This window comes from Zootoca vivipara, chromosome 9, assembly GCF_965207765.1.
Source record: "Zootoca vivipara chromosome 9, rZooViv2.hap1.1, whole genome shotgun sequence".
NCBI classification, from domain to species: domain Eukaryota; kingdom Metazoa; phylum Chordata; class Lepidosauria; order Squamata; family Lacertidae; genus Zootoca; species Zootoca vivipara.
The window spans coordinates 37,728,753-38,853,309 of record NC_142592.1 but is presented as its reverse complement, the minus strand read 5'-3'; the positions used below and the strand labels follow the sequence as shown (position 1 = coordinate 38,853,309).

The window sequence follows — 1,124,557 nt, the reverse complement described above, 5'->3', positions numbered from 1 at the left end:
GAGTTGTAGTCCCAAAACATCTGGAGGGCTGAGTTTGCCTATGCCTGACTTAGATTTTCAGAGGAAACCCTATTGGTGGCACCATATCTTACAAATTCCTATAGGGTCATGCGATCTGCAAGGTTGCATTTTACATGGTTGCCCCTGTAGTCTGGAACACTCCCCTCTGCAAGAGAAACCAGGAAGAATTTGACTGGGAGAGTATTCCAGAACCACGGCAGCACTTCAATGCTCCTGTAACTTGTGCTCACTCACCAAATATCTTGAAATTGCACCAAGAGGAAGGTCTTCAACGATCTTAATTCTCAAGCAGGCCTATATGGGAGCAAACAGTCTCAAAGGTGACCTGATCCATCACATGATCAAATTTAAATAGACATATATCATATTAAATATCCAATAACTTAGATTTTTAAAATAATTTTTGAAGACACAAAAAGCAAGAATTTTATCCATAATTTATTTTTAAAGCTTATCACATTATTGAAGCATTAAACATGGCTTTATGTTGATGGTATATTTTAAGTGTGAAAATTTGACATTCTTAACCATAGGGCTTTTTTGTTTTTTGTTTTGCTATATACAATAAACAATCTCTATATACTTTATATATATTATACATATGTATGATATATAATATCTTCCCTCAAAAAAATGAAAACAAAGAGCTACCAAATATGTAATCAGTGTATCTGATATACATGGTACTTTAATAGGAGATGTTATAATACCCATTGCTAAAGTACCCAGATTTTTTATGTCTCTTTACTATTGGAAGTGTTGAAAAAGTGACAAGGAACATAATGCAAAAGAGTAGCAAACAGGCTGAAAAATAGTCCACGGTATATAAGTTTCTTGATTTTAAAAATGAGTTGCATGCTTGTTTAGAATGGCATATGAATAGCAATCATATGCAGACTGCAAGATGATTTCACAGTAAAACTCCTTGACATGTTCTGTCCTGTTTGCTATGTCAGATTGTGGCATGCATTGAGGTTGCATCTTTTGTTCATTCTCTTGAAGGTAGTGTTCTCGTGGAACTGTAGTAAGCAAATGGAATATAGGTATCCTACCTGCAAATGTCAGCAGCAGCAGCAGCGACAACAAAAAATAGTATCCAGTCAGGAAAAGAGGAGACACAATTCATGTATTCAACCAATTAGCAAGGATATTGCATTATGTACACACAAGTTGTGAAATTAAGCAAATGTGAATCTCTTAACTGGATTCAAGGCCACAATTTTTGTCTTTGGAGGACTGTAATTGGATTGCATATATTTTAATCTTATAAAGGACAAAAGGGGAAACTTGTTGCTTAGAAAGAGGACCCATTATCAAACAATATGCCTCACTGTGAATAATGGCAGCAACACATTATGCTGATCCTTCAGACTGAGATTTATGATGTAAGCTCAAAAACACACAATAATAAAAGGTAACTTATGTCGGGCCAATAGAACAAATTATTTTATTCAATTTATATACCACCCTTCTTCATCTGTAGATCACAGGGTGGTTCAGAACACAAAAGTACATATTAAAAATAAGAACAAACCAAAATAAATTACATTTTATTAAGCCAATGCAAAGCTGTTTTCAGAAAACCTACCTTACAATCTATTCCTGTGTTTTATTGAACAAAACCTACATACCACTCAGAGTTTTTAATCACCAGGAAACAAAAGGAGTAAACTGATGCTAGAAGTACTACAGGATGGAGCTTGCATGTGGGCAGGACGGTCCCTCCCCTTGCCTGGCCAATCCCATGGCAATGCCTCCCCAGGCAGGATTGGACGATTGGCTGAGGTAGATGGAGACCTCCAGGTATCCAGCCTGGGGAGGATGAGGCCAGCCCGAACTACCAGGAGTCGCATTGGGATCCGGGGGGGCTGCACGCGACCGCGCAAACTTATCTGGGCAATTTGTTTCACACTGCAAGAACTGATGTATCATTTAGAAATGCTCACCCAGCTTAGTTACGGCCACTCGTTGTGATAAGATTTCCCATTTTTCTTCCTTTCCTTCCGCTCCTTCTGTAGACGCTCCAGTTCTGCTTCATACATCATTTCCTGGATCAGATACTTTTCCCTTCTCATACGATCCCTCAGATCTTTAGGAAGATCTGGGATTAAATAGGAAATCAAGTGTTTTATACAAAACACCAGGTGCTGTAGAAAACAAACAAACAGGTTTTTAACATTTGTAAATTAAGCATAAAAGTTCAACAAGATGTGGAATACTTCTAAATAAATACACCCAGCTAAGAAAAATCTGTACGAATGCAGTCTTTGCAATTGCCTCTCTATTTACATATTCACATTTTGTTCCATCTCTTAGGAACACAGGAAACTGCCAAGTGCGACCACCAGTCCATCTGAGCTCAGTATTGTCAACATTACCTGGAAACAATTGGGACTGGCCCATTTGCTAGGAAAGCACAGGCTTTTTCACTGAGCTATAACACATCTCCATACTTTTTTTCATTTTTTCATTTTCACTTCCAACAATTCTGTTGAGCATAAGAATGGTTAATACTGATAAAAAACACAACCTGTACTGTTTCATACAGTACAGTAAGCCTGCAACTTGTGATTGAAACCTTACATGGTCTGGGGGAAATAAATAAATGGGGAGCCACAGTTCTTTGCTCTCAGTTTATTTATATTTCGCCCCATCAGTGCACCCAGCAGGTATTCCTCACTTACCAGGCTTCGGTAAGGGAGTGAGAGGGCTCTGACAATGTCCCACAGCCCTCATGCCACCTTCCCAAAGGTGGGCTTTGTGAAGAAGGCATGAGGGCTCTGGGACGCTGCCAGAGCCCTCTCACTGCCTTCCCAAAACTGAGTAACGGAGGCACCTGACTTTAGGAAGCGGGTGGAAAAGCTCTGCCAAAGGACACTGCCAAAGGAATCTTTGGCTCCCAAACTAGGGGCTCTTCATTGGGACCACTCCACAAGGACTGAGCAGAAAGTTTAACCATGAGCTCAGGTTCAGATGTTGTGGTAGGCCAGACCTTTGGCAACGGAGGGAAAAAAGGCTGGGGGTGAGCAAACAGGCTATAAGGACCCTGGTTGCCTCTTGGGCCACGGTGACAGAGCTGCTGACCCTATTCAAATCCAGGGCTACACCCTGGTGACCAACCAGGGCTTTTTTCAGCAAGAATCTCTTCCGGCACCTCTCAGGTGGGCGCCATTGCCATTACAGTATAAGAGAACAAGGGAGGCGTTCATGGTGAGTTCCAGCACCTCTTTTTCTAGAAAAATAAACCTGGCGACCACTGTGCCTGAGGCATAGCAGAACTGCCTCTTAATGGAGGCAAGCTGGAAGATTTCAGTAAACTGCCTAAATAATTTAATTAAGAAAAACTCTGGGGCTAATAGTGCCTCATATCCACTTTGAGGTTTTCCTCCTACAATCAAGCAGTATAATTTTAAGAAATAAAAATAAAATATCCCCCAATTTTTACTATTTAAGGTTGTTTTTATAGTATCTCTTCAAAATAACATTCTCACCAAATGCAACAGTAATTCCCAATCCCCCCACCAGCATTTCAAGCATCTATTTGGATAATCATTGCTGTTACATACCATCTGTTTCATAGCAGTTTTCCTCTTATATTTATGTTCAAAGCAAACTTGTGTGTCTCCCCACAGATAGTCTTATGTCTCGCCCCCACTTAATCATGAATTCTTTTACTTGTTCTGATTAAGTATCATATTTAAGAAGCAATTTCCAAATCTTTGACAGTTAATGGTTCTTAGGGTTTATCAGTAGTTTTTCAAATTATGTTAATTCTCTTAAACTAGGATTGCCTCTTAATATTTATTTATAACCGAATTTATCTGAAAATACTCACACCACGGTGGACTTCGCTGGTTTAAATAGTCTTTAATTTTTAATTATTTTTAATTATTCAGTCATGCTCCCACATTTTGGATTGCTGGAGTTTTCATTTCATTCACAATAAAAACAATTATGTTGCAACAGCTTATTTGACAAAACTAGTCAGAAACAGCATACTAACAATATGGGAAAATGGAAGTACAATTAAATGCAAAATGACAGTAATTACAAATGATTCTTTTACCGAGAATCATACAATACACTGACTACAAACATTTGAACAAGTTTCTGCCTTAGCACATAATACTAATACTAAATTGAATATCCAGAATGCTAAGAAAAAGAGGATAATAACTATAATGCTTTTCCTTCCCTTTTCTCTGATAGTAAGAAAAGGATGTTTTTTAAAAATACAACATTTAGGTTACCTCACAAATTCAAAAATTGGGATTTAACCCTGAAACTGACCAGCATGCTATGTACAATAAATCCTATGCTGTGCTGAGATCTGTTGCACATAATAATAATAATAATAATAATAATAATAATAATAATATATTATTATTATTTATACCCTGCCAGGTTCCCCCAGCCACTCTGGGCAGCTTCCAACAAAATACTAAAATACAGAAATCCATTAAAAGCTCCCCTAAACAGGATATCATTCTTTTCCCCTCATCTATAGAATGAAAATTGATTTCAAAACCCAACATAAAGTTTGGATGTCTGCAAAATTTGTTTTAGTCCTAAAACTTACCTCAAATACAATAATAAAAGCCAACCGTGCAGCTAAGACATGCCAAAACTGTAGCGTATAGCCGTAGGGCACTGGAGCATGAGGGGGGTCACGATAGTCTCTGTACCTAAGAACAAAACAAAACAGGAAGTTAGCCTTGTCCATCTCAGTGCAAAGAATGCCAGGCCATAAATGCAAGAGCATTCTCCCCTAGGTCTGTTGGCATCGGCATCTGAGCAGGCAACGTGGAAACAAAATGTTGGACTAGGTGGCCTTTGGCAGGCAAAGAATTGCCAACCCTGCACATCTGAAGGAGTTCAACCTATGCATGAGGCTCCTCTAGGGCTACAACTGTCTTTTTCACTCCACTTCTGCCTTGCTGAGCACGCAGTGCTCTGGTTCTATACCACCAATTGAGGGAGAGAAAAGAAGCAGATAGACAATGGGGATCTGGAAGCAGAACTGCTTCTGGGCCCAGGATCCTGTTCTGAGTACTGCTGTCGATCACCATAGATTTGTCAGGTTGCAGTGTCTGTTGAAACCATGTCCTCCTCCTACACACCCGAGTAAGGAAGCTTAGCAGCAGTGCAAAATAAACTATGTTTAATCTACATGAACACAAACAACCCCGTTTTCCAATATCTTTGTCTAGACAACTATTGAAGTGCAAAAAAAGCAGCAACAAATAGTGATATGATAAAAAATCTTATAGAATCTTTCAACTTTGCATATAAAAACTGAGCAGGGTAAATGGCCACTTTCTGCTCTTTCAGTTCTTTCTTTTCTCCCCCCACCACCCAGATTCTGCTTACTCACCTCCTCCATTGTTTTCTGGGTTTAATGTTAGTACTGTGATGTATTTTCACAGGCTGAGAAATTATAGGGGTTACAATTATCTTCCCTGCCTTCAAAATTTAAAGCCAGAATATGGAAAATACAGTGGGGGGACAGGTCTATGGCCAACTCGGGAATTCATGGAAGAAGAATTTAACTGCAGTTTCCTGATTCATAGCTCAAGCTCCTGGGCAGCTGTAAATGGTGCAATGGGATGGTAGCACTTGCCTGACGCCCCTGGTCAGTGGGCTCCTGCTGCTTACCTGGAGGGAAAGTGGAGTGGAGAGCAGGAGCTCCTATGATTCACTAGTACGATTCACAGCTATACTGATACTAATAATACCAAAATACCAATAGAACAGAGATTATTCACATGGCAGTGAAGGTAAAGGGACCCCTGACCAGCTTCCAGGTCATGTGGCCAGCATGACAAAGCCGCTTCTAGCAAACCAGAGCAGAGCACGGAAACACCGTTTACCTTCCCGCTGTAGCGGTACCTATTTATCTACTTGCACTTTGACGTGCTTTCGAACTGCTAGGTTGGCAGGAGCTGGGACTGAGCAACGGGAACTCACCCCGTCGCAGGGATTCAAACCGCCAACCTTCTGATCGGCAAACCCTAGGCTCTGGTTTAACCCAGTAGTTTCGTATATATTTCTTTACCTGCAATATTTTAACGGCGTGCCGGAGAACTCACTTCCATTTGATGATGGTTCTGAACGATGTTCAAAATCGTACACTAGAAAAACTGATAAACTTGCATTAACGTAGCCAACCATACACCTGGGAAACAAGAATTTTTTCCATTTAGTACATTCGGTCTTTTAACTTTAGGCTTGTTTCAAAACCCATGATACAAAACTCATGATAATCCATGTCCATGGGAAGACCTGTCTCTCATAATCTTCTATCGGTGGTAGCTAAGCCTCCAGTTGATAAATAGCTTTCCACAATCAATGTTCAGGTTATCCAAATATCTGTTGCTGAGATTTATGGTATTTTACTGCAGAACCACAGGAGGAAAAAAGCAGATCTCAACTTTGAAGACTTATTTTCCGAACAATAGTTTATATAATTTTTTAAGAAGCAAATCCCACAATCTATGGAAAACTATACATTGGAAGAGATACCCAGGTGTGCAGGGATCATAGCTGGAGTGACTACACAATCTTTTCAGACCTAAATGAATTAATGGGCTGAGAGAAATTATATTGCTTTTCACACGTTTTTTGGGGAGAAACAATGTTCATATTAAATCATTTCCCTAGAAGATCAATTTTATTTTACAGTTATTTATAACCAGCAAGGCTGTGCTGAATGCTTGATTATGAACATGGGCTACTCGGGGTGGGGGTGGGGAATTATCCCCACACCTACCGTGCTTAAATCTTTTGCACTGAGATTTGGAGCTTAAGTGGCTATTACACTGATACCGTTTTGCACTCCTCCAACCCAACTCACTCAGTGTTTTCTAGTACAGTGGTACCTCGAGTTACAAACCCTTCAGGTTACAAACTCTGCTAACCCGGAAGTAGTACCTCGGGTTAAGAACTTTGCCCCAGGATGAGAACAGAAATCGCACAGCGGTAGGAGGAGGCCCCATTAGCTAAAGTGGTACCTCAGGTTAAGAACTGTTTCAGGTTAAAAACGGACCTCCGGAACGAATTAAGTTTGTAATCCAAGGTACCACTGTAATATGAGCAAGGGTGTTTTTCTCCCTTCTCCCATAGTATTTGAACCTGGGGCTATACAATGAAGCTCCGGGCAGACAGAAGGAATGGCTTCTTTACACAGCACATAGTTAAAATTCATTCACCACAAGATGTAGTGATGGTCACCAACTTGGATGGCTTTTAAAAAAGGATTAGACATATCCATAGGATAAGCGTATCAGTGGTTAGCTACCAGTATGCCTCTGATGGAAATGACAGGAAGAGTGCTTCTGTCTTCCTTGCAGACTTCCCACAGTCATCCGGTTGGCCACTGTGAGACTAGATGGGCCTGTGGGGGCCCTCTAGAGCTGCTAGGAGGCCCTTTATGGCAGTGCCCCCAACCAAGGAGATGTGACTTCCACCATTGCTTTCCAAATGGTACTGCAGAGACACACTTTTCTTTGTGTGTGTGTGTTGGGGGGGGCAGTACAGGGCGGTCTGTGCAGAGCTTGTACTCAGCTGCCCCCATCCCAACCCCCCACTGCACAGGCCTGGATACAGGAAAGGTCAGTATGTTGAGGGTGCATAAGAACGATTTTGCCCCCTTTTGAGCTCTCCTAGTTCGGCTAGGGCTTAAGAACAACCTTTTGTTTCAACTCCCTTCAAGCCAGTATAGTCGTACCTTGGTTCTTAAACAGAATGCATTCCGGGAGTCCGTTCAACTCCCCAAACCGTTTGAAAACCAAGGCCAGAACATTCACTTCCGGGTTTTGATCATTCGGGAGCCGATTTGTTCGGGAGCCAAGGCGTTTGAGATCCAAGGTACAACTGTATTCATAAAGACTTGAAAAATCTCAAGCTGGAAAAATAAAATGATTACCTGCCTCCAGCTCATTTCGATTTTCTACTTTTTAATCAGAAATGGATAGCATTTAGCCAATACCCTGTACCCACTGCAAACTTTTTCCCACTCCCCTGTGAAAAGCGTGACTTGTTCAGATAGATCTGCAAGCATGGCATGTTGATGGGGGCGGGGGCGGGGAACACTTCCGTCTGTGAGCCAAACATCTCAGAAACAAGAGTTAATAAAATCAACATTCTAGCCAAGTGTGACTGATGATCACTTATGGATCAGTATTACTAACACAATAGTTTTGCAAGCAAAGCGCAACCACCGACTTTGGGGAATGAAAACTACTGAATTACTGAAATATTTATATTTTACATTTCTTTCAGCAAAATAATGCCACAGTAAATTATACTTTGTCCTATCTTGTTCCTGAGTCAGCTCCGAGAAGACCTGCATATTCCCACTATAAAGGCAAGCTGGCAGGAACAGAACAGGCTGAAAACCCTTACACAGTACAATTCTAAATTCCTCTCTCTCCATTTCGTCGTGCTGGCAAAAGAGACAGGAAAAAGCAAACCTTCAAATGCCCTGCAGTGATACACAACTTTAGGAAGCCTGACAACTCAGAAATCAGACCCAACTCATTATGTAAACAGAACATTTGTTTCCTCTCCAACATGTACCGAAGTGCCAAATCCTTGACAGGCTAATGAGTTAGTAGTGCTGTCAATCACAAGTTGTAACTTTAACTGTTCATTTTCTGCCACTATGACAAAACTACAATGGCACCCAAAATATAACATCAATGAATTCATTCCTGTGCATGAAAAAAATGAAAATTTTATACATCTGAATGCTTAATGGGAGTTACCCTTTGTGAAACATGGCTTAGCTTCCTAGGTTACGGTGTTAAGGCATCCAGAAGGAACAGTTCCCAACACATAATGCCAATGAAATGAAGGGTAAACTTTTGAAACAGAAAACTAGCAACAGCATCAGTTCTATGTATTTTTGTCTTATTATACACCACACTATGGAAGCTTCAGTCACCTCAGTCTTCATTAAAATTATGGGATGGCTAAAAACTGCAGTAGTAGACCCTAAACATATGTTCTGGAAAAACATCAGGAAATGGCAGGAGTCTCTCTTTCCATTCCTCAAAGAGAGCTTCTGGGAGTAATACCTTTTTGTTATATTTATTGTTTCCCACAAAATATCAAACAACAAATCCTTTGGTAATTGGCTGATTTTGTCTCCTATTACTCTTTGGCTTGCTTCTGGTATTGTCTTCCAAAATTGATGGATAATTTAGCAGTACCACCAGTTATGTAGAAAATCTGCATTGGGAGCATTACACACTACCAAGATTTTTGTACTTTGCAGAACTTATAATAGCATTGTTCTAGTTACAGGTAGGTAGCTGTATTGGTCTGACATAGTCGAAAAAAAATAAAAAAAAAATCTTCCCAGTAGCACCTTAGAGACCAACTAAGTTTGTCATTGGTGTGAGCTTTCGTGTGCTTACCAATGACAAACTTAGTTGGTCTCTAAGGTGCTACTGGGAAGAATTTTTTAATTTTGTTATAATAACATTGGTAGAAAACTTTGCATTGCTGTAGTTTTCCCTATTTATTGCCGCATTAGGCAAAAAGACTTTTTTTTTTTATCTCGTTCCTTATGTTCTTTGAAGCAAAACAGGAGTACAAAAAGCTGGATGAACTTTCAAGAGATGCTCGTGGAAGGCACTAAGTTATGGAGATCTGGGCGCAATCCACACTGAAATCCCTTTTGTTTTTGAGGCATCGTGGTACTGACATTTTTCACCAATGCAATTACCACTCAAGAGGCACACTATATGGAGCACACTGCTGAATCTCATTTGCTTATAATGCATTCTGTGCTGCATGCCACTGCAAAGGGCAATAAATACCTGGGAGGGTCTTTATCACAAAACTCTATGGCAACCACCACTGCAGTTAGTTGTAACTGTGCAGTGCTTGAAAGCTAACTCAGACAAAGTCAGAAAAGCTAAAGCACAGAATGAACTCAGGCTCGCCAGAGAGGTTAAAAGCAACAAAAAGGGCTTTTATGGGTATGTCCGTAGCAAAAGGAAAAACAAGGAAACAGTGGGGTCACTCAGAGGAGAAGATGGTGAAATGCAAACAGGGGACAGAGAAAGGGCAGAACTCCTCAATGCCTTCTTTGCCTCAGTCTTCTCCAAGAAAGAAAAAAACGCCCGACCTGAAGAATATGGAGCAGATGATTCAGCAGGGGAAACACAGCCCAGAATAAGTAAGGAGGTAGTACAAGAATACTTGGCTAGTTTAGATGTATTCAAGTCTCCAGGGCCAGATGAACTACATCCAAGAGTATTAAAAGAACTGGCAGAGGTGATTTCAGAACCACTGGCAATAATATTTGAAAATTCCTGGAGAACAGGCGAAGTTCCAGCAGACTGGAGGAGGGCAAATGTCCCTATTTTCAAAAAGGGGAAAAGAGAGGACCCAAACAATTACCGCCCAGTCAGCCTGACATCAATACCAGGAAAGATTCTAGAGCAGATCATTAAGCAAACAGTCTGTGAGCACCTAGAAAGAAACTCTGTGATCACTAAAAGTCAGCATGGGTTCCTGAAAAATAAGTCATGTCAGACCAATCTGATCTCATTTTTTGACAGAATTACAAGCCTGGTAGATGAAGGGAACGCTGTGGATGTAGCCTATCTTGATTTCAGCAAGGCCTTTGACAAAGTGCCCCATGGTATTCTTGTAAAGAAGCTGGTAAAATGTGGGCTAGACAATGCTACCATTCAGTGGATTTGTAGCTGGCTTACTGACCGAACCCAAAGGGTGCTCATCAATGGCTCCTCCTCATCCTGGAGAGTAGTGACTAGTGGGGTGCCACAGGGTTCTGTCTTGGGCCCAGTCTTGTTCAACATCTTTATCAATGACTTGGATGATGGGCTTGAGGGAATCCTGAGCATGTTTGCAGATGACACCAAATTAGGAGGGGTGGCTAACACCCCAGAGGACAGGATCACACTTCAGAATGACCTTAACAGATTAGACAACTGGGCCAAAGCAAACAAGATGAATTTTAACAAGGAGAAATGTAAAGTACTACACTTGGGCAAAAAAAATGAAAGGCACAAATACAGGATGGGAGACACCTGGCTTGAGAGCAGTACATGTGAAAAGGATCTAGGAGTTTTGGTTGACCACAAACTTGACATGAGTCAGCAGTGTGATGCAGCAGCTAAAAAAGCCAATGCAATTCTGGGCTGCATCAATAGGAGTATAGCATCTAGATCAAGGGAAGTAATAGTACCACTGTATTCTGCTCTGGTCAGACCTCACCTGGAGTATTGTGTCCAGTTCTGGGCACCACAGTTCAAGAAGGATACTGATAAGCTGGAACGTGTCCAGAAGAGGGCAACCAAAATGGTCAAAGGCCTGGAAACGATGCCTTATGAGGAACGGCTAAGGGAGCTGGGTATGTTTAGCCTGGAGAAGAGAAGGTTAAGGGGTGATATGATAACCATGTTCAAATATATAAAAGGATGTCATATAGAGGAGGGAGAACGGTTGTTTTCTGCTGCTCCAGAGAAGCGGACACGGAGCAACGGATTCAAACTACAAGAAAGAAAATTCCACCTAAACATTACGAAGAACTTCCTGACAGTAAGGGCTGTTCGGCAGTGGAATTTGCTGCCAAAGAGTGTGGTGGAGTCTCCTTCTTTGGAGGTCTTTAAGCAGAGGCTTGACAGCCATCTGTCAGGAATGCTTTGATGGTGTTTCCTGCTTGGCAGGGGGTTGGACTGGATGGCCCTTGTGGTCTCTTCCAACTCTATGATTCTATGATTCTAACTCTTAAAAACACATGGATGTGTTAATCCAAGTTAATAGAGAGATCACCCTCTGAATTACTTTGCACAAGGGTGAATAAGAAACTGTACACAAACACACCTCAGATAAGGATGTGTATGTGGGTACACCACAACTGCATTTCCCCTCCCCGTGAATAGTAAAAGTTGCATGGAAAGGCCATTTAAGTTAAGCACAGGTGCCTACTGAAAAGCAGCATTAAAAAAAAGCCATCCAGTTGTTGGAGGATAAAACTTCCTTTCCACAGGTCCACTCTCACCCAGCTGATGCAATAGAGAGAGAAGATGATGAAGAAGGACGCCAAGCCAGTTCTGTAGGCTCAAAGTCTCTCCCACTTATAATAACAAAAGCAGCACACAGTGGGTTTGACTGGAAATCCACAGCTAAAGAGTAATGCAATAAGTAGAAAGGTGGTTACAAAAATTGCTTTTAAAAAAATAGCCTGAGAAGTCATGGAATCAAGAAGTTGAAGTGGTGCTATTATTACAGGTTGGGGGGAATGTACTGTGTACCTCCTGAGCAAGCAAGAAGCAAAATGTTCATGTAGACTGGGCCTGGGATGACCTTACTTCATGTTTCTATAATTAAAACTTACTTTTGCCCAGCCTCCCCTTGACCTGCACATGGTCCATATTTGTAAGCGTAGACAAGCCGAGGGATAAAATCCGAAGTTACAGCAATAACAAATGCATTTGTGATAACTGAAAGAATTCCTATGCCTTCCAGAATTCCATACCAGATTCCTGTGTAATAAATAAAATGCTGTGTTAGTTCCAGGAACAGCAGAAGAAGTAGCATTTCAAATGCAAATACAGCTGCAACTTATTAGTACAAGTGCCATATAATGTTGGTTCTACATTTGCAAGGCATCTGTCTTTTAGTGCGGCAGCAGCTATGCTTTGAAACTCTCTGCCTATTGACATTAAGCTGGCGATCTTGCTATATTGTTTTAAATACCCACTGAAAGCTCTTTTTAAAAAATTCTTTTAAAAGGTTTATAGGTCACTTAATCATAAAACAAAGAAATAAAACAAATATAAATATTTACTGCTTAATAGGCAGATAGGAAGCTGATTTACACCAAATCAGATCACTGATGCATCTAACTCAATATTATCAACACCAGAGGTCGACAGCCTTTTTGGACTAGAGGGAACATTTTGAATTTTGAGAGTGTGTACTGGGCAGCCCATAGCAAAATGGTGTGTGGCAAAACACAAAATGGCCATTCTGTATAGGGCTTTGTAACACCAGCATCATGAACTTAGCATGGTAGCTACTGCATTTTTCCGTGTATAAGATGAGGTTCTTTTATTTAAAAATTATGCTTAAAATTGGCAGGCATCTTATACATGGATAGTGGAGAGGTGGGACGGGCGATTGGCGGCTGCCGTGAGCAGGAGATGTGTCAGTGGCGTTTTTGTTGGTGATTGGTGGGTTCGGCAAGGTCAGCTGGCTATTTGCTGCTGTAGTTTTAGGGTGGGCGATTGCCGCTTGCTAACGATTGGTTGGTTCATCACTGTGCATGTGATTGGCTGTTTTGGTCCTGCGGGTGAGCTATTTTCGGCAACTCCCCCCCCAAAAGTTAAACAAGTCTGGGCAACCCCCCCCCGAAATAAAGCTCAGCAACTGTGGGCAATCTCCCCCCAAAAGCTCTTTCAGCAGTGGTGTAACATGATGGTGACAGTCTACCCTAAAGAGCAGTCAAGTCTCAGCATTTTGCACTAGATGCAGATTCTGGGGCAACCTTAGGGGCAGCCCCACACAGGGAGCATTACAGCAGTCCAACCTAGAGAACAACTGAATGGGCTTCCGGGTTCAGCGCCAGCGCCGATCGGCGGGGTATCGTCTCGTCTCCGAGACGGCCCGTCTCTGCTAGGAGTGGGGAGGGCAGCGAGAGCGACGCTGCGCCCCTTAGAACCTCGGGAAGGGCGTCCCGGGGGCAATTTGCTCGGCACAGACCCAATCCGGACTCCCCAACTCTTCGGTTAGCTCTAATAAGAGCTCCGGAGTGAGGAGGGTAGAAGTCGCGGGGGCCATTTTGAGCGGCAACGTTATTCTAGCAGGGAGAAGCTTCAAGCCGAAGGCGGAGAGCGCTGGATTCTTCCGAAAATAAAACGATTGGAAAAGACTGTAAGTAACCTCACGATTTGGATTATAAAACAATTTGGATCTGGGAGAGATGGGAGAAAAGAGGAAGCCACCCCCCTCCCACGGCAACAAAGAGACAGTAAATAGAAACCCGAAGCCATAAACAGAAGATTTGTAATTCAAAAGGATCCCTCAAAGGCATCAAAGAGAATCTCCCCTTTGATGCAGGGTGAAAAGGGGAGAGAGACTGTGGTTTATGACTGCCCTGCAGCAAGAGGTAAAGGCTAAGAAAAACCTTTCTTTCCCTCGGGAGCCGGCAGCCCAGACAACCCAGTGAGTTGATCAGGATTTATAAGTCAATTTTTATTTCACTTTGTATTTCTGGACTTTGTGGAATTTCTTTTTTGGTTTAAGTGCTTGTGAAATGTGAGTTCGAACTTTATTGTTAACAAGACTTGAAGAATGCAGCCAGCTTGTTAAAATGGAGTCGAGAAAATAAACTGTGATCATATTCCACCCCACGTGACAAGTTTTGACCTTGGCAGGATTGAATTATGTCAACAAAAAAGTGTTCCCCTGAGTTCCAGCGGTCTGTTTTGACCTTAATGTGGGAAACAAGAATAGAGCTATGTCAAGAGGAGACACGACGGCAAGAGTTACAGCAAAAATTTCAGATGGTGATGGCGGAATATGATTTTTTAGGAGATGAAGCTTTTGACACTGAAAAAGATGAATGTGAGAATGACAATGATGGTGACTGTGATTTGGAAGGAAAAGATGAAGATGAGGACTGTGATGATTCAACACAAAATGAAGCACACCACGAAAAAAATGATGACTCTACTCTACAAAAAGTTGGATGGAGTGCCCTGCTTTTGAGGGGGGCACGATTGGTATTATTGGAACTCCAGAACGCCCACAGGGAAGAAGGAAAAAATATGCAGAGAAGAGAAGAAATCCAGGGGTCCTGTATGGTGGCCTGGATGGCAAAAGACTGTAAACAGGGGGTGGGGTGAAGGGAAAGTGATGTTGTGATTATAAGGATGGATTAACAGGTTTATAACTGGTCTGCTGATTTTGGAATTTGCTGGATTGGGGGGGTGGAGCCGGTAATCGGGGATGTAAGGTTAAATTGAGAATAGTTAGTTTTAAAAGTGAATGGATTTTGGAAAATGTTAAAATATGGAGGCTTATAGAGGGAGAAAAAATTAGGCACGGGAAGAGAAAATGGGAGTTTGATTTTTCAGTGATTTGAATATTAGATGAAAATGTTAACAATTGATTTATAAGTTGTACAAGATACAAAGGTGTATTTTTATAAAGTAAGAAACTGTTGCAGATGATAAAAAAGGGATGAAAACCGGGGAAGGGGGGGGGAGGGGAAGCCCACAAAATATGGTTTTACAACTATGAATGTAAGAAAAATTTTTTTGTTTTGTATTGTTTTTTTCTTTTTCTTTTTTTTGCCCTTTCTTTTTTCCCTTTTTCCCTATTTCTATTTTTCTCTTTTTTTGGTATGACAATAGATGGTTGGATGGATGTCCTCCTACGTACTGCCCTGGTTTGCTGGAGCTCCCTGGTGGCAGGGGGGGGCTTTGGGGTCAGGGGAGGGGGAGGAGGACAGAAATCCAAGCATAAAATGGACCATCTCTGACTGTTCACATACATGGGATGCTTCTGTGGCAGGGGAGGACCCATGTGGGTGGGTAGGAAGGAGGTGGAAAAGGGGTTTAAGTATGTACCGTTTTTTTGTTTTTTTGTATTTTGTAAAATTAATAAAAAGTATGTTCAAAAAAAAAAAGAGAACTGAATGTGTGAGCAGATTGTGGCATTGAGCAGACGCTTTAAATTCATAATGGTAAACAGCTTACCTATATCTTTGGCTCTTGAAGCTAATGGCCGCCTCCACTGTGTAACAAATTTGTATGCATCAAGCCGGATTTCAATAATATTGTTAAGTAAGGCCAGAAGTGGAGCAAGTGGGAAAGCTGCCACAAAGATGGTTGTGAATCCAAACTGAAGAACTGCGAAAGGGTGAGAATGAGGGACACACTCAGCCATACACTGGAAAACAATCCAAAATTAGAGTGCTGACTTTGGGTATATCTGCACCATTGATCCATCTTAACTTGTCCCATGTTGTCAAAAATTTCTTGTTCTTGAGCTTTAATGAACATGAGAGACAAATGGAAGACCTGGGTTCCCACTATGCTTTACTGTCTGGTAAATTTCCTTGTTTTTTAACCCATGACTTCATTGAGTAAGGTGAAGCACAGGGGATGGCTGACCAGAAGCCCTCCAAACGTTGTTAGATTCTAACTCCCAACAGCCTCAGCCAGCATGACCAATGGTCAGTGACAATGGGACTTTGCTTCCAACGAAGTCAGGAAGGCCACAGATTAGTGACTATGGTGTCATGCCTACTGTTTCAAGTAGTTGATTTAAGTGTTTAAATACCCCTGCCAGCTTGCATTCCAACTTACGACTCAACATTTCAAGCTAGATCAAAAACACATTGCAAGGCCTTGAGTGTGGGGGATAATTAAAACAAGAATGGTTTTACTCCACTGCAGCACCTTGTGCCATATTGTTGACTCCATATAGAAGTGAATAAATCACCATTCCCGGAATTGGACAATTGTCCTAAAGTAATCTACTGCAATTCAATGCTCTCCATATATTTTGGACTAGAACTTCCACCAGTCCCAGCCAGCATGGGTGATGGTCAGTTATGACGGGAGCTGTAGTCCACAACATATAGAGGGCACCTGGTTAGGGAAGGCTGTCCTAAGCTATATTTGTCCTAGTCTAAGGCAATAATAATTTATAGACTAAATGCAGTAATGCTCTGAATTGTTATACTAAAATAATACATTCTTGTTGTTTGGGAGCAGTGGAATGAAGCATGATATACAGTGGTACCTCGGATTAAGAAAAACTATTCAGTATGAGAACTCTGCAAAACCGGAAGTAGTGTCCCAGTTTGCGAACTTTACCGAATCTTTACGGAATCCGAATGATGGAAGGGCACCGGCGGCGGGAGGCATCATTAGGGAAAGGGTGCCTCGGTTTGAGAACGGTTTTGGATTAAGAACGGACTTCCAGAACAGATTAAGTTCATAAACCAAGGTACCACTGTATAAATGACCGTGATGAAGCAATTTACACATAGAGTTTTTCATACTCATTTCTAGATATTCCTCAAAGAGTCCATAGGCATTCATGGGCTGAAGGTTGTAGTCTTTCTCCCACTGTGGGAAGTTTGCTTTTCGCAGTGAACCGTGCTCCTGTCGCAATCTTCTTCTGGTCCACCAGTTCTGAATTAACCTGCATATGTGGGGGGAAATGCCATTTTTTCTAACCAACTGATTTCAACATTGTCAAATGCCTCTCCTCTACCACACCACACTTGTGTTTGCAAAACAGGACAGTTAGTGGGTCCACTCTACTCCTGTTAGTCCATATATCAGACATCCTGCTGTTTGGGGTATCTGCACACTACTTGGATCAATAAGGTTATATAAGGAGAGGATGAAAAATGCTGGAAGGTCTGCAGGCATTCAGGTGCCATGAGTAACCCATAAATATTAGGCACAAAGTCTGTTATGTGACTAACTCCAGGTTCCACAATATCCATTGAAAAAAATAAGTGGTGTTGGAGTCAGACCAGTCCAAATGCAATTTTGTCCTTTGTCTCTGTTTATTGTATTAAAAGAGATTGAACAGCAAAGTTAGTTAGAACACATATTCATGTAGGAAATGTTACAAATTAACACACCAAGCAATTCATGACATAGACATGTTTTTGTAATGCACAGCTGATTGTGTAGATTAATAGCCATGGTTGACCACAAACCAATGTTGTTACCTCCAGATAATATAAAAGGAAAAAAAGAGAATACATACACGTTTTGGTCTGATTGATTGGTTTGTCAGAAGAGGAAGCATGTTCAGATGTGTGGAGTTCCTTTAAAAAGGGTGTATTTGTAAGGACTGAATGTTCAGTATGCTAAGAGGCAGAGATAAGTGGGGAAGCTAATAACTGCAGTACATGCTGTTTGCTAACAAGTGAACCAAGTGCTGATGCAATAGGTACAACTCAGGACATTATACAGGAAGCCATAAAAGATTTATAAGTTACTCTGTGCAACATACACAGCTGCCCTTACTTGGAAATAAATCCCACTGAAATTAGTGAGACATCCTTCTTAAGTATACAGGGCTAAGACTGGGCTGTCAGACTCCAAGCCAAAAGCATGGTTTCTAAAACATTGATGTATAAATCAGCTTACCTATTTCAACAGGATTTTAACTGAAGCACTACTAGGTCCTATACACTACTTCTAAAATCAGCAGTATTGATTTAGTGATGTAAAATATTTCAATCCATGTATCAAACTAGTATATATTTTATTGAATGACATTGTATACATTGCAGCAGCCTTTGGCTATAAGCAATAAACTTGACTGACAATCCATTTTCTATATATAAGGAGTTCTGAGCTATTTAATTATTTGTCATTTTGTAGTTGGGTATTATTTATACCATTATGTTTCAACATGTGTATGTTTTAATCAATTAATTACAATGTATTTTATTTTATTGTATAAAACACAGGTGAATGGGTTCTATCTTCTCTTCTCAGAGCACTTTCCCTCCTATCTCTGTTTTTTGGGTGTGTGTGTGTATGGAATGAATTTTATAGTACTATATAAATAATCTGCTTGGAAAACCATAGATAACAGGGCAAACCAATGCACGGGCGGGCAAGCTTCTCTTTCAGATACTCCTTTTGTAAGGTCAAATCTTTCACAGAATAGTCCTGCTACACTGACACTATCCTAAGTAGAATGGCTGTCAGACAAATACACGAATGAATAAAAGACACACCAATCATGGTTTAGCACCCCATCTTAGCTGCCAAGTATCCCATTTTTCGCAGGAAACCCCTGGATTTTAATCCATTTCCTGCTGTTCTCCTGAATGGCGAAAAATCCCGGAAATCCCCCAGATTTCCTACCTGCCAGGGAGCCTCCATTTTGGGTGCCACTCTGCCCATGTATGGGCACCGGAAATTGGGCAGACCAGCACCGGAAGTTGCTTCTACGCATGTCCAGTGGCCATCTTGGTGGTGGCCGCATGGTGGTGGCCGTCACCAAGATGGCTGCCGCCATGCGGCCACCACCAAGATGGCCACCGGGCATGTGTAGAAGCAACTTCCGGTGCTGCTCTGCCTGATTTCCGGTGCCTACACATGGGCAGAGCGGCCCTGGAAGTTGCTTCTACGCAACTTCTGGTGCCGCACCGCTGCTGATCCCACATTTTTCAGCCGGAGACTTGGCAGGTATACACCCCATACAATCTGCAAGCAAGCAACAGTTGAAAACAAGGATTTTTAAAAATAAAATAAAATCCCACAGTTACTTACGGGTAGCCTAGTTCCATGAAGTTGTTCCAGGTCTGCTTTAGCACCATTATAATACCCATTTGCATACAGAGATCTATAAGGCATCCACTAGGGTGGCACTGTAAGGGGAGGAGGGAGGGGGCAAGGAGCAAATAATGGGCCATCAAAGAGTAAAAATAGTTTGCATATTAAATTTATATTACAATTCATGTTGCAAGTTCAAGGTTCAGTGACAATGTAATCCTATACATATTTAGGCTACTCAGAAGTAATTCCTATAACAGCCGCAGGGAATCCCCAGTCCGCAGCCTCATTAGGTGCAGCAGGTCTTGGTCATTTGGCCCATGAGGCCAATTTGGTCAAGCCACGTCCATCCGACCGACACCAAATGTCACATATGGAAGGTTGGGCTGAAAGGGATTTCACATGTGTATGGACATATCACATCCACACCATATATTTAAAGTGTGTTGCTTCTCCCAAAGAACCCCCCGTGTCCATCAAGGGCCCTGGAAATTGTGGCTCTGTGAGGAGCAAACTACTGTCCTCAGGATTCTTTGGAGGAAGCCATATGCTTTATATTGTCTGGTGTGGATGTGACCATATCTGTGCTGTATCTAATGGCTGGTTCAAATGTTCAGTTGCTGAACAGTTACAGTTCTTCCACACAACCATTCATAGAAGCCAACTCCTACGGGCCATGGGGGGCAATAAAATAATTGAGGGGGCTGAGCTGCCCTTGCAGTTGATGCACATTCCCATTCAAATGGTGTGTGTGCACTGCATCATGTGATCGATTGTGCAGGGTGGGGCTTACCTGTGCCCCCACAGTGTTTTATTCAAGTTGGCACCCCTGTCATCATTATCACCTTACTTCTCATGAGAACATTCCAATCACCCCCAATTTTACAGCAAAGCACCTCAGATAAATGGTGACCTCTTCTACAGTTCCACCTGGAAGCCCCCAAGGGCAGACTGTTGCTGATCCCACTCCCCTAAGCCCCCTCTTCTGCTGCTCTGATAAGCCAGTGTCCTCCTGCTTCCGCAGCATGTTATCCACGGCCCCCATGAAATAAACATGGGGGTGCGCTACACAAGAGGCCCACTACCAAGGGCCCCCACAACCTGGAGCCCTGAATCTCTATGTGAGGTTCATAACATGCAGGTTGGGTGCTTTCAGATAGGTATTTCTTTGGTGGGATTAGTGCACGCATGTTTCCCAGTGCCCACGCAACATCATCAGAATAAAAACACCCACCAGGACTGAATCCAGATTAACCCTTTCCTTGGAAAAGTGGATAACTTGTTGTTGTTTAGTCGTTTAGTCGTGTCCGACTCTTCGTGACCCCATGGACCAAGCAAAAAATAAAATAAATAAAAAACCAAACAAACAAAAAACCTGTTTATGGCACCTCAACAATCTAAGCACTCGCTGCCACTTCTTTTTGAGGTGTTAAGTTTTTATGAGGGACATGACTTTTTAAAAGTGTTGGCACTTTTCAAAGGAGTGTCTCCCCTTGTGACAAGTGATATGGTAGTGTCATGTGAGAGGACAGGGGCACCCCAGCAACTGAACATCTTAACTGGTTCTAGAAAGGAAGGAAAACAAAATGTAGTAGGGTCCCACTTCTAGCAAAAGCCATGATGTCATCCTTTAGATTGCTGTTGTTGTTCAGAGAGGGATTTTTAAAACCCTCAAAATATTCATGAGGTTCAGTTGAAAAGAAGCAACAAGTGATTTGTCTATTAGCTCTTAAATTCCTCGCTCAACGATACACTAGTTTTTATCTATTTTTATTTTATTTAACATTTCATTGCCATTTTTAATTATAAAACTATGTAATATATTATATTCAATCACATATATTTTAGACATTCCTATTTTCCAGAGTGAATCATTTAGCTTCCATAGGACAGTATTTGACCCTAGTTTGTACCAGTTGCAGCACTGTAAATTTTCCTCAATATGCCACTTACCTCTTCTAGTCTCCATCTGTTTATCAGCCTCAAGTAGGCACCAGGGTGACCTGTAAATCTTCAACATAAGAGAAACCATCATCCCTTTTGTGTTAGATTTCTGATCACAACAGGAAAAGACCAAACACAATCATTCCAGCTATATTCTTCTAAGGGAAATGACATTAAATATGCATTTAAATTGCATTTCTAAATATGCATTTAAATTAAATTATGTCTGAATATATGATAAAGTCATTATTGATAGTCGGCATAGAGAGGTTATTACTCTGAGCAAATGTTTACCCACAGTTCCTTTCTGGAACTTCAGTGTTAAAATGCTTTGTACCTAGCTGGAAAACCAGGATGTGCAGTTCATCATGAACAACTCCTGTACAAGTGGTAAGTGTGGATATGAGCTATTCTACAAAGATCAAATTAGGTTGCCTAGAAAACTTTCCTGATAGATTGTAGTTGTACTGGAATGCTGATATTCTTGCTTGCCCTGAGCTTTTATATAATAATAAGTTTCACATCTTGAATGAAAAATAAATTTAAAATGCAACTTCTACCCTGCTCTATTAAAAACAAATGCTTTGCAACAGGTGCCAATTTTCTATCCAACTTCTCTTAAGTAAATCTTAGTTTTCAGGTGTTTGTAGACATACCCAACATTTCACATTAACATTCATTATCAGGTTCCATTAACAGGTACCACGGATGTAATAGACAGTAAAGAGTAAAAATGGAAAGTCTAAAGGCAAAATCCTGCACTTAACATCTTGTACCCAACAGCACAGGGGATACAGAAAAGTACGTTAGGCAATCTGTATGTAAACTACGAGAATACTCTTTCTTATCCTCTCCCCCTCCACTTCTTAACTCAATCATGCCAGTCTGCAACTCATTTTGTGCTTTACTGATTGGGGCAAGGGGTTGTTTCTATTTTGTTATATTTTATTGATTGTGGTGTTTTCGTTGTTATGTTTTATTTTGTAATCCATCCTGTGATCATAAATTGGTATGATAGGCAGCATAAAATTAGGTTCAATTTGTTTACTCTGAGTATGAAGATAACCCTTTAAATGTTAACCACTTTTAAAAAATAATCTAGACAGCAGCAGAATTTGAAAGGATTTCTGTAAAATATTATACTCCAGCATAGATATTATTTATGGTATATTTAACACAGGAGTCACCAATGTGGTGCCCTGCAGATGTTGTGGGACCCTCATTGCCAATAGTCCCAGCCAACTTAGCTAATGGTATGAAATTATGTGAGCTTTACGTCCAACAATATCTGGAATGTACCATGTTGATGACCTCTGCTTTAGCACTTAAAATTAACAGCAATTCCATCTTTCCACTCCACCTCCCTTGATAGTTTTCTACAGCTTCCCAGGCAGGCACAATGCACATTTTTAACCTTACCTTCCAAGAAAGAATGCTATATAAAAAGTAGAGCTGTTCAGATTGACAAACTGAAAAAGGAACATTTTCAAAGTGAAGCTGTTCTCCCACTCAGATTCAGTCCGAGGTTGCTCTGTAAAAAAGGGAGAGCAGATTTTTAAGACATGTAGTCAGATTTAATTGTCTGATAAGTTTTATTAAAAACTCTCCAGAGCTTGCGCTGTATTTGCAAACATGACTGCTGATCTTGCAGCCCAATCCTCGTTCAGATGCAGAATGTCTGGCTCCAGTTGCCTGAGAGCAGTAGCAAGAGAGGGCTATTGTCCTGCTTGCGGGGTTCTTAAAGATGCTACTGGTTGACTACTTGAGAAACAGAATAGAACTGCACAAAACGGGCCTTTGGTCTTTCTGATTCAGCAGAACTCGTCTTTCGCTCTGATAAATGGTTACTCAGACATAAGCCCCACTGACTTTAATGGGTTTCAAAGAGTGAGGCACTGGATTCCACATTTAAGAACCAGACAACGCAAATTTTATCAGTATGCAAGCAAAAGCAAGGGATGCTTAAAAATTCTACTCTGGGATCCTCTACCTGGTTTTGTGAATCGTAAATTTGCCAGAGGATACACATTTTGTTCTGTTTCAAATTGCCAAACAGAAAGACTACCTGGCATTTCCATGTTTATAGAAGTCTTGTACACTGGGTTCACTTCTGCCGTATACTGTAATTAAATTGACAGAATGTGCTCTAAGACACTGGATTATAAATTTCAAACCGGCAGTCGGTTTGGAGAGGACTTTGCTTCTTAATTAATATTCGTTAGTGTGACTTGGAGACCAGCAATTCAAACACCCACTCAGGCATAGAATATGCATGCCACAGAGACCCTGGGGTGAAAGGGGGGGGAATCAAGCTTGAGAAATAATGAAACATCATATTTGCCTTAGAGAATACTGGTGTGTGTGTGTGGGGGAAATATTCCAATCCACAGTGGAGTCATTTTGCTACAGCAAAAGACTTGAGTGCCTTTCTGTCCCAGGATCGTGGCTCTTAAACTCTTTGTATCTGTTCTGGGATCTATTCTGACAGTCAACTCTGCATAAGTAGGTGAAGGAGTGTGCTGTGCAATATTGTTTTCCCCTTCCACTCCCCTGGTATTCAGTATACATACTGGCTCTATGAACAGGATTAGTGTGTGAAATACAAAATAAATTCATGAGATCCTAAGAGATATGCCAGGAACTGAATCTGGAACCGAGGGCTGGTTCGAGACTTTTGGCTTCCCAGGAGCTAACTATAAGGTAAAAGCCAACATCTCATCCCTACCATGAGCAGAGGTCTACTGGACTGGCACATCTCTATACTCCAACAACTCAACATCTGTCAACTGGGGCAGTTGCCTAAATGTGTCTAATGGTAGGGCTAACAAGGCTGGAACCTTCTACATGCAAAGCACGTGCTCTAACATTAAACTACGATCCCTCCTCTTAAACAGCACTTATTTAAGGAGATGCTATCTTTCATACAAAAAAAGGGCAATGAAGAGCTAATTAGTACAGGCCAAGGGATGCATTTGTGTACTAACTGCACACACAAAAGCTGGTACATACCCTTTTGAGGCACAGAGTTGTAACCTGGGCTTAAATTTTTAGTTGCGTAATTGAAAAAATATAAAATGAATATTACGGGAAAATATGCATAGTATCTATTGGAGGTAGAGAGTGCACACTGAGGTGAACTTGCACAGTCCGATATAAACCTTCATTCGTGAAGAATGGATTTAAATGTTATCCAATATGTTGCTTCATTTTTATTATTACTTACCTAAATTTGTAAGAAAAAGAGCAACCTTTTCATACAACTGCAACAAAACAAGAAACAACATCTAAATATATTGTAATGTAATAACATAAATTGCATTTTTGAAAAGAACATCGTATCATTTGCCCTACAACCCTCCCTCCTCAATCCTTCCTCATTGGTACAATGACTATTATGTGAGAAGTACTTTTTTATTTAAAAATGAACTTGGGTTCAGGCTAGAACTATTTCAAAAATCCTGCCGGACAAATGTCTCTTGGCACTTACACTGTGTCTATGTCTCTGAACCAGGAGAACACACACAGAGCTGCCTTGGAAGAGCGTTTTGCCTTAGAAAGCAGGGGATAAATTAATTAAATAATAAACAAATAATTTCAAAGCTAAAACTGTATCAACCAGTTGTTGGGTGGGAAAGAATTATTTGCTGAGGATGTCAGCTTTTGATAAGGTTTCAGGTTTTCAAAAGAGTTCCTTGCGCCATGGGCCATTTAGCCTTGGAAAGGTTCATGAAAGCAGACTTCCTTCCATACCACTAAGGTCCCTGGCTAGATTGAGGCTTATGTTCTGTATTGGGTATTCCTCCTAGATCTTTCAAATGCTAGTTGAGCTTTTAAAATCCCTGAACCTCTTTCTCCACCACTGAATTTTGTCATGCCACCACCACAATATTTGGGGTTCTCTTACCGTATTTTCAAATGTATGGAAAGCAATACTGATACAGTATGTGCACCACAATTCAATGCTGTGTCCAATTGGGCTTACTCTCCAGGAAGCGTGTGGAGGGCTGCGGCCTAATAAGCAATTGTTTCTCTGAGATAAAGGCAGTGACAATTTCAATGGAAGCTCTGCAGTTGTCTTAGGAGATATTTGCTTGAATGTCCTTTAATCAAGACATCTAATCTTGTCAAGACAAATGCATATAAGAATAAATTAATGCGAACTGTATTCTCTAGCACAGGGTCTCCAAACTAAGGCCCGGGGGCCGAATGCGGCCCAATCGCCTTCTCAATCCGGCCCGCGGACGGTCCGGAAATCAGTGTGTTTTTACATAAGTAGAATGTGTCCTTTTATTTAAAATGAATCTCTGGGTTATTTCTGGGACCTGCCTGGTGTTTTTACATGAGTAGAATTTGTCGTTTTATTTAAAATGCATCTCTGGGTTATTTGTGGGGCATAGGAATGCGTTCATATTTTTTTCCAAAATATAGTCCTGCCCCCCACAAAGTCTGAGGGCCCCCTGCGGAAAAAGTTTGCTGACCCCTAATCTCTTCATTGCTCCTAAACTCGTAGTTGCTACATTATTTATTTAGAATTTTACTGAAAGTCCTTTCAACTAACATGTTTTCTGTGTAGGCTAGAGCTGAATTTAAAAAAGTTGAAATGCATTCTTATTCTTTTTTTAAAAAAATGTACAAAACTGTTTGAAATGTCCTCAAATATTATTCTCTCTACTTACAACATTCAGTAGCATGATGATGCAGAAGTTGATGCATACAGCAGTCCCGGTAGTTGCAACCTGAGAGTTATTCCTGATTAAAGCCCATTTAAAGGCAGCAAAAGTGCTGACAGTCACGACACGGTAAATAACAATGCCAAAAACAGCAGCTATCACCACACAGATCTAAAGGGGCAAGGGAAGAACAGATAGAACAGACTGAAAATCAATCCACTAATAATAATTTTTATCCCGCAATTGTCAAGAAGTGAAGACTAAATCCAAACATCCCAGTGATGTATTCTGATTTTCTCAAGAAGATTAAGACAATGGTGGTGTATGATGTGTGTGGGCTATGGGACAATTCTGCAAGCTACTTGTTCTTCTTGTATGTTGGATTGCTTCCACATCTTAACACAGGCACCCCCAAACTTCGGCCCTCCAGATGTTTTGGACTACAATTCCCATCATCCTTGACCACTGGTCCTGTTACCTAGGGATCATGGGAGTTGTAGGCCTAAACATCTGGAGGGCCGCAGTTTGGGGATGCCTGTCTTAACAGAATACCATCTTCTTGTCCTGTGTCCAAAATACCAAGTCTGCAAAAAGCCAATTAAATCTAGCCATATAATTTCTTCTTCGTACAACACCCCCAAATTATTACAATTAACCATCAGCACCGCCATTATCTTAATCACACTTAGAGGGCTTTCTAGACTGTGGTGTCCTTGACATGGAAGACCCTCCCCAAGGAGGTTTAGCTGCTATCTTCTTCAATATGTCAAGGATAAACTTTCCAATTTGCCCAGCATTTTTTTAAAGCTTTGCTGACTGCTCAGTTAGCCATTGTTTCAAATGTATTACAGCTGGCTGTCCCCCCCCCCCTTTAATGAACTATATGTTTGTTTGCTGTTGTTTTTAAAAAGAAGTGTCTGTAAGGCACTTCTTATTTATTTTATAATGAAAAAGTGCATATATTTTTTGAACTAAATAAATAACATGTGTCCACTTTTCCACTCCGTTTTCAAAATACAGGGTAAAGCCTATGCCTTGGAAGGAACTTGAAACAATGCAAAATTTGCCATAACCAGAATTGCAACATTCAAGCTGCAATCCTATACAAACTTACCTGGAAGAAAGCCCCCACTGAACTCAATGGGGCTGTTTTCTGAGTACACATCTATAAAGGATTGCAGCAACATATTGCATTTATCTAGATGGGAACTTCATTTTTCTCCTCCTCTCACCAGCAAAGTTACTAAAGCTTTGCGAAGTCCTTTCAGAATGTTGACAGTTTCACACTTTTTATCTGAAGGGTTCAACTAGGCTTTGTTTCAGCAAAGCAATTAAACTAACAGTTGCTTAATTGCTTTTCTGATTAAGGCCAATTCAGACACATGCTTAGCTGTTCTGCTGAAGCGAGGCCTTATGCTGAGCACACCCAAACCTCTTATGATGACACCAATTATGTCCGCTTCTTCTCAGAGGAGTCAATTAACACTAATGCTCAACGATACAAAAAGAACTCAGGTCTCAAATGAGATCTTCGAAGAACTAAGTGAATACCACTGATATAGAAATGGTCTCTAGTCCATTGAGTAGGCTCAAGTGTATAATGTTTGCAAAGTGCTTTGGGACTTTCAGATGATGAAGTACTTACTTAAATGGAAAGCATTATTACTGTCAATATGGGAGATGAAGCAACAAAAGCAAGGACAGAGTTGTTTGCTGAGCTTCATTTCCTACCGGTAGTAGACAGAACAAAGCAAGCAAGCCCTCTGGCCTTTACCCCTTAGAGAAGCACTTCAGCTTGTAAACTTTAGAAAACCCATTAATGACTGTGGTTACAATTGCTATTACATGGCAGCTTAAAACATCCATCTACGTCCTTGCAAGAAAACACTGTTTTGTGCTCTTTTAATGCTGAAATGCCTTTGCAAAATGTAGTCTAGCTATTTAAGAATAAGTAAAAAACACACACACTTCAGAAAATTGTGATCAAGTATTAAAATTGAAATAGTGAATTGTTTATCAATAATCCTCAAGCCAATCCTCTTCAGTAACACAACTAAAACTAAGGTTGGCTTACTCACAGTCCTGAAAAAAGAAAAATTAAATTTATGTTACACACAAATCCTTAATACAGCCCCTCCAGACATGATGGTTTTCCTATGCATGAATATATTCAAGGGCAGGGATGGAAATGTGCTTGTCTGCATCATGAGAATTGCCCAGGCGACTATCTTAAAATCTGGGAATGCAAGTGGGCTGCCTCTTCAATAAATTAGGCACATTTTCTTTCAAGATCAAATCAATATTATTTTGATCTGTTGTTGCGGGGCCCCTAAAAGGCACGGGGTCCATAGGCCAGTGCCTCTTCTGCCTATTTGGTACCGGTAATCCAGCACATAATGTGTCCTGCACGTAAGGTAGGCAGGAATATGTGGTGGAGTAATTTGAATGTGAAATCTCCTGTCTTTATACTAAAGTGGCAAAGCCTCATGAGTACAGTACCAGTTGCGTTTTCTGAATATGTTAGTAAAACCTAAGTTTTCCAGCCAGCTGAACCTTCTGGCAGGTAAAAGTTTCAGGAAATGCTAAAATACCTTTATACAACGGGTGCTTATAAGTGTCAGATCATGACACAAACCATTTTAAACAGAAGGAACAGCTTAATAATATTATGAAACTAATCTATGAACTCCCCCCCCCCATTTTGCTAACAGAGATGAGAAAGTCTAGTTTTCAGACAATTCAAAAGGAATTATAGTTTTCAAACCATAAAAAATATTCCAGATGCAGAAACAATAATTCTGCTGCATTTATCTGCAAATGCTTGATAAGGCTCCGGTTTTCCAGATATGGGATTCATTCGTTCTTTCTTGGAGTACTTGGCTTCAAACTGGGGCCGTATTTCTTCCTAAAGAACATATGAAAAATTTTTAAAAATAGAATTAGATAAAGTCCTGTACAGGAAGCCTCAGGTTATCAGAATTTTGTCAGTATTATATGATTTATTTTAACATGAAAAGCAGTTGAGATATATCTGCTGAGAAAATGCTTTCTGCTGCTGCCAGAAACTAAGGGTTTTCTATAGCACTGGAATTCCTGAGGATAAAAAAATATTACTTAGCAAGGGAGTCAGAACTGTAGGATCACTTTTGTTTCTGTCTCTTCCCATGTTCTGCCTCCAGGTGGAATTACACAAGCTAGAACTCAATATGCCAGCAAGTTTGGAAAACTCAGCAGTGGCCAGAAGATTGGAGATCAGTCTACATCCCAATCCCAAAGAAGGGCAGTGCCAAAGAATTCTCCAACTATTGCACAATTGTGGTCATTTCACACACTAGCAAGGTTATGCTTAAAATTCTACAAGGCAGGCTTAAGCAGTATGTGGACCGAGAACTCCCAGAAGTGCAAGCTGGATTTCGAAGGGGCAGAGGAACCAGAGACCAAATTGCAAACATGCGCTGGATTATGGAGAAAGCTAGAGACTTCCAGAAAAACATCTACTTCTGCTTCATTGACAATGCAAAAGCATTTGACTGTGTTGACCACAGTAAACTATGGCAAGTTCCTAAAGAAACAGGAATGCCTGATCACCTCATCTGTCTCCTGAGAAATCTCTATGTGGGACAAGAAGCTATAGTTAGAACTGGACTACAGTTAGAACTGGACATGGAATAACTGATTGGTTCAAAATTGGGAAAGGAGTACGAAAAGGCTGTATACTGTCTCCCTGCTTATTTAACTTATATGCAGAATTCATCATGTGAAAGGCTGGACTGGATGAATCCCAAGCCAGAATTAAGATTGCCGGAAGAAATATCAACAACCTCAGATATACTGATGACACAACTTTGATGGCAGAAAGTGAGGAGGAATTAAAGAACCTTTTAATGAGGGTGAAAGAGGAGAGCGCAAAATATGGTCTGAAGCTCAACATAAAAAAAACTAAGATCATGGCCACTGGTCCCATCACCTCTTGGCAAATAGAAGGGGTAGAAATGGAGGCAGTGAGAGATTTTACTTTCTTGGGTTCCATGATCACTGCAGATGGTGACAGCAGTCACGAGATTAAAAGACGCCTGCTTCTTGGCAGAAAAGCAATGACAAACCTAGACACATCTTAAAAAGCAGAGACATCACCTTGCCGACAAAGGTCCGTATAGTTAAAGCTATGATTTTCCCAGTAGTGATGTATGGAAGTGAGAGCTGGGCCACGAAGAAGGCTGATTGCCGAAGAATTGATGCTTTTGAATTATGGTGCTGGAGGAGACTTTTGAGAGTCCCGTGGACTGCAAGAAGATCAAACCTATCCATTCTGAAGGAAATCAGCCCTGAGTGCTCACTGGAAGGACAGATCCTGAAGCTGAGGCTCCAATACTTTGGCCACCTCATGAGAAGAGAAGACTTCCTGGAAAAGACCCTGATGTTGGGAAAGATTGAGGGCACAAGGAGAAGGGGACGGCAGAGGACGAGATGGTTGGACAGTGTTCTCGAAGCTACAAATGTGAAACTGACCAAACTGTGGGAGACAGTGCAAGACAGGAGTGCCTGGCGTGCTCTGGTCCATGGGGTCACAAAGAGTCGGACACAACTAAACAACTAAACAACAACAGAAAGATACAAGCAATATACTGAACAGACTAATTTTGGTCTATGTGATCCTGAATAAATTCTGGATTAGGATGCTGCCAATGAGGAAAACAGGAATGTCACAATTCACAGCTCAAAATTAAGCTCTGTGGTAAATTAACTTATTTATTCCTATGAACAAAGCTATTAAAAGATGTGTGAAGAAGAAGATTCACAAGATCACACCAGCAAATTATGTAATATGTTCTGCCGAGTAAGATGAGAGGATTGATAGCAGATGCTAGCAATTAACAGAAGCTTCAATAAACTTAATTCCATTATAAACCTCAGCAGAAAATGAAACAGCTGTTCTGTTTCTGGCAAGGAGTGTTGTATTTACTGAGTAAAGTATCCCTGACCCAGATTAGGTCTTTGTGTCCTCCACAAATCAGCCTACTGACATATTGTAGGCTCACAACAAGTTTCCTGTAAGCTACCATTTCATAGGTGGCAAGAAAATAGCCCCTATCTCATGGGCGTACCCACCGCGGGGCAGGGGGGCAGCTGCCCCCCAGAAGCCGGAGGCGAGGGGAGCGGAGCCTGGTAGCTCGCGGAGCTCACGAACGGCGCACGCCCCTTGGCCAGAAAAGCACTGCCGTCGCCGCTCCCTTCCCGTCAAGTCGTTTCCTGGGTGCACTCCTTCGCTTTGCTTTTCAGTTTCTGTCGGCGCTGCTGCTGCTGCTGTTTTCCTCGTTGTCCAGAGTTCAAGGTGTGTGTGGGGGTTCTGTAGCCCCGCCCACGTTCCCACTTCGTGGCCCCTCCCCTCCCGTGCCTTGGCCCCGCCCCTGAACGACCATGGCTTCCCCCCCCCCAGATTTGATCCTGGGTACGCCCCTGCCCTATCTACTAGACATGCCAGTTTTTCATGTAAAAATTCTCTGCATGGAGAAGCACTCTGCCATGCAACGCCCCCACTGTTATTTCAATACAGTGGTGCCTCACTTAACGAATGCCCTGCTTAACGAAATTTCCGCTTAACGAAAGGATTTTTCAAACGGAGGTTGCCTCGCTAGATGAATGCGTTTTCATCTAGCGAATCGCGGTTTCCCATAGGAATGCATTGAAATTCAATTAATGCGTTCCTATGGGCAAAAAACAATTCGAAAAAAATTCAATGCATTCCTATGGGACTCGCTAGACTAGTTTTTTCGTTATAAGAAAAGACCCGTGGAACAAATTAAATTCGTCTAGCGAGGCACCACTGTACTGGAACAGCCTTAGAGTGATATAGCAAGCTGCAAATGAGTACCAGGCTCACATTTCTCCCTCTCCCCTTTGCATATAAACTGCTTCAGTCCTGGTCTGTTTAAACTACTGTAGACAGGTTACACCTGAAGCAGGGAACTCTGGTTTAATGCAAGTTTACTAACCAGTATTGATTGGTAAACTGGTACTGAAGCAGAGTTCACAATTTTGGATATTACAGGGAATTCTGGTTTAAATACAACAGGGTGGAAGGGCCAAAGGCAGTATGCAAATGAGGTGAGGGAAGGACAACTGCAGAATCCTGATGTCCTCTCCTGGCTTGCTAAACCATGGTTTGGCAAGCTGATATCCTTATATCCAGCATACAGGCTTGCCACCTCTGGGAGAAATAGGTCTAAGACTTCACAAAGTTGCCTTGCTTTGCCTGTACAGCTGCCAATCAATTTTATTTTAAGAATTGTTGCTTGGCTGATTTCATCCACCTGCTGTGTCAGTGACTCAGCTAATGTAAAATGCCATGGCCTAGAAAGGCTCCGGAAAGGAAGGAAGGGAATCAAACTCCATGCTGGGATAACTCTCATTTTTCTCTGAAGCTGAATCTGAATTTTGAAGCCAACCTAACTATTCTTCCTACTCTCGCTGGTAAAGTAGTAGCAGCAGCAGCAGCAGCAAAGACATACAAACCTCCTCTTCTTCCCAGTCTATCAAGTCCCAGTCGTAGGCAATTACCGCTCGTCTTCTTTTCCAAAACTCCAGGAAAACGGTTGCTATAGTAGAGAAAAGGAAAGAAATATTAATAAAATACCACATTAATTTATTTATCTTCTCATGCAAACAGACACATTTTCTTTTCAGGAGCTAAATGTACTACTTTTGTAAAACCACTTGCCTTATGTGAATAATGCTTAAGCAGTCAATTTATTTCTCAGTGTTAAAAATAAGTAAAAATACGCAATTTTTTAACTGCAACAGGCGACCAAATGAGAAATTCTGTGATGGCTGCGTACTACCCCTTTCCAGTTTGTACACTAATTACACTAGTACATTAAGATATTTTCAATCAAACATATTAAAAATCTATTACCTGAATTCTGTATCTGGAATATCAGGATTCCAGCTGAGCCAGAGATGTTTTGGGGCCCCCACACACAGCAACCCACTCACACTGAAGACATGGAGAAACCCACACCAGTACAAAAACAGCCCAAAGAGATGCCTTGCCCATCCTGATCCCTGCCTTGACCCCCAATTCTCTCCCACAACTCCCAATCCTCAGGAACAGATGAGAAGCCCAAACTTGCTAGAGGAGTGCTCATTTGGCAGTCAGGGAACTATTTGGGGGGAGGAGAGTCTAATCTACCCAGGATGGGGGAGAAAACACAGATGCAAGCCATCACCCAGCTTCCGACAACGATCTTGCAGAGAACCAGATGGAGCAGGGCTAGGTAACATGCGGTTATCTAGGCATTACTGAACTGCAACTCCCACAAACTCTGACCATCACTTATGCTGATTGGGGCCAATGGGGGTTGTAGTCCCGGAAAGGCCACAGGCTCCCTAGTCCTGCAGTTGAGGAAGTGACTAATTATTAAAGTCCCTCAGCCTTCTCTAAACTTTAGCTCAATCAAGAGTTCTCTTCAGAGCTCACTAAAGTTCCAGCTCTAATTCTTTTTGGGAGTTATTCACGAATGTCATTGGAACATAGAGAGCTGTCTTATACTGAGTCAGACTCTACATCTGTCTAGCTCAGGGTTGTCTCTGCTGACTGGCCATGGCTCTTGAGGGTTTCAGACAAGTCTGCTTTTCAGTCATAGCTGGAGATATCAGGAAGTGAACTTGGGACCTTTCCCATGCAAAGCATGTGTTCCACCATTGAGCTTTGGCCCCCTCCCCTGCAAAGCACACTGTCTAAATTCTGCAGATCTAATATTGTTCCTGAAATAAATGTTGCGCCTGGATGTTATCACTTGAGCAAGGATTTGACTGTGTTTGGCCACAAAGGCCTTAAATTCTGAAGAGCCTTTCATCTCAGCAGGGTATCAGACAGAAAGAGCTTTATTCTTTCGGAAAACATGAACTTTTTTAAAAACTTTTCTAGAACATGTTGTTGTTAATTTAATTTAATATTGAGTTCAAGATATCAGTAGTCTCACCTATTGCATGAACATGATGAACAAATGTGCTGTCTGGAAACTTTCTAAATTAAAAAGAGTGACCTACAAATGTGTGTGGGGTGGGGTAGGGAAATGAGCCCAGAGCACCATTAAAATCATCGAATATTTAGAATAGAATAAGATTTTAAAAAACAAAAAAGTACTGACATAACCTACCTTTAGAGCAGAACTTACCCCACACTGCCATGAAAACAGCAAAAAACACAGTAGCCCCATTGTCAAAAAGATGTGTTACCTGTGAAAAGACAAATCAGGTTCAGCCATTCATTTTGAATATTCTACTCAAAACTATCGTTTTCTATTGTGTAAAAAATAAGGGATATATCTTACTCAGGAAATTTGCTTAAACTGCAAAGGGTTAGGCATAATATTAGGATGACGAACATTTATTTAGGAGAAGTTTCCAATATGCTTATGATTTGGCTATCAGTAGCAAGCCAACCCTTGGGTATGCTTTGCAACCGGACCACTATTTCTGCAGGTCGGCCTGTTGGTAGCCTACAGTAATATATTCCTCTTTGTCCGAGCCTTTCTGAAATCATGCAGTCATTAAGCTATCAAAGGGAAGTCTGCTTGAACTGTTCTCCTGAGGGGGAAAACATAAGATCCTGACACACAGGCAAGCAATTAATTACACTGAGAAGATACCGGTATATGTGAATTAAAAGCTCAAGACACAAGTGTCAGCTGCACAAAAAAAGACCTCATTAGACCCTCATGCAGGTTGGCTACATTTCCAGCTATCGTACGAAGAGTTGCATGACTGCAGAGAAGAGGCATGCTTCCGTGATTTATTTTAGAACGTATAAAGCTCACAGAGGTAAAGTACAGAATTGCAGAATTGAACGTAAAGGGTAAGTCTGTGCACCAGATCCAAGCCAAATTCAAGCCATCTGGATGGATTGGGGCCTATCCCAGTTGAGCTGAGACAGTCACAGACCGCTGAAGGTGGCGTTGGATGACCCAGAGGAAACTGGGGCTGTCACGGGGTGGGACATCAGGCAGGAAGGAGAAACATAATTCTGAAGGAGAGTGCCATGGGGGATTTTGAGCTTACCTCCCCCCCACCCTCTCCTGGCTGGGGGTGAGTGTGAAAGAATAATAGCCAGTCTAACCTTGTAGCAAGATCTGGGAGCACAGAGAGGCTTTATTCTGCTCTATGTGTTATCCAGTGTTATTGGCACTGGGAAACTTCCTTGAAAACCTAAGGAGAACCACTATCTATTGGAGGGTTAATGTTGTGAGCCCTTCCTTCTTATGCCCACACTGTATATATGTGTAGATAAAACCATATAAAGACAGAGTTTGTAGTGACCTTCATTCCAAAGCAGGGTTTTTTAACCTGTGGCTCACAGACCCCTTAGGGGGTCTATGGATGAGCTTCAAGGGGTCCATGAACAGAAAAACACAGGGGGAAAAATAACTTCAAGGGGTCCATAGCTTTCATCAGATTTTCAAAGGGGTCTGTGACCCAAAAAAGGTTAAGGACCCTGTTTCTAAACTAGGAAACCAGACCTGAGGTATGGACTGTCACTTCAAAGTTCCTCAGTGTCAGAGGATGAGGTGCACAACAGCCAGTATGTTGTAGTGATTAGAGTGTTGGACTAGCAGCTGCGAGATCAGAGTTCAAATCCCCACTCAGTCCGGAAGCTCACTGACCTTGGGCCACCTACTGCCTCTAAGCCTAACCTACTTCACAGGGTTGTCGTGGGGAATAAATGAGGGAGGGGAGATGCATGTGTGCCACCTTGAGATCTTTGGAGAAAAGGTGGAATGTAAATTAAATAATATTTTTAATGTAACAATAGTAATACTTTAATTCCCTAAGAAGAGGCATCACCCTTGAAAGAGTTGCACTCATTTGCACCAAAGTTAAATTTAAAGTTTTAAAAAGACAAAGAATGTTTTTCATGGTACTAAATAAAACACTGTTGCTGGAACAAAAGTCAAAAGCATTTTTAATTAATTTTTTAAAAATCTTTTTACCTTGGCATAAACACAGCTGTCGGACAACCTCATGAAGGGGCAGTATTTATCACATATAGGGCACATAATAATCTCTGTAGCTTGGCAGACTTCTTTACTGGAAAAGAGAAGAGATCATGATTAATAGCTCAGTTTATAACTAACATGCTTCAGAGTGCTTTCATAATTTGGGCAGTGGAGTAGTGAGCAGGAGAAAAACAGAACAAACCTAAAGTAAGCCATTTTTTACTTCAGAAAAAGCTAGTAGTAGTTGTTGTTTAAGAGCTTTTTAAGAGCAGTTTATTTATTGAGTACATTTATTTCAGCTATATGTATAATATTTAATCACTAAAGACCTCCATGCAATGCTTGCTTATATCAAATACATTAGTAGCCATGTTTTGTTTTCACTTCACCTGACTTGGCAGTGGTTCAATGTGGCTACTCCATACAAAAAGACAAAGAGTCCAATGAAGGCAGCTGGGAAGAGCATTCCTGTATACCAGCCTAACCAGGCAAAGTACAAGCCAATTTTCTCACCAAAGTACCGTCTGTCAAAAACACAAGGCAACAAAGTTATGAAGACATCTTTAATAGGATTGAACACTGGTTCTTAACATAAAAGTACTTATTATTCAGAGACTCAGAAGAATGACATTTAATTATATTAAAAACAAGGGGCAATTGTTGGGCTTTGAATGGATGGATCATCAGCTCTCTAAGTTACAGCCCAACCAACCTATCTACTTGCATTAATTCCACACCTTGTATTTTGCACTGTGCAATGTCTTTTTGTGGGGCAGGTTGGCCTGTTCCAATGATATTCCTTGGCTTTACTTTCCAAATGCAGTCAATTTGTTTTTTTATTCCTCTGTCAATCAGAAGGTCCCTTGGGTCTTCCGACTGAACTGATAAACTTGTAACGGTAATGTGGTCTTTTGTGACAAGGACAGCAGGTTGGCAGTGTAAAAACAACACTGGCAACAGCTGCAGATCTATCTTTGCTGCATGAGAGAAACTTCTGGCCTAATTGTTTGGCTGACATACTGAATAGCAATCTGGGTTTGCTCCAGTGCAAAGGAAAACTTAAATTCTATGGGATTTTTCATGGCCTACTTGAATCCAAGTCTATAATTTAAAACTATAAAGCAAAGTAGAAGCAGAACACTCAACTAAGATTTCTTTATACTGCTGTTCTCCACTCCTTAGGATAGGTGCTTTTTATTTTTTTCGCTTTCTTGTTGACTAAAAAACTATGTCAGAGAAAGCTACCGTTTCCTTCAGTTCTTGAAATCCCTGCCCAGTCCTGCAGCTGCAAGAAGCAGTGCACACATTGTGGCTTCCAAGACCCCAAATGATGCCAGCGTTAATTTACGCATTACAAAAGGACGAGGAGCGGGTGTACCAAATTGCTCTCCGTGTATGAATGGGATCCACAGGGCATCACCTGTAGTTTTAAAAGAGCACAGCCAGCAATGGTTTCATTGGCCTACTGTATGTGAACACTGACACAGCTAAACAGTATCATTCACATCATGCTACCATTTAAAAAACTGACACCACCACTGGCAGAACAGTAATTCAGACGAGAGCTTGGACTGTACTGAGGATGATCAGATCAATAGTTCCATCTCTTTACTCTCCCAGCCCTGTCAGATATGACTGTTGGGTATTATTACTGAGAGATACTGAAATGCACTTTAGCCATCCAAAGCCAGAAGAACAATCAATAGAGAATGAGTGAACTTCATGGGATCATTTTCACTTCCCATGAGACCTGCTTTGGCTACTCTGCGTCATTCCTACCCGTTCCATCAGATTGATGCCTAACACACAAAACACTAAGGGGTTGCATGACTATGTTGCCCACATAAGCCTATTCAGGATGTACTGTATGCTTGAAGAGGCTCTGGCGAAAAGTGCTGTCTGGTGTGTGTCCTGCATCAGCAGTTACCTGGCAGCAGACAATGCCAGTTCTCTGACCAGCCCAGGTGGCTGGATCGACCTGCCATTTATATTTCCCACAATGCCCTGACATAGTGACACTCAGTCTAAAGCTCTCTGATATTTGGAGTGCTGGGCTGGAGTTATCTATTTATTTAATGGTGGTCCTGGGTATTTGTCAACAGTGGGCCCTGACAGTGGGTTCTCATGTTGCCCGAGAATCCCAGAAACTGATACTAGCCCTGAGCGTAGGCATCAATTCACACTGTGATGAACAGGGGCGGGGGACCTTTCCCCCCCAGGGCTGCATTCTGTAATAGGTAACCTTCGGTGTGTGTGTGTGTCACATGCCAGTGGTGTGCTAGCCAGAGGCAAAAGCAAGCAGAGAAACAAATGCGATTCTCATATTTGTACAATAGGCTACATTCCAGGCATGCAGAAGCCAGAGGTTTCCAACTCCCTCAACACCACCCTCAGCATTTCTCCATCCTCTAATCAAGCAAGCAAGAGACATCATCACAGTTCAAAGATACATTCTTTCCAGGCTAAAGCATCTGAGGAAGATGAGCAAGGAGTAAAGGGGTCCAGTCTGGGGAGCTGGAGTGTGGCCCGAGAGAGTCCCACGGGCAGGACAGAGGCTTGGAGGGTCCCTGAAGTTCCCCACCCCTGGTGCAAAGTATGTATAAACTAGGGATGGGGAGAACCACAGCAGCAGACCCCACTCCCAACCTATGTGCATTTAACTTAATGCCTGCATAGAGTCAACACATATCTGCCAAGACTTTTTGCAGTTGTTTGGTTAAGCTGTTCAGGCTCCCCACTACACCCCACTAACTGCACACAGTTTGCATGTCTTCACATAGTAATCTGTCACTTCCTATTCTGTGTGTGCCAAAGGGCTTTCAAAGATCAAGCACCATGGACAGAGCTCAGTTATCATGATGCAGTAATCTGTCAAGAAAATGAGCTCAGAAACTGAGAACATTTAACACTTCATAACTACTACCTTGGCTAATCAGTAGACTTCTTACAAACCCGACACATCATCTCTGGTCTGACATCAATATGCGCAAAATTACCCAGACATCAACAGATGTCTCTGCTCTGGAAATGTCTTAATTGCCAAGTTGATAGTGCTGCCAGCAGGCAGGCAACTCATTCATGAGGCTATAGGTGAGCTACTGATAGGCTCTAACATTTAGGAATGGCTGCTCTGCTGCAGACAATAGCATGTGCAGTTTCAAGTGAGGAAATGCAGCCAATTGAAAGAGCTACTGTATTAGTTTTTTATACTCTTTGGGTATTTTTCTGTTTTGGAGCTCTTCCTGCAGTAACCTGTTAATCAAATTCAGGTGGAGATCATAAAGAGATCATCCAGAACCTTTAACAAAAGTTTTTGATACATAGAGAAACTACACATCACAGCATCCCATGGGGACATCGATTGAGAACTGTGCAGATCATTCACACACATTGCTTCCTTGGTTCTTTCTGGCAACTTTAGTGGCCAGCTGGTGTAATTAAACCAAAATTAATGACTGTTGAATGTGCCAGATTAATGGCACTGCAGAATTAAGACTTCAAATTTATTGCTAGAGAAAGCAGCAGTTGGACAAGCTTTCCCAGCAACTATGGAACTTGAATATGATCTGGTAGCGTTCACCAGTGAAGAGAATACGGGGCGGTTTATTAGCTGCTTTAATTCCTTAGTATCTCTGAATAGTGCCTGTGAGATCATGGACTGGGTAATGGGTATCATACAACAACTCCCACAAGAAGCCACAGGAACTCTGCAAACATACATCCGATTCACAATAGGTGGTTTGTGTACATAATGCATTCAAACTTTTATTGGGGCAGCAGGGAATCTTGAATCTTGGTATTTCATGAAAATCTCAGCTTCTTCTTTCCACATAAAAAACTTAAAGCCTGCTACTCCATGGGCAAACTTGCATTGAAACTAAAGCAAATGAAAGGGAGGATTTCAAGTGTGCAGTGTTGAGTGATCTTGAGTATGTGCCATTGTCACATGTCCCTTGAACTCTGGATACCAGGAGATATGAAGATTTAACCATGCTGCTCAAGTCTGATGGATATTTACCTTGGGTAGTGGCACAGATGACCAGAAACAAATGCCACTACTAGAGCAATTTGCTTGCTTCTGAAGCAACTTAGTCACTATAAGCACTTATCTCTGTTTTTCTAGACTAATGGAGAAAAAGAATCAACATTGTGACATGAAGAAAGCTAAATAAACAGAAAACAAAAAGATGCAGCAGCTCAGAGACTAATTAGTGTCACAGAACAATGTATATTTGCAGCTACAAATGATTTTCAAAAATTATTCCCAAGCAACCCAGAATCTTAGTCATCTACTAAGGCAGAACTCTGAAGTTAACTCTTAGCTTTGACGATAATAGAGTGATGCATTTGGAAAATGGTCAGTGTGCCCACCGTTATTAGGCTGCCAAATTTTGTATGCCCCAAGAAGACCCTTGTGAGAATTCTAGGCTAGGTACTAAAAAAAGCACACTTGGAATAATGTGAAAGATTTCAAAAGGAAGAGAATTTCATCAGTGATTTGGGAATCAAATCATGTTGTGCATTGTTGTATTTTCCAGACAGGACAAGCACCAGGTTTGAAAGGAGCCCCTCTATTAGTATGCCCTGGCAGGGGGCAGTAGTGCGTGGACCATGTTCTGAACATCTTGGGTGGGTGGGTTTAGCTGCCACTTAATTTTTCCACAATGATATATTGCTGCTCTGTGACCTTATGGGAAACTAATATGTTTTTTGGGGAGGGTGTCCCGGCACATGTAAGCAGAGGGCCCTGATGGGGCACTATGATCCTGGCAAATGCCCCAATATGCCTGGTACTGACACCAGATCTGTTTGCAGAAAAAAACGCAGTTCAAAAGCAATCTCCTATTGTTGTTGTTATTCTTCCATTTAAAATTATTCTCTAAAATAACGTCATATAGTTACAAATATACTTTTTATCAACCCAGCATTTCCTGCAAAATATTTACTTTTTTCTATTAGGAAATCAGTTTTAAAAACAAACACAGAGAAAGCAAATATAGCAAAGTTGCTATATTTTAGAAAACGTGTTATTGCTGTACTATATCATTTGCAGAGTTTCAAACACCATTCTCAGTTACGGTATCTTCAGCCACACTTTACTCTTACACATTGGTGGTGGTCTATTTGTCTGCAATGCGGATGCAACATCGGTGATGAAGGGCTGGAAGGGAGGTTGGCATAGTTTATCTTCAGCACTTATATGCTGGCATACTAAGTCTCTTTTAGTTGGAACGTAAGCCACAACTTTTAACTAAGGATATTGGGTGGACACTTTGTGACTTCATACTGCAGTCCTTAAGCGGGCAAGATGCCATCTGGGGTGCCAATGAGGGTTTTAAAAGTGCCAGAAATCTAGTTGTTGTGACTATAGTAAAAGTGTAATACTTAGCACAAGTCTATGATTCAACACATACTATAATAGTTACTCAGGGTTTCAGAAAGTGGTCCCTCTCAGCCCTATCTGGAAGTGTCAGCGATTGAACCTGGGAGCTTTTACACACAATTTATGTGCTCTGCCAATGAATATCAACCCTTTTCTGCCACTTAACAAGCTGATTTAATTCATCCAAACACACCAAAATATTTTTTTTAAAATGAAGAACTGGTTTTTAAAAGGTTTTACCGTACAAGATCCAAAGGCTGATATTTATACCAAGCTCCCCACGATGCCCAGCACTCATAAAGTAGATGCCTGTGGTTTTCTGCCCCATGAGTTCTTATGGATTTTTTACTTCTGTAACCACCCTAAAATAAAGGTAGTAAAGGAGAAATTAGTGAAGAAGTATTCATTACCATAAACATACTATCCATGTAAGCAAGCAAGCAAGCAAGCAAACAAACAAACAAACAAACAAACACTTTTCATTTAGTATTATTTCCCCACAAATAAACATCATGTTGCTATTCTTCAGATTCCAATTCCTAATCTGGGGTCTACAAACTCCCAGAAAATTTTGAAGGAAGATAAGAGCACTCAAAGGAAGCAAACCTAATGTTTGCAGTTACTTTTCTAATGAAAGTTTTTATTTTTCTGGGCTTCCAGATAAGATCTTAGCATTAAGGTTGGTTGCATTATATATGTCTTAGCAAAGGCACACAAAAATTAGCCAAAATGAACAAACAACTTGGTGTTAGATATGTTTGTAACCTTTTCTTACACGATTGTGCAAATTCGAAGACATGTACTTTGATCTATCAGTTACACAGGATCAGTGACCACAGAACAGCTGTTTTATACATGTTAACATTCACATGACCCTAACAACAAAGTATGGCAGGGTGTGGAAAAATACGCAGGTAACCTCACAGATTGATTACTACTGGACCAACTCTCAAAAACTTTGTAACACTTCAGCTAATACTGAATGCTGTTGCTTACTTTCTTATGGGAACAGACAGGAAGGAACACATAATAATACCAGTGCTCCTAAATTTGCATTGTTATAGTGTCACCCAGGCATGATCACTTTGGGTACTGTTGTCCTGCTCTAGGACTAAGGATACCACAAGTTGGAGTCCACTTTGAGGAAGGTCCAGAGAGCGATGCCAGGTCAAGTTTGGTGAGGGAGGCAGTTAATGAAATAACCATAGTCCAGTCACAGGCCAAGGTCACACACACAGGAGAAGCCAGGTTAACAGCAAGACAACACAGCTGGCCAGAAGCTGTTCCAGAAACTTTCCTAAGGCATTTATTTATGAGCCTGCTAAGCCCCACTCTAGGCACACCTGGTGGTCATCACAGCCGTCTGAGGAGTTTGATCTACTAATGAAGAAGCAGCTCCTCATGAGTAGCATGTTACTCTCAAGGAAGTCTTGGCTTTCAGATGAGCACTCCATTGGTTCTGCCCTTTGCTGAGTTGGTGCTCTCTTGGGCTTGGACGTGGCTCAGCTTCTAACTCTGACTTTCTATCAGGTGGGAAGCCATAAGGCCTGGTGGCTCTAATTTGGCCAACTTCTTGTTCTCTATGGTCCCCTTCAGGGTGTACCAGGCCCTCCTCTGAGGAGGATTCCTCTAGAACAGGCATCCCCAAACTGCGGCCCTCCAGATGTTTTGGCCTACAACTCCCATGATCCCTAGCTAACAGGACCAGTGGTCAGGGAAGATGGGAATTGTAGTCCAAAACATCTGGAGGGCCGAAGTTTGGGGATGCCTGCTCTAGAAGGAATATGACATCTGTTTTGACCTCTTAAGTCACACATGGCCTCTCCTGAATCTATCCATTTCACAAAATGTGGTGCTCTCCAGATGTGACTGGCCAATGGTCAGGGTTGATGGGAGCTGGATTCCAACACCATCTTGGGAGAACAACTTTGCCTATCCCTGATACAAACTGTTCTCTGATTGTACAATAGAACGATGGTGTGGAAATGCCTTGAGTCTCAAAGGCAAGTATTTCTACAAAATACTTTTACCCAATCCAGCAAAAAACAGGATTAATATTACTGATGATAATTATAGTAAAAGTCATCTAGAGACTATATTGGGTTTGCTAAGAAAAATAATAGGGGAAAAAATACCTCATGAAGAGGAAATGCAGCTTCATAGGAGCCATTAGTAAGCAATCGATTCAGACCTAAAAAACAAAAATATTCAATATATATAGCATGCAGGATTGGAATGACAATAATGCAACAGAAATAATACAGTAACAGCTGAATGTTGGATAAGGAACAGCAAATTCTTTACAACAGTTTATAAAGGTGTGGTAACTGTTGCAGAGTGGTACAAGCACTTTTGAACACCCACATTTCTCAGAGCTCCTGGCGAATTGCTCTTAATTTTGCCAGGATAGTTTTGATATTCTATCATATATATCCTATCCTATTCAAGTGCCCGGGAATTTCTGGCATCTGTCTATTAATCTTATCAAGGAATAATATGGGTGCCAGCTATGGCATCTCTTAAGATAAGGGTAGGGAACTGCATGCACACAGCCTGAATCTGGCCCCTGAAGTTTTTTCAAAAGTGGACTGCCAGCCACCTCCCACATTCTGCAGCAGTATGGGTTGCATTGAACAAAACAAACAGCAACTGCCACTGTCTATCTCCAGATAACCCTGGCATTGTTTGGGATTTTGCAGAGTACTGCAAGGAGACGAATTGGAAAGTGAGGCAGCAGCAAGATGGGGGGGGGGGAACACACACACACACACAAAATGGAATAATCCATTGTTTTGTTTTAGAATCATAGAATGGACCCTGAGGATCATCTAATCCAACCCCCTGCAATGCAGGAATATGCGATTGTCCCACACGGGGACTGATCCTGCAATCCTGGCATTATCAGCACCACACTCTAAGCAGCTGAACTATCCAAGTGCTGTTGTGGTGCCCTGCCAGTCATGCCTTTGCCTCTTTGCCTCTGAGGAGTGGAGAGGGAGTCCTTCACCTCCTCCTTGTGACATATCCCAATGCTGCAGTGGGAATTGAATTAGCATTTAGGAGTACAGTGGTACCTCGCAAAACGAATGCCTTGCAAGATGAATTTTTCACAAGACGAATGCGTCTTGCAATCTGATGGTGACTCGCAAGACGAATTCGTTTTGCGAAAAATTGGTCTTGCGAATCACGGTTTCCCATAGGAATGCATTGAAATTTAATTAATCCGTTCCTATGGGCAATTTTTCTCTCGATGCATTCCTATGAGAAACCGCGATTCGCAAGACCAATTTTTCGCAAAATGAATTAAATTCGTCCTGCGAGGCGCCACTGTAAAAAGGTTCTGTGAATTTAATTTCTTTCACTTTCCAAACTTAAATTCAGTTCACGTTTCTGCAGCTGATTGTGGATTTATTTTATTTTTTAAATCCTCATGAAAATCCGCATTTTAGTTCAAATTTCTCTTAATAAACACTTTTTTGTATGAAGTGTTGACTAATGCACACATTTTAGTGCGCAATTTCTCCTAAAATAACGCATTTTTGCTTGTTATTTTTGTGAACTGTATATGCATACACTCTACCCAATATATGCAATATTGTAAACCCAGTTTGGAAAACTGCATTGCAAAATTTGGGTAAGTGTGAATTTCAGAGGATGGCTGTGTTATGGTTCTCATATTGCTTCACAAACCACAAATTTAATAGATTCATTTTCAAATGTAATTAAATCTCTTCCCCATCCTGAGCACTCTCCTCACTTTTCAGAGTGATTGACCAAAGAGGTGAGGTTGTGATTTCCCTCCCCATTAAAGCATTGGGGTGCATATGGGTGTTTAAAGCTACCATCCTACTTACTTGGCGAGGCTAATAAGCAGTAAAATCTGTTGCTGTCCCATACTTACCAATTTTATTTTTTCCTTCTTCGTATTTCACTCTCTGTAAAATATGATGAACAATTCTACTTCTTGTAGCGTTGTTGAAGAACGTGTCTTTGTTGTGGATGATGAAGCTATTTTTTGAAAACAAGCACAAGCAAGGGAGTTATTGCTCATGACAACACCAGGAGGTGTCACTGACATCTCTGAGAAATCAGCAGTAGAACGTAAGAAAAGAATTAATTGAACCACAATATGAAATTTCTGCTAAGTTGGGTTATTTGAAGGACACTGTATAAGAAAGATTTTTTAAAAAATAATAATAACATGAGCTTATGGTAACAGGGCCAGCCCAATACATTTTGGAAACTGAGACAAACCACAAAATGCCACACCAGGTGTCAGGGGTTCTTGTGACTACTCGAGAGTAACGACGCTCCGCATGCTTGTCTTTAAACAGTTTTTATTAGTGCAGTCTATTTACTGTTCAAGAAAATTGGAGATATGAAAGGAACATTTCGTACAAAGATTACCATAATCAAGGACAAAAGTGGTAAGGACCTAACAGAAGCAGAAGACATCAAGAAGAGGTGGCAGGAATACACAGAGGAATTATACCAGAAAGATATGGAGGTCTCGTACACCCCAGGTAGTGTGGTTGCTGACCTTGAGCCAGACATCTTGGAGAGTGAAGTCAAATGGGCCTTAGAAAGCACTGCTAATAACAAGGCCAGTGGAAGTGATGATATTCCAGCTGAACTATTTAAAATTTTAAAAGATGATGCTGTTAAGGTGCTACACCCAATATGCCAGCAAGTTTGGAAAACTCAGCAATGGCCAGAGGATTGGAGAAGATCAGTCTACATCCCAATTCCAAAGAAGGGCAGTGCCAAAGAATGCTCCAACTACCGCACAATTGCGCTCATTTCACACGCTAGCAAGGTTATGCTTAAAATTCTACAAGGCAGGCTTAGGCAGTATGTGGACCGAGAACTCCCAGAAGTGCAAGCTGGATTTCGAAAGGGCAGAGGAACCAGAGACCAAATAGCAAACATGCGCTGGATTATGGAGAAAGCTAGAGAGTTCCAGAAAAACGTCTACTTCTGCTTCATTGACTATGCAAAAGCGTTTGACTGTGTCGACCACAGCAAACTATGGCAAGTTCTTAAAGAAATGGGAGTGCCTGATCACCTCATCTGTCTCCTGAGAAATCTCTATGTGGGACAAGAAGCTACAGTTAGAACTGGATATGGAACAACTGATTGGTTCAAAATTGGGAAAGGAGTACGACAAGGTTCTATATTGTCTCCCTGCTTATTTAACTTATATGCAGAATTCATCATGCGAAAGGCTGGACTAGATGAATCCCAAGCCGGAATTAAGATTGCCGGAAGAAATATCAACAACCTCAGATATGCAGATGACACAACCTTGATGGCAGAAAGCGAGGAGGAATTAAAGAACCTTTTAATGAGGGTGAAAGAGGAGAGCGCAAAATATGGTCTGAAGCTCAACATCAAAAAAACCAAGATCATGGCCACTGGTTCCATCACCTCCTGGCAAATAGAAGGGGAAGAAATGGAGGCAGTGAGAGATTTTACTTTCTTGGGCTCCTTGATCACTGCAGATGGTGACAGCAGTCACGAAATTAAAAGACGCCTGCTTCTTGGGAGAAAAGCAATGACAAACCTAGACAGCATCTTAAAAAGCAGAGACATCACTTTGCCGACAAAGGTCCGTATAGTTAAAGCTATGGTTTTCCCAGTAGTGATGTATGGAAGTGAGAGCTGGACCATAAAGAAGGCTGATCGTCGAAGAATTGATGCTTTTGAATTATGGTGCTGGAGGAGACTCTTGAGAGTCCCATGGACTGCTAGAAGGTCAAACCTATCCATTCTTAAAGAAATCAGCCCTGAGTGCTCCCTGGAAGGACAGATCGTGAAGCTGAGGCTCCAATACTTTGGCCACCTCATGAGAAGAGAAGAATCCTTGGAAAAGACCCTGATGTTGGGAAAGATGGAGGGCACTAGGAGAAGGGGACGACAGAGGACGAGATGGTTGGACAGTGTTCTCGAAGCTACGAACATGAGTTTGACCAAACTGCGGGAGGCAGTGCAAGACAGGAGTGCCTGGCGTGCTATGGTCCATGGGGTCACGAAGAGTCGGACACGACTAAACGACTAAACAACAACAACATTTACAGTGAGACAGGTGTGTAAAAACATGTCTGCTCATTCTGATGCAGAATCCGGCACTGCCCCCCCCCCCACGTGATCTTCTCCAACATAGGAGTCTCGGGACAGTGAATCTCCTCCCTTTCTTTCTCCTGCGTAATTCCGGAACCGGAGGAAAGGGTCTATGCTCCATGCTTTCCTTTTCCCCATTCTCTCCCTCTCTTTCCTCCATCCTGTGTAGCCGGGGCTCTCCCATGCTGCTGGAGCCCTGGCTCTCTCTCTCCACTTCCTGACTGGCCTCCTCAGAGCCCTCGCTTCCATCACTGCTTGGGGAGGAGCTACTTCTGATGCAAGGGGGAGGTTCTCTGTACTTTCTTCCCCTTACATCCGGGAAAAAGGAGTGAGAGCTAGATAAGGAACAATGGCTGGGGGATAAATGTATACACAGCTTTCTGTTGCCACTATGAATCCTGCTGCCTGAGGCAGCTGCCTCACGTTGCCTCATGGGTGGGCCGGTCCTGTGGAGTTCAATCTCAATAGAAGTAAATAAGCTTCAGTAAAGCAGACTTCACAAGTTGGTAGACTGAACTGGACCTCTGCCTGTCCAACAATTATGGAATTTAATGAGATGCATTATACCAGATCCAGCTACCTTTCCATTTTGCCCAGTATTGCCTATTCAAACTGGCATCAACTCTGGCAGAGAGATCTGCCCCATCATCTGTTGCTACCTGTGGGGATGTTAGGGACTGAACCTGGGACCTTTTGCATACAAACTATGTGATCTGTCACTGAATGATGGTCCCTCCCCTACATACGTTCCAGGTACACTTATTTAGGAGTAAACATCATTGAATGCAGCAGGATTATTTTTTTAGTAAACATGCCTGGAATAGGTTTTCACACTTGTGATCACCGACTCAGACATGACAGTAGCCAACATGAAAATTATGAATCCTACCAAAAATCTTGGGGTTAGGGTACAACCTCACTTCCTGGGTGTCAAATGCCTGGTGCAACATAAACAATGTTTATGCAAGGGATACAGTGAAACATCCAATAGTCAGATAATGTATTTTGAATGACAGGGGATTTATTTTAATTGCGCCCAATTTTAAAAATGAACCAGTAACATTGCACCTTTCCTTGTTACTATGCACTTCCTAAGAGATGTGTAAAACTGGTAACTTGGAAGTTTAAAAACGTTGTTGCAATGGCTTAACAAGGCAGAATAAAGGCAATGCACCAAACTGTCATCTAAAGAATAGCCTTGAACTAATAGGACTGCAGCTGAAAGCCAGTTAGCCAATTAATTTCTTTTGATACATTCTCTGTTGTAAACTTTCCAGGTTGCAAACTTTAGCTTGAGGACAAATGTAATGTTACCCTTTCATAAAAGTCCCCACAACAACTCTTTGATTTACAGGAAGGTCTCCAGATGGACAAGAGTAGATTTTGGCCTTTATTGCAAGGGCATTAAGGGTCATGATGACAGGCCATTCACACAACTAACAATTGCATAAGTGGTTTTTAAAAGGTAAATCTGGAGCTCCCCCACTCCTGCAATACAAATAGCAGGCACATGAGACCCAATCTGAATCAAAGCAAAGGTGCCTGCAACTTACTTTTAAAAATCACTCACACTGTTGTGCGGGAGGCATTATGTCTTGTTTTGCCTGAAGAGGTGAGCCTTGAGACAAGCAATTTAAAAATACACAGATCCCAGTCTTATGCCACTGACCACCTATTTGTAAGGAAATATTGTCCCTTATAATTCCCATTGAAGGATCTAATGTCATATGCAATAAATGTACCACAAATTCTACTAGGAAACAAAACATACCACCTTTTTTGTCTGTTATTAATTATTAGCATTCTGAAAGTCACATGCACTCCTAAAACCTCCAGGGATAAAGTAATTTAAAACTCAGTCTAGTGTTAGAGTTGTTTTTTGTCCCTTCATGACTATATATAGACTCATAGAATTGTAGAGTTGGAAGGGACCCCAAGGGTCATCTACTCCAACTCCTTGGGATGCAGGAATCTCAATTAAATCATGCATGATAGGTGGCCATCTAACCTCTGCTTAAAATCCTCCAAGGAAGGAGAGTCCATCAGCTCCCAAGGGAGTCCATTCTACTGTCAAACAGCTCTTACAGTCAGAAAGTTCTTCCTAATATTTTCAGCTGTATTATTATTATTATTATTATTATTATTATTTTATTATTAACATAATATGGAAGGATTGTATTGGGGAAAATTCTCAATCAGATTAAGCAATGAGATGGGAATTTAGGGGGGGGGGAATCCATGCAGAAAAGCTCAACATCAAGATTTTTAGAAAATTCCATCCATATCAAAAGAATTTCATATAAGCATTATCTGTTCATGTAAGCAGACTTTGTGCATATACAACATGAAGATAGATTGATTTTTAAATACTTTTTGGGCAAGGCTAAGAGTTACATTAAGTTTGTGTCTTAAATAGTTGGTTTAGGAATGCAGTACAAAATACAGATTTTAACTGTGATGCAAACCCAGATGGGTGGGGTGTAAATAATAAAATTATTCTTATCCGAACTTTAAAAGCATCCTCAAGTCTGCTGCTGTTTTAATTATTTTTATGCCATTTTTTTTTTATAATTGAATTGGAATTGTTGTTCTGTTTCTACAAAGTTATGAGCACATTTCATGCAGAAAAGCAAGACAAAATGAAATGAATTAAACAAAAATAATAAACTATTTCAAGCAGAAACAATATAGCTATGGTGCATTCACATACCCTTTTTAATTTGTCAACTAGTAGATGAAGTCTTCAGGAAATGATGAAACGGCTGCAATGGCCACTTACCCCATTCTGGGGGTGGGCAGTGGTTGTGGCCCCTCATGTTCGGCCGTTCTACCTGGCAGCAGAGCACACATGCAGCCAGCCGAATTCCCACGGCTGGGCCGAGTGGTGAACTGCCTGCCTCAACCCAAGTTCAAATGGGTCCATCAGAGGCCCCTACCACAGGGCTGTGCCTCACCCAGTCAACTAGAGGAAATGATGCAAAGGGCCGCAACTGCAGCATTTGAGCAAAATTTCAAGCAGTTCAGTAGGGGTCCATCCTTACTAATATGCTGCTATCCCCAAGATAAACTGTATACAGTATTAGTTCATCTCAAAATTTGTCTTCCTTACAACACTCACTGATGGATCCTTTGCTGACTGAATGGGGCAGTGTAGCAGTCATTCTCCTCCAGGTCTGGCAGCCTTTCCTTGTCCAACCTCATTGGCTTTCTAGGTAACCATCCTCGAAACCTGCTTAATTGTTTCTCGATTCTGTAGCATGTGAAAGGCAAGACAAAAGGAAACATAAAGCTAAACGTTAAAACCGAGGTGGGTATTTTCTTTATACATACAATCATACTCGTATGGACAACACAAATTTATGGGGAAGCTACATACAAGGATTTTTCAGAAAGTACTTGTATAAAGTGCTTGTTGTGTCATGTTTTTTAATTGATCTGTATGGTGTTCTGGGAATACTTTTGTTTGAAAAGAAAAGTGAAAATGCTTTAAAACAGTTTCTAGAACAGAATTGTACAAAGTACAGTAGAACCAATTAGTTTTAATTGTGTGTGATCTACAAAATCAGAGTGCTCACTATCAGACTAGCTTAGTCCTGTTTGATTCACTACAGACAGCAAAAGAGGATTCCGTGGACCCACCTCTCAGGGCCGTAAAGCGCTTATTTGCATCTCTTTACCACCCTAGAATTCGAATCAGAGAGAGATTGGAGATTGTGGCAAGGAAGTGGTAACTGACTCCTGGGAATTGAAATAGAGAACTTGGACCATGAGAATTGTTTTCTCCAAGGAACACAACTTTCTCAAAAGCCGAAACCTTTATTAGCCCAGGAAGGAAGGTCTGCTTTCACGCAAAATACTACTCAGGGGACATATTATGAACAAGCAGGATGCCAACAGAACAGTATTTGCTGCTGCTCCTGTCTCTAATGTCCTTCCTGACAGAAGCACTTGCTACAATGCTGCAAGTATCAATGAAGGCCAAATAGGCTCTTGCCAATTTCATTTTTAGCTGGTTTAATCTAAATTTACACCTTAATTGCAAAAACTATACTAAGGATGCTTAAGCATGAGGATTTCAGAAACTACAGTAGAAAGCTCTGGCAGCAGAACTTTAGAGAAATTAATCGTTTTGCTTCCATTTGCCACCCACTCATGTCTCACAGAGGGTGCTCCTTTAAAAAGCTGCTCTGTCAATTTGTTTCAGCAACACTGTCCTGATATACGCTGCAGAATTTATGGACTCTCTGAAGACAAATCACACACCACAAGAGCTGGAAGCACTGCCGGTTCTTAGATTTAATAATCTCCTTTCCAACAGGTGGAAACAAACAGAAGTCAAAGACTGACAACATAATGGCAAAAGAAACAAACAGGCATTGTATCCACATGGAGATTTCTTTAAGGATTGCGAATCTGGCACAAGGCCACCTGTGTCTGCAGCTTGTGTTTAAGGCAATATGCAAATAGCAAGTATGCAAATAGTTTCCTGATGTATCTATTTTAAATGACAAGCAGCCATAGGTGTTTTCTAGTTTGATATTTTGTTTGCATCAAGGTAATGGCTTCCCCCTCCTTTTATAGGGCAATAGATATGGGGCACGGGAAAAAGAGGAAGGTACGTCATGCATCTCCCATCCCAACCACCACTAATCTCCTGAGCAATGTCTAGTTTGGCCAGAACTGAGACTGCACAAACTCATTGAGCCATATAGTCAACATAACCCAGTATGCCCTGTTGATATTGGTTCTTTTGTGGGACACTGTTCCTAGTGTCAATAAGACCTCTACAGGAAATGGTGTTGCTGCCAGGAAGGATAGCTGTGATATAATAGGGCAAAAAGCACCACTGCTCCCATATAATTCATAGAACACCAATTCACTGGTAAGTTCTTTGCTATATGCATCTCCTACCGGTATTGTTCTGGGAAGAAGATGCTAAAAATGCCATCTAAACTTCCTGGTAAAATTGCTCTAATAAGGGCATGGTCTGAAACCACATAAGGCACCCCCTCTTGTTGAAGGTGAATCTGGTAAGAAACTGAACACATAAGTAAGAAAATGAATATTCACTACATGATATGGAGGTGTCGCTGAAAAAGGCATCCTTGTGTAGAATCCCCACCCCCACCTCAGTACCTCAGCTCTGTAATGACAATTCCTTGCTGATGTCACTTTTCATGTAGAGTAGGAGTGGGAAAACATTCAGCTTGGTAATGTCACCCTGGACTGAGAGCTCCTACACCAGGCATAGGCACACTCGGTCCTCCAGATGTTTTGGGACTACAACTCCCATCATCCCTAGCTAACAGGAGCAATGGTCAGGGATGATGGGAGTTGTAGTCCCAAAACATCTGGAGGGCTGAGTTTGCCTATGCCTGTCCTACACCTTATGACAGGCCTAGTCAACGTGGCCTGCAACTTCCATCAACCCCAGCAGACATGGCCAGTGAACAGGGATTGCAGGCGTTGTAGCCTATCATGTGCTGAAGCATATTCAGCTAAAACATTCACTGAATACTTTAAGGAGAAGTAGGTACAAAGGGAGAATTGTGCACTCCCACATGTACATACAAACCAATTTGCCTACATGAGCCAAAACCCCTCTAACTCAGATCCTGGGCAGCTAATGCCCATCAGAGTAAGCAGTGCTAGGCAAGGAGTCTGACCTGAGGTTATTATATATTTCATTCAAACACTATAGGTGCCTTCATTTAGCATGGGGCTGGCTGAAGCAAGTTCTGCTGCATGACAAAGTTAGCACTAGGCATACTACAAAAGACAACCCATGTTGGCAGTGTTGATTTTGGCAAATTTCCTATATATATATATTATATAATTTTCACTTTTTGAAAATGGCAACCCTACTTTACCTGGAGCAAATAAACGAAATATAGTTTTGCTTTATGATATCCGTGTAATCAAAGGGTGAATAATGTAGTAGGATGAATGAGGCTCCAAAGAAGCTTACACATGCATGATCTAAACTAGGTCAGGAACTATGATCAAACTGTGAGCCGTTTATAGGCTTCAAGTAATGTGACAACCAAGCCCAACTAGCTATTTCCATTATTAATTGTAGAACAGGAATGCAATGGCTGGGATTCAAAGAACTAGGGGCATCCATAGCTTTTGGCATGCCCAGTGGATTTCTTATTTAGTTTGGGCATTGTGTTGTTATATTGCAAGCTAGCCCCTGCGTTAGTAACTGTTCAAGCTTTAGTATCTATTACCTTGCCTTGATTGGTTGTTCCTATGTAGCATATCTAATCCTGCTTAAACTAGTTATCAGAAATAGAGAGGTCTATGTCTGGCCTTGTTCACTGCCGCTCTGAGTTGCTGCCTTGAAGGCCTGACCACCTATTGCCTTTTCACTTCATCAATAGTCATCTTTTTTCCCCTCAGACTGTTGCTATTTTGGGGTGGAATTCAATCACATACTGGCCAATTCAGCTTGCACAATTGTACTTGATTTGAAGGTCTTGTGCAAACCTGCTTACTCAAAAGATTGGGTTTTTTGCAGTAAGGAAAATAACAGGAAACTGCACTAGGAAATGTGAGATAACACTTCCTTTGAGGCAATGTTATCTAACTTCCCTGCAAACAAATAAAAACGGGTACTGATTAAAACAGCCAATTTTGCCTAACCTCCCTACAAACAAATCAGAATGAATACTATATAAACAGGTCAAAGTCTTTTATTTTCAGGTTAGAACAGTACGTAAGGCAGCCACAGGTTGCAAGGATCTATGGTTACATGAGAAGTTACATTAGCTAAGCACAAGCTAAAACACTGAACTAAAAAGTGATATGCCCCCTGCACATTCCTTTTAAAGAATGGGGTAGGCACAGCACTTAGCATGGCAAGCAAATGGGCAATCCTTGTGGGCTAAATAGGTGAGGTTGGAGACAGAGGTGGGGTGAATACCAGTTCAACATCAGGTTTACTCCCAGGTGTAACAGGGGAAGGCAGCTGTGGGGGACGTGTCTGGAAAAGAGGTAATGGGAGGCACTTCTGAAAGTTTGCCTAAGCCTCTATTGGGGGCAGATCTCCACACCCTCACCCAGGTGTAGGCAACCTAAGGCCCGGGGGCCAGATGCAGCCCAATCGCCTTCTCAGACAGTCCAAGAATCAGCGTGTTTTTATATGAGTAGAATGTGTGCTTTTATTTAAAATGAATCTTTGGGTTCAGGGGTGTACCCAGGATCAAAACTAGGGGGGGGGGAGGCAAGCCATGGTCGTTCAGGTTGTGACATTTCAGAACAGAAAAGGAGAATGAAACCAAAATGTTATTATATACAAGGAAAAACGGGAGGGGAAACAAAAATTAAAACACAACCACCAACACAGCAGAAAAGCAAGATAGGAAGAAGGGGGGTGGGGATGTAGATCTTTGCTTAGATGTCAAAATTAAATTAAAATGAAGCACCAGGGGGAATATAATATAGATCAGTGATGGGCAACCTTTTGAGCTTGGTGTGTCAAAATTCGCCAAAAAACTGAGCATAACTCGGGTGGTGTGTCACTTCGAGAAAAACACCATAATTTCACGATATTTATAGTTTCAATAACAAAAATGTATAATTGTAATATATAACTGTATTTAATAAACCAAAAACTAATTATTTAACTTATTATTTTTTAAAAAATATTTAAAAAGGGAAAAAATAAGGCAAAACCAGAGGTCTTTCCCAGTGGGACTCTGGGCTCAGGCCTTCCTCCAACGGGTTGGGCCTGTGCCTCCTCGTGGCCCTCTTCAGCCCACCTCTCCCCTCACTCCCACTCTTTGAGAGGAGGTTTAAAATGCATTGGGGTTGACCCCCTCTTCCCCTTGCATTGTTTTTTTGCGCCCACCACGGTCTCCTGCTTCAGTCTCCCAGATTTTTAACAGCTTCCCGGCTTTGTTCCACCCAGCCTTCTACCACAGTATTTTAATTATTATTATTATTTTAAGAAAGGGGGGAGGGAGGAAAGGCTCCCCTCTCAAAAACAGTGAGACAAGCAGGTTTCAATTTAAGGCAGGCCAACCAGCAGTCAAACAACAGTGACAAAAGTGGGAGTGGGGGGGGTGAGAAGTGGGGTAGGTGAGGATCATAAGGAGGAGATGAGTAAAGGGGGGATTTGATGTATAAAATGAAGGGGGGAGTATGTATTAAAGGTGGGAGATGGGGTGATAATAGTGATGTAGAAGTGTTAATATTGGGGAGAGGGGGAAAGGGTTTTTTTCTTTTAATGAAGTTAAAAAGTAAAAGTAATAATAATACTGCAATGGTAACAAAAAGTGTGGGAAGAAATTTTTTAAATGGTAAAAAGTATAGTTAAAGGTGAGATAAAAAGATGTTTCATGGTTAGGAAAAAACCAAAATCAACTTAAATTCCAATAGCAACTTTAAAATTAACAATGTGGGGAGACCTTCTCCCAATGAATTGCCAGTTCTGAATATGTGCACAGTTGCTTAAAAGTTGTAGGAATCAAAAAATAAAGGAGGCTGAAATACTAGCGTTCCCCTTAATAGCTCCAATACTCCCCCCCCCAGCAATGACCCAGAGGACAGGGCAACTGCTGGCAAGGAATTCCCGCAGGCAGGGAATCCCCCAGACTCAAGTAAACAAAAGAGGCAGTGGAGGAGACAGCGACCGGCCATGTGCTCCGTTCTCCAATGAAAGCAAGCAGCCAGCACACAATACTCTGTGGAGATAGGGCAAAGACTGCAGAGCGATAATAAAAATTAACATCCACACACCCACATACACTGAGCTACTCTCACAACAGCTACCAAGCCAATACTTAGCTATGAGAGGAGGAAGGTAATATCCAGGATCAAAACTGGGGGGGAGGGGAAGAGAGAGGGAAGGAAGGATGGAGGGAGGGAGGGAGGGAAGAGAAAGAAGGAAGGAAGGAAGGAAGAAGGAAGGAAAGAAAGAAGGGGTGTGAGAGAGAGAGAGAAGGGAGGGAGGAAGGGAGAGAGAAAAAGGAAGAAAGAAAGAGGGGGGAAGGAAGAATGGAAGGAAGGATGGAGCTCCCGTCCGCCCCCACCCCAGCTGAGGCTGCTTCTTCCCCCCCCCCCCCACGTTCCTGTCGCTGGCTGCAGCCGTGGAGAGGGCGGAAACAGCCCAATTTCCATAATCCGCAGCGACTTTCCCCCTTCAATTTTTGGAGGGGAAAAGTGTGGTTATGGTCTGTAAAATACAGTATTTATTTTTATTTTTTGCTTCTGGGGGGGCAGCTGCCCTCCCTGCCCCTCGCTGGGTACGCCCATGTCTGGGTTATTTGTGGGGCCTGTCTGGTGTTTTTACATGAGTAGAATGTGTGCTTTTATTTAAAATGCATCTCTGGGTTATTTGTGGGACATAGGAATTTGTTCACCCCCCCAAAAAAAAATAGTCCGGCCCACCACATGGTCTGAGGGATGGTGGACCGGCCCATTGCTGAAAAAGGTTGCTGACCCCTGCCCTAACCTGTTAGGACCCTCCCAGGGAAGGGACATCTTTTGGGATTTGGAATCTATTACCCCCACTCCACTGGGACACTCCCGGTTCCTCCCACTCTTCCTCCAGGTCTGACTCCCCCCCTCGAAGACACTTCCAGGTGACTCATGACACTTTTATTATGTTAAAACACACAGTGTTAAAAGCCCATGTTACTTCACACAGTGTTAAAAGCCCTTTGAATTGTTCTATAAGCTAACTATTTCTCAAACTTCCCCCTGGAATGTTAGTTCGAAATCTGGAACCCAATACATACAAGATTAATAAATATATTTATAAAATAGACCCATTAAGTTCAAGCTATGATACATATAAGAAGTAAGTTCTGATGATTACCGATTCATTAATATGGAGAACAAAACTATAATTATTTACTTCCCTAATGCATACCGTATCACTGTGGAAGATTTGTGTGCTTATGGTTAACAGACTGCTCACGAAGCCTTCATTGTGAGCTTTATCTTGCACTTACTTACATTTTCTATATTTATTCTGCCTGCTTTTGTTTGGTTTCAATGATTCACCCTGCTTTTATCTGCTAGTCCTTTCATCCTCTAACTGTGGTGGGAACTGCCAGATGCAAGATCCATTTGCAGAGGTAACAAGGGGATCTTTTCTCACAAGGCAAAAAGCTGTGGGGCCTCCAACCACATTGGGGCTTAAAGTGCCCTACACTCTTAAGTTCTGGGCTGTCTACACACCGTACATTTAAAGCACATTATTTTCCCCAAAGAATCCTGAGAGCTATAGTTTGTTAAGGGTGCTCAGAATTATAACTATATGAGGGGTAAACTCTTTGAGGGGGGGGGATGTGATTTAAATGTATATTGTGTATGACTGGATTGGATCCCCATGCTTTTTACTCTAACAAAACATCTGTTCAATTCAATTTTCCAATTGCACAAATGGTGTCTTTGGTCCTAAGAGCCTTTTCAAGTGGAACATACATGTTAGAACAAACCACGAGATGACAGTAATGCCTTGAAGCCAACAACAATTCAACTATCCACAAAAAAATGGAGAAAATGCAGAAACAACAGTGGATAATTTTGATTCCCCCTCCCCTCCTGTGGTTGAAGTTTTACATCAACCATGGCCATCTTCTGATGAAGGAAAAACATCACTAACCTGTTCAGGAACTTGTACCGGCGATGCAGGTAATAGATTTTTCTCCTGGAAGAACAGCAAAAATGAAGCCAGTCGAGAAGAAAACCCATCGTCAGTTACAGTATGAACTAGCAAGGAAGGAAAGGAGATTGAAGATAGAAGCCTGTAAGAGGTGGAGGAAGAAACTAAAGAGAGAGATTAACAGACAGAACCATCACAGAAACCCACAAAAGTGTCAGGTATGATGGAACTTGAGGAAACATGTTTTTGTTCCCCTTACTCTTCTTTCTTCCGTTTATGTTCATGCATGAAGAAAGGGGCCTTTTTTCCCTCTCAAAAGGATCCTGGAAACTGATGGCAGCTTTTTGGGAGGCAAATGCAAATATAAATAAATTTAACACAGTGATTTCAACATCAATAACTGAATGGTTAAAGACAGCATTTGATAAACCGCATGTGCTTCAAACTGGGGAACATACAGAACTTAATACTCAGGCTAGGCAAAACCTGGCACTGGGAAATTGCCATAACTTTACATGCAGCACATCTCTAGGTCTTGCTAGTGTTAGTGACAGTGATGCAGTTTTCCTCTAAGAGGTGACATGCATGTGGTACAGAAGCATTAGTTGTGTGTTTAGTAAGTGCTTTCCCCTTAGATAAAAGAGTGGGCAGACTTCAGGCTTGTGGGATCTACTTCAATTTTTACCAGAACCTCCAAGATACACCAAGTGGAGCATGGTTTAAAGGGCATATACTTAGATTTGATAAATATGAACCCAGGAATTAGTCTTCAGTACCAGAAGTAAACAGAGCTCATGGTCCTTCTACACAAAAAATCAATTCCTGGTTACTCTGAACTATCTTCATTTCAGCAGTTATAATTTAGAGCTGTATTTTTTTTTTGCTGCTCTTGGGAGTCAGAAATTCTTGCTGGTGATCTACCCTGGCCATACCAGTAGATCCAGTTCTACTGTCTGCCCACCCTGGGATTAGTCAAATGAAATATAAGTTAGTTTTTGCATTTCTTTTATCTTGTGTGAATGTGAAGCTATGTTGGCTAGAATGCACATTTGATCTGAAAATGGCTCTTTCCTGATACCCATCCTGCTTTAACAATATTGCACAGATAGTACACGAAGCAAAGATGTTGGGAGTTGCAATCCAACAGCATTGGGGGGGGGGGAGGCACAGGTTTCCCCTCACTGGTGTAGGGAGTGAAGTGCTTTTGCTTTTTGATAGTTCTGGTCTTTTGTCAATGAAAGGAAGCACTTACTCATAAAATATGTAATTCCCTACCATAATATGCATGGTATCCAAATGCAGAGATAATCAATTCTGGGGGTGAGAGCTGGGATCATAACCATTGGTCCTGCCGAAACTCCATATGACCACCAGCCCTTCCACATGGAATGTAGTTTCATAGGCTCTATGCAGAAGAGCCTAGCAATGTGCAGAAGCTGGGAGGAAGATAAATGAGAACACTCCCATATATCCACTCCATGCAATTGTTAACCCCACATTTGGTCATCTATACAAGGTGACTTTTATCTTTTTAAGAAGATTGGGCAAACTCATTACCCCATGGTAACTAATCAGAACCTCCATGTTCAGAACTGGTATACTTTCAAGTAGCAGAGTTGGTGGGGTGAGGGAGCAGTAGGGTATAGCCATTACTTTTGTATCCTTTTGATATCTCGCCCAGAATTATCTGGCTGGTCATTGTTGGAAACAGAATGCTGGATCCGATAGACTTTGGTTAAATCCAGCAAGGTGATTCTTATTTGCTTAATATGCATTAATGTATTTAATTTACAAAATGCAGCAGCACCAGTAATAAAGAAAATATATTGGCAGAGAAAGTTGATAATGGCTGCTTAAAGAGCCCTGGCTATGGGTGCCATGAGATGTTACCCAAAATTGAGTGCACACCACGCTTTCAATAATGAAACCCGTGACCAGAATAAGACCCTCAAAGCAAACAGAAAGCACCTGGGCATTTTTGTTTGGCGAACCCCTTGCAAGAGAAAAGATGCAGTGTGGCAGGACAGAGCTCATGGCCACAACTCATCCATATGAGGAGCCTTTGTGATGTCACAGGAGGGGCTCAAAATTTTCAATTTTCTTTGCACAGCCTGGAAAGTGGCAAACTGCACTCACCTGGACAAGCCGCATTGTGTTTACAGTATAATCATAGTACAGTTTGAGAAATTTTAGTTTTCATTTTGAGATTTAAAATATGGATTAAGAAGACTTCAGAAGAGTGTGCCTTATCTTGAAAAGTGAATCCACACTGAAATAGCTTTGATCTCTCCAACTTGTTAAGCTCTGGCGAGGAAGTTAATAGCTAAAAGAGCAGACTTTCATAACAGCTCTTGAAGGAGACATCAAGAGTTGCCTAGAATCTGAGAAAGCTGGTCACAGATTGTGATTGCTCAGCAAATTCTGAACTCGCATTTTTCTTTCAGTGTATACACTCTGCAAATTAAGGACACCAACATTTCATTCTACAGACTTACACTAATGTAAATCTATATAGGTTAAAGAAGAAAATAAAAAAATTCCTTCAGTAGCACCTTAAAGACCAACTAAGTCTTAGTTGGTCTTTAAGGTGCTACTGAAGGAATTTTTTTATTTTACTTCGGTTAAAGAAGAGTTAGGCTGTTTGAATATGTTAATTAGTATACGCCAAACAAACATTATTTTAAGTTTTTTTCTCTAAGCAATCTAATATAAAGCAGGTGTAAGATTTAAAAATACATTAAAATGCATGTTTATATATATTTAAAGTTCATATATAGCCAAATGTACCAAAATTTTCTTAAATGACATTTTGAAGTTAATTTGGCCATTAGTATTATACAATATTTTAGCTCTGTGGTTGTTGGTTTTTTTTTTGTAAAAGTCATGAAATGTATTTATCTTCTTCATTTTAAAACTTTTTCTTTGTAGTAGATGCTTAAGTATTAAAGTGATTTCCCCCCCTCTAGCAAGGCAGCATACATACTGGCAGGCTACTGGTGTTGGATATGCCAGATACGTTCAACAGGCATGCACTTTTCTGTGCTGCCGTACGTACCTGGATCGTCTCGACTTTCCATTGTTTTCAAAGATTGTTTTTCCATTTAAAAAACAGCAGGGCACGAGTAGGCAGGGGGCTCCAGCATTGAAGGGGTTAAAGGGCCTAAGGACAGAACACCCCCATGAAAATAGTGGCACTGCTATATACCACCTAAATTTAAAATTGAAACTGAATCAAAATTGTAGCCCATTAAGAAGAAAATAACAATCATATGCATTTCACTTTCACTGTTTACATTAGCTTTAAAAAACGGAATGGCAAGCCCAAAGATATAACTAGACCTACCTGAAAGGCATTCTTACATTCATAAGTTCTGCATATTTTCCCAGTACTTCCCAAGGGGCATGGAGCTTCACAAAGATGATATCACTGTTTGATAAAGATGACTGCAACAGAAAATGGGTTAAATGAAGACTTGGTCACAGAAATAATAAAGATCACTCACGCACGCAGAGGGGCACGCACGCACACACGCACACGCACACACACACACACTTCGAGTGTTCCTAAATTAAAATACATTCAGGTAGAGATAAGGACATAGGCTGCAATCACCTCACTTACCTGATCATAAGCCCCACCCCACTAAATTCAAGAGGACTTACTGCTGATTAGACATGACAGGAATGTATGATGTTATTCATACAAGAAAGTACACCACACAATATTTCAGGACATCACTCACAATAAGGCCAACAAATGAGGACTGCTTGACATGAATTGGGAGTATGGAAAAAGCCTGATAAAAGAGTAAAACAAAAATGTCGTGGAAAAAATGCATTTCTTGCAATTACTGTGCATAATACTTGAAAGTGGCACAGTGGCAATATGTGTTCATATGAGGGCTGTAATAAAATGGGTGGGACAGGGAAGCTGTGCTCAATGAAATGTTCTCACGATTCTTAGCCATGCTATTTGCTATTGCCGAGAGAATTGGTAGTGGACGCTGTGCACTGGAAGAGCACACAAAATCTGTACGTAAGACCTGAGGTTCAGTTCCTGGCAAGGATCTCAGATGCTGCCACCAGTCAGAGAAAATACCACAGATTTATGTGTTCTGCAGTCTCATATATTCAGTTGCTGTTGAAGTTGTTTGAATGTTTATAATGACAGGTACTTTGAAAATGGGGGGGGGGGCTATTGCTCCCTTTGCTAATAGGGAAATCACCTTTTTATTTTCCTGCGCATCTAAATGGAAGCCTTTCTTAATATGAGAAATTCTATGTCTGCATGACACTGAACGAGTTTATAAAAGTGACTGTATCACAGAAGACAATAAACAACAAGAGCTGCTCAATCTTCTGTTATCTATGCTTTGGTAAACTCTAAGTTAGATGACTGCAATGTGTTATACATAGGGCTGGCTCTGAAGATGGTTTGGAAACTTCAGCTGGTGCAGAATTCGAAGCATATTATGACGATCTGGGTCTGATTGCACTGGCTGCAAATTCTGGGCCTAATTGAAAGTGCTAGTTTTAACCTACAAAGCCTTAAACAGCTCAGGACCACAATATCTCAAAAGCCGCCTCTTTCTATATGAACCGACTCAGACTCTGTAATCATCATCTGAGGCCCTTCCTTGTGTGCCTCCTCTATGAGTAGTCTGGGGGGTGGGGTGGCAACATGAGAACGGGCGTTTTCTGTGGTGGTACCCTGTTTGTGGAATGCTCTCCCCAGAGAAGTTCGTCTGGCACCTTCATTACACATCTTTGGGTGTCAAGTAAATCGGGTCCTCCCTGCAAGAGAGGGCGTGTGTTGCGGTGGGTCCCAGCAGACCAGGTCTAGGGGTTGGGGCGGGGCAATTGGAGCAGCCACAACACCCTATCTGATGGGGTGCAATTGGGCTGAGGGCATGTCAATCAAAGGAGACAGATGGACCAGTATTTAAGCGCTGCACTCAACCAAAGAGACCCTCCTTCTCCGGTTGAATTGCATCGGAACACCCGCCCACCGCTCCCTAATTTAGGGCTTTCACTTGACCTTGCTATGCCATCATGTGTCGTCTGCCATTGGTGCAGGGGCATGGCAGGAATTTTCCCATCTTGGCTGATTGGCTGTTGCCATTTGGGTTTCGCCTGCCGCTTAGCAATTCGTCACAACTTGTAAGGTTGGCGGATAGGCTCTGGTTCATGCTGATAGGGTGGGATGATCCCTTACCACTCTCTATATATCCAGGCATTCCTCTTAAAGGAATCAATTGGACCGATGGTTGGTATTCCCTCAAGCGGGGTTGCCCTAATCCAGTGTTCTGGGCACATGTGGGGGAATCAGGGCCCGGCTGGCCCACGCCAGTCGGGTAACCCCGTACCAGGTGTGTACCTGGCTGCTGACTCCAGGTGCGCACTGAGTGAGTGCTACCCTAGGTAGCTAGTCGAACCAGAGCCTATGAAACCACTCACTTGATTTGTAATCAATAAAGTTGTGGCCTAAATTCTTCCAAAAACCAAACCAAAAATATGAGTCATGTCTGAATTTATTTCTAGGCCTGGGATAGAGGGTCTCCACACGCAAAAACGTTCCTCTTCAACCAGGCCTTTGGTTGATTAATATTCTACAGCCTTTTAAATGTGTTTGTGTTTGGTGTGTGTGTGTGTGTGTGTGTGTGTGTGTGTGTGTGTGTGTGATTGTTTTAACTATTTATTTTGTGTTGTTATCCTGTATTTTTATCATGTGAACTGCCTTGAGATCTTCTGATGAAGGGTGGTATATAAATCAAACAAACAATCAAACAAACATAGTATAGATTTGATGCAACTGTTTTCCTTATATGAATATGAAGACAAGTAAATGCAGTGCCCTCACAATGCAGGGGAGAAACAGCATTATTTCTTCAAGATGTGTAGAATAAGATCATCTCATTGTAACACTATGTTCTTGTTCACCACATACACTACGAAGGATCAAAGGATTCTAAAATCCAGCCAGCAACAATATCTTCAGCAGAAAGGAATCCAGATAAATATATTTTACAAGCTTGCTCAAGTTCCTTGCTGTCTTTAACATTTTAAAGGTCAAGCAGCTTAGAGGGAATAAAGAAAGTTACGAAGAACCTTTGTAACTTTCTTAAGAACTAACTATATATTTCTTCCTAAATGAATGTCTAATTCAAATGAAAGAAAATTGGGTGAAGTAACTAATGAGGTAAACAGCAGAAGGTGGGGAGGACCTTCCCAAACCTCCAGAACCCTTCCTCACCCCATAACACCAAATTTCAGAGTCTTTTCTCTGGATACCATCAGCAGGGGGAGCACAGGCAGTAGCTGATGTTGGCTTGCGTGGAACTACTCTCTCCATCCACTGACAGAGGCAAGGAAAGAGGACATCAGAAGCCATCCTTGCCTCCCCTGACACCAACACCAGACGTGTAGGAATGTAGCAGTAGGTACTATCTCTGGTTAACTCTTGCAAGAACACAGTTGTACTTTCTTTCAGATGCTGCATACACCTCAAGGTTCAATGTAATTGTTATTGCTGCCCGTCCCGCCCCAAAATACGCCCCCCGCCCCCGAACATGCGCCACGTCACTGGGGGCAGTGCGCTGGCTCTCCGCCCCCAGTGGTGGAGCATGAGGCTCTGCCGCTAAGCGTGACCTGCAACAAAATGCTGTAGTGTGGAGTGCACCTGTTCAGGCAGGCAGCCATGCCTTTCTCCATGGCACTCCCATCTGTAGAATTAATTCTAGACTTTAAAAAAAGTAAACTGTAGCTGCCAAGAAGAATTGCTGGCCCAAAACATTTCCCAGGAAATATGTTGACCAATTTGTATCTTGAAAGACCTATGGCACCCCTTTCGTCACAAACTGGATAAACACCTCACTGAATAAAACCACCATTACAGTATTTTATTATTATAACAGTTGCAGAGATGTAGGATGCTGATGGGACTGAAATGATGCTCATGTATTAGTTTCTGGAGTCTTCAGGAGATGCACATTGGTGAAATTAATTATCCACTTCACCTGCGATATTTCTGCAGTCTATGCAAGGCACACAGAAGAGAAACTATAATAAAGTCATTCTGCAACTACAATAAAGTCTAAGCAAATTTATATTGAAACTGAGATATTGCGTTGGGGTTTTTTTGTACCTGTAAGTTCTAGCTATTATTTACAGGTACAGGTGTTCTTTTTGTGTTTTCTTCTTCTTATTCTGTTAAACTAAAACCATGTATTTGTTTCCTCTAGTATTTTAGGCATTAGCTCTGCCAAAAGCAGAGTATTCCATAGGTAGAAATAGGTCACTGAGCACACTCCTTCATTCACGTTTGATTTATCGAGGCTACAAATAGGCAAGTGCTCTCAGCATATTCTGGGGATCATGATGGAGCACAGGTGAAAAGTAGGTAGCAGCCAAGTCACTTCAGTCTGGGTCGAGAGACAGGGTCCCGCACTCTGCATATAAGCTTACAAACGATCTTCAAAGATGAGAGTCTATTACTTATAACCAGAAGTGTACCTAGGCTCATTTGCACCCTTGGCAAGGAGCAGTATAGGCGTGGAGAGGCCCGATTTTTGCACCCCCCTGGGCTTGCGCCCGTGGAAGAAGCCAACCTCGCTAATCCCTATGTGCTTAAACAACTCCCCACATCACACAAGAAAGAACCACATTCTTCTCACCACTGCAACAATTAGATTATTGCACTCTTCAAAAGTCTGCTTTTCAGATTAAAAAAATAAAAATCAAACCACATAAAATTTCAACTCTGCGCCAGTTACAACTGCAGTGCTCACAATAGATTTATGAACTTCAGATAGGAATTCCCCCGCTGTTCCTTATAAGACTAAAACAAATTGTACCGAGGGAAGGTTTTTTTAATCAAAAGTATATTTCATCATACTTTCCCTTAGCATAACAAAAATAAAAAGTTTTGTCACACTCAAATGACACTCCCACTTAATCAGCAGTTAAATTATGCAGTCAAGAAGAGGAAAATAGTCTTGGCTTGCTTCTAAGACTTGAAAATATTCAGGCTTAGAAAACAACTTGTCAGGGGATTGTTGCGGCTACTCTCGAGTAAAGACGCTGCAGTCCGCTGTGTCTTTAAGAGCTTTATTGTACATAGTATTTACAGTGCAGAGATATCAGAAAACATGACTGCCTAGTCCGATTCAGAATCCGGCAATGGCTTCCACTGCGTCTTGGACCAGCATAAAAGCCTGGGCACCCCAAAGTGCCCCCCCCAGCCCTGTGTGTGGGCGTGTGCCTCAATTTGGGCACCAGAAGGGGCTGCGTTCCTTCTCCTGTCCTTTGGCTGGAGCGTTGCAGAGGCTCCGGCACCTCGCTGCACTGTCCTTCCTCCTCTGACCAGCTGGGCCGGTGCCTTGGCTCTGACACTTCTGAGAGCCCCCTCTCCACTCCTCTCCATTCCTCATTCCCTCCTCCTGACCCGCTGCTAGCGCTGTCACTTGGCGAAGTGCTGGTCAAGATGACTGGGGGAGGGTCCCTGTACGGAATCCCCCTGACACAACTGTTGGGGTGTGGGGTGATCACTTGCTAATAAGAATGACGCAGTTTCCAAATATATTTTCCAAATTGATTTTACAAGTTATCCTACCAATATGTGGCATTTTCTTATTGGTAAAGTATTATTTTGAAGTTTGAAGCTGAGATACTTTAAGTTATTAGCCTGTAATCTGTATAAATGGTTTGCAATCCACAGGAGTAAGTACCACGGAATACAGTGAAGCTTCTGAGAAAGGATGCATAGGATCTAACTGTTAAGCAAGCTGAGAAATCTAATAGCTGAAATAAAAAATTCAGCTTTAAGTACAACTTTAAAAAAAAACCCCACAAACCAACAAATTCTTAGTATACAAAATTGTGGAGGAAAAAACTGAGAACATATTTGCAACATCTGCTAATGTATCAAGGAAAGTCTGTGCGAGGTTCAGATACTAACTGAGTGAATATTTCCCTTTGGTATGCTACCCTAATTTCTGTCTGCCTCCACACCTATGTTACCTCATCATCCTTTCAGCCTATTTTTCCACTTTTGAAAAAAGCTAAGACTCCTGAAATCCCTGTGGAGATTCCCCATGTCCTTGCATCCCACTCCTGAGAGAGAAAAAGTGTTTCCATTTTCCCACCTTATCCCAGTCTTCCTTTTAGAAACTACAGACTGCAGCCATAGAGGGAAAAGAGCTTAAGAGTCACTGGTTCCATCCAGTTAAGTGTAATGGAACTTCTTAATCATAGTGGTCACATGATCCAGAACCCCAGAAGCATCCCATTCAATTTCGTGTTGTCTCTATAAAGCTACAACCATCAACCTCACTGCTGCTATGTGGCTTTTCACTAGTGTGGGCAGGTAAAAAAGAGGAGAGGGCTTCTGTGCTTGCTGTGATAGGAGAGGGAATTTCAGCAACAAGTGAAATTCCAATGCACCTGCTGCACTTTCCACTTCCTGTTTTGCATCTAGCCACCCTGGTTCACCCCCTATCAGTCCTTTATAAAAACTGAATCTCCTCCCCCACTAAATTCTGTAAGAAAACCCTAAATAAATTGGACTGACAAAGGTTGCAAATTGTGTAAATGTATGCAATGCCTTCTGCAGTATACAGTACTGGGATAATTTGGATTCTCTAGTTGTATAATGTGAGGTTTTAAATTCAGAGCCTGGGTTGCCAGAATATCATTATGTATCCAAGTAAAAAACAAAATACTTTTGCTTCATGAAATTAACATCTGTGGGGCTTTGAGCACTGCCATAACAGTGACTTGCTGTAACAAAGCATCTTTAAAGAGACGAGGATCAAAACAGACAACATTTAGTCAGTTCTTCAAAGAATGTTCATTTCAGAAACCATGACATTCATCTTTTAGAACATGGGAAGGGCATAAAACATCAAAGCAAAACAAATTAAGATATATTTGCTATGGCTCCTGAGAACAAAAAGAAATAAATCACGACTTGTTTTAGTATAGTACAATTGCAAGCAAACTGTCAAGTGTCTGTTCTTGTGTGTCTGTTCTTGCCTCACCCACCCATGTACACATATTTGGTCTCTTCCTATGCAAAGATACAACAGTCATATTTATTTGGCTTTAAAAACTTCTACCTTTGGAAAAAGTCACAAATCTGCAAGCAGATTTGATTATTGCAATAGAAAAGTTAAACAAAGCAAGATTCTGATGGGCACACCTTTATGGGCACACCTTTATTTCTTCTCTAGAGGCTCAGTCCCTCTAACAATTTGCAGGTTCGCCACATACATGGAAGTGCGCAAGTCCTTGCTTGCTTGTAGGTACATTATGTAGCTTGCAGGACCATGGCTTCAGAAGGAACTACATTATAGGATTCTTTATATTTAGCTTTCTCAGTTTAGTTTTTCCATGTGCCCCACCCCCAGAATTTAACTAATGGACCATGCAATGCAATGCTTAGAAAATCCCTATGGTTTAGAAACATGTTGTTGTAGAACTACAGATGTCGCAACTGTAAAATATTTGGTGCCGTTCACCTTCTGATAAGTCCACATATGAGACTTCTACAAATAAGTTGATATATGGCACTGTAAATACCACACATGGTATGTCTCCTTCTGGCAACTCCTGCAAGCCCAGCTGGTGCAAAATGTATTGCTCTGCTTTCCTTTGGACCACATTAGAGAGGCCAAGAGTGGAGTCTTGTTATCTGGGCAGCCCAGGACCTCCATAGACGCTGCCCAGGCCAGGCCTGCACCACAGGGAGGTCACTTCAGTGCTGCAAACTGCACATGCATTTCTATGATGTTCTCTGTTTGCTATCCTTGCAATAGTTTTCAAGCCTGAGTTCTTTAAAATCTCAGATGACAAATTTGAGTGTATCTACACATACTTATCAGACAGATCATAAACAAAAAGTTTGATAACTGACTGCCACCCCAACATAAAAACCCAAACACTATCTAGTGGGCTAGCAAGCTAATTTTAGGTCCTTCAAAAATGTAGTAATAATTAAGGATCCCATTATTCCACAAAAGCCTGAATATAGCATGTAAAAGAATGGGCATGCTCTTATCTGCAAGAGAGATGGAGGACACAACCAGTTTTAACAGCACCAGAAACTGGTTGCAAGTCCACAGGTTGCAAGAAGATTCAGTTGCCCAACATGCCTAATGGATAAGCAACATCAGAGAAGATTGACAAGTGCACACACATCTCTTTGGCAGGTACACATACATGAAACATCACATATGCATCTTGGTGGTAGATACAGAGTATTTTTTAAAAAATTATATGCCTCAACCCTTTTACTGCTTCTCCTCACAGTGAGGCATCTTGGCACTGTAGCACAGAATTTACCTAAAGCAGAAATTTTAAATTTATAGGACAAAGTAGGCAACCACTTTAGGGCATTTTATGGTTGCTTCTATCTTTGTTTTCAAAGACATCTTAATTCATGGAGGGAAAATAGCATTTAGAAGGGTTTGAAGTATACAGGAATATAATTAGTGTAATAGAGTCATGCCTCTGGAAATGGATGTTAAAATAGTTCATCGTGCTGCAGGGAGCTGTAGATGCTGATGTAATTAGGTAAAGCATGCTCCCAGCAGGGACATGTTGAACTACAAAAGCTATAGTTGGCATTGGGATGGCTTCCACTTTCCAGAGATAGAGGGGCTTTTAGTCTCACATCCTCAAGGGAGGCACACTTCTGGCTCCCCTCCCTCCAACCATAGCAACTCCATACATGATCATTTCAAAAGCAGTTTATCAAACTGGGCAGGTGTCTGCTGCTATGATAAAAAAAATATTCAGAAGACCCATTGGTCTCTCAGTTGCTTTCGGTACCATCAACCATGGTATTCTTCTGGAACAGCTTTCCGAGTTGCAAGTATGTGGCACTGCTTTGTGGTGGTCATTTTGAGAGGGTGGTACTTAGTACTGCTCAGCCCATGAGACTCTATGTGAGGTTCCACAGGGTTTGATTTTGTCAGTAGTGGCACCCCACTTGTGGGATGTTCTGCCCAGGGAGCCATGCCTGGTGTCATCTTTATTTTTAAGCACCAAGCAAGGACTTTTCTTTTGGGGGCCCTTCATTTGAAGGGTGGCATTATGGCCTCTTTTGGTTGGGTGGGAAGAAATGGCATTCCTCAGAAGATTCAAGGAAGAGTGAGGTAAACTTATGAAAGATCACAGACAACTGCATTCTAATGCCTCATTTTTGGCCCACAAGTCATTGTGAAGTGGTACAGTCTATGAAAAGGATAGCTGGCAGTGAACTCTCACCTGCTCAATAGGTATTCATTAGTTTGTATATCGTTATTGAAACAAGGACTTTGATAAATCCCATAAGGGACCACTTACATTTACTCTGTTAATTGATTTGCATTTCAAACTAGAAGAAACCTTTGCCTAGGGTGAGTGATCTTTGGATGTCTTCTAAAAGTTAAGCCCTCATGGATTACCTGCCGCTTCACAAAATGAAAATCTCAAAGGTATTTAAAGAACAAATGTCTGGGAAGACTTCAGCTCATCCTGGAAATATCTGCTTCTCAAGCCCATTGCAAAAGACAATTCCCCCCCCCTGTTGCTTACATCAGGCCAACAGTAGCCCAACCTTAGTAACCCTACCTCAAAAGTCTGATGTTTTGCTGATGGTTTACCATTTCACACACACACACCCCCAAGCAAACCGTTGCCAGGTTGGCCTCATGAGGAAGTTGGCTGGTATTATTTCCACCCTTGCTGAATTAATGAATTAATGAGTTCGCACAAATTATAACCCTTCACTGAATATAGAGGTTATGGGGTGATATGTCCCCCATAACTCATAACAGTATGATTGTTGTGTATATTTATAATATTTCGTTGTTGTATTTGTTAACAATTGCATTTCTGATCGTTAACCACCCCAGTTTAATACAAACTAGAACAGCTATGTGAAATAACATGGAATGTGCCTTATTGTGTATAATAACAATTCATTCTTCTTTTCTTCTCCTACAGTGTTAGAATCGTAAGAAGATAAAAGCCCTGCTGGATCAGACACCCAAGTTTCCCAAGGACCATTTGGTGAGAGACTTAGTCAAAATCTTTTTCGAAGTCCAAATATATAAAGTCTACTGGATAATTCCCATCCAGATGCTTGTTCCCACTCTGAAATAACACTAAAAGGTCAGTGAGACAGGACGTACCATTGCAGAAACCATGCTTATTATTTTTCTATATATTTTATGTATAGGCTTTTCCTATGTGCTGAAACATGCTTTCCACCAATTTACTACCGGTAGCCTCTAATTCCCAGGATCCCATTTTAGAGAAAGGAATTGCATTGGCTGATTCCCAGCTCTTTAGTATGGAGACCATATTGTTGGACAATCAGCAATTTCACATTTGAGCTTTTAATAATTCTTGGGTGACTTATTTCTTTTTACCACTGTTTACCTAAGTTACTCAGAATCCCTTTCTAAAAAGCCAATTTAGTCATGCATGGCTACATCTTCCACAGCAAAATGAGACATAGCATTAGTCATTCATTTCGCTTTTGTATCATCTCTTTTTCCTGATTTGAAACACCTTTAACATTCTTGCTATCCCAACAGCCCAATCACCTCCATAGCTGGTTTCCTGCTTCTGATGTATTTAAAGATTTTTCAAATTGTTGCTTTTAAATGTTTTTTAGCAATATACTATTTTAGTTCATACCCTCTGGTTGCATTGCTTTCCTCAAAGTTTGTGTTCCTTTTCATCATCCTCATTTGGTCAACACTTCCACTTTCTGAAAGAAGCCTTGTTGCCTCTAACAACTTTTCTGAATCTGCTTCTTAACCAAGCTCGCATAACCTTGGACTTGATGATACGTTTCTTGACCTACGGTATATATTCTAGTTAAGCTTTTATGATTTTGGTTTTGAATAACCAAGTATTCTAGAGATATTTGACCCACTTGACTTTCCTTTTCATATCATTTTTACCATCTCTTTCATTTCTGACAAGTTTCTTCATTTGAATAAGCTGTTGCTCACTCACACCAGATATAGCCTTTTACGTATGCCTATTAAAGTCAAGGGAGAATCAGTGTCACAGTGGTGTGTGCAAAACTGATTGGCAGGGCTCTGAGGAGTAGGAGGAAGAGGTTGCGGGGCCAGAGGATGACCCAGGGGAAGGGGTTGGCGATTTATGGGGTTTTGTGCCTCCTACAAGGCAGGGGGCAGAGCTGGAGGTTAGGGAGAAATCTGAGCAATTGGAGAAGGGGGAAGAGGTGCAGGAGGCAGGGCAAGGGCTAGAAGGAGGATGCTCCAGGAGCTAATGCAGAGACACTCTATTGTCCTCCAGGACCAGGAAGGACTTGATGAGTCAGGCACTGCAACAACTTCAGTGAAGGAGAAGTCACAGGTTACTTGCGTTTGCATCCTCAGATTAGGGTACTGAATTTTGGGTGTAGGTGTGGCCACCCATTGCTCCAACAGTCCAGCTTGAAGCACAAGCCTGGGGAGGGGTATCAGCTACCTAGCCACCAGAAGTGTGTGTGTGTGTGCGTGTGCATGTTTAGTGCACCTCTGAAGCTACTGTAAGCTGGTGCTTTGTCAATAAAGAATTAACCTGCCAGATGTTTATGTGCTCAGGATAATGATGGAGGATTTGCCTGCAACTTCTACTTTCTTTCTTTTTTTGGAGCACTTGCAAAGTCCTTTGAAGTCTCTGAATTGTGCACAAGGAATGCTCATAATCCCCAATGGCAAGCAGAGGGGTGTTCATCCATCCCTTGGGAACAAGCTTTCTGCCTTCTCTATCACCAAAACTCCAAAATAGAACGCGGAGGGATATGCCTTTCAAATTTGGATGAATATCTAATAGTTTAAAATATCTAAACATGCAGGGTGAAATCACACTGCCCCTTTGAAGTCCATGCCAGAGACACCATTATCTGAACAGAAGGAATTTTGTAGAGGAGTTCAACAAGCTGCATGTTATTAAACAAATGTGAAGAAGTATGTAAAACATAAATAGGATGATTCAGCCAGTTTCTTAGTGGCTGCCTCCTTTCTCTAAAATGTTTTTTAATTGTGTCCAATGTGAGCAAAAAAAGATGCTAACTAGAAGTCAGTGATATGAGAATTATGTAAGAAAAGCAACACAAGAAATGCTAAGAGTGGCATCAGTCACTCAGTGTTTATTCCTTCCCTGTGACCCATTTCACATTTGCTGAGTTTACAATATATATTTTTTCTAACAGGCAGCTTTGCAAACGAAACTTAGATTCAGAAAATCAACTCACTCTGTCCAACATTAAGTATGCTATGGCTAAAACATTAACAATAATTCTGCCATCTGGTGTGTGAAGTGCAATGAAATGGGACACATCCACCCCCAGCGTTCTGCTCGGACACTGAGGTCCAGTGCCAAGGGCCTTTTGACGGTTCCCTCACTGCGAGAAGTGAGGTTACAGGGAACCAGGCAGAGGGCCTTCTAGGTGGTGGCGCCCACCTGTTGAATGCCCTCCCACCAGATCATAGCTGTCAACTTTCGGATTTGAAAATAAGGGATCAGCAGCAGCCTCACCTGTCCTGGGGACAGTCTACGGTATATCTAACAATCCAGGATAGCAGCAGGAAACGGCACTGGAATAAGGGAATTTCCAGCAAAAAAAGGGAAGGCTGACAGCTGTGGCTTGGAATAAGGGAGTTTCCTGCAAAAAAAGGGAGGGTTGACAGCTATGCACCAGATGTCAAGGAAATAAACAACTACCTGACTTTTAGAAGAAGTTTTTAATGTTTGAAGTTTTGTTCTGTTTAATATTCTGTTGGGAGCCACCCAGAGTGGCTGGGGAAACCCAGCCAGATGGGAGGGCTATTATCATCATCATCACCACCACCATCATCATAACTGCCTTGGCTTCTGTAGGGTTAACAAGAGGATTAAGTAGCTTGTTACAAAAGCAAGTAAATGGGTTTAATGTACCAAAATAAAGTGAGCAAACCTTTTCACAAAATCATTTTCTTCAGTGTAATAGTATGTAAAGGTATATTATTATTATTATTATCCTTAGCTATTATTTATAGCTTCTCTCTTCCCTTTGGTGGACTGTTCTCAGGAATCACTCATGGATGCGCACTTGTTACATCTGCAACTTCTCCTTCCATTCATCACATTAACATGAGATAAAGCTAAGATATTACTGAAACTATGAGAAATGGCTCAATACAAAGAATGAGAGGAGAAATTGTGCTCCTCGGTAACCCAGACCCTTGAAAAACATTATCCTACTTCAAGATGAACTCCAATGAATCTCAGGATAGTAAAATATCCCAAAACAAAGCCATGTGTGTTGTGTCATAAGAAATACACTCAGGTCTGCTTCCCTGAATTTTGTTTTTTGTTTTTATAGCCAATGCATTTGATCCCAATACATTAGTACTGGCTGGGACAAAAAAACATTCTTGTGTCAAAATTAATTATGTTTCTTCGGATGTTTCCTGTCTCAGGCTCTGTTTTAAAAATCCAATTCTGTCCCCACTTACACATACGGTGGAATTGCATCTTGCACTGGGGTTATGTTGTGGGAATGGCATGTATATGGAAAAACGTGTGTATACTCAAACCACCCTCTTGGAACTACCCTTGCTTGAGCAATCTTACCTTTCAGGGCCAGCATACCAAATAGGTCTTCCCACGTAAGCTTATAAGCTCTCTGCATTGCTTACCGGGCTCTGGGAGACTCTCATGAGACCTCACAGGGCCACCTGAGTTATCACGAGAGCCTCCCAGAGCCTCCCAGAGCCCATGTGAGAGCTTCCTGGAGTCCAGTAAGCAAGTCTGAGAGCTTAAAAGCTCACTCCACACCAGGAAAACCCTGCCCCAAAAGAGATTTCAAGCTCCTTGTCTTCTGTGCATTAAATTTGTGTGATTTCAACCAACCATGCAAAATTGAAATCACACATGTTAAATGCATGTAAGCTGCAGTCATAACTGTACATCACTTGATCAGTTTTTGAAAGCCTAAAGCTCAAGTGGAAAAGAATGGATTTTCAAAAGACTTCGGAAAGAATGGCTGGAACATATAAGCACAAAATATGCAACATATCCCAGATCTTACATTTATTTAAAAATCATGCACTGTTCAAATCCTTCCAGGCATATCGATTTTTCAGCTGAAATAAATTTCCATTTGAAACTACCGTGTTTCTCACAAAATAAGACATGCCTATAAAATAAGCCATGGCACGATTTTCTCGAGGCAATAAAATATAAGACATGCCCCCAAAATAAGCCATACTGGGGTACCGGTACCCGGTAGTGGTGGGAGCAGGTCTGGATGGCGCTTCCGCACCGTGCCGAGCCCTAACCCAGCGGGACCCAGCAAGAGCAGCAGCGCGCGCCAAGCCGAGCCCTGACTGAGCGGGAGCCGGCAAGGTCAGCAGTGCAAAACTCTCTGTACCATACTTAATAAAAAAAAATAAGACATCCCCTGAAAATAAGCCATGGTGTGTTTTTTGGAGGAAAAATAAATATAAGACGGTGTCTTATTTTAGGAGAAACACGGGGTATTTGCTGTCTGCTATTCATGCTAAGGTGAAATTCTCTTTTATGTTTCTAGCTTTTAAATACATTCTGAGAATTTGTCCTGGCAATGTAAAATTTCTCTCTGAGCAATTCATCTGCACGATCTGAGTTCTACAAATAGCGAATTTATTCTTTGAGTGCCTAATCCCTATCTAGCCAAAAGAATGCCATCCGCACACAAGACTTGGGCAGAATGTCAAGGTTAGCAGAAGTACAATGTTTAGAAAGAAAATGCCAAGTGGGCTAAAAACTCTGCTGAACAGGCCACAGGCATGCATCTGTAATACGCCCTATAGGCTCTATTCTATCCCTGGCATCTTCGAGCAAAACTAGAATAGGCTTCTACCCGAAACCATTGGAAATCTACTGCCAGTCAAGACAGATGGTCCTGACCTAGGTGGACCAATTATCTGTCTTGGTATAAGGTAGCTCCCCATGTTAGAAGCATGAACAATATTTATAGCAAGTAATCTAATTCATCCTGCTCAACAAACAACGGATGCAATCTACAAATCATTTAAGTGTGTTTTAATCTCACTGCCATAGTGCCTTCAAAGTGTTCAAAGTACTTCACTTTTTCTTTTTTCTTTTGGTTAAACATTATTATAGTTTTCAGCATAACATGGGAAGAAAAAATCAAAATACAAATCAAAAGTACATTAAAAATTCTGTTGAGCCATTGGGTCTTATTAGGGAAATCAAGTATATACTGGGATAAAATGTCCTTTAACCAACTTGCAGTTTATATAACAAACAGCACTTTAACAACTCAAGAGAGCAAAAAGCCATAACACATTTTAGAAACATATTCTCTACATCTACCACACTGAATCGAATCTATCCAATTACCGGTATTCATAAATAAATCTGGTCTTTGACCTTGCTTAAATCAGTCATTTTTGCCATAGTAGCCTATTTCAATGGTTTTTCATACCAGTTTTTCATATGAGTTACAGACAGTATGCATGGCTGCCTCCTCTTCTTAGCACATGCAATCCTAGCAGCTGTTATCATATATTAATTAATTCTTTATGTTGTGGTCTTACTAATTCCTTTCCATAGTTCAACAAGAACTATGTGTGTGACAAGGAATTTCATACCCTAATATTTTAATTATAATATTCTTCCTTTCTTTTTCTTTTGCCATATTTCATTCCCACCACGTGTGTTATAAATCCTCTAATTCTTTCTGCATTTCCAGCATCTTGATGAGTAGTCCTTATTAATTTCCCTGTATTCTAACAGGTGTCATATACCACCTACTCACCAATTTACAGCAATCTTCTTTTATTGTCATGTGTAGTACTTCACATGTCTTAACTAGCTATAGTATGAACAATCCTAAAAGGCAAGTCGGTATTATTATCTCCATTGCGGAAATACAGGTGAAACTCGGAAAATTAGAATATTGTCGAAAAGTGCATTTATTTCAGTAACACAACTTAAAAGGTGAAACCAATCTATGAGATAGATGCATGACATGCAAAGCAAGATATTTCAAGCCTTTATTTGTTGTAATTGTAATTATTTGTTGTTAGGTGGGTCAATTATAAATGGAATGTAATTAATGAAATGTAATAGTGATGTTTATTTTTGTATTATTGTAACTATTTGTTTTATTACTGTGGAATTTCCAAAAGAAAGCATTTGTAAAAATTAAAAGAAAAATAAATAATAATAAGTTGCATTACTGAAATAAATGCACTTTTTGACTATATTCTAATTTTCCGAGTTTCACCTGTACCTGTACTTATGTTAGGCGAGAGTGACTTTTCTAGTGAGTTTGTGGCACAGGTGAGATTTGAAACAGAGATTCCCTGAGTCATAGTTTCCTTAGCCACTTCACTGCACCTGTTCCATGGAAAAGGATCAATTTCAATAGACTTCAATGGAAATGTATGCCGGAATGTTACTTAGGGTTAATAAGATGCTTCCACATGGAACCATGAATGAGATTCTACATTATTTTGTGGCCCATTTATCTGGAAAGGTTTAAACAAATGACCACTCTATATGTAGGTTCTCATAGGATCACCTTTTAAAAGCCGATCAGTAAGTGCCTATCTGAAGAAAGGCTTTTATATGCACTTAATTCTCTGGACTGTTCCCAGTTTGTCTAAGTCATATTTCATATTGATCTTTTCTCCCAGGCTACATTTTGCAAATCATCTTTTTATTTGTAAGCCAAAACATTATGAAAAAAGGATATGGCTAAAAACACTTCCTTTCCCAATAATTCACTCCAGCTATAATCAAAGCAGCTACCCCGGGAAATAGTGGCACGGCTATGGCAGAACCAGCACTGTCCTGAAGCATTCTCAGTAGCGTAGTAGTAAAGTATAAGAGTGCGGCTTGAGGACTTTTTTTTTTCCAGAGCAGGAGTCATGCCATCATCTCCCAAAGTGCCAGGATAGACCTTGCAAGTGAACAAGGCAATAACAAAACTTCTAAGTTTACTATGTTTGCAGCATAGAGCATCTGCCCTCCAGATGTTGCGGAACAACTCCCATCAGCTCCAGAAAGCATGGTCAAGGGCCAGGGATGGTGCAAGTTGTAGTTCAGAAGCATCTAAAGTGCTAAAGGTTTCCCACACCTAGTAGAGAATGAGACCAAACACTATACTATGGTAAGGTAAAAGGGAAAAGGACCCGGGGATAATTAAGTCCAGTCAAAGGCGACTATGTAGTGTGGCGCTCATCTCACTTTTTAGGCCAAGGGAGCCAGCAGACAGCTTTCCAGGTCACAACTAAACCGCTTCTGGCGCAACCGAGGACCGTGATGAGTGCCAGAGAGCACAGAAACACTGTTTACTTTCCCGCAACAGCAGTACCTATTTATTTACTATGCACTATTCTATGACTGCCGACTCATCCTAATGCAGAGGTTGTTTTGCTATGTACTCTGTGTGTGTATCTGCATGTGTGCAAAATGGATTGGTACAGCTGGTTAACTTTTTGGACTCTTGCTTGGGAGTGTGAGTTTTGGGACTCCTGTGTTCAGTTCCTGCACTTCAATAGTGCCTCTACATCGCTGAGTTTTCTCAAAACATTCTAGCAGTGCTGAGTAAGGAGGAAACTAGTGCTGGTACAGAACATGGCGGCCTGAGAAATTCTCCACTAGACTCTTTTCTCAGCACAGTTCAAACAGCTGGTTTTGGCTTTTGAAACAGCATGATCTAAGGTGGAGTGTAACAACAGTATTACCAACATATAAATATATGGTTTTTTAAAAAGTGAGTAAGAAATGTGTACCCAAACACATGTCTGGGTTAAAGGTGAGTCTCAGATTGCAAACGTTTGAAGACTGTACTATGCTAAACGGTTTGGATACTGGTCATTTGGACAAGTATACCTATCTGAACCTGGGCATCTTTTAACATTAGCTCTGAAGGCATTATCATGTGCCTGTCTTTAATATGATTTGATGCTTATAACTGTTGCTCTTAGCAAAGTTACTGTAATTCTGTATATTGAATGCTGCCTTGCTGTATTTTAATGAAAGGTTCAGTCTACAAATTTCTAATTTAATGAATAATAAATAAAATAAAATCAGATCTATTAATGCATTAGAGAAAGAGGACCTGACACCCTAAAAGAGCTCAAATGTTCTTATCCAGTGGATATCCCCCTTTTCTTCTTCTTCTAGCCAACAGACTTACTTACACACAAATAAGAGCATTATGCTGAGATCCACACCCGTGCTTAAAATCCACATTAAAACAACAAAACCTCATTTTGATCATCCTGAAGTTTAGAAACGTTGAGCGATGCCGAACTACAAAATAAGTCACACACCAAATCAAATGGAATGAATGAGAAATAAAGCTGGATATCAGTGAGACAATAAAATGAAAAGAAGTGAATAATGAAATGTCAGGAGTTTTGTTTGAGATGTAAATGTTGCACAGTAGAAGAACATTAGCTTGAGAAAGGACTATTGCAAGAAAAAATGCACCCTAGCTTCAGAAACAGTAATGCTTTAAACCTTCTTCTATCATTGCAGTCAATACTGCATAGCAGTGTATTATTTCATTATAACTTAAACACACAAAAGCCAGTTCCAATAGTCTTCAAATGGAATTGTTTAACAATGCGTATTTCAGTAGTGAAGACTCTGGGTTGTAAAAACTGAGAAACAATATTGTAGAACTTTCCCTTTGATTCTATGCAATAAATGTATATTAGAATTATGGGCTACGTAGCTTTGGCAGCAAGCAGTAGAATTCATGAGCGTTCACAGTATGAAACAATGGAGTAATTTTTACATGCCGAGTTTGTCATATATACTTTAAGAAAGAAAGTATATAGCTAAGCAAATAGAGAGAGAAATGTATTGTGGCAGGTTCATGAAGAATGACCTGTGCAAAGTGCTTAAGGCTTTGCAAGTTTCTTACAACTCCACTGTGTCCTACTAAGTCACCCACCCCCAACCTGATTTCTTCCACATGTTTTGGATCACAAGTCCCATCAGACCCAGCAAGCCTGGCCAGTAGTGAGGAATAGTGGCAACAGGTCTGGCAACTGAAATGTTTAGAGCTGACATGCCAAGCTGGTTAGTATAACTACAAAAAATGAAAAGGGGTAATGGATCAAATGTGTTAAATCGTTAATTGCATGGGAATATCCTTGTTTGCGAGGGACCCAGGTGGCGCTGTGGGTTAAACCACTGAGCCTAGGGCTTGCTGATCAGAAGGTCGGCGGTTCGAATCCCTGCGACAGGGTGAGCTCCTGTTGCTTGGTCCCAGCTCCTGCCAACCTAGCAGTTCGAAAGCACGTCAGAATGCAAGTAGATAAATAGGAACCGCTACAGCGGGAAGGTAAACGGCGTTTCCATGTGCTGCTCTGGTTTGCCAGAAGCGGCTTTGTCATGCTGGCCACATGACCTGGAAGCTGTATGCCGGCTCCCTCGGCCAATAATGTGAGATGAGCACGCAACCCCAGAGTCGGTCACGACTGGACCTAATGGTCAGGGGTCCCTTTACCTTTACCTTATCCTTGTTTGCATAGAGTTTACAAGCAGATTTGAATTCTGAAAATGTTCCTTAGGGAATCCTTCTTACCTCTTTCTCCATTTGAATTCCTTCTGCTCTGATATTTCTTTCAAAAACTTCTCTTTTCTCATTCTGTGGGTTGGATTTTCTGTACACCAAGAGGTAGTCAATCCGACATTTTCCATCCCTAAAATACAGTCCACTGGTTTTATTTTTTTCTGGTATTCCCTGCGAAGAAAAATCAGATCATTGGTTCCATTCTTTATATTAGTATTTGATTTAACACTATTCACACAAACAAAAGGATTTCAATATAAAGGTCTGATATATAAAACTATTACACATGTGCATGATAATCACTAAACTTACCAGATTAACCTTGCATCATACAGCAAGATGAATCACGGCTCATCAGAATCTCCCATATGAACCAGTCTGCCAGATCTCATCACTGGAAGAAGCTCAGCAGGTAGGTATGCAGGACAGGGTCCCATCAGTTGCAAAACTCAACTGTGGAACTCCCTGCCTCAGGAGACTCATGTGACCCATTGACATTCAGATACCCAAGGTTTTGGAATAAATATCAACTTAAATTTATTTTTTATGTTACCTGAATGTTATTACTTTTTAATTATTAGTATTGTTATGTTTTTAATTTTGTTTGCTAGCCACCTACTGTGCAGGACAGAAAGGTAGGATAGAATAAATATAATATTCATAATATGCCTTCCACAAGAATGGCATGCATAGTTCTTTCCTCTACAACAATCTTATGAGGTAGGCTGAGAGAGTAATTGGCCTCTGATTGCATAGTGAGCTTCATGGCTAAGTATACCCAGACTATGTCCAATTTTCTAAGGGCATTATACCGCACGAGTTCTCAAACCAACAAGCTAACTAACACCTGATAAGAAAAGGAGAAAAGGGAAGCAGTGTCATATCTCAAATGCTGACAAATCTATATGCCAAATGAGCATAATTTACTTATAATTATTTTCCACAAGTCCATTTGAATAAAATTGATGTTTGCACCTTCATGCACAATGTATGTTAGATGTAAGAGATAGATAAATCTGCTTGCTTTATTTCAAATAGTCAAGAATTAGGTGTGCCAAATGTCTGGAACCTCCCTTCCATTGTCTGCAGATTAATGAAATCATGGTTAACTTTGATTTTAGCGTTAACTTTATGACTGGCTGGGTCTGCGAAGTCATTTTAAAATATATGCCCAGCAAACCTTTGTAAAATCAGAGGCGACCTGAATTTCAGCAACGGAAACCCAAAAAATAAATTAGACATATAAAGCTTCTTACCTCTCCCACTGCCTCCAATCTGCTAGTATCCTCTGAAGTACTGGTCAAATTACCATGGTGAAGCAAAGATTCATCGTCCTTGGAAGGGCTGGCTATGCCTTCTAATTCATCAAAGAAAATATTGACATCCTTGGCTACTAAAAAGCAATAATACAAAATAATACATTAACATTGAAAGTAATATTGGCTTTGCCCACAAATATAAAATAAGATCTCAACTTTGTGTATGTTTCAGACATCAAAGTCAACATAAATCATTTGAATGTTGCAAATTATCTGTTTCATAGTGCTAATAAGTAAATCTACAACAGTGATATTATGTATCCAACAGGTCAAAGGTGGCGCTGAATGACCATAGCAGCTTCAAGGCAGTGGCGACAGGTGTGCATGTCTCCCTCACTTAATCCACAAAGTGTTTCCAGCCCTCAGTTGAATCTTGTTGATTTGTAACCTCTGGATGGAATTCAACCCAAATTTATTCATCAAAGTTTTCTGAGACATAGCCCTGCTTTAAGAATGCCAAAACATGACTCCAAATAGCATCTAGCACTTGTGCCTTGCTAAATATATCATACAATTAAAAAAATATATATCCCTGTTTGCTCTGTATAAAAAGTCAAATCTCAGTATGTTTATATTTTTCCTTTAAAAACAAAAGAAAAAAGCCTGGGGGAAACAAATCCAGAGCAAAGTCATACGTAGTACAGTACAGTACTTGGAAGATTTATAGGTTTCCCATTATATATTCAATACAATATACAAAGTGTCACTCCAGGTCTTTGCGGGGAAATAAAAATGGCAGCCAGCAGCAGGAAAAGCGTTGAACTTACTCTTCCCTTATTGTTTTTTCCCCTCAGCGTGGAAAGTCCAGAAAAAAGACTCCGCCCCTTCATAGCAGCACAGCCAATCAGGTTCAGAATTTCACTGCCACAAGCACTGTACATCTCCAGCCATGGGGCAAGTGCAACCATACAGCCCACAACTAACTGGGAGCTTGCTTTCTACTTATTGCATCTGCTGAGATCCCCACCCCCACCCCGCTCCCTGTTAATGTGTTTTTTTAAAACAACAACCACACATAGCTGTCAAGTTCTCCCTTTTTTTTAAAAGGGAAATTCCCTTATGCTGAATAGGCTTCCTCGTGAGAAAAGGGAAAACTTGACAGCTATGCAACGACCTGATTTTCCTACAATTTCCAAATATGCCATTGTATTTCAGTTTACATGGAGACCAACAAACGTCACACATACAATTAGAAAACTGCATGCAGTCAAAAGCAGTGCAATTACCACACACATTTTGAATAAGCAAATAGGCTGTGTTCCAGCTTGTTGCAGCAAAAGCTTCTCATCGCTGTTTTATAATCTCATAAATCCAACTTTTACATATGTGCATTTGGACGCACTGCACAGAAGCACAAAACTGATGTGAAGCACACAACATCCCTTTCCCTCCCTACAGACCTTTAGGAAGAATTCCATTACCAAATCTGTTCCCTTTTATTCAAGTAAAGGTAAAGGGGACCCCTGACCATTAGGTCCAGTCGTGACCGACTCTGGGGTTGCGGCGCTCATCTCGCATTATTGGCCAGCATACAGCTTCCAGGTCATGCGGCCAGCATGTCAAAGCCACTTCTGGCGGACCAGAGCAGCACATGGAAACGCTGTTTACATTCCCGCTGTAGCAGTACCTATTTATCTACTTGCACTTTGACGTGCTTTCGAACTGCTAGGTTGGCAGGAGTTGGGACCGAGCAATGGGAGCTCACCCCGTCGCGGGGATTCGAACCGCCGACCTTCTGATCGGCAAGCCCTAGGCTCTGTGGATTAACTCACAGCGGCTGCTGAAAATACATCCACCAATGTCAGGTAAGCATTCATCAGACTGCCAATGACTATCCTCACAGTGTGACATCTTACACACAGTGAGTGAGTCGGCAACACATCTCTTCTCCTCCTCGCTCCACCTTATCTTCTGAGAATGTCCAGGAACATTAAAAAGGTTGCAGCACAGAATCCATATCCGTTTGCAACCTGATGCGGTAATTTCAACAGAAAGCAAAGCTAACCTTTCAACTGGACGGACTCTAATACACTAGCAGTGAATAACTAGAACATTCTTTTAAAAAAATTGATTATATATTTTTTTTCCAGAAAAAATAACTTTAAAAGGATATGGCATACTTTTCCTTTCTTCTACTTGGATTATTTTAATGTTGTGGTCTTCTTTTGGAAATTCACCTGTGACATTAGCTGTAATTAAGCCACCTATTCTACAGCACTGATTCTATGCACCAGAATGCTAAATTCTGTTTTGATACTAATAATATCTGAGTAAGGCACTGGGAAGATCAAGAGAGAATGTTTAATTAGGAATGAACTGCTATAAGTAATTCAGCAGGTAGGAGTGGGAAAATGGGGAAACACCCATTCCACTCAGTTTGGAGAGGTCCTTTTCAAGCTCTTCACAGTCTCAGGGGGCTGGACTAGATGATCCTCAGGGTCCCTTCCAACTTTACAATTCTATTATTCTTTTTGCTTTAACGGCTTTGAGCAATTTAGTATCATCAGCAAACTTGGCTACCTCACTGCTCACTCTAGATCAGAAATCCCCAAACTGCGGCCCTCCAGATGTTTTGGCCTACAACACCCATGATCCCTAGCTAACAGGACCAGTGGTCGGGGATGATGGGAATTGTAGTCCAAAACATCTGGAGGGCCAAAGTTTGGGGATGCCTGCTCTAGATCATTTATGAACAAGTTACAAAGCACAGGACCCAATCCCATTTAAGTCCAGAGCTGCCACCACTCTGGTTGGTTCCCACACCAAATGTTCTGTGTGTGGATACATCACTCACTGCATCCACAGACAAAACTCTGGCCTATGGTTTTTATGACTTGGCATGGTTTTTGGTGGCCACATTCTGTAAGACTGCATTTTAAACAGGTTCGTGCAAATGATGCTTACTGGGAAAATGTAATGTTCAAGTTGAATGCAGAATATTGCTAAACCCTTTTCATTACAATAGACAGACACAGTATTACATGAGCTAGAGTTCACAAGGACACAAGTACTAATGGAAAATGTTTGAAATGTCTTCTGGTATCATTCGTGTGATCTTTCGTTGCTTAGTTTTCATTCTAGAGAGGATGGCAGCCAAAAGTTCAACAGAATAACATGTTAGAAAGAAATCTGTTTTCCCACCAAGATTAAGGGGTGAAATGCAACGGCTGCTGGCTTGCCAGGATTTTTATTGTTCAGCATCTAAAAATGCTAGAGTTAATATTGTGAGATAATACAAGAATAGGGAAACAAATACATGTAAAAAAAAAAGCATAGCATGAAAAAATGTCGTTTCCAAGTAACAAGCAGGGACCCCAAATGTAAGCATTTTGTGCCTACCTTTTTTTTTAGGGGTATGCACTTGCTATGCCACTTTTATTTTCAACACATAAAGGCTACAATCCTATGCAGGAGAGCACATATGAATTTGCTGCTCAGTACTATGCATACTTATCTGGAAGTAGTGCACATAAAACGAAAATCTGTTTTTGCAGTTTGGAGCAGCTGCAAATAAATAAACTCCTCTTGTTCCTTGGAATTCCTAAACTAATAAATAGGTAAAGGTAAAGGGACCCCTGACCATTAGGTCCAGTCGTGACCGACTCTGGGGTTGCACATTATTGGCCGAGGGAGCCAGCGTATAGCTTCCAGGTCATGTGGCCAGCATGACAAAGCCACTTCTGGCGAACCAGAGCAGCCCACGGAAATGCCGTTTACCTTCCCGCTGTAGCGGTTCCTATTTATCTACTTGCATTTTGACGTGCTTTCGAACTGCTAGGTTGGCAGGAGCTGGGACCGAGCAACGGGAGCTCACCCGTCACAGGGATTCGAACCGCTGACCTTCTGATCAGCAAGCCCTAGGCTCAGTGGTTTAAACCAACAGCACCACCTGGGTCCCTAAACTAATAAATACTCCATTCCAAAAGTGTGAATACTGACTAGTTCTCAGCAGCCTTGGTGAACTTATTACCATGTGTGCCATCACACTACAAAGCCTGGAAAGCCAAGGACGAAAATGGAGAATTTTTGTTCAAAGGAGTGAAATGCTTCATTGCATCTTCTTTATGTGACTTTTCATTTGTAAACAAAGTGTTATTTTAAGCACTTCCCTTTTAATTAATGTGAGCTGCTTTGGTAAATAATCTATTTTGGCTCTTTCCAGACAAAATGTATTAAAAATGTTTCCATGCCACCTTTTAGGGCCTTCCAAGGCAGCTCATGTACAAAGCAAAACAAAAACACGTGATTACAGTAAACTAGCTATCTATAAACATTATACAGTAAAAGGACAATGCCTCTTACAAAACTAAGGTAAACAATTTAAAAACGAGCAATCTAAACCATCAAAAAAATTCTAAATATCTATCAAAATGAACAATATCAAAATGAAATGTGTATAGAATAGGAACATATCACATCTAATAAGAAATATTCTGAGACTTTTAGGAACTACATCTGTAAAGTTAAAACTAAACACACACAAAAACTTTGAATTGTGAAACAGTGGCAAACTATATTAACACCAGGAATACCTATGCCTGTCACATACCAACACACCTTTAAACCTGTCCTGAGAACTGGAGTGAAATAATTATGGCTTTCTGAACTAATATTTTGGTTTCAAAATTCTAACTAGTCTGAACAGCAATGCCAGGCTTTCTAAATGTCTAGTAGTACGTAATAGAAAAATGCAACATGTTTCAACAACCAATAGACCAGCTCACTTTTTGCTCTTTTCTTATAAATATTCCCTATTTGTTGCTCTTGTTTGGTTAAATATCTAATTGGGTCACTTGGGGGGGAAAAGAGAGAGTAAGACGCAGTTGAGAACTCTTTGCAATTGAGAAAAAAGTAGGCAAGATAATGTTTTATTTTTAGTGCTACTTAAAGTGCACAACACTATGCAATAGCAGGGCTGGGAAACCATTTTTCTGCATGTGCATTCTCTTTCAAGACACACTGTGGGGGGCATAGTACCCCCATTGTCTCTCTCTTTCTGCCACCCCTTCCTTGGCACACTCATGAAATTAGGCTAATGGCCACATTCAGCCAAGATGCCACAGGTTGCCCACCGTGGTATAGTTAGGTAAGTAAGCATGGTGGCCTTCTCATAAAAATATATGAGCATCAGTGCATATGGAACAGTGCATGCACCCCAACATAAAAAACCCCTCCCTCTATGTGCACAGTTTTCCTGGGGAAATCAAAAAAATGTAAAAGTTTTTGCACAAATGGTCTGGTCAGAAATCCTGAGAAGCACTTCTTTTTATTTGTTTTCAGAGCCTTTTTTCATCATAAATGTGTGTAATTTCACCTCTGCAATTCATCACAGAAGACAACTTGTTAACAACCATTCCTTCTACCTTCTTCAAGGCTCAGGTGCACCCAGATTGGTGTTTATTGAGATTGGTTGCTCATCATGCATGCAAGCTCTTCTCAGCATAAACACGACATTGCCCATCCATATCCCCCCCATTTATTTAGGATTTACTTTCCATGGAAAATATCTTGTTGTCAATGCCCCATTTGTGATACCTGAATGATTCATTTGCAATATTAAGCCCCTGGCTGTAAGAGCTGATCAACAGTGGAGCAGCCCTCTCCTCCTGGCACGAGATATTATCAAATCTGTTCTCATATGTGGTTGGCGGGGGTGGGGGGGGAAGAGGCAGGTGCTTCCAGGCATGTTATTGCTCACCAAGTGAGATCCTCTGTAGGCAATCAGACACATTGTGAAACTCTGTACCTTTGCTGAAGGGTGGAAATTCTACATGTGAAAGCCCAACACATGTTTGGAAGAAACCCTTTTCTACGTGAGAGCTTTGAGAACCGTTTTCTTTTGTTGAAAAGCAGTGCATAAATATTCCAAAGAATGTTTCTACCTGATCTCCATGCAGATCCCGCTAAGAAATAAATAAAAGCTAATAAAGATTTACTGACAATTTCTTCGTAAGTCCTTTTACACTGAAATCTGTAGAGCTGAATACTTGATCCACTGCTTAATACAATGATATTCATTAAGGCACCTTTTCTGAATCACACTTGTATGCACTGTTGTTCCTTTCCCACCTCCCCCTTTCAACTAATCAAGTATATATTTGTTTCCATTAACATTTCTACAATGTTAAGAATCTGAGCCCCACAGAGTAACTTACTTTCTTGTATTGCATTAAGTATTTCTGAAAAGTCCACATCTCTCTTCTGAGCGTCAAGTCTTATTGATATTTGTGTTTCCAGGTGACGACCTTGACAATGCTCTCTTCCTTCTAAAGAAATTGAAGAGATTGGCGGAGTTTGCAATAGTACCTACACTCATCCCCACAAATAACAGCCTCAGAGGGGAGATTTTTGGCCGGGAGTGAAAGAGTTAAATTTCTCTTCCCCATAGTTACTGTTGACATAACAAAACCATCCATTGCATTTATGGCTGCAATTTACACAAGAGAAAACATGCACATTAATTGCATTAGTACAATAATATCATGGCTAGTTTGACCCCTTAATAGCAACACAACCCTAAAATGAAAAGCCAGAGGAGTTGGGTGTAAGCCAGTTTTTTTTTCTGGGTAGATTCAACTAAACTAACACAGATGTAAATTTATCTGCTTTTAATGTTATAAATCTATTAACGATTCTATACTAAATTATCTCTGGGAATCCAAGGCATTTTATGATCTTTGTAACATTAAATCTGTTTTTTTCCGTTTGCTCAAATATTCTGTATGTTGCTTCCAAAACACAAGGAAGAAGTAACTCCTGTTTAATGCAAACCTCTGTCAGGGGTTCTTTAGCTACGATTTCTACATTGCAGTGAGTTGGACTGGATTATCCGTTGGGTCTCTTCCAACTCTACAACAGTGGTGGACTTGGGACTCTCAAATTTCAGCAGTACCTTGTGCAACACTAAAATTTGACACTCACCACCTCTCATGCTCCATCCTACAGCATTGTTGTGGTGCCCAGGGCAGCTGAACCACCACCCTAAAACCACCTCTGTTTACAGTTCTATGATTCTATGAATTGAATTTTCCATTTGGAAATATTGAACTTTACATTATTTGATCAGACATTCCATTTTATTAAATTTGTGTATTAATAAAATATATTGCTGTTAGTTTGGGGGATTCATTTGTTGAAGTAGCCAAGCCAGAATCTTGGGTCTAAGTATGGTCCTTAGTCTGGCAAAGGATGTTGCTCTATGCCTGAAGGCAAATAGGTGGGCCCTCTCCCTCACTGGCTGGCAGCAAGGACAATAGGTAGAGTGGTAGAAAGCAGAGAATGAGAGCCATGCTTGATTTCTGTTTAAGTCCAAGGCTGGGAGAAGAAAGGCCTTTTGGAGTGTTAATGCTGTGAGCCATTCCATCGTAGGCTCACAGTGTAAATAAACTATGTATCTCAAAGAAACTGCAGTCTCCACTGTCCATCATTCCAAGGAAACCAAACCCTGTGTAATTCTGCAATTTCAGACTTACTGCAAATTCTCTAACACAGACTTTCCTAATCTGGTACCCTCCAGATGTTGCTCTCCATGCTGGCATAGGTTGGTGGAAATTGTGGTTCAAAGCATCTGGAGAGTACAGGATATTCAAATGAATCAATATTCCAATGCATGCTCACTCCGAAGTAAGCCTCAATGTGCTCACTGAGATTCCTCCCTAATATGCATGTTTAGGGCTGCCACATAACTGAGTAGGGTAATGAATTTATTTTCCAATCCAAAACTAACTGTTCCTCTAAGGACATACTGTGTCAAAAACATAGCTATCATCAGTACTGACTCTTCTCTGGTTCACTCCTCACCATGGGTAGGCAACCTCAGGCCCGTGGGCCAGATGCGGCCCAATCGCCTTCTCAATCCGGCCCACGGACGGTCCGGGGATCAGCGTGTTTTTACATGAGTAGAATGTGTCCTTTTCTTTAAAATGCATCTCTGGGTTATTTGTATGACCTGCCTGGTGTTTTTACATGAGTAGAATGTGTGCATTTCTTTAAAATGCATCTCTGGGTTATTTGTGGGGTATAGGAATTTGTTAATTCCCCCCCCCCCAAAAAAAATAGTCCAGCCCGCCACATGGTCTGAGGGACCAGCTGAAAAAGGTTGCTGACCCCTGCTCCTCACTATACCTCTCAGTCCCAAAGATCCATCACTGAAGCAACTCACACCCCAGGGTTTGACGCTGGTGCTGAAGTAACCTCATAAGGATGTGAATAGCTTCTGGGTATGGATGTCTCATTGGTTAAAATGTTTACGATCCTGACTCTGTTTTGAATTCTTTTTGTACTCTGATGGGTACAGCCGTACCTTGGTTCGCGAATGCCGTGCGAGTTGAACACTTTGGCTCCCGAATGCCGCAAACCCAGAAGTGAGTGTTCTGGTTTGCGAACGTTCTTTGGAACCTGAACATCTGACGCAGCTTCCGATTGGCTGCAGGAGCTTCTTGTAGCCAACCAGAAGCCGTGCATTGGTTTCAGAATGTTTTGGAAGTCGAACGGACTTCCGGAATGGATTCCATTCAACTTCTGAGGTACCACTGTATTGTGTTTTGAGTTTCCGGGGGGGGGGGGGGTTTACAAAAAGGAAGTGAATAGCTGGCAGTAGAATCCAGTCAGCCTCATCATTGGAGCTTTACCTGCTGAATTTGTTGTTTGTAGAAAGTTGTAATGAAATATGGCTTAATCCCAATCAAATTGGCTTTACTGGATTGCTCTTGGAACACCTGACTACATCACACATTTTCTTTCACCATGGCAACATCGAGCTCATTCCAGTATGTATGGATATGGGAAGCATAACAGTGAAATAGCAATTTCAGCTATAACAAGTTCCGACTCTAAAACAGAACAAGCAGATAAGCAGAGAAAATGTCGAAATCCAAAACAGCCTGTGACAAATATGAAGATGAAAGCAGCAGGAAGCCAAAGCACGTCACTTCACCCAGCTAGTATTGTAAAAGGCAAGCTTCAGCATGCCAGCTGAAAGCATCTATAAAATGCTGCAACACTATAGGATGCACTAAAAAGGATGGATACTTTGATGCAAAGATTTATTGTGTGTGAACTGTAAAGTGCATTTAGAAAAAAAACTGACAGAAGCAAAAGAACCAATATTCAAAATCTAATCGTGATGCACAACACAATATTCCTAAATTGCCTTTCTGCACAGTGCAAATAAATAATAATAATTTTTTGTCATATACTATATGGGCAGGAAGAGGGTAAACATAATTGGACGGTTTGCTGTTAATTCCAAATAAAGGCATTCAATCTTTAAAATGAGCCTAAATAGTCTAGCAACTCTAGCCAGCAAAATTACAGGCTGGTGGCTGCGGAAAACACTACATGTATCAGGTAGGATGATGGAGAACAACTCCTTGCCATAACATGTGAAATGACTTCAACACAGCAGTAGTTAACATGGTGCCCTTCAGATATTGTTTGACTGCAACTGTGATTACCAACACTTTTGAGCCCACTGGGACATTTTGAAGCTTAATCTGTAGTGGGTGCTAAATAACCACCCTGCAACCACAAGTACTCACACAATACACAACTACGCCGATCAACTGCAACCACACAACTACACCCCCACACCTATGCTATGACACACACACCTCTGCACAACGCAGAGAACTTTCAACCAAACAGCAACATCCTCTCTATGCAAGCACAGAACTACACACCAAGATAATTAATGACTGGTTTGTGCTTTGCTTTTCTCAGAACCACCCAATAAACTATAATGCTATACTGAAAAACTATTGTATATACTATGCCAGAGCTAGTTCTTGTAAGAATCCTAAACACCAACCAGTCACATGGGAGACTATATAGAATTAAGGATTCCTTTAGCAATACTGTCAGGCTCAGATGCTTCATAAGGCAATATAGGACCAGGACAATGCAGGTCATTTTTGCTAAGCCTGGATACTCTAGACATCCCATGTGAGTTTAGGCCTCAAGAAGTGCAGCTACATGGATGTTAAGCAGCAAGCAAGAAATAACTTCCCTAATCATATTAAAGAATTCCAAAACATGTTTTTTCCTGAGAGTCTCACATACCATATGAATATCTGCCTGCTGAACTGGTCATGGGGGTGGGATTAGTGCAGTTTTATATAGTTACCCTATCTCTAAAGGAGCATTTTAGCACTGGGAAAAGTACTGAAAAGGCAACAAAACCATCAAGAGGTGGATCACCTACCTAATGAGGTGAGGCCAAAGCTTGGCGCCCTCCCTGTGGAATGCCCTCCCTTCAGATGTCAAGGAAGTAAACAACTTTTAGAAGACATCTGAAGGCAGCCATGTTTAGGGAAGTTTTTAAGGACTGATGTTTTTATTATGTTGTAAGATATCTTGTAAGCCGCCCCAGAGTGGCTGGGCTGGGGAATCCCAGCCAAATGAGCAGGGTCTAAATAATAAAATTATCAATATTATTATTGAAGTTTAGGGATGATGATTAAAGAGGACTTGATTTAAGTTTTTATAAAATTATGAATGGTAGGCCAAGAGTGGATTGAGAATTTTTCTCTCCCTCTCTCATAATACTTGAACTCAGATTACGCAATGAAATTGATTGGCAGCAGGTTCAGAATGGACAAAGGAAATGCTATTTCCCGTAATACATAATTAATTTATGAAATTCACTACCACAGGATGTAGCAATGACCACTAGCTTAGATGGCTTTAAATTCATGAAGGGTACTTCTGTCAATAGCCAGCATGCGTGACGGATAAAGGAAAGCTATACCTAAAGCCAAGGACAAACAATGCAAGAGAACTGTTGCTTTTTTGCCCTGCTTCTAAGCTTCCAGAGACATTTAGCTAGACACTTGTTAAGAAGACACTGCTAGACTGCATGGACCCTAGGCCATCCCAGCAGCATTAATCTTATGTTCAAAGAAGAGCACTCTCAGAAAACAGGCAGAAATACTATGACGCCTTCCCTCTACATCTCCAAAAGATCTCATAAGATAGAAAGCCATGGAAATCTTACTGCAATTCTCCAAAGTAATGTGTAAACCAGGCGTGGCTAGACTTCAGTTTTGTAGGATCTACCTTCTGAAGCACCCTGTGATCAATAGATCAAGGGTGGTATACAAATTTAGTAAATATTCTTTATTTTATCTTAGGTAAAGGGTAAAGGGGCCCCTGACCACCAGGTCCAGTCGTGTCCGACTCTGGGGTTGTGGCGCTCATCTCGCTTTATAGGCCGAGGGAGCCGGCGTTTGTCCGCAGACAGCTTCCGGGTCATGTGGCCAGCATGACAAAGCTGCTTCTGGCGAACCAGAGCAGCACACGGAAACGCCGTTTACCTTCCCGCCAGAGCGGTCCCTATTTATCTACTTGCACTTTTGATGTGCTTTCGAACTGCTAGGTGGGCATTAGAAACAAAGTGCATCTTTGTTTTTTGCTCTCAATCTGTGCCTCCTAAATGGCATGAAGTAGGCGAACCCACAGTAGGCCAAAATTTACAAAAAAAAAAGCAAACTGGATGGATGGATGGATGGACAGACAGACTAACAACAATGGTAGCAACAACAATAACAATATACTCACAAGCAACTTCCAGTGAAAAGAACAGTTGTTGTTTATGATGATTTCTTTGTATTGTATAATTCAGTGCCATTTACAGAACATGCACTGGAACCTTTTGACTCAAATCAGTTACGAGAAGCTGTGATGATAACACCTCTTACATTTTGTAAGTTAATAGGTAGCATTTATATTCTTTTTTGAGTGCTCAGAACATTCAGCGTACCTTGCCTCTCAGTAATCCTTAAAACAACCCTATATACACATTGCATGATCTCAGTATTATCACCACCTTACAGCAGGTGGAGTAGATTGAGTTTGAGAGACAGTGGATCGGTTAAGGTCCTCTACATTCATGCACACCATAGTAGAATGTGGACCAGGTACTTGTCTGTTCACACAGCTTATTCTGAACTCCACTGCCTCTTTAGATACTAAATATCAATCCTAATTTGTAATGGAATGGGCAGCTTTAAAAAAAACCAAGTCCTTTTTTGCATTGCTGCATTATATGCAATGTAAGTAATGATAAAGGGTGCTTGCAGATTTGTTATTTTGCAACTGGGATTCAATGGCACAATGGCAAATTCATGCTGTGCAGTTACAGTGCATTCGCAGCTCTTGTGCAACAAATGCACTTCCCAAAAAAATAAACAATAAAAATCATGACTTTTTTCAGTAAGGGAAGTGGCAGGAAAATGTACTAGAAAATGTGGCATAGCAAGTGCTTGATAAGACATCATACAATTTCCCTGCAAATGAAGCATAATTAATGTTCAATAGACAGGCAATCTGGAAGTGACCAGATAAATATAGAAGTCTGCATCCTGCAGTGACTGTTTCAGCTTTCCAGTTTTTACTTCAATTTCACTGTGGAATAGAGTGTTAATAGAGTTTCGAAAAAGATATTGTCATATTCATCATGCTCTAGATATCAACATCAAATTCAGAGAAAGAGATCTGCATGTGGAAGCAGCCTTCCACTTGAGTACTGTATCAGGAACTACAACTTGAATGTGCATCCAAAAGCAGAAATCGAATCAGCTACACATTGCATGATTTTTAATGGCATATACTCATTCCAGTGAGTGCTTGAATAGGTATCCCTTCCACATCCAAATGCATTTAAAGTAATTGTAATATTTTTGTAACCCACCTGAGCACCACTTGGTCAAGAATGCCTATAAGTATAAACAATCAATAAATAATGCAGAGAGGGCAGGTGTTTTCCACATTCAGACCGACATCTGATTTATGCTCTCAGTTCCTAATCTCTCTCTCTCTCTCTCTCTCCACACACACACCCAATGTGAGTGTAAATGTGTGATCTATGTTCCTTAGACTTTAATAGGCAATTATACATGCAGGTTTCTTTCACCCTCAAAAAAATTTGAGTCACAAAAAAGGTTACAGCCAAATACAAATAAGAAATCTCATGATTTCCTTTAAATGGTGCAAATCTGATATGTAAATAAGTAGCAGCAAGTGGGCAGAGATGTACTGCTGCCAATATACTTTCCTGCGACAATGGATCAAAATAATATTGATTTGATCTTGAAATAATATTGATTTGATCTTGAAAGAAAATTACAATCAAGCTTTCTTATTTCAATGTTATCCCACTAGTGCAAACAAGGTTTTGACTGCCATGGGGCCTCCACAGGGTTTAATCCAGCACCAGGGGCTTTGTGCTCATGTGTGAGAAGGTTTAATTTGGTCTCCCAGCCTCGAGTTCCAACCTTAAGTTTGCTTTCCTTCAGGCTTGCAGCTTTGTTTAAATGGAAACTCCCTCTGTCCTATAAATGAGAGCTCTCTGTCTTTCCTGTTGGTGAATTGCACTTAACTTTAATGGAGCATGATCTTTGCAGAAATTGAGGCCAACCAGCCTAGAGTTTTTCTTCAGTTTGCCAGGAGCAGCTCAGAGCAATAGCACTGTCCCTATCCATAAACCATCTGCTGCCTCCCTGAACCTTTGATGGGAAATGAGGAACAACTGACATTTCAGAATACTGTATGCGACAGACAGACAAACGCATGTGCAACACCATAACTCAAAAAGATCTGTTTTATTTTTATTTATTTATTCATTCATGTATTTAACAATGAAGGGGGGAAGTGAACCAGTACTGTTGGTAATTTTGAACTGTGTGTCTTTGTGTGTTTGTGTCAGAGGAAGATATTTTATTTTTATTGAGGGAAAAGAGAGAAAAACTACAGTAATTTACTGAAAAAGGAATCCTAAATGGAAGGGGGGGGGGGAGAGTGTGGAGTGAATAGATGGACAATCTGCCACATCCAAAACGCTGCCAGCTTCTGCCAGCTAGAATGTCGATACAATGAGCCTCCCTTTCCCCCATCTTTCTTTTTTCTTTTCTTTTCATTTTTCAAAAACTCTGCCCTGAAACTAAATGTCAGGAAATTACCTACATTTTAATGTTTTTTATCTCACCTTTCCTCCCAGTAGCTCAAAGTGTTGCAAATGCTTCTTCCCCTCTGCATTTTATTTTCTCAGCAACCCTGTGAGGTAAGTTGGACTGAGAGTTGGTGACTGGCCCAGTGAGCTTCAAGGGAGAGCGGGGATTGGAACCCTGGTCTCCAAGGTCCTAGTCCAACACTGTAACCACTATGCCACCCTGGCCTGCATGCGTGGTGGTGGGTAATGAGAACTGAGGAAGTGACAAAGGGACAGAAGTGCAGGAGTTCCTGTGCATAACTTACACTGGCCAGCTGAATGAAAACAGCTTGTTACACATTGGGTCATGAAGAAAAACACACATGAAAGAGTCACCCTTGGTGCCCAGTAGCTTATAAAATGGACTGGTATGCTAAATGACAATTAAAAACAAAAACTGGATGCCAGCATCTCAGGAAGTTGCTGCTTGCTGCCCTATATTGTGAAAGTGTATCAACAGGCCCTTTTGAAACACCTACACTGCCAAGCTGACACTGGCTTATGCAAGAACACACAAAGAGAGCTGATTCTATTAGAACTTTTGATAAACGCAGGCTTTTCCCGGTATGCAGGAAATAAAGTATTTTGTTTGTACCAAAAAGAGAGGATGGAGAAAGTAACATTACAGCGGTAGCTCTGATATGAATAGCAAGCATCAGACTGGGTAAGTATGCTTGATGGTGATTTTATGAGCAGAAATCTTAAAAGCTGTGAAATACCTCCTTTCTAAAACTCCCAAACTCGCTCTACACTATTGATAACCACTGCAGTTATGAACAAGCACACGGAGAAAGGCCGAAGTGAATATCAATCTATGGACATTGGCTTATAGATTGATTTCCATGCAAGCTTGGCCAGATGCTATGAATTCATTTCATAGCATGTATCATTTGTGTAAAGCAATCAGGACAACATTGTTACCTGGCTGATGAGTCACTGGCTTCCCAACAGATCCAGAAGATGAGGCCTCCATTTTTATTGACCTTCTGACTTGCGGGACTGAAGAATGCCTAACCACAGACGGGCGCTGTGATAAGCGATGGCTTGCTGTGCTTCTTCTCTGGTAGATCTGCACACGCTTTTCAGCCCCATGAATAGATAAGCTTCTACCTAACAGAAAGATAAAAAAACAAGTTGGATATAGGAGGCAAATTTTGCTTATGCATATTACAAACGTACATTGCCATTTAAAGGTAACTGAAATGAATCATTTGAAAGAATTCAACAAGTATGTAAACTGGATTGATGACTTAAGTCTGCAAATTTCCCATTCTTAAAAATGACTCAAGCCGCAGTGTACCGGTACTAAGTAGTGGCAGCTTATAGTAAGTACTGACAGTTAAGTACAATCCCTTACTGAAGGCTCCAGGGTGAATTCTAAGGAATGCAGTAAGAGTCAATTTGAAGGCAGTGTCTAGGGCAGGCTTCCTCAACCTCTGCCCTCCAGATGATTTGAGACTACAGTTCCCATCATCCCTGACCACTGGTCCTGCTAGCTAGGGATCATGTGAGTTGTAGGCCAAAAACATCTGGAGGGCCAAGGTTGAGGAAGCCTGGTCTAGGGGGCCATGAAGGAAAGAATATAGCCACTTAAACTCTAAGCTCTGCTCTCAGGCCCAGAAAAATAACTCCCAGTCCTTCTCTCCCACTTCCACGTTCCATCCAGCTGTTGCCTCCTTTTCCTACTATCCTCCCCAGCGACCCCTCTTGCAAAGAAGGAATTCTGTTTTTCTATCCTTCAAGCCATACTATTCTATACTGCACTATAGCGCACTAGATTAAATCATACCCGTCCCCTTAATTCTGAAACAAGGACATATCCCACAGCAGCAATGTGCTTTTTCCAGCTGGAACCAAAGTGTAACATAAAGTGGGCGACAGCAGAGCCCAGGTATCTTCAAATCTTCCATTAAGTTTCATACTTAATGCAATTTACTTCAAATTTATTTTTGTGGTATATAAATGACATGAAAAGACTTGGTCTATTTATTTGTATCATTTATCATTCCTATGATCCTTGTTATGGTTCCTGAAATCAAGCAGTAGGTTTTTTCCCCTTTTCTTTGCCTGTTTGACTGGATGCCATTTTGAATCACAGTGCCAAACTAAACTTTTCAAAACCACACCAGTTTTAAATCTGCAATGGTTTTTGGGTTTCTTAGAGTTCTCAAAGGCCAGCCTACAAATATAAAGAAAGATAAAGAATGCAGCACAACATTTCATTACCTGTACCTCCAATAGTTGTGTGGAAGTGAGAATTTCAGCAGCTGCAGGTTTTCTAACCCCTTCAGTGCAATCTTCACCAGCTGCTGCAGAGATTCCTGCTTCCACAACCTTATTAAAGGCACAGGAGCCCTGTCTTCATTTACAGTACTTAAATTACATAAGTTGTTCATTCCTCTTATCTTTTGTCACAGGCCCCCAGTTTTAGAAGGTACAGAGAGGGATCACAATTTGGCTAAAAACTAAGGAGAGACCTGGAGCCCTACATGTGGAATTTATTAATGGCCCCCTCTTTAATTCAACCACTGCTCCATTGGATCCTTTCCCAGTTCCCCTAACTTGTATGACTGGAGAGCATAATGCATAGATTCATTTTACACCTTGGGCCACAGTACTATGATTTTTGAAGATCATGCTTGAATAAAACTAATACATTGCTGCTCCTTATTCATGTTGCCTGTTGGCGATGCTGTACAGTAATTCAAAACCCGGCCTCCTTTAGTGTCAGAGGATGTTAAGAGGCAGCACTAGGAGTAGTTGCAGAGATCTTAGCTTTGCTTCCTGTTTATTCTATATTTTAATATTATTTAGCAGTGTTTCTCAAACTTGGGTCCCCAGCTGTTGGACAACAGCTCCCATCATCACTGACCACTGCTCCTGCTAGCTAGGGATGCATAGCTGCCAAGTTATCCCTTTTTTACAGGGATTTTCCCTTATGCTGAATAGGCTTCCTCACGAGAAAAGGGAAAACTTGGCAGCTATGGGGATGATGAGAGTTGTAGTATAAATGACAGCTGGGGACCCAAGTTTGGAAACACAGATTTAGAGTACAGTATAAAGCTTTCTCAGCTTATGAAGGAGTAATGTGGTTAAAAACCAAAAGAGGAATGTCCAAATATGTTTTCAAAAGAAATTATCAATGCAAATATGTGAATGAAACAACAGAACTTAAACTTTTCAACACTCTGCAGTGTTTCTGGAATATAAAGTATGCAAGCAAACTAGCCCTTTAAATATCTGAAGCTGGCTGAACTAGAGCTGAAAAATTCACAGGCAAATTTCTTAAGCAATTCCCTCCTATTTACAAGAATTGCACGTCACATTTTTTTGTCCTCCTAATCTGCATTTTTCAACCTTCCTGATTCTTGAATGTGGAACCTGATTGCACAGGAAAGGGATGAAAGAGGGCAGGGTATGCAAGATGTCCCCAGACCTTCCATTAAATGGCTTGCCCTAGTTGCCATCTGCATCTGTGTGCATGGACTGAGGAGAAAAACAGGGCTCTGTTGAATCTTATGCAGATCTCTTAATGTGCAGGCACTGTGCCCTTGTGGGAACAATCCTCCCCACATTTGAATTGGGATATTAATTTCCCCTCTAAAGCTATAGCCTTCTGGAAAAACTTCAAAATTCTGGCAGGTATACCATCAGAGAGCTCACAGAACTACAGTTCCCATCACCTACAGTTCTCAGGATTCTTAGAGGAGGGAGAGTTATGCAGTTTAAATGTACCTTAAATGTATGGCATTGGTGTGGGGTTGAACATTTTTTAAAGCTTCCATTGCCTGTCACCCTTGTCTCTGTCATGTTCTTGTTTTATTGGGTGTTACAGGTATAAAAGCACCAGGATATATGGTTAGAAAGTAAAGATGCTATTTCCCCTGGAAGATACTCAAGTTGTTCTTTCCCCTTTACGTTGACAGTGAAAAATCCATCTTCATTTGGCAGCTAATTTTGATGGAAACAATCCAAAAAAGAAGTGGCAGTGAAGATTAAGAAGTACTTTCTGTAAATCTAGGCAAACATATAACACAAGGTGCTCCTAGACTTCAGTTTATGCAATGATCAACAAGTGACTTGCTTGGCACGGGTATTATCTGTTTCTCCCAGAAAATTAATGGGGTAATGTGGAGTTGCTTATTTTAACGGAGTAATAAAAAGCCAAACCAAAAAACTGAAAGTGTTGCATTTCCTACTGCAGCTTTCTCAGCAACTCAAGGAAATGTTCAGAAAAATATCACAGAACTTACTCATGCTATTAGAGTGTGCCAGATTAAAAATGGAAGGGTACGCAATACAGGAAGGTACTTTCACTTACAAATACATTTTTGATTTTATGACTTCCATTTTTAATTGACCCATCATTTTACTTCTCTGGAAATCAAAGTTGTGGCCATTTTACTTTTTTGCCACCCAAAATGCCCCCATTCTAATGCTACATGCCTACAGCAGCTAGGACTACACATAACGAGCCCTAGTTCGATACCTGCAATAACGTTGCTAATTTGGTCAATTTTTTTTGTAAACCGCTTAGTTTTATTTACAGTTAAACAGCATACAAGTATTGTTAAACAAATCATTTGCTCACCAGAAAGCTAGATTTAATGCAGCCCCTGTTCGATGTCAGTGCTATTGTGGGTGTCTCACTGGAAGACAAGGCTATCATTGGCAAGTAGCCACAATTACTAAGTTCTACCTCCAGAGGCATAATGCCTCTGAATTCCAGCTTCTGGGAATCACAGGTCACAGTGCTTGCAGGCTCCCCATAGGCATCTGGTTGGCCACTGTCTAGCACCCATTAAGATGAATGAGTCCTCATCCAGATAGGGATGTTTCTATAGAAATGGCTCAGGGCCACAATACCTCTTCCCATATGAACCAATCCGGACCTTGATATCATCTTTTGAGGCCTTATTCGTGTGCCTCCTCCGTGAGAGGTCAGGAGGGTGGCAACACAAGAATGGGCCTTCTCTGCAGTGGCTCCCTGTCTGTGGAATGCTCTCCCCAGGGAAGTTCGCCTGGCGCCTTCACTATACACCTTTAGGTGCCAGGCAAAAACATTCCTTTTCAACCAGGCCTGACTTGATCTACATCCTATACCCTTTATTTAAATTCTGACTCTTTTTTTGGGAGGGGGGTATTGGATTGTTGGTTTTGTTTTGAGTTTATGTGAACCGCCTTGAGACCTTCGTGTATAGGGCGCTATAGAAAATATAAAAATAAATAAAGTCAGTCAGTCAGTCCCTGGATCAAAGTGTCTGTCATATTAGGCAGCACTGCAATTGTAGTCTGGATTTTAAAGCCAACCTCTTCATATTGGGTGGAGGCAGCACATATAATTTCAGAGTATTATCTGAACATTCAAAGCTTTCAGCTCAGCTATAAATTTCACTGTGTCAATTGACAGGGAAGCAATATTTAATTGCAAATCATTCTGGGCAAAGGTGAGGTGCAGTGTTGGGTGGCTAAGACTCCCACCCACCCACCCCACACACTTCTGCCCTGTATTTGAGTTTGGGGCCTTGGGAAATTTGTCTCCATTTTAGTCAAGCACTGAATAGGAAACTGTCAAGCAGAACATAACAATAGCCTCCTGCAATTTGTCTCTAGCATTTGAAGGAAAGAAAGAAGATGAGCTACATCTGTGCACATGAGTGGACAAACAGAGGAGATAAATATTTTGGCTCTTTCTGAACTTTACCTTACAGGTGGAAGTTGGATACATGTGGAAATTTGCCCTTTTACATAGCCCAGATGGGGGACTTCCCAAAACTGCATGTAGGCCCCCAGGAAGACTTAGAACAGTCCCAGGACTCTTAACAGGCCCATATAAGTTTTTCTTCTTCAAATTCTGCTTACCCCATACTATTCTTGGTGCCCGATTGGGTGTGACATTTCAATCCCTTCTCAACTCAGTACTCCTGACAGAAACACCGGTTACATAGGCTCCTCTAAATAGAAGAAATGTTTTGCCCTGTAAAATGTTAATTTAACAGTATGTTCGAAAATGCATCAGAAGGATGCAGTGCAGTAAGTGCTGCCAGGGAAATATTCTGTATCTCTTAATAAGAGAAATATGAGGCTTAAATAACAAAGGCAAGTTGCAATGGATAAGCAGAGAAGCATGAAGGTAATCATCAGAAAGCTCAACACTAATTCAGGATTTGACCTAAATTTCTCCAGTCACCGTTGGATTGATTCATATACTTCAAGTTAATCTTTTTTTTATTGAGCATTTTAAATGCTGTGGCCAGGAGGTTTCTGGGTTTACATAGTGAGCTTCAAAAATGCATTGGTGTGAAGACTATGTTGAAAGAAATTATAACAGAAGAACAAAAAAAGCAACAGGCCTTCGGTGTGCAGCTATACTTTTGCATAGTGAATATACTGAACTAACGATTTGCTTGATTTTTTTGTTACATTAAAGGGATGTTCATACTTGAGGAGTGGAGTCCAACCTTACTGCTAACAGTTACAAGTCAAGCCCATGATAATCCCACTTTAGTGTAAACCCAGGGTGTAGTATGTAGTATGTATAATATAATATAATATAATATAATATAATATAATATAATATAATATAATATAATAATATAATAATATGGTGCTTGGTATGTTGCATATGTGTAAAAAACAAAACAAAACAAAAGCATACAACCAAATTCAGAACTGCAGCAAACTAGATATTGGGATTGTTTCAGAACACTGGTCCACCAAGCCCATTACTGTCAAACATACGAGACAGAGTCCTTTCCAAACTCTGCTAGCTGAGATCCTTAGCAGGAGATGCTAGAGATTGAATATAGGGCCTTCAGTAAAGCACACAACTGTGTGATGGCTCCTCCCTATATATTGGGAGATTCATTCCATGTGTCTGCTGTCACGGGATTGTTGTCTATCACATGATGGTATATGTTTTCATTCCACAGAGTGGGAAATGAAAAAGACAGGATGTTTGTGTTACTGTGTTCCGTGAAGTGGGACTATTGTCCTTTGTTCTCTCTTTTTGCTGTCCGATGCTAGAGAGAGAGGGAGTTATGTTGCAGTGCTCCGTGTGTGTTTATATGTAAATAAAATAGATTAGCCAAAAGCTGAGTTGCTGAGGTCTGTTACACAACTGCGAAGACTCTGCGGATCCCTGAGTGTGCTGATGTTTCTTGGCATCAGTTGCTGTGGTGTTCGGGCAGAAGAATGCTTTCGAAGCTCCCAAACGATCAACCAGGAGGGAGAGAACATGCCAGTCGGGCATGTGTCTCTGCCAGAGTCCTACTCGTGAGTAGGAGATCCTAACATTTATGACATCACATCTGAATTAGACAAAAGGTTTTTTCTGGTGGTGATAATCAAGCCAAGACCACACAACTCCTGCACCCATTCAATGTAACACCAAATTGCTAATAAATTGGGCTTTCTTCTGCAGATGGTCGTATGGAAGTAGAATGACTATTTGTAGCCATTTGATGTGGCTGTCCAGTATTTATTAAAGAAGGAAGTGCTCGTCCAAGCATTTGTACATTTAAGTAAGTAACCAAGTAAGTTGCAGTATTTTGGGGATTCCTGAAAGTGATAATAAAACAGCTCTTTGCTCAAATAAAGCCAGAAGCTTGGAGCTGTTGCTGAAGTCAGTGATATTTTTTCAACTTTTCAAAACATAAAGCACCAACCTTAATTCTTAAGACGGCAAACTATACTGCTGATTAAGAACTTGAACCATTGCTAGGGTTTCCAGCAGCTGCCAGGAGTTTAATCTTCTCAATCTATAGCTTGAAATACCTGAACAGTATCTAAACTATGACAGCACAAACGAAAAGAGCTTCAAAAATTATTTCACACAAAGAGTTATTGCCAGCTTGGTTCTTTGATCAGGATACATAAGCAGCAGTGGAAATATTAGGTCAATCAATGCAGAATAAGTTATTAGTGTAAATTGACAAGCAATTTACAGATGCAAAACTGGAAAGATTTTTAAAAGAGATGTTGCATCATTTAATTCACAGATATAACACACTGAAATATCTGCAAAAGTTGTACCAAAACACACACACACACACACACACACACACAGTGCATTTATAATAAATCCAAACAAGGCCTATATACTATCTCTTTTATGTGTCATTTATTGATAACCAAATTAACCCTCCCAAGCCTTCCCCACCAAGTGGTCCATTGGATTACCTTCCATTCATTTTTCCACTATGTTTTTTATCTAGCTACAACCCCATCTCTGAACCAGCCAGGAAAAGGGCTCCGAAGGGACACATGCAGGGCTTGGATCATGAGAGCCTTAAAGGAGGGAGAGGAGCAATCACAGAAAACCAGGAAAACAAAATGTAATACTGTAGTAGCTACCTACTCAGCATCTCTGCCTGACTGCAGTTCAGATCTTCTTCTTGCAATGCCAAGCTGTATCCATTCTTGTATGTAAAAATCTCCACTGCTTAACAGATGGTTGGCAGACAGCCTTGAGAGTATGGCTCACCAGCTGGAGAGAGAAGGGATGCCTGCTATCACACCCTACCAGCTGAGTAGTGTTGTAAAGACCGGCAACAATGCCCATTTGGTTGTGTATATGTGGTAAAGTGTGTAGGTGGATTTTCCCCATGCAAGTACCCTTTAATGTATCTACGACTGTGTTATGTATTGGAATTCTCACCCTGGCCACCAGGGGTATTGTGTATACAGTATAGTTTTCACTCAGGTCCATTTCAGTTAATTTAGGCGGGAAACCCTGGGCTGTTGTTGTTACAATGTTGACAGCCAGTTGCCTATAAAAGCAGGCCAGCTGAGCTGTTCAGTTCAGTTCCAGCTTACTTATAAAGAACTACAGTGGTGCCTCGCAATACGAAAGTAATTCGTTCCGCGAGTCGCTTCGTCTTGCGATAATTTCGTCTTGCGAAGCACAGCCATAGAAAACTTCATCTTGCAAAACACAGAAAACATTGCAAAATGCTTTCATCTTGTGAGTTTTTCGTTGTGCGAGGCATTCATCTTGCGAGGTACTTGGAGAAATCTCTGTGTCACCTGATATGTCCACCCACTACTTAATAGACTGTATATAAAAGAGCATATTTGCTGGCATGGAGTGCATGAGATAAATATACTAAATACTATAGATCACAGAGATTCCTGCAATCTGCAGATTTTAGGTTTACAATGACAGAAGCAATCTTTATGTGCTGCACTATAGCTCACCCGGGCTCAGCTGCAGTACAGTGCGCACTCACTTTTCAGTGCAATTGCACACTGAAGCAAAAGCTAGGCCCCCACTGCCTCACTAAACGTAATGGAGTGAAAATATCTTAAAGTGCAACCATATCCTATAACGCAGGTATCTTCAACCTTTTCAAACCCAGAACCTACTTTGAACCCAAATATACATTTGGGGACCCTTTTCTTAAACTTTTACCATATGTTTCTTTCACCATATATTTATTTTACCATATGGTCGCAGTGTTCCTGTTGCAACCCACCTTGGATCAGGTCCTGCCGCACGGCGCCACCCTGGCAGCCCGGCGCCCTGCGCCATCCAGCCTTCCCCTAGAGCTGGCCCTGTCTGAGATGCTCAAAAACCAAGGTTCCACTGTATATGTCAGAAGCTGCTAGGGCTAAAATGGGGACCCTCTGGCTCTTTGCAAAGCTGCCTCATGTGCTGATCATCTATTGGCTATTGGCTAGTTCTTCTAGGCAGCAAATGGCTCCCAGGTACTGGAGTCACTCTGCCCAGAGAAATTCCCCTTTCTCTGCAGTCATTGTGAAATGGGGAAGCAGACAACATGAGGATGGTGGTTTCACCTACAGCTCTCCATAATCCTAACAGTATATACCTATGCAAGTCTACCAGGAAATAATAGCCACAGAATTCAGTGGGTCTTACTCCTGGTTAGGCACTTAAGGGTGTAACTTAATATTATTGGGTGATGCTTATGATCCAAGCAAGTCAAAGTAAGTACTTAAATCTTTGCACAGCGAGCAACAAACTCCTAAGTGGCAAAATACTGATGAAGATTCTCAAATAATGCTTCACATTAACAGTACAGTACACTGAAGGCTATCCAATTAGATTTATAACCTCACAAAGCAATGCCCTAGTAAAAATGTACAGAATTTCAGCTTAAGTATCCTCCAAAGTAAGCAGATTTTGGCACAAGTCTAGTCAATTAAGTAAAAGAACCCGGATTCTATAAAAATCAGAAAGGCATGCAAAAACAGAAGCTGCTTGCAGAATTGTTGTCCTGCAATGGGCAAAGGAACAATACCAGAGTCCTTAGGCTTCAGTCCTAATACTTACTCAGGAGTCAATGTTATTGATTTCAATTATGTTGCAATATAAAGCTTCCAAATATTGATTTCAATTAGACCAAATTTAAGACAAAATTATCCCTAAGAAAACTTTGGTCTGATAATGCTACACAGTGGATGTGTACAAGCAGCTAGTTTCTGTGATCAATGCTATAATCCCATGCAATGATACCTGGGAGTTAGACCCACTGAATAAAAGTGGGGCACCAATGAAGACTTTCATGGATGCTGGGTTAGAAACCCCCTGCCCTAATAGACCAGTCTCCACTTACTTAAACTGGAGAATAGGAGAACTGAAGAGTGGAAACAGTGCAACGAACTAAAATACTAGAATACAAAAATGGCAATTCATTATTTATGGTCACATTTCAAAGATATCTCACTGAACTCAATGGGCCTTACTTCTCAGTAAACATGTACTAAGTAGGCCTTTTTCACATGCACATTTTTTTAGAATATTAATTGTAGTTCCTCATTTAAAGAAAAGTACACACATCTATTAGGATTGTGCTTCTGCCAGAGAAGACATTTCCCCAATATTTACACATTAATAGGTGCAACTGACAAACAAACAACAGCTTTGTGAACTCTGGAAAAGAAGTTAAAGTCTATCAGAATACTTACCAATTTATAAATCTTTAAAACATTGTTTTATTCTTCTAACTTGTCTTAAAGATACTGATATAAAAATAAGCTAATAGATCTTACACCCAGAGCCTACATGCTCTTTCTAATGCTTCAATTTCAGGGAATATATATATTTACAGTATATCTGTATTTTGTGAAAAGAGGTGAGTGCTTAAAAAGATGTAAGAAGTCAATCGCCACTTTAATACTTCACCTGCAGTGCCGAAAGCCCTACAGCTGGCCTTGTGGGCTGGTTCTCAAATGTGCATTGATGTGTCAGTGATTAAGGTGCTTCTGATGCAGAGCACATGGTCAATTTAGTGGACTGCAGTGAATTACCAATAAACCTGCTGATCTGTAGAAATGACCTTCACTCTTCTAAGCCTGAGCACAGTTATCTTTCAAGTACCATTGGCGATGGAGAGGTAACATCCCATCTTAAACTAAAAAAGACGTCACTTTGGAAAGTTCGCTCTCACCCTACCTGCCTCAGGCAGTTTGTTCGCATAAGGAAATTTAAATGTAGACAGCTGAGCATGTAGATAGATTATTAAATAGCACCAATGAAATTCACAAATAACAGGCAGTGAAAGCACATGCATTTTCTGCCAGCAGTACTTATTGCAAGGCAGAGACCCTTATCTTGACATTCTTATTCTGTTTGTCATTAACAATGAGACTTGCTTCAAGTTGATGTCCTGATTTTACTGCTAGCACATGCTCAGAATCTGATAACTTTTACTGAGATTCAAGAACACTTGCACATCCATGTGATATGTAAGCGGGGCTGCACTGTCTGGACACACCACCAACACCTATGGGCTGGGCGCATTTTCATGTATTCAGCAGGTTGTACAGCCAAAGGGACACAGATCAATGTCAGGGGAGTTATGAGCTGTCGCAGCCCTGCTCCCTCCTCATACCTTCCATGAATGCACGAGCACTTGTGTCTGAACAGGGCTTCAGACTCAATGCTAGGGGTGGGCTGGCTCTCCAATCTAAATTCTTCCACAGGAAGAGAAGTGGCTGTGGGGAGCGGAGGATGTGCACTGCAGAGCAAGCACCATCTCTACGTTGACAGACACCTGCTGGGACAAGTCATCTGCTTCCACATGAGCTGCTGATACCTCCTCCTTCTCTCACACATTCCAGAAGCCCTTTTTTAAAAAAACAAAACCAAAAAACCAAAGGTGTCATGGCACACAATAGAGAGGAGCTTTGCACAGTTGCTTAGGCAACATGCTGCCTGCCTGCCTGCCTGCTTGCCCCCATGCTGCAATTCCCTAGTGGCATTGCAAGAACTCACATGCACTGAAACATTATGTGCCAAATTAGAGTCTTTTTAAAAAGCTATGTATTTTTTTCCCCAATATCTCTCAGAGGAAGCTCATAATTAGTGGCCCAGATATGATTTGAGTAGAGGGGGACAATAGAACAGCAGTGCTTCCACCCATAATCTCAAAATGATAGCCAATGCTCTATCTAAAGCTCTATAATAATAGCCTTTGTCTCCAAAGCTCTTCCATATCCTCACATGAGACAATCTCAATGTATCCTCAAAAGGAATATTAACATCATTTTACCAGTTTCCAGACAAGGTTTTGCTGTGTCCCTAGGCTTCAGTAGCAGCTTGGTCCCTGACCCAGAAAAATAAAACTTACATGAAGGGAAATAGATGATAGCTCCATCTAAACAGGAGCACACTATGGATCTTATTGTGGAAGAAGATCTACTACTGAGACAAGCCTACGAACTTCTTAATATATGCTACCTGAGAACCTTAAGTCATCCAGAAAACACTGCTCTCCTATAAATCTTTGCCTAAGGTTTTCCACGGACATGCCACAAGAAGCTCAAGAGCACCCAGGGAGCGAATGGACTGAACCAAAGTGTATTCCCTTTAAGCCCTTGTTTGTGTTCCACTGATAGATGGAGAGAGGGAATCACTGTCACCAAGATACAAAGATTTCGTTGAATTCTGGTAACTCTCTGGGAGAAGCTGCCCATGGCCTCACAGAGGGGTAAGGAACCCTCAGGCCCAAATGCAGTCCTCCAAATGTCTCTAGAGAGGCAGGTCACACCAACTCTCCTCCATGCCCTCTCAAGGGCTTTTGCTTGGGCTGAAAAAAGTTATCTGCCCCTGTGTCTGGCTCAACCTAGATTCTGCATCAAACTGGACTTTATAGACCTTCTTCCAACTTTTTTTTTTAAAGCAAAGCAGCCTCCATATGGCTGCAATCTTAAGCAAACAGGAGCAGGGGAAAAGGGAAGGGTGCTTAGCCTTTTCTACACCAACGGTTTTTCCATTCAGAAAACAATTGCTTTGCATTGTATGAGAAACACTGGACACATTAACATTCCCTTACATGCCAAGGTTTCTCAATTTAAACATCAATGTTATATTGTCCAGTGCCCAACATCTTCGGAGTATCATGGCCACAAAACCCATCTCAAGTCTATTATATGCAGATGGTGCAGTTCTTCTATCCCAAACAAAAGTAGGCCTAAAAAAAATATGATCAGAGCATTTTCAGGATATTGCCAGAGAGAACAGCTGGCTGTGAATTACAAGAAAACCAAAGTCATTGTTTTCTCAAGAAACTATAGGGCCCATAGATGGTACATGGACAACCAGCTAATTGAACAGGTCAAAGTTTTCAAATATCTTGGCCTTATTTTCCAGTCTACAGGGTCATGGGGAGCACACCAGAAATGTGCAAAAGAAAAAGCGTCCCAAAGCACCAAAATTCTGATGCCCTTTTCCACACAAAAGGTGGTAAACATATACCATCAGTCCTGGAAGTGTTCCAAGCTAAACCCCTAGCACAGTTATTATATGGGGCTCAGATTTGCACAGGCACTCACTTTGGATCTACGGAAGGTGTCCAATCAAAGTTCTTAAGGCAAATTTTCTCTGTACCACCTTGTGTCCCAAATGCATCATTGCGCCTAGAGGCTAATCTTCCCTTGGTAGAATTACGGATCTGGCGTAAGACACTTAACTTTTGGTTTCGCTTAAACTCAAATCCCCCAGGTCTAATATCCCTAGTGCTGCAAGATTGTCAGAAGAGCACCTGGACTAAAATTGTCTATCAAAAACTTCACTCTTGTGGTTTATCACCACAACAGCTACTCACTTTGGGTTTTAGTAAAGCAAACAGTCTAATTTGTCAGCACCTAAATGATATCGAGCATCAGAACAACTTGGACACAATAAGGAAATTTTGCCCATGGTATGACTATTTTCCACCTTCCCATTTTGACTCTCTGGCACCCTATCTGCATAACCTAGCAATTCTAAAATATAGACGTGCTTTTACTCTCACAAGATTGAAAGTATTGCCCTCGGCTATAATTGAGGGACAATTCCAACAGGTTCCACACAAAAAATGCATATGTCCCTGTGGAGATGGCAGTACCGAATCGGTGGTGCAAACCAGAAGGGCTTGCAGGAATGAGATTATCACCCTTCTTTTATTATCCATTTTGGGTCGCCCAACCACTGCCACAGTGTCCTTTCTCTTGGCAGATCAAGATGAGCAGGTGATAGCAAAGGTTGCAAGGTTTTTAGCTGGGGCAGTCAGAATATGATCCACTACGTATTTGACTATTGATTCAAAACCCTAAAATGTATTTTATATAATTGACTTTTTATTTTTATTCTTTGTATATCATATTGTTGTTTTATTGCTATGGCCGATGGCTGATGCAAATAAAGATTCATTCATTCATCAAGGTTATAGGCCTTCGTTCCAGGAAGCAATGAAAATGAACAGCTTTGTCATTTTACTATTAAATGAACAAAGAAAATGTACAAGACTCCGTTGGGAGTTGGAGGCATTGACTCCAGCACTGCAGAATGAGAGAGTAAAGCTAATCAAAGCACATTGAGACAGCCTTGCCCCAGACAACAGTATTTCTGGGGACATGTCAATTCCTTTGGCAGAGGCAGAGAACCTATTCGCATGACATTGGAACTCTTAATAGCAGTCTTTGTGCTGGTTCCCAACATTGGGCAAGATGTGCCAATACCTGTATGATTCAGGTGTTGCCATGTTACCACCAACACTCAAAAAGTGATACAGAAAAAAAAAATCCAGCATGAGAGCATTTGTACACAACTGGATTCTCGTAGCCAGCACATACAGGCTCATATCTGGCATACAAACAGGTCTAAAATTAGCTTAGGGCTTGACAACCTGATAATATGGGCTAGCTAATTAGAGATTCCTCGTGAATCACTGCAGGATGGAATAGAGACAGATGACACACCATTAGGTCCTCCAGATGGGCAAAGGTTGCATGCAACTTGGACAAGTTACTGGTTTGAGAATGTGGCCTCTGTTATGCTCCTTTCCATTCCCCTTAGCTTTCTCCTCTCAAACCCTGGCAGCAGCACTAATATTTTGCGTCAGCACCGGGAGTGGGAATCCCAATCTGCTCAGTGCTTACACGCAACAGCGGCACAGATTGAGGATGCTCCCTTCCTGATGATCAGGCTTGGAGAGATGGATTCTAATGCATTTTGCAGGTACTATACCCATATTAAAATACTATAGCAGAAAGAAAAGGAGCAAGGTCACCATTCAAACATTCTTCTAAAAGAAGGTCAGGGGTATGTGCCTGGATTGTTGCCCTGACTCCTTCCCATTTTCTTTTAAATACATTTTAAAAATATATTATTTAAAATAGCTTTAGGCTGCATTTCTGGGGGGGGGGGGAAGCCCATTTTTAAAACAAAAGATTAAAAGAGTATACCATTTAACACTTTTTTTATTTAAAAAAATACCATTTCAAGTCAGCAACACGACATACCGTATTTTTCCGTGTATAAGACTAGGTTTCCCCCCCTAAAAAATAATGTCCAAAATTTGGGGGTGTCTTATACATGGGGGCCATATCCCCCCATTTTCTTAAAACAGAGTCCCTCAAAATAGGGGGCTTCTTATACATGGGGGCGTCTTATAGATGGAAAAATGTGGTAATTTCTTTTTTGCTTTCAGTACTAGAGGTAAGATAAATGAGTCAGGTCTGCACCAAGCTAATGAAATAATGATAACCTCTGTTCAGGCTTTACCCTTTAGTTGATTTCCTGGCACAATGTGGTTCTAGTGCAACCCTATTGAAACCCACTTAGGTAATTTTTAGACCCTGGACTTAATAGTCTTACATGTGTGTGAGAGAGTAAGAAACCCCCCCTGTCATTCAGCCCTTCGATTAACAGAAAAAACTCATTCTAAACACTTTCATCTCAGTTGTCAGCACATATTCTGCAAAAACATAAAAGTATCAAAACTAGAATTAACGCTGGACAATTGTGGATAGATAGATGTACATATAGATACACACCTATACTTATTGAGACTGAATTTTTAGATAATGTGACAATATTCCTATTAGCTAACAGCCTTTTTACTAAAGGTTTTCTCTGACTACAATACAGTACAGAATCTAACCACTTCTACTTTGTTAAATGATAACAACATTAGGATTTCAATTTGTTGTATATTTATATAACAAACTGAAATCCTAATGTTGTTGCAGTTGAATGAAATACCATTATGGTGAAATGCAGCAGTGGTTTATCTTGGAAAGAAAGAAGGCAATACATCAATGCCATGTGTCTGTTCCAAAAGAAACCACAGCAAAATTATTTTTGAATCCAGTGTCACAGGAGTGCCGGTCCTGAAGATAATACTCCATTATATACCCATAAGCACTGGTGTCTCTCAAGCTTGCTGCTTCAGCCTTAAAATATTTTCCATGCAATCCTATGCATGTTTACTTTGAAAGAAGTCCTACTGAGCTGAAGGGTTTTCCCCTCCCACTTAAAGCACTCAAACAAAAATACATGAAAATATATAGCCCACCCCAGCTAATATTCTGCTCTCACTTGGTATTCTTATTGATTTTTTTATCATCCATCTTTCCAATATGCTCAAAGATACTTGCAAGATACAGTATACAGAAACATAAATTTATGGCTGAAACCGCCAGTGGCACAAGGAATACCAAGAATAAAAGGCTCTATATTACATTAAGAAAATTTTTCAACCAGTTTGGTGTCACTTATCCCAAATTTCTTGAGATGTGAAAGAGACAAATGTAAATGTTCTCTTTTTTTCATGTGTTCAATAAAATCCCACCAAACTGAGACAACCTACTCAGAAGCATGCCTACTTAAGAAAGCCTCCTTAAGTAAAGATACAAAGCTAGCTAGCGAACAAGGTCTAAAGCAGAACAAAATAGAATTGCATCCTTACTTTTCCTCTTAGGGGCTGACATAATGCTCCTTTCCTGTTGACATCCATCATCTCAGACCTGCACACAGAGCCATTTCTACTCCTGGTTTGAGGGGAAGAATATCAAAGGAGCAGCAAGGATGAGAGAGTAGAAAGGAGATAGTCCATGTGTGCCTGTCCTTTTTCTCTCCCTTTCCCTCCAAGTAAGTGTGCACAGAATTGCAGCCTTATATTATGGAAAGGATAGGGAACCTGTGGTTCTCCAGATATTGCTGGACTCTGACTTCCATTGGCCCCAGCAAGTGTGGCCGTTGGTCAAGGAGCCACGTGTTCCCCATTCCCTTCTCAATGAAGCACCCATTCAAACACAACATCATTTCATAATTATCTGTTCAGCATTGAATAATGCAAGGCAACAATAATGATGGATGGGCAACGTCTCCCTGATGAAGACCATATTCTAGCATTGTGCTGTACTGCTGGGGGAGGCAGCAATGTCATAGAATCATAGAGTTGGAAGAGACCACAAGGGCCGTCCAGTCCAACCCTCTGCCAAGCAGTCAGCTTGCACTTTTACTGTAACTTCATATGCTTTGAGCACCGAACTCTTCTTGACTGATGAGGCCACTTGCCAAAAGGAAGAAGGAAGGGCCAGATCACCTTGACCAGGTCAGTGACCAAGGCTGCAATCGTGGTGCCAACTACCACATGTGAATTACCCTCAAAAGAAACAAGGGAACTCCCGACTCTCCTGACATATTTGGAGGGGTGTGATGGTCCTGATGCTGCAAAAACCATCCACTATGTCTCATTTATTTGAAATAGGTATACGAGATCAGAAATTGCCAGCAAATATCCTGCCTTAGGACAGGATGTGAGCGGTGGCTTAGGATTCAGTCCAATCAAATCAGCTTCCAGTTCTCCATGCTTCAGAGGACACAGACAAAAGGGATGGCAATGTATTTTCTGAAACTCTCAAGTTTCTCAATAAGAAGCAAATGATGTTCAGTACCAAAGTTCTGATACCCTGAAATGTATCCTCATTTTCAGAATGGTTAACTAATCACTTTTGAAACTAAGGCTGCAATCCTAAAATGAAACCCACTTTGAGTAAATACCATTAAACTGATTGGGTTTACTTCTAAGTAAACACGGCTGCAAAACTGACAGATACTCATTCTGCTAGGTACTTTTATTTACAGCACACATATACATGTACAATATTTAGCCAGATAATTCTCCAATGCCTAAGCAGATCTCCGAGTAATTTGCAGATATGTAGATGCTAATAATAAGCCAGGGTAAGTTTTGAAATGCTCAATGTTCTGACCCAAAATGTGTTTTTCCACTGAAGTAGATGATTCAATGCAATTCTTCTACTTTGACAAACAGAGGTATTATCTGAGATGGAGTTAGTAGTGCATGATATCAGTTTGGAAATATGGCCTTTAATACAGACATTTGTATTGTTTTGTGGAAATAAAGGCAAAGAAAAGTTCCTTTTCTGATTGTCAACGAAGTGTAAACTTTAAAATTAACTCCTGACATTTCCACATGAGCCATTGCACCAAATGTCATTACCAGCAAATGCCGCAAGTACTGTGCCAGTACAACAAGAGTGAGCAATCTGCTGCCCTTGGTAGAGTGGCCAGATGCCAAGGCAGGACAGGACTTCTGTACCTTTAATAGTTGAGCAGGTACCACTTGTCACACACAGGCTACACTCAATGAAGTTTCATCTGCCACGCAACTATTAAAGGTTCAGGATCGCTGTCTCTTTTTGCATCTGGTTACCCAAGTCCCGCTCTAACTTCAGGAACCCTTTACAAGCGATCAGGTCGCACCTCTAGCAAGAGCAAGCTGTCCCTCCCCAGAGAGAAGTGATTGTCAGAAATGGAGAAAAGAATAATAGTATCCATTGTTTTACACGAGACTAGAATCTTGAGCTGACCAAGGGTGTACAGTCATACCTCGGTTTAAGTACGCTTCGGTTTGAGTACTTTCAGTTTAAGTACTCCACGGACCCATCTGGAACGGATTAATCCACTTTCCATTACTTTCAATGGGGAAGTTCGCTTCAGGTTAAGTATGGACTTCCAGAACCAATTGCACTCATACTTCGGGTTAAGTATGCTTCAGGTTGAGTACTCCGTGGACCCGCCTGGAACGGATTAATCCACTTTCCATTACTTTCAATGGGAAAGTTCAGTTCAGGTTAAGTACGCTTCAGGTTAAGTACAGACTTCCGGAACCAATTGTGTATACCGAGGTACCACTGTATTCACATTATGCCTTAGAGTGCAGCAGGGCCGTCTTAAGCACCTTTGGCGCCCTGGCGCCGTGGTGCGACGGATCCCTCCGCCGCCCCCCGCTGCCCCGTTTTACAGCACGACGGGTGGGTGGGCTCAGCGCACAGCCCTGGAGTGCAGGAAAGTTGTTTTCCCTCCCTGTTATGCAATGATTTCACAGCTATTTCCCCCCTGGCTGATCATATCAACTCAGGTGGAATCTACACACGTTAAAAACATTATGAACATGTTGTGGTTTTTTTTAAAAAAAAAAAACTGTGCTACAGCTCACAGTTGTCATCTAGTGTGGCAATTGTATATTGCACTTTACAACACACTCAAACATTTTATTTGCTGCTGTATAGCTGAGTCCACAGCTGCTTCTTTCTGTTAATACACCAGGTGGGGATGTCTTTACCCAGTACAACAAATTAGGAATAGCTTAAGGACCTCAATAGGTTTGAAGCTGGTTTGAGAAACAATGCATCAAACTGTAGTATCTTAAACAAAGTACTGGGTACTACATATGCATCTTAAATAATGTTGTGTGAATAAGGATTGAAAACCCAGCACTGGAAATGCAGTGAGTGCACAAACACATTCAAGGGAATGTGAACACAGTCAAGGTCTGAGATTCTGAACTCTGCTTATCTTTGGTGCCATCTCTATCCAAAAGACAGCTTAGTTTGGAAAAGCATCCAGAATGCTGTCATGTTTAAAGTACAAAAATGATTGTGTATGAAAGGTGATTTCCCTGCTTGGAATGATCCAAAAGAGGGTCATGTCCTCTGGGAATTGCAAGTAAGCAAGTTCTAGATAATCAGCCAGCCAACTTCTCCAAAGCCAGCTTACTCAGTTGATTTTACTTTGTAAATGTTGGGCTTGGTTCATAGAATACATTTCAATGGGTGAAGAAGCCATGCTACCAGATGAAGCAATTAATTAATTAGGGTGGTGGTAAAGTAGATGGTGGGGGGGGGAGGAGAGAAGCATATTATAAAAGAGGGGAAATGGTTTAAAATTACTGGGAAAATATAGTTGGAGGAATTGTTATACTAAGAAATAGTCTCCTATTTCACCCATGTGTACATTAAAAAAAAGAAAACTAAAACTATGAACCCCTCATGTTGCTATTAAGCCATTAATAATTTCAAGATGGAACTTATGAGTATCTGATTTTAGGTAATAGTTTTAGGCACTTTGGGACCAGCACTAGTACAAATGAACAACCAATATCACTGAGAAAACTTTGGCTGTGTAATGCCCCTGTTTATTCTGCAATATGTTCCCATCACTGGTTTAAATTTTTAGAAATGTCATAGGAAGACACCCACCCACCCTTCGCACTCAGAGGTGCAAACAGACAGCACACAACTTGGAAACACATCAAACCACAAATGTGATTTGAAAACAGCAGGGGGTATGTGCAACTTTGCTGGGTTTTAACCATTAATGTGTATACAGCCTTTGAGTCAATCCTAACTCTAGTTCTAATGAAGCCTTTCCCTGCTAGGGGTGTATTTGATAGGTGTACAACAGGGTGAGAAAGAATGTGGAGCAGAGGGGGTAGCCTGCTGTGCTTGCAACTGATTCAGAGGGCTTTTTTTACAAATGGTTTTGGGATTCTTGATGCGAGGCGGAAAAGAGATTAATGTCTCTGCCACTGGCAAACAAACCAGGCCACTATCTGCCTTTGAACTGCAGCAACGTTAAAGCAAGTCCTTTGGAGTGGGCCCTTGGCCACAGGTACAAAAGTTAAGAAGCAGCCAAATTTAATTCTGCCTCTTTGTTCTATTAGTAAATGTATTGAGCCAAGTAAGAATACTGTAAATATCTGCCTTCGCAATGACTCTATTGTTGTGTGAAGACCATATTCCTGGCAAAACTTTCTGAGAATGTGAAAATGCAAAAATGAAGCTTCTTTGTCTGCACAAAACGGTCCATTTGTTTTAGATATTCATCATATAACTATGGCTGACTTCTGTGATGTCAGAAGTCTTATGGGAGTCGAAGGAGCTGAGGATTAGAGAGCTGGGTGGGAAAGGCCAAAGCGTGTGCGAAATCCTGCATTTCCTGGGTATAGAGACAAAGGGGGAAGGCAAGTGACCATTGCTGGAGAAGGCAAAGGACTCAAGGTAGCAGCTGACAAAATAGGGGCGGGCGGGTGCAATGCATAAATGGAAACTGGTAATGAAGTGTAGACTGGGGCAGCCACCAGTCCCTGTGAGAATGAGTGTATTTGTTGTATGTGCATAGGTAAACAGAAAATCCCAATAAACTGGTAAGTGATTAAGAACTGCAGTCTAAAATCATTCTCCCCCCCCCCCATTCTTTGCCTGATGACACACAAGTGTGATGACAAACCAAGTGGCATTTAATAGGCCTGATCAGAGCTGGCCCTCATACATTACATAGATTAAAGGTGTGAGATAGAAGATCAGACACATCACAAAACTGAGAACACAGCTGTTAAACAGTCAGAGTATTCGGTTGGGAACCAGTCAGAGTATCCTGCTAGGAACCTAAAAATCCTATGTTCACCCCCTATTACAGAACTTACTACAGAAGCATTTTTTTAGTATGTTTGGTATGGCCATGTCATGGAACACATAGTACGGCAAGTCAGTTCATAGGCATCATTTTAATGGTAAAGGTAAAGGGACCGCTGACCGTTAGGTCCAGTCACATACGACTCTGGGGTTGCGGCGCTCATCTCGCTTTACTGGTCGAGGGAGCCGATGTACATCTTCCGGGTCATGTGGCCAGCATGACTAAGCCGCTTCTGGAGAACCAGAGCAGCGCACGGAAACGCCGTTTACCTTCCCACCAGAGCGGTAACTATTTATCTACTTGCACTTTGACATGCTATCGAACTGCTAGGTTGGCAGGAATTTTAAGGGTACATCTATATAATTCCTACCTAGGCAACAGTTTGTGCTCACATCACTTTAAATCCACCTATCTGATGAGAATAAAAATGCACAATTAAGTTGTCAGTATTTGTCTATTGGGACGCGGGTGGCGCTGTGGGTTAAACCACAGAGCCTAGGGGTTGCCGATCAGAAGGTTGGTGGTTCAAATCCCCGCAACGGGGTGAGCTCCCATTGCTCAGTCCCAGCTCCTGCCAACCTAGCAGTTCGAAAGCACATCAAAGTTCAAGTAGATATTTATTTATTTTTCTGTATTAGTTTTATTCTTGAAGATTGAACATTTGTAATATATTTATTGCACTTATATCTCATCTTTTTCTCCAAGGAGCTCGAGAAGAAGTACATGGTCCCCCCCCCAGTTTAATCTCTATGACAACCTTGTGAAGTAGGTAGGCTGAGAGGAAGTACTAGCTAGCCCTGTGAGGTTCATGGTTGAGTGGAGATTTGAATCCTAGTCTTCCAGGTCCTAGTCCAACACTCTAACCACAACACCACACACTTAGAAAGCCTGTGCATGTCTACTCAGAAGCAAAGCCCACTGAGTTCAATGGGATTTACTTACATATACGTGTTTATGGATAGGAGTGTAGTGTTAACAATGACATTTATATAATATTTACTCAAAACTAAGTTCTACCATGATCAATTGGGCTTAATCCATTGTAAATGCATCTACAATTGGAGCCTTCGTCTAGAACACTTTATTACTTCTTCCATTACATCTGCAGGTTGAAGAAAAGTGAGAAATGTTTTAGTTACATCTTCTTTGAAGCACTAAGTGAACTATAAAAAAGTGCCAAGATTATAGAAAACATGAACCACTTATATTTAAATTAAAATATATTATTATTATTAATTATTATTATTATTATTATTATTATTATTAATAATAAGAATTTATTAATCTCCTAATCCACTGTCTCATGGCAATTTACACATAAATAAAAAGTTAAAAAGACAAAACTTTGACAATTGTACCCAAAACATATTTTCCTCCATTTATGTAAAACAGACAAATTCCATAGTAGTAGCCATGCCTGTTGCAACAAAAACAAATAGCATTTTGCAGTACCCTAAAGACTAACTCTTTTATTGTGGTATACACTTTATGGACCAGAGTACTTGTCAAATGGAATTCACCCCATGAAAGGATATGACCTGGTAAATTTGTTACAAGACCATTTGTGCTTTAAATGTGGAAATGGTCCATTCACACCCACACCCACAAAGCTTTTTCAGTTTATTCATTCGAACCATACTACTTACAGATTTAAGATGTTGCTGAATGATAATTATGACTAATCAGTCTTATTTTGAGGATGTATTCTTTAATATTTAATAAGTTTAACAAGTGAAATTGCACCTAGTTCTTTCTCTGAAGGTTACGCTAGCAGAACCCAGAGAGGCTCACTTCCGAGTAAACCTGCATCTAATTGCATTGCACATCTCTAAACGTCAATACAGTTCAAAATCTCAAAACTAGTCACCCTTTCTATGAATTTGATTTGACTTATTTCCAGACATAAGTGTTTCAGATCCAGATATAATTAATTTGAGGGCTGAATTGCCAACCTAGGTAACAATGTCAAAAGGTTAGTCATGTACACAGGAAATGGATACAGGTAAAAATCTGAGCCAAAATAAAGTGGAAGCAGAACATGAATACTGGATGTACTATGTGCAACTTGCAGTGATAGGACAAAAATATGGCAAGCTATTTAAAACTCTTTTAAATGAAACAGTCCTGTGGTCATTCAGCCACACTGAGTGTGTATGTACATTGCCATGACCTAATCAGTCCATTTAGTGTTGTTGGCTCACCGAATGAAGAACAGAATGGAATTTTTTTTTAATGTTCTTTCTGCAGTTGTTTTCTATGCAGGCTTCAGACACCCTGCAAATAAATTAACATGACACCATGCTGCGAGAAAAAGAAATACTCTACATGCAGCCAGAGCCAAAACCTACAGTGGTCCTTCTGTCAATTAAAAGCACTGATACTCATGAATAGTTAAACGATGCTGTTAAAATAACACTCACCACTTTTTTGCTCTGGCTTTTAGATTTAATGCACACTGATCTTTCTGTGAGAACTGCTGCAGGGCTGGTGTCAGTAGTCGGTTGGCATGGCTGGGCCCCCGAACTGGCAGAGTGCATTTACTGCTATTGCCTAGTAGATAAGAGAACCTGCAACACTGTGACTGAATGCTGACCTTTTGTTTAAACTTGTGTGCATACTTGGGCATGTAACAGAAGGCTATGAAACTACAGCAAGGCTGATTTTATTAGGTGGCTGCTGTCCTCTTGTGCCTCATTCACCTACCCTCTGAGTGCTGAAAGAAGCCAGAGCCCTATTCCTGTTTGCATTGGGCTCAGTAGCTCCTAGTGGTGCAAAGGGACAGCAGCATAAGTATTGTTGATATCAGTTAAATTGGTTGTGTATACAGAGGTCCGTGGTACCACCCCCCCCTGTGAATCTAGGTTCTAATAGAAATACTATATGTAATCCATACAGTATTCTGTTACAGGATGCTACTGCCAGGAGAAAACTGGGGGGGGGGCTCTTGCTGACACCTCTTTCCTCCTGCAGCCCCTTGTGCCTAATTAGGGAGCCTCTGGAACATCACATACCCATCAACAGTCCCAATTTGACAGGGACATACCGGACGGGGAAGAGGAGAAGGAGCTGTAGGTGCTGGTGTGGAGCTCACGGAGGGAACTGCTGCCAGTAATGGAGACAGGGGCTGGGAAACCCGATCTGGCTCGCACAGGAGCACAGCACTTAAAGATACGCATCTCAATTTTAATTGGTGGAATGCTGAAGGGTGTGACATCATGAAAGGCCACACAAAGGACTAGAGCAGGGAAATCTGTGATACTAGTCTACCAGTGTGATCCTCTACTGCAGTGGTGTCCAAACTTTTTTCAAAGAGGGCCAGATTTGATGAAGTGAAGGGCCGTGAGGGCCGACCAAAGGGCCAACCATAGTTGATGACCTTTTTTTAAAGATTGAAGTTGTTGAGTTTTTTTTTAGGGTTGAAGTTGTTGAGCTTTGAGCTTTTTTAGGATTGAGGTTGTGGAGGTTTTGGGGGGGATTTTGCCCCAGGAAGTAAACTGCCACAGGGGCCGGATTAAACCGACCAGCGGTCCGGATTAGACCCCCAAAACGGACTTTGGACATGCCTGCTCTACTGGATCTCAGCCCTATCCATGAACAGGTTGAGCTCTTTTGCTCATGGAATCATAGCTAGAATCCAAGCCACTTATTTTATGTCATCTGCTCTAGGAAACAACTAAGACAACCAAAGAGGCTCGTGGCACCTTGAGAACTGGCTTTTGTGGATTCAAACCCTCTTCCTCGGAAGGCATTTTGTATATATACGGTGGGACATAAATGCATGAAATAAAACAAACAAAGGGGAAAGTTGTAAGGTGGGAGTTGTGTGGCAATGAGATGCAAAAATTACAGACAGCGATAATTAGAGCTGGAAAATATCTTCAGAAGGCACACCTTTAACCTTTCCAAGTTAGAGATAATTATGAAGTTTATTGTATTAACACCTGTCATGAGGGCAGGTGATAGAAACCACAGAGAACTAAAGGGAAGTTAAGTGGAATTTCCAACTAGGGGCAATAGGCAGCACTTGCCTCCTAAACTGTGTGCCAGAAAGCAACTTATTTACTTTATTCCCTAGAAGCTCAATGGGAACCAGCAATAACCACACTTGCTCATAACTGCATTGCCTTGATGCTTCATCTGACTTACCTGTCCTGGGTTGCCTTTCTTGGTAATGCTAGAATGTGACAGAGGGACCCCAGGAACTGGCTGTTATAATGCAAGCAAGCTATTCCTTGTTAATGCATGTATTGATCCTAGTCAATGTATGTAATTGAACCCTAGTCAATTGTAGCCTGGTCGTAAAGATAGAACTTGTCAAATAAACTATTGTTCATCAACCAATGATTAAATTAAGACACAACTTTTGTCCTATGTATCTAGCATGGAATAGCCTTTAGAACATCCCATGCTCAAAATAACTTTCTAAGAAAGGTTCTAGGGGGAAACAGCCTGCACAAATGTAATTTCCATATATTCAGAGCTGCTAGCTAATTTCATGCAGCATGTGCTACATATGAACAGTGGTGTGAACTGGGTATGAAAAAGTATCCTAGTTAACTGCTATAATTTTGAGGTGTCATTTTGATGGAATGCATTGAGATTCCTCTAGGCTTCAGTAACCCAATGTAAAGTTTAGTGATACAATGCAATTGCATCAATGCTATATTATTAGTTCAGTGAGCCTGAAACAAATCTTGAGCGTTTTAGAAGCATCACATATTTACGTCGCTGTGCAGCATCCAAACACTTCAGCAGTGGTGACTAAAGAGGGTTTTTTGCAACACACAACATGTTTACAGTGCAAAAAAGAATTATCCATTGTGCAAGTACTTTAATAAAGAAATACGTCATAAATTGCAAACCTATGCTATAACCAGAAAACACTGAGCTGAAGAGTCAAGGAACTTACTAGTTAAGTCTTAGCAACCCTGTGCAGCAAACTTCAAAGGTTCTCAGATCTGCAGTGTAGGGAGAAAACTTAGATGCCTAAAGTTTAGACCAGCTTTTCCCAACTTGGTGCCCTCCTGACGTTTTGAACTGCAACTCACATCAGCTCCGGCCAGCATGTTTGTGCTGGCTGGAGCTGCAGTCCTAAAACATTTGGAGGACACCAGACTGGGGGAAGCTGGTTTGGGCTTAAACCCCAACAGTTCCTCCTGCATTGTTTGAACCAGCTCACTCGCTCAGTCATTTGGAACAATTTGCTCTGCAGTAATCTTTCTGCAGTGCATCTGCTCCCTTTGTATTTAGGCGTGTGTGCGCTGTCATGTAGGAAGGATGGAATTGAATGGCTTTTTGTCCCTTCTTGCTCTCTGTTGCTGTTAACACAGGGCAGCCTCATGCTATTCTGCTGGGAACACAAAGTAAGCCATGCCTTAACTACCCAGTAGTGTGTCCTGAGTTATAAGAAACCTGGCTTGTACTGGTTTGAGGAAGATCCCATCTTTGTTTTGAAGAAGCATCTCTCCTCACCGCACTTTTTTCCTACTCAGATGTTGACATCACCACTGTAGCTTAGATCCCCCAGCACCATTCCAACAGAACACTATTTCCACTATGCCAAAGTTATAGTTGGTCACAAGTGCCCATATCTGTGCACCAGATTTGCTGTCACACTGAATGTGAAGAACTTCCTACATTACGTAAAACTTTGCAGTGCTACTGCTTCTTTTTTCTTAAAAACAAACAAACCCAAAACCCATTAATGGTAATCTTGGTGTTTTTTCACTATTGCAGGCATACCCATAATTATCAGAAAAATAATACAGCTCTATAAACTGTACTACTCACATCACAGGTCAAATCATTAATTGAGATTTTCTTATTAGCAGTCCAATCTGCACTCTAGTTAAGCCAGAAAGTCCAGTTTGCCCCATCAGTTTCCAAGGGATTAAATTGCTTGAATCAATATGTGTTATAAAAATCACATATTTGTTAAAAATATGTAGCTTAAAATGACACTCCATCTCTGTTCTCATCTCAGGGAGGAAACAAAGGACACCAGCAGCACACTCCCATGCATGTCTACTCATACGTAAGCACAATTTAATTCAATGGGCTTACTCAAAGGAAAATGTTTATAGGATTGCAGCCTGGGGCATGTAAAAGAAGTGTTCTGGCTCTTATCCAAGGTGAAGTCAGGGAGCATTAAGAAAGGACAGAAGGTTATACACCAACTAATTTGTTTATGGACACTTGCTCTTCACAAGACGTGACTAGTGCTGTCAAAGCTGGTCACCCTGATCGGTCCTAGGCAATGTATTGCACAACATGACCCTGAGCTGCCCCCCAGCAGCCATTTATGCTGGTGGTAAACCTGATCTATGCTAAGAAATCTGTCTCTTCTTGTATTAAACCACATGGGTTCCTCTCCATGTACAGGTCACCTCATGTGTCTGTTAATTTCAAATTTTTATGCAGGTTTGGGGCTTTAGGTTATTATTACAGTGAAATAATGATCCAAGAGAATTACTTAATCTGGGCATCTTAATGTATTCATAAAATTCATACTGAAAAACATATTGTGCAGGATGAGCTCATAGTAACTAATCTGCAGTACAAGCATTCTTCCCTTTAGAAAGGTAAGTTGGAAAGACTTACTAAGGGGACTTGCTATATTCCATTATATACTATATATGTGCTATGTTATCAACTGACAGCAGGCATATTCAAATCAAATTTTTGTTAACACAGGACAAAGTATGGCCCAAACAATTATAATTTCTGTTTGGAAATATGTGCACTTTTCCTTCTCCTTGAAGCGTTGTAAAACTCTTAAGTTTTGACTCGCTTTTCAGGACAGAGAGTAAGAGGTGTCTAAGTCCTGCTCACTAAAGTTATCTCTTTCCCCCCCACCTCCCTCCTCTAGAAGCAGTGCAGGTTGGCTTTCCTCAGCACAAAGGAGAGCTCATTTTAATGCCCAATTAATCTTCTCAGATATTTACCCTTAAGAAGCTGGTGCCTCAAGAGGCCCTCCTGAACAGAGATGATAAAATGCTGGTCGAAAAGACATGAGCTCCCCCACCCCTTCTTAGAGCCCAGGGATGGCTTTTCCTCCCTCCCTCTCCTGTAAAGCATGAAGCTTATTTTTGTGGTGCGGCAGACCTACGTCTTCCCCAAGTCCCCCTCTTCCACTTCTTCAGGATTCCTTCACACTGCTGTAAGCTGGCAGCCAGCAGCATGCTCCCTCTTTCAAGGACAAAAGGGGATTTCAAGCGAGGGGCGTTGAGTCGGAGGAGCCCGGCCAAAGAGCAACTTGCATTTACTTCATAAAACACATGCCAGTGCATGAGGAGGGTAGAGAAAATGAGACAGTAAATGAAGGTCAAGAGGCTTAGCTGTGATCCACGGGGGGTGGGGGGGTGGGGGGAGAGGGAGCGGGGATGGAAGAGAGCTAGCGAGCACTGCAGCAAACATAGTCTGTGCAAACGCCGGTACTCACCATAAAAACAGAAAGAACTGAAGAGAACCACTTTAGGGGGCCCTTCCGAAACACCTTTCTCAAGAGCAAGAGATCCGCTGAAGAGCAGCCGGTCCAGCGAAAGGCAAGGCGGAGGATGCTCAATTTACACAAAACAGCAGCAGCAGCAGGAGCAACAACAACAACAGGCAAGTCTTTTTCACAGCCTGTCAAACCTGTAAGCAGTTTGCGTGCTGGCACAAAAACCTGGGGCAGGGAAGAAGTCAGACTCTGCTGTAGCACTGCAGCTAAAACAGACCGTTGTTTTCCCCTCCGTGTCTCCCTCCCTCACACACACAGAGAGAGACTCAAGCTACGCGATGTGGATTCCCCCCCCACCCCCTTGCTGTCTTCATATGCTCACAATTACTTGCTATTTGGAGATATGATGTGGAGGGGGGGTGGGGGAGGAGTTGAGGAGTGGTGGAGAGGACGGAGCCAGAGAGCAGCTGAGCCAGCATCAGTATTCTTAATCAGCCCTTGCCAGCAGCCAATCAGGTGGCACTTGAGCGGTGCCAGCATGACAGTTCGCCAGAGCCCTGACAGCACAAGACTGAGGCAAGCAACACATTTCCACCACCGCCCGGCCGGCCAAGAACACTCCTAGGGCAATCTGTGTCTTTTGATCCTGGATCCTGCAAACAAATGAGCTGTCCACGGGAACTGTGGTTGTTGGGCAAGGAGCAGAGAGCTTTAAAAACCAGTGCCCCAAAGGAGTTCCAGATGTTTCGCCATTCACTGCCACTATGTACTTCACCACCTCCACAGTCGCACCAAAGCATGATGCTCACGCATGCCAAAGAGTCGGGGTGCAATCCTGTGCAACAAGGTGCAAGCCTGCTGAACTCAACCCTTTCTTGGTTCTGAGCAGGAATGCAAAGGATTGCACCGCTTCCCGCCATCAGCTGAAAGTTAATTTTATTCCATGGTGTACACACAGGCCCCCATCTATTATTCATCATTTAAAGCATTAGTGTCTTTATGCCACAGAGAGGGATGAAAAGTTCGGGGGAACTGCCCTTGTTAATTAGCCACAAGGAAAATAAATACAGTTCTCACGCTATGAAGGAGTCTAGATTTCTGCAATGGAAATACAAAGTTCTGCCGTCAACCACACCCAAATCTGGCCTCAGAATAAACTGTGTCCCTCAACATTAACACAAATAAATGTATTTACGCATTCTCTTGTTTTAATCCACTTAGAAAAAATTGTGCTGTCCTTTCATGGCATGCAAAACCAGCTGCCTGAAACAGCTATCCCACTCTGCTAATAGTAGGGCTGGCCCGCCAAGAAAAACACAAAGATTCTCTTTCCAGACCATGGGTGGGATGGGACACTACAAAGGGAGGTGTTTGTTTTCATCCCATGGCATTTCTCGCCTTATATTTTGAATCTGCTACTGTGATTAGAATCTTGCTTCTCTCGATGGTAGTCTCAAACTCCACAACGTCTTTTACAGTATTTTACAACATCTTCACATCGTTGTCATAGCTGCTATGTTATATACATATCTAAATCAAAGCCTTTAAAACAAATGCCGGCATAAATAGCCAAGGCTAAAACTAAAATAGATTCCATTTGTCACATGAAGCTTATTGCTGCAGGTGCAATTCCTAAAATGGTGGTTCATCAACCTCAAAGACTTATATGATGAATACATGAATTTGCAATCAGTGCTCCACAATTTACCAAATATATGTTTCAGTAAGAAAACCCAAAATCATTGTCAGATGATCAGAATTTATATTGACACTCTTTATGAACAAATGCGAGGACGGCGGGGGAGGGGTGTGAGAAAAGGTTTATGTGAATCACACACAGAAAAAGCTAATTCGGTTTGCATTCCATAAAGAATTTTAACTATTGTTTTAATACAATGGTGGCATTTGTGTGATTTCTGGGGGCACCTTGAGTTTCTGTTGGAAGAAAGGCAGGATAGAAAAACAATCATTATTTTAATCATCTCCTCTTAAGACATCGATTAAACATTATTCCTGACACATCAAAGCCCCTGTAGATGCAGTTTTCTCTGTAATTCACTACAACATTTAAAACCACTATGTATACACACAGAGTTTGCATATAGCATGCCACCCATCCAGGCCATAGATTGCTGGCATGTATAAAGGTTAGGAAGACCATACAGATTGCAAAGACTTTAAACATGGTGCTAAGCCATGTGAAAGCTTCACACCCAACATCTTATTGATAGCCGCTGTCCGTGTCAGCTAAATAGACAGAATATTAGGGTACCTTGTGCCCTCTCACAAACTTAAATTGGCTGTTTCTTTTATTGGTATTCTTTGCTACTAGAATTCGTTCCCAGATTTGTCATGAATGTGCATCTATTCCCAAAGAATGCACGTCTGATTGGATCAGATTAGTTATGCTTAGAGTTAATTCACTGGACTCAGTGAGATATAAATTCAGACTTAAATTCCATTGATTTCAGTGAGTCTATTGTAAGCATGACATCCAGACTTCCTTTGGTGCCATGTTTCTAGGGACAGGTCTGCACCATAGCTGCCAAGTTTTCCCTTTTCTCGCGAGGAAGCCTATTCAGCATAAGGGAAAATCCCTTAAAAAAAGGGATAACCTGGCAGCTATGGTCTGCACTTTAGAGCTCTATGTAAATTTGATATACACAGTACAGTGCCACAGTACTGTTAAGTTGTATGCACAACACCACAATATAATACATTGTCAATATTTTTGTTGTTTGGAGGGAAACAGTGTCACATATCTATATTTAGCAAAGTCAGAAAATTACTCGGTGGGCAGATTACAAAAGACATGCAGCTTGTTTGTAGAGCCAATTAAGCCAGCTGGCCTTGAGAGTTCAGCTTCTTATCTTGCAATTCTTCTGTTCTCCAACTTCTCCAGCTATTGCAAGTCAATTCCTACTATCAAAGGCAAAAAAACAAAACCCAAAGCAATGAAAGCAAAACCAACCCAGCCTGGAACATATAACATAACAACAATGTGATGAAGAAGGTCCATAGGATTATTGAAATATATTGCTGATATCTAAATAAACACTGACAGATAAAATTTATCAGAAGAAGAAGAAGAAGAAGAAGAAGAAGAAGAAGAAGAAGAAGAAGAAGAAGAAGAAGAAGAAGAAGAAGAAGAAAGAGGAGGAGGAGGAGGAGGAGGAGGAGGAGGAGGAGGAGGAGGAGGAGGAGGAGGAGGAGGAGGAGGAGGAAGAGAATATGGTTTTTAGTTTATTGGATGATAGGACTGCTGCAGACATAATTTAGCTATATTTCATCTGTTCATTATTCTGGTAAAATAGTGTAACTCATGTCAATGAAACAAGTAATCAGAAACACCACCATCCCATCATTTTCAGGGGAGAAAGGTCTAGTTACATATACAGTTGACTATCTGCTTCAGATACAAGATTATTCAATTACCAGGGATTGAGGACACAGCATGGCGACCGGGTGGCGATCTTAATAATCCAACCTGGGTTTTCCTTTCCAAAAATGGCATGTGAATCCCAGGGTAAATCAGTGAGAAGTCAACATGAATTAAGGTAATTAATAATAATAATAATAATAATAGCAGCTTTTTCAGAAAAAAGACCACAAATCTTCTTACAAACAACCTGATCAGAAATTCAGATACAGAACAGACTCACATATTACAAATGAGTCTATCTGTTGTTCCTAGATGGAGTCAGGTTTCTAAATTTCTGGATTAAAGTTGTTTTATAATTTCATAGATGTTCTGACTGTTAATTGCTTCAGGATGTTTCATGGGAAATAGTTCATAAATGAAATAAATAAATAAGCCACCACTACAGTTTTAGGCACCTTGAGGCATCTGATCTTTGCCAATACACTATGAAGCAACCAACCTGATCTTCCCCTCCCAGACTGATGTGTGATTCAGAGCATAATTCGTAGCATGTCTTTTTAAAGGAAATCCCTACAGGATTGCACAATTGCACAGAAAAATTCCATGCCAGATCCCAGAAGCATTGCAGCTGGCATGGAATCCATGTAGCATACTATACTAGACTTCTCAACAAAGCGTAGAAAACAGCCCTCCATCTCAGATCTCAGAATCATGGAACTAACGGGACCACAAGGGTCCTTTAGTCCAGCCCCCTACAATGCAGGAATCTTTTGCCCAATGTGGGGCTCGAACCCATAACCCTGAGATAATGTGTCTCATAAAGTCCTGTGTGCAGACCAGCTTTGTATGCACCTAATTTTGTATAGGATTCTATTCATTCTTCGAAATTGTTTATTGATCTATTACTCTTGACAGCACCTTCTAATCCACAGGCCATTTAAGGCTCTTTGGTTCACTCTGCTTGAAAGCTTGCCTGTAGCAAGCTGCTTGGAATGAAGCTGATCACCCCAGTATTTTTTTCGCTGAAAGAGATGCTGGCATGCAGCTTTTTAGTAGTCTAATAGTGTTACTAGTCATAACCATTGTAGGCCTGCCATACCAGAAAAGAAAAGGTATGTGTCATACACTTGCTCAGTGATATTACTGTTGCTGCAGTAACTAATGCTATAACACTAGCCATAAAGATGGCTGCCGGCCGCTTACTGCATAATACTTGTCACAAAATGCCATAAACAACCTTTGTGAAACAGTTTGAAAAATTCAAATGGTAGGCTGTATGTGTACAAATATGTTTGTATTTTTCTCGTCCTATGGATCGGCCCTGATCATGGAACTGAGGTCTGAATGAGACCTGAAAGCCACAAACCAACCAGACATATTAGTTGGCCCAGAGTATTCTGACCACTTTGGTGAATCTACAGCATTCAGAAAAAACTGGGTTCATAGTGAGTTCAGCCTTATGAAGTACCCATTTTAACTAACAATGGTTAGCGGTCAGAGGTGGTGGACATTGTAGTTCAGCGACATTTCAGCCACAGTTTCCCTATCCTTGCTTTAGTGTCAAACTACATGACTGATACCTGATGTGTTTTTGTAAAGCTTTAAGATATGAGAGAGAGAGAGAGAGAGAGAGAGAGAGAGAGAGAGAGAGAGAGAGAGAGAGAACTTGCTCAGGGAAGCAGTATAGCTGGAGAAGATATTTAACCATTTCCTGTGTTGTTTTCAGAATCAAAAGTGTACCCTCCTACTAAAACTGCTAGTAGCATTTCCAGAGTGAAGCTAATAGTGGCTTTGGGGACAGGGCTTCAGTTTGGGACCCTCATTAAGCACCCACCTTCCATGCCCTGCTGCCCCACCCCATTGCTCTGTTGGATCTTTTAAAACTCTTTTTATTATTTTTTAAAGCATACATCAGGAGATGCGAATAATAATAATAATAATAATAATAATAATAATAATAATAATAATAATAATAAATTTCCCCAGCCACTCTGGGAAGCTTCCAACAAAAAATATCACACATTAAAAACTTCCCTGAACAGGGCTGCCATGCCGCATGTAGGTTTATCTCTTAATTAACAGTCATTAATTATGTCTACTTTCACCAAGAAGCACTTCCATGTTACAAGAAGTACTGAAGAATACACTGCTGAGCAACACATCCACTTTTACCACTTTGAACTGGGAGAACACCGATTTAGATTTTGACAAGAAAACTGCATTTGCTTGAAAATGATTGTCGGTGATACAAACTGAAATACGGTACAGACTGCACCAGTTTTATGTGTTCCGTTTAATAACCATTTGCATAAAAACAAACAGGTGCAGGCAGGCATAACCCAGTGAAAGGGAGTACAAAATAGTTAAGAGCAGAAATAAGTATCTAAGACATAATCCTGTTACATGTCTCTCCAATCTCCAAGCAGTGAGAGATTCCAGGGGTCCCAAGCACTTTTGCAGGATTTGGTTTCCTTGGAATGAAGGTCAGTGGGGACTGTGGTGTCTTTACGATATACTGTATGTTTGTATTTACACATATTTACAACCTGAGCATAGGATGGAGGGGCTTCCAGCATTAACGTCCCCCTCTCTCAAAAAAAATAGCTTGCTTCTCACAGCTTTGGATCCAGCACACAGCAAGACATGTTTCTGCCCCTGCTTCCAGCCTGCCTCTTCCAGCTCTCTCACACAAACACCTCTCTAACCTAGCCACACTTTGGCCTGTTGTTTTCCATCACTTAGCAGTTGCAACCTAGTTGAGGAGGGCACCTAGGTGGCCACCCACGGTCATTGTCTTACAAAGATTGGTTCAGCAACCTCTCCTGCTAGACTCTAACCCTCCCTGGATATAGAATACTAGAAGGGACTTGGGGCATCATCCAAACTGACATAAAAATGCAATCTTTTTGATCCTAAGAAGGGTCCATGGAAGGGGGCTGGTTGAAGGGGACTTTCCCAACCCATCTTATTCTGCAGCACCCCAAATACTCTCATGAGTGTCAGGAAACCCTCCTAAACAGGATGGGCTGTGGTATAGGAGGTTGACTGGGGAGAGGTAACTGCCCAAAATCGGGCACTATTAATGAACCTCTTAGGATCTGTTGTTGTTTAGTCGTGTCCGACTCTTCATGACCCCATGGACCAGAGCACGCCAGGCACTCCTGTCTTCCACTGCCCCCCGCAGTTTGGTCAGACTGATGTTGGTGGTTTCGAGAACACTGTCCAACCATCTCGTCCTCTGTCGTCCCCTTCTCCTTGTGCCCTCAATCTTTCCCAACATCAGGGTCTTTTCCAGGGAGTCTTCTCTTCTCATGAGGTGGCCAAAGTATTGGAGCCTAAGCTTTAGGATCTGTCCTTCCAGGGAGCACTCAGGGCTGATTTCCTTCAGAATGGATAGGTTTGATCTTCTTGCAGTCCATGGGACTCTCAAGAGTCTCCTCCAGCACCATAATTCCAAAGCATCAATTCCTCGGCGATCAGCCTTCTTTATGGTCCAACTCTGACTTCCATACATCACTACTGGGAAAACCATAGCTTTGACTATACAGACCTTTGTCAGCGAGGTGATGTCTCTGCTTTTTAAGATGCTGTCTAGATTTGTCATCGCTTTTCTCCCAAGAAGCAGGCGTGGGTTTTTTTAATTTTGTGACTGCTGTCACCATCTGCATTGATCATGGACCCCAAGAAAGTAAAACCTCTCACTGACTAGATCTTAGGATATAGACCCTACTATTAAACAGAGAATTCACTGGAGGGCGGGGAATCAAACAACCCATTAATCTTTCCTCTTCCCTTTTTCTGATTCACATTATTGAATCTTAGAATCAAGTGAAAGCAGAATGTTTTATAAGTAGAGGGAACATATGCCAAAATACTCACTGAGCCAAGGCTGAACAACTGCAAATGAAAGCTGTTTCTGTTTCAACACAACAACTAATGCAAATATAAAAGTCCTGACAGAGCTTGGAGCGTCAGCGTTTCCAGTAAAATGTTTCATAAAATAGATCCTGTTTCCTTTGAAAACATTATGGGCTGCATAAAATATTAATTAAAAGGGAATGTCAGCCTTTTCACTATGCAGACAATTCTGTCAGCTCCAGAGTGACAAATGAGAGCCTTTACAATGGAGATGCTCTGTAAGGCGATACAGTTTTCTGCATCAACAATAAGTGACTCCTTATAGGGTTCCAGAGCATGCTCTGAGGAGACATGTGCAGCCATCTTGCTGGTGGCAGAGTCTGAGTTTGATCAATGCCAAGATGGCAGACTGTCTTATAACTCCATGTATGCCACCTTACCAGATAGAAGAAAAGCAAGATATGAATGAAGCAACTAAGAGCATAAGAACCTATCACCAGCCTGCTGAATCAGGCTAATGGTCCATCCTGTTCTCACCATGGTCAAGCAGATGCCTGTGGGAAGCCTGCAAACTGGACATGAGCACAGCAGAGCCCACAAACCATATAGAGCACATCTTTTCCTCTCTCATGTAAGTAAAATCAAATGGCATCCGGAGGGGGGGGGGAGAGGGACACTGTTTCACACATTCTAATTGTGCCCATTAGATTGCTTCCAGATAACCTGTTTATTGCTCAGTTATTCTGATTTGTTTTCAGGGATGTTAGATGAATTGAGCATTCATTCTGATTTATTTCTGGCTCCATCTGCACTATACACTTAAAGCTGTATCATACCACTTCAAACAGCCATGGCTTCCCCAAAGAATTATGGGAAGTGTAGTTTGTTAAACACCCAAAATACTGGATTGGTTGAGAGTTGTTTGGAGACTCCTGTTCCTCTCACAGAGCTACAGTGGTTTAACCGTCAGTCCCTATTCCCAAGGAACTCTGGAAATTATAGCTCTGTGAGGGAAAAGGGTCTTCAAACAACTCTCAACCAATCCAGTCTTTTGGGGAAGCAGGTTGATCAACCTGAACTTGTCAGTATGCGATTGAATCCCACCCTGAAATAGTAATAGTTTGGAAGTGCCCATGGCCTGAATATCTGAGCATAGACTTGGGCACCATCCATATTTTGTCTTTTATTTGGGATCTCCTGGATGCCACCCCTCAGGTGTAATATTCAGCACAAATAATCTTAGTATCTTAGAATATATATCAATTTATTCTTCAAGTCAACATACATTGATTAAGGCAGGTTTCTGCTAGCTACAGCAGGCAAGGTTATCTGAGTCTAGATACAAATCTGTAGAGTTCTATTTAACAACAACAACAACAACAATGCACTGTCTGCATTTCCTGTCTAGCAAAAGGACTTATTGTCACTGTACTATTTATAGATGTTACTAAGAGATCCACATACAGCATTATTACCTTAATCCCAAGGTGGGAGAAAGAATTAAAGGACTATCCTCTACAACATACATGAATATAAAATACTGCAATCAGTAATTTCCAGTCATATACATCACCAGTAACAAATGCTATGCTGGATCAAACTTAACTTGACCTATTGATTTCAAGGATCCTACTCTAAGTGTGGATCCAACCAACCGTCATGGAAGCATCTAAACAAATACTGTATACAACTTACAGATTTGTTCATATGTGCCTTATGTTCTGAACTATCCTCTGCTACATCCCATTTATATTCAACATATAATACACCTGCTAAGAAGAATCTATTGGCTTCAGTAATAATTATTCATTAGGGCACTGGTGAAACTGATTTAGAGTGTTACGAAAACAAGATTTTCAGAGTTTAAACATGTTACGGGGGGGCGGGGGGGAATGGATACATAGTTTTCTTGAATGGCAAAAATATTTTTAAAGCAGGATAAAATGACTAAAATAAATACTCCCCCCCCCAAAAAAAATACCCTTGGAACCTAGTACATAGGTAGTCCAAAAATACCCCAATGAATAAAACAATCTGAAAATGGGATTACTCAAAATGAATGACTCAGAGTACAGTACACTGTAACATAGCTAAGGTGCTTTCAGACCAGAATGACCGCTCCACACATCAATGGGGGGCGCTTTTTGCGTGGACGCGCGCAGCCTGATCCCAGAGGGTGGCTCCCTGGAAGTTCAGGACTGGCACCGCCTTCCCAGGTAGGATGCCAGGGGTCTCTGCCTACCCAAGCCTGGCATCCAATCCTGCCTGGGGAGGTGTTGCCAGGGGATGGCCAGGTAAGGGGAGGGACAAACCGGCTCGGAATGACTCAGAGTACACTGTAACATAGCTAAGGTGCTTTCAGACCAGAAACCTGAAAGATGGCACACGTATAGCTCAAGACATGGTGATTACTAGAAAACTCTGAAAATGGAACATTTTTACACCTGGGGCAAGTTGACCTCATAACAGAGTCACTGTACCAAGACAGAACATGTCAAGGTGAACATTAGGTGTTTCGTTTGCATTTTCAAACTCTATCTTGGCAGAGTTGAAGCAAGGAACTTCTATCCATGCTTGCACAACACAAGGTGCATTTACTAGTATGTATAGTAAGACAAATGAACTTGTACTATAATTAATATTTCCTCCAGCATTCAAAACCTTTTTTTCTAGACTACTGATCCAACCTAGGGAACTTGAATGTACAAATTCTCTAAACAAGAGTTCCTGTATTCTGTTCAACACCCCACACACTGTAGCATCTGAAAAGGTTTGATTACTGTACATAGTCTGTGTGGGGCTGCCCCTGAAACATGTTCAGAAGCATTGAACTGGTATGGAATGTCATGGCGAGAGTTCTAACTGAACCCACTGGATGGAGCAAATGCTATTTGCTTCCACCTCCAGTTCCAAGTGCTGTTATTCTTTTTAAAGTTCAAAGCAATATTTGGACCAGGATATATTCAAGATTCAAGCTTACCTGCACCTTTGATCCACATCACCTCATCTTTGAAGGTTAACTGGGTAGATACTCAGAACTAGGTCTTTATTGCCATTGCACCCAGGCTCTGAAACTAAAATTGTTCCCCTAGGCCCCTCACTTCGGGCCTCCTATCCCTCCCTGTGTAAAAACGTTTCTTTTGTCCTGGGGGGCTTTGAGGGGTGGGCTATAGTTTGCTTGATGTGTTTGCTTTGCAGCTTTCATTCTTATTATTTTATGCTGTCTCACTTTGCAGTTTATTGTTTTATGCCAGTTCTATATTTTTTGTTGGCCACTTTGGACGTTCACCTCAAACAGCAAAGGATTCCATAAGTGCTCTAAAAATAAATAAATCACTGTCATCTGAAACATTTGGCCATCACCACCATCTTCTCCCTGTCCCAGTCCACTTAAGAAAAAGCTTCTTTCATTCACTTCCTTGCCTGCACATATGAAATTTTAAGTTAAACTAGATTCATTCACCTAGCTTGGACCTTCAAGGGTGCAACTCCACCGAAGCTGAGTGCCTTCTTAAACATGACGTGTTGAATCTGTGTTCCCCCTCCCCAGGCATCCTCATAACCCAGCAAAACCACTGCTGTAATTGATAGGAGAGGGAGTTTTCTAATCTTGCAGTCCCTTTTCATGAGCAGATACATGAGAGTGGGAGGAATTATGCAATACATCACTGCGTTTTTTACCTGACCATCAGTAACAGTCTGTGCACAGGTTTTGTCCCTTGCACTGGAAGGCAGCAGCAGATTGGCTTCCTATTGAGCTCATTTTTGTTTATCTCCATTAAGGATAAAAGTGAAAACTGAAAATAGTAGCTTTCTAGATACCTGCTTTGCAAAAGAAGTGTACGCTGTTCATTAATTCCACACCAGATTGTTGGATTGGTACACTTTTTTCCCCAGAGAGAACATAGCCATTTACTAACAATCTAGTCTCTATCACTATTATGTTCATGGTATTACATTATTTTTAATTTTGAAAGAATAGTTGTTTTACTCGTTATTATCTAATTGGAGAAAGCCCTCGTGTTGGGCTCATTTCATGATGCGCGAGCTGCTGTTTCTTTTTGCTTAAAAAGCTGGAGGGAGGGAGGGGCAGAGCCATGTTGTCCTTTCAAAATAAGCTCTCCACTGGCTTCTAATAGGCTTTGACTTGCCTGAACAGAGAAGGAATTAAGTGCCTCCTGTGAAAAAGGCTTCCCCTTACAGAAGACCAATTAAATGGGATCTAAATTCTAAAATTAGATGAAAACATTTTAGACAAAAATGCTAGCATGCAGTCATCTAGGTAACTGATGTGTGATTTCATTGCTAGGACCTCCCATTATATCATGTTTCGCTGCAGTTTCTTGTGTTGAAAGCTCATTTATAGCTTGCCTTCGTATCCGATTACATCTCTCACTGAAATCTAAACACTTTCTGGCATCCTCCACCTTGAATCCTGAAAGCACTTGGTCATTATTTAGTTCAGAAGAATAAGCAAAAGCGTAATGGTAATGATGATGATGCTTGACTGAAGCTGGTTTGAAGGGGTCCTAAATTTGACCCCTGACATTTAGGGGAGACCCCTCCCTGGAGCACAGTTGCCAGTCTTCCCCGACCACTGGTCCTGTTAGCTAGGGATCATGGGATTTGTAGGCCAAAACATCTGGAGGGCTGCAGTTTGGGGATGCCTGGACTATGCTATGCCATGACTCAGTATAGTTTCCTTTGTCCCTCGCTTTCCAAAGCACGTTACATATAATATAGAAACACTATTTGCAAAATCCAGCTTTCTTCTGGAGTGCCAAACCACACCATAATGAAGCTGGAACGTCCAAACCGCTAGGGCTATAACAAGTTCCCAGGATCTGAAAAGATGGATCTAAGCAAAAAAAACATGCGACTGTCAGTGAAACCCTGGGGATAGAACATTTCTAACAGTCTATGTGTTAAGACAGCCGCCTTCCTATGCCCAATGGAGCAAAAACACAAGTAATAATTTGTGATTAAACTGGTCAAGGGCACAACTTTCATTGTCTTTAGTATCTTCCGCTGGAAATACATTGGCAAGCAGGAAACTCCCCTGACCTGAATGATGTAGCTTACTTATTTATTTTATTGTTACATTTAGACAACAGATTAGACAACTGGGCCAAAGCAGATGAATTTTAACAAGGAGAAATGTAAAGTACTACACTTGGGCAAAAAAAATGAAAGGCACAAATACAGGATGGGAGACACCTGGCTTGAGAGCAGTACATGTGAAAAGGATCTAGGAGTCTTAGTAGACCACAAACTTGACATGAGTCAATAGTGTGATGCAGCAGCTAAAAAAGCCAATGCATTTCTGGGCTGCATCAATAGGAGTATAGCATCTAGATCAAGGGAAGTAATAGTACCACTGTATTCTGCTCTGGTCAGACCTCACCTGGAGTACTGTGTCCAGTTCTGGGCACCACAGTTCAAGAAGGATACTGACAAGCTGGAATGTGTCCAGAAGAGGGCAACCAAAATGGACAAAGGCCTGGAAACGATGCCTTATGAGGAACGGCTTAGGGAGCCGGGTATGTTTAGCCTGGAGAAGAGAAGGTTAAGGGGGTGATATGATAGTCATGTTCAAATATATAAAAGGATGTCATATAGAGGAGGGAGAAAGGTTGTTTTCTGCTGCTCCAAAGAAGCGGACACGGAGCAATGGATTCAAACTACAAGAAAGAAGATTCCGCCTAAACATTAGGAAGAACTTCCTGACAGTAAGAGCTGTTCGGCAGTGGAATTTGCTACCAAGGAGTGTGGTGGAGTCTTCTTCTTTGGAGGTCTTTAAGCAGAGGCTTGACGGGTATAGAATCATAGAGTTGGAAGAGACCACAAGGGCCATCCAGTAAACCCCCTGCCAAGCAGGAAACACCATCAAAGCATTCTAGCCCACCTTTTCTGCAAGGAAGTCAAGGATCTCCCCCTCCCCATTTTATGCTCACAACAGCCCTGCAAGGAAGATTAGGCTAAGAGATAGTGACTGGCCCAAGGTCACCCAGTGAGTTTTGCGGCTGAGTGAGGATTTGAACCTTGGTCTCCCAGGTCCTGGTCCTAATGCACAGATGCATGAAAATGCAAATTAATGTGCAAAAGATTAGGGGAGTGGTAAGCAGGACAGCTAAATCTACATTGCTCAGAGATACTTGTGAAAGGTGTTGCCGGAGGAAATTGCAGCTAACCTTTGTGCACACAGACATTCGACCATATGGATTCCCCCCCCCCCCTCCGCTATAAGAACCAGCCTGCACAGGGGCCAGGCCAGAGAGCCAGGGAGGCAGACAAGCACAGAGAGAAGCCATCATAAGGAAGGAAAAGAAAAACCTCAAGTACAACTGTGGGTTCTTGTGATCTGTTCTGCCCAGTGCTGCAAAACTGAAGAGCAGGCACAGCCTGGCCCATCTTGATTCGCTGCTACTGAAGTGAAAGGACTGCCCACCTGCCATAGGGACATAGGAACAGTGGCAGACCTTGGTGTCTAAAATTTCAGTGGCACACTCTGCGACACCAAAATCCACCACCTTACCCTGCCTCTCGCCTTCGATTGGACTTCATAGTTGTGGCACCTGCTGTGGCATTCAAGAAGTTCTGCACCTGGTGCAACCGAACCAATCACGGTCCCCTAGATCTGCCTTTGATAGGAAGTGGCCTAATACTAAAACGGACCATGGATTCAATTGCCACTATTCATGATAGCCATGTTCTGCTTCCACTGCTTGGTGGCAGTAGGTCTCCAAATACCAGTGGGCTAGGAATAAGACACGAGGAAGGTGCTGTTGCACTGAGGTCATTCTGCTGGATTTCCCATAGGCATCTGCTTGGCCAGAAAGGGGAACAGAACGTTGGACTAGATGTTCAGCCAGATCCAGCAGGTCTCTTTTCATTTTCTTACACTGACTGGCAGCAGCCCTTCATGGTTTCAGGCAGGAGACCCTTTCCCAGCCCTTCCTGGAGACACCAGGGGTTTCATCCAGAACCTTCTGCAATATGCAAGGCATCTGCTCTGCCACCGAGCTACAGCCCTTCCACAGTGGTGCTGCGGGGCTTGACAACATGCATTCCAGGATCCCACCACCAGTACCACACTCATCCCTGCCCCCCATTGTCCAAGTGACTTTGGGCCCCATGTGAGACCCACAGGCGCTCTGCCGAATTAAAGACGTATGGTGGTATGGGTTGTCAAGAACTTCATTCTGGCAGCATTACACCTACTGTGAATAGTTTAACATCAACGCTATACAAGACAGACGACATGGGGACTATAGTGGTACCTCTGGTTACGAACTTAATTTGTTCCGGAGGTCCGTTCTTACCCTGAAACCGTTCTTAACCTGAGGTACCACTTTAGCTAATGGGGCCCCCCACTGCCACCGCCGTGTTATTTCTGTTCTCATCCTGAGGTAAAGTTCTTAACCCGAGGTACTACTTCTGGGTTAGTGGAGTCTATAACCTGAAGTGTTTGTAACCTGAGGTGTTTGTAACCCGAGGTACCACTATACCACTGTGGCAGCTTCGTTTGGGGGGCCCTCTAGGGATTGTGGGGCAAACAGACTAAATCTAGCAGTGGTTTGGCTTCTATGTGGTTTGGCTGCTTACTGCTAAATGTGTAATGCTAATGTGCTGAAACAAACTGATTAATGAATGAACTTTTGGCCAAGCCTTGTGTGGTTTTGCATTTGTTCAATTGGAATTTAAATGGACCTGTGGCTACTGTAACTGGGCTGAGGAGAGCAATGCAGTGTTAAAATATCCATACCGAAAGAGTTCTCCATGGGCTTTTCTCTGAACTATCCTAGTGCCAACTTTGGAAGGTGATCCATTACAGTAAACAGGACATGGATCCACCAACTTCAGGCTGTGCTCAGCCAGCCCCCACCTGCCTATTTTTCTTTCTTACAACCAGCCCAGGCGATGGCACTAAGCTTCTTCCTTAGTCTCAGTGTTCCCCATTGCACTACTTGGAAGGAGAAGGATGGGAACAAAACTAGAATTAGTTATCCACACCTTTCATTGACTCTGGCGCCACCTACTGTTGCGCTCCCAAGGGGAACTAGCCATCATTGACTGCTGCCTTTGAACAGCAGGAAGGTGTTTGAATTGGGGTGCGGGGTGGCTGACCCAGAGGGGTCAGCAAGTACCCAAGTGCCAAAACCGAGAGCAGTTTGAGAAGCTGCTTAACATAAAACCAGGTGTTGAAAAGAGCTCGTTCACTGAGAAGTTTGGTTGTGCTGTGATGCCTTTTTCTGTTTTTGATGGCTACGCATCAACATGAAATATTTGTTGTACAGTATTTGAAAAACTGCTACCTGGTAATACTCTCCATCCTTGTTGTTTATTAATTGCCAGTAAATACAACAGCAGCCTGCAGTTTGGTAGCCTATGCCTGTCTGACCGCTAATGGGAATCCTAGCCTCAAACAGTGTAACTTTCATGCAAGTACTTCATTCCTTATACTGTACACACCGATTTTTGCAATCTCATATATATATATATAATGCCACTGACAATAAAGACATAATTGCAGCACAAGACCTTGCTGCATCTTTCCTCTATCTTCCATTGTGTCCATATGAGTGACTGCATAGCTGCCAAGTACCCCGTTTTTCGCGGGAAACTCCCGTTTTAAAATCCATTTCCTGACTACACGTTAACACTGCAAAACTTACAAAATTCAAGAGTATCTGCCTGAGAACTTTTATGAATGAGAATCTACCACTACACATTCAGAAACGACAAACCTATATTTACACATATAAGTTGTAAGGTAGGAAAGCTGCTCTCCCCACCTCCACATTTCAAAGCATAATCTCAAATGCCTTGGAGGGGGGGACAACCAAGTACCCCCTTAAAGGCAGCCCTGTATCAGGAGGTTTTCAATGCTTGATGTTTTTATTATGTTTTTTAGATATGCTGTAAGCCTCCCAGAGTGAATGGGGGAAATTATTATTGAATCATTTACCTGTGTGGTCTTGGCTAAGGGTATCTTGGCTGCTGCTGCTGCTGCTGCTGCTGCTGCTGCTGCTGCTGCTGCTGCTGCTGCTGCTGCTGCTGCTGCTGTAAGAAGGCACTGGGGTGATAGACAGTGAAGCTGGGCAGGACAAAGGAGCAGATAAATCAATTTGTGGCTCAAAATGTTGGCATGAGCCAGCATCTTCATGAAACCAGAGAGGGAGATGGTGACCAACTCGAGAGGAGGGATTCTTCCAGTGAGAAAATCCAACTGCAAATTGACCAGTAGCATCATATCCTGAAAGTAAACAATGAATACATTTCTAATAAACATAAGGATATAGGAAGAGCCTTACAGGATCAGACCAAAGCTTTCTCTTCCCAACAGTAGCTAGCCAAGTGCTCTGGGGTAGCCCATGAGCAGGGAATGGAAGCAACAGGCATCTCCTATTGTCTTTCTGCGCTAGCAACACTTATTCAGAAGGACTGTGTTCCCAGACATGGAAGTCCCATATACTTTACCATGATTATGTGACACAAACAACCAGCGACTTGATTTGAGCAGAAAGTCACACCAGTGGAAGGTTTCTCTTTCACATACCTGTTAAGCACTTTTCATTTAAGGCCTGTCGTTCAGGCTCGTAGACTTTATTCAGGTTTCCATCTATTCAGCTGCGTTCAAATATATGCAAAGCTGGAATTGCTACAATGAATTGAACTAAACAAATCCTCTCCGGATGGTGAAACAGTAGAATAGACCATGCCTGGCCAGTTTTAAGATTATGATAAATGTGCTATTAAAATTACATGTGTTCCAACTACTAGAAACCAGTCTTCCAACATCAAGCACTGAAACAGTATCCAACAAAGGAGATCTAACTTTCCGATGCTGAGGGGTAGGTAATAAATGAATCTATTATTTTCATGTCTTTTAGCTTGCAAAACGTAGCTCATAATTTCATTGCTAACAAAGTATTAAGAACACAGATAAGGTGTTTAGAGCAGTTTTACATATATGCCTAGACACCATGCAGATTCATGGGAGGGAGGCAGACAGCCCATTCACAATAATTTATTTGATGTTTATACGAAGTTTATATAAACTTAGTGTTTATATAACATTATATATAATGTTAGATAACAGATGTTTTTATAAGCATGTATATTTCTACTTAAAAATTCTTTAGGATATTAACAAAATGTTTCTAGCAAGCACTAAGCACTTTCCTCTTTTTTTCAGAGCGCTGGTAAGTCCACAGCCTGGAAGTCTTAGTTGTCACACAGGATAACCAAGGCACTTAAATTAAAACAAAATGTTCGTCTTTTCAGCTGAAGTAAAGAGAACTTTCATGAAGGGGCAAAAAATACTCTTGCATTCTGCAAATAAACAAACTAAGCGTGTGTGTGTATGACTGTTGGTGTGAAATCTCATGCAATTTCCTACCCATTGTAATTTGGCTGATGCAACTTTGGTAGCTGGTTCCAGTAGAAAGACTACTGCTGTCATGGGAAGTTTCATTTTCTAAAAAAGAAAAAGAAAATTTAAAGTTAGAAATGTCAGACAGAAACCCCTTAAGGGAGCCTTTGGCAACTGTGTTGCCTGGAGCTGATGGGAGTTCCGAATCCCAAACATGCAGAGGAAACCAGGTTGCCAAAGGCAGACTTCAGGTGTCAAAAATGGTTATAAACCACAGATTGCCTCTGTCACCCACTACAATTTTAAGAGGCTACCAATGAAAGCTTCTCTTCTGGAGCTAATCAAAAGCTTCAGTGGTCAGTTTTGGGGGAACCACAGCATGTAGGGGAAGGGTTAAGCCCTTCTCTCTATGAACCCAATCCTGCTTTCTCCATCACCTTAACAAACCTCCTTTGCAAAGGCCCATTGCGATTCCTCACATACCGTATATTCCGAATACATGCAACTCCCTAATGATGGAACCATGTTCGATTTCCCATCCTCCAGGTCACAGGACTAAAGCCATCATTTTGGAAAACAGTGGCTTGTCTCCCCCTCACCCATGCAAGGCTTGCCACTTTAAATGTGGTGAAAGAGCAAAAACTACGTGACACCATTTACATAATTGCAGGAATTTTTTTTTATAAAGAAAATGATGAGGGGGCTGACATGGATTGGGCTCTCCCACCCTTTCTGCAGTTTCTGCCCCCAAACTGCTAACCAGCAAAGCAAAAAAAAATTAAGGAAATAAGGAAGGCAGCTATTCAGATAAGCAAACCTCCAGAGTATATAGTGAGGTTTGGACAGAATACTTTAAGTGCGAATAAGTGAATTTTCAGATAGCGAGTGTGCGGATAGCAGCACCTGTGTGTATTTGTATTTGTAATGGTCAGCAGTTATAATGGGTATATTCCCCTATGCCTTGTGGGACAACTTCAGGAGAACAAAAGGCTAAAGAGTAAACCCTATACAAATTCGGACAGTTGGATAGTGTCTTGTACGCCTCCTTCCAGCAATTCCTACAACCAAGCTGTTGCCAAATGTATTGCTCTGCTTTCCCACATCAGCAAGGCTGAGAGGGGGATCTTGTTGTCCTGGCAGCCCAGGACCTCCATACGCACAGCTTCACAGGCTTGCACCTTGGAGAGGTTATCTCGATGCCACTAACACAGCATAAACAATGCGGAAGGCATAAATTACAATTTTATTTAAGAGCTGTAACTATGTGGCCCCTGCTGCAGTTCCAATTCAGATTTTGTGGTGGGGGGCACATCACCTGCTATCTATATAGATAGGAAAGCTCCCATTCATACCAATGGATGGGCTGCAGCGGTTTCTGCAACAATTCCAACTGCTGAAGAATGTTTTTTTAAGAAACCCCTTATATAAAAGTTAATATTTTAAATTGTAAATGAAAAAATCAAAGGCATCACTGTAATTAATAGCCATTATACCTATGTGCTATTATCTCATGCTTAAGAAATATATCAATATACGTTACTCTTAATCCATCAAACTGTGCCCATGTTTGTGTGTCAGTGCGATGGGCAATAAATAATCTAAATTTGTTAACCAAACAATGCTGCCTGTCCCAAGTTGATTTATGCACGCACACCTTCTGTATGTTCAGGTTGTTGACCAGAAGTATATCTAGCATGGCTGATTATAAGTGCTTGCCAGAAATAAATGCTGTTGCTTCTTCTTCTTTTTAAATAACAAAATATTCTTGTTTTTACAAAATTGACTAGCTTCTTAAAAACAAAACAAAACCGTGCTTTATGCAGTCTCCATCTCCTAATTTGCTGCAGAGTGATTTAAAGTTCTCTTTCCAACACACAATCAGCACCCCAGCAGATCTCCTTGCAGTTAAGAATGTTCCTCGGACTATATTCACTAATAAATTATTAACAATCAGAAATGCAAAATAATAGGGCAAGTAACCTTATCCTAAACCATAGACAGCAAAGCAAAATACAATGACAAAAGTGAGTGCACGTTTAAAAATTAACTTTTAACTATGCTGCCAGAGATGTAAAGAAAATAAGGAGTCCCCAGACATGTATGTCCAGAGCAATTCTACACTTATTTACTCGGAAGCACTACTGTATTCAATGGGGCTTACTCCTAGGTAAGTGCACAGAATGCTGCTCATTGTCCCTATGAACTTCCCATGATTCTAGCATTTCACTGTATCCCTCTGAAACCCCCACATGTGGATGCAAAACTACAATTAATTCTTCCCACCTCAGTTAACAGGAAGCGAGTCATCTGTCATATCCATTCAGAGAGACCCTCACGCTGAGGGGGTTTCAGAAAGGTACTCAATCAAGATGACTGCCTACAAGTGGAGAGAGGTGGGGATCTTTCTTCCCACTGAAGCATGAAATACAACCTATCTAGCACAAAATTCCCCTATGAAATATGTCCACAACAACCACACATCCACACAGGACTCATTTTCAGCAGCAAAACAAGGTAAGAGCTCCATTTGATTCTCCCAGTCGCAACTAGTAAAGTGAGCGGAGCACATTTCAAACGCAGTAAGCTTGTTTCTGTTTGTTTGTTTGTTTACCATATTCAGCTAGCGAAGCCATTCTGCTGACTTTCTTGGCGGGGCTGTTGCCAAGGCTACAGAACATCGCCAGGTCTCTCTGAGATGTCTGCAGGTCATCCCCCTTTGCTGCCTTCTGGATAGGTCCCATTTTGCAGCACCCCTGGTCCCCTGGACATCTACCTGGTTGGAGCTTCCTTGGTAGGTTCCAGTCTCTTTCTCCAAGTGGCAAAGTACACAGGGGCCACATATTAAACAAAGAGCCTCTCCATTGAAAGTTCTCTCTCTCTCTCTCTCTTTCGCTCAGAACTGCTTGGAACAACTGGAGGTATTTTCCTCCTTCAGCAAGCAAGGTAACATGTGCCCTGCTTTCCTTTCACGTGATGCACCTGAGTGCTGCTGCTTCTGCTGTTTCTCTGAGTAAGATCTTTTACAGCTCTCGGTAAGGTGCTCTGTTCTGGATTGGAGGGGATAGGAAAGCAAACGGCTTAAATTGACAGGTAGATAAATAGATATATATCTTAAGGGAACAAGAATCCTCAAGCAAGATCCTCACTGCAAAATATCTTCCCGAGAACAAGGTACTTTAAGCAAACATGATCATACTGACATGGGGTTCCTCCAGATGTCATGTTTACTGACCATTCATCCTGATTTGCTTGTGCAAATCTTACATGGATGTATTCATTCTGATTTGCTTCTCCGGAGATTGTAAAACAATCGGCGTTCAATTCTGATTATGTCCTTCTGATTTGTGGGGGAAGTTATACATTTTACTGTCAACTGATTGCCACCCACACTTTCTATTACATTTCCCCCATAACTTTCCTAATTGCTAAAAGTGGAATTGTTGCACCAGAATGCTTTAATCTACTTCAATTGCACAAACCTAAATTCCCAGTATGTGATTGAATCCTTCCTGGAAAATGGTGACAATGTAGAAGTGACCCCCACCCCACCCCACCCCACCCCACCCCTATACCTAAACAACAATCCAGAACACTAGCTTAGCAATAAGCCATACAAACTGAACTACACACTGCTGTTTAGTTTGCATCTGATCCACTCTTACCAGGGCCATCTTAAGCATATCTGGCGCGAAGATCCCTTCGACGCCCCCTCCCCCCATTTCCCAGCGCGGCTGTCTGGCGGGGGCAGTAGCGCGGCACCCCCCTGGCGCATTGCGCCACCCAGCCTTGCCTTAGGGCCGGCCCTGACTCTTACCACTGTTTGGGGAAGTGGTATACACACAACATCAGCTACAATCCATATCTGCCCTGTCTTTATCCTGTCATTTCTTAGGAAACATTGCCTTTTGATGCTCTTCCCCCCCCCCAAACAATCATTTGCAGATGTGAAATAGCTTTCACAACATCCATGCTTTCATATCAGACATTATCCCAAACAAAATGGTTTTCAACTGAAGAGCTTTGTGTAGCCAAGTTAAGAGATATGGTAAGAAGAGAAAAGGAGACTGCCAATAGTCTTACAGTGGCCAATGTTCTTACAGTGGCCAACCAGAAACTTGCAAGCAGGACTTGAGCACAAAAACACTCTCAACTCCTGCAGTTTCCAGTAACTGGTGTATTCATAAGCATACTGCCTATGACTGTAGAGGCAAACCATAGCTTCTGTCATGGCTAATAGTCATTGACAGACATTATCCTCCATGAAGTTGTCTATTCATGTTTTAAAGCCATCCAAGTAGAATCACAGAGTTGAACCAGAGGCTTGTAGTCCAACCCTCTCTGCTCAGTACAAGGAATCCAGAGCTAGCACATCCCCAACTGAAATTACCCTCTAGGGACTTGGTCCCAATTTTGAGTAATGCCAAGGAATGTAGATATATCTGTGATGTGATGTAATGTAATGGAAATGTGAAAAGTGCATTTTCTTCGTCATACACCAAGCAAATTAAAAATGATCTTATATGGTTCTCATTTAAACTTTCCTTTCATTGCACATATAAACACTCGTCACCAAGTACATAAATTTCCAAAGCAGTAAAGATGTTATTCTATTGCAGTTAGCAAAACACTGCATTCTCCATTTATATTGTTTGCTTCCATTTTTTAAAAAATCTATTTTTGCAAAACATCTATTTGAAAGCTTCTATTCTTTTATTGGCCAGGAAGCAGCTGCTAAGTGACCTGAATAAAGAAAACAATTGGGTTTTATGAGAATTTTTTCAAGCAAGTCAGTAAGATTAATTCTGTTTCTTCCCCATATGACATTCCAACTGACTTTTTCTTACTGATTTTAATGAAGAAACACATTGCATTCTATTATGAACATGGGGAGGTCTAGAAAATATCTCAAGCCCCTATGGATAGGAAGACATACATTCAACAAAATAAGGTAACTTACGGTATATTTTCAGATCATTCCCCTACAAAATATAACACAGTTCTACACATCCAGAATGCAGTTTCATTTCAACCAGGAATGTGGAACCTGCGGCTTTTTAGATGTTATTAGATTACAACTCTCCTCATCCCCAATCATTCACTGTGCTGCCTGGGGCTGATGCGAGTTACAAGCCAACTATGAAGGGAAGTAGGTCTGTTGCGAAGAGACTATTGGAAGACAGAGAGAGCAAATAGAAAGCAATAAAAGAAATCTGGCCCCCAACTCCAGAGAAGAGTCAGTAAGAGGGAAAAGAAGAAAGGACAGGTAGAAGCAGTTGCTCAGGTGGTATAAAAAAAGAGTGAGAAACTGAACTGCCCAGAGATGCTAAGTAAAAACAAACAAGAAGTACAAGCCTCCCCACCAGCTGAGAGCCAGTGTGGTGTGGTGGTTAAGAGCAGTAGACTCGTAATCTGGGGAACCGGGTTTGCGTCTCCGCTCCTCCACATGCAGCTGCTGAGTGACCTTGAGCTAGTCACACTTCTCTGAAGTCTCTCAGCCTCACTCACCTCACAGAGTGTTTGTTGTAGGGGAGGAAGGGAAAGGAGAATGTTAGCCGCTTTGAGACTCCTTAAAGGTAAAGGGACCCCTGACCATTAGGTCCCGTTGTGACCAACTCTGGGGTTGTGATGCTCATCTCACGTTATTGGCTGAGGGAGCCGGTGTACAGCTTCCAGGTCATGTGGCCAGCATGACAAAGCCGCTTCTGGCGAACCAGAGCAGCACATGGAAACACTGTTTACCTTCCCGCTTTAGCGGTACCTATTTATCTACTTGCACTTTGACATGCTTTCGAACTGCTAGGTTGGCAGGAGCTAGATCTGAGCAACGGGAGCTCACCGTCACGGGGATTCGAACCACCGACCTTCTGATCAGCAAACCCTAGGCTCTGTGGTTTAACCCACAGCACCACCCACACCACTAAGGGAGCTGCTTATATTCAGGTATTGTCTTTTTTTTCCCCTTGAATTTTAAAGGTGCGGCTTATATTTGGGTGCGGCTTATATTCAGGCCAATACGGTAGGTAAAAGGTAAAGGACCCCTGGACAGTTAAGTCTAGTCAAAGGTGACTTGGAGTTGCAGTGCTCATTTTGTTTCAGGTTGAGGGAGCCGGCGTTTGTCCACAGACAGCTTTTCGGGTCTTGTGGCCAGCATGACTAAACTGCTTCTGGTGCAACAGGACACAGTGACGGAAGCCAGAGCACATGGAAACACTGTTTACCTTCCCGCCGCAGCAGTACCTATTTATCTAATTGCGTTTTTTTAACCGCTAGGTTGGCAAGAGCTGGGGCAGAGCAACAGGAGCAAACTCCACCACGGGGATTCAAACCGCCAACCTTGTGATCGGCAAGCCCAAGAGGCTCAGTGGTTTAGACCACAACACCATCTGTGTCCCATGGTGCACCTTGCTAACACACCAGAGAGGAGGCAATGATGTCTTCTTCCAATATCTATTATCTGCTTGGTTTCCCTGTACCTGCCCCACCCTGCCCAAAAAAACCCTCCTATTCATGAAGCTGTCATCTGCACATGCACAAGGCTGTCTCAAATGTACACACCTCCGTTTAAGTGCAAAGTGAATGTGGATTATGTTTTCAAATAAGAGGAAACTGGTTTAAGGGGAAACACATCAGACAGCAGAAACTACAGGATAGATATGGATTGTGATAGATACCGGTATCATCAGGTGAACATGGTTTCCAAACACCAGCCAAAAGGGCAGGGGAGCCAGAGTAAATGGTAATATGTATGCAGCCAAACTTCCCAAGACGATTTGACAGCAGAAAGAGCTGCTGTTTGCTATGCTGCAGCGACACCATTGCAAAGAGCCAGAAGGTGGTATTGCAACTGTTAGCTTATCAGAGGACAAGAAGAGACAGATATAGTTCACTTTGACCTACAATGCTGCTGCCAGATCTAGAATGGCCCCGCAGCTAAGCAACTATTATCAAGACGGTTTATTATTATTTACTGTATTTACTGGCCCCTTCATGGATCAATGCCTTGTCGTGGCGAAGGGGCTTGAATAACTCAGAGAAGCTATGAGCTATGCCAGGCATCCCCAAACTTCGGCCCTCCAGATGTTTTGGACTACAATTCCCATCTTCCCTGACCACTGGTCCTCTTAGCTATGGATCATGGGAGTTGTAGGCAAAAACATCTGGAGGGCCACAGTTTGGGGATGCCTGAGCTATGCCATGCAGGGTCACCCAAGATGGACAGGTCATAGTGGAGAGTTTTGACTGTATTTATTTAGGCAACTCAATTAACATAGGCTCTCTTGGCTGAAAGAAATATAAGAAGCTAATATTAATGCAAGTCCCCAAAAATAAAGGGCGACATGAAAACTGCTATTGTTATGCCACAGAAAGGAAGAGGCAAAACCAGTTAAGAGCCTATTTTTGAAGGTCACAATTTTCCCCCAAAAGCCTAAATGAATAAAAAGGTGTTCATTCTCCTGGCACAAAAAGGCAGGGTGACTTTTCTGCAGTTAGGGTGCCACCACTGAGAATGGGGTGCTCACCTGACAGGCCCCAAAAAACAAGCTCTTAGTATCATTGGCTGCTCATGTAGAATACTCTGCCAATACAGATTCAACAGGTGCCTTCTGTTTCAACTTTTAAATGCCTGCTGAAAACTATCCTATTCCCTCAGGCTTATGAAGTCAAATAAAAAGACACCTTTCAATAATTTTTAACCGAATTCAGATTTTAACCTTTAAATATGGATTTTATTGGATGGATGTAATTTGCTTTGATATTTTTTAATGAATAAATATGAATAATAAATAAAGAACCTCTCTTTTGTCCCCTCTTCACCTCTTGTTGCTCAGGCAGAAGCTGAGCTGCACAATCTCCCCAGTTTGACCACTTGTCTTTCTCCAGATCATAATTCCTGTCAGCAAAATCACACCAGTCTCTACCAAACTCACATCATGCTCTTGCACATTTTTAAAGCAGTGGCTCTATTGTTAGCAGTGGACAATTCGAGAAGAATCAAAAGGCTGGCCCTACATGCCTGATATCAGATGCACTTAAAGCACAAAGCCTATGGTCTACATCCTACCCAAATCAATGCAAAATCCCCACTTTCTTTAAAATTGCACCCAGGTCTAATATCAGGAGACAATGAGGTAGCCAAAACTGCTTAGCATGCTTTCTAAAAAAAACTTGCTTGGCTCGATGCTCAGTTTTGACAGCAGCAATAAATACTTTCAAGGTACTTCAAAGGCTCAATTTCATAGCGCGTACACAAATACACATAATTTATTATGGTCCTGTTTCACGGGTTCTTGTAGAATGCTGGACTCAGCAGAACTGAGCTGCTATTAGACATACTATTCATCAGAATGACACTTCACGGTAATTAGGTTTTTCCAGCTGCAATCACGTTGGCCCATACAATGGACTTCACGGCATCTGTATTTTTGCAGGGTAAACAACAACGGCCACTGTTCTTGCAACCTACGACCCATAAATAATTATTTAAAACCAAACACTTTATGCACAATGTAATAATGAATCAATGCATTTCTAAACCACTTTTAAAACAATGAAATCGTAGAAGGGTCATCTAGTCCCAACCCCTGCAGTGCAGGAATCTCGGCACATAGTCACCCATCCAATTTGAAACAATACTGGACTTGGCTTTGTAAATTATGTGCTAGCCGTTTTGTTGCAAATAACACAAAATGAATGCCTTGTACTGTACAAAAAAGCCAAATTAATAAAAGGACCACAGCCCAAACAACAGCAATGATTTGCAATTATTGGAGCAGCTCCAAAAATGCAGCACCTTCAACTGGGGTCAGGAACTAATGATCTGCATGGAGCTGCCCTCTCATTTGAGCTACAGATGGTGGCCTTCAGGTCCTGGACTGACTCCCGTACTTCTTAAGGTGGGGGAACAAACAAAACTAGGATTTCAAAGAGGGTGTTAAAATACACATTGTGGTTGTCAAGAGTGGATGTAATTAAAGTAAAAAAGAAAATGCAATTCTGGGCTGCATCAATAGGAGTATAGCATCTAGATCCAGGGAAGTAATAGTACCACTGTATTCTGCTCTGGTCAGACCTCGCCTGGAGTACTGTGTCCAGTTCTGGGCACCACAGATCAAGAAGGATATTGACAAGCTGGAAAGTGTCCAGAAGAGGGCAACCAAAATGGTCAAAGGCCTGGAAACTATGCCTTATGAGGAACGGCTTAGGGAGCTGGGTATGTTTAACCCGGAGAAGAGAAGGTTAAGGGGTGTTATGATAGCCATGTTCAAATATATAAAAGGATGTCATATAGAGGAGGGAGAAAGATTGTTTTCTGCTGCTGCAGAGAAGCGGACATGGAGCAATGGATTCAAACTACAAGAAAGAAGATTCCACCTAAACATTATGAATAACTTACTGACAGTAAGAGCTGTTTGGCAGTGGAATTTGCTGCCAAGGAGTGTGGTGGAGTCTCCTTCTTTGGAGGTCTTTAAGCAGAGGCTTGACAGGCATATGTCAGGAATGCTTTGATGGTGTTTCCTGCTTGGCAGGGGGTTGGACTGGATGGCCCTTGTGGTCTCTTCCAACTCTATGATTCTATGATTCTAAAGTATGAACTGATATGCTAAGATTGCTAGCCCCTTTCTCTTGAATAGCCATCCTTTGTTCATATATACAGTACAGTACATCCAGATGATGCCATTGTCAAGTTGTTGCAGACTAATCTGCAACAATTGAACTGTTTAGCTGTCCCTTGTTTTTTTCGGCCTTCGCATGGCGGGGCGGGCGGACTAGGGATTAGTTTTGCAAAATACCTGTATTGCAGCATCAGCTTGCAAGGACCCTGTTACTTTAATTAAAGCACTTCCTGACTGCAGATTCAACTCATTTTATTGTTTCCAGTTGCTCTGCTATTTGCCCTTTTTGCCTGGCCTCTCTGAATTGCCCCAAAATTAGTTTCTGAGTGACTAGAGGGGGAGGAGCTTTAACTACCAACTATTACGCCTCCTACAAGCAAAACAGCTATTTGTATTTATAATAGTCAAGTTAAATAGGAAGTGTTTAATTACTAAGCCAGGATGAATTTTAACTTCCTATATTGTGAAAGATACGTGCCACTTAATTTATCACTCTTACAATCGCAAATCTGTATTTCTCCATCTCCATACTTTGTGGTCTATACTTCAGATGAATAAAAGGATATAAAGCATATAGGAAAGAGGAAAGTAGTTTTCATGTTGCAAAGGACTTAACATTGAAGCCAGTTATTTATTTATTTTCTCTACCAAACAAATTTCCTAAAATAGGAATATGACAATAATAGTTTAGCATAAAGGATATATTTAACCTGCAATCCGCTCACTTGGGCATAAGTACCATTGAAATCCAAAGGATTTCCTGCCAAGTAGACATGTATAGGATTGCAGTGTCCACACACTGATTTCTGAAGACAATAAAGATGTAGGGAAATCATTTTTCTTCAGTGATGTATTTCTAAATTCTCCACTAGAGGTCCCCAAAGTACTGATCAACTTTCAAAAGGGAGAAGTACTGTAAAAGCATAAGCTCATTGCACATACCAGTTCCTTACTTTACCTCATGCAAAAATCCACAGGCAGGGAGGCCTAAGTGCTGAAAAGCTTATGGTCCAAAGCAGGGCTGGGGAGAGGGGAGCATGACAGGGCAATAAGAGGACCAGATAGAGGCCTAGGTGGCCACATTTAGCCCTAATGCTCCCCACACATTCTCCCAGACTCCGCCCCTTCCTTAAGGAATGGAAGACCTTAAAGTGGCAGTAGTTTTACCTGGGCCTAGCATTCCACCTCTTCTCAGATACAGTGGTACCTTGGTTCTCGAACTTAATCCATTCCGGGAGTCCGTTCAACTCCCAAAACCGTTCGAAAACCAGGTCGTGGCTTCCGATTGGCTGCAGGAGCTTCCTGTACTCAATTGGAAGCCGCGTCGGACGTTCGGCTTCCAAAAAACGTTTGCAAACCAGAACACTTACTTCCGGGTTTGCTGCGTTTGGGAGCCGATTTGTTTGGCAACTAAACCATTCGAGAACGAAGGTACCACTGTAAAATAGAAAATAATAATAATCCAAATTAGGCTAAGGTTATAGACTAACTGCCCAACACTGAACACAATATATGAATAGCTGATTTCCATGTACATCAGGGTATTTAAGGTGGGAATGCAAGGCTACTTCCAGATCAACTGTCTTGTGTATTTCAGAATCTCTTGGCAGATTGTGATCTAATTCTGAAGGGTTTGTTTGGGTGGGTCTGGGGGAAAAATCAGGAGCAAAATTCCTGGGTTTTTTTGGGGGGGGGGGTCTGGTGGCAGGGTATACATGTTTAGCCCATTTCAGTGGCTGGCATGGCTAAATATTAGCATCCATTCTCTCCCCGCCCACCGGCCTTTCTTTTCCACCATGAAAAACATGATTTCTTGCATTGTTTCTTGCATACTTTCATCATATTATACAAGTATACAGTACAATTCAGTTCCTTGAGGGCGGGCGAGTACAGCAAGAACATAGGAAGCTTTTTAGTGTGTCCATGACCATATATTTAATTGGAAGCTGCCTTAAATGTAGGTCTTCCATAGTTTGGTGACTGAATGACAAGAGACTTGTCAGGATTTCGAACACTGCTCTCTCCCAGCCTTATCTGGAGATGTCAGGATTTGAATCAGGGACCTTCTTCAGAGAAAGCTGATGCTCTGCTGAGCTAAAGCCCTTCCCCTTAGCTATACAAGGGGATGTTCCCATTGTCTTTGGTAGTGGCAAATATATCTACATAAACAAAGGGGTGAAGGTGACCCAGCCAAACTGTACTAGGCAGCCAGTATGACATAGTGGCATGTGTTAAAACAGGGAGATCCAGGTTCAAATCCACACTCAGCCATGATGATGGAACCGTCACCTCCTTTCAGCTTTATCTATCTTACAGGGCTGGGGTGGGGGACTTTGTAGCCAATGCGAATTCCTCAGGCGAAGGGAAGAATAAAAATGTAGAAAGGCATTTGTTAAAGGCCATTTCTGGACGAGCCCACACACACACACACACACACACACACTAGAACTCGCATGGATCGTGGAATTGTAGAGTTGGAAGGGACCACAAGGGTCATCTAGTTCAAACCCCCCCCCCTGAAATGCAGGAATCGTTTGCCCATGGGGCTTGAATCTATGACTCTGAGATGAAGAGTCTCATGTTCTGCCAGCTGAGCTGTCACATGAGCTTTCCATCTTTCCCAGACTTTCAGAGACAGCTCCATGGAGGATACACAAGCCTCAGCTCAGACTTAGTAGCCCCCAGTTGCCTACAGAGAGATGTTTCATGGACATACCATTTAAATACTAGTTGGGTAACTACAACAATCTTCAAATTTCATATAATCCCATTCCATGCTACTTGACACATACACATCAATATAGCAATGAACAGGGGAGGGTTCACTTTATTTTTTAAGGCTGATGTGCATACTATTCAGTAACAGACTTTTTCCTCCTTTTTTGGCGACTAAATAGCTGTAAAGACTTCCAAGCTTGAGCCTTAATTAAGCACCCAAAAGCAAAAACACTCGACAGCATTGCTACATTTCTCATAGATTTCAGCAGTTTATTGACTTACAAAAATCCATAAATAATAGAAACTGGTAGTGCAGAAATGAATATTCATGTTATGGCCAGTAAAGATCGGACACTGACTTGTGTGAATACCTCTTCACTGCTGTTTTCCAATAAATAAAAAGTAGTTTTCAGGCACAAGTTACTTTGTCTCCCAACCACTGCCGTATATGTAAGAGCTATATAGGTGCCATATATAACTAGTCACTCCAAAGCAGCTAAGGGGAAGGGTGCGTATAGACACGGTCCTGTGGAATTATCATGTACAGAATCAATGAGTGTAAACTGGCAGCGCACTGTTAAAACGTAAAGCTAGCTGTGGATATATTTTGTCCACACAGCATTGTTTTCCATGGGACACGCATTCTGCCTCATCTAGTCAGGCGTAAGTTTCTTTTCTAAGTGCAGCTAGAGCAGATGTGAAGAGCGGGGTGTTTGTGTGCGTGCGGCTGCTTATTTCTACTTCAGTCAATAATGGTTTACTAATTTGTGATTTTGGGCAGATTCCATTATCTCAAGATCGATTTCACCTGGGTTCGCAATGTACATTGCAATTAAAAACATGATTTGATATTCAGTAGTGCAACATGCAGACAGTTTTGTGAGAAAGTGCTTTTTCTGACTCCTACATTTGAAAAAAAAAGTCTATGGAGAAGGAACTGCACAGTTGTTGTTTTTTGAAAAAAGGTAAATGTCTAAAAAATACTGCTTTAGGAAGTACAGGTGTATACAAGCTGGTATACACACATGCAGTTAATCAACACCATCGTGCTTGAGAATGTACAGCTTTGTACTGAAGACACTTAGATCGAGCTACTTCTGCTCCAAAGTTTGCTGCATATGGCAGGTTATGCTGTATTAAATGCAACAAGGAATGAATTATGTAGCTAGCATGAAGTAATGTGCAATATAAATATTAAAAAACCCACGTAGGCAGCTTATTTGAAAGGCATTTGAATTGTGCTTACAGATGTAAATCATATTATCTGAAGGTTGCTCACCCACTTCTGCAGACACAAGCATATTTCCTAGAATTCTACGGGGTGTTCTCCCTCCCATAGGGAGGTCTGGCTAATGCATTTTAAGCATGCAATCCATTAAGCACTGTGGCTGCACAAGCTCCACTCACCTCAGAAAGACTGACACGCCAAAGAGTTACAAAGCACCAGTGTTCATTAAATTGTTCCTGTGCAATCAGACCCAGAGTTTCATTTGCTTAAGCCCTGCTGAGATCAGCACAGGCTTGAACTGCACATGAATAAACTAGGGCACACGCCTGAACCAAGATATTTAAAATATCTTGTGATACAACAGAGCACATCATGTGCTAAGGCACTGAAGTTATGTTTTAAGACAGAAATTTTTAGTGTTCTTAGGGATGTAGTTTTATTGAACACTTAAATGGGACTTGCATAAGAGCTTTTAAATTAGAATAAATACCCCTTAAAAATGAAGGGTTGTATCCAGTGCTTTGCATGTGTAGTTCCACTGCCCCAGCAGAACTTGTTTCTTCTGTTCCTGCCACCCACCCACCCCAAAAAAACCCTATACTCTGGACACTCTCCCAACCCGCCAGAGTAGATTTTGAGAGGGGAGCTGGAGGGGACAGAAGAGGAGGAAGGTCTGTTGTGCGTATGGAAATCCATCACAGAACAGAGCTGTAGCACGGGATATGCCCTAAGGCTAACTAAACATTTCTGTTCAGCATTCAAGATCAGCCAAACTACTACTAATAATAACTCTGATCTCTCCTCAATATAAAGCTACTCGCATGTTGGCTACTTCTACCTAATTGGTTTTTTTAAAAAAATCTTACTCACATCTTATTCTTGCTGAAATTTGTGTTTAGATACAACACGGCTCAATTTCCCAATTCCACTTTTGACAAAAAGCATCTTCAGACCAAGTTCTGAATCAATGCACAAGAACTTCTCCTAAAAGGGCTAATGTCATCAGGAGATTGTACACATTCCTGATAAATGTACCTTCCAGTGCACACTAATAAGGCTCCTATAAAGGATCCTGCTCCTTACTGTTTTTCCCTGGTAAGAAAAATACTAGGTGGCACATGGGATCAATTCAGAAATATCTGTCATGAGAAACGAACACTTTGTCACATCAAACACGAATGCCAGAATTGTACTAAAGATGCATAGAATACAGACTAAAGTAAGATGCCCTATAGAGATCAATGTACTACTGTATTAGAGAAGACTGGTATAAGTTCTGGTGAACACTCTTGGCCGAACAGCAGCTTATCAAACATCATCATTTATAGACAAGGGAGTTAATATCTTGATTACCATATTGTTATTTAAACATTTTACACTTGAATGAAGTAGCTACCGGAAGAGCAGGCAACATCAACAGTTAATATCCTTAGTTATTTTAACTTTTTGAGTTTCTTATTTCCACTCATAACAAAATAATTATCATCCTGCTTAGTCTTCAGTGTTGGGTCCTTTAAGCTTCCAGGTGTCCCCTTAGTAGTTACAGCAGTAGTCTTAACTTTTGAAAGAGGATTCTTAGTGGCTGGATGAAGGTTTTTCTCATTCTGAGAGGGTTTAACTGCTGATTGATCTCTGTTAGCACTTTGCATAGCCTTTTTTCTGGTTTCAACTTTGGTTGATTTTTGGGGAAGGCGCACCACGGACAGTGGGGTACGCTCGGGATGTTTTGACATTACCGGAGTTCTCGTCATGCTATTTTGGACCTTAACATTTTTGACAGATGTCTGGTTGTTAACAGATGAGGCTGCATTTTTACCCCTCGATCCCAATGAAGACATCAGCTGTGTTGATTTACCATCTGTAACCAAAGCAGGGCTAACAGCAGGTTTGATGTTTTTGGCCTGGCTAATTTCTGGCATGCCTCTGGGTGAGTGGGATTGTGCGGGTAATGTTTGGATGGTGATTTTGGGAACTGGTTTTGCAGAAGGCTGTTGAGACAAAGTTGGCTTCAGGACATGCAGATTTCTGTCAGCTGGCCTTGTAGGTCTTGCTAAGGTTTTTGAAAGAGGCTTAGCTTTGGCTGCAGCATCAAGCCGAGCTCTGCTATTAGGAGAATCAAAATCTTGTTCCACAGCCACTCTTTTAGCTTTTGTTCCAGGTAGCTCAGAAAGCTTACTTGCTGAACAAAAAAGGGCAGGATCCGAAACAGCTGGAGAATTCTGGGAATGTGCAAGTTTGGCTGGCGACAAGACACGTTTCTTAAGCGAATTTGAAGTCACAGCAGTTCTCAACAAGGAAGAGGAGGCGGAACCTTTATTTACAGGTTGCCTAACTTTTGAAACCGAAGTTGATTTATGGGAAGGAGATGCTGGTTTTTTTGATGCAGCTGCTGAAGATTTGGAAGATGGCATATTGTTATTCACTACTAAGCCTTTTGACTTGGTGTGCCCTGGTCCAAGCTGGCTTGTAGGAGATGTACATGTTGTTACTTTGGGAGAAGAAAGACCACCTGATTGTGGAAACTTGGCTACTGCCTGTTTTCTGTTAGTTACATGTGGAGTTTTTGGATCTGAAACAGGAGTACAGGGCTTTGAATTCTGTTTCTGATACGTATCCACTGCAGATATGGGATTCATGAGTGGAGGCTGGGGCACTCTAGCAGATGAATCGGGAACAGTCTCATTGGAAGCACCTTTTTGAAACGCCAAGATTTTCTGTTCTAACGTTGCAAACTGCAGCACTCGGCAAGGGTCGTACTTGAGTAGAAAACCTTGAAGAGTATCCCAACCTCCACCAACACGTACCATCACATGCTTGCCGTGTAACATCTAGCAGAAGAAGGAAGAAAGAGTAGAGAATAGGATATTTGCTTTTTTTTGTACTGCAGTATAGAAAGTATTCGGCTTAGAAGGATCTCTGAGGGGCCTTAATCCCCCCTCTGGGACTCTATCATAGTTTCCCATTTACCAGCTTTCCTCATATATTACAGAAAGATCTCCAGCTGTCCCTGAAGACCACTCTACAAATCCTAAAAACATTAAACAAGTGCAGACAGAGGAATGCAAGCTGCCATCAACCACAGCAGAAAGCAGAGGGACTTATTGATCAAGCATTCCCTAGCTTCACTGAGCCAGGCATTCAGGCTGAATATGAAAAATACTGCATGGAAGATGGAGCAAGCTTGTTTTCTGCTGCTCCAGAGTGTAGAACCCAAACCAATGGATTCAATTTACTAGAAAAGAGATTCCAACAAAGTCTGTGGAATAACTTTTCAATGGCAAAAGATGCTTGGCGGTGAAATGGACTACCTTGGAAGGTAAGTGGACTCTGCTTCATTAGAAGGTTTTAAACTGAGATTGAATGGCCATCTCCCAGAGATTATTTAGCTATGGTTCCTGCATTGCAGGGGGCTTGACTAGATGACCCTTGGAGTGCCAAATCTATGATTCTAGGAAAGGTGCTAAGGGGGCCAGGAGTGCATGCACCAGCCTCTGCCCCCAAGATCCTTGAGCATGCTAGACCTTTCCCCTCTGCTACCAACCTTCATATGCTTGGTATGAATGTCTGAAGGGGACGGAACGGGCTTACAAGATTCCTCACAACCAGGAGTCCTGCATTACCAGTCAAATACACTTAGACCTTCCTCACATGGATACACTGGGCACTGGAGGTAGAGCTGATGCACGAGTCTCTGGCTCCTACAAAAAAAAATCTGCTCTTGTGTGTTCAGGCTGAATGCTTGCAGAGTGCTAGGGACAGTCTTCCAAACAGGCAGGGAAACTGCGAAAGTAACTTCACCAGGATGATGTCTCCATTCATGAGACTGAAATACTATCTGTGGGGATGTGGGCTATGCCCGGCCCAGATGAGACAGCCTATTCCAAAGCAAGAGATCGGAAACCATTTTGAGAAATTGAACTTACACGTATGAAGAGTATTTTGTCTCCCAACCTGTAGCGTCCTTCAGACAGGTACTCAATTGAAAACCTGTGGGAGCAGCTGCAAGGAGGATCTTCAGCAATGTGCTTAACCTATTTTGTACAAATATTTCCTGTTAATTTCTTCCTGTTATCTCCAAAAAATAATAATGAATGTGAACTTCCTGTTTTGCTACAAGAATGACATCACTGAAACCTAATGTGAAGATCTCATCCTTCTTCCTCAAAACTCCCAAGCTGATAACAAGCTCACACAATTTCAGAGGAAATGAAGAGCACTTTTAGTTGTTGCAGCAGATGCATTTTCTTCTTCCTGCATTGTGATCAAATTTCCTTTCCTACTTAGTTGGGTGTTTACGAGGATTGCAGCCAGACTTACCTGGAAAAGAGCTCCATTGAAGCTATGTGGGACTTACTTCTCAGTAAAGAACCACAGGATTACACCGATCAGATGGCAATCCTGTGAACAAGTTAGGCTGCTTAAATCCTACTGGGTGGAGGACATCAAGTTGATTTCCATGGCTCTACTCTGAGTATGACTCAAATTGGATACAACCCGATGGGATTACACAGATGAAGCTCATTTTCAAGTGGAGCTCCTTTTAAATGCACATTCAGAGGAGCACACAATACAAGGTAATTCACCGAAGCAAGCTAAAACCTCATTGGACCAAATGCAAGCGATACTTACTGCTTCGTGTAATTCTCCATGTTGACAACACGACTTGGGAGTGACAGCAGGAGCAACAGGATCAGAGGACATTAATAAGGTCTCTTCCAATTCAATTTCCTTTTCCAGTTTTACTAATACAGGCGGTTCAACTCCATATCTAGAAAAAGGAAATGACGGGTGAGAGGAAAAGGTACTGCATTTAGGTTAAATAAAATTCTGAAACAAGGAAATAGCTATTACATGTCTCTGGCATGTCTAAGGGCATATACAAGCAGGCTGTGAAGTATCTAAAACAGGCATCCCCAAACTTCGGTCCTCCAGATGTCTTGGACTACAATTCCCATCTTCCCCGACCATGGAAAGGGATCATGGGAGTTGTAAGCCAAAATATCTGGAGGGCCGCAGTTTGGGGATGCCTGATCTAAAACATAGGTTTAACTTCCTAAGAAATGCATAGCTGCCAAGTTATCCCTTTTTTAAAGGGATTTTCCCTTATGCTGAATAGGCTTCCTCGCGAGAAAAGGGAAAACTTGGCAGCTATGAGAAATGTAGGAAGTGCTCTCCAAAGGTTCAATCATATAAGCTGCAGAGCCAGATTCTCAGAACAAGTATTTGCCTGGGGGGGGGGGATTCTACATCAGGCATATGCAAACTCGGGCCTCCAGATGTTTTGGGACTACAACTCCCATCATCCCTAGCTAACAGGACCAGTGGTCAGGGATGATAGGAATTGTAGTCTCAAAACATCTGGAGGGCCGAGTTTGCCTATGCCGGTTCCACACGAACACACCAGAGCTTGGAAGCTGGGAGAGTGGGACTGAAGAATCAAACTGGAATGTCAGTGTTATCCCTGATGGTGTGCCCCCTTTGCTGGGACTTTTTTTTTTTTTTAATTTTAAAAGACCTTTATTTACTTATAAAAATTACAGAAAAACAAATACATAAAAATAATACACACGAACACATATTATTCAATTACAAAAACACAACAATATATATATATAGCAAATAAACAATATTTCCAAATTGTACCATTATAAGATCAGCCTCAAAGTCTCGGTAATTTAAAGTTTGATCTTTACAATTTTTATGATCTTGAACCGAGGAACTCAAAATATAAAAGTCAGATAAAGAGAAAGCCGGAGCGAAAAGAAGAAAAACAGGAGCGGAAAGAGAACAAATAGGAGGAGAGATCCCAGGTAAGTCAGTAAAAAAGAAAAAAGGGGAGAGGGTAAGACAAGGGAGGGGATGGGATAAAATAGGGAGGAAGGGGAGAAAAAAAAAAAAGGGGGGGGGAGGAAAGGAAAGGTGAGAAAAGTAAAAGCAAGAAAGTAAAAGTAAGTATGATGTAAAGTAGAATAGCGGTGTGACTTCCAAACACTTATCATCGGTTCCCTCTCATAATAAAGTTCTATTAAGCTTCTCCTTTTCTTTTTATTAAATATCTTTCTCTACTCCCATCACCTTATTTCCTAATCTCTTATGTCTCTTAGTCTAAACATATCACTAATTTTGTGCTTATTTTTTGTTTGCAAAAATACTCATCCACATATTTCCATTCCTCTTTGACTTTTTGTTTAGGTATCCTTCTAATCGTTGCGGTTAACTTTGCTAGTGTCATGTATTCTGTCAGTTTTAAGTACCAGTCATGAATTGTTGGGATCTTATCTCCTCTCCAATTTTGGGCAATCAGCATTCTGGCTGCCGCACATGCATAGAGTAGTATATTCTTCCTATCCGTCGGTATATTCTCCGGGATCATGCTTAACAGCAGGATCTCGGGTTTTTTCTCGAATGTAAATCTCAACATTTTTTTCAGTTCTTCATATATATTTGACCAATATGAGCTAATCTTACTACAGCTCCACCAGCAGTGGAAGAAGTCTCCCAACTTCTCCTTACATTTCCAGCATTTATCTTGGTTGTTTCTATAAATTTTAGCTAATTTGGCTGGTGTGAGATGATACCTGTAAACCATCTTCCATATGTTTTCCCTTATTGTCATACATGCTGTAAAATTTATATCCTCGATCCATAATTTCTCCCACTGCTTAATATAAATTACCCTCCCTATATCTTTAGCCCACTTTATCATTACATCTTTTACTATCTCATCTTTCATATCCCATTCTAGTAAGAATTTGTAAATTCTAGCCAATGGTTTTTCCTGGTTTTCCAATAATAATTCTTGCAATTTTGATCTTTTATCCTCAAATCCAATTACTTTATGTCCTTTGAAAATCGATTGTAATTGAAGGTAATGTAACCAGCTTTGACAATATTGCTCGATTTGATTATATGGTTTTAGCTCATATTGGTCATTTACTTTTCTAAGCAGTTCTTTATATGTCGGCCAATTACTCCCTTTGGGTTCCTTACCTGTCGCTGACATTTCTACAGGTGAGGCCCACCATGGAGTTTTGGGCTCTAATAAACATCTAAATTCCTCCCATATATCTAATAGGGGTTTTTTAAATACATGGTTTGTAAATGATGTGTATTCACCTCTTTTTTCTTTTAATAGGTGTGCATGCCAACCTCCGATATTCTTAAAACCCTCCAATTTAAGTAACTCCAAGTCATCCAACATGAACCATTCCCGCATCCAACACAGGCAAGATGCAGCATAATACAATTTGAGATTCGGAACTCCCAAGCCGCCTCTTTCTTTTGCATCCGTTAGTAACCTGTATTGTGTTCTCGCCTTCTTTCCTTGCCAAATAAAGTTATTTAAATCTTTCTTCCAAGTGTCAAATGTTTCTTTTTTTAGTTTTATTGGCAGCATTTGAAATAAAAATATCAATTTTGGTAAAACCATCATTTTAATTGCGGCAATCCTGCCTGAAAAAGTTAAATTCAATCCCTTCCAATTATCCATGTCTTCTTTTACTTTCCTCCAAATTTTAACATAATTGTTATCAAATAATTCCATTTTATTGTTAGAAATATTGATTCCCAGATATTTAATTTTCCTCACTATCTCCCACCCACTATTCATTTGTATTTCTTCTCCCTCTGCATTTCTTATATTCTTAAGCATCAATTTAGTTTTTTGATTATTAACTTTTAATCCAGCTACCTTCCCATAATCCAATAACTTTCTTTTCAATTTGGGTAGGGTCTCCATTGGGTCTTCCAGCATTATTATCAGGTCATCGGCGAAGGCTCGTATTTTAAACTCACTCCTCCCGACAGATATACCCTTGAGGTCTTTGTCCATTTGAATATCTTTTATTAGGAATTCCAAGGCCCATATAAATAATAGCGGGGACAATGGGCATCCCTGCCGCGTTCCTTTGGTTATTTCAAATTCTTTTGTTATGTCCCCGTTAATGATCAACCTCGCCATTTGTTTATTGTATATGGCCTTTATTCCTTCCATAAATCTTCCTTTGATTCCTAATTTCTTTAACGCCCCTTTCATAAATTCCCATGCCAAATTGTCAAATGCCTTTTCGGCGTCTAAGAATATAAAGGCAGCCTTCTTACTAGGATTCCATTCCACATATTCAAACATGTCCAACAGAATCCTAATATTAGTTGACATCTTTCTCTGGGGTAAAAATCCTTGTTGTTCCCTCCCTATTACTCTGTTTAAAACACACTTAATCCTATTGGCTAGAATTCCGGCAAATACTTTATAATCAATATTTAACAATGAAATTGGCCTGTAATTCCCTATTTCCTCTTTTCTCTCTATATCTTTGGGTATTAGGGTAATATATGTGTCTTGCCACGTTCTTGGAAACTCTCCTCCCTCCAAAATCCCATCTACCATTATCTTATACACTTCTTTTAATTCCTCCTGCAACACTTTATAATGTTTTCCTGAAAGGCCATCCGTGCCTGGTGATTTACCCAATTTAAGTTTATTTATCTCTTCTTCTATTTCTTGGTATGATATTGGCTTATTTAGATTCTCCAATTCTTCTGACCTAATACTAATTCCATTAAATTTATCTAAATATTCTTCTAATTTCTCTTTATTAATATTTTCACCTTTATACAATTTGCTATAAAACTTCACAAAACAATCTTGTATTTCATCCGGATTGGTCTTAATTTTACCCCCATCCTTTATAGCTATAATTTGTTGTTGGCTTCTTCTTTTCCTTAACTGCCAGGCAAGTAATTTGCCAGATCTATTTCCAAATTCAAAAGTTCTTTGTTTTGCCCACATAATTCTATTCTCTATTTCCTCGTCCATTAGTTGTTTTAAATTATTCTGTAATATTTTCACTTGTGTCTTTATATTAACATTTTTCGGATTTTTCCCCAGCTCCCTTTCTTTTAATTCTATCTCTGATTTTAATTTCTCTAATTTTGCCTGTTTATCCCTCTTATATCTACTTTTTTGCTGTATATACAATCCTCGAATAAAGGCCTTACTAGCATCCCATGCAGATGTTATATTTACCTCTGGCGATATGTTGAGTTGGAAAAATTCCTTAACCGCTTCTTTCAATTTTCTGACAAAGACCTCATCTTCTAACATCCTATCGTCCATTCTCCACCTTTTAATGTTTTTCCTCCCTTCTTTAATCTGTACCATCACTGGGTTATGGTCCGTTATCGATTTGGCCATAATCTCACATCTTTTAACCAATGTTGTTAGACCTGTGGAGACCCAAATTACATCTATCCTTGAGGCTGATTTTTTAGCTTCGGAGAAAAACGTATATTTCCTTTCCGTTGGTTGCTTGAGTCTCCACATATCCTTTAACTCATAATTCTCAGTTATTTGGAAGAATGTTTTTGGCAGCTTACCTCCCTTTTTAGTATCACTTGATCTGTCTAAACTTGGTGATACAACACCATTAAAATCCCCCACAAGTATTATCTCCTCCCCATCAATAACCTCGTTTAATTTTTGTTCAATTCTTTGAAAAAAGTTAGATTTACATCCGTTGGGTGCATATATGTTTATCACTATTACTTTCCCTCTCGGAGTGTAAACTCTCACCCCTACCACCCTCCCTTCTTCATCCTGAAATACCTTTTCTGATTTTAAATTTCCTTTTACATATATTACTACTCCTCTCTTTTTCTTCCTCTTGTCAGCCGATACATACTCTATCCCCAATCGTTCATTCCTTAAGACTCTTTCATGTTTCTTTACCACATGGGTTTCCTGTAAACAAATCACATTCCAATTTCCTTTTTTCAGCACATGTTCCACCCTATTTCTCTTCCTCTTGCAATTCAACCCATTTATGTTCCATGACACAATATTTAATTCCATAATTATTTTAATACTATCAGAGTTGCTGTTGTTCTGTATATCTATATGTATACCTATTTACGTACACGTATAGATATTCCTCTTAATAACTTACTCCTTTTCCTTAAGATTGTCAACTTTTATTATTTCGATGAGAAGGATAAAGAAAACTTATTACATAAACTTCTAGCATTCAATGTTATAATCACCTCACCCCGTCCCTCAATACAGATTACTTTCAATTACAAACCCTTTCTTATCAATTTACTTCAGTCTCACTTCTCTTCCTCCTCTCCCCCTCCCAACAATTCTTTCCCTGATCTCTCCAAAAAGGCTTCTGCGTCCTCTACACTCTTTATGGTTTTCCTTCTGTCTTTAAATGTGAAGGTGAGACCCTCAGGAAATTCCCACACATACCAAATCCCCTTCGCTGTTAGGGCGTCCGTCAGATTTTTATATTTTTGTCTCTTAAGTCTAAACCGTTTCGGAATCTCCTTAAAAACGGCAATCGATTTGCCCTCAATCACCAAGGGTCCCTGTTTTTTTCTTTGAAGAATTTTATCCTTTAGCAGACCAGAGTTTAAAAATATGAGGCAGTCCCCGGGTCCTTTAAATCTTTTGGATTTATCCCCTTTAACTCGGTATATCTTGTCCACGTCTAATATCAGGTCTTCTTCTTTAACACCAAGCCATTCCGCCAATTCTTTACATAACTTCTCGTCGATCCTTTCACCTTGCCTTTCAGGAACGCCTCTCAAGCGGAGAATTAACTCTTTCTGTCTCATCTCTACGAGGGCTAGTTGGTCTGCCAGCTCCTCTTGCATCTTTAATAGTTCTCTCCTCTCTTTATCATTTCTTTCTTGGGTTCTCCTCAAATCTCTGCTCTCTGTTGTTAATTTACTAATATTGTCCTCGTGGTTGTTAACCTTGGTATTCAGTTCTTTCACCGCCTTTTCCATTTCTTTACTCTTGCCAAAAAGTTCTTTAATTTGGCCGGTCAGTTCTGAGATCACTTTAGAATTATTCTCTAATTTAGCCTCAACAGAGTCCAATTTATCGTTTAACGTTTTATTCATCTCCGTAATTGGCGTTTTATTCATTTCAGTGATCAAATCTTTGACATCACCTAACGGATCGTTGTCTCCCGTAAGAGATTGGCGTTTTGTGGTCGCCGTTGCCGTTGCTGCTCTAGTTTTGGATCCCATATTCTTCCGTTTCTTTCCAAATTTTATTTTTCCCGAAACAGGTGTCCACTGATTCTCCAGATTCACCTTAGTCACTTCCTTTAAGCCCCAGTCCTTTCTTTGTGGGAATCTCCTTGCATGGGCTCTAATGAGTCATTACTCCCAAATTAGAATTAAAAACACAAGGTTGATGAATATAGGAAGTTTCATCTAATTTGGGTCTTAGTTGGGGACTTCTAAATACAGCTGTCTTCGCAGGAGAGAGTTTGGAAGTCAAAAAATCACAAACTCAGGAAGGGGGTGAAATACATAGATGTCGTTGAGGCGTTCAGCCACTAGATGTCGCTCCAATCGAACCCTCCAAGTTCGCCCACTTCCTCAAGAAGTGTTTGTCTGAGTGGTTTAGCAAGAGCGGACGATCGCCATTTTCTTTCAATATATCCCAATCCGCCCCTTCTCTCTTCCCCTCCTCTCTCTCTCCTCCTGCCACGTCTCCCTTTCTTCTCAAATGTTATTTAATCCTCCCTTCTTCACTCCTCTCCTCCCTTCCTCTAAAGCACAGTTCCACACCGCAAATCACAGTCAGACCCGATCGTATAACAGTCAAAAAGTCTCCCGGTGTTAATGCTCTCTTTAGCGCTCAGCACTCAAACTTTTTATAGCTCAGATTGTGATATTTTCTTGCAGGTTACACTTAAACACAAGCAGATATTGTAGCTATTCTCCCAGCCAGTGATACTGTGTTTCTCCGACTTTGTCCTCCCCCCCCCCCGACGCTTCTCCAATCTTCCTCTTAAGCAGCACTCTTCTACGCTGCAAGATTTTCGCTCTTTAGTATTTAGTTTATACTTTGCTCTAATCCTCCGTCTTTCACGGGGGGGGACCCTCTTGATAATCTCTAAGTCGGTGAGCTTCAGGCGCTTACCGGGCAAGTCTTCCGCGTCGCGATAATGGCGTCTGTAGTTAAAAGCTGGACTCCTCTCCGCTGCCTCCACCAAAGGTGCCGGTTGCGGAGTTCTGTCCCTCTTGCCGCTTTTTTTTTTCTCTCCGACGAAACCCCCGTACTTTCGTCGTTTGGAGGGGGCTTTGACGCTAAGCACCCCCCCGTTGAACGCCACTATCCTTTAGCTGGGCTCAGCAAAACGCGGAGCTCCAAGTTTTCGTGACTCGCTCTCAGGGCGCCTTCACCGGAAGTCCTCCCCTTTGCTGGGACTTGACAACAATGCCATCTTTGATTTCAAAACCAAAAAAACCTTCCACCGCCTGCAGAATCTAATTCTGCCATTTTGACTTATGCTGCCCAATCCAATGAGAGAACACTGCCCCTTCTAGCCATGACTTGCTGAACTACTTATACTGAATTAAAATTTGGTAGGCTTTCTTTCCCTGAGTGACAAGGAGGCATAAAGAGGCTGGATCTCTGAAGAAAACCTTGAGAAACCATTTAAATGAAGATTAACCAACACAGTTGTAGCTGGACTACAATTCCTATCATCCATAACAAGTGGCCACACTGGCTGGGGCTTATGGGAGTTGTAGTTCAACAACATCTGGAGAGCAAGCACCACATTGGCTACCCTTCATTTAAGGTTTCTGAAGGTTTGCTCTACGTTACATACTTTATCTAGAAAACTGCAATGAATACACACCTTGATACAATGCGTCCGATTTCCAGTAGACAAAGGTACACTTGTCTGGGATCCTTATGCAGAACTGTGAAAAGAATTTTGAAAACTTAATGTTTTGCCTTATTTCATGGTAAGTTAGTTTTTATTTAAGGGTAAAAAAATCAACTGCAGACTAGAAATAACTTGCATGCAAGACAAAAGAAGGAGAAGTAACTCAGAGCACGGCTTTTAGTGCGGCTGCCCCTGTTTTGTGCAACAGAAGAAAAGTTATAATATGAAAGGCACCCACCATTTGCACTTTCCAGAAACAATTGAATATATTTTTGTTTCAATGGACTTTCTCACCTGGATGAATGGGTCTCTGCCGTGGGCATCTATTTGGTATTGTTTTAAAACTTATCTTCTGTGTTTTTAGCTATTCCTATTGTATTATGTACATCACCTTGAGACATGGATGTGGGAGGAGATGATGCTGATGATCAATCTAATATCCAAATTCTGAATTATTACTCCTATAGTTTTGTTCTCCAGGGCATCAACAACAGCTGTGCCAATAAAACACTTGGCTTAGCAATCACATTTCTGGACTTACTTCTCAATGAAAATCCTCCCCCTACCACGCAAAAAAGAAAATCGAACTGTAGGAACTTGTCAAAAGATTTGGAAAGATGTCAGATACTGATGCGTGTGAAGAAAAAAAAACAGTCATCAACAAAAAAAAGAAGTCTCCTTCTTCTGAAGGAGATCTGAAGAAGTGTGCATGCACACGAAAGCTCATACCAAAATAAAAACTTAGTTGGTCTTTAAGGTGCTACTGAAGGAATTTTTTTATTTTACAACAAAAAAAAGACACCACAATTCCAAGTTTCCTAGGATTCTATATCAGATACAGACTCTCTTCTCATTTTGTATTTTCCTGTTGTAAACCGTCCTGGGATCTTCAGATAAAGGGCAGTATACAAATTTAATATCATTATCATCACGTTGTGATCCTTGGATGGAGTGGCAGTATAAAAATTATTAAGGTTCCTGCATTGTTCAAATGCAAAGGAAATTGGGTGGCAAGGCAGAGCTATATGCTTGCGCAAGGGAATCCAGTGTCCAAACAAAACAGCCACTCCTTATTTCCAAATATGCTTGAATCCAAAAGGGCACAGCAGGCTAAGAGGAATTTCGCCCCTCCAAGGAGGCTCTTTGCCAAGAGCATACAAAGCACGCATTTATGCTGCGAAGCCAGCTACTGTGTTAACTAGTCAGCAGCCTTCCAAATACTCTGAGCTATATACACGATGCAATATGGTCTGACTGGTTCCAATTATAAATGTTGCCAACTCCATTATACCTAGATGAAAATGAAATTATTCTCTATTAGACATCTTATTTCATTATTTATGAAGTCATCTTACCCAATATGATCTCTGATTTTGCCACTGAGAGATGCTTGATGGAAGGGGGAATTAAATGGTGACTCTGAAAGTAGGGGTAACCACTGAGGTGCCCCAAACTTCTATCACGCCCAGATCAATGGTCAGGGATGATGGGCACTTAGTCTAATAGTATCTGGCGGGCTCCACTTTGGCCACACCTGGAACAAAGATATACAGTTTCCTAGAAGTATGCTTCACCTAAAGTTGGTGGGATTCAAAAAACAGAACACTTGCCGTTGTCAGTTAAGTTGTCTGAAATGCAAAATCAGCATTTATAAACTAAAATTACTAAGCATATCGCAACCAGTCAGTCCTAGGTGGTGGTGATGTTTGGTTTCTAAATGTATGCAGCAAACATATTCAAAGGTTGTGTTTCAACAAGCACAAGCAATTTCACAACAACTTAAGTAGCACTTCTTCTGCAGGGCTGGGACTTAGGCGGGTGTGCATCTCTTTTAAAAGAACAATACCAAAACCTTAATTAACCAATTCTGTTTTGAGCTTCTCTTCTTTATGAGCAGTCAGAGATTTTGCTCCATCAGGTAAAACCTGGTCTGGCAGCTGCTGGTTACAAAGTCCAGTCTGAAACTAGAGGCAGATAGTGTAATCCTCCAGGTACGAAACCAGCGCAAGATCTGATTTTAAGTTGGAAGTGTTTTGAAGCTGGCAATCCTGAACTTGCCTGAAATTTTACATTTTCATATCCATCTAGTTAGAATGAGGAGTGTAGGGCGGTAAAATCCAAAGCTCTTGCTTCTGATGCAAAATGTCAATTACTGTACGCACAAACTGTTGACGCTGCAGAGTCCTTAAACTGGAAACTGGCTGACTAATTTTAGCAGTCGTGTACTCGAAGCACTTTATAAAGAAAACTGAAACAGAGACAGGCTCCTAGCTGGCATTTAGGGCATATCTGCCTTTAAGAGAGGAACTTAATTGCACCCAGTTATTTGCATCCAATTCCTGAAAAATCACATCTGCCCCATTCACAGATCCATCAGTAAAATAGGTACAGTATGCATGGAAAGAGAATAAGTAAAAAATTCTGGCATGGCTACCTCCCCCCCCCCCCCAGATGTTAGAATCAGGAACCTAGAAACATGAAATTATATCACCCTGTACTACCTGCAGCACCCCCCCTTAACTACCAATCTCCATTACCAAGAATAACATTTGTTACCAGAAGGGAAAGCATAGATTCGGGGTGAGGAACCTATGGCTCTCCATCTGTTCTTGAACTACAACTCCCTGGCCATGCTTGGACTAATGGGCGTTGAAGTCCAACAACAGCAGTATGACCACAGGTTCCTAAATCCTGGGTGAAGATGATGATGATGATTATTATTATTTATTTATACCCCGCCCATCTGGCTGGGTTTCCCCAGCCACTCTGGGCGGCTTCCAACAGAAAAATGGAGCAGCAGAAAACAACCTTTCTCCCTCCTCTATATGACATCCTTTTATATATTTGAACATGGCTATCATATCGCCCCTTAACCTTCTCTTCTCCAGGCTAAACATACCCAGCTCCCTAAGCCGTTCCTCATAAGGCACCGTTTCCAGGCCTTTGACCATTTGGGTTGCCCTCTTCTGGACACGTTCGAGCTTGTCAGTATCCTTCTTGAACTGTGGTGCCCAGAACTGGACACAGTACTCCAGGTGAGGTCTGACCAGAGCAGAATACAGTGGTACTATTATTTCCCTTGATCTAGAAATCCCAACATCTTGAGCAAATGAGTCCTGGTTCCATAGAAGAGCATGATACAACACCCTCAGTAAATCTGTACAGCTTAGTTTTAAAACTATTAATATGTTTTTATTCTGTAGCTGGCTTGAAAGCTATTCTAGGATCCCCTCTGTTATCCCCAAAAGCAACAAGCAAGAAAGTCCTCCTCTTTCTCTCCATGATATATTTGGTACCCTGGCCCTCTTTCCATCAGGTTATTTTGCTCTGTATTGAAGCATGCATTGATTATACCTTAACTCTGTCTTTTACAGAGCATGTGCACCACTTGTTTCATAATCATGGAACTCTGGAACACACTCAAAGGAACCAGTTCTTATGAACAGTTCTACCCCTTTTAACTAGAAGCCACAGACAGCAATAACCTGCCTGAGAAATTAATGGTTGTGTCATTTCACGGGACTGTGCTAAAATAAGTCTATGACCTCATTAGGTGATATTTACCTAAGCCTTCAGATTCGAAGAGGTAAGTCTCATCCACGCCAATGCAGCGACACCATTTGAGAAAGTTGGCAGTGTTGTCTCTAGCAAAAAAGGATCCCGAAGGCGCATCTTTCTTACAGGGGACTTTTCTCAAAGGGAAATCCTGGAAAGAGGAAAATGGTTGTGTAGAACAGTTGTACACATATTTATCTGTAACCATCGGAAGGCTTGGGAAAAAACTCATTTTTATACCACCGCAAAGTCCTTACATCTACATACACAGCAGGTTAGATCCAGATTAATTTTGGCAGCAAGGCTACAGGTAGATTCACAGAGATGAGCAGGGTTAGGATCCAGCAGATCTCTGGCTTGGCTGAGAGGTTCCTGACACAGCCAGCTAAACCGGCTTAAACCCCTCATCCTCTGCTCAGCTGCAGATACACCAGCTTATCCCTCAGCTAGCTGAACCAAGTCTGGTGGTTCTTAAGCTGCTATAAACCCCCCAAAAGAGGATATTCTGGGGGAAGGACAAAATCTTGCACTACACCAGCTTCTGGTGTATAGGATTGCTCTCTTAGTCGCTTTTAGTCTAATTGAAATCAGTGCTATTGGATAGAAGTCCTGTTGATTTCAATGAAATGAAAGCACAACTAAAGTAACCTGGATCGAATACAATGTATTACATCTGGGTGGTGGTCACAGGGAGAGAGGTTTTGTGAGCACATGGAAAGCACTTTTAGATTGCTTCCCAAGGAAGAGAACTGCAATGGAAACTAATCTTGTTGGGTACGTATTATCAGTGAGGGAAATGGTTTTGACTGGCCCACTGTTGAGGACTTGGCTGAAAGAGGATTAAATAGACCATGTATCAAGGCTTGTGGAGGTTAGCCTTTAGTTGTCAGAAACACTTTCCTCAAAAAAGGGGAGCCCACCCATACCTAACTGACTTGCTACTTGCTCTGCTGAAAATAGGATTTGAAAGATGGTTTAAAAATATCTTATCAGCAAAATACAGAAGAATGGAGTATCACATGAAAAGAAATCAGGACAAAGCCCCAAGGGTATACAAAATAATGCTCCAGTAATCTAAATGTAGAAGAAGGTTGTCAGACGACTTAACATATGATTCACTAATATTTCTAATGAATTCCAATGCATAAACTATTTCAGAGCACTATGATCAGCAAGGCTGTGGTTTTTAAAATATTCCAAATCATCTTTTCTAAAATCGAACAAAGTCTCACCCTTTATCTGTTACGAAGCATCATAAATAATCAAACAGATAACAAGTGGGGGCTTGTCATTTCCACCCCCTTTAATCTAGCCCCACTGGTGTGGCCACCTTCCTGCACAGCCCTGGGCTGCGCAGTACTGCCCTCATCTCACACCCATCCCTTCTCCTCCCACATACTTATGAGGAATTGCCTGCCGTTACAGAAGGCTTACATGCATTTTGGGATGTATCACCTGTAGCACTTTTGTTTCCAGAGCTTCTTGCCACTATACTTCACCCTACAGCTTTTATGGCACACATCCCATAACTAAACCGCCACCTGTCTTCCTACGCTCCTGCATTTGCACCTTTCAACAGCCCTTTGCACCTGTACTGCTCAAGAATAAAGGAGGTGCACCTGGAGTGTGTAAATATTTGTTTACTTATTTGTTAAATTTATATACCACCCTTCCCCCTGAAAGTCACCCAAGGTGGGAAGTGATTCCAACTGACTCTACTTATATTCCTTACCCCTACGGTTGTGGTTTGTGGGTTCCCACCTAATTTTATTTTAATTTAAAATGTGATTTCGAACTGTATTTTAATCAATCGTTTGATTTTGTGTTTTTTATGTATTATATATTTGGTGTTAGCCACTCTGAGCCCGGTCTTGTCTGGGGAGGGTGGGGTATAAATAAAATTTATTTATTTATTTATTTATTTATTTATTATTACCTGTGCTTCATAAACAACCTCCTCCCTGCCCCCCCCTTGTTTCCAGTGTCATTATACGTAAGGAGCTATGACATACATGCTTCCCATGACATGTTGCCAAGGCAACAACATGACGCTGATTCTCCTGGGTGGAACATAAAAGATGGACTCCAGGGGCCAATGTCCCGAATGCATTATCTGAAAATGAGATCTCATCAGAAGTAGAATAGTCTTAAGCTTTGGATTCGAAGATGCAACAATGCTACCAAAGTTCCATACATGAGAAGACTCTTGGGCTTGCACTTGCCCGCATTTATGTGGAAAAAGCGGCATCTGAACCAGGAGCACAAGCACATCTGACTACATGCTATCACTGCTGATGCAAAAGCACCTTCTGGTGCTACCACAGGTGCATCTTAACAAGGTAAACGTATACTTTCAGTTTGCATGCTACATCCTTCATGTGAACCTGAGCAGACATAATCCCAGCGAAATTAAGTTGTAGAAAATCTCACTTCTACATTTTTATAAGCTGCGATGAATGCTGTACTTACCCTTAAATTATTTGGGTCACAAATTTCCTTTACTGTGCTTTGAATGACTCCAACCAACAAGCACAGCAACACACCATTATCAAGATCTTCCAACAATTGGTCGGCTGTAAGTTCTACCCCTGTAAAAGAGCCACTTTTTCATTAGAGTAGTGAATAATAAACTTGAACGGACAACTCAGACATGCATAGGCATAAACGCAGCCCATTTTCACAGGAGAATAACCTCCACAATGCTCCTTTTGGTGTGTGTATTTCATCAGCTTTTGACCAATTCCAGCTGAACCTTCAAACCCACTTCAAACATTTCATGTCAGCCTTGCCCAGCAGCTGGGGATGATGGGAGTTGTAGTCCAAAATATATGGAAGACACCAAGTTGAGGAAGTCAGATGCACACAGCTAGCCAGGAAGGTGTTATATGTGGCAGAGCCAGCACAACAGAAGGAGCTGTGGAAGGTTGTAGAAGAACCATGTGGCATCCTAAACTGAGCAATAAATTACCTCATACTCAACACATTAGAAATCACAGCATCGTAGACTTCATTCATATCCTTCATTTTATTGCATATGATTGTGTTCCTGCATTTTAAGAAATCATTTGAATTGCAGCCTATATTATGGGCTACAGGTTGCATAATGGTAATTCACCGACTGGTTCGACTAGTCAGTGCTTTTTGAAACATGCAAACATTTAAAAAGGTTGTGGCAAGGCATTATTATATGCTCTTAGCAAATGAAAGGGGAAAAGAGACCGGGGGGGGGGGGAGTACCTTGAACAGGAAGAGGTGCCTGCAATTCCTTGGGTATGGTAATGGTTCTGACTTTTTTGGTGCTAAACTTTAGCCCAACGCAAACATTCTTCTCCTCACACAATTCAAATCGCATGAGAAGAGAGCAAGAATGTGCTTACTAAGATTGCTGCCTTCACTTCCGGTTTTTGACCGCGGATCGCGATCAGGCTAAAAACGGGAGCTCTGTAGCCCCCGAACTTAAAGCTGGCAAAAGCGGGGGGTTTGCAAGGCTAGCGACCCCCCACGAAGGGACAAGAAGGTGATTCTTGCCTGAGGAGTCGGCGGTGCCCCAAAGGTTCTCCCGGAGACCTTCAGAAACATCGGAAGGAGGGGGAGAAACCGGGCACTGCGACGGGATAGAGCACGGAGACCAGCAAAGCCGAAACCCGACGCGATCGTGCACGGTAAAAATTCCTTTTTAGAAACCCTTCTAAATAACCCCCCCGGGCGAGAGAGAACTGCAGACAACACTGAGAACATTTAATGTTTAAATACCCACCCACCCTCCCCCACTGAGACGGAAGGGAAAATCGGAAGAATTAACAACATAAAGCGGGGTGTGAGAGAGAGCGGGAGAGAAGCAAGAAGCGCTGTCAGGGGGAGACCAAAAAGAGCGTAAAGCTGGGGACTTTTTTTTAACGCAAGAAGTAAAACGGAGCTGATCCGAGCTTTGAAGAATAAAGCTGCATTCATCTAGATCTGAACCAAAAAGTATTTGTATGTTTTTAAACAGTCCTGTGTGGAGGAGGGGAACGACGGACTTAAACTGATCCCTCTTCTCAGTACTTATCACCCCCGCGATTCTTTTTATATACGTGGGGAGGTTTCTTAAAGACTTATTCAAGCCTATTCATCTTTTTTCTTATGAATAAAATCTTAAATAAAATGGCGACGGCTTTTTAAACTGAAACATGACTAAGCAGACAAGGCTACAAAGAAACCAGAAGTGACGTGGATTACAACATCAGGACATCTAGAGGAGGAAAGCTTGCTGCAATCTGTAACAAAGTGACTTTCAGCGACTACAGATTGACCTTAACAGTCATAATAACGCTCCTGAGGTGTATAAGACAGAGAGCGACATCGTGTGGTCAAACAAGGTTTGGCAGGACAATATATATAAAATGAATAAGCAAAAGAACCTGGCGACAGGAGCCTCCAACCAGAGAAGAACCTCATCAGCAGAGCATGAATTGGACCTCAAGGAGCTGATTTTAAGTCTCAAAAACGACATAGGAGAGATCAAGCAAGATTTCAAAAATGATATAGGGAAAATTAAGCAAGACCTCTCAGAAATTAAACAGGAGATGAACGAAAGGATAAAAAAATTGGAAGATAAAGTAGAAAATATGGAAGGGAAAATGGACTCTAGTGAAAAAGAAAAACAGGAAATAAAAGAACAAATAAACAACATAGAAGAAAAGTCCAATAAGACAATGGAATTGACCCAAGAGATAATAGATAAACACCAATCACTGGAGACAACGTTGAAAAACATGGCAAAAGAGAAAAGAGAGGGGAAGAAGGAATTAGAGAAGATAAAGAAGGACATGGAAGAACAAAACGCCGCCCTAGAAGCATCGCAAGATGCTCTTGCGATGATGCAAATGAAATTAAAGGAGAAATCCCTGAGATTCAGGAACATTCCAGAACTACCCAACGAAAATATAGAAAAACGTCTAGTAAGCGCCCTGGCAAAATGGCTAGACCTAGAAGAGCTTGATGTCGAAACTAGAATAGAGGAGGTCTACAGAGTTAACTCTAAAAAAGCGAAAGCAAATAACTGGCCGGGAGATTGCCTTGTATCTTTTACGAACATGTGGCTAAGAAATAAAATTTTAAAAACCAAAGCACAAAAAAAGCTGATCATGGAAGAAACGGAAATATACATTATGAAAGAAATACCACCTAGACTGGTTCACAAAAGAAAAAAATATTTATTTCTGGCTAAACCATTAAAAGCAAAAAATATCTCTTTTAAATGGGAATACCCCCAGGGAATAGCATTCTCCTTCAAGGGCAGATGGAGAAGATTCGACACGCCAGAGGCAGCGGACAGATTTTATAGAACTTATGCACAAGAACTGGGGGGAGATAAATCAAAGACAGTCAAAGATCAAACCCGGAGAAAGGGAGATGATATAGAGGATCTCAGCGGGGAAGAGTTGGAGGCGGCTGGAGAAGTAGAAGGCGAGGAAGAAGACGAGGAAAAAGAAGATGGACAACTATTAGAATGACTGATAATACCAACAAACACAAGCTTAATCATGATTATTTTTATTTTTGATGTTGTATGTAATAATTAAGAGGCAAATATAGAAAGTATAGTAACCCACTTCATCAGATTTATAGTTAATGTATACCCTTGTTTCTGCTTAGTCTAGAGATATAGAAAAATAATAAGAATAAAAATAATTGTAAAAATAATTTTTTTATTTTTTATTTCTAACATATATATTTAAATTGATATTTAATAAATATGAATATGCGAATAATTTCTTGGAACGTGAACGGCCTAAACAATAAAAAAAAAAGAAATAGGGTGGGACATATATTAAAAAGACAAAACTTGGATGTGATCTGTCTCCAGGAGACGCATATAAACAGAAAACATGTTAGAGTGTTAAAAAATGATAAATTGGGAGCGGAATTTGTTGCAGCTGATGCAAAAAAGAAAAGAGGGATTGTGATCTACATAAAAAGTAAATGGAACCCGGAATTAATTTGGACAGATAAAGAGGGAAGAATTATTATAGTAAAAACAGTAATTGAAGGGGAACAATGGTTTTGGGTGGGAATTTATGCACCCAATGGGAGCAAGAAAGAATTTATAAAAAGATTGGGAGACCAGATAATGAACTATGCAGGGAAAAAATTGATATTAATGGGAGATGTGAACGGTATTGTAGACCCAGAGTTAGATAAAAATGGACGGAACAAAGGAAAAGGAAAATTAAATGGAAAATTACCCCAAAAATTTATGGATATTATAAGTAATTCAAATTTACTGGATGCATGGAGGTTTAAGAACCCTATAAAAAGAGAATACACACACATCTCAGCACGGCACCAGACGGCGAGCCGAATAGATATTATCTGGATCACAAAAGAATTATCATTAAGAATTCATAAAATAGAGATAGGACCACAGACTATTTCGGACCACAATCCAGTAATTCTCTCATTAAAAAAAGAAAACACCCCCAAAACCTGGAGGATGGATGTCTTTATGCTAAATAATACCAACACCATGCAGGAAGCAAAAAAAGCATTAAAAGAATATTTTGAATTGAACTATAACGGTGAGGTTGACCCCTTAGTGGCTTGGGACGCGGGCAAAGCCGTGATGCGTGGCTTTTTCATATCACAAAACGTTAAAATAAGGAAAGACAGGGAACAAAAGAAAGAAAAAATCCTTCAAGAAATAAAGAAAAAGGAGAAAATACTATATAAAAACTACAATAAAGCAGTTGAGCAAGAAGTTAAATTATTGAAATCAGAATATGAAAAATTAATAGATTATGAGATTGATAGACAAATACAATATTGGAAGTATAAAAATTTTGAATGGGCCAATAAGCCCAGTAAATTGATAATGTGGCAAATAAAAAAAAGGATAAATGAAAAAATATTAAATAGAATAGAATCGGAGGGAATATATTATTATAAAACAGAAGAGATTACAAAAATCTTTCAAAAATTCTATGAAAATTTGTATCAAAGGGAAGAAACACCACCCCAACAAATTGATGATTTTTTAACAAAATATCATCTACCAAAAATACCAATAGAAAAAATAAATTTGTTAAATAAAGAAATAACAACTCCAGAAATTGTAGATGCAATCAAGAATATGAAAAGAGGAAAAGCCCCTGGTCCAGATGGGCTCCCAATAGAATTTTATAAAGTACTACAAGAGGAGGTATTAGAACCCTTTAGGGAACTAATGAATTTAATTCTGAAAAAAGGAAACACCCCTCAATCATGGACGGAAGCCCAAATAATACTAATACCCAAGCCCCAAGCCAATTTAGATAAACCAGATAATTATAGACCGATTTCACTGTTGAATAGCGATTACAAGATCTTCGCAAAAATTATGGCCAAGAGATTGAGTATAATTTTGGAAGATATAATTCACAAAGACCAGGCTGGTTTCATAAAAGGGAGATATGCAAAAGATAACATAAGGAATATAGTAAATATATTGGAATGCTTAGAGAGTCGTAGAGACAAGGGAGCAGCATTGCTCGCCATTGACGCGGAGAAGGCCTTCGATAGGGTCTCGTGGTCGTTCATGTTGAAAGTATTAGAAAAGTTAAAATTAGGAGGAATGATGGAAAATGCAATCAAATCAATATATAAAGTTCAAGGAGCAAAAATTTTAATAAATGGCAAATTATCAAATAAAATAAATATAACAAGAGGCACAAGACAAGGGTGCCCCCTCTCGCCATCTCTGTTTATAATTACATTGGAAATTCTTTTAAAAAATATTAGAGAAGAAGAAAAGATAAAAGGAATAATTATTGGCAAGAAAAGATTTAAAACAAAGGCTTTTGCAGATGATATTATTATCACCACGGAGGACCCTATCGAAGGCATCCCCAAAGCTTTGGAAAAAATAAGAGAATATGGAAACCTAGCCGGTCTAAAAATCAATTATAATAAAACGCACATGTTGGTAAAAAATTTGGAGGAAACCGAAAAAATAACATTACAGGAAAAAACAGGATTGAAAATAGTGAAAAGAATAAAGTATCTGGGTATTCAAACAACCGTCAAGGGAATAGATTTAATCCAAGAGAATTATAAGGCAATTTGGAAAAAAATTAAGACAAAATTTGTAACCTGGGACAAATTGAAATTATCCCTTTTGGGTAGAATCTCATTAGTGAAATTGTGTGTAATCCCCAGGATGATTCATTTGTTTCAAAACTTGCCAATACTAGGTAAAGGAGATATATTTAAAGATTGGAAAAGAGATCTAACCAAGTTTATTTGGAACGGAAAGAGACCAAGAATCAGATATAAAATTATGATAGACAGCACTCACAGGGGAGGATACGGAATGCCCGATCTGGAAGCATACCATGATGCAGCGGCACTATGGTGGCTGAAAGATTGGATTACATTGGAAGACACCGACCTACTGGATTTAGAGGGGTTGGGAATAGCCTCTGGGTGGCATCACTACTTGATGAGGGAGAAAATTGAAAAAAGGAGTAGTTTTCGGCTCAATGTTATCAGGAAATCGCTATATCATGTATGGCAAAAATATAAGAGATACTTTGAGCCGAAGACGCCCTGGTGGATCTCCCCCCTCGAGGTAGTGGCAGTAAGAAGAAAAAATATGGAAACAAAATGGCCTACATATAGACAGTTAATAGAAAATAAAGAAGGAACTTGGCACCTAAAGGAATATGCGGAAGTAAAAGGATACTTCACCTCCTGGTTACAGTATTTTCAAGTGAATCAAAGGTTACAAATTGATAAACAAATTGGCTTTGAGAATGGAATATCTAAATTAGAAGAGATTTTATTGAATAAGAAGGATAAATTTATAAAAAATTTATACCAAATTATATTGAAGTGGAAAACGGAGGAGGAATTAACAAAAGATTACATGATAAAATGGTCCCAAGACCTAGGGAAACCCATAACAATGAGTGAATGGGAAAAATTGTGGACGAAAGGCCTTGAATTTACACCATGTTATGATATAAAGGAGAATATTATGAAGATGCAGAACAGGTGGTATTTAACACCAGTGAAACTGGCAAAAATCTACCCAGGAACAACTAACATCTGCTGGAGATGTAATGAGGCAGTAGGCACCCACATACATATGTGGTGGCACTGTAATCCTATAAAGAGGTTTTGGGAGTTAATATATAATGAACTAAAGAAAATATTGAGATACCCGATCAAGAAGTGCCCCAAATTGTTCTTATTAGGAATGGTGCCGAAAGAGGTTAACCCTAGAGATGGCTGTTGCCTAAGATACGCAGTTACAGCAGCGAGACTTCTAATAGCAAAAAATTGGAAGGATGTTCACGTTCCGACAAAAGAAGAATGGCAAGAAAAATTATTTAATTTTTATAATTTGGCAAAAAAATATGAGGAAATTAAAGGTACAAAGAAGGAGGAAATTGAAAATAGTTGGAAAAAATTTATAGAGTATATTAAAACAAGGGTAGTAAACTCCAATTATATCTCCACTATATAAGGTTCAGTTTAATGTATTAGGTATGGAATGGGAAGATGAAAAGTAATAGATGATAGAAAATATGATGTATATATATAATAATAATAAAAAAGAAATAAGGTTGATGTTAGAATAAGGTATGCAGGAAATGGTTAAACTGGTAGAGTAAAGGATAAGTTCGGATCAGGCTGAGAAGTCAAAGGGCAAGGGGAAAGGGTGAGGGAGGGGGGAAAGGGGGGAAGGTATTTCTATTTCTATTTCTGAGAAATGAAATTAGTCAAATGTAATATTTGTTATAATCATTTTTTATTGTGAAGTTTTTTTTTATTCTGTGATAAATGTTGTATATTGTAATAAAGTTTAATTTTAAATAAATTTAAAAAAAAAAAAAAAAAAAAGATTGCTGCCTTCATTGCGTCCCCACTGCCTGCCAGGCATTGGAAGGCAAAAATCCGCAGCAGAGGTTTTGCAGAGAGACTCCAAGCATGCAGCAGGATCTGCACCTCAGATGCTTGCCTTCCAGCATGTGCAAACTGGGATGGGACTCGGGAGAGGGGGCCAGCACATCCGCACTCTCTTCTTCAACCCTCATTTACTCAGCGTCCATCTTTTACTGTGGCAGCAGCTGTGCTCTGAAACTCCTGCCTATTGACATTAGGTAGGCACCCTCAATATACAGTGGTACCTCAGAAGTCAAACGGAATCCGTTCTGGAAGTCCGTTCGACTTCCTAAATGTTCGTAAACCAAGATGTGGCTTCCTGCAGCCGATCGGAAGCTGCGTCAGACGTTCGGGTCCCAAAGAATGTTCGCAAACCGGAACACTCACTTTGGCATTCAGGAGCCAAAACGTTTGACTTGCAAGGAGTTTGGGATCCAAGGCGTGACTGTATTTAGTTTTAGACTTCTGTTAAAAACGTATTTTATTTCAACAAGACAACCCAGGCATTTAGTTACCTCTATTAGTTTTTAAATTGAGTTACCTTTACTGTATTAGTTTTATTTTAACTGTGTCTTAATGCTGATTATTTTACATATTTTTATACACACAGAGAGAGAGTTTTGAGCATTTTAGCTGTGTTTTTATCTGCAATTTTATTACATACAGCTCTTATAATTCTTAGGCAGAATAGGGAACACTTTGATTAAACAGTTTATACATATTCCTGAATAAATAAATAAATGTAGGAGACAGATCTCTGAATGGGGCAATAACAATAATTAGGGCAATGCCTCTTCCAAACAGACAAATATTCCTAGTACTGTACCCAACAAGCCAGAGAGCCAGATGGACAGGTCCTCCTGCATAGGAACCAGAGTTGCCTCATGTCGGACAGAGATCCACTGGTCGTAGAGCAAAACATCTGCCAAGCCTGGGCCATGCCTTGGAGTCAGCGGACTTCGTGGACTTAGAGGGGGATCCTCTCCAAACCAAATCTAATGGGAGACACCAACAGCTAAACAATACAACTGGGCTACACTTTGAAATATATGGTAAGCTGCAACCTGCAATACAGAAAGTGAGTTGTAACGGCTGAACATTATTGCTAAACATTATTAAGCCCTTTCCAAAAAAAAGGTACAAAAGTAGTATTAAGTCAGTATTGACATTATCTAATCTATTACCCAAACGCTTCACGTCTGTTTTAGAATAGCCTTATTGAACATCAGAGATGCTGCTTTTATGTATGGTCCACGACAGGCATGCAGCCTGGATTCCAAACTTTGATTTTTCATTTTAAAAGAACAGCGAGTAAAATAAACAGCAAGTTATTACAATACATAAATTTGGCACATTTGGGTGGCAATTCTATTCCCCATTTCCAGGAGCACTGAGCTCAATAGGATCTACTTCTGAGTAGGCATGAACAGGATTCTGCTGTAAATCGTCACAGGTCTTTCTTCAGAAGCATATTTTTTGACTTTGTAAAGGTAGGAAAACGATAATAAAGACATCAGTAATTCACTGTGCCTACCTGAACTGCCTGCTGCATGGCGATTGCACTTTCCTAGGAATGGAAAGGGGAGACACGTTAAATTAAAACTCACGGGCTATTTTATATTGGAGTCACACCTAGCACCTACAAATTTAGTGTTATGAACTGCTATGAGAAAAGATGTTATGAGTCTCATAGATACATACATAGATCCTACGGTAAGTTAACTTGAAAATCCTTCATGGACAGAAAGTTTATCATCCATTCTCTCCCTGCAGCCAATTGCAATCCCTCACAGCCTCTCTGGGAAGTCAGGGACCGTGAGACAGAGTGCAAAAGAGGGGATAGGAAACTGGTTTGGAGCAATTCTCTCCTCCCACATGACTGCAAAAGTTTCAAAAGCCGATTGCAAAAATGGCAACAACTACAAACAAGGAAAACTAATAAAAAGACTCAGAAACATTAATTATATTTATATAAGCCATCCAATGACATGCAATCGCTAGGCAGAAATAAATGAATAAGAAATGATATTAAAGTGCACAATCATAAAAAACAAATTACAGTAATACAAAATTGCAACAAAGGAAAAAATAAAATCAGTTTAGCAGCAAGAGTGTACATCAGCTTTGCTGAACCTGGCACTCTCCAGGCATTTTGGATTCAAACTCCCATCAGCCCCAACAAGCATTGCTAATGGTCAGAGATGAAGGGAATTATAAACCAAGAACACCTGAAGGCTACCAGATTGGGGAAGGCTCGAGCACACATTTAAGGAATGCAGAAATGTTTTAAATGGCCTGGTTTGGATGATCTTTCTAAATCATGGCTCAGGAACCCAGGAAAGATTGTCCAAACCAGGCCAGTAAGTCTCTTGCAGGAAGTTGACAGAACTTTGATTTTGAAACAGAGTTTAAGGCAACACAATTGAAATAACATCATTATTCAGCTTGCATAAAACTCTTGCACTGGGGGAAAACCATAGTTCTTAGGATTGCCAATTGGATTATAATGTTTAGAACACAAAGATGTTTCTATTCTAAATTTTCCTTCACAGAATCACCATGTCACTTTATTTATTTCTCCTTCCTCAGAAGAGCCCAGGGGGGTGTACATTAAGCATAAGGAAAGAAAAAGATACGGTAAAATACAGGCTAAAAACACATATACACTAAAAACCCTCGCTAAAAACACATATACACTAAAAACCCTTGCTAGCAAATTAATTAAAACAAAAATCTATATACTATTGATGAGGTGAATCACATCTCATTTTAATTCTTTGCAATACCAACCTTGCTTATACTCCAGATTTAGGACTAAGTCAGAGGTTGATTTGGGTTTTGAGCCATAGTCAGTTTGAGAGCACAGCTATGCTGTATCCTGAACTAATCATATCTGTCAGTGCAGAAGTCCCACAACTTCTCTCTTGGATGTTAATAGCACATGCCCCTTTCCTGTTGATAGTTCTCTTCTCTGCACCATACGAAAGAGGGCAGAATATAAAAAAGCAGAGCATTACTAATGAATGTATTATGCTTCCCACAAGCTGGTCACAGGGAATAAATTTCATTGAGCATAAAAAGCCCTTTGTCCTAACTACAAGCCTGAGAGAGTTCATTGACTTTCTAGAAATGGGAAAATATGGCAGGAGCAGCAAGCAAAGAGGCTTGCCCTCATTAAAATAAGGAGCCCCATACAATCAGACAAGGGCCTTAACATGCCAATCGCCAGAGTAAGAACAAAAGGCAGCCTAATTTGGAGGGCATGCTCGGCGCCTGAATAAAATGAAATATTCACAAATGAACATTGGAAGAATGTCCAGAATCTTCATTTTTCAGGAATGCCTCACAAAACTAATCTTTGGAGTGGGGGCATGGGCATTTCAAAGAAAATGTCGAGTTCTTTCACAACAACTCACTGGGTAACACCCTGTCTGTCATAGAAGTCTATTAAAATGTCATCACTGAATTGGCCATATGGTGTCAACTAGAAGCGGGATTCCTGCTGCTCAGGCACTCTAGAGATATAATCAGAGCTTCTATTCAGACATCATACTCCTGATCCTCCAAACCATGGTTTAGGGGATTGGGAGCAAGCAATGAGCTTGCAGGCTACCTTCTGCCCTTCTGTCCTCCTCCCTTCTTTATATATATATATATCCTTGTTGCCTCAAATCAGTTTGAATATGAATATGAATTGTGGCTTAAGGAAATGAGGAAACATTATAATAAGGAATGAGAAAGAAAACACTGCCAGACGGAACCATCATCCTTCTCCATTCCCTGCGTGCTGTTGTGGGTTTTCTTTTGACACATACACACCAGCCATGAATGGGGATCTTCACACCATAAATGGGACTGCAGATCTGAAAGGAAGCACATTCTGGCATCTCCCGCCAGCAAGGGGACCAAGAGTCACTGGGAGGCCGTACTGCCTTCCACCCAGGAAGAATATCATGGCAAAGGGAAGTGCATGGCCAAAGAAAGGCACTTGCTCTCCCCTTTTTATTAGAAAGAACACACTCAACTCAAACTGCAGCTTGTCCGAGGACCAAAAAGAGAAAGAAAATTGCACAATGCCCTGGTCCACACTGTTAATGCCGGTTTGTAATTCATCCCTTTCTTCTGGCATTGTGAAGCTGATATTACTTCTCTATCTTTGTTGAGTATCTATATACTCAACTTCTTTTTTTAAAAAAGTGTGTAAACTTAAGGACAAGCTCGGCCTCTTATTTTTGTTTAAAATTAATGTGAGCCCATTTGGAAGACAATCTTAAAAAGTGGAATAAGGAGGTAAACAAGAAGAAAACAAAATTAACTAACTAAAGTAGTGATCACTCACAGGCCAGCTAAGTGCAGTACGCCAGCCACAACTGCAGAATCATAGCATGAACCACGATGCAATTGCATCAAGCCTTTTGGATTATTTTTTTTAAAAAAGGGGGCAGGCTATGCTGAGACATCTCCTCCTTCCTGTGGAAGAGAAGAAAAAAAATCAAACAGTTATACTCTTCCTCAAAAGTTACCACAATTCAAGAAACTGGAGATTAAGCTGATTTGGGGCTGAGGGAAGGAAGTATGTGGCCTGAGTCACTCACAGAGGCCCATCTGACTCACATACATACTGCCACTACTACTTCAAATTCCTGCCTCAAGAAGTTATATGTGCAACTCAGAAGCTTGCTTCTCACCCACACATCTGGCCCGATGACAGGTATCAGCTGACCCACTTTGGATTATGTATGTCTTTCAAATGCTGACTCACCAAAAGCATTCAATATCCATGTCCCTCATCCATAAGTTATTAGCAGTTAAAGCCACCATTCGCTGCAGCTTATCATTCCAACACCACTTCTGAATTAGCAAATAGCTCATAGTGAGTTCAGGCACTGGACGTTAATTCAGTGGCTATTACTTGGGCATTTTACCTCTGTTCTTAAGAGTGTTATGAAAGTTTCCAGAGAATACATAATCAAACAAATAAAATATTGTAAGCATTTTAATACCACCCCAAAATTATATAGCAGAGCAGTTTAAAAATGTAAAGGTAAAGGATTCCTAACAGTTAAGTCTAGTCGTGAACGACTCTGGGGTTGCTGTGCTCATCTCGCTTGTCAGGCTGAGGGAGCCGGCATTTGTCCGCTTCTGCAGACAGTTTTTCCAGGTCATGTGGCCAGCATGACTAAGCCGCTTCTGGCACAACAGAACACCGAAAAAAGAGCAGGGCACAGAAACGCTGTTCACCTTCCCGCCGGAGCGGTACCTATTCATCTACTTGCACTAGCGTGCTTTCAAACTGCTAGGTTGGCAGGAAGCAGGGCAGTTTACCAAACGAATAAAACAATTAAACACACACACACAAGCGCAAAAAGTCAAAAGCATGACGCTGTTAGTAGGATTGAAACTGCATCCAAAAGACTCAGGAGAGGACAGGAAGGTAAGCACCAGGCAAACCGTTTTTGGAACATACCCCAACTGGAGCACCATCACTGAAAGAGTCTCTTCAGTGGTAGGCACTTATCTTGCTTCTGCTGGCAAGGGCATGCACAGGGGCCTCAAATACCCACCAGGGGCTTTAAAGAACACCAGCACTTCTTAATGTGCCCCAAAATGGACTAGGGTCAGTGCAGCTGGCATCATACAGGGAAACTATGAGCTTCACATCTATTCCCAGTTAGCAATTCAACTGCCATTTTCTGTATTAACTATAGTTTCCAAAGGCAGCCCCACAGACAACACATTTCCAGAGCAGAAGGTCAGAATCCAGATACTCACTCGTTTCCTAATGCTAATAAATGCTGAGCTTTGAAAAAAATCTGGAAAGACATGCTCAGTTCTACTTAGCACATACCGGTAAATGAAATATAACACAAAGCCCTCTCTTCTCAAATAACTGCAAAGGCCACAATAGGAGATGGTACAAAAGCTTGTCTCTAACACTGCAATCCTATGCATGTTTACTCAGAAGTAAATTCCACTGTATCTAGGAATAAGGAAAGATTGCAGCTTTAGATACTTCGAGCTAAGATACTTCTGTTACTGAGCACAACTTGGGAGTCTTGTGTTACAAGCTATGTAAGTAAACAATGCTTTGGACAAATCTGCAGTAGCAGCTTATTATGTTGCAATGATTTCTCTTGTACAGTTTTACACAATACTTCAGATTCAAATGTGGAAACCACCCATGCCTAAAGGTTAAAGAGATATTTAGGGTATTTCATCACAGACAAAGCTAGCAAAGTGTTTTTCCCTTCTTGTATACACCTAACCAGGGGACCCAGGTGGTGCTGTGGGTTAAACCACAGAGCCTAGGGCTTGCTGATCAGGTCGGCGGTTCGAATCCCTGCGACAGGGTGAGCTCCCATTGCTCGGTCCTAGCTCCTGCCAACCTAGCAGTTCTAAAGCACATCCTCCTTATCATTTGCTGGTGTGAAAGTTTTCAGAAGTGCCAACCACACTTAAAACACACACTGTAGCCAGATATGCTGTAGCAAACCCCAGACCACATCAGATATTGCAACATCAGATTGTCCATGGACAAGCCATGGAATATTAATTTTCCACAGCTTTTATGGAACGTCTCTGGAACCCAGATAAGGACGCAAAATGTGTTTCCATTGGTTCCACTGGAATCTTACTTGGAAGAAGGCATGCTTATAGTTGCAAGAACAAGGTACGCTGGAGGAAGGAGAAGAGGACATAGGGTGAAGATAGAGCTGTGAGTTGAAGGGGGTCCTTTTCCTATCCTCTGAACCCCCTGGGAAACTCAACAAACCAGCTGTTTGAGGATAGGAATGGTACTTCCACAGGCTGCCCACAAATGGGTGTAGAGAATGCAGCTAAATGGGACACAGTTGTGGGCAGCCTTGAGGAAGTACCATCCACCTTGGGTCTGTCCATGAAAAGCAAGTCTAGAGTGAGAGACTAGGGTGATGTCTGCTATATCCAGGAACACTTCTCATTGTGAGACTTTTGTGGGTGAGCTGAGAGTTTGTTTTGACCTGATTCTGGGTGAGAATCCGGAGGCTGAGAGGGAGGGTGCGTCAGAAGAAAAATAGATGGATATTGATTGATATATACTGGTATTAGTAACTTTGTATGAATGTAACATTTTTGAAATACAGTATTTTGTTCAAGTTGTGTATTATTGATTCCATTTTCTGTACACTGCTTAGAGATATTTTTTAATATATATTAATATATATATTAATATATTAAGTGGTATGAAAATTAATCAAATCAAAACTACCGTACACAGAATAACATGCTGTTTGGAAGGTAATACTCTGGAAATCCAACCTAATTCTACTGAACTCAAAACTGCTGATCAAGACTATTAAGGTCTGTTTTTCATGCTGGAAGACAAATATTATGTTTGCAGCCATGCAGCTGAAGAGCCTACTTTCAAAGATCCCTAAAGCTTCATCGGAAGGCTCATTATTCAAATATTAGTATGCCTAGGAACTGTTCCATGTTGTGCAGATAGTTTGGTTTAAGACGGCCAAAGATATAGCCTTGTTTTGAAAGACACCATCAGGTTTTGTGATCCTAAAAATCAGATTCATATTTTGGGTATTCCATGCGCTGCATACAATCACACATACAAAGCTACGTATCAGCTACATAGCTTGCAACTGTATGAACTTACTTAGTCACAGTACTGCTACTTGAAGAAAAAAATGACGCTTGGTCAAAAATCTTTAGTAAACTAACCTGCCACAAGGCCTGGCATTCTCCACTTAAAAACCTGCATACTCCCAGGCCTGTTAGGACAGGAGACAGGACAAAGGACAGACTGCCACAAACATTACTGAATTAAGAGGGCCTGACCCACTCTTATGCATGCCAGTATTGTCTTCCAGCTCAGAGTTGGCCCTAAAACCTTTGGACTGCTCTGCATTACTTTCCCCCTCTCTCATAATAACTATATTTCACGTTCTCCGTTCTACATTCTTGAAGACAAACTGCATCTGTACCACTGTAACGCCCATCCAAAGCGCTGGCGTTCTGTTTCCCTAATGCAATGTAAACAACCCAGCAGCCTTAGGTAGCCAGAGAAAGCAATCTTTTTAAAAACCCTCGCTGTCTGAGGTGGAAAGGGGAAAGGGAAAGCCGCTCTCCTCAAGCTCATCCCTCAAAGGCAATGCCTGCGTGAAGCAGAGCAACCTAGTGACACAGCCTTGCCCGCAGCATGTGATCATTGCAACTGTCCACCGGGGCAAAGGCTGAGCTTGCAGCCAGGAAGATAGCACGAAATCCCTCGAAGGACAGGACACGGGGAAGGTTACTCACTCACACGGCAACAGCCCCCCGCGTCGGGCTCCCCCTACATCGTCTGCCAGGCACGCTGTGATTGCGATTGCGGCGACCCCTTCGCAGCTGCGGCGCGCGCTGATTCACTAGCCTCCGTCCGCCCGCACAGTTCGAAAGGCCCAATCAGGCGACGCGAGGAGGAGCCGGGGGCCGCGAGGAGGAAGAGCCGACGCCAGCCGGGCAGTTCCAGTCTGCGGCCTCCCGGGGGCGCCGGGGCGCTCTCTCCAGTCCAGCTCCGCAGCCGCCTCCTCGGGCGCTGGTCGCTCTCCAGTCCAGCCCCGCAGCCGCTCCTCCTCGGGCGCTGGGCGCTGCTGCCGCAGCCGCTGTAAAGCTTCCGCCGGGCCCAGCTGGGAGAGGATAGTGGGGCGAGGAAAGACGCTTCGTCGCGAAGGTTTTCGCCTGCGAATACGGGCCGCTCTGGACTTTGGAACCAGAGAGGAGCTACCTGGTGATGCCTTCTCTCCTAGGCTCCAGGCGGAACCAGGCAGGAGAAGCGCATTGCAAGGAAGCGTGTGCGCAGGCTTCTGCGGTGGAACTCTCTACCCTTGTAGGAAACAAGCACCCGGCCTGCCTACGCGTGTAAGCATTCTCCGCATGGTTCAATGTATGCTTTAGATTGCCAGTTGCATACGGTACCATCCAGGTCCACGCCAACCACTGGGGTGGCAAGAACGCTAAATGATGATGGTGGTGATATTAATTTATATCCCACCTCGAGGCTGCTGACAGATAGAATAGAAAATGCTAAAAACATAGAAAAGGTATCAATAGAAAGGAAACACTAATAGAATTAAAACAGTATATATCGAAAATCTATTAAAAATACAGATAACAACAACATACTGTAGATTACCTGTATGGGCCAATATAAACGTGTCATGCAAGGAAATATGTTGCCCCCTTCACCCCGTTTACCTACAAGTAAGCCCCTCTGAATTTAATAGAAGTTACTTCTGAGTACACATGGTTAGGATGTTTGTAGGCTTTTAACACCTATGCGACTTCTTACATGCCATGTGATAAATGTACATAGGGAGGTGCCACAGCTTCCCGATCCCTGATCTGGGAGGATGTGATCTGCCTCCATGTGTATTATCCAGGGAACAGGAGGTTTACTTGGTAGCTGTGCCACATTAACCATACTTTGTGGTAAGGACTTGTTAAAGATAGAAAGTGTCTGTAACACTTCCCAGCCCTGCTCAGGATCAGGACTTGAGTTGACAATTATGGGAATTGGCTATTGGCACTCTCTGGCGTTTTGGGAATACAATGCTTGCTTTCTGCTCAGACAAACATGGGTGTTTGGGATATGTTCCAAACTACAAGCTGGTTATATCTAGTGTTAGGAGGGCTAAGATCTAGCCCAGCCAAATGATTCCTCATCTGCTTTGTAGGGTGTATTTCACCCTGAGCCAATGTCACAGATGTCCTGGCTGGCCATTGTGCTAGAATAGACTTTCTTTGATGGGCAGCTGGATTAGGACTCCACATGTTGCACAAACATCAACAGGAGTCTTGGCCACCCGTTTTTCAGTCTTGCGAAGATCTGCCTCCCCAGTGTGTTCCCTGTGGGTAACATGCTGGCAAAGCAGAGCCCTGCACCCAGCCAGATTGCACCATCCAGTCACCAGCTGGAAATAGCCCCTCACTGCTCTTTGCAGAGGTGCCATGCCTCTCTTCCCACCTACTGCCCTGACCCGTAACAACTCCAGACTGCTGCAGGCAGCCCAAACCAGGCTGACTCAGGACTGACTCCACCTCAATCAAAGCCCAGATCTTGAATTGGCCCAAATCAGATATCGGGTGCAAAGACATGTATTAGTTTCCTGTCACATTTGGTTAATATCATCAGTGCAGTTTTGAATGATTCAATCTACCTTCTTGATTCAAAAACCACATCCAAAGTTATCCAAATATAGATCAGAACCTCTCCCTACATCTTAGCAACCAACACACCATATTGTGCAGTGCTATCTTCATACATGTCCAAATCAGCAAAATTTGGAATGGTTTGGTCAGCTATCTTGATTCAACATGGCACCTGACAGTTTCCAAATGTAGAGCAAAACGCACTTTCAAAATCCTCTATCTCAGGATGTGTCATGCCAAATTGAGTGACAAAGAGGGGTCCAAATGCATAGAGAATGGACAGACAGACCAACAAACCACTTTCCAAAATATATAATAGATCACCACTTCTGTTAGAGTCATCCTCTGGAAAGGAGAAAAAAATAGCACTTAAAACCGCAACTTAGTATTTTGACATTTAAAGCAAGACATGTTTGGGCAGAGTCATTTTTCCTGAATTCTTACAACAGCTACAACATTGTATATTAATGAAACATTTAGAATAAGTAGAGTATGATGAACAAGCTTGATAATCTTCTCAGGCATTTGAAATGAAGAAAGTGAGATACAATCAGTTTAATTTCGAAAGGTATAACAGGATGCCTGCTTTGGGCAGGAAGGAGTTCAGTTTTGTTCCAAGAGGCTTAGAGGCCACGGCACTTAATCCAGCTTCCCATGTGAAAGTCTTTTACATACGGTAATGCTTGGTAAATAACATCCAATGTAAACTCCCGTAAGAAATACTTATTACAGGTGCTTTTTGGGTGCTTTAAAAAATGCAAAACAAGGAACCCAGTCCTGAATACATGTTTATGAAGTTCCATTGGTTCCAAGTTCCAAATTACATCCAAACCCATTTTTTTTATCACTGTACATCCCATATTTCACAAAGAAGAGGTGTAAACTTGTGATCATTCACTCGCCAAGACATCAGCATATCTGCATGGTGGTGATTAAAAGTCCGCAGTTCTGTAAGACGACCCAGGAGACATGCAAAGTGCTGAGGACTATCCGTGTGATAAAGCTTGCAGAATTTTTGCAGAACTTCCAACAGTGGCTCTTGAAGCTTTTCCACAGACTCTCTGTCCTGTATGTATTGCCGGTCTGGTTTCAAATTTACCGGGGGGGGGGGGGATATATGTGGAAAAGGAGGGGGAAAACAATTATGAGGGTTAGTTCACATTTGCCAATTCTTAAGATTACAGTGTTCATAACTGCAAGTGAAATGCATGGGTTTTCTCTTTACAGGCTACGTTGTTCGCATATACACAATTCTACCAGGTTGTGCACTAGTAAAAGCTTGTCACAAGTTTCATTGACAATAATTCTGATTATGTATTTGCAGGACCACTGATCTACAGCCCCCAGTGACTGTTGTTTAAAAACAAATAAGGTTGTTGTAGTCAGTTAAGCTTCTGAAACATGAGGGACAACGTACAGCACTTCTCCAGACGAACTCAGTGATCAAGCTGGACTAAAAGGGCTCAGGCAGTCCTTTGTATAATTCTAGAACTGGCATTATGAACCCATCTAAACTTGTAGGTTATAAAAATAAAAACTAAAGTGAAATCCTTGTACCTCAATATTTTTACTCCTGCTCATGAGTAGCAAAGTTCCCATTCATTGTAATTATACCTTTTTATTATTAAACTGCATTAGCAAAATGGTTTTTCAGTTACTTTTTAATATGAGACATCAAAAAAAGTCCTTCTGTCATTCACCTGACTTTTTATTCTTCTCACGTTGATCTAATAACAGAGAAACTGAAATTACCTGGAGATAAGATAACTATTGCTGTGAGTAGAGCATATTCTTCTTGTCTCATCTTCAGTTCCCCAACACTTTTATAGAAATTGAACATTGGTATTATATATTCATCTGAGATGCCTATAATACAAAATATTGAGAAGTACTTAAACATAAATAAAAAATATAGTTCTATCACTGTGTAGTTGAGTAGCATGAAACTAGACAGATTATCATGTATCATTTATTATGATATATTTAGCCCTTTGGGTATTTGAGGTGCTTCATTTCATCTTTCACACAGTTATTCACATCTGGCTGATCAAGAAATGCAGCTAAGGCACATTGAAGCAGGGATGAGCTCCTAAATCTCACCAGTGGGGCACATCATTATCTCCCTGACCCTCAAAGGTCTGGTGTGATAGATGGGCAGGGTTGCCAACCTGTCAGTCACCTATCACAATGATGTCAAGCAACCCATTTTCATTTGCCTACAATGGCAAATGTGTCGATGATCTTCTGATCAGTGAATGCTTGAAACTGTACAGGCAAACCTGCTTTCCATATCTGTCCACATGTCTATGATATCAGGTGTAGGGAAGCAGGGTGTGGCTTTGCCAAAGTAGCCTTGTGGGCCAAGGTAGAGAGACCTGGGGAGCCCATGAGCTGGAATTAGGCCCATGAGCTGGAAATTTGCCACCGCAAAGAAGTCTCCCAAGGCTATCTTTGATTCCTTAGCTGAGAAATTTGCATTCACAATGGCATAGCCAATGGTCAGAGACAATGTAAACTCTACCCCAACAACACCTGGAGAGCCATAAGTCCCTCACTCTGTTCTGATTTACTGGTGCTGGAGTTAGGCCTTCTGGCAAGGGTATCAGTTGTGAGCTGATTCTTTCGCCTGCAGAGTTAAGCATCTTAGGGCCTCTGGCTGCAAAACATCAGATCATGAGTTCAGGCTCCAACACTTATATGCAGCTCCCCAGTGATATATTTGGTACATTTTAAGAATGGAAAGAATCAGGCAGGAACATACAGATGCAATGAGCATATATTTAAGAGCTCGGGAAAGGAATACCCTGTTTCTCATATTTTAAGACATACCCATAAAATAAGCCATAGCAGGATTTTTAAGCATTCAAGGAATATAAGCCATACCCCGAAAATAAGACATAGTGATAGGCACAGCAGCAATGCCGGCCGCGGCATGAGGAGGAAAAAAATAAGACATCCCTTGAAAATAAGCCATAGTGTGTTTTTTTGAGGAAAAAATAAATATAAGACATGTCTTATAATATGAGAAACACGGTACTTTAAAGTAGGGAGAAATTTGGTTTGGTTTGCAAAATGCAGCATTATTTTGAAGTTCACACTTCTTCAATTTTTGCAGCTCTGCTCCATGTTGCATCAAAATCAACTGACTTATGTTCATGGTAGCTGCTATGGATTTCAATGTGACTGAAACTGACTTTATCTGTATTGGGGCCAAGATGGGGAGAATTTTGTTTCCGAAGCACATCAAGTTTCAAGTATGTGGTGATTTTCCCATTCATTTCAAGTCCAAAATAGATGCATTTTCTAATCATGAGTAATGTGCAGATATAGTCCTGAAACTGAAAGGCTTATTAAGGAAGAGATCATATTTCATTTTAAGCTTCAACGAGGCCCATGACAATAAGGTGCCTCATCAGGGGCGTACCCAGCATCAAAACTGGGGGGGGGCAAGAGAGGGGAAGAGAGAGGGAAGGAGGGAGGGAGGGAGGGAAGAGAGAGAAGGAAGGAAGGAAGGAAGGAAGGAAGGAAGGAAGGAAGGGGTGAGAGAGAGAGAGAAGGGAGGGAGGGAGAGGAAAAAAGGAAGAAAGAGGGGGGAAGGATGGATGGAGCTCCCGTCCGTCCCCCCCAGCTCAGGCTGCTCCTCCCCCCCTCCCACGTTCCTGTCGAAAACAGCCCAATTTCGGGCTGCTCCTCTCTCCCCCACCGCTGGGAACCATGGCTCTGGCGGCAGAGGCATCCCATTGGTCAAGGGATCCCATTGCCATCCGTGCCTTTGCTCGAGGGATCCTCTGCCGTGCCTTCGCTCCATAACCCGCAGCGACTTTTCCCCTTCAGTTTTTGGAGGGGAAAAGTGCAGGATATGGTCCGTAAAATATGGCAAGAAATTTTTTTGCTTCTGGGGGGGCAGCTGCCCCCCCTGCCCCTTGCTGGGTACGCCCATGTGCCTCATAGGGCCTGTGTATGCCTTGGCAGTAACTATTAATCATTATCCTTATCAAGTGGAAAGGAGAATAAAGAGAGAAACAGAATAAAGCACAAACACAACATTAGAATTATGTTGCAATCCAACGTATGTAATAGAAACTCAGCATGATTCAACACCCAAATTAAGCAACAGCCTGAAACCTAAGGAAGAACAGACAGTGGGAAAACTCGTATGTATCAGGTGTGTACACACACAGAGAGAGGGAGGGAGGGAGGGAGGGAGGGAGGGAGTTCTATTCATCCTTATTCACAGACCTGTTCTGCTTTCATTGTACAGTACTTGTCTGCATACACTTTTTAAGCCACAAGAGGGGGCTATTTTCCTTTGCAACCAGTTACTGTACTCCACTGCCTGTTCTGTGAGTCCCATAAATAGAGGGGAAATACGTTCAGATAATTTGGTTGTTTGAGAGTTCATTTTCCTCATCTCAGTGGACTCAGGTTGCAAAACTGAAAGCTCAAGCCTGTATCTGTTAATATGTTTCTCCTGTTCCTGTCATTATAATATCCTGCCCAGAAAACGTCAGTTTATTATTGTAACAAGTTTATTTGAGTGTCTGATGATCGAAAGAGGGACTTTATTAGGGCCTCGTAAAAGGTCTGGGGACACCTGATGGCGCAGCAGTTTTAAAGATAAGTGAGTGTGGATCACTTCCCTGACTGAGAGAACACTGGAGGTCTCATGTACAAGCAGAGTATAAGTACAGTAGGGCCACAATTTAATGCAGGGGTTACTGTGCAAAGGCATAATCACACAAAGTCAGGAAGACACACACACACACACACACACACACACACACACACACACACACAGAACCATCCCCTGGTGTGATGATTTTGCCTTTGCACACCAGCTCCTACATTTGCAGAGCTTGGTAAGCGTGGTGGAGGGCTTAAAAACTCCCATCCACAGCAGGAAAACCCAGCACAGAAAGAACTTTTTAAGCCTTCCATCTTGCTTATTGGCCTCTGGGAAGGTCATTTGAGATCTTGTAGGGCCTTCATGAGATCTTGGATAACACTTTCTGACTTATACCCTGACCCTGCCGGCTCTCCATTTATCTATTATTTCCGCGCCACCCGTACAAACCTGCCATTGCGTAAGTAAAATCAGAGGCAAGCTGTGGGTCTACTGTATAGAAAACAGGTATTATTATTACTATTATTATTATTATTATTATTATTATTATTATTATTATTATTAAAAGGATGACTTTTTCTTCTTTATTGTAGCAGAGAAAGATACCATGTAAACACAATTTTTTCTGCTTCAGTTTGTTTCCAAAAGCATCACACACAAACCACTTAAAACAATATACTAGGATTTAAGACCCGGCAGGACTTTCTCCCACTTTGTGAATGAATTATATAGAATCTAAATGGTAGAGTTGGAAGGGAGCGTGAGGGTCATCTAATTCAATCCCCCGCAATGCAGGAATCTTTTGCCCAACGTGGGGCTCAAACCCACACCCCTGAGGTTAATTAGGCATATGGATCTGTTCAAATCACTAGTCTGCACCATGAGCTTTGTGAATTTTCTCGCTTAGCTCATGCAGCACAAGATGGCAGTTTGCCCTCCTGGTGGCCAATTCACATGATGGCTGTGTTATGTGCACACCTCCTGTCCATGAAGGGGGGGAAGAGAAGAGTGGAAGGGTTGAAAACCTTGACCAAGGTGGGACTATAAGCTGAGTCTGAGTACTAGTCCACATGGCACCTGCCTTTCGATACCTGTCTCTTCTATGCCTCGCCAACATGCAGCACCACTATCCACATGGCTTGGATACATTCCTTGGAAAATTCCTGCACCAGAGCTTGAGCTGGTGAGGAAACTGTATCTCCCCATGACAGGACTCTTGTGATGCTATGAGGTGGGAAGGTGGAACACTATACCGAGGCTGTTGCAGGTGATGTGCACACCCTCTAAAAAACCTGCTTCAACAGAAACAAGTGGCTGGAGTGGGGGGTACTGCCCGTTGTGCTACAGCAGCTTAAAAAACAGCCGCCACCAGGTATGTTATTGTGCGATTGTAAGCACTGGCAGAAATATTTTTAGTCTGGGCTGGCAGTATGCTGCCACTGTAAAATCAGTGCCTGCTTGTTCTGTTCCACAACTCATTCATTCTGATTATGAAGGACCATGTCCTGTTCTCTGCTCATTATTTCGTTTGGTTGCCTTTAGATGCATATTATCTAAAGAGACAGCATTCTTTCTCACAGATCCGTTCAATAATCGGATAAATAAGCAAATAAATGTATCGCTAAATGTATATAATTTTATTTCCTCTCCCAGACATTGTGAAGAGCCTAGGCCCTTCCTACTCATTTTGTATCTTTTGCTATATTTTGAATGGACTTGGTCTTATGCTCCTTAGCCAAACAAGCCCTCGTCCTGTGGGATCTCTTCCCTTCCTATACAGCAGGGGTAGTAGACAGTCTGTGCCCTAGGGCCACCTACAACCCTCAGCCTGCTTTCACTTGGATGGGGAAACCTGGAAGGGAAAGAGAAAACAGGAGGCAGAAGCCAGATGGAAGGAGAAGCAGGGGAAAGCCCTCTAAAACGGGCTAGTTCAGGTCTCTGGCAAGAGCAATATGTTGTTCCCCCAGTGACTCACTGGGCAGGCAGGGAGGGAAAGAAAAGGGTAGCAGAGAGAGGGTGTATCTCTACACACTTTGCTTTGGCCACTGCAAGCCCATTGCCAGCTCTGGACCTGTCCATTTCATTCCGCAGCCCTCAAAAGAAAAGAAAAAATGGTGCCTCCTCTTGCGTAAAATAGTGCATGCAACGTAGTCAGGGAAATCTGAACTACTCCAAGTAATATATATGATTCCCATGATTATGCCCAATGAAAATACTGTTTCAGTGTTACTATAGCGTCAGGTCTTAAATTAATGGTAGATTAAATTTTTATTTCTTCTATGGTACAAGTCAAATTTTATCTCCGCTTTCAGGCTTATGCTCTTTATTATACATGCTATTTTAATTTCCCTTCTTGGAGTAATAAGTTTTAGATTTATGTACTTGAAGACGGGGTGCTTATTACAGCTGGATGTTTAAATTAAAAGAAAAGAAGAAAAACAGCTGTGAGGAAGAATGTTTCGCGCTAATTAATTATGACTAAGACTATTGTTAATATGGATGAAGAGATCTTTCATCTGGATAGGTTTGAAGCTGCCGGTGGATATTAAATCAAAGAATAAATGAGCTCTTGTTTTACTGGGAAATAAACATGTTAATTACTCATTATATTATAGTTTATTTCACAGTATTCATCTAACCAAAGTCGTTTCCCAATTCAAAGCCCTTCATTAGAGAATTTACTTCAGTTTTATTTAAATGTTATCATGAGAAATATGTTTTTTAAAATCCTTATAAATCTTGCACAAAGCTCTGCCAAGCTTTCACTGACTGCTCAGGCAATGAGCCAAACTTTCCCCTTGGTCCTGATCAGCCCAGCAGCACATGTTTGACCCAGAGTCACATTCAGCATAAAACAGTTCAAACAAAATGATTCCTAAGCGACAGGTTGCAACACTTCTCAAGGCGACAGCTCTTCATCAGGGAACATTTGTTTTGAAATTTCTTTACAATCTACGAAGAGTAGCCTTATACAGTGGAACCTTGGTTTTCAAATGTAATCTGTTCCGGAAGACCATTCAGCTTTCGAAACCGAAAACTGAAATCTTTAGCCTCAATACAATAGGGAAACTCAAAACAGAAGCTGCGTTTAAAAACCGGAGCAGTTACTTCAAGGTTTTTGGGAGCCGAAACATACCACAACGACGGAGGCATTTGACGACCGAGGTTCCACTGTATTTGCTTCCAGGCCAATTCAAGATGCCAGTGCCTGCTTTGAAGACCGTGCCTCCAATAATAATAATAATAATAATAATAATAATAATAATAATAATAATAATAGTATATTTGTACCTAGCTGGGTTTCCCCAGCCACTCTGGGTGGCTTCCAACAAAGATTAAAATACATTAAATGTCACACATTAAAAACTTCCCTAAACAGGGCTGCCTTCAGATGTTTTTAGCCTGCCAATGCATGAAACGCTTCTCCAGCTGAGACAATTGATGACATGCATTCTGTTTGTACAAAAGAGAAGGCCTTTTTGTGTGGCAGTGCCTCAACTTCTTGCAGATCGTTTCAAGAGCGGCTCAACTAAGGCTGACATAATAATATTTTTGGTGCTAGGTCTTGAATGTTAAAGCCCACACTGCTTGGGACACGGGTATTTAACTGGCTGTTTGTTCCCATACAAAACTGTGGCTGGTTTGCCAGCTTCATCTGCTTTACTCTGAGTACGCACCCCCACCCCACCCCCGGCACCAGAGTTTCAGTGGGTGGTGATAAGAGAGGTCTTTTGTGTAAGAGAACCCCCCCCCCAAAAAAAACCCCTCCATCAGGGCTGTCTACACAGGTGCCCCGTTTGATTAGTTTTAGGTGCCAAACTAAGATTTTCATATTTACCCAGGCTTTTTGCAATCAAGACATCTTGGGTTGGATCCAGACCTAGTCATCCTTACTGGACCCACTCAAATCCACGGGTTTACTTTTAAGTATGCCCCAGTCTGGATCCAATCCTATATACTGCCTCATCTGGAATGGGTTTTTAAATTGCTATTTCTGGGTTTTTATGACTCTTGCTGCTATTTTGGGATGCATTTTACTATCGTTTTTCTTTACTGAACTCTTGCAATTTGTAATGGTAAGGCACAATGAAATATGTCATATTTAAAAAAAATACAATTCCCTGCATGCGTGTTAGATTGTTTCCAGAATATTTGCTTTGAAAAAGCTTTTTTTTAAAAAAAAAGCTTTGCTTTTTTTGCTCCTATTAAAAAATTAAAATTGGAATTAAATCACTGATATATTAAATATCTCCCTCTCTCACACTCAAAAAGATGATCTAGTCTGTTTTTTCAAATTCTAGTTAAAATAGATACAAGCTTTTATTGGTGAAAATAAACACATGCTATAATTAGGTAACAAGAGTTGCTAGCGTAGGTGAGTCTTGATGTTAGATAGAAACATATTTTTCTAACCGTGCATTAATAATAACACAAACAGAAGCAGCGTAGGGCATAAATGTGCAGAAAGGTTATCAATCATTACTCTGCAACCATTCCAGTTTATCCATCACACACAAAATTGTCATGCAAAACAGTCATGGCGGGCGGGAGAAGAGTGCAGATGTTGAGAAATGGCAGAAGCTTCAGAGTCAGCATTGTGGCAGGTGACAAAACAGCAAACAGCTCTGTGATTCTGAAGCATTTTTTATATTTTCCGCTTTTGTAGTTGCATTTCTCAAAGCCTGACAGTAAGACCGAGCCGACAATGTGGCACTCAAATTGACATAAAAACCATCTTTATGCAAACCAGTGGGGTATCCCTGTACATTTGGAAACGATTTGTTTAAATTGAAAGTATATTCTAGTGATAGTATTTATGATTAGCATTAGCTCTTGCTAATAGGTGGGGAACAGTCTGTTAAAGGTAAGGCATATTGAACCTCTAGTCATTCTTGGATATATATCTGTCATGGATTGCAACTGTTTTGTTTTGTTTGGGTATGTTCAATCCTAGAGACCAAGTTTCCCAGGTAGACAGTGTCTGCCACCTGTTGAACATCTATTATCACAAAAAGACACATCATAAAAGGAATAGGTAGGGGGAGGGAAGAGGAAAACAGGCAAAATTAGGCCCCAATTGCTTATTTTTTAAAATATAAAAACCAGCTTGGGGTGGGGGTGGAACAGGTTGCTCACTGTTTTAAAACAGGCCACCAAATGAGAGCTGGTTCAAACATAAGATGCCTACATAATCACAGGATTTGGAAATGTAGGCTGCTGCATACAGATTGAACTCACTGTATGTAGCTTGTACACTGTTACTTTTTACCTGCAAGCATCTCCCACTCCTCAAGAAGCATGATCCAATCAGTTATACCCCTGATCCAGTTAGAGGATTTAGGAGACATCTCCAGAAGCAAGAGATAGATTATCAGATGTCCTTAAAGCTGTGCTTAGAAACATTTTGGAGAGAACTATCTCTATTTCTACAGATAAGCTATATAGGTCAGCACAATGACAGGCAGCATGTCAATTCAGGATGAGAAAATGCAGCAGTCAAAATACATCAAAATAATTCTTTTTCAGTGTATTGACTGTAACATGTTAGAAAGGGTATCAGCTGAAAAACCCTCTAGAGACATAACAAAGTATACAGTGCAATTCTCTGCATATTTACTGAGAAGTAGACCTCATTGTGTCCATGGGGACTGACTTCTAGGTGGGTGTGCATAGGATTGCAGCATTAGAAGACATAATTATGCCTGGTCCTAGTGGGGTTTGGTGGGATGGGAGACAGCAGCCAAGGAAGAGCAATTTTATCTTTGAAATCATGGCAGCAAAACAGGCAGCATATATGGCAGTGTAACTATCTGACCAACACACCTCAACACCTCATTACCCTCTCATTTATATATTAAAACAGGGTTCCCCAAACTAAGGCCTGGGGGCCGGATGCGGCCCGTGAGGCTCATTTATGCAGCCCCCGGCAACCCCCGCCGCCCGCTCTTACCGGCGCGGCTGCCCACTTCCAGGTCGCCGGGAGTGTCGGAAATAGCTTGTGCGCATGCGCAAGCATCAGTTCCGATGCACTTCCGGGCCGGAGGAGGCCCATGCGCAAACAATTTTCAGTGTTCTGGCAACCCGGAAGTGCGCTGGAAATCGCATGTGCGCATGCGTATGGGTGCGCACTTCCACACGCTCTGGCCCGCAGCATGATCAGCGCTGGCAGCATCGGCCCTCGGCGAGGTAAGTTTGGGGACCCCTGTATTAAAAGATGAAGCCCTTTGCATGTGTGTACCTAGTAATGATACCATTACAGTGCAAGGGTTGGTGTGTTGAGGTTGGGCATGAGTTCAAATCCCAACCCTGCCATGAAGTTTACTGGGTGGCCTTGAGAAAGTCAGTAACTCTGTGAGTTGAGTTGCTGCAGTTGTTAGAATTATTTTGGGTAGAGAAGCACACTGTAAAACAATAATAATCCGCACATAGCATTAAACTCAAATCTAACCATTCTTTTGGAGCCAAATATATAATGAATTTATTTACACATCCACTGTAACTCAGTGCAATTTATTCCAAATGAACCTTTTTATCTTACTAATCTAGGCTTCCCCTCCCAAAGGTACACATTAGCAATGGTAGACCTTGTACTATCTTTTTACATAGTAATAACTGAAATGGGTGAGATGGTTTTATTGGAATGAATGTGCAAGAAGTACATTTCATTGCCCTAATTTGTTTATGCATATCCTTGAACAAATATAGTTGGTTACAAAGAAACGGTTTTATTCTTGGGGCTTATATTTTTAGGATTAAACATTTACTTGATAACCTTCGGACTCAAAGCTGACTAAGTAAGTTTGCTACTCAACACAGAGATGTGTATCATTCGCAAAATGGATGCTCTTTTTTTTTTTGGCCTGGCATTTCAAGGACTGGTGTAGTCCTTTTGCTATCCATCAGAGGCACCTACCGCTGTTACGAATTCTTTCTTCCAGGAGGTCAGCGTGTCCTACAGGAAGTTTCCTGTTGAAGATCTCAGCTGACCGAAGGAACATGGCTTCTACAGCTGAACCCTTCAGCAAAGCGATCTGATCCTCATGGTCCAGGGTTTGAAAACCTGGAATTAAAGTGTGAGAATATCAAGCCAGTAGCCACCATCTTTCTGCCAGCAAAGAATATTGTGCAGGGTGGCGGCACCTAAAGATGGTTGGCACATCTGCAGATTTGGCACAAGACCAGCTGACTATCTAATTACAGGCAGTTGTGTTTGAAGAGTGTATTCTGTTTTCTTTCTCAAGCCACCAGGCAAGAATCCATCCAAGTTTCTCACACGTGCACATGCTTGTAATCTTATTTCAGATTGCAAGGGTGATTACTTTCAACTTGATTAGCATATTATAAATTAAATTCTTGCTTCAGCTAAAGGAGAGCTGGTTGCATTATCCTCGTTCAGGACTCAATTGAGTAGTTCTGAGCGCTTTCATTTGCCCACTGGCCTCGTTTCCCTCACTACCACCCTCACCCCCAGTTTTGTTTACATTACAAAAAGGAACTGGGGCTACAAAAGGGGATTTTAATATAACAATGAAAATATAAAGCAGCATGTAGATGAGAGAACAAACATGCTCATTACGATCAGTATATTTCTTTACTAATTATTTTGAAAAGAAGCATGATTGCCTTCAGCCAGCTGACATGGATCCCCAAAAGATATAGAGGTCTGGTGAATGTGTCCTAGCTTATCTACATTTCCCCCCCAAGCCAGGCAGAGGTATCAAAATAAAACAGAAACATGTCAGCAGCAGGCATTGAGCTGGGCTACCTAAAGCCAACTCATGTAAACATGGGTGGTCATCAGTGTTCTTCAACCTTGGTCTTAGGTATCCAGATGTTGTTGGACTACCACTCCTATCATTCCCAGCCAACTTATCCAAAGGTCAGTGATGATGGAAGTTGTAGTCCAACAACTTCTGGGGACCCAAGCCTGAACTGTGGCAAATGAAAGAGTACCAATACCTATCCAGTCCACTTGTACTGAGAGATTCATATGGAACCAAGTTGTGGCAAATGGTGGCTTAACAATAGGAATCTAGCAAAGCTGGCTTTTGAGGTTTATGGGCACAAACAAGTAGAAGGATATCACAAAACTATTTGTCAACAAAGGAGAAACAAAAAAGAGACTGTACATGGCTGGGGCAAATACCTGTGCTCATGTACATTGCAAAGGGGTAGTGCAATGAATGTTGATGGTGAATTAATGGTAAAATGGAATTAATGTTGATTGAGCATTTGATCTTAAGTAAAAGTGAATTAATGGTGATAGAACATTTGATCATAAACTGCTCAAGTTTATAAATTTTGAGGATAGTTTCCAGTTTTTGATTAAGTTTGGAGGTGGTTCCCCCCCCTTTTGTGTGTGTGTGAATAAAACAAGTACACCAACATAGACATACAGCAGTGAAGCTGTCTAACCAAAACACAGAGAGGAAGTGTTAGGACAAATGTACTTAACATATTATACCTGGCAATCTTTTGGTGAATTCCACAAGGACCTGTACATGACTGGTGGCCATTTCCGTTAAGATAAGAAAATTTTCTTCAGCGCTGAATTCCTCTTGCAACTGAGCATTAAAATGGAATTGTGTTGTTATTAATAATAGTATTAGTAATTGTATGAATAGTAATAGTCAGCTTTATTTGTCATGTGGTGCGTAAAAAGACTTTAGAATTGGGTGGCTCCTTTCAACAATGACTCAGGATAATATAGGTTATGAAAGGTTGAGAAAACTGATTATGCTAGACTGACAGCATTTAACAAGTTTTTTTTTTTAAAGTTATTTTTAAAGTAGCTGGAGGTCAAGTGTTGCTGCGCAAGGTGAAGAAGAAATGAAGAATATCAGTCTTGCTTTCTGTGGGTGGAGTGTGGCGGCTCTTTCCACATCATACTACATCAGGGGTCCCCAGACTTACCGCGCAGTGGGCCGGTGCCCGCCGCGCCGACCGCGCGGCGGGCCAGAGGGCAGGGGAGTGCGCGCGCGGCAGGCCGGAGGGCGGGGGAGTGCGCGCCCGTGCGGGGAAAAAACCGCCGAAAATCGCTTGTGCGCATGCGTATGGGCCTCCCCCGACCCGGAAGTGCATCGGAAATGACCTCTTCTGGGTCGGGAGAGGTCCATACGCATGCGCACAAAGGATTTTCGGCGATTTTTTGCCGATTTTTTAGATCGTCGCCGCGCCGCGCGCCGTAAGAGCGGGCGGCGGCAGCGGGCGGCGCGGGTCGTCGCGGGCCGGATTGGGAGGCCGATTGGGCCGCATCCGGCCCGGGGGCCGTAGTTTGGGGACCCCTGTACTACATAGAGCAAATTCACATACCAACTCAAGGCCACGTAGGGAAAGAAGCAAAAGAGGTTCAATGTGGTGGAGCCCAAAACACCCTTGAATCCAGAGAAGTGAAAACCATGAAGGGGGAGCTAGGGAAAAGATCAGATTAGGTTGACCCATTCCTTTCTCCTCCCTACTTGTCCTGTATTTGCTGTTCAATGGCAGTGGCCTCTGCATGCTGCCGTCACCATTAGGCTGCATTTGCTGAATGAGACGGTGAAAGGAAGTGGGGAAGTGAGAGATGAAGTGGCCCACCTTTTCTTCTCCTACCTGCATGCATTTGTTTACCTGCATATAGAACTTCCACACTCGGCACTCTGTATTTGGAGAGTAGGTTGTGCCCAATATCTATTAATCCTTACTATTTTACACGGGGAGACGATTTCTAGAATTGCTAGAATTTAAACTGGAAATGCTTCAAGCAATTATTGGATTCTGAAATGCTTACGTATCTATTGTATTAAATGGGATACTTACAAGCTTTTTAGACACTTCGGGAGGGATTCGCTGTTTATTATATGAATCCATGATATAGTGAAGAAGCTTCTGCTGTTCTGGGGTTAGTTCTACTTTCTCCTATACTGGCAATAAGAAACCATAAGCATCAGTAGCTGGATAAGATTCCCTGCCTCATATTTTAACTGCACTGTACAGATTTGAGCTGCTTGGTGCCAAGAACAGAAGCAGCTATTCCTAAATTATATATGCATGCAATTGCATTCTTAAATTATATATGCATGTAAACCTGAATATGATACAGATGCATTTTTCAGGGGATTCTGATACACTTGAGATGACAATTGTTTTTCCAAAGCCAGCACTAGATATTCTATTCAATGCATAGGGGACGGGGATCCCATTATAGCCATAGTAAGACACCTTCCACCAATAAATGAATACTGTACTTCAGATGGAACACAACTACTGCTACATCACTGACATGGCCCTCAACTGAGAACTATTAGAGACCAGTGTCTCCAGCAGCAGAAGCTCAGAGAAGGCGTCAGACCCACTTCCCATCCTTCTAAAGCAGGACCCTCTACCTTGGACCCTGAATCCCTTGCACTAAAACTTCGAGAAGTACCACTGCCCACAAACTCTGAGAAGTTAAGCAGAAAGGCCCTGGAAAATGTTCCCCAATCAGGTAGGTCACTGAATAAGCCAGTGACTGAAAAACTATATACGTTTCCTAAAGATACAGCACTAGAGCTTGCAGAAATATTCTCTTGGCCAGGCTATAAAACCCTGGCAGTTGCTGAGGTAACTGGCCTCTGACCAAAAGATTTATGAGCCAATACTTGTAGAACTGTAGACTGAAACTTCCCTGATCCAGCTAACCAGCTGACTCTCTGTCCTCTTGCCTGAGCTTTAACCTCTCTGGGATGGCAATGGTTTAGGACAATCACAAACCACAACATCAAACTGATGGAATATACTTAAAGAACATCTGACCCTTAACAAGGCTTTTGGGGCACAAAAGCGCAAATTAAATGCAAGTAATGCACTTTACAAAGTATGGAAATAAGCCACAGCGGTACATCTTGCAATGCTTCTCCAGTGAGATCTTTAAGGCTGAACACAGAGACCACACATATTTAACGTCAAATAGCATATTTAATTATCTGCATGAATAATTAAGAAACTCAGTGACTGATCTATAAAAAAACCAGGAAGTTATTAATACTCATGCAATCTTCTATGCTTATTAGTTGTAGCCAACTACACAGCAATATGTAACAATAATTTTATTACCTTGTAGAGTTTGGTTGTAGATGGCATTTGCTTCAAGTCAGGTCCCTCGGTATCTTCACCAGTTGTCTGATCTACAGGCTGTGATATATTTTTCCTAAGCCGTTTTGACTTGCACTGTATTTCTGTTAACAAACCTGAAACATTGTGCATAAAGAATATGTACATCAGACATTTCAGCATGTATACAAGCCACATTAAACATAAACATCAGTCCACATGTGTTTCAATATATTCTTGGAGCATTCATTCATTTTACTAGCTCAGGCTTGCATTACAACTACACACAACCTCTCCTAGATAGTGATGGTCTAAGCTACAGTATCTATGTTCTGGTCACCTCTTAGACTACTGAGATGTGTTGTTCATGGGACTGCCCTTCAAGACAGTTAAGACATCGCAGCTAGTACAAAAGACATATGCAAGGCTTTTAAATGAAACAGCTTGCTGGGAACATACCTTGGTGGTATTAAAATAACTTCATTTGCTGTCAGTTTAATTCTGAGGCCAATTCAAGCTGCAAATGCTGACCTTTTAAAGCCCTAAACAGCTTAGATTCCAAGTACTGAAAGGAATGCCTATCAATCTGCCTGGAAGCTACATGCGTTTATTCCCTGCTATTAGAAGTGAGGCGGGAGATGATCAGGCAAATGGTAGTTTTGATTGTTCTAGCTCATGGGTGTCAAACACAAGGCCCGGGGGCCTAATCCGGCCCGCCAGACCTCGCCATGTGGCCCGCGTAGCCGCCGCCGACAAAAGCTGCTGACAGTAGTTCTGGAGCCTGCGATTGGCCAAGGGTCAAAACCAGGGGCGGGGCTGCAGGCGGAGGCCAGGGCGCTGGAGCCGCGCTGACAGCCTTGGCCAGGGAATTTCAATTTCGAATGAGGCTGAGGGAGGCGGTGGCACAGCGGCCAGATGGGGAAGTGAGATGCAGGAGGAGGAAGCCCGCCGAGGAGGTATGAAAGCCCTACAGGCACCACCGGCAAAGTTGGTGCCGGGACGGAGCAGCGCTGGATTTTTTTTGGCGGGCTTTGCTGTTGTCTCCGAGAGCGAGTGAGGCGGCACTGGGGAGCTGCCGCCCGCCGCTTCCCTTCCTCTCCTCGGCTGCATCCGGGAGGTGGGCGAGCGAGCGGGCGTAAGGGGCGTGAAGTGAGTCTGAGGGCGAAGTAGGCGAAGCGCAACAGCCGCTCTCTTGATGGAGCCGGGTTTCTCTTCCCTCTTTCCCCGTTTTCTCCTCATAGACACTCGGGAGGGTGCCTGGCTTTTGCTCTGCCCCCCATCCCCGAGCCGCCCTTTGGCTTCTCAGTTCCGGCGGAGCTGCTCCCCAGGGGGCGGCCGGGAGGGAGGCGGCGACGACAGCACGGGCTCCTGCTCTTCCCGCTCTGCCGCCGCCTCCTCTCAGCCCCTCGTGATGTAGGGCTCCAGATGGAGTCGCCTCGCGGTTTGAGTAGGTGGGAGGGGAATTTTTTTTGGGGGGGGGAGGTTTTCAAGCCTCCTCTGCCTGCAGTCCCGGTAGGGAGAGGCGGCGGCGAAGACGACAACAGCGCAGGTGGGGGGAAGAGCAGCTCTGAGGCGAAGATGCACATCCGCTGGGGCTGCCGCCGCCTTCCTCCTCGGGAAATCCGCTGCCCTCCCTCAGTGCGAGGGGAAGGGACTCTGGCGCTGAGGAGGGAGGATGCAAAAGCAAAGCAGGGAGTTGGCGCTGCACCGCATGTTCCTGCCCCTCTCCAAAGCATGGGGTGGGTTGCAGCGTGTGGCATCCTGCCTAGCGGGGTTTGGGTGTACGCAGGGCGGGAGAGGGAAGCCCTCTTTCCATCTGCAGGTTTTTAATCCCAGCAGTGGCTTTCTCCTTCCTGCCGAAGGTTTAGTTGAGCCCCCCCCCCGAAGCCGTCGATCCCCACCTTTTGTTCAAATTTCCCTCGTTTACACACGCGCCACGACGCAGGAATGTGATCCGCGTGAGGGCGGGATTGAGCTTACATTATTACAAAAAACCGCAATAATTGAATGCAGTGACAATAATTTATGATAATAAAGAGTGGACACATAGTCCTACAGACACAACCGGCCCTTTGAGGGTGACCAAACTGGTGGTGCGGCCCCCGATGAATTTGAGTTTGACACCCCTGTTCTAGCTTGTGGGATGCCTTTCCAGAGAGGCCTATCTGGTGACACCTGTAACTAGCCTTTTGATGACATGCAAACCCATTTTTATTCTCCCTGCCCTTTGTATCTCAGTCTACTGTTTCAATCAGTGTTTTGTTCTTTTGTTCTTAGGTTAATTGTATTTTAGGTTTTTATTTTATGAGATTTTTTTAAAGGGTAGTATATAAAATTGCCTAAATAAATTAAAGCATTAAACTGTGTATGTATAGTGAACTGTCTTTCAACACTCCTAGGTACAGGTGAAGAGCAATATCTGTAGGGAACCATTTTTGATTGGATTAAAAAAAGGGGACTATGGTTTGAGTCCTACATTTGCGAAGGTACCTCAGAGACTGCCTGTACTCTTAGATTCCAGCTCAATCACTGAGATCATATGCAGAAGTGTTCTTAGCTGTTCCCCAAGTTGGCGAGGCTCATTTGAAAACAACATGAAACCAAGCCTTTAGTGTAATTGGCCCATGTTTATGCAATACTCTACCAATTAGCAGGCGTCTTCTGCTTCAACTTTTAAAAGCCTTCTGAAAACTTTCCCATTCCATCTGGCTTTACAGGAAATTAAGAATACATACTTTCATAATAGTTAGCTGATTTCCAATTTTGACTTTTTAATACGGTTTTTATTGTATTGTTTTTATGAACCATTGTTGTAAACTACTCTTATTGTTTATGAATAGCAGTGTGTGTGTGTGTGTGTGTGTGTGTGTGTGTGTGTGTAAGTGGTGTTTAATTCTCTCTCTCTTTTGTATTAATAGAACACAAAAACTTGGTAGAAGTAGAAAGAGATAATCTGTATTTCACGTACGGAACTAACACTGTTTACCAACCTTTCTTCTGGTTGGTAATCGTTTCAGCTGAAATAATCACTCCGTATCTGCTCTACTTACTTAAAAATATTGGAATTCAGATTCAAAGAATAAAACACACAGCCTCTCAAATTGCCGCAGAGGGTCCCCACAGTCTTTTGATCGGCTAAGGAGGTTGCAGAGCAAGTGAGGATGCCCAGAAACTCTCCCTCTCCCACCCCACCCCCTTTCCATTCATGGAAGATTCTGCTGGATGAAAGAGCCTTCCATGAAAAAACATTGGACACAACTCACTATTGTAGTGAAGCTGCATGAAAAGTATATTTTTACTAGCACAACAGTAAGTCATCCATCCAGATGATCATGTCAAGGTTGGCTATCTCCACAGACTGGACAAGGGAACATCCACAGACACAGTTAATATATGGCAATATGTTTTTTACTGTTCAGAAATAATAAATGGTATGAAAGGCTATGATTTCCTTAATATGGAATATTGCATCTTTTGCTACATTGTGTTAATAAGATCTACCTTAACTTCAGATGACACCCTACCACTACATAGAAGCAGGCAAATATTAATTCCAAAGGCAGAATCATCGTAACAATTTAAATTAAAGTAGTTTTTTTAAAAAACAGGGTCATCTTAGTTCCCTACTTTTGAGCCTAGAGAACAGGAAAATAGCCTCTTTCAGTGACTAGATATTGTTAAGGAAGATATCAATGAAAATACCTAATTCAGTGGTGAATGCTTTTAATATCCTGTATATTATAAAGTTATGCACCATAGAAAGCAAGCTTCCTCTATCACTGAAAGAAGAGGAAATTTAAAGGATTAAAATATCTTGAAGGAGCAAAATAGTATTTATGATAATGACGCAGGAGCTAGATTTGGCATTGACTTTCATCATTTCACTACTGGTTGTATGATGTGTGGAGTTTTCCACCATCTTTAACTGGTCCAAGATGTTCCTATATGATCTATCATATGCCTCTGGAATGGTTTAGATAAAACATTAGAATGTTTTAGAAGCAAGTTATATCTCAAAACACATGCCAAACGCAAACAATGGAACCTCTGCAAATTGTGTTTGTGCGTGTTTGTTTGTTTGATGTGCATCTTCCTCCTTCCATATACTATAGTGACACGCATGGTGAACAAACTCTTATTTGTTATATTAAAATGTGTATGCTAGCATATAGGTGCCATTTATGGCTGTTTAATAAAGTATAAAACAGGAGTATAATAAAATATATAAAACACTGGACAAAAATCACAGCAGACCATTATATGTATAATAATAATAATAATAATAATAATAATAATAATAATAATAGCAGTTAAGAAAACACCTAAGACAAAAGTAAACCCATTTTACCCACCAAAAGCCCAACAGATTTTGTGTAGTGCCTAAAGGATAGCAATAAATTTGTCAGGAGGATCTCACTTCAAAACCAGAGCCATAATTGGACTAAAGGAGCAAGGGGAGTCTCTCCCAGAGCCACCTTCCTAGCCTCCACAGGTGAGGTTACTAAGAGACGGCCTTCTAAGACAATCTTGTATTTTCTGTAATGCAAGGATGGAGAAACTGCAGCCCTCCAGATGGGAGTTGGGGTCCAACAATATATGGAGAGGTGTAGGTTCCCCATTCCTTCTGTAGTGTGCGAAGTGGATTTGAGAGAAGATCGTTTTCAAATTCTGCTTCTTTGAATTAGGTATACAGCTTTGGATGAAAAACTGTATTTTATACATTATTCTACATTGAGTTGTCTTTGATACATGACTAATCAGGAGCACACAAGTAAAACCATAAACATTGCTAAGATTACTTCATCTCTCTCACTTTTTGCAATATAGCAAAATTGCACAGGGATAACTGCAGCACTGTAGTCAATGAGTCAATGAAGCAAAGTCCAAGGTGATGTTAATTTCAAATAAAACATTTCACTTGAAGTCAATTGACAAATAGGAATTTAAAGTTTAAACACTCTGGCAGACCTTGAATTAAATATATATCTACTACCACTCCTTATTTCAGGGTTGTTAGGCAAGCAGTTTGCAAAATGTCCTCATTGCTGGCTGCACTTCACAAGAAGATGCTTATGTTTAAGTTATGAGTTATATGAGCCTCATCGTAACGAAGTACAGGTTTCCATTGCAGAGGATGATTCAGGTGGCAGCACCTATTGTTGGTCTTTGTTTCACACAAGACAATCTGAGAAAACGATCAGCTGCTTTAAAAGTTTCCATTTCCAGTATCCTTGGTCAGTATTGTTTACAATGGCCCATTTCCCCCAGTTTATTCTATTATTAGTCACCAGGACAATATGGTAGTCCTCCCTCCCAGCTCCATCTCTCTAAAACAGATAAAGCTGGTTCTGGATTCAGCATTGTGGGGGTTTTTTTTATGCTACACCTACAGATTCACTAAGTGTTCCTATCACATTGGCAGCACTTTTGTTTGTGTGTTTTATGCACTGGGTGGAAATAGGGCATCTCTCAAGATCTCTGTGGTTTGTTAAATTTGCAGAAGGGAAGATTAATTATATTATAATTCTTGCATGAATTCCAAACACTGACAGAGGCTGTTGTTTTCCACAAAGCCTAACAGTTAATATAGCATCTCATGATCAGATTGGAGGATAGAAGTATATTAAAAACTCAGAGTAGATTAATTTCCTGTACGAACCTAAATTGGTTTGGCACTACAGTTGTGCCAAGATGATTGGAGCTATCAATAGGGAACACAAAATGCAGCCTTAATCCCATCCTTGCATTTTTACAAAAGGCAACATTGTGAAGTATAGCTATAGCTCTCATGCCACAGTTAAAGTAATATGGAGGGTCTAAAGGACCAAACTACATATTAAGTGGGAGATCTGCAACTGCACATCCAACTTCTTTCTCCTTTTCTGAGTTACATTTAGAGGACTACTTGTCTCCTTATTCCTCCTCTTCATCCCATCTATTCCACCAAGGAGCAAACAACACTTGGGGGGTGGCACCTATTTAGATCATGAAAATGCTTAAATGTCAGCATTTCTATATTGCAGAAACTTAACAAAGCCCAAATCATTTATTAGAGCAGAGGCTGCCAACATTTTTGGACCAATGGCACATTCAGAATTTTCAGAAAGTGCAATGGGCAGCCATCACAGAATGGCTACTGTAGGAATGTGGCAGAACACAAATGGACTGCCACATCTAGAAGAAAAGAAAAAGAGCCAGGAGCGCAAAATGGTGCAGCCATGCCCCACCCAATCAGGAAAAAAATCCACCTACATCAGCCACCACCATGCTCACTCACAAAGAGACTCTTTGAACGCCACTTCTGTTGAGAACAGATGGGAGGGTAGGAAGAGAAAACAGTCTCTTGTGCATTGTTAAGTTTTGAAGAGATATTTACTGAGACCTGAGGATCCCTTTACTAGAGGCTGCCAGTGAGATTAGAGATTATCAAATTAGCCAGTCCTTAACAAACACTGAGGTCCAGCGTCGAGAGCCTTACGGCGGTTCCCTCACTGCGAGAAGCAAAGTTACAGGGGACCAGGCAGAGGGCCTTCTCAGTAGTGGCTCCCGCCCTGTGGAATGCCCTCCCATCAGAGGTCAAAAGAATAAACAACTATCTGATGTTTAGAAGACATATGAAGGCAGCCCTGTTTAGGGAAGTTTTTAAATGACTGATGTTTTAATATATTTTTAATCTCCTGTTGGAAGCCGCCCAGAGTGGCTGGGGAAACGCAGCCAGATGGACGGGGTATAAGTAATATATGATGATGATGATGCAGATGTAAGTCCCAAAAACAGTCCTTAGGAAAATAAAGTCTGGGGTGCCCCTTTTTCTCAAAAGGCAGTTGACTGCAACAAAACATGTCTCTCTCGTATCAGTCTCTACAGCCACAGCAGGAGCTGCAACCTTCCAACAGTTTGACTTCACCCCTGAAGGCACAATCCTCCATTGTCTCCTGAGACAGACGCCAAGAAGTTGACTACAGTTCAAAGTATTTCAGCCAATCCTTCTATTTCCCATTATATCATCCATTTTCCTTAAGTGCAGCTTTAATCAAGACTTCTGTCAGTAGTTATGTCCCTTTTCAGGCCTCATGCGGTGCTATGCTCACTTAAGGAAGCTTCTGTGAGATGCTCCTCAATAAATGCTGGCTTCTGTCACTGCCAATCTGTTTTCTATATTATTTAGATATTGCTACCATCTTACTCAGTTTTACTTCTCATATATGCAGTCCCCTTTGAAGGGAGACTGTAGCTCAGTGGTAGAATACATGACAAAAGATCCCGGGTTCAATCCCTGGCGTCTGCAGGTGGTGTTGTTGTTGTTTAGTCGTTTAGTCGTGTCCGACTCTTCGTGACCCCATGGACCAGAGCACGCCAGTCACTCCTGTCTTCCACTGCTTCCCACAGATTGGTCAGACTCATGTCTGTGGCTTTGAGAACACTGTCTAACCATCTCGTCCTCTGTCGTCCCCTTCTCCTAGTGCCCTCAATCTTTCTGAAATCCTGGAGAACTGCTGTCATCCAGGGTCAGCAGTGCTGAGTTAAATGGGCCAGTTACTTGGGCTTATGTTCCACTGCCCCTTTTTTACAAGAGACTGAATGGAATTGTTCACTAAATAAATCACATAGATTTTGCTTTCCCTGTTTGCCAAATTGTTTTTATTGCACTCTTTGAGGTCCCTGAGAGAGCACCTTCAGCTCTATGCAACCCTCACCTGAAGACTATCTGAGGTTTTGCTACCCTTTCCACAGCTCCTACAAAATGTGGATGCAAACTACACAGGGTGAGGGCCAAGCTCACCCAGAGGAGACTCAATCGAATCAATGGACACTGGTTATACGATGCAAAGATATTTATACATACACTCTGCCAGCATTCCTACTTCCTTGCACTTCTGAAGACGGCACTTCTGACACTTTCTCCTCATATACATGTCCATCTCACAGTTCCCTCCATTTTTGCACTTGTATACAGCATTTTTGGTGATACTTCTTCTGAAGAAGCCTAGGTAAAGAACGATACATGCAAAATAAGATCTCAATATTAAACTAGTTTCTGTTTTAAAAGAATGAATTTATTAGTATCAACTCTTCAGTAACGCAAATACCTTTTAACCCAGTAGAACATATGTTCTGCTTTAATGGATATTTATTTGTATCCCTTATGATAAAGAGATGTAGCTGATCTTATATTCCCATTATCAAAGTACCTGGAGGCCTGGATCATGATGTGTGTGCAACAGAAATATGCGTAAAAGCCTAGAAATCTGGAATGTGTTCATAAAAGGGATCAGTAAGTTCAGTGCTCTTTCTCCCAAGTAGGCAATTTGGTGCTTCCTAAGGTAAACGGCGTTTCCGTGTGCTGCTCTGGTTTGCCAGAAGTGGCTTTGTCATGCTGGCCACATGACCTGGAAGCTGTACACCGGTTCCCTTGGCCAATAATGTGAGATGAGCGCCGCAACCCCAGAGTCGGTCACGACTGGACCTAATGGTCAGGGGTCCCTCAGGGGTCTCCCAAGTAGGCAATTTGGTGCTTCCTAAGGTAAACGGCGTTTCTGTGTGCTACTCTGGTTTGCCAGAAGCGGCTTTGTCATGCTGGCCACATGACCTGGAAGCTGTATGCCGGCTCCCTCGGCCAATAATGCGAGATGAGCGCCGCAACCCCAGAGTCGGTCACGACTGGACCTAATGGTCAGGGGTCCCTTTACCTTTACCTTTAAAAGCAGGGCAGGATGAAGTCACTTGGCCCCAGCATCCTATTATCAGAAGTGCATTGTCTTCCGTGTGCAGAAAAGGATTTCAACTTCCTCTCCATCCTTTTCACACACACACCATGTGTCCCCAATGGTTGGGGGACTTTCCAGAGCAGATGGGTGGGGGGGGGGACAAGGGGAAGTCCTGTTGCATGAGAACACTCATACAACACTGGATATCACTCCTTTGTAAAACAGAAATATACCACCTCTAAAGTGTATCTAGTTTATAATTCCCGGTTTAGGCATGCCTCTCAGTAACCAGCCACCATTTTTATTGCAGAATAATAAAATTGCTTCTTTTATTTGAAAAGAAACAAAACAAAAACCTTGCACTTTGCTGTCCATTTGACGTTGCATCTAAAATGTCTTGTGTACAGTCTCCATTGAAATATATTTGACTGACACTGACCACTTTTGAAATGCAAATTATGTGGTGCTTTCACTCAGAGCCACATAGTTGCTGTTTCATAATTCCCTAGAGTTTAGTGCATTTCTATACGGAGATTAAGGAAGGGAAAGGTTAGATTTAAAGCTGAGTTCTTCGGGGCATGTTGAAAACATTTTCCTACTCTTAAAATAAATCATAAACTGCTTTTTGTGTTAAAAACAGATTTTTAAAATCCATGTTTTATCAAAAAATTCATCATCACCGCAAAAATGGTAACTGAAAACATTATTATTAGCATCAAACAGCTTGATTGTATAAAAAGTTGATTGGATAAAGAGGTATCTTATATTCTATTGAGGTGAAAAATAAAATACAAAGCTCATAGAATATTTGTCTTACTAAAAACATTTGCTGATGCAAGTGCAATTAGCATTTATACACCAATTTATTTCAGATATGTAATGGTACCCCACTAGAAGTTTATAAGATATCCCACTGAAAAAGCCCTGCTAACCACTATACTTTATCATCTGGTTTATTAAGCAAGGCTCCCCCAAATCTCCTAGGAACCATGTGCATATTTGTCTCTCAATTACGAATACTGTGTCACATGCAATTCCATTCTGTGCACACATAGATCTCTGTGAACAAAGGAATGGGCAGGCCAGTCCACTCACTTCTCTAGCATTATTGGGGTGGCCATTCCAAGCAAGGAACTCTACCAACATTGGCAAGGAATGCATTAGAAATCCAAGTGATTAAGGGAAGCTTTTGGCCAGACTAACTTGCCATAGGGTACATTCACTTCAATGTGCAGTAAGTCCTTGCCTCGCTTGTTAATCCTTTGCTAAATAACAAACGGCTCCACCACATAGTCCCTGCCTTCATTCACAAACTCTTCTTCTGATCAATAAAAGCAAAGAGAAGTTCCTATTTAGACCAATTAAACTACTTCTGGCCAATTACATGGTCACACAAAAAGAAGCTATATTGTTCTACTTGCAATAATTTTGTTCATCCCACCTTTGCATCCTTCACAAGTCAGGGCATTATAATGGTACCCAGAGGCCTTGTCACCACAGACCACGCACAACTCCTCTCCTTTCGTTCGTCCCCCCGAAGGACCCATTCGAGTCTTCTTGGCTACAGGCATTCCCTCGAGGTCTGGCTCCTTTAGGGGAAAGTTATCAGAGGGTAGTTTTCTGAACTCATACATTATAGGTGAATACCATTCTTCAGGCTGTTGGGGATAGAAGCCAAGGCTGGAGTAATAAGGTGGTGAAGAAATGGGAGGCTGCACTGGAGAAAAGTGCACAGCGCTGTACTGTGAATAGGGTGACACATCGGAATCTTGCACTGGGGAAGTCATTGCCTCGGGAAGTAAACCTAGAAAACAACACAAAAAAACCCTTTTCTTTTATAAGGAACTTACTTCAACAGCTCTATTCCCTAAAAGAAACCCATAAATCACATTATGTTCATTATAATTTATTTCTGTTCTTTTGCTTCTTCTTCCTCAACCTGTATTTATGTTCAGTCAATGTGAATGAGACAAACAGCTTCCATGAATGGGTCCATGGCTGTGTACACACCACACATTTAAAACGCATCCCACCCCCCAAAGGAATCCTGGGAACTGTAGCCTGTTAAGGGTGTAGTTATGTAGGAGGAAACAACAATTATTATTCTTTGGGGAGGAATGTGCTTTAAACGTATGGTGTCTGAGTGTATCTTTAAGCAATCAATATCCTGTACTTCCCGGATGTCCCTCTAAATTAGCCAAATTCTAAGCTATAATAAAGATTTCTGTTCTGTCCCACCTGATTCTTAAGATAGGCGGGATCTACACTGATCTGTAAAAACACTATTAGAGCCTATTAAAAACATTAGATAGTTCTCAGTGCAATTTTCTATTGCCGACAGATCGCTGCTCTGCAGCCGTCTCTGGTGTCACATTTTTATAATGCATTTTTAATGTTATAACTGACCAGTGTAGACTTGCCAGGAGCCAAAGCTACAGCATTCTGACATATAAACAAAAATATTATACTTTCAATACTTTCACATAAACTAACCTTTATGAAATCTGTTGATCAAATGTAGGTTGATCAAATGTAGGTTGACAAGCAAATAATTTTTTGAACCATTTATTCACAAGCAATTCAATATACATTTTTTCAGAAGGATTATCATGTGTCTTGGTCCTAAGACTCAAAACCTAAAAGGCAGTTAAAATAAAATTCTATGGTTGCTTAGTCTGCAGTTAATACATGAACAGATATGGAATCACCCAAGAAATAAGAGATCAGAAGATTATAGTTAATTACCTTTAGAAGTGTAATGTTACATTTCAGTCTGAAACATTTGTGACACTATATTTGTCTGAAATTCTGGAATGATATTGGCATTTTAATCTGTTCTGTTAATAGATATTTTAGCACCCATGCATATCAAATATCACTATTGGTATTCAGGCAACCCTTTTGGTTTAATCATCACTTTATTCTTCTAAGCAATTCTGTGTTCATACCCAATAACCAGAATGTGGGTTATATTGCATCAGTTTTCCTCATTATAATGCAAGTGCTTCCACCTTGTTTTCTGATATTCCTTTCACAATGCAGTACTGGTTGTGTTATGGAACCGTGGCTTTCTGACTGATATACTGGCATGTTGCATTAAATTTCATTCACAACAGCAGGCGTGCTGTGACACAACAACTAAGATCATTGGGTAATGTTGTATCTTCCCCACCCCTTCCGCTCATGCATGCTTCTGTTCCTCTATGATTCTCCCATGAAAATGGCAGGAAAGATCTGTAGGCCACTAAATACCATTCCAAATTTTGTCATTTTACTCTCATGATTTTCTGGGTTAATGGGGCTGTAAACAGATTTTTTTTCCCCGCAAGCAATTGACAAGGAAACAAACACTTCCACTAAATTTCCAGTAGTGGCTTGTACAGTGGTACCTCTGGTTAAGAACTCAATTCATTCCGGAGGTCCATTCTTAACCTGAAACTGTTCTTAACCTGAAGCACCACTTTAGTTAATGTGGCCTCCTGCTGCCGCTGTGCCGCCGGAGCACGTTTTTTGGTCTCATCCTGAAGCAAAGTTCTTAACCTGAGGTACTATTTCTGGGTTAGCGGAGTTTGTAACCTGAAGCGTTTGTAACCTGAAGCATACATCATGTGAAAGCTCAAATATAATGCAGAAATCAACAGAATAAAATGCAATGTGAATGCAGCCAGAATTGGAAGGTACCTCAGATCACTTAGACCAACCTATGCTTACAGAAGTGCATACACACATAGATACAATTCTTTATAAAACACCCAGTAACAGTATCCTCGGAGCAATTTACAAATGTGTAAAAACAAAGTAAAAATGCATACAGTTTAATCTGATTTTATTGTTCTGAAAGCCACCTTGGGGAGTCCTTCTAGAGAACAAGGTGGGATATAAATATTTCAAAATAAATACAAATTTTGGAGCGGAAAATTGTCAGGAAATAAATACATTCTACTTACACGTCCTCTGTACACACAAACAAAAAAAAGGTTCTGTGGTGGGGCAGGCAAAGGCAGAGTATGCTTTACAAATGATCCACAGGCCAAAATCTAGCTAGCAAATACTGCTAGTTCCTGGTATTAATTAAAGTAATGCTGAACTAATCCTACAACAGACTTATTGCATTCTTAAGCAAGGGTGCATATTCATAATATTTTAACACAGATTAGTTTCACCTAGTTACAGGAGAGCTCTAGTATGTACTTTTGCTTTATATGTTTACTACACAGAGAACTGCTAGCATATATAAACTCATTCATGGTAGCCTATCGAAAGAACAGAGCAAAAGAAACCAAAATACAATAACCCTATTAGGAAATAACATGCAGGGCAAGGAAAATGCATAACAAATTAAAGCAAAATGGGCTGTGCAAGTGGGTTAGTTTTGTTACATGACATAAAGATATCAGCTTCCTGAAAGCAACAGCGCAGGGAAACTTAGTTATACAGACTGACTCTTGGTCTACCACCTCAGTCTCATCTAAAATGACTGACAGCTGCTTTCTAGGAAATATGACAAGTGTCCGTCCCCCCCATTGCTACGGTACCTGGAGATGGCAGGGTTTGAACCTGGTATATTTCTAAGCAAAGCAGATGCTGTAGAACTTCTAAAATGTTGGGGGCTTCAGATAACAAAGGTCAGTTTCTAGATACTGATTTATGTATAGCAAAAATGATGTTATCTAGTACAGTACCGTATTTAGAACAAGTCAGCTGGAAGAGCATCCTACCTTGAGGGGCTGTTAATCTGACCATTTAAAAGACAAATCTAGTTCCTTCATCCAGTATGGCTCTCTCCTGCTTCCTTAACTTCCCAAGTCTTTACTCACAAGTGAAAATCAAAACTTCCTCTAAGACCAGCCAAGGAAACACTAGGCCAGAGGTTATAAAGTTTACTGATTAACTTTATTGAGGAGCCAGTTTGAAAAAAGTCTGAGAAAATTGCTATATAACATTTCCAGCATAATTTGTTAAAATCTGGAAAAGTTGATCTCAGAACATCAAAAAGAGTATGGATAATCCCATTAATTTGTACAACCATTCAGATTCACTTATTGGATTTTTTAAAAATTTATGATCCAATATATGTTGCATGACTTTATGCAACACCTGTCTTACTGAAACAGCAGTCAGGTATTGTATAATTCACAATGGAAAGCCTATGTCAGCTCTTTATCCCCACGTCACTGAGGCCAGGGCAGCTGAAACTGCCACTGACAGCAGGGAGGAAGGAGGGCAAAGCCATCAGCTCCCCTCCCTTCCCCTACACACACACACACACACACACACACACACATTCTGACCACTATCTAACCAGTTGCAAAAAAAAAGGACATATAAGGAATGTTCTGCTCCTGAGGGAATGTAGGGGAATTGCTTCCAGATAGGGATTGCTCTTTATCTCATCGTCAGAACCAAAACACCCAGAATCAAAGAAGAAATCAGGTACTGTATGTGATGAGGAATTTGCCCCTTTTATTCTAGGGTGGAAGATCTACAGCTGGCAGCACATCCCTGTGGAAACTGGAAATAATGTTTCATTCAAACATGTCTGTAAACCGCATTGAAGACTAAAAAATGGTGGGAAAGGAAGGAAATACTGTACATATCTCAAACAGATAATGTTTTAAGCACATTTCTAATTGCAAGTCAGATAATATGGAATGGTACTATTCTCCCCAGCAGAAAGATTGTTGAGCCAGAGTGTGAGCACTGGCATGTTAGGAGATCACGTCTAGGTCACCTGCTGGTCCTGGCTACTTTGGAATTGGTGAAAATTCACCCCTTTTCTCCTGTGTCATTTTATTTTCAACATTTAACTGTAATTTAATTGTTGATTTTTTCCCCCGCCTTTGATCTTGCTGTCACTTTTGAGCCTGTGTATTATCTGTGCTATATAAAAAAGCAAAAGCCAGATGTTGAATTTTCTGCCAGAAGCAGCTTGATAACAAGCAGTTAGCTAACCCTCCTTATGATCTTCTTCTTGCTTAATCATTTTTGACCTTTGAGAAATTGCATTTCTTTCTCTCTCAACACAACAAACAAAAGGATTCAATCTTTCTCACCCCTCTCTGTAGCACCAAGAATATTGTAGATTTTCAGGGGCTCTCCAAGTGCCAATGCACTGTTCACACTAGTGGGAAGTAATATTACTTGCTAAATAGAAAACTTGCTAAACCTACACTTCTGCTTCATTTCAGAGAAGACAGACAAGCACTGGCCTCGGTTTGTATCACATGTAAAGCCAGTCATTCATAGAATGTGACTATGTTGAGGCAAGGCTTATCATGTCCTTGCTCAGGCCAGCCCAATATGTATGGCAGGCACCCCCAAACTCGGCCTTCCAGCTGCTTTGGGACTACAACTCCCATCATCATCAACAGGACCAGTGGTCAGGGATGATGGAAGTTGTAGTCCCAAAACAGCTGGAGGGCCGAGTTTGGGGAAGCCTGATGTATGGAGCATAAAAATCTAATTGCCAACCCCCCCCCCATTACAAATATAGTAATAAAATTACAGAGCTTTCAATTTCCTGCCCTTTAATGGCACCCAAGCTTTGTTACTTGAAGCAGGTGGCTTACTCTACTCTATCTGAGGCAGCTGCCTTACACTATCATCATCAACAACAACAACAACATCATCATCATCATCATCATCATTAAAGTGCTTTACTCATAGAAATGATTCAAAGCAACTTTCACACACAATAGAAGTACAAAGGGACCTGCAGGAAAAGGTGATGGTGAAGGAGACATTAAGTGTCTTAGGAGGCAGTGGGAGAAGAGCCTAAAATAATTTTACATTATAAAGTTAGTAGTACTGTTACATTTTGTTGCTCCTTTAAAAATTAAAAAGCCTTCTGTAATATTTGTGCCAGGGAGCAACAACGCTTCTGAAAGTAAAAACAAAACAGCAAAAGAATGCACAAATTTAGCAATATGTATTCTGATAAAATCCAGCAGCTGCTCATTAAAATCCCAGGTTTGCCACAGGGTTTGTAGGGGAACACACTCAAATTGCATATGGCTCTTAAATATAATGATGGGGAGGGAGGCACTGCAAGACCTTCACATGAACACAAAAATACAACAACAAGTTACAATCAAGTTGGTGGAAAAAATCCAAGGCATTTCATGAAAACGTATTTGATCATTGTCTTTCTCCTATAGTAATGCAATGGAAATCTTGTAGCACCTTAATGACTAACACATTTAGTGTGGCACAAGTGTTTGTCACCTACAGCCCACTTGTCAAATGCATCCTGCTATAAGACATAATCATGGTTGCTGCAACAAATTAAACAGCTGCCCCTCTGGAAGTCTTATACTTATGAGTATAGAACTCTCTCTTTTGCTTTCAATTGTTAGATTTGCTTTATTAGCAACAACAGCAACAGATCTATCATAGCTGACCTTTCAGTTCAGAATGGTGTATACTCTTTGGTGTTTGACAGGAGTGTTTCCTAGCCCTACCTTGAGATGCTGGGGAACGAACCTAGGAGCTTTTGCATGCAGATTATGCACTCTGTGGCTGATCTACAGTCCTTTCTTTGCCATTATATTCTGATTTCATTATGCCATTTATAATTTTTCAGTGTATTGTAAGAAATTAGCAAAGCAGAGTACTTTCAACAACAAAAATCACATGTAGCTCAAAGGAGTTTATCAGAAATTGGCAGCATTACTCCATTCTATGGACTGAATTAGCATTTTGCTTGTAATATATATTTTTATTTACCAAATAAATGAGGAGCTTCGGAAAGAGAAAATCCATCTGCTGAAGGTAGGTGGGGATGCCCAATTAGGTTCATCTCTGATGCCATAGACTTTAATAGGCTGAGTTGCAGCAAATTAAACTGAGTATTGAAGGAAACCTGAAAAACATAAAGAAAAACAAAATGCTACATCTGTGTGCAACAGTGGTCATTCTAAAGGGCCTGTCCAAATTTTCGGAAACATTCCAGGTGGAACATCTCCACAGATGCAGTTGTCTGGAGGGAGTAATGTGTGATTATTTCCATGTGGAGAGGCCTGTTTCTTAATTGTTATTCATGTGAGCAGAGCAGCCTTTTTTTTGAGCTGGCACACCAAGAAAGGCCACTATCAACTTGAAATGGTCACACATTCCCATGATGCACCTGAACTATTTTTATATATGTAAATCCATGGGTGGGAGGGAGGGAGAGAGAGAGAGAAAATACTATGGGGCAGTATTCTAATCTAATAGTTGCTGTAGTGCATGAACCAGACCAGGATTGTATATTTTCCCTTGCTCTGTTGTACGTTTCACAATATAATTATCGTGATAATTGTCAACATGTTGGGATTTCCAGCTGTTAATCGTAATCAGTGAGTTGTTTATGCTAGATAGGAGAAAAAGTAGAATGAGTCACTTGCTAGAATTAGGGGGGAGGTGTTCTAAATGAAACACCAGGCTCCCTAATTAAAATACAGTTGAGGTTATCCATGCATGGATAAAATAAACAATTTATTTTAAAACATCAAATGTGTTTGCTGAATGTCACATGTACTACATACCAATGGGACCTCTTATGGCTGGAAAATAAACTGTCAGATTAAATTTATGAGAAGCACCATCACACAATTCCCTTAGATGTCCTAGCACAACATACTAGCTTCCTGTCCAACACCTATGAAAATACTCTAGGATTCTACCCTGTGGAGTTATGTACTGGAATATGAGAGAAATCTTCTGCTTTCCTACAGAAGGAGTAAGTCCTTCATGGCATGACACCTAACAGAAGAGAACAGGAACAACCATTTTATGATGAGGACTCTGCCTCTGGCAGCTAATTTTGAGCATCATTTAAATAAGGGCCACAAATTGTTATTTAATTGTATTTTTACTGCCTAGCACCGGGGGGGGGGGCTTTTGAGATGTTTGCCAGGCCTTGGGTACTATGTACTACAATAATATATTGGTCCAAGCCCTGAGGAGAGGATAAGTTCTCAGTATGTCTCAATAATGTTAACTAGAGCAGCGTTTCTCAACCGCTGTTCCGCGGCACACGAGACGCTGGCTGGTGTGCCGCGACGTGCGGCGACAAGAAGGGCGATTTGCATTGTCACGTGCCTGGCGGCCGCCAAACTTAAAGACAAACTTAAAGAAGCTGGCTGGATGAGCTCAACCTGAAACTTGCTGAGCAAAGGATTGTGCTGGCAGAGAAATCAGCGGCTTGTGAAGCCTTATTACAGGAGATTGCAACCAACACAGCAATTGGCAAGTGTTTCTTACAGTCATGATTATATAGTCAATATAGGGCGGCACAGAGTTAAATTTTTTAAATTTTTTAATGGTGGTGTGCCTCGTGATTTTTTTCATGGAACAAGTGTGCCTTGGCCCAAAAAAGGTTGAGAAACACTGAACTAGAGGATAAAGCTGTAAAGAGATTGGGTCTCTCAAACTATTTCTACACCCAATTACACCTCTTCTTTTGCTGAATGTCAACTACTGTATATGTCAAGGTGCAAGTGGACTGGAGATCCAGCTAGCAGACCAGTGTGATTGCTGCTGGGATCAGCGATGGCCTAGAGATTTCTGCATCTGAAATATTATGAATATTCAGAGGAAGTAAAAGGGTGCAATTAATTTAAACCTAAACTTAAAGCTTCTTATTAAAAAAAAACAAAAGACAAAGTGATTAGAATTCAATCAAGTCATTCAGTCCCCAGTTCTATTAAAGTATAATTTTCATTGGTCACTGATGTTTAGTGATTCATATTTTATTGAAGGATTATAGCAATGAGAACTCAATCCAGCTTTGCCAGTAACTGTAATGCTTGCTGAAATTCTTAATTAGCCAGTTACTTTAATGCTTATTTTGTATTGTTTTAAAGGTGTTTTATGTTTTATCATTGTACACTGCCCTGATGTTTTATGATATGACAGAATATAAATACTTTTATAAATAATAAATAAATAGAAACAGAATTTAATCGAGTGTGCATAGTGTATAGTACATGTCAGTAGCATCAGATTCTTGGCTGGGAAATTTAGATGCCACAGTAATACTAACAATACATTATTTTCCTCCATAGTTTTTAGGAAAAAAATAGTACTTTGGTAGATCAGTACATTTTACTGACTGTTATAAAAGAGATAGGAAACATGGACCTACGTGCTTGTTATCTTTAACTGTAATTGAAAAAGTAATTATGATAAGCCAGTCAGAAAGTTTGGTATTTGTAAACTTTCGATTTCCATTATAATACTTTATTTAATCAATATTTCTCCATGCTTTATTCTGACAATAGGGAAATAACAGTTGATCGCTACGGCTGACATGGGCTGAAATGATAAAAGTGAGGTTCCAGTAAATGCTATGCTCACTCACCTTGCTACATTCATTCCCACCAAAGTACTAACTTCTGAAGAGAGTGCTTATTATGAGACACCATATTATAGAAACTAACAGCAAATCCTAACAATGTTTAGTCAAAAGCGCTATTTAATTCAATGGCGCTTACTCCCTGGTAGGTGGGTTTAGGACTGCAGCCTAAGCTTCTTGGTTATTTGTTTTTTTTGAGATCTTCATTAAATGAAGCACACAAATTCCTGCACTTGTTTTAAAAAAATGACATGATGAATTTATTTAATTATAAATTCTCATGTTCAGTTTTAAATAGAAAATAATCCCCAAACTGGGTACAATACCAATAAAACACAACAAAATTTACACACCTTTATAACAGTGTTTTCAAATGTTCCAAGCCAACTTGAATCCAACTTGGGAGAAAGGCAAGATATAAATAAAATAATAAATACCGGTAATAGTATCAAAAACAAACTATCGATGAAAATCAATAAAGCAACAGAGAAGAAATAAATAAGTAAAAAAAACAGAGAAGAGTCACAAACAGTTGTATGTAACATATCAGAGAAATGATGCACTTATGATAGTATTATCCCCAAAACATTATCCACTAAAATTAACAACTAAAAGTAGTAACTTACACTTGGTGTCTTCCTGAAGTCAACCAAGTAGAGGCACACTGTGCACTCAGTCGTTCTGCATTCAGCTCAGAATCCTAATGATTTTCAAAGCTAGAACATTTTTGTGTTGCTTTTCTCACTTTTGCAGAAGGCTTCAGTGATAACAGGCTGACTTTAGAGTCCTCTTTTCATTGGCTCAGTGCTGTCTTGGACAAAGATTACTCATTAACAGTTCTTTCTTTGCTGAACTATCTAAACAGACTTGAAGTATTGGAACTTTATAAAAACTAGAGGGAGCAAATCCTGGGTGGGAGATATGTCTCTTGGGATAGCAATTAAAAACCCTATTGCTAAGTATCAACTTGCATGAGACCATTATTGTATGGACCCAAGACAAAGTGAAGTTGCAGGTACTGAAAGAAAGCAGAGACCTTTCAGATTTCACAGCTTCAGTCAAGTGTACCAGCTTGGCCCAACAACCGTGGGTGCCTGGGCAGCATGCATGGCACTGGCAGGGAAATTTGTGGGTGCCCGGCCCCTTCATGGGGAATTTTGTAGGTGCTCAGGCACCAGGACCCCAGGGAGTTGGCATCTATGACTTCAGTTATGGACTTTTAACACTAGTCTTAACCTTCTGAAAACATAAATCACAATATTGCTGAAAACAGAGACTGAACAGAGGTCAGATTACAACTAAATATGATAATTACAACTAAATATGATAATTGTCACTTCATATTTATATTTGTCTAACCAAATATTCCCCCCTCCCCGGTGACAAATTGTGACTCTTGTCTTGGAAATCTCGCTTTCAAGTCTCACGTCAGAGAGAAGATAGGTAATAAAAGACAACAGAATGAGGTTGCAATGCTAACCCCACTTCCTTGGGAGTAAGCCCCACGGAATCCAGTGGGAATTACTTCTGAGTAAACTTGCCTAGCGGTGTGCAGCTTTGTAACCGCCCTGTAGGCCTGAGGCCTCCTGGCCTACCTGAATGCTTAAGCCTAGCAGCCAGGATTGGACCTCTTCCTCCACCCAAGTGTTTCATAGGTGGGAATTTCCACTTCTATGCCATGTCCTGCCCAATCCCTGTGGTGTATAATCTTGATTCTTCAGCAGGTCAGCGGAATGGGTTGTGTGAGACTTCCATGGGTCACTTTTTGGGTCACAGGACAGTCCTGTAGAAACAGCTTTCCGAATGACAGACAAAATGTCTTAAAATGCCCATAGGAAATTAGACTTTCTCCAGTTCAAGCCTGTTTACACACGGGGGATTTACTGAGGAGGAGCCTGGCTTTGCTTATCACTTGTTTACAGGCAGCTGCACAATATAATACACAAGATATTCTCCTCTGGTTCCCCCCCTGTTCAGCTTCTGCTGTCTTGTTTTGTTAATACCTCAGAAATTCAACTTTTTAATTTAAGGGAACAAATGTTCACTTTCCCCAGGTGTAGGCAATCCATTTCCTGGCTAATCTGGTCAGATTATGGCCTGTCTAGGGCCATTTCTCTAGACTGTGTCGAAACATTTCCTTCTCTATGGTTTGTCTGTCCTTTCTAGGAACTAATTGTATAACTTTAACCCTTCCTTTGCCCAAAGGCCCTGCCTTTATATCTGTTTTGCTTTTCTCTCCCTAAAACGGAGCAGGGAGGGACTATTTAACCCTTTCCCCTCACAATAGCCCCAGTGTAAATACGGTAAGTAATTCTGATAAAGGGGTTACTTTGCTGTTTACCTATGATCACATTACATGGTGGCCATGCAGTTAAATTTTCTTTTAAAAGGACCTTTTGGACATTCATCATGAAGCACTGTGCTATGCCTAGAGACATTGTGTATACTGCATGTACAAATACTAGTGTAATGCCAAGATAGCAATGCTCATAAAGGGTACGCTGAGGATCATCTAGGCCAACCCCCTGCAATGCAGGAATATGCAGCTAGGGGGATTGAACCTGCAACCTTTGCATTATCAGCACCACACTCTAGCCAACTGAGCTGTCCAGCACATTAAATGTATAGTCATAGTCCAGTGAAATGAAGGAGGTCATACTAGGCATGGGTAAAAATCAATATGGGGGTGAGGAGATAACAGGTAGTTTAACCCTTCCAGCCTGCTGTGGCTGCAAGAGAAATCCCCTTTCCCAAATCCGGTATTTGTATTGAGAGGGAAGCACCCTTTGCATCAAAAGCCGAAACAAATATGCACACAAATGTGCAATACGTTTTTTTCTTGGTCCTGCTTCTTCTCATTTCTAAGATACCCTGTGGGTCTTTTAACACTGTACATAACAGTTCCTATTATGCTCTGTCCTTCCCTTTCTCATAATATTGTTTTGGGGTCTATATTTAGTTTCTTCATTGCTATGGATCCCATTATACTTTTCCTTTATTCATATTTTTACTTTGCCTGTTATATCTGCAACTGTTCGAGGTCTCTAGATAGTATTCAATGCTAGTCCTATTAAGAATAGATCCACTGAAGTTAATAAGTGCGACTAACTTAGGTTCATTTATTTCAGTGAGTCTACTCAGAGTAAAGGTAAAGGTACCCCTGACCGTTAGGTCCAGTCGCGGACGACTCTGGGGTTGCGCGCTCATCTCGCTCTATAGGCCGAGGGAGCCGGCATTTGTCCGCAGACAGCTTCCAGGTCATGTGGCCAGTATGACTAAGCCACTTCTGGTGAACCAGAGCAGCGCACAGAAACACCGTTTACCTTCCCGCCCGAGTGGTACCTATTTATCTGCTTGCACTTTGACGTGCTTTCGAACTGCTAGGTGGGCAGGAGCTGGGACCGAACAACGGGAGCTCACCCCTTTGCTGGGATTCAAACCGCCGACCTTCCGATCGGCAAGCCCTAGGCTCTGTGGTTTAGACCACAGTACCACCCACATCCCCTACTCAGAGTAGACTCACTGAATTTCCCAATGCTATAAACATGACCAAATTGGAACCAAAAATTTATACAAATAATCGTTAATTAAATATGACAGTGGTAGCATGGAAATATGCACTGAAATGGGTGTGCAGGGATAATTATGTTAAGTGGTAATTAGTGACTAGGCTATTGTGGGCAGAACATTTTGTGTTTTTGAAAAAGGGATGCAACAAAAATCTCTTAAAGACTGTACTGTATATATGCTTATTTTATCAGTTTAATCATTGACTACATGTTGCTTCATCTGTCCGGTACTTAGGCTTTTAAAGTCAACAGATAATAATGTGAAATAAATAAAACCTTTGTCACCCACTGCTACATAAGATGTTACGTAACTATCCTAAAAATGAGAAACCTTTGGACAGACTGCCAGTAATGCACACTGTATTAGAAAGAATTGAGTCAACTCTGATCTGAAAAGGTATTGCTAATTCCAGGAATTAATCACATATTTAAACCTCTTCTACAAAGGACATGTTTCATGCCATGTCATGTCATGTCATTCTTCTCTGTTCTACCCAGGACCTTCCATGACTTCTTTCAATTTTCAAGGATAATGCTGCTTTCTTTGTTTCTTCCTGTGTTGTTCTAATTAATTTCAGTTTTATGCCTGCTGTATATTGCCTTGCTATCTCTGCTTGGATTTTACTTGGGGTACTTCAGTGCACTGCCTTGGTTGTATGCAATCCTTTCCTTCATGTGTTGCTTCACAATGCACTTCTGCACATAACTGCTAATTAACTCATGGAATTCCCTGCTGGAAGATGTAGTGATGACGACTAGGTTGGATAGCTTTTCAAAATGGTTGCATTTCAGTGTGCTGTAGCCAGTATGGCAGAGCTTTCCAAACGGTGTGCCGCGACACATTAGTGTGTCGGTTGCAATATGAAGGTGTGTTGTGCAAATGCTCCCAGCGCTCCTCCCAGAGCTGGAAAGGGGTTAGTTTAACCTACGGTTTGCTAGTAAAACTGAAATATTGTGTTGCACGAAAAAATGCATGTCTAAAAAGTGTGTCACCAACTTGAAAAGTTTGGAAAGCTCTGCTGTATGGTGTATTGTTATTATTATTTACAGTGGTACCTCGGGTTAAGAACTTAATTCGTTCTCAAGGTCTGTTCTTAACCTGAAATTGTTCTTAACCTGAGGTACCACTTTAGCTAATGGGGCCTCCCGCTGCCGCTGTGCCACCGCCGCACGATTTCTGTTCTCATCCTGAAGCAAAGTTCTTAACCCGAGGTACTATTTCTGGGTTAGCGGAGTCTGTAACCTGAAGCGTCTGTAACCCGAGGTAGCACTGTACAGTATTAAAATTCTATACCGCCCTTCATCCGTAAATCACAGGTTGGTTTACAATATAAAAACACAAAAATACACACTATAATAACAGACAAAAACAATGCTCCCCCCTCCCCAATTAAAAGGACCTAGATTGTTTAATTCGCCAGAGGCCTAGGAGAAGAGGAATGTTTTTGCCTGGCACCTCAAGATATTAACAAAGGCAACAGGCAAGCTTCTTGAGCAGATCATTCCACAATTGGGGAGCCACCACAGAAATGGCCCACTGTCATGTTGCCATCCTCCAGACTTCTCTTGGAAGGGGCTTACGAAACAGGGCATCAGCTGATGGTTGCAGGTGTAGTGGTTAGAAAGTCAGACTCGGGTTCAAATTCCCACTCAGTCATGAAGCTCACTAGGGTCACCTTGAAACAGGTAACTACGTACCTCTCCTTCTACCCTCCCTCACAGGGTTGTTGTTAGGAGAAAATGTGGAATATAAATGTAAGTATAAATTTTAAAAATCCTTCTTAAAAAGACAGTATCCCTGTTACTTAGGAGCAAAGAACAGGACAGAATGCTTGCTTCCCAACTAGTGTGTCAGTTCCCAAAGGCTTCTGGGTGGCAATACTGTAACTGGAAACTGCATGCTTAACTACGATGCCTAACTGTTCTGAGGTTTTTTTTGTTTCTGTTTTTTTACAGTCAAGCTGTATATAAATTTTATGAAAGAAATGAAATAACTAACTAACTAGATGGGCTTTGCTTTGATCCTGCTGGGTCATTTTTGTGTTGTTTCATTTATAATTTTTATTGCCACCCAGAGAGGCTGGGGCAACCCAATCAGATGGGTGGGTTACATTTATTTATTTATTTATTTATTATTTCCATCTTTCGTCCTCATACATTGATTTCATTCATCCAAGCTGTACAAATTTTCATATGATTTAAAATGATAGCATTGCAGAAAAAGGCCACCTTTCTTTCATCTCTAGATTCTGCAAATCTATATATATATAAATGTAAAAAGGGCATGTGGGTTTGTGTCCACTTTTCACCGAAACCGCTTGACCGATTGCGTTCAAATTTTGACACGATGTCCCAAGCGAATGTCCGAAGGTTCTTATAAAGTTTGCTAAGACAGATGTCACACCTGTAGCAGGTAAAATACCAAAAACCCCATGTTTCAAAACACACCACTCAGATGAAAGTGCATGCTGGGAAAAGAACTAGGTTGCAAACCAGGGCCCTCTAGCGGCAGCTACACTGGTACTACACCTATAAAACCTTCCCTCTCAACAGCACCTCGGCTCCCGTTTACATACTAGGCCGAAACCTTTACAGACTAGGCCGAATGTAGATACTGATTCACCTGGGTGGGGGTTTGGGGAGGAGGCTCAGGACACGGTGGGACCACTCACAGGGATGAACTGGGGGTGGGGGAAGAAGGGGGTGTGATACGTCATGGGTCAGGACTGGGAGGGGAGAATCACAGGGATAAGCCGAGGGGAGAGGGGCCGGGTAGGGGGAATCACAGGGCTACGCCTGTCTAAACAGAACACGTGTAAAACAGGGGGACTCTGAAAGTAAGGGGAGTCTGAAGGGGGACTCTTAGCCTCCATTTAACAGACTGAGCCACAGCAACGCATGGCAAGGATAACTAGTACTGTATATATTTCTATCCCAGCTGATTATTATAAGAATTTTGAAATGTTAGGGATTTGCTCACTGAGTTTGATTGTTTCCCTTTTTTCCCCTTTCCCTTTTTCCTTTCCTTTGGTTTCTATTTGGACTGTAAGTCTGAGGTCAGGGATTGTGCAGCGGCATTGCTAGCCTTCTGGCTGCCCAGGGCGGCAAACCCGAAGGCACCCCACCAGGGGGCGGGGGGCCCGTCGCGCACATGCTTCACGTGTCACGATGCATGCATCATGACGCACAACGCATGCACACACAGGACGCCTACGACACGCAACGCGGCAAACCCCGCGAGCAAGCCGCAGAGTGAGGCAGTCTCGCTCGCAACGGGGCTTAAGTCCTCGATGGCAGCGGCTTTGTCGCACAGCGACAGCCGCCGGAGGTGGTCAGCCCCGTCCAGCCCCATCCAGCCTGCTGCCCGGGGCAGCACACCCCCACCACCCCCATCTTAATACGCCACTGGGATTGTGTTATTTTTATTTATATGTAAACTGCTCTGGGAGCCTTTTCAGGTGAAAAGCATCTCACTCCTTGCTCCTCCGCAGAAGACTTTCCCTCTGCTGCTCTGTTTTCTGCCTTACCACAAGAGATGAGGTAGAAACACATTCAGGAGGAAGTTGGAGGCCATCAGCAATCGTGGTTCAGGTGCCTTTCATAATATTCTGACTTTTCACTTACTGACTGATCACCAAGGCCAGACACTTCAGGCAGCAGATTCTGCGTGTCATAAAAGGTCAGCAAAGTGTTAGTTACTCAATTGATTATTGCTGTGTGTTTTTTACTAACAGAGAGGAAGAGAAGTGCTTGTGGGATTTACTACCTCAAATAGCAAAATAACTTGGCTGGCCTTGCATACTACATAATATAACTTGGAGAAGAGGGTTGCCATTTATGGTTCTGATTCAGGCAGCAAAAAGTCTTGGGCCAAGCCTGTTGATAAACCCTGATAAAATTTCCTAATCAAAGCATGTCTCACATTCACAGTGCAGCTTTATTAAGGCACATATAACAATAAACCTAATATTGCTATCAGTCATTGTGCAGTGATAAGTGTCAGTACTTTAGATTGCCCAACTGATAAAAAGCATTCCTGTTAGCATTTACTACGAGACTTGTCATTAAGCAATCAACCTTTTAAGATCAAATACATTTTGCACTCCTCACTCACTCTAGACATTTTAGTGGGATGATCAAATTTATTGCTCACATTTAAGGAGATCTGAGGGGCAATAACAGCCTAGCCTACCTCACAGTGCTGTTGTGAAGGGGAATTTAGATTAACCTAGATTAATTAATTAATTTAGATTAGCCTAGGTATGCCACTTTGGGCTCATTTGAGGGAGGGTGTAATATAATTACAAAATAAAAGTAATGGGGACCCCACAAAAATCATAGTGGGGTGTGAATTCAGAGGGGATAGGAGAGTCTAGCTTCCCTTTCCTCAGAAACACCTGTTGGGGAGAAAGATTGCAGCTCCTTGTGTTGGTGGCACCTACTTTTCTCAGCCAACACAACTCCTCATCCCTCCTCCTTTGTGCTGCCCTTCGCCCCCAGTGATGTTTCATGAGGGGAAGGGGAAGTTATTCATGGCCAGAGTTAGTTTGAGAAGGAGAAGAGGTCATTTTGACTCCCAAATATGTCACCTGCTATTTACCTCCTCTGCTTCCATGTCCCTGTTTTTGGTTCCTAGTACATCTGCATGGACATGACTTGGATAGAAATAGATAACCATGCCACTTTTGGATTGGTGCACATCATCAGCCCAGTTCCATAGCTCTTGGCACTCCACTACCAGAACAATGGCGGCAGCCTAGTGAAGCGGCTCATACGGTTGGGTCATAAATCTACCATCAGCACCTGAAACTAACAATCCATGTGACCTTGACTTTTTCCCAGTAAAGAAACAAACACTTACTGTATGTGATCCATAAATGAAAGACAGAGCAAGTTTCAGAGTCTACTACTCATAAAATAACAGGTAGAGTGTGTCTGATGCTGGATGCCTCTACCATTGTTGCAAATACCTGCCTTCTCTCTCTCTCAACCTCATTCCCATTTGCTGTTTCTCCCCTACCATGATTGCCGTTTCTGTTTCCTCTAAAGGTAAAGGGACCCTTGACCATTAGGTCCAGTCATGACCGACTCTGGGGTTGCGGCACTCATTATTGGCCGAGGGAGCCGGCATACAGCTTCCAGGTCATGTGGCCAGCATGACAAAGCCACTTTTGGCGAACCAGAGCAATGCACGGAAACGCCGTTTACCTTCCCTCTGTAACGGTACCTATTTATCTACTTGCACTTTGACGTGCTTTCGAACTGCTTGGCTGGCAGGAGCTGAGACCGAGCAATGGGAGCTTACCCTGTCACGGTGATTCGAACCGCTGACCTTCTGATCAGCAAACCCTAGGCTCTGTGATTTAACCCACAGCGCCACCTGTGTCCCTCTGTTTCCTCTAGAACCTAGAAAAACCACCCATGCCACACGATCTTTTCCTCTCTTAACCCAATCAGCTACTGGCCCCCACTGAATTGGCCACTTACCTTTTCCCTTCACCAACACTTCCAACATTGGTGTTATTCCTTCTGGAAGTCTTACCTTCTTCTACACACCTTCTCATGCAGGTGTTGTTGACCTTCTATTTTCCAAATTCTGCATTTGATCCATGCCCCATGGGTTTCTGGGTATCAGTTTGATGTATCAGTTACTCAGTTGGGGGCAGTGCTGCAAAACACAGGGGCTAACACTGCAAATCACTGCAAAACAACTACAAAACTCTGGCACAGGTTTGGAGGGGATCCCAATTTGGGGGTTTGTAGTTAATAACTGGAATTTAGAATGAGGAATCTGTGGAGAACAAAAAAGTTAATTCCCCCTCCTCCAGCACTGATATAATTACCCACCCACCCTCACTGCACACGCACACACAGCTGCTTTAAAAATAAATTATAATAGAAAGCTAGAAATTTCTAACATCCTGGTTAGTTTGGTTCTTGAAGCAGCCAATCCCAGTCCAACAGGAAAATGGGTGGCATGGAAGTATTTTCATATAAAAAAATGATTAATAAATCTGCATTACATTATCATTGGTGAAAACAAAGTATGTAGTTTCAAAAGCATGTATGAATTCAAAAACTAGTCAAAAAGTTATATTTATGTTTCTAATTATGCTGTTCCAATATTTTCTTGTGTTATCGGGAAGATAAGGAAAATTTCAGAACACCATATGCTGAATAATATAAACACTTCAAGGAAGAGGATGCAAAAATGTTGTAAGTAATGAAGACCAGAACATATTTCCTTGCCAGGATTCTTATCAAAATATAAAACATGGAAAATATTTAGTTTTATGATATTATTCTAGTCTTTGTAAGAAAAGAGAACCATAATTTGAAACAAGTATTTATAAGACTCGCTGCACAGTAATTTTAAATATCGGAGGTGCACTCTGATCTCTAGGCTAACTGCTATGCCATCTTTGTCTTGTTTAGCTTTGCAAAACAGGGCAGAGCTTACTCCAATTCTTATTTTACAGAAGACAAATTGAGGGTGAGCAATAGATACTTGCCAAAGAGCACTCAAGATCAAGGCTAAAAGGATAGATAACCTAAGCTCAAAAGCCAAGAGCCTGCTCCCCTCAGGTGTGTTGTGTCATACCAGTGTTGAAGACCATTCAGTCCATTCCGCTTCTGTACATGGAATAGGAATAGGAATAGGAAGCTCCATCTTGTTTCATTTTTGGCCTCAGGCAAAAGAATGCTTCTGGATTGGCCCTAAATCTATCCAATATCAGCTAGTAACTTAATCATGGGTGGAAAATCCAGTTCAGTAATGGCTGTAATATCAGACATATATACTTTTACAAAGGTTGTGTGCTACCCCCAATCTCTGCCAAGCAGGTAGCAAAGATTCCAGGGTGTTCCAGGTAGGAATCAAGACGCGGTAGGGACTCCCGTGTCTTTAAGAAATATGGTTTATTCTACACATGTTTACGCCAGAAGCTTTCAATGGAGAGAGATTTCACAGCATTCACATCTCAGGAGAAGCCCTTTCACAGCAGCCCAGCATTGGATTCCCAGACACCACGGTGCCTCTCTCCCTGCCTTCAACCAGCCAGCTGAGATTTTTCTGTCCTGCCCAGAGTTCTGCCACCTCCTTTCTCCTCCCCAAGAATCTTTGCTGTGTGGCATCATGCCCTCCCCTAACCTTGGCACATGATTTCTGTCTGCACAGACCCAAGGATTTCTCTCTGATGGACCATCAACACCTTTTGTCATGTTAACAACCTCTATTCCAGGTGGAGGCCCTGACCAGGAAAGGAAGCCTGCATTTTTACATTGCCTTTGAATCTTCACTACAATACTCCAAATGTTATCTAAATTCTACCATTTTTACTAATTTCTAACTACTCTATATGTGTAACAACATTTAAAGTTATAGGCAGATTTAATCACACTCAATTTGACCATTTTATGTCTCCCACTAAGAACCTTGAAGGAATTGTAGCAGCATTTCAATGGGATGGAAAGATCCCATGATCAGTATACAGTGGTATATCCATTCCGGAAGTCCGTTCTTAAACCAAAGCGTTCTTAAACCAAGGCATGCTTTCCCATAGCAGCAGGGGACTCAATTTACAAATGGAACACATTCAACAGGAAGTGAAACAAGTTCTGCTTCCGAGGCAAAGTTCACAAACCAAAAAGTTGTCCAGTAGCACCTTAGAGACCAACTAAGTTTGTTCTTGGTATGAGCTTTCTGAAGAAGTGTGCATGGACACGAAAGCCCATAAACCCTACTTCCGGGTTTGCAGCGTTCTTAATCCAAGTTGTTCATAAACTAAGCTGTTCTTAAACCGAGGTACCACTGTACAGTACAGTACTAGATTCCTCTTGCTTTCTGCTGTTACAAGTTTCTTGAAGATTTACTATTTCTGTTACAATATCACAGATGCACAACATGACAGTCAATAAGAATCACAATGTGACAAAATGGTTTCACTTGAATTTTACTGAGAGAATGATAACATGAAAACAAATGAATCCGTCATTTACTGAAATTCTTCAATCAGAAAACACTGCGAGCCTTGGAAAAGCCAGTAGCAATTTGAAAGTGATACAGCATGCTTTCCATCTGGTTGTCAGAGTTGGTGGGGAAAGATTTAGGCCTTTCAGTAATATCAAACATACTATTTGGTGTAAAAATATTATTGTAAGCACTTTAATAACCAGCAGATACCCTTTTAAATAATACATGTTTGCTTCCTCAAAAGACATTGCATAACATACATAGGACCCAGCCTAAAGCAAACATTATCTATGCAAACTACACTGAAATAAATAAGAGTTAAAGAGGACAACTGTTCTCTTGCACAAAAGGATTGCACAAAAGGATTTCAGTGGGTTCCTGGCCCCCACTCCAAGTTTCCATTAGCCTGGGCCTTTACAAGCAAGTATATAACAGCAGATTTCAGAAGCAAAGAACAGCATTCAGCTCCCAAATTGCCTATTTCCCTTCCACCTTGTCGAGCCAATTGCTGGCCCTTCTGAACCTAAATATAACCTGGTCCCAGACTGTTAAGGGCCACTTCTGCCGATATGAAGAATTGATATATTCACCATCTGAAGTGGGGGGGGGGGGGAGGTTTACACAGCAGGACCTTTTCAGTCATGACACCTGCCTGGCCCATCATTGCTCTCCCCTGAATTGCACTATGTACTAAAACCCTTACTTATTCCAGAGGGCTTTTGAATTGAACAGGGTTTCAGTATTGCTTGGAATGACTGTTATTGAAAAGATTGTTCTTGCTGTTGTATTGTTTCCTGTTTATTTTTTAGTTGCGTTTTAAACATTGTTTTATCTGATTTCATATTTCCAGCTCTCTTTGGGGACATTTTTGATAGAAAAATGGGGTATGGCCATGTGAGGGACAAGGGATACAGGGAAGTCCCTCCCATCTTAAGTTCCAGCCCATCACCAAGCGCTGGAGAGAGTAAGGAGAGCTCTGCCTCCAGCGGAGAGTCAGGAAGTGGTGTCCGAGGCTCAGGCAGGGTTGTGGAGCCCATGCCTCAGGTGGGACAGGAAGTTGGACGCACGGGGGGGAGGCCAATCCCCCCAACTCCCGAATTGCGACGCAAACGTAGGGGGAAGAGGTTGGGTCTGCCAAAGTTGTGGTGCTGGAAGAAAACGCGCCAATCGCCATTTGGAGGTTCTGACACCTCACCTTAAGGATGCATTTTTATTGCTCTGAACACTGTAAATAGTCAGCACTTAATAAAAGCCTTAAAAGACCATGCTGGAGTCGTTACTCTAGAGTAGCCATACCAGGCCCTCTGACAGCAACTCCCGAATCTTTTTTGGCTACTTTGGAGTGCAGCGATGAGCGCTCAAGAGGCTGAGCATTGGAGGCTGGAGGCTGAAGCAGCGAAGCAGGAGCTACAGACCCTCACAGCGCACGCACAGCAGCAATTGCATGCCGCTCAGGAGGAAGCGCGAGGGGCGCAGGAGGAGCTGAACAAGCTGGTGGACCAGGTGAGGACAAAAGAGGAGACTGAGAAACAGCTAAGGGTGATGGTATTAGACCTGCAGAAAAAGTTGGAAGAGGAGAAAGCCGCTAGAGGTGGGGGGGCACCCCAGCCGCAGCTAGTCCAAGTGAGAAGGGGACAGAGCCTAGTCACCAAGTTCAGCGGAGACCCGAGGGAGTACCTCGGATTCGAGACAGAAATAAATTATGCGCTGGAATTGCATGCAGCAGAATTCCCAGATGACGCGCACAGAGTCTACTTTATCATAGAGCATTTGACGGGGGCTGCCCGGGAATGGGTAAGACCGCTCATCGCGCAAAAAAATCCTTGCATGAAGAACGCAACTTTATTTCTAGAAGCTTTAAAATTAATGTACGCTAGCGACAGTGAAATGGAGGCCACTAAACAGGAGCTTCATGACCTAACACAAGGAAAATCGACAGTTAGAGACTACTGGGCGAAATTCACCATGCTGGTGCACAAACTGGGGTGGGATCTGAACAGTGAGCCAGTGAAATCAGCCTTCTACCTAGGTTTGCATGCAGACGTTAAGGATGAGCTGGCAAGAGGTCCTAGACCGCAGACTATGGATCAGCTCAGCAAAGCGGGGCTAGCGGTGGGGGTGAGGCAGGAATCCAGATGGTATGACAAACAAGCGACGCGCGCAGCAAAACCTTGGTTCCCACGCTCTCAGGACAGACCACATCACCAAAACCCACCCCAGGGACCGCCCCCAGACCCGCCCAGACCAAGCCCAGAGCCGGAACCGATGGAGATCGGGGGAGCGCGCGCGCGGGCTTTTCAAACCCCGGCGGCGCCAAAACGCAAGGAGGGAAGAGGAGGGAATTGCTTTCTCTGCAACTCCCCCCGGCATCGCGTCAGAGACTGCCCTCATCGCAGGGAGTGGCAAGGAAAGGCGGGAACGGTTGTACCTTCCCCCACTGACGTAGCACCACAGCAGGGAAACGAGACAGCCTGGCTGCAGGAGACAAGGGGCAGCAGCCAGGCACAGTCAGCAGTGAACAGCCCCAGCCCGCCCACCCGCACAGAGAGGAGCAGAGCCAGCCCACCCCTCCCAGAGCAGGAGTGGTTCTAGAAGTCACGCTGACGCTCCCAAATGGCTACCCCCTGTCAGTCCTCGCCTTAATTGACAGTGGGGCATCTGCCAACTTCTTCTCGAGAAACTTTGCAGAAGAGCACCAAATCCAACTTCTGCAGCTGGATTTTCCCCTGCATGTGGCCACCATTGATGGCAGAGAGTTGCTGGGAGGGGCCATCACTCATCAAACCCCCCCCATGAGAATGACGGTGGGAAGGCACTCAGAGACACTGGCTTTCAACGTCACGACCATCTCAGACCCCCCCATCGTTTTGGGAATGAGCTGGCTGGCGCGCCACGACCCTTCCATAAGTTGGCACCAGAGATGCATCACGTTTGGGTCGGACTTTTGTCTGGAACATTGCATGCAGCACCAACCAGGGGAGGGGCCTCCGATAGCCACGGTGGCCACCATGCACGTCAAAGGGGGTGAGGCGATACCCAAGCCGTACTGGGACCTGCAGGAGGTCTTCAGCGAAGCGGATTCCGACCACCTACCCCCACACAGGCCTTTTGACTGCCAGATCAACCTGGTGCCAGGGGCAACTATACCCCCAGCCAAGCTGTACGCCATGTCAGACCAGGAACTGGAGGATCTGCGCGCTTTCATCGACAAGAACCTCAAGCGGGGGTTCATCAGAGAAAGCAAGGCAGCAGGGGGCAGCCCGGTCTTCTGGGTGGACAAGAAAGACACGCAACAGCGCCGCCTGGTGGTGGATTTTAGACGGCTGAATTCGGTGACAGAGCCAGTGGCTTTCCCCATGCCCAGAGTGGATGATCTCCTGACAGCGGCACGCAGGGGCAAGATTTTCACCAAGCTAGACCTGAGGGGGGCGTACAACTTGATCAGGATCCGGGAAGGCGATGAATGGAAGACCACGATGTTCACGCCTCTGGGCTCTTTTGAATATCTGGTGATGCCCTTCGGGTTGCAAGGGGGCTCAGCCTGCTTCCAGGCCTTCATGCACCACGTCCTGGGGTCCCTCCTCTTCAAGAACTGCCTGGTCTTTCTGGATGACATCCTTATCTATTCCAATGACCCAGTGCAGCATGTGAAGGATGTCAGGGAGGTGTTGCAGCGCCTGAAGGACAACCACCTGTATGTGAAGCTGGAGAAGTGCAAGTTTCACACCAAGGAGGTGGACTTCTTGGGCTACAAGCTGTCAGACAAGGGACTGGCAATGGACAAGGACAAGGTGCAGACCATCCTGGACTGGCACAGCCCCAGGACGCGCAAAGATGCCCAACGACTACTAGGCTTCGCTAACTTCTACAGGAAGTTCATCCAGAACTTCTCTCGGGTCACGGCTCCCATCACCGACTGCCTGAGAGGCAAGCAGAAGTTCAGGTGGACACCAGAGGCACAAGCAGCGTTCGAAAGCCTCAAGAGGGTGTTCGCGTCAGACCAGCACCTGTTCCACGTGGTGCAGGATGCGCCCCTACGCCTGGAGACAGATGCTTCTGATAAAGCTGTGGGAGCGATTCTGTTGCAACTGGACGCCAACAGAGAGTGGAGACCCTGTGCCTTCTTCTCCAGGAAGCTGACCCAGCCTGAACGCAACTACACAGTGTTTGATAGGGAACTTCTCGCGATCCACGCGGCGTTCCAGCACTGGCGACACTTCCTGGTGGGCGCCAAGCACCCCATCCAGGTGTGCACAGACCACAAGAACCTGGAGTTCTGGAGAACGGCCAGGGTGCTCAACCAGCGGCAGATACGGTGGGCAGAGTTCTTCTCGAACTTCAACTTCTCCATCCACTACATCCCGGGGGAGCAGAACGTCAGGGCGGATGCCCTCTCCCGCAAGCCAGAGTACATGGAGGAGGAGTTGCCACCAGCACCCAGGCACGTTTTCCCCCCATCTGCATGGTCATGCGGTGCAGCAGTGGTGAGCGAGGCAGAACTCACAGCACTGACGGCAGCGGATGAATTTGCCACCCGCATCTTCAGAGACCTGAGAGGGGGGAGGGAGCAGGCCAAAGACTTTGAGGAGAAGAGGGGTTTGCTTTTTTACAGGGGAGCCCTGTACCTCCCGACCAAACAGCTGAGAGGTAAGGTTCTCAAGCAGATGCACGACAACCCAACGGCGGGTCATTTCGGAAGGGACAAAACCACTCACCTAGTCATGAGACACTTCTGGTGGCCAGGGGTGCGGGAGGATGTTCGGGATTATGTCAGGGGATGTGACACCTGCCAGCGAGCAAAGGTGGTCAGAGCGCCACCAGCAGGTTTGCTGGAGCCATTAGCCACACCGCACAGGCCGTGGGAAGTAGTGTCCATGGACTTCATCACAGACCTGCCGTCGTCCAGGGGCAAGACCGCAGTGTTGGTGGTGGTGGACCTCATGTCCAAAATGTGCCACTTTATACCGTGTGCCAGGGCGGTCTCGGCAGAAGAGACGGCCAAACTGTTTGTGGACCACGTATTCCGACTGCATGGATTGCCTTTAAGAGTTATTTCGGATCGTGGCCGCTAATTTGTTTCCAGGTTCTGGCGACGGCTCATGAACCTCCTGCAGGTGGAGGTCAGCTTGTCGACGGCTCGGCACCCGCAGACCAATGGACAGGCGGAGCGGGTCAACGCCATTCTGCAGCAGTACCTGAGATGTTACGTCAGCCAGAGGCAAACGGACTGGGTGGATCGCCTGCCACTGGCAGAATTTGCCTACAACAATGCGGTGCACGTCTCCACAGGGGTGTCGCCCTTTAAGGCCAACTATGGGCGCGACCTCAGATCTTTCCCGGAGAGGGAGGGGGAGGAGGAGGAAGAGGGCCCACAGGCCGAGGAGTGGGCAGAGGACCTGGAGACGGTGCACCAACAGCTCAGAGAACACTTGGAGAGGGCCAAGGAAGCGTATAAGAAGGGGGCAGATCGCCACAGGCGGCCGGGAGAGGTCATCAGGGTGGGGGACAAGGTTTGGTTATCCTCGGAAGGTCTTCCCACCAGGGGGCGATGCAGAAAGTTAGCACACAGGAGGCTGGGCCCCTTCACGGTCACGCAACAGGTCAACCCGGTAGCCTTCAGGCTAGCACTGCCGGAGGACATGAGAGTGCACCCAGTGTTTCATAGATCACTGCTGTCGCCGTACAGGGAAAGTACCAGGTTCAGGGACAGCGATCAGCCTCCAGAGGGAGGGGGGGAGACGGGAAACGCCCGACAGCTCAATGAGGCAACTGAGATTTTAGACTCAAGGAGAGGGGTGAGAGGACTGGAGTACCTGATAGCATGGGAGGACACTCCGCCATCCCACAATGAGTGGATACCGGCCACAGAAGTACCTGAGGAATTTTTAGTGGAAGAATTCCACGCCCTGTTCCCCCACAGGCCCAAGCCCTGGCACATGGAAAGGGAGGGAGAGGGGGAGGAGCAGGAGGAAGGGATAGCAGGCAGCAGCTCCCCATGGAGATGGGAAGCGGAATTTGAGGACACGGAAGAAGAGGTGTGGGTTTCACCGAGGTCAACGACGTCAGAGGCAGGAGAGGACTGGCAGAACATTTTTACTCCCACCAGCTCTGATGCCACTGACTTCTTGGGATTTCCGTCTTCTCAGGGGGAAGGAGAGAGATCGCAGGATTGGGGGAAAATTTTCACACCCACAGGCTCGGATGCCACAGACTTCTTGGGATTTCACTCGTCCCCAGCAAGCAGAGAGCCACTGGGGAGGAGGAGAGAGGAGCCTGGGAGGGGGGTGGATGTGAGGGACAAGGGATACAGGGAAGTCCCTCCCATCTTAAGTTCCAGCCCATCACCAAGCGCTGGAGAGAGTAAGGAGAGCTCTGCCTCCAGCGGAGAGTCAGGAAGTGGTGTCCGAGGCTCAGGCAGGGTTGTGGAGCCCATGCCTCAGGTGGGACAGGAAGTTGGACGCACGGGGGGGGGGAGGCCAATCCCCCCAACTCCCGAATTGCGACGCAAACGTAGGGGGAAGAGGTTGGGTCTGCCAAAGTTGTGGTGCTGGAAGAAAACGCGCCAATCGCCATTCGGGAGTTCAGACACCTCACCTTAAGGATGCATTTTTACTGCTCTGAACACTGTAAATAGTCAGCACTTAATAAAAGCCTTAAAAGACCATGCTGGAGTCGTTACTCTAGAGTAGCCATACCAGGCCCTCTGACAGGCCATTTTAATAAACAAGCAAACCTGTACATCATTTGCTGTGGATCAATGACATAATACACACCAACGTTTATAACACACATATACAATTTAGAGAGGCTAAAAAAAAAATCCCAGTCTTGGGGATCCATATGTTATCTCTGCCAGCAATTAAAAATTGAGAAGTAAAATAAGCTCTCCAGTGGGTTTTCCAAAATGGTCTCTAACAAATTGCCTTCATTGTCAATGATTTAGTCTTTGGTTAAACATTTCATTTTCTCCTCTGCCATAATACATTCTCTGTTGCATACTGAAAGGGATGAACAGACAGGGGGGAAATCTGCTAAAGGACTGGGTTGTCATGGTGTTAAGAGCCAATAACATAATTATATTGCTAAAGGGTGACATGGTACATCCAGAACTTCATTGCCTTATGGTAAATGAAAATTCATGTGATGTAAAGGACTGCGCCCTTTACACAGAGATCTGAATCCCTAAGTTTACCACAGGGACTCCTAGGAACTCAGTTTTGCTGTACTACAAGTTGAAAACGACAATATCTTACAGCTAGCCATTTGGCATGATTATCTACAAAAAGAACCCAACCAAATAAATATAGATACTGCTTTGTTTCATACAGTGATTGTAACGATCACACAAATCATACACAGTTTATGATGAATCTTGATAAGTCCCTTTTTCATACTGAGACAAAGTCTCTTCTTCTGCATCTTGCACCACTCCCTTTTGCTTTTGCAATGCTTTCCTTCGCCATTCGTCGTCTTGAACAGTAGCACCGTATGTTTTCTTCGGGCTAACGAAGGTTTCATTGCTCAGTTCAGTCTCTTCAGCCAGTTCATCTTGGTCAATTATTCCACATTTCTCTTCATTCAAGCTTTCCGGGTCAGCCCATTCCTGCTTCTCACCAGAAGCAAAGATGCCATAAAATATCACTCCACTATAGTGAACCAGGGCAGCTATTAGGAAGACATTTTGCCATTCTTCGCGGGTCTGGAGGAATGATATAGGAAAAGTTACTCGCAACAGGTAGTAAGAATCCAAAATAAAGTCAGAAGTTAGAGAAATGAAGTGACTGTTATCCATTCTATTTTCTAACCTGAATTTTGAAAGAATGTCTCCCCCCCCCCTGATACTATGGATTACCAAAATACACAGCAGAACTTGCTCTATTTCACAGAAATATGGATTGCTATAATGTCAGAGAAGCATTTGGTGCAGGTCCAGCATTAGGGCTTTCAGCACAGGACTCGTGAGAAGTCCCCAGAGTGCTGGTATAGGCCTTCTTAGCATTGTGGCAGTTCTGTAGCCATGAGTGCAGGGCCGGCTCTTCGTAGACCCCCGGTGGCGCAGGGCACCATGGCGCCGGCCCGCCAGGAGGGCGCCGCGAGCTGCGCCCGCCCGCCTGCTGGCCGGCCAGTCCGCCAGTCCGCTGCGCGCGGCGCCCACCTGCCCACCGCGCTGGGAAACTGGGCGGGAGGGCGCCGGAGAGATCGCGCTGTGCCCGCCCGCCACGCAGCAGCGCCGCGCCCACCCGCCCACCACGCTCCTTCCCTGAACCAGAATACCTGGTGTCCCCGGGACTGTTGGAATGTGAGCTGAGTGGTTGCTTGGGCAGTTATCATGTGATATGCTCCAAAATTCAACGCCTGATGTCCTTATTGGGAAATACAGTGGTACCTCTGGTTAAGAACTTAATTCATTCTGGAGGTCCGTTCTTAACCTGAAACTGTTCTTAACCTGATGGTGCCTCCTGCTGCTGCTGTGCCACCGCCGTGCGATTTCTGTTCTCATCCTGTGATAAAGTTCTTAGCCCAAGGTACTACTTCTGGGTTAGCAGAGTCTGTAACCCGAAGTGTTTGTAACCCGAGGTACCACTATATAACATGGCAACCACTTGGCCCTGCTCCTAGCGGTACCAGGCCCATGCAGGGTGAGTAATAGGAGGCTTTGGCATGACCAGGGACAGGCTTTGTGTTGGCAGGAAAACCTAGTTGGGGCAAGGGGCAACAGCAATGCTGGCACAGGTTCCCAGAGCGTAGATGTCAGTTCTTTGCTGGGGTGTGTGGACCTCAGCAGCTGGACCCGATCCCATGGAAGTCAAGTATTTCTTGACATCTCCTGTTGTAACCTTTTATCACAGAGGTCTAACACAGGAAAGTTCATAGAATTTTCCATATTACTCTTGGACTATTTTAACAGAACACATGAGTAAAAATCAGAGAAAAGCATATTTCCTTTATTCAGCCTTTTTCATCAACCAGCACGTCAAGTATTCACTAATGCTAAATTACACCTACTGAAATGAAGGCTCAGCCCTTAAACAGGTCAATAACAATTTTCAAAATGACTGGGGATGGTTTGGAGTAGGCAAGGGTATCGATCCTTTATAGTGATAATTGACTGCAATGCATTTGAACATATTTCCAGGGAAAACAATCTAAACTACTTACCTTGTGTTTAGTCATTGCACCAACGATGAGGGGGCACACCATTCCTGACAGTGTCCCCACTCCATTTGAGATGCCCATGAGGATGCTGGCATATCGGGGCGCAATATCTAAGTGGTTGACATTAAATCCTGTAACATGAAAAAATAGTCAACAATGCAGGGCTACTCTCTTCAGTCATACAGAAAATGCCTCAAGCAGACAAAAATATTTTTCATTTTACCTGAAATAGCAAATCCACTGAAGCCTACTGCTAAAACCAAGAAAGAGATTGCAACACCTCTTGTGTGAGAGAAGCCAACTACCAAAAGTAAAGTAGCTTCCATTCCAAAACCTGCAGAAAATAACACAGAGGGGAGAAACAATTCACTGATAAATGCAGTATACTGTATTGCATTCTGTTCCCATACCCCTACTGAAGAAGTGTTATTTGTTCACTGTGACCCCTCTTCTCTTTTGCTAAACTCACAGTATACTATGTAACTCTCTGAAAAATCACACCTTTTATTTGTACCATTCACGCTTATCTATGTATCTATCAGCTCTTTCACCCTCTTCACAAAACTTTTCTCCCATTTTGGTTTTGTTTTGATGCAATATATCCTTCAGCCAAGCCTTCCCTCCCCACATTCCATACTCTTTAAAAGAGCATCTTAAGAAAGCTTTTATCTGAGTTTTCTCATTGATGTTTTCCATAAAAATGCCCCATATGTCTTTGCAAAGATGGTCCTGAAAGAGAGTACTGTAATATGCTGGGCAAGTACAGTACAGGTAATGATTTTGAATTTCACCCCAATAACATATCTTGACTGACACTGGCCAGTTTGCATGCAGCTCAAATGTTCCTCCAGCGCTCCTCCACTGCTCCTGTTGCCAATGCATGGCAGAGTCTGATTTGCTGTGTCATCTGAACGAGGGCTTGTAGTTTGTTTCCTCATAATAAACCATCAATGGTAATTACAGATCGTTCAAACCATTCGCAGTTAGCAAGCCTGGACTCAGATGACTCTGACTTGTTGCATCTGTGGCATGGCAGGAATGAACGAGGTACACGTTTGTGTGGCGTGCACCAACACCCTGATCGCTCATGTTAAACGACAATGCGTTTTAAACTTTTACTTATTGTGATGTATGAAGCAAGCCTCTGGAAGAGTGATGTGATCCTATTTCACTATTGCAACAGTCCAATTAATTACTAAAAGGTGTAGGTAGCAAGACTGACATCTCACATATTCTGGGACTCTGCATCAGGTATATAAATCAAAGACAATAATGGTGTTGTCCTGGCTTTACACAACCCGGTTATGCAGAAGGAAAGTTAACAGTGGTGAATTTGTTGGGCAAATGAGTCCCATTCTCCAATCCTCTATCAGTAACCAGAAAGCAGCTGGAAGGCTAGAGTTCTTTAACAGGAAATGCCCATCCATGTGGCTCATGCAGTAACACCCAATTTCATCTGTTCCAAGACACTGGCACTGGCAAGTGCCAGAGCTGATCTCCGATTACAATAAGCTGCCCACCATTCATTTCTCCATTAGGTAATTCAAACATATAATTCAAACATTCTATCTATAAAATGTAACCATACCTCCACAGTTCATTATTTTTCTTACTGCAGTTGTGCTTAAAATTCTTCTGCTGCGTAAAAGGTCCGCCAGCTGCCCTCCAATGGGCACAATAATGGTCATGACCATATGTGGAACAGCAGACAAAAGGCCAACCTGAAAGTAAATACACACAATTCTGTGGAAGCGTATACTGTATGTATATGAATGCGCTGGTGCCCATATTTTCCCTGCTTCATCCAATCAAACCAGTGCAGTGAATGATCTGGGAGCACTTTATGCTAAAGCTGAGTTTGAATGGATGGATATAATCAGTACCTGGCTGGGACTCTACTGAGATACCCATATAAGTTACCAGATTATGAAACAATGATAGAAATGGAGAAATACAACATGGCTACTTCTGAGGATCCTCAATCTTACTGATTTTTTTCTGGGAAATTGCAGTCAAAGAAGCATGCATGAAGCGGTCAACCTAGCCCCATCTTCTCTGATGAGGGATGAAGTGAAGCCTTCTCTTCCTGATCTTTCTCTCTCTGCACCATGTAACTGAGCACATGCTTGAAGCTATCTTTCTGTTTATTCTACTCAAGAGTATTCTGCCTGTGTTCTTCTTGCTGCTGCTTGGATAAATCCATAAATCTGACCTTTGAATCTGTAAGTAAAACATTTTTAACTTGCTTAGCAGTGTGTGGCCTTAGCAGTTCATTGCAAGAAGGGTAGAAAGAGGCAACCACTGTATGCAACTAAATGGGATAAAAGGGTCTAACTACCTATATTCCTCACACTACACTGCTGCTTGACTTTCGTGTGTTTAAACTCTGCTATTGGGGGCTCTCTCCTGTTGGAGAGTGTGTTGTGCCCCATGTTTTGAATCCAGACACCCAGCAGATTCTTTTGTTATTTACCCCACACATGTGGGTCACAGGGATTCATATTTTCCTCTCTCACATTTTTATCATCAGAGTCCTAAAAAAACACCAGACCTTGGATTCATTCACATACCTTACTTATTGCAAATCCAAAGACCTCTTCAAAGTAAGCAGGCTGACTTATCAGCAGTAAGTAGAAAGTCCAGCTTCTGCAAAAGTTTGCCACAATGATTGCATAAACCGGCATTGAAGTGAAAAACTGTTTCCATGGCGTACTAAATCTCTAGAAGAGAGAATGTCCAATTTGAAGAATCATCTGCAGTGTGGCAGCAGTTACAACTGTTAAATAACCATATTGATAAGAATGTCCCCTCTAATATCAGTTGTACCACACAATCCTAATGTGTGTTTACTCAGTAAGAAAGTTCCACTGTGCATTGTGGCTCAGTAGTAATTCACCTTGTGCAGCACAGCCACAACAATAATCTACCATTAGCAGCATCACCACCACTTACTGGGGGGATGGGCAAGGTGGGAGCTACACCAATGAACTGGCAGGAATGCAGTATTGGTTCCACTGGTGCATCCAGGCAACACAACCTTGCTGCCACTACGGGGAGATGACTGCTGTGGTTCTGCCCTACTGGGTGAGCCAATTCTGGTGGGGCTTATTTACTAGTATTTAGGACTGCATCTTTAACCTTATTGAAAAACCTTATTGAAAAACACCTGAATTCAGCAATAGAATGCAAACATTAAGCAGTGGTTTTCATAAGTAATGTAAGACTTACAAACTCATGTAATACTTAATACTGAGATATTCAATTTTAAAAAAAGTTTTCAGACCTTAATATTCTGAGAAAAGTGAGGAATAGTCAGCCACTGTATGCTAAAAGCTTTGAAACTAAAATAGGGGGAAAGTATCCCAGTCTATTACATTTACAGAACTTGTGTTATCCAAGCCCATTTTTGATGTGTTTGCATTGCCGGAGCCCAGAAACTGGAATGCTGACAATAAGTGATGCCGCACTTCTGAGCATTCTCAGAGTCCCTATGTGCACACACCAGAAAACAGTCCTTAGTTTGGGGACCCCTGTTCTAGTTGTTGGGGGACGACAACTAGAACAGGGGTCCCCAAACTAAGGCCTGGGGGCCGGATGCAGCCCTTCTAAATCCGGCCCGCAGATGTTCCGGGAATCAGCATGTTTTTACATGAGTAGAATGTGTCCTTTTATTTAAAATGCATCTCTGGGTTATTTGTGGGGCATGGAAATTTGTTCATATCTTTTTCCAAAATATAGTCCGGCCCTCCCACAAGGTCTGAGGGACAGTGGACCGGCTCCCTGCTGAAAAAGTTTGCTGACCCCTGCACTAGAAGCTTCAAGCTGGGCATATTATCAGCTATATCAGCATAAAATATGACACCACATTAGTGATATAGGGACATTACAATGACACCAGTGAAGACACATGACCATAAAAATTAAGGAGTGGGGTGTTAATCTGACATTAGAACTTGCAACAATGACCAGGGAAATTGTATACAAAATTATGAGGTAGGGTTTTAAAATGTTTGTACAGTAATTCTGAAGAATGAATCACCTGCCAAGAGTAAGCAGCTAAGAAATGACAAGGTGCACTACAGGCAGCATGGCATAGTGGTCAGAGTGCTGGACTAGAATCCGGGTTCAGATGATCCGCAACTCAGCCATGAAACTCATTGAGTGACCTTGGGCCAGTCACAGTCTCTCAACCTAACCTGCCTTACAGGATTGTTGAGAGGATAAAAACGGAGAGGAGGAGAACCAGGTATGCAATCTTGAGCTCCTTGGAGGAAAGGTGGGATGCAAATGCAACAAAAAATAAAATGAATACTACAGTACTGGCTATTTTAACTTACACTGGCACTGACAAGATTGGCTCCTCCTATACTTGTTTCTATGTAAGTTCTTTCCTCGGTGGTTATCGTTGGGTGAACAGCTGGACTCTCATAGGCATGCAACAGCCAGAACATGTACCAGATAATCCCAAACATTCCTGCAGAGGGATTCAAGGAAACATGAAACGGTCAACGCTACTTCATGTTCAGCACAATATGTAAGAGTCAAGGCATCTAGCAATATTAGAATCATAGAATCATAGAGTTGGAAGAGATCACAAGGGCCATCCAGTCCAACCCCCTGCCAAGCAGGAAACACCATCAAAGACAGATGGCTGTCAAGCCTCTGCTTAAAGACCTCCAAAGAAGGAGACTCCACCACACTCCTTGGCAGCAAATTCCACTGCCGAACAGCTCTTACTGTCAGGAAGTTCTTCCTAATGTTTAGGTGGAATCTTCTTTCTTGTTGTTTGAATCCATTGCTCCGTGTCTGCTTCTCTGGAGCAGCAGAAAACAACCTTTCTCCCTCCTCTTTATGGCATCCTTTAATATATTTGAACATGGCTATCATATCACCCCTTAACCTTCTCTTCTCCAGGCTAAACATGCCCAGCTCCCTAAGCCGTTCCTCATAAGGCATCGTTTCCAGGCCTTTGACCATTTTGGTTGCCCTCCTCTTTAATATTTTAAAGCTGACCATATAGGAATATTAGTACATGCAGCATAAAGCTAAACTAATAACCCCACCCCTTTAAAAAAAGAAAAATGAAGCAAAAAAAGAGAGTCTGGAGCACTGCTATATTTAAAATAGTTTAGAACTTTATTGTACAGTTTTAATTGCATTCGTTTTTGCCACTAGACAACTTACCATATATATAAAAGACTGATGACCATCCTATGTACTGCACCAATACGCCAGCTAGTGGCATAGCAACCACAGCCCCCGCATAGGAGCCTGCAGATAAAAGGCATGTGTCTATAGGTCAATAATTGTGTTCCAGCACATCCAACTAATTATCATTTATTAATTCAGGTAGCTCACAGCACCAGGGTCTTCTGCTGAAAAACTGTACCATAGCCAGTTGATAAAAGGAGAGACTTAGAATCGTCCTAAACAGTGCATGCCAGTGCATGCAATCACAGTGATGGCCAAACCTGCCCCCCCCCAAGCTGTTTTGGGACTACAACTCCCATCATCCCTAGCTAACAGGACCAGTGGTCAGGGATGATGGGAATTGTAGTCCCAAAACAGCTGGAGGGCCAAGTTTGGCCACCACTAACATAACAGAAACAAAAGATTCTGTCCGTTTAAGTAGGTTAGCAGCATTCAGCAGGTACAGCGCATTGCTGTAGCTCAGTTCAGTTCAATTTTATTACAGCAAAAGCCAGCAATACAAAGTACCATAATTCCAAACAAAAAATCAGCGATAACATCACCAGAAGCAGAACAGTTACACAAAAGGAATTTGCAATGTATTATTGCAACAGAAGAGCTTTACGTTTCTTAATAGCTAAAGTGCAGAATTTGGCCACATCATATGATACTGGACTTGAGGAATCTTCCAGAAGGAATTTTCGTAAGATTTCAGAGAATTCCAAATAATATTGTAAAGGTATAAATTTTGATAAAAGGGGTAAAATAAGTCAAGCTTGTTCTTCGCTGTGAGTGACAGATTCTACCTTATTGGACATGCAAGGGCAAAGGCGCTCATGAATTGGTACCCGCATAAATTTGCCATACACATTGCTGTAGCACTATGAGAGGAGAACTTACACTTGTGGAATGTCATCCTAAGGAGTATGATTTAATAGACTTTGTGATTGTAAGATGCCAGTGATGAATGGTTAAAAAAAATACATGTTATTTCGATCATATTGAGAACTCATATAGACAAGCCATGAAATTCTAGTTTGGCCTTTACTAGTGTTGCTAATGAATTATTCCAAGGGATGAACAGACTCAGGTGTTCCTTCTTTTCCTCAATTGACACTGCTTCATTCTTTGTTAATGAAGAGTTAACCTACATATGAACCACTGTTGGGCATGTTGAGAACACCTCACTAGGAGCTGCCCTTGGAATAATTCATTACCGAACTCGTTTAACTTGTGATTATTCATGCTTGGTGTGTGTAGTATAACCTAAAAGGTATTTTCCAACCACTTTTTTTGAGGCATTCACTAAATCAAACACAGCAAGTTGCCTAATGAAAAAAATAGATTTTAGCTTACTATATCTGCACACTCAGTCAAATATTCACACTGTATGCAAACAAACTGGAACTTAAAAGAGGAAAGCAGTAAAGACACTGAGGGAGAATGAATTATTCCAGCAGGATAATGCCAAAAGAGACAGAGAGAGGTATAGCTGAGAAGACCATACCTGAGAGACAGATTATTATCTATTAAATTTCTATACCACCCTTCATCCGAGGATCACAGGGTGATTTACAGTGTAAGAGCGCAAAAACACATAACAAAATAAATGCACAGCAACAAACAAAATAATAATGCCACCCCCACTGTTTAAAAGGCCATAAACTGTTTAATTAGCCGGAGGTCTGGAAGAAAAGGATTATTTATTTATTTATTTATTTATTTATTTTGCCTAGCAGTTAAAGCTATGTAATGAAGTTGCCAGGTGACCCTCTTTGGGGAGAGCATTCCACAAATGGGGAGCCGCTAGAAAAAGACAGGGCAGAAAAATAATGTCTGAAAATTAAGTATGTCGGTGAGCTGTAAACAGGCCAGCAAAAATCTGAATTAGCAAAGAAATGTGGAAAGGTAAAAAAAAATTTGGAGGAATTTAAATGGAGAAAGAAGAACTAAGATATACTTCTAATTTTTTTTCCACAATTGAAAGGAGGAATGGGAACAATTTCCCGTGAATGAGATATGGCAGATAAAACTTTTACCCTTGACTCCATTTTGAAAGAAACTGATGAGAGGTTATGCATTCTTGGGATATTAAGAGATCTCCTCCAGGGAACTAGATTATGCCTGAAATGGAAACAGTCAGAAGCCCTCAAATGAGGAGTTACCTGAGATCCTATTATTTATAATGAAAGTTATGTTTTCTTTAAAGTCACAGTGCACACAAACTTTTTCTCAAAAATATATATGAAAACTTACCACAGAAAGATGTGGTTGCTAGCCTACTTCTTTCAAGTGGAGGTGCCCATTTACTCCACATTCCATGACACGCTGGGTAGGTCACCCCCTGGCAAACGTATCAGATAAAAAGCATTCAATTTCTATTTAATTCCATCACTTGTATACACAGTGTTTATTCTCTTCAACTAACTATTTGCTTATTTCTTCTTTTATGGCAGTACAGTCGTACCTTGGAAGTCGAACGGAACCCGTTCCGGAAGTCCGTTCGACTTCTAAAACGTTCGAAAACCAAATTGCGGCTTCTGATTAGCTGCAAGAAGCTCCTGCCAGCCAATTGGAAGCCGCGGAAGCCTCATCGGACGTTCGACTTCCAAAAGAATGTTCGCAAACCGGAACAATCACGTCTGGGTTTGGGGTGTTCGGGAGCCAAGGTACAACAGTAATTCTATGCATACACAAGAAAATAAGCGTGACTTCACACAAAAGGACTTGCATCTTAGTAAGCAGGGGACTCCACACTACAATGAAGCAGAATTAAGAGGTTTGGCCAGGGCTGGATTAACCATTAAGCAAAATAAGCACATGCTTAGGGCATCAAGGGAAGGAGGACACCACATAAATTTTCCATTGCCAGATTTTTAACATTAACTATAACAAATAGTGATACTGTAGTTCTCAGCTCAGCTGAGCATTCATTTTCTCATTTGAAGTATGTTAATAATCCTAACAGGAGAACTATGCAACAAGGCAGGCTGGACACCTTATCTCAACGAAGTATAGAAGCAAATGTGTTACATAACATTAGTTTTGAAGATCTGATCCGATAATTTTTTTCAGATATAAAGTGTTGTTGTTTAGTCGTGTCCGACTCTTCGTGACCCCATGGACCATAGCACACCAGATATAAAGTAGAAGTATACAAAAATAAACACTTTCCATTTGACTGTAGGTTTTGTTTCATTTTGAAAAATAAAATGTTATTTTATGGTTTATTGTTGTTTATATTTTGAATTAGATATATTGGGGGGGGGGCAATCCTTTAAGTGTTTAAAACCTCTAAAGGTCTTAATCCAGCCCTGGGTTTGGTGGAGTGGGGAACATTGTCAGCTTAACCACCTAAAATTTGAAGAAGTGCACGTTTCACTGGATAGCTATGTTTGAGTACTGCTAAAATTTTGAGCATAGTGTGGCACTGAACATCAAATGTAGTTCGGCTCTCATATAACCATTTTCGCAAGGCAGGTGCCACCACAAAATCAATCTTCCCTCAGTATTCCGGAAGCTAACAGGACTTTGAAATAGTGCCCACTTTTGGTACTGCTGAACATCTGCTATATAACGATTACACCACATTGGTGTCAAGTACTAATGCAACCCAAAACACCCTTTGTAAGGAACAAGCTGCTTATAAGTAAACGTGTAGAGGATTGCACAGTACAACCCACCATACAGAAACTTTAAAAACCATTGTGAACCATTCTAAAATAGTCAACTTTCAGTGTGACCTCAAATCTCTGATGTGACTGCATTTGGAACGCTGCATCCAGTTCTGTTTGCTATACCTGAAAAGGGTAACCAAAATAATGCAGAGGCTGGGGCAACTCGCCTGTGAGAAAAGGTCACAAGATTGGGGGCTTTTTAATGGGGGGAGTGAGCAGGGCATGATAAAGGTGTAGAAAATGGTGCATGACATGTAAGAGTGTTTAGAGAAAGGTTTTTCTCCCTCCCTTATACTAGAAGTTGGGGACATCTAATGAAGTTGAGTATTGGAAGATTCAGGAAAGACAAAAGAAAGTACTTTTGTCATATGCTTCACACAGAGCATGGTTACACTATGAAATTTGCTGCCATAGGATAGCGATGGCCACTGATCTTAAAAGGGCTTCAAAGTGAGGGCTGGATAAATTCATTGATAAGCCTATCAATGGCTACTAGTCATTATGGCTGTGCACCATCTTCAGTATTGCAGACACTATGCCTCTGAGTACCAGGTTGGGAAACATGTGGGGCAAGGCTTGTTGCCCTCATGCCCTGGTTGTAGGCTTCTCCTAGGCATTTGGTTGGCCACTCTGAGATTAAGATACGGAACTAGATGGGCCTTTGACCTGATCTATCATGGCTCTTCACATGTTCTTAAGAAATATCTTAGACAAATATATTGGATACCTACCTCCACAAGACCTTGCAAAATTCTTACAAACAAAACACAACCATAATGTACTCTGGCAGCTGCAGGAATGAACATATTTAGCATGGAAGTTAGGAAAATAGCTGCTCCAAATACCCTGTAAAGAAAGAAGAATATTTCCCCCCTATTATCTTATAGAGAGATAATACTTCACATTGAGCATGTAGAACAATCTAAACAGCTGTTCATGATATAAAGTCTTAAGAGGTGCATTGCTAGCCCATGTCATCCATCAGAAACTAAAAGAAAGGGGGTTACAGCCAGCCTTTTTGTGATTTCTCTGTGTCTGGGTGCGGACCCTGACCATAAATTATCGTTTGATTTATAGCAACACAATTATATAATATTTGAATTATGTTCATAAGTTTGCTGGGAAAATTCTCTTTTAGACCTGATGTTCAGAAACAGTGACCCTGGCTGACTTTGTCAATTTTTGACCCAGACACATGTGAGTTACTTGACTTGCATTTGAATAAGACTCATCTTGCATTGATTCACATTCTTATGGTGGATAAAATTTTGTGATTTGTTCAACACATATATCTGGCAAACTTCAGAATTAAGTAATCTTGTTCTAATTCCTGAACATGTCAAGCTCTTCAGATGGCTCTTCACTGTGTCTCAGCAATAAAGTACATGGGGGCTGGTTTGCATGCTGACAATTCAAGTTTAAATCCCAGGAAATATCAAGGATGGGTTAGCAGGTGACAGGAAATGCCTATGTCTAAAGTACCAGAGACCCCACTGTCAGCCAGTCAGTAGAAGATGCTGGGATAAATGGACAAAGAGCATGACCTAAGATGGCAGCTTCCTGTTTTCTTAAAATGAGTGCAAAAAACATAATCTCACAAAAAATAAACTATCCATAGGAAACTGGGCATGTGCTTTAGTGATATGTGAGGTGTCAGCAAGCCACACCGATGTCCTTTTCAAAAGCAATAGTGCATAAAATGCAGTTAGAATTCTTAAGGAATAAGATTATAACAACTCATCGACAAAAGATGTTTCAACATCTATGATCCTTTTGACTATTACTCACTGAATATGGAGCTTTCAGCATGATTAAATTAATTTATTTCGTTATAGCTTGTGAACAGGTGTAAAGGTAAAGGGACCCCTGACCATTAGGTCGAGTCGTGACCGACTCTGGAGTTGCAGCGCTCATCTCGCGTTATTGGCCGAGGGAGCTGGCGTACAGTTTCCAAGTCATGTGGCCAGCATGACAAAGCCGCTTCTGGCGAACCAGAGCAGCGCACAGAAATGCCATTTACCTTCCCACTTGGAGCGGTACCTATTTATCTACTTGCACTTTGACATGCTTTTGAACTGCTAGGTTGGCAGGAGCTGGGACCGAGCAACGGGAGCTCACCTGTCGCAGGGATTCAAACTGCCGACCTTCTGATCAGCAAGCCCAAGGCTCTGTGGTTTAACCCACAGCACCACCTGCGTCCCATGAACAGGTGTAGAAGGCAGATGATTATCTGTACAAAATTATTACTGTTAAGTTTTGGAATATTAAATGCAAAAAAGCATTTAAGCATTAAGATTTTATTTGGCCATAGCTTCTTTGTACATGTAGTAGAAAACACACTGAGTGGCATTCAAGTTTTATTCAGAGTAGACCTACTGAAATTAATGGACCTAACTTAGTCATGATTATTAATTTCAGTTGGCTCTACACTGAGCAAAACGTAGTTGAATGGCACCCTTTGCACTTATCTTCACACGGTTTACATATTAATTCCTACATCAAAATGCCTTCCATGTAGGAATCAAATAGTGTATGGAATCACCCTAAAAAGCAGCTTTTAATTTGTTCATGAGGTGGCTTTCGACCATCCAGAAATGATGAGAAGTTGCCAGCATGAAATCTGTTCTTAAATTATGTATGATGTTGATCAACAAGACTCTGTTCTTGAAAGACAATATTCACGTGTGTCACATTCCTCGTCCTTTTATTACCAAATACCAGACAATTAAATGCCTTGTAGAATGTAGACTAAACTATGATTTGAAATAGATTCTTAACCTTTTGCAATTGTCATAAGACAAAATAAGGTTTTTAACATGAAGCCAAGTTGTTCTCAGAATGTTATTTTTGAGTTGCAATACTTGGTGGCCAGCAGCGCTTGCCTGATCTCCTGTTGCTGAGGCTTACCAGGGGTACGGCTGGAGGATAGGGTCAGCGCAGTGCATAGGCTCTGCTGGTGTGTTTGAACCATGACAACCTCACTGCTACCTCACCCTCCAAATAAGCTGCAAAGACGCTGGCTATGACAGACATTGACACCCTTGCCAACTGCTATTGTACTGTTAAGCTGTGCTTTGTTCAATGAGTACATAGGATAGATTAGCTTTTGGCAACCAACTGCCTTCCTAGGGTTTTGGACTACAACTCCCATTATCACCAGCCAGTGAACTGTAGTCCAAAACATCTGGAAGATAGCAGGTTGGCAAAGTGGCATAGGTGATTCAATGCCAACTAGATATCTTGGTCACAAGATATTCCAACAGCCGTATCTAGCCTTACTGGGTTCAGGATTCATCCTGAGCAATGGCCAAAATTGAGTGCTGGACAGTGGGAATCTGATTAGATATATACAGTACAACTCAGCTCCACAAATGGCCATACATAAATACAGGCCCCAAGTCATTCTACCCCTCTGTGGATGAATTTGTATCTTCTTATTTTGATAAGATTAACGGTAGGAAAATGTACACTGTTTTATTTGTACAGATCACTGTGTATCTAGAATTATGTTCTCTAGTGAGATGAGCAACTGAAATGGCTTTCCTTTTATTAAGTTGACATCCAGGGCTTATTACACAAGGAGCAGAATACCTTCATCTTAGACACAATCATTAAAATGAAATAGTAACTAGTATACTTTTGCCTTTTAATGTCACAGATAGTATTATCATCACATTCATTGTGTAAGTTCACAAAGTAGTTCCCAGTTGCTCAAACTACTGTGGCGTTCATGAAATATAACTTGGTTTAAAAAAATATAGCATTAGATAACATATAAAATTGTAGTAATTACTTTATTACATCATATTATCTTATCATACCTGTTAGCTGCTAGTTTATTTGCAATGAAGCCTCCTGGAATTTGTGTTACAATGTAACCCCAGAAAAATGAGCCATGAATAAGTCCTACTGTTTCTGGATCCCAGTTGAATTGTGCTTTCTACAAATAAGACATATACATATGAAATTTGCACACCAATGTTTAGAAGATACATTTTGTCACATGATTGCCTGCACTCACTTTGGAGTTGCAATATCCTGCAGAGCGCTGAACCAAAATTTGTGGAATTTTGTCTTGCCAAAAGCTATGAAAATTACCTTGTTTGGTGAGACTGTGACACTTTGCAACTGCCTTTTCATCAGTTAGTGGAGGTGCAGTTAAATTATCAAATATTATAAGGGCCACTATATAATTTCCCTTCTAAAGTTTTTTTCATTTAGAAAGATATCATTAAATGCACAATACAAGTCCCATTTAACAAGATTTGCTTTTGTTTATTTGAGGCATACCCTGTGAAATATTTTACTGACCATAACCATAGATTGGAGACAGCAAAATCTTAACTATTTAAAAAGTTTTAACAAGGGTGGATCATCTACCTGAATAGGCAAGCTGGTTTAAAGTGGGTTGCTTGTTCCACAACTCTGGCAAAGCACACACATCTCCGCCACCTAGAATTGTGGGCCCTATAATTATCATATTTACATTACAATCATATAGTTCTTTACTTGGAGGTAGGTCCCACTGTGTTCTGTGGCACTTACATCTAGGTAAGTGTGCCTAGGATAGCAGCCTCACCTATTATTCAGCTTTTGGTGCTGAATTACAACAATTGGCAATTGGGTATTTCCGCATATTGCACATTTGTTCCTATTTAGGACTAAAGTGTGGGTTTTCCAGGGGAAAGCCATGGGGCAAAGGCAAAACCGCTCCAACCCATGCTTTCTAGGTAGAAGACAAGCAGAAGCACGGACAAGCCCTTATACTACCTGAGTACCCATACAAAAATGAAAGCACTTAGCTATCATCTTTAAAACATCTGATCTGGCATACGGACTTCTTACATAGTCTTCCCAGCTAAATGGGGATGCCATTTCTCTGTATCAAATAACATATGTCCCTACTCACCTCAATCTCTGGCTTTCCATTCACATAGATTGTGCTGTTGTTAACCATTTCCACTATGGCAACCCCAAGATTGCATCGAATTCCAAAGGAAATGCAAAACCCCAAGCCACTCATGATGGCAATGATGTAACGTTTGGGAAGTCCACAGCAATAGCAGTCAAATAAAGGTTTTCTCACGGCCTGCACAGGCCTTCCTTCTTCGTTCAGTTCAATGTTTTCTTCTTCTTGGTTGGTTCCATCAATTTTTCTGAAGATGTTAGGAAAAGTAAAAGTAAAAAGATGCTCTTAGGACAAGCTGTTGATGTGTAGTTGAAGTAATACACTGATTAGCTGCTACAGTTACATTCCCATGTTAGCTGTTCCCAATTAATTGTAACCGGAACATGTGAAAGAAAGCAGCTGGGGTTTTCTGCATAAGGCCTTGAAGATTTCAGAGAAATACTGGGGCAGCTGTCAGGTTCGTCTTAGGCCCATTCACACATCATGGTACCTATGGGTGGAAAACATCCAGCCCATAGGCCTAATTAGGCTTCCCCATTTTGCCTGTCTGTGCAGCTGTTTTGGCCAAGCCATGCCCACTTGCCCTACACCATCATTTTTGACATCACATGAGAGACAGGTAAAGGCAGGGCTTGGACCAAAGGCTGTGCTGATTCCCAGCATTTCTCAAGTGGTTGGCAATCAGCTGATGGTTGGGAACTTGGGAAGTGTGTGTAAGAGACTTTGCAAACCTACTTTGAAAATAAAAAATGCTCTGCTTTTTAAAAGAACGTTCCCCCCCCTGCTCCCAAAGGAGATTTTATGCCTTAGAAAAACCTAAGTCCGTATTAATTTACTTGAAACATTTCTTTCAAATAAAGAAACATGCATTCTTTCCTGCATTTCATTTAATAAATGCAAGACAGCTAACAGCAATGATTGATATAACTATGTGTGTGTATATATGTGTGTGTGTGTGTGTGTGTGTGTGTGTGTGTGTGTATGACACAATCCAGCAAGTTCTGTGTGTTTAGTTGTTTCTGTTATGAGGGCCTGCAATCTAACCTTCAAACATGCTAGTTTTGGATTTCACTACAGCCACTACCTTTTGGCCTGCTTTATTTCCAAAGGGATTTGGTGACAGATAGACTTCAATTTGTGCAGTAGTTCCTCTTTCCCTTCTTCCCCTTGCAGTTCCTCCTCTCCCTTCCTCACTGACAAACCTGCTCCAGAAGTGTCCTCTAACCCTCCAAAGCAGCTTACAAGTTGCACCAGAAGCCCAGTTGCACGAGCAGAAGTCCATTTTGTTTGTGCACCAAGCCAACTGAATATTACCCATGGTTTCAAGAGAATGTTGGGGCCACCATTCTGACAGTATTATGCTGGTTCATAGACTTCTATTGCAAATGCACCTGGCATCAGAAATCAGATGGAGAAGTTTGCCTGGCATGGCAATAGCTGAACATCTGTCACAAACCACAGTGCTCTTGGCCATAGAGGGTTTCTCCTAATTAGGTTCAAATCAGTTTATCTGTTCAGATACATTCTTCTTCACCTTGACTTGAGTAATTGCCTCCTCATAATTAATTCTGTAAGCAATAGTAGTTAGGTCAGGTGAGGAGAAGAACTGACAGGGATATTTAGATTGCCATCTGGGCTACCCTTAAGCTTTCTAGAACTCTCAAGCGATGTTTACCACCTCCTGTTTGCTCCTTTCCTGCAGTAATTCAGAACTTTTCTTATCTTGCTGCACTGGTCTTGCATTTATTGAGCTAGACATGCCTTTGCCACCACAGCTGCAATTGGGAGGCATGTTTGGTGTGAGATGTCTCCAGGAAAAACAACTGTGGACTTGCAGGGACAATACCTTGTTGCCAAAGTGGTTTAACAATTCATGGAGACCTTCTTCAAATAACCACTTACTCCTTTTCATGACCTCTTCCAGGAACAAGGTCACCAGTAGAAAATACTTTGCTCACATGCTTTCAGTCTTACAGGGGCGTAGGAAGATAGGGGTGGTGGGGACGGGGCACCCCGGGCGGCGCGATCCCAGGGGCGCCATCGCAGCTGCCCGCCCCGCCCCCAAAATGCACGTCCCACCCCTGCGCACGGTGCACACCACCCCCAAAACACGCGCCACGTCCCTGGGGGCAGCGCGCCTGCTCTCCGCCCCCGGTGACGGAGCATGAAGCTCCGCCGCTGCACTCTTATACCCGTAATATGACATAATATAAATATGGCACAATGCAAAAGGTAAAAGGGATGTGAAGAGAAGCAACATAACCTTCAAAGACAAGGCCAAATATAATGGCACACCTAGATGGCAAACCTGAACATTTAGAACAGGCATAGGCAAACTCCTGCCCTCCAGATGTTTTGAGTCTACAATTCCCATCATCCTTGACCACTGGGCCTGTTAGCTAGGGATGATGGGAATCATAGTTCCAAAACAGGGCCGGAATTTGCCTATGCCTGATTTAGAAGGAGTTTAGTCCAGAAGGGGCTGAAGATGGCTTCGTTGACTTTGGAGGCCCTAATAGCTTCTGAGGGGGCTGAACACGCCCTCCCAGATCAAATGAGCCACCCACCTACAATTTCCACAGCAGCAAGTTGTGTTCTTTTTGAATGGCCACTGTAAATAACATTAACAGGACATATTTGTGCATACTTTCTGCATTACATTTCCCTCTTATCCCACTGTTTATAAACCCACCATGACCACATACTTTCTCAGGGTTGGCCCAAGATATTTTGTTCCTGGGGCAAAGGACAAGATGGTATCTAATCCATGTAAAATACCAACATTGTTTTGTTTCTAGGCATAGCAGTTTGGGAAGCTCTATACAGAAGTAACCCGTGTTTTTTAATGCCATTAAATGAGACATTTCAGGAGGTAACCTGAATGTGGTTTTCAGATTCAGGGACCAGTACTCAATCTAGCTGAAAATATGGTGATTTCTTGTCCATCAATTAGAAATGTGCAAAACATGTATCCATCTGACTTAACTCACGAATCCAAATTGTGGTGCTAATGTTGTCTTGCTCTAGGAAAGGGATAAGACATCTTAATCACTTTCCAATACACAACATAATGCTTCTCTCTTGTCTACCAGGGGCTCATAAGGAGGGTCCTTTTTAATTTATGCCTCCCCCCCATGCATGATACTCAAATCGCAAGCGCTAAGCACCTATCTTCTCCAAAGGTGCACTTTTTTCTCACTTTTTTACTGTCTTCTGATGGGTTTTCTCCACCATGGATGGGATTGAGTATACTTTGCCTTCACTCTTGGTTGCCTGTGGAGACTCTGTTTGATTCCTCCCCGGTTAGCCACCATGCTGCCTTCCAGATGTTGCTGGATGCTCATCAGTACTAACGAGCATTGCTAATGATCAGATATAATGGAAAGTGCAGTCAAAAACATCTGGAGGGCACCATGTTGGCTAATTCTGATTAGAGCTATAAGGATTTTAAAGCAGTCATAAAATACAATATTTCTTTAAATAATTTCAAACTATTAAATGCACAATTGTCAACCGAAACAATCTGCCTCATTATTATTGAATTCAAACTAAACATTTTATGCAGGGCCAGTCTTGGCCCCTGTTGATCCTAGGTGACTATCTAGAGCAGCACTTTATGGGACCAGTTTTTTGCAGCATACGGGAGTGACTTTTCCTTTCTAGGTTGCTCTGTTTTGCTATGCAGAAATTAGAGCATTGAGGAAAAGATATGGGTTTGATGCAATGTAGGGAGCAGTGCTTGAGAAAGAGACAATGAGAGGGCCTAAGCAGCAGGAATCTACTGGGACTTAAAAGTACATGGAACAGATGGGTTTATTGGTGCAAGGGTTATAGAAGAGAGACCCAACAACAGGTTTTCAGGCTGACTGGAAATGGAGCAGAAGTTTTAAAACCATACAATGACTGACTTTATACCTTCAAAGCAATGTATGAACCAATGCAGAGCTGAGTACCATTTAAATATTTTGCAAGTGTACCAAAATAGTCAGAGTACGACCTATTCATCCTATCTACTGGAGATATCTTTGTCAATCATTCATAGATACAGTATATATTAATTTATGTAACACAGTAACTGTCAAATTCAGCTCACTGTTGACGTCAACGTGTAATATGTAAAGCATATTTACATGTAGGTGTATGAAGGTATATTGATCAAATTTCCTTAGCTAATGAAAAAATGTCTTCCTAATAACATATCTTCCTAACAATATTTATGAAGAAAAACTGAGAAAGCTTCAAAATAATCCTAGAAACTCTAGCAGTTTTTACATTTAATAGCATATACTGTATTAATATCTTTAACTGGTTATGATATCTTTATAGTTTAACAAGTCTTGTTTTAAAAGACAAACACCTTAACCAGATCAAAGCATGATTTTGAGTGATGAATGCCCCTTATTTCATCTTTCATTTTATTTCTGAAATTTTCACCTACCTGTCACAGAAATATATTATCTGAGAAGAGGCATCTCTTAAAGGTTTATTTGTTTAAAGCTTTGCATGTAATAAAATTCAAAAATGTTATTGCAGTTCTATTATATATCTACAGATGGTGGGTTGTTTGGCTCTTTTAAAATAGTTTACAAGAAAGTAAGATATGCAACAAGTTGACTACCCAGGACGAAACAGAAAACTGCAAACCCTATTTCTGCACATTCAGAAAGTATGAATAAGTCATTATATATGAGCAGCATGAACCAATGCATGTTTCCTCAGGAGGAGATCTGTTGTCTTTAGTGATGCTTCATCTCAGGTTTGCAACCTACACAGCACTGCAAGGTACATAAATTATAATATAGTAGTATATTATTATATATATACTAAATGTGGTTTTGTAAAATGTTGGAAGCTGCCTAGAGACTTTATTGTTTGGGAGTGGCACAGAAATGATATGAATAAATACATAAAGAGAATCTTTATTATTAACATATAATTGCGCTGTTTTGCAAAAATGAGATGCTCCCCATGACAATACATCCATTGATTATTTGGCTGGTAAAAGAAAAGTTTAACTGTATGAATCTTTAATTTTTTTGGAAGATTAATAATAAACTTGTTAGTCTTTAAAGTGGCACAACACTCTGTTGCTGTTTCGTGTATTTGAAACAATGTGAATATTATGAATTTCTGCACTTTCACCCCTATGGTTTTTCTCTTATAAACTTTTAAATGGCTGCCAATTTTTAACATATTCAAGCATATTGTAGACCAACAGACATAATCCAGTTAAACTAAAAAGCTTGCATTTCAATCGATGCTGATTGTGATCCTAAATACACCTGTACTGACAAAAGCAAGTAAAGTTGGACTATCTAGCTACATGCATCCGAGGATCAAAGAGTTTAATCAAATTCATGGTCACTTTTGCAATTTCAGTTTTACACAAGCTACAATTTTTGAATTGTGCTCTATATGTTCACTTCTATGTTTCTAAAACATGACATGGATATAAATTTTAGATACATGGTATAGATATAAAATCACATGAAATTTTCACATTTATTTTCACTATGTGTTTCTTTTCTATCAGTTCTTTTTATTGATATTTTATTTTCCTTTGGTTCTCTTTCTGGTTATTATTTAGCATTAAATCAGCTTTGTCTAAGTTTTATCAACAATATTTAAAATGCTTAACACTTGGCCCATTTTGCAAATTTTCATATTTTCAGCTCATATTTTATAGTGGGGTTGTGTGTTTTTTTTAAAAAATTCAATTACTTTGTTACTAAGATACAGTTCCTTGCATATGCTGCTTATTAAATTATCCTTACAAATTTCCTTTCCAGATTAAAACCTAAACTTCATTTGCTTACAAACTTTACATTAAGCTTTTACCTTTGGAAGTGTCCCAGTGAATCACTCACAGTATTCTTCACCTCTTCCTTCCCAGGCTTTAAAAACCTCTCCCTTAATGAGTTAAACACTTCAAAAGGCATCTTGTCTTCCTTAAATAAATCCTTTAATGTAACATTTTGTTTGCTGTCATCACCAGTTTTCCCCAGACTTTAGTAGCCTGCCTCAGTGCTTTCCTCTATATATTTTTTCCTGTTATCCCTGGTACGACGACCGGATGATCCACACAATGTTAATACTCCAAAATATCCGTCAGAGTGAAAATTTCAGCAGTCTCCTCAGAACTGCCAATAGCTCAAGCAGAATTGTAGTGGCTCTGTTTTTCATCTATTGTTGTTCCGTGGCTGATCATCATTAAAGAACAAAGGGCTACACCTGGAGGTTAGAAACGTTGGACCTGGTGCTTCAGCCGGTGCACCCGACTGAAACACACTATAACTTGCTCATCCTCTCTCTCCCAGCTTTCTTTCGCCGTCTCTCTCACACAGATCCTGTGCGAGGTGATGCTATAGTAACGAACACAATACCTGTCCCTCTGGCCACTCAAGCTTATTAATAGATCTCACCCACAGCAAACTTTATTAAACATTTATACATTCTCCCTGTCACAGGACATGGGCTTGTAGCTCCATTTTACTCTCAACCTTCCTCTGCACCCCAACCCCCCAACAAACAGCTTTTGTTGGTCTCTTGGAAATGTAGTCACCCTAGGCATGTCATTTATGATTGACATCATTAGGAGCTGTCTAAAAACACAGAAACAGAATTGCTTTAAAACACTGTGTGAGTAGTCAATGGCATTAATCCAAACAAGAACACATGGGTCATTTATTTACTTATTTATCTGTTTATTATAATCATAAAAAAGGATCAGAAAGCGGGTTATAAAAACAGAGATTTGCTTCTTTTTCTGAACTGGCCACATTGTGTGTTTACCTCTAATCTTATGATACTTATTATTGGAATTACTAGTCTTAACAAAAGTGTACCTTCTGTAGAAAATACAGGGGTGGGTCAAAAGTTGAAGCACTAGCTCAACCAACTGTGCTCTCTTAAGGTCAAATAAGGACCCATAGCTCAATTAATTCAAGTTCTTAATAGGCTATGCCAAGCTCAACACTGGATTTAGGGCAGTGCTCCACTGCACAGAGTGCTGAGCCAAGGGGACGGATAATAATAATGATAATAATAATAATAATAATAATAATAATAATAATAATAATAAGCCTATATTTATATGAGTACCTACTCAAAGTCTGGAGGGGCACCAAATTTTGTCTTTACTCATGGTGCCATATTACCAAAGTCCACCCCTAGGCCAAACTATTGCATTTTCTACAGCATATCATTTATATAGCACACAACATATACTGTATTATAAAGCATATACAAGTAATTGAGGGTGGGAAACAAGAAATGGGGTCATAAGCAGGATAAACAAACTGACTGACAAGCTGAAGCTAAGAACAGCAGCTGCTGCTACATTGCTGGCTGAGGGCAAGGAGGATTGAAGAGGTTCTTGCACTCTTACCTTATCATTATCATGGTGAGTCATGGCCCCTTCAAAAGCACTTCTGGCCTACCTATATTCACTAGGGCTAGGCAATTTTCTTAACCAAGAGAAATAATTTTTAAGAGGAGTTGTAATATTGGTAATATGACATTACAATCTCTAAAATTAATTTGGGATTTGCTTCCACAAGATATGGTGATGGACATAAATTGAGAGTGATTTAAAAGGGAAATTGGCAAATTCACGGGGGGGGGGATAAGACATAGATTCAAAGAACTGTAGAGTTGGAAGGTACACAAAGGCTCATCTAGTCCAATCCCCTGCAATGCATGAATCTCAGCTAAAGTATCCATGGCATGCTGGCCATACTGCCACCAGGATCAGAAGCAGCAAGTCACTGAATACTGGCTTCTGGGAAACAGTGGCAGAAGAGGGCTACTGTCCTCACTTCCTAGTTGTGGGCTTCAGTATGGCCAGTTTGGATCTTATCCTTACTGACAATGTGCTGACAGGGCACCAGGTGTTCACAGAGAGGCCTTATAGGTGGCGTCTTCTGATCTGCTTTATTGGAGGAGATATTATTGGTGAATAAAGATAAATATATAAAAAAATTATACCAAATAATATTGAAATGGAAGACGGAAGAAGAGATGACAAAAGATTTGGGAAAATCAATTTCGGTACAAAAATGGGAAAATCTATGAAACCGGGATTCAAATTTTACACCGAATTATGATTTGAAAGAGAATATTTTAAAGATGCAAAATAGATGGCATCTGACACCATTAAAATTGTCCAAAATATACCCAGGGGTCAGTAATTTATGTTGGAGATGCAAAAAAGAAATTGGATCATTTATTCACATGTGGTGGAACTGTAGTATAATCAGGGGTTTTTGGGAGATGTTATATAAGGGACCCAGGTGGCGCTGTGGGCTAAACCACTGAGCCTAGGGCTTGCTGATCAGAAGGTCGGCGGTTCGAATCCCTGTGACGGGGTGAGCTCCTGTTGCTCGGTCCCAGCTCCTGCCAACCTAGCAGTTCGAAAGCACATTAAAATGCAAGTAGATAAATAGGAACCGCTACAGCGGGAAGGTAAATGGCGTTTCCGTGTGCTGCTCTGGTTCGCCAGAAGCGGCTTTGTCATGCTGGCCACATGACCTGGAAGCTATACGCCGGCTCCTTCGGCCAATAATGCGAGATGAGCGCGCAACCCCAGAGTCGGTCACGACTGGACCTAATGGTCAGGGGTCCCTTTACCTTTACCTATATAAGGAGTTAAAGAAAATACTGAAATATTCCTTTAAGAAAAACCCTGAAATGTTTCTTCCGGGAATGATACCGGAAGATATTAACCAAATGATAGATGTATAATTAGCTATGCCGTGGCAGCCGCTAGATTGTTAGTTGCAAAAAACTGGAAAGCCCCAGAAATCCCCACTAAAGAGGAGTGGCAAACAAAGTTATTCTATTATTATAATTTAGCGATGAAATATGAAGAAATTAAAGGAACAAGTTTAGAAGAAGTCGTCAAAATGTGGAAACCATTTATTAATTATATTAAAGATAAAATAGAAAAACCGAATCTTATCTCAGATATCTAAGGATTCTATCGTGAAAACGGTTGTAGATGAATTATATAAATAATCTATTATAGTATGTGTAGTAATGAATTACAGTATGTAATCTATACTTGGACAACAGGGATAAGCTCAGAACAGGGTGAGAAGTAAGCGGGGGGGGGGGGGAGGGAGGGAATTGAGGGAGGGAATGGGAGGGGAAAATAAGACAATGTAACACCTGTGTCACAGCTGTATATTTTGTTTGTAAATATTTTTTCTCTTTTGAAACCAATAAAGATTTTTTCAAAAGAAAAAAAAACTCCAGTCACGAACGACTCTGGGGTTGCGGTGCTCATCTCGCTTTATTCCCCGAGGGAGCCGGCATACAGCTTTTGGGTAATGTGGCCAGCATGACTAAGCCGCTTCTGGCAAACCAAAGCAGCACACGGAAGCGCTGTTTTTACCTTCCTGCCGGAGCGGTACCTATTTATCTACTTCCACTTTGATGTGTTTTCGAACTGCTAGGTTGGCAGGAGCTGGGACCGAACAACGGGAGCTCACCCCATCGTGGGGATTCGAACCGCCAACCTTCTGATCGGCAAGCCCTAGGCTCAGTGGTTTCGACCACAGTGCCACCCGTGTCCCCTGCTGTTTCTTGTACATATATAATAAAGACTGTAAATATCAAGCTGACTGTGCCAGGGTTTAATGCGAAGGAGAGATACCACCTTTACAATGAGGCTCAAAAGTCACTGAAAACTTTCAAGTTGCTTTTGTCCAGCTCACATATATTTACTTCGAAGCAAGTTTTAAATACTGTAATACGAAACTGAACATATATACCAAGCCCCGATGAAAGTGAGTATGATGTTGTGACCCTAAGTATGCTTACTCATCCATTTAACTTGAGATTCATTTTAATGGGGGGGGGGTCAAAAGTTCTTCAGTGGACTATGCTACACATAAATGAAGTTTGGCTGTTAATGTGACATGAAACTACATTTCACTGAAGAACTTTTGGTATTATTATGTTCCACACACTTGTTATGCTATGGTGACATCTTATGGTCATTTTATTCCATTTAGTTTCCATGTATATTGGATGTGTGTTTTTTGATTCGTTTTCTAAATTCATTGGACCTATGAAGTACTTGTTTCTTTGCTGTAATTTCAGGTTAATACAAATATTACTGTATCATTTCAAGAGTGTTGAAATTTATGGTACTCAGAAATACTGCAGTAACAATGAATATTCAGCGAAAACACCACCACAATGATGAATTATTAGGTACAATTTTTAGTCCTTTAGATTGCTGTGGGAAACATTGAATTTTAACCATTTGGAATACATTACACCCTCACCTTAAAAGGTGAAAATATGAAAAGTTTATTATTTCAATAAAGCAACATCATTCAAGATTTGAAAACTACACAGTTATTCATTCACAGTACAAAGTTGTAGGAATTTCTTGTAACCATCACTGTACATTTTACATATTTTAAGTATTACCAGTTTTAAAAGTTGATATAAAGAATAGATTTGTTTCGAAAAGCAGCAAAGTCCAATAAAACCAAAATAGAGTATCATGCTCCAACCATTCCGCAGATCACAAACCACAGCAACACTAGAATAATATCATTACTTTACACACACAAAATTGAATGCCTTACAGTCTAAACATAAAAATTGCCACAACTAAGGAAGGACTGTACAATTAGACTGACATTAAATATTCTGAATCAGGCCTGAGTTCAATACATATAAAGCCATTTGGATATACAACTTCCAACTTGAGAGATATATACAACACTTAAAATTGCCTGGAATTTTAGTATTTCAAAGAGAACCTCTTTTTACAAATTTCTGTACAAAGAGAGTCATTGAAGATGTAAACTGGAAGCCAAAATTTGAAATCAGAACCTGCTTGGAGTAATCCTAGCTTTCCCGTCAATTTCTATTTGAATGCAGATTGTCACAACAAATCTGGTGCATCCAAGTTCAGGTTAATTAAAATTGCAATCATATATTGTAACAGTCAGTATCTATTATAATGCCAAAAAGGCAGACCCAGGTAAAGTGTTATTTTAAAAAATATTTCTAGAACTGCACAAACCCGGCAAAATTCAGAAGATATCCACAAGTCAATTTTGAAACATCATGTAACCAGGAGCGAGAGAGCAGTTGTTTATTTAGAGTGAAATATCCATCTCATACCAACTAGGCTAGATTGATGAAACTATAGTATACAAAGATAGAAAAGTATTATTTGTATGCAAAACATATATGTGGAAAACTGCAAATCAATTGTCACGAGTTTACACTGAAATAATCCTCAACGTTCTCTAATGTACAAACAACAATATTGCTTACTTGTTTTGTTTTACTGTTATGAGCGCCAGAGATATAGTTGAGGGGAAAGCAAGGCTACTGAAATATTAGCCTGCCTGTGAATTTCAGCGATTCGTGTTTTCCAAGAATTAAGACTTCTACCATAATATTGCTTTACAGACCCAGCTAAACTGATGTCAAGCTATAACTTTCATTCCTTCTGTTTATATGGGTGTATATTGGGTTATATCCAATTGGGGATCTGCTGACACAATGATACACACACACACACACACCTCTGCTCTGGAGTGTCCCCAACTCTCTGCGTCCAATTTTAAGACTGTGCAGGGAGCTGGAGAAGACAAGAGAGGAAGTTCCATTGTGCACATGGAAGTCTCTTGTGCAGATGAAACCCCAGTGTTAGTAATTTTAATAAGGGAATATCATGAAAGTAACTGAATATAAGTAGTGTTTTTTTCATTAAATGAACTCCTAACTTCCTTTTATTAGGAACCACTCCCATTTGAAATAGGGAGGTTACTTCTAGGTACATCCCTTCCTTTCTATTTGTATAAATAACACTATAGCAAAGACTTTCCTCTTAACTGCCCAACTTGATGGCCCATTCAAACAAATTACATTTCAGCTCATGTTGAGTAAATAGGACTTGATCCCTATTAAATACAAACGGGGCATAAATAAGCAGGTTTATTATCTGCTGCATCTGTTTTCCAAATTACATAATAATTTCTGTATTTCAAGGAATCTGAGAAGCTGAAACTAGCTTGCTTTACTAATTAAAATCATACTTCAAGGTATTACAATTCATGAGTACAATAAATAAGAATAGCATTTGTCATCATTTACAATCATTGTGTCTTTCATACTCCTTCACCCTAAATGTTTTTTCAACCATCACACTTGCTAGTGACACCTGTCAAGTGTCCTGAAGGTGTTGACATATCATGTGTAGATTTCCCGTCATTATGAAAAGGTGAGAGTGTGCTGGTGTCACTAACATTATCCAAACATCCTATTGAGCCCATAGCAGCTCCTTTGTTTAGCTCACGGTAAAGGAAAAAGTCACCAGCTATAAAAGCAGCAGTATGCACTGACAGGTCAGGGAGATTTCCATAAATAAACTCTACAATGAATAGTCTATCTCCAAATTCACAACATCTTCCTGCGGAAATGGCAACTTCGTGGAAGTTGGAGAGGTTGAACAAACATCGCTGCCAGAAAATCAGTGAAAAAATCCCTTCCTGACTCCAAGAATACATAAATTATCTTGAAAAGGAACTTTACTAGAGATTTATTTGATAATCACAGAAAGAACTATTCACATGTTATATTTAACAAGTGTCTTTCTCCTCTGTTGTCTTCTATAAGGAAAACCATAACATGTTGATTTTGTAAGAGACTTTAGTCATGTACCAAGGTGCTTCCTCATTACATGTTTTTTTCTGCTTGCAGCCTTAGCTCAAATATAATTGTCACTATTAAAAAAAAGTGGCCAACAAAATTGTCATTGATCCTTAGGCTCAAAGGTTTGTAAGGTAGTCTGCACAGTATTAGTACAAAATGATTTCCCTCCCCATGCCCTCTCTCAAACAGTCTCAATGGAATAATGAAATCTGAAAGGCTGAAAAATAAAAAGGTTAACAAGCAAGGCCAATCCCAAATGTGGGCATACATTATTTTTTTTACAACAAACTGGGGCAGGGAGCTGTGGCTGGAATACAAAACTTATGTTTCATCATGGGTCAAAATGGGGAGTTGGAGTCCAGTAACATCAAGAGCCCAAATTTAGCCACCCCTGAAAGAAACTATCCCCAGTCTTGTGTTGTTAAAGAAACATTTTTTCCACATATTATAGGGAAGCTTCATATTCCGTACTTCATTTTGTTCTGCCTTTTTAAAGAAAAGCTTTTTAAAGAAAAGCTTACACAAAAATGTAAAGTTTGAGTCTTAAGAAACCTGGAGACCATACAAGGAACCTAACACATTTAATATTCATAAATTTACACACAGTTATGTAGCTAATTGAGCATATTCAGTGAGAGTATTAACATAACATAAATAACACAAGTGTTGTGTGTGTTTTTCTTTTTTAAAAACAACAACACAATTTTATCACTGGTCCCAGAGATACAAAACAAAAGTACTAAGGCAGCAGCTATAATACAAAGTTCTTAAGATACATTTAACAGTATTACAGCTTAAAATTGGAAATATAATTTAACAAAATACAGCTCACATTTACAGCATAAGGCCCTTTGGTTTCTTAAGCAGCAAATGAAAATGATTCAATCAGTGAAAGGCTTTGAAAAATAAAGTATGTAGGCTTTCTATAAAAACGGTAACTAATTCTTTCCTTTTCAAAATAGCCAGCTATAGTCCAAAGTATTATGTAAGAAAGATCTCAAAATTCCCAGGAAAGAAAGAGTTAAATGTACAGTAGAAATAGCAGACAGGGTAGAGACTGGTAAAGTTCATCCCCCAGCTAATTAACCACATAAACTGTTGCTTCCACTTTGGGGAAAACTTATATTTGAAAGAATCCTGAAAGAGAGATGCAAAATGGTTGTTCACTCCAAATCTGACAGCAGAAAATTTTATATTAGCCTTTCAAAAGAGACTAAACACTATGTATACAATGATTTGGCATACATTAAACAACCTGTCTTAGTCAACTGCTGCATCATCCAACTTTGTAATTTATTCATCTGAACTAAAACATTTCACTGAGGTCTCTTGAATGCGATCAAATTTAAATTCAAAAGAAGTATGTATTGGAGCGATGGCAACCTCTTACTTGCGTCTTAGAAGTAGCCAGAAACTTGGAGTACGAATTGAAGGTCTTTTCCTACTAGCAAGCCAAATTTCAATGTGATCAAACTAAATTCTAAGGTCATCACATTTGCTTCTAGGATGATCCAAAACAGATTAATTTGGACTTGTATTCCTTTAGTGCCTAGATTTTCAGTGTAGACATAAGCATGATTATGTACTTACTTTTTTAAAGACCTGACTTTAATATCACCATGCCAGCATAGCGGCTTCTATGGTAGGGACTGAAATTTTGGCATAATCAACTGGAGGCAGGTTATGTAGCATGGTTACCTAAGCAGCATTTTTCAGTGATAAGGAGCACATCTCAACTGGGAAAATATCACTCCTACATACCTTATTTTTTGTTGGGAAGATTGTAAGTAGCAATCTAGTGCCTTCATGTTCAATCTTGTATGTTTATAGCAAGTTCCAGACTAATGTATGCACCCTACTATAAGGTATTATATTATACCAAGATGTATTTAGAACTCAGTATCATATCAAATTCAGACCATACAGGATCAACAAGAGTCCAGGGTTTGAAGTCTTCCAACAGCTTATCAGCAATTACAACCTACTGCTAATTTTTATTGGTTAAGATGTTTATTTGTAAAATTACATGGTGGTCATAAGACACATTTCTGAAGTTGTGAGGTATGCGGTTTTAATTTTTTTTCTAACTCTGGGCACCTGGATTGACACACCCTGACCTCAAAACATTGAAATTAGGGGCAAGAGAGATCACTTTGTGCCTAAGAAAATTAAATGCACAGGCAAATGAAAGTGTATTACTAAGTCACATCCTGGAAATAGCTTTTCTCTTGTCCATTTTGCTAGATGATGTTTCTTCAAATCAGGTATTTAGGATACATTAACTCGTTCACAATCAGAGCTATTACCCAAAGAGGTCTTTTAAGTCATTACTAGCTGAGCTGCTGCTTGTCATGCTGTTTGTTGGTTGTGTGAAGTTTTGAGGACTAAAGAAAGGATTTCCCTGCAAGCCAAAGCCAGATTGTCCCATCGCATTCACCTGCGTTCCTAAAGCAGTACTGTTGGTACCCTGAGGAGGTGCAAACTGATTAAGCCATGGGTTTGTTTTTTGTTGCGACAACTGATTCATACTAACTTTAGGTTTTTGAGCCTTAAATAGGCTATCTAAAGCTGACATATCTGGTGGTCTGCTTTGTTGTGCTGGTTGTGAAACTGCAGCTGTAGTGTTCATAGGACTATAAGGTGCCATGTTTGCTGCTGGCATCATATTCATGTTGGCAATTCCTGTGACACCAGCAGTACTGAAGTAATTCTGGCTTGTAGTACCAATTCCCATCCCAAATCCAGATGGCTGAAATCCCATATTAGCATTTAGTCCATTTCTCTTAGCGCTCTCAACAGGGGATGGAAACCCCATTCCAATACCAACTGAAGAAAAGCTATTTGAGGAGGGAACTTTAGGTTTGTTGATGGACTGGCTGGTCAATGATGCCATGCTTTCTCTCAAAGTGTCAGTCAAGTCCTTGGTCTGAAAAAAAACCCATCTGTGGTTAAAATACTTTGCAATAGCACTCAACATAAGCAGCAGCTCTAAGGATGAAAAATAGATGGCAATGCAGTAAGATCATTTTAGGAGGCAGGAATGCCATATTGTACGTACAACTCAAAGATGAGTTTACAACAGAGGATGCTAACCTATGACCCACCAATAACCTTTTCAGCGCTTTCCAAAATTTATCTCTCTTTCTTTTTTTTAATTAGCCATTCGGTTTGCTGCTGTGATGCTCAGTTGTTCTGTGGGCTTGGGGGGGGAATCCCAAAATGTCCTAACACCTGCCCTCAATCAGTGCAGGTGTTAGCAGCACTGTATCCAGTAAGTTGTCTTCTTTAATTCACGGGTGCTTCTGCTTTACATAATTCCCTAGAGACTGTATCTCTTTGCTCAGCATCATGGCGGCCAGTGTGGTCAGTGCCAGCTGACAGTGAGTGAGTGACTCCAGCAGTTAGCAGTAAAAGGAAGACTGAGTACATACTGCTCCCTCCTTCCACTTACCAGATTATTCATTTGGAGAGAGTAAGCTGCAATCCATGCGCATGTTCCCTAGCATGTTTGTGAGAGATACGTGCACACTCTGTTGTGTATGGGATGTGTGTGCATGTGCATGATTATTGTGGGGTGGATAAGTCCCTTTTTTGCTATGCCCACCATTGGCATGTGCAGGTTGGAAGGTGCCAGTGTAGCCCTCAAGTTGGAAAAGATTAACAACTCCTGGTTTACAAGTAAATGTATGTGGTTACGTTTTTGCCATTCACTCATTTGCAGCCCAACCACTTTATTAAAACGATGACTTCGGATGCTTATATGGAATTGCAAATTGAGATTTGCAACTACTGCAAATTTTACAGGATAAAACTTATTTTTATTAGTTAGCTGCAATAGGACCAAAGATTACAATGAAGACTGAATCCATACCTGTTTGACTGGGGCAGTAACTGTGTGAGGCTGAGGTTTAAGGGGCTGTTGGTTTTTCAATTTTTGTGCTTGTTCTTGCTCTTTTGCTAACTTTTGCTTCTCTTCAAGTGTAAGCGATCCCTTCAAAAGAATACATTGTTAGTGAATGGCATCAACTTCAGAGACATATATTCAGTATTAAAAATGATTCAAAAAGAGAAGAGCCTTGCTTATTTATGTTTGCAAAAGCATTTCTCAAGAACAAGAAAATAAATTCCTCAGTAGACACACATTATATTTCCTCCTAACAGATGAGTTTAGTATGTTTTAATAATAATAGTAATAATAAACTGACTTAAGTGGAATCTATACACATATAAAAACCGTTCTCAAAATGCTTATTTAAAATGATTTTTTTTTTAAAAAATACTGATTCTGCCATAAGGCTCACCATCACCATCTAGTGTCACATTGTATATTGCACTTAAAACACACATAAAACATTTTATTTGCAGTTGAATAGCAGAGTCCTTAGTTGCATCCAGATATAGTCCCCTCCAACTGCACTGTTTTTCCTTTCTTTTTCCTCGCACCTTCCTCTAGTCTGGCTTGTGCTGGAGAAGAACATATCTCTGGCTTCTCCCTTCCCAATGCACATCTTCTCAGTCCAGGCCTTTTCATTTTCCTACTGCAGATTTACAGAGCGATTAAAGTACTGTTTCATTCAGCTTGCAAGTGAGGATGGTGTTTGATCAAGATGAACAAGGAAACTGTCCATTTTAGCCCAGTACTGCCCACACACTGACTAACAGCAGCTCTCCTGGGTCTCAGTCTGAGATTCCTTCCATCACCATAGTTTAACCAATACTTTTAGCTGAACGTATCAGGGATTGAATCTGAGATGTGCAAAACATGTTAACTACTCATTGGGTCATCTTTCTAAGGTGCAAGCTCTGATATTAGAGGTGGCTGAGAAACTAGCTTATGGCTGAGTGTCATAAATATATAAAGAATGAAAATGAAACCTTCTGGTAACTTGCTTGGCCAGTATTTTCTTAACCCTTTTGTACAAAGTTCTCTTTTGGTTCCAATAACGCCTACCCACAGGCACAATGAAAATCTGTTTGTACAATGGGACTTCTGGTTTCTCTTCTCCCCACTGCTTCCCCCATCCAACCTTCCAGAGCTGATTTTAAGAATATAAGAAGAATCTGCTCGATCAGGCCAATGGCCTATCTAGTCCAGCATCCTGTTCTCACAGCAGCCAACCAGATGCCCGTGGGAAACCAGCAAGCAGAACATGAGCACAAGAGCACTCCCCTCCTGTGGTTTCCAGCAACTGGGATTCAGGATTGCTGCCTCCAACTGTGGAAGCAGAACACAATAATCATTGCTAGCAGCCATTAATAGCCCTCTCCTCCTTGTATTTCTCTAATCCTCTTTCAAAGCCATCCAAGTTGGTGGCCATCACTGCATCCTGAGGGAGGGAGTTCCATAGTTTAACTGTGCTGGGTGAAGAAGTACTTTATCTGATCATCTTCACTGGATGTCCATGGCTTCCATTTAACCCATTCTAGAGTAAAAGTAATTCTAGCCAATATTCCAATCTGATTTAAAGATGCAAGAAATTCAACAAATAATTTGATCAGTCATTCTGTTAAGTGCTTCTCTTGCTGTAAAAAGCACGTTTGGCAACAATCAGGATCACTATTTCATACAAGGCTCAGCATCATCTCATGAAGAAATGCTGATTACTTCTATCAGAAAAACACAGGGGACACCATCTCCCTCTACATAAAGTTGAACAATTGGGTACTTCCTATTCCTGACCTCTCAAATCTAGATTCTGAACTCATGAAACCCTTAACTAGCAACACCAAGAAGGAAGGAGTGCACATGGGTCAACCAGGATCCATTTAAATTGGGCTTATCGGGGAGCCTTGGTAGACCAAGATACATAGCTCAGGATATAGAACCCCTGATAAGCATACTGATGAAAAATTCCTTCTTATTTATACCTCGCACAATAATTTATAAAAGCTTACCTTTCTCTTATTTGTCAACATTCCATTCTCTTTACAATCAGGTCCACTAGCTAAGATATCTGTTCCTAGGCTGCTAAACACCTTGTCAATCTGTTCAAATTAAAAAAGATGGATGAAGAAGCATTTATCTTTAAAAAGAATTTGATTAAGCAAATACTGGAATGATCCAATAAAGACAGCTTCTTGCCTGATTGCCTGTATTACTGGCTTTTGTTTCTTCAGGTGGGCTCATTGGATTAGTTATATCGAAAGATCTACAATGCAAAAGTACAATTGTAACAAGGTGCTAGCAAATAGTTTCAGCATAAAACCAACCCATAAAAATGCAAATTATATGTTCCATCTTTAACAAGACAAATGGTAGACAATTTGCTGTAATGAACAGCAAATTCAGTGTAAGAGAATATGTGCTTTGATTCACCTATGGGTAAAGAATTTGCAAGCTACTTTACTTTGTATAAATCCAAAATGATTTCCAATATTAATTTGTATATGTACTTCATGAAGTAAAGCATATCAGATAATTAAAATATAAGCAAAATTAGCTACTATATGAAAGTTTTTAAAAAAAATCTCCTTAAAAAAGAAGATCTTCACCTCTTAGGCTTCACCTGTTAAATAGACAGCACCTCGATCAAGAATATGTATTTTACTTGATAATACCCAAAATGTCATTGCATACTTCTGAAAAATATATTTAGTTGTATCCAAAAGTGTCATTCATTCTATGAATGGGACAGAAAGCAGTTCTCATCGCAGCCTTCCATGCTCCTCCTAAATCTGCTGCAGAGTGTTTCCCATTCCTCTGGAACAGACTTGGGGAGTTGCAGGGGAAAGAGGAGAGTTAAATATTGCTGCCTTCTCCGTTTCACTCATGGAAGTCTTATGGTTTCATGTCATCCTTAGTAAGAAAATCTGTGTTGTAGGTGGGGAGTGTTTTTCAGCCTGAAAGCTGTATTCCCTTTTCGACAATGTTCCAATGTGGAGTGGTCTGGGAGCTGCATTTAGCCTGAGGGTTTTCTATCCCTGCTGAAGAGCAATAACTCGTCTCCCAATTTTGTTTCCCTTTAATAATAGTTTATATAACAAAACCAATAAAAGATTATATATAATATAGGCAGAGCTAGGACTGAAACAATTGTGCTAAGGAAAAGACTGCTATCTGGTCTTAGATTCTGCAATTTCATTTCAAAACAACATAGAAGGGTCATTTGGTTAGCATGGTTTGATCTGCGACATAAAAATTAATATTTAAATTAGTAGGAGACATGGTGGATTGATCCCTTGAACATGAAAAACTGGTGTTCCAAGCTGGTGTTGAAGATCACTGGTGGCTAAGCTACCTGATAAGAGTTGTTATGAAGCTAAAACCGTGCTCTGAACTTCTTGAATACAAATAGCCAACCAACCAAAGAAGGGTTCTTCAGAAATAGCATTTAAGGAAAGGTTGGTAGGATTTGTTAATTCCCAGTCTTTGCCAATACTGGGAACTGGATGGATATGCAAGAAATGCAGACACCAAGTTAAAAACCCATTTATTATAAGGAAAACCAAACTATGCAGATTTCAACTAAAAATATAAAAAGGAAGCTTGAGTGGTATAACAAAGACACTTGAATCTTGAAGGAACAGTGAAAATTTTCCCAATTAGTTTGGAAACTATAAAAGAAGGCTGTAAACTAGCCTCTAATTCACTGTACAAACAAACAATATGCACACTTACTTTTGCTGTTCTTGCATAACATGGATCTGTTCAAGTTTGGTCTTATGCTCAGCTTCCAATTTACATAACATCTCTTTTATGACTGAAATAAAGGAATTAAACTAGAAAAGAAATATATGTATTTTTAATTATTATTTTAAAGGCTGTGCCACCATGAGCAGAATATGCTTTATGAAAACAGGAAATATTCAAAATATGGTAGTTGCTAATCTGTTTTCATTTATTAAATTCTTAAAAGCTAAATGTTGCACAGCATCAATTGTGTCCCTCAGATTTAAGTTGAGGTAAAAAGACAAAGAATTTAAAATATTTTAAAAGGCATATGCTTTTATTCTTCTGAGAAAATAGATCAAAGTAGCTAACAATGGAATACAAACCCCAGTAAAAAACATGGAACAAACAAGGTAGGGAAGTCAAATATGTTATAAAAAGCAGCCTATAAAATGAACAGTTATAAATATTTGTCCTCGTCCTTGCATTTTATCCATATATCTTATTAGTTGACTGTAAGACAGAATATAAGACAGGAAACTAAATATGGATCCCTTGAACATTAGAACTCCCACTAGCTAGAGAGGGGAGAAGTTCTAAGTACTGGGATCAGAGAGAGAAATACATTTCTATCAGCAAAAGAAGATAAGAGTTGTTGAAAGAGAAGGAAGAAACTGGGCAGTAGAATTAGCATCCAAGTACACGTGAGAAGAAACGGTTCACCATATTTATGTAACTGCAATGGATAGCAGCAGGATGTTTTCTGCTTTATAGTGGCGTACAAAATGAATAGCATTTTACAAAAGTGTTGCAATCTTATCTATAGCTGCAGTTTTCGGTAAAACATGAGACTCTCAGGATGGTGGGTTCAAGCCCCACATTGGGCAAAAGACACCTGCATTGCAGGGGGTTGGACTAGATGACCCTCAGGGTGCCTTCCAACTCTTCAGTTCTATGATTCTAAGTCCCAATGAAATGAAGGATATTTACAAACAAACATAGGAAAAACATTATCCTACCTGATTTAGATTAAGATTGTTCTCAATGCTGAGAGGAATCAGATGGGGCAGAACCTTTCCTGCAAGTTGCTCTTTTGTAATTCCCAGTTTCTTATGACTAAACGTACATTTGTAGATACCTTTTATGAAACATTAAACACAATGAATTATCTAATAATCGTGCCTTCACAAAGTAACATCATTATATATTCCTTTGAACCAAAGACTAGGTTAAATGTATTTTTTTTATTTTAAAAAAATCACAAACTACAATTTATACCTTTCTTAAAAGGTGTTCTGCATTTTTCCGAGGGCAAGGGAATGGAGAAACGAAAAGATGCTATATTAATTATTTCTATAACTGTGGGCATTAGTGTGAACTTTAGAAGTTAAACCAAGTCTTTACAGTGTTTGACCAAATTAAAAGAAAACAAAAAATATGGGATATTATTTTAAAAAGTTATAGAATTGTAATGCCTTGTGGAATTGTACATTTAACAGTACCACAAATATTAATACCACAGAGAGACTACTACAGAGAGCACAAGAAACAAAATATCATGTTACCTAGAATTCCCATAAGGACTGCGGGTTCCTTGGAAGGAATTTGTTGCAAAAAAGGCAGAATATCATCAAGAACGAACCACTTATCCAAGTATTCCAAAATCTTTCCCAAACAGACTAAGGAATTTACACGTACCTAATGAATATAAAAACAAACCCTCTAAACTAAACTTTTATAAAAATAGAGAAAACTCTTGAAAATATTAATACAGGAGTTTAAAGATTTTTCAATAGCCATGTTTTCATAGGATTTGAATTTTGAGTTAATTTCATATAAACAATTAATGCTTCAATCCTATACTTACTTGCCTGAGGGTAAGCCCCATTGTACTCAATGTGACTCAATGTGAATAGAACTAATTTCCCAAGGTAAAGCATTTAGGAAGCAATGTGATTTATTTATTTTTACACACACAGGAGCATGCTGGTTGGGAACTACATGTTACAGTAAACATACACTGCTGCCAGTAACAGTATCTATGTGCCAAGCTCTCCCACTCAATTGTGTACTATTACTTAACCAGTGGTATAAGTCACAACACATTTTATTTAATATATCACACCTTTCAACCCAATTTTGGTTGCCAACATATAAAACACTATCCAACACACAATATATAAGAGAAAAAGCACAACCCAATGGTCTTACTTGTTTGAATATTCTAAAACAACCAAACTATGGGTGACATCCAACAGTAGTCATACACAGAGTAGACCAAATGAACTTAATTATTTCACTGGGCCTACTCCAAGTAAGATTAACAATGGTAATTAATAAAATCTTAACTATGACTGTGAACAACAAAAACAGAGAACGTATATAAATCTGGAAAGTACAATCCCTGACCATTGGGCAATGCTGCCCATGAGTGATGGAAGTTGGAATTCAAGAACATCTGAAGGGCACCAAGTTGGGCAAAGGCTGGTGTATGAATGGGGATGGGATGGGATGGAATGGAATGCTGGATTCCTCTAGGAAATAAAGCCTTCTCTCCAGTCCCCACCTCATTTCTGAAGATGGGGCATCTGGAATAAGGCTTCAATTGATTATTACATAATGTAAAGTACTAGTCATATGGAACTGTATCTCACTAGATATCTGTTTCAATTATTTGTTTGTTTGTTTGTTTTCAAACAAAATTCAATAATATTATCCAACTAAAGGCAGGCCATACAAAACCTAAACATGTTAATAGATCATTACTACCACCATAGTAGTGGTGTTTGATAAAAAAAATATCTCTTCATGGAAGGCTCCCAGACTCCAAGTGGATCTAAACATAACTCTGCATTCCACACCCTACTAAATTCTCTGCTACGTTATTTTACTTTGGCACTGGCCTGTATAGTTCTCATTTTGCACGACTAGGGAAAACCAGATACATTCTAATAACCAGTGATTTCAGCAGAGAAAAGTCTTTGGGTAAAGTAAGAACTCTTTTAATCACTGGAATGGTGCTGTTAATAATTCCCACAAATCTAGTTGTTAGAGTCTGAGATGTAAAAATTGAGAGCAGCTTTTTTTTTTTAAGACACATTTTGAGGGTCTTGAGCAGGCACCCCCAAACTTCAGCCCTCCAGATGTTTTGGACTACAATTCCCATCTTCCCCAACCACTAGTCCTGTTAGCTAGGGATCATGGGAGTTGTAGGCCAAAACATCTGGAGGGCCACAGTTTGGGAATGCCTGGTCTTGAGAGTACCAAAAACATATTTTGGCATCAGAGCAGGGAACCTGCAGGAGTAATCAGGTTTTTTTAAAAAAGTTCTTTTTAAAATAAACATGTTTTCATGGGCTTGGGAGAGTTACAAAAAGTTTGGGCATTCATGGTATCACAGCAGGGACCCTCCCAGGAGAAGTAGCAAATTAGGGGGGGGCTCTGACAGACCCCCCCATAACACTGTTGGGCACAATCTGTGGTCTACAGGTTAGTCTCCCCTACCTTAATCCAAAGCATGAAAATGCTCTATTATATAATTCTTGATTTGATGAATCCACCGCATTCAGTACTGCTTAGGAAAGGCAGGTCTATGGTCACACAATAGTATAAGTCCAGTTTTTCACTATATAGATAAATCCTTCAAAACTGGGGTTCTCAATGGAATATACAGTCTATGTGCATAGAGCTGTGTGCAAATAGGCCCCCACATCTGAAGTTGAATGCAGAGATGTTGGGAACTTCTCTCTCCATTTGTTCATGTGGGATGGAGGATTCATTTGAATCCCCTTATAATGAAGCATAACTTGCAATTGATCAGGATATATTTTTGTTTTTAAGAAAGAGAGAAAATTAACAGCAAAAGCAGAAAGACAAACAATTTCAATATGGTTTTAAAGACTTCTGAATCTTCAACTTACAGCAAGAGATGATGTTTGTAAACAGGCATTTTTAATTCTTGGTATCAGTGAATTTTTCATTGATGGATAGTCTATAAGGTTGGCAAACGTAGGAATTATGTTTAAGCAGAGTTCCTGCAAATAAAAGTATCACAATTAGTATATATGAACAATATGCAATTTAAAAAAAAATTAAGTCCACAGTTCTGTCTTTCTCTCTGTCTCTGCTAACACTAAATAAATCATAACATTTTATTTATTTGAAACAAAATTTAGAATTCCACTTCCTTAAGAGTTCAGAGCCACTAATAATAATGAACAATAATGTTTGGCCCTCTTGCCACAGCAAGCACAGCCAATAGTTGGGGGTAAAGGGAGTTGTAGTCCTACAACATCTGGAGGGCCACAACTTCCCTGTTACTGGTGTAGGAAATCCTCCCTTATCAATGTTATTAAAATATTATTGTAGTAACAAAATGTCCAAAATAAGATGATTAAGCTTGAATGCTGCCTGCAAATGTTTTAGGAACTTTATACAATCACAAAGATAATGTAAACTTTCACATGAATCATGACCAGAATGTTTACTAGAGAGAATCCTTTTATCCCTTCTAACTTTCCTAACTTTTCTTTCAGAAAGGGCTTCTGATTTAGTGTTGGCACCACTGATGAAAGAGAAGTGATTTTTTGCCTATACTCCCTTCCCCCTGCTGTTCCCCCGCACCTATCTCCCAGAGCTTCTCTCAACTCCCTGGAATCATTTTCAGGGGGTACTGCAAGTGGGGTAAACAATAGAAAAACAAATAAAAATGTGAGAAGAGGGAGTTCCTTTCAGTAAGCAAATCTCCAGATAGATTTTCCAGCTAGAATGAAGCTGAACAAAAACTGAAATTACCAGACCTGAATCTGAATTGAAGGTGCTTCTAATGCTCGATAAACCATTGGTAGAACACTGTTCTTTATTTCTTCGGGAGGTGTTTTGGTTAGCAGCAAGTCCATTTTTTGAAGAAATATCAACAGAATCTGTTTTTAATAAATGCAATATTGACAAGTGTCAAAGCTTTAATTTTTGTTAATCACTTCCATATATATTACCTTATATAATCAAATATTCATGTAAACATAGCAAATGCACACACTCACCATGTTGCTAGCCTGGAAGCATGGAAAATAAGAACATTCTGACATTATTCTCTATTTTTAAGATAGTAATCCAATAGCATAAATTTGAACTTTCCAAGAGAATGAAGTACATATACAAAGTGCAATGTTCTAGATTGAAAGACAATATATACCCGTTCACTAAAAGCCCAACTAGTACCTAACCAATACACATACTGAAATATGTGGCTGCTTGGAAATATTTCTGTCTGTTAAGCTTAACATCAACATCATCATCATCATCATTCCCTGCCTTTCCCCCTGACAGAAATTCAAGGTGACTTACAGATAAAATAAGAACAACTAAAAACATGTAAATAATAATGATTAAAAATCAATTAAACATAAAAAGAATTGATATTAAAAACATACAAATAATTACAACAAAAACAGTATGACACAAGCTTTTCTCTTAAAACAGTCAATCCCCAGAAGCCTGTTGGAAAAAGAAGTTATTCACTTGCCGATAGAAGGACAACAAGGAGGGAGCCAGTCGGGAGGGAGTTAGTCTGGGAGTAGCCACTGAGAAGGCCCTCTCCCACATACCTACCAAGTGTGTCTGTGAGGGTGGTGGGACCGAGAGAAGGGCCTCCCCCCCAAGATTTAATATCCTGGTGTTCAAAAGATAGCCCTAAACAATATAGCCCTAAACAACTAGGTAGATGGTTCATATGGGACCAGAATTATGTTTAAGACAGAAAAGTACCTGAATTGGTTCCTGCTGTTTAAAGACAGGGTTGAGATCAGGTAGAATTAACTTTATATACTCTTCTTTGGAACATTCCTCTGCAATGAGCAGAACATTAGGCAGAACAAAAGGGACCATGTCTGGGTTCACAAATTCAGATGTCAAGGCAGGCAAAATCCTCTGCACTATAACACGCTGAAAGAAAACAGACATTATTTTGTAAGGAAATAAAATTTCTTCAAAAACCTGCATAAAGCATGCTAGTATTGCAAGTAAAACAGAAGTATTGCAAACTTTTAACAATATTGTTATACAGTGGTACCTCGGTTTGCGACCACAATCCGTTCCGCGGAGCCGGTCGCTTCTGCATATGCGTGTGCTGCGCAGATCGCTTCTGCGCATCTGGGCGCCGTGGAACCCGGATGTAAACACTTCTGGGTCCGTGATGGTCAGAAACAGAAGCGGTCGCAAACGGAGGCGGTCGCAAACCGAGGTTTGACTGTATATCAGTTTGCCTTATAGCACACTTTATAAAATGCCAATTTAAATGAGGAAGTGTTAAGGCCTTTGCCTTCTTACTCCAAGAACACTATCAGAGAGCAGCAATGCATGCTTCAGCTACAAAAGACACAGAGTTCTGTGACAGTACAGGTCTAGTAAAATAATCTGAGATTGCTGACCTTAGGCAATTTTGGTAGAACTTTTGGCAGCCCTTTAAAAAACTGTGACTTTTGAAGATTATCCCTTTGGAATAATGAATCGAAGTACTGTAGTGTCATCGCCCCAACATCATCAAAGAATGGTATCTAAAAATACAGATATTTTTATAAAAAGAAAGTGATATTTGAGGTCATAAGCATGGTATATATTAAACTTTTTCAAAAGCACCATAACATTTGTAGCACAATCTTTTATATGTCTACTTGGAAAAAAGCCCCATTAAATTCACTGGGGTTTACTCCCCAGTAAGTAGATATAATAATAATAATAATAATAATAATAATAATAATAATAATAATTTATTATTTATACCCCGCCCATCTGGCTGGGTTTCCCCAGCCACTCTGGGCAGCTTCCAACAGAAAATAAAACACAGTATTCTATTAAACATTAAAAGCCTCCCTGAACAGGGCTGCCTTCAGATGTCTTCTATGATTGCATATATGATTGCAGATTGCAGATTTAATACAATTCAGTTAAACCCGAAAAAGTATATAACACTAAATTGAATTTCTTTCCTTTTTCATATATATAGAAAACACATATTTTCTAGTTTTGGCAAAACATCCTCCTCTAAAAAAAGAGAACATTTTGCAAAATTACAGTTCCAGTTAATCACTGACTGCTTGTTATCTGGCAATAAAGTAGAAAGTTTAATCTCCTATTGAAAATTTTGATCCAGAATGTTGTTTTTAAAAAAACCCTTCAAAATTTAGCAGTTAAATGCTGCTTATTAAAGCACTTTTAAAAAGGTTTTTCTTATATTCTACAGTTATTTTAAGTAGTCTTTTTACCTTAGTCATTTGGTCTGCATCTGGTCTGACTGCAGGAGCTACGTTTAACAGTAGTTTTACATGCTCACGGACTTCTTCTGGAATGTCTTGAAGGTTATTGGCGCCCAAACGACTAAGCTGCATAAATAAAGCACATGCATTAGCATTAAAACAAACCCCTGCATACAGTATGACTGAAATAGCGCTTGGAATGATCTAGTTCAGGCATGTCCAACAGGTAGATCGTGATCTACTGGCAGATCACTGGACGTCTGTGGTAGATCACTGGCTCCCCCAAAGAAGCTCAACAACTTTGGCTCTTCTAAAAAAAAGCTCAATTTTTTTGCCCTGCACCCCCCCCCAAAACAGGGCTTTCCTCCTCCCCCCAAAAAGCTCAACAACTTTGACCTGAACCCCCCAAAAGGGGGTAGATCACTGCCAGTTTTTAACTCTGTAAGTAGATCACAGTCTCTTGGGAGTTGGCCACCCCTGATCTAGTTGAATGAATTCAATTATCTACTTCAAAAACAAAAACAAAAAAAAAATCCCTGAACTACATGGAAGGTAGTTCACTTAATTGCCAGATAAACAAAATATGTGTTAAGTTCATTTTTTAACCCTGCTCAATTCATGAAAGACAAACCTAGAGCTTCCCTAATGTGGCAACTATTCCCACTTCTGCACCCATTCTACATCAATTTTAGCTGGTTTCAGAGACACTAGAACAGGCCCTGTGGCTGATTTTCCTTATCCCAATGCAACACAATCAAACTTATGAAAATGTGAGTAAAACACATATTTCTACTTTGGTGATGTTCCTTAACAGCAAGGATGAAAGAAACTTTAATGGGGTCTTCTCACACACAGGTGAACCCAGTACCCTCAAACTTGGTGATAACAGGCTCTAAAGCATGAGGCAAGAGTTTTATTTACCCCACATTATTGCTTTCCATGACAGACAAGCCACCTCCTTCAGTACAAGTTAAATGTTTTTTTCATTAACATAGAACCAAAATACAACTTGTAGACATTTTAATACTTTTTTCATAATACTTATGTATTCAAATGTGAATTTAACAAACAGACCCATAAAATACCTGATCCAGCTGTCTGCTGAAACTTTTATAAATATCCTGTTTGTTGACCTCAAAAATAGGTTTTCCATTATTAAACACAGCGTACATAATTGCTCCTAGGGAATACATGTCACTGGCTGTCTCGCAGCTCACTGAGAGGATGTATTCAGGGGCCAAATACTCAGGATTTGGAAGACACAAAGATGGTAAATTTGGGTCCCATTCTTTACAAGAGAACTTTGGCTGGGGAAAAAGCAGCAAAAAGGTTACAGAAACATAATTTAAAGTGTAAGTTTAAAGAAACGTAGCTGGAGTGATTTTCTTTTACATTAATAATGACCTAAAGAGATCTAAATCACTCATGATACCTGAGAGACATTATCCATTATATAAGGTAAGTAAATCCTATGTTTACTCTGAGTGCATCTATTTTTAAAGTTAAGTAGAGTATATGAGGTCTTTACCATAACACATTAAGAATATATAAACAGAACATACTTGTCTATTTCACATTAGCTCTTGGCTAGGTAGCAAGATTATCTCCATTAGCAGTTAGGTAGCCTACCTTCAACATAAATTAAAAGCACTTAACTGGTATTGAATCAATTGTGTGTGGTTTTTTTTTTTGCGTGAGGTAATTAGTATACTATAACAACTCATGACTTCACATATATTAATGGGCAATATGCTACTTCAAGAAAACCTGTATACTTTAGGAAGAGTAAACTGTTTAATTCTTGACTGTGGTCGTATCCCTAAAGTTTAATCTGAACTCAGCAGGCAAATGGGTTACATTATGAAGTTTGTGTATTGTTATGTAGCTAAACAGTAAGAGTTTAATTAAGAGTCCCAATGTTTCCAGGTTGTCCTTTACTGACAATGAAAAACAAATTAAAACCTTGTTACCTCTTGCTCAGATGGATTTATAGATGAGATGCTGAAGTCAAATCCAGTAATTTTCCATGCTCCACTTTTATTCAAAATTATATTTTCAGGAGTAAGGTTGCCATGGACCATTTTCACACTGCTATGTAGAAATGACAAGCCTTCAGAAACCTGTTAGGAGGAAGATATTATTGTCAGGGTGTTTGTTTTAGAGCATTTGGAATAAGTTTAGTTATGATGGTATATGTTGTTTTCCTCCTTGAGAAACAAATAATCCACAAAAGTGAACTGGTCCTAGAAGTGCTGTGGCTGGGGTAAAAAAGGAAAGGGGTAACAAAGTAGGGAGATTCAAGTCCAGATCAATGACCAACACACTTTTACCTTCAATCCTTTGCCAGAACAACAGCCATTAGGCACAGCTGTGTCCACGGCAGCAGTGGTTTTGCAGCAGACCTGGATAACTTGCATAGCTGCTATCTAAATATTCTCACCTTTGTCTTGATAACACCACAGTGTACACCAGAATTTGACAGACCATCATTTGGCATTTAATTTTTCCTCACTTGTGCTTAAGAAAGGGATCAGCCATTTGTTTTTATAGAATGGGGTGGAGAACCTTTTTGCATCCTAAGGGTCAGAGGGCCTCAGTGGAAAAACTGTTGATGACAGTATGCCAGTGTTTGGTCAGGGTCTTTTTAACCAGCCCCCACTACCCACCCCATATCCAACTTGCCCATACAAAAATCACTGTCCCTACAGAACACACACACCCTTTACCTTCTGCCCAACCCCTCTTGCCAGCTAATCTTGGCAGATCAGCCTAGATTAGGGTTACTGGGAGGGTTATTTGAATCCTCATTGCAATGATGGGATGGGGATGAAAATCACATTCTCCATGTACATACCTTCTTCCTAATCTTCCCATCCTACACACCTGATCTCTTACTTTAAATATGACAGAGGTCTTTCCTATCAGTGTCAACAATGTTTTCAGTGCTTTACCTGAAACCACATTTCTGGGATCTTTGAATTTCTTGGGGAAGCTGCTGAGAGCTGTTGAGGACTTTTGAATGTTTCCATAACTATGTGCACAGGTTCAAGCACTGCAGAGGATCCAAAAAATATGCAAGAGACAGTGACCACTAGAAAAAGGCTAAAACTGCTGGTAGAAAGGTCCTGCTCAGTCATATCTAAATAAATAACTGAAACAGGATGGTACTGTGGGAAAGTGGGCATGATATGGGGAGTGTAGGAGAGGTGAATCCAGCAGCCTAGGTTCCCCGTTCCTATCCCAGAGCATATAAACTGTGAGGAATAAAATATAAAGGTTTTCTGCTACAGATAATTAGTTGCCGTGACTTCTTAACACTGCCTTCTAAACAGACAAGGGAAGAAAAAATGTTTCTGCGTTTTGTGAGAAAAGGCAGGTGGCTACAGTGTAAATTTATTGCCTGGTTTATATAGGTTGATGGATAGATATTGAGTGCATAATACCCACCCATGTGTAAGACTACCAACACTACAGACAGGTTACCAATGTGCATACCTGAAGCAAGCCATATTTCATTTCTACATCAAAAAGTTTGTATTCTTTGATGTCAGATGGTAAAGGTGAGGGAAGATTGTCCCAGCTGCCAAGTATGTTAGCCAAACTTGCGCAAACTGGTTCCGTACAAAATGCCAAACAATCCCTAGAAGGAAACAAATATCCTTAGTAAACACCACAAATATACTTCAGAACAAGAGATAAGTAGGTATATACCATAGGTAGACTTTGACTTTGTGACACAGCAACATTTAGGAAATAGACATTATGATGGTGCAGAATATTCAAGAAAAAGCACGAGGTGTTGGGCTTCTTAACAGCCTGAAGAACGAAACTCCATGACAGTGAAATCAGCATTCAACATAATATAAATTTCTACTGCACCAGAGCAGTGGAAGGTTCACAAGGCCTTCAGGGGATCACTATGAGAGAGTGAAGAACAGGTCTTCACTCAAATAAGGACTACATGAACTTGGTAAGTTTTGCTCTGCCAAACAGCAGAAAGGAAAGCAGCATAAACCACATCAGTTGTATCTCTTAATCACTAAAATAATAATGAGAATGTGAATACTTGGCATGTATTCAGAATATGGATACACATTGGACAATTACATGATTTTTTTTGAGAAGTGGATACAGTTTCCAGAAATTACATTGTGTAGATTATTTAATTTTCGAAAAGTTTTGAGCATGTATGAAAACTCAAACCTATACATTGTTTTAGTAATAAACTTACCTAGATTCTTCCAATGGATGTTGCACAGTCAGCAGCCGAGGATGTCGCAGCCTTGTTAGCTGCTGAACTCCTCGTTTTAAGGAATCAATGATTTGATCCTTCTCAAATTTCTGATATTTGTCTATCAGCTTTTTATCAAAAACAAAAACCGCCACTTCCTAAAAATTAATCAAAAAACATTATTAGTGAACTATATGAGAAACTAAAATGCTACAAAATAATAAAATACTTTTCAATAATAAATTGCTTTTGTTGTCTTTGAATTTTAAAATAAATTAGCCACTGCTATAATAGTGTTTTCATCCTGTCTTTACATTATTACAGTGGGCTACTTCAGAAGTTAGGTGTGTTTGTGTGTGTGTAAATACAGGGGGAACTCACAGAAACTCAATTCTGGCACTTCTCAGGTGGGTGCTATTGCCATTCTAAGAGAACTAGGGAAGTGTTAATGCTGAGTTCCAGCACCTCTTTTTCTAGAGAAATAGCATTGTATAGTGTGTGTGCACCCAAGGAAATTTTGAAGGGTTAGAGATTTAGCAGAGGGAAAATGGCAGGAAAAAACACCCTTCCTTTGCAGCCCATCAATGCCAAATTCTGCCCCACCCCACACAGCAACTATATTAACATGGGAAGTTTGCTCCTTAATGTTAACTTGTACTAACAAACTCAACTTGGGTCACATCTAAGAAAAAGAAAAAAAACTCAACAACTGTAACGTTTTCCTAAAAAATAATAATATGGCAACCCTATATTAGAACACCACAAGACTTCTAAAATTATCCAGGAGGTATTGCTCAAAGTGCCATCAGGATGTTACACATGGTAAAACTACAGCAGATAGAAGGGACTTACTGTATTCACATTGAGCATTTCTCATGGAAGAAACCTGTCTGAGCCAACTCTGTACTCTAAAATATTTTTCTTTCGACCAAAATTGCATAGCTACCAGTGTTTTGTTTTGTTTTATAAAAAAATAACTTGAAGGTTTGCTTCTCCTCATCACTGGTAGGCAGGGCAATTCGCTACTGCCAGTTTAATGTGCTCATGATCCTATGTTCAACCAGCAGTTAAGCTAACTCAAGAAGAGTTGTAGAAACGAAAATGAATGTAGGGGCACTGGACAGACACTCCCACAGCAAGTCTGGAAGCTCTGTCAACAGCCACCAGTCAGAATGTAACTCACTGAAACCACACCCAGTTTACCAAAGGACGAAATGTTGCAATTCTAAAACACACTTCCCTGGGAATAAGTCCTATTGAACACAATGGGACTTTAAACTGCACATGGAACTGCACTGCTAAATAAAAACAGGTTGCTAATGTTGTTTATACTATTTTTTCTTCGCACAGTCCACATTTATGGCACAGTTCTTTACCAAACAAGTGCATTCAGCATGCTGCAACCCTTTTACCAAGCTGCTATGTTTTTATTCCAACAGTTTTTCACCTTAGTAAGTTTCTTATTGACATTTACCACTACAACTGACATTATATTAGTAACTAAGTGGCCTGGCCACACATTGCTGTGGGTCATCCCTGTGATTCCCCCCACCCTGTCCTGATCCATGACATATCCTGCCCCTCCTCCCTCCACCCCCTCGGCTCATCCCTGTGTTTCGGTAGGATACCCTTCCCTCTGTCCTCTCCCCTGTATCTCCATACCTTGGCCCCCACCATTGGAAAAGGAACTGTCAGCTTCTTCCCAGCATGCACTTTTGTCTAAGCCCTCTGTCGTCCCCGTGAATTGTTGCTCCCTCCCCCTGTATCTCCATACATTGGCCCCTGCGCACGCATCGTGAACATTTTTATATATGTGGATTAATTTTTTTGAAATAAGAACATGAGAAGCAGAAGTTATTATTGTTTAATTTTATTTTTGTGGTTGTCATTTATTTTGGTGGTTATTGTATGATTTGGGTGTTGTGTGTTTTGTGGTGGGTTTTTTTTTGTTATTTGGATTTTCTAATTTTGGAATAGGTGTTTTGAATGTAGGATGTGGTGTTGGTTTCTTTATTGTTCTGTTTGCGATGTTTTATTTCTCTAGTTGGGGTTGTCATTTAAATTGGGGGGGTTGGCCACTGCAAATATCCGAGGACTTAAACTGGGGAGAGAAAGTGCATGGTTGTTGTTTTCTTTTAAGACGCAGAGGCTTGCAATCAGTCATAGTATAAAGCCTAGGTTAAAAGGGGCACGACTGCCCTTACTTAAAATGGCCGCCGGAGCCTCGCATGTGACACAACGCCCACTAATTTAAAAAGCAAAAACCCCTCGTTGTGCCCCCAAGTGTGTGTTAGTGGAAATGATGAACGACTGCCTAATGCTGCCAGGCGTTTATTAATGCAGCCGCCGGGAGGCGAGGCCTAGTCTGTCGGCCTTGGCTCGGGCTTGTATCTAAATGCGAGCAGAGGCCTCTGCCCTGTATCTCCATTCCTTGGCCGCAGCCTGACTCTGTGGGTTGTCCGGTAATGGCCGCCTTGGTGTATTTAAATGCGAGCTGAGGTCTCCGCCCTGTATCTCCATTCCTTGGCCCCAGCCTGATACTGTGGGTTGTCTGGTAATGGCCGCCTTGGTGGTTTCAGTTGCTCGGTTGATGATGTCATCATTTGGCGCCGCCCTTCAGAGACTCTGCTGGTGACAGCACGCGATCTGCCTTTCTATTGGATGCTGCTGGAGTCTTCAGGCCTTCTGCTGGTGATGTCTAATTTGGGCGCCACTTTTTGTGTTTAATCATTATTTTAGGTGTGAAAGGTGTGGTTTTTTGAAGTAATTTTTACGCCAGATCCTGGTGGGCAAGGTACGCTTTGCCCTAATTTGATGCAATTCGGTTCAGCGGTTACGGTGAAAGGCTGTTATATCTGCGTGCGCAATGCCTACATATCTATATCTATATCTATATATATTGCTCTTTGTTGAAAAGATGCGCAATATTAGTTATTTATCTACTTTAACACTTGTTATACCAGAGTGCAGATACATATATCGGTATAAGTGCCTAGAACTGGAAACTAAGTTTCAAAGGTATGTTGCTGAAATACATTGGAGTAAATCTAGAACTTGCAGTCCCTTAAAACATTTAGGCTACTTTGTTCTGAAGCTAAATAGATACCGTATTTTTCGCTCCATAAGACGCACCTGACCAAAAGATGCACCTAATTGTTAGAGGAGGAAAGGGGGAAAGCTCTGGTTTTTTTTGGGATCAGCTCAAAGTTGTGCAGCTTCTTGCAACTTTTTTTGCAAATGGGAAAAGCCCCATTTTTGAGCATCAGCTCAAAGTTGTGCAGCTTCTTTTGTAAATGGGAAAAGCCCCGTTTTGGGGGGGATCAGCTCACAGTTCTGCAGCTTTTTTACAAAGGGGGAAAGCTCCAATTTTGAGGATCAGCTCAAAGTTGCTGAGCTTACCTTGCAAAGGGAAAAAATCCTGTTTTTATGGGGTTCAACTCACAGTTCTGTATTTTCTTTAGGAAAGGAAAGAGAGCCATTTCTACAGTTTCCAGACAGATAATCTAATCAGCCAGTCACATGTCGCTGCAGCCTCCCTCTGCAGAACATTAAACAGTGGAGGCCTGGGCAAGGGGACAGGGCCTGGAAGGGAGCTAGCGTCCCTTATCTCCCTCCCCGATCTCTTGCAATCAGCTGCTGAGTGGGTTCCTTTCACCTCCCTCTTTCCCTCTTGTTAGCCTTTAGCTCTTCCTTTTTTTATATATAAAAAAAGCACAATCTGCTTTTCGCCCCTGGGCAATCCGGCTCCAGGGACCATGCATTTGCTCCATAAGACGCACAGACATTTCTTCTTACTTTTTAGGAGGAAAAAGGTGCATCTTATGGAGCGAGAAATACGGTAACTGCTAAATCAAGCGGAGCAATTTGTTTGAAACAAATCAAAGGTACACACAAAACCCAATATGAATTACAAAGGACCTGATGTATCTATTTGCAAACAGCCAGAGCTACTTGGAGGTGGCCAGTCTAAGAAACTGTTATTGATTCATTTAATTCTTTGCTATTCTTTCAAGATCTGTTTAACCTCAAGGACATTTTACAAACCATATGAGTGCATATGGTGCACTGTTGGCACCTGTCTGTCTTGAAATTGCGCCTCTGGGGTGGTCAAGAAGCCACTGTGTTAGCAGTACTGAAGTGACCTCCCCAGGGTGGAAGCCTGGGCATTGTGTCTGGAGGTCCTGGGTTGCCAAGGTGACAGAACCCCCCTCTTGGCCTCACTGATGTGGTCCAAAGGAAAGCAGAGCAATATGTTTGGCACCAGCTTGGTTGCAAGAGTTGCTGGAATGAGGCATACAAGGTGACATCCAACTGGGACTCCACTCCAGATTTGTGCAGGGTTTACTCTTTAGCCCTTTCTTCTCCCAAGAATGTCCCGCAAGGCAGCTGAAGCCTGTCTTTGCATGCAGGGGAAGTCCCTAACTCACCGAGGGTTTGAAACCCATCGGCTACCCTCACTTGGTTTAACTGGCCAGTCAAAGCCATTTCTGGGGTGTGGCATGCTGACAGCTTCTAGGAGTCATGGGCGAGAGCTGAGTGCTGAGTGGTAAGCAAAGGTGGACAAATTACCTCAGGAGGAGCATAATGCATCCCCAGCAGAGGTACTCCTCCTGCTTTAAGACCTCGTACAACTTATAGAATAGATACATAAAAATGATAAGTTGCACATACTGTGATATCTTTTTCTAGAACTGTTAAACCATGTATTCTTAGGCAATTGTTCCTTAAAACATCATTGTAATGACATTAGAAGCAATACGTATTTCCCTCCTAAAACCTCACCTGTTTTGTTGATTTTTTAGTGCCATTAAAAATCTTCCAAGCAAGCCCATTGCCACCGCTAGCAATATGCCGTCCAACATCAAATTCCCTGGTAACTGGATTTCCCATGACTGCACTAGTGACATCTGCAGTCACTTTCGTAACCGTGCTCTTCAATTTGTTTAGCATGGACTCCATTGTTATGAATGTATGCTAGTACATTTACCTACAAAGAAAAGAAATCTCAGAATCCATCTTGGAAATTTTACTAAGCAGAACATAGACTCAAAATGTTATTAAGCTGGCATTCAATCTCAGTACTTATATAAACTGAAATATGCTGTCTCAAATAAGAGCAAAAAGCAGCAGTTTAAAATCAGTTTCTATTCCTGTTTGAAGCTGTCAGTATGAGAGATGAAAACCAAGTTGCTACATTTAACAAATTTTAACACAGTTAGCACTTTCTGTTACAGTGGTACCTCGGTTTATGAACACAATTGGTTCCAGAAGTCTGTTCATAAACTGAAGCGTTCATAAACTGAAGCGAACTTTCCCATTGAAAGTAATGGAAAGTGAATTAATCCGTTCCAGGCGGTCCGCGGAGTAAGCGTTCATAAACTGAAGCGAACTTTCCCATTGAAAGTAATGGAAAGTGGATTAATCCATTCCAGACGGGTCCGTGGAGTACTCAACCTGAAGCGTACTTAACCCGAAGCATGGGTGTAATTGGTTCCGGAAGTCTGTTCATAAACTGAAGCGTTCATAAACTGAAGCGAACTTTCCCATTGAAAGTAATGGAAAGTGAATTAATCCGTTCCAGATGGTTCCGCGGAGTTTGTAAACCGAAAATTCATAAACCGAGGTGTTCATAAACCGAGGTTCCACTGTATAATGTAGGTGTTAAAGATATCAGCTGTTTGGACAAGTGAAATAAAAACTGTATCCAAAAAAGGATAAATCCAACAGATCATGCACATGAATAGGCAGAAAAAGTTAATATGCCAGTTAGGTCCACCACAGAATTTATGAAAAAATCAACCACTAGAATTAACATCGCCTTGACTGCAAGACAAGTGAAGAGAGTTCAGGGTGTGCATTAGTTATCATATTTCACAAATACCTGGATGTTTAGAATGAGTTCATTTAAAAGATTAATTGCTGCAGTTGGGTAGGCCGGCAAATACAACTTTTTAAGTTGAGCATTAAATGACCGCTTAACAAATTTAGAAGTATGCCCAAGTGCCCTGAGACTACTTAAATAGCTACTATCCATTACTCAACACAAACAAATCACTGGATCCAATACTCTTATCTTATCACCTATTGTACCTGTGTAGCAGAGTATACTTGTACAGATTTTGTGCATGAACAGGGGAACTGCAGGGGGGACATGAGAAATGCAAAGCCCCACTACACAAGTGAATTTCTGTCACACCCAATTGTGGGCTGACCCCACAATTGAATCTTACTCACATAAAACTGTTGGATGTCAGCTTTGCAATAAGCAACAGATAAAATGGTATCAATATATCATTTAAATTGTAAAACATTCTTCCAATTGATTTCCTTATAAAAACCATGCATTATTTGCATAAGAAATTCAGAGCTTATAAGGAATGGATAATGTACTGCATTTTTTGTTGTCTTGTTTTCTCTTAAAATGTTGAGGATTTATAGTGAAATATCCCAGTATACATGTGCACGCTTTGTCTTTCTCTCTCACATACAATATTATACTTTACAAAATGTTAATTATTGCTACTTATCTATTAATATATATAGATCATCAATAAGACTGTAATACAATCCTACTTTTAGCAGAAGGATAATTTTTAGTTTTCAAAGTTATTTATGATTTTGCCACAGAATGGGATCTACATTTTAAACTAATAAGTCATTCAAGAAAACATAGTCTGATGATATTGCTGCATTATTATAAGCACCACAGCACTGAATTTAGTGGTTCCTATGGGAATTCTTAGTAAAGAATTCAGACTACTGCCACTAGCAACTTTCCCCAGGTGGTGTTTTCAAAGGCTAAGATTTCCATTTAACTGCTTACTGCTGCCAACATGCCTCTGAGGCTTGCTGCCTATATTTAAACTGAATTGTAAGAAGAAAGTTTCAGAAGGAACATTGAACACTCAGTGTATGAGGCACCAGAAAACAATTATGTATTTCCTTTACAGCAGTAGCCTAATGAAGGCTGTTCCCTTAAAATAAGAGGTGTGGCTTAGAAGAGACACCTGACAATCCTCACAAGGGCTTTGCCACATATTGTAATAAGCAAGGGAAGTACACCTAATATGTGCATAGAAGCTCTCACGCCCCTTTTGAATCACAAAAGCTGCAGTTAATGTTCTACATAAGTCACTCGTGTGTGCTTCTGTCAATACAAGCCTTCAAATATATTTTCACAGTAAAATCTACCGTTACTGGACACTTCAGCATTTTTTGTGCGGGATACTTTGCATTTATCATAGCAAGCCTGGTTTTATCTTTTAATGAAGAACCTTTGCTGCTGAAATCCGAGCGACAGTGGAGTAAGAGCAGAAACCTTAAAGAGCAACTGGGGAATTTCAATACCTCGACCAGCCACCTCTCAGCACGGCAGAGCAGCCCTCCCACTTACCTGAGAAAGGGTTTAAGAGCTCCTGCCACACCGCAGGCCTTCCCTCTCCCCAAGTCGGCTGACAGCCACTCAGCAACTGCCTGTTCGTGGGCGGCGGCACAGAAGGGAAGCTCCCCACCCCCAAGCCCTCCTGCCCCACTTTGTGAGCAGCCCAGGCCCAGCCCTACGGTTCTGAGGAAGCGAGCAAGCCCTTCCCTTCTCCGCGGTCTCAAGGCCACGCTCGGCCACCCGTCGCAGCAACAGCCCCGCGGGCTTCTCACCTCAACCTGAAGGGGGAAAGCGCTGCCCCACCACGGGGCGTGGTTGACCGTGCCGCGACCCCCGGCTCTGCTACGCCATGACGGACACCTCAGCACAACCTAACCTGACCGGTTCGAATACAGCGTATATATATATATATATTTATTTATTCCTCTCTCTCTCTCTCTCTCGCTTCCGCCTCCGCTGCTGTCACTGGGAGAGAAAACAGGGCACCGGAGCTGAGGCCGGAAGTCGAGCCCTAGGAAGCCCCGCCCCCTCCGCCTCGCGCCGCCAACGGTGGTTTCCGCGAGGGCGGCAAGTTTGATTGTCAGGGTGATGAAGCGCCGGCCTGGCCCTCCGTGGAAGAAGCGAGGCGGCGGGTGTGTTTCTTTTGCCCCCCTCACCGGGATACTTTCGAGCCTCCGCGGTTGTCTTTCCGTTCTCTCACAGCGAAATAAAGCGGTGAAGTTGTGGGAGAAGAGGAAAAGGCGTAACAGGAGGAGGAATATACTGTATACCAGGCATCCCCAAACTGTGGCCCTCCAGATGTTTTGGCCTACAACTCCCATGATCCCTAGCTAACAGGACCAGTGGACAGGGATGATGGGAATTGTAGTCGAAAAATCTGGAGGGCCGAAGTTTGGGGATGCCTGCTGTATACGGACTTGGTTCTCTCAGTGGAGTGGTCCATGCAAGTGGGGCAGGATAACAGACCCATTATTATTAAAATACTACACACCGAGTGAATGTACCACAAAAAACGGCAAAATGAATTCTGTGTAAGTATGTATGTGGACAGTGGTCAAACTTCACTAGGTTTGTTTGCTTTTTCTATGAGAGTATGTTGAGATATATTTTACTTCTAAGGCAAACATTCTCATAAGGAGCTCCAAGGCATAATGTTGGCCCTCAGGCAGTGTGTGGTTTCCTATGGAAATGTTAAGGCCTATAAACATGAAGGTTCTGTGGTAGGTGACCATAAGGAGAAATGACTACCCCAGAGACACCTTAGGGTTGTTTCATCCCGTTTGTCAAGGTGTAGCTTTTTAGGAAGATGAATAAGATGGATTCATCCACTGGGGTGGGATTCTTCCAATTTCCCCCGTTATTCTTGAATGCTGCAGCTAGAGCTTGAATGAATCTTCATTTGCGTCAGCCATCGGCCATAGCAATAAAACAACAATACGCTATACAAAGAATAGAAATAAAGTCAATTATATAAAATACATTTTAGGGTTTTGAATCAAGTCATATATCTTCAAGGGCTCTGGGCTCTCTTCCAGCTTTAAGATTTAAAGTCTTTCAAGTCTTCTAACGAGCTGATGTTTCAAATAAAGGTCTTCCGTAGAAAGCAATATCATAGGGTATATTTCACGATTAGTAACCTTTCCCATATCTTCTAATCCACTAGCATACGTCTTGAACAAGTTGGTGTTGTGGACAGAAGTTACTTCCAAACTACTGTTTTGTGAGGTATAACTGTTTATGCACACACACACAAATTGCATGCCTCTTCGTAAGTGTAGAACAGCTCAAGTAAACATAGCAATGGTGTCTGGATGCTCTTCTCTGTCCAGATTGCACCACACCTATGAGCAATGGGTTGTCATTCTGGAATGGGGAAAATAAATTAATCCTCAAACAAAATCTGAGGTGGGTTGAAGAGTTGCAGTTTTTTATTTTAAAAAAGCAACACATGACCTGTAGCTGATTTGAGCTGTTTCTCTAATAAAATACTTAATACTTTTTATTATAAAAATGTTTTAAATTGGTGACTCTTTTTGTTTGACTTGAGCATCCATTGTTGTCCTCTTTTTATTCCCTTTCAAAAGCATTCCTGCTTAAATTCCTCTTTAATATAACAGTAGATAGGAATTGGTTAAGCAGCGTTTGAAGAAATCTGGAACTAGCCTTCTAGATTTATGATTTAGTGTTCTTGTGTTCAGTTACAATACAACCACTATTTTCCAAATAAACTTTGGATACAAATGTTTTATTTCATTTTCCTACTAAATATTCTAGCATATTGTTAATTTAAGAAATATACTTTTATGGATATATTTTCAGTTCAGCCATTTCCATCCAGATTTCAGTTTCTACCAGCATTTGAGTGGCAAAGAATATGAAGGAAAGAACCAAATAAGCTACATGTATATAAAAATGAACAAAACCTTACATATATATTAACTGACAGTACAGTTTCATTCTAAAAAAAACTACAGTAGAGTTCCAATCTAAGAAAACTCCCCAGGTCTTTAACATATACAATATAATGTCCATATCTTTTGAACCATTTAAATATCAAATTTCTCTTCACATATACTATGTCCATTTTCTTCATAGTCTTCTCTGGTTACCACCATATCTTCAAAATCGTCATTTTCAGAAATCAGCTTTCCACCTTCCCAGGAATAAGTAATAGGGCTGGAAAGTAAATAAAATAATTGTGTAAATCATAAAATACAGTTAGTTTATAAAGTTTAATATTGATTTTCAGTATCAGCTAGTACTACATCATATGACATTAGAATATGGAATATAAAAATAGAGTGGGTAACCGTCAGTTGAGAATCCACGTCTGTAACTGAAAGGTTACTTACTTCTCTGGCAGAACAACAGAAACATCGTAGTCAGTGGGAGTGAGGCATCGGACCTCAGAGTAAACACGATCCCTGAAGCCGGGGAGATGTGTGTTTCCACCAGTTAAAACAATATTCTTAAAGAAATGTGGCTGCATTTCTATGAAGACCAGAAAGAAACTAGTTATAATTCTACAATAACTTGCTTGATTTTATATACTTATATTAAGTCTGTAATGAAAAGCACTTGCATTGGAGGCAGTACCTCAGTCACATGTTTAAATATTCTTCTAATGCAAATTGCTTACTTCCAAGTTTATGAAGAGGGTTCTAAGTGTTCTGGCTCCCAATCAACTTTGGATGCATTAAACTACCTTAATTCAGAAGTCTGGATATTGCATAGGTAACTTCAGCAATTTTACAATAGTAACTTGTCAAGAATTAGTGTTTGAATGTGGGAGTCATTCAATTTTAACTAATTTGATTCAGGTTTTGTTAAAGCTTTTATTACAATTTGATACTGGAGAATTTCTAGAACAGAGGTTTTCAGCCTTTTTGAGTCCGCGGCTCCCTTGACCAACTACATTCTTTCTGCAGCACCCCTGTGGAGCTTAGGAGCCCAGTTTTGTCACCCCTTGCCTGCAGAGCTGGCAGCCTCTCACCCTTTTTCAAACACTCCCTTGAGTGTTCCCTCAGCCTTCTCTCCTCTCCTCAGGGCAGCCACTGCTGTCATCCCTGGTCTCTGAGCTGTCCCCCCCACCCCCAAGAGATGTGTCTCCTCATACTGCCCCACAGGGGCCTGGAACTTGTCTGTCCATTCCAACAGCAAGGGCTGGTGGACTGGCTGGCAGGGATCCCTCACCCGTTTGCTTGCTTACTCCAAGGTTGTCTCAATTCCTGGCAACCAGCACCCCCTGAAAAGCCCCAGAGGCACCATTCACCTGCAGAGCTTGTAGCCAGGACTGCTGTAACAAACAGCTGTACAAGCCTTTGGGAGGCAGAGATGCAAGAGGGCATCAGAGGAAGGAGGGGGGAAAAGACGGACAGAAGTCAGTGTTGCCCATAATATCCCTGACCATTCTTCAAGGGTGCCATGGTACACAGGTTGAAAACCACTGTTCTAGACAATTGAGTTTTTGTCCTTGATATGGGAACTTTAGAAGCAAACCAAAAGTCTAACTATGCAACATGTTCTACAGTTAATTTTGGTAGTTACATTGTTTAAATAAGAATACCTTCCGGCAAGTTCTGAATTGAATAAACAATGGCTTCAGGAATTCCCATTTCTTGAATGCCAATATCTGAAGGATGGAAGAGTATCTCTGGAACAGCAAATCGCTCATTTGTAAGACGAAGTATTTGTTCACCAGTTTTGTATTTTCCACTTAACACCATTTCTTCCCTTGGCTAAATCAAACAGATGTGAATTAACACACATGTAATAATGACACCAGCTTTTAATATCAACATTAATCATTCCCCTTATTTGCATGATTTTTCCCATGTAGTAGCTGGGATCCAAAACCTGTATGGGAATCTGAAACTTGTATATTTCTTCCATACAATTATACCTAGCTATGTCAGCACATAATAACATAGGAATTGCAGCTAACATACGACTGAACAGTAAGAGGATGAATCAAAAAACGAAAAATTGCAATTCATTTCACACACACCCCTCTCTCAATAGAGACCTTATTTTTTTCTAACTAGGTAGCATAAGTGTTGGAGAACCTTTCATCCTCCAGATGTTGCTAGACTCCAATTCCCATCAGCCCCAGCCAACTTGGCAAATGGTCAAGGATTACAGGAGTTGTAGTGGGGTTTTATGCATATCATTTAGCATACAAAATATATAACCTACTGGCAAGTAATTCTTGTTTTGCATTTGAGAAATGCAAAAAGGAGGAGTAAAGACAGTAAACACTAAGATATTCAATTCTTTTCATAGTACCTTTTGAAATAATAAAAGACTTTTAGACTTGGCAGACCAGCTCCCTTCCTTGCAGGCCTTTTCCACCTGTCATGGAATGACAGAGCCTTGACTGACTCCAGCTACAAAAGCTGAGGCTGCTGAAGAGGCCAAAGACCAGCTTTCCTGTCTCTTAGTGTAGATTCAGGTCATCAAGCCTAAGCTTCCACAGCCGCAGTCCGCCAAGAACCACCACTGGTAGGACTGGCAGCAACAGCAGCAGATATGTGTTACCGTAATTACCTTGTTTTAAATTTGCATTTTACATCTGATTTCCTCTAATAATGTTTCCCTTTGAAACGTTTAATATATATTTTTTATTATCTTTGCTGCATTAAATGTGCATTCTGTAGTTGACCTCCTTTGTAATGTTTTATTTTCAAAATCTTAAGGCAATATTTTAATTTCCTGTTAATTATGCTCCTTTGAACGTATACTTTATGCAGTATTTGACTTTCTTCTGTAATATCTACTTCTGGATTGTTTCATTTGATGTAGGTTGTAAATGCTTTGAGATCTTTTTCTTAAAAATATATAAAAGTATTAAAATGAAATGAAATGAAATGAAGAAGACGACTGATTTTATGCAATTACCTTACAAAACCCTTTTTTAATTGTGCTGAAGTCTGGTAAAACATAGTCCAACATTACTGTATTTTCTTCCCCCTTCAATCTGAAACAGGTTGGAATTCAGAATACATCCTAAGTTAATGATTCTTCAGAGCCACACAAAAAAAAAAACCAACCACACAAACGTATTTCATTGTAAATAAATAACCTCCTTTTGACTTTTAATCAGTAAGACAGCGCACCACCACCACCACGTAAAACTATTTGGGGTATTCAGTGCATATAGATGTTGAACTTAATAGCAGGACAATCACACCTTGCATGGGGTTTATGTTCTGGGGATGGCAGGAATAGGGAAAACTCTGTATACTCAAACCACCCCCTGCATAAGTATCCTTGCCAAGCGAGCCTTACCATCATCCCCCACACCCTGCAAAGACAGCTTTTAAGCTCTGCCATGCTTACCGGGCAAGTCCTGCACACTGCACAGGCTTTGGGATGCTCTTGCAAGTTCTTGTGGGACTGTCTGAGTTCCTGTGAGATCTTGCAACAACATGCCAGAACCTGCGTGCTCTCTGCCTTGCATGCAACTTCAACCACTTAAGTTAATTGCATATGTAGAGCTTGAAGATGATTTGGAACATTGCAGATGCTTCAGTAACGGAATCAGACTATAAACCCAAGTCTGGCTGAAATGGGACCTTAAATATAATTATCCCTGTTTCCAGATATGGGGACTTGGGTCAGAACAGTACTCCATACATGCTCAAAGGCAGTCTTCATAACAACATGTTTCAGAGCTAACCCTTAATGAACCCAAGCTTTTTATTTTATTTTATTGATACACCAAAAAAGAAAAAGAAAACAAGACAAGAAATACAAACCAAATCATAATATGGAAATTATTAATTACAAATCAATAAAACCAAAAGTGGTCCTTGCACTATAGACCGGACCTCCCATCCATTCTTTTTTCAATTATCTATTATTTGTTGCCAATACACATTTTTGTCTTAAATTAACTATTGATTTATCTAAGGTTTTAGATCTTTCTTAAATCTACTACTAAAGTTATTCAAACGCTGCGACAGTTTAAACTACTGTAATTGTTTTTCAAACTTTAAAGTTGCCTGTAAGTTTTAGCTCCCAGCGTAATGCCTTTGACTGTTTGTCACTCCTTATTTGGTTATTTAAAACTTCCATTGCCAGAATAAATGTCAGTGGAGATAGTGGGCAGCCTTGTCTGGTTCCCTTATTTATTTTGCAATCTTCAGTGATTCTGCCGTTGATAATTAATTTTGCATATTGTTCTGAATATATGGCATTTATTCCTTTACAAAAAAATTTCCCAAGTCCAATTTCTTCCATTAGTTTTTTCATAAACTTCCAGGATACACTGTCAAAAGCCTTTTCGGCATCCACCAACATAATAGGAGCTGATTTATCAATTTTCAAGTCCAGATATTCTAAGACATTGATCAGACATCTAGTGTTGGATTGCATATATCACCCAGGAAGAAACCCAGTTTGGTCTTTGTGGATTATCTCATTTAACACTGTTTCTAATCTGTTCGCTAAAATGTTCGTGAAAATCTTATAATCATTGTTTAACAGTGGAATTGGTCTATAATTGGCCATGTTTGAAGCATCTGTTCCCGGTTTGTGGATAAGGGTAATTAAACTTTCTTTCCATGATTTTGGCAACTTTCCATTTATGAGGATGCTGTTCATTAAGTCCTTCATAGGTAAAAATAGTGATTGTTCTAGTTTTTTTTTATAATAAATAGCCGAGAGACCATCAGGGCCTGGTGTCTTTCCTAGCTTTGATCTGTATATAGCTTGTTGTACCTTCATGGGTGAATTCAAGATAGAAACTTTTTATTTAGGGATTATGGGTAGCATATTTTTGCCCAAATATTCAATTTCCCCCCTAATTTCTCTGGACCTTCTTTATATAAATTTCCATAATTTTTTTTAAAAAAAATTCCATTAATTTCTTTCTGATATTGGATCCATCTATCCCAAGGTTAAATTTAAGCCCCAGACACAAAACGCTTTCAGTAAAGGAATTTGATTTTTAATGTATTCATAGACCATTGTCAACAGAATGGTGTTTTTTTTCAGCACAAGGCAATACATAATAAATTCTTCAGGCCATAGACAAAATTACCATTAACTATATTTAGCAGTATAAAAAAAACCCCATACTTAGCAGTCTCCATATCCTTGAAAAAGTCTTGGGAAACATAACACACATCTTCTTTCACTTGGTTAATTACATGGGTTTCATCCATAACATGGAGTTGCCTATAATTTTCAAAGAAAATAATGCTACTTTATCTTGTTTCCATTGCTGGTCTGTTATGAGTATTCAATATGAGTATTTAATTAAGCTTAAATGTTATAGTAAAGCTGTTAGATTAATTGTGGAAAACTCACTTAAGCCTTTAATCCTCTGTGGAGTAGGGCATGCTATTAAACCAAAGAACAGTAAGAGGAGGATGAACGTTCTTAACACTGCACTTCTTTGAGTTCGCATTAAGTTGTGATAAGGAACTAATCTGTTAAACCAGATGAAGTTCATGGTTTTTAGAAGAAAAAGTTAATAATGTTCTCATACCACCTTTTCTATACAAGAGGAACAAAATTACATATATAGGAAAGGTACTGTTTGATGGAGCTTTTAAAAAAAGGAGGTTATACATATTGCAATCGTTCAGGAATCCCACCTTTACAGAAGACATTTAGAATTGGCACTTGAGTAGTATCTAACACTGAACAGCCCTCTGAATAGAACCAGCAAGACCTAGGGATGCAGGGGATCTTCAGAATAGAAGAGATGGGGGATAGGGCATGGGAAAGAAGTGGCCATGAAATCTAGCTTGAGCATCTTAACTCACTGTGAGGAACCCAGTTGGTTTTGCCCATCTGTATATTCCCAATGAACTTTCTAGGGTGTAGCTTATGAAAGTTTGTGTATACAAAAGGAGGTAACCCTCAAGTTCATGGGCCTCACCCCATTATAGTCTACTCATGTGGCCTAGCATACCCACAGATTCACTCAGATTCTCCACGGAACCAGTGGCATTTGGAAACAACCAACAAGATATGCCAGTAAATTATGATGCAGTTTCATTACCATACCTAAAACAATTCACAGAATAATTTTGCTGCTCATTTTCTGGAGTGTTCCATCTATTTTTCCGATTTAACTTCTGCTGCATTTAATTTATTGGTGCAAAAAACCTAATTTTAAGTATCATCACATACCTTGCACCATAATCTAGGCCAGCGTTTCTCAACCGCTGTTCCGCGGCACACTAGTGTGCCGCGAGACGCTGGCTGGTGTGCCGTGATATGCGGCGACGAGAAGGGTGATTTTGCAGCTGCAAACTCCACCTCCCTGGGCGTCCTATTTCTTCGCCCCTTCTAGTTTCCACAGACCAATCAGCTTTCATTATTTCCATTTTCCCCATGCCTCACGTGACAGGATCATCCCAGAATCCTTTAGCCAAGATGGCAGCCCCCAGCAGCTAATAGTGCCGCACGTGTGTCTCTTTTTTGGAAAATCGAGCGGACTTTAAGTAGCTACTTTTAAAATATTCAATCTCCATCATTCAAAAGGTAGTTTGTTGCTAATTCACGGAGGCATGAAGACCAAATCGTCCTCTCACAAGTCCGAGAACACGCACAGGGTAAGATACGGGATGGCGGGGTCGGGTGGGGTGGATCAGAAACCCGGATCTTTTAAGAACTCGGCAGCGTTGACCCACCGGAAAGCAATATTTGGCAAGTGTTTCTTACAGTCATAATTATAATATAGGGCGGCACAGAGTTAATTTTTAAAACTTTTTTAATGGTGGTGTGCCTCGTGATTTTTTTCACGGAACAAGTGTGCCGTGGCCCAAAAAAGGTTGAGAAACACTGATCTAGGCAAAGCAAGCCTTCATAGTCCTTCAGCAAACCTTGATATCAGAAGTTAGCTTCTCTTTTCAAACAAGTATATTTGCCCTATAAAATAAACTAAACTATATTTTTATTACCGTGAACCAGGTAAGATTGTAATAACTTCTAGTTATAGTGTTTTACCTGTAAGAGATTATCTCCTTTAGATGATTGGTTAAGAGCTTTCCTCCCACGTTAATCCTAAGAACAAGAAAGATTATCTTTAATATTTATATTTTAAAAACACAAATACATCTTTTTAAAAATATTAAAAAATATGTTTTTTTTTACCTTATAATGGCCTCCTTCTTCTTTTTACTTCTGCAGTAAGGTACAATGTGTGTAAAAGAATACCCACTGTCTACAATGATGCAACACAGTTCTGATGGATTATCCCGGAAGTATCTATGGGCACTGAGAGCCCCAGCTGAAAAAACAGAGCCATGCCATTGTGTCAGATACATTTATTAACAAGTGTTTCAGGCAGAGGGCCTTCTCGGCAGTGGGGCCATCCTTGTGGAACACCCTTCCATCAGATGTTAAGGATATTAAGAACTGCCCAACTTTTAGAAGACACCTGAAGGTAATTCTGTATTGGGAAGTTTTTCATGTTTGACATTACGTTTTTACATGTCTTGGAAGCCACCCAGAGTGGCAGGGAAACCCAGCCAGATGTGAGGGGTGTAAATATATTATTATTATTATTATTATTATTATTAAGCAAACAAAAAGTGTTGTAGCAATGCCAAACGAAAACATTTTCTCCCCCAAAAATAAACAGTAAGAGGACTTGCCATTCACCATTTACTCTGAGAACTGCTTGGAATTGGTATTCTTCAAACAATATTTCGTTCATGGACTCTTGTATTGAGCTGAAGTTGAAATAAGGTTCTGTGATGATGATATTGGTATCTACAAAATCTACCTATGTAGGAAAATATTTCAAGATTCAGAAGCAATCTTTTTTTAAAAAAAGTATCTAAAATTAGGGTCTATTAGTAAGTATGTTCTTAATAATATGTACAGAGAATATTTCAAAACACTTCACATAAATTATCTCAATAGTATTTGGAACAGTCTTAGAAAGACAGGCCAGTAATGCTCCTCTGCTGCAGATTAGAGACTGGGTAAAAGTGGCTTGATGAAGGGTCATCAATGTCTAAGGTGAAATCTGAACTGGGGATTTTCTCCTAACTCACAGCTCACACTTCTTGCCACTGCAGTATAGTAGCTTTCTGTTGTGACAACAGGAACATCTACTTGGAAAAAAATTGTAGGTTATACAAAATTTAATAAAACCTACATATTCTTACAGAGGTAACTCTAGTGAGTGGGCAAGTGACTAATGGATGAAGTAATTCAAGCTACCCATTTACCTGCAAGTAGGCCTCACTGAACTCAGAGGGACTTACTTTTGTGTTTACAGGTACAGCAGGGATGTCCAACAGGTCAATCGCGATCTATTGGTAGATCCCCAGGAGCTTTTGGTAGCTCACGGTCGATTGCTGGATACCTTTCCCGCCCCCTCTCCCTTCCCTCCATTGTTGCACGATGTGCAGATTGGAAGACCTTAGTGTGAACTTGATTTCCAGTTCAGCAATGTTTTTTTCCTCGTGTTCTATGGAATTCTTTAGGAAACTGAGTGGTAACTTGCAATAAAAAACCTCATCCTAAACTATATCCTAAACTCTATAATGTACTTGGTAAAATGTATCCTTCTGTATGCTAAAAGACAGTAACCAGTAAAAGTCTTGAGTAAACACTGGCTGAGATGAGTTTGCCATGATGCATCTTGGGATGCAAAATCAGCAGGTGCATCGAGGGTAGATCAAACTCCAATTCAGAAAAATACACAACACTGAGATAAAATACTCTATGAAGGTTTGGCGCTCAAATCTCTGGATCCCACAAGCAGATATGGATTACTTTATCTGCTGATACATCATTCTTTAGAACACCTACACTGAACAAGTACATTTTTGTAGAAATAATAACCCATGCTTTAAATGAAACAGTAGATGCCCTCATTTGTAGAAATCAAGACACTCAGTTTAAATTAAAGCTGATGCACAAGCTTCAACTATTAGGTTATGCTGACTTCCTATAAGCAGCCTGCATTCTTATATTCTTCTGGTGCTACCTTCAAGATATAGGAAAGTGTTTAATTACCTGATACATTTCTTTTCCATAAAGATAGTCCCACACTTGCCTTTGAACATCCCAGTTTACCAAGTAGCCCTGTTATTTAAAAAGTAAAGTTACTGCTCAAACCATTTGATATTTGCTTAATTTTACACTGTCCTTCAAGCTTTCTTTAGCACCCTACTGGAAGAAACCTGATCTCTTGAAGGTGTTTGGATGATTTGGCTCCTGTCCTAGAGTAGTATTTTGATCCATGTTATTTGTTTATGATCAGGTATATTAAATACATTATTTAAGACTTTATCTTGACCATTTCTATATACAAGTATATTCCCCTGAAGGCAGTGGGACTTACACCCAAGTAAGTGTTAACAGGTTTGCAAGTTTAATTTATTATTATTAAGATGTACAACTAAATACAAACAATAATTTCCATCTAAGGCTTCATTATATAGAAAGAAATGTTTCCCTCCTCAATGATTTTAATTTCATTAATATTTTTCATGACTATTGTTCAAAAACTACATCTACTCATGCATAAATCTGACTAAACCTTTACCTGTCTTACTGAACCTTAACTGATTCGTGTGTAAAAAGATATCCATGCTATTTAAATTACCTTCTGGAACGGGAGTATATAAAAAAGTCCAGATGGATCTTTAATTTCATCCAGTTGGTTAGCTGTAAATGTTTTCAGACGAGCAGTCTTTGATCTAAACTGACAGTTCGGAATAACACTGTGGGGAGGGGAAAGAAACCCAGCAGCTTTATAAACATTTTTAAAAGTCAATAACGTAAGTGACCAACCAATGCCTGTGGGAAACCCACAAGTGTGACCCAAGCACAAGAGCACTCTTTCCTCCTGTGGTTTCCAGAAACTAGTACTGTATTCCGAAACCTTACCTCCTCTCACTTCGGAGGCAGAGCATAGCCATCATAGCTAGAAGCCTTCGAAAACCCTCTCCATGAATTTTTCAAATCCTCCTTTAGGTTGGATTTCCTCTCACCATCTAGGTTGGTGGCCATCACTGCCTCCTGGGAGAGTGGGTTCCACAGTTAAACTACTTTAACATGCCAATTTGCTGGAAACACCTTTTGTAACCCAGACCTCTCAGAGGTTTGCACACTCCTACACTAGCTGTTTCCAAACAAACCATACTGATTTCATTCTTTCGTTGGATTTAGTACCTGGATTATGTTTTCAGAAATAGCCACTTTTTCACTGGACGCTTGTTTGGACAATTCCTGCACATTTGGAATAATTCCTTAATTCATTCATAACTGCCAATGAATTGATTACATTCTCACAGATGCCCCTATCAAAACATGCGAGAAAACCCATAGGAGAACCGCCTGCCTGTTCCAAAAGAATTCAACTCCATCCAGACCTCAAGCGAATGAGACTTCTCACCTGACATGAGCATGACTGTACCCGATCTTGGCATTGTAGGCGCCGTTATCTAACACGAGAGTCGCCATTTTTCTCCTTGGGTCCCTCAGCTCCGCCCCATTGGCCAGCCAGCGCTAAATAACCATGCGGCTGAAACGTATTTAGTCACCACCGGGCGGATCCTCTCTTTCTCGCCTTCTCATTGGTAAAAGGAACTTAGTATGAATGATGGGATAGTGGAGGACTTTCCCGACGTAAGAGCAAATACAGTAGGGGGAAAGTCATAGAGATAGGAAATAATAGAAGAGCTCTATGCTTGAGTGTTAGGTGTAGACTTGTAATCTTAGACTACGGTAATACTGTAGTCAGTTTTAATATAAACTTGGACTGCTTCATTCCAGTTTGCAGTTTCAGTTAAGTCAATTCAGACAAGAAAGGGGGATGTCTGTTCTTTGAAACTCAGCTCTTATGTGGTGTGAAGGGAACATTTTGTTTTGGCGACTTTTTAGGCATGTATCGGGTGAGATGTACGGATAGCATCACCGTTCACATACAATATCTGTATAGCCTTATATTTCCGCATCTGTATAGTATGCGAGTACTGTGTATAATTGTCGTGGAAAAACCTCTGTAACGGAAAACTTCAGACTTCAGCACTTCTGCAATATAGGGGAAATTATGTTGCTCAGAGCCAACTCTCGTCATCTGCAATATAGTCCAATCTATAGATGGTTTATTTATTCGCTGCTGATGAACAGACTTTTCCCAGGACTATATATATATATATATATATATATATATATATATATATATATATATATATATATATATATATATAGCTTAAAGGAATGTGTGACTGTGTGTCTCATTTTTCACCCATACAAGGCAATCTGGAAAGATTACTCTGCTGCCAAATATTGTGCCCTTTAAACACGTTTAAACATTTATTAAAGTGGAAGGTCAGAAATTGGATAGAGCGTAATATTTCACTTACACTAGTTATCCCACACTATAACATAAACAAAATCCTATCTTTTAGTTGAGGGGAGGTATTGTCTTCATACTTTTAAAAATTCTACCATGGCTTTTCCCCTTCAGGCTTTTGGATAGTTTGCGGGCTTAAGGTGATTTTATACAACTTGACACTTTGCAATTATTTCAGTGGTACTTATTATTCCCAGGATGTGCTCTTAGATTTTGATGGCAATTAGATGCTAAAATTGGTGAGGAGAAAAACAGTATATTATATAATGTGGGGAGGGGCAATAGGGAAGGAGTTCTAAGGAGTCAGATCATCTATGCACATCATCATTCCCCTCTCATAGAGAATTTGGGTGACTTAGGGTTCATCGAGAACCCAGGAAAATAAATCGTGTTTTTTATTACGCTCCTGATAAACGTTGCAAGCGGACCTGGAAAACAGGTAGTTAAGTGCTATTGTGTAAAAGCTGCTCCTCTTCGCTGCAAAAAAACAAAAAACAAAAACAAAAAACCAACTCAGGATATTTCTCCTACTCAGTTTGGAAAACGGACTTTTGTGAGTGGGGCGGTGGTGCTTCCAGCCAGGCCGGCGTGCCCCGCTGCCGTGAAATTATTGCACTAAAGCTTGGATTTAGCGGGCGTCATTCACCGGAGACAAAAGGTGACTTCGGCGTCTCGCAGCAGCTCCCGGTAGCCCTTGTGGCGGCATCCTCTCCGCCCTTGCCGGCCGAGAGCCGCCCGCTTCCCCCGTCCGGGTTCCAGGCGGGCGGCGTTCCTGGCGCTGGTGCCGCCCTTTCCCCCGCCCGGCTCTACTCAGCGAAAGCCTGTCAGCTGGCGATACTGCAATCAAGATGGCGGCGGGGCCGGAGAGCGGGTGAGCGGGGGCGCCTTCGCTCCCTGGCACAGGACGGCAGGAAGCGCCGGGATGGGTCGAGGAGGAGCGCCGGGTTTCTTTCGGTTTCCCTGAAGCGGCGGGGGCTGAGGCGTGCTGGCCATGGCGGGCATCATCAAGAAGCAGATCCTGAAGCACCTCTCCAGGTCAGTGAAGTGGGGCGTCGGAAGCGCCCTTGCCGGGGCCGCTCTCAACAGGCTGGGCAGAAGGACTTCTCTGAGGGAAGGGGGCGAAACTGAACCGCCTCGTAGTAGCGCCCCGTTTCCCTTTCGCCGTTTGCCGTAGGCGAGGGGTGGGAAAGTCCCTGAGGTTGCGACCTGTTGGTCCCTCTTGTATGTTTTGGAGGCGTTGGGCTACCGAAAAAAATGTATCCCTAAAGCGGAGTGTCACTGTGTGTCTGCACCTGAAACTGGGCAGGTGTGTGTTTGTGTGGGACACACTCGCCCTGCAGCAGCAAGAAAACTGAGGAGGGGGAGAGTCTTCCTTGGGGGAAAGGAGGGGTTGGCCGCCCCATCTCACTCTCGCCCCATCCTGCTTCTTGCCGCAGTCGGGGAAGCCCGCACAGGAATCCCTTCCCCTCGCGGCGTTAGAGGAAAACCGGCCAAAGCGTGGCGGTGCCGGCGTCTGAATCCCTTCGCCCGTCCCCGCCGGTATTAAGCGCGCGGCGGCGGCGACAAGGCAACGCAGCCATAGGTGTCTCGAGATGGGAGCCGCGCAGGCAGGAGCCCGAGGCAGAAGTGGGTGGATTGTAAATTGTGTTTGACACGTTGTCTGTGGGAGGGGCGAGCGGCAGCTTGGCTGATGTCACCCTGCACATTGTCTGTTGCAGACAGGTCTGGAGACGCCAGATTTGTGTGGGAATGAATGACAAATCGGGGTTGGGGAAAGCTTGGCAAGTTGTGCATCACGCCGGGGCAAAAGGGATGTCTGTCCGGGGTTTTGATTTGGCAAGGCGCACAAAAATAATAATGAGAAGAAAAATGGTGATTGGAACTGGGTTAGGCTGTTTTTGCTGGCCGCATAAGCAAATCTTTTCAAATATCTCTGATATTTGCTATGCATTTATAACCCATGATGATTTGATTGAGGGATGTGTATTCACTGTTGCAGTCAAAGGTTGATATGATAGGATCACACACAAATAAGGCTATTTGGCTTGTGCTGCCAAGAAATGAAGAACCGGGGAACAGTCAGAGAGCAGAATGTAAAATCAAAAGCCTTTCCTTACCACATTCAAGAGCATCTTATGGAATCTAAATATTGCATATTAAAGGCAACAGATTTGTGTGGTATGATTTGGTGTTTTTATTTTCTGCCATCGTCTTGAAGGATGCCCTGATTTTCTGGAAGAGTATTACTGAGCTTTGGTTTCCCAGAGTGTTTGCTTTGCATGCAGAAAACTCCAGTTTCAGTCCCTAGTATATCTATTTTAAAAAGGAGTCGGTTGGTAAGTGATGGGAAAGAGACTTAGGAGGCTGCTGCCAATCACAGCAAAGAGTACTAGGCTAAATGTAGAACTAGTCTGATATAATGCAGCCTGCTGTGTACTAACAAGGGATGTCAGTTTATTAAAAAGACTATGAAGTTGTCAAACTAATTAAACATATAATTACTTTAAAACAATACAAAACCAAACCAAGCAGAGATATTGGAAGTGCAATCCTGCACATGTCTACTCAGAAACAAGTCAAACTGAGTTCAATGGTACTTACAGCCAGGTAAATAATTAAACAATTGCGTCCAAAATTTGATCAACTGGGATTGGGGTGGGAATGAGGTATTGTTTTTAAAATGTGTCACATATTCAAGCAAGTTTTGAGAGTTTTTATAACCTTGGGCATTGTCCGAGGGCATGATACAGCAATGCTGCTGGATGCTAAGGAGGTGTACTGAGGAGAGACTGACAGTGGGCACAATGTACAGTATGCTGTTTTGAATTCTATGATGAAAACAAGGTGAAATATAGCTATCTTTCTGCTATCTCGTAGAACATGAGATGATTGTTCAACGTCTTCCTCCTGTGTGCGGTAGCCCTTTTTGCTTTTGTGCGAGAGTATTAGGGGTTAGAATATAAACCACTGACATTGATTTATTCCTATTTATTCCTGTTGTAAGTAACAGGTAGACAAGTATCATCCTTGTAATGTGTAGCTTGGTTCCCTTGCTTTTTGGAGCTTCTGCAGACTCTATTCTGTAGTGCATCAATTGTCCTACTTTCATCTCTTCTCTGCATTCCCTAGTCTAGATTATAGGCATGTGTCTGTATGATCTGGAGAATTCTGCATGTTGGCAAGGGATTGCAATTGATTGCCCCAGGCATCTTTCACGTCTCCTTCTGTGAACCATGGTCTAAGATTCTTAAGTAATCAAGTGACTAGAGCACTAGAGCATTTTTGCCCTGATTTAATTTGATCTGCCTAAACAGGTGTTTGCTTGGACTGTTTGCACAATACCATGTGCCCTATTTTTAGTTGGGATTAGTGTGCTTTTGTTTTTCATGATTTTTACTTGGGGATGAAGTAGTATAATATTGGGTATTACTGTAGTATATGCAAATGTCTTTTGAGATAAGTGTGTTGCAGTCCCAGCAGTTTTTACATTGACTTCTCTCAGTGCCTTCACCATTTTCACAACCTACCGGTACTTTGTTTCCTTCCCTACCTGTCAGCATGGCACAGTCTGTACCTTTCCTATCTGGATATTCTATGGACATTGGACTGTCACGAATAGGTGTATAGGATATAGTGAGAAATGTTTTTCAAATTCTGTGTGAAAATGCATACGGTGATGTGAATGTTAGTCCTAGTTCAAGGTGGGAACAAGTATGCTAATAACTGGTTGGGCATATCCTACCTGTTGTAGAATTCCTCACCAACTGCAAATGTAAGCCTTTCTATTTTTGTTGAACTGTTATAAATGGAGAGGTGCAACAAGGAAATAAATGAGGAAGTGAAGGAGACTGGTGTAGAAAGAAGTTCTAATTGCTTTGGATTGAAAAACTGCAGTTAAGGATAGATCTACTCTATGGCTGAGAATATACAATTACTTTCTTTTTCATTTTTTCAATGGAATTTGGTGTTCATTCATTTATTTAAATCATTTTAGCCCACTCTTCAGCTCTCAGAGCAGCTTACAGATCAATAAAAAGCCAAGAGAAAATTGACTAGAATTATTCTTGTTGGTTTTTACTTTCATTAGATATGATCATATCTGAGGCAGGAAGTACTTTTACAAAGTACCTGCCAGAATTAATTTATTTTCTTTTGGTCAGCATAAAGGAAGCAAGACCAAATAATTCATGTTTATTACTTCCTTTATAATGTACTAATTCATATATATTTTATAGCATACTAGCTGACCCGGCCACGCGTTGCTGTGGTTCTTTCCTGTGATTCCCCCCACTCTGTCCGGACACATGACTTATCCTGCCGCCTCCTCCCCCCACCCCCGGCTCATCCCTGTGACTGCCCCCATCCTGTCCATGTCCCCTTGTGTTGTTTGTAACTTTTTTTTCTTTTTATGGTTTTTATTGTGGCTATAATTGAGGAGTATTTGGTGTTGAGGAAGGTTGGGGAGAGGTCTGTTTGGGCAAAGCCCAAAGCCAGGGGAGAGAGGTCCGTTTGGGCAAAGAGAAGGATCGGGGGTGATGATGCGTCCCGGAGAATTACTTTTAAAAACCCGAACCGGAGGGGGGACGGGACAAATAGCGAAGCCCCACAGCCCCGTAGCAGCATAAGGCATATTCCGAAGCGCCCAAGCTGTTTGGTTCCATAAAAAACCCAGGAAGTGGCAAGGGGAAGGTAGGGGATTGTAAATTGGGGGGGATTGAAGCCTAGGTTAAAAGCTGCACGACTGCCCTTAAAATGGCCGCCGGAGCCTCGCATGTGACACAACGCCCACTAAATTAAAAAGCAGAAACCCCTCGGCATGCCCCCAAGTGCGTGTTAGGGGAAATAATGAACGACTGACCCATTACTTATCCCTGCCTCTTATTTGGCCCCTCCATTCCCCCCAGGCAGGCCCCTACCTCCACTTGGCATAGTATGGAAAGCTGCCTAGTCTGCTGTGGGCTAGTTGGGCCTTGTTGTTGCAAAAGGCCTGTTTTCAGTTCGTTGCTGTGGAATTGGACGTATTAGGATGATTGAGGGAGTTTGAGAGCGAAAGGTATAGTTATAGGAGACTTTTGGAGGCTGGTAGGAGGTAAAGATGCTGGTGTCGTTGTCTCCATTGAGGTCTTCGACACCTTTGCCGGATGGATATATGTGAGTGGTGGATCTCGTGGTGGAGGCGGGGTTTGTGGGTGTGGTGTTGATTTCAGAGGAAGGGAGGGGGTGTACTGTGGGAGGAATTCCACTTGAGGGCGCTGTTTTACTTTGTGGAAAACAGGTTTTTACCTGCGGAGGTGTGAGATGTGAGGGATTTTTTTTCTAAGAACACTCGGGGAGTGGCCTGGATCGTTGTGTCAAAATTTCAGGACGATCGGTCAAGCGGTTACAGAAAAGTGGAGCCCACACTTTCATGATTTTTACATTCCCACATAGTGGGGTTGATGTTGCCAGCCTTCATGTCACTTCTGCAGAAATCTTTGTAATGCTGAGTTGGTCTGCCAATGGTAGAGCATGTCCTTGGGGATTCTTACATCTTCCATTCTGTGGACAAGCTAGCATAGACATTGCTGAGACAGGAGTGTGAACATGTTGGGAATGTGGGCTTGAGAGAACACATCTTTGTTTGAGACTCTGACTTGCCCTGTGATGCCCTAAATCTTCCTGATGCAGCGCATGTGAAAGGTGTTGTGGTGTTGCTGCTGGTGGTTGTAAGTTGCTCACAACTCACTTCCATAAAGCAGTGTGCTCAACACGCAAGCCTGGTAGACCTTCATCTTGGTATTGAACATTAGCATCATATTCTCCCATACCCTTTTGGAGAGATGAGCCATTGCCGTAGGTGCTTTGCCAATACGCTTGTTGTCATTGTAATCCATTACTAAAAGTTCGCCATGAATGTGCAGATGGCTTCTGATTCCCTCCATTAGGGAGAGCAGGAGCAACAAACCATGATCTCTGCCTTATGACTGTGGTAATTGGGGATTGTAGATTGGGAAACTTGACAGTGGCGTGTTTTGAAGATTTTAATGAGTTCTCAGTAGAACAGAGTGTTGTTATCAAATTTGCTAGTGTGTCAGTGCACTCATGTGTTGTTGTTTAGTCGTTTAGTCGTGTCCGACTCTTCGTGACCCCATGGACCATAGCACGCCAGGCACTCCTGTCTTGCACTGCCTCCCACAGTTTGGTCAAACTCATGTTCGTAGCTTCGAGAACACTGTCCAACCATCTTGTCCTCTGTCGTCCCCTTCTCCTAGTGCCCTCAATCTTTCCCAACATCAGGGTCTTTTCCAAGGATTCTTCTCTTCTCATGAGGTGGCCAAAGTATTGGAGCCTCAGCTTCACGATCTGTCCTTCCAGGGAGCACTCAGGGCTGATTTCCTTAAGAATGGATAGGTTTGATCTTCTAGCAGTCCATGGGACTCTCAAGAGTCTCCTCCAGCACCATAATTCAAAAGCATCAATTCTTCGACGATCAGCCTTCTTTATGGTCCAGCTCTCACTTCCATACATCACTACTGGGAAAACCATAGCTTTAACTATACGGACCTTTGTCGGCAAAGTGATGTCTCTGCTTTTTAAGATGCTGTCTAGGTTTGTCATTGCTTTTCTCCCAAGAAGCAGGCGTCTTTTAATTTCGTGACTGCTGTCACCATCTGCAGTGATCAAGGAGCCCAAGAAAGTAAAATCTCTCACTGCCTCCATTTCTTCCCCTTCTATTTGCCAGGAGGTGATGGGACCAGTGGCCATGATCTTGGTTTTTTTGATGTTGAGCTTCAGACCATATTTTGCGCTCTCCTCTTTCACCCTCATTAAAAGGTTCTTTAATTCCTCCTCGCTTTCTGCCATCAAGGTTGTGTCATCTGCATACCTGAGGTTGTTGATATTTCTTCCGGCAATCTTAATTCCGGTTTGGGATTCATCTAGTCCAGCCTTTCGCATGATGAATTCTGCATATAAGTTAAATAAGCAGGGAGACAATATACAACCTTGTCGTACTCCTTTCCCAATTTTGAACCAATCAGTTGTTCCATATCCAGTTCTAACTGTAGCTTCTTGTCCCACATAGAGATTTCTCAGGAGACAGATGAGGTGATCAGGCACTCCCATTTCTTTAAGAACTTGCCATAGTTTGCTGTGGTCGACACAGTCAAAGGCTTTTGCATAGTCAATGAAGCAGAAGTAGACGTTTTTCTGGAACTCTCTAGCTTTCTCCATAATCCAGCGCATGTTTGCTATTTGGTCTCTGGTTCCTCTGCCCTTTCGAAATCCAGCTTGCACTTCTGGGAGTTCTCGGTCCACATACTGCCTAAGCCTGCCTTGTAGAATTTTAAGCATAACCTTGCTAGCGTGTGAAATGAGCGCAATTGTGCGGTAGTTGGAGCATTCTTTGGCACTCCCCTTCTTTGGAATTGGGATGTAGACTGATCTTCTCCAATCCTCTGGCCATTGCTGAGTTTTCCAAACTTGCTGGCATATTGGGTGTATCACCTTAACAGCATCATCTTTTAAAATTTTAAATAGTTCAGCTGGAATATCATCACTTCCACTGGCCTTGTTATTAGCAATGCTTTCTAAGGCCCATTTGACTTCACTCTCCAAGATGTCTGGCTCAAGGTCAGCAACCACACTACCTGGGGTGTATGAGACCTCCATATCTTTCTGGTATAATTCCTCTGTGTATTCTTGCCACCTCTTCTTGATGTCTTCTGCTTCTGTTAGGTCCTTACCACTTTTGTCCTTGATTATGGTAATCTTTGTACGAAATGTTCCTTTCATATCTCCAATTTTCTTGAACAGATCTCTGGTTTTCCCCATTCTATTGTTTTCCTCTATTTCTTTGCATTGCTCATTTAAGAAGACCCTCTTGTCTCTCCTTGCTGTTTTTTGGAAATCTGCATTCAGTTTCCTGTATCTTTCCCTCTCTCCCTTGCATTTTGCTTGCCTCCTCTCCTCCGCTATTTGTAAGGCCTCGTTGGATAGCCATTTTGCTTTCTTGCATTTCCTTTTCCTTGGGATGGTTTTCGTTGCTGCCTCCTGTATAATGTTACGAGCCTCCATCCATAGTTCTTCAGGCACTCTGTCCACCAAATCTAAATCCAGTGCACTCATGTACAAGAAACCTTAAGGGAATTAGCAATACTATTCTTTGGATCTTTGCTGGAGATTGTACTCTACAGACTGGATTGCATTGGCTGTGGGAAGTCTAGCATTGACCAATATTAGTGTAACTGCTCCAGAGAGTGAGCAATAAACAAAGTGAAGTTGCAGTTGTAAAACAATTGTGATAATCCATGAAAGCACATTGAAGTTTACTAGAGGTTCGTGGCTTTGCAGCTTGAAACACTCATACAGAGTAGAAGGGGTTAATAATGTGGGAGTTTTGCAGTTAAACCTATTAATGCATATCTATGCTGGCTAGTAAATTATCACAGAGCTGTAAATTTTTAGAGAAGGCACAGTTAATGCTCCCTCACCATCCTGGTGGGAGGTTGTGTTGTTTGTTTCTGTTCCTTTCTCTCTCTCTCCTCTTCCTTTTGAACCATGTAAACTGAGCAGACATCTGAGACTGGGACTTCAGATTCAGACCACATGTTTGAGACTAACTTCTATATTTTGAAACCAAGAATACCTTGCCTGTGTTGTTTCTGCTGTAGCATTGAAGGATGCATGAGTGAGACCTGTGATTACTCTAAGTAAAGTATTGAAACATACTTAAGGTGGTAGAGTATTCACCCCGAGAGTGGTAGAGGCAGCCCCCCCCCCCACAATTTTAAGCACTTAATACTGGGACATTTAACTAATATTTCCTGTGCTTTGCAAATACTGCACAGATCTATGCTATCTAAATTCTGCTGGGGGCTGTTTTGGCTAAAGAGTGAGCCAATCCCCATATGCTTTTTAAATTCAGTCACTTTTTCTTTGTCTTCCCCCTCATGTGGGACTTCAGGATTAATTGGTATTCACCAGTTATTTATTTCCCAACAAATAATGTATTATACAGGCTAGCTAACCCCACCTTCTTGTTTAATTACTGTTGCACATGGGACAGGGCAGAGGGCTACAGGTGGAAGCTTGCCTTAAATGTATGGTAAGTAGGAGGCTGAGCCTTGCAGACTTGGCTGTAAATGGAACTGGGAGGGACAATAAGGTTGCAACTTTCCCAAAGAGTAGCAAACTGGGAAAATAAAAACAATAGGAAGAAGCAAAAGAATCAAGACATGAATATTTATCTGTCCTGTGCCTAGAGAAAACTGGAGAAATGAAAACCTCACTATAATGTAAGGGGAGTACTGTCAAATATAGGCTAGGAATCCATGTTTGATAGCAGACATGGTTTATTTGGGGGCTATTGAGAGAGATCAGTATGTGGCTCTCTTTACATAAAGAATTTTAATCAGTGAGTCTTGTAGAATTATGGGATCCCCTAATCCACTGCAGTTCTCAGCATGTTGGCATACTTTACCCCCTTCATTAAGCTTTCCTCTAATTTTAATTTTGATTCCACTTAAAAATTAAAAATCCTCTTCTAGGAAGATACTGGTGGATGCCTTTCCATTGAATAGTTTAGAGGCAAGGAAAGAACTGAGCTAATTTTTTTCTAGGAAAAGAGAAGGAAGACAGATGCTGTGGCCATCTACAAGTGTGGCTGGTAGAGTGTCTGAAAAAAAAGTTCAGCATGGGGCAGCTTTGTAATGTCCTGAATAAATTGAGGGTGCGATGTGTACCCAGTTATAGGGTAAACTTACTGGTGAACTGGCTCTGAATCTAAAAGGACTTAGTACAAAGATCCAGGCTTGGACATGAGTACCTGATGATGCAAAATACACTTTTTCATGGACCATGTTTAGATACCGTAAATAAATGTGCTACCTCCATAAGATGTTGGCCATGTGATCAGACTTACATTGCAAGTTGACAGGATTACTGCATATCTGTACTTCCGGCAGGGTAATCAGCTTTTCTCCCATCTCCATTTGGTTCTTTGCATTCCTTCAAATTCTATTTGTGTGTTCTCCTTGTTTGCCTCTTATAAGACTTAAGAGTTCATGGCTGTGTTGCTTTTTTGGCTTTCCCTCATTCTAGTTTCTTTACCCAAACATAGAATAGAGATGTTATGGGTATGCTTTTGAACTACTGATTTTTGAAGCTGTGTAACATTCAAAAATATATTGTATTACTGAAAATTGGCACAGGTTCCTTTTCCGTCAATGAATCTGTTTTCGATTCTCAGTGCTTCATATTCTATCATTAGAATTCTGTCAGCCCTCTGTCTCTCTGCTTGTTCACTGTTTCTTTGTTAATCAGGCGCTCATTGTTGGAACTTTTTTTGTTTGTTAGTCTACTTTCCCATTTCCCCCCCTGTTTCAGATCATTTCTTATTTCTGCTTTTGAGCTTCCTCTGTGAGGCAAACATTAATACTCCCCCCCCTTTTCATTACTGCTCTGATTTATTTTGGGCTATAGCTCTTTTCTCACTTGTGTTGGCATCAGCAGTCACTTGGGAGGGTAAAATCTCCTGGACCCCCATAGGTTCACTGGCACTTTCTGCTAACCGATTATCCTTCCATAAATAGCATCCTTGATATCCTCTGTTAAAATCTATTCCTTCTCTCTTTTCAATTAGGGTAACTATTCCTGTAATCTCTTTCCTTCCAAAGAAAACATCTCAGTGTTTGGCAGCACCTGAGGATGAGAAAGCAGCCAGGCTATAAATGAATTTCTATATACCTATTACAGTAATTGGAGATTGCTGGGGAAAGCTTTTTCAGAAAGAAGGAAAAGTCTGAGAGGAAGATGAATGATTTTTGGAGAGGTTGGCAGGGAAGGGAATTTAAGAGTTTTGAGAAGACAGGATGAAAAATTTATGTGAAAGTGTAAAATGTTGTAACTAAAAGTAATACACCCAGAGATCAGAATCCGACTAAAATTAGGTTTCAATAACATAATTTAGATTCTGCATAGTAGTCAAATACTGTCAATAAGCTATTGAATATTTGACAGCAACCAAATAGTCAAAAAATGTCATTAGGTAGTTTTTCTCTTTTAATTCATCAGTTTCATTTGTTGTCAAGAGCAGACATAACTCCCATTTTTACAGCAGTTGGGGGTAAACCTAACTGCCTAGGGGACATTCAGATATACTGTAAGTTACTTGCTATTACAGCAGACATGTCCAAGAGGAGCACAAGCAAGCCATTCTCAGGGACAAAGTCTTTGTCGGGCAAGGTCTGTTAATAGTCACTTAAAGGGGGTAAAGGGACCCCTGACCATTAGGTCCAGTCGTGACCGACTCTGGGCTTGCGCGCTCATCTTGCATTATTGGCCGAGGGAGCCGGTGTATAGCTTCCAGGTCATGTGGCCAGCATGACAAAGCTGCTTCTGGCAAACCAGAGCTGCACATGGAAACGCCGTTTACCTTCCCGCTGTAGCGTTTCCTATTTATCTACTTGCATTTTGACATGCTTTCGAACTGCTAGGTTGGCAGGAGCTGGGACCAAGCAACGGGAGCTCACCCCGTCACAGGGATTCGAACCGCCGACCTTCTGATCGGCAAGCCCTAGGCTCAGTGGTTTAACCACAGCACCACCTGGGTCCCTCATTCAATGAACCATTGTGACTGAAAGGGAAGAGTAGAGTTATATTCAAATATGAACTTCAGACTTCTTGCTGTAATCAAGAGACAAACCACGTTGGTGGTATCTTCTGATGTTTTGATAATTAGTTGACTGTGCCCAAAGCTGCTTTGCACAAATAAAATCCTATTAGATATATTTTAAAATATTTTTTAATTTTGTATATGTTTAGATGTTTTATGTTTTCATCAATTGTAAGCTGAGTAATTGCTTTGTTGTGAAATAACTGCAGTGTTGATATTCTGTTTTAGGTTCACCAAAAACCTGTCACCTGACAAAATCAACTTGAGCACACTAAAAGGTGAAGGTCAGCTAACCAATTTAGAGCTTGATGAAGAAGTGCTTCAGAATATGCTGGATCTTCCCACCTGGCTTGCCATCAACAAAGTATTTTGCAATAAAGCATCTATTAGGGTGAGTAAGTGGTTTTCCTTGCACAGGAATAAAGACCAGTTTGCCACAGTGGATTGGAGGACATTTGGTTAATAGGATGACTTCTCCCTCTGGATGGGATAGGCAGGGTCCTCGGAAGTCTTTTGCCTCCTCTTCCAGGCAGAGGAGCTGGATTGGTCCAGACTAATCAGATCAGATTGGGATTTACAAATTATTCCCACAAATAAAATTGGGGTGGAGGGAATCAATTAACAGCCCCAGTAACTTCTTCTACCCATAACTGTAGCTATATGGTGTCTGTTTCCCCCCTTCTATTTTGCAGGTGTTTATTGTCCTTCCCCCTTGTTGCTTTTTTATTTGCTGTGTCCTTTTTCTAGAGCTATGGTGCTGGCAATGGACAGAATAGTACATAACCATCACCATCCATTAGAGGATGGTGGGTGCATGTGGGGATGTGAAAACTAAGATATACTATAATCTCTAGTAATCTGTGGATTAGGAAAATGTCTGTGTCAAAAAATGGAAGTGCATTCACTATCAAATATAGGTGAGATTATCAGCACCCCTGCTTCTAACAGTGGTGATTACTCTGACTGTGAATTGAGTTATTGGCATACATACAGCAGTTTTGTTTAGTCTGGATAAGATTAACACCATGTTAGCTTCAGAAGCTAGGTGAAGGGAATTCCTCCCCTCCACATGCATATATATTGCATACATGTATGTACGTACACTTACATGGACACACAGTCTCTTGACATATGTAGTAAAGTGTATGGGACTGATCCTTACTGAATCAGATTTGTGTGTCCTTTTTGGTTTCCTTAATTTGAGTGTCACAGGTTATATTTTTTTTTAATATTGTAGTGTAATTCATTTTGTTTTGACTTCATTTGGTAAGTTTGCAAACACCTCAGTCCTCATGAACAAGAAGAGGCAAGTCTGGTTTGAGGCTTGCAGAATGGTAGAAATGAGACATTTAATTTTTATGTGTACAGTATTGTTATATGCAACATGAGATTTCACATTTGCTTCTAGCATTTTCAAAACAGATTGGTGATGATGCCATATTTTCTTTAATGATTTTGTTTTTATTTTGAAGATACCATGGACAAAATTGAAAACACATCCAATCTGTTTGGTGAGTATGGAATTCAGCTTCCCAAATTAACTACCGTATGTTAGAATGGTGATGCATTTGTAATTTCCTTGCAATCATACTGAAATCACTAAGTAATAGCTAGTGGAGAGTAGAACATTTTGCCATTACTGGCAAAACAAATACAGGGTTGTATCCAATGAAGTTGTTTTGTTCAGCTGAGGACTTACCTCCTTGTCTTTTGTGCCTGGCCCACCAAATCTTCCCCAGAGGGTTGGGGAAAAACCCAGAACAGATATGGGGGGAGTTTGTGGAAGGAGAAGAAATCCCATTGTGCACATCAAAGGCCTTGTACAAAAAGGACAATGTGATTGGATATAACCCATTGCATTTTACATGATTCTAAGTGTTATAAAGTAACTAGCCAAATTGTTTCTGAAATGTTTTGTCATTTATTTTCATGTAGTCTCATTCTAAGTTTTAATTCTGCGAGATGGCTTTAATTAGTCACTGAATGTAAAACATTTCAATTATTCTAAATTTCTCTTGCATATCTAAAGTCACTGGATAAAGTAATAATGGAAATGAGTACATGTGAAGAACCACGCCATCCTAATGGACCATCGCCCATAGCAACTGCATCAGGACAAAGGTCAGTCATAATTTAAATGCTGTAATAGAATCAAGCATTACCTATGCAGTCAGTGCTGAGGAAAGCAAGCTGAATAGGCTTATATATAGTTGTTAATTAAAAGTGGGCTAAATGGCAGATCTGCTTGAGAAGGGCTGGGTTAGGTTAGTTAGATTTGTAGGAAAAAAGGTAATCAATGCCCAGTTTATGCATGTGATCCTAGTGTTTGTCTTTTCCATGTGGTCCCCACTGTGTAAAGGATCACATGGAGAGACCATAGTGTGAAGTGGGCTGCATGCAAGTATAGCCCACAGAGGCCAGTAGTGATTTCCATAACTGTGTTTGCATTTTTACAAGTCACTGTGACTACTGGAAAATGGCTGCTAGTAAGTAGTCCACATGTTATCTGTTTCATGCTCACATTTCTCGAAGCGATCCAAATATTATATGTAGAAATAGGCACGTATTTCTCATGTGTGTCTTCTCTGTAAGTGATAAAAAAGACCCTGCCTCTTCCTTTATCAGCTCCACATTGCACTTACAAAGCTTTGGAGAGAATTAAATATAGCTTGTAACGTCGTCTGTAGGAGAGGGCAACAGCCTTGCTATGACTCTACATACACAAAGGGGCCTTATTGGATCATAATAGTGTTGTGTTGGGATTGTGTTGGTACAATAAAAGGCAAACCAGTTTATGGCTCTTTCATATCTCTCAACCCACCCCTGCAAATGGCTTAGTGTGAAGGAATGTGGTTCGTGGTGTTCTGTCCTAAATGCTTAGGATGCATTGCAGTGTGGCAAAGAACATCATGTCTATTATCTCACCTACTTTTTCAAGGTGATCTTCCTGTAGTTCTAGTTTGGCACTTAATTGCAGAAGCTAAAACAGGGGTGTTGACTCTTGGTCTACATAGTCCCAGCTTATGATCTGTTCTAAGTTCTTGTTTTATTGGTCTCTGAGCGATTTCAGTGCTAGTTTTATCTTCATTTGAAGTAGTTGTTAAATCTATGCTGAAATTCTGTTTTAAATGTTTGCATTTTATTTCACCAGTGGATATGGTTTTGCTGAAAAAGTTGTAGAAGGAATATCTGTTTCTGTAAACTCCATTATAATCCGAATTGGAGCAAAAGCATTCAATGCATCATTTGAACTCTCCCAGTTGAGAATATATAGTGTAAATGCAAACTGGGAACATGGTGATCTAAGGTTTACTCGATTACAAGAATCTCAGCGTGGAGAGGTAAGGCTGACTTTAAATTTAGAACAAGCTATTTTATTCTCTTTTTCTCTTTCTGTAACTAGTTTATTTTCTTCTATACAAAGAAAAAATCACATTACAGAATTCACATTCCTATTGTAGCATTGTATAACCAATAATATTAACCTGGTTATTTTGCTTTAATTTTACCATTAAACCTACATTATTTTAATAGCAACTTGCCATATTGAGGCCCCTATCACCATTATGGCATGGCCTTGAGTTGGCATAGTTGCTGCTGACTTTGTTTGCATACTTGGCATATGACTCATTATTTCTGGCCCTTGCTAAACATGATAAGTGAAGTGTAAGTGGACCCTAGCCAGTCTACTGGAAACCATATCATGTCTAAAGAACAATTCCTATGCATGGTTTAAAAAGTGCATATACGTACAGTTGCAGGGATCATGGAGCAGAATACAGCCAAGTATGAATGACAGGCCTTCAGCTATTAGTTATTTGGTACTGATGAACATAGGTACCACAATACTTTTCTTTATGAGCAACATGCTTATACAGTGAAAAAATGTGCTCAGGCGAGGATTCATCTATGAAACCAAAGAATAGTAATTGACATTACCTTTTTAATATAGGCATTTCCCTTGCTTTGTGTCTGAAAATGGAACCATGCCTTTGAATTAAATGTATATTTTGAAATGCATAATATTAGCATAAACATTCAGAAATATACTGTGTTTCACCAAGCACTATAATAGTAAAAAGGGAATTTTTAGAACCAAAGAAAGCTGGTTCTGCCTGCCCTAGCACCATTGACTTCAACAGGCCTTAGACATGATTAACTTGGCCCAACCTGCAAAATATAGGTTTGACTATGATATATCTGGGACGCAGGTGGTACTGTGGGTTAAACCACAGAGCCTAGGCATTGCCGATCAGAAGGTCGGTGGTTCGAATCCCCGCGACGGGGTGAGCTCCCGTTGCTCGGTCCCTGCTCCTGCCAACCTAGCAGTTCGAAAGCACATCAAAGTGCAAGTAGATAAATAGGTACCACTCTGGCGGGAAGGTAAATGGCGTTTCCGTGCACTGAGAGCCAGTGGTGAAGAGTGGTAGACTCATAATCTGGGGAACTTGGTTCACGTCTCTGCTCCTCCACATGCAGCTGCTGGGTGACCTTGGGCTAGTCACACTTCTTTGAAGTCTCTCAGCCCCACTCACCTCACAGAGTGTTTGTTGTGGGAGAGGAAGGGAAAGGAGAATGTTAACAGCTTCGAGACTCCTTCGGGTAGTGATAAAACGGGATATCAAATCCAAACTCTTCTTCTTCTTCTTCTTCTTCTTCTTCTTCTTCTTCTTCTTCTTCTTCTTCTTCTCTGGTTTGCCAGAAGTGGCTTAGTCATGCTGGTCACATGACCCAGAAGCTGTACGCTGGCTCCCTCGGCAAATAAAGCGAGATGAGCGTCGCAACCCCAGAGTCGTCCGTGACTGGACCCAATGGTCAGGGGTCCCTTTACCTTTATTATATATCTGACCCATTTAAAGTTGATAGAAACATGTTCAAATAAAATAACGGAAGAAGTTTTGGATGATTGATGTCAATTTCTTTTTCTTTGATTTATGAGATTATTATTCCACATAAATTGCAAATTTAAATGGAAACATTTTTTGTTCAACAATTAAAGTATGAAGGGTAGAAAATTGAACCCATGTTCAGATGTGACAAGTCAACAGGCCTGTGGGATCTAGTGAAGTGAGTCTGCCTTTTTACAGTTCTCAGATATTTTAAATCAGGGTACGTGTGTTTTATTTTAGGTACTGACATTTAAAGAAATCACCTGGCAGATGATCAGAATAGAAGCAGATGCTATCCAAAGCTCTCAGCATGAAATCATGAGTGCTCCAGTTCGCCTGATTACTAACCAGTCCAAAATCCGGGTCACACTTAAAAGAAGGGTAATATTGCTTCGTGATGATTTTGTATATTCCTTAATGGTGGCAAAGGTGATGGAGAGATTCTGCAAAAATTATTTATATATATGTTCAGCATTAGATTTGTTTAGCATTCTAATCCGTTTGACATGAAATTGGCAGAAATTTTAGTTAAAACATAGAAGATTACTGTACAAGCAGGATACACAATTATGCTGACATGTTTGAGTTAGCACCATTTTCTTCTGGTGAGATATCCTGCCTTTCTCTGAGCTTGGAGAGGAAAAGAACCACCTCTCGATCTCATGAGAGAGAGAGAGAGAGAGAAAGAGAGAACTCTTGCTGCTTTATGGATTTCCAAGGCTTATGTTGGGCCCTGGAGGTTTTCTCCTAAGTACTTTGTTTGTAGTACCTCTGATACCCAACATGATTACAGGAATGAGGGGCAGGATTACTGACGAGCACAAGGTTTGATTAGCTAGTGGCCCAAGGCTTCCTAAAGCTTCTACACCTTTATTCACCGGAATACTCATTTGTGCTTGTTAAGTCATAGATAATGGAGGATATTAATCTGCCATACTTGCAATAATTTTCTACTATCATGAGAAACAAAGTATCATGAGAAACAAAAATTTTTCCTGAAATTTCTTGGGACAAATTGATTAGGTATATATTTGTTGTTTGGACAGTGTTCTCAAAGCTACGAACATGAGTCTGACCAAAGTGCGGGAGGCAGTGGAAGACAGGGGTGCCTGGCGTGCTCTAGTCCATGGGGTCACGAAAAGTTGGACATGACTAAACGACTAAACAACAACAACAATATATTTGTTAAATTAAGCTCCTGAAAAATACTTGTGTAAATTAATGATGCAAATTCCAGTTTGCCTCTACTCTTACTGCACTGCTAATAAAAGGTCACTCTCAGCAGGAGTACGAAAGAACAAAAATAATTGAACAAAGATTCCTGCTTTATGCTATGACTGCTGTTAAGTCTTGCTTTGTGTTCTGCTTAAAAATCATTTACTGTAGTCCCAAATCTTGATATAAAATATATTCTATCAAAATCAATGTTACCAATATTCCAATTTTACTTTTTCTCTTCACAACAGTTAAAGGATTGCAATGTGGTGTCATCTAAACTGATTCTATTACTAGATGACTTGCTGTGGGTTCTAACTGATTCCCAGTTGAAAGCTATGGTCCAATACGCTAAGTCTCTTAGTGAAGCTATTGAAAAATCAGCTGAGCAGAGACAAAGTCTAGCTTCTGAACCCACACAGGTAAGGAAAGCAATCATTATTGTGGCATATTATTAGTAGGTATATTTTCAGGTAATGTTTGTCTTATCTAATGGGACTCAAACACATAATTTTAGCCTCAGAAATTTTGCCTGTATGGGGCTTCGGAGTGGATATGTACAGTACTGCACAGTTAAGATTGTGTTAGGATCTATTGGTAGCCCTAGGAGTAACAGTCTTGTATGTATTTGTAGTATTCTCTCTGCCTCTAACTTATATTACGCATAGTAAAGCTTTTATCCTTTTTTGGGGGGGGGATAAAATGCTGCTTTAAAAAATGACATTTCCTTTAATGATATTTTGCACTTACAAATTACTCCCTTGAAGTAATACAGTAATTACAAATTATTGGCCAGGCAAGAGAGGAAGGAACTTCCAAAGAACAGGATGATTGTGTGGGAGAAGTTTGGTATGATGCATCAAAGTACAGTACTTTTGCAAAGCTATCCTCTGTCCCACATGTTTATCAGTATATGACTAAGAAACAAGTATGAAAAGAAATGCTTTTAGATTTGTTGAAAGCACCTAACTTTTTAGTTTGGATAGCAGTGAAATGTCATACACCCTTGATGATTAAAGGTGTGTTTCAGGTGCTACATTTGAAAGCTTTCCTTAACATGAAAATATAAAGCATTTATGGGAATTCTTTTAACTCTGAGATCCCCCACCCCCAGTGCTTTGTGGTGAGGCTCTTGCTAAAGTTATATATTTGAATGTTTCCAGAGTTCTGCTCCTGCATCCAGTTCTCAGCAGGTGAAAACACAGCAGTCCTCAGCCACTAGTGATCAAAACGCTGCAATTGTGAAATTATTCAATGATTTTGATGTTAAGGAAACTTCTTATCATCTAGCAATTTCCCACTTGGACCTGCATATCTGTGATGATATTCACGCTAAGGAAAAGGGTAAGTGTTTTGTGTGATTCCTTTATGCTGTTTAACATTGCTAGGCTTTTGTTATGGCTGTCAGAAGATTGATTGCAGTATATTACCAGTCAATTGTGTTCATACACTTTCAGGTTTACGCAATATTTTTTGAATGCAATTGGTCCTCAACAGCACAGAGCATGAAACGTGCATTGATATAGTCACACTTCCCTATAAGTATTCATAGTGAAGCAGTTTGAGACTTCCCAAGAAGGGAAGCATGTTGTCTTAAAAGTTGCCATCAAAAGGCACTTCCTCACAGAGCAAATAAGCAACACTACATATGCAGTATTTTAAAGCATTGTATTATTTTTCAGATGCAAACAGGCATGTTTCAGGAGGTGCTATGCAGCTTTCCTTTAGTCAACTAAGTGTAGACTACTACCCCTTTCACAAAGCAGGTAAGAGTATATGCTGAGTGGTTGTTTTTATCAGTCATATCTGATTAAAATTAGTTCCCAGTATGATCCTGAAATAAATGATTTTTGTACTGTATACAACTTATTAAGCTACTTGCATGTAGTTTAATATAATAGGAAATTGAATGAGGATGCTGCAGATTTAATATCTTGTGCAAAAAGGTGTATTGCACCTTGCTTTCTGCCTGTTGAAAAAAAAATGCTTAAATATGTTTTAAAATTAGTGTTCTGAGCACTTATATTCTCAGTAGTCTGTAAGACAATTCTGTAAGATATATTATCTACTGGTTATTGACTGAAATTTTGTTGTGTGTGTGTGTAGTCTTAACCCTGTAGGATTGCCAAGCAACACCATTGGGGTCTTTGATTCACAGCTAAAAATCTTACCTCTCAAAGGATATGTTAAAATTTGGGCTGCAGCATTAATCAGTTAATTGAACTGATCAAAGTGGCAGGTCTTGATTAAAATTATAGCATGATTAATTAAGCATTGCTCATACGTCATTTTGCCCTTTCAGCTCTCTTCTTGGTTGTGTGCTGCTTCTACCAGAAAATGGAAGATGACCCCAGAACCACCTGTGTTAGTGATGCGGAAGCCTCTGGGAGTGATCTTCCATTTCCACAGGGAGGAGCTTATGTGGCTTTGAAAAAGAGAGTTAGACAAATTAATGGAGAACACATTTACAGACTGAGAATATTTTTAAAATATTTAAAGCAGTGCTTCTTTTCTAGAAAAATAGGTGCCGGTACTCAACATGAAGTTGTTACAGTAAGTGTCGCACTTTTTAACGAGAACAAAAAAGTGCTGGTATTGCGTACCCTTGAGTACCACCTGGGGAAAAGCACGTGCTTTAAATAAGCTTACATGTTAAAAGAGTTTTTAAAATGTACCTAATGGCATCTTTCTAAAATTATTTTTTAATTTTTGTCCAAATATGTCATACTTACAGATGAGAGCTGCAGCCATTGGATGCATTTTAGCGATGCTACCAAAGCCAGAAGTGGATGGGCAGAAGAATTATTACACGATTTCAAAGGCAATGTTGAATTGCTTAAGCAGGTTATGAAGGATCATAATATAGATTCTCCCAGTAAATCCCTACCCCAGGGGTCTCCACAGCTCATACAAACAGGTACCTTATGGCATACATTGTTAACTTATATGAGATGGTTTATATGAAGATATTTTGCTGAAATCATTACAATTGATTTCATGGGTATAGGCCAGGCATCCCCAAACTGCAGCCCTCCAGATGTTTTGGCCTACAACTCCCATGATCCCTAGCTAAGAGGACCAGTGCTCAGGGATGATGGGAATTGTAGTCCAAAACATCTGGAGGGCCGAAGTTTGGGGATGCCTGGTATAGGCCCTAATAGTTTCAGTACATCAGAAGGAATAGTGCACTTGCATTGTGATTAATTCCTTTGGGACTGTAAAATAATTTTTAGAAAGTGATGCTTAGACTCATTTGAGGAAAATAGTTGATTAGATTCCAAAGCCTGCACAGATATGGCAAGTGTGCAACCCCCAATTTGCAAGAATTAGCATTTATATTTAGCAAATGAATGGGTTTTAATTTTGATACTGTTGATTTTTACTTAACATGCTTCTCTTTCATTTATCTTCCACTATTAGGTTATATTTTGACTACTCAAGAAAGGTTTTCTAGGCAGTTTACAAAGCAAAAAATTACAACCAAAGGCAACAAATAATGCAGCAATGAGATTTTATAAGTAGTGTTTTAGTACAAAGACACAGAGTTAATGCAAAACTTGGTTAAAAGCCAATGCAATTCTGGGCTGCATCAATAGGAGTATAGCATCTAGATCAAGTGCACACACAATTCTAAATAACCAGCTTACAAACTTGTGCTGTGAACTGAGCATTTGCGACTCTATATGAACATTTGCTTCTGCGATTTGACAGTATGACAGTGCAGTCTCATCTTATTACACGAAGTCACATTTGTATGTTTTTAAGTGAACACTGCAAATACAACAAAGTTGTTGTGTGATACACATTGTGCTGTGTTACACACACAAGTGTAACATTTAAAGTACCTGTATAGTTAGTTGAGCAATTATTATATGAGTGCTTATATTATTGATATTAGTCATTAGGATCTTAACATTCTCAACAGTTACAAAAAAAAAAATCCTTCCAGTAGCACCTTAGAGACCAACTAAGTTTGTCATTGGTATGAGCTTTCGTGTATATCATCTAGATCAAGGGAAGTAATAGTACCACTGTATTCTGCTCTGGTCAGACCTCACCTGGAGTACTGTGTCCAGTTCTGGGCACCACAGTTCAAGAAGGATACTGACAAGCTGGAACGTGTCCAGAAGAGGGCAACCAAAATGGTCAAAGGCCTGGAAATGATGTCTTATGAGGAACGGCTTAGGGAGCTGGGTATGTTTAGCCTGGAGAAGAGAAGGTTAAGGGGTGATATGATAGCCATGTTCAAATATATAAAAGGATGTCATATAGAGGAGGGAGAAAGGTTGTTTTCTGCTGCTCCAGAGAAGCGGACACGGAGCAATGGATTCAAACTACAAGAAAGAAGATTCCACCTAAACATTAGGAAGAACTTCCTGACAGTAAGAGCTGTTCAGCAGTGGAATTTGCTACCAAGGAATGTGGTGGAGTCTCCTTCTTTGGAGGTCTTTAAGCAGAGGCTTGACAGGCATATGTCAAGAATGCTTTGATGGTGTTTCCTGCTTGGCAGGGGGTTGGACATCCTTGTGGTCTCTTCCAAATCTATGATTCTATGATTCTATGGTTTTATGCATTCTGTTTCCTACAGGCAAGGAACAGATACCTAAAGGAATATCTAAGCCTCCCCCTGTGTCATCACAGCAACCAAAGGATAAACTGATGTCCAGCCCTGTGGTAGTTAGACTTGCAGATATTAATATTTATCAGGTATTTTTCAGTACTAATTGCTGATATCAGTTCTTTTGTTTGTTGATATCTGCAACTATGTTGAAGTTTTCTTAATACAAAAGCTGACTTTAATGAAAGCTGACACAGGCTTTGCCAAGTGGGCATTAAAAATGTTTTTTATCTCTTACAAATCTGGGCTTCCAGTTGTGTTAATTACATGTTTTAATATCTTCTCCTAACTCTGGTTCATCCTCACAATCACAGGGTCTTGTAAATTATTTGGGTCCTGTAGAAATGTAGCTGGGAAACATAGCTGGATTTCACACTGATTTTTGTTTGTGAAATTGGCTGGGTATGGTACAAGTTTGTTAACGGAACCCTTGCTCCTAGATGTTAAGTTGTTCCTCTTCTATTTTAGAAAATATTTACATAGAAAATGCCAGTTCTTTTCTAAGTTTACTCTATTCTCCCTTATGTGACATAAATACCCTTTTTAAAAATGTACATATATTGATAAATGGGAATCTGAACCCAGGTCTTCCAGACCTTAGTCCAGCATTATAACACTGGGTCATTTAGGCATTTGTTTGATCACTATGGTACATCAGTGAATTATCAAAACTATCACTGATCCCTCCCCCCCCCAAAAAAAGCCTATTGGCAAAATTGAGACAAAACAGGCTATAGTAGGGCAGCTGTAAGAAATCAGCACTCAGAATTTTGAGCATTTTAAGGCTGATAACGTCTGAACTGTTCTTGGTATAAATCCAGATATGTGGAAAAGTAGGATAGGTAACAAAACAATTTACAACCCTGCTCCCAAAGCAGTGAAAATACTTTCAAATTTTTGAATACCAGCACTATGATAAATACAGAAGCAGTTGTTCATGTTTGGTACTTCACAAAATCTAAAATATTCTATTGCTAAAAGCTGAACTTCCTAATTTCAGGTTTCTACAGCTGACCAGTGTCGTAGTTCTCCTAAAACGCTTATTTCATGCAATAAAAAGTCTTTGTACCTTCCATCAGAAATGCCAGCCATTCATATTGAATTCACTGAGTACTACTATCCGGATGGAAAAGATTTCCCTAGTAAGATGTTTTTAATTTCTTTTTCCTTCTTGTAAAGTGTTACAATTTTTTTATAATAGAGCATTGGCCAAGGACAGTTAGACTATTTTGCAAACTGTTACTCTCCTCTACATCCAAATGGGCTTCATTGTGAAAAATGGGGGGGGGGGTTAGCCCAATGCTCAGCGTGCTTTTAACTTGGTGTGGTCCTTAAAGCCCCTCTGTTTTTCCATACCAGTCAAAGCTATGCGTAAGGATAGGAAATGTGTAGCCCTCCAGATGTTGGACTCTCAAATCCTATCAGCCCTAGAGTGGTCAGGGATGAAAAGAGAGTTGTAGACCAACATCTGGAGAGCCAAAGATTATTCATCCATCATGTACAAATGTGTGCTGTGTGCAGATTATGACAATTGGAGGTGATACTGCACAAGGATTACTGCCCATGCATATTAATTTCAACATGTTCTGTATCCAAAGCCAGCTTTGCAGTGTGTAGAATCTGTGAGTAAAATGTTATTCAAAAGTTGTATGTAAATAGAACAAGAATGGGTTGCTGAATTCAGCCTAAATTTTCTTCAGGCGTTCAGGTGATAACAGTGGCAACAGGGGTGAGGCTAGTGCTTTCATCCTTACTGCCTCTCTTCACGTATTTACTTTAATACCTGAAGAGGCTACAGTTGTGATTATAGGAGGTTAACAAGTGAGAGGTGAAGCCTGTTACTTTATATGCAAGGGTTATCAGGTTACTGATGGTAGCCTGATAACTTTCAGTAAAGTTGGTACAGTTACAAAGGAAGCTGTTGGAAACCTAGTGATTCACAGTTAGTTCAGTCAGTTTATATACTGGACAGGAGAATAAAAAAGGTCAAGATTTTGATAGCTCAATTAAAGAACATTCTATTGGTGTGTGATTGAGTTTATTCACTCTTACTCTTCCATGGGACTTAGATGGGACTAGGAGAAGTGCTGTAACTTAGAATTACCTTACTTTTCCTGTGATAAGGCTGTGTCCCTTCATCATTCCCCCCCCCCCATATATATGGGATTGCCAACATGGTGCTATCCAAAAAAAAATTAGACTACATTTCCCATCATCCCTGACCATTGCCCATGATGGCTAGGGCTGATAGGAGTTGTAGTTCAAACATCTGGAGGCCACTATGTGGCCAAATGAGGCAACTGGGGACAAGAGGGAGAAAGCATGTTCAGGAGAGCCCCAGTTGTGGAAGTAGAAAAAAAATAAGTGTATATAAAAAAATCTCAAAATAATCCATTAAGAACTTGGCATACTCAGTAGCCACTGAATGCAGAGTTCAGAATGCAGTTGTTTCAGAAATAGTACTCTGTATACAGCCAGAACATTGGCTTCCAAGATTGGTTTTTCCTATGCCCATAATATTGGATTTAGATTTTGTTAATGCTCTCAGCCAGTTGTTAGAGAGAATGATACTACTTCTAAACCATTTTTAAGATAATATTTTTGTTTTTATTCCTTTAGTTCCAAGTCCAAACCTTTACATTCAGCTAAACGCCCTGCAATTCACAATGGATGAGAGGAGTGTTCTTTGGCTTAACCAGTTTGTGTTGGACTTGAAACAAAGTCTCAGCCAATTCATGGCCATATACAAGTTAAATGACAATTCAAAGCCGGAAGAACATGTTGACATTCGAGTTGATGGGTTAATGATAAAGGTAATGTTGTCAAATATACAGCACAACATTGCTCAGTGTTGAATTCCTGTCATGGATGATGCATGGGAGCGGCCACTTTAGAGAGAAAATATGTATTGTCCAATGCAGGGCAACTTGTGAAATGCAAACCACACATGATATAAAAGGGGTAAGTTGTTGTTGGAGACTGGGGCTTCACTTACTTTAAAAGTTAATTTCTAGCTCATTTAACTGAAAAAATTAATTGGATCAGGTTTTCAGAAGCACTTCCCAGTGGAACATTAGATACCACACAACTTTCCTAACTCTGTGATCATATAAGGGAGAGTATGGGGTAATACAACAGCTTTAAACTTAATTAACATTTTCTATCTGCAAAAAATATTTTAGAATCATGGGAAAACATACAAAACCTCAATAAGTATCCTTTATGTTAGATGATAATGCTTTCAACCCAAAGATCAGGGAGTTGCAATATTTGGTGCTAAAAGAGAAAATATAATGGACATATTAGAAACAAGGTAGGATTGACTGAAGCAGTGGAATATGGAATTCTTTTTTCCTAGAAATAAAGCCTATAAGAAGATCAGATGAGGATATATTGGGAGTGATGTCCTGTATCACACGAGGGCTGGGTTCTAATGTAATACAAATAAAGCAATGTTTATAAATCAGCAACAAAGCATGACTTATGAGCATAGTTTGTGGTTAATAAACAAGGATAAGTAGGTGAAGTCAGCTCCAGATGAAACCATGATTTATAAACTGGTTTAGCATTACATGAGAATAGGCCATGAACTGTTGTTGGCATAGTCTAGTAAACAAAGAGGAATAAACACTGTGGAGTAGACAATTTAGATCTGAAAAGTATTTTAGGACCTTACAATGTACTAATTTAGCACATGCACAAGTGTAAAACAGCCCATAATGAAATATATAATTCATTGAAATTCATTTTGCCAACTATAGGCAAAACCACTTAGCATCTGATAAAGAAGATTCTATTCCACAAAAGCCTTAACCACAATAATCTGTTCATTTTTAAGGTGTCAGAAAACACCCTTTTGTATTTTTATTTGCTATGCATATTTATCCTCTTATTTAGTCTTTATTAAGATAGCTTGTTATACTTTGTGGAATTATACCATTAAGGACATCAGCCTCTGTGCTACCCACATACAGCAACCCCACAATTTATGTGGGGGTTATGTTTCAGGGGTTGTGCATAAAGCCAAAATTGTGTTTGGTCAAAACCCCATGGGTTCTATGGTGGGTGGGATTCTCCATGTCCTTTTTAATGGAATCCTGCCCCTTTCTGCCTCTTTTTAATTTTTTTAAATTTTTTTGCCACATTCGTAAAGCACAAGTTAAATGCACTTAAGTTGTACTGTATTCCTTCACCCTACCTTTAACTTATGTAGTCACCCCAGTGTCACTTCAGCTCCAGTGTGAAGTAGCCAAGAATGTAGCAGTCAGACACTGAACCTCACTCCAATTTCTCAGCAGTTACAGTGGAATTGCAGCCTGAACTTTGGGAAGCTATGCTTGCTCAGAAGTTCTATGTACTTTGATTAGTAATGTAGGCACTCCCTGCGGTAGATCACATTTCTTTCTGGCATATATTCCTGTAGTTTGAAAAACACTTTTTCAAAAATTTCTGCACTTGAATCACTTCTTATTTTAAAATTAATATTTATGCTTTTTGTTGCAGTTCATCATACCTTCTGAAAGGAAACAAAACCATAAGGATGATCCACATGCAATTTCTATTCAGAGTTCTGAAATGATTTGTACAAACACAAGGCACTCACCAAACTGTAGGCACTCCGATTTGGAAGCAGTGTTCCAAAACTTCAAAGACTGTGAATTTTTCAGTAGAAAATTCACAGGCTTTCCAAAATCCCCTGACTGTTTTAATCTTCTGCATCCAATTTTCCAGCGACATGCCCATGAACAAGATACTAAGATGCATGATGTCTATAAAGGTTTTATCACTCCCCAGCTGAATAAATCTGCACTTAAAACATCTGCTGCTTCTGATGTCTGGGCAATTCATTTTTCCCAGTTTTGGATGGACTATGAAGGAATGAAGAGTGGAAAAGGACGGCCAGTGAGCTTTGTGGAGTCATTTCCACTTACACTCTGGGTTTGTCAGCCCACAAGATTTGAGCAATTGCATAAAGAGCCCTCTAATCAGAAGCCCCACACCTCAAAACCTGACTCTTGTGACCTTGCAAACCGACTGCAGCGCAAAAAGCTTCTGAAAGAGTATTACAGCACTGAGACTGCAGCCTTGGCCAATGGTATTGAAAACCTGTGCACTATGAGATCCCAATCTACACATTTTATATCTGACGCTGATATTCATGTTCTTGTTCACATCCAAAAACATGTCAGCATGCAAATCAATCATTACCAGTATCTTTTCTTACTCTACCTCCAAGAATCTCTTGTGTTGCTCCTGGATAACTTAAGAAAAGATGTAGAGACTGTGACAGGCAAACCTGCAAAACAGGCAGATGTCTGCATTGGGATCTTACTGAAAAGTGCAGACATAGCTCTGTTGCTTCATCCACTGATGCAAGGAAGCACCTGCAGGTCTCCTGTTTTAAAAGGAGGAAGTCCAGTGGCATCAGACCTTTCACCCCTGGAGAATGGAGAAGCATATGCATCGGAGAGCAAGCTAGTTCCTACTAATGCTGCACAGATAAGCAGTTCAGATATGAATGCTGTAACTGACAGTAGGTCTGTGAATGCTGATTTTAGCAAAGCCATTCTGACAGACCCTCTTTTGAAATCAGATAGTGATTCGCGAAGGGGAAGTACAATTTCTGACGATGCCTCAGAAAAACTCTGGGGGAAAATAAATGAAGAAAATAGTGGGCTTTTCAGTCGAAGTGATTCAGAAGAGATTTGTGAGTCGCTTAGTGACAAGAGTAATACATATCCCAGGGATTTGGTTAATGTTTTGAATTGCAGAGAAGATTCTCTTGAGATGTTGATGGAGAAGGAGGATGACAAAAGTGTGTTTTCAAATAAGGAAAGTGGAGCAGGAGGTTCACCTCTTAAAGTCAGAGACTTTGAATCTGATGCTGCTTGGCAGTCTGAAGAGCTTGAAAGTGACAAAGAAAAGTTGGCTACAACCAAAACACTTGCATTTCAGTCTTCATTAAGGTATAGAAAATTTCTAAAAAAATAACTTTGTTTAGATTCAGTAAAGTGGGGGGCCCATGCGGATAACCATATATTGAGACTTAAGGCTACTCTAACATGTTACCATCATTAGGAAGTTGGCAATGGGATTTCTATGGTAGCTTCTTCTGTGATAGCTTATACTTCTGTACTGTGCAAGTGTCAGCTGCTGCCAGGAGAAATAAATGGGAGGCAGGGCTTCAATGAATAACACAGAGAACCAGGTAATGCATAGTATGGGAGGAGAAAACACAAACCATGAGGGACATGGAAAGGCAGGATGGAATATGAAAGGGGTCCCTGGTATTTGAGAAAGGGTTAGACATAAGCATATTTAGATAAGGTTTAGAAGGCCTATACACCTAACAAATATATGTCCTTATGGCTGTGGCAGCAAAACATTTTGTGGATGCTGGTGGGCATGCACATTGTGCAGCCTTCCCAGAACAGTTGCTCTAGGAAACTTAGGAACATACAGTGGTACCTCTACTTACGAATTTAATGCGTTCTGAATGCACATTCGTAAGTCGAAAAAATTTGTAAGTAGAATCCCATAGGACTGCATTGGGAGAAAAAATTCATAAGTTGAAGCAACCCTATCTAAAAATTCGTAAGTAGAAAAAATCCTATCTAAAGATGGCGGACGGAGCTCCATTCGTAAGTAGAAACATTCATAAGTAGAGTTATTCGTAAGTAGAGGTACCACTGTAGGGAGCTGCCTTATACTGAGTCTCAGACCTTTAGACCATTTAGTTCAGTAGCATCTTCACTGACTAGCAATGGTTCTCCAGAGGTTCAGGCAGGAGTCGTTGCCTCCCTGCCCTGCCGCCAACCTGCAAAGTAGGTGTTGTGCCATTGCCCTGTGCCATCTTGGAACATATTTCCTTTCTTGCTGCTCAACTGCCAGGTTTGTTTGTTTGTTTTTAATTAAACAAATCTGTTTTTGACAGAAGTCAGAGCAGGATTAATTTCTGTACTGGATTTAATTATTGACTTGTAGAAATATAAAATTCTCACCAACATTTGCCTTAATTTAATGGTTTGGAATATTTTTATTTTCTTTGTTTTTTAGTTTTTTACCGTAAGTAATAATTTCCTAATATCTTTATATTAAAAAGTGGAAAGCCTAAGGAACGCTGCCAGTCCAATCTCCCTGCATTCTCTGTTTCTTATAAGAACATGAAGAAAAGTCCATCACAAGCCTCTTTGGATACCATGTCTATTGATAGCATGTTGTTGGAGGAACAGTATTTAGAGAGTGATGCAAGTGATAGCCACAGCTTTTTGGAGAAAGGTAAGTAAATGTCCAGTTTTTGGAGTTTAAAGTGATAGTGAATCAAATAATCTTCTGAGGTTTTCTCCTTGATTCCACTAGTGCTTAGTACTTAGTTTTAGATTGTATGTAGAAAAAAAAGGAAGATATTATTTACATTTGTATATCTCAGAGGTATCGTTTTCAACCTCTTGTGGAACTGCCATTGTTGTGAAAATACTGTACATTACAGGCTGAGCCCATTGATTTGGAGGGTTGGTTTACCATATGGCTAATGAGTTTCCACTTGACATTAGTGCCAGCATATCTAATTCCAGCCAATCAGACTGGATCCTTAGAGTATTCCTCATAGATAATTGTTAATTATGACTAAATGCTGTAGGTGATTGCATGACTAATTTTTCCATATATAAATGAGGTATTTTATTATGAAGGACAGAGTTTGACTTGATATTCAGTATATATTAGTTTTATCGAATTTACTTTGCCATGTATATTTTTAATATGAAAAATTCATTTAAGAGAAATGTATATATTAAAATGTAAGCAAGATTTCAAAAATTAGCTTTCTGAGTATTTTTCTGCTAGAGACATTACCTTATTTCAATTTTATTGATTTCAGCAATTTGTATACTGATTAATCAGACATTTCTAAATGGTGTACAAGAGACTCAATACAATAAGATTAAAAATGAATTAAAACAATAAAATCAGAATTTAGTTAAAAAGCCTGTTGGATTTAAAAAAAATCCTGGGTGTTCCTTAGTGATGCACTTTGTGTGTTGTCTCATTGCATAACTAAGTTGGGTCCATTAATTTTAGTTCTACTTTGAGTAAAATTAGTTGGATGCCACCCTGTGTTTGAGAGTTGCTTCCTGCAGTCTAAGATAAAAGACTATTCAAATGCTGTGTGAATTGCTTAAGTTGTGTGGTATTTTTGGAGGAGGCTGTAGATGGATAATGGTTAGATGAACTGAATTTGAGCTGGTCAGTATGCCACATCCATAAAAGCTAGATAGCGCACATAGCAGTATGTATCTGTAAAAGGTAAAGGGGCCCCTGACCATCAGGTCCAGTCGTGTCCGACTCTGGGGTTGCGGTGCTCATCTTGCTCTATAGGCCGAGGGAGCCAGCGTTTGTCCGCAGACAGCTTCTGGGTCATGTGGCCAGCATGACAAAGCTGCTTCTGGCGAACCAGAGCAGCGCACGGAAATGCCGTTTACCTTCCCGCCGGAGCGGTCCCTATTTATCTACTTGCACTTTGATGTGCTTTCAAACTGCTAGGTGGGCAAGAGCTGGTACCGAGCAATGGGAGCTCACCCCGTTTCAGGGATTCGAACCACCGACTTTCTGATCAGCAAGCCCTAGACTCTGTGGTTTAACTCACAGTGCCACCTGGGTCCCTGTAAATCCCCATTTAAAATATATGTATCTGTAAATCCCCTTTTAAAATATAGAAACCTAGTGACAACTGCATGAAGTATCTTTATAAAAATGTACAGCAAATGTAAACACATCTGTCTTTTTATGAATATATAAGCTATCTTGTCAAATAAACCGTTGGAAAACATTCCTGATGAAAATACAGTGATGGAAAACTATGGCGGATCATCTCCGGATGTTCTCAGCGCAGCTTCAGAAAGTGCTCAAGATGCTAGTGAAGAAGAAATGGTAATGATATCCCAATAAGGAGGATGTTTTCATAATGTTTCTACTGGATGGGGTTGTTTGAGCAGATCTTTGGTCATGAGAATTGAAGTGTTGCTGTTTTGAAAATAGTGGGATGGTGGGGAAAGTATGCAAACAAAGGTACCAAAATAGGAGAAACAGGGTAGCACGGCCTTGACAAAAAATGGTCCTCGGTGAAATAGGGGAGAAGGCTACAAAGTTCACTCTGCTTTAGCAACTACATAAAAAGAAAGTACAGTTGTACCTAGGTAGTCGAATGGAATCCGTTTTGGAAGTCTGTTCGACTTCCAAAATGTTCAGAAACCAAAGCACGGTTTCTGATTGGCTGCAGGAAGCTCCTGCAGCCAATTGGAGGCCATGGAAGCCCTGTCGGACATTCTGCTTCCAAAAATAGTTCACAAACTGGAACAGTCACTTCTGTGTTTGTGGCGTTCAGGAGCCAAAACATTCGACAACTAAGCTGTTTGAAAACCAAGGTACAACTGTATATGTTGAATAATGTTTTCCCTAGCAATTTTGGAATTAGCAGACAGTCATGGAATCAGACAAAAGATTATGTAACTGTAACCTTTTGTGGCAGCCTCTTTAGTTTGACTACTCTATAGAGGGGCCAGTATTTCCCTAAAAAGTGGGAATGGGGCTTGTGGATGTAATTACCCCATCCTCCTCAAAACAGTGCTTAGAGTAGGAAAATTCAATTGATATCTTTATTTTTCATTATGCATAAATCATAGGCTTATGAACTAGCATAAGGTGAACAAATTGCTCCATATGTTTGAAAGCAAATAAATATATGAAGTCCTTCTTCTGCAGGATATCATGAATGTGAATGGGCTTTTTGATGAGCTGCTGCCAAAACAGAGCTTCTGTGGGTTACAGTCACAATTATTCTGTTCTAATTATTTATTTTAAAACTCGTTCCCCTGCAAAATGTGCAGAACCGTCCACAATAAAATAGCAATGGTATTTCCTTTGAAAAGTGTTTAGAAACTCATTCTGGTTGAGAATACAGGTATCTGACTGGAGCCAGATAGTAGAGCAGGTGGTGCCCTTATTACAATTGCACTGACATCCCATTAGAGTTCATGCCAGTTCAAAGTGCTGGTTATGACCTAAAATCCTAAATGGATCAAGTTATTTGAAGGATTGTCTTATTCCAATATAAACCAACCTGTACATTAAGATATGTGTGAGACCCTTTCAGTGATCCACCATCTGAGCTGCCTTTGCTGGGAGCATAAAAGTTTGAGAGAGCGCCTTCTTAGTACTACGCCCATGCTCCAAAGCATTCTTCCTAAAGAAAGCTGCCTGTTCCCTTCTTGGGCCTTCCATTGGCATGCAAAGACCTTTTTGTTTCAGAGGCCTACTGAGTTGATTATATTATTTGTCCTGCAAAATACATGTTTTGCTAGCTCGTGGTTCTTTATTTTCTCTTCTGTATTTTGACATGGGTGCTATTTCATTGTTTTATCTGTAATGTTGGGAGCTGCCCTGAGTATATTGTATGGAAAGGGAGGATATAAATTTCCCAAATTAACTAAAAATAATTGATCAGCCCAAATATTCAATCAGCACCCCTGAATTAAAACAACTGAAATTCATCCAAGCAACTATGACTAACAGATGTATCAGGTACCACTAACACATAACAGCTATGTTCAACTTGGAGCAGATGTAAGCAGTTTTATACTCAGTGCTATGAGTCGAAAGCTCCCAATGGGTTACAGAACCTACTCTAACTGAAAATGGTTTTTATTTCCCTTCTGTTACTTTGACTATGTGATTCTTTGATTCTGCACATTTGTCGGGGTGGGGTGGGGATGTCAACATAATATGAGCTTTCCCAGATGAGTTACTAATTGTATTTTCATTTTGTTGACAGATGTCAGTTGTGGTTTTTAAAATATTTGGTGTTAATGGTGAAATTGACATAAGAGGTAATGACACAGATGTATGCCTTCAGGTAAACCAGGTTGTACCAAATCAGTTGGGCAATATCAGTGTTCGACATTACCTTTGCAACCGAACAGCAGGTAAGAACTAATTTAATATAAAAAGGCATTTCTGGTGCTTTCACACTAGTGAAAATGTCTAAGGATTCTGTTTTGTTGGTTTTAGTATGTTATGAAATAGCCTACAGATTTGGACAACTAAAGACTTTAAAGGGGCTTGAAAATTGTTTAGTGGATTTGTAGGCGTGTCTGTGTACTCTTCTGGAATTATCTCTAAAGAAAGGCCAGAACCTAGATCCCCCCCCCGACTTCTCCAACTGCAATAAATAATTATCTGTATTCAGTTAGGTACTGGCATACAGTGGAATCCTACGTGGGGCAGAAGCGACTATCACCCATGCACTTCAGCTTCCCATACCTTAGTCTTTCACATGCCCCCTAAATCTGCTTTGAAGTGTTCTGTACCTCTGCAAAGCAGATTTCAAAGGCATGCAGTGGGGCTGCAGGGGATAGAGAAAGTCTCGATCAGCAAGAATAAGTCTATTCCATTCATTCATGGACAACATTGGATACAGCCCATAGATTATACTGGAGGATTTATTTTGTACTTTGTTGCTTATTCAGTACATCTGAAAATATATTAAAAGGAAGAAATGCTATGAAGTTTGTGAAATTAATTTGTAAAATAGGCATTTGAAGGGAAATTATAAATACTTCCTTTATCTGATTACACTCCCTTTGACTATAAAGATTACCGTATGGAAGCAGTTTCTATCCTTCTTTAGATTTTTAAATCAAAATACCTAATGCAAGTTAGCTGTCTAGTAGATGACATAGCCCCATTATATTTTGTGTTGTTTCAAAGTAGTCAGTGTTTACATCATGTTGGAGGATGGGCTATAAATAAGAGACATTTAATGTCATGTAAAAGTGGTTTACCTGATTCTGTACTGGTTTTATAATAGGTTCAGATCCTAAGACTGTGACTCGGCCAGTTAAATCAACTCCTGAAATCAGACTGAGATGGGAAAGTGGACCCAGTGCTATAATACATTCATTGCTATCAGAAAAAAATGGGTTTCTACAATGTCATGTGGAAGACTTGAGTGCTGATTTCCTAATGTCTTCACTTATGAACATTCAACGTTTTCTGGAAGATGAAATGGTTGCAGAAGTGATGCCTATGAATATAAAAATTTCTAATACAAGGATCAACTTAAAAGTATGTCATTTTTGGAGTGAGATTGATGTCAGTTCAGAGTAAATATCAGTAATTCGGGATTGAGGGAAAGCATTGCTTTTAAAAAAAATAAAGCTTAAATTAACAGCTCCTGTTAGATACTAGTCAATAGTTTAAAAGCCGTTAAATGATGTGATGTTTTCAAACAAGCACTACTGAGTAAAATTTGGCTTCATAGAAAGCTATCCTAACACTAGTGCTGTATATTTTCTTCAGCTATATTGCAAGATTGGGTGAAGTAAAATTCAATGTTCTGCCTTGTTTTAGAGAAATTTTGTTGGATGTTTGGAAGCATATTCTCACGAACTATTTGCAGTATAAAGAGTTCATCCGTCAGAAATTTGCTTGTGAAAGAGGAGAGTAGGGTATGCAGGCAGAAGCAGCCATTCCTCAGTGGCAAGCAGTCTCTGTTTCTCTTCTTGATGCTTTTGGGAGTTCCACCATTGACTCAAATATCACAGAGAACTTTGGAGTCTGCTTGAATTTAATGTGATATATTTTTTTTAAAATGCTCGTATTGCTTATATTTTTTAGGATGACAGCCCACGTGACAGTCTAACTGCTCCTGAACCAGCCCCTGTAACACTGAATATTGACCTGCTTATGGTGGAGAGGAAAGATGATGGTTCATTTTGCATCAGAGGTCTGCCTGCCTGCCTTTTTTTAAACCAAATTATTATTTTTTAGTATTTTTACCCACCTTGGAAATATTTGTATTGAAAGTAGGATAAAACTCATAAGAAAATAGAAATAAATACTATAGTCTAATACAGGCATCCCCAAACTTCGGCCCTCCAGATGTTTTGGACTACAACTCCCATCTTCCCCGACCACTGGTCCTGTTAGCTAAGCATCATGGGAGTTGTAGGCCAAAACATCTGGAGGGCGCAGTATGGGGATGCCTGGATTAATATCATCATGGGGAAAAAATCATGTGTTGTGCCATCTAGTCCAAGCCTCTACCATTCGTGATGTTGTTGGCATCTGTCAGTCTTGAGAGACAATGGAGTGCACCTCCAGGGGTGAAGTCAAACCATTGCGTTAGCAACACTGAAGTGACCTCCCTGGGGCAGTGTGTCTGGAGGTCCTGGGCCCTAACCCTAACCCAAACAAGAAGACCCCTTCTCAGCCTCACTGATGGTGGTCCAAAGGAAAGCAGAGCAATATGTTGGCACCAGCTTGGTTGCTGGAGTTGCTGGAAGGAGGTGTACAAGGGCCATCCAGTCAACTTGGGGATTCCACTCTGGATTTGTGTAGGGTTTACTCCTTAGCCTTTTATTCTCCCGAAGGTATCCCGTAAGGCAGCGAAGGTTTAGATCAGAGTTTTCCTTCTCCTGGATGTGCCTCCTTCCCAGGTTAATGAGCCCCATCTGCCCCTCCCATTTGGGGTATATAAGGGGGGCGGGAATGCAGGTAGTTCAATAAAACATTTAAACTATGGAAAATGCTAAAATTCTAAACTGTAAGTTCAACTGTTTAATGTTGAAGAACATCTGATATTCCCAATTCATGGAATGAGGCAAGGATGATATTTATTCATAACAAAAATAAACATCATTTTTATCATATAGATTGATATCATTGATGAATCATGACTAAGTTTTTACACTAATAGATTGAACCATGTCTGCAAGGTGATGTCTCCTTTTTAAGATGCTGTCTAGGTTTGTCATTGCTTTTCTCCCAAGAAGAGAAAATATCATATCATAACAACCACTAGACCAGTCTAGCTTATCCCTTTAATTGTATATTGTGGCTACGCACCTGCCATTAGAACCATAATGTCTAGTCTTATAATGGCATCTCAGTTTAAGATGTCTGCTGAGATATATTTATGTGAAGGTGTGATTGTACAAGGATGCACTTTTTGAAGGATGTTATTTATGAAAGCTCATGCTATACAGCTTAGTTTCATACCGGTAGTACTTGATACTTTTTAGCTGTAGATCATTAACTATTTAATATTTTTATATTGACACTGTACAGTTCAAGTTACTGAGATAAATTGCTGTTGAGGTGCAATCACTGGATGCTAGCAAGTGATTTCAATGTTTCTACTCGGTATGACTGATATTGCTATTTATTTATTCATTCTGCCTTTTCCCTGATTCAAGGCAGCTTACAGATAAGAATAACTGCTAAAACACAGAGAAAACAATGATTAAATAACAATTAAACATTGATTGAATTAAAATTATATATATAAAATCTATTGAAGCCATACCAATAATTACAATAAAAACCAGCATAGCACCAGCCTTTTAATTAAGAGCAGCCAGTTCCCAAATGCCTGTTGGGGAAAAAACTCTTCACTAGCCAGCGGAAGAAAAAAGGAGGGAGCCAGTCTAACTTTTCCAGGGAGGGAGTTTCAAATTCTGGGAGCAGCCATGGAGAAGGCTGTCTCCTGTGTTCCTATCAAGTGTCCCTCGGAGGGGGAAGGACCTCAAAACCTGGGCTGGAATGCAATGAGGGAATGCAAGTCTTTCAGATAACTTGGACTTAAGCTGTGTAGGGCTTTATAGGTCAGAACCAGTGCTTTGATTTGTGCCCAGAAATAGACTGGTAGTAGTGGAGCTGTTACTGTTGGGTATCACCCACTTTAATTATTATTTATTTTTAACAGATAACCGAACACCTAGCAGTGATGTTCCAAAGACTAAGACAAGTAATGATGCAAGAGAACAAATTGCTGAAGTTGATGCGCACAAAAAACAGAAATGTCTGTCTCAAGCTACACAAACATCTCCAGAAATTAGCAGGTCTCTTAAACCTTTTAGGAATTTATCTGATTCGATCAAGGAGCAGGTAACCATAGATCTACAGAACATTTCATTGTGCAGGTCTTTTGACAAAAATTGTATGTTTTAACATGATTTTTTCCTTCTGCTCTAGGCCATTCCTTTTCAAACTATTTCCCCATCAAAATGAACTTTACAAAGCATTTTTAAAGAGGGACATGAAGCAATTTTAGATAACTAATACCTTTGGTTCAAACTCATGAAAATTTGTTCTTGTTTTTTTTGTTAAGAAAGCATTATTTAGGGGGGAAATTGTTAAGAGGAGTCTATATAACACTATTAAATTCTTAATTTCTACTTTATTATTCCAGCTGATTGAAGAAAATGAATGTCTTAAACAAGAACTAGCCAAAGCTAAGACAGCTCTTGCTGAAGCTCACTTGGAAAAGGACACCCTGCTTCATCAAATGAAAATGAATACTGAAAATAAATGATGGAAGACTCTATAATTTTGCACTGGAACAAAAAAAGGGATACATTTTAGACTGTTTTTGGAATCTGAGCCCTGAACAAAATTTCTGCAGAATAATCAGTTCTGTCAACATCTTCAAAGAATTAGGATGTACTTCTCTTTAGCCTGAATTTAAGATGCAGTGATGCAGGGAAAATCAATTTCTATGATATGTTACTAATTTGTTTAATAGGTGGTGGCATGAATAAAATGTACCATGTGTCATTGTTAGGCTATCTTCATTTGTGAAGATAAAGTTCTGTTACTGGTAGAAAATAGTACTATTCAAGAGAGATTAAATTTGCACTATTAACTGTAGGTGGGCACAACATGGTCCAACGTAGCTAATTAATACTGATGTAATCAGCCAGAGACTGGGCCTAACACCAACCAAACTTGCCTGGGAATGAGCACCCCCTTTATGCCTGCATTCTCAGCTGTGTTAATGCGTTGAAACACTCTTGGAAAGGTGTGACCCTAGAAAATGAGGAAACACTCCAACTGTGCTGGAACCATGCTAATGTGTGGTTTCTTTTTATCCAGTATTTGTGACCATTGTACAGTGAAGTATATTGGAATGGTGCTTGGTCAGCTGATCTGTCACTAATTAATGATTAGACCAGGGCTTTTCAGAGATGATCACTGGTCATTTGTAGGAACGTTCCTTACTTAAACCTTTTAACAGATTGGGTTTGTTATTTTTTGTAAAAATGTAATCTAACTGTATATTAATGCACTTGGGAGGGGGGGAATCAAATAACTGCCCTCTTGGTCTTGTGAAATTCCATTAAAAATGTAAAACTGCATTATAAATTATGGGCTACTTGTAAAAAATTAAATTCTAGTTTTCAGCTGAAAACTGTTGCAAATATATAAATAAAAAGCACAGATTTCTGCAGGAGGTTCTAAGTTTTTAAAATAATGAAGACTACGCCTAATAGGAAAATTCACTTTGGATAGACCTTTCTTAATCATTTTGTTGAAAACATTGTCTGGTGTTTTGTTTTGTCTGAATTATACAATGTTTTACGGAATTGGGAAATACCTTGTTTTTAAAAGTGCAAACCAGAGCCCTAATATCTACAGTTCTGTGGTTGGAGTTTTAACTGTGTGGGGAAGTGAAGAACTGGCTTGTGTAGAAGTGTCTGTAATTAATTGTTTCTCCTGACAGCAAAAATGGGAGAGTGTATATATACACTTTCCATTTTGCTGGTCCAGCTTCCACTTCCTCTCATAAGGTCAGCTGCAGTGATGATCTTGTGGTTGAAATGAGATAACATTTTTTCCAAAAAAAGAAAAGAAAAAAGATCTTGTCATTTTTAATAATTTCTTATCTATAACTTGAAGTGTCATATGTAGTATACTCTGGGATTGCATTTGTACTCAGTGCACATCATCTCAGTCATCTGGTCAATTTTGAAGAACTCCAGCTCTCTTCTTGTGTCATTCCCAGTAGATGATTCTGCATTAAGTAGCAAATGTCTTTAAACAGATGATCTTACAGTTTGTATTATTACATTTCATCCAGTTCCTGTAACTCCAGACAGTGAGATCATTTGGTCCATCCATGTTATGTTTCAGTATTTAATTTGTACAAAAAAATATTTTTATCTTGACATCATCAGTGCATTATCTAAGTTCCAGTTAAACAATTTGATTTAGTTGAGGAGTTTCACTGCCTCCTAAATATGGAGCCTTGCTTTCCAGAAATACTTTGATGCCCCTTCAATTAGGTTTTAGCCACATGCTTTACTAGACATTTTTTATAAAAAAGATTCCCAACGAACATTCATTTATTGCTTCAATTACAGCAAGCTGAAGGATTTCAAGAGAGCACCAGCTCCATCTAGTGAGAACTCTGTGAAGCTTCCTCTTGGATTTGGAAATTTGAAATGCATTTTTAGTTTAGTTTCAATGGTAAACTGTTATAGTTAGTCTTTATGAGGGTTTTAAGAATGTAAAACCTACATTGAGCAGAATGTCAGCCTTATTACAAATTCTTTTTTATGTGAATATTATGTGAATGTTAACATAAATAGCACAGGAGGCTCAAATGCAATTTAAATCTCACATATAAAAACAGCCCTTGGCTTTTGACCTATACAAAAACCCACTGCTTCTCCCCTCACCCCAAATGAAATGTGAGATCAGTAGAGCCATTTTCATAAGCAATTGTTAATGCTTTTATTCCAGAATACATCCATTGTTAGAATACAGCCACTAGTCTTTCAGTTTATTTTAAAATGTAAAAACTGATTTCAATATCCTTTGGAACATGGCATGCATGTATTGTCTTTGTTAAGTACACATGCCAAAGATGGGAAGAGAGGCACCTTTGGGGAAAACTCCAAACCTAAACATAGTAACACTTTTTGAAAACCAGCTCCTCCTATTTAGCTAATCCAATCCTCAAAACACCTTCCCCCTTCCTTCTAAATCAACTTACCAGGCATGACAGAAGGAACAGGAGCATTGCAGCCAGGATTACAGAGGGAAAGACAAAAATCAGATTTCAGCCCTTCCCCCCTCGTTTCAGCAATAGCAGTAACCCATGAAAACAGAACTCCCAAAGGCCATCTTGATCGTGCTTGCAATGTGCCTGAGAGGAAGGAAAGGTTCAGTTTCCCTCCACAACACGGCTGAAATAGAAAGCAGCTGAGCTTTGGGAGATCAAGGGAAATGGAGGGTGCAAAATGGTAAGGTAAGAATTGTGGGTCTTGTGAAGCATATGGTTTTCTAGAGGTGAGCTTTACTAGTTCCCCAAAGGTCATATCACAGCCCAGCATGGTTCACTGGCAGCTTAACTTTTGTGCCTAGTATTTTGCAATAGTCTTAAATCTCTCATAGAATGATGGAAAGGTTATGGTCATATAAAGTACTCATTATAGTACCTGCAAAGAAACCCAAACTGATTTTATCTGAGCCACCTCATTGGAAACACAAAACAAGCAAACAGAAAAATGTTGCTATCTTTGTGGACAGGTGTACAACAAGAAGCTAAAAGCAGAGGAAGAGACAGGGCATTGGTAGGTACTAATAACAGATTCAGCATCAAGAGCAATAGCCAGAAAGCAGGCTGCAAGGAAGCAAGGCCCAAAGCATGCTCTGCTAGACCATGGACAGCTCCAGGATAGCATATGACACACTTTGCCAAGCTGCAGGGCTTTGTTGTTGCCTTTTAAATACAATTATTTACTTTTCTGAACTCCAATCCCATGAAAGCATGAACAAGATTAGAGGGATCAAAACCTATCCTGAAAACTTCAGCTTCCACAAGTTTCTGTAGCTTCACAGCAAGACATTACAGTGAAGCATGAGATCTTGGGCAGCTAGTGCAGTGGTTTCCTGATTGGTTCTGGCTGCTCTCTAAGGTGATCTGAACAACTTATTTCTGAGTTATAGCAAGTTCTACTATAGCAAGGTCTACTATGATGTGCGCTACTGTTCTTGGGGCATGTTAGCTCCCTAATACCAATTCTTCTGACTAGTATCCAAATCAATAAAATGAAAACCCACATTTTAAAAGTTCATAGTATGACTAAGGCAAAAGGATAAGAGGGGTCAGGGAGATTGTTGATTTGCATTTTAAAGAAACAAACATGATGCATGAAGTAGTGTTCATAATGTCACTTAAGCACTTAAGTCACACTTTTCTTTTCAGCTTGTTCACTCACTGCTTCTCCTGGATGAAAAAACCTTGAGAGATAAAATAGAAACAAAAGGTTACCTGAGAAGAGTTAATAGCAAAGTCAGTGACAGATTTAATACAAGGTGCCACTGCTGTTGTTCTGTGAACTTGGAAACCAAAAAGCGTATTTGGAATGACCCCAAGGAATTCCTGATTCCAACTGATTGAGAGAAATAGTGAACCTGTTGCCCAAATTATGTACAAGTTGTATTCTGGTTAACCTTTGGTTGAAGATCAATCATACAGTCATGTAGGAAACTGTTCCCCAGTGGTACCTCTACTTACGAATAACTCTACTTATGAATGTTTCTACTTACGAATGGAGCTCCGTCCGCCATCTTGGATGTGGTTTAGATAGGATTTTTTCTACTTACGAATTTTTAGATAGGGTTGCTTCTACTTACGATTTTTTTCTCCCAATGCATTCCTATGGGATTCGACTTACAAATTTTTTAGACTTACAAATGTGCGTTCGGAACGCATTAAATTCGTAAGTAGAGGTACCACTGTAGTCTCTGAGGTGGGGAACAGGAACTGGTATAATGAACCTAAAGACTCAGCTATACAGCTGCAAATAAAACATTTTAAGTGTGTTTTAAGTGCATTATAGACACTAGACAAGATGGCGATGGTACACTTATGTCAAATTCAATATATTTTTCAAAAGGTTTTTTAAAAAAGCATTTTCACAGCGTTTTTTATATGTGTCAAGATTCCACCTATGGACAGAGGAAAACACACATCCTCAAGCAGGTTCTGAAACCTTGCTATTTGATAAAACTTTCTTAGTCAGAAACTGCCTGTAACCCATTTTTAGCATACCTTCACTGGGGGTCAGGGATTTAAAGTTAGAGGTCTAATGGTAGAATACACAGAAGTCATTCAAAGTTTCCCCAGTGAGTTGTAAAGCTTTTACACAAAATCTTTACAGGAAAATCTACTGGTTTATACCCAAATGTACAGAAATTGTTCAAGGCACTATATTAAGACTGATTGTTTTCTATTCAATCTAAAGTTAGATCAAAACTCTGTTAAACCCTTATCAGTAATGTCTGATAAGTTTATCACCACAAATGAAGAAGAGGAGGAGTTTGGATTTGATATCCCACTTTATCACTACCCGAAGGAGTCTCAAAGCGGCTAACAATCTCCTTTCCCCTCCTCCCCCACAAAAGACACCCTGTGAGGTGGGTGGGGCTGAGAGACTTCAGAGAAGTGTGACTAGCCCAAGGTTACCCAGCAGCTGCATGTGGAGGAGCGGAGACGCGAACCTGGTTCTCCAGATTACGAGTCTCTTAACCACTACACCACACTGGCTCTAAGTTGAATGTTTCCAAATACTTTTCACTGAAAACTCTAAAAGTAGTGGTAACCTATGAAATGAAGAGAGCTGCTTAAATTCTTCTTCTAGTTTTCAAACACATTTAAGCCTATTTGACATCAGAGGTTTTGCCAGTCATTATAGTGTTGAGATTTCTTGAGATGAAGCGTGAGAAAAGCTTTTTGCTGATGAAAAGGGAGGAACTTAAAGGGGCTCTTCATAAATTGCATATTACTGTCGTGGGATCATACATCAGTGGCTGAGTCACTACATTTTAAGTGCCAATCAGGAAGCAACATGGAAGGATTAAGGTACTTATATAACTCTCATGATTTTCTATGCCAGGAACTGCCAGCTGCTGCATGTTCAGCTGTTCTGAGAGGGAAGGAGAAGGTGCAATGAACCATGTTTACAGTGGAAGAGTTTAAAAGGGTCATAGGCAAGAGTTGCCTTGACTTGTGTGACTTCTAATATGTCATTCGGCTGAGAAACAGAAAAAGAGCTATCATATTTTAAACTTATTAATCTTTTTCTGGAATATGTAGGTTAAGGAAGTCATGGGGGTATAGATTTTGTTATACCGTACCTGTATCCTTCATTTTACAAAAAGCAAGTGAATAGAACTTGAAAATAATATCAAAACACTTTACATATTTTATGAATTGTCCCCTGAAATCTTAATATGCTCATTCTGCAATACTGCTTGGTAAATGTGTAATTTAATTGGAGCTGATCCAGCATATTATGTAGACCATATTTCCAAGACAGCCATGCTGTGCAAGGATAATTTCAAGGTTTTGACATGAGAATGGCAGCTCCTGAAAACCCAGATTTGAGGAGGCACATACTAATACTGGCATTGTGTAGGGTGTGTGTGTGTATAATCTGAGCAGATTCTAATAAAAACATGATGTGCCAGTTCTGAGCAAAATAGATCAAAACAGAAGAGACCACTCATACATCCATGTCCTAAGCATTTTTAAAGACTCAGTACAAGCTTGAAGCACAGTCCCCATCCCCCACACATAGTACTATCCCATTTCATACATGCAATAGCATGACTCATGAAAGAAAATGTTCTAATTTCATTCAAAATTTACTTTTTCTACATTTTTAAAATTACACGGGACTTTTATCATCAGAGCTCAAGCATGGTATCTACACCATCTCTGGGTCCTGGTACAATGCATCCTTCTCAGCCATCCACTTAGGTTGAACATTGGAAACATCTAGCTACAAAACAACATATAGTAGAATGTTAGAAGTCTATTCACTCACAGCTCAGTTTATACCCTCTCCAGTATGTCATCTACTTGTGTAGAATGGGGGTACATTACCATTCACCTGCTTTCTGAACATCAGGCATAGCAGAAGAGACTTCAAGTACTAGATAACCATCATATGCACTCTAAGAAAGAAAAGGAGCTGCTGCTAGCCTATATCAACTTAAGCTTAGCAGCTACAGCTATCTTTTTGCATAAGTCATTTGTCATTTGCTTCAGCAGCAACACCTTGTTTTACTATGGTATAATCAGTTATTGCTTTGGAAAACATTTTTAAGAAAGAAAAAGAGAAAAAGACATATGCTAAACAGAACAGGTTGATGTGGGATAGCAATAATTTTCATTTGAGAAACCCTATGGTATGCCATTCCTCGATGTTTCTCATCCCTACTTTCTGTTCAGGTGCTGTTAGATGGTAATCCTGATTCCTTTTTAGAATTTAAAACTAGCAGAGGGCAACCTTCACCAATGCTGAACTAAACCTGAAAAAATGCAACAAATAGGGAAGAGTACAATATTAAAGGCTGAGCTGAATTTCTGTACAGAATGCTTTATCTTGAGGTTTGTCAGGGCAGGGACAAAACGCATATAAAAAACAATGCTAATTGGGGATAAATGAATATTTTCAAAGGGTTTTTTTTGTTGGGGGCTTACCATTGGTGGAATCTGAGACAGACTTTTTTTTTAAAAAAAAAAATCCTGCTAGAAACAGGAAGCTACATTATACTGAATCAGACTACAGATCTACCTTAATCAGTATTGTCTACTAGGGCTGTGCAACTGCTCCATCAGAATCCTGAGGTGACTGTGCAGACCCAAGTGGGGCATGCTTAAAGTGATCCAAAGTAAATACCCCCCCCCAAAGCTCTTTGGAGATTGTTTTTTATTTTAAAAAGTCAGGCAGCCCATTTCTAAAATGATAGAAAAAATATGAACAACATAATATACAGTAGGTGCCAGGATGGGGGAGAGGAAGGAAGGAAAGGAACTGGATCTTGATCATTGGGAGTAGAATCTCATCCAACACACTCCAATCACAGTGCTTGGAGGGATGGATGTTGATATAGGTAAGGTAATGGCTCGCCTCTCCAAAAGGGTATGGAAGAATATGATGCTAATAACCAATACTGCATGCTGATTTAAGGTAGTGATACGTAGGCAGCTTAAAAAATCTAGGACTGTTTTAGACGTTATTAACTAGGAAGGCTAAACCCTTACAGAGTAAAACAAAAGAAAGATTAGAGAAAATGAAGAAGAACGTTACAGTATAATAAATTTGATTTTAAAAGTTGTGTTAAATATTTAAAGATGTACTAAAATCTGACCCCATTGCAATAGCCTCAGATATACATAATGCAAGTTCCACTCTCCAGAATAATGACTCTACAGAGTGTGAAGCAAGAGTTATAATTCAGTTCAGAGAATTAATTAAAAATATTAAGTTTCTTCCCTATGAGGAGCCAATAAAAATGAGACTGAAGTACATAAGCCACCATACTACATAGAGGTAGATAACTATATTATTACTGACTGAGAAGAAACCACGGGCAGGATAGCTATTTTTTTTTTAATTAAAATAACTCCTCCTCTAATACTCACCAGGTTAGTGGACTTGGCTGTAGTAGTGGAAGTGCCCTGCTGCGAACTTGCACCTCTAAATATATAGGGGAACCAGGCAACCCTATTCTTTAAAACAGGGAAACTCTGGATTCCATAATATTCCCACCGTGGATTCAAAGGTGCCATTTTCGTAACAGCCCTACCCAGTGGGTTTAGAGAGGCAAATCTGCCTTCATTAGCGGCTGGGGTGAGGTGTGCGGTGTGAGGACACCCTTTTAAAAAGCACGGTGACGGTGGACGCACCGACAGCAAACGGGAATGGCGTGATTGCTGCTGCTGGAATGCTCCCTATGGGTCGCCTCCTGCTCTGGAGAACCCTAAGTGCCCCCCATATATCTCCCCTCCCCTCCCCGCTCCCCTTCTCCCAATGGGCAATCCTGGCCTGCCTCGCCACTCCCGTCGCAATGGGGAGGAGGGGTGGGAGGGAGCGGGCGCCCCAGCTTCCTCCTGCGAAATGTTGTTTTTCTACTTCTACTTCCCCACCCTGACGGGACTACACCGCGGGCTTACAAGAACCCCACCTCACCCTCCCAGCTCCTCCCTCTCCACTCCCTCCCTAACGCTATTCCTGCGTGAGGGTGGGGGAGCGCGCGCCACAGCCACGGCGCGCGCAGCTCCTCGTCCCCCTTTTAGGGCAGCCGTTATCGATCGAGCCGCGCGCGCGTATGTATATGTGCGCGCGCGCGACACCGCAGTGGAGCGCGAGACGAGCTCCTATTACAGTTGCCGCCGCTGCCGCTGCTATTTGGGCGGGCTGGACAGCTGAAGGAGGGCAGCAGAATCCCTCAACGCAGCGGGAGCCGGAGCAAGGGCACGCGACCGGGAGCCAGATAGGGGAGGGGGGGGACCCACATAGTCTGCCAGCCATTCAGAAGCGGAGAACTCTTGTCTCCTCAGCAACGGGCCTGGGTGGCCAAGACTGCGTCTCCCCTTATTTCGTGCCCTCCTGGTCGTTAATATCTCCCTCACTCTTCACCCGCTTCAGCCTGGCACGAGAGCTGAGCACTCTCTCTCTCTCCCCGCTTCACCAAACTAGAATTTGGGCAGAGGGTGGGGGAAGAGTCTTTCTTCCTTTGCGCCCCCCCCCCGCTCTATTTTTCTTCCACACTCCACCCAGAAATGATCTGCTGAAAATAGGAGGAGGTGATTTCCCCTCCCAACCACTGCTCCTGCTGCTCCTTTTTCTGCTGTGTTCTGTGAAGGCTTCAGGAATATCCCTAAATCGCTCAGTCTGACAGGCGAGCAGGGAAATTATTTTTTTCTAGAGAGGGTCCATTTTGGGGTGGGGAGGCGGGGATAACTTACACAGCGTTTTGGGGGTGGTCTCGTGTGAAGGTTCTCTGATGATTCCTGACCATGGGGAAGGACCAGGAACTGCTGGAAGCTGCTCGCACTGGGAATGTGCCTTTGGTGGAAAAACTCTTGGCTGGCAGGAAAGGAGGGCTCCTGGGCAGTGGATCTGGACCTATTCCTTTATCCAACTTGCTGAGGTAGGGATATGGTTTCCCAGCAGGTGCTGGGGATAGTAACCTCCTCCTCCTCCTCCCCTTCATCATCATCATCACAACCACCACCACCCTCATTCTTGCAGTATTATAGTAACTATAAAGTGTGTCTTTCTTCTGAATATGTACAGCTGAGGGAGAGGTATGTGTCCTATATGAGTTTAAAAGCAACTGGCCATGATGTTATTGACATAGTAACATTTGCATTTATCTTCTTCAGTGAATCGGTAGGAACTTGCATTGGCTTCATTACTTGTACTGGGGTAGAACTTTGGAATATATTGGACAACTTGATGTGTACATGCACATTCTTTCTCTCAGGTTTTCTTTTTTCATCTGGATAAAAAAATTAGTTCATTTGATAATTAGAGGCATACTTGCACATTTGTAAATATTTGCAAATAGCCTTCCTCCGTTGCCTTATGCTTACTGCCCTCATTTGCAACAGAAATTAGCCATGTGTCTCATTAATAGGACTATACTGTTAAGAAATTTGAACTTCTTGGTGAGAGGTCAGCTACAAGCAATAGGTGCAAATTGTATGCAGTCAGTGATTAACATTTTCAGAACTATATGAGACTAGGTTATTAGGCATTTCTAATCCTGAAAGAGCTTATACAATGTGTGGGATAGCATTTACTGTAATGTAAAGCATGAATGGTACAGTATCAAGTATCATTCTGCAGGTGAGAAGAACATTTAAAAAAAACACAGGTATTTGACTTTAGTCAAATAAAAGAAGGTCTGCAGCACACAGTTCTCTGTTACGGCAGACACAAGTGCAGCAAGGGAAAATGAATTGGCATGCTATTGACCTAAAACTTGAACTAATCATTAAATGTGTTCCACTGCAAGAACAGAAGCAGGCCTGAAGTAATGAAAATTGTTTCAGTGACAAGCAAAAAAGGTCATGTAGTTTCTCCATAGTAGCAGGTTTAATATTTTGTCAGGCTGCCACAATATCTTTTTGCAAATGTAGTTGTTTTAAAGGTTATTAATTTTCACCCACTTTTTATATTTTGCAATGGTTCAATAAGAACAACATTTTTGTTAGTGTATTGGTTGGCATAGTGAATATATAGGATTGTTTTAGTAGTATAATTATATAACTTGGGTCAAAAAGGAAATGTCAGTTAATTTGATGAATTTTAATGTAAGCACCATTAATTAAACATGATTTAAAAAAACAACAAGAACCCTACACATACCAGAAATTCACTTTGATGCAATTAACATCCATCTCTACTATAATCAGTCTGTACAGTTCTTAAATGTTTACTTTCTTTGGATTCCTTTTAATAGAGCAGTGTATTCCTATACACAACTCGTTAAGATAATTTGATGGCTTATTTTTAAAAAGAGGGAATAGATAGAAGAGATGCATTTGTAATGTAGCCTGAAGACTACTGTACAATGGTGGGTATTATAGAAAACTGTTGACTACTAAAAGTAGAAAGTTACATTAAGTGCTACCTGGCACTATTTTTAATAGAAAGCATTTTGCTGCACTTTCCCACTCATTTAGCCTGCTTTTGGAACCTTTTTAAAACAAGACAATCAATATATGACAAGTGTCACTCAGGTTACTCAGCAAAGCTAAATTTAAGGACCTATTTGCAACAAGTACAACATGTACATCTTTATCAGTAAGGATGGAAAAATATTTCTTGTTTTTAAAAGTCAGTTAACATCCAGGGTTGTATTCTACTAAGTTATAGAGCAGGCTCACTGAAATCAGTTTGTTCATTGATTTTATTAGGTCTACCCCGACTTAATTAGATGCAACACTGAACATTTGCATGGCAGTATAGAAAACAAATAAATAAAGGCACCACCATCACATCAAGTACCTCTTGAGCTTCTTTTGATAACTTAGAGATTGTTGATAACATAATAAATGATCAGATACATAAATATACATCATATTGCCCTGATATTGCATTAAATTGCTGTTGGATTTAATGGTTTCTTATGTTCCTAGACTTAACAGTATCACTGACATCATAGTTGCTTGTCTGTTTTTCAAGATCAAATCCTGGTGGCAATTGTGAATTCACTCACAGATGTAGTTTTCTCTGTACAATTCCAGTATTAATTAAACCTTCATTTGTGAAAACTGATGGACTCTCAAATTGGAATGCTTACTACAGTGAGATGAACAAAGTTTGCAGCTGTGTGTCTGCATATTGGCATATACAAGTGGGAATATTGTGGTATCATGACCCTAGGAGAAGGATCATTCACAGGAACTTGTGTCTGGAAGCTTGGAAGTGAAACAGGCCATTCAGAAATAAGCCAGCAGCTTTTGCATTCTAAGGTGGAATCTAGGTATACAAAATTAGTTTAGTTTGTATCTTAATAATTGTCAAAAAATACCTACAAGCTTGTTTGGGCAGAGGTGGATTTAGGGGAGAGTGATTGGTTTGCCTGCACTGAGCCCTGAGCTGAGAAGGCGTTGCAGCAATAACTTAGACCCTCCAGGTATCTCTATTTTCCAGGGATTTCCCTGATTTAGAAAAGCCACCCCAGTTTCTGATTTGATCCCAAAATGTCCCGCTTTTCCTTAGGACGTCCCTATTTTCATTGGTTAAATGTTAGAGGGTATGGAGTTATTCGACTTGTGAGCTGTCTGAAAGCAATCCTGTATAGGGAAGTATTTTTTAAAAAATGTTTAGTGTTTTATTATGTTTATATATATATATTGGAAGCTGCCCAGCATGGCTGAGGCAACCCAGTGAGATGTGTGGGGTATAAAGAGTAGCATTATCATTATGGAATGGGATGTCCCTATTTTCATTGGAGAAATGTTGGAGGGTATGGAATAGAAGGCAAGAGGCCAGGTTGAAATTACTAGGGCCTAGCAATCTAGAAGGGGTCCCATGGCCTCACTATCTTACATTTGTTTTATGTAATTACTAATAAAATATATATTTCATATTAAGTGCACACACAATTCTAAATAACCAGCTTACAAACTTGTGCTGTGAACTGAGCATTTGCGACTCTATATGAACATTTGCTTCTGCGATTTGACAGTATGACAGTGCAGTCTCATCTTATTACACGAAGTCACATTTGTATGTTTTTAAGTGAACACTGCAAATACAACAAAGTTGTTGTGTGATACACATTGTGCTGTGTTACACATACAAGTGTAACATTTAAAGTACCTGTATAGTTAGTTGAGCAATTATTATATGAGTGCTTATATTATTGATATTAGTCATTAGGATCTTAACATTCTCAACAGGTACAAAAAAAAAATCCTTCCAGTAGCACCTTAGAGACCAACTAAGTTTGTCATTGGTATGAGCTTTCGTGTATATCATCTAGATCAAGGGAAGTAATAGTACCACTGTATTCTGCTCTGGTCAGACCTCACCTGGAGTACTGTGTCCAGTTCTGGGCACCACAGTTCAAGAAGGACACTGACAAGCTGGAATGTGTCCAGAAGAGGGCAACCAAAATGGTCAAAGGCCTGGAAATGATGTCTTATGAGGAACGGCTTAGGGAGCTGGGTATGTTTAGCCTGGAGAAGAGAAGGTTAAGGGGTGATATGATAGCCATGTTCAAATATATAAAAGGATGTCATATAGAGGAGGAAGAAAGGTTGTTTTCTGCTGCTCCAGAGAAGCGGACACGGAGTAATGGATTCAAACTACAAGAAAGAAGATTCCACCTAAACATTAGGAAGAACTTCCTGACAGTAAGAGCTGTTCAGCAATGGAATTTGCTACCAAGGAGTGTGGTGGAGTCTCCTTCTTTGGAGGTCTTTAAGCAGAGGCTTGACAGGCATATGTCAAGAATGCTTTGATGGTGTTTCCTACTTGGCAGGGGGTTGGACTGGATGGCCCTTGTGGTCTCTTCCAACTCTATGATTCTATGTGTGCATCCACACTTCTTCAGATACAAATATTATATTTATTATTAAAATAAAAATGAGACCACACTTGTATTTTAAATCCCTTGTAAAGATTTTTTCCAGTGGGGCTCAAACCTGCCTTCATTGGCCCTGGGGAGAGAAAGGTATATAAAAAAGAGAGAGGAAGAGAGAGAGAGAGAGAGAGAGAGAGTGGCAGAAAGAGGAGGTCCCACCTTGTGATACAGTGGTACCTCGACTTACGAACGACTCGACAACCGAATTTTTCGACTTACGAATGGGGCAAATGGCCGCACGCTTACGAATTTCTTGACATCCAAATGGAAACCGCGGCGGTTTTAGATAGGTTTTTTTCGACTTATGAATTTTTAGATGGGCTTGCTTTGACTTACGAATTTTTCCGTTTCCAATGCATTCCTATGGGAAATCGCGTTTCCAATGGCACTTTTCGACTTACGAATTTTTCAACCTACGAAGGTGCCTTTGGAACGGATTAAATTCGTAAGTCGAGGCACCACTGTACTTTTAATCCCTATCATTGCAGTACAGTCAAGTTGCGCTCCGCGCCGAACCCGGAAGTACCAGAACGGGTTACTTCCGGGTTCGGTGCGCGCACATGCGCAGAATCACTAAATCACGCTATGTGCATATGCAGAATCACAACCCGCATGTGCGCAGACACGCAGGTGCGGGTTGCGAACGCTGCGAGTTGCGAACATGCATCCTGCATGGATTATGTTCGCAACCCGAGCGTCCACTGTACTGAATTTTCAAATATGAAACGGGGATATAGCTATAGCTAGGTTAGCTGTACACCTTTAAACTCTACAAGTCTGGATTAATGGGAAACCTGGATTTTTTTTTCCATATTAAAAATACTTTATTGAAACTTTTAAAATCAAAACAGCAAAAAATAAACAAACATTCTTCCATAATATTAAAATCACATTGCAGAAAATTGACTACATTTCATACACACAAAAAGTATTGCCTTTATAATCTTTTCGCTCTATCCTTAACTAAAAAATAACTTCCAAACTCGCACTCACCACTTAGCTGTACTATACTCCAATTACTTGCGTTATTACACCATTACAATTCAAGAATCTGAAAATTTAGATCTTTCCCCTTCAGTTTAGTTTCTCTAGTCCTCCCCACCCTGCTTTAAGTTAAACAGATCACTAGCTCCGTCCTGATATCCTTTTTTTTGAAATAATCCTCTAAATATTCCCATTTTTTGCTAATTATTTGTTTGGATTTATTCCTAATTACTGCAGTCATCCTATCCATGCTAACAAAATCTATTAATTTTATCTGCCATTCTTGTATCGTTGGAGCTTCAGCTTTTTTCCACTTTTGTCCTATCAGCAGCCTCGCCGCTGCACACGCATAGAGAAAAATACTCTCCCTGTCCTCTGGGAGGTTTTCAGGGATCATACTTAACAAAAAATATTCTGGATTCTTCTTAAACGTAAACTTCAACATCTTCTTCAATTCCTCGTACACCTCCCCCCAGAATTTGAATATTTTATCACATCCCCACCAACAATGTAAGTAATCTCCCACCTTGTTCTTACACTTCCAACAATTCTTATCTTCACTCTTATATATTTTGCCTATTTTCTCCGGAGTCAGGTGCCACCTATATAACATCTTCATCATATTCTCCTTTATCCCGGTACAGGCCGTAAATTTTAATGTTCTCTTACACAGTCTGTCCCATTGGACTTTATATATTGGCCTCCCCAGGTCTTGAGCCCATTTGATCATTGTACTCTTTATCTCCTCATCTTTCAACTCCCATTCTAAAAGATATCTGTAAATTTTAGATAATAATTTAGAATCATTTTCAATTATTAATTCTTGCACTTTCGATTTTCCTTCTAGGAAGCCTTTCTCCTTGTGTTCTTTAAATAGGCTCTGTAATTGGAGATATTGTAACCAGCTGGTACAGCTGGTTTTGATCTGGTCGTATGGTTTCAACCTTAACTCCTCATTTTCTTTAATTACTACATCTTGGTAGGTTAACCAGGTTCCCTTCTTACATCTCCCCCCCATTGCCGTCATTTCAAGGGGGGAGGCCCACCAGGGTGTTTTCGGCTCAATTAAGTCTTTAAATTCTTGCCAAGTCTTGAGAATCGTTTTTTTAATTATGTGGTCTGAGAATTGTTTATATCTCCCTCCCTCTTCCTGTAACAAATAGGTATGCCACCCGGTTACGTTCCTAAATCCTTCTACCACTAAGATCTCTTCATCCTCCAATAACAACCATTCCTTAATCCAGCATAGACATGCAGAGGCATGGTAAATTTTAAGGTCCGGGACCCCCCAACCCCCTCTTTCTTTAATGTCAGTAAGTAGTCTGTATTGAATCCTTGCTCTTTTGCCTCCCCAAATCAATTTGCTTAAATCCTTTCTCCAATTTTCAAATATTTCTTTTTTCCACACAATGGGCAGCATCTGAAACAAAAATAATATTTTGGGAAGAACAACCATCTTAATTGCGGCCATTCTGCCTGAGAGAGTCAAATTTAACTCACTCCATCTTTCCATCTCCTTTTTTACTTCCCTCCATACTTTCCCATAATTGTTTTCAAAAAGTTCTATATTTTTGCCACTAATTTCAATGCCTAAATATTTAATTTTCTTTACTATTTCCCATTTTATACTATTACCCAATTTTATGGTTTCTTCCTTCAATATATTTTTAACTATCACTTTGGTTTTTTTCTCATTAATTTTAAGTCCAGATATTGCTTCAAATGTTCCCAACGATTTCCTCAGGTTGTAAATGGATTCTTCTGGGTCCTCTATGAATACTAACATATCATCGGCAAAGGCGTTAATTTTGTATATTTTATCTCTTACCTTAATTCCTTTAATTTCCTCGTCTTCCTTGATTTCAATTATTAATAATTCTAATGACAAAATAAATAATAATGGCGAGAGGGGGCACCCCTGCCTCGTTCCCCTATTAATCTCAAATTCTTCCATCACTTCCCCATTTAGAATTAACTTTGCAAACTGTCTATTATAAATTGAATTGACCCCCTCCATGAATTCCCCCTTAATTCCAAATTCAATTAATGATTTTTTCATAAATTCCCATGAGAGCGAATCAAAAGCTTTTTGTATATCGAGAAAGACGAGGGCCGCTTTTTTGCCTGGTGTCCAATCTAAGAATTCTATTAAATCTAAAAGGATTCTTATATTCCTCGCCATCTTCCTACCCGGAAGAAAGCCCTGCTGGTTCTGGCTGATGACTCTATTTGAAATCTTCTTCAACCTGTTGGCTAAAATATCTGCAAATATCTTATAATCGACATTTAGGAGAGAGATTGGCCTAAAATTTCCTGGTTGTTTAATCTCATCATCATCCTTCGGGATTAATGTAATATAGGCTTCCTGCCAAGATCTTGGGACTGCCCCTCCCTCCATGATGTCGTTTACTAATTTCTGATATATGTCTCCTAATTCATCTTTGAAGACTTTATAATGTAAACTGGACAAACCATCCGTTCCTGGTGATTTTCCTATTTTTAGCTTTCTAATGGAGTCATGGATTTCCTGCATGGATACTGATTTATTAAGAGACTCTATTTCTTCTTCACTAATCTTTTTTCTTTTGCTTTTGGCAAAGAATTTTCCTATTTCCTCTTCATCAATTTCCCCTTTTTCATATAACTTTTGATAAAAGTGGGTAAGGCATCTTTGAATATCCTCTCTTTTTGTCAATTTTTTACCCTTATCCATTATCCCTGTAATCAACCTCTCCTTCTGTAATTTCCTCAGTTTCCAGGCTAGGAATTTCCCCGCTTTCCCTCCCCATTCAAATGTTCTTTGTCTGGCCCATCTAATTTTATTTTCTATCTCCTGACCTATTAAAACTGATATCTCTTTTTGTAAAACCTTGATTCTCATTCCCACTTTCTCATCTTTAGGGTTTCTTGCTAATTCCTTTTCTTTCTCTATAATTTCTTTTTTAATTTCCTCCAATTTTTTTTCTCTTTCTCTTTTAATTCTGCTTTTTTGTTGGATATACAGACCCCGGACGAAGGCCTTACCTGCCTCCCACGTCGTCGTAAGCTCTACTCCTTCTGTGGTGTTATTTCTATAAAATTCCTTCAATAGCTCTTTCGTTTTTTTGACAAATATTTCGTCATTTAGGATTCTCTCGTCCATCCTCCATCTATTAAATCTCCTCCTTATTCCTCTAATTTTGGTCATTATTGGGTTGTGGTCAGTAATAGATTTTGCCATTATTTCACTTTTATCTACTTTCTGTAATAAACCGGGTGTCAACCAAATCATGTCAATTCTTGAAGATGTCTTTCTAGCCTCTGAATAATATGTGAATTTTTTCTCTCTCAAATTTTCCCTTCTCCAACCATCCGTTAATTCATAATTTCGTGTCAAATTTAAGAAAGCCTCCGGTAACCTCCCTCTTCCTTTTTCCCCCTTTCCTGATCTATCCAATTCCGGATGTATTACCCCATTGAAATCTCCCAATAAAATTATTTCCTCATCACTTATGTGTTCCCCCATTTTCCCTCCCAAATTTTTTAAAAATTCCCTCTTACACCCATTGGGGGCATAAATGTTGATCACCACTACATTCCCTTCTGGTAAATATAGACGTACCCCCACCATCCTGCCCTCGTCATCCTGAAATAATTTTTCTGATTTGATACTTTGTTTAACATAAATGACTACCCCTCCTTTCTTTTTCTTGTTCGATGAAATAAATTCCGTCCCTAGTCTTTTATTGAACAATATTTTCTCGTGTTTTTGCGAGATATGCGTTTCTTGTAATCCAATAACATTCCATGAATTTTTCTTCAATAGGCGTTCAATCTTATTGCGTTTACACTTATCATTTAAGCCATTAATGTTCCATGAAATAATATTAAAATCCATAACTTTATTTAATAATTCCCTAAATTAAGCTCTTTAAATCGGCTTCCCAAATAAGGATAGCCGTCCAGGTAGGAATCAGTAGAGGAATAGGTAGCACTAAGCACTAAGCAATCTAGTCAATCACAATTACAGAAAAATGGGGGCACCTATAATCGGTCAAATTTTAAGGTTACTTGTTTCAATTAAGAGGAGAGGGAGACCGCCAACTCTCAGAAACTAATTGGTCTTAATAATACCTAAAACAATTACTCTAGTTCGTCTTTCTTTTCCTCTCTATCTTTGAACAATTCTTTCTTGTTTCTAGTACAGAATTTTTCTGCCTCCTCCGCTGTTCTAAATGTCTTCTTTCTACCCTTAAATTCAAAGGTGATCCCCTCAGGGTACTCCCAAATAAACCAAATTCCATGCTTTGTCAGGGCCTCTGTCACATTCTTATAGGCCTGCCTTTTGAGTCTAAACCTTCTCGGAATTTCTTTAAAAATTGCTATTGATTTCCCTTCAATTATCAAACTCTCGTGTTTTTTCCTTTGTAGAATCTTGTCCTTCAAAAACATCGAATTCAAAAACAGCATACAGTCTCCAGGTCCTTTGATATTTTTAGCTCTATCTAGACGAATTCTGTAAATTTTGTCCACATCCAATGCCAAGTCCTCCTCCTTAACCTGTAGCCAATCCGCCAAGCCCTTTATTATTTTCTCTTCTATCTGTTCGTTCGCTGTCTCCGGCACGCCGCGCATCCGTAGAACCAGCTCCCTTTGCTTCATTTCGAGAAGGGCTATTTGATCAGCTAAGTCCTCTTGCATTTTTTTTTCATTTTCTTCCTCTCTTCATCTTCTTTCTCTTTTGCTGCCTTTATTTCCTTATTTTCTAGCGTAATTTTCTTTATTGTGTCATCTTGCTTTGTCATTTTGGTTCCCAGATCCTTCACTGCCTTGTCCAACTCCTTATTCTTGCCAGCCAGTTCTTTCATTTGGCCAGCCAGTTCCACAATCATTTTAGAGTTCCCTTCTATTTTGGATTCTAAATTCGATTCCACAGAGTCCAATTTTTCGTTTAGGGATTTATTCATTTCTGTAATTAATTCCTTTATGTCGGCTAGGGGGTCATTACCATTGGGAGTTGTCATTGACTGTCTTCTTTGTTGGTTCCCTGCCATTGCTGTTGAATTCCCTTGTTGCTCTTTATACTTCTTTAAAGGCATGCTCTATTTAACGTCAGTCTTTCTCTGCCGTGACAGAGCCCTGCTTCTTCCTTATGGGAGTCCCCTTCCCCCACCTCTAGCAGATCATCTCTGGTATTTTAGTCAGCAGTAAAAAAAAAACCTGTAATACGGTGTCAAAGAATAAATTCGGGAGAGCCTGGGGGGCAGCACTGGGGGGAGGTGCGCCTTTGAAATATGCTCTGGCTTGCCTTCAGTCAGTGTCCGCTACAGCAGGCAATTAAGCTGCCCAGCAACAAGTTGCTTTGAAGTCTCTCTTGCCTGCCAGTCAGACGCTGTCCGCTGGTCGATGGTACAGCCCCTTAGCCTCTCAGTCGTGCATATCGTCACGTCGCCTCACTCCCCGTTCTTTTCTCCCCCTCCCTTTCAGCCTTCCAGCCCGGGCAGGCTTCAGCGTGTGTTGGCACTGATCCAATTCGCCATTTTAAAACAAAAGTTTCAATCCCGATTAAATCTCAAAAAAGTCTTTAACGTTCGCTTTTACCCCTCAGCACTTAGTTCTTTCTAGTCTGTGGTCTGTTTCGCCGTATCCCTTCGCTTCCCTTTTTTAAGAGAGGGGCTGCCGTTCGCAAGTTCAATAGCGGTGCGATACGAGTTTCTTCGACTTTGCCACCCGCCCGCGATCTTATTAAGCCCTCTTAGGCGTTCCTTAATTTTACTCACGGGTCGGTGTATCCTTTCTCCGTCGAAGAGTTCTGGTGCTTACTAAACGAGTCTTAGGGCGCCGCGTCCGCAGACACTTTGTAGCTGACAGCCGATACTGTTGCTGTCGCCGTGGCGTAAGGCTCCTCTCTGCCGCTCCACCTCAAAGGGTGCCGCCGCCGAGTTCTGCCGTTGAAACGCCGCTTTTTTTCCCTTCGGAAAGGGCTCCGTACCCTTGCCTTGTCTTTCGGGGGGGGGGTTAGACGCTTTCCCCCCCTTTAAACCACCGCTGTCTGCAGATTAAGCTCCGCGGTGTCCGGAGCGTTCTCTCTCCCGACCCGATCGTTAGCGCACCATTACCGGAAGTGCCAGGAAACCTGGATTGTTGTTGTTGCCCACACCTCCAATTGAAGAAATCTTGATGTTTGCTCTACACTGGTTTGAGAATTCAAGAATACAGCAAACCACTGATGTTTTAAAGCAGACTGTGGAAGTGGAGCAATGAACTGTCAATTCAGACATCAGCCCACCTGTGTATCTGACTCTTTATTTGGTCATCAGGTTGCAGTTACAGCATTAGTTAGAAAGTCACTTTATTAGCTAGGGAAGTGTAGTGTTACAGAGGGAAGTGATACATAAAATCATTACATCTTTTTAAATGTAAGTGGGATTTCTTAGTGGTTTCCATATTCTGGTTCTACCACTATCAAAGATGATTCAGAATCATAGGGGACTATTCCTCCTCGGGCTTTGCTGGATTGTTTTCAAAACATCATCAGTTTAAATACTTCCAGCGAAATGGCTTTCCTTTTGTGGGCATATTCAGAACAAGGCCATCTCCAGGTTTTAGAGGGGTTTTTGACAACATATTCTCATCCAATTGTTTGCTGAACTCCCCACAATTTGCTCATGGCAGCAAATTTGTGTCCAGCATGGAGGTGCCAGGTGCCTCAGATTGACTGCAGTAATATACAGTGTGAAGATGCTACAACTCCAGTTTCTCACCTTCTCCTCATTCTGTGCTAGGTTGTAAAAGCTACACAAGCTTAACAGAGAGTCTTGCCAATGATGTGTCTTTCAAACCATGGAGAGTTTGTTTCTTTTTCTTTCTTTTTTAAAAAAGAGCTCTGCAGAGATGGAGGAGAAGAAAATCAATTTCTTGTATTGCTGCTGAATTATGAAGTTCATTCCTTTCCTGGGAAGAATAAGTTCAAGATTCATGTTGTTTATGAGCAACCCAATGCCCTGGGGATAGCTAAGACTGACTCTGATTCTTCAAGTGAGGAAATGACCTATGCTGATGAGAAATTTTGAAGCTAGCAAGAATCTGGCTAATTCCGTAAGAAGGAAGCAGGTTTCTGATTCAAGAAGACTTCAGGGGAGAGCAATGGTATCCCATTTGCAGAAGGAAGCTAATCAATAGGAAATGACAGAAGAGAAATTATTATCTTCCATCTGCAAATGAGATACCATTGCTCTCCACTGAAGTCCTCTTGAATCAAGAGACATGCTTCGTTCTTACTGAATTGTTTGCTTGATTCATCCATCCATTTGCCACTGAAGGAGCAAATATCAAACCATCCATCCAAGTGCCATATATTCCCCCCCCCATTGGGCAGAGGTTGTGGGTATGTCTAAAGTGCAATGAGCTCCTGGCTCTCTGGGAACAAGAGACCTGGTAGACCTGGAAAAGGGAAGAGAGAGAACTAGTGGTGGATGCAGCTTTCAGGGACATTGTAGCTGTTTCCTACTGCCACAATGACTGATCTGCTGTCAGGGAGAATGAGGGTCTCAAATAAGGAAAGTGTCACCTTGAGGAAGAGGGAAACATTTCCTTAGAAGGGAAACGAGGGGGACATCTATCCTCTTCTGCTGAGGATACTTCTCCAGTGGGTGGAAGGATTGTGGTAGTAGGCGATTTGATCCTTAGAATCATATATAGTTGGGTGTGCAATGGACATACAGACCGCAGGGTGAATTGACTGCCTGGTGCTAAGGTTGAGGATGTTACCCACCATCTAGATAGCCTGAGGAGGAGACAGTGGCTGTGGTGCTTGTGGGCACCAACATCGGGAAATGCAGTCACGAGGTCCTGGAAGTCAAATTTAGGTTGCTAGGTAGGATGTTGAAAGCCAGGACCTCCAATGTAGCTTTCAATGAAATGCTACTGGTCCCACGCAGGATCAGCCAGCTAGGCACAGCTTTGTGGTCTCAATGCTTGGGTGAGACAATGGCGTTGGGAGGAGGAATTGGTTAAGTTGCAGGAAGCAAAGAGTAGGAAGGAGTAGAAAGGGGGGTTCCCCAAGGATAGATATTGGAACTTGTACTTTTTAACTTGTTCATAAACAATCTTGAATTAGGAGTGACTTGATGATGATACTAAATTATTCAATGTGGTGAAGGTGGGAGATTGCGAAGAGCTCCAAAAGGACCTATTCAATCTGAGTGAATGGGTTGTAAAATGGCAAATGTAATCCACTGTAAAAAGTGTAAACTAAATGATGAATGGTTTTTTGGGGGTGTGTGTATTAATTTCACATAAATACAGGTCTGAACTTGTAGTGATGGATCAGGAATGAGACCTTGGGTTTGTAGTTCGTAGATCGGTTGATGAAAATGACTGTGTTGTGTGTGGTGGCTGTGAAGAAGGTAAATTACATGCTGGGCATCATTAGGAAAGGAACTGAAAATAAAACTGCCAATATGATTAGGCTGTTATACAAATCTATGGTGTGACCACATTTGGAGTACTGCATACAGTTCTGGTCACCTCACTTTCAAAGGATATTGTAGAATTGGAAAAGGTTCAGAAAAGGGCAACAAAAATGAAAAAGCATATGGAGCAACACCCCTATGAAGAAAGGTCGCAGCATTTGGGACTTGTTAGTATAGAGAAAATGTGTGTAAGAGGTGTAATGATAGAATAGTATGCTACAGTCAAACATATGGTAGTAGGAAAGAAAAACAAAAAACCCCAAAACCATAAGCATAAGACATATATCTGTAAATAATAGTAACATAACTTATTTCTCCAATTTAATTGACACTTATGAGCCTTAATTTTAACTCTTCCCTCCATTCTTCTCTGGTTTTCTATCTGTTGTCTTTTTGACTGCGTTTTCTTATTCTACTACTTATTCTACATCTCGCATTATTGGCCGAGGGAGCCGGCGTATAGCTTCCAGGTCATGTGGCCAGCATGAGAAAGCCGCTTCTGGCAAACCAGAGCAGCACATGGAAACGCCGTTTACCTTCCCGCTGTAGCGGTTCCTATTTATCTACTTGCATTTTGATGTGCTTTCGAACTGCTAGGTTGGCAGGAGCTGGGACCAAGCAACGGGAGCTCATCCCGTCACAGGGATTCGAACCGCCGACCTTCTGATCAGCAAGCCCTAGGCTCAGTGGTTTCCCCCCCAGTCTATTACACTTAGTTTCTCATTAATAATATTTCCCCATATATTCAATATATAACATCCAGTCCTCTTTTAAATTCTTATTGTCTTCATTTTTTAATCTATATGTCATTCTGGCAAGTTCTATATATTCTAATATTTTAAGGTGCCATTTGGCTCCATGACTGGGACAGAGATCAGCCTTGTACATACACCTGATTAGATACTAGCCTACAAGTCCCCATAAGTTACTAGCCCATAAGGGCTGAATGAGATAGATGAATTTGTATAGTAGGCACAGTGGAGGAAACTCTATCCTCTCCCAGCCTGCTTTGTTTTTATGCTGGGAGCAGAGGAAGGGTAGCGTGCTCCATTCCTCTTATATGGAACTCCATGCCCTCACCTATATGCAATGCCTAGGTGCCTATGAGTACCAGGCTAGTACCACAATATGTTAGGCAGTTGGAAACTAAAGATAAGAATCTCCTTGTAACTGTCAGAAAGGAAGCAACAAAACTGAAGGCTCTGCAGCCATTTTAGAGATCACAATAATTATACAGTTCTAAAGGAACCAATGGGTACAATTGCACAGGTGCATGATGTTAGTGGCCACCTGGCCGCTCTCTTAAATATGCCAGGGACAGGCAGGGTGCAGCCTCTGTGCTCCTGCCCCAATTGACCTAGTGGTTGAGGCCAACCTACCTGGAAGCTCCTGCAGAGCCAGAGGTTGGTGGTACCAGGTGGCCATCCCCTCCCTGGTTGTGCAAGGTGATGATGGCTCTGTGCAGCCGTGCTGTGCAGTGAATGCCACCCCGCCCCCTGAGCCCCAGGTGAGCAGATAGTCTAAATGCATGTGCAACTGTGTGTGTGTGTGTGTGTGTGTGTGTGTGTGTGTATTACACAGACTGGCACACTGTCTTATATTTTTGGTTAAAGGATATCTGGCCCAGTCAATCTTTTGAGTTCTTTATTTTGGCAATATAAAAATGTTGATTAATAAATTTCACATAATTTCAACATTTGTATTATAAGCTGTGAAAGCTGCCTTCAGACAGGTTGCTATTACAGTCATGGTCATTGCAGCCACGATCTATGAATACACTTACATGTAGTAATTAAAGGCATAATAGCAATTACAGTTTTGAATAGGCATGTCTTTGCATTACACCTTGGAGCGATGTATGCAGTAATTATAAGCAGTTTGTAGTGCTGTTTATTCAGATGGATGCTGATTATTGCTGCTGTGTAAATAAGATAATTTAACAATGAGTTTTTCTGAAGACACTAGTAGTTTGTTTTAATATGCAATATGAACTTAATGTCAGATATACACTGGTAGCCAACAATTCTTGGCTGTTATGCCTATATATGTTGTTTTAAGAGCAGCTTAACTTTAGGCCAAAATGAATTTGAAGAAAATTTTGAACATTTTGAACATAAGCTCATGGTAAAACGGATTCTGATTGTTTCCATGTGGTGATTACAGTAGTGTTTTGTTCAAGGGTTACGCAAACAGAATCAGTCCCTTGGAACTGCCAGATTCACATGAGTCTGCACACACAGTTTCAAATACCTGAAGCTATCTAGCCCTTTCAATCACCTTGTCCAGGAAGGGCAATAGCATCTAGTTGGTGGTTATCTATAACCTCTGGGTCCAGGCCTCTTAATAAGAAGGCTCTTTCTGGTCTACTCTTGAAGGGTCAAGAGAGCCTAAGTAGTTGGCCAGACCTCTGCAAGTGTCCTTATATGTCCTCAAGCTGCAATAACTGGATCTCAAAAAATGTATATAAATCAACCTGACAGTGCTCTACAGCAGGCATAGGCAAACTCGGCCCTTTTGGGACTACAACTCCCATCATCCCTAGCTAACAGGACCAGTGGTCAGGGATGATGGGAGTTGTAGTCCCAAAACATCTAGAGGGCTGAATTTGCCTATACCTGCTCTACACATTTCTCCAAAATCTACATTAATGTGTTGTCAGTGTCAGCACAGATGTGATAGCTGTGTGGGACTGTCTTTCCTCATACGAACTGACCCAGACCCTGCAACCATCATATGTGGCCGTTCTTCATATGCCTCCTCTATGAGAGGTCCCCAGAGGGTGACAACACAAGAATCGTCCTTTTCTGTGGTACGTCCCTGTTTGTAGAATGCTCACCCCATGGTGGCTCACCTGGCCCCTTCATTACATATATTTAGGTGTCAGGTGAAAACTTTTCTCTATAACAAGGCCTTAGGCTGATTAACATTCTATGGCCTTTAAAATGTGTTTGTGGGAGGGGAGTTATTGTTTAGTTTTTGTGTTCTCATTTTGTATTTTTATGTTGCAAATCACCCTGTGATCTTTGGGTGAAGGGTGGTATACAAATTTAATTTTTTTAAAAAATGAAATAAAACATGAGCCAGTTTAATAGGGCCCCATCCCTTGGTTTAAAAATCTATTTTAACTTTGGGGTTAAGGCAAGAGTGTATTCTTATTCTATTTATGTTTATCTTTATTTAATGGTGCTATGCATAGCTGCCAAGTTATCCATTTTTTTAAGGGAAATTCCCTTATGCTGAATAGGCTTCCTTGCGAGAAAAGGGAAAACTTGGCAGCTATGGTGCTATGTTCTATTTTAAATTGTCTTTATATTCATTTATTGTAGGCCACTTAGAGAACTTTATGTTTTGGGGCAACATATAAATATCATAAGTAAATAAAATTAGTTGGTGCTAAGCGCCATGGCCATATCAAATTTGCACAAGTTCCTACACAAAACCTGGAAATTACATAACTGGATTTTTATATTATTAACCACTTGCACTGTACTGAGATCCAACCCATGCAACAGCCACAGAGAAAGGAAGAGAGAATGAGAGCAGCCTTCCTGCCGTTAAATAAGGAAGTGGCTCTGTGTCACATGCAGCAGGTAGTGTGGTGATGCAGGGCGTAAGCAGGAAGCAAGGGCTAACTTCCTGTCAGCTCTATAGGCTACAAAGGTGTCCTGCTGCTGAGACTGCTTGGCTGAATAGTATCTCTCTTGATTACTGCAAGTCCGCTCACCCCTTTTGGTGTGGCGGTGTTGTAGGACGGCTGAGGTTCCACAGGCCCTCGACGATGGAGCCATGGCTTCAGTGCATTTCCTGGTAGGCAGCAGAGGTACAAGCCCCCGTCACCTATCAGGGGCCAGATCCTAGTCTGAACCCTGCTTTGGAGAATGGGGATGCAGGCTGGGATCTGGACTGTGGCAGGGGGCGGAACTGACTGAGCAGGTAGGCTTCTCTCAGGTCACCCCCTGGCCATTTAAGCAGCCTGCACCTGGGGCACTACCTGTTTGTTCTTTCGTCTGGTTTCCTTGCCCACCCACCCTTGGTTTAGGTTGATAGTCAAGGACCTTGCTCTGGCTACAGTGGTCGCTGTTCTTTACGGGGTGGGGTAGGAATTTGTCCACTGGGCATATTAGCTCTGACTCGGTGGTTTTGCTTACCTCATAGCAATAGTCACAGCTGACATGGGGCATTGCGGCAATCCGTTGTTTTGGATGGAGGGGAGGTTATAGTATCCGCCTGCCCTTCCAGACACTCAGGTATCCCGTTAAAGGGATCTGGAGGGAGTGGTCATGTCCACATGCCCAGGCAGGGCTAGGGCCGAAGGCACTCCCCCAGATGGCGGTCCCTGCGGGGGTCACCCTATTTAATGTAAGTCTTAGGAACCCCTGCGTGTCATTTCTGGTGGGCAGGCCGGAAGTATTTTGATTGCCCCATGCCCAAGACAAACCTCTTTCATCTGTATTCAATAAAGTTGTGGCCTGTTTTCATCCAAACAAGTCTTACTGATCTCTTATTTTTCTGGGTTGGGGATTGGGGAGCACAGCGCCTTGGCCTGCAAATGGGCCTATCAGGCAACTAATGGATATTTGGGATCCAAGCAAAAAATATTAATAAATATTCCTTGCCAACTGAGAATCTTGCTCCCCTTGCAAATGACACTCTTCATTAATGGGAAGAGTAGTTTTGAGGCAGAGAAAGTTGGAAAGCCAAGAGTTTTGATCTGTGAGTTTAAACTAGATTGGAAGTAATTTGGAGAACTTTAGGGGTCCACACATGTTTGTAGTTGGATGAATTGATTGTATGAACTACTCACGTTTGCTTTTTTAGTTTTCTGAATGTGTGGTCTTCAATACATTAATTATTTCATTTTATTTGCATTCTTATAAGGCTATATAAGATGACTGAAGGTGGCAGGTTGATTTCTTTAGAATATAAGTAATCCAATTCTTTAAAAATATACACACAAATATACAGATTCAGTGTAAGAGTTGCTATAGCAACTAGCTGGTATTTTGATTGGGACATACTGATTTGCTGTACAGGTTTCATTATAGATTATTGCATAAGCACATTATTACTAGCTCATGATTAGAGAGGAATTTTATTCTTGTCCACTTTCACTTAAACTCATATATCTTGTGGAATATATTCCCAAATTAGCTTCCTGCACTGGTATATTTTCCATACTTTTGAGTGTAATAGATTTTATTCTGTTGTTATAGATTTACAGCAGTGTTCAACTAACTCATCCATCAGTGCAATTATGCAAGGGTAATCATCCCTCTGTCCTTACCATGTACCCCATTCCCTCACCAAATCTGTTCCTAGAACAGGATTGTGGACACATGGGGAGGAGAGAGGTAGCAAGTACCATCGCGCAAGCAGAAATCCTTGCAATGACTGAACATTCACTTAGTGATATCTTGGTTTCCACCCATATTATTTAACCCTAATTTTGGCTTAGAAATGTTTGATTTTTGGGAATAGCATGATGATTGGACTCAATTTGATAATTCTAAAATTGTTGCTCCATTTAAGGCAATTGATGTGTTTCTTAGTAATGTATTAGTAATGCATTAGTGCTTTGTCTAACTAATGTAAACAAGGTCACCTGTGGATGAGACTTCAGGTACTAACAGTTACAGCCTGGCTGAGCAGTTATTTCACAATTTGCTTGTTTTGAACCTGAAGTGTTCTAATTACAATGAAAGTAGTATTCCTTCAAAAGTCTCTTTGGATGATGTAACTATACACAAAGCTCAATAAGCTGCCTTGTGCTTCCTTTCAGAAGGAGGCTAATGAGAGAGATCCATTGTTGGATACAGTTAACAAAGTTTTTATTCAGTGTAAGTTAAAAAGCTTTATTTCTTTGACGAATGACAGAGTTTTTAAACTAACAACCTTTAAAGTAATAGTAAGGCTTGTCAATGTCATAAAAGATTTCCCATATTTTATTGTAAATGTGGAATCATGTAAATGCAAACAATAGTAAACATAAGCAAATTAGGCGGCAGATACACAAACAATCCAAATCATTCTATTCTACTCATAGCTAAATATTCTTTTCTAGAACTTGATTTCTGTTTTAATACGGGACACATTTCATTCACATTAGTATACAGGACAGCTATTACATTATTATCCTACAGAGGTATTTGTGGCTGTTTCACTTAGGCCAAATATGTTCCTTCAGCACTGGAAAATTAATTAATGTATTGTTTCTTCCTTAGAGGTTAATTCTGGGAGTTCTGTGACAATTTTTTCAGCATGTTTAGACTACTCGCTTATCACTGAAAAAAAATGTAACCTACAAATTCTCATTTTAAAATGCTGTTTTAAAGCAAGAAATCCCTTCACAACTATCTTTTTCAGAATGTAGCAGTACCCCAAGTCGCTTTGAGTCCCCATCAAGGAAAAAGCTGAAATATAAATATTGTGGGCATCCATCTGTCTCAAGAGACAATGGAATGTGCCTCCAGGGGTGAAGTTAAACGACTAGAGCAGGCATCCCCAAACTTCGGCCCTCCAGATATTTTGGACTACAGTACAATTCCCATCATCCCTGACCACTGGTCCTGTTAGCTAGGGATCATGGGAGTTGTAGGCCAAAACATCTGGAGGGCCGCAGTTTGGGGATGCCTGGGCTAGAGAATCACAGTGCCTGCTGCGGCTACAGCGACCAGTAACTCATAACTGCTGCCTTCCACTGTGCTGTTTTTGCTGTGTTAGCAGCACCAAATTATCTCTCCAGGGTGCAATTCCCACTCCCCTCCCAGCCTCGCTGATGTAGTCCAAAGGAAATAATAGCAATACATTTGGTGCCAACTTGACTGCAGGCATTGCCAGAAGGGGGTGTACAAGATGCCGTCCAACCATCTTAGGGACTCCACTCTGGATTTGTGTATGGTTTGCTCCTTAGCAATTTCTTCTGAATATCGCAGGAGAGTGGGTCTGGATTTTCCCTTGGGGTTTACTCCCAGAGCCTTTCTCATAAGTGAGTATAGCTGCAAGGGCAACAACAACAACAACAACAACAACAACAACAACAACAACAACAACAGGACTATGAGTGGTGCTAGAAAGTAAACACCTTTTCTTATTAGTTTTGCTCATTTCTATCCATATCCTTGCTACTGCCTAAGAATATAAAAGCAGTCTATTTGTTCATAGAATCATAGAACTGTAGAGTTGGAAGGGACTCTGAGGATCATATAGTCCAGGGGTCAGCAAACTTTTTCAGCAGGGGGCCGGTCCACTGTCCCTCAGACCTTGTGGGGGGGCGGACTATATTTTGAAAAAATATATGAACAAATTCCTATGCCCCACGAATAACCCAGAGATGCATTTTAAATAAAAGGACCATATTCTACTCATGTAAAAACACCAGGCAGGCCCCACAAATAACCCAGAGATGCATTTTAAATAAAAGGACACATTCTACTCATGTAAAAACATGCTGATTCCCAGAACATCCGAGGGCCGGATTTAGGAGGTGATTGGGTCGCATCCGGCCCCCGGGCCTTAGTTTGGGAACCCCTGATATAGTCCAAACCCTGCAACTTTGGTGTTATCAGCACCATGCAGTAACCAACTGAGCTATCCAGGACAATTACAGTAATTCACTTCAGTACCCTATCCTGAAAATGGCAAAATCCAAATCCTTAGGGCGTTGGATGCACAGGAAAATAAATTTAAAAGCCACTCAAAGTGTTCGATTTCCCTAGGCATATTTCGAAATTGCACACAGAAAAGTAGCAGAAAATGGTTTCTGCTTTGTCTCCTCAGCATATTCTATTAAATTTCAGCAACATCCTTGTATTTCATTTGCCAGGGTCATTTGAGAAAAGTTCCAATACTGATCCTTAGAGAATATTTCTAGTAATTTGTTCCTTGGTTAACAATATTGATTGAACCTGTTTTACAGTTCCTGTGATATTAGTCACCTTACTTAATAATTTATTGTGTGAAACTACTGTGTCCTTTAATGAAAGCCAAATACATTAAATCAGATGTGTTTTCCTTGCCCAGAAAATTTGTTACTATTGTCCAACTCCACTTGACTTCAAATGTATCTAATGCAAATGTATCTAAGCCAAAATTAACTTTTGATTATGTTGGTGTGTTAGTCACATTAAATATCCTGACGGGGTAAATCCTTACAAAATCAGAAGGTCCATAAGCTAAATGGCCTCATAGAGAACCACCTGGAGAGGGAAAAGTGAGAAAGGAGGTTAAGGGCAAGAAAACAATAGCTGAGGCAAGAGGGAACTAAGCCAGCCAAAGTCTGGGACAGCAAGGTTGTGCATGGAAACATGAAGCAAAGGCTGTGTAAAAGAACAAGGTTGGAGGTAAATAGATGGGGAGTACATGCTGGAAAGTTCCAAGCAAAAGTTGAATACAAAGTCAGGTGGACTTGTGCAGAGGCTAAGGCCTGTGTCTGGAAGCTTTTGTCCTCAGAAAGGTCGCTCATGTACAGCTTATGGGTGGCAGTGGTGTGGCTTGACAGGCAGATTTATAGAAAGAAAAACCCCTCAAGTTGAACGTTCTGCTCTCTCAGTCTAGGAAGTTCTCATCTCATTGCATTAAGAAATGCTGGTTTACAACTTGGAAAACTAATAATCTGCTTGTGGAACCAGTCTCGAAAATTACATTGCTCTGATGTGTATGTGTGGGGGGGGGAGGGGTAGTTTTGTGGCCCCACACTTGTGGCAGGACACAGTCTGAATTAGATTATACTAGTCTGGAAACCATCTGATGATTGCCTTATTGAAATACATAGCATGTCTGTATTTGCCAGCAGTTCCCACACAAGTGTCTCACAAATGTGTAGGGTGCAGGCAGGCCTGTGATCAGTCTGCACTCACCTTCATATATTGTTTGTAAGACGTGCACATCCACATGGAAAAGATATACATGATGACTGCAGTTTCTGTAATTCTATCAGCTCTTTTTCCAGCTGCTGCAATTGTACATATCACTGGCCACAAGCTTGTCCCTCATTCTTCCAAGTTGCTGATATGTGGGTTGCTAGCAATTGTGAGCTAGCCCTTAGTTCTGCCATTCTGTGCTGCTGTGAACCATCTCATATTGAGCAGGACATCCTAGATTGACAGAGGCCACCCCAGTTTCTGATGCCAATCTTGGATGTCCTATTTTGGCTCCCTCTGCCACCGCCTCTACCGCAGTTGTTGACACACCTTTTTTGGTGCTGTGCTCCCCTATTTCTCCAGTGCCACTTCTGTGAAGTACTTGCTTGTGTCGCATGTGTGTGAGTGCCGGCAGTGGGGGGTAAGGCTGGCTGGCAGCGAGATGGTGAATTGCGGGGAGGCAGTTGTGGTAGTGTATAAGGGTGGCCGGTGGTGGCATGATGCAGGGGGAGGCTGCAGCAGTGGTGCGTAAGGGCGGCAGGATGATGTGGAGGTGTGTGTGGGGAGGCTGTGTCCCAATTTGCCCTCCCAGAATGTTGGAGGGAATGCAATTAGAATTTGTGCTCTTAGAGGCTCGTGAAGCTTGCTGGATCCTAGAATTTTGGAGGGTTATACCTTGTAGCTTGAGTACTGTTCTGTTGGTGGCCTGGTTAGTCTATGACACATAAGGTTGATTTTTGGCCACTGGTGGCCGGTTCCAGACATGTTTTCTCACAGTTTTGTTGGCATACGTTTCCCTAGTTTATGAACAACCTGAAGCTTATAAAATTGAAAGAGGGATTATTGAGAGAGCAAGTGGTGTTCAATTTATGCCAAGCACAACAGGTTGCAGCATAGATCATTTTTATAAATTTCTCAGTAGAATGGGCAGTTATAAAGAAATATTTTTATCAGTTGCTATTTTGCCTGAAAAGTCTCATTTGTTGAGCTCTTCCACCTAGTAAACTCAGATTGTTTCTGTCTGGAATTTGAGAAACTACCATACTTTGCAAACGAGGACTGTGAATTGAAAACAGTAACATTATATGTACCTTTGTTATCCATGAAAATATTTTAATAAAAACATTTTTTTTAAAAAAAATCACTTCTATTTTGTTAAACTTGAACAATTTTTTTTAATGCAGGTCAAACACTGAGATGTTGGAAGCTGGTTTACAGTGACCTAAGGAGAATTCCAAGGGCCAAATGAAGAGACCCAGAGGGCTGCATTCAGCCCTAGACCTGAGGTTTCCCACATTGAGTCCCTAGTCATAAGAGGTGGGATGTATCACAGGCAGAATCAGTGTTTGAGCATCTGTACTTGAAAGAACAGCCCCACTTGTATGTTCTGCTGTGATATTTAAGATTGATGTAAAAGAAAATTATATTTTAGAGATAAGGCTTTTGGATATTGGTCATCTTTCTGAGGTGATAAACTTTTCACATTCAGTTGCTTTAAAAGCTCACCAAAGTGGTATACTCCCCACCACAAGAATATTCTGCTTCTGATTTTCTTGCTTAAATTTACCTTTATTTGTTGGCCAGTGTTTACATTTCAGTGAGCCTCTGTCTGTATATAATGATTATGGATAATGTTTTTGAAATAAATAAACCCACAAATTATGTATTTATTATAATAGAGTTTGTGCTTTATTTTCAGCATCTGGCGAGGACCAAATATAAACTGCACAGATAGTTCGGGTTACACTGCTTTGCACCATGCAGCTTTAAATGGTCACAAGTAAGTGTCAAATGGCTATCAATATTATGCTGGTATTACTTTGTGTTAAAAATGTTGGTATTAATCTGCATTAAGTTTAGACATAGTCATATTTTTGTGTGCACCAAGCTTTAGTAAACTGCCCTACTTAAAACACCTGCACCACTTCTGCTGTTGTAGCAGTCACCTCCATTTTCATGTGTACAAAATAATTTTGTTCTCCCTTTCTTTAGTGAGAAAATTCAATTTGGTTAACAGCAAGCATATTTAAAACACAGGTTAGAGCCCATTTTGGGTTCTAATCTGGGCAATGATAGTGGCGAAGAAATCATCACCATCATTGCATCCACTCAGTTTCAACCATGGAACTTTTCTACATAGGTAAAGGCAATGTGACTAGGGTGTTGCATTGTGACTAGGGTGAAGATGGATTATAATCTTCCTGCTCAGACCATGGCTATGTACATAATAAAATGCAGCAAGGTAATTTTGTTGTTGCTGTGTTTCAAGTTGTCTGTATCAGTCTTAGAGTCGTCTTTCTTGGAGCTGCCTGTCAGCACATAAGCAGATTTTCTGGCTGATTGCAGTGCCTGGTATTATTTGGTTGCTGGCTGAGTGGATACAGCTGGGGTGTCAGTGTGGAGTCATATGTCACACGAGAGGAGTTCACTATTTTGGGTTACCACTTCAGGGAGACACAGGAACAGGAGTGTCCCACAGTGTCATCTAGGATATAGAATTGTAGGCCAGACAGTGGAGGAGACAGGCCTGTGACCTTCACCCATGGTGACAGCCTGATTGAGGGGACGTTTTATCTGGTGGGGTTCCCCCTGAGTGAGAGGCAGAGGTGAGACTTGTAGTGGATGTACCATCTTCCATCTGACATTGTAGGATGCCTTAGTTTACTATCTGTAGGCCTAATCTCCCAGATATTTATAGGTATGGAATAAAATGGTGATGAAATGAGTCTGAGTGGGCAGCTAGCAGGAAGTGGCAAAGATACTGCTCCAGTTCCAGTGCAGGGGAAGGTATAGTTTGAATGAAGGGGCTGACTACCATCTGCAGTGGAGGCCTATATGTTCAGTTTTGGTTCCTTGTTCCAGCCATCCGACATCTCTGGAAGGTACATTTCCAGCCTTCAATTCTGCTGGTGCTGTTACTGAATACCAAATCAATCCTTAATAAGACCAAGGTCATCCTAGACTTGATTACAAGATTTGGGTGAGTGAGCTGGGTGGGCTTGACCTCATCCAGCTGTGCCCACCTGGGTACTCGGTTCAACACCAGCCTAGACTTGGGCATTGAGAGGGAGGGTTTGCTGTTGTCCATAATAAATATACTTCATTACAATATCCTTGAACATAAAACCTCTTGACCTTAATATAGACTTAGAAGGTCTGCACCTGGTGTTGGGCCAAAGAGACAGATTGGGGATGCTGCTGGTCTACTGACCACCCTGATTGGGCTAGCTTTGGTAGTCTCTGGGGTATTCTTGAAGGACCCAGGGTGATAGTCCTGGGTGATTTCAATAGTCATGTGGAGATTGTTACTGGGCTTGGGGCTTGATGGCCTCCATGACAACAATGGGTCTGTCTCAAATGATCATCTGTCCCACACATCAGGTAGGGCATGATATAGTCTTTGCCCCAAGTGATATGAGGGATAGGTTGACAATAGGGGTAGTGAAATGCACTCAGTTGTCAGGGTTGGACCGTAACCTATTATGTAGAGTGGTGGGCCCTTTTGCCCCAGAGCCTGATGGAGCTGATGTGTTCCTGAATGCTCTGGGAGATTTTTAAGTGGAGAAAGCTGTCAGTTCTATTGAAGCCCTGATCTCACTATAGAAAAAGATGACACAGTGGTTGACATGATTGCTCCCATGTCCTATGTAGCATTGTGGAGCTCAAGTGTCCCCTTGATATTCTGGGGAACTTGGGGCTAGGAAGCAAGCTGGACAAAGATTTAGTGCAAGTGACCCAAGTCTCACTCTGAAGCTTCCCAAACACTGGTTAAAGCATGTAATCATGGCTACTGTCTGGCTGTGAAGAAGGCTCATTTTGCAGCTTGCATTGCATCCTCTGGTAGCTAGCCGGTATAATTATTTTGGATGGTCCAGAGGTTACCGATTCACACTGTATGTGAGGACCTCTGAGTATACACTGAGTATAAAGTAACTTGACTTCAGAGTGATCTTGACTCTGCACTTATTGCAGCTTCATCTGAAATACCCAGTGCCAGCAGGGGTGTAGTGTGTATGGGGGCACTGTGGGGTGATTGCTCCAGGCATCTTTGGGGGAGGCTCCTTCCACCACCCTCCCTGAGCCAGCCTTGTGGCGCTTTGCAAGGCTAGGATCTGATCAGATCCCAACCTTGCAAAGTGTGGCTGGCTCGGGGACGGCCAGCTTTGCCCTTGAGAGGCTGGGATCGAAGGGCACATTCTCATGACGCCTTCCCCGAGCCACTTTGTGAGCCACTTTGCACCCTCCCCAGGCCACTTTGCAAGGCTGGGATCTGATCAGAAACGTAACTAAGAACCTTAAAATTTGAATACCTTATTATTATATAGAAGAATAGTTCAGTTATGATTATAACATGGTTTTAGGTGATATATTTTATTATGGCCACCAACCAATATAAGCTGATAAACAGAGAATAATTAGTTAACATAATTAAGAAATAGATAATATTTATGGAACAGCGAAAAGGAAGTTCTTTCTTCACCTTCTGTTTCTTGATGATATAAAAATTTAACTACCTGTTTAAACAGTAATATAACAAGAATTTCAGTGAGTCTTCGTTGTAGACGAAACAAAATAAAAAAATTCCTTCCAGCAGCACCTTAAAGACCAACTAAGTTTTTATTTTGGTATGAGCTTTCGTGTGCATGCACACTTCTTCAGATACACTGAAGCAGAAATCCCCAGGCGCTTATGTAGGGAAAGGGTGGGAGGGGTATCACTCAGAAGGGTGGTGGAAATGGGTGATTGACTGACTGATAGCTGTTGACAACTGTGAACGACTGCAAATGGTCTTGCATGAAAAAGCAAGGGTTGGGATGGCTGAAGATCGCTTTATCATGTATACAGGGAACCAGGCAGAGGGCCTTCTCGGTAGTGGCGCCCACCCTGTGGAATGCCCTCCCACCAGAGGTCAAAGAGAATAATAATTACCAGACCTTTAGAAGGCATCTTAAGGCAGCCCTGTTTAGGGAAGCTTTTAATGTTTGATGGATTTCTGTGTTTTGGTGTTTTGTTGGGAGCCGCCCAGAGTGGCTGGGGGAACCCGGCCAGATGGGCGGGGTATAAATAATAAATAATAAATTTATTATTATTATTATTATTATTATTATTATTATTATTATTATTATTAGATAAGAATCCTATGTCTCTGTTCAAACCAGGTCCCTCCATGGTTTGTCCAATATAGAGAGCTGAAGGGCACTGTTGGCATTTGATGGCATACACAATGGTTCACAATATCATATACATGATAAAGCGATCTTCAGCCATCCCAACCCTTTTTTTCCGACTACGTCAGACCAACACGGCTACCTACCTGTAACTCTTCCTTGTAGAGTTCATAATAAAGGAAGAGTCAGACTCTCTCTGGGCTTTCTATACAATGGTAGAATAAAAGAATGTGACCCAAAGATGTTCATTAAATGGAATCGTCTTAAATTGGTCAGTTAACAGAGCAGAGGGCAGAACATTAAAGTGAGGGTGCATAAATTCTGACCTATATTTGTAAACGGTTAATGTCTGGAAGTATGAAGTTCTGGCAATTCTAAAATATTACAATATGATCACATCTTACATGCATTTAACTTGTACAATTTCAACTATATGTAATTGAAGGACACCAGGAAAACGCAACATAAAACCTGCTTTTAAGCTCTCTGCCTTGCTTAGGAAGCAAAGCCCTTGCCGTGTGAAGGCTCTAGAAACCCTGGGTGAGACTTTCTCAATGGAACAGCTAGACCATCTGGCAGTTCGTTGTGAAGAGAGTTCTTATTCAAAGTCTCTTATATTAGTTGACACAACTGGAGCTAAAATTGTGTCAAATTTTTCACTCACCTTCCATTTTTCTTTCCCCCTTTTACAACCCTCCTTTCTCTTCTTATGCTAGAATATTCCATTCCCTGCACTTGCAAAAATTGGCTAATGACCTCATGATACTCTTCCATTATTTCGTCAGCAGCTACCTGTGTGATACAATACTATTGTAACATGTCTTTGTAAGTGTTTGGGTTAAAGAGGACGTATCCACAAAAGATGGAACAAAGCCATGATTTTTACCCTATCGTCTCAGTGTCCATGACCATCTCCCCATTGTTCAGTTGACCTAAAACTGCACATGCTCAAAGTATTACAGTATTCTTTTTAAATCGGGGTTGGTAAACTTGTTTTTGGTTGTTTCTGTACAGTACCAGGAATGTATAACTACTTGTAAAGCACAGAATGGTGAAATAGGGGATGGAGGGGATGGCTAAGATAAGATAAATGCTAATAATAATAAGACTGTTAAGTCCAGCTAAATTACCTACCTGCACCACTGATTGAAGGGGAATTGAAATGTAAGAGTGGGATACAGAATAAAGGGGGGAAAGAAGACTTACGAGGGCTGATATTTAGTATTGTGGAGGAAAAGCACAGCTGAAGAGGTAGTAAAGCTGGTATTAGTACTAATCCATAGGCAATGGTCTGAGATGAGCTGGTAGTCAGGGGGTAGAAATTGCATTAGAATATCAGAGTGAGTGAAGAGTAAGCAAGAACTGAAGGACAAAACAGAAGACAAGAGCAAAGAGCAAACCAGAAGTCAAAACCAACCAAAGGATACAGAACCAACTAAAGGATAAAGCTCAGAAAGACTATGTTTCTCAGACAAGACTCAACTATAACTAGAAACCTTCATATTCCTTCCTGTCCAGGAAGATGCAGTGGTCTTTCTGATGTCATTAAAGGAAACTTTGCAGCTAGTGGATTGCTGAGCAGAGTCAAGGCAAGTAAGGGACTGTTGATATTAAATTGTTAACCATCCAGAACTTTAGCTGCAAGCCTCGGATATATCAAATGTTTATACTCCCTGTAATATGTCTCTTAAAATATGGATATTATCTTTGCTCTTTTTATGTCATTATGAATATCTGTGGAATACCCAAGGAGGACAAACCTTCTGTGATTATGAAATATCTACTCTCCTATCCTGTGAGATATAATTCTTACAACCATTTGCAAATGTCTTAGTGATGCTAGCTTCTTTGCACTTGTGTTGCTGTCATTTGAGTAAAGACTGAATGCTGTGCTTGTTTGGTTCCAATATATCATGACAATATGTGCTCTGATAAACCAGCTTTACAAAGAAACCTTGTTGCCAATCCTTAAGTCATATTTTATGTTTTTCAGGGATGTAGTTATCAAATTACTTCAGTTTGAAGCATCAACTAATGTGGCAGATAATAAAGGGTATTTTCCTATACACTTGGCTGCTTGGAAAGGAGATGTGGAGATTGTGAAGATTCTTATCCGTCATGGGCCATCACATTCCAGAGTGAATGAACAGGTGACGTTATTAAATATCTTTGTTTATGTCTTCAGAAAATACAAGTAAGTATAATTTTATTCTTACAGCTATATGGACGGATTCATGAAGCTTCTTCGTGCTTAAAAATTCTATGGTTGCGAATAAGGATCATTGTGTTTGTAGAGCTATATGGATAGGCCAGTTAATTTTAAAATAAGCAGACATTAGCATTTAAACAGTTCTTATCATTATTATTACTATTGAATTGTATTCAGCATAGCCTTATTTGGCAGCTTTCATGACTATTGAGGCATTGTTACTGTTCAGTAGTGGATGGTGCAGAGGGGTAGTTCTTGGGAGTTCAGCATGGTGTATATGCACTAGCAGAGCCAATCTGGCACTCCTGCCAGTGTGTTCACACAGCATCAACCTTCTCATCACCTTACCCTCCCTCTCTCCATCCCAATAAGCAGCAGCAACTCGACTGTTGGAAGGACAGGTGAACACTGCTGCCCCACCATGTCATCTACTACTGGTACTATTACTGTACTACTAAGTAGTAGTAGGGTCTGCTACTATTGAATTCTTTATAGACAAGCAATGTAGTCCCGTGGTTTTTTTTAAAAAAGAATTTTATATTTCAGAATTACTGTGTGTTGTAGGTTTTCAACCTAGGTGATGTGATGTTGTGTGCCCATAATCTTTTTAAACCAACAATTTAAAAACAAAGAATACACCAGTGATTTCATACCATTTTAAAGACCTCTGAACTCTATTGTATATTGCAGACTTCTTCACAGCCTAGCACTACACAACACTATACTGAATATCAAGGCTGCCTTTCTTAAAATGAGATAAGATGCCCCCCAAATCTTTATAATATTGTATGTTTTAGAAGATATTTCTTACCATAGCATGTGATACTCAAAACTATTGCCATTGTCTATACTGTATGTACATGGATTCCTGATCAATATAATGAATCTACATGAATCTAATGGAAACATATACTGTATATTGTATCCAATGAAATCCCACAATGTTTGAAAACAAAATTCGTACACCAGGAATTCTTATTAGCCTCTTCTTGTTCCATTACTTCCTCCTTAAAGAGGAATGCACAACATCAGCCATAATATTTTCAGATTTTTCCAGAAGCTTTTAGGGAAAAGTTGCCAGACATGATAGGATAGGAGAAAGTAGGGTTCGTTCACACACACACACACACACACACACACACACACACACACAGGAAGAGGGTAGCGTATTACACAGAAAACAAAGTGTCTGATGTAAGGTATTATTTTAATTATTATTATGATTATTTTAACACACTGATTTATAACTATACTGTTACAGACAGTAAGTGTTTCATTAAATCAACAAATATGGAAATGTTTTGCTCAGGAGGGATATATATGAAAGCAAGGACTTAACTTGCCTCTCACATCAGAATCTATTCAGTAATAGCTGGTCAAAATGTAAAACAGATGAAAATGTGCTGAGTGCAGAGATAAATAAAAATGGGCTGTATCCAGAGGTTTCTTCAATGATGGAAGGCACCTTAATCCAGCGAAGGCATCCAGGGAGGGAGGTAACTTTTTCAGGTTCCCTTCGGCTGAGAGGTAGCACAAATGGTTTCAAAGAAGCTGGCAGAACTTGCCTCCTTATTCTGTCCTTAGGGGACGCAGGTGGCGCTGTGGTCTAAACCACTGAGCCTCTTGTGCTTGCCGATCAGAAGGTCAGCGGTTCGAATACCTGTGATGGGGTGAGCTCCCGTTGCTCGGTCCCTGCTCCTGCCAACCTAGCAGTTCGAAAGCACGTCAAAGAGCAAGTAGATGAATAGGTACCGCTCCGGTGGGAAGGTAAACGGCGTTTCCGTGCGCTGCTCTGGTTCGCCAAAAGTGGCTTAGTCATGCTGGCCATATGACCCGGAAGCTGTATACCGGCTCCCTTGGCCAATAAAGCAAGATGAGCACCACAACCCCAGAGTCGTCCACAACTGGACCTAATGGTCAGGGGTCCCTTTACCTTTACCTTTATTCTGTCCTTAACTGAATCAAAGAGCTGTTCATCAGTGAAGGGCACCACTGAATACATCCCAATATGGTAAAATGAATACTCTTTTAAAAAAGGATTTTGCATATGGTTATGGCTTGTCCAGGTTTGTTGTTGATGAAAAGAACTTTACAAATAAAAGTGTGGAATGCCATTGTTTTAAAACAATGAAATGGGTTATTTTTTAAAAAATCTAGTTTTACCATATATTTCCTGAAATATTTATATTGGCTATATATTGTGTTGGTGAACATGACTAAGAAACAGACTGAAAAATACTGACAGACAGTATTTTTAATTGAGTTCCCTCTTTAATTAAATGCTTAAAAATCACACATGGTTCTCTTACTCTTCTTGATTTAGAAACATTTTCAGAACAAACTGATGATTTTAGACAAGCAAAACTGGGATTTGTTCATGTCTTTTGAAATCAGCTGTATGGAACTTAGATAAAAATCACAGTAAAATAGTTACATTAGCAGATAATTTTTATTTAGTTGAGACTGTTTGGAGTCTCTTAGCACATTGTTTTCAATGCTTCCTATAGATGCTTTCTCCTATTGCTACATATTAAAAAATAAATAAAAGTGCAGTAATCAGATCATGCTTTTCTGAGCTAGGAAAACCTAGGCAATAATTTCCTTTCCTTGGATTAAAAATAGGGAGAATTTTTTTGTGAATTGCTCCTGTAACTGCTCATCTCTTAACAGTAGATTACGTACTTTTGTCTTCTTATTCTTGTTGCACCCTCTAGTGGTGCTTATTAGTTTCCTTCATAGTGATCCTAATGAGAAAGCTACAAGATTTTGGAGGTGTTTGACTCTTAAATCTGGAGTTTCAGAGTAATTAAAGTAGCTCCTGTTCACAACAATGGCATGAGAACGATAAATCTTCTATCTTTGATTTTATGTAAATGACAATGGAGGCTTCATCTCTTGCTGTTGAGCTTTTTATCTGAGATTACTGTATTGCAGATGCTAAGGTGCTACGATACGTAAACTAGGAGAGAGAGCAGAGGATAAAGTGTGTAGAGGGGATGGTGTTTAATGATGGCTAGGAGTGTGAAACTAGGAAATAAATATGTTGAGGAGGAACAATCAGGGCAGTAACTGGGGCAGGGGGAACCTTAGGCACGCTGTCGGAGTTACGATAAAAATAGTTAAGGGAAAAAATAGAGAAAATACGGAGATGAAATACACAGATGGCAGGTATTAGGAAGATTGAAACAGAAATGTAATAGCTAATTGTATTGGTACTACCTCCATCCACTTTTAATAGGAAGGAAATGCCTTAATCATATATGTATAAGCCATGTGGGATGAACCTTCTGTCATTGTGTAATCATTATGTGTGTCATTACAATGTATTTTGTTTCATCTTTTATTTCTTTCATTTAATTTAAAAAGTTGAGTAATTCTCTTCCTTCTGTACTGACATCTTAAATATGTCTATTCAGTGACAGAGGTGTCAATAGTTTTAATTTATTGGTAGTTGCCTTGGATGCCTTCTGTCAGGCAGAAAGGCTGGAAACAAATATTGTGAGTAAATAATAAAATTGGGTTTTATTTTTTAAAATCTTGAAGTAATGTGACATCAGAATTAATATAGCTAAAATATGTTTCATTAAAATCACCTGTCTGTTCTCTTAGTTTATATATGGATCAAGTGATCATTAATCTTAAGCAGAAAACATTTTGCTTTGAGAAACTATCCAATATTAGGTTAAAAGCAGTATAATTTTTCTAGGTAACACAGAAGGCCTCAATGTCACACTTTATAATTTATTTAGGCTCTTTTTTATCAAATATAGTAAGATTTTAAAAAATCAGAACATGTATATTTATTGTTCATTTTGGTACATTATATTTAACAAACAATATAAAACTCATTCAGGTTTTCCTAAAAGGAATTAATTCTTCCATTAGGGCTTATATTGTTCACCTTTGGTCATTATATTTAATCAGCGCTTTTTTTCAGCTGGAATGCACCGGAGCATAGTTCTGGCACTTCTCATTGTGGGCCGGCCCTCCCCCGGCCTGCTTCTTGCCTTTACAGAAGCCCAAAATGAACATTTCAAGTCAAAACAGAAGCTGGCCAGTGTGTGCAAGTCTACACTTTTTTTAGACCTATGACTTCATGTAGCTCCTAGCCACTCCTAGATGCGATTGGTCAAGCTATGGGGTAGGGCCAATTCATATAACCCTTTATTCAATCCATTTTCCATCTAGCGGTGGCAGGATTTAAACTTTCCAGCCGGTCTTCAACCATTGCACATGCACCTGAGGGAATTTCTGAGATGCCTTAGCCATCCGCTTGAATCTAAGAGAACAAAGGAGTCGGGGTGCATTTATTTGGCCGGCACCAGAACCAGAGGCGACCCCCAAACCAGCTAGGGAGAAAGCTTGATGTAGTTCTTAGGACCTCTGTGGACAGCTAACACTGCTGTTGTCAAACTGGCATCCATTTAGGGCTGCCCTGAGTTGCCTGGAACAACTTTACTGGAACAACTTCAGGGGAGTTCCATCACCTGTTTTTCTTGAAAAAGAGCACTGTATATATTACACAGTTAGTTTTTGTGGACATAACTCAGCACTTTAGTTAAAAAATATTTATAAAAGTTTAGGTTCTAACATGAAGGCGTATGCAATCCCTATCGTATGCAAAGATGAAAGTGAACTTATTTGCACACCACAGCAAACCTTTCTGATATGATAACATATGTCTAGAAGGTATCATTTTAAACTAGCTGATAAGAAAATGTAGAGGAGGTTTCAACAATTTCCCTTTTCTCCATCTTTTCTTATCCCTTGTGTGTCTTACTCTGTGCATCAGTTATTTCCTACCTTCCTTATTTCTCTCTCTCTCTCTCCCCTTCCTTGCTCTCTACTTTCCCTTCCTCTTTTTTTCCTTTTTCTGTTTCTTAGGGTCAACTCAGCAGTTGCAGTAGAACTGCAACCAGAGGTGTTTTACCAATGACACTGACACTAGATTGAAATTGACTAGACATTCACAGTTTTAGTCAGTTTCAATCTGCATCTTGAGTCCCAGGTAATGTCCTTCACAATTTTCTTGCAACATGCTATTCCATTTCTCCTGCACTAGTTTTTTCATGTACATTGAATTGGGTAGAATATATTACCTAATCTCAATGTGTGCTTTTTCAAGTACATCTTTTGTCCCTCTAAATTATACACATCTTAGAACTCCCTGTATTTACACAAGGCCTATTTGAAGCATATGGTTATGCATGCATGGCTTATGGTATACTCATGCTTGTGGCTGAAACTATGTTCCACTATGTTTTGGTTAGGTAGATTACTTGTTCGTTTGATAAAGACCTCTATGTCAAAAATATATTCATTTAAAATACAAATAACTTGAGAAATGTGGGGCCAAGTAAATTCCTGGCAATTCTGTTAGTGGTAATGTCTGTTTAGGTAAGTAAGTAAGTAAGCAAGTTATAACCAGGTTGAAATGGCAAAACTGACAAATAAGATTTGCTAGCATACAGTTTACTGGCATGTTATTTGCCATAAATTTCCATTGACAAAGGAGAGCAAGGTAGGTTGAAATTTTTCTTCATAGAGCTGCTCCAAAGAACTAAAAAATGGCCCAAATATAGAACATGGCACAGGATTCAGCCATTCTCTGCAGCCATTAAGCTATTCTGTTCCTAGGAAGTAGTAACTGATTGCTTTGGCTGTCTATAAGTCTATGTTCATGATTTCTCCCCCTGTTCAGTTTCACTATACATACTCTTCCTAGGCCACTGGCAGTATTGTCTTAGTGACAGACTTTATAGCAGGGGAAATTAATTCAACATATAAAGGGCATTGAATTTTCAATCCCACATACTTGCCTCTGCCAATTCATGCCCATGTTCTTTTCTCAACAAAATTGATCAGCAAACAACAAAACATTTTATTGTACTTTGTCAGTTCATTCATCCAAATCTGTTTTAAAAATCTGATAATTTCCTCCTATTGTGTACTAAAAGGAAACATGCTTCTGATTCCTCTTCTTTTGAGATTTTAGCCAAATTCAGAAAATGTACTTGATAAGATCAGCACCTACAATATTTTATTTGAAGCAAATATTATTTTATCAAAAAAATAAACAACAATTTTAAATAAATACTGTAAACAGTAACACAGTGCTTGGAGAAAAAACATGCAGCTGCCAAACTTTATCATGCATGGCTAGTTCTTATAGCAGCTTTGTCTTAAATAAAAGTTACCTGTAGGTTAAATGTGCACATGTGTGTTGGTACTATTTTGAATAAAACAAGTGTTTGGAACGTTCTTTTCCAACTTCTGGAAGGGGTTGTTTGTAGTTCAACTTGGTAATTCAAACTACAATAGCACTGTATAGAACATACGTGTTCAAATGTATTATGTCTACAGTAGATTTCCAATTTCTGTTGCAATATATGATATTTTACTATCAACCTCAAATAAATATCTAGTGTTCCTTATTTAGAAAGACATACTTTCAGAACAATACTGCTCCCCCTTCCCCCAAATCCACAGTTCTGGAATGAGTTAGGATGAGGCACAGGTGTCTCTTTATCGGACCCTCCCAGCAGGGGTGCTATGCTGCTGCACAGGCCCTTGCTGAAACCACCAAAAGCACAGTGGGGTGCATATGGGTGGTAATTCCTCTGGCACTAGCCTTTGGAAGACACAAAAACGAGGTGCTGGGGGATGCTGGGTAGGCTCACTGGTGGATTGCATAGATCCAAAGATGGAGCAAAAAGTGAAAAATAGCCATCCACTAGGGATGTCGTTTTAGGGGGTGAATTTTTTTTGCAAAATTATTCAGTGAGATGACCTAAAAATATAATTTTGGGTGTAAGGAATTAAAATCTGTTATTAATTTTGTGACTGGACAACATTTAGCTTGGTAAATCTATGTTTGATTAAAAAGCACATAAACTGCTCTTGGAAAATCAAAGAATTTTAATTTTACCATCTGAATTGTCAGGTAATGCTATAAAAATAGAATCTTGGCATAAAACATATCCTACTTAGCATGCAGCATTACCTTGTAATCAAAAAAGAACATTAGAAAGTAATGGCATCAGTTAATAAGAAATTTAAGCAACAAGTTTCATCAAGTCTTCCATTGATTCGTTCTTGGACATCAGCTGCCATCTTGCTTCTTGGCCTCTGATGTAGCCCTCGTGTTTCTCCTGTGTATACACCGTGCCTGCTGACTCTGTGACATATTTCACACACCTCTCTATAGACTGACCATAGCAGATCTGCCACACTGTTCTACGTTGCTGTCCAGGGCTTTGAACTGCTCCAGATACCCAATGAGGTTTACTTCTAAGTAGACATGAATAAACCTGGGTTGTCAAATGAGTATTTTATCACCATATGAAATACTTAAAATATAAATGTGAATTGTAATAGCTGGGTGTGTGTTATCACAAGTCTTTCAAACCTTTATATAAGCTACTGTGCCTAATTTTTAAACATATTTTTAAAATGACAACATTTTCTTATCTAATTGTGAAATATTTGTGTAGTGATTTTTTTGCACTTGTGTATGCAAATAAATGTGAAATTCTATTCTTATTTCTACATACTATTAGGGTAATGAATTATGTGATGGTACAATACAAAATAGTTCTTATTACATAGAGAATTGAATTGTTAAATATACAAAGCCAAAATTCCACTGTGCAAGAGATGGAACTTGTATATTTAAAAGTATTTGGAGCTACTCTTTTGGGCACAGCCCATTTGAAGTAGCCTACCATTTGAAATAATATTTTTTTTCCAAACGTAACTCTATCACTCAGCAATGCTCCACTTTCTTTTAATGGAGCCAGGAATAAAGTAATTCAGCCAGCACATTGAGAGTGGAAGGAAAATGGGGGTGGGGTGGGGAATCTTCGGAGCTGTCGGAAAAGCCTCCAATTAAGAAATTTTATACAATAAAAGGGAATTCCATAGCTGTGGGTCCACCATATAGAAGGATCTCTCCTTCATGACCACCTATCTTACTGACTCATGTGATGGGCTTCTAATCTAGACCATCTGAAGTTCTTAAAGAGTTCCTAAAGGCACTTCCAAGTCTTTAAAGGCAGCCCCCTGTAGAGTGCATTATAGCAGTCTAATACAAATGTGTCTCAAGCATTGATCACTATGGCAAGGTTAATCCTTTCTAGATAGTGGCACAGTTGGCATACTAGCTGAAACTGGTAAAAGGCACTCCTTTTCTCCAGTGCCACCTGGGCTTCCCCAGGCAGTGCTGAATTCAGGAGCATTCTCAGCCGGTGTACTTGAGAAGGGCTACCCAACACCAACACCAACTGTAAACCAACTTCCAGAGCTAGGGATCTCCTCACCCACAGCACCCTATTACTTGATGCAACCTCAGTTTATTTGATTGCATCCATGTCAGGGCTGCCTCCAGTTAACACTTTATCCACAGCCTCCCTGAGTTCTGAGGATGGAAAGAAAAGGTAGAGTTGTGTGTCCTCAGCATCCTGATGATATGCAGCCCAAACCTTCACTTGACTTCTCCCAGCTGTTTCATGTAAACCCGGCTAGCCATTGGCCATGGGGCAGAGCAAAAATTCTTCAGCACTACCTTCTGAGTGGGACCATCCAAGGAGGACTGGAATCACGTTTCTGACACTTAAGCAGCCTGACCCCAGACTAGAATGGACCTAAGTATTTACTGTTATCCAAAACCACCAGGAGTTGATAGAGCAGGTGTCAGCCTATCACCTTGCTCAAAAGGACAAATTCGTTGTCCATGGCCAAAGGATCTAAATTTGTTTTTATGTAAGAGAAGGAGTGTGATCAGTTTTCTCTTCATCTACCTGTCAAAGACGGTGTCAAGGGGCTCGGTGACCCACCATAATGTCTTTTGGGGAATATAGAGAAATTATTGCCTTTTGCTCATACACTGAAATCCTAGGATCTCAGCTAAAGTTTTTTTTTTTTTAGTTTTAGGTAAATGCCATCAAAAACAGTGTAACCCAGGTTTTCATCAATGAGTAGGCCCTTAAGTCATATTATAAAAATAATTAACTCTGTGTATAAAACTGAGTACACCATTAGTTCCTATAGTTAAGACTAAAAGTATTTTGATTGTTCAAATATGTGCAAAATCCTATCCTCGTTTTAGCATTTATAACTGTGTTATTTGGCTGTGTTTCTGTAAATTTTCATTTGTTGGCAGCTTTGGGAACTATTTAAAGAAAATGAGTTGGACAATAAAATGTCTAAATTAGCTTCAGTAAGCAATGAACATAATCTGCAGAGCTGCGTTTAGATGAGACCACATATTTGCCAGGGTTTATGTTCCTCCTGTAGGGACGAGGCAGGGGATGAGGCAGGCTGCCTGAACTGTAGTAGAGGGGAAACCAAGCCACCAGAATTTTCTGACTCAAACTATTGGCAAAATTAATTATGGAAATAGTATCTTGATCTATTTCAGTGTGCTCAAATCAGATACAGTACTTAGAAAAACTAAGCATCATACAGTTGTTGACAAGACTTTCCCCCCTCTTGTAACAGAACAATGAAAATGAAACAGCTTTACACTGTGCAGCCCAATATGGACACTCAGAAGTGGTAGCAGTTTTGCTTGAAGAACTTACAGATCCTACAATAAGAAACAGCAAGTTAGAGACTCCATTGGATTTGGCAGCATTATATGGCCGTCTGCGAGTAGTGAAGATGATCATCAATGCATATCCAAACTTGATGAGCTGTAACACAAGAAAACACACTCCCTTGCACCTTGCTGCACGTAATGGTCACAAAGCGGTTGTACAGGTGCTGCTAGAAGCTGGAATGGATGTCAGCTGCCACGTTAGTATACAATTTCTAAAATTATTATTTAAACAAAGTTTTGTTTTGTTCCATTTAGATAAAGAGATGACTTTTCCCCCCATTATGTTTCATTGTTACAAATACAAAGTACAACCTACACTTTGCAACTGGAGTGGCTCTATACCTGTCTGCCAGGAGCATATTATACCAGTGTTCAGTGTCTCCTTGGTATATTTCAAATAGGTGTTTCTGACATATATATCAGGTGCTTCCTCCTTCTCTTCCATATTTTCTATGGTTTGAAAGCTCATTTGAAAACAGCTGTACATCCAGCAATAGGTAAGAGCAAATAAATGTGTTCTGAGGGGGTATTTCCCAACTTTATGACTTCCTTCCTTCAAAGTTTTGCTCGGTTACTGATCCTCAATAACTTTTGGAGGCAACATGAAGTTAATTTTGGGGGGGAATTTATTTAGTGGGCATGAATAATTTGAGTTGTTTTCATTTATGGGTTCGAAATTGGGGGGGGGGGGTTGATTCAGTTGATCATGTTCAATACCACAACTTCTAAAATCTGAGTAAAATTATTTGATGACAAGTAATAAATGACAAGTATATTTCTAAAGTGATTCATTGTGGAATTTCGTTTATTTTGGCAAATTAAAATAGGGAAAATGCTTCAGTGATGTTGCTTTGCAAAAGAAGCGGAATATGAAAATTATCTGAATAATAGGAACATAGAGTGCGGCCTTATACTGAGTCAGGACATTGGTTCATCTAGCTCAGTATTGTCTATTCTGACTGGCAGTGGCACTCCAGGGTTTAAGGTTTCCCCCCAACTCACCTGGAGACCAGGGACTGAACCTGCGACATCTTGCATGCAAGGCAAATGTTCTACAAATGATCTACAGTTTCTACAGTTTTCTCCCACAAGCTATGGTTTGTTCATAGAAAGAACCATATGTCTCTCTATAAAGTACAAGAACTACAACTAGGAATGAATTCCATATTTCTACTCTGCCTGTAGAGCATATTGGGCATGCTTTACCTTACTGTATCGGGCATGCTTGAGTGTCTCAAGCAGCAATATTAATAGTGTGGTATTAACATTTATTTAGAAGCTACAGTGTTCCAGACAGACAAAACACATCAAGTGTGAAAGGAAAAGGTCACATTTGACAATTTTGTAGGAGGGCTTTTGTGTGTGTGTGTGTTTTAAATATAACATTGAAAGTGGATGGGTGAAGCAATAGCTGTAATATGACATTTAATGCTGTTGATGAATTGGTTTTCTATAAACATGTTGACATAAAGGATAAAAGCATTTTTTATTAAAGACAAAGAAGTAAAAAGTAATATAATCATTTATCTGCTAATAGTTATTGCACAGATGTTCATTTTTTTAAGCCAAGTTATAATAATCACTCTTTTTATAATGCTTTATTTGTCAGTTACTCTTGAATATTAGTATTGCTTTAGCCATCAGTTTTCCCAGTTTTCTTTTCCCAGGTTTATGTTTTTCTTTTATTTTCTGTTTCAGGACAAGTTTTATTTCTACCATGTTCCCACAACACTTTATGGTGAAATATTTAACTTTATTTTCCAAGCAGTATTTTGTTCTTCTATATACTTCATCACCTAGGCATTTCAGCCAGAACCACCATATATAGAGAACCCAGTCATTTGGCTTCAAGGTCATTTGCCGCTTCATTTTTGAAGCTCTCACAACCCAGGCTGAGCTCTATTTGTGGCCCTTCCTCTCTGGTAGGTCAAATATCAAACCTTCATTATGGGCAGTAGTTAGTAATTTGTGCAGGATTATTTCTTTCATAGAAGAGCCAGCCGATGAAAAATTGAACCCAACTAGAGGTTTCGAGGTAAGAACTCTCTCTGAATGATAGGTAAGCACAGAGTACTGCTGCATACCCCCTAAACAAAGCCAGGATTGAAAACCTCACACTTGATAGTACCATAATAACATTTTCAGTTACCAAAACAGCTGAAGTTGTCAAGTAGCCCAAGTCTACACCATGGTTTCTAGTATTTTCTCTCAGGCTCTGTACATTACCATGGTGGTAATTTATTCCATCTAAGCTATTGCTCAGTCATTCTACCAGAATATGGCATACCTTCATAATTCAATAGAAAATGTTTTCATTGTTGCAGAATAAGCATCATGAAATACATCTGCTGTCCACAAATGAACGTAGGATAATGTTCAACATACAGTTTCCAAAACAGAAGGGCAGAATAGTTCACTTTGGACCTCTAAAAGCCATCAGGTGTATTACTTTATTTCTCAGTAGGAGAACATTTTTGCTTCCTGGTAAATTTCCAAGAGAGTGAGCTTGCATGAAAGGTTCTGGAAGCCCTGCTTCCTTTGCAGGCCTTTTTCTACCTGGCCTGGGAGGATGGGGCCCTGACTAATTCCAGCTACAAAAGCTGAGGCTGCTAAACAGAATCTCGGGCTGGGGTGTTGCTTAGGAGGATTGTTACTGTTGTTGCTGTTAATTTTTAACATCTTTATTTTGGATCTTATGATTTATGTGGAAATCGTTAAATTTGGTTGTGTGCTTTTTGATGTTTTGTTTATTGTTTATGACTACTTTTGTTATGTTGGTAGTTATGTATTTTTATATGTTGTAAGCCACCTTTAGCATGGTTTTAACTTTGGAGAGGCAGCATACAAATAAAATGATAGATTGATAGATTGAAAGTCCAAATGAAGCTACTTTTAGTGACATGGCCATCCTAATAATCCCAAGAATTGTGACGTCAAAACCTTGTTTAATACCTGATTGAGCTGCACAGACCGGGGCAATTCTGAACTTCCCTAAGAGTACACTAAGCTCCATTTATACATACTGTACTACATTTCACCCAAGGGTGGGCCTGGTTTCTCTCATCTGACCAATGCATGGGGTGGATTGATAATGTTTATCTTATAATCCAAAACTTCATTCTACACATGAATCCTTCCCTAATATTTTTGAAATCAAATATCAAAGTGTTTGAGTCCATGATCACCTTTTATTTAAGATGCTTTTGATTAGCACTTGATTAGCATTTTTAAAAATAATGTATTTATTAAAGATTTTCTCAAACAACAAAACATACAAAAATACCAAACACAAAGAAAATTACAAAACATAAAAAACAAGAATACAAAAAGAATACAAAGAAAGAAAGAATACAAAAATGCAAAAACAAAAATTCTAACTATAACCCTTATTTCCAATCTATTGACTTCCTCATTCCACCTCCTTCTACGATTCTTTACATGTCCTCCGTAGTAAACTCTAAATCTTATATAAATTCTAATTATTACTTTAACTATACCTTAATTCTTTAATCTTTTATATCTTATCCTTTTATATTCTATCTAGATCTTACTTCTTAATTTAATTGTCCTTAACTTCTATCAATACTTATTTCACACCATTGTATTATCTACAACCTCTATTTTATCTCCCTCACTTCCACTAATTCTAATCTATTATACATTTATTCTTTAAATAAATTTTAAATTTCTTCCACTGCTACTTCACTCCGATCCCGGAGCCCCTCCCTTCCCCGAAAAACATTTCCCTGGGTGTCCCGACCAGTCCCTTAATACAATCCAATTTCAGACCTTTTTACTCCATCCATCAATTAAAAACCAATAGATCTTTTATCCCACACCAACTCTTGTCCACTCCAACCCATGCTGCTCTCCCACCCTCCCATTCTGTTGTACAAATTCTTTAACACATCTCCCGCGCCAATTCTCATTTTTTGCACCTTCCATTCCCACAACTTGTCCATTGCATGGATGGCGCTCCCCTTCTGCCACTAGAGGAGCGTGTCTCCATACCCCTTCTACCTCTTTTGCCCAAGCATCATAGTCTCTGTTTGGGACAGGTTCTCACTAGGAAAACCTGTTCCCAAATGTCCTCCTCTTCCAGAGCTTGTTGGTTAAAATCTAAGTCCTGTGCTCCCTCTCTCACCGGTTGCCTCAGGTTCCTATTCTTCCGCTCCTCCTGGATTTCTTGTTCTATTGTGGTAAATTTCTTAATTTCCATGTCTTTTGCTTGTGGCTTCAAAGTTTCCTTTGGTGGTGGAAAATGCTCTTCCTCTAAGCTGCATTTTTTATCTTTGCGCAGGTCGCATAATATTTCTTGGGCCAGCTCCAACAGCTGCTGTATCCCAGTCTTATCTAGTTGTAGGCTCTGTGTTTTGTCCTGCTGCATCCTTTGTCTTCTCATGTTACAAGCCTGGCATGGATTGTTGTGCTCGAGGTGGTGCTGTTTCTTCTTCTTCTCTCTTTTTTGACTAGCTGAGTCCCGGGGGGGGGCTCTCTTTTGGAGCAAATTGCAGCATGAAAACACAATCAATTTACTTGTAATTTCAGGGGTCTCTCAAACAAAGTCCAGTCTCCCCTTACCCCAATTTTGGGGAGTCTCCAAATTACCGTTCAGGAGATATTAATTTTTAAAGTCCAATAGTCGGCTGTAGCCGCTAGTAGTTACTTTCGGTTTGTCGCAGAAGAGGGGGGTGACTTCCCATCCCTTTTTAAACCCTGCTCCACGTCCAAATTACTTTAAAATTTTAATCCTTTTGTACTTACGAGGTCCAAATGTTAGATCCAATTTGGGAAGGATCCAGTGCTTAATTGGTTTCGGCTTGTAGCTGTGCCAGGCAGAAGTAGCGTCTACTCAAGAGCCCTCCGTCTTCCACTCGCCCCACTCTCACCCCCTCCGGAATGGAGGCTTGGGGGTGAGGCAAGGAGACAGAATTGGGCTCCGCTGAGACCACGTCTTTCACAAAGCTCAATGTGGAGTTTCTTCTCGGGGGGTTGTGTCGCTCTCACCCCCCCTCCCTCTGCCAGGCAGGGAATCTCGGAGCCCCAAGATTTCCCCTCCGATCGCAATCGCACTGAAGCGGAAGTCCCCTTTTTTTTAGCTTACACAGAAAGTAGGTATAATTTCACCCAAATCTGAAGTTTTGCTGTAAGAAACTCTTTTCCTTTCACAAAAAATGACATGTTTCAACTTACTCATTTACCTTGATCAGAAATAGAAGTAAGCCCTGAATTTGCTTGATGTCCAGGATGCACTTTATTTTTATTTGCATAGAATGAAACAATTCTGTCAATCATAAAGGAAATACCATAATGGAAACGGGCTTATGTATGTATGTATGTATGTATGTATGTATGTATGTATGTATGTATGTATGTATGTAATACTGTATGTATTTATTATTAAATTTCCATACCGCGTTTCATCCGAGGATCGCAGGGCAGTTTACAATATAAAAACTCAAAAATACACAACATAGTAAGTTATAACAAACACACACACCCCACACAAACAGTTTAAAAAAAATAGATTATTTAATTAGCCAAACTGGGACAAGAGGAATATTTCTGCCTGGCATCTAGAAATATGTAATGAAGACACCAGATGAGCCAACCTGGGAAGAGCACTCCACAAGTCGGGAGCCACCACAGAAAAGGCCTGTTCTCATGTTGCTACCCTCTGGACCTCTCACGGAGGAGGCCTCAGATGATGATTGCAGCGTCTGGGTCAGTTCATATGGGGAGATGTGGTCCTTGAGGTATTGCAGTTTGGAGCTGTTTAAGGCTTTATAGATCAAAACCAGCACTTTGAATTGGCCCTGGAAACTAACTGGCAACTAGTGCAGTCAGGCTAGGATGGATGTTATATGCTCAAACCATCTTGTCCCAGTGAGCAACCTGGCTGCTTAATTCTGCACCAGCTGAAGTTTCCAAACTGTCTTCAGAGGCATCCCATCATATAACACATTACAGTAATCTAATCTAGAGGTCACCAGAGCACAGATGACAGAAGTAAAGCAATCTCTGTCCAGATAAGGGTGCAGTTGAACCACTAGCCAAAGCTCCATGCTACTAAGTACACCTGAGCCTCAAGAGACAGCAGTGGACCTAGAAGTACCCCCCCCCAATTGTGAATCCACACCTTCAGAGGTAGTGTAACCCCCTCAAGAACAGCCAGCCTCCCATCCATCTGGCCTGGGGAACCACTCACTAACAGTGCCTCAGTCTTATGTGGATTGAGCTTCAGTTTAATGGTTCTCATCTGGTCCATTATTGAGGTAAGACCATAGCCTTAGCAAAGACACTAGATGCTTGAATTACAATCTTATCTGTCTGTCTATCTGATCAACATATGTCCAAGAAGCTTACAATAAATCTACAATAAATCTAATTATAAACCACAGAATTCACTTTATGTATACACCTAAATATACAGGATAATGAACAACATTAGCCTTAAAAAATAAATAATCAGAAACCACGTATTAGCAGCTGATAAAAAATATTTTATTCAGTCAAGACTCCCAAATGCCTGCTGAAGTAAATCAAACCCATCTAATGAATTTTCTGGGAAGAAATTTCTATTACTGAAGCTCTTGCTCAATGTCCCAGTCAGAATATGGACACATTGAACAAAAGGCCTCTGAGAACTGTAGTCCAAGTTGCTGTAGTACATGACTGAATTTGTAGCAAATGTGAATACTACTATTTTGTGACAGATTACTGTCTTTGACTAAACTGCGGGAGGCAGTGGAAGACAGGAGTGCCTGGCGTGCTCTGGTCCATGGGGTCACAAAGAGTCGGACACAACTAAATGACTAAACAACAACTGTCTTTCTAGCAAAAGAATGGGGGGAAATGGAAGACACAATTTTATGGTTAACACAAGCCTGGAGTAGTGGAACAGAATGACAGAGGCATATTTAGGGGAATGCCACTGGTTTACATGCACTGGGCACTGAGCCAAGAGGGTGCCACAGGGGGTGCTGCAACAATGACAAACAATGGAAGATGAGAGGCAGGGGCGCACCGAATTTTGGTGTACCACAGGGTGCCATTGAAATTTTAAAGCCCAAAGTCCGCTGCTGCAGAACAAGGAGATACATGGAATGGAGCAGAAGGTGAGTCTTTTATCACACAACAAACAGATTTTAAATGGGATATATGACCATGATTCCCTGTGGGATGGCTCCATGGGTTATGACTGGGGTAATGCTTTTGGGGATATAAGCTCGGCAGAGCATTTGAAAGCTGCTCTGATATGTTTTGTTTGCTGCTTTTTTTCTAAGGTGTGTGTGTGTTTGTTTGACAGAACAAAGCCGTCAGAGTCATGAAGTGTGCTGGATCATCAACCCAAAAGCATAAAGAATTTATAGGTGATTGTCTCTGCACCACATACAGTTGAGGGATACTATGTTTAAAATGGGCAATATGGGGACCACCCCGAACATACAATTATAGAGCTACATTAAGAGCTTTGCACCAGACTCTTGTTCAGATGTGTTGGGTTTTTTAAAAAAATTTAAGCAGAACATGACCTGTGAATGGAATGGAACAAGCAAGCCAGGCATGTCCCAACCCTAAAAGCACAGGAGTATCCCAACCCTAAAGGAAGATATTACATACACCATTTCTGGAAGGAATAATACATCCACATACATGTGTTGAATGTATTTTGTGGTCACTGACTCTTAAATGGGTGTATGATTTCCACACTTCCCATTCATTGTGTTCTAAATGCTGTACTTTTCAAGATTGTAAGTGGACAGTGTCAGATTCACATGGAACTAAGGGGAACACATGAAGATTTCTTTTAAGTCTGTTCATATATCACTATTGATTTGGGGAAAACAGTGAAATAATGTTGTTTCTTTGTTTTGGTGAATTGCAGAACATATGAAAGAAGTGATAGAAGTCATCAGGTGACAGATTGAAATGGACTTTCCTCCCACAATGCACAACTATGATACTTGGGAGAGCATTTACAATGAGAAGATGTCTACTACCAAGCTCTGCATTAGCTTTAATTCATGAACTAAACAACTGCCTGGATTTAATTTCTAATTCCTAAATGGAATTACTTCAGCCATAACCATGGTACTACAGTACCAGAGATACATTCCTGACAGGAGTCATGGTTTTGTTTGCAGTTGTATTTGTTATAGTTTTGCTTCCCTTCTAAAAGTATTGCTATTGTTTAAATTATAGTTAAGTGTGTGTATTAATATTTATTTAATTAATTGTATATAATTACATTTTGCTACATTCTACATTATTTATTATATGGAAATATTACAATATTCTCTGTTACACTATGCATATTTTAGAAAGCATTAATAAAAGGTGCATTTTTCTATCAAGTAAATTAAAAGCAACAATAATGTTCTGTTTCGGTTTCTCTTTGTGGGATGCTTTCACAAATGTGCATCTTAAAATCACAAGTTACCATCGACATCATGGGTTGTTGTTGTTTTAATTCACACTACTTCCCTTTTTAAATCTCTCCTCCCCTAGTTACCAACTTCCCCCTTCAAATAATGCCAACAAGCCTTTACTACCAAACATTTCTCGTATATGGTAATAGCAAGCTAATTCTGTAAATACCTATTTTGTCAAACAACCCACAAGTGAGGAAAGTATCAGCAAAATCCTAAGTTTTTCAGAATTGCTTTCACCAGTGGACACTGAAGGAGACCTTCTAGCATATATATTGGGATAAGGGATACTACTTAACACATTTGCAGAACAGTTAAGAACATGAGAATTCATCCCACTAGTACAACATCATGTTCCTTGGTGGGAGCTACTAGCACATAGGTGGGCATAACAGTACTATTTGCATCTGGTTTGTGGAAGCAAACAAATACACAAATATCCTAATAAAGAAAGTGGTTGCTTGGCTAGGTGGTCCATCTACTAGTTAATGAGGTGCTTGCATGCACACTAATCTTCATTTTGAATTTGACTGACTTCAAATTCAGAACAATTAACTTGAAGTGAAATAGTCTTTAAGTTACAGGTTTTTAAAAGTATAAGCATGCAAAAAGTGATTTATTTTAACCTACCAAGATTGACCTTGTCCTTCAACTGCTTGGGATGTTTGTTTTTAAATCATGTATACCTTTTGTATTTAGGATTTTTAACTGGGAATGGTGTACAAATGTGTGGTCATGAAAAACAGTCTTGTTTAATAAATCATGAGTTTTACAGCAATAATTAAGAGTTTCGTTGGGGGTGGGAATTAACAATAAACAGCTTCTTGCATGTGCCTAAAAAGCATCTGCTTTGGATGCTTAAGCTACTACTAACATGACCATGTAAAACCTTGTTTACTATACTAAGCCAGAGGACTGTTTATGGAGAAATGGTGGTCAAATTCAGATATCAGTTAAGCATTACCAGCTGCCCCAATTGGTATTTTGAATTATGTAATTATGAATGTTAGCATCATGTTTGTGTTCTGAGGACTGAGTCTCACTGAATTTATTGGAATGTACTCTGTGGTTAAGAAGAATGCATATGATTTTGTTATATTCACACACAATCAGTGACCCGTTCTGTAGTTACATTAACTATAGTTAACGTAAGTTAACAAGTTACGAGATAATTTCTAGTAGGTTAAACTGTTTAATTATTGTATTTAATTTCTTTCCAGACAGAAAAAGGGAGTGCACTTCATGAAGCAGCTTTGTTTGGAAAAGTGGATGTGGTACGCATTCTGCTAGAAACAGGTAAATCATAATTATTCTCCAAATGAGTTGTAAATAATCTCACACTTTTCTAATTTCAAACCATGCTATTTAATCTTATCTGGTTGTTATTTCTTGCTGAATACCAGTAGGGTTATTGTGGAACAAACTGTTTCCAATTGCCATGTGTCCAGACAGACAATGAGTGTTCCTTGTAGTTGAACTAAGACATGTTCAGTGTCCTTGGAGTATGTCTACTGATGTTAAGGCTGATGAATAGCTACCTCTCCTCTCAGAGTAACCCATAATTAAAGCTGTACTGCCAGGCATTCTATAGCAAAGGCTATTTTGTTTTGTGGTGAAAGAATGTAAAAAGAACAGTTTTCAAATTTCTGTAGCCATTTGACTTTTATGTAGTCCATAAATGTATATATGAGATTTAGGATACTAATTAGTACATTTTTAACAGCTTGTATTTATATCCAACATGCCATCAATTAGCCTTACACTAAATTACTGGTCTTGATGTTTTGCATTTATACTGGAAAATATTTTATCTAATAAGTTTAATCTTTAATTGTACATACACAATTTCTATTTTAGGAATTGATGCCAACATAAAAGACAGTTTAGGTAGAACTGTTTTAGATATTCTCAAAGAACATCCATCGCAACAATCACTCCAAATTGCTGCATTACTTCAAGGTAAGTTCTGTATATATAAGGTATATAAGATATGATTAAATATATGCATTATATATGAATGTATGAATATAAAATTTGTGTGTACAAAATATATGAGAATTTTTGCAAAGTCCTTTGTTATATGTAGTATAGTATATTCTAATATTGCATGTCTAATCACGCCTTTACCAAAATGTTCACTTGCTGTAATATAAAAATGGGATATCTTTATAGGCTTGGTTTCCAAAATTTGTACTTCCTATTTTAGAGGCAATTCAAAGGCACTCAATTTTTTATCATTTTCAGATGCAATGCAGCACTCTTTGCACTCTTGTTTATCTGTGGGAGTGGTGATTGCTCATAGATTATACCAGTTGTGTGTTGAGATCCCGAAATCACACCCTCATCAATGAATCACAAGGGCACAGATATTAGGTTAATGTTATTGGGCAAATTTTGGCCACAACTTTATTGGTTACAGAATGTGAGCGGTATTGGCTTAGGCATTGGAATTGACCCGGCTATATCTGACTCCTGCCTGTCACGCAGGGAGGGTAAACCACCTAAAGAGGAGCCCCGTTGGTGCAAACCATCTCGAGCTCCCCCAGGGTTCCTGACAGGGTCGTGGCATGGCCCTAGCCCAGCCCCGGGCTTTGGACAAGATCCACACACCCGGATTCCTTTAACGGAATAAGCTTAAACTTGGAGGGGCAGGTGATGGCCACACCTCCCCTCCCCCATCATAAGATCAACCAATGCCTAACTGCCAAACCTTACAAAGTTGTGACGATTGCTACGAGGAGGTAGGCGAAAACCAAATGGCCCATGCCAATCTGCCAAGTGGAAAAATTCCTACCAGGCCCCTCAATGGCGACCAACTGCAGTTCATAGCAAGGCCAAAGTAGAAACCTGCAAATTATGGCGGGTGTGCATGAGACTGAGGAAGCTCTCCGGCTCGCACCTCTGTTTGAATGGGGCCAGGCCAAGCCTCCCCAGCCAGTGGATTATCTGTGGGAGTGCTGATTGTCCGTAGATGATACCAGTTGATAAGCTGGAGTTTCACCGTATAATCACCTTTACTTTTAAGAGATTCAGAATTTTAACTAGATATATGTGTTATTGGGTAGGATGAAATGTTTGTGTGTGACCATGCTCTTAAAAAGCAAAATATATAAAATAAATGATGGTTTTGTTGAAATGTGGCATCCTTTTATAAAATACTTTGTTGGTAACCCTGAAGAATGGCCACCACTGAAATATGGTAACATATTGGACTTTGGCAAACTTAGACTGAGCTGACTGAGCTGTCCTGGAGGAGGGAGGGGGTAAGTTGGGATTTTGTTTTGTATCTTTTTCCTTTTAAAAAAATTGTTATATAATGAAAATTAATTAATATACAGTAGATATAGATATTATGAAGTATCTTACTGATATAATATTGGATGAAATAACGTAACCACTTAATCAGCAGTTTTAACAAAGTGAACTCAAATGCAGATGAGCATGGAGCTTTCAAAATATGGAAGTACTTGGATGAGTAAGATTACATTGACATTTCTGCTCAGACTAAGAAAGAGGCACAATATATTATAAGTCTCTGGACTACACAGCTGTCATCAGAACAGAAAATTGATGCTTTTGAATTTGCTTTGAAAGGGAGAAATAATTATTTATAAAACTTTTGATTTATACTTTCAAATATTGAGCTGTTTTGCTCTACTTTTAATGCTCCAATTAATTTGCCTTTCTTCTTTTTCCTTTGTATGTCATGATAGCAACTCATTCTTGCCATCATTTATTTTAAAGCCTGCCACTCTGTCATATTCTTGCAAAATTTATAGAACTCCTAAGCTGATGTATTTACATATGTTGTATAAATGATTATATCATCTGCAACTATCCGTATAAGTTCTTTCTTCTGAATTACTATTCCTTTAATTCCATTTGGCTGTCAGATTGCTAGACGTGTTTGAGTGATATTACAAAAAGGCTGGCAGAGGACTCCCATGTCTTGTCCCTCTACTAAATTGAAAATTCTTAGAAGCTTTACTGTTAATGATCAGTGATGTGTTTTAACTCAGAATAAATTATATAAATCCATCTACCAAAATGCTTAGCTGAATGGGGGGCAGGGATTTATTCTGCTGCTAAACAACACTTAATTTTCAGAAAATCTTTTTTACTAGATTTTTTACTCGTATTTTTATAGATGCTAAAACTGGCATGGGCCACATAATATTGGGCTCATTTTCTATCTTTTTATTTACATAGAGCTGCCACATGTACAACACATCCACCCAACGCCAAATTAGATTTGAAGAACAGTTAAGTTAATATGTGAGGGATTTTCTAAAGCTGTCTCATTAGTCCCTTGAAATTCAATAGCTTATTCCAGCTGAGCCTGCTTGTATGCCATCCATGGCTGTATTCCCTGGCATTTCCTGTCTTGAAAGAAGGCAGCTGTGTTTCACTAATCGCAATGCCTGTGTTAAGTCAGCCCTTCATATCTTGCATATTCTCTGATTGCCTTGTTTTACAGCTGAGTTTCTAACCATTTCAATGAACGTGTAATCTGGCAGATATATCACTCCTTCCAGAGCCTAATATTTTAAATGAAGAGAAACTTATTAATTTGTGAAGATGTGATTACTGTAAATGATCCTAGCTAGTTTTAATGGAAGTTCTATCCTACACTATGCTTCACACTGCTTGTGCTTCAATGCTATAACAAAGTCATGTATGTAGCACAGATTGTCACTTAGCTTTTCCTGTGTCTTGTGTGATACAAATTGTTAGGCCTTTGCCTAAGGATAAACATGAAAAAGTTTATACAATGTGACAAAAATGGGGCAAACTGGAACAGATACACCCACCCACACCACAGCTGTGTTTTCGCTGCCTAGGGCAGTGTTTCTCAACCGCTGTTCCGCGGCACACTAGTGTGCCGCGAGACGCTGGCTGGTGTGCCGTGACGTGTGGCGACGGGAAGGGCGATTTGCATTGTCATGTGCCTGGCCGGGTCACGACGCGGGGCGAGTGCAGCTCTCAACAGCCACCACCATGGGAGGGTGGTTTTAGACAAACTTAAAGAAGCTGGCTGGATGAGCTCAACCTGAAACTTGCTGAGCAAAGGATTGTGCTGGCAGAGCAATCAGCGGCTTGTGAAGCCTTATTACAGGAGATTGCAACCAACACAGCAATTGGCAAGTGTTTCTTACAGTCATAATTATATAGTCAATATAGGGCGGCACAGAGTTAATTTTTTTAACTTTTTTAATGGTGGTGTGCCTTGTGATTTTTTTCATGGAACAAGTGTGCCTTGGCCCAAAAAAGGTTGAGAAACACTGGCCTAGGGCATTGCTGCCCATAACTTTCCCATAGGAAAACAAAGCCTCTTATTACCTTTTGGGAAAGTCCCTTTTTCTCTTTGGTGTGCCACCATTATTAGAAGGTCTGAGACAGAAAACAGGAGACAGAAGGAATGTTTTTTTTGTTTCCTGTGTCTCTTTTAAGATTTTCTAGTAACCGCGCCATACTTCATTGGGAGTATGTTTCACAGATCTCAGTGGAATTTATACCTGAGTACACATGGGATTCAGTTGCATGTCTTAAGACATCCCATTTTAATATCCTATAATACTTCAGACAGACAGACACACACACACACACACACACACACACACACATGTTGCATTAGGATAAATGAATGGAATTCAAAAATAAGTAAATTAGATTAATTTAAGTATGGTATTTTTACTTACCTGTTTATTTTTTTACTACAGAATACACAGAAACAGGAAATGCCACAGTTGCAGAGGAACCAAAAGAGGAATGTCCAGTGACAAATAATCAATCTTGTGTTTTGTCTCCAGAGATTTCTCCTACGCAAACAAATAAAAGTAAATACTCTCTAAGAATTATTCCATAATAAAATATGTTACAGAACTACTGTATTGAGAAGCACAGTCATTCTGAAATTTTACTGCTCATCTAGATGAGCAGTTCTGTAGTAACAATGAAAGTCAAATTTATTCTAACTTGCTTACTTTGAATGTGTTAAAGCATGGAAATGTGATCAATATTTCTTTATGTCCTACCAAGAGCAATCCAGATGTTGGAGGCTAGTCAAATAGCTGACATGTACTGGTTGTTGCCTGGCAAGAATTCAGACCCATCTTTACTCTTTAGAAAGTCAGTCACCATTAGTGTGGTTATTTCCTTGGCTTCTTGCAGCCCTTTACTGTCAAACAATCCAATAACCTTTTGCTACAAGTCATATTTTGTAACACTCAATTTCCCCTTCCACACCCTGCTTTACCTTAAACACCTCTTGCTGCCAATTGCCTTATTGGCGGGGGGAGGGCAGCTTGGTGAGGGTCCAGGTTCGGTTTTAGTGTAGTGCATCAATCTCTTCCTGTGCAGCATCCCTTCACAGATGAGTGCCAGTGGCTAGTATCTGCTCAGTCTCTTCCCAGGTGGAAGGTTCTAGGGGTTGTACCTTGTGAGGTAGGACAGTCATGGAGCTGGAATAACTTTGTTGGGTCTCATTGAGCACCTGACAATTTGGCTGTGAAACCTCATCCATCTCCTCATAACTCTTTAATGCAGGGATCTTGTAATCAGTCTCCTCCGCTCTGGTTGCGTCAGTCTCCGGTTGTGTTTTTTCAGGATACGAACACGGTAAACCCAGAAGTGTATACTTCCAGGTTTCGCCCTGCGCGCATGCGCAGAAGCACTCTGCGCACCTTGCGTGTGCGCAGAAGTGCTCTATTGCACCACACACATGCGCAGAAGCGGCGCTCTAGTTGCAGACTTTTTTGGGTGCGAACGGCACTCCGGAACAGATCGAGTCCGGTAACTAGAGGTACCACTGTATTATACATCAATTCATGGATTGTTTTTCTTCCTCTGACTCATCCTAAAAGTCTGCCACCGTTGCTTTCTTGTCAGCTTTCCTGTGTTCCTCAAATGAACCACATGTCTTGTGCTGACTTTCCCAGTACTGAAGTCTATTACTGTACTTTGTATCCTTTGCTTCCTGGAGCATAGCCAATCTTGATAGTCTCTTCTGCTCTGGAATCTAACTCGTGGTACAGAGACATAGGCAATACTGCCAAACACACATGTGTGTGACAGGTTACTCTTCAGTGCAAAAGTTCAAAAGGTGTATGTGTTGTTTCCTTGGTTGGCAGTTTGTTTTGGAGATATATTGTGATGGCTACTGCATCTCCACATGTGCATTTGGGAAGACCAGAGTCATTCAACATGTACCTAGCAATTTCCAGATCTAAACTTTCTAACATGCCTCTCTTGTTTTATGCCTTCCTTACTCAGGAGAGTTTTCATGTGGTGCTAATTTCAAAGTTTTCAGTAAACTATTTAAAAAGTTTTAAAGGAAGCACCAAACATGTTGAGCACTTTGGGGAAAAACAAAACTGATGGGAATGTACTTTTGATCTGGAGGTTATACTTATGCTGGCTGTGGAGTGAAAGTGAGGGAAGCAGAGCTCATCCACAGCTCAAAAACCCATTTCTGAAACCCAGTGAAGACCAATAAAAAGTATGTTGCCTCTGAACATGTGAAGTTTTCCAAAAGTGAAAATAACACAGCCAATCCTGTCTGAATGAGGGAAAGCGAGTCCTATGTTTAAATCAGGACAGAGAGCAAATTTTCATGGTGTTTTGCTAAAGTCCTGACTTCCAGAAGAATGCCCAAGGAGAGTATTTAAATAAGAATTAACATCTGAGCAGTTTACATCTATTTCTAAGATTAGAGCATGCTTAACACAACATATTTTATATTATATTTAGACTTGTTTTGCTTGGCTTACTACGCTGACAGTTTGTTTTGCTTTCTGTAAAGGTGAAGCTGTGACTGGGGAGTTGTCAAAACTACTGGATGAAATCAAACTGTGCCAAGAAAAGGATTATTCTTTGGAAGAGCTTTGTCATACTGAATCTGAACACTATCTGGACAATGTTAGCAAAGTATCAGAAGAAGAACCAGTGATGAATGAAAGCCAATCCAAATCCAATATAGTAAGTAAGACAGGATATGGCTTAGTATCTGGCTATTAATAAATCGTTTAGTTTACACACACACACACACACACACACACACACACACACACACACACACACTTCAAATCCCACCACACTTGGCATAACCAAAAACTGTATACTAAATAAAACTATCAATGGTAACATTTTAACAGGAATAGGAACAGCTGACAATAAATTCTGTATATATGTTCCTCAGGAGGTAATGCAGGACTTATCATAACTAGCCCATATTATATTATAACTAGCCCATCCGGCTGGGTTCAGTTGTTTCCTTTGTTTTGTGTTTAAGAGAGTAACAAATTATTTCTTATTTTGTCAAGCTTTTAACATCCTATTGTGTTTTTGTCTCATTTGAAATGGACCTGTTTTATGTTCTCACATTGCTGCCTTTAGAAGTGATTGTATGCTTTTTAATCTTGTTTTAGTTGCATTATTTGCATTGTTGTTAAATTTATTGTATTTCCATGTTTTAATTTAGATGTTTCCTTGTCGGCTGAAAGGTGGGGTAGAAATCTAAAAAATAATAATGAAAAATTGTAAAATGTTGTAGAATGTGCCAGAAGAAATTAAAATAAAAGTGTTTGTCATAGTGGACAATACAGGACATACTGCACTGCAGGTTCCTTGGGGAGCATAGAACACTACAGTAATGGAAAAGAGATGTCTAGCTCCATTAGAATGCTGCAGTTGGCTCATGCAGCAAAAATCTTTGCATTCTTGACTGCTACAATGATGCTGATGCCAGTACCAGAGCCACCCTGCTATATTTTAGCAGAAGGGAAGAAGCAAGCATAGAATCTGGAATAAAGGGTATATACAGATATTTTTACAAGAATAAGGGCAGCCAGAAAGGTAACTGAAACCAATTAAAACATGTTCTTAAACAGAGGCGTCTTTGCCATAGGGCGTAGTGGCGCGTTCCGCCAGGGCACCAGCATCTCGGGGGCCCTGGCGGGGCGCAACCAGCCGCTAAGCCCTATGCTGGTCCCGCCGCCGTGCTGCGCCTCCTTCTCCTTTTCCCCACGCTGTATGCACACTGGTGGCGAAGCCTCTCCAGAGGCTGCGCTCTCCCCTTCCCGGCCCTGCGGCTCTCCGCGCGGTGATGGCTCAGCTGAGGCGGAGCATCGAGGCCTCCCAGCGGCGAGCATGGCAGGCCTGTTGCGGGGTGTGGCGGAGGAGGAGGACGAAGCACCGTGGTCGGGGCCTGGTGGGAAGGTGCAACGCGCTCCCCAGGAGGCTTCGGTGCTGCTCTTCCCCGGCCAAGGCAGCCGCTGAGGAAAGTGTGGGCGAGGTGGCAGGCGTGCATGTGGGAGGGTGGGAGGACCCCCGGGGGGGCGCCCTAGGGATCCGTGCACCAGGGCGCGAGACAAGCTTAAGATGCTACTTTTCTTAAAAGAAAACTAACCTTATACGTTCCTTAAGAGGAAGTAAACAATACACAGTAAATGGTGCTGATACTCGAAATATGTCTTTCTTTCCCTTTATAGTGTATGGAAGTGGGAAGTGTGGGAAGAATCAAAACTTGATTTAAAATATATAAAAGATGAGTAAGATGTTCTAAAAATATACATCTTTATTTTGTGTGCTTTTTATTTAAAAAGGAGGAGTAAACAGGTTGGATCTAATTCAGAGTAGACCTACTAAAATTAATGGACACAGCTAACTTGGTTCTATTAATTTTTATGGGTCTTCTCTGAGTAGAATATACTTGGATACAACCAAGTATGTATGTACGTATGTATATATGTATGTACGTACATGTGTGAGTCTGTGTGTGTGTGTGTGTGTGTGTGTGTGCGCGCACATGAAAACAAAGACCACCACAGCCAATCACAAACGAACAACCACACCCTAGGCCAACCCAAATCTCTCTCACCACCAAAAGAACACAAGCAAATAAAAGAGAACCTGCACAAGCAACACTGACATCAAACCCTACATATATTAAGTAAAATAGAAACATCGCTACCCGATCCCACCCCCACCCCCTATCCCACAAATACATTTAAAGGGCCATAGATTGTTCATCAATCAATGGTCACCTGCCATCTAAAGATCTGTAATGAAGGCGCTGGGCAAGCCCATTATTGTGTTGCCACCCTCTGGACTTCTTGCAGAGCAAGCACATGGTCTGGGTTGGTTCATATAGCAACAGCTGGTCCTTGAGATATTGTGGGCTATTTAAGACTTTATAGGTCAAAACCAGCACTTTGAATTGGGCCTGGGAACTAATTGGCAGCCAAATCAAATCCTCTTGTCCCAGTGAATTCTGCACCAGCTGCCCTATGTATAATGTGTTGCAATATTTTAACCTATGTAGAGGTTACAAGAGCATACACAGATGTTAGTTAGGCTATCCCTGTCCAGGTACGGGTGCAGCTCGGCCACCAGGCAAAGCTGATGAAAGGCACTGCGCCACTGAGGCCACTTGAGCCTCCAGCAACCAAAATCCTAGCAGGAATCAATAGATTCTAACCTGTTCCTTTGTGTATGGAACTTTTCCATTCATAACCAAGGAACACTGTCAGAAGGTCACTGAAATACCTGTAGTTATAACCTTTCTTCAAAAATATTTAATTAGGGGACAGTCCTACTGAATGTGCATAAAACTAGTGATGTGGAAAGAATAAAGCCCATGTCTACCTTTGCACTTTTTCCAAGTTCTCTTAATATACTATTGATATATTATGTAGTATTGCTGTAGTATTTTATAGTTGTTCTTCAGGATAATGCAGGGTAAAAATGCTGATCCTTTGTGAGAATATTTTTTTCTTTGTCTGTGGATGATCAGTTGCTCTCTTAACATCGAATTTTGAAACTGTAAATTCTATTTTCATCTAACACATAAATCTAGTAAACCTGTTCTGTCTTTCCGATCATAAATCATTCTCTCCAAAGTAGTTAGAGCTAAATTCAAAGTAATATTGTAAATGTTAACATTTATGAAAGAGCTTAATTGGTTTTCTTGCAACCAAAGTGGAGCCAGTTCTAACTTATCATACAAACCTCATTTACTGGTTGAACCTGTAGACATTAAATGTGATCCAGTTTCAGATTTCACTTATTGTTAAGATACAATAAAAGAAGGATGTTTTGAGAGAAAAAACATTGTTAAAATTGCCCCAAACTAACATGGTGAGATTGTAATTATGGACTGTAATTAGCTAATACCTGTAATCCCTAAAGAGCCACCACTTTGAAACACGTGGCATAAATAATATGTCATCAACCTGGGTACTTTCAGTTCAAACTTCTCATAATATTTTCCCAAGGGGGTTGCTGCAATCTTTGACCTCTTTCTGCTCCAGGATAGTTAGTATTTTACTGAAACAGATTCCTAAAACAAATAAGGACTGATAACATTTGGAAGTAATAAACATGTACAAAAATAATAATATAGCATCAATAGAATGCTTAGCTAGTCAGATTATTTTTAAAGTCTTTTCCAATAGGTGGCAGTCTGGTTCAATAATATAAAGAACAGCATCAGCCATTTTATAAAAGCCTTTAAAAATTACCGGTATGTGTGTGCTTTGTTAGATTGTTATAGAATTAACAGCAAAATGTTTTTTAAATATTTGATATTTTTAAGAAGCAGCTATTCTGATAATACTAAACAAAATATAGACTAAAATGTTGGAAAGAAAATTACATGTTGTCAAGTTTTAAGATGAACCAAATGAGTTTAACTAAAGCTAAAAAGATACAAACTAGCACAACTGGTATGGCACAGGAAGAATTTTACAGGGAAATAGATTACAAGGCTTCTGTTCCAGTCTCTCTCAAGCCCTAAAAAAAAAACCAGATGGAACTCTGTTGTAGGCCCCTTTTCTTCCCTTTAATAGCAAAGTGGGTATCTGTATTTGCATGTCTCAATAGTTTAGAAGTAGAGTGAGTTTTCTACAAACCTTTTTTAATTGGTCACATTTATATCCCAGTTTCCTCTGTGGAGATAAGAGCATAAGCCCTACTGGATCAGGCCAAAGGTCCATCTAGTCCAGCATATTGTTACCCAGTTGCCCACATGCATACCTCACCTAACATTTTGGGAGGGTAATTTGCGCCCCCCCACCCGCTAACTCCGTCACTAGCCATCTCCCTGCCGCCCCTTCCTTGCCCGCGCCCTCGCCCTCCCTCCCCTCCCTCTTACCTTTGTCCAGGCCTCCTCCACACCCTCTGGGGAACATCAGGAGAAGTAGCATGGACTTGCATGGCCTGCCAGAAGGCTGCCCCAGTGCAGTGCAGATGCAAGCGGCCTGGGGAAAGCTGCCCAGCTTTCACCAAGTCTCCCAGCGCTTAAATGCTAGGATATTGGGTTATTTGTGATATGAAGGGAGAATATAAGCTGCAAGGGGATTCCTGGGCTGCCTTATGCAAACCAGTCTGGCTGACTGAGGGAAGAACAGAGCTGTCACCATTACAATAGAGAGCAATTGAGGGTCAACAACTCCTTGTCACAGGTGTGGCAAGAGACTGGAGAGTTGGAAGGTTGCCAGGGTAACTGCTCTGGGGAAGGGGAAGGCCCTCTGGGAAGAAGAAAGAGGAAGAAAGGCAGAGGTCCATCTTGGTGAGGGTGAAGAAAGGACTGTTTGCACTGCTGTAAGATCTAGGCCCCCTCCATGCAGATGGAAGGTGTAAATAGGCAAATAAACCCTATTTCTTAAAGCATGACAGCCTCTACCATATCTTCTATTCTCAAAAGGGACACAGCCCCTGTGTGGGCACCTGAGATCCCATGCACTCTTGCCACAGTTTGGCAGAGAGAAGAAAGGCGCCAGGATTTTATAACAATATATACACAATATTGAAGGGAAAATACAAGCTGCAGAGGAATACCTGGGTTAGCCTAGGCCAGGGTTTCCCAAACTTGGGTCTCTAGCTGCTTTTTGGACTACAATCCCCATCATTCCTGGCCACTGGTCCTGCTAGCTAGGGATGATGGGAGTTGTAGTCCAATAACAGCTGGAGACCCAAGTTTAGGAAACCCTGGCCTAGGCAAACCAGCTGTCTAGCAAAGTGCAGAGACATTAAGAAACAATGGAGTTCCATTAAGGCCATTGTGAATGTAAAAGAACTATCCCTGCCCCTCTGTTCTGAGAGTGGACAGAGAAAGTAGAAATAGAGCTGAGTGTCATCAGCTTACTGCTGACAACATACTCCAAACCTCCAGAAAAACCCACCCAGCAGTTTCAGGTCGATGTTGAACAATGTAGGGGGTAAGAATGAGCTCTGCAGAACCCCACATTGAAGGTTCCACAGGGCTGCAAAGCATTCCCCAAGCAACACCCTCGGGGAATGACCATACAAGTTGGACTGGAGCCAACATAAAGTGGTGCCACCTACCCCTAGCTCGAACAGTCGCTCCAGAAGGACACCATGGCCGACGGTGTTGAAAGCCATTGAGAGGTCAAGAAGAATTAACAGGGACATGTTTCCTTTGTCTCTTTCTCTCCACAGAGGTCATCATACAGGGCTACCAAAGCTGTTTCTGTGCCAGAACTCGGCCTAAAACCCGATTGAAATGGATCCAAAAAATCAGTTTCTTTCAAAAGTGCCTGGATCTGGTCTGCGACCACTCATTTTAGAACCTTGCTCAGGAAAGGGAGATTAGCAACTTGCCTGGTAGTTAGGTTTTCTGAATCCAGGAAAAGTCATATACAAACTGTTAATATACATCAGGGATGGCCAACTCCCAAGAGACTGCGATCTACTCACAGAGTTAAAAACTGGCAGTGATCTTCCCCCGTTTTTGGGGGGTTCAGGTCAAAGTTGTTGAGCTTTTTTCAGGGAGGAGGAGGGGCTATTTTTTAGGGTTTAGGTCAAAGTTTTGAGTGGTTTTTTTTAGGGAGGAGGAAAGCGCCGTTTTGATGGGCTGCAGGTTGAAAATGTTGAGCTTTTTTAAGGGGAGCCATAGTTGTTGAGCTTCTTTGGGGGGAGCCAGTGATCTACCAGTGATCTACTACAGATGTCCAGTGATCTAATGGTAGGTCATGATCTACCTGTTGGATGTGCCTGATATACATAAATAAAATACTTTAAGGTGCCCTTGCAAATATTTTAAAGTAGCTATTGTACTGTATGAGTATTATTTTACTATTAATATCCTTTATTCCAGTAAGAGAAACAAGTGGATTAGAAAAGGACCAGTTGAGGGCAATGAAAATGATTATAGCCCATGTAGAGCTTATAAATGACAGAAGAGATTTTAAAAGCCAAAGATTATTCACTTTTGAAAGGGAAAGATTAAGAAGAGATATGATAGAGGTGGATAATGTAATGAATCTAACATTGCCACCAAAACGAATTGGTCACTTCTGTTCCTTCTGTTGTGTAATACCAGGGGTGCTGAATGAATTTATATGACTACAGATGTAAAGTGCACAAAAGGAAAGCAATTCTTTCATTCATGTTATTCATCAAGCAGAAAATTTGCTTCAGTTTAATGTCATTGAATCAACAGGGAAAACTTGATCTTTACTGTTTTTCTATGCATTGCTCCAATTCAGCAGTAAATAGTGTGTTTTCACAGGAAAACACCAGTGGGGGTGGGGGGCTCGGACAAGGACCTTTAAAGCACAGACCTGTGCCTAGAAACACAGCATAAAAGGAAGTCCAGATGAGCACTTAGTTTTTAGTATTTGTTCCAGTTATTTTCAGAGAGCAAGCAGGAGTGTAAGTATACTCTTTGTTTATCAGCATACCAACAAATATGTATATTTAACACAAAGGAGGGTATAGAGTCCTGTAAATAATGCAGAAATGTATTAAATTATTTTATTAATAATGATTAATAATGATTACATTATTAAAGCTGATGACTCAAGGTAGCTGTTTTACTACAAGAATTTTTTTAAAGTGGCTAGGGGTTTCCTTCTTTTCTCTGCCCCTTCTATTATGAGTGGAGCCAAAGGCTCATCTGCCATGTTTTGATTGTACATTCAAGCTGTCACTGACAACCTGGAGGCAACAGCTGTGCCCATGTATGCAGCTGAAATATTTAGAGTCTTCTCCTGAGAGATCCCTCCAAAGTCAAAATATACTAGATAGTGAGATGTGTATTGGCTCCAGTGTTATAAGGTTTTTGTTCATGTCAGTTTCCTAAGAAGAATGAGCAACTTGAATTCTATGTTGGAAAAATGGTTCATGGGACCAGGGTTAGGGCTGTAGAAATTAAGTTGGGGTATTGGTCATGGTGTGCCAAGGGATTAGCTGGCAGACAGCAATGCTAGTGATGATGCTCAGATAGCAGACACATTGGGTCAGGAGCTGGGCCTGGAGGCAAGGCTAAGGGTAGCAAACCAGGTCTGCTCCAACACCAGTAAACATTCTGAAGGCACACATGCCTTTGCAGGGACCTGTTTTTTGATCTGCTTCCTGAAGAATCAGCTTCCAATTAAAGAGGTGTTTTTACTTTGGCAAAATTGGTAGATTGCCTGGTAATCTCTAGGACTAGTGTGAGATATCGGTAATTTTACAGTGTTTTCAGTATCTGTGTTTGGGTGCAAATTGGTGGTCTATCATACCAGCTTTTAATTAGCAACATAAGAGCCTTGCTAGATCAGACCAAAGGCCTATCTACTAGCGCAGCACCATATTTTCCACAGTGACCAAACCAAAATTTGTGGGAGCTCATAAGCAGACATGATGGGGGGGGGAATGGCTGTCTTCACTGTTTTCCCACAGAATCCCATCTGCTGGTGTTCCACTGAGTACCAGCAACTGGCATTCAGAGGCATGTTTCTGCTGATCCTGGATAAAGTACCCTATATAGCTATCATGACTAGTAGACATTGATTATCCCCTGTGAATTTATCTAGTTATCTTGTTGTAAACTGCCCTGAGACCTCCGGGTATAGGGTGGTGTATAAGTTGAATTACAGTATTATTATTATTATTATTTAACAATAAGAAAGGTAAAGGACCCCTGACAGTTAAGTCCAGTCGCGAACGACTCTGGGGTTGTGGCACTCATCTCGCTTTACGGGCCGAGGGAGCCGACGTTTGTCTGCAGACAGTTTTTCCGGGTCATTTGGCCAGCATGACTAAGCCGCTTCTGGTGAAACCAGAGCAGCGCACGGAAACACAGTTTACCTTCCCACCGGAGCGCTACCTATTTACTGGTATCTACTTGCACTTTGACGTGCTTTTGAACTGCTAGGTTGGCAGGAGCTGGGACCAAGCAACGGGAGCTCACCTTGTCGCGGGGATTTGAACCGCTGACCTTCCGATCGGCAAGCCCTAGGCTCAGTGGTTTAGACCAAAGCACCACCCGCACCCCTATTATCTATATATATAAAAGTGTAAAAAGTACATGTGGGTGTGTTTCCACTTTTCACCAAAACCACTTAACCGATTGAGGTGAAATTTTGACACAACATCACATGCGAATGTCCAAAGGATATAGAAAAGTTTGCTAATACAGATGTCAGACCTCTGCCCGTTAAAAACCCCACAAAACCCCTGTTCCAGAACGCACCACTCAGCCAAAAGTGCATGCTGGGAAAAGAAGCAGGTTACAAACTAGCACCCTCTAGTGGTGGCTACACTGGTACTGCACCTATAAAACCTTCCCTCTCAACAGCACCTTGGCTCCCGTTTACATTCTAGGCCAAAGCCTTTACAGACTAGGCCGAATGGAGGTACTGACTCACCTGGGTGGGGGTTGGGGGAAGGAGGGGACGGGATAGGTCAGGACACGGTGGGACCAGTCACAGGGATGAGCCGGGGGTGGGGGGAGAAGGGGGTGTGATACGTCATGGGTCGGGACAGAGGGGGGGAATCACAGGGATAAGCCGTTGGGAGGGGGCGGGATACGTCATGGATCGGCACAGAGTGGGGGACATCACAGGGATGAGCCACAGCAACGTGTGGCAGGGCCAGCTAGTTATTAATAGTTCCCTTTTAAAGCCATCTAGGTTGGTGGCCATCACAACATCTTGTGAAAGCAAATTCCACAGTCTGTGCATTGTGCAAAAGAAGTATTTTATTTTGTCTGTCCTGATTCAAGTATTATGAGAGATGGGGGAAAGCTTCTCTCTATCCACTTTCTTCACACCACGAATAATTTAATATACCTCTTAATCACCTTAAAGGCACATATTGAGTTTAAAAATAATTTATCAGTATCATATTTATCATATTTTAAAACTAATTTAAAATATGATATTTTGACAAAATAGCTCATCATCTGTTATCTTAAAATCTCTTCCTGTCAGTTTCCATCCTGCCAACTGCCATATGTTGTCTGTTGCAAAGCTCAGCCTGTTGTCAATGGATGATCAGAGGAAATAATGAAAAACAGCTGGTTGTTGTTCTCTTCAAAACTCTTTATCATTTTCTCTATTTCAATAGACTAACTTCCCACTCATGTAGCCCTTTCAGCATGCCAAGACATTGATTTGTTTCTTTAGTTAGTTAGTGATAATAAAGCAGTGGTAAACATATGATCCTTGATCTCTTTTATTCACAATTTAAATGGAATCATTGTGTTGAATCAAACACTATTGAACAGCTGGATATCATTTGCAATTTTCAATGTAGAGAAAGAATAGTGACACTGCTATAAAGTAGGCTTGCAGAGAATGTAATGTTTCTTGGAAAAAATGATACAGTGCAAATAAATGTTCTTTATTTGTGATAACATCCTCAGCCTTTAACTCCAGATAATTAATTCCTGGACATGTAGAGCATATTTTCCAAAACTCAGATATTTTTTAATTTATCTGAGCCAGTTTGTAGGGCAAGGACATCTTGTAGGGCAAGGACCCCTAAAAATGCATGCATATTAGAAGAAATAATAATAATAATAATAATAATAATAATAATAATAATACATTTATTGTAAATGTACAACCTGTGTATAATTTCATTGTTCACAGGTTGTACATTGACAATAAAGGTATTATTATTATTAGTTGGCAAGAAAATAATAAAATTGTGACCATTGCCTACTCACTTGCCATATTATTTCTCTCCCTTGATTTAATATATGTTTCCTGTTGCAGCATGAAGAATAATGCATTTTCTATACTCTACCACCAACATCCACCCTCACTTCCACAGTGGAAAGCAAAGAAGGGAAACTGTTTTTGAGCCAATTTGCTTTCATCTAGGTATTTCATATCTACTATTGTTTATGTGAATAGAATCCCCACGCAGTCTGGCTGGTAAAATGAGACAACAACTACATACTTACAAATACTTCAAAAAGAAGAGTTGAGAGGTTTTACTATTGGAATATTTTTGTTCGCTTTGAATTTAAACCTTTTAAAATCTCTGAAAGCCAAAAAGGCCTTTACATGTACAATAATATAGGGCCGATGTTGTTGTTGTTGTTGTTGCTGCTGCTGCTGCTGCTGCTGCTGTTGTTGTTTCCCAGCTTCACAAAAAGGCAGCACCTATGTAGAAGAAGCATATATCAGTAGATTAAAGGGAATCCTGAATTTTGCAGAAGTTGGTAACATTTTAAAAGTCCTTCCCAATATGAGCAAAGATCCCCCAAATGACCTGAAGTGTGGGAATGTGTGCAAAGAATGTATCCCTCACTCTGTTTCATAAACATTACTACTCATTCTGATCTTCACTCAGATGAGGAAGCTGTGAATAAGTTCTTTTTCCATTGAAGAAGAGAGAGAAATAAAGATGCATTTGCTGCTTGCAGTTGAGGAATGCCTGCCCCACCACACAGATTAATAAAGGAGGGGCTGGCTTTTCACTTAGCCCTCCTCTCAGCCACAGGTGTGATGAAATAACCAGAATAAACAGTGCAGTGGCACTTGGGCAGGATGGTGAATGGGCATCTTGTCCTTGCTCAGCTAGAGGATGTGATACTGGGTTGGGCTATGGACTAGGCAGCTCCAGGCGCTCCTGGAGGAAACGGATTTTCTAGCTCCATTTTAATCAGGATTTAGGCCCGGTTTTGGCACAGAAACCACTTTGGTTGCCCTGTGTGACCTGTTGGGAGAGAGACGAGAAAAGTGTCTGTTAATTCTCCTCGACCTCGCAGCAACTTTCAGTACCATCGACCATGGTTTACTTCTGGAGCTGCTTTCGGAGATAGAGACACCGATTTGTGGTGGTTCTAGTCCTACTTTGATGGACATTTCCAGTGTTATTCAGCCTCCTGGAGGCTTCAGTGTGGGGTTCCTCAGGGTCTGATTTTATCCCCTATATTGTTTAACATCTACATGAAACCGCTGAGTGGACCGGTTAGCTGGGAAGTTGCCTGCTCTTGATGGGGTTGCACTAAGGACTGGATACACAGCTTGGGGGTACTTTTGGATCCTTTGCTGTCACTTGAGGCTCAGGTGGCCTTAGTGGTATGGAGTATTTATGTTCAAGGTAATCCACCAGAATTTGGGTCATGTTCCCAGCTTCCTGATTCTTCTTAGGCCTCTAATTGAAATTTTTTTTTGGTGTCTATTTCTGTCCAATTGTCCCTCAAGCTTCAGGGCAAGATCCTCTGTAGTAGTAGTAGTAGTAGTAGTAGTAGTAGCAAGACTTAGTGCTTTGTTTGCAGTTTGAGATATGTATTTTAGTTGACTAGAAAGGATTTCAAATAGTGCCAAGAAGATGGTACAATCACCCATGAGGGCCTGGGCGAAGTCTATCAATATAGGCATATGAGTATCAGCCTCCATGACTGCTGATGCTTTTTGAGGATGAGTGTTGCTTTTAGACATATTGGTATATGAGGCCTCACCTGAGTCCCCAGATAACGAGTCTTCAATTTGCTCTTGTATGTCAACATGTGCGGACTTGCTTTTAGAAGCCATAAAATCATCCAATCATTACCAGTAAGGTTTTTGCTATTTCAAGACCTATGGTTGTCCCTCAGTATTATTTTAGCCCTGCTGTGATCAGAGACATAGGATTATGTTGCCATTTAGCTTTGCAGCTAGCCATGCCTCCCATGATTATTATTATTTTTTAAATTGTGAACAAATGCATTAAAGATCAGAACAACTCTAACTGCTTTTCAGTGTAATTCTAATACATGTGTATTTAAAAGTAAGATTTTAAAAACTTATTTCCAGGTAAGTGTGCATGAAAGTTCTATTTTAAATATGGCCAAGCTAGACATCTAGACATTCTCCACCCCCTGCCACACTAACTTTCAGAGAGAGGAAATGCTCAGAATATTTGGATAGAAGTGGGATTTTTTTTAAAAAAAATATCAAATGGCCACATTTTTATTGTGGTTATCATACAAATACGAGAGAAAGATAACCTTTACCAATTTCATACATAATTCCCCTAATAGTAATGCCACTGCTTTTAGTAAATGAGTGCTTTGCATTCCTTTGGCATAGCATTTAAAATGTCCTCTAAGATTAACTTTTTTGAAATAAGAAATATTGGATCTAATTGTAAAAGTGTAGATATATGGTGAATCTGACACACGTCTCTACTGATCAGGGACATATAATCTTAATGTGCTCGTTTGTATGAACAATGTACTAAATCCTTCAAACTCCAGATCCTGCAAAGTTCACCCTGCCATTTTAATCATTTGTGCAAGAGTGCTTGTTTCTATGGCAACACATAATATGGTACCATTTCTCTGTCAAAATAATTTGATCAAGTAGCACATTAAGAAATGCATTGAAATTTAGTTTACAAATACACAGCAGATAAGCAGGTATTTTTAAAATGCAAAAATACAGTAAAGTATACCCAGTGTATTTAAACGAGAAAGATAAATTGTACATTTAATCTTCGTCAGTCATATGGTATCATATTTATTTAGTCACCTCAAGTTCCTAGGAGGAAAGGTAGGATAGCAATCTTTTTATTCATTCATTCATTCATTCATTCATTCATTCATTCATTCATTATCCATTTCTATTTCTGCCGAAACACTAAAGAGGGCTTAAATTAAAGGGTTTAAAATAATTGTGTATAGCAAATTCAGATTCAAACTGTTACCTAATGAAGAGACCATTTTGGAAAGGGGAACCCAAAATGGCAGTTGATCCCAGCCAAACTGAGAGCGTGAAAGTCATTGGCCTGGTTCAAAAGTAATGTTATAACTTGGATTGTTTAGCTTAACTTGTTTGGAGACAACAAAACCATGGTCTAAAGTTGGTTGTGACTCTCAATTTCTGTTAACATTGTTGTTGTTATATTTGAGCTCTGTATCCTGATTTATCCTAGTTTGTTGTGTCATTCCATTCTTGCCACTTTCCTGGCTACAGAGAGTCAGCTGGAACAAGTTCTGACTCTCGGAAAAATGATTGCCCTAAACAGGAAATTGTCTTGGGCCCCTGATGGTTTTTTCCAGTATGCATTTGTACATCTCGATATCACCATGAAGGAGATAGTGTCACAGTCTTCTATAAATAATTATTAATTAGGAATTGCAGGGAGATGAGTGGTCAGAGGGCAGCCTAGGAAGCAGATCTGGGCAGATGAGTACAAGAAACAAAATGGGAGGTGTTGGAGAATATTTATAAATTCAAGAATGGGTGGCAAATTGGGTGCCTGTAGACATTTTTGCTCAATTTATACAACACTAATTTAGTTACAGGTAGGTAGCTGTGTTGGTCTGAGTCAAAGCAAAAATAAAAAAATTCCTTCAGTAGCACCTTAAAGACCAACTAAGTTTTTATTTTGGTATGAGCTTTCGTGTGCATGCACACTTCTTCAGATACACTTGAAACAGAAGAGCCAGACCCTTATGTATATACAGAGGGTGGTGGGGGTGGGTGGGAATGGGTGATGGGCTGATAGGAGTGGTAAACCTGTTGATGGCTGTTAACGACTGCTGATGACTGCAATTGGTCCTGCAGGGGAAAAAAAGCAAGGGCTGAGGCGCTAAAGAAAGCTTGATCATGCATAATGAGATAAGAATCCTATGTCTTTGTTCATCCCAGGTGGCTCCATGGTTTGAACAAAGGGATGAACAAAGACATTTAAAGTATAACTTCCTGTAGTTCCATTTGAAGATTCATTCACGTTGGCACAGTATATACAAATTCTGCTGTGGTCTATTTCAGTAGACTTATTTATTTATTTATTTCATAAAATATACAGTACACTTAATTTTTGAAATGCTACTCTTTCATCTTCAGAAATCATCCTCAACAAACCTGTTACCAACAGAAGAGGATGAAGAAGATGGAGGTGAAAACAGTTGTGGGCCGACAGGTTTGTGGGAAGCACTGACACCTTGTAATGGATGCAGGAATCTTGGCTTTCCTAGTCTTACTCAGGTATTTTATTCAATTCTTTACTTCACAATAAAATATTGGTTGAGTAATATTTTTTTCTATTGTACTTTTTAGTGTTTCTTTTTATATCTGAATTAAGTAAAAACAAAGGAGTAAATTAAAGCACATTATGTCTTAAATGTGCTTAAAGACTTGAACATTCAGGGCAAAATGATTCTGAAAGTTAACAAATTACAGCTTTTAAAAATACCTTCTTTGTTCCTGAAACAATACTTCAAAGGCAAAAGGAAATCGAGTCAGTGGAATCATCGTCTTCTCATCCTTGCCAACTGTTTATTGGTTTACAGAATGATACTAATCCTAATCTGCAGAGGCATCAGATGCAAGGCCTCTTTGTTCATCAGATGACTGAGCAAGTGGCAAAGGGGTATATATCTCTGACCTCATACTGTGCACCTTAGAGCTCACAAGCTGGGGGGGGGGGCAAACTCTGGAAGTAGGAAACTATGGAGGAAAGGTACTTTGCACACAAACAACCCATCTCCAGAACAGTTATGGGAATGTGAGCCCATTGATAACACTCTTCTGCCTAGAACCTTACAGGTTCCTCATCTCAGGACTCCACACTGAATGCCAAACTGCACCCCAGCCACTGGAGATGCATGGCAAAAGCGCTCCACACAGGTAAGTAACAGAAGCGGAAACAAGCTGTAATGTATAACTGCTGCAACTGTCTTCTTTCTCCCACCCACCACCTTTGCTACACATGAATATGGGATCTTGTCTGAACTGCCATGCTCTCTCTGCTTCTCCCCCCACAACAGCAGTGAACGGTGTTTCCCACATACAGGGAAACACTTAGTTAAGTTCTGCTTTGGCAGTGGTCTGGCACTCCAATCATTGCAATTGCTGGCCAAACGCAAGCACTTTTACTTTGCAGTGTCACATCCCAAAGGCATGGAGGGAAACAATCAGCCACTAGTGTTTCCCAGTGCTATGGCAATGGCACCCACCTGAGAGGTGCCAGAACTGAGTTCCTGTGAGTTCCAGTTGAAAAAAGCCCTGGTGTTTCCCTGTAACCTCAAAGGGAGATGTATGCACACAGTCACAGCAGTCTCCGTCAGTGGGTGAGAGGCTGAGAAATTAGCACTGTCAGAGTACTGAAATAGCACCATGTTCAAACACTGGCATTGCTACCTGGCCAGGGCCACAGCAAGGTTGGGGCTGTGTGGTTGCACCAGCAGAACCACTGCACCATCCCAGCCTTGTCCAGGTAAGCATCAGTGATGCCAGTGTCAGTAAGATGGCTTTTCTGACGGTGGGCATGCATTGTCATTGCCACTTCCTTGCTTCTCTCACTGCCTCACAAACACCTACAGTATATTCAGTTTCAGGGACTTTGTGCTATAACCACTGATTTTGCTTGTTGCTTTCTTTTTGTGTCTCCCCTCGCTCTCTACAGGTCACTTACTGGTACAGAATCTATCCCATACCCCACTTCATTCTGGCCAGGAGGGAAGTGCACCCCATGACCAGCAGCTGTGACAAGGATGTTTATGGCTATTCATCTGTGGGTTTGTTAACATGCTAGGCTCCTGTACCACCACAGGCTCCATGTAAGATAGCAGGTGCACCATGGTGTTGGTGCCAAAAAGGACTCTGTACACACTACTTTGATGTATTTTGAGCTACTTTCCAAAGAGAAGGAGTCTTGCTGCAGTAACTGGTTGGGAAACCCACCCATGTACTTTTCCCTTTCTAGATCACCACCCCAGATGCTGTTCAATAAATGCTATGTGGCTATAAAGGAAACATGTGTAGTTTCTATGCTGTTAGGGAGTAGTAGGTAAGGATCCCATGCACACACCCAACTAGGATCTGGCCTCAGAAAGAGACTGTGGGGGTGTGACATTTATTTGTTTTTATTTTATTGCTAGGCACTCCAAAGGTAAATGGAGCCATATTCTTCCTGGAGGGATCTGAACTCCTGCCTCCTGCTTCACAACTAGAGATGGTCAAATCTAATTCCTGGACCCAGCACAGATTCAATTCCTGGAATAGCCAGGTTAGCTTCCTGGTGAGGTAATGGCCCTCTGAATATGGGGCATTAAAGTAACAAAGGAAGTGGCTCTGTGTCAGAATACAAATGGGTGGGCCTTCTTCCCTCAACTCCCTGATAGTTACAAAGACAAAGTTGAGAGCTCTCTCTGTGTGTGTAAGCAAGAAGCTGGAAGCAAGGCAACAGGTTTGGAAGGCAGTCAGAGCCATGCCTGATTTCTGCAGGAATTGAAAGCTGTGGCTATAGAAGAAGCAAGACCCTCTTGGGGTATTAATGCTGTGAACCCCTCCATCATAAGCTCAGGTTGTGTATATGTGTAAATAAACCATCTATCATAAAGATACCACTGGCTCTCTTGTCTCACATCATGAAGGAAACTGAATGCTGGGTAAGCGCCTGGAACCCCTGGAATCTCACACTGCTCAGAGATTGGGGTGGTGTGTGACACTGGTGTCAGTAGTAGGATTCATGTTTCCTCAGGGAAGACCTGTGAGCAAGGTGTGTCCAAGTCATGATGGAGGGAGGAATAGCAACACTCCTTGAACAGCTTGAGAGAATGGAGCAACAGTGGAGCAAGCAGCTTGACCAAATGAAGAAGTGACAAAGTCAGCAGCAGAGCCAGTGGTTTGATAAAATAGACCAGCTGCAAGCAGAGTGGGTGAGGCGCCTCCTTGGAGGTGAGAGCCCTGGCTGATGAGTTCTCCACTCCCTGGGAGCCTGCTGTAGAAGAATGGATGCAGGAGGAAAGGCCAGTGAAGGAGGAAAGTGCTCCAGAGGAGAGTGAACTGCAAGATGGAAGTGAAGAGATGCTGCTTATGGATCTCTTCATTCCAAGTGTGCCCGCGGTGATGCAAGAGGTGTGCATGCATGAGCAAGAAGAAACAGTGCCTAAAGAGATGCCAGAAGAAGAAATGCAACAGGAGGAATTGGGAGGTGCGTGTGAACAATGCAGAAGGATCAGCAAGCACCTGAGGAATCAGTAGAGAAAAACGTGTGGGAAAGTTGGATACATGTGTGCATGCACCAGAGTAGCAGCCGGTGCCTGCTGAATTGGATGAGATAAAACCGTCCAATGACATTGTCCCTTGGGTGCGCCAAGATAGGCTTGCAGGGTGGAGAACCAGTCCTTATAATGGGTGCAGCCCTTACATAGGCCCCAGCAGTGAGGTTCCTGTGAGTTTTGGGGGCAAGAGCCACTTGAATAGTTGCCTGCCTTTGCTTGGGCCCATGAAGTGTTTGAGAGATGTTGGGAGCATGGGTGTACCCAGCATGGGGCAGGGGGGTGCAGCTGCCCCCCCTAGAAGGCCTCCCAACTAAGCAGTGAGGGGAATTCCTGGCCGCCAACTTGACTGAACTGGGCCAGCTGATCCTGAAGGTGGTGCTTCCAGATAGGGACTTGTGGCAGAACTTTGATTTGCAGTTTGGGACGGGATGAAGTGGACTTACCCAGAGGCAGCAAGAGGAAAATAGATGGAGGGGACTTCTAGTGTGTCAGTGGGAAATCTGATCATGTAGTTGTGTCTTGAGGCTCACTATGCAACTACAGAGACTGCTTTGGGACTGAAGTTTGAGTTTGGAGCCTCTGATCTACAACCAAAGGGAAGACCAAAGACAAATTGAAGAGTTCCACCTGTGATTTGAGCCCCAAGGCAGCTTTTAATCTACTTGATCTGAGAACTTGCTAAAACTCCCAAGGCAAAGAGCCATGCAAGCAACTGCAAGGGGTGGGGGTTTGTGCTTTTTGGGACTGTTTGCTTATTTGCTGCAGGGATCCTTCCTGCAAGGTTTGACCTTTCTTTCTTTCTTTCTTTCTTTCTTTCTTTCTTTCTTTCTTTCTTTCTTTCTTTCTTTCTTTCTTTCTTTCTCTCTCTCTCTCTCTCTCTCTCTCTGTGTGTGTGTGTGTGTGTGTGTGTTTTGAAATGCTGTCGATTTGTCCTTTTTACATGTTTGTGTTTGATAGGAACTTTTATATCATTCTGATAACTTTGTGAAAGCTGCTTTGTGCTGCAGTGGGACAAAGGAAAGCATGAGCAAGGCCTTTGGGTAATGCAGCTGTGGTACTGAGACTTGCATCCTAGCTTAAACATGCTAGAATTTCATCATCTTTTAACATGCCAAGGGTGGGGGACTGGGTAAGCTGCAGAACTGTAACTTGGAGCAGGCACTAAGGAAAAAAAGAAAGGCCTGAACAGATATTCTTTTCAAGCACCTCAACTCTGCTTCCCTTTTATCACCTGAATCTTGATTGCAGCATCTGGGCTTAATGAGGCATGTGATCCTCATTTGTTCTGTGCCTACTCCAGCTGAGGAATCACACGCCTCTTCCCAGAGCTAAAAAAACCCACCTGGCCAGCTAGGGTGCTGGCTGTGGGCCCTTGCTTGCCTCAGCCTCCTAGAGCATACCTCCCACAGCTCCCTACACCTCAGACCCCACCGTGTTTGTGGAAATGGGGGGGTCACCTCTGGTGATGGGTCCTGCTCCTTTGGTTCCTCTGCACTGACCCCCATCCATTCGCCATCCTCTGTCACTCTGTGAGTATCCCCACCTTGGAATATGATAAGAAAATTGCCTAATTGAGATTTTAAAATGAAAATCAGAAAAGGGGAAGCCTATAAAATAATGTTTATGAAAAATGAATAATTATATAATTATTTTTGGTTTTTCTTTTTCTTTCTTTGTTTTGTTTCTTTTTTGTGTGATATTTTGTAATGTGTATTATTTTATGTATTAATGATGTAAATTTGAATAGATAGTTGGGTGGACACTCGCCTGTATCTCTTCCTGTCATCCTAGAGCCTCTTGGTGGCGGGGGGGGGGTTCTGGGGGGAGGGAGGGATGGGGACAAACCCAATTACAAAATGAACCACCTTCGACTGCTCACTTTTCGGAGGATTCTCTCGTGGCAGGAGGATCTCGTGGAGGGAGGGTAAGAAGAAGGGGGATAATATGTTATGTGTGTGTATGTTTTTCTTTATTATGCAAAATCAATATGTGGTTTGCTTTGGGAACTCACACACAGTTGTACAAGAGTTCTGAGCTTTGGAACTCAGATGAGCAGATTCCTGCTTACCTGGCTCCAAACCTTAGCCATCTGGCACTGAGAGCACTTGGTACATCCAAACTAGGAACTAGTTAGCAGAAAGCTGCTCAGCTAGCTCTGGTAATGAGTGGAAGCAGTATTTCAATGGAACTGGCTAGGGAATTGGGGTGAGGGAATATGTGCTTTACATCAGGAATGTCCAACTGTTAAATAAATCACAGACTGTACCAAATGAAAGAAAATGGTTGGCTTAATTTCTTTGGAAAGTAACAATCAATATAAGGAAGCACTAAAATAAATTTCAGCTCTCTTTCACTATGCTGATTTTCCCTCAATCTTCAGCAGGGTATAATCATTGCCTGCTGATTCCTTCAGGGTAGACTACATAGTGCCCTTTTCAGTTGCTCAGTAGCTGCTTGAATGTGTGGGTGGTATACTCTTAAAGACTCCCAAACTTTCAGTTTACCTAGCAGTTAGAAATTCTACTGTAAAGTCAAGAATTCACAGTGTAAACTTTGAAGTTTATATGGATATTACGGCTTGCCAATATAGTAGTCCATTTTAATCAATTTAAGGGAGAGTACCATGGCTTTCATTCTACTTCAGCATGTTTGCCAGATTTCAGACAAAGGATATGCTGGAAATAATGGAATCTGAAAACAGAGGTTACTTTTGTACTCAGCTCTCCCGCTAATCGGCTTCTGCATGAGGAGATGCTGCTGTTGGCAGAAACAGCAGATGAGCAAGTAATTCAGCAAATGTAATTATCATAATAAATGCAGTAGCTAGCAATTTAACAGGGAAATAAGCTAGTAAGGGTTATCCTAAAATAAATGTAATTTTGTCTCATATTTCTCTATGAAACAGGTACCCCGCGTTCTTTTCCTTGTAAAGTACATAAATTAGATAATGTACCACACAGAGAAAATTTCCGTCAAAATGCTTTAAAACTTTTATCATTGAGCAACATAAATGACAACCAATTTTCTCACTTAACACCAACAAAAAAGGTGCTCCAACCAGTGATGTCTTATGACTGTTTTTCAGTATGGTTCATACAGTTAAATAAGTCATGGAATATGGTATTCATTTTAGAACCACCCCCCCCCCCACAGAAACCCCCACTACCGCTAGCATTCCATCTCCACTGTAGGATATTGTTGGACCAGTAAAGTGGTATGTGTATTCTAGGTGAGTTCTAATCAGAGATGAAAAGTAAAAAAATATTATTGATGCAGAAGTAGTATTGGGTTACTATGGTTGATCAGAGATAAAATTTTGCTTGCTAATTCATCTTGTGCTATGTTTTCTTAAATAGCTTCAAAATGTTGTCCAGTAATACTATTAGTTGCACCGGGGTGGGGGCAGGAATAAGCACCCACTTAGCACACATAGCTCTTTGCTGTTCTTCAGGCTACTGGTTGTGCTTTGCTATATACTGTATATTCCTGCATATAAGACTACTTTTTAACCCAGGAAAATCTTCTCAAAAGTCGGGGTTCGTCTTATATGCCAGGTCGTATTTCTTATACGGCGAGTATATTCCAAACTCTATATTTTAACTGGAAAAGTTGAGGGTCGTCTTATACGCCCAGTCGTTCTGCTTGGCTATTATGTCATTTTATTACTTGGCTTTAATTTATATTGATGGTTATAAAAAGGTTTATTGTGTGCCACCAGAGTCAATGAATTATTTAGAAAAATGGCTATTAAAGGTTTAAGTAAATAGTGAAACTAGTTTCCTACCAATTTTTTTTAACATGCTACAGCATTAGGGAGTTCAGCATTGTTTTCCCACCACATCATCTTCTCCTGAGATCCTTTTTAAAGCACATATGAGCCATGCTGATAAGGTGTGTCAAAGGTCCCATCAAATTCCAACTGTTGGCGATGTGAATGTAGCTTGACTATTTGGGGATACACTCAGATCATGCTTCTTTTTTTCAAGGGATATGTAAAAGCACTCAATTGTCAGTACTTTTATAGGAAATAAGTTGTGCCCCTTTGCTTACTTAAAATGCAGTATTAATCCCCCAATACTGATGGTAGGGCTGTGTGTTAGGGTGGTGAATGTTGGCACTGGTGGAGAGGTGTGCCTTCTGGGTGAGGGGGCAGGATCCACTGTGGTGGAAATCTCAAGTATCACATTCTTCCCCATATGGTAGCCAACAGTCAGCACTGAAATCAGATGTTTGGTGGTAGCAGTGTACTGCCATAGCCACATTAAATCCACTAGGGCAGCAGCACCAGATAGAACTGATGTAGCAAAAAATAAGGGGGGGGGGGGGAATCTGCCTATCCTGACTGGCATGAGCTGGCAAGGCTTCAAGTGTAGCAGTGAATCCACCACTCTGCATCTTCCTGGCCTTGGTTTGGATTGCTCTGCTTCCGAGCATCATTAATATGATTCATCCATGGTTGAAACCCATTTTTGCACAGAAAGACTGCTGTGTGGAAGCCATTTAGAACTGTGTCTGAATGGTGTCTGCTCTATATGGCAAACTTGTTTTCTGCAGTAGCCCCACAGATTGTTTCCATAGGATCACAAAACATTTTTATCATTTTGAGAAAATGGTGGTGGCAGCTGATCAATGTGGTAAACCATATTATGGTATCATATTTCTGAAATACCAAAAATAAAGCTTTTGCATTTTGCTTTATCTCCATGTGTCTAATAATAGCAGATAATAAGCTTCAAAAAAGTATCATGAAGTATAATTTAATCTTATTATTGACTCAAGGTTTATGATGCCCTAACATGATTATTTCTTTTTCTAAACAGCTAATATGCTAATACTTTAACTGAATATTACTCCTTAATTATTTGCTAAGCTATGCACAGAGCTATTTATTATTTATGTTGCCATAGTAATAGAAATATTTTAATTACATTTTTAAGGAAGGAGACACATTTCTTCTTCTAAAAACATGCAGACTTTATAATGAATTTCATTTTAGTTTTTTTAATCATGTCATTTTCTTAGAAGAAAAAATGATGCATTCCTTGTGATCATGATAACACTGTTGTGAAAAGCACGCAAGGGAGATTCTCAGGCAAAGGGCAACCATAAATCTGGTAGGAAGGCACCATAGCCAGGAAGCCTACCCTGCCTGGTAGCAGATATATGGAACTTCTCCCCTGCAATGGCTAAGCAAAGTAAATCCCCGCCTAGCAGTCTGTGACACCACAATCCCCTCATGTTTTCCAGTCACGCATCAAGCTGCCTAGCTATGCCTATCCAGCCTGTTATGTACTGAGCTGAATCCTAGAACAATAGGATTCAGAAACAGCGGGAGCTACCCAATCCAACTCCAGGTGGAAGTGAATCCGCAACCTGATTGGCCTGCTGGAGCAGCCAATCAGGCGGCGGGCAGCCAATCAGGCTGCAGGCAGAAGTCAATCCACAATATAATTGGCCCACAGGTGTAGCCCTGAAGTAGCCAATCACGCAAGGCCCATTGTGTAAATAATGTATATAAGCAGATGGTTTTGGGAAAAGAGCCATTCTTCTTCTCCTCTTCTCCTTGATGACTATGAGCTGAATAAAGAGCATGAAATTCACTCTCGACTCCGAGTACATTTCACTGGCGACGAGGATGGGATCCTGCTGAGCTGACCGCCACCACGCACTGCACCGCAGCACCGCCACCTGCTGCACCGCTGCATCGCACCGTGCATCCAGGCTTCAGCTCCAGGACCCAAGGAACCCAGAATGGCAACCGACAGCAGCTTCTCGCCATTCAAACCAGCATCAGGAGACTGGGAAGGGTACGCTGCCCGTTTCAACTTCCTCCTGCAAGCGAAAGAAGTCACCAACGATGCCATGAAGAGGGCGACATTCTTCAGCGTCTGTGGAGAGGAGACGTTTGAAATCGCCCGGGCTCTCCTTGCACCTAGAGATGTCGCTACCGTCTCGTACAAAACAATAATGGAACGGCTGAAGGAGCACTTCTCACCACAGCCCTCGGTGGTAGCTTGCCGAAATGCCTTCTACGCAAAGCGGCAAGCCCCGGGGGAAACCATAACTGGGTTTGTGACCTCCCTCCGCCAAGCCGCCCGGCTATGCAACTTCTCAGAGTTGGAGAACATGCTTCGTGACCGCCTCGTCGGTGGCCTGAGGGACGAGATGTTGCAACGACGCCTCTACGCCAAAAAAGACCTCACGTTCCAGATTGCTCTGGAGGAAGCCCTGGCAACCGAAGCCGCCGAGAGGTCAACGCAAGAGGCATGACCGGCCCCGCCATCCCAACCGAGGGTCTACCACGAAGACCTCACCGACGAATCCGAATCTGACAGGGAGGAAGTACACCGAGTACAGCGGCGCACTCAAGCAGCACACACACCACAGCAGCCTCGACGAGAAGGAGGGAACTGTGCAAGCTGCGGGGAGAACCACGAGAGGAGGACCTGTCGTTTCCGCAACGCAGAGTGCAGGCAGTGCAGAAAATTGGGACACATCGCCCGGGTGTGTCGGGCTCGACTCACCCGTCGACAAGCATCAGATGACCGACCCAGGAGCCCCAGGTCACACGGCACCATGCACCAAGGCAACTCGACGGAGATCACGGACTACCAGGTATTCCAGTTGCCCCATCCCAGCACAGAGAAAATTTATATAGAGGTACAGATAGAGGGAGCCCCATGCCGCATGGAGCTGGACACGGGTTCAACTCTATCCATAATCTCGGCCCGAACATTAAGGGAACTGTGCCCTAATGGGGGTCCCAAACTAAGGCCGGCCCCATTCACCCTCCGGGACTTCCAGAAACGTAAGGTCCCTACAATGGGGGTGGGGACCTTCAGGGTGCAATATCGAGGGCGAAAGCAACAATTGGACTTGCTGGTAGTTAAGGGCCCCTACGTTAGCTTACTGGGACTGGCATGGTTTGGACCTCTGGGGCTAGCCGTTACCGGGGTGAACCGCACTAGCTTACAAGTGGACGTGGACGCCATATGCAAAGAGTTTCCAGGGGTTTTCGATGGGGCATTGGGACGATATACAGGACCCCCCATTGCCCTACAGCTAGACCCCGCTGTACGACCCATCAGGCACAAGGCCCGCCGGGTCCCGTTCGCCCTGAAACCCCGCATAGACGAGGAATTGGACCGACTCGTGGAGCAAGGAGTGCTGGAGCCGGTGCCCAACGCCCCCTGGGAAACTCCAATTGTCACACCCGTCAAGCCTAACGGTTCGGTCCGCATCTGTGCAGACTACAAATGCACCATAAACAAGGCTCTCACGGCCCATGCATACCCAGTGCCAGTGGTCAGCCATGTCCTCGCCACCCTGGCTGGGTCAAAAATCTTTGGCAAACTGGACTTGGCCCAAGCGTATCAACAGTTGCCTGTGGACGAAGCCACAGCAGAGGCTCAGACGATTGTGACGCACAGAGGGGCATTCAGAGTAAAGCGGCTGCAATTTGGCGTTAGCGTGGCACCAGGCATATTCCAGAATCTAATGGACTCTCTCCTTAAAGGGATTCCTGGCGTCACCCCCTTCTTCGATGATGTACTGATCGCCGGGCCCACACCAGAGGAATTTGAGGACCGCCTCCGCTCCGTCCTGCACCGTTTCCAGATGGCGGGCCTCAAGGTGAAGCGGGAAAAGTGTTTACTGGGAGTGCCGCAGGTGGACTTTCTGGGATTTAAGGTGGACGCAGAAGGGGTCCATCCAACCGGTGACAAGGTACGGGCCATTTGTGAGGCCCCAGCGCCCAAGAGCAAGCCCAAACTTCAGTCATTCTTGGGACTATTGAACTTTTACCATGCCTTTCTTCCGCATAAGGCAGCGGTAGCGGAGCCCCTACACAGACTCCTAGATAAAAGGGCCCCTTGGGTGTGGGGCCAGCGACAAAGGGCCGCATTCCAGGCAGTCAAGGACTTGCTCGTCTCGAACTCGGTCTTGGCACACTTCGACGAGAGGCTGCCAGTGGTGCTGGCATGCGACGCCTCTCCCTATGGCATCGGCGCTGTCCTGGGACACCAACTCCCGGATGGAAGAGAGGTGCCGGTGGCATACTTCTCCCAGACGCTTGCTGCAGCCGAACGAAACTACTCACAGATTGACAAGGAGGGTCTGGCAATCGTGAAGGGCGTAAAAAAATTCCATGATTTCTTGTACGGGCGGCCCTTTACCATAGTGACTGACCACAAGCCGTTGCTTGGCCTGTTTGCCCCCGAGAAGCAGACCCCCCAAGTGTTGTCTCCACGTGTCCTCAGGTGGTCAATTTTCCTTGCCGGCTACCAGTATGCACTAATCCACCGCCCTGGGAAGGCGATGGGCCACGCAGACGCCCTCAGCAGGCTACCACTACCAGAAACAGGCCCCGACCCAGCGCCTGCGCAAGAGGTTATGACCCTGGAGCTGCTTCCCGACCGACCCATTCAGGCACAAGAAGTTGCGCACCATTCCACAAAAGATAGGGTCATCTCCCGGGTCCTGGACTGGGTGTGGCGAGGATGGCCCAGCAGCAGCCCCGGGCCAGAATTCGCTGGCTACACAAACCGCAAACATGAACTGTCGGCCCACAAGGGGTGCCTGTTATGGGGAAGCAGGGTTGTTGTTCCCCAGCCCCTCCGCAAAAGGGTCCTCACAGCCCTACACGAGACACACCCAGGGGTAGTGAGGATGAAGGCCCTTGCCAGGAGTTATGTGTGGTGGCCGGGGATTGACAGAGAGATAGAGGCCTGGGTCCAACACTGCCAGACCTGCCAAGAATCCCGCCCGGATCCCCCAAGGGCCCCAGTCCAGCCCTGGGAGTCCGCCCGACATCCATGGTCACGCTTGCACGTGGACTTCGCTGGACCCTTCCAGGGAAAAACATTCTTCATAGTGGTGGATTCCTACACCAAATGGCTGGAGGTCGCACTGGTACCGTCCACTTCTACGGCGGCAGCCATCCGGGTACTACGTAAGCTTTTTGCAACCCACGGGCTCCCTGACACCCTCGTCTCGGACAATGGAACCGCATTCACGTCAGAGGAGTTCCAGACCTTCACAGCGCAGAACGCCATCCGCCACATCCGCTCAGCACCATTCCACCCTGCCACCAATGGCCAAGCGGAGCGCATGGTGCGGACCACCAAGGACAGCCTCCGCCGCATGACACAAGGGGACTGGGAATACCGCCTTGCCGCATTTCTTCTAGCACAGCACAGCACCCCAAGCACAACGACGGGCCGGAGCCCAGCTGAACTACTAATGGGCCGGCGCCTTGCAACTAGACTGGACCGACTTCACCCCGACAGAGCTCAGGATGAGGTAGTGGTGGGGAAAGGCAGGAACCCCCGGACATTTGTGGCCCAGGACGCAGTGTACGCAAAGAATTTTGGGGCAGGCCCAGCATGGGTACCCGCCACAGTCACCAAGGTGACCGGTCCCGTGTCGTACGAGGTACTAACGGAAGGGGGGCAATGTTGGCGCCGCCACTGCGACCAGCTACGGCGACGATTCCCAGGAGGAACCCGGGAGGAGAGCGGGACAGAGGGGTCCCAAGGGGACAGCAGGGCAGTGAGGCCTGTAGAGCGAGAGGGGTGGGCAGGGGAAGCAGAAGCAGAAGCAGTAGACACAGAGGGGCGCCCCGAGGCTGGAAGGACACCGGAACCAGAGCCACAACCTAGTGGTTCAGTGGCGCCAGACCAGACAGCCCCGGCACAGCCAGCAGCCTCGGAACACGAGCCAGAACCAGAACCCCTGACCAAGGAACACCCCAGGCCACAACGCACACGGAGGCGGCCAGCAGACCTTGGGGACTACGAATGCAACTTCCCGGGCAGGACTGGAACTTAGAGGGGAGGGGTGTTATGTACTGAGCTGAATCCTAGAACAATAGGATTCAGAAACAGCGGGAGCTACCCAATCCAACTCCAGGTGGAAGTGAATCCGCAACCTGATTGGCCTGCTGGAGCAGCCAATCAGGCGGCGGGCAGAAGTGAATCTGCTACCTGATTGGCCTGTAGGAGCAGCCAATCAGGCTGCAGGCAGAAGTCAATCCACAATATAATTGGCCCACAGGTGTAGCCCTGAAGTAGCCAATCACGCAAGGCCCATTGTGTAAATAATGTATATAAGCAGATGGTTTTGGGAAAAGAGCCATTCTTCTTCTCCTCTTCTCCTTGATGACTATGAGCTGAATAAAGAGCATGAAATTCACTCTCGACTCCGAGTACATTTCACAGCCTTTACATACATTCTACTCAGAGCTGGAAACTGAACTGAAAGGTTCTGCATGATCAACCATCACCCCTCCTTAGTCAACACAAGGCAATGTTTGTTGGCAACGTTTCCATACCATATAGGCTGTGAGCATCACAGGGCTCATGCAATGGCTCCACATCTCTGCTTCCTGCTATCCATGTGAGTGGGCAGTATCTTGGCTTAAAAAACAACAACCCACCCACACTATTCTGACATTACACGTTAATACTATTACCAGTTTAGTATCTCATTTGCTTTACTTTGTAATTATAAATAGGGATAGTTTTGCTAAAGTTGCTATCATCTAATGCAAGTCTACATGGATTTTGACCCGTGGTGAGGAACAGATCCCACGAGACATATCTGGGTGTTTCTCAGCAACTTGATAGACTTCCTGTGCTTGTTGCTTTCCTGAGACTGCAGAAGATTGGAAGGAGGGTGCTGTACATGACTGGTGGCTTGTGTTCAGTCTGCATAGTAGATCAGAAAACTTGCATAGCCCTGATACCTATTATTCATTCACAATTTAAATAAATATTAAATCATATTATTACCCCTAAACTGAAAATGCAATAATAGGGAAATTGTTTTTCCCCTAAAACAAATTAAGGCACAAATCCTTTCCTTCCAGGTTGGAAAGTTAGTCTGGGTGTGGTGCTGATATTGCAAAGGTCATGGGTTCAATCCCCGTATGGGCCAGCTGCATATTCCTGCATTGCAGGGGGTTGCACTAGATGACCCTTTGAGTCTCTTCCAACTCTACAATTCTACGATTCTATGTGCGTGAATAGTGCCTCAGTTGGATGCACTCAAAATGGTCACCACCTTTATAACATTTAACTACTAATGTATCTATACTATCTATGCCCTTTGACTTTATGTAACCATACATCACACATACTTCTGTGAAAAGATGCATAATGTTGTTTAGTCGTTTAGTCATGTCCGACTCTTCGTGACCCCATGGACCATAGCACGCCAGGCACTCCTATTATATGCATAATAGTCTATTGCATATAATAATTGGGCAGAGGGGAACTCAGCAACCTGTCAGATGCAGTTATGTATAAACAGATGCAAGAGCAGATCACACACTTGCACCAGCATATGCAAAACACACTCTTATACTGCATCTACCTCTCTTTTACACACATACCTGCACAGATGTAGCAGCTCCCCCACCCCACATCTAATGTCTTCCACTGCTAGAGCCTGGTGACGAAATTGCTATTTTTATTTTGGGGAGCAGGTTCCACCAGAGAAGCTTCCATCTGCCAAACAGACATGGGTGACAATACTTGCCCTTAGTTAAATGACAGATTCAAATAGCAACTTCAAACCACTACGTCAACAGAAACCATGCCCTGGCAATATCCTTGAATTTTTCCCATAATTTAAATTGCCCAAATGAAAAGTTGAAGATATGATTTGGTGCTGTGGAGATAGGGGGGGGGGATTGCAGATATGTAATGGCTGCTCTTCACCACCAAAAATTTAAACTGCTATGACTTTGCCAGTCTTTATTAGCCTTTTTTGGAATGGAGTCAGAATATGCCAGCCTTCATTAGTGTTTTTGGAACTAGGTCCAAAGATACCCCTTACTAGATAGATCCCTTGTTTCAAATATCATATCGATATGACAAATTGTCTTGATTTTTACAAAGAAGAGAATTCTCATGCATTAGGAAGATAAAATGCTGGAAAAGTCACCCTAACTTTAAAGGTCTTATGGCTCAATAATTCAGCATCCCATTCTTCCCCAGCTCTGCTGCCCCCCCCCCCCATGCACAGGTTCTTTGCAGGAGAAGAAATGCTTATGCTGCTTATTCTTATTTTACTTCTAGCCATTTATAATATGGTAGTTGTTTGTGTTTGTTGAGAAGCATAAAGGACTGATCAAAATATTCAGATGACTTGACTGAAAACTGCATTATGTTTCTCACACATATTTTTAAAATGAAAAAGCAGGTGTGAAATGTATTCCGTAAATACGCACATAGAAATGATAGGATAACAAACTGAGCTGTAACATGCTGCTCATAACTATACATAAGAGGTTCAGCAAATGTGCCTCTTCTTTATTTTAATAAGAACAAAATAGTGAAAGTGTTCCCCTTGTAGTTTTGTTTTCCTTTTCAGCCACCCATTTAAACTTTGCAATGTCAATATTCACTTTGCTTAGCAGAAAACTGATAAGAGCAAGAGAGCAGGGTGCAGTCATGGCCCCAGTGCCGTTTGGTATCAATATTAAGCCATTGGGAGTTGCAATTAGGACATATGGAACATGGTGTTACAAGTATGCTATTGATACCCAGTTCTGTTTCTCTGTTACATCTGAGTCGGTTGTGGATGAAGATTTTGTGGGAAGGTGGTCCAAGAACTGCGTAATTTGGTTGTTCTAGGTGGGATTGTAGTCCCCCAATGGAGCAGATACATATCTGTGATGCTTTTTAATTCTCATTTATTCCTGGAGGCCACAGTAGGTAAGAGTGTCTTTTACCACCTTCAGCTGATATGTCAACTATGACAATTTCTGGACAAGGCTTCTCCCTTCTTCTTCTTCTTCTTCTTCTTCTTCTTCTTCTTCTTCTTCTTCTTCTTCTTCTTCTTCTTCTTCTTCTTCTTCTTCTTCTTCTTCTTCTTCTTCTTCTTCTTCTCATTCTCCTTCTCCTCCTCCTTCTCCTTCTCCTCCTCCTCCTTCTCCTTCCCCTTGCTTATGTGTGATTCTACATTCTTTATTGCATATAGTATACTTGCAAAGGAGTTGGGAGTAGTGTTTAATTTCTAGGAAGAGCAGAGAATGTCAAAACTGGCAAGGGTAGCGAAGGCACAAGGTCAGCAGGACTTCTGCAAGTACCTTATTCAAGCCAGAACCAAGTCTCCACAGCAATGTATTAATCCAAGTTTTTAGCCAGTAGAGAAAACAGCAAGTCATTCACAGCAACAGGCTTCATCAGGCATCCGTTGTTGCAGTAGGACAGATTGAGCAGTAAAACAATAAAACAATAAACTAAATCCAAAGAGAAGCGATGAGGTAATAAAACAGCCAGTAAAACGTTAGAACTGTGAGTTTAAAATCAGGAAGTGGCTAAAAACTACTTAAAAGCTTAATTGAAAGCAGGAGAGTCTGACCAGGCTGCTGTCTCCATCGCCATCTTGGCTCCTCAAATTCATTCATTTTATTCATTCAAGTACCTTATCCACATTCTCAGGTCTCAAAAGCTGGAACTGATCCCACAAAACTAGATAAGATGGTGCAGTTTAATTTGCTGCCTCAGTGTGTCCTCAAATAGTTGTCCTCTAGCATTATTTGGAAAGTTTAATCTCCTCAGTGAATGAAGTTGCAGCAGCTATCGGAAGCCTGCTGTGACAGGTTTGCTAGGCATTTTGATAATAAAATTGCTTGCCTCTGCAGTGACTTGGATGCCATTGACAGTCAGACACCAAATGTAACACTCTCTGCAATGAGGTTTGCTCAAAACGTCGAGAGATACAGCTGAGAGGTACAAAAATATGTACCTCTTTCTTCTGAAAGCAATAAAAGGCTTGTAGTATGTCATTGTCCTCCCCAAAATGTGACAAACTGAAAAAGAGATTTGAAACGACAAGCATATCAGCACATATTACTTTACAAGCTGCATGACCCTCTCAGACTGGGAAGACCAACTGTTTATAACCTACAATATTGCCTGGTTGTCACACTAGAATTGTATAATTTTGTTCCTAAATTCCCCACTTCCCTGCCAGATACAGATAGCCGCTAGAACTGAATGGGAAACAAATAAATGAATGTAAGATCCCTAGTGATTTCTAGGCCACCTGCCAGAACACCAGCAGCCACATAAAAAGATTTTGAAGGCTAGACTTCCAGACACATTGTACTGGGCCTGTAGATCTGTTTCCACATGGAGTCAATCTTATCAGAAGAACACTGCTCTGAAATTTGGCAAGAAAGCAAGCCAGACCTTGAAGTCATCCTTTATGCCCTTGGTAACCCTAAAATGGTGGTGAGAAAATGTACAAATGATTCCTTCCAGGCCTTCATCTTTTTTAAAAAATCTGGTTGTCTGAACTTGCACATATATGTTGAAATGTGTTCTTTTTAAACTAAGTTTCATTTAGTATATATCTGATTGTTTCAGCAACTTTAAAAATATGTTTCCAGAGTATTAAAAAGAACAATTATCATAAGAGCCTTCACAGAGGTATTGTGCAGACAAGTTAACTTTTCACTCTCCCTCCCCCACATGTGTATTTGGTGGTGGTGGGGTTATATTTCTATTTCATTATCTCAGAGTGGAAGTAGAGTGTCATGGTCACTTGGTGTTGCATAGGTGCTGGTATGCAGAGTTTTTCCTGTATTTTGTTCTAGAGATTATGAGATACTACAAAATAGATAAGAGAGCTCATCTTGTCCAGTTCTGATGGAAAAAAGAGTATGCAAATATTTAAGCTGTCTTAAAGCTGGAATTCTCATTTTAGCATGTTTATTTAAAAAAATAATATAAAAGACACATTATGTTAGTGGGTCTTACAAGCTAGTAAGTGTGTTTAGGACTGCAGCCTAGGTTAATGAGCAGTGAAAATACTTTTGTCACTTTAGAAAATGTATATATATATATAAAGCAAGCTTTATTCTCTAAGTTTGCCATGTTGCACTTCCAAATTTAGCTATTAAGTTACATTCCTTCACATTGGTTCATCTTTGCTTCCGGGTGAGTGCTTCCGGGAACCATATAGACTGAGTGCCCAGGCTTTGGTGTAGCCTTAATAATATGCTTGCTTATATTAACAGTCCAACAGGAATTCTTTTCGGGCATGGTTCAGTGATCCTCTGTAAAATGAAATCTGGGGGATGGCTAGCCAAAGTGTATGACTAATTCAGGCAGAGGGCAGAGACAAAAGATCAAGCACACTTGACTATACAGTATTAGGAGTCACCATACACGCTCTGGTGATGTTTCTCATAAGAACTGAAAAGATGGGAAGATTCTTGAGTAGAAGCAGGAACTCATCCAAGTGAATTAAAGAGTGTCTGTTTGGGAGGTTGCTCTACATCAGCAACCATATGAGCCCCCCCCCCCCCCCCCCATGTGCAGTTTTGTGATTAGTAATTGGAAAATCTCTTTCCGTTTCTTATTTTTCCAGTCTTTCAGTTCTCCACATTTCCTCATCAGTTTGTGAATTTTTTTTGCGGTAATTCATCTATCCTAATATACACATTTGTGTGCAATTTTGCCTTATATACATGTTTGCAACACAATTTCCCCCTAATATAATGCATAACTGTATGTTATTTTCACCAATTTATTCATTTTTATGGACACTTCACCTGAGTGTATGTATTTTTGTTCACTGGAGAACTGCATTGCAAAATTCAGAATGCTTTGTATTTTGAAGGATGGCAATGTTTCGATTTGCGTATTGTTTCTGTTTGTTTGTTTGTTTGTTTGTTTGCATTTTGACCATTCAAGCTGTAATTTTACTTCACAGTGCCATTTTGGTAGCATTAGAAAACTTTATTTTGAACCCAGAATAGGACTAGTTGTTTTTGCTAATTTCCCCGAGTAACTGAAATGTAGTGCCTCTTATCCATGGCATGCTCAGACTCTGGGCAAATTTGTTTAAAGTATTATTGCTTTCTCAGAGCTTTGAGATGCATTGTTTTTAAATAAGTTACTTCTAAACTTAGAGTTCCCTCCCAGTTTTGAAGGAGTTCTTCCTACTGTGGGCTTGATCAGCAGCAATTAGCATGTGATCTTGCCTCTGCCTTGAAAAGCTTCACCCACTGATTTCTGTAGTAGGACGATTGCTATTTACCTGGAGTGGATGGCTGAGGAGTGAAGTGGTTGGGTTTGCAGATTAGAGCAAATAACTCAGAAAAGGGAAAACTGAAGCACACTGCAAAGAGCTCCAAAAGGATCTGTCAGAACAAGTGAATGGGCAACAAAATGGCAAATGAGTGTAAAGTGAAGTGATGCATATTTATTTTAAAAATTCTGCTTTTGTTGGGGTAATGTGTGTTGAGTGTATAAAGTGCATAACAGCAGACATGTACCGCACAAAGGAGTCAGCAACACGTTTATTGGGAAAATCTGCATATTGTGCCTGGAGGCGGTTGGAGGATGGATGGCGGCTAACAGATTGAGGTTGAATCCTGACAAGACAGAAGTACTGTTTGTGGGGGACAAGAGGCGGGCAGGTGTGGAGGATTCCCTGGTCCTGAATGGGGTAACTGTGCCCCTGAAGGACCAGGTGCGCAGCCTGGGAGTCATTTTGGACTCACAGCTGTCCATGGAGGTGCAGGTCAATTCTGTGTCCAGGGCAGCTGTCTATCAGCTCCATCTGGTATGCAGGCTGAGACCCTACCTGCCTGCGGACTGTCTTGCCAGAGTGGTGCATGCTCTAGTTATCTCCCGCTTGGACTACTGTAATGCGCCCTACGTGGGGCTACCTTTGAAGGTGACTCGGAAACTACAACTAATCCAGAATGCGGCAGCTAGACTGGTGACTGGGAGCAGCCGCCAAGACCACATAACACCGGTCTTGAAAGATCTACATTGGCTCCCAGTATGTTTCCGAGCACATTTCAAAGTGTTGGTGCTGACCTTTAAAGCCCTAAATGGCCTCGGTCCTGTATACCTGAAGGAGCGTCTCCACCTCCATCATTCTGCCCGGACACTGAGGTCCAGCACCAAGGGCCTTCTGGCGGTTCCCTCATTGCGAGAGGCCAAGTTGCAGGGAACTAGACAGAGGGCCTTCTCGGTAGTGGCGCCCGCCCTGTGGAACGCCCTCCCATCAGATGTCAAAGAGAAAAACAACCACCAGACTTTTAGAAGACATCTGAAGGCAGCCCTGTTTAGGGAAGCTTTTAAGGTTTAATAGATCACTGTGTTTTATTTTTCTGTTGGAAGCCGCCCAGAGTGGCTGGGGAAACCCAGCCAGATGGGCGGGGTATAAATAATAATAATAAAAATAATAAAAATAATAATTAATATTGAACACAGAATGTACAAATATAGTTGAGGATGTACATCCCTCAAGGCCCATTGGAAATTATCTAGCATGCCCTGAGAATGTACACAATCCTGTTGAGATTTGTATATTTCTTGTTCATGGACAGACCCTATGCACATTCTCCATGAAGTATGAATGTGCACAGTGTTAGTTTTTTTAAAAACACATTAGTTGCTCAATACACATCCCGAACATATACACTGGATCTGAACTTATGACAGCTACCCAAGGTAGCTCAATGAAAATGTCAACCTAATATGTGGCAGCTGTGAAAAATGCAAAGTCCATGCTAGAGATTTTTTTGGGGGGGGGGATGTTGGTATTGTAAAACATTTATATAAATCCATAATGTTGGAATAGAACTAGAAAAGCTATGAAAAGAACAACCACAATAATTGGGGTGTGGAGCACATTCCCTATGAAGAAAGTCTAAAGCTTTTTTGGAATAGGCTATTTAAAAAAATGATTATTAATATGATAATGATTGACACTTATGAAAGGTGTGGAGAGAGACTTTCTCTCCCTCCCTCCAACTAGAATGCATACCACAGTACTAGAACCCAATAAAACTGAATCATCAATAGGTTCAGAACAGACGAAAGGAACTGATTTTTCATACAATTCATAGTTATTTTAATACTTAGCATTTTTATGATTGTTGAGATCATTTCCTATACATAATCTTTGCAACACTTCTGTAAGGCAGGCCAGTATAACTGTGCTCATATTGCCGATGGGGACTCAGAGGATGTCGTTTGGTTAGATTTAAACATCTAGTGACCAGATTATACTAGGTTTATCCTAGTGGGGGATCCAGATTATTCCCCACTGCCCTAGAGCACTATCAATGGTAACACTTTAATATTCAGGACACACTATATAGCTTTTTGCTATTGTTTCAACTGTTCAGTGCTCAGTAACTGATACACACTCATATGCACAGCTTTATTCTGCATGTAAACTTGGACAGCTCTGACATTTCAGATTAGTTTGTAGAGATTGAAGGCTGAATCATCTCTAATTGACTAAAATTAGACTCTAATGAAAGTCAGGATTTGATTTTAGGTATATTACTCAATCATGACAACAGCTAACAGATTTCTTAAAAATGTGCTGTATCCACCCTGTTCTAGCATTGCTGCCCAGAAGTCCTGTTTATATCAGCTGAGGAAATAACCTTTACAAACTGTCAATAATATTGGGAAAATATCACTTTCTACTTGGATGTAGGAATAACGAAACATGCTAAAAGATTTTCACATACTCCCCCCCTCTCTACCTCTGTTGTCTTCCATATGGTCAAAATCTACACTGCAAATTTAGCTTCTTGGGGCGGGGGGGGGGGTAGGAACTTTTTGCATATGGAAATTCATAAAGCATTGTGCACACTACTGTAAAAATAATATAGTATGATCTTTAACAATGTATAACAATAATAATATTCATGATAATGTTTGGACAGTTGGCTGGTTTTTTCTATCCTTGTTATAAGAATTAACCATGAATTCCTTTTTGAGGGAAAATACTATTTTAACAATTGCTAGAACTTATTTCCAAAAGGAAAATAATATGCAGTATTTAAGCGGCAAACCTATGCACATGTATCTGAGAGTCAGAATTAACTCAATGAGACATACTTCTGGTTAGATATGTATAGGATTATATGAGATTAAGCCCTATTGAGCTCAATGGAATTTTAGAACTTCCAATTATTAACATTTCTCTCTCTCTCTCTCTCTCTCTCTCTCTCTCACACACACACACACACACACACACACACACACACACACACACACGTTTACACACTTTTGCTGTCTTCAGAAGGGCCATTTTTAAAAAAATTAAAAAGCTATATTTCTTTATTTCAGGAGTCCTTTCCAAAGAAGAGGAGTTATACACTAGAAGCAGTGCCATCTGCTGCTTCTGAGGCATTTCCTGTAGAAAATGAGAATGATCTCTGTGATTTTCTGGATACAACAGTTACAAAGAAACCCTGTTCTTTAGAAATAGCAAGAGGACATTCTTCAAAGACAGGTAAAGTGCCACTACTATTTTCTCTTATAATCAGTGCATTCTACCATTATGTGGTGCACACATTTTGATTAATAATGTGCTATGCACTTCTTTGATGGATGGATAGATACTATGTGCCCACAGTGGGAAGCAAATACAAATTCCCTTCTCTGTGCATGAGGAATCTCAGGGGATGCTGGCTTCACTTGATTGGTGGTTCCCTTTCCTCCCAGGCCAGCATTCCCCATTAAATGTCCAAAGTTAATGGAGTAAGTTTTCCACTGTTCTTGTTTCTTGATTCCGTGATTCACCTGGGATGGCCCACACTATTTGCATGTCAGCTGGAAATATCTGTAAATTGTTAAGACAACCTTAATGAATATATGCTCTTTCTCCCCACCAGCAATAGCTCAATCTTAGAGCATCTGCTTTGCATGAAAAAGTCCCTTTTCCAATGCCCAGGCAGGCTGGAAAAGACTGACTTCCTGAAACCCCAGAGAACTGCTGCCAGTCAGTGTAGAGTATACTAAACTAGATGGACAATTGATCTGACTTGGTATGAGATAGCTTCCTATGTTGCTTTTAACGTAGCGTCCTGTATTGTACCCTCCCTTAACCTAATTATACTTATTTAAAGAAATCCCTTCCGTTGATTGAAATTCAGTAGTTGGTTAAGTGAGGAGGAACTAAAGTGAGGGGGAACTAAAGTGAGGAGGAACTAAAGAACCTTTTAATGAGGGTGAAAGGTAAAGGTAAAGGGACCCCTGACCATTAGGTCCAGTCGTGACCGACTCTGGGGTTGCGCGCTCATCTCGCATTATTGGCCGAGGGAGCCGGCATATAGTTTCCAGGTCATGTGGCCAGCATGACAAAGCCGCTTCTGGCAAACCAGAGAAGCACATGGAAACACCGTTTACCTTCCCGCTGTAGCGGTTCCTATTTATCTACTTGCATTTTGACGTGCTTTCGAACTGCTAGGTTGGCAGGAGCTGGGACCAAGCAACGGGAGCTCACCCTGTCACAGGGATTCAAACTGCTGACCTTCTGATCAGCAAGCCCTAGGCTCAGTGGTTTAACCCACAGCGCCACCTGGGTCCCTACGAGGGTGAAAGAGGAGAGCGCAAAATATGGTCTGAAGCTCAATATAAAAAAAACCAAGATAATGGCCACTGGTCCCACCACCTCCTGGCAAATAGAAGGGGAAGAAATGGAGGCAGTGAGAGATTTTACTTTCTTGGAGTCCTTGATCACTGCAGATGGTGACAGCAGTCACAAAATTAAAAGACGCCTGCTTCTTGGGAGAAAAGCAATGACAAATCTAGGCAGCATCTTAAAAAGCAGAGACATCACCTTGCCGACAAAGGTCCGTATAGTTAAAGCTATGGTTTCCCCAGTAGTGATGTATGGAAGTGAGAGCTGGCCCATAAAGAAGGCTGATCGCCGAAGAATTGATGCTTTTGAATTATGGTGCTGGAGGAGACTCTTGAGAGTCCCATGGACTGCAAGAAGATCAAACCTATCCATTCTGAAGGAAATCAGCCCTGAGTGCTCATTGGAAGGACAGGTTCTGAAACTGAGGCTCCAATACTTTGGCCACTTCATGAGAAGAGAAGACTCCCTGGAAAAGACCCTGATGTTGGGAAAGATTGAGGGCACTAGGACAGAGGACGAGATGTTTGGACAGTGTTCTCGAAGCTACGAACATGAGTTTTTCCAAACTGCGGGAGGCAGTGGAAGATATGAGTGCCTGGCGTGCTATGGTCCATGGGGTCACGAAGAGTCAGACACGACTAAATGACTAAACAACAACAACAGTTGGTTAAGTAGTTTCCCAGCCCCAGGCCATGGTCTTGCTCGCTTGCCTTGCCAGTTTGTCCCTGTTCTGTACTTTCAAGGAGAGTTGGGGTAATGACAGATTGAACTGCAAGCAAAGCAGGAGCCTCGAAAATATACCCTGCCCCCTTCAGACCACTATAAATACTGCAGGCCTGGCTCTCTTTCTCACCTGGACATAGGTAGGCTAAAAGGGAAAGTGATGGTGGCACTACCCAAGAGTAAATAACCAAAGATGCCACAGTGTCTTGGCCGGGGGTGGGTGGAGGCAGTGGTATTCTCCTGATGGTGGGGCTGTGTTTGTGGGATGAGGATGGAATGAGGCAGCAGCAGCCAGTCTGGGACTGCTCTGGGGCAATCCTTTCTCATAGGATCGGTTTGAGTACAGTACTGCCCTTTTTGTTACTGAGTTTGACATATTGGTATTTAATATGGTACTATATTTCAAAATGGTAGCTATCATTGCATTTACTGAGTTTCTTTCCAAATTACCATGCCTGTTATATTGCTGGAATTGCAAAATGTAATCTAGCCACAAATAGATAGAATGACTGTCCTCTGCTTCATAAGCCTTTTAATGGATTTAGATATGTATTACCTTATCGCTGGATGCAGGCTTTATTTACCTGTGCTTCTGTTATTGGAGGTCTAAACACAAATGCCTCTTACTTCACAGAGATTAGTGTCATGGGGGTTGGGGTGCTTGACTTCCCTTGCGCGCGCATGTGTGTTTTGGTCAGAATTTAGGTAGAAGGTGGTTGCATAGAGCAGTTACTTAGAAACTGAATTTTTATTTTTATTTTCACTTTTTTGCTATGTATTGAGGAGACTTAAAGTAAGCGTTGTTTTTTAAAAACCCACAACTCTTATTTTTCAGCAGTTTGTCTCCCAAACGACCCTTAAGTTAATAATTCAGTTGCCTTTCCTTCATGACAGATGTAGCCCTTCTTACATTATTTTCAGTTCCAGAGCAGCACCTGGATAAGCTCTTCTAGACACTTCTATTAGGCCTATTAATTTGCATGTTTTCACTTTGTGACAAATTAATTCTTGTAGTATATATATATAACATAATGTATTCTTGCTTTGTGAGGTCGAGAAATCAATCATCCTTTGAAAAGTTACAGGATTTAATAAATCTGAGGTACCTTAGATGCAAAGTAATTGTATCACTAAAGTGATAACTATCTGGCACCTGCAAAAAGTAAAACTTAATCATTTTGGGTGATGACAGTGAATAATTAGCTGGTGGATTTAGTGACTGAAAAGCAACGAAATAATTTAAGAAGATAATTGTATTATTCATTATGTTTGTTTGTTTGTTTGTTTGTTTAAAAAATACAAGCCATAAAATGTTGCTTGATTTGCAGAAATTTTAGTTTGTGCATAGGTGGCCTAAGAAAAGCTATTTTCAATTTGTTCACACTCCAATCTTTATTCCTGCCTACCAAAAGCACATACCTTTATTATTTATATTACACAGAACAAAAGTTTGTAAAGAAATGGCCGCCTCTGCACTGACATCCTTCACTTGCCATGCGTTTCTGGATTTTATAAATCCTTGCTGTGGGAAAGGGCCAAAGAATTTGGCAATGACCACCGCAGACAAACTAGATGCCCTTCCATAGAGGTTCACAAAGACATGCAGCAGACACAGCAGCAAACTATACCATGGCCTGGTGTGCTAAGGAGTAAACCCCTACACAAATCCAGAGTGGAGTCCCTAAGACAGTTGAGTGGCACTTTGCATGCCTCCTTCCAGCAACTTCTGCAGCCAAGATGGGGCCAAATGTATTGCTCTACTTTTCTTTGGACCATGTCAATGAGGCCAAGAGAGGGGTCTTGTTGTCTGTGCAGCCTGGGACCTCAATGCAAGCCTGAGCCTTGTTAGCTCGTTGTAACTGCTGAATTTGCAAGCTGGGATTTGAGTCAAAGAGAAAGAATTCATTGAATCAGGCTGAAAGAATGAAGGAAGAGCAGAAGGAGCGCATGAGTACAAGTAATTGTATCAATGTTCCAGCTTTAAGATCTGCAAGGAAAATTCACTCGAGTCTTATGTGTGATCTTTCCTCCAACGCTCAAAGTAGGTCTTGTTTTATGGTTGCAATAATTGAACACTCTCTGTAATGGGGCCTACCAGACTGCCTTCCTGTATATTTTAGAAGCCGTTGGGGAAGTTCTTTCTTCAGGCATTTTATTCCTTGGGTGCTTTATTAAATGTCTGTATGTGTTCTCTGCTGTTGTTTTTAATATTGACGTTGTACTGTCTGTTAAAGAGACATATCTCCCCTTGCCTGGGTATGGTCCTCTCCTTATTTAAGTAGGAAAGTGAGAATCTTACTCTTTTCTGCATGGCAAGTCCCATCTACTATGCAAAATTGTTGTTCTCTCTCTCTCTCTCTCTCTCTCTCTCTCTCTCTCACACACACACACACACACACACACACACACACACACACACACACACACACACAACCACTACTACTGTATTTTTCCATGGATAAGACAAAGTTTTTGGCTAAAAAATAAAAAGGCAAAAGTTGGGGGTTGTCTTATACATGGATAGTGAATGCAGGATGGGGGTTGGCTGCAGCAAGCAGGCACACGATTTGAGGCTGGGGTGAGGTTTGTGGGTGATCAGCAGTGGGCGGGTGATTTACAGTTGCAGTGAGGTGAGTGGGCAGGTGTTTGAGCGATTGGTAGCGGTGACCTCCCCAACAACTGAAGGGCAACCTCCCTCCAAAAGCATCTACAACTCAGGGCGATCTGCTCCCCCTATATATATATATATATATATATATATATATATATATATATATATATGTTGACGTTATCCTGACTCCTGCTGCTCCCTGGTATTAGGACAGACCTGTTGCAAGGTTTCCTTACACAGTGAGTGCCCTTCCCAAACTCATGGAATACTTCATTGTGTCAGAAGTGCACCTGCACCTTCCCAAACCCATTGAATGCTACAGATATTGTATTGTAGTCTTACTATTATTTGTATTTTAATCATCATTGGGTGGTGTTTAACATCAATCATTCTTGGAGTAGACCTATTGAAAACAATGGCCCATTGGTTTTGGTTGGTCTCTGTTCTGAGTATGATTAACAGTCAATATCACCCATAGTTTCAAAATGTATTCTACTTTGTGTTCCAAAGACTGTCTAGAATTTGAAATGAATGTAATGTAGCATTGTTTGGAATGCTCCACTGGGTATTTACAAATTACTCAGGAAATGAATTATTCCCCCTCATTAGTCCGTAATGAGAATTGTTATTTAGACAGTCAGCTGACATTACTAAGCAATTCCAGGATCTGTTTTTGGCAGGTGAAAGATGAGGGGAAAGATGAGATTGGTAATCCTCATGCTTATACTCTTTTATATGAGAAGAAAAACAAACTAAGCAGACTCCCTCCTGCCGCTATAATGCATTTCACTTGTAATTCATTCTAAGCACCACCCCCAAATAACTTGCAGAGACAATATCAGGCTTGTTATAGCTATTCAGTTATGTATTTACAGTCCTGTTCAGAACAACAGTAGGGATTCCATTTTGTACAGCACAACAAATAATTCAAAACAATAAATGCAATCTGTTTTCTGTTACCCTTTGGTTCCATCTCTGGATCTTCCATCTGCTCTTTTAGTTCTTTCTAGTAATATTTTTGCTGTCTGTCAGATCCAGAAATATTCATGTTTGCTACTCTGGATTGTGGCCATTGTAATTTTCTCCCCTTCAGTATATGAACTATGTAAAATTCTGCTCTATATTAAACCTGGCAGCTTATTTCCCTTCCTCCCCCCTACTTATTTTATTTTTCACTTACAGACAAAAGCAGCACCGTGGTAGGAAGGCAGCTCCTTGCTGCAACCTGCCCCCAGCACTTCTAGACCTTGGCAACAGTCTGCAGTGCACAGTTTTAAAATGCACAGTCTATGTGCAAAACAGCTTCCGCCAACCCAGCCTCTCTCTAGTATACAAGCAGCATGTGGGGGAATCAAACATGTTTACAAAATGAACATAAATTATTTCATAGGGACAGGTTGATCAGGAGAGGAATGGATCTGCTCTTCAATAACAGGAAGATAAACTCTGTCTGTTTTTCTTTGGGAGCGGGGAGCGAGAGATGTGGTTGGTTCACTAGCCACCTTCTGTGAAATGGGTGGTGGAGGACCATTTTCACATTGGGGTTGGACTCTCTCAAGTTTCACATTGGAATTGGACATTGCTCCCAGATTGACTGTGATTTAGTTAAATATTAGTTTCGGAAATACCCACACAAATGTTTCAACAATTTGAAGACAGCTCATCAGCAGTGTACTGTATTGTCTGACAAGGAAGTTCGAGAGAAGGAAAGAAGAAAATGGCACCATAAAGAGAATTCAGTTTATGAAAGCTTAATGTATTTTGAGTCCAACAATTCTTCCTCATGAGCACCTGAAATTGTTTTTTCAAGGGAACTGCTTGAGGTAATCAGGCACTTTTGAAATACGTTCCCCTTCTCTATTGTTTCTTGCCGGGTTCTTTAAAACCCTCCCACCTCTAGATTTTGCAGTTCCAAGAAAACAGAAGCTTTATTGAGCTCCTGGTAGGCCATTATAAATGGCTGGTGGGCTGTTTGACTTGTGGAGTTATGTAGGGTAATTTCTGATAGTTCTATCAATCCCAAATCGTCAGGTACTCCCAACTACCGTTTTTAGACAGTGTGGTGTTTAGTGGGTTTTCTTAATCCTCAATTTTCACAATGACTGGTTTCTGTGACTGTACCTGCAATATTGAAAAGTTGGCAACCCTCTACCAACACTTTTGATTATTTGATTGATGCCACAAAGGAAAAGTGTCAACAATTATTATTAGCGTTGCCAGATACTGACTTGGTTTGTACAACATGCTAACCCCAAACTCTGGCTTAGCAAAACCATGTGAGCATGGATGATCCTAAACAGGAGCACAAATCCACTTTTCCTCCCCGGTACTTTTTACTGCTTGAGCTTGGGTGGTGTTGGGACTGTTTTGTTGGGGAAGGGTTGTTGCTGTTGTTGCTGGTGGTCTTTTTGTATCTTTATTTTAGATATTTTATGTTTTATTAATGTTTATGACTACTTTTGTTATGTTGCAGTTATGTATTTTTCACGTTGTAAGCTGGCTTGACCATGGTTTGAATTCTGGAAAGGTTGCCTGCAAATAAAAGTACAGTGGTACCTCGGTTTAAGTACACAATTGATTCTGGAAGTCAGTACTTAACGTGAAGCGTACTTAACGTGAAGCGAACTTTCCCATTGAAAGTAATGGAAAGGGGATTAATCAGTTCCAGACGGGTCCACGGAGTACTTAAACTGAAAGCACTCAAACCAAAGCATACTTAAACCGAGGTATGACTGTGTGTATGTATGTATGTATGTATGTATGTATGTATGTATGTATGTATGTATGTATTACTGCACTGTGCTAAGCTAAGCCAATGTTTGGCTTAGCATGTCATCTGAATGGGGATTTGTGATGAAGTAGTCCCACACTAGCTACAGCTTGTGGTTAGTGAGCAGACAACTTTATCATGAATATTGGTTTCGATGATATGCAGCATGGTAGGCAAAAGGGGTGGGGAGGGCTAAGGCAGATTCAAGCTTCTTTCTGGGAGTCTATATGTTTAAGCAGTTTCAGTAAGCCAAAGTTTGGATTAGCATGTGTGTGAATCAGCTTAATGTGTGGTTTACTTTTGGCACAACACTTTCACTTAGAAAGCTGTTTGCATATCCCTAATTGCATTGGCAGTCACTTTTTTTTAGTGCATGCCTTTGATCAAATTTAAACACCTATAATTATGCAGCATTTTTTTCCTTTGATTTCTTCAAACCAATGTTCTGCTCTTTGGTTGAAATGTTGAAGTTTTTCATTCTTTTGAATTACTTACAAAATTATAGAACTTGTTGTCAAGAAATGAAACCCTATCATGCTTGCAAAACATATTTTACTAATTTAATATCAGGGTCAACCTAGTCAAATCATTTGTGATAAAAAAACAACCAAGTGAGGTGTATATGAAAATTACTCCAATTTGATATAAAATATGGAATTGTATTGAGGATGAATGTGTACAGGAGTACAAATATGCAAGAAGCTTATCTGAGATCTTTAATGAACCTTGAAACTAATTTCTGTGAAGTCTCATAGCCCACCAATACCTTACTCATGCACTTTCCCCTTCAGTTAAAAACAGACATGAATGATTTTGTTGGCATTTGTCTGTTTTGAGAGACAATTGAGTGTGCCTCCGGGGGTAAAGTCAAACCACTGGAGAATCGCATCACCTGCTGTGGCTGCAGAGACCAGTAACTCATAACTGCTGCCTTCCACATTGTTTTTGTTGCATTAGCAGCACTGAAATGACCTCTCCAGGGTACATGCCTGAGGAGTGTGCATGGGAGTCCTGGGTTGCCCAGACTGCAGAACCCCCCAATCTTTCAACCTCATTGTTGTGGTCCAAAGGAAATATATTTGGCTGTAGCTTGACTACAGGCATTGCCAGAAGGAGGCGTACAAGATGCCATCCAACAGCCTTAGGGACTCCAGGAATGGGTGTCTTTGTCCAGGAATCCAAGCAGGAACCGATGGGCCACACCATCCTTCCCAACGGTGGCCCTGGTGCAGTCATATCACCAGTCAGTGAGAACTACTTATGCACCAGCAGTTGGGCTGTTTGATTCTGGATACATACCCAATGACTTGGCCCAAACATACTTAAATCTGTAATAAATCAAAGTTATTTATGGTTGGCCCCTCACTGGGCCATGGGCAAAATGTGCCTGGATATGCAATGAAATATAAATGAGGAAACGTTTTTTAGTTGCATTTATCAGAAGAAACAGATGTTCGCTAATGTACTGTATTGACCCAAAATTTTAGTGCCACTCAAAATTTTAGGTCTGACCATTGAATAAGTATTCCTTTTGAGCTTAGCATTGCCTTTCTGGATGTAAATGGAGCAATTTGGATGAAATAAATAAGAGATGTGCTAGCTATCTTATATAGTTACTGAGTATCTCTAGTGCATGCCATCTATGTTTAGATAGAGCTCTTCCTGAACAAATGTTTAATGTGCAGTATATTTTGAATATTTTGTAAGTGAAATTATCATTGCACACAATAGGAACAAACTGAATACATTTTTATTGTTTGTGGAATCAATATTTCTAGTATCTGTATTCTAAATTGCACACTTGCTGAATTAAGTATAGGAACCAAAGTAAATGACTTTTGACTGTGATCTGGAGATTGGTTTGCACGGCCGCAAACTCAGTAGATTCTGCTGTGCACAAAGATATCTCCCACCTAAGAGTGCTGTCTGTGAAGATAGTACAGACCACCTACTGGAACTCAAAAGCTGTGTTTGAAATCAGCCTTCCCAAGCCCAGACAGATGTATATACACAATTGGGGCGTCATGAATATATCCCTAGTGCCGAAAGTTGGGTCACCATTCTTTTGTATGCATGAATAATGCCTTGAGGGATAATCTTCACACATAAGCTTGTTTCTGCAAGAGTTAGATTTGAATACTTGGCAACACCTTTGATCAGTTCCACACTGCTCTTCAAAACCAGAAGTGAGCATATTCTAGTGGAAACAAACAATAATAATTTAGATGACAATAACTGTAACATATTAACACCCCCCCCTTGAAATGCAATTTCCTGTTTCTAAATGTATTTTCCATAGAACATTGTATTCACTGTAATGCTATTTTTATTCACAGAGAATGCACCTCAAGTAGCAATTATTGCACCAGGTACCAGTAACCATAGAAACAGTTCAACAGGCCCAACACCTGACTGCTCTCCTCCATCACCAGATACTGCATTGAAAAATATAGTGAAAGTCATACGACCTCAGGTGGGTTGTCGGAAATAAAAATGTTATTTGTTTTTGGTAAAGATTTCAATGTTTTATCTTACATTCCTCTAATAATTTGCTGTAATGTGAACTATTTTAAAATGTTGAAATGAAATCCCTCCACTGATAATGCTAAAATGTATTTATAAGCTTGATTTTAATCAGACCTGACCAGAAAGAGCATACCCAGATTTCTTTTTGTGTTCTTTTTCACCTATTATGGGTGATTTTTGACATTTTATTGCAATTTTGTATTGTATTGTTTCAATGGTGTACACCTTCTCTTGCTTCCCAGCACCTGTTTTTCACTCTATGCTAGTTTTCTTTCTTTTGGACTTCACTGACCTCAGCCAAATATGCCTTCACTGATGTTCATTCTGATTCAGTGTGGCAGCCCATGCAATTTTTTGTTGATGAGGTCACAATGATACATGAGGATATTGGGGGTGCCAGTCACAGCTAAACATATTAAACAGCAGTGGGGGCACTGAGGGTAAAGAAGAAAAAGAAAAATGATGTTAAGATGAATGAGCAGCTAGCAAAACAAAAAGACACCAAATAGTATTGAAATGTCCAAGTTTTGGTGAGGTGACTTTTCTTGTGTGTAATTAGTTCAGCTCATTTAAACATGCTGATTTTGATGTAAATATAAAATTGGAGACTGTGTGGTATAAACATAATTTTGATTGACTGTTATTGCTTGCAAACTCTGTTTCTATTTACCTTTTTTAAAAAAATTAATGTGTTTCATGAAATTTATTTTATTTCATCTAAAAGACTTTCCAAGCGGCATAGCTGTTTTTACTTCATGCTGTCCACACATGCCTCTTTTCAATTCTATAACTCCTTTTGGCTAGCACAGGGTTCTTCATTTCCTCTTTCTCCAGACACCGCTGTATTAGCCATTTATCACTTTCTGTCATAGCTATTTTTTCTGTTTGATGGCTTGCACACAAGAAAGCAGAGAGAAATTGGAATTATTGTTAGAACAAGCTGTTATGTGATAGTTAATTGGAAACAGCCTTTAAATGCTATTTTCACCATGAAATTGTCAACAGATGGACTCAGAACATTGAATAGCTGTGCTCTTGGATTAGTTCATTACTAATTCAATGTCGGGACTTAATTAAAGTCAGTGACTTGGTTCCCACTGAATTCAGTAGCAGTGCATTCTTTGAGTGCAGAACACTCTAGTCAATGTTTTTGAATGAGTGAATGAGTGAATGAATGAATGAATGAATGAAGTGGAGGCCAGGCTTATCAACTTTGTAGATCAGGTAGGATTTAGTGTGGTAAAACCTTTCATGCCTTTCAAAGCTTCCATACTGGTGATGCAATGAATTAAGTACCTCGGAGACTCTATCCTCCATAGGTATCCTCCCATATCCTCAGATCATCAGGAGTGCATTGCTCCATGTCCCATACTCAGAGGAAAAGTAATGGTATCCAAGAGCCTGGCATCCACCCTTTGGAATGCTCTGTTGGTAACATTCCTCTTGCATCCTATTTATAGCTGTCATTCTGACATCTGGAATATTTTGACACTGGTTAGTGTCCTGGGATTTGGTTGCTGCTGCTTGGGTTTTCAGCAGTTGTTAATGCAGTTGTGTGTGAAGTTGACTGTGATGGTGTTGTATATTAATTTTATTATGATTTTAGAAGTACAGTTAAAATTATGCCTGTATATACATTTTAAATACAATGCAGCACCTGCATTTTAAATAAACATACATTTTGGTGGTACTATTTGTATTCAAAATGGCTTGATACTGATATTCTGGAGCATGAAAGAGCGTTGCAAAAAGGGATGAAATTATAGCCTTGTGCCAGAAACGGAAAGATTTGTTGCTAGACAGTGGCACTGCTAGAAAGAGCTAGAAATGATTGAGGATTTTAAAAAACTGAAAATTGTTGTGAGTATTTTTGTGAGTCTCCTGTTTGAGTGCTGTGAATGAGTCTGGGGAATGAGTCTGAGTCCTACCTATGGGTACCAATTGGCATTTGGGTAGTCATTGTGGGAAGAGCTTGCTGAATCAGATGGGCCTTTGGTCTGATCCAACAGGGCTCTTGCGTTCTTATTTTCTTTCAAGGTGTGGACATAAATATATTTAATTGATCATCTCAGTGGTACAGAAGAGAATATAACACAACAATGAACCCTCTGATTAAAAGTAGGGGACTTTTTTTGGGCTGTTCCTGATTTCTCCCTTCATTACTATCATGCCTGTAGTGTACATTCAGGCAAAAGTAGAACTTTTTATATATATATTGTGTAATTGCCATCCACACACTTTTTGCTCAGTAATAAAAAGCAACCCATGATCCACAAGCCTTAGGCAAAAGGTCTGGAGAAGTACTCGAAAGCACAGACTATATCGGGAAAGGCCAACTGATGTGAACCTAAGGCACGTCAAACCGAACTAACTCATTTTGGATTTCAAATGCATCAAAAGCTTTGGATCAAATTACAGTGGATGGAAGACAAAGTTTAATTTTGGTCTGAAGCATATTATTGAGATTGTATCACAGAATATACTCACAATGTTTATTTTAATTCTGTTCTATTCCTCATCTTTCTAGATATTAATGTAATTTTGCCATTGAATCAACATTGAAATGCCGTCTCTCCAAACCCGCTTTGAAACTTTGATATTTTATTGGCGTATAAGGTTTTCTATTGACCATACAATATGTTACCTCATACTGATATGTTTTTGGGTACTGTATTATAGCAGTTGGGGTGGTGAGGCAGTAGATGGTTGCTGTTGCATGCACATGGTACCCGCAGCATTGTGTGGAGTGAACCATAGAAATAAAAACAGCATATTTGTATTGGGTTGAAATAGGTCAGAACTTATTATTGATTACAGATGTAAGTAGGTTTTGGCTAAGGCTATCAACCCACTTGCTGGTTGCGAAATGAGATGGGGTCAACCCAGAGCTGGGTAGCCTCTGACATGCACCAGGTGCTATGATCCTGCTTGGGCCGCCATTGGGAGAGGTGTCGTCCTATTGGCCCCCCATGTGGGTTCGTGGACAGATACACCCCTCCTTGAGCCCTTTAATCAGCTAAGGATCCATCCCAATGCCTTATCCACCAAAGTTGTGACTGTTGCTATGAGGTAGGTGAAAACCTGCAGACCAGCCAATTTCGTCTGCGGGGGGAATCCTCCCTGCCCCCAAATAGCCATAGCAAGGTCTTCATGCTGGCCCACCTACTCAACCTTCGGCAGGCCACTTACAGCCTGGGTGGGTGGGTGGTGAATCCCACGATGAATCTCCCAAGAGGGTGAACTACACAATGTCACCCTCTTAAGTACAGTGGGCACGGAGTAGGTTCAGCACTTTCCCCTGCAACCTGACTTTTCTGATCAATCAGACCTTCCCTGTTGGGCTGGCACAGCTGGCAGGGGAGGTGCCAGGTGTCTCCCCCCACAATGGCCACATGGGAATAAGATGGCCTCCTGGATCGGGCTGTGGCCCTGCCAAGCGACAAACGAGAATAAAATAATTGTAGGAATTATGTATGGAAGATCAATTTACACAAAAAAATTGCAATGGAATTTTTGAGCATCTGTTTTAACAAGCCATTTATTTAAAAAGCTGATGAACCTTAGAGACAGAAAATAAATTAAAATATTTACATTTCAAATTCAATTTTTTTCCAGCCGAAGCAACGTACATCAATAGTATCAGCTTTTGAATTTCACCGATTAAATCACAGCCATGATTATTTTGAAATCAACTCTTCCCTTGGATATGCAAGCTTTACTTCCAGTCCTCCAATCAGTCCAGCTAACTATTCCATTGGATCCATTGAAGGGAGCATTGAAGATAATGACATTCCAGGTAAAATAAAAATAAGTTACATATTACCTATACAATTTGATGTTGCAATAAGCAACTGGCATCGCATCCTAGGCCTCCTCTGTTTCCTCAGGGGGGTAGGGCTGCTTTCTCAGTGGCTTTCTTTCTGAATTCCTTAATACTTTTTATTCATTTACATTCCATTCCCTTCAGTTTTTCTAAGATTGTTTGAAGAATACCCTAAAGTGAAATACAGTCATGGGGCACTTGCATTTGGGCTTACTTACACCCATGCATAAATGTGTGGTAGAAGCTAAGTTGTGGGATTAATATTTATCTTTTGCACAGAGCAATCCTGGTATGTTTATCATGTGAGGTCACATCCTTGCTCTGAATAAATTGTATGATGTTTATATTTATTCAGTATTGCACACTCTGTAAAGTGTTTCTCCAGCTCATGAATCAAACCACTTTAGAATTGGCTACCCAGGAAATCTAGCTTAATGAAATGAATAGAAGAGTTTTTCGTGCTTCGAAACAGAGTGCTCTGATAGCTGTTCTTGCCCTCGAAAGAAATAATAAAAACATGAAGAAAAAAGTAGAAGGTGAAAAATTAATCATGCTACAAAAATGACTCTGTGAAAAACAATGTAATGCATATTGGCCTATCTAATCCAAACAACATTTTGAATTGCTTATATAGTTTGCAAAAAAAAGTCATATACTTATGATATTGCAGCATTGCTTGTTGTTCTGTGGAAAGTATGAAGGTAGGAAATCAGTGCTTGAACTCATACTCTACTTGTGTAAGTCTCAGGTTCAGTATTTGCAATCTCCAGTTAAAGGATTGCTGGTATCAGGATTGCTGGTAAATGCATTGCTGGTCCAATGTATTTATTAATTTTACATGCTACCTGTACAGCATAGTTCTCTTAATGGACAAACCCACTTAAAGTACAATAATAAATAAAATGTTAGCAAAAACAATGCTAACACCATTATACATCACATAAGCCCATTATAGATGGGCCCGAAATCCTGAGGAGCTGCTGCCTGTCACAACTGAAAGTCTTGGACAAGGTGGACCATTGATATGACTCAGTAAAATAACAGTTTCATTTATTTTTAAGCAAGATAATTTACTTTGCTACTTTTGCATACATAATATTGCATAGCTACTACTCTAGATTTTGTCTTCCAGTTTCCTAGACCCGCTTGCCTTGCATAACAGCTAACTGAATGCATTTATTTTAACTTTAGGCCACCTTCATTATAAATTGCTTTATTTCCTGTTAACAGCTGCTAATTCTTCTATTTATACTGTCTTGTTGCTCATACTAACATCAGAGCTGTATCTACAGAATGTTTGCAGCAATAAGTAGTACCTTAAGATTTGAAGAAATTGAATCATAAGCCATTTAAATTCTACAAGAGAAATCATGAGATTTGGCTAGAAATAATCTTTCAATAAATAGCCATGATAATCTTCAGCAAAACCCAGTCTGGGGTGATTCTTTCCTCCCCTGGCAGCTCTATGCCCCATCAGTTACTATAAACTGATGATTTTGAGAGTGAAAACAAAAAATAAAAATTTAACAGTAGAAGTTTTTTAACCATTAATGAAACATAATTCCCAACTGCTCACTGTAATTACAATGCGCATACTATTAAGGCCAGTGGCATAATTCCAATTAATTTTAATGGATGTGGATTGTCCCATCAGAATTAGTGACCAAGATATTTCTTCTTCTTCTTTCTAATGCATTTTTTTAATAAATAAAAAACCTGACTATTGCTTGAAATATCTATGCAATTCACATTCAGTTTATGCTTTTTATTCTGCCTGTTTCATCTTTGGATCAGATAGATTTTATTTTCATTTTTTCCCTCCCAACAGATTGTTTATATCTTTGAAAATGCTTGCTGGTTATCAGATATATTTATATGACGTATGGGCAGTAATTGGAGCTGAAGAAACTGGTTAAAAACCCGCTGCAGAGGCTGTAAAAAGAGAATTCTAACTATTGACCTCTTAAACAAACTGCTTCACACTGTAGACTATAAAGTGCACTTCATTTTATCATGTAGGTACAATCTCATAAATCTACTCAGAAGCAAGTCCTATTGAGTTCAGTTGGACATTCTCCCAGATAAGGATTGCAGCCTTTGTTTATTTTCTTCTTTCAGCTTGAAGAAGCAAAAGCATGCTTGTTTAATTTTCCAATCTACATTCCCAAATTCTGGGTTTCTAGACTGGATTTCTGGTACTACTTAAAAATAGAATCTTACTTCCTTAGCTCGAGCTGGCAAAAGACATTGTGGTGCCTGGGACTGTCCTAGCAGCATCTCTCCCACCATTCCTGCAGTCTTCTCCTTCTCCCGTCCTCCTGACCCCACACTCCACTCTCCGCCGCCACCATATCTGCCTCACAGTCCTCTACTCAGCCAGTCAGCTGTGGGTGCTCCCAGCTTTGCTCTGAGGAAAGGGTCCCTACTCAGAGTGAGGCTTTGTGGATGAGGTCACCCAGAGAGCAACCAAACCAGCACTTTATGGCTCTTTGAAATACATGTTAAAAATTCGGCGTTCAATTTTATTTAAACTTCATGAATTTTTTAACTGTGTTTTTAACCTGTATTTTAAAGTGTCACGTATTAGTGGTGGTACATGTGCTTTCTGGGCAACCTTGCCCACAGTGCCTCGCTCTCCGTGTGAGCAGGGGGGTGGGCAGGTAGAAAGGAAGGCCAGAAGCAGCAGGTGGGCAAGAGGGAAGGAGTGGTGGCAGGCAGCAATGTTGGCTGGTCAGCTTGTTGTGGCAGGTGTTAGGCCAGTGTTTCTCAACCTTTTTTGGGCCACGGCACACTTGTTCCGTGAAAAAAATCACGAGGCACACCACCATTAAAAAAGTTTTAAAAATCAACTCTTTGCCGCCCTATATTATAATTATGACTGTAAGAAACACTTGCCAAATATTGCTTTCCGGCGGGTCAAGCTCATTGCGGCCACGGGCAGGGCGGGAGAAAGCGAGGCAAAGATGGGGGTGTGGGATAAAAGGAAGGAGGGGAGAGGGGAGCGCTTAGTGTTGGGAGAATGGAAGAGCGGCGGCGGCGCCTGCGCGCGCTCCCTCCTCGCGCGCTCTAGCTCTCCGCTGCCGGGTTGGCGCCTCGCAGTTCGCGAGCCGCTACATGCGCGCGCGCGCCTGCCTCGCCTTGCCGCGACTTGGCCAACTTTTCTGCCCACCAGCTCTCGCCTGCGCTCCTCCTTCCCCCCGCCCCCTCTCCCCCCTCCCACTCTCGGCGGCGGATCCCTTTACCTTGGGAGAGGAGGGAGCCTGGGCGCTGTATGGCGGCGCTGCTCTCTCTCGGGGGGTTTTCAGCAGCCGTAAAGCGGCGTGAGAGAGAAGCGGGCGGCTTTCCCTCGGTCTCCCTCCCAAAATTTATTTGCAAAAAAAAAGGGGGGGGGCTCTGGCCGGCTTCCTGCAGCTAGAGCGAAAGGGGACCACGATGCTGCAAAATCGCCCTTCTCACGTCACGGCACACCAGCCAGCGTCCTGCGGCACAGTAGTGTGCCGGGGAACAGCGGTTGAGAAACGCTGTGTTAGGCAACCCTGTGGGGCATGAATGGTGATAATTCACCACCTGAGGCGAATGCCTCTTTTCACCTCATGGAAGGCTGGGCCTGTGCCCAGCCATAGTATTATGCTTTTGTGTGCTCATTGGACTTGGTGGTTCTCAAATAATTTACTCATCCTTTGAGTCATTTATTGAAATTGCTGACAGGAGAGAAGATATTTCTTATACAGTTTTTTTGGGGGGGGGGCACAGCCACTGACTTACCATATCTGCTTAAAGAAACAAACTCAGAATATTAAACATTTGCCTAAATAAAAAGCTAATCCCTTACTTGCAAATGATAATGAGGCTTGGGCTGTGCGAGAATCTGGCAGGAGAAAAAAATTCAAGCTACGGGGCATAACCTGCTAGTGCCTCAATGTTCCTTTTGCTGTTTATATCTGACACACGTTAAAGAGGCTGTTCTTGGCAGGCTGCTTCCAGCCATAGGGAAAGTGACAATAGGAATATATGAGAAATGGAACATCATGTTTTTAAAGGACGTTGAAGTAGTCTGAGCCTAATTTGAAGCCTTTTCTTTCAGCAGTTGTGTGACAACAAGTCTTTGCATTCAGCTCTGCTTTGTGATTTTTACCCATTCTCCAATTGGACTGTTTTGTAGCTTAAAAGACAATCTAGGGCATGGGTTGTTCAAACCAGATCTCCCACGTTATAGCCAAACATACTATATTTGTCAGCAGCACCCAGGAAGAAAGTATACTCAGATCTTCCTCAAAGTTAATAGCTCTTGGACTGATGTCAAGCATTCACTCCAGAACATTGGAGATGGACTTTAGAGTAAGAGGTTGAGATTGCTAGGTAGGGTTACCTACCTCTCCCTGCATCCCCATGAGCAGAACTCTGTTCTGACAGAAAGACAGAGAAGGGAATGAGTACAAACTGCTCTTGAAGAAAGCAGTTGCTTAAGCAGTGAAGAGCCTGGGGCTGCGGCACCCACCTTTTTTAGCAAGAGATATGCTATTAATCACCTTATTCTCCCACTGTCTTTAAGTCACGCTGTCTTAAAGAGCTCCACGCAAAGAAAGATCTCTATTGCGTCCCATTCCATTGTGTACAAGTAGGGAAAGCAGTTTTTTAAAACCCAAAGAGGAGACAATCAGGAATATGCAGCTGCAGCTTCTCTAGCCACAGTGATAGATGCTGCTTTTCTTTCCCTTGAGGAACAGAAGGCCTTTTCAAGTTTCCATGAAGGAGAAAATCGGCCTACGCAGCTGAAGTCTCTTTGGCAGCAATAATAGGTGCCAGGCAAAATCATTCTCTTTCCTCCAGGCCTTTGGCTAATAAAACAATCTATGGCCTTTTATTCTGTGGGAGGGGGCAATGTTTTTGTTTGCTACAATGTATTTTGTGTTTTTATATTGTAAACTGCCCAGTGATCCTTGAATGAAGGCTGGTAGAGAAATTTAATAAATAAATGAAATAAAAATGAAATAAATAGCAGGTGCTGCATTTTCCTTTAGATATTCTTAACATGTACAACAGGAGGGAGAGGAGATAAAAATTATGTATCAGAAGGTCTACTGGCACTTAAAACAAGTTAACTAACCTTTAGCAGACTGCAATGGTAGCTGCTGGCCAGGGAAGAAATGCTTTTGTTCTCTGAATGCTATTATTGTAACACTACAGGTAGGAGCCATCATGAATCATGAATATGATTATACATAAAAGTATTACCCAATATTTTCCTTGGCATATAGGATTTTTCTAATCCAGAGAGATAGAGAGAGAGAAAAATATTGGAACATTTTTTTAAAAAGATTTTCCCTATAATTATTCGGTGAGATACTGCTCTGTACAGCTTCTTTTTACAGTACTAAAACAACCAGACCTGAATTATATGTATGTGATGTGCATGCTTTTAACAATGGAATTTAGCCCATGGGTGTTTTTCAGAGCTAATCATCATTCTTGCTATTGTAATGAAATGAATAGGCTTTTTGAAATTTCTTGGTGGTGCAGAATCAGAATTAGAAGGGTTTTACAGGTTATCTAATCCAACTACTTGCCCCGGAGGAGAATATGTGGCATGAAACTAAAGCAGCTGTGACATTTTTTCTTGGTTTTTTTAAAAAATACAGTCTTTGTCAGATTCTTCCGTTACCAGCTTGCTCCAATACCAGCTTGCTCCGTTACCAGCTTGCTCCAATAATTCTTTTCTGTTTGTTTTGACAATTTAAGAAGTTTAAAACAGAACATGCCCATATATATTTCAATCTATCCTCATGGCTGACTTGACCCTGTTCCTTCAGCCATTTATTTATTTATTTAAATGCATACACCGCTTGATTGTAGTAAACCTCAAAGCAGTTTACAAAAGATAAAAACAGTAAAATCAAGAAAAAAATTGAACCCCACTTTAAAACAAACAAAAGTTAAAATACTAAAACAGATTAAAATTACCTGAGCTTTGTAAGCATCTGGGTAGGCTCGTCTAAACAGAATTGTTTTTAGCAGATGCTAGAAAGAGTACCGGAAAGGTGCCTGCTTGCTTTCAATAGACAAGGAGTTCCAAAGTGCAGGTGCTGTTACACCATAAACGATTGAGTTCTTACAAATGCAGAACTTTAAGTCGTGCCAGTTCCACCAATCAAAGCAGTCAAGTGGGTGCATGTGGGGTAAAGCAATCTTGTAGGTAAACTGGTCCTAAGTTATTAAGGGCTTTATACACTAATAATAACACCTTGAACCTGGCCCTTGTGTGAAACATTCAATGTAAAGAAAAGTTCTAGGTATGTCTCAGGCTTATTATATGCTGCATATGGAACATTAGTTGGTCTAAATCATGGACAGGGAAACGTAGACCTTCAGATGTTATTGAACTTCAGCTCTCATCACCTTGCAGCATTGAACATGCTAGCTAGAACTGTTGGGAGCTGGACTCCAACAACAACTGGAGGGCCACATGTTTGCCATCTGTATTCTAAATAAAAAATATTGCCTCACTTTTCATTTGTAATGGGATTGTCCAGAGTAACACACGGTGAATTTATTTCTGCGTACGTTGCTTTGGCATAAACAGTGTGCACGAAACATCTGTTTCAGGTTTTCTTTGTAACTAGGGAGAATGGCAATAGCAGTTTCCTTTCAGGAAAGGTAATTATAGGAACTGTGTTTGGGAGCTACAACCTTGAATAAACAAAACCTGTTTAATTTAGTCCCAGATGTAGTTCAAGGCAAGTATGGCTCTGCAAACAGAACCATAATTAGATAAGCATGCTGGGACTACACATTTGTGAAAGGGGGAAATGTGTTGGAAAACCTTTGCTATCCTTATCATATACATAGAGTCAAGGAAAATGGTTCTTAAATCTTAAGGCTTTCCAAGAGGATAAAATTGGACTCTTAAGTGCAATACCATGCTCATGCTCTTGGGAGTAAGTCCCACAACAATAGTAGGACTTACTTTTAATTAACATGTATAAGTTTTCATTTTAAGGATTTTAAATTGGCTCTCAAAACGTTAAAGTACTCTCAAAAATTCTACAGCACTGGTATAATAGAAATGTGTTCAGTTTTTCAAAAAGTATGTCTGCCCTACATCTGCAAGACTTGAGGTAGCTTCAAGCAGAGCTTTATAGAAATAACGATAAAGACAAATTTAATACAATAATAAACCAACACAACAAAATCACCAGCATTAGCAACTCATAATGTCCATTCAGTAGCCATATAGGCTTTTTTTTTGTATCCTCTCTCAAAAGCTGCAAAAAACAGAACAGCTTTGTACTACAGTAATTCTACTACCTTAGACCAATGGTAAGTGGCAACGAAGGTCAGGATCTTCTCAGAAATAGAACCTGAATTGTGAGGAAACCTCCTTGAGAGAGCTCAGCAAGTGAGATCAATATGGAGTGATTATGGATGTTATGGTTCAGCAACATTTGGAGGGCCAAATATTCCTCATTCTTGATGTATGCAGTGTTTGCACACAGACCACAGACCACCTGTGGAACCTAGAAAGTGGTTGGGTTCATGCAGACAGTGATAAATAATCTAGTTCAGCATTTGATCTGTACTCAGAATAGCTAGCAGTATCTTTTTGTTATTTATATGCTGTCGGGGCCGGCTCGCCCATTGATTCTAGTGGCGCGGGGCGCCTGGGTGCTCAGGCCCGCTCTGCAGCGCCCACCTTCCGGCGTTTATCACTTGCCGCTGCTGCTGATACGCCGCCGCTCTGGCTCTGCCTCAGGCCAGCTGGAAGCACGCGTAGAAGGTGGCCAGCTCCACACCTGGCCCAGCTCTGGCTTTGGCTCCTGCCACGGTGGCGGCGGCTCCGGCTGCGCCGCTGCCGGCGCCACAGTAGAGCCCCACGAGCGAGACGCCCCGCGCCAACAGCGAGGCCACGGGCACCGCCGAGCCGTCGGGTGCCACTAGAGCCTCGCCCAGCAGCTCGGCCAGTGGCTGTGCGGCGGCAGTGCAAGGTGATGAAGACATCCCCGCCGAGCCCCATGCAGCTCCCGCCGCGGCTGCCAAAGGCGGCAGCAGTGGCGCTCGACCTGCGCGCTCTGTGCAAGGCCGGGACTGGAGAGGTAAGAGCCCAAAGGAAGCTGGAAGGACTGGGGGGGGACCTCTGTGAAATGGGGGGCGTGCCGGAGGTATCTTCGCACCAGGGCGCCGGGTATGCTTAAGACGGCCCTGTATGCTGTTCACTGGCAACAAAAGACTTACATCTACATGGTTGGGGAAAGACATGGTTGTGTTTTATTCTACTAATGGAAGTCTCATTGATCTAGCAGGCATCTGTCAGCAGAATGGAGACAGACATAATCTTATCTTCTCCCCTCCACACACCTCAAAATCTGCTCCTGAGCATTGGGGGACCCTTCAGAACAGTGTGGACCATTGGCATGGTGCGGGGGGGGGCTTGGGGGAGTGAGGAATTGCCAAAATGGTCTCTGTCTTCATTCTGCTGATGGAAGTCTCCATTGGATCAAAGAGCTTTATGCCAGCAGAGTAACTCAACTCTCCGCTGGTCAGTAGCACTAGCTGGTACTGTAGCAGCACGTTGCTGAAGCTGGGAAGAAAAAAACCCCAAAAGGATCAAAATGCTCACTCCCCTCACTCTCAGAAGGGGCCTGGACCTCAAAAACAGTGGCAGAAATTGAAGGGCCCAGCTGCGAGGCGGGCAGCCCACCAAAGCATTGCACTAAGGATTCAGCTTCAGAGGAAAACCTGGCCAAAGCCATAGGATCGGATCCCACATCGGCTATAATGGACTAAGCACTCGGTAATATTTTGGGGCAAAGCCGGAGGTGGGGCAGAATGGAGCGCTTGTGAAGGGCCTCTTATCACCCTTCTCCCAGGGATAGAAGGGCTTGGATTACGTTTCACCGGCATCACACTATAAAGCTAGCAAAAGCCATCACAGAATTAAATCCAATTAAAACTGTAAATCAAACTGTGCAACAGGATGCCGCTCCCACCAAATAAGATGGCGCCCAGCGCAAGATGGCGCTCCCGCCAAAACAAGATGGCTCCCTTAATGAAGAAGGGTGTGCCCTCAAAATGGCGCTCCCGCCAAACTGCCCGCCCGCTACCCTTTCGAAGCTAGGAATAAATCCCAAAAGGTACTTCAAAATTTCAGCAAGAAAAATAGCAACCAGAGAACAGCTAAAATGAGAGGGAAACTCTTCATTAAGCCGACAGCAATAAAAGGGGTAAAAATCCAAGCCGCGTTTACCGCAAGCCTCAGTGAATAGCCAAACGGCTGCGGTTGCAGCGGAGAAGATCACAGCACGTGCTCAGATCAAGAAGGGGCTGCAACGGAACTCAAATGGGCTGTATAGCGGACTGCTAAAGGGGCAAAGCCCCCAGGGCCAAAGGGCCCTACCAAATAGGGGGAGTGGGTGGGGGGAGAAGAAAAGGGGAAAATTATTCTAAAAGGCTCAAAATAAAGAAATTAAGCTGGGGGGGGGGACAAGATAATAAAGGGACAATTGAAATGATTCACTGTCTCATTGTTAAAAACTGGTCTCTCGCTGTTTCCTTCGGGTCAGCAGCAGAGACAAGGTACTGTTCCGATCTACTGAGCCCGAAAGAGGAAGCTCAGGGCATGTGCATCAGATTAAGTAGTGGTCCCTTGATCGCTTTGACTGGCATCCCTCATGCCCAATTGCTCCCAAGATTGAGGGACCACCAATAGTGTGTTGTGGCCGCTTCAATGTTCCCAGCCACAACACAGGGCCTGATTGCCAGGTCCCACCGCAACACGTACCCTCTTGGACCCGAGGACCCGATTAAGGACAGAATACGGAACTAGATGGGCCTTTGGTGTGATCTGGTAGGGCTTTTTATTTTCATAAGTAAAAGAAATTCATTTACTCCAATGACTGCTTTCCAATATGTTTGCTTTTGGTTTCCACTGTCTCATGTTCCTGCACTGCAGGGGTTGGACTGACCTTGGGGTACTTTGCCACTATACAATTCTATGATTCCCTTGGCACTCAAATTTATTAATTTATATGACTCCCCTAGGCTAAGTCAGAAAGGCAGAAGCAGGCAATGTGGTTCAAGACAGGCTAATGGGCAGGCAGGCAAAGGGGTCTAGAGACAGTTAATGCTGTTCAGGACAGACATGGTGTGAACTGAGTTGCTGGAAACAAGCCAAGGGCACTTCTTATATATGGCCAGTAGATCCCCAGGTTGCCTGATAACTTTGGCTTACCAGTCTCTCTTCTGCCCATGGTAATAACATGGAGAAGCAATGCTTGGGCCAGTAATTCCCTATACTGTACCTACAAACTATCTCAGTGCTACATAAACCAAGCTGCCTGGACTCTGCTTATGTGGTTTGTGCCATGCATAGGCAGAGCAATTCTTTGGTTGCCTGTCATCCTGTGATGTAAATCATCTCCCTGGTATATACATTCCAAAACCTAGCATAGTTGCTTTATTATATTGCTTAAATTAATAAACTAATTTCATTTGGGGAAATGATTTACCTGAGAATTTGGATTCCCACGCTTTGAATATGATCTTCAGGATCTAATTGAGGCCATTTTCAATATAATAGTATATTTTTAGAATCGTTCTGAGCGCTGATTAAAACTAAATTGATCCATTATTTCTCCCCAACAATTTAATGTAATCTAAAGATTAACACCAGCTAATATTTCTTCTATTTAGTACAAGTGACGTAGACTATACCTGATGTGAGATGAATGAGTTCTACTGACTTCTTTGGTAAATGAAACTACCCACAAACTGGACCCTTTTAAATCTGAATGGCTTTCCATTCAAGAAGATTAGTTTTTTATTCTCCATTTTATAACAGTGGTACTGGGTTGCCTAAGCAACCAGAAAAAACACCAAGATACTGGATGTCTGATGGCTTATATATTCCTAAGTATACTTAAAGCATTCTGTAGTGACTCCAGGCGTAGTACCGTGCAAATCCCTAACTGTGATAAAAAAGAAAGAGAAAAAACATTTGCTGATAGATTTTGCCCAGAGAAAGAATGTATTGGTATTGTGCCATAATTGTGATGATGACTTTGCACAATGCACAAGTGAAAGAGCATATTCGAATTTATCCTGGAGATGACACAAATTGATTTAAGCTGGCATGTATTAAACCTGAATTGGGCACATAAACATTTTACAATATGATAATAATTTGTCTTTCATGTTTTTATCCCTGAAACAACAATACTGTCTAATGCTAGTGTTCAAAAAGTCTAGAAATGCAAATCTTACACTTTATCCTTTCCAGCAGGAAAAATGCTTGCCAATTTCCAAGTCTTCTGCTTCTTGCTATACATAGCCAGTTAACAATTGAAATAGTGAGTGAGTAGCGAAGTGATTTGCTGAAGGTCAAACTGCAGATCAGAATGAATGCATAGAATTTCCAGTCCATGATACTAATTTGTCTATTAGGACAACTATCCTTTTAAAGTTATTTATATAGCTGATAAGCCTTAGGAAGAAAAGGACATTTTATGCATGTGGAGTTTATATATGTTTGACTTTTACATGGGGAAAATGCTGGTTCTTATAGTTCTATATCACTCTGCAGTCTGTGAAACTTGAAAAGCAGTTTCCTGTGCCAGCCATTAATAACCCAGCTTCTCTTTCATGGAAGATATGCTTCCATGAAAGTACTGAAAAGGTTAGCTAAAATATTTGGAGTACTGATGGTGAATTTCCCCTATGAAGAGTGGCTTAGACAATTGGAGCTATTAAAAAAAAACCCACACCGTTCCGCATTGATCATGGATAATAATTAATAAACAATGTCAAGGGAAAACTCATTAACTCATTGGCAATTGGTTCACTTTAGCATCTTCTATACTTGACTTGGGCTGCAATCCTGTGCTTACTCAGTTGGAAGTTTTATTCCCATAGCACATACTAGGACTTACATCTGAATAAACACGCAAAGGATTGCACTGGATGTCTTTCCTTATAACTTGTGAGTTTTCAATCTGTACCTTGAAATGCATTTAATCTCACAACCATTTTGCTACGTATTTTCTATACTTTCCTTTCATTTTTCTTTTCCTCATTCTGTTAGGATGAATCTTTTTTTACAGTGTGTGGTCATTATTTCCTATATGTTCTACAGCACTTAACATCTCACACCAGGTGCCACAAAGGATTAAGGGCAGGATCACATGCCCTCTTGTTGGTTCCATAACCAAATGTTTTTGAGGCCCAGGTTTTTCAGGATATCTGAAAATTTTATCACTTTCTCAGTTCCAGGATATGCATTTATCATTTATCCAGTTTATGTAAGGATATTTGAAGGCACCCATTACTATAATGCAGAGGTAGCCTATGTGGTCCCTCCAGAGGTTGTTGAACTCTTAACTCCCACTCATCACAACTGATGGGATAACACCATGTTGGCTACCTATGCAACATGTCCTTCATTGGATGCCTTCCTGATTGAATTCTCTATCTCAAGATCACCTGAAACATTTTGGCCAGGGGGGCAATGGTATGACCCCAGTGATGATATCATTTTGCAGCTGGTTTTGTCAGTTCTGTGACAATATCTGACCCCTTTGTGACTTGTGTGACTTTGTGCCCTCTTTGACTCTAATCCAGTGAGGGCAGCTGTTAATGGCTTTCACTCTTGAGAAATACCACTTACCTTTCATTTCATGATTTCTAACCACTCATATTTTAGAAAACCTTTCCCCCTGTCCTCACATTTCATGCAAAACTTCATTGGTTTCCCTTCTCCCTACCTTACTCCCATTGTGTTCTTGTAACCACATTCCCATGACAGGGTCATATAGCTGCACAGGAGACAGCAGCATATATAGTAGAGGTAAGGAACATGTGGTCCTCCAGATGTTATTGGACTCCAACTTCCATCAGCCCCAGCTAGCAGGTCCAGCAGTCAGAGAAAATGGGAGTTTTAGTCCAGCAACACCTGAAGGGCTACACAGTCCTCCATCTCTTGTCATGAATTATTTTGTGTATGTGGATTCAGCTCCTATTTAAGAAATATGTCTCAAAATATACAGTCTTTAGTTAATACTGGAAACTTATTTTTAAAATTCATTTGGAGGTAGCTGGTATTACCATAAGAAAAAGCGCTGCCTGTGTAAGAGGTAATTACAAGGCTATGGAATTGACAATGAAATTAATGCTCTTGGTGTTTATCATACTATTAGCACTTTTTACACACACATTGAATAAATCAGTTTTGTACAGCTGGCTATTAAATAGGAGTCCATTGATTGTATAGAAAATTAGACAGAGAAAGTTCTCTAAAGGGAAATGGTTCTGCATCTGCATGCAAATCAGAAGGAATGATAAACTGGTGTCTGGTGCCATCAAAGGAATGGATTGGGGGGGGGGCGGCTTAACAAATTTAAACTTAATCCAGACCTCAGATTGATGTGCTGTTGATGAAAAGTACTGCAGATGTAGGTGAGGTTGTTCAGTCTGCTCTTGACTGGGTTGCCTTCCTTTTGAAGCAGCACTGGGGATGCTTCTGGATGCATCACTTTCCCATGCTGCCCAGGTGGGGTGACTAGGAGCACCTTTCGGCAGCTTGATATTGTTTACCAGCTGCAGGCTCTCCTGTAGAAGACAAGAGTTGGCCTCAGTTATCCAAACTTTGGCTACTTTCTGACTACACTGTTTTAATGTACTCTACCTGCGACTAATTTGCGAAAATGGTCTAGACACTTCCGTAGGTTCAAAATGTAGCTGCCAGACTTTAGTCTGGTGTCTGCAAGTGGGAACATATAATCCAATCCTTTGTCAGCTCCATTGTCTACCTATTTGCTTTGAATTCAAAGTGATACAGTTTGCAGAACAGCACCACCACAGCAACATATATTTGGATCTAGCCCATTATATTTTATGATCTCTGTTTTATTTATTTAACCTATGCAACTAGTTGCTCTGAATATATCAGTGGAAGAGCAGGGTAGTCACTGGTGGAGGAAGGTGGGTGCGGTCCGCCCCAGGTGTCATCCCTGGATGCACAGCATGTGCGCCACTCTGGGTGCTGGAGCAGCTAGCTCTGCCTCTGAGGGTAGTATTCAGTTTCCAGGAGCACCAGTGGCACTGGCTGGTGGTCTGTTCGCAGGATGGCTGGATTCAGTAGTGGAATGCTCTTCCTAGGGATACCTCCTGCAGCATTAGTATGATCATTAGATATCATACACTACAGCATTTTCTGAAACTTTAGAGTCTAAATCTTCTGATTTTTTCTTACAATATCCTTAAAAGCCTGCCAGAGCTGCTTCTGGACCATAATATATATGAGAGGTAATTAGTGCCTGGATATCTGCAGCCAGGATGTATTGATTCAGGAATGGCAAACCAGCCATAGCTGTGCATCATTGACTAAGTAAAACCAAAAGGTGTACCTCAAAAGAATTTCATGAAAGTGTATTTGCAGCAGTGTTACCCTGCTCACATGATGCTGTGATGTCCCTTTGGAGAATATCCACAGATATTTTTAACACGTAAGTAAGAAAACAAATAGCACATTCATGCCTACTCAGTAGTAAGTCCCACTGAGTTCAGCCTCCTAAGGCTGAAGATTTCAGTTCTTCAACCACTTACCCCAAAGTAATCTCCATTGAATTCACCCCCGTTGAATTCATCAGGACTTACTTCTGAGTAGATGTACATATGGTTGCATTGCAAGTACCTTTCCTCCCATTTTCTCTTTGCTGTTGAGGGCATCAGGATAGGTTTTCTTTTATTGTCCACTCACCCATCTCTATCAGTTTTATACCTTTTTAATTTGAGTCAAAACACATGTATTGTATTCAATTGTATTAAATCAGAGAATTGCAGTTAACCTGATTTGTAGTACAGAATTTTCATGTCCTCCAGTTTTTGTTTTTGTTTTGGCTCTAATATTTGTTTACATCCTTAGTGCTACTGTTTTATACATGAACAGTAGGATTATTCTTTTGCATGAGAAGAATAAAGTTCCAGGCCATAAGAGGCTTCCCTGGTGTGTCAGTGTTGATGCCAGGATGTAGTTACAGACAGGATGTCTTTATAGCTTGTTTGGTGAGGCGGACACTTGTTTTCCCTTGAGAAATAAGCTCTGTAGAGCACTTGCTCAATCAAGAAGCCAGAAATATGTATTCACAACTTCTCAAACACAGTAGTACCATTTCTAGCTTTAACAGATTGCTACTGTCAGACATGCTGTCTTGCTTACTTTGTTTGGTTAGCATCATGTAGGCTGCAGAAGCTGTAAAGAATTCAATTCTAGACCAGAAATGTGGGGATAAGACCTACCTATGCTTTGAATAGAACCACTGAAATGTTTATGACAAATTAGTATTGAATCATTTAAGTCCCATTGTTTTCAAATTGGCATGAATTCCACCTGGAATCCTTTGTAAAATGCAGCTTTTCTTTGTAAAATGCAGTCTAATGATTACTCATTAGATTTTGTTTGCTTATTTTAATTTTACCTATTGCAAATATAGCAGGGGGGATGTAAATAAACATTGTCAGCTGACATTAATAAAAGTATTCCATGAATCCTGACTTTAAACATATAAATTAATATGGGCAGTCCATATGTCCAAATAGTTATCCAAACAAGATTGATGAACATAAGCTATATAGAAAGGGTAGAAAGATTTTCAGACCATTGAGTACCAGGTGGTAGGTGTTTATCGTTCCATTAAGTTGCACAGTGTACAATGAAGTCTGTTCCCAGGATTACAACCTAAGATTTTCTGAATTTTATATTCAGTGTCCAGCACCAAGTTCAGCATAGGCAGTCAAGTTGTGAGGTATTGATGCAAGCCAATATGCAGAAGTGCTCTACTCTGATTTGTAAATGGGCAAACTTACATTCCTAAGAGAAAACATGTTCTCCATGTTTTCCTTGGTACCTGAACATCATTTTCATTCTTGTCAATTAAAAGGAACTAATTGCATAATTGTTCAAGTTACTACTTTCTGGGATTAGCACAGAATCCTCCACTCTCTCCTTACCCAGTGTTTTTCCTAGTGCTGCAACTAAGAAAGTGGGGAGTTTGGTTAGACAAGCTTTGGCAGCTTGTGCCATATAAGCACTCTGTTATAATCCTGATTGGGAGTTATTAAAGAAGGTACTTAAAAGTATGTTAATGGAACCAATCCACTAATTTTCAAATAAATTTAATTCCATATTATTCTTGGGGTTCCATCATTTTTCTCTCTCTCTCTCTTTTGAATGTTCACATTTAGGAAAAGTTGTTTTTAGATAAATTATCTCAGGAAAAAGCATTAGGATGTGGAACAGTGCGGTAGGCATTGGGATCCCTATCTCATTACACTAATTAGCAAACTCATTGAGATACAAATGGCTTATGCACATCCAGTGAGACTTTTAGCTGTTATCTTCAGGCAGTAATTCCTTTTAAAGTCATCTTCCATTTACAATCTAGTTTGTCATGGAACATCAGAATAGGGTGCCCTACTTTAATAGGTAAAGGGAAAAGGGACCCCTGGCAGTTAGGTCCAGTTGCGGACAACTCTGGGGTTGCGGCGCTCATTTTGCTTTACTAGCCGAGGGAGCCGGCGTACAGCTTCCGGGTCATGTGGCCAGCATGACTAAGACGCTTCTAGCGAACCAGAGCAGCACATGGAAACGCCGTTTACCTTCCCTATTTATCTACTTGCACTTTGACGTGCTTTCGAACTGCTAGGTTGGCAGGAGCAGGGACCGAGCAACAGGAACCCACCCCGTTGTGGGGATTTGAACCGCCGACCTTCTGATCGGCAAGCCTTAGATTCTGTGGTTTAACCCACAGCGCCACCCGCGTCCAACTTTAAGAATACTATCCCCTATTTAAAGACATCCTTCTGGATGCCATACAACTCCAGCTCCCATCGTCCCTGCCAGCAGCATCTGTAGTAGCCACAGGCTCCTCATTCTTGCTCTATTTCAAGGGCTATATTACACCCAAGTTCAGTTTTAAAGATAACAAACTCTAAGAAGGAAGAGCCTTGAAGTTGCCTATTAGCAGTTATTATCTGGAAGTGGACTGGGCAAGCCTGGAGGTAACCTGGTCACAGTTTTCCCCATTATGCTGAGATTTATTTTTCTATACTCTTTCTAAATTTGCATTTATGGATATATGTTAGTATATGCAAGCTGTTATGCAAATTATCTTTTCTCCTCCTATGGTGATGTGTAAATAGCCTGAGTTGCACATGCAGACCTAGTCATGAAATTCTTAGGCTCCTGGGCATTTTTTTTAGACAGCCTCATACTTTTTGCATATGATATTAAAATATGTATAAGATGTATATAATGCAGTGTGCTAGATTAAAAATTTGCATTCAAAAGAGCAAACTCTCAGTAGCTTTTTAATATCTTCTGCTGTTGCAAAAAGGTAAGCAAGAACCCTTTCCCGAAGTTTTAATCAGTATCAGCATGCTTCCTGTGACCTATTGTACTGACACTTATTTATCATGATTCATTTTCAAAATTATCCCTGTGAAATTTGGAACTGTATTTATGGCAGGTGAAATTAAATGAACTGCTGAAACTAAGGTCACTATTGTTGAAGAGTAGGTTGAATACAGCCATAATTAAATGCAGATAGACTGTACAATGAAACGAATGACCTAATGTATTGTACCCCACTGACAAAGAAACAGTCAACGGTCTGTCATATTAGTACGAACATGAAAGAAGCTTTCTAAAGCTTTGAACAGTGAATTTATAGAGCTATTAAAGATGATATAAAAAAGTCAGTTGTGTTAGTTATGAAATGGATTTATTTCTGGTTATTCAGAAATGTGCACAAAAACTTCCAGTGCTTGAGTGTTTCCCCCATTTTCCATCACCTTGCAGCAATCTCTAATGATGTGTTGGATGCCACATTAGAAAGTCCTTCCATCCTCAAGTAGTTTGCAGGAGAAACTGCACTGCAGTGTGGAAGATGTCACAAAAAATCTCAGTAGAATAAAACATGGCATTTGACAAATCATATTAATTTCCAATTTTGAAAGATCTGCTCTCTATTTGTCTTTTTATGCTCTTATTTTTTGCTTTCCTTTTTCGTAATGTCAAAAAAGTGGAGTGGGGAGATCAGGAATCAAAGAAAAAGAAATTTTTATCTCTCCTCTTTTATTAGACAAAATGTGTTTTCACCACATATAAAGAAAATCAGATTACGGTATATTTTTTTGAGGCAAGTAGCATTTGAGAACTTTTAAGCAGGTGTAATTTCCTTTTGAGTCCTATTGTTGTTGCACTGGAGTAGTTTGCCATATTCTTAAGGGAGGGAAATGGTTTTCTAACCTAAATATTTCAATACACTGGAGGTTAAAAATGAATTGTGTGTCAAGGCCCCCCGACCTCCAGTTCCCTAGTAGATGAATAAACACACAGACAAGTGGATTTTGGTTTATGGGTTCAAATAGGCCACAACTTTATTGGTTACCGATGTGAGCAGCTTGGCTTGGGCACTGGCTGAAGCCAGGCTATATCTAGACTCCCGCCCGTCTGCAGGAAGTCCAACTAAAGGTAAACCACCAATAGGGGGAGCCCTATGACTTACATCAAATAGGGGCACCCTGAGGGCTCCCTGCTAGGTTCATGGCATGACCCTAGTCCATGCCTGGGCATTGGACAGAATCCACACCTGGCAAAAGTTGACGAGAGAGGGAGAGCCCCGGCTGCGCCACAGTTAAATATCCCATGGGTGGTATTTAACTAGTAGTGGGGTGGGGACTGACTGTAGAGTTTGGAGCCCTAAAAAGTCTATGAATACACACAGGCTGAAATCCTAACCCCTATCACATGAGAGAAGCACCACTGAATTCAATGAGACTTACCGTACTTCTGCCTTGACATGGTTAGGATTGTATTGTTAGCTCCTAATTTAGCAGCAGCTGGAAATAGGGAGAGTGAGTAACTAGCAGAATAGGCAAAGCCAGAAGGCTGAGATTCTAAGCAGGTAATTTATGTGCCAGAGTTAATTTGCTTACCAATTTGTTTCAAGCAAAGTATTTGCTTTTTGAAGAATTAACAATATTGCTTTTGAAACATTTATTCATCATCATTAATTCAGTCAAATTTTAGTACACACTCCATTCACTTTTGCTGGCAAATCATCTTTGCGTCACAGGAAATAAATGGAGTATTCAGGGTTCTTTCAAAGTTGAAAACTGTGAAACAATACAAAGATAACTGAAGAGGCTAACAAATTTTAAGAGCTACAACAAAGCATTGCTTAATGTAGTTCTTTTTGAACAAAAATGGATAGTTGTTTGTTGGTTTACCCAGTGGTGTCCAAACTTTTTTCAAAGAGGGCCAGATTTGATGAAGTGAAGGGCCGTGAGGGCCAACCAAATGGCTGACCAAAGTTGTTGACCTTTCTTTAGGATTTAAGTTGTTGAGCTTTTTTTAGGATTTAAGTTGTTGAGGTTTTTGTTTTTGTTTTAGGATTTTACCCCAGGAAATAAACTGCCACAGGGGCCAGATTAAATTGACCGGTGGACCAAAGTAGGCCCCCGAAACGGACTTTGGACATGCCTGGTTTACTTACACAAAGTAGTTCAGTACTAAAGTAAGGAGTACAGAACCAAATAAAAGTGGTTTTGCCTTCTTTGTTCCTACTTGAAATAGGATCATACTTTTTAATAGACTGTGCCACTTCAGCAAAAGCCAATCCATGGAATAAGTCCGTCAGACACAGCAAACAGATAGTAATGCATATTGAAATTGCCTAAATCAAAAATTGAAGGAAATTTGAGCATTCTGCCTCCAGCCAAACACCTGAGAAATTTTGAGGAAACCCAAAATGAGTTTTGATATAACTTGGGAAGCGGAAGCTGGCACATCCCTACTTTAACTAGGCAAAGTCCACTGGCAAGATCTGAAGGGCATTTGCAGGGATGAAAGAATTTCACCCATTATGTTCCTTGTTCTTCTTGTTCACTTGTTTGAGTTTATCCTAATATTTTGTATCTTAACTGTCTAGAACATCTTGTCTCACTACTGTCAATACAGTTCCTTATTAGTCTGCTTGGGGGTGGGGTGGGGTTGTTTGTTTATTCCCTGCCCCTCTTTCAGGTAGAAATAGCTACCTTATTTTTTAGTAGTCTATGGCCTTCTTTTGCTTCAAAATTCACAAGCACCCTACCATCCAAGTTCACTGTTAGAAGGAATAAGGCATGTTTTTCTGCTCTTTCGTGTGCTTTTCATATGTTATGATACAGATTGGTGTCAGGGTTCAAATCCCCACTTAGCCATAAAGCTCAGTGGATGACCTTGTGCCAGCCATGATCTCTCAGCCTAATCTTCCTCAGAGGGTTGTTATTGGTGGTGCAATGAAAAACAGATATTTAGAAAGGAGATAGCCTGGATGCCAGGATCCAAGGTTGGGGCAAGTACTCTTTAGTGAGAGAACCCCAGCAGAGATTTAAAATTACAAAATATGCAGCAAAGCAAAGCATGGAAATATAGGCTGTAAAACCTTAAAGAGAATTCCAAAGTTTTCCTCTTCCCTTAGCATAGGAAAAAGACCACATGGTTGGGAAGTTAAAATGGTTTACTTACAAACTCTCTAAAGGTTGGGTTCATGTGCATCAGAAAAGGTTGCATAGGCAGTAAAACTTGGCTTAGTTACAAAGTGTGGAAAATAAATTATTTATATAGGAACTCAAGAGTGGTTATATGAGGCTAGTTACACCAAAGTTGTGAGGAAGGAGAGAATTACCTGTGCTACCTTCAGCTCTTGGAGGAAAGGTGGGATATAAATATAATAAATTTAAAAAACATGATTTCATTCATACTAATTATTTTAATATAACAGTGCTTTTAAAAACACAAAGTAACTAGCTGTCATTTGCCTTGCAGTATTCTTAAACAAGCATCTCCATTTTCTGCAAACATATATTAGAGAAAGCCTATGGGGGGTGTGTGTGCAAAAATGTTCTGCAGTTTTTGCCATCATTGGCTGCCAATCATTCCAGTGATTATGCAGCAATCATGGCTGGTGTTACATTTATAGATAGGTGAATCCAGATTTGTATCACCAAAATTTCTTTCTGGATCAAGCATAGAAAGAATTTAAATAGATTAGTAGCACAGGTGTTATAATGTGCTTGTTACCATAGCTATGGCACACATTTCAAGCAGGAGATTTTATTCCACACTAGAATCTCTTGCTATGGCAACTGCAGTGCTGCTTATTGATAAAATGTGGTAGATATAATTGATTCACTGCATGTTAAAGCATTTTTCTACAAACATTTACTCATCTAATGAATATATTCATGTTTTGAAATACACATCTTTATTCTATAGGTGTGAATAATTCAGTTAACATCACATTGACAATTGCAAAAATTGCAATTTTTTTATTTTTAGTATATTGTTCAATTCTGCCACGTATGGATCATAACTGGAAGTAGGAGTTTTAGACTGATGCAGCGTGTACACTATGGAAAAACTGAATGCTAAAGAAACATGTGCTTGAGGGGGAAATGTGGGAACATCCATGGGAAGGTTGGGCTGTATCAGCATATAAATTAGCCTTGATTTGCAATTTACTGTGTTGTAAACCATTTTGTTTTCATATGTGATATTTGCAAAAGAGTAATTCAGGGATGTGAGGGGAAAGCAAAACCAAAGTGGTTGCTTTTTGACTGTTAGAATGTATCATTGAAAACACACACACACACACACACACACACACACACACACACACACACATGGAATGTGGAATATGTATTCACAACCAGAAATTTCTTCACTGCTATAACTCCAAAGAGGAAGAGAGTCAGTTAGTAGACTGGTTCTGAAAACAGCAATAATATTAGAAATGTGTTAGAAGTGAAATGATGTATATGGGTTTTCATTGATTTTGCAAAGTTTTTTGCAGATAAAGTCGCTCAGATTCGGAGGGAGGTAGACTCAACCATGGGAGCAGGGCCGGGGCAGGAGAGTGCTGGAGCCCTGTCTAGTCACATTTCATGGGATCAATTTCAATCTGTTACCTCTGAGGATGTGGACAGGCTGCTTGAACGAGTGAAACCAACCACCTGTCTCCTTGACTCTTGCCCATCCTGGCTAATAAAAGCGAGCCGGGAAGGGCTGGGTGATGGGCTCCGCGGGGTGGTAAATGCTTCCCTCTATGAGGGAGTATTCCCAGACCCGCTGAAAGGGGCGGTCATTAAACCGCTTCTTAAGAAAACCATCTTTAGATGCGGCTAATATGGCCAACTATCGCCCAGTCTCAAATCTTCCATTCTTGGGCAAGGTGATTGAGCGAGTGGTTGCTGAACAACTCCAGGCACGCCTGGAAGAAGCGGACTATTTGGATCCCTTCCAGTCGGGATTCAGGCCTCATCATGGGACTGAAACGGCCCTGGTTGCACTGGTTGATGATCTCCGGCGGGCTAGGGACAAAGGTGAGAGCTGTTTCCTAGTCCTGCTGGATCTCTCAACGGCTTTTGACACCATCGACCATAACATCCTTCTGGACCGTCTAGAGGGGTTGGGAGCTGGGGGCACTGTTATACAGTGGTTCCGCTCCTTCCTCCTGGGCCGTGTTCAGAAAGTGGTGGTGGGGGATGTGTGTTCAGACCCCTGGGCTCTCACGTGTGGGGTGCCTCAGGGTTCTGTCCTCTCCCCCATGCTTTTTAACATCTACATGCAGCCGCTGGAAGAGATCATCAGGGGGTTTGGGCTGGGTGTTCATCAGTATGTGGATGAAGCCAAGTTGCAGGGAACTAGGCAGAGGGCCTTCTCGGTGGTGGCGCCTGCCCTGTGGAACGCCCTCCCAACAGATGTCAAAAAGGAAAACAACTACCAGACTTTTAGAAGACATCTGAAGGCAGCCCTGTTCAGGGAGGCTTTTAATGTTTAATAGATTACTGTGTTCTATTTTTCTGTTGGAAGCCGACTAGAGTGGCTGGGGAGACCCAGCCAGATGGGTGGGGTATAAATAATAATAATAATAATAATAATAATAATAATTATTATTATTATTATTATTATTATTATTTTATTACCATTACAGAATTATATAAAGAAATGAAATTGGGCAGGAGCTCTAACATATTATCTTGGCCTTACCACCACCCCCTTCACCCTGTTTAAAAACATGTCTTCCCTAAGGGGTTTATTCAAATTCAGTGCTTAAATATATTAACAGTTTACCCTGAATCAGAACCAAGGTGAAGCTGATTCAAAATGCCATCAGATGTACTAAAACGGAATATTCAGGATATTTCTTTAAAATAAGAGTTTTTTTAAAACTCTTATCATATAATTTAAAAAAACCAAAACCCTTAAGCTAAAACAGCTTTGTATTTTTAGATACTTACAAATAACAAAGTTCCAGTATGGGTAGATGGTTTCAGATTTTCTACATAAATACAAATTGTACATCTTTATTCTGGTAAATGCATTTAGAATAAATATCAAATCAATAGAATAACAGAAACTAATCCTGGTGCAAGGATTTGCCTACTGGCCCTTCTTCTGATTCAGTGTTGCATGTCGGAGAGGTTGTATGTCCATTTCTTTGACATGTGTATGCTTGGGGTGAAAGCAGATTGGTAGACCATAGGCAGAGAAAATGTTTGGCAAACCAGTAAGGTGCGCTGCCAAACAGGGCCGTCTTGAGCAGGTCGGGCGCCCTGGCGCTGAGGTGCGGAGATCGCTCCGCCACCCCGTCCTCGCAGCGCGCAGCATGGCTTCTGTGCGGCTTTGCTGCGCAGAGCCTCCCCTGCCAGCCCCGCGCCCCGTGCCACCGGGACTGCACCTAGAGCCGGGCCTGCTGCCAAAGCAGGGATGGGGCACTTCATACTTGAGGGCCAGATACAGCCCTCCCAGCTGCTCTACCTGCGCCACTCTGTGCCATGGTCCTTTACTGGCCATGCTTTTCACCCTCCTTGAGTTTTTTGTCTGGCTGGAGTTTTGCCTCCACTGGCATGTGACTCCCCCAGAGGTTGCCCGGAAGGGAAGGTTTCCCACCTCTTTCCTAAAGTTTTGGGGTGTGGGATGCAAGATTGAAATCCTATCCAGCCAGGAGGCTTCCCATCCCCACCTAGTATAAGAAGCATTTTGAATTGCGTTGGGCAATCCTCTTTCTCTTAGGTCACCTTTCCCTATGGGAACTGTGACGGGCAGCAGAGCCAGAAAAGAGTCTGGGGATGCAGTCCCTCAGAAACTCCACCAGAGTGCTGGAGCCTCTCTCTGATTGGCTACCAAGATAATAGCCAGAAGTGGGTGGAGCAGCACTCTGGGAGAGAGAATAAAAGGAGCAGTTTCTGAGGGAGAGAGTTAGATAGGGACAGACAATGCTTTTTTTCAGGGGGTACTCAAGGTTACGCAGACCCGCACCTCTTTTGTTGGTGTTAAAAAGTGTGGCCCTTACAGTGACAACTTCATGATGAGTACAGACTCCTATTATTATTTTTTTAGGGAAAAAACACTGGAGACAGAGAGAAGGCTTGATTTGAGATGGGAGATAGTGATTCGAATGAGGGAAACTGGTTCTGATTTGAGTTAGGAAAACCAGGTTGAGTGTCTGGGGAAGGTATACAGACAGGAGTTAACTGGAGGGCTGAGTAGAGCCAGGAGAGGTAGAACCTGGGTCCCCTTCTAGCCAGGAGGGGAGAGTACTTCTAGGTAAAGAAGTCTCCCAAACCATAAACAAGGGGTGAGGTGATCCCCTGGGTCTGTTAAACTGATTAGAATACCTCAGGAGTGGGATTTCTTTTTTAAAAAGTGAGTAACTGACTTTGCTTGTGAACCAAATTAATAAACTGTGTTGAAAGCATTGACCTGAACATCTGCCTGACCTAAGTGTAAGGACCTAGGAAACAGCAACAGAAACTGAAGTGTAACAACTGATTTTGAGCAAAGGGAGTTTAAGAGAAGCTATGCCTGTACTACTGTGACACTGTGCCTGTGACACTCTTATATTTAGTTTAAGTAATAACTTCTACCTGAAAAAACACATCTCCTGACCCAACTTTGTTTCACCAACTTCCTTTTTTTGGAAATAAAGCTTTCCTTGATTAACTCCTGCCTGAGACTCCCTTAACCACAGTTTCCCTTAAACAAGGCCCCCACCCAGGTAGCCTGTGGTAAATTGTAGACATTCATTTAATTGGTAACGTGAGGTAGGTCCACTATATTTAATTGGGGGCAGCTAGCAGGGTAAGCCCGCTACAGGGACCAATTTCAGAGGGATGTCTGTGTTAATCTGTTGGATTCTTGTAGCACCTAGCACATGTATTGCAGCACAAGTATTTGTAGACCAGGATCCACTAAAACATATTGGTGTGGAGTGAGGGAGGACATTGTAAATAAATGTAAGAAGTCACTGATTTCACCCCTTGAATTTCATAGACTGCATTTCATGGTATTTCCACAGGACTCAGCTACCATATACAGCTGCAGATAAAACGTTTTAAGTGTGTTTTAAGTGCAGTGTGACACGAGATTGCGATGGTGAGCCTGATGGAAAATTCAATGTATTTTCAAAAACACTTAAAAGAAAACATTTTCAGAATGGTTTTTATATGTGTGTAGATTCCACCTGTTTGTCCTGCTGCTGACTATTTGTTTTCTCTGTACCAATGTGTATAATTAAAGATCTGCCAATGAGGCCGATAATTCTTCATATGATGAAGTGGGTTCTAGTTCCCAAAATAATGCAACAATAAAATTGTTCAAAGTCTTCAAAGTGTTATAAGACTTTGTTTTGTGTCCTCTTCATTAGGTTTTTTTAAAAAATAAAGCTAAAAACACGTCATGAGCTTCTAAAGAAAGGTAACTAAGTCAGTGCCTATAGAAATGTAGCAAAGCAAGTAAATAAATATTTCCCATTCCCATTCTCTTCTGTTGTGCCAAGGTTTATTTACAATGAGTCCTAGTCAGTTAGTATAGTCAAGGAAACGATTGCAAATACATTTTTCTTTGGCAAGAGGTGTCAGGTATTTTTAAATGTACACAATAAGCAGCATGCTAAAATTACTATTTTGTTGAAGGAGAAGTTTGTTTCCATTTTGAAGAATATTTGATAAAAATAATAATTGAAATAAACATTTTATATTACAGAAACTCAACAAACCTCCATTGAAAGTGAGCAACTTGAAGCACACTCCGCTGAACAGTTTGCTGGCCTACTTCATGGATCATCACCTGCTTGTGACCCACCTGAAAACCCACTTCAGCTATATAGAACAGGGAGCCCAGCTGATGAATTCTACCACAAAAATTCAATCCAAAGTATTTTGAATTCGGCACAGCTGCAACAAGAAAACAGCACTGATATTTCAGTTAAAAAGAAAAAACCACCCATTTTAAGCAGAACTATATTTCCTTCTAAAAGTAATCTAGGAGAAACTAACACACTGGCTGGCATCACAAGAACTGGGGATCAGTGGGTTGTTAATGCTGCAGGGTTTGTGGAACGTGCTTGCACACTTGGGAGGATACGATCTTTGCCAAAGACTCTCCTTGACATGCATTTATCCAAATACGTTTCAAAATCAGACTCTAATCTGATTTCCTACCCATCTAATGAGCAAAAAGCAAGAAGAAATTGGAATGAATCTACAGTAGACCTGGAAAGCTCTAGAAGAAATTCTGAAAGAACACCATCCTTTACTTCAGAATGGGAAGAAGTAAGCCTCTGATGTTTTTATACCATACATACATACATACATGAAAGATAAAGAGAATGTGATGGAGAGCCCTGAATCAAAATTCAGAGAGTTGAATGTCATCTCCAGTTTTAAAGGGATTGGGAAGCAGATTGATAGGAAGGACCTCTTCCTGACACACTTGGAAGTCACTACTACCGTAGTTAGAGCAGACCAACTTTTGTGAGTCAACTGTCCTCTGGGTTCTTTGGACTATGGAAGGGAGGTATGGACAGTGGCAACATGAGAATGTGTCTTTTAAGAGGTGGCTCCCCATTTGTGGAATAGCAAGCATACCTGGCACCACTGCTTTCTGTTTAGGTGCCAGGCAAAAACATTCTTATTTACCCAGGCTTATGTTTTTTGTTTAGAGAGTGGTTAGAAAGCTTAGTGAGCTTTGTTGTGCTCATCCTTGAAGTTTGGTGGGTTGGACTTGTTCCTTTTTAAATACGTTGTTGGATGAGTAATTTAGTTTTTGTTCATTTTATGATTTTAATGTCTTTGTTGATTAATTTTTACTCTGCAAAGAGCATTGAGGCCCTTGAGTGCAAAAAAATATGTCTAAAATGTAGGATAAATAAATAATATAACTCCAAAAGCTGTAATGGTTGGGGCTGAAGGGAGCTGTAGTCCAAAACACCTGGAAGGCATGAGGCTGGTGAAGGCTGGATTAGATAATACTCACTGAGATGGACAAATAATCTGCCCTATCATAAAGCAGACATGTTCCTGTGCACTGTAAGACCTCTGAGCACAGTGGAACTTTTTGCATTTGTATGTGTGTTTCTTTTCTTTTTTTCAGTTTGTAGCCCTCCAGGTCACTTGAGAAGACCTGTTGAACATTTGGAGATTAAATAATCCCCACACATTCTAAATCAATTGGTGAACCTCGAGTTGTAAGTGGGTTTTTTAAAAAAATGGTAGAAAAATTGCTAGCTGTATATAATCCTTTGCACGTGATCAAAAGTGTGCTTGGTTTTTTGATGAAAATGAAAAAATGTACTATATCAAATGAAAAAATTCTCAAGAATATATATTGTGATAGCCCCAGAGCAGTTAGATATCTGGCACAAATTTCAGAGGTTTTTGTTGCAGTGCCATAAGCTTAACAGAGGTTATTATCTCCACAGAGAATTCAGTCACCTAGATGTAATCTGTGGCCTTTGGTTGAAAACCAATTAATGGTTCTGCAAACTGCAGTTTTCAAACCCAAGGGAATCTCTTGTTAATTCAACCAGTCTCCCTATAACAAGGGACAATAGAAGGAAGTGTATAATGAAAAATTGGCAAGCACTGTGGGTGTGTGGAACAAAGCTAATTGAAGAAATGACCATCAGCCCTTTCGTGTAAAACCACATATACCTTATGCTTGGTAATTGAATGAAAAGGTCCTGTTGAAATATGGACATGTCTGCATCTTTTCTTTATGGACAGTCTTTGACTAGATTCCCCTCACCAAACCTTAGGGTTTCAAGTTTTTTTTAAAAAAATCATAGCTCCATTCCCCCCCTTTTTTTTTGCTGTGTGCGCTATGATACCAAACATTTTAAGAGTTAGGTGACCTTCACCCAACATTTAGTAGGGTGGCCCCCATGCTGTTGGAACTGCATAGACTGAGCTTCTCAGATAATTTCTGAAGCTACTGAGATTGAAGAGGGGCCGGTCACATGTTTTTGTGTACTGTTCTCAAGTCTATTATTGTCCCTTAAATAATACTAGCAATTTTTGTTTCTATACTTGTAAATGTATCATGATGTATAATCATAGCATTTAATACTCCCCCCCTTTTTTTCTTTCAGATTGATAAAATAATGAGTTCCATAGATGCTGGTATTACTACCGGACTAGAAGTGATTAATGATGGTATTGCAAGTAAGAAAGAAATACTTTTTCTATTAATATGATTACCTTAATCACTACTGTGAAAGCTAGGAAAATAGTAAAATATAGCCATGTGTTGTGATTGTATCATATTTTAGTAGCACTAGCCAGAGTTAAATTTCATTCAGCATTTTTGATGTAGTACAGCAGTTTTGGGGCACTCTTCACCCTTTATTCAGTACTAAAATTAAAAAAACTCATTCTGCTTTTTGACTTTGAATAACCATGATGTTCAAAGCATATGCTTAAATTCAGTGCCTCTTTTTATCATTTTTAATTCATTTGTGGATAGATATGCCAATAGGATACTATTAGCAATGTCACATTGCTCATCTATTTCTGTGCAAGGAAAAGCAAGTGTCGTTATCTAAAATTGTAACTAAAGAGACAGCTATATCTAAGCCAGAAATGTTTTCCTATTGACTACTGAAAAAGATCAGTGTAAATGATATAAACCATGATTGACTAGAATGGTTTGAGGAAGTGAAACACAAAGGAGATGAACAGGAGAAACTGTCAGGAAATGTTGGTAGAGAATTAACTTATGTGAGTATGGATAAAATAAAAAAATTCCTTCAGTAGCACCTTAAAGACCAACTAAGTTTTTATTTTGGTATGAGCTTTCGTGTGCATGCACACTTCTTCAGATACAGTGAAATGGAAGTTTCCAGGCACTTATGTAGAGAAGGGGTGGGGAGGGGTGGGGATGGGGAGGGGGGATCACTCAGAAGGGTGGTGGAAATGGGTGATTGACTGACTGATAGCTGTTGATTACCGCAAACGACTGCAAATGGTTTTGCATGAAAAAGCAAGGGTTGAGATGGCTGAAGATCGCTTATCATGTATAATGAGATAAGAACCCGATATCTCTGTTCAAACCAGGTCCCTCCATGGTTTTGAGCTTGGTGATAAGTTGCAATTCAGCAACTTCTCTTTCCAGTCTATTTCTGAAATTCTTTTGTAGTAAGACAGCTACTTTGAGATCTTGTATAGAATGTCCTGGGAGATTGAAGTGTTCTCCTACTGGTTTTTCTGTCTTCTGGTTCCTGATGTCAGATTTATGTCCATTTATCCTTTGGCGTAGGGTTTGGCCTGTTTGTCCAATATAGAGAGCTGAAGGGCACTGTTGGCATTTGATGGCATACACAATGTTAGAGGATGAGCAATTAAATAGTCCTGAGATGGTATGTTGGATGTTGTTGGGGCCAGTAATGGTGTTGTCTGGGTGTATGTGGCAGCAAAGTTGGCATCTGGGTTTATTGCAGGCTCTGGTACCAGTGTCCATGTTAAGTCTGGTGGTTGTATTATCGTGGGTGAGGAGTTGTTTAAGATTGGGTGGCTGTCTGTAGGCAATGAAAGGTCTTCCTCCCAGAGCTTGAGAAAGGGAGCGGTCATTGTCCAGGAGAGGCTGTAGATCTCTGATGATGCGTTGTACTGTTTTAGCTTGGGAGCTGTATGTGATGACTAGTGGTGTTCTGTTATTTTCTTTTTTGGGTCTGTCTTGCAGCAGGTTCTCTCTAGGTATCTGTCTGGCTCTGTTGATCTGTTGTTTAACTTCATCAGGTGGATATTTTAGTTCTAAAAAGGTTTGCTGTAGATCTCTTAGGTGAGATTCTCTGTCTGTAGAGTTGGAACAGATGCGGTTGTAACGTAAGGCCTGGTGAAACTTCCATTTCACTGTATCTGAAGAAGTGTGCATGCACACGAAAGCTCATACCAAAATAAAAACTTAGTTGGTCTTTAAGGTGCTACTGAAGGAATTTTTTTATTTTACTTCGATCCAGACCAACACGGCTACCTACCTGTAACGTGAGTATGGATAGAATTTGCTGGTGAAATATGGATGGCTAATATAACTGGTATTTATTTTCTTTTTCTTTTTTAACTTTTCTAAAGAAAAAAAATACTGACCATGCTGGTGGTCATATCTGCCAGTTTGGCAAACTAAAGCTGTGGTGCAGACATGACTTAAATGTTTGTTATTCTCTACATATGACTGTGTGATGTGTTTCCAGTTGCTTATTTTTAACCACCAGCATTAGCATTAGGAGCTCTGGTTACAAAGGGACACTGGGGCCTAATCATTGCTAACCAGCCCTAATCATTACATGCCAGTATCGCTCTGCTATCTGTGTGATTAGCATGTACCTCTGCAGATGTAATTCAGGTCTGTCTGTTTAGAATTCCCCTATGCAGACATCCATGCTCAATTTGCAGGACCAAGGAACTGCATACCTTAGAACTTTTAAAAATGTAATCTGAAGGCAAAACAATATTAGAATGGCAGCCATGCAACCTCCTTTAGGGGTGGCAGTCCAAAGCAGGGACTCTACCATTGAAAAGGGTGTCTCCCAGTATCACTTACTATACTTCTCTGCTGAGGATCTAAAATTATGGACAGGCACATATCAGCAGTGTAGCTAGCCGCTCAGGTGCCTGGAACGCCGCATGCACCTTTGGCCCAGGGGCGGGGCAAGTTGGGGTGCGCTGCACTGAGCCTCATCACCCCCTAGCTGTAGGGTGGCTGAGGGAGAGGTGGCGGGTGGATGCAAGCCACACGCTGCCGTTTTGGGCAGCGTGGAGCCTGCAGGTGCCCGAGCTATTGTGCCACTCCCAAGAGAGATGCGCGGCTCGGGCATGCTGCAGGCCCTGCGGTAAGTGCTGCCCTCCATGGTGTGGCACCCAGTATCGTCCACCACCATCCCGCCCCCTAGCTATGCCTTTGCTCTTGATTGATTCCAGCAATATAGTTTGTTGTTCTGTTAGGCATTCATTTTGCTTCTCTGAATTAGCCTGACAGTTAAAAATGGCACAGACTTATATAGCCCATAGCCATTTTGTCACCCCCCTCAGTGATGACACCCGGGTCGGACCACACCCACCGCACCCCCTTCTTACGCCACTGGCACATATGGAGATGGGCCATCCTTACCTCAGATATGTTCAGGTTCTCCATAGAAATCTCACGGACCTAGTGCCATCCTTTACATTTCATAGCTTTTTGGTCACACTGCTTACATTTTTTCTGTCTCCACACACACTAACCGAAGACACCTTTTTGTATATCTGCAAGTGAGTTCTAGTCCATGAAAGCTTATACCACACGAGTAGTCTCTAGACTGCTATGATATTCATGAATGTTTTTGGAAAGAAAGTAGTTAGTTGCAATATTGTTTCAACAGTAGATTGCTCAGTAGCAGATTGCTCGATTTTTTTACTGTAAAGGTATATTACACGGCCATGTTTTCCAACTCAAACTGATACCTCTTGAAATCAGAATACACATTTTAGAACAGGAAACAGTAAATGTATTTTTCTAAACACTAACACTGTCAAAGTGCACCAATTTTGTTAATATGTGATAAAGTTATGTCTTTTGTAATCAGTAATAGATATTGGTTTCAGGAGGTGTATGTTAGTAGCTCCTCAGTATAGTTGAGAGTATAGTTACTACCTGTAATCTTAGTGTAACAGTCAAAGTTTCATCTCCTCCAGGATGAAAATAAGAGAGAAAAGAATAGAATAGAGTCCCCAAAACCCTTAATGTTTTTAAAGGAAGAAGCACTGCTATATTGGCCATTCTCTGTATTTGTTACCATATGGTTGTAACTTTGGCAAGCTTATTTTCCTTCAAAGCTGTTAATATCCTCCCTCTATAAGGGCAGAAATGAGATAAAATATAAGTATTTAATTAGAACAGAATTTTAATTGGAAATGTGTAGGCATTTTGATATAAACCATTTCCCCACAATTTTTTCTTATATATTTAGGAGAATATAGGTTGATATACAGTGTTAGTCATACACAGAACCATTAAAATCAGTGGATTTCAGCCAACTTAACTGCTGTCTGCTGATCCTCACTAGCTACAGTAGTCTCATACATGTACACTTCAATAATAACTTATATTTATTAGTCTAATATGTGACACTGGCTTCGATATTGACTATATTTTAATATGGATGCATGTTATGCATATTGCCAGAGTGATTCAAGACTCTGAGAGTTTACTTTATTTATAACACCATTAAATATTGTCTTTCTTAATGACAGCCATTAACAAATGCTGTTATTAAAATTGTATGGGCTGAGCTTGAGAATAAATGACCACTCAGTCAATAGTTAAGAAGGACACCTACAGCCTGATTCTATGTATCTTTACTTGAAAGTGAGTCCAGTTTTGTTCAGTGGAGTTTGCTGTCAGGCAAGTGTGCATAAATAGCATCATAGCCTTCGCCACACAATCCTTTCCCCACATTGTAACAAGATTTTCTATACTTAATAAATTGCTCCGGCATAAACCTATTCATCTCCTATTATAATCTGAACTGTAAACAAAGAATAGGAGCAATGTGTGTTCTGTGCCAAGGAAGGCTAGAGAAAGGAGCAGGGAGATATCAGAAAATAAAGACAAAAATACTGCAAGTATTCTGCTCTTTAAAACTGTTTTATTCAGGTACAGAAGCTATTCAAAATATTTAGGACCAGGAAACCTTTGCAATTTTGTTTAAGAAAGCAAATATTAACATCTTGGTCTGATGGCATTATTCATTCATTTATTTAGAATACTTAAAATAGCTTTATAGCCATGAGAGGATCCCAAAAATCTTATGAAAGATTCCCAAAATAAAACTGCACTCAAATCTGATACAGGTTGTAATCCAAGGACTGTATTCTATTCTGGGCAACTTGGGGGCGGGGCACATGCCAGTGGTGGGTGGGGCTAGATGTAAATGTGGGCAGAGTAATAATAACATTTTTACCTGTAGGCAAGTTTCCACACACCCACAAACACCCACTGTGTGTGCCAGATAAGCAGGCAAGAGGCATTGTCAGAGTTCAATGACACATTCCAGTCAGGCAAAACTCTCAGGGAGGATGTGAAGCAGGGCCGTTGAGGGGTTTGGCCTGGAAAGGGAGTGTGGCCTGGCAACTGTTATCCTCCTTTCAGGATTTTCAAAGGTTGATGGATAAATGTGTTGTAGAGGTGAAATTAATATATTAGCACCCATGGGGGTTGATGGTCTAGACTCTAAAGTAGAGCTTTCCAAACTGTGTGCTGCGACATGCTAGTGTGTTGGCTTCAGTGTGTAGGTGTGTTGCACGAATACTCCCCACACTCCTTCCAAGAGTGGAAAGGGGTTCGTTTAACCTCCAGTTTGCTAGTAAAACTGAATTACTATGTCACAATATTATGTAAAACTAAATTACTGTGTTGCGAAATTATGCATGTCTAAAAAGTGTCTCACCAACATGAAAAGTTTGGAAAGCTCTACTCTAAAGTGATGATTCTGAATCCTCTTTGCAGTACTGGAAGTCTGTGTGCTGTGTTACACATTGAGAATGGGAAATTAATTGTTCATCTGTTTCTCTGAAATATCATTGCAGATTTATCATCCTTAGGCTTTAAATAGAACTCTTTTGAAGCACAGAAACTCTGAAATGAGATTATTTCCTAGAGGCTGTATCTAAGCAATAATGTAAATGTGCACAGATACGTTTGGAACTTTTGGCCTTGTTGCACACCATCCCAGTCTCTGAGCCATGCGAGATTCCAGGGGTTCATGTTTCCTTTGGAGTGAGGAACAGTGGGATGAAGAATCAATTGACTAGTTCAGGCAGGTCCAAAGTCCATTTTGGGGGTCCAATCTGGCCCGCTGGTTGAGTTAATCCGGCCCCTGTGGCAGCTCATTTCCTGGGATAAAATCCTAAAAAAAAAGCTCAACAACTTTGGGGTAAATCGGGTCCTCCCTTAAAGAGGGCACATGTTGTGGTGAGACCTGGAGACTGACCACCTGTGTTGTGTGTGGGTAAGATTGGTCAGTCACAACACCTACTTTTAGGGCTTTGGTGCGCTTGACCTTGCTATGTGTCGACTCGTCTGTCGTTGGGACAGGGACATGGCAGGAATTTTCCCCATTTGGCTGATTGGCTGGTGCCATTTGGGTTTCGCCTGCTGAGTAGCAAATCGTCACAACTTGTAAGGTTGCGGATAGGCACTGGTTCAGGTGATAGGGATGGAAGAACGGTCTCACCATCCCTATGTGAAGGGTATTCCGTTAAAGGAATCCAGGGACTCAAATTGTTTGGTCAACCCCTGTGAGGGGGTTGTGCCTGTGGCTGAGTCCAGGGGGACACCTGGGTGGTGGACATAGCCTGTTCCCGGCTTTGTGCCATTCCAGGTGTTCACCCTTGGCTGACCTATGCTGGTGCCCTGGGTCAGTGCTACCTGCAACGGTGCAGGGAGCTAGTTGAACCAGAGCCTATGCAACCACTCACTTTCTGTAATCAATATAGTTGTGGCCTAAATTCTGCCAAAAACCAAACCAAGATTTGAGTCTTGTCTGAATTTATTTAAGGGGGAGATTTAAAGGTCTGAATCCAGAACCCAGAAATCATAAAAAAGCCCTCATAGCCCTTCACTTCATCAAATCTGGCCCTAGTTTTTAGACACCTCTGATCTTTCTATTATTCAGCGCTTTTTCATGTCTTTTTCAGCTTCCTGGTTAAGCAGAAAGCAGATGCACAGCAAAACATGGCAGGCTTTATATCAACAAAGCCATAGAAAAATCTTGTGTGGTATAATAAGTAAAATAGTTGATTCAAGCCAACTTGTGTAGTATTGCCTAGTGATAGGAGGGTATGTAATTCTCAATATGCAAAATCCCTTTCCAGCTTGTAAAAAATAATTATCCTCATGTTGCAGATACCACCCTGAATGGCTAGATACAGTATTCACCAAGACACATAAAAAGGCAGCTGTGTTGGTTTGTAAGGAAAAATCCTAGAAGTCCATAGCTGGACAATACCTATATTAGGATCAAGTAAAATATCGCAAAATAGTGTGCAGGCTTTCAAGTTCTTTAGAGTAATTAATCGGGCAAGATGTCTTATGCAAAGCAGGAGTTGTAGGTAGAATGAGGATGGACCCAGTATAAAAACTCTTTTTGGTTAAAAAAGTGTTTCATGTGTAATAGAAAAGTTTTAATCTTCTGCTAGAGACCACATTAAATTTGATATTTTGCTACACTTTTTTGCTACTAGTTCAGTCAATGTCTAAGCAAGCAAGCAAATTATTTTTAGATATATAGGCTTGTCTAAAAGGTTCATGCTATTTCTCAAAATTCATTGATTTGGCTTGAACAACATACCTGTAGGCTATATCTCTGCTCTTTCCATGCAGCTTGAAAGTGGGAGGTTTTAGGTTTTCCCTAAGTTTAGCTGCACGGTTTATTATTACCACAGCATTTGCTTGCAAAACAAAAGTTCTGAAGTATCCATTTGTGAACCTGGGTGCAATGTACCCTGGGGGACAGGAAGGGCTGACGTGGCAACAGGTAAAGAATTGCTACCACAACATTCTGGAATTGAAAATTGCCACAACAACATTCTGGAATTGAAAATTGCCACAGCTTTATTGATTACAGATGCAGGTAAGCTTTGGCTTAGGCATTGGCTGTGGGTGTGTATCCTGAATCAGCCTCTTACCTGAAGGCTGAAGTTTGAACAGGGTTGGGCTTGCCTGAGTTAAGGGCTACCCAAGATGCAGGTCAGCTAAGCTGCCCCCCACCCTGGCCATCATTGGAAGTTCACTGCAGTGTGTGTGTGTGTGTGTGTGTGTGTGTGTGTGTGTGTGTGAATTAAAGTCAAACACCCTGTTAAAATTCTCAGATTTAAAAGTAGCTTCAGTGTACATAATTAGTATTGAACTTTGCTTCTCAAGTGCATATCTCTTATCGGATCTTGATTAAGCCTATTCCCAGTTTATTACACACACACACACACACACACACACACACACACACACACACCTACCTATTCATAAAAAGCAGTAGAAACAAAAGAGACTTCCACAAGACTGGCCAATGGCTTGGTAGTCGATGAGCAACACATAGACCCTTATCCAGTCCACCACTGTATTGAGACAGCTACTCAGAGCTTTCACAACCTTTCCTGATTCCCAAGGTATGGAGGAATAGAACTATGTGTAATCAGCATACTAGTTCTAGTTACAGGTAGGCAGCCGTGTTGGTCTGCTGTAAACAAAATTAAAAAATTCCTTCCAGTAGCACCTTAGAGACCAACTAAGTTTGTCATTGGTATGAGCTTTTGTGTGCATATCTGAAGAAGTGTGCAGTCTACTGGAAGGAATCCCCCCCCAGCATACTAGTGGCACCTTGCTTTAAAACTCCCAATGACTGCTCCCAATGGCTTCACATAAATGTTAACTAGCACTGGGGAGGGGATAAATCCTGCAGAACTCCATCACACAGGTGCTAGAGGGCCAAGGAGCACTCATCCATGTCTTTCTTAGGTCTGCCCTCCTGGTCAGGGGTAACCAACCTCTGGACCACATGGAACAACTCTTCAGGATGGGTTCTTGGGGATGCAATGGAGGCAGCAAAGCAGGAGCTCTTTGCTGCCCCCGCTGCCATGTAGTATGCTTGATTATGAGCCTGAACACATGCTCAGTTGGCTGCAAGAACTATACCACTTATGCTGTAGCCCACACCCAGTCCATTTCATCAATCACTGCTTACCATAATACCAACTGAAGCATCGGGGGGACCTCAGGAGCAATCATATCAATGACCTATGAGTCTCAACATTCCATAATGAAACTAGGACTTCAACACGATCACCTGCCAATCCACTCAGAAAAAACCCCGTAAGTGTTCATGAATCTATCACATTCCATCCTAACCGGTCCATCCCCCGCTTTGCAGGGGAAAATTGTTGCTGCAAGTTCAAACCTCCCTGGTTTGAAGGTATCAAAAACATTTCTGGAGGAGGGGAGAGAGAAATCCCTTTTCTTATACATGGATTGCAGCTGCAGTGCACAGAACAGGATTTCCTCCATTCTGCCCTGCAAGCATGCAGAGAATTGGGGCATGTAGAGCACCATATGGAAAGCCTTGTGTGTGTTAAATAAGCCTGACTAAGACGTGCCCTTATTACAGCTTTTCTCTTTATCTGCTATACCTCCTCCTGTTCTGATTCAGTGTGTTTCCGTATGTTTCACAGCAATTATAGGGGGGAAATCAGTGCCAGGCAGCTTACACAAACAAAACCTCATTGATGTTTGAGGGACCATATAGATGTGAAGGGTCACTAAATCACTTATCATATTGATCACATTTGGTCTGCCCTTTATGCCACATGCTGCATTGCCCCATATATGACATTTCTTTTACTATTTAAGATGCAGCTGTTGGTACCATTTATTAGAAGCTACACTGCACCGGGCTCTGATTCTCTCGCCTCATTTCTGGTTGCAGACAAGAAACGTAGCAGAATACATTCTCCAGACTCTGATTCTCAGGTTCTACTACATCTATATCTTCTTCCCTGTATTTTACTTTTATTGTTTTTTAATAAAAGAAAGAAAATGTAATATAAATGTAGGAGCATATCACAAGACATCAACCTCATAGATGGTCAGTCAGCAAAGCCACAGCATACTACTTGTCTGTTTAATTAAGATCTATTTCAACAATTATCTCCAAAAGAGAACACCCTTTCTTCTGAGTTGAAATATATACCGTATCACATTTTAAAAAGATAATCACTGTTAAAGGGAAATCCTATTTCCAGCATCAATGGCCATCTAATATTTTAATTTAGAATTCCCCCCATATTAAATATGTTGCTTTAGAAACAATTGGCAGGTTGCACTATTGTTTTTGACTTCTTAACAAAAAGTGTTGATCTATTTGACATGAAACACAAAGCTGTGAAAATTGCATCATGCTGTATATAAGATGACAAATCTAGGCCAATAAAAATGTCTGGAAAGAATAGTTTTGAAGAATTGTAGAACAACTATTGTGTTAGACGGGAACACAAAGGGAATGGCATCAGCCTTTCAAAGTTGAAAACTAAATTTGAAGAACTAGAAAGTCAAGTTTCAACATGACTGAATATTACAAACTTTTTACATTTGATGATGTGAAGCAATGAGTATTACTGGATGGACTGCATGACTTAGTGGTAGAGCACATCCTTTGAATGGTAAAGGTCATAGGGTTCGCTCTCCAGCATCTCTGGGTAGGACTGGAGGTGAAGCCTATATGAAACCCTGGAAACTACTAGTTGTGGTAGACTTGCCTTCCTCAATCAGATGCCATCCTAGTGTTTTGACTACAACTCCCAGCTGTGCTGACTGGGGCTGGTAGGAGCTGTACTTCAAAATATCTGGAGGGCACTAGGTTGAGGTAAAGCTGGTGTACACAATACTGAGCTAGGATGAACAAACTTATGGTGCTCAGTATAAGGCAGCTTCCTTTATTCCTAGAGTTCTTTTGACTTCTCCCATGCAGAATTTATCAAAAACATCCTTCTGTTATTGCTATATAAATCAAATTTGAGAGTTCTTTATCAAAATTACTATTAAATGCTGTTATGGAGAAGGAATGTTGAATTTCAAAAGGTTTTTCAACACACCTGGATGAATGTTGCTCTCTCCATTTCTTCTTGTACGAATATTGGGAAGCAAACTTCAAATCATACCAGTTGATTTGCTTCCACCCCCTACTCTCCTCAGTGCAGAGAGAGGTGAGAAAAACAGCGGGATGTGGGTTACTAAATGGAGGTGTAATCCAAACAAGATAGAGCTGATTCTAGTCAATAGGACTACCGATTATGGGTTAACAACACAGTTTGTTTTAGAATGGGCTACATTTGCCCTGATAAATAAATTTTGCAACTTGGGGATATTTCTGTTTAGTAAAATGGAAGGGGCGCATTTGCCAAGCTTAGGTTAATTGCCAACAATGCATGTCTTAGTTAGGGCTGCCATATGTCTGGAATTTCTTGGACATAGCTGGAATATGGCAGTTGGAAACAGTGCCTGAGGGAAAAATTCCTGGAATTTGGACGCATGGCAACCCATGCCGGAAGTCCGGATTTTGGCGAATTTCCATAAAATTTGGCAACCCTATTCTTAGTGAAGGGGGAACTTGCCATGATAACTCATGCAGTTAGTTGTCTTAAATGGCGGGGAGTTTCAAAGTTACAGCAAAGCAAAGACTTTACATAGAACTGCCTTTGCAAAGTATTTCATGTAGTCCCTAATGCATCAACTAGAATTTTAGCAGGAACCAGCTTTATGGAAATATGCCTCTGTTGCTATTACACCTATATGAGGTTCTGGTTCATTTCTGAGCTCAATTGAAGGTGCAACTTTAAGAATCTATTTGTTTATTTAATTACTAATCAGTCATGCTACTATTCCTTTAATCTCAGTGTCCCTGGTTAGTCTCCTTCTGTGCTCTTGGCCCTATTGGTGTTGAATGCCAGATCTACCAAGTCAAACAAAGCACATCTGCTGTGTATGGCAGCACTAGGCACTTGGTAAATCTCCAGGTTTTGCTGTCTCCTTGGGTTTGCAAACAAAGGTCATGTTGAGCACTTCTGGCCACTAAACTGAACTTAATGGACTGCATATGGCTTGATGTCTTACAAATTGCGCACCTTTGTGTTAACTGCTTCCCTATAAGTTCCTTGAATTCTTTTTTCTGCATGTGACACTCTATAGCCTCATTTAGTTGCACTGTCTGTTTATTCAGAGCATAGACACATATATATTACCCATCTTATGAATGTAGGGGAACCCTGCCTGCCATTTTGATAAAGTGTGCAGGTTCGTGTTTAAGCTGGATCCATTTCAGAATTGTATATTGTCTTACAATTCCATGTTTCTATATCTGTGTCATTGAACAAATTGAATTTTATCCTCTATTTCTAGTCGCAGGAGGGCATGGTACTAAAACATAAAATAATAATTTAAAATAATCAAAATCTGTAAGTCAATGAAATGCTAATTCCCTTTTTAAAGATAATGTAGCAGGTAATTAAAACGAAGGAAAACCATACCCAAGAGCTTTTTCTTTAACGTGTGTTGCAGTTTACATTAAACATTACATTAAACATTTATTTCCAATGATGAGGCCCACAATCCTTTGCAGAGCTCATTGAAATCCATGGACTTGGGTGAATCTAACTCTGCATATATTCAGGCTCTTACTAGGAGGTAAATCCTGTTTTATTTGATAGACCTACTTTTGCATAAGTGCATAAGATTGGCTGAAAATCTTTCTTTAATCTGCTTCCTCAATTCTCAAAATACTGTGAAACTGTTTCTTAGATTCCTGGTGGCTCTGAATGGATGAATTTACATTAATAAATATCAGCAACAAAACAGAGTACTATTTGTTTGAAGTCTCCAATAAATATTTTCCAGTTCATTAATGCTTCGTTGCCCATTCAGTAGTACATAGGTTATAAGAGCTGAATAATATGTTTTGAAGTCACCTAGATACAGTACTTCCCTCTGACTTCAGTTGCACTAGAAGTGAGTCATAATGTGTTGTGTTTTCTGATTCACGCATGTGCTGGGTGTGTAATGTTTTGGTTATGAACAATAAAGGGATTGTTTATGTAGGCACTAATTTGCAGCAGTACACACCTGGAAATAATGTATTGGTAAAAGCTTCTAACAAGATTTTTGACTAGATGTGACTCCCCTACCCACCATATTTCATGTATATTTAGAAAGTTCCTATAAATAAACTATTAGCCATGTGGTTAAACATTGTATTTAAGGTGGAAAAACAAAGTTTATGAATGAATTATTATTATAGTTCCCAGAGTATCAGCTATATTGGTAAATTTAGAAATATTGAACATTCAGTCTTCTTAAAAATTTATCATGTTTATATATTCTTTTCTCATTCAGACAGTTCCTCTTTTGAAAAGGGATGTGATATTTTACATAGTAAAAAAATCATGTAAGTGTTAACATGAATTGATTACCTTTTTCAGACTGAATTTTAAACAGATTATAATGAAGCTTTGCTGACAGGTCTGGTAGTATTTTATGCTTGAAAAATTTAGAAGATGAAGAAATAATTATTTTGACTGAAATGGTGGTGTTCAATTTATGTTACTCGGTTTTAACAAGAAAACATGCAACACTTTATTCATTCATTATGAGCTGATTGAAAAGAATTAATAGGAGCAGTGGTTTAGAGCACACTGTGTGAGCAGAGCAAAGCTCAGTGCAGTCTAAAAAAAAGGAAGCGAGTAGTAAAGCATGCAATAGGCTACAGCTAATGCTTTGCATCTCCTGATGTCTTCTGAAACGTAAAAAATCTACAACAGGCAGATCTCTGTAATGCATCACTGGTAGAAAGGTTCTATTCAGATTTTAGCGTTTTAGCTTGCCTCTGATGACCTGCTATTTTCTGCATTTGTTTTGACTGCTCTCATCATTCAAGATTGATGCTTGGATGGGTGTGTAGGTGGAAGCAGCAGTAGCAAGCTTACAGCTTACAGACAAAAAATCTGCCTTATCTGATGGCTATTATTGAAAATGCGAGGTGTAGCCTAGGCTGTGTAATGAAGGGGAGCGAGCGAGGGGGAGCAAGGCATGGAGCTGCATACTGATGAATGTAGGAGTATTTGATAAAAGATTTCTTGCTGCTAGCAGTGCATTGCTCATGGTGGAGTATTCCGACAATCACATATAACAGAAAACAGCTCAGCTGACAGCTTGATATGCCTTTTCCCCTCCACTGCATGACGTACTGGTCTGTAGTAGAGATTAATACCTACGAAATGTTGAGGTAGGAGCAGATCTTACTCTATAGCTTGCCCTGGAAACTATGTGCTACTTCTGACTTTCTTTCTTGCTGGAAGCATTTATTTGACAAGCTGGCGGGCTCCTTTGATACCAATTTCTCTCGGAACACAATGTGGCAATGCCACCTCTCAGCCCAGGACCATCGTTATTATCCTGTGGATGGATATTCCCTGCTTAAACGCCTCCCTTCTCAAACTCTTTCAGCACCCAGATGCCCTGTCCAGACTGTGGGACAATGGTTGGAAAATATTGGGCTACCTCAGTATGAGAACCACTTGCTGGCTAATGGATTTGACAATGTACAGTTTATGGTAAGTGATTTTCTCTGTGTAATATTGTGTACTGATGTCTGGTTCTTTTGCCTCATGAAATCTTATACAGCATAGAAGGAAATCTGTTTTGTGTTTTGCAGTGTGCTTTAGGATAAAAATGCATTTGCATAATCCTATCTGCCTACCAGTACGAGGATTTGGGAGCCACAGTTCTGCTTGGTTCATATTTCATTCCAAAGCATTTTTAAAGAAAGTAAAAGCGTAATACATCTGGACTACCCCTGAGGGGGTGTGGAATCAGTTTTTCTTTCTGTGAGGACAAGTGTATCAGTAGGGAACAGATTACCCTAGTTAATATTGAAATTATGTAAAAATAATTAATCTCCATATTCAATTCTAAATGTTCAAAAGGACTACTGTATGTTGAGCTTTAAAAAAGAACTATATCCCTAGTGCATAGAAATGAATGGCTGTTCCTTTAAATGTAAACCTAAAACCCACCTACATTTAACTATTAAAGAGTTAACAGAGATGGATAAGACAGATTTCTTTGGTATACAGTGTCCCTATTTTGTGTAGTGCTTTAATCTATGAAAGCTCTCTACAAATATGACCATGGACAGGAAGAAAGGTAACTTAGTTGATAAGGCAATAGCCTACCCTTATGTATACACCTTCCAGTTCCTAGATGTAGTAACACTCACCACACCTGTTGTTCACAAGCTGTTCTTATAACACATTTCACTATATTTTCTAATTGTGAAGTCAGATTTTTATGTGCTGCAGTGTTATTGTCATAATAGAAAACTTGCATACGCTATATGAAATGCATAGTTTTGTGTCAATGCACAATGGTGATTTTCTTAAAAATGTGAAAAGCTGTTATGTTAAACTAAGATGTTAGAGAATATTTAAATTAGATTACAAGGTGGCTCTAAAGCATTTGAAAAAATATATCTGTGTGAAATATTACCAACTCCTAACTTCTAGGTTATATTAATCCAATTTCTTCATACAATAAGATTTTGCATAAGAATCTAATTTTAAGCAGATAAACCTTCAATGGCTCTAGATCAGGCCCTGTGATATACCTATGCAGATATTCCCATTTATGATTTCAGCATTAAATGTCCAAGGTAATTCAAGGATTACATGGGTTCTTTCCCCACCTTTGTATTGTAAGATCAATTGTATAGCTGGTTGTACAACAAGGGATTAAATTAGCACAGATTTGGATGAAATGTTAGGTTCTTATAATCAGTTAAATTATTATACAACCAGTAAGGAAGAAAGTAAAAGTAATCATGAGTGATAAAATGTGTCATGTTATTCATAGCCATGTTATACTGCTGTTACATTATTATCTTGGATATTAACCAATATCCCATTTTCAAAAAGTAACAATTTTAAGTGACATATATACACTGCAGTTGCATATCATAAGTTCCTAGCATACTAAAAATGCACAGTGTAACCAAGGATTATTAATGCTAGAGAGACCAAATAGCATTTACATTCAAAATACTGTATTGAAAAGGTGCTAGTCTATTAAGAAAGGATGAACTTGGTTAAGGAAAAACATCCCCCCCCCCAGCATTAAATAAATGTTTATCCACTGAACATTTTGTATAGTGCCAACCTGTACATGTCTACCAAGAAGAAGGCTCCATTTAGTTCAGTGGGACATATTAGAAAGGAAGTGGGTTATAGGACTGCTGCCTGATTCTGTTTTATGAATGCTTGTTTCATCAATGGAATATTCAACCCCATTATCAATTTTAATTCCCAGTTTTGAATTGTTATATCAGGACAGGCACTATTAATTTGACATTTTTGTTCCTCCTTTATCATACTTCCCATTTTGTTTTTCTAGAAATACACTTTGATGCTTATTTGTTTTCCTGTTGCCTAAGCAACACCATCACACACCTTTTTAGAATTAAGTAGTAATGTATGTCTTACTAGATATTTCATGCAGGAATATGTATAGTTAATGGTGATAGCATTTTCAGTATATGAGGAAATATGTTAAGGCAGCTCTCAACAACAGTGCTATATTCATTAAAATCACATAAAGTATAACGTTTTTTTCTCAAATAAAAAGCAAATTTGATAAAGCATTCATTAGAAAATAAGCCCTTGGGTTTATACTCTTTTGGCAAGAAAAGTAAGCATTTAAATACCATGTAAATTCATTAGAGATATTGTTAGCAAACAACCTCTATTCGTTTTACCTACATTTTTCAATTTATTTTCATTATTTTTCTGTCATTATTTACAAATGCAGTATGCAAGCTATGTCTTGCTTCCAAACATGTTATATTTTTAGAATATTTTTGCCTATAGTGAGTGAAATTCTGTAATCCTAAAATGTTGATGCACAAAGCATCATAGGCAACCTGTTGATGGCTCTACCCAAGTTGAATTTCAGAATGTAGGAAACAAGTCACTAGATGAGAAGGCTATGCTTCAGTAGATCCATTTATAGTACCCCCAGTAATCTGTCACAGAGTGAGCTGTATCCTTTGAAAGTAAAAGTTGGATAATGGAATAGTGTGCACTTGCTGAAAGGACAATGATGACATCAAAGACAATACAAAGCAATGATTAGTGTGCTATTTAACTGACTGCTAAGACAGTGGAAGAGTTATATCCTTGCAATTAGGGTACTTCAGCTAATTGCAAATTATAGCATCCCGTCTGGCCTAAGCACTTAGGAAACCTAATGAACTAATGGGCATAATTCTTTTCAAAGAGTTTTAACTCTTCTATTCCCAGTGTAACATTTATGCGCACTCAGGAAAATACTGTAAGAGGTCTGATCAGAGCAAACTTGAATTAAAATCTGGATGATTGATATTTAAATATATTTGATTACAGTTTTGCACTGGAATTGGGATAACATTTGGTTTCAGTAGAAAAACAGCTAAGCAAAAAATTTAGAATGAGCCAACACATGATGGATTTGGAAAACTACATTAACAGCCTTGATGTCATTTTAGAGAGAGGTCAAGAATCAACAGCCATAGTCAGGATATCAGACTTAAATAAAAAAAACATAGAATTCCAAAATAAGGTTAGAAAAGTCAGACTGAAACTTATAAAGGTCTGTTTCTTTGCCCCTTTAGTCAGTATTTGTGGGAGTGTCTTAAAAGAAACCCAATCTCTCCCCACAGTGGCTATTTGGGGTATGAAGGGAAGGTTGTGTGCCCATGTATAGAATAAAATGTTTTGTTGGCATCCATCTGTCTTGAGAGACAATTGAGTTCACCTCTGGGGATGAAGTCAAACCGCTGGACAATCACAGTGCCTGCTGTGGCTGCAGTGACTGGTAACTCATAACTGCTGCCTCCCATATTGTTTTTGCCACATTAACAGCACTGAAGTGACCTCTCTAGGGTGCAAACCTGGGCAGTGTATATGGAGGTGCTCAGCTGCACAGACAATACGACCCCCCCTCTTGGCCTCACTGATGTGGTCCAAAGGAAAGCAGAGCAATACATTTGACACTAGCATGGCTGCAGGAGTTGCTGGAAGGAGGCGCGCAAGGTGCCATACAACAGTCTTAGGGACTCCTCTCCAGATTCGTGTATGGTTTACTCCTTAGCCTTTTCTTCTCCCAAAAATGTCCCACAAGGCAGCAGGCATGGATTATTCTTCAGGGTTTGTTCCCAAAGCTTTTCTCATGGATGAGTATAGCCGCAGGGCAATGGAAGTTTAGGATCAGAGTTTGATTCCTTCTCCTAGATGGGCTATCTTGCCAGGTTGGTAAGCCACATCTGCCCCTAGAGAATAAAAAATAGAATGAAAACCCTTCAGGTATCTGATGGAATAGGTCCTAGTCCACAAATGCTTATGTTCAGTGCTGTTTTTCTAGAAAAAGAGGTGCTGGAACTGACCATGAAAACCTCCCTTGCTCTTATAATGGCAATGGCTCCGAGCTGAATGATGCCAGAAGTGAGTTCCTGTGAGCTGCAGCTGAAAAAAAACCCTGCTTATGTTATAATAATATATAGACTTTAAGATGCTATGCATCTTTTTGTTGTTTTGTTGCAGAAGAGAACTAGATGTAAAGAATGAGCCCAAGGGGGTAAATTCCCACCCCCACTTTAGGTAGTCACTCCTACAACATTGGAAATCTAAGCGCTTGCTTTGCTCATGAATAGAACATGGAAGGAGAATTGGGCTCTCAGCTGCAGAATAAGGTGAGGGCTTCTTAATGGCCATCTGGGTTTTACTGCTAGACACTTGCCAAGACAACAGCTCACAGAGTTACCATAGTACTGTAGTAACCTGGGAGCTCTCCAAAGTCCTGCAGATGATTTTGGGGGCTTGAATTCCTACCTTGAACTATTGAGGGGGCACTACTGGGCTTCTTCTGTGAGTCTTGAGCTCATAGAACAGGATACTCTGTTACTTATCTGCACATTGCAATGCTCTCTGATTGAAATCTTCCCTTCCAGTTAAGTCTAGCTTTATTCATTGTTTTCTGCCAACACTCAGAATCCCAATATCTTCTTGAGTGGCTTTCCCAATATAATTCTGCCCAGACCCTTACATCTTTGAGGCCCTTTTCCAGTTCCCCTTCTAAGGAGGCTTGGAGGATGGAGACAAAGGAAGAGGGCATTTTTAGTTGTGGCTCCCCAACTGTGGAATGTGCTCCCCAGCAAGGTTTGCCTGGTGCCATCATTGGCATTTTTTCAGTGCTAGGTAAATATTGATTGCCCCCCCCCCCGATGCTTTTGATAGACTAAGATGACATAGATTGTTATTTGTGTGCAGCTGGGGTTGTTTCTTCTTCTTTGTTTTGTTTTATGGTATAATCCAGGCATGTCCAACAGGTAGGTCGTGATCTACTTGATAGATCACCGGATGCCTGTGGTAGATCACTGGCTCTCCCCAAAGAAGCTCAATAACTTTGGCTCCCCTAAAAAAAAGCTCAAAAACTTTGACCTGAACCCTGAAAAAAACAGGGGTAGATCACTGCCAGTTTTTAACTCTGAGTAGCTCGCAGTCTATTGGGAGTTGGCCACTCCCAAGAGTCTATTTGTGTTTTTAACAGTATTGTAAGCCATTTGGGTAACAAGTGGCTAACAGACGAAATCATAATATTAATAGCCAACATTTTCATGTAGACTACAGTTTCTCATACAAAATAGCCTATTATTAAAATAATGCCCAGACATAAGTATCACTGGAATTTTATGAAAATCATTGGTATTGCAAGGGTCTTTTAGCATAGCCAACGCAATAAATGCACAGGTGTTGGTTATTGTTCTTCAAAATATTGTTTTGAATATTGTTCAGATATTGTTCTTCAAAAGTGAAGTTATGTTGTGAGTATATATTTATTTTCCAGCAGTATGCTGAATTTGGATCTGGAAAAATTCCATTTCTCCCTCAGCACATTGATTGTTATGTGAACGATGAATACCCAGATCATTTCCTGTGGTATGAAAAATAAGGATGTACCGTTTCATGCATTCCATTACTGTTTGTGGAACTTTGAGTTTATTTATACAAATTAATACCTTGAGACCTGTGCTTTTTCCACACTTTGCCAGTATTCATCCAACACTTAACTGAAGAGCAGAAAGCCACTTCCGCGCTTGCGTCGGAGGTGGGGTTGTGGGCTGCCCGACTGTACCATTGCGTAGGGGCTGAGAGCTCAGCCCCTACGTGATGGTATGTTCCCGCCTGCGTCACACCCCGACCGGCCAATGAGGCGGGGCGGGGCGGGGCCACGTCGTTTAAAGGCCCCCGCAGGCGGGAAACGCTCCCTCTTGCTTCCACTGTTCGCCGGAGCGAACAATTCACCCGCCCGCCCACCCCTTAATAAGAGGTAAGGGGACGCTGCTATGGACATCAGTTGGTTGCCCTGGCTGGCCAGGGGGCTGGGTAGGATTTTTCCCATACTGGGGTAGCCATGATGGGTTTTTCGCCTACCTCGTAGCATGTCGTCACAACTTAGGTTAGGCGGTTAGGCGTTGGAAATTTGCATAACAATTAGATGGAGGAGGGGCAAGTACGTCATCAGCTGCCCTAATTTGGAGAAGTAATTCCGTTAAAGGATTCCGGGGGTGAGGCTTGGTCCTGAGCCTGGAGTTGCCTGGGCCGTAAGGCACGCCCCTTCGGTGGCCACAGGAGGAGCTCTAGTAGATCTACGTCGCGGGGCTCCTTTCTGGTGGTTAACTTCTCACAGACTTCAACACACGGGTTGGAGTCGGATATAGTCTGTTAGGTTCCAACGCCTAAGCCAATTCCGCTCTACATGCATATTTAATAAAGTTGTGGCCTTAACCACCCAATTAATTAAATCTTAATCCCGGTGTCATGAGTCTTTATTCTGGGGAAGGAGGGCATATTGCCACACAAAGCTCTCATGACTAAATGCACACAAAAACATTTATATAAAAATATTTCATTTTAAAATTTGTTGTTTATGTTTTTGGTTGCACCACATTAAACTAGCCCCAGGGCACTCATCTAGTCCCATTTTACAAACATGAGTTGCAAAATGCAGTCTGGTTATTTGTACCTATAGATGAGGGCTGTTATCACATTGCTGGTGCTGAGTTGGGGCTTGTGGAATTATTGTGTCAAAAATAAATCAAGTCAGGGCATGCTTTTTGGCTAATGAAGAAGTTGTACAGGAAAGCTCAGTCTAAGATATCACATTTCTCAAGACAGCAAGAGAATGTGAAACAGGATGTCTAATGCAATTTGTCAGGAAGACTAATACAATTTGTAAGTTGCTGGCTTATGGTTGTCTAATTGGCATATATTCATCAGTATGCCTGGTCTGAAGTGGGTCCGTTTGTTTATGTTAGTGATGGGAATATTTTTCAACCTAGAGGGTGGCATGGCCAATGGTGGGTGGGACCAGAGACAAGAGTGGGCAGAGCAACAGATGAGCACAACAGCAAAGCAACACATCCACAAAAATGTCACAGGTGTACACACACACACTTCCAACCTCTATCCAGGCAAGAAAGAGGCACTATCACTGTTCAAGGATGTATTTCAGCCAGAATAATAATAAAATAATAATAATAATAAATAATAATAATAATAATAATAATATATTTGTACCCCACCCATCTGGCTGAGTCTCCCCAGCCACTCTGGGGAATAATCAAATATGCTATGGTCCAGGGAGGCAAGGCCATTTAGTCTGGAGAGTATCCTGTGGACCTTTATTCATCACCTGATCCTGAGGTTCCCTACCCCTTGTTTAAAGAATAAAAAGCATATGTCAAAATTATATGACTGATAGTTCAAGATCAGCCTTGAAGGTGAATAAGGAACATTTTTGTTTTGGTCTGAATAGGTATATATACCCCTAGTTCATGTGCTAGGATAATATTGCCCACTACATAGGTCTGCTGTGTAACATTCCTGTTCCTGTGCCTTCTTGTACTGTTGTGCTGAGAGTGCTGCCATGCACTGAGCATTCACAGAAAGCTAGGGCTCTGTTGTAAAGTATATATTGGCCATATCACAGTAAGCCAAATCACAGCTTGGTTTAGATGAAATAAGCACATGGCCATGTATTCGAATTGGATCATTGTAAAATAATGTCTGAAACGTCTAGGGAAAACATGTGCTAAACCATTCCTCCAAAGGGAGGGATAAAATAAATATCTGGAGTGACATTTGTGTAGGAGTTTATCTCACACTCTGCTTGCTTTCCCTTATGACACAGATCCTGAAAATGTTAACTGGTGTTCTGAAAGACAAAACAGTGGTAGGGCCAACATCTTCTTTTGCTTGTGATGTGGCTTTCTGATGCTTCTTTTTCCCTGGTATCTATATAGCTTCAGACATTGTTCTGAATTTTTCTTTCATCCATTAATCACTCATTTATCATAGAAGAGGGGATAATCAAGTAGTAGTAATTTATCTAAAATTTTATTTCCAAAAATTCCATTTCTAAACCGAGAGGTATATTAGTATATTATATTCATTTGCCATTTATATGCTGAGGGTTCATCAGAATGAGATTAAATTCATCCAAACATTCTTAAGAAACTAGACTATGAACTGCAGACCTGCTGATAAATATATATACAGTAACTTGTAATTGAAATGAGCCTCATACCATATGACTGGTCAATGTAAGTGTAAGATCAGTTTTTAAAAACGGTTACCAGCAAACCAGGAAACTACTGCCCTTTTATCTTATTTATTTATTTTTCTATTTACCTATCAAATGTGCCCCTCTCTCCATCATTGTAGAATTATCTTGGGGGGGGGTCCTCACACCATATCATACAAATACATGAAATCACAGAAACAATTTTTAAAAATAACAATATACAGTTCAACAAAACCGGTCCCATAACTGTTCCAATTCAGAAAACATTCCCATTCCCATGGTTGTTCAGAAAGAGGCAGAAGAGGAATATTTTTTTTTTTTTTTAACATAATTTTTATTGGTTTTTACAAATTACAAAAGATGGTACATACATAAACACCTTTTCCACCTTCTTCCCACCCCCCTCCATGGGTCCTCCCCTGCCACAGAAGTATCCCACGCAGGTGATCAGTCAGAAGTGGTCCAGAAGTATTCCAGAAGAGGAATATTTTCAGCTAGTGCTGAAAACCGGCTAGCGTTGGTAGCCTAATACTGGGGGAGGAGGGTATCCCACAGCTGAGGTGTCACCACTGAGAAGGCCCTATTATAAGCCCCAGTTCCCCAGAATGTTAGATGATGTGATCTTAATTTCTATTCTAAGATTGGCGAAATATTATTCATATTTAACCAATGCACGTAGGAAAAGTTAGACAGGCTTTCCCGAAGGGAAATCATGCCTAAGCAATTTTAAGTAGTTAACACCATCAGGAAGCATGCAGAGTGAGCGTATGGTCTTGCATTTTCAAACTCTTTTTACAATAGAGAAAAGTAAAGTCAAGCAACAGAGAGCCCCATAGTCAGCCGTCAATACTCACCAATGTATTGTAATATAAACTTTCATGTTCTACAGCTTACTTCATAAATGTATGACAACTGGCATTTGTCACTAAACAACCCTAGCAATCTTAGCACAAGTGGACAGAGTTGGGAAACTGGAAACAGAAAACAAATGATCAGTATAAATGGAAAATTTTCACAAAGGAGGGGTAAACAGTGGTCCCACAAGTCTTTGGAACCAATAGATTAACATCTTGCTGATGTTGAAGAGTGTTAGATTCCCCCCCCCCCCCAATACTGAGTGGCTAGGTAAGATTTATTTATTTATTTATTTGGAAAAATATATCCTGTCCTTTCAGTGCATTTGCATCTTTCAGGGTGATTAAGAACATATGAACCAATAAAATCAGCATATTGAAAAAAAATGTAGCAGGCAAAATGAAGACAAGAGCAGGAAAACTAAATGAAATAAGTGTTTGCTGCAGTAAAAAAAGCACATTCCACAAGTGAAGTGCTTGTCAGAATAAAAGTGTGTTAGCCGTGTGGTGAAAAGAGAGAGCCAAATGAATTGCAATACTGTATTTGGAGTTTCAATAGACTAGGGGCACAGTCACAGTGAACAAGCTCTCAGAGATGTTTGACAGTGCCTGTGCTGTTGAAAGACTTTTCTTACAATAATAAGAGGAGGTGATGAAGAATACCTGCAACTTAAGACAACCTCAGGTCAAATAATGGAAAACTGATTATCTGAGTACAATTAGCCTGAAACTATCAGAATAAAGAAAGGAGTAGAAGGGAACCTGGTTATGGGTAAATTATATGTTTCAAAATAAGAATGTGTACAGATTAATACAAGTGTGTAAAAATAAGATTAGTACAGTGGTACCTCGGTTTACAAACACAATTGGTTCCGGAAGTCTGTACTTAACCTGAAGCGTACTTAACCTGAAGCAAACTTTCCCACTGAAAGTAATGGAAAGTGGATGAATCCATTCCAGACAGGTCCGCGGAGTACTTAAACTGAAAATACTCAAACCGAGGCATACTTAATCCGAGGTATTACTGTATATGAAACTAAGGCAAAGTTATAGCACTGGGTTATATCTTGATAAAATTGTACGTGCTTTGATTCAAATTGTTTATTTAGGAACATCCATGGACTTGGACATGCCTAGTGGGATTTTTTACTTCTCTTTTATTTGAACAGAAAACATTCTACCGATGGATCTGCTTTTGAAAGTTTCCTTACTTCAGTTTCAAAATGATTTGCTATATGCTATGGTGGTGAGTGGTGGGTGTTGGTGTTGAAGAAGCTCTTTGAGAATGCAGAACCGAGTGGTTATGGTGCATATGAGATAACCTAGATGATTATAATGGGAATTAAAGCTGAGCTGAAAGTTTTATGATTTGTTGTAACTGGGACAGGAGATTTTGGGGACAGCAATAATGTTCAAAAAGTGTTGGGAGTGGCACTTGCCACTGGTAGAAAGCAAGGAGTTTCTTTCTGCTCTTCCATGCCATCACTTATTTTTGCTGCTGCCTTGTAGTTGTGGTGATGGAGTTACCCTCAGTGGCAGGAATTCATCCTCCTCTCCTCCCCAAATGCACCTGAAATAATACTACATCATGACTCATGACACAATTATCATTCCAGGGACATTTGGGGATGGTGTTTGCTGACCGCTGAGAGGAGTTATGCCACTGCTGACTCATGTGGTGGCAAAAAGTAAACGTCATGGTGAAACATAAAGGAGAAACTGTTACTGCTTGCCTCACCCATTGCAAGTACATTACACAGCAGGTGGTGCTGTGGTCTACCACTGAGCCTCTTGGGCTTGCCAATCAGAAGGTTGACTGTTTGAATCCCCGTGACGAGGTGAGCTCCTGTTGCTCCATCCCAGCTCCTGCCAATCTAGCAGTTCGAAAGCATACCAGTGCAAGTAGGTGAGAAGGTAAACGGTGTTTCCATGCACTCTGGCTTCCATCACAGTGTTCTGTTGTGAAGCGGTTTAGTCATGGCCACATGACCTGGAAAGCCGTCTGTAGACAAACGGAGGCTCCCTCGGCTTGAAAGCGAGATGAGTGCCACAACCCCATAGCCGCCTTTGACTGGACTTAACCGTCCAGGGGTCCTTTACCTTTACCTTTTACCCCTGAAAGCTTTCAAAATGGTCTACCCCTAGTGACCAAATGTCCCTCAAATTCACCACCTGTGAATTTTGAAGGGGAGAAGGCAGTTCATTTCAGGCCTAGCTGAGAATTATTTGAAGAGGTGGAAGTGAAAAATAAATTAAATTGGGGAGGAGGACTGACTGTACAGCATGAAAGGGAACAAAAAATAGTGTAAGAACATCAAGAAGCATAAGAGAATAAAAATGCAAAAAGTATAATAAAATGTGTTGATATAAAAGGAAGTGGGAAAAGATCTTAAATGTATTTCAAGGTTAAAAGGAATAGAAAGAGAAGTATGTCATCTGGCAGAGTTCAAACAAAACAAAAAAAGGACAAGGGGGTTGTTCTGAAATGCCACAGGATCCTTTCAACTACCAGTGCCAATGCCTGAACATATTACTTTCTCCATGTTCTCTTCAATGGATCTATGGGTTCTATTTTGAGTTTTCATCACAAAGAATGACGTAGGAAGATAAAAAAAATGCCATAAATGTTAATGGAGACTATTGGGATCTCAGGGACAAAGAATTTATATGAGGCAGATAAAAATGTATTTTGATAATTACAAAGTGAATCTTCAGGATCAGATTTGTCAAATGTGTTTTAAGGAAAGGATACATGGATAAATTTAGGACTGTTTGCACGCATATCTAAATCGCTGCATGAGAAGAAGAGCTATATTAATGGTTACAGGTAGGTAGCCGTGTTGGTCTGGGTCGAAGTAAAATAAAAAAATTCCTTCAGTAGCACCTTAAAGACCAACTAAGTTTTTTATTTTGGTATAAGCTTTCGTGTGCATCCTCTGAAGAAGTGTGCATGCACACGAAAGCTTATACCAAAATAAAAACTTAGTTGGTCTTTAAGGTGCTACTGAAGCTATATTAATGTAAGCCTTACCATTTACTGTACTTTTCCATGTATAAGATGTTTTTTTATTTAAAAATTATGTTTAAAATTGGGGGTCATCTTATACATGGATAGTGTATAGGGGGGATGTGGGATTGGTTGCGTGCTGCGAGCAGGAGATTGTCACCGGTGATTGGGTGGATGATTGGTGGTTTCTGCAGGGTTGGGGATGGACGATAGGTGGGTTTGGCGCCGTGTGTGAGTGGCAGCTTAGCCCAGGCGGGTGAGTGATTATTGGCTATCCCCCCCACAAAAAAGCTCAACAACTCTGGGCAACCTCCCCCCATTTTCTTAATGAGGAATCCTCAAAAATAGGGGGCATGTTATACACAGGGGCGTATTATACACGGAAAAATACGGTACTCACTTCCACTGTATTTTCTTCAGGTGGCCATATGAAGCTGCATTGCTGCAGAAGGGGCAACCATTTTTCTCTTAAAAATGTCCCTGGGAGGATGCTAGGCCATGATATATCAGCCATTGTGGGGGCATAGGAGTGCTGCTGCCACTTGCTGTATGGGCCAGAATGAATTAAGAAAAGAGCAAAAGCAAGAAAAGATGTCTAGTTGTCATGAACTGGAAATCCTCCCATGCTCCACTTCTGAAAAAGTATTGTTGCATGTGCATATTTGCTAGAGTGGGAAAGGGAGACATGGCAGTGTATCTGCTTGACATACAACCTGGCTAGCTGACTCCCCTGTGCACACCACACAATACTGGGTTTGAACAAACCCAGTGCTGTTTGTTTGAACAAACCAGTGCTCAGCTCAGCAGCAATGGCAGTTATAGAAAGAGGGCAGCAGAAGGCTGAACTGCATGGTGCTGGTGAGAAAGAGAAAGAGCAGAGGACCACATGGGTTCCATGTAGTCCTGAACTGAAGCAATCCCTATATGCCCCCTCCCCTGCATATACTTTGCTGTCAGAGGATCACACCCATCCCATACCACTCCATCCCTCAAAACCTCAAGGGTTTTTGTGTGTGGTGCAAAGGTGCTTCTCAATGAGTGACAATGTAGAATAAGGTGTTTGTGTGAGAAGGCAACATATCCAGCCTCTTAAAAACCAACATGTTTAACTCTAATTAATGCATGAAGGGGGTAAGACCATAGAGTAAGCTGTCCTGCCAGGCTTAGCTAGGTCACACACCCTCACCTTGAGAGGAAGGGCTACCAAACTCGTTGTTCTCTCCTTCTCCTTCTACCATGTGAACCAAACCAGTAAGGCTATTTAAGCCAGATGCTCCAAGATTGGACCACATTGCTTTAGCAAGCCATCTTTGTGTTTCTATACAAATAATTTAGGAACATTTTGAAACGAATCTAGGTTTTGCTGCCTGTCTTTTTTTTGCTGTTGTATGGAAAAGCACATAAATCTGACCTTTGAAGAGTTTATAAGTAAATCATTTTAACCTACCAAACACGTAGTCTCTTTCTCTGCTAAGGAACGAGGAGAGCTTTGGAAGCAGTTTAGAAGGGGATATTTTAAAGTTTTAACAGCCTATATTTCCATGCTTTGCATTGCTGCATGTTTTGTGATTTTAAATCTCTGCTGGGACTAAAGGGACTAAAGGGCGGGGGGGGGGGGAATTAACAAAGTGACATGACACCACCAACTAATAACATTCTCGGTTTCTGCCCTTTTTTTAGAGTATTAGACTTAATTAAATCACTTTTGAAACCCCCTAATACATTTTCCAGAATAATTAACAAGTATGAACAAACTTAATTAGTCTGTAATAACATGAGGGACAGAGATTAATAACATGTGGGACACAAATTAATCATCTGCTTTGGACGTGTTAAGGAATAGATTCTTCCTTTGACATGTGAGAGCCTTAAGAGCATAAGAACTTAGGGTCTCACAAGTCCCACAGAAGCCAGCCAGGAAAACTATAAGCAGAGTATAAGGGCAAGAAATATATTTTAATTAATTAATTAATTACTATCCATATTTTATCCAAGGATTTCAAGGTGACATACTATACATGGTTCTCCTCCTCCTCCTCCTCCTCCTCCTCCTCCTCATTGAATCCATACAGCAAGCCTGTGAGGTAGGTTAGGCAGATATTCCACAGAAATATTTCCAGGAAGATGACAAAGTAAATGCAATAATAATAATAATAATAATAATAATAATAATAATAATAAATAAATAAATAAATAAATAATTTATACCCCGCCCATCTGGCCGGGTTCCCCCAGCCACTCTGGGCGGCTTCCAACAAAATATTAAAATACAGAAATCTATCAAACATTAAAAGCTTCCCTAAACAGGGCTGCCTTGAGATGCCTTCTAAAGGTCTGGTAATTGTTATTCTCTTTGACCTCTTGTGGGAGGGCATTCCACAGGGTGGGCGCCACTACCGAATAAGCATAACTAGCAACACTGGATGATTTTACAGGGCTGGTGTAACCCACACACTCTCAGCCACAGTCCTGCCCTCTGCAATATACTTAAAATAATGATTGACCTTATTTGTATTGTCATTTACAGTGTTTTTTAAGAAAAATATTTACAAACTCGGAAGGAAATATCATTTTTTGTATGAGGTATAATGAATTCTTGTCTTTGCTTCCATCTTTTATTTTTGAGTTGATACACTACTCCCTAATCACAGGTACACTCAAATTATGGGTGCCTACTTGTTTTGCTATGGGGCAGCAATTGCTTCACCCAAGGGGACAGCAGGAAATGACTTAAAAGTAACCCAAGAATCTAGATAATAGGTTAGTGTTTCACTCTAACCTTCTCTTTGTCTAACTGACTACATTGGATTTCCTAAATGTCAGTCATTGCGATGACTTCATTCCTTGGCTGAAAAACTGAAAAGAGCAGGCTAGTTTTTCACAGAACAAATGAGAAAAATAGTGCTTGTACATTGTGCCTCATATCTCAGATTCATCAAATGCTAGAAATTTGCTAATTTTTAAAATGAAATATAGAAATCAGGGGTTTATGGTTCAACTGGGGTGGGGGCAATAGCTCCTGCTGCGTGTGTGCATGTGATTTGCGTGTTCAGACCCAGAGACCTCCTCACTAAATAAATTCACACTTGACTCAAATTTTCGTTTCGTTTTTGGCAGAATTTAGGCCACAACTATATTGATTACAGAAAGTGAGTGGTTGCATAGGCTCTGGTTCGACTAGCTCCCTGCACCGTTGCTGGTAGCGCTGACCCAGGGCACCAGCATGGGTCAGCCAAGGGTGAACACCTGGAATGGCGGAAAGCTGGGAACAGGCTATGTCCACCACCCAGATGTCCCCCTGGACTCAGCCACGGGCACAACCCCCTCACAGGGGTTGACCAAACCATTTAAGTCCTTGGATTCCTTTAACGGAATACCCTTCACATAGGGATGGTGAGATCCCTATCACCTGAACCCGTGCCTATCCGCAACCTTACAAGTTGTGACGATTTGCTACTCAGCAGGCGAAACCCAAATGGCACCAGCCAATCAGCCAAGTGGGGAAAATTCCTGCTATGTCCCTGTCCCAACGACAGACGACACATAGCAAGGTCAAGCGCACCAAAGCCCTAAAAGTAGGGAGAGATGGGCGGGTGTTCCAAATGCACGCACCGAAAGAGAAAGCTCTGGGTCACGTGCATGGGTATATATAGGTCCCTTGATCCGTTTGGACTTCGCCCCATTGGCCAGATTGAACCCTACATCGAGGGACCTTCCAATTGGGTGTTGTGGCTGACCATTCTTACCCACCCACAACACAGGTGGTCAGTCTCCAGGTCTCACCGCAACACGTGCCCTCTTTGAGGGAGGACCTGATATTCCAACTTTGTAAATAGCAGGTGAAGCAGGAAAATATTTCCAGCATGTATATTTTGTGATAAGCTAACAGAGATCAAAATAATTCAAGTGGTCTCCTATAATTAAATAGATAGACCTCTGTTATGTCTCATCCCTGATCTCAAGACCTTAAATGTATAGAGTATGTGAACAGCCTCAGCCTCATGGTTGTAGAAAAATGAACCATGTGATGCTCTTAACCAACACTTTACCTTGCATTGGGCTTCAGCAGGACAACCCTCCAATGAATCATTCTGATAATAAATGGCAGTCTAGGACAATGATGGGCAACCTTTTGAGCTTGGTGTGTTAAAATTCGCCAAAAAACCGGGCATAACTCGGGTGGTGTGTCACTTCGAGAAAAAAACTATAATTTCGTGATATTTATAGTTTAAATAACAAAAATGTATAATTGTGATATATAACTGTATTTAATAAACCAAAAACTAATTATTTAACCAAACCAAACCAAAAACCCCTTATTTATCACAAAGTGCCCAGAGTTGTTGAGCTTTTTGGGGGGAGCTGCTGACCAAAGTTTTGGAAGGTTTTTTTGGAAGTTCAAAAGTTGCTTTGCTTTGTCTGGGGGGGGGGGTGCCCCAAAGCTGCCGCGCTTTTGGGGGGGGGGAAGAGAACAGAAATAAATTATGAATAATACCTTCGCTGGAACTAACACACAGCACCAACATAGTCTGCCAAAGTGCCAAAAAAAACCCCCAGCACAGAACAGCTAAAAAAATGAACGCTGTTACACCCAATCATCGTCTGCCAAAGCACCAGAAAAAACAGCACGGAAAAGGTTAAAAAACTAATCTCTGGCTACCAGCAGCAACAAAAACAACAACAAAAAAGGATCCAAGACAAGCTGTAGCCAGAACAAATGTGGGGGGGGGGGACAACAGCTCGAATGGGCCGATGGGGCGCGTGCCAGCAGTGAGGGCTCTGCGTGTCACGTCTGACACGTGTGTCATAGGTTTGCCATCACTTGTCTACGAACTAGTAAATGTTTTAGTTTTTAGTAATACATTGTCTCTTGTGAGAACTTTAATGCCTTATATAACACACTTTGAGGGCGTCTTTCTTTAGGGTTTTACTAGTTTGTAATCTTACAGCACCAACGAAGATGCGCCCAGTAGCTAACTAGAGATATAGTGGCAGTTAGATTTACTTCCTTCCTCCCACAATACTTTGTGTTATTTATTGTGAGGTCAGCAGTAAATAAAACATCAACTATTTGCATTTATTTCTTAATGAGATTTCCATGCGAGTCCTAGGCATATCACACTGAAATCTTGCGGTGATTACGCAGATGGTTCAAGGACACTGTCAAATGAGGATTGTGATATTCATGGGAACACTGGCAGTAATCTGTAAAGAAACATTGGGCAAGGATGGCCAGTTCCTAAATCCAAGTTTCCTAACATTTTAAGCATTCTTTCATTTTTTGCTTGGAACAACAACTTGATCCAAAGTCATTAACCAGTGATAATGCTTTTCTCTATGCTATGAAAGTTTCTCCTGACAATTTCTGCAGATAAAGCTGTGTTAGAGGAACAAAAGAATGCCAAACCATATTTTCTTGTCAGTTGGCAACTCTTCATCTGACTCAGAATACAAATTCCTCGCAGATGTAAGACCTGGGGAGGCCTGCTGTGTCTCTAGCTAGGCTATTCATGCTGATTTTGAAGTTGGTGCTGTGGTACAATGCTCTCAGGGATTTCAGCATTAATGCCAAGGCTGACTTCCAAGCACTGTTGACTGTAACCCAGATAATTGCTGGCAGAAAATGTAATATGTGGTGGAAAATGTATTCCCCTACAGGCAAACATTTCCTTGTTTGGGATTTCAGTATGGCAACTTTGTCATTATTATATCATTACCTTCTGTAGGAATTCCTTCCTCTGATTCTTGTGAGATGGAAGTTAATCAGTTAAAATAGTCTGCCAACCAAGATTAATTGAATCCACTGAATTTCAAAATTCTTTGCAGAATTCTTTTATACTGGGGGATTTTTCTGCCAGCTATGATAATTACCTTGTTTTACTCCGCCTGTGCTGTACAGTTCTGATTTTAAAAGCATGACCCTTAATACTGATACGTTTGTTACCAATGGTGGTATGTTTTAAACTGGCTTATTAAATTCAATGTCTGTATTAGTATTATTTACTGATATATTATGCAGAGCTTTTTTAAAATTTTCAAGTACCATATAATATTATTCTGTAGCTAGTCGTCTTTGTTGCCCTTCAAATTTATTTTTAGGGTTATTATGTGGAGTAACATTTTATTTGTACTTTCATACTGTGTTATTTTTATTTTATGCAATTATTTCATGTATTTGTCAATTGTTTTATAGATTCCCCTGAATCAGTGAAATGCATTGAGGGGAGGGGATTACAACCATAGCATCTTTTTATTTTCCCCGGCAACATTCAGCCTAGTTTTTTGGTGCATTTCCCTTTTTCTGGTTGCTGCTCTGATGTTAGTCTTGTTGACTTGTGGAACATGATTCCAGGCATCCTCTCTCACAGCTTTGCTGCTGTATATCCCCCAGTTTCTGAGCAGTCTATTTTACTAGTTGCCCTGAGTCCTCAGCATGAGTCATGCTATCTAAACAAATAAAATCATTGACCTTCATGGCAGCTTGTTTCATTGATAATTTAGCTGAATTGTGGAATAGCAGGTCAAGATGTCTAGCGGCACAAGTGTCTTCTTCCATTTTCTCAACAGTTCAGGTCCTGGATTAAATGAGGATGGTACACAATTAGAAAGAACAGGTTGGAGTTATTTTTAACGGCTTATGTCATACAAAGCCATGGGAGAAATTTCTGCTACTGTAAATTTCCCCACTCAGTGGAGCTGTTCCAGATGATAAATGGCCTGGTGCACTTTGCTTGCTTATCGTTGGAGGTGAATAATCTTAAACCTGCTGTGATGAGTATGCCGCCTACAATGAGTCCCAAAGCATTAAACTACACATCATGCCAGGAGATCTGTGAATGATCTTACCTTTTTAAAAACTAAATGCTACTGGTGGAGTGTGTGTGCTAATCTGATTAAAAAGTGGTGGGGGAAGGAAGGGAATGGGGAAGTTTAGTTCTTTCCAGGCACACCATCTGCTTGCTCTAAATTGTTATCATGCCTGCATTTCCTCAATCCATGGAGTAAATGTGTGTGTTTACATGATTAAGCTTTGCAAAATAATGCAGAGGAAAGGGTAAACAACAACATCTCTGCATCACATTCCTAGTCAAATTAGCTGTCCCCACCCAGTGGCTGTGTTTAGTAAAAAGAAAACTAGTCAGAAAATCAGTGATGACGCTCCCAGTATATAGCATGCAGTTTAGTCCTAAAGGAATAGGAAACAAATTCATACGTTGACCTATTTTAGAAACTGGGTGTGTGTTTAAAAGAACTTGGAACATATGTGAATGAGTTTGTGTGGTGGCTACTTTATATCTTCTGTACTAATGCATTTCTTAGTACTGTAAGATAAAATACTGTATTTCAATATTTTAATATTTTAAATTATTTTTTTTAAAAAAAACAAAAAGCCCTATTGCTTTAGGGATCCTTGCCGTGACAAAGGTTGAGAACCTCTTACGCATGAAGCACATGAGATCGCATCACAGCAGTCGTCTTGTTACCACAGTAACAGGAGTGAGCCAGCTAAGTGAGCCCCCCCAGCTGCTGAATAGGAAAGGAGAAACAAAACACAGCCCTCTTCCTGTGTGAAATAAATTGCTGGAACATTTTTTAATAGAAAAGAAAAATGGCAACCTTTAATCAACTGTTCTTATATATTTTTTAAGGGTGGGAGAAGAATCAGGCAGTTGAAATTGTTTCCAGTAAGCATTGGGGATCCCAGGAATGTAGCATTTCTGCATAGATTATTAAAATAAGTATTAGGGAACACTTTAATTGACATTTACTGCAGTCTGTTTTTTTAAGATTCAAGTATCTGGCTGGGTTCCTGGTATAACTAAAGAATGAATGGAATAAACCAACTGCCTATAGACAAATATTGGGATATTTCTCAGAGCACACAAAACTTCCATTCTGTAGTCACCTTCTTTAGCATAGTTTGTGCTGTTATGTTCTGAAAAGAAAATGTGACGTCTTCCATGCAGTTCTATAATGCTTGGCATTTTAATATATCTAATCTTTTTAGTACTGTTACTAGGGATGGCAAGATATTTCAATTTCAATTATCTTGGTTTCTTTTTTTCCAATCTTCAATTCAGTTCCCCCACATTTCTGCAGCAATTTGCAAATTTTGTATTTAAAAATCCTCATGAAAAATTTCCAGCATTTCAATGTGAATTTATCCATAATCTTGCTTGGTTCAGGCACCAGTGTAGTGGCACAGATTGCATCATCTTGGTAGTGTAACAAAATTTCACAATTAATTCACCTTTGGACCCCAAGGTGTCTTGTTGGGATAGAGGGCTTTGAAGGAGAAAGTGACATAGAACAGTTTGGTCCACTGAGTTATAACACTAGATTGAGCAAAATGGGAGGAAGTAGATAAATGAAGTCATATTCAAAGTAAGAAAAATGGCAAGCAAGAAATCAGTTTTAATATTTTACTGAACTATATACACTGGATTAATGAGCTGTTGTTCCTGGATAGCACATCCCAAATACTATAATGAGGGCACGACCTGTCATACAGAAAATAGTTTTAATAAATCAGCTTGTTTGTTTAAAGCATTTTACCCCATGTATTTTTGTCTGCCTCCTTCCACTAACTTCTGCAGCCAAACTGGTGCCAAAACTATATTGCTCTGCTTTCCTTTGGACCACACCAGCAATGCTGAGAGGAGAGTCTCATTGTCTGGGCAGCCCAGAACCTCCATACACACTGCCCAGGCTGGCACCCCATAGAGGTCATTTTGGTGCTGCCAACACAGCAAAAACAATGTGGGAGGCAGCAGTGACAAGTCACTGGTCTTTGCAGGCACAGCAGGTGCTGTGATTCTCCATCCCTGGAGGCACACTCCATTGTCTCTCAAGGCAGACAGAAACAAAGACAGCCCCTGCTTTCAGTCTAAAAGATACGATGCAAAAGAATAGCTGGTGAGCTGGAAAAAGAAAATGAAAACCCTCAGGTGCTAGTTATTAGAGTTACATTTTTTTATCATAGCTACTTGTGATAGAAACATTTTATATCGGTCATGGTTGGTGACTGACTTATTGACAATGGAATCACTGCCATTTACTGGGAGGGGTGAGGAAACAGGGATGTTGGCACTGCATGGCCATACTGGCAGGAGTGCCAGCAGAGGCGGATTTAGGGCAGCGTGAGTGGTGCCATCACACTGGGCACACAGCTGAGAAGGGTGCCTAGTACAACCATGTGTCTGGTCAAATAATTTCTTCTACACTAACATTAGGGTTTAGATCAGGCATAGGGAAACTCGGCCCTCCAGATGTTTTGGGACTACAAGTCCCATGATCCCTAGCTAACAGGACCAGTGGTCAGGGATGGTGGGAATTGCAGTCCCAAAACATCTGGAGGGCAGAGTTTGCCTATGCCTGGTTTAGAGAAATCATCCAAATGTTAAAGCAAAGCACTAGGTTTTCATTTAATAATAACATTAATAGAAAAGCATTAGAGCAGTTCTCTTGCAATCACAGTGAAACATGAACATTTCAGGCCATTTGCTAATTTTAATGTACAGTGGATATATTTGATATATTGCCTGACAAATCTACATTAAAAAGAATCAATTGAAAGAAGAGCTGAAAAACACATTTTCCCTTTCTTTTCTTAATAATCTAGTCAATATGTTTTTCTTTTCTTTTTTGCGTTTATGAACAAAATTACAAGGACCCAGGTGGCGCTGTGGGTTAATCCACAGAGTCTAGGGCTTGCTGATCAGAAGGTCGGCGGTTCGAATCCCTGCAGCGGGGTGAGCTCCCGTTGCTCGGTCCCAGCTCCTGCCCACCTAGCAGTTCGAAAGCACATCAAAGTGCAAGTAGATAAATAGGGACCGCTCCGGCAGGAAGGTAAACGGCGTTTCCGTGCGCTGCTCTGGTTCGCCAGAAGCAGCTTTGTCATGCTGGCCACATGACCCGGAAGCTGTCTGCGGACAAACGCCGGCTCCCTCGGCCTATAAAGCGAGATGAGCGCCGCAACCCCAGAGTCGGACACGACTGGACCTGGTGGTCAGGGGCCCCTTTACCTTTACCTTTATTCCAGGCCTAGAATGGATACTCTGCATAGTGCAGGATCTCATTTTCACTGGGTTTTTTTTGGGGGGGGAGGGGACACCATTTGAAAAGAAGGCCTCCAATTTTAGATCTTTCAGCAGGCACGTGAACATACCTTCCAACATTTCTCTGATGAAAATAGGGACATCCCATTCCATAATGATAAATTTTACTATTTATACCCCACACATCTTATTGGGTTGCCCCAGCCGCTCTGAAAGTAATGGAAAGTGGATTAATCTGTTCCAGACGGTCCGTGGAGTACTTAAACTGAAGCGTTCATAAACTGAAGCGAACTTTCCCATTGAAAGTAATGGAAAGTGGATTAATCTGTTCCAGACGGGTCCGCGGAGTACTCAACCTGAAGCGTACTTAACCCGAAGCATGGGTATAATTGGTTCCAGAAGTCTGTTCATAAACTGAAGTGTTCATAAACTGAAGCAAACTTTCCCATTGAAACTAATGGAAAGTGAATTAATCCGTTCCAGATGGGTTCACAGCGTTCGTAAACCGAAAATTCATAAACCGAGGTGTTCATAAACCGAGGTTCCACTGTACAAGATTGCCCTCAGATGGCTCAAGTATTAGACGACTCCATACCCTTGAATATTTATCCATTGAAAATAGGGACATCCTAAGGGAAAGCGGGACATTTTGGGATCAAATCAGAAACTGGGATGGCTGTGTGAATAGTGACAATCTGCAGTGCTTTCCAAAAGAGGGGAGGGATTATGCTGTGTGTTGCATGCAGATCACCTCCAAGGATTGAATTGCTCTGGATCGCCTCCCTTAAAGAAGGTGGGTCATAGTGGTGTGATACATAGCATGGTACCTCAACCTCACTTAGTAAAATATTTGCCAAAAGATGTTCACACTGCAAATTGGTTCTTTCAAAGTGATAATGGCCACTTTAAAGGACATGATGTGCAGTGCAGTGCCTCCTTCTTCACTTGGGGTGAAAGAGAGGTGAGACAAAGGTCACAATATTGCAGTAAAATGTTTTTCTTCTCCCTAGCGAAGTGCTGCTTTTCAGAGAAACAGCCAGCAAACAGCATCTTTCATTGTGAAAAACAGAACCTATAAAGATTCTGCGCTGGAACAGCCCTATATGGCTTAACACACTGATAAAGAAATATATTTTCTATTACTGAATAAGATATGTTGCTAATTTACTTTACAGTGTGACCATAAACAATAAACAGTTTCCCAACCTTTAAACATATTGTGCTATTTCATGACTTAATATGTCAAGCAGGATGACTTGGCTTTTAAACATTTTTCTAGCACATGAGAGCTGCTTTTTCCTGGTTTCGTCCTACAGTGCTGCTGTACTGTTTAAAGACCTGCAAATGGTCAGCCTGTGAGCCAGGAGCAGAGGAAGGTGGGGGCGGTGGGGCGGTTAGCCCCGGGTGTCACAACTGAGGGGGGTGACAAGATGCCAGTGGCACTCATTGCGGGGCCTGCCCCAAATGGTCCGCCTGCCACCTCCCCCTCAGGTGTAGGGCGGCTGAATGGGAGGAGACAGGCAGACTCCTTGCAGGCCCCGCAGAGTGTCCTGTCCCGGCTCGCCCTGTCCTGCGGGCAGCTGGCCCCGCCCCTGTTGGCTTCTGGCCCTGCCTCTGAGCGCAGGGCACATGCACCGCCCCAGGCACCCGATCGGCTTGCCCTGCTACTGCTGTGAGCACTTAGAAAACAATGCTGTGATTACTAAGATCTAGCATGGGTTTCTCAAAAACAAGTCATGCCAGTCAAATCTTATTTCTTTTATATGTATACAGTGGTGCCTCGACTTACAAATTTAATCCCTTCTGAAGGCATCTTCGTAAGTCGAAAAATTTGTAAGTCGAAAAACGCCATTGGAAACGCGATTTCCCATAGGAATGCATTGAAAACGGAAAAATTGGTAAGTCGAAGCAACCCTATCTAAAAATTCGTAAGTCGAAAAATACCTATCTAAAACCGGCGCGGTTTTTCCCCAGATGTCGAGACATTCATAAGCGCATGGCCATTACCCCCATTCGTAAGTCAAAAAATTCGGTTGTTGAGTCGTTCGTAAGTCGAGGTACCACTGTACTAGCTGTACCCGGCCACACGTTGCCGTGGCATAGTCAGGGCCCCCATTTCCCAGGACAGGGGGAGGATGTGACCCCCCCAACCCCTGTCTGTCCCCCCCATATTAAGGATTTGTCATTTGGGGAAGGGTCTGTGGGGGTCCCCCGGTGGATCTCGGTGGGTGGCACGGTCTCCAGGGCGGCCTGGTTCCAGGGGCGGCCTGGCTCTCGGCGGGCAGCGGAGCCTGCGGGACCCAGCCTGGCTCCTGGGGCGGCCTGGATCTCGGCAGGTGGTGTGGCCTCTGGAGCAGCCTGGATCTCTCTGGGTGGCGCTGCCTCTGGGGCGGCCTGGCTCATGGGGCAGCCTGGATCTCAGTGGGGTGCCTGGATGTCGGTGATTTGCGGGGCCTCCGAGGCGGGCTGGTCCCGGGGCGGCCTGGATCTCGGTGGCTTGCCTGGATCTCAGTGGGCTGTGTGCTGAGTTAGGAAGAGGAGGAGGAGGGGGCGGGATTATGGCCCTATTGCTACACAACGGCATCTATTCCTTTGATGTCCACTGGAGGTCGCTATGGGTTTTTTTTACGCAAATTCAGGTTTTTACCTGCCATAGGTGTGACATCTGTCCAATCTATGTGCACGCAAACACTCGCATATTCACGTTTTGGCCAAATTTGAACACAATCAAGCAAGCGGTTTCGGAGAAAAATGGCCTTTAACAATCATGGACCTTTTACATTATATATATATATATATATCTGGGTTATTTGTGGGGCATAGGAATTCGTTTATTTCCCCCCCCCTCAATATAGTCCGCCCCCCTACAAGGTTTGAGGGACAGTGGACTGGCCCCCTGCTGAAAAAGTTTGCTGATCCCTGGTGTAATGCATTATCAAAGGGGGGGGGTGCTATTCAAGGCTGCATCAACAGAAAGAAGTACAGTCATACCTCGGTTTAAGAACACTTCGGTTTGAGTACTTTCAGTTTAAGTTCTCCGTGGACCCGTCTGGAACAGATTAATCCACTTTCCATTATTTTCAATGGGAAAGTTCACTTCAGGTAAAGTACGCTTCAGTTTAAGTACTCCACGGACCATCTGGAATGGATTAATCCACTTTCCATTACTTTCAATGGGAAAGTTCGCTTCAGGTTAAGTACGCTTCAGGTTAAGTACAGACTTCCAGAACCAATTGTGTACTTAAACTGAGGTACCACTGTATAGTGTCCTGATCAAGGGAATTGATAGTACCAATATATTCTGCCTTGGTCAGACCCCACCTGAAGGACTGTATCCAGTTCTGGGCACCACTATCTAAGAAGGATATTGATAAGCTGGAACATGTGCAGAGGAAGCTGGCCACGGTGATCAAGGGTCTGGAAACCATCCCTTATGAGGAATGGTTGAAGGAGTTGGGTTTAGCCTGGATAAGATGAGGCTGTGAGGACATATGATACCCATCTTCAAATATCTGAAGGGCTTTTCCCTAGACCTACATTCCTTTTGTTATTCCTCCCTTTTATTTAGCTTTAGATTTTTACCCTTAGTTCCTTTCCTCTACCCATTTTTTGCCTTTTAAAAACTATATTTACAAAAATATGAATTAAATATTTCTTTAAATGAAATCTTGGAAAACCAAAATAAATTTACATTATTTCCGTGTGCTTCCTTTGCAAGGAAATGAATGAAAAGTGTCATTCTGAATTGGCTCTGATGTGTAGCCATTTCTATTTTTACAGACATTATAGCCCTGTAACCTTGCTGCTACTTCTGATTCAAATGAGAAAGTAGGGATTCCCTGGATAGCTCAGCATGATACTTAATTTCAGGATCATGGGTTCGAGTCCCACATTGGGCAGAAAGATTCCTGCATTGCAGGGGGTTGCACTAGATGACCCTTGTGGTCCCTTTCAAACTCTGCATTTCTATGAGATCAACAAAACCAGAATTTCCCAATCAATGAAAGTACCTTCATTTCTTCCTTTTTCCCATCCTGCCCTAGCTCTGTGCTGACAGTGCAGCTCCAAGGGTTTTAATACAGCTGTAATCGAAGTCATGCTCTTTTTTAAATGCATAACGGTATTTGGAGTTTTCTGCTGAGCAGTGTGCATTATTCTCTAATGTCCTTTGGAGGGGGGGGGGAGGCTGTTGTCTTTCTCTGAGGCCCATGAGATGTTGCTGATTTCACACAGAGAGATCAGGCTTTAACTTGTGTTTGCACTCTCACTTATTGCTCATCAAATCTTTGCTCATTTTCAGAAAGTGATGCCTATGCACTATTTAATTGCTTTAGGCTTCCTGTTCCGGATCCTTAATTACAATGTGTATCTTTTATGGGAGTAATGTTGTTGGCAAAATTAAGGAGCAATGACTATGCCAAATATCAAAAGTAGTCCACTTCTTATGGGCCTTCAGTTTTATCAGCAATTCAGATGTATCATTTGTGTCTTCAGCCTTTGGAGTTACTCTGCTTTCCCTCCACCAAACAATCTGCTTTGGGGGGAAATATGCAGATATTCACATGACCACATAATGGGTAGTTGCTGATGAGCAGTGTTCTGGGAGGGCAAGGACTAAATGACAGATTGTCCCAGTAGGTTAATGGAATAGCTTTAACTTTCTCTCCACCTCCTCACACATTTGTTTGCTTACTCAATTTTCAGCCCACTTTTCTGCATATTGAAGGTTACACAAAGAATAGATAGAAAATAATAATAAAAACTTGCTTTACATAAAGCATGCAAAGTTGCTGGAAGAGCCCCAAATGTAAAATGGGATATGTTTTTTTTCTTTAGTATGTTTTCATCTATGTATATTAGCTTGCAGCCATGTATGTATCACCTGTACATAAGCTAATAATAGCAGGGCTCTTCATTTAGTGAATATTGGTACTGTGCTACCATTCAGATAACTGGGGAATGATTCACACATGTACATATGTAAATCTCTTGGTGTTTCATCTATAGATGCACAAAGGTTGCCTCCCACTTCTCCATCAGCCCTTTCTTCCCAGCAAAGATGTGGGTGGGAAATTCAAAGAGTGGAGAAAAGACCAGGTGACATTTGGGTTGATGGTGGCAATACTACTTTAAAGTGCCATGTTTAAATTACAAGGTGCCTTCTTCCATTAACACTTTTTTGTGCCTCTTTAAAGCAATGTCATGGACTGGCTGGATGCAGAGGAGTGGTGGGAGGTGCCAACTGAAGAACCCCCCAAGGGAACCCCCAGGGAAAGAAGGCTCAGAGCCAGGGGATTGATGGGGAGAAGATGTAGAGTGGTCAGAGGGAGAGGACTAGGGAGAGGAGCAGGGGCGTACAAAGGAGGGTTCAGGGGGTGCTGCCTACCCCGGGTGTCACCCTGACGGGGGTGACAAAATGACAGGTGGCACTCGTCACCACGGGGCCTGCAGCGCGCACGAGCCATGCTTCTTGCCGTCCGCAGGCACTGTGCTGTCTGCCCGCTGCCTCCCCCCAGCTGTAGGGCGACTGAGGCCTCACTGCGCGTGCACCCCGTCTTCTCCCTATTGGGGTGCCGTGCACCCCATGACGCACCCCAATAGGGACAGCATGGGACAGCACAGCATGGGACAGGCCGTGTCCATAGGGACAGGGCGCGCTGCGGTGCCCATAGGGACGGCATGGTGGCAGGGCATCCATAGGAAGGGGGAATGCCACAGTGCCCATAGGGACAGCATGGGACGCCGTGCGCCCTGTGCTGTCCCTATGGGTACCTTTCGCCCTGTCCCTGGGCACGCTGCCCCAGGTGCTCGAGACCGTTTCTCCACCATCGGAGAGGAGGTGTCAGAAGCTGAAGAGGGAACAGGGTTTAGTGAACAGGAAGAGCAGCAGAGAGTTGTCCAGACTCAGAGGCGACCGGGGGGGGGGGGGGAGCTGGATACAGAGATGAGGCAGGCTGTTGAAGAATCCAGGGAGTCTCCTGCTGCATCCAGCTCCTCCCCAAGCCCAGTATCCCATAACGTGCAGAGAAATGAAAAGAACTGAGCAGAGATTGGTTGTGTGCAGACACATTTTGCGACTGCTTGGGAAAAACCCAGGAGAGGAGGCGCCTTAGAGGGAGGTGGGAATACAGGGACCTTCAGTGCTTCACTGGGACAAGACCTGCTGGGAAGAGCTGCTGTGATAACTAGGCATGTGCTGTTTTGGTGTCAACTTTGCTGACACCAGGTTTTTTATTATTGCTGAGATACTCCTAACCCTGGTTCCTGACAAGCACTGCAATGGCTCGGCTCAGCCCCTCAGTACCACTGTTCTCACACACTTTGGAGATTAGGAATCATTCGCAGGACATTATATGGGGGGAGGAATAGTACTGCTGTCACGTCACCCAGCCAAATATGTGCTCTCCCTTCCTGATCTTTGTGAGAGCTTCCCCTCTGAACCCTTAAATGCGGAGAAATTTGGTGGGTTGGAACATTTGGATCAGTCCTAGTTTCATCAGTCTCTCACTCATAGTAGAATGCATGAACTACCCTTTGAAAAAGAGCTGCATTTGAGATGAGAGAAAAGCTCTACCTGGGGTACATGATTTGAGTGTTTGGCACCCATGAGTCATCACTTGATGTTGCCAGTTGAGTGATGAACAAGCCGGTATTCACCTTACTCCAGATTTGCCATTGTCATTATGTGTGACTTTGTTTCTATCTGCTTCTGAAATAGAGTTGTTTTAGCTACTGTGGCAGTAGTGGAGTGTGCTGTAAGTTATGTTTATTGTTACAAAGTATTAACAATTAAATCACATGGGTTGCGTCCAACTTAGTTTTTCCAATTGAAAGTAATAGACATGACTAACTTAGATACATTAATTTTAATGGCTCTACTCTAAGTTTGTCATGTCTATCAATTTCAGTGGGTCTACTCTGAGTAGGACTAGCTTTGCTGAAAACCCATCTATATGGTTCCTCCCAGTTCTTAGACCCTTTCCCAAAAACATGCAATAAAATCCAGTTTTTGAAAGCAGGAAAAGAAAGAGGAAGGGGGAATTACACAAAGGAGAACTAGCACTGGGTTCCTTAAAGAGTACACAGATGTGTTGTTTTTAAAGGAGCACTTCTAAATAGCAATTTAGTGTGGATTCTGTGCTGATCATGCATGCAGCTTTTTGTGCAACAGCCACACATCTTCATACAGTGATAATGATGGGGACATGCCCATGCAGTGCTTTTTGGTGTTGATTGGTACTCACTGGTGCAGAGTACTGTCACCTCTAACTGCCCGATCCTGTAACTTTTAAAATATGAACCTGGGTGATGGGCCATTAAGGGTAACAAAGGAAAGGGGCTCTGTGTGAGACAGTTAGTTAGAAGGACATAGCCAGAGTTTAAAGATGAACATTGCAGTAATATGGGCCACAGGAAAAAGCAGCAAGCTGGAGAGAGAGTCAAAGCAATCTTTGACTTCTGTTTGAATACAAGGCTACGGCTTTAGTAGAAACAAGACCTTTTGGGGGTATTAATGTTGTGCACCTCTCTATTGTAGGCTCAGGCTGTATTAATGTGTAAATGAAATGTATATAATAAAAACAATGCCTCATTCAAAAAGGAAACATGAACCCTGGGAAAGCACATGGAACCCCTGGAATCTCGCACCACTTGGAGATTGGGGTGGCATGGAACAATGTATTTAATTAATTACTAGTACTACAGATCGAGTAGTGATACTGTAACTTTTACATTTTCTGAACCTGAAAAGAAGTGTGATCATGATTCATGATTTGTTGTTAACAATGTACTTGTTAAAATCCAGTAGCATAAGATGTTTTAAACTATCCAAAATATTTGCCAATATATACCTGTTACTATATTTTCTTGTTTGTTTTAGGGAAGCAACGTGATGGAGGATCAGGACCTTTTAGAAATTGGAATACTTAATTCTGGACACAGACAAAGAATTTTACAGGCAATTCAGCTCCTTCCAAAGGTACCCTTTTGTTTTTCCTGTCCATATTCCAATGTCATAAGCAAGAGGCTGTTGTTGTTGTTGTTGTTGTTGTTGTTGCATAATTCTTAAGTAAAAAATATTGTCCTTCTGGACCTCGCTATCTGCCAACATAATTTTTAGTCCTTTTCACCTGTGCAATGTCTTATTCATATCGGCGCCCTTTTAAAAATAACATTCTGTATAAGTGGAGAAACAGCAGTAACATATTCAAGTAGGTTCATTGATAGCCTTATGATCCATGAGTTATTCTAATCATCTTTTAAAGTCATCCAAGTTGGTGGGCATCACTGCTTCTTGTAAATTCCATGGTTTTCCATCCTTGAGAAGGGAGGAAACCAATCCACATGCACATCAGGATATTAAAACAGAAAGATGACTGTTTTCATATGACAGAGTCTGCGTTCTGGCACTGGGGATGAGTGACAACAACCAGTCTATCCACAAAAGTGCTGGGTCTTGTTGCTCCACCCAACCTGCAGTGCACAGCAAAAGTTAGAATAACTTCCCGTAGTGTCAGGCGTGGAAGATTCTGTCCTCCCCTGGCAGCATCAAGGATCAAGGCAGAAGCAAGAAAGTTTGTATTTATGGTTCTCGTGGTGTAAGGCAAAGAATCCAGTTCTTAACTCCATAGAGATGTTGCTCACTCTGAACTCCTCCCCTCCCTTCCCCAGCAACAGTCTGTGGCCCTACAGATGGCCTCAGGAGTCAAATGTCTTTGAGCCCTTTGCTCTTGAATTCTAAGTGAGCGATGCGTACACAGGTATGGTGGCTCTGCTAAGGTCTCCAAGGATGCCTCTGATGGCAATTCTCCCACTCTCCCTCCTTCTCCCAACACCTCATAACTAGGCAGCTCTGAGTTTTGCTGCAATTCAACCCTGTCTCCCTCTTCTCTTGAAACCCACTCCCCCTCCTCCTCCGAGGGAAGCAAAGGAGGAGGGAGGGGTGATTTCCAGCCTTCCCCTTCGGTCCAGTCCCTGACACATAGGCAGCTCAAAGCAGCCAGGCAGTGCTCCAGTATATTGATGATTTTTGAGATCCTTTCCAAGGAGACCTGCAGTTCTTTTAAGAAACTTTCACTCTATGGTTTTTTTTGTTTTAAAGGTTTGTAAGATGCTCTGAACAATGCAAACATACTACAAGCTTGGGGCATATATACTTCTAATAAAACTACGTACACATCATGTTGGTTAAAGTTGCTCTGCCTTTGATACTTTCTGCTGGATGCAAATGTGGAATCCATTCTGTTAATAATTTTCCCAAATATGAGAAAAAATTAATTATAATCTCTCAACGTGGAGTTATGACACATCGCAGACCCAAGCACAGTGGGTCAGAGGTTACTGCGTGGAGGGGTTTTGAAGTGTAGAAGCAGCAAAAAATGGTGTGACACCAGCTTGGAATTGAAATGGCCACAACTTTATTGATTACAGATGAAGGTCGGTTTTGGCATAGGCATTGGGTATGTATCCTGAATCAGCCAATCCAACTGCTGGCTGATAATTCCATCAGGGTCGATCCTGTGGTTAAGGATCCTCTATGATGTAGATCTATGGGATGATCCTGCCAATATGTCATCTGGGGTGTTCTCTGGCCTGTTGGCACACATCTGGGCTTTCAGTCAGAACCCAACCACTGGACTCCATTATTGAGGTTACCTGAATTGACCCTGGATCTGGGGGTAGGGCTTTAGATCCTGTCGTAAGTGATAGCAGGATGCCAAATAATGCACTCATCTAACCAGGATACCAAGTAGGACTGTGCTGTTCACCTTCTTCCAGGCAAGATTGATAGCACTGGTTCTGATGCTCCTTGCCACTGCCACTGCTCCAAGTACTTGGACCCAAAAATGGACAAGCTTGGGTGTGCCATATGAAGGCCTTGCGATCTGCAGCTGCTGCCCAGATGAAGTCTATGTCTTTCTTCTTGGCCAGATCATTTTCACCAAGCTGAATAACAAGAGCATCAGACAGCTCCAGTGTTGCCACCCATGCTGTCAACCATGGCATTAGATCATCCCAGTGCATGCCCATTTGGCTCATCCAGGTTTTATGTGCTCTGTCTTCTAAACCAAGGTGCTGGCCCCATGAAGTTGATAAAGCATGTGCCTGAGCTCAGTGCACTATGCTGTGACTACAGATCTATGCCTGTTTGCGGCTTGTACCTGCAAGAAATCATCAACAAGAGACAGTGAGGCCATGGATCCCAGTGCACACACAGTGCCTATAAGCAGATGATTGCCAATTGCCCAGAGCTTTAATGCGAGCCAGGGGAAGGCCCCAGCAGAAAGCCATGGTGGCTGCACCTATACAAAAGGAATGTGCAGAAAATATTCTGGAGTCCAACCCACACTCAAGGATGGCTTTTCTAAGGACTGCTGTGAACTGGCATCTGGATAGGTGAGCACTATCTGTGTGCAATAGCAGCGGGATGCCTACGTCAGGCCTCACCTTCAGGAATTTCCTTGTGTGAACCACTGGGCTGGAGTTGGGGCATGTCACCATCTAAAGCGGGGTCGCCTTACTGCGCATACAGTTACCTAACTGTGCACCACACAATAGTAACAATAAGAATAAAAAGAAATGCAAAAACTGCCAATGAGAAAAAGGTGGTATTGTTGTAACACATGATCTATTATGCATATCATTTTCACATGGTGCATGTTTGAGATGCACATGCACAAAATCCTTAGATACTTCAAAATCTTGAAATAATTGAGAACATTTCCACCAAGCACATATTGGATTCATAACTAGGCGAGCTAAGTATGATTTTTGAATTATCACCCATCATTAGTTCCAAGCTATATTGAATTGCATTGGGAATCTGAAGCACAGTGGTGCAAAACCCAGTTGGTTTGAGCAGAATTTGACATTTAAAAGTTATAATATTATATAATGAAGCAGCGAGGGCACCAATGCAGTTGAAAAAGTATTTGGTTTTGGTGTCAAGAATCCTTCCTTTTCTATAGAGGTAGAAGGTAAGAGAATTCTGCTTAAGAAACAAGCAGCCATGGAGTCACCAAAAGGCCTGAAGGAAGAAGCCATCAGCCTGGGAATCGAGTGATAGCAGTGGAGGTCATGAAGCTAAGATGTGCTCATAAAAAAGAAGTGCTGAATATAAAGTTATGAGCTAAAGAGGCAGGGAGGATGACAGCTTGAAAGGCAAGGAAGGAGGCTAATAATTGTGAGGAAGCTGGTAATTTGGAGGGCAAGGTACAGAGACACATTGTGAAAAGGCACCAAGCGAAAGTGTCAGTGAATCAGGACCCCAAGCCAGTTATGTCTAGCATTGACCACCTCTTTCTTCTTCACCCCACACAGACATCATGAAACTCCTGGCACACCAGAAAAGCAACTGTGTCCTAACTTTTAAAAGGATTGTGCTGTGATTTCTGGGTCTTTTATGAGCATTCAGTTTACTTCTGGTCTCAGATTTGTAAGTGTATGAATGAACTGCATAGAATGCTGAGGGTTTTGACAAGATCAGAAACTATGAAAAGAACAAGACTTAGATGAGGAAGATGATTAGTTTAACCATTAACACAACTGATTTTTTTTAATGTTATCAAAAAAAAGTATGACATGGCTTTTAGGTAAAGGTAAAGGGACCCCTGATCATTAGGTCCAGTTGTGACCGACTGGAGTTGCAGCACTCATCTCGCGTTATTGGCCGAGGGAGTCGGCGTATAGCTTCCAGGTCATATGGCCAGCATGACAAAGCCACTTTGGCAAACCAGAGCAGCACATGGAAGCGCCATTTACCTTCCCGCTGTTATCTACTTGCACTTTGATGTGCTTTCGAACTGCTAGGTTGGCAGGAGCTGGGACCAAGCATCGGGAGCTCACCCCGTCACGGGGATTTGAACCGCTGACCTTTTGATCGGCAAACCTTAGGCTCTGTGGTTTAACCCACAGCGCCACCCGCGTCCCTAAAACCTGTGGCTTTTAGGGAAGCTTTTAATGTTTAACAGACCATTGTATTTTAATATTTTGTTGGAAGCCGCCCCGAGTGGCTGGGGAAACCCAGCCAAATGGGCGGGGTATAAATAACATTATTATTATTCTATTTGGACCATATTTTAAACTACTGGATGGATGAATCAAAAGCTAGAATCCAAGAGGCAATCCTTTCCACTATTGGGCTGATAACATGTATTTATTTGCCAGAGTGTTGCAAGAGGATGATACAATACAAAGAAAAGTACATTCAGCACCAAAGAATCCCTGTAGGCATCTCAAGCTTGAAAATTGCTCCAGTAGAGTCCTGAGGAACAGGAGGGCAGGGATATCAGTAACCTCAGAGTTGTAAACCTTCAAAGCATTTTCCTGAGTTCCAGCAGGAGCAACATACTGAAGGATGTGTGAAAGAAACTCAAAAAACTGTTTTAGGAGGAAGCCTTTGCCTTGTTATATAAATGCAGGTCCAGATTTGTATGCAAAAGGGAACCGTGTAATAAGAGCTCCTTTCCAAGTGGGTATGGGGCCAACTGGGAATTGCAATGCCAGTTAGTGGTTATCAGGAAAGTACTGACTTGCACTTCTCAACCTAACTGCTAAACCTCCTGACATCAAGAAGTTTTGCAAATAATAAAGGAGAAACTTCTACTGAACTACCACTAGCTGCTGGTAGGGGAAAAAATTAAAACACGTCAAATCTTTTCTACCTGTCAGAAAGCAAGGAGGTCTACACATGGTAGAAGTATCCTTCCAGAGGATGTCCATTGATATTGTGGAACCATTGCCTTGATCCATTCACAATGGGTGTGGCAGCAGCAGCAGCAGCAGCAGGTGTATGCATGTATGAATGTATGTATGCGGGATGCTTCTGAAATCATTGCCTGCTGAATTTCTCCTTGGTTTTTCAGGTTCTGAATTATCAGAATATTTTTCCAGCTAATGTTGGAATCTTTAGTCATTCTGCAGTTTTGTTTTGTTTCTGGCTTTTGGGCATGCTCTGAAAGCACTTTGCACAAATAACCTAAAAGCTGAGTAAACCAAAAAGAAATAAAGGGCAGATGCCTAACATTTGTCTTCTCAGAAACCTTTCAGGTACCCTGCCTCAGATTCCAGCCACAAACAGTCACCATGAACCTCAATCCCACTGCTGGAAGGACAAGATACCCCGCCTAGGTAAGCAAAGTCACCAGGGAACCATGCTTTACAGTATGGCATCTGAAATGACTCTATCCTTCACTTCTAAGCCTCCCAAGGAATGTCAATGGCCACAGAATGTTTCCCATTCCTCCACTGTAATATGTGGACACTGCACTGGCTTAACAATCCTCCCCTACTTAGCAGGGTCTACAAGTTTTTCTTTCCCTAACCATGGGACACAGAATAGGGATGCTCTGTACAGAAAGCAGAGTTTTGATGGCTATAAACCCCCAAATGCAGGCAAATATCTACCACAGACAGACTGATGAAAGCAATAAAGAGCAGAGATATCTATGGGGGTGAACTTTAGGTACCTCAGTACCTTAATTGCAACTACCGGCAAATGCCCATTAGTCATTTTTCCATGTGTGTCCTGTTTTCCAAGCATTAGTTACCCTTCCAACAGTTTGACTTCAGCCCCAAAGGCACACTCCTCCATTGTCTCCCAAGGCAGACAAATGCTGAGTTGCTGTCAGAATGGACTACAGCAATGCTCTATATGTAAGTCTGCCTGTTAAAGATACTGTGTAAATTTCAGCTGGTTCAAAATGCAGTGGCCAGCCAATTACTTGGAACTCAAACATCTGAGCATATTTCTCTGGTCTTTCATAATAGGGATTGTTTCCGGGCTCAGTATATATTGTTGATTTTAGCATTAAAAGCCCCAAATGGTTTGTGGCCAGGCCACCTCAGTGCCTACCTTCTCCCATAAACTAGATAAGATTGGCATCTGAGTTCTGTTCATGATCCTTCCATTATATGAGATCAGATGGGTAGGTACCTATGGCAGAGACTTTTTGTGGTGGCACCAAAGGTGTCAACTTCCAGATAGGAAAATAAGGGAAAATAAGGGATCAGTGGTGGTGCAGCACCGGAAGTTGCTTCTGTGCATGTCCAGACATGCGCAGTAGCGACTTCTGGTGCTGGGCTGCCCGTGTCCGCATGTCTGGGCACCAGAAATTGCTTCTGCGCATACTTGGGCATGCGCAGAGGTGATTTCTGAAGCCAAGTGAGTGAGCAGCCAGCCAGGAGCCGGGACATGGCTGCCGGCGCCGGCAGGAGCTGCAAATCCAGGGGATTTACGGGATATTTTTCAATTCGGGAGACCAGCGGGAAACGGATTTAAATCCGGGGGGTTCCTGCGAAAAACGGGAGACTTCACAGCTATGCATCACTGTGAAGTCCCATTACTGTAGTACTTTTCTCCTTTAGCATTCAGAAACATTTTGAAGATCTCTCCCCTTATTTAAAAAAACAAAACAAACTCAACTCCTCATGCTTTTGGTTTGTCAGTTTCTGTTATCATGCTGTGCTTGGCTTTTATTATGTTGTTTTGGATTTGGTTTTCTCTGCTGATGTTTCCAATTGCTTTGTTTTCAATTCTTTTCTTTTAGGGCAAGCCCTCACAAGAAGACTTATATTTTAAAAAGTCTGAAGCAGTATAGCATGGAAAAGAAAAATTGTAACAAAACCAGCATCATATAAAATTATATATAAGGAGCCAGTAATAATGTCAAAGGCATAGATGATGAGTTTTTTTTTTAAAAAAATGTCTTTAAGGTCTGCATTAAAACTACAAAGGGGAGGGGCAAGAAGAGCTGTTGGAAGAGGAAGTCCACAAGTGTGGGGCTACCATTGAAAATGTCCTGTGCAGTATCCCTGTTGGTTTTAGTTTGGTGCTAGTCCTAGACAGGTTCATATTGGTGTAGGCATTACTTCAAATAACCTGGTCCCAAATTGTCCAGACTTAACTCCTATGCTTTTATAGATCTACTTATAGGTTGGGGAACTTTAAAGTTTATTTCATGCACTTCAGATTGTTTATATTAATTAATTGTACATTTAAAGTCCAGCTACTTTATGTGTCCTTAGTACAGAAACAAAGCTAAAGATAATCTAATGAGCACCTACTTCATTACCATCCCCATGTTTCTCTCTTGTGTCTCCACAGGCAACCAGGTAACCATTCAGGATGCATCTCCAGTGCCATGCAGACCTCAAGCAAGGCCTACAGCAGTAGAAAATGGGAAGCCAATTGTGCCTCTGTGGGGTTGCCTTCCTTCTTTGTTTTCTCTTGTATCTGGAGAGGTTACAAGAGTACATGACAGACTGCAGTTTAACAGATGCAGTTGTATGCAGGTGGAAATGGGGAAAACTGCATCTGTTGCTCACTGTTATGCAGATTACAAAGACACAAAGGCACACAACAAATATTTTTGAATTATGTATTAATCATTCTATAATGAGAAATAAATGTATGTATGCAAAAGTGATTTTTATGCCTATATTTTAGTGTATTTGACATTACTTACTACAGGTGCCCCCCCCCAAAAAAAAAGTTTGTTCAATTTGCCTTTAAAAATTATGGCTTTCTTTGTACATTTTTAAAAATGCTTGGTTGGGTTTAGGCCATGGGTGCCAGCTCGTAGGGGCTGAACCCTTTTGGGCCCCCTCTATAGTTTTGTGGTAGGGACTGGGGGCCCCCATACCTCAAAACCACAGAACAGAAGAGCAGAGGTGAGCGTGCCATGCCTCCAGTGACCAGCCGCTCTCCTGCTCCTCCTGCCATGGAAGGGAAGGCGCTGCCAAGAGGAGGCCGAGCCTGAGCCGCCAGTCATTGAGCTGTGTGGCCATGTCATTGGCTCCTCCCCTGGCTCCTCCTAATGCCCTGATGTCACACGCACAGCGTTGGGAAGTCAGTGCGTCATGTGCACAACATTGTCCTCCCCAATTACCTTTACAAGCTGGCGCCTCTGGTTTAGGCATTACATTTTGGTTAATAAGTGTTACTGAAATGTTTTTAAACATTGTAAAGCTTGATTCAAAGAAGCTCATGCTTTGACTACGAATAAACTTCATAAGAAAACTTTCATAAGAGGAAATCCTCAAAAGAGGACTTTCAGCTCAAATTTGGAGGACGTAGGGAATGAAAAGGTAACCCACTTCCATCAGTTTTGTGGACATAGAGTGTGTGTGTGTGTGTGTGTGTGTGCCACCATTGCCAAAATTTTGGCCAACAACTGGCAACCACCATTGCCTTCTCCCCCACCCAAAAAGCTGCCAGGAAAAGGTAACATTGCTCTTACAAGACTTCTATAGGAGTGTTAGCCCTGAATGTCAGCTATCATTTTATTTTCCTCAGAAGCTCTCATCCGAGTGACCCTATGCCATGTGGAGTTATTCTGGGATTTTTGGAGGAATGATGTGGTGACTGTCAGGAGAAGTAGTGAGTTTCACCCCCACTGACTCCATTCCCCCAAACCTCCCAGACATCCGTCCAACTTTGCAGCTGTGAATTGGAGCACAAAATTGTGGAATCTTGGGTTAGCCCTAGCATCGACTCTCAAAAGTATCACTGTCATCTGTTAGGGTTTTAAAGACTACGTTGAGAGAAATTGGCAAACCTTTTATACTGTTTTTAGACACTGAGAAAACGTTTCAGAATGTTTTCCTTTCAGTACTTTTTTCTGTAACGTCCAAAAGCAGTGAAGATGCTGTGCTGGAAATAAAAAATTTTTTCTCAACTATTAGCTTCTGCATCCTTTTCAAGTAACAAGAGTTCTGTTTTTATATACGTTGACAGGTTTTTGATACATGAAAAAACAACAGCTGCTATATATATATAATATTGAAATAGATTTTAATAAAGAGCTTCTAATATGTTCTTGTTATGTAGGTGAGCTTTCCATAGCTTCATTTAATTAACTGAAATTATCCGAGTTCTTCCTTTTTAGTGGGTGGGTAGCTGGGGAGAAAATGTCAATCCAAGCAGGGAGGGAGTCCAACACTAGACAGCTTGTTTTGTCCCTGTTTGGTGACAGCATCATAATAGGAAGCTGCTTTATCTCAAAGGAGAGGTAAGCCTATCTGGAGATGCAAGGGATTGAAACTGAGTGTACACATGTGAAGCACATGAGCTGCTACTGAGCTATGCCCTCTCCCCACCCCCACAACAATATGCTTATATATATTTGAAACAATAATTCACCTCATTACAGACATTATGGATTATCATTTTCCCCTTAGACATTTAAAAATTCTTTTCTGCAGAAAAGGAAAGCCAAAATATGTGATATGTGACAAACCATATGAGCTAAGTACATTAACTTGATAATAAGTGTATTTGATGGGACATTATATGTTCATTTTTGGAATAAAATAAATTAACTCAGTTATTTGTCTTGTTCTTTTTAAAAATAATGTATCTACCGGTATCTTCACATGTTCAATCCACATGTACTCATTTGTTTATAAAATTTTCATACAATTTGCAGTTTTACCTTTTCCCTGTAACATTATGACTGACGAAGCTAAGGAAATTATTAAAACCATTTTCAAAGAGGAAGAAAGAAACCATCTTCTTTTAAAAGCAATATTGATTCCTTCTGCAAAAATATATCTCTGCAAAATATTTATTCATAGCATGCATCAACATGTAACTCTTGTAGTTCTCTGAATCTTCATCTTCAAAAAATAACATCACACATTTCTTCTTTTCTATATTGTACTTTTCTCTTTTCTCCCTGTTACATAATTGAAAAGCATTGAATTATGCCAGTTTAAATACTGTCCCTGATCCTAATCTTTTTGTGTATTCCACGTGCCCAGCCCCACTATTCCTGATACTTACTTCAGAAAATTTTTGACTCCTGACACTGCAAAAAAAAAAAAAGATGTTTCCCTGTGTACCCTTTCTACCTATTTAACATAGGGATGTCTATAGAGATCTTCTTTCAGGTGCTCCAACTATTTGAAGTGATGCAGATGGCAGCTGTGGGGAGGGCCTGAACAGGCTCTCTTATCATATTTATATTAAAACACAGTTCAAACTATGAGAAGCATGTTTTCCAACAGTCTGCAGCTTATAAATAGTTAGGGCAATTTCAGTGAGTTTCTAGAAAATATCTCAGTTTTCTCAACCAGTTGATTTATACCAACAGCCCAGGATAATAGTTTATGGAAGCCATAAGATAATTTCTCTTTTAAAAATTTATTTCTAACTTAAAATAAGTTTTACTCAATTAATTGCTTTTCTTAAAGATGATTAAGATTAATCTAAACAGCCAGAATCCCTGTCTTTATGGTTTTCTGCATGTGTTTCTCTTTATAAATAAGGGCCCTGGAGACTAAAACTGGCAGCTTAAGTCCTCTTGACTCTGAGAATGTGTCATTTCTTCTCACAGAACTCATAAAAGGGGGAATATCTTGTTCTAGACTATCCCCTTTGGTTGTGTGTGAGAGAGAAATTGGCAGACAGCTCAAGGCTACATTGTTCATCCACTTTTTTATTGCACTGTTTTACCACAGACGTTCTCCAATACTGTGGAAATCGTTAAAACAAGAAACCATTCATAAAAGTACTGTGAATCTACATTTTGCACTGCTAGATGTCAATAAAGAAGTTTAAAAGCTCAAATGGTCTGGCCTAAGAATTTCATCCAGAGAACTATAATGTTTTCATTATGCAGAAATTACTCTGTGGAAAGGTCCTTTGGTATCCCTTATTTCTTCTCCTACTCACACACATCCATACATAATAACAAAAACTGAACTTTTTTGTGGGGCGTTTTTATGTTTCAGATGAAACAAATAGGCAACGATGGCTACAGCCCCACCTCTGTAGCAGAGTGGCTAGATTCCCTGGAAATGGGTGATTACATCAAACCCTTTCTGATAAATGGCTATACGTCGATGGACCTTGTGAAAAAAATCTGGGATATTGAATTAATTAATGTAAGTCAATATATTTTTACCTTTTAAAAAGCACCACAGTTTTAATCCTTTAAAAAAAGGGTCAAATGAAAAAAAATTGTTGTAAAAAAAGCGTAATGCACCTACTAACTTGTTTGTGTGGGGTGATAAATATTGATATCTGATGTTTAGACCTACTTCTTCTGACATGCTCAAGATTCTTCTGTGGTGTTCTTGTATGATATTGTTCGTTACTGTAGAGAAATTTTTGAGCCTATTTAAGAGTTTCTTGCTGCCAATTTAAAAAAGAAAAAGAAAGCTATAATAATATTTCTCTCTGGGCAGCTTCCAGCATATATAAAAACATAGTAAAACATTAAACCTTAAAAAGCTTCCCTATACATGCATATATAAAAACATAGTAAAACATTAAACCTTAAAAAGCTTCCCTATATAGATGTTTCTCAAATGTTATATAATTACTCATCTTCTTAACCTCTGATGGGAGGGCGTTCCATAGAGTGGGCACCACTACCGAGAAGGCCCTCTGCCTGCTTCCCTGTAGCTTCACTTCTCACAGTGTGGGAACCACCAGTGTTGGATCTCAGGGTCCAGGCTGAATAATGGGGGTGGAGACACTTCTAAAGGGATACTGGGCCGAGGCTGTTTAGAGCTTTGAAGGTCAGCACCAACACTTTGAATTGTGCTTGGAAACGTACTGGGAGCCAATGTAGGTCTTTCAAGACTGGTGTTATGTGGTCTCAGCGGCTGCTCCCAGTCACCAGTCCAGCTGCTGCAGTCTGGATTAGTTGTAGTTTCACCTTCATAGGTAGCCCCACATAGAACGCATTGCAGTAGTCCTAGCAGGAGATAACCATCCCATGTACCACTCTGGTAAAACAGTGCACAGGCAGATAGGGTCTCAGCTGGCACGCCAGATGGAGCTGGTAGACAGCTGCCCTGGACACAGAATTAACCTGTGATTCCATGGACAGCTGTGAGTCCAAAATGACTCCCAGGCAGGGCCGGCCCTATGGCAAGGCTGGTTGGCGCGCTGCTGCGCCCTTGGCGGGCGCTGGGAAACAGGGCGGGGGGGGGGGGCGCCGGAGGGATCTTCGCACCAGGGCGCCAGATATGCTTAAGACGGCCCTGCTCCCAGGCTGCGTACCTGGTCCTTCAGGGGGAGAGTTATCCCATAATCTTAATCATAAACCAGATCTTCCACTAGTCTGAATAGTTGACTATGCTGTTTTGAACAGTGTGTCCACTTATTCCCCCCCTTGCATGCCTCATAAATTTCAGAGTGTTCATAAAGTATTGTTCTTAACATGTGATCCTATCTTTCCCTTTATCGTTTTTTTAAATTATAAAATCACTAATTTCACAACCACACAGATACCATTTAAGTTCACAAACCAGCAGTTTGAGAATACTCAGAAATGAAACAGCTTTGCATACTTGATGTTTTCACGCAGACATAGAAAAGAAATAAAATCTCAGTATTCATCTTGTGTAAAAATAACTGTTCCTACTCTCTGGGTTCTCTAATAAAACTCATACTTTGCTTTGTGGTTCATATAAAATCTGTACAAAGTTTTGTTTGTGAAAATATTTTGTCTATAACATTCATTTTTGTATCCAACACTTTTCCTTTTCTGTTGGTCAGTAACTGTAGTTTCGAATGTCCGTCTGGGGTTTGAAAGTAGTATCAGTGAGACTGAAGCAGAAATGTGCTATCATAACAAATGCCTTCCTGCAAGGCCAGCAGGAAAAAATCACAGTGAAAAAATGTTTATTTGAACATCTTCACAGGCTGACATGCATTTTGTCTTGTTGGTGGTAGGTCATTTATTAAAGCAGGAACCCTTTCTGGCCTTTTAGGGGAGTGCAGAAAATTTATGCTGTTCTCCGTTTCACTTCACTTTAGTGGATGAGTATTTATTTCTGCTCCTGAGATTCTTATAATAATAATGTTTTGTGCTATAGGAGTGAGGCCACTAGCTTCATCTGCTAAGTTTATGTTCACTTGATTCCTCTCCCTTTATTAAAGTGCTGACTGTTGCATTTTGTGTCACAAGGTCCTGAGAGAGATGACACCTTTTCAAATCAGAGGACTAGGGAAAAGCTGTCACAGATCTGTTTTTGTTATCCCACCCCCCACACTGCTCCTAACAACATGGTTTCTCCAACACTATGAGTAAAAGCAAGCCTAAGAGAAAAACAAAAGCTTCAGCTGCTATTGCTCAATTCTACATTAATGTATTGTTTTACAGTCCCTTTTCAATTTCTTCCTGTGTAAATTTATGCAGGGTAGCACTGAGAGTTATTTTTAGATTAATACAGTACATCTAAAACATAGATTCAAAATCGGCCGTTCACATTTAATCCAATGTAGTTGTCCATATAATTATTTGTGCAAGAAACTGGGGTTGATCCAGTTCATGGGATATTCTTCAAGAGAGTTGTGTAAGAATCATGCTAAGCACTTTAAGGCATTGATTTGCAAAGGCGGTGTTTGTGTGCATTGCTGGGTGCTTTTACAACACTGTAGCACCATCACATTTTTGAAACCATTGCTTTCTGACCTTTGATGTATTTTATCAAAACATGTATCTGTGGAAGTTTGGCCTGTGGTTGCCAGTCAGTTCAGAATTCTCCTAGCGTCAAAGCTCTGGGGTGGATATATTTTTGTGGTTGTAAGTTGTTTTTAATTGTTTTTAATCCTGTAACCCATCCTGGGACCTTAGGGTGAAGGGTGGGAAATGAAGAATGAATGAATGCCATGGGAAATTTAATAAATAGAATGGAAAACAATGGGACTAGCTGGTGTAAGTGGGTGAGCAATATAAGGTTTCCCCCCCCCCCTTTATTGGAAAATTTGGTTTTTCTATAATATTACATTTTTCTTTTTCTTTCTTTCTTCTAATTACATATTTCAATATTATGTTACAATCTAGAACTATCCCTGTGTACTTTTTCACCACTTCATCTTCCTCTAATTATTTTAGGCCTTTGAATCTTGTATGTTTAATCATCTGATATTCAGAACATGAGAAGGGCTGGCTGCATCAGACCAGTGGCTCATTTAGTCCAGCATCCTGTTCTCACAGTGGCCAACCAGATACCTGTGAGAAACTCACATGCAGGACATGAGCGCAGCAGTACTCTGCCCACCTGCGATTCCCAGCAAATGGTAATCAGAGGCATAATACCTATGGCAGTGGAGGTGGAACTGTTGGGAGATTCATTCCCCGTCTGCAGTCATAGGATTGTTGTGTATCATATGACTGTATGTGTTTTCATTCCACAGAGTGGAAGTGACGTAGACAGGATGTTTGTCTTACGTGTTCCTGAAGTGGAACTGTTGTTCCTTTGTTCTTTCTCTTCACTGCCTGCTATGCTCAAGAGAGGCAGCTATGCTAAACAGCTCTGAATGTCTGAGCTGGGCAAACAGACACAGACTCTGCATTTTGCCACAGTAAACTAGTTTAGCCTTATTTAATGGCTTGTGTGTGTTGTTCTTCACGTTGGGGAACAATCACAGATTTGATTGCGCCACTGGACTCAGTAGTAGCCGGGCATGTGTGCACTGGCTTTGTCCTTGCCCTGGGCAGTCTCACGACTGGCCCGGGTGACAAATGCTAACAGGAACATAGACTTTGGGGCTACTAGCAATTGATAGCCTTGTCCTCCATGAATTTGTCTAATCCTCTTTTTAAGCCATCAAGTTTGGTGGTCCTCACTGGCTTATGTTCTGTGCGAAGAAGCACCTTCTTAATATTACTTGGCTTATCATATATACCAGTACAGTATATTTTATTTACTTCAAGTCTGGATTACTGCAGTGTATTCTATGTGGGGCTTCCCTTGCCCTTCATTCAAAAGCAACAGTTAGTGCAGAATGCTACAGCACAATTACTGACAGGAGTGAGGCCCTGTCAACATAGAATGACTGCACTCAGTTGCTGATTGCTACTGGGCTAAGTTCAGGGTATCAATATTAGTATATAAAGCCCTTAACAACTTGGGACCAGTTACCTGTGAGATCACCTTCCCCTATATATGTCCACTCAACCACTTTGATCTATGGAAGCAGCAGTGTTACAGGTGTCACATAATACCCATTCTGCATTAGAAGGAAATGTTTATACTTCCACAGATGATATAATTTTTCCTTGCTCATCCATTTGAGAAATGAGGATAGGGAGAGGCCTGAACTCTCAGTTTTTCTGTTGATCAATAACAGCAAGTACAATCCTGATTATTAATTACTTTTCTCTCCCCCCCCCGACCCTTCAGTATTGGCTGGTGAGCAAGCAAAAGAGATACTGGGGACCCATTTGCTCTGTCTATTACCCTGCTTTCAGTCTCCATAAGCAGCTTGACTGGCAGCTGGAGCAGAGCAAGTTTCCTTCTCCATTTTTGCCTAGAGCAAAGAGTGCTAGAGCAGAGGAGAGGGAGAAGGAAATTACTAGATGGCTGGATGAGAAATGGATGCTTTCTGTGGCTCAAGTGCCAAACAAAGCTAAATACATATCAGTCCTCCAATGCTTCAAAACAGACGAAAGAGAAGGGGCGTGTTAACTGTTCATACCTAGAGGAATTATGCTTGTGCACTGGATCCTTGACTTAGATTTTGGAGTTTGGAGCACAACAGAAGCTGTGCTTAGGGTAGGAACAGGCTTTTGCTTTCACCATGTGAAAGTTGTTAAAAACTTTCAACAGCTATTCCTTCATACACCAAAGTAATAATTAAGCCAAAGTCACAGCAGCATGGTGTCAAACAGGCTATATATTTTCTTCCCCCTTGCCCATTAATCCCTTTTAGAAACACTAAAGGCTCTTCCAAGTCCTGAACTTTTGTTGCTCTTTTTATTTAAAAGTTTAATTTGTTTCATTCAGCTATTCTATTTTGGTTCTTTAGAGCCTTTTGAAACAACAGTATCATAACTTAAAGGAACAGCCATTGAATTGCTTACATTGCAGCCAGAGAGTGATGAACACTTGTCAGCAGGAGGGTGATATTTTCTATCTGTCTGCCATCCATGGATTTATAGGCCTTTTTTCTTCCCTTTCATTCTCAGTTAATCTCCCTTCTGCTGTACCCTTCAACTGTATTTATTTGTGAGAAAAATTGTAATTGGTAGTTGCTGAAGAAGTGAGCGCCACCAATGAGTGGTCCTTGGTTGTAGTAGAGAGTATTCAACTGCGTGGGAGACCATTTGCAACATTCTATAATGGACTTTAGAGCTTTAATTATATTATTTCCATTATCATGCATATAATAAGCAGAATCAAAATGCTACAATGCAACTGACTGTTGCGGATGATAGAGGGCAAGTTGATTGCTCAAACACATATGCAGAGCGCTTGAAATTACATTTTCATTATGTTGCTAAGGAACTAAGTGTGCTATCTCTATTTTCTTGAAGAAGCTGAGCTTCAAATATGTGGATTTTCTTTATAGTTTCTAGGATAGATAAATGGTGCATTATATGAAATTCATTTTGATAAAGCTGTTATAGACATATTTGAAAAGACAAATTCTAAATGTCTAGTTTTGCTTTCCCTCATCAGCTGATACAATCTGAATGCTATCTTTCCCCTCATCTCCATAATGCTTTGTCAGTGCCTGTGTGTTCGTATTAATCTGCAGTAATCTAAAGAATTGATAACTGATTTCACAAAGATCACATTTGTCCATGTTCTGTGTCTTTTCATACTGGGTGGAAAAGCGCAAAGTTTGGGATCAGAGTTTTCCTTCTAGATGGGCTACCTTCCCAGGTTGACGAACCCGATCTGCACTGAGTATACCATGACTATAACATGCTTTAGCGTGTGCCATTCCGTATATGGAGTGAGGCATATTTTCAAAGGCCACTGCAGAGGGAATAAACCCTATAAAAAGGGTAGAATGAACAATATCATTGACAGAATCGGCAATTCAAACAATGACAAGCTAATTTAACATATCCCCATGTGGACATAGCATACTGACAATTGGAAGTTACAAAAGGAAAATGGAGGTAGTAGAATGGAATGGAGAGTCCGGAATCCTTAAATGTTGCAGTGTAGAATGCTTCTTTTCAGGATTCCAGACACTACATTCCATTCCACCAGTACCCTAGTTTTCCTCTTTTTTAGTGTCTCACTTAGGAAAACCTGAAATTGCAAAAAAAAAAAATCAACAAAACCCCCAAACAGTCCAATGAGGACTGAGCATGCTCTGTAGCCATGGGATGCTTACTAGCCATTTTGGGAAATGGAAAATCGGGTGGGCAGGGAGCATTGAATGGTGTGTTGTGGAGAAGGGCATGGCTGACTTAACTGGAACAGTGAACAGGAGCAGCTCCACACTGCAATTTTTCATTTTTATTTTGCAGTTGCCATTTGTTTCTTCTGCTATTGTTTCCTGCCCACATTTGCAGCATGGAACTTTACATTCATCAATCCTTGCATATTCTTAGTTGATGTGTATTGAGTAGGTATTTTTTGGGTTTTTATTGCTGTTGCCTCCCAGATGTACTGTATAAAACTAATCATGTTTGCTGTTGCAAAAATGTGTCAAATTAATGCAATGTAGAAATTTAGTACATTTTTGGACTGGCATCTCAGACCATGCTTAACTCTTGAGTTTTCAATGCACATTATTATCTTGGGGTTTCTGATTGTCCATTTGTTACATTTTCCTTTATTCCTAGTTCTTACTAAAACAGACTGTACTGTTTCTAACTGAAGGCAGGAATTCAGTGTAAGCTGTGGTAGTTTTTCCAAATCTTCTGCACTGTCATTTCCTCCCACTTCATCTTAGGTTTCAGCAGGACTCAGAGTAGGAGGGGAAATTTTCTTCAGTAAAAAATGAATGCTGTTCAGTGTTCACTATACTGTAAGGCTAGAGAAAAGTTGAAGGGAAGCAAAGCGTGTACCTTGCAGAAAAGCTTTGCTGGTGCACACTCAAAAATAAAAATCAGTCATTTATTTTTTGAGCCTTGCTTCAGCAGCTAAGGTGCTGAGACATGATGACCTGTGAAAGATTCTGATGGATGCCAGAATTTCTGCCAAGCTGCATTCTTGGCAGAATCCAAACTCTTCAAATCAAAAATCAAAACTATCAAATCCAAACTCTTCTTGTGCACACTGATTTGGAAATAAGATTGTCTGGAGACTTACTTCCAAGTTAACCTTCCTAAGAACAAGGAACTTGGGGACAAACTGCATTAAAAGCACTTTTGTGGGAGCTCCTCCACACTTTGCTTTGTCGCATAATTTTGTTCCATTTGTTCCATGACTTTTTTGGTTTTTCTTTTCTCCTGCTGCTTTCCCTGGGAAAACCTGTTGTTTACCACTGAATGAAAACAAACATCAATTCTCAGAGAGCCAGTTGACATTTGTTCTAATTCAGCACTAAACAGCAGGTTTTCCCAGGGAAAGCAGCAGGAGAAAAGGAAAACCTCTCGGACCCGTGCCTAGAAATCAGAGACCAAATGCAAGTGTGGGTGAGCCCTTAGCATAGGAGCCAACTCCTAGGGGCCGTGGGGGCTTCGGCCTCACAATAAAATATTTGATGAGCCAGGCACCTGCAAAGTTGATGGGCATTACCATTCAAATAGTGTGCATACACCATGTCCTGTGATCGATCATGCAGGGAGGGGCTTTTCTGGGCCCCCACAATATTTCATTCAAGTTGGCACCCCTGGCCCTTAGCTGGTTCCTCCTAAGCTGCAAATATAGGATGAGTCCTTTAAAAGAGGCCCTGTGGATACAGAGTACAGTCATACCTTTGGTTACGTTTTCTGCGGGTTGCGTGGACTCAGAAGTGTTTACTTCCGTGTTCCGCCATGTGCGCATGCGCAGAAGCGCCGCTCCGAATGCGTACTTTTTGGGGTGAGAACGGCACCCTGGAACGGATCAAGTACGTATCCATAGGTGCCACTGTACACATGTTCCACGGGGCCTCTTTTAAAAGACTCACCCTGTATAAGGAAATAATCAACAGTGAAATATTTGTATTTTAAGTGACCCAGTCTCAGGGCATGGAGAAGAATGCAAATGGAAGCGAATGAAATTATACAGAACTAAATTAGCACAGATAATTGCAGTGACTCAGACAATTATGAGGTATCAGGTGTAAAAACAATATATAATCAGTGATTTGTAAAGCAGGATCCTTCAAGCAACTGAAAGAACTGGCTCAGTCATTCAAGCATGGATCTTTTAGGTTTACTCAGTGCTGAATGCACCTTTTAGAAAAAATCAAGCTGAAAACAGGAGACAATGGATCATAGGGACCCAAGTAACAAGGCAAATTGTACCTTGCAGTTCTGTACTAGCTGTGAAATACATTATCATGGGATGATGTTAAAAGCAAGGAGTGGTTTAAGATGAAGAGGTGAAGTCATGAAAATCCAGCATAAACTCGTAGCCATGGTCAGGGGATGCAAGCCGTCCTCAATGTATCTAAAGCTCTTGTACCAGAGGAAATGAATCTATATTAATCTCTTTATCCATAAAATGTCCTTTGGCCTCACACTTCCTCTGAAGCATCTGACTTCTTCAACAGATGGACCATGCAAACATTTGGCATGGCTCCTTTTTCTGCTTTAAGTGTGCGCGCTAAATCTTCCTATTCTTTTTTATTGAAGAAGATGCAGGTATTTTTTTTTAAATAACTGTCCAACCTACTTTCTTGTGGATATTCCACCCCCTCTGTTTTTTTAAGCAAGTAATTTCCCCCACTCTCCTTCCAGAACACCATTACACTCTGAAAAATTGCACTTGGTTGCTGAACCTGCTGATTGGCAGCAATTGTAAGCTGTGACAATCAAAGCTGAGTATTTTGGGTGCCTATTGTGTTCCACTTGAAGAATGCTGCCCTTATTCTATCATGCTGTGGCTATGGCAATAGAAATTATGCACCTATTAAGTGAGGTATGTATCTTTTTACACAAACTGTCCCAATTATCCCAAACAGATAATACTTTCCTGGCAATGTCCTGATGGAATGTTCCATTGTTCAACAACAAATTGACCTGACATACTGCCTAATGCATTATCATAAATCTTGCTGTTTAGAGAGCAGGCTCCCTTCAAGGGTTGAGCATGGGGTGTTCCTATGGGGGAAATACAGAATCAGACTCAGGGCGAATGTAGAGTTTCTACTGCCTCTACATAAGCTAAAAAACAACCTCCCTTTACAGCCTACAATCCATCATACAATAAACTGATAAAATAAATAGTCTCTAAATGGTTTGTTGCCCTAGGCAACCACAGCCTACAGTATATTTGAGCAGCTCGGAATAAAGTATCTGCGCTTTATCTTTTTAACCCTTTACCCATTAAAGAACAATGGGGGATATAATGTGAAGATTTTCTTCCAGACCTAAATAACAAACATCTTCACATAATTTTAAAGGTAAAGGTAAAGGGCCCCTGACCATCAGGTCCAGTCGTGTCCGACTCTGGAGTTGCGGCGCTCATCTCGCTCTATAGGCCGAGGGAGCCGGCGTTTGTCCGCAGACAGCTTCCGGGTCATGTGGCCAGCATGACAAAGCTGCTTCTGGTGAACCAGAGCAGCGCACAGAAACGCTGTTTACCTTCCCGCCGGAGCGGTCCCTATTTATCTACTTGCACTTTGATGTGCTTTCGAACTGCTAGGTGGGCAGGAGCTGGGACCGAGCAACGGGAGCTCACCCCGTTGCAGGGATTCGAACCGCCGACCTTCTGATCAGCAAGCCCTGTGGTTTAACCCACAGCGCCACCTGGGTCCCGTATCACATAATTTTAGTTCACCTTTAATGTCCTTGTTGATTGACATAGCCTGAAATGAGATATATTTCATACATTTAGACTCTGACTTTCTTCCTGTATACATAAGAATGCAAAATGTCACAATGCTCTGAAGTTTGCATGACCACCAATAGGTGGCCTTGTCAACTGTAGTGTGAGGAGTGCCAGCCCAGTCCAAGCAAGCTGCTTAAAGGGTGTGGGGAGGTGCAAAGTAGCATGGGGGGGTAGTGGTGGAAGGAACTGTGGGGAGATAGTAAGGGGGCCCCTCAGTAGGTGGGTGAGGTGGGTGAGGTGGAGAACTGGCAAAGGGGACAGAGGGTTAGCAAGGAATTCAAGCAGAGTAAGCAGGGTCAGAGTGCTTAGTTAAGAAAAACGAATAAATTGGCAGGCACTAAAAGCCTGCAGTTGCACTGTTGCAGCCCAGACCTATACTGCAAGAGGAGGTCCTCCTTTTTGCAGCTCCAGACGGCCTAGAACAAGGGCCCAGGCTTTATGGAAGAGTAAAGAGGGGGTAAAAGATAAAGTGAACATTCCAAACAACATCATGACAACAGCAGGCAGAGTGAGTGAGCGATAAAAAGCAGACAGGTGGACGTGGTGGCACAAGTGGGAAAGCCGCCGGCCCAGGCAGGCTTTCCTATGCTCCTCATGTTGCCACTGCCACTCGCCTGCCAGCCTGCCTGCTTGCATGCACACACAACAGGCCAAGGGAAAGCTGGGGTCTGAATGAGTGCGTGGCCCAGATAAGTGGGCAGGAAGTCAGGTGAATGATCCAGGCCAGCTGGCAAGCCTTCACATGCTTCCCTTTGGCTGCTGCCACCCCCAAATTCCCCCATCTTCTTCCCCCCACAATTCACCCCAGTCTCAAGATCCTGCTGCCATTGCTGGAGGAAAGCAGGATGAAGAGGTTCTTCTCGTCACCCTGCACTATGGCACTTCCTTCTGTTGGCAGCGCGGAGTGAAGGAAAGGGAAGGTAGACTCACCCCTTTTTATTACACTGATATAGGAAGCAGTACTATTAGGGCTGAGTTGAATAAAACATAAAAGGTATCCAATAATTTCTGAACAATCCCTCAGTGGACATGTCATCAATAACTCACTGACCTATTGTGCCATTCTCCTTGACCTCCACAGAGTCTGCTTCTCTATTTTATTGCTTTATTTATAAGATTTCATACTCACCATTCACCAGGGTCACAGCAATATGATACAGAATTATACAAATGGATGGAACAGTTACAAGGATTAAAACAAATAAAACTGTTCCAGCCCCAACAGAGCAGTATACCGTAATTTCAGCAAAAGAGGTAGATCCCACAAAACAAAATATCTTAACAGTCAAGGGCCTTGGTAAAGAGGTGTTTCTTCAGCATCCTCCAAATACTGTACAACGAAGCTTATAGATGCCCGTCTGTGGGGAGGGAGTGGCACAATTCAGGAGAAGCCTCAGAAAAAGCCCTTTTCCCGGGCTGCCATTCACCACATTGCTGAGAGTGGTGGAACTGTTGGGATATTCCATTCCACCTTAAGGAGCAGACATGTGAGATTGTTACATGTCACATGTCTGTTTACGTTCCAGCACAGTCTGCTGGGAACTTCCATTGTGTACAGCTTTTGCTTTTGAGACTCTCTCTGAGGTGACGAAGGAGAGATGACATGTTTTCTTTGTCCTGATTTATGCTTTAAAAATCTGCTTGTAATTATGCTTTCACAAGCCTCTCCACGCCACTTCTGTTCGTGCAGCACCCTGCTAATTTAGTGTGGTCAGACTTCTGAAGTCTGAGTCGCTGGCTATGTCACTCCAGAGATCGGGGGATCGTCCAGCATGTTGGCTGGAAGGGCATGTTCCAGTTGGCGGCTAGCCAGCTGGCCTCTCGACCTCCTCTGGATGGCGACAGGAACTACCAAAAGAGCCTTCTCTGCCAATCTTAACACCCCAGGGTGAGCAGTGAAGAAGGCAATCTTTCAAGAAAATTGAAAGATACTTCTTTTCTCCTGCAGTCCCCTGGCTCATGGTGTGAACACAGCGAAACTATTATACTCTGTTGACAATCCAGGAGGCCTCCCCACCTTACATGCAGCCTATCAGGAAATTCGCATTTTTAATAAATAGCTACATGTTGGCTGGCTTTTAGGTCAAAGCCTGGAAAGGAGGGGTTCCACTTCAACACAAATTTTATCTTCTGAGACTGGCAGAACTCTTTAACCTTGTGAGAGAAAGTGTAGTGCACAAAACCATCCCCTCTTTAGTTCCCTATGCTATTTTTCTTTACTGCTTCCCAGTCCTTGAAGAAGGCAGAGTACTGACGTTTCGACAAACCTGTGTTGAAATCCCCTTAGAAGTTGGTTTATGTTCATACTTGATTTGTTCTAGTTGGGGCCATTGCATGTACACCCACCTCTGTGTATGTATTAATATTTATATACCACTGAAATATATTTAGCTGATTTGGGCTATAGTGCAAGAGTACCTAAACGGGTCTGAAGTAAGAGCTGATCCCCTCCCCCTTTCATCAGAATCATTTTTGTCAACCTAATTGGAGTCAGACTGGTGGATGAGAGATGAGTCACATTTCTCTTTTCTCTTTGAGTTGTCAGGAATGCAGTTCAGACTTAAGAGCCTTGCATAGTAAGTGGAAAAAGTTACACCTCTGCTTCTATGTATTGCTATTTTTGATAGGTAAGCTTGGCAACTTCAGCCACATCCATGACGTTTCCTCAGTTTGAAAAGTTCCTGCTTTGGGGGGAGTTTTCATTATTATTTACAGCCAGTTGCTGTAATTTATTCACATTAATTCTAGTTAATGTATCTCATTCTCCAGTAGTCTTAAATAATGTATGTTTATTCCCTTCAGTTTTTGCAGAGTTGAGGAGGTCCCCCCCCCCCCCGGCAATAAGATAGATAAGCTCTGCCTTTATTCAGTTCTTTGATCTCCCCCACTCCCTTTAGCCCCTAGGTTTTTCATGTATTAAACTTTATATAAATTACATAAAATGCAGCATTTTTCTGAAGCAAAATATGATTTAAAATATTCCTAAAAGTTTCACAAGGGAGGAATTGTGCCTTGCAACAAAAATGCCCGAGTAAGAAATCTGTGTTGCCTGAAAGATCTCAGAAACTGTCATTGGTGCATTATCTGCAAAAACCATACCAACACAAATCCACGTTACTGAAATAAAAACATGTTAAGTTATGGCTTCACGGCTTTGCACTCTACCTGGGAATAAGCCTTATTTAACACAGTCCTGGGGTAGACAGGGCCTAGTGACCTAATGGGGGTGCAAATTGCTGTTTCTCTGGATATTGGGTTGATCATTTGATGGATGGGAAGTGACAGATAACCCTCCCTCTTCAGCTAATCAGTACAGATCAGCTAAGGGGAGAGGTGTGGCCCTATCTGTACTATACATTTAAAGAGGTATGATAGCACGTTAAAAAATCGTGGCTTCTCCCTAAGAATCCTGGGAACTGTAGTTTCTTAAGGGTGCTGAGAGTTGTTAGGAGACTCCTATTCCCGTCACAGAGCTACAGTTCCCAGAGTTCCCTTTGAAGAGGGACTGATTGTTAAACCACTTTGAGAAATGTGACTCTGAGAGGAATAGGAGTCTGAATCCTTAATGAACTCCAGTTTCCAAAATTCTTTGGGGGAAGCCATGGTTGTTTAAAGTGGTTATCATTGTGCTTTAAATATATACTGAAGATGAGGCAAGTTTTGACCTTTGTTTGAGAGTGTAGTAGCCACACCCACTTATGCCTCACCTAATGCTTCCATGTGGCCCCTGAAAGGTTGGCCAAGGGAGAACATGGCCCTCAGGCCAACAAAAGGCTTAGCCATATCTGCATTATATTCAGAAGGATGAGGCACAGAAAATATACTGAATTAGCAACCTCTTTTCCACTTAATATCGCATGGTCACTATTGAAGTCTGGAACCAATGGCTTGCTCACAATAATAACTGCAAGGTAGCAGTCCACAGTGTCATTTGTGCCTGTGATTGGCTAAGCACTGGGACACTGAGCAATCAACAGAAATAATTTTAGTCGCTAGATCACTCTAGAAACAAACTATAGTAGTCTTGTCAGTGTTCCAGTGTGTCAGCTCACTGCTCTAGTAGCATTGTTTGACACCAATCTATGCAGTTAGCTTAACCTTCTCTACCAGCTGGAGTGCTGTTAAAAGAGCAAATAACGACCCTCAGAAGTGCCCCAGACATCATTCCAAAACACCGAATTAGAAGGGAAACTATTGCAGGTGAGTTGCTTGGGAATCTAGTATGGTCACTTTCACCAACCTTGTGCTTCCCAGATGTTGTTAAACTGCATCTCCCATCATCCATGGCCATTGGCCCATTGGCTAAGGCCAATGGAAGTTGTAGTCCAAAACAGTTGGAGAGCATCAGGCTGCAGTCCAAACTCCTATATAAATCCATTATGTCCAAAGCATGACCTGTCTGTGCTGTTTGAAGTCAATTTAATACAATGCAATGGAAACGGTAGTGGGTTGAAAGAAATGACACAGAGCAGCTAAACAGATGTTCTGTGCATATGCAACTGTTGATGTACAACTCCCAACACAGATATTCGCACTCAAGCATATAAAAGAGAATAGATGACAGCTTCCAGTTGATTCAACAATATTAAAGTAATATTTAGTTTGGAAGACAACTTGCTTTTTCATTATGATAGCTGTTGTTTTGAAGTAAATTTTATCCTCTACCCTTTCAAAAATAAAATAAGTTACCTTCTACCTATAGGTGGTGGGTTGTTTCCAGTACTGGCCTTGCAGTACACTAATGGAAAGCACTTATACTCTGGCAAAGTGAGGCACACAGTGTTTTCTGATCCCCCATACTACTGCAGCCCTTTGCACCATTTTCTGTACTATTCCAGAAAGCCCCCTGGTCTTCCAGGCAGGAGCTGCTTTCCAGGGTGTAGGGGGTTTACACAGCACCTGAAAAACTCATAGCAGGGGGCCTCAACACAGTGCACACAGTCCCCCTTGAGGCAAGGAAGGGGAGTGTGTTGTTGCCAAGGGGGGTGGAAGGGCACACGATGACATGTCCTATAGAGTACTGTGGGTAGCAGGCCCTCTCAAAAGTCCAGGGAACCTGAGTGATTAGGAAATGGAAGAGCCAGTGCCCCAGCAACATCAAACTCCCTGCCCCACTACTGAGTCTGGTAAAGACAGACAGCCCCCATCTACCACTCCCTCGCATTAAACAACAACAACCACCACAAAATGGCAATGTCAGAGCCTTTGCCGATCAGCATCCCAGATGAAATAGATCTTGAAAGGGAAAGACAGGTGTATGGAGTTGCCAACCAGTCACCTCAGCTGAGCTCCTGGGCCTGGGCCAGGTAGAAGGTATGTAGATTTAGATTTCCTGGTAGATCTCTGAGCAATTTGCAGTACGTCTGCAAAAGTTTCTGACCCTCAGTTGTTTTATAACAGCCACAAAAAATGGCTCCTCATGCTGTTGAAATGGAGAAAAGCTTGGGGATCAAGCTTACTAGAATCTATTCGGTATTAAACCATAAGCATTGCCCCCTAGGGAATTTGAGCTGTGATATCAGCTTGAGGTGGACTGGTGTTGAAATCTTTATCTTAGAAGACAAATCTTGACAAAGGATTTCCCCCCCTTAGCTAAATTAACCCATTGTTACGTTTGGTTCTGAAATGAGTTTCCATTACAGGTAGATTGCATTGGGAAATGATTTGAACAGCCAGTGTCTCTCTGGGGGGGGGGGAGGCAGAAACTTGCCTTTTCATTTATAGCTAAACCCATTTATCTAAACCATGTACTTCCTAAATGTAACTGCTTTTCTGCTTTGTGGGGCTCCTTGCTTTCTCTTTTTCTATGATTGAGGCATAATATAATCTGGATTATATTATCTAATCTATTAAGAATGCCTTAGTGTAATTGTGTAGAACGGATTACTAATTCTTCAGGCTTCCCCCATGTACAGTAGAGCACAGTGATAAGTATTACTATCTAAAACCAACTTGACTGTACTGTATTTTGTAACCAATGTTTACAAATTGGCATAAAATCAGTGCAGTAAAGGAACATTCCACTAGGTGGATCTGGTGTTCTTCTAACAAAGTATCAAACATTCTAGCGTCATGTAACTGGCATTTTATTTTGCCATTGTGTTCATATGTATAAACAGAGTACATTATCGTAACCTCAATCTGACTATTTGCTAAATTGCTTAACTCATAAGATGTTATTGACAAGTTAAAGTGGGTATTTAATTCACTGACTAATAACTTTATTTCTTTAACCTTCACCTGAAATCTTGAGTGTTTCTTGAGGGAGCTGCATGTAGAAATCGCATCAGTGGATGTTACTATTTTAATTAATAGAAGCAAAGTTTTGAATAACAGAAGTACAAAATTCTATAAGAGTTAAGAACATTCATTTTCTTTCAACCATTGTACAGTATAGATTTTTTGTTGTACAAAATTGCACTTTAACCTTTAAAATCAGCTTGTTTGGTGCTAAATACTTTTTTTATTTTGACTCTAGTGCAAATTTAAATCCTGTTGAAATTTACTGAAATGCAGCAATTACTTTTCAAAAGGAGAATGAACTCTAGTTGCGGTTGTTTTCCCAAGTATTCTGCACAATAAAACTACCAATTTGGACATAAACAAGAAAATGTTAAGCAGATTAGATAATTGTTAAGATAAATGTTAAACAGATTAGATGTTTCTGGAACACTGATAGAAGACATAAAACAAAAATTGTTCTTGACAGCTGTGCCCATACATTTAGGCATCAAAAGCAAGTTCACATATATTTCCAATGAAAATAAATAAATTCTGCTTCCATGTTTGATTAAGTATTAGGTGTCTGATTTCTGAACTGCAATGTTAATCTTGCATTTTACCCTTCTAGAAAATGTGAAGTATCTCAGTAGTAATGGGTTGGACTAGAGATTACCTGCTCCATTTGTTCCTGCTTTTCAATCTGGGCTACAGTTAACACCAGACAGCTATTGGTCCTATGCCTGATAAAGCATTACACACTTCTTTGTAAAAGTAGTGATAATAACTCTTGTGGTAGTGCTGCTGTTTCGCCATAAATAATATCCTGGATAACAATGGGAAACATTTGCATGACCAACTTTTGAGAAGAAACTAGCAGGCATTTGTGCAATTTTACTTAAAATGTCCTTTTCTGCTATTCAATTCTGTATTAGCTGAGCAAACTTGAAAACTGAAGTTGTAAAGCATATACCTTTAAGATGTTTCCCTCTAACAAAGGAACCTTGCATATTTCTCTGTTCGACCTGTCTTACCGTATTTAAAAGTTTTCAGTGCAATGTTTTGTTTTGTTGTCTCTGTTCCAGTTATTGCAGCAGTTGGTTGCAGGTCTGTGACTGTTGTAGCTAGTCGAGCAGGGGTGGGGAACTGATTTTGGCCAGAAGGCCAGAGCTGAAAGTGGCTAACCCATTGCAGGCTACCTTGACAGGTAGGCAGGACTGTAAAGGAGAGGTAGGGCATGTGCTTCTGATTGTTTTCTTTTGTTTTGTTTTTTGCAGCCATGGCTTCACTTTGGCACTTTTCCTTGTTCTACTTTCAGCAGGAAATAGAAACACTCAGAAGCAGCTAGGAGCTTCTGAGTATACCTGATCCCTGCCCAAAACAGAGCTCCTGACTCTAACATACCCTCCAACATTTCTCCGATGAAAATAGGGATGTCCCATTCCATAATGTTAATTTTACTATTTATACCCCACACATCTTACTGGGTTGCCCCACTCACTCTGGGCAGCTTCCAGCATATATAAAAACATAATAAAACATTAAACAAAACGTCCCTATACAGGATTGCCTTCAGACAGCTCTGGGGTCAGATAACTTCATATCCTCCAACATTTCTCCAATGAAAATAGGGGCATCCTAAGCAAAAGTGGGACATTCCAGGATCAAATCAGAAACCAGGACAGCTTCTGTAAATCAGGGACGTCATTGGAAAATAGGGACACATGACTTTGGGAGGTCTGTACAGCTGTAATCTGGTTAAATGAAATATATCAACATCTGGGAAAGGGGTTAAGTTAAAGCAGCAGCACTAGTCAATTGGGAGCTAACCCTCCTTCCTGCTTTCCCAGTTTTGTTTTTCTGGTTTAATTTTTCTCCATACTGCTATATGCAACTCTGGAGGACATCTTACATCTAGAAAACAGCATGGTGGGGGAATTTCCTGCCCCAATACCATGGCCATAATTCAGGATATGGAGTTGCTTTTACGTTTTAAAAGCAGCACCTCAGAAGTTCTAATCATTTCTAGTTTGGCCTCAAGATCATAAGATTTTGGTCAGAATCAGTGGCATGTGGTCAGTGGATCAGGGGGACCAGGCTAGTCTTCCCAAAGCCCGGGAAGCTTGTGCCTGGCTTAGGGAGGCAGGCGCAATACTTCAAAGGGTCCAAGAGCCCTCCCACTACCTTCCCAAAGCCCACCTGGCTTTAGGAAGGAGGAAGGAGGACTCCAGCATGCTTTCAGAGCCCTGGTGCTTCCTTCTCAAAGCCCAGGAAGCTTCTGCCCAGCTTAGGGAGGGACACACAAGGCTTACCCACACAACACAATACCCCCAATTGCAAGCTGGCACTTCTGGCCCTAACCATTCCCTATGAAAAATGCCACCACATGCATCTGATCAGAATGACTTGAGGAGGATGAGGAAATACCATTCAAAATCTCTGGATTGTTCACTCAACCTGAAAAATATCCATTGTTTAGAATACACATGATTTACAGACATAAATTTTCTCCTCTGTTTCTATGACAAAGTGCCACAGACTTTTTGTCCAATGGAATTAACTCATATAATCCCCAATTAAGTATTATTATTATTATTATTAGGGGAAGAAATAAAAAATTACACTGTGAAAATAATTGTCTTGCTAATAGTGACATATGTACGTGGGCCCTTATTTAAAAAACACTCTCTCCTTTACCTTTTTTTTTTAAAAAAAAGTCCATATCAAATGTGTTACTACAATGTGAAAATAGATGATATCCTGCAGGGATCCATTCTACATTAATAGAGGATCAAAAAAGCAACATTTTGTAGCATATGCTTTAAAATAACATTATGGCTTATAAGATACAGGAAACTGAATGCAGATTTCCAAAAAATAGCAAGGAGAGATAAGAGGGTCTTCTTAAATGAGCAATGCAAAGAAATAGAGGAAAACAATAGAATGGGGAAAACCAGAGATCTGTTCAAGAAAATTGGAGATATGAAAGGAACATTTCGTACAAAGATTACCATAATCAAGGACAAAAGTGGTAAGGACCTAACAGAAGCAGAAGACATCAAGAAGAGGTGGCAAGAATACACAGAGGAATTATACCAGAAAGATATGGAGGTCTCGTACACCCCAGGTAGTGTGGTTGCTGACCTTGAGCCAGACATCTTGGAAAGTGAAGTCAAATGGGCCTTAGAAAGCACTGCTAATAACAAAGCCAGTGGAAGTGATGATATTCCAGCTGAACTATTTAAAATTTTAAAAGATGATGCTGTTAAGGTGCTACACCCAATATGCCAGCAAGTTTGGAAAACTCAGCAATGGCCAGAGGATTGGAGAAGATCAGTCTACATCCCAATTCCAAAGAAGGGCAGTGCCAAAGAATGCTCCAACTACCGCACAATTGCGCTCATTTCACACGCTAGCAAGGTTATGCTTAAAATTCTACAAGGCAGGCTTAGGCAGTATGTGGACCGAGAACTCCCAGAAGTGCAAGCTGGATTTCGAAAGGGCAGAGGAACCAGAGACCAGATAGCAAACATGCGCTGGATTATGGAGAAAGCTAGAGAGTTCCAGAAAAACGTCTACTTCTGCTTCATTGACTATGCAAAAGCCTTTGACTGTGTCGACCACAGCAAACTATGGCAAGTTCTTAAAGAAATGGGAGTGCCTGATCACCTCATCTGTCTCCTGAGAAATCTCTATGTGGGACAAGAAGCTACAGTTAGAACTGGATATGGAACAACTGATTGGTTCAAAATTGGGAAAGGAGTACGACAAGGTTGTATATTGTCTCCCTGCTTATTTAACTTATATGCAGAATTCATCATGCGAAAGGCTGGACTAGATGAATCCCAAGCAGGAATTAAGATTGCCGGAAGAAATATCAACAACCTCAGATATGCAGATGACACAACCTTGATGGCAGAAAGTGAGGAGGAATTAAAGAACCTTTTAATGAGGGTAAAAGAGGAGAGCGCAAAATATGGTCTGAAGCTCAACATCAAAAAAACCAAGATCATGGCCACTGGTCCCATCACCTCCTGGCAAATAGAAGGGGAAGAAATGGAGGCAGTGAGAGATTTTATTTTCTTGGGCTCCTTGATCACTGCAGATGGTGACAGCACTCACGAAATTAAAAGACGCCTGCTTCTTGGGAGAAAAGCAATGACAAACCTAGACAGCATCTTAAAAAGCAGAGACATCACCTTGCCGGCAAAGGTCCGTATAGTTAAAGCTATGGTTTTCCCAGTAGTGATGTATGGAAGTGAGAGCTGGACCATAAAGAAGGCTGATCGCCGAAGAATTGATGCTTTTGAATTATGGTGCTGGAGGAGACTCTTGAGAGTCCCATGGACTGCAAGAAGATCAAACCTATCCATTCTTAAGGAAATCAGCCCTGAGTGCTCCCTGGAAGGACAGATCGTGAAGCTGAGGCTCCAATACTTTGGCCACCTCATGAGAAGAGAAGACTCCCTGGAAAATACCCTGATGTTGGGAAAGATTGAGGGCACTAGGAGAAGGGGACGACAGAGGACAAGATGGTTGGACAGTGTTCTCGAAGCTACGAACATGAGTTTGACCAAACTACGGGAGGCAGTGCAAGACAGGAGTGCCTGGCGTGCTATGGTCCATGGGGTCACGAAGAGTCGGACACGACTAAACGACTAAACAACAACAACATGGCTTATGCAGCTTTCGAATTAATGGTATCATTTAGAATACTGGGAATATAAGATAAATGGCATATGCAGAAAATTTGTTTTTCAATAGCCTGTTTTTGTGAGGTGTAATTATCACAATAACAAAAAAAATGCATATGTTTGCGTTTCTGAAAGCTTTGGGTGGAATAGCAGGGAAGATGTACAAACATCTTTTGGGAAACTGAATTATGTTAAATGTTGAAAACAGTGTTTAGATCCTGAAAGCAATACATTATATAACACCATAGATGAGAGTTTTGGATTAGCATTGGAAGAACAAGTGGAAAATCCCTTTTTCAGAAATTATGTTTTTAAAGATGTCGTGGCAAGTGAAAGAAAAATAGAGATTCTTTATTCCTAGACTTAGCTAGCTCATCATTATCTGTATGAATAAGAAAGGAACAGTCTAGCCTTTCAGACCTTGGGGTAAAACCTCTGTGGATAAATTTTAATTGCAAGTAAAATCATTTTTTTTCAAAATACTGAACCCCATGGCCATGATGTCATTTATATGGGTCAGCTGGCAAATGGAATGGATTGAGATGATAGTATTAATTAAAATGATACTATTAATTAAAATGGGGAAACATTGGGTTTTTTTTTATATAGAATATGGATTTGAATACATGCATTTTGCTTCCAAAGTATCTGCAGTCTGTGCTTATTTTTGACTAGGGGTCCAGTGAGAAAGGTATGCTCAGACCACACATATGTCACCATTTTGATTGCTGAGTAGCAGAAGAGACATGGCAACCACCATCCTGGAAGGAACTAGACATGCACAAAGGACAGCTAATGCAGCTTAGATCTGCAGCTGAATTCTGCCTAAGTTAACTCCAGCTCCCTTAAAGATTTGTCACTCTTGGGACAAAACTAGATCTGATGTAGGACATTCATGATCAGGATCTCCAGCATTTTTGTGAAACAGTGGGGTGGGGGGATCAAAGTAGCTCTTGGAAGGAAGGAGAAATCAAGACCATAGTGCTGGGGTTAGCCTATTTCCTCATGTGCCATTTTTCTGATCTATATTGCCTCACTGATAGGGGGAAAACCATGTGCTTCCTTACAGATATCTATTTTATCTATATCAAATAGCTGCTTCAGATGGGAGTTATTTAAACCAGTTAAATCAGTTTGCAGGGCATCCTAGTCACAGATCTTTTGCATGTCACCTATTTGCAGCTCTTAGAGAAGTCTCAAGCCTGTTGTTTCACACCTTCATCAGAGACAGGTGAGAAGAAGGGATAAACTGTATAGTACATCCTGCAGATGGAGGGAACCTCCTGATTTTCCAAAATAAAATTGTGACAGATGAGAGCAGTTGATTTCTGTGGTGACTACCCAATACTGTAGAAGCTGGTCAGCTGGTCAGGTTAAGTAGTCTGTCCTTTGAACACTTCAACTTTAGAGAATTGTACTTAGCTGGCTGAGCATCTCTTCAGCCTCTTAGATTATGAATTAAAGTTTTCTTCCCAAAATGAAGAGGCACCAATTTGATGTTGTTTTTCTCTGTACTGTATTAAATTTTTTAAAGGCACATCTTTTCCTTCTAAAAAGTTTGTAAACTGGAATCTTTCTGCTGCATTGGGAATCTGTTCTGTCTGATCTAGCCAGACCTCCAGAAGGGTATCGAGGTGGAGGGGAGGGTGGTTGACAAGGTAAACTGTAAGCCTGCCAAAATTATTTTATTTATTTACAATTATTTATATCTTGCCTGTTTGCTTAAGTATGCCATGGTTGCAAATAGGATTAAAGCATTCAGTTCTTCAATTTCAAGTTCAGGATTCTTCATGCCTTGTGACAGAAATGAACACCAAATAACTTTCTTCCTACTGTGGAGCTCTGCCAGCACTTGTGCAAAAGCATCACTCCCCAGCTTTCCAGAAAGGGGGCACCATATCCCTGAGTGAGAATAATGAAGGAGTACTTGCTTTCACTCAGTGTTCTCTTTTGATTTCAGGTTGGCAGGTGGTGGTGGTTTCTCTGCCTTTAGTTGCTGAGAGCAGGCAGAGCTGTGAACACCCTGCTGATGAATGCCTGAGAGCGAGAGATGTGCTGGGGATACTCAAGGAATCATAGAATCATAAAATTGTAGAGTTGGAAGGGATCTCAAGGGTTATCTAGTCCAACCCCCTGTCATGAAAGAATCTCAACTAAAGCATCCCATGACAGATGGCCATAAATAATAATAATAATAATAATTTATTATTTATACCCCGCCCATCTGGCTGGGTTCCCCCAGCCACTCTGGGCGGCTTCCCAAAAAACAGAAATTCTAAAATACAGAAATCCATCCATAAAACCACTGCTTAGTCTTAATCTTCCCAATCTCAATGAAACAATCTTGGATTTAGGTATATTTCTTAATCCACAATGTTTCTCCTTTCCCCCAATTATTTTTTGGAAGCCACCAGATAAACTTTGAGGGTTCCATCTGTGAAAACTGATCTTCCTTTTCAGACTTCCTAATAATAAGTAAAATGAGCAGAAAGGGTTGGCTGGAAGACTTCACGCTTGGTGAATGGTTGTTAAGGCTTTACTTACTTCTGTTGCGATCATTGCAGCAATTTGATTAATAAGGAGCCTAACAGTTAATGCCACGGTTAAAAAGTTCACAGTTAATATCACAGAAAATGTTGTAGATAAAATTGTACTGCTATCTTTAAAAAGCAGAGGTTTTTAGGAAGGAAATTTTCACAGTAATTTTGTTTAAGGTTGATGATATTAGGCTGTAGATAAATAATATATTACTATATTAGATGGTAGGTAAGTTGCTTATTTTAAGGTGGATAAATGTCTGCATTTGAAGGTATTGGGGTAGTGTGTGTGTGTGTGTGTGTGTGTGTGTGTGTGTGTGTGTGTGTATATATATATATCCATTGGGTCTCACAAGTCGTCCCCCCAAAAAAAATTGAGAAGTACTGGTCTAGTCTACAGAAAGTTAACATGGAAGTAACCTAAAATCAATTTAAGTAGTTGCACTGGAAATCAGAGCAGATTTTCTGACTACTGTAAAAAAGAAACTCTTGGTGTCTCTCCATAAAATAATTCTGAAATTTGACTGGTCTTGATAAATATTTATGTTCCTTGGCCCCCATAAATGATTACTCTTCTTTATTGGCTTTCCAGAGAAGGTGCCAAATGTATCTCTTGCAATTGACCCTTGGCTCCTCTGAATAGTTTTTTTCTTTGTTTTTATAGTGTTGTTTTTTTCTGTTTCGGTTGGCTGCTGTTTGTGTTATTTTTTATTTATTTCTCTTTGGACACTGCCTTGAGTGCTGGAAAGGCAGCTAATAAATTCTTTCAATGAATACAGTTTTGATTTGGATTAAAGGGGGCTAATCTCAGAAACGTTTGAGGCACATCATGGCCTGCAGGTCTGCTGTTATCTACATTCTATTCTCATTGGCACTCTAGACCATTTGCTTAATATCTATATGCTCTTTCTATATAGGAACATCTTCTATATCAAGCACTTTCTGTTTGTACAGATACTTTCTGCCTGGCTTAGTTGTGAATCAATATAGTTAGTGCATCTATATAGGAGAAAAGGTGTGATTACTTGTGCAAATGTGCTCCTCATTCCTGCTTACTTGCAGTGTGTTGGCATTAAGCTATTACTGCTTTACAAAATACAAGGTGGCTTGGTTACAGCCAAGGATCTAAAATCAACTCAGCATAATCAGACTTTGCAACATAGACTTGTGTGCAATATTGGTATGTCATAATTAGCTTACCCAACTTGAAACTGTATACAAACATATCTAGCTCTTTTAGAAAACTGCCCCAATAGACACAATGCACTTGTGAACCTTTGAGCTGAACTCTGTTGGCAAAAGCCTTAGGTGTGATTAAGCAATTGATTTCAATTAGTTCTGTAACTTTAGTGCAGATATATTTAATTTGCAAACTACCGATGACACACTCCAGGTAGAAGCTGTTTACATATCAGAGTTTACTTCTAGAGACACAACCATATAAAGCACATGAGTGGGATCTACTTGTGTACATACCGGTAGCATTGTATCTTGAAAGTGAAAGATCTCTTGGAGACTATCTTTTGAGTATATTTGGTAGCCTGAAGGCAGGAGGTGTTCATTATTATTGTTAAACATTCCACTTCAAAAGTTCTTCTCAACTGTATAAGAGATACTTCTCAGTGATCTGACTGTCTACATGCAGAACATGATAATCTCCATGAGCTTGGATTTGGAGACATGAACATCATCTGAATGATTAGAAAGGACAAGTCATTGTCAGTGGTGGAGCTTCATGCTCTGGCTCCAGGGGGCGGAGAGCAGGCAGGGGCGGGGCTGGCATGGCATGCCGTCTGTGGGGGTGTGGTCCCCAGCTCAGGCGGGTGGCAGCCGCGATGGCACTCTACCGGGATCGCGCTGCCGGGGGCGGTGTGCTCCCCCTGCACTCTTGTTCCTCCACCACTGCTCATTGCATTCATTCTAAGCCTTCATGGAGATTGAGTTGTTGTTATTTATAGTTCTTACCCACCCTTCACCATGAAGTCCCAAGGCAGGTTACAACAATTTTAAAATAACTGAATGAGAGGTTATGCTTATTGATGGAGATATCCACAAAGCCCTGCAGTGTATGGTGCCTGTGAAAATAACACTGTTAGTGATGAGATCTGTGTATGCCATGAAGAGCATTAGGGAAGAAATGTTTAAATAATATCACAAGTTTGATGGGTCTTTCACCATTACAATGCAGTTATACACACGACAGTTCCATCTCACTGTGTCTATACCAGAGAGTGAATTTTGCAAACTTCTATACATATATTTAGCTGAAAGTGAAGTATTTTGGCACTAGCTCTTCCAGTAAATGAGAGATTAAGCACACCTAACCCTGTTCTGTGTTGTGGCTTATCATGTGTCTTGGGGATCAAGTTCAGGAAGAAGTTGCTAGTTTCCCCTACAATTGTATGTTATGAAAAATAAAGCAAAGCAATAACACTCTACACCCCACCCCTTATGTTTTATGAAGGCTTGTTCTTCTGCCTTTTTTTCAGGCAGCTGGACAACCATATCTAACATAGCGCCCCAGCAGGAAATGCTCTAAAAATCCCTGGAAGCAGTGCCATCCAAGGACTTAATGAACCATCACTTCTCCAGCACATTCTCTAAAGAATAGAAGATACATAGAGTCCTCCATTTGCATTTTGGGTAAGCTGCTTTATCACAGATTTATTCAAGCATAATTTTGGCTTACCTGATGCCTTTTGAAACTCCATGCCATGCATGGGTTCTGCTTTGTTACAAAAGCAGTATATATCATATGCTACAAATAAACAAGCCCCATTGTGCAACAATTATTTAAAAGGCAATGGAAATCAACTCTCTTTTAGATATACAGATTTCTCATTACATTTTTACACAACATGTTATCCCTAGAAAAATAGGCACATGCTGACAAGAAAGACTAAATTGACAGACCTCAGGATATACTTAACCTATATTTTCATTTTTAAACTGCTTTCCACCTAAATGATTTTCTGGAGGACTGGCAAAAGGTTAGCTAAGGGTGTTTTAATGCTTGCATTTCAATAAAATATTATAAAATTAATCATAAAGAAGTGACTGAGTCAACATAGGGAAAATTAAATTACCCGAATATGTTCATTCTCCAACAGATTTTTGCAGGTACTAGAAAAGTGGTACCTTTAAAAAAATAGTTTGATTCAACAATAATTCATCCTTTTATTAGTTCCATAGTGATTGATTACACCCATTGGATCAAGACTTAGTCATCCTTAGAACAGACTCACTAAAATCAATGGGACTTAAGAACTAAGCCCCATTGATTTCAGTATGTCTGTTCAGAGCATGTCTAGGGTAGAGCTTGGTTCCAGTCCATATTGATTAAAACTTTCCAGGGGGTAACTGTGTTATTATCTTGCAGCAAACAGAAGAGAGTTTTGTAGCAACTTAGAGACTAACAACTTTGTTTTGCATTTATATAAGAAAATTTAGGAAATCACCTTTAAAATCCTTGTAATGTGTTAAAAGGTCACATCTCTTCTAGTAGAAATCGGCTGCCTGTCAAACCTGCTTAAATGCCATGGAAATGAAACATTTACAAAAAATAAAGAAAGTAGCTTGCTTTTTTTACTAATGTAACAAACAGATAACATAATGCTGTGAAGTCATAAGTCAAAGAAAGGGCAGTAGGTTGTGAGCAACATCCCAAAAGTTGCATGAATTGCATTTTCAAATTGCATACTTTGGACTGGTCATGTCTCTTTTGTAACAAGCAGCAGTAGTGGAGATATCTAGATCTGGGTTTAGCTTGGGGGAAAGCTGTGTCAACCATTTTCCTGCTGAAAACTTACTCTCCTGTGAAACTACTACTGTACTTGCTTCTTCAGGTGCTATTTCAAGTAACAGTTTCAGGGGCAAACACACAAGGGTGAATGGGTTAATGCCCCTCACCTTATGCTGTTGGCTTAGTCTAGATTGCTCCCTCGCTCCCTCTTCTCACTGTTTCACTCAGCTTCTCTGAGACCAAACCACTTAAATGCCAGCAGTATTTATCAATTCATCCTTCATTTGAGAATCACTACAAATCGCAAATAACAGCTTGGTGGGCAATTTTCAGCAGAGAAATGACATGTGGGGGGGGAGGGTTAACCACTCCTTCCATACCAAGGGTGTACCCACCACGGGGCAAGTTAGGGCAGCTGCCCTACTCTAGAAGCCAGCTGGCCTCCCCCCCAAGCTAAAAAGAAAGAAGAAATCTCAATGCAAAAAGCGGGGCGCGCGGCCCCAGCCAGAAAGAAACAGACCAGCCCTTCCCCCTTTCCCCTTTCCATAACCCATCGCACTTTCTCCTCTCCCCCTCCCACTATCGAGCTGCAAAAGCGGTGGGGTGTAAACGTAAGAGACGGAGGGATCCTCGCTTGTTCTCCCCACCCCACCCCGACCACCCCCACCAAGAAGTCACTTCTTTGTAGTTTTCTCCCCTGCAGCAGGAGAAACAGACACTCCCCCAATTCGAAATACAGTCAGTCAGCAGCAGCAAACACACACACACACACACACACACAGACACACACACACTGCAGGCTCCTTCAACCCTTCCAAGATCCTCCCTCCCCCCACTTTCTCCCCGGATCGAGGCACTCACACTCACTTTTCTGGCTGGGTGCCTTGATGTCTATGCAGAGCAGCTGCAGGGGCAGCTCAGCCAGGGACAGTGGCTGCGGAGCCAGGCCATGGAGGCACAGTGGGGAGCCGGGTGGGAAGCAGAGGAGGAGGAGGCTGAGCCGTCTGTGCTCGGGGCAGAAACAGCGCACCCGGGGGATAGGGCGAGCTGCCCAGAGGGGCGACCAGTGCTGTGGGCAGGGGGGCAGGAGGGGGCAATTGCCCCCCCTAGAAGCAAAAGGCTAAGGGGCGCAGCGTGGCAGCCCCAGGCTCCGGCTCCCAGCGCAAAGCTCCAGAGGCGCGAGGGGAGCGTAAGCGGAGGAGCGCTAAGCGGGAGCGGGGAGTGTAAGTGGAGGAGGCAGCCACAGGCTCGCGTTCCCCACGCACCTCTTGAGCTTCGCTCCGGGAACGGGAGCTTGGGGCCACCTCCTCGGAAGACCTGGGAGGCGCGGAGGAGGCAGCCCCAGGCTTGCGTTCCCCGCGCGCCTCTGGAGCTTTGCACCGGGAACAAGAGCCTGGGGCTGCCTCCTCAGAAGAGCTGGGAGGACGCAGGCCACGTAGCCCCGCCCACATTCCCACTGTGGCCCCTCCCCTCCCGCCCCTTGCCCCGCCCCTTGCCCCCCTAATTTTGATCCTGGGTACGCCCCTGTTCCATACTGCAGTCCTTATGAAGGCCATGGGCCCCCACAGCTGTCTTTTGTTAAGAAAGAGGCATGGTCATTCATCAGCACACTATTTTAAATGCAACTGATGTAACATGCAGTATGGTTCTCATTCACTGCTGTGTTATGTATTCACAAAAGCCTTTACTAAGGATGGCTGCCAGCTAGCTACTGGACTAATTTGAAGGGGTTGTTTTGGTATATAAATCTTGGGATTAGGATATCTGAAAGATCACCTTATATACCCAATTTATCACTGCTCTCTGCAGGTGAGGGCCTCCTGAATATACTATCTATCTTATTAGGAAGTCCTCTCTGCACAATGTAAGAATTGGCTACCTGTCTGTGAGGACACTCAGGAGGAGAGGAAACTTATGGAAACATCTGATTGGATCAGGGTGTCATTGAGATCCAGGAAAGAGTGAAGCTCCAACTTCTAAGTCAGGCATAGGCAAACTTGGCCCTCCAGATGTTTTGGGACTACAACTCCCATGATCCCTAGCTAACAGGACCAGTGGTCAAGGGAGATGGGAATTATAGTCCCAAAACATTTGGAGGGTCGAGTTTGCCTATGCCTGTTCTAAGTCTTGAGTTGTTTCACTGCTGAAGCAGCAACTCAAATCCAAAATGTCACCTTTTCTGATCTGGGAAAATGATAAGCTGACATCTGCTTTTCACTGAACTGCTGATGGTTGGGATGGGACCCAGAGAGAAGAATGGTGCACATATTTATCTGAGAGTAAATCTCATCAAACTCAATGAGGCATAATTCTGCATAGACATTTGTAGAATTGCACTGCACAAAGCTCTTCATATTTCACATCCATTTGCAAGCACTTGCTTATTTCTGAGGACAGGATGAACTATTTTTTGTAAAGTTGTTTTTATTATTTCATTCTATATAAAACAGAGAGAACAACTATAACAACAGGTGAAAATTAAAAGATGAAAAACAAAACATCCTCTAATGTCAGAATTAAAAAGTACAACATAGTTTTGATTCATGCAGGACATCAGTCTTTTCCACATATGCAAGTAATATTGCTTGCTTCGTTGTTTCATTTGCTCCATGCTTGTAAAGGGGGAAATCTGCTTTAGGGCTTGGGGAAATGACTCATTCTTCAAAAATAATTTTCTTCAGGCTCTTTGTGATAGTTCAGCATTTCTATGGGTAATTCTTGTAGTATCATTAAGAAGATTGGAATGGCACATTTCCTGAATGAAATGATAAAAATGAAAAGTTTAATCATTTTTTTATAACTTCTTTAAAATTGCTTTCAGATAATCCATTGACATCTATATGTGAGGCAATGAACTTTCATGTTTAAGGCCTGGTGTCATCCTGATGCTATCCCACGTAGCTATACCTGTTCTTGAATGAGCAATAGTTATGCCTTCTGAGCTAATTAAAAAGGTTGTGGTAACCTTGTGCCTACAATTAATTCTTTTAAAATAGTTGAAAATCATTCCCTATTATTATTTTCCCACTGTTGTGATCAATTTTTCACATTTGATCATAGAGGATCGTAGACAATCTTTTAGTCCTTAAACTTAATAGGCTGAACAAGGCTTTAAAAATAACTGAGCTAATCTAGAATGGTTCCAGAAAGAAAATAGGATCTCTTGAGATTGTTGGGTCTCAGGTTGTTTGGTATGTTTTTAAAGAAGAATACTTGGTTTCTTTGTATTTGGTCTCTATATATCTTTAGAACACTTTCCCTTTGTCAATGGTTTGCAAAATATTGTGTGGTAATGTCCCACATTTTTGCAAGGCTGTTGTCTGTCTATGTCAGGCATCCCCCAACTGCGGCCCTCCAGATGTTTTGGCCTACAACTCCCATGACCCCCAGCTAACAGGACCAGTGGTCGGGGAAGATGGGAATTGTAGTCCAAAACATCTGGAGGGCCAGGGGATGCCTGGTCTATGTGGTCATTGAGGTGATAAAATACTGGCCTGACTGATATGTCATGGTAAGATAGAATATGACTTACCATGAGTGCTTGCACATGCTGGCTCCTGGAGAAGCACTTACAGCCGCTTTGCTTCTCCCTGGACTTTATGAGTATGAGCCAGTATGTTCACCCAAAGTCATGTTTCAGCTGAATGTGATGTGCAAATATAGCCAATGTATAAAAGTTGAAAAAATGAAGAAGATAATATGTTTTGTTTGAAGAACCAGTGATCTTCCTCTTGGGAAAGAAACAATAACCCTTTGTTTTACAAACTGCACAAGGAAATCACAATACTTTCCTCTGCTTCCAAGAAACGTTGGTGCCTTGGTAATGTTAACCACAATTGCACCAGTTCCACACCTCAACCATGTTTATCTAAGTGTATTCTAACTACTATTGTACCTTGCAGGACCAAACTAGGGATAAAGTTAATTGTGAGACTCTAATTAAGGTGCACATTTCCTGTTTTATAAATAACAGCTGTAGGGAAGCCTGAGAAGCCTTGGGACCATGAGGGAAGATGGACTTCAGCTCTTTTTCTCCCTGCCATGGTCCCAACAAAACAAAACAAAACCTATCTGAAGCCAGTGCTATTGATAGACAAATAACAGTTTCAAAGAGGGGAAGGTAAGTTAGCATTCACACACCCTGTTACTTACAGCCATTGGTGAAATGGAATTTCCCTTTGATCAGACCATTACTCTCTTTGCTTACTAGAGTTTAGAAAAGAGATGTAGAATATAGACATAGGTGCCAACTCCTAGGGGCCGAGGCAGTTTCGGCCTCCCCCAACGTTCAGAGGGTGTTCAGCTCCACCCACTGGCTCCTTGCAACATCACATTGGGCCCCCTCAATCATTTGGAGAAGCTATCCCCTCTGAAGATAGAGATTCCTTCCCTGCACATCTCCTCAAAAAGTCTTACAACTGGTAGATAATAGATAGTAACTGAGTAGATCTAGCAGGTATCTTATAATAAGAAGTACATCTTAGCACATACCATTCCATGGAGAAAGTTAGAGAAAGGGGGGAAATCGGCACTTGATTCTTCTGTGCTATTCTCTTAGTGCAGGCTTCCTCAAACTCGGCCCTCCAGATGTTTTTGGCCTACAACTCCCATGATCCCTAGCTAGCAGGCCCAGTGGTCAGGGATGATGGGAATTGTAGTCTCAAAACATTTGGAGGGCCGAGTTTGAGGAAGCCTGTCTTAGTGTGTCCAGTACAGGGCTAAGAACCAGGAGTGCATGTTTTGAACATCTCAGTTTGGCTCTTCAAATTTCCTTCTGTCATCCTTTATCTATGCTATATATATATTTTGCTTTTAACATTTCTTTAAACAAGAGCCCTTCATATATGCTTGAATAAGAACTAGAACGCTGATGAAGTTCTTCTATTTGGAGTGGGGCTACTCCAGATAGGAGAATCCCATCAGAGTTGTAAGTCTTGCTCTAGTATATGAAGGGCTCTTAATTAAAGTCATGGTAAAAGGAAGGGGGGACCATAGAAAAGGTGACAGAATAATACCCCTTGAGGAGGGGAGAACAGAATATCACATGGATCTACAGTTTCAGAAATAGCACATTATCATTACAACTAACACAAGTCCTTTTGCTTGATTGCCTGCTTGCTGAGGTGAGGAGAAGTCATCCTTAAAAGGAGCAGAGCTTGGATAGCTCTGTTAAAAAAGAACAGTTTTTTGATGCACCTGAAAGTAAGGTCTGGGACAGGGTCATCTGAGAAATATAAGAAAATGTGAGAAGAAACTATGAAGAGAAATGGGGAGGGAGACAAACAGAGGTGTAAACTAATGAATTTTAACAGGTTAAAATTGAAGGGAACATGATTCTTACAGCAAATGCCTATTCAAATTCAAATATCCTTTATTAGGCATATCAAACCACACATTATCACATAAAATTTATATACAGATTATATAAAATACAGACTCAGTTGAGCAAGGCTTATCCCAGTCAGTTCCTTAACTCCAGGAAGAGAATAGATATATATAAATACTACACCGAACACTGCCACATCACCTACCAATTAAGGAGCACTAACTCTCTTTGTAATGGCCCAGCCTTTCTGCATGGACAGCAATCAAAAATTCAGCTACGGCTGTAGTAATTTGATCATCCCTGTCCGATAGTAGGACCTGAACGGTTGGTAGTTTGGAAATCAGCCAATTGAGTTGCAAGGCCTCTAATAGTTGTCTTCTGGCATGAGTTCCAAATTCACAGGAAAAGAAAATATGCTCCAAAGTATCAGGTTCCTGTTTACTACATTTGCAGAGACGCTCTGATTCTGGGAGACCCAAATATCTTCCTCTCACCATCATCGAGGGGAACATATTAAATCTGGCCAGCATAAACAGCCTGCACAGTTCGTGGTTTTTCAAATTTGTCATGTATCCCTTTTGAAAATCTCTGCACAGAGGGAGATTTAAATGGAGAGGAGAACAGGTGCTGTGCTTTGCAACCTCAAGCATGGAGAGAACACTTTTTCCTATAAGAGTCTTCCTAATAGTTTCCCAGATGTCTTTGGGATCAGAATTTTCAAAGTCAACTAAGTTAAGCCCTATCGAATTCAATTTTCTCCTACAAATCAATGATAGATTGTAAATTATATTATCACTTAAAAGATCATACAGGAGAGAGTTAGGGGATAGGGCTCTGTAATGCAGGAAGATCCAATATTTCATGGTCCTCAGCCATGCTCTTGCTGATAAAGACAATATTCCCAGCTCGCAGCATATTGATTCATATTTTACAGAACTTGCGAGTCCTAGTAATGACCTCAGAAGGGATGCATGGAATTTATCCAGCATCTTAAGGTCACCTGAAATCCACAGTGGGGTGCCATATAAAAGTTGGGCACAAAGTTTCATGTCAATTACTTGCAGTACTGCTGGAATGTATCTGTTTCCTTCAGGAGAAAAGAAATAAGATTTGATATTTTAACCTTAGCTATTGCCGCACAGATGTGTGTGTTCCAGTTCATATTATTTTTAAATACAATCCCCAGATAATTAAAATGCTTCACTTCCTGTATTAGATGTCCATTGATTATATAGTTTTTTGGGTTCCCCCTTTTTGTAAACTGCATAATTTTGGTCTTGTCATAGTTGATTTTTAAATTATTAAGGGAGCAGAAGTTTGAAAAGCTCTTAAGTAATTTTTTAATACCCAAAGAAGAAAGTGAGATAATTGCTGCATCATCTGCATATAATAATAAAAAAAGTGGGATATTGTTTAAATAAGGGATATGAGAGGTTACATTCTGAAGAAATAATGGTAAATCAGATAAGAATAGATTGAATAGAGTGGGTGCCAGGACACAGCCTTGCCTAACTCCTCGATTGTTGAAGATTGGACCTGCAAGTCTACCATCTTTTGAAACTTTAACATATATTTGGTTATTAGAGTGCAAATTTTGTATCAGTGTCAGTAGATGTGGATCTATACCAAGGTGCTCCAGTTTGGTCCACAGTTTGTTACGATCGACCGAATCGAAGGCGCTTTTTAAATCTACAAATGCCACAAAGAGTCTTCGCTTGTTTTTTATGGCATATTTATCTACAAGATGACTTAACACTAAACATTGATCAAGTGTTGAGGAGCCTGCCTTGAAACCAGCTTGTTCCTTACCAGGCAGACCTTTGGTTAGCATCCAGCAAATGCCTATTTTCTTCTGTGTTTTTTCACTGAAACATGTAGATGTTATTGTTGGAAGAAACAAGAAAATAACAAAAGCAAACAGTGTAAATAGCTTATATGGCTTTTTACCTCCAGTTACGGTACCTTTTTTTTGCTCAAAATGTGTGCATATTTGATCTGCATTTTATGATAAAGATTTTTACACTTTCTTTTATATATCCCTAATGTGACTGTACTATAACTGAGGGTGTTCCAGCCTCTTATTTGTGGGTGGAAATAAAGCACAGTATGAAAATATATAATCAAATATTTAGTAACCATTCTGACACAATGCCAACATATACCGTAGTTGCACATCACCCCAATCCCGAAGCAGTGAGAGGTTCCAGGAGTTCCAGGCGCTTACCCAGGGTGCAATTTCCTTGGAATGGGGACAGCAGAGACTGTCATGTTTATTAACACACACACACACACACACACACACCCTAAGTCTAGGGTGGACTCTAGGGGGCTTACAGCATGAATACCCCTACTATTAATACTGAACACTCTTCCACAGGTTAAAAACACACACAAATAAAAAATGGAGGCGTAGGACTTGATTTGTTTGATCAGAAATGCATGTTTTGGGGGCAATTGGAAAGCACACAAAACTTACACTACTTACAATAAAATAATTCCACCTTTATCTTTGCTTTTCCTTTGTCATTTTTCAGGAAATTGCTTTTGTTTGTTTTAGCAGAAATTGGACATTGTGAAAATGTCCCTAGATGCATTAGGAATCATTCAACAATCTTATGGCAGAGTGACAACTGTTCTTGTTGCAAACCTCGCAGCCCTGCCCGCAGCCTTGGCATAAGCTCTGGCTCATTCTCTCACCAGCCTACTCAACAGCTGATCCCTGGGCAGGATTGCCAGAGAAACAAAATCAGAGCAGCATTATATATAGGATTAGGAGGAGAGCAAGTAGTAGCAAGGAAGACAGCCCAGCAGCAAGTGCTGCTCATATGATTTGTTGCAGAAGCAAGCACCTCGTCCAGTAATAAGAAGGATGACCAGACATGGTGTCGTTTACTAACAGCTCATTAGGAAAAGCTTGTAAGAGTTTGTTATTTAGCAAGAGGAGAGAAGTGGTGAGGCCTCTCGGTTTGCAGGAGCTATCAAAGAAAACTAGTGAGTGGTGGCATCATTGCCTATAGAGCTATAAGCGACAGCATTAAGAATCAAACAAACGAATCACTTTGGGGGATAGTTCCGGCCATAAAAACTCTTATTTGATTCTGATACATTTGATACCCTACCACTATTAGGCTCTTTCATTTAAGAGAAATAAAAGTGACATTGTGCTGTTGGGAAAACACACTACTGCAATTTTGTAATACTGTAATGTCATTGTAGTCAGCAAAACCAAGCTTCTGCTTTAAAAAAAAACCTTTGGCAGTTTAGAAACCATCCAGCTTCTCTGGAGTTGAGCTGTTTAGATTCCAGCAATAGGAGACTATAAACTGCAGTTTTCATTAGGATTTTCTCCAGTTATTTTAAATTACTTAAAAATGTATACCCCATTTTTATTTACAAATTAATTATCAAAATATAAAATAAATATCTGTCATAATAGCTTTAAAAAAGCTTCAAAATCTGAACTGAATTGGTACTAGAATGAAACAAGAAGTTAACATATAGCTGGTACACAGGGGACCTTCATGTTCCCTAATAAATAATTATCTCTTTCTTACATTGGCTATGCTACACCATTGCCGAAAAGGAAATGGTAGCGTTTTCTACATTAGTATTTAATCAAGAGGGTCTGCAAAACCATCACGTACTGTACTGTGAAAAATTGAATACTGCCTATTTAGTCTGAACCTGACCCAAAGTCTAGAAACAAATGAATAATAAGTGCTGCTAATTCTATTTTGTTTATTCAGTAATAATCCACAGGAGTCTCTTTAGAACGGGTTGACCAGCCCTTCAATATGTGTGTTATAAATTATTAGTTGGCTTTTTATAAATAATTTTCATTTTTTAAAAATTTGTGTATATAAAATCAGCAGAATTCACAAACATATTGTATTACATATTAATACAAGTCACACATGATAGAGAAATACTTTTAGACTACAATGCCCAGACACCCTTCCTACTGCTAGACTAGCAGTGAAAATTGTAAGAAAATTACCAGCAGTAAGTGGACATTTCTGTTTACACTCTAAAGAATTGTTCCTCAGAAAACAACATATACTAACAAAGGAATGTCAGTTTCAACAATTCAAATTTATTTGGGGAAATATGGCAAACCCCTTCCCTGAAGTACAGTTTTGAAATTAGCCAGAATGACTTGATACTCATTTTAAACCTTTCTTTCCCCCTTCAGAATCTTAGAAACTGTGAGGTCTGATTGAATAAGTAGTATTGTTCATTATATTTGTTTCTCATATTTTAGCACATATTGCTATCATGTCAAGGTATGTGTCACGGATGCTTTAGTTGAGATTCCTGCATTGCAGGGAGTTGGACTAGATGATCCTTGGGGTCCCTGCCAACTCTATGATTCTGTGTTCTCAGACTGATTAACAAAGGGCCACAGTACAGACAGAAGGGACTCTGTCTGCATATGTGTCACATGCAGGCCACTCTTACTTCATACCAGGGACGTAGGAAGGGGTGTGCGGGGTGTGTCATGCTTGAGGGGGGTGACAAAATGGCACACTGCGGTGGGGGCAGCACTTATCGCGGGGCTGGCCTGCAGTGCGCCCGAGCCACGCATCTCTCCTGGGAGTGACACAGTGGCTCGGGGCCCCGCACTGCCCAAACCAGACTCTGTGGGCAGCTCGCCGCGCCGCCCCCGTGTGCAGATCACCACAGCACCTCCATGTGTGGATTGCTGTGGCGCCCCGTGCGGCGCCTCCATGCACAGATTGCTCCGCCCCCGTGGGCAGCTTGCCCCGCCCCCGCCTCTCCGAGCTAGCTATGCCCCTGCTTCATACATTGGGTGGAGAAAACCTTTTTAGTCAATTTGTAAACAAGCGGAAAGCCTACATCATGCATTCATGATGTTAACATTCTCCCCCACATCAAATACTTCCTGCACGTTCAAAACGTTTGTGTCAGAGAGAAGATTCTAGGCTAGTATTTTCATTGCCATGCACGTTCTGAATGTACAGAGGCTCTTTATGTGGGTGAACAGTCAAATGCTATACCCCACTCAGCCAACAGTATGAAGTGGTACAGCTTAGCAACAGCCAATCTGTTTTAGCTCTATGAATGAATCTCTTTGAGTTGATTTAAGATTGTTATCTTAATACTATCAGGGAAGTAGCTGTCATGGACGATCTACTCTACATGCCTTTGTTTTCTACTAGTTCTGTTAGCTGAATAAGTCTGTAAATATTTTTCTTCGTATTACTCACTCTTTACAATTAATCTGAGCAAGTTCAGCATGATGCTCAATGTGCAGTTAGTGTATTGCTATTGATTAGTCAGAAAAGATTATCATTTGCACAGCTCTCACACCTTGGCTCAGGGTAAACTCACATTTAAATGAGTTATAGTTTTAGTTTGAGGACTGAATCAACTGATAACTTGTTGTGTGAAAGAACCACCATAGACCAAACATAACACAGTCAAGAATTTTCATTTTTATCACCTCAAAACACAATATTTTCTTTTTTTTTTAAACATAATTTTTATTGATTTTACAAATTACAAAAGATGGTACATACATATACACCTTTTCCACCTTCTTCCCACCCCCCTCCATGGGTCCTCCCCTGCCACAGAAGTATCCCACGCAGGTGAACAGTCAGAAGTGGTCCATTTTATGATTGGGTTTCTGTCCTCCTCCCCCTCCCCTGCCCCCGAAGCCCCCCCCTGCCACCAGGGAGCTCCAGTGAACCAGGGCAGTACGCAGGAGTTCATCCATCCAACCATCTATTGTCATACCAAAAAAAAAGAAAATACAAAAAGAGAAAAAGAGAAAAAAGAGAAGAAAAAAAAAGACAAAAAGGAAAAAAGACAAAAAAAATTCATCATAATTGTTAAATTCATAATTGTTAAACCATATTTTGTGGGCTTCCCCACCCTCCCCCCTTCCCCGGTTTTCCTCCCTTATTTATCATCTTCAACAGTTTCATAGTTCATATTTTATAACATACACCTTTATATCTTGTACCACTTTTAAACTAACTATTATCATTTTCGCCTATTGTCCAATCACTGAGAAATCAAACTCCCATTTTTTCTTCCCGTGCCTAATTTTTACCCCTCTATAGGCCTCCATATTTTCACCTTTTTCCAGAATCAATTCACTTTTTAAACCTATAATTATTCCCAAACTAACCTTACACCCCCCCGAGTACTGGCTCCACCCCACCAATCCAGCAAGTTCCATAGTCAGCAGTCCAGTTATAATCCTATTAACCCATCCTTACAATCACAACTTCACTTTCCCTTCACCCCACCCCCTGTTTACAGTCTTTTGCCATCCAGGCCTCCATATCAGACCCCTGAGCTTCTTCTCTTCTCTGCTTAATTTTTCCTTCTTCCCTGTGGTCATTCTGGAGTTCCAGTAAGTCCAATCGTGCCCCCCTCGAAGGGGAGGCACTCCATCCAACTTTTTGTAGAGTAAAATCATCATTTTTTTCGTGATGGGCTTCATTTTGTGTTAAGTCATCACAGTCCTCATCATTGTCATTCTCACATTCGTCTTCTTCAGTTTCAAAAGCTTCATCTTCTAAGAAATCATATTCTGCCATCATCATCTGGAATTGTTGCTGTAACACTTGCCGTTGTGTCTCCTCTTGACATAGTTCTATTCTTGCTTCCCACATTAAGGTCAAAACAGTCCGCTGAAACTCAGGCGGGTACCTTTTTGTTGACATAGTTCAGTCCTGTCAAGGTCAAAACTTGTCACATGGGGTGGAATATAATCGCAGTCTATTTTCTCGACTCCATTTTAACAAGCTGGCTGCATTCTTAAAAATAAAGTTCGAACTCACATTTCAAAAGTATATAAACCAAAAAAGAATTTCCAAAAAGTCCAGAGATAAAGATAGAAATAGAATTTAACTATAAATCCTGATCAACTCACTGGATTGTCTGGGCTGCCGGCTCCCGAGGAACAGAAAGGTCTTTCTTAGTCTTAACTTCTTTCTGCAGGGCAATCACAGCCACAGTCTCTCTCCCCTTTTACCCTGCATTTAGGGGAGATTCTCTTTGATGCCTTTGAGGAATCCTTTTAAGTTGAAATCTTCTGTTTACGGCTTCGGGTTTCTGTTTACTGTCTCTTATGTTACCGTAGGGGGGGGGTGGCTTCCTCTTTTCCCCTCTCTCCCAGGTCCAAATTGTTGCCTTAATTTACATTCCAAAGAATCCAAATTACTCACAGTCTATTCATTTGCTGAATGTTCTTTGAAGAATTGGCCACCTCCACTTCCCAGACTCGCAGCTTCGCACTCTCAGAGCAGCAATGTCAGCCTGTCCGCCGCGGTTCACCTCCTCGCTCTCGGGGGCTTAAACAAAGCCGATCCGGGGAGGAGAGAGCCCGCTTTTGGCGCCGCCAGGCAAAATCTGTCCCCAAAAAGCTCGATTAAGGAGGTTTCGCTTCGCTGGAACGATTCCCTCCACCTCTGAAGCGCCGAGGTCCGCTCCGCTGTGCGGACCCCCGTCTGAGCAAGATGGCGTGGTCAACCGGAAGCCCAAAACACAATATTTTCGGTCCACAATGCTTCTCTATCAACTATTAAGTCATGTTTTAAAATAAGTTGCGTACATGTGGGATGGGCCCTTAGACAAACATTACTGATACATTACTCTAAAATAACAGCTATTAATTCCAAAATAGTAAATATTAAGGATATAAGAAGAGCCGCACCAAACAAATTAAACAATTCAGATGAAGTTAAATACTTTTGTTTTAATAAATTTTTATTTTTTTAGGTTTTTGTTTTCCTGCTCTGGACAGCTGTTCCCTCACCTTCCTCTCCCAAACCTCCCCTGGCCTGAGCACTCAACTTATTCGCCAGTCCAAGGCTAACTATGCATACTATGTTTTAATTTAACGTTTGATCCAGGACCTCGGAAATGCTCTCCTGGATCACTGAGAATCACTTTGGTTCAGCCCAGGATTATTGAGTGGCTAGGAGATGCATTTTAAGATTCATATTTTCAGACATTATTTTGTCTGTTCCCAGGAGTGCTGTGTTGCTCAAGACTTCAGTTGAGATATGAGAATTTTCCCCTCTTTCTTCTTAACTTTTGCGGGTTAGCAACTTTGGAAATTGTTTTGGGGCAGGTTTGCAAAACTTAAAGTGCTACCCTTAGGCTGCACTCCCGTGCTCACTTACCGTAATTTGAACTTAATGGGCTTTATTCCTAAACTGTATGACTCTAAAATGTCTGACAAAATCAGGAATAATTGGGGACAAAGGTACTATTTGTGAGAGATAGAATCCTAGAATTATAGAGTTGGAAGGGACCCTATCATGTAGTCCAACCCCCTGCAATGCAGGAATATCAACTAAAGCACCCATGACAGATGGACAACCAACCTCTGCTTAAAAACCTCCAATGGAAGCGAGTCCGCTACTTTCTGAGAGGATCCATTTCACTGTCAAACAGCTCTTATTGTTAGAAAGTTCTTCCTGATGTTTAGTCAGGATCTTCTTTCTTGTAACTTGAAGCCATTAGTTTGAGTCCTACCTTCTGGAGCAGGAGAAAACAAGCTTGCTCCATCTTCCATGCGACAGTCATTTAGATATTTGTAGATGGCTATCATGTCTCTTCTCAGCCTCTTCTTATCCAGCCTAAATATACCCAACTCCCTCAACTGCTCCTCATCAGGCTTGGTTTCCAGACTCTTTACTATCTTGGTCACTCTCCTCTGCACATGTTCCAGCTTGAATATTATTCTTAAATTGTGGTACTCAGAACTGAACACAATGCTCCAGATGTGTTCTGATGAAGGCAGAATAGAGCAGAACTATTACTTCCCTTGATCAGGACACTATACTTCTGTTGATGCAGCCTAGAATAGCATTAGGGGTTTTTTGCTGCTCCATCTCACTGTTGACTCATATGAAGCTTGTGGTCTACTAAGAATCCTAGAACCTTTTCACATGTGCTACTTGGCAATCCAGGTGTCTCTCACTTTATATTTGAGCACCTGGTTCATCCTGCCTACTTTTTACTTTTTCCCAGGATGATGAGAAACCATTTGGGTTCGGTCAGTTGAAGCAAGGTAAAAATCTTTCGTACTGTCAGCACCAGGCAAAAGCAGCCATATTTATTTTTAGCTTTACTTTGCTCCCCACCACCACTCTGCTTCTAGTATTGGATCTGCATATGGAATGCAGCTGACGAAAGACCTATGCATTGCTATTTTTGTTTTCACTACAATGTTATCCAGTATACACAAAACTGTTCTAATTCAGAAGAAATGTGGTAATTTCAGGGACCCTTTGTGAGAATCAGAGACTCTCCAAATTAATCAGGGAGAGAGGGGCAAATTTTTAAAAGAAGCTCAATTCAAGGGCACTTGAGAACCCATGTGAGGTCCAGAACATGGCTCACCCGCTGTTTAACAGCTTCAAAATACAGTACACAGTGTGCTGATTTGGATCATGTCTGAAGCAGTGCTTTTCTTTGGTTAAAAAAATGAGGTGTCAGTACTCATTGCTGGAACAAAGTGCTTTGGATGCTTGTATGATATGGTTGACATGGGCAGCAAAAAATAGAGGTGACAGCACTCCATACCTCTGATTACCATCACCCAAAAAGCACTGATCTGAAGCTACTTGAAGCTACCCAAAAGAAACTTGTTCAGAGGTTTCTCCTCTAATTACTAAAATAGTTGACCAATCCCTTCCCCCACCCCCAAGATCCACATTTTTTATTTCTGTAACTTGTGGTTGGCACTGTGTAAACTGTCCTTCAAAAGGGAAAGAAATGTGGTGTCCAACTTTTTAAAAAAACATTTATTCAATTTATATTCCAACCTTTCTCCCTATGGAGTCCAGGGCAGCAAACATACCAATAATAATAAAAAAACATTTTAAAATCATTCTAAGAACAGATTAAAAGCATAATAAAAGGAGATTTACAGGTCAGTGTCAACCGACCAGAGCCAGTGGCAGCACCAACAAAAGGGGCTCCAAGATAGCTGATAGCAGGAAAGCTTTTAGCATACCCTCCAACATTTCTCCGATGAAAATAGTGATTTCCTATTCACAACAACAATAATATTTATATCCCGCCCATCTGACTGGGTTGTTCCAGCCACTCTGAACAGCTTCCAACACATATAATAACATAATAAAGCATTAAACATTAAAAAGCTTTCCCATAAAGGGCTGCCTTCAGATGTCTTCTAAAGGTTGTATAGTTACTTATCTCCTTGGCTTGGGGGTCGCATACCATATCTTCCAACATTTCTCTGATGAAAATATAGATGTCCTAAGGAAAAGTGGGACATTCCAGGATCAAATCAGAAACGGGTATGGCTTTTGTAAATCCAGGATTGTTCCTGGGAAATAGGGACACTTGGAAGGTCTGTTTTAGGTGCCTGGGTCACAAGCCTTTTAGGGCTTTATATCCTAGTACTAACACATTGAAATTAGCACAATATGTTACAGGCAACCAGTGTAGTGCTTTCAGGACCAGTGATCTTGCTACTTGGCCCCATGCAGCCTAGCAAGCTGCATTCTGCGCTAGTTGCAAGCTCCAAACTTCCTGCAAGGGTACAACACATGTACAACACATTACATAATCCAGGTTATGCGCAACACTACCTAAAGGACTGGACATGCTGCGCATGCAGCTCTTCTACCATAAAGCAAACTGAGGGTATTATCCCACACTTTCCAGTGCATTTTCCTGTCACCTATCACAAAAAGTTCAATCTTTTGAGGAAATGGGCCCTCCCAATCAACTATTAATTGTGCAATCTGAATTTGCCAGCATGTGATTGAATACCAGTCAAAAATGCCAACAGCCTGGAAGCAGCCCCAGTATTTCAATTTGATCAACAAGAAATTATGCAGGAAATAATAACATATACTAACATTTCAGTTTTTACTTAAAAGCAGCTGCAGAGGAAGGGGTGTTTGATTCTGCCCCCTTGCCCTCTTCCTGATTTTAGTCACAAGCTCCATACTGCTATTAGTCCGGCTTTCTGCCCAATGATGCTAATAGCAGGTTTGGAGAGGTAGTTTAGATCAGGAAAATGGCATGAGGGGAAGGGGTTAAAGACCATCTCCCCAGGGCCACTATTCCAGCCAAACTTCTATCTAAAGCTACTTTTAAGTTGTTGTCTTTTATAAATTGGGAAATCAGACCACAAATTTCCTGCATAACATATAGATTGGCCCGTAGTGTCTCATTCTTAATAAATGCAGTTGGAATTAGCTCAGATAACTAATAGATTTAAACATTGTTTTCATTCTGAAGTGTTATCAGTCTTGGATTATCTCTCCTTTTTCCAGAGGCCTTTCCCTCAATTTCAACCCTTATTGCAACTGCATTGTTCTCCATACATCCAAGCCAATTATTATTCAGGATCATTAAAAAAGAGCTCAGTTGTTAATTAAATTTTGCATCTAAGGAGATTATCGCTTGCTGAACATTGCTTTTATTAAGTTCTTCCAGTAATGAACTTATTTAACCCTGCTAGTTATAGGTATGAAGGAAGGAATCCAGCATTGTAGACAAAAGGTAGGATATTTAAGACAATGGAAAGGGGATTTGACCCACTAGAGAGAGAGTAAAATAAGTGCATAATTCATATTTGAGAGTTTTTTAATATCACTCTTTCTAATGACCATATATTCAAAAACTACCAACATGTCCCTGCTTAATTTTCTGTAAGGTTAAACATGCCCTGTTTCTTCATGTGGTAGGGGGGTGGGAATCAAATAAGAAACCTGAAGAAAGCTGTGTGAGTTAGAGACATGGCACGTAAGAGTAGATTCTAATGCTGGCATTAGAAAATTAACAAAGGCCAGTACTGTAGCAGATTTTTTAACAAGGTCATACATGCAAGTTTAGCAAGCAGCAGTACAGAGGCTGCATGACACATGGAACTGAAAAGGTCAGCTGAGCCAAGGCAGGTTTATTACTAGAATGACTTCCAAATATCCCAGAACATTTTCAACAGGAATGTTCTTTGTTCGGTGAAACACACCCACCCCTATCCAAATCAGCCGCTTTCTCCTATCCAACACACCTTAAAATAGCTTTTTACCTCCCTCTTCCAAAGTGTCAATAGCAAAAGAAGCTTTTGACAGAGCTCTCCCCTAACTCTGCACTTAAGATGATCCTGTATTGCTTATGCAAATACACTTTTCATGCAGGGGAATTGGGGTTGAAGTGAAATTTGTAGGCCAAACTGGATGTGGGAGATCTAGGATTTTTGTTTTTGCTTTATTTTATTTTATTTTATTGCTACCTAGCAGCTCCATGTAGCTGATTTGAAGCTCAGAGAAGTGACACTTTGAGAGAGGATGTTTGAAATCCCTGCTTTGAATCTGCTGTGTGTTTCATGGAGGTCTTCCCTCCCCATCATTGGGGAAGGAGCAAGGTAAGATAGTACTGTACTAAATGCTCTCTCCCAGAGTGCCACTTCTAATCTACAAAAGCAGCCACGTGATGCAGGTAACTCTTTAAAAACCATATTTAATATACAGACAGTCCTAGTCACAGATCTTCTATCTACATGATCATCAAGTCTGCTTTGGCCTTCAGTTCACACAGGAATTTCTAACTACATACAATGCTAATTGCATTAATTGCAATTATGCAGTTGTGTGTGTTTTTTTTATTGGGTATGCTTATTTCGGAACAGAGTACATGGGGAGTGGAAGTTTAACACTTTCCAACTTAAAACAACAAAAATACACCTACACCCATGCTAGAGTTAGCCATGAGGTGTGTGTGTATCCCATTGGGACATTTTTCCTAAACCTAAGTGGCAAGAGGCAAGGGATTTCATTGTGATTGTGGTAGGCAAAAAACAACAAAAACCAGTGTCGGCTGCATTAAATGCTGTGGTCTACCTAATTTTGTAGAATTATAATTTTTATGATGTATATGTATTTGCATTGTTTTCATGTTGTGTATGTACCTGGTATAGAAAGGGATAAAATGTTGTTTCCCTTAGTCTTTGAGAACAAGGTTTATTTTTTTAAATTCATGTATATTGTGTTATAAATCATCCTATATGCTAAGCTAGTCGGATGATTAATGTGGGCCATAGTTGACAAATTCATGCTGTTACAGTCCACTGGTTCTCATTAATCAGCAACTAGTTAAGCACATTTATTTGAAGCATTTTTTTGTTTCACTGTAATGTGTCCAAATTGTTTTCTCTGGTACACAGCTCTTATTGATGCGTGAGAACATCTTCCAAGCTTGGTATACACCAGAGTTTAGGGCAATGAAACAAGCTAGGATATGGCTTGAACCATAGCTGCCAAGTTTTCCCTTTTCTCGCGAGGAAGCCTATTCAGCATAAGGGAAAATCCCTGTAAAAAAGGGATAACTTGGCAGCTATGGCTTGAACACAAGTGGAGGAAAACTCCAGATGAATGTAGTTAAACACTCATTATTGAGCCTATCCAGTGATAGTGAAGGTTGTAAAGAAGTAGTACTTTGTCACGTCCATTGTATCCATGGTATGCTGGCCAGCAGAGCTTTTCCACGTAGTGTGGGGCCTATTGCAGTCTGGCCCAAAGTAGATGGTAGAACCAAGTCATTCACTGTTGGCACTACTGTTAAATCAGATGAGTCTCAGGATTGATTAGTCCTGTTGTATCGGATGAGTTTCAGTTAGTAAGGCTCAGAGATATGAACAATGTGTTTGGTTTGATCCAGGTGACCACTTGTGCTCTTGACACTCATGGCTGATAAAACCGTGCAAGGAGGGGCCATCCTGCTGGGCCAGGGTGGTGGATGTTGGCATACTAGGGTCGTGAAGCCAGCTGGCTAGCCCCCAGCTGGATTGTCTCTCTCTCAGCCTTCACGCTGCGGAGATTCATTGACCTCTGGCTCCAACGTAAATCAGTGACTCAAGCTTGCTGCCTTGAGCACACTATATGTAGCAGAACAAGCTGCACAACAGAAGAGGCTCGAGGCTGTGGATACATACTAAAACTACAGGGTGGTAAATGAGAATAGGCCTTTTCATTGGTAGCCCCCTGGAATGCTTCTCCAATGAGGCATGCCTGGCACCATCTTTATTTTTAGGCAGCAGGAAAATATTTTTCTCTTTACCCAGGCTTTTGTTCCTTTATTTGAAGGGGGTCATGCACTTGTGGTCTCTTTTAGTGGGGTAGAATCTGTGATTATTTTAATGAAAGACATTTTTGATCACTTTTGTTAAGAATGTGACTAAGTTAATAATAATAATTTTGTTCATCAACATTTAATATTCCTTTTTAGGAATATTAATTAGTCTCTAATCTTGAAATAATCCCCATTGGTAAAGTGGGATATTATTAAATTTCATTGCCTCCTTTATGGCTCTTAAGAAACCCTTTAAAATGTGAATTGACTGTGAGCTGATACTGCAATGTCATATACACTAAATAACTTAGGGAGTTGAGAAGTGCTGTACTAATCTGAGTTCAAATGCCTACATATCTAAAATGCTAGAGACAGGAATCTGATCTTATTTTTAATTTCATTTTGAAACATAGGAATGGCACAATTTAGACTAATCATGACTAAGAAGCAACTTTCAAAACCCAAGCCCCATATTAAAATATGTATTGTTTCTCATAGGAGATGGTAAGAAGGCAAACTCTCCTATGAAAACCTACACAGTTTTATCCTATTAATGCCAGATTTTTCAATTGAAAATGCCTTGGATCCACTGGGAAATCCATATTAAACTAGTCCAATACAGGGGTCCAATACACAACTGCAGTTGTGCCCAATGCACAACTGCCACTGCAGTTTGGGCAGCGACAATAACTAGACAATGAGAATGTATGGTGGTCACAAATTCCGCTGGTCTTTGTAATATATCAGTTGCCCCTCTTCTATAGAGATCTCCCATCGCATGGAAAACAAAATCCTAACTACTGTACTTCAAATGCGTCCCTATTTTGAGATACAGCAGCCTCACTATTGGACCATTATTTTCCCCCAAAAAAGGAAAGAAAAATGTATTTCATGTGATAAACTGTTTTGAATACTAAAAGCATTGTAGAAACTGTTGCATGGTTATGTATGGCTATGTATAATTTATGCTGTAGGCATTATCTGGGAGAATACCATTACTACCTTTTTAAAAATGATGCCTGCACAAATCAGTGAAGATACTGCTTCTTGTATAATTCCCTCCATAGCATTTCACTCAGAACACTGGCTATGCTCACTGTAAAATAAAGAACTAAATGGGGAAAATGGTCCTGGATTAAGGGATATGCATAATTAGTCATTAAACTGTGAAATTTAATAGGTTCTTAGCTAGGGCACCTCTGAAATGTATTGTGGCATTGAATCTTAATAAGAGTTCCTTGTGAAATAATTTTGTGACTCTACTCTCTTTGCTGGTTAACCCAAGTGGCTACTTAGCCCCAATTCCTCCAAAGAAATAGTTGCATGGCTGCCATTTGAAATACAATGGTGTGGAAGCTAGCACACCTCTTTATGTGAAGCTGATTGCCAAGAAAATCCAGCAAGTTTCACTCTATTACCCCCCCCCCAAAAAAAAACCACATTAATGCATACTAAAAATACTTTCTTTCACATGGCGGTCTGCTGCACATAAGTGGTTGGCCATGTGAAACACTTTCCAAATTCCCAGCTGCTGCCATGTTTGAATTGGGTCTGGGCCACAGCAGTAATGGAGTCATGTAAGCACCCTACCTCTTTCCAGTCCAACAGCAGAATCATTGTCTCACTTTTCTATAACCAAAGTGGGAGGGTACTAGCTGTTTCCATGTCCAGGATTGGAATAACTGTTTCTCTTTGCCTTTCTAAACTACTAGAGAGCCAGAGATAAACTGAAGAAGGGTCTGCTTCTATGTTCTTTTTCTTTTCAGGTACCAAGGGAAATCTTGGAGCAAGTTTCTGAGGAATATGCCTTGAGACCCTTAAGTGATAATTTTGTACCTTGAGTCAGACAGGTTACCAGGGGATAGCAGTTTCAACCTCATTCTTGCGCACACACCAAATATTAGCAACATAGAGCAGCCCACAATATATCCCGGTACTGGAAGCATGTTGGTTTTGAATTGGAAGAGGCAACTCAGTCTTGCTTTGCAGAGACATCGAAGAGGAAGGAACTTCTGAATTCAGGTTAGATTAGAGTGAGGAAAGCTTTATCCCCCAGGCTGAACACTGAGAAGTGGCAAGGCACTTGAAAAAAATATGGCAGCTTTTCCTACAGTACCTCAGCTAGGTTTTTGTGTTTGTTTGCAAATATAGTAATATGTCCTTACCTAAACATAATCATTTAGTAGGGTGGACACTGGACAAAGCACTGAATAGGCGCAAGTAGCAGAATGAATTTCAGAAGCTTCTGAGGCAGAAATTTGTGACCTTTAAGCAGTAATCATCTATCTTTGATATTTTTCCTTTGCTTCCAAGCATAGCTCCCAAAGCAGTTTATGAAAGATGCAATCACACAATTTTATTATATATTTTATCCAAATTTTATTGTATATTTTACATAGATAGACTATAAAACATAGCAAATAAATAAGTAGCAGAGAATTGTAAAAGCACAGTGCTGTAACAAGATATTTTTTCCACCTCCATATCATTGTACTGGTTGTTGTGTTTATCTTGCTCATTGTTGCAAATATGGTAATTTAAAGTTTATCTCAGATATTTGTGTATTACTTCATGTGTAGCTTACTTACATAAAAAATTCTAGGACTAGAATAAATATAATACTGCTTCACCGTAGTAGTGTGTAATTTTCAAATGTTGTCTCAAACAACATTTTGAAAGTGGCATAATTAATGGTTGATGCTGAATAACCTTTTACTCACGCAGTTTAGTTTTATCACATAAATGCCAAGATAATGAATTTATACTCAAGTGCGGTTTGGAAAATGGCTTGGACTGCTTTTATTGTTCAAACCAAGTACTATTATTAATCAGAAACAATATAATTGAAATTGATTGGCTTGTTCATATATTAATCTTTTGCTTGACATAAATCAGGTCCTAATTCAATTTTACAAAAGAAGTAGGACATCCAATGTGAATAGGTTGGCATGATGAAGTTAAGGGTTTCCCCCCCATTATGTAAACCCAGGTTGCAGACTTTAGATGTTTAGTAACTTTTTTCTATTAACATTTCTGATAGCCATTTCAATTTCTAGAGACTGTTCTCCCCTCAACAGCTCTTGAATTGTTAATGATCTAAAAAAATATTGATAGTGTCTCTTTCGGCTTGTTAGTTGTTCAGCTTGTTTCAGCTCCTTTGATGGCCTCCCTAGAACAAGGCCTAGTTGATGAAAGTAACAATGATTCAATTATTTTTCAAAACATAAAGGGGGCTGCTGCTCTTGCAATAGAGTGTTGATAGATTTCTGGCTGTCATGTGTAATTATTTTTGTTACTATGTCAATGAATCCAAGGTAACACAGCCTTGTGTATTTACAATTGTAAATGATTGTAAATGAGTTCAGTGGGCTTGCTCCCAAATAAGGTGGAATCTACCCACATATAAAAACCATTCTGAAAATGCTTGTTTTTAAAGCGTTTTTTAAAATATATTGAATTTTCCATAAGGCTCACCATTGCCATCTAGTGTCACGCTGTATATTGCACTTAAAAAGGTAAAGGGACCCCTGACCATTAGGTCCAGTCATGACCGACTCTGGGGTTGCGCGCTCATCTCGCATTATTGGCCGAAGGAGCCGGCGTATAGCTTCTAGTTCATGTGGCCAGCATGACAAAGCTGCTTCTGGCAAACCAGAGCGCCACATGGAAACGCTGTTTACCTTCCCACTGTAGCGGTTCCTATTTATCTACTTGCATTTTGACATGCTTTCGAACTGCTAGGTAAGCAGGAGCTGGGATCAAGCAACGGGAGCTCACCCTGTCACAGGGATTTGAACCGCCGTCCTTCTGATCAGCAAGCCCTAGGCTCAGTGGTTTAACCACAGCGCCACCTGGGTCGCTATATTGCACTTAAAACACACTTAAAATGTTTTATTTGCAGCTGTATAGCTGAGTTCTAAGAGTTCATAGGATTGCAGCCTTTGTTGTTAGTGCCTGAGCCAAAGTCTTTTAAACTGAATCCAGACTAGAGCTCTGCTCACATTGCTTGCCAACCCCACAAAACCCTGAAAGGAAAAGAGGGGAGGATCGCAAAGGGCTGTCAAAAGCTCCCTGTGTGGCTTCTATGGCAGGGGTAGAAAGCTAGGGATAAGTGGCTTCCATTCAACAGAACTGCACCTACCTCTTTAAGCAAGGCATCCCATTTCATCAAATGGGATAAAAAGTCATCCCAGCAGGATTAGGCGCATGAGAAGGAGACTAGGTGTGCAACAGGAATCTATAGAATTACGGTAGTTAAGGTTGGATCCAAACATCCAATGGGCTTGTAAGCAATATTTACATTATATTTAGAATAATTTCTACTGTGCTTGCAATCTGCTTTTCAAGTGCTCTCTGAAGATGCACATTTTTTAAATCCCACATATCTGAGGAGTTATGTTCATGCTATACAAACAAGAGTGGCAGCAAAAATGAGTCAGAACAACAAAAACAAGCAGAAGCATATCATAGAAAGCAGCTTAAACTTCCTGGGTTCAGTCTAGTAATTTTAGAAATGGTTGTATTTATGTGTGTTCTTTTCTAAAAGAAAAGTCAGTGGCGAATAAAACAGATTAAGAATAAACAAAATATAAAGGTCAAATTGGAATGATCAAAACTTAATCAGATGAGATATTTGCAAACCCCTTTCCTGCACCTGCCATATTTCTTCCTCTTTTCACACCAAACAACAATGAAAACAGGAAGTCTCCAGTTTCCTCTGAACCAGGAAACTATAGTTACCACATTCAGAATAAGCAAAAATTCACAGTTCAAAACTGTGTTAAGTAGTTCAAAATTCACAGTTCAAAATTGTGACTAAATATTTCTCCTATTTATGTTGGTGTAGTTTTTTGTATGGATTTTTTGCGAACTGGATATCATTTTTTCTGGATTAGCATAAGGACTGGAAGAAGAGGTTATTCTCACAGGCCACATTCATGTGTAGTCAAGTTCAATGTAATACTGACACCTGTTTTGGAAATACACTGACATACTGGAAGGAAAAGAGAGCTGACAGGTGAAGACAAATGCAATTGGAATAGTAACATGTACAGTTTAGTGCCAATCTTGGTGTTCTAGATCTTTCACATTTCTAATTTTGGAATCTATTTCAAGATCTCCGGGCGGTTCACAATACAAAATTACAATATAAAAAAACAAAATACATAATAATACATAATAAAAATAAGAATAGAAACAAACCAATAATACCCCCTTCCACAGCACACTTTATTATTTATTTATTTTTATTGTTCCACAGCACATTTTAAAGGGCCCCAGACATATCATGCACATAGGGGTAATGAGAAACTCCACAACTATGTACACCAAACACAGCAAAGTGGTTTAGAAAACACATCTTACCCAAACCTGTGCCTTGAATCTGCAGTCAATTCACAGGGCAATAGTCTATTCTGACTAGTTGTGTGTTTGGCAAGGTTTTCAAAACATTTGGTAGGCAGATCTTCCTTTCCCCAGCCTTTAGTCACAGAGGGAAATGCTGGTAATCTTTAGTTTGGAGGCAGCAGGAAAAATGAAGCTGGATGCATTCTTTTCTAATGTTCAAAACTGTGAGTGGGCTTTTGATACTTTGGGGAACATAAACCATGATTAAAATCTTCAAGTCTCTTCTGCACATACCATTCAAGCAGTCAGCCCATGAGGCTGGCAAAAACTGGTAAATTTGATGTTGCTGGAAACCTAGAAGGCTGGTGTAAATAACTAGAAAACACTCAACTACCACACCACCAGCCTGAATGGTTGAGACAAATGTTCTGGGTTATGGAAGTGGAAAGTGTAGTTAAGAGAGAAAAAGACAGACTTCTATAGCATCTGGTACCCACTTCTTAACTGCTGTTAGATAGATATGGTTCTTAAACAGATCTGACATTATTACTTTACAGATTCTCTGCAGATGTTCTCTATAATGGGTGTCTTATATCCCAAATAGTTTTAGTCTGTTGAAATATTGTCTAAGTTTCTGGTTAATTCTATATAATATGAATCAGAAAAGATAGGAAATGTGTTCTTCTGAATCCTATATACTACTGTGTTCTTGGTAGAAAAAGCATTTATATCAGATGGGGAGGCATGCACACCTCTTTTGTTACTGTAAAAACAGGTGTTAGAAAGTTCACAATAGGAAACAGAGCAAATAACATCAGGTGACTGGGGGGGGGGGGAGACACCAAACCAAGCCAAGCATTAGGGAAATAAACCAATGGGTGAGAGAGAAGAGTACAGAATGTCATTATTTACCATTAAGCCATCTGCCTCAAACCATTTAGTAGGGGTATTTCCAATTAAAATAGGATTAAAATCCACTTTATTTAGTTAATGGGCTAATTGATTTTCCAGATTAATTCTCAAAGAATTAAAATTGTTAGAGTTAAGAACAAAGCATTTGAATTTAAATAGCATAATTAAATATTTTGATACTGAAGTGGGAAATGAAACAATTCTGAATATGTACAACCAGCAGTAGTGAGAAGAAAGCACTGTAGTTACAAATGTCAAGAGGCACTGCTCAGATGTTAAATAGCCTATCTATACCAGTCCTCGCTGTAAACCAGTAACTAACATGCACATGTTACTCGTGGGTAAGGAATAACGTGAAAAGTTGAGGTTCAGTAGAGTCTTGCAACAGTTTGAACAAAATAACTGTTGTTGTTGTTGTTGTTGTTGTTGTTGTTGTTGTTTCAATTATATCCCACCCTTCCTCCCAGAGGAGCTCAGGGGGGCAAATATTTTGCAAATCTTCTACCTTAGTTAATGCTTTACTCCTTCTTACATTGCATTTCAATTATTACATTTCTTTGCTGTACCTGAACAGTAGTCTCTTGGGTTTGGCATCATGTTCTGCATTTGACCCCCTTCTGTGATTTTGTATTGGCGAGGTTTATGATAGTAAAGCATTTTAATTACATTCCTACTGTCGCTTCACTGGTATTGAAACTTAATAAACTGTAACTAGGTCACCTAATGGGGGGTATACGTTTGTTCTCATAACATTGATCTTCAGTAGGATCTGGTGTGTGGATCTAACAAAAAATGTTAAAACCCATCCAGAAATTGCAAAGAGGTAGCCTAGTGTGCAAGAAGTGAGTGCAAGGCTTATTAAATGAGTGGCAAGGGACAAAAAAGGGGCAAAAGTGTATGTGCAAAACTGTATCAGGTAGATATTTTTAAATAGTCAAAATCTAATAAAATAAATAGCTACCAACAAGCTTTTGCTGAAGTTAATAACATCCTTCCATAACCTTCTCCTCTCAAAGCAGGCTAAAGAGCAGTAGTCATTAAATAATCATGATATTGTCAGATAGGGAAGGGGTAGAATTTTTAAAATGCCATAATATGAGGAACATAGCCCATTTGTGCACTATAAAGGCAGAGCTACATCTGATTCCAGTGTAATTAGGTCTCAACCCCAGAATCTGACTCATACATCAAGACTCTCAGATAGTTCATTAGCCAAGGTCCCCCACTCCTCCATATGGGTTGTCTGGAAAGGATAGCATTTTTGAATATAGATTGACTCCAAGTATAGGAGACAGGGCTACTATGTCAAAAGGCATCATCCTAGGAAGGGTTGGACTCATTTACTGCTATTGTGTAAACGACTGTGTAAAGACTGTAGTGACACTTTCCACAGCCCCACCTTGAATTCTGACTGAATTACTTTGAATACAAAGACTCATTTAACTGATTATTTTTATAGTATGGCAACTTTAGCAAAACTCAGTGGTAGAACACATGCTTTGAATGCAAATGGTCCCAGATTCAATCTCTGGCACCTCCAGGTAGCACTGGGGAAGAATCCCGGCTGAAATCCTGGCTAGTCACAGCCAGTCAGTGTAGACCAGGCACCCCCAAACTGCAGCCCTCCAGATGTTTTGGCCTACAACTCCCATGATCCCTAGCTAACAGGACCAGTGGTCAGGGGTGATGGGAATTGTAGTACAAAACATCTGGAGGGCCGAAGTTTGGGGATGCCTGGTGTAGACAATACTGAATTTGATGAACCAGTGGTCTAACTTGGTATTATGGTAGCTTCCTGTGTATTGGGACAGGGGCATAGGAAAGGGATGGGGGGGCAGTCTACCCCAGGTGCCATCATGGAGGGGAGTGACAAATTATCAAGGAACAATTAATGCTCTACTAAGACAGTCTATTAAAAACTTTTTTTGAAAATGCCTGCTCCAAAGGTCTTAACTTACTACACTAGGGATTATATAGCTATATATGAAATTTCATACATATCAGTTAATATCTTTTAATCTTAATATTTTAGCTTTTGTATGTTTTAAAGTAGGATTGTTAATTTTTCTTGATTTTAGTGCTGTGGTGTTTTTTTGTTTTGATAAACCATTTTGCAGGTTTTTTAAAATAATTTTTATTAAATAATTAAACAATAAATATAAATAAAATAACAAGCCAAAACACAATCCTGTAGATTTAAGTATCTGTCCATAGTCACCTACTTGTTATTAGAGGCCTAGAATCCACATTCCTTAGTAAGAAAATATGAAATAACGTAAAACTATTTTTGCAGGCAGGCAAAAAATAATAATCAATGTGGGGGGTGACAAATTTTCCGCACTGGGTTCCACCTGACCTTCCTACGCCTCTGTATTGGGAACTTGTGAATATTTTGCCTCATATAGATTGTCTAGGTTATGTGGATAGTTCTCCAAATTAGCTCTCTATTTCCATTAGGTCCACTGACTCTGTTGTGGGAAACTATGCCAAATATGATAGCGCCAACCCACACAATGTGAAAATTTTGCATGTTGTTGTTGAGACATGAGAGGTGACAATAGATAAGCAGTTTTACATAAAATATTTCTAGCACTAGGAAAGCTTAGTTGTTGGATTCATTTTCAGCAGATGGTGGGTTTTCACAATTGAAGGAAAAGAACAGGCATTTGTAGAAGTCATACTACCATGAAAATTCCAAAGTCCTTTTAAAAGTATGGGAGAAATGTTTAATATTTCCTATTCTGAAAGTCCATCTTCTACTAGTAATTATGTCAGAATGCTGACAGTTTGGGAGGATGCCATTTTAAAAATATAATATTCAATGTAGTAGGTGGTTCATATCAAAGCCCAACAGCAATGGCTAGTCATATGAGATATCCAGGGACATATCAGGACCTGACCTCTGTTGGCTTTATTTTGCAAATTTTAAGAATTTATGTTTTACCCTGTCAGTCAGTGTCACTTTCTTGAAGAACGTTCTTCAAGAAGGAAAAGGGGGAATAGTAATATATGCTACTGCCATTCATTTTCCTTACAAAAATATATTCCAGCTTATTTTTCAGAATTTCAGCAGCTTTAGTTTGATGTTTTTAGATTGAATCTTTGACCTGTTTCAAACATTCAACCTGTAGGTAACTAGGTAAAAGTATGTGCTATTATTATTATTTATTTGCAGAATGAAAGTTGAGCTTACATGTCAATGTTTGTTGGAAAGGGCCCAAGATGTAGGAGAGGCTCACACTGCACCAAGGGGAGGGAGGGATGCAAATTTTGCTGATTTCTTCCACCATTCCTTTAGCCCACCCCCCACCCTATTCCAGTGGCTTCTCCAACTCTCCATAACAGCTTTCCAGTTGTTGAGCCTATGTTGAAGGGGTTCATAGCGTCAGTACCTCAAAAGGGCCTTGCTTCCCCCATAACTACAGCCTTGGATTTCAGCAGAAATCAAACATTGCTCTCTGGTCCTCTCCTTGCTGCTTTTTCTCCCCTTCCAAACTTACATAGCAACCAACTCTGCTCTTCAACCCAGGCTTAATCCTTATAACCATCTAAGCATTGGAGGAGGGGGCATCTGTTGTAGCTTTAAGAACTATGATCTATTCATATATTTACAGCTGAATTTAGATGGAAGGATTCCAGGTCTTATATCATGGTCATCTCAATAGGGGTTTGTTCCCCACAGCACTGGAGGCACCTCTCCCAGCCTGCCTTCAGCAAGCGAGCCCAGAGCATTCTGCCCTTTTTCTCAGCTTTTCCAAGCCTCTTGCTAAAGGCCACAAACCCTTCCTGTGATATCTTGCCCAGTTACCCTGACAACCTTCCAAATCCCCTTTCTCTCTTCACTACTCAGGGCAGGGGGGGGGGGGAAGGACAGTACTCTTGCATTGCCAATGGCCCTCAATGGCCCCGTGTTGCTTCTTAATGGCCCTAGCTTGGCCAGGTCTTTTTTTTTTTTTTGCATAGCCTAGCCCAGGAATTCCTTGGCAGCTGGTATTTTCCCTTCATACCCCAAATAATCAAAATCTTACCATTTATTCATTTCTAGGATTTTGAGGGTCCCTTCCTCAAACCTACAACAATATAATAATAAACTGCTGGGTCTCTTCCTGTACAAAATGCCAAGAGAAATATAAGCATCATAATAATTTAGTGATTTCCAAACATTTTATATAAAGAAGTCTAAACTAATTACTTCTCAACCTGACAGCAGCTTAAGAACAGCACCAAAATTTACCTGTTTTGCTTGCAAGTACATATTACATTTTTTCTTCTCGATAATTATGTGCCAAAAATAGCATAGGAGTAACAAAATGTTAGCAGAAAGCATTTTGTTTAATTTATCCAGGGATGTGCTGTACAGATATACCACCCAACTGCAATCATGTTACAGCAGTACCTGGGGTTACAGACGCTTCAGGTTACAGACTCCGCTAACCCAAAAATAGTACCTTGGGTTAAGAACATTGTTTCAGGATGAGAACAAAAATCGTGCGGTGGTGGTGCAGCGGGAGGCCCCATTAGCTAAAGTGGTACCTCAGGTTAAGAACAGTTTCAGGTTAAGAATGGACCTCCAGAATGAATTAAGTTCTTAACCCGAGGTACCACTGTATTTGGTTTAATCCTATTTTACTGAAGTAGAAGGAGCTCATATGATGTGCACAATATGAAAAACAGTATTATTATTTCATCTCTGAATGGGAACTAAGATCACTTGGTGTCCTGCCATTTGCTTTAATTGCATAATAGGCAGATGAGAAATTATGTCCCAGTACAATGCCTAGCAGTTCGAAAGCACGTCAAAATGCAAATAGATAAATAGGAACCGCTACAGCGGGAAGGTAAACGGCGTTTCCATGTGCTGCTCTGGTTTGCCAGGAACGGCTTTGTCATGCTGGCCACATGACCTGGAAGCTATATGCCGGCTCCCTTGGCCAATAATGCGAGATGAGCGTGCAACCCCAGAGTCGGTCACGACTGGACCTAATGGTCAGGAGTCCCTTTACCTTTACCTTTACAATGAGTAGAAGGGACGCGGGTGGCGCTGTGGTCTAAACCACAGAGCCTAGGGCTTGCTGATCAGAAGTTCGGCGGTTCAGATCCCCGCGATGAAGTGCAATACATACGGAATGTAAAAGGCAGCGGTAAAGCAGGTAAAATAAAAAATAAAGAAAAAAATTAAGTTATTTTAAAATAATTTTTTAAAAATTGCTCCTAGCGCATTTGACAGGTTAGTTCATGGGTAGGCAAACTAAGGCCCAGGGGCTGGATCCAGCCCAATTGCCTTCTAAATCCTGCCCACGGATGGTCCGGGAATTAGCATGTTTTTACATGAGTAGAATGTGTCCTTTTATTTAAAATGCATCTCTGGGTTATTTGTGGGGCACAGGAATTCGTTCATTCCCCCCCCAAAAAAATAGTTTGGCCCCCCACAAGGTCTGAGGGACAGTGGATCAGCCCCCCGCTGAAAAAGTTTGCTGACCCCGAGTTAGTTTATATCTGATTCTCTTACACTGTCCTGTTTGAAGTGTGTTGCATCTATCTGTCTCAGGAGACAATGGAAGAGTGTACCTTCAGGGGTGAAGTAAAACCCTTGGAGGGTTATAGTCCCTGCTGTGGCTGTAGAGACGGATACAGGAGAGGCATGTTTCATTGCAGATAGGGCAAAAGAAGGCATTTGGTTTTGCTGCTACAGGTGCACCATGGTTTTATTTCTCTCTGTGTTCCTCCCAATAGTAATAAGATAAGGATTTATGGTACCGCCTTTATCCACGAAAATTAACGAGATATTTGACATTGCCTTTAAAGGCATGTGGATTGCACCCCCTAGGCTATGAGTATACCCATACAGCAGGATGAAGGAAGAGATACTGTGAAGTACTTCATCCCTATAAATTCAGCAAGTTATGCACTTCAGGAAAATCCACATTGAAAGCTCTCCCAGATTTGAGCAGGTTCCCCTAGCACAACACCTATAATTTCCTACCATAGTACCCCAGTTTAGATATAGAAACTGCTGTACTGACAAGAAATACTTATACAGCTGCCACATGTGCATGGAGTAATTCCATACACTTTTTGAATTGGCAAATAAACAGGGCAATATAATGTAATGAAGAGATTATGTAGATTATGCTGGACACATCTGGAGCAAAGCTATCAATATCAATGACAGGCAGAATCAGGCCAATTTCATATTCTAGTCAGCAAAAACATTTTCAAACTGTTGATTATTCTGAAGCTCCTCTCTTTTTTATACTTTAAATGCAGTTGTTAAATTTTCATTTTCTGTCAATGCTGAGACACATTTTCACTGAATTATGCAAATTCTGAATCTCTGTGCTTTAACAAAGGAAATATTTATCTCCAACTTCCAAACTATAATAGAACAAGGTTACTGAATGTTATGGGCTATATTTTGTGCAGTGTGAGAGACCATTCTAAGAAAGAAAGACAATACTCAAGGGAGCAGATAATGCAATTTAGTTTAACATAAATCTGGCATAGACTTGTATTCCTTTGAGTTTGCTATTTTGTTGGTCACAAGCCAAATACAGCCCACCAGTCATGAATGAAGGGCCATTTTTTCTATTTGCAGTGGACTGAAAAACAGGCATAGTCAAAATCCTTGCAGGATGTAATATAAGGCTAGTAGATTATGTGGGTTTTTTTTGGGGGGGGGTGTCATAGGTTATACACATAAGCTCTTTTTTAAAAAGACCCCACCTGCCAGTCACCTGACATAACTATGAAGTCAGCTGATTGTGCATTTTGAAGCCTCAGTTTTTGGGACTTTTAAGCACAGCACAAGCTATTTGAGCACTTTTGCAGACAGAACCATACTACTCTTTAAATTTCCAGAAATCAGAGGTTCAAGGAGCAGGGTGGGATTGTTTATGAAAGAGCTTTAAACAGCCCCGCACGGCTGTTTGAACATCTGGTTTTCAGAGGTCCAGTGCTCTTTCTCTTTCTAAAGTGAATAGGGTGGTTTGATAGTGTTGCTTTGTGACTGCTGGTGGAAGATGAGATTGGACTACAGTACTGGGGTCTAAGCCCTCTTCATTGGGAATTGTGCACATGGAGATGGAGTCATTTCCCCACAGGACTAGGACAGGACCTAACATCCCTAGTCTGAAAATGGCACTTTGCACATGAGGCCTGCTAAGGATAAGAGACTTTGATGGGAGGAATCGTTTGCAGGGCATCATTTTCCCACTGAGCAAAGATGCTCTCTGCCTTCCTGCCTCCCATAAAGGATGTTTCTGGGGAGCATTTTGGGCAGAAGCCAGTGGCTTATTGGATTGGAGAGAGAAAAAGATGCAACCAGGGCTATGTTAGCTTTGACCAAGCATTTGTTCAGAGGTGCTTTCAGAGGAGGATTTTCCCTCAGAACCATAGCAGGGCGAGAGAGGGTTAAATTCCCATCCATATCTGCTGAGACTCTGATAACTGTCAGGGAAACATGTAATAATGCATTTTTTTTTTAAAAAAAAAAGCTTGCACATTAAATGCAAAGTTGCATTTAACTTCACGGTTAGTTGGCCCTCATTTTTCTTCTCAGCATATAAAGCGCTCTAGGTCAAACTTGTTTTTATTACAGGTAGGTAGCCGTGTTGGTCTGGTATAGTCGGAACAAACAAAAAAATATCCTTCCAGTAGCACCTTGGAAACCAACTAAGTTTGTCATTGGTATGAGCTTTCGTGTGCATGCACACTTCTTCAGATACACTGAAACAGAAGTCACCAGATCCCCACATATAGTGAGAGGGTGGGGAGGGGCCGGACTGTTTGTGGCTGCATTGGTCTTACAGGAAGAATTTACGACTGTTTATGATTCAGAAAATTCAGAAATACTGTAGACTGGAAAGAGAAGTTGCTGAACTGCATTTTATCACCAAAATTAAAACAATGGAGAAACCTGGTCTAAATAAAGACATTTGATTCTTATCTCATTATACATGATAAAGCTATCTTTAACCATCTCACCCCTTGCTTTTCCTGTGGGACCAATCATAAACAGTTGTAAATTCTTCCTGTAAGACCAAATGCAGCCATAAACAGTCCGGCCCCTTCCCACCCTCTGACTATACATAGGGGTCTGGTGACTTCTGTTTCAGTGTATCTGAAGAAGTGTGCATGCACACGAAAGCTCATACCAATGACAAACTTAGTTGGTCTCTAAGGTGCTACTGGAAGGATATATATTTTTTTTGTTTCGACTATACCAGACCAACACGGCTACCTACCTGTAATAAAAACAAGTTTGACCTAGAGCGCTTTATATGCTGAGAAGAAAAATGAGGGCCAACTAACCGTGAAGTTAAATGCAACTTATTTATTTATTTATTTATTTATTTATTTATTAGTCAAGCTAGTACTGTCTTACCCAATTACTAGATGACCTCTCTAGAAATAACTTCTACATGTTTTCAAGGACTAGGGGAACAGACACAGATCACAACCAGAAAAGGATCTGTGAACTTTCTAGTCCTTGGCGTTTGTGTTGCTGCTGTAACACTGGGATATTTACATTTCTCTGTAGTATTGTAACATGTTTTTTCTAGGATGATATTCTGGACTGAATCATCATCTGTCCTAGCTTTTCTAGTTAGCCTTTGGTACTTACATTTTAATTTCTCTTGGGTACAGCTCAATGGTTGTGTGACTTTATGAAGAAGTTTGTTCTGTCATTGAAACCTGTGTGCTGTCAATTCTGTAATTGTTTCCTTCCATGGGGAAGACTGCTCTATTCTGTCATATCAGGTGTGTCCAGACAAACCTTTTATACTGTTTTCTCTATGGTTTATCCATACATTTGTATAATAATAATTTTAAGTGGGATATATGCATGACATCCTCCTTCTTTTGCAATAACCACATGCTTTTTTTCCTTAATCTATTTTTCCATCTTACTTTAAATCTTACTAAAAATCTTACTTTTAAAAAAAGAAGATTCAGAACAGCAGGGCAAAAACCCTTTTTGGTGTGAATGTTTTAGCACTTATTTGTGTTTCTACCCTTCAGGTTTAGGTGGGTTTGGTTTTAACATGGACAGTGATGTTCTTGTGCTATCCACTAACCGTACTTCCTGCCTTCCAGTTGCTCTCACTCGTTCACACCTGAACCATTTGATTTTGGTCCACCATTACAGCCAGACATGCTTTTACTTCCATTTGTACCAATACTGGTTCTGAAAAGAACTCCAAGGATCTCCAGGGAGTGAGTGGGAACAAGTTTCTTGTTTAAAATTATTGTTGAAAAAATGAATTGGACATTAATTGAGAAATGTGTTATCTCTTTATCTCATTTGCCATCCTGATTCCCTCCAGATGTTTTGGACAGAGTTGTAGCCCAAAACATCTGGAAATCAGCAGGTGGGCAAATGTTTCCTTTGAGTGAAGGGTTAAGTCATAGTTCAAAAACCAAACAAAACCACAGCAGCATTGTCTACTTTGGGACAGATTGCCATAATGAGTGATGCTGCATCATGATTTACAGCCACCACTACTTCCACCCTGGAATGCCCCTGGGAATCATGATTGCTTACTCACTCTCATCCAGCCCAAAACTGCTTCGAACACTGGTTCAAGAGTTTCACAACCTCCCTGGGAATAAGGAGCTGCAAAAGAAAAGTCGAGCTGAGTGTGATCTGCATACTGATAACACTTCAGTCCTAATCTCTAGTGACTCCCCACCCAGCCAGCATTTTTATCTGGATGTTGAAAAGCATGGGAGAAGACAGTACCATATGCCAGTCTGGTGCCCAGATGTCATGCATTACAATTCCCATCACCCTAGCCAGTCCCAAGGGAACAGTGCTACCTCTGAGAACAGGAATTCTGCAGAAATTGTCTCCTGAACCCAACCCAGACACCTGCTCTAGAAGGGACCTATGGTTGATTATACTGAAAGCCACAGAGAGATCCAGTGTAACCAATTGGGTTGCACTCCCCAAATTCCTTGGCATTAGTCATCCACCAGGATGACTAAGGTTCTGTCTTGAAAAAGCATCACATAAAGCTGAAGTGAGCATAACATGAGGAAAACAAATTATATCTGAGCCTTTGAGAAGAACAAGTACAGGAAAGAAAAAATATCAGACCCACAGGGGTTAGCGCAAGTGGGGAAGTGGAGAAGATCATGGAACTGAGAAATTATGTACTTTTATCAGATGTAACAACATTTCATTTCATTTCCACCAGTAATCTGCTTACCTTTAATACCCAAAGTACTCGTTAAGAGGAAATATTAAACTGGAAGAGACCAGTGCCGGCCCTTGCACTCATTTCCATACAAGCCAAATTACCAGGCAATTAACTCCCTTGCTACATTTTTCCTTATTAGAGATGTTTTTATTGTTAAATTGAATACATTTACTAAAGTAAATTATCCTATGGGAATCTTACTTGTAGCTGTTTTGTTTAATTCTTGCATTTTAGATTTATTTAAACATTGATGTAGAAAAAAGTTGCTTGACTGAAGGAAAAGAAACTGAAGCTGTTGAAGAGAGTATATAGGTTTTATTTGCCCCTCTGCATCTTTGGGTGACTGTTACTGTGAGTGACCATTATTCGTCTCCCATTTTGTTCACTGTTTACCTTTTTTTTCATGGCAAGCGAGAGTGTGAATGGGTTGCATTTTTGCAGCAATCACATTGCACATAGTCCAGCCAAACACATTTGAGTCCCTGTGGTTTCATAACGAGTTAAGCAAGTGCTTAATAACTATGGCTACTTGCAATTTTGTGCACTTGCAAAAGTGAACGCCTTGGTTGAAGAACCTGGGTACTGCTACCACTTGATTGCTCTGCATTCCTAGAAATTAGCTACTTTAGGATCTTCCTCCACCATTTTCCCTGCAGGTTACAACCTCTGTAATGCAGCTTCTACACCATATCTTGTTTGCTTTAGGGACTGAAGGAAGTCAAGGATCTTATTTGTATGAAGTCATTTGTATGAAGTCAGAGATGTGGGGTTGGTAAGTTTGGACACTAGGCAGTAGGAGTCCCCTCTCCTTTAGTGCACTTTTCCTGCTTGTCTTATATTCTGGTCCTCCGAATCTCTGTACTTTGCCCTTCCTTTTCCCCTAGCAAGTAGTAGTAGTAGTAGTAGTAGTAGTAGTAATACCCTGCCCATCTGGCTGGATTTCCCCAGCCACTCTGGGCGGCTCCCAACAGAGGACTAAAAACAATAAAACTTCAAACATTAAAAACTTCCCCAAACAGATGCATCGTTCCTCTTGTGAGTTCATTTGAGATCATAGAATTGTAGAGTTGGAAGGGACCCTAAGGGCCGTCTAGTCCAACCCCCTGCAATGTAGAAATATACATCTCCCCAAACCTGCAACCTTGGCATTATTAGTGTTGATGAGGTATATTGCAATATACAATATAAATACTGCAATAAGTGTGGGTGGATGTTAAAGACAGAGATAAATATTGCCCTGGGGGAGAAGTGCCTTTGACACTCCCCTCCCCCATGGTCAGCTTTCCAGGACTACCTTTTTATGGTGCCTGGTGCAGGTGTGATGTTGGGGGCCCTGCTGCTGCCCTCTACAATAATCCATGTGTATTCAAAGCTGGTGACTGCATGTGGGAATTATTGCATGTACAGATTACTCTCTCTTGCAGTTGCCCTGGCATTCAGCACGATCGAGGCTTGCCTTTTCTGAGAGTACCGGTACCAACAAGGCTTCTTTTTACTGTTGGTTCAAAACGTTTTCAGGTGGCGGCTTTCACAGTGCCAGTTCTTCACTAGGGAGTACCAGAACCAATGACTAGAAACACTTGAGGGACATTCTGAAACAGCAAGAAAAATCACCCAATGATTTTACTGCAAGTGGGTTGAAAGAGAATCTAGGCTTTGTTCCAGAACTTTTAACAATACTGTATCAAAAAACAAAACAGGAAAACGGACGAAAAAAGGGAGAAGGCCTGTTCTTTATGTTTTAAGTAGCTTTAATATTCAGTATGGCAAGTACCAGGAAAAAGTGATAGAGGAAAGAAAGGCAACTTTGGACACACCGCTTACGGTTGGTATTCTTCAGCAGATATTTGCTGAACAAATAGAATATTTCAGATGAAAGATGAATTAAACGAGGATTGAAATTAAACCAGAGATGAATGAAATGCAAAAAAGGATCAGAAATGACATAGAGGTTTTAGATGACTAAGTACTGACAGGACTGAGAGATGAAACTATGGCAAAACTAGAAGGAACAACTGGTGAAATGAGAGAAATCACTATAAAAGTGAATGGAGAAATGAAGCAACTAAATGATAAAGCTGAGATTTTGGAAAAAATGAAGTTATAAATGCAGTGATTGAGAGAGATCTGGATAATCTGACATAGATAGAATTGAGAGAGGAAGAGTTCTACCTATGACATGACATGATCCCAGGCTATAAAGCTATTAAATCTCTGTCATTCTTTTTGGAAAAAGAATGGAAGAAACACCAATGGAAAAGTCAATATTAATTAAGGCTGGAAAAACATGGCAAATGCAACAGGAAGTAGAAACTGGAATATACAGAGCTGGATGTGGACCAGTAATAAGAAAAGGATTGTGGAGTATTATCTTAAAATATGATCACAGCAGAGACTCTTACATGCGCAAAGAGGGGAATGTTTACCATTATTTAGTATGATGGCAGGGTTGCTGAAATTGTTGCAGATAAGGCTGAAACTATTGCTGACATTTATCAATATTATTAATTGGGATCCCCTTTTGGACTTACTGGGCGAAATGGAAAATGAATGTGATATTTGAGTTGAAAAAATAGAAAAAATGCTGGTTTATAGAAAGTAAAATAGTTGAATGTTATCATAGAGCAAATGTTTTGAATAATTCTTTTTATGTAACTGACAGCCGGAGAATCGGGGCCCTTTCTCTTTTTATTCTCTCTCCCCCCCCCCCTTATTTCTTTGTCTCTTTTCGTTTCTTTTCCTTCTTTTTTCTACTTTTTTTTGTTCTATACATGCTCATCTCCTCTTTACTTTTTCTGCTTTTGTTTTTCTATAGACTATGTGGTTTTTTAAAAAATCTTGCTGTATCATAAAAAGCTTTAATTAAATATCTATATATGAAAAGAAGAAAAACAGCACCAATCACAAGGTGTTTTCCCCATCCCTGGAACCCAGAAAGGGACTAGCAATTTAGACCCAACCCTTTTGTTTTAACAACGTGTGAGCTATCACAGTAGACATGCACCTCCTCCGTGCAGGGGTGTGTGTGTGTGTGTGTGTGTGTGTGTGTGTGTGTAGGAGTGCTTACATGTTACCGGAGGAAACCGTGGTGGTGGGATGGGACACACAGAAGCAGCAGCGACTACCTCACTTTGGCAACATAAGAATTGCCTCCTGATTCGTGTAGCCAGCAGCAGCTACGCGCGTCAGTCTCCCCGCCTGGTTACAGGTGCAGCGCAGTTCGCTTTTAAATGGCTACTGCGCTACTCCCGGCGAATCCACTCTACTACTGAATTGTGTCTGGCTTCTTCCGCGAGCGAGCCTGTGTGGCGGTGGATGCTCTGCGCGTCACGCTCCGTGCTGGAGTGGTGGCATTTGCCTCAGCTGTGTAGTTGCCCTGAGGGTGATCCTCTCTCCCCAAGGCTGCCGCGCGGAGGCGCGTGAGGGCCTCTCTCCCCCCTCCCTCTGCGTCTCCCTGCCTCAGCAGGGTGTAATCAGCATTTTCATGAACCTCCCTTAGCTCCTCAAGCCGAAGGAGCGGGGAGAGTCCGGCACTGGCGGGATAGTGAGAGGTAGACCTCTGGCGGCTGAGGCGAGGGCGGTGAAGCGCCAGTCGCTGCAGCGGGGAGGGTCGCTTTGGGTGGCGGTATGTGGGCGCCCGTCGAGCAGCCCGGCAGCCACTTCCCTCTCCGTGTGCAGGCGGGAGCGGAGGAGACACACGGTGAATATCCATAGTAACAGGGGATGCGGGGGGGGGGCGGGGAGGCGCAGTGGTAGATCGGCAATCTGCCCGGCCGGAACCAGCGCGGCGTACGGCCCGGACCTCTCCGCTGCGCACGGGAGAGCCCGGTGAGTGACGACGAGCGGCCGCGGCCCTCCTTTGGCGGGACGAAATAAGGGGGTGGGGTGCGCGGGGAGCCGAGCTGCTGCTGCGGCGGCGGCGGCCGCCTTTCCACACCGGCACGAGCACGCGGCGGGAGCGCGGGAAAAGGGGGAGAGGTGGCGGCGGCGGCACCGGCGGGGGATGGGAGGCGGGTGGGGGCGCGCGCTCCCCTCCCTCGCTCCTTCTCGCCCTCTGTCCCTCCCTCGCTCGCTCGCTTGCTCGGCGGTGCCGGCGGCTGGATGGATTGCGGGGGGGGGGGGAGGCAGGAAGGGAAGCGCTCAGCTGCGCTGCGCTCGGCTCGGTTCCGCTGCGGCGTCCCTGCCTCGTTCGCCACACGGCGGGGAAGGAAGATGCACAAAGGAGAGGGATAAACGCTGCAGAATATAAATATCCCCGGCTTGGCTCGCAGCCCCCGCCTGCCCGCCGCCGCGTTCGCTTCGCCTCGCCACCGTCACGGCCGCCGCTTCGCTGCGCCTAGGTGAGACCGGCCGGCCGGCCGGGGAACTGATGAGTAAGCGAGTCGCTGTGTGAGGGGATGGCTCGGGAGGAGGGTCCGGGCTCAGCCAAGGACGGTCCCTGCCTCGGGCAGCCGAGGGGGGCTCCCGCTCTCAGGCTGCAGGTTGGACGAAAGGGTGAGGAGGTGCCGAGCGAGAAGGAGCCTTCGTCGCTCGGGTCCGTCTGGCCGCCCCTGCCTCGCTTCGCTCTTCAGGCTCTGCGCTGTGCCACAGTGGACATCACCTCAGAAGGGCAGCTTCCCTCCGTCCCTCATTCCCCCCCCCCACTCCAAAAAACAAGCAGTCTTTAGGAATGTCGCCGGTGCCTAAAAATAGCTTTTTAAAAAAGGGGGGAAATGCAGAGAGACAAAGAGGGAGCCGTAGAGAGATGTGCCTCGCCTGCCATGTACTGTAGTTCTAAGGAGCGCCTGATGGAAGTGGTCCTGTCGTGTGGCGCGGCGGCGAGTTTTTTCTCGCCTCTGAGTGTTGCTGGGGGAGGGGGACCGGGAACGCTTCATCTCCAGTGCGCTCACTCCATGTATTTTTAAGCAGTGATTAAAAGTGGGCATGTACTTTCCAGCGATACACCCTGGAGAGCAATAACGCAGCGTGCGAAGCCTGCAACTGCTTCTTTTTTTTGTTTGGAGGTTGTGTTAGCATTTACATTGCAGGGGGGGGGGGCGGCTTGATAACATTCGCTGTGGTCTCAAACTTGTCAAGGAGTGGAGGGGGATGGGGTCTCGGGTTTGCAGAGAGGCTCTTTTCGTCCTTTCTGTTCAGATATTATCAAAGAAACGGGCTTGACTGCCTCTTCTCAGGTTTGGCACACCTGCTGATTGAAAGCATCCTTTCATCCATAACATAAAAAATGACATTTTAAATGCCATCCATTAAATATCTTGTATTTTGGCCCACCTTTTGAATGAAGTGGACGCAGGAGAGATGGAAACAATGTGCAAACCTTTATTCCAGCCATATCTGACTGGAATGCTACCATGTGACAACATACTTATACAGGTGCCATTCTCTTTCTTAGGCCTAAAAAACAATTGCCTGACAGTGGTGCAGTTTCATTTGTTTCAATGAGATTCTGTTAGGGTAAGTAGTTATTGAGCTGGTTGGCTATTCGGTATCTTACAACTGCATGACTGTAGGTGTATACGTACATATGTATTTCCTAGGGGAAAATGTACGTCATCTGTGAAGTGTGCAGCAGTTGTTATTTCATTGCAAGCTGTACTCCCAACAAATACTCATGCTGCGCTTCAGACATGCTTTTCTCACACAGAAGTCTGCAACATAGTGGGAGTAATACAATGAACAAAGCGGTCTTAGATGTTTTATCCAAACCTAACTGTAGATCACATAACTCTGAGAGTTTTAGCGTATAGGTTTATGTGTATTTACACCTGAATGCTGAAACAAATTGCCACCTTTGTCCATGTCTGGGGAAGTGGGTGATTTTAGAAAGCTGGTGATAATGTGTTTCCGTGTGGTCATGATTTATCTAGTAGCAATGTGGACAGTATCAAAACCTTTTAAACACCTTAATATTTAGCTTTGGCAACATAATACTAAATTGATGCCATTGTTCCTTGGAAAGATTTTCTACTATTATTTGCCAATAAGCCATTAATCAACCTTGAAGTTTTCTCTTGGACACAGTGGGCAACACCTATTTTGTATCTATGATCATAATCTTTATTGGCCTAATCTGCATTATCAGGTGTGGTGAGGGAACGAGACTTTGTCACAAGAGTGGTTCTTTGGTTTTCCTGTTGATTTCTATATAAGTCCAAGGGTTTTTAAAGAGCAAAAAGGCTTTTCTTTTCAGAGCAGGAGATTTCGATCCTGCAATGTTTAATTATCTCCATGTAGTAAAACTCCATTCTAATGGCAACATAAAGATTTTAATGAAGCTATAAAATGGAGACTTAGTTATTTTAGTGGATGCTATTTGGTGCAGCTTGTCATGGAGAAGTCTAGCTCTCTCTCCCCTTTGATATACTGTATGTAAATACACACAGGCTGTGATCTTGCAGACCAGTGTTTTAACTGTTCACATGTGAGTATTTTTATTAAGCTCATTATTCAAGCCTGTTGCGTGAATAAAGATAAGGTTTGCTAAGTTGTTTCTGAATAAGAGCCATGAAGTAATTAATGCAAATGACGTGTCGGACTCATTTTGATTGGTATAAAGGGAGGGCATGTACTTTTGCTATTTAAATAGGCCAGTTTAGTCACAATAGGAGTTTTTAAATGAACTGTTATATTGGTTCATGCATTTTATATTCATTAGGGTTCAGAAGGTATATAAGAGAAACACTTTTTAAAAATCAGTTATAATTTCATCTCCCCAACCTTTTTTATTAAAAACCCCCAAGATAAAATAAAGTGATAGATAAGGGGTTGCAGTCTGACTATTAAAATAACCAGGGCAAGAGAGGAAGTCTAATATCTAGAATACGGTACTTTATCAGCATAATATCCTCAGAAATGGATGTGATTTTCACTGGTAGAGATTGCTGAACTTTGTAAAGTTGCAGCTCACGAATTGCACCTTCAACAATCCCATTCACTGTGCTTACATTGGCATAAAACTAGGCTCTGGGATACGTAGAATCATTCAGTCAGTGAGATTTTTTTTTAAACCAGTGGCATCACAACTCTTAACAGTAAAGTTTTAAACCTTGAAACTGAGGACTCTCAGAAAATAAAATAAGATGTTAGCAGATTTAAACACTATAAAACATTTCTGGCAGACTAAATGAGAAACTGATTTTATGAAAACTATCGTACAGGCAACATGGAAATGGAAAAAGTCCACCCTGTGTACGAACTTTGAAAGATACTTTGTACAAATTGTTAAAACCGAAAAGGAGTCAAATGCATATGCAAGTGAAAGACAAATGCTGGCAATGCAATTTTAACAGATCTCATAGGTTTTGTATCTTTTGGACCTACATCTAGATCAAAAAATATCAAAAATGAAATTTTAGGTTATGACTTACCCAGTTTACCCATTGTTTATCCTATTAAAGTTACTATCAGAGGCAGTATGCTTCTCAGAGGCAGTTGCTAGAAATTACAAGCAAGTAGAGTGCTATTTATTGCACTCTGGTCTTGCATTTGGGCTTCCCATGGGTATATTGGCTGCTGTGAGAACTGGATTCTGGACTAAATGGGCCATTGGCCTGATTCAGCAAGTCTAAAATAATTCTTAATCAGAGTTATCCAAAGCTTTGGGGTTATTATTTAAAAAAATCTCAGTCCCCTAAAAAGCCATTGTCTGGACATGTCTCATAGGAACAGCAGATTTTTTTTGAGATGGTCCTTAAGATATGAGTGTCCCAGACTGTGCATGAGTTGAAAGGTTAAAGTCAGCACCTTGAATTATGCCCAGAAACTAACAGGTGCAATATATGTCCATATTCCAGAAACAAAAAAAAGGAATGGACAGCTGCCTTGTGAATCACTGAAGTTTCCAAGTCATCTTCAGTGGCAGTCCAGTTTAGATCAATCTTGGAAGTTACAGACACTGGCATGATATATTGAAATCTATTAATTAATGTTTTGCAATGTTTTTGTTGTTGCTATTATGATTATATAGTGCTATATCTGAGGTTGTAAGTTACCATGGATAGATACTGTACATTGTATGGTGTCTAATAAATTTCTTCAATAAATAAATAAATAGCCAGTAGGATGTATTGGGAGAGGTAGAATAAAAATTACAAGTGGCACAGAATGGAAAGGTGGTAATACCCATCTCAGAGCTGAAGCTATAGGAACTCTTAGCATTTCATGGTTAGTGCTGAATCTGAGGTTGTTTATAGATAAAATGCTAACCATAATTTAAATCAACCTGAGGACACCAACCACTTCCTGCTTCTTCCCAGTAAACACTCTGCACTTGGATTTTCAATTTTTTAAGACAAAGTTCCTCACTGAAGACTCCTGAGTAGCAGTTATTGGATAAGTGGGGCAGGTCCTTTTGTGGAACAGTAACTAGTTAAAGAATAGGAATCAGAAAATAGGAACAGTTCTGCAATGGAGGAATGTGAAAAGTGAGTCCTGTGCTTTTCAGCTTGTTCTTAAATGACCTAGAGTTAGGGATGAATAACAAGCTGACTAAGTTTGTTGATGATATCAAAATCATTCAGGAGGTTAAAACCAACCAACCAAAGAAGGGGTTGTGAGTACGGTAGTTTCAAAAGGATCTCTCCAAACCAGGTGAATGGGCAGTAAAATTACAGTTCAATGCACTTGTGATACAATAAAAGCAAACATGATATAATGCATGGGGAGGGGAATCATTATTTCACATGTGCAGTAATGAGATCTGAACTGGTGATAACTGGCCAGGGGTGATACCTTGGGGCCATAGTGGATAGTTTAATGAAGATGTTGACTCAATGTGCAGCAGCAATGATGTCGTATCTTAGGAATGAATTAAGAATGCGTTTGAAAATTAAACTGCCAATATAATAATGCCACTATACAAACCTATGGTGTAACCATATTTGGAATAGTCATCGTATTGTGTATATTTGTGGTCATCTCACCTGAAAAAGTGTATTGTGGAGCTGGAAAGTTCAGAAAATTGAAAACAAAATGATCAAGGCATTGGAGTAATTCCCCTATGTGAAAAAGATTAAAACATTTGGGGCCTTTTAGTTCAGAAAAAAAGTTTAGTAAGAGAGGACATGATAGAGGTGTATAAGTGGTGGGAGGAAGTGGATGGAAGGGAGTTTTTCTCCCTTTCTCATAATACAGTGATGCTGAATATTGGAAGATTCAGGAAAGACAAAAGGAGGAACTTCTTCACATACCATATACTATAGTTAAATTATGGAATTCACTCCCAGAAGATGTAGAGGTCGCCACCAATCCAGATAGAGCAGGTCATTTCCAAATGATTAGACAAATTAATGGATTAGAAAAATTCATGGAAGATAAGGCTATCAAAACTACTGGTCATAATGGCTGTGTTACATCTCTTGTCCCCAAAGTCTCTGAATATCAGGCCCTAAAGTTGGGGCACCTGGAAAAGGACCCCCAATGCAGATCTTAAATTTCAGGCAGATCCCTTACTTAAGATATTTTTATTCCATCTTTCACAACTGCTTGTTGCAGCTCAGTCAGAACATCTCTTCACAGTAATTTAAAATAATATAACAAAATTAACACTTAAATTCTAAACAGTAAAACCTACAACTTCTAACCAAAGGCTTTCTTGAACTGTTAAGACTTGCAACCAAGCAGGCTGAACACTGAGGGGAAGTCATTACACAAAACTAGGCTTGCCCTCTATGCTCTGCAAATATCCTGAAAGGTGAAAGAGTTCCTACAGAGACAGAAGTTTTCTAAAATATTTCAGTCTGGGGCCATGAAGGGTTTACAGGTAAGAACCAACACCTTAAATAGGGTCTGGAAGCTCCTTGGCAGCAAGTGCAGTTGACACAATGTGCTTCATTTGCCAGTTCCCACCAGTAGGCAGCCTTTGGGATTCTGCACTAGCTGTAGATTCTAAACTCTTTTCAAGGGCAGCTCTTTACACAGAATACTACAGTAGTAACTCCTTGAAATTTCAAAGACATAGGTAACTGGCATGGATAACTGTTATAAGGCCTGGCTTTTAGCAAGGGGACACAGCTGAAGAATCAGATAAATGTATTTAAACAACACTCCATACTGCTGTGATGGGTTTTGAAGGAAATCTAAATGGTGGAGCTGCTCCAGTAGAGCAACAAATATACCACCAATAGCAGATTGCATAGCCATGAAGCACTTGGCCCTTCACCAAGCATAATTTCATGTCATCTTGATTCAGTTTTAGTTTGTAAACCAATATCCACCTTCCAGACATTGAATCAGTTTAACAACAGCTATTCCTGTTTGCTTACTTAAAGTACAGAGCTAGGTATAATCAACCCCAAAGTAGCTTATTACATAGCTACATATTAAATAACAGCAATTAGGGCCATCCCTGTCTTGAGGAAGTGCAATGCATCTTTGGCTACTTAGGGTATTATTTTATTTTTTTCCCTAGTTAAGCCTTCGTACTATTGGGTTTTTCCACCTCAGGGCCCAAAATGCCTTGGGGAAAACTTGTCTTTGTATTTTTGGAAAGGGAGAGAAGAACTAGGTCAATGTTAGTGAAATGGTTACAAGTGATTTTGCACTTCCCTATTGCTGTAATTCAGGCTGCAAATGCACCTGGGAACTTGTTGGCATCTGATTTCTCCACTGTGTTAACATATTCAGCCCGGAAAGTAAAAGTGACATAATAATCTGAATTTGGGGAAATTCTATATAACATCCCATATGAACTTCCTTGACCACAGCTCACAGCATAGGCATACTTGACCCATTCTCCTACCATGTATACTTAGTTATATGGATTGTGTATTGCAGTAATGAAGACAGAAAGCACTGTGACAGAGCCATCCACTGGGATTGGGGAGGAATGGGGCAGCAGGTCCATTGCCACATAAGCATGCCCTGCTAGTGGTAGTTGGCGTTTTCTTCCTCTTCCTTTTTCACCATGTCAGCTTCAGGCTGGCATGGTTAAGGGACCTGAGAATCAGGCCCTTTGTGTGATATTTAAGGTTTTGGATCTATTCGATCCAAAACAGCTGGTGCTCTGCTCTCAAAACTCCCTGTTGTGGGACTTTCTACCTGTTACTGTGGGTAGGAAAACTGTAAACTATCCTGCCCACTGTACCATTTCATCAACATTAGGGCTTAGGATTGCAGCTACTGTTATTGAATTAAGACCGTTAAGGCTGCAAAGCTTTACTAGGGAATAAACCCCATTGAGCTCAAATAATCTTATAAGAAAACACAATTAGGATGACTCTGTAAGATGATAGGACAGTTTTGAGTTCTAATTTGTTTTTTTTAAAACAGTGACATTCATAATGATAAAACAGTTATAACAGACGTATTGCTATCTGATGTGAACTGAACTCTTGGTCCTTTGATTAGCTATTTCGTATGAAATTTTATTTCAGTTATATTTGATTTGGCATTTTGTTAGTTTGGTTTCTAGAAATATGAACAGAATTAATCAAGATGGGTCCTTGAGCGTTCATCATATTCATGTTCTCGTTTGAGAAGTGTATGCCCTTGGACTGTGAGCTATTAGCCCTTTAGAAAATGCCTGCAGGGTCTGTATGTACATTAACTCTTAACTAACTGCTTCTGCTTTCTCAAATAATGCTATAAGAAACTAAAAAGGCTGCTTGGGTATTGCTGTATGATTTCCCTATTTACTGCCTAGGCAATGGATGCTTACTAATTATGTACAATAAGAAAATAAGAATAGCCTGCTGAATCAGGGCAATGGCCCATCTAGTCCAGCATCCTGTTCCCAAAATTCCTGACCAGATGCCTGTGGGAAACCTGTAAGCAGGGCATGTGCACAAGAGCACTCCCTCCTCCTGTGGTTGCCAGTAATTGTATTAAGAAGCATTGTTGCCTCCAACTGTGGAGCCGTGGCTAGTAGCCATTGATAGCCTTATCCTCCATGTTGCCCAATCCTCTTTTAACGCCATCCAAACTGGTGCCCATCACTGCCTCCTGTGGGAGCAAGTTCCATAGTTTAACTAGGTGCTGCATGACAAAGTAGCTTCTTTTATATGTCTTGAGTCTTCCAACATTCAGCTAATAATGATAATGATAATAATTTGTACCCCACCCATCTATCTGGGTTGCCCCAGCCACTTTGGATGGCATCCTTGGGTGCCCAAGAGTTCTAGCATCATGAGAGAGGGAAAAAACCTTTTTAAAATCCATTTTCCCCATACCATGCATAATTTTACAAATATCTGTCATGCCACCTCTTACTTGCCTTTTCTCTAAACTAAAAAGTCCCAAACGCAGCACCATTTCCCCATAGGGAATTGTTCCATCCCCTTGATTATTTTGGTTCCCATTTCTAAACCTTTTCCAACTCTGCAACACTGTTTTTGAGGTGAGGCGACCAGAATTGTATGCAGTATTTCAGATGCATTTGCACCATAGATTTGTATAATGTCATTAAGATACCTGCAGTTTTATTCTCATTTCCTTTCCTAATGATCTCTAGCATGGAATTTGCATTTTCCACAGCTGCTACACACTGGGTTGAGAAGTTCCAACATTTTTTTTCTAACTTATCCTTCCGTTTCAAGTGTTTCTTGTCCCTAATTTTAAAGTGGTCAGAATATAATTCCTATATTAATTTGAATTTTGTTAGTTAAGGATACAGCCATCAGTAATTGGCCTTTTTAACAAGTACACATTGTTTACTTTCCCACTTTAAATCGAACCAAGAGTACCATTATCTATACGTGCTGTCTTCTTCTTCTTCTTCTTCTTCTTCTTCTTCTTCTTCTTCTTCTTCTTCTTCTTCTTCTTCTTCTTCTTCTTCTTCTTCTTCTTCTTCGCTTGTGTCTTAGACACTGCATAGACTAGGCCAGGGGTCCCCAGACTTACCCGCCTTCGGGCCGGGGGGCGGGGGAGTGCGCGCACAGTGGGCCGGAGGCTGGGGGAGTGCGCGCCAGTGCGCATGCGCACACCCATTTACTGGTGCGGTGGCGCGCTTCCAGGCCGGAAAAATCGCCGAAAATTGTTTGTGCGCATGCGTATGGGCCTCCCCCGACCCAGAAGTGCACCTCCCCCGACCCGGAAGTGCACCGGAAATGACCTCTTCTGGGTCGGGAGAGGCCCATACGCATGTGCAGAAATGATTTTCGGCGATTTTTTTCAGATCTGGAAGCGCGCCGCTGCGCTGCGCGCTGCAAGAGCGGGCGGCGGCAGCGGGTGGCGGGGGTTGTCGCGGGCCGGATTGGGAGGCCAATTGGGCCGCATCCGGCCCGCGGGCCGTAGTCTGCGGACCCCTGGACTAGGCACTGATTTCTATATATCTGTGTACTTCCTGGGTTATATACTTAAAATGGAAGAATGAAGTTGATTGTAGTGGTTTGTTCACTTTGGTGGTGAAATTAAGAAAATCTGGGCTGAGTTCATGGAGAACATTTTTCAGCCTACCTTTCCTGATAATCAACAGTCCAGGGGACCCATGTGCTAGGAGTGGATGGGGCCAGAAGCAAAAATGGGTGGAGCAATGGGTGTGACTCTTATCATTGGGTAGAAGACTATATTTGAGCCACGGAAAAACCAGAGGGGACACATAGATACACCCACCATCTCTGTCCAGGCAAGCAAGACTCTGTCCAGTCAAAGGCAACTATAGGGTGCAGCGCTCATCTTGCTCAGGCCGAGGGAGCCAGCATTTGTCCATAGAAAGCTTTCCGGGTCATGTAGTCAGCATGACTAAACCACTTCTGGCGCAACGGAACACTCTGACGGAAGGCAGAGCACAAGGTGTGGAAGGCTGCAATTCATACCTGGGCCTGAAGTCGTTCCCCCACCCCCAACCATGATGCATGCGGTTCACTTTAAACATAACCCATAAATTGGCCGCTGTTTACTATACCAGTTGCCTACCCCCTTGGAGAGCTTTGTGGGAGAATGTTAAATGTACATTGGGTAAGTTGAATTTTTATTTATTTGGAATATGTACCACTTTTTAGCAAAGACTTCTCAAAGTATTTTACATAATAAAATTGGGCAGCAAGTTAAGTCTCAAACTTTCTTAGGCAGATAGTGTCAACAGCTCTTGGAAGTCTTGATTATAAAGACTGTTTAGAGGAACTGGGGGAATCATACTGGCATTTTCTGGTGATCTAGTTGTTGTTGGCACCCGTCTTTCTCGAGAGACAATGGAGTGCACCTCGGGGGGTGAAGTCAAACTGCTGGAGAATAACACTGCCTGCTGTGGCTGCAGAAATGGGCAACTTGTAACTGCTGCCTCCCATGTTATGTTGTTGTTGTTGTTGTTGTTGTTGTTGTTTAGTCATGTCTGACTCTTTGTGACCGCATGGACCAGAGCATGCCAGGCACTCCTGACTTCCACTGCCTCCCGCAGTTTGGTCAAACTCATGTTAGTAGCTTCAAGAACACTGTCCAACCATCTCGTCCTCTGTTAGCCCATTCTCCTTGTGCCCTCAATCTTTCTAACATCAGGGTCTTTTCCAGGGTGTCTTCTTTTCTCATGATGTGGCCAAAGTATTGGAGCCTCAGCTTCAGGATCTGTCCTTCCAGTGAGCACTCAGGGCTGCTTTCCTTCAGAATGGATAGGTTTGATCTTCTTGCAGTCCATGGGACTCTCAAGAGTCTCCTCCAGCATCATAATTCAAAAGCATCAATTCTTTGGCGATCAGCCTTCTTTATGGTCCAGCTCTCACTTCCATACATCACTACTGGGAAAACCTGTGGGAATCATGGGAATTATGATGAGGAATTATGGACATGGAGCAGATCATGTGTCTCTGGTACAAACATTGGATTGACTGGTCCTGAATTCATGAGACATTATTTCTGATAAAATTCCCAGAAGCCTCCGCATCTCTGCCATTCTCTCTAAAGCAGGACAGTCATGTACATAGACCATTTGTCAGGACATTCTTTCAAGACACCCTTCCTATCTCCTTCCTACCATAAAAGATCCAAAGTAGTTTTGATGTAGTTATGCTAATGAACAACCCCTCAAGAGGAGATTAGGTGGTCAAACACAGAGTTGGTAAACAACAGGGTTTTGATGCCAGGATGTCACTTCCTTGCTATCTCCTGCTTTGATGTGTAGGTGATAGGGTTAAGTTACCTGCTTTCTCATGTAATGATTCCTACCTGATCCTATCCCATGAGGAACCTTTTGGGAGGGGTTGGAGGAATTTGATTGGTCCTTTTGAATTCTGTGATGACATCCCTTTGTGTGTAATAAAACGACCTGGCACAAGGAGAGAGGGAGACTCCACTCTCCACATGCACTCCTGACGTGCTCAGAGTCTTTGCTGGCAAACCTCTGGTTGTCTTTGTCTTATTTTCCCTAACCCTATCCTTTCCTGAACTGATGTACTCCTACAAAAAACATAGCTTTAACTGTATGGACCTTTGTCGGCAAGGTGATGTCTCTGCTTTTTAAGATGCTGTCTAGGTTTGTCATTGCTTTTCTCCCAAGAAACAGGCGTCTTTTAATTTCGTGACTGCTGTCACCATCTGCAGTGATCATGGAGCCCAAGAAAGTAAAATCTCTCACTGCCTCCATTTCTTCCCCTTCTATTTGCCAGGAGGTGATGGGACCAGTGGCCATGATCTTGGTTTTTTTGATGTTGAGCTTCAGACAATGGCTCATGACTGTAGTTGTGTAGATAGTGTCATTATACGGTATACCGGTAGTGACTAGGTGACATTGGACTTAAGTCGTATGTGGGTGGCATCAGGAGTTAACATCTACTACCTGTTCTTGATGGAGAGAGACAATAAAGTTCTTGTTTAGCTTCTGGACCAGTGTGCCCTCTAAACTTTCACTGGTGCATTTCTGAGAACTTCTGTGTATATTGTAGTTATTGAACTGTTAAAGATTATTACATGAATCACCTTGAGGGCCAAGGGCTGAAAACATAATTGTAAATATAACAAATGTTTAAGCCTCAGCCTAGATCTATTCAGTCCACATCTTGTCTCCATGTGGGCATGTGAATCAAGCCTATATATTAACACTGTGCTTCTTATTTGGCAGGCATGGTCAGCTTTGTTTTCAGAGCTCAGAAAACAGAGGCATACCTAGAATGCTTTCACAGGCATTGGTTTCCTAAAGTGTACAGTTATTTGGGGTTATTTACATAAGCTCCCACGAGTGTACCGTTTACCTGGTTTCAAGAATCATTGTGGACTCAGCATAGTAGATAGAATGAGGGCATTCTACTAGTAATTTTTCATGATGATTTTGAGTTTTGTATCTCATCTGAAGCAGTGCCATAGCTACAGGGGGGCTAGACTTTTTTCCCCAGGTGAAGTCTCCAGAGGGGTGCCTTGAGGCTCCCAGCCTGCGTGTGTGTACACAAATGCTTGGAGTGTGTGTCCCAAACTGGGTCTTTGGCCCAGGTGAAATAAAGCCTAGTTTCTCCCTAGTTTACTTGCAGGGGAGGAAATGTAGATGTACCTCTATGTATGCTATGCCTGCCATCCAAATTAATACCGGTATATTCCAGATCTGACCTTCACAGTTCTTTGTATTGCCTCTACTTAAAACTTTAGTTAAAGAAAGAAAGAAAGCCTTAGAGAGCATGTGGAACTTTGTGATGCCTGATACATATTTTATGTTGTTCCATACAGATGAACTGGACCTAAGATCTATATTTCAATTGATGCTCAAAGTAATGCCTCATTTTCCCTTTAGCCAGTCCACAAGGCTATTTTTATTTCCCTGGGATCAGTATAGCATGAGGTCAGGATACGTTGTGCAGATATTCTCAAAAGTATTAAATAAACTTATAAAATCCCTGTATTATTTATGACACATGGTAACAATAAAGGGCTCCTATGTGCATTCAGAAATGGTTAATCTTCATACTACTGCTATTAAATAATTGCTTATAGTAACAGATCTTAAAGGCAGGCAGTTGGTAAAGTGAATTAAACACAAAGTTGGTTTGGGAAAGTAATGTCAACTTGTGGTTTAGAGTCTGGGGCATGGGCAGCCATTTTAAAGCACCCTTCCATTCATTCAAATAAATCTCTTGTGAGCTGGCTTGGATTGTTCATTATCACAAGTTCCAGAATATCTTTGCTATATGTCTCTGACATGTTTCCACCCTAATAGCTGCTAATGAAATTCTGTCAGAAAGTTGACTTTATTCCTTGACTTTATTGTACAGGATTGCAGATCTGCTTGACAGAACAGTTCTAGAGTCACTTTCTTACACCATGTCTCTCTTTGGTTAAGAACTGCTTATTAATTCATTGTGCAGGAAGAACAAAAAGGTCATCCCCACTCCTTAAAGATGATTAACTGCCTGAATGAGCTCTTGTAGCTGCTCTGGATATTTGTGATAGGATTTAGTTTTTAGGAATTAGGTATCTCTAGAGATCACAAAGTATTTTATAATCCCTTTCCTTGGGAGGGGGTGCATAATATGTTTATCCACAGGCTTGTTGGTTGGTTTGCTTGACTAAGTTGTGAAGGTCCCCAAAGTGTGTAGTCATAACACTACAGTAATGCAATATTAAAAATGGGGTTGAAGCACAGTGCAGGAAACATTTAAGCACAATTTCATTTTCCACATCTGATGGACTTTTGAACGTTGTCACAGAGAATTTTAATTAACTGTAGACCTCCAGATTTTGCTAGACTAAAAATCCCATCATTCCTGGCTATTGGGCATACAGACTAGGTCTGGAATCCAGCAACATTTAAAGGGCCCAAGTTTCTTCCTCTGGGCTAAAGCAGCTATTTAAAATACACAATCAACGACACACATTTTGTTTAGAGTTGATAATATGAATAATGTTTGTGTTGACTCCTTTAAAATACACATTTTCCTAAAATTGTTCCAATAAGCATATACGTTAAAATGAGGTTCAGATTTTGACCTTGTTGCTTAGTGTCCTTTATGAATCACATCTTTTAAGATGTTTCAAAAATGCTAATTATCAAAACTATTTTCATTTTTAAAATAAATTTCTGAACATTTGAATGGAGTGTTCTTTATGAATGCTTTCTTGTCACAAAACCAAGTTTATTTTTTTCCCAGAGTAGCAGTGACATGTTATGTTGCTAGGTAACAAGGTAGAGCTGTGTTGCTTTATTTGCAGGAAGAAGAGATAGGTTGCTGTTAGCAGCAGTCACATATAAAATGTATAAGTTATTACTGGGGCAGTTAATTCCACCCCCACCCCACCCCACCCCCCAGTTTCTGCAATAAAATGTAATTATATTCTATGCCATGCTGAACCATTGCTTAGCAAGCTGATGTGTTATTCTTTTTGTGTTATTCTTACATTAATAACTTGTGTATTTCAGGATGTTCATAAACATAAGATAAACTTTATTTATAGCTCCATTCATAGAGTGTGGGACTCTTAATCTCAGGGTCATGAGTTCTAGCCCCATGAAGAGCAAAAGAAGGCAGTTGGACTAGGTGACCCTCGTGGTTCCTTCCAACTCCACAATTCTATGAAATCAAATCAAAATAGTTAGCATTTCAGCTTCTGCTTTCCTTTGGTCACTTCTGTCCCCATCTGCTGCCTGATAACTTTGATCATTCACCACCAAGCTCTTCTGAGTTTGCAGCCAACTCTATTTCTCTCTCCTGATTAAGAATCAATTGAAGATCTCTTCTGTTTCTCATATATGTTTCTCCTTCAGTCATCACCTTATAAGATTGAGCAGTTATTTCTCAAGTAACTACAGCCTTTTGCCCCCACATTTTCCTATGGTATATATGTACGCTGTCACTCAGTTGCAAAGATTTAAGCTTACATGAGCCTCTATCATAATTGAATTTCCTGCATGGATTTCTCTTTATTTTTCCATGAATTTATATAATCTTTTAGCCTCAAGTCTGTGTCCAGGAAACCAGATAAAATGGTTCTTAGCTTTCTCTGAAACAGCAGTTTTGCAGGAGAGAATCCAGCTTTCAAAGGTGCAGCCCTGTAATTTAGCATGGCCAACTGAGGATCTGTGCTTGAATCTTCTGCTTTCTTGAGCATTCTTTTGATGACCTTGGCACCATGTTCCACCAGCCCATTAGATTGTGGATATCTAAGACTTGAAGCTGGTTGGTTGGTAGCCATCTGACCATGGAGGTAATGTGCCTGAAACCATATTGTTGTGCAAATGCTTTGAAGTCAAGCAATCAAACGGAGCATTATCAGGCATGACTAGAGGAAGTATGCTATGTCTTGAAAAAATAGATTTGAGATGCAAAATGACATGGGCAGTTGTGTTGTGTAACAATCCATTTTATGGAAAATGGGAACAGTAGTCCAAAACCAGTATGTAGTTTTATCCAGCATGGAAGAACAAATCTTTGAGGTAGAAGGAAAAAGTTCTTGTGTTCCTTGCAAAGAACAAAAAATTCAGCCTTCTCCTGTTGCACACAATCATCTACATTTCCTGAGCTTTTCTGGACAATCCAGAGTGATCCTAGTTTGGTTAAAGCACTTGAGCTTTGACCTTGTTGGTGTCCGCCTGTGTCAGGAGACAATGGGGGAATGTGCCTTTGGGGTGAGGTCAAACTTTTGGAAGGTTGCAGTGCTTGCTGTGACTGTAGAGACCAATGTGGTAGAGACATGTTTTGTTGCAGCTGGGGCAGGTGAAGGTATCCTAAATGGCTGCTGAATTGAAAGCTTTGTGTCACAACCGGTAAATCAGTAAAATGGCAGTTCCATCTATACCAATAGTGCATGCATGATTCTTCCTTTTATTGTAAACTTTTCCACTGAGCCCTTCCCCACTTAATCTCTGTGTCAGTTTACCAAGATGATTTGTTTAGCACAGGGGATTAATTAGGCCCATGTCTGTTTCTTCCTGTGGTGTGTTACCTTTTAGTATTCACGATGATTCAACCCATAGCAACCAGTTTCAGTGAATGAGATACACATGTTCAGACAGAGCTGGAAAAAATATAGCACTATTTTGCACTCGAGAGAGAAGGACTTTTCATTGGGTTTAGTTCAAACATTACTTCTAATTTGCTATGTAAGGAAGAGGAAAGTTTAAAAGTATTACCTGCCCAAAGGTAGGATTTTATAACATGTAAATATGTAAAGTATGTAAATTCCCTTCATTCTCCCTCTGCTGGATTAGCAGCATTCAGTGCCAAGAACTAAGCAGAAAAGGTACTTTAGTGTCTACTACCCTGGTATTACATTCAGATCAATAGGCAATGGAGAGAAAAAATAAGTATGTTCTATAGCCAGCAGGATTTCAACCTTAATATCTAAGTTACTCAAATATCTAAACTACTGAATTACTTTTCTAGTCATTAGCCCCACTAACGCATGAGAAACATAATACCACAGACATGGCAAAATTATTTGCTGCTTAATTCAGCGCATAATGAACTGGAGTAAATGAATCACTTTTTAAATTTACTGCTCATAAATTTCTCTATAGAACTTTTTGAATAGGGAGTAACATTGAAATAACAGTACTGACCCAATTAATACTAACTTTTATTTCCAAATATGTATCTTGCATCTTCTGTTCCATTGTATGCTAGTCCTTTGTGGAGCAGAGCACCATGGACGTAACTGGTCAGCTGTGTTTCGCCTTGCACCACCTTGCTGTAGGGCTGGTGGATGAACTGGTGTCCTTATGCTCCAGTGATTCTAAGTCATTGAAACAGCTGCCAGAGAAGAGCACTACAGCTGCTGTCATTTGCTCTGGGGCTTCCAGTTGGCAAAGATACAGAACCACCTTTAAAAAAAATCTTGATCTTGTACTCGGCACATCTGTTTGTGTTCTGACAAAGCATGTAGTGAACAATTACATATCTTGTAAGTTTAAGATATTATCTGAAATGTGAATTTTCACTTCGGTGTTGTAAGAAGAACAGTAATTTTGTATGACAACTTTGTATTTAACTTATTTCTATACGTGCAACCTGAGGGTTTTTAAAAATGTAATGCTGTGTACTGTACATATGATTTGATGGTTGCTATAGAAACTTGGAAGTTAGTTTATTTATTGCCAGTGAAGCTTTTAAAAATAGGTCTATCCTAATTCTCAGTAAAGTAAACGTGAACTGTTTCCTATAAAATTAGTAATGAATTGCCACTATAGGAGCCACAAAATCTAAGCATATATTGGCATAGAGGACGTTCTGTGTTTGAAAGGAAATCTTTAAAATATATAAATCCTTTGTTCTTGTCAGTGAAAGCACACTTTGTGCTTTTTGAACTGGTCCCTATTAATAGGAGAGATATTTGTCTACAGCAGAGCAAAATGTAAACTCACACCGACCTGTCTCCCCATTAATGAAGGGACATCCACACAGTGTCCCCCCCTTCCTAGTATCTGGTGTCGTAGTATTCAGATAGTAATCTATTTCACTCCAGATCAGGGCCGGCTCTAGGTATAGTCCCGGTGGCGCGGGGTGCCAGGGCGCTGGGCCAGCAGGCAGGGTGCTGCGCAGCAAAGCCGCGCGGAAGCCATGCTGCACGCTGCGAAGGTGGGGGCGCCGGAGCGATCTCCACGCCTCAGCGCCAGGGCGCCCGACCTACTTGAGACTGCCCTGCTCCAGATCATAATAATATAGTAGGCAAAAGTACCTTAGGTATGTCACCTATTCAGGGAACTGAATTATCTTCCTCTGCTTGAGCAACATCAAGGCTGTAGCTCTTGGGATGGAATAGTGAGGAATTCCTTATGGAGGCGGTCTCCTCAGCTGGAGAAGTGAAGGAGGTAGCAGGCAACAAGTGCAGAAGATGGTGTGTGGTGTGCTCCCCAGGGCCTAGATCTGCCACCCTTCCCAGTTGTCCTCAGCCTGCCTCTTGGGACAATCGCCTCACTATGCCTCATGGGCAGGCCAGCCCTGAGTTGGCAGTAATATGGAATGCTGTTAATGCATGTTTTTTTAATGTTTGAATTTTATTAATAATTATGACAGCTGCAGAGTTATCTTTTTAAATTTAATTTTTACAGAGTGCACATAATTTACATGAAGAGATTTGGATGGCATTCATAACTGCAAGAAACTGACACATTCAACCTTTAGAAATTACCAAATTCTAAAGGTGTTAATTCCTTATTTATTCCTTACTGTATACACCTCTTGACTTTCCATCCTGCAAAATACTATCATTATTACTGTATACTCAAGAGATACACAAAAATATAATTGACCACTTTATAGGTATTTAATATACCGCATTGACCTGATTATAAGCCATACCCAAATATAAGCCGCACCTTTAAAATTCAAGGGGAGAAAAGAAAAAAAGACAATACCGAAATATAAGCCACTCCCTTAAAATTCCGCAGGCTCTCACACCCGTTCCATTTTACCATGTCTGTTTCAGCAGCAATATCATAAAAGCCAATTTTTGTAAGGTTGCAAATTTAAGCCGCACTTTCACTTTTCACAGTCAGAATTTTTTTGGGGGGGGGAAGGTGAGGCTTATATTCAGGCCAATACGATATTTATATTTAAGTGCATCAGAAACTTCATACTGTGAGAAATCTAGGAAACTTCTTTAGAGAGAAATATGGGAATTTTTACCATTTCCTTCTACTTTTTCACTACACCTTTTGGAGTAGTATCGGTGAAAAGTTTGTGAAAATTCCTGGTTATTTGCAAGCTGAACTAACTGAGCCTAACCACTGTACATTATAATCTATACAGTGAAGTTACACATTCATATGTTAATCTGCAGAAAGAAAGAAAAAGAGCACTAGCTCCTTTTGATAATGTTTCACTGTGGATCATCTCACAATTTCTACTGTCTTTTCTATCCCTTGAAGCATTTCAGTTTCATTCTTTCCTCTCTTCTCATTTTCTTCCCACCCATAAGCTTGGAACAGAGCAGAATGAGCTGCAAATGCAGATTAAATTGCTGAGCCAGGTGGGAGGGAGCAAAGCAGAAAATGGACGGAACAAAGCAGTTACGTGAAAAGGAATTTGGGTGGGTTGTTAAACCGAGTAGGAGAGAGGAAATTATGGAGAAAAGGTTATCAAACTTGAAATAGGAATTCAGAATTTAAGTAACTGAGGGAAAGTGAAGGATGGGGGGGCAGGGGAATTGAGTAGGAAGGAATTTGAAAATGCATATACTCTATATGGCAGTATTCTGAATACCAACAATAAGTAATCACAAATCATTACTTTCCCTGGCCTGTAAGACATGTATTGTGGATTTTGCTTTTCTAGCAATTCACACATAAACATCTTGATCAATCACTGTCTTGTAGAGTTGAGATATTAGGAAGCTACCTAATTCATCCTTTTTTCCTGTGGCAGGATTAACTACACCCAAGGTATCCATGACAAGTGTTTATCCAATCTGTTTTTGTTTTCTGTCCTAGAATGCAGCCCCATCTTTGGGCAATTTCTTTCATGGTTCTTGTGATGGATAGACATTATCTCCAGACATCAACAAAAACCACTTGCACTATTTCTTAACCCATTTTCTTATCTCTTGTTCTTAGAGAACTTGCCCTCCATACCATTTATCATCTTTAAACATTTTCAGTCTTCTGAAGCTGGGCAGCATCCCTCTTAACATAAAGTAGTAAAAAAAGTTGGCTGCCTAACCACACATTTCTATACTTGTATCAGCAGTTATAGGATCGCAGTTTAAAAGTGCTATATTCATGTTAGGGGAAAAAAGAACAGCAGCACCAGCAATCTAAGAAAGTGCAGCAAATCTCAAAAGGTGCAGAGAAACCTATTTATTGAAGTACTCCAGAACACTCCTGATTCATTTCAAGCATGAGCCAAAACTCTCACCAGGAGAAATTATCTCATGCAGGAGACATTAAATGACCAACAATTGCCTGCGATAAACAGTTGCATCATATTTGAAATATGTCAGACATAACAAAATGTTCCAGATTGATTCAATAAATCTGTTTCTTAGCATTTTTAAAGGTTTGCCTTACCTTCATGGAGTTCTGTGATTCTCTTTATAATTTACACATGAGCTGAGTCTTTCCTTTGGTATCCCTGTGGAAAGCTCTATGGAGATAGATGTGTCACCACTCTCACCAAGCCCCGCTCCTCAGGACCTACATTGGCATGGGCCTTCTGGAGGGCCCGAGATGCCTGCCTCAGGCACCCCACCAGATGTTGCCACTCCCTCCAGCAGCATCCTAAAGGCCTCCTGGCCAGCCCAAGCCTGGCCACCCTGTCAAGGATGCAGAAGAAGAAAATGTGCAGCTGGCACTTGATGCTACCCTACTCTTGGCCATGATCACCCCAGAGAAGAGGCTGCTTTGCAGCAGATCATTGCAGATATCTAGGCCCTCTTCCCCATTTCCAGCAACAGCTGCCAGAACTGGAAGGACTCAATCTGCCAAAACCCCTGCTTCAGGACCCCATTGAAACCTAACAGCAAGTGGAATATATTGGAATGTGGACAGGGCCCACACCCCTCTAACACCCTCAAGTTGCAGAACATACCCATCTCCCATCGCAGCAAAGTGGCTTTCACCCAAGACTTGACCCCTAATGTGCTGCATTCCTCTCCTTACCCAGCACCTCTAGACATCCCTTGCAAGCCCCACCTGGGAGGTACATTTTTGCTGTAGTCCTGGACTCCAAACCCTGGAGTATAAGCTTCAAATTTTGCTGTGAGACCTGGAAGACCTACTCCCTTCCTTGCAGGCCTTTCCCCACCTTGTCTTGGGAGGGCAAAGCCCTGATTGCAGCTACAAAAGCTGAGGCTACTGAAGAAGCCCAGAAACCATTTTGGCTGTCTCTTAGTGGACCCAAGTCATTGGGAGAGAAACTGGGGAGGGGCGTCCTTAGGGGAGGAAAAGTTGCCCCCATTTCCTGTTCTGGGTACATTGAGCTGGTTAGGCATAGAAAGTTGCAGTAGTTGTGTAATGCCCCCCCCCCCCGTTGCCATAGAATTGCTCTGTAAGTGCATCTTGACCAAAAACATGTACAAACACTGCACTAAAATTCTATAAATTGGATGTGTACTGTGTAGTTGAATAATTGTCCCATAATTCACAGTGCTTAGAATTAATTTACTTTTAAAGCTAAGCAGTCGGTTAATTTAATGTTGCAGTTCATGCAAGAAATATGGATACATATAAAGAATCCCAAGAGGTTATGTAAAAACACTGCATTACAATTTAAATCATAGTTTTCTGGTAGTTTACTCCACATCTGCTCTTCTGATTCATTATTAAAAATAATTCCAATTATTATTTCCATGTTGTGGCAAATTAATGTTGACAGTATCCTGTTTTATGCACAAGAAAAGATAGTGTGGAAACTTGTTTAGATATTGTAGATTAATATACCTACCTCTTGCTTTTTATCATATAAATTATAATTATTAGTCTTTTATTTCTTCCAGATAAAAACTGTCCATATTCATAGTGATTCAAGAGTTGTTGTCTTCTTTCAAAATACATTGTTACAGCCATTATTTCTAATTAGAACACTTTTTAAAATTTGCATGTTCTACAAACTACTGCTTTGGCAAGGCTGTATATGTGTGTGCGTGTGCCTTTTCAAAACACTTTTGCTCCCTGTTAAAATATGTGTCTCCTATTTATTTTGTCTTTTGCACTTTTGAAGGGTGTGGAACTGTTCAAAAAGGGATAGGTTCATGGAGGAAGGCAAATCATAACCCAACTGCTGAGGCAAATATACCAAAAGTTACTTCAAGTTCACACTAATCCAATAGAATGGCAGAATGGGCTAAAATAAATAAAGTTCCAGTTTTCCACCTTGAAAGATGGGACCACTTTGTGTGCCACTGTGCACACAAATGGGGAGAGCCCCCATCACCTCCTCTCCCCAGCTTCTGACTTCAAATGAGCCTGAATAGAAATACAAAATTAAAATACTTAACAAGAATAATGGTATTTAGGGGTGGGAGTATTGGTAATATGCTGTGAGTGGGGCATGGAGGGCATTATCTTAACTCTTATATTATCAGTGGTGTGAGTCTACCCTCCTTTGGCACAGAGGTACTGCTGGTGCAAAGTGTAGAATTTGAAAGGAGGACATGATTCTGAGGCATATAGAGCCTCCCTCTTATGACCAGTCAACGTACAGAAGGGTTAAATCTAGCACTGAATCTTTGTTGAGACACACAGTATTGTGGAGGCTGTTCCTCCTTCTCTTGGTTCACCATCCCAACCTGATTGGGAATGAGCTTTAATTATTTAACATGATCCATGTCATGTTCTATTCATCTTCTAATGTCAATATTGGATTAGTGTCCCAAACCAAGCTGTTTAGTATCCTGACCTATAGTTGATGAATACAACTGTTACAGTAATGTTTGTATACTCGGCTACAGTTGATATTTAAAACCGAAATGAATAGAGTTGGAACAACTTTATGAACTACAACTGAAATTCCTTTGTTAAAGTACAGCTGCCTTAAGTTTAGTGGTATAGTGTCCCATTAGATCAAAATGTTTTCCTTCTGCTTTATCAATATTGCCATTTCTTATGTCATATTAGTGTCCATTGGTTATTTTGCATAGGGACTGGCCTGTTTGCTTGATGTAGTAGGATGTTGTTTGCAAATGGCAGGATATGTGACATTGGAAGATGAGCAGGTGAATGAACCATTTATGTTGTTTGCTAACATTTATAAGGTTCTGTACTTAGGTTGTGAAAGAACTGATGACTGGTTTGTTGCAAGTTCTGTTATGTATCTCTGTTATGTGGCCTATTATCGCTGGTGAATAGCTGTTTTAGATTAGGCTGCTGGTAAGCAAGATCAGGCCTATCTCCCAAGGCCTGAAAGAGAAAACCATAATTTTCAGGATGGGTTGCAGATTCTTGATAATAAGTTGCATTGGTTTTAGTTGGAAGCTGTAGATGGCAACAAGTTGCCTTCTGTCACTTTCTCTTTCTACCATGTAATAGGCTACTCCAGGGTAAGTCTGGCCTTGTTGATCTGTTTACAATACCCACCCAATGAAATGAATAATTTGAGAAATGTCTGTTGTAAATCCTAAAATCCTGAATATCTGTCTGACAGGTCAGAACAGAAGTGTTTGCATGTAGATAAAGGATGGTGGTATCTAATGAACTCATGCTAGCAGAAGACTCATTTAAATCAATGAACCCTGCTTAGTGATGGCTAATTTAAGTCCATTGATTTGAATGGGTCTTCTCTATGACTTAGCCAGATGTTGTTGTTGTTGTTTAGTCGTTTAGTCGTGTCCGACTCTTCGTGACCCCACGGACCATAGCACGCCAGGCTCTCCTGTCTTGCACTGCCTCCCGCAGTTTGGTCAAACTCATGTTCGTAGCTTCGAGAACACTGTCCAACCATCTCGTCCTCTGTCGTCCCCTTCTCCTAGTGCCCTCCATCTTTCCCAACATCAGGGTCTTTTCCAAGGATTCTTCTCTTCTCATGAGGTGGCCAAAGTATTGGAGCCTCAGCTTCACGATCTGTCCTTCCAGGGAGCACTCAGGGCTGATTTCCTTAAGAATGGATAGGTTTGATCTTCTAGCAGTCCATGGGACTCTCAAGAGTCTCCTCCAGCACCATAATTCAAAAGCATCAATTCTTCGACGATCAGCCTTCTTTATGGTCCAACTCTCACTTCCATACATCACTACTGGGAAAACCATAGCTTTAACTATACGGACCTTTGTCGGCAAAGTGATGTCTCTGCTTTTTAAGATGCTGTCTAGGTTTGTCATTGCTTTTCTCCCAAGAAGCAGGCGTCTTTTAATTTCGTGACTGCTGTCACCATCTGCAGTGATCAAGGAGCCCAAGAAAGTAAAATCTCTCACTGCCTCCATTTCTTCCCCTTCTATTTGCCAGGAGGTGATGGGACCAGTGGCCATGATCTTGGTTTTTTTGATGTTGAGCTTCAGACCATATTTTGCGCTCTCCTCTTTCACCCTCATTAAAAGGTTCTTTAATTCCTCCTCGCTTTCTGCCATCAAGGTTGTGTCATCTGCATATCTGAGGTTGTTGATATTTCTTCCGGCAATCTTAATTCCGGCTTGGGATTCATCTAGTCCAGCCTTTCGCATGATGAATTCTGCATATAAGTTAAATAAGCAGGGAGACAATATACAACCTTGTCGTACTCCTTTCCCAATTTTGAACCAATCAGTTGTTCCATATCCAGTTCTAACTGTAGCTTCTTGTCCCACATAGAGATTTCTCAGGAGACAGATGAGGTGATCAGGCACTCCCATTTCTTTAAGAACTTGCCATAGTTTGCTGTGGTCGACACAGTCAAAGGCTTTTGCATAGTCAATGAAGCAGAAGTAGACGTTTTTCTGGAACTCTCTAGCTTTCTCCATAATCCAGCGCATGTTTGCTATTTGGTCTCTGGTTCCTCTGCCCTTTCGAAATCCAGCTTGCACTTCTGGGAGTTCTCGGTCCACATACTGCCTAAGCCTGCCTTGTAGAATTTTAAGCATAACCTTGCTAGCGTGTGAAATGAGCGCAATTGTGCGGTAGTTGGAGCATTCTTTGGCACTGCCCTTCTTTGGAATTGGGATGTAGACTGATCTTCTCCAATCCTCTGGCCATTGCTGAGTTTTCCAAACTTGCTGGCATATTGGGTGTAGCACCTTAACAGCATCATCTTTTAAAATTTTAAATAGTTCAGCTGGAATATCATCACTTCCACTGGCCTTGTTATTAGCAGTGCTTTCTAAGGCCCATTTGACTTCACTCTCCAAGATGTCTGGCTCAAGGTCAGCAACCACACTACCTGGGGTGTACGAGACCTCCATATCTTTCTGGTATAATTCCTCTGTGTATTCCTGCCACCTCTTCTTGATGTCTTCTGCTTCTGTTAGGTCCTTACCACTTTACTTAGCCAGATACTACCCCAAAAATACTACTACCTGTAGCGGTTCCGATTTATCTACTTGCATTTTGACGTGCTTTCGAACTGCTAGGTTGGCAGGAGCTGAGACCGAGCAATGGGAGCTCACCCCGTCACAGGGATTCGAACCGCTGACCTTCTGATCAGCAAGCCCTAGGCTCAGTGGTTTAACCCACAGCGCCACCTGATATTTTTGGGGTAGTACTTAGCCAGATACTACCCCAAAAATATCAGGTGGCGCTGTGGGTTAAACCACTGAGCCTAGGGCTTGCTGATCAGAAGGTCAGCGGTTCGAATCCCTGTGACGGGGTGAGCTCCCATTGCTCGGTCTCAGCTCCTGCCAACCTAGCAGTTCGAAAGCACGTCAAAATGCAAGTAGATAAATCGGAACCGCTACAGCAGGAAGGTAAACGGCGTTTCCGTGTGCCGCTCTGGTTCGCCAGAAGTGGCTTTGTCATGCTGGCCTCATGACCTGGAAGCTATACGCCGGCTCCCTCGGCCAATAATGCGAGATGAGCGCGCAACCCCAGAGTCGGTCACGACTGGACCTAATGGTCAGGGGTCCCTTTACCTTTACTTTACCCCAAAAATATAGATATTTATTTATTTTATAGAATTTACTAGTTGACTCTCCCACACATTGCTGTGGCTTATCCCTGTGGCTGCCCCCATCCTGTGACGATCCATGATGCGTTGCTGTGCCTGACTCAGGGTCATAGCTGTCAAGATCTCCCTTTTTTAACGGAAATTCCTTTCTGCTGAATAGGCTTCCTTGCAAGAAAAGGGAAAACTTGACAGGGAGGATGTGTCCGTTTCCCCCTGGACAATGTGTGTCGTCCCTCCCATGGTTGTGTCTCATCCCTGTGTTTACTCCCATCCTGTAGCGACCCATGAGGTATCCCGTCCCCCCTCCCCCCACCCTGTGGCTCCCCCCCACCCTACGTCAGCCAATGAACTATTTGGGCCCCTCCTCCCCCTCCCAGGGCTCCATTCAGGATAGTATTTAAAGGGCTGTAGAGCTGAGGCCTAGTCTGTAAAGTGGAGCCGAGGCCTAGTCTTTAGGCTGTAAATTAGAGCTGAGGCCTAGTCTGTGGACTGTAAAGTAGAGCCGAGGCCTAGGCTGTAGGCTTTAAAGGAGAGGCGAGGCCTAGTCTGTCGGCCTTGGCTTGGAATAGTATTTAAATGCGAGCCGAGGCCTCCGCCCTGTATCTCCATTCCTTGGCCCTGGCCTGACTCTGTGGGTTGTCTGGTAATGGCCGCCTTGGTGGTTTCAGTTGCTTGGTTGATGACATCATTATTTGGTGCCGCCCTTCAGAGCTTCTGCTGGTGACAGCGTGATCTGCCTTTCTATTGGATGCTGCTGGAGTCTTCAGAGCTTCTGCTGGTGATGTGTAATTTGGGCACCACTTTTGTGTTTAATCATTATTTTAGGTATGGAAGGTGTGCTTGGGGGGGGGGATTATGCCAGATCCCTCCCTGTTGGGCAAGGTATGCTTTGTCCTAATTTGATGCAATTTGGTTCAGCGGTTATGGAGGAAGGGTGTTACATCCGTGCACGCAGTGGGAACATTTATATATATATAGATAGATAGATACACCACTCGATTGTAAAAACATCAAAGTGGTTTACAAAAAGATAAAGCAAGAAAATTGAGCATTATCCACAACCATACTTTAAAACATACAAAAGTTAAAATATTAAAACAGATTAAAATTACTTCATCTTCTAAGAATCTGGGTGGGCTTATCTAAACAGGACTGTTTTTGCAGGCTCCAAAAAGAGTACAGTGAGTTTCAAAGTGCAGGTGTTGCTATACTAAACTATTGAGTATTAGGTGTGGAAAAGGTATTATGTGGCACCTGCAGTAATGCCAATTATAAGTTACAATGGAGCTGGCAAAGATGTTTTAAACCAAAAAGCCAAGTTAAGAATAATACAGTTAAAACAGATTTTAAGTGGAAGATGAAAAAAACCTGAAAATAAATGTGAGAGAGTTGTGAATGACAAAGGAGAGGAAAATGTGATAGGAAAGGCCAAATTTCTTCACTGAAAGAATCATATAATGAAATATATGTGGCAATCAAAAGACAATGGCTCAAAAGGTTCTCAGTGTTTTCCCATCACATGTATGTCAGACAACCTCTTATTTACTGTTTAATTTATATTCTGTAAGCTTCAACACACAATGCTCTTATAAAGGCTAAATATAGATGATAAAAACTATAATGAGAACACTAAAACTACAGTAACCAGCGTATAAATAATAAAAACAGGGAAGACCATATGCAACAGTTTTTGCCTGGTGCTAAAATGAGAACAGGTGAACGTCTCAGTAAGTTTTCAGTTGTGGCAACCTGCATGCCAGATGCAGGTTGTCACAACTGAAAATATTATCTCTCCCGTCCTCACTCCTCTTGGTGGAGAACCTCAGATGAATGTTTCAGTGATTGGGTGGAGTAGTATGGGTTAAAACAGTCCAGAGAGCACCATGAACCAACAAAGCTGTTTCAGTATGGGTAAAATATGATCCAGATTATTGGTGTCAGTTCACAACCCAGCAAATATCATCTGCTAAATCTGCTTACCACTTTCAGTACCTTGGTGAATTTGCCACCCTGATTTCCTTATGGGAGAGAAGCGGAAATACAAATTAATGTAAGCATGTTATCCACTACTGTCTGCTCCCCTGTCGGTTGTGCTTCCAGTTTAAATTGGGATATCCATACATTTTCCCTTGTATATATATTTACTGCTTTATAAGATGTAACAAAATATTTAAAAGGAAAATTGAGAAATACTATTTATTATTTATTGAATTTATCCTAACTTTGTCATGAATGCAGAGGAGCTGTCCCCCAGGCAGATCAAATGAGGAGGGGCATGATTGTCTCCTCTCTGCTCATCAAAGGGTCACCATGATTAACAGGGAGAGGCAATTTGCATCTCTATCAGGATACTGGACTCTGCCTACCCCAGCCCTGTGTCTATTTTGGTGCTTTTCTTTTTTAAAAAACAACAACAACAACAACAACCCCCACTTTTGTTAAAATCAGTTGGATCTTGCAAGACAGGGAGAGGAAATTTGCTTGGAGGGCCAAACCAGCCTCCTTTATTTGGGGTTAGCTAGACAAGATTTTAAAAACTCCACAGATTTGACAATTCAAGAAAATAATATAACATTGGTTTGCGTAGCTCTTTCTCCTTGGTTTTCATCTAAACAAAAACTTGGTCCAACAAGCATGCTGGCAGTGAACATTTGATAAGGGGATCTGCATGAGAAGATAGGCATGCTCTAACAGGGGTGATTATTTGAATTTATCGCAAATAGTGCAGGCTATAAGCTATAAGCTGTCTGACTGGAATTTTTCATGATATTTTGAGTTAGTGAGGAGAATTTACTTAGTTTGGTATGGATGACTATGATTTTTAAAAAATGCTGTTTGATTTGCAGGCTTTTGTCACCCTTCTGCTTTGATAATAGTCTTTCCTTTCTCACCTTAAGGCATTAAGGGAAAAAGATATTTTGAGAAATGCTGTTGATGTCTCCTCCTTGCCCCTGGCAGAGTTAATCCAACTGTCCTGCTGTGCTCAGAGAGCCTGTTCTCTCCCACCCACAGTGTTTCTTCTTCACAGATTAAGAGCCAAAGAGCAGCAGGATGCCAGGCTATGGTGTGCTGCGCTAACTGGCATAGGCTATCATTGTCTTTCAAGATAAGAACTGTATCCAGTTTAGATGGGATTCCTGGGAATGCTTTTTGTGATTCTTCAGGCTATGTTTGAGGAAGCTTGCCCACACAATTCCTGCAGTATGCATAACTGTTGATGATATCCTTCATTTCCAGCTTCACAAAGACATATTAATATTGTAAATTTGAGTATTTTTTCTTTTTATTATAATTGCACTGCAACTAAACTATTCTCATTTCTATGTTGTTTGGGAGTCATAGTTCAGCTCCCAGAAAGTCTGTCTTCTTCATCAGAAATCAGGCAGATGTGCCTTGCCTCCAACTACAAAACAGCCTAGAAGTTGTTTGAGAGCAACACCCCCAAAGAGAGTCAGGAGAACTGAGGAGCAAGTGGGTTTATTAAATATACATTCACATATATTACAGGATCCATGGGGAGGACCAACCAACCCTTGGACCTACTTCCAATTTGGGATTTGTGCCAGAGTGGAGCCCTCAATTCCAGAGAGTCCCACTTGAAAGACCTCTCCCCAGCTATTTGTCTGTGGATTGTGATCAGTTGAGCACTTGAGAAACGGTTGGAACTGGGCTGATGAGCCATGTGACCAAAGGAGAGGTTTAGCGGTTCCTCCCTATATCTGCTACTTCTGATAATGTACATAGAAAAATTATGTCTTAGAATGTCCAGTTGAGAACAGAAGCAGCAGACAATTAACAAGGAGTCAGTTTTGGTAGAGGAAGAAACATAGACTTACGGTGGGGCTGGGTGTCAGTGCTGACAGCGGCCCGCCTTGAAGCAGAGGAAAGTAAAGCTGCTCATTGCCACAATTATCATCACGGACAGATGAAGAACTAACTACATTTGGGGAAATTACATTTTCCAAACAAATCTCCTAAGAATCAAGAGAGAGTTAATATTTGCATTGATTCAAATTATATCTGTAAAGGTATAATAAAAGCAAAAAAAACCAAAACCCGCTCCACCCCCCCCCCCCCAAAAAAAACCCACCACCTGAGATATTTCATAGTGCTCTGCTTTATTAATGCTATGACTAGGAGACTGGATATTTATTCATCTCTGTGTATTTTAATTTGGGCTTTTCCTTATTAAAGGTTTTGCTAATTTTGAATTATTGATTAACCTGAGAAATAGCGTTGCTCAGATATAATGAACATACATTTGTAAAGTCATTTTACAACTGAGCACAACTCAGGTTATTTTGGCCAACTTGCAACAAGCTGTAAAGTTCGCAGGGGAGCTCTTGCTGCATTGTTGTTGTTTTGATCAAGCACACAGCTAGGTGCTACAATTTTTACTTATATTTATAATACAGGCAGCAACTATTTTGCATGGCAGTTCCATTCCTGGCCCCTGTGCACATCGTTGGATTGTGCATAAGCCCATTCTGCCCCCGTTGTGCACTCTTCCAGGTACAAAAGAACCCATGCATTGGCGGTCGCATGTTATTTGGACGCATCACAAAATGGCCGCAGCCTATATTGGTTACAAATAAAGTTGAAACTGACAAAGAATGGTGGAATACATTTTTAAAGTTGAACAGAGGGGTATCAGTTATAGCATGCAGTATTTTACTACAGAGGAAAGGGGCAGCTGCAATCTAAATTCCCCAGAAAATATACTGAAATTTCAAAGCACTAATGGAGAACTACGGTGGATGCTCGGGTTGTGAACATGATCCATGTGGGAGGCACGTTCGCAACCCGCATCATTCGCAACCCGGAGTGCCACATCTACGCACACACGATTCGGCGCTTCTGCCCATGCACAAAGTGCAATTTAATGTTTCTGCACATGCCCAAGCTCCAAAACCCGGAAGTAACCCACTCTGGGACTTCTGGGTTTGGCGCGGTGTGCAACCCGAAAACATGCAACCTGAAGCGGCCATAACCTGAGGTATGACTGTACATGTAATAGAAAGGCTTGTCTGGAATCGACAGAAATAAGCTTTATATTGCTTTCCATGTCAATTATTTTGGCTCAAGACTAGCACTTCTGCATCTAAGTCTGCCCTGGTATCTGCTGAAGGCTGAGATGCTGATGGGAATTGGTGGAAAGTTTTCTACAGGATTCCAAAACATGAAAAAGGCAAAAGTCATAGGAGAATGTTACCTAGCTTGGCGATAACTTGAAAGGCACCTGCTGCCTGGGACAGGAGTTGACATCATATTAGAAGCATGAATCAAAACATGAAGCTGTGAAATGTTACTACCTTTTAAAGTGCATCATTGGTGTACTTTTCTTGGGAGAGCATGGTCTAGCATTTACTGGTTTACCCCACTGATTTGGTGATTCAAACAATGGAAACGTTTAAGGACTCATTGAACTGCTCTGCAGGTGGGACTTCAGGAATGTGTTCTAAGTGTAGAGGAGTCACAGAAAAGGAGTGAGTGGCTTCAAGTGCATTATGTCCCCTGACTCACAAAATGAATTTATTGCAGAATGCTCAAATCTTGTGAAACAACACATTTTGCTTGAGAGGCAATCTGCAAAGTACTGTGTAGTAATAGTAGATTCAACACCAGATTCTTCCCACACTGAACACACATTTCTTTTGAGATACGTACTTTACGTACTTTTGAAAGAAATGCAATATGAGATTCAAGAAAGATTTCTCAAGTTTGCAGATTGTAGCAACTAAAAAGGGGGCGGGGAATGATCAGTTGATAACTGATACATTGAAAGAACATGCTATTCCTCTCAGTGATTGTAGAGCTCAAGCCTACAATAATGGGGAAAATATGCCCCCGCTGCTCTCCAGGCTCCACTTCTGCCTCTGACTCTGGACTACTCTCTGTCACAGACTCTTCCTGCACACTAAAACCTGTTACCTTTTCAGCCTCCAACACCTTCTCCTCCCAGTCTGCTACCTCTTCTCCCTCTGACCACTTGTTCCACCACTAATCCCCTGGCTCTGAGCCTTCTTCCCTTGGGAGTTTCCCAGCTGGTGCCTCTCACCGCTCCTCTGCATCCAGCCAGTCCATGACCGTCCGCATTGGCATTTGGGACAGTAGCCTTGGCAGTGAGGCCTTTGGAGATGTGATAGCTGCATTCCACTTCCAGGGTGGCAGCTCCCCTGCTGTCATGGAGAATGAAGGCCTTGGGGAAGGAGATAGTCAAACTAAGGAAGTGGGAAATGACCCTTTAGAAGGAACCCATTCCTTGGGGCATGAGCAGTTCATCCCCTGCTGCTGAGGGTAGCGGGTAATTTGAAAATTATGGACATTGATGATTGGGTATGTGGTGGGAATGTGGCTTGTTTGCCTGGTGCACAGACTGTGGATATCGTACATCATCTAGATGCTGGGGAGGAGTCTGGAGGTAGTGCACGATGGCACCAATGGTATAGCGAAATGTACAGTAGTTCAATCCAGGAAATGAAATTTAGATTGCTAGGTAGGAAGTGCAGGTCCTGCAAGCCAAGACCTTCGAGGTAGCTTTCTTTTAAATGCTACTACCGTAGTTCCATAAGCAGCGCCAGCAAGACAGGCAGAGCTGTGTAGTCTCAGTGCTTGGATGTGATGGTGGTGTTGAGAGGAAGGTTTTAGATTTGTTTCTAACACCTTCTAGCTGTTTTCCCAGCAGTGAAACTTGTACTGCAGTGCTGTAGATTTCTATTCAGCAGCAAGTCTAACTAATTCCCAGGTGAATGGACATGGGAGTATAGCCTCAGTGTTCCTTCATCTTCTCTGCAGTATGCATGCTGCTTGCATTTACTTGTGCTTAACGGCTCAGCCACATTTATTTTTCAAAATAATGACAGCAATTACACTGTGTAATAGATGCCAGGTTTCAGCCTAGGGCAAATGTTTATGCATGAAATATAGGTTTAGGAAAATAAATGTATATGCACAAAGTACAGGTGTAATTTTGTTTTTTACATCTCTCTCTTTAGCAAGGGATGGACTATGCTATTGCTTCAGGCTTCCATTCTGTCAGACCTTGCTGTGACTTGAATTCCCAGTGTTTTATATTGTTCTGCCTATATGACTGTAAATAATTTTTATGTTAAGGTGGTAAAGATTAATTTTATGTTCTCAATACTATAACATCAGGAGGCAATAGCAATAAGTAGCTATATTTTCATTTGTTGATGAATCTTGAAGGAGGTGATTCTAGTTTACTAGAGTCAAATGGAAAGGTGGTCTTCAACCTTTTCAGATCCAGGACACACATTCAACTCAAACATGCATTTGGGGACCCACTTCTTAATTTTGTGCCATATATTGTATGGTGGTAGTGCTGCTGTTGAGACCCACCATGGATCAGGCCATGACCCAAAAGTGTGGCTTCCAACTTTCAATTTGAAGACCAATGAATACTATAGCATTGTGTCTTCTGAAGCCTGAAATACTATAGCATTGACTGACAGGTTGCCTGGTACAACCAATGGGCTGATTTGCACATAGCTGGAAGTCATGGAATACCTCTTGAGCCGATCAATGTGTTAATGTGTTATCTTGCCAGATAAGAGATACCAAAGGATTGTGAAAATTGTGTAGAATTATCTGACTTTGTTCCTTAGAAGGGATGGGAAACCAGAGGAGGCATATACCCTGGCAGGTCAGGGTTGTGTCACACAAGCTGATTAGATATAACATTTAAATATGGATTTTAGTATATTATAAACACATCGAGGAAAATGTATTTATTAAAGGAATTTTGTCTCCAACTATTGAACTAGAAAGGGATATGAGTTCCCCTTGTGATTGGCCCTTTTGTGTGATATCCATAGAAACTAGCAAATGCCATTCAGGTAAAGAGATTAAGGGATTCATGATAGGACAACTGGAGGTCAAAATTATCCTTTTTGCAGATGACATTGGGCACAACTCGGCTAACCCAGTAAGACTGTTGCAAAGTTAACAAGATTACCCATCCATGTGAACATACATTCATGCAAAATTATAGCAAAACTGAGTTTATAATTTATTATTTAGGTTCTGAATGTAACTTCCTTTTGGCTAAATGGAGGAATAAAGTATCCAAGTCATACTTGGAGCAGACCCATTGGAATTAATTGGCTTACTTAGTCATTACTAAGGGTTGTGGCCTCTGCCTTAACTAAACATCACTGTGGTCTCTATCTAAAACGTTTTTAGACCAATCTTAGTCTTGAGCATAGACTAGCCTAAGTTTTACCATGATTAAATAAAAGTCTCCCTAGATTAATAGCTGAGAATCTTCTGCAGAGCACAGAAGGCTGTCCATGTGAGAAAGCTACCCAACATGTTTGTAAGAGCTAGGAATCAGAGTAGTGGGTATATTAATGTTTTAGATGCATAGAAAGCCTTTAATAAATCAATACTCTTTGAATTAAGAGTATTCTGATGTTTGGGTTAAGTGATTCTTTCAGACTTGGTGTCTCTTGTCTGTTAGATGGCACCTGGCTCTCTGTCTCTGTCTTTGTCTTGATCTCTCTGTTCCATCTGAATCAAGAGAGGCAGCTGAGGTGTTAGGCCAGTGCATGGAGGCAGTGATGGGTTGTATGTGGGCCAAAAAACTGAAGCTGAATCCTGAAAAAGAAGTGTTATGTGTCCCAGGTTCTTGCATCCAGGAAGCGGGGAGGTGACCACCAATCCTGGATGGAGTTGCACTCCCCTGGAAGGAGCAGATTTGCTCCTGGATTTGACACTGTCACTGGAGGCTCAAGTGGTCTCTGTGGTTCGGAGTGCCTTTTTCCATTTCCAGCTGGTTCACCAGCTACAACCCCTTTTGGACCAAGATTACCATTGTACTCCATGCTCTGGTAACTTCTAGGCTGAATTATTACAATGCACTTGTATGTGGGACTACCTTTGAAGACGACTTGGAAAATGCAGTTGGTCCAAAATTCAGTGGCTAGGTAATTGACTGAGGTCTATTTAAATCTCATACAACCCATTTTAAAACAGTTGCTCTGGTTGCTAGTTCATTCGTGAGCCTAATTGAAGGTCCTCACATTAGTGTTTAAAGTCTGAAATGACTCAGGCCCCAAATATCTGAAAGATCACCTCCTTCCCTACAGGGTCTCTTTAGTGCTGAGATTGGCATGGGAGACCACCTTCACCTTCGCTTGCTCGGGTGGTGGGGGGTGACCCGGGAGAAGGAATTTTCTGTGGTGGCCCCTAAATTGTGGAACTTTCTCTGCACAGAGGTGTGTCTGGCGCCTTCATTATACAGCTTCCAGAGAATACTGAAGGTGTACCTCATTACCCTGACTTTTGACACATGATGTGCTTATTTTTTTAGGAGCCATCTTATATTTATTTTTATGATTGGAAGTAGTTTTAAACTGTTTTTAGTACTGTGTTCTAATGTTGTAACCCACACTGAGACCTTAGGGCAGGCATGTCCAAAGTCTGTTTCAGGGGCCTAATCCAGCCCGCCAGTCGGTTTAATCCGGCCCCTTTGGCAGTTTATTTCCTGGGGTAAAATCCAAAAATAAAGCTCAACAACCTCAATCCTAAAAAAGGCCAACAACTTTGGTCGGCCCTCATGGCCCTTCACTTCATCAAATCTGGCCCTCTTTGAAAAAAGTTTGGACACCACTGCCTTAGGGTGAAGGGTGGGTCAATTAATCCTCATCCTCATCATTAACTTTGAAACTAGATTATCCAACAAAAGATTATCCAACAAAATAACCTTTAAAAGAGGGAGTAAGTATGGATGCCCCTTATTACCAGCAGTGTTTATTCTAGCTATAGAATTATTAGGAATTATACTTACAAAGGACAACCAGATGAAAGGCATGTCTACAAATTTTAAGCAGAACGAATCAGCTATTTATGCAGATGACATTGTCCTAATGGTTATTAAGCCAATTAATTATCTAAATAAATTCCTGTAAGTTGTTTCTTTTAAGTGTAGATCTTTGTCAGACTACACATTAAACAAAGAAAAATCTGAGTGATTAGGGTAAAATATTGAACTCTCGTTTCAGTGTCTATTGTATAATTGCAGTGATAAAGAAAACAAAATAAATGAATGAGGAAATGTGCTGACTATAAAGATTAAACAAAGTGGCACTGATTATGCAAACAGTTATGCAAATTGTTGTTTTCATAAAAACTGAGTAAATGGATTAAACTGAGTTCATTCCAGAAAAAAATGTAGCTACTGTGGAAGCACCCCGAGTCAGTTATTAAAATACGAGCCACTTGTAATATGCATACAAGAGAACTATTTCATGCCACTGGGACAATTAATGTTGGTATTTAGTTCTAAACTTTTGCAGTGGTTGCATGTTTGCTTTCCCCCCAAATAAATGCTGTGTTGTTGAAATCCTTAAAGTGGTAGAACTGGAACATGCCAATTTAGGTATTAAAGATACATTGAACCAATCGTATGATTGCTTCACGGTGTAGCATTGCTTGCTGTGTGTGTGTGTGTGTGTGTGTGTATGTGTGTGTGTGTGTAAAAGTGTCATGGGTGCCAGCACAAAATGGCTGCCATAGGCAACAACAACAACAACAACGTGACAGTGCACTGTACTACTGTCATAAAAGAGCACTGACTATGGGCCACTGCAGCATGGCTCTTATCCATGCTATTTGTTTAATATCATAATCTTTCGACCGCATGGGATGAGTTCACTATGTAACTTCTCATATCAGCAGTGCAGCTGTTTCTGAGCAGGGCAACAGACTGATCAGAGAAGGAACCACATCATGGACTTCTCCCATGTGATCTAGGACTTTTGGCATGACTCAAATGACACAGAAAGGAATAAGAGCTTTTGCACAACAGCTCTTAGACTGGACCGTGACTCAGCCTCCAGAATTAGCTCTAGCTCTTTTGTCTGTAGAAAGAGACAACTGCCATTATTTCCTTAGATAGCCAATGGGGTGCCCTCCAGATGTTATTGGACTACAGCTCCCATCAGCCCCAGTCAGCATGGCCAATCATCAGGAATGATGGGAGTTATAGTCCAACGCCACATTGGCTACACCTTGTCTAACTTGTCAGGTTGTACTATGTGCATGTGTTGGTGGATGTTTGATTTATTTTTAATGTGTGTCTCTTGTTATCCAGGGAATGTACAAAGTAGTCAAGCAGCATTATGATGAAAGGACAGTCTGTTTTAAAGTGTATTTTGGTTTTCTATATAATTTAGGGAAAAAACAGTTTTCAGACAGAAAAATAGTTTAACTTAATGCCAGCCTTAACTAGAACAATGTGTGCTTTTCAGTATCAGCAATAATCAGACAGACTTGTCAGACTACATGTGCTCCATACCCCACCATACACACATCTGTCAACTTTGAGAAACTTTCAACAGAGTATCATTATTGCATTGTATCAATTTTTAACACTATCTACTTGAGTTAAACACTGTAATTCAATTACTGTAATGCATCGTGGCCTACATATGTATATATTTACAGATAGAATCTTTGCACACATGCCATTTTTTAGACTATTGTAACTGTCTTATACCAAGTTGTAATTGAAAAGCAGAAATAAGAGTTGTAGTATTTAGTAGTGCACATCACATTTGCTAGTGAAATTGGACACAATTTATTGATGCACTGTACTAAAATTTAACCTGTGCAATGGGTTTTTCTTTAGTAACAAAGAAGTGGTGTAATGCAGATCAATTATCACAGCTCAGTTGCAAAAAAATTGTTTTAGGAATAAGCACCAAAAATCGACAGCACAGTATAATTCATAGTTGCCTTGTTAGGGTGGGTGTGAATGTGTCAGATATTTTCTCTATAGAATGATCTGCCATCATAATTAAAGTGGTTCAGTGTTCTGGATAATAATATGTATATCAGATGAGCATTGGCAATAAAAATAATGTTGATTAAAATTCTGCCTGATGTTTAGATACCATATGCCACCATCAGACTCTTCTACAATACACTTCCAGCAGTGACTTGCACTGTGTCAGCTCTGTTTCACAGTTAAGAGTAGTGGCAATATATATTTAGCCCATCCAGATTGTTCCTATTGAAGAAAGTGGCCTGGATAACTGGTGTCCCCCACCACCACCACCACTATTCCTTCTAGAGCTGGATGGGATTTGTTGGTGCAGAAACAACACTGCAAGAGCATGTATCTGCACAAATAATTTTGCATCTATTGGATGCCCATGCAATGCACACTGGCCCCTACTTTCCACAGCAAGTCCATTTTTAGTCTCTTTCCTCTAGCCTTAAAGGATGCTATGACTAGAGGGCCACAGCAGCAAATAGTGTGTGTGTCAAAAGGAGTGTACTTTGCAAGGAACATTTCTTGCCTTCCTGCTTCAACCCTAACAAGACAAACCAGGAGTTTGGGTTATTTTTATTCTCTATGTATTTTATTACCGTACATTCCTTTTGAGTTCATTTTGTGATTCTCTAGCTTCCCTGTTGACTGCTCTCTCCTCCCTACTCTTCTGCCCTTCTGACATGGCACATCTCTCTACTGCTGGCCTTTTGGCTTGTTCTGTAGCATTACCTCTCACTACAGTACTTTGGATTCTTTCTGGCATTCCTTCCAGCCTACTTTCCAACCAAACTCTCTATTATTAATAGTATCATTATATGCCTCTCCACACATTACTTTTCTGCACCTCAGCATCATGGACAATATTCTGATTAATAGTTGCATAGCTGCATTTTCTTGGCAGGTTCTTCAGTCATTCATTATTTTTTAAAAATTGTTTATCAGTTTCTTTTTACTTTTCAGGTTTTAAAAATCAGTTTGCTTGGCCATCGGAAACGTATTTTGGCCTCACTGGGAGACAGGCTTCACGAAGATCCACCTCAGAAACCACCAAGATCTATAACCCTCAGGGTAAGTTCCAGAAAATATGTTTTATATTCACTCAAACACGTATTTTAAAAGGCCTATAAAATCTTCAATCACAAAGAATGATTATTTCACAGCTGCCCATATGAACTGAGATGTATAGCTCTCTTCTTTTTTCATATTTTTATAAGGCTCTCCAATTTGTTTCACCAGCATGGTTTACTTGAGGGTTTTTTATTTTATTTTTGTGATTTTGCTTGAGAAAAAAAACACACTGCATTTAATAGCATCAAAAGGTATTCCTGTTCAACTACTTAATGTAATTAATGTTCATGTCTTACTGAATTAGTGTGTCTGTCTGAATTTTCTGCACACAACAGTCTATAAATTATTGAATTTGCTGGCCTTTTTAATTTCCACATTTTTTTCTTGGCATGTTAGGGGAGGGCAGTATCTCTTCTTGGCATGGTATCTTTTCTTGGCATGTTAGGGGAGGGGCAGTATCTCTGGTGGGGGACACGTTGTGCTCCTTCTTGAGTAGTTTGTCCACCTTTGCTCCCCACCCTGCACTCAGCTCTCACTTGTGGCTCCTAGAAGCTGACAGTGGCCACACCCCAGGAAACGGCTTTGACTGGCTAGACCAGATGAGAGTAGTCTATGGTTATTAAACCCCTCAGTGAGTCAGGTGAGTTAGGCACTTGTCTATCCACTGCATGTAAAGACAGGCTCTGGCAGTTTGAGTGGACAAGACCAATAGTGGGTCCAATGCTCAAGAAGGCAGTTTCAGCATGTGTTATTGAGGGAAATGAGGGGCAGATGGAACTCATCAACCTGGGAAGTTAGCCCATCTAGAAGGAAAACCGATCCTAAACTTCTGTTGCCTTGGAACTATACACATTCCTGAGAAAGGTTTTGGAAGTAAACCCTGAGGAACAATCCATACTCACTGAACACACACTACTGAATTGCCCCAGAGACAGCATTGAAGCTGGCTGGCTAAAGTAGTTTCAGAACATTCAACTTACTGCTGACAGCGGCAACACTTGCAAAATGTATACGAAGGCATGAAGAAAGCCTTTGGCCCAATAGTCAGGAAAACTGCACCACTGAAAACATTGTCTGGAGAGATAATCACAGACCGCAGCAAGCAGATGAAGAGATGGGCAGAGCACTATCAAGAACTGTCAGGTTGTGTACCCGCAGCAGTGACCAGGGGAAGACTGGGAGGAGCACAGAAAGAAGAAACCCCATGGTACAGCTGCATCAGCACAACCGAATACCTTCATCTAGATGCCCCAGCTACAAATAAACATTTCTCTCCCATGTTGGTCTGCAGCAATGGGAAGTACTGTAACTCTCCAATGGGTTGACTTCACCCCTGAAGGTGCACTCTTCCATTGTCTCCCAAGACAGAAGGATAGATGCCAGCAACCAATCTTTTGCCAACACTGGGATCTGGGAACCTGGTCTTCAACTCTAAAATTTTATCATCACTCTAATATCCTAATGTGGTTCTTCACCATTCAGGCTGCAATCCTAATAACACTTATTAGGAAATAGGAAGTAAGCCCTAGTGCACAGAAGAACTTCTGCATAGGATTGCACTGTAGATTGCTTTCTAACATCTACATGCAGCCGCTGGGAGAGATCATCAGGGGGTTTGGGCTGGGTGTTCATCAGTATGCGGATGATGCCCAGCTCTAACTCTCTTTCAAATCAGTACCAGTGAAGGCGGTGAAGGTCCTGTGTGAGTGCCTGGAGGCGGTTGGAGGATGGATGGCAGCTAACAGATTGAGGTTGAATCCTGACAAGACAGAAGTACTGTTTGTGGGGGACAGGAGGTGGGCAGTTGTGGAGGACTCCCTGGTCCTGAATGGGGTAACTGTGCCCCTGAAGGACCAGGTGCGCAGCCTGGGCGACATTTTGGACTCACAGCTGGTCATGGAGGTGCAAGTCAATTCTGTGTCCAGGGCAGCTGTCTATCAGCTCCATCTGGTACGTAGGCTGAGACCCTACCTGCCTGCAGACTGTCTAGCAAGAGTGATGCATGCTCTAGTTATCTCCCGCTTGGACTACTGCAATGCGCTCTATGTGGGACTACCTTTGAAGGTGACCCGGAAACTACAACTAATCCAGAATGCGGCAGCTAGACTGGTGACTGGGAGCGGCCGCCGAGACCACATAACACCGGTCTTGAAAGATCTACATTGGCTCCCAGTATGTTTCCGAGCACAATTCAAAGTGTTGGTGCTGACCTTTAAAGCCCTAAATGGCCTTGGTCCAGTATACCTGAAGGAGTGTCTCCATCCCCATTGGTCCAGTACTGAGGGCCTTCTGGCGGTTCCCTCTTTGCGAGAAGCCAAGTTGCAGGGAACCAGGCAGAGGGCCTTCTCGGTAGTGGCGCCCGCCCTGTGGAACGCCCTTCCATCAGATGTCAAAGAGAAAAACAGCTACCAGATTTTTAGAAGACATCTGAAGGCAGTCCTATTTAGGGAGGCTTTTAATGTTTAATATACATTATTATATTATTTTATTTTTCTGTTGGAAGCAGCCCAGAGTGGCTGGGGAAACCCAGTCAGATGGGTGGGGTATAAGTAAATTATTATTATTATTATTATTATTATTATTATTATTATTATTATTATTTTGCTAGGAACTATCTATCTATATTTTAATGGCAATCTGGAGGAATGCAGATGTAATTTTCATTACTGTCCCTTTTGAGGTAGACAAAGGGAGGTGTGCATTGTAAATTGTAAGCAACTATCTTTTTCTCTCACACAGACATCTTACTCAATTCCACTTACGAAAACATTAATATGGACACTCTCACTCTCATTGCTGGTATATCACACCTGGCTTCTGGGAGAGAAACTATAGCTGCTTGAAAGACTGTGTTACTGAAAGTGTCACTGAGCTCATGGTATTTTCCCTTTGGAGAATTGCTCAAATACAGGGCATTTTAGCTGCTGTTTCCTGGCACAGTGTACTTCAAGAATGCTAAAATATAAATAAGGAACATGAAGTGGTTGTAGGCTATGATCCAAGGAAAAGACTAGATATTTTTACAGAGGTGTCATCTTTCAGTTTTTAGGAATGAAGCATATAGGTGTTATTTAAGTGAACTTCAGAAGATAAACTTGACAACAGAAAAGGGAAATTGGTAAAAACAAGTGAGCTGTGCATGTGGAGTGCTCCAGGCTTCAAGCCAGCCATGTTCTTTTTCAAGAGACCCCATGTTTTCCAGCTTTCCATGTTTTCTCCCCTTCTCAATAGTAGGTCAGCATTCTGTACCCACTGAACAACCCAACTCATTGGGCTGTTTTAGGGGAATTATTTTCCCTAAAGGTTTTTTTTTTTTTGTACTTCAGGAAGCATTTTGCTCCCTCCAAGCCTGCTGATACTATTCTCTTGTGTCTCGACCAGGGGTGGGAGACTGGACCTGGTTGATGGGTTGTATCTTTCATTCCTCCACCTCCAATTCCATGGGCTAACTTTTAACAGCTGGGTGAGGCTGCCCACCTGTCAATCACCTGTTGTCATTATTATGCCAGGTGACAACTTGAAAGGGGCTTGCCTTTGAAGTCCATGTACAAACATTTTGTACTGATACTGCTTCAAAGGGACTTCAAAGTGAAGCCAGGCACACCTTTACCTGCCTCACACCTGACATCACATATTATTAATAATAATTTATTAATCATGCTTTACACAACAGTCTTTTGTGTGTGTGTGTGTGTACACGTCCAGGGGTCCTTCACCTTACACACACACACACACACACACACACACACACACACACACACACACACAATTTTTTAAAAAACACAAAAACACCAGGCACATTTAAAACAATAAAAATGGATACTTGTGGCAAAACCCATTTATCAGAGAGATGTATAATTCTGTCAGCAGAGTGCAGAATGGACGAGAGTCAACTAAGGTGAGACAACTAAGGTGAGACAACAGAAGGCCAGAGAGAATAAGGCAAGATATGGGGATGAACAAGAGTTTTCTTGCCCCTCCTTATCTCTCCATGCTTATGTCCTGCCACACTCCTTCCTATCACAGCTCTTCTACCCTCAGCTGTCCAAATGTCTCCTGCTATATGAAATAATTCCAGCCATTTCCCCTTCATGCCTGGAACTGCCTCCCCAAATGTTTCTGTGTGACTACCTTCCTTAAAGCCTGTAAGTCCCTCCTCAAAATTCAGCATTTCCAGGATCATGTCCCTAGTTACTATGCCTTAGCATAACCAAACCAAATAATTATATTCTTCCATTGCCCCCATTGCCCCAACTTTGTTCTTGTTCTCTGCCTATTTTAGAGTGTTATCTCTTGATGTAGGAACCTGTCATACCTTATACCTGTAAAGCACCATATACATAGATGGTATATATACATTGTATATATGTCCAGCACTTGAGACACTTGTAGCTGCAGTTCATACACTTTTAGCTTCAGTGAAAGTCTTTATTTCCTGCTGTTACTTTCTCTAATTATGTGTAGGAACCCAGTGGTAACCACACTCCTCCTCAGTTGTCTCCCTCACTCAGCCAAAGCACTTACACTACTGGTGGCTCCCTGGACGTTCCACACATTATCATGCAGGGGGATGCAAGGAGAAGAAGAAATGACAGCTATTTTGATGATATTCCTCGGTCAAAACTGGAGAGACAGATGGCACAGGTAATGTTGGGAAGCCTTTCCTGTTAAAATTTAATATAATTAGGGTTGTATGTTCACTTCTTTAAAATTTGAGAAGATGTACCTTTAGAAATAAGAGTACCGGTATATCTTTTTGTGAATGTTAGAATATTTTGGAACCATGTGCTGATTCCTCAACTAAATTGGTTTGCATTTATTTTGTGACTCTTTTATCCTGCTCTATAAACACACATTTAAAAATCTATGCTCTAGAGAGACTTTATATTCTGTAAACTAGTTTATTTGTATGCTAACAGGCCTGGGAGATGTGAATAGCATTGATATGTGAAATTGAAATATTCTTTTTCGTGTTTGAAGAAGATAAGATTTTAATGACTGATATTTTTTGTCTCCTAAGAGTAAATGATACCAGCAAGCTGCCTTATTGCTAGGATTTGGTTGTAGAAACAATGTTGAACACATTATTTTTTTAAATGAAAGGAAGCTAAAGTCCAATTCCTTAGCAGCAACATTTCTTATAGATCTTCCAGGGTGTATTCTCACAATTCCCCCCCCCCTTGCATTTAGTGTTAAGTGGAATCATATTGCTACATTCAAAATAGTTTTGGCTGACTGTAGAATGAGTTCTTTTTGTTCTTTGTAACTCTGAAGTGAGTTGTGGAATCATGAATTGATGCCACAGTACAATCCGCACATACACAGGGCAGCCTAGGAATGTCCTCTTTGAGCATGCTTTGATACCAAGTATATGGCGATATCCCTGTCCCCTTGCTGAGGCAGAGACCTTCAAGCATGGGAAGTCTGAGAACAACCTGGGATGCTCTAGGTACACTTCTTACGTATTTTTGAAAAAATCTGGAACTTACCAAAAAGCAACAGATCCAGTCTGAAAATATTTTCCTGCAACTGAAAGTTATTGGGTGCATTCATTTATTGCAGATTCTAACCCATCCTTAGGATTTTTTAAAATTCAGGTTTCTTGATGGAAACCTGGCTGGGAATCTTGTTCAGCAAATGGTTTGAGTAAGGCATTCAGAATTTAATAGTTCAACACAAATTTAGCAACCTTCAAAGTCAGGCCTATGTAACTGATGCTTCAGCATCCATCATAAACCAAGGACAAAAGCCACCTTGTAGTTGAGTATCTGCTAATGTACTTATGATATCTAGTTTTAGTAGTTAGTATTGCCCTTCAGTAATTTTACTCCATGCTTATTAAGGGGGTGATGTTGCTGGTTTATTATCTCTGAAAATCACTCTCATCAATAATGGCCCATTTCTTATTTTTGGCCCCACAAGGGATAATTCTATGTAAGCTGCACACAAAGCCACTTTCTCTCCCCCATCTGATTATGGATATTTTTCTTATTCAGCTTTTGACAGAAATACATTTCATAGCTTTCAGACAGAAATTGGATGGTGTGTGTTCACATTTGGTTATGATTTTTGCTGACAAAGCAATTCAAGGGATTTGCTGAAACTGTTATTTTTACAATTAGATTTCAATCATTTTTAAAATGGCTTTTGGGTATTGCAGTTTTAGATATTTTGTGTTGGGGCTGTTGAAATATTTCCTGTCTTTACTTAATGAACACCATAATAATGCTGCAAACATTACACTAAACCAGAAGTGACTAACCTATGGCCCTTGGTGTATAACTCCCATCACCGTGACCATGGAGCATGCTGGTTGGGGCTGATGGGAACTGGAGTCCAATAGAAAATGAAGGCCACAGTTATGTCCCACCACCACCACATTCAGCACCCTTAAAAAATGGAATGCCACTTACCCTCAATACATTCAACCACAAATGAATAATCCACTGACTACCTTAAATATAGTATATGCTTGACCAAAAAGATATGCCATATTTCATTCTAAAGGTCAGCATAGTTGAACTTCTATCAGTGAAAGTGCTGTGGGTGATATGTGCTGTTCTTTGATGGTGCACGGGACTTAAGGCCAGATCATAAACCATGTTGTAATGCTTCACTGTATGCATCAGAGACCAAACTCTGAATTGCACCCAAAACAGATGGAAGGCCAGTTGAGTTCACGAAGCATGTTAGTGACATGAAAGTTTCACTCCGCTGAGCAGGCATTCTGCCCTGATAGAGGCATCCAAGTGCCTGGCATAGCCATAAGTACAGATTGATTATTTCAGCAGTTCAACCTGGACGAGGGGGGATGTTTAATGCCCATGTTGCAATCTTTTAAAAATCTAACAGCAACATAGAAAGGAAAAGTGTGGTTCCCTCTTGAAAAATCCAAGGGCAGCTGATAAGCTCTGTTTGCTCAGTTGAACATTTAAATACAAATGTATGTGGTTTTCAACAGCTGAATTAGGTTTTCTGTTAACCTGTTATTGGAAGGAATTGGGGAGTCCCCCTTGGTATGCAAGATAGCTTTGATAAAGAAGAGCGGAGTAACAAAACACCACTTACTATAAAAGAACTTCTCTGCAGGTCGCAAAGCTTGAATGTTGGAATAGGCAATGCCAGATTTATTGTCACTGAGTAGTTTGATATATGCACATCATGTCACTGAGTATCTCATCCTTCTCTGTTGCCGCTTCTTGTCCCTTATACCCTCTTCAAGCTCTTCTCTCATTTCTGCATAAAGTATTTGAAAATATAATACTCCCCAAAGGTATATAATATTACCTTTCTAGAAGTTGTCTCAATTTCATTCTTGAATTATCGCACTCATACATGATATGATAAACATGCAAGGATGAAACTGAGGTTAAAATTCCATAATATACTCAGCAGTTCCACTGATTTTGTCCATAAAATGCATGTCACAGCCCATTAACATTTCTTTAGAAGTCTGGTGGGCTTCCATTTACATTTGTATTTAATATGTGATCTCTTTATAATTATGTAAATTCACTTCCTCTGTCCCATTGCTGGCTTAGGAGGTAGTGTGCCATCTTAGGCACAATCCATATCTATCCTGTATCTATCCTGTTGCTTCTTAGGAAATACTGTATTTTGATATGTGTCCCCCCCCCCCAAAATGTAGCTTTGATCCCTGTTGAGAAAAAGAATGACCTAGCTCTGATTTAAGTCAGTAATGTGTACACAGCCCCAAACTCTGGTAACATTTTCATGCCCACTGACTTCTAAGTGGGGGAAATCTGGACACATTTGATGTGTCTAACCCTGCTTGGAGTATTTTTTTGAGCTGATTTCCTACTCTATACAATCTGGACACTTATTTTCAATCTCTGATTGTGAAATTGTTTATACATACCTGCTTTTCCAAGGGATGGTACTTGACCAAAGATGTTTGACATATCAGCCACCTGTTCTAGATTCATTCTGAAGATGAAAGGCTGTTAAGGTTGAGAAGGTTATAGTGACATTATTAGCAAAAAAGGAAGTGGTTAGTCAGCAGAAGTTTTCATTTCACTGTGCATGTTTGGCACATTAGAACTGAAATCGCTAGGATAACTCCTGCTTTGAGAGATGAGCACCAAGACTGACTTTTTAAAAAGATTAGACAGGGTTGGAAAAAAACCCACAGTAACTGACAGCAGGAACCTGAAGCAATTGCCCCTGAAAAAAGCACAACTTTTGTTCAGCTAGATGGAAATTAATTTGAAAGCAGTTTGCAATAGTTTTAGGGCTGTCTGTATGTACCAGCTCATCTCAACCTTAGGGCAAATTTGTTCAAATAAAGAATTCCATCTTGTTGAATGAAGTGTGAGGAAGAAACTAGATTCAGGCAAATGTAGCCATCTTTCTGTTCTTTTTTCATCACATACGATGACTCCAGAGTCTTGAAATGACTGGAGCAGCCACAGGCCTTTCATATCATGGATGTGAACATTTGGGCCCAAGAAAGAGGTAGTCTAGTATCCTTAAAAGACACTTTTTATAATCAGAGTGCATCTTACAGGAGTGAGTTTTACTCAGAGTGGACCCACTGAAGTGAATGGGCCTAACTTGGTTATGTTTATTAATTTCATTAGGTCTAAATTTGGTTGAATACTACCTATGTATTTACCTCTTGAAGGTGTCAGGGTATAGGCATGGGTGTTATACACTATACTAAAATGCACAAGAATAATGATGTGGGGTTTTGTTTTTTCATTGCTTTAGCAGTCTAGAAAGGAAGGCTTCTTTGTAATTTACAGGATCCTTTATTTTAATGGCTATCTAAGTTGTCAGTTTGAACCTCAGAAGATCACATCCTTCCACAAAAACAAACTGAAGCAGCAGCCGATAGTGGAGAAAATTTCCTTAAAGTTTATTTGTTTGGGCTTTCCTCTCTGTCACATGGGGATGGAACACAACTGACACAATCTGACAATAACCTCATTATTGTTTGGCATGGAATGCTACTCTTTTTAAATACTTGCTGGGATAGTTCCATAGGATCTATATACCATTTCCTCACAGAAATGGATTCTTCAGACTCATGTAAAACATCAAGATTCACCAGAATAGGTTTGATGATCTGGCATACAGTGTTCAAAGACCTCCGGAAGCCTTAGCACCCAGATCCAGTTCATCAGATTCTCACAGCTCTGTTACACTCAGGCTGCAAGTGAAATGGAGCTGGAAAGCAAAACAGATTCCCAGATGATGAGAGTTATTATTAGTATTAGTATTACAGTGGTTACTCGTGTTACATACTTAATCCATTCCAGAGGTCCGTTCATAACAGGAAACCGCTCATAACACAAGGCGCGTTTTCACTAATGGCGCCTCCCACTGCTGCTCCGCAAGACCGCGACTTCCGCTCGCATCCTGGGGCAACAAGGGGCATCTACTTCCGGGTTAATGGAGCGCGTAACCCGCAGCATTCGTAAAGGGGACGGTATGTAACACGAGGTACCACTGTATTAGTAATATTCAGTCTACTCTTCTCTGTGATAGCTTTTCAGCATAATGAACCACTTACTTCAATTATTTATATATGTTTTCAGGATGAATTACAACCAATTGTCATGTCATCTTTTAAGAACTGCAGCAGGTTAACTCTAGGTGTCTGCTGCTTCCCAGATGAAGAAGTGCTACTTCTCTTTATGCCTTCATGGAAGCTTGCAAAGAGAAAATCTCCCCTGTGGGGAAATGCAGGAGTTGTCACTATATATAAAGTTTGTGCCTCACACTGCAGAGGAGTTGTGAGGGCCATAACAGAATGGTGATGAATTTGTCAATATATTAAACATACCAATTTTCCTTTAGTATCAAAAGCTGTAGAGTGCCTAACCTGGACCAGGACCTGGGAACTTGGGGAGGGAGTTAACTCTTTCTCCCACACCACAGCCTCAATTAAAATGGCACATACAGCTATTTGTCTGTGAGGCAAAAGCTCCATTGGCTCCAAATGAAGTTTTCCTCCCAGGCAAATTGCTGCAGGGGAGCAGGCACATTTTCACTGGGATAACAGCAAAAGGGCGTACTCCCTGCCTCTCACAGCTCCAATCCTGCTTTCCTGCCATATTTTGACAGGAAAAACAAGCCAAATACAAATGTATTTATGCATTTAACATCACATACATTCTGGTCCTTTCTCATCTCACCCTGGAAACACAAAAGAGAATGCACAGGTCATCTTATGGAATTGTTATGCAAGGCTGCCTAAACGCATGTTCATTAAAACTTCCCCAAGTTGCAGAAAGGACAAGCGACCTTTATATTAAAACCATTTTCATTCATACAGTTTGCATTTTCTGCCATGCCATTTCTCTGTTTCCTGTCCATTGAAACATTAACAGACATGGAGCTAGTTAATGAGTAAAATAAGCCTTAGGCATTAATGTAGTCAGAATAAATTATCTTCAGAACTCTGCTAGGTCTTTAGGAATGCTTCAGATATATTCATTTTTTTTAAAGAGATACTACTGACTTTTGTAGGTAACTTTTTGAAAGCCAGTTGAATCCTTTGGCAGGAGGATACTCTGAGGCATGCAAAGTCCATTTTCTTTGTGCCAACACAGCTGCCAGGGCTCCACTCTCTGTGCATGTGTTGCATAAGCACATCTGGACTGATAGAAGAAGAGAGCATGGCCCATTAGGTAGAGAATAGTAGTGGCAAGAAAGCACAGTTCTGTTCCTTAGTACCTTGGCTCAAACGATTTCCATTTTGTTTTGCCCATAAATGACAGCTAAGCAGAGGCCTAGGCACAGTAGGCAAAGTAAGCTGCTGTGTATAAGGGCTGTTCTTGATTACCATGGATGAACAAAACAATGATTCCTACCCTATATTCAGTAGGCCTGGAACCTCTGGAATGTGCTAACATGCTACCTTCACCCAATTCCAATCTACAATTTACAAGCACTTTTACAAGCACTTTTGCTTAGTTCTTCAGCACTCCTTCTAGTCCATATACTGCACAGCTTTGACACACAACTCATCCCACAACTGTTCCTTTCTCCCTTCACAAAGTCTCATATCCATCCAGTTAATCAGCTTTAGTACTTCACGAGAGTGTTCCTCTACCTATACCAAAGGAACTCAACATTAGCCAGTGTGCTAGCAGGACCAGCCTCCAGTAGACTGATATCAGCCTCTCCTCCAGTGGAATGGAGTCAGATTGCATTGGGAACAGTTTGCCTCTAGCACACCATCTAGATAATTCTCCAAAGTATGTACTCCAAAGTATGTATGCAGTAGTCTATTTTTAACCTTTGTCCCAATTGCAGCCCGGTAATTCTTGACATTGTTACTAATACTTTGTGCAAAACCTACTGAGGAAACAACCTTGGTCTGACATCCTTCAAATGGGTTAACACATATATAATTTCAGTTTCAGTAGCCAAAGTACTAAAATTCAATTACTATTGATCTGATTTAGACAGGAAGCGCAATGCAACTGGTTGTGACAGTGTGCTGCCACAGTGGATACCATGCCCCCTCATAATCACTTATTGGCTTTAGTGTGGGTTTCTAGGATTGAATTGTAGGAACACTTTCTGGTCAGTTTAGAGAAAGGCAACCTCTACTTCCAGTCCTTTGAATTTCAGCAGTGACACAGCTTGTCAGTCAGTGTGAGCCATCCATATTTCACTAAGGGAAACATGAGCACAATCGTGATTTTTTTTGCAGGAAGCTGTTTCTGTTTGAATGCAGTCTTTATTTAGACACTGATATTAAATTCCTGCTGCTTGTCTTAACTGCTGGCTATGCTCTGCATACTGTGGTTAAGCTATTGATGTATTAATTGCTAGCTACTCCAGAGATTGTAGTTGCATTTCTCAGCTGTTTAAAGCCTTTCATTGTTGCATTCTCAGGAGACTCTGGGTAGCTACTCTATTTGGTGCTTATTTTAGTTGCTTGGCTACTATGAGCTATTATATTGGATTTGCTTGTGGTGTCCAAATAAGGAAATATATACGATGTTCTGCTGTCAGATGATATGAATCTGATTTTCTTTTCCTTTTTCTGTATTGTTGTAATGTGCATCTTGCTTTCTCTCCAAACACAACATGTATTTTTTAGCATCCTGCATTTCATATGACGGTTGGAATGAGATAGTGCGTTGTTTCTCCATTTTACAGCTATGATTTTGTTCTTTTCTAATTGCATTTTAAAGATATTGGCCCAATCTACTGAGCTCTGCTATCCCTCTTTCTGGCCTACCGCATGAAAAATGTTTGGAGACTGTGCATCATGCAGCCTTTGTTGACTATAGCTAGTATCTTACAAATAATTAAGGCCTTTCAAATACCTTTCAAATGTTATCCACAAATACCACTGATGTTTGTGCTTATTGCTCAGCAGCAGCACATTTGATTATGCACAGTATTTGTTTGTTTTAGCCTTTTCTCCCCAAAGTAAATCTCCATTGAAAAACCCTTTTCAGCTGTAGAATGCAAATCAAAGGCTGAGATATGATTGAAGAGTACACACTTTCCCCCTTTCTGCTATTAGGTTCTATTTCATAATCATATAATTGTTTTATTATTCTGAATAGGTCTAAAACTCAATCTGAAATCCTTGAGCTGTGTTTTTCTTTCTATAAGCCCAGAATATGTTTTGTCAGCAAATATGTTAGAGGGCTTTAACAGCTGCTGCCAATTTGAAACGCTCTCTTCTTTTAAACAAAATCTTGCAATTGTGTTCATGCCCCCACCAGCAATAGTTTTTCTTCCTGGGCTTGGGGGTGTTGGTGGTGCTTTACTATTTACAAGATGAGATGTAGTTTTCTGTTTATATTAGCAGTCTTCTGTCTGTGAAATTTGGACCAGCCAGAATGCAGGATATCCTTACACAGCAGTCCATCAGGTTCATAATGTAAGATACTTCAATAAATTGTCACTGTATTGGTGTTCGTTGTGTTGCCTTGGTGTTGTTAATACCTTATACAGGTGCCATGCTTTTCAGACTTCAAAAAGCAATGTGTAGCATCCAACTATTTCCAGGATTGTACATATGTGTTTTTACATTTTGTTTTCATAGTGTGCAATAAACTTGTTGGCTTTTGTGTAGCAGGATGCAATTTTTTCAGCGCCAAAGGTCAGTGGTTTTTTTTTTTAAAAAAAGAAGTGACCTCATCTATAGTTTAACTTCTGCTCTAGGTGTTTTGTCTTTGTTAGCCTTCAAAGACAAGAATGGGAGTAAATTGCATACATTCTGCAATTTCACTCTGTTTTGTGCCATCTGTTTTCAGTGACCAGGAAGGATCCTTTCTAGTTTCTTAGGGCTGCTTCTCCTTTTTAAAAAGATATACTAGCTCATCATTTCAATGTTTCTTCATGAATGGTATCTCGTAGCATGTCTAAACAATCTGCACTTATTTTAGATACAGGAGTCCCTTGAAGCAATGTGCTCATATCATTCACTGTATCTTGAATATCAGCCTTATAACTGTCTTAATGTGCTACTTCAGTGCGTGTTATACATGCTATTCCTTCCTAGCGCATGTGCAAAGCAGACAATTTCTCCATCATTTATATTGTGTCACAATTAAAAAAAACTTTAGTCAGAGATCACCTTTGGTGCAAAAGGGATAAAAATGCCTAGAACCAGGGGACCAGAAATGCTCTAAGAACTGCAGCAGTATCTGCACCTTCCACCCACCTATGTGCTGTCAGTTCTGACAGTTCTGTTATTACTAATAGTATAATACTTGTTATATAATATTTAATAGTATGTACAACTAAGAGCATTCTGGTATTTTGTTACTTAGTTGCGAGGCATGAGGAAAGCCATCTGAACTGATTCCTATACCTGCATCTTCCCAGCTATTAGAGGGAGACAGAAGAAGGTCACAGGTGCTTTAAGGAACCCAGCAGAAATACTTAAATATGTTTATAACAACAGATTAATTTGAATTATGAGGTTTTTTCCCAAGCCAATAAAACAAATAAAGGAACAACCTGAAGCTTAAATGACCCATTGTGAAACAAATGGCAATTGAACATGTACATACATGTAAGAGCATGTGTGCAATCAGTGGTTCTTTTTAAAATGAATGATACATTAAAATGCATTTTCAACAATGGCAGAATGGTGCAATAACAGGAGCTTCACCTGTTTAATTTCTATGTGCCACTATTAATATTTACAGTGAGGATGATCTACCAAATCTAAGCACTTCTACAGCTAATTTTAATTATAGTTAAAGTTTGTACAGTTGTACCTTGGTTTTCGAACAGAATGAGTTCCGGGAGTCCATTCGACTCCCAGAACCATTTGAAAACCAAAGTGTGACTTCTGATTGGCTGCAGGACACTACTGCAGCCAATCAGAAGTCGCGGAAGTCGCACCAGACGTTCGGCTTCTGAAAATCGTTCCAAAACTGGAACATTCACTTCCAGGTTTCGATCATTCAGGAGCCGATTTATTCAGGAGCCAAGGCATTCGGCTTCCAAGGTACCACTGTACTTAAATACCCCCAATTAAATAACTGGGACATAAAAGTTCTCCCATTTAGCTGGATCATAACATAGATTTGGAAGACAATACTTATGTGGTAGACATATGTTTGACTGCAATTAGCTTTCTGTACTTACTTATACTTATGTCTCGTTTTAATTTTATTTAGATTCCATACTTGCAGCCTCTGCCACAAAAATAATAAATTTACCTGTTTAGTTTAAAGGGACTATGGTTTTTGTAAGATTGCTGAACATTTTCTCATTTCAGCTGTAGGTTCCACTTTTTAGCTATTGGACTGAGAACAGCTAGTCTGGACATTTTTTGTAAATCCTGACAAGTATAAAATCTGTAAAACTGTGAAATTAAAGGGTTCCATGTTCATTTGTAACAATGTATCCTAGAGTGGAGAAGTATGAATATACATTGGGAACAAGAACACAAAGGGCTCTGGATCATGGAAATTGTTTGACAGTGGGGTATATATAGGAAGATTCTATGCCACCTCTGTTTTTGGCATTTGTTACTGTTCTACATCCTAAAGTTCTTATACTCAGAATAAATCTTCATTCAAAAGCAAATACTTATTTTGCTAAAATGTACTGACCAGAACTTTAAAACAAGCAGATTCCAATTATTCTGTCATCTTAACAATAGTATTGACAAGTTGAGCGTTTGGATGGAATAAAGTGTAATATCAGAGCGTAATCACATTTCTTTGAGTGATATTAATAAGATTACTTAAATAAATGGACAATCAAACTGCAAGCCTTTAACATTTTTTGCCCACTACACTGAATTGCCATATCTAATGATAATTCCACAAGGTCACAATGTAGTCAAAGTGAAATACTTGTTAGTGCAATAGATTAGTGATAGAGCTAAATATATTCCTAAAAGATGTTTGGCAGGATTATGCCCAGCATTTGAGTATGGTAAAAATCAAAGGCCGACTCTTATTTTTGCAGCACACGTTTGCTATATATAACTGATATTTGTGATATTGAATACTGTGAAGTGTGAAGAATAAAATTGCAGTAAAAATGCAGTGGGCATAGGCAAGAAAATTGTGGCCGATATCAGTGCCTGAATACGTATCCACTGTATGCCCTTGGGTGTTTGAAAAGCCCTTCCATATTTCACCAACAGAATGCGATTACATGTGGCAAGTTTTGAATGGGCTCAAAGACAGATAATTTATCCTTGTAGAGTCTCCATATTTAACAACTATGAATGTCTAATGTTAATATTGGCAACTGCAAAATGTTAATCCATGTGACGTGGTTTAAACATTCTAAAGTGCTATATAAAGCTAAGTATTAACTATTATTTTATTATTAATGTTTTCACAACAGACATTTCACAATTTCAGCATTTTCCAGCATCAAGAAATAGTGATTAGATAAAGCGCTACTTGCAGGAAATGTTGTGTATCTGCCAAGTCTACCCAGACACCTGCTTCCCCCCCCAAAAAAATAATAATCAGAAAAGCACAGGACTTAATAGTTAATTGCAAGATGCCGATTTATATATCTCTGAAGCACTTTTAAAGGAAAGTACCACATCTGCAATTACATTACTATTAGTTTTCAATGAGGCAGTAATGTTGGCACAAAATTGTTTCTGCTTGTATTGTCTTCTGCTCTCCTGCTTCAGTTTTCACGTTGGAAGGTTACTATTAATTTTGACGTCTTCCAGTTTACCTTGTGCTTGTCCTTGTAGATCTGTACAAACCAACCTGTGTCTTGTCATGATTGTGTGGCCCATGGAAATGGATGTATAATGCTTGTTTTGTTTGCTCTGTCCTGGTTTACGAAATGAAACGACATTTTCTTTCATTGGAATTTTCTCATTTGCTTTCAACAGCAATTACGTGTTTCAGTTGCTTTAATTTAATCTTGGGATGGACCCAGAAAAAAGCCTACAGAAGGGAGCTGGCAGAAGCTGGTTTTTCTGCCCTTTCCCCTGCCCAAGCAGTCTCCTGCTTCCTTCCTTCTGCAGGCCTTTCTCTGGATCCAACCTCTTACTTCTCAAGTTTATTTAAAATTGTTAGTAAGCTTTTAACAAATAGTTGCCGATTTGATCTCAACGGAGTTGAAAAACAGTGAGTAGAAAGAGCATATTAAACTGGGACAAAAATGCTCAGAAGTCAGAGATAAGCAAATTGTAAGATTTGTTGTAATACATATAGATTTAGAAAGTACTTTCCAAATGCAACCATTTTGTTAAATCAGTTTAAATATTTGCTTTTTATATGTAAGAAAATTAATTAAATTCAAGCATCCTTGGTGGTAGTTTGAGTTAAGAGACATATTCATATCCTCATCATGTTTCCTCAAGATAAGACTACACTTAAATGGGAGGAAGCCTCATTGAATTCAGTGGGACTTGCTTCTAAGGAGGCTTTCATAGGATTATAGAACAAGTCCCAATGATTACAGTTGAGCTTTCTCATAAGCAAGTCAGCACAGGCACAGGTTGCAATCCTGTGCAAAACTTCCGGACAAAGTGGATTTGAGTATGGGTCTTGTTGCATTACAATCCTATAGGTACTTGAAATCATGAGGCTTACTTCCAAACACTCATATATATGGGCAAGCTGTTAGTTTCTTATGCACAAGGATAACAATGGTGTATAAACAGCAGCAGCATTTAAATAATGTCTGCCTATTTTTGACATTGCTCCTTGCTAGAAAACTCAGATTGGGGGCTGTAGTGAAGTAATAAATGTTGACTATATGGCATTCATAAGTTATTTTTATTCTTCAGAATGGCACATGCTATAAATAATAATATGTAGCCAAAATGCCATGTTTGCAACCACAGTGAAATATGCTAATTGCTTTCAGTTTACGTTGCTTTTTGAATACATCTGATTTTCAGACTGGAGACTGGGGTGAACCATCAATTACCTTACGACCTCCTAATGAGGCAACAGCATCAACACCTGTACAATACTGGCAGCATCATCCAGAGAAGCTAATCTTCCAGTCATGCGATTACAAAGCATTTGTAAGTTTGCCAGACTCAATGTTTTCTTTGAGAATAGTTGAAAATTGTCCAGTTTACGGAGTGACCATTAACATTTTGGTAGTCTTTTTCTCTATCTAGCACAACTATAGCAACTATAACATATTACATTTTATTCATTACATAAACAAAATTTTTACATAAACAAAATTTATTACATAAACAAAAATGATACAAATAAAAAATTTCACATTATTGTGAACAGAATACAGATGGAAATCATAGCTTTATCTTTAAATCTGTGTTTCAGTCCCTGCTCTTTATTAAATAAACATCCAAATTTTTATGCCATTGACATCCAAAGTCTCATAAATATGTATAAAAAGTGGTGGTAGAGAGAGAACTTAAGGGCAACCCAAATGCATTGTTCTCAAGGTTTTTGAGTATGACCATGAAGACAACCATAGCTTTCCTCCCATGCTTGTCCCCAGAATCAGGAACTCGGAACTGCACCACAGCCTGTGTACATGGATATTGAATTTAGCTCCCATATTGATAGACTAATCCTCCATGAATTTGCCCGATTCCTTTAAAAAATCTCTCTAAGCTAGTGACCATTACCACATTTTGTGGTACTACTGCCTTCTATAAAATTCTTGCTGTTCGAAGTACTTCATTTTGTTCACATACTGATTCCAGGACACTGGAAGCAAACAGTTCAATTGCTGTTTTAAAAGTGGTGCTATTAAAAATTACCAGTCCTTGGTTTTATCAAAAGCCTTGAAGAATCTTTGGCCAACATTAGAATTGCAACCTAAGTAACTTTACATTACATGTGTACCCTGCATGGTCCTGTAATGCACAGTAGTGTGACTTTTTATTTTCTTTTTGTATACGGACAGCTGGTATATACATAGATTTTAAGAGTAAATCCTTGGTTTTGGTTTTTATGACTTCTCCCCATGAACATGACACCTGTAGGTGTTCCTCTATTTTAAAGGTGAAAAATGCAGAAGCAGCGGCGGAGGAAGCTGCTTGGGGCAGGGCGATCTGCCCATAGGGGCGTGGTGCACCGCGGGGCCTCCAGAGTCTGCCTGCCTCCTCCCACTCAGCTGTCCTACATTTGGGGGGGAGAGGCAGCGGGCGGACAGTTTAGGCAGTGCGGAGCCTGTGCGCGCCCAAGCCACCGCGTCTCTCCCAGGAGAGACTTGTGACTCAGGTGCGCTACAAGCTCCCGTGGTGAGTGCTGCCCCATTTGTCACCCCCATTGGTGGTGACACCCGGGGCGACCCGCACCCACCGCACCTTCCCTTCCTCCACTCCTGGCTCAGGGGGTCATGTCGCCAGACAGGGCATTCCCTGTAGCAGCTCCTAGGTTGTGGAGGTTCCACCCCACAGGTGTGTGTCTGGTAAGTTGAATGATGAACATGCACTTCTTTATCCTGGCCTTTGACAACTAACTGGTTTTAAACTGTTTTTAATGTTATATTTCAAATTGCTGTAACTCAACTTGGAATCTTAGGGTGAAGGGTGGGTAATTAATAATAACATCAGCAGCAACAACAATACCTGCTAGTACTGCCTATAAATTAACTTAGACAAAGAGCATGAAACAACACTTTGTAAATTTACTACGTAAAATCTAACATTATGAAAGGGAAAATTATAGATTTGATTTAATGAAGAGGATTACCCCGCCTTTTAGCTCCATAGATTTCAGGCTGGAGAGCAAAATTCCTAAAAGCACGTAAAACACAATCATAAATCTTAAAACCCTTTTAAACAACAAGAGCAGCTAAAACCACCAATCAATACATTCAAACACTGAAAATGCCTGGCACAAACAGGTAGGGCTTTACTTGGTGCCAAAGTGTCAGCACCAAGTGTACTTCTGAGAAGAGGGAATTCAAGAGCCAAGGCAGAGAAGGCTGTATCTCACATTATCTACTTTCCCTAGAATGTTTTAGGTCAGCAAATAAGCTTTCTTTGAAATTTTGCTTACCCTGTTTCATAACTTCAGAAAACAGTGCCTTGTTTCTTCCATAAGTATTTAGGTTCTATGCTGGTAAAAGAGCTAAGAGGCACAGAATCAACGCAGGATGCCTGTGCAAAAATGAGGGTGAGTGAAACTTACTTTTTCGAAATGGCTGCAACAGGCCGGACTATTACTTGTAACTGCCTCACTTCATCTATGTTGTACATTAAATGAAATAACTCTAGGTTTCTTTTCAATGTTCTTTATACTTTAGTTACGTATGTTAGTTTTTCATATTACAGTATCACTAAAAACTCCATATGCATGCACGTTGTACCTTTCCTACCTCTTGATAAGTAGATTTCTCCCCCTTGCACCTTTTTATTTCTGTAGAGAATATAATAAGATTTAGCAGGTCAAGCATTTCCTTAACAGAGAACTTGACTAGTAATCTCCCATAGGACTGGATACTCAAGCCCCTTTTTGGTGGAACTTGGGAACTCCCTTGGGGAAAGCGTAAATCCCTTGGAATGTGATGAGGGGGCGGGGAGAGAGAATTTCCCCCTTTACTGCTGGGAGGCAGTGATTCAGATGGAAGTTGCTGAGTGGTGCTTACTGGGTGGATGGATTTTCCAGCAGATACAGGCTGCTAACATTTGCAGGGACTCAACAACCATGCCTGTGCATGGGGCTGGCAGTGTCATTCCTACCTCCTGGAAAGGGTAAATATGGGAATTCCAATCCTGCATCAATCGCTATGCATGGTCCACTGGCAGTTATTTTTTTAGCAAACTACATCACTGGCCACCATTGGCCAAGGGAGTACTGGAGGAATAGGGTGTCTTTTTGTAATGCCTGCCCATTTACAAAAACACAAGCAGAACATTTAAAGCAGAGAGCAAACTACAAGCAGAACATTTAAAGCCGAGCAAAACCACTAGCCCTGTCTCAGTTTCCCAAGGAGAACAACTGAAAACCCCAAAGTACTTTTCCTTTAACAGACTCAGACTCCTTTCTCTGCTCAAATTAAAAGAGAGCGGGGGGTGGGGGTGGTGTCCTTCTAGTAGTCTCCTTCTCCTTCCCCCAGACATTGATGGATGTTACATTCCAAAAGTTAGTACCATCAGTTAATTCATTTGGTTAATTCTCCGATAATCCTTCAAGTATTTCAGGCAAAACAGCAATAAGCCTGTTCATGCTAATCAAGACAGGAAAACCCATAATAGTATAGTATTAAAAACAACTGCTGAGAGCAGGGATAGGAGAGATCAGTGTGGAGTCACATTTCAGGAGTGATAATGCCCAATCATAACATATTTTTCACTTAAGACATTACTGTATAAGAATATCCTACAATTGTGTCACTGGCAGTTGTCCAACACAATCTATTTAGATAAGAATAAAGTCTTAACAGCTCAATGGCATCATTGTTTTCATGTGTAAATACAAATTTATGAAATGATTAAGAATATATACCATTGAAAATACAAATTATTTCATTTTGTTTATTTGTTTCTCTCTGCAGCAAAGTGTAAATAAGAGGCTGATATTTAGTTTGGGGGAGATAAAGGCTGATGCTTTTGAAAGGTGTTCCAAGGATGTCAATTAAATACTTATAAACCATAACCTCAATCTTTCTCATTATACATTCTGTATGTTCTTTTCTGGTGCTCAGATATATTATTTGTATAAAGAAGAGGAAAACTGTTGGCATCTTAACTCAACACTTATTAAGCATATTTAATATCTATATTTACCCCATCTAAATGTAGAACTATACAAATAAAAAGTTTTATAATCTTTCTTTATAATTAAAAATCTTTCTTTATAATTGGGAGCTAACTAATCATTTTAATATGTTTTCCTTCTCCTGATATTTATTGTCTGTTGGATGTTTTCTTGTTCAGTGTTTCAGTTGGTAACTGCTTTGTGTTACCTTTGCTAAAAAGGGATACAGATTATATTAAACATAGATAAAATAAATATGGCCCTTTTAGTTTTTGGGTTTTTTTTAGTTTTTCAGGAAATGACAGAATCTCTAAAACCCTTAAAGTGTCAAAGGAAACCTCAGTACTCCTAGGATAATCAGTCAGGCTACTTTAGCATTAAAATTGTAGTGTACCGAAGAATAAGGATGTGATGCTGAGGGGCATTAGAAAGGAGTGTAAGTGCTGTCCCACTGGTGGAGAGGGAGGCAAAAATTCCCCAAATGCCCCCCCCCCAAATCTCCTATATAGCTAAAGTTGGGTTTACTGAGGCCATGTTGATATGGCCATGGACCTTCAGGATCCAAAGTGCTTATTCCCCTCAATACCCATTTGAATAGGGTCCACTGGACAACCAGTCCTTGGCTGGTAATTTCCCTCCCACTGGAGTCAATGGGAGACAAAATGAAAAATCTCCTCTCCCATCACAGCTGCAGTGAGTTGATGGGACTATGGCAGTGGTGGTTATCCTGCCATAGAATCTCCCTCTTCTCTACACATAATCTTGTATGAAAAGGCACGTTGCTATCTGCACAGCAGTAATATAATGATTGACTCATATTTCCGTTTGGTAGAATCCAGTTAGGAAACATTTTAATCCTCATCTTTTTTCACCAAGCTTTTGCTTTTCTACCATCAAGCTCGTTCTTTTCCTTTGACATGTTTTTTCAGTATACTGTCTAGCTCTCAGTGTATCTTTCGGCTAGAGGAAACTTACTTAAAGTACTTTATTTTGCACTTGTTTGCAATATGGCTATATTACCACTAGTTGTTTGCTGTCCTGGGCTCCTTTGAGAGGCAGGGTGGGATGTAAATTTAAGAAATAGTTTATTTTGTTGGGTAGGGAATAATTTTGTTTGTTTGATCACAGGCCACAACAAACAACAGAACAAAACAGACAGGTTATTACAAAGAAATAGACCTGTAGGCCTGTTAAAGCCAAACATCTCGTAGTAAGCACCAGAGTAGATGAAGTAGCTTCAGTTGTCCAGATAAAAAATCTGCCAGAATACTATCCAAGAAACTTTGCTGCTGCTTTGTCAGAGGCAAAGCAAAGCCAGCCACTTTTGTATTACCCTCTTAAGAATGTAACAAGAGCCCTGCTGGCCCAACTTGTCCATCATCCTGTTCTCACAGCGGCCAACCAGATGCTGCTTGTGATTCCCAGAAACTGGACAGTGGAGGAAGACCATAGCTATCATGGCTAGTAGCACCTGAATACATTATCCTCCATTAAATCCTCCTGACGCTTGGAAGCAATGCAATCAAACTTCTTGTGGGTTTGACCAATATTCATGTCTCTTGTACTATGTATGTGCATGTGGTGGCTTATTCCACTCATTTTCAGACATGGGCTATTAAATATATATAATGAGATATATCCTCTATTTCCCATTCCCCACAGTTGAGTGTAGTATATTGTTGTCTTGGGAAAGAAAATCAGATGTACATTGTTCAATACACCACATTCTTTCATGTTTGTTTTTAATTTCAGAAGTCTACAGAACAAATGAAGAAAGTTCCTACTATTGTTTTATCAGTCTCTTATAAAGGGGTAAAATTTATTGATGCAACAAATAAGGTAGGCATCATTTGGTTACTAATACATTTTATAGTAAAATGTTCTTCCACGTGTATGGCCACCCCTGTTTTCAAAGTGCACATTAGTTCTGTTGTATCTTTTGGCCTTCCTGGACAGCAGGTTACTTGCACAGGATAATGGTGGGATGACTCCTAGCGTAAGTTACTGTCCTTTTCCAACATTGTTTTCTCTGTCCCCATCTGGAAGCGACAGGACATTTAAACTCAGGCAAACAAAACACACAGGCTATTCCCTTGTTATTTTTAAAACTTATATTCGATAAATCAAAAAAATATAGGCACAGCCGAGATCCCTTAGCAGTAAAATCCGACACGTTTATGCAAAAGTAAGTCCCATTGTTTTCCATTGTTGTGTGTATAAGCTTGCGGCCTAAAAGTACAAAGTTAGCACTTGATCTACTAATTATAGTAAAATGTAATACTGTTTCCCACTAGGTTGCTTGTACCCATTGAGTAGTTTACACAGTAGTCTTGGGCAGTCACTGCATGCTTTTTCTGAAGGAAGATAGGACAGTCTGGTTGGTTTTTGTAACACCTGAAAGTACCCTTATGGAAGTGTTCTATATGTAATATCTCTCACCTACATTTCTATCAGGAGCACAGGGACTGCCTTAAAGTGGCAAAGCACCCTTCCCCCTCCTGCAAATGTGGGGAAGCCGCTCTACTTCTGCTGTAAGCAGGTGGGTGGCAGCATTTCCCATATGCATGCCACCCCCTGGCTGATTAAAGGAAAAGGAAAGGGCTTGGCTCATATATCTTTATCACATCCCTGTTTCACTGAGCAGCAAGCCTTTGCTGGGTTCTGGTTGCCCTTCTGATTGCAGAGGAACAAGTCTGGATCCAAACCATTAAAATGCTCTTGGTTCTCTGCGTGGCTAGAAGTAGAATAAAGATCACAATCTATTGTCAGAATCACTAGTACAGGTATATACAAAGCCCTACTGGCCACATGACACCAGGACACAGTGGTGGGCATACTTCTACTCTCCCTCTCTTTTTGAAGGTTGGCATATGTATTTTTCCTCCCACTAGAAACAATTGGGAGGAAATATATTTACGCCAATTCTGTTTTGGGGAGGGGGGTGTTGGGAGAATGGGAAAGTTATGTAGTTTTCAGATCTATGTCTTCTTCCTATCTGCCCCTGATACACACATTTTTTTACCTCTGCTGACAAAGGAAAGGCTGCCCAAGTGTATTATTTATTGAGCTGTTATTAATGAGGCTTACTTGGGGAAACCAGTCTGTTATGGAATGTTACCCCCATCTCCCCAGGGGCGTGGGAAGTGGGGTGGAGGGGGCGCTCCACCCCGGGTGCCACTCTGGGAGGGGGTGACAAGATGGCCCCTGCCTTCCCCAAGCTGTAGAGTGGCCGAGGGTGCGCACCATCTGTATGGGCGCCACCACACGCGAGCAGCAGCCCGTACGGACTGCACATGTGCAGCATCCCGTACAGGCTGCGCATGTGTGGCATCCTGTACAGTCACTGCACATGTGCAGTCTGTACCGGCTGTGCCGCCCTGGGTGCTGGAGAGGGTTCCTCCACCACTGTGTCTCCCACTGCCCCAGATGTTCATATTCTCACTTTGCAGATGAATGATTGAAGGGCTGTATGATGTTAATTAAATCCATTGAGTTGCTGTTTCTTTTTCTTTCATTTAGAATATTATTGCTGAACATGAGATTCGTAATATTTCTTGTGCTGCACAAGACCCTGAAGACCTCTCTACATTTGCTTATATCACAAAAGACTTGAAGACAAATCACCATTACTGCCATGTGTTCACAGCCTTTGATGTGGTTGGTCTATAATTTCTACTTGGTCACATTTTTAAATCAAAAATATTTATAAATGTTTCATATAATGTGATTTTGCTGAGACAGATGCAAATACTTTAGGCTGCAATCCTGGCCCCACACTGCTAGGAGTAAGCAGAGGGGGGTGAACCAAGTCTTATGAGGAGCAATTGAGGGAGTTAGGTAATATGTTTAGCCTGGAAAAGAGGATTCTTGCAGCATTTCAGCTCTGTGAATCGATAAGTTCCATTGAATTTAAAAACCTTACCTCTAAGTAGGCATGCTGAGGATCACAGAAATAGAAGTATAACTAGCCAGATCATCAAATTGTCGGTTGCGGTTTATCTATGATGAAGATTGTTCAGGACCAACCCTGGTACAATATAAATTTTTTGCTCAGCTCTTCTGAAATAGGTGAACTCCACTTCAGGTGGGATTTTTTTTAAAAAAAATATTAACTTTTAAAAAGTGTGGCAATGCATTTATTTACAAATTTTGTATGCTGCTTCATATCATTATCGTGTCGGAGCTTATTTCTAGTTCAATAATAGAAAGCCATGATTAGCTGGAGCTTCCCTGGGGATGTACATGCAGTGAAATAGGCATGAGGAGTGATTATTGCCTAGGATTACTGCTTCATATACATACACGTGTCACACCCTTTCCTACTCATAAAGCAGTGCTTCTTAGACATCAGACTCGGGCCCACAAGTGGGTTTGGGACCACTTTCAGGTGGGCCTCACTAGCACAGCCTGCCCAGTGCCAACTTGCTTGCTGCCCAGCCCCTACCCATGCCATGCCCTCTTCATTGGACCAAATCAGCACCAGCCACTCCTTGAATACTGCATAAACATGGGCAGGAGCCAGAAAAATGAGGGTGGAGAGGAAGGTTGGTCTTCTTCTTCTCATGTAAAAGAGCCAGTGAAGGTGTTGACGAAAATTAGAGACAGGTAACAGGTTAACACTTATTATCATTAATCAGCTGGTAATAGGAAGGGGTAAGAAAAGTCAACTCTTATATGAGGAGAAATGCATGTGCAAGGACCAGGAAAAAGGGGTGAAAGAAACTGGCAGGCTTTTTTGGTTGGGTGGAAATAAGGTACAAGTTGAATACGAAAGGAGAATGGCAGAAGAAATTACAGGAGATGGCTATAAAGACTTTGAGAGGCATGTAATGATGAGATAGGATAGATATACAAGTAAAACTCCTCTTTACAAAGATGAGTAACAATAACTCCAGAGCAGACCTGTGGAAAGCCTAGCTTTGAAACTCCTTGTCATCAGGAGAACACTGTGGGAAAGAATTTAGCAATTTGGAAAGATGGATTAGATATCCGCTGATTATGCCAAACTACTTTCGGAACTGGCTGTTCCCTTGTACCACTTTTTAGTGGGGGGTGGGCTTGGTGTTTTTCAGCTCTCTTAAGTAGATAGAATGGCGGAGAACCCCCAAGTTAAAGCAATATTGAATAGTTTGTTATACCTTCAGGAATCTATGTTAAGTGATAGCACAATTTTTATTTTTATTTTGCTAGGAAAGATACCTAGATTTAAATAAGGCAATATGATTTTATGGTAGTGCTCTTACATATTTCAATGCTCTAATAGGCTCTGAAAACAATGACGGAAACTGTTTATAAGGAATGAAAATTTGACTTTTGAAAAATAAATTTATGCACAGCTGGTAAATGATAAAGTGGGGTGGTAGAATCTTTGGCCCAGCAGATGTGGGGTGACTGCCATCAGCTTCAGATAGCTCTGCCAATTGTTAGGGATAATGGGAGTCGGAATCTAACAACATCTGGAAGATAAGTGTTCAAGGTAACCTCTTGGCCATTTTTAATTTTAACATAGTGGTAATAGATAGGTATGGGAGGGACGCAGGTGGCGCTGTGGGTTAAACCACAGAGCCTAGGGCTTGCCAATCAGGTGGTCGGCGGTTCGAATCCCCGTGACGGGGTGAGCTCCCATTGCTCGGTCCCAGCTCCGGCCAACCTAGCAGTTCGAAAGCACGTCAAAGTGCAAGTAGATAAATAGGTACTGCTACAGCGGGAAGGTAAACGGCATTTCCGTGCGCTGCTCTGGTTCGCCAGAAGCGGCTTTGTCATGCTGGCCACATGACCTGGAAGCTATATGCCGGCTCCCTCGGCCAATAACGCGAGATGAATGCTGCAACTCCAGGGTCGGTCACGACTGGACCTAATGCTCAGGGGTCCCTTTACCTTAGATAGGTATGCTGACAGCTTCTATTTTATTAATTTAATCTTCACATAACTGTAGTGCTTTTAGCTTTCATACTTAGAAAAATAATAATGTGTGCATTATAAAATACTACATTAGAGTTCTCTTGTTGAGTTATGGCTGGTAAGAATGAATATACTGTATGCAGGTAGTTTCCATACAATTTACTATCTGCATACATTCATTCTTACTTACCAGCCATAACTGGTCTATACAGAGTGGCTGTGAATTGGTTCCCCCACCCTCCAAAATACATTTTCTAATACAATTTGAGTAGAAGAGGAAAAATTTAATACGGCTTCTGTTATTAACGGTCATCTGAACTGAAAATTAGTGAATGTTTTGTCTGTGTCCTGAGGATGCCAAAGGTACAAAAAATTAATTAAAGAAGCATCTATATAGCAGAACAGCTCCTTGCTATGGTCGTTTTACAGATGTGCTGAGAATGCTTGCTTTAATGCCTCAAGCCCATATATTTTTGGTCACAGTTCACAATTATCTTCCCCTTAAGAGTGAGGTGTTCTTCAAAAATGGGGTAAAGAGGCAGAAAAAGGCACATGAAAGGAGTGGAGAATCAATGGGTGGGAATGAAGGAAGCAGCAATAAAGAGGGGAAGGCACTCAGAACAATATTTGGTGTAACACCATAACCACATTCATTACATTAACATATGATTTTAATTCTATGTTTATTGATTCTTTTATTTCTTATTATAGTAAAATTTGTATTCTATATAATTAAAAAATATACTTTAGGATCTAGCACACTGAATTACAATTGCTAACCAAGCAGAAAAATTCATTAAGTGGTCTACCAAGACCCTTGGCTATTTTTCAAGTGGCCCAGGAGAAAAAGTTTGGGAACCACTGTTCTGCAGTGTTCCACAGTGTGGGAAAATTAAGCTCTGCCTGATATACCTATGACAATGTTAAGTTTAGATTTCTAAAAGAAATGTGTTTAAACTAATTTGTTTTCATGCTGCTGTTTGTTGCTGTTCCAGAATTTAGCCTATGAAATAATTCTCACATTGGGACAGGCATTTGAAGTAGCCTACCAACTAGCACTTCAAGCTCGAAAAGGAGGTCATTCTTCAACCCTTCCTGAAAGCTTCGATAATAAACCTACAAAACCAATTCCAAAACCTCGTGTTAGCATTCGAAAATCTGTGGTGAGTAAACTATGTACAACCCTTGAAAGAAGCCTGCTGATGCTTAGGCTGAACTCATTTTCCCATTTCTGCAATGAAAGGTTCAGCAGATTGGGCCTTGGCTCCGCCCACAGGGCAAAGTCAGGCAGCAATGTTTTGGGACATAGGGCTCCCAGGATTCTCCCCTAACACTCCTCTACTAGAATTATGCAGGGCTGCCACCGGGGCCTCCCCCAGCACCATTACAAGACACTATTGCATAGATGCCTTCACTTCAGTGGAAACCACCCTCAGGTGGAAGGTCCTTCTTCCTGAACACTGCAGCTTCTCTCCCACCTGAGATTGGGACATATTAAAGCTGTCCCAAACTGCTGACCTTTCATTGCAGAAATTGGAAAGAGTACTTGAATCATACTTTTCCTTTGCCAATGAAAGGTCAGCTGGGCCCACCCTTAAGACCGCTAAGGCTCCCGTATTCCCCGGGAAACCCCAATTTTTCCAGCCGTTTCCCGCTGGCAGCCCGGATTTAAAAAAAAAACCGTAAATCCCCCTGATTCTTACCGGCCTGGGGAGGCTCTTTCTGCGCATGTCTGGAGTCTCTGGACATGCACAGAAGCGATTTCTGGAGCTGAGGCCATTTTGGAAATGGACAGAGCATGCATAGAAGCGACTTCCGGTGCTGCTCTGCCCAGTTTCAAAATGGCCGCAGCGCGACTTCCTGTGCCACACCACTGCCTATCCTGGATTTTTCAATCTGGGAGTTGGCACCTATGATCTGCTCTTCAATTTACTTTTTCCTTATTCAATATATGTCTGGGATGTAGGATTGGGATTTTCCTTCTATAAGTCCTGATCTTTCTTGAGCTTGGTGAGTTCACAAACTGAATCCTGGGAGCCCTATGCCCCAAACATTGCTGCCTGCCTCCGACCCAATCTGCTGACCTTTCATTGGCAATGGAAAACAACAATTCAGGTAGGTACAACCATACTTTCTCTTTATAATCAGCATGCTAGTGGCATAAGCTGTATTCCATTTGCTCATCTTTCTAAAGGCAGCTGTAGAAATTCAGTATAGTTACTAGCTCTTGGGCACATGCTTTAATTTCAGAACTTCATATGTAAAACAGTACTGGAGGGATTCCTAGGCATGCTAAGTAATTAAACATCATTTTCACCTTCTGTATCTGTGGTTCAGTTTTTCCTTTGTGGCCCATTCTCTGCTTAATAGCAACACTAATACTGTAGCTCAAACATAGCTTCTTGCTATGTTCTTTAGTATATATTTACATTATAAAGGCAATACTTTTCTAGAAGCTCTTACCAGCAGTTCTCACCTTCAACTGCCAGACCACAACATAGTCAGGTAGTTGTCCAGAGAGAGACATGTAAATATTTATTGGACAGAAAAGGCAAAAGCACTTGCTCATTGGCATTATCATATGCTAATAAATCAATCAATTCTTAAGACTGTTAAACAACTTAGGTAGGTTAGTATACAATTTCTATGTGCACCTCTAGCCAAATGAAGAATTACATAAACAAATGAGCGCTGTGTACTCAGTTTCTCCTCCAAGTTGTCCAGGATGTGCAGGGTTAGCGGTTAGGAAAATCAATGACAATGTAGATCGGCTGGGTTTAGTCCTACCCAGCTAAACAGCCAATTGGTGTGTGTTTGCTGATTGTTTGACAAGCTACACACACACACACTTGGAGCAGCGTTATTAGCAAGAGAGAGAGAGAAAAGCAATTTCGGCAGCCTGATCTTCAAGGCAAGTTGTTGAGCATGAGTTCCTTGTGTTACTGAAAACACAACACAGCATACATACAGTTGATAAAATTATAGTTATAGACCTATAACTTCAGATTTTATGTAGATACATCTCTTGTTGCACTGGACTAGTTCTGTGAGGGCAGTGAAACTAATGAATCAATATCCTCTTGGATTATCATGATAAAATAGAATATAGACTGTAGCCTCAGGAAAGCAATCCATGGTGCATGCCGTGTGGATAATGATGTGCTACTGTGTGACCCAGTTTGAGCACTGTTTTAATGCTCAACAATTAGAGTAGATAAAGCATCATTGTGTTTCTTTTGTATTTGTTTCAAAGCAGATAGATCCCACTGAACAAAAGACTCTTGCCAACCTACCATGGATTGTAGAACCAGGACAAGAAGCTAAAAGAGGAATTAATACCAAGTATGAAACCACAATTTTCTGATAGTGAACTGTCCTCTGTTTCTTGTTGTGCCTTGCACTCAAAGCAGTCATAGCACAGCCTTTCCTTGACGGCAACTCTTCAGTCTAGTAGAGGGGAAGACTGCACTATATGAGTGGCCTTGAAACTAGCAAAAACATACAAACAAAAACAAAAGGCTGCTGGTCATTTCTGGTGATTGTTCTTCCTGCAGCACTGATAGAAGAATGACATGGGATGAAGACTTTTCAATTACAGCCCACAAGAGGAGTGGGAGATTGTTTCACGCACGCTCTTCTCTTAGGACTTTGCCACAGTGCTTTCTTTTGATTTCGTATTTTAACGTTCTACTTTTACAAAGGTCTCTAACGGTAATGCTGCTTAGTAATACAACGTTCAGTTGTGGTTGGGTTTTTATTTTCACACATGACAGTTTTTAAATTGAAACAAACCCAGATTAGTTAATAAAATATTTGAGATATGTTTGTGAAATCATGGGAATCTATATAAGTTAATTCTACTGTTTAATATGTTTTTCAAAATTAGTAATGGCAAGACATTAGCTTCCTTGACTTCTGTATTTGCTGGTCTATGTATTCTTCATGCCATTTAATCCTCTAGAGAAATGAGGTTATATATGTCAGTGTGAAACAGAATCAGAGTTTTATTAATGGCTTAAAAAAAGAGGAATTAATAATGCATGAAAAATGCACCTTGTATTAAATATTTTTGTGGGAGAGAAGAAAACTATAAGAGCAAGTATGATATTTATGATAAAGGAGGTCATTAATTATGAAGAGAGTCTGGATTTATTTTAAAGTTAAATAAACTGCTACTGTACTATCTAACAGTAGTAACAGTGGGGCCATCAATACGCTGGATGCTTCACTTCATGGGGTAAAACGGAAGCTGCCCAGCAATTGCACTACAGGCACATGCAACTATACACAGTTTTTCAAGTTATTATAGCCATGAGTTTCGGTTTTAAAAAATCTGAAAGATGGTTTTAAACAAAACTAGGAATTTTAACAAATTTTCTGTCTCAGAAAGCTGGTTTTAATGAAAAAGTTCAACTCAAAAGGTTTTTTCCTAAATGAAGTAAACAATTCCAAAGTAATAATTATTTCCACAAATCAGTTGAGCATTGGCTTGACAGTTGACTTAATGAAATTTTCTTTGAAGTATTTTAATTTTTTAAATGTCTTTGTGGAGTATTTGTATAATAACATTATGTATTTCAGTGAAACTGAATGAATTATAACAGTAAAAATATCAATCATAGGCAAAAAAATGACATTTTAATGTATGTTCTATCCAGTCAAATTGTGAATCATTTTGAACTTCATTATAGAGATATTGATGAATAGTGTGGTTGACTTAAATGTTTTTTATTATTCTTTCATATTTAACTGAAAGGTTTCAGTTACACTCAACAACTGAATTTTTAACAAAATTGATAATTGAACTTGATTAAAAATTCAAAATTGTATATGGTTTAGTTGAACCTAATCATAGCGCTGAATGACAAAAAACCTTTTAATACAGTATTCAATTTACTTGAACCAATCAGCTCCTTGTACATATTATGCCTATTCATTGTTGATATGTATGTAGTAGGCTGACAGTAAACACTGAAAAATATAGTACCAAAAGGAATATTGTATAGGAGAAAAGTAAATAGTAGCCTCACTGCAACAAATACTTCTATGTAAATATGCTTGGGCTTCCAGTTATAAATTTTGTAATTTTTGTCATTATTTATATCCTATAAAAGCACACAAAATAAATTGAAGTTGTACAGTCAGTATTAGTTTCTGGAAAATTTAGTGTGGATAATATTGAACATTAAGCTGTTGTTAAGTGATGGATCAGCCTTTACTGTCAAAGAGACAATGGTATGATCCTATGAACCACTTCACTTACTCAACAGCTTTCAATATCTCACATGAGACTAGTGTTGGCAAAAAGGGAACGCCTCCGTGCTTCAGGCCAATGCTAGAACTTGGTGGATGTGGGATGTCTCTATGCTATAGAACACAGACTTCAAATCTAACCTACCGTAATTGTCAACGTATCTCTTAATAGCACCTTCAGCCTCCCCAGCAACATCTTGACCTTGCTACACATCAGCATTCCTGACATCCTCGATATAATGTTATCAAACTATTACTCTTCTTCTGGGGTATGTTTAGCTCTCACGCTAGTTTTTCGTCTCTGACCTTTTCGTTATCTCTTTGGCTAATACCTCTATACAGAACTCAGCCACCAAAATAATTTGCTCTCATGTCACTCAGAATATACAACTCCTTCAGTCTACACTGGCTGCAATACAAATTTCTTGTTCTTGCCTTTGAGGTTCTCAGTACACTTTCCCCACCTTCTTTCTCTTCCCTCACCTCCTAATAAAGCTCTGCCCATGACATTTCTTTCAGTTCATCCACCCTAAGCTATCTAAAGAATATCTAATACTCTGCCTTTGCTATGCCTGGGAGTCCCTCTCATGCCACCTGTAAGGCGTCTCATTCTTCAAACAGCCCCTTCAAATCCCACCTTCAAAGTTTACTCTGAAAATATTGAAAGTAAGAAAACCAAACACTACCTCAACATGGTCTTCAGGTACGTGGCAGCAGAGTCCTCTAAAAGAAATGGTAGCAATGGTGGGGGGACAAGAAGCAAGTTTCCAGGAGAACAAGCTTGGTAGCTGCCATTAACACTCTCTCTCTCTCTCTCTCTCTCTCTCTCTCTCTCTCTCTCTCTCTCTCTCTCTCTCTCTCTCTCTCTCTCTCTCGCTCTCTCTCTCTCTCTCTCTCTCTGCCCTTGCTGCTATAGTTGACTTAGGGAAACAATAGCAAAAGTCATGAAAGAAGGCAAAAGCATTTTCTTAGTCCAGTGACATAAATGAGGCACCAGAGCTGAAAATATCACAAAATATAATACTTAGCTGCTTCTTCCTTGAAACCATAAAGCTTATTTGCACATATTTACACACAAGAAATGGGTGCAAATTTGAAATTTGGATTTGTTCATTTCTTCATTCAGGTATCATTGGGGAACAAATAAAAGAAACGCTTTTTAAAAAGAGGAATAATTGGTGAAGCTGGCACAAGAGGACCTGAAACAGATGCCTCTAATTCACCCATAAAATGGCTTATGCCCCCAAAAGTGCTTTTGTTCTCATTGAGTACCAGTCAATGGTTTATTTTTTCTTCAAAAAATTAATTTCAATTTAGAAAGTTTGCAATGAACTCACTCCACATTCTGGCAGAGGAAAGGCATTATATATTGAGCTTTGAGTTAGATCTGGGGGCTTCAAACCCCACAACAAGTATTCACTTGAAAGGGCTAAAAATTATTGGCAATCCACCGGATACAAAATGGCAGTGCAGAGGTAGAATCTGTCACAAAGTGATGGCAGATGGAAGCCAAGTGTACATAATCAGCTGGCAGTTACTGATACTTTCTACAAAGAAAATCCCGTTTATATTCCTCTACCTGCCACATAATCTCAGCTGTTACATTCACTTCTTCCTCTTATAATGACTTCCTTTCCTCGATTAAAACAAATTTCGGCCAAAAAAATCAACCAATTATCTCTTTTTAAATTCCTTCAGTGCACCCTTGGGTGCTTTCACCTCAGGGAAGAGAGAATTTATTTCCTTCCTCTACCCCCAAAGTCTTCAATTCTCAGTCACATTCACATACTTCCACCTTTGTTTCTTTAGCCCTGCATGGGCAAATGCACACACAACTGCTGACCAGTTTGCTGTACTGCTACCCAAAGCTAGATAGTTCTGAGGTGGAGACACCAGCTACCATCTTGGATTTTGGGCAGGAGAGACTTCCTGACTTGGAAGGAGGACTGAAATGAAGGGTAAGAGTTTGAGCATGTGTGGTGCTGGGGAGATGCGGAGACACCACAGCAACTCTGGCTGCTGCTTCTTTTTCTCTTTCCTCTGCTCCCCACCCCCCTTTTGCCCCTCTCCTTCCCCCAGTTGGTTTGCCCATCTGCCTCCTGTCAGTTCTCTCTCCTCCAGCCTTGCATGCTATAGCCTCATTTGCTTAACTCACATCCTCACACATGCCTATGCACTGAGCTTGCAGGGAGCTGATGCTAGGGCAGTTGGGAGCATGGTGAGCGAGTAAGGAGGCACTGGGGTGGCCCACTGGCTATCCCTGACCCACAGTTTGAGAAACCCTCTTTGAGGCAGTTCTCAAAGAAAAAGAAAAGCACACAAAAAACCAGTTAAACTCATGGAAGGCATATCTATTGTATATCATTACTTGCCAATCAATAAATTCCCAAGACAAATGTTGTGAAGAAGTTAATTCCCCCATCAACAATCACATTCTTTTTGATTTCCACAATCCAATCAGTTTGACAGCAGGCACTTCACAACAGCAACTCAAGGTACTGCGATACTCAGTACTATTTACATTGTTACATCAAAGGTTTGAAAATAGCATTGCTTCTAGTGGCCAGTTTGCAAGCATGACATGCACAAAATGTGCAATGCTACAGAAACACTTTTGCTTAGCTTCTGAAATGAAAGATAAATTTAAAACTCTTTAATATGAGATGGAATGTTTTAAGATATTTGATGTCCTAACAAACAGAAAACCCAAAGAAGTGTTATGTCTGTGTATAGCACATCCAAATCACAATGCTTTTCAAGATCTCAAGGGCTCTACTATAATGGAAATTAAAAATAATTGATACTTACCTGAACATGCATGGTAGTTTTTCATTTAGCAAAGCTGGGAACACCATCTAAAAATAATCTCTGAGTTTTCTAAATTAAGAACTGCTGTACTTTACTTCTGCTCTCAGCCTACCGGGGAACTGTGTTTTTCATTTAAGGTTGGGTATAATTCTGGGTTACAAGCTAAACTCCTCAGAATGAACAGCCATTTTTTTTAATCCATTACATCCAGTCTCTCTCTCTCTTTTTACTTTTTAATTGAAACTTACACAGGGGTTTATGTTCCAGGGATAAAGTCAAAATCACGTATAGCCAAAACACACTGATTCTATGGCAGGTGGCATTGCCAAAGTATTTTTTACTGCCCTGGCTCTATGTATACAATTTCCTTACTGCATACACTTTACAGTGGTACCTCAGTTTAAATACACAATTGGTTCCGGAAGTCCGTACTTAACCTGAAGGAAACTTTCCCATTGAAAGTATTTGAAAGTGGATTAATCCGTTCCGGATGGATCCGTGGAGTACTTAAACTGAAAGTACTCAAACCGAAGCGTACTTAAACCGAGGTATGACTGTACTAGAATTGGATATGCCATTTGAAAAAAGCCACTGAAAGCCTTCTCCTCCATAGATTTGTCTAATCCTCCTTCAAAGTCATCTCAACTGGTGGCCATCACTGCTTCCTGTGGGAGTGAGTTCCATAGTGTACAGTACTTTATTTATCTGCAATATCCCAACCTGATTTTATGAGAAAAGAGATGAAACTATAGTTACTTACCAGGACTGCCTTGCCATGGTGGTATTTTAATTAAGGAGACACAAATACTAAAGAGACTGTGAGGAAGAACTGTTAAACAATGCCCCCGGCAAGTCATTCACAGTAGCACAGCAGAGGGGTTTGTGCTGTCCTGTGATAATATCAGAAAGCAGCCACTAGATGCCATAACACTGTTTCACTACTTTGCCCACACTGGAGGCTGAGCTTGTCACTAAGCAACAGAGAAAGGGAATTCAGATATAATTAGAAGATCAAGCTTTCAAAGCAACAAATTTATCCACCAGACAACTTCCCTTATGCTCACAAGGACATAACTTACCATTTTTAATACAGTGAGACACAATGACACTTTGAACTGAGCCAACTGTGAGTCATGGTTTTGTCCTATACAGATGAATCATGGAAAACACTCCTTCTTCACCTGCAAATCTGCCTTTCTTTGGTTTGTATTATCCCAGATCACCTTTGCATCCAAACTGGCAAACTCTGGTTTGAACTTGCACAGCATACCAGGACTGCAAACCAGATTGGATACTGGTTTGAATTGCAAGCACAAGTAAAAGTTTACCAGTTTGTATGTAAAGGCACACTAGGAATACAAAAACCAGGAATGGATAGAGGGGATTACAACATACAAATGAAGTGACCATTTTATAATGATTTACAGAGTTTCACAAATTATGTTCCTACAGCTGACTCCACTTGCAAAGCCACTGAGCTTTGGCACAGAGAAAACATCGTCTTTCCACAAAAGACAAGACCTAGATGCTTGTTCTATTATTTCAACACAATCTATGCCTCTTTACTTGGAAGTCTTGCTTTACTTGGAAGTCTTGCTAAGTTCTAATGGGGCTTACCTCTATGCACCCTTATATTCTAGATGAGAAAAGAAAATTCTCATATGGAGAAGACTTTGAACTTTGGAGAAAAGGAAGAAAATGTATGGACTAAGACAGAAAAAATGCACCACATCCTGCAATATATTAAAATATTTATTGCTTTCAAATGCACAACTTGTTTAATTAAAACCCAGCAACTTTGCTACAGCAAAGTTTTAGAAACATTTTAAAAAATCAGCAGTCAGCAAATTCAGCAATTTCCCTTGATGCAAAGATATATTCCAATTAACACCAACACAGTACAGTATAGTATAGCTAAAAGCAAAAGTTGAGCTGCTATTAGTACTCCTATTATCTCTTGTAATGCCAGATAAACCGGAAACAATTCCTTTCTCCTAACATAATAGACCAATGAGCCTCATTTTAATTATCTAGTTTTATCTTAAGTTGCAATAGATAATGCCAGTGGAAAATTTAGACAATCTCATTTGATGAATGTTACCTTGAAATATTGTCCACAAGCTACAAAAATCTAAATTAAACCTCTTAAAAACCCAACTAAATCCTTGTTTCTTCAACTTTCTTCATTGAATCTTAATGAGCCCCCATAACACAAATCTCCACTCCAGCTCCTGCACAGCCATTCAGTGGAACATTGTGTCAAAAAGTAAGGGTTTCCTTTACATCCCTTTGAATTGTGTTCTTTTTTTATGGGAATGCTTCCTAGCAAGGGATACACAGGTGAGAATAGGGTCACAATTCACTGAAGCTAGCCCAAAGGACCACATTTCCAGATACAGCATGAGGGTACTGTTAATTAAAACACAACATTAAAAAAACACCCAGTTTGGCAACTGCAGAAAGGCAATGATTAAATTTAACCTGAAACACAAACACAAGAAGTATTGAAATGGACCTTCAGATGGCAAAAACTTTGAAACAAGTGTTACTAATTGGTTGCTATAATTATTAGAGATTGCTAATGCATTGGAAATAATTTCTATTCCTAAGCTGCTCATAAACTCCTTAGACGTTAATGGTGAAAATCCTAGATTTGTGGTGTGTACTCACAGTTGGTGACACCAACATGGGAAAGAGTCACATTGCAGACTCCTCCCTTTTGATCTGGAGTCCTGACATCACTGGACTGGCTCCCATTCCATTAAGATGATGATGGGAGGGGTCCCATGTATGACGAGAATTTGACCCGAAGGGGGACAATATATTTTGGTTAAAGATTATATTCAACATTAATTATTTTATGTTGTCCTTTTCAATTAAATATCTGCTGACACAAGAGTGAAGAAATGCAGTTGAGAAAAATCTGAGATATGCTATCTTAAAATAAAAAATAAGATACATTAGGATTTTGCAATCAGAAAACTTCATTTGAAATAATACTATCTACTTTAGTAGATCAGACACTGACAGTTTGGTTTTATCCAAAAACAAAAAGATAAGCCAGCTTCCAATAACTTCAGGGAAAATTTACCTTCAGAAAATTGCACCTGCTTTATTCTTAGGGCATATGGAGACAAGAGTTCTGCACATTTACCACACTGGCCCAGTTTGCACAAACCATAGCTCAAATGTGAACGTATGTGATACTCACAGAACAAATTACATCTGCTTTGTTGCAGCACTAAGCAACTGTTTGACTTAGTGTTATGCCTGAGCCAGTGTTCATGGGTTGTCTCATCCAGACAACTATACAGGTACTCAGGTTTTGATGTAATGCCAAGTCAAACCACTGGCTTAGTTTGGCTTACCTCTGTGGACCATGGCAGCAGCAGGGTGACAATTTTTCCTACGAATACTCAAACACTTGTAAACTCAATTGGCCATTGTTTGGCCTAGTGTTACGTGCAAACCAAGGTTATGTTTGAGAAACATGAATCTGCTACTCCTAAAAACATAATAGTACCATTTGGAGTTTAATTTTCTCCTATTGGAGTTTTTAGTCACATTGTGTATCATGGCTCTTAAAATTCTTTTAAAATATTAAGGTGGGTTTTTTTTAGAACATCCACACACCTACTTTTGTCTCAAGACAAAATTGCATTAGTAAAACAGGTTTATGGTATTTTATGAAAATCTACTTATGGCTTAGAAACATTTACCAATAGATCAGTGAAAAGATTTCAGTAATCATAGGGCTGGTAATTCACCTTCCAATTATCATTAGTATACTACTTAGTATACATATAGGATCAGGGCAACTTTAGTCCTCAATAATTAGCCCCATTGATTTCAGGGGGACTAAAGTTTGACTAAAGTTTAATCTGGATGTCACTAACCACACAAAAAATGCATATCAAACTGCTGATCAAAACACAACATATAAAATGTATGCTGATTTAGGAACGTTTACAAATTTACTATACAGGTAATTTATGCCAGAGAAAAATGACTTCACAGTTTAAAGAAAGTTTTTTGGGAATATGCTTCCGGCTCAAAACACTGCAGTTACAATCAGTTTTAAACAGATTTATTTCATAATCTGTAGCACGTAAAGAATGCCAAGATTATCAACAGTCACACATACTTTGAAATCTGGAGACACGTGTAATGATTTAAGATTTGTTCCATTTGTATAGAATGTTTGTAGGAGTTGCCCAGTAGCTACATTCCACCACTAGGAGGAAGAAAAAACAAGTTCTCAATCAGCAAGCAATAAATCTGAATGTAGCATGTTACAGATATTGTATCAATAACTTGGGAGTCCCATCCTAGATCTACACATTAAGTGCACACTATTAATTTCTCGGATGTCAGTTTCAGAAAACAATGGTTGAGGACAACTGACTGATACTACATTTTAACATCTTTAAACCTTTTGGATATATTTTATATTTGCAACAAAACACTAATGAAATCCTGAGAATTTACTATGTATTTAGAGTTATTTAACATTTTCACATTTGTTAATAAATTGCAAAATAATTCTCCTTTTGTACCCATTCTTGTTGAACTTACCTGAATGCATCCCCCAGAAGAAACAAGTATCTGACTATCAGGGGAAAAGTGAAGGTCTGTTACCCAGCCTCCGTGGGCTGATTCTCCCTCACTTTTTGAAGCATGGGAATAGAGGTGAAGCAGTTCTCCTCTCAATACATTCCAAACCTGAGACACAAGCAGTACAAAAACAGACAAAAACAGGTTAAGGATGCAGTGTAACTGTAGTTATGTTCATAGTCTCTTAAAATCACAAAATAGTTAATTATCTAGTCCAATCCCCTGCAATGCAGGAATCTCAACTAGATAAAATGATCTTGGCACAGAACATTTCTACAAACCACAAGGAAACCTATCCCACACCAGAGGTCAAGACAGGAAACATATTTAGCTCCATGGGTTCAACTTTGACAGGTGGATGTCTTTAGGTAAAGATAAAGGGACCCCTAACCATTAGGTCCAGTTGCGCATGACTCTGGGGTTGCAGCGCTCATCTCACTTTACTGGCTGAGGGAGCCAGTGAACACCTTGCAGGTCATGTGGCCAGCATCACTAAGCCACTTCTGGCGAACCAGAGCAGTGCACAGAAATGCTGGATGACTTTACCCACCTGTCAATCATGTAACATCACATGTCAAAACCATTTGTGCCCCCTTTTTAAATCCCCCAGTCTCAGAAGCTTAAAAGGGGAGTGTGGGAAAACCCACAAAAAGCCCTTTAAGAGCCTAATCTTGGAGCCTTAAAAGGGGGAAATGAATCTCAAAATCTTTTGCAAGTCTCCCAGTGCTTCTCTTTTAAGCCTCTGAAATTGGAGGAGGTAAGAGGCTTACAAATGGTTTTAAGGAAGTCCCCATGCTCTTGTTTGATCCTCACTTGCTGTCTCCATGAGCTGCTTCAAAGGGTGCTTTGGCACAGCTTTCATCCCAACCTAGCTGATGGTTTTATAATGTAAAAACTAATAATTAAAAAATCCTGCTGCCTTTGCTGTGCAAACTTGTTTTTGGCTGGGAAAAGAATTGCATAGCTAATGCAGGATTAAACCATATCTGCTTATGAGCACAGTTTGAGGGAAATGGCCTCATGGGTCAAACGGGATCCCATGGCAGACCAAGACTGGCCACAGGCCAGAGATTCCCCACCCCATATCTGTCAAACCTGTTCTCTTAAACATCCTCAACTTAACAAACATTTCTAAGCCATGCTATATGTACTTTTCTGCCATTTGAACTCATTACTTCATGTGCTAGCCTTCATAAAATTCTAGATTTAAAAAACTGTTTAAGAATTAAGTCTCTCACAATTCACTTGTGCATGAAAAGTATGAAAATTGTAAATAAAGGCTACCACCTTTTCTTCCACACCATCTAAGCAGTACTGTAATGACTAATTTTAGAGTGTCACATACCGTGTTTCTCTGAAAATAAGACACCGTCTTATATTTATTTTCCCTCAAAAAACACACTATGGCTTATTTTCAGGGGATGTCTTATTTTTTTCCTCCTCCTGCTGCCACGGCCGGCATTAATGCTGCGCCTATCACTATGTCTTATTTTCGGGGTATGGCTTATATTCCTTGAATGCTTAAAAATCCTGCTGTGGCTTATTTTATGACTATGTCTTAAAATAGGGGAAACAGTGTATTGTGCTTACAACCAAGGCTCGATGCATACAAGTTTGGGGCAACACTGAAGCCACCAGTGGCACAATGAGCATTCAAAGGGACCAACCACTCTACACTGCATTCTCTATGTGCTCCCATTAGGTTTGGAGAGACAAATCAATGTTAGAAATGAATGGCTGCACGGAACAGAAGGGAAAGATTAATCAATGCAGAATGACATGAAAATGTATGCAATTATCAAGATGCAACACATATTAACAACAAAACAGAGGAGGCAAGTAAGTCCCACATTTATATGTTTATGATCTTTAATGAAGAATTGCCTTCCTTTCCCCAATACCCTTTAATCATTAATCTTACTTTCCTTTGGATTTAATGCAGCCTTTCTATTTCTAATCATCTTTTTGTTATCAGAATTGCACCTGAGATCCTTCTCCACCTTTGTTAATATTCTTGTTGCGTTGGAATGCTAAAACTTGTACACACTCACCAGAACAAGGTCTTATAGTACCAAAGAGCCACCACCTAATTTGTGAGGAACTCATGTGTCGCTGCAATAACTTTTTATGCTAATTTTTTTAATAAGTCGTTTAAAAACAAAATGGAGTACCCGTATTTCCCCATTGTCATCTCCTGTGGCCAACAATTCATTGTCAAGGGAGAAGGCACAGCACCTCACACAGCCGTCGTGACCATTCAGCTTATGAAGAACCGATGAACTTTCAAAACTCCATAACTAAAGATTTAAAACATGAAACACATTGTTAAATTATATTCCAGTATTTTTAGGTTCATTTTGAGCTTCCTACCTGTAAAAGATATTTGGACTTCAAAGACTCAGATATGAAAATTGGTTATGGTACTCCCACAATAGAAAGCAAGCTAAACTTTTCTACACAGATGGCTTAGGACAGAGCAAAGTGCAGAAGGAATGTAAAGGGACAGCCAAAATGAAAAGTTAAGTGGTGCACCCTGCAAATGAAAGTTGAAGTGTTTTAGGTTTTTGTTTCATTTTAGATTAAACAAGACAGCTAAGGGAGAACACAGGGGTTTCTAAGTATGCCTGGTGCTGAGAAAGTGGACAAAACTTTTTCTCGCCCTCATCAACCAGTAAAATTATTGGAAGCAGATTCAGGGCAGACAAAGGAAAGTACTTCTTCATGTGTCACATAATTAATGGAACTCAATGCAAGAAGATGTGGAGATGGCCATGAGCTTGTTAAAAGCATGAGATGGCTTTAAAAGAAGACTGAACGCATAGAAGTCAGATCTACAAAGGCTATGATTGCCATGGAGGCTACACAGAAATTCCGAGGCAGTATGCTATTGAATTTCAACTACTGGGTAGCAAAAAACAGCAGGAGAGGACTATTGCCTTCAGCCCTGCCTCTGGGCTAGGAGGCATATGGTTTGCCACTGTGTGAAGCAGGTTACAAGACTAGAAGGACCTTTTCTCTGCTCCAGTGAGGCTCTCCTTATGTTATTACTGATCTTTTGACTGAGGATCTCCTAGGTAAACTTGTAAATATTTCTTGGAAAGCAGCTTTCCTATATTGCCCTGCACAAGAGAACTGTCCAGGGAGCTGCATCTAAATCTTTAATTTAGATGATTTATTTCTGAAATGGGAGAAATAGGATTGTAGTAAGCTCCTGTAATATACCATAGCTGGCTAACTGTATTCAACCGAAGTTAAAAGAAGTGGAAGCTGATGTGTATTTGCAATTGTTTGAACTTGATATTTCCATTGCTATTGTTAGAAACTACTTGTTTCAGAATAATGATGACAATTTATATTACAAAAGCCCAATACTGCTTTGGCAAAGCTCCTAAAAAGCCAGTTGAAGGAGACATTTTGGCCTTATGCTTGGAGGACAGGTTTTATCAGTCCAAGATTTACTCCTACTTGATGTTTCTCCCATTTACCTGGAAATCTGGAACACCTGAATAGTTCCTGTGGTGGTAAAGGTACCCAATTTTGGTGGCTAAAAAAAGAGAAGCGGCAAGACTAAAAGTGGAAAATCTTCTCTGGTCCACTTAAAATAGAATGGGAAAGGATTGGGTATAAATAACTAAGGAATCAAAGGATCAGTGACAGGAAGTGATTTGAATCAGTTCCCCCAGACCTGACTTTACCAAATACATGTCTGACAGTGCACATAAGATACAGGGGCTCACCCCCTCTAAAGGCATTTGCGTGCATGTCATCCCTACCCCCGTGAACATGGGCATTCCATCAAATCCACTTCCAAAGAGGCTGGATGAGGATGCAAGGTGTGCATGCAGGCCTCAAATTCCTTGTAACAACCTGGCACAGTGTTCAACCATGTCATTTCGCCAGGGGAAAGAAGAGAGGGAAAGAGTTCTGTCATGCCCTTAGGTGCTGCATCTGGAGTGGGTAGGATTATGTCCATTGGATCTCATTGTATTTAGAAGAGGGGCCAGGAGTAAGCTCATAGGTCATGATTAAGTTAAGAGTTGGCAACTTTTAAGATATTTCTGATTATCAGCAAAATACCATTAAGCATTTATGTAACTCTTCTACTGAATTAGGATTAAAAAGTGCTAAACTCAGAGTAGATGGTGCTGTATGTTTTAGCATTCATTTGTAAACCTGTACTGACCTTGGCAGTCTTGTCAGCAGAGGTAGTGGAAAACATAGTGGTATTGGGTGAAATTACACAAGAAAGAATGGTGTCTTCATGGCAAATGATATCTCTCTCAAGTTCTCCTGTAACTGTGTTCCAGAGCTGTAATATTAAAATGTTCCAGTGAACAATAGTGCTGGTACAAGGGCTTATAAACAGTACACAGGTGTTTGGTGTTTTTGTCTTTAAAAATACTTAGCAGCAGATGCTTTAAAAAAAAAGTAATATACTTTAACCACGGAGTATTTTGCAGTCAAAACAAGACTCGTAAATAGTGTTATCTAACTTTGAAAACACAACAAATATGATGTTCACATGATGTGCATTTGTTTCCTTTAAGGTTTAGCTACAGGCACCAATCTAAGTTGTCAATGCTTAGGTTTTTTATTTACCTTAACTGTCCCATCAAATGACCATGAAAGAAGCCCTGAGTGTTTTAGAAGGTGAAAATTCTTGACAGGTTCCTTGTGACCTTTCAGGAGAATAAATTCCTCTGTTTGCCAATTCCACACCTAATAAAACAGAAATTAGAATAGATAGAGTATGGGAATTTGGGTTCAACTCTGGCTTGCTTTTATGGTGAAAACAAGACTTTTTTCTTTAGTAAAACAAAAAACCCTCAACTTTTCTTTACAAGACAATACTCCTCCTCCCACAAGGTCTTTAAACCCCCCTCCAAAAGAATTATTTGATCTCTAAGAAGCATTTTCATCTTACCCTCACAAAGTACCCCAAAAATAAATAAAGACCACGCTTTAAACAAAACATAAACTTTGCTGGACTGCACCTAGCTTCTTCAGAAATATATATTCTCGAGCAGTAGTTTAAAATGTTCCACACCTGTATAGTTGAGTCATCAGAGCTTGAAATGAGTGTTTTCCCATCAGAAGTAAACTGGCAGTGTTGTACAGCTTCTTTGTGTCCAGTTCTGGATTTTAAAATATTCCCACTTGACAGATTTAATACCTTTTAAAAATGGGATCAGACAACAGACTGTTTTGAGTTCACATTGCTTACAGGTTGAAAGGAAATAGAGATGCAAACCCACAAGTATATTTTCAAAAAGCAGTAGTATAATGAATGAGATTGTGTTATAAAAAAGCTACTTCTTCAAAGCAATGTTTCCTCCTTCATTATTTTAACCTAAAACAACTAAAAGGAGAAATTATAAATGAAACAAGCAACAAAAGCTTCCTGCATTATCTATGGTCAGACATATGCATAGCAATCCATATGGACATCAGATATTCTTCTTTCTACTTCATTAGCATGGCTATTAAAAGGTATCTTTAAAAATGCATTCTTACTGAAAAAAATACACATTTATAGCAAGTATTGTATTCATAACGTGGTTGGTTATTTATTAGAGATCACAACAAACAGACTCTTTATAATAGGCTATACATAAAAAATACATGATGCAACAAGAAAATTACTGCATTCATCATCAAAGTGTGATGCTTCATAACTGGATTTGAGAATACCAGAAAACATACTGGGAGAACCTTAAAAACAAAGTATAATTCAGTTCTAAGTACAATATCCTTTGTATATTTGACTCACAACATGTAAAGGAATCTGGGAAAACTAGTTTCAAGAAAGAGGAAAGTCTATTAGGGCACCTCAATGCTCTAGCCTTTTATAAGTACAGATATTGCAAACCATTAGGTCTTGGGACAGAGAAATTCAATTAGGGAATTCCGTCCTTTTCCTTGGGTAAATTTTCAGGAAGAGGACCTGTTTAATTATAATGAAACAGAAAATTATTTTGCTTTTATATTTATTACATTGCAAAACAAATATATTTTTCTGCAACAATATACTAAAGCATGAACTGAACACGAGAAAGGATGGCTCAGCTAGTACAGCATGAGACTCGTGCTGTACTAGGGTCATTAACTCAGGGTCATTGATTCAATAATCAATAACTCAGGGTAATTGATTCGAGCCCCACATTGGGCAAAAGATTCCTGCACTGCAGGGTGTTGGACTAGATGATCCTTGTGGTCCCTTCCAACTCTACAATTCTATGATTCTAAGGAGATGATCATTAACTTGACTTGGTGAATGAAGTACTCATCCATTTCCAATGTCATAATCTAAAGTGGCAGGCAATTTGAGGAGAACTGAATATTTGGTGCTTGATAGACCTAAATTATCCCAGAATAGAGTATTTTCCAACTGATTCCCTGCTAGTGTTTTTGGTTGTGAGATTCTGAGTTCCAGTTTATCATTTTTTGTATAATACCTGAAATGATCACTATCAGAGAAGTCAATGCCGAACTAATCTCAACTCCTTTACCTTTACTGTTCCATTCTTCTCCCCAAATGCTGCAGTCTGAATGTCTTCATATAGGCAACAGCAGCAAATGAAAGGCTCCTGTTCTTCAGTCTGATAAACAGTATGGCCTGTGAAGCCATTGATTAGCTGCAATGCAATGGCATAATTGGAATTATTATAGTACAACACACACACACACAGCTTTCACATAAGAAAGCATCTGACCATCTCCTCTACTTCAGTAGTGATTTTTAAGATTATTGGCATATTTATTACAGTTTTATCTGCCCTCCAAACCAAGAAACTCCAAAATACATGGTCCTATAATCAGAAGTAGCAGAAGAATTTACAATAAATAGGAAAGATAGGTAGTAAATATGTATGGCTGGCACAACTGCTTTTTGTTGTTGCTTTACTAAGAGTGTGCTTGGTTATCATAATGTTGTAGGTCTGACTCTTCTGACGACTACATAGAAACATAGAAAAGAGCTTTGTATTAAGGGCAAACCACCCACAATTTCACTTTAGAAGGAGTTCTTCCGTATCTAAAAAAAGCTTGCAATTATTTTTCACAAATGTTTTAACTATTCAGCGGTAGGCAGACATGAACACCGCCATTGCACAGCTGCAACCTTTTCCCCCTGCTTCTCAAATATCCATAGCAACGCTAACAGCAAACACTAACTGAAGAACAAAAATGAACATCACCACTTTGATCCTTATTATCCTTATTTATAAGTCTGTTACAAAAAGGGTGGCCAAATTGGATAATTTTGCTCTTCAAAAGAGTTGCCTAATGGTATTTCTTTTCTTCTAACAGGCAAAAAACCAGTTTATGACATTTCAGTCTCATAGCCCTTTGACAGGTTAGAGAAGGGTTTATAGAAGATTCTAGCAGAGAAGAAGGGAGATAACAAAAAGGGGAGGCACCGCATGCAAAAACAGTTTTTCTTTACTACTTTCTACTAAGATAGTTGGCTGGGAGATTGCAAGAAGGGACAGAGAACTTATGATTGTGCCCTTTCTTCTTTTCTCCAAGCCTGCTTCCTATTCTGAAGTGGGAGTATAGCCCATATATTTTGAACATCACAGGAGACACTCTAGTGAATAGGGTGGTCCACAGGAGCTCTCAAAGTTCCATGGGAGAATAAGCGGAATAGAAATGGGTATAACAGAGGCATCTGTATTGTTCTAGTACACATATTTCCACAAACATTTCCAAGGAAGTTTCAATGAGAAATTATAAATGGAGATATAATTTCTTAACATCTATTGAATTGAGAAAATATCTTCTTCTGATGTTCTTTTTCTATTAATAGTTCCAGTTTTGTAATGCACAGTTACCGAAGAGCTCAGCCTTTCTGCCAGTTTGAGTATTCCCCCAAATTCATACTTTTCAAATCTTCCCTTTGCCTTGGATGGTAACCTAGGCAGAGGCTTGGGAAACCACAGCAAGAGCATCAATTAGCCACTTCAGCTCCAATGACTCTTGCTCATTATGCAGAGGAATTCCATAAAATGCAAATGTCTTCCTACCTGCCTGGTCCGTTACAGGATCAAGCTATTCAGGAGTGTCTGCTAACTGGCTGTCTGAGAATCCTGAGGAAGAGTAACTCCACACCCTGAGGCACTGTGAAGCCTAATGGTACAAGCAATACTTGTATGTGGCCAGACATCGGCACCCATTTGCATTCATCAAGATTAGGTATTCAATCAACACAACTTGATTTATGCGCCACACATTTTGTACTCAGCAAACATGGTTGGAAAACTCAGATCCTGCTAGTGACATTAGATGCAGGCTTTTTCCTCTTCAATTTGGGAACCTACTCTTCTCACTTAACATTTATTGTCTGAGGGCTGCTTTCCCTTATGGACAACCTTCAGGGGTGGGGATGGCACACGCCAATGTTGGCCAGAGGAAAAGGCACAAGGAGTAAGAGAGGCATCTATTTTCTTGGGTAGAGTAGGCTACATTCTAGTCATACAAGCCAAAGCTTTCTAAATGTTCCATTTGCAACATACAAAACATACTTACTTGCAGATGCTTCATACTGTCAATAGCCAAGATGAAAACTTCATTAACAGGGAACAAAACATCTATTTCACGTTTCAATACAACAGCAGAGGACTCACACACCTTCTTTGTCTCCCATATCTGTTGAAGAGAATAAGGATGTAGCAGAAGTTCTGCAATGTCAAAAATTTAAGACTTTAGGGCACAAAGAAGTTTGAATTTAGAACTGTATTTACTCTTTTAAAATATACTTTAAAAAATATTGCTTTCATGTATGAAGTTACTTAATGTAGGCACACATTTTAGTTTTTAGTCACTTAATCAAACTACAATTTTTTCATATGGTCCTCAGTCTAAGAGATTTTTAAAAAGAGGTTCCATCATTTGCAGAGTTAGGATCAGGGTATTCTCCACTGTGGCACTCAGACTATTCCAATTTCCTGCCAAAGACAATTTACTAGCCCCCATCACTAGCCACGTTCCACTGGCAAGTGTACACCACAAGTAGCCAGTGTAAATGTTGCTGGAATGCACTCAATGGGCAGGGATGATGGGAGTTCGAAGCTAGCAGCTGGAGGGCACCTTGCTAGCTAGCCGTGATGCAGACCCTCCTATTTTAAAAGTTCTATGCCAGCAGTTAACAATGCATGTTTCCATTTCCAACCTGTGGTGTTGCTTTTTTCTACTTTTAGGGGGAAAGGGGAGATATTTCTGATACTATGGTTTAGTGTTTTTATTGCCCATGTGTACTGCTTTGCAATTATGGACTAGTGCCTTCTGATTCACAATCCTAACTATAGAAAGCCAGCTTAAGTTTTACCTGTTCCAAACACTGTTCAGAAGGAATTTGATTCACACCACCCTTTTTTTGCCAGCTAGGTTCTGCCAGGTTGGTAATAAGGTTTTTAATTTTACTGTTTCTATTATATAATTATTAATATTGCATTTTAAATCAGATGGCTTTGTTCAGGAGAGATAAAAAATGTATATACAGTATTTTATTTTCAAAATATTTTTCAGTAATAAGGAAATTAAGAAATGGTGCAGGTGACATTTCCCCAAATATGCCAAAGTTTCATGAATGCTTTGATTGTTACAATTCCTCCTTAGACTCAACTCATAATAAATAAATATACAGATCTTGGGAGTCTATGACTGGATGGGAAAGCTAAATCTTGCTTTAGTAAAGAAACACAATTCCCAGCAAATGTTTGGGGGGAAAAAAGCTCACCCTTATTGTCTGGTCATCAGAAGAAGTGAGGAATAAAGACCCATCAAGTGAAAATGTCACAGAATGGACCCAACTCATATGTCCTCGGCAGTCAGCAATTTTGGAAGAGGATTCAATATTCCATATCTAAATCAAATTCAGAACAAACTAATTATTTGCCGTTTTGGTAGCAGTTTGGGATATCTATTCACTTTTAATCAAAGTGTGCTTAGTTTAGAGTTAGTGTCTTTATCCATTTGTGAATGAGACTTCATTTGGGAAAATCTGCATTAACATACATATATGAGATTTTCAAAAGAGAAACAAAAGATTCCTGCTATCTGCCTCACTATTTCAAAGTTGCTATATTAAGACATGCTTACAAGCTGCATCTCATGGCCACTATTGAATACCCCATATTACATGATCTAGCGGACAGAAGCAAATTAGCTCTGAATTTTTTTGGTATTTGTTTGCAGAAACAGAGTGAATGTAGAGTGCAGTGGTTGACCATTTTTCATGAATGACTCTGACCATTTTTCTAGTAGAAGATTCTATGAAATGTCACTGTTTTGATTTAAGATATCACAGACTAATTCATTTTATTGTTAAAATATGCAGATTACTGGTTTAAACTGGCACTCTTACATGATGATTATATAAAAGTTTATTTTTCTTTTGCTAAAATTGGTAAAGGAATCAGAACACTGATAAAAGAGCACTGAGAGTATGATGTGACCAGTAAAACCCAGATAACTATTGATTAGCCTCAATTAGATGGACACATAGCTGAATCAAGTGAAATTATTGTGTTACCTGGGTGTCCCATGAAGTAAATCAGTGGAATATTGATTGCTCAGAAGTCAACCCCGCTGTGTTCAATGTGCTTTACTTCTATGACTACATGGTATTTTTATGCATACACAGCTATAAAGAGGCAATAGGAATTTCCTGCTCTTAAAAACATTCAATTCAAGGTGACTGCTGAACTTTAAAATGGAGACTGAGCTCACCGACCAGATGAGCCTTTTAAAAATGCAGACTATACTAGAAAAATCCATATTCAAAAAGATTCCATTAAGCAGCGATAGAGGGATTCTTTCATCATTCTATGCTAAGGGGGTGATTCAGAAAGGTCAAACTCACTTGCTGAACAGTGAGACTTTAGAACATGGACAATACATATGTTTTTTTCCTGTGGGTACTGCCATAACTCCCAGGGCTCTACTGGAAATGGATTAGGAAGGCATCACTGAGGCATATTAGAAATCTTTGATCAAAATTTAACAGCAGTCATCTGTATCTTGGTTTTGATGAAAGTAACTCTTTGATGGAAGGTAGCGCGCTTAAGTGATATTCTTATCAGCAGAACAGCAGTAGCTTTTGGCAAAAAGATGATCAATTTGAATTAGCTCAAATTGGCCAGATGAGCCCAATTCCACACAAAGGTTAACATTATAGCTTCCTAATATTGCCTTGGGTCACCTAGCTCAATTCCATTTATTCTGATGGGCAGCTGCTCTGTTTTTCCCAGGTCTTTCTAGAGGTGTCAGGGATTAATTCTGTATCCAGGGCAGCTGTTTATCAGCTCCATCTGGTACGCAGGCTGATACCCTACCTGCCTGCCGACTGTCTCGCCAGAGTGTGCATGCTCTAGTTATCTCTCGCTTGGACTACTGCAATGCGCTCTATGTGGGGCTACCTTTGAAGGTGACCCGGAAACTACAACTAATCCAGAATGCGGCAGCTAGATTGGTGACTGGGAATGGCTGCCGAGACCACATAACACTGGTCTTGAAAGACCTACATTGGCTCCCAGTATGTTTCTGAGCCCAATTCAAAGTGTTGGTGCTGAACTTTAAAGCCCTAAACGGCCTCGGTCCAGTATACCTGAAGGAGCGTCTCCACCCCCATCGTTTTGCCCGGACACTGAGGTCCAGTACTGAGGGCTTTCTGGTGGTTCCCTCGCTGTGAGAAGTGAGGTTACAAGGAACCAGGCAGAGGGCTTTCTTGGTAGTGGCACCTGCCCTGTGGAACGCCCTCCCATCAGATGTCAAAAAGAAAAACTACCAGACTTTTAGAAGACATCTGAAGGCAGCCCTGCTTAGGGAAGCTTTTAATGTTTAATAGAGTATTATATTTTTTTATTCTGTTGGAAGCCGCCCAGAGTGGCTGGGGAAACCCAGGCAGATGTGCGGGGTATAAATAAAAATTATTATTATACCTGGGATCTTCTGCATGCAAAACCTGTAATCTACCACTAAGCGATGACCTCTTCTCATTCTGAAGCTAACCACCAGAGCAAGAGGAAATATGAAGAATGGAAAGGATTTATTTACATTTTCTTAAATATAGTGACTTACTTCAACAGAATAATGTGATAAAGCAACTGCAACCATCTGGCTGTTGGGACAAAAGTCACAGTACTGAATAGTGCTGTGGTGGCTTATAAGAACCTCTGCCAACAAATCACTGGTCTTAACGTCAAAAAGCTGTAAAAATAATAGCCATATTAAACAGCAATTTTAAATGTCACATGATTTTACATAAAGATGTCTTTATACAACAACATCATTGACAAGAGTTTAAACACAAAAAATATACTTATTTCTTTCCGCATTGACTGCCAGAGAACCAATTTTATTTTATTAAATTTTTTACCCGCCCTTCCCCATAAGGTGCCATGGTCAGCTGCAGCAATAAAATATATAATTATAAAACAAATAGAACAGTTAAAAACAACAACCCCATATATAAAAATTAAAAATGTACTTCCAATACAGATGCAGACTGACATCTTAGCGTCCCCCAGAGTGGCTGGGGAAACCCAGCTAGATGGGCGGGGTATAAATAAATAAATAAATACAAATTATTATTATTGTTGGGAAATTGAGAGCCAATTATATAATAGAATGTTTAACAGATTCAGTGTTTTACAACTATCCTCAAAATAAACACTATTTCTGTAAACTATAATTAAAAGGCTGAATGATCAGAACTTGAATAAAAAGTATTATTACACCAATATTATCTCCAAACCAGTTTAGGAATTTGACTGTATGTTCTTCAAAACACTGCTTACAATTTTAATTTGATGTGTGTTATATTTAAAAATGTCAGCAAAAACAAGACCTATACAGTCAGCAAAAACAAGACCTGGAGCTGACTGTTACTCAGATCATCAGCTTCTTATAGCAAAATTCCAGCTTAAACTGAAGAAAGTAGGAAAAACCACTGGGCCAGTAAGATACAATCTGAATCAAATCCCTTATGAATACACAGTTGAAGTGAGGAACAGGTTTAAGGATTTAGATTTGGTGGACAGAGTGCCTGAAGAACTATGGATGGAGGCTCGTAACATTATACAGGAGGCAGCAACGAAAACCATCCCAAGGAAAAGGAAATGCAAGAAAGCAAAATGGCTGTCCAACGAGGCCTTACAAATAGCGGAGGAGAGGAGGCAAGCAAAATGCAAGGGAGAAAGGGAAAGATACAGGAAACTGAATGCAGATTTCCAAAAAACAGCAAGGAGAGACAAGAGGGTCTTCTTAAATGAGCAATGCAAAGAAATAGAGGAAAACAACAGAATGGGGAAAACCAGAGATCTGTTCAAGAAAATTGGAGACATGAAAGGAACATTTCGTACAAAGATTACCATAATCAAGGACAAAAGTGGTAAGGACCTCACAGAAGCAGAAGACATCAAGAAGAGGTGGCAAGAATACACAGAGGAATTATACCAGAAAGATATGGAGGTCTCGTACACCCCGGGTAGTGTGGTTGCTGACCTTGAGCCAGACATCTTGGAGAGTGAAGTCAAATGGGCCTTAGAAAGCACTGCTAATAACAAGGCCAGTGGAAGTGATGATATTCCAGCTGAACTATTTAAAATTTTAAAAGATGATGCTGTTAAGGTGCTACACCCAATATGCCAGCAAGTTTGGAAAACTCAGCAATGGCCAGAGGATTGGAGAAGATCAGTCTACATCCCAATTCCAAAGAAGGGCAGTGCCAAAGAATGCTCCAACTACCACACAATTGCGCTCATTTCACACGCTAGCAAGGTTATGCTTTAAATTCTACAAGGCAGGCTTAAGCAGTATGTGGACCGAGAACTCCCAGAAGTTCAAGCTGGATTTCGAAAGGGCAGAGGAACCAGAGACCAAATAGCAAACATGCGCTGGATTATGGAGAAAGCTAGAGAGTTCCAGAAAAACGTCTACTTCTGCTTCATTGACTATGCAAAAGCCTTTGACTGTGTCGACCACAGCAAACTATGGCAAGTTCTTAAAGAAATGGGAGTGCCTGATCACCTCATCTGTCTCCTGAGAAATCTCTATGTGGGACAAGAAGCTACAGTTAGAACTGGATATGGAACAACTGAGTGGTTCAAAATTGGGAAAGGAGTACGACAAGGTTGTATATTGTCTCCCTGCTTATTTAACTTATATGCAGAATTCATCATGCGAAAGGCTGGACTAGATGAATCCCAAGCCGGAATTAAGATTGCCGGAAGAAATATCAACAACCTCAGATATGCAGATGACACAACCTTGATGGCAGAAAGCGAGGAGGAATTAAAGAACCTTTTACTGAGGGTGAAAGAGGAGAGCGCAAAATATGGTCTGAAGCTCAACATAAAAAAGACCAAGATCATGGCTACTGGTCCCATCACCTCCTGGCAAATAGAAGGGGAAGAAATGGAGGCAGTGAGAGATTTCACCTTCTTGGGCTCCTTGATCACTGCAGATGGTGACAGCAGTCACCAAATTAAAAGACGCCTGCTTCTTGGGAGAAAAGCAATGACAAACCTAGACAGCATCTTAAAAAGCAGAGACAGCACCTTGCCGACAAAGGTCTGTATAGTTAAAGCTATGGTTTTTCCAGTAGTGATGTATGGAAGTGAGAGCTGGACCATAAAGAAGGCTGATCGCCGAAGAATTGATGCTTTTTAATTGTGGTGCTGGAGGAGACTCTTGAGAGTCCCATGGACTGCAAGAAGATCAAACCTATCCATTCTTAAGGAAATCAGCCCTGAGTGCTCCCTGGAAGGACAGATCGTGAAGCTGAGGCTCCAATACTTTGGCCACCTCATGAGAAGAGAAGAATCCTTGGAAAAGACCCTGATGTTGGGAAAGATTGAGGGCAATAGGAGAAGGGGACGTCAGAGGACAAGATGGTTGGACAGTGTTCTCGAAGCTACGAACATGAGTTTGACCAAACTGCGGGAGGCAGTGCAAGACAGGAGTGCCTGGCGTGCTATGGTCCATGGGGTCACGAAGAGTCGGACACGACTAAATGACTAAACAACAACAATATTTAAAAATAATTAAAATCCTATCTTCTAACCTACAACAATTCCACTCCCTATGTTCATGGAACTTGGTGGAACACTACCAAAATATTTTGAAGTTATTTTCCCAACTCCAACTTATACTCTGCTCAAAGAGAGTTTAACATTCTATAAATCAATACAATTTATTCATGCCGTCTTACTGATAACTTAACAAAAATAGAATGATCCTTTTGAAGTCTGTGAATGAGCTACTACTATATGATATACAATGGTACCTCTGGCTAAGAACTTAATTCGTTCTGGAGGTCCGTTCTTAACCTGAAACTGTTCTTAACCTGAAGTACCACTCAGGTTAGCTAATGGGGCCTCCCGCTGCCGCCGCCGCACAATTTCTGTTGTCATCCTGAAGCAAAGTTCTTAACCCGAGGTACTATTTCTGGGTTAGCGAGGTCTGTAACCTGAAACATCTGTAACCCGAGGTACCACTGTATGTTCTTTGAGCAATTTAGTAGAAGTACGGCAAAAATTGTATTTGACCATTTCCAACATAACAAAAATAATATCTTAACTGCAGTTCAGAGCCTGTGAGATGGCAGGACTGTACACTCGCTTGTTGACATCAAAACTACAGTAGGGAAGAGGACTGTTGCAAAAGAGCCATTCCTTGTGGGACAAAACTGCAGCTCAGCAGAGGCAACTTGTGTGCATGTGTGAGAAAGTGTTTGCACAGAACACAGGATGCTGCACTGCACTGAAATAACTTTTGGTCGGAGACCAGCACTTGGTTGAAGGCTCTGCACCATGAAGTCTAAGCACAAATGATGCATTCCCTATGTTTCTCTTGTTCTCTTCTCTTTCACTATTGCTCTCCTGCCCAATTTTAAAAATAAATACAAATGGAAAACAAGATGGTGACTCAGAGGAAAGAAGTCATTACTGACATACTTAAAGTACTTACAAAAAGCCTGTTTTTCGCTGCCACCAACACTGTAGTTCCATTAGATGACCAGGAGCAACACTTCACTAAGACTTCCACATCATCCTGGTAGTCATCCACATTTCTAAAGCAGTCTCCTAAGTCAATAGTTTTCAGTTCATTTGCCGAATGTGCATACCAAAGCTTTAAAAATAAATACACTATATTAAGCCTTTAAAAAAATGAATGTGAGTAGAAGACAAAATTAATGCTAACTAGTGATTTGTAAAATTTCATTTTGCAAAGGTATTTATTCATATCCAATTATAGCTACTAACAAAACAATTTACTCTCTCCAGTGATCTATAGACATTAAAGTCAACTGTCTGCTTGTGGAATTAGAAGTATATTTTTAAAAATTGCAGCATATTAAAATCAAGCAACTAAATTAATGTCAGACATTTTATATTTGGGCTGATTTATATCTGAAATATTGCCAAATAATGAACAGAGCTCATAAATGCTTTTTGTTTGTGAATACCTAATACTATTTTTTTCACATGCAAGGTATTTGTGAATAACAGGCACATCTATATTTATAAGCTTTTCAATGTAAATTTCAAATTTTAGTTATAAAATGACATCGTTATCTCTCAATGTAATCTGCTTCAGAAACATAAACAAGGCAAGAATGAAAAATGAAGAATGCTATAGTGACACATGTGTATGAGACTGCATGAGAGTAATGCAGAGCTCCTACCATGAGCAAAGTCTCTCCCCCGCAGGAATACTACAAGAGGTATTCGGAGTAGACTTCAATATATTAATGGACATGACTAACTTAGGCTCATTAATGTCAATGGGCCTACTCTGAGTAGAACTTATCTTGACTACCATTCCATGGCTTACAGTTAACACGCAGGCTCCTGGGGCTGTTTCACTCCTCCCCAGTTACTTTTACTGCAACACCACACTAAGCTGTCTTAGCATGTTGTCCAAACCTGGGCTTGTGGTGCTCTCCCCAGACAAACCACAAGCTGCAAATGGTTAGCCTGTTTGTTGGAAGAGAAAAGGAGGGTGAACTGGTCCTTTATCTCAACCAGTAATACCTGCTTTAGCACTTAACTGTCTTAGTTTCTCTCCAGCTGGGTTTTCTTATAAGTGTGCAACAGAGAGTGAAACTATGCCCCCATTGGCTAAGAATTTATGGGCACAGTGCAGGATTGCAATCTCTGCATTTGAAAAGCATTTACAAATTCCTGGACTACAAAATCAAAAGGTTATTGAATCTGGCTTTAACTACTGGAAGTCAAAGTTTCCAAAGCATACCTTTAAAGTTCCATCTGCTGAGCAACTAGCCACATACTTATCATCTGGTGAAAATCTGCAGTGAGTAACAGAACTGCTGTGACCAAACAGTGTATTACGACACTGTTTCTTGTTCAAATCCCAGAGCTGCATATAAGAATTGGGGTTTGTGGGGGTGGGGGAACAGAGTAAAAAACATTTGAGTTTCTGCATAAAACAGTGGGAAAGTGGTTGATCCTCAAAATAGCCACCACTACTATTTTTTTTGGGGGGGGAAATGCTGCTTGCAATTTTCAGTATGAACTTTCCAAATTTCCTTACCACAAACTGTTTTGCACAGTTTTAGAGTACAGTATTTTGTTTCAGAGAGTAAAGTTACAGACCTTATTCTATTAGTGCATTTCATTCCCTTAAACCTGTCTGCCTACCCTTATATACAGCACCTCAACCCCTAAGTACATCAAAAAACAATGGCAGTTATATAAAAAGAAGTCTCAAAATATGAGACAGATTTGCAGATAAGATAGGAAGCAGTGTGGGAGTTCCTTAAAGCCCATCCAACATAAATTAAGGAGAGATTGCTGGAGCAAGCAGCAGGAAAACAAGATGTTCAGAAGCAGCAATATGCATGCAAGTATTTAATAAAGTATCCTTTTCTCCCTAATTGAACCTAAAGGCCAGCAGCAAAGTATATATGTGAAACATTTTACAAACGGTAATATAGGACACTATTAAATCAATGAAAGTATATACAAATCAAATACAGAAGCCAAACTACTTCATTTAATTACCTTCATTGTTTTAGAGAGCGTCTTGAACCATAGCTGTCAACTTTCGGATTTGAAAATAAGGGATCAGCAGCGGCCTCACCTGTCCCAGGGACAGTCTACAGTATATCTAACAATCCAGGATAGCAGCGGGAAACGGCGCTGGAATAAGGGAATTTCCAGCAAAAAAAGGGAAGGTTGACAGCTGTGGCTTGGAATAAGGGAGTTTCCCGCAAAAAAAAGGGAGGGTTGACAGCTATGCCTTGAACACGCACATTATCTGACCAATACTGTTTTTAACCTGATAACTGAAGTCACCATCAGGAGGTATTTGAGTGTCCTCAGGCAGAGTTCTATAGCCTGGGTGCCACTGCTAGTAAGTTCTCTTCCCAGGTGTTTCACCACTAAAAATGGGAGAGCAGCCTGGAGTAGCCTCCCCTGACAATCAATGAGAACAGGTAGGATATGAGAGATCCTTCAGATATCCTAGTTGAAAACAATTTATTACAAAACTATACACGGCAAGCAGGAAGCAACTGGATATGTAATTAACGTGCAGTCCAAGCATGAAAGAGTACCAGTGACTTCGACAGGAAACTTGGAGCCGGAGATAAATGGACATAAGGAAGCACATCTGTAATTCCTTCTCCTACTCTAACAAAGCCAGTAACCATGCAGAATGCAAGTGGCCTCTAATGGCTAAGGTAAGGGATACCAAGTTTACAGATCTGAGGTAAGTTTCCATGGATATTCTCACCACCATAGAGTATGAAAGTTTCCAAATTACAACTGTAAAGTAAGTGGTGACTGTAAATATGAATTCCGGATTTTTTACTTACTTACTTTGACAAAAGTGTCATTTGAACATGTAGCCAATAGAAATGGGCGATGATTTGTATTGTTAAACTGGCAGCAGTTGACCTGCTCTGCATGTTCTTCAAACACACACACAAGCTGCCCTGTTCTTGAATTCCAGACCTACAAGTAATTTTAAATAATAATAAAAAAATTAAATAAGTGTTTTGAAATATTTTTCTAATATATATACACTCTAATCAAACACTCATCTGGACACTTGGCAAAGCTTTCTAAAACATTTTTTTTCTGCATGCAGTACATTTCCTGAGATCTCCACATTTTAAGGATAGTGGAGAATAGTTGAAAAAAGTTTTAAGCATGCAACTGTGATTTGGATAACCGAGAGTTACTGAGTAATCAGAATGAGTTGCAGAACCTGCTTACTGGTTTACAGGCAGCAGCGGTTGTAGCCGTGGGCAATGGCGGGGGTGGGTGGGATCCTTTTGCTCTTGCACAACAAAAATATCTCTCTCATTGGCTTTGTGGGATGCTGGGAAAGTCCGTGAAATTCAAATTGGCTTGGCCAATCGCAGACCATGTTTAAATTTAAACGGCCCAATCATGGGATGGCTTGGGGGTGGGTCATTCAAGGCAGACCTGAGTGAAGCCTTTTCCTGCCTGGCTTTCAAACAGGCTCATTTCCTTTCTATTTAAACAGGCTGTGCTCGCACTCAGCAACACAGTCTGCAATGAATGTCTCTCCCTCCCACCCTAAAGTTTGCCCCTTCCTGAATGAGATGTACAGGTATTGTACAGATGGAATTTGCAGAACCTAGAAGGCTTTATAAATATAAATAATACACTGAAATACAAATGTAATGAAAATCCAAAGCACTAAGTGTAAAAACAAAGTAATTTTGTTATTTTCTAGGTGCGGGAAATGACAGCGATGAATTTAGACAGGGGAGATCTTGATTCAAATCCTGGCTTCAACCAGTCATGAAGCTCAATGGGTTACCTTGATCCAGTCATATCTCACTACCTAAGCTATCCTCATGGGGTTGTGGTAGGAATAAGATGGGAATGAGTGGAAGAAGGACCATGTAGCCCAACTAAACTTTCTTAGAGGAAAAAAAGGAGTATAAAAATGTAGTAAATGCCAGCATAAAATAAACTACAAAGGGGAAGCAATATCTTATTATATTTGTTGATCACAAACTGACTGTGGGCAAAATGCAGCCACAAACAGGGCAAATTAAGTTCCTACATATATTAGTGTAACTAGATGTGACAGCAGCATGACTTGTTGGAACACATCATGCTGATTTAACAGAGAGAAATGTGATGGCTGGGAATAGAACACCCTCACGCCCCATCACCTCCTCATACTTTCTTTTCTCTCAGAAAAGAAAGGACTTCCAGTCTGAGAAATCACCAGAACAAAGCAACAGAGAGTTTTGGGAGAAAAGCGTGGATAAGGGAAATAATTCAGCAACCTCATCTTGTATGCCATCTTACTACATGAAAATGCCAACCTGTACTCTAAAAGTATACATCTGTCACCATCATGTCTAAGCTGACGCTCAGACAAAACTTGTATAGTAGAGACAGGGAAGTGTCAATGTGATTTTAAAAATTTGGAGAGCTAGTATATACTATTTGTTTGAAGATTTGTCTTGTAAACTACCGTGGGAGGGTTGATACGCCTGAAGGAAAAGTTAAAATAAATTTTAATACATTAAGCATTGATTAGAACTTTAGTTGCTGCTCTTTGAATCTGTTCTTGCTTGAACAAATCCTTTTGAAACATGGAAAAGTAAAGCCATGTGTAGCATTTTAGAAGAGACAAGATAAGTTACTGATGAGGTCTCTTCTAAAATGCTACACATGGCTTTACTTTTCCATGTTTCAAAAGGATTTGTTCAAGCAAGAACACATTCAAAGAGCAGCAACTAAAGTTCTAATCCAAAGCACACTTACTTGGAAGCCTGTCTCACTTGTGAACCTCCATTATCTCTCACTATTAGTAATGCCTGTCTGTACTCATGAAAGTTGGGAGTCTAAAAGCATCTGGCAGGCCACAGGTTCCTCCTGCCTCATCAAATGCTTCCCTTTTGGAAAGACAGAAGGACCTATAGTTCTGTTTTCTGCAGTGGAATGCTGTCCCCAGGCTCCAGGTGAAAATGTTCTTCTTCAACCAGGCCTTTGGCTAATATTCTATGCCCTTTTAAATGTGTTTGTGGGAGAGGGGGTTATTGTTTTGTTTTTAACTATTTTGTGCTTTTATTCTATATTTTTATTTTGTGAACCACCATAAGATCTTCAGATGAAGGGCAGTAGATTACTATAATAAATAATAATAATAATAATAATATAGAAGTTACTATATATAGAAGATACAATAAAAATACTGGGTTAATTTCAAACTTAGTGTTCCATTCATGGAAAAAAAATCTTTGTAAAAGAAGTTTGATCTAGCTCATCCAAGTTATTTAAAATGTATGAGTTTCTCAGTTAACTACAGCCAGAAATGTAAATAGCTGTATAGGTTCAAAGGAGATAACTGATATGTCATCATTTGCTTACTTTTACTTTTCTATCTGCCGAACAAGTGGCAACAAATCTGTCATCTGCTGAAAAAGTGCAACACAGCACTTCATCATCATGAGCTTTCACTTCCAAAAGTTTTTCTCCACTTCCAGCTTTAAACACCTACAAATGCAATATCACAGATACTTATGAAATCATACATTAAGTTTAAACTATTTTAAACATAGATTTTAAGACTGTTGTGTTATTCTTCTACCAGCTGCGCTGTCCGCATAACTGAACTTTTATTAGTTTAAAAGGAAGAGGGTGGAAGGAAGAAGAAAGCTGATCAGGAATATTAAATGAACACCAATATATGCCATAGCAATTTCTCATTTTTTCAAAAATGGTTGTATTGTGTGGCTGGAAAAACTCATCGGCATGGGTAACAGTGCCACCGTGTGGTCAGAGGCAGGAAAGAAAACTAGAGGGAAGCAAAAAAAAAAATTCCTTCAGTAGCACCTTAAAGACCAACTAAGTTTATATTTTGGTATTACCAAAATATAAACTTAGTTGGTCTTTAAGGTGCTACTGAAGGAATTTTTTTATTTTGCTTCGACTCAGACCAACACGGCTACCTACCTGTAACTAGAGGGAAGCAGACAGCTCCCTGAATCCAGTTTGCATCCTTGCCAGGCTTGAACTGGTTGTTTGAACAAGACCCAGAAAGACAAAGAAGAGAAAAAGATATATATTTCCCTAACAACAAACAATTATGTACATACCTAGAATAAATTTAAGTAATTGAAAAGCAGCCAAGAAGCTAGAGGTGAGGGCCTGAGGAGCTTTGTCAATCAACACAGAACTACCATTCAGATAGGAACCAACAGTTCTTTCTCATATTGCTGGAGGACTTCATCAACATGGAGTGTACGAAAGCTCCTCAAACTAGGGTGGAATATATGGCTACTGGAGGAAGCAAACAGCCAAAGCTTAAAAAGTGAATCAGGCTATGTCCTTCTCCCAACCAGGTGGAGGGAGAGGGGAGAATATATGATTCCCAGCAAAGCCTGTGTGTAGTATACACTGGCTGTGTTTGTATGTCATGCTGAACCATAGTTTAGCACTGGGGAGACTAACCTGCGGTTCTCCAGTTGTCGAATTACAATTCCTATCAGGCTTTGCCATTATTGTCAATGGTCAAGAATTATAGGAGCTGTAGTCCAGCAGCTTCTGGAAGGCAACAGGTTAGCTACTGCTAATTTAGCATGGCACAAAATAGCAGCAATTAAACTAGAGCTTGCAGGCTCAGGAAAGAGTTCAGAAGCTTTCATTTCTGTTTTAGCTTAACAATAGCTTGTTGTGACATCCAAACCAAAAAATCATGGCTAATATTAATTGTGGTTCATTTCAAGCAAACCAGCTAAAAATATACCCGTATATATCTTACCTGCAGCATTTTATCAGCTCCACATGAAGCTATTCTTTGTCTATCCTGGGAAAAACAAGCATGGTAAACAGCGTCTGTATGTGGACGCACAACCAAACGGTACATGTTCTTCATGGATTTTTTATTTCTATATTATAAAAAACACACAATATTTTAGTTTGTATATTTCTGGGGACAAATTTAGAACATATTTCAGGCAGCAATATATATTACCAAACTGTTTTTGGAAGAATAGTCACTCACTGAAATAGTTATTGTTCTTTTAACACACAAATTGTTTCTTCATCAACAGGTTATTATTTCAAAACAGCCTTGCAAATTTCATCAGTTTCCAACATAACTTTAATTTTCTTCCACATCATCATCATCTAGTTGCTCTTTAAGTTCACAACAGGACATTGTATTTGAATTATATTTGTTTGCATTTTAACTAAGACCCCAGCTGAAACAGTACAAAAAGATGCATGTTTCATCGCCACCCACAGGAGTATTGTAAGCTGCCTTGTGCTCAGTTAAATCCTTGATGCATCTAGCTAAGTATTGTCTACATTAACAGGCAGTTGCTCCCTAGGAGTTTCAAACAGAGGTCTTTTCCAGCCCTACCTGGAGATAACAGGGATTGAACTGGGACCTTTTGCACATCAAAAGGCAAACACTACTGGTTTCTGCTCGATGTTTATAAATCATGCATGCACAAAAACTTCTGTACAGCACTGGGGTAAAAATTATATAGACGCTTATATTTTGGGGGGTTGATTTGGACAGATTATTATTCATAGGTAAAAATGCATCTGCTTACATCCATTCCACATAAAACGATCCTTTCTCAACTTCTTCCTGAGCTTTTAGTTTTGCTTGCCGATAGACTTCTGAACTTTCTGGTTGACATAGACCCAGCTGTACAATGTCTGGAAACGGTTGCCGCCCAAGGAGGTGCCCATTTAAGGATAGAAATTCCTGGAAGTTTTCACATGCAATGGCATCCTGTGAACAATATATATCTTATCAAAAAGAAAAGTTAACCTGGACAGTATATAAAAAGAGAGGCTGCTGGAAGTAGCAAGCATCATCCTGAAATAAGGAAGAAGCTAGACTAGATGATGCCCCTCAAACATTTTCTGACTCTTACCGTTGCCTCTTTCCTCACTCCTACTTCTGTTTTCCAACATTGCTGAAATTCTGATTGCAAGTTTCTCTCTCTCGTATATATATAGATATAGATATAGATCGTAAAAATTTGCAAAGCACCATGTCGACTGCATAAAACAATAATCTATATTGTGATCAGCTTCTAGCAAGACGCCTTGAAGCATTTAAATACCTTATGTTCAGGACTGAAGCAAATCACACTAATTCTGCTAAACAAAGCTAATTAGTGGGAGTCTAGGGGAACTAGCTGATCAGAAGGGTAAAACAGGACAAAAGTTTAAACTGGGATGTTAGACACTTGACAGTATAAATGGAATGCATCAGATCCTCCAAACTCTTTCTGTTACCTCAGTTATTAATATAATCAGAATCTGTTTCTTTTCAGAAATGCAGATATACTATCTCTAAAGTCTTTAATAACAAGGCAGAATTATCAACTATGCCAGAACTTGGATGAGTTATCACAACAATCTTTAAGTGAAATAAGAATTGCAACTCATGCGAACTATAGTTGCTAATTTCTCACCTTTTCATCCAATATTTGACTGTATTCAGCATATTCATGAATTAAATGAGCAGGTCCTACCAATTCTGTTTTGGTTTTAATCCAATCTAGTGAAAACATGAGAGCACAGAGTTCCTAGAATAAGAAAAATTCTGTAAGTAAATAGTCCTGTTTGTAAGCTACACTTAGTGCTATTTCAAACTTACTTAGCTTTGCATTTTCAGAAGAATAAACTTCCTTTCTACCGGTATTATGTTCCAAAATTCCTTCATAAAGCGAGAACACTTTGGAAACATTAACAACCATGCACTGTTGCACATTCTTTCATTATTTAGAAGTGCAATATAACAGATTAGCTAATGCTTTTTCAGATCAATCTCTTATGCATCTTAAAATGGATATTTTTCTTGGCATGCTTTTTCCAATTTTCACAAAACTAGATGAATTGTTACCATTCAATTCACCATGTAATTATGGTAAGATCTTCAAACATCTGTGTTGTGCTTCTGCTGCCATTTTCTTTAAGGACTGCATTCTTTAAGGAATGCAAACCAGACCACTAAGCAAAACCCTGTCTAAGTGTAAACAGGCAATGGTGAGGGTACTGAAGAGGAAAAATGTGACTGCTTTGCTCATCTCCCAGTCCTACTGCTGCTGTGCAACCCAGCCTAAGCCACGGTTTGTCTAGTGGAGACGTAACACAAAGCCAAAAACATTGCAAGGAGGAGCAAAGCAAATACAGTTTTCCTCTGAGCACCTGCAAACTTACTTATTCATGCATAGCAATAGTTTGACTTACTGTTACCTGAAACAATTTGCAGTTATAGATCCTTTTTCATTAAATTAAGCTTTCTTAGTGTTCAATGAGGGAAAAATGAGAATTAAAAAATATCTTATGCTGTTTTATGTATATTGTATTTTAGGTAATTTTTATCATTGTTTTATATCTATTTTAACCTTTGCTTTGGGAGTTGCTTTGAGTTTTTCAAAGAAGCAACTAAATAATAATTAACAACCACACTTCCCTTATATGCAGAAGATTGATATAAGTGCAGACTTACATTGTGCATATTGCCACTTGCCATATGGTAGGCCAGAAAATTATACCAATACATGCAGTCTTCTTGTGATGGTATATACTGTTTATAACATTTATTGTATTGATCAACTACTTTCTTATGTAGTGCCTAAAAAACACAATGCAATTGTTAATCTTGGGCTGAAATTATCCTTTATGTAGTCATTTTATTGAATTAAAATAACTGAAACTGTCCTATTGCTACAAGTATACACAGGGTTAATAATTTTGCTTACCCCGCTCCCCATGGTGGGAGGGGAGCCAGGATCTGGTCGATGTACAAGAAGACACTGAAGTTGGAGCTTTAAGCATGCTGATATGCTGCCTCCTTCCATCTTAAGCTCAGATATGAGAAGGAAAATGTTTGGGTTTCCCTCCTTGCCCAAATGGTATTCCAAGCATGCACTGGACAGAGGAAGAGCAAACCGCTGCTGCTCCAACCTTCCTACAGCGAGGAATTGGAGACAGGAGGAGGATCTGAACCTGAGGGGTGCTCTGGGCTCAGAGTGTCCATTAGCTGCATAGGTTGAGCAAGCTGATACACTTCTATTTCCCCCTTCAGTTTTGTAGCAATATATCCAATGTCACAATTAAATTAAAGAAAAAGAATTGTAGAGTTGGAAGACACTCTGCTGATCATCTAGTCCAACCCTCTGCAATACAGGAAATCCGCAATCCTAGACAGCCATAGAATTGGACAGAGGGCAAGAGGCCAAACAGCCAACCACATTTTAGAGTTGTTGTTTTTTAAACCACTGTTGATTACTCAGCAGAACTGACAAGCCACTCACCCATCCTTCCTGCACATGGCTGTCAAAGGGCCAACCTAGTTGATATGTTAAATGAATGCACTGGACATATGTGGTTTTTGTTATTTCAATAGCAGCTGCCAGAGAGGGAATTGATACACCATGATGGCACAACAAAGCATACCCACCCTGCTACTGAATTGCAGCCAAAGGCTTCAATCCAATACAATAGCATATTACAAGCTTCTAGGTAACCTAGTTTCTCAAATGACTACAAGGTGAGAAGCAGCTTGTGTAAAGGTAAAGGGACCCCTGACCATTAGGTCCAGTTGTGACCGACTCTGGGGTTGCGTGCTCATCTCGCATTATTGGCCAAGGGAGTCGGCGTATAGCTTCCAGGTCATGTGGCCAGCATGACAAAGCCGCTTCTGGCAAACCAGAGCAGCACATGGAAACGCCGTTTACCTTCCCGCTATAGCGGTTCCTATTTATCTACTTGCATTTTGATGTGCTTTCGAACTGCTAGGTTGGCAGGAGCTGGGACCAAGCAACGGGAGCTCACCCCGTCACAGGGATTTGAACTGCCGACCTTCTGATCAGCAAGCCCTAGGCTCAGTGGTTTAGCCCACAGTGCCACCTGAGTCCCACAGCTTGTGTAGTAAGGGATGAATAAGCAGAAAGACCTGTCCCAACATTGAAATCAACAAATGATCCACAAACAGTTTTTTCCAAGCATATAAAGCCACTAGACTGAGCTTTTAAAATCCACCTCCCCCCACCCATTTTAGTATCATCTCCCAATATTTCTGAAATATTAAGTGCTTTAACAAAACAAGCTAAAACTATGCTTCAAAGATGGCACAGTACTTTCCCCTATAAGGAAGCCCATTTTTAATAACCATAAAAAGCAAATAAAACACTAACTTTTTCATCATTTCAAACACTTGAGGAAATTCAGAAGAATTTTTAGATACTTCTGTTTGATTATTAGCAAATATAAATAGATTTCCCCAAGATACTCCCTCCTCTTGGACTTTGCTCTGCTAAGGAATGGGAAGCATGCAAATTCTTGTGTCATACAAGAAACCTGCCAATGTCATATAGTGCCACTATTAATCTAACAAAGCATTTTATGTTGTGCTGTATCAAAATAGCTTTAAAAGTTGAATTAGTATTCTATTAAGAAATTAGTACTGGTGGATATGTAACTGTACAACTAGCAATTTAAATAAGAATATTTTGCACACTGCATAAGTACATTTTTAAGCTGTGTCTAATGCTTATATGTCACCACTATAAAGTCAGAAACATACTTGAAGCTGAGAGCGATTCTTCTCTGTAAGAAAGTCAAGTTGGAGATCATGCAAGTAATACTGGAATGATTTTCCATTCCGATCACAGAACAGGAGAGATTTGTTAACAAATTCTTGCAGTATGTCTTCAGCTTCCTCTGTCTCCATATCCCAAAGAATACAGAATACCTGAAGTGCATTTTGAAACAAATAATTGGTCAAGTAGCACATACTTTTGGTGATAATCAAATTCAGAATTTAAAATATGCAAATGAACCAAATTTCTATGCAACCAAAGAAAACCAATGAAATCCATAAAGTTTCCCCATGTATCAGTAGGAAGAGCCATTTTCAGCAAGGAGAGCACACTGCATCATAAGCAAACCTCTGGAGGCTGTATGTCAGTGGTAGATGGGACCAGAGGCAGAAATTGGTAGAGCAAAGTTGGTAAGAGTCTTATCTTTGTACACTAGACTACATTCCAACCATGAAAAATAAGGTTTCTTTCTCTCTCTCCCCACCCTGCCCCAATCCTCCTTCAGGCAAACAAAAGGCATTGCCACAGTTCAAATGTCAATTCTAAGTCAGGTGGAAGCACTTGTGCAGAAAGTGTCCTTCAGATGGCATTCAATGCAGCACTCATGCAAAAATGTTTTCATAAAGGATAATTCTCCATGTCTCCTCCCTAGTGAAGGCCTCTAATTAAGTTTCTTCTGGGGGTCATGGATCTTGCTGATATAAGTAGAGGCCTTAAGCACGTACTACTGCTAAAAACAATAATTTTATTATTTATACGCTGCCCATCTGACTGGGTTGCCTGGGTTCCAACATATATATAAACATAGTAGAACATTAAGCCTTAAAAAGCTTCCCTATACAGGACTGCCTTCAGATGTTTCCTAAATGTTATATAATTATTCATCTCCTTAAATCTGATGGAAGGATGTTCCACAAGGTGGGTGCCGCTACCACGAAGGCCCTCTGCCTTAACTGTCTCAATTAGATTTAAGATTAGTATGGATTGTTCCCACTACATAGAAACAAAATTGTGCATATATAGATATAATTTTTTGAGAATCTGTGAACTATTTTTCCAACTGCTTTCCCATGTTTTTCAGCTACTAAGTACTAATATTTAATTATAATATTTGTTATTATTAAGAAAATATATGTACTGCTTTTGACAACTTTATCCTAATGTTTACCTAGCGCTCCACTCTATATCAATGCAGAAGCCATTTTAAGAACTACAGTGGAACCTTGGGTTATGAACACCTCGGTTTACGAATTTTCGGTTTACGAACGCCGCGGACCCATCTGGAACGGATTAATTCACTTTCCATTACTTTCAGTGGGAAAGTTCGCTTCAGTTTATGAACGCTTCAGTTTATGAACAGACTTCCGGAACCAATTGTGTTCATAAACCAAGGTATCACTGTATTCCAATAGTTGATACCCCTAGCAGCTGCATAATGCCCACCACCCTGTAAGCAAAGAGGCAAGCACTTCTGAAACAATCCCACCTCTGAGTCTGCTTTGGCTAGTGAAGAAGGGAACAAGACCAAACATTACATATTAAGCTACAGCTACCATGGCATTGAGAGAAAAGGGGAGAAATTATGCTCAAGGATGGGTCAGTTCTAATGTCACTCTCATTACAACATCAGTTTTCTGCAAAATGTCATGGTCACAATTTGTTATCATGATTTAAAAGTCACAATTTCCATAACCACCACCAGTGTTTCTTTAAAATGGGTTTTACCTTTGAAGGCACTTTAACATCCTTTTGAAGGACAGAAAGATCTCTGTAATAGTCTTTGAAATCTTTTGGCAACATTTCAACACTTATGGACATGGCTTCATCAAGTGCTTCATAATCATAAGATGATGACTTCCTTATTCTTTTAAATTGCTTATTTTGAAGTTGTTTAAGATAGTATTCCCAGCGATTGGGGAAATCTCTTAATAATGCTCCTATCAAAGATACCACAAGAGGAGAACCTGAAAAACAGGAATGGGTGAAATTACTAAATGAAAATTAAACTTTTGATAAAAGAATAGCAAATTGCAAAGAGAATGCTGTGAAGGAAATGTAATTTTTACATTGAGTTGCTCACTGGTCAAGCTTAGACATCACAGTTAACCGTAGCTAATTGTTTACTATGCACATATTGATCTCACCCACTTTGCTTCTCTGCACTAGCACATGGGAGAAGAAACCATGATACCTCGGGCTTAGCATTATGTCCAAACTGTGGGTTTTGCTTTGTTTTCTCTGTCAGTCAAGAGCAAACCTTAGATACAGATTGTAGATTGTTCAAAGTGAAAAAAACCACAATGCTCAGTTTGAAAACAGCAAGAGATTGTGGTTTCCTTCTCCTACATTTTTTCAAAGGAAGAACAAATGCTGTTTTTACAGTAAATCTGTAATAAGGTTTATCATGACATATGAATGAGGTCACAAGTCTAGTAAACAGCAGATATACGATGAAAGTTAAAAATGGTTTGTTTCAAAATGCAGAGAAAATGAGCATTCTTACCTTTGCATTCTTTTACAATACAATCAGCTTTTTCTGGTAGTTCTGTTATTTCTATATTAACAAACCGAGATAATATTTCAAGTGATTTTTCATGTGTTAGTCCACTTTCCACAGGAACTTCATATTTATTGCCTGTGTTTAGAGTTAAGATTCAAATAAAAAAGGAAATATTTAAATTAATTCATGCTACATATGAATTTACACTGTAATTAGGATTTTTTAAAGTTACAACATGGGAATTTTAACTGGGCTTGTTTAAATGTGCTATATTTGTTTATTTTAATTATTTTTGTTCATGGTTTATATGCATGGTATATTCCATAGAATTGTAAAGTTGCAAGGGACCACAAGGATCATCTAGTCCAACCCTGTGCAATGCAATAATCTTTTGCCCTATGTGAGATTACGAGTTGCATGCTGTACCATCTAAGGTATTATTATTTAATTTCCTCTGTTGTTGTCTATCTCTTCCCTAATACAGTTGTCTGAATCAACTATTTACAGTTTTCTTAAATTTTGTATGCTCTTCAGTGTTTCTCACTGATACTGGGTCATTCTGTGTAATTCAATAAGAAGCAGTATTACTAAAAGCTCAGATCCTGTCTTTCTACATCTCTGTCTTCCTGGCTACATAACAGAGATTATGAGCTATTTTTTAAGGACAGTGCAGTTTTTCTCCTCTGTACAATGCCTACATTACTGTTGCACTTAATAAGTGTTAATGGTAGTCATGGCAACACAATTAAAAAAACCACTCTGTACATGAGTAACCTTAAATACTTCAAAGAAGGAAGAAGACGCAATCCTTACCAGCTACAGAATCTGCTACACTCCTATCTCTACTGGTGATAAGAACCTGGCAATGACTGTCAAAGGATTTTAATACCCAGGAATCCCAAATGTCATCAAGCACCAAGAGAGACCTATTAGAAAAAAACATGTCAAGCTTGGAGGCACTGTACACCTGCTTTGGAGATTCCTTAATATGTTAAGAACCAATAGACTTTTCATTTCATTTCATTTTTCAAACATGCTCCCTTTTAAATATTTATTCTAAACAAAAAAATTGAGTCCCATGTGCTTTATATCCACAACAACTAAAATTGCCCAGAAGAAAGAATTATTGTCTGGGACAACTCTCAAGAGCTTGACTGGACTAAAACATAGCAGTTCTACAGTTAGTGAGAAGCATTTTCTATGTATTTTACATTTAACAAACATTTGCAGAGTTAAAGGGCTTGGTAATATTGTATTCATTACCTCATTTGAACACATTTGTTAAAAGATAGTTGTTTTCCAAAAAACAGCTAGGTATGTTCCAAAAAACACAACAGAAAAAGCTAAATACTGCTAAATTCTGAATCTAGATGAGTTGAGATCAGCCAGAGATAGCTGGTGACTGTGGAGAAGCCATAGTCTAGAACTAGTAATATTGAATCAATTCTGTAAGTCTTTTGGACACATGTTCAACATATTGCTCGTTACAACTAGAATCAAATGGGAGTAAGGAGTTCTATTAATGACAGCTAACAAATCTGGCTGATGCTTTAGGTCAGAGTGGTTCAACACAAAGCCTGCAGGGCAGCCTTTTTTGTACTAAAGTACTAAAGGAGCATTGCTAGCGCTAATGACCATTCTCTTCCATTTTCAATTAAATATGTTAATTGTGTATATTCCCCTTCATGGATCAATGCCTTGTCGTGGCGAAGGGGCTTGAATAACTCAGAGAAGCTATGAGCTATGCCATGCAGGGCCACCCAAGATGGACAGGTCATAGTGGAGAGTTTTGACTAAACGTGATCCACCTGGAGAAGGAACTGGCAAGCCACTCCAGTATCCCTGCCAAGAAAACTCCATGGACAAAGACAACAGGCATATAAAAGTTATGACGCTGGAAGATGAGCCCCTCAGGTCGGAAGGCGTCCAACATGCTACTGAGGAAGAGCGGAGGATAAGTACAAGTAGATTCAGAGCTGATGAAGCGGCTGGGCCAAAGCCGAAAGGACGCTCAGTTGCGGATATGCCTGGAAGCGAAAGGAAAGTCCGATGCTGTAAAGAAAAATATTGCATAGGAACCTGGAATGTAAGAACCATGAATAGAGGTAAGCTGGATGTGGTCAAAAATGAGATGACAAGAATAAATATCGACATCCTGGGCATCAGTGAACTAAAATGGAAGGGAATGGGCGAATTCAGTTCGGGTGACTATCATATCTACTACTGTGGGCAAGAATCCTGTAGCAGAAATGGAGTGGCCCTCATAGTCAACAAAAGAGTGGCAAAAGCTGTAATGGGATGCAATCTCAAAAATGACAGAATGATCTCGATACGAATCCAAGGCAGACCTTTTAACATCACAGTAATCCAAGTTTATGCACCAACTACTGGTGCTGAAGAAAGTGAAATTGACCAATTCTATGAAGACCTACAACAACTTCTAGAAATGACACCAAAGAAGGATGTTCTTCTCATTACAGGGGATTGGAATGCTAAAGTAGGGAATCAAGAGATAAAAGGAACAACTGGCAAGTTTGGCCTTGGAGTTCAAAATGAAGCAGGGCAAAGGCTAATAGAGTTCTGTCAAGAGAACAAGCTGGTCATCACAAACACTCTCTTCCAACAACACAAGAGACGACTCTACACATGGATATCACCAAATGGGCAGCATCGAAATCAGATTGATTATATTCTCTGCAGCCAAAGATGGAGAAGCTCTATACAGTCAGCAAAAACAAGACCTGGAGCTGATTGTAACTCAGATCATCAGCTTCTTATAGCAAAATTCCAGCTTAAACTGAAGAAAGTAGGAAAAACCACTGGGCCAGTAAGATACAATCTGAATCAAATCCCTTATGAATACACAGTGGAAGTGAGGAACAGGTTTAAGGATTTAGATTTGGTGGACAGAGTGCCTGAAGAACTATGGATGGAGGCTCGTAACATTATACAGGAGGCAGCAATGAAAACCATCCCAAGGAAAAGGAAATGCAAGAAAGCAAAATGGCTGTCCAACGAGGCCTTACAAATAGCGGAGGAGAGGAGGCAAGCAAAATGCAAGGGAGATAGGGAAAGATACAGGAAACTGAATGCAGATTTCCAAAAAACAGCAAGGAGAGACAAGAGGGTCTTCTTAAATGAGCAATGCAAAGAAATAGAGGAAAACAATAGAATGGGGAAAACCAGAGATCTGTTCAAGAAAATTGGTGATATGAAAGGAACATTTCGTACAAAGATTACCATAATCAAGGACAAAAGTGGTAAGGACCTAACAGAAGCAGAAGACATCAAGAAGAGGTGGCAAGAATACACAGAGGAATTATACCAGAAAGATATGGAGGTCTCATACACCCCAGGTAGTGTGGTTGCTGACCTTGAGCCAGACATCTTGGAGAGTGAAGTCAAATGGGCCTTAGAAAGCATTGCTAATAACAAGGCCAGTGGAAGTGATGATATTCCAGCTGAACTATTTAAAATTTTAAAAGATGATGCTGTTAAGGTGCTACACCCAATATGCCAGCAAGTTTGGAAAACTCAGCAATGGCCAGAGGATTGGAAAAGATCAGTCTACATCCCAATTCCAAAGAAGGGCAGTGCCAAAGAATGCTCTAACTACCGCACAATTGCGCTCATTTCACACGCTAGCAAGGTTATGCTTAAAATTCTACAAGGCAGGCTTAGGCAGTATGTGGACCGAGAACTCCCAGAAGTGCAAGCTGGATTTCGAAAGGGCAGAGGAACCAGAGACCAAATAGCAAACATGCGCTGGATTATGGAGAAAGCTAGAGAGTTCCAGAAAAACGTCTACTTCTGCTTCATTGACTATGCAAAAGCCTTTGACTGTGTCGACCACAGCAAACTATGGCAAGTTCTTAAAGAAATGGGAGTGCCTGATCACCTCATCTGTCTCCTGAGAAATCTCTATGTGGGACAAGAAGCTACAGTTAGAACTGGATATGGAACAACTGATTGGTTCAAAATTGGGAAAGGAGTACGACAAGGTTGTATATTGTCTCCCTGCTTATTTAACTTATATGCAGAATTCATCATGCGAAAGGCTGGACTAGATGAATCCCAAGCCGGAATTAAGATTGCCGGAAGAAATATCAACAACCTCAGATATGCAGATGACACAACCTTGATGGCAGAAAGCGAGGAGGAATTAAAGAACCTTTTAATGAGGGTGAAAGAGGAGAGCGCAAAATATGGTCTGAAGCTCAACATCAAAAAAACCAAGATCATGGCCACTGGTCCCATCACCTCCTGGCAAATAGAAGGGGAAGAAATGGAGGCAGTGAGAGATTTTACTTTCTTGGGCTCCTTGATCACTGCAGATGGTGACAGCAGTCACGAAATTAAAAGACGCCTGCTTCTTGGGAGAAAAGCAATGACAAACCTAGACAGCATCTTAAAAAGCAGAGACATCACTTTGCCGACAAAGGTCCGTATAGTTAAAGCTATGGTTTTCCCAGTAGTGATGTATGGAAGTGAGAGCTGGACCATAAAGAAGGCTGATCGTCGAAGAATTGATGCTTTTGAATTATGGTGCTGGAGGAGACTCTTGAGAGTCCCATGGACTGCTAGAAGATCAAACCTATCCATTCTTAAGGAAATCAGCCCTGAGTGCTCCCTGGAAGGACAGATCGTGAAGCTGAGGCTCCAATACTTTGGCCACCTCATGAGAAGAGAAGAATCCTTGGAAAAGACCCTGATGTTGGGAAAGATTGAGGGCACTAGGAGAAGGGGACGACAGAGGACAAGATGGTTGGACAGTGTTCTCGAAGCTACGAACATGAGTTTGACCAAACTGCGGGAGGCAGTGCAAGACAGGAGTGCCTGGCGTGCTATGGTCCATGGGGTCACGAAGAGTCGGACACGACTAAACGACTAAACAACAACAATTGTGTATATTAAATAATATTACCTACATTGCGAACCCTTCAATTTATGACCTGGAAATTTAATTCAGTGTGTGTCCTGCAGGTTCTGTGTAGAAGTACTATTGCAGCCCACTTGGTCTGAGAAGTTGGATCACCCTGCTCTAGATGAACCAAGCATGCAATCTAGAATTCTTGTCAAGCAAGTAAACGTGCAAAGAATTCACCAATGGTAAGGAACTTAAAATTCACATGCTAGAAGATAGAGCATTGCTAATTGTGACTTGGGCTGGATCTAGACACATCTAAGAAGCGTTTCAATTTAAAGCGTTGTAAATTGAAACAGGGAAAACAGGTAGAGAAAAACAATGTTATAGCGCACATACAACACATAAAAATCTCTTTACCAGTCTAGCTGAGTCCTTAGAAAAGTCTTGATTAAGCCAATGAGTACATAAATGAAACAAAAACAACACAATTCTAGTAGCTGACTTGAAATATGCAAATATTTCTTCACACTATTGACAGTACCTTGGGTATTTGCGCAAAAATAGCAAACGAAGGCGATCTTTAGCTTCCTCGATATTAAGTGGTGGCCTCTGAGAGTAAGTGAAGTCCTGGTCTAATCTTAGACAGAGATTTTGGAGTTTCATTAACAGACCTGCCTTGTCTTGTTTCCCAACAGAAACCCAATGTACTCCTCCTGGGAAACAATCTAGCAAAAAGATGCAAAGTTCAATTTATAATGTAGATAGAAATAGTTACTTGTTTCCCTAAACACAAACAAATTTGTTTATTTTAAAAAGCAACAAAGCTAACTTAAACAAAATTCTAAAAGTTTATCTTTAAAAACTTGTGCCTAAATTGGCTTGTTTTCCTCTTCCCCTGCCATACAATTTACTTTTATGACACATTTTCTAGATTGTAAACCTGAGGTCAGGGACTGTCTTGTTTACTATTGATATTATGTAAACTGCTCTGGGAATCTTTTGGTTGCCAAACAGTGTAAAATTCTTAAAATAATAAATAAAATCAAGCTACATTAAGAGAAACAAATGAGAACAGGATGTTTACATTCAGCACAAATTATTGGTATAGGACACATATATTGATTGCATCATTCAAAGAGGGCATATAGGGCTCAGTTCTCAAAGCTCAAAATACTGTTATTCACACCAGATATGCTCTTTTGCTGCTACAGCTAATACCCTTCACTTTTACAGTGATAGCAATATTACATGAAAAGTTAGTGCACCAATTGTGTTATAAAAATAATGTAATTAGTTAATATTAATGCAAGTCATAGCTTATTTCATAACTATTTGCTTCTGTGAGTCAAACCGCACTACTACTCATGCAAGTTAACGTTCTCTGCCATTTTCTAGTATTCACAAATTAAAAATTAAAAAAATACATGATTCAGGCAAGCTATTTTCACCACATATTGCCACTTGTCTGGAGGTGAACTATCCTTTGGAATAACCTCTAGGAAGCAGAACGTATCTTATTGATACAAAGCAGCTAGAAATACCTTTCAAAAGACTGTGGTCACGTAATGCTTCTGCCGCCAAAACAGACTTTCCACAGCCTGCCATGCCATAAACAATAACCCATCCTGGATCGCTTTTTAATTTATACAATTTCTGTTGAATTCTATTTGCTAGTTCTGGACGAGTGACAAACACTACTGGTCGCTGTGGAACACCACCTTCACAGAGAATTGTCTTAACTTAAATTCAAAAAGAGAAGATACAAAAAACAATAAAGAATTTAGATAATATAACTTGCAGACCTTTAAAGTATTAAATAGAAATACCGTACTACATCACTACTCCTAATACACAGAATAGCATCATCACTCATGATAATTATTCTATTTAGATGCCAACTAAAAGAAATTTGGCTTCAAATCACCTAGGTTGTAGGTGTAGCAGCCAACCCTTTAAAAAAACCACAAATTGTATTCATCAGCTGTTTGGTAGGGAGACAATCCTGGAAGGGGGAAATTAATCTACTGGTAACCCTAGTCCCAATGTGCAATAGTAACAGTATGAAACTTAAGCTCCTACACACAAGCCACAAAAACTAATGCAACCCTATTGTTGACTTACTTTAGTGGATTTGTATATTGTAGATTAAATCACTTGGAAATGAAGGGACCATAGGAATTAAAAATCTCCTGAAATACTTTTTTCAATAAAAAGCAGAGGACAGAATATTTTCATGCAATGAAGAATAGTTTGTCATACCATATGAAGTTACTCCATCCATAGAGTTCTTTCCATTATAAGGGGAAATAATAGGGATGCCATCCTGGAGAAGGGCAGCAAGATCTTTGTATCCCTCATGAAGCAGTGCATTATAGAAGGATACGTAAGCATAATTATCTTTGGCAAGAATTATTTTTACTAACATAGCTGCTCGTTCTCTCTGTGTAGTCTAATAAGGGGGAGAAAAAGACAATACATATTTGATACAATCTATCCAACTTTCTGCACTTTTAAGCCCCATTTCCGCGATTGGAACACAATGCACTCCCAGGAAATTGTTTATTAGGCAAGCTGATGATTTCCATTATTTTCTTTGGGAACATTTCTAATCCATGCTTTCCGTGTGAAATTACTGCAGCCAATCAGCAAAAGCCAAACAAAGGAAAATCTGATTTGTCCAATTTCTCCTGCTTCCTGATATGGCCAGTCTTTATTCCTCCACAGTTTCTGCCCAAAATGACTGCTGCAAACTAGCAAAACCCAAACAAACAAGCAGGTGGGCAAACTATGGCTATTTGGATATATGAATCAACCATTTGTGTAGCAAGGTTTGGGTGTAATTCTGTGTGTTTGGATAACTGAGATTTCAAATTACAAGTGCTCTGATAGCAGAACCTTGCATTTAAATCTCTTCCACTGAAATCAAATAAATTTGGATTTAGGTGGATTATGTCCCATACAACAATTGCCAGGTTACCGTACTTAGCGAACAATCCAGGCAGTTGTGCACTTTTGCAGTCCAATATGATGCATGTCTATTCCAAAATAAGTCTCAATAGCAGTGTTTGAATATCATCCTAAACCATAGTTTAGCTGCAGGAAATGAATAACCCTAGTTTTCTTCTGCACTTTCTCAGCTTCCTCCCAAAGCAACTGTTGCTTTTAATTAAGCAAGATTTGTCATGTTATCTGACAACAACACAGTAGTTAAGATTAAAAGTTTAGCTTAAAATATTTCAAGTCATGGTTTTTTAAAAAACGTGCTCGTTTTAAACTACCTGTGACTCTCCAGATGTTGTTGTATTCTATCAGTCCCAGCCACCATGGTCAGGGAAGATGGGAATTTGAGTTTAACAACATCTGGAGGTCTCAGATTCCCCACCCAGATTTAACTGTACTTAATGTTAACCACAGTTCTAAGTTCAGATGACACAGAAAGCTGTAGTTAACTAAAAACAGAAGTGAAAGCTTCTTTTGGCCACCTGGTAGTAGAGCACAAGGGCCTAGAAGAAGACTAGGTTAATTCACATTGTGCTAAACCATGATTTAGCATGATGTCTAAATTTAGCACTATGACTTACTTCCAGGTAAGCATGTGTACATTTGCAGCCTTAATACCATGTGCATACCACAGGAACACATCTATAAAGTATTAATTCAACAAAAACATACATTCGTATGAAAAACTGTGTCTAAGATATTCAGGGAGACAATTGTTCAAACCTATGAAGAATGACACCCCTCCTTCTCAAATTTGGAAACCATTCTTATAGCATACAATCTGAGTGCAACCAGGTCTTCTAGAAGATTAAGACAATAACATTTTATTTGAGGTAAATTGAGCATGTCTATTTTGCTATGTTTCCTATTAACATTATTAAATTACTGTTATTAGTCACAGAGTAAGTTATTTTCACTTAGTGGCCACTGAAATAAAGGGGAGAGTCCCACTGATTTCAAAGCCATCTGTCTCCAGATGAAGCTAGTTGCAATTAGTACCCTATCCATGGGCTCTAATTGCAACTAGCTTCATCTGCAGCCAATCCAGGTTTTCATTTAGTTAAAATAGTTTTATACTTTTTTCTGTTAAAGATATTCACTTTACAACTTCAATGTTCAACTTTGTATTGCACTAATGTCCATGAGAACCAGAAGTGCACTACATTATAGGAGAGAGCATACAGTCTGTAGGTGCTTAAATATTACAGCAGCGTTAAATACAAAAACTGCAAATAGTTTACCTGGGCTTTTACTTTCTCCTCTTCCAGCAATGTTAATGCTTCATCCGCAATCATATGATCCATTATGTAAGAAGTCTTGATATCTCTTTCCAATGCCTCGCAATTCTGAAGCAAGTAACTTCGAGCCATCATATCCATTTTTATTCCAACTTGCTTCTTCCTTGCTGAATGGTAACATGAGCTAGCCAAGACAATATAAACTTAGTAGATTTTACAAAATACCCTTATAGTGTGTAAAAATTACTATCACATTATTTCAAGAAAAACTAAAACTGTCAACCAAGCATCAGTCAATCTTCTTTATTGGCATAAAAAGTGCATTGTATACATGGATCAGAAAACAACTGTCTATCAAGTAAAGATTGCTATGGATTCTATGGATTCTTATTAGACAGACAACACTTACCAGTATTTCAATCTGCAATTGATTCTGGAGGCATCAGTATGTAGGTAGTTCTCTAATTAATCATGAACCAGGGGTTCACTGAAGTTTATAATACACCATTCCAAACAGTAATCTGAATGTAACAAAATAAAGAAATCCTCAGGAAACTTTATCAGAAGGTAATTCAATAATGCAAAGGAATGATGATCTGAGATAGGCAAGTGGATAATAAAAATGTTATTTAATGATCTTGGGAAATATAGATACCAATATTAAGAAGCACAATATTAATTAATTCAATCTACAGTAATTCACAAAAAAGAAGTACAGTCAAATATGCAGATATTAAAAGTTTTTATACACTTGAAAAAAGCTGCACATGACCTATATAGATTCTATTAAAGCCACTGGAAGCTTGAGATTATAAAATTAATGTTGCAAAACTCTACAGGTTTAAAAACTACTTGATCAAAGTGCTCTCCAAGCAATGGACAAATGAAATTGTACATAAAACACAGCTAAATCCACAAGCCAATTAAAACACACACACATCATTAGAATACAGATAAAGTTGACAGAAGACTTTCCAATAGAAGTCACTGCTAGCTAGACTAATGTAGAACATCCATTACAAACTTCTGTAGTTCAGTGCAACACACACTAGGAGGCTTATTGTTTACCTCTTTATACTTTATTGGTCTTTACCATTACTAAGAAGCTGCTGGCAACAGCAACATAGATTCCAAGTATAGAATAAGTTATTTATAGCACAGGCTGCCAGTTATCTTGTCTAGCCATCTGAATACACACACAAGCAAAAAAAAACAAACTTGCAAAATAATGATAAGTCTCGAGACTTCACCAACTGGAGCCATTCTGTTCCAGTCAAACTACCAGAGGAAAGGCAATAGGGAGATGACATATGATCTTGGATATTTGCCCACATATGCCATCAGAATTATGCAGAACAAAAGACTTGAGGAAGTGCATCCGAAAAGGTGGATTATCTATTGTTACTGGGATTTGCGCTGTCAGGTGCATCGAGTTGCGTCTTCAGGCAACAGATTACCATCAGAATTTAGTGACTTCCCCCGGGGATATATGTGCATATAAATCTATCAGCTATGTGATAATACCCAAACCCAGCCAGCCTCTCATTTGCCTTAATAAAGAAATACAGGAGCGGACTTTTGAGAAGTCAATAGGCAGGCGGCCCACTCTCCCGCCCCGGATAATCGAGTAATGCGAAGCTTCCCCATCTAAATGCGCCCCTCCTATGTGTGACCCCCCCCATTCCCCACGTGACCCCCATCCAAACCGTCTCTCTCCCCCTTCTTCCCCACCCACCCTCTCGCGCCTACTCGTGTCTTTCTTATTTTCTCCTCACAAGACCACGCCCCCTCTGCCTGCCCCCCACCTCACGGCTACCGAAAGGGTTACCTGAAGAACACAAGCAGCACCATGCGCGTTTTCTGGGGAGCGGGCCAGGGGCGCAGCTTCCCTGACAGGGTCTGCTTCTTTTCACCCCGGGTGGGGCACCCAGGAAATAGCGGCCACTTCCTCCTCCCCGGAGCAAGGCGAATCGCTTAGCGGGGGCGGGGCGAGTCCGCACCGCACCTTCCGAGGGGAGGCGCCTAGTTCGACGGAGCCCCCGCCTCTCAAGAAGCCCCCACCACCAGGCGCCGGGCGAACAAAGCCGCGGAGGCTCGTGGACCCGAGCCGCCCGGGCGCGCGCGCTGCCATTGGTCTCTGTGCTCGGCACCCGCCAGCCAACCAGAAAGGAAGAAAGCGCGCGCGCCTTTCGCCATCCTCACTCGTTAATTTCCTTCGACCGCCCCTCTCGCGCCCGCGGGTGGGGTAAGTACTGGCGAGCATGCGCTTTGACGTGGCGCCGAGAAGCGGGCGTCTGTGCGTGAAGACCCGGGGCCGAGGTAAAAGTTGGGAGAACTTCCGCCCCCTTCTTAGTAACGGGGGTGGATGGGGTGCTAAACTCGGGAGCAAGGAGAAAAGGGAACCTGTTGAATGAGGGATTATGAGCATGAAGGGTGCAACCCCAAACATCCTTCCTTGCTAGGGAGCGAGTTCTGCACTTGCGTTCCTTAGTGGGCGGGCAGGCTTAAGTTTCCTCTGCAAGACTTTGCGGAGATGGCAAAGTTAACATACAGAATACGTGAGAAAGACAACTGTGACTTTAAGGAAGAATGCAAATTACTTAAAAAGACAACAAAAGGACTTGGACTCCTTGGCAGGTTTTGAATAAACATTCCCAAATTTATTGGTAGAACATATGACAGATAAAGTAATGATATGTACAAATTTATAACATGCAGAAAATAATATATATTAACAAATCAGAGAGGGAAGCTTAGGGAAGTCTAGAGGGGGGAGGGGAGGGGAGGGAATAAAAAAGGGGGAAATGTAATTGATTATATTCATTGATAACTTATTTTGCTAAATTTGTTTAATAATAAAAAATATTTTAAAAAATGCACTGACTAAAGCGGAACTTGCTTCCTAATTAAACGTGCATAGGATCAGGCGCGTGTTCAGTCCATTTTTGAAAAGAGGATTTGTAAGTAGCGGGTCGTCATCTGTCCCATTCCAACCCCCCCCACCCCCACATCTATGCAGGCATTCCCGTATAAGACGTTGGAAATATGGCTGAAGTTAAGCAAAGAAGGAAAGCTAACCTTTCAGCTAAATCAACTGAAGATCAAGGGAAGACAGCACCTATCTTGAGGACTACTGGTGATGAAAAGTCCGGCTGGTGGGACCCACGAACGGCCTCGAGTTTACTGTCCCTTATAGCTTGCGTAGGGCTGTCATGGTAAGCAAAATGACTGGAAAGTTAGTCTTTACACTGATGTCTTCTGCAAGTGATAACCCCAAACCTGTTTCTTCATCTTGAGCTGGTTGGCAGGTTCAGCTTTGGGGCTCAAGTCATCTGTCTATACTGTTAAGTATAAACATCATGCCTTAACAGAATCCTTCACATTTGCTCTTTAATTATGGCATATATTTGTAACTGAATTTTAAAATCAAGGCTAAGCTGAAATTGTATGTGCAATTATTTGAGAATAAATTCCATTCAACTCAACTTACTGCTAACTAAACATTTATAGGATTGGGCTACCCAAGAAATTGCTGAGAGTCAGTTCATTCCTATATTTATGTAGGGACTAGCCACTTGTGGGAAATGAAATGCTTTCTGGTTGTGTAGCACCACTGACCGATGCCATTCTTTCCCTTCTTTTAGAAGTCTGTAGCTGTGATCTTAGGCTATATACATGTCAAAAGCCAAGATATTGTCAAAAGTTTCTTTCAGGTTCTGCTCACTGCCTAGTTTGAGGTGCTGACCTATGTTAAGCCAGAATCATGTCTTAGTTTGCCCAGCAGGGTTAGGACATGAATTGGTATAATACCTAACATCTGTGTTTGGCTCTACTGTTATCACTAAATTAAGTATGGCATTTCCATATAAATGCGTTATGTGACCGGGATTTAAGACAGAGGTAGGGCAGGATGCAACTGATATGCCATTCATTCTAAAACATTTTGACAATCAAAGGATATCATTAAAAGTCTGGGGAAGAGGAGATTTCGGTGAGGAATTTATATGTATCCTGGTCCATATGCTGTCTCTTCAATATACTGTATTAAGGAGCTATTTGGGGAAAAGCTGTGACTTTTTAGAGCACCTGTTGAGGTTACTCGTATCCAGATAATAATCAGAGTAATTTGTACTCCAGAAAAATAATCCTGGCAATACCTCTCTAAACGGGGCCACTGGAGTCTAGGTGGGCATGAACAATATTATATTAAATGTTTTTACAATGGGCTTCAACTGGCAGAAGCCACTGGTGCTGCTGGGTAGGTAACTATTTAAAGTTTGTATGACTTTAGGATCAGAATATTAAGTGAATTGTAAATTTTAATTATACAAGTAATTACATTAATAGCAGTGTGGATGTACCTAAATGTAAACAGAAATCAGAACCTGATGACCTGGAACTCTATGCAGGCATATGTATCTTTCAAGGCGAGACCCTAAAGTTTAGGGCCTAAAGAACCATTACATTTAAATATTTATTTTTCAGTTTATTTTTTAGTTTGGCCTTTCTTCTGCTGCAGTTTTTCCTAAGAGTAGGATGTACTAAACTCTGTTTTTGTTGTCCATGTGTGTTCCACGTATAAAGTTTCAGCCATATTTTTGGATTGCAAGTTGTGCTGAAGTAGGTGATTCAGTAACGTGGAAAAAGTCTATTGCTTTGTAAGTTGTTTGCTGATTCTGTTTTTCTAATTTCTACATTTCCCAGGTTTCTTTTTCAGCAGTCAGCTCAGCTGGCTGAAGTGGAAGAGAAATACTATTTATTAAAGCAGGAAGCTGCCAAGTTTCAAGATACGGAAAATAAGATTAACTTAATATCTGAAAAGGTAATTCAAAAGGGTGTCATTTTAATGCTGTGGGTGTTTCTCAACTTCTCTAAAGTCTGAGATATTTTCTCATTAACTAGTATTAACTGTACGTTGCTAGATAATCTACACTTAGGTGCAAAATCAAGTTTAGTAATTACATCATTTGCCATATATATATATATATATATATATATATATATATATATATATATATATATGTTGTTGTTGTTTAGTCGTTTAGTCGTGTCCGACTCTTCGTGACCCCATGGACCATAGCACGCCAGGCACTCCTGTCTTGCACTGCCTCCCGCAGTTTGGTCAAACTCATGTTCGTAGCTTCGAGAACACTGTCCAACCATCTCGTCCTCTGTCGTCCCCTTCTCCTAGTGCCCTCCATCTTTCCCAACATCAGGGTCTTTTCCAAGGATTCTTCTCTTCTCATGAGGTGGCCAAAGTATTGGAGCCTCAGCTTCACGATCTGTCCTTCCAGGGAGCACTCAGGGCTGATTTCCTTAAGAATGGATAGGTTTGATCTTCTAGCAGTCCATGGGACTCTCAAGAGTCTCCTCCAGCACCATAATTCAAAAGCATCAATTCTTCGACGATCAGCCTTCTTTATGGTCCAGCTCTCACTTCCATACATCACTACTGGGAAAACCATAGCTTTAACTATACGGACCTTTGTCGGCAAAGTGATGTCTCTGCTTTTTAAGATGCTGTCTAGGTTTGTCATTGCTTTTCTCCCAAGAAGCAGGCGTCTTTTAATTTCGTGACTGCTGTCACCATCTGCAGTGATCAAGGAGCCCAAGAAAGTAAAATCTCTCACTGCCTCCATTTCTTCCCCTTCTATTTGCCAGGAGGTGATGGGACCAGTGGCCATGATCTTGGTTTTTTTGATGTTGAGCTTCAGACCATATTTTGCGCTCTCCTCTTTCACCCTCATTAAAAGGTTCTTTAATTCCTCCTCGCTTTCTGCCATCAAGGTTGTGTCATCTGCATATCTGAGGTTGTTGATATTTCTTCCGGCAATCTTAATTCCGGCTTGGGATTCATCTAGTCCAGCCTTTCGCATGATGAATTCTGCATATAAGTTAAATAAGCAGGGAGACAATATACAACCTTGTCGTACTCCTTTCCCAATTTTGAACCAATCAGTTGTTCCATATCCAGTTCTAACTGTAGCTTCTTGTCCCACATAGAGATTTCTCAGGAGACAGATGAGGTGATCAGGCACTCCCATTTCTTTAAGAACTTGCCATAGTTTGCTGTGGTCGACACAGTCGAAGGCTTTTGCATAGTCAATGAAGCAGAAGTAGACGTTTTTCTGGAACTCTCTAGCTTTCTCCATAATCCAGCGCATGTTTGCTATTTGGTCTCTGATTCCTCTGCCCTTTCGAAATCCAGCTTGCACTTCTGGGAGTTCTCGGTCCACATACTGCCTAAGCCTGCCTTGTAGAATTTTAAGCATAACCTTGCTAGCGTGTGAAATGAGCGCAATTGTGCGGTAGTTGGAGCATTCTTTGGCACTGCCCTTCTTTGGAATTGGGGTGTAGACTGATCTTCTCCAATCCTCTGGCCATTGCTGAGTTTTCCAAACTTGCTGGCATATTGGGTGTAGCACCTTAACAGCATCATCTTTTAAAATTTTAAATAGTTCAGCTGGAATATCATCACTTCCACTGGCCTTGTTATTAGCAGTGCTTTCTAAGGCCCATTTGACTTCACTCTCCAAGATGTCTGGCTCAAGGTCAGCAACCACACTACCTGGGGTGTACGAGACCTCCATATCTTTCTGGTATAATTCCTCTGTGTATTCCTGCCACCTCTTCTTGATGTCTTCTGCTTCTGTTAGGTCCTTACCACTTTTGTCCTTGATTATGGTAATCTTTGTACGAAATGTTCCTTTCATATCTCCAATTTTCTTGAACAGATCTCTGGTTTTCCCCATTCTATTGTTTTCCTCTATTTCTTTGCATTGCTCATTTAAGAAGACCCTCTTGTCTCTCCTTGCTGTTTTTTGGAAATCTGCATTCAGTTTCCTGTATCTTTCCCTATCTCCCTTGCATTTTGCTTGCCTCCTCTCCTCCGCTATTTGTAAGGCCTTGTTGGATAGCCATTTTGCTTTCTTGCATTTCCTTTTCCTTGGGATGGTTTTCGTTGCTGCCTCCTGTATAATGTTACGAGCCTCCATCCATAGTTCTTCAGGCACTCTGTCCACCAAATCTAAATCCTTAAACCTGTTCCTCACTTCCACTGTGTATTCATAAGGGATTTGATTCAGATTGTATCTTACTGGCCCAGTGGTTTTTCCTACTTTCTTCAGTTTAAGCTGGAATTTTGCTATAAGAAGCTGATGATCTGAGTTACAGTCAGCTCCAGGTCTTGTTTTTGCTGACTGTATAGAGCTTCTCCATCTTTGGCTGCAGAGAATATAATCAATCTGATTTCGATGCTGCCCATTTGGTGATATCCATGTGTAGAGTCGTCTCTTGTGTTGTTGGAAGAGAGTGTTTGTGATGACCAGCTTGTTCTCTTGACAGAACTCTATTAGCCTTTGCCCTGCTTCATTTTGAACTCCAAGGCCAAACTTGCCAGTTGTTCCTTTTATCTCTTGATTCCCTACTTTAGCATTCCAATCCCCTGTAATGAGAAGAACATCCTTCTTTGGTGTCATTTCTAGAAGTTGTTGTAGGTCTTCATAGAATTGGTCAATTTCACTTTCTTCAGCACCGGTAGTTGGTGCATAAACTTGGATTACTGTGATGTTAAAAGGTCTGCCTTGGATTCGTATCGAGATCATTCTGTCATTTTTGAGATTGCATCCCATTACAGCTTTTGCCACTCTTTTGTTGACTATGAGGGCCACTCCATTTCTGCTACAGGATTCTTGCCCACAGTAGTAGATATGATAGTCACCCGAACTGAATTCGCCCATTCCCTTCCATTTTAGTTCACTGATGCCCAGGATGTCGATATTTATTCTTGTCATCTCATTTTTGACCACATCCAGCTTACCTCCACTCATGGTTCTTACATTCCAGGTTCCTATGCAATATTTTTCTTTACAGCATCGGACTTTCCTTTCGCTTCCAGGCATATCCGCAACTGAGCATCCTTTCGGCTTTGGCCCAGTCGCTTCATCAGCTCTGAATCTACTTGTACTTGTCCTCCGCTCTTCCTCAGTAGCATGTTGGACGCCTTCCGACCTGAGGGGCTCATCTTCCAGCGTCATAACTTTTATATGCCTGTTGTCTTTGTCCATGGAGTTTTCTTGGCAGGGATACTGGAGTGGCTTGCCAGTTCCTTCTCCAGGTGGATCACGTTTAGTCAAAACTCTCCACTATGACCTGTCCATCTTGGGTGGCCCTGCATGGCATAGCTCATAGCTTCTCCGAGTTATTCAAGCCCCTTCGCCATGACAAGGCATTGATCCATGAAGGGGTATATATATATATATATATATATATATATATATATATATATATATATATATATGTATGAATGAATGAAGTCAGTTTCTTCTCTGAAAACCAGATGCTTAAAGTTTCAATCTTATGCAAACTTCCTGGAAGTAACACTGAACTTTTTTCCTGAGTCGATTACACTTTAAATTGATTTGAGCTGCTAAACATACTTGCTGAGAAATAAGTCTGTGCCATATTGCAGCCACTATTTTACCTTTTGAATGTCATAGAGCATAATACTGAATAAATGCTAATTAAGAATGTATTCAAAAATTATCAGTATCTCTACCAGAAGCATTTATGCTGTTTGAAATTGTATTCATTTAATGGCATTTAAGTTTTACCTTGTATAGTGCAATTACTTATGAAAAATATTCTAATATTTATTGTGTGAGTCTTGTGATCATGAGACTATAGCTTAAATGGTTTGTCTTTTTTCTTTTCATGTTTTGCTTTCTGCTGTTACTTTTAAAAAGCAACATTCATTTTGCTGCAGATATTCTAATTTTCCGAGTTTCACCTGTATATATATATATACACACACACACACAAAACTTATTATGTTTATCGAAAACCTTTGTATAATTTTTTTTTTAAAAAAAAGTGCAAAATCTGTATTAAGTGAAGATGGACATTGTTTTGTGTTACAAATGCAGTTTGAATCTTCTTCGGGTATCCTGCAGGAAGCCTCTTTCTTTCTCTCCATGGTGACCAAGTTTGAACAAGAAGTATCTAACCTCCGTAACATAATACGTGACATTCAAAACAGTGAGCAGGCACTCTCTAAAAAGATGCAGACCACTGATGCAAATTTTCAAAATATAATTAAGTCCTGGGAAAAGAGCCAGACTGAACTGGATACAAATACTAGCAGTTTAAAATCGGAAGCCAGGCTTTTACATATCGAAGTGACCTCTCAAATCAACGCAGCAGATCAAAAACTAAAATCCCTTTCTGAAAGACTGAAAGATCTTGAAGACAGTACTGTAAGAAACCTCAAAACATTAAGTAGGCAAGAGGAAGATGAACTGGCTAAAGTTGAGCAGCAGCTACAGTCTGATACCAAGGCAGTTGGAAAATTAGAAGAGCAGCAGAACAGTATATTAGCCAGAAATAATGATCTAAGGCAAAAGCTTGCAGTCTATGAACCCAAACTGGAAGAGTGCAAAACTCATTTACCAGCAATAGAGAATGCGATTCACTCTGTTGTTAGACTATCAAGGGATCTAACGGCTGTAGAGAAGAAAATGGAAGACATGACTATAAAGGTGTTCAGTGTGGAAGATGAAATGATGAAAGCTGTATCTGATATAATGGACATACAAAAAACGCTTGAAGGCATGCAGTATGATAACAGCCTACTAAAACTGCAGAATGAAGTGCTTGTGTTAAAAGAGAAAGTCCATGACTTTGCAGAATCTACAACAGAAACAGAAAAATATATAGAAAAGTACCACAGTGTGAATGACGAGTGAACTAGTCATAATGAACAGTATTGCTGAAGCAATTGCAACTTCAATTAGCTGGTTGGTATTCACTGAAATAAGCAAGGTTTTTCCCTTTACATGAGAAGACTTTGAAAAGGTGAAAATACGTTTGCATTCCTATGTGGGTTTTTTTTATTGGAATATGTATTTGCATCCTACATTGTATTAGGAAGATATACAATATCTGTTAAGCTGTATTATTCAAGTTAATGTATTTATGCTCATTTCAGCTTAAAAGGTTGCTTTAACTGTTACAAAGTTTGAACACCATGCTTTCAGAGAAAGCAGGTATGGATACAGATATTACAACTGGATTATCACAAAGCTAAAAGGTATCTTGATAAATAAGGGCTTTATGGAGTAAAGGCAGGGGAAACTATAGATATTTAATTGATAGGTATATGGAAAGAAATGTAATAAAGCAATTAATAAAGGCATATTAATTGTCATATGAAAGGTATTCCCACTTCACCACTTGCATATGCTGCACAGAATCATGTAAGTCAGAAAAAATAATAAAAAGTTATTTAGAATGAGATGGTACAATTGGGTGTGATTAGTAGGAGGAAGCAATTTTCCTTGGACCTGACTTTGAAAAGCCAACAGTTATTCACACAGACACATTTGTTTTGCTTTAACAGTAAAATGCAGCAACACCATTTTTTCCGGATAGTAGAGCCTATTAAAGTACTATATGCTAGTTTTGTATGCATTCGCCTGTGTGCCATTTTTCTAGAATATTGCCACCCAAAGTGTATTTTATTAGAAAGAACATCAGTTGTAATTATAACAAACTATTAAGGAGCCAACTTGTAAAGTGAGGGTGTAGAAAATGTCTGATTGCTCCTCCTGTTTTCACGTTTTTCTCCATTTCCATACACCTGATTTTTCTAGAGCCTGATACCAATTAGATAAGGAAGTATTTGATCTATGACAGATTACAAAATTCTGGGGTTTTGTAAAATCCATAAGCAAATTCTAGGAAGAGCTAAAAATCAGTTACTAAGGAGTAATCCGCATTATACACAATAGAATGGAATGAATTGGTGCTGTAATAACACCTGCTGCTGTTTCATAAAAACTTAAATCCTGTTAAGAACTTTGCGAAAAATGAAAATTGAAAAATGAAAAGCATACACAAATCTTGTGACTTGTGGTGGTTTTCCTGTAATTTTCAGCCCTTTGTCTCCTTGTTTAACACTATCCCCCAACTCTGAAACCAACAAAAATTTAAATAGAAATGTGTAAAGCTTGTCTGTGGGCATTACCTATCCAAAAACTTCCCTACCTGTCCAAAGAAAAGCGCCCAGCTGGTGAAACAAAACTATTTTCTTCTATTTATTCATACAGCTAGATGAGTTACGTATCCAATAATCAGATTCTGGTTTTACTATAACTTTCAGATTAGCAAGTTGTGACCTATTGCAATATCAGTAGCAATGCTGGTAACACTTTAAATAACTTTTTTTGTAATAACATTGGAACTAAGATGCTTCACAGGGTAAGCATCAAATATCATGCAACTATAAAAATAAATTCACATTTTAATAAATAACCTGGGCTGGATAATTTGGTACAAGATTAGGGAAAGGTCCTACTTATTTTATGATTTGTTTATTTATTGTTCCTTTTGCCTCTTCCATGGTAAGACAACCACCTCTAAGGATCTTGTTCATCTTATAAGTGTAATATGGGAAAACTGCTTGTTGATGAGAATCAAGATTTACAATTTTCCCCATTGCTAGAAAACTAAATACACCTCTGCACTCTAATATGCCTGTTTTTGGGACCTAACACCATTGATTAATAAATTAATCAAAAACATATGTATGAGTTGCACATCCTTTCTCCCTTTAAAGTTTGAAGGAAACACTAAAGAATATATTGTACATTAATATTTTAATTAAGTTTCTAGACAGCTGGTATAAAATTAAAATGCAATTTTCTCCTGATTTTTTTTAATTCTTAGTGTGAGAAGACATTAAGCTTAATGGAGCAACTGGAAGATCTTCATATAATTGCTCAGATGAAGCACTTGCAGGAGGAAGTGAACACCATGCAGATCTGGTCTAGTAAGTTAAGTCAAGAAGAAGAGGAGCTTCAGCAGAACTTAACATCTCTCTTTCGTGCAGTTACTAAATATGAGGAGATTATCGCTTCAGTAACTAATAACTTCTCTGTAAAGATTGCCGCTGTGAAGACTGATATTAGACGCATTTCAGGTCTTGAAGCAGATGTAACCTCACTGGTAGAGAATCTACATACTCTAGAAGACAAAGTTGATAAAGCTGAAAGGACTACAATAAAAAGTATAGGGACTCTCCTTACAAACAGCATTGACAGGACTACAATACTACGGAGTTCTGCATCTGAAAATGCCAGACAAATAGAACACATTAAGACAAAATCATCTGAGCTGAATGCTGAACTTAACAAGCAATTAAATAAGCTTTTAGATTTGGAAAGTGATAGAGCCAAAGTTCTTACAACAGTAGCCTTTGCAAATGACTTAAAACCAAAAGTACACAACTTAAAGATGGATTTGGCACATTTGGAACCAATGCTAGATGAACTAACATTAAGAATAGGGAGACTGCTTGGGGATCTAATGGAAAGACAGAAAGAAATTTCTTTCCTAAATAAGAAACTCTTCAATTTGACTTCTGCTCAGAGTGATGTTAAAACTATGAGTGATGAACTAAGTGACGTTTCAGATTTGAAATAGTCCTATTTAGCACTGCTTGAGGTTGCTAGGTTACTCTTCAAGATTTAAGTTTTGGGGTTGAAGCAGTAGTGAATTTAAGATTATCTGCATACAGCAAATTGAATTCATAGACGAAACAAAATTAAAAAATTCCTTCCAGTAGCACCTTAGAGACCAACTAAGTTTGTTATTGGTATGAACTTTCATGTGCAAGCACACTTCTGATTCAGATAGTAAAACGTGGTGCTGTCATGTTCACTACAACCTACACCCAAGGAACTATTGAGGACTGCAGTCTTACAAGTGGAGTGTCACATATAATTGAGTTGCATTCAATCAATGATAACTAGATCAAAAATTATTTTATAAATCACAAAGTTGTAGTTGTAAAACGTTTCAGTAAGTCTTGAATAGTATTGGATGTTAAAATGATTGTAGAAGACCAAAAATAGAAGATTAAACCAAAAGAATACAGTACTGCAAGCAGAATTCTGCTCTATGTTCCAACACATTGAAGTGCAGTAAGGAAATCTCCCCTTCCACGTTATGGGCAGGCTCTGCTGGATCAGCAGCCCTCCCATTTTTCAGAAAAGCTATTCTGGGTAATAAGCACACACTTACAAGGTATTAAAAATGCCTTTTATAGGTGGATTGTAGAGCCATGTTTACAGTAGTACTGTATACAGTTTCAGTCACGCCATCTCAAACAAGAGCTAATAAAAACATGACTAAATGAGTGCGTAGAAGAAAAATTACTTGGGACACTTGTATACCTGTGGGAAATGACTTTTCTTGAAATAGAATTCTGGGTCCCCCAATCTATCCAGTGGTGGAAAAATGACTTTACAAATGCATCTTGCTAGAGCCAAGTTGCATGCAGTATAAACGGTGGCAAACAGCTTTTAAATGGTAAAAAAACAACTCATAGGCTATAGGTCCCAAATTAAATCCCCAGCATCTCCTTGTAGAGTTGGAAGGGTATTATTTCCAAAATCCTGAACAGCCACTGCCAAGGTAATGACCCAATGGTTTGATTTAGGAAGCCATGCAATTATTAGACACTAATAAAATTGAACTTTTCAAATAAATTAATTACTAAATACCAGTTGGCAGTTATTAAGGACAGCTGTTACATCTTGCTTGTGGGCTTTCTAGAAACATGCCTGGTACTGCTGTAAACAGGACTAGGTGGATCTTTTGAGGTAACAGTGTTCTTATTTGTAGATTGCTGATAACATACAAATGCATATATAACTTGATTTTAGTGCATCTATGTGAGTATGACTCACCTTGATTACTGCCCATAGCTTTTTATTTCGGCCACTGACCACTCGGAACTCCTTCAGGCTGGGTATCCATAGCTATGGCTATATGTCCCCCGTTTGCAAAAGGGCTCTAAACCAGCATATACCCCCATATATGTTTCACATGCCAATGGGCACTCCATAACAGCATCAGGGTACTGCGAGCCCTATTTAGCAATGGATTTATGACCAGGTACTGATTGGAGGGTGGCAACACAAGAGCAAGCCTTGTCAATGGTGGCTCCTGCCTGACACCATCATTACATATCTTCAGGCACATTCCTTTTTAACCAGACCTCCAGCTTTTAACTACTGCCATTTTGCATGGGTAGGATGTTTTAAGACAGTGTTTGTTTTGGCTTTAAAATATTGTAACTTGTTCTTATTTGTCATGGCAAGAATGCAACAAATAATAACCTATCCTTGCTGATAGATATGTCAAGACCTTTCAATAACGATTAACTGGCCATACATATACTTTGAATACATATCTCTCATTGGGTTAGTGATGAATATTTGTAAACATGATTACCTAACCTACCACTAAAATGAAAAGAGGTAAAGCAAGAACCTGATTACCCAATTTATAGAACTGCCTTCACAGACACTCAAGTGAACCCACATTAAGGCAAAGCAATTTGGTAGGTCATACTTGTAAAATACTAGAAATTCATTTTCTTCTCTGCTTTAACCAACTGTCAGTAGCAACACATGAGGGGTCCTTTTTCAGGAGTAGACCAGTTCCCTTTGCCACCATGAAACCATTTTTTCCAACAGGCTGAAAACTAAGGCAAACACTTGTCAATCTAGTAGTTTATTTTGACCAACATCAACAGTGAGGCCTGAGCAAACAAATACTTTATTCTCCTACATTGCCGTGTGTATAACGTTTCATGATGTTATTTAGCCATTCAGTCCATGATCCATCTACTCAGAAAGACCAAGCTTTTTCTTCAGAGATTCTGGCATCTCTGGTGGAGGTGGGCGGGGAAGTCTGAAATAAACTTTCACGGAGTCATAGATGAACCACTGTAGTGCTGTCAGAGTACCAATCATAATAATACGGGCGAACAGACCCTTCCATACACCTGTTGGAACATAACATTATTAGTAACAGCAATTATTCGTGCACTTTCAATGTTCAGTATCAGTTTAAATCCTCACCTTTAATTCCCAACCTCTTCAGTACTTGAAAAGCTGAACTGCCTTTTTCTTTGTTCAACACGGATACCACAGAATCAGCAGGATGTGAAACGATGGCACAGAAGACCCCAGCTGAAAAGCAAGTTGTCACCATAAATTTTAAATATTCATTAATATGTTTATACCTATTCCAAAAAGATCCTATGTCAACAGGAGACCGGCTCACACCTGCTATAGGGAGATGAGATCTCCACAACTCATTACATAACATACTTGTATCATTAGATGCCCCGTCACTTTAAAAGCAGTTAGATAATTCAATAATCCTACAGGACCTACTAAATACATTGGCCAATTGTGTGTGCAACATCCACAAATCTGATTGTGACTTGTGTGATTCAGGCCAGTGGCTTCCTGGTGGTGCTTGTCAAAACAGGTCAGTTTCAAAACAAGCCAACTAAACCATAGTTTATAAAGCTGGCTTTTAAAGCTGGAGTGTAAAGGTAAAGGACCCCTGACAATTAAGTCCAGTCACAAACGACTCTAGTGTTGCGGTGCTCATCTCGCTTTACTGGCCAAGGGAGCCAATGTTTGTCCGCAGACAGTTTTTCCGGGTCATGTGGCCAGCATGACTAAGCCACTTCTGGTGAAACCAGAGCAGCGAATGGAAACACTGTTTTCCTTCCCGCTGGAGGTGCTTTCAAACTGCTAGGTTGACATGAGCTGGGACCAAACAACAGAAGCTCATCCCGTTGCGGGGATTCGAACCGCCAACCTTCCAATCAGCAAGCCCTAGCCTCAGTGGTTTAGACCACAGCACCACCCGTGTCCCATAAAGCTGGAGTTTATTATACCATTATTTATCATCTGCATGCAAGGGCAAGCTAAGATCCTATGAAAGTGAAATAAAATGCTGCTGAAGTAATTTTCATCTTCTTTCCTACGTGGGAGAATACAGGAAGCACGCAAGCCTGACTCATGACTTGCTCATGAATACTAAACTGTTACTATATTCCAAAAGTTAGTATTTCCTTACCTATATAACCTGCTACAAATGTAACAACCAGCTGTTCTCCTTTTGAACATTCGCTCCTTGGTTTGGGGACAACGTACTTGTAAAGCGCTTCCACAGTTCTTTCAAAGCAGGCAAATTTCATCATGGTGTATGGAATCTGTCTCATCCATAATGGAACAACACCTTTGTAGAAACTTCAAAGTAGACAAAAAATTAGAAAGCCCAAAATTAAGTGCTTCTGATTTGGAGTTAATTCTGGAAGACACAGGAATTCAAATCAGTTATGCTACCTGAATGTAACAAATGAATGTCAATGGTAGAGCACATAGTATTAATACAGTAGGTCCCAGGCTCAAAACCTGGCACTACTAGGCAGAATAGGGAAAGACACCTGTGTGAGACCCCAGGAGAGCCAGTTTGTATGGACTAGGTGTGACTAATGTTTTGCCCTTCAGGTGTTGTTGGATCACAACTCCCATCATCCCTGGGTAGAACTGATAAAAGTTGGAGTCCAATAATGTCTAGAGGGCCACAAGCTAGGCCTGGTGTAGACAATTTTGAGTCAGATGGACCAGCTTCTAAATCACCTGTTGCCCTAAACAACCATGTCTCTATCATTTATGCCATAAGGTCCGCGAGCCGGATCAGGCCCAATTGCCTTCTGGATCCGGGAATTGCAGCGTGGATTGCCAGCTTCCACATTCTTTCTCTCTTCCTCCCTCTCCCTCACATGGCAGCGCCTCCCTCCCTCCTGGCTCCCCCCCCCCGCCCTGCCTAGAGGAGGAAGGGGGCTAGGCTTTGTTGTTGCCACCAGCAGCGCTTGAGTGGCCGCCAATTAAGCAGCCCCTCTCCAGAGCCCTTTCGCACGCCACTCATCGTCCTGCCGCCACCGCCAGCACCTGCCACTCGCAAGACACTGGTAAGCAGCCACCGGGGCTCGTAGTGCTCTTACATTCCCCCCCCCCAAAAATAGTCTGAGGGTCTGAGGGACAGTGGACCGGTCCCCTGCTGAAAATGTTTGCCTGACCCCTGATTTATGCACACACTAGCAATACCAGTATTAGCTGAATTAAGTTTAGTGGTGCCTTCCCTTGTGAAAACACAGTTGCATTGCAGTGTTTCTTTCAAACTAGTCAGATCAGAAACAACCTAAACCTCTAGCCTCGCTCTTAAAAGAACAATGGGTATATAGTCCCTTTTGCCTTTAATCTTGGAATTGAGTGATAAATGTCCACAGTCTAGCCAAATCCTGATAGTGGAAAATGACATGTATTGTATTACAGCCATTGCTATCAGAACATAAAAGACCAGAGTGAAGGTATATTATTCTCACATGCCAATGACTCAAGCATCTTTGACTGTACAACCATAAAGTTGTTGATCCCTCTTGGATGGAACTACTCAAAACCAAAGCTTTAAGCAGAACTCAGCACAAGAGACATCTAACAAAGATGGATCTAAGGGAGCATGTTGGCTCAAATTGCTTAAAAAATTCTTGCTATGATCACACTCAGAACTCTGCTCCATGTCTAAAGCGATAATATCCATGATCAAAGCTTAACAGTTCATAAACCAGGAGCTGTGCAGGATCAAGAGCCACTTTAGGGTCCTGGCTTAACTGCTGTAATACTTACGCCCAAATGCCTTCTTCTGCAAACATTTTTGGAGCAGCTTGTCTCAGTGTATTTGCATACCCAGGCTGTGTCTGAATGCGCACCTTAGCAGCTTCCATTGGAGCCAGAGCAATATCAGCAAAGAACTCTGCACTGGCAGATGCAGCCAAGTATAGTGATGTACGCCACAAATATGTATTTTCCTGAAATAAAATTTAACAGACCAGAAAATATGTTTATGTCATATTCCTTGGACAAATTCACAATAAAGGGGTGCTGAACTGCAGGATAAATAAACTTACCTCTCCCAACATGTTGCTATACATGACTTTGAAGACTTCATAGAAACCAAATTTGCAGAGCCCTTGCATGGAATATCCAATAAATGTTGGAGCCCATCCTTTTGCCAAACCACGAACACCATCCTCTTTGACAGTAACTGAAAAGCCATTGAAGATGCTCTTATATTTTTGTGGATCCACCTAAACAAGTTTTGAGAAGTCAGCAGTTAATAATTTTTTAAAACCTTTCTCACATTCACAGCAACAACCAATATACTCCAAACATATAGACATTGTAGAGGACTTAATGATTGTTTTAAAGAGCTTAGGATTTTTACCAAGTGAAGAAGAATGCAGTGAAGAGAAAGATTAAAAATGTTAAAAATTACAAGTCAACTGACAGTGGCAAGATGATTGCAGAACTTCATGAAAGGTTTTGTGGAAGTAATTTTTGAAGGGGGGAAAGAGAAAGTTCTGTGACAAGTAGTAACATGAAGAACAAATACAGGCTGCAAGTATAAGATCCTGGGTTTTGAAGCAACTTAAATATATATGCATATACAGTGGAACCTCGGGTTACAGACGCTTCGGGTTATGCGTTGTCAGGTTGCGTACCGTGGGAAACCCTGAAGTACCGGAAAGGGTTACTTCCGGGTTTTGCCGCTGTGAGTTACAAACGCTGCGGGTTGAGGACGTGCCTCCATCACGGATTACATCCAAAAACTGAGGTTCCACTGTATAAGATATATACAACTGGCCAAACCTGCTCTACTCATCAATTTGGAAATTTAATCAAAGACACATCCAGTTCTAACAATGTATCATTCTATGTGGTACAATGGAAGCTGTGATGCACCATACAACTAAGTTAATTCTACAACAGAATAATTGTAATCATCCAATATTGAAATGTTCAATTAAGCAACGTATTATGAATGTGCTTCGGGTGGGAGAAGGATTTAGGCAGTAGCAAATATGACTTGCATTAAGTGAAAGATGACAGGATTTGGGTTGAACTATATCAGGATGCAGATATTCAAACTTTAATACCACCAAAACTAACAGCGCACTGGGGTGGGATGAATTGTTACTCTTCATTGTAAGAACACCAGTACTGTCTCAACTGAATAAATGGGTATTTAACACGTGTCCACTTGTTAGGGTTTTTGTCTTGTTTTAAATGTATTAGCTTTTGTGTTCAACTGTTTCATTATCTTATGTGTAAATGCATCCGAAACAGTGGTTTAGAAAGCGATTAATAAATCAATTGTAAAAAGAAGTACTCAGAAAAGTTGTGCATAAATGTTCTGAAAAAGGCTGCAATTTTTTAGAGCTATTTAAGTTTTGCCTAGATATGTGCAATCCAGTAAAAACTGTTCAATTACAAAAATATTTTATGCAGAAATTGGCAATATGCTATTTTGTAAAATATATATATATATATATTGACTTTATAAGATGTTAATACTCTCTGGTCCTACCTTCCTACCTCATGTCGCCCTCTACTGACTTGTTCCATTTCACCTTTCATCTTACTTCCTGGCCTCTTTCTGACTTCTGCATGAACAGGATTACATTTTCTGTAATGTATACTTGGATCATACACAGCTCAAGCATATTTCCTCAAGACTTTTAGCTGCTTTAGAGGAATATAATAGTTGAACTTTGTGAAATAAATATCTAAAATCAAAGCACTCTTTTTAATAGATTAGAAATATAAGCAAAGGGTTAACTTCAGATTATTCATTCCACCTTTCCTTCTGCCATAAAGCTAGAGGTTGATTAATTACATGGCTAAAATCCTATGCACGCTTCCTTGGGAGTGATTCCCATTGAATTCAGTGCAACTTCTAAGCTAATTTGCATACTGTTTCTCATCGACTACGTCCTCACATATTCAAGCTTCCATTGTCAAATGCATGGATCATTCTTATCTTTTCTTCAAATTATAACTCCACAACAAAGAAATGGCACACGCATGAAGACATTCAGCCTTTATGCTACATGCATTATAAAAATTCTGAATGTTTAGTATTCAAACATATCAGGCTCAAATCTTTTAGACGTATTTGTGCTGAAGGTATAATCATGATTTCTGATTACTCATGAAGCTTTCAAACACAAGTATCTGCCATTACCGTTTACCGGTATTTGTCAAATCCCGTTCCTAACTAAATCTGGCTCAATTTAAAATTTGTCCAATTATTTCATCCCGAACGATAGGGAAAAAATCCATTATTTGGCAGCATACAAACCTGGATGCGACACTTCACTAAATCCAAAGGTACCACTGCTGTATGTGTCAGACCACAACTTAGGACCCCACCAAAGCCACAGAGAGCGTAAAACTTGAGAGAGCCATATTCACAACTGTATTCTTCTGCAGCAGAGAAAAGACACACCATGCTGTTAAATAAACTACATGCAACAATATAAAAAACTTTATTTAGGTGAAATCCAAGCCTTGCTTCCTTTTGATTAGTAAGATTTCACACTTTTATCATGCTATGATAACCAACTTGACATGCAATCAAACCTGAATTCGGCATTTAACGAGATCTAAAGGAACCAATGCTGTGTGCGTGGTACCACAGCTAATAATCCCACCAAAGCCACAAAGGATGAAGAATCTGCCAGAACCATATGCACAGCTATAGTCGTCTGCTTAAAAAGAGATAAGTACAAGTTGACAAACTACAGAAGTGGCATTTGAAGTTAGCATTAATCAAGTTAACTCAATCAAGAAATTTCACTTTTCTCCTAAAACAAGTTTGTCTTCCAAAATTTATGAAGTGGTAGTAGGTCAACTAAAACCATTTATTCTTTTTACCAAGACTGCCTGAAAACATTATTAAAGTAATTAAAATGGATCTTAATTCACTTTCAAACCATGTTCCACCAGGTTCAAGGACCAGATTCAATATCAACACGTAGGTTGGTATGCTACTTGACAAAGCTGTCTAATCCAACATGAATGGGATTCAAAATAATAGAATAGTTGCTGCACGTGTCATAGGAATGACCAAAATATAGGTATTTACAAGGTGCATTCTGCTTAAGGCAATGCTTTCTTCCAAGAGATGTGCTGTGCAGATATTAATAGCCACATAAATATTAGACAAGGGTAAATGTCCAGTTATGCCAAAATAACATATATACAGGATATAAAACATTTTTTAAAATTTAAATTCAATTCAATTGAGGTTGATTGTGTTTTAGGTAACTTACTAGGTCCTAATTTCAGATTGCCTTGTAAGGGCTAAACCAACAAGTACCAGTAATTTCACAAGTTACTGCTGTGCAATTCTTTATGTGGGCATATAAACACTCACTGGTCAATAGATTTTCACATGATTATCCCAGTATCTTTGTAAGAATATATTGTGAGGATTTATTCATTATAAAAAAAAATAAGGCAAGTAAATACGTATAATGTACGTCTTAGATTCAAAACGATTGCCTCAAAGGTACATGCTCTAATAATTCTTGTAACATAAAAAGAAACTGCTATAAGGGTTTCTTTTGATTTTTTTTAAATACAAAAAACAAAGCTTAATTGAGTTGAATGACATGTTGGTATGTGCCAACGGAGGATGCATCTGACAAAGCAGAGTCTTTCACAGGCCACTACAACTATGTTCATCTTTTAAATGTGCTACAAAACCCTCTTCACTCTTTTTTTGATATACGGCTGCCCTATGCAATTAAACAATGTAAAGGTTTAGTAGTAGATCTCGTGTCACTGTAAGAAAACAGATATGGCACCACTGAGACGAAGTTGATGGAGAACATTTGTATGGAAGTTTGCTTATTTTCATTATGAGACTTTAAAATATTGGTTGCTTATAGGTGCAACATTGTATCGACCTAATAAAACCTTCAACATAAACGAGAGTGTGGAAAACTACTTAGCCTCACCTGCTCCTCCCAGTGTCATTCTAAGCCTGTGACCTTGTCCACACCATATCATCCTCCTTTAAAAGTAAGTGTTACCCACCCGGGGAAGGACCAGGCCGCTGACTAGTTGCCATGGAGACATGCAGTCTTCTACTAGCCTTGGGCTTCTCCGCAGACAGCATCCTTAAGCCGCCGAGGGCGACCACGCACTAGAAGACATTATGTCCCCAACCATATGCAAGGCATGGTTAGGCCCGACGCCTTCCAGCCCCAAGGTCGCCGCGGAGCAAGCCTCCTCCGAGGCCTACACAGGCGGGGCTCAGGGCACAGGCGGGAACTCATCCTGGCCTTTTCCAGTGGGAGGAAACGGAAGGGGCTCAGCCAAGGAGGCACCGTGAGCCAAGCAAAAGCCCGGCCTGCAATGACCTTCCATGTCCTCCAAGAGGAACCCAGGGGGCCAGGTACCTGAACCCCACCCGAGAGAGAATTCAAAAACCGGGGGCCCTTCCAGAGAAGGAACTGAGGGAAAGGTCGTACGTCCGCGTCCCCCCGCCCACTTACCGTCTGCGGAAGCGGCTGCCAGGCTCCGCCGGGTACACGAAGGCTCCGCGGGTTCGGCCGGGAGTTTCCTTAGGCTGAGGCCATCCTGCTGCAGTTGCAGCTGCGGGGCGTGGAATGGATTGAGCCGCACAAGCGGCACTATGGACGAGAACATGGCGGCGACAGGAAGCTGCGGGAGGGAGAACGAGGAATGTGGTTAAAAGCAGGAGGCGCCCCCTCGCCGTGCTGGGGGGGGGACGGACGGACAAAACTGTCTTCGTCAGCAGCCGGGACTGAACACGCGGGAACGCGGCAATGGTGCGAGAACGGAAAAGCCGCCCCTGCAGCCCATTCCCCTCAGGGACTCACCTTCTAAGATGGCGGAACCCACTTCCCCTCCGCCGGAGACTGCACTCAAAGGCCGAATATCACCCTTCCTCAATGACTTTGTCCTTCTCTGACGCAAAAGGGCGGAGCGACGATCCAAAAAAGTGCGCTGCGATTGGGCGCCGGGGCCCCGCGAGCGTGCGTCACTCCGCCGACGCTCTGAAGAACCAATCCTGTCACCTCGCCTAGCGCTGCCGCTCTCCCCTACGCCCCCCTCCATTGCCTTGCCTCGCTTTGCCTTGGAGAGGCCGTGAAATACCGGGAAGCGGGTAGAGGGAGGGCGAATACGCAACAAGCACCAGACCTTGGAGAGAGCCGCTAGCTGGACCTTCCTATGACTAGCACCGTCTGGTTTAAACCCTAGAGGCGACCGTGAACTTAAGTAGTTGGGTGAAGGAGAAGGAACAAGGTTACCTAGTTGGCAGCGCGGCGTCCAGTTCGTGCGTGGTGGAAATTTTGTGGAAACTTCCACGTACTGAGATCTGCTCATTGGAGTTTGCATTGCTTGTTTCTAGAGCGTTTCAGTGCATTTCCTATATCGTTTGGCTTTTAATACCACCAAAAATATTTTAAAAAATAAATTTTTAGAAAAGCTGCACGCACACCGCAATACTCCTGTTGCTCGAAAAGGACGGCGCGTTGATCAGTCGACTAACAAAAAAACGACGTTTTGCAGTAATTTCTGTTCTCAGGCACAACAATTACTATCTTAGTAAGGTCTGGTAAGGCTCTTAAATGTGGACCAGAGCTTGATCCACAAGAGTGCAGTACTTTGCAACCAGATTGTGGGTATGAATTGGGTGGTTTAAATTGTAACTTGATTTAGAAAAAATAAAAAGGAAATCTTCAAGTTGTGCTTAATGGGCAAGAGTGTTTCTGACAAAAGCTTTGGAAAGCAATGGACTACAAAAGGCTATTTCAGGGGGAGAGTATTTGAGGGGTCAGAAATCCTGATAGTGTAGTACCGTATTCAGAGGCGAGTCCTTGGAACTCATCCACCATCTGTCTGCTACAACCCTTCACCTACAGCATGGATATATTGTTGCAAATCTGGGGTAACAGTTCTGAGGGGCAAGGGAACCCACAACTGCTAGTTAGGGAATGTTAGAAATTAATAAATGGTAGAATTTAGATATTTGAAATAAGGAAGGAAAGATGTCAGATGTTAGGAAATGACCTGGGGAGAAAGACCATCATGGTGTAAATGCCAGACAATGCCCAGTCACTGACCCTCTGCCTGCCCTCTGGGTGAATAGAGTGGGGAGGGGAAGGTTACAGGAGGTGTGATGTCACACAAGAAAAATGTGTCCTTTTGAAATCTAGAGGTTGCAAGAGAAGAACTCCGTGAGCGGCTGTGAAATCCAGAACCATCTTGGCAGGCTGGCTTAGTAGCACAGAGATGGCTTGCAGGATGCCTTGGACTCCAATGCTGCACTGCTGTGGAGAACAAGCCCCTCTTGAGATGTAATGATCTGAACTCTCTTCCTGTCATGCTGGAATGCAGTAACATTTATTGGCACTGTGAATAACTGATAGGCCAGCATGTAATTCATATCTTTAGGTTTAAAATAGACTATCCTTACATGTCAATTGCAGTTCCATGCTTGTAAATATCAAATAGCAAGCCCAGTCATAGTCATCTAAAGACCCCTAAGAAGAGGCATTGACAAACATATATACTTATCAATATTAATACTTGTCTTTTAATACTTTGCCCAAGTTACATAAGATTGTTGTGCAACAAGTAATATGACGAAAAGGACTAATATATCCTGAAGCTGTCAGACAGAATGTCATGTCAAAACTACCTTTGTTATAGTGCTTTTTTCTGGGGGTACGCATACCCCTAAACATTTGAAGAATCTAAGTTTGGCCTTATTGAGGGACAGTATTTCAATATGAGTAGGAAGATGAAAGTACTCCTAAACCTTTTTTTTTTTAGAAAAAAAGCACTGGCAAGCATAAGGTTGCCTTAGGAGCTGGCATGCAAAAACACTTTAAAGTGCCATCTAGTGCCACTATTGTGCCACATTACTGTACATTTTTAAAAAATGCTCCAGACCCAACCAACACTTTTCAGTACTTGCAATTACAAAACACTGCCAACAATTCAGTTGGTAAACATGGTACTATTTCAGAACTTGTAGAATCTAAATCTTTTAACATTTAAAGACCCAACACAGATTATTAAATAAACAATATATTATCATTAATATTGACGTAACAAGTAGCACATCATTTCAAATAAAGGATCTTGGGCAATATGTTTTGCATCAAACCATAAGCATTGTGGTGCTTATGGCATTTGCATCAAACCATAAAGATTGTTATGAATTCATTTTTCACTGGTATGTATTAAACCACATATATAGGAGATAACCTATGTTGAAGATACAAAACAATGAATGGTGATATGCAGCATATTTTTACTCTTGCCCAAATATATTTTGGACAACTGAAATAAGAGAAATTGAGGATATAACTAGATATGATCTACCCAGTATATCTGTTGGCAAGCTGCTACCCAGTATATCTGTTGGCAAGCTGCTATCTCCGAGAGCCTGCCTGAAATAGATTCTACTCCAGTATAACCTATGGGTTTTTTTAATGACTTTAATGCAGTTTCCTTTGCAAAGCAGAGAGGTTAGTAGCATCATGAGAAAGATGCCAAAATAGTCACATGGACTACCTAAACAGAGGTAATGGTTCAAGTGTTGGGCATAGGATATAGGAAGGCAAGATCCTGAGCACATGGTTAAGGGCTAGATCCAGGTTTTCTTGGATGAAACCAATTTTCTAGACCCATTTCAATTTATGTTTAGGCCTGGAAACGGCTTTGGTTGCCTGTATCAATGGTGCCTGCTTTTGACGGGGCTATACTACCCCTGAAGGAGTGGGTACGTAACTTAGGGACACTTCTGGATCTATCACTGTCACTTGAGGCTCAATTTCTTCTATCTCTAACTAGAAATGCCAAGTATCTGGAATCTTTTTCATGTAAAATATAGAAATAACACTTGTTGTCATTGACATGTTCCACATTTCCCTATGAACCATTACAATTTAATTAAGGAAAAAATGTCCGTAATAAGCACACTAGTTCATAACTAATTTAGAATACAGTATTGCGCAGTTAGGCTACTTATAACTTACGGGTCACTGAGATGCAAGCAGCCTACCTGTGCTCTTAACTGTAGCCTTGCAGCCTGATCAGAGTTAGGTACGCTAAAGCCCTTCAAAACATTAGAACTAATAAGTATGCCTAAGAGTGTACTTCTATGGTCCAGAAGCAAGGGGATGCTAGAGTTACCTTTCCATAGGCAGGCAGCCCTCATATGCCTCTCCAGAGATGTCAGAGAAAAGGTGAAGAGAGCAAAAATGAGCTGTATTTGGTCTAATGAGCATGCCCTTGGAAAGGTGGAAGGAGGGAACACAACCATAGAGTCAGTATACTAATTTCCCCTTCTATTGGAATCAATGGATTGCTCCATAGATGTGCCTCTCTATAGCATCAAGTAAGGTGAGGTAGTAAGATAATTTTACATCAAAAGTTAAGGTTAATGTTTGATTGCATTAATACCAATTTTTGATGAGACTAGAATGTTAAAAATAAGTTTATTGCATTTTGTATAGAATATGCAGTAATATCAAGATCCCATAAGTGCTGCAAATTGATACATTCACATTATATTTGTAATAACCCACACTTGAAATTAATTGAAGTTACTTGATTGGTAAATGCATCTGAGAACAAATTATGGCAGACTAAAATTGTAGCATTCATCAGCAGAACTTTTAACCTTGGTTGATGCATAATACGTAACATAACAATGCCTTTTTAATGTAAGTATGAAATGTTTTGGAATATGAACATCCATGATGGTTCAATCAAAATTCTAAGTTGGAAAAAAAAGAGAAATCTACACATAGAAGTCATTTTAGCTACATAAAAATAGAGGTTTTTGCTTGAGAGCATAACCCTTTTGTAATAAGACTGGAATTTTAAATCTGCAGTTAATGATTTAACATTGTATTTATTCAGTAAAAAAGTAGTTCAGTTTATTTAATGTAAATTTTCTTTCACACAATTTTACTAATAAATATGTTTTGCTCTAAGGACACCTATTGCCAATTTGATCAGTGATATGACATTAAGCACTAAAGTAGAGAACTATTATTAAAAATAGAGAATAGGGTTAATTGGAGTTACTACAATTAAAACTAGGACAGATACAGAAATGTATACAACAGGTTTACATTTATTTATTAAAATGTTACAGTATTCTACAGAAAAAATGCTGGAAACTACAATAGACTAAACTTAGCTGCACAGTTTCAACAAAATGCATCCAAAATGCATTTCCCTTTATTATCTTAGCACTTCCCACCCCTAAAAACAATAGGCAATGTAGAGAAATTTTCAGTACATTATCTTTTTAATATGAAATAAAAACATTAAAACACATCTTCACATTTTACTATCACTTTTGCCCTTGAGCTTGCAAAAACAAATATACAATCTCAAATGAATGTAATGATATCCACATTAAAAAAATAAATCCTACAAGAAATTCCAGAGAGATCTAAAAATATTAATAATGGCACAAAGTGATCTCCTAATACTGAAAAAAGTTAGTGATGTCCACTTATACTGTCTTGTTTATTTCACTTTTCTGATGCCGCTATTATTTGTATGCAGTCGCTGAAATAGATGAAGGATGAAGACATCTCTACAGTTAAATAGGAGACCAAGTTGTGTGTGCCATACAAACACTCAATTTGTCTTTTCCTCCAGGTTACCATTACTACTAAGAAATTTGGAGAATGGATTTCCTTGGTTGGTTTCCATAGACTGATAGACCAAAAGTAAGAAGACTGAGATAAGAACAAAGAGCAGGATTTTTATCCACATAGGAATGGAACGTTTTTTAATTGTTGGTTTCTCTGGGTTGAGATCTGCTGTGGCAACATATTTGGGGATATATTTTGATGAATAGGTTTCCTCCAGCCGGAAGTCACTGAACTCTATAGGTCGACCAGCAGCTCCCTTGATTGGTCTGCGGCAGGTAGCACTGTTAATTAATGAGAAGTAATTATATGTTTATTTAAGGCTAACACAGACCTCATTTTTAAAAGGCATTTGGGAGGGGATGAGGTAGGCATTTAATGCTCTGAAGTTTTACAGCTCTCTAGGGAAGACAAACATGTGTTTTGCCTCACCAAAACTATGGATTATGATAAGGGAAATGAATAAGCTTCATAACGGATACTAAATGTTATATCCATCAAATTTATATTGTTTGTTAAGATACCTGTTCTTTGAATACCATATTTTTGACAAGCTGGCATTGGAGAAAAAATAGAATATCTGTCCCCTTTCACCCCCTGTCCATCTTCAGAGCATGCATGGCACCCAATAAAAAGGCATTCTTTTGAGACAGACAAGAAGTGTTCTCAGCATTTAATATTCCTTGTTTCAAGTACATGATTTTTATAGACCTGCAATTTCTAAAGCAGACAACTTTAGGTCAAGTTACTGTGCAAGAAAACCTACACAACAGTAACTTGCCCAGATTCATAACACTAAGCAGAAGACCAAGGGAAGCTGGGTAAACGTGAGCAATGTGTTGTCCCCAACTTGGCTGTGTAAATCAGATAGTTCCATCCTTGGGAATTAAAATTTATGACATACATTTGTCAGGAACTATGTTGAGTAATATAGTGACTTCATAGGAGTTCTACCATTTTTATACCTAAGGAATATAATGAGACAGAGGATCTTAATCTTCCACAAAGTTAAGGGTATAATAGCTGCTTGGGAGACAAGGTGGAAAGCTCTGTGAAACACAACTAACTGTACTGTGCACCTATTACTAAAGCTGCCCTCCTAGTCCTGTTGCAAATATTTTCTGTGATTTAGCAGTATGGTGCAAATCATATGTTGCTTTAGATGCAGTAAGTTCAGTATATTTACTGTACTTTAGCAGGTTATACTACCAACTGAATTAAAGACTATTCCTAGGATGGCTTTTGATCTGGATATCTCAAACAATAAGCCAAATCCTAGAACAAATAGTCTGTGGTTCTGGAAGTGACAAGTACTGTACCTTAACATATGATTTGCTTCTAAAAACATCAATTTAAATGATATACAGCTTTGAAAGATCTGGAGCTTTCTAGTTGCTACTGATAAGCATGGAAGAACTGGAAAACATATTTTTAATATTAGAAAAAACACTCCTTTTAAGACTGGATTCTTAGAAATGTTAATTATAACAGAGGCAAATGCGCTGAGTTGTGCTAACAAAGCCTTAAAAGGCAGTCGCTGCATGCTTGAAACAATAATTACACCTATAAATACCTAATTCCTGTAGGTGTTGATGCCTCATAATGGAACATTTCTTTAAGAATATCCCTGTCTGCTCTTCTTTCCTCTGTAGATGTTTTCTCCATGACCTGTAAAAGGTTAGACAAAGGGAGAATTTAAAAAAAATGCACAAGAAAGCTGCACCAGAGAAAGAAAAAAGAAAAAATCACTGTGTGATTTGTAAAAGAATTTGGTAAGCAGAGTAAACTTTAAGAAGATTCTTGCATGGAGTTTAGCTGTTGATGACAGTTTGGTTATTTTGGTCTGTTTGGCTATTTTTGTATCCAGGGATCTTCAGTACCATCCTTTTGTTCTTTCAACATGAAGTATAGTGTTATGTAATAAAGGCTACCTTGATAAAGGAAGACTTAAAAGGCACTGTCAGCACTTCTGTCCTAACTGAATTGTATTAAACGAAAAATGACAAGAACTCGGGCCAAAACGGATAATATCAAAAAGTCTTCACAAAGTTTTATTAAGGATAAATTCCAGTAAACATCAACATCAGGACAAGGCCCTGTTTCGATTATTCTTCATCAGCTGGAATGTAGAAGTTAACATAAATCTTAGAATAGTTCTCCTTGTAATGAAAAATCATTCAACTCTCTCGACATAAAGTTTTAACAAATAAAAAGGACAGAGACTATATACAAATAAACATTACCGATATATCTGTGAGTGACCAACCTAACATCAAACTTAGAATCTGCTTTCTAAATAAGGATTTAAATTGCTTATAACGTACAACAAGCTTGTCATACTTAAATAATAGATCCTCTTACAAAATATAACAATCCTTATTACAGGAATGCTTGTAGTTTTCTACAAACAGAGTTATAATACTTATAATAAACGAAGGTAGCTTACCTAGGTTTCTCAGGTCTAAGTGTACCATGTATGTTTGCCTTGCTAACTCAAATTGTTTGCAGCACTTAAATGATAGAGGAAACGAGGTTACAACAGAATTAAAGAGACAGTATTACATTTGGGCGTACTAAAAGTGTTAAGACAATTTAAAGGCATATGGACATAACTAGGTTCAATGTTGTTACAAAGTACAGAGTCGATTATAGGAATGAAGTAAAGTCTAGACTATTATTCAAGCCCCCTGGATGTAAAGTGTTAAAAAGATGAATAAATTTGGACTCCTGTTGGAGAAGGAGTCTGTCAATGTTCATTCGTTGGAAGCGGGTTTGTGGCAATGTCCAGATTACAAAGAATGAAAAGTCATCCTCGGTATGTTTGTATTGAGTATAATGTTCAACTAGTGGCGCCTCCAAAATGTGATTTCGGATTCTGGAGCGGTGCTCGCTTATTCTAAGTTTGATGGGCCTAGAGCATTTTCCAATGTACATTTTTTGGCAAGGGCAGATCCATGCATATATGCAGTTTTTTGTGTTACAGTTGCTAAAATGTTTGATGGTGAACTTAAACTTGGAGTGTTGGTCAGAGAACTCCTTTACCTGTAAGGAATATTTACATACATTGCATCTTCCACATTTGAAGTGACCTAAGGGAAAATCTTCTCTCAATGTGGTTTTTGGGAGTATATCTGATTTCACCAAAAGATCTTTGAACGATTGTGGTTTTTTAAGTCCGAAAAGAGGAGGTTTTTGGCACCCAGGAATGTTGGACAGTAAATGCCAGTGTTTGTAGATAATGGCTTTAATCTCCGGTGTGCGAGATGTGTACTGTAAAGTGGAAGTGATGCGACTATTGTTCATCTTGTCTGGACGTGATTTGAATAAATCTTGCCTATTTATCTTTTCCGTTCTTCTTAATGCTTCACTTAGTCTTTTCTGTGAGTATCCACGTTGGACGAGGGAAGCAGTCATCTTCCTTGCAGAGAAGTCAAAGTCTTGGTGTAATGAAGTTTCTTTTTAGTCGTAAATATTGGCCGTACGGAAGGTTCTTAAGTAAATGAGGTGGATGGAAAGAGGATGCATGAAGCATGGAGTTGCGGTCTGTAGGTTTGTGAAAGACACGTACTTTGAGGAGTTGATGGTTGTCTCGAAATACTGTGGTGTCTAAGAAGTTGACTTGTACATCGTGAATGTTGCTTGACAAATGAATATGAGGGTCTCGGGTGTTAATCCATTGTACAAAGTCCCCGGCCAAGTGGCGGTCTTCCAGAATCATGAAAAGATCATCAATATAACAACATTGAACCTAGTTATGTCCATATGCCTTTAAATTGTCTTAACACTTTTAGTACGCCCAAATGTAATACTGTCTCTTTAATTCTGTTGTAACCTCGTTTCCTCTATCATTTAAGTGCTGCAAACAATTTGAGTTAGCAAGGCAAACATACATGGTACACTTAGACCTGAGAAACCTAGGTAAGCTACCTTCGTTTATTATAAGTATTATAACTCTGTTTGTAGAAAACTACAAGCATTCCTGTAATAAGGATTGTTATATTTTGTAAGAGGATCTATTATTTAAGTATGACAAGCTTGTTGTACGTTATAAGCAATTTAAATCCTTATTTAGAAAGCAGATTCTAAGTTTGATGTTAGGTTGGTCACTCACAGATATATCGGTAATGTTTATTTGTATATAGTCTCTGTCCTTTTTATTTGTTAAAACTTTATGTCGAGAGAGTTGAATGATTTTTCATTACAAGGAGAACTATTCTAAGATTTATGTTAACTTCTACATTCCAGCTGATGAAGAATAATCGAAACAGGGCCTTGTCCTGATGTTGATGTTTACTGGAATTTATCCTTAATAAAACTTTGTGAAGACTTTTTGAAATTATCCTTTTTGAAACTATCCGTTTTGGCCCGAGTTCTTGTCATTTTTCATCTAAGTGAATTGTATGGCTATTGAATATAAGTAATTTTATGTTTATTTCCCATTTCCTCTTGGTGAAAAACGCTGTCAGTACAGAATAATACTATTCTAAAAACAGCGAGCATATATTTGTAGTGAGATTTCAAATTCTCCTATTTATTAGTAAGGTAATAATTGGCACATAAGAAGCTTTTAAAAGAAATAAAAAGCTACACAATGGGGATGAGGAGAAAAATAATTATTTTATATCTATTCTTGGTTATAGGTATGAATTTTGTTTAAAATTTCACATTTGATATAGTAAGAGTTATGTGATGAAATCTTAAGTTCTTAGGTATCCCTAAATTCCTGTTTGCTCCAAATATACAAAACATCACTCAGGAATACACTGTAAGCTGAAGTGAGAAAATAGTTCAGAATAAAGTTAGCATGACATTTCTAAGTAAAAAGCCAAATGCATATACAGTATGCAAGTGCACCCTCCCCCCCTTTCTATTCAACAATCTATGTTTAATTCATTTACTTCAGCTGACATCAATGGTTTCTTTGGTGTTCTTCTGGGCAACTCTGAGAAGTCACTGATTGACAGTATAGGATCTGCATGCTTGAAATTTCCAGGCACCCTATTGACAACCTGCTGAAATTCAATTTGTTCAGACTCTTAATTAACAAAAGAAACAGCAATAAAAATCTTAACCAACCAGGTAGCCTTACATATGAGAAGCCAGCCCTCAGAAATTGATTGCAGTTTTTTAAAAGAAAATTAGTGCATTACAGATAGATAAATTGTAAGGAAAACAGTTAATCTATTATCTACAGGCATCACCCCCATGTACTTAAGCAAAAGGAAGAGCAGCTTTCAGAAGATTATATCCAACATCATGTGAACAGATTTGCACAATGGGTACCCCTTTCCTGCGCTCCACCCTTCTGCCCCATGTGCCTCCCCCAATCTGCTCTGGAGGGTCCCCCAACCCTCTGGAGCAGATCTGGGGCCACATGAAGACATGCAGGGGAGAGGGAATCCATTCCGTAAACAGTGTTCATTCTGCTGAAAGACAGATGTAGTTGGATACCAGCCAGAAAAATGTAATTCAATATTGCTCCTTCTGATTTTACTCGTTTACTTTGCATCAGACTTAGGAGCAACAGCACATTTCTTTTTGAAAGAATGCCTTTTTAAAAGGAGCCCCCATTCCCCCTTTTTCCAAGCAGAAAGTGTTTTTCCAGGAGGAGGAAGATTATAGAATACCACCTCTTGCAAATTCAATATATTTACTAGGGTCTCGTTGCTTGAAGCCACTACAGTATCAGCTATAGGAGTACTCTTTGATATTACTGCATCATGTACAGGTAGCGGTACTGTAGTTTCAACCTGTTTGTTTAAAAAACAAAAACATAAAATAAGTGTACAATTGTCACTAGGGCCCTGAGGAGGAAAATAAAAGTCTAGATTTCAAATTAGCCTTGCATCACCCTTTTTCTTGGTGTTCTTCTTGATACTCTTGCAGACTCCCTAGAAACTGCCTGCAGAAGTCCACTTTTTGAAGATCCACTTCTCCAGAATGTCTCAGTAACTCCATCCTGAGAATAGTTCTATTTAAGCATCAGACATGTTAGCAAGCATATGGGTGCTTTATATTTTCACCAGATGACCACTACTGAGTGCCCTAGTACTTGTAACAAGTTATAGAGAAACATTTAGGCACCACACATGGGTTCTATCCTACTTTACTCTTTAAAATATCACAGAAAATGGAAATAATTATTAGGGATAGCCAACATGGGGTGAACTCTATGTGTTATGGGACTCCAGCTCCTTTATCTGTGACCGCAGGTTCAGTGTGTGATCATATGGCCATAGTATCTTTTGACTAAGGCTGGGTACCTATCCACACTTACCTGGAAATAAGGCTCACAACCAACGATGGAAACGTAATTACAGAAATGGAGTATTTTCTCTTGAAAAAAGCACAGGGCTAGGTGACCACCCACAGAAATAATACATTTTGATCCCAACATTGACAATGAAGGAAGAAATGCAAGAAACTAGAAGGAAGTCTTTTTTCTCCTACTTACAGTATATTCCTGCGTATAAGACTACTTTTTAACCCAGGAAAATCTTCTCAAAAGTCGGGGGTCGTCTTATATGCTGGGTCGTATTTCTTATAAGGTGAGTATATCTCAGACTCTATATTTTAACTGGAAAGGTTGGGGGTCGTCTTATACGCCCAGGCGTCTTATACGCCGGAATATACGGTAAATATATAAATACTTGAGAAATGTGGTTGAATTTAATTAATGGAAGCCAAAACAGCTATAGCTTGCAACTGGAAGCAATCGATTCTATTCCATTCTTGTGAATTGTCTCATAAACCTGGCAATATGGCTTTAATGCCATCAGAGGTCAGGTTGGGCTTATTATAAAACTGATTTATACAGAAATAAGCATTGTTCATAATTCCTTGAATGACAAGCTTCAAAACATACCAAGTTCTTTTTTCTTTGATCACTGAAAAATATTTATTCCCATGATCCTTGGGTTTTTCTGTATATTTGTAAATGCATTTGTATGTTTTTCATGAAAATAAAAAAAAATCAGAAATATGCCATCCAGTTTAGTTTTAGGTTATTCTACTTAGCAGGCTCATTTTTATAATATTTGATTGGTAGCAGTATTTTTTAATTAAAAGAAAAAGGCTAGTTCTAGTTTCACATTGATCTATTCCTTAAGTGTTCTTAAGATGTATGAACATTCCAGGCCTCATACAATTCACAATAGAGAGTGCAACTCTAGGTATCAGCTCAGAAATAAGTCCCCATCAAGTTTAATGGGGCTTACTCAGATAAGCTTGCCACAATTTTTCAAATACCTAGATTACTAGTGTAATGAAAAAATAGTTTCTGAAATGATTTGTCAAAATCCAAAAAGTAGCCATTAGGCGCCTTCAGCACCACTTTTTTTTGGGGGGGGGGGCTTTTTTCTGCCACATACCATAGAATCCTGCGAACTTGCCCAAAGTATTCCTACATGCTAGATCAGAAATATTCAAAACCAGTCATCTGCAGGTCTTTCTGTTAAGAAATCTGGTGAAAGAACTGGCTCCTGCTAGAAATATACATTGCCAACTTATGAAAGAAACACCACAGACCAATGTTGGTAGTTAGCTGACTATACAGAGTATTTTAAAAGAGGCCCCGTGGAATATGTGTACTCTGTATCCATGGGGCCTCTTTTAAAGGACCCACCCTGTATATGCATCTCACAAGACACTCAATACAAATTGGCAATGCTGAACCAGAATGCACCACTCCTTTTTGATGGTGAAGGATAAGCTGTTTCAGTGATCCCTCCCTGCTGCCAGGACTGACAGAGAATGTGTAACCATTCCATTATGTTCAGAAAGCTCTGATCCATCTCATCACTTTATCTTTTAGGGGCTGATTTGTGGCTTGGTTGGCTGCTACTTTCGCCCTCCCTTTTCATATAAAACAGCCCCTCTTCCTAGTAACAGTGATGCTGTCATGCAACCATTTCTTGCTCCATAGCAAAGCTAGTTTGCCCCTCCTCTGAAGGCCATTTGTTTACCCTCTATGGCTGTATGATGTTACTATTAGGAAAAGGAACAATTTTCAAAACAAAAATAGTCATGAAGCTGGTTGCCAAAAGCAGCAAATCAGGATGAAAAGAAAAGGCTGGGAGAGCACATTTAGATAATATTTGGGGGGCTCCCAAAACACCCCCCCTCCTAACAAAGGTGTTTTCCTGAAAGATTACAGACTGCCACACTTCCAATTATTTTCCAATTCCCACCTTTCAAAAATGTGCCAAGAAACAAGAAACTTAATTCTATTTAGCATAATATAAGGCTTTTATCATTTTGCTGCAGTCAGGAAAAATGAATTTCCACTGCTATACAGTATTGAATTGCCTATAAAAGTAAAGGTAAAGGACCCCTGACAGTTAAGTCAAGTCACGAACGACTCTGGGGTTGCGGCACTCATCTCGCTTTACTGGCCGAGGGAGCCAACATTTGTCTGCAGACAGTTTTTCCGGGTCGTGTGGCCAGAATGACTAATGAATTGCCTATAGCCCCTTAAAAATAAGCAACAGTTAATCAGTGTATACAAGATGTAAGTCAAATTTCTAAGGACACCCTCATTTTTATATGAGAATGGTATAAAACAGGTAAGAAACTGCTCTAATGGTACCTGATTATGTTCAGCAATTTTTCTTTGTCTAACTGTAACTGAAGTCTTTGTCTTGCCCTTCAGTGGTTCTCGCTTCTCAAGTCTGAATTCTGTTTTTGGATCTGTGAATAAATGCCATCTATTATTATTATTTTGCAGGTAAAAATGGCAATTTACAGAAATATTTTCCAAACACTACAAATTATGCTAAAGGTTAACATGTGATCACAGCTGCTGACAATTTCACCAGCTGTTTCAAATTATATTTTTCAAACAACAAGCCCCTGAACTTAAGAATATCCAGAGTTGCCAACACCAGCAATCTGAGCTCCTCTAACACAACCCCCTTGTTCCCCATTTGGCTTCCTCCTTGGAATTTTAAATACAGTATATTCCTGCGTATAAGACTACTTTTTAACCCAGGAAAATCTTCTCAAAAGTCGGGGGTCGTCTTATATGCTGGGTCGTATTTCTTATAAGGTGAGTATATCTCAGACTCTATATTTTAACTGGAAAGGTTGGGGGTCGTCTTATACGCCCAGGCGTCTTATACGCCGGAATATACGGTATTTGCAAACATTCTCAAAAGTATTTCAAGTAAGACTTGAAATTCCAAGCAATACATTTAACTTCTTAAAAGGAAAAGAAAAAAACCACTACCGTACTAAGATATAATATTTTACATTTTAAAACTGGTTTTAGGGACCAGTACAGCTTCTATAGTTTTATCTTCTGTTATCAAATATATTATACTATTTGCTTAATATTTTTATGGTTTTTATAGTATGCTTCAAACATGGTGTAAAGAAGTTGTGCAGGAGGCGGTATTGAAATAAAAGTAAAACAGGAATATCAATGCCAATGCAGCTGCCGGAAATAAAAGACTTCTCCAAACAACATGCTCTGATTTCTTCTGAATGGGTAAGACCTGACACTAAGCAGCTGATGAGTTATTAGCTCAAATAAAGTATAAATTTTATTTCATCTTCAGTATATATCATGGGTAGGCAATTTAAGGCCTGGGGGCCAGATCCAGCCCAATCACCTTCTAAATCCGGCCCACGGACGGTCCGGGAATCAGCATGTTTTTACATGAGTAGAATGTGTCCTTTTATTTAAAATGCATCTCTGGGTTGTTTGTGGGGCATAGGAATTCATTTTTTTCAAAATATAGTCCTGCCCCCCAGAAGGTCTGAGGGACAGTGGACCGGCCCCCTACTGTAAACTATTATCTTAACATCCTCCTTGTCAGCTATTCATATTTTTTAAAATTTATTTCTACCTTCTTCATTGTCACTGTATTGATCCGAGTCATTATTTCCATTTTGTTTGTTGTTCTCTGCAGATGAAGAAACAATTGGTGCAGGTATGAAAGAACTTGGCTCTTGGCCCTGCTCTTTCAGCTTCAGTAATTTCTTCTCATAAAGCTTCCTTGTAGTAGCTACAGAAGAACAGGAAATTAGATATCTCAGAATAGACAAAACATTCTAGTTCCTATATATGAGTTGACAAGAAACTCCATTTTCCCCACTTTGTTCAGTGAATCACCAAGAGTAACAGACTGTGCACTGCAAGCTTCTAAGCAGCATTTTGAAGCTTATGTATTTCAACAGTTTTCAGTTAAGAAATCCCACAGCAGTAAAGGAAAGATCAGGCTTAAACTAACAGGAGAAGATACTGTAGTAAGTTTTATATATGTGTGTGTGTGTGTAAAATAAGAAAAAAGGGTGCCAATGTAAAATGAACTAATAAACCTGGGGAACCTTTATATGAATCAAGGTGGCAAAATGTAGGAACCTTTGAGGATAGCCAAAACAATCACAAGACAAAATGGAAAACCCTCAAAATTAAGCCAGATTATAGAAGTATTATTTGTTCATATATACAAAGTGTAACATCAACAAAGGTTCAAATCTGGAGGAGGGGTAAGGCCGCACAAAGCCCATAAATGCATCTTAAGCCTGTCATGTTCTATCCAAACAGTCAGTGAGATAACAGCTTAGGAACATCCAACGAAGTACTAGTAGCAGTTTTTCAAATTCTAAATTGCTATCTGCAACAGTAATTTCATGGTTGCACCACCTTTATGCAAACCTTCTCATTTTCCATGTGGAGAGTCTTTATTTATACCAGGGAAGGGTGGCCCAGATATTGCTGAACCAGAATTCCCATCACCCATGATCACTTGCCATATTGGCTGGGGCTGATGGGAGTTGGAAACTATCAATGTTTGCAGGGCCACAGGTTTATATGACTCAATAACAGTTTCTGCTTGTATCCTGCTAATCAGAATTATGCAAAATGATTTGAGGTGCTAAATTCTTGTTTACTGAGTGTATGGACAAGTATTATGGACTTGTGCACGCTGCAAGCATCCAAGTTAATGGCAGACATTGTAGCACTGACCAAAGGAAATGCTATTTCTGCCAGCCTGGAGGGGCTGGGCAATTACTAATGTTGATGAAATGAACACCACCAAGCGATTATTTTGATTTAAAAAAACACTTTTAATAAGATACTACAGAGTATTAGCTTACCCACAATAGGACCTGGATTCACACCATATCTCAGAAGCTGATCTTTGAGCTCTTCATTACTGAGATCTGTTACATCTATATCATCCTGCTCTTCTGGCCTTGGTTTGTCAGTTTTCTTTGTTGCCTTCTGGGAAGAGATAGTCAAAGTGTTAACTGCATTGTAGAACTAGGTTATTAAGTGTGTAAATACAGAGTAACATAAGCTTGAGGAGCACTACCACCAGAGCAATCCAGATTCCATCTTAAGTGTTCCTGTGTACTGATATTTTGGAGCTGAATGGAAAATAAGGCAACTTCCTTATATAGTTAATCCTATTAAAGTTGTGAAAAAATATGCTACCACCTTCTTCATGCCCTTTCCATTACTGAGAACAGTTTGCCCCACCAGCTAACAATTCCCAGGCATTGATGGAGTTTTGCTTTTTTAAAATCAGGCTATGTCGCTTCCTTTTGACCTATGTTACTCCAACATTTCTGCACTGTCACCAAAGCATGAACTGTGTGCAACAAATCAAAACCCTATTTATTGTCTTTCCCAATTATGGTACTCTAAAGACCTTCTGGGGAACAGCATAACTTTGGATATGTTTGGGTTTTTTGTCTCTATAAAAATAACACAATACCAATACAGTACATAGCTCTCTCTAGAAGGCTGGGGGACCCCCTGCAGCAGATTTTAGAGTGTGCAGAGCAGGAGAAAAAACAGGAGTCCTGTTGCACAGTATTGGATTAAAAAAACCCACCTGTTTCTAACTTTTCACTATCACATAGTCTATTTAACGATTCACATATGGAATGCCATAAAATCTTCCTTACAAAATAGCCTAGGGAAGAAAATTGAAGCACATTTCTGCAAATGCATTCCTATATTCTGGAACAGCCTCAAGTAATTAGCATAGCCTCCTTGTGGATCCATGGCAACCCACAAACAGAGAACAAGTATTGTTAGTAAATGTTACAGAAATCTGATAATCAATATATTTGGCCCATTGAGATGAACAGATTTCACAATCTTATAAAGGGAAAATATATATAAAGTAGCAACATGGGACAAGTATAAAAGTATGCTTTCCAGGAAATTCTTCCAATCATTCCTGTAACAGACTTTACACACCACGTGTAAGAAATTAGAAACAGAAGTGTTCTCCAATAATAAAAATCACAGCCAGAAAGACCCAGCCAAAAGTCAAGTCTTTCTACTGCAACAGAATCAGCTATGTCCCAAGTGCTACTGATGGCACACATTTTGGCACAAGTATTTTATACACACAAAATTGTTTAACCATTTAAACTTTAACATTTATCCCTGTAATCTATGACTGCATCTCAAACAAATTTGTGCTAGGGATTTAGAAGACCTGAAGGATAGGAGGACAAAATTGGGCCTCTTTTGTAAAATGAAATTAAGCTACAGCCTTGGCACACATTAAGTTAAGCAAAAAAGCTTAAGAACCAATCAAGATAAGTAAGATGATACCGAAGTACTTTAAACTCCTAACTCAGTATTTGGTATGCAAGACCCTTCTGCTTTTTATGACAATTTCTGAAAAGAAAATAACCATTGCTTTATCACAGGGATGGGGAACCGGTGGTCCTCCAGATGTTGTTCAACTACTACAACATCTACCCGCCCTGATCACTGCTCATCTGGATAGGGTGGGAATTCAGAGTCAAACAATATCTGGAGCCACAACTAAATATTTAGCTTTATTGCAGGAGCCTGGACTAGATGACCCTCATCATCCCTTGCAACTTTACAATTCCATGATTCTTTGAAATAATTTCAAGCAGAGGATAGAACTTCTAGCAGTTGCATACATAGCCAGTAAAAGGCATCAAAGTCAGCAGAACATACTTTTACTTTCCCCAGTAGAACATCTCTTGCAGTACCAAATGGGAAAAGCTGCATATAGAGAAGGACTGAACAGGTAACCCAGTGGAGAAAAATACAAAACAGTTTAAAGGCGGGGTGATTACAAGACTTCCAGAGAAATAACAGAAGATGAGTTGCCAGCCAGATGACAATTTATCATGTGGAAACCAATATGCATGTGGACTACATAAATATCTGTTTGAAAGGTAGGTTGGCCTTTAAGCTGCTTCAGCATGACTTAGACAACAACCAACTGGCTAACATAAAAGTGAACTTCTACCAGGTTGGCTACCCACAAATACCAGCAAAGGTTCTTATCAATTAGTCATTTTTGTTTCACTATCCTGCTAAAGGGGTTGAAATTAAGTAGAATACTGTTACATATATACTCCATTTGTATACTCCATATTTCTCCTTGGCTCTATTACATATAGTATAATAATGTTAACTATATGTTAGCTGGAACATATTAACATCAAAATTGCTTTAGGCAAAGAAGTATATATTCTATATATTCAAGAGAAATTCAAGTATGCAGACAAAAAAATTGTTAAATATTTTTAAAAGTCATCTAAAAAAGCCCAATGAGGACTGAGTGTAGTCACTTCTGTCCACTGTTGAAGGCAGTTGAGTCAGGAAAAAGCAGTGGAATGAACAAGATCAACCCCAAAATAGCTTATACCCTAAGTTCTCTTCTAGAATATTATTTCATATCCTGGGGGAGGAAGAATTAAGAGTCAGAGAATGACTACATTAAGGGGTATGCATCCCCTAATTCCTTCCACATAGTCTAGAATGATATGAACTGCTACAGACTATTTAACAAGAGTGGCATGGAGGAAAAGTGTTCACTTATCCTAATTAACTCACTCTCCAGACCTCTAACAACTATGAATGACACAGGCTTCAACAACTTATGTCATCCTAGAAAAGTGTAAATATGTGTATTCTTTCACTCCAACTCTCCTTTAACTCTCCCATACAGCAAAGAGAACAGATAATAGCTGCTTCTCACGGTCCGTGGAGTTGGAGTACTTAAACTGAAGCGTACTTAACCTGAAGCGAACTTTCCCATTGAAAGTAATGGAAAGTGAATTAATCCGTTCCAGGCGGGTCCGTGGAGTACTCAACCTGAAGCGTACTTAATCCAAAGTATGAGTGTAATTGGTTCTGGAAGTCTGTACTTAAACTGAAGTGTACTTAACCTGAAGCGAACTTTCCCATTGAAAGTAATGGAAAGTGAATTAATCCGTTCCAGATGGGTCCGCGGTGTTTGTAAACCGAGGTAGTTGTAAACCGAGGCTGCTGTAAACCGAGGTATGACTGTAATAGGGAAAGGTTGCTAAAATAGTATTATCTGGGTGTTACCGGACTACACTTCCCATCAGCCCTAGCCAGCACTGGTAAATGATCAGGGATAAAGAAAATTGTAATCCAACAGCATCTGAAGAGCACCACACTGGCAACTCCTACGACAGGGCAATTGCACTACAGGGGTACCTCGGGTTAAGAACTTAATTCGTTCCGGAGGTTTCTTAACCTGAAACTGTTCTTAACCTGAGACACCACTTTAGCTAATGAGTCCTCCCGCTGCTGCTGTGCCGCCGCAGCACATTATCTGTTCTCATCCTGAAGCAAAGTTCTTAACCCGATGTACTATTTCTGGGTTAGTGGAGTCTGTAACCTGAAGCGTATGTAACCTGAAGCGTTTTTAACCCGAGTTACCACTGTATTGGGTTAGTCTGCAGAGGATAAGGAATCTATGCAGCTAGTTCCATGAACAAGTCTCCGTTGTGCTGGTGGAATGGGAAGAAGAGTTCTCAATTATTTATCTTCCTCAATTCATCACCGCATCACAAATTTGCCCCTCATGACTGGAAAAACAAAACCCTAGTTTAATACTGATTTTGTACTGTTCACATTTCATGGTACACATAATTAATTGAACCTATCTTCTACACCTCAGCTCAAGTCAATTTAACATTTATTAACCCAAGGAAGCTGCATCACATTGTAACAAAACAAAGCCTCATGGCACATTAAAGACTAACTTATTTTATTAACTAAACTTTCATAATTATACATTAATTTTGAGTACATCTACATTTTTCTTTAAATCCAAACAATATGAGGGAAATGTATGCTACCAAGTTGTGATGTTTCTTCCCCACCCTCAATCAATTATTGAGTTTCATTACTTTGGGCTATTGGAAAATTTATCCAATATTGAAACACATTTTTATTTACATTTAGTAAATAAATAAAATAAATCACCAAGTCCATCATTTCAGTGCAGCAGAACATTTTCCAATTAAAAATTTGAGAAAGCCCTAATTACTCTTTTGAAAATATATTTAATGAATTGTACATTTAATAGCCTTGGATAAGTGAATGGTGGAAAAACTCAACTGGTTTACCATTGAAACTTAGCCAAGGCAAGGTCAGCTACCCTTTTAAATACAAGGTCTTGCTGATTCACATCCAATACTCTCTTCTTAATTAACTGACTGACCTAAGGTCTCGTGCAAAGCAGACTTTCAAATAAAAAGTATTATTTGTTGTTTATTTTATACTGTGGAGAACCCAGATCCCTTTAACAGAAATGAACTGCATATTTCCTCTAAGCATTATCTGGATAGAATATTCATGATTTTAAATACTGTAAGTCACTGATAGGCCTATTGTGAAAGTCACTCCTTCAGATTAGCAACTGCAAAGCAAATTTTCTGTGTAGTGCAATCCCATACATTTATATAGTCGTACCTCAGAAGTCGAAAGGAACCTGTTCCGGAAGTCCGTTCGACTTCCAAAACGTTCAGAAACCAAGACGTGGCTTCCAACTGGCTGCAGCTCCTGCAGCCAATCGGAGCCCGCGTCGGACGTTTGGGTTCCAAAATATGTTTGCAAGCCACAACACTCACTTCTGGGTTCAGAAGCCAAAACGTTCAACTAGCAAGGCATTTGCCTTCCGAGGTACGGCTGTATATTAATAAACCCCACTGATTTCAGTGGAACATTTACCTAGGTGAGTATGTAAATATGATTTACTGTCGTTGTGATTTAATTTTTCAGATTGTTTTACCTGTATTATGAAGCACATATTTTTATGTGCCTGCTCTTGGATTGATTTGAATGAAAAGCAGGTTACCTACGTAAATAAAATACAGTGGTACCTCGGTTTATGAACACAATTGGTTCTGGAAGTCTGTTCATAAACTGAAGCGAACTTTCCCATTGAATGTAATGGAAAGTGGATTAATCTGTTCCAGACGGTCCACAGAGTACTTAAACTGAAGCGTTCATAAACTGAAGCGAACTTTCCCATTGAAAGTAATGGAAAGTGGATTAATCCGTTCCAGATGGGTCCGCGGCGTTCGTAAACTGAAAATTCGTAAACCGAGGTGTTCGTAAACCAAGGTTCCACTGTATGTTTAGATTTGGAACTTTTTCCTCTGAAAACTGTACAAGAGTTACTTTGTTTCTAGTACAGTATTGCAAAAAAAAATTTGAATGTTTGTTACAGTATATACTGTAGCCATCCACAGAAACAAAGGACATTTCCAGATACAGTGGTACCTCGGTTTACAAACACAATTGGTTCTGGAAGTCTGTACTTAACCTGAAGCGTACTTAAACTGAAGCAAACTTTCCTATTGAAAGTAATGGAAAGTGGATCAATCCGTTCCAGACGGGTCCGCAAAGTACTCAACCTGAAGCGTATTTAATCCGAAGTATGAGTGTAATTGGTTCTGGAAGTCTGTACTTAACCTGAAGCGTACTTAACCTTGAAGCGAACTTTCCCATTGAAAGTAATGGAAAGTGGATTAATCCGTTCCAGACAGGTCTGCGGAGTACTTAAACTGAAAATACTCAAACCGAGGCGTACTTAAACCGAGGTATGACTGTACAGTAAATGGTTCAGTGTCTCAGAAACAAATGCTCCACGGGCACAAACACCACATCAAGCAATTTGGAGTGGTTGTCCCAAACTTTCTGATTAATATTCCTTTTCTGGAGGTGCACTTGCAACTTTAAATTGGGTTTGCCAATATTTTCGTTGCTGAAATTGCTACACAGGATTGCCCTAAAAGCAAAATCCATGAGGCATCATTCCAAAGGATAATTAAGAGTGGGGGATTTTAAACAAAAATACAGATGGAAGTTGCTAAAATCCATAATTTTATTTTCTACAATTTCTAGCTACCCTTTCCTTTGCTCTTTCTTGTAGGTTTCAGAGGACAGCTCAACCTTCACTACATGAAGGGAGTAGGATCAACATTTATGTGCCCTTTAAATATCATCAGGTCAAGTCTCTGAGGTGCTTCAAAAGAAGTTTGGTCACCTAATATTTCCTTATCTGCACAGCTCTTAAAACTTAGCTGTTCAGTGCTCCAAAAGTCACTACTCTTTGACACCAAACACCTGTTATTTGAAACTGAATCCCTGCTTGAAAACTTTCAAGTCATGACAAGATGCAGAATCTTGCAACACGCTATTTTATGGCCACGTTCATTAATTTGCCTTTTAGAAGACTGTTTTTAAAGAGGCAGGGGACGATTACTTGGAAGCGCGAATACCTTTGATCGATTACGCAGAAGGAGCAAAAAACAGTCAAAGAAGTTCAGCCATAAAAGTGCAGAACAGCTTTAAATAAACAAGCTTAAAAGGGATTTTACAAAGGCAACCACTTTTACTGTCCCGAACCTCACATTCATGCCCAGTGCAACATGGAAGTAGGTTCGTGCGCTCAAGGAAACGTACTCTTGACGCGAAAGTGCTCAGGATGATAACGTGGGTCGCGAGGGGCCTAGCTCGGATTTTTCACGGGGAGAAGAAGGGGCCTGGTGTAGTGTGCAGCACAGGGCGCGGAGCCAAGGCCCACCACGTGCCTTGCCAGCGACAAGTTATGCAGAAGTGAAACCCTTCTTGCGCCTGGCAGGGCGCCTGCTAAGTTCAAATTCCTTTTAGGAGAGCTCTTCGCAACCCTCCTTATAGAAAGAGCCGTCTGCGGCGCCACAGGAGGGCAGCAGGTGACAGCTTTTGGGGCGAGGGGGGAATCAGAGGACGGCCCAGGGCAGAGGGCCCATTTTTGGCCATTCCGGTCGCGTTTTGCCACTAGAGGTTGGAGCGGCACTTTTCAGCTTACCAGGCGCCCCCTTCCCCCAGCAGACTTCCTGCCTGCCTGCTTCCACCAAAGCAGTTTCTATCCACGCGCAGGCACCATCTCTCTCTCGCGCGCGCGCCCCGCCCGCCGGTGAGGAAACATGGCGCCGCCCCCTGCCAAAGAAAGCGGGAAAACTCCGCCGCCCCCTCAGCGCTCGGAGGCCGCTTTCCGGGCTCGTAATCTGCTCTGGCGCCTGATAACGGCCACCGGGGGGGGGAGGAGGGCGGCGCGGCTTACCCGGCCCACGGCGACGGTCGCGGCGGCGCCACCATCTCCGCCGATTCTGTTCCTGGCGACGACCGGGCTGGGCTCCTGCTCCTCTTCGCTGGAGAAATCGGGCTGCGCCTGGGCTCCCTGCGCGTTCCTCGAAGTGAGGTGCTGGAGGTAGAGCTGCACATACACGTCCTTGCGCTGCTCGCCGCCCGGCAGGCTCACATTGTTGGCGATCAGCTCGCTCTTCAGCTTCTCCTTGGTGAGCACCGACGGGTCCGCCAGGAACTCGGGCATCGCCAGGCTCGGGCTCTTGTCGCCGCCCTCCCAGGAGACAGCGAGAGAGAAGGAACCGCCAACAAAGAGGGGAAGGAGGAGGAGGAGGGTGGTGGGAGGGAGGAAGGAGAGGAGGAAGAGGAGGGGCGGGATGGAAAGAGAGGGGCGAACAGCCTTGCCCAGCGTTTTAACGCACCCAACTCCCGCACAGCGCGAACGTCCCCCCTCGCTCGCCCGCCAATAAAGCGCGCCGGCATTGGTCGGCGCAATCGCAGAGCTGCCCTGTGATTGGCTGCGCGGCGGAGAGGAGCCGCGCGCGGGTTCCCTTTAGGAGTCGGTACTTTGCGCGAGCTCTCTGTCGCGCAGTTTAAATTCGAGTCAGGCGGGAGCGGCGGAGAGCGCGGCCCAAACGCTTCTCCCGCGACAGGGAGCTTCGATTCTCGAGGGGCGGAGCTTGTTCAGTAAATGAGGCAGACGCGGGCAGAGACATTTCGTTACTTACCCGGTCACTAACATAGGGAGAGAAGGAAAAGTAACCAAGTTTCTACCGGGGTCGACCCTGGACGGGACCGGAATTGGGGAAGCGGGGTCTGTAGGCAGAGAAACGGGGAGGCGCCCATTGTGAGGAAAGAAAGAGCCTTTGTTTACTACACCAGCTCTTCGAGGGCCTTGTGATTCTGTTAATAATAATAATAATAACAACAACAACAACAACAACAACCATTTAAACATGAAGTATTATTCTCCCGTGCGGTGCTGTGTTCCCCTTTGATCGTCTTGCCCCGGAGAAGCGTCCCGGGTGTCACGCGGACAAGCTTTCGGCCGGATTTGTTGCGCAACGCACGAAGCCACCTTCTCGCAACTCGCCCAGTGTGTTAATTCCACTTGCGCAAGGCAGATTTAAAAAATACTCGCTGGGTGACAAGTTGTTTTATTACGTAAAAGGAACAATTGGGTTTGGCACTGGTTGCATGATCAAAGGTTTTCTTTAAAGAACATAGGTTGTGATAATTGCTAGTAATTTTATAGATAATTCCTGTAAAAACTGAACACACAGTCAACAATATTAAAAACTTGGTTTTGAAATCACCTGCATATGTGTAATTAAATAAGTGTTAAAAATCAGCCTGACCAGTGTAGAAAACTGCAAGGAGGTACTGCTCTGGTGTATGGTAGTAGAACTTGTAAGATTTTCTTGCAAGGAACTTTTTCTTTAGCCATCCATATGGGTGTAGCCATGATTTTTGTTAGAGGGGGGACAGGCTTTTATTAGGGGGGGGCAGAACCTCATACAGTATTTGTATTTATTTCTATTGATTGGGGGGGCAGCTGTCCCCTCTGCACTACATCCATGGTTGGAATTATGAGCCATATTTTCATCAACCTAGTTTCTTAGACCAGTATGTCTTTTTATATTTTTATATTTATTGATTTTTCTTGTAATCCATTTTAAGTACATTACAAGTTATCATTTTTGTTTGGTTTTAAACTTCCCATATCACTTGATAAGATGTGGCTCAGATCTCGTTACTGCCCGTTTGTTTTTAACAATGCATAAAATTAAACCTACGAATATCAAATTCTTGTTTTTCTGTTGCTCAGGATATAAATCCATCTTGTATTACCAAAGAATTAAAATATTTACTTAGGAATCCAAAAAGGGTTTCCACTTTTCTACAAACACCTTATCATTAGTGTCTCTTAGTCTGGCAGTTAGTTTTGCCATTTCAGTATACAGTGGTACCTTGGTTTACAAACTTAGGCTAATCCGTTCCAGAAGTCCATTCTTAAACCAAAGCATTCTTAAACCAAGACGTGCTTTCCCATAGCAGCGGGGGACTCAATTTACAAATGGAACACACTCAACAGGAACCGAAACATGTTCTTATTCCAAGGCAAAGTTCACAAACCAAAACATACTTCTGGGTTTGCAGCACTCTTAATCCAAGTTAATAAACTAAACTGTTCTTAAACCAAGGTACCACTGTAGTCCATTAATTTACCATATTAAAATTAGGCCAGTATGTCAATAGCCCTCTTCATCCTGAGTATGTCCCCACTCCAGTTTAAGAAGAAATATGTGAATTTCCCCAACTATTGATAATAGATTCTATAGTGCTGTGTAGACACTGAAGGGCTAGTTTCCCCTCCATTCCTGACTCAGTTCATGAAGGCCCAGAGTTCACAAACCGCAGTGACCTGGCAAGCTCTGTGGTTGCTGCATAAGCCACTCCACAATGTCCCAATCAATGCAATGTCTGTAGGTCAGATATAGTTGGGGCTTCGAGTCTACAGTAAGTAAAAGCTGGGGGGTTTTTTGCAATCGCTGTGACTACAGGCATACAGGAGAAATGAAGGGGAGCAGAGGTGCTGAAAACAGATGTTTTTAAGTTTCCTGGGCAGGGATTCCAGCAAAGGGGGGAAAACAGTTGTAGGGTCTCCTGTGTAATTTTTAGGAAATTGTCACTGAAGAGTAGCTGCTGTAAGGAGATGCTTAAAACAAAACACTGTAGAAGCAGGGAAGTAAGGGGAGCAAGTAGTTCCAGGTTCCTTGGACTATTGCTTCAGAATTCTGGATGCCATTCCAACATTTGCACTTTCACTGCACTTCAGAAACAATCACATAGAGAAGTTACAGTAGAACACATGCTAAGTGGGGAGTTTTAGATATGGGAGAAAATTCAAACAAGCAACTGCAATCTGAAATTGTTTAATATTGGAAAGGTCCACTACATCCTTTTTCTTAACATAGATCAGTTCCTCATCAAACAATCTGCTATGATAGCTGAGGTGGTATGAATACCACTGGGTGTATATTTTCTGTTGGTGCGTGTTTTATAGGGTGATATTGCAAAATCTCCAGTTGCTTCACATTTTAAAATAATATCAGCATGAGGAAAGCTGCAGTGTCAGCACATTCACATTGCCATGACTTTCTAATAAGAATATATTCAGTTTCTTCATACTATCTTCTGCTCATAAATTTATTGTTCTGGTCCAGGGGTCAGCAAACTTTTTCAGCAAGGGGTCGGTCCACTGTCCCCCAGACCTGGGGGGGGGGACTATATTTTGGGGGGGGGAAATGATGCAAGAGCACCATGAGCCCTGGTGGCTGTTCACCTGTGTCTTGTGAGTGGCAGGGGCTGGCAGCGACAGGGACAATGAGCAGCACGTGAAAGGGCTCCAGAGAGGGGCTACTTAAAATGGCGGCAACTCAAGCGCTGCTGCTGGTGGCACCAACAAAGCTTAGCCCCCTTCCTCCTCTAGGCAGGATGGGGAGAAGCCAGGAGAAGGGAGGGAGGAGGCGCTGCCGTGTGAGGGAGAGGGAGGAAGAGGGAAAGAACCCATGCACTGGTGAGCCACGTGGCGATTCCTGGACTGTCCGCGGGCCGGATCCAGAGGCAATTGGGCCTCATCTGGCCCGCAGGCCTTAGTTTGCCGACCCATGTTCTAGCCAAAGGCCATGACAAACATAGCAATAGTATTAATAAAATAATACTGAGCATACATCCATAATGTAAACCAACATCCAGGATGTATGAGAGAGAAGATACCAGAAACACCAAGCTAAAATCTAGCTTGATTCCAAGAATATCAAACAAATGGTTACATTAAGGGTACAATTCTATGCACACATAAGCGAGTAAGCCACACTAAAATTGAGACTTAACATCTGAGCAAACATTCCTAAAACTGGGTTTATAGAACTTTGTATTAAGTATTTCAACTGTTGGGGGGACGGGACTGCTGAATGTGTGCCTAAAAATGTGAAGTATGTTGAAAGAAGAAGCCAAAAGTATTTGTGCAATGCTGTGCATTCGAATTTCTAAACTTGTAGGAATGTGAGAAGGGGAGATCAAAACAGTTCCTTAATATGAAGGCACAATTGACTTTTTGGTAATCTGAGGTTTGGAAGTTATCAATGTTTCTTTTATTGCAATTTAAACAGAATTTTAATTTCTTATTCCCTAAGTTTTATGTTTAAGAATGAAAATTTCTATCAATGTTTATGTTGTTACGTTGTAACTCCCATCAGGCTCCCTTCAGGCAGCCATGGCCAATGGTCAAGGCTGATGTGAGAATTGTAGCCCAAACCATCTGGAGGGCATTAAGCTGGGAGAGGCTGACCTACATAAACATTAAACAAGATACAAATTATCATTTTTAAGCATAAAACTTAGGCGATATGAAATTAACATTTTGTTTACAATTTCATTAAAATAAATATTGATAACTTCTGAATGTCAGCTTACCAAAAAGTCCTTTGCAATTTCACATTAAGGAAAGTGTTTTGATCTAGATCATTCATTAATTAGTATTTTCAGGATTGGCTCAAAACATTTTTCCCCATTATTATATACCACTTGATTGTAAAAAGAGAAAAGAAAAAACCCAACAACCTCAAAGCAGCTTACAAAGAGTAAAAAAAAAAATCAAAAATCAGTTAAAAAGTCAAAAACAACAATTTTAAACATTTAAGTAATAACTATTCAATAAAACATTCAAATAACATTATTAATCTTTTCTTCTATACCCTCTTCTATCTACTTGGTGCAACCTCAATATAATTTTATATCTAAATGCAATATTATACACCAGGAGTCACTAAACTTTGCCCCTCCAGATATTGAACTAGAACTCCCAATAGCCTCAGTCAGCATGACCAATGGTCAGAGATGATGGGCTTTGCAGTGTCCACTTTCCTGAGCAGAAGCCCCACTGAACATAGTGAGATGTACTTTTGACAAAAAATGCAGAGGATTATACTGTAAATTATTTAAACTGAAAGAAGGACCCACAAAACCATTCACATAAAATAACAAAAATAACAATGTAACACAAAAAAAGCCTCCAAAGCAACAGTAATAAAACCTTCAATTGAATACTGTATTAAAAACCACTAAAAGCCTTGTGAAATAAGAATGTTTCCATTGCCCGCTGATACGTTCACCTCCTTTGGGAAGAAATTCCACAACCAGGCAAAAAGGTAAAGGTAAAGGACCCCTGAAAGGTTCAGTCCAGTCAAAGGCGACTGGAGTTGCGACGCTCATCTTGCTTTCAGGCCGAGGGAGCCGGCATTTGTCCACAAACAAGACAACTTTCCGGGTCATGTGGCCAGCATGAAACACAGTTTACCTTCCTGTCGCAGCAGTACCTATTTATCTACTTGCACTGGTGTGCTTTCGAACTGCTAGGTTGGCAGGAGCTGGGACCCTGTGCTCAGTTGTGGGGAATTCAAACCTCCAACCTTCTGATCGGCAAGCCCAAGAGGCTCAGTGGTTTTGACCACAACGCCACCTGCATCCCTGATACTTTCACCTCCTTTGGGAAGAAATTCCACAACCAGGTACTGCCCAGAAAAGATCCCATTTCACATTTCCAACAACCAGACCTCTCTTGGAGGTGATACAACAGGGCCTCTTGTAATATTTCTTGAATTACACTAGGACTTCCTGTGTTACAGGGCCTTCTGTAAGTCATCCTGTGTTACTAGTTCCTGTAACTAGAAGACTTCCTGTTTTAAATATTTTAGAAAAGAATAAACATGGTTTGTTCATTTATGATTGACTTAGTAGACAAACAAGCTTAGTTATGGGACATCTTGCACAAGCAGACCATTGTGCAACATGGAGTACACTACTGTAATTGCTATGTAGAACATCACAAACCACAATACAGTAATTGCAGAATATTATCTTTACGGCAGTCGTTTCACATACACTTTTTCCTCTCTCACAAAAGTGAATAAGGTATCAACTGCAAACTACTGTGATACACAATGGAAAATAATCTTATATAGGAGAGTAGGAGATACCCTGCCTTTCAGCATCATAAAACCTAACACTGCTACTCTGGAGGAAGACTAAGAAAAGTTACATTGACTTCTGAGACTGAGTACCACTTCTCATATGTAAACATTCACACATGCATGCATGCATAGGTGCATAGGACAAGGATCATAGGACAGGTTTCCATTTCTGGTGTATGTGATGACTGAACGGTGGTGAGGTCTGGGTAGACCTGGTTTCTGAGAAACTTATTTTCAGTCTGGTCCAGATAACATGTTTTTATATATGGACTTGTTTTAAACGTTGATATTGTTTTATATATGGACTTGTTTTTAATTGTTTTATACATGGAACTGTTTGGCACTTTCCTTGTATTATGGTTGTAGCTGTTTTATTTGTTTTATAATTGTTTATTTTATTATTGTAACTCACCCAGGAATGGGTAAGAAATCTAATAAAATAAGCAAACAAATACCTTTTTACTCACCGATTAAGTCTTCATCCTCCTCCAGCCCTTAATTGGACTACTGCTATATAACTTTACAACCTTGCCACACACTGCATTTCTCTAAAAAACAAAAACCATCAATGTGCAAGGATAATCACTGGACTACATACACTACATACATACGCAGGTGCCGCTGTGGGTTAAACCACAGAGCCTTGGGCTTGCTGATCAGAAGGTCCCAGTTGCTCGGTCCCAGCTCCTGCCAACCTAACAGTTCGAAAGCACGTCAAAGTGCAAGTAGATAGATAGGTATCGCTCTGGCGGGAAGGTAAACGGCGTTTCCATGTGCTGCTCTGGTTTGCCAGAAGCGGCTTTGTCATGCTGGCCACATGACCTGGAAGCTGTACGCCAGCTCCCTCGGCCAATAACACAAGATGAGCGCCGCAACCCCAGAGTCGGTCACAACTGGACCTAATGGTCAATGGTCCCTTTACCTTCACATACACTACTCTAATCCTCACTCCCCAGCAAAATGGGTTTAACAATGCTGGTTTACTTTGAAGGAGCATAATCCATGGTCTCAGCCACAGCCCAATCCCTTGCAGGATCGGCATATTGAATGGATTTAACATGCATTAGCAATGGCAGAAGAAAATGTTTACAAACATCAGGGGGGGGAGGAAATCACATTTCCCCCTATAAAATAAGATCTCAGAAAGATCATGAACTCCTGTCTTTGCTGTTACCATTTATTTTTGGGTTGACATGCCTCTCTCAAATCACAGGTACACCAATATCTGAGCTATCTGAATTGTTTTATGTGGGTCAGCAGTCCACCAGGAAAGACTAGCAGAAAAGGCTTGAAAACAAGCCAAAAGCTTCCATCTCTTTTAGTCTAAACAGCAGGTGTTTCATTCTATCCTTCTCTTTGTCTAATTGCCCATGTTCGTTTTCCATTGTATCACATTATTGCTATGATTTCATTCAATAACTGAAAGCACTGAAAGCCGCCATCAGGCTAGTTTCTCAGAAAACAAGTGAGGTCTGCACTTTCTGCCTCATATATATCTCTGGTCCTAGGAACTTAATCTTAAAATGGTAACGCTCGGAATCTGGAGATTCCCATCTGGGTGATGAGAAGTGCTCCTCCTTACCCTGCCTGCAGACACCCATAACTTGAACTTAACAAGAGGCTGATAGATGTTTGTGTTGGTTGTGAAGACGTGGCTGATTTTCAAGTAACATTCCTTTGAAGCACCACCTGAAAATGTGGGAGCCAGCTGAGGAGGAAGAGATCTCCCATGTTTTATTTTTTTCATCAGACGAAAAGAGAGAGAGAAATGCTCATTCATTTTGCCAATTTACCTGAAATTATTACATATTTTAGAAAATTAAAAATGTGAAAAGCTATGCTGGTAATTTGCTAAGTGTTCTCTTTAAAATGTTGGTTATAAGTGAAGGACATCCCTCCTGTGCACTAGCAAAATGAACAATGTGGTAGGGAAACTTCATGGTGGGTTCCGTGTCTTTTTCAGAGTGCTTGCATGTGCTGTGTCAGCCATTCATTAATTGCTAGTCATCTCTCTTCTTTGCTAATGCTCCCACAAACCTTTTAATTAGAAAAGGATAATTAGGGTCTTTGCTGCCAGTGAAAAATCATCTGGTACTTACCCAGGTTTGATGCATAAAAGCTTGTGTCTGTGTACAAAAAAAGAAAAAGCACAATCACTTTATTAGTGAGCCTTCAAACAAATTCTGTTTAAAAATGTATTCAGTGTTAAACAAGGGACACAATTATAGCTTTATTTCAGAAGAGAGTCCCTCCTCACACAAGAAACATATTAGAGTGCTGTTGAGCTCATGTCCTACTTGTAAGCTTCCCATGGGGATCTGGTTGGCCATTTTGAGAACAGTATGCTGGACTAGAGAGGCATTTAGTCTGATTTAGCAGGACTTTTCTTACATTTTATGGCATATAAGTGGAACTTAGACAAGTCCAAATAACCTCCCATAAACACTCCTTGATTTTTGTTATGGGTCTAGTCCAGCTTTGCAAAAGGAACACCAATGCATGGCTGTTTTTTATTAAATACTGTACTGCCTTGTACATTCCTGCTTTGAAATGGATTGCCTGTACAGCATTCTACCTAAAGAGATTGGTCTCTTCTGGATCATGAACCAGATCAGAAGAGTATTTCAATTTCCATAACAGATCTTAGTGTTTCACTTCAGCTTTCCAAATGTTTATTAACATTAGATTAGGTTCATTTTCGGTCCAGATAAAAAATGTAATAGGGCTTTCTAGGGCTGACACCAGGCCTGGCATGCAGCACACTTGGGCATGTGCCAAAGCCTAATGGCCCCATCAGGGCCCACTGCCATCATTATTGTTGCTGGGTGGCAGCAGCAACCACCGCTGCAGTTCCTGTTGCAGGAGCCTCCTAAAACCTGGAATCATTCTCTGCATGAGCAGAAACCCTATGGAGTGAGGATAACTTTCAAATCCTGGAGATAGAGGCCTACATACATTATTGTATGTACCTTATTGATCACTTTCTATTAAGCATCTCAAAGCAATTCACTGCACAATAAATAAGACTATATAGAGAACAATTGCCTATACTGTAAATAAAACAAGCAAACATATAAAACAATGTCAAATGCAATAGATACCAACTAGGATCTCCACTCAGATGGCTTGTTGAAGGAGGAAAATCTTAAAACAGAAAGACAATAGAGAGGCACCAGTCTGATATGTAATGGGAGGGAGTTACAAATAGGTGCTCCCTACCCTAAAGACCCTATTCCAAAATCATGTGAAACAGATGTCTTTATAAGATAGTATATGCAGGAGTGCAGTGATGGGCTAAGAATATAAGGAATAAGATGATCTCTTAGGTATCCTGGTTTGAAGTTGTATAAGGCTTCGTAAACCAGTGTACCAGCACCTTGAACTTAGCCCAGTAGCTAATTGGTAGCCAGGACAATTTTTTCAACAGCAGAGTAATGTGATGGCAATATTCTGAGCTACCACATTTAGCACTAACTGCAGTTTCTAGGTCAACGTCAAGGGGCAACCCCACTTTGATTGTGTTGCAGTATCCAGTCTAGAGGTTACCAATGCGTGGACAACTGTTGTCAAGCTATTCCAGTCCAGAAATGGCTATAGCTTCCTTTCAGACAAAGCTGTTAAAAGGCACTCCTAGCCACTAAGGTTGCCTGGGGTTGTAGTGACAGTGGTAGATCCAGGAGCACAGTCAGACTACCGGTATGAACCTGCTCCTTCAAGAGGAGTATGACCCTTTTCAAAGCAAGCAATCTGTATATGTTTAGGTTCTATGCAGACATTGCACTGAGCATAGAGCATGTGGATTCAACCCCTATATGGGTTCACTCAGCTGAATATGTTGTGAAAGCATGGATTACACATTATCTATAATTGATATCTTTTTATTGACAGAAGTTATTGGTATTTTATAAAATGATTGTTAGGAAAAACCCAGTAGGTGCAGTTTTTCCCCCAGCATGACAATGCAGTGATTGGATAGCTTACACCCTTCAATTTCATAGGCACTGTTGGATATTCTCTCTCAGTGTGTGAGAATCATTTGTTCCAATAACAGAGAACAGAGAAGCAGCAGCAGAAGGCTGAGACTGTTTTGTCTATGCAAGGATATTTTTTGTGGGAACTGTAACTATGAGCACCATGCAGGGCCAGATTTAGGTTTGATGAGACCCTAAGCTACTGAAGGTAATGAGGCCCTTTATATGTCCAGCTGTCCTTTGTCAACAACAAATTGCCGCTGTTTGTTGTGTTGAATATATGCTATATGGTAATTTATGGACCTAACAGGTATCTAAAGCCATTCACACATAACAAAATATGTATTTTATCAACTGTTGAACTGAAATACAATTAAGAAGAAGTATATTAATAGTGATTTTTTTGGGGGGGGCCAAGAGAGTGGGGCCCTAAGCTATAGCTTGTTTGGCTTATATGTAAATCCAGCACTGGCAGTATGACAGGAAGCACTGATAACAATGATTCTGTGTAAATTGTTGCAACTTGTTGTGAGTCTCTTGCTTGCATCTTGCGGTGAGAAAAGCAGAGAGAGAGAGTCTTGCACTCTTGTTGGACTCGAAGCATGCCTTGACCATGGCGGTGGTGAATGCCTGTATATATTTGCTACCAATATGTTTTTATGCCTGTCAAGTAAACGTCTACATTTGACTGAATCTTTATGATGTCTATGAGTGTTTATTGCCTTCAATACTGCTTTCAATACACAATACTGCCTGTGTGTACCTTCAATCCTGAAGACACTTACAAGGAAGGAGCTGCGTTGAGATGGAACTGCTGAGTATGGATACTAGAACACATGTGCAGCGAAAGTGATGCCAGACCCAATCCTTTCTAAATCATCCATCAGAGGTTGGTGGATTGATCTAACAGGCACAGAAGGAGGGATCAGATAAATTGGTGGAAAGTGTACAAAAATTGTTTTTGTGCAAATAGTCATTTTGCCTCACAAAGATTGCATCAAACTCAAGAGCCTATGAACCATATTTTGCCTAATGGATACCGGTAACAGTAGATGTTAAAAATAACATCTCATCAGTCTTCTTAGGCCTGACTGCCTTTACATGCAAATGTGTGTAACAGATTTGCCATAGAAGCCAGGATATTTAAAGGAGGACAGCTTTGGATGGAGGGAATATGATAGGAAGCGATGGGGCTACTCAACCTTTCCTTTGCCCATCATTTTTCTGTTCTCAATTGCATACACACCTCAGCACTTTCTGATAAAGCACTCAAGTTCCTGTTGATGTTACATTTCGAAATATTATTATTGCATGCCGTACCAATCTCTGAGTGGTGTGAGATTCCAGAGGTTCTAGGTGCCTATCCAGGGAGTGGAGAAATAAATCAGAGCAGCCCCTCAGCTCCAGCCAGCTCATCTTTCTCAGAGATGTTGTCTTCCCCCTTGCCTTCAGCTACTGACTGAATCTCTTCATAGTCCCAGCCCATCAGCTGCCCACCCGCACTCTGGATCTCTTCAGCCACCCCTTTCATCTGGGTGCCTTGCAGCCAGGCTTCTGGGTCATTTGAATGCATTTTAATCTTTGTTGGAAGCTGCCCAGAGTGGCTGGGGAAACCCAGCTGGATGGGCAGGGTACAAATAAATTATTATTATTATTATTATTATTATTATTATTATTATTATTATTATTATTATTTTCAACCCCCTGTAGCATATTGTCAGGCAGGGCTCTCACTTTGCATGGAGTCACACTTTTCTCCCCTAGGAGGGTTCTCACACACTCTTCTTGCAGCTGTTTAATTTTGTCAAACCACAGGCTCTGCTGCTGGATCATTTGCCCACACCACTAAATCTGTTGCTGGAGTTTCTGCTGGAGCATCAACCTGAAGGAGTGTTGCTGTTCATCCTCCATCTTGACCCAGGCACACATCACTCACAGGAAACACAAATCCCACTTCTTACACCAGTGTTGCATGCCACCCCAGTCTCTGAGTGGTACGAGATTCCAGAGGTTCCAGGCATGTATTCAGGGTTCAGTTTCCTTGGAATGAGAGACAGCACAGCACAGTGGACACTGTGGTGTCTTTATGATATATGGCTTGTTTACATGTATATACAACCTGAGCCTATGATGGACAGTTCACAGCATCAACAGCCCAAGAGGGTCTTGTTTCTCCCATAGCTGCAGTCTTGGATTCAAGCAGAAATCAAACATGACTTTCCTTCACAGGCTTCAGCCTGCCACTTGTGTCCAGCTTCTACATCACATACACAATTAACTCTGGCTTTTGTCTTTGAAGAATCAGCAAGTTTAGGCGAGGGCAGCCCACCCATTTGTTTTCTGCCACAGAACCACTTCCTTTGTTATCTTACTGGCCCACACTTAGAGGGACATCACCTCACCAGGAATTAGAACTGAGGCATACAGCCCACTCTCGCCCCTAACTCATAACACTATGGTTGTTTTTCTGTGCATAAATTAATATCTGAAGTAGTCACATAAAGGATTGCAGAAGTTACTTCAATAGTTAACGAAAAAATGCACAGTGTGATTTTTCTAGTTACAGAAGGAGATACTGCAAGCATCCTTACTTCTGAAGTTAAACCGCTTGTGAAAGTAGACCATTCACATCACAATCGGAGTTCCTTATAGGATTAGTTACAGGGCTGGCCCACCCATGAGGCAAGATGAGGTCTGCACGAATAAATGCAAGTGTCACTTGTCCATTCACATATACAAAGAGCAGCAGCTACAAGAGCTGCATGGAATGCTCATAAAGGCACATGGCTACAGTTACCACTTAAATAATAGCAGCATCTTCTAGCAGAAGAAGCACTTTCTGTATTGCAGGTGTTTGGCAGTTACTGTACAAGGAAATATTTTTTTTTTTAAAAAAAGAAAAACCTTTGACCCCGACGTGATTCGAACACGCAGCCTTCTGATCTGGAGTCAGACGCGCTACCGTTGCGCCACGAGGTCCTGGTGCTTTGTGGCAGCCAGGGCTGCAGAACTCGCTGAGCACGACAGCTGAAAGAGAATTCGATTCAAAAATATACGGCGGTTGGGAAAGAAAGCGGGGGTGGGGTGGGGAGTGCGGGAAACGTAAGAGTCTGGTAGTTTAAAAATAGGTATTTCGATCTAAAGCTAATAATTGCACTTGAGTCTCTGCTAAGCGACTGCGGGTTCCCCAGACGGGAAAAGCTCCAGGCTGCAGTGTGTGTGAGGGAGCGCGAGAGTTTGAGGGCAGGGGCCAAGCCAGAATTTTTGTGGAGGGGGGGCAGGCTTTTTGTGTGTGGGGGGGAGGGGAAGAGAACCTCAGTTTGTTATGTATTGAATTTCATTGATTATTTTTTGGGGGGACGACAGCTGCCCCTCCCTGCCCCCCCTTGCCTACGTCCATGCTGTCCCCCATCAAGTAAATAAATAACCGCTCCCCACAGAATGCCTGCCCCCCCCCCGAAATAAATCCTGGCCACGCCCCTGGTTGTGGGGCTGCCCCTGACAGGAGTCCATTCCATTTCAAAATCCCCTCACTGACTGCAACGTACTTTCCCGCCTTGTTCTTTCGCCTCCTTCCTCCCCTCCGCCGTCATGTCCCACCCCGATACTCCAAGCCAATATCTCCCCTCCAATATCCACGTTTATCAAGGCCAACTAAAATGTCACAAATCATGTCTGGAAGAAAGGTTTCGAGTTTTCTCTAACTTGGCTCTTATGGGCCGACGCTGCTCCCTTTTCTTGCCCGGACCTCTTATCTCGCTGCGGCGCCATACGGTGTACGTCATCATTTAACTGCAGCTACATGCTGTCTAAAGAAGACAGCTTTCCAAGCAGCTCCTCGTTAGTATAGTGGTAAGTATCCCCGCCTGTCACGCGGGAGACCGGGGTTCGATTCCCCGACGGGGAGAGGCAGCAATGTTTTTCTTTTAAACCCCTTGATGTTAGTTTGCTTTTACACAATTTAGCAAATAATAGAAATGCTAAAGAGCTGGACTACATTTCTTTAAAAAATAAAATAAAAGAAGAATCCAGTTAAAAGGGCGGGAGAAGTCTATGCCATATCCCAAAGAGGAAACTGAATTGTGGTCTCTGACTTGACAGGCAGAGATAGAATAGAAACCGCTATTATGCTGTTTTACTGTTCATTTTTTGAATATTTTGAGCCACGGTGTAAATTTTGTGGGGAAGTGGCGTAGAATTTATCCTAATGAACGTTTATGAGAAAACCCAACAATCAAGGATGTTTTATCACGCATATAGGTCGGGCGTCCTGGCATTATGATGCCTCTTAGTAAGAATAACAATGCGAAGCATCAAAGTTAAATGCTTCTTCTCCTTCCCCACCAGGAATACGGTAAGTTTCCAAGACTCTTTTGAAGATTTACTTCCTAGAAACCCCAAATAACTGGAGGCTGTAACACAAGACCTGGATTGCCGGGTGTAGCTTGCCTTCTCAATGTTTCATAACAAAAAAGCAACGATTTATTCCTCAGGAACAACATCTACACTTCTGGTTATTGTGAGAGACAAACCAGCAATTGCAGCAAAGGCTCTTAAAATTTTACCCTGCTTCTCGCCAATTTCTATTCATTCTATCTGCTAGCACTACATCAATCAACAGGCCTGTTTTGCTATTTCTATTTAAAAGTAACTGACCAAAAAAAGTGCTTATATTATTTATAGAAGCCGGCATGGGGTAAGAAAGCAAAATTTCAACCCTAATCCCATTTACCAGTGAGTAAACCTTATTTAGTTCAGTGGGGCTTATTTCTGAGTCAACACAGATAGGATTCACTGTGTCTGCTTGAACCTATCCCAAGGTGTTGTACAGAAACCCTACATGCAACATTTCTGTCTACACGTCTGTGCTTTTTAACCTCACTGCTCTGTGCACAACCAGTTTAAGCCACTCATAGGCAATTTAAACATATACTGTATAATTGTGATGACACATTGCAAAGAATGGTCCAATGCTAACTCTGCAGTAATAGCACCTGCTCCAGGGAGAGAACAGTTTGTGTTTCAACATTGTTGTTGCGGTCAAAAGGGCTTGAGACCTAAATACTTTATTAATATCAGGGCCAGATTTACGTTTGATGAAGCCCTAAGCTACTGAAGGTAATGAGGCCCTTTATATGTCCAGCTGTCCTTTGTCAACAACAAATTGTCGCTGTTTTTTTGTGTTGAATATATGCTATATGGTAATTTATGGACCTAATAGGTATCTAAAGCCATTTGCCACTGTTGCGGTATGTAGGTTTTATTTTATTTTGTTATTTTGTATTATGTTTTTTATCTTGTATTTTGGAAATGTACAACCAGGTTTTTTCCCTTTAATTTTTTTGGGGGCCTCCCCAAGAGAGTGGGGCCCTAAGCAATAGCTTGTTTAGCTTATACATAAACATGGCACTGGTTATTATTATTATAAAAAAACCTAATCAAGACCTCATATTTCCAGAAGTTTCAAAACAACACGCCAAACTAGCACAGACTTTTGAGGCGAGAAAGATAGATACATCAGGTGGAGTGCAAAGGATTCAGATGGCGCAGAACTGCTAGGCACGTCTCTGCTCAGATTATTTTTCATCGTGGAAATTAGAGAAGCAAGCAGAGTCAGCATCGGTCAAACACCTGCTGCTGGCATGCCAAAAAAGGAGAGTAGAAAAGGAGAGTAGAGGCCCACTCCTGCAGAAAAGCAGCTATATAGTGACTGAGTGCTGCTTCTGCTTATGTTTGTGCCCTGCAAAATAGGCTACGGTAGGGCTGCACAATCATCAGATAGGGGTTCTGGGCAGGCAGGAAGAGGCTCAGTCATTCTTGCAGTGTATGCTTTTACAGTATTGTAAAAACCCACAAGTACTGTGCATTTGCAGCAGTCTTTGCTCCCTCTAGTGCTACTCGGAGATTCCTTCAGAGCTAAACAACAGCAGCGAAAATGGACCATTCTAAAGGGACAATTTTGGCACTGCTGGTGCAACCACAATAAACCTTAAAGTAACACAGTCCTTGTGTAACTGGAACTGGTTTCTGTTGTGTAGACTTGTAGATTTGGATGGGATCCCAAGGGCCATCTAGTCCAACCCCCTTGCAATGCAGGAATCTTGCCCACAGACATCCCTGGGTGGGCTTCACCCACCAACATTGTGATTAGCTGCCAGATGCACTGACTTATTGCATACCTTACAACATTTATCCGATGAAAATAGTGACGTCCTATTCTATAATAATTATAATAATAATGTCATTATTCATACGCCAGCCATTCAACATTTTAAAAAATCCCTATACTGTACAGGGCTGCCTGCAGATGTCATCTAAAGTTTTTATAGTTACTGATCTCTTTGCCTCGGGGGTTGCATATCTCCATACCCTCCAACATTTATTTGATGGAAATAGGGACATCCTAAGGAAAAGCGGGACATTCCAGGATCAAATCAGAAACCAAAATGGCTTCTGTAAATCTTGGACTGTCCCTGGAAAATAAGGACACTTGCAGGGTCTGTTATTGCACCACCCGTGTTTGCTCGTTGAAGCCCCTCCTATTAGCATTGATAGCAAGCAGGGGTGCCAACCTGAATAAAATATTGTGGGGACCTAGCTAAGCCCCACTCCACATAATCTATCACATGACGCAGTGCACACACAACATTTGAATGGGAACGCCCATCAACTTGTGGGGGGGGGCTGGCCCCCTCAAATATTTTACTGTGGGGGGCCGAAGCTCCCATGGCCCCTAGGACATATTGTAGCCCAATTTGAAATATAAAAAGATTTGCTAGCACCAAGGAACTTTGCTATTATTTTATGCTTTGCAGTCTGTAGCATCATCTAACTAAGCTACTATATTAACTTCTTGTGGTTATGAGAAAACTTATTAATAACAGACTGGCCTTAGGCAAGACCATACAGGGTAATCTCTATTTTTCAAGGGGTGTTTCAAAAGGACATCGAGCTCTAGCTTGTCACATTCATTGTTTTGTTGTTGATTTAAAACATCAATAGTTTTTTTTACAACACAATAGGTGCCTAGAAAGAGGATTTAGAGATTTGCTATAATAAAACACTCTCTGAAGAAAATAAAACTGAATCTTGTGATGGCTTTAGAAATTTCCAAACATCTAACTGTGTAATAAATTGTGGTTGGCAAAGCTAATTTCTCCCCCATAGTGTAGGGGTAGTTTTAAAACATCTGACGTCTGAGGGGATTTTGGGGGGAGGAGGTATCTCATGGCTTGTGGTGAGCCCAGGGGAAAGCTCTCAAGATTCTTCAAAGTTATGCTAGTAAAATAAGCAAGAACATGAAGATTCTTGTGGCATGTTAAAGACTATAACGGTACAGTATAAGCTTTTGTGGGCTAGAGTCTATTTCATCAGATGCAAGCTTCTTTCATCAGGGAAAGAAGACTATTCACAAAAGCTTATGCCATAACATAGCCACACTGTGCTTTTAAAGCACATTTAAAACACACCTAGCTTCCTCCCAAGCATCATGGGAACATAGCTGTCAACTTTCCCCTTTAAAAAAAAAGGAAATTCCCTTATTCTGAATAGGATTCCTCGTGAGAAAAGGGAAAAGTTGACAGCTATGCCTGGGAACCATGGCTCATTAAGGGTGCTGGGAATTGTAGCTCTGTGAGGGGTAAATTACAGCTCCTAGGATTCTATGGGGGATGTCATGTTATTTAAATGTATGGTGTGGATGTATTCTTTATTTTGTTCTGCCACAACACCCTTTCTTAATTTTTCAGCAACAGCACGACTACCCCTTCTGGTAGTAGAATAAAGCCCGTTTGGGGTGTTCCACTAACATGTTAAACCTATGTGGGAGCAGGGAAAGTGGAGATGAGCATGTTAAACTCCACAAACACGCCTGCTTGTGGAGTGTGAAGGTCTGAGCTGGGGAGGCTCCACTACTCAAGGATTATGCAGTCTAAATTTCATGGGAACTTCCACAGTTAGAGGAGACTCCCCACTTCAGACCTTCACTTTCCATGAGTTGGAGCAGGATGGGAGAAAGAGCTTAGCATGCTTATCCCTGCTCTCCCTGTTCATATGTAGGTTTTACACCCAAATCAGGCTTACATTTCATGGAGAAGTACTGAAGGTGGACTTTCCTTCATTGGAGGCCTTTAAGCAGAGGTTGGATGGCTAATATTCCTGCATTGCTGTGGGTTGGACCAGTGACCCTTGGGCATAGCTGCCAAGTTTTCGCTTTTCTCGCGAGGAAGCCTATTCAGCATAAGGGAAAATCCCTGTAAAAAAGGGATAACTTGGCAGCTATGCCCTTGGGGGCCCTTCCAATTCTGCAGTTCTATGATTCTATGAATAGGGATGACTGATAAGCTGTATTGTTCAGTAGACAGTTGAAAGGAAACCCAAATGTTCCTCTGCATAATGTGTAAAATAGCTCTTAGGTGCCTCTGATAGAATAAGATTTTCTTCATTACTTGGCAAATGCAAACAGAAACGGAAAATGCTTTCATACGCACGTTTAAAGATTAAATTCAGCATGAAAATAAATATTATTTGAGAATTAGCTATTATTAAATTCGTATCTGTATGGATTAATTAAAGTGCTTTTCACAATATCTAAGACGTGTGTGTTTGAAAAGAAGAAATACCACACACAATAGCAATTTTACAGGTTCATCAAACTCCTATTGCCTTGTCCCTCGGCACCTTGAAGGCGTCCTAAGCATGTCAGTCACAGAGAAGGGACTTGGCTCTCAGCCCGGTAAGTTTTTGTTCTGCCTCCAGCAGGTTTCTTTGACAGACGTGATAGGGGAGGGAAACGTTCCAAATGCTCAAGTACACTGCTGGGGGATTCTGAGATAGAAAAACATTTTAATGAATCTTTCTTAGCCAACTTTGAAAATGGCAAATCTTCCTTCAGTCTTCGAAAATGGCTGAACTAAACTAAACAACCTGATGGAGTAAAGGTGCTAATATATTTAACTCCAGAAGGGGGAGCCAGCACCACAGCTATGCATTCTCTTCCGTACAAAATGTCTACCTGCTGTTCTTCAAAAAGGTTAGGTGAAGTAAACATCATCACAATTGCTGGGCTCATGCTATATCTAGGATTGCTGTTTGCTGGCTGTGTCATTATCTCTTGAAATAGACACTGTGGTTGATGGTCCAGATGATCTGTTTTTAAATGGGAGCAACAGGTTTGTGCAACATCCAAAGTGAGAACAAAGCTATAAGGCCAGCCCCCCCCCCCCCAGTTCTGCATCTCTCTTTCTCTTCCAGGGAGAGTGTATTTTCAGCAAGATGAAGTGAATAGCATCACATTCTTCCTTCCATAAGGGAACCTCTTTAGGAATTGGCATTGTCACACCATTGCCTGCTTGCCAACTCTCTTTTCAACACCTGGCAGCTTTTCTTGGGAGCAAAGGAAGCAGCTGTGCTTCTAATATTATTTGGGGAATTAATGCATGAGGAAGAAGCCAAAAAGATTGGGCTGGAGATGCACTTTACCTCTAAAGCTCTTTTGAGGGAAGAATGGCAAAGGTACTGTTAAGCAATCAAATCCCTGAAGTTTTTGATGTTTTAATTGTATTATTAGTTCTAACTCTTTGATAATAATACTGCACTGTAATAATAAAAAACTATGCAAATTAATTACCTGCATTGCTTGCTTTATAGTCTGTCCACCTGTTCAGAGAAACACTTAGTGCAGCTCAGGAAGCTGTTCTGGCTGCTTTCACTTTTTAATAGAAGAAATATATTGTGTTCCGGTATGTTTTGGTCCTCTTTGCCTTTCTATATGTCATTCTCCATCAATCAACATGATTCAACCGAAGATGTCAACAGGAAGAAAAGTAGGGATAACTGGAAGTAAATCAAGTCTGGGACATGTCTGGGAAAAAAAAAGTAATAATCAAATGACATAGCCTGGTTTTATCAATAGCAAGTGTTTCTGAATTATATGTCAGGTTCCAAAGATCTTGGGCACTTTCTGGTGTCTTTTTTATGGCAGATTCATGACGGTTTGAGCACAAGATGCTGTTGGGTCAGTCATATGGCACCCCCCCTTTCAATATTGCTTTTACCTGCAAAAGTTTTAAGGAGGTCACGCTGCTTCTTTTTCATTCAGTGCATATTCTCCAACTTCTGCTGAAACCCCGTAACTTTTTATACTACAAATGTTCTGGTTTATTTTTTCTTGCTTCCGTTGCATAGCTGTCAACTTTCGGATTTGAAAATAAGGGATCAGCAGCAGCCTCACCTGTCCCGGGGGACAACAATCCAGGATAGCAGCGGGAAACGGCGCTGGAATAAGGGAGTTTCCCGCAAAAAAAGGGAGGGTTTACAGCTATGTTCCGTTGTATCACCACTCCCTTCAATACAGTATAGCAATGATGTGGTAACATTGGGGAAGCACTGAAACACAAACTAAAGCAGAATTTAAAAAACCTCAATTCACTATGATTGTGTCAAGAGCACGTTGCAGAATGCACCTGACATAGAGCAGCAGAGTGGAGGGGGCCTTTGACACTCAACTTTTCATGCTGATTTTGATTTGGTCTGTTGAGAAAGAGTGCTTGTATAGCCAATACTCAAGCAAAAACAGTGCTTCTAGACGTTCACTATTTCCTTTGTTTTCTCCCCCCCCCCTCAATTTTCGAGTGGGATTCAGTCACAAACTGACAAATTCAGGATGCACAATTAGACTTGATTTGGCAGTCTTGCACAAAAGGTCTTTCTCCTGTTTTAGGATTATTGCATTCTGGTGCACTCAACTTGCGCTAGTACACTTTCGTTACGCTGAAGGCTTCAAGGAGCTTTATAGGAAGCCAGCAGAATCCCCTCCAAGCTGCAATATTTCCTGAAGCTTTTGAAAGAACTGATGCCAGTTTCAACAGCAAAAAAGGGTGCTAAGCTTTGCATTGTACCCCGGCAACAGCTACCCAGCACAATGCTTCTGCCCAGAAATCTGCCTAGCAACCAGCTAAAGACGGAGGTGCTCCATCTACAGAGCAAGAAGGGGAATTGCACCTGACAAACAGAATACAGTATACTGTACGCAGCTTTCCTGCTAGTTGTCGGGTTGATTCATTTGTTGCTGTTTGTATCTGGGTGTAGAGTTTTCCTGTGTTTTTAAGGAGGGTTCCTAACAAAAAGCTGTGCTCTGAATGTTCTGTATGAGCCAGGGCCAGATTCCAGCAATGGAGTAGCTAGCTAGTTATGCATTGCTTACAATTCCCAGCACAAGCCATGGACATAGGTGTTTGTGTGTGGAATGGTCTGTATTTTATTTTTATTTTTTATTAAATTGGGTAGTTGCTTTATGTTGCCCAAGGCAACCCAAAGCAGCTTAACCAACCAAATAAGAAGCAGCCTTTTGGGTCAGGTCAAAGGCTCATCATATCATCACAGTGTCTAACCAGATGCCTACTGGGAGCCCACAAGCAGGACCTAAGTTCAACAGATCTTCTCACTTGTGATATCCCTTAACTCAATATATACATATTTTAAAACTATCCTGCTTCTATGCCTTTAACAGCCACCATGACAGGACATAAATTTAGGAGAGGACAGAGGACATGAAGTTATTCTCAGTTGGCAGCAGGTATATATATATATACCTGGACATGGGTGGATAGGGACACGGGTGGTGCTGTGGTCTAAACCACAGAGCCTAGGGCTTGCCGATCAGAAGGTTGGTGGTTCGAATCCCCGCGACGGGGTGAGCTCCCGTTGCTTGGTCCCTGCTCCTACCAAGCTAGCAGTTTGAAAGCAAGTCAAAGTGCAAGTAGATAAATAGGTACCACTCCAGCGGGAAGGTAAACGGCGTTTCCGTGCGCTGCTCTGGTTCGCCAGAATCAGCTTAGTCATGCTTGGCCACATGACCCGTAAGCTTCCTTGGCCAATAAAGTGAGATGAGTGGCGCAACCCCAGAGTCGTCCGCGACTGGACCTAACAGGGGTCCCTTTACCTATATATATATGAATGAATGCAATGGTACAGAGAAGGGGGGGGGGGAATTAAAGCCAAATGGCAATGAAATGTTAAAGGCACAGGAGCAAAGCTCATGTTGGCAATACTAATGCCATGTGCCTGAAGCAACTGAAAAACCTTCTCCCAATGTGGAGGTGGCCCTAATTAGCAGCAATAAAAGTTTTGAGGAGGAAAGAGATGTTTAAAACAACATCAACAACCCCCCCCACCAAATAGCCATATTGGAAGATGGAGAGGGAACCAGCAGGAAGGTGAAACCTGAGGAGTATTTTCAATTACCTTTTAATGTGATTTGGAAAAGAAAGTCGGAAAGTTTGATCAGGGGCTAATTAAGCATAAACATACATTAACTGTTAGGGGCAGGGACCGCATAAATCAGGCCTTCTTGGAGAATTACCACAGGAAGCAGTGAAAACGACTAGTCTTTTTGTAGTTATTTTCAAATAGCACATTTTCCCAGCAGTCCTCCAAGGGAGAATATCAAAGCATGACATTGAAACAGCATCAGTCTATATTCTCCTAAACCGTATTTCCCTTCCTTAATTGGCTCCTGCCTGCTTTAATAGCTTCATAAATGTTGCAAGGGAATAATTAAATTGTACATCACTTGAAGTTGCAGACAGCACCGAGCTAGGAGGGATTTGCAAACACGCCAGAGAAGAGAGCCATGACAAAGTGTCCCAATGACATTTCAGAGAACTTGAGAACAAAGCTCCTGTGGAACGAGATAAATAATGGATGTGCCAACGGCAAATCTTGCCCCTATCTCTCCAGCTGCAGGAGCTTTCTTGGCAGAGGAGCTGGTGCAGTGACATAATGCAGGGACATAATCAACTCAGCCAGATCATAAAATCTATTCTCACAACTGCGGTGGTCTGGAGAAACCAGATTCCAAAAAGCCTCTCTCTCTCTGCTCATTATATTAGCCATTTTGCTGCCATGTAGTCAGTTCTTCCCTCAAGGTAGCCATCTGCACTATACAGTTGTAGGGAGACCCCTGTTCTCTTCACAGAGTTATGATTCACAGAGTTCCCTGGGAAGAGGGAAACCACTCCGCAAACTGTAGCTCTGTGAGGGAAATATGGGGTCTCCTAACAACTCTCGGCACCCTTCACAAACCACAGTTCCCAGGATTCTCTGGGGGAAGCCATGACTAACGAAATGCACTGCACAAGTGTAGAACTTTACATTTGTCCCCATTGAAATTCATTTTGTTTTGGCTCGGTTCTCCAATCTGTTAAGGTCCTCTGTCTTCTGTGGCATCAGCTACCCTTCCTAGTTTGGTGCCATCTGCAAATTGGATGAGCATCCCCTCAATAAAGATGGCACCCCACTTGTCACTTTTTTGCAGGATGAATAGGAACTGTTAGTGAGCATTTTGGGGGGTTTGTTTGGTCACTCAACCAGCTACAAATCCACAGTTATCTTATCCAGTCCACATTTTACCAGCTTCTCTGCAAGAATATCATAGTGAGGAGATGACTGTGTGAGAATTTTCAGAAAGCTTGTTACAAAGATAAATTGGCAAAGCACAGCAGAACTGTCACAGTTCAGCTGACAATGCATTTGTATACATTTTTTGCTCCTTTCAGTGCTCCAGTATTACAGGCACCCAGGCAAGCACCAGGTTTGAATGGGCCCTGCAGAAAGCGCCCCTTGGAATGCTACTTCCTTTGTGGAGAGGCCTGCCAGGTGTACCTGGTGGTGGTAGAGGCAGGCCTCAGGACAGAACTGGGCAGATGAGTCTAGCTTCATTTCAATGGGGCATCATGGGTAATTAAAATGGTGGTTGGATACAGTCACCTGGTGCTGCTTGAACTGATGGGTGAGATTTAAAAAAACAAGAAATGGGAGTCCAGGACTGGCATTAGTGCTGAGCTGCATTGCGTGCTGGAGCCCCATAGCTGCCCAAGGATCATGGACACACACACACACACACACACCCTGGTATTCACATCCATTTTGCTGTTGCAGAAGAACTGGTGGGTTTAATTTGAGCCACTGCTCGCTGGGATTTGGCCCCAAATCTGCCTCATCACTAGGGCCCATGCTGAGAATCTGTGAAATATGAGCAAATTGAATGCCTCTGAACATGTACAAAGTGCTTGCACACACTGCCAAATAGGCCTTATGTCAGCTGTCACAAAGAGCTCTAGACTGAAAGGCATCGGGATCTTCTCATTAGAAAGAAAATGAATGTTATTTTGATATTTTTGTTGTAAGTTGCCCAGAGAAGTCTGCTTATGAGCTAGCAAGCCCCCCTACCCCCGACGTATAATTAAGGAAAAGGTAAAGGGACCCCTGACCATTAGGTCCAGTCATGACAGACTCTGGGGTTGCAGCGCTCATCTTGGTTTATTGGCTGAGGGAGCCGGCGTACAGCTTCCAGGTCATGTGGCCAGCATGACTAAGCCGCTTCTGGCAAACCAGAGCAGCGCACGGAAACGCCGTTTACCTTCCCGCCAGAGCGGTTCCTATTTATCTACTTGCACTTTGATAAGATTTCGAACTGCTAGGTTGGCAGGAGCTGGGACCAAGCAATGGGAGCTCACCCCGTCATGGGGATTCGAACCGCCAACCTTCTGATCAGCAAGCCCTAGGCTCTGTGGTTTAACTCACAGTGCCACCCGCGTCCCTATAATTTAGTTACGTACCTATATTTGCCTTAAACGTTTACTGGCTTTGTGTTTTAATGATGATTTTATGTATAATTTCTTTTTAAATTGTGTTGTGTATTTCAGCTGTGTTTTAGTTACAATTGTAACTAAACACCTTTCGGTAGGTGACTTACAAATCTTCAAAAAAAATAAAATGTGGGAGTAAATAAATAAATAAATAAATGCCTGCATCCATTTACTTCTAATGAGAATTATGAATACTTTCTGCCCAGCCTACTTTATTTTTCTCTATGCCTAATGTTTGAGCTAAAGCTATACAACTGTACAAATGTACTGTAATCAAGAAAGAAAGAAAGAAAGAAAGAAAGAAAGAAAGAAAGAAAGAAAGAAAAGATAAGCCTACCATTTTAAATGTGGACAAAGGTGGTCGTTGAAATACCCATTTTGTTGGATCTCTGTCTCCATGCATTATTTTGTTTGAAAGAGAGAAATCCATCCAGTTTGACAGTGCAGGCTGGAGACATGGTACAATTCAGAAAGTTAGATATGCAATTTGGATTCTTTAATCCCGCATTAGTTCAGAGTAAACAATTATTACGAACACCCTTCGGCATAAAATCCTACTGTGTTTAAAAGTATGCTATCTTTTATTTTGCATTAAAAACTCAGAGCAATTCTCATATTTTTCTCTTTTCTCAAATCCGAAAAGTAAGAATTTTAATTCTTGAGCTTCCAGGCTGGTCTTTGAATATGCACATTTACATCGATGAATTCATTTGTGCTAATGACATATTTGAAAGTGGCCATGGGCTAATGTAGAACTAATTATTATTATTATTATTAACAATGACTGACACATAATGCAAAATTCATACCATTGTTATTCTGCATTTCCAAGCAGATTGATGCTTCCCCATCATCAGAGTTCTGATCCTTCTTGTGAGCTCTAAGTGTTCATGGTGGGGGGCCAGAGATATAGCCCCACTCCGAGCACCACATGTGCATAGCCAGGATTTTTTTTGGGGGGGGAGGCCTTTTGGGGGGGCAGAACTGACGTGATTTGTCAGTTAGTTAAGTATTTCTATTGTTTAACTTGATCTAGGGGGCAGTTGCCCCCCTGCCCCACACCCATGATGCACCCCGTGCTTGTATGAGGTGTGGTCCCATCTACACCGTGCACTTACAGCACATGGCTTCCCCTAAAAATCCTGGGAACTGTAGTTTGTTAAGGGTGCTGGGAAATGTAGCTCTGTGGGTATTTGCTATAGTTTTCAGCAGTAGCATCTACAGGCTGTGCAGCTGGTAAACTATTGCTCTCCTGGCTTCCCAACATAGCAAGTTGCTGTTTCTTACTGAGAGGCAGCAGGTAGGGGTGCGAAGTGGGGAGCTTGGCAGTGGGAATGACAGATTGGCTCCACTTCCACATGCCACATTGCACCAAGCCTCTCACACCAAGCTGCTGCTGGTTCCCAGGATGCTTTGAGGGAAGCCGCCATTGTTAAAAGTGGTATAAATGTGCTTTAAGCTTATGGTGTGGATGTGATATTTGCTGCTGTAACGTATTAGGAATTTATAAGCATTTGTAAACAAGGAAGCGGGCAAATTCATGTTAATTGTGTTCTTCACAACTCAAACAATGGGCATATCTGTCTAAAGGAGCAGTCCCTAAAGGCCATTAAGTCCAGGCTCTAAGATTACCTGGTCCCACCGCTGAAAGGCTCAACCACACCAGCAACTGGTTTTGTCCAAGTATACTCTTTTTATTGCAGAGATCGTAACAGACCACTGAAATGAAGAACATTCTGGACATTAGAAAGGTAAGGCGGCGTTTTTGTCAAGTCTAGCAGAACTTTAAAATCATTCGATGAACAGTGACCCACTTGCTGCAATACCTCTCCTTCCACAATGTGCTGTTCTCATCATCATTGTGATGTGTGCCCCAATTTTCTGAATGAGGTGGAAGTCCAGGTGCAGCGCTTACCTGGGTTTGGTTCCGCCTGGAAAGAGAGATGACTGGAGTCTTAAGGTGTTATCTGTAATATTTGAGTTTCTTTACAAAGAAGTTGAGCATAGGTTGGAGGCACAGCTTAGCACTTCAATGAATCAGCCACATCTACCTCCCTACCGTGTTTCCCCCTTTTTAAGACACCGTCTTATGACTTTTTTTCCTCAAAAAAACACACGGTGTCTTATTTTCAGGGGATGTCTAATTTTTTTAATTATGTTTTTATGGTACCTCAAGGCCTCCTTGGCCGGGCCGGGCCGAGGGCTCGGGGTGCTGCTGGGTGCTCTGCATGGTGCTGCTGGGCGCTCTGCGCGGCGCTGCAGCAGCAGCAGGTTCCAGGCACCGAGGCGACAGGTCGCTGGCTCTTTGCTCTGCCCAGCGCTGCCGGGCGCTCGGCGCTGCGGAGCGCTCCGCCCTGCAGCCGCCGATTCCAGCGGCGGGGCGGCAGGTCTCCTCGGCCGGGCCAGGAAGAGGCCAGGCCGCTGGCTCGGCGCTCCGCCCGCTGCAGGGTGCTCCGAGCACTCGGCGCTGCAGAGCGCTCCGAGCACTCGCCGCTGCAGAGCGCTCCGCTTTGCAGCCGCCGATTCCGGCGGCGGGGCGGCAGACCTCCTCGGCTGGGACAGGAAGAGGCCAGGCTGTTGGCTTGGCGCTCTGCCCGCTGCAGGGCGCTCCGAGCGCTCGGCGCTGCGGAGCGCTCTGCCCTGCAGCCGCCGATTCCAGCGGCGGGGCGGCAGGTCTCCTCAGCCGGGCCAGGAAGAGGCCAGGCCGCTGGCTCGGGGCTCCGCCCGCTGCAGGGCGCTCCGAGCACTCGGCGCTGCGGAGCGCTCTGCTCTGCCGCCGCCGATTCCGGCGGCGGGGCGGCAGACCTCCTCGGCTGGGGCAGGAAGAGGCCTGGCTGTTGGCTTGATGCTCCGCCCGCTGCAGGGCGCTCCGAGCGCTCGGCGCTGCGGAGCGCTCTGCTCTGCAGCCGCCGATTCCGGCGGCGGGGCGGCAGACCTCCTCGGCTGGGGCAGGAAGAGGCCTGGCTGTTGGCTTGATGCTCCGCCCGCTGCAGGGCGCTCCGAGCGCTCGGCGCTGCGGAGCGCTCCGCCCTGCAGCCGCCGATTCCAGCGGCGGGGCGGCAGGTCTCCTCAGCCGGGCCAGGAAGAGGCCAGGCCGCTGGCTCGGCGCTCCGCCCGCTACAGGGCGCTCCGAGCACTCGGCCTCCTTGGCCCAGGCCTCCTCAGCTGGGCAAAAAAAGAGAAAGAGGCTAGGCCACTGGCTCGGTGCTCCGCTCTGCAGCCGCGGCAGGTCGATCCTATGCAGAGCGAACCTTCATCTGCCCGCGCTTCAGCATGCGGGACCCGGGAGACGCTGCAGCGGGGAGAAGAGGCAGCGGTGGCAAAGGGGGAGGGGGAGGAGGCGGTGGAGGGCTCGGTGCTCCGGCTTCGCCTCCTTTCCTCGGTGGTGGTTTCGGAAGAGGGAGCGGGGGAGGGGAATGCGGCAGGCGCGCAAAAACTAAACTAACTAAAACAACAACAGGGGGATGAAGAGCGTGCGGGGTGGCAGCAGTGGCGATAGCGAGGCTGGCCACCCTCAGGAGCGCTATCCAGGGCCGTCTTAGGTATGGCTTATTTTCGGGGTGTGGCTTATATTTCTCAAATGCTTGAAAATCCTGCTACGTCTTATATTATGACTACGTCTTAAAAAGGGGGAAACACGGTAGGTCAGATTCCCAGAGAGCAGTTCCCACACCTGCAAATCCTTCCAGGTTTCATTGCTAGCTCTCCTTTCTTTTGTCTATCACACTCAAAATCTGCAGCTTTCTGGGCCATTTACCTGTAATTTCCTTAAGAATAGATATGGCTGGCATACTTAGTCACTGACTATTAAGCTGATTTAAGCAGCCTTTCTGGGCGCATAAACCCTCCCCTTTCCAAACCTCAAACTTAAACCAACATTCATTATTTTCAGCAACCAAGTCGCATTTTCATTTCTAAATTCAGTGAATTCCTGCTTTGGAACATCATTCCCCCGAGTCAAGATTTCCTACACACTGCTCCACCATCATGTTCTGCTTCACCCCGTTTTTGAGCCTAATTTTTGCCTTACCAACTTCTGTCTACCTTTGTAGTTCTGGGAATTCTAAACTTGCTACATAGCCCTCACACGGGAATTTGCAAAATAACTGAGGATGTAATTGCAGGATTTTCTAGATGTAAACCTTTGCAGAAGGATGCTTATTTAGTTTTGGAAACCACCAAGGAAAGGAACTAATCAGTGCCCCTGGGCATCTTCTTCCATTGCCCAGATGTTCTACTCAGTGTTACTTTCCCCTGATATGCAAACTAAAACTATAGTGTGCACCATTCAGAGAATGAAACCACAAACTGCTGCTTGTAACAGTTTTAAACCTGGACATATGTGTGAACTTCCTGCTAGATTCCTGCTGGACCTGTTCATGGATGCAGCTCTAGAGAAGTTGTGCGGGTGATTATTACAGTTCCATATGATAGTCTTTTGGCTTGTGTTGTCTACTAGGAAGGATGCCAAGAGGTGCACTCCATATTGCTTCCCACATGCCAGAGATGGAGAATCAGTGGGTTCCTGAAGTTCTTGGACTCCAGCTCCCATCAGCCCCAGCTAGCTAATAGTCAGGGATGATGGGAGTTGGAGTCCAAGAACACTCCTGCCCTAAGCCATTCCACAAGCCCTGGGTGGGTGGGGGTGGGTGGTGGGTTTCCCTGCTGCTTGCAACTACAACTGGTGTTTCTTGCACTTCCCATGGCAGTCTTCAAGGAACCTGAATGTTCCTATCGTGTCATGACTTTGTCTTCTTTAAGCAGTTTAATATATGCCCAGTTTCTTCAGCTATTCCTACCACAGGCAAAACTCTTATTTATTGCTCCCATCTGAACACTATTTTAAAGTTATTAACTTTAACAATTTACTCAACACCGTGACTGGATCCAATCCTCACAGAAAATACAGGATAATTAGTCTGATAACTCATGCTTCCACTCCACCATCTTGCCATCTCTAGTGGCCACATTTTAAAAATCCATCTTCTTACAGCTTTCCTTTACCGTTCTCAGGCATACAGTACAATTACCACTAACTTCTGCTTTCATTTGTCTTCCTCTGCACCTGCAAAGGACATCAATGACAAAAGAGACAATAACTTAAAATGAAAGATAGGTTCAAGATCAGGGTCAATAACAGCTTGCAACCCAGGCTAATATGGAGCAGGGGCTTTCTTGGGGATCGGGCAAAGGGGCTACCCGCCTCTTTCCTGTGCCAAGGCTTCAATACTGTTTGTGCCGCTGTGTCTCAGAACCCCCTCAGATATGTAAAATGTGACCACACATTTAATGCAACTTGTAGTTGGCCCCTAGTCTTAGTTATCTATTTTTAGTTATCTTTTTAAAATTTCTGGACTAGAACTCCAAAGTCCACAAACCAGAGTCAAGAACAAAAGGGAAGACGAAGCTACAGGAAAAACGGTGGTAAGACCTAGTTATCTATTCTACTCTATGAGCCATAACACTGCAATGACCCACACATGCAAGCAAAAATTTACACCAGTTATTTAGAATTATAATCTTTTCAAAGTGTGGGGGGGGGAGGGGCAGTGGACATTATTGCTTTTTTCTGTTATTAAGCAATTTGGGACGCAGAAACCCTTGCCAGCAGGAGCGGTTGGTGGGGTGGCACAATCAGTGTGGCATTGCTCTTCTGGCTTCGTAATGCTGTGATTGCAGAAGGGGACTAGGGGCAAGGCAGCAGGGCTTGGTGCAGGGCAGGCACAGTGGTGGAGGCAATCTGGTCTCCCACTGCTGCATCTGCATTCAGCGGCGTAGGAAGGGGGCGCGGTGGGTGGGTGCCGCCTGCCCGTGTGTCATCCCTGAAGGGGGTGACAAAACGGCTATGGGCTCTGTGACGCAGTGGCTTGAGCACCTGCAAGCTGCCCAAAACAGCAGCATGGGGCTTGCACCTGCCCACCGCCTCTCCCTCAGCCACCCTACAGCTGGGGGTGGGCAGTGGCGAGGCTCGATGCAGCTCGCCCTTTCCCAGTTTGCCCCGCCCCTGGGCGCCTGAGCTGCGCCGCTCTGTGTGTGTGTGTGTAAACCAGCTACAGATTGCAAATGACAGGAGCAAAGCATAGCAAACAGGTCTGCAAACAGCTACCCCTCTAAGGCGGCTTCAGCTGGGCAATTTGGAATGGGCAGCAAGCAGAGGAGTGCTGTGGGTGCCGTGGTCCCAGGCCCAATTTTGAGAGGGGGTGCAAACAGGCTCCCCCACAGCAGGCTCCTTGATTGGAGCCTGACTCCGGGCCAGAAGGGGCTGCACTTCAAATGTGGCGCTTGTGCCTGACGCAGCTCCGGGGGCCTGGGTCAGGCCTGGCCCAGGGAAGGAGAGCAGGTGAGCCACTGCAGGAGCTCTACCACCAAGTCACTTCTGATCTGGCGGCAGAGAGCAGGAGAGTCGGCGGCAATGCTGCTGCCCACCCTCCTTGGCTGTGAGGCACTCCTGCCTGGCTGCAGCAGGAGGAGAGTGGGCAGCATCTTCCCCGCCCCTCTCCTAACCCTGAACTGTGACCTACGGAGGGTGCCCTATGCACACACCCCTCTTGGGGGTGTGCCCCATGTGCCCGCCCCAGGCAGCGCGGGCATACGCTCCACTGCTGCCTGCATTGCACTGAGCTCCCCAATGCATTGCCCCCCCCCAATCACTGGCAGTGTTGGGAAACCAGGTGAGCAATGCTGCAATGCCTGGCTGGCCTGCCCTTCTAGCTGCTACTGCTTGCCCGTCAACTGCAAATCACCCAGTGATCTATCACCAATCAATGCATGAGACCTGCTGGAGAGATATATATGAAATATCAAACATACCATGGTTTGTGGCATATTCCACATCATTTTGCTTCCTCTTGTGACTAGGCATCTTTCACTTGGGAAGGGCTTTATATTCACACTCCAGTGTTTTTCTCTCAACTCAACTCCCCTCCCCTCCAGTTCTTAAAACCATTCCACGCAAGAGTAGGTCCTACAGTTTGGATTTTAGCAAGTTCCCAATCTCCAACTCTGCTTTAAGGTAGCCTTTGATAACGATGCAGAAATTGGTTTTTCCCCAGAAGTGACTTCGAACTTCACAGAAGTTTAAATTTTTCAACTCTTGTCCAATTTTTTATTTTTTATTTTAAAGCAACTCCAGTGTTATTGGTTCTCTGAACTGGTGTATTCAGACACTGGCAAACTTTTGATATATGAAAAGCTGCTTTCTAAGGCACTTCGGGAACATAAATCTTATTGGAAAGAAATGTGTAGACTTCAGTACCTATGCTTTTACAAGAAGCATAAAATGTTCAGTTGTGATTTGGCCTGGGACTACCATTAGTCCTCTCAATTTGCTTTAGGGATTTGAGAGTATTTGGTGATCAAATCCTGTTGTATTTCATGGACATGTAATAGTGCTGAAACCCTGGAGGAAGGGACTGGTCTCAGAACTGCTACTCAGTTGACATTCTCTATTTCGGTACCAATACATGAACAGAGCGAATATTAGGTACCTGGTAGCTGGGAATGTTTTATATCCTCTCTCTATAGGCCTGTGCAGTTTAAAATGAAACAGAAGTGACCGTAACAAATCCATGCTGTATCGTTTCACAGATGGGTTTCACAGCTTAAAATTCTTCTAAAATCTACAGGTGAGCCTCATATATGCTTGGAGTTATGCACATGTGTTTAAAACCACACCTTTCTATTTGATCAACATTGAAACAATGATTAGGAAAGGATCCAGGACCTGTTTCAGTGTTTACTGCTGTGAAAAGAGATTCCACAAGGTGGCAGAATTTCACACAGAATTTCCAGTAATTTGGTAAGCATAAGACTGCAAGTGGGCTCACTTCACTAAAGCTGTTCTTTTCATTATGGACCCCAGCGTTACTTTGCTCCCAGATGTAGAATTGACAGTCATAATATGGAGAAGGTATTGCCACTGCACATTTAAGACTGCAGATTGTATTCCATTATAACCTCATGTCTAAAAAGAAAAAGGCTTATTTATTAAATTAAACATGGCAAGTGCTTGGAAGATGATGTCTCACTAGGTCACATATTATGTTAAGGATGCTTCAAAAATGCAGCTTTCAATGTACCTTTTCCATAACGTGATGCAGCAGCAAAAATAGCTAATGCTACTTTAGGCTGCATCAACAGAATTATAGTGTCCCAATCAAGGGAAGTCATATTCTGTCTTGGTCCGACCACATCTGGAATACTGTGTCCACTTCTGGGCATGAGAGTTTAAGAAGGATATTGATAAGCTGGAATATGTGCAGAGGAGGGCGACCCATATGAACAAGGGTCTGGAAACCAAGCCCCATGAGAAACAGTTGAGGAAGATGGGTATGTTTAGCCTGTAAAAGAGGAGATTGAGAGGAGATATGATAGCCACCTTCAAATATCTAAACGGCTGTCACATGGAGGACGGAGTAAGCTTGGTTTTTCCTGCTCTAGAGGCTAAGACCCGAGCCGATGAATTCAAGTTACAAGCAAAGAAATTCTGACTAAACTTCAGGAAGAACTTTCTGATGCTAAGAGCTGTTTGGTGGTGGAATGGACTCCCTTTGAAGGTGGTGGACTCTCCTTCAGAGGATTTTAAGGAGAGGGTGAATGGTCACGTATGATTTAGTTGAGATTCCTGCATTGCAGGGGGTTGGACTAGGTGACCCTCAGGGTACCTTCCAACTCTACAATTCTATGATGCTATGAGCAGTATGTTGGATTGCTGGCCTGATTCTACAGGCTCTTCTTATGGGTTACCACCAGATCTTGCCCCACAAAGCCCTAAATGGCTTAGGACTAAGTTACCCACAAGACCTACCTTCCTCCATATAGCCCTACCTGAGAATTGAGATCTTCCACAAAGGTCCTTCTAACCAGTGCTATTTTTTCTAGAAAAAGAGGTGCCTGAGCTCACAACGAACGCCTCAATTTTTCCTCTAATAATGGCAATGGAGCCCAAACTGAGTGGTACTGGACCTGAGTTCCTGCGAGTTCTAGCTGAAAAAAGCCCTGCTTCTAACTGTCCCATCAGGTACCCATTAGGCAACAATGCAGAGGAGGTCCTCTGAAGGCCCCCCCCCCAGAATGAAAGAGCGTAAGAATGTAATAAAAATCCTTGCTAGATCAGCCTATCCTGTCCAGCATCCTATTCTCACAGTGTCCCACAAATCCCCGTGGGAAGCCTGCAAGCAGGACACAAGCGCCTTAGCACTCTCCTCACTTGTGATTCCCAGCATCTGGGGGTCTGTGTGGCTTCTCCCCTGCTTGCATTTAGGATGGTAGTTAAAGCTTTTCTTTTGAACCTTCCTAGTTTTTTGGACTGCCATAAGCTCCATTGTCTCTGTTGCTTGTTGTTATTGTTGTTGCTGTTTTACTCCTTTTTGCATGCTCTGCTCTGATCTCCTTAGGGAGGAAAAGCGGAATATAAATGTTCACAATAGTGCACAAATACCTTAAACATTGCTCTGAGCGCTACAGTAAAAGGAACACCTGCCAAACTGCTTTTAATATCCCCATTTCTCAATACATCAAAGGAAAGTTCACGAGATATTACTGGACAATGATCTTGGCAGGATATAATTATGCAGGAAGAAACTTCTCCTTTATGGCCATCAGCACGGCTTCAAATAAAGTGCAGAGATTTATAACTTTTGAAAAAATGCTATTTAATCTCTCTTTCTTTCTGTGTAATAAAGATTAGCTGTTTCCTTAGCAGCAGAATGCCATCATCATTGGCAGTAATATCTTCTTCTAAACCTCTTATGTGCAGAAGCAGAGGTTTAAAGTGCAACGCTGCTGTCAAAAGCCAGCCAGCCTCCCCTGATGCCCAGATGAACAAAAGGACCAAGGTCCTTAGCATTGCTACAGCCCTTTGATCTCTAAAAGCCACTCGAGCTGGAAAGCAGCTGTTCTTCTGTAGATCTAGTTGCTCGCCCCCTACCCTCTCTGCTTTTCATGGCAACTTGCCAGAGTTCCCTTTGTCCTTCCAATGCTAACTCATACTGTAGGTAAGGCATGCTGTTTGAGGAGTAGTTCTGAGGAAGCCTTGCAAAGTTGCTGAAAAGCCTATTTTGGGGGTTGGCTTACACTGCATCTCATAAAGTTTAAAACAGGGCCAAGCAGGGACCAACAAAGCCCTTTTCTTTTATCTCATTTCGTGCAGTGTGTTCCTTGCAAGCATATGTTAGGATGTTGCCTGCCATCTATCTACATTTTACGTGGTCACACAAGCCCTTCAAGTCTTGGGATGTTACTGATCAGTTCCCCTGCTTTATCTCGCTGGAGTCCCTTTGTGTAAAGTAACCCTTGTCTGGCACTTTATGTAGGGCTCATTTGCACTTACCTTTCGCCATGTCCAAGCACTTTTTCTGCCCTAGCATTTTCCCCACAAAAACCCACTCTTTAAAGCTGAATCGGAACAAGCAGCAATTCGATCCTGTAGTCTCCACTGCCATCAATTGCACACCAACATTGTTCTACCACTCTTTGTAAACATCAACTATAACATTAATACAGCTATGGGCCTTTCTCATAGCTGCCAAGTTATCCCTTTTTTTAAGGGAAATTCCCTTATGCTGAATAGGCTTCCTCGTGAGAAAAGGGAAAACTTGGCAGCTATGGCCTTTCTGCACTTAATATTTATAGTGGTATAGTTGCTGTTTGATCCACTGTTTAAGAGTGAATTCATAGCTGATTGTCTTGACCTTTGGTTGCATGTTCCTGCTATTTGAGAGTAAACCCAACATGGTGGATTGTGATGAAATTGAGAACTGGTCTGTGGCTATAGCTACACCCCTTATGTACCACTGTCTTCCTCTAGTCAGTAAATTTCAGCATTATGAACATGTGCAGAGGGAAAACCCTTTCGTGGCTTAATTTTTTTATTTAATGCCCAATAATCCAGAATTCTAATCCTGTGGAAATATAGGAGATTAGAAGGGACTACATGTCTGTCCGAGCTATGGTAAAGCCTACTTATTGTGATGTAATTTTGTCTGCATCTAATGATTGTTGAACTTTGACTCAGTGCCATTGTCTCTACCTGCAATATCTCCCCTGACTGAGTTTGCAAACATACAGCTCACACCATGCCCGCCATCCTTCAACCCCTCCACTCAGAAACCAGGACTATGCTTGAACACATGCCACACAAACGAAAATACTGAGGAATCATTCTGGATCCTTCACAGAAGTTGGATTATTATTTTTTGCCGTAAAAGAAAAAGCAATTTAATGGGTACATTATTTTGGAATACTAGCTGAATAATGATGACATTGTGTTGCAGCATTCCCCCAAAGTCTGAAATCCCCCAGCAACCATTCCAGTAGAAATGGTAAATGTGGAAAGACCCTAAGGTGACCATTCTGTCTCATTACGTCAGGAAGCAGAGAAGTATGTGAATTTGCATTTGGATCTAGTGATCCGCCTACAGGCATTTGGCAGCTCATATGTGGGGGAGTGATAGTGAAGTTCCTCCTCTAGGAATATATTCTGAAATGCCTGCTTCTTTCTTCAAAAATATCCAATTGAATGAGTACATTTAATTGTCTGACATCTGACAGCTCTATTGTCCTCTCAAATTGTAGATTTAAACTTTTGATGCTCCTTGCTTCAACGGAGACCAAAGGCACCTTGAAGAGCTCAGAGCTGAGCCAGCAAGACACAGTCCTTTCTTTGTGGACACACCTCCTGATCTTGATGTCTCCATCATTCTATGCAACGCCAAGGCAAATCACCTGTATCTTCATCCAGCTCAACTTCTTTGCAGGGCTGTTCTAAATGTGACTGAATGGGTGCAGCTTCTTTATGATTTGCTCCAATCTGCATGACTCTCATCTGCTGAAACACTAAGATGAAATGAGAACACCCATTTGGAGTGGATTTTAGCAGGGTCCTGTAATCTTTCTCCATGCAAAGTCACTGCACACAAAATTTTCCAACAACACTATTGGGGACCCTGCTCTAGGAAAGATTCTGGTGGTCTCTGCCTTTTTCCTTTTCAGCAGACTTCCCTTAATACTGTAGTTTTCAAAGCAGATTGCTAAAACAGGGGTAGCTAGCCTGTGGCTGCCCAGATGTTGCTGGACTACAGCTCTCATCATCCCTGACTATTGGCCATAATGGCAGGAGCTGATGAGAGTTGCAAGCCTGACAACTTCTGGAGGACATGCTGTAGCTATCCCTGCTCAAGGCTTTGCATTAGAAAGGGGCTTAGGTGCTCTTTATCTCAGTCAATAAAGCATGAGATTCTCAATTTCAGGGTCATGGGTTCAAGCCCCAAGTTGGGCAAAGATTCCTGAGCTGCAGGGTGTTGAACTAGATGACCCTCATGGTCTCTTCCAACTATGATTCTATGATCAGGAGCCCATAGTCAGTGTCCTCCCTCTTTATCAGTGTGTTCAAGCTCTAAATTTGGGAATTGATCTTTCCACCATTCAGTGAGAAAGCCCACAGTGTCCTTCCCATCTGATGATTTTAGAACCTTATGGACATGTGACAACGATTATTCTCCACTTATTCTAGCTTCATATGTAGTTTCCTATTTGAAGCCATCATACTTTGCATTTCCCCAAGATGCTGATCTTTACTGACAGCTTGAAGGTAGGCTGAAAGCCAAATGAAATTAAGCCATGAGCTGCATACAGTCACAGGTTGCTCAGTCCTGGGATAGGGGATTTAGCCACACTATTTATATTTGGATTAAAGGGAATTTTATGGCTATAGTAGTAACACTGCACTAGGAAAACCCAGACTTGGCTCTTTTGCTCATGCCTTTTCTTCAGTCTGGTCAATAAGAGTGCCTCCAGGCTGTCAGTTTTTCTGTGGGAGGGATTCATGCGCACACTGAAACTTGTGTAGTTAGCATGGATTAAAAGGCTCTGTGGACCGAGCTCAATGAATCCACTTTAAAGAAGAATTGAACTTTTTGTAGCTTGGAAATGGGGAAATGTATTGAAAAGCATGGGTTGAATGGATGACTAATGGGAGGACATAAAAACACCCTGCAAGCAAATTGGGATGCCCAGAGAATAAATCCTCCTTGTAGTATAACTGTCCTGCAAGCAAATCAGAATGAATGCTCCATAAAGACTGGATATAATCTGACTCCATGTAAGCTTGGTGCAAGCAAATCAGGAGGCATGCTCATGCATTATTATATACAGTGGTGCCTCGCTTAACGAATGCCCTGCTTAATGAAATTTCCGCTTAACGAAAGGTTTTTTCTAGTGGAGGTTGCCTTGCTGTAAATGGGTAACTTGGGGGGGCCCTAAGGTACAACAGTGGTGGCATGTCCAGCAGGCAAGTGGCTTATGGTCAGCCACCTCAAAATCTGAACCTAATAGTTATGCTGACCCAAATCTTCTTCCTTTATAGGTTCTTCTGCCTTGCCAGTGTTCTCTTTGTGAAAAAGGAACAATATGTCTTCCATGCTTTGATGAAGTGCTTGTAAGCACCGAAGGGATAAATATATATGGTACCAAAGGTACCAGATGAAATAGATGAAGAGTCCTGCAGAGGGAAGTGCCACTTTGCTAATGAGGACAGGATGACACTCTTGCTGGCACAAATTGGCCTAGTTGATCGAGCAGGTTTTGTTAAGGCTGGCAGTAATGCTGATCTTTAATCCCTGCTAAAAAGTGAGATCGTGTTCTTTCTAGAGCTCACAGTGAAAAGGCAGAGGCAGCCTCATTTTCAGTGAAGTGGGCACATGCAGTGATTAGTGCCATGACAGTCCTGATTATGAAGGAGGCGAAACTGAGATGATGAATGTGTTTAACTTCAGTATCATTGGGCTGTTGTATTAATGTAAACACTATTTAACACAATTTAGAAATATGAAAACCAACAGGATATCTGCGTCTAGCATCAAGGTGGCGTAGACTTCATGCACTTGTTATATCTGTGGGTAGAAACCTGGAGGTTGGTTGTACATGGGCAGACGATGTGCAGATATGTAGTGAAGTTACTCTCCTGCATCATGGAAGAGAGCTCATTTGTCTGGACCACATCAGTCCTGGGTTCATAGGATGTAAGTTGCAATTCAACTGTTCTTAACATGAGGGATGTGCATTCCCTACAGGTCACACAAACACTGAATTCTAATAACCGTTCACCAGTTTAAAATTCTGATACACATTCACCATTTTGGCATGTCCTCCTGCCATTCAGATGAGGAGGCATGGCCCAAAGTCTAAAGAGCCTAGTGTAATTTTCATAGCTTGCTAACAATCTGCACAACCGCAGTCATAGAAGAAATAAAACTACGAGTTTGTAATGGGGAATCTAGTGACTCTTTTCAGATTATATGAACTTCATTGTTCATTTCTTTTTAAGGAAAGAAGGTGGCGACACAATCCATCCTCTCCCACATTCACAGTTGTGCAAATGGAAAGGAAACCCCATAAAGTTGTCTGTCCTCTCCTCCACCTCCTCTTTCCTCTCTTAGGGGAATGTTGTATTGGTTTTTTTAAAAAATAAAACAACTTATAATATAGATAGCAGAGTTATTAGCATGGAAGCTGGATCTACCCAGCCCACTTTTCTGTCTCATTCTCCCATCACTAGGATTGCTTATAAAGAGTAAACAAGGTTCCCTGGGAAAAAAAAAGAAAACTGCTTTACTCACTGTTTCTTCAAATTTACAAGGACGGCTTTGAATTCTAAGCCTACAGGGTACAGCTAGTTTCATGGCTGCATCATGCAAGAGAGAGGGATGAGAGCAAGAGCTAAAAGAAGGGGCAGAGCTTGGCAGCGGTGGCAGTGAGGGAGCATTGTGGGAAATCACAAAGTGTATTTCCCTCTGGCTATCTGTTTGTCTCAACCCTGGCCTTACACCCAACATGTTGCTCTGCTCACAATGACCATCACCTCCAACTGGAGGAACTACTGTGCATCATGTGGAACATTCTTTTCTAGATGCCCTCAGGGCTGGCCAAAGGTATTTTGCTGCCTGAGGCAAAAAGACAAATGGAGCTCTCTTATGTACAAAACTCAACCAGACTGCCAGATTTACATTGGCAACAGGACGGCGTAGCCTCTCTAAGGCTAGCTTAGAGAGTGCAGAGCAGATTGTGTGATGCACACAGCTCTGCCCACTTTGCATCCCCTAGTATCTGCTGCCAGAGGTGGCTGCTGCACTCTGCCTAGTGGTAGGGCCGGATCTGAGGCAACTTACGCTCTTCGTAAGAGTAGTCTCTGTGCTGGAATGCTGGACGGCAGCAGGTCGCTGTATCCATTTATCTGACTGCAGAGGAGATGGAAGAGGACAGACCACATACCTGTCAGTCTATGACAAGAAACTGCACAGGAGAGATAGAGTGGATTATACCTCAAGTTCTTTGTTTCTATAATTGTGCCGAATAGCAAAAGGGCCAAGACATTTTCAAGCTAAGTGTTGGGTTTCTTTCTCTCTGACAATACACACATTAACAAATTACAGTTCCCAACTCCTGAATATAAACTTGACAAATATACATATATTCCAAATTTTCCAACCAGAATAAATGAAGGCATTAATCAAATGCACACATTATCAACTGACCCAGTTGGTACCATTTCTGCAAGCTGCAGAATTTGGGTTTCCTGATCTCAGGCTGTATATATGAGCCCTGGATTGCTGACCAAGGAAATTGCAGACTTTGTAAAAGGGCTATTGATAAGAGCCCCTGTAAGTTGCTAGCTTATGTGGGTTAGAAGAATTTCAGCTCTATCTATATATAGATACAGAAAAATCATTTACTGGAATCCATACAAAATGTGCAAAGAATACTAAAGGGAAGCATTTCAGACTCTTGACGGCAAAGTATAAATAAATGCCATATGTAAGCCCTTCCCGAAGTACACAGAAGCCCACAGATGTTGACTATATTGGCAAAACATAAAGAGAGCCATATTTTAACGCAAGTGAAAATTAAGCTATTAGGAGAAACCTCAAAGAATAAGAAAAACATGATTTAACACTTCCATTGTGAAAAGAATATATTTGCCAAGATTGCAAGTTTCACTGAACTGTTAGACAGAAACAAAGTGTTGAGAGAAAACACAATAAAGGTTAGTTTTGTATCGGCTCAGCTGCTACAAGTTTTCACTGGGTGAGGATCACAGTTTGCCTGGTTATGGTAAGTCATTCTTCCAGTTGCTAATAAAAATGCTGGATCTTCCAAATTACTGCAGATTTCAGCACCCTTTAAAAATAATTCTTGTTCCTTGCTGCTTAAATAAAATCCACTTGTATTCATTACATAGGATGGCATTTTCCATCGGGACAGGTCTATTCTTAATATTGTGTTTCACTTGCATACTGATTGGGCTAACAAAACAGAGGTGAAGCACTCCCTGTTAATGGGGAAAATATGACAGATGGGAGATTTTGGACCAGAATCACAGAGAAAATTCTATCTGGTTGGAGATGCTGTGTTCTCAAAATAGCAGAACACGTGAACTAGCTCTTCAGCTTTATAGCAACCCCTTTATTCGATACAAAGAATAATGTCCTGCATAAAAAGTAAGGACTGAGCCAAACCAAGAGCAGGGTGCGGGCTTTTCATACAAGACAATTCACCCTGCAAAACACACTCCACCCAGCTTCAGTTTGGTGGGTGGTGAAATGGGGGAGAAAATGTCTTATTCAGAAGATAGAGAGCATTGCTGTCTTTCAGATTTGGCTTTGTGGTATCTGTTGCAAGTGCATTTTGCACCCTGTGCAAACTCTGAGCCACCCCCTTCACTCACAACACAACACTCTGCACATTCTCAGAGGAAGCACACTTTCTATTTGCCCCACATGCACTGGGGGAGCTGAGGCCCACCTCAAATTTAACCAAAGTAAGGGAAAAAGTGAGGGACGTGGGTGGCGCTGTGGTCTAAACCACTGAGCCTAGGGCTTGGCAATCAGAAGGTCAGCGGTTTGAATCCCCGCAGCAGGGTGAGCTCCCGTTGCTTGGTCCCAGCTCCTGCCCACCTAGCAGTTCGAAAGCACGTCAAAGTGCAAGTAGATAAATAGGGAAGGTAAACGGTGTTTCTGTGCACTGCTCTGTTTCGCCAGAAGCAGCTTAGTCATGCTGGCCACATGACCCAGAAGCTGTCTGCTGACAAATGCTGGCTCTCTTGGCCTATAGAGCAAGATGAGCGCCGCAACCCCAGAGTTGTTTGCGACTGGACCTAACGGTCAGGGGTACCTTTACCTTTACCTAAGGGAAAAAATCTAGGCAGGAGAAGCCTCTGTGTTAAATTTCTTCTCCCTCTTCACATATGATTTGTGTTCCAGAAGGACTCATCCCCTCAACAGTTAGCTGCCAGGCTCAATTCAGGATGCCTGAATAAAGACGTATGTGATTCAGTAACTGAAATATCACCTCCCCCCCCCCAATGGACCCACCCAAACCCTGTAGTCTTCATCAGAGCCCCTTTTTCGTGTGCCTCATCCAAGGGACACCTGGAGGGTAGCAACATGGGAATGGACTTTTCCAGTGGTGCTTCCCACCCCTTTGTAGAATGCTCTCCCCAAGGAAATACATCTGACACCATCAATGTCAGTTTTTAGGCACCAGGCAAAGACATTTTTATTTATCCATCTACTGTGGGCAGTTATGATTTAATGCAAAAGGGTAAGACTTGTCATTGTATTGTTGGATGAGCATTTTAGGAATTTTGTATTATGCATTGTTTTCTTTTTTATTTGGTTTTTACATGCTTAAATTTTAGCTTGTTAAATCATTTTGAGACTTTCTGTGTGTACAAATGCAATAAATAATACTAAATAAAAGATTTAAAACTCAGCAGGGTAGGTTTTGGACACGTATAGAGATACATGTCCCAAATAAGCCCCCTTTCTCTCTCTCTCTCTCTCTCTCTCTCTCTCTGTGTGTGTGTGTGTGTGTGTTTTATAATTATTTTTTATAAAGTTACAAAAAGTAGGACACCAAAAATTCTTGAATAACTGGCATACTGTTGCTACATGTTACATAGTGTAAAGGGACATATGCATTGCAAGTGATCTGTGGCTAAAAAAGCCAATTTCTCTCCATGGTTGCAGCCTCAGCTACTCCCACCCCCTTTCTATAAGCAATCAATTCATAATCCCAAGAGAAAAGCTCCTTTGTTAGATTACCCAGATTCATCTCACCTTTCTACATGCATAGAACTCTAGAGAACTCCACTTAACAGAAAGGCAGAATACTAAAGATGAGAAATGCTGGGAGGATCTGAGAGGAAAGCTGTTCTGTGAGGGCACTGAATTCATTTCAAGAAATGCCATTATTATGCTTCTGCCTATGACCAGACTTTAAAAGGCCAATTCCATTTCTGTAAGTGGAATCATGCAAGCAGCATCCTTTTGTTGTCCTTCAGGAAAATAGCCATTCTGTTCGTATTTATACTGCTGTGCTTGAATTGGGCCATTTTCAACCTCTGTTTATCTCCTGAGCGGAAGCCAGGACATAAACAGCCAGAACTTTGGAGATCTCCTAAGTGACTCATGTTCTGTTTTATAAGCTTCTTGATTATGAATCAGCAAGTGCTTGTGTGCATGCATATGCGGGGAGGACACCAAACCGCTTTTTAAATTCTGCCAAACAGAACCTTCTGCACTAATGAGATTTTAGAGGTGACATTAAAAATGCTTCAAAATCCAGATTACGTTGTTTGAAGTAAAATCATTGTCATGTTCTGTTCACCAGGCTCTATTTCTACTAGCTTGTTTAGGACAGAGGATGGTCTCAGAAAATTTCAACTCTAAATGAGTTGGTTGCTAGTTCTGTCTCCTTTGGTCCCGAAGGCATTCACTGCAGGCAGCCAAAATACACATCCTGTCACAATACACATCCTACAGACATGTGCCCATAGGAAGATCATGTGCTGCCTTATACAAAGTCAGACCATCAATCTGTCAGATTCAGTACTGCTGACACTAGCAGTAGCTTTTCAAGGAATCCTTCACTGCCCTACTTGGAGATGCCAGGGATTGAGTGTGGGATGCAAAGTCCGTGCTCATTGCCACCATGTGTGTATCCAGTACCTACACCCTAGCTTTTCTGCTTCCTGGAGATTGCAAAATGAACTTAGCACTGGTTTCTTGAAAAAGGAGAGTGAAGCACCAGTTTCCAAAACCACCCAACAAACTGAGGTGAACTTGGCACTGAAGTGAAGACATGCTAATTGAAGCATACCAGGAGTTCTTAAGAGCTGGACAATTTTAAACATAATGCAACTATTTGTCAGGGGCAATGGTCATTCCATGTCTCCTACATGAGAAGCATTTTCCCTTGACAGAGTGCTTCCTGTTCATGCTTCTCAAATATGGCAGCAGCTCAGCACTTTGACTAGCCAGTTGGGCTCTGTCACTTCCCAAAACGACACATTGGGCATGGGGAATCTTTAGATGAAATTCAGTGCTGAGCTTTTCAAGTTGTCTGGTCTGCAGAAACATTCCAGCTTGCCAGATGGAATGATACCCCCTCTCTCTGCACACTGTTTTGGGGTTTCCCCTGACCCCACTCAGAGCTGGGGGTGGGGGAGAGGGGAATTGGGTTGCCCATTGTGTTTGCAGTTCCTATGCCCTTAGCAAATCGCTGAATTGTGTCAAATTATGCAAATTTAGAAGAGCGGGGACTGCCTTTTAAAGGATGGTTCACCAAAGCCAAAAGTTTACTCACTACAAGAATCTATTTTTTATAAAAAAGTCAATTCAGTTATTGTCATAGTAAGTTGATGATTTGCTATACTCCCCTGCTGCATTGTAGAGTATTAATTTCAATCAGCTAGCCCCTTTAACATTTTTTTAAGCTGGATGCTGTTTTTGTTGAATTAAGATACAGAGGCTCTCAGCTTGGAGAAAGAAAGGAACTGTTGCCAAGTGAATTCAAATTAAGTCCATTAGATACACAATGAACCCATCATTGTTTTCTGTAAAACACAGGTCATTTATCAAACACATTTTGCAATTCCCATTGGGCAGGATTATTAAAGCTTCTATGAAATGGAACTTCATAATACCTGCTGAAGCTTTTCTTCACATTTTCCCTCTGCCATTACAAGGGCTTCCTTCACTCTGCTGCCACCGCTAACTTTCATTTAGTGAAATGCTTTTACCACTTTGCTTTCTGAGCATGTACTCCAAGACCTTCTGTGCAATCCGAAGAGAATGCAGAGACGATATCTCTCCAAGGGGGTTTAAAGAAGTTTCAGTAAGAATGTAACATTTTAATCAGACTTATGCACTTTGCATGCAAATAAATCAACGTGAAAGAGACCTAGGTATGTATGTTAATAAAGCAAAATAATTATAATTGAAAGTAATACCATCAAGAGGCTTACGATAAGCATTTTCACCTTATTAAATAGTAACGAAGTAATCATCCAGTTCTCAATAACATGGTAATGAGGATCCAATTTAATCAGAGCTTGAATTAGTGTTACAATATTAAGGGTCTCTGCCTCTAAAATATGCCAACGTTAATGCTTATATCAGGGGTGTCAAACTCAAATTCATCGGGGGCCGCATCAGCAGTTTGGTCACCCTCAAAGGGCCGGTTGTATCTGTAGGACTATGTGTCCACTCTTTATTATCATAAATTATTGTCACTGCATTCAATTATTACTGTTTTTTGTAATAATGTAAGTAATAACTAGCTCTGAAAGCAGAAACATTGTCAGAATAATGGCAAGTAGATATTCAAATGTACAATTATTGTACAATTTATTGAAAAATGATTTTTGGTAACTGCACTGGGTGGTGGAGGCTCGCTAGGGTTTCATGCAGGACCTTTGCAGAGCTACCAGTACCTGGAGATGCTGGGGTCCTTCTGCATGCAGGACAGATGTTCTGCCAGTGAGCCACCACCCTTCACCAAAGGGACTGGCTGAGGTTGACTCACTGGAGCTGCTCTCCTGGTTCCAGGGTTTAAGGGCCAGAAGTATAAAGCAGCATCCTATGTTTCTGAGGGAGAGGGAGAGGGAGGGGAGGGGAGGGAGGGAGGGAGGAAGGAAGGAAGGAAGAAAAGAGGGAGTGGGAGGGAGAGAGGAAGGAAGGAAAGAGGGGAGAGAAAGAAGAGTAGGAAATAAGGAAGGGAATAAAGAAGGAAAGAAAAAGAAAGAGGGAGAGAAGAGGGAAAGGGAGAAAGTAGGAAGGAAGTAGAGGGAAAGAAAGAATAAGAATGAGGGAGAGGAAGAAAGATGGGAAGGACGGAAGGAAGAAAGGAAGGAAGGAAGGAAGAAAAGAGGGAGCAGGAGGGAGAGAGGAAGGAAAGAGGTGAGAGAAAGAAGAGTAGGAAAGAAGGAATAAAGAAGGAAAGAAAGAGGGAGAGAAGACAGAGATAAAGAAGGAAGGAAGGAGAGGGAAAGAAAGAATAAGAACGAGAGAGAGGAAGAAAGAAAGGGAAGGGGGGGCCGCCGCCTTGATTCAGCGCCGGAAAAGAGCGCGAAGGGACCCCCCCGGCCCCAGCTGTTTGTCGGCGCTTTGTCGGCGCGGCGCTTCAGCAGCAAGGTCCCGCTGCTGGGTCCCGCTGGCTGGGGCGCTCGGCGGGCCACATGACGAGGTCTGGCGGGCCGGATTTGGCCCCCGGGCCTTGTGTTTGACACCCATGGCTTATATAATGATAGTACAATAGGGCTTATTATCTTTACTATTAGGAGCAGTCTAATGCATGTGTGTATATCTCAATGCTTTCATCCCATTCTGTTTTCATTCTCCCTTTCTCTAGAATTGGTTGACTATGGGAGTCAGTGATGTGTTTTTATACCTCTAGCAGGAAGGCAAACCCTCCACTGACCACAGAACAGCAGAACAGCAGTACAAACCTACAGACTGAAGTATGATAAGTCAATCTTTCCAATTAAGACATCCGTCTGTCTCAAGAGATGATGGAGTGTGCCTCTGGGTGTGTGTGTGTGAAAAGGGTAAGTTAATTAATATTAAACACAAATTTAAGGCACATTGCTTCTCCCAAAGAATCGTGTGAACTGCAGTTTGTTAAGGGCGCTGCCAATTCTTTTTGAGATGAAAGCTATAGTTCCCAGGATGCTTTGGAAGAAGTCATGTACTTTCATTGTGCATTGGATGTACTTTAAATGTGTAGTATGGATCTGTATTTGATCCTCACTGGAGGAGTCGTGGGAATGATAACCAGTGGATGGAGGCTTTGGGCCTAGAAGGAGACTTTAAGGTTGGAAAAGCAAACAAAACACTTGCGTGCAATTCTGGAGAAAGTTAGATACACCCATTGAGATCTATGAAACTTGAATGCATGTAAATTTCTCTGGATTATATACTTCAAAAGGTATAATCATGTGAAGAAGTCGTTAAAAAGCTAAGCTGCAGTGGTTTTTTCCACAGTATGTTAGCATGTGGGTAATGATGATGCCATTATAGCTTCCTCTCTTTTCGCAATTCTGGTTTATTTATAATAACAGCACAGCCATGATATTTTGCACAGCGTAGTTTTATTTTTCCCTTTGTGAGGATGGCTCCATATGGCTGCTGCAGGTCGGAACAAAAAACATTTTCGGCGCTGAGTTTCCTAATCTCCTGCATCACATTAAAGCAAAAGAATTTGGCATCCAAAGGCCATGCTGCCTTTATTTCTTCTTGATGACACTCATTTAAGAGCCATTAAAATGCAAATAGAACTATGATTTTTAGATCACAAAATTAACATTAACAGTTGGATGATGGATTAAAGGTCATGGCAACTGTATGACTTAATTTCTCACATAATTGTGTTCAGTTTTCTGCAGATTGTTTAAAATTTGGAATTAATTTTATCTGTTGCTGGATACTGACAGCTTCCAGTAATTGGTGGGGGTTTGCATTTACGCTCTGTGCAGCCCCATCTTCATAAGATGCGGGAAACAGAAGTCATAGGGATAGGAATTTCAGTACCGCCATCCTGTAGTTAGTTGGAAAGACTGTGGAAGAGGATATATTACTGATCTAGGCAGGGCCAAAACAGCAACTGGTTTGTACCCCACAAATTTGCCCAGTGTGTTTTATGGAAGAAGATGAAAATGATGCGCTTCAATGGCCAACCAGGCACAAATATCTCTTTATTATCTATTTTCATCGTGTCATGGCTGAGATTCAGCTATTTTATGATCTGAATGGGCTGCTTCAAGGGTGGAGGCCAAATGCAGCACTCCTGGCCTCTTCTCTGTCTGGCCCTTGGAAGTCCCCCCAGGACAAGCCCTCCCCAGCCGTGCTCTCCACTTATAAGTTGTTTCTAAGATTCGTAGCTGTGTAGGGGTTTGGGGGGTGTCAAGAGATAGTCTCCCCTCTTTAGGTACTGTCTTACTGGTAAGAATCAGGCTCCCCCATGCCTGCTATTGTTTTAGGGAAAACAAAACATTTAGTTCACTTACTTAGCAAACATCTTGTTTGGCCCTTAGCCAGTCATGTTCTATGCTGTCACTGTTGTTGGGATAAATATCATGCACTGTGGTGCCTGTACCCGATTCCTTATTCCCTTGAGGACAAACTTTCTGGCAACTGAACTGTATGGCTATGTATGCCACAACATGCTCACTAAACCCACATGCAAACACGAAAATAATAGCCTGCTTTTCAGGCTGTGGAGCCCCCAAAGAATGAAAACAATCTTGTGATGCATTGTATTTCCCAACGACTGGGACCACGGCTCAACCTCTGCATGAGAGGGTCTTTAGCAGGAGACAGATGAGTGTGGAGAAAGGATAACATGTCACAGACTATTTGGGACTGCCCATCTGACTGGGTTGCCCCAGCCACTCTTTATTGGGTAGCTTCAAATGAACTTCCCTTTACAGGGCTGCCTTCAGATGTCTTCTAAAAGTCACATAGTTGTTTATTTCCTTGACATCTGACGGGAGGGCGTTCCACAGGGAGGGTGCCACCACCAAGAAGGCGTTGTGCCTGGTTCCCTGTCACCTCACAGGGCGGGAACTGCCAGAAGGCTCTCAGCACTGGATCTCAGTGTCTGGGCTGAATGAAGGGGCTGGAGAGGGGGGATGAAATATGATATACATGTGCAATAAAGAATTTAAAGTTATGATTTACTGGTAAAGTATCCAAGGATGTATGTGAACCAGCCCCAAGCCTGCTGCTTACAGTGTCCATGTCTTAAACAGGGCAAAACTAATTTGAATCCAGATGGCTAGTATAATAAGACACATTGTGTTTTTTTAAAAAGATATTTTCTGCAGCTTTCAAAAGGTTTTTGCATTTCATTTTAATACTTTATCCCTGTTACAGTATTATTATTATTATTAGGGTAATAATTAAGGATAAATCTATAGAATCCTAATTAGGAAAAATGTGCCTGTAAGTTTGTAAGTAGATCCTTAGAGTCACTTGTCTGCGACATCTTAAATCCTGAAGTTGTATTAGAGTTACTCAAATTTTAAAATCGGATTTGCTTCATAATGTGCTGATTTAAAGGACACATGTGTAAACCTGCTAGTGAAAAATGAACTGAACTACAAGAATTTGTGGTTCTTGGTCCTTGGACTCTCAGGCAAGCAGGAAGACTTCTGTCCACTTGGGGGCACTGCATACTTAGTCTAAGATTTCAGCACTTCTGTAAGGAATTGGGGATTCCGCCCCCCCCCCCAAACTCTAGAGCTGTTAAAAACTGTTTTTAAAAAAACCACACACACACTTACCTAAAACTATCTTAACTGATTAATATGCCATCTCCACTTCCAATTTCCTACCTACCAAAGGATAAATCCTATTATAGATTACAGCCTATTATACTGTATGGGATCCATAGCATCGGTAGAAAAATATCTCATGTTCTGTGGGTGTGGTCTTGTAGCCACATCTTTTCAAGATCCTTTTCCATTTAGCTTCAGTAAAAGAAGAAGAAAGTGCAACAGAGAGTATTGTTGCAGGTAGGTAGCCGTGTTGGTCTGATGTAGTCGAAACAAAAAAATAAAATAAAAAATCCTTCCAGTAGCACCTTAGAGACCAACTAAGTTTGTCATAGGTATAAGCTTTCGTGTGCATGCACACTTCTTCAGATACACTGAAACAGAAGTCACCAGACCCTTATGTATAGTCAGAGGGTGGGGAGGGGTATTACTCAGAAGGGTTTAACAATAGAGAATATTGTGGCACCTTAAAGCCTAGCAAATTTTTATTGTGGCTTTAGCTTTCATGGATTAACAGTAGTATCATAGGATGCATGGAATATGTTCTTTGGTTGTCATGTATATGAAAACACATGCATCCAAAACGGGAAACGAAATGCCCGGAGTTAAATAACAATGGAATGTAAAAAGTGTGACACTTCCATTTGAACTGGAATGTTTGCAAAAGAGCCCTCCACAAAAGCAGAGACATATTCTATTTCACAAATGCCTATGCCATAATAAAAAGCTGTTTATCTCTACAATTATTATTTTTTTGCCACAACTCGCTAACATGAGCACCCTGCCTGGAAACGAAAAAATAGTTTCCTACTCAAGGTTCTGATTGCACGAGAATGCAAGTCCAGGAATGTTCTCCAATATTGTGGCTGAAAGCTGAAATATTTAAAGAAAATGCATCTGGGCATATGCAGAGTGCAATTTATTCACCATAAAGCAACCGCTGCTAAGAAAACTGCTAAGAAAACGACAGTGACAGCAGCAACTTACATTGGTACTCCTAACACTGCTATGGTATCTCTAGATAGAGCCTCTCTATTTTACAGATGGGTAAGGATTATAGTCCTGAAAAATTGCACACAATTTTAATTAGGATTTTGCTTAATAGCGGCATAACATGTTCTTTTCTTTTAAAAAAAACTTGACTTCTTCAGTTAAAATTCTCACCCAAGCTTCTGGCTATTAATAGGTGTGGCACAGAACCTTTCAGATGTATTAGACGTGGTAGTAAAAAGGTAAAGGGATCCCTGACCATTAGTTCCAGTCGTGACTGACTCTGGGGTTGCGGCGCTCATCTCGCGTTATTGGCTGAGGGAGCCGGCGTACAGCTTCCTGGTCATTTGGCCAGCATGACAAAGCCGCTTCTGGCGAACCAGAGCAGCACACGGAAACGCCGTTTACCTTCCCGCTGTAGTGGTACCTATTAATCTACTTGCACTTTGACGTGCTTTCAAACTGCTAGGTCAGCAGGAGCTGGGACCGAGCAACGGGAGCTCCCCCCGTCGCGGGGATTCGAACCGCCAACCTTCTGATCGGCAGGCCCTGGGCTCTGTGGTTTAGCCCACAGCACCACCCACGTCCCTAGACGCGGTAGTACTTGCAAGTAAAGATTGGATAGATACCGGTACTTTTAAAAACAAAGCATAACTCTGAAGCTTTATTTATTTTTATTTTTTAAATAAAGTATAGATCAGATTGGAATCTGACATGCTACAAGAGGGATTTCATGAAAATGCCTTTGGAATTTAGGATTTATTTATATTAATTTTATATTTAAAAAATTCTAAGCTTTGTGATCGAGGAGCTCTCTAAGTGGTGTACATAATAAAACCATCACCTAAAATTATAGACTTAAAATATAATCAAACATAATAAAATGGTGTATTTGCTGTGTTGGACTTACTTTTCCATAGTAATATTGTAGTGGGCCATTTCAGTTGTGACATATTACAGAACTTCGAAAGGAGGAATGTGTTTGGTTGTGTCATGTTTTCTGCTGCAAATGATTGTGGTCAAGCAAAGGATTTGTAAAGTTCTCTTTCCCTTGACTGTGCCTGCTTCCATAGTAGGCACTTAGCGTTCACATTTTGGAGCAAGGTCTATGCAACAGTTTCTTCATTTGTAATCCTCTCATGTTCTCATCAGCGCTTCTTCTTCTCTCTTTTTTTACCTCGTACAGCACAGCTTTCTTGAAAAAGTGAGGAGCACAATATTCACATGTGCAGATGTCCTTTGCAATAGTCTCTGGGTTTCTTTAAAAAAAGGTGTATGAGCCATCTACCCAGAAGATAATTTTATTTTGAGGAGTTAGTGATCTAACATGGGTTATCCTTCCTGCTCCCTGTTCCTTCCTTTTCCCTATCTTTTGTTAAGCTCTTTGATGGCATGAGAACAGCCTTTAATGTTCTAAGCTGTTGGAAGGAAATGATAGGACTGTGAGCATTTTCACCCCTCCCATTATGAAAATCTGGTGATATCTGCTGTTGAGAGGGAACAGTTAGGAATTGTTACTTTGTTGTTTTTCAGTCCTGACTCTGCTCTCTGCCGTGTGCTGTGTGCAGTTTAATATCTTCTGTAGACAAGATGGCTAAGTGAGAGGCTGTAACACTCACAAAGCCAGATCTGTAAATATGCAGTAGTTAATAGAAATAAATGAGGAATGTTTTGAAACCTCTACAAATGCTTCTGCTGTTCACTGCTGATTTGGTGCTCATAAAGCCCAGTTATGAGTCCATGATTCCCGGGTGTATGCTGAAGGTGTTCCAGACGTCCTGCCCAGGCATAGGGGCCTAAGAAGACCTGGACAGATCCTGGCATTTACCCACATATGGTAGCAGGCGGATGGTTGCTGGTAGCAGACTGGTGGTTGCAGATGGCTATTGATGGTTGGATAATTGGATGTTTCTGATCCATTTCCATCTGATGCTGCACATCGGAGTTGAGCTGTGAGCTGAAGCTGTTTTTCAAGCTGCTGTTTGATTTACAGAAAGGTATGTTGCTGGCTGCCAGGAAGACAGCAGAGACGCTTTTCCAGTTTGCCTGTTAATTGTGCTGAGTGGGGAGAGAAGTTGCTGAGAGAGTCAAGAGTATTTGGGGTGCATGAAGGGAAGTGTCTTGCTGTTAACTAAACACAGGCATGGCTTCTGCACATTCTGGCCAGATGTCTCTATCTTTTCCTCTCCTTACACCAGAGACCTATCCTACATGGCAGGTCAAAATGAAAGCACTTTTACAAAGGGAAAAGCTTTACCATATTATAGAAGATGACCCCCCTAATGAGGATGATGATGGATGGCCAGCATGGCATGAGGCAGACATGAGAGCCAGGGGGACAATTATTCTGAGTGTCCAGGACCAGTTGTTGGTCAACTTGGAGAACCAGCAGACTGCACGGGCTGTTTGGAATAAACTTCGAGATATGCATCTAAGACAAAATGCAGGATCCAGTGTGCTTTTCTTTAAAAAGCTGTGTAGGCTGGAATTGCAGAAAGATGGTGATTTGCCCAGCCATCTAGCCCAATTAAAACGTCTCAGACAGGATCTTGTCCAGCGAGACTTAAATATTTCAGAAGCTGTTTTTGCAATGCTTATCATAAACAGTTTGGATGAATCTTATGATGCTGTAGCTGCTCAATTGTCGTCTTTGCCCAATGACCGTCTAACAGAAGATTATGTGTCTAGCGTGCTCTTGAATGAGTGGGATCGCAGACAGACTGCTAGAGAAAGCAGGGACAAGGCTGTTGGAAATGCCTACAAGCCTTCAACAGGGGAAAGTGAAAGTGTTGCAAAAGCTCTTAAAATGCGCCGCTGTTTTTCTTGCGGAGAGGTCGGCCATTTTAAAAATCAGTGTAAAAACTCTTCAAAGAAGAAGGGCAACTTCAAAGGCAAAAGGGGAGGAGGCCGAAAACCCCAAGGGCCAGCTGCATCAAAGGCTTTGATCTCACGCAGTTCTAATCAACTCACACGTTCTGTTTTTGTTGTCGACTCAGGAGCGACAAGGCACGTGGCCAATGATAAAAATATCTTTCTTCATCTTGAGAAACAGGGAGGAGCAATTCATCAAGCGGATGGAACGACTATTAAAAGTTTGGCTCAGGGAACGGTTTCTTTGCAGAGCCTTAATGCAACAGTTAAAAATGTTATGTATGCTCCTCATTTGCAGGATAATCTCTTGAGTGTTTCTCAGCTAGACGCTCAAGGATTTAAAGTGGTGTTTGCAAACTCTCGGTGTGAAATTCTTCGAGACAACAAACTCATTCTTTATGCTAAGTGTGTTGATGGTTTATATGTATTGCCTTTTGTTACAGGTACAGCTGCTGGAGCAACTAAAGAAACTGAAAAGGCGTGCTGTAATATATCAGTAGATAAGAATGAGAAATTGCATAACCATTGTATTCATGATTATCATCGTTTGTTTGGTCATTTGCATTTCCAGGCAGTAGGTAAAATGCAAAATATGGTTGAGGGCATGAAAGTTCAAAAGTGTCCTTATCATATGAAATGTGTCTCATGTGCAGAGAACAAAATTAAGCAAGCTCCCAAAGGTACAAAATCTGGGAGGGAGGTTAAGAAACCTTATGAGATTGTGCATGCAGACTTGGTTGGACCTCTAGCGCTCTCTAGAGGAAACTCATGTTATTTTTTGGTTCTGATAGATGCCTATTCTAGATATGTTTGGGTCTATATGTTACAAAAGAAGTCTGAAGCCTTCTCTAAGTTTCAAAAATTTTGTGCATGGCTCAGGAATGTTCACGATGAGCATGTACGTTGTCTTTTCACTGACAGGGGTGGAGAATTTTGTTCAGAACAGTTTGAAAACTTTACTGCAGAACAGGGCATAGAGCACATGACTGCCACGCCCAGATCTCCATGGCAGAATGGTTTATGTGAAAGAGTAAACCAGACCTTGCAACAAGGAATTAAAACTCTGTTGCATGATTCAGGCCTACCCAACCCCTTTTGGGCTGAAGCTCTATCGTGTTTCACCTATATTTACAACCGCAGATATCAATCAGCCATTGATTGCACCCCATACGAAATGCTGTTCAAAAGGAAACCGTTTGTAAAACATTTAAAAATTTTCGGTTCTGAAGTTTGGGTGCACACTCTGCAAGGTGACAAACTGAGCAAATCTGGTCAACATGGCATTTTTCTAGGTTATGAAAAAGGTTCTTATCGTGTGCTGATGACAGACACAAACACAATTAGGCTGACCAGAAGCATGGATTGTAATCCAAAATGGGACAAAGTTGGCATTTTTCAATGTCATCCCATTTCAGATGATGAGGTGGTGAAACCAATTAACAAAGAGGCAAAACCTGTAATTGATGCTGATGGTAGCACAGATTCTGACACTGATACAGATGATCAGAATGAAAAGACCTCTTTTAAGAAATCAGATGGGTCTGACACTGATCTAGAGGTAGAATCTTTGCCAGATACAGGTCACCATTCTCCCAAGGAGGAGGAACCAGACCCAGAGGATCCCAGAGTATTGCGTAGATCTGAGAGAACTACCAAGGGACAAGCACCTAAACGATTTTCTAAAGAATTTGCTAAAGCTGCTATTTCAGATATGGCTGCCACTAGCAATCCAAACTCAGTTTTTGAACCAACTAACTACAAAGAGGTTCAAAATTTACCTGAAAAAGATGCCGAACCTTGGCTTAATGCCATGAAAGCTGAATTGAATTCCCTAAAGCAAAATGACACGTGGGAATTGGTTCCAGTAGAACCAGGCATGAAACTTGTAGACAGCAGGTGGATTTACAAAACCAAGACTGATCAGACTGGTAAAGTGGTCAGATATAAAGCCAGATTAGTTGCACGTGGTTTTTCTCAAGTTCCTGATCAGGACTATCATGAGACATATTCACCGACAGTCAAATTTGAGACAGTTAGGCTGTTGATGAAAATTGCTGCAGAAGAGGGCATGACCATATCTCATCATGACGTAAATACTGCGTTTTTGTACGGAATTCTCAATGAGAGTATTTACATGTCACCGCCAGACGGAGTGCAGATAAAAAAGGGAATGGTGTGTAAATTAAAAAAATCCCTGTATGGTCTAAAACAAAGTGCTCGATGCTGGCACACTAAGCTGACAGAAGTGCTGTTTTCCTTAGGTTTCCAGCAAGGAAAGGCTGATTCTTGTGTTTTTGTTAAAGAATCTAACCAGCACAAATTGTACTGCATTTGTTTTGTGGATGATATTTTGTTTTTCTGGAAGGATGCAAATATTTACAAAACCACTCTTGCAAAACTGCAAAAGCATTTTGATATGAAAGACCTAGGGGAAGTCAGCAATTATCTCTCACTGGAAGTAGAGAGAAATAAGCAAGGTGATGTTTTGCTGCATCAATCACGTAAGATCAATGATGTGATTGAAAAATTAAATCTGACAGATGCCAATTCTGTAGACACCCCCATGGTCACAGGGTACCAACATGATACTAATGCTAATGTTTTTCCTGACACTACATTGTTCAGAAGTGTTTTGGGTAAACTTAGTTTTATAGCAAGGTGCACAAGACCAGACATTGCTGTTAGCGTAAATTTGCTCAGCAGATATGTAAATCAACCTACAGTGCAAGACTGGAAGGCACTGAAACGCATAGTTAGGTATTTAAAAGGCACTATGCATTACAGGTTGAAGCTTACTAGCCAAAAATCTGGAGGTCTTGAGATCTATGCCGATGCCAGTTTTGGTAGTGATACAACTGATGGCAAGAGCACCTCAGGTGTGTGTTATTTGTACAATCAGTGCCTATTTGATTGGTCTTGTAAGAAACAGGCAACAATAAGCATGAGTTCATGTGAAGCAGAACTCAACGCTTTAAATTTTTCCCTCATGAATGTAGAGTGGTTGTTGCAACTATGTGAGGATATGAGAGTAAAAATTTGTTGTCCAGTTCAAGTTTATCAGGACAACAAAGCCTGCATAGAACTAATCCATTCAGAAGGGTGCAAGCAAAGAACAAAACATTTGCTAATCAAATTGCACCGTGCCAGAGAATGCATTCAGAAAGGAGTTGTAAAAGTCTCATATATGCCAGGGAAAGAAATACCTGCTGATGCTTTGACTAAAGCTGTTAATAAGGAACAACTTGGTATATATGTAAAGAAATTGCTTTTGTGCTAGATTTTCATAATGGTCAGAATGAAAAGGGGGAGGTTGTGAGCATTTTCACCCCTCCCATTCTGAAAATCTGGTGATATCTGCTGTTGAGAGGGAACAGTTAGGAATTGTTACTTTGTTGTTTTTCAGTCCTGACTCTGCTCTCTGCCGTGTGCTGTGTGCAGTTTAATATCTTCTGTAGACAAGATGGCTAAGTGAGAGGCTGTAACACTCACAAAGCCAGATCTGTAAATATGCAGTAGTTAATAGAAATAAATGAGGAATGTTTTGAAACCTCTACAAATGCTTCTGCTGTTCACTGCTGATTTGGTGCTCATAAAGCCCAGTTATGAGTCCATGATTCCCGGGTGTATGCTGAAGGTGTTCCAGACGTCCTGCCCAGGCATAGGGGCCTAAGAAGACCTGGACAGATCCTGGCATTTACCCACAAGGACTAGGTACCTTCTTTGATGTTCAACATTGTTTCAAGAAAGTGAGGCATTGGGAGAGGGTGGCTTATGAATAATCTGCACGTAGCTAGTGATCTGCAAGCCACACCGGTTAGCTATCTATAAATCGGATGGTTGTGGGCAGAGTGTTAGAAAGAAGCTTGTGCACAGACTGACGGCTGTGGGGCCGTGCAAACTAAGACTACCTGGGAGAGTCACTTCGCCACTTCTTGAGGGCTTCCAAGTGGCAGATTGAGGTGCTTGCTTGGTATATATATCTATTGCTTGCTGTTTAGAATAAAACCTTTAATCTTCTCACTTGTGTTTTGTATTACTTCTGAATCTCATTTTAAAAGAACCACCTTGCATTGGGCAAGACATAAGGTGGTATGATTTGGACTTATCTAGCAGGTGAATTATCATAGCTCCGCTGTGGTAGAACCATAGAATCATAGAGTTGGAAGAGACCACAAGGGCCATCCAGTCCAACCCCCTGCCAAGCAGGAAACACCATCAAAGCATTCTTGACATATGCCTGTCAAGCCTCTGCTAAAAACCTCCAAAGAAGGAGACTCCACCACACTCCTTGGTAGCAAATTCCACTGCCGAACAGCTCTTACTGTCAGGAAGTTCTTCCTAATGTTTAGGTGGAATCTTCTTTCTTGTAGTTTGAATCCATTGCTCCGTGTCCGCTTCTCTGGAGCAGCAGAAAACAACCATCGTAAAAGTGGCAACGTCAAGGTAATGAAGCTTGGGGGACCTAAGCTGAGTTTCAGCCAGGGCCTCAACTCAGTAGTAGACTATCTGCTTTGCATGCAGAAGCTCCCAGGTTCATTCTCCAGTTAGGGCTTGGAAAGGCCACTGTCTGAAACCATGGAGAGCAACTGCTAGTCAGTATAGACAACACTATGCGAGATGGACCAAGATTCTGAAAGAGTATAAGGAAGTTCCCTAAGTTCCCGAGTGAGAGGGGGAGGGCAAAAGTAGAGTCCTCGTGGACCCCATGGAGACACCTCTTCATTCAGACACTATCTTTGCATGGGAAAATATTATGCCCTTACTGTTTCCACTCTTTTCTAAAAAGCAAAGCCAAAGAAGCCATTTAGAAAACCATCACAGCAATACGACATTACAGCTCACACTTAGATCAATGTGACAGCTAGCATATCACCGTATGAACAACAAACATACATAGTGTGAAGTTGAGTGCTGGATCAGTCACCAGTCAGGCCCCTCCTCTCATGACTCAGATGGGTATGTCCAGCTTTTAAAAAAAGATAGGCATAGATCACAAACTTCTAAAATAAGATTAAGATGGAAAAACTTCTCTAGGTGTTGCAGGAAGGTAGGAAGCGCTGTGATATCAGCCCTTGTGATAAACAGTTATATTGCATGCTGCAGCATTTACCTAAATAGCTCAATAACCTCAGGTCCTGGACTGGCTGTGCCCATCCAAACCAATCATTGCAGCCTCCTGGACAGTATGTACCACCCACTGGCAGATCTTCATGATTCAAGAACCACAAGCTGAAAATGTTTTCCAAGCGTTCATCTCAGAACAGAAAATATGATCTTTACAGAGCAAACCAACACAATTCACCAGTTTATTACCTATTTTTCCAATGCATACTACATGCAAAGGGTGTTTGTATGTGTGGAATGACCAAATCAGAATGCAAGATACAGTCCAGGTGTACGGTGATTAATTAGTGGAAATTGATTTTCAAGAGTGACCTTAAAATGTACGAGCCAGTTATTATTATTTATTGAACTGAATTATGGCAGACCTTGCCACGTTAGGTAATTACCAAATAGAGCACACTAGCTTATATTTTCATGTCAAATATACTTGCATTTTGAGTCTGATGGAGTCTACATTTCAGGCTGACAAGCTCAAGTGTGGAGAAAGGAGGGGGGCCTCACACACACACCCTAAAATTTGGAATACACAACCAGAGCAGTCTTATGATTTACTTGCAGTAGAACAAATAGTTCAGATCATTAAGTCTATGAGATGAGCAGTGGACAAAGGTTGTCTGGGGATATTGGTAGAGTTTGGTAATATATGTGCCCTGTACTGGCTGGGGAAATAAAATGCAATAATGACATACAGCTCCTTTCAAAACAGCAGAGAATGGTAGCCAAAGAAATATATAGAAAGCCATGCTTGGCAAAATGCTTTTGGAGCTGTACTAAACTGCCTGAAGGGTTATAGCAGTGTGTAAGCAGTGGAGATTTTAACACGTCTGGTGGAGGATTTGCTTTTGATACGTAGATTCCTGTATCTCACTTTTCATGTCATTCATTGTATAACACTTTAGTATTTTCAACTGATATGTTCTCATGCTCCTGCCTCTCATAGCTGCCAAGTTTTCCCTTTTCTCACGAGGAAGCCTATTCAGCATAATAGAATTTCCCTTAAAAAAAGGGATAATTTGGCAGCTATGCTGCCTCTGCCTGGACCTGAATTATTTCCTGTCTCTGAGGCAGACACATTGGGTAATACTACTTCATCAGACATCATGCAAGTGTTTTCAATATGTCTCTGGGGCTTACTAGTCTTCTGCTTTTGAAGTAGTTGCAGATTTCCATAGCTAAACAAATAGGAACAGCTTTTTTTTTTTGCTTTCCCCCTCTAGTAACCTTACATAGAAAACTCTTGTGCCTTCTTTTCAGCCTTCAACCAGTCAAAACAGTAGCACTAAGTTTTTGTTTACCAAAGAGGACCTTGTCAGCACTTTTGGTCTCTATTCTTGGCCACCGCGCCCCCCCGGCCACTCAAAAAAAGCAGGGGGCTCACCTGATCACCCAAAGGCACCACAACTCATTTGTTTATGTTATGTTTTTGCATTTCTTGGATTTCCAAATCTTGTAACATTGCAGAAGCAGCATCATTAGATCTGAGCTAGGAGTATGCATCTGAACTGCCTGCTGGTCCAAGAAGGCATTCCTCTAGAAAAGTACAGAAGGTGAGCCTGACATCCACTCTCAACAGAAGTGCTTCAGAGATCACTTTAAACCTCTTGTTGACTAGCTGGATGTGTGTGCATGTCTGTGTACATAAAAATAAACACATCTGGGATTTCTGGAAGACAAGTGCCCCTGCTGCCCCAACCCTCAGACACACCCATGAGCTGAGTGCTTCTGCAAAGGCATCACATGCTCTTCTTAATTACCTGAACTTGTCAAGGTGAATTGTTGACACATAAGCCATTCCCCCCCCCCAGCAGAGGGGTGATGTAGCACCTGCAGTGCTTGCAATACTACAGGTGGAGTGCTCTGTTCAACTCTCATCTAATCCAGCCATTACAATGCTGCAGACACTTCAGCAAGCCTATTGAAAAATTGCTATTGCCACTTACACACCTTTCCTAATAAGATCCTCTTCGGCAAAATCTGCCCTTGCTTGTGCCAATGCACGCCACTGAAGTTCACACAAGGCACCTTCCTCAAACAAATTAACTCTGATCTCACAGGCAAAAGCCACCGATGGTCCCCTCTTAGTCATCACAATCAATGAGCACAAGTAATGCTTTTCATTTTTTAAAATTTCCTGCCTTACACTGCAAAAACAACGCTCTTCAGCCGGTAAAATGGCAGAAGTTTCCATTTTGATTAAAGCCATAAAAAAGGTGCATGAAGGCGATATGATGCTGTTGTAGGGCCCCTGCTACAATGCTAACATGGCACACAAAGAAACAAATTAGAAGTGACTGTTGTACTAACTCAGTGCTGTGATGTGCCTATTTTCATCAAAACTTGAAAGGAGGCGGACAAGCAGATTTTCTTGTTTCACAGATCACTTTCAGAACATGAATGAGCAGATGTTGTGTGAATAAGTGGACCAAGAATGTTGACCTCACCTCTTCCTTTGAGACAAAGGAACAACCAATGCAACTGACTAGAATCTGAAGAAGGCCATCTGAAATACTCAGATATTTTTTTTAATGATATGTGATTATATATGGACTCCTTACAGACTTCCATGCAAGTACTGACTGCGCAATTCACTTCAATGTAAGGGTCTGTTCCACAAGACATGCAGACGCAGCCTGCAGCCTGCAAGCTTCATTCGGGTAGTCTGTGAAGAACAGCAGCAGCAGCAACAACTGCAGGTGCCAGGCAAATTCATTCTGATCTTTAGTTTTCTCTTTATTGCTTCTTTTGCTTCATAGTTTCTTAATATGATTTATTATTGTATTTTATATTGTATTCTATGGAATTCAAATTGTAATGCAATTAGATGGAATATAAGAAGTAAAATAAACAATAAACAGACAATTAAAAATCATACAGCATCTAGCACAGCATGTTACAATGCCTAGAACAGCCAGTTCATGGCGGGGGGACGGGGGAGGGAAGGTGTGAACACCTTGGGCTTGCTCAATGCACATGAGTGGGCCTCACTGGTCTCCCTTACTACTTGGTCAAGGAATACAAGTTCTGAGGTCATGTTTCTGGAATGCCTTAAGGTTGGAGGACTGGACAGGAATATGTATGGAAATCATTTGGGGAGACCCCCCGTCACCCCAATTTGCATCATTCCTGAACCCCCACACGAAGCCAGTGCAAATCCTTAGTTTAAGCATTTTTATTCCACAAGTTAATATCACAAATTTGGCTGTATTCTCCTCAAATTTTATATGGAAGCACGAACTGGGTAATCATTTCTTCCTCCAGGGCCAAAAGTTGGGAACATGGCTGTTATTACTCTAAGACCATTTTCAAGGACCCATATGCTTGTAATTTCCTGACAAAAGTCTGATGGATGAGTTTTAGCACTCAGACATTTCTTATTTCTTAAACAAGCATATATTCCTACCATTCAAGCACATGATCAGAGCAGCTTGCAATGAAATAGTAAAAGCATCATGAAACAGCTAGTGCATTATAATAAGCTAAAACAGCAACTCTATAGAAGCAGAATAAATTATTTGTCAATTATCAGGCACCACAAAAAACTCCCAAAGTCTCCAATGCTGACCTCTATAATGTAACTGAACAAGATTTAATGCTGTTGCTAAACCTACAGTTCTGCCACCACTCATGCCCCTATCTCTCTGCAACTGGTTAAGGATTCTTGGAGCAGAACAGTGGTAGGTCCATGTGCACTATTATTATTTAGCTTCCATTATATTCTGGATAGTAGCATGAGAGCATGAGGGATCCTGGTTAGAGGAGGTGTGGGAAACCTGAAGCACAGAAGACACACCTGTTTATGCTGGCCTTTGACACACACACACACACACACACACACACACCCTGGTGAAATTCAACTATGAGCCAATGCACAAGTTAAAACATTGCTTCAGGGAGAGCCTAAATGTTGCATGTTTAGACCTCCCCCCCCCTAAATAAATTCACACAAGACTCAAATTTTGGTTTGGTTTTTGGCAGAATTTAAGCCACAACTTTATTGATTACATCAGGTGAGTGGTTGCATAGGCTCTGGTTCGACTAGCTCCCTGCACCGTTGCAGGTAGCGCTGACCCAGGGCACCAGCATAGGTCAGCCTACGGTGAACACCTGGAATGGCGGACAGCTGGGGACATGCTATGTCCACCAGGCAGATGTCCCCCTGGACTCAGGCACAGGCATAACCCCTGGCAGGGTTGACCAAACCATTGAGTTCCTGGATTTTTTTAACGGAATACCCCTTCACATAGGGATGGCAAGAGCGTCCCCCCATCCTTATCACCTGAACCAGAGCCTATCTGCCACATGAGCCCCACGTTCGCCGCCAACCACTCACACCTGTAACCAATCCCTTAACCCTGCTGACACAGAGGTCAGCCATAAATCATTCAGATGAACCCCATCAAGCCTCTACAGCTGTTACGAGAGGGGACTCTCCACTATTTAAAAGCCGGCTTGCTTCAAAGCCCCGATGCCACAACCGCAGCTGGGGAAAGCGAGCTATTGCACACAGCCTTGTGGCCAGCAGCTGCAGCAGCGAGCTCTGGGAGCTCAAGGGGCCGAAGCCCTGTAGGGTAAAGCCCCTCAAAGGTGGTGGGAAAGGGGGGGGGGGAAGGCAGGAGGGGGCTCAATGGGACGAGGAATTAAAGAAATAAAAGGGGAAATGGGGAAGGTCGAGAAATAACAAAAACAGATCATCATAATCGTCGAAGGAAGATTGGTCTCTCGGCTCGCAGCAGACACGATACTGGTGTTCCGATGCACTGACCAAGAGAGAAAGCTTGATCCCTTGATCCAATTGGCTAGGGTCCCATTGGTCAGATTAAACCCAGCATCAAGGGACCTACCTATAGGGTGTTGTGGCTATCCAATTGTAGCCACCCACAACACAAGGGTTTGGTTGCCAGGTCTCACTGCAGCACGTGCCCTCTTTGAGGGAGGACACGATTTCTACCAAACCAAAGAAACCCAGCTCCTTCTGCCACTTCATTAAAAATAGGAATGGAATTTACTGCTAATCTATGACCCATTCACGCAAGCCTGCTGCAAAATGGTTTCTGCTGATTTCAAATAAGGGGCCCTCTTGCGATTTTGAATCTCTTCAAGCTGATGTCGCAATATACTTTCATGGGACTGACGGCAAATAAAATATTCTGCCACTTACTGCAATCTTTTTTGACGGTGTAATTATGGGTATCCTTGCTCCAGGCTCCCAGTATGTTTTTCACCAGGCAGGCAGCCTTAGAGAATTTATGCATCCAACAAATGGATCAGTGGTTTTCTAAACATTAAATAAAAAATTGAATTGACGTTAGAGAGCGGTCTCTTTCTAAGTTGTTTTCTGTCTTCCATGTTTCAAAATGCAAAGACAAGATTCTAGGGTGAATTGCTAAAGCTCAGGAAGAAAGTAAGAATTTGGTGGGGCATTTTTTTCAGCAAAGGGAAGACGGTTTGGTTTAAAGAAATCAGATTAAGAATTAAACCCTATCCTGCATTTTTATTAAAGACCACTTAATTGGTAATTTGAGCTGAAATTTTATTACTGGTAGTTGGATATTTGTTTATAAATAAATGAACACTTTGATTTGATGTGCAATTTATTTGATTTCTTCAGATCATTATCATGGGGTCTCTTCACTAATTGATAACCAACACAGTGGAACCCCAATCATGTTTACTTAGAAGTGGATCCATTGAGTTCAATGGAATTTACCCCCTAGTTCTAGTCTTTAGAATTACCATTTATACTTTCTGTTTTTCAGTACTTTGGCACTTAATTACTTATATCGTAGCACACAAACTAACGAATCACTGATAAGATAGCCATTTGCAAACATGGAGGCATTGTATAGCAAAATATCAAATGCTAAATTAGTAACAGCGCATACGGTACCTATTCCCATTCAATTCCATTCAATTCCGTGGGTTTACATCTGGTAAATTTGTATAAGATTGCAGCCTAAAGATCCAGTAATCTACAAAGTTACTGATTGATTTTAAGGTATTTGCGTGTTCAGAGCTTTTAACCTCCCCCTTAAATAAATTCAGACAAGACTCAAAATTTGGTTTGGTTTTTGGCAGAATTTAGGCCACAACTTTATTGATTACAGCAAGTGAGTGGTTGCATAGGCTCTGGTTCGACTAGCTCCCTGCACAGTTGCAGGTAGCGCTCACCGCAGATGGGCACCAGGGATTATATCCCTTACAGTATTGGTCAAAACTTTAATGTCTTTGACAAGTGCACCATCAATGCATTCCAGAGGTAGGCCATACCTCGCCCTGTGGGTGTTGGCTCTGCACAGCCAGGCCCACCTCAGAAGGCCAGAAGCTCCTTTCCCATGACCCCAGAGTACTGTACAGGCCAACAGCCACCTCGGACTTGTCTCCAGATGTCTCAGAAGATATACCAGTAGAAGAGGAGGAATTGCCATCTCTGCGCCTCTTAGCCCTGCGTTTGGAGCGACTGCTCTTCTGCCGCTTGTCGTATGAAGAAGGGACTCTGGGCACTGGAAGATCCTCCTCTGAAGACTGGGTGCTGAACACCTCCCTTGAAGGAGATCATACCTGCTGGGAAGGAGAAGCAAAAGCAGAAGCAGAAGCATGTGAGGAACTAGGCCGGGAAGAAGATCCCCCCCACATGCTGCACAGGATGGGCCGGTAAACTCCCAGGCCCTGGGGGTGCAGACTGCAAGTGGGGCAGGCCGGATTGGAAAGCCCGCTGCCTCATGGCACCCATACTCCTAGGCTGACCACTGAGACTGGTTGGAACTGGGATCCTGGACTGCAAGAATTGGGAGAATAAAGCACCAGAAGAATCAGAAGCCTCACTCCCTTCACATGTATCTGAAGGGCCATGAGCCTCAAAAACAGTAGAAGACGTGGAAGGGCCAGGCTGAGAAACAGGCTACCTTCCAAACTGCTGAGCCAAGGCCTCCAGCGGCGTATTAGATCTGGCCAGGGCCACAGGATCTGTTATAATATCGGCCATAATTGTACTCAAGTGATCCAGCGTATGCTGGAAAAGGCACTGAACGCAAAGCCTGAGACGAGCCTCTAATTACCCTTTCAGAAGGGAAAGCAGGACTTGTATTCCATTTAATAGTAATTGAGATTTTGACAATCAATTAAAATTGGCAAGACTACAGAATGAAGTTCAATTGCACTGCACAGCTAAAATGGCGCTCCTGCCAAAACAAGATAGCGCCCGCGTCATCTTAAGATGGCGCTCCTGCCAAAATGCTGATAGCAACGTCCCCTACAAGAAGAGGTAGAAAAATGGCGGTCACGTTAGCACTAAATGGGGGGGGGGGTTTCCCCAAATCTGGCGAAATTCTCCACAGACCCCTGAAATAAAATTGAAGCGGCTGCTAGCAGAGGGGCACTCTCCTCTATTTTTAAAAGCCGGCTTTTATTCTGGATTCCTGACACTGCAGCCGCAGCCGGGGGAAAGGCAAGCCACTGCGTGCAGCTGTCTGGCCAGCAACGGCAGCGGCGAGCTCAGGGAGCTCAAGGGGCCAAAGCCCCGTGGGGCAGAGCCCCTTGGAGGGAAAGGGGAAGGAGGGAAACAGCAGGGTGGGGAAATCACGAGGAGGAAATAAGTGACACGAGGGAAAACAGGGAAAGTTAAAGGGGATAACGAAAACAGATCACCCTAATCGTCGAAGGTAGATCGGTCTCTCTTTTGGCTCGCAGCGGACATGCTCTTGCTTGTTCCGATGCACTATGCCAAAAGAGGAAGCTCTGGGTCACATGCATAGGTGTTTATAGGTCCCTTGATCAGTTTAGGCTGCGTCCCATTGGCCTGATTACACCCTGCATCAAGGGACCTACCAATTGGGTGTTGTGGCTGTCAATCATACCCACCCACAACACAGGGTTTGGTTGCCAGATCTCACCGCAACATGTGCCCTTTCTGAGGGAGGACCTGTTTTATACTTTTCAACAAAAGCAGTCATCCTGATCACACACAGCAAAACAGCAATAGTAAATTTAATTCTGTGATGAGAATGGATTAACTTTATATTATTAACTTTATATCTGAAATTATTTATTTTGAATTCTCATTTCAGCTGCGCTGGAAGCTACAGGAACTATAAAACTGTAGTCCCAATCTGAAAGACAGCGAACACCCACGAGTTCCATTAGCTTTCAAAAAGGCCTTTGGCAACTTCCAGGCCCAAATCCTTTCAGTATCTGAACAAAATGAAACCTTTGTGACCTTTTCAATTACCAAGTTCTCTGACAGGATGTAACTGTTTGAGAAAGAACATAAAAATATTTCAGTGCAAAATCAGGGACCTGGCAGAAAAGAATAGTAGGTTGATCTTGTGCTTTTTTCAGCTGAACCAGATAACATATCTACTTTTTTTTTAAAAAAAACCCTCAGCTATATCTTAGTCTTTCCAATAACTGATCTCACTTTTGATCGAGAGACATGGTCTTTAGCCCTGACATGAAGCATGTGATAAGACTTTGGGCTTTCCTTCTTCAGGTTTAATTGTGTAGTAAATTGTTCTTCCCTCTCTTCATGTGGTCTAGGAATCTGCTTTTTGCTGGTCATCTGTCTTCTTTTATCACACTATGAGTTCTTTATCTTCTTCCACAGAAAGGCAATAGCCTCATAAAGGACTGTGAGTTCTCTGTCTTCCCTCATATACAATATGATTTGTAAAATGAAAGATGCCAGGGCTTACAGCAACCACAGAGATACTTGTTTTGCTTGAAACACAATTCCTCCTCACCCAAGATGGCTTGTAGATTCTCAGTGGTGAGGAATGGGTTAAAATTAAGACTGAAACTCTTTTTTCAGATTTTGTTTGTTAATACAGCCTGGTCCCTTAGAAACTGTCTTGCCTGATTCACCACACTCTATCATCATCATAATCATCTTCAACACCGTATCATTCATACACTGCTTAATGCCAAATTAGACTTCTAAGCAGTTTGCAAAGTATAGCAAACTTTAAAATATAAACTGTCATAATTAAAACATACAATAAAACAATGCTTTTAAAATATAAAGACCTATAATTAAAATAGTTTTTCACAATGTGAGCACTCTCTCAAGAAGTCGGCAATATGTTGAACCACCTTATGTTTGCTACTGTTCAAGTATTTGTCTAGTTAAGTGCACAAGAAGAGATAGATTTCCTTCACATTTGTCTTCCTACTGCTCTCAAATGCCTGATTTTTTTGAATGTAGAGTGCAAAAAATTGGAATGTGGTAGGGAAAGAGTTGTAGCTCAGCGACAGAGCATCTGTTTTGCATGCAGGCAGTCCAAGGTTCAATCAATGGCATCTTCTGGTGGGGCTGAGCAGGACCCAGTCTGAAACACCAAAGAGTCTCTGCCATCTGTCCTTAAACACCTATTGTCTCTCATAATGGTGTAACCCTTCTCTTATCACTTAATTGGCTCCTCTTCTATCACTGACCCACAGGTCAACTTGAGACAAAGGAAATCCAGTCAATTGAAAGGTGCCCCTCCCTAGCCCCATGCCCTGCAAAAGACAAAATACTGTACATCCCGCACTGAGGCCAATCAATGAGAAATGCAAATATTCCTTCCCAACCGTAGCAATGACTGAGAAACCAGGGTGATGAAGTATGTTTGGCTTAGCCTAGCTAGAATTTCAACTGCTGAACTGTTGAGGTGGAGCCAGGTTGAAATATCCCAAGGTCTTACTCTTTCTGACAAATAGGTAGAGGATGTTCCTAAAAAAGCTGTTTTTCCCAACATCCCCACACCTGCTCTATATTACCCCCATGTGGTGAGCTACACCACTCAGGTGAAGAGCCATTGCAATGAAATGTCAGGTAATGAGACTCTATCTCTTTATAATAGGAATATCTCATATGTCTTCTCCATTTTACTGCTCCTGAATGGCTTTACCAGTACAAGGGGAGCAGCACCATAAGAAAACTGAGGGAGATGAATGAGATGCAATCTACTGAATTTGAGGAGACATATCCCCCCAATTGATGAATCTGGTACAAAATTACTATCCAGTGCAGAGTGAATGGCAGCTACTGTATAAGTGATAATCCAGCCAGTAGGCTGTCCTAGCTCTCAGTTCTCTCTGCCCTGTTTTCAGATGTGAACAGCTGCCACATTAGCAGCTAGCACACCCAGTGCTTTTTTCTGGGGGGACACAGGGGTACGCATATCCCTAAACATTTTGTGAATCTTTGTACTTTTGTCCATTTACTGTATTTCTTTTTCCTGATTTGAACTATAAAATTGTGATTTTTCTGAGTCAAAATGAGAGTACCCCTAAACATCTTTTTTTAAAGAAAAAAAGCACTGAGTATACCCATTCTTCACCCCTACTTTCCAATATAACTGAGAAACAGCAAAGAAGCAGAGTCCATGTCCAAAAACACAACTCATGGCAGAGCTAGGCAGGTAGGATCTATACATCTACTGCTAAGGTGGCCATGGGAATGGGATGTGGCTGAAGTGGATAAGGCACAGGCCTGAGTTAAGAGTGAGGCAGTGGGGAGGGTTCCGGTTTCCGCCTGCAGGAATGGCGGACCTGTTTTCCATCTCTCTGACCTTTGTAAGGAATTTGGCGGTTGCTAGGGGAGTAAATGGCAACCCCCTACCCTCTCCGGGGGTTACGGAGAGGGGCCGCTGGCCCGCGATGCCCCCAGACCCACTCCGACTGTTTTTGGAGTGGGGGGAGCTTGGGCTGAGCACTTACAAGGGCCAGGACTCCCGGACGCTAATCTGCATGGCGGGGATTTCCATGGTTAAAGAAGATAATTAGGCTTAAATCTATGGACATACTTCAGAAGGAGGGAAAGAAGCGCTGTTTACTGCTGAGAAATTTATGCTGCCGAGTGAGAGGAGTCAAAGATTGTACTGCATCTGGAAGAAGGATTGATGGGGACGGAGCGATAAGGGGAGTGAGTTTTTATTTTATTTTTTTTCTTCATATTGTTGCCTCGTACCTTCCCGGACGCGATGTCCTGGCTTGTTTGGAGTGAAAGAGAAGCAAAAGACTGTGTGAGTTGAACCTTATAACTGTTGTTACTGAGCATATTTTTTTAAAGATGTGGAGTTGCCGATGAGAAAAGCCCCCCCCTAGTCGGACGGAAGGAGTTCTGAATGCGTTCGGAGGATTTATGAGCTGTGACGCACTTTAAATTGGAGCAGCGACCTGAAGCTAAGTTCAGCTATAGGGCAAGGAGATCCATTAATTTACCAAGAGTCTATGGTTTGATGTTTGGGTCTCCTGCCTGGAAAAGCTGTAAATTCTATAATGATCGTAAATTTTCATGGCCATGAGAGGAAAGCGAAAGTGATTTGAGCTTTTTAAGATGGCGCTACTTCGAATTGCTTCAACGCAACAGGAGCTCCATTAAGAAGATTTATGGGGAGGCTGGACTGATTAACTCACACAGGAGAAAGAACATCTGTGAGACTTTGTTTGATATTTATATCAGCAGCTGGGAAACAATCGTGAAAGTAGAAAACATCTATGTGACTGTAAGGGGAAGATCTGGATTATTATGAACTTGAAGGACGATTTGAACTTTAGAAAAAAGACGGCAGTGGACAGTTGCGAGGAATTCCCAATTTCTTGAAGCATGGGAACCCAAATAAAAAATTCTTTAGATGATTTGGCATAACATTCGGTCTGATTGATATATATATGTGTATAATTTGAAATATTGAATGTGATATAATTGGTTTTAATTGGAAAATTAATAAAAATATTTAAAAAAAAAAAAAAAAAAAAGAGTGAGGCAGTGGGGAAATTGGCATAGTGCAAATGTACCAGCAGAGCCAATCCACATAGCTGCCAAGTTCCCCGTATTTCCTGGGAAACCCCCGTTTTTACTTACCGTTTCCCGGAGGTCTCCCGTTCCAGCTCCTCTCCCATTAATTTCCCTTATTTTTGTTCCTGTCGGCGGCCATTTGTCTGGTGCCGCTTTGCCCATCTATGGGCACCAGAAAATGGCTGGCGCCGGAAGTCGCGTCTACGCATGTCCGGAAGTGCGTAGACACAACTTCCGGTGTCGCTTTGCCCATCTATGGGCACTGAAAATGGCCTGCGCCGACACTGGAAGTTGAGCCTATGCACTTCCGGACATGCATAGACACGACTTCCGGCGCCAGTGACGGCCATTTCCGGTGCCCATAGATGGGCAAAGCGATACCGGAAGTTGTGTCTACGCAACTTCCGGTGTCACGCGGCTGCCGATCCCAGATTTCTCTGCCGGGTACTTGGCAGCTATGAATCCAGTGATTCTGCCAATTTGTTTGCACTGCACCAACCTCTCCTCTCTCCCTCTCTTTTCCTGTAAGCAGCAGCGACTCAGCTGTCAGGAGGTCAGATGAGTACCATCACCACCACCTCGCTGTCCACTGCTGCATTCTCTCTCTCCACCCCCTCACACCAGCATTTTGATTAATAAAGGACTAGAATTGAAAATTTGCTGGTCTTTCTTCCTCCTTCCTATTTGTGGTGCTTAACTGTGTTCCTTTTCTTATTTCAGAGGAGTTCTGATTGCTACTTAGTTTTCTTTATTGTCGATGGTCTGTGCGATAGCAATCACATTTGCCAGGAACACTAAAACAAAATGTCATTTAAAAAGGAAAGGCAAACATTCATGCTTGCAACCTATCGCACATCCTGACATTTTACAAATCAGAAGAGACGTTCGAGGAGCCATGTGAGACAAATGAAGTACGTTTTGGATGGAAGCAGCAAATGACCACAGCAAGGTGATTAGCTCTGGACTCTTTCTTCAAAAGGAGAGGGGGGAGGGAAAAATGCCACCAAATGGGAAGATCACAGATGTTCAATCCTGTAAAACAAGACTCTGGCAAGAATAATTGCAAAACTAAAACAGCACGTACGATGCTCAGGAATAGCAGGGGGCTGTGAAGAAAAGACACCACAGTGGGTAGAAATAGAGAGTTAGTAGGTAGAAGAGAAGGGCCACAATCCAGAGACCTACTTTCATCATGCACCCAGATGGGCCTTTTCTTTGAACAGCCAATCCTCATGCCAGATCATAAACTGCTGCTGAAACTCCACTGAGTTGGCAAAGAAATTTCCCAAGTGGTGTGGCAAGTAGCTGTTTGAGAAGCACAAATGCAAAGCCTCATAGGGCATGCAGAGCTAGTTATTTGGATTGTGTCCTAGAACTCCAGCCAGCCAGCAACCTTTAAAATTTCTGCTATTTGCCATTGCAAATATAGAAATGACTGGATTGGAAGATGATGCATAAATAACTATATGCACTTGTAGGAAAAATAACATTCAGATCCTAAAGTGAGTCCAGATAGTATGAAAGTCAAAGAATGATTCTGCTGGAAAAACAACTAGACAACTGCTTGTATACATTTATGCATTAACATCAAAACACAAGTACATGTTGTAATGTTTAATATGTAGTTTTCTCTCTAAGGCCTTTTCCTATGGTATATTTGCTATGCAGTAGTGTCTTCTGTGAGAGCGACAGAAAGGGATGTTGGTAACATTACATTCTTCTGGAATCTCCATAGTTCGCTGCACTCACACAATCTTTCTCTCTAGTTTTTTGCAGACTCCTCACCTTCTAGAAATCCTGTTTTATGCCAAAGAATCGAGACTTTGACTAGCCTTTCCCAAGCTGGTGCACTCCAGCTGTTTTGGACTACAGTTTCCATCAGTTGACCATTGACCATGATGGGAACTGTAGTCAACATCTGGAGGGCACCAGGTTTATCTGTCATTAGGCAGGGCATCATAACACAGGGAAAGAAACTATGATAAGCTATGTGGGACTTGGATATTTCAACCATCCCACAAGTCTATAAGGGCCATAACCACCTTCCTGATGCTAGACTGCTACATTATTGAAGCTTGCTCATGGTTTTATTGCATCACGATAGCATTTGTATATTCTTACAACCATACGTTAAAGCATCTTTATATAGCACCTGAAGATCCACATGCATATCTGGACAAAGATAATGTCTCTAATTGGGCAGTTACCTGATTAAATAACTCATGGTTTATTCAATAAATCAAGTATATATGAGTACTGAAGTAAAAAAAAGCGCATTGTTTTTAGATTATGCATCCATGTGTTGCAGCAAGGATCATTTTAGAAGAAGCATTCTGTCCTTTGTGAGAAAAATGACCAGTCTTTTAAAGTACTGGAATGGCTCTAGACATACGCTAGAGTCCTGACACACACGCTAAACCCTGTCTGTGGTGCCTACCCAATTCCCCAAATAATGTGACAAGAAACCAGAGTATGGGTTAAAATTGGCCACAACTTTATTGAACTTCAGAAGTGGGAAACTTGGCCTAGGCCTTGGCAGGTAACCCTCTCAGCCCGTCTGGCTGAGGATATGCAGGTGGATGAGGCACAGCGAGAGGGGACTGTAAAGCGCAAACTTACACAGCAAGCCCTTCCACTAACCCCATCCCGGGACCCTCGTGCCGCTGCTCTAGGGCCAGGGACTCCCAATTTTTGCCCTTTAACGGGCCCCTGCAAATGCTGCCACATGGGAAGGGAGCCTGATTACATCCCTCCCAACCTGAAGATAGACAAAGGAAACCTTGCCAAGGCCTAAAACCGCCACCCGAGGCCCCTAAGGGCCTTCCCGCCAAGTCCCACGACCGAGTGACCATGACCCGTACTCTGACATCAGACCCTGATGTCTACCCAGTCCCTGAGGGCCTGCCGCAAGTCATTTAGCCAGAGGTCATTACCAAGTGGTGTCAGATGCACCCCATCCGCCCTGAAAATGCAGGTCGCATCCGCCCTAATGGAATGGTGCCACAACAACAGGCCCTGGCGCGCCCCCCAGGCGGTCGTGACCCCCATCGGGCCCAGGCAGGCGGTGGCGGTGGATGGGCCCACCGGACCCCCCCTTAGGCCACCTCTGCAACAACAGGCCGCGGCGCGGCTCCAACTCGGGCACACGCACCCCCCCCCCTTGGCCCAGGGAACGCGCCTGAGCGAGCACCGGCGGATGGGCCCACAGGACCCCCCCGCATGCCGCCGCCACAACAACAGGCCACAGCGCAGCCTACCTCCTGGACATCCTATGGCTCTTAACTGGGCTGCTGGAGGGTCCGGAAAACAGTAAGAAAATAGACGGTCTAAACCGTCAAAACAAGGCCGCAAAATTGCGGCCTAGCCAGGTGGTGGGCAGTGCCCCTGTCCCAGAATAAAATTATAAAAGGCCTGTATGTACCTGGATCCAGATGAGAACGTACCTGGAGTTCCTGACTCTAGCAGGAAGAAAGAACAAAGAGGCTTGACCACCAGGCTCAGCCTACTTTCCTTGGCCTTAACTTAACCCCCCCCCCCCGGGCCAGGCGTCCTTTGTCCTACCTGACCAGGTTCCAGGTAAGCATCACGTGATGTCGCAAACTCTGCCCACCTGAGGGGAAGGGTGAGGGCGGTAATTCAAGAAGAGTAGGCATGGTTAGAATTGTGCTGTAAATCATCTAGTGAATCTGCTCTAAGTATGGCTTAAGTCTGAATCCCCCACCCCCAATATGTTTATATGTTAAAAATTTGCTGCCTGATTATCTGGGATATCTGTTTAATTGATCAAATGATGGTGAATCAATTAATCAATTAAGCTTTGATCCTATATTCCTGAATCTTTTTTTCTTTTTCCTACACTTCTCTTCAGTCTCCCGTTCCTCTGATTGACACTTCTTCCAAGCAATGAAGTTGTTGGGAAGATGACAACCAAGTGAGGAGTATCAAAGAGAAAGCTTTGGCATTGTTACTGAACATTTGATGAAAAACAGTGGGATTTGTTTCATAAAGTGTGTATCTGTAACCTCATCAAATATGGAAACAGCTTATGTCAAGATGGGCACACATGAAGAAGGCATTGACAAGTGGAATCATTCTGTCAACTAATTTGAAGAAGCAATTTTTGAACAGACACTCATAAAAAAAATTGTATATGCTCTTTCTATACAAGACAGCTCTCAAGGGAAATCAGCATTTTAAAAATGATGGTGTTTTCTGAGTTTCTGACTGTTCAATCTTATAAATATACATTAGTTACAAAACCATGAACTGTGGTATCCTGAATGCAGTAGTAAGTCCACTATCTGGAATACTTTGTCTAATTCTGGTCACTCTAAAATGATCATAGGAATAGAAAGTTTAAAGGAGTTTTGTCTGTTTAGCTGGGGAAAGAATAAGCTAATGCTGTAATCCTAAACACACTTTCTAGGAATAAACAATGAGACCTACTCCTGAGCACCTATGCATAAGATTTTTATTTGGTGAGGGAAATTACACACACAAAAATAAACTATTTTATTTAAAGAATGTTGTGGGCTTAAGAACCAATGATGTCAAATTGGGTGTTAACTTCTGATTAGAGATAAGAGTAAGGTAAAGGTAAAGGGACCCCTGACCATTAGGTCCAGTCGTGACCGACTCTGGGGTTGTGCGCTCATCTCGCATTATTGGCCGAGGGAGCCGGCGTATAGTTTCCAGGTCATGTGGCCAGCATGACAAAGCCGCTTCTGGCAAACCAGAGCAGCACATGGAAACGCCGTTTGCGTTCCCGCTGTAGCGGTTCCTATTTATCTACTTGCATTTTGACGTGCTTTCGAACTGCTAGGTTGGCAGGAGCTGGGACCAAGCAACGGGAGCTCACCCCGTCACAGGGATTTGAACCGCCGACCTTCTGATCAGCAAGCCCTAGGCTCAGTGGTTTAACCACAGAGTAGTTTTAACTATTAATGATATATGATTCTGTTCTCTGAACAAATATTCCCTTCATGTTCCATATAGGTATGGATAAATGAACAATATTGTACATAGATATTTCCTCTGATTTTTGTCCTGACCCACTTTTTCAGCTGCAATGACCATAGACCAGGGGTCTGCAAACTTTTTTAGCAGGGGGGCATCCACTGTGCCTCAGAACTTGTGGGGGGCCAGACTATATTTTGAAGGGAAAAAAATGAACAAATTCCTATGCCCCACAAATAACCCAGAGATGCATTTTAAATAAAAGCACACATTCTACTCATGTAAAAATACCAGGCAGGTCCCACAAATAACCCAGAGATGCATTTTAAATAAAAGGACCCATTCTACTCATATAAAAACACACTGATTCCCGGACCATCTGTGGACCGGATTTAGAAGGCGATTGGGCCGGATCTGGCCTGGGCCTTAGTTTGCCTACCCATGCCATAGACATTGAGCAGCATGAAGATGCAGCTAACAATGACTTTTTTAAATGATCAAGATCTGCTCGATTCCCATATGGTGTTGGCAAATAAGCAAGGTTCCAATTTATCCTGATCTTGGATTCTCCTTTCTGTCAGTGATGTCTTCAGACATGTTCATGTGAGTTATCCAGAGTGAATTTCTATGTTAACATTTTCACTTAACCTTTCAGTAGAGCACCAAGGATGTGAAAGGTTGCTTTCTGGTTGGAGAATTCTTTCACAGAATCCTTTCATGATGGCTCTTTGGCCATTTCCAACTCTTTGACGGAACACATAATACATGCATGCACATGCAAGCACACACAAACTTTCCTGATTCTAAAATGTGGGTGTAGATTATCAGTAGGGAACCTGTGGCCTTCCAGATGTTGTTAGATTATAACTCCCGTCATCCTTGACAATTGGCCATGCTGGCTGGGGCTGATGTGAGCTGGAATTCAACCACATCTGGAAGACCAGAGGTTCCCCATAACTGGGCCCTTGCATTGTTAGTTCCAATTCTTTGTGAAAAATGTACGTATATACTGAAGTGTAATATAAACCTTTGTAAACTGTTATGTTCTAGCTGCTCCACATAGTGATGAGGAACAAAACCATTAGATGCACTATGAAGAGGCTAAAAGAATCCGAAAGGTTGGGATAACTGTCAGTGTTTGTTTGGATGGACTCAACTGGGTATTAAGTGTAAGTATTTAAACTAGAAAGGTGACCAGTAATCTTATTAATTGTGACAGATAAGTCAATTAGTAGGCCAGCTAAAGAGAAACTGATGTGGCAGTAAATACTGAATGATGTTTGCCAAACAGGGCTTTAATTTCTTACCTAAAATTTTGCTGAAGGATTTGTTCTTCAGATAATTGTGGCAATTTTAGAACTAAGTGCGTCATGTAGTAGATTTACTTTGATTACACAATGGTCAATATTATTGATTGTTTCAGGGCAAAGTAGTCCAGCTGTTCTGGCTCCAATCAATAGCTCTTAAAGCAAACAGCTAACAATTTCATCCGTGATCCTTATGTAATTCAGCCCATTGGACTGGTGTGTGTTTATTACAGATCTTTGGGAAGATTCAGTTTGACCTGTAATTAAGAGAAGGACTCGTTGGTATTTTTGCTCCTAATGTACTTTGCTCCAAATAGGAGTAGATCTTAATTTGATACTAATGGAATATTCCTGTTTTAGTGAGCTTCTGATCCAAGAAGCCCATCTGATATTTTGGAGCTCTGATTAAAGCATGGAAGCTTCACTTGCCAGATGTCACTCTGGTTAACTTGAATGAGGTGCAAGTCACACATCACTACAGATATGGAAAAGTGGTGAGCTTATCTGCATCTTTTCAAGTTTGACATGATTAAGGGTTAAAGGATGAAATGCTGCCTAGTATGGTGAGATCCACAGGTTACCATTTCAAGGACAGGGCAAACCGTGATCTCACCACATTGCTATGCCTTCACAAAGACCATTTTCACATGTTAGAATGAATATCCAGAGTGAGCAGAGCAGAGCCATGCGTTTTGTCCTCCTGGCTCTTGAGCTCTACACATTCAACCTAACAGGGGCACCAACTATAAGGTCTCTGGGTGCCCGAGCACCCACAAAAACATTGTGAACGACCTTGCAATCCCAACTGGAACCTGTGATGGGCCTAATCAAACCCAGAGGTTCCCAACTCCTGAAAATTGGCTCCAGTTTGTTCCACTCAGCATGATGCATCTTTCACCCTCTTTATCATATGCCAGGAAGGGAATTCCCATACAATCCATACTCAATCCTAGGTGCTATGGAGAAGGAAGGGAATCGGTTTCCTGCAAACATTCTGTGAGATGCTTCCTGTTCTATTGCTCAGATGTCATCTAGTATGAAAGCTGTCTCTGTACTTAGATTTATAACTCTTCCCATCTTTTGAAGGTTTCATTGGAACTACAGGCATTGCTGAAGACTGCAAGTGGCTTTATAGTTTCCAGGTGCAACACTGAAAAGCATCCTGCCACTTCAACTTGTAATGGAATATTTCAGCTGTCATCTTGCCAGCATCTTCTCTATTATTTTCATCATGGTCTCAGAACCAGACCATCCGAAAGCATGTCAGTGACTGCTGGTGGTTTCTGGAGTGCAATCTAAACAGCCTGTCATCACACTCAGACCACAACTGCTCCTGTAATCAGGCATCTGAAGCAGTTTGTTCACTTTGTTTCACCGGCAAGGCTAGCCTAGGTAGTAACTCTTCTTTTCATGCCATGGAGATGGATGGGGAAATTAATTTAGCTGGAAGCTGCTTCAGAGTATAAGGGGACCCCCCCCCAGCCACCGCAACCTTTCCATTCCTCCCATCTTGCTTAAGTCTGCTTTACAGTGCCATTTTTAAATACAGATATAGTGTTATGTAGATAAAAATGGCCTGATAGCTGATGTGTGTATTGATGCCCTTTCACTTTAAATTAATGTAATGCACATGTCTCCGGTAAGGCATATAAAATCTGTTTACGGAGACTGTAAAATTGTAAATCTCCTTCTCTTGGAAAATGTTATCCCCCCTCCTGGGTTTTTTTTAAATATGAGTAGAAAATCCAGTAGCAACTGCCTTAAGTATTTTCTTCCTTATTTAGCAGTCTTCTAAAATCTATAATTCTGTAAGACATTAAGTACTTGGCATTTATTTCTAAACAATTCCATTCCACAAGCCATACTGAGAATTCAGCAGGGCATTCTTGCACTTGCTAGCTTTTGTTATCTGTAACTCTACATGAAAGACATTTGATTTGTCTGCTAATGGAACATGCCATAGGATAATGAAGTCGCCTACCAGCTTAAAATACTAGCTTGGATTGTAGCCACTTTCCCCCCCTTTTTAATAAGAACTATACAAGTACTGTAGTATCTGTTGCAATGTTGTGTTCATATGCCTCTTCCCCCTGCCTCCCTTATGCATAACTAACATCCCTTCCATTATACCCTGGGAGCTATGCGTCAAGAGAAATACAGCATGTTGAGTGTTTTTAAAATACTGCATATATCATTAGCTATTTTAAATGAAAGCTGTATACAGGAGCAACTGGCAAGACACTGCTGCAGAGCTGGTATGGGTGTGGAGCTGCAGCAAAGTTGGGGAAGCGCAGGCCCACCAGTGGAGCTGATCTGGTGTTCCTGCTCTTTGTACCTGTGCTGCCTTGACCTTACCACTACCAATATGCTTGTTTACAAAGCTATTGTACTACCAACCTTACTGTATGCTTGTGAAACGTGGACCACTTATAAATGCCATCTCCAACTCCTCGAAAGATTTCATCAATGTTGTCTCCGAAAAATTTTACACATCACCTGGGAAGACAGGTGAACTAATGTCAGTGTACTGGAAGAAGCAAAGATCATCAGTGTTGAAGCAATGCTTCTTCAACATCAACTTTGTTGGACTGGTCATGTTGTGTGGATGCCTGATTATCGTCTTCCAAAGCAACTACTCTATTCCGAACTTAAAAATGGAAAGCGTAATGCTGGAGGTCAACAAAAGAGGTTTAAAGACTGTCTCAAGGCAGTCTGACAACTGGGAAACACTGGCCTGCGAGTGCCCAGTTGGAGAAACATGCTAAGAGGAAGGCACGCTTGGCAAATCCACACTGCGATCAACTCCCACCCGGAAACCTATGTCCCCAATGTGGACAGATGTGTGGATCCAGAATTGGCCTCCACAGTCACTTACGGACTCACTGTTAAAGCCGTGTTTATGGAAGACAATCTTACTTGGCTATGAGTGATTGCCAAAGAAGAAGAAGACTACTCTGGCAACATCTTGGGACGTAGTACTGCTGTCTGGAGACCAGCTCCACAGCACTGTCTCATTTGCCTGGCCACTCAGCTATATTATAGATTGCCTTTTGGTAGCAAACAAAAAACGACTTTCGCAAATCTCACCCATGTTCCTTTTCATTTTTGTACATACCCAGCTTTTCATCCCCAGGCTCAGTCAGTTAAGCACGAGACTCTTCATCTCTAGGTCAAGGGTTTGAGCCCCACGTTGGACAAAAGAAACCTGCATTGCAGGAGGCTGGACAGGATGACCCTGGTGGTCCTTTCCAGCTCTCCGATTCCAGGATTCAATGTGACTGACAGCTAAACAGAAAACTCTGTTAATACGAAAGGGCTTGCATATCCTGAGCCACCATTGGGTGGTCTTAACCAAAGAGTTTCATTTTACATCAGCAGAGGCAGGCGCTAGCACCATGCAGGTGCATAGGCTGGGCTGCACTGAACCCCGTTGTTCGCAGTTGAGCATATGCATGGTGCTGGCTGAGTTACTCCCTGCTCCCAAGTGAGGCCTGGCAATAAGGGCATGAGAGCCCCTCTCCCCTGATTACAGCTCAGCAGGAGCTGTTGCTTATTTAATGCCAGCCCCATCACAGGAGTTACCACTGGCCTGACACAACAACTCCAACTGTCGCACCCTTGATCTTGGGGCTTTAAATCGTCACACATTAGGAACATGGAGATTTCTTATGCTGAATGGATCTTTCTGTGCTGAAAAGAAATATGGCTTCTATCCCTCAATGTGGATCTATTAATAGTAATTATGTTATCTGAAATAAACAAGCAAATGAACAAGTGCTGAAGAAACTTCTGTTTCTTGGAATTGATCAATCTAATGAACCACTCTTGAAATTCTTTCCATGTCTGTGCTGCATTCCCTGCAGATGTACAAGTCGGACTCTCTTCTCCCTTGGGGTTTGCACAGCTCTTAGGAGGAAAGCTGCTTATTTCATTAATTGAAATATATCAATTAATCCCTTTGGTTGTTTCCACACTAGCTGCTTAGTCTGGAATTGTCATCCTTCGTTTGTCTTTTTTTCTAATGGAAAATGCTTTCTTCATTTCCCTTTTCAGACCTGGGTGGAATCTAGACACATATAAAAAACGCTGCGAAAATGGTTTTTAAAAAAGTATATTGAATTTGCCATTATGCTCACCATCGCCATCTAGTGTCACATTTGTATAATGCACTTAAAACACACTTAAAACGTTATATTTGCAGCTGTATAGCTGAATCCCTGGAGTGATTTTTTCTCTGCAGGTGCAACTGAAGCATCAGCTTGTCCAGTGTGCACGAATGAACATCTGTGCAGTCCTATGGAGTGTCCACACCTCATGTTATCTTTTGTACATGGTGCAAGGAAGGTGTAAGGGAAGAGCTCAAATCCAGACCTCCACTAAATATTATAATTGTGCATGACTTGTCATAAACCAAGAGGATGCAGACCCTAGGCTATCTTTCTATGGGTACTGGTTTGCTAAGTGCCCTGTGCATGGCTTCCTAGCTTATCAGCGAAATATAATTAATATTGTTTCGTTTGTATATGATATGATGAAATGCAATGCTATAATCCCATGGCTGACTTGGTGGCGAATGGATAAATGTTAAAATTAGAGCTCCAATCCTAACCAGATGTACCAGGAGTCCTCTTGGGTTCTGTTTAGGATCAGACTGCAGATCTGTAGAGTTTAGCTAAAGATTGACCATCCATTAGACTGCTGTATTTTACCTCCAGAAGTGCCAGCAATTTTATCAGGGTGGGTAGGAGGGACAGATTAGGGAAAAGGGAAGCAGCGGGGCTAGGATGGCTTTTCCAATGCATTATAGACTTTGATGGGATATTGCATTAGCAAGAGTAATGGCAACCTTTTCAGCCAGGATTACTGCCTTGGGCAGGAAGAAAGTCCGCTGTGTACCTTTGTCATTGTCATCCATTTGGTACAATGCATATTTCCCTGATTTATCTTCCTTTTCCAGCAGGCAGGTGCACACATTGCAACTGACACAATGATGGGCACAACTCTCATGAAGGCCACTGTGAAAAGGTCATTGTGACCAAACAAGAAGAAGCAAATCACCAGCCTGGGACACATTGGCAGGGAGATGTGACTTGAAATGTGCATTTTCCTCATGATTCTTTTCAAGTTTCAAGTTGTTATCTTTCGTATTCCCCAGTTTCCAGACCTTAAAACACTCGCTGTTGTTCTGTTGTTGTGACTGAAGATCAGGGTCAGTTTCAAACAAAACTCCCAGGCAGAGGCAGTCACTGCAAGGGAAACCTTTAAACAGCAAAACAATGCATTCTTGGAGGAAAATGGCAACAGGGGTTCTTTGCAGGGTGAAGAAGAGAAATGGATTTCAATGCCTGGAAATTCAAACTCCACAAAATGACTAAGGGGCACATAGCAGTGGAAATGGAGAGAGATAAAAAGCGAGAGGCTTGGGATGGAGCCCAGCAGGTGATATTCAAGCATTGTTTACCAAGTAGAACAGCACAAATATAACTACCTTTAGTGCATAATGGATTTATTTCTTTTTTCAAATGTTAAGAAAAATGGATGTACATGGTAGGGAAGATAGAGGGAGGGGAAATGGTGTGCTAAAACAATAATGATAAATGAGGAGGATGATTCAGACATTCCTATATGTTTTCCCACTCTCCCAGAAGGGTTTCTGGGGTTCTGTAAAAATAAGAGGCTTGCAAATAGACCAAAAGAAAAGAGTAGATTAGAAATTATCAACAATGATTTGCTGCCTTACAGATTTTTAGAAATTTATCATTCCTAGAGCCTTTAGCATGTTGTAAAATGTCCTGGTCCACAAATAAATTACGAATGGCAAAGACTCATCATATAGTTGGATGGGTTGGCAGGATGGATATGCTTTTATAGTGTGTTTCTGATCTGTTCGGTCCCTCTGAGCTGGGTGTCCCAGCACAAGCTAATCTCTCAACTCTCCATATGACTATGGGACCAGTGTGTGATGCATATTTTGTAAAGACACCTTCCATTTTTTTGGCACTAGGATGTCCTGGTGTAAGATACCTTTCTTGTCTAAGGGTATGCTATGCATTGGCTTCTTGACATGTGTAAAAATGACAAAATAAACCCTCCACATTTTCATGTGATGATTTTCTACCACCTGAATACGGGACTTAACTTTTTGAGGGTTATGTTCTCTCCAGCAAGAATGTAAGACTACCGGTACCCAACTTGGTTTCTATTTACTTTCTAACCTAGTATACCACCTAGAATCAACCTTTAGCATCACTTGTATAAAAGTTGTGAGGTTTCTCTTTACTTCTGCGGTCCTTCTAGCAAGACAGACAATTGCCATGTTTTTTGCACTATGTAAAAGCTGCTTCTGGAAAACTAGTGGAGTCTAGTAGAGGTTTAGCACTCATATTCATGTTATTTGCTTCCAAGAAATCCTCTGTTTGCAACTCTGCCAACTTGGTTGGGGAAGATGAGGTGCTGAAGTCCAGCAAGGTCTGGAGGACTAAGGTTCCCTATTCCTGTTCTAGATGAAACATCCAGTCTATATTCTACAGTAGCTAGTGGAGAATAGCAGTGGTGGCAACATATGGAATCTGATCGCCAGTGCAAAGGAAATGCTGCCTATTATACTGAGAATAGGTTAGTTGTTCATAAATGCCAACAACATGCAGGTGTTTATTTGTACTTTGCCAATTACTTGACCATGTTCTAATATCCTGAACCTAGTTTTCTGCAAACAGAAAACTGGAATGTTGGGGAGAACCTTTACCCTTGCCATCTAGTTTTCCATCTGCAGGTATTTGGTCATTTTGTGCACAAGAGCATTTCATCATCAGAGTCACCTGTCACCTACAGTCGGATAAGTGGTTCCACCCAGACACAGGTTTAGCATCTCAGTGATAGCGAGGGCTAAACCAGTGTGTAACGGAGGGTTATCAGAGATGACCATCCTTTTGCACAGTGGGATTTTAAAGGACTTGTGATGAGATGAATTCACCAGCACTTTGATGTTCAGGCTAGCACTAGAAGTGCTGGACCGCAACGGTACTGGATTCCCTTCTCCTCATTTTTCTGGGTGAGGAAAGAAAAGAATCTTGGGAACCCTGCAGTACATTCCAGTGTGAATGCCAGATTTATGGCTTTGTGGCTTTGTGACATAGTAAGCAAATGCAATGCAATGCAAAGAAATAAATATATTGCAAGCACAGAATGGACAGATAGTCCCAACATGAAAAATAGCATTAGTTTTTATCTAGCTTCCAGCACAAAGATAGGGAAACTCATAGACAGATGAGAAAACTAGCCTTTTCATTCACAGCTGGGCTAACATATGTTAAAATTGCAGCTATTGAAGATAATGACATTTTACTCTACGTCTCTTTTGAGAGATAAGTGTGTTTGGAACCAAGGCTACACTTTCGGCCAAACAGTTTAATCGCTATTGTATCTTTTAGTGGAGATTTAAGCAAACTGACTGAAATAAACCTTCAGGGAAACCGTGGTCTCTAAGGTAGGTCTCATTTGACAATAAAGGACAGCACAGTTGGGCTATGCACACTGTGCTATTTCCCTGCTTTCTTCCTTTGTTATAGCCTGTAGAAAGCAGGGACTGCAATATGTCTCTGTTGATCAATATTAAACGCATAGAGCAAAATGTCAAGGAGAAAATTAACTGAAATGATACTAAATTCCAGTGCTAACTGTGAAATCTCAGGTCTCGAAATGGCAGTATTATAACTAATAATTGCTATTTAGTTTTAAGTAATGAAGCAAGTCGGAAATATAGAATGTGCTACATTGCCCCCTAAATGGAGCTTAGTATAATGATACTTCAATGTTTGCACGATCTTTAATCTAAGACATTTTCTCTTCATGTCTTAATAACAAGCCCTGGTACTTGAAATTTACTCCTCCATTGCAAGGTAGAAAAATGGAAGGGGGGAAATTGAAAAGCACAATTGTGCATTAACCACATACAAGAAGAAAAGCAACGGCTGAGGTTGCAGGAGAGTGTTAGTCACAGTGAATAAAAGTCACATAATTTTGCCTTCGTATCTATCTTTCCTGCAGGTAAGGGCAGGATTAGCAGGAAGAATCTCCAAAATAGCCTCCCCCGGTGAGCTGGATGTATCATTTGTCATTGTTTACCAGGCCTTTGTCCTTCTGAAAACCCACACAGAACTGAAATGAAAAGAGCAATTTCTACTTTTGAAAATGAGACAGACACATGGTCTCAAAGATAATGCATGGAAACATTTCTGTAAAAAAAAACACAACCACCCACTTTTTAGTATAGAATAACTGAAAAAAGCACAGAGGTGAATGTTAATGTGTTCAACTTAATGCCTCATCAGATTCTCCATTCAGAGGGTATTTTTAAATATACATCTTTTGTTTCTGGGATTACTGTGATAATGTAATGGTTGGAAGGGTTTAGCATTTATAGTCATCAGTAAGAGCAAAGGTTAACTTTGAAATACGAGTGATAAACCAAACCCTGTGTGAAATAGGTTTCGAGTAGTAAATGACCAAATAGAAGAATTACCTTATATCCTCCTAAATATTTGCTTCTATTGTTTGTTTATGATTACCATAGTAAGCTGAATTTTTCATATGAATGGGACTAGTTCAAAATCCTGTCCTACACTTCAACCTAACCCATTCACATTAAGGATAACATAGTCATGCTTAGCGTGTTCAAATGTACTTTTATGGGTTTGCTGTGGGCAAAGATCCCCTAAAATTCCTGGGTGCCAGGTTCACCCCATAATTTCTCAAATTAGTAAATGTGGGGTTTGAAGGCAAGCTAGCTTCCTTAGGGGCTTGGCTTAGAGAGGTGCCACCCAAGAACAAAGCCAAGTGATAGCAGAGACATTACCCTGGCAAAAGGTGAGACATTCATCATTAGGCAAGAAGTGGGGGGTTGGAGTTCAATCCCCCAGCTGTGTGTTAGTTAGCAAAAGACAATAGAAGAATTGAGAGGGGAAGGCTGCCAGCGTAACAGGGGATGTGATATCACCACAGGAAAAAATAGCCTTTTGCAGGAAATTTTTGAAACAGAGGTTGCCAGGTGACAGGGGGGATGCTGGAAGCGGAAGGGGAGGAGATTGGGGTAGCCTGTAGCAATACATAAACTCTGCACTCATAAGTCTCTTGTGGTGGGATGATGTGGTGAGTGCAGTGTTGCAGGGCAACTGAAGAATTTGCATCTGTTCCCATACCCTCCAACATTTCTCCAATTAAAATAGAGGCGCCCCATTCCATAATAATAATTTTACTGTTTACACCCCACACGTCCTACTGGGTTGTCCAAGCCACTCTGGGCAGCTTCCAACATATATAAATACATAATAAAACATTAATCATTAAAAATAATAATTCTGTACCCTCCAACATTTCTCCAATGAAAATAGGGACACCCTAAGGAAAAGTGGGACATTCTGGGATCCAATCAGAAACCAGGATGGCTTCTCTAAATCAGAGACATCCCTGGAAAATAGGGACACTTGGAGGGTCTGTATTGCACAGTGAGTCAATTTTTTTTTAGATTTAGAGACCACTACTTGTGCACAAATCAGAACGGCATCAATTTTCACCTGCTAGTACTGTAAGTGATTACTCCTAGATTATTTTACCATGTTTATAACATTGTAAACTTGTAAATTTTGCATGATTTGGACTGCATATTTCCTTAAGTATTTGAAGTGGGAATACATAGTTCAGAAGCCTATTACCCATATTAGAAAGAAAGTCACTTTCATTGGCAGTCTTGAGCTAGGTACTCAAGTACCCTGTACCCTGTACAGTGGTACCTCGCAAGACGAATGCCCTGCAAGACGTATTCTTCGCAAGACGAATGCGTCTTGCGATCTGATGGTGACTCACAAGACAAATTCGTTTTGTGAAAAATTCGTCTTCTGAATTGCGGTTTCCCATAGGAATGCATTGAAATTTAATTAATGCATTCCTATGGGCGAAAAAAGAAATTTCAATGCATTCCTATGGGAAACCGCAATTCACAAGACGAATTTTTCGCAAAATGAATGACTCGCGGAACGAATTAAATTCGTCTTGCGAGGCACCACTGTATATGGTAGGTGGGCATCCTAAAAGCTTTCTGCTAACATACCCAGATCTCCAACATCTGAATATCACATTGCCCAAGTGTGGCATCTGTACAGCATGTACTTCATTCTTGCACTGCAAATGGTTGGAAGGTGATCCAATACATTTTGGCACCTGAGGTGAACCACAAAACGGCCTGCTGCAACCACAGATAGTAAACAGGTTAAATGGTGGTATGAAAAATGATGCCAGGTAGCCCTATCAGGAAAAAAAACCCACATCAAATGTAAATACAGTGGTACCTCTGGTTACGAATGCTTCTGGTTATGAATGCTTCAGGTTACGAGCTCCGCTAACACGAAAGTAGCTGCTCCTGGTTGCAAAATTTGCCGCAGGATGCGAACGGAAATTGTGCGCCAGAGGCACACCCACAGTGGGAGGCCCCATTAGCGAAAGCGTGCCTCAGGATAAGAACGGTTTCAGCTTAAGAACAGACCTGCAGAACGAATTAAGTTCATAACCAGAGGTACCACTGTAATAAGAAAACAGGTGAAATACTTGGATGGAGTTCCTTTCCATGTGGAAAGATTTCAGGTGGTTGTTGTTTTTGTTTAAAGGTAAAGGTAAAGGGACCCCTGACCATTAGGTCCAGTCGTGACTGACTCTGGGGTTGCGGTGCTCATCTTGCTTTCCTGGCTGACGGAGCCAGCGTACAGCTTCCGGGTCATGTGGCCAGCATGACTAAGCCACTTCTGGCAAACCAGAGCAGCACACGGAAACATTGTTTACCTTTCCGCCAGAGCAGTACCTATTTATCTACTTGCACTTTGTGCTTTTGAACTGCTAGGTTGGCAGGAGCTGGGACCAAGCAACGGGAGCTCACCCCGTCGTGGGGATTCGAACCGCTGACCTTCTGATTGGCAAGCCCTAGGCTCTGTGGTTTAACCCACAGCACCATCCGTGTCCCTTATTTGTTTTTGTTTACTTCCACATAAATCCCATTCCCCAGTTAAAAAGCAATGGCTTTAAAACTATGGAATAAAAGCTACCTGGATTAAAAAAAAAAGTGCACTACCCAAGCTGTTAAAAAGAAGTGCTTGTGGAAGAATTGGAATATCTACTTTGAACTCTCCTCCTTTTGTCACATAGAAACCACAAAGGAAATCTGAAGGTATCTGAAGAAGTGTGCATGCACACGAAAGCTCATACCAAAATAAAAACTTAGTTGGTCTTTAAGGTGCTACTGAAGGAATTTTTTTATTTTACTTCGACCCAGACCAACACGGCTACCTACCTGTAAACAAAGGAAACTAGTCATTAATGCTCTAAGAACATGACTGTTGATAAACCTGATGTACCCTATCAATTATTATTGTTGGTTTGTTTGAACTGTATTAGTTAAAAATAAAGTATGTATTTAAAAAGTGTGAGTGGCAGTGAGAAATTGTGACATATATCTGGGGTGTGAAGTGGATGGAATAGAGATGATAACTTCCTTAGCCAACTTCCGACCTATTTTTCCTTTTATGTTTGGTACCAGTTCTCGCTTGCTCCCTTCACAAATGCCATTGCAGAATGTGTGTGTGTGTGTGTGTGTGTGTGTGTGTGTGTGTGTGTGAATAGGGGAGGGTATGCTGCTTTGCTGAAAGCTGACAAATTGTGGAGAAAAGAGAGAAATGAGGTTGGGATTGGCAGCCAGAAAGGGATGACATATCCAAGATTCGAGTTGTCCCCTTCCAGGAGAAAAAGATATATTAAATAAACTTGGATTTCTCTATCAATTTGCAAAACCAAGCCATTCAATTCTAAATCTAACTGCAAAAGTGTGAAAAGTTATTTACAGGTTTGTAGCCATCTCTGATTCCATCAATTTGTTCCCCACTCTCTGTTGTAATTGCTCGCTTCTCATGTATCTCCCGGGACTGTTCCTTGCTTTAGGAGAGAGAATGTCAATAGCCTGTTTCTTCTCCAGGATGTTTCCTGGTGACAACAGCAACGCTTCCACATTCTGATCACCCTGTTTACTTTATCTGCCTTGCGTACAAAAACAAACACTTTTTAATTTTTTTTAAGCAAAAGCATGAAAAGCGTCTAAAGCAAGCTGAAATGTAACAATGGACTAGTGAGGCTGTATTGGATATGATTGAAAAAAATAAATTCATTAGCCTTTCTCTTGGAATTCAGGGACCTGTCATTACTATGCAGAAATTTTTTAGATGCCGAACAATTTCTAGATACTGGCACTGAGATGGAAAGCAAGCTTATTCAATGAATAATTTTGAGAAGTCCATCTAAAACTGTATTTATTATATCAGTGTCTAAATGGGTTTCCATTTTAGGAAGGAGCTTGTGTTTTATACGTATAGCTCTTGGGTTGCTGGTTTTGTGTGTGTGGTTTTTTTTTTTTATCAAGGCATGTTGTGAATTGGTAATATTTCTGCAAGGTACCAGAATAAAAGTTATATAAATTAATGTTAATTCTAGATAGGGTCCTAAAATAATATCAGATGGTCAACTGTATTTTGGAATATGCTAACTTAACTGTGTGTATGATGTTACAAATTACAACATCCAACCAATATCATACTTATATGCATTGCTATGTATATATATTACTTTGGAGTTCAAAGGCAGGTATGCCATCTCTATAGGCATCTTTGTGGCTCTGGACCCATCAGGTGGGTAGGAGCAGGGAATTGGGTAGTCTGAGAGAAAGACTCTTGAACTCATGGGATGCTGCTGCCACCACCAATGTACGTGCAGGACCACCTACACCTGTACAATAGAACACACATAGGGAAAATGGTGTGGTTAATTGCCTAATTGAAATAGTAAAGCAACTGAGCCACCTTGGAGGGAAGGGAGGTGGGGTAAGGGCTGGCGTGGAAGGGCTTAAAGGGGCAGCGCACTGGGCGGGCTGGGTTCAGGACCCTGGCAGGCCCGATATGGCCCGCGAACCGTAGTTTGAGGACCCCTGATATAATCATAGAACTGTAGAGTTGGAAGGAGTCCTCAGGGTCACCTTGTCCAATATACAAAGGTAAATGTAAAGGAGCCCTGGACGGTTAAGTCCAGTCAAAGGCGACTATGGGGTTGGGGCGCTCATCTCGCTTTCAGGGCGAGGGAGCCGGCGTTTGTCCACAGACAGCAAATGACACATATGGAGATCAAACCTATGACCTTGGTGTCATCAGCACCACGTTCTAACCCAGTGTTTCCCAACCTTGTGCCTCCAGATGTTTTGAGACTACAATTCCCATCATCCCTAGCTAGCAAGACCAGTGGTCAGGAATGATGGGAATTGTAGTCCGAAAACAGCTGGAGGCACAAGGTTGGGAAACACTGTTCTAACCAACTGAGCTACCGTAACTGCTGCTCTTACAGACCCTCCAAGAGTCTCTATTTTCCAGGGACGTCCCTGATTTAGAGAAGCTGTCCTGGTTTCTGATTTGATCCTGAAATGTCCCACTTTTCCTTAGCATGGCCCTATTTTCATTGGAGAAATATTGGAGGGTATGGAATTATCTAAACCCCAAGCCATCTGAAGGCAATCCTGTATCGGGAAGTTGTTTTTTTAAAAAAATGTTTCATGTTTAATTATGTTTTTATATATGTTGGAAGCTGTCCAGAGTGGCTGGATCAACCCAGTAACATGTGTGGGGTATAAATACTAAAATTATCATAATGGAATTGGAGATCCCTATTTTCATCGGAGAAATGTTGGATGGTGTGCTCTTGTACACACTTGTTCCCATTCATGAGTTACTTAGACCCAATGAGGGGAGAAGTAGGATCTGATCCAGCCCTTTGTTACCCCCACTCCAAAATAAACTAAATAAAATGCTTTGACTGAAACCTCTGCTGATGTGTTTAGATGTGCACTTGCAAGAAAGCAATAAACAACCTTTCAGTTCATGAAGAAATGATTAAAAAAAGCTTCCTCTCCCTAATAGGATGCGACTTGGTTTTATTTGTACTGTTATATCTGCTAATAGAACCAAAAGCATTATTTGTCTGTAATAGATGTTTTGCTTCTCACAAAGTGGCTGTAGAATAGCCTGATTATATAGATGGTATAAAGTAGCTGCCAAGAAGATTGGCCTCCATTGCAACCTCTGGAATTCAGCTGAGGTTGTGATGATGTACGGCTTTTTCGCATCCTCCCATCTTCCTATTTGTTTACGAGAATTTGCTGTTCCAAATGTCCTGTGACTGAGCCCTGAGAGACAGCTTTTTTAATTTTTTGAAATCTGAGGTAGAGATGTGATTCTTTTGTTGAAAACAAATATTCAGGTTAATCACGGGGCTAGTGAATCAGTAATCTAGAATGACAACTGTGTGACTTAATCATATAGATTGGAGGCAATCTAAACCTTTGCAAAAATACAAGGGTAGGGAACCCTTCAATTCAAAGTGTTGGTGCTGACCTTTAAAGCACTAAATGGCCTCGGTCCAGTATACCTGAAGGAGTGTCTCCACCCCCATTGTTCTGCCCGGACACTGAGGTCCCACACCGAGGGCCTTTTGGTGGTTCCCTCGTTGCGAGAAGCCATGTTGCAGGGAACTAGGCAGAGGGCCTTCTCAGTAGTGCCGCCCGCCCTGTGGAATGCCCTCCCATCTGATGTCAAAGAGAAAAACAACTACCAGACTTTTAGAAGACATCTGAACGCAGCCCTGTTTAGGGAGGCTTTTAATGTTTAATAGATTACTGTATTTTATTTTTCTGTTGGAAGCTGCCCAGAGTGGCTGGGTAAACCCAGCCAGATGGGCGGGGTATAAATAATAAATTATTATTATTATTATTATTATTATTATTTCCAGCTCAAAAACCCCATTACCTCAGAATAATCTTCGAATGGTCACATGCCAGAGGTGGGTGGGGCCAGAAGCAAAAGCAGGTGGGATTACAAATGCAAATTTTACTTTTGCACTGTAGGCTGGCTTCTGCACACACTCTCACTCACACCTCTATATGTTCTTCACATAGACAAAGGGTAGAAAGCAGGGCCAATAAGAGGTGTGGCCTGGGGAGAGTTCCAAGGGACCAATTGATAGGGCTGAAAGGCTGAGCCTGAGGTTCTCCACCCCTACTGCCCTGAGGCAAGGTCTTTTGCCCATGTATTTCCATCAGGTTAAACTACATGATTTTAAACCAAGCTACATGATTAGGAAAAGCCAGCAGGATACTCTTGGATTGTGCTTAAGGATTGGCAGTTGAGAGATTGCCTGGATAGAAGCAGTTTTGGGAAAACCAGCTGAGAATGGAAAACCAGGGCAGCTGCCATGTTGAGATGGGAGTTTCCCTTCAACAAAGTGTAAGATTATGGCAATGAAAATAATGAATAGAGTTAAGGGATAAGGCATAAGGGATTTTGACAGGTGGGTTGGACAATCTGCTTGTCAATCCTGTGGTGTCACAATGATGACATAATGACCTGCCCATCAAAGCTGTCTTGCAGGGTGAGGCCAGATCTTTATCTGGAACCGAAAAGGTCCCCCACCCCTGGTATATTGTTCAGAGTTATTAGTCTAAACGGCCTCCCCATTCTTTCCTAAACCCCAACCAATGTTATTTAGTAATACATCTTTTCAATCTCACCTCAGAACACTCTCAGAATATGGGAAGCTAAAGAATTAAATGAGGGGATGGGTTGAGGAGGAACTAAGCGCTATGTCCTGAAAAACTGCTTATAGAAGCTTCTTTTTTTCATCATCTTTTTCAATGCTGAAAGCTGGCCTGTGTGCGCATCTATGGGAACCTAATTTGTACTCAAGAAAGCAATGTTTATTTGGAGGCAGCTTACTCCTGAAAGTCAACGGAAATCTGTCAGCTGTTTTGTTTGAGGTTTCAGCACAAAAAGAACAGCGTCGGTTATTATTGCTGGCGTCCACTGACAATATGAAATAGTGTCTTTTAATGCTTTTGTTTAAGAAAGAAAAAGTTTACACAATCTATGAAAAGTTGTATCACGGGGAAAAAAACTTTTTGAAATGGTTCTTCTGAATTTTATTGATATACATGGCACCAGTCTCCCTCTCTCTGTCTCTCTGCCAATTCTTTCTTTCCAGCGCTTGCAACTATGTTGAAGCAGAGGTCATGCCTTCCTTTGTGTTTGTTCGGAAGCTGGCACACTGTAAGCTGAGCTGTTTAATAATAGATAATAAAAAATGAACTTTCAAAGTGTGCATTACGACGACAGGAAAAGATAAGGTATTACTTTTCATATATCTACTTTATCTGAATTTCTGTCATAATCATGTCTATTATCCTTTGAATGTTCTGTGAACACGAGCTCATTTCAAAAAGTGGGTAGCATTGATGCAGCTGGGCAGCATACTAAGAACGCTTCCTATGCTCATGTGCTCAGAAGTGGTTCCAAGCTGGACTGTATGTTGGCAAATATATGGCTCCAAACTCGGAGCTTGCTGAAATGAAGTCACAGGGAACAAACATCACTAGGATTCTCCCATGAAAATGCCCCCTCCCCATGGATGCTCATACCTACCCGGTCATGAACATCTTGTTTTAGAGCACAGTATTGACTCTGTTTTAAGAGAAAAAAATGTCTTGGAGAGGCACTTGCAGATCAGAAGTGATGTACAGGGAAAGCAACTCCTCCGACTTGGTGATTCTTCTTTGCAAATGCTCCCACATTAACATTTCAAGGGAAATACATGGTTGGGAAACCTTATAACATCCAGGTAGGCCTTAAGTCCCATTGAACAAAACTGGACTTCCTTGCTTGATACTTGGCTGTATGTCTCATGATGTTCTGTCCCTTTAGAGTTTAATTTGTAAGGTAGTAATGGCAATCCCAAGGATAAACTACTACAATATGATCTGCAGTCTATGGGGCTACCCTTGAAGATTCTTGGAAACTGCATGTGGTAGAAAATGTTGTGTCTTGGCTGCTAGTAGGGCTAAGTTATTGAGTAAATGTTTGGTGCATATCAACTGTGCTGGCTGCCTGTTTGCTTCTGGGCACAATTCAAAAAAGAGCTTTCATGATCTTTGAAGCTCTGTATGGCATAGGACAGGCACGTTGAACAGATCACTGAACATTTGTGGTAGATCACTGGCTCCCCCCAAAGAAGCCCAACGGGGCTTTTCTCCTCCCTTAGAAAAGCTCAACAACTCTGACCTAAACCCCCCAAAAGGGGGCTTTCCTCCTCCCTAAAAAAGAGGCCTGAACCCCCACAAGATGACCTGGATGGTTGCCAGATTCTGCGTGCAGATTTGCAGGCGCAGACCACCCCTGGCCTGAAACAAATTAGTTCACTAGGAAAACAGTCGAAGTTGGCCTCCATGGTGGCAGGGCCAATTTGTATGGTAGCCCCAATTTTAGGTCTTTATGTGTATATGCATTTATCTCAGATTTTAATCTTTAAGCTGTTGTTGTACAATGTTTCAAATGTATTTTTTATTCTTGTGAAAGCTGCCCCAGTTGCGCTTTTCGAGCTGGTCTTTGACCATAATAAAATTATGTATGTAAGGCCTGAACCCCCCAAAACAGGGTTTCCTTTCCTAAAAAAAGCTCAACAACTTTGACCTGATTTTTAACTCTGAGAGTAGATCGCAGTCTCTTGGGTGTTGGCCACCCCTGGCATAGGCTAAGCAGGTGTGAGCAAGGGCCTTTCTCCATACCAGCCTCTTCATCCATACAAATCTGCAGCAGAGCCAATGCTCCAAGTGTTCTCTGCCAGTGAAGAGAAATCTGGTGGAGAACACACATAGGACTTTACAGCTGTGGCGCTTACACTGTGGAATTTACTTCCTAAGAAACCAACCCCTAAATTCTGCAGTAAAATATACTGCTATATAATTAACATGAGTTATGACGGATGTTAGCCATTCATACATGTCCATTGGTGTGTGCATTTGCATAAAAGTAAAGTGCTTTTTAGTTAATGCAAGTCAGATGCAACATTATATAAATGATACTGGGTGATCATGGCCAGTGTTTTTATCAGTGTACAGATCCAACCATTTATTTTCCAAAGCAATTTCCAAAGCAAAAAGGAAAAGCAACCAAGTGTTAAATCCTACCTATTTTAAAGGTGTCCTCCTACCTTTCAGAGCCAAATTGTTGTTCTCTGTTGAAGGGCTTTGCTGCCTGTGATTATGGAAATAAATCTGTAGTACATTTTAGCCCAGTGGTCCATTGCAGCCAGCTTCAGTTTCTTAGCTCTGAAGAATAACGACAGTCATTTTATGGGACTGAGAGATTATAAATCATTTGCTTTGTCAGTTCAATGTTTTCCGACAGCCTTCTTCTCTCAGTTTCCAAGACAGCTGCCCCAGTAGGACCCACTCATTTGTGCCAACTACTCTGAAAGCTTCCGCCCCCACCCCCTTTGGTGATCCCACCAGATACCTTAAGTTTCATCAACTGCCTCCGCCAGTCTGACATGCTGATGCATCAATCTCAAATGATATGTAATACAAATTATTTAGGACCAACATAAACCTTGGTTTATTGATTTTAAAAATAAGGAATTAAAAAGAAAATAGAAGTTTGAGGGCAGAGCGTTCCAAACAGTGTGTCGCGACTCGCGACACGTTAGTTTGTCATCTGCAGTGTAGGGGTATGTCGTGCAAATGCTGCTTGCACTCCTCCTGGGGCTGGAAAGGGGTTGGTTTAACATCCAGTTTGCTAGTAAAAGTGAATTACTGTGTTGTGAAATGATGCATGTCTAAAAAGCTTGTCACCAACATGAAAAGTTTGGAAAGCTCTGGTTTGAGAGGGGTGTGTGTGTGTTTGGTGTGTTTTCTGTCTGAATCTTTGCTAAGATTTGCTAAGTGAAGTCTTGATGAATTAAATTTATTAAAGGTAGTTGTTTTGTGCATAGAACTAACATCATGATAAGTAGGAGTTTTTGATTTCTCCAGCAATGTATAATCCATGCCCTTCCAACTCAAGTCAGGGAGAAGCACACAAACACAGCCATCTTCCCAAGTGTCATCCCACTAAAATGTTGCGAGTGGGACTTCAACTGAACTGGGATTGTTTCCCGGTTATCTGGAGGGCACACTGGCTTGGTCTGGTTGTCTCTGGTTATTATGGAAATAATCTGAGTGAGCTGCATTTCCTTTGATACAAAATGGTTCAGGCTTGGTCTAAACACATGGCAGAATGAGGTGGAAGAATCTGCAGGTAAGTATGCTTTCTTAAATGTTGTAGTAAAAACAAAACAAAACCCAGCAATACAAATTTAGCATATTAGGGGAAAAGTTCCACACCAGGTTTATTACTGCTATGCCAGCAATTAAATACTTGCACGTGATCCATACCTTTCAGTTTGCAAAGGTGACAATGCTTTATGCTGCTTTTGGTCTCTGGTCCACCCCATTATACAGAATGTGTGGATCAGGCTTCAAATACTGCATACCAAATGCAGTCTTGGCCAACTGGCTGCACATCATACAGAGTGGTTTTATTCAGTGTGTCCAAATGCCTGAAATGGAAGCTGTAGACTGATTGCCTAAAACCTTGTATTTAACTGTATGGAGGGGGTACTCATTGATAGCTTTGGCTATGTGTTTAAGCCTACCATTCCTCTGTATCTTCTCCACAATCTGGAAACAAAAAATCCACTAGCTACGATTTTTTCTTCATTGTGCAAATACGTTGGAAGCAAATGATGAAACAGTATTATGAAGTTCAGCTACACTTTTCACTTTATGTGATGCTTCTGTAGTAGTCTGCAATGTTGAACAAAACTCACATGTCAGATCTAGACTGCCTTTCGGAGTGGTTATTTATAACACACCGAGACTTCTCTCTTTGCAGTCTTGTGTCAATTTATCTGAAGACCTGATCTTATTCCCACTGAGTTTGATCATTGTTAATCAAGAGCTATTTTTATCTTAATTTAAAATCAAGCTTAGTTCAATTTGCCTTAATTCAAGTGAAAAGATATTCAAACCAGACTGAAAAATAGACCAGAATACAAGATGACAAAACCACTATTGCAACAGTTCCATCAGACCCACCTTTGCAAAGACCAGCACCCTCCAATATAATGGGGTATCTCATGATAACCTCAAGGTTATCTTTTTCCCGATTTGCTTCACAGCTACAGCCATGTCACAGTTCACCCTGATCTCATTTGCACACACGGCTAAATCCAACCATACTATACCAATAAAGACTAAATGAATGAATGACTAAGCCCAACCATGGCTTGGAGCAAACCAATTATTGTGTGTGCTCCTGGAGAGAAAATCATGACCACTTTGCTCCTTTCCCAGTCTCTGAAACTACATAGAAAGAAGGTAAAACACTTTTAAAAGCCAGGGGAAATAAGTGAGAAAACAAGCAGGAAGGAAAGAACTCTGATGTATTGGGATTAAGGAGCTTAAGGAGGCATCAGGCATTGCATGAAATGAGGTCATGGGCCACAGACTGCCCACCTGTGATACAGAACAGTACGTGGCATAATACTGTTACATGCCACCCAATCTCTGCTGGGCAGTACACAAGTTTCCGGGGTCTTGCCAGGATTCATGCTTCCTTTTGGAAATAGGCACAACAGAGACTGTGGTGTCTTTATGATATATGGTTTCACATACTGTATATACAACCTGAGCCAAGATGGTGTTCCCAGCATTACACTTCAAGAGGGTCTCTTGCTTCTCCCATAGACATAGCAGTATTTGGACCCAAACACAGAAATGAGCCATGTTCTCTGTCTCTTTGTTACAGCCTGTCCTTGTCAACCCACCTAGTGCTCTTCACTTCTTCCTCTTCATCGCTAACAGATGGAACGGGATTTTCTTCCCCACCCACATCAGGCAAACTGAAATCCTAACTAAACCCCTTTGGTCTCTGCCCACCAAAACACAGCTAGAGGAGGGGCCTCATCCCTCTTCATCCAGCAGTGAGTAACTGCCCTGTTAATCACCCATTATCTTTTTTTTGTTGTTCTACATGACGGTTCTTTTGCCAGGCGATCTCCTGATCAGGAAAAAAACTAGTTTAGCCTGTATTTTATCACTGCTAAATTCAATGTCTGGTACCTTCTCTTAACACTCCAAGTATTGGTTAAATTCTAACATTTACTAAATCTAGGAATTATGAGGAGGATCTGGCCCACAGGAGTTTAGGGGATCCTTCCCCCCCCCCAGATTATAACAATACAGTACACTATCATCTGGGCTGGCGTGGAGGCAGAAGGAGACAAAGGGGTATCTTATCTGACTGTTTTAGTTGAGCCAATAATAGTTAGCAGTAAAAATGCAGAGGTATTGCCTCTTTTAAATGTTGGCATTATACACCGTGAAGTTCAATTTTCTAAGGATCCATATTTTAAAAAAGGTAAACCAACCTGTTCCTCATACAGGACAAATATGTGGAGTCTCAAATCATGCAATTTGTCTTTCCTTTTTCATTCATTCTTTTTTTAAAAAAAATTGACGAAGCAATGTGTTATTTCCTTTAATTAACTTGAGGCAAAGTGGTGGATTGTACTTCAGGTCTGACACTTGAAATATAAATGTTTACCTGCATGGAACTCTATTTTCTATGCAGCCTTCTGGGTATCCAAGCCTTTAATGAATCACTCAGCCTTTGTATGTAATGATTAATGGCTTTAGAAACCACATCCATTACCCCATCTTCAAAAACGCAAACTTGCCTGCATACCCTGCTCCCTCAGAAATGGGAGAATGGAGCAATGGTTAACGGTCTGTGGGTGAGGTGTTTGGGCACAGGCCCTGGTTGCTAAGGAAGTTTTATCCAGAATATAACTTGGATTTGGGGCATCTTTGCAGAGCTAAAAGGGCATCAGTTGCATTCAACTAAGACATATTCAGATAAGTCCATTGATTTCAATCTTGAGCATGAGAGCTTTTAGCAGACCCATGGAATCAAAAGTGTGTAAAGCACTGCACCTCCATAAGTGCTAAATGGTCACTAAAATGGAAAGTAAACTGAAAGGAAAAAAGGGCTACTTGTACATGCCATTATAGTTAAAATAAATGATTTTTTTTAAAAAAAATAAAAAGACCAGTTATTATATGAATTGCACCTGTATTGAAGGAATTCTTTACTGCGCTTCATCACTAGACAAGGGTCAGCAGAGGTTAGAGTTCAGTACAACTGGTTCCACTGTATAATGAACTAAGCCAGAGGGGATAAGTTTAGTGAGCCAAGCATCAGCTTTGAAAAAGCTTGGCTCCCTGGAAACAAAGGTTGAAATCCCAGCAGGTATAGCTCAATGTTTTGAGGTAGATAAACGGATTTCTAGTGCGCATTACTGCATGCAGTCCATTTTGATAGCATGAGACCTTAAAAAGAGTGGTGTGTTTGACTCTGAACATTAGAAGACACCAGAGAAACTTTCTGAAGAGTAGGGGTTTGCCTTTGAAAGCTTGACCAAAGTTTTCCATTCACCTGATGTTGTGAGGCTCACCATGAAGAGTTCTAACTCTTCAACTTAAAGGTGGGATGCACTTCAGCAGGTCTGCTCATACTTAGTGCTGAATTTCACTAGACTGCATCAGAACTTTTTACAAAAATACAAAACCTAGTACTATGTTGCCCAATAAAGATGTCCTTATATATTATTTATGCATGTGAATACAAAGCATATGAATTTTGAAAGCATATGCAAATTGTTTCATTGCTAAATTACACATATACACTATACACTAGTGGTCAAAATTGTGGGAGCCTTTTGGGGAAAGTGTATTTCTGAGGTTTGATGGCTCATAACACCACTTATTTTTGGAGTAATACCATATAATTATATATCAATGGAAAGATAATTCAATGTGGAATGTAATGCAACAAAGGTTGTTCAATTATCTGTATTCTATCAAAAGTTATAGCCAAATAACAAGAAAAAGGAAGCACAACTTGCTTAGGTTGATATTCAGTAGCTTTCCTTCATTTGAATGTAGCCAATGAGCATGAGTGTTTAGAGAGCCAATCAGGGGTGTTATGAGCCATCAAACCTATGGAATACACTTTTCCCAAAAGGTTTTCACAAGTTTGGCCACTAGTGTATTGCTTACCAAGAAAGCATGTTAGAAACACCAGAATCACAAATGTCCAGGTTATATGTCAACATTGTATCCTGGGGCCAATTTCAAATGGTTTAGTTTAACCACAATCACTGTGAGGTGTCTAATTTCCCAACTGTGGTGGGACTGCTGTAACCTTTTACAAAAGATGATGTAACAGGAATCTGTTAAATTACCCTTAAACCCTTGAGGTTTAACATGTGGTCACTTTTAAGGGGTTATTAACAGTCACATTCCACATAACATTTTCCATTTCCCCATAGCATTCACTATGGGAGAATACTTCAGGTAGTATTTATACTTGGAAGCACATGAAATGGGATCATAGTTTTCTGTTGGCTTCCACTTGTCTTCAGATAGTTGTCTGGACCCACAACCTGACTTATGATGTTTCACCAATGCTTTTGAAAAGGTTGAAGAGTTAAAGAAAAAATATATTCAAAATTTAAGAGAAATGTTTTTAAATTCAATGTTGGTATGACTTGCATTTGGTGTTCATCTTTCAGTTGGGTGGGACAGGATTTGTCACCAATAGTCAATGATGCATTATCTTTGTAAAATTGTTTTCAATTTTTTTATTCCATAGATTTTTACGATTGTAAGCCACTTTGAGACATTTTATGTAGCTCTGGGTGGACAGAGATTCCATTGATCAGAAACAGGCTTTATATGTGCTACTTCTGACAACGGTGCATTATTTTCCTTCTTTTTAAAAAAATTATTTAAAGATTTTCCAAAGTTACAATTCATACAGATGTCAATTACCTTCATCTACCTAGTACAGCACCCCCAAACTAGGCCCTCCAGATGTTTTGGGACTACAACTCCCATCATCCCTAGCTAACAGGACCAGTGGTCAGGGATGATGGAAATTGTAGTCCCAAACATCTGGAGAGTCGAGTTTGGGGATGCCTAATCTAGTAGATCTATACTTCTCTCGGTGCATTAGTCCAGTTCGATTCTATTTCTTTGCTTACAAGCACATTGCAAGACAATGCTCATATCAAACAAAGCTCAGGGAATGGCATTATGTACTCTAGCTGAAATGATTAATTTCCGCCACTGTGCTCAAATAACTAAAACTAACAAGCAAACTCCATAATAATAACAAAGCAGTAACAAAAATGGCATTTTGTGTTATAGTATGAATCAGACGATCCCCACAGACTTACTTTTGGGTTTTATTCAGCACCTCCAGCTATCATGTAGGTTACATGTTTGTCCAGAGCAGACAGCAAATAAGAGACCTTATGAAAGTCTGTTAGCTCAGTGAGACTTTTTATTAGAGCTGGGCTAGAAATTTATTCTGCATTTCCTATGGCCATTCTCCATTAGTTAATGAGAAAACAAATTACAGTGTATCTGAAAATTATCAGAGGGGTCAAATATTTGGGGGAAATTCCCTTGGGTCTGTGTGCAGGGTTTTTGATGCACTTTTCGTTGGCTGAGGGTGTTTGTGAACACCTTTCATTCTACAAAATAATCTCACCAGTGGTCTGCACTTTGCAGCCTTCCTTGGTTCCTGTATTTCTGTCAAAGCCCAGAAGACATCATGCAATGGGACACAGGCAGCTGGGAAGACTATAGAGTTCTAGAGAAATGTTTACTGGAAGGAAAACCCTCAACAACCTTGCAATACAATGGCAAGCTTAAAACCCTGAAACACACTGAAATGCTAAGTAACTTCTGAAGTACCCCCAACAATGAGGCATTTTTTTAAAAAATGGAAGTCTCATTTACAGGATAATAAAGCTTTAGAGAAATTGGAGGACACATTTCAACAGGTAGAAATCTCTCTCCAGAGGCCTTATAGAAACAGGGAAGATGCAACATTTCCAGGTGGCACTTCAAAGAAATGAGTCGAAAATCAGGAATAGCTCATAAATAATAGAAGCATCCATCAACATGCCACAAAGTCTAAGGGTCTATGTACATATTGATTTCTGTGAATTGTTAGCATCAGAATCAAGAGTCCTGAAGAACAATCATTATAAACGAAAATGCTTTTATCTACTTATTATGAACAGCTTCCTTAGATGAATATTACCCCCTTTGAACACTTGGGCATGTTCACAACCATACATTTGCAGCATCTGAGCTGGGCAGATAGGTACAGTTTGGAATGTTAACATGTGGTGGGGAGGACAAGCCACCACTTAATTTCAGGCAGGGATGGTGCATCCTGTTTTACCGCTAGAGGCAACATGGGAAGAGCCGCCCCATCCTTCCACTCCTGCCCAAGCATCCCTTACCTAGGTTGTGTGGTTGGGGTGGCGTGAAGTGGTGGCGACATCTTGTGAGATCTCGCTAGAAATTGATACCACTTCTCCACCAGTGGTAGAGGAGGTGGGGCAGGACGCTCATGGGGGCACCACTTCAGGGGCTTCTGCCGCCTGAGGCAGCTGCTTCACCCTGTCTCATGGGTGGGCTGGCCTTGATCTCAGGAATGAGGGAACCTGTAGTCCTCCAGATGTTGCTAGACTGACCAGCACCACCAGAAATTCCCTACTGTGGCAACCTCTCTCAATAAAGATGAGAGCTGGGTTGGGGGGTGTCTCACATTGTAGACACTTCCTGTCGGTAACACCTGAGAGGTCATCCAGGAGGGAAACCTGTGAAAACTTTCCCCCCAATCAGACCATGAAGGCAAGAATGAGACACATTGTAAACGAACCTGGAATTTTAGTAAAACACAGTCAATGACGGTTAAAGCTTAATGGTTACTCTGATAAAGTTTCAGTCAAAAATGCTACAGGAATAATTAAGAACTTTACTTAAGCTTTCACTTTAAACTTGCTTCTAATGGAATGATTTCTCCCAGAATGGCTATTTGTTCTACTAAGCCAGCACAACACTTCAGGCCCCTCCTAGCATCTTTGCCTGGGTTGCCATGCCTAGCAAACCCAGCTAGTGCGTGGTGCTAGGAAACGGGTGGCGCTGTGGTCTAAACCACTGAGCCTCTTGGGCTTGCTGATCGGAAGGTCGGTGGTTCTAATCTGTGCAACGGGGTGAGCTCCCATTGCTCTTTCCCAGCTTCTGCCAACCTAGCAGTTCGAAAGCACACCAGTGCAAGTAGATAAATAGGTATTGCTGTGGTGGGAAGGTAAACGACACTTCTGTGCATTTTGGTTTCTGTCACAGTGTCCCGTTGCACCAGAAGAGGTTTAGTCATGCTGGCCACGTGACCTGAAAGCTGTCTGTGGACAAACGCCGACTTCCTTGGCCTGAAAAACGAGATGAGCGCTGCAACCCCATAGTCGCCTTTGACTGGACTTAACTGTCTAAGGGTCCTTTACCTTTACCTTACCTTTACCTAAACCCTTTGGGAAAACCCACTGTTAACTGCTAAATTGGAACAAAAGTAAATCTGCAGAAAACCTGATTAATGTTTGTTCTGATTCAGCAGTAAACAGCGAGTTTTCCGGGGAAAGCAGAGGGGCAAAATAAGAACTTCTCGGACCTATGACTAGAAGTCAAGGGACAAACAGAAGTTTGGATGAACCCCCAGTTATGTGAATAATAAAAGGAATGTAGGTAGGGACCAGGCTAGCTGGGCAAAAACTTCATTGACTATTTCATGAATAAGCCAATGTTATAAAAACAGGAAAGATAAATCAAAGAAATCAAATGATGCACCCTAGTTTTAAAAAATACTGTGGGGTTTTCCAAGGCTCCAGAACACTTGCTCATGAGTAAGTGGTTTGACTTTAAATTTTCCACTATGAATGCATTTCTGCCATTCGAAAATATCTGTCTTCTTTTTTTCCTTCTGCATTTTAACATTCATCTCACTATGCATTGCCTATAAAAATTTAGAAAGATGAAAGTTGGATGCATAAAAAAGAATCTTAGGACATAGCTGTTACCTTAGCAACCTTGTCATAGTCTTCAATGGCCCAGGGTCAGCTTCAAAGCCCTTCACACACTAAGGAGACATTCATAATGACAGCTGCCTGAAATTTGGAAGTTGCTAATGAACTGCCAATTTATTTGATCAAAATCGTAGGAAGAATATCGTCTTCATCTTCCCCTGCCCCTGAAAATGAGTAAATTAGTCATAGAATTAATGCCACAAAGTCTTTATTTGGATAGCATCTTCTGCACCGAACAACCAAATAAAAATGATCACAACATAATGACAATAAACTCCCTTCATTGCCTCTTTCTTGTGACCCTTATAAAAATGCAGGTGTTGGAATAAGCTGTCTCTATGGATGAAACATCTCCTGTTTTGAATCTCTCCACTGGTTCTAACAGCCTCATTGCTTTCAGTACAAGCTCACCTTCAAATCCTGTCATAATTTTCCCACTCTTTGCTTGACTTGATTTTTCTTTTTGACAAGTGTCTAGACACCCAGGCCACTTATTCTCTATAGCATTCCAACCAAATAGGATGTCCATCCCACACTCTCCCCACCATAAAAAGAATAGTCATGCAACCTTGGAAATACAGTAACTAAATTTTATTAAAACAGGTAACTACTTGGAAGGGGAGGGATTGGAAAAGGAAAAAAGCCCATAGTGCTGAAATGAAAACAGCTGTAATGATGGCAACAGATGCTACAAGAGCTGGCTGAAAAGCTAATTTACTTCTACATTCACATCATTTGTGTTTTCATGATGGCACCCAAACCTTCTGTGTCAGGTCCTTTGGGACAATGATTCAAAAATGGCATCTAGTGGGACAGAATTTAATGGAGCACATTATAACTTCAACAGCAATTACCTATCTGGCCAGACATTATTCTTGGATCATTTCTACAGTAGTATTGGTGTAATGCTTGTGTATAAGCCTGCCCTTTATGACTAGACACGGTTGCAAGAAACTCAAGATAGATGGGTCATGAAGATGTATATCCCACCCATACTCTACGTTCTGTGCTTGCTTACTAGCAATACACTGTGTGTTTGATTAATTAAGTCCTGAATGGCTTCAGCTAAAGAGGCTGCCTTCTCCCCATGACCACCAGCGACCTTATGACTTTGTTGGCTCTTTGCAGGGTAGGCCCCTTGAGATAAATGTTGGTGCTTAGAGAAAATGCTCTGCCTCTGTCCCTTACATCAACTTCTACAAGTGAGCTTATGTCTCTTGCCAGGTCCCTCTTCCAGAGAGGGTTGCCAGACTCAGTAGAGGACAGGACTTTTGTGCCCTTAATTGCCCTGCTCTCTTTTGAGTCTGGAAACCTTAAAGAGAAACCAGCAGACCCTTTGCTTGGAAACTAAACAAAGGGTCTGCTGGTTTCTCTTTAAGGTTACCAGACTCAAAAGAGAGCAGAGCAATTAAAGGCACAGAAGTCCTGTCCTCTATTGAGTCTGGCAACCCTACTTCCAGAGCTTGGGCTCTGCATGTTGACCAGTCCGCAACTTCATTCCCATCTATTGGATTTGAGATATGACAGGAAGGACCCTCCACAGCCACTTACAAAACAAACAAGCTGTTTAGCTAGGCCAGAAATGGTTAGCATCTGCAGCATGACATAGATATTTGCAGAGATGCTGACAGAGAGTTTACTCATTTTGTTACTGGACATGCATCACTGCTCTCTACTATTTGTTTTATATTGCAGTTACTCTAACAAGAAGCAGTAGGGGGAAATGCAGCTGGTGAGCGGGGTGAAAGAGGACGGGTTCCCACCCTTCACCTGCTTAAAGGAAGCAGGACACGCCCCCCCCGGCCGACAGGATTGGTCGGCCCTCGACTGATGAGGGCGGGAACCCCCAATCGCTCAGGGGCTGAGCTCTCAGCCCCTGCGAGCGTGGTTGGGTCATGATGCCCACAACTCCACCTCTGATGCAGGCGCAGAAGTGGTTTTACTCTAACAAGAAGCAGTAGGGGGGGAAACTTGCTAATAATTCACAACATCAGTTCTTCCATTGTGGTGGGAACTTCAAGGGGAAGGAAAATAGAGGAAGGTCTAGACATTATAGCTATGCTTCGCCTCCATGGTCAGAGGCAGCTGTGTTTCTGAATAGCAGCTGCAGGAGAGGAGAGTGTTCTTGTGCTTGGGTCCTGCCTGAGGAATTCCCACAGGCTTCTGGTTGGCCACTGTGAGAACATGGACTAGATGGGCCATTGGCTTTTCTCATGAATGTATGAAGGCACAAGTGAGAGAAAGAAGAAACTTCACTATGTGAGCAGACTTGCCCTATACTGGATCTCAACAACTATCTGGGTTCTCTGTTTTATGTATTCATTTCTTTTTAAAATAAATTGTTAATTGAATTTACAAATCCTGCCCAATGCCACTTGCTACCATGTACAGTGGCAATTTAATTATTGCTATAAAATAGACACCCACCCACTTATTCCCAAATTGAATTGCTCAGTATCTCTCTGTAATACAACACTAATTCAAATGTGAAGAAAGGTTTCAGAAGGTTACAAAACTAGAAAGAGTTTAAAAAATAGATCAAATATTCTAGTTGTGTGCAGTTTTGTTTATTGGAAATAACTCAGTTTGTTTTATTGTATCATTTGTTACTGGACACTGGGCTCCAATAAACACTTTAATAAACATCAGATCTTGGGAACTCATAATCTTTGGTTATGTCTTTATAAAAATGTATGTTAGTGTCATTCACCCCTGTATCCTGACTAAAAATTATATACCAGGGATGGTAATTTCCCCATATCTTGTGGGAGGGACACATTTCTTGTGAAAACACAGGCATAGCAGTATGGAGCTAGTTTAATCCAATAAACTTGGCACTCAAAGTGCTACAGATATTCGTTCTTCTGACTTTTCTTTCATTCCCGGTGACCAGGTTAGCTCCATGTGGAGCAAAAGGTTCAGCAGAAAACTCACAAAACAGGCAATTTCATTGTATTATCCATGGGATTTCTTTCTACATAATTTAAGCTGTTTGCAAAATGACAGGGCCCAGCCTGTGTTCCCAACAGATGAAATGAGGGCCATTTCAATCCTGCTTCTTCTCCTCTCTTTTCCTTTCCGCTGCTGTTCGCTTCAGACCTTTTTGTGGTTTTCCTCCTGACTGCTTTAACATTAACATCTTAGCGTTAGACCTAACAGCTATGGTTCCTTATGATTTGGCATGTGAAATGTCCACTTACCTTTTCTGGTGGGTGGCTCCCTCATCATTTTCACCTGGCCGCGTTGCGGGGAGCGGCTCTGCTGTCCAATCAGCACCGGCAGGAGGTGTGGCTGTGGGAAATTTAAACTGCGGTGTGGCTGGGGACCATCCTTCACCAGATTTCCTACCCACCTGCCCTCTTTTTATGCTTTGCTTTGACACAACCTTACTATGGACAAATGTCAGCCGCCATATTTTGGGGACTGGGCAGGAATTTTTTTTTCTGCTTGGCAAATTGGTTCCAGCCATGTGGTTTTTGCCTACTTTGTCACAACTTTGTAAGGTTAGGCATTGGGTAAGCCTTTGTTTGGATGGAGGGGAAGTTGTAGCCTCTGCCTGCCCCTCCTCATTAAGGGTATCTTATTAAAGGGATCCGGGGTGTGTGGATTCTGTCTGATGCCCGGACGTGGGCTAGGGCTATGCCACAACCCCAATGGGGATGCCTCGGGGTGCCCCTATTTAAGTCATAAAGCTCCCCCTATTGCAGGTTTACTCTTAGATGGACTCATTGCAGACAGGCAGGAGTCAAGATATACTCTGGCTTCACCCAATGCCTAAGCCAAACTGCTCACATCTGTAACCATTTGAACCCATCAACCAAAATCCACTTGTCTCTGTGTTTGTTTATCCACTAGGGAACTGTGGGCCATGGGGCCATGGCATGCAAGTGATTGTTCCTGTCCAGTAAAGGATCCTACTTGTACAGAAGCAGATCTTTCTGAATGCATATCCTTAGTTGGATGGGATTCAACTAGCTGCTGTATGCACAGATTCCCAGCCTGGGGGTGTGCACTAATCAGCTGTTTGGGATGATAATTGGGATGTGTGTGTCTGTGTGGATTTAGTGTCCTTATGATTGGGGCTACTCAGAGTATCTCACTACACAACACACATAGACGGTTTGGTATGCTGGGGAGGCAATCCCTGCTCAGTCATGAAGGTAACTACTGTTCTTGGGCATTCACCCTCATAGAGTTGCTGGGAGGCTAAATGAGACAGGAGTGGAAGCCACTTGAACAGTAGAAATTTAATGCAGATTAGAATAATTACAAAGCCATTAAGCAGTGCTTCCCACAACCTCTAAATAGAAACTCTTAAGAGGCTCTTCTGTTTCCAAACAACAAAACTGCCCTGTTCGCAGGTGAGTAAAAACATCCCTTAATAAATAAGTGTTTCCTTTAAACCCTTTAACCCAGTGGTTTTCAACCAGTGTGCCCTGACACCTTGGGGTGCCTTGAATGATGGTCAGGCGTGCTGCGGGTAACACTGGCCTTCCTCCCTCCTCTGATGTCCTCTTGTGCCTCTGCCCCTCAAAGGCTTGTACAGCTGTTGGTTGCAGCAGACCTGGCTACAAGCTCCTCAGGCAAATGCTGCCTCTGGTGCTGGTCAGGGGGTGCTGGTTGACAGGAGCTGAAGCAGCCTTGTAGTAAGTAAGTAAGTAAGCAAGCAAGCAAGCAGTTGAGGGGAGCCCAGCCAACCAGTACACCACATAGCTGCCAAGTCTCCTGTTTTTCGCGGGAAACCCCCAGATTTTAATCCATTTCCCGCTGTTATCCCGAATAGAAAAAAAATCCCAGAAATCCCCCAGATTTCCTACCTGCCAGGGAGGCTCCATTTCGGGTGCTGCTCTGTCCATGTCTGGGCACCAGAAATCACGCCGCGCTGGCACCAGAAGTTGCTTCTACGCATGTCCAGACATGTGTAGAAGCAACTTCCGGTGCCACGCTGCTGCTGATCCCGCATTTTTCAGCCGGAGACTTGGCAGCTATGGTACACCAGCCCTTGCTCTTGGAAATGGACAGACAAGTCCTAGGACCCTATGGGGCAGTGTGAGGAGGCACCTCTCTTTGGGGCAGAGGGGGGGAGCTCAGAGTCCAGGGGTGGCAGCAGTGGCTTCCTGGAGGGCTCCCAAGAAGAGGAGAGGGGAGAGGAGGCCAAAGGAACACTTCACAAGAGAGGGTGTTGGAAATGGGGTGAAAAGCTGCCAGCTCTACAGGCAAAGGGTGATATAACTGGGCTCCTGAACATGCTGCAGAAACAATATAGTTGGTCAAGGGAGCCGTGGACTCAAAAAGGTTGAAAACCTCTGCTTTAACCAGTTGGACCAACCCTAGGTCTTCCTTCCGCATTCTTAAATCTTAGAAAGAGATAGGACAAGAGGAAAGGAAATGACAGTTCAGGCTTTGCCGTTTCATTTTCAGCAAACACATGGCATGGGCAGTGATCAGTGCACTAACTCTGCCCCCCTTTGTGTTGTTTCCTTCAAAACTGTGGCAGGCAACATTGTCAAGTGGAAAGCCCCCCTCATGTTAGAACCTGTGCTTTCCAGGCTTCTAGAATGTCTGAGAATTCTCCATGAATACAGGAGACTCCCTGCTTCATGCAGTCCCCTTTCAGGAGTGGGAGGGCAAAGGAAACTCTGATGAGGGGGAGCAAATCTAGGATATTGATGCTCAATTATCCCCCTCATGTGTTTGCAGAACGGTAAAAAGGAACAACCAAAATAATCTAAGACTAAACACAGATTATTTTAATTCCACATGGCTCCAGATTTCAAAGACCTCATGGAGTAAATGACATTGAACAAAGACGAGAAGCTTGTTTCCAATAACATTGTCCAAAGATTTCCTTTTTTTGAGTAAACAGCTTCACAGGCCCCTACCTACATGGGAAGATATCAAGATTCTCTTAAAGGTTTCAACAGCATACCAACTCCTTTCAAGCACTTTAAAAAATAATAAAAAATAACCCCCTTCAGTATGAAAGCTTCAAAGGAAAAGAGCTGAGCAGAAAGGAGAAAAGAACAGCTGGGAGAGAGGGCTGGTTACAAAGAGAATAATAATAGGTATAAATGGCTTCTTAGATGAATCAGAAATGATAACGCATGCAGCACAGATATAACAGAAATTCCAGAATGGTTATTGGGGACTGAAGCAGCTGAGGCAATCGACTTAAAAACTGAAAATAGTTTGGTACTCTGGCAGGAATGAGACAAGAAGCGGGATTCTTTCGTTCGTTCAGGCTCTTTTTCCTGATAAAGTAGTGAAAAAAGAGCAGAAGAGAGTAGGTTTTGTACAGTTGAGAACTTCAATCATGGTGGAGCTTTCAGCACGTGTGTGAAAGAAATATCTTGTTCCATAGCCATCCCATGATCAGAATTGGCAAGAAGCCTGTATTAATCAGAAACAGAGTAGACTCTGTGTGAACTGTGGCACATGGGATCACCCAGTGAATTACTTCTTAATGGTCTAATGGACAAAGGGTCTGTGACTTTAAGAGGTGCATGGCAAACTTAAATCACTAGGTGTGACGACCAGTGTCCCACTCTCTCTTACTATCACTGCGGCACAGGAAACCAGAGGGGAAAACACCCACCCTCTTCTCCTGCCGCCTCAAAAATAAACCCCTTTTACTAATGGGTTTCTTAGTAAGGAGAGCCTTCCAGCTTGCGTGGCCTGGTACCTTAGGAAACTCTAGGCTGTCCGATGGAATAACCTCTTGCCTACAGTAAAGGGTCTCCCTCAGTTGGATTCCCCACTGTAAAAGTTTGCCCTTTTCACTCTGGCAACTTCTTGGCGCCTCAGGTTACCCTACAAAGCCTCCCCCGTGTAACTCCAGGACACAAACTGCCACCTCCCTGCCTGAGGTGAGCTTTGCCCTCTCTTGAGCCACCATGGCTGTGAGTCCTGGTACCTCGCTGGAAAAATAAAGACGGACCTTTTTGGCAAAACAGAGATGAAGTTTTATTGTGTTAAAAGCATAAGTGTTTCTTTAACGTGTCATTTATTTATTTGCCCTGTTCCAGTTGTACAAGAAAAAACTCAGTCAAACATTTAACTTTAAGTTTTCCTAGCCTCTTCACTTTCTTCATACAAGCCACCACATCACATCACACCACACCCTCCTCCCTTTCCCTCCTAACTGACCAAACCGACACTCCCTCCTTTTGAACCGGGCACAGTCCCGCCCCCATCAGAGTTCTATGTCAGTCAGGCTGGAGGTGGGTTAACTCTTTGCCAGCCGGGTAGGAATAAACATTCCAAAAGTGCTTCAATTTGTCACATATCTCCCCCCACCACAAAGACATTGCGTCGGCATGCTCTTAACTAACTAGAGCAATGCCAAAGCAATGGGCTTGGGGTTAAAAATACTTCAATGCATTCTATAACATTCATATTACAAAGTCAACTAAATTAACATCTCATAAACTTGTACACAGATAAATCACGTTCGGCATGTGTTAGATTATAACGCCTTAGCACAAATGTTTTGCTAGGGTTACCACCGTTTCCTATAACAATTTGCACCATTCTATACCTCTCAAAAATATACCTAGACAAAGCGTCCGCTGTGACATTTTGCTTCCCACTTATGTGCTTACCCTGTGTCTATTATATGAGTTGCTAGGCTGGTCCTCCCTGGGATGTTTGAGAAGATCTGAGCAAACTGAGCAAGGACTATTTTTAACTGCTCCTTTTGCTCTGGGGTCAGATTTTCATCGAATGACACCTCTGCTAGAGTTGTGCCATTACTCAGCTCTCCCCACCCAGTTAAATGAATTCCTTGTGTCACCTTCCCCTTTACTTGTAACACCAACTTATTTCTGTCAAAATAAGGCTTAAGTACGTTTACATGAAAATTTTTACATCGGTTCCCTTCCCCATCTAACTCTACTAAATAGTTCACCGCAGATATCCTCTCGACCACTTTGAAGGGACCGTCCCACGACATCTCCAACTTCTTTCGATGTCTTGTTCTTAACACGGGCACACTGTCACCGGGCTGGAAAGATCTGTCTCTTGCGTGTGCATCATACCACTGCTTCTGTCGACGCTGTGCCTGCTGCAAGTTGTGAGCAGCTTGCTCCCGTAACTCTTGAAGGTCGCTCTGCAGCTCCTGTAGATACGTCACAACATCAGGGCTGTCGATCTGCTCCTCCCCTGACCATGCTGCTTTCATCAAGTCTAGGGGTCCTCGTGGCTGACGTCCAAATAGGAGTTCAAAAGGACTGAAACCCGTGCTTTCCTGCGGCACTTCGCGATAACCGAATAGGAAGTGTTGCAGCCTCTCATCCCAGTCGTTAGGATGATTGATGGAATAGGTTTTTAGCATCTGGCTCAGGGTCGAATTAAATTTCTCCGTCAAGCCATTCGACTGCGGATGATAAGCCGTAGTTTTTACATGCTTAATCCCACAAAGAGTTAAAAGCTCTTCCATAGTCTTAGACGTGAAGGATGTCCCTAAATCTGTTATAATTTCTTTGGGGAATCCAAGCCTTAAGAACACCGACATGAGGGCTTTTGCCACAGTCTTGGAATCAATGTCCTTTAGAGGTATTGCTTCTGGATAGCGCGTAGCATAATCCACGAGGCATAAAATAAATTTATTCCCACTTTTTGTAACTCTGGAGATAGGCCCGAGGATGTCCACTCCTACTCTGGAAAAGGGCTCAGTAATTACAGGAATAGACTGTAACAAGCCTCGCGTTTTGTCCGCTATTTTGCCTGCTTTTTGGCAGATCACACAGGACTTGCAATACGCTTTGATGTCTTTGCCCATACCAGGCCAGTAAAATCTTGCTTGGATTCTATCACTAGTCTTCCTAATGCCTAGATGCGCTGCTGAGGGTGCGTCGTGTGCCATTTGTAGCACTTGCAACCGGTAAGCTCTTGGCAACACTAACTGTTTCTTCCTTTCCCAAACAGCAGCAGTTTTCCTCCTCCTAGAAATTCTATACAGTCTTCCCTCAATGGTGGTAAATAAGCAGGGGTTCTCCACAGTTACTTCTGCAGTAGGACTTTGTGCTTTACCCCACAGCTCTTTTATAGTTTCATCCTCTTTTTGATCACTCAAGAATTGGGCACCGTGCTCCTGGACCACTGGCACGCTAATCAGCCCTTCACCCTCACTAGGATCTATGGGTGACTCTATAACTGCAGGAGGATTACTCTCAGTGACTTGAGACTATGACCTAGTTATCACTTGAATACGGTGCTTCTGACTAGCTAGGTCATTCCCTATTAAAAAGGGCACCTCCAATTCATTTAGGATTCCTACTCTCCATTTGCCACAAAATCCTTTGTAGGTAATTTCAACTTCAGCTAATGGTAGTTCAAAATGCGGGCCCCATATGCCTTTTAAAGTATAGGACTGACCCTTGAGGTACTGCTCCTTTGGAACAAATTGTGATTTGACAAGTGAGACCTCTGCTCCTGTGTCCCTCAAACCTAAAAAAACCTGACCATTTAATTCAATTGGCTCCATGTAATCTTGGTTGCACTCCTGCTCAGCCCTCCAGACCTGCAAGACCTTAGAAGTAGTCTCAGCTGGACTGTCTGCTTTCTCTGAGCCTTCTGTCTGAGGCGAGCTATTTTCCTGTGACTGCATTATCAATTTTACTTGTTTAGCTGCAGTAGGTGTAGTTTGCGACTTAACCAGCAGGGGGCACCTGGCACGTACATGGCCCTCACGATTACAGAAGAAGCAAGTGATTTTCCTTGACCCTGTCTTGTCAGAAACTGATTCCCTGACAGGAAAATTTTCTTGCCTGTCTTTATTTTCTCTGTTTCTCCATGGATTACCCTTCTGTGAGTGTTTTGGGAATGCTATTTCATTGAAATCTCCTTGTAGTTCATCTAAGACCCCTGCAACCTCCGCCACAGTTTTCAGTTTTTTATCCCTCAAGAACCAACGTAAATTGCTAGGGATTTGCTTAAAAATTGTTCTAAACAAATTAATTGTTTTAACTCATCAAAGTTCTTCACTCCACTCCCTTGAATCCATCTGTCAAGTAATTTATCTAAGCGGCTAGCTAGTTGGGCATAAGTCTCTTTATGTTCCTTTTTTGCCTCACGAAAAGCCTTTCTGCTTTGTTCAGCTGTGAGCCCACATCGAACCTTGACCCTTTGCTTATATACTTGGTAACATGACAGCTCTTCTTCCCTCAAGTCAGCATAAATTTCGCTTAATATCCCACAAATCTGAGGTCTTAAATAAAGCATCCAGTTCTCCTCAGGTATTTGAAACTCCACACAAACGCGTTCAAATGTGAATAGAAACGATTCGACATCATCGTCTTTTCCAAATTTGGGGAATCTTTTTAAATTAATTGCGGTACTATCATTATTAACTGGACTCCTAGTTAATTCTAATCGCAACCGTAATTCTTCAAGCTTCATTCTATCCTGTTCTAATTGTACCCTTAACTTTTCTGACTGCATTCTCTCCTCAGATGCCATCTTTTCCCTCTCAGCTTCAATTCTAGCTTTTTCCCTCTCACTTTCAGCTTCAATCCTAGCTTTTTCTCTCTCACTTTCAGATGCTATCTTTTCCCTCTCAGCTTCAATTCTGGCCATTTCAATTCGTAGTTTCATAAGTTCTACCTCAGAATCTGGGCTTCCCTCAGCCCCTTCCGTTCTTTCATCTCCTTTTGCCTCTCTGGGTTTTCTTACGTGAGTCATTTTCCTCACAGGAAAATCCTGACAGACTCAAACCAAACTAGGCGCGTGAGCTTTGAATTTCGATCACGACGCTGCCACCAAAAATGTGACGACCAGTGTCCCACTCTCTCTTACTATCACTGCGGCACAGGAAACCAGAGGGGAAAACACCCACCCTCTTCTCCTGCCGCCTCAAAAATAAACCCCTTTTACTAATGGGTTTCTTAGTAAGGAGAGCCTTCCAGCTTGCGTGGCCTGGTACCTTAGGAAACTCTAGGCTGTCCGATGGAATAACCTCTTGCCTAAAGTAAAGGGTCTCCCTCAGTTGGATTCCCCACTGTAAAAGTTTGCCCTTTTCACTCTGGCAACTTCTTGGCGCCTCAGGTTACCCTACAAAGCCTCCCCCCGTGTAACTCCAGGACACAAACTGCCACCTCCCTGCCTGAGGTGAGCTTTGCCCTCTCTTGAGCCACCACGGCTGTGAGTCCTGGTACCTCGCTGGAAAAATAAAGACGGACCTTTTTGGCAAAACAGAGATGAAGTTTTATTGTGTTAAAAGCATAAGTGTTTCTTTAACGTGTCATTTATTTATTTGCCCTGTTCCAGTTGTACAAGAAAAAACTCAGTCAAACATTTAACTTTAAGTTTTCCTAGCCTCTTCACTTTCTTCATACAAGCCACCACATCACACCACACCCCCTCCCTTTCCCTCCTAACTGACCAAACCGACACTCCCTCCTTTTGAACCGGGCACAGTCCCGCCCCCATCAGAGTTCTATGTCAGTCAGGCTGGAGGTGGGTTAACTCTTTGCCAGCCGGGTAGGAATAAACATTCCAAAAGTGCTTCAATTTGTCACACTAGGCCAACTCTACCTGTTGATAATTATTATGTAGCTCAGGTGTTGGAAACCTTTGGTTCTCCAGCTGTTGCTGAGTTTTCTGGCCCTTGGCTGTGCTTGCTGGGCTGATGAAAGAGTTGTAGTTCAACAACATCTGGAGGGCCAAAGCAATCCACACTCTTGACTTAGCTACTAAATGCATCCTCTTAACTAGTGGTAACCCTATCTCTAGCCTTCTGTGTAGATAAACTGAAGAATATGAGAATGATTACGTTTACTCTGGGCTTTCTGCGATAAATCCGCACACCGAAACTTGAAAAAGGTATCCTGGAAACTTTTTCTAAATAGCTATTAACAGTATTGATAGTCTGCTTCAATAACGAAGCTTCAAGAATAGCCTCAAATATGCATTTAACCCCCTGGTTAAGAATAAAATTGACTGAGAAGCCATATAAAGAAACAGCACAGGAGTGTTAAGGGCCAATTACCACACCTTCTCTTCTTACCGCAATCTATATAGCCAAGGCTATTTTCCTACTTGAATACCCACACAGAAAACAAGGTCTAGATTGGTCAATGGTCCACCATCACCCAATTCGTAATTTAAAGTAAATAGAAATAAAGGAGCATTTGCAAAGCCTGTGTTGGACAACTATTTCTTTTAGGGGGCCTTGCTCTCTTAGCTTGTCTCCTGGTACTCAGTGTCTGTTAACAATGAGGTCATAGAACACTTTGCAGGATTGATCCTTAGGAAAATAAATTGCTCACACCTGGGAAAGATCAATTTCATAGTTTAGAGGCTCTAATTCGAATCCTTAGCTGCAAAAGGGAAAAGGGAAGTAAGAGGGAGAGAGTGAAAAGGCATGTCTATAGATACGCTTGGCTAATGGTGACAGGAACAACCATCAATCAAATTCCTCATATTGATTGGCTACATCTGTCTTCTCAGTTGGAAAGCAGACTCTCTCAGGTAATGCTGATTTATAAAGGAGATAGCAGCTTTTAGGCATCTTTATACAAAAGAGTCAATCTGTCTATAAATCAGCATTAACAAATTTAGACAATAATACTTCATGTTATATAACAGTGAGTCAGCTCCAGGAAAACAAATTGAATTAGTCACCGAGGCTCTGTATATTTTCATGGAGGCTTGAGGCAGGTGGGTCTGCCCTCCCCCTCCGTATCTTAAAAATAAAATCCCACATAATACATAAGGGATTTTAGCACACTGCTGCCTCACTGTAAGAAGCAGGCCATTTCCAGAGTATTTGTTCTATTCTGAAAATGCATTTGTACATAGCTTTAGAATAAAAACACCCCCCCCTCACAAAATGTCACTGTTTCTTTTTTGAGCTTGTAACACCACAGAGATGAGAAATAGGCCTCAACATGGCACCTTTTCTGTTTACAAAAATAAAATAAAATAAAGGTTTTCACTGCTATGGCTGGTGTAGCTCTTCATATAGTTAATTTTTTATTATTATTTCCTTAATGTTAATTCCTACTGCATGGCAAAAGCCTACAGATAAAGGATAACATAACAATAAAGGCTCTCAGGGAGGAGGAATAAAACAAAGGAGAGGAAACATGAAAAGGACTTGAAAGAAGAGGCTACAAAAGGACCCCATACAAAGGCCATATTTAAAAAGATGATAGAATTAAGGGGGGAAAACGTGTTCGTGTAATCTTTTTTTAAAAAGGAGAAATGATTCAACTCAACCCCCTTCAAACAAAAGATAAAATGAAGGAACATTTAAAAAAAATTCTAGGAGATATTTTTATGCAGGCTGCTTAACCTGAGGGGACAGCCTTTGATGAAGCCAGATGTAGTTTACTGAAATTATGATTGTAATAAAATGTGTAGCAGCACACACAGTGCCATAACAACACAGTGTTTAGCACATCGTACTCCCATTTCTAATTCTTCATTTTTAACACATCATGAGAGAACCTTCTGAAAATGGGTCTGAGGACAAGTCCAGTTCATTACGCCTTAGACAGCACATTTGACAGCACATTACACAAAACTGTGTATAATGAAGCCCTGAGATATTTGTTGTTTTTAAGAAAAGTGGGCTTTGGGTGGCTATGGTTTTAAAAGAACAAGCTGAGGTGTGAGGGAAGAGGATTTTCTGCTCCAAGCACCCACTAACACCTTGTAAACCATATGAGGAATTGGAACAATACTTGCTAACTCAGATAAGACATACATAGGGGAAGGGATGTACCCTGTTTTCCCCCATTTTAAGACGTAGTCATAAAATAAGCCATAGCAGGATTTTTAAGCATTCAAGGAATATAAGCCATACCCCGAAAATAAGACATAGTGATAGGCTTAGCAGCAATGCCGGCCGTGGCAGGAGGAGGGGAGAAAAAATAAGACATCCTCTGAAAATGAGATATAGGGCTTTTTCTTTGAGGAAAAATAAATATAAGATGGTGTCTTATTTTTGGAGAAACACGGTATGTTGTGCCTTTGTAAGAAGCTCCGCCTCACACTTTGAGGTTTTCACAAAACCTGAACTGGCTCCCAGGGCCGTCTAGAGCAGATCGTGCGCCCTGGTGCTGAGGGGCGGAGATCGCTCCACCGCCCGCCCCGCCCTCGCAGGGTGCAATTTTAAGACGTTGGCGCCCAGCTTACCAACCCCCCGCCATGGTGCACTGCGCCACCGGGGGTCTACGTAGAGCCGGCCCTGCTGGCTCCCTTGTTTCCTAAGAAAACTAGGGTGGGTCCTTTTTTTGACTAGGAAAGTCACCATTCCCCCATTCATTTCCCCACTCAGAATCACAGTCCTCTTCCACAGTCCTAATGATCTCCTTCTGACCACTGCAACTCAGGAGATTATATTTGCCATCAGTTGTTTGGTTAGGTTGGGATGTATGTGTCTTCCAGTACAATCATAGAGATTTTTATTCGCAAGTAGGCCCTATTGACTTCACTGAGGTTTACTCCCAGGTAAGCAGGTATAGGATTTCAGCCTTAATTAGCAAGTCCTCCTGCGAGGATGATCCGAGTCCAGATTGTCATGCTGAGCACCTGTCCTGTTGCGCAGCTGAATGAAATGACCTGCTTCAGGCAACACCATGAAGGATGGACAGATGAAGGTGTCTGAATGTTTTAGAAATATTTTTTTTTAAAAAAAAAATGTTGGCCCTCGTGGGGGTGGATGGGTGCCATATCATTTGGGCTCTGGTTCAGACACCCTGCAGAATCTTCATTTAACAAGGAAGAAATGAAGCTGGATCGGATGAAGACACACAGCCTCATTAAGGAAATCACCAAACCTATGTGTGGTATGCCCCAGTGGTACCAGTCATTAAGGAAACGGAGAACATCTCTATCTGCATAGAGCTTACGATTTTTAATAATGGTATAGCTGGAGAAAAACATGTACTTCCAATGCTATAGGACTTTCTTCCAAAAGTGACAGGAACCAAATTGTTTTCCCAGCTGGATGTTTCAAGCAGTTTCTGGTAAATAGCTAAACTGACTACATTTATCACAGCCTTGCCTTGTTTTCAATGTTGCTTGCCATTTGGACCCACAAATGCTTCCAAATTTTTTCAATAGAAGATAACATAATTCCTTAGAGACATAAAAATAAATTATTATCTTCATGGACGGCATCCTAATACAAGACCATGACTGTGTACACGCAACAGTATATTCTACATTCAATGACCAAGTTCACACAAAATCTGAACCTATTGCATATTTCTTGCCCCAGAAAAGGGCTTTTTCACAAAAAAAGCTCAATGCAAATTTATTCTGCATTATGCTCCAGTGTATCTGCCCCTGTTGTGGGTGGGCATGTACCAAATTCTTAATTACCACTTCTTCATTCACCTGGAGCTTGTGTGGGGAGGAAAATGTCATGGATACATAGTTAAGGGGATGGTTTTCAAACACATCTCAAATAGCCACACCCACCCTAGCAGTATCTAGAATCAATCTAGATGGAAAGCAACTTGTTTATGATGAGCATGCATGATTCCATATTGAGTAAAACTACTTCTTTATACTACAAATGGGTAACAGGATAAGTGTGATAAAACCTATGCGGAAATTCTGGTCATCATCTTGAATTGTTTCTATGACCCTTGACTCAAAATAAACAAGAGGAAATCCATTGTTTGTTGTGAAACAAGAATTTTTTTGGACAACTAATCACACAGCAGTGGCAAGGCCTTGCAACATGGCACATAGACAGCAAATGCCATTGGAGAGCTGAAAACACTGACTAACATTATTACAGGTCTGAGAAGGGGGTCAGATCAGGAGGCTGTCTTCACAAAGGTAAATGACATAGTCTCCAGTACTCTAGCCTTTTATGTTTTATGATGCCAACAAACCCACAAGGCAGCTGCGGAGTAAATGGAGTGCTATTACAATTGCATGGTTTAGAATGGATCCCCTGTTACTGAAGCAGAAAAATGCTATGCTCAAAAAAAAGGAGTGCCTTGCTAGTTAATGCATGAAACTTTTTACAATTGTGAATGTGGTCTACCTTCTTTTAGACTCCTCAAAGATCATAAGCCATTGGTGACCTAAGAACAGGCTTCCTCAAACTTGGTCCTCCAGATGTTTTTGGCCTACAACTCCCATGATCCCTAGCTAGCAGGACCAGTGGTCAGGGATGATGGGAATTGTAGTCTCAAAACATCTGGAGGGCAGAGTTTGAGGAAGCCCGCCTAAGAAAAATAATATGGACCAAGTATGATGCCACCATCTTCTAAAAAGAATGATGACATTCAACCCAGTAGCAAAGTATGTTCCAGTATGGGAGAAATACATTGAAGCTGTGCATGTGTCTCTACCATGACCTGAAAATAGGCTTGATCAGATCCAAATCGCTAGTCACAAAAACTTTAAGAAGTCTCATGCTAAATCAGATCAAGTTACTGATCTGGGCTGAATATAGCATTCCAGTTGCAATTTTCTGTTTACAGCTGAGTAGGTATTTTTGTTCAAGCTGTTCACCGTAGCATTTAACATTGCTAAAACAGCATCTTTTGGAACTTTTCATAACTTAAAAAACGTTTTGACTGAATTCACAATTAAGCATATCTCTAACATACTGTTATGAAGGTTGAGCCCCACCCCCAATGAACATGGTTGATAACCATGTTGAATATAGAGGGTGACATTAGTGTTGGGAATTCAGTTCCACCTTAAAGTACAGACGTGTAGCTGTTGTATGTCACATTTCTGTCCACTTCCATTGTGCATTGCTTTTGCTTTTGCTCTGCTGTGCTGATCACGAAGGAGAAGACATGTTTTCTCTCTACTGAATTACGCTTAATAAAACGCTTGTAAATAATGCCACTACCGTCTCTCTCATCGTTTCTGGCTGTGTGGACTCTGCAACAGCGTGCCTAGGCTCTTGAGGTCTAGGTTGTTATCTCAAGCTGCACTGGAGGATGAGACACCCGGTAGGTCGGCTGGGAGGGCACAGAGCCCTGGCGTCTCCCATGGTGTTTGCTAACAAACGGTTATGGGCCCAGATCAGAGGCTGTTGGACTGATTTATGGCTGCTAGATAAGAAGCTGCAAGTGGTGTTTTTCCTGGCTGAAAAAGAGAGAGCAGGAAAATGGATCTGCAAGCTACACATCAGCAGCATCCTCTCCTTAATGGAGAAAATTATCAGATATGGAAAATTTATTGTGAGGCCCAATTGAGGTGATGTGGATTGTGGCACACGATTCAAGATGATGCCCCTGCACAAATGATGGTGGAATGGGCTGCTGCTGATCGTAAGGTCATGGAGGTGGTTACCCTGTCGGTTTCTCCGGGGCAGTTAATCACAGTGGCTGGCATGCAGACTGTGCATCAGATGTGGAATGCTTTGAAAGTGGCTCATTTGGGAGTTAATTGTGACAACGGTGAAGTTGGCAGTTCTCTAGTGAGGAGCTGAGTGGTGCAGCAATGCAGAAGCACCTGATTGCATGCTTTGGGGGGGGGGAGAAGGCTGTGACATCATCCCAAGTAGCGATGCATCCACCAGGGGGAGCTTCAGCGTTGGCATCTGTGCAAGGCCAGTCCCATGGGAGCCACGGTCACACAAGTGAGGCTTGTCCAGAGGCGAAAGGTAAACAAAGCCACAAGCTTGTAGAAGGGGGGGGGGAGAAGCCCACAACAGTCCAAAACAAGGCTTTGGTTGCACACAAGGTTTCTCCAAAAGCCAAGGCTCGTTTTATTGTGGATTCAGGAGCTTCTAACCACGTCTGCCGGGACCGGCATTTGTTTCCTTCCTTCACACCACAGGCGGGCACGATCCAGCAGGCGAATAGTAGGACTTTGAAGATTTCTGGAGCTGGGATGGTACAACTTTCGAGCCTAAATGTCAACATCAGCAATCTAAAAATATTCACTTATTAAGCATATCTCTAACATACTGTTATGAAGGTTGCACCCCACCCGCAATGAACATGGTCGATAACCATGTTGAATATAGAGGGTGACATTAGGTCATCCTGTTTCACTCCACACTGCGGCCTGAGATCTCACTTCCAGGCATGATTACAGTAGTGATTCTATTGTATATACCCCTAATATAATCAACCATAGGATCCAGCATGCCCATCATTCGTAGGGTTTATTTTATTGTGTGATGTGCTACCAAGTTGAATGCTTTTGCAGCACCAAGGGTGGCAATATATAACAGCTTTATTCCTATTCTTTGTGATAGCATAGTGCCATGTCCAGTAGGAACACATTTTCCAAAAACCCATCAAACTGTTGAAAGGCCCTTTGCCATGGATCAAGGTGGATATCTCTCATTATTCTTAGTGCCAGGACTTTGTGAAAAATCCTGGTTAACACCAGAGATATAGCCTTGATACTAGTGTTGATTTCAATGGGACTTAAGCATGGACTATAATGGTATTCTCAAGTACAACCTTTCTTTACAAATAAATAAATTTCAGTTTATTGCTCAGAATACGTATTATTTAATAAAACAGCAACACTTTTTGTGATTCATGGAATGTGGTGTCCATAAACATCCCTCCACCCCGCCTGGGCTATTAGTTGTCTATATTTTCTCCATTTAGAGCCACCTTTTCCTGATTTAATGGTCTTACACTAGAAGCGGCATTATGGAAATAAGTTAGCAGCTGCTCTACATCAATGTTTAGAGAATTAACATCACCCCCATTATCCAGGACAGAAGTAGAATTTTAATGAAGCACAGAAACAACAGGCAAATTGACCTCTAACTTCATCAGAGAAATAGGAAAACATAAATTCACTGTAGAAAGCCTGCAGCTTCCACCAGAATTACCTGACCAGAACTTTTGAGAAGAGCAGTTTTTTCATAACAACAAAGAGTGAATTTTACCGCCATGTGTGGAAGGGATGACAATGACAGCTAAGCCATTATCTGACATTATTAAATCTTAGAACTATTTTTCATGTTGGCTTGACAGAGGAAATTGCAAAGTTAAAAAAATTGTCAATATGAAATAAGGAATGAAAGGGAAAATCCTGTAGATTCTGCATTGCTGTACATTGCTGTAAAGTGTCATAAAAGGGCTAGAAAAAAAGGTACAGAAACACACATTCTCTCAGCTGTTCCTATTTACCGGGGGCAATCTGGATTTTTTAGCACCTGTATTTGGTAAAACACTGTTCCCATTTTTCTCTTTGTTGACATCAGGAGTGGGGGAAACATCGGAGATTATGGGTTGCAGCCACCTGAGTTATATGCAGAGTAGACCCACTGAAATATATGGGCTCAACTTAATCAAAATACAACTCTCCATTAAAAAAAAAACCTGATCTCAATGCGGAGGCAGGAAGCCACTGGTCCAGAAGAGAACTTTTCTAATGGTTCTTAGGATCTAAACTACAGTTAGTTATGCACACATATACACTAGCATTCCCCTGCCCTCAGCATTGTAGACTTCACCCCTAAAGACTCTAGCGATCAGTCACTTGGGCAAGATGGCACTCAGGAAGTTATTGAATCAGATGTGAAATTTAAAAACCACGCAGCATACGGTAATTAAAATCAGCCTCTGGTTGAGAGAATTGAAGTAAAGGTAACATAATACCAATGCATATAAAGGGATCCAGTTTCGATCTGGTAAATTACAGAACTGCTTTAAGTCTGTTCCCCATAAATTGGTAAAACACACACATATTAAACCTTGAATTTTGAAATATACAGAGCAACAAGCATTGCTGAAGAAGAATCAACATGATTACCAAAGGGCAGTCCTGTCTCCCCAACATTTTACATTACTTGAACCATGTCAACAAGTATATAGATAGAAGTGATCTACCCTGTTTCTCATATTTTAAGACATACCCATAAAATAAGCCATAGCAGGATTTTTAAGCATTCAAGGAATATAAGCCATACCCCAAAAATAAGACATAGTGATAGGCACAGCAGCAATGCCGGCCGCAGGAGGAGGAGGAGGAAAAAATAAGACATCCCTTGAAAGTAAGCCATAGTGTGTTTTTTTGAGGAAAAAATAAATATAAGACATGTCTTATAATATGAGAAACACGGTATATGCCGTTGGGGTTCAACTGAAAACCACATGTCAGGAACTGGGTTGGTTTTTTTTAAAGGTCTTTGGGGAAGCATAAGGCAGAATCAGGCTAATAATTTCAAGATTTTGGTTCTTGAGGCCTACAGAATGACATCATAGGAACTGGCAGAGGAAGAGGAGTGCGGGAGGAGAAGCACACTGCCCCCGGCAGCGCGATCCCGGTGGGGTGCCATCGTGGCTGTCCCCCTGCCCGCGCTGGGCACCCCACCCCTGCAGGCGGTGTGCCACAACCCCAGGATGTGCGCCACACCCCTGTGGGCAGCGCCCCCCGCCCCTGCCTGCTTTCCACTCCCTGGTGCTGGAGCATGAGGCTCCGCCACTGATCCTAGGCTATTATAGAATTAGTGGTGGTGAGTAGGACTTCCTAAATGCCAAAAATTGATTAGCTGGTTTGAATGCTCAGTGTTTTGGTGCAAGATGTATCCAGAGATAGTCATTAGATAGAGGCTTTTAGTGAGGTTGATTGATAGAGAGCAGCTGCTGTTAAGAAAAGTATTCTAAATAAATAAAGCATCCTTTGCTTTTATTGTGAAGTGGTTTCTTTGTTCTGGAGTTCCTCAACCCATCCAGCATGTATCTGAGAAGAAATAAAATTTTAAACTTTCACACTGCAGTCTTCTCATGTGCTTAAATAGTCCATATATATTCCTCAGTGGTCCTCCACTGTTGATTGTTTCACTAAATTTCTCCTTTTAATAGCTCCATTGCTTTTTCTTTCCTCCCCTCCCCCAACTGTTACCCTCCTTTACTGACAGTTATATTAATTTTGGTGTGTTTGAATTAAGACCTTATATGTCCCTTGATATTCCTGGATATCTACTACTAATGGGCAGCATAAGGAAGATGAGAGTGAATCTATTATCTCTCTAGCTAATGTGTCATGGCCAGGTTTAATGAAGCTGAAAATTCTTAGCTAATATACCTTCCTTCCCTTAAAGATAATCTTTAAAGTATGCAATGCACTTTTAAGGAGGTTTTTTCACTTGGGGGGGGGGAATGTGGAAAGCACCAAAATCATTAATGACAGCTGTCCCTTGCTTAAGGCACTGTTTTTCAAACTGTTCCAGGGAATCCTGGATTCCTTGAAAGTCTGCTTGTCAAATATTTCTCAATGGTAGAAAAAAAACCCCCCAATAATGGTACACAAACTTTCTGGAAAGTCAGCTTGCCCTGTAGCACACATCATCCCCTGGAATGTACTGGACAAAGGGCTTGTTGGGTTTGTTTTGGGTACCCCTTCAGGTCACCTGGGGAAATGAGAAGGCCTAAAAGGGCAGGGCAGTTTTCGGTGAACTGACTGCATCTTAGAGGATATTCCAGAATGTTCTTGATCAGAGGAGGAGGAGGAGTAGGAGGAGGAGGAGGAGGAGGAGGAGGAGGAGGAGTTCCTTAACTGAGAAGCTGATGTGGAAAATGGTTTTTTAAAGTTTAAAAACCACTAGTTTAAGGTAACATCACAACCTTTATTTCAAAATGTGGTGGTGCTCTCAAGTATTGTCTGTAGACAACTGGACTGGTAATAACTTTTGAATGCAGTAAATAGGAAGTTTGGGAGTTGGTGCCTGGGACCTACATAAATGTTCCTCGGCAAAGGTGGGGTACCACCATGCTTATCTGACCAGGTATCTCGATGCTCTGTGGGGCATCACTTGTTCTGTGTATCTGCTGAGGGCAATATCTGCTAGTATGGCAGCCCTGACTAATATACAGGGCTGAAGAAGAATGTGACATAAGAGGACTAATCTTCTTGGGAGAGCCTCCATGTGCTACAGAGATAGTGTGAAGACAATTATAGTGACGAGATAAGAAGGGGAAGCAGTCATTTGCGAGGTGAAGTAAGCTCTCCCCCACTCAGTGTCGCAGCCTACAGCTCCTCACCCATCAATGAGAACCTTTTCCTGACTGTAGACTTTCCCAGTGAAACTCACAGGAGCTGGTGTGCATGATGCAGACATGGACATTCTGTTGCAGGCATTATGTCTCCCTGACCAGTTAAAATGTTTTGAACATATTTTAATACATTTGCTGCACAGCAAATTGCTGGGAGGGTGCCGTGCAGGTTTTAGTCTGTGTTTTATATAATATATACATATATATCTAAAGATGTTGCTCACATCGGCTACATTTTATGAGTCTGGAGAGATATTTTGACATTTAGCGCAGTCTTCCAGTAAGTAGATAATTACGAAGGAAATTTTGAACAAGACACCTGTTAAGCAAAATGTGAAAGACATTACTTGGTAAATAACCATGGCAATTAAAGCTTTGTTTGTGCTGATTTATTTTGTTACATCCTTCCTACCCATTTTCATCAGCTCACAGAGCTAGATTTGTATGTGAACTACCAGTCATGCATGCTGCGAAAAAGACCTTTAAAAGCAATAAAAAAGTCTTTTGAAGTTTTCATAGTTTTATATTTATTTCATCTAGAAGTACTTGGCATTGTGTTTAATGTGAAGTATTGCAGATTTAAAACCCATTCATTGGCCAGTTCAGTTCCTATCTAAGACGTTATAGATAAAAGAAAGAGACATTAAGTTCGCGAACAATCTCCCTTAAAAAGCTTATTTCTTCACATTCTTCCTAAAATGCTGTCATTTCACTGTAAGTTTCCACAGTGGAACAATTAGATCTTGCTGCTTCCCGAAGAACCCCTGTTGTAGCTACTTCCAAGAGTAGCCTTTGTCCGCTGACTGGCTTGCTGATTCAATGCTCAGTTTAACAATAATTAATCTCTGTGGCTCTTAGGTGTAGAATCTTGTAATCTTGTTCCTTTAGGAAAAATTGTACAATTTCCTTGATTGCCAGAGATCACGGCAGCCCAAATCTCTTTCTTCGCCAGTGCAGTCCCCTCAACCACTTTAAACTGCCACCCTACTGTCATTGGTGACAATAGACTCTTTCCCCTACAAATCAAAAATAAACTTTCTTACTTGGAACTCTCTTCCTCTTCTGACTTGTTCCTGTCTTACCTTTTGTCTCATCACTGCTATCTAGCTGCATGAGACTTTCATTCTTCACCCCCAGTTGCCCCAAGGTTTTTTTTTTTTTGACACAAGGTCAATTGCTTCTTCAAAACCTCATCTTCTATTAAGTTTTTTTAATATAAAAAACCCTCTTTCTTACCTATCCTTACTTTTTTCTATTGTAATATGCGGTGTCCCCCCCTCCTCCTAGAAAAATAGGTGCCGGTACTCACCGTGAAGTTGTTACAGTAAGTACCACACTTTTTAACAAACAACTAAAAGAGGTGTCAGTACTACGTACTCTTGAGGACCCCCTGGGAAAAAAAAAAGCACTGGTAATATGTGTTCTTGGGCTGCAGTGCCCAAGGCGACATGTATGCTTGGGGTCCAGTAGTTCTCTCCCCTCTCCACCCAGGCTCTTGCTGGTGTGTGTTCCATTGTGGGAGCAAAGTGTTGACAGAGAAATCTCATTATTGTAGGCTTTAATGTTTTAAACTTGGCGAATAAATGGCATAGTCAAGAAGGCATTCCAGTTGATGTGGAAATCATGTGGCGATATGCTGAAAGAAGTGGTTTCTTTGGTATGTGAAGCCTAAAGCCAAGGTGGTCAATTTGTAAGTTCATAGGTATTACTTTATTTTTCAGTCATTGGCTTGGGGAGGGAAATGAAAGTGTATTTTATCACAGAAACTAGCTTTTTCACAGATGGCCAGATTCTCTGATGAAGCTTAGGCCACCTAACAGTAAGGGTATCATAGGTAGTTTGGCCACCTCATGAGAAGTTTGGCCACCTCATGAGTAGTTTGGCCACCTCATGAGAAGAGAAGAATCCTTGGAAAAGACCTTGATGTTGGGAAAGATTGAGGGCACTAGGAGAAGGGGACGACAGAGGACAAGATGGTTGGACAGTGTTCTCGAAGCTACGAACATGAGTTTGACCAAACTGCGGGAGGCAGTGCAAGACAGGAGTGCCTGGCGTGCTCTGGTCCATGGGGTCACGAAGAGTCGGACACGACTAAACGACTAAACAACAACAACAACAAGGTATATAGAGCATGCACTCAGGCATAGCTATGGCATTTTATACAGCAGGGGTGGCCAACTCCCAAGAGACTGCGGTCTACTCACAGAGTTAAAAACTGGCAGTGATCTACCCCCTTTTTTGGGGTTCAGGTGAAAGTTGTTGAGCTTTTTCTAGGAAGGAGGTAAAATGTTGAGCTTTTTTTTAGGGGAGCCACAGTTGTTCAGCTTCTTTAGGGGGAGCCAGTGATCTACCACAGACGTCCAGTGATCTACCAGTAGATCACGATCTACCTGTTGGACATGCCTGTTATACAGGATCAAAGAAGAGTTGCAATGTTAAAACAAGGTCTACCTCTCTTACAACTCAAAAACAACTTTTCTTCACTTGTGAATGTGTGGGCAAACATTTTGCCAAAACTTGATCAACATTTGGTAAGACTGGTAGGTACCTGATGAAATAATCTTTGGGGATCAGATCTGCCAGTTGGCTATCCCTTGTTTAAGCTATTTAGGAGTTTGTCAGTAGAAACCTGTCAATCGAGTTGTAACTGGGAGGTTTGGAGGGATAAATTCTTACAACAAAATTAATTATTTATTTGTTCCCCCTTAAAAATGTATACCCTGTCATCTGTCCTAATACACTGACTAGGGTGGGTAACAAGCGGGGAGGGAAATACATAAAGCAATAGACATAAAACACAGTAAAGTACCAGCACCCTGTCAGTTCCCTGGCTAGGATGGCTAGGATGGTCCTCATCATTAAAAGGTCTTCAGCTGGTGCCTAAAGCTAAACAGCACTGGACACCAGCCAAACCTCTATGAGAAAGAAGCACATTGCTATGGCTTAAAAAGGCCCCGTGATGGGTCACAGACCCTTGGAATTTATTCAATGGTGGAACTACCAGCAGTGGTTCCCCTGCCGACAAAATGGACTGGTGTTTTCTAGACCTGCTACAGTTTCTGAATGAGAAATTCCACTCTAACTCTGAAGATGCAGAGGCCAGAATGGAATTGACCAGGTATGAATCTCAAAGAAGCTGTCATAGCTGCAGGAGCATTCTGAAAATGATAGAAAGTTGTGGAATATTTACTTCAAAGACTTCTGAGTTAATTTATCAGTCATGGAGTAAGATCCACTTGTGGATCAAGAACTGCCTGGCAAAGGAACAAGAAGCACAGAGTAGGACTAAATGGACAGTTCTCCCTATGGAAAGATATAGAAATAGAGGATCAGCATTGGAACCTGTGCTTTTTAACTTGTTTATAAATGAATAGAAATGACTGCACTTACTAAATTCCAGGAAAAAGAAACAGTCCTGATTCTTAAGATAACTAACTTCAGATTTTCTGTATTAATTAGGAAGCAAATGTGACGGGTATAGGGCTCCGTTGAGTTGTTTATGACTCAATTAGGAGCCTCTGATTATCGCCCGGCGCGCTTCCTCTCCGCTTCTCTGCTTCCGTAGAACCGGGCTGGCAGTAAAACACACACACAGCAGAGTTCTTCTTCTCACACAGCGAAAGCTTGTATAGCCGTTGGATAAAAAGCCTCTTAAGAACACACAGATTCCAAAGTGTTCTAATAACTACTTAAGTTTATTCTAGAGAGAAAATAACAAACAACCTGGTGAGAGCGCAGACATCTTGCGACCGTCTCCCAGGCAGAAACGAAACCAACTGCAACATACAGAAACACTTCTGGTACATTCTGTAACATGATCTTCCTCAGTGGTCAGGTGCTACAGTACACAGTTAACTCTTTAGTTACTTGTTACTCATCACACCCCCTCTCACCTGAACACTGGGGATAGCGGGTATCCAAACTTACCCCAAAACTAACCCTTCACAGAATTCCCCATGCCGTTGGAAACTCAAGGGTTTTGTGAACCCATCTGCTAGGTTCTCCTGGCTTGGACAATACCTCAACTTCACCAAGCCTACCTGTATGCTCTGACATACGTTTCGGAAGCGGATGTCTAAGTGTTTGGTTCTGGCCTTGAACTGTCCAGACTCCGCCAGTCTCAAAGATGGTTGATTGTCGCCCCAAACAGTGATGGGCTGGCTACAATCACCCCAGATTTCCTGGACCAAACATCTGTAATACTCCAATTCAGTGCATGTCGCAGACAACGCACAGAATTCGGCTTCCGTGGAAGACATTGCTATTAGGCTTTGCCTGCGCGACCGCCAACCAATCAGGGCATTTCCAAACTTGACTACCAAACCAGTCACTGACTTCCTGTCCTCCTGATTGGCCCAATCAGCATCTGCAAAACAAGTGAGTTGTGGCTCACCTTGCGCTGACATCTCCAAACAATACTCTTTGGTCTCCTGCAAATACCTAAGCACTCTCTTAATGCCATTCCAAGCATGCACGCTAGGTTTCGATGCTTCTCTACTGAGCAAATTGACTGCAAAAGCAATATCTGGTCTGCTCCATTGTGACAAATACAACAGACTCCCTAGCGCTGACTGAAACACTTCAGGACTCTCAAACGCTACTTTGTCCTTCACTTGTGAATCTTTCACAAAGTTTGTCTCCATGGGTGTTCTGACCCCTTTACAATCAGACATTCTGAACTTCTCAAGCAAATGTTCAATCTTGCCTTTCTGACTGAGCAAAAAACTTCCATCCTCAGTTCTGTCTATCTGCACACCTAGATAAACATTCACTGCACCTAGATTCTTGAGTTTGAACCTCTTGCCTAGCTCTTTTGCAAACTTCTGCACTTGCATCTGGCTCTTTGCTAAGCAGATCAAGTCATCAACATAGACAAGCAACAGTTCTTGCTGTTCTCCTTCACCTCTGAGATACAGACAACTGTCAGCTAGACTCTTCCTGAAACCTAGGCTCTTCAAAACAGAATCAAGACATGAATTCCAATTTTTAGCGGATTGCTTCAGACCGTAGATCGACTTGTGCAGCTTCCACACCTGACCTGGCACGTCACTCTCAAACCCTGGAGGAGGCAACATGTACAACTCCTCCTGGAGGTCAGAGTTCAAATAAGCGGTGTCCACATCAAAGTGGTTGACCACTAGGCCTCTCTGCGCTGCAGTCGCTAAAAGCATCCTGAAAGATTCCGCTCTCGAAGTCGGACTAAAGACATCTGTGTAGTGGATTCCTTTCTTCTGAGTAAAACCTCTAGCCACTAATCTAGCCTTGTACTGAGGCTCTCCAGTCACTGTGGGTTTCAGCCTGTAGACCCACCTACAACTGACTGCTTTCTTGCCTTCTGGCAGCTGTGTTAGGCTATACACACCAAGAGATTGCATGGAGTTCAACTCTTTCTCCATTGCAACTTTCCACTTACTAGCTTCCTCTACTGACAACTGTTGCACCTCTTCAAAGCTTTCAGGCTCACACACTGCTAGGTTCGCCCATACACTGACAGCTGAAAACCTTTCAGGTGGTTTACCTTTCGTGGTGCGTTTTGAACGCCTTGGTCCCACATCTTCCCCCTCTAAATCCGAACTGCTTGTCTCTGACTGTGGCTCTCTCGGACTAGCAGCACTGTCAAGAGACTTACTACGCTTTGCAGCCCCCTCTGGGCTTGCTTTGGGTGAAGTGGATGACCTACCACGTTTGCTGTACTTCCCAGGCTTGACCTGGGGTGAAGTCGGTGCGCTTCTGACTACTTGCTTCACTTCCCTAGGAGCTACACCACTTGGACCAGCTGCCTGACCTGGATCTGGTCCTGCAGCACCTGGAACTCCAGCATCAGCTACCTGAGTTTCCTCTTCCTGGTCAAAACCTGAAGACCAGTCAAGAAGAACTTCGGGGTTAGCATGAATGCGTCTCCAGCCCTCTTGTTCACAGAACGTAGCACTCCTGCTAATGTGAACGCGGGTTTGGTCCCCCTCTGCTGGTACAAACCTCCAAGCCTTTGAGTTTGGTTCGTAACCACAGAAGATCATTTTTCTGGATCTTGATCCTCCCTTTCTGCGCTTCTGCTTTGGAATTAGAACCCAAGCCTCACACCCAAAAGTTCTGAAATAGTGCACCTTCGGAACTTTGCCATACAACATGTAGTAGGGTGTGTTGTCCACAACTGAATTAAAAGCGCGATTTGAACAATAATTCACAAATTTATAGCATTCCCCCCAAAACTTCTGGGGTAGTCCTGCATCAAACAACGTTGCCTCTACCAGTTCAGACAGCGTTCTAAATTTCCTTTCAGCTAAACCATTCTCCTGTGGACTAAAAGGAGCGGTTTTCCTGTGCCTAATTCCCTTGCTGCGGAAAAACCCTTGTAGTTCTGCACTCAAAAACTCTCCCGCCCTGTCACTCTGAAAACACTGGACAGTGACGGAGAACTGTAGTTCTACTTCGGCTACCCACTCCTGTATCACTCTGGCAGCCTCCCCCTTCTCTTTCAGTGTTATGACCCAGGAAAAATGACTGAAATCATCCAGAAGACACAAAACATATTTTGAACCACCTAAACTTAACGTTGACATAGGCCCAGAAATATCCAAGTGCACTAACTGAAATGGCTTTGTGCTCTTCCTCTCAGACCTAGGATAAGAGCATCTCTTCGTCTTCGCTTTCGCACATGCGCGGCATTGCAGGTGTTTTTGACATGGCTTGAACCTGCAACCTTTGACAAAATCAGGGGCTTTTTTCACATAAGGAAAAGACATGTGACAATATTTTCTGTGCCAAGCATGAATACAATCCTTATGGATGGCGCCCTCTGTGCCCTTTGGGGTATTGGCACTTTTAGCCTGAGCATCACCAGTGTTACTTCCACCTGCTTGCCCCCTCCCATCTAGGACAAACAGACCATCAGACCCAACAGTAACACTTACCAGCTCAGCCCCATCTCTGGCAATTTTGCAAACACCATTGGCAAAACTTATTTCAAAACCTTCACGCAATAAGCAAGACACACTTAAAAGACCATTTTCCATGCCTGGTACAACATAAACATCAAGGTTAGTGTCTAAGCATTGCATATAAAAAACACCCTTGCTTTTAATTGTTCCAGAAGAACCATCAGCAAGATGCAGGCTTTTTTCATCTTCAAGTGGCCTGCAGTTCAGGATCTGTCCTGAAGGAGGTACAAGATGATGGCTGCTGCCTGAGTCGATAATAAAAGTGAAACTGTCCTGTCCTCTGTTTCGAACCGTTGCTAAGGCAGCAGAAAGACGGCTGACAGGCTTATCTGGAGTTTTCCCACGTCTTCTGCCTCGGCGCTGCTGGCTGGTCCCACGACCACGTCCGCTGGGTTGCCTGGCACCTGGCTGAGTGACCTTGGCTGCTTCCGGAGCTGGGCAAAATCTCGCTACGTGCCCCGGCTCCTGGCACCGAAAACAAAGCCTTGTTGCGCACGCACTCACAGTGGATTCCTCAGTGCCTTTTACTGCACCCCCACTGGCTTCTCTGCGCCCATGGCCCCCCTTCTCAGCCGATTCTTTCTGGCGTCTCTGTTCCTCATCCGCCAAACGCCCAGAAACGTAAGCAATCGTGAGTTCAGATTCAGGCATTGACTCAAATGTTAAACACAAATGTTCATAGGCGTTTCCCAAACTAGACAGCAAAATATAAACTTTTTCCTTCTCTTTGAACACAAGCTCATGCCGCTGCAGCTTATGGAATGCATCAATCACATTGGCAATGTGCTCCTTAATGGGTTGCCCTGGTCTCAGTCTCAACTCAAAGAGATGCCTCATAGCATGCAGCTTAGCTCCAGCTGTTTTTCTCTGATGGACCCTTTCCAAACTGTCCCAGGCTTCCTTGGCATTTTCAGCATTTTGCACATAGGGCAGTTGTGTAGCATCGCAGCTCATGGCAATGGCACATAGAGCCTTATTGTCTTTCCTGGTTTCTGCTGCAAACCTCTGTGCTTCAGCTGCTGAATTATCAGCGACAGGGGTTGGAGGATTTAACACACAAGTCCACAAATCCTTTCCCAGCAACCACATTCTGGCCCTTTCTCTCCACTCTGCATAGTTGTCGCCATTCAACCTCTGGAACGGCACGACAAATGACTCCTGTAGCTGCTCCGCCATCTTGTCCACCCCCGGGCTCCGTGTCTGTGTACTCACTCAGAATAGCTCACGTTGCTCCTCCGGGTAGACTGCGGATCCCAGCCTTCTGGTACAGGGTCTTTCTGCTAGCGAGTGCATCTATTGATTGCCGACTGCAAAACAACAGGTTTCTCCCAGCTAGCTCTTTACACCGGCTTTCTCCAAGGCTTTTACAGCTGCAATCACCTTTTATTGCTTTGGTGATTGATTAGGTTCAATGACCCATAACCTGTGACGGGTATAGGGTTCCGTTGAGTTGTTTATGACTCAATTAGGAGCCTCTGATTATCGCCCGGCGCGCTTCCTCTCCGCTTCTCTGCTTCCGTAGAACCGGGCTGGCAGTAAAACACACACACAGCAGAGTTCTTCTTCTCACACAGCGAAAGCTTGTATAGCCGTTGGATAAAAAGCCTCTTAAGAACACACAGATTCCAAAGTGTTCTAATAACTACTTAAGTTTATTCTAGAGAGAAAATAACAAACAACCTGGTGAGAGCGCAGACATCTTGCGACCGTCTCCCAGGCAGAAACGAAACCAACTGCAACATACAGAAACACTTCTGGTACATTCTGTAACATGATCTTCCTCAGTGGTCAGGTGCTACAGTACACAGTTAACTCTTTAGTTACTTGTTACTCATCACAGCAAAATCCCCAAGTGACACGTTTATGGCATCCAATTTACTTTTATTTCTAATTGTGAACTATCTGATCAATATTAAATCCAATTTACAATTGCATCCCCAAAATCGCTTGCAAGGTAATAATGGTGTAGTAACATCCCTTATCTCTGCTTTCTTGATCAGTCTGATTAGGGCATCCACTTCTCCCTCACCTGCTTGTACCTTTAGCGTTTCATCTATTAGGATGAGTCTGTGTAGTTAGAGTAAGGCAATATGAATCTAAGATTTTCTGAGTGGCCCATTAGCCATGGATATTGTGGTTGGCCTTGAGCAAGACATTATTTCCAAGCTGCACTTCCTGAAACGGAAAATAAAAACAAGGTTGAGTTACGTGACATGATTGTTGAGAGCATCAGTGTGCTAAGAATATTTTACGTGCTTTCTCCATTTTGGCCAAAGGGATGTAGGAATAGGTAGATATATGCACAGATAAAACAATGTTCTACAACTGTATTCAGCTAGCAAACACTTCATTTCTGCCCTGCCAAAGGTAGGAAAATAGTATCTGAAAATGCAAACAAACAAAATTAGAAAAAGCATTTTCCCCCCTCAACTGGTGGACCAAAGAAAACAATAATTGTTAGTCTCTTTTAATAATGGAAAGTATAATAGACATTTCCATAGATATTCTCCAGAAAGAATGCACAGATTACTTCACTGCAGGGGGTCCAAATAACTTGCATTCTTCCATAATGTTACGTTATTAGCATACAATTTAATTTGTACATGAATTTAACTGTCTGCAGGGCAAATCTGAATACATTGCTTGCAAACACTTGAATGAAGTTCTGCAGCGTTTAGACTGAATATCTCAAGACAAACCAAACAAGTTGTTATCCTCAGGAGCACTTTGTAGGTTATAAAAGTTTTACATGGAAGGAAACTAAGTGTCATGAAGCTAGGAATTCTGGAGCAAAGAGAAGGTCCTTGATATATGTGGCCCTAAGATCTATCTACCATTAGACAGAATAAGATAGGCACCTCAGATGCCATATGCTGAGGGGTGATAGTGAGGTGGTAGAGGACAGCTGTGAGCCATGGGGCCTGTCTGGAGCTTCCCAAGGTTGCCTCCTGTTTTCAGGTACAGTGGGGAATATGGTCCCACCACTAGTGCTGAAATAAGATTTAGCTGCCAGTTTAGTCTATATGTGGAATGGAGGCGGTGGTGCCATATTGTCCTTCACATCAGGCAGCAAAATGTATTGAGCCTGCCTGAAGAGAGCTGCCAATCGATGTACAGTGGTACCTCGGGTTACAGACACTTCAGGTTACAGGCTCCGCTAACCCAGAAATAGTACCGCGGGTTAAGAACTTTGCTTCAGGATGAGAACAGAAATTGCGTGACGGTGGCACGGCAGCAGCGGGAGGCCCCATTAGCTAAAGTGGTGCTTCAGGTTAGGAACAGTTTCAGGTTAAGAATGAACCTCCGGAACGAATTAAGTTCGTAACCTGAGGTACCACTGTACCTCTCTCCTGACCATCAGGAAAAGGTCAAGGCCCCCTTTGTAAAGCACTGTGCAGTAAGCACTTGTTAATTTTGAAGTAACTGTGAACGTAAGAATGTGAGAAGAGTCTGCTGGATCATGTCAATGGCCCATCTAGTCCAGCATCCTGTTTTCAGGGTGGCCAGACAGACACTTGCAAGAAGTCCCAAAGGAGGACTTGAACACAGCAGTCCTCTACCCAGCTGTGATTCTAAGCAACTGGTGTTCAGAGACATATTTCCTCTGACAGTGGAAGTAGAACATACCCATCTTGGCTAGTAGTCTTCTCCAATTGTGGATCCAGTTTGCCGATTGCTTTGTTTTTAGTAGTTTGCTGCAATATTTAAACTACTTTATTTTCATCTGCAAACTACTTTATTTTTGCCTGCAAGTTTCTTCTAATGTTGCACTAGCTATCTACATATGCCAGTTTCCTAATCTCAATATACCAAAACAAATGGAGTTGTCTGTGATGGTGAGCTGTGATGGTGAGCTGCAAGAAAAGAGTGTTAACTCTGACTTCCTGGCTTGCTTGCTTCCTCCTCCTCCTCCTCCTCCTCCTCCTCCTCCTCCTCCTCCTCCTCCTCCTGGCTTTCTTCTTCTTCTTCTTCTTCTTCTTCTTCTTCTTCTTCTTCTTCTTCTTCTTCTTCTTCTTCTTCTTCTTCTTCTTCTTCTTCTTCTTCTTCTTTTGAAAATAATGTATTTATAGTTTGCCACCTGATACTCTGTTTATAAAAGTTATGGAAAAGACAATGGAAAAATCTCTGTGTACGTAAAAACACAGACATAATGCAAATGAACAATGGCTTTTTTTTTCTTTATGGGAAGGGTGGCAAATTTACATGTTCCAGTTTTAGAAGTAATCTCTTTTTCTTGCAAGCCTTCGGGTTTACCAGTCTAGTCATGTCTCTGCTCTTTCTAGTGAACAGTTTTCATTCAAGATAAGATGTAGGAAGGACAAACTCATCTCAGCAGAGTTTCAGGGCACCTGCCTATCAATTCTTTATACAAGATCAGTCAAAACTTTGCAGTGGAATGGCAGTTATCCACAAGAGGGTACTCTGTTTCTTGCTGTCACTCACTGCCTCCATTCCATTTCAAGTAAGAATGTGTGTTGCTATGATTAATCCCACAGAATTACTTTTCTACCTCTCCAAAAATCCAGCAAGTGTATTGAGTTTCATCAAGTTAACAGGAGGGAAAAATTATCTAATTTCCACTTGAGCAGATGGATGGGTAGATCAGGTTTAGAAAAATGAAATAGCTTTTGTCTTTGAATATTTTATGATCTGGCACATATAAGTGAAAACTGAATAATAAAAGTGATGGTCAGGAAAATGTCCTACTACATAATTGTTTAGCCTAAATGCTTGGACAAGCTTGTTGGAAAGAGAACGAGCGAGCAAATGAGCGAGCGATGTAACTGGCTCCCCATCCTAAAGATGCAGAACCATACAATAGCACATGGAAAGACTTCTACAGGCATCACAACATGGCATCCTATGAATGGTATGCAGAGTACTAACACAGTTCCAATCTATGCTGCATGTAACCTCTACTTTTATTCAGTAACATACATTTTTATAGGTTTTATGCTGACACAGAGGGCTCTGTGGTGCAATTTACAATATGGTACTCTCTTATAGCATCTCAAAAAGCAGAGACATTACCTTGTTGACAAAGATCGCGGGTTGGTAAATGCTTCTCTCCATGAGGGAGCCTTCCCAGACCCGCTGAAAGAGGCGGTTATTAAACCGCTTCTTAAAAAACCATCTTTAGATCCGGCCAATATGGCCAACTATCGCCCAGTCTCAAATCTTCCATTCTTGGGCAAGGTGATTGAGCGAGTGGTTGCGGAACAACTCCAGGCACGCCTGGAAGAAGCGGACCATTTGGATCCCTTCCAGTCAGGATTCAGGCCTCATCATGGGACTGAAACTGCCTTGGTCGCACTGGTCGATGATCTCCGGCGGGCTAGGGACAAAGGTAAGAGCTGTTTCCTTGTTCTGCTGGATCTCTCAGCGGCTTTTGACACCATCGACCATAACATCCTTCTGGACCGTCTAGAGGGCTTGGGAGCTGGGGGCACTGTCATGCAGTGGTTCCGCTCCTTCCTCCTGGGCCGTGTTCAGAAAGTGGTGGTGGGGGATGAGTGTTCAGACCCCTGGGCGCTCACTTGTGGGGTGCCTCAGGGTTCTGTCCTCTCCCCCATGCTTTTTAACATCTATATGCAGCCGCTGGGAGAGATCATCAGGGGGTTTGGGCTGGGTGTCCATCAGTATGCTGATGATACCCAGCTCTACCTCTCTTTTAAATCAGAACCAGTGAAGGCGGTGAAGGTCCTGTGTGAGTGCTTGGAGGCGGTTGGAGGATGGATGGCAGCTAACAGATTGAGATTGAATCCTGACAAGACAGAAGTACTGTTTGTGGGGGACAGGAGGCGGGCGGGTGTGGAGGACTCCCTGGTCCTGAATGGGGTAACTGTGCCCCTGAAAGACCAGGTGCGCAGCCTGGGAGTCATTTTAGACTCACAGCTGTCCATGGAGGCACAGGTCAACTCTGTGTCCAGGGCAGCTGTTTATCAGCTCCATCTGGTACGCAGGCTGAGTCCCTACCTGCCCACTGACTGTCTCTCCAGAGTGGTGCATGCTCTAGTTATCTCTCGCTTGGACTACTGCAATGCGCTCTACGTGGGGCTACCTTTGAAGGTGACCCGGAAACTACAACTAATCCAGAATGCGGCAGCTAGACTGGTGACTGGGAGCGGCCGCCAAGATCACATAACACCGGTCCTAAAAGACCTACATTGGCTCCCAGTACGTTTCCGAGCACAATTCAAAGTGTTGGTGTTGACCTTTAAAGCCCTAAACGGCCTCGGTCCGGTATACCTGAAGGAGCGTCTCCACCCCCATCGTTCTGCCCGGACACTGAGGTCCAGCTCCGAGGGCCTTCTGGCGGTTCCCTCATTACGAGAAGCCAAGTTACAGGGAACCAGGCAGAGGGCCTTCTCGGTAGTGGCACCCACCCTGTGGAATGCCCTCCCACTAGAGGTCAAAGAGAACAATTACCAGACCTTTAGAAGGCATCTCAAGGCAGCCCTGTTTAGGGAAGCTTTTAATGTTTGATGGATTTCTGTATTTTAGAATTTCTGTTTTTTTGGAAGCCGCCCAGAGTGGCTGGGGGAACCCGGCCAGATGGGCGGGGTATAAATAATAAATTATTATTATTATTATTATTATTATTATTATTATTATTATTATAGTTAAAGATATGGTTTTCCCAGTAGTGATGTATGGAAGTGAGAGCTGGGCCACAAAGAAGGCTGATCGCCGGAGAATTGATGCTTTTGAATTATGGTGCTGGAGGAGACTCTTGAGAGTCCCATGGATTGCAAGAAGATCAAACCTATCCATTCTGAAGGAAATCAGCCCTGAGTGCTCACTGGAAGGACAGATCCTAAATCTGAGGCTCCAGTACTCCAGTACAACAACAGGCAGTGTTATATTTGGTCATGACCACTTCACCTTCAAATATGGGTTCACCTAGAGTCAAACTAGACATAGTACAGTATTTGTTGCGTGGTTAGCCCTGGTGCACAATTCTAAAATAAAGAAATAGATAGCCAGTCTAGGGAGGGAAAGCTGAGGTGGGTGGGGGCTGAGGGAAGGGAGCTTTAACATTTTACCTTTGTTGTAGTTCCCAATCAGAATTTGGAATGGGGGTGCCATTACACATTGAGAGGGCTGGATGGCCTTGAAAGGTTGCACCCAAATGCCTGCCTAAGTAAATAAATAATAGGTGTGTGGTTCTTGGTGGATGCGTGCTGACTCCAGTCGAGACTGCAGCAGGGGCAGACTCCCTTGTTCACTCACATCGTGGCATTATAGGATAAGGCTACCAATGGCTATGTTCTTCCTCCATTCACAAGTGGAATCACAAGTGGTGAGAGCACTGTTGCACTAAGGTCCTGCTTGTGGCCTGAACTAGAATGGCCACTGGCCTGACTGAGCAGGGCTCTTCTCGTGTTCTTCTGATCAGGCTGAAGAACCTGTGGGTTGACTTTTTATTTGTTAAAAGGCTTGCACACTGGGGATAACCACATGATATCTAGTTTGCTCCACAGAGTCAAGCCTCTGACAATGATCTTAATAGTAGATGTTCCTTCTGCTACACTAGTTATTATCACAGCCCATCACAGAGCTAAGTGTGCTCAGGTCCACTGAAATCACTGCAGTTCACAAAAATCATTTCGACCTTTGTTGCCAAGCCTCTTTGGTACTCCTGCCTTCTCCTGTACCTTCCCTCCTGACCGCAAGCATTGTGAGGTTTCTTCAGAGTCCCCTCAATCAGCACCTCTGGTTTTACTTCTTTGTTAACTTATGTGTCCTTTTCTTCAGCTTTTCTCTTCATCTTCCTCGTCCTCCAGGTTCCTGTTTCTCCATTACCTACTTTTCACTCTTTCTTCAGCCACTTGAAGGAGCTTGCTACATTATGGGGCATCTTCCCATTCTTCAGCTTTCCCCATGAAATTACTTCTGTCCTTGAAGTCTGCTGAGGTTTTACTTCCAGCTAAATCAAATTTCCCTTCTCTCACTGAAGCTGCACATACGACAAACTTTCTGAAAGCTTTGTTCCCATAGTATCTCAGAATGTTCGTGAACCAGGTCAGCCAACCAATGTCAGGGACTTTGTAAACACTAGTGCAATACAATGTAGATTTGATTGATACATACAGATCTACATTAGCTTTCTACATTTTTTTATATTCAGCATTGAGATGGGGATATGGAGATCTAACCCTTAATCAAAAAAGCTGTTTTCTTTCCTATTTATAGTCAACTCTTCATTGTCAGAAATAGAAAAGGTTCAAAGAGTTCTTATCTTTTCTTAAAAAGAACCTGGTAATTGGAAAAACAAAATCCCTTTACCACCATGTGGTTTTTCTGTTCTTAAAAGAAAGATTAAATAAGGTGATGCTATTCTACACTTCAGAAACTGGTATCTGTGACATCCATCAGGTGCTTTGATTTTAATTGGTATGCACACAAAATGGTTCCTCTGTGTGACTGAAAACACTCATAGCTAACAGCTGGAGAATCATGCTTGCCCTAAGAGAAAATGGAAATATTCTCTTTGTGAGACTCAGTTTCTAATCCTAATACAATTTATAAACTCTATTAGATATAAAATAAGAACCCCCCCACTGGTCATGCTTTCCCAAGAAAGAAAGCAGAGCACGGCATACCATCCACCACAATAATAATAATAATAGGATATGCTTAAAGATCAAAGAGAGATAAAAAGAACAATATGTTTACTAGTTTGGAGCCTATAAGGTTCTGGCTTCTAGTGCCAAATAAATTTATTAAAGGAGTTCCCTTAGGTATCCAGCAATTCCACAAACAAACGTTGCAAATCTCATTATTTTTGCCATAGGCAGAACAGTGATTTTCTTTTAAAAGGCATGTAGATACTGTACATATTTGTTCCCCTGGGTTGTTTTTGAGTGATGCCTGTTGAATTTACCAAGGTAAACATTTTTCTTCCTGTCAAGAGCAGACACAGCATAGCTACACACTGACAAAACTATATTCTAAACTTGTCTCAAAATACTATCAAGAGAATTTCCTGGTGGTTATAGGAATAAACATGGAACTTGTGGAGCAGCTTTAAAAGGGCACTTTCTGGTGATAATTTATTAGAATTCATATGCAGTAAGTATACAGCTGTAGACTGTGAATTTGATGCTGTGTAGCAGCTCCCGCACTGGAAGGAGTTGGGAGGAAACAGGATTGCTAGTGAAACCCCTTTTTATGATTACAGCTCCCTCTATGTTTTCATTTATCATAGGATTGTAGAATTGTAGAGTTGGAACGGACCCCAAGAGTAATCTAGTCCAGCCTCCTGCAATACATTTCAAGAAACTGAATTTAGCTCCTTGGCATCTCTTGTCACTTCAAATCTATACCTTATACCAGAGCATTCTTTCAGTCCACCCTCATTCATTCTGTTTCTGACTGACATTGACTCAAAGGGAGTATCAGTCTTGATTTTCTGTCATGTGAGATTTGGTGCTTTGTTCAGCTGAAGCGCAACTCTTTCAATCATCTCCTGATCATGGCTTTTCCAGGGGCGTCTGGCACCAGCCTGGCCACCAATGGAAACAAATTGTTGGGGTAGAATACAGTATTGACCTTTTGGTCTAATCAAGCATCAGCAGTCAGTGAGGTGGTTTTGGTGGCTGGAAAATTGTCCATTCCTCTCTGGCATGATCAGGTAGCGAGGTGAAGTCACATCCATATCAGCAACCAGTAGGAGGTGGCGCCAGAGGCCATGCAAATATGTAGCAACTGTGCATTTATTTTAAAAGTCACCAGTTCTTAGGTTGTCTGTGGCTGGCAAATAGACAGAAATGTATTTACCTTATCTTAGCTATCATATCCCACCTTACCTATCAAAGACCTCAAGCTTATTGTACATTGTTCCCCCCCTGTTTCATTTTATCCTTGCAACAACCCTGTGAGGTAGATTAGGCTAAGAGAAAGTGGCTGGACTAAGGACACCCAGTGAGCTTCATGGCTCAGTGGGGATTTGAACCCTTGTCTTGCAGATCCCAGTCCAACACTCTAGCACGACTACTCAGTGCTATTTTTCTAGGAAAAGAGGTACCTGAAACTCATCACGAACGCTTCCCTTGTTCTCTTATAACAGCAATGGTGCCCATCTAAGAGGTGCCGGAATGAAAGTTCTGGCTAAAAAAAAAAGCCCTGCCAATACTCCACATCTTCTCTTCACTTACTGAAGTGAAGCTGCCACCCTGTCACTCACGTGGCATAGGAATTGGCCACTGTGGAGAGTTTTGTGCACAGGCATGCTGGACCTAGTCAGGTGCTAGGACAGCGCAGAAGATTCAAAACATTGTACGTACCATGTTTCCACCACTGAATGGCAGCCATTCCCCATAATGTAATGCGTTTCTTTTAAACTCGTTCTATTCCTTGTGAAGCTGCCTTTCAAAATACAATGATAGCAAATTCCTAGCGCAATGGCCTCTTGCCCACTCCCTTGTCTTGAGCGTATCCTCAGATTAAAGCAAGTGTTCGTGTAAAGAACCAAGACAAACAACAAACCCCTATGCTTTCTCTACAGACTGCACGTTGTATCACACTGTGAGGAGAAGGGTGTGTGTGTGGAAAGGGAGGGGAAATAGTTGTTCTGAGAGACATGTTCTGGTAAACAAGCTGAAGCTTTGTGGAGGCTTTAAGAAAGGGCTTCTTAAAAAAATAAAAAGGGCGAGAAAATCCTGAACACCAAGTGTCAAGGTCAAACGAAAGCAGCTGAACAAATGAGAGTAGCATTTAGATTTTAGATACTGCAGTGATAGGTTACGAATAATATAGATTAAGAAAATCAATTTAAAATGGCGGCATTGAAAGGTGCTGTATTGATTGCTCCAGAAACTGAAGTTTTTTTTTGTTTAAACAAGTGCTGCCTATGTAGCAGGTCAGGCTTCTCACTCCAGTAACATGGCTCAGAAAACCTGACCAGAATAGGGTTTTAAAAGTTTTTTTCCACTTTAGGGTGGAAAGGGAAGAAATTAAATATATTTCCATTGCCTGTGGCAGTGCTTTCTGGTTATATCTTTAGACATAAGCAAGTTCGTTTTACCATGACTTCAGAGCCGTCTTCAGAAAGTAATGGATTTTGAACTTTTTTTGAATACAAACTATCATACGATTCCCCCCCTCCCCCCCTGGGGCATTTAGAAAACCTCTCTTACTTATTTCATATTCATTTCTCCCTGGTGCAGTTTTCACAACCGCTGGTCTGTGGCATGTTCTGAATATCTTATAAAAGGGATGGTCAATATTTCAGTATTCGGCTTCTGTAGCTTTAATGGCTGTATATAAGAGGATATTTGGGCAAGTTCTGTTTTCTAGCATAATATGCTAGACTTCCTGAAATTTCTTCTTCTCCCACACCAGATATGACCTTTTAGATGTCGCTGGACTACAACTCCCATCATCCCTGTCCATTGGCCATGCAGCCTGGAATTGGTGAGAGTACAAAAACACCTGGAGGACTACTGCTTGCCCACACCTATTCTCTGTTAAAAATTCAGAACTGCTCCTGGCAGGTCTTTTGACAGAGGCATGACAGACAGAAATTTAGTGTGAAGGCTTTCCTACTATGGAATGAAAACAAGGGGCAAAGCTTCACATCCACCTCAACCATGAAGTGATTTCAGTCCACTTACTAGCTCTCAGTCCAACCTACCTCACACAATTGGTATAAAGATAAAAAGGCATGGTGTGGAGAAAAAACATAGATGCTGCCCTGAACTCCATAAAAGAAGGATAGGACATAAATGAAATAAGTAAATAAGGAAAACCACCTATCTGTCATACATAACTATGATGACTGGAAGCTTTAAGCTAGGTTCCCACTTTTGGGGGACGGACGGACCTCTTTGTGCCCACACTACAAGCTTGATGCTGGGCTGACCAGCCAATATTGACTGCCCTGCCCTGCTATGGGGTTGCTTGCCTCCAACTCAAAGCCAGTTAGATGATGCAAGGGTAGTACCTGGTTTGAGTGGACAAGGTAGGAACTTCTCCCCACTGGTCCACTCGCTGTGGATATAGCAGTAGCACCTCCATGGGCCTAGCCAGCTGATTTCTGGCCTACTTATCCTCTCTCCCTCTTTTTGATGTGTTCGCATAGTTTCATTAAGACATCCTTCATATTGCTATGGACCCAGAGTAAGCTGCTGGCTGATGAGGCTGGGAAGGAATTTTAAGTCCTGCTTCACAACCCTTGCTAATTACTACTTTTGACACTGGGGCATCAGGCAGAATCCTTCATCACAAGCATACACTCAAATGGTCAGGAGCGCATGAAGCTATTGATCCATGTCTGATTGAGCTATTGATTGAGCATTTCTGGCAGTATGTTGACAGCATGTATCCAATAAAGTCCTGTCCTCTATTCAGAGGAAATCTTCTGGATTTCCTTATCTGCTTCCTTCCTGACTACAGGCACAATGGACTCAGATGCCCATCTTCTAACCCTCTGCAGGTTTGACTGAGGTTCCTTGTTAGACATTACTATCATATTTCTAACAACTCCAGAACCCATGAGACCTAGAGATGTGCATTATTAAACAAAAGGGTTTAAAAAAAAGGTAAAGGACCCCTAACAGTTAAGTCCAGTCACAGACAACTCTGGGGTTGCGGTGCTCATCTGCCATAGAGAGACTAAATACACCTTCTAAATTAATCATGGAGCCATTACTCCAAAGATCACCATATGTGCTCCACACAGCACCCTGTTGTGCATGTGGACTGCATTAAAAACAAACAAACACCACGATCTGCACATGAAATCTTGTTTCAAATTGCCTTTCCTAGATTGGGTAGCTTATGTTTTAAGTGTCCTTCTTCCAGCACTAAACACAGTATTTTTGAAACATCTATTTCTTGAAGAACATACCGGTAGAACAAGTTTTATGCCGCAACACATGAAAAGCATCTGACAGAAATCACAACATAAAATATATTCTGTCCTGAATGTTATCAATCTAAATATTATGTCATCGAAGGCTAAGCAAATATGTCTAGAGAAGCTCATTTATCCACTTATGCTGAAATGAAAGTTATTTTACAAAAACTTACAGATGCAGTTGAACCACAGACTCCCCAAGTACAAGGTCTATAAAAGCATCCTTTCATTATGCAGCCAATTAAGGTGATTTGTTTGTTGCTGATGGAACCTAATGCAGAGACTTGTTTCCTTCCAATAAACTCCTTATACTAAGAAGCCAAATTAGCACAACTTTTTAATTGCTCCAATTCCACAGGGAGGCACAAAGAAGTTGTGAAGCTGCTAATTCATTAAAGCCAATCACCTGATACGAAACAGCACCAGGTCTTCATAAAACTTCTAGAGCAGACTAAAAATGATGTTGCATCAAATTTATAGGTTAAGATATGAGAAGCTTGATAACCATTTCTAAGCTTTACATCTTACAATGAAAAATAGACCTAATCTCAAGTGCCTCCTACAAAGATTTCAACATCTGTTCCATAAATTTGAAATAGATAAAAACATTTTATCCTAAGTTTAAAGTATTCAGAATTGCATTTCCACAGGTTGTGTGTTAATAGGAAGCACCAGGCACGAGGATTGCAGAACCATATGGGCTGTAAAATACATTTATTTCAAAAAAATCAATAGTAATCAAAGAATTAGATCTTAATGTTCAAGTTTTAAATGCATATACTAGAAAACCTGTCTGTGATTAAGACCGCTGTATTTACTGGGGCCTTTCTTTAAACTGACCCACCTTCTGTTGTGTTATTTGACTTAACAGTGATGCCTGTTAAACTCAGGACTGGCCCGATCATTAGCTTGGCTGAGCCACTTTTCTCAGGTGGTGGATTTGAAAGGGATACAGAATGAGTGTCCTCTCTTGCTGCCTACTTGAGTCCTGCCCCACTGCTTTAGTCTCCACCAGTATGAGCCATCAGAATAAACAGTCTCTGTGTTGTTGTAAGCACTCACTGTACTGCCCATTGAGAAGCACTTCACACCCTGGCATGGAACCCCCTCTGTCTGTGCACCTGAGACACCAACAACATTGCAACCCTAGACCCCACCACCAGCAGCTGCCTGGTCAGACAGTCCTTGTTTGTCATCTGATGGTAGCAAGTCATAAGACAGCAACTCACAGCTGGGCAGAGGTGTTAGATAGACATGTCACAAGATGCTACTAAAATCTCGTGAGATTTTGGTGAAGTCTCATGAAAAGTGGGAAAGTTTTGTGAGAATTTGGGGGATTGCATGTAGTGTTGTTGTGACATCTGAACATGGTGGTGGATATTCCTGTGCACAGCGATGACATGTAATTTTAGGCTGTGAGAGATAAAAGCAAATCTAAAACAAACCCACCACAGAATTCCATGTTAATTTATCCCAAATTACAGTGTTTTCCTTCTTTGCAGAGAACAAAATCCATAGCTGAATTTTGTGTTTTCCAAAATTTGATGGCACACTTCATGTGGTGATGTGGAAAGGATAGACACTACTGAAGTCTGCTGTGAGCTGTCAGAAGGACTGCAGGAGAAGTAGGTTTTTATTTGAATAAGTGGAATATACTAGGCATGTGCCATCTAGTTCTGTATGAACTCAATAATTAGATTGCTCATTTGCAATGGGATCATTGTGCTAAGTTCCTTTCAGATTCTTAACACAAGGTACTGATGGTGTCTTGGCTTGGCTAATGTCTTGGCTTGCATGAGAAAGTCCTGTAACTAACAAAGTCTACATGGTAGCTGATCATAAGATAATGAAATAGTGTTTTGGAAGGATTTTCTACGTATTGTTGTTGATGCTAGAGGAATCCCTGAACCAGAGTTAATGTGAAGAAAATGAGCTAGATACATCTCATTAAAGGCTTATTGCTGTATTTGCATTTTTGACTAATTCTCAAATATTGAAATACAGCTGATGAGGTGTACATTTAAGCTCCTTTCTTTTAAAACTAAATAAAGATTTAAGAAATGCCAATTATATGTAAATTGAATAGAAACCTGGGCCATTCCACTGTACAATAGCAGGAGCTAGAAATGGACAAATAAGTAATATTTGCTTTAGCCAACTTGATAAAACGATGCCACAGGAAAATTAAGTGTTGAACCAACAACTTTACATTGTGCAACTCTTTCAAAATGGCTGCTTCTCTACCATAGGTTTCAGTTCTCTACTGGTGCTTCCCAGAACTACTTTGTCTTGTACACTTAAGGAACACTGGTTCCTGCTGTCATTGCAAGCACTAATAGGACTCCATGCCAAAGCACTGTGCAATTTAGGGTACTTTAATTTATTGAGCATAATATGGGGTAAGCAGAAATTGTGTCTCATTCGTAGACTGAAAAATTGCAATGGGCTCTCATATGAAAAGGGAATAGAGTTTATTTGTATGACTATTGCTGACATTCAAATTCACGTTTAGATTTTTCTGAAAGTGACTCATCCTAGAGCAAATAAGGCAATCAGTTATTTATGTTCAAGGTTAGATAAGCTTTAGAAGGAAACTTAACTGTTTTGTTAAGGTTCTCCTATTATTATATTGGTTGTCAGTTATGAACGAGGCTTACATTATAAAACCCATATTATTTATTTATTTTACCCGATAACAGAAAACTATAAAACAAGCATCATTTTCCTAATGTGCATTTGAAGTGTCAGAAATAGGCAACTCACACACAAACCTTCCTAATCTAATGGATACTAAAATGTGGGGCGCTTCAACACCTGAAACTTACAGCAGTTTAGTCAGGGTAAAATGTGAATCTGAAACCACAATTGGCTACAATGCTCATTTGTACTGAAAATGGCTGTTCTCTACATTCTCTTTGCATGAACATTGCAATAAACAATTTGAGAAACGGTAAGTGGTTATTGAAGCCTCATGTGTGAAAATGCTCTAAGGGATACACCAAAACCAGCACACTTATTTCATTTTATTTCACTTTCATCCCTCAGTGTCCTGGTGCTCTTTTTTATGCATTTCCCATGAGCTTACCTAACTGAGCCTTCAGATCAGCTTTCAGAGGCTTGCTCTTTGGCAAGTCATTAGTTAGGAATGGAATGTAACCTTTTTAGTGGTGGCTCCACAGTTGATAAACTCCTGCCCTGTGGAAATCTGACAGGTTCCTTCTCTTACTGCCTTTAAATATGCTGTGAAGACCTATTTGTTCAACCCAGCTTTTAGAATACTGTATCATCATGTTAAGTGAGTTTTAGTAAATATACATGTCAAGAAGGAAATCTACCATGAAGGAAAAACAATTGACCAGGATAGAGGAAAGTAGCTGCAATAAAACAGAAGTAAACATCAATGTAGAATCCTCTCTGGTCAGCAAGATACCATGTGTAACATTAATATTTCTCTGCTAACACTTTCTGTGGGATATCTATACAATATCCTGATAAAATTGTTGTTCTTCCACATAAAATCAGTGTAAAGTACAATTGTAAAACAAATTCCACAGCTGTTGATGACAGAGGAAAAAGTGCAGTTACACCACCTAGTAGAAAGAAATAGTGTAATAATGATATGGGTGGAGCTACCCAGGCATTTCCCGATGCTGGTACAGCTTTGCAATTTCCCTTCCTCCATTTATTGGCGATGTTGACAAGGGCAGGGTGCCTGTTAATGGCACCAGTGCAACAGTTTTCCCTTATGTGGTGATGTTCCTGGGTGCTGGAACAGATAATACCTGGATTTGGCCTTCCTATGCCACAAGTGATGCTTCCCTGCCTTTAAACCAGGCATCCTCAAACTGCGGTCCTCCAGATGTTTTGGCCTACAACTCCCACAATCCCTAGCTAATAGGACCAGTGGTCAGGGAAGATGGGAATTGTAGTCCAAAACATCTGGAGGGCCGAAGTTTGGGGATGCCTGCTTTAGATTCTATAAGGGTATAGAGCAGTGGTTTCCAGTTGGTGGTCTGCAGACCTCAGGGGTTCTGAGTAACCCACCCAAGAGGTCCATGGCACCCTTCACTTAACAAAAATTAATTACCACAGGTATATCAAAATTTTACAAAAGTAGGAGATCATTGGTTTGACTTTTGAAAAAAGTCCACACTCCATTCCGCTTGCTGGCTATTTGAGCTGGCTCCATCCATGCTCCGTAGCTTAGTCATTGTTGGATTTCTCTCCCTCCCACCCTATGCAAGAGTTTATGGTCCTGCCCAAAGGTGGGCAGGCAGGCTATGCAAGAGACCTTGCTATGGAGATACTTGGTCATTGTATTTGGGGCCAAGGAGGAATTTCCCTGCAGACAAATTGGGCCTATCTGGAGGTTTTGCCTACCTCAGTGCAATTGTTACAACATTTTTCTTGGGGTGGGGATTAGGCATTAGGTTGGACCCTTATTCTTGATGGGGTTGGGGGTTTGGAGCCCACTCTGTTGCAGCAAATTTATTAAATTCGTATATCGCCCTTCATCCATAGATCTCAGGGTTGTTCACAGCATAAAAATACAAGGTAAAAATACAAAACACGTAATAAAAACAAGAAAACAAACAAACAAACAAATAACCCCCACACCTTCCCAGTTGGGAGCCAATGGGCCATAGCAACCCTCCAAAATGACGGCCTTGGGGGGTTCACCTGGAATTGATGCAGATCAAAGGGTGATTGTTAACCCAGGGTTGACCTAGCCAAATTAATCAACCAGCAGTCAGGTTGGTTGATTCAGGATACATACCTAATGCCTATGCCAAAGCCTGCTTACACCTGCAATCAATAAAGTTCTGTGCCATTTGAACACAAGATCCAGTCTGGTCTCTTTATTTACCTTCCTTTTGATAGAACCCACCAGCTGTAGTCTTCGTGCACCTGAACCCACAACTGCTCTTACCTTTATTTGATGCTTGGCAAGGGAAATGGTCTTTCATTTTATTTTATTGTCTTTCAGCAGGTGCTGAGAATCAGCTCTCCAGCAGTGGACTGCATATCTTCCCTCCCTGAATACCAACTTGGAAGATGCATATAGGCCAATTTTATGTTACAAAGACATCCATCTCACAGTCTGCAGACAACTCCCTTCTCTACCTGACAACAAGAAGGGGGAAACAGTCAGAATTGCTAAGATGAAATGCATGCAATGATGGGAATTAGGGAGTTTGTTGATTACCTCAGCCTCACATCTTCCAAACCTTCCAAACAAAAGAGCTTATTTTCTGTTTAAAAGTATGTCTCAACTAACTGTATCAATCCCTTCTCTTCTTACACACCAGAGTGCGGACAAATTTGCAGCACACTGCTACAGGCCATGGAATAATGCAGGAACTTCAATGGTGGGGGAGGGGGGGAATGTACATTTTCTGGCTACCAATTATTATTTGAAGATATCTAAAAAGCATGTAAATTTTAAATAGGCATACAAAATCCAAATGAGACAACATCACACCCATATTATAATCATATTTGTACAGAACTAGACTCGGGAATAGCACAAAATAGACCAGACTATTATGGCGATATATCACATTGGTTTGTAACGTTCCAATAGAAAAATGGAAATAAGTAAGGAAGGAAGGAAAGAAGGAAGGAAGGAAGGGGATGGGGTGTTTTTTGCGTTGAATTAATTGAATTTTAAAGGATGACTTGTTTTTTTAAAAAATGGTTTCACAGCTGAAAATGAGAGACTGGGCGTTTCTAAAGTGGATTGCTTGACTATCACTACCACCCTGAAAGACAGAAAGAAGTGGGTCAGGAAACTGAGTGTACAGTACCTGGTTTTCCTACAACACTAGGAATCTAATATCAAACATTTCAATTGGGGGAGGTTGGTGTAAAAGGGCTAACAAGCTATGGAAAGAGCAAAGGATCTGAGTAGATATGGGCCACACAAATGGAATGTGAGATTCTGATCTGGACACTCGTAGAAATGTGAATTACTCATACCCATTCCATGGGCATCTGAAAAGTTGTATGAGCAAAAACAGGGCACAGCTCTGCAATATGTGTCTGTTTCAAGTTTGGAGAGGTGCATCTCTCTTCCACTGCACTGCTGTTTCTTCTTCTAATAGCCAAAGTGTAAAGTGTTTGCGATTACTGAAGGCTAGTCATTCAGAATGGAGGATCACAGTCAAAACTCTGGTAGCCTATGCTCACTGAATTACTTTGTGGCCTTTTTATAGACCTTGCAGAACTTCACTTGAATTTCAATTGGTCCATCTACCTATCTATGGGCATTTGAGAATGATGTGCTTGAAATTTATGGCACAGTGGTGTAAGTATGTATTGTTGATTCACTTCCTTTGGAGAAGAACAGCATCATGAAGTTTACCCTTTTCCCTTATGAGGTCATAGTGGAGATCCAAAGAGCTACATAGTTAAAATGCAATTATAGAAGGGTAAATAACTTGCATTTTCCTGCCCTTTCATGACACCCAGTTTGAGGTGCCTGAGGCAGCTGTCCCACTCTGCCTAATGATAGGGCTAGGTCTGCCTAGGACTACTGCAAATAAATTCCAGCCAGTCCATTCCACTGCATCAAAGTACTTTTTAATGAGCTCAATTGACCTATTCCACCAAAGGGCCCTTTAGGAGCAATCTGAATGTTACATACCAAGGGCATTGGCTCCACAAATTAATCCTCATTTCTGCTTAATTTTCCACTGAGTAAAGAAAACCTAGGAATAATCAAGGATAATGTAGATGACTGATATCCTGTCTATTCTGGCCTCTGTACTTTACATTGACATTTTAATTTCATTGCCTGACATTTAGCAAATCCTTAGTGATATTGCACAATGTCTTGATTGAAATAAAAGCTCATGAAGGTGGCAGCCCCAAACTCACTTGTGGGCAAGACATATAGATTTCTCAGATAGAGGCTTTAATATACTTCATCTTTAATTTTCACTATATACCTTAAGAGCAATCAAATCTTATTTTTGCCATGTAAAAATGAACTGTATTATTCAGGTTGAATCTATTACTTAGTGCTTCTTTAAAATATTTATTTATTTATGTGATATTTATATTAATCTAGGGAGAATGCGTTAGTAGAAACTCTTGAAAATGACAATACCAGAAAGTTTTCAAACTGATGTTACTGTTGGATGTAGTGCCCTGATAATTTGCCAGCTCTTCTCTTTTTCATAAATACCTAATAAGACGAGCCATTGCAATCAACTGAAGCAATGGCTTTAGGATGTCTTTGCAGATATTCTACAATAGAATCATATTCTTGCCAACAACCTACAACAAATCCTACAGGAACAATTATGAGAACTTCATACCCACTTGGCACAATAGCATATGGAAATTTTCTGCAATGCTAATGAGTACAGCTTCAATTTTTAGCCAAAAATGTCAGCACCCAGCATTCTATTAGTCGGTAGCAGAATTTTTAAATTGACCCTTGTGCACTAAATTAATTTGCCATTTTTTTCCTGGAGGCCATTTTTGAACTGTATTTGTTTTTTTGGCCAATACAGTTTTTTTTAATACAAAAAAGTGCTTTTTATTACTTTATGTTTCACTAGTATCATGAAGCCCGTTAAATTAACGGGTGCTAGAACAGTGAGCTATAATTGGTGATGGACTATGTGTATTGTCATCATGTCTTGTTTGAGAACTTCCCTGGTACCATCATGGTCATTAACAGAAACACATAATTTCCCTGGAGGGACTCACGATTTAATTTTACCAGGAATGTGTAAATAAACCCTTCTCCCCCCAAGTCCCAATTCCCCCCTCGTCCTGCGTGCCGCCAGCCAGCCAGCCCCATCCACACGCGTGCGCTCCCTTCCTCTCAGACCAACCGTCTCTCCTGGTCCCCTCAGTGCCCAACCTACCTCCGGGCTGATGGAGGAGACGGAGGGCTTGGCCGGCCTGACCCCTGAACCCAGCATGTCTGGACGCCGCGAACTGGCGGCGGCGGCAGCAGCTCCTGAGCCTCCAAGTCCCAACAGCTGTCCGTGGGGCACATGCACAGTAGCGCAATCCCACGGACACAGGGACTGGACGCAGAGACACTTGGATATTATTATAGAGGATAACAGTAATGTACACAAAACAGCAAGTGCATTCCTTTTATAGCTAGCCCTGCTGGTCATCCAAAAATGTGTGGTTGCTGGGATCCTACACCTTCCCCAGTGCCTCCTTCCCTACAGACTGTCCCGGTTGTTAAGATTGGAAGACAGTACCATCTTGGGAGAGAGTGCCCAGGAGACAGCGTTCTTTACGGCAGCTTCAAAAATGTGGAATTCCCTCCCCATAGACATGCATCAAGCATCCTCATTATATAGTTTCTGCCATTTGCTGAAGATGCACCATTTTATCCTGGCCTTTGTTGTTGGCATCCATCTGAAATGGAATGCGCCTCCCAGGGTGAAACCAAGCCGCTGCACTAGCAGCACCCAAGTGACCTCCCCGGGTCCCCGACCACAAGCCCGGGCAGAGTGTATGAAAGTCCTGGGCTGCCCAGACAACAAGACTCACTGATGTGGTCCAAAGGAAATCAGAGCAATGCATTAGGCTGGGCTGCAGGAGTTGCTGGAAGGAGGTGTGCAAGGCGCCATCCATCCGTCCAAGAAACTCCACTCTGGATTTGTGTAGGATTTACTCCTTAGTCTTTTCTTCTCCTGAAAATATCCCACAAGGCAGCAGGGGTTTAGGAGTAGAGTTTTCCTTCTCCTAGATGGGCTACCATCTCAGGTTGACAGACCCCACCTGCCCCTCACTTCTCTCTACAACACGTGCAGAAACTGCTATCTTGACCATTGGGCTGACTATTAGTCTTGTCCACTCAATCCTCCGGAGCCTTTCTTCACATGCAGAAGTCCCTAAGTCACTGGGGGTATGAGACTACCCTCACCTGACAATGACAGGTTACTACTTATATATAAACACAAGGGAAGTTTTCTTGCCATCTTTTTTATTCAACATTTATAGAGAGAGGCTATAGACCCCAGCCTCTTGGATAATGGCGTCAGTGGCGAACAGTGCCGCTTGTCTTGTCTGCACATGCGCAGTCCATCCGGGTTGGCGCTGCTGTTCTGCTCGGCTGGCGCGCTCTGAAGCAGAGTGCGCTACAGAGCGGGTTGCCGGGTGGGGCCAGTGCTGTAGCGCGCTCTGCTTCTTCCTACTCGGGTGGAGGAGGCGAGGGGCGGGCCAGGGGCCGGGGGTGCTGCTACGTGCCCTATGTCTTTGAGTTGTGACCTCCCTAAAACCCCTGTTGTAAATCATACTGTCTTCCTCTTCCTCCTCCCTGGGAGGGTCAAGATGCCCAGTCCCTGACACTGAGGGAGTAACATTTCATGCTACTAGAGAGAGAGAGTAGGGATGTCTTCACCCAATGCACATTACCTGATTTCCCTGCATTTGCAAACTCTCAAAACTGCAGTTCCATGTGCATGTGCTATCATCTGCACATGTGCAATGGCTGTTTTGAATGTACACACCTCAGCTTAACTGCAGTTTATGTCTTCACATTGGATGGAAGCTGGCTTGAGGAGAAACACATCAAACAGCTGTATTTCTCAAAACATTGCAAGATACATATACATTGTGGCTCATGTCATGTGTACTCTGCTTCAAACACCAGTGGGGGTGAGGGAGGTGTGCACTGGGAGCTGAAGTACCTGTGCACAACACAGGTTTGACAACTGGGTGGGTAGTGATGCAACAAGCATGGAATAGTCTGTTGCCACTACCTAACCAACTCCTTAATTCCTCTTCAGCAGTGAGATGCATGAATACGTAAGCTACTTTTGCTATGGGTGTACATTTGGAGAGGCAAGCTATGCAATCCTATGCATTTTCTTATTGGGGAACAAATCCAACTCTCATCAATGGGATTCCCCCCCCCCCAGGTAAATGCGTAGGATTTCTGTTCATAGGAATTAATAATATAGAATGTTTATGAATGTTTATTTCTTTTATTAATGCCAATAATGGTAGAATGAAATGTTTGCCCTGGCATGGTACCCTCTTACCATATCAAACTGACACTTCATTATTTTGCTGTAATGTCTCTAATTAGGGAAAGAACCAAATTCACTACATGCAGTGGCTCCAAATGTTAGTACAACTCAGTTCTGATAGCTGAGCCCTCTTCTTTATCCTAACTAGAGCTCTCTTGATATAAATTGGGAATATAAATTGATATAAAGCCCAAGAATAAAGGCTGAACAGCTGGGAAGATTTTTTTTTGTTCAGTTTTATCTTTTGTTCAGTTTTAGCCAAAATATGTCTTTTATTCAATTCTTTCTCCCCCACCCCCTGAGACAGTTACTCTGCAGAGAAGTTACACATTGTTCCATCCTGTGGAGAAAATTAAAAACAAGTTCCAGCTCTGCAGTACATTCTAGGCATTAAACTGTGTCATGCTGTTTTAAAAGAAGGATACTTCGGTGCAGCTCCTCAAATGGAAGCTGTGACTTTTCTAAGTGGAAGAAAATCTGTGAAGTAGAGTGAAAAGGGACATGCATGAAACTATGCTTGACTCATAAGACCAGTCATAGCTCCCAGCTATATAGCAATAACCTGTAAAGTCGGGGATGATCTTTAAGGTCAGCCTCTAGTAATGCGAGGGACTCAAATATCAACCCAAATCACAGAATTATAGTTGGAAGGGACCACGAGAGTCACGTACTCCAACCCCCTACAATGCAGGAATATTCTGTCCAATGCGGGGTTCAAACCCATGACTGAGACTAAGAGTCTCCCCAGGAGAGATTGGGGCAGGGGAATTGTCACCCTTCAGCAAGCACACAGTTACCTTAATGGTCACTGGTGAGTGAATGGGCTTCCACCGTCACCCATGGATTTTTTTAAAAAAAATACAATGGACATTCAAGGCCACATAGTGACTTGAAAGCTTAGGGAGTCCCTGATCTGACTTGAGATGCAACTGAAAAACATTAGAACTTTCCCCAAATCACCCATTTGTCTCACAGTTTGGGGTGCAAAAAAAGCTGATGCACACCCCTTAATAGGTAGCCACCAAGATGAAAAAGAATTTGAGGAATTTGAGGTCCCTGTTGATAATACTCACCCAGCAGATAGAGGGAGGGTTCTTTGCCCAGGGACCTCTCTCTGCACTGCACTCACAATGGCTGCTATTTTGGATGTTCAGATATGAAAAGAATTTATATTGATTCTGCAGTATTGAATACAAAAGCACAGTGGGACGCTTGCAATTATAATTCATATTGCCTTTCCCAGTTTCTATTACCCTCCTCTTCTCCCTTCATTTTCATAATTTGTCTTTGGGCCTTCATGTTATTCATGAGCACATACAAACAGAACCTTATAAATTGGGCATTATCTCAGAGTGGAGTTCCTCCCTGGCACAACCATTAAAAAAATGTATTTAGAGAAGGACAGTTTTGTGGGCAGGTAAGCTATGGTTTTCCCAGTAGTGATGTATGGAAGTGAGAGCTGGACCATAAAGAAGGCTGATCGCCGAGGAATTGATGCTTTTGAATTATGGTGCTGGAGGAGACTCTTGAGAGTCCCATGGACTGCAAGAAGATCAAACCTATCCATTCTGCAGGAAATCAGCCCTGAGTGCTCACTGGAAGGACAGATCCTAAGAGGCTCCAGTACTTTGGCTACTTCATGAGAAGAGAAGACTCCCTGGAAAATACCCTGATGTTGGGAAAGATTGAGGGCACAAGGAGAAGGGGTCGACAGAGGACGAGATGGTTGGACAGTGTTCTCGAAGCTACAAACATGAGTCTGACCAAACTGCGGGAGGCAGTGCAACTAAGGAGTGCCTGGCGTGCTCTGGTCCATGGGGTCATGAAGAATCGGACACGACTAAACGACTAAACAACAACAAAGCTGCAGAGGCCTATGCAGATGGCAATTGCCCTGCTGCAGAGCACAGGCAGTCCAGTAGGTTCCAGGTTTAGTCACATACAATAAGGCTGGGTTGTTGAAAAGCCTAAGACATAGTAGGGCACCCCAAACTTTGCAAGCAGAAGTTCCCAGGTCACTCCTTGGCAATTCCATCTGCAGTGTAGGCATTCCAGGTTCAATCACAGAGGTACAGGGTTGTGTCAAGGGAACCCATATACATGATTTGGCACAGGTTTTGGATGTATAAGTTTCCAAGGACAGACTTGTGCCCAGTCAGCAGGCTTCCAACAGGCTCTGACACACATCTTGGGAACAAGACCCTGAGAGCACCTCTATGCTTCAGGGCCTTACTCAGGTTAGAGCCTACTTCATTGACAAAATGGAGCCTCTGGAATCATTTGCCCAGTCAGTCACTGGCTACTGCTCCGCCCACCTCAGCATGTGTTAGTAGCCCAGTCTCTGCCTACAGCCTGTATTCTTCATGGCTGTAGTTCTGCCTGCAGTTACAAGCAACAAAGTCAACTTCATAATTCAAGTTTTACCTTGGAGAAGTCCTGCCAGCAGCGTTTTTCAGTATTGAGTCTCAAGCATCAGTGTGAGTCTGCTTGCTTACAACATCTCTGCTTAATTTTGATGGTAATGCACGTACGTATATGTCATCAACTGTATCCCCCCCCCCCCGAGCTGACGTTTTCTTGCTGAGCTGGTCTGATATATTGCAACCAGGTGTGTGAGAATCAGGTTCCAGAGGTTACGAGATCTGCGAGATCTGCAGAGACTACCAAAGCTCTAAACTATGAATTCTCTGAGTTATAATGGCCAAATCAACATATTTTATATCCCCATTATGATAGACTTAAAAAATTGTTAGCTCTTTCTGATGTGCCCATGATTCAGTAGTTAATCTTTTAAAAGATGCTGAAAGGAGATTTTGTCAAGGCTCTGTCACTGCATTCAAGGCACTCTGCCTTATTATATGGAGCACTGAGTTCTTATGAGCCTCAAGCAAGCAAGAACTGCAGAAGGTTGGGTTTTGCCTATGTACGGGCCAACATCTTGCCAAATAAATTAATGCACATTGTGACAAGTTCAATATACTGTCCCATTTATACAATACTATATCATTACAGAGTTAATGAAAGGATGATTATTTCAGCCTCAGAACAGGTTATGTGATAATAACTTATGGGTCCACAAAGTGTAATTATGTTTTCAGACATCAGTTCTGGAACCTTCATTTCTAATTTAAGATTAACAATTTTATCTCAGCACTGTAAACTGTACCTTTAGAAGACATAATTTCATTAACGATTATATTTTGGACTCGTCAGAAGAGAACAAAATAGTTAATCCAAGACATAATTATTCCCAAACACTATTATTTAAAAAGTACAGAAAATTCTCTACAACTGGCCAAATCAATAGCTTGAATTTATCTTTTCATTCACAGTATGAAATAAAAGTTTTATTTCTTGGCTGTCTAAAAGTTTTCCTCAAAATACTCAATGGATTTGGTGCATCCATAAGTCACATTAATTTCTTTCTGCTCTTTTAATACCTTGAGGTACTTGTTCTATTTTCAAGAAAATTGCCCCCATCCAATCAATAAAAATATAAGCAGAGGATATGAATCTTTCAGAATCAATGGTGCATATAATAATTACATGAGTGATGGTTGGGAAGCTTAGTCTGTCAAAACAAAAAGCTTGATTTAAAATAAACCCTTAACAAACTAGGAGAAAAGCATTCAGGGTACAATCCTATACATGTCTACTGAGAAGTCCCATTGAGATTGATGTCATTGCCATATATGATTGCAGCCTCAGCTACTCCTGTCTTTTATGAGGAAATATCAAGGTAAATCTCCATTTTCACAAGAAAATACCTTTCGCAAGAGCTCAGAGGTATTTGTAATGGGCAAAAGTATTAATTTGGTACAAGACCGGTATATTTGAAGTCTTGAAATCAACTGGTTGCATTTTATTTTGAAAGGGTTTCAAGAACTAGACTTTAAAATATATTTGTAGCACTTGGTGTGGAAACTATGAATTTGGCATAATTGCGGTCTTCGGTAAGACATTCTTTTGACAAGTCTTGAGCAGTGTTTCTCAAATCCTTTATCAAGGAGACAGTTCAGTGCAATATTATATTTGTTCATAAACAAGCAGCTTTGGATATTTCAGGAAGTGCCAATAAGTGGATTTGAGGGTGCCTTGTATTTTGTCTGCCCTTCTATTATAATGGCTAACTAGGAACTCACAAGCTGTACATTCTACCATGCAAGTTATTGTTTTGGCACCACAGTGAAAATTGTACAAGTAAAGCACTGCACACTTATTGTTGGTGCTTCTTGCAATGTCTGAAACCACATGTTTTTTGCCTCGATATCACCACCTCTTAGGTGCTTGCTGACCCAACTTATGCATCATTTCAAGACCCAAGAGGGTCTTGAGGGCAGATTAACTCAACCATATCTATATATATATGCAAGTCATTTCAGTTGTGAAAATTCATTAATAGTCTGAAAAGCAGTCTGGGATTCTGCTAAGATAATACCAAACAAACAGCAGATGCTGACATCACAAATGAATGTTTCGCTGACCACATGGAAAAGCCATAGAACATCTTTCTCCAACATGGTGTCTTCCAGATGCCCACCAAGGGGGCACTCTAACTATCTTCAGCACCAGCCAGCATGGCCAATGGTCAAGGATGGTAGGAGCTCAAAACATCAGGAGGACTCCCATTGGGGAAAGCTGACCTAGACCATTGAAAGGCAAATGCTGGCATATTTGCTTATATATCTGGTAAAAAGGGTCCATTCTGAAGGAAATCAGCCCTGAGTGCTCACTGGAAGGACAGATCGTGAAGCTGAGGCTCCAATACTTTGGCCACCTCATGAGAAGAGAAGAATCCTTGGAAAAGACCCTGATGTTGGGAAAGATTGAGGGCACTAGGAGAAGGGGACGACAGAGGACAAGATGGTTGGACAGTGTTCTCGAAGCTATGAACATGAGTTTGACCAAATTGCGGGAGGCAGTGCAAGACAGGAGTGCCTGGCGTGCCTGGCGTGCTCTGGTCCATGGGGTCACGAAGAGTCGGGCAGGACTAAACGACTAAACAACAACAACTGGTAAAAGGGAGAGTTTAGGTATAGTGCTACTTCATATATCAGACAAAAACCATAGCAGTCATGTGGGTGCCACCCTGCGTCTGAACTGCATTGGGCAACCAAATGTCTGAACTGCAGTAAAGATATACTAATTGGATCTACATTGACAGAATGTGTCATTTGAGGTTGTTCAGCTATTGAGCAATTATGCCTAAAGAAGAACCTTTGGTTTGAAAGACAGTAGAGTTTTATCTGTCTGCATTTCCTTAGATCTATGCCTCTTCCACACAAAAATAGAGATCTATATTTCTTGCAGATTTTTCACAGTGTTAATGTTTCCTGGATGACCTTTGAATAATCCATCAGGGGTAGAGGTTAATGAGATGCAGAAAGAGTAGGAAGAAATTGTCAGTCTAGCCCGGCTACACATGTTGGTGTGGCAAACTTCAAAGGCAGTTAGAAGGATATAAACAAAATTCAAATTAGGAAAATAAGAAACGATATGCATTATAAAGGGTTTCCATTTTAATATTAAAGTTTCGAAGTGTCACATTGAAACTCAACTTTACCAGCAGGAGTCTACATGCTTAAATTTCAAACACTGAAGAAAATCACCTATTCAAGAGTTTGACAGTACCTTGTTCACAGAGATGGGTGACTCTTTAAAAAAAAAATCAAATAAAGTGAACTTGAACATGCCTTCATTTTTGTGTCCTTGAGCTGCCAAGGAGAATGATACAACTGCTTAAAAGGAAATTTATAGCAATCATAAATGTCTGCTTCTTTGTTATATTCATGAAAAATATCACTAGGGTCCCTGTAGCAGCCATCACCCAAGTGGTACCTTCCAGATGTTTTGGACTAGAACAGCTCTGGCCAGCAAAGCTGATGAAAGCTGCAGTCCAAAGTATCTGGAGGGTACCAGTTTGTTGAAGGCTGCCCTAAAGACTCCATGAGTGGTACCTGTTTTAAACAAGAAAGGGATGCTTGAGGGGTTGCTCATCAATTAGCAGATGACACCATTAGGAGTAGCTAATGCTGCAGAAGACAGAATCAGGATTCAAGATGACTTGAACAGGTTCCAGAACTGGGCCCAAACTAAAAAAACAAAATGAATTTCAATAGGGACAAATCTAAGATTCTACACTTTGGTAGGAATAACCAGCTGCACAAATATAAGATTAGGGGCACCCAGCTTGCCAGCAGTGCATGTGAAAAGGATCTAGGGGTCTTAGTAGAGTACAAGCTTCACATGAGTCAATAGGGTGATGCAGCAGGAAAAAAGAAGCTATGACTATTCTAGGCTGTATCAACAGGAGTATAGTGTCCAGATCAAGGGAAGTAATAAAGATACCCCTGACCATTTTGTCCAGTCACAGACGACTCTGGGGTTGCAACGCTCATCTCGCTCTATAGGCCGAGGGAGCTGGTGTTTGTCCACAGACAGCTTCCCGGTCATGTGGCCAGCATGACTAAGCCGCTTCTGGCGAACCAGAGTAGCGCACAGAAATGCCGTTTACCTTCCCACCAGAGTGGTACCTATTTATCTACTTGCACTTTTGACGTGCTTTTGAACTGCTAGGTGGGCAGGAACTGGACCAAACAATGGGAGCTCACCCTGTCACGGGGATTCAAACCGCCAACCTTCTGATTGGCAAGCCCTCGGCTCTGTGGTTTAGACCACTCTATTCTGCCTTGGTCATATCACACCTGGATTAGAGGAGAGGTGTGTGTAGGATCTCTTTGTTGAGGTTCTGCATCTTATGAGACATATGAATATGGAAGTCTGCTTTCATGTGTGTAAAGCTACTAGCTGGGTTGGAAAGACCAGCTATTATTCCTATACAAAGTAATAGGATTTTATTTTATTTTTACATTTCATAGCATATGTAGCTATTACATTACTTGCTCCATCTCCCACCATAAGATCCAACCCATTCTACTGAGTTGCAAATAGTCAAAGTTTTAAAGCTCGCCATCTTTCTGCAAATAAGCAAACTGTATAAACATCAATTTGATACACCCACTGCCCAATTTTCTGTCATTTTACAAATGCTCCACTATTTGAAATTTCCACTCGTTGTCAAGCTGTGGGGAAAGGACTTTTCACAAGTCCTTTCCCCACTCTACCGGTAATCGTTGTATATTTATTAGTTGTACTAAGAGATTCATAATTTGTGTTTTGTTTGCCCTAAAACAACCTCTAGCAGTGGGTGTGAAATCAGTCTGCTAGAACATATATCTGTTGATATGCAGATTCTCCTCTTGTAATGCAGTGGCCATTTGGTATTAAGTCATATACAGATGATATATGTAACAAAGATCCACAAACTTCATGTAACTGAATCTTCTTGAACCCCCTAGAAAATGAATAGGGCTTCTGCCAGACGAAGGGGAATTTAATAGAGGCAGATAAATGTGCTGTGATCCTTTGTGGTGGAGACAAGATGGGTTAGCATGTCTAGAAAACTTTCACATCTAAATCACATCTCCCAGTTTCTCTGACTGTTGGCCATGTTGGCTGAAGCTGATGAGGTATTAAAGGTAAAGGCACCCCTGACCGATAGGTCCAGTCACGGACGACTCTGGGGTTGTGGCACTCATCTCGCTTTACTGGCCAAGGGAGCCGACGTTTGTCCGCAGACAGTTTTTCCAGGTCATGTGGCCAGCATGACTAAGCCGCTTCTGGTGAAACCAGAGCAGCACACGGAAATGCTGTTTACCTTCCCGCTGCAGTGGTACCTATTTATCTACTTGCACTTTGACGTGCTTTTGAACTGGTAGGTGGGCAGAAGCTAGGACCAAACAATGGGAGCTCACCCCGTTGCGGGGATTTGAACCGCCGGCCTTCTGATCGGCAAGCCCTAGGCTCTGTGGTTTTAAAGACCCTCTAAATCTTGCACCTCTCATAGTGGTAAAATGATTCTGATAAATTCTGATAATTTGGTGTCCTTCAATGGTACTCTCAATCATTACAGCTGTCATGAGTGCTGGAAGAAAGACCTGCTCCCTGCTGCAAGGCCCATTTCTACATGGCCTGGGGTGGGGGGTGAGGCCCAGACTCACCCTGAACAGCTAAAAGGCTCCTGGGAGGCCACTGGGACATTGCTGTAACTACTCTTGGTTTGGGGCAACTGGCTAAAATGTTTTAAAACATTTTAAACAGTTCTCATTTTGTTTCTCTGTTGTCGGGTTGGTGTTGGTTAAATGGTTAGTTGGGGTTGGTGGTTATTTTAATTTGGGTATAACTGTACACTGTTTATTATTGTTGTTATTATTGTTACTATTGTTGTTGTTGGTTTCTATCAATTTATTGATTTGTTTGTTGCTTGTACAGGATATGCAATCTCAAGAATTGCCATTATCTAGAAGGGACCCAGGTGGCGCTGTGCGTTAAACCACAGAGCCTAGGGCTTGCCGATCAGAATCTCGGGGGTTCAAATCCCTGCGACGGGGTGAGCTCCCGTTGCTCGGTCCACTAGTTCAGCACATCCTGCCAACCTAGCAGTTCGAAAGCACATCAAAGTGCAAGTAGATAAATAGGGACTGCTCTGGTGGGAAGGTAAACGGCGTTTCCATGCGCTGCTCTGGTTCTCCAGAAGCGGCTTAGTCATGCTGGCCACATGACCGGGAAGCTGTCTGCGGACAAACACCGGCTCCCTCGGCCTATAGAGCGAGATGAGCGCCACAACCCCAGAGTCGGACACGACTGGACCTGATGGTCAGGGGCCCCTTTACCTTTACTAGAAGCTCTTTAGATGTCAGTGCAAGGCATAAGCTGATATAGAGTCAGAAACTGGAAGACAGGTAGTCTAAAATACCTTACTTGCTACTGCAAGCTATGGTGCAGGTGTTTGGGGAATATATATATATATATATATATATACCGTGTTTCTCATATTATAAGACATGTCTTATATTTATTTTTTCCTCAAAAAAACACACTATGGCTTATTTTCAAGGGATGTCTTATTTTTTTCCTCCTCTTCCTGCCGCGGCCGGCATTGCTGCTGCGCCTATCACTATGTCTTATTTTCGGGGTATGGCTTATATTCCTTGAATGCTTAAAAATCTTGCTATGGCTTATTTTATGGGTATGTCTTAAAATATGAGAAACAGGGTATATATATATATATATATATATATGGCTTGATATAATTTTAATCTTCTAACAAACAGGAGAAGAAATAAGAGTTTAATAAACACCCTGTGAAGTAAAGCTTGTACAAAAAATGAAAAACAAAACCATCGTGGGACCAAGATCCTTGCCAACACGCTTTCTCTCAGCAGCAGCAGATGCCAATTTCTGAAGAAAATCCAAAGATTCAAAGGATTTGTATATGTGTGTGCATTATCATATTGTTGTTTAGACAAATAGTACGCATGGTCAAATAATATGGGAAAATTAATATTTGCAAATAATTATTGTATGAAAAAGTGCCAGTAAACAAAAGTGATATTATTTGCAAACACTTTTATGGGGTGGGGGGTGGGGGTAGGACTAGCTCTGATAAATAGGATAGCAGATGGGTCCAGATTAAATACATGGCTGTAAAATACTCCAGGGGCCCAACTTGTTTACGAACAGCAGCTGAACCCTAAGAGTAAATTTTACCCTGGGAGCCTCCTGTTGTTTAATGTTGTTCTGCTTGCTGGATTTCTTTTTTAGCTAGGTTTTTTTTGGGGGGGCAAAGTGGCATTCATTATTTTTTAAAAAGTTGGGAATGGATTTTGTATTGGGAATTGTGTTTCTTTGAATCTGTTTACCTCATTTGGTGTGTTTTTTCCCCTTTTGATACTACAGTGGTGGGCCTATATCACTTTACTGGCCACTAGTTCAGCACATCTGCCACCTCACCTGCAGAAGATGTAGGCGAGAAACAGAGCTGAATGTCATCAATATATTGATATGCATATAATGTGGGTAGAAATAAAAGGCCACAGTTCTAGTCCAAGCTGCATTAGGAGCTTTAACATAGCTGAGAAATGCTGAAAGACCTCACGTGCAAACAAATGTAACTTTAAAATATGTGAAATATTCAACTGTTTCTGATTCTTGTGAAATCTGATATTCATAATGCATAAATGAACAACAACCATTTATTCATGTTTGCCTTTCTCCTCGCAAGCCTTATTTGTGGTGGCTTTTAATATGTATTAATGCCTAAAAGAACAACATTAAGTCATGGAGCAACTCAGCTAAGACTTGCTGAAATTGATTAAATAGTTGGATCATCTTATCCCTTTTATTCAAATTGATGGAACGTAGGCCAAATACGCATACCATTGGTTTGCCCTTTTCGTTATGCTATGGCATGGTGATATACCACCTCGTTATTAATCTCTTCTTTACCAAAAATTGAACTAGATAATCAACAGTGGAGATATAAAGATATTCTGGGGTCTGAACTGGCAGCAACTGACCAGGTACCAGACCTTGGAGTCATAGCTGATACACAACAAAGATGTCGACCTAGTGTGTGGCAGCTGTGGAAGAAGGAACATTCCACAGAATCACTAGCAAAGGAACTGAAAACTGCCAATATCATAATGTGGTTATATAAAGCCAATGTGTGACCACACTTGGAATACCATGTACAATTCTGGTCATCTCACCTCCCAAGGGACATCATATTTCCGGAGAAGGTTCAGAAAAGGGCAACCAAAATGATAAAGGGCAAGGAACAGCTGAAGCCGAACGCTGGAAAATTCCAGACAAAAGAAAGTACTTCACACAGTGCATAGTTAAATTATGGAATTTGTTCCCATGAGAAGTAGTGATGACTACCAACTTGGAGGACTTTAAAGGAAGATTAGACAAATGAATGAAGGATAAGCCTATATCAGTGGCTACTAGTCACAATGGTACTGTTCTTCCTCCAGGGTGGGATGCACTATGCCTTTGAATACCAGTTGCTGGGAATCGCAAGTGGGGAGAAGGCTGTTGTGCTCAGGTTCAGCTTTCAGGCTTCCTATGGGTATCTGCTTGGCCACTGTGAGAACAGAGTGCTGGACTAGATGGGCCTTTGGCCTAATTCAGCAGGGCTTTGCTTAAGTTGCTCCAGAGAAGCGGACACGGAGCAATGGATTCAAACTACAAGAAAGAAGCTTCCACCTAAACATTGGGAAGAACTTCCTGACAGTAAGAGCTGTTCGGCAGTGGAATTTGCTACCAAGGAGTGTGGTGGAGTCTCCTTCTTTGGAGGTCTTTAAGCGGAGGCTTGAGAGCCATATGTCAAGAATGCTTTGATGGTGTTTCCTGCTTGGCAGGGGGTTGGACTGGATGGCCCTTGTGGTCTCTTCCAACTCTATGATTCTAAAAGTTCTATAACACAAAGTGGTATCTCTGCAAAAACTACTGACTTAATGCAATATTTTTCTTCTTCTTCAACAGCTTTGCTGTTGCATATTGCAGCTAAGTCTTGATTATTAACTTTTTGAAAAACATTACATTAAATGGTATGGTGGTGGTGGCCAAATGCACCTGAAGCAATAAGAATGTGCTGTGATTTTTGCAACACAGAGACAGAAAATATATGAAAGAAAATGTAACATTGACTAGTCTATTGATTGGCACAGTTCTATAAAACCTGCCATCCTGAGTTCTCCTTAGCTTTATCTTTTGCACCATGCTCAGTTCCTATCCTACCACCCCCTGCCTTGCCTCACTACTCTGCTTTTTCCTAATTTTAGTCCTTGGCTCTATCCCTGTAGCATTTTTATTCATGGCCTGTTCTTCTGTTGCTGCCATCCTTTCATGACTGAGTGTTGCGCAAAGGGAATGCCAAAAGCACGAAGGCTGCCATAGCAAGGCTGTGACTGACTAGAATCCACTTTCTGTGCCTGCATGAATATCAAAATCTCGTTATGATTTTATTCAAATAGCAAAGGAACCATTTCCTGTCTTCCACCACCAGGGGGGGGCATAGTTACAACCATGGCTGTGTCCTTGACTACTGTCAAATAGGTTTGCTTCTTGCATAGAAAACAAAAAAATGATTTCAAAAGGAGTTTATATATTAAACCAGAAACACCACTACCATCACCACAACAAAAGCTACATCTGTCCTCTTTCAGAGCTACTATAAAAATTTGCTAACCTTTGTTACGTTAAATGCACTTCAGAAAGCAGGATAGATTCTTCTCTTAAAATAAGGGCAAGCTATTTGGTTTCTTTTGTAAATGAAAGGGAGAAAGGTTTTCACATATTGCTGTTAAAAGGATAACCAAGATACCTACTGATTGCATGCATTAGTTAAATAAAGTGATACTTCAGCAGAATGCATTTTCATTGAAGTGCATAAGGAAAGACGCACGTAAAGTGAGGACTGCAGCATAGGTGGGTTCTGGATATGGGGCTCATAAGGCAGTGACCACCAAATCACCTATTAGCAAATTAATCAAGCAAATTCTCTCTAGCTAAGCAATAGTCCATGAGAGCTTAGTGTAATGCTTGACTATTAAAAGTTATTTGGATCATGGGATTTGGAATTCAAGTTAAATATGCACAAGTTAGCAAAAGGAAAGATACATTTTTTAATTTAAAAAGGTGAATAGTTGGAGAGTGGCTCATGGAAAATGTTTCTGGACTAGAGACGGCAGTCCTGTGCATGTTAATGATTGCAAGTTTAATCTGTAGTTCAAGTAGTCAGGAACAAACCAGGATCTTTACTTGAGATGCCAAAAAGATGCTGTTACCTGACTTATCTATTATAAAATGCATGACCTGGCCTTCAAAAATACTTTTCTTGACCATCTAGGCTTGTGACGTTCAGGGTGCACCTGCTGTCACTTTCAAGCATTCCATGTACAATATTCATTAGAATCATAGAATCATAGAATTCTATGGAATTGGAAGGGAACCTGAGGGTCGTCTAGTCCAACCCCATGCAATGCAAGAATTCTGTCCACAGCCATCACTGGGTGGGCTTGAACCACCAACTTTCTGGTTAACAGCCAGATGCATTGACCCACTGTGTCACACAGAGTTCTCCAACCAATTGGACTACAAAAGATGTCATGGTAACCTGCCCCAAGCTGAAGCCAGCATGTGGCAAAAGCTGCTGTTCTATTCCACTGGTAGTCTCAGCCAGATTGGGTTCTAGTCTGAATGTGTTATGCATGACTTTGGTTTCCAGCAAGGGAAGCAATGTAAAGTCAATCAAGTCCAAATTTAAATTCCAGTAAAGGCAACATCATGCAAGGCAATGGTTCAGGTTTTGATAAAGCCAAGTCATGCAAGATACAGCTCAGTAAAATATTGTTCAAGCAAATGAGAGGTCAGGTTTCAATAAGGTAAAGTCAAGCGAAGTTGAAGTTAAGTTCTAGCTAGGCAAAGTCCAAGCAAACAGGTAGCACCTTGAAGAATTCTGTGTGCCATTCCAACTGAAGAGTCATACAAAGAGGCCCAATAATTGTTTCACTTAGATGTCCTTTTTATTGCACATTGCTGGTTATTTGTATTCATGACACAGTCATGTGCAATCTCCCTTTCAATACTGTTTGAGCCTGCAAAAGTTTTGGGATGGCCATACATCTTCATTTCTAGTCAGTGCATATGCAGTGACTTCCTGCTTGAAATCCTATAACATAGCACGAATCATATGGTGGGAATGGGTTTTTTTGTCATGCTTTTGTTGTGCTGCTGCCCCTTTAGACAGCACTAATGTGGTAGCATTGGAGGAGCGTCACAGAACTCAGTAAAACAGAACAAAGCCATCACTATGATTGTGCTGAGAATGTGTTGCAGAATACACCCATTGTAAAACACCCATTTGGAAGGACTCAAAGACAAACCAACCAACGCTGAGCCTTAAACAGAGAAGTTCCACCTGGGTGACTAGCTTTGCCTCAGGTCACCGAAGACCAGGCATCCCAAAACTTTGGCCCTCCAGATGTTTTGGGCTATAATTCCCATCATCCCTGACCACTGGTCCTGTTAGTTAGGGATCATGGGAGTTGTAGGCCAAAACATCTGGAGGGCCGCAGTTTGGGGATGCCTGCTGAAGACTCTTCAGTTAAAGGGGCCAACCTGATTTAGCAGCCATTGATTACATTGGAGCAGGGAGATTGTAGTTCCACCGGGGCTTCTAGGATGAAATCCAGGGACATGGATACAGCTTCCTCAGGCTGTACAGGTGTTTGCAACATGGACTTGGACTAGATCTTCCTTTGAATCTCTGTCCTTCTCCATCAAAATTAGGGAGTCAAAACCCAGGGCCATGAAAGGACCACTGCAACACCGGCTGGCTGTGGACAGAGAACCAAGACATACAAGCATATATGGTTGTTGTTTTTTTAAAGGAAACAACCACATAATATGAAAGGAAAGGACATAGCGCATAGGTAGAGCAGCTGCTTTACACACAGAAGTCCCAGGTATAATCCCCATCATCTCTAGTCTGCAGGATTAACAGCGCTGAGGTACATGAGTCTGACTCAGATGAGAGAGAGAGAGAGAGAGAGAGAGAGAGAGAGAGAGAGAGAGCAGGAGGGCCATTAGCTGTGATACCTGCATTGTAGCGGGCTGGATAGATGACAATTCTATGATCCCACAATTTTTAATTTACTCAGATGTTCCAGTGCCTTATTTGCCATTCCTGCAGAAAAAACTTTCTCCTTGTTTTTGCTAGCCAAACTTCTCAATCCTGAGTGAGTGATGATTTTGCCTCCCCTCTCTTCCCTAACTGCTGCCTTCTCTTTCTTTCTTTCTTTCTTTCTTTCTTTCTTTCTTTCTTTCTTTCTTTCTTTCTTTCGCATTCCCTCCAGCATCAAGCTGTTGTCCAATGTAAGCCATCACAATGTGTCTTTGTCACAATTTGTCTTTGGTGAAGAAAGGTTCCACATTAGTGGAGAAATCACATCATCCTGACATTCACCCCCTGCTAGCTTTTGGTGAGTATGTTAGATGAGGGAGACTAAGAAGAAAAATGAAAGCCCTGAAAGTCAAAGGAAACTGTTAAACACTTTTCTGACATCAAAATAAGCACAGTGTAACCCAGCAACACTTCTGATTCTGTGCCTGAGTTATGGATTCTCTCTTTAACAAATCAACCATAAACAGCCCACACAGTTGGCTCTAGTAATTTTCAAAATATGATATACATAAATTTAACTTTATAATCTTGTGATCAGTGCCACTGTGGGGAAAAATAATAAATCAAGCTCTATTGTGCTGTTTTATATGCTGCCAGAATGCATAACTGCTGTGCAGATATTTGATTGATTTGTCATGCATGGACAGGGAGACATGGATGGGGCTTATCAAGTGCCATTTTTGGCTTTGCAAGCCTGCAAGGCAGTCATGAAACTCTCACCATGCTCCAGTGTGTTTCTCAATTATGCCCCAGCTTATTTTATTGGTTATAGTATCTGTGGGACCTAGGCATAGTGCAAACCACTTGGTTCCATCTTAATGTCAGGAAGCAGCAAGCTGTGTTAGCTGAGGAGAAAAAAAAAACCTTAGGCTGCAATATTATGGATACCTATATTTAGAGAAAGCTTCATTGAACTCAAAGGTACTTGCCTCTGAATAAACATACAGACATACCTTGGAAGTCAAATGGAATCCGTTCTGGAAGTCCAAAATGTTCGACTTCCAAGGCATTGCTTCCGATTGGCTGCAGGAAGCTCCTGCAGCCAATCAGAAGCCACGGAAGCCCCACTGGACGTTCGGCTTCCAAAAGAACATTTGAAAACCGGAGCAATCACTTCCGGTTTTTGATCATTCAGGAGCCAAAACGTCCGGCAACTAAGCCATTCAATTCCCAAGGTACGACTGTACATAGGATTATGCTGTCAAAAACTGCCTAGTCTGAATCCTCTATAATCAATGAAGTTATCAGACATCAACTTTGAATATAAATGGTTTAAGAGCCTTGTTTGTATGTAGTGTTAAACCATAGTATGATAAACTGCAGTTTATCAAACCATGTTTTCTTGATAAACTGAACCCTTCCCAGTTGCGTAACTATGGTTTGTTTACTGCTAACAAACCACACCCAAAGCAATGGCTTGCTGGTTTATGAACCTTGGTTTATTTTGATTTGGTAGAGTGTGTGAACTTTTCCTTAACCATAGTTTGTTTCCCTACCCTCAGCCAAGATGCTCCAAACCTGCAACGGCATAAAGCAAGAGCAACTGGAAGACAAACCAAGCTTTGGAAACTTTGCTTGTAGCTGAAACCTGGGAAGGGCAACAATGCCATGCAACCTACTTTGTGTCCATTGTGAAATCATTTCGGAATTGTGTGACCGGATAAATTGCATTCAGGTATTACAGCAAACCATGGTGTGCTGCAATGAGATGCACCATAGCAAACCTCATGCTTGTTTGCTTCCCTTTCCTTCCTCCTCCTTTGTGCATGAGAGGAGGAGATTTTAAGCTTTAAGATGTATTCAGAGGGAATTTTTCCATATCTTCCAGAACAAGATATAAAACTGTTATTTGATTTCTATTTTTTTATTTTTAAAGTTGATTGTTTGCTAATACCCCTGGGTGATTGTTTGATGTTTCATTAATGGGAGCTAATGACAGGCGATAGTCACTTGCTTTACAGTCCACCTTTTAGCTTTTCGTACCCATCACAAAGCAACATCGCTCCAGATGAGCTTTTGTCATTGAGCTTTATCAGACAGAATCAACAAAGAAAACATTATTTGGAAGATCCAATACAGACTTTGAACTGAGCTGGGTCCATAAAAGCCCATTACCTGTCGATATTTTACAATATTTTTAGAGCACCCCGAAAAGTACTACAAGGAATTGAGGGGTGCACTTGTCAGATTGTGTGTGCAGCCTCTTGGGACATAACATGTCTTCGGCTGGTTTTGACATTATCAGAGAGAATTACTCTTATACCTCATTCCAAATCAAAACGCCAGATTTCCCTTTCAAAAAGAAGGGTTTGTTCCTTTTTGACACTACCACCATCCTGGTTTATTTCTGTACTTCACAGAATGTTTAGCACTTTCTGCCCTGTTGAGCACACCTTGACATCTTTGTCTTTCCCTTTAACAGCCCTTCCATAGCATATGGCGTACATGCTCAACTGCTCAAGTATTTTTAGATTTGCTCCCTTACAACCACCCAAATATCGAACAGATGCGCTAATGGTCTTTACAATGAATGCACTGTGGACACAGAGGTATGATGAGGCTCGTAGCAAACTCATTTCTTCATTTGCTCATGTGGTGCTCACCTGTGTTATACTGGCAGCCTGTTTGCTTACTGTACGCACAATTCTCTTCGAGACTAACTTTGGATCTTTTTTTTTTACCTGAGGGAAGCCCTTTATGTGACTTGCCCACCTTTTATACCCCCTAGACTTAGTTTGTTAGGTACAACTAAACTATACAAGCAGAGGTTTATCTCGTGCATCCAGCGTTTAAACAGAATGCACACAAAGTAAGCAAAAGTAATAGCTGGCTAGTTTTTAAGCCCATGTGGAAATTGGTGCTCTTAAATTTCCCCACATAAAGTCTGCTGTCAGTTCTCATTATATAGAGTTCCCATTTGTAATGTAAATGGACATATGCAGTCAGCAACAATCCATTGCAAGATACTGACTTTTGGGTTCACAGTGATGGACATGCCCTTGGCTCTCATTTAAGTCTCATGGTTGCTGGTGAGTAGCAAGGTTTCATCTGAATTCATTCTTGGTTGGATTGTGAACATAGCCTGCTAGGTTCACAACCTTTTTGTAAGTTATAAGTAAGTACTCTTGGATGTAAATACTGTTGAAATAAATAGGACTGGTTTCCAAGGGAATGTTTTTTAGGATCTGGATGTAGGTAGCACAGAGGCAGAGATAATATTTATAGAACTACCACACACTTGGAACCACGAAGGAAAGTTTAGCTGTTCTTATTGAATTGTGTACACCACCTTGATACATATATGTGGAAGCGAGATTATTATTATTATTAGCAATGAATAACCTTTCAGAAGTAAGAAGAGATTAAATGGCAATCTGGACCCACAGCAGTTGAAGCATAGTCATACAGTGATTTAAAATTAAGATTTTAAATCTTAAGAGCTTAGGCTGTCATTGTGTATAGTCTGAACAAAATGGGTGTCCTGATCATAATGTCCAGCCCTCAGTGCCGTCTTAAGCGCCCCTGTCGCCATGGTGCGCCGGATCTCTCCGGCGCCCTTCCGCCCCGTTTCCCAGCGTGGTGGGGGGGTGGGCGCGGTGCTGCTGCGCGGCGGGCGGGCGGGCAGACACAGTGCGATCTCTCCGGCGCCCTCCCGCCCCGTTTCCCAGCATGGTGGGCAGGTGGGCGCCGCGCGCAGCTGCGCAGCGGACCGGCGGACTGGCCGGCCAGCGGGCGGGCGCAGCTCACGGCACCCTCCTGGTGGGCCGGCGCCATGGTGCCCTGTGCCACCGGGGGTCTATGATGAGCCGGCCCTGCCAGCCCTTGTGGTACAAAAAGATGTTCCTAATTTCCAGGTGCTAAGGCACAACTTAAATACAATTTTGTAAAGGAATCCAGATGAGCAAAACTAAGATATAACCTACGACTTAACATAACCATTTATGGAATTCTGTCATCTGAATTTCTATTTCTGTTCATCTAGTTCCTAACATGCATATGCTTCACACTGAGGTTGTGGCAATCATGAAAATTACAGTGACTGAAACTGGTTATCATGGACAAAATATAACATTGGAGCTTTAAGTGGCCAATAAAAAATCCAAAAGAACCATGTTGACTGTCTGAAAAGCCATTTAGCTGAATAGTTTTCTACGTAATGCTGCTTATCAAGAAAGTGGCTGCTGATCGCAATGATTCTGCAGTTGCAAAGGCCCTTGTACAGAAGTCATTTTGTAGGCAGGGACATTTTCTGATATAATAAGTCTTGTGCCAGCAGAACTCTCAGTTGTGCTCATTGCCTTTGCCACTAAGAGTTCAATGGCCCTTGAAAGCTAGAGGCTCTTAGGCTGCAACAGACCTGCATTAACTCTGCTGCATTTACCTGTAGATATATTGTCAGACTTTATTACGTGCATGAATATTTGTTATGGATTCTTATGAGAAAATAATAGCTCCATGGCCTTTTAGGTTTCTAATACATGGTTTGTTTAAACTGTAGATACTATGCTTCTCTTAGTGTCTCCACAGCGCCTACTCTTTATTCAAATAAGCTGCCAAATTTGGGTCCCCAGCTGGTCTGCTGACCACTGCTCCTTCTAGCTAGGGACGATGGAACTTGTAGTCCAAAAATAGCTGGCAACCCATGTTTGGGAAACCCTGGCCCTATGTGCATGACTCTCAATTTGAGGGCAAGAAGTTCAGGGTTCATTCTCCAATCAAGCTTCTGTAGCAAGGGGGCAGTGAGGCCATGCCTTGCATGTAGAATGTCCCAACTCCAGCTTTTGACATATCCAACTATATTGAAATAGGGATTGGAAATCTCTGACCCGTGAATTGAAAGCAGCCTTCCAAGCATCTCTGTCCAGCCCTTGGGGCTCTCCCCAGACCATGCTTCTCCATGGCCCTGTTTTGTGCCCTTGTCAAATGCTTGCATGGTGGGGATGTGTATAGTGATAAATGCCTCTTGCTTATTTGGGAGGTGTAGATCGTGGTGTAGAAATCCTTGGCTTTTGTGTGTCTGGATTGCAGCCTGCCTTAGAAAGGGAAGAATTGCATGCATCCTTTGACCTGCTTAACTCTGACCAAGCAGAAATGTAGCCCTGGGGCTGAAAATGGTTCTTTGCTTCTACATACCCTCCAAGTGTCCCAATTTTCCAGGGCCAGCCCCAGAAGTACATAGCCCATCCCAGTATCTGATTTGATCCCAGAATGTCCCTATTTCCCCTGCCAGTGCTGCTGTCACTGAGCTGAGGGAGGAGAGCGAGTTGGTGCTTGTCCCAAGCAGTGGCAAGGGAAGCATCCTGTTACCTCTCCTAAGCCTCTCCATGGCCGCTGCTTTTGGCCTCCTCCTTTAGGCAGCTTGCAGCAGTTGTGGGAGAGCGGGTGAGGAGGAAAAGAGACGGCAGTCGGTGAGACCCAGCCCTATGTAATGCACTGGCCCAGAGGGGCAGGAAGAGGGCAGGGCTGCCCTGAGTGGGAAGAAAGGAGGAGCAGAACGGAGCACTAGGAGTCTTGAATCTAATAATAATAATAATAATAATAATAATAATAATAATAATAATGTGTCCACATCTAAACTTGCCACTTTCTAAAATTTATTTATTGGTGTGTAAATCTTCCAAAGAATAAAATAAAATCAGGATTAAAGGGTTTTCTCAGGAAGATGGAGGGCATGAGTGCTGTGTTGGTGTGGTGTGGCACTCACCCTTCTTCTGATAGGAAATGCTCTGCAAGGGGGTGGGGATGGCAGATTGAGGAGGGTCAGTGGGGAGTGCGAAGTGTTCCTATTTTCATCTAAGGAATGTCGGAGGGTATGCTTCTGTACTAAAAGGATCAGGTTGCAGTTGATGAGAGAGGCCTCCGCCAGAGACTCTGGAGAGCTGCTGTCAGAGTAGACAATACTGAGGTAAATGCACAAATGTTCAGATCTTGGTACAAAGCAGCTTCCTATGTAATGAACTCTAGGCAACTTGAAAATTTCAGTCCTGTTCTTTTAATTGCTTCTTCCGATTCCCCCCCCATTTATATAACAGATAGAAGGTCTGTGCTTTTCCCCGCTAATGTCAAACTTCATCATTCAGTTGTGTAAGAACGTTTCAATCAGCAGAATATTTCTGAAGTCATTGATACACCTACTCAGTTGTGCATATGCTAATTTTAAAGCTCGATATTTCGATATTTCATCTTCACAGAATATCAGCGTTAAGTGTACAGCATTAAGAATCTTGATGTAGAAATGTTGTCAAGTATGAGTATAACTGGGAATTGCTGAAACTACTAGCCTCTTGCTTCCATATGCACAATAGACCATTCACTAATCACCAGGCTTAGAATACCCTTCCAATTCTCAATGATTTTTCTAGGGATTGATGGCAAAAACCGAGTTGGGAGTCCAAGCGCTGCATCCACCAGCAAGGGCCAAGACAGAGTCAGACTTAAACTGCTGAATGCTGGCCAGCAGAGGAAGGGTTGTCCATGGTGCCTCCTGGGCTCACCCCTTGGAAGCAGCTGCTGAAAGACATATTGGAGCCCAGTGGTTTTGCCCTTGATATGGCTGAAGGTGAGTTTTAACAGCAAGTCACTCCAGCCCACACTTCTAGGTAGAATGTTAACAGCCCTTTGTAGATCTGCTATTATTAAAAGCCATGCCTCTTTAATCCCATTCATTCTGGGTGAGAGGTATGTTAGCTGATTTAAATTTGATTTTACAACACTAAGTAGTATTCCTAGGTGTGGTCTTAGGGCCGAAAACTCTCAGCTGTCATACAAACTTTGGCCAAATGTTACAGTGAAAATGCATGTCCTCAATGACTTCTATCATTCTAAGCACTAGTTATTTGTTAAGAAAAGCATTTTCAGACTGATTTTCTTTTTCTTTTTTTAAACTCATTTTTATAAGGAAAAATAGGTGATCATTTCAGTTCTTAACAACTGATAGCTGGACTCCCACTCCCTCCACCCCCAGTTTAAATATCACTGTTTTCTCAGTAAATACAGAACTGTATGTTGTTACCACTTGCCGCTTCAGGCTTGCCTTTATATCGCTGTAATTCACTGCACTGTATAAACCTTTATTCCTTTTCCTATACAGGGAATCGTGTAACTCCAAATGTTTTCCTGTTGTGACGGAGAAGATGAAGAATTATAAAGACTAACACTACAATTTAACGCTTCACGGAAACAGTGTATACCATTCCTTCTCTGTAGACAAGCACACTAATTAATATTTATTGCACCTGTCAAACCTGTAGCCATGGTCAATCCATTGCCGCAGCAGTTCAGTGGGAGGCTGGGCACCATCTTTCTCCTTGGCAGGCATGTTTAGGTCATCAACAAAGACAAAAGCCCTTTTCCCTAGCGGAGCACTGCAAGCCCTCTTCTTTCTCCTGCAAAATTAAACCATTAATTTTATTCATGTTAATTTTCATCCCTGCCTGAAACAGCAGGAAGAAGAGGCTGAAGGGAGGGAAAGAGATATATATAAAAAGGAAAGGCAGGCTCTCTTTACCAGGAAACTGCCTGACATTATTGTTAGAATCAGTACTTTTGGAATCTGTGACCTTTGATTTTTATCAGCTGTGCCTTAAAGGTCAGGGAAGCATGGGGAGAACATAGTTATAAATCCACATGGTGTTTAATCAAAGATGGCAAGCCCTTCTGAAGTAAACAAGCTAATAAAACCATTCTAGTTAAAAACCTTTGTTAACAGAGTGTCAACAAACCCCTGCTGTCATTAAGTGACTAGCAACTGAATTAATTAAACATGGAGGGTAAAAATAAACAAACTTGGGTTGTCTTGCCTACTGAAAGTACTTTGGCTTCCTGTTAAGCCCTTTCTGAAAGCATAGTCTATGGGCATGCTCTTTCTGCTGTTTCTTTCATCTTAGCTAAATTTGGAGGTAAAAACATTCCCAAAGACAAAGGGTAAACTACTCATGTAAACTATTTGGTATAGTATCAACAAAATAACACCAAGAAGAACTAGTATTAGAAAGTTGTAACCAATGATTCTAGTTATGAGGGACTGAGGCCTTCAAAAATACAGATGCTTGAAAGCAGACAGGCAGGTGAAACACGGAAAATTAGAATATCGTCGAAAATTGCATTTATTGCAGTTACACAACTTAAAAGGTGAAACCAATATATGAGTTAGATGCATGACATGCAAAGCAAGATGTTGTAATTGTAATTATTTGTCGTTAGATGGGTCAATTATAAATGGAATGTAATTAATGAAATGTAATAGTGATGTTTATTTTTGTATTATTGTAACTATTTGTTTTATTACTGTGGAATTTCCAAAAGAAAGCATTTGTAAAAATTAAATTAAAAACAATAATAAGTTGCATTATTGAAATAAATGCACTTTTTGACTATACAGTGGTACCTCGCTAGACGAACGCCTCACAAGACGAATTTTTCGCAAGACGAATGTGTTTTGCGATTTCAATGGAGACTCGCAAGATGAAGTTTCCTATGGCGCACTTCAATGCGTTCCTATGGGAGCCGCTTCGCAAAACGAATTTTTCGCTATACGAAGCGACTCACGGGACGAATTAAATTCGTCTTGCGAGGCACTACTGTATTCTAATTTTCCGAGTTTCACCTGTATGATTCTCTGCCCCGTTGTTTAGAATCTGTGTATTACACACTTCATACCTAACACCAGTGCTTTTTATCTTTTAAAAAAAAGTTTATGGGTACTCTCATTTTCCTGCTCATATTGAAATACTGCTCCTCAATGAGGCCAAACTTACGATTCACAAAATATTTAGGAGTATGCGTATCCCTGCATCCCCCCAGAAAACCACTGTCTAACACACACACATTACCACAGAGAAGTGATATTTTGAGATTTTAGGAAATTAGCAAAAATCGCTATATCCCAGTTTCCAAAATAAATTTGTTTCTTATAAGCACCAAAATTGGATTCAAGACCAAAATGGTTGTGTAGCTGGAATCGCCAAAGTGCAGGCTCTACAAATCTGACTAGACTTTTAGACGATATAAAAGCTTATGCTTTTATTCCTCCTCCCCCTTTGATAGAAATAGACAGAGGTGAGGAATAATAATGCTGCACTGGAAGGAGAGAGGTGTGGCACTAGAGATCTGTTAGGCTGCAGCATAAATGTAGGACACTGTAGTTTGCCCCCCCCCCCCAATTCTCAGAAACCCTGAGCAAACTGCAGTGCCCAGAATTCTTTGAGGGAAAGAATGTTAAAGTGTCCCTATTTTCCAGGGACAGTCCCAGCTTTACATAAGCCATCCTGGTTTCAGATTTGATCCTGGAATGTCCCGCTTTTCCTTAGGATGCCCCTATTTTCATCAGAGAAATGTTGGAATGCCCCTCTTTTCACTGAAGAAATGTTGGAGGGTATGATATTACCAGTTTCTGCTTAAAAGGAGACGTCAGCAATAAGGCTCCTGTGCCTTTAATACTTGTCTAGAAGAGTGGTTCTTAGCACATCTGGTTTGTCATATCACAGTTTTGCACAGGATTTAAGAGATTGAATATTCCATTGTCTGCACAACTATCCTAAGCACAGGAGCCCCTACTTTGAAAAGTTGGCCAATTCTATGCTCATTGCCCTCATAAACCCTCCAGGTTGCACCACCAGGTACCCCGAACCGCTGGTGGGACTTCATGCTTTTTAAATATTACCATTTTTATTTTTGCTTGAGACAAACGCTTCACAGACAATTTTGCTGCTAGGCCTGGAGAACAAGATGCACAGGGTCCTAATAGTGTGTTGAAGTGTTATTTTCTCCCTCGCTGTTGTTTATACCTAATTTGTATAATAAACAGAATATGTGTTTGCAGCATCTTATTACAATCAAACTGCAGGAGGCAGTGGAAGACAGGAGTGCCTGGCGTGCTCTTGTCTATGGGGTCACAAAGAGTCGGACATGAGTAAACGACTAAACAACAACAACATTACAATCAAGGAACCAGCAGTATTTGACAATGAGTTTATTCATCTATCAAATCATAGATGGGAACCGTGCATGGGTGGTCATGGTTGTCGACGGCAGAATATAACCTGAGACCGTATATTGCCGACTAAATTATTACTTTTATGAAATCACCCTTAAAATGAAATACAGGCAAATCTTTTAACACACACAATTTAATTCTCAGAAGAAACTCAATTTAATGCTTGTATAGTGTAGCCATAAGTCTTTTCTTTCAAGTGGATGAGTATTCCAGAGGATGTAAACTACAAAATTATCATATGCTGCTGTAAAAAGCATTACTCAAATCCTGTAATGTTTCACATCATGGGCTATTAATAATTTAGCATAATTAATTCAAAACACTTCACGCGGCGTGAGCTGGGGAGGGGGAGGGGGAAACGATACATATTCCAGCCTTCAGTAGTGGAATTAAACACGAAAAACAAGGAAAAGATAAAGAGCTGCCAACACTTATTTGGAGAGTAATTCACCTATTTTGAACTTGATATAAATTTCATGTTTTAAGACTTTCAACTAAATTCACAGACCTAAATAAAACCTTCCTTTGCAAGCAAATTGTTTAACATAATTATAGTTGTTTCTCAGCCCTACGAAGAAAGGGAACAAATTAATCAATGAAGGACAAAGCACAGTGATTAAACACAAGAAGAGCTTTGCACAGAGCCTTTAAAATGCAGAGCAGCTCCCCAAATTGCAGCGCTTCACTGCCAAATGAGAGGAGCCATGGCTTTGCCTGTAAATGTTTCCCTCTGCATATGCTTACAAGCACTCTGTTCTCCAGTCACTTTTCCATATGCCTCATTCCATGCCCAATAAGCGTGGGATGTCTTTGCCCAGCGGTGTTGTGGCCCATAGATTGCAACAAAATACTGGCCAATTTGCCCAGTATCCTGTCTGCATGGGCTCATGGGGAAAAGCTGTCCCATAAGCCTTTCTACAGGGAGAGGAGAGTCTATATAAGGCTGCTTCCCCTGGAACTCAGGGCCACTTTGCTTTGAAAGCTTCCCACCCAGCCACCTTTGGGTTAGAGCCTTCACTGAGCAATTTTAGGTCACTGGTTAACAGGGCCAGAAAGGTTTCTTTTTTCTCTCAACCTGATTGGCACTTGGTTGGCCTCCCCCCCCGCCCCCCGCCTTTCCCTTAGTGATATTATGGCTTTCCTTTGTTAGGGGAAAAACAATGTTTGTTGAAGGCAGAAATGGCATTGGGCAGGATCAACATAGTACAGTGGTACCTCAGGTTACAAATGCTTCAGGTTACAAACGCTTCAAGTTACAAACTCTGCTAACCCAGAAATAGTACCTCAGGTTAAGAACTTTGCTTCAGGATGAGAACAAGAATCGTGCTCTGGCGGCAGTGGGAGGCCCCATTAGCTAATGTGCTGCTCTCATGGGTCACATAATGCGCCTGCCTGGGCAACCTCAGCTCCTGTTCTAGGGCTTAGCTCTGGTATTTGAAATAGACACAAGCAAGTCACAACAAACCCGATTCTTCAGAGGAAGTTCAGGAGTACACTTTTTTCTTTTTGCGAGTTCTTATTGATATTAGTTTGCAGCCTTCATAATTGTGAATAGGCCTCAGGGGTGATCACAGATATAGGCTAGATTTTCCTCAGTTGATAAAGTTTTTCCAACAAATAGGGCACAAGACATCATGAACCTATCACTTGGTCCCAGTGCACGTGGGAAAAGTGATTAAATAATTTTTTTAATTAAATATCTTTATTTAATAATAAACATAGGATACATAAAATCAAAATCAAAATAATTCAACATAAATCAACATAACATAAATCAACATAGGATAATTCACAAAATAATTCCACATGAATCAGCATAGAAAGAAAAAACAAACAAAGAAAGAAAGATCGTATAAATCTTTCGCCTTTTATAAAAGTGATTAAATAATTGAGCAACAAAAATAGAAAGACACTTTCCCTGTAAATATATGTCCATGTATTCAAAGCATAACCTAGAATTGTCTTTCAAAAGTATTATTCACTTGAGAATTGCAAAAATACACATTAGACATAATCAATGAAAGCTAGAGGCAGAAAAATGGGTCAGTCTCTCACCTGTTCAGAAATAAAGAGCAGGTGGTACATATATCACAAGGAGATCCAAATTCAGTTTGTGTGACACACAGGTGGTTGGTCCTTGATTTGTTTTAACAAAAACTGGCAGCACTCAAAAGCCAGTTCATTCTCTCATTATGCCAGCCATCCAGACACAGGAGGAATCCATCCCTGTGATTTAGACACAGTGACTATGAACTTCTGTCATTCCCATTGTTTTATATGCTATATCTTGCCAGCATGGCCAGAGAGCATAAAAGCTCGTTGAACATGTGTGTTCAACGTGGTATTAAAGCAAGGAAACTGACATTGAATCTGTTAAAAAGAATTGACTGGCTGTTACTTGCTCTTGTGTTAGGTTTTATACTGTGTGCAATGATTAACTTCTATGAGAGAATATGCACAAAATGTTTGAACATTTGTGTGATGTAAAAGAAGTATCCACAAGATTGCATACCAATGACAAACTTAGTTGGTCTCTAAGGTGCTACTGGAAGATTTTTTTTATTTTATTTTTACTTTTAGAAGACATCTGAAGGCAGCCCTGTTTAGGGAAGTTTTTAATGTTTGATGCTTTATTGTATTTTTAATATTTTGTTTGGAGCCGCCCAGAGCAGCTGGGGAAACCCAGTCAGATGGGTGGCGTATAAATAAATTATTATTATTATTATTATTATTATTATTATTATTATTATTATATGTGATGTCAGGTCTTGGGCAGATAAAGGCATAGCTGGAAACGGGAGTGTAAAGAGCATTCCTGATTGTTTCTTTGATTACAACACGGATCAGTGCTGATAGAGATATTGTCAATTTGAAATTGTCCACTTGGAGGCATGGTTTGGATTCAAGACATGCCTGGAAACAGACATGTTTCTTCTGAAGGCCAGATTTCCAAATAGCTTTGCTGGTGGTTGGAGGAAAAATGTATGTGCCTATATACCAACAAAGTGCAGCCCATTGATAGTACAGTGGTACCGCGCAAGGCAAATGCCTCGTGCAACAAAAAACTCGCAAGACAAAAGCGTTTTGCATTGTGGGAGGCATCTCGCAAGACGAAGTTTTCTATTGCCGCGCTTCGCAAGATGAATAGGAACGCATTAATTAAATGGGTAGACCGGGTAAACTGGGTAAATAGTAAACCAAACTCTACAGGAGAATTTTTTTGCTATACAAAGCGACTCACAGAATGAATTAATTTCATCTTGCAAGGTACCACTGTACCAAACAGTTGATTTGCGTTGACAGCAAATCCTTCCGAAGTTGTCACTTGATGTCCTAAAATGTCACAAGTGGGTGGTTGACTGTGGAGAGTGGGCCTGTTCCAGATCTAGACTGCTAACTGAAAAAGGTTCTCTCCACCCCGTCACTTAGTAGTGGTACAGGTGGGAAACCTGCGGCCCTCAAGATGATGACTGACTACAAATCCCATTGGCTGTTTGCCTGACGCTGATGAAGTCGGAGTCCAACAACATCTGAAGGTTAGCCACTCCTGCTTTAGGGACATCTCTCTTTATAATTCCACTGAGGTCAAAGAGATCTTACTCTTCATGAGCTAAGAAATATTGCAGAGAAAGTCACAGAAAGGCCCTTTTCTTTTGTTTTCCCTATCCACAACTGCTTCCTCACTGTACTTTTTCACTGTCCAGTAAAAAAAGAGGGCTACAATGGTTAATCAATTAATGTGTTACATTAATCAATTAAAAGTGTTTTGATGGATTAGAAAATCGCCCTCATTTAATCAAGCAGCATATTTCCCCTCCACAAAAAATCTTGCTAATAAATGCAAGTACTTTAATATAAGTACATATATAAGTTTCATGGGTGACAGGAGCCATTTCCTTCTCTCTAACGATGGACATTATGCAGATAGTGAGTATGCTAACTGAAATACACCTCAATTATGTTATATCTAGCAGGAAAGAATGTCTCTTCTCTTCTACTGCTAGTGTTGAATACTTTTAAATGTATTTCTTCTTCTGGCTTTTATATGTTACCCATATTATTTTATAGTTTTCATGTCAGTTTTAACAGTGTGTCACTTAAGAGAGAAGTGACAAATAAAATATATAAATGAATGAATAAAACAATAACACAGTTCAAGTTTTCCCCTGTTTCCTACAATTTACAGATGGAGGCTGCAATCCTATGTACATTTAGAGTAAGCACCATTCATTCAACTTTTGAGTAAGCATTCATAGCATTGCACTGAGGCTCACTAAAAATGAGAGGGTATACCTTTCTCTATGGCAGATAGTGTGGGGACAGACCAGTGACTTCAAAGCAAGCCTCTCTGCTGCTGGGTGATATTGACTAAACTACTCTCTCATTCCTCATTAGGGATGGACAAAGACTATGTTTTAAATAGATTTATGCATGGAATTTGGTAGATTTGACTCGACTGAGCTTTGCCTGCATTGGATTTTGAATGATGTGACCCACTTCTTAAACTTCAACATCTCCCTGTATAGCTTTACTTTCTGCAGTTCTTGCCTTCCTAAGACTTTGCACTAGAAAAATCGAGAACAGTAAGAGCCTAGCATGTTCTCAAGCCTTGACTTTGAGTGCTGCATTCTTTCATTGCAGTGCCTAAGGACAGACTGGTCGTGTATCCACAACAATGACTTGAGTAATGTGGTTATTAATATTGTGCATATGGAAGCAACAGGATGAATAAAAACTAACTCTTGAATTAAAAATTGTCCAGTCCAAAAATATGGTTCCACAGCTTTACTAACAGAACTTATTGCAAAACAGACACTCAAAACACTAATGCTACATCCAAATAGTTGCATAACATCATGTGATTGTCCAAGCACAGGTACAGCATCTTAGAAATATAAAATTACTTCAAACAGAGCTGAAAACAATAGCTTTTCTTTTGCACAGCCTCCATTACAGCCTGAGGCTGTGTTCTACTTGAGAGAGAATCATTAGCACACCTTCCTCTTGGTTTCCTTGAGAACAAAGACTAACACACACACCCAAAATGGAGATTTGCAACTGAATACTTCTTATGTGATGTAAAATTAAACACCTCATGACAAGTAGCAGAGATACATTCTAAGTTAATTATCAACCTACTGGCTCTCTGCAACTCCTTTGTTTAGCTACAGTGGAAGTTTCCATGTTATGCATTTAGCTGGACACATACAGAGTTATTTTCCATTTCAATGTACAATTAAACAATTATACTTAACACAGAGGAGGAATGCCTGCTGGGAAGAGTGCAGAGAGAAGGAACACCATGGTGCACCTGTGGCAACAAACCCAGATTTCTTCATCTGCCCCAGCTGCAATAAAACATGTCTCTCCCTTGCTGGTGTCTACAGCCACAACAGGTGCTGTAACTCTCCAATGATTTGACTTTGCCCCTGAAGGCGTACTCTTCCACTGCCTCCTGAGACGGATGCTAACATTTTTTAAAAAATACATTCAGTTCACTTTCATCTTAAAGAAAAAAAGATTAACTGAAGTTGTGCCATTGAAAACTCAAGGGTTTCCACTAGATGGCTGGCAAAATCCTACCTATGTAGGGAGTGCAAATAATACACTGAACTTTTCTTATGGTACCAATTAATGTTGTACTTGCTTTTCTGCCATGTGATGAGTTAAAAAATGTATGAGCTGGAAGCTGAAAAAGCCAAAGACAATCCCCCTAGACTCTGCAGTTCTTCCCATTGATCTTTTTGCCCTCCCTGTGTTGGCAAGGACTACCTATAGGCTATCACTCAGATCTTTCTATAACAGATGGTTCTCTTTAATACTCAGAACCCAATCTGGCAATTCCCTTTAATATGTTTTAGACTGATGAATACCCTGGACAGGCAGTTAATTCATTCCCCTTCACCCGAAAGAAACATATGAAGAAAAAGTTAAGTCAACACATTCCTTTAGACTGTCTTCCATATCTTGCACATCACATCAATCAGCAGATTTGTCAACATCAATTAGAATGCAGTTTCCTCACAAATGAACAGTATATAGGGAAACAAATCAAATTTTATTTATGTTGTCAGAAACTAAAAGAGATAACTTTGTATTATTTTATGAACAAACTCTCTTGAGTAAACTAAGTACAATTGTGCACTTGTTTTTAATTAAAACACTGGGTGTCTTTCAGGTTTTGTTCAGGAAGTGTCCTGGGTCTGATTAGCTGAGGCCTGCACTGGGAAGTTAATTTGACATCTAACATATTTTTCATGAGGTAACTGTCATAGGAAGTTGTTTGTAAAAGCACTCTTTCCAGGTCCTGCGGGGCCTACAAAAAGTAACGCTTATTCTGAAGCAGCATCTTTTCCAGGAAGTACATCTGCATAATGGTCTGAACAGCTCACGATAATGTCATTAAGCTGTGTGAATAAAAGAGGGCTCCAAAAGATGTAGATAAAAATGTTTCATTGCCCAACTGTACACAGAGCAACAATAGAATTCAATCATAAAATAGTTTCAAAGCACATTAAAAAACAATACCTAGAGAAAAGGCATGAGGAAGGTAGAGGGAAAGTTACAGATGAGCAGTGGTAATGGTGGTTTGGAAGATTTTATGTAATGGGGAAAAGCTAAAAATCAATGTGTATTTGAGGACAGGATATTGAAACATAGCTTTTAATGATAGTGTGTAGTGTTTATTATCTGCTTTCATTTACAACATATGACACAAGGTTAAATGATGCTGTCATTAGGCAACCACCCCTCACAATACGATGGTATGTACTGTATATTCCGGTGTATAAGACAACTGGGAGTATAAGACGACCCCCAACTTTTCCAGTTAAAATATAGGGGTTTGGGATATACTCGCCGTATAGACGACCCCCGACTTTTGAGAAGATTTTCCTGGGTTAAAAAGTAGTCATACGCAGGAATATATTTTTGTAGTTTTAAATTGTAAACCACTATGTGATCCTTGGATGAAGGGTGATACAGTGGTACCTCCGGTTATGAACTTAATTTGTTCTGGAGGTCCGTTCTTAACCCGAAACTGTTCTTAATCTGAGGCGCGCTTTCGCTAATGGGGCCTCATGACTTCCGCTCGCATCCTGGGGCAAAGTTCGCAACCAGGAGCACCTACTTCCGGGATAGCGGAGCTCAATACCCGAAGAATTCATAAGGAGGGCGGTACATAACCCGAGGTTCCACTGTATATGAATTTAATGAATAATGATAAAAACCCATAGACATAGCAAAGTAGACTTATTTGCTGATCTTCCTCGCCTCTTCTTGCCTTTCATTCTTTAGACAGAAAACCAACACACTTTACCTCACATCTCAAAAGATAGGCCTGATATAAAGTGCTACATCTCCCTTGTGCTTATTTCAGAGTTGATTATTTTTTAAGGCTGTTGTTTCAGAAGATCATAAGTGTAGGTTTGGCCAGTCATGAGGCCATTGAACCTTATTCAGCTGCCTGCCCCACTTCACTTTCCAAAGGATTTGACAGTTTACCACATGTTATTGTGAGTGAAATTATCTTAGAGATTTCAGGGCTGCAGTGCACATTGTCTGCAATTCTACCATTTCTTATGCGGTTGAAGTTCACAGAAAACGATTTCATATAGCCAGAGCCAGCTTATATAAAGGGAATAAAGAAGAGTTAAACATACTGAACCTTATCATTCCTTCTAATAACCTGTGGTTGAATGCCTGTAGGTTTGGAAGTAAAACACAGCCAGCCAAAAATAAAGCAGTGGTTTCTAAATACCACATTAAAAACAGTTTGAAACAACTTACAAGCAAAAAATGGATGGGGCCTAAAATATACATCTCAGTATGATGATGATGATGATGATTGTATATTATTTATATATTATGTTATTTTATAAGGTAATGCAATGTTATCATTTTAATTATTACTCGTTGGGTATGCTTGCAATACACACACACACACATTTCAAAAAGCTGTAAAATGCACAGAACTGCCTTACAGTATATGTGAGATCCCAGAATGTATACGTAGATATCCCTTTGCAGGGATGTTTCAGAAGGAAAGGGATGTGGGAAATAATATTTTCCCTTTGTTACTCTCCAGAGCCTCCCTCCCACTCACAATACCTATACACCACAACATTTCTTTGCATTTTGCTTGCATTCTCTTGAACTTCTGTCTGGTCAAATACAGTAGTGAGCCTCAAGTAATTGTCCATAATACAGAATCTGATAAGCAATTTTGCAAATGTAGCAAGTGATCAGGAAAACAGCACTTGTTGAATGCTTGTCATGCTTTTTGCTGAGTTTAATTGCTGCTCAGATATCCATACCATGAGATCCTCCATACCAAATTTCATAGAAATAGGAAAAATCACCTCCATTTTATGGTTTTATCATACGGTCCCTCACAGAGCTGCCAGCTCTTCCTTGTCCTGCCTTCACTATCTACAAATGATATGGTAGCATAACTTACCCCTTTCTTTCCATTTACTAAAATGGACTTTTTCATGCCTTAACCTTAAAACATCACAAGGTGTTTCTTTTATATATATATATATATATATATCCCAGTAGAATTCTTACATTGTAATACTACACATCTACTCAGAAGTAAGTCCCATTGACTTCCATGACTACATCATTTCAGTCTCCAAAAAGGGAATTGGTACATTATTTAATGCAATGCAACCATTTAATGCACATATAATGCAAAAAGTGGAAACAATCCTTCCTTTTCTAGACTTTCTTTTTTTATGTTGGCCATTTTACTGTGTTGTATTGGTTCTTCTGGACAAGCTGTAAATATTACATACATGATTCTCCATGCCAAATTTCGTATCAGCATTATGAAGTTATCAAATTTCATATCAACATATCAGTTTTACGAGGAGTAGAAACAATAGCAGAACATTATAAAATGGTCACACCTTAACTTGCATCTTTCCTATACAACAAACACACCCATTGCTGTTTTATACATGATATCTGTTACATGTCATGTGTTATTTGGCCTTTTCTTGACCATCTATCTTTTCCTGACTCTGCTGTATATTAAGAGTATCCCAATGCCAGGTTCCTGACATATGCCAGGAAATCATCCATCTTGAAAGAAAATGTTCAGGTGCAAGTGCAATACTAGTGTGTAAAGGGTAGACTCTGACATTTTGAGATAATTGTAATGGTGTAGACTCAAACGTGAACTATCATGATGGCTTTGACAGCGAGACAAATATTAGATGCCAAGAGACATAAATGGGTTTCCGTGTCAATCAACTGAATAACTTCTACAAAGATCTGACACACATAAACATCCGCCTGTGAAAACCTCCAGAATGTGGAGAACAATATTGCTAAATGTTTTTCAGGCTGTCCAGAAATTCACTACAAATTATTTTTTTACATTTTGCATCCATCCACAAATTATTTTTTTACATTTTGCATCCATCCTTTCCTGTCCCATGTGCTCAGTAGCCAGCCTGGGAGAGATCCAGTTCACAGGGAAATCCTTTAACAGCCCCAAGGTAAAGGCTCAGGGTCAGATAAAAACAAGCCCCACTGTTTGCAACTATGGAATGAGAAGCCTAGAGAAACCAATCCCATAATGCATGGCAATATAAAACCAGTATCCAAAATTTGACAAGTCTTAAGCAGTAGCAGATGGGGTAGCGTCACAGTGGCACCCATCTGACCTTCCTACAGATGAGTTACTTACCAGGAAGGAAAGGGGAGTTCAGCATGGTGCAAATGCATGGGCAGGAATGCTGGATTGGCTCTACTGGTGTGTTTGCACCATGTCAACCTCCTGGCTGCATCACGTCTCCTGCTTTTCTTTCCAATAAGCAGAAACAGGTCAGCAGATAGGATGTCATTATGTCATTATGTCTTCAAGTGTTTTGCTTCTGGGGTAAACCTACAAATTAAAACGGTTGCTGAAATTTGTTTGCAAACTCATCATAGTGAGCTGACAGTGATGCAAAGACTCAACGGAAACAGGAGAGATTTATCAGCTCTCCTTCACTACCTGGAATAGATCTGCTGGATGGAGCTTTTCAGATGATGGCTGCTGAGCAAAAATGCAAAACACGCATAGGATTTTATTTAGCTGTACATACTTTGAATGAATAAGCATAAGCAAAATTATGTGATTGTAGGAGTAGCAGGTTTTAAAAGGGAAACAATTTCTAATTGTGGCCATGACAGCTCATTGTTAAAACTGTTGAGGTTTTAATTGTGTTTTGTCACTTGAAATGAAATGCATTCCCAAGAAACTTTTTTCATCCCATAGCGGTTGGCTTCCCTCTAATTGCAACGAACCTATGCCTTTAAAAGATCTTAAGATGAACATCCTCATTACTAATTCATCACTGGGTTGTTTTGTCCATAATTAACACAGTTAATACAATGTGAGGTCAAGTAAAATGAAGGATATGCAGAGGTTCAGAAACAAACAAGTAGCACCTCTTTTACATGTTCCATAAACACACACATGCAATAAACTAAGCCCTGACTTTTGTTACTAACTTTTAAAATAGATTGCTAAGTAAAGCATCTGAAAAGTGTGAAAAATCCAGGCACTGTGCATGCTTTTCTATTTCTACCATTTCCAAAGCATAATATAAAGGCTGCTACTATTGAAGGTATATCAATATTGCATCTTTTCATCTGAGAATACTACAATCAGTGCTATTTTTCTAGAAAAAGAGGTGCCAGAGCTCACCATGAACTTTTCCCTTGTTCTCTTAGAATGCCAATGGACCTACCTGAGAAATGTTGGAGCTGAGTTCTGGCTGGGGAAAAAAAAGCCCTGATTACTACACACATCAAAGGTAACATACTGAATCGTGCTAAGCTAAAGTCTATGGAATCATAGAACATAACAACACTGAGTAGTTGTCCAGTAGCACCTTAAAGGTAAAGGGACCCCTGACCATTAGGTCCAGTCGTAACTGACTCTGGGGTTGCGGCGCTCATCTCGCGTTATTGGCCGAGTGAGCTGGCGTACAGCTATGGCGAACCAGAGCAGCACACAGAAACGCCATTTACCTTCCTGCTGTAGTGGTACCTATTTATCTACTTGCACTTGGATGTGCTTTTGAACTGCTAGGTTGGCAGGAGCTGGGACCGAGCAATGGGAGCTCATCCCATCGCGGGGATTTGAACCGCCGACCTTCTGATCGGCAAGCCCTAGGCTCTGTGGTTTAACCCACAGTGCCACCCGCGTCCCTTCAGTAGCACCTTAGAGACCAACTAAGTTTGTTCTGGGTATAAGCTTTCGTGTGCATGCACACTTCTTCAGATACATCCCTTGCAGGTGACCAAAAGCAAGGGTTAGTATGCAGATGATCTGCATACTAGCCCTTGCATTTTCCTGTAGCACCAATTGCAGTTGTTAACAGTCATCAACAGGTTTACCATATCCATTGAGTCAATCACCCATCTCCCACTACTCTTCTGAGAAAAACCCCACCCCACCCTCCCACTATATATAAGGGTCTGGTGACTTCTGTTTCAGTGTATCTGAAGAAGTGTGCATGCACACGAAAGCTTATACCCAGAATAAACTTAGTTGGTCTCTAAGGTGCTACTGGACAATTTTTTATTTATTTTGACTGCGTCAGACCAACATGGCTACCTACCTGAATCTAGAAACATTGAGTAGGTTCCAGCCAGCATGAGCCAGCAAAGACAGGTGAACCTTTGCAAAACTAGACGACCTCAAGGCAAGCTGTAATCTCCATGTTATAATAAACCCAGTTAAATTGAAGGAAGCCTTAAATTTAAAAACATAATTGAAGCTTCTGAGTTGACTGAATGTTTCATCCCCAAATAAAGGAATTTCTTATTACAGCAGTACAGTATAATGAGTGCCAGTATTGTTGTTGGAGTGGGCTATTGTTATTCATATCCAAGTGCTTACACTTTTAAAACAATGAAAGCAAACAGCATGGGATATAGGTTTGCACTGTATGTTTCTTTGGAAAGAAATAAGAGGTTTCTTTTGTGAATTGTGTCTTTAAAACAACTGATGCCACACTCAAGCACCATCTAGATTTAGGAATATCATAAATATGAATAGCACAGGTATAATATTTTATAAGGCTGAAAGATGACTGATGTAAACCACTGCAGAATCACAGCACCTGCTGTGGCTGCAAAGACTTGTAATTCAGAACTGCTGCCTCCCACATTGTTTTTGATGTGTTAGCAGCATCAAAGTGCTGGTGTCTGCAAAGCTGGGCAGTGTGTATATTGGTCCTGGGCTGCCCGGATGACATGACCCACCCATCCCTGGCCTTGCTGAAATGGTCCAAAGGACAGGAAACAATTTTTCACTAGCTTGGCTGCAGGAGTTGTCAGAAAGAGGTGTTCTGTACCAGATGCCATCAAACCACCCTAGAGACTCTACTCTGGATTTGTGTAGGGATTACTCCTTAGCCATTTATTCTCCCAAAGATGTCCTGCACTCATTCCAAAACCTTTATCAGAAATGAGTATAGCTGTGAGGCTACAGAGTTTTAGGATCAGAGTTTTCCTTCTCCTAAATGGGCTACATTCCCAGGTTGATGAGCCCCATCTGCCCATCACTTCCCTCTACAGCATGTGAAGAGACCAGCTTCTTGACTAAATGACTTTGCTGGGACCACAAATCTGTTTTTCCTGGATTGCTGTGCTTTAATATGCTTTCCTTCAGCATGAATTATGAGTGTGATTAAAGTATTTAGGTGAATGAATGATGATATTATGATTAATTGCAATGCATGGAAATGCCTCTCCTTACAGCTCCATAGTGGAAAGAAATTATAGTGAATTAAAGATAAGAACTCTCTTGTTGTACCAGCGAGTGAAATAGTTCATTTTGGGTGATTTGATGTTTCTAACGAATTTAAAGGAAACAGATCTTAAATTGACCACCCCTCATTAGGGCTTGTCATTTTAGGAAGTGGAATGTAATTTTTGCAAATTTCTTCAGTGAGATATCTTAAATATATATTTTTGGGTGTGAGGGATCATTTTTGTGATGGGACAACTTTTGGCTTGGTGAATTTACATTTGATTAAAAAGCACATAAACTGTTCTCGGAAAGCCAAAGAATGTCAGGAAATGCTATAAAAATGTTAGTTTCTCTGCATAAAACTAAGCATACCTCATGACGTGGGGCACTCAGAGCAGGCATCTGATTGGCCACTATGAGAACAGGATGCTGGACTACAGTAGATGGGAGATCGGCTTGATCCAGCAAGCTCTTATTAACCTTCTTAACATAAGTTGTTATTTTTTAAAAATAATAATGCATCATTTCAAATATTGGTGGGAACTTCTTCAGGAAATGTCCTATAATTTAGAGCATATCAGTTGCAGTGGAAACTCTGAATTGTGCCATGGTAGCCAAGTAATAGCCTGTTCCTAGGCAGGGGAGATGAAGCTGTGACCTTGCACTTCTTGCCATGTATTAAGAGGCAAAGACTAAAATGAATAATCCAAACACCTGGGTGGACTGACACTAGAGTTTATGCAGATCTAGAAATTGTAAGAAAAGAGATGTAATTACAACTAATTTTAAACACACACACCTATGGATATGTTCCCATTTTCTGAAGCAGATTGTGAAACACTATCAGAATGCACATTGTTAAAGGTAGAAGTTCAGGCACAACTATTTATACGATTCCTATCGTGAAAAAGTCTAGCTAGGCTATCTTTCCATTTCCAGTAGCTATAACTCTATGGACTAACCCCCACCCACCGCCCCACCACTCTTTAAAGGACTTGGAAAATACGATTCATTTCTGATCTTCCAGGGCTGGCATTTCCAATAGACTTACAAAAGTGGAAAATTCAGGAAACATTTAGAAGAAAGTTTAAGCTGCCTTATATTGAAGTCTTTAGTCACTGTCACTTCATAGACTTCAGGCTATTCGTACCAAAAATATTTGCTTTTACAGGGAGTTTAATAACACCCCCCCCGTGTTTTGTGTGCATGTGCGCCTGTGTAAGCAAGTCAAAAAGTTTGCAGATTTCCACCCCACCACTCCCCAGTAAAGAGCCTTAAGCTGATAATGGACAGCTACATTTGTTTTTGATATGCTATTAGATTTCTGCAGAAAATGAGAAAAACGTTACATATGGATTGTTAGGGACACTTTACTGCTATATCCGTTGCAAGAATTTAAATTCACTATTGTAAAAGCACTGTTAGACATTGCCTCTAGTCTAAATAAGTGTGGTGCAGTACTCTAAAACATCAAACCAGAATAGTTATTTCTCATGAGAAGAGGAGGAGGAGGAGGAGGAGGAGGAGGAGGAGGAGGAGTTTGGATTTGATATTCCGCTTTATCACTACCCGAAGGAGTCTCAAAGCGGCTAAAAATCTCCTTTCCCTTCCTCCCCCACAACAAACACTCTGTGAGCTGAGTGGGGCTGAGAGACTTCAGAGAAGTGTGACTAGCCCAAGGTCACCCAGCAGCTGCATGTGGAGGAGCAGGGACACGAACCCGGTTCACCAGATTACGAGTCTACCGCTCTTAACCACTACACCACACTGGCTCGCAGTGAGGTTCCTACATAAATGGAAAGTCTCCTACATATATACATATATATGGAATAAGTTATTTAATAGGTGGAAAAGAAAAGAGCATTTATGTTGTCTGTGGACAACCACATATACAGTAAACAAGCAAGAGAGAAAATAAATCCTAAACAATATTATAAACCTTACTTGCAGCATAAAGAACTAGTGTGTCAAATGAAAGAACTAGTGTGTCAAAATAACATTTTAAAATTTTAAAATAGAAGTGTCGGGACCTTCCTACAGGGAACTTCCCCCAATCCTGTTGACCAGCTCTTCGCCCAGTGAGAGCAGCAGCAGTGGGTTGGGTGGGGGGAATGAGGAAGTTAGCGGTATGGAGGTGGCAAGGCTCAGTGATGTTGGAGAGCCCTTGACCATGAGATGGAGGGAAACAGGCAGCCCCTTCCGGCACCCGAATTAAGCACGCCACTAAACGTAAGGTCGGGAGGAGGCGTTTCGGGGTGCCCAAACGCTTATGCTCCCGGATTCTGCAAGTGATTAGGAGGTCATGTTTTCTTCTATCTCTGCACTGTAAATACTATACACAATAAAACCTATAAAGACAAGTACGGACTTGGGTGTCCTTACTCGAGAGTAGCTGCAACAACACCATTACAAGAAGTAAAAGGAAAAAAAGATCACTAATTTTAAATCAACATAATATAATGACTAGAAACTCTTTTGAAAATTTAGTCCCCTATGTTTGAGAACATTAAAAAAAGATTAAATCTACCTAGAAAGGAGCGCTGTGAACACTAAAAGTCAGCATGGGTTTCTGAAAAATAGGTCATGTCAGACTAATCTGATCTCATTTTTTTACAGAATTACAAGCCTGGTAGATGAAGGGAATGCTGTGGATATAGCCTATCTTGATTTCAGCAAGGCCTTTGACAAGGTGCCCCATGATATTCTTGTAAAGAAGCTGGTAAAATGCAGTCTAGACAATGCTACCATTCAGTGGATTTGTAATTGGCTGACTGACCGAACCCAAAGGGTGCTCATCAATGGCTCCTCTTCATCCTGGAGAGAAGTGACTAGTGGGGTGCCACAGGGTTCTGTCTCGGGTCCAGTCTTATTCAACATCTTTATCAATGACTTGGATGATGGGCTTGAGGGCATCCTGAGCAAGTTTGCAGATGACACCAAATTGGGAGGGGTGGCTAATACCCCAGAGGACAGGATCACACTTCAAAATGACCTTAACAGATTAGACAACCGGGTCAAAGTAAACAAGATGAATTTTAACAGGGAGAAATGTAAAGTACTACACTTGGGCAAAAAAAAAATATGAAAGGCACAAATACAGGATGGGTGACACCTGGCTTGAGAGCAGTACATGTGAAAAGGATCTAGGAGTCTTGGTAGACCACAAACTTGACATGAGTCAGCAGTGTGATGCAGCAGCTAAAAAAGCCAGTGCAATTCTGGGCTGCATCAATAGGAGTATAGCATCTAGATCTAGGGAAGTAATAGTACCACTGTATTCTGCTCTGGTCAGACCTCACCTGGAGTACTGTGTCCAGTTCTGGGCACCACATTTCAAGAAGGATACTGACAAGCTGGAACGTGTCCAGAAGAGGGCAACCAAAATGCCTTATGAGGAATGGCTTAGGGAGCTGCCTGGAGAAGAGAAGGTTAAGGGGTGATATGATAGCCATGTTCAAATTTATAAAAGGATGTCATATAGAAGACGATGAGAAGGTTGTTTTCTGCTGCTCCAGAGAAACGGACACGGTGCAATGGATTCAAGCTACAAGAAAGAAGATTCCACCTAAACATTAGGAAGAACTTCCTGACAATAAGAGCTGTTCAACAGTGAAAATTGCTGCCAAGGAGTGTGGTGGAGTCTCCTTCTTTGGAGGTCTTTAAGCGGAGGCTTGACAGCCATCTGTCAGGAATGCTTTGATGGTGTTTCCTGCTTGGCAGGGGGTTGGACTGGATGGCCCTTGTGGTATCTTCCAACTCTATGATTCTATGATTCTACCTGCTAGCTGTATGTGGATTCCAATTGTTGTTATTATTATTATTATTGGCCAGACTGAAGGGATATATAGCCATTTAATTAACCCTCATACAAGAGCTAAGTATAATCCTTATTTAATCAAGGAGTCTATGGAAGCAGAGAAGCTGAGTGGTCTACTGTAGGCAATAATGTGAGACTGTCTGACCATCTAAAGTCTACAGAAGGTGGTGGTGTTGAAGACATCCTACCTTGCTTTCCCAGCCAGTGGCCTGGGGTGGGGAGGCCACTCTCTGTTTCCTTGTTTTTCCTATCTTGACAGGCAACCCTGAAATGGAGATTGTGATGAAACAATCCTGAATGGGTGGATGGAAGCATAACTGACACCGCTGATCACAGTTGATAACAGGATTTCAAGTAGCTGGTTGTATGAGTTTACAATACCCTATACTCTTTCTTCTAAACAACTGGGGAATAAGTCACAATGTGTGATTTTACACTTAACATTAAGGGTAACATAAAGGTAGCACACCATTCTGATGTATCTTATCTATAACAATTACAAAGAACTTTCAGCTTTAAACTGCTAAATTGTAGAGCCTGGAGAAGCAGGAAATCTTGGCACAATGGGAATATTTTTTAAAATTGCATTTTGAAGTGATGTGGACACTTTTCAAATGGTTCGGCTACAAGAGGCCTTCATGCAAAAGTACACATCAATTTTGTACACAGCCACTTTAGCTGGTTACATCATGAACTATATTTAGAAGGTCTCGGGTGTAACCATGGAAACTGCTTCTTGCTTAAGCTACTGCTTTAATTCAATCAACATAAGATGAGGGTATAGAAATACTTTAGAGCATTTATAGAACACTTTCTCCCAATTGTCAATAATGAGACAATTATGTGTAGACAGTAAGTTTTTCTGTTTATTTATGCTAATGTGATTGTCAGAAATGGGGAATATTGACATTTTTAAATATATTGTTTTCAAGTGAATGTTGACAATGGATGGTGTATGCAGTTAATCACCTGTGAAAGTTGACAATCTCCATTAGTGATATTCACAGGAACATATGCATTCTAAAAACAAGAGACGACTCCTGTGAAAGTCACACTTGTCCTGTTTGAAATAAGTTGTGGCTAACTTGTCCCATTTCAATAGGACTTAAGCATGTCTACATTTATTTAGATCAGAGTTACAAAATGTTTTGAGAGTGGATATACAACTATATGGTAGTGACAGGAGAATAAATAAGAATTGAGAAGCATATGGAGACATGAGTTTCAAAAAACAAATCTTAGCTTATAGGGACATTACTCTATCTATATCTATCTATCTATCTATCTATCTATCTATCTATCTATCTATCTAAAAAGGTAAAGGGACCCCTGACCATTAGGTCCAGTCGTGACCGACTCTGGGGTTGCGCGCTCATCTCGCATTATTGGCCGAGGGAGCCGGCGTATAGCTTCCAGGTCATGTGGCCAGCATGACAAAGCCGCTTCTGGCAAACCAGAGCAGCACATGGAAACGCCGTTTACCTTCCCGCTGTAGCGGTTCCTATTTATCTACTTGCATTTTTGACGTGCTTTCGAACTGCTAGGTTGGCAGGAGCTGGGACCAAGCGATGGGAGCTCACCCCGTCACAGGGATTCGAACCGCCGACCTTCTGATCAGCAAGCCCTAGGCTCAGTGGTTTAACCACAGCGCCACCTGGGTCCCATCTATCTATCTATCTATCATCTATCTATTATCTATCTATCATCTATCTATCTATCTATCTATCTATCTATCTATCTATCTATCTATCTATCATCTATCTATCATCTATCTATCATCTATCTATCTATCATCTATCTATCTATCATCTATCTATCTATCATCTATCTATCTATCTATCTATCTATCTATCTATCTATCTATCATCTATCATCTATCTATCATCTATCTATCTATCATCTATCTATCTATCATCTATCTATCTATCATCTATCTATCTATCTATCTATCTATCTATCTATCTATCTATCTATCATCTATCTATCTATCATAGTCTACCTGTTTAATCAAGCCTTGGTGATCAGGATAGATGCTGCAATTGTCTTTAATAAGATTTATAATGGGCCTTGTTGTTTACGCTAATATAGTCAAACCATTAGTTTTAAGGAGTCCTTTGCTCCATTCGAGTAAATGGCTGTTGAAGCAGGCTATGCCTGTTTGACTTCTGTTCACTCTGATGAAGTTGGATTCAGGTAGGTAGCTATGTTGGTCCGACACAGTCGAAATACTGTAAATTTAAAAATTGTCCAGTAGCTCCTTAGAGACCATCTAAGTTTGTTCTGGGTATAAGCTTTCGTGTGCATGCATACTTCTTCAGATGCACACGAAATCTTATACCCAGGACAAACTTAGGTAAAGGTAAAGGGGCCCCTGACCATCAAGTCCAGTCGTGTCTGACTCTGGGGTTGCGGCGCTCATCTTCCGTTATTGGCTGAGGGAGCCGGCGTTTGTCTGCAGACAGCTTCCAGGTCACGTGGCCAGCACGACAAAGCTGCTTCTGGCGAACCAGAGCAGCGCACGGAAACACCGTTTATCTTCCCGCCGGAGCGGTCCCTATTTATCTACTTGCACTTTGATGTGCTTTCGAACTGCTAGGTGGGCAGGAGCTGGGACCGAGCAACGGGAGCTCACCCCATTGCAGGGATTCGAACCACAGACCTTCTGATCAGCAAGCCCTAGACTCTGTGGTTTAACCCACAGCGCCACCTGGGTCCTACAGGACAAACTTAGATGGTCTTTAAGGTGCTACTGGACAATTTAAATTTTTTAAAAAAATTCCTGATGAAGTTGTTCACTCTGATGAAGCTGCAGTCTGAGATGGTCTATTGCTGATATGACATTCAAGCCTTGCTCCTCTGAACTCTCTGTGGAGCTGTCCAGGGTGCTCTGCAGTTTAAACTTCCTTGCATTGCTTCAATATATTTTACATTGGCTTTCTTTGTTTGCTAGTTTCATTTCTGTCTGGCTTTCTTTGCTTTACTACAGGGTTGGAGTACCTCCAGCTTGCAGTCCAAATTAGGGCCATGAACAGTCCTAATTTGGCCTCAAGAGGCTGTTTCCTCCCAGCCATATCCACCTGGGCCTACCGGACATCTTATGACATCAGGTCAAAAGTGGCCTGCTATCACCTGAACCTTCCTTTGCTTTGCTTGCTTTGATCCTGCTGGCCTCACTGAAGCTAGGAATCTGCCCCGCTTGCATCACCTGCCTCTGCTTTTCTGGTCCCTAAGCTTGGGCTAGGAACCTATCCCCTTGGGCCAGAACCTTCATACTGTTGTGACCATTGCATGGAACAGAACAAGAAAATTTCCAATGAAGCACCCCCAAATGCCACCTCCCACACTGCTCCAGGGAGCTCCCAAGCCTCCAGAATAGCCTTTTGGGGAGCATATACAGGAATATAATGTTGGTAATAGAATGTGTGTATGAAAACCATGCTTCCAATGTAAATGAGTTAATCAGGAGGATAAAAATAAAGTTTAAAACTAAAAAAAAATCTCCACAATTCTTAGAAGCAGGCTGATCCCCTTCCCCGTTAAATGTAAACATACTGAGTTGCAGAGCTGAAGCTCTTGCACTGCAGATAAAGTTTGATCCTAACAATATTTCATTATATAAAAAGTTTGGAATGGATTACAAGTTTTGTCTGTCTGCTTTATTCATTGTAACGATACACTTGCAAATGGCAATATGCAGATGATCCTCTGTTGTACAATCATTTGTTAAGCTAAGTTCATAGACAGCTCCAAGCCTTTGCTGCCGCTGCCTTATTGTTGCAAGATAGCACAAGCCATCTCAGAGTCTTGCATAATATGCTGAATGGACTCCAGTTTATCCGGAAACTATGAATTGCAAACTACCAGGCTGCAACTAAAGTAATAGACCCAGTGATCGCTGTTCCATACATTTTAGTCTGATATTTAAGGCCTCTTGGGAGATCAGTGTGGTATAACCCATTTCTCAGAGATGCTGTCAGCTATGCCAACCTCTTGTAATAACTTATACGAATATATTTTAACTGGTTTATGATAGTAGAGAGAATAAGTGACAACATCAGCATAACCACTGTGATTTAGGAAATAAGGTTGGCAACGACTTGGTTGGTTAAAAAGTTTCTTTTCCATTAATGACATGGGTGGTTTAAAAAGTTTTCAATTAAATGCACACTTGCAAAAACAAAAAATAGCACCATATGATTATATATTGCATTTTAGGTGCAACGCGTGCATAAACTACTTGATTATTCCTGTACACTGCATTGTTGACAGCCGAATAAATTTATTTATTTGATTTAGTTAAATCCCACCTTCCCTCCAAGGAGCTCAATGTGGCATACATGGCTTTCCATCTCCACATTTCATCTTCACCTGATTCTGTGAGGTAAATTAGGCTAAGAGACCTTGACTGGCCGAAAGTCAACCAATGAGCTTCGTGACTGAGTCTGGTTTTGAACCCTGGTCTCAAAGGCTACAGTCCAACTCTTAATCACTACCACACTGGTTCCTTAGAAAAGCATTACATCTGAGATGATAGGAACATTTTATTAGTGGTGTAAGGGGAAGGGCTTATATGGAACAGCCCCCCTCATCAGGTTGAGTTCTTTGCAGAGCAGCAAGTCCAGTAGCGGATCAGATTACAGGAATCAAGTAGAGAGGGAGGAGGGAGGCTCTGACAGCATGAGAGAGCCTCAACACCGAGTAGAGAAGGAAGCAGCTGGGGAGGAAATGACGGGATTGGCCACTGGAGAGCAGCCAGAAGGACGGCCCTTCCCCCCGATGCCTAAATTGAGGCGCACGGCACCCTGTAGGGCGAGAGGGAGGTGCTTTGGGGTTCCCAAGCTGTTATGTTGGGCACGAAACAGAAAGAAGCCACTGCGAGGTTCTGACTCAGACTAAGCAGACATGTTTTCCAGACTCTTTGCACTGTAAATAATATGCACAATAAAGACACCTTAAAGACAAGGAGGTGTGGAGCATCGTTACTAAAGACTAGCCGCAAGAACCTCTGACAAGTGGATTACCCCTCCATGTAAGTCACACATGTAAGTCATCAATTCACTTTGCAGCCATCAATTAATAAGCATGTACATGTAAAACAGTCCTTGTAAAGAACTTCAGGCATTAATGGGAAGACACTGAGAAAATGAGAGGAGATTTTCGGGCTGATTCTGTGCCCTTCTACTTTGCAATATATGTTCTGTACACAATGAGCCACAAACAATGTTGTTGGCAACTAAGGAAAACTATAAACGAGTAAGGGGCTTTTAATTTTTATTTATTGAATTTATATACCGTCCTATACCCGGAGGTCTCAGGGCGGTTCACAAACCACAAAATATATAATCAAAATAAGAACAGCAATCCAATACACCCCCCCCCCAAAACATTTTAAAAGGGCATAGAATGTCAATCAAATCAACCAAAGGCCTGGTTAAAAAGGAATGCTTTTGCCTGGTGCCTAAAGGTGTATAATGAAGGTACTAGACGAACTTCCCTGGAGAGAGCATTCCACAGATGGGGAGCCACCCTCCTAACTTCTTGAGGAGGAAGCACACGAAGAAAGGCCTCTTAAAATGATCCCAGGGTCTGGTTAGGTTCATATGGAAAGAGGCGGTCCTTGATATATTGCAGTCCTTATCCAACTAAGTCATTCTTAGCGTAAGCCTATTTAAATCTATGGACATAAGTTAGTCATCTTGTCAGGGCAACCTTCCTCCACTGTAATTGTTGGACTACAACTCCCATCATTCCTAGCCAGCATGACCCATGGCCAGGGATGATGAGAGTTGTAGTTCAAAAACATCTGGGGAGAAAGGCTGATTCTTGACTAAGACTTGGGAGATCAGGGTTCAAATCCCCACTCATACATGAAGCTCAATGGGTGTCCTTTGGCTAGTCACTATCTCTATGCTTAACCTACCTCACACTTGTGAAAATAAAATGAGCTGTGGGAGAACTGTTTACACAACCTTGAGATCCTTGGAGACAGTCAGGGGCTGGACTGAGGAAGAATGGTGGGGACTGCCCCCACTTGTCCTGAACCTTCCTGAGGACAGGAGGACAGTATAGATTTAGAACAGTGGTTTGCAGAAGGGCATAGTTCAGAAGCTGCAGAGGGCAGAAGCTGGGAAATATTGGAAGAGGAACAGCAGGAAGAAGAAGCACCAGGAGAGAGAGAGAGACAGCTGACAGACTCAGTGTCCTTAGAAAGTATTCCTGACCCCCCCTCCCAGAACCAAGGGTGCATTGAGGGTAGTAGAACAGAGAGCTCAGAGGCAGAAAGCTCAGATTAGCTGATGCAGGGGTGACGTAGAATAGGGGAGAGGTGGGACTTTACTTTAGAAAAGACTGCATTCCTTCATCGCTCTCTGTGAATTATTGAATAAATTGATTGGTAAGAACTTGTATCGTTTCTCTGTTTCTTGGCTGCAACCGTGGGAGGGATCTGATTCTCCAAAGCCTGACCGTATAAATGAAGTAATTAATTAAAAAAAACATAAATTCCAGTGGGTTCACTCTGAGTATGACTTCACTGGATACAACCCTAAGTTTACTGTTGGAAAACAAATTACTTTGTGACATATCTATGCCAAAAAGGACAACCAAGTGGAAATGATTCATTCTTACAGCTAATTCTATATCCCTTTCCCCTCCAACTGAGCTGTAGTCAGAAGAGGGACAGTCACATGAGACATGCTTTGGGCCCTTGATTTCAATGGGACAAAGAAAATAGAAGTGCCTAAGTTAACGTAACTAGAGCTGGTTGCTACAGATAAACTAAGAACTTCTGCTTGGAGAGTCAAATCAGTTTCCACCAGATCAACTTTCTTTGCCATGTAGACATAGGGTGTGGCTGGGGTTGGGACTTAATTAGGGACAGCTCAGTTTATGCTCAAACTCCGGAGGCTAAAAATGAAACTTTTCTGAGTTCCAGTTCATACTACCCTATGTGCATTTAAAAGTATTCTTTGCACATATAATGCAGGGGAAAGTGTGTTTACATTTTCTATGTATTCGCTGTGGCATTTAAAAATCCCATAGGGAAAGAAAATAGCTGGCAGAATATTTTAGAAAGAACACTTGCACGCATTGTTTCAGATTTTTAATTGGCTGTTTATTTTGGCCAGGTTCATACCCTTTTTATTATTTGCCATTCACAGGCATTCTGGAGAACAGGATATTTTTTGCATAATTTATTTGTATGCAGATAGAGTATTCATACATACACAGAACTGAATTATTCATCTTTTTTTTTTAAGTCCACTGGGTATTTTATTAATGGCGATTAATTACCAGACAGTTTTGTTTCTAAAAATGTCCTTTTAAAAATATTTTACTTATTTACCTTTCCTACATCCCTGCCCAAACAATCTAATAGATGCGTTATGATTTTCAAGGCCTGTAAAATGATTTAAAGCACAAAACTTCATTTTTTGAAGTGACTGAATTTCTAAAAAAGAAAAGAAAAGTGGGTTAATGATGTTGCTACAGTTACTGGCTCAATTAAAAAATAATAATGGGAAATCATGGTTTCACATATGTTTTATCATCATGAGCATTTTAATTTAAAAATTTCAGCAATTTAATTTCAACGTTGCAATACAACATTAAAGCAGTATAAAACAACTTGCAGCCACAAAAGTAGGGTGAGTCCTAAAAATACGTATTTCAGGTGTCAAAGGACAGGGTAAATAAGTGCACCTTCAGCATTCAGTCTCTGTGAGGGAGATGGGTATGTTTAACCTAGAAAAGACATGCCTGTGGTGTGATGTCACACATCTGCAGTGTGGCAGTGGGCACCCACGATCCTGAGGGCGAGATGGGACCCCCAGTGCAGCGCTGTCATGTGGATGCCCCACATCCTTGTAATGCCTCCTGTTAATGCCCTTGAAATGTTCAGCTTGTTATAGAGAGTGGTAGAGTGAATATAACTGTTTTTTTTCAAAAGCATGAGAGCAACTAAGTCCTTTCAGTATGCCCGTTAGCCTGCCTCTTCAGCGCCTGCATGGGCTGGGCGACCGGAGCACCTTCTCTGACCCTCCGATCACAGGAACATAGTGTCAGGGTTGAGCCGGACGAGGCGGAGTGGTGGGAAGCCCCCTCTGGGGAGGATCCCCCCACGGGAGAATCTGGGGAAATGGAGGAATTCATACCTGGAGAAGACTGGTGGCGGCACGCCTCAGAAGAGGAAAAATCAGATAGGGAAGAGGGAAGACCAGAGCAGGAGGAGGAAGGAGTTGAGGCAGAATCAGGCCCTTGTTAGGAGAGGAGCCGGTCGGCCCCCTCCCCATCTCCCTTCTCAGCTGTTGAGCGTAGAGCTGAGAAATGGAGGGAACAATTGGAGGCAGCTGCAGCTTGTAAAAGGCATGGTGATGAGCCGGCTACTTAAGGAAGGCCGGCTGCTTCCCTCGCAAGCACCTGCACCGCTGAAGCGCGTGGTTGTCCTTGCTCATCCTGTTCCTGATTCCAGTGTTCCTGACTCCGGCTCCTGACTTTGGCTTCTCCTGACCCCTGGTACTGATACCCGACCTTGGCTGGTTCCTGGCCTGGACTGTTGGACCTAGGTTCCATCAGCATCCGACTACCGCCTTCAGCATGCCAACCTGTTGGTGCCCTAACGCATAGGAACACCAACGCAGCATTCCCGGAGAGCAGGGCCTGGTGCTGTGGACTCACATCTGCTCATGTGAGCACCCAAACTCAGCAGAGTAAACAGAAGCAAAGCTGTGGAGGTTTCACAGCATACCTATTTTATTTCTACCGATGAGTCAAATAATAGAACATAACAAACATGTACGAGAGGAGCAGCTCTCATACAGACATCCTGTCTCTTCGCAAGAAAGATCAAAGAAAAATTACAACAGTACCAATGACGGAAGTCTCGAAAAGTTTCCTTTTCACAATATGAAAGTAAACAATAGGTTCAGGTGATTCTTGCAATGAGAGGCATGAAAATACTGACAGGTCTGTTTGTGTACAGTTCTTGTTAGTCTGTCTGAGAGACAGTGACTGGCCCAAGGCCACCCAGTGAGCTTTGTGGCTTAGTGGGGATTTGAACCCTGGTCGCACATGTCCTAGTCTAACACTCTAGCCACTACACCATGCTGGATTTTTGAACCAAAAAACTTATCTCTTTAGCCAGTTTTCGTAATGATGCAGGGCTCATGATGTGTTAGGCCACTGGTACTTGGAAAGAAGAAAACTATTAATATTTATAAATTGTATGTTGCTTTAATTAATATTTTGTTATTTGCTTTTTTGGTTACTATTTTATAATTTATGTACCCCACCCTGGGTTTCTGTGGTTTGATGAAAGGTAGGACAGAAATGAAACTAGCAAACAATGCTTGTTTTTAGCTGGTAGAGTCAGTACTCAGCTGGCTCGTGTATTTGTCGGTTTTAGTCAAATTGTGACTAGAAGCTATGCACAAACTCAATTAGATTGCCATCAGATTGAGCCTGGGGTTTTAGAAGTAAATATTTGGTGTACTCTAATCCCCGCAATACACAGCTCTTCTAGAACCATGCTTTTGAAAATATTTTTGAAAGCAAATAAAAGTTTCATTAGAGGATGGAAAAATAAATTGGTAAGGTGACAGATTCTATGATTTGATGGAAGCTCAATTATAAATGGATAACATAATATAACAAGTGCACATGAAATCCTATTAAGGTCTGAAAATCCAATATCTCATCTCTATGACTTTTAATTGATCTTTACACATATTGTCATTGCAGTCAAATATTTGAGATGATTCCTGTACACATAAACAAATGTAAGCACATTAACCCAGTTAATAATTTTAACAAGCAATTTGTATTTCCCATTAGACTGTCTTATATTTTGCTTTAGTGTAATTAAAGATATCATCAGTGATAAGCCTGGTGCAGTATTCAAAGTCAAGCCTGTTCCCAAGATTTACTTTTATCATTAGCTGCAGCTTGATAAGATCCACGTGTGCCATTAAGAAATTGGATTTCCTCTTTCCCAAGTAACAGGGAAGAATTTCAGAAAATTCCTCTTTGTGTTGCTGTCCATTGCACACAGCTTGCTACTATGTAGTAGTTTAGTTTAGACACAACAAATCTTTTACTTTGGTGGAAAAAGTCATACTTTTGGCCGATATACTATTTTATCCCACAGCCATAGCATGACATCTGCCATGAATACTCCTGAGCCTGCAACCAAAATAGATGAGCAAGGAACCAGAATAGGATAAAGTTTTGAGTAGACTGAACCTTGGGAGCTGGGTATTCACAATAATACTGTATAAGAATTCTAGAATCAAATGGAGGAAATCCATAGACCAAGCAACTCCATACGTCAGTTTTGCCAGGGTGAGAAATATGCTACACCAGTGCCTTGGCTGCCAGATCCTATACTTGCTTTGAATAGGAAGGGGCAAAAATACCACTCTGAAAAACTAAAGTTCCCACAGTTCTTTGAGAAAAGCCATGACTATTAAAATAATATAAGAGTGCTTTACATGTATGGTGTGGACATGACAGTTGTTTTCCTTATACATGACACAAGAATGGAACACATTTATTTATTTATTTGCTTTTGAATTGAATCCATGAATCTGGAGTCAAACTAATAAAGTTGTGAGTTCAAACCCCACGTTGGGGGGAAAAAAATTCCTTCCTTGAAGGGGTTTGTACGAGATGACCTTCGTGGTCCATTCCAACTCTTCAAAATTATGGTTTTATGATTCTAAATAAAAGTGTATTTTTCATCAAAGTGAAATAGAATTCTTGGGGGCAAGTAATCACATAACATGGGTCAAAGAAGGGGCATGTCACCACAATGCTTTTAGAAATGGTGAATTACCTCGGTTAGATATAATATTTTGTTCAGTTGGCCATTCCTGATAAACTCTTGAGAGATAATGCAAACTAATTTACAGCATTAGAATTCTAATTATTCTGGACATATTACCACTATCCTTAAGCAAACACTGAGACAGAGAGAGCAGCATGAAATGAACAGAAAATCTTGAGACAGAATGACCTACATGTTACTTTTTAAAGCTACAGGTCAGCACCACTGGTAGCTCATGGATATAGCTCAGCATAATTGCTAATAGGACAACAAATCAGAATATCCATTCCAGTTTTAAATAAGGATCTCATTCCAAAGTGGCCTGACCTGGAAAAAGTTGTCACTTCAGATTGCTAAGGCAAGAGAGGTTATGAACATTTCTATAACCATTATAGAGTTCCCAATTGCAGGGGAGCAGCTTCTAAGTATAGGAATTCAACTGCATTTAGAAATCCCTTTCAGATATTTGCACTGAATGTGAAAATGTCTGCAGTGGACCATACACTCTGGGACATGGGACTTGTGGGGTTTTGTGAATGCACACATGCTATTCACTTTAAATCTGCAAGTTTAGGGCTTACACTTCATGGCTTTGAATTCCCTGGGAAAGTTATCATTGTTAACATCACCATCTTTAGTGTTATTATTTTAGTGTATTAACAACAGGCTACAAAGGAAAGCATAACATATATATATTTTTAAAAGAACATTACCAAAAAAAAACCATAACCCACAGAAGAGAAACAAGAAAACAGCATCAAAGATATCCATTGCAAAAGCATATAATTAATAAACAGTAATCCATGGGAGATGTTTTTAGTAAAGGTAAAGGGACCCCTGACCGACTCTGGGGTTGCCCACTCATCTCGCATTATTGGCCGAGGGAGCCGGTGTATAGCTTACAGGTCATGTGGCTGGCATGACAAAGCCACTTCTGGCAAACCAGAGCAGCACATGGAAACGCCGTTTACCTTCCCGCTGTAGCGGTTCCTATTTATCTACTTGCATTTTAGGTTGGCAGGAGCTGGGACCAAGCAACGGGAGCTCACCCCGTCACAGGGATTCGAACCACCGACCTTCTGATCAGCAAGCCCTAGGCTCAGTGGTTTAGCTCACAGCGCCACCTGGCTCCCTGGGAGATGTCTTTACCTGGCACCAAAATGATGTGAATGATGAGACCAGGTGGTGAGAGCATTTCACAATTCGGGTGGCACAAGTGAACAGAACCTCTCTCTTCTTCCTTGCTTCCTCAAAGAGGGCACCTAGATGAAAACTGAAGGGTAGGTTCATATTTGGAAATGCACCTGAAAGATTTTGGGTTCCTGAGTAGTACACTGCTTTATAGGTCAAAACCAGCATTTTAATTGGGCCCAGATATATGCAGGTAGCCAGTGTCACTGGGCCTGGATCTATGGTTCTATGATCAGCTTGCCTCAAGCCTGTCAGCAGTTGGGAAGTTGTATCCTGCAGTTCCCAAACAGACTTCAAAGACAGCCCCACATAAAGAGCATTATCATAATCCAATCTTGAGGTTACCATAGTATTGATTGTCACAGCCAAGTTACCCCTATGACAGCAAAAGCATTCAGGATGGCTCACAACATAAAGAGGGGCAACCAATAATTTCAATAAAACAATAAAAGGAGGGAGACACCAATCTTTAACAATTCAGTGCTTCAAAAGATACAGGTGAAGATGGACTCCCTTTTGAAGAGATGCTGGTTTGCCTGGATCTGAGGTTTTTAATTTTAGCTACTCTGAGCATAGATGTTTTCAGCCAGGATGCAAATTTAATGTGTTAAGCATAAGCAGCTTTTTGAATAGCTTCAGACATCTACCGTGTTTCTCCGAAAATAAGACACCCTCTTATATTTATTTTCCCTCAACACACACACACACACACACACACACACACACACACACACACACTATGGCTTATTTTCAGGGGATGTCTTATTTTTTCCCCTCCTCCTGCCGCGGCCGGCATTGCTACTGTGCCTATCACTATGTCTTATTTTTGGGGTATGGCTTATATTCCTTGAATGCTTAAAAATCCTGCTATGGCTTATTTTATGACTACGTCTTAAAATGGGGGAAAGAGGGTATGTGCAAATATTGGAAGTGTGACTCAGTGGTGCTTTTGTACATATTATTAATGTCCGCAGCTGCTCTCTGTTTACCCTTTTAAAGTATCTTTCTCAATACATACTTTAAATTTAAACAGAGACCTACACAATAAGATGAAAGTCAACACATATTTTAAAAGAACCAGATTTTGGACTCCTCTCTCCTCCTCCCTTATCTATGCCTGTTAAATGCAAATCTCTTCTGAACTGACTTCAGTGTGATGTTTTTGATACTGCTTATCAAAGCAAGGGGGGAAATATGAATATTTATTTTCTAGCTTGGAATATGAACTATTTGCTCACGGTACAAATGTGACATTTGGGAACTTTCTTTAGTTATCCACAATACAGCCAAGCTGTAAACAAAAGCAACTTTTAATACCAGCCATGACTAATCCATTGCTTAAGTTCAGTAAGCAGAACAAACATTTGATTCACCAGCAGCTGAATTACCATGAGAGCTTGAAGAAAAATATTTTCTGGATGAATGATATTAACAGGCAGGTATGGGTACATAAGCACACTTGTGTAGGTGTATGAGGTTTTTCAGGAAAGACTGGTAAATTTCTAAATAAAGAACATGAACAAAGATATAAACACAGTTTCACCAAGTGTAAAATAATGGCTTAATTGTATTATAGTTTTTTAAAAATATGCTCCAATGGGACTATCCTCACTCAATATTTCTGTTATGCTTTGATATAGCAAAAGGTGACTTCACCACATAAATGTGTTGCTTTGAAAGTGCTCTCATGAGTTCAGTGTGTCAAAATGAAGCATGGCAATTGACCTAATCTTGCAGACGAATTTCCAAAATGAGAGGTCTGAAGCACAATACTGACTAGGAATTGTATCTTCTGACAAGCAACCATTCTTTCTATAATTCCAGCTGAGTACATGGCAACATTGGAAGGACCCTTCTGAAATAGACCAAAGGATCATCTAGTGTTAAAGTGGTAAAATGGATGCTAATGGAGAGTCCACAACAGGATATGAGTGCAACCAGGTGCGCCAGCTCACGGGGACAGAGCTATTCTGGTCCCTCCAATATATATTGGGATGGGGCAAAGGTAGCCGAGTGCAGAGCTGAGCACGGCACTGTTTCAGTGGCTGGCTCCTCTTCCTTTTGCCGCAGAAGGAGGCTGAGCGCAAGAGAGAAGTTCTAGTACATAATTATAAGCACATAAATTGTACATAATAATAGCCCTGGTGTTTTCCCAATGAACAGTGTTGCCAGATAGTGTCAGGAAGTAGTGCGACTTCTGGTCCCCCTTGAGGGAGTGTTTTAACATGTAGATTGAGACATACCAAATAATGTACAAGAAGCTATAACTTTTCTGCCTCCCAAGTTATAGCCCTGTTTCCTGACATCAGCACTCACTCTTTGTTTTGTTCCACTGAATCTAGTTTGATGGATTCTTTCTCTCTGCTTGTCATTTCATTTTAGTAGCCCTTCAGCCTCCTTCTCTCTCCATCTCTCCAGCTTTCACTTTGATATGAAATTACTGTGTTTGCTGTTCTTTATTGCACTTCTTACGTACTGTACAATAGTGTCTCTGGCTTTAGTGCATTGAGATGGTAACAGTTACAATCTTTATCAGAGTTATTTATTTTTTATTGATCAGGTAAAGCTTTATCACAGCAGGTTCTTTCCCTTACAAGTTCTGGCATATGTGAATTCAACTTGCTTTCAGCTACAGTGGCTGATAAACTTGGAGCAATAATGTTGGGGCGATTCCTGGTTGACAGCTCCCTTTATCAGCCAAGGGCAGCTGCTTGAAGTAAACCTAGGAGCTGTTTTCTAGATAAAGCCACTATAACAGAAGAAGCACAACAGCTAACAATTGGTTATCAAGCTGCAATTGTTTAGCATGGCTTATGCTTGCTATTGGCTATAGCTGAAAACTTGCCATGTAGAGTATATTAAGGAGGCCACTTGGAACAATTCTTTTGGGCAACTTTCAGTTAGAGGGGCATGAATATGTCAGTTTTGGCTACTCTTTGTCATTTTTCCAATCTTAAGTTCAGTTTTCAACATTTCAACATCTCCACTGGTGATGGTGATTTTAAAGTTCTCATGAAAATTCACCAGCATTTTAATGCAAATTTCTCCTCAAATACAAATGTTTGTATGCAATTTGGCTTAATGTGCAGATTTTTTGCAAAACAATTTTGCCTAATAAAATGCATTTTTGTAGCTTATTTTCACACACACACACACACACACACACACACACACACACGCACACACCACTTTACATCAATATATACAATTTTGTACATATTACTTGGCTGGGGAAGTGTGAATTTTGAAGGGTGGCTGTGCTTTCAGTTCACATATTGTTTAGGAAAGTGCAAATCAGGGAAGTTCTTTAAACAAGAGCTGAATCAAACTTCTGTGCAATCCCTCCTCCCAGAAATAACTTTTGGTGGATAGTATTTGTGAAAAATTAGCAGAAACTTCTGCGGCCCACAAGTGCCTAACGTTCAAGAGTTACTGGCTGAGCTGGTAATTTATAGAGGAAAACATATAAAACTGGAAGCCTATTAGGAAATTAAATAAAATTGACTCTAGCATTAACTAGTCTCTCTGTTCTTTGGATGGAACACATGGTATCAAGAAGCTTACTGGTAAGAGCACTTGGTTCTCTCTATTGCTTTCTGCTCCATATATTTAACCTCTCTCCAGAGACAGTTTGCAGCAGCCTTAATGCGTCTTTGTCAGCTAGCCTAAGGCCAGAACTACATGTTACAAGAAAAACATGGGTGTCCTAAGCCCATATTTCCCTTGTAATATTAACACAAGGTGAGGGAGAATTGGCAGGCAGGAGAAAGGGGATGATTAAGACCCCCCCCCTTTGAATTCACTTCCCCTGTTCCTAAATTTGCTTTAACCAGAAGGCTGGGTCGGGAAATGGAAGACTGCTGGGTTAACATGTCATTTACACTTAAGTGAGCCACTGCGCTGGCCATAGTTTAAACCTAAGAAAATACCCAGCAAACCAGTTCTTTGATGAATGAGAAGTGTGTAATGTACTTTGATAGTGAAAGAGCTGAACAATGCCAGGCTCTATTCTTCTAGTGTTCTACACAGGTTGATGTATGGTAGGTGTTTGGCTGAATAAAACTGGTAATGTTTACATGGTTTTGGTAATGCCATTCCCGCCATTTGGGGGGAATGAATTTGCCACACTCCTCCCCCCCAAAGAAGAGGAGAGGTGGTATCTCCCTAGAGGAGAATGTTACCCCTGAGGGTGATTTTGCCCAATGGGGAGAGGTGGTGACAGGCTATTTAAGCTTGCTCTGCCTCAGACTCTTCACATTGCCAGATTGGAAAACAAAACAAAAAGAAGTTTGGTAAATGTCCAGAGGAATAAGCTTGTAAGACGAGTACGTTAAGTTTCAAAGTTCATTCTGGTCAAATAAGATATATACCTGATTTGATTAAATATATTAGCTTAACCAATAACAATGGAATATGCATAGTGGCAGGACCTTAATTTCTCAAATATTTTCTGAAACAATACCGTAGCATACTAATCATCATGGTTTTGATGATATTCCTTTAATAGACTTCCAAATGAGGCCATACATTATTGCATAAATGTCTTGCTGAAGTTGGTTATTTAGGGACCAATTTACTGGGCTTTTCCTCCATTGAGATCTGAATTATATCATCTCCACTAAGTACATTTGCCAAACTGTTTATAGCAAAAGACAGGGTCGCATATCGCAGTAGCGCTGAAGTACTTAATTATTTATGATATAGTTTTACGATAATTTTATGCAGCATTTTTAACAAAACACAGACCGCAAAGTTTAAGAAAGACTTTGGGGAATGCCTAATAAATTGCCCTTCATATCCTTAATGGAATTTAGTAATGATCAGACATGATGTGATTAACAACCATTTAAAGGTAACAATAAAGTTAAATGTAATAATAACATTGCATCCAAATTATTATTCCTAGTGTTGCTGCCAAATTTGAGAATAACAGAATTCAAGCTGAATACTAAGTTCTGTCAACTCTACAAAATTACTTTGAACATTCTAGCAGCAATACTGAAATATACTGTGCTTTCCTGAAATTTACTGTGCTTTCATTTAAGGAGGGAAACGTTTGTGTTTTCACACTAGAGAAACCAGTGTTTTGTAGTCTCACAGTATTTGAAAACCCTTCAAACATTGGCAATAACTTTGTGTGTTTGTTTATGCTGCTATTTCTCTTCGTTAAATTGAATAAATACAGTTGTTTGGCCACATTCCTGGTGTTTGCATGTTACATGGGTATCCAATAGGCATCCAACATGTCTTTCTAGTTTGGGTCTAAAGCCAGAATAGAGGAAAACAACCTCTAGACAGCTGGGCCTGGCCTAATTCTGGCTCAATTTTAATATGTCTTAAAGCAAAAAAGGGTTCCAATAATTATTAAAATAAACCTATAGGTGCTTAAGGTTTTATGTATATCTTCCACTAAATGATTTGATGCAGTTCCCTAATTACAGTAAGAATCCCATAACCCAGACTTCCCCATCCCTTTTACTACCTTCTCCTTAAATCCTGCTTATCTTACCCAATAGCAGATGTGTTCATCATGTATAGCATGTGTTGTGTATTGAGTCAAAGGATTTTACATCTGTATTACTATTGTATGTATTTGCATTAGGGTAAAGCCTTTTGGTTCCAGAAGGTACAGCTACTATTGGTTCATTTAAGCTGCTGTATTTGGATCCTCTGTCTTATTGGTTTCCTCCAAAAGGAGCACTGTGATTGCCTGATATTGTTCCCTCCAAAATGTATCCCTTTCTAGCTAGTCCCCCCCGTCCTTACAAATGTAGCTTTCCTCTCCTCAGAGCTCAGTCTTGTTTGCTTTAATAAAGAAGTGTTACTAGAGAACTGTCTCCAGCATATTATGTCAAGAGAGCTGAAATCACGAACCCCACGTCACAACAGCATGTATATCTGGTTCCCAGCCCAGATCCAGATCTGCTTCGCTTCAGCAACTGCCTTAAGAGTTTAGCTCATATTTGGGACCACAAGTTTATATTTTGCTTGTAACAATGTCTTCTGTTTCTTAGTATAGAATATATAGCTAGCATTCTTCTAAAGAAGGTAAAGGACCCCTGGACAGTTAAGTCCAGTCAAAGGCAACTATGGGGTTGCAGCGCTCATCTCACTTCAGGTCGAGGGAGCCAGTGTTTGTCCACAGCTTTCTAGGTAATATAGCCAGCATGACTAAATAGCTTCTGGCGCAATAGAACACTGTAACAAGTGCCGGAGCGCACAGAAACGCCGTTTACCTTCCCGCCACAGCGGTACCTATTTATCTACCTGCACTGGTGTGCTTTCGAACTGCTAGGTTGGTAGAAGCTGGGACCAGAGCAATGGGAGCTCACTCCATTGCGGGGATTTGAACCACTGACCTTCTGATCAGCAAGCCCAAGAAGCTCAGTGGTTTAGACCACAGCGCCACCCACTCCCATTCTTCTAAAGAATGGAAGTCCAATTCTACACATGTTTTGCGTGTTCAGACCCAGAGACCTCCCCCCTAAATAAAAACACATTTGACTCAAATATTAGTTTGGTTAATGGCAGAATTTAGGCCACAACTTTATTGATTACAGAAAAGTGAGTGGTTGCATAGGCTCTGGTTTGACTAGCTCCCTACACCCTTTCAGGTAGCGCTGACCCAGAGCTCCATCATAGGTCAGCCAAGGGTGAACACCTGAGGTAGGTGAAAAGTCTGGGAACAGACTCTGTTCACTCTCCAGATGCTCCCCTGGACTCAGGCACGGGCACAACCCCCTCTTGGGGGTTGACCAAACCAAGTTGAGTCCCTGGATTCCTTCAACAGAATATCCTTCACATAGGGATGGCGAGACCGTTCTCCCATCCCTATCACACGAACCAGTGCCTATCAGCAACCTTACAAGTTGTGACGATTTGCTACACGGCAGGCGAAACCCAAATGGCAAAAGGGAAAAATTCCTGCCGTGCCCCTGTCCCAACGACAGACAACACATGACGGCAGAGCAAGGTCAACCACAAAATGCCCTAAAAATAGGGAGAGGTGGGTGGGTGTTCTGATGCACAAGCCGAAAGAGGAAGCTCTGGGACACGTGCATGAGTATATATAGATCCCTCAATTTGTTTAGACTGCACCCATTGGCCAGATTAAACCCAGCGATGAGGGACCTACCAATTGGGTGTTGTGGCTATCCAATAGACCCACCCACAACCAGGAGGTCAGTCTCCAGGTCTCACCGCAACACGTGCCCTCTTTTAGGGATGACACGATTTCTTGGAAGTAAGATGAAGAAGCTTTACTCCTGTGATTGCAGCCTTAAGCTCGCTTGTTTAATGTGACTCCAATTTATAAAGTTACAGACACACACATGATTTCTCTGGTAGATTATAACTCCTATGAGCTCTGATCACATACAGTTCTTCTTTCTCACGCACTGATCCCTGTGGAGCAAACATATCTTTTAGATGGACACTGTGAGTTATTCATGTTTGTGGACTAACTAGCAAACTAACTCACAGACCAGCACAGAAAGGCTGTGAGATACACTTATTGTCTGGGGAGGAAAAATAATTATTTTTGCTGGCAATTTGACAAATAATATCTTTCCTGGTAGGAGCTAGTCACCATTTCAGAAAGTGATAAATAACAAGGCTCTTGGACAGGATTTTTATTATTATTATTTTTTGTTATCTGGGCACCCTTACAGCTGTAATCATGCTTCTTGTCAGGTACTGCAAAGATAAAGACAAATGCTCTCCATTGCTATACTGTCGATGCATTTCGACATAAACCAAAGAACAGCTCACCTGTTAGGAGGAGAGAATATACTATTTGTCTTGTCATCGCTAGAGAACAAGGCACATCTTTTTTTAGACAAGGATTTTAGGGCAGGCAAAATCAGATATGTAGCTCTGCTGATTTGGTATATGTGAGGGACAGGGGATATCGCGAAGTCCCTCCCCTCCTGAGTTCAAGCCCATCCCCGAGCACAGGGGAAAGCAGAGAGAGTTCCGATTCCAATGGGGAAGCAGGAAGTCGTGTCCGAGGCTCAGGCAAGTTAGAGGAGCCAGGGTCCCAGGTGGGACAGGAAGGGGCGAATAAGGGGGGGAGACCCATCCCCCCAACTCCGGAATTACGCAGAAAGAGGAGGGGAAAGAGGATGGGTCTGCCAAAGCTTTTGTGTTGGAGAAAGACGCGCCAAAAGCCATTCGGAGGTTCTGGAACCGACTGACCACATCACTCCGTGTAAATAGCAATGACTTCAGCACTGTAAATACGCAGCACCAATAAAAGAATAAAATGCAGAGATGCGTAGCGTCGTTACTCTGAAGTAGCCCACTCCGGCCACTGTGACAGCAACCTCCGAATCCTTTTTGGGGCTACTTTGGAGTTGCCGGGATGAGCGTGTCAGAGGCGGAGAGATGGCGGCAGATCGCGGAGCAAGCCCAGCAAGAACTGCAGCAGCTGTCGCTGCAGGCGCAGGGGGAATTGAAGGCAGCTAAAGAAGAGACTAAGAAGGTCCAGGACGACCGGCTACAACTTGCAGAACAGGTGAGAGCGCTACAGGAAAGAGAGCAGGAATTAAGGGCGGTGGCGGTAGACCTCCAAAACAAGCTGGATGCAGAGAAAAACAAGGCGGGAGGGGCACCCCAAGTCCAAGTGCTGCCAGGAAGGAGAGCCGGGACCCTAGTAAGCAAGTTCAATGGAGACCCGAGGGAATATCAGGGCTTTGAGACTGAGATTGTGTATGCTCTTGAGCTGCACCACGATGAGTTCCCTGATGATGAGCACAGGGTAGCGTTTATTGTGGAGCACCTTACCGGGGCAGCCAGGGAGTGGCTAAGACCGTTAATCGCAACAAAGAATCCTTGCATGAAGAATGTCAAACTATTTCTAGAAGGTTTGAAAACGATGTATTCGTCCGATAGTCATATGGACCAGACTAAGGAGGAACTTCATAATTTATGCCAAGGAAATATGACAGTTCGCGCGTATTGGGCGAAATTCACCATGCTGGTGCACAGATTGGGGTGGGAACTGGAGTCACCCCCAATGCAAGCGGCGTTCTACTTGGGGTTGCATGAGGAGGTGAAGGATGAGCTCTCGAGAGGTCCAAAGCCCAGTAATATGGATCAGCTGAGCAAAGCGGCTCTGGCGGTGGGGGTGAGACAGGAATCCCGGTGGAGCGACAAGCAAGCAACGCGCGCAAAGCGGGCTTGGTTCCCACGGTCGCAGGAGAAGCCACTCCCCCAACAACCCTTTCAAGCCACGCCTGGGGCCAGCCAGGACCAGGAACCCATGCAGATTGATAGCGCGCGCGCGGGGGCTTTTCAAACCCCAGCGGCGCCAAGACACAAGGAGGGAAGGGGTGGGAATTGCTTTCTCTGCAACTCCCCCCAGCATCTCGTCAGAGACTGCCCACATCGCAGGGAGTGGCAAGGAAAGGCAGGAACGGTTGTGCCCTCCCCCACTGACGCAGCACCACAGCAGGGAAACGGGAAAGCCTGGCTGCAGGAGACAAGGGGCAGCAGCCAGGCACAGTCAGCAGACAACAGCCCCAGCCCACCCACCCGCACAGAGAGGAGCAGAGCCAGCCCACCCCTCCCAGAGCAGGAGTGGTTCTAGAAGTGACGCTCACGCTCCCAAATGGCTATCCCTTGACGGTCCTCGTCCTAATTGACAGTGGGGCGTCAGCGAACTTCTTCTCGAGAAACTTTGCAGAAGAGCACCAGATCCAGCTTCTGCAGCTGGATTTTCCTCTGCACGTGGCGACCATTGACGGCAGAGAGCTGCTGGGAGGGGCCATCACTCATCAACCCCCCCCCATGAAAATGACGGTGGGAAGGCACTCAGAGACACTGGCATTCAACGTCACCACCATCTCAGACCCCCCCATCGTCTTGGGCATGAGCTGGCTGGCGCGCCACGACCCCTCCATCAGTTGGCACCAGAGATGCATCACTTTTGGATCGGACTTTTGCCTGGAACATTGCATGCAGCACCAACCAGGGGAGGGGCCTCCGATAGCCACGGTGGCCACCATGCACGTCAAAGGGGGTGAGGCGATACCCAAGCCGTACTGGGACCTGCAGGAGGTCTTCAGCGAAGCGGAGTCCGACCACCTACCCCCTCACAGGCCTTTTGACTGCCAGATCAACCTGGTGCCAGGGGCAACTATACCCCCAGCCAAGCTGTACGCCATGTCAGATCAGGAACTGGAGGATCTGCGCGCTTTCATCGACAAGAACCTCAAGCGGGGGTTCATCAGAGAAAGCAAGGCAGCAGGGGGCAGCCCAGTCTTCTGGGTGGACAAGAAAGACACGCAACAGCGCCGTCTTGTGGTGGATTTTAGACGGCTGAATTCAGTGACAGAGCCAGTGGCTTTCCCCATGCCCAGAGTGGACGATCTGTTGACAGCAGCGCGCAGGGGCAAGATTTTCACCAAGCTAGACCTGAGGGGGGCGTACAACTTAATCAGGATCCGGGAAGGCGATGAATGGAAAACCACGATGTTCACGCCTCTGGGCTCTTTTGAATATCTGGTGATGCCCTTCGGGTTGCAAGGGGGCTCAGCATGCTTCCAGGTCTTCATGCACCACGTCCTGGGGTCCCTCCTCTTCAGGAAATGCTTGGTCTTCCTGGATGACATCCTTATCTATTCCGATGACCCAGTGCAGCATGTGAAAGATGTCAGGGAGGTGTTGCAGCGCCTGAAGGAGAACCACCTGTATGTGAAGCTGGAGAAGTGCAAGTTTCACACCAAGGAGGTGGACTTCCTGGGCTACAAGCTGTCAGACAAGGGGCTGGCGATGGACAAGGACAAGGTGCAGGCCATCCTGGACTGGCACAGCCCCAGGACGCGCAAAGATGCCCAACGCCTACTAGGCTTCGCCAACTTCTACAGGAAGTTCATCAAGAACTTCTCTCGCGTTACGGCTCCCATCACTGACTGCCTGAGAGGCAAGCAGAAGTTCAGGTGGACACCAGAGGCGCAAGCAGCGTTCGAAAGCCTCAAGAGGGTGTTCGCCTCGGACCAGAACCTGTTCCACGTGGTTCAGGACGCGCCCCTACGCGTGGAGACAGATGCTTCTGATAAAGCTGTGGGCGCCATTTTGTTGCAACTGGACGCCAACAGAGAGTGGAGACCCTGTGCCTTCTTCTCCAGGAAGTTGACCCAGCCAGAGCGAAACTACACGGTGTTTGATAGGGAACTTCTTGCGATCCACGCTGCGTTCCAGCACTGGAGACACTTCCTGGTGGGCGCCAAGCACCCCATCCAGGTGTGCACAGACCACAAGAACCTGGAGTTCTGGAGAACTGCCAGGGTGCTCAACCAGCGGCAGATACGGTGGGCAGAGTTCTTCTCGAACTTCAACTTCTCCATACACTACATCCCGGGAGAGCAGAATGTCAGGGCGGATGCCCTCTCCCGCAAGCCAGAGTACATGGAGGAGGAGGCGCCACCGGCACCCAGACACATTTTCCCCCCGTCAGCATGGTCCTGCGGAGCAGCAGTGGTGAGCGAGGCGGAACTCACAGCACTGACGGCAGCGGATGAATTTGCCAACCGCATCTTCAGAGAACTGAGAGGGGGGGGGAGCAGGCAAAAGACTTTGCAGAACGCAGGGGGCTGCTTTTCTACAAGGGTGCACTGTACCTGCCCACCACCCAGCTTAGACGTACGGTCCTCAAGCAGATGCACGACAACCCAACGGCGGGTCATTTTGGGAGGGACAAAACCGCTCACCTGGTCATGAGACACTTCTGGTGGCCAGGGGTGCGGGAGGATGTTCGGGACTATGTACGGGGCTGTGACACCTGCCAGCGGGCAAAGGTGGTCAGAGCAGCGCCACCGGGATTGCTGGAGCCCTTAGCCACGCCACACAGGCCGTGGGAAGTGGTGTCCATGGACTTCATCACAGATCTGCCTTCTTCCAGGGGCAAGACCGCAGTGTTGGTGGTGGTGGACCTCATGTCCAAAATGTGCCACTTTATACCGTGTGCCAGGGCGGTCTCTGCAGAGGAGACAGCCAAACTGTTTGTGGATCACGTATTCAGACTGCATGGATTACCTTTAAGGGTTATTTCGGATCGTGGCCGCCAATTTGTTTCCAGGTTCTGGCGGCGGCTCATGAACCTCCTGCAGGTGGAGGTCAGCTTGTCGACGGCCAGACACCCGCAGACCAATGGACAGGCGGAGAGGGTCAACGCCATTCTGCAGCAGTACCTGAGATGCTACGTCAGCCAGCGGCAAACGGACTGGGTGGATCGCCTGCCACTGGCAGAATTTGCCTACAACAATGCGGTGCACGTCTCCACAGGGGTGTCGCCCTTTAAGGCCAATTACGGGCGCGACCTCAGATCTTTCCCAGAGAGGGAGGGGGAGGAGGAGGAGGAGGGCCCACAGGCTGAGGATTGGGCAGAGGAACTGGAGACGGTGCACCAGCAGCTTAGAGAACACTTGGAGAGAGCCAAGGAAGCGTACAAGAAGGGGGCAGATCGCCACAGGCGACCGGGGGAGGTCATTAGGGTGGGGGACAAAGTTTGGTTGTCCTCGGAGGGCCTTCCCATCAGAGGGAGGTGCAAAAAGCTGGCACCCAGAAGGTTGGGCCCCTTCACGGTCACGCAACAGGTCAACCCGGTGGCATACAGGCTGGCACTGCCAGAGGACATGAGGGTGCACCCAGTGTTTCATAGATCGCTGCTGTCGCCGTACAGGGAAAGCAGCAGGCTCCGAGGCAGCGAACAAACCCCGGAGGGAGGGGGGGAGAGAGAAGGCAGGGAGCAACTCAATGAGGCCACGGCCATCCTGGACTCAAGGAGGGGGGTGGGGGGCCTGGAGTACCTCATGGCATGGGAGGATGCTCCACCGTCCCAGAATGAATGGGTCCCAGCCACTCAGATACAGGAGGAATTCCTGGTAGAAGAATTTCACGCCCTCTTTCCCCATAGACCCAAGCCCTGGCACATGGAAAGGGAGGGGGAGGGGGAGGAAGCACGGGAGAGCAGTTCACCATGGCGCTGGGAAGCGGAGTTTGAGGAACCAGAGGATGAGGTATGGGTGTCACCGAGATCCACCCAGTCAGAGGAAGGAGCAGATTGGCAGAACATTTTTACCCCTACCAGCTCTGACGCCACGGACTTTTTGGGATTCCCGTCCTCCCAGGCGGAAGGGGGGGGCTCGCAGGACTGGGGGGAGGTGTTCACACCAACGGGCTCGGAAAGCACTGAGTTCTTAGGCTTCCAGTCGTCACCGACACCTGGGGGGGACCTGGGGAGGGGTGAAGGAGAGCTTGGGAGGGGGGTGGATGTGAGGGACAGGGGATATCGCGAAGTCCCTCCCCTCCTGAGTTCAAGCCCATCCCCGAGCACAGGGGAAAGCAGAGAGAGTTCCGATTCCAATGGGGAAGCAGGAAGTCGTGTCCGAGGCTCAGGCAAGTTAGAGGAGCCAGGGTCCCAGGTGGGACAGGAAGGGGCGAATAAGGGGGGGAGACCCATCCCCCCAACTCCGGAATTACGCAGAAAGAGGAGGGGAAAGAGGATGGGTCTGCCAAAGCTTTTGTGTTGGAGAAAGACGCGCCAAAAGCCATTCGGAGGTTCTGGAACCGACTGACCACATCACTCCGTGTAAATAGCAATGACTTCAGCACTGTAAATACGCAGCACCAATAAAAGAATAAAATGCAGAGATGCGTAGCGTCGTTACTCTGAAGTAGCCCACTCCGGCCACTGTGACAGTATAGTAACCTTTTCTACCCGTGACTTTTTATAGTCACAAAATGAAGATCAGAATTTTGCAACTGTAAAGAGGGATCTTTCTGTGTCTACCCACTGTGGTCAGCCTGAAAACATCAAGGTGGCATGGCGTCCTCAATACATGATTCCTTGAAAAATATACATTGCTTAGACCGGTATTAGGGATGGAATGCCCCTGCCCCTCCCCCCCGGATCAGAGACAGCTAAGGAACTTAAAAATTACTCTTCAGCTCTCACACAACAGGACAGCAAGTGGATGGTCCATTCCTAAACTTTTCTCTCTAGCCTTTCCCTGAATTACTGAAGTAGCTCCAAACTTCTAGAAGGCAATTTGGAGTATGCAGAGAATGTGAAAATAAATGCAGTATGAGGAACCGCAGAAAGAGGGAGAAGGAAGTCAAGGTTCAAAATTTTTAAATTATTGTTGAATTATTGTTGTAATGCATATAAATGAAAATTATAGTATATATATATATTTAAAAAAACTTCTAGAAGATAGTACTTTCCTGTGATAAATGAACTCTTCTTTTCCAGAAAGTAGTTGCCTGAGAGCTACACCCAAACTAGAACTAGGTATTTAGAGGAATGTTGCCTACAAACAACCTAAACCTTCTTTCCTGATCACCCCATTCTATTTTTATTGCACTGAGACACAGCCATTTCAGCAAACCTATTCACAATCCATGTATGCTATTTTGCCTTTTACAGCTGGGTGCTTTTTCTGTTCAAAAATTAAAGTGTGACTAGCCCCTCATTGAATGACTTTATGCAAGTAACCACCACCAAATCTACCCTGCTCTACAAGGTGAGGAGCTCTTCAAAGTGATCTATATATGCAAGAAATAAAAAAGAGAGAGAATACTGAACCATACTCTCTAACATTTCTCTAATGAAAATAGGGACATCTCATTCCATAATGATAATTTTACTCTTTATACCCCACACATTTTATGGGATGCCCCAGCACTCTGGACAGCTCCTAACATATATAAAAACATACTATAACATTAAACATTTTTAAAAAACCTTCCCTATACTGAATTGCCTTCAGACGGCTTGGGGATTGGATAACTTCATATCCTCCAACATTTCTCCAATGAAAATAGGGCCATCCTAAGGAAAAGTGGGACATTCCGGGATTAAATCGGCTTCTCTAAATCACGGACGTCCCTAGACAATAGGGACACTTGGAGGGTCTGCTGAACTAGTATATTATGTGGTCATTCTATAATGGGTGGAGAACATTTTTGGCCTGTAAAGGCCAGACAGTAATGCCAGTGGTTTGTAGGGAGAATGTGATTGCAAACACATCTTTGTGGCACCAACTGAATGCCTTAAAGAGGTTAATCTCTACAAGTAAACATAAACTTTAATTTTTAGCACGATCTTTCACCCCGCCAAAGCAGCAGATAGAACTGATGTTAATTGTTAAAATAAATTGCCATATCACAACTACAGTTGTCACGATCGTCCGCTGAAAAGACTTATTCAAGGAATTTGCAGCCCAGGATACCACTGCCAACATATGGAATATAAATAGAGCTTACCACCTGGAGCCTATTCAGTTGTGTGTGGGGAGACTCCTGAAAGGAAGAGAATGCCATGGTGTTAACACCTCCCTGCTGGATGTCACGTTTTCCAACATCAGACACTTAAAACAAAGTCTTAGCGGGGAGACTTTTTGCTTACTGCTGTGCCAAAGGGTTAAGTGTGCTAATTGCTTTGTAATGCCCTTTAAGAGATGCAGTCTATGCTAACAACACAGAACTGGTGCCAATGTTGACAAAGAACAGAATGTACAACAGAGAACAAGTGTTGCAGCTGTTGGAACCAAGCGGTCATGCATAATGGTGTTCGCTGAGCCTAGAAGGCACAAGCTCCAGGGTGAAGCAAGATCACCAGAGGGACAGATTTTCACTGGAAGATGCCCTTCAGGAAGAGAATTGAAAAAGGAAATGAACAAGGCAGGGGAGGGTCCAAACCCACTGGCCAAATCACCTCGTTAGTAGATATGGCTACTTATATAAACTGTTAGGTAAATTTAGGATTAAGACAAGGAATAAAGTAGAGTGAAAGTGGTTTAAGCCAAGGGTTCCCAAACTGGTCTGTGGACCACCAGGGAGCTTCATTCTCCGAGCTTCATTCAGGTGGCCCACAGCATTTGTGTGGACATGTGGTGGAAGACAGGAGATGGCACATACAGAATATTAAATACTCATATTGATTTATTGCTTATTTTATTGCTTATTTTATTATATCTTATCACATCACAACTTGGATGCCATGGCATTAAAATGGCCATACAATAAAATACAACCGATAAGGAATAAAAGAAGAAATAAAAATGCAATTCAAAATCCTATATCATCTAGCACAGCACATTACAATTGCAACAATAGGCAGAAAAATTATGAAGTGGCCCACCAAGAGCCTCAGCAATTTCCATGTGGTCATTGGCGGAAATATTTGGGGACCACTGGTTGAAACACAAGCTGTCTTCAGACCTTACAAAGAAGAGACGGCTTTGTGCTTCTGTCTGTTTGAGTGCCATTGAACAGAAAGGAAGTGTTTAACTACCAGATATTTAAACATTTAAATATAAACCTCCTTCTGTCTTTGTATGTGAATTGATGTGAAATTGCTTTTGATGTCGTATTTCTATTGTTTGTTTATTTTTAGATTGCAGCATTGGCATGGAGCAACTCCAAAATGCATTTGTGTATGGCAAAATTTCATTTGTTTTAACATCCCAAGGAGGGCAAAATAAATAGGAGGGGGTGGGGATAGTGAGGACAAGCATGGCATCTCTGAACCTCTCCTGTCGTTGTTTCTGTCACCTTCCAACCTGTGGAACGTGAGGTGAGGTGCCTTCTGTTGTTCCCAGCTGGTCACCTAACCAACAGCAATGCATGCCAACAATATTCATGAGAGCACATGAGGCGAGGACACAAAAATGTCAGCAATCATGAAGGAACCGTAAGAACATAAGAAGAACCCACTGGGTCAGGCCAATGACTCGTCTAGTACAGCATCCTGTTCTCAAATGGGCTAACCAGATGCCTGTGGGAAGCCCAGAAGAAGGACCTGGTCACAACAGGTCACACTATGCCCATGTGATTCACAGCACCTGGCATTCAAGGGCAAACTGAGGTAGAACATAGCCATGGTGGCTAGTAGCCATTGATAGCCTGATTTTCATGAACTCGTCTATTTATCTTTTAAAGTCAGCCATTACTACTTGGGGGAGAAAATTCCATAGTTTGACTTTGCAGTGTGTGAAGAAGTACTTTCTTTTGTCTGACCTGAATCTTCCGACATTCAATTTCAGCAAATGTCCATGAGTTCTAGTGTTATTGGGGGGAAGGAGATAACTTTTCTCTGTCCGCATTCTCCACACAGTGCATAATTTTATACACCTCTATTATGTATTCTGTTATTCACATTTCCTCTAAACTAAAAAGTCCCAAATGTTGTAATATTTCCACATAACCATTGTTATCCAGTCCATAATTTAAATATTTTAATTGAGAAAGTAAAAAATAAAATAGTGGATTCAGAAAGGGGAGGAAATGCAGCAATATATTTCATTAAAAATTGAGATATAAACGACCAGATGCCTGGAAATGCAAAGGCGCAGCTGTCACTTTTGCTGACACTATGCAGTCTGACATAGTGTCAACTTTAACTTTGAATTACTGGCTTTGGTTGGCTCATGTTCTCACTGTGAGGCACAATTTAAATGTACTTTTTGTCTGAGAATATAACTATGGCTCTTATATTGTCAATAAGAATAGGGTTCTTTTCTCTCTCTTTTTGCCCCCTTGGGGCAAACGCTCAAACAAATGGCATGTGAATCAATAAACACCTCAGACTCCTATATTTATTCATGAGATGTGTATCTCTTTGCAAATTCCTTAGGGGAGGGGGAAATCCTTAATTCTTAATCCCGCCATATTGGATTGACTATTTATCAGTCTTAAATTAGATCTGATTCATACTTTTCTTGCCCGAAAATGAATCTCGTGGGACAGGCTTTTGTCTGACAAAACCTAATTCCATTTCTATTTTTCTCCCCTTTCATTCTCTGCAAACAGGGTCCCAGGTAAAAGAGCATATGGCATCAAACTTGCATATATCAACATGCTTGCATTTGGATATTCTATAAGCCATGCTGCTATCTGCATATGAAAGACCGTTCCCTAACCTCACCAATGCTTGGCTTCCCATCCACCAGTGACAGGCCTGATCTCTTTTCTTTCCTCCTTTGTTTTACCGTTGGCTCATTGGCAGCTGCTCTGAGTGGAGATCAGCTTGGCAGGGCTGAATACAATTACATTTCTAGGGCAACAAAGGTACTTACGAACCCTTAAGCATAACCAATGAACCTGATGCCATTTAGGTCCTACCTACTGGCTGCTTCCTGAAAAATTCAAGAATAATATTTTGCTTGGGGCTCATTTGAATAATCTCACCATTCATTAGCTACAGCTGCAAGGCAAGGAATGGCAGAGTTCAAAACGCAAACCAGGGGAATATATTAGAAATAAAATTATCCCACCGCCTTCGGGCATCTCCCCCATCTCTTCCCTCTCCCCTGCAAATACAGAGCACCATTAGTTATAACAACAACTTTGTCACTTGCAAACATTAGAAGTATTGCTACATGAATATTTTGGTCTGGTTGAGAGGAAACGAATCCACATTTAGAATTTCTGATACTATGTACACAGTTAAGCTCTTGTATTCACCGGGTGTCATTCAACATGAAATTTTCGTTATTACTGAACTGCAAACTCCAGGCAGTGCCTTTAGTTTAACAAACCATTTACCCATTCCTCTTAAAAATCAAACATTAATACCTGTGCTATTCTGGGGGCAATAAATGGCATGAAAATGTAACATTCAGATAGGCAAATGAGCCTAGCCTTTGCCTGATTCTTCCTGTTAAATTTCAATTAAGAAGCACATTTGTATTCTCTATTCAAATGACAATCGTTTGCCCATTAAAAATGCACCTTTTGTCAAACAGGTGACATGCTTGAAAACCCATCTGCTAATATGCCTGCTGCAGCAAGCAGCTAGCATAGGAATGGATTTGTTGCTTTCAATTCAATTTGTACAGTTTGAGAATGCCAAAATGCTTCAGGGTTATCAAAGTGTTGACATCTTTAGTGCAATTTTCATCACTCTCTTTGCTAAATAAAATAAACTACCCAACAGGGCTCTGGAGATTGGAATGTTGCCTTCTCCTCTCTACAAATCAAGAATGTTTTCATTCTTTAATATTTATCAGCTTGCATCCGCAGGGAAACACACAATCTTTCAATCTCTACAATGTACATTTCTCCCTCACTCAAAGGACAGGTGGCTTCTAGAACAAGTCGAGATTTAAGTTTTTTTTTTTCATCACGTGGGTCTAGAAAGAGATTGGGAGACACTTGGGGGAAGGAGAAATATACACCACAGTGTCATATATACACCACAGTGATTGGAAACTGAAATGCATGTTTTGGTTTCTGCACAGCACTTCTCCCCAGCATATAAAATAGGCTATAGAAATTGCTGTCAAAAATGCAGCTAAGAACTACTAAAATATGGGTTGTTTCTCACTTATGGCGCCAATGCAAGAGAAACCAATGGATAGCCTCAGGAAAGTATTCACATCTTTTCCTGATGGCAGCGGGGGCCAAAATGGTGAACATAAATCTGATTAGTCATGGCTGCAAGAAAGAAGTTAGACTTTAGCCTAACTTCAATAAGTGTAGTTACAGTAGGTTTCAATTTAGACTCCTGCTGAATAGCCTGATGGTACATGACAAAGGTTTGTACTTACAAATGTTTAGCAGCAACGCAGATCAAACCAGCTGGTGTTTCAAGGTGACTCCAAAGTTCCAAAGGACAGCTCACATTTCACTTCTATGAGCACATTTCTTGGTACACTTTAGTCAGTGGAAAAGCCAGGTAAGGAAGAAGCAGGAAACAGTAGTTACCAGGAGCACTCTTATTTTACACAGCTTTCTCTGCGCTGGAGATTAAACGGCAGACTGAACGTTGTTGTTGTTTAATCGTCTTAGTTGTGTTCGACTCTCCGTGACCCCATGAACCAGAGCATGCCTTGGAAAGTCTCACTTTCTTCTCTAAGCTTCTCCTTTTTTATGTCCATGGAGTTTTCTTGGCAAAACTAAATGTTACATAGATGCTATATACAAACAGACCCTTGTAGCTTGTAAAGTTTCCTCAAAGTGAACATGGAAAAACTGAACTGCGCGACTAACGAGATGCAGCCAGGGAACGGCTGCTCTTGGTGCCTTGGCCTGCTCTCTGCTGCCCTCCTTCTAGGCCTGCTGCAGCTGTGGCTCCAGCACTGCTGGGATGCTGCTGGGCCACCAAGGAGAGCCAGCTGGCACTCCCATCGGGAGCTCGCTGAGCCGAGAGGGTGAACGTGGCGTCTGACAGAGGACCTCTGAGAGAAGCAGCCGCTGCAGGGGCACAGCAAAATCTGACTGTTGCCATCCACCTGGAGGTTAGGAGGCACTGCCAATACACACTACACCGCTGAATGGGCACCTTTGCTCCATTTTGCATTTGACCAAAAACAGGCCTTCAGATAAATGAATAATAATACATGTGTGTCCATGGTCAGTCCTTACATTGGGGTGGGGAGCTTACCTATCTCCAGTGTCTGATTGGAGAGATCAACCAGTGACCCCTACTAGGGATGATCACCATTTCTCCCAAGTAGACCCCCAAGCAGCATTATTCCAGAGTATTGTGGAAGAAGGGGTAGAGAAAGCAGCTGCTACAAAAACACAATTTTTCATCAAAATACCCTGGAACAGTCCTATGTTGGAGCACTCGGTGGGAGGGATATGAGGGTTACACTTACAAGTTTGGAATGCATTCTGCCTGCTTGATTATTCTCAGATCTTAAACGATATTGGCTACAATCATATTCTCGATGTGCAACAACCAGCCCTGTGCATGTGCTAATGGAACACCAGGTTCTAGAACACATGCACAGAGGTGCTTGTCTAGGTTTGGTATGGTGCTTTATGAGGCATTGTTTTTTTTCTCCACATTTGCTGGTGTCTGGGAACACATGAGAATACCAGGACATGCCAAAATTCATTGAGCTTTTTTAAAACAAAAAATGCCAAAGATCAAGGACAAAGTGCCACCTTTTGGAAATTCCCCCCAAGCGCATGGCAGCCCTAAGTAAGCAGGAACAGAGGCATGAGTTATGTTTCATAACCTGACATTAAAACATTAATACTAGAAAAGGTTGTGTGAATTGGTTCTAGATTACATTGAAATCCTAAGAAATTTAAAATTTGCAACTGTTGCCGGGATTATATCATTGCTGGTTTTGGGACCAGATTTTGAAAATGTTCATGTACATGGCGAGCTTGATTCAAAGAGTTTTGCATTTGAATTTCAGCACCAGCTTTAAATTAGAGGCGGGCAGGCTTCAGGTTTTGTTTCATACTGAAACTCCAGCCGGATGAAATAGAATTAGAATCAAACAACAGGGTGTCTCTGAGCACATTCTAAGTCTAGGTATTTGTTTTCCGTTCCAGACCATAACTCATAGACCTTTCACATAAATGTCCACTTCCGGGTTAGCTTCCTTCATTTCAGCATCATAATATTAGATGAAAAGGTCATTTAGCTCTTCTTATTGTTTAAAAAATCGAGAGTCAGAAACCACACTGCAATTTACCCAGAGATCTACCGGTAGATCCCAATCTGCTTTCTGGCCAAATTACACCATGTTTTAAATAACAGCCAACTCTCTGACTGCTAGGTATAAGAAAAAGAGCAACATATATATAATAAAACATGCTTTATTTCACAGGGCATTAAAATCACTGAAAGCCATGACATGCTCTTACTGCAGAATATAATTGGGCCATTTTTCAGCATTTTGTATTTAGTTCACCTATTTATATTTAATGCGGCTGCAAATAGAAAGCAAGAATGTTGCCTTGGTAGAGTAATGATCCATTAGATGATTAGAGCAGTCAGAAAAACCCCAAGGCTTGGCAGTCCTGGTGTATCTAGTCAGCTCAAATGCCAGGTTAGGAGACTTGGAGTCAAATATAAGCATTCTCTTCCCTCCCCACCCCCGCCCTTTCCCCAATCTCATATTTACTTTATCTACAGGAGAAAAGAAAAGAATATACCAGGGAGGTGGCCCAGAAGTGCATTTGTGTTTAACCATTTGCAGCTATAAATAGCATTGGATCCTCAGAGGATCTGATGTGCTTCTACCATTTAAAGATATCTATTGCCAGTGCACATTTATTTCATGTTGCTGGAAGAAGAGTATTATTGGGTGCACTAAAGTTGACAATATACACAATAGGAACAAGTGACTCTCTTTTATTCATTCAACTCTTTCTTTCATTAAATTTGTTTCTCGCCTTTCCTCCCAAAGGAGCCTAGGGCTCTGAAGGTGTTAATTGTGGTAATCGGAGAAAGGTAAAATCAATTGTTCTCAGGGTAAGGCAAACCACATTTGGCAGCAGCTGGAAAGCTGCGAAGCTCCAGGGAGGGAAAGGGCTGCTCCTTCCCAACAACTGAGGTTTAGCTTGCAGCCATCAAAACGTCTGTGCCAAACGAGCTACACTTTTCCTGGAGAAAGTAATTCGTGTCATACCTTGGACACATTTTAGTAAGATCACTGCACGCAGATTGGGGCTACCTTTGAAAAGTATTTAAAAGCTTTAGGTCAGGCCCAGCACCAGCGGTCAGCCAAGTGGGGGACTGGCTGAAGGCCCTACGGACTTGCAAAAGTTGCACTAGCTTATTATCAGTTTCTAAGCCCAATTCAAAAGTGTGCTGGGTACCTGAAAAGACCTAAATGGTTTGGGAATGGGGATTAAGGTTTCTAAAGGACTGCCTGCTCCTATATGACCCAGTATTCCTGGTTTAGTCTGTGGTTTGCAAGTAAGTGGGGGCAGGCTGCAGAGGTAGGTTTACTTGGGCTCCTTCCTACTGCCATTTGAGGAAGACTTTTTATATGATGTTCAAGCATAGTTTGGGGACTGAGTACCATTTAATTTGTTCCATTTGTTTTCTGATTTGTTCTGCTTCTGCTGGTGATCTCCCCTCCCTTCTTTTTTCCTTCATTTGATGCAATTAATTGTTATACTTTGAAACTATTACAGGTAGGTAGCCTTGTTGGTCCGCCGTAGTCAAAACATAGTGCTATCGTCCTAGTTATGGTAGGCAAAGTTGTGTCTGTATGGGGACTTCCAGATGCTGCTGAAAAGACAAGTATTTGATTGCATGTTTGCTTGTTTCACATTTGTAGCATTTTAATGAGAATAAAAAAGTAACAGCCTAATATGTATGCAGGCACTACAAGAGACTAGAACACCCACAAACAGCCCAGAGTGGTATAAATAAAATTATTGTTGTTGTTGTTGTTGATGATGATATAATAATAATAATATAATTCATTATTTATACCCCGCCCATCTGGCTGGGTTTCCCCAGCCACTCTGGGCGGCTTCCAACAGAAAAATGAAATAAAATAATCTATTAAACATTAAAAGCCTCCCTAAACAGGGCTGCCTTCAGATGTCTTCTAAAAATCTGGTAACTGTTTTTCTCTTTGACATCTGATGGGAGGGCATTCCACAGGGCGGGCGCCACCACCGAGAAGGCCCTCTGCCTGGTTCCCTGCAACTTGGCTTCTCGCAACGAGGGAACCGCCAGAAATCCCTCAGTACTGGACCTCAGTGTCCGGGCAGAACGATGGGGGTGGAGACGCTCCTTCAGGTATACTGAATTATTTTTATTCAAGTGTGTAGGAATTTATATATTTATTGCTAACTTTGGCAGCTGTAGTTTGCAAATACTGGTAATATCAGTTTTATAACCAGGCTCAGGTACAGCTAGTTGTTATGTTTTTAAAATAATTATTTCTGTTTATTAGTTGCTCCCAAGTGACTTTCAAAATGTAAAAGCATAAGCATGGCATAAAATCAGAAGTTCTCTCTTTATCCCTCCCCCTTTCCCTTTTACTTCCCACCTCCTCCCATGTAACATCTCCCACATAAAACAGTGTAGTGTAGTGGTTAAGAGTGGTAGTCTCATACTCTGATGAACCAGGTCCGTGTCCCCACTCCTCCATATGCAGCTGCTGGGTGACCTTGGGCTAGTCACACTTCTCTGAAGTCTCTCAGCCTCACTCACCTCACAGAGTGTTTGTTGTAGGGGAGGAAGGGAAATGCTTTGAGACTCCTTAAGGGGAGTGAAAGGCGGGATATCAAGTCCAAACTCCTCCTCCGCCTCCTCCTACTCCTTCTTCTTCATCATAGTGTAGTAACGATAAACTTAAATGACCCCTTCAAACATCCTTACAGTCCAAATCCAGTGCTCAGTTGCATGCAGGTGTGTGTAGAAATCACTGACTTTTGCTGGACTAGTTACAGGTAGGTAGCCGTGTTGGTGTGACGTAGTCGAAACAAAAAATGTTTCAGTGTATCTGAAGAAGTGTGCATGCACACGAAAGCTCATACCAATGACAAACTTAGTTGGTCTCTAAGGTGCTACTGGAAGGAATTTTTTAATTTTGTTTTGTTTTGTTGGACTGTAAAGGTAAAGGGATCCCAGTACGTTTCCGAGCACAATTCAAAGTGTTGGTGTTGACCTTTAAAGCCCTAAACGGCCTCGGTCCGGTATACCTGAAGGAGCGTCTCCACCCCCATCGTTCTGCCCGGACACTGAGGTCCAGCTCCGAGGGCCTTCTGGCGGTTCCCTCATTACGAGAAGCCAAGTTACAGGGAACCAGGCAGAGGGCCTTCTCGGTAGTGGCACCCACCCTGTGGAATGCCCTCCCACTAGAGGTCAAAGAGAACAATTACCAGACCTTTAGAAGGCATCTCAAGGCAGCCCTTTTTAGGGAAGCTTTTAATGTTTGATGGATTTCTGTATTTTAGAATTTCTGTTTTTTTGGAAGCCGCCCAGAGTGGCTGGGGGAACCCGGCCAGATGGGCGGGGTATAAATAATAAATTATTATTATTATTACCATTATGTCCAGTCGTGACCGACTCTGGGGTTGCGGCGCTCATCTCACATTATTGGCCGAGGGAGCCGGCGTACAGCTTCCAGGTCATGTGACCAGCATGACTAAACCGCTTCTGGCAAACCAGAGCCGTTTACCTTCCCGCTTGGAGCGGTACCTATTTATCTACTTGCACTTTGACGTGCTTTCGAACTGCTAGGTAGCCTGCTGCAAAAAGGTAAAAGAGTCGCTTGGATGTGGTCGCCAGAAGATTGTTAGCAAGGGTTGTGCACTGAGAGTGGCTCCCCACCTCTGCTTTATAGTGGGGCTCTTTTCACAATTAAGTAAGCTTGAATAGTTGAAATGAGAGTTGAAATGAATTAAGAGGAAATTGAAGGATCTCTCTCTCTCTTTCAGCCAAACAAAATACCCCATAAATCTGAGCTAGTGCTTAATATGCTGCAGACAGGGAGAAATAACTAGTTGGCTTTGCAGTAAACAATATCATTATCATAAAGGAAAATTGATTAGGCTCTCTTGAGAATCAAAAGTGGTTAAGAAAGCTTTCAGCAAAGAATTCTTTTAATGATAAGTGTCAGTTTAATAAGAAGTCTTCTCTGCCACATAATGGAGCGACAAGGTCAAATAATAAAATCTGATACATCAAATTAATGGATGAATTAAATACTCATTTATTTGTTACATTATCAAGAGGTGATGTGAATACAAAGTTTCAAATATTGTAACAGACGTAAATAAAAGCAGACTGGTTGACTTAGGGCACAATCCTATGGGTCTTGGTAGGGTGTGCTGGGGTCTTCACCTCGCCTATGGTGAAGAGAGAGGTCTACCTGCAGAAAGGGAGACTGGGATTCCCAAGACTACCAGTGGCCTTGGAAAGATATGCAGCTGTTGCTTGTGGGTCCAGGGTTCACCAAGGGCTGGTGATGTCAACTGCTTGGTTTGAGGTCTATTAAAGCCCCAAGAGCTTTTGCACATCAGTGCTGTAAGATAAGACCAGGCAATTCATAACCTCAAAATCTGAAAGAGAAATCCAGATGAGGAGAATTTCAAAAGCGTTCCTCGTCCTAGGAATCTTATTAACCTGGCTCTGGCTTTGAATCATGAGATTCCACTTCGTTCACACTGCTTCATGCATCAGATCCCCTGATATGAAGTGCCCACAGAAATATATCCAACTGCTATGTTACCAGGATTAGAAAAGGCTATTCCGCAAGACCATACAGTAATGATAATGCAGAGTAAAAGAGATGGTGGGATTTAAGGAGTAAGGTCAATTGCAATCAAAACATGGCCCTCACACAGAGCTTCCCTGACAAAAAGTGAAAAGCCACTAAAATGTATTTTCTCTCAAAAGCACCAACATTAAAAGGCAAGAAAAACATATATGCAAGCAACATCTGTTCCCAATATAACACCAATCTCCAAGCTTTATGTCGTATTTGGTACAGTAATAATCTCTACAATTCATTCATTTTCAATTTAACTGGATTATCACCTTCAGAGCACATATCAGACAAAAAGGTGCCTGGATTTTATTGCACAGTCTTCATCTTTGACATTTCATAGCCGCATCTTTTAATAGAGAGCTCACTCCTGATCGTTCCCCTTCCCATTCTAGGCTCAGTCCACATTTTTTTGAAGTAAGTGGCAAAATGCCCATTGATTTGAAGGGATCGGACTTGTACCTTTTAAATAGTAAACCATTCATCAGTCAGACCCGGTTGCACTAAAACTTGAAGCTGAAACTGTGTGCAGGGAAATTATTTATAAACAGAACCTGCCCAAGGGAGGAAGGGTGAGTGAATATCTACATCAGGAATGGGAGGGGGGAAGAGACTGAAAGTCTATATTGGGGACAAGGGGGGGAATCAAATCAACTGTACCTGATGACTGTACCTTCATAGCTGCTTACCCTACTAGAAGCACCCTGAACAGCAGTGAAATGTCTCCCCTCTCCTCCATCCCCAAAGCTCTGGGGGTTCTCCCAACTCTCTGGAGTGTGTGTGCAGGAGTTCACTATTGGGGCATTATTCTCCTGCCCTCCAGATGTTGCACTAAAATACTCATCATTTTGACCGCTGGCCATGATGATGGGAGTTGTGGACCAAGCATGGTGTGTCCAACATCCAGAAAGCCACGTTTTCCCCCATCCTTGCTGAAAGGTACCAGTAATTCACATGTATTATAATGCTGTAAGTGCCTTCCAAAAACATGGAAATGGCTGCGCTATTTATATATCAAATGAAAAAATGGCAGTGGATAAAACTATTTGCAAACTTTATTGTCTGCAAGGTTAAATGGTTTTGTTTTGTTTAAAAACATCAACAGCACTGGTATTTAATCCCCTGTAGGTTAAAACATATTTATAATTTGTATTAGAGATGCGGAGCTCCCGTGGCTATTTTTCTACGTACTTTCTGGAACTGTGAAAAGGTCAAATTGTTTTGGAGATTAGTGTTAAAGAAAATAGACAAAATGACAAGCATGAGAATTCCTGCAGATCCCTTACCTGTTCTGTTAGGATATTTGAAGGTCATAGTCAGGGCTGTTGACTTGGGGCTGGTCATCAATCTTCTGACCATAGTTATTGGAAGAAATTAATTTCACAGACCTTATGAGAACAATGGCACACAATTTGAAAAGTGGCTACCCTAGGCTGCAATCCTATGCCTACTTATGTGGGAGTAAGACTCACCGAACTCTATTGGATGTCCTTTGGAGTAGACGTGTATAGGCTTGCACTGTTGATGATGATATTAATCTACCATGTAGTACCACTCTATGAGTGTCTCTCAATTGAAAATAACTGTATAATGCTGTAGTCCTTATTTGCAATGCTTTGCAATAAAAAACAACAGGCTAACATGAGGCTTTATGCCTCATTTTCTTAGTTGTAATGAGGGAGGGATGAGTGAATAAATTTTGGTTTCTTTCCATCCGTTTTTCATTCTTCCAGTCTTGTTCAGTTCTTCACATTTCCACATTTGTTTGCAAAAAAACTTTTTGAGAAGTCCCCTTGAAAATTCATCCAGCATTTTTGTACAAATTTATAATAATTTTGTCTGTTATCTTCAGTTTTAGCAAAGCAATTCCTGCAAATATAATGCATTCTGGTAAATTATTGTCACTGCTATATGTTTTTCTACCATATGCACACTCTAGGATAGCCATTTTTGTACAAATTACTTCCCTGGCGAAAATTCAGTGGTGCATGAATTTTGAAAGCTAGCTGTGTTTTGGTTTGCATATTGTTTCAGAAAGGTAGCTTTTGCTTTAAAATGCAAAATGAATGGAATTTCTCCCCCATTCCTGGTTGTAACTAATTAATAAAAAAATTATAAAATAAAAATCTGAACAAGCGTTTTAAAAGACCAGGCGTCTTAATTCCATTTCACTGAAATACTATAACCACATTTTAAAACATACTTTCACACACAATCCCAATAAAAACAACAGGAAAATTATAAGCCTGATAGCCGCCTACACACCTAGGATTTCCAAGTAAGGGAAGGTTTTCACTTGCTGACAAATATGAGAGGAAGTTAGGTGGGCTCAGGGTCAGTCCAAAAGGTTTAGTTGCTTGAAAAAAAAATACATCACTAACCACCCATGTTGCATGTACAGAAGTGAACTGGATCAGCAGTTGACTCTCATGTCCACAGCTAGCCATGGGATAGCATCCTCTGTTTTGCCTGAGGACAGCAAGCTAGCATAGAAAGTGCAGAGAAGACAGTGTGGCATACAGAGTTTTGCTTGCCAACATTTCTCCATTGATTTTGCACCGCTCTGCATCCTTCACTCTATGGTAGCCACCTCCCTCCGCCGAATGGTAGGGTTGGCTTTGAGCAGGCTTTCATCATTAGCAAGATCTAAAAGTCGTGGCAACAACACAGTCCCACACACTAAAGAATGGCAGGGGCCTTTCAAAGGACAGAGCAGAACACATGGGAAGAATTGTTCCCTCAGGTATGGAGGATCCAGGCCACATGTGGCTTCAAGCCACCAACACTTTATTGACATAAGTGGTGAGGAACCTTCAGCCCATAGGACTAATCAGGCCCAGGCTAGGGGTCCTAATTTGGCCATTGAGTCTGTTTTCCCCAACCCACACCCATCTGCTCAACACTTGGTGTCATGTGTGCAGCTGCAAAGGAACTATCAGTAGCTTAACATGCACTACCAATTACTCCTTGGCAACAGGGGCTGACTGAAAGCCTGAATCCGTTTATCGGCACTGGCAGTGAACCCCTTTGAAGTTCTTCATATGCAGGGTCACAATCTTGGTCTAGTCCCTAACCCAGCCAACATGATGTCTTTCGTATGGCTTGAACTACAGCTCCCAGCATCCCTGACCAAAACATCTCGTGGTCACCGTGTTGACTACCCCTGCCCCCAAACAGGGAAGGACTGTAGCTTAGTAGCGGGACATCTGCTTTGCATGTAGAAGGTCTCAGGTCCAGTCCCTGGCATCTCCAGGTATGGCTGAGAGAGAACCCCTGCCTGATATCCTGCAGTTGCTGCCAGTCAGTGCAGACTTTCCTGAGCTACATTGATGGAACTAGATGAAGACCAGTTCGCTGACTCAGTATAAGGCAGTGTCCTATGTTGTAAATAATGGAAATTCTCACTTCCAGCTTCTGAGATTTTACTAAGCATGGTCTACACACCTCCAACCCTATCCTCACCCCTAAAATTACTGGAAACTTTGGGGAGAGAAAGAAGGGGGGCTGAGATTCTTAGGTGTTAGTTTCTGTGCTCAACAATTGCATACGGTACTTCACTCATGGAATACACATAGCCCTTGGGAAACACCCCCACCACATGGCGAACATACATAGTTTCTTTCCCCTACACTTCTCTCAGTGTCCACATCTCTGTCAGCTGTTTTCCCGCCAAGCCTTACCTCAACTAGACTCTGTTCAGCTTGGAGATCTGACAGGATCACTGCCTGATGTATCCTGGTAACTCTTAAAAGTCACTCTAGGCAATTGTAACATTACATGCTTGACAATGGGCTGTTAGATCAAAGAAACCTAGTAATTTTATTTCTTTTACACTCCTGAAAACATCTACAGTGACATGGAATAAATGTCAAGTTAAAAATATCAATTTCTAGATGATGATTCTGAAATGTGGACTCATTGCATTTCTTTACGCTTATGCACACCTGAATGATGCAGCTGCCGTGGTCAGATTTAAGCTCCCCGATTCAATATACTGTATATGATGCTAATTGGCCACATACTCCTGCGATGCAGCTACTACGAGGAGGTGCGAGGCGAGCTCATCCACACGATACTGGTTGAGCTTCCTGGACGCTCGGACAATTTCTATATAGAGTGGCTTCTTTCAGATGCTAACTCTAATGTGACAGCAAAGGTAGCCAAGTTCTGTGCTAGAGCCATAAAAATCCGAGCCGACCTAGTAAGTAGTACTCAAAAATTTCAGGACAGAGCCAAAGATGATCCATTGCTACCATTTGTTGTACCCTCCCAAGTAGTGATATCTTCTTTTATCTAATAATTTTTATAATGGTTGAAATGGTTTATATTTATTGCTGATATTTTAGATTGTATTTTGGATTGTTTTATGTATATATGTGTATGCTGGTCTAGAACCGTAACAATAAACTAAACTAAGCTAAACTAAACTAAACTATGATGCTAAATATGAAATTTTGTTTGCCCCATTTCTCCAGATGCTCACCTCTCAGAGCACCTAAAAAGATTTTACTACACCTTCTGTTCTTACTCCTACCCAAAGTTATTTGACATTTCAATCCTTTGCTCAATGTTGTGTCATTAGTCACTGACTCAGAAAGTAGAATAAAGGATACAGTTTTAGTGCATTATATTTTCTATGCAACAAAAAGTACAGCATCATAACCTTTGAGATTTCTTTGACATATGGGATGGAGAACTATGAGATATTTCTTTCAAGAAAGCGAATCTCATGAAAAAGGCCATAAAGCATGATATTTGACCATAACAATGCATTGAGAAACTAATTCAGAAAAGGAAAAGGGTTACATCAAGTATCCTGCCCCCCAACAGTAGCACATCTTTTCTTACGGTGCAAATTAATTTTATACAGTCCGTGGAGTTATTTATTCTGGCTGGAAGAAATAGCAGTAATTTATCATGTAGATCAGCAGTGCTGCTCATAAAAGAAGAATAACACCTTTATAGTTTTTTCTTTCCATGGTATTTATAACATTCAGTGCTGAACTGCAGTGAAACTACCTATAATACATAATTCAGCTTTATTTTTAAGCTGCTCCCCAAATGGGCACACAATTGTATGAAGTTTTCCTCCCCACTCGCTTCAGATTTAAATCCTTGTAGTCCAATGTCTCAGCAGTAAAATTATCGAAGAAAAGTGCAGGAGCAGAAATGATCAGTGGTGTCCATAATAGGATTGTAATAACTCAATACTGTTTTTATAAATTTTTGATTCACTCTGCTTCTTTTATTTGACAGCTTACCAAGTTCTAGTCTTTATCTGATCATCTCTACATTAATAATACATTACTGCGGGTTGCACTGAAAAGCAAATGCTCCTATTCTCTAAGAACACTTTTACCAACAAATATTTCCATTGAAATAGATCAACATTTTCCCAAAAACTTTTTTTTGGTCATTCACATTCTTTTCTGCATGTGAGAGTTTCCTGTATTTATTTTTATTAGGGCTGCTGTGTGTTTATGTAATGTAAGAATATAAAAATATTGTTTACTTACATAAATTTGCAGACTCGATTCAAGCACACAATAGCAGTGAAATAAGTCAGGCAAAATATCTTTCTAGCTTACAAGACTACCGGTATGTGGTTCAGATCAAAGACCATGCCTGTGCTCAGGATAGCACAGACCCTGCATCCTTTCCTTTTGGCTGCATGGTGAGAAAGATACTGTTCTGCAGGTGGGAGGAAGTGGTAAAGATTTTCTTCCTATTGTTACCCTTCTCACCTGGGCAAGCAGAGGATGTGACCTCACTGAGTGCCCTATAGGAATTTACAGGGGACTCCATGTGTCTTAACCCTTTGCTCACCTAACCAACATGGATTCTTTTTATATTTTGACTGAAGCATCATTTCCCCACAGTTCCAACCTACCAAGCTGGCTGCTCCTGGATCATATTATGCTGATTGGCAATTATCGGCGCTGGCTGCTTTTTAGTCACAGGGCACAATTCAAGGTGTTGAAACTCATGTACAAAGTCCTATAAGACTGGGGACACACATGTTTAAAGGAGCTCCTCACCTAATACCTGCTTGCCTGCCTGTAGGGGAGGCCCTGATCATGGTGTCATCAGTTGTTGAATTCCAAGGCACAGTGACATGGGGCAGGGCCTTCTCAGTGTTGGCCCCCACTTTCCTCATTGTCATTGTTCAAATGTCTTTATTTCACTAGAGTTTTGCTAGCTAGCTGTACATTTTAACAGACGGTCTGCTGCTGTGTTTTTAAGATTTTACTTTTTTAAAAAACACACAACAACAACCACATTAATTTGGAGTACTTTTAACTATTGTTTTCATAATATTTGGATTATGTTTTAAGATTTGTTGTTGGCTGTCCTGGCCTCCTGCAGGAGGAAGTGCTGGATATAATAGCAAGCAAGCAAACAAACAAACACATACACAGACTTCAAAACATATTCCAATCCAATGTTAGTCTTATCAGCAAGTCAAAGGCATGCAATCTTTCTGTATCTCTGAAGCACAGGATTGAAAGCACAAAATGGAGCACTTGATCACCTAAATCAGAAGCAAGCGGGACAAACCCTGAGAGATTGTCCAAAGCAGGGGTTGTCCACAAGTAGCATCCTGCAACCTAACATGTTTAGGTCAGTTAAAGTATTGAGTACTACTGAAGAAGCTTTCCCAAGAACTCATTTGCCTGTTTTCTTTATTTTTCTTCTTCTTTTCTTCTTTCCAGCTTTCCTTCCTAATTTGCTGCTGCCTTTTTGTTCAAAAGGAGTCCTTTGCGTGCAAAAGATCAAACAGTGGCTCTCCACACCTGACTGGCTAATTCCTGCTAACATTTAGATTTCTTTTGAAAGCCAATGTTGGCTGAATCCCATGAAGAACCAAACCAAACCAAAAAGAAAAAGAAAAAAGGAGAAAAAAGGGAGCGGGAGATGGCAGCTCATCAACTCTCACTATATACCTATGCAATACTCCAAGTAATTATGTCAGGGTACAAAAATATGTCCCTCTGTGGGTAGAACTATATTCTTGTTTTTCAAAATTAATCTAGCTGAATTAGCAATGATAGAACTCCTCAATCATCATCTCAGCTGCAGAAGAATTGGACTAGAAGCTGTTTTCCAGTCTCCATTTGGGAATCATTTTCTCCACAAACAAACCAGAAATAAACAAATGGTCTCTTGCCTGCCCACATTTATGCCCATCTGTTTGGAAGGCATCAAGCCTCTTCAGAAAGAGCCCAGAACTTTACCAGCTGAGATTCATGCCAAGACATGAAGATTTCACATGGAATTATGCCAACTTTGAAAGTATCTTCTGTCCTGCCAGAGATCCTCCTTCTTGAAAAGACCTAAATCACAGCAAACCTCTTTTCACTGAGCTGCACCTGTCTTTAATACCTCAGCCCAAACAAAAATACTAGAACAGGGAAGGTTTGGAGAATGTGGTGCCTATAAGTATTTCATATAATTTGCAGAAGATGAGCCTGCTACTGGAGACATAGGAGCCAACTCCTAGCGGCAGAGGGATGTTCAGTTACCCCAATAAAATATTTGAGGGGGCTCCTCCACCAAGATGGACATGACCATTCAAATGGTGTGCGTGCACTGCGTCTTATGATCTATTATTCAGGACAGGGCTTACCTACCCCCCTATTTTATTCAAGTTAGCACCCCTGAATGGACATCAAGACTTTTCATACCCTGGATCGCTGTATCTGCTGTGTTCATTTGACCCCAGTTCCAAAGATGGCTTCTTGTACCTAGATCCAGGAAGTCTAACCCTGAGGTGAGTGCAGAAACAGGAGCTAAACAGGGGCTGGAAGTAGAGTTGTCCAAGAAATAATAATAATAATAATAATAATAATAACCACCTTCAAAGAGATGTTGTGCCAGCAAATATACAAGGACTCTAGCTCAGTAGTAGAGTATCTGCTTTGCATGCTCTTTCATCTTAGAAATCACCATTTAAAAATGGTTAGGATATCTTAAGAGGTATCCAAATACATAGCAAATGAACTAATAACAAATTAAGTGGTAAAAACCACTGGGGGGGGAACCTTACAATTCTATACAAGCTAATATACTTCAGTCACTAGAATATAAAACCTAGATCTGTACCTAGGGATTGAAACTGCTCAGAGAATAAAATTAGCAAAAGCACACAGAACATGCAGTTATATTGCATGGTGTAATCCATCTGTCCGTGCCATGTACCTATCCCCTTCTGTGTATTTTTGTCCTCTGTCCTTCCAGTATGACTTCCTCAACCCCAAGTTTCTACTATGTAGGCATGCAACCTGGTATCCTCTGGACATTTTGGACTACAACTGCCAACAGCCACAGTCAGATGGTCAATGGTCAGGGATGATGGGAGCCCAAGAGCGTTTGGAGATCATCAGATTGGGGAAGTCTAAGCTGGACACCACATTCTACATCCGAAGACTATTCCTTACTGCCAGCCAATATGAATTATTTGTACATTTCATTTTCGGCCATCCCCAAAGGAATTTTAAGTGGTGGTATAGGCACAGAGCAACTTTCCTGGCTCCTTAGGCCAGCTACACCCATCTCCCCCGTGGCCAGCTTCACAGCTGAGTGAAGATTTGAGCCAGGTTTCCCACCCGACACCTTCCTCACCATGACACCAAATTGTGGGTGGTGGCAAACATTTTGTACATAGTTAACATTTCAAGAATAACATTAAAGTGTGATATCATTTTTTTTACTTTCTATCAAGTTTCTGGAAATAATTTCCAGTAGTGTAATGTGTGCAATTTATCCTTGCTTTTCAAAACAAAAAATCATGTTGAAATGAAACATTCTTTGCGTATATGAGAAACATTCCAATTCATTTATTGGCAAGGTTATATATATATATATATATATATATATATATATATATATATATATATTACAGTTATTTCATCTTTGCGTTGAGCTGCTGTTGCTGCTGCTTTTCTCCTCTTACCTTTGCTCATGTTCTGTTACTTCTTGTTATGATGCTCAATTCAAATCTTATCCAAATGTTGGTTGTATACCAATTGTGTATGTGGTATGTGTATATGTATAGGCACTGCATGTGATTGTTGTTCCCCTACCGTGGTACTGTCCACTTTGAAAGTGCTGATTGCCTGTTGGGCAAAGAGAGTGACTGTTTGCATGTGCTTCCCCCAGAGAGGTGATTGTACTATCAGAGCTTAAAGTAGTTTGCCTTTTTGTGTATGCAAAGCATAGTAAGAGGCACTGAGCACCAAACCCTGGGTGCTATATGTCGGTATGCTGCCAAACAGTACCTATTTGTACTGGAGACCTAATCAAGTGGGGCCAGTTCATCAAAACGTCTACCCAATCTCTTAAAAGCAAATAATATAGGCTAGCTCCATATTTCCAAATCAAAGAATGCAATATTAGAAATCCAGGTCTGAGAGAATCATGAGGTGGGGTGATATGCTCTGATTTATTATATTTTTGGTGGGCTGGGGATGTTGCTGCAAATTCATTTTCTATTTGTTTTCTCTAAAGCGTACCTCTGCAGTCTGCAATGCCACGGTCAGAAGTAAGCAAGTCAGCCCTTGGGATAAGGTCAGAAATGATGCTATAAAATGGAGAAGTGTCGGGGGGAAAGAACTGAAATCAGAAAAGATAGATAAGGAATACACATTGATAGGAGACAAATCTATGGGGGACTTGTCTCATGCACAGACCGCTCTTCCCATTAATTCCAATGGGGCTTGCTCAGGAGAATTTCCCAAACAGGCTGTGCTCATAGCTGACAGTGAAAAATCATTTTAGCTTTCCTTATTTAGAGCCTCCTTTAATCCTTCATCTACAATTAATAATTTTTAAAATTTCACGAGAATCCTCAGTTGTTTCTGAAACATGAAAGAAAGCTTCTTGTATTTCATCATCTAAAACTTGTATATAAAACTTTGGGAATCAAAGTCTCTTTTCAAACATCTCAGAGGAGACAACTTTGAAAAAATCCCAGCTACGGCTATCAGCCTGTTGTAAAAATGCTGACATCCAGCACTGTTAAGACAAGATGAGCTGTTGAGTGCTGCCGGTTTGTGAGTGCTCCATTAGAATGAGCAAAATGAAAAGAAGGGCTCCCCCCCTTTAAGAAAAGTTGAAAAATCTTCACATGCCTGAAAGCACAACTTTCCAGTTTTTTAAATACTCTCTGGCTGAGCAGTGCAAACTGAACCCTACCCAACTTGCCCTGAGGGCAGTTGCTGTCACTTGAGAGACTTATCCGACAGCTAGGCTTCTCTCCTCTGAGCTCATTAGTGGTTTTGACCGGCTGGCTCTTGATTGGTTAACCACCGTTAGCCTAAACCTTCAATGGCAGCTGCATTTACTTGCAGGTCAGAGGGCAGTCGTTTGCTGGTCCAACAATCCAAGGATCCTGGATGCTGTTGCTTTTTCCTTGCATATATGTATTATTCCTGATGCCTGTCACATACTACCTTTGCACTTGGGCCAACTGCCTATTTTCTCTCTGGCTCTGGAACTTCACCAGCAGCAAGGTCAAAAGAGTGATGCCTATAGGGGTCAAGCGGTCACTTCAGGGTCAGGAAAGGGAAGAGATTTTATTTGGTTCATAGTGAAAGGTCAAATTTCCTAACTTGCCCCTTCCAAAGGTAAAAGGTACCCCTGACCGTTAGGTCCAGTCGTGGATGACTCTGGGGTTGCGCATTCATCTCGCTCTATAGGCTGAAGGAGCCGGCGTTTGTCCGCTGACAGCTTCCAGGTCATGTGGCCAGCATGACTCATCCGCTTCTGACGAACCAGAGCCATAGCTGCCAAGTTTTCCCTTTTCTCGCGAGGAAGCCTATTCAGCATAATGGAATTTCCCTTTTAAAAAAGGGAGAACTTGGCAGCTATGACCAGAGCAGCACATGGAAACGCTGTTTACTTTCCTGCTGGAGTGGTATCTATTTATCTACTTACACTTTACATGCTTTCAAACTGCTAGGTTGGCCCCTTCCAAAACTATATGCAAAACTATCTGCTCAAATGTTTGGGACACCCTGAAATTATTTTTCCTATTATTATCATTCAGCATGTCTGTATGAATGATATTATAACCTTTAAACAACTTTAAAGTTGTTTTTTCAAGGCCAACTTGCTTGTATTCCCCCCCCCAGTTAATAAATGTCTAATTTAAAGCATCTGATCTCCCTTCTACCCAGAAATCCTATGTTCAGCAATAGCTTCATTGTTGTCATCAATATGTTTTGGAAGAATCTTAATTTCCTTTATACCATCCCGTTTGCAAAGACTCAGTGTAGTAGTATGCATTCCTCATAATCCAATTAGCCCATAAATCCAGAAATATAGTGCTACTGGGAGAGTCAGTAGCCATGCCGGGGGGGTGGGGGGGTGGGGAGAAAGAATTTTATCTTTTCTATAAGTAAATTACTGAAAATAACATCTTCACTCAATATCCACAGCCAGTTGCACTTAAATGAATCACAATTAAACATTTAATAATATTAAACCAATACATTAACATCGGTTCAGTAAACAAACAAAATAGCTGAATAATCGATAAAAAAAACCCAAACACCTTTAGTTAATATCACTTATATCAGCTGTTATGGAACTAAACACTTCTAACAGGCTTCAGTGGTCCCATTTAATTAATCAAATTAATCACATTCAAGTAGTACCTTAAATAGAACAATAATCTTCTCTCATAAATCACATATCACCAATATCTAACAACTACAAAACTGGTGTTAACCACCAGCAGCCTTGCATCGAAGTTTTTAAATACCCTTTTTATATATAGGAAGAAGTTTTATGCAGAGATAGGGGGGGTGTTGGTGGTGCCAGGGAGCACTTGCCATTTATAATAGCAAAACATATTAAAATAGATGCTAGTCTAGATCCTGGGAGGTCTGGAACTCTCCCAAGTAAGGTTAATAAAGGAACTGGCATTTAACAGCAGGGGGCCTCTGGAGTTCAGCAACTGATATTGTGAAAGCTAAAAGAAAACCTTTAGCAAGGGCAGAACTAGAGTGTATTTTTCTCACCATCTCAACTGAAAGAGGTTGCGTTTTCCAGAATATGCTATAGTTTGTTCCAAGGTGACTATTTGCTTTCGTTCTTTTGAACTTAATTGGGTTTTCCTCTCAGAAACATCCCTGTTGGTATTCTAATGAAAATATCAAATTAAGTTAAAAGTGATAAGAAAGTCTTGATTAGAGATGAGGAGAAATTTGATTTTGTTTGCATTTTAATGAGAAGCTACCTGATTTGAACTTCTCAAACCAATACATGAACCAAAATGCAGGGCTCCTTCATTATTTGCACTTCTCAGAATTCTGAAATGCAGTTCTCTAACCAAGCAATGTGTACAAAAATGTATATGTTAGGGGAAAGTGTGCATTAGATTGCATATATTAGTAAAAATGACATACTGTATTCAAATGTATTATGTTAGAGAAAATGGCTTGCAAATTGCCACCACAAGCTGCTGGCGGGTTACTCCCCTTTGTACCATTTGGTATTTAGCTTTTCCCTTCACAGCTGACATAATCAACATTTTGTAGTGTTACTATATTATAACTATCTTCAAAGTTTTATTTAGTGGCCCAGCCTTCTCTGCCCGTATGTCATTCTCCAGTGCTGAAAGCATCTAGACACTATTTGTTTCTAATCAAGGCTCAACTGCTAAATTTATTTCCTGTTACTTAACATTAAGGCAACATTAATTACTTAAATTACCACTCATTAAAGGAGCATTAATTACTGACTTTTAACAAAGAAACCTATGTTCTCCCTAGTTCCCACTCAATTAAAACCTAGCTTATATCTCTGAACATGTAAGCAGCCAAAGAAATTTGCAGTGCTCCTGTCTTCCATCCAGATGGAAGAATCTTTAGGGAAATGTCACTGCTGCCACCAGCTAAGTAGAAGAGGTACCCGTTTTGAAAGACGTGGAAAACTGTGATTTAAGAAAGCTCCAGGTTTTAAGTTAGCAAAAGGGGATTTTGAGTGTTATTATTTAATCTTCATTTACAATTTATTGGAGGAATGTAGTATTACTGATGGAGGAATCAAGGAAGGCTTTTATACCTCAACTAATATTCTGGCTGTCCTAGGACAAGTTTTATCTGAGTTAACCATCCACCTTACTCTGCTCCTTAGCTGTGCTCATTTATGTTAATTGGTCTTGTGCAGGAGCAGAGTGCAAAATCTCAAAACTCTTTATTGCTAAAGAGTTGGGGGCTGCTTTGTGTATTTTAGTTGCCTGTTGGGCCCTTTCAAACAACCAGTTTGCTTCATTGGAACAATTAGAAGTGATTGTCAGAACCCACTTTTTTTAAAAAATATAAATGAACCACACACAAAGATCCCCGAGATGGTTTTGATCACAGAAGTACCATGCTAATGCTGTAGACTAACTAATGAAAACTCATTTGGGGGTTTTGTTGTGAGTATACCTGATACTAGTCTACACTGCACAAAATTCAGAAATTTAGAAGTTCCAAGTTCAGTCATTAGAACTGTTGTGTGGTATTAATAGATCTGCTAGTACAAGGATATTTGCCTGTGTAAGGAAACCTTCTCCTCTCCGCATGCATCCCCGTGTCCCACCAAATCCATTCTGGGTGTTCCCCTGATTTTCCATAGCAGATCTGGGAAGGGCACAGTGGCATTCAGGAGAGGAGAGGAAGTTCTGTTGTACAAACTTAAATCTGTAAGGAGTACCATGAGTATTTGCAGGGGCAAGGCCCTGAGTGCAGTGAGGAGTTGCATAACCAGGCCCTTACTGCATTTGTCTTGGGGGAGTCGGGTGCAGCACCTGGAAGCAAGTCCAAGAGGAGTATATAAGGCCAGAATTTTGCACTGCTTCTTTGCTACAACAACATGGTTTATACCACATTGCCATTTCCTATTTTCACTCCTTATTCTGCTTCAATTCCTGATCCTGCTTCAGCACTCCTGTCGTTACTCCAGTTCCTCCTCCTGGTCATTTCTGATCCTGTGTTCCAGCCTCCTCGAGTTTCTGTTTTCCATTGTACTGCTACCATTGTTACCATCCATACCATGGTCCCAGCATGTGAGGTCTGGACTGCTGCCACCTATGACCTGGACCATGACAAAATCCTTGCACTTGCATTTAGTTGGATGCCACCCATTACTTTGTGCTTAAAAACAATTGGCCATCAGTCAATGAGGATCCTATCTGGATTGCATGTCATGTGTGTATTTCTAAAAGTGGATATCTATCAGCTAGGAACTTGAGTGAAAGCACAAGCTTATTTCCCATATGGTGCACAGCAAAGCCATCAAGTGGTAATAACTGCTGGTCCCTGTTGACCTGGAGGCAAAAGGCTTCTGTTATTTTCATCAGTCCCATTGGCATTCTGGTCATCTAATGGCTGTGCTGAAGCTCTCTGTTCTCTGATGTTCTGGAGGTAAAAGGCTCCTGATATTTTTATCAATCCCACTGGCATTCTGTTCACTTGGGGACTAAACTTCCTACTGATGTTCTTCTGTGACACACACACACACACACACACACACACACACACACACGAGGGAGAGGGACCACACACACAACAAGAATGATAGAAAGGAAACTCAGCCCGTGGCTTTTTAGAACTCTTCAATTTTCACTCTGAAATTACAGCACACATAAAAAATAGCCATTATGATAGAAATTTTTAAGTTAAACCAAATCCTTTCACTTCTAGAAATATGTCTTGAAATAGCTGCAAACTTAACTGAACAGAAAAAAAAACCTTTAACAGGAGAGTGAAATTGCTCCTGGGTCACCATTCATAACACAAAGTGGATCTAAACTCATGTCTTTCAAGGGGGAAAGATGGCTGAATGATTTGAAAATAGCATCTTGGATATTTTATGCAATTTTTATACACCAATTGAAGTTGAAAATTGACTCCGGGAGTACAACGTCCTCTTTCAGAAAAGACTCCCAAAAAACATTTTTTTTTACTGGCAATCCTTTTTATGGTTTTTGTGACTTTCCAGGCATGCTATTTCACACTGAAGGAAATGTGCATAGGACAAAATTAATGCTTTCTACAGACCTTGCTTCAATCCCATGCTTAAAAAATTAGACACAATGCGGCAAATTTAATACCTGGACAACTCTGAAGAGAAATTGATTTATGGTAAGGAGAGAGGCTTGTGCCAAGACTTTACACTGCACTTATGTGACCCAATCACTTTGTTTCCAGTCAGTTCTGTGCATTCAGACATCAAACAGTTAAATATATTGGGAAGCTGCAGTGTTTCCAGTGATGTTTCAGGGCAACAGTGCCTCCTTTCATTGGGTGGAGAAAGACTGAAGCCATGGATACTCTGGTCAAGATAGATTTTAGAGGAGAAATTATTCCAGAAACAGGGCCGGCCCTTCCATCAGACAAAGTGAGGCAGTTTCCTCCGGCAGATGATTTAGGTAGTCCTCAGAATGTAAGAACAGCTTGCTAGATCTGGGCCATGTTCCATCCAGTCCGGCTCTTCTCACCGTGGACAGCCAGATGCCTGTGGAAAAACCTCAAGCAGGATTCCTTTGCACAAGCCCTCTTCCCTTCTGTCACCTCTAGCAAATGGTATTCAGAAAGATCACTATCTCTAGATATGGAGGCAGAACATAGCCATCATGGCTAGTAGCCAACAATGGCCTTCTCATCCAGGAATGTGTTCAATATTCTACTAAAGCCATCTAAGTTGGTGGCTATCACTGCCTCCTGTGGGTTCAACTTTCATAGTTGAACTATGCTCTGCGTTAAGAAATACTTTCTTTTCCCTGTCCTGAATCTTCCAAAATTAAGTTTCCTAGGATGTCCATGAGTTCTAGTGTTATATGAGAGGGAAAAAACTTTTCTTTATCCACTTTGTCCATGCCATGTGTAATTTTATAAACTTCTGTCATGTCACCTCTTACTTAGCTTTTCTCTAAACTGATGTCCCCGATGCGGCAACCTTTCTTAATGAAAGAGTGGCAAGTCGTTGATTGTTTACTTTATTATTGTAGGATAGGGGTGGGGAACCTCTAGCCTTCCAGGTCTCTTCATGAGGACTTTTTCAGGAAGTCATACACACCCCACACACATGATATCAGGTTTGGGGCAGGTAAAGGCAGAACCTCAAAGGAACTTAAAGTTCATGATTTTGACTTTGATCAAACAAAGCATGCTCCCATGTGTGCTTTATGCGGGGCTACCTTTGAAGGTGACTTGGAAACTACAACTAATCCAGAATGCGGCACCTAGACTGGTGACAGGGAGTGGCTGCCAGAACCATGTAACACCAGTCCTAAAGGATCTGCATTGGCTCCCCGTACTTTTCTGAGCACAATTCAAAGTGTTGGTGCTGCTTCGCCGCTTAAAACCATTCTCTCCTTTATAAATGTCTGGCATGGCCCATGTTTTAGCCCATGCCTCTGTCACATCTAGATGTAGCTTTCCATTTTCCACTTCCCGCGAGGGCTGACAATGATGCTCTGACTGCAGTCTGAGAAAGGAAATGGGGCAAATTCAGAGTTCATTTTAAATCATATCATGTTTAGAGAATATATATATATATATATATATATATATATATATATATATATATAATTCTCCCTTTAACAATGATCAGATCAGAAAGCTCACGATTCACTTTAAAGTAGACCAAACTCTGCCTCCTGATTAACATCAAAGAGCTTAAGCACCTGCAATAATGTGTAAAAGATACAATTATGTACAGTATGGCATTGACTTTCTCATTAGCAATATGAAGTGGAAATTGTTCTTTTTTCCCTTTCAGAAATGATGTTAAGTAGGTTGACATTTTAAAATCAAGGTCTCTATCTCCTCATTTCTTACTGTGTGTTTAACTGCCCAGAAACTAGTTAGCTGAAGCTATGAACATTTATAGGCCCTCTAAACTGCTCTGGCATGGCATGGCGCTCTATGCCTGGAAGGCATTCTTTCTTGGCTGTGGAAAGAAAGCTTCACTTAGAACTCGTTGACTTGGATTTCTTATCAACTCCAGGTCTGATAACCTCTTGGAAACCTAATAGTGAATCTTGAGTCATAAGCTTCGCTTATAGAAACATACACATACAATTTTTTTCCACCTCAGAAAATTCAGCTTAAAGTATTATTATTCTTTTTATCACGGTTCTCCTTTTAGAGAGCTGGTGAGAAGCCCCAGGTAAGGTAGTGAATCATTTGCTTAGCTCCCATTTGCTCTACTGTTTCACATTCACCAACATAACACGTTTGTCTCTTTATTCCAATTGTTACCCTAAGCTGTGCTTAGCAGCTTACTAGGAGAGAAAGTGCTACAATGCTTTAGATCCTAAAATAGCTTAAAGGAAGTTCACAGAAGGAAAGTTGCCTGTTTCCCCCCTTGCAATTTCTTGTGCCTCTTGAAAATCTCTCTAAAGGATCAGGGGGCCACCCTGAACAATATGGGCTAGGGTTTGGTGTGTTACTGGGGAAAGGAGGAATCCAGATTGGATCGTAAGATAAGTTAATCTAAGGAAGTTTGTGGGGAACTTCAACTCCCCTCCTCCCCACGAGTACCCCACACCCCTCTCCCCCTCAGAGATCCCTGGGGTATGGGTGGGGTGTGTTTCGACAGCAAAAGGATGTTGTAAGAGAGCCTCTAAACTCAATCTGGGCCCAAAGCTGAACATCATCTGAATTTAAAATATCCCATCCTCAGAGCCGAACAAAATTCAGCATTCTTCTGAAGAAAACCATCTAATGAAAGAAATCATTTTCTCACAAAGGTTGCTTTTGAGAGATTTGCAACTAATTGCCAGAAATAATGAGATGCTGTCTAGGAAGACTAAGCTATACTAGAAAGTCTCCAAGAAACTGAAGACAAAAACCCCACCATCGTTATAATAACAGATGGTTCTAGATACCTCTGGCAACTTCCAAGAGCTTTCTATAGGCACACCTATCTAAAAAGGTGATGTTTGATTCTTTCTAATATGATTGGTTAATTGCCGTTGCTGAGGGAAGACAGCCAATGTAAAGGGTGTTAGAGCTATAGAGCTTCGTATTTGTGCCAGGCTTTGAAGAAACTGTATCAAGAATGCCACAGACATCCTTAGCCAGTAGAGATTTCTGACAGTTTTACTAGTTCCACTATAAAGATGGCATCTTTATAAACTTTAAAAAAATAAATTGGCTTAATCATTCTGGCAGCAAGAACTGCCTCCATGTGGGTTAATAATAACTCTCATTCTCCTGCCCTTTACACTACCAACACCTCCAATGTTAACCCAATACAAAACCAAGCAAACGTGTAAGTAGAACATGTGCTGGTCAAGTTGCAATATTCTAACTGGACTGGTGCACAGAGGAAGTGATGTGCTGGATGAGGGCCATAAATGTGTCTGAATCCTGAGAGGTGGGGAGGCAGCCAGTCTTTGATAGGGTTTGCTAGCTGTGTATGCATATGTTTCTATATGTAATTTGCTGCTCTGCTGTTCAAACCAGAATCTGCTCAAAGCAGCTTGAATTTGAAATCAATAACAATAAAATCTATCAAACAATGGCAACATGATCTGCAAAGAGCAAAAGCAACAGATTTGAAAGTGCTAGGAATTTATTTATTTTTTGAAAAAGAGAATCAGGATAACTTCCTCCCACAAATAAGGTTTTAAAGTAACTTTAAAAAAAACAAAAACAATATGGGGAAATTAAGAGGGAAGCTTCTTTTCTTTCACAAATTAAGTTATATTTTGCTTCTTTCTTGGAAAACCTAAACACAGTTAACCTGAAAACAACCCGACATCTGTGTTTGGGTGGGAACAAGGCATCATTTCAGTTAATTAATATAAAACATTTTACACCTACAAAACAGAGAGAGTCCAAAAATAACAAAAAGGGGATAAATAACGAACACCTTGTGTTACTGAGGCTTAATTATGTCCGCCCACACAGCTCCCCAAATGAGGTCTTCAAAATATCTGTGCTAGAAAAATAGGCTTTTCAAAACTGCTCAGTTGTGCAAAGAACCCTGTTCTGCTTGAAACTTGATTAACATAAGGGTATGCAATGAAGATACTTGCCTCGTTTCATATATCTGCCAGCCTACTTCTTTTCTTCCTTGATGAAAAATGGTCAAAGAGAAGAGGAAGTGTTTGCATTTCATACATCATCCCTAGCAGAGATTTCAACACATGTAGAGAAGGAAATAGGCAACACTAGTGTTGGCCAACAGAACGTATGAAAGCTGTAATGTATGAGAGGACAATGTGACATGTGTGTATGTGTGTGTGAATAGTGTGAAAGGTGTGTCTGGATGGGAAATGATCACAGAAGAGTTATAAAATGTTTGCATTTATGTGGCTCTTTATTTGCCCATAGGAATCTCAGATTACCGTTGCTACATTTTAATTTTTTTTTCATTTTCAGGATTTCCATCTTTAATTGAGGGAATGTAAGACTGGCCTACATTCTACGTTTTTGTATGCAAACCACTATAGCCATTTAAAGAAAGTCTGTGTCACTGTTTTCAAGTGTATAATGCTTCACATGGAAAGAACCTTCCTGTCCTACTCACTGTGTTTGTTGGTAGAAGAGTGTAAAATATTTAAAGAAAAATAATATGTCTGACAGAAAGGAAGCTTTCATGTTGTTGTTTGTCAGTGGGGACCTGTTTATGAGGGAAACAAGAACATGAGTTAACCTTGAGTTATATTTTGAAAATGTAGGAAATGAACCTCATAGAAAATGTTCTGGTACCTAAATGATAAAAAATGTGACTCACATTTTTAGTGTGGGTGGAAATTCTAATTGGTAAAAATGTGACTCATTAATTTCTTCTTTTCTGTACAATGCTAAAACAAGCTGAGCTGGAAAAAAATTAGTTGTACATGAATATACTACTTTGTAGCACTCTGGTGCATGATTTCTACCCTTGTTTGAAAATCAAATGCTTATCACCGCAGAGGCTTCTGATATTTCGCCCCTCCAAGCATAAACCCTGTTACTAATCCTGAGGCTATAGATGGGCAGGGTTGTCAGTCATCATGTTTGCTTTCCCCTCACGCCATGCCTGCAGTCATTTAGGAGTAGAGCTGAAACAAAGTTGATTCAAAATGTAGTGTGGTTGCTGTTGTATGCTGGAAGCTTCTAGGAGCATCAGGTGAGAGTTGACTGCAGGGGGGGGTCAAAGGTGAACAAACTACCCCAGGAGGGTGGGAGTATGACCTGTCCCCCACCTGAGGTACTCCTCCTCCCCTAACACCCATGCACCTCCACAAGAAACATAAACATTTGTGGAATATGCACGCACATATACAAAATGTTGAAACTAAAACATCTTTACCTGCCGGCAGAAGGACAACAAGCCAGTCTAACTTTTCTAGGGAAAGAGTTTCAAAGTCTGGGAGCAGCCACCAAGAAAACCCTCTCCTGCATCCCTACCAAGTGTGCCTACTGAGAGATGGGCCTCCCACAAAGATATCAAAACCCAGGCAGGTTCATATGAGTTAATACAGTCTTTCAGCACTTTGAAATGTGCCCAGGAAAAGACTGGTAGCCAGTGGAGCTGTTGTAACAAGGGAGTCGTTTGCTCCCTCTAGCCAGCCCTGGTCAACAGTCTGGCTGTAGCTCTTTGGGCCAGCTGAAGTTTCTGAGCAGTTTTCAATGACAGCCCCACATAGATCATGTTATAATAATCCAAATGGGCACACTAGTTTTAACTGAATGCACTCCCGGCCACCACATAAACCTGGCATCCATGGTGCTGCGTCCAGGAGCACACCCAAACTGTGAGCCTGCATCTTCAGAGTGAGTCTTCAGGGGGATCCAGCATAGGCTGAATCCTGACTCCCTGTTCTGTCTTCTGGGCACCTCTGTCTTGTCTGAATTAGGTTTCCATTTTTTCCCCACCCTTTTCCAGTCCATTACTGATGACAGACACTGGTTTAGAACTGATACGGCTTCATTGAATTTGGGTGGAAAGGAGATCTAGACATGGATGTCACCCACATACCGATGATACCAGGGCTTTTTTTCCCCAGGAGAAGCTCACAGGAACTCAGTTCTGGCACCTCTCAGATGAGTGCCATTGTCATTCTAAGAGAACGAGGGAGGTATTTGTGGTGAGTTATGGCACCTCTTTTTCTAGAAAAAAGGTTGGTGATACTGAACCCCAAATCTCCAGGCAGCCTGTCTCAGAAGTTTCATGTAAATCATAGTCCCCACTGTACATAAACAAATCCAACAGCAAATAAGACAAATACAAATAAAACCCAGAGTGATCCAGACCATACAATTCCAAAAGTGGGGAGCAGGAACAGCCAGGGCGAGCTCTGTCAGCAATGGTTGCAGGACAAAGAATTGTATTGTAAGCAAAATCCTGGTATCCACTTGACAAAGTTTGCTTCATTCACCAAGCTGACCTTTTTCTAAGCGTGTCAGAAGAACTCAAGAGTACTAGCATCATGCTCTCCACTCCATGTAAACATCTCTCTCTGGAAAACTTGAAGCATGGGAATAGCAGCTTTGATTGGGACCGCAGTTCAGAATACTGCAAGCAACGTTTAGAAAAGGCAATAGCAGATCTGATAGGTTATTCCAGGGGGAGTCAATGTGGGATGTGTCAGTCAACTCCAACATTCCAAGAAGGACCAATTGTCATCTGTGTCAGTTTGGGTTGTTGAACAGTAAAGCTGCTGCTGCTGCTGATAGATGCTATGAAGGAGTTGTTAAGACTCACTAATATGTAACATATAGTTTATTTTGTAACCTAAGTATTAATCTGACAGTAAACTAGTTTGTCTTATTATAACACAGATTCATGTGTATTGTTTTTAAGAGGGATAAAAGGGATTCACAACTAAGACTCTTAACGAGTCAGCAAGCCGTTTTGCTGCTGTGCAGACCTCAGTAAGGAAACGTTTGACTCTGCAACTAAAATAAAGTATATTATAAACGTTCCTACAGTCAACAGGGGTCTACCCACTATGGCCATTGGTAAGGGCCGATGGGAACTGTGGCCCAAAGACCAATATATAGAGAGTTGACTATCCCTGGGTTAAACAAATGCGGTGACATTTGTTTTCTGTAAGAACTGTAGATTAATAGATAGCATTGAGATAACAAACTCAATGATGAGCTCTAGCTCCAATTAAACCAAGCTAATACCACAGTTTGTTTTCAGTGCTCCAGTACAAGGGACTTTTTTAAATAAGAAAAGAAAAGAAAAACGAGCCATTATGGAGGGGAGCAGTGTCTAATTGGCCTCCACTTGTCAGTGCCTCAAAAGTGGGGAACTCGTTTAGCAAATTACTCACCCAAGAACATGAGCAAAGATAACTTGGTGACGTCCAAAGGCTATAGAGGGAAAAGGCAGAATTTCTGATTACAGTTTACAGTATTGTGAAAACCAGTTTGTATTATTAGATTCATCATACACCTGTGGAGAAGACAAGTTTAGTTCTTTGGTTACCCGGCAGAATGATAACCTGTATCATTTTCTTGTTTTGGAGGGTCACTTTCCTTCCTATAATCACAGCTCTATCAAAGAATGCCCTTTCCTTTCTTTGAAGAAGGGGAAAGAGCACAAAGTCATCTTATTATTTGGCAGCAATTGTGAAGCGGGTTTTCTTGCAGCACTCACTAAAATGTGAGGACTTATCAGCAGAAAGAGAGATTCCTTCCCAATTATGAAATCTAAAAGTAATTCAGGAAGCTGTGATTTGGTCTGGTACACTTTCTATATAAGGAGGTCTGAAGGAGACATGTAAATTAACAAACATTTGTGTTATTAGAACACCCTTCACCATATTGGGTTTTCTTGGCACCTCTAAATGTGTTGATTAATCGTTAGCACTGAGAGAAAATCTCTAGTCAAAAATCTACTTTGAAATAACAGAGCACAATAGATTTTGAGGGAAAATATTAGGACCAGGGTCTCATTGCAGTTCTCCAGCAGCCTTTTGGGGAGTGGGCTGTAATGAGAGCTCCACCATGCCAGGGAAGACCAGATGATGACACTGGGGTAGGGGGAATTGTTAGAAGATCTGTAGAGAGTTTCATTCTCTGATGCCACGCCAACATACTCCTCAGGACTCAAAGTGTTCCAGACACTAGCTTTGATTTTTGCATAAATCAAATGTGTAAATTTTAAATCAAATAAATTGATTTATACAGATCAAAGAACAGCTACAATTCCAAAGTGGTTCTCCCCTGCCATTCATGGTGGCTCTCAAAAAATTCTCTTTCATGTGGATTTATCTTCCAGTCGCTATTCCTATACCCAATCATTAAAGTACTTCTTTAAAAAAAATTAAGATGGCTCTCTGCATTCTAATGGGTGACGAAGGTATGTGAAGGGAAATAATGCATTTTGCAGGGCCAGCCAGACATTTTAAAAAATGGTGGTGTATATGTGCTGTCCTCCAGGCACAAGGGTTAATAATAATAATAATAATAATAATAATAATAATAATAATAAAAGGTTTCACAGAATTATAGAGTTGGAAGGAATCCCAAGGGTAATCTAGTCCAACAAAGCAATGCAGGAATCTCAGTGCTTTGTTTTGTTCAATGCTTTGTCATAGTTGGATGAAAGAAGTGGCTTGTTCTTGAAATCTGTTCACAGTTACAGGCTCTGGAACTAGGACTTCTAAAAGTTACAGTGGCCATTGGCTCTAGGAAAAGACTATGGCTTGTGCTGGGGCAACCATATGTAGCAGCTGCCATGCAGGGCCAGCCCTAAGGCAAGGCAGGGTGGCGCAAGGCAACCGCGCTCGGAAATGGGGGGGCGGGCGGGCGCCGGAGGTATAGTTTGTGCCACGACACCAGGGTGCCAGCTATGCTTAAGACGGCCCTGCTGCCATGTGTTGGAACGCTTTTGACACACCAGTAGAACCACTGCTGTGGCATGCCAAAAGCCTGTGTGTGGTGGTTGATACACATGATTGTGATACCACTAATTGAAGTAACAGGGAACCACATGAAGTTGGACCCATCAGGTATTGAAATGTTCTACTCAGACATGAAACCGGCCAAGGAATGATGGCAAGCATGTGCAGAGTAATGTTTTTTCTTTCCAGGCTCCTGGAAATGGGGCAGGTCTCTTCTGTCAGAATCTGAAACATCAAGGTTGCTGAGAACTCTTATCACCTCTCGTCTGGGAAATGATGTACTGAATCCAATTCATGGACAGATTATTTTGTCCATTTAAGTTATTCTTGGTTTCTCATTTTTCCAGTCTGAGGTTCCAGTTCTCTGCACTTCTGCATCAATCCTCTTGAAAATTGACCAGCATTTAAGTCCACCTTTTCATTAATATACACATATTCTCAAGGAACTTCCCCTGATATAGTGCATTTCTGTATCTTATTTCGTGTGTGTGTGTGTGTGTACACGCTCGCACACACACATTTGCACTTCCCCCAAGACGCACATTTTTGAACACATTACTTGGTTGGAGAACTGCACTGCAAATTTCAGAGAAGAGAAGATTTCAAAGGTAGGCTGCAAATTAAGTAGTTTCACATTAAAATGCACACCAGACCAAATCTCTCCCACCTTCTTAGTCCAATTAGTTCCTGGCGTCAATGTTGCATCTCTCTTTTTAACATTGAAATGAGAATTTTGAAGAAGGCTGTTGGCAGAAGAGGCCAAGTTTTTGTGAAAAGTTTATACAATATTAATGCCACATCGTCTGCACACCTATCTGGGAGTAAATGGGAACTCAAAAACTTCATGGGACTCAGTTCTGAACTGACATGCATAGGGTTGCGCTGTGCTGTAATAGTCTTACTGGAAGTCTGAAAAATGTAAAGCTTTACTGTGATACAATGACCTGCTCCAGGAATGGGTACTCTGACATATTGCTGAATAGTTTCTCTATTTTTAGTGGTAAAGGCTGAATTGCACAAAGATTCCTTTCTATAATAGGAGTAGGGATTCAGTTGAAAGCAACCTAGATTGGGTTATTGCATAGCCAGCAGCCAGATTTCCTAAATGTTTGGCAGGTGCTCAATCTGGAAGGGATGGCAAGTTAAAACTGTAGTGACACCTGCCACAAAATGTTCAGTGCTCCTGTTCAGCATACTCCATTCCTTTCTTCCCCCTCCCATCCAGTTTTCCAGATGTGGGAATGGTTGGCACAGTCAAGTGTAGAGGTAAGCCAGTATGAGATGTGGACGGACAGACAGTGTGGTGTAGTGGTTAGAGTTTCCGACTGAGACCTAGGGCACCAGGGTTCAAATCCTCACTCGGCCATGAACATGACTGGGTGACCTCGGGCAAGTCACTGCCTCAGCCTCACATACCTCACAGGATTATTGTGGGGATTAAACGAGGAAGGGGAGAATGCCAGCTTGAGCTCCTCAGAGGAAAACGTGGGGTAGAAATGCAACAAATCCAATAAGCCAAAAAGATTGGAAGAGCAGCGGAAGGGTGGACCTGATCAGGCTGGAAGAGGCTGTGCATGGCAGCCATACTGGAGGAGGAAGAGGAGAGACTAGACCTGCCAGAGAATAAAGGCATGGAAGGTAACACATTTAGGGGCGGTGGTCCAAGCAGGGGAGGTAGAAAAGACGAAGAAATATTGAGTAGCAGAAAAAGAAAAAAGAGCTAGGCTAAGGGCAAGCCTTGCCACAGCGACTTAGGACTGCAGCCTGGGAGGAAGGAAAATGCAGCAAGTCTGGGGCTAGTTACCCCAGTGGTGAATCAAGGAGGGAAAGGGGAGGCTACTTATTAATGAGGAAGCAAGACTGCTTAAATGAACAAATCTCAGAAGGGCTCTGAGGATGAGCAGCGTGTTTTCTGAAGGAACAAGAACCCCTGCGGCACTTGAGAGCCATAGTGGTAAGGTTGAAGCTCTTGCACAATTCCCACCCCCTCATTCTGCAGTCCTCGTGGGGCTTGTCCCCACACCACATCCTTTTAAGGGATTCCCCCCCTCAATATCTTTCTGCACTTTTGCAAGCCCAGCAAACCCCCAGGGTCCCTGAGTCAACAGCTACATGAGCCATCAGCGCTCACAGTCTCAACCTTGGAAATAGAGGGAATGGTTATATTAATAAAGTGTTATCGTCCAGGCATGGGCACCATATTCTGTAGAGTCCCCTTGTGCACTGTAAAGTATAGGGAGATTATGAAGGATTAGCAATAGCCTTTACTAAACTGTACATCACTAATAAAATGGGTGGGTTTTTTTTGTCTTTCTAAAGATCTTTACCTTTAAAGAACAAACAAATTGAGCCTTTCCCAAGTAAAGTGGTACAAGTTGATCTAGAATAATTTAAACTGTAAGCTGTAAATGTGACTTCAAAGGATCATAAGCGTTGGGAGGGGGGGGAAAGGGCTGTGTTTCAAAGCTATGGTGAATGGCATTCTAGTCATCTATGCTAATTAAAATTTAAATCGAAAACTGGGTTTTAATGAAGAGAAGCTTAGTGTTGTTCTTCTGGGAGCAACCGCAAAGATGCTGGACGAAAAATGCACATTGGTAAAAGAGACTTCATTTTTCAGTTACAGGAAATAAATGGTTAGGTGTATTCTGTGGGCCTTTGGAAAGAGTGAGGATGGCATTTTTAACTAAGGCTTAACAATCTCAGATTCTGGGGAAGGGCCATAGTTCAACGGAATAGCATCTGCTCTGCATTAAGAAGATCCCTGGTTCAATTTCTGGCATGTCCAGGTAGGGTTAGAAATGTCACATCTGAACCCCTGGAGATCTGCTGCCTTTTGGTGTAGACCAGGGTGGGACATCTTTTTGGCCTGGTAGGCCAGACCCCCTATTGGTCTCCACCTGTGCCAATCAAGCACCTGATAAAATTATGATGTCATATGAGTTCCCCCACCCACCTATCAAAGTCTCTTGTGCGGTGCTTCCAAAGCACCAACCAGCCGGCTGGTTGTGGGTGCTTGGGAACTGCAGCATCAGTGGGTTTGCCAGCCCTATGCTCAGCACTTCTCAAGGCTAGATGGGACATAGGAGATTCATTTTGACAACATTTCCTATATTTAAAAGCAGCTGGGGCAGGACAGTGGGATTTAGACTGGGACTAATGCAATAACAGCACAAAGGTGTTTTGCAATTAATCACTGGAACTATGCATAAAATGGCAATCTAATTGATGCAAAGAAATTTATCTTGGGAAATGGCCATCTATCAAACACAGGCAAGGTAACAACAAATAATACAGGCGTGTATTTTTAAAGCTTCTTTTCCAGCTGCTTCAGGAATGTAGGTTTCAGCAAGGAAATCTAATTTAGTGTCAGGACTTTCTCTCAAGGTTGCCTATGTTTTGTGAAGACAATAAACAGATAAACAACAGAAAATGGAGACAGATTGCAAAGATCAACCAGGTCACCTCAGGTCATATAGCAAGACAGACTAGGCTGCAGTTGTCTTGTATGGACATTTAATTATGCTTGTGCAATTTGGAAATGCAGTAAATTACCTTCTTAGTTCCCATTTCTGAATAGTGGGGAGAATTCTCATTTATTGGAGCATCAATCTCCGTTTTTCTTTTTTTGTTTTTGCTAGGTGAAACTGCAGTATTAAAGCAGCCTCTCTCTTTCCCTGTCTGCAGGCCCCTTCTAGATTAAAGCGAACTCCTGTCTTTTAAAGACTGTGAGTGGCAAGTTGTATTCCAGAAAACGAGAGATCTTGCAGCTCATCTGTCACGAACAAAATGCTATGTCTCCTCACAATCCTCTTCCTGTCACTGTGTTCAGAGGGCTGCGACAGCAATATATCCCCCACCGGATGTACAGTAGAGAAGATGGCGACACTTGAAGAAGAAGAAAAAGCACACACTCGGAAGGACAGACTTCACAGGTGCTACCAGTTGAGTTTGATTAAAATATGCAACATTTTAATTTTTCTCCCCATTTAACTATGAGCTTTAGTCAGTGTTGTTTAATGTCAGCACCGTTAATGAAGTTGTCAAGCTTGTAATTTTCATTGAATGCCAGCTTTGCCAAAAAAACTGGTACTACAATTACCTCCAGCTCTATATGATTAAATTCATCAAAGCACACCAAGGCTCCAGATTGTGCCAGACCTTTGAAGAATTTCCCTGTGGCTTTGTAGTCATTGCCACTCAGAATGGTTAAACAATGGTTTGGGGTGGGGAGGAAAGAAAACAAGCTTTGAGATATTGTTTTAGCATGAAAAAGGAACAGAGATTGGATACGTTGACTACTGCAGCTCAGCTGTTTGGAAACAGGGATCTCTAGCAACACTTAATAAAACTGCCTTTGCCTACAATATTATGGCCCTCCACCACCAAGAATGAAGATGCAAGATGCTATATGGGATAAAAGGGCAACAGCTTTGCTAAATTTCAAGACCTGAAACCAACACAAACATATTAGCAGGCTAATAACTCTTCAGTCGAATAAGTCTAGCTCTGAGCCATAGCTGCCAAGTCTCCCGTTTTTTTGCGGGAAACCCCCATATTTTAAACCGTTTCCCACTGGCAGCCCAGATTGGAAAAAATCCCGTAAATCCTCCGGATTTCCTACCTGCCAGGGAGGCTTCATTTTGGGTGCTGGCGCTGCCCGATTTCCGGTGCCCAGACATGGGTAGCGCGGCACCGGAAGTTGCTTCTACGCATGTCCAGACATGCGTAGAAGCGACTTCCGGTGCCGCACTGCTGCTGATCCCGCATTTTTCAGCGGGAGACTTGGCAGCAATGCTCTGAGCACCAGGGCAGACTTGTCATTACCTGCTGAACTTAAAGGTGTGCTAGGAGGCATCTGATAAATAACTCTCATGCCACTCTGGCATGAGATACAGTATTATGAGTCCACCATGACGTGAGTGCCCTTTACTGATGTTGCTATTGTGCTATTGATGCTGCTGTGAGTGCTAAGTTGCACCACTGTAAGCCTCTGTCTGAAACTCTAGAGCAGGCACCCCCAACCTGCGGCCCTCCAGATGTTTTGGCCTACAACTCCCATGATCCCTAGCTAACAGGACCAGTGGTCAGGGATGATGGGAATTGTAGTCCAAAACATCTGGAGGGCCGAAGGGTGGGGATGCCTGCTCTAGAGATAGAACTGCTCTCAGTTGGCCAATGAATGGACTCTGCATAAAGTATATTTTTTCTGTTCCTGGCAATGTATTTTGATGCATGTTTACTCAGAAGTAAACTCCGTTGATTTCAAGGCAGCCAATGTAACTTCCAGTGGTCTTGAACCATGAGGAATTAATAGGGGTGGTTGTGTATTATATCTAGTCTTATGGTTTCATTATCAGGAGCTGTCTGGCAACAGAAAAATAAATGAACCCAATTTAAAAGTGCCCTGGGAAGTGTAAAGTGCATGCAACTTATTCTACCCAGTCCGTGATATATAACTTTCTCTATGCCCCACGGCATTCCAGCAATGTGTGCTTGTCTGAGTAGACTGTATTTGTGCAGTAAGTGTAAAGGCACCCTGCAATTTTCTCTCTACTGTCACTCCCTTTAGCATCAGCTGTTGGAGCAGGGGGAGGGAGGGAGGGAATCCCCGCTATTCCCACTTTTGAGTGCAGCCGGATCCCCTACATGGCCCTTTGAACTGACGAAAACAGTGCTAAGTCCAGTGACTCTCATACTTGTAATTATGTGCACACGGGGAACCCACATCCTTAATTTGTTTTTTGCCTCCTGTGGAGTGTAAATCACGGTTTTCTTGCCATCCTCCTCTGCTGCAGTTTGAGGGAGCTTTTTTTTGCAAATCCCTCCCTCCCTTTTCTCCGTTTCTTGTGGTCCTTCAGATCCTATGCTAAGGTTTTGCTGAAAGGTTCCCATTAGACCCCGTAAAGAAGAAAGATTTCTAGGGTGAAGATAGTATATTAATAAATGAAACCCAACCTTTTTAAAAATTAAACTGTCAGAAAAACCCATTAGGCTGTAAAAGAGTTGAAGTAAACATTAGATTTTAATACCTACTCCAGCTTAGATATTTCTGAACTGGGAAAAAAATCCCCAGCGAGCACTTAAAACTTCATTACTACAGCGAAAGGTTGTGAAAGGCTATTTAAAGGTTTTCAATTTTGCTGAAGTCTAGAGGTTATTACAGCTAGAAAGAATACAAACCTTAATATTACATGGAATGAAAGGAATCAAATTTATGTTCTCATCTCCCCTGCAGTTTAATCCATTTCTATTAGGTTCATTGGAAAAATTAGAGCAAATGGAAACTTTGTATAGGTCTGATGAAAAATAATGTTTCATTGTGGTAAAAAAGCATTTCTATCCATTACCTGCATTCAAAAAAAATCTCTCTCTTTCCAACCCACAGATAAAATTATGCTATGTCTAGAAACCCTTAGGTTATGACCTGTGGAGAACCTGGGCAAAACACATCGAGAATTATGCAAGCATGGTGTTTGGCAACTGATTCAAAATTACCTGCTGCAAGCTAACACTTACCATTTCTTGTGAATCTCTTTGACATTCAGCTCCATCAAGACAAGGGGACGGACAAATTAAGCAGTAACTGTGCAGCAGATCATAGGGCAAGATGCAGATTTTTAATCCCAGACCCAGTTGTCCATCATTGGACAGCATTCCATATCTATGTTGCTGGTCAAAACCTGTGAAACACCAGGGTCTTACCAGTCACACAAGCAATAGATCAAGACCCAAAGTCGGCTTCTATTCAATCAAGCATATTAAGTCAAGTATATTTTTCACAGTTTAACTGAAAGCAGTCTGGAAAATAGATCTGAATTATTTCACATAGCAGGGAGAGGGAACTTAAGCACTCACATACATTTTATATTAACCACGTTTTCCTTCCTCTCTCCTTTGTGAATCCAAACTTATTTTGGAAAAACATTGGTGGTGGTTTACGGTGGTATCAGCCTGAAATCTCCCTCTCTTGTTTCTTTACATTTCATATGCTAGATCAGACTAATTGTCTTCCTAGCCCACCGTTGACTACTTTGGCTGGCAACAGCTCTCCAGGGTTTCAGGAATTTGTCTTTCATAGCACCTATCTGAACCTTCCATCGAGCTGGAGATGTCAGGGATGTCAAGCATGCAAAGTATCTGCTATTCCACTGAACTATGGCCACCTCCCCTAACTCAGTGACCACCGAGAATAACCCAGTATGCAACATATCCAAGCAGAGACCTGAGCCTATGACTCTCTGGTCCAAGCCTAACTCCAGCTGCAAATCCCACTTTGGCAAGAACTGTTTTCACTTTAGGAACTCCTGAGGACAACCACACCCAAAGGGTTTTTCTGGTTTTTCTGCCAACCTAGCAGTTTGAAAGCACACCAGTGCAAGTAGATAAATAGGTACTGCTGCAGTGGGAAGGTAAACGGCATTTCCGTGCGCTCTGGCACTTGTCGTGGTCCTCCGTGCTCCAGAAGCGGTTTAGCCATGCTGGCCACATGACCTGGAAAACTGTCTGTGGACAAAGGCCGGCTCCCCCGGCCTAAAAAGCAAGGTGAGTGCCACACCCCATAGTCACCTTTGACTGGACTTAACCGTCCAGGGGTCCTTTACCAATCAGCTGATCAGTGGTGCCTGCAGACCCTACCTTAAGTTAGGATCTTCTCCATTCAGAAGCTCCCAAGTGGAACCAATCCTAGTGAGGCTTGAATTTGGTACCAGATTTAGAAGGTGCCAAAGTCAAGCCTGTCTTCTCAAGAAACAATCAGGAGTGCACTATAAGGATTCCAGTTATTCTTTTGCAGCTTCAGCTTACCTTCCCGAAACATGATGTCACACCTGATGTCAGGGGTGGAGTAGATGAGTGTGGTTTGGGGGAAATGACCTTGCTGGCCTAATTATGGCCTAATTAGACATGCTATCTGGAGGTTCCCCACTGCTGTTTGTAGATAGATCAGGCATAGGCAAACTCGGCCCTCCAGATGTTTTTGGCCTACAACTCCCATGATCCCTAGCTAGCAGGACCAGTGGTCAGGGATGGTGGGAATTGTGGTCTCAAAACATCTGGAGGGCTGAGTTTGCCTATGCCTGAGATAGATCTAAGGCCAGGGGTTCCCATGTTCTTTGGGAGTGTAAGTACCAAAACTGGGTGATAGGAAGCTGTGGAAGCCATGGAAGAGAGCAGCCGTTCCATCACTACAAAAAGCCTACCTGGCCCTGGTCCTAGATCAACTTTTAGCATGTGGCCAATATCTGCCTGTACCTTTTCAGATGTGTCTTTGGCAGGCTGTGTTGTAATGGTATGTTGTTACCTGCTTATGCTGCTTGCACACCTTCCAACATGACACATTCCGAATCTGGGATGCCGTCTTCCAGGTCCACACTCCTGCACACATCACATGACCTGTGTGAAATCACACTCCAGCAAAAAGTGCTTTTTCAGGCACAGTGCCCCAAAACGTGCATTTTGGAGTGCATGCCTGAAAAAAGTGAAGCCTGACATCATGTGAGATTGCAGTGATCATTTGGGGCGCTGTCCTCTTGTGAGAAAAAATGAGATGTCCCTTTTTTTTCCAGGGCAGTTGATGGGCATGTATTTGTGGCACCCATTTTGAAGGACTGGCTTTTTATTTTATTTTAAATGCTTTTTTATAATTATTATTGATGATGTATGCTGCCTCGAATAGCAAGACATAAAATTATGTTTTATTTTTTATTTTTTTAATTGCTAGACAAGTGGGGAGTTAGAAACTCTGGAGTCAGTACCGGTAGCTCCAGATGCCAGTTTGATGTATATACCTTGTTTCAATGAGAGAATAACCACATTACAATGGACTTTGTTTAATGTTTGTATAAGAGGCCCTGAGGGTATGCACACAAGTGGGAAGTCTGTTGCTATGCACTGTGTTCAATTAGGTATGATGTGAATTACTGCCCACAAGATGGCTGCTTTAAGCCTCCAGAAGCATTTCACTTCCGAAAACACAAACACACGTACCTTTACTATAGGTACATAAAACGACACACTGATTTGTCTCAACAAATCTGCAGTCAAACTTCAAGCTGATTATCAGTGCAGTCTATACATGTTTACTAACAAGTAAATCCCACTGAGTTCAATGGGGCTTACTCACAGGTAAAAGAGACAGGCTACATGTTTCTTGTACAACAGATTTTTCACCTATTGGGAAAATGTGGATCTTTACCTTATATACCTGCACTCATTTTTTTATTTTACTTATTTATTATGTTCATTTATATGCTGCTCTTAATTGAGAAAAATCCCAGGGCGGTTATGAAATGTATGTGTTTACAGTCTACAGAATATGATAATTTCCCCTCCAGTGTTGTATATACTTTATTTTGTTTTCAGAAATCTTGAACTTAATTTCTTAAATGTTGGCATGTGTGCGCTCCCTACTATTCTCTTAAAGGTCACTGAGTACATTGTGAAAAAGAGAAAGAAGTAAATAAATGCTCGTTCACCCAGGAAGACAGGTGATATTTGAGTCATTCTTACCAGGCAATTTTCATCCTACTTCAAATTTATTCATTGTGTCAGCAACAACAAATCAATCACACATTGCTTGTTCAAATAGATGTTCTTGTTTAGCAGGTGGAGAGAATAAATTTGAGAAAAGAAACTACTATGAAACCAAAGGTACTCAATTGAGACTCCTACCAATGGCCTCTACTTAATTTCTAAAAGAAGAGGTTCTGGAGCTCATGGAACCTGTGGGTTAGATTCAGATTAAGTTAGTCATGATTTAGTTCTGTTAAAACCCATGGGAATTAAATTAGTCATTGCCAGAGGTGGCAGAGAATTTCAATCCGGCCTGAAATTTACAATGACCTCTCCCCTATTCATCCTACTGAATCATTCCTCAGGACAGGACATAGATCTGAGTACTAAACCACAGATCTATGAACCTTTCTGAGGGCTGGTTAAACCACCATATTTATGAAGTGTACCAAGAGCTAGTACAGTATATATTTCCCCACTGGCTTCAACACTGTAAAGCCACCTGGAGCACATCCATCATAGTCACACACAGGGTAAAAAAGCTTTAAAAGAAAATGCAGCCAATGTCTGACATTACATGTGCAACAAATAGCTGCTTCCAGGGGTCCAACAACGGACAGCCATTTTATTTTATGCACAGTGCTGCTTTCTGCAAGTCACTTCCTGCACCATTTCCAAAAGCTTTCTTTTTTTAACCCAGCATGGTTGAGGTGTACCTTTAAGCTGCTCCAAGCACCTTTACACTGTTAAAAGCAATTTTAAAAAAAGATACACAACTCCCCTCATAAGCCTCCTCAAGTTGTCTTTTATTTTGAGGGGGTGCTGTCTTTATATATAGATTGGTAATGATTTCCCCAGAAATATCAAAAAAATCAGATATGGGGTGGGATGTTACTGTTGTTGTTAATGGTAATAAAAATAATACAGTCATTTTCATTAATTGCCTTCTACACAGAACCACAGAGCCTAGGGATTGCTGGTCAGAAGGTGAGCGGTTTGAATCCCGGAGATGGGGTGAGTTCATGTTGCTCAATCCCAGCTCCTGCCAACCCAGCAGTTTGAAAGCACGTCAAAGTGCAAGTAGATAAATAGGTACCACTCTGGCGGGAAGGTAAATGTTTCCGTGTGCTGCTCTAGTTCACCAGAAGCGTCTTTGTCATGCTGGCCACATGTCCTGGAAGCTGTACGCCAGCTCCCTCGGCCAATAACACGAGATGAGTGCCGCAACCCCAGAGTCGGTCACGACTGGACCTAATGGTCAGGGGTCCCTTTACCTTTACCTTACACAGACATCTCAAGGCAATGCAATACACAGTAAAACACCAGCAGCAGTTAAATACAGAAAACCCCCAGCAGAGAACTATACTAAAATGGACACTCATGGCAAGACCCATTCATCCAGCTGGGAAAGCCCAACAGAAGAAAAATGCCATCAGTTGTTTCTAGAAAGTGGGCAGCTGTTGTATCTTGAAAGGAATGCTATTCCACAGAACAGGGGCAGCCACTGTGAAAGCCCAGCTCCGAGTTACTATGGAGCGGGCAGCAGGCTCCAGACCAAAATCAAGGGTAGTCCCACATAGAGTGGATTGCAGTAACCCAACCGTGAGATTACCAGTGTGGAAACAACTGTGGCCAAGCTATCTTGGTCCAGGAATAGCCATAGCTATCTTACTAATTAAAGTTAATAAAAGGCACTCCTAGCCACCAAAGACCCCTGGGCCTCCAGTGACAGATTGGCATCCAAGAGTACTCCCAAACTATACTTTTGGTCCTTCTGGGAAAGTGCAACCACGTCTACTGAGAAATTGAAAGGGGTTGGGATAATATCCTTGCATTTTAAAGACAGCAGATCTAGGAGGTATTTGCCATCTCCATAAGGTAAAGTGCAAAGGGAAGCAATAAATTTTATTTGACCAACTTTTGCTAGGCAGATTAAGCAAGCTGTCCCCTTGTAAAGGTTAAAGCTATAACAATATAAAATTCAACCCTGTTTTAATGTTCTTTCTTAAAGGAAATGGGTTAGTTCCATGACAGATTTATTTAATTCTGGAAAAATCAATGAGATGATGTAGAAAGTTTATCTCTATTGAAGTACAACATGATTTTTTGGGGGGTAGTTTTTTAAAGAGCGGCACTGGCAAAAGCCTTTCGGTGATCAATAAATAATAAAACAGCAGATACATTATTACTGATAAACTTCTTTCATGGCTTGCAGTTAAGTTAAAGGGTCCCTCCACACATCCTTTTATTGTGCATTCACGATGATTTGTGCTCATGGTGTTATCAGCGCAGTCACAGGTGATCCTGCTTTCAATGCCGTTTGTGCCTGCAAAAGCTTTGGGTCATCACACGGCTTCATTTACAGTCAGTGCATATCCCATAACTTCCTGCTGAATTCCATAACATTTCAGACCAAAATAAAAAAATTCCTTCAGTAGCACCTTAAAGACCAACTAAGTTTATATTTTGGTATGAGCTTTCGTGTGCATGCACACTTCTTCAGATACACAGTGTATCTGAAGAAGTGTGCATGCACACGAAAGCTCATACCAAAATATAAACTTAGTTGGTCTTTAAGGTGCTACTGAAGGAATTTTTTTATTTTGCTTCGACTCAGACCAACACGGCTACCTACCTATTTCAGACCAAGATAGTTCTGGTTTATTTTTGTCCTGCTTTTGATATGCTATAGCCACTCCCAACGGCAATAATGTGGTACCCCCGGGGAAGCATTGCAGTACAAACCAAATCAGAACAAGTTGAAGGAGCTGCTTCTCTCGAGTGCAGGGAAACTACTCACGAAGGAGCAGCACCCCACAGGCTCAAACCTGCCTGCTCTAGGTTGGGAGGTTGGAGAAGGAGAAGCACACCCTCCCAGCCCTCCTGACCCTGTATTAATATAGCGCTTTTAAAAACTTTTGGTCCTTCCCCTAGATTCCTTTCAGGATGCATCTGGAGCAGATGGTTACACAGGACAGATCAGCCACAGGTCAGGGCCACAGGGTGGACTTGGGGGTGGGGCTACTCTTTACTCATCTTCACGTATTCAGAGCCTGAAGAATGATCTTTGTCATGCCCAGTATACCCAAAGGAGTGTCTCCACCCCCATCGTTCAGCCTGGACCCTGAGGTCCAGCTCCGAGGGCCTTCTGGCAGTTCCCTCACTGCGAGAAGTGAAGCTACAGGGAACCCGGTAGAGGGCCTTCTCGTCAGTGGCACCCACCCTGCGGAACACCCTCCCACCAGATGTCAAGGAAATAAACAGCTATCTGACTTTCAGAAGACATCTGAAGGTAGCCCTTTTTAGGGAAGTTTTTAATGTTTGAGGTTTTTGTTTTGTTTTTAATATTCTGCTGGAGCTGCCCAGAGTGGCTGAGGAAACCCAGCCAGATGGGCGGGGTATAAATAATATATTATTATTATTATTATTATTATTATTATTATTATTATTATTATTATTATTATTATCAAACAGCAAAATATTAGTTTCATTTAAGCTACTCTTGTGACTCTTGGTGCAATGTGAGATTATGTAAACTGCAATAATGATCGGAATTCAGTATTTTTCTTCAGCCATTAATGAAGAAAAGAAAATGTTTACTTAATTAAAAGCAACTGGAAATCTGAACAGTCTGTATCATTATTCCTTTATGAAGATAATCTGAAATAAAGAAAGGGCATGACACAGGCTGATAATGTTCTTCAAAGGATCTGTTAAATAATTAATTTTAACTCCTGCATAAAAATTCATTTTCATTTAGAAATGCTCAGGCAATTATTTCTGCACACAAAGTGCTGGCGTTTTAAGGAACAATTTCTGCATTTTTCAAACACAACAGAGACTTTGAATTCTTGCTATGTATGTGAAACTCAACTCTGGAACTTTTAAAGACACACTTTAAAATATTTCTTACAATCAAGTTTAGGAGGGAGAAGCTCTGCAGAGCGGATTCAGTGATATTTGCTATCAGCTGAGGACAGAGCTACATATAGCGGTACCCAGGATATAGTGCATACAGTATATTGTTGAAACGTGTTAGCACATTCAGGATGTATGTGAATGGAAAGTTGCCTAGAAGATCCAGTTGGTGCAGTTGTCCTAATGTGCATGGAGAGCATCCCATTGCAGATAAATCTCCACTTCCTATGCCCTGCCAGCTCAAAGTGGTCAGGGCAGAAGATGTGGAAGTGAATTTTTAATCCCCACCTCACCCATTGATACCAATGGAATGGAAAATAAGCCTAGCAGGTAGCTCATCTATGCCCCATTTTTGCATGTCAGGAGAATGAGGATGCTTTGTAACTGGTAGATCTAAGACTGCTCCCACCCTGTCCCTGACATGCTCCTGTCCTGTTTCTGACACTACCATCCTCTGGCACACTGCCAGTGGTAGAGGGATGGTGGTGGACCTTCCCACCACAGCACTAGGAAGGTCTCACCTGATGATGCTCTCCATGTGCCTGTGAAGAGGAAGAGCCACACATCCTACAGCCCCTCGGCCACTCCCGCAGGGAGCAGAAGACTGCTCCCAAAGGCTTTGATTTTAAAAGAGGATATTTATGTACACAATAACAACACTCTTTCTATTGCTGCATGCCAGGGCATTATTCTCCCACTAGAGCCTATCTGAAACTAATAAGGTATGAAGCTACCTAATGCTGACTCATGTCACTGGTCCAGTTAGTCCAATATAATCATCTCCAACCATCGGTGGCAGTCCAGGTATTAGGCAGAGGCATCTCCCTTTCAAGTCTTCAGCACACTTAGTATGTGTTCTGCTAATAGATTATGACGCTCATATGTAGACCTGGGTATTTGGTTGGGCCCCGAATGGAGCATCACACTTGCTGCTATAATGTGCCCTTTCTGTATAGGGTGTTAACCATCATAAAAAGACAAATCTAAAAAGGCAACACATTGACAGTTTAAAGTTTAAAGCATACAGTGATTATAAGGCTTCAAATACCTAATAGCTAATGGAATCTGACTGATTAATGATGTCTTTCACTTATACAGTTATAATGAAAAAAATAATTAAAGTCTGTTTTATCTTTCTTACACAGTCTGCGAGATTTCAAGGTCCTGAAATCCTCGTTATGAATAATTACATACTTTCTAGGAAAGAAGAATAAACCTGAAGTGACAAAATCATGATGTTACTGAGGCACAAATATGGCAATAGAAATGAAAGGGGGAAATAGAATGGAATAGTATTGACATGTGAGTAAATCCATTGCTTTATTTAACAAATGTTTTGTTCTCTCTCTCTCTCTCTCTCTCTATATATATATATTTGTTAATGTAATGGACTGTCACCTAAAACAAAGGATGGGATATAAATTAGCTGGTAAAAGATCTGCGTCAAGATTTCCACAATCAACGGTGGCTGGAGGAGGAGGAGGAGGAGGAGGAGGAGGAGGAGGAGGAGGAGGAGGAGGAGGAGAGCACAGAGGGTGAAGAAAGAGCTGTGGAAGGCGCTCCTTTTCCTATCCTCTGGACCCCCTGGGAAACTCAACAAACCTGCTGCACCTGGTACTGGGTGTGGAGAGTGTAGCTGAATGGGACACAGCTGTGGGCAGCCTGAGGAAGCACCATCCACCAGTCTAGAGTGAGAGTCTAGAGGGATGCCCGCTGCTTCCAGGAACTCAGAACTCTTTTCATTGTGAGACTTTTGCAGGTGAGCTGAGAGTCTGCTTGGAACCTGAGTGAGAAATCAGGTCCTCCCTCAAAGAGTTGTGGTGAGACCTGAAGACCGACCACCTGTGTTGTGGGTGGGGAAGATTGGTCAGCCACAGCAAGGGCGTACCCACCACGGGGCAAGTTAGGGCAGCTGCCCTACTCTAGAAGCAGGGCTGGTGGGCAGAGGCGGAGCACAGCCCGGCGGAGCGCGAATTCGCCATTCCCGCCGCGCTGCTCTGCGCCGCGCCGTGCCGCACCCTCCCTCCAGCTCCCCGGCGCGCCCTCAGGCAAGGCCAAGCACGGCGGGGAACCAGGGAGCGCGGCGCGGTGGGCGGGAACGCTGAACCCGCGCTCCGCTGGGCTGGGCTCCGCCTCCGCCCACCAGCCCTGCTTCTAGGGAGGGGCACAGCCCGGCGGAGCGCGAGTTCGCCATTCCCGCCCACTTTGTGTCCCCTCCCCTTCCGTGCCTTGGCCCCTCCCCTTGCCCCCCCTAGTTTTGATCCTGGGTACGCCCATGAGCCACAGCACCCAATTGGTAGGCCCCTCGATGTTGGGTTCAATCTGGCCAATGGGGCAGAGTCCAATCGGATCAACGGACCTATGTATACCCATGCACGTGACCCAGAGCTTCCTCTTTCGGTGCTTGAATTCGGAGCAGCAACAGTGTGTCCTCTTTGCAACCGAGGGAGAGAGAGCGATTTGCTTTCGACGGATCGTCCTGGTGATCTTTTTCCTTTATTCCCCCCCCCCTTGATTCTTCCAGTAGTTATTCTTCCCTCCTTGGTTAATTCCCTTCCTTTCCTTGCCTTTCCCTTCCCCCCAGAGGGGCTTTGGCCCCTTGAATGCTCCCAGTCTGTGGAGCTTGCCCCTGCCTCCTTAACTGCCGGTGGGCTTTTGTGCAGCAGCTTTTCCTTCTCGGTCCCAGCTGCGGCTGCAGCTTTGGGGCTTGGAAATTTTATTGGGCAGCTGATCACTTTTTGGGCATCATGGAGAGTTCCCTCTCCGAGCAAATTGTTTTTTGCTACTGTTCTGCTTAAGGGGCTGGTGGGGGATTTCCTGGGGCTGGGACACCCCCCCCCCTTTTCGTTTTAACATGATCACCATTTTGTACCTTCTTTTTGAGTAGGAGAGGTCTTCACCCAGCTAATTTTTGGGGGAGCACCATCTTGTTTTGGCGGTAGCACCATTTTAATTGCGGGGTGCCTTTTTAATTCCATTTGTATTTTCTGTAATTCCCCCTGTTTTAATAAGAAGGTTTCAGGATGCCTATTAAGAGGAATCCCAGTCCTGCTCTCCCTTCCAAAAGGGTGATCAGAGGCCCATCTCAGTCACTGTGTTCAGCGCCAGCCCCTGTGGATCGCTTGGGTGCAATTATGGCCAATATCGGATCAGATCCTGCGTCCGTGTCAAGGTTTAATACTGAACTGGAGTCTTTGGCTAGCAGTTTGGAAGGCAGCCTGTTTCTCAGCCCGATCCTTCTACGTCTTCTACTGTTTTTGAGACTCATGGTCCTTCGGATGTGAGCAAAGGGAGTGAGGCTTTTGAGTCCTCTGCTGCCTTGTTCTTCCAATTCCAACCTTCCAGGATCCCAGTCGCAGCTAGTCCTAGGGGTCATCCTAGGAGTATGGGTGCCATGATGCAGCGTACCTTCCAGTCTGGACTGCCTCGTTCGTAGTCAGCACCCCCAGGGCCTGGGAGTTTAGGGCCTCAGTTTGCACAGCATATGTGTGGGGGTCATCTTCCCAGCCAAGCTCCTCACATGCTTTTAGTTCTGTGCAGGTCCGGTCTGCTCCTTTGAGGGAGGCGTTCAGCATCCAGACTTCTGAGGAGGATCTCCCAGTGCCTAGAGTCCCTTCCTTGGGTGGCAAGTGGCAGAAGAGTCGTCGCTCCAAATGCAGGTCCAAGAGGCGCAGAGATGGTGACTCCTCCTCTTCTACTGGTACGTCTTCTCAGACCTCTGATGATGATTCAGATGTGGTTCTGGGTCTGTATTGGGGTCACGGTGAGGGGACTTTGGGCCTTCCCAGGTGGGCATGGCAGCGTAGAGCCAACACGCACAAGGCTAGGTACGGCCTTCCTTTGGAATGCATTGATGGCGAACTGGTCAAAGACGTTAAAGTTTCGACCAATGCTGTCAGGGATATTATCCCAAGTATGCATTTGCCATCCAGCTATGTGGATATTTCCAAACTCCTTTCCCCTAATGAATGCCCAGATAAGGATAAGCAGGTTGCTTCAGGCAAGGGCAAGGCTAGCTCCCTTAAAGTGGAAAGAACCTTCGAGAAGTGGCTTGATGCCTTTCAGGTATTCCCTGGGGTTATTTCTGCAGCTTCCCCAAGAGAAGTTTGCACCTGTGGATTTATCATTTACATTGGCCGGTGAGGCGGCAGCTATAAGCTAAAAATATTTAAGTGGTGTGTGTGTGTGTATACGGTACATATATTATATATGTATTATATATGCATACTCTCTCTCTCTATACATACATACATACATACATACATACATACATACATACATTAATATTGATGGAACTACTTTCTTTGTAACTGGGTTCTTCATGTTCCCCCTTCAAAGTGTACAGATTCTCTGGATCCACCAGACTTGATCCCCAGGACCTAACTCAGTTCCCACAATGATGTGTTTCAGGACTTGATAGTCTTGTCTCTGGATTAATTGTAGCCACTGTAATGTTAGGAAATCTAGTTTGTGTTCTTTGTGTTCTGGTTCTTCAGTCTAGAGAAGTTCCAGTCCAGGGTTTATTCAAAGGTCATGCACCCTAGAGGCCAGGGTCCTGAGGTATCAGATGCTATAGATTTCTGGTGGCCTAACATGTATTTGAATGGGTTCTAAATAAAACATTTCGATCCCCATCCTTTCTGCAAAGAGTACATATTACAGCCACCACAGGGCCAAACTATGGTCCATTTCACCTTAGTGTTATTTTACGGTACTCTTGATTCTTGCTTGCTCACCAGTCACATGACACATGCCCTGCCTTGTAGTAATACCACTGCTTCTGTCCTTTATTCTGGGATTTTTCAGGAGATTATGACTTGCTAAAGAATATATCTCTTCTTCCCTCCCTTTCTCCAAACTCTCAATTCCACTTTTGCCTCAAAATATGTAAGCTATCATTTTTTTTGTCCACTACTAGCACAAATCAATTCATAGCAAATATCCTAGCGAGATATCTATTAACTTGTCACCGGGGGTAGAATTTATTCAAAACTTAAAACATGTTTTGCTCCATAAAACGCTACCCAGTGCAGCAGTAAATAGTGCATACTAGCCTAATAAAGTACTTCGTGAGAACCATGTTGAGAAAGACAATCTACTTACTCTTTATAAATGAATTAAAATCAAATACCCAAGCCATGACATGATGAGTGCCCCAAGAGTAAGGGATTCCATTTGTGTCAGCTTCACTGTCTCTCATACTATGACAAGATATTGAGTTCAGTTTAGTTTAAGCTCTGTTTTTTTTTAACAAATAACTCTTTCAGACAGTGGTAAAAAACAGGACCGGATTAACCATCCTCCTAATTATAGAGCACCAGCTCAGTCGGGGGTCGTACTCTCAAATAATTATCTGCCCCCCCCCCCCCCGATTGTAGGAAAGGTATCTTACACAAAAGGGCAAAACTGAATATTGGCATAGAATAAAAAAAGGTCAACTCGTTTTAAAGAAAGCTGCAATTGATTCACTGGAGGGAAAACTCTAAATAAAAGCAGAGGTCATATTTTAATGCATTTAAAAACCTTTTCGACTGTAAAGGAGACATGTTGCTCTATTTTTCTACTCTGACTGCCTCCTACTGTTAACTTCTCCTTTGAGATATGTTGAATTGGCCATTTAGCAATTTAGTGTGCGTCAGAAGGCTGCTGATTTCCCTTATCAGCCTGTGATTCATTTGGCTAGTAAAATCACTATTGAAACCCATTTTTGCATCATTAACTGCTATTACTAAATCATTCAAAGGACTGAGGAAATGCAGCCATGGGAAAGGTTGCATGTCCAATGTGAAACACATTTGATAAGCTATTGAAAATAAAACTCCGGTGCCTAAATCCATTGCTCGTGTCAACGGAATCCCACACAAGAATTCAAGGTGTTTATGCAGTGTTTTCCGTACAAAGATATAGAATCCGGTCCTTTGGCAAATTGTTATTATTCTTATTTTTTGCCTCACATTCTGATATTTTAAAGAAATCTTCTGCCTCAGGGCCAAATCAGATGTGACATTAATTATGTGAAAGCAATCCATATGCCTGGGTTTTAAGAAATGGGAATAGTTACAACAGGAGCCCCATCACTGCCACACACCAGGACAGGCTCTGCAAGGGTCCTGAAAGCAGCATCATGGGGAGGTGATTTTTGTTGGGGCTACAGCATGGGGGAAGCCCTCTCACTGAACTCCCAATCTTTATCTCCACATGTTTTGACTTCAGGTGGCCTGTGACTGGCATCCGGAGGGCAGCCCAAAGCATGCTGCAAGTGACAGGAAGGTGACCCTGAAGTTAGGGGGCAACATAGGGGCACAGGAAAATGCCCCATACTGATTTCTTGAGCTTGTGCAAGGACACAACTAGCATCTGTGTGCCAGTGCTAGAATTTAGGCTCCAGCTCAGATTCCTGTGTCATTTCCTTGGGGTGTAGCTGCCTCTTTCTCTCTCCTTCAGGCTCCATATGTAGATGAGAAGCGTTCAGCCAATAGCAGCCAGTGGAGTGGTATGGTCAGGGTTGCATACTCTTCAACCACCCCGATTTCCCCGGGAAATCCTGGAATTACAAAAGCCATCCTGGAGTCTGATTGAATCCCAGAACGTCCTGTTTCCCCCCTCTAGCACTGCTGCTGCCAAGCTTGGGGAGGAGGATGAGCTTGCAGCTGGCCCTGGGACTTCCAGCTGGCTCCTACGATAGCATGGCACCAAGAGATGCATGTTCAGATTTTCTTCAGCAGAATGTTTGAGGGTATGGGGTTGCGATCCTGACCTGGCTTCCCACAGTCACGAGTTGCTGCTACCAAGCAAGGAGAAGTGTGCATGAAAATGTGTTTGAACTTTCGGGTGGACTTTTTAAAAAGAAAAATCACAAATTGATGTGGAAATGGAACAAACTAAACCTACGACAAACGAGAAATTGAAATTGACATATGCATCAATTCCTATCTGTGGGAAGCAGCGCCTCCTATGTTACATGAATGGAACTTCTTGTTCAGCCTAGCCTTGGTCAGCCAATATGTTGGCTCCATCGCTGGGATGATCAGCTCATTGCTATATTGCAAAGCTTAGACTAGGTTGATGGTGACAGCAGGGCATTCTTCTAACACCAGTTGGGCAGGCTTCTGCAGGAGCACAGTGGTGATGAGTCCACTTGGCAGTGACCAAGTGCTACTTTCAGCCATATTTAAGCTGTGGGATGCCTGGTAGTTTTGCAAGTACTTTGACGCATCATGGTTGCTTATATACATACACATTTGACTAATGCACTTAAAGAGATAAGGTGCCTTTTGGAAACTTTACGAGCTGTATTTATTATCATGAGTGTCAGCAGTCTATTTGATTATCATTGATCCCTTCAACTGAGGCTTTGCTTCTTTTCTTAATCATAAAATGATAGTTTTGCTTTTGCTTTAAAGCTTCATTAACTTGTTTATCCCTCGCCATAACACACAAAAGCAGCTTGTCAAAACCACTTGGCCAGGTCAATGTCAAACTCATCTGTTGACCTAAATCAGGCATTTCCCATTTGAGAATAATACCTTTGAAACATTTACTCGATGACTTTTTATTATTATTATTTACTTGAAGAGAAAAACAATTATTATTCTGGGTCACAGAATAAACTAGATAGCACACAAAACTATGACAACCAAGCTGTGTAACTATTTATCTCGAAATTCATTAAATATCTTCAACGAGTGTACTGAAGTCATTCAGTTCATTTAGCAATGAACGAAACGGGGCACTTCCACATGGCGATTTATTCTGGGCTCACATATACATGGCATGACTCTGATCAAAATGCCATCCCAAGTCCTGCACCCCACATCAATTTAATCCAGATGTGTTGCATCCACATTTTAAACTTATCAGATTTTCTATGGGAGCAGTAAATCCAGGTTTAATGGGGCAATAATATGAAATAGCATTTTGGTAAGGATAGTTTACAAATTTATCTGGGCATCCAATTTTCAGAAGGACAGTACACAGGGCATTACGATTTATAGTGCCGAAAGCCTTAGTCAGGTCAATAAATGCGTAGGTCCAGAAATGGCCTCCACAGTCACTTACGGACTCATTGTTAAAACCGTGTTTATGGAAAACAATCTTACTTGGCTACAAGTGATCCCCAAAGAAGAAAGGATGGTAACTTGCGGATCCTGTGCAAAGGTTGTGCAAATTGAGGACTGAATGTATTTGTTGAGCAGGAGAGTTAAATTGTAGGAACTATATGAACTTGCCCTCTGGTAATGTACTATTTATTATGCATGCTCACTTCAGCAATAATAAAACATGGACCCTTCTGTCCCAGTTGCTCTCCAGATTTTTATTTCCCTACTACTTCCATTCAACTTTTTCTCATTCTTCCATCTCCTCATTTCCCCAGGTCCCTGCTTTTCAGAATACTGCCCTGCTCCATTTAGCCAATTGGCCTCTCCATTCTTTTTCCACTTAATTTTCTAGCTCTCACTCTCCTTCACTGCACAGCACTTTGTCTTTATCTCTTCATATTCATGCCACCAGCACCCAGCCTTTCCCATGGCTTGGACCAGTGCTTCTCACCAGGCGAGGGATGCAGAAGAAGATTGATTTCTGGGACTTCAGAGGCAAACTTACTTGATGTGTGCATCAGAACACAATTATTCTTTGGATTTCACACGTTTCTGAGTTTGCAATAAGGCTCAAGAAAGTATCAGAATGTGTTAAAATGCATATTTTAGGATAAAATTATTTACAACTGTGTAGATATGTACTTAAATAGTAATTTGTGGTGGGTTTTTTGTTTTAAGAACTCTCATAGATAAATGTGGAAATGTGATAGAAAGGACGAATGAATGAAACATCTTAAATCAACACCCTAAATTCCCTTTCTTCATTGCTCTTTTCCTCAGTAATCTCCTGCCTGTCACAATGTTTCTGTATTTCTGGGCCAGTCCTGTCTCAGCTTCTCTTATTCAGCCCCACCACCTGTCTTCCTCCTATCAACATCATTTGTATGGTCTCCACCTCTGGCAAAGGGAAGGTGCTCTTTCCATCCACTGTGCTAATGCTGTGTACCCACAGCCAAAAGGTGCACAGTTAAGTTTTTTGAGAGGTGAAGCTTCAATGTGAAACATGTTGCTAGCTCAGAAATGCCCAATCATCCAAAATTCGACCCTCAGGATTTTTATTAAGCCTTCAGAGAAATACGATACAATTTATATTGAGACTGGCCTTTGTGGGGGAAGGAGGAGTGTTGAAGGTACATGAAATGTCTTTTTTGATGTCCTGCTGGGCAGAACATTTTTGGAGTAGTTGTCATTGAGTTTGCCTTTTGTTTTCCCCACTGTTTCATTCATAAAAGGAAAACAAGCAAACAAGTTCCCTTCCATTAGGATCATAGGGGGTCTGCCTTATACCAAGTCAGTCCATTGGTTCATCTGATTCAATATTGCCTTCACTGGCTGGCAGTGGCTGTCCAGGTTTTCAGGCAAGGGCTTCTCCCAATCCTACCTGCACATGCCAGGGATTGAACCTGGGACCTTCTGCACACAAAGGTGGTGCTGTACCACTGAAGTATGAGCCCTCTCCATTAATTCCAATGGGAGGGAAATAAATACACCAGTTCCAGGGCTAGCTTAATTTGCTCTGTGTGTGTGTGTTGGGGAATCGAAGGGCTTTGGATCATGCGGGTCCACAATCTCTTCCAACAAGATTGCAGGACAGCTCTTCCCCATCTTCTCACCAACACTGCTGTTCCAGTACTGGAGAGGCACCACCTGCAGACCTTGCCACAGCTTCATGGAGGAGGCATAAGAAGTCGGGACTCTCTCTGCCCAAAGAAAAGGTCCAAAGTATTCTATCGGTTGTGTCCAAATGCAATGATCCTGTTTGCATGATGAAATGCCCCCTTGGTTGCTCTTCTTATGTGTGGCATGATGTGAGTAATGAATAAAAAGATAGAATTGGTCTGATATTTTTGTTTGTGCACTTGAGATCCATGCCATTTTGCACCAGCTGCTATTGACAATAAAGAGAAACAAACTAATTGTTCAATTTGTTTCTTAAAATATTATATTTAATTTATGATGAACTTTTAATTTAATCAATAATGCGTGACAGGACATACGTTATAATAAATGCAATATTAGGCACTTAGCAAAGCAAAGCTCTCCAATAAATCAAAAAGTGGCATTTTTCTTGCCTAACACTTACATACTCAAGGGTGTTATTGAAATCACATTTTCTAGCATCCGTGATATACTGTCCTTTTTGATTCTCTTGATAGGTTCTCATTAGACTTTAATGATTACAAAATGAGTATTAGGATGGAATAATTTATTATAGTACAATTACTGAAACTTTTCTATTTTTTGCCATCAGCTTTTTAAACAAACATCTGGGCACAGCTGACTGCAGCATGTCAATGTATTGTCATTTGCGCCCATGGATCGATCACATTATTCAATGTGTGAATTTTGCAAACTGCTAACAATGGTGTTCTAATTTTGAGAATCCCACTTCAACCAAAATATTTATCAGTTCAATCATATGCCATTGGGGATTCTGAACACAGAAGCAGTAATGTAGACTAACAAACTGAAGCTCAGTCCAGTCAAGATAGATGTGTTCCTGGTTAGGAGAGGGTCAAACTCTGGAACAGGGACTCAGTCTGTTTGGGGAGAGATTGTACTCCCCTTGCAAAATGTGGTTCACAATTTGGGTGTCCTCCTTATACAGCTTTACATCTAGATGGCCAGGTGGCAGCAGTGCCTCTGCTCAGCTTAGGATGGCATGCCCATTCCTGAGGAAGTCGTACCTGACTATGGCAACAATGCCTTGGTTATATCAAGATTGGATTTGTTGTCGTTTAGTCGTGTCCGACTCTTCATGACCCCATGGACCAGAGCCCGCCAGGCACTCCTGTCTTCCACTGCCTCCCGCAGTTTGGTCAGACTCATGTTGGTGGCTTCGAGAACACTGTCCAACCATCTCATCCTCTGTCGTCCCCTTCTCCTTGTGCCCTCCATCTTTCCCAGCATCAGGGTCTTTTCCAGGGAGTCTTCTCTTCTCATGAGGTGGCCAAAGTATTAGTGATCTCCTTCATGGATCACTGCTTTGTCATGGCGAAGGGGCTTGAATAACTCAGAGAAGCTATGAGCTATGCCGTGCAGGGCCACCCAAGATGGACAGGTCATAGTGGAGAGTTTCTACAAAACATGATCCACCTGGAGAAGGAACTGGCAAGCCACTCTAGTATCCCTGCCAAGAAAACTCCATGGACAAAGATTGGATTACTGTACTTCATTTGACATGGGGCTACCTTTAAGAATTTGCAGTTGGTCCAACACAGAAACTAACATATTAATGGGTGCATGCTCATAGGATCAGGTTATACCTGTTCTGCACCGGCTGCCAATTTGCTTCTGAGCACCAAAAAAGTTGGTGTTTACCTTTAAGGTCCTAAATGCCTTGGATCCAGGATACCTAAGGGAATGTTTAGTCACATATCATCCTGCCTGTTCCTGTAGATCAGAAGGTGATGCCCTTATCTGTGCCCCATGTAGAGTAGGGACAAGTGGCAGGGCATTTGTAAAGGTAATTTTAAACTGTGATGTTTCCTATAGCTGCTTCTAAAATGTGTACAGTATGGATTTTTCTGACATCTTTTAAAAATAAATATATTTAGTGTTTTCAATATATTTGTAAGCTGCTCTGGGTGTTACATTGGCAGTGGAAGGGTGCAATAAAGTATATAGATAAAAGGAGAACATGCATGCTTCCTCATAAGTAAGTCCCATTGTCTTTGATCTTGCTTACTTTGAAAAAGTGAACAAGATTGCTGCCTCAGTCAATGACACATACATATATAGTTTGAATGATCAGCAGTGTTAGCCATACAATGTTAGCCACTGATTTCAATCAGCCTTAGTTTGACTAAGATTGGCTATCACTCTTAGGATGTGCCGGCTCATCATTCAACAGTAAGTACAAAGACAATCAGTAACTGTAAAGGTATAAAATACCTTAGAGAAAAGTGTTATTTTATTTTAATGTTCTGTCAGTTGGAACAAACGTATCACTACTGCAAGGAAAATCTTCAAACACATTGGCCTGATTCCAGTCTCAAACAATGGGTCTATACTGCTACAAAACCTTTGGAAATTCTGATGGATTTGCCCTGCTTGAGACCTTGTAGTGATACAAATTAAGATATTGGTCTCAAACAAGGCAAATAATAAAAAAGGTATTATTTATTAAATTTACTTCAGTCAAAATACAGAATATACAGCTTCCTGATAAGAAATACTGAGTAACAAGCTTGTTTTATTAGGGTTGCTGCTCAGTAATACAACCTGGCGGGATGTTGAGATTTTATCAGTATGCAATATGTTCCTATTCTAAATATACCACTCAACATGATACAGGCATAACCCAGAGCCAGATAATACATAATGCATAATACAGTCTTTTAAAATCTGTCTTTGAAACCTAGATCAATGAACTGTGAAAGCATGGGAATGGCAATACTGCTAATGTTAAATATACAAGCCTGGCAAACAGTTGGGGAGAGAAGTCTTCATTCATTCTTTGGCTCCTTCCTTCTTTGATATTGTGTTAACATTCCATGGATCAGTAGATGTCATGCCAAGGTGATGTCTTAAAGGTTGTCATGGTATGGTACAATGCACAGAGTGTTGGCTTTGAAGGTGGGCACTACAGCTTACTTCCAGTTCAACCAAGGAGTTCACTGTAAGTCCTTAAAACATTTATACCAGGGAAGGGTGACCTTTGGCCCTCCAGATGTTGGGCTCTGTGTCTCCATCAGTTTCAGGTCAGGGATTGTGGGAGCTGGACTCCAACAATGTCAGAGGACCATAGATTCCCCATCCTGAGCTTATACCCTACCTCTCCAAAGCAGCATGCCAACAATTACCACCTTTAGTAAAGTGTGTTTTGTTTTTTAGTTTTTTGTTTGGTAGAAAACCAAGCTAGACATTCTGAATTAAACATCTAAAAATAAATCAAATGGAACAGAATGTCATTCACTTTGAAAGAAACACTAGACTATACACAGTCAAACCAATTGAAGCAGTGTTGTATAAGGGTTAGAGTGTCAGACTAGGACCTAGCAGGCCAGAGTTCAAATCCCCACTCAGCCATGAAGCTCACTGAGCAACCGTGGGCTGGCTTTCAGCCTAACCTATCTCACAGGATTGTTGTGTGGATTAAATGAGGAGGGGGGGGGAGCCAGGTTTGCCATCTTGAGCTCCTTGGAGACAAAGATGGGATATAAATGCAACCAATCAATCAATCATTCAATCAACATGGGGTTGTCTTCAGTAAAGGCATCTAGTTAGCACAAGGACTTCAGCCTACACACTCCTTTCCCTCTCCCCACCTCATGTGCCTCCCCAGTCTGCTCCAGAGGGTTGTGGAAAGCCCCAGCGCAGGGAGAAGAAATCCCATTATGCAGCAGGAAGTCCTTACAGGAATGGGATGACTTTGTTGGGTACAGCACATGGTTTTTGCTCTGTCTGGCTGACTTACCTAACAGGGTTGTCATCGGCATAAAGAGATTGGGATGAGCTAGCAGGGATGAGCTAGCAGGGTCCTTGGAATAATGCATGATAAACATTGAAATGAATATTTATATAACCAATGAAGTCAGAAGATCAAACGAGCATGGATAATGGTGACAACGGCCACAAACTATTTTAAGCTTTACTTATGCGCATTGTGAAATAACCTTGTCATACTTTGCAGACAGTAACTATCACAAGAACCAAGATTGTTCTGGAGGAAGATTATCACCAGGTGAATGAATGGCTCATATGAGAGAGCATCCGCCAGGATTTCTCTCCAGATATTTGCCATCTCTTGGGCAATCTGCTACAATTCCAGTGGGAACAGAAGCACATTAGGCCTTCCAGTCCTACAAAGACCTGGCTAATTAAAGATGATCATACCAATCAAATCATTTTATATGGGAGCAGGTGGCTTTTCAGATGCCAGGTTGTGGCTGTGTTGGTTGTTGTTCTTTGATATTGACAGAAGAGCAGGAGCTAAATGAAGTACCTAGAGTGACTAAAATTAAAAAGTAGCTTAGCGTTGAAACATGGTTTCTACAGTGTTAACATAAAGGGGAAATGGAATCCAAAGGGGGGGATCACTGTGATATGAGTAATCTAAATATTGATTGCACAGAATTAAATGTTTTTGTTTTCATGCTTCAGAAGTCCAAATGCCAGATGGTGGTGAAGGTTTTACTGACTGGGGAAACAAGCACCACAATCAACTTCATTCTGAAGAGATTTTACCAACTGCCTATGTGGCTTGCCTACTCACAGAGAGCTAACTGGCATGCCCAACAAACGGCAACGTTTTATCATTAGCAGAATCATTTAAAATGCCAGTCTTTATTTATCGATCTTACAAGTCTATGCTATCTTAAACAGGCTTCAAGAAAAGGAATACATTGTGTGTGGATTAATCCTTGTAATTCTCTACAGCATTTTCCATGTGATAAGTCACCCTCCCTTTGTCTCCTCATTATCTAAACAGACGTGCCTTTCCTTAAGTCATCACCAGAGGTCATCACACAAATACCCTTGTGGAATATTCATTAATCTAATAACTAATTTGAAATGGATCTTCAAAGCATTATTCTTCCCCCATCATTCTCCATAGATCAATTTAAATGCCTTATGTGTATAATGATTAGGTTGATGCTTAATTAATTGTGAAAATCTGAATTAAAGCTTGGTGAGAAGATAATTTATCTGGCCCACAGATAATGCTCCCTTTCATTTACTTATTTGGGGTTCCCTTCTTCCTTCTTCCCTTCCATCACTTTTCCCCCATGGTGTGCAATTTGTACATGAGATAGAAGCCCACCACATCTTCTTAGTAGAAGATCAATTTGATTGATTGATTATTTAAAAACAAAAACAAAATACCATCTATTAATTTGCAGACCTCACTGGGTGGCTTGGAAACAAAAAAAATACAATTCACAAAATAAGGCAATCTATTTCAAACAGCAAAACAGCAACAAACTGGTGATGATGGTCAAAGCAAATATTTATTGCTACGGTTAATGACCAGCACCAAGAAAACAAAATAGGAAGCTTATAAAACACATTATACAAAAGTATAAAATAATATAGAATAAGGTAGATATATATATTTAAAGCACAGAGTAAAATGAAACGGACATCAACAACTTAAAAGATGCAATCCTTCAAACAAACTGTGAAGAGGAAAATTACAGTGTGTCTGGGATCAGTTCTTGGCAGGTTTTGCTCTCTGCAGCCCAGTACCTGGCCAGATGATGGAAAAAAAACAGTAAAAAAACAGAATAAATTAAGAAAAATCATCAGTTAAGACCAGCTGGAGGATGTGCTTGAAAGCTTGGGCAAATGAAAGGCAAATGAAAATACAGCTTCTGAGCCAGGCAAACTTCTCTTAAATAAGGCATGTGGGCTAGCCAGCCCCAGCCAACATGGCTCCTGGAGTTGCAATCCAACAACATTTGGAGGGACAACATTGGTTACTCCTATTCTATTCTATTCTATTCTATTCATGTGCTTCCTTTTAATAATTGTGTGGCTGAGGGAATTTGACATCTTTTACACAGCTTTGAGTATGTCTTGTTATTCATGATTCGATAGTTTGTTTTTGTTTTATGTTCTGTATCCCATCCTTCTATTTGCATTAATAAAGGGTATGGGCACACCACACACACACACCCTGTTAACATAATGGCGCATAAGACAGATTGAAAGGTTTGCCATCCCTGTTTTAAGCCAGCATTCATTCATTTCCTCTTGACGGCAGAGGCCAGGATTTATTCATTGGGGCATGGCTTGTTGACACGATGGTGGCTCTGTACCTTTACTAGCTGTCTGACAGGCAGCAATACAACATGCAAAGTATTTTCAGCATGAAGGTGTCATGGCGTGGAAAGCTGCACCTGTTGAGTTATTCTTTTGACTGCATGCAACAATTAAAGGTATTCAACCTTTGTGGCGGTATGGGATGGCAATCCCGTAGCTGGCATTATCTGCCTGAAAATTGCTGCTGCACGTTCTCCATTGTCTGTGCCATCAGCTCAGTGCACATCTGGCTCTGTGCTGCCATGGAGTGCTGGAGATAAAAGTGTTTGCTGAGTGGGAGAGGTTGAGGCAGTTGAGTTTTAACAGCATAGTAAGAAACAGAATAAAGCTCTCAAGCTGTTTCCCTCTTTTTTCGCATAATTTCTGATTTGCATGTTAATTGTGTTGGGAAATTGGCTGCCATTTCTGATGGCTAACAACAACCAGAGGTTGTTAAGCATCTTCTGCAGTCTACCAGTTGCAAGTAACTGATTTGTTTGCTATTCTTTGGATGTGTCCAAAAAGACTTTCCACAGAACTCTGTTAAAGAGACATCCTTTTTATCACAAGGCACATTCTCTTAAGCTTTCAGTCTGTCACACTACACTGGAGTTTGTAGCTTTTTTGGTCTGTAATATTTGTTTTCCGTTGTTGTTTTTCCTCTTATCCACTGGACTCAGAATCAATCCAGTGTGGTTGCGGATGGATCCACCTGTCTCTATCAGGTCCATTGTCCTGGCAGACAGTGCTACTGCTAGCCCATCTCTTTGTTTTGAGATCTGAAATTCACATTTGCATTTGCATTGGGTTTTATTGCATCGCACTAAGGCTGCAATTCTATACACACTTCAGCTCAACAGAACCTGCTTCTGAGTGGACATATTCAAGATTGAGCTGTAAGGCATGCTCCAAATTAAATTTTAGATGTGGCATGGTGAAACTGAGCATATCGTTGCCATAAAATGAGCAAACTGTTGCATTAAACATCATGTGTTCCCAGGGCCAGCCTTGCTATTTAGCAGAGTGAGGCAGCTTCCTCAGGCAACAGATGCCAGAGTGTGGCTATGGGGACAGCTGAAACAGCCCTTCCAGGCTGATTGTACCGAGTTGCTTATTCCTCTCTGTTAGAAGGCAGAGCTGTGTGTACCAAGCAGCCTGTCCAGAGTGTGCTATCTTAATGTGTGCTGGGGGGACACTGTTCTCTCTATGGCCAGTGCTGAAGTCAGATTCTAGTGCAACCACCTTCCGTTATGTGGAAGGGGAGCCATTCATTATGTTCTTTGCCTCATGAAGAAAAATATATTGGGGCAGCCCTACATCGACTAAGTGCAGCATTTATCATGACAATGGTGTCAGGGACTGGATTGAATAGGGGAGACTCTCCTTCTCCTTTGCTTCCCTCGGAGGAGGAGGGGGAGTGGGGGGATCGCCCCGCCCTTCCCCCCGTAGTTTCAAGAGAAGGAGACAGGACTGAATTTCAACAAAATGCAGAGCTGCCAAGTTATGAGATGTTAGGAGAAGGAGGTGGAGGGGAGAATTGCCAGCAGAGATGTCCTTGGAAAGCATAGGAGAGCCATCATCCCCATGAACGTGCCTCTCACTGAGAATTCAAGAGCAAAGGGCTCAAAAACGTTTGACTCCTGAGGCCACCCATAGGGACACAGGCTGTTGCTGGGGAAGGAAGGGGAGGAGCTCAGAGTGAGCAACGTCACAATGGAGTTACAGACTGGATTCTTTGCCTTGCACCACGAGAACTGAATAAAACCATAAAAACAAACTTCCTTGCTTCTTCCTTGATGCTTCTGGGGAGGAGAGAATCCCCCAGGCCTGACAAATGGCAAGATTCCCAGTTTATGCACGAGACACCAAATGGTTTGTTCTGTATGTGTGAACACACAAACCTGCTGACCTCTGAGTAACAGGTTGGCACCGATCAGGCATCCCTTGATGGGGAGATGGTTTTACATCCCCTCCATGGCAGTTGTGTGGGAGAGTTACTTGAGAGAGAGGGGGTTAGCCCTTAGTCGCAGGAGGTAGATTTTCTGCCTGCTAGCACAGGTTATGCCTTCCCACACTCCTGCTTCAAGTGCCACAAATCTTCCTTGCTATATTTTCATCAATATAACCATCGTTCCATTTGTGGGGCACCGCCTGAATATCACACAATTGGGAATATGAGGATAGGTGTTTCAAGATTTTCAAAACCCTAGCCTTAATAAACACGCTATACTGTCATAGATGGCATTTATTGAGTTTTAGTAACTGTGCAAGGCAAAATTGAATATTTTAATATTGCTGCCATTTCCTCAAGAACCTCCTGCTGAGGATGAAAAGTAGTCAGACTGCAGCTCATCTGACATCAAAGATACTTTCTACATCTACTTGCAAGAAAATATAACCAATTGAAATTAGTTGGCCTTGCTTTGCAGTGTATACATGCACTTAACGTATCCTCAAGGTCCCACCATAAAACTTCTGAAGAGGGGGTATTGTGAGTGTCTTAAGAGTGTGTGATGTGCTGTGAGCTGGCTGGGATAGACATCTATTATACAAATACTTCACCTGGACTGCAATGCAGCACAAGTAAATAGTTATGTGACTTGGCTCTGGCCCTCACTCAAATATGGCTAGTTTATTTCATCTATTGTATTCTAGTGCCACTAATTTCATGCCAAGGTGAATAACCTTGCTGCTTTCAGCAACAACACCTCTGTCTCACAATTTCAAGTACTAACTCAGCACAATTCCACTTTGTTAATGAAAGAAAAAACACATGAATGCACAAAGTTAAGTCAGTTCTTAAGTTTTCAGAACATTTGTTATCAATTCAGGGGGGGGAAGTGCCTTGAAGAAAGGAGAGAGAGAGAGAGAGAGAGAGAGAGAGAGAGAGAGAGAGAGAGAGAGAGAGAGAGAGGTTTATCATTTTGATTCAATATATTTTGACAATGACTGATGGGTGAATAATTCAACTGTTTAATTGTGTGAGATACTTACAGTTTACAAATTAGTTTATTTAATCTCATGGGTTAAGCAAGATATCATTTTAGCAATGCATGAAACATTTTTGAATGTTACAAGAAAAAAATATTATGCTTCTCAGTTATTTGAGATTTAAAAAATGCTAGCTCCCAATAAACTCTCTAGTATCTCTCTTACAAATTCAATCTGCAAAATCTGATTTCTCCCCTGCAGAATGGAGGGCCCTGATCCCAACCCTCTGGCTATAGGAATTGTAACTCCCTGGGGGCTGGATTTGGCCACCACATACAACATCCCCAGTCACTAAAGGAGAATTTGGATCCTCTTGGGACCCAGGATGACAGCACTGCAATTGGAAAATGCTTGACCTGGTTCATATCAGTCAACCACTGCATTGTGAGAACAGCCTTTCTATGACATTTATTCCTGCTTGTGAACAGAATGAAAGATCAGACTTTTGAGTGGCAGAAATTAATAAGAGGCAAGTATTGACCATATTTTACAAACCAGGAACGTGATCAGGAAAGGCTCACTAACCAACAACTCACCTCAGGGAACATGTCTCCTCCAAACAGATACTTGCTGCCAGCCCAGATATAATGTATGACACATTAAAATTAGTTACAGGTAGGTAGCCGTGTTGGTCTGGTGTAGTTGAAACAAACAAACAAAAAAATTCTTCCAGGAGCACCTTAGAGACCAACTAAGTTTGTCATTGGTATGAGCTTTCGTGTGCATGCACACTTTTTCAGATACTGTACACTGAAACACCAGATCTGTCTTGACAGAGAAACCAGTAGGAGAACACTTCAATCTCCCATGACATTCTATACAAGATCTCAAAGTAGCTGTCTTATTACAAAAGAATTTCAGAAATAGACTGGAAAGAGAGGTTGCTGAACTGCAGTTTATCACCAAACTTGGAGCCACGGAGAAACCTGATCTAAACAAAGACATGGGATTCTTATCTCATTATACAGTACATGATAAAGCTATCTTTAGCCATCTCACCCATTGCTTTCCTGTGGGACCAATTTGCAGTTGTAATCAGTCATAAATTCTTCCTGCAAGACCAAATGTGGTCATAAACAGTCCGGTTTCCCACCACCCTTTTGAGTGGTGCCCCCCTCCCCAGCCTCTCACTATATGTGGGGATCTGGTGACTTCTGTTTCAGTGTATCTGAAGAAGTGTGCATGGACACGAAAGCTCATACCAATGACAAACTTAGTTGGTCTCTAAGGTGCTACTGGAAGAAATTTTTTTAAAATTTTGTTTTGACATTAGAATTAGTAAGACAAAGCTTGTGCACTCCAAATGCAGGGATTTGCACCATGCATCTCTCTTAGGCAAGATTACAATCTTGAAGCCCACTTGGTAGGAAAGTTACACACTCTCATTTTAAAGACTACTTCTCATTCTCCTCTTGACATCATGATGATAATCATGGCTATCATTATTATTATTATAAGCAGCCCCCATCAGATTGACATGCTGTAAGGTCAGGAACTTCTGTTACTGATATGGGTGATATTGTGAAACCCAGAGGAACTGCACTCAGTCAAGCATATTAGTTTCAAGAGGAAACCTAACCATGGAATTTCTGTTCCTAATTTCTGGTATTGGCTGCATTGCAGACTTACCAGACAACAGTTTTCAAGAAGTGGTAGACAAGGAGGATTATAAAATAGGTCCACAGAGTGGAGGGATACAGAAAAAAGATTAAAAACAATAAGAGATGGAGAGTAAAGCAGAACTGGTCAAGTATGAAGAACGAAAAAAGACTGAGAGGCTCCATCAATTACAGTCCAGGAAATTGAATAAATAAACTCAAGGAGAGAAGCTCATTTTTCTCCTTCTACTGTTGGAAATATTGTTTCCATCCTAACTTGGAGGACAGGCACTCCTGTAGGGCTTCCTAATTTAGGCCACATATACAATTACTCTTCTATATATTTTCTTACACTCCCTATTTACTTTCCAGGATAGAACTATGTTCCGCGAGGGGGGGGGGGGAGATTAACCATTATAGCTGGAAATTAAATGCATATCTTAAAAAAGAAAACCATTTTGTTTGTAATAAGAAAAAAGCAGGTGCCAAAGTCATAATTAACTAAGTGCTTACATTTTTAGTGAATAGGCATGCAAAACTCTTCACACCTGAAAATGCAGCCCTGTATATAGCAGGTGCTGCATGAATCCTAGTCTCTCCCCCCCACCCCACTTAATGATGTTGTAAATGGCTGCCTAGATTTACATATTTAGTGTGTGTCTTAATGATTCACATCAACTTGATTAATATTTGCCCATTGGATACAAACAGTGACTCAGTGATTACAGACACTTCTGTAAGAACAGCATTTGCGTGTTCAGACCCAGAGACCTCCCCCCTAAATAAATTCACCCGCCCCCTCCCCATATTTAGGGGTGTTCTTCTGACCTTGCTATGCCTGTTTTTGGGGGAGCAGGGGCCCGGTAGGAATTTTGCCATTTGGCTATTTGGCTGGTGCCACTTGTTTTTTGCCTACCGTGTAGCAAATTGTCACAACTTTGTAAGGTTGGCAGTTAGGCATTGGTTCAATGTTTTGTGGAGGGGAAGTGGTTGGCTGCCCCTCCATCGCTGCTGCTAGGGAATTCCGTTAAAGGGGCTCACCTTGCTTTTGTCTGAACCCTGACAAGGAGCTAAGGGCCATGCCAGAGCCCCTGGGAGCCCCTGGGGTGAGCTGTGAGATTGAAGTCAGCTTTCTTGACCCCCCAGAATGCTTTCCCTTACTGACCTCTGGTGGTGCCCAGTTGTCAGTCCTGCCACCATGCAGTTCTGGAACCAATGCCTAAGCAACCACTCTCATCTGTAATCAATAAAGTTGTGGCCAAAATTAAGGCCAAAAACCTTAAACTAAATTCTGTGTCTATTGTGTCTTTATTTTGGGGGTGGTTTTGGGGGGTCTTCACACGCAACTGGTTTCTGGCTATTGCTGTCAGATTTGTGTCCTTTTATTTTCTTGAGTAGAAGCTGGCCTGTTTGTCATATGAGGAAAAACTACAAAATTGGGGGCTTCTTAGTTTAGAAAAGGGCAATAAAGTGTGTGAGGAGGAGATGATAGGAAAATATAAAATTATGCACCGTGTAGAGAAATCAGATGAAGAGAATGTTTGCTGCCTGCCCCGTAGTACTATGGAGTCATCCAGTGAAGCCGAATGTGGAAAGTTTCAGGGCAGAAAAAAGGCAGTAATTCATCCCACAGATCATAGTTAAACTAGGGAATCAACTATCACAAGATGTAGCAGTGGCCATCAATTTGGATGACTTTAAAATAGATTTAGACAAATTCAGGGAAGAATGTGTAGAACAGGAAGCACTTTTCTAGCAGATCATTCCATCCGCCTGGCCTTATTGATAGACCTCTTCACAGTTAGAAAGAGAAAGTGAATATACTATAAAGGTAAAGGTAAAGGACCCCTGACAGTTATGTCCAGTCGCGAACGACTCTGGGGTTGCGGCGCTCATCTCGCTTTACTGGCCGAGGGAGTTGGTGTTTATCTGCAGACAGTTTTCCCAGGTCATGTGGCCTGCATGACTAAGCCGCTTCTGGAGAACCAGAGCAGCGCACGGAAACCCCATTTACCTTCCCGCTGGAGCAGTACCTATTTATCTACTTGCACTTTGATGTGCTTTCGAACTGCTAGGTTGGCAGGAACCGGGGACCGAGCAACGGGAGCTCACCCCGTCGTAGGGATTCAAACCTTCTTGATCGGCAAGCCCTAGGCTCAGTGTTTTAGACCACAGTGCCACCTGCATCCCATGAATATACTATAGCTGCTACTAACTAACCCATTCTCAATCGCATTTTATTTTTTTCCATATGCATGCACATTAAGACTACAATCCTTACTTGGATTAAGCTCCATTGCTTCTGAGTAGACATGTCTCAGATGCCTCTGCAGTGGTATAATAATAATATACATATTACAGGCTTTTCTTTTATTCATTATTTTCCAACTTCATGCATCATAATGAAAAGGAAAGGAATATCATTAATGAATTATTTGAGAAGTGTGGTTTGGCGCATTATTTCATGCCACCCAAACAATCTGATTCCATTCTCAACCCAAGATATTTTATGGACATGAGACTTATTTAATGGAATCTCTCACATCATTCCGTGACCGCAAATATTTTGTGCACTCTTAAAATCTATGACAATCACTTTCTGCTTCTAAATGTGCCATTTATTAAGAGAGCCATTTCATTCATCTGCTAAATGATAGGTTAAAAAATAGAAATATGATGTCTAAATGTTATTGCTTAGCTCAACCCTCTGCAAAATAATATCTAGTGAGTGATAACTCTTATGCTGATAAACCTACAATGGGATTTTATTTCTTTATTTTCAAATCTAGTTACCATGGAGGAAAGGAGCACAGCATTCCTTTAACAGTCAAATAGGGAAAAAAATAGTAAATTTTACCTAAAACAAAGTCTGCCCTGTGTTGGCATTTCAGTGCTGGTTGCCAAAGCAAAGCCACTTGAAAAAGAGAGTAAATGCCACATGAACTGAAACAAAGGATGGGTTTTTTTTGGAATCCAGGTTGCATTGTAATTGGCAGTTCTGTTGGTGTTGCCTAGTACTGTGGGAGTTCAGCCTTCCAATGAAGCTGAACAAATGCCACATTTGCATTTCTGATCAGTGTTAGCATTCCTTACATTTCTCAAACAACCTTTGTTTAAAGAAGAATAGCTTAAATGTTACCCAAATTATTACCAAGTGAACTTAATCACAATGACAGCACTGGAATTTTTTCAAGAAGAAGTCTCTTGACTCAGCAGGGACAACTTTGCCAGCAGTATCTGGGGACTGCAAGATATCATCTAAGGCAATTTGGATGGATATCACTGTCTCTCCTTTAAGAAGCCTCCCAACAGCACCAGACTGTGATGTGTGCCAACAAGCAGGGGGTGTTATACACAAAACGTCCCATACACAGGAATGCATTCATAAGGGTAAAACAAAACCCAGACATTGTTCAGGGGGAATCTCAGTGCAAAACACCACTGTCTGCTTTGCTTAGCAAACAAAACATTTGCAATCTTGCTGTCTCTTTTAGTATTACTGTGCTATTCTCAACAAAGAATGCACAATTTTGTTGAAGAATTTGACAAAACGGATAACAGATAGAGACTAAGTGCACTGCAATGGATAAAACTGTTTATTTTCAATGGAAAATGTTAAGAGAGCAGGAAATAATGGTGGGGAGTATCCTTCAATACTACCTGACTCTTGCCTTCTCTCAAAGCAAACAACTTTAATGAGAAATACTATGAGATTACAAAAATGGCAAAATATACCTGTCTTTCCAAAATGGACTGTCAACAACTTACCGTGTTGCATAAACATTTTTTTAAATAAAAGATTATTATTGTTATTTAGCCATTTTTTATCATAAAGGAGAATATCAAACAATTTACAGAAGCAAACATTAAAAGCAAGAATAAAAACAAGAGTAAACACAACCTAAAATGTTCATGGACAATATGTAGGAAAGAGCAGACACAATTCAACTTGTCCCACTGAAAAAATTGAACACAACATTAAGGTCCAAGAGCCTAAGTTAATAAAAATGCCTTGCTTGGTGCCTAAATCCAAAAAGTACAGAGAAAGGAAGTGACAGGGAATTAGAGCAGGACACTAACCTAAATAAGAAAACATCTTAGGGAAAGATGTCTTTGGAGAGTGTTTCATGGCATCAAAACTTACATTGTGGTAAAATGTTTGAACATATGTACTTACTCTTGGCCTGTGCTATAGTATTAGAGCATCTGGTTTGCAAGCATAAGGTCCCAAGTTCAATTCCTGACATCTCCAGGTAAGCCTAAAATCCCAGAGAGCAGGTTCCACTCAGTGTAGACAATTCTGTGCTAGATGGACCAGCGATCTGAGTCAGGCTGCATCTAGAAACGTCAAAGAAGCAATTCAGTTAAACACATTGCAAACTCACACAGGGAAATCCAGTAGGGAAAGATGGGTCTACACAGCGCTATCTGTTGTCACAGGGTTATATCACACATACAAAGCATATAAAACACTTTTTCTTTACCAATCTAGCTGAGTCCTCGGGAAGAGGCAATTTCCCACGTCTGCAGGGCTACCAAAGGAACCGCCCCCCCCCCCAAAAAACCTGATCGAATTCTCAGTAGTCAATATGGTTTTGAGCTATAATTCTTCCATTCTTGACATTGGAGCAAAATAATACATTGCCCACATTGGGAGTGGGATTTATATAACACGAGACAGGGAAGACTTCGCTTTCAGCCACAGCACCAACTAGCAGTATGCCTTGCAGTTCTGGACAAAGAAAATCTCCAAGCCTCAAGCAAACTGAGAAGCAACATAGAAGCCTTGGAATTCTTATAAAGGAGATGCACAGAAGTGCAGCCTTGTGTACATCCATTCTTGGAAGCAATACCCACTAGGTTCAGTGCAGCTTTCTCCCAGGGAAGTGTGCATCCATAGTTTAATTTCCATGCAGTGGTGGAGTTTGGCCCCTCAAATTTCAGCAGCTCCCTGTGCGCCACTAAAATTTGGCACCTCTGCCTCTTGGACTCCATTCCGTAGCACTGTTGTAGTGCCCCCTGAATTGCAGTGCCCAGTGTGGCCACAGCAGTCACGCTATCCTAAACCTGCCTCGGTTCCATGCCATTAAGACTTTCCCAGAACATAAATTAATTTCTCCCTTCCAATCTAGGATCTCCCATTTAACTTCTTTTTTTTTGGGGGGGGGGAGTTGAAAGTGGTGGCATGGGCCATTTTTATGTTACAGAGCTAGAAACATTGCGCACATCTCTTGTATCTGTTTTGTAATAAGCAGGGTGACCTTTTTGTGCTCTTTCATAATTCCAAAAGTGGCTTGCTCTTAAAAGTTCAAACTTGTCATGCAGTTAATCCTGGATGAAGACAAGGGCATGTGACATGTTGGGAAACAATGGATTTTAAAATAAAAAAGGAATTAATATTCAAATTAGCTAACCTTTGCAGTGGTTTCAAATCTATTGGTGGAAATTGCATGGTGAACTAGGGGCTTATAAATATTCTAATGCACATCTGGTCATGTCTTTCAGACGTCATGTCAGCCTCGTGGCTAAGCATCTTGTGGCATTTGTGGAATCACCTATGTATTGTGATTTGTGTACTCATTACAGTAATTGAACAATTTAGAGGCTCTTGAACATTTTTTCCATTCCATACCATTCCAGGTGCATGCTCTATCAGAAGCCAGAAAATGAGAAACACTATTTCTTCCTTGGGTGGCTGTTCAAATAAAGGAGACTTAGAAAGGCCCAGTGGAGATGCAGAATGCTCTGGGTGGATCCAACTTTCTGTACAAGAGCACCTGGTAAATGATTATTTAAGTGGGATAGGGTGACCAAGTATTTTAAATAAAATTCGGGTGTGTTTGGGTCTGGTAATTACTGTCTGCTAAGAGGATGTGTGACACAAATGTAAGTTCTTTTAAAAAATAGTTATGCTCCCATATGACAAATATTGCAATGCATTGCCCCAAGTGTAAAAGAAATTGGATGTAAATAAACCCTGCAGGAATACAAAGTAAGCAGATGTTGTTGCAAGTCTATTGCTTCTGATAAACTAGTGCAGTGGTGACCAATCAGTGCCCCCTCTACAGGACAACATTTTCTCATTGGGAAGGTCAGGAAAGCTCCCCATGTCTGATATTCCTGACAAGGAGGAGTCAGGCACACTGCTGGACTCGTCTTCCATTTGGAGCAAGCAACTGAGAATGTACTTCTGTATGGTCTGCGGTGTGAAGATTTTAAATGACACATGCCGTAAGACTCCTTGGCAGACCAATGTTTGTGTAAAGGGTTTATAATAAGCTTGTTTATGGGTTCCTTTCATGAAGGAGACCACCAAAGAGAAAGTTAATCAAATATTTTATCGCCAAACATATACTGTAGTTAGCAACTACAGATTCTGATGGAGTTCCTTGTTCTATCTGGTCATAGCTCCATCCTCTTCCTCTAAACTGCCATTCCTATGTAAGCTGTTAAGGAAGCACCTCTAAATTATATCATCTGGGATTCTCTCAAAGTAGGACGTTAGGATGCCAACAAGTTAAAACTAGAATTATTAAATGGTTTACTAAAGCCAAGTGACCCTAAGCAGCACAACATCGAATCATACAATCCTTGTGGAACTAAAGCTGGATCATGAAGACATAACTTACAACAAAACATCATGTGGGCCATGAATTATATGTGACCTATTTAGCTGCAACAGGGACGCAGGTGGCGCTGTGGGTTAAACCACAGAGCCTAGGGCTTGCTGATCAGAAGGTCGGCGGTTCGAATCCCTGCGATGGGGTGAGCTCCCATTGCTCGGTCCCAGCTCCTGCCAACCTAGCAGTTCGAAAGCACGTCAAAGTGCAAGTAGATAAATAGGAACCGCTACAGCAGGAAGGTAAACGGCATTTCCGTGTGCTGCTCTGGTTTGCCAGAAGCGGCTTAGTCATGCTGGCCACATGACCTAGAAGCTGTACGCCAGCTCCCTCGGCCAATAATGCGAGATGAGCGCGCAACCCCAGAGTCGGTCACGTCTGGACCTAATGGTCAGGGGTCCCTTTACCTTTATTTAGCTGCAGAGGATATTGATGCACAATACAGTCTTAAACATATTGTTATTTCTGATTTTTAAAAACCAAAGATTATTCAGATTTCTAGGCTACGGGGAGTAAATGTCTAGTGTATTATGGAACATGAACATTTTCTTTTTTAAAATTACACTGTTCCAATTGTGCTACCATATACCATTATCCCACTATTATGCAAAAAAGAGAAGATTAAGCATTTGAATTGTATAGGTAGGAGTGGGGAAAACAGTCATCCTGATACCTTCCTTTTAAAAAATAACAAGCAAAAAAACAAACAAACTACAAATCCCATCAACCCAGCCAGCATGGTGCTCACCGGAGCTCCTGAGTTTTATTCCAAAACATTTGGATGGCGCCAGGCTGGAGAAGGTTGATATATAATCAGACTTTTTAATTTATTTGACTTCACTTTGAGGACTAGGATAGGGTTCCACTGAGCTTACATACACATCTACAAAAGTTATTTTGGTCTTCTCTTTCAAATGGAAGCTTAGTGGAAGTTTCATTACAGTTTGTAGAGACTTCCTGCCAGCACAAATCAGAGAATTTTGTTATAACATGTATAATAAAAGGTTCCTGGCAGTACTTCGGCTGAATTATAGGTTGTGTCATGTAGACTGAAAGCTCTGCTGAGCTGAATGCTTCTCACTTGGCCTGTATCACAAACATGGCAACCTGTAAATCTGCTAAAATTATAGCCTCACACATTTGGCATCGTCCATAAACGGTTTGTTTAAAAATAAAAAAGCATGTCAGATCATTATAATCAAAGATTGTCCTACCAAGTGGGGATCCAAAGAAAAAGGAGCAACATACCCAACAGTATGTAAACAAGGTACTAATCTCCTTAATGACTATGAGTGCACAAAGCAGAGGCAGAAAACCATTTATGAGTAATCTTTTAGGTTTGTAATATGCTGCACTCTAACAAATTGTGGTGTGGTTGTTGCGTGTTTAGACATTTAAACCTCCCCCCTTAAATAAATTCAGACAAGACTCAAATTTTGGTTTGGTTTTTGGCAGAATTTAGGCCACAATTTTATTGATTACATCAGGTGAGTAGTTGCATAGACTCTGGTTCGACTAGCTCCCTGCACCCTTGCAGGTAGCGCTGACCCAGGGCACCAGCATAGGTCAGCCTAGGGTGAACACCTGGAACAGTGGAAAGCCGGAGACATGCTATGTCCACCACCCAGATGTCCCCCTGGACTCAGGCATGGGCACAACCCCTCTCAGGGTTGACCAAACCATTGAGTCCCTGGATTCCTTTAACGGAATACCCTTCACATAGGGATAGCGAGAGCGTTCCCCCATCCCTATCACCTGAACCAGAGCCTATCCACAACCTTACAAGTTGTGATGATTTGCTACGTGGCAGGTGAAACCCAAATGGCACCAGCCAATCAGCCAAGTGGGGGAAATTCCTGCCATGCCCCTGTCCCAACAACAGACAACACACAATGGCATAGCAAGGTCAATCACAAAATGCCCTAAAAATAGGGAGAGGTGGGTGGGGTGTTCCGATGCACTGACCAAAAGAGGAAGCTCTGGGTCACGTGCATGGGCATATATAGGTCCCTTGATCGGTTTGGCTGGCATCCCATTGGCCTGATTAAACCCAGCATCAAGGGACCTACCAATAGGGTGTTGTGGCTATCCAATCGTACCCACCCACAACACAGGGTTTGGTTGCCAGGTCGCACTGTAACACGTACCCTCTTTAAGGGGGGACATGATTTATCAGTAAGAGTTCTTATGGCACAGGCGCCTCAATGAGCTTTTGCGGGGTTTGGATGAGAACTCTGAGCTCTGGAATAGTTTGGATATCACTAATTAGCTATGAATAAGACCAGAATCAGCTATCTTGGAAGGATGGGGACTTTGTGTTTGTCCCCAGGCTCTGTGGGTGTAAGGATTGTAATGGAGGCTGGAATGGGGGAGATATGGAGTTTTGATCCCAATCCTGTTTAAAGTTATTTTTAAGGTGTTGAGCCTGCGCTGGGCTTGCACAAGATATCGAACAACTGTTTGGATGTATCATTTATTTCTATAAGGAAAGTTTTGAACTATCCAATGGGTCTGGACAATGTTTCAAGCCAAAAGGAGGCAGTTTTTACGCAGGGTGGGTAGCCCAGTGAATGGAGAGTCCAGGAGAGAGGTGGGACAAGTATTAATAGCCCCCACACCAGCCCCACTCCCTCTCCAGTGTCAGCACATGGTGCATCTTCATACTGAAGCCACTTGCCAGGCCTCTCCGTTCTCAGAGTGGCTACAAAAGCCACTCACTGCCACTGCTGCTTCAGGCACAGCTGGTGTGGGATTGTTTCTGCAGTTGTCCTCTATTTCCAGGACGTGTCCTCTTTTTCTGGGTATGTTAAAATGAGAGTCGCCATAGAGATCCATAGTTAAAAGTAGAAGTTGGCAAATGTGTCCTCTTTTTTGCTCTTCAAAATATGCCAGCCCTAGTCAGACACCTGAAGATTATTTCACAAATCATCCTTGGAGTAGCCAGAACCTATACACAATCCACGAAGGTGCAAATTAGGTCTGAGGGAGTCACTAGAAAATAAACATGGTGTGTGAGTGTGTGTGTGTGTGTGTGTGTGTGTGTGTGTGTGTGTGTGTTTTAAACCTAACAAAACTGGCCCATGCTTCCAAGACCAAAATTTTTAAATTTCCTGAACATAACATGCAAAGGAAATCTGGGTCAATAAGCAAGCGCTGGCTGTGAAATGCACTGGAAACCTACAGCAATGTTTAATTGCTTCTTCTCCAAAGTTCTGCTCCCTCCTCCTGCTTTTATTCATTTCAGAGAACCTTATTAATGTGTGCTAATGAACAGAAGGAAAGGAAGGAATAGAAAGAGCAGAGGGAAGAGGTGTCAGGCAAGAGAGAAAGGAAGCAAGAAGAAAGGATTTTTAACAGTATTCTATAACCTAAAGAAAGGCCTGGTAGACAGATACCAGCAAGCTTTTCTGTGAAAACCAAATCAAGGCGCCAAAAGCTGAAAATAAATATTCAAAAACAGAAGAAAAGGAGAAAGTCAGAGGGAAAGATTTTCAAATTGCAAGGCCAGGTAATTATAAGTGAATAGGGGGAGTAGGTTTTTAATGGTTTCTCTTCATAATTATGTCTTCCCGTGTTATGATGCTAACATGCCTATTTCAGAATAAGCATTTCACATTGTTGAATATAACCTATTCAGTTAACAGACTGCTTTCAAGGGCCTCAGAGTAACATTGCCAAGAGTGACTTAAACCCCACTCTACATTCGCTTGAAATGCAAAACTAGAATTTAAACCGTGGTAGTCTGACTAAAACTAGGCACTCAACCTCCAGTAATTTGGCTTCCACATTATCTTTCTTTGTTAGCATTTCAAGGAGAAAAAGGAATTTACTCACCACTTTCTATTGACTTTATCCATCACTCCCCTGTTCTAATTGCCACCTTGTTTGCTGATGGATGCTCTGTGTATTTAATAGAAACATAATAAACAGAAGCCCAACAACTGTAGCATTTCCAGGCATGGAGACTCACAGGGAATGAGAAACATGAACCCACCACCTACCCATTTTGTTCATGCACTTGTTAAAGTGTATGTCAGTTGTATGGGTTTCCACAGGGCTAAGGACCTGGTGAATGTGGAGGCTGGAAGGACCATAGCAAAGTAGTTGAACACTTGCACTTGCACTCCATGCATGCAAAAGGTTCCAGGTTCAGTTCCTACATCTCCGGGTAGGGATGGAAGAGCCTTCTGCCTGAAACCCTGGAGAGCCAGTGGCAGACAATGAACACAATGGACCAATGGTCTGACTTGGTGTAAGGAAGTTATTGCTGCATATTTGTTAAAAATGCTTCATAGACTGACCAGGGTCTGTAGCGGATGCACTACACACTTACAATGTTCCTGGAAAGATGAGAGCGAAGGAAGTGGAACACCTTTTTTGTTTCCTACCACTAAGATTGCATTTCGCATAACATATTAGCACAAAAACAACAACAACATCAACTGGAACCGTGTGTGTGTGTGTGTGTGTGCGCATGCGTGCTACAAGTCAGACAGGGTTTAGTGTACTATATGAAGTGTGCCTGCCACTTTAAGATAAGGTAGCCTTCATAGGCCAGAAATGAAAACTTGAAAGGAACGGTGAGGTTGCAAGGTAAGGCAGACAACTGTGCATTTTTGTTCAATAAAATTATATTAGTGTTGGAAGCCATGAAAAATAGATGAGCTGTTCTTTGTGAGCAGGGCCGTCTTAAGCATACCTGGCGCCCTGGCGCCGTGGTGAGACGGATCCCTCCGGTGCCCCTGCACCGCCCTGTTTCCCAGCGCGGCAGGCGGACGCCATGCACAGCGCAGCAGCCGCCTGGAGGGCCAGAGTTCTGCACAACCCAGCCTGGCTGTAGGGCTGGCCTTGGGCCAGGGGGCGCTGCCCGCCCCCTGTTGTGATGCCCCTGCGCGCAGCGGAGGTGGCCCCAGGCCCGCGCACCTCCAGAAAGCGGCCTGAAGCCACTGAACAGCTGGGAGGCGCGCCTGGGGCGGCCTCTGCCGCGCCTCTCAGTGGGCGCAGTAGCACCCCTGGTGGCCTGGCACCCCGCGCCACCGGACCCGGGCCTAGAGACGGCCCTGTTTGTGAGCAACAGTGTTTCAGGTGATGAGGTGCAAAGAAACAGAGGCTCAGTAACAGATGCAGGGGCCTAGCAAGGGGTGTGTGTTGGGTGCGGTCCGCCCCGGGTGCTACCCTGGAGGGGGGTGACACTCGGCACACACACACACCCGCGACTCCCAAGCCTTGCTGCTTCGAGGGTGCAGCGTCTGGGCTACCGCTCTCTGTACAGGCTGCCGAACAGGCACCGCACCAGGTACCGTCTGGGCTTGGTACGCCACTAAACAGATGAGAAAAGCAAACAAAACCAGTTGATGAAGAAAATGCTTCTTTGCGCTACACAACAGAAGGGAAGAGATACAATTTGAACTCATGCAGGGACAAGGTGAGGAAATGAGGCAAATGAGGAAATGGTCCTTTCCATTGCTGACAATGCCAGTAAGATAGGGGTTGCCCACATAGTGCCCAGGGGCACCAGAGTGCCCACTGATGCCTCCTGTGGCCTCTGCAAAAGGTCTTAAATATTCCCTCGAAACGCCACAATGTCCTTCCTCCTCAATTCCTGTTAATGATCTCTTTACTACACCAGAGTACAGTCGTACCTCGGGTTACGAACCGCTCGGGTTGCGAACAGTTCGGGTTACAAACTCCGCAACCCCGGAAGTGTTTTCGGCACGCGCATGCGCAGAAGCGGCGCATGCGAAAAATGCGAAAAACACGCTTTGTGCATGCACAAAAATGGCGCTCGCTTTGCGACCTTTTCGGGTTACGAACTACGACCTGGAATGGATCGTGTTCGTAACCCGAGGTACGACTGTACAATAAAGACTTTTCTATTTTGACCCAGGGCCAAAAAACCAGTGGGGATGGGATAAAGGATATCAATAACAAAATACGTCATACAAGGGAAGCAGGGCCGGTGCTAGGGTTTTTTGCGCCCTAGGCGAGATCACCTTCTGGCGCCCCGCCCCCCCCCCCCCCGGCTAATCATATTTCAAACACAGGCCTGTTGCACATTATGAGGTATTCTAGTAAGGTCAACAAACAAGGAACCAATTCTGAAACCAACCAACTATTATGCTTTAATATTTCTTTAGCAAAAGGAACATGGATTGCATTTAATGCCGTACTGAGGGGGTTGTTCTGCCAGGACAACCGTTTCTGATTGCCCAATTTATTGGTGTGCCTGCAAACCTGGGAGTAAACTCCACTGAACTCAACTGCATGGTGCTTATTTCTAACTGCATAGGTTTAGCTTGCAAAACACAACTTATAAAACATAAAGCGTCTTCCACCAGCTGAAATTAGCTTTTAATTAGAAATACAAGCATATCTTGCAATAAAGTATTACCATTTAAATTGTCAGCAGATGCGGATCTGGGGCAGCATGCCAGGCAGCCGATGAGGGGCGAGGGCGGTGCCGCTCCCCGCCATCCCGGCCACCGCGGCTAAGGGAAGAGGCGTGTGACGGGCAGTGCCCCCGAGGACCCCGGCGGCAGCAGGAGCAGTAGGAGGTGGCACGAGAGGAGCAGGCGGAGGGGCGCAGGTGGAGGGCGCCGCACCAGCCCCATCCCGGGCGCAAGCGAGGCCCACTGAGTTGTCGGGGCGCGCACTCGCTCGCTCCTGCTTCGCGCTCCGTCTGCTACTGGCGGGAGCCGAGGCGTGCAGCTGGCGGGGCTGGAGGCCGCGGAGCCAACGGCGTGCGCGCCAGGCCGCACGTTGCAGCCTCTGCGATGACCAAAAGCAGCCAAGCCAACGCGCAGCTCCCAAAGGCCTGGCGGGGAAGGGCGCTCCCTTGGTCCCGTCTCCCCCAAGGAAGCCAGGCCGGAGGTGCGCGCCAGGAAGGCGCTGTCTTCCTACGCACGCTCCCGCGCTCCAGTTCGCTCTTCCTGCTCTCTGCCCCTCGGCCGGCCGGCCGGTCTTCCCCTCCATTCCCTGGGTGCAGACTTCTTTCCTGCCCCTTCTGATTGGCTGCAGGAGCTTCCTGCAGCCAACCAGAAGCCGTGCTGGAAGGAGCAACTACACCCCCCTGCAGACGGGGGAGGCGGCCCCAGGCAGCGCCAGGTGGCGGGCACCGGGCGCAGGGGATGGCGGGCAGCGGGCAGGCTGGCCAGGCAGCGTCCCTCCATTCTGGCGCCCTAGGCAGCTGCCTAGTTCACCTAAATGGATGCGCCGGCCCTGAAGGGAAGAGTTAAGTTCCCCACTCGCTCTTCCTTGCTCTCTTCCCCAGCAGAACATCTGCTCCAGGTTGCACCTTTCAAACCACAGCCTTTGGGAATCTTGGGGAAACATTCAGACAACTGCTCATGTGATCCTCAAAGAGGGAAGAGAACGGAACAAGGACTTACAAATTAGCAACCAGAAGGGTTGAGTTCTTCATTAGCAACAGAATGCAGAGAGCAGCATCGAACCATATAGTAGAAGTTGCTCTCACAATAAGAGAGAGTCTGGACAATCCCTTTCCTGCATTTTCACCATAATCTCCCCAAAGAGAAATGTATCAACACAGCATTCAAACTATTTGAACAACCCTGAGCTTGTACGTTCCCTCTATGTGATTTCCTGTTCAGATTAGGAATTATTACAGAAAGCCATTCAAAGTCTCTAGTACTCTCCTCTCTCTCTCTCTCTCTCTCTCTCTCTCTCTCTCTCTCTCTCTCTCTCTCTCTCTGCCAAGTCCATAAAACAAATTGGCCATTGTTTGGGGGAAATGAAAGGCAGGAAACATAATGTTTAAGTGGGTCTGAGCACTATGAGGATGGACGGCAGGCTCATAAAAAATTAAGAACTGTGGCTGAGGTACACATGGTACGTCCCTGTGCATCCTTGCCTTTTACATGAAAGCTGGAGGCAATAATGGGCTGCAAGATTTAAAAGAACAACATTCAGTACACTTTTTAGATCTGTTGTCAGAAACTCATCCTTTCTAAATACTGCTGTGAATAGATCTCACACTCACAGGGTGTCATTATACAATCACACTGACTGATATTAACACTGACTGATCAATGGAATTTCTAAACTTAGAAATACCAGCTGGGAGGACTTTTACAACCACCACCGCCCTGGTAATATCTCATCTTTCCTGGTCCTTTATCATTGCCACATTTGCAACCCTCTTTTTGTCATTGCCTCTCGACTGAGTGTCTTTTTAGTGTTTAATATGTTCAGTCAAATAAAGAAATATTGCCCAGCCACTGATATACATTTCTTTGTTTACAAGGTGACATAAATAAATCCATGGAATAAAGGTGGCCCTGCCTGCCTGCTTTTCTCTTACTGAAATATTAACAGGTTATCTGTGTGTCTTGGTGCTGCAGCAATTCGATTTTGAAATTGGTTTCACTGTTGCCCTCTTCACCTCATTTCTATGAGGGTTTAGTGTCATATTTTCCCATTGATTTGTCTCTTCTGACCCTAGAGAGATTGAATGGATACTTAGCTTTTACTACGATTTTCACTAAACCTAAAATTTATATCCCAACTTTTCTCTGACAGTTCCTTTTTGGATCAGTGGGAAAAGGACAAACTCAGTAAAGTGTAGAAGTAACTATGTTGGAGGGTTAGTAGAAGCTGCAGAACAGTTGTATATGTGTAAATTGTCCTTTCTGATCACACCAAACATAAACCCCATGACTTGAAACATACACGCAAGGCATGAGTGACACCAGGAACTAAAATATACATTTAGAATGAATTATAAACATGACATATAGGAACAGAGGTGGGCCATGTGAGATATATTGGCATCAGTGGCCTGGGATGAGGGGGAAAATTATTTCAGTTCACATTTAAAGATAATCTCACAAAAGACATACCTTTCAAAACAATATGCAAACCAAAACCCAGCCATTATTTTAAATTCTCAGTTCTCTGAATCTGAAATGCTGTTCTCCAGCCAAGTCATGTGCAAAATGGCATAAAGTAGGGTAGTCACTGACATGTCTAGATGAAAAAGTGGTTACAATAATCTCAGCAGTGGTATAACAAAGACTTGGTTTCCATGCTGTACATACATTTCTTTTGAACCACACAATCCCTATTGTTTGAAAGACTACAAATCCTGCTTACCAGAGAGTTCACACCACAGGCAATCATGTCAGTTCCATACTGTTGTCAACATTCTGGAAACATAAACAAATTTTGCCTGGTTTTAGTTCTAGTGATATACCAGGTTCACACAGTTCATACGCAGAATGTACAGCTAAAAATTCTTAATGGTAAATCTCAACAAAAAGAGGGTAATAAATGGGCCAGGACAGAGGTTTGGTGAAGCACAGAGTAATTCATTTAAAGCAAAACATTTCTTTTCATACTTGATTTAGTTTGCAGACTTATGCAGACATGCTTCACAACTTCGCGTTGGAAAATGTATGTTAGAAATGGAGATACATAGAAGTAGAATAAATGGTTTATATCCAATTCGTAAAAGTCATCTTTCGTAAGTTAGCACGAAATATGAATGTAAGAAAGCCAGACTTTGCCATTCTGGTGAGTCACCCAACTCCTTCTACTGAGAAATCTATATTAAACTTTGCTTGACCCACAGTTTTCTTACATTCAACTCTTCCTTTATCTTTTGGGTTTTATCTTTTGTGTATTATTCATCATTATAACCTTTTGCAGTACATGCTTTTGGAATGGGATATCTTTTGACTGAAACTGATTGTGGCCCTGTAAGTGAGTGGGTGGCTATAGAAGTTTCAATCCGTAACATTTTACTTAAGTCCTTTTTTCTTTGAGCATATGAGCTCTCTTTGTATCTAAGCAGGCTGCTAGAATTCTCACAAAATGGCCATTCTCCCAAAACTAAGGACATTCCAAAAGTTCAAAAAGTTTGAGGTTCAATCAAACCTTATAATTTCATGATACTCAAATGTTCCCTCTCCTACATTTTTCACCCATGTGCTCTCAATCTTCCTTCCATGCTCCAGATCAGGAATGATGGAGACCACCTCCTCAGCCTAAACCTTCTAGAGAAGAGGAAGACAGTATAGATTTGCAACAGTGGTTTGTGGGAGGTCACAGCTCAGAGGTAGATGAGGGGCAAAGTTGGGAAATAATGGGAGAGGAGGAGGGGGAGGCAGAGCTAGAGCAGCTGGCTGACACAGTGACACATTGTCACTAGAAAGCATTCCAGACCCCCCTTCTCCCGAGCATTGAAAGTAGGAGAGCAAAGGGCTCGGAGACAAATGGCTTTAAGCGGCCACTGTAAGGTGGGTGGTGAGGTTGGGGATTGAGGAGAGAAGTGGGGTGGAGATTACTTGGAGCAACACCATTACTCCAAGAGGCTGCACTTCTAAGCCTCTCTCTGTGAATACTGAATAAAAGACATTGGTAAGAGCTTTCCTTGTCTATCTATTCCTGGCAGCCTACTGTGGGGGGATCGGATTCCCTGACACCTGAAAGTACACATCCTTTACATATAATGCTGCTACTCCTCCTTTCCTGTTTTGTCTATTCTTTTTGAATATGTTATACCCCTCAATTTCTACATTCCAGCCATGAGTGCCCAGGTTTCAGTAATAGCTGCTGGGTGATATTTTTCATCCTGTATTAAGAGCTCAAACTTGTCCTATTAGTATAGGAAAAGGAAATAGGAAAGGAACCATAAATTTATTTCTAATACATACCTATATAAAAAGTATTCTTCCCTAGTTGTGTGCAATTAATACATGTCTAATTCTGACCTACATTTTACTCACTTGATTTCTTCATTCTTGATTATTACATGGTTAACAAGAGGTCACTAAATGTGTGAACCAACTCCATTCTGTTGTCTTACTTCAAGCTTTTGGCTGGGGCAACACTGCAGTAGGTGATGGGAAAACAGTGCAAAGCCTCCATCTTTACCAGACAGATAACTTCCTTTCTGAAATGAGTGTCCAAATTTGAAGAAAATGTAACTACATAGGAGGAACTGTTCTTAAAGTCACCCACACCCTCACACCCACAAATTCCTGCTTTATATTCCAGTTATGTCCAGTTTCTTCCTCATTTCCAGCCTTACTAAAAACTGTATGTGGACAGAGGAATAGAATATTGGTATCATGAGAAATGTTTTGAAATCAGAGCTGCCATTTTGCTGAATTTTCGAAGGCTCTGCAAAATGCAAGACTCTTGGAGGAATTACTTCAGGTTTCTTCTTCCTCCACAGCTGCTCAGTGTGGGAGTGGGATTACGATAGTGGTCACCTCTCTGATTCAATTCCATTATGTTTTTAGTTTTTGAGTACCTATTATATAAATAAAAAGGTCACAGTACGTTTTGCATTATGTTAGTTTTCAGAGGAACAAACGCACACCAGGTAGAATTTATAGGAAACTACTTTGTGTAAGAAAAGACTAAATATACATTGGGGTGGGGATGCTTTTTTTCAACACAATTTTCATTAAAAGCACCGGCAATGAAAGACACAAAAAAGGACCAGTGCTTAAGTTTATTCTGCTAAGAGAGCTTTCTTTTGAATTCAATGAATGAACACTGATTACACTTCGAAGAGACCCAAAGGTACTATGAGTGAGAAAGATGAAGAAAGCATCCTGGAGCATTCAAACCAAGTCTCCAACCTCTAATCAAAGATATCCGAAAGTCCACATAGCTGTTCAATATCAAGCTGTTAACCAGGCTCACTGAGAAGTGGCTAACATAGATTACTGTTAATAGGCTTCCAGAACAGCACTATGTCTCAAATAATATTTTAATTAAAATATCTATAAGTGTAAGCTGGGAGGCAGGGGTCTCTGGTGTGACTGAAAAGACAGGTAAACCACTAGATGTCAATTTCTAAAGACAATTTGGTTTATCATTGTATACTACAGGTGCTTTGATGTACCAGCTTTAATTCAAGACTGAGATCTTTTTTGCGGTGTGTTTAAGACAGCCTTTGCCAGCCTGATGGGAGTTGTTGACCAAAACAAGAGGACCCCAGGTTGTCAAAGGCTGGTCTCAGAGTAGCATTCTCCTCACAGTGTGACAGTTTTAAACATTGTCTTTTATCAAGATTCACTCACCATCATTTTCACCTGTCAGTTTGGGCCTATGAGGGTAACAGAAGACAGTCAGTTTCAAAGATTACCAACATGCGCTCCTTGACCACATTTCTGCAAAGTAGTCTTTTTGAAGGAAAGCACAAACTTGAAAAATGAAGCAAGGTCTTCTATTGGGAAACTAATGTGTGCAACAGATTCCACAGACCAATCATTTAAATTAAGGTGTTTTTCTCTCCTCCGCCAACTCTCCTTCATACTGATAGCGTCAGGATATTTATCCCATTATTTGAGTTACCTCTTGATTATTCTCTTTTAATGTATAACAAAGACAAACGCCAACTGTCTTAACAGATTTAAGGAATGGTAAGAGACACAGTAATACTGAGTAATCTACAGCACGGCTGCAAAATCCTAATTGAATATCCCCCCCCCCCGATCCTTCTTGCCATTAATCTTCTTTTCATTCTGCCTAGCTCTTTTGACCATTTCACTCTTTGCTCCTTCAGCACATCCCATAGAAAACATTTTTAAAGAAATAGATTCTTCTTCTACTGTGTGAGAAGGGTTTTCTTCTTCTTATCATTAGACTCTGTTTATCTGAAGATAAACTATTGAGTTTCTGAGGGAAGAAATAGCAGAGAACCCAGACATAGCCCTTAATTGGTATGCCAGCCCACGCAGAGCTATCTGATTGCATTTGGTAACTAGCGATAGACAGACAGCATTTCCAGGGGAAATAATATCTAGCTGTGTGAGAGTGTGAATATGTGTATAAGAACTGAACAGTAAACATCGGGCTTAATTTTAATATCTTGCATTATACAGAAGTTTTAAAAGATGAGTGTTCTGATATTCACATAGCCCTCACTAGGGTACTACTGTACAGTAATGTTATCAAGAGAAAATGATGGAAGCCAACGTCAAATCTCCAGCTGGCAGGAAAAGCTCAGAGTTTTAAGAGCACCAAGAAGTCTTCAATCACCATTTTCATCATTCAGGAGAAGCTTTACCTATTAGGGATCAGGAAAAACCTGTTATTTTGCCAGGTTAGATGATTGCAGGCAACATTGCCTTTCAGGTTAGGTTTTTTTATAGCCTAACATGTAACAGTCTAAATAGCCTTTAAAACGGAAAGCTGAAAATGTAAAACTATAATCCAGCTCTAAATGGTCACTTCAGCAGTGATCACGCCAAAGCCCAGGTGGGCTGAATACCATCTGTGAGCTGTTCCTGTTGGGAGGGGGATGTACTGAATGCTGGGTGGTACTTCTTTAACATGTCTGCTGTGATGTGAGTGAGATGGAAATACCACATTTATCATCCTTTATACTAAACAAGGATGCGGGTGGCGCTGTGGTCTAAACCACAGAGCCTAGGACTTGCCGATCAGAAGGTCAGAAGTTTGAATCCCCGTGACGGGGTGAGCTCCCGTTGCTCGGTCCCTGCTCCTGCCAACCTAGCAGTTCGAAAGCACGTCAAAGTGCAAGTAGATTAATAAGTACCGCTCCAGCGGGAAGGTAAACAGCGTTTCCGTGCGCTGCTCTGGTTCGCAAGACTTAGTCATGCTGGCCACATGACCCGAAAGCTGTCTGCGGACAAACGCCGGCTCCCTCGGCCAGTAAAGCGAGATGAGTGCTGCAACCCAGAGTTGTCCGCGACTGGACTTAACTGTCAGGGGTCCATACCTTTACCTTTATACTAAACACATTCTCCAAGTATGGCTCCTCAATGTTAGCCAAAATGGGACAACACTGGCAAGAATGAGAAAATCAGCTGGCTTGGGGAACCAACAACTTATGCAGAAATATAAAAGGAATCTTTAAAGGAAAACACTGTGCACAGGAAACCACAAAAACAGACTAGTGAAGACTGAGAATCTCAGTGGGCATGGCATATGCGTTGCTTTTTATGGCGTGAAAGCTGCTATAAATAGATTCGCCCAGCACACTTCCGACCAGGCTTTTAGCAGAGTTGAAATACAGTCCGCAGTGAAGCGTGAGAAAATCAGCCCCGAGTCTTGATTGATGAGCAACACACGATTGTTCTAGGCAGATTACTTTATTGCCTGTCATTAAGCTTAACGGTTGCTATTTACAGATCTGCTTGCATCCTCTCAGCAGATCAAAACCAAAACTCTCTCTTAGTCACACTCACATAACACACTGCACATGTCCATGACTTCACTGTCTTATCCAGCTTCACAGCCATAGTTTCATCTTACGTGCAGAAAATCACAAAGACAGTTTTCCGAAAACAAATGACCAATACCCCCCAACCATATTTTCTGACTGGTGCAGTGGGTGGAAAACTGGGAGAGGGGTATGGAACAGAGTGCCATAGAAGAGGCCATGGCTGCCTGGAACTCAAAGCAAGGACACTCCACACTGCAGCATGTTAATCACAGACCATAGACAGCTTGTTGATCATACACCACAGCCCAGGGGCAAGCAAACACATAGGTTTTGGCCTATTTAACTAAGAGAAATGCTTTCTTGGGTGACAAGGATAGTCACCCAAGAAATGCAGGCAGGTGTCCATGCCTGGGAAGAGGCTTCCCAGAGGCCTCTAGCTAGCTAGTGTTAGGAAAAGAATGATAGGTTAGATGTGAGTTTTTTCCGCATCTTTGAAGAAGGGTTCTTCATATGTGTGTGTGGAGGGAAGGAAGGCGAGATGAATGAATAACGGCCAACTCAATGGGCTAGGTCTGGTCCTAACCAAACGGTGCTCCAGTCATGGAGTGTCTCTGGTTCCTACCTTTATTATTATTGTTTTCAACTTACAGATATCTACTTATTTGTATTCCATTCATGGGCGTAGGCAGGGGGGCAGGAGGGGGCAATTGCCCCCCCTAGAAGCAGGGCCGCTGGCCAGCCTGCCCCGCTGCCTGCCCGGTGCCGTCTCCCTTCTCCCTGGCTGGCTGTGGGGCGGGCAGAGGGAAAGCCCCAGAGCCGCGCAAAGCGTTTGGCTGGCTTTCCCTCCGCCCGCCCCACAGCCAGCAAGGGAGAAGGGAGACGTCCCTTCTAGCCGGCTGGCTGTGGGGCGGGCGGAGGGAAAGCCAGCCAAACGCTTTGCGCGGCTCTGGGGCTTTCCCTCCGCCCGCCCCGGCGATCACAGAGAGGGAGGAAGGGATCGGAGCAGCCCGATTTCGGGCTGATCCTGGCGCCCCCTCGCCCCTGCCGATCGTGGAGGGGGAGGAGGGAGTCGGAGCAGCCCGATTTCGGGCTGATCCTGGCGCCCCCTCGCCCCTGCCATTCAAGGAGGGGGAGGAGGGGGTCGGAGCAGCCCGAAATCGTGCTGCTCCGATCCCCTCCTCCCCCTCCGCGATCGCCGGGGTGGGTGGAGGGAAAGCTGGCAAGGGAGAAGGGAGCTTTCCTTGCCCCGCTGTGGCCCCTTCCCCGCCCCTTGGCCCCGCCCCATGCCCCCTAATGTTCATCCTGGCTACGCCCCTGATTCCATTGCCCAACTTTGATGCATAATTTCTACATATGGTTTACCTTTGCTTGGATCTGATCACAATCACTTACGCACATGCTGTTTGTTCAGTGAGTGCTGGTGTTGCAAATTGACCTATGCATGAAAAAAAAAACCAAAGCAAAAAGACCGTTAAGGTAATGCTGGCTGTGCATTAAGAGCGAAAATAAACTGTTTATGCCATTTGTTTCAGTTGCTGAATAGTTCACCTGAGACGGGCACCCTCCTATTTTCCTCCTACTTCACACAACTCCAGCAGTGACACACAACATTCTTCTCCCACGTTTAGCATAGCAGACTAATAAAGTCTAGAAGTGCGTGAAGGCTGCTTGAATGAAATGACTGCCTGGAGTGCATACCGGTAGCTATAGGATTAGATGGTTAGACTACAATCCTATGCCCACTTGAAAAACATAAGAAGAAGGAGAGCCAATGGCCCATCTAGTCCAGCCACCTGTTCTCAACCAGATGCCCATGGGAAGCCCAAAAGCAGGATCTGAGCATAAAAGCATTTTTCTCACTTGTGATTCCCAACAACTGGTATTCAGAAGCATATGGCCTCTGACAGTGGAGGTGGAACACTGCCATTCTCACTAGTAGCCACTGATAGCCATATCTTCCATTATTTTGTTTATGGCCATTCAAGCTGGTCGCCATCACTGGCTCTTTATAGAATTATAGAAAAACTGTATCATAAAATTGTAGAGTTGGAAGGGACCATGATGGTCATCTAGCCCAACCCCCACAATGTAGAAATCCTACCCACAGCCATCCCTGGGTGGGCTCAAATCACCAACCTTCTGGTTAAGAGCCAGACACACTGACCCATTGTGCCGCAGGCTCCCTTGTGGGAACAAATCCCATAATTTAACTATGCGATGTTATGTTTCGTTTGTCCATCTGGAATCTGTCAACATTCAGCGTCATTTGATGGCCACAAGTTCTAGTATCAGAGGCATAGCTGCCAAGTTTTCCCTTTTCTCGCGAGGAAGCCTATTCAGCATAATGGAATATCCCTTTAAAAAAGGGATAACTTGGCAGCTATGATCAGAGGAGAAAATCACCTCTCTGTCCACTTTCTGCACACTAAGTATAGTCCTATACATCTCTATCGTGTTCCTGCTTACTCTCACTTTCCAGGAGGGAAACCCTATTGAGGTTAGTAGGGCTCACTTTTGTAGGTTGCACTATTAATCACCCTGAAATAAAAACTGTGTAAAGAATGTAACTGTGAAAAGGGGGGAAAGGGCTGTCGAAAATATCCCCACAGTCTGTTTCTATTGTGGTAGACACAACAAATCACTGATTACAATAGGAAATTAGTGGGAGGATGGAATTAGAGTCCCCTAAAGAAGAGCTCTTCAGAGGAAAATGGAATAATAAAATCTTTTGGATTACCATAGTTAATAATCCAATTTTCTTCAAGCACTGTGCACAAAGAAATGATGCTAAGTGGGAAATGCAACTGATTTTTGAAGAGCATGGTGCAAAATAATATGGTTTTTTAGTACGCTATTTAAAAAGTGACTGTGTGCTTGAGAGCTATTCAAGATTTCCAAGTCAAAATGAAAGAGATAGAACAGGTCACCTTCCCTTGTAGCTATGCTTAATGGGAGCAAAATAGCATCACTTTGTTCTAACAATAATTCCATGACATTTGAATGAGTGCCTTCAAGCCTCTGCATAAAGACTGTTGCTCTGATTAAAGCTTTGTACACTTGGCAGAAGTGTCTAGCCTACTTTCAGAATATTTTGTAGAGAAAGAGAAGGGAAAAGGTGACTGTTCTCAACATGTCCATGAAGTGATATATACAATGTTCATGATAGCCCACTGATGTGCTTCCAGACACTCCTTGCTGTTGATGAACCGAGTGTTCCCCTGATATTCATCTTGCCATGTGGCTAATTGAGCACATGGGTTCTCAGACCCTAAATATGGGATGGTATTTGAAGCAGGGGTGGAAAAAAACCTGTCTATTTCTTGTTACTATTACTTTTGCATATGTTCATTCAGAAATCCATTTGTGACTGGAGGGAAGTAAATAAAAAAATGTATTTTCCGTTTAATCTTAAAGACATCTGTAGAGAAACTAACCAATTCCATACAGTTTCATTCATGGTTCCTCATAGTGCCACTCCAGTATCAAATCTATTGGTTTATAATCTATTAATGCCATTTCTAATGTGAACAGTCTATGGTAGACAATGTACTACTATGCCTAACACAGTTCATTAATCCAGCTTTCCAGCTGATCAAATATCTATTTTGCTTTTGCACATAGAAAATTGACTTCATGATAAGGTATATATAGAGAGAGAGGGAAACTAGACAGAAAAAATGGACTAACTCAAAACTGGGAAGGCAATATCTGAAGTAAATATGAATGGAAGCATGGCTTTATTCAAAGGAACAAGACAGCTCAGGAGGCCAGGCCTAGACATCACAGCTCTTCTTCCCAGTAGAACTTGTCCCTATGAGGCAATTGTGGGGACTGAAGGTCCCCACCTTCTCACAACTCCCTAAGTCAGGCCTCCCCAAACTGTGGCCCTCCAGATGTTTTGGCCTACAACTCCCATGATCCCTAGCTAACAGGACCAGTGGTCAGGGATGATGGGAATTGTAGTCCAAAACATCTGGAGGGCCGAAGTTTGGGGATGCCTGCCCTAAGTGGTCTCCACCCCAGGTTCCTTTCCAAGCAATCTGAGGCTCCATTATCTTGCCTGTCTTTGTCCACCCTCTTCATACCTCTTCAGGTTCCGGGAGACCAGGGGGTTGGGGAGCTGGTTGCAGCAGGAGTGGGAGACAGACTGGCTTCCTCACCAGCCTGATTCAGCGCTGCATCTTGCCTCCTCCTCTCCAACCTCCTCTTCTGCCTCTGATTCTGGACTGGTCTCTGACACAGATTCTTCCTGCTCACTAAATCTTGCTTCTTCTTCAGCTTCCAACACCTTCTCCCAATCAGCTCCCTCTTCTCCCTCTGACCACTCATTGTTGTTCCATCACCAATCTCCTGGCTCTAATCCTTCTTCCCTTGGGGGTTCCCCAGCTGGTGCCTCCCACCACCCCACTTCATCTCTTGGCCACAGGTTTCAGTGTGCTTAAGCCATTGATTTCAGTAGACTTAAATTCATGTATGTGTTGAATTGTGGCGGTAGTGTTTTCTAGTCTGTATATAGCCTTGTGGATTACACCAAATTATCCTTAATGAAAAACAATTAAGCATCTGATTAGAAAAAAGTTCATTTGGATTGAAACAATCTAGTTCATTTTACATTATGCTGAAACACACACTCATCCTTATCTTCCAAACAGCTCTTAGTAATGGAGTTTTTTTTTTTTTTAAAAAAAAGATTAATTATGGGATCCATGCTCATAAATCTTTGCCAAAGAATGATATTTTAATCTTCTAAATCACTCCAGTAATGAAATTATTATCATATCTACATGTGATTTTTGAAGGCAAGCCATATCTTTATAAGTTCTAAGTATAGCTCCTGAAGTTATTACGGCTTATTAAACATCTATATTTCTACAGCAAATGAAAAACCAATGCAGCATCTTAAGCTGAAGTCTTTCTTCAGGCAATACTTCAATAGCCTTCAAAATTCAATAGGTGTATTGCATACTGCAGCTGGCAATAACAGCCTCATGAGACTTTCAAAGTGGTTCAAAATTATATGTATGTTAAGAGGTACTGGAGCACAATAAGTCTCACCATCTCTTTTGTCTCTTGGACTATCAGTTGCCAATTGGTTAAAAAGTCTAACAGCTATTTCTATAACCAACTTTTCACTGTGTTCACACACAGCAACCTAAGGGAGCATAGTTCCCATGACTAAAGGAATGTCTGAATGGTTTCCATGTGTTATTCGCCACTGACATTGAGGGTAGGTGAAGAAAACATGAGTGTGCGCTTGCAACCTTGGCATTCCCACAAGGTGAAAAATTGTCCCACCCTGTCTCATTTTTAAAAGCTGGCAGAAAGGGTAGGTAACCTTGTTGGGACATCTTTGTTGCTTCCATCTGGTTCTGAACTTCTTGCCACACTCTAGAACTCCTGAATCGTGGCTCCTAAACACTAATTCTGCTGCTGTTACTTACCATAACGAAGACCTCATTCTTACTTACAAGTCTGTGTGTTTGGGTGGGAGCCAGGACACTAATTTTCTTTCAAAGCCGTCCCAGTTAGTGGCCAACTGCAGATGCTATGGGATGCCCAGAAGCAGCACCAGACTTGGCATCCCTCTCCCCACTTGTGACTCCAAACTTCAGTGGCTTCAGAGCTTCCAGCCGTGGAGGCAGAGCATCATCCTAGTAGTCACTGATAGCTTTATCCTCATGAATTTGTCTTAAAGCCATTGATATTGGTGGCCATCACTGCAGCTTACAGGTATGAATTCCTTAGCTTAACGGCATGCCATGTGAAGTGCGATGAAAGACCCTTGCTTCCCTCTTATTTATTCTACCTCTCACTTATTAAAAGAACTAACAGGGATGGTCTGGGGTAAACCAAGCCTCCCCCCTATTGCTCCCCTTAGCCTTTCTGTATTCCCTCATGCACTCAGGGGTTTTTATTCTATTTCCTCTTCTTTTATACCAAAGAGAGTCCTCTTCCAGCGCAACCGTGGCCAGGTACCTATTAAAGTTCAGGGCTGTATCTGAGACTATCCCTTGTGTCCACAGTATAGAGAGTTCTGCCTCTAAGAATCCCTTTCTATAAAAGCTTGCCCCTTCCCTGAGGTAACTTTATGACACCTTGGGTCTGTCTGCCTGGCTCGCCCTTTTGGTGCACCCCAAAGGTACAAACTAACAGTTCCACTCTTGAAGGAAATGTTGTCTTTTTAATGGGTGTCCTCATGAATGAGTTTCATGTACCTTGGCTGGAAAATAACACAGACGATTTTCTGATTGGCACTTTAACACTGGAAATTTTATTTCTCAAGAACGTAATGGTTGCTTTAAGGTATTCCTGTTGTACAAGCTTAGTTTCAATCGTAATAACCTTGTTACTCATGTACTAGATAACCTAACGACTACCTAACCTACACCTACTCTCCTAGATCTTCTTTACGACCACCCTCACACTCCCGTTCCCCCAGCACCCTCTCAACTGACAAAAGGGCTGTCCCTTCTCTTTAAACATTTAACCATTCCCCTCCCCTCATGGAATGTCCAGTCAGTCAACACAGAGTCTCAGTTAACCCTTCATTGGTTGATTGGGTTGGTAAAGCTATAACAAACAGCGTAAAAACATCACATGAAGCAGCTTCTTTTGTCAGCCCCAAATCTCCCAGTATTCAGCTGCATGGGTGCTTCCCTTACTTGCAATACAGTCAAACGCTGGTTTAAAAGCCAAGAAGACATTTGAGTAAAAACAAAAAAAAACCCAGAAAATACTAGAAAAACAGATTTCTCCTACAATATGTCACCAACAGTTCTAAATATACCTTAGCAGCTACAATGTGTGAAACTACAAATTATGCACCACATGACGCCTTGGGGTTTGTTTTCAAACCCTAGGGGTCTGTAGTCAAAATATAAAAGTCTGACCAAGCATCCAAAACTTTTAATTTCATAATTCATTGAAACTATGAGGAGGAATACTGTTTAATAGAGCTGAAAACAGTATACTATTGGCTGCTAAAGCAAAACATACATAAATGGACAATGGCCTGCATCCAGGGCTGCAATTCCATTTGCAAAACAAATTTATATGTGGTGAACAGAACTTTCTCTTCCTCTCTTGTCTCCCCTAGCTTTGCTCCTTCATGATCAGAGGGCTGGGAGGATCTCTGCAGCAGATTTTGGAGGAGTGGAGAGGAAATGAAAATAACTTTGCACAAGTGGAACTCCACTTGATATTGGATTACTTTTTGGGTAGTATTTTGCATGGGTTTCCAAGTTTCCCAGCAACTTTCAAAGTTCAGTTATAGTTTAGGAAGTGTGCATTTATTTGGATTCTCCATATGACTTTCTTAGATCTGAATCTTCTGCTTCAGCCCATTTAATTTAATTTAAGATTCTCCAGAGTCTGGTTTAATTTAAAATTATTGAAACCATCTCAAACAATCTTTCAAATTTACTTATGTCAGTTACATTTTCCACAATGGGACCTTAAATATGAACTTTCATGAAAATGCAGCATAAGAGAAAAAACATATTCATTCCATATATTTATTGAACATTAAGGGGACCCAGGTGGCACTGTGGGTTAAACCACATAGCCTAGGGCTTGCTGATCAGAAGGTCAGCGGTTCGAATCCCTGTGACGGGGTGAGCTCCTGTTGCTCGGTCCCAGCTCCTGCCAACCTAGCAGTTCGAAAGCATGTCAAAATGCAAGTAGATAAATAGGAACCGCTACAGTGGGAAGGTAAACGGTGTTTCCGTATGCTGCTCTGGTTCGCCAGAAGTGGCTTTGTCATGCTGGCCACATGACCTGGAAGCCATACGCCGGCTCCCTCAGCCAATAATGCGAGATGAGCGCGCAACCCCAGAGTCGGTCACAACTGGACCTAATGGTCAGGGGTCCCTTTACCTTTACCTTTAAGCAACCTAATTTTATGATGCACAACTTTGCAGTCACTGTAACAGCAGCACTTTCTCACTGTATTTTTATGAGTATAGTTGGTTTTTTATTTTCAGACATTTTAAAATTATTTAATCTAGCTTAAATGTTATGTACTCTCAGAAGAAATAGGGAAATACATGTTTAAAGTGATCTAGAATAGCCTTTCCAAAACATAAACAATTCAAGTCCCTGATTCAAGCAGGAGCAACTCCATGGGGTAGCAAGATGAAGATGCTTCCAAACCAGCAGGGAGGCCACAAACCTAGCCAGGAGATCAGAAGTATCCAATGAGAATTCTCAATTTTGTATGTTCTGCCTCACCAACCAACCAACCAACCCCAAACCCTTTGGAGCCAACAATCTCAACTGAGCCATGAATTTACTGACTGGCCTTAGGCAAGATATCATCTCTAGGCCTCCCACCCCCCACTACTAATTTGTTCTATGGGGATAATAATAGCCTGCTTAGCAGCTGAAGAAGAAAAATACCATGCTTTGAATACGTAGTATGGAGTGCTCTTTGAGTGTTGAGTTTTTGTCCCATGGTTAGTGGGAGAGTGGAGGGAGCAAAGGAGAACTAGCATCTGCTTGTGGTGGAAAGCCCAGTGTGTGGAAGAGGAGCTGCTTAGCTGGAGAAGTTCTGGATCTACTCCTTGCACCTCTACCACATGGCTGCTGGGCAGGGACTATTCTATCCCAACATGAAGCCTTTCAAATGGACTTTAGCTCTCACCATCCATGTCCATTGGCTTTGCTGACTGAGGCTGATGGCAGTAGGAGTGCAACAACATTCAGAGGACACCACATTGGTTACACGCCAGCTCTATGGATTGCCAAAAATTATCTCTTTGAGAGAGGTAAACATAGTTGTGTTCTATTTCATCTAAATTCTGGTGTCAGCCTCTCTTTTTTGATCCCACAACCCATGTTCAAAATCCTAAACTATCTTTTCATAGGCAAATTTTGGCTTCCTTCTTCTGGTGTGCCCTCTGACTTCCTTTCCCAGTGGAGCAAAGAAGCCTCAGAAAGTCTCCTTGAAGAAGGAACTCTATCTAGCTAAGCACCCTCTGAGTTATGTGGAAAATCCCCAAAGCATCAGGAAATTGGATTACCTGGTGTGAATTGTTAGCCGTTATACTGCTACATACAGGGAATCAGGTCTGAAGGGTGGCCCAGAGAGGAAACAGGCAAAGTTTTGCAACAGTTACAAAATAAAAAAAAATAAAAAATGACATTACTCAATTCATGAGAAGAAAGGTCAAGATTGCTGTGGGTTGAGACCCATAATAGCACCCGAAAAACTATGTGCAAAGGCTAAGCAAATTAGTTTTTCCTGCTGATGTTTCTAAAGATGAAAATGTGGTTCTCCATACTGAAAGTTGAAACAGAGTTCTCATTTGCTTCTTTGGGTTTGAGGTTAATTCCACCTCACAAAATCTTGTTCAAGCCCTCCTGTAAGGCATACCGAGGCAGCCACACCAGGCGAATGATTTTTGTGTGTCATAAAAGGGTAGAAAACATGTTATTTATATATATTATTCTTGTTGTATTTTTACCAACAGGGGTGGGGGTGGGAGGAAGCTCTTGTGGGGATTTTCTGCCTCAAGTGCCAAAATAAGTTGGCTGGTCCTCCAATTAAACGGCAATATTTTGTCACTGGCAAAATAAATAAATAAGCAGCACCATTTATCATCACATACTGTCTTTCTCCTCATTATAAAAAACACAACAACAACGCTTCAGTGCATATTATTTTACCACAGAACTGAAGACTTGCAATTTCTATTCAGCTTTCACACATGGAAATTCATTTTTCTATTATGTTTTTAAGAAAGTGTTGCCAGCTGTCCTGAGTGCAGTAGGTTGTATCTTAACAGTGTGGCTCAGCAGATGGCAAAGCTACAAGCAAAAGAATAGGGAGGGAAAACCATTTTGTTGGTGATTCCCCTCCCTCTGCAGCTCCCTACACCCTCCAAAATCTCCAGAGCATATTTAGCAGTGACTTCAGAAAGGAAGGAAAGTGCTGGAAATGGTTTCCTCCTTCATCCGGCTGACAGAAGCCTTGCCATCAGCTGAGAGACACTATTGGCTTCAACCCTACAGTTTTAGCAGAATATACAAATAAATAATCCTTAACATGAATTCAACAATATTGATTCAGCACAGTCATCAAATGCTACTGAATAAGATATTTAATGCTCAATCCCTCCTTTTCAGGGTGGGACAAGCCTTGCAGCCTCATACAAGGCTATTCCTGGAGTAAGTTCATTTATCATAGTCATTCTGAAAAATCCTGCAGAGAGGGTGTAACTGATTAAGTTAAGACAAACGCTCATAAATAAGGTGGGCCAGTAAATCAGGAGATGCTTTCTAATTAAGCAGAAAAAGTTTGTACATTAATAACTTTGTGAAATGGCCAAATTGATCTCAGACAGTGATGCTGGAGAGGAATGAAGAAGAAAATTAGAGTCTCTGAGGAGATACATGACTGACTTCTAATTTCTGAAACATATGGAACTGAATTTAATAGATTTGGTAGCTGGAACAGCGCTCGGATTACAGATCAAGTGGTGATACTGAAATGCTTTGATCAACTTCCAACCACTTCCCACTTTTGCCATTTCAGCCTGGGGAAGAAAAGTCTAAAGTCAAATCATGGTGAAGGAGGAACATGGAGAATGGTTAATGTTGTGTGAACTATGTAAGGCCAGAGGTGGATCCAATGAACTGTTTAGGCTCACCTAAGGGGTTGGCATGGGCCTCTCTCAGTTTCAGTAGCAGTTTGTCAAATGGAACTAGGGAAGGGGGGGAAAGTTTGGAATTTCCCCTAGTTTATGTGTTTTTGTACACATTACTTGGTTGGAGAACCACATTGCAAAATTTGGAGAATTTTGAAGAATGGTTGTGTTTTAGTTCATGTATTTGTTTGATGAAGTGCACGTTTGATGTACGTATTAGCCTTTAAATAATGAATTGAATTATTCCCCATCTCTGCTTTTGCCTTTCCTTTTAGTGCATGTCATTTTTGGTAATAAACTATGGCCTGGGTTTAGCTTTTGGTGGGTTCTAGTAGGTGTGGAATTGGACAGGGTGACCTTTGGTCCTCTCCTGAAATGCCATTATCCTTTTAATGACAGAATTGCTCTGCTCTGAATGAGCTGTATGACACCTCTTACAGCATTACCCAATGCCATGATTGATCTAGCAACTGTTTATTGCCATGGGCAACCAATGGATATCAGAATTTGAGAAATAATAAGCTGGCAAGGGGTTCAAGGTCATAACTGTTTAATTTGAAAGTGAACAACATTTAAATATAGATATTGTTTATTGACTTGACTTTTAAATTTCTCTCTGCAGGTGCTCTGCTGGAAAAGCAGCATTTCTGTAGAATTAATGACACACCATCATTATAACAACTTCTTTTCAAATCTCTTGAGTGCCTATAATTATCAAGTTAGGCTGTACTTCAAATGATATAAAGTATCATTATATGCATGATAAATCATTGAGAATTGCTGGATTATTTGTTACTAAAATTGCTCAGGTAATTTCCTCAGCTTTGTTAATAACAGATTTCATGTACTACTCTTTATACTGGAGATGCCTAGCCTCAAGGGCTTTGGTGTCTTAACAGTCCTGCGCTACAAACTCAAATTTGCAATGCTAATGCTATTACCTTTAAAAACAGAACTTACATGCAATATTGGACTAACACTCCTACCATGCATATCAGCTTGCCTCATTTAGGGTTACCACATATTTGCAAGCCTTGATTAGGATGACTCCAGTTATATGCTCCTTCTCCCCGCTTCTCCATCCATTGTCCCCCAGTATGTATACTGGAAATCCCAGTATTTCAGCTGAGATCTAACAGCTCTGACACCAGTCTTTACATTACACAGAAACACAGACAAGCCTACAACTCTAAAAAGAAAAACAACACACTGATCCGGAATTGTTTTCTGTCTACTTAGACTTTGAACTTTTTTCCCTCTGAGCATTATTTGGTTTCTTTTATATTTCAGTTCTCATCTTTGGTGCTCCACTAGCCAATCCTTCTCTGTGCACTGGTATACTGGCCACTAGGGCCAGATGAATTTTGGGTTTTCTTCATTTTCCATTTTCCTAATCTTAAAATCAGTTCTTCCCAGTTCCACATCAGATTGCATTTAAAAGATGGGGGGGAGGTCTGCATGGAAATCCACCCATATTCCATGTATATTTCATTTATGTGCACCCAACAGTTTTTTATGGCAAGGCATTTCCCCTAATATAACACATTTTTGTACATTATTTTCACTACTATAAACATTTTTGAGTGCACTTTTCTCTAATAACATTCATTGTTGCTGTGGTGGTCCTATCACAAAAAAAACAGAGTAAGTGTGAACATTGAAGGCCTGCTGCTTGTGCATTGGGCCAGGATGTATGATTTAATAACTCACTATAGTCTGCTTCCCCCTCTGTACATTTTAGCATCTCGCGCCCTACCACCACTTGACTCAATTCTGTGATCATTCAATATCCCTTTGTTTCTGCCTTGAGGAGTCTTACTTCGTTCTCCTTTCATGCTACCTTGAAACACTCCACCACCTCTCCAGGTTTCTGCCATGGCTGGGCACTACCACCCAGATTTACTGCACTTATGTGAACTTTAAATATTTACCTACTGCACCTGGTTCAGAAGCTACAGCTAAGTGCAAAATGTAGCCTCTGGAATGCTTTGTGGGTTGACCAGCATTACAGACGTTATGCTGGTATTGAAGTATTATCACTGGAAGCCTATTAGCTACTGTGTCAAATGCACGGTTTTGTTGCTGACAATTCCTAAACACCTCGAGTCCAGGATACATAGTAAATTTCATTCCCTGGTACAAACAGAGCCTATCAATCTTTAAGATATTCCAAGGAGACTTCTGCCTCCTTCCATTTCTTATGACAAGGTGGGAAATTGTATGAGGTAAATCCCTAGCAAATACTCTGGTTTTCCCATAGCTCTTCACTCCACTCCTTCACTTGCCAGAAATATTTGCTTCAGCCAGCAGGGAAAGCGGGGGAGGAGAAGTAAGTTTGCATCTATTTAGGAGATGAAGTGAGTGAAACAGAGAGAAAGAATGCAGACCGGGAGAATTAGGAAGGCCCCATTATATCTGCCAACCATTTTCTTTCTCTGTGTTGTCCATCTCTGAGACGTCTGTGGCAAATGGAGAGGGGAAATGGGGAACCTGGCTTGGAAACTGTCAGGGACTTGCCTGCTCTGAATTTACTGTTTTGATTACCTCCTCCTGCTTTATTGGTACCACACACCTACAGACAAAAAGGTTCAGCAGAGCCGTAAACAGCAAGAGGAGATGGCTGCTTGCCCTAACACCATTTCCTTTCTTTAATGCTTCTGAGACTATCTGTTCCTGCATTACACAGCTGCCGTCTGTTTGTGTATCCCATAAGGACCACACAGTAGAACAGGTTGCACACTGAGGTCTCATCCATTGCTTGCAAGTTTTTAATAGGCCAGGCCTCTGCAGTCATATTTTGAGCCCGCACTCTCTGCCGCAGCTGCTTCTCGTTACCTGGTGTTGAATATTTTCTGGTGACGCATCATTGTCAAGATGGTGAAAACCAATGACCTCCAAACCCAGCTGGCGGTGTCTCGGCTGTGCCCATTAAGTTGTCTACATAAATACTGAGCATTAAGTCATCCGCTTCTCTCATTGACAACAGTGGACAACATAAAATTGAAGCTAAAGATTGTCATTAGCCCCCTGGATATTGCAGGCACACACACGGACACCCACTCAGGCATTCATTTGCTTAGAAAATGCCAGCAGTCAAGTGTTAAGAACATTCCTAGTGACAAGTTTTCATACAGCTCAATTCTTCCACCAGCACTAAGTGATGCAAATATGAAAGGCTTGCCTTTCGGAGGTAATCTCCTCTGTACCTCTTGCTGTAACAACAGGAAATTGCATTTTAGCCAATGTGACAGTAAATGGGGGCGGGGCAGCGTTTGCAGACAATGTAACATTGCAAATAAGTGTGTGAACAAATCCCACATTTACTCATGGAATCCGAAAGCTCTGCTTGTAGAAGCAGCTCAACCAATCCTGGAGAGAGCAAAAAAATGGGGAGGGGAAAGCCTTTCAAAGTGATTTCAAAGATCTGCCAAACTGTCAAATCATCCATTTAATCAATCAGAAAATTAAAGAATGTGATAGATCTCAGAGTAGCAAGAGGTTAAAACATTGCCAAAAAATTCAACTAAAGCAGGAAGCTTGTGTCACAATAGCAATTACTTAATGATTCATTTTCTGTCTAAGTGTTGATGTAAAAATGCAATTTAGTGTTCAAATTATTTGCAGCTGTGATTTCATCTAGAAACAAACTATGGAAACTCTTGCACAGTTGCTTCAACCACTGTTCCAAAATATATTCTTTATATGCACCCATACTAGTGCTGTGCAAAAACAAAAACAAAATCCTCTTCTACTTCCATAGGCCTACTCACAGGCCACATTTTCAGAAAAGTTGAGAGCTTTACCTGTAGTTTTCTTCTTTTATTTTTTGCCACTGTGGCCGCAGCTGAGCTCTTGCAAAGAGCCCCATGGCCATGACTTCTCTACAATGCCTTTCAATGTATCCTCATTCAAGGTGAAATGTTGCAGGGAAACATAGAAGCCTCTCTTGCCCATCATTCCCACCCCCTAACATTGCACCTGAAACTGCACTGCACCATTGTGTTATGCCATTGCATGCTGTGCCATTCAAAAAGACATTGTGGAAAAACTACAGCCACCACTGTGACAAAGAACTGAGGGGGGGGGACACACACAAAGAAAAGTGCATTCTTCCATCCCCAAGTCCCTGAATACCGTATATATTGTCTTTCCCCCTCCTATGATCCTCAAAGTTGCACACACAAGATAAACAGCCAAACTTTAAACCCAAATACACAACCTGCAGAAACAGAGAGTAACTCTTAAGATATCAAATGGTTCCTCTGTAAAAGTTATTTCAGTTTTCATAGTATTCAGTAATACTATGCAGTATTGACCCAACACCTCAGCAACTGCAGAGTTTTCATTCCATATGGCAATCTTATTTTGCATCCATTTTTGCAGAGGGAGATCTGAGGAGATTTCTGGTAAAGAAGCCAAAAATGCAAGAGAATGAACCCAAATATATCACAACATATGATAGAGGCAGCAGCCCTTTGCAGGGAAAGCTGGTTTCTCAGTATTTTTACTTGCTTATTGAAATTGAAGACTGAAAACAAATATACCAAGACACAATTCTGTGAAAGAGTTTATAGCGTCTGGCTATCACTTTGAGAATTTGTTAAAGTCACATTGATTTGAGTAGGGTGTGAAAATTAAAAACACGCATAGGTCTGTCTCATTGACCTTAGTCAAAAGAAAATAATAATAAGAAAAAAAATTCCTTCCAGTAGCACCTTAGAGACCAACTATGTTTGTCATAGGTATGAGCTTTCGTGTGCATGCATGCTTCTTCAGATGCACTGAAACAGAAGTCACCAGACCCTTATGTATAGTCAGAGGGTGGGAGTGGGGGTATTACTCAGAAGGGTGGTGGGAATGGGTGATTGGCTGATAGTAGTGGTAAACCTGTTGATGACTGTTAACTACTGCAATTGGTCTTGCAGGAAAAAGCAAGGGGTGAGGTGCTTTAAAAAAGCTTTATCATGTATAATGAGATAAGAATCCAGTGTCCTTATTCAGACCAGGTCTCTCCATGGTTTTAAGCTTGGTAATGAGTTGCAATTCAGCAAATTCTCTTTCCAGTCTGTTTCTGAAAATTTTCTGTAATAAAACTGCTACAGTACTTTGAGATCTTGTATAGAATGTCCTGGGAGATTGACCTTAGTGAGACTTCAGTAAGGTAAAGCTAAAGGGACCCCTGACCATTAGGTCCAGTCGTGACCGACTCTAGGGTTGCACGCTCATCTCACATTATTGGCCGAGGGAGCCGGCGTATAGCTTCCAGGTCATGTGGCCAGCATGACAAAGCCGCTTCTGGCAAACCAGAGCAGCACATGGAAACACCGTTTACCTTCCCGCTGTAGCGGTTCCTATTTATCTACTTGCATTTTGACGTGCTTTCAAACTGCTAGGTTGGCAGGAGCTGGGACCAAGCAACGGGAGCTCACCCCGTCACAGGGATTCGAACCGCCGACCTTCTGATCAGCAGGCCCTAGGCTCAGTGGTTTAACCACAGTGCCACCTGGGTCCCAGGGTGGACAGTGCTTGGCTATTGGTTGGAATGGAACAGCACCAATTCTATATAGAACAAAAGACTTCAGACTTATGCCTCCTTGATGAGCCACACCGCAGGGAACTTGGCATCATGAGCTTCACCATGAAGGAAAGGTGAGGTAAGAATGCAATGAGATAAAATTAATGATACATAATGTTCACAAGGCCAAAAGATCTCCTCAGCTGATGCCCTTACAACATGCAGCATATGACTAATTTACGTAGTCTTTTGTAGTTAACTATACCACAGTTTTCCAGAGAGCACCTGCAAAGGTGGCAGTCACTACTACAGATGTATACACATTTATGCCAGGTGTATATAATGTGCATGTGCCCATATGCGCTAGTGTGAACCTGCGCTAGGGTGGCAAATTCACACCCACTGTATATGTATATGGCTGTTTCCTACCTCATCTCCAGAGGGCATATCATTCAGCAACTTGCTTTCAGCAGCAGGAATGATTTCCCTGAACAAATGAAATCAGAATGTATTCTGTGAAAAATGAGATCAAGTCAATACGGATAAAGACAAACATGGACACAACACAAGTTATGCACATGCTTAATGTGATATGGGCAGTTGCCTGCCTCTCCATACTTTAGAAAGGGCTCTTAAGTAGACCTGGGCAGAAATGATGCCTTGTTCTTGGGCTCCTTGCCATGAAAGTACACAGTAACCTCAGAATAATGCCTTCCTTTTACTTTATTGTACTGTATAACTTCTCCACTGACTGCCTCCTTCTCTCCAGCAGTACCCAAGCACTTTCACAACCATTTCATCCTCTCCCCCCTGTGTTCTTCTTGCTCTCTGTTTCTGTTGCTGTTAAATTAATTTGTTTTCTCCTTGTCTTAGTTTTGCTCTGTTACCCAGGTTGCCATCCTGCTTTTGTGCTGCTCGGAGCTGTAGGCACCATCCATTAGCTAAACTGAAAAAGACTAGAGGTAGAAGGCATATGCTGTGCATCACGAGAGTTTCATCTGCGGAGATGCTTTGCCTCAGAGCAGAGTCGGCTGTCACTGTGGTGGGGTTGATCAGAGAGCCATAATTAGGCTTCAGAGGCGCATTTGTCAGGCAGGAGGTGGTGCTGACCCATTCCATTACTCTCTGTCTCTCTCCACACTAGGGCTCAAATGCTTATTCATTCCACAACCGAAGCAGACAAAACAGGGGCCCATGTAGTAAACTGGCCAGGCTTGTTGAAGGAATGCGACAAGAGTTAAGGGACCTGGGTTCTCACACAACTCAGAATGCCAAAAATATAGGATGCTTCATAGATGTGGTTTATTATGTATACATTCGATATGTACTTACATATGCAGGTGTAGCATAGTGGCCAAGATATCTGATCTATGAACCAGGAAGCCTCTGCCATGAACTTGTTAAACAAACCATCCTTCTATCAGCCTCCAAGGGTGGCCACTTAGGCATCACCAGGTGTGGCAACTCTAGGGAGCCGAGGTGTCTTCAGCACCCTTGATATTTGTGGAAAGGGGGTCTGGCCCCCCTCAATGTTGAGGGGGCCGGGCACGTGGTGCATGTGATGTGCATTGCATGTTGCAGCTCCAGCACCTGGCTCCTCCAGGGTTCATGGCCTCCTCCAGGCGACACAACACCACACACTTGACATATGTGATGTCACACGCATGCAACGCATGCTGGGCCCCCTCAATCTTGGGGACAACATGACACCTCTGGGTGCAAATGTAGTAATAATTAAGACCCCGAACCCAATACATCTCACCATGGTGTAAAAGACTTAGACTAGGTTACTGTGTGCCTGTCCAGTCTGCTGTCCAGGTGTTAACTCTTGATGTGAAATAGCTTGACCACTGTCGTCCAGGTATTCATGACCTGACAGCTGGATTACTGCAATGCGCACTATTTGTGGGTTTGTTTGGAGGTTGAAGCTAGTGTAGAATGCAGAAGATTCCTTGCCAGGGCAAACTACCACCAGCACATAACCGCCCTGTTTGCAGGATGTACACTGACTGTGAATATGCTGCCAGGTCAAGTTCAAAGTGTTGGTACTAGCATATAAGGCCATACACAGCTCAGGAGCAGGTTGTTTGAGTGACCACCCTATCCTGTATGCAGCCAGTAAATTGCTTTGGTCTCTCTCTCTCTCTCTCTCTGTGTGTGTGTGTGGGGGTGTGTGTCTCCTGCAAGTTCCAATTATCTCAGAAGCCTAAGATCTGCTCTGAAAAATCTCAGAGCAGGGCTAAAGGGTGCCTGCCCTTGTTTTGTAGAACATCATTACTGTCAAACTATGACAGGTGCCCACTAAACTGCACTTTCTGGAAACAATTGAAAAGATTTTTGTTCTGACAGGCTTTCCCAGCTGAATAAATGGGTCGATTTGTTGAGGTTTTAGCCTTGTTTTAAATATATTTGTTGCTTTTGTGTTTTTAACTATCTCATATGTAAATTGCCTTGAGATTATTGTTTAGAAAGTGATTAATAAAACAACAATAATCATTTGTGGTTATTTATTGTACAAGCTGAGTATTCATTAAGAGAACTTTTCTTAATATCCGAACCTTTCCCAGGAACTGGAAAAAGGATGCAGTTGCACATACTCAGAATTTACATAATTAGGCCACTTCCTGGCTTTGATAGCAGTTGGATGTAGCCCATTTCCTCAACCAATTTTCTTCTGTTGTGCAGAATCTCCAGGAAAAGGAGGAGCAGTAATGAGAGGCAATATGTTACCTGTGGAGGCAATCTCTGTGTAGTTTCTACTGACTTTATCTCTTTACCATCTGCTGAGCTCTGATCCCTTTACGCCACTCCTTCAAGCCTTCCTACAGTTACAGAAGCAACCCTGAAACTGAAGTATTCATGGTGGAATAAAGGAAGCAAAGCGTGAGGCTATAAACATCCATCCCGGTCAGTTCCCAGACCGAATGGGTGTGATTTATTTATACATTGGAAAGGTTTATGCCCACCACCTTTCAATCAAAAGATCTCCAAAGCGGCTTTTGATTATAGGTGCTGTGGTTATGTCAATGCTTTATTGGGTGCCAGAGAAACGTTCTTAAATCCAAGCATAAACTGTGGGCATAGTGTAATCTCTCAGCACATTCCCTTTCCTCCCGGGGCTGTGAGCAGCTCAGATATATTTCCTTTTTCCTCAGTATTAAGCCTGAGATGAAATTACTCACAGGCTTTCACACACTTTCAGCAGTGTCTTAAAAATGCCTTCTCTTTTCTGGATCTTTCAAACGCAGATTTATTTATTTTTTTGGTACACAAACTGGATGAAATTTTGATGAGAAATGCCCTCTCAGGAATATTTCAGCCCCATGTCCCCTGAATGCTCAGCTTTAATTTTTAAAAGTAAGTCTCTAGATGGGACATTGTAAGCTATTCTGACAGGGGCGCTTACAAAAGTGAGAACACCAGTTAGAATGCTCCCAAGCAGGATCAAGATGAATAGAGCCCTTGATCCCATTGACTAAGTACCATGTACCATTTGCAGACCTCGATTTCCACTGAAACCACTGCCTCCCATCCTGGTGGGCTTTTAAAAGTATTCATTTAGCAACATATTGATTAGTAGAAGCCGACATAGATTTGTCAAGGATAAATGCTCCCAGAGAAATTCTCTCTCTCTCTCTCTTTCCGGATTAACTGTTTTAGAGGATTGTGAGAATGCTGTGGACTTGATGGCATGCACAAGCCCCCTTCCACTCTACTTCTGTCACTTGGTTATTATAATTGTGTTGCCGTAGAAAGACAAAAGTGGAATGAGACCTACAATTTAAGGGAAGCTTGAGCAAAGAACACTAAGGAGAACAAAGTTGTGGTGGCCATCAGCTCGGATGGCTTTCAAAGAAGGTAAGACAAATGGAAAGAGGAGAGGGTTATGACCGAATCCTAGCCATGGCGAGGGTGTTCTACCTCCACTAATTACTGGGAATTACTGGGAATCTTAAATGGGGAGAGTGATGTTGCACAGTACTCAGGTCCTGCTTGAAGGCATCCCATAAGCACCTCCTTGGCCACAGGATGCTGGACTAGATGGGCATTTAGTGTATTTGAATTTTGCATACAGATCTCCATCCAAGAAAAAATAAAATGGGCATTTTAAATCAGTGGGATATAGTTAATCATCATTAACTTCAGTCTGAATGATTTCCGTGAGATTTAAGGGCAATTAATTTTCTCTGGATTAAGGCCAGTGCGTTGAAAGGGCAAAGGGAAGTGTTTCTGTTTATGCTTCCTGGGAAATATTTGAATGGAGAATGATGCAAGCTCCTCTTTCATTTGAAACTCCTGTACCTCCCTGCGGGGAAAACGAGTTGCCCTCACTTCAAATAGAGCATAGGATAGAGTAGAAAAGTGTGTGCGGCTGTAATGGTACACCAGGAATTCAGACCAGGCAGAGGAATTTGTTATCCCTCAAATGACACCGTTTAGGTAGTATCCATACCCTCCAACACTGAACTCGATGAGACTTGCAAGTGTTTTGTTCTAAGTTATGCATTTCCTTTGCATGAATTTATTGCTCTAATTTTCAGCAAAGAGCCATGCAACAGGGGAAAATCAGGAAAGGCATGGCAAATGTGGACCATAGTCACTGAACAAAAGATTCAAGATCCTGTAGCATTTAAAGTCAGTCACCATTTACATGTGTTGTTAAAAAAAGCATAGCTGTACATGCTAGTGAAAAAGGACCGCCTGTAGAGAAGCATACAATATTCCTCACACCACCTGTAGACCGCTCCTCGTGTAATTGTAGTGTGCAGCATCACTTCTTAAGGTGTTCCCAGACCAAGGGTTCTCCAAATGTCAAGAGCACTGGTTCATACAGCAGCCTTGGCTAGAGTATGATCAGTGTAATGGGCACAGTTCAAAAGAGTGATCTTTCTAGTGAAGTCCTAGGCTATTGCTCTTCTATTTGTTATAGTACTACCGAGGTTAATCAGGCATGGAAGAAGCTGTGCTCTAGATTCAACCTTATAGAATCTGATAGTAAAGTTACAATGGAATGGATCTGTTATTTGCCAAGTTTATGCTTTGACCATCTGAAATCACAAGTTCTGTTCCTGTCTCATACTAGAATTATTAAAGGATCATTTGCATACAAAAAGTGTACCTTGTGGGTTGTTGTTGTTGTTTTTAAGTGCATATTTTATATAACAAGGGTGCACAAAATACAATTAAAATGTGGACTTTTGTGCACACTAAAAAAAAAATTCCACTAAAACAGGATGGAATGAAGCTATGATTGAACAGTACTGAAGCTGAAATGCATGTAATTAGGCTAAGACCATCCATACTTAGTGTTCAAGCACAAAAGCCTTGCAGAAGGCCCTTAGAGTCAAGTAAACAGCTAAGTATTTCAGTGTAAAGATAAAGGGACCCCTGACCATTAGGTCCAGTCATGACTGACTCTGGGGTTGTGGCACTCATCTCGCGTTATTGGCCAAAAGAACCTGCGTACAGCTTCCAGGTCATGTGGCCAGCATGACAAAGCCTCTTCTGGCGAACCAGAGCAGCACACGGAAACGCCGTTTACCTTCCCACTGTAGTGGTACCTATTTATCTACTTGCACTTTGACGTGCTTTCGAACTGCTAGGTTGGCAGGAGCTGGGACCGAGCAACAGGAGCTCGCCCCATTGCAGGGATTTGAACCGCCGATCTTCTGATCGGCAAGCCCTAGGCTCTATGGTTTAACCCGCAGCGCCACCCGCGTCCCTAAGTATTTCAGTGTACCTGGTGCAAAAGTTACAAATCTGAGGGTATGACATTATAGTTCTGTGACTCCCCTCAACCACCACCACCATCACAGATAAAGAGTTTTGTTTAAGGGTCATGCCAGATGTTTTTCAAAATCTATTATCTGGTTTCAACATACAAAGAATACATTCATCTTGAGGTGTTTTTGTTTTGTTTTTACAAATTAATAGGTAGACCTATTTAAGATACAAAAGGTCAACAGTGGATTTCTGTATATTTAGTCATTCATTTAAATAATTAAGAACCATCTAATTTTTAGAAGGGTAAGAAATGTTTTGTTAGAAAATTAAGCAATCATATTTAAAATAGAATCCGTCTTTGTTAGGATTCCTGAACTTCACTTTCTGACTGGTGATGAGCAGACATTTTATGGATGTGACCAGTTTAAACAGCAAAAACAAAAACACACAACTCTATTATGTAGTGAACAGGCAGAATTTATTAGACAATATAACCAAGGTAATTTGCAGCAGCTTCGGTCATACTGAGAATTTTTTGTGCTTTGCGGATATATGTAAAATTGTTTTTCTAGAAATTTACAGCATTTCACAAAGATTTGTTACATCATCCTGCTTGTCAATAAAAACCCAATGATTTATTATTATACAGGATTCATTTTCCAAAACCTTTATTTGTTTTATGCAGCTATTCCATAAAATTGGCAAAAAAAGAGTTACTTTCAGGTACGAGTGAGACCAAGTCCAGTGGCATCCATGTTTTTCATTCTCCACGATGTCAAGTTGATATTATGTGAAACAAACATCTTTTACGTCATGACATGGGAAAGAGTGCTACTGATTGCCATGCTACTTCTGTTTTTGATGTTTTAAGTTTACCCTATACATATGCAGGACCTTTTAGGTTGCACTCGTAGCAGAGTGTTGGAAGTTGAGCTTATTTCAATAATATTTCATCCAAAGATGTGCTGAGTCCTAAGAACATAATATCAGACCAAAAACCTATCTAGTCCAGCATCTACTTTCCCACAGTGAACTACCGTAGATTACGGGAGACCCACAAGAAAGACATGAATACAATAGCATTTGTGCTCCCCAGGATCTGGTATTCAGCAGCATACTGCCACATACAGGACATAGTCTATAGCCATCATGACTACCAGCCATAGATAGATAAGCTTATTGTCCATGAATTTACCCCCTTTAAGTTTGTGCCCATCACTCCATGATGTGGAAATGAATTCCACTGTAACGTTGTACCACTGTGAAGTTGTGCACTGCATCTCCCACCCTTCAACTTAATCTCCTCAATAAAGTATCAAAGCAGAAAACACTGTTCCACAGCTTATACAGTCAGAATTCAACCTTACCAGCTTGATAGATCCTTCTTAGTGATGAGATGGTGTGTAGGGTACTGTGTTATGGTATGTATTTTTGTGGTTTTATGTTGTAAACCACGCTGTGATCTTTGTATGAAGAATGGCATAAACATTTTTAATAATAATAATAGGAAGAATACATTAGTGTATGTGATTTTTCCATCCCTACCTGCCCTTCCCCACCTGCACACTGGTCAGTCCACCTAGTGTATTCATGCCCATTATTTAACACAATAAAAATGCCATGTACTAGATGTTGTTACATGTAGATTTTCTGCCACAAAGTCCAGGTGCAAATTAGTTGGTGTACTAGTTGCAAAGGACCATTATGTTTTAGTTGTTATGGACACAAGCTACTTCACAGATGCAGCAAAATTTTTGACTAGATGAGACTCTTGACTGCATCCTTGGGTACTGAGTTTGTAGTAGATCATCCATTCATCTGCAAATAAAACCCAATCCACTGAATAGGAGCAATTCTTCTCAGCTTTTGATTGAGACCCAGTAGCCCTAAATTAAGAAAGAAACAGCTTGAGAATCTCCACATTCGACTTTCACAAAGGTAAGTAGAAAGGGATGGAATCTTCTAATACACTCTTATGAAAATATCTTCATTCCTCCACAACTTGTAGACCTGGAAAAGATAGTCATTGTTTAACATTCACCATTGTGGGATGGGAGTGGAAAAACTGATTGCAGAAGGAGCTTCTGTCTCTAAGTAGAAACAGCCAATTCCTCCACATGGGGAATATTACACATGAAGAATCTCAAACCATGCCACTGCATTTCATAGGACTCAAATCAACTCTAAAGGACTCATGATCATACTCCTAAGACAATATTATGGCTATTGCAATCAATAGCAAATCAAATCTATTTGCAATCAAAGTCCCCAGAGGACTTTGCTATCATCAAAACTCACCCAATAAATGTGTAAGATAAGGTGTCGTTCATACAGCGATCAACCTCAAACTGTGGTTCAGTTTACTTTTAAACTTGTGAATTGTTTTATTCAAACAAGTGATACTTTAAAATTAAGGGACAAACCTTAGGCAACACATGTGACTGAAGTCATAGGAAGCGCTTATCTGAGTTGAGACTGTGGTGTTATTTCCTCCCATGTCATTGTCCTGATTAATAGCTTCCCCACCCCCCAAAAGAAGGGAGATGTTATTTATGTCCTTGGCAGTTTCTCTCCCATGCCCCAGTTCTGATGCAGATTAGCACCCCTCCATGACGCGCAATTTGTAATCATGCATTCAACATGTCATTTAACTTCATCCTAAATTGTGTGTGCCATGCAGTGGAAAACCCTTATTTCTCTTGTTGGGGCTGCATCATCAGAACAGTCAACTAGGGAAAGAGATGTGGAGATAAAAGAGAAAGTCAGATTTGTTGTTTTTGAGAGGAACAGAAAACGAGAAAAGTGAGTTTTATTAAATTTAACTTTGGGGGGGGGAGGAAAGACAGAGAAATAATGGATGCAAAAATAAAATAAAATAAATGATAGCACTGTAACACTGTTGCTTAATAGTCCCCAACATACATCATGATCAGAATAACCAATAAAAAAAAGAAAGTGATATACACATGACTGACGGTGCTGAGTAAATAGAGTGTATCCAGGCAGACTCTTGGCAGTGTAGAAGCCCCTGCGGCATGGCTGAGGTACCATATCACTGCAATCATGTTTGTAAAGGAGCACCATGTATACCAGCACAGCAATGTGGTTGTCATCTGCTTCCCATACACTGCTCCCCTGTCCCAGAACTATACTAGTCCACAGTGGTGACTGGGTCTAACAGAGCAGAAGGTGGGCAGGTCAACAGTAGGTGGAATCAGAGCCTATTATGGACAGAGTTCTACAAGGGGAACACTGAGATTAAGGGGGAGGAAGCTGACAACCAGTGGCAACCCCAGGCAGACAAGGGGGGGTTGGCTATGGGCAGACTGAGGTTGGTTAGGCAGTTCCCCATCTACCATAATGGATCAGCCTGCTAGTTTCCCAGAATTCATGTCAGGAACGGCATGTCAGAACAGCATGTCAGCACACGCTTTGAGAAAAAACATGCCAGCGCACAATATTGAGACTAAAGCTTGTCTTCCGGTTTAGAGGATCATTTCCTGAGTATGGGAGTAAAGAAACCTGGACCTCCTCTTAAAGCAATAGAATTTAATTTGTTTTGTTTATTTTATAGCTCACATAATTCAGTGTTTCATGCACAGTGTTGTATTTAATAACAAAAAAATTAAAAAAATGTATTAAAAGATAAGGCTTGGATGCTGGCTCAAAAGATGAATTATCTTGTGAGAAACTAGCTCCCTTATCCTTCAAACTCTAAGGATGAGGCAATGAAGAAACAGTGCAAGCGTGGAAGTCAACAACACAACATACTACATCATTTTCCAATAATCGTTAGCAGCTCTGCTACTACAATTCTATTCTGATGGCTCATCTTAGTTGATGATTTTTCACAATGTATTTCATGGCTTCCATCCCTACATGAGACTTTATTACTATCACATAGGAATAAAAAGCCATAAAACACTAAAGTGAATTTATCTTGATCAGAAGCAATACTGATTTTCTTCACATGATTTCACAACCATTTCCAAACTAACTGAGAATTTCATGCTACATTACTCAACATTTTAAAACTGCATTTCAGTGATTAAGAAACACACACTCCACAATGGTTACATCACAAATTAACAGCAATTTAGACTTCAGAGACGTTGCTAGCTAAACAGATCGGGGGGACAGTCACAACACATAGCCATTGAATCCACTGAATAGACAGGACACCACAGAAAATAGCACTGGAACAGACATCTTTGAACACGTACAAAAGACAAGGGAACTATGAACATTGCCTTGGAAACTTTTAAGAATCCTTTCAGCCTTTCCCACTGTATTTTCCTGATGTTGCCATTTGCTTTCAGGCTTGGGGTGAGAACAGACAACATCACTATAGGCACAGTAAAGCATCTCAGATTAACAGGGATCTGGTAATATGGAGATGTCAGTACCAGCGCTGCAAAACTCAAGGCCACAAACTGTCTGAAAGGCAAACCTTTCTCTGGATCTAAATATATCCCAAATCAGACTTAATCTACCATCTACCCACAGTCACATTTCTATCAGCCAGGGAAGAAATGATCGTGTACTGTTATTTCCAAATCAAGCCATAGCTGTCAGGTTTCCCTTTTCTCGCGAGGAAGCCTATTCAGCATGAGGGAATTTCCCTTAAAAAAAGGGAGAACTTGACAGCTATGAATCAAGCTAGGAATCCATAGGACTTGGGACTAATACAGTATTACATAGATGAAATTACTAGTCTTCATATTCCCACTAATTGGCCAAATTGAAACACAAGTCTCTAGGGTCATTGAATTGTCAATAAGATAACCTATCACAAATTCAAAGCCTTTTGGAAATAAATTTGCTTCCACATTTGTTCATAAACTAAAGAATATCTGATATGCCACACAAGGCTAAAATCAATATGGTAAGGAAATTAGCTAATGTGAACCTTAACCAAAAAACAAAACAAAACAAAAAACACCTGATGTTAGGATTAATTTTAATTTGCAGCTAATGATTACCACTGAAAGCCTCCTCTATTTTTTTTACCTATTACTATTCTCTGGCTGCCTATCAAACCTATTCTTGTCTAGCACACTATGGTTAGCATAAGTGAAACCCATAAATGAAAGGAGGTGCCATAAATAAATTAAATTATCATGCATAAAACATGCAAATGATTTAAAGACTGTATATGAAACTCTAGTTCATTTTCAGTAATCTCAGGTTGCACTTTTGAGGGACAAAAAGACGCTAACTGGGTCCAGATTAATGCACTCCCAAACCTTTCAGTGTGTTTTAGGTAAGTGTTATGTGGCATATATTAAAATGTAAATAGCTACTCATTTCCCTTTTTATCTCTCGGGTTGTGGGGGCAATGGGAAACAAATACAATATCATATTGGGGTGAAAATATACTATAAGACTAACATTGATACAAAACAAGCGTGTTCAATTTTGTTATATGCCGCTGCATGTATGTTGACATACACAACTCAAGCAGCCTTAATCAGCTCTGCCTTTCATAGCTGACTCAATCCAACAGGAAATAACTCTCCTTGTGCTCATTCTATGAGGATTGCAATGCCCATCTGGCTATACATCTGCACCCTTATTGTGATGTTCATCAGTAACTCAGTGAATTGGTTGGATGTAGTCTTTTTTATGATGGGGATACGCAACTGCCTTATGCCCAGTGGTTGTTGCACATGGCTAGTTCTGTGATAGGAGTCCCTGTACTTAAAAATTTTTTATTGCCTATCTTCTTTTGACAACCGGTCTTTTGAAAAGAACAGAAAAATGGGCCAAATCCAGTCCAAGTTAAGTACTTCTAAACCCTTTGATATAAACAGGAGAAACAGAAGCACATAATTAACTTTTTCATCGAAATCAGCAGGACATGGTTAAAGTTTGGCCTAATTATGCCCACTGTTCCTAATTCAGCTTTGAATTTCAGGGCGTTGCAAGTTAAGCTACAGGCTTCTTTTTTTTGAAACAGTCATTTGGGGGGAAGATTAATGCTAGGTTGGCATGGTGATATCACATGGCTCCGATATGTGGGAAACAGAGTCATGAAACCTTTTTGGCAAGGTAGGAAGGAGAGGAGTAGAGAAGGGTTTTTTTTGCTCCCCCCACTATTGTGCTGTTGCTTAGCCAAACAAAATTCACGTAACAAAATTGGCTTGGGGCCAGATCAATCCTTTCATTCTTGGGAGTCTTCTTAAGAAACACAGCCTTGGGTTGAAAGTTTTCTTTCAGTGCTTTTTGCATTGCATGGCAGCCTTTATTTGTGGAAGAAGGAAATTGTTTGTCTCAGCTGCACTCCCTTGTTGGCTGACAGCCTGAAATGAAAAGGAGGAAGCAAAGAGCTACAGGACGTTCAGCAGGGAGGAAGCCCAGACTCCAATTTTTCCATTTTTTAAAAGGAAAGGCTGCATGTCTGATAAAAGGGGGGGGGGGAGAAAATGAATCGCCCTGACAAAACGGTTTGGGGTTAGATATTTCAGAAAACTTGTTTTGATTATGTGCTTGTTTATGGGGCAAAATAAAGCAAAAGTGGCTACGACCCAATGATAGATTGATTCTCAAGCTTAGTTTGCACTGAAAACTGATTATTCATTTGTTGGAGGGGCCCAGATAGTAATACTTAACATATCACCATGTATGCCAGTTGTGTCCTCTTAAGCATACATGTATTGGAAATTAAAGTTTAGTTACAGAACCCAAGTTAAATATGTTCATATATTTAACTTGTCTTAGGAAGAATTGAAACCACAATGTGCACCTCTAAGCATCTCCCTTTGAAAAATGTAAGCTACGAAGGATGACAAAATTGCCACAAGGAAGCAAGGAGACAAACAAAGACACGGACACACATTCACATAGATGCTTCAGACACACACATTTATTAAGTCTCCCACTCTGGGAGCCTTTTGACGGCTATTTGTGCCTATTTACATATATTAAACTAGTTGTCATAAATTACAGCAATAAGGAGAGCTGGTCTGTCAAAGAGACTCAACACAAATGACAAATGTTCAGAGGGCCATTTAGCGTGGAGATGCACTTGTGCTGAAATACGCTTTCATTCATGGCTCCTAAAAGAGAAAATGATTGCATGGTTACTAAACCGTAAGTAAGAACTAAGGATATTCACCTCATGAAGTCATTTTTCAACTAGTCTCTTGGCCCTTGCTGGAATTATTTGCAGCAGGCCTGCCGCTGGTTCATTTTCTGCTGACTCCATGTGGGCAATTTTTTATCTCATTATTAAAAGTGAACCTGGCAATTCTTTCAAAGCTTCCCTTTAGGTGTGGCTGAGTCCGCAGTGCATCTTTTGTCTCAGAAATACATTGCTAAAAGCTCACTGTCACATGGAAAGAAAAAAACCTGAAAGTGATAAAAGTAAATTTTACAGATATCTATATAAACATATTTTAGACCGATATATACAGCCGACAGATGAAATGGACTGTTTACCTTGGAAAGAATAGCCTTTTCTTCTCTAAATCATCATTCAGACCTGAATGTCATCCAAAAGCGATTCTGCCTTCTTCAACTTAGCCATCATCTGGGGCTGTGAGATAACCCCCATGGCACTGGCCTCCTTTACTGACTCCTTCATTATTAGCCTCCTGGTGGGTGAGATAGAATACAATGAATGTAATAACCATACTTCACACAACAGGCCCTCTCTCGCTTTTAAATTGAAAATCCCCTTATTACAAAACAAGGGGTGTTCTTTTTCTTCTACGTTTAAGTAGGACTGCCACATTCATTGGTTTTTACAAAAACGCAGCTGCTTTTTAAGCTACAGATAAATAGAATCTGCTAGGCGGTAATTCTCCTCAGCCTGAATTGCATTATTTTCCAAGACGCTGGTGAGGGACACACACACACACACACACACACACACACACACACACACACACACTCCCCCCAACACTCAAACTATATGAAGTTATTTTCCTTTCTAATTATAATTCTTCTGTTTTTCCACTATTAATTTGCAATGCCAAGCAAATCTCCTAAGGTTTTGTTGTTGTCTGTTTGCCAATACAAACATAATTTTCTTTTTATTCGATAAAACAGTACTTTCAATAAAAAAGAAAGAAATATTTTCTTTTTGCTGTAGGAAAATAGATGACTGATTATGATGATTGGATGGACTAATCTTCGGAAATAGCACCAGACAATAGAGATGCAGTTATAAAAACAAATAAATATCCTGAATAGGTACCGTATATGGGTGGCTAGGTTTGGATTTTCATTAACAGCTCAGACTAACATGAGTAGTTGGCTATGATGTCACCATAACCTTTTCATCCTAAAATATAGCTCTATTGTTATTATTAATTTTCTAGGAATATATATATATACCCCCTAGAATTTCTTGATAGTTTTTAAGCATTATCTGTTGGTAATAATTGCCTCTGATTTCTCTCTAGATCCCTGCATGCAAGTAAATATATACTTAGAACAAATGGAATACTATAATACAGCAAAAAGGAGCAAACAATACGAGTTATTGGACTTATTATCATCATTATTTATTGAATTTATATACCGCCCTATGCCTGCAGGTCTCACTTACTATTTCCTATGACTATAATACATTATTAAACACTGAGGCTGAGTTAATTGGTTAAACAATGCAATTAAAATATTAATTCCTTAAACAGCTGAGCACTTCAATGTAGTTTTAATCCAAGATGCCTTGGTGAAAGGATATTGAGATAATTTCATGAATGTAAACTTTCTATGCTCATGTTCATTTCATGATTCTGCTGTGCAGAATTTTCAGACAAAGCCAACTTGCATCATTTAGTCAAAACAGCTATTCCATTAAGGGTCTCCAAAACCCTGAGGA

General features: G+C 41.3%; 13 protein-coding genes, 4 long non-coding RNA genes and 3 other non-coding genes across 70 annotated transcripts in view; 4 read left to right on the top strand and 16 right to left on the bottom strand.

Annotated features, from left to right (window-relative positions):
* Window positions 1–441: 441 nt before the first annotated feature.
* ANO4 (anoctamin 4) lies at window positions 442–125,910 on the bottom strand. Of its 4 annotated transcripts, none has more exons than XM_088651973.1 (29): window positions 125,397–125,910; window positions 96,865–97,053; window positions 88,115–88,225; window positions 81,897–82,033; window positions 80,653–80,811; window positions 61,393–61,493; window positions 61,105–61,209; window positions 58,050–58,094; window positions 50,553–50,684; window positions 45,216–45,322; window positions 43,450–43,505; window positions 41,555–41,676; window positions 36,321–36,455; window positions 35,926–36,022; window positions 34,114–34,174; window positions 32,450–32,532; window positions 28,701–28,841; window positions 25,943–26,107; window positions 24,490–24,526; window positions 22,686–22,797; window positions 21,276–21,333; window positions 19,320–19,417; window positions 17,075–17,217; window positions 15,762–15,914; window positions 12,395–12,542; window positions 6,077–6,196; window positions 4,601–4,706; window positions 1,968–2,168; window positions 442–1,073 (listed from the first exon to the last, which is right to left on the bottom strand). In XM_088651973.1, the coding sequence occupies exons 2-28, from the start codon at window positions 96,914–96,916 to the stop codon at window positions 1,977–1,979; spliced, it is 2,976 nt and encodes a 991-aa protein (XP_088508099.1). In that variant the 5' UTR covers window positions 96,917–97,053; window positions 125,397–125,910; the 3' UTR covers window positions 442–1,073; window positions 1,968–1,976. The 4 variants fall into 4 exon arrangements, with proteins under 4 accessions (XP_088508099.1, XP_088508100.1, XP_088508101.1 ...); XM_088651974.1 differs by having other exon boundaries at window positions 442–1,040; XM_088651975.1 differs by lacking the exon at window positions 61,105–61,209.
* A 13,418-nt stretch (window positions 125,911–139,328) lies between these two features.
* On the bottom strand, window positions 139,329–146,058 carry LOC148684605 (uncharacterized). Its single transcript, XM_088651898.1, has 4 exons — window positions 145,623–146,058; window positions 143,039–143,116; window positions 141,605–141,892; window positions 139,329–139,393 (listed from the first exon to the last, which is right to left on the bottom strand). Exons 1-4 carry the CDS (start codon window positions 145,849–145,851, stop codon window positions 139,329–139,331), a joined length of 660 nt encoding a protein of 219 aa, XP_088508024.1. The 5' UTR covers window positions 145,852–146,058.
* Window positions 146,059–155,588: 9,530 nt separating this feature from the next.
* GAS2L3 (growth arrest specific 2 like 3) lies at window positions 155,589–191,215 on the bottom strand. Of its 5 annotated transcripts, none has more exons than XM_088651971.1 (10): window positions 191,021–191,153; window positions 187,067–187,197; window positions 184,262–184,294; window positions 183,554–183,722; window positions 175,291–175,409; window positions 172,831–172,972; window positions 169,237–169,300; window positions 161,201–161,339; window positions 160,495–160,602; window positions 155,589–159,399 (listed from the first exon to the last, which is right to left on the bottom strand). In XM_088651971.1, the coding sequence occupies exons 3-10, from the start codon at window positions 184,277–184,279 to the stop codon at window positions 158,005–158,007; spliced, it is 2,154 nt and encodes a 717-aa protein (XP_088508097.1). In that variant the 5' UTR covers window positions 184,280–184,294; window positions 187,067–187,197; window positions 191,021–191,153; the 3' UTR covers window positions 155,589–158,004. The 5 variants fall into 5 exon arrangements, with proteins under 5 accessions (XP_088508097.1, XP_088508096.1, XP_034982883.2 ...); XM_088651970.1 differs by having other exon boundaries at window positions 191,017–191,132; XM_035126992.3 differs by lacking the exon at window positions 187,067–187,197 and having other exon boundaries at window positions 191,017–191,215.
* A 1,988-nt stretch (window positions 191,216–193,203) lies between these two features.
* On the bottom strand, window positions 193,204–229,747 carry NR1H4 (nuclear receptor subfamily 1 group H member 4). 5 transcript variants are annotated; one of them, XM_035126997.3, is made up of 11 exons: window positions 228,271–229,747; window positions 227,998–228,042; window positions 225,034–225,169; window positions 218,750–219,112; window positions 216,447–216,587; window positions 208,604–208,737; window positions 207,329–207,427; window positions 205,995–206,094; window positions 204,444–204,590; window positions 194,659–194,772; window positions 193,204–193,989 (listed from the first exon to the last, which is right to left on the bottom strand). In XM_035126997.3, exons 3-11 carry the CDS (start codon window positions 225,116–225,118, stop codon window positions 193,751–193,753), a joined length of 1,422 nt encoding a protein of 473 aa, XP_034982888.1. In that variant the 5' UTR covers window positions 225,119–225,169; window positions 227,998–228,042; window positions 228,271–229,747; the 3' UTR covers window positions 193,204–193,750. The 5 variants fall into 5 exon arrangements, with proteins under 5 accessions (XP_034982888.1, XP_088508098.1, XP_034982887.1 ...); XM_088651972.1 differs by having other exon boundaries at window positions 218,750–218,897; window positions 228,271–228,445; XM_035126996.3 differs by lacking the exon at window positions 227,998–228,042 and having other exon boundaries at window positions 228,271–228,451.
* Window positions 229,748–245,850: 16,103 nt separating this feature from the next.
* SLC17A8 (solute carrier family 17 member 8) lies at window positions 245,851–268,056 on the bottom strand. The gene is made up of 12 exons (XM_035127795.3): window positions 267,956–268,056; window positions 262,118–262,364; window positions 261,030–261,148; window positions 257,940–258,054; window positions 255,788–255,875; window positions 253,526–253,612; window positions 252,679–252,815; window positions 250,912–251,061; window positions 249,930–250,062; window positions 248,565–248,675; window positions 248,345–248,472; window positions 245,851–246,884 (listed from the first exon to the last, which is right to left on the bottom strand). The coding sequence occupies exons 1-12, from the start codon at window positions 268,054–268,056 to the stop codon at window positions 246,546–246,548; spliced, it is 1,755 nt and encodes a 584-aa protein (XP_034983686.2). The 3' UTR covers window positions 245,851–246,545.
* A 4,354-nt stretch (window positions 268,057–272,410) lies between these two features.
* On the bottom strand, window positions 272,411–301,755 carry SCYL2 (SCY1 like pseudokinase 2). Of its 2 annotated transcripts, none has more exons than XM_035127347.3 (18): window positions 301,548–301,755; window positions 298,677–298,881; window positions 293,895–294,052; window positions 293,159–293,303; window positions 291,634–291,783; window positions 290,749–290,970; window positions 289,673–289,789; window positions 288,839–288,964; window positions 288,177–288,353; window positions 287,210–287,332; window positions 286,331–286,444; window positions 283,976–284,108; window positions 283,430–283,548; window positions 282,420–282,520; window positions 280,884–280,950; window positions 280,697–280,786; window positions 278,673–278,792; window positions 272,411–277,727 (listed from the first exon to the last, which is right to left on the bottom strand). In XM_035127347.3, exons 2-18 carry the CDS (start codon window positions 298,851–298,853, stop codon window positions 277,104–277,106), a joined length of 2,763 nt encoding a protein of 920 aa, XP_034983238.1. In that variant the 5' UTR covers window positions 298,854–298,881; window positions 301,548–301,755; the 3' UTR covers window positions 272,411–277,103. The 2 variants fall into 2 exon arrangements, with proteins under 2 accessions (XP_034983238.1, XP_088508093.1); XM_088651967.1 differs by having other exon boundaries at window positions 301,288–301,695.
* A 1,749-nt stretch (window positions 301,756–303,504) lies between these two features.
* Window positions 303,505–314,239, bottom strand: ACTR6 (actin related protein 6). 2 transcript variants are annotated; one of them, XM_088651968.1, is made up of 12 exons: window positions 314,147–314,239; window positions 313,639–313,770; window positions 313,355–313,472; window positions 312,763–312,831; window positions 311,395–311,518; window positions 310,885–311,020; window positions 310,738–310,794; window positions 308,857–308,955; window positions 306,673–306,751; window positions 305,342–305,513; window positions 304,128–304,266; window positions 303,505–303,951 (listed from the first exon to the last, which is right to left on the bottom strand). In XM_088651968.1, the coding sequence occupies exons 2-12, from the start codon at window positions 313,671–313,673 to the stop codon at window positions 303,822–303,824; spliced, it is 1,158 nt and encodes a 385-aa protein (XP_088508094.1). In that variant the 5' UTR covers window positions 313,674–313,770; window positions 314,147–314,239; the 3' UTR covers window positions 303,505–303,821. The 2 variants fall into 2 exon arrangements, with proteins under 2 accessions (XP_088508094.1, XP_034983240.1); XM_035127349.3 differs by lacking the exon at window positions 313,639–313,770.
* Window positions 314,240–315,733: 1,494 nt separating this feature from the next.
* Window positions 315,734–353,905, top strand: BLTP3B (bridge-like lipid transfer protein family member 3B). Its single transcript, XM_035127511.3, has 21 exons — window positions 315,734–316,144; window positions 326,991–327,153; window positions 328,235–328,273; window positions 328,792–328,883; window positions 329,914–330,103; window positions 331,892–332,032; window positions 333,118–333,288; window positions 334,030–334,210; window positions 334,549–334,632; window positions 335,601–335,783; window positions 337,455–337,573; window positions 338,485–338,626; window positions 340,104–340,297; window positions 341,988–343,450; window positions 344,587–344,762; window positions 346,282–346,412; window positions 348,313–348,463; window positions 349,348–349,604; window positions 350,157–350,265; window positions 352,246–352,427; window positions 352,732–353,905. The coding sequence occupies exons 1-21, from the start codon at window positions 316,101–316,103 to the stop codon at window positions 352,852–352,854; spliced, it is 4,335 nt and encodes a 1,444-aa protein (XP_034983402.2). The 5' UTR covers window positions 315,734–316,100; the 3' UTR covers window positions 352,855–353,905.
* Window positions 353,906–355,030: 1,125 nt separating this feature from the next.
* LOC148684604 (uncharacterized) lies at window positions 355,031–361,446 on the bottom strand. The gene is made up of 2 exons (XR_015945851.1): window positions 360,763–361,446; window positions 355,031–356,567 (listed from the first exon to the last, which is right to left on the bottom strand). It is a non-coding gene; the product is annotated as an uncharacterized LOC148684604 (long non-coding RNA).
* A 25-nt stretch (window positions 361,447–361,471) lies between these two features.
* ANKS1B (ankyrin repeat and sterile alpha motif domain containing 1B) lies at window positions 361,472–688,653 on the top strand. Of its 11 annotated transcripts, none has more exons than XM_088651954.1 (26): window positions 361,472–362,273; window positions 386,219–386,299; window positions 391,681–391,837; window positions 401,395–401,691; window positions 411,147–411,222; window positions 411,784–411,885; window positions 415,647–415,763; window positions 417,728–417,903; window positions 432,000–432,140; window positions 454,282–454,447; window positions 464,019–464,155; window positions 467,824–468,004; window positions 494,109–494,677; window positions 496,495–496,567; window positions 510,423–510,529; window positions 540,387–540,485; window positions 551,240–551,392; window positions 656,369–656,476; window positions 660,941–661,120; window positions 669,276–669,350; window positions 673,818–673,946; window positions 675,952–676,023; window positions 679,360–679,446; window positions 681,127–681,264; window positions 684,504–684,671; window positions 686,762–688,653. In XM_088651954.1, the coding sequence occupies exons 1-26, from the start codon at window positions 362,140–362,142 to the stop codon at window positions 686,870–686,872; spliced, it is 3,834 nt and encodes a 1,277-aa protein (XP_088508080.1). In that variant the 5' UTR covers window positions 361,472–362,139; the 3' UTR covers window positions 686,873–688,653. The 11 variants fall into 11 exon arrangements, with proteins under 11 accessions (XP_088508080.1, XP_088508081.1, XP_088508076.1 ...); XM_088651955.1 differs by having other exon boundaries at window positions 669,279–669,350; window positions 686,765–688,652; XM_088651950.1 differs by lacking the exon at window positions 669,276–669,350 and having other exon boundaries at window positions 686,765–688,652.
* A 4,650-nt stretch (window positions 688,654–693,303) lies between these two features.
* On the bottom strand, window positions 693,304–737,445 carry APAF1 (apoptotic peptidase activating factor 1). The gene is made up of 28 exons (XM_035126889.3): window positions 737,206–737,445; window positions 735,787–735,898; window positions 735,381–735,561; window positions 733,399–733,588; window positions 732,681–732,878; window positions 731,681–731,864; window positions 727,086–727,198; window positions 726,276–726,407; window positions 725,498–725,736; window positions 723,757–723,924; window positions 721,678–721,803; window positions 720,638–720,751; window positions 719,762–719,946; window positions 718,963–719,089; window positions 717,570–717,695; window positions 715,029–715,163; window positions 713,440–713,565; window positions 712,153–712,314; window positions 708,262–708,390; window positions 705,920–706,045; window positions 704,710–704,829; window positions 702,693–702,818; window positions 701,231–701,356; window positions 700,783–700,902; window positions 700,367–700,492; window positions 698,355–698,480; window positions 696,145–696,291; window positions 693,304–695,803 (listed from the first exon to the last, which is right to left on the bottom strand). Exons 3-28 carry the CDS (start codon window positions 735,516–735,518, stop codon window positions 695,657–695,659), a joined length of 3,756 nt encoding a protein of 1,251 aa, XP_034982780.1. The 5' UTR covers window positions 735,519–735,561; window positions 735,787–735,898; window positions 737,206–737,445; the 3' UTR covers window positions 693,304–695,656.
* Window positions 737,446–737,482: 37 nt separating this feature from the next.
* Window positions 737,483–748,569, top strand: IKBIP (IKBKB interacting protein). Of its 5 annotated transcripts, XR_015945849.1 has the most exons (5): window positions 737,558–737,696; window positions 738,397–738,592; window positions 740,082–740,199; window positions 744,302–745,229; window positions 747,102–747,237. XR_015945849.1 is itself a non-coding variant. In XM_088651965.1 (4 exons), exons 2-4 carry the CDS (start codon window positions 738,423–738,425, stop codon window positions 747,855–747,857), a joined length of 1,044 nt encoding a protein of 347 aa, XP_088508091.1. In that variant the 5' UTR covers window positions 737,483–737,622; window positions 738,397–738,422; the 3' UTR covers window positions 747,858–748,569. The 5 variants fall into 5 exon arrangements, 4 of the variants coding, with proteins under 4 accessions (XP_088508091.1, XP_034982794.1, XP_034982796.1 ...); XM_088651965.1 differs by lacking the exon at window positions 744,302–745,229 and having other exon boundaries at window positions 737,483–737,622; window positions 747,102–748,569; XM_035126903.3 differs by lacking the exon at window positions 747,102–747,237 and having other exon boundaries at window positions 737,483–737,622; window positions 744,302–746,687.
* Window positions 748,570–749,938: 1,369 nt separating this feature from the next.
* SLC25A3 (solute carrier family 25 member 3) lies at window positions 749,939–758,036 on the bottom strand. Of its 3 annotated transcripts, none has more exons than XM_035126906.3 (8): window positions 757,999–758,036; window positions 757,651–757,819; window positions 755,729–755,856; window positions 753,214–753,393; window positions 752,933–753,114; window positions 751,320–751,492; window positions 750,305–750,415; window positions 749,939–750,228 (listed from the first exon to the last, which is right to left on the bottom strand). In XM_035126906.3, exons 2-8 carry the CDS (start codon window positions 757,802–757,804, stop codon window positions 750,068–750,070), a joined length of 1,089 nt encoding a protein of 362 aa, XP_034982797.1. In that variant the 5' UTR covers window positions 757,805–757,819; window positions 757,999–758,036; the 3' UTR covers window positions 749,939–750,067. The 3 variants fall into 3 exon arrangements, with proteins under 3 accessions (XP_034982797.1, XP_034982799.1, XP_034982798.1); XM_035126908.3 differs by having other exon boundaries at window positions 755,729–755,853; XM_035126907.3 differs by lacking the exon at window positions 755,729–755,856 and adding an exon at window positions 755,448–755,572.
* LOC118091607 (small nucleolar RNA SNORA53) lies at window positions 752,525–752,770 on the bottom strand. The gene has a single exon (XR_004693411.1). It is a non-coding gene; the product is annotated as a small nucleolar RNA SNORA53 (small nucleolar RNA).
* A 3,581-nt stretch (window positions 758,037–761,617) lies between the features above and the next one.
* Window positions 761,618–781,666, bottom strand: TMPO (thymopoietin). Of its 16 annotated transcripts, none has more exons than XM_060279715.2 (9): window positions 781,182–781,666; window positions 773,908–774,034; window positions 772,653–772,811; window positions 771,392–771,492; window positions 768,656–768,775; window positions 768,435–768,554; window positions 767,703–767,816; window positions 764,378–764,472; window positions 761,618–763,088 (listed from the first exon to the last, which is right to left on the bottom strand). In XM_060279715.2, the coding sequence occupies exons 1-9, from the start codon at window positions 781,449–781,451 to the stop codon at window positions 762,791–762,793; spliced, it is 1,404 nt and encodes a 467-aa protein (XP_060135698.1). In that variant the 5' UTR covers window positions 781,452–781,666; the 3' UTR covers window positions 761,618–762,790. The 16 variants fall into 16 exon arrangements, with proteins under 16 accessions (XP_060135698.1, XP_034982781.1, XP_034982782.1 ...); XM_035126890.3 differs by having other exon boundaries at window positions 767,703–767,813; XM_035126891.3 differs by having other exon boundaries at window positions 768,459–768,554.
* Window positions 781,667–781,884: 218 nt separating this feature from the next.
* Window positions 781,885–794,240, bottom strand: LOC148684603 (uncharacterized). The gene is made up of 4 exons (XR_015945850.1): window positions 794,115–794,240; window positions 789,339–789,365; window positions 787,707–787,787; window positions 781,885–782,020 (listed from the first exon to the last, which is right to left on the bottom strand). It is a non-coding gene; the product is annotated as an uncharacterized LOC148684603 (long non-coding RNA).
* TRNAW-CCA (transfer RNA tryptophan (anticodon CCA)) lies at window positions 794,118–794,189 on the bottom strand. Its single transcript has one exon. It is a non-coding gene; the product is annotated as a tRNA-Trp (tRNA).
* Window positions 794,241–795,045: 805 nt separating the features above from the next.
* Window positions 795,046–795,117, top strand: TRNAD-GUC (transfer RNA aspartic acid (anticodon GUC)). The gene has a single exon. It is a non-coding gene; the product is annotated as a tRNA-Asp (tRNA).
* Window positions 795,118–969,529: 174,412 nt separating this feature from the next.
* On the bottom strand, window positions 969,530–1,004,771 carry LOC148684602 (uncharacterized). Its single transcript, XR_015945826.1, has 3 exons — window positions 1,004,631–1,004,771; window positions 971,522–971,548; window positions 969,530–970,671 (listed from the first exon to the last, which is right to left on the bottom strand). It is a non-coding gene; the product is annotated as an uncharacterized LOC148684602 (long non-coding RNA).
* Window positions 1,004,772–1,116,181: 111,410 nt separating this feature from the next.
* The window catches only part of LOC118091582 (uncharacterized), a 97,866-nt gene continuing 89,490 nt past the window's right edge, over window positions 1,116,182–1,124,557 (bottom strand). For 3 of the 7 annotated variants that reach the window (XR_015945838.1, XR_004693399.3, XR_015945837.1), the window contains 2 exons: window positions 1,123,168–1,123,322; window positions 1,122,571–1,123,077 (listed from right to left, as the gene is read on the bottom strand). This is a non-coding gene — a long non-coding RNA (uncharacterized LOC118091582). Of the gene's footprint in view, window positions 1,117,738–1,122,570; window positions 1,123,078–1,123,167; window positions 1,123,323–1,124,557 lie in introns of those variants that run through there. The other 4 variants (XR_015945840.1, XR_015945842.1, XR_015945839.1 and 1 more) reach the window with 3 other exon arrangements.

Excerpts from the sequence above, each read along its gene's own strand:
- SLC25A3 (XM_035126906.3), bottom strand. The coding sequence starts at position 757,804 with ATGTTCTCGTCCATAGTGCCGCTTGTGCGGCTCAATCCATTCCACGCC. Across the intron at positions 755,857-757,650 it reads GGCAGCCGCTTCCGCAGACG|CAGACGACTATAGCTGTGCA; the intron begins GTAAGTGGGCGG and ends TCTCTTTTTAAG. Across the intron at positions 751,493-752,932 it reads GCAGAAGAAGGCATTTGGGC|TTTCTACAAAGGTGTTGTTC; the intron begins GTAAGTATTACA and ends TCTACTTTGAAG.
- SCYL2 (XM_035127347.3), bottom strand. The coding sequence starts at position 298,853 with ATGGAGTCCATGCTAAACAAATTGAAGAGCACGGTTACGAAAGTGACT. Across the intron at positions 293,304-293,894 it reads CATCCATTGGAAGAATCTAG|GGATTGTTTGGCATTTTGTA; the intron begins GTAAGTTTATTA and ends GTTTCCTTCTAG. Across the intron at positions 288,965-289,672 it reads ATGCAGACCAAATGACTAAG|ATACCATTCTTTGATGATGT; the intron begins GTAAAAAGACTA and ends CTGTATTTTTAG.
- ANO4 (XM_088651973.1), bottom strand. The coding sequence starts at position 96,916 with ATGGAGGCCTCATCTTCTGGATCTGTTGGGAAGCCAGTGACTCATCAG. Across the intron at positions 88,226-96,864 it reads GCCAGTGACTCATCAGCCAG|AAGGAAGAGAGCATTGTCAA; the intron begins GTAACAATGTTG and ends CAATTTCTTTAG. Across the intron at positions 19,418-21,275 it reads ACAGATGGAGACTAGAAGAG|TGCCACCCTAGTGGATGCCT; the intron begins GTAAGTGGCATA and ends CTCCCCTTACAG.
- BLTP3B (XM_035127511.3), top strand. The coding sequence starts at position 316,101 with ATGGCGGGCATCATCAAGAAGCAGATCCTGAAGCACCTCTCCAG. Across the intron at positions 332,033-333,117 it reads GGGTCACACTTAAAAGAAGG|TTAAAGGATTGCAATGTGGT; the intron begins GTAATATTGCTT and ends TCTTCACAACAG. Across the intron at positions 344,763-346,281 it reads CCACAGCTTTTTGGAGAAAG|CTATCTTGTCAAATAAACCG; the intron begins GTAAGTAAATGT and ends TGAATATATAAG.
- ANKS1B (XM_088651954.1), top strand. The coding sequence starts at position 362,140 with ATGGGGAAGGACCAGGAACTGCTGGAAGCTGCTCGCACTGGGAATGTG. Across the intron at positions 362,274-386,218 it reads CCTTTATCCAACTTGCTGAG|CATCTGGCGAGGACCAAATA; the intron begins GTAGGGATATGG and ends CTTTATTTTCAG. Across the intron at positions 681,265-684,503 it reads TGTTCACAGCCTTTGATGTG|AATTTAGCCTATGAAATAAT; the intron begins GTTGGTCTATAA and ends TTGCTGTTCCAG.
- GAS2L3 (XM_035126992.3), bottom strand. Across the intron at positions 172,973-175,290 it reads GTGACCCAAATAATTTAAGG|GATTTCCCTTTGAGAAAAGT; the intron begins GTAAGTACAGCA and ends TCCTCTTTCCAG. Across the intron at positions 169,301-172,830 it reads CTTCGAATCTGAAGGCTTAG|TTCTGCATAAGGATCCCAGA; the intron begins GTAAATATCACC and ends TTCTTTTCACAG.
- NR1H4 (XM_035126997.3), bottom strand. The coding sequence starts at position 225,118 with ATGGCATCAGAGATGAACCTAATTGGGCATCCCCACCTACCTTCAGCA. Across the intron at positions 208,738-216,446 it reads AGTAGGAATGCTGGCAGAGT|GTTTGTTAACAGAAATACAG; the intron begins GTATGTATAAAT and ends ACAATGTTTCAG. Across the intron at positions 193,990-194,658 it reads AATAGTTATCTTATCTCCAG|ACCGGCAATACATACAGGAC; the intron begins GTAATTTCAGTT and ends ATTTGAAACCAG.
- IKBIP (XM_035126903.3), top strand. The coding sequence starts at position 738,423 with ATGGCTGAAGTTAAGCAAAGAAGGAAAGCTAACCTTTCAGCTAAATCA. Across the intron at positions 738,593-740,081 it reads GCTTGCGTAGGGCTGTCATG|GTTTCTTTTTCAGCAGTCAG; the intron begins GTAAGCAAAATG and ends TACATTTCCCAG. Across the intron at positions 740,200-744,301 it reads TTAACTTAATATCTGAAAAG|TTTGAATCTTCTTCGGGTAT; the intron begins GTAATTCAAAAG and ends TTACAAATGCAG.
- TMPO (XM_060279715.2), bottom strand. The coding sequence starts at position 781,451 with ATGCCCGAGTTCCTGGCGGACCCGTCGGTGCTCACCAAGGAGAAGCTG. Across the intron at positions 772,812-773,907 it reads GAATCCAGGTCCTATTGTGG|CTACTACAAGGAAGCTTTAT; the intron begins GTAAGCTAATAC and ends GTTCTTCTGTAG. Across the intron at positions 764,473-767,702 it reads AACCATTGATGTCAGCTGAA|GTCATGGAGAAAACATCTAC; the intron begins GTAAATGAATTA and ends AACCTTTTACAG.
- APAF1 (XM_035126889.3), bottom strand. The coding sequence starts at position 735,518 with ATGGATATGATGGCTCGAAGTTACTTGCTTCAGAATTGCGAGGCATTG. Across the intron at positions 713,566-715,028 it reads CAAATGACACTTTTGTCAAA|CTCTGGGATTTGAACAAGAA; the intron begins GTAAGTAAGTAA and ends TCTTATATGCAG. Across the intron at positions 712,315-713,439 it reads CAGCAGATGGAACTTTAAAG|CTTTGGTATGCACATTCGGC; the intron begins GTATGCTTTGGA and ends TTATTTTTAAAG.
- ACTR6 (XM_035127349.3), bottom strand. The coding sequence starts at position 314,214 with ATGGCGACTCTCGTGTTAGATAACGGCGCCTACAATGCCAAGATCGGG. Across the intron at positions 310,795-310,884 it reads AAGAAGGAGGCCATTATAAG|GATTAACGTGGGAGGAAAGC; the intron begins GTAAAAAAAAAC and ends TCTTGTTCTTAG. Across the intron at positions 306,752-308,856 it reads AAGGATATGGAGACTGCTAA|ATTGAAGGGGGAAGAAAATA; the intron begins GTATGGGGTTTT and ends AACCTGTTTCAG.
- LOC148684605 (XM_088651898.1), bottom strand. The coding sequence starts at position 145,851 with ATGTGGCCCCTGTGTACTTTGCCACTTGGAGAAAGAGACTGGAACCTA. Across the intron at positions 141,893-143,038 it reads CATCAGCCAAATTACAATGG|GATATGATGCTACTGGTCAA; the intron begins GTAGGAAATTGC and ends GTTTACTTTCAG. Across the intron at positions 139,394-141,604 it reads CCTTAGCCAAGACCACACAG|CCCACTGGTATTTGGAGACC; the intron begins GTAAATGATTCA and ends TCTTATTCCTAG.
- SLC17A8 (XM_035127795.3), bottom strand. The coding sequence starts at position 268,056 with ATGCCTTTTGAAGTGTTTAACTCATTAAGGGAGAGGTTTTTAAAGCCT. Across the intron at positions 258,055-261,029 it reads AATAAACTAGCAGCTAACAG|GGTATTTGGAGCAGCTATTT; the intron begins GTATGATAAGAT and ends CTTTCTTTACAG. Across the intron at positions 251,062-252,678 it reads CCAATCTTGTCAGTGCCAGT|AGATTTAGTACGCCATGGAA; the intron begins GTAAGTTAAAAT and ends TCTCTCTTCTAG.